Genomic DNA, 994,781 nt, shown 5'->3' on the forward strand with positions numbered 1-994,781 from the left:
ATATAGCTAGCATCCTCCGCATCTTGTGCTACGACTACTTGATTATCAGCAAACAATAAATGACGTAGGTAAACTCCATCTCTTATTTCTAATCCCATACTATTACATTTACGAGACCATGTTCTAAGGCTAATGTCTATATAGGTTTTAAATAATGATGGTGACATGGGACAGCCCTGTAAAAGGACTTTGCTTGTTCTAAATTTCTGTGAAAGGTTATAACCAACTTTCACTTGGCATATGTTATCTTTATACGTATGCTGTATTATTTTAATCAAGGAAGGGTTTATGTTTGCCATATGTAGTGCTCTCCAAAGTAATTTTCTTGGAACAGTATCACACCGCTTTTTCTAGATATATGAAAATTAATCCTATATTTTTTTTATTTTTCCCTATGTTTCTCCAAAATCTGTCCTAATGTGAAAATATGGTGCACACATGATCTCCCAGCCGTGAAAACATATTGTTCTTCATGGGTTTTAAATTTTTTTCCAGTTTGTTTTTAATTACTTTCGCAAAAATTCTCATTAATGTGTTTGTAAAACAAATTCCTCGATAGTTTAATGAAGTTTGAGATCCCCTTTCTTAAATATGGTATCAATGTACCTAGCTTCATTTCATTGGGTACTGAGTCCTCAGGTATCATTTTGTTGAAAGCTGTGTTATCAGTTCCACAGTTTTGTTACCACCATATTTCAGTCACTCCAGATTGATATTGCCTGGTGCACGTGATTTACCATTCTTTCCTATTCTCAACGCCTGAAGTACTTCACTTCTTTCCATGAAGAACGATAAACATTTTATTTGACAATGATCTCGGAGATTTCACCAAGCGAAGATTTATCTCGTTACTTAGCAGAACTTCATTTTGGGAAACCAGTAAGAAGCACTCATGCTACAATCTCCAAGGCCATTTTACAATGTTCTTCTAGACGGATTTGAGCTGAGGAAATGATCAGGAATGGACGAGCGCTAATTTCTGTGGACACGTGATTATTACCAACAGGGCTTTTGGAATAAAGAGATCTCTGTTCGACGGAGAAGCTAGAACAATGTTTGTTTGCGAAAATGCGAAGGATCTGTAATTATTCAACCTTACAATTTCCCAAATTTCCTTATTTAAATATGTATCTGTCACTTCTTACAATGTAAGAAAGACCATTTTTTGCATTAAACAAAATACCCAGGGCCAAATACATGACCTAATTAAGGATCATTTCAATTATTATTTATTTATTGGCTTTTGGTGGTGGGAGTCTCCGAAGAGATGCTCCGCACACCTTCGATGCAGCCCTTTTCATTCAGGTAGAAGGGCTGCATCTCTACGATAATTGGAATCCGTCAGGAAAGAAGGGTATTCGGAAAGAATTGCTTGTGGTCTATAGTAAGGGATCAAACCCGGCATTTGCCTAAATTTAAAATGGTAAACCACGAAAAACCACTATCAATGTTGCCGGAAGGTGGATTCAGATTACCTCTCCTCCCGAAGCCAGAGACTGCTAGCTCAGCGCCTCAACACGCAGAGCTATCCCGAGTCGGTGACGAATTTGGAAAAACAGTTTGTTTATACTTTAAAAACAAAATCAAATACATCAAAATAAAAGACTGAATTCTAACATTGCATGTTTTCCTTTAATTGTACATGTTTAGTCATTTGATAGTGCCAGATAGATGCAGATAGTTCAAGATATAGTTGGGCATGGATTTGCTGACTTCAGTTCTTACATTAATACAAGAACGTAAATAGATTTTTGTCATAAGGGGGAGAGGGGGAGGAGGGAAGTAAGGTACCGCCGGCTCGGCTGAATTCAAGCAGCCCGCTGAAAAAAACTTTTAGAAAACAACGAAAATATGCTGTCATCACATACCGTTTCCGCTCTCCACAAACATCGGAACTGGTTTTTCTAACTGAGTGACCATATTAGGAAATATTTTGCCATTTGGGTTGCTAATGATAGAATACTGTGCAAATGTTTAAAGAAATACAATCATCGCCATTTGGACGATATTTCTGTTGATCTGCGCGATTTTTTGGGTGACACAGACAAATCCAAGTGTAATGCTACCCACTGATTTTAATTTGATGTTATCTGTAATTATATTCACCGCTTCGCTGCCCTGTGAAATACTGAAGTATTGTAGCCCCGAAGTTCTACCAACCTCCAAATAACGACTCCGGTGATAACATTAAACTGCTATAGATAGGTAATTAGGCTGTTACAGTAGCGTGGACATACTTTTAATTTAACCGTAATACTAGTTTTCCTACTCTTTCTTGTTACAAACTTATTCACAATTATGGTTGAAACTATCACAACAGCACATACGACGAAAACAATAAACGGTAACTCTTATACTGAATTCAGCTGCAAGTAAGAACTGAACTGATTATCGAAACAAATTAACTCAATCAAGGCCAAAAACTGGTCTTGGTTAAAATAGGGATAGGCCATAGCCGATAGTGCCATGGATGAATAGATAGTTTAAATCCCTCGTTGGTCTTACTGATTATAGATAGTGCTTACCCCTTTTTCGCAGTATGATTGAAAATCAAAATATCTTTCAATTTCACCACACGGAAACTAGGTTGTCTGTAATTTATTTTAGATGATAGGGTGAGGGGGGCAGGGTTCCAGACCCATTGTACCCAGCCTTTGGCTACGTCAGAGAGATCATTTGCCCTTTTATTCACGTATGTGTCAATTTCGCACGCTCCCCCCCCCCCCCCTCTCCCCGCCATTATCACGCCACAGGAGGGCGCGAAAGAGGACGGCTCAAAAATATAAATACCCTTTGCTGCTCCGGATCACGTTCCAATGTCGTCGAATGGTTTTGAGCGGTCCCTAGTGGTTCCACCCTGTACACCAGAGCAAAAACTGCAGTTGCACTACAAAATGGTGCGATCACGTTTAGTGGGGTTGTATACCCACAATGTCAGCGAATGGTTGAGAAGTACGAGGGGGAGGGGAGGGGCTAAGGTTAGCAGTGTCAAAGGCTCTCAACAACGTCATTCCTTTTGCACATTGCACTGCAAACTGTCGTTTTCGACGCCAAAACATGTGTGACTCATTACCCAAGGGAAGGGTGGTTTCATTGACGCACCTTATTCTACCTTCTGACACCTTTACGTATCAATACTGAGTGGCCGTGTGTCTGAAATGTTTTCCTTGGCCGCTCATAAGAAAAACGTGTGATTTCAAAGCTGAGCGATGCGGTTTTGGCCTCTGTCGCAGAGGCCTCAAAAGAATGGGTGAATAATGCGTAAGAGGAGTTTGTGACGTCATTTCCCATCGTGTGACAACTCCACGGTTGTGTTGGACACGATTGTTGTGACATTTGCTGCCAATGTGAGACCATTACCACCAACTTACATTTCTCACAATGAGTTCTGGACTTTTTTTCTCATGTGCCGACACTTTTCTGTTCCAAGTGTGACGCCACAGGGCCCCACGCTTTTTCACAGTTGCACATATTTGCGACAAATTTCACACTTCTATGTTGTAATGGGTGACAACTACGGGGTTTCGGAAAAGTGACGCTTTAATTGTTTGCTCATTGTGTATTGATGATTTTGTGACCTATTCCATTCTTTTATTGAGCGACGGAAAATGACTGGCGACAGGGCTCTGAACGCTTTGTAAACTTCCCCATATCATTGTTACGGTAGCTACACGAGATATACGATGGTTCTAAGGCTAGCATACATCATTTATAAGACATCGTGTGTGAGTAAGTGAAAGTACACATAGTGTTGCATGAAAACTCATTCTATTTGACAAGACGATGGTGGTAGAAACTTGGGGTCAGTGTGAACGTATGCAAAGGACTGCAAACATTTCATGTTCTAAAGAACAATCCAATTAAGGAAAGGACTATCATTTATATTCTTGTACATAGAACATTGGGGTACTTTTTACAATCACGTTTAGGTTCAAAGTTTTAATTTATCTTTGCAAATGCACAATTTGTCCGACGTCAGACACACTGAAAACGTCCATACGATACTCAGGTTCGTCCTATACTTTCGCGAGAATGTCTGAAATTACTGCATTCATTGATGTTGCTATGCTGTGACCCAATTTACGCAAAGTTGTTGGGAAAGGCTGCACATAGACTGAATCCTTCGATTGTTCCATAAGAAATTATAAGAGATCTGGCGACCTCGAAGGCCAGTGATGCAATGCGAGATCCGTACGCGAGTTATGGTCGAGGCATCTTATTTTTTGGGAACTGGATGAATAGTGTTCCGTCCTGCTGAAAAATTTAATTTCCAGCATCTTCAAAACTCGACGCAGACTGGGTAGCAAAGCGAGTAAGCTATAGAGATGCACAAGAGACCTCTAGCGCCAACCACAGGAATCAGAAACTTACAAATGGCACTAAGGTAAACATCTAGGTTTGATGCTAGCTCTTCAGGCACTGCTGTGCTGAAAATACAGGAAATCTAATAATCAATAATAAGAGAGATAGCCCAGATCATCAACAGAACAAGCTAACCTTCCGTCTCCACTTGATCTCTCTTTACGAAACAATGAAGTCATTCAATAGAAAAACCCTTCAAAAATGTTATCAGGATTTGATGGTATTCCAGATTACATTATCAAGGAATCTATTACAGAAATTGCAACACCCCTTGCAGAGATAATCAACTCATCCTTCTTGACAGGAACCTTTTCTGATTGTCTTAAAATTGCTAAAGTGATCCCTATTCATAAAAAGGTGACAAAGCAAGTTTGGGAAACTATAGACCAGTCTCATTATTATCACATTTTGCCATATTCACTGAAAGAATCATGTATAACATGATTAATGAAATATCTGGACAAGAACAAAATCCTCACTGATGCCCAAAATGAATTCTGGAAAAAAAATCCACAGCTAGTGCCATCTATAATTTCTTAAAAAATGCTCTAGGAGCACTTTATAAAGAACAAAATCCTCTAGGTATTTTCTTAGATTAAAGCAAAGGTTTTTACCTCTTGTATCATAGAATCCTGTCGGGAAAACTACAAAAGTACGGCATTAGAGGCACTGCATTAAAGTGATTCTTCTCATACTTGACAAACTGTAAACAGAAAGTAGTAACAACACATAATCTAAATGGCAGTAGCAGAACATATTTTTTCAGAGACAGTTATAATAAAAGAGGAGTCCTTCAAGAATCCATTCTTGGGCCTAAACTTTTTCTTCTGTGCATAAATTAACTAGATCTAAGCATTGAGCCACAAATAAATAGTTTGTTTGCAGATGACACTAGCATTCTTCTTATTGGGAAAACCCCCACACAACTACAAGGAAACATACATAAAGCTAAAGACCGGTTAAATGACTGCTCTGGAGGAAATAAGTAGGAATATATACATCCAAAACAATTATTCTTAATTTCTGTTTAAAAGGGGAAGCCTCCAACACCTCTTTGACATTGAACAACAGTGGAATTACACCCTCACTGGAAACAAAATTTTAAGCGTATGGCTTCAAAATGATTTTAAAAGGCAGACACACATAACAAATGCTATACGATAATGAAGAAAGTTTGCTACAGCCTACGTTTACTTACACACAAAGCAAGTTTCCACACTGTTCGAATTGCATATTTTGTCCACTTGATCATCATTTTACAGTATGGGGTTAAATTCTGGAGTAGCAAAACAACTAACTCGGGCATTTTTCTTTTTCCCGAAAAAGAGCTGTAACAGTAATGCACCATGCACGACACCAGACTTCTTCAGGCTCCTTTTTCAGAAGTCTTCTATCGCCTCACTCCTTTTGTTTTTTTTTTTTTTGTTCAGTCATAAGTCTTCTGACTGGTTTGATGCGGCCTGCTACGAATACCTCTCCTGTGCAAACCTCTTCATCTCTTGCAACTTACGTCCTCAATTAATTGCTGGATTTATACCAACCTTTGTCTTACCATCCTGTTCCTTGTCAGTGTTTTCCACATATTCCTTTATGTTCCACTACCATACAATGCTGTGCTCTAAACGTACTTTCTGAGTAATTTCTTCCTCAAATTAAGACCTATGTTTGATACTAGTAGACATCTCTTGGACAGGAATGCCGTTTTCGGCAGTGCTAGCCTGCTTTTGATGTCCTCCTTCCTCCAACCGTCACTGATTATTTTGCTGTCTAGGTAGCAGAATTCCTTAACTTCATCTACTTTGTGGCCATTAATCCTGATGTTAAGTTTCTCGCTGTTACAATTTCTGCTACTTCTCATTACTTTCGTCTTTCTTTGATTTACTCTCAGTCCATATTCTGCATTTATTAGACTGTTCTTTCCATTCAGCAGCTCATGTAATTCTTCTTCTCTTTCACTCAGGATAGCAACGTCTTCAGCGAATCGTATCATTGATATCGTTCATCTCGAATTGTGGTTCCACTCCTGGGCCTTTCATTTCCATCCTTGCTTCTTCAGTGTACAAATTGAATTGTAGGGGAATTACCCTTTTTAATCCGATCACTTCGTTCTTGGACATTCACTCTTATTATTCGCTCTTGGCTCTTGTACATATTGTATCTTATCCGTTTCTCCCTATAGCTTACCCCTATGTTTCTCAGAGTTTCGAACATCTTGCACCATCTACACTGTCGAACTCATCTTCCAGGTCGACAAATCCTATGAACGTGCCTTGATTTTTCTGTAGTCTTGCTTCCATTATCAACTGTAACGTCTGAGTTGCCTCTCTGGTGCCTTTACCTTGCCTAAAACCAAACTGGTCGTCATCTGACACATCCTCAATTTTCTTTTCCATTCAGCTGTATGCTATTCTTGTCAGCAACTTGGATGCATGAGCTGTTAAGCTGATTGTGTAATAATTCTCGCACTTGTCAGCTCTTGCAGTCTTTGGAATTGCATAGATGATATTTTTCCGAAAGTCAGGTGGTACCACCCTTGCTTTTAATTTCACAGAATGTTAGTCTGACTTTCCTGTATGTTGAGTCACTCCTTTTTCTATTTTTCTATTCCTTCGCATTTTTCATGCTGTTTTTTAGTTTTCCTCCACTTCCTATTTATTTCGTTCCTCAGTGACTTGTATTTCTGCATTCCTGAATTTCCCTGAACATTTTTGTACGTCCTTCTTTCATCTATCAACTGAAGTATTTCTTCTGTTATCCATGGTTTCTTCGCAGTTATCTTCTTTGTACCTATATTTTTCTTTCCAACTTCTGTAGTTGCCGTTATTAGAGATATCCACTCCTATTCAACTGTAGTGCCTACTTATAGCTGTATCTACAGCCTTAGAGGACTTCAAGCGTATATCGTCATTCCTTAATACCTCTGTACCCACTTCTTTGCGTATTGATTCTTCCTGACTAATCTCTTAAACTTCAGCCTGTTCTTCATCACTGTTACATTGTGATCTGAATCTATGTCTGGTCCTGGCTACGCCATACAATGCAGTATCTGATTTCAGAATCTCTGTCCGACTATGACATAATCTAACTGATGTCTTCCCGTAGCACATGGCCTTTCCCAAGTATACCTTCTCCTCTTGTGGCTCTTGAACATGGTATTCGGTATCACTTGTTTAAATTCATCGCAGAACTCAATTATTTTTCTCCCTCTGCCATTCCTTGTCCCGCGTCCATGTTCTCCTTAACCTTTTCTTCTTCTCCTTCCCCTACAACTGCATTCCAGTCCCCCGTGACTGTTAGATTTTCATCTCCCTTTACGTACTATACTACCCTTTCAATATCCTCATATTCTTCTTTCTATCTCTTCAGCTAGCAACGCCGTCCCGTGAACTTGAACTATAGTTGTCAGTATTGGTTTGCTATCGATTCTGATAAGAATAACCCTATCACTGAAGTGTTCACAGCAACACGTCTGTGCCCTTCCTTCCTATTCATAACGAATTCTACTCCCGTTATACCATTTTCTGGTGCTGTTGAGATTGCACTATACTCATCTGACCAGAAATCCTTGCCTTCTTTCCATTTCACTTCACTGATCCCTACTATACATAGAGCCTTTGCATTTCCCTGATCAAATACTTTAGCTTCCCTACCATGTTAAAGCTTCTGACGTTCCACACCCCGCCTCGTAGAACATTATCCTATCATTGTTTACCCAATCTTTTTCTCATGGTCACCTCCCCTTTGGCAGTCCCCTCCCGGAGATCTGAATGGAGATTATTCCAGAATCTTTTGCCAATGGAGTGGCCTTCATGATACGTAAGCCGCATGCCCTGTGGATACGCTTTATTTGTCTTTAATGCTGTCGTTTCCATTGCCTTCTGCATCGTCATGCCGTTCATAATTGCTGATTCTTCCGCTTAGGGGCACTTTCCCACCCCAAGGACAAGAGAGTGCCCTCACCTATGTCCACTTCTCCGCCCTTTTCAAATGGTTCAAATGGCTCTGAGCACTATTGGACTAAACATCTGAGGTCATCGGTCCCCTAGACTTAGAACTACTTAAACCTAAGTAACCTAAGGACATCACACACATTCATGCCCGAGGCAGGATTCGAACCTACGACCGTAGCAGCAGCGCGGCTCCGGGCTGAAGCGCCTAGAACCGCCGCCCTCTTCGACAAGGGAGTTGGCAGAATTAGGGTTGCCACTTATGGTGGAAGTCTTCGGCAGACAATGTTGATTATTAGTCAAAATTTAAGAGGTGGCGGGTTTCGAACCCGGGACGGAGGACGTTTTGACTACTAATCAAAGACGACACCTCTACATCACGGGTGCAAAAAATCACGTTACAAATTCTTTAAAAGAGATTAATAGAAACTTTTAATCTACTTGAACAGAATACCAGTCAAAAAGACATTTCATGTCCAGTCAGTAAGGTCAAAAGATCTTACCCCCAGTACAAATAGTGCTGTACAAATGTACAATGGTCTGTCACATAAAATAAAAATTATTTCTTCATTTTCACTATTTTATAAATCCTTGAGGGCAGTCTTATTAGATCACTGCTTCCATACAGCGCATAATTTTCAGACCATGTGAAGTTCAACAGACTAAAAATATTCAACAGCCAAGATCGGATAATTTTTTCTTTATTTAAGACAACAAACTTTGTTGTCATCTTCAGGTCTTAAAAAATCTTTTTGTTATGAAACGTGTACATTTTACGTTGAACCTCGCGCCAAGCTGTCATGTTGAAAAAATCAGCACATTATAAAAGGTTTGTCATAATTAAAATATTTAAAAATTTATAATGCGCCTGATTTTTATCAACATGACAACTTGGCGTGGTGTCCAACGTAAAACGAACGTAGTTACAACAAAAAGATTTTTTTAAGACCTGAACAAAACAGCAAAGTCTGCCGTAACCGGTTGTCTTACTTTATGCGATTTTGGCTGTTGAATGTTTTTAGCAAGTAAAACAGATCGCTGCTTCGATATTCTCAAAATGAGAAAATTCAAGTAGAACGGACGTGAAGTAAGAGTAGGCAAAAGCCGCTACTGCTGCTAAAGCAAGATCAGACAGAATTAATTTATTATATTATGCCACAATCTGTAGAGATTTACTGGCTGAATAAATCGTAAATTAATAAATGAATCAATTTGAAGCGGTCTGAATGCTAGGGGTGCAGATTTTTATAATTTTTATTTTTATTTTTACCCGTGCTGGTTCATTGGCATAAACTTCTTTTCCTCTAGGAGTATCATAATGTGCGACCTAAAAGTATACTCTTACAGTTCTGCAACAGACAAACGTTAACGGTATTTGTTTGTAATTCTATGCATCCATTTCTCTTACCAGTAGTTACCTGCGCTCTTTTCCCCATACATTTTCTACAAAGTGAGCTACGAAAGAGGCTTCGTAAAACCTAACAGGAATTTCATCCAGCCCTGATGCTCTGTTTGGCTTGAATACTGCTCCCTGGTTTCCAGTATCTAGGGCGTTTATTTCAAAGTCTCTCATTTCTGAGTGTGTGTGTGTGTGTGTGTGTGTGTGTGTGTAGCTCAAACACTGGTATGTATGTGGTATCGATAATTTCAGCATCATATTTATCCATGAGAGGCTAAATGGAAAGTTTGGATCCATTCATTGACTTTGCTACAAGTTTCTGCTATATCATTCGCAAGGCACAGAAGGTGGGTGTTACTTCACGTATATTCCTCCATACTGAAACACAAATTACTATTACGTTTTCTTCAACAATCACCCTGCAATCTCTTTTGTAGCGAGAGTATAGTGATATCTGTTTTCACAACATTCTCCGAATGCTACCATCAAGTAAAGTTTCTGTTTTGTTTTATTACTTCACTAGGTACCGACTTATCTACACAACAAATGGCGCTGCCTTTACTCTTTAATCTTAGTTGTTTTGTATTTGTAGATACTTTTAAACCAACGACGACAACATCTAAAATACTTATGTATTCCCACACGACAGGCCGCTAGTTTGAAACGGTGTGCATATTGATATTATGGGACAGCCGGCGATACCGTTTTCATTAATTACGCAGGTGTAACGGGACCACAGCTCCGGCAATCAGTAAGTCCAGGTTTGTATGTTTATACTGACTACTACATTAATCTTTATCTAAGTCAAAGGTAGCACATAATCCTTTACAGTTACCACCTTACAATATAAATTTTATTATTAAAGGGCCTCTGTGGATGGAATATTTACAAATTACAATGACAGTGCTCTTGATTGGATAGGGCATCTGCACATTTGACATTCAACGGCATTGGTTTTAACGTTGTTGTTGTTGTTGTGGTCTTCAGTCCTGAGACTGGTTTGATGCAGCTCTCCATGCTACTGTATCCTGTGCAAGCTTCTTCATCTTCCAGTACCTACTGCAACCTACATCCTTCGGAATCTGCTTAGTGTATTCATCTCTTGGTCTCCGATTTTTACCCTCCACGCCGCCCTCCAGTACTAAATTGGTGATAACGTGATGCCTCAGAATATGCCCTACCAAATGATTCCTTCTTCTAGTCAAGTTGTGCCACAAACTCCTCTTCTCCCCATTTCTATTCAGTACCTCCTCATTAGTTATGTAATCTACCCATCTAATCTTCAGCATTCTTCTGTAGCACCACATTTCGAAATCTTCTATTCTCTTCTTGTCCAAACTATTTATCGTCCACGTTTCACTTCCATACATGACTACATTCCATACAAATACTTTCAGAAACAACTTCCTGACACAAATCAATACTCGGTGTTAACAAATTTCTCTTCTTCAGGAACGCTTTCCTTGCCATTGCCAGTCTACAATTAATGTCCTCTCTACTTCGACCATCATCAGTTATTTTGCTCCCCAAATAGCAAAATTCCTTTACTACTTTAAGTGTCTCATTTCCTCCTCTAATACCCGCAGCAGCACCCGACTTCCATTATTCTAGTTTTGCTATTGTTGATGTTCATCTTATATTCTCCTTTCAAGACACGGTCCATTCCGTTCAGCTGCTCTTCCAGGTCCTTTGCTGTCTCTGACAAAATTACAATGTTATCGGCGAACTTCAAAGTTTTTATTTCTTCTCCGTGGATTTTAATTCCAACTCCGAATTTTTCTTTTGTTTTCTTTGCTGCTTGCTCAATATACAGATTGAATAGCAGCTTTGACAGGCTACAACCCTGTCTTACTCCCTTCCCAACCACTGCTTTCCTTTCATGGCCCTCGACTCATAACTGCCATCTACTTTCTCTACAAATTGTAAATACCCTTTCGCTCCCTGTATTTTACCTCTGCCACCTTCAGAATTTGAAAGAGAGTATTGCAGTCAACATCGTCAAAAGCTTTCTGTAGGTCTACAAATGCTAGAAACGTAGGTTTACCTTTCCTTAATCTTTCTTCTAAGATAAGTCGTAAGGTCAGTATTGTCTCACGTGTTCCAACATTTCTACGGAATCCAAACTGATCTTCCCCGAGGTCAGCTTCTACTAGTTTTTCCATTCGTCTGTAAAGAATTCGTGTTAGTATTTTGCAGCTATGGCTTATTAGACTGATTGTTCGATAATTTTCACATCTGTCAACACCTGCTTTCTTTGGGCTTGGAATTATTATATTATTCTTGATGTCTGAGGGTATTTCGCCTGTCTCATACATCTTGCTCACCAGATGGTAAGAGTTTTGTCAGGACTGGCTCTCCCTCTCTGGGGGCCTTGTTTCGACTCAGGTCTTTCAGTGCTCTGTCAAACTCTTCACGCAGTATCGTATCTCCCATTTCATCTTCATCTAAATCCTCTTCCATTTCCATAATATTGTCCTCAAGTACATCGCCCTTGTATAGACCCTCTATATACTCCTTCCACCTTTCTGCTTTCCCTTCTTTGCTTAGAAATGGGTCTCCTTCTAAGCCCTTGATATTCATACAAGTGGATCTCTTTTCTCCAAAGGTCTCTTTAAATTTCCTGTAGGCAGTTTAACGTTAGTTTAACTAGTTTTCGGGTGAATAAGCCATATGTTTGTACCTCAAAGTACTTTTTTTTCGCTCTTGTTTGAATTCGTGCCGGTACAATGCACACAAGAAGTGGTCACGCAAGTTTTAATTTTTGCAATTGCGGACGATGTTAAGGGTTGGGGTCCAGTATTACACTTTGTCAATCGTGAACTACAATAACTACATGTAACAGCAAGGCAAGGAACTCCGCAATACGCCAATATATGTTCAAAATCAATATGCAAAACTACCCCCTTACGGAAGCTCACAAATCCAACCACTTTACGTTTAACATTAGTTTGGTACGCTGGTTCATTCATAATCCAGTGTCACATGGTTTTTAAATTGGTCAACCCACAAATAATTTATTCCGATTATGTTATTACTTCTTCGCTGTTGTAATAGTATTGCTAATTTTTATACAGAGATGATCCAGAAGGTGTAACTAAAAATGTCGCTAAAGGTAGTGGGAGTCTCGAGCCTACAAGGACTTCAATAAATAAAGCTGTAATGGAGTAATGAGCTTTCATTCAGCTATATGTTCATCGGTTTTGCTGGTTTTAGTTTCTATAACTTAGTGCGTAACAGTTCTGTAAACTATGCTTTGCTTTTGTCGAACTTGAACTGAATGTTCTCAGTTCATCTTTCATTATATCTTTGATGGCAGTCTATGAGCTCTACACACAAGAGTTTCCTTGCCCTTTTTGTTTCTGGCAACATTGTTTATGCGATGCCAACGTGGTCGCTAATCGTTCTATAATTAATGACGCTCTCAAGCAGATAGGACCCGACTCAGGCGGAGTCTAAAAAATACTTCTTTCTCATGTCGATCAGACAAACTGGAGGCAGTTATCAGACAATATACAGTATTGAAGACTATTTCGCAAGAGTTTTGTAGTTACTGCCGATAACGTACGAGAAGTTCTCCCAGTCGGTATTGGGAAAATTGAGGCAGGCTCCTACCATCAACGCGTAACTGGGATATATCTGTGCTAACGAGTTCGGCCTGTCATTGGATTACTCTACGTCTGATGTGTCTGAATCGTGCGCCCACCGAGACTAGCTATTCTTGTCCATACGAATTTGCGGCTTGTTTCATTTTGTACCTCCCAAAAACTATTATTTCTGCTTGCTGCTTGTTGCTATGAACAGCCTCCCCCCATCCCTCCCGGCCTTCCTGCAGAAACAGTCTTATGTATACGTGCTCGATAGAAAATTCTGTTCTCAATTTTTTAGTTTAACCAACTCTCATTCGTTAATTTGACGTGAGAATCACTGGCTCTTAAGAGAAGTGATGTCTAGAACTCCCCTGTTGAATTTGTAACACCCCCGTTTAAATTTCTTTATCGGGTTTTATGTAATTTATCGAAGCCACCAAACAGTTAATTATTATGATTATTATGACCGTGTGTTTAATGGATGAAGGCTGCTGTGGTTTCGGGGGTATTTCAACCGAGTGCGGCTGTTCTGAGACGGAATAGTTTATGATTGAAAGTTTGTCTATAACTAAAGACCATAAAGATTGCGGTGTACTAACTGATATGTATTTCCTACTAACACACAAATTCTGAGGCAGTTGCTACCTTCGCTTTACATGTCTTCTATTGGTTGCCGATTTTAAGTACTTCCTCACACGCAATGATGACGGTTAAGATTCACAACAATCCTCACTGCAATCCATGGTTGTTGCTGGCCGACGCGGTTGACGCGAAACACGCAATTTGGCACTTGTCACTTTGGGTTTCATATCACTCGCAAATCGGTATCGATGAGGGTCCACCCCACGACGATCAGGGGGACGCGCTCATTTGTCGTACATCGGTGGATTTACTGTTTACTACTCACTCGACCCCCCTCCCCCCCCCCCCCCCCCCCCAATGAACCATGGACCTTGCCGTTGGTGGGGAGGCTTGCGTGACTCAATGATACAGATAGCCGTACCGTAGGTGCAACCACAACGGAGGCATATCTGTTGAGAGGCCAGACAAACTTGTGGTTCCTGAAGAGGGGCAGCAGCCTTTTCAGTAGTTGCAGGGGCAACAGTCTGGATGATTGACTGATGTGGCCCTGTAACACTAACCAAAACGGCATTGCTGTTGTGGTACTGCGAACGGCTGAAAGCAAGGGGAAACTACAGCCGTAATTTTTCGCGAGGGCATGCAGCGTTACTATATGATTAAATGATGATGGCGTCCTCTTGGGTAAAATATTCCGGAGGTAAATGGACCTGTCTCGTACGCTTCCCAACGACTGCTTCCCTTTCATATCCCTCGACTCTTATAACTGCCATCTGCTTTCTGTACAAATTGTAGATAGCCTTTCGCTCCCTGTATTTTACCCCTGCCACCTTTAGAATTTGAAAGAGAGTATTCGAATCAACATTGTCAAAAGCTTTCTCTAAGTCTACAAATGCTAGAAACGTAGGTTTGCCTTTCCTTAATTTTTCTTCTAAGATAGATTAGATGAATACAGGGTTATAAACACAAAATCAAATAGCGGTAATGCAGGAGTAGGTTTAATAATGAATAAAAAATAGGAGTGAGGGTAAGCTACTACAAACAGCATAGTGAACGCATTATTGTGGCCAAGATAGACACGAAGCCCACGCCTACTACAGTAGTACAAGTGTATATGCCAACTAGCTCTGCAGATGACGAAGAGGCTGATGAAGTGTATGATGAGATAAAAGAAATTGTTCTGGCAGTGAAGGGAGGCAAAAGTTTAATAGTCATGGGTGACTGGAATACGAGAGTAGGAAAAGGGAGAGAAGGAAACATATTAGGTGAATATGGATTGGGGCTAAGAAATGAAAGAGGAAGCCGCCTGTAGAATTTTGTGCAGAGCATAACTTAATCATAGCTAACACTTGGTTCAAGAATGTTGGCGGTTTTTTAGGTTAGATGGCCTCGGACAAGTACAGAAAGAGTAACAGCCTCAACGGGTGCGGGGTAAAGTCAGGACATGCAGGGACCAAGCAGCAATCGGTATTATAATTGTAAACTGTCGAAGCAGCGTTGGTAAAGTACCGGAACTTCAAGCGCTGATAGAAAGCACCGAAACTGAAATCGTTATAGGTACAAAAAACTGGCTGAAGCCAGAGATAAATTCTGCGGAAATTTTTACAAAGGTACAGAAGGTGTTTAGAAAGAATGGATTGCATTCAACCGATGGTGGAGTGTTCGTCGCTGTTAGTAGTAGTTTATCCTGTAGTGAAGTAGAAGTGGATAGTTCCTGTGAATTATTATGGGTGGAGGTTACACTCAACAACCGAACTAGGTTAATAATTGGCTCCTTTTACCGATCCCCCGACTCAGCAGTATTAATGGCAGAACAACTGAGAGAAAATTTGGAATACATTTCACATAAATTTTCTCAGCATGTTATAGTCTTAGGTGGAGATTTCAATTTACCAGATATAGACTGGGACACTCAGATGTTTAGGACGGGTGGTACGGACAGAGCATCGAATGACATTATACTGAGTGCAGTATCTGAAAATTACCTCGAGCAATTAAACAGAGAAATGACTCGTGGAGATAACATCTTGGACCTACTGATAACAAACAGACCGGAACTTTTCGACTCTGTATGTGCAGAACAGGGAATCAGCGATCATAAGGCCGTTGCAGCATCCCTGAATATGGAAGTTAATAGGAATATAAAAAAAGGGAGGAAGGTTTATCTGTTTAGCAAGAGTAATAGAAGGCAGATTTCAGACTACCTAACAGATCAAAACGAAAATTTCTGTTTCGACACTGACAATGTTGTGCGTTTATGGAAAAAGTTCAAGGCAATCGTAAAATGCGTTTTAGACAGGTACGTGTCGAGTAAAACTGTGAGGGACGGGAAAAACCCACCGTGGTACAACAACAAAGTTAGGAAACTACTGCGAAAGTAAAGAAAGCTTCACTCCAAGTTTAAACGCAGCCAAAACCTCTCAGACAAACAGAAGCTAAACGATGTCAAAGTTAGCGTAAGGATGGCTATGCATGAAGCGTTCAGTGAATTCCAAAGTAAAATTCTATGTACCGACTTGACAGAAAATCCTATGAAGTTCTGGTCTTACGTTGAATCAGTAAGTGGCTCGAAACAGCATATCCAAACACTCCGGGATGATGATGGTATTGAAACAGAGGATGACACGCGTAAAGCTGAAATACTAAATTCCTTTTTCCAAAGCTGTTTCACAGAGGAAGACCGCACTGCAGTTCCTTATCTATATCCTCGCACAAAGGAAAAAATGGCTGACATCGAAATAAGTGTCCAAGGAATAGAAAGGCAACTGGAATCACTCAACAGAGGAAAGTACACTGGACCTGACGGTATACCAGTTCGATTCTACACAGAGTACGCGAAAGAACTTGACCCCTTCTAACAGCCGTGTACCGCAAGTCTCTAGAGGAACGGAAGGTAGATGCTATTTTTCTTGACTTCCGGAAGGCGTTCGATACAGTTCCGCACTGTCGCCTGATAAACAAAGTAAGAGCCTACGGAATATCAGACCAGCTGTGTGGCTAGATTGAAGAGTTTTTAGCAAACAGAAAACAGCATGTTGTTATCAATGGAGAGACGTTTACAGACGTTAAAGTAACCTCTGGTGTGCCACAGGGGAGTGTTATGGGACCATTGCTTTTCACAATATATATAAATGACCTAGTAGATAGTGTCGGAAGTTCCATGCAGCTTTTCGCGGATGATGCTGTAGTATACAGAGAAGTTGCAGCATTAGAAAATTGTAGCGAAATGCAGGAAGATCTGCAGCGGATAGGCACTTGGTGCAGGGAGTGGCAACTGACCCTTAACGTAGACAAATGTAATGTATTGGGAATACATAGAAAGAAGGATCCTTTATTGTATGATTATATGATAGCGGAACAAACACTGGTAGCAGTTACTTCTGTAAAATATCTGGGAGTATGCGTGCGGAACGATTTGAAGTGGAATGATCATATAAAATTAATTGTTGGTAAGGCGGGTACCAGGTTGAGATTCATTGGGAGAGTCCTTAGAAAATGTAGTCCATCAACAAAGGAGGTGGCTTACAAAGCACTCGTTCGACCTATACTTGAGTATTGCTCATCAGTGTTGGATCCGTACCAGATCGGGTTGACGGAAGAGTTAGAGAAGATCCAAAGAAGAGCCGCGCGTTTCGTCACAGGGTTATTTGGTAACCGTGATAGCGTTACGGAGATGTTTAACAAACTCAAGTGGCAAACTCTGCAAGATAGGCGCTTTGCATCGTGGTGTAGCTTGCTCGCCAGGTTTCGAGAGGGTGCGTTTCTGGGTGAGGTATCGGCTTTCAGACAGTCGTTCTTCCCGCGAACCATACGAGACTGGAACAGGAAAGAGAGGTAATGACAGTGGCACATAAAGTGCCCTCCGCCACACACCGTTGGGTGGCTTGCGGAGTATAAATGTAGATGTAGATGAAAGAAGGTTGTATACATTGAAGAACCCTAGAGATACTTGAAGGTTTCAGGTAGATTATATAATTGTAACACAGATATTTAGGAACCAGATTGTAAACTGTAAGACATTTCCAGAATCAGATGTGAACTCTGACCACAATCTATTGGTTATGAACTGTAGATTAAAATTGAAGAAGCTACAAAAAAAATTAAGGAGATGTGACCTGGATAAACTGAGAACCAGAGGTTGCACAGAGTTTCAGGGAGAGCATAAGGGAACAATTGACAGGAATCGGGGAAAGAAATACAGTAGAAGAAGAATAGGTAGCTTTGAGGAATGAAATAGTGAAGGCAACAGAGGATCAAGTAGATCAAAAGACGAGGGCTAGTAGAACTCCTTGGGTAACAGAAGAAATATTGAATTTAACTGATGAAAGGAGAAAATACAAAAATGCAGTAAGTGAAGCAGGCAAAAAGGAATACAAACGTCTCAAATATGAGATCGACAGGAAGTGCTAAAGGGCTAAGCAGGGATGGCTAGAGGACAAATGTAAGGATGTAGAGGCTTATCTCACGAGGGGTAAGATGCATACTGCCTACAGGAAAATTAAAGAGACCTTTGGAGAAAAGAGAACCACTTGTATTGTAAGTAGGCTGTTTAGGCTTTCTTATTGGTAACACCGCTTAGCGCTCGGTATGAAAAATCACTGGCTGTGCTGTGCGCAGTCTTTGTTTAGTTTGCATTGTTGTCTGCCATTGTAGTGTTGACCAGCGGCAGCTGGATGTTAACAGCGCGTAGCGTTGCTCAGTTGGAGGTGACCCGCCAGCAGTGGTGGACGTGGGGAGAGAGATGGCGGAGTTTTGAAATTTGTAAGAATTGGTGTCATGAACTGCTATATATATTATGACTATAAAGGTAAATACATTGTTTGTTCTCTATTAAAATCTTTCATTTGCTAACTGTGCCAATCAGTAGTTAGTGACTTCTGTAATTTGAATCTTTTAGTTAGCTGGCAGTAGTGGCGCTCGCTGTATTGCAGTAGTTCGAGTAACGAAGATTTTTGTGAGGTAAGTGATTTGTGAATCATATAGGTTAATGTTAGTCAGGGCCATTCTCTTGTAGGGAGTTTTGAAAGTCAGATTGCGTTGCGCTAAAAACTATTGTGTGTCAGTATAAGCACAGTCGTGTATAAATTGTTCTAAAGGGACGTTTCATAGTATGAATATCAAGAGCTCAGTTGGAAACCCAGTTCTACGCAAAGAAGGGGAAGCAGAAAGGTGGAAGGAGTATATAGAGGATCTACACAGGGGCGATGTTCTTGAGGACAATATTATGGAAATGGAAGAGGAGATAGATGAAGATGAAATGGGAGATATGATACTGCGCGAAGAGTTTGACAGAGTACTGAAAGACCTAAGTCGAAACAAGGACCGAGCGAGGTGGCACTGTGGTTAGTACACTGGACTCGCATTCGGGAGAACGACGGTTCTTTCCCGTCTCCGGCCATCCTGATTTAGGTTTTCCGTGATTTCCCTAAATCCATTCAGGCAAATGCTGGGATGGTTCCTTTGAAAGGGCACGGCCGATTTCCTTCCCCGTCCTTCCCTACCCCGAGCTTGCGCTCCGTCTCTAATGACCTCACTGTCGACGGGACGTTAAACACTAATCTCCTCCTCCTCCTCCTCGAAACAAGGCCCCAAGAGTAGACATTATATTAGAACTACTGACAGCCTTGGGAAAGCCAGTCCTGACAAAACTCTACCCTCAGACTTCAAGAAGAATATAATAATTCCAATCCTAAAGAGAACAGATGTTCACAGATGTGAAAATTATCGAACTATCAGTTTAATAAGTCACAGTTGCAAAATACTAACACGAATTCTTTACAGACGAACGGAAAAACTGGTAGAAGCCGACCTCGCAGAAGATCAGTTTAGATTCCGTAGAAATGTTGGAACACGTGAGGCAATACTGACCCTACGACTTATCTTAGAAGAAAGATTAAGGAAAGGCAAACCTACGTTTCTAGCATTTGTAGACTTAGAGAAAGCTTTTGACAATGTTGACTGTGTTGTGGTTGGCAGGAGAGCCAACACCGTGTTACTAGAGGATGCCGAAAGGCACACGTTTTAGGTCACGCAGGCTGGCGTGAGGTCTGGAACAGGACAAGGAAATTAGAATTTAGAAAAACGGACGTAGCTGGTGGAATACGTAACTTCAATCCATTAAGGATGAACGTCGGTCTTGACGGTACATGATTCATAATCTCAATAGTAACTAATAATGGCGCCTTGCTAGGTCGTAGCAAATAACGTAGCTGAAGGCTATGCTAACTATCGTCTCGGCAAATGAGAGAGTATTTAGTCAGTGAACCATCCCTCGCAAAGTCGGCTGTACAACTGGGGCGAGTGGTAGGAAGTCTCTCTAGACCTGCCGTGTGGTGGCGCTCGGTCTGCAATCACTGATAGTGGCGACACGCGGGTCCGACGTATACTACCGGACCGCGGCTGATTTAAAGGGTACCACCTAGCAAGTGTAGTGTCTGGCGGTGACACCACAGAGCTGCAATACTCTCTTTCAAATTCTGAAGGTGGCAGAGGTAAAATACAGGGAGCGAAAGGGTATTTACAATTTGTACAGAAACCAGATGGCAGTTATACGAGTCGAGGGCCATGAAAGGAAAGCAGTGGTTCGGAAGGGAGTGAGACAGGGTTGTAGCCTCTCCCCGATGCTATTCAATCTGTATATTGAGCAAGCAGTAAAGAAAACAGAAGAAAAATTCGGAGTAGGTATTAAAATCCATGGAGAAGAAATAAAAACTTTGAGTTTCGCCGATGACATTGTAATTCTGTCAGAGACAGCAAAGGACTTGGAAGAGCAGTTGAATGGAATGGACAGTGTCTTGAAAGGAGGGTATAACATGAACATGAACAAAAGCAAAACGACAATAATGGAATATAGTCGAATTAAGTCGGGTGATGCTGCGGGAATTAGAGTAGGAAATGAGACACTTAAAGTAGTAAAGGAGTTTTCCTATTTGGGGAGCAAAATAACTGATGATGGTCGAAGTAGAGAGGACATTAATTGTAGACTGAGAATGGCAAGGAAAGCGTTCCTGAAGAAGAGAAATTTGTTAACATCCAGTATTGATTTAAGTGTCAGGAAGTTGTTTCTGAAAGTATTTGTATGGAGTGTAGTCATGTATGGAAGTGAAACGTGGACGATAAATAGTTTGGACAACAAGAGAATAGAAGATTTCGAAATGTGCTGCTACAGAAGAATGCTGAAGATTAGATGGGTAGATCACATAACTAATGAGAAGGTACTGAATAGAAATGGGGAGAAGAGGAGTTTGTGACACAACTTGACTAGAAGAAGGGAACAGTTGGTGGGTCATATTCTGAGGCATCAAGGTATCACCAATTTAGTACTGGAGGGCAGCGTAGAGGGTAAAAATCGTAGAGGGAGACCAAGAGATGAACACACTAAGCAGATTCAGAAGGATGTAGGTTGGAGTAGGTACTGGGAGATGAATCAGCTTGCGCAGGATAGAGTAGAATGGAGAGCTGCATCTAACCAGTCTCAGGACTAAAGACCACAACAACAACAACTCACTCGTCCACCATTCTTGTCTCTCTCTCCAGTACCTCTCTCTGACTTGAGGCTATCTCACTCGACACTAATCCGCAGCACGTGGTCGTGTGGTAGCGTTCTCGCTTTCCACGCCCGGGTTCGATTCCCGCCGGGGTCAGGGATTTTCTCTGCCTCGTGATGACTGGGTGTTGTGTGCTGTCCTTAGGTTAGTTAGGTTTAAGTAGTTCTAAGTTCTAGGGGACTGATGACCATAGATGTTAAGTCCCGTAGTGCTCAGAGCCATTTGAACCATTTTTGAACTCGACACTAGTCTCAGTGCCTCCTGTAGCGCTCGACAATCGACTCCTGTCTACTATCGACCTGGGTGTCGCATACTAGCATCTATGCTTTTGGGATCGCGGATCCCTTACAAATTCACTTGCACTTAATAACTATTATTTACGATTATCACTCTCAGGATATTTGTCTGGACTGTTCTGTTGCTGTAATTAATTTATCTGAAAGGATTTATGTACTGGAGATATTGTAGTTCCCCTTCACATTAAAAAATAATCATATACATTCCGAAATCTACTCTGCCACCTGAATGGCCTTTTCCGATTTATAGTGCATATCCACGGTGACTTCGTAAGGCTTCTCTCTATCCTGAAAATCCTGGAACCTACAGTCGAGCTCGTCTAGGTACCAATGAATGCTCGTGTTTTAGCCACTGCATGGGATTTCAGGAAGTTCAAGAATTATTTTTGGTGAAATAAAACCATAATACAAATGGGCCACCGGGCACTGACTTTTCTAAAGAATTGTAGACCACTACAAAACAGGTTCACGAGATGGGCGTTGTTCCTTCAACAGGACGACATGGACACTACATATGTTAAGGATGCAAAAAACTTCGTTCCTGATGCGTTGTGAGATACCCAGAAATGTTGAGATCCTGAAGAGAATTAAGAAACCACCGAGGTCATTAGTTACTTTGAAGCTATAGAAGGTAAACATGTGACAAGAGATATGTGCAAGAATGAGAAATCTTCAGAATGCAGATGATTATTTGAAATCGCTGAAGGTCAAATTTGACACTGTCAATGCCATCAATTTTAGAGCTTCCTATAAAACACACCAAGGGGTTTATATTTACAGAAAGCAGTTAACCTGTAATGTGGAGGGTGTATTGGCCATCTCAATTTCTGAACGAAGTGAAAGATTATTTTCGTTTGGCATATGGTCATTGTGCAGCCGAAAAGTGTGCAAAGAAATTATAGAAGTTTACAACATGTAATGTGCTAATTAGGAGGTTAGCACAGAGAATAAAATCTTATGATACTTGTCAAAGGGCCAAAGAGTCAAAAGCCACGAATATTCTCAATGGAGAGAAGTCTTCCGAAGTAAGAGTGATTTCAGGTGTGCCGCAGGGGAGTGTCATAGGACCGTTGCTATTCACAATATACATAAATGACCTGGTGGATGACATCGGGAGTTCACTGAGGCTTTTTGCAGATGATGCTGTGGTGTATCGTGAGGTTGCAACAATGGAAAATTGTACTGAAATGCAGGAGGATCTGCAGCGAATTGACGCATGGTGCACGGAATGGCAATTGCATCTCAATGTAGACAAGTGTAATGTGATGCGAATACATAGAAAGATAGGTCACTTATCATTTAGCTACAAAATAGCAGGTCAGCAACTGGAAGCAGTTAATTCCATAAATTATCTGGGAGTACTCATTAGGAGTGATTTAAAATGGAATGATCATATAAAGTTGATCGTCGGTAAAGCAGATGCCAGACTGAGATTCATTGGAAGAATCCTAAGGAAATGCAATCCGACAGCAAAGGAAGTAGGTTACAGTACGCTTGTTCGACCAATGCTTGAATACTGCTCAGCAGTGTGGGATCCGCACCAGGTAGGGTTGATAGAAGAGATAGAGAAGATCCAACGGAGAGCAGCGCGCTTCGTTACAGGATCATTTAGTAATTGCGAAAGCGTTACGGAGATGATAGATAAACTCCAGTGGAAGACTCTGCAGGAGAGACGCTCAGTAGCTCGGTACGTGCTTTTGTTAAAGTTTCGAGAACATACCTTCACCGAAGAGTCAAGCAGTATATTGCACCCTCCTACGTATATCTCGCGAAGAGACCATGAGGATAAAATCAGAGAGATTAGAGCCCACACAGAAGCATACCAACAATCCTTCTTTCCACGTACAATACGAGACTGGAATAGAAGGGAGAACCGATAGAGGTACTCAGGGTACCCTCCGCCACACACCGTCAGGTGGCTTGCGGAGTATGGATGTAGATGTAGATGTAGATGTAGAATATAGGTCACAACTGACACTTCAACATATTGGGGACATTGTACAGGTGCTTTTCACGATCAAGTACAACTGCGCCACCTGCAGGCTTGGCTAGCATCAGCATTTATGTTCAGGCATGCATTTCTCGCACTGTTTCCATATTTTTGTCCAACCCTGTATTGTAATACTTTCACCGCCGGGCAGCACCAGGAGCTGAGAGGCGATGTTTGGATAGCCGACAACGACCACTGGAGACGCAGACACGAGGGTGTTCTGCACCCCACGCAAGGGACAGCTTGTGAATGCGCTCGGCTCGCTGGAGAATGCTTACCTTGAGGAATACCTGGCAGACAGTGAGAAGAATGCCTCCGTCAGAGGGTCACTGCAGGGACGGGGAAGAGATGTTTATGCCAGAGTACCCAGAACACATGCGGAGACGGCATGCGAAGCTTTGTGCGCAGTAAAGAAGTGTTACACTGCTTGAAAACATTTGGATAACAGTTGGAAAGATGAATTTAAATCACGAACACCATCTGCTTCTTGGATGGAGCACAGGCGTAAGATTCTCCAGGCATCACGTAGAGATGGCTGTTACAAACAAGTGAGTCTGCTGTGTGGCTGATTTCACATAAATTCGAGAATGCGGCAAAACATCGGAACAAGGTGCTGGATTAATTGGGTGAACGATGGGAACGGTAACGACAGAGACGTGAGAAAAATGCAAGTCCGCAGTCACATACCAGCCCACTCAAGGTCGGAAATTTCATCGTGCTCCTGGAGGTGTGATCACGAAACGGCGGTCGGCCAGCGCGTGAACTCAAAAGTTCCCCTCACCAGCGACAACACTGAAAGGACGAAAAATTCGAGCAGTCTGTCAGCTAAGGAAGAGCCGAAAGGTGGGAAGAGAACAGTTGATCAGACAATGTGAAAGCAGCAGAACCGGGAAGCTTGTCAACCCATTGCCTACATAGTCTGCTGCCTTTGATTCTGATCCTTACTCCCAACCGAGAGTTCAGCGTCACTTTGCGACTTCTTCTCTTCCTCCACGAGGAATGGATGTATACTTGCCATCCAGAGCTTGGGGCTTAAGCATTTCACTGCACACTGCGATTTCCTTGCCTGACATCCGCTCCCCAACAGTGAGATTTCACTGCTTCTGCGACACAACTACCGAGGTCATTCAACTCGTGGACCGTCCCCTGCCTCATCTCAAAGTCGTGGAACGCAAAAGATGGGAGCTAGTGACTGCCAACTCGCTGTCACGTTGCTAGGAGACTCTCGGCGCTAAGTACCGACATTGTCTGCCGCACACGCTGTCACACAACAACTGACTATGAACGGTGAGATGATTCACACCCTCACCCCCCCTCTTTCTCTTAATAACTGATTCGTGCTTACAGCCACTCAGATCGATCTTGAGATTTGTATAAAAGATATTTTAACAAACGTGTACATATCTTGTCTAACTCTTTAATTATTCTGTTTGATTTGTACATCAGTTCCTTGAATTCACATTTTGGCGCCGAGTCTGGGCGATCTTATTGTGGATCTGTTTACCTAGCAGAATATATCAGCTCAAAGCGACTTGGTTTAAAAACTGCGGATAGATTTGCCTACATCAGTTCCATCACTTATGATCCTCCACCATTTATTTGAGCTCTTCACTTAATATATACAAAGCTGCATCAACAACCACGTCAAGAGCGGTCATCTTCGCCATCACCTTAAATTTCACCGTAAACATACAACAGATACAGGGGATAGGCTAAATAATGTGAACACCTGTATTTACTTGGGAATCGTTTATTTATAAAGGGTTGGACCTCCATTTCCCCATAATACAGCTGCGATTCTTCTTGGAATACTGGCATATAATGATTGTATAATCTCCAGGGGAATGTTATACCACTCTTGGGTCAGAACCTCTTCTAACTACTGTAGTGATGAGGGAGGCGGAAACCTGCTCCGGAGTCTGCGCTCCAATAACGCCCACAAAGGTTCTACAATGTTCACGTCCGGTGACTGTGCTGGCCAGAGATGACGCTGCAGTTCAGTTTCAAGCTCCTCGTACCACGACTGTATTGTCCTGGCTGTATGAATGGGTGCATTATCGTCCTGAAATATGACATCATTGTTCGGGAACAACATTTTAATCATGGCGTGCATCTGATCACCTAAAATGTTCACATAATTGTTGGCTGTGACACAGCCTCTGAGAGTAATGATGGGACCAGCAGAATACCGTGATGTGACTGCCCACACCACCACACTTCACCTCCATGCTTAACCGTTGCAACCAAGCAATCACGATTGTAGGTTTCTGTTGGTGTTCTCCAGACGTATACCCGGCCCGATGTTGCAAATAACGAAAACGTTGACCTTATGACCTGTTTCCACTGATTAGCCGTCCAGGATTTAAGCTCCTGACACCATGTTTTACGCTTTTTTGCGTTGGTTGTCGTCACTAATGGTTTCGGTGTGAATATTCGCTTTATGAAGTTCTCGGCGAACAGTGTCGATAGGTACGGGGTCTCGAAGATGACAATTGAGCTCTGCAATCACTTTAGCCACCGTAGTTTTGCATTCTTTGACACACTTCGTGTTAGCGTACGACGATCTCTGCCATTTAGTTTTGATTTGCACCCACTTTTTCGTTTACACAATGATGTCTTTCCGTGTTTTATGTAGGCTGACATAACTGTTAAAACAGCTGGTCTTGAAACATTCAATAAGTTGGCTGTCTAGGTTGCTGATGCTGCAGCTAATTGGGCCTCCACCATCTGCCCTCTTTCACTGAATGTGGACTTCGGCCCCTGAATGCAAATACGAAGTGTGCACTACTCGTAAACAACCTGTACTGATGCCCAGTCTGTGCTGAACACGCGTAGTCCAGAGCAACACGTGCCTTACCCCTACACGTCTCAGTGAAGCTCCGAATTAGCCCTTCATAAACACCGCTGACCCCACCTGATACCTGAACAACACATCAAAAGTTTTCGAGAACAATAGGCTGCGTGCTGAAACTGATTATCAGTACCTCCCTTGCCTGTCTCATTCACTACGTATACGTGGAATCATAAATCGGATTTTCCGTAAACCGATTTCTCAGAGCCGCTTCCGCTTGGTCTTGTAAACACCCGAGTATCGATTCTGTAATGCAAGTTTACCTTCAGTTTATCACAATCTATTTTCGCTCCTTATAAATGCTCTACCGTATTTAAGTCTTTAACGGGATTGCACATTGTTGCTTTCTTTTCAAAACAGTCATTTATGTGGATGAAGCGAATTTATGTAAAACAAAAGAACAAATATAGAGCTGAGCAGGAAGTCATTCATTTCCTCGCTTCAGTTAAAGAACATCACATTTCATAATGAAAACTTAGTCGAACTGGCAAAGCTGGTATGGCTAACCGAGTGATGCGAAGCTATAGATGATTATTATTATTATTATTATTGTGGGTCTGAAGGAATTAAACATCTCAGTTATCAGTCCCTCGTTTCACTGGAAATTCGTGTAAAATGAAGTGAAACGAGAAGAGGAGAATGGTCATTACCAAGGCCTGTGACCTTGTTGTCATGATTGAAAATTTGCGTGACAACAGCTGGACTCAGATGCTTAAAAGTAAGATATTAGATTGGTGCATTAGTTCGTGGTGTATTCCCGTAAGTTTACTAAACACAACGGATACACGTAACAGCGACTTTAGACATCAATAATACATTGTCCTTTACTATTCACAACAGTCTGCCAACACTGGGGTAAGTTTTCGATCCCGCGACTATAAAAATCACCTTCTTTTTTTTTTTTTTTTTTTTTTTTTTGTAGGGCGAATAACTCGTCAAGCCATGTTCGAAGCGCATTGTCATCCGGAAAGCAAGTTCCTTAAAGGGACATCGATAGAGAGCGGGAAAGGTAAAAAGCTAAGTGCGCAAGATCAGGTGAATAAGGTGGTTGCGCAAAATGATTTCCCAACCCAAATCCTGTATAACGATTTTTGTGAGTCTAGCAGCGTGCGGGCGGACGTTATCGTGGAATAGCATCACTTCACACAGTCTTCCTCGTCGTTGTTCTTGGATTGCACCTGCAAGGTGTCTCAGTTGTTGACAGTAAATATCAGCAGTGATGTTTTCACATCAGGGACGTAAATCGTAGTATCATACCCTCACTGTTCCATCATCTTTTGTGAGTGGGCACAGGTCTTTGAACGGGGAGTTGCTGCTTCGTTTGGCACGTTCATTCCTTTCTTTCCTTTGTGTTAGCACAAGAACACCATTCCTCGTCACCAGTAAAGATACAGTGTGGGAATAACCGGTGTTGTTCACGAGCAAATTGACGACTATCAGGCAGAGATGACCATATGACCACACACTAATTTCGGTGATTTTGGCTAATAGCATGAAGTACCGACACATCCGATTTTTGAACCTTTCACAGTACATGCAAATGACGCACGATAGCCGGCCGCGGTGGTCTCGCGGTTCTAGGCGGTCAGTCCGGAACCGCGCGACCGCTACGGTCGCAGGTTCGAATCCTGCCTCGGGCATGGATGTGTGTGATGTCCTTAGATTAGTTAGGTTTAAGTAGTTCTAAGTTCTAGGGGACTTATGACCACAGATGTTGAGTCCCATAGTGCTCAGAGCCATTTGAACCATTCTTGACGCACGATGGTGGAATGATCACAGAACATCACATTTGCTAGTTTTCGAGTTCACTGACATTAATCATTGTGGCTTAATGTATTCAAACAGTCCTCATCAAACCCTGAAGGTCTTCCTCAACGTAGATAGTCACTGATGTCAAAACGATCCTCCTCAAAACGAGAAAACCATTTTCTTGCAGTGCTGCGACCGGTGGCTAGTACCGCGAGTGTTTCTGGCTGCCTGCGCTGCTGTTCTCCACTGAACTTAATTATTCCGATTTCTCCGCTTGGTACTCCATTTCCTAGCGTTCGCAGCGCCACTCACTAGCTCCAACTGACAAAATGGCAAAATGTAAATTCAAATAGAAATAGTGAACTAGAAATAGAAATAACAATCGATAAATAAACACACAGCAACTGGAATACCAACACGCAAATCATAAACGCTATGAACTTACGCATCAAACTAATAAAACCCAGCCAGCCAGAAACTGAGCCAGTCGCGGGAAGCAGACGCCGGTCCGGAAGCGGAAGGGGCCGCAGCTGGAGCTCCCGCGCCGGATATACGCGGCGGGAAGTGTATCTTTCACTCCCCTCCCACACCAGCTCCACTGAAGGACACGCCAAGAAGAGCCATCGTACTCAATGAGCTTAAAATGTAGTAAGAAATATTGATTGTACGGAACACAGTGTTAATTAGCTTAAGCAGTTACATAAATAAAATATCCACATAAAAATTTAAAAATTCGTGACAGTAAAGAGGGAGAAGATAGCTTGAGGCCACTAGGAGTACACTCTGGAGCGAGAGGAATTCCTCACACACCCCCCCCTCCCCATCAATCCCTGACACCGAATGTTGGAGTACATCGAATCCACACATATTAGAGAAGTGGATGTACGTACAAATGCTCCACATCTTCCCCTGAACCAATGGATCGATTTCAATCTAACCTGGTACTCTTATCATTTACCATTTGGAAATGGTAAGAACCATCAACCTTTCAAGCAATTGAATGGCCATACCACATCCATCCAGTATTTCAGAATGAGAACACCAAACTTTACACACAGTTTCAAATCTTTACGAGACTTTTTCTCGATAACACCGCCCATAAAGTGATGAAAGAAGAAAGTTCATCACTTTCTACACTACTGGCGATTAAAATTGCTATACCATGAAGATGACGTGCTACAGACGCGAAATTTAACCAACAGGTATGTTATGCAAATGATTAGCTTCTCAGAGCATTCACTCAAGGTTGGCGCCGGTGGCGACACCTACAACAAGCTGACATGAGGAAAGTTTCTAACCGATTTCTCATACACAAACAGCAGTTGACCGACGTTGCCTGGTGAAACGTTGTTGTGATGCCCCTAAGGAGGAGAAATGCATACCATCACGTTTCCGACTATGATAAAGGTCGGATGGTAGACTATCGCGATTACGGTTTATCGTATGGCTACATTGCTGCTCGCGTTGGTCGAGATCCAATGACTGTTAGCAGAATATGGATTCGGTGGGTGCAGGAGGGTAATGCGCAACGCCGTGCTGAATCCCAACGGCCCCGTATCACAAGCAGTTCAGATGACAGCCATCTTATTCGCATGGCTGTAACGGATCGTGCAGCCACGTCTCGATCCCTGAGTCAACAGATGGGGGCGTTTACAAGACAACAACCATCTGCACGAACAGTTCGACGACGTTTGCAGCAGCATTGACTATCAGCTCGGAGACCATGGGTGCGGTTACCCTTGACGCTGCATCACAGACAGGAGCGCCTGCGATGGTGTACTCAACGACAAACCTGGGTGCACGAATGGCAAAACTTCATTTTTTCGGATGAATCCAGGTTCTGTTTACAGCATCATGATGTTCGCATCCGTGTTTGGCGACATCGGGGTGAACGCACATTGGAATCGTGTATTCGTCATCGTCATACTTGCGTATCACCCGGCGTGATGGTGTGGGATGCCATTGGTTACACGTCTCGGTCACCTCCTGTTCACATTGACGGCACTTTGAACAGTGTACGTTACATTTCAGATCTCTTACGACCCGTGGCTCTACCCTTCATTCGATCCCTGCGAAACCCTACATTTCAGCAGGATAATGCACGACCGCATGTTGCAGGTCCTGTACGTGCCTTTCTGGATACAGAAAATATTCGACTGCTTCCCTGGCGAACACATGCTCCAGATGTCTCACCAACCGAAAACGTCTGGTCAATGGTGGCCGAGCAACTTTCTTGTCACAATACGCCAGTCACTACTCTTGATGAACTGTGGTATCGTGTTGAAGCTGCATGGCCAGCTGTACCTGTACACGCCATCCAAGCTCTGTTTGACTCAATGCCCAGGCGTATCAAGGCCTTTATTACGGCCAGAGGTGGTTGTTCTGGGCACTGGTTTCTCAGGATCTATGCACCCAAACAGTGGGAAAATGTGATCATATGTCAGTTCTAGCATAATATATTTGCCCAATGAATACCCGTTTATCATCTGCATTTCTTCTTGTTGTAGCAATTTTAATGGCCAGTAGTGTACATTTTCGCTGTTCATGAAGCAAAACTGCTGCTTCATGCATGACGTTTAAATTTATTAGTTTTACTTCTAACCCTATTAGCAAAGCATTTTGCAGACAGTATCTACATGCTGCATTGGATGTATCTGGAAAATCATATAATTGTAGAGACATAGACCTTTGAGTACGACGTCATAAATATTGACCTGCCTGAAAAGGAAGCAGTACAGTGAAATTCTCTAGAAATACAGGTGAAATATATGCACAAACATGTGTGAAATATGTTAAAGATACACTCGATCTAAAAAAACGACTCACCACGAAGTAATTATCCGAATGGGACGCAAATCTGTACATTTTATGTACGTCCACAGACAAACAAATCATTACAGAATGAGATTTTCACTCTGCAGCGGAGTGTGCGCTGATATGAAACTTCCTGGCAGATTGAAACTGTGTACCCGAGCGAAACTCGAACTCGGGACCTTTGCCTTTCGCGGGCAAGTGCTCTACCAACTGAGCTACCGAAGCACGACTCACGCCCGCTACTCACAGCTTTACTTCTGCCAGTATCTCGTCTCCCACCTTCCAAACTTTACAGAAGCTCTCCTGCGAACCTTGCAGAACTAGCACTCCTGAAAGAAAGTATATTGCGGAGACATGGCTTAGCCACAGCCTGGTGGATGTTTCCAGAATGAGATTTTCACTCTGCAGCGGAGTGTGCGCTGATATGAAACTTCCTGGCAGATTAAAACTGTGTGCCCGACAGAGACTCGAACTCGGGACCTTTGGCTTTTTCAGGCAGAGTGAAAATCTCATTCTGGAAACATCCCCCAGGCTGTTGCTAAGCAATGTCTCCGCAATATCCTTTCTTTCAGGAGTGCTAGTTCTGCAAGGTTCGCAGGAGAGCTTCTGTAAAGTTTGGCAGGTGGGAGACGAGATACTGGCAGAAGTACAGCTGTGAGTAGCGGGCGTGAGTCGTGCTTCGGTAGCTCAGTTGGTAGAGCACTTGCCCGTGATAGGCGAAGGTCCCGACTTCGAGTCTCGGTCGGACACACAGTTTTAATCTGCTAGGAAGTTTCAAATCATTACAGCTTCAGAAAAATGGGATGATTTATGAAACAAAAAGTACCTCACAAATGGAACAAGTGAGTAACGCATTGGTACACTTCTGCGCCTTATGCAAGCTGTTATTCGGCTTGCATTGATTGGTAGAGTTATTGCATGTCCTTCTGATGGATGTCGTGCTAAATTCTGTCCAGTTGACGCGTTAAGTCGTCAAAATTCTTTGATGGTTGGAGGCCCATGCACATAATATTTCGCCGGCCGCAGTGGCCGAGCAGTTCTAGGCGCTACAATCTGGAAGCGAGCGGCCGCTACGGTTACAGGTTCGGATTCTCCCTCGGGCATGGATGTGTGTGATGTCCTTAGGGTAGTTAGGTTTAAGCGGTTCTAAGTTCTAGGGGACTGATGACCTCAGCAGTTAAGCCCATAATGCTCAGAGCCATTTGAATTATTTGAACCCATAATATTTCAAACGTTTTCAATAGGGGAGAGATGCGGCGGCGTTGTTGGCCAAGGTAGAGATGGGCAAGCCAGAAGACAAACAGCAGGAACTCTCGCCATGTGTGGGCAGATATTACCTTGCTGAAATGTAAGCCTAGGATGGCTTAACATAGAGGGCAACAAAACGGGGTGCAGAATATCGTCGAAGTACCACTGTGCTGTAAGGTTGCAGAGGATTACAACCAAAGGTGTTCTGCTATGAACTGAAATGGCACTCCAGAACCATCACTCGTAGATGTCCAGTCATAGGGGTGGAGACGATCAGTGTGGTATCCCACCACTTTCTGGGGCTTCTCCAGACACGTATTCGGCCTGGAATCTCATTGCGTGAAGCAGAAGTGTCTTCAGTTAATTGTCCTACTTCGAAATGGGCACCAATGACCAGCGAAGACTTGTCTGGAGACGCCCAGACGGCGGTAGGATATCAACTTGACAATTAACAAAATAAAGACACCTCAGAGCCGATTCAGCATTAACTTTCCATATCGTATGCGAGAGCACTCTTATCTATTTAAAATTGCACAGATTCTGGCTGCATTAATTACTACCTGGTCCTGTAAAGGACTTGAATCTCGGCAGCCACCATGCGGTACGCAAAATCTCGAATGTACCTATGTTTCTTCCCCAGAATTTAGGAGTACATCACACGTTTCGAAGTAACAAATTACCAAATAGGTACGAAATACATGGCCGAGAAGCGACCACAATAACGACATATGAACTCACACAAAAGAATGGCAATAAAATCCAATGAGTCTCCTGATACGTTAGTTTATGTAACATTGTATCTACGGAAACACATAAAACTGTATAACAAAGCACCTATAAAAGAAACGAGCAAGGTAATATTGAAACTGACTAGTAGCCGAGAGCCACATGAACTTCGTAAAGAAACCTCACTCATGATATTTTAACCATCAATTTCTCGAATCAGATATACGGAACTCACTGTAATAACTAAACTGAGACAAGCTATGTCGTGACGCAAGTGAATATCAAATCAAATTTCACTCTCTCCCGCAAACATCATATCGCCGAATGTGTCTCCATGAGAATCTCTAGAGGTCCTTCCGTTATTGTTTATTTATTGTGACTGTTGGCCTGAACACCATACAGCCATTTTTAATTGTTTTGGGATATTATATGGTAAGGTTCCAAAATACTTAAAAATGGCTGTATGATGTTCAGGCCAACAGTAAGGAGATTAAACCTGAAGAAACTGCGAAAAGGTGGGAATTTAAGGAGATGGAACTTGGATAAACTGAAAGAAACAGAGTTTGTACAGAGTTTCAGGGAGAGCATAAGGGAACAATTGACAGGAATGGGGGAAAGAAATAGAGTAGAAGAAGAATGGGTAGCTTTGAGGGATGAAGTAGTGAAGGCAGCAGAGGATCAATTAGGTAAAAAGACGAGGACTAGTAGAAACCCTTGGGTAACAGAAGAAATATTGAATTTAATTGATGAAAGGAGAAAATATAAAAATGCAGTAAATGAAGCAGGCAAAAAGGAATACAAACGTCTCAAAAATGAGATCGACAGGAAGTGCAAAATGGCTAAGCAGGGATGGCTAGAGGACAAATGTAAGGATGTAGAGGCTTATCTCATTAGGGGTAAGATAGGTACTGCCTACAGGAAAATTAAAGAGACCTTTGGAGAGAAGAGAACCACTTGTATGAATATCAAGAACTCAGATGGAAACCTAGTTCTAAGCAGAGAAGGGAAAGCAGAAAGGTGGAAGGAGTATATAGAGGGTCTATACCGGGGCGATCTACTTGAGAAAAATATTGTGTTAATGGATGAGGATGTAGATGAAGATGAAATGGGAGATATAATACTGCGGGAAGAGTCTGACAGAGCACTGAAAGACCTGAGTCGAAACAAGGTCCCATGAGTACACAACATTCCATTAGAACTAATGACAGCCTTGGGAGAGCCAGTCCTGACAAAACTCTACCATTTGGTGAGCAAGATATATGAGACAGGCGAAATACCCTCAGACTTCAAGAAGAACATAATAATTCCAATACCAAGGAAAGCAGGTGTTGACAGATGTGAAAATTACTGATCTATCAGTTTCATAATAAGTTACAGCTGCAAAATTCTAACGCGAATTCTTTACAGACGAATGGAAAAACTGGTAGAAGCGAACTTCGGGGAAGATCAGTTTGGATTCCGTAGAAATGTTGGAACACGTGAGGCAATACTGACCCTACGACTTATCTTAGAAGAAAGATTATGGAAAGGCAAAAGTTATGTTTCTAGCATTTGTAGACTTAGAGAAAGCTTTCCACAATGTTGACTGGAAAACTCTCTTTCGAATTCTGAAGGTGGCAGTGGTAAAATACAGGGAGCGAATAGCTATTTATAATTTGTACAGAAAGCGGATGGCAATTATAAGTGTCGGGGGACATGAAAGGGAAGCAGTGGTTGGAAACGGAGTGAAACAGGGTTGTAGCCTCTCCCCAATGTTATTCAATCTCTATATTGAGCAAGCAGTAAAGGAAACAAAAGAAAAATTCGGAGCAGGTATTGAAATCCATGGAGAAGAACTAAAAATTTTGAGGTTCGCCGATGACATTTTAATTCTGTCAGAGACAGCAAAGGACTTGGAATATCAGTTGAATGGAATGGACAGTGTCTTGAAAGGAGGGTACAAGATGAACATCAACAAAAGCAAAACGAGGATAATGGAATGCAGTCAAATTAAGTCGGGTGATGCTGAGCGAATTAGATTAGGAAATGAGACACTTAAAGTAGTAAAGGAGTTTTGCTATTTGGGGAGCAAAATAACTGATGATGATCGAAGTAGAGAGGATATAAAATGTAGACCGGCAATGGCAAGGAAAGCGTTTATGAAGAAGAGAAATTTGTTAACATCCAGTATTGATTTAAGTTTCAGAAAGTCGTTTCGGAAAGTATTTGTATGGAGTGTAGCCATGTATGGAAGTGAAACATGGACAATAAATAGTTTGCACAAGAAGAGAATAGAAGCATTCGAAATGTGGTGCTACAGAAGAATGCTGGGTAGATCACATAAATAACGAGGAGGTATTGAATAGGATAGGGGAGAAGAGAAGTTTGTGGCACAACTTGACGAGAAGAAGGAATCGGTTGGCAGGACATGTTCTGAGGCATCAAGGGGTCACCAGTTGAGTATTGGAGGGCAGCGTGGAGGTTAAAAATCGTAGAGGGAGACCAAGAGATGAATACACTAAGCAGATTCAGAAGGGTGTAGGTTGCAGTAGGTACTGGGAGATGAAGAAGCTTGCACAGGATAGAGTAGCATAGAGAGATGCATCAAACCAGTCTCAGGACTGAAGATCACATCAACAATAATAACATATAGCAAGGGTACATTTATGTAATAATACCACATTTAATTTCAAAACTAACACATTATTTTCATAAAGAAGAGTCCCTATAGTAGTTCGTAATGGCTGTTGATATCTGATTAACAGCTGAATGAAATAGATTTGTTGTTATGCATACTGTTTACAATCGAAAACTATATCACTGATATCATCTGTTGTTATTCCATCTTGTTCACTATAGGGATTACTTCCAGAGTGTATTCGGTAAAGGTGGTTAGAGAGTGATCCATTTTAGGAATATGGAACTTGTTCATCAGCTTCCGTTATGTCCTTTACCTGAGCGTAAAGCTGGGATCACACACGCAACAGAAGTGTCGTCACAGCGAATAACATAGTGCAGTTCCAATGTATTTGCACGTGTTAACTGCCAGTCCTTGTAGTGGCGCATCGCCAGAGACACACATTATGTCAAGCCACAAAAAGTTCAATTTTTTTGTGTTTTGTTGCACCATTTTCCTTCCACCACTGCTCCCTGACGGATGTGTTTCGAAACACGAGCATTCTGTAGCAGTTATCTTCGAGTTATTGTTGACGTACCCACTCCGATTTCAATGTGTTTTCTTTTTATTATTTAAAAAGGTCAGAACAGTGGTCGACATGTACTCTTCTGTGTGTGTGTGTGTGTGTGTGTGTGTGTGTGTGTGTGTGTGTGTGTGTGTGCAATATTTGTAAACCAATGATGTATCCAACAATCTCGAAACATTTTTAGATAAATAAATAATCTGTAACCAAAAAAGTGAGTCGTATAAACTTCATGATTTTGTGGATTATGTGCGGTAAAACGGTCCCCGAATGTGATGTGGCAGCTGCTAAACTAAAAATTAGTTACCGGTATGCCTTAAGGAAAGGCAAAACCTACGTTTCTAGCATTTGTAGAATGTTGACTGGAACACTCTGTTTCAAATTCTGAAGGTGGCAGGGGTAAAATACAGGGAGCGAAAGGGTATTTACAATTTGTATAGAAACCAGATGGCAGTTATAAGAGTCGAGGGACATGAAAAGGGAAGCAGTGGTTGGGAAGGGAGAGAGACAGGGTTGTAGCCTCTCCCCAATGTTATTCAATCTCTATATTGAGCAAGCAGTAAAGGAAACAAAAGAAAAATTCGGAGCAGGTATTGAAATCCATGGAGAAGAACTAAAAATTTTGAGGTTCGCCGATGACATTTTAATTCTGTCAGAGACAGCAAAGGACTTGGAATATCAGTTGAATGGAATGGGAAATGTCTTGAAAGGAGGATATAAGATGAACATCAACAAAATCAAAACAAGGATAATGGAATGTAGTCGAATTAAGTCAGGGTGATGCTGAGGCAATTAGATTAGGAAATGAGATACTTAAAGTAGTAAAGGAGTTTTGCTATTTAGGGAGTAAAATAACTGATGAAGGTCGAAGAAGAGAGGATATACAATGTAGACTGGCAATGGCAAGGAAATCGTTTCTGAAGAAGAGAAATTTGTTAACATCCAGTATGTTGAAGGTTAGGTGGGTAGATCACGTTACTAATGAGGAGGTATTGAAGAGGATTTGGGGAGAAGAGAAGTTTGTGGCCCAACTTGACTAGAAGAAGGGATCGGTTGGTAGGACATGTCCTGAGGCATCAAGGGATCACAAATTTAGCATTGGAGGGCAGCGTGGAGGTTTAATATCGTAGAGGGAGACCAAGAGATGAATACACTAAGCAGATTCAGAAGGATGTAGGTTGTAGAAGTTAGTGGGAGATGAAGGAGCTTGCACAGGATAGATTAGCATGGAGAGCTGCATCAAACCAGTCTCAGGACTGAAGACCACAACAACAACAACAACATGCCTACATCAGTAAATATAATAAAATTCTAAAATCTTGGTAGAGTAGCAAGTCTGCAGATGATATTTACGTGTCAGCTGTTTGTTGTTTGCCATAAAAGATAGCATTTTCGTCTTCGAGTGTAATTTCTTTAAAAAAATGGTTTTTGGCTCATGATTTATCCCTGCGCAAAATTTATTTACTAGTCCAGCTTCTGGGTTTCGTCTGCCTTGTATTTAACTTTTGTCGCAGTTCTAATGCCTTAACTTGCACTATAACATTTATGCCTGCAGTATTGTGTCAACTGACGCCATGTTGAATGCTGTGCAGCTAGAAAGAATTTGTAACGTGTTGTGTGAACGGTAGCTCATGGTACTACTACAGAAAGCCATAAGAGGTGGCTGCACATTAGTTACGTGCATGAACCTAGGTTAAGATTCAGTGATCACAGACTGTGCTCCGTAGACCATACATGTTGTATATGGTGTATGCTGTGCTCAGCTCGACAGTCATTTGTCTTGCTGAACACAGCTAACGTGACATCTTTGACCAACATGGAAGCCAGAGCACACACTAGAAACTAATCACTGCGACACACAGAAAGCTAGCTTTATCTATAACTGCGCATGCCAAATATACATGCGACTTGCATTAAAACGGGTATGGAAACTAGAGTATCCCATAAAATTCTAATTTTACGATGTTACTGAGTGATCCCCAATATGTTCTTGCAATTTTTACATATTTATACAATACACAAATGATATTCAACGTCATCTCAACAGTAGTCGACGGTGCCAGAGTTCATTCGCAATCGGCTTAATAAAGTCCATTTTGCACCTCGCTCATCAACTAAAAATGGTGATGCAACCATGGTACAAGATTGTGTTGTGTACATATTGTGGGTAATTTCCTGTTTATCACCGACGTAGCGCAGATTTTCGTGTCATGTTTCATTACGCATCATAAACAGGAATGTTGATAATAATACAAAATTCAATTAAACTGATTTTAGCAAGCACACTTTTCGGATTGCAGACGAGCTTGAATTTCCTAATCTATTAACGGTCGCTCTCCGGGCCTGAACGTGTCCAACTATTCCAGTGGCTACTGTGTTAGACTGAATGGACTTCTTTCATACCGCCTAGGTTTAAGTTCTGTATGTTTGCACGAGGTCTAGATTTAAAAAATAAAGAAAAATAAAAAAGAAGCCTGGTTGGCGTGACAGATCGACCTGTAGCTTCGCCCCTTTGAAAAAGTCACTAATAAGATAACGTTACAATCCTCATATTGTCTACAACATATGTCGCATGTTTGCTATGTCACTAATCAAACCATACGACCCGTATCGAAAATCCGTCCATATCCCTTAGTTGCTATTTTTTTATGTTTTCCACCGCCCAATGATCTCTCTTTCCCGCTCTCCTCCCGTCAATTTCGTTTTCTTCGCTGATTGAAATACTTTGCATGTTTTTTAAATTTGTTTATGAACACAATATTTTATCTTGTCGTAACAGTCTTAGAGACTGTAATCGACCGGTTATTAAATATTATCTCTCGTTGTATTTAAGCGATCGCTTTTCGGGTAATACGACGTCATTGGTCAAAGCAGGCTGTTTGAATAGGACTTTACTCTAGTCCCCATTTTGCAAGAACTGAAATTCACACACATACGTAAATATTCCAGGCACATTTTCAATGAAAAAAAAACTGATTTGAAACATAGAAGCTATTTAGAAGATTTTAATGAAATTTTAGACAAGGAAAACTAAAAAAAGAAAGAGATGCAAAAAACGATAGATAACCTGTAATTGCAGTTAGCAAAAAAATCTAACATCTATGACATACCACCACCACACCTGAACTCCAGATCTGTAAACTTAAAGCATCATAGAAGCTAAATCTGTCATTTTATTTGTCTAAAACGTTATTCTATACAGACGAAGTTACGTCGTCCATACAAATTGTCGACAGACAAATATCCGCCGCAAGACGCCTTATGAATGTCATACGCGTAGACGTAAGAAAGATTATAAAATAACTTTATATGAAACACACATAGACGTAAGCAAACTATATTAATTTAGCATCAACTGCTATATTTGACGATGGCCTACTTGCCACAAGTTCCTAGTGAAGAAATACCACCAGCACAAGCAAAATAAAACATTGTGCACCTATCTGGGAATCAATTTATATAAAAATTTCATTACCATATTTAATTTTCGTTGATGAACATCCAATTTCGAATATGTCAAAATATAATTTCTTTTCTTGCTAAAGTTTGTAAGTACCCAAAAGTACAGTTTTTATAATCACGACAAGCCTATTTTTCCTACAATATTATTGGAGACATCTCTTTTAAATCTATTTCACTTTTACTTTCAAGAGTCTAGACCCACTTAACTTTACTGGAAACATTTTCTGATGTTCAGATTCTGACAGGCGTCTCACGTAAGCAGTTATTTCAGTTGTAAAGTCACCAAAGTAAATAAGAATAATTTAACCTTTTCTTTTAAAGAATATAAAAATTGCTGTGCCTTGAGCATAAACGTTCCTGAGTAAATGCATTAAATTGTATACGCTTAGACATTAAACAGGTGTTATTAGATGGAGGCTTATGCATTCCTTATTACAGTATTCGAGCTAGTTTAGTAAGCAACACTACACCACACTACAGAAACTACGCTGCGCTAAAAAGTCATTTCTGAATGATAAACAAAAGTTACTGTATCGCATAAATGATAAAGGACGTCAGCTGTAATGTATCACAGCTGTACTTATACCAAGAATACAGATGCAAATGAAAGAGAATATCGTTTGGCCCTTCTCATTAAGCTACGCTCTTCATTATGTTAAATTTTAGGCGACACACTCAAGAAAGAAGAAATACATCATCGTGGCTATAAAAAGACAGTAAAATTAATGCGCAGTAGCTTGTTAAGGAAATAAAAGAAACTTTATACACGTTTTATGAAATAGGTAGGTTCCGAAACTGTCTCAGGAATCAATTGTAATGACTTTTAAAACATAGGTATCACTTTCCGAGGTCGGTCACACCGTTGGATCATTATCTTTACTGAATAATTACAGTATAATGGCGTTTGTGCGTGACAGGACCTGTTAAAAATTCTAATTATCTACCTTTTATTCGAATCACGCGAGAGTTTTGACCTCGTAAAGACAGAAGTATTGATATTGTGTGAATATAATTTTACAGAATTGTTCAAATGTACATATACTAATGCCAATAATTTTCCGTTTCATGAAAAACTTTCCGATATATTAATGGAATATATCCATGTGATAAGAAGAGTCTTGTAAAAGTATAAGTATTTAAAGAATATAACAAGGTATTTACGGCTACGACATTCGTCTTTGGAATGTATGAGTAAAATGTCAGTTAATAACATCAAACGAATCATAGTAGGCACATTTGCATCCAATTCTTCTGAAAGTCTACTCATTGTACTTCTAGGAAAATAATTTTTCTTTCATTCGTATAGTTTCATCTATTAGAATAGCCTGTTACATGTAGTGGCGAATGTCGTAGCCATTTACACACACCAAAAAAAAGTTTTGCATCACCCCAGTTCCCAGAACTCCTGAAGATAGACGCTGACTGTGGATACTGTATCACAGGCACAGTCCCTTTGTCTGTTCAGACATGTTACTAGACCTGCCCAAAGATGTCAACAACTATGCATGAGTAGCGCCTACTATACGGAGGGGTACGACAGCCGATTAGTTCCAGTCATTCCACCAGGTAAGAGATACACGGCTCGTCTTGTCTGTAGTTCAACCGTGACTAGACGGTCAATACCGCAGTTCGATCGCGTCCGTATTGTTACTTTGTGCCAGGAAAGGTTCTCAACAAGGGAAGTGTCCAGGCGTCTCGGAGTGAACCAAAGTTATGTTGTTAGGACATGGAGGAGATACAGAGAGACAGGAACTGTCGATGGCATGCCTCATTCAGGCGGCCCAGGAGTTGCTACAGCAGTAGATGACCGTTACCTACGGATTATGGCTCGAAGGAACCCTAACAGCAATGCCACCATGTTGAATAATGCTTTTCGTGCAGCCACAGGACGTCGTGTTACGACTCAAACTGTGCGCAATAGGCTGCATGATGCCCAACATCATTCCCGACGTCCATGGCGAGGTCCATCTTTGCAATCACGACACCACGTAGAGCGGTACAAATGGACGCAACAACATGCCGAATGTACCACTCAGGATTGGCATCACATACTCTTCACCGATGAGTGTCGCATATGCCTTCAACCAGACAATCGTCAGAGACGTTTTTGGAGGCAACTCGGTCAGGCTGAACGCCTTCAACATACTGTCCAGCGAGTGCAGCAAGGTGGAGGTCCCCTGCTGTTTAGGGGTGGTCGCTGGTGGTCATGGAAGGTGTTGTGTGTTGGCAGAAGAGCCAACACCATGTTACTAGAGGAGGTCGAAATGCACGCGTCTTAGATCACGCAGGCTGGCGTGAGGAGGGAAGAACTATACTGACGTGAGGTCTGGAACATGACAAGGAATTAGAATTCAGAAAGCGGACATAATTAGTTTGATACTTAACTTTAATCCATTAATGATGAACGTCGCTCTTGACGGTACACGATTCACAATATTATTTGTTCCGAATACATTCTTGGAGAATATGGTGCCTTGCTAGGTCGTAACAAACGACGTAGCTGAAGGCTATGCTAAACTGTCGTCTCTGCGAATGAGAGCGTATGTAGACAGTGAACCATCGCTAGCAAAGTCGGCTGTACAACTGGGGCGACTGCTAGGGAGTCTCTGTAGACTAGACCTGCCGTGTGGCGGCGCTCGGTCTGCAATCACTGATAGTGGCGACACGCGGGTCCTATGTATACTAACGGACCGCGGCCGATTTAAAGACTACCACCTAGCAAGTGTGGTGTCTGGCGGTGTCACCACAGAAGGCTCCGTAACGGCTGTAGAAACATGAATGCCATCCTCCGGCCGATATTACAACCATATCGGCAGCATATTGCCGAGGCATTCGTCCTCGTGCCCCCATTGTGCACATCTTGTGAATGACTTCCTTCAGGATAACGACATCTCTCGACTAGAGTGGCCAGCATGTTCTCCAGACATGAACCCGATCGAACATGCCTGGAATAGATTGAAAAGGGCTATTTCTGATTGACGTGACCCACCAACCACTCTGAGTGATCTACCCTGAATCGCCGTTGAGGAGTGGAACAAGCTGGACCAACAGTGCCTTGATGAACTTGTGGAGAGTATGCCACGACGAATACAGGCATGCACCAATGGAGGAGGACGTGCTACTGGATATTAGAGGTACCAGTGTGTTCAGCAATCTCACCACCACGTCTTGAGGTCTCGCTTACGGTACAACATGCAATGTGTAGTTTTCATGGCCAATACAAAGGGCGGAAATGATGTTTATGTTGATCTCTATTCCAGTTTTCTGTACAGGTTCCGGAACTCTCAGAACCGAGGAGAGGCAAAACTTTTTTTGGTGTGTGTGTATTGTCGATACATTCCAGGTGTATGTAGAAACCATACTGTCAGTAAATTACTGGTAGATTTTTACTATGAAAGTAAACAGCGTTACTGAAAAACCGGACGAAATAATTTAATCCGACGAAACGAATGTACCAGCAATCGATAACGAGTCACCAACGGAAGTTGCTGCGTCCCAAGAAGGCACTTAAAAAAGGGCAGATGATAACCGAATTTTAAAATTAGAACAAATAATATTTTGTCGAAAGTAGATGATACAATTGCCGTCTGGATCGACGTCCACAAGCGCTCTCTCGCGCGATAGTTTTTATCGTGACGATTTATGTGAAGCACATATCTTTCCTAGTCCTCAAATAGTGGAACAGGAAATACTCATTGAAAAGGAACAACATCAAAGAGTAGGAAATCATGTTTTACTGACATCTGGGGGTGACAGTCTTGCCCTACAGTATCTTGAGCAGATGCATAAGTAGTCGGAACAAATATCGTCTAAGCGGTATCAGGTAACTTTAAAACATAATTTTCGAGTTTTGAGCAAAAGTATGAAAACAAGTTTAATGAAAAAGTTTCCGAACTTATAAATCAACAGAAGAAAAACTCTAACCACTTTGATGAGCTTACTCTAAAACAAAATACGAGTAGCTTAGGAAAGGTGGTATCCGGGCTGCAAGTTAGCATGTCAGATTTACACAACACATAGATGATTTATTGCGTCAAGTACCAAAAATATCGGAGGATTTGGGATTACATTAGAACAGAAACGCCTCAGTAATGATGAACAAAAATGCTGATGTTGGGTTATTTGACAGCGATTCAACACATGTGGAATGGTGGTAAAGCAACATAGCACTCCCATTGAGGAAGGGGAAGCGATAGTAATCGAGAGGAAAATATTGTTAACAAACTCGATACCGATTTGAAGATAGCTTTTCAACAAATACGTAATGGAATACGCATATGACGCTTGGGTTCAAGTGAACTGTTTGTTGTTAATAACGAAAAGACAAATGGTATAACAGTAAAAAAACAGTTTTTCACCATATATTACACCAAATATTGAGTCTGTGTCGTCTGGTCAGGAAGAGCTGTTGCAGGACGATTGATTCGTGGATCCATTTATATGGCTCCTTCCGTATACAGTGATTTTACGACTATGACGAGTGAGGCCTGAAGATGGCTTCAATGTGATGCCGAAAAAAGTTCATAAAATAAAATAAACTTCTACAAATCATACGGCTGTTGGTAAATTATTGCACAAGAAGTTCATGCCAACCGTCGTCCCACTATCCACAATGGATCAACGAAGATTAAATATTACACAAGATGTAAACGAAGGAGACTATGAAGCATATGAGCAGTACAACAAGGAAACTATCGATACGTGACAGCAGTAACAATACTGTATACACATAATGCGTCTTGCCTTTCAACAATCTTCACTGACGAAAGACTATTAGAACATATACAGTTGAGATGTTTTCTACGGAAACAAAGAAGGTCCAACCATAGTATTCATTAGATCTTTTAGATATATTCTACCGCGTAGCTGGGATGAACAGCAAAAGATCCATTACGGATATACACAAGAGGACGCCGTGCTGTGGGCTGCAGAAATAGCTAAGCGTTGTGAAACCTATGATCAATTGGAACAGGCTTTTCTTGCCAAGTTTTTGTCACCTGTAGTACAGATGAGACGTTTTTGACCCAGAACCATCTAATAACAGACAAGGTGTGTGGTGTCACCGCCAGACACCACACTTGCTAGGTGGTAGCCTTTAAATCGGCCGTGGTCCGGTAGTATACGTCGGACCCGCGTGTCGCCACTATCAGTGAATGCAGACCGAGCGCCGCCACACGGCAGGTCTAGAGAGACTTCCTCGCACTCGTCCCAGGTGTACAGCCGACTTTGCTAGCGATGGTTCACTGACGAACTACGCTCTCATTTGCCGAGACGATAGTTAGCATAGCCTTCAGCTACATTATTTGCTATGACCTAGCAAGCACTAGTATCCGTACTTTTGATATTGTGAATCATGTACCATAAAGAGCGACGTTCTCCATGAATGGATTAAAGTTAAGTATTCCACCAGCTACGTCCGTTATTCTCAATTCTAATTCCCTTGTCATGTTCCAGACCACATGCCAGCCTGCGTGAGCTAAAACGCGTGCATATCGGCCTCCTTTAACCATTCGGTTGGCTCTCCTGCCAACCACAACAAGGTGGACTAAGAAAATATGCACTGTGTAAATACGGACGGGCCTCCGGGGCCGTTGTACTGTGTAGGAACTATAACTTGGCATGCGGCCCCCCTAGTTCCGGATCGGAAACTATCGGCAGCAGTCGGAAGATTTCGTGGCGTGGCGTGGCGTTTTGTACCTGTTGCCAACTGCGCGGCGTAGACTGCATTTGTCGTCAGCTTTGTTGCCTGCTACGTCGCTCGCTTAGCTGTACTTTTGGTGCCAGTGTATAGTAGCTGCGTTTTCACTGCTTCGAAAATGAGAGATATTCCAGTTATTAGCCCATCGCGGGAGTTACCGTCGACTCCAGTTCGGAGACAAAATCCGGTTATAAAGAGCGCTTGTCTTAAAACGATGATGAATGTAGTGAAGTGCTGCAATGATGAAAAAAAAAGAAAAAAATTCACTATTACACCCGATTTGTCAATCTTCCCTCAGAGCTGCGACATACACCGGGAAGAGCCTGCGTAGTATTGTGAGAGTTTCATTTATAATCCTATTAGAGAATATTTATAAATAGCTCCATATTTGTTTGTAATTAATCGAAAATGTGTACTCTTTAACTGATAGAGCTGTGGCGTCTCTGACGCGGAGTGTCCTATCTTTGTCGGTGATCTCTTGAAATTTTTTTTTTGTTCTGAGTCTCTCCTGGCGCGCAACTTGTGAACTGCCATGTTTATTCTTTTTGCCTCAGTGTCTAACAAATGCATTTACGATATTTAAAGTGTGTTATTACCGATCAGAGTAACGTGATAACCACAGTGATGACCCGACATCGTGGTCCTGTGATCGCGAGTTATTTTGTGCTTGTTTTCGCAATTAACGAGCTTCGTGTGCCAGCCCACAGTGTTCTCGCCACAATGGAATTACCAGTGTCTTTCTGTGCTAGTGCCATGCACTCTATTAACTGTGCTTGTGACCACGAGTGCTCAAGTGTACCTAATGCACGTATGGATAAAACATAACAAATATTTATGCCTGGCCACGCCAGCGGCCAGCTAACCTTATTGAGCTCAACGTTGCTACCGTATAGTGTGGCAGCACAACAATGGCCACAACATGGACAGTGCATGCCACCTAACGACATTGTGGACGGTCGTCCAGTTCAAGACGTTGTGGTTTACCACTCATCTAAGCATTTACCTTCCACACACGGGGGCGAGCCGGTGTGGCCAAGCGGTTCTAGGTGCTTCAGTCTCGAACCGCGTGACCGCTACGGTCGCGGGTTCGAATCCTGCCTCGGGCATGGATGTGCGTGATGTCCTTAGGTTAGTTAGGTATAAGTAGTTCTAAGTTCTAGGGGACTGATGACCTCAGAAGTTAAGTCCCATAGTGCTCAGAGCCACTCTACACACAGGGTAGCAATTTCTTCTATGCCTAATGTTGCAACACCCCTCTCCCCCTACCCCTCCCCCCCCCCCCCCCGCATGTCGTCTCGCCTTGACCATGCTGGTTTCCATGGTTGCATCCAGATCAGCTCCCCCATGGTTGTGCTGTGACCACATTCCACCCGCTATTGCAATGGCACCTGTTACTACACCCATGCTGTGCTCTTCATCGGGCATGCAGTTTTGGCACATTGTGCTGACTTTTGCACCCGAAACCTCCACAGTATGTGCTACATGCGGTCGTCCCCTCATGTAAACCTCTGATGATGCACCAGTCACCGCTACTGCACTCGCAGTGTCGGAAACATTCTGCCCTGTTTGCACTGATCTCTGCCTGCTGCTGCCGCCTCAATGTGTATTACCCGGCAGGTTTCCCAAGCTACCTGCTTTGCAAAAAGATAAGCCTAAGACTTGGTTCGTGTTAGTCGATCACCTACTGGATGACGACACACATTTTGTCTGCCTGGTGAAGTCACCTCCATGCTCATCAGCGATCTACTCCTCTCACCGGCTGCCTCGTACAAGTATTCAACAGCAAAAGCACTGCTCATCGAGCACCTTTCTCGCCCTCTGGCAGAGGCTATCCACCACATTATTCACAACGATAATTTCGACAACAGTACTCCTTCGCAGCTTTGGCGGCGTCTACATACATTAACTGATGATCAAGCATTACCTAAAGCCATGCTTTGGACATTGTGGATGGTCAAAATGCCTTCGGATCTACAACTTCATTTGCTGTCTCATGTCGCTGACCCACTCAAGGTTCGTTTACACATAGCAGATCGAGCTTACATAATCATTTGTCACTGACACTGCCTGCCATGTATGACATCTCCATCACCCTCAATTGGCATGCCTGCACCTTCAGTTCCGCACCTGGCCAGCAGAGGTCAGCGTACTTGCCTCAGCACCTCAACTGTCAGTCAGGAGGAGGAGGAGGATATTGGTGTTTAACGTCCCGTCGACAACGAGGTCATTAGAGACGGAGCACCAGCTCGGATTAGGGAAGGAAGTCGGCCGTGCCCTTTCAAAGGAACCATCCCGGCATTTGCTTGGAGTGATCTAGGGAAATCACGGAAAACCTAAATCTGGATGGCCGGACGCGGGATTGAACCGTCTTCCTCCCGAATGCGAGTCCAGTATGTTAACCACTGCTCCACCTCGCTCGGTGTGTCAGTCAGGAGCTGCCCCCTAGCAGCCTATAGGGGGTACTGCCTGCAGCCTCCCAACAGCAGCTGACCTCACCCGAGAAGCAGCCCGAGTGGCTACCAGCAGCGACACAGCCAGCTGAAGCCCCTTCCCTGTCCACACTGCCTCGCCCCCAGCCTACCCACTGTGCTGGTACCATGCTACTTACAGGGACACCGCATGCAACACCACGTCTCTTTATGGCGCCTTCTATCCGATGCTGCACCACTCGAGTCAACAGTGTGACAGCTCTACGCCACTGACTCATCATTGGGCACTCGTTTTCTCATTGTCAGCATTATTCAAGCCAAGCACACAGGAAACATAGTTTCACCTGCTAACCTCGCCTTGGTCGCTGCAAATCATTCTCCTATTACAGTCCTTGGGACCAACAAGATGTCGCCTCACCTATCATCAGACCACACCTTCCCTTGGACGTAGATGAACCTTTGATAGGGTTCGACTTTCTGTACCATTACAAACTTTCACCAGACCTGCAGGCCTCCACACACCTGGTTCTACTGTTCTGCGCTCAAACAAGTTCAGCATGACTTTACTCTCTGATTTGTCTGATTTGTGCTCACATATCGATGAGCTCCACACCCAGAATAATGCATTATGTGCCCACACTGGCTCTTCCTCTGCTTAATTGTCACATGCATGGCATCTGAAATATCACCTATCTGCAGAACCACAATAAGTCAACACATCACACACCTCTATTGGGTGTTCTCCTGAATCTGCTCATGTGTTGAGCATTCCACTGCCTGCTGCCGTTTTCACATCACTGCGGACAAATCTCCAGGATACACCTGCTCATGCTACTCTCGATTCCTCGCACTGCACAGCTGCTGCACCATGCCTTCCTTCATTAGCTACAATTGATCACCCACACACACCCTACCCAGCAAAGTCAGTGCTTCCGGCACCTCTTGCCGCCCCCCCCCTCCCCCCTTCGCGAGTGTTAACCATTAGTAAAATCACTTGTCATAGGATTTGCACCATAAATGACCCACCTGTACTTTACAAGGCCAGGCCCCTTAACGCTTCTAATCTTCTGCACACAAAAGAAATCATTCAGGATTTATTGGCTTCGGGCGTGCTCCGCCCCTCCAATAGCAACTGGTCTTCACCTATCTACCTTGTTCCCAAAATGGACAGCTCCTTGCACATGTGTGGGGAGAATGGGTCTCTTAATGCTTGCACAACTATAGATAATCATTCCATTCCTCATATCCAGGATTTCACGTAATTACTACATGTTCTAACTTTTTCTCTGTTCTAGATTGTTCGAAGGCATACCATCAAATTCCTATGCATCCTCCGAATATTCTGAAGATGGCCATCATCACCCCCTTTGGCCTATATGAATACTGTTACAAGCCTTACGGATTGAAAAATGATGCGCAGATGTGGCAGTGGTTCACTGATTCCATTTTGATACCTTTGCCATTTGCTTATTCTTACTTAACATGATATACTGGTATAATCCTCCTCTGCTGAGGAACATAAAGTTCACCTTGATGCTGTCCATTTAGCCCTCGCTGCCAATGTCATGGTGATCGACCATAATTAATCTCAACTCTGTTCCACATCTGTTACGTTCCTAGGCCACACTGTCTCTGCTGACGGCCTGCTACCAATGAGTTCTCGAGTCGTAACCATACTTTATCTCTCTCTCTTCCTGAAGATTATCTCCAGCTCCATTGTTTTCTGGGTATGACAAACTCTTACCACCGATATATTCCTCACCGATGTCCTCTCCAGCAAAAACACCACAGGGAAATGGAAGTTGGACTGGACCAAACCCATGCTCGACACATTTGGTACTCTTAAAACTGCCCTTGCCAATGCAGTTACACTCGCCTACCCTGAACCTGAGTCCCATGTTTCGATCACAACTGATGCCAGTGACTCAGCTGATTCAACCCAACTGTTCCGCTTCTTTTCCAAGAAACTGACTAAGAGCCAGTGTAAGTGGTCAGCTTTCTATCGTGAGCTTCTTGCTGCATGTACGGCGATTATACACTTCCATAGTGACATCGAGGGGGTGAACTCTCACATTCTACTCAGATCATAAGCCTTTTGCGGACGCTATTCGTAATCTGGCAAAAGACCTTCCGCTGAGGCGTTTCTGTCATATGGACTACATATGTCAGCACTCTTCCAATGCATCTATATCTGCGGCGCGGAGAGTGTTGTGGCAGACTACCTATCCCGCATATGCATGCAAATCACACTGTTCAACTTGGAAGAGCTCGCCCAACTTCAGGCTGAAAACGACAATATACAGCGATTAATTTTGGTCAGCAAGTCATCGCTCTCTGTCCAATCCTACATCCTACACAGGTCGACGACCCTGGTCCTTTGCAACGTATCTACAGGCACTACCCACCCCCTTCTTCCCTACCACTCTTCGACATGGGGTCTTTACTGTTTTGTACAGCTTGACCCACCCACGAACACAGACCATGATGTGGCTGGTTACTGAGCGCTTTGCCTGGCCCAGCGTGAAGCAAAACTGCCACACATGGACCAGAACTTGTGTTCCTTGCCAGCGTAGCACGCTCAACCTCCAATAGGAAAGTTTGACGTTCCAAGTGGACGCCTTCGGCACATCCATATCGACATCATTGGCCCCTCCCCCCTTCGGAGGGGGACAGATACATCTTATCAATCGCCGACTGCATAACCCACCGGGTCAATGTGGTCTCTCTTGCCGACATCATGGCCAAAACCATCACTCATTCTTCTGTATCCATGTGGGTCGTGCCATTAGGCTGTCCTTTTTCCCTCACAACTGACCAGGGATGACAGTTCGAGCCCATCCTCTTTGCCTGGCTGTGTGAGCTTTGCAATGTTACTAAATTCCACACCACAGCCTACCATCCACAGGCGAACAGCCTGGTTGAACAGTGGCCCTGCACCCTCAAGGCCGCACTTATGTGCCATGGTGGCTTATGGTCCGAGGCCCTCCATGGGTCCGGCTGGCCACCGCTCCGCACTATAAGAAGACTTGAACGCATCGCTTGCTGAGATTCTACATGGCGAGCCCCTCTTCCTTCCAACAGAGTTTGTGGAGGACTGACCACAAGCCGATACTATGGACCTTCTGGCTCTGGCTGAACAGGTTCGTGCACACGTCGCATGCCTCCACATCCCCCTGTCTCGCCCTCATTCCACCCCGTCTGTGTTCCTCGACAAGGACCTTGCATCTTGAGAATTTATGATGCTATGCGACGACTATGAGCGAGCGGCCTTGCAACCGTCTTATTCAGGGCCCCACCGAGCTTTAAATCGAGATGCGAACGCGTTCGTAATTCATTAAATGGTTGACTACAGATCGTGTCTGTTTATCCCCTGAAACCGGCGAGGTCATTCTCTGACCCATCTTCCAACGCTTCTGATCTGCCTTCCATCACTGCCGCCCCACCTCCCGACACCGCCGACCTACCCTCGACTGACGCCTCTCTACATACACAGCAGTTGACTGCACGGGACTCTTGCAACGCAGTTTCCAACACACCTACTTCTCGCGCCGGCCGTCGTCTACAACCGCTGTGCTGTCACAAGGATTACAATTTTGAGTGATGAAGCTTCCCTCCACAGTGATCACATTGCCAGGGGGGGAGGCGGGGGAGGGAGCGGGGGGGGGGGGGGGGGGCTCAGTGGCGTTTCTAGCGCGGAGCGCCCTATCTTTGACTCTGATCTCTTTGAACCTCTTTTGTTCTATGTCTCTCAGTGGGCAACTTGTGTACTGTCATGTTTGTTCTTCTTGCCTCGGTGTCTAATAAATGCATTTACGATATTGAAAGTGTGTTATTATCGATCAGCGTAACGTGATAACCATAGAGCCAGTAGAAAGACAGATGCTTATAGTAATGACTAATCGCAGACTTCAAACAATTTCTGAAAATATTCAAATGCAATTCCACTCTATTCTGGGGTGCATCGTTACAGGTGACATGTCATATGAAAATCTGTTGAATCTTTCAAGTGCTTCTTTTCAGGCTGTTACTGAGGAAGGTTACTGCAAAAAGGTCCAGCAGCTAGAGCAGGAATACTGGAGACATGATGGTGAGATATCAGTGACTAATCAGAGAAAACGATACCGAGCGAAAGTGAAACTGTTACTGCATCAGAATTACCAGAAGCTTCGGCAACATTGGCCTGTTTCTTTCTTGTTTTTTATTATACATTAGCAAACATTTAGCAAACAGAACACAGCATGTTGTTACCAATGGAGAGACGTGTACAGACGTTAAAGTAACCTCTAGCGTGCCACAGTGGAGTGTTTTGGGACCATTGCTTTTCACAATATATATAAATGACCTCAAGAGGTTGTACAGAGTTTCAGGGAGAGCATAAGGTAACAAATGGCAGGAATGAGGGAAAGAAATACAATAGAAGAAGAATGGGTAGCTCTGAGGGATGAAGTAGTGAAGGCAGCGGAGGATCAAGTAGGTAGAAAGACGAGGGCTAGTAGAAATCCTTGGGTAATAGAAGAAATACTAAATTTGATTGATGAAAAGAGAAAATATAAAAATGCAGTAATTAAGCACGCAAAAAGGAATACAAACGTCTCAAAAATGAGATCGACAGGAAGTGCAAAATGGCTAAGCAGGGATGGCTAGAGGACAAATGTAAAGATGTAGAGGCTTATCTCACTAGGGGTAAGATAGGTACCGCCTACAGGAAAATTAAAGAGACCTTTGGAGAAAAGAGAACCACTTGTATGAACATCAAGAGCTCAGATGGAAACCCATTTCTAAGCAAAGAAGGGAAAGCAGAATGGTGGAAGGAGTATACAGAGGGTCTATACAAGGGCGATGTACTTGAGGACAATATTATGGAAATGGAGGAGGATGTGGATGAGGATGAGATGGGAGATGCGATACTGCGTGAAGAGTTTGATAGAGCACTGAATGACCTGAGTCGAAACAAGGCCCCCGGAGTAGACAACATTCCATTGGAACCACTGACAGCCTTGGGAGGGTCAGTCCTGACAAAACTCTACTGCCTGGTGAGCAAGGTGTATGAAACAGGCGAAATACCCTCAGACTTCAAGAAGAACGTAATAATTCCAATACCAAAGAAAGCAGGTGTTGACAGATGTGAAAATTATCGAACAATTAGTCTAATAAGCCACAGCTGCAAAATACTAACACGAATTCTTTACAGACGAATGGAAAAACTAGTAGAAGCTGACCTCGGGGAAGATCAGTTTGGATTCCGTAGAAATACTGGAACACGTGAGGCAATACTGACCTTACGACTTATCTTAGAAGAAAGATTAAGGAAAGCCAAACCTACGTTTCTAGCATTTGTTGACTTAGAGAAAGCTTTTGACAATGTTGACTGGAATACTCTCTTTCAAATTCTGAAGGTGGCAGGGGTAAAATACAGGGAGCGAAAGGCTATTTACAATTTGTACAGAAACCAGATGGCAGTTATAAGAGTCGAGGGACATGAAAGGGAAGCAGTTGTTGGGAAGGGAGTAAGACAGGGTTGTAGCCTCTCCCCAATGTTATTCAATCTGTATATTGAGCAAGCAGTAAAGGAAACAAAAGAAAAATTCGGAGTAGGTATTAAAATCCATGGAGAAGAAATAAAAACTTTGAGGTTCGCCGATGACATTGTAATTCTGTCAGTGACAGCAAAAGACTTGGAAAAGCAGTTGAATGGAATGGATAGTGTCTTGAAAGGAGGGTATAAGATGAACATTCACAAAAGCAAAACGAGGATAATGGAATGCAGTCAAATGAAGTCGGGTGATGCTGAGCAAATTAGATTAGGAAATGAGACACTTAAAGTAGTAGAGGAGTTTTGCTATTTGGGGAGTAAAATAACTGATGATGATCGAAGTAGAAAAGATATAAAATGTAGACTGGCAATGGCAAGGAAAGCGTTTCTGAAGAAGAGAAATTTGTTAACATCGAGTATTAATTTAAGTGTCAGGGAGTCGTTTCTGAAAGTATTTGTATGGAGTGTAGCCATGTACGGAAGTGATACTTGGACAATAAATAGTTTGGACAAGAAGAGAATAGAAGCTTTCGAAATGTGGTGCTACAGAAGAATGCTGAAGATTAGATGGGTAGATCACATAAATAACGAGGAGGTATTGAATAGGATTGGGGAGAAGAGAAGTTTGTGGCACAACTTGACGAGAAGAAGGAATCGGTTGGTAGGACATGTTCTGAGGCATCAAGGGATCACCAATTTAGTATTGGAGGGCAGCGTGGAGGTTAAAAATCGTAGAGGGAGACCAAGAGATGAATACGCTAAGCAGATACAGAAGGGTGTAGGTTGCAGTAGGTACCGGGAGATGAAGAGGCTTGCACAGGATTGAGTAGCATGGAGAGCTACATCAAACCAATTTCAAGACTGAAGATCACAGCAACAACAAAAAAATGAAATAATAGATAGTGTCGGAAGTTCCATGCAGCTTTTCGCGGATGATGCTGTAGTATACAGAGAAGTTGCAGCATTAGAAAATTGTAGCGAAATGAACGAAGATCTGCAGCGGATAGGAACTTGGTGCAGGCAGTGGCAACTGACCCTTAACATAGACAAATGTAATGTATTGCGAATACCTAGAATGAAGGATCCTTTATTGTATGATTACATGATAGTGGAACAAACACTGGTAGCAGTTACTTCTGTAAAATATATGGGAGTATGCTTGCGGAACGATTTGAAGTGGAATGATCATATAAAATTAATTGTTGGTAAGGCGGGTACCAAGCTGAGATTCATTGGGAGAGTCCTTAGAAAACGTAGTCCATCAACAAAGGAGGTGGCTTACAAAACACTCGTTCGACCTATACTTGAGTATTGCTCATCAGTGTGGGATCCGTACCGGATCGGGTTGACGGAGGAGATAGAGAAGATCCAAAGAAGAGCGGCGCGTTTCGTCACAGGGTTATTTGGTAACCGTGATAGCGTTACGGAGATGTTTAGCAAACTCAAGTGGCAGACTCTGCAAGAGAGGCGCTCTTGCATCGTGGTGTAGCTTGCTCGCCAGGTTTCGAGAGGGTGCGTTTCTGGATGACGTATCGAATATATTGCTTCCCCCTACTTATACCTCCCGAGGAGATCACGAATGTAAAATTAGAGAGATTCGAGCGCGCACGGAGGCTTTCAGACAGTCGTTCTTGCCGCGAACCATACGCGACTGGAGCAGAAAAGGGAGGTAATGACAGCGGCACGTAAAGTGCCCTCCGCCACACACCGTTGGGTGGCTTGCGGAGTATAAATGTAGATGTAGATGTAGATGAATGTTGTTACAGCTTTGCTGAAATCTGTGGCATCTGCAAATTTAAAAAAATAAACAATACGTTAGTATCTTCCATTCGTAGTGTAGTAAATCGTTCTTTAACATACTTCTAATTATGCATTTATTTTGATATGGGAACTGATAACGTAGGATGTTAATGTCTTTATTTAATATGTCAGTACAAACAGTGATCTCAATTTCGGTAGCACGAAGTTTTTAATTGACAGTTAACTCTGTCCTACACATAGTTGCTTTTGTAGGAGTTTAAGAAACACTTGTTTTGTAAATAAAACTACTTTTTACTGATGCTAGTTACTTTATTCATCCCATAAGCGGTTCGCCTTCTCCTGTTTTTAGGCATCGTGAGTGGGATCTATAACTAACAAAACTACCGTTATAGAGCCCACTGATGCTGCCTTAGGACGGGAGAAGGCGAAACGACTATTGGATAAATAAAGTAACTAGCAGCAGCAAAGGCAGTTTTGTTACAAAACAGATATTTATATGCTTGCTCTGGAGGATGGCCAAGCAAACAAACTTGTTTAAGAAACACGTTTGTGTTGCCTACACTGCGCGCTTGCACTATATGAAGGTGGAGCTTGCTCCCCTCCTGACGCCCCCCCCCCCCTCTCCCCTCAGCCTCCGTAGTGCTCGCTCCCCTCTCCCCGCACCCCCCGCTGGGAGATACCAAGTGATAGTTGGCGTACGGATTTGTTTACAGTTTACATGCGAGTTCCTGTTCTGCGTTGCTGTGCCTGTGTCACCTCCTTGAGGTAGCGTTTTAGCAGCTTTTATTTGGTACCATACCTTCTTTACGGATGTTTTTTGGGTGCAACCTACGACTGCTTTTTAAACAGTATTTAGAAAAATACGTAAATAAGACGTGTTACCGGAGTACACCCACGTCACATGTCAATGTTCTTAAAAATTTAAGGAGAAGTTAGTCACTGTACCAGAAAATGATTTATAGGACATTTCCTATCCATAGTTGATGCCAATGACTTCGGTTATGATGAGGGATGCAGGCAGACAAGAAACACAGATTCGTCACATGGTTTTTATAAAAGTACTATAGCAAGTCAAAGCAACAACATTAGACACCAACAAGAATAGCAACGACCAGTAACATTAGGTAATAGACCCTATAGCCGCAATTTTAAAGCAAATGGAAACGCTCAAAAAAATGGTTCAAATGGCTCTGAGCACTATGGGACTTAACATCGGAGGTCATCAGTCCCCTAGAACTCAGAACTACTTAAACCTAACTAACCTAAGGACATCACACACATCCTTGCCCGAGTCAGGATTCGAACCTGTGACCATAGCAGTCCCGGACTGGAGCGCCTAGAACCGCTCGGCCACCGCGGCCGGCGTGGAAACGCTCAGAAAACGGGTTACAATAGATATAACCAGGGTTACCGCAACATGCAAGCTAACGGTAATAACCAGAGTAGACAAAACTGGTATGGTGCACCCTCTAACGGGAATCTAAACAACAGCAGTGGTTAGCACACGAACCCTGTCTCAAGCAATAACGTTAGACAAGGGGAACCAACTTTTCATTCTCATGAGCATCCAATTCACATAGTTGAGGTACGTAAAGCTAATGAGAGTATTCCACAGCAGTAAAATGCTAGCCCGCCAGATCCTGGATTTAGCGGGGTGCATTCAAAAACTATTCTTTTTTTGAGGCATGATGAGAAACACGACCTGAGAAAGGATTTTTTTTCCGATGACACAAGGAAGGATGAAGAGGAAGTGGTAAAAGCAATAATACATGTCAACTTTCTCAGTATACCAGTTCGTAAGAGTCTGGATACAGCCGTTTCTGCGAACGTTTTGTACAAGAGTTTGTTTGACGTGACAGAACTGAAATTATTAAAATCCATAGGGATCAAGATACAAAACGTCAAACTAGAGGCCTATTACCTCAAATAATACTACGATTAAATGCAATTTTTTGTGGTTAAGAAATTAATAGTAAATTGTATACTAGGGCTGAAATTCTACAGACAATTTAAGGCAAACCTCGACGTCGATGCTGGTAAATGCCGCTTGCAGGTTGATAGAGAGAGTTTATCAGTTTACTTGGTTACAGCGAAGGAAAATAGTATTCGAAACTGCAATAAAGTAAATTTCGCTCTTATCTATCCTGAAATACATTTAATAAATGAGCAGTGCAATGAGGTGGTATTGGACATCTCAGTACTACATCATATTGTGGAAAGGTTGGAGTGTCTGGTTATTTAGCTGAGGTACAAGGAAAGCAATTATGTAAATCAGTCTTCCAATACGAACAGGGGTTTCGTAAAAAAAAACAAATATTATAAAAGATTACGATTACAAAATGACCGTATATCCACATCACAATTTCTGTCATAATTCTCACCCAATCGCTTGGGTGAAGAAAAAGGTGGTGAATAAAGAAATAAAAAGAATGTTAAGTTGGCAAGTACTAGAACCTTCGAATTCTCCTATTGCAGCCCGTTGATGGCTGTCAATAAGGCATACGGTAGTATTCGAATAGTACTTGATGCACGATCCATCAACAAAATCATTGTTCCTCTAAGAATGAAATCTGAATATGTCGACGAATAGCTCTCAAAATGTCATGATATTAGGTGTTGAAATTCACTGAATCAGCATTATTTGCACTGGCAGATGTCATTGCATCTGGAAAGTAGGAAATACACCGCTTTACTGGTCGCAGTTAGTATTACCTTTCGGACTCAGTGTTAGTGCGGGTGTCTTTATAGCGGCACTGGTTGATGTATAGGGGCCAGCGCTGCGCAAGATAAACATGCTATATGTCGACGATATGCAACGATGAGCCAAAAAATTAAGACCACTACCCAACGCGACTTTAGATGCCGTCTGGTTGCGCTACGAGCTCGTTACGCGGAAGCAAAAGTGTGTAAGCGGAGCAGACACTGATAGAGCATCACACTAGCGAAAATATGGGTTGAAAATGGGGAAATCCATTGTTATAAGCGAGTTTGGCAAAGGGCACATTATTATTACACAGAGCTGATGAAGGAGCAACACGACAACGCCGAAGCTGGTCGAATGTTGACGTGTTGCTGTCGTGAGTATCTACGGAAAGAGGTAGGACAGTGGAACTACCACTAGGCACTAAATGATTGGAGACGTCTACGACTATTCACAGAACGTCTACATCTACATCTACATGGTTACTCTGCAAGTCACACTTAATTGCCTGGCGGAGGCTTATCTACTCTATAAAGTAAGATAGACGGTGATGTATGACATCTCTGCCGAAAGAGCACAATGCTGGCGCCAGCGCAAGTGTTTCGGAGCACACTGTTCATCTTACGTTGTTAGACATGAGGCTCCGCAGCAGTCACCCCTACGTTTTCACACGTTGACCCATCTACATCGTCAATTAAATTTTCCTTCGGCACAGGACCATCGGGATTCTATCGTCGGTCAATGGAAACTTGTCGGGTCTTCTGGTGAATCACATTTTTGCTGGACTAGGTCGTTGGTTGCCCCACAAACGCTGTCATCGAGGTGAATAGCGGCTCGAAACGTGCAGCGCACCAGGGACGCAGGCTGGTGTGAGTAGTATTATTGCTATGGGAGACATTCTCCTGCTCTTGCGTGAGGCCTGTGATAGTAATCGAAGACACGCAGGAAGCTGCGAACTGTGGGGCGGCGAAGAAGTCGTCGAATGAGTTGTTTGAATGTTCATTTCACGTAACAGACTATTGCCGATGCAACATATGTGGGACGGCGAAGAAGTCGTTGTTTAATGTTGAATGAAAGTTGAACATTGCCACCTTAAATCACGCGAGCCTGGCAACTAATTTGGTGGCCAGTCAGAAAGCGAAGGGAAACTTACTGACCTTAGTTCCCAGTCTGCACGGCCACATTCCTGTACAGCCCAGCTAAACGAAAAATATCCATAGTTCTTCACGGGATTAGGGCTGCTTCAATAAAATTTAAAGTTCCAAACAAGATTTTATTATCTTAAAGGCTCACACAAATTACTCGAAACTTCTGAAAATGCTAAAGACATTAAATATTGTTAATTCAGCCAATCGTTTAATAGTTCAGAGGCGACTTCTACAGCAAGTTCCTCCCGAATAGTTCATTACTCTAACTAACGGTGCTCTATTAATAGTTCGCAATAATGTTAAAAAAAAAAGATTAATGCTCGCCTTAAAAGTGGAGTTAGTCACCACTTGCCACGCGGAATTATACTTCACACGGACGGCACAATAACAGTTTGTTACCGAAGTCTAAACGATCCAGGACGGTGTACAGTCCTCGCGATTTTCAATGTCCGTTTACATTGCTAAGTACGCGCATGTCACAGCCCGCTATGACGTCACCCGAGGCGAGGCGCGATCGGACGTTAAGCTCGCGTGGACTAGGCGTTGGTCTAATGCGGAGTGAGCTTACTACTGCCTCTGCCGCTCTTTTTATATAGCTCCGGCGCGTACCGCCAAGAGAGCATCTGTTCTTTCCGTTCCTATGCAGATGCCTGCAGCCTCCAAATGATCGCTATCTCAGGCACATAATCTTAAATATCACATTTAATAATAGCTTTACAAACTTCTCAATTTTTGTATACATACATCTGAGCAGTACAGAAGCACGTAGAAAATCTCAGCCCGCTAAAATTAAAACTTTACTCTCTAGAATTTTTACAATGGAACTAACGGTAGATTGTTACCTCTGAACCATAGCTTTATCAAGACTTGTATCAGCTGTTAATTATGCTACAAGACTAAAACTTGGTGTAGCTTTGTTAATTGTCCTATCTGATCATTGGTCTTAAAGAATTTGTTTTATCATTAAAATTTAAAGTACTTAATCTATAATGCTTATGTACATTTTACTCACAAAAGTAGTTTTTACTAAATTACTAAAAAACTAGAAGAGGTAACTGATTGTGGTATTTCCATTATTATTATTAGGGTGAACTGAAGCATCCTACCAATTTTCAATATTGTAGCTCTATTATTTCGCGCCTCTGATTTTTCCGAAAAACACGGATTCTGGAGTCAATTTTAGTTTTATGGTTTTGGAAACCAGCACCACTCATTAATGACTTCTTACTGCACCTTCTCACCAAATTTTGGCTTCCTAGCGTCATTATTTAGCGCCTCCTATTTTTCTTTCAAAACGTGAATTTTACGTAAACTACTAATTTTATAACATTAAGATTTGTTACCTGAAACATTATTACATAGAACTATACTTTAACAAAGTTTTACACACAAATCTTAATTTTTACTTTTATGTTAAATGTGGTGCAATACTATATGCAGGCGCGTTACGATGACGTGACGCTACTAGCAGTGAACTAGGGTAAGTCCCGTGCACTCGCTCGCCTCTGTATCTTATACATGATACAGCGCTTGCTTTGCTTCAGAACCACCTGAATCCCATCATGCTTGATGTCTTCTCTGACGGCGATATCATCTTTCAGCAGTATAACTGTCCATGTATCTGAGCGGAACCATGTTACAGTAGTTTGAGGACCATTATAATGAATACTTAATGAACTGAAAGCAAAAAGTTGTGCTGAATAGCAAAAATAATGTTGGGAGGGTGGTAAATTCTAGTGAATGCGAAGTTATCACAAAGGGAGTCCCACAGGGTTCAATTTTAGGTCCTCTTCTGTTCCTTATTCATGTGAATGACCTCCCACTTAACGTTCAGCAAGCAGAACTAGTACAGATGACACGAGTGTTATAATAAATCCCATTAGAGAAAAAGCAGCTGAAGATATTGTTAAGGATGTCTTTCAAATAATTATTAACTGGTTCTCAAAAAATGAACTCTCCCTTAATTTTGAAAAAACTCACTATATCCAGTTCTGTACATCTAATAGAGTCATAGCGACAATTGATGTAACATATGAACCGAGCTCAGTTAACAGGGTAGATTTCTCCATATCTTTGGCTGTTCACAATGATGACAACTTGAACTGGAAGAAGCATATTACTGAGCTTCTCAAACAACTAAGTACAGCTTCTATCGCTCTTCATATAATCGCTGGTCTTGGTAATAAACAGATCAGCCTCCTAACGTGTTGTTGTTGTAGTCTTCAGTCCTGAGACTGGTTTGATGCAGCTCTCCATGCTACTCTATCCTGTGCAAGCTTCTTCATCTCCCAGTACCTACTGCAACCCACATCCTTCTGAATCTGCTTAGTGTATTCATCTCTTGGTCTCCCTCTACGATTTTTACCCTCCACGCTGCCCTCCAATACTAAATTGGTGATCCCTTGATACCTCAGATCATGTCCTACCAACCGATCTCTTCTTCTGGTCAAGTTTTGCCACAAACTTCTCTTCTCCCCAATCCTATTCAATACTTCCTCATTAATTATGTGATCTACCCATCTAATCTTCAGCATTCTTCTGTTGCACCACATTTCGAAATCTTCTATTCTCTTCTTGTCCAAACTATTTCTCGTCCATGTTTCACTTCCATACATGGCTACACTCCATACAAATACTTTCAGAAATGACTTCCTCACACTTAAATCTATACTCGATATTAACAAATTTCTCTTCTTCAGAAACGCTTTCCTTGCCATTGCCAGTCTACATTTTATATCCTCTCTACTTCGATCATCATCAGTTATTTTGTTCCTCAAATAGCAAAACTCCTTTACTACTTTAAGTGTCTCATTTCCTAATCTAATTGCCTCAGCATCACCCGACTTAATCCGACTACATTCAATTATCCTGGTTTTGCTTTTGTTGATGTTCATCTTATATCCTCCTTTCAAGACACTGTCCATTCCGTTCAACTGCTCTTCCAAATCCTTTGCCGTCTCTGACAGAATTACAGTGTCATCGGCAAACCTCAAAGCTTTTATTTCTTCTCCATGGATTTTAATACCTACTCCGAATTTGTCTTTTGTTTCCTTTACTGCTTACTCAATATACAGATTGAATAACATCGCTCAGTCCGGAACCGCGAGACTGCTACGGTCGCAGGTTCGAATCCTGCCTTGCGCATGGATGTGTTTGATGTCCTTAGGTTAGTTGGGTTTAAGTAGTTCTAAGTTCTAGGGGACTGATGACCACAAATGTTAGGTCCCATAGTGCTCAGAGCCATTTGAACCATTTGAATAACATCGGGGAGAGGCTATAACACTGTCTTACTCCCTTCCCAACCACTGCTTCCCTTTCATGTCCCTCGGCTTTTATAACTGCCATCTGGTTTCTGTACAAATTGTAAATAGCCTTTCGCTAACTGTATTTTACCCCTGCCCCCTTTAGAATTTGAAAGAGAGTATTCCAGTCAACATTGTCAAAAGCTTTCTCTAAGCCTACAAATGCAATAAACGTAGATTAGCCTTTCCTTATTATTTCTTCTAAGATAAGGCGTAAGGTCAGTATTGCCTCACGCGTTCCAGTATTTTAACGGAATCCAAACTGATCTTCCCCGATGTCGGCTTCTACTAGTTTTTCCATTCGTCTGTAAAGAATTCGTGTTAGTATTTTGCAGCTGTGGCTTATTAAACTGATTGTTCGGTAATTTTCACATCTGTCAACACCTGCTTTCTTTGGGATTGGAATTATTATATTCTTCTTGAAGTCTGAGGATATTTCGCCTATTTCATACATCTTGCTCACCAGCTGGTAGAGTTTTGTCAGGACTGGTTTTCCCAAGGCCGTCAGTAGTTCCAATGGAATGTTGTCTACTCCTGGGGCCTTATTTCGACTCAGGTCTTTCAGTGCTCTGTCAAATTCTTCACGCAGTATCGTATCTCCCATTTCATCTTCATCTACGTCCTCATCCATTTCCATAATATTGTCCTCAAGTACATCGCCCTTGTATAGACCCTCTATATACTCCTTCCACCTTTCTGCTTTCCCTTCTTTGCTTAGAACTGTGTTTCCATCTGAGCTCTTGATGTTCATGCAAGTGGCTCTCTTTTCTCCTAAGGTCTCTTTAATTTTCCGGTAGGCAGTATCTATCTTACCATTGTGAGATAAGCCTCTACATCCTCACATTTGTCCTCTAGCCATCCCTGCTCAGTCATTTTGCACTTCCTGTCGATCTCATTTTTCAGATTTTTGTATTCCTTTTTGCGTGCTTCATTTACTGCATTTTTATATTTTCTCCTTTCATCAATTAAATTCAATATTTCTTCTGTTACCCAAGGGTTTCTACTAGTCCTCGTCTTTTTACCTAATTGATCCTCTGCTGCCTTCACTACTTCATCCCTCAAAGGTACACATTCTTCTTCTACTGTATTTCTTTCCCCTATTCCTGTCAATTGTTCCCTTATGCTTTCCCTGAAACTCTGTACAGTTCCTTCAGTTTATCCAGGTCCCATATCCTTAAATTCCCACCTTTTTGCAGTTTCTTCAGTTTTAATCTACAGGTCATAACCAATAGATTGTGGTCAGAGTCCACATCTGATCCTGGAAATGTCTTACAATTTAAAACCTGGTTCCTAAATCTCTGTCTTACCATTATATAATCTATCTGATACCTTTTAGTATCTCCAGGGTTCTTCCATGTATACAGCATTCTTTTATGATTCTTGAACCAAGTATTAGCTATGATTAAGTTGTGATTTGTGCAAAATTCTACCAGGCGGCTTCCTCTTTCATTTCTTAGCCCCAATCCATATTCACCTACTACATTTCCTTCTCTCCCTTTTCCTACTACCGAATTACAGTCACCCATGATTATTAAATTTTCACCACCCTTCACTATCTGTATAATTTCTATTATTTCATCATACATTTCTTCAATTTCTTCATCATCTGCTGAGCTAGTTGGCATATAAATCTGTACTACTGTAGTAGGTGTGGGCTTCGTATCTGTCTTTACCACAATAAAGCGTTCACTATGCTGTTTGTAGTAGCTTACCCGCACTCCTATTTTTTACTCATTATTAAACCTACTCCTGCATTACCCCTATTTGATTTTGTGTTTATAACCCTGTAGTCACCTGACCAGAAGTCTTGTTCCTCCTGCCACCGAACTTCACTAATTCCCACTATATCTAACTTTAACCTATCCATTTCCCTTTTTAAATTTTCTAACCTACCTGCCCGATTAAGTGATCTGACATTCCATGCTCCGATCCGTAGAACGCCAGTTTTCTTTGTCCTGATAACGACATCCTCTTGAGTAGTCCCCGCCCGGAGTTCCGAATGGGGGACTATTTTACCTCCGAAATATTTTACCCAAGAGGACGCCATCATCATTTAATCATACAGTAAAGCTGCATGCCCTCGGGAAAAATTACGGCCGAAGTTTCCTCTTGCTTTCAGCCGTTCGCAGTGCCAGCACAGCTAGGCCGTTTTGGTTATTGTTACAATGCCAGATCAGTCAATCATCCAGACTGTTGCCCTTGCAACTACTGAAAAGGCTGCTGCCCCTCTTCAGGAACCACACGTTTGTCTGGCCTCTTAACAGATACCCCTCCGTTGTGGTTGCACCTTCGGTACGGCTATCTGTATCGCTGAGGCACGCAAGCCTCCCCACCAACGGCAAGGTCCATGGTTCATGGGGGGAGGCCCCCTAACGTACTTTGCATATTTCCACTCAATAATGTCTTATGGAATAGTTTTCTGGGGTAACTCACCACTTAGAAATAAAGTATTGATTGCACAAAAGACAGCAATGAGAATAATTAGTGGTGTTCACCCAAGGACGTCATGTAGTCACCTTTTCAAGGAGTTAGGTATTTTAACTGCACCATCAGAGTACATATATTCACTAATGAAATTCGCTACAAGTAATCCATCTCAATTCGCGAAGAACAGTGATGTTCATACGTACAGCACTAGAGGGAAAGTTGATCTTTCCTATCCTTTATTGAAGCTGTCAGTTATTCAAAAAGGAGTACATTACTTAGCAACAAAAATCTTTGATCATTTGAGCAACAACATAAAGTGTCTGGCAGGTATCAGATCAAGTTTTAAATCTAGATTAAAATCATTTCTTTTGGACAACTCCTTCTACTCCATTTACGAGTTACTGTTTCAGAAATGGTAAAAAAAAATTGTACGTCTAAATGTAGTGGCATGTGTAGAACTAAAAATTTCAGTAATATTAATATTAGCACTATTCATGTGTGTATATATATCTTGTAATCTGACTTGTTCCACATCATATCTATAAAATAATCGGGAAAATGATCTGCGGAACATGATATAACTAAAACTAAAACTAGAACTCATGAACTCGCGTTTATGTCTCGGCGACCAAATTCGCCTGATGTAAATCTTTTGAAACCCCTCTCGACTGTTATCGGGCGCCATCACCGCGTACGCAAATCAGCAGCCTGTTATTAATGTGAATTACATGATCTGTGCGTAAATGCCACATACCTCCATAAATCTGTCAACAAACTGTTGGATCCCTGCTACGCAGTATCAGTGATATATTTCGTTCCAAACACGGATAAACAAGCTATTAAGCAAGTGGTCATAATGTTTTGGCTCATCAGCGTATTGACTGCAACTAGTTCATGGAGGGGACATTTAGATTTGTACTTAAAAATTTCTTGAATATGGTGTAACGATCAATTTACAAAATTCCAAATTGGAAGAGAAAAAACTATATTTTGGGCCACATTATCTCTCCCACAGGTATTTTACCTGACTCTGGAAAGACTGCGGTCATGAAACGCTCGTCTACACTACGGAACAGAAAACAATTCAAGGCTTTTCTAGGACTCACTTCATTATTTAAGAAGTTCATGCCTAAACAATCGTTAGATTTTGACCCCCTCCTGAATCTGTTGAGAAAAAATAATACATGGTTATGGACTGAAGAATGCCAAAGGGACTTGTAGGCCATAAAGGGAACTGTTGTAAATGTAATTTTCTCAATAAGCCGACGATCTGCATTACGACTAGATGTATCTGTTACCGCGAATTTATTAACAAGTGCCTCCTGCACTAAATCCGTGTATTTATCGCCTTTTCTAAACACATGTTCAACGAGAGAAATGCGTTCCTCAGTTGAAAGCACCGTTATCTAAAAACGAATTGAACATCTAAATCAGCGGCCGTCAAACTGCAACTCACGGGACGCAACCAGCCTGAGTCAGTTATTCACACAGCCCGCGTTTCTGAGCCATATACGCATCTAACAGCCGAACCCAAAAACTAACGTTAAGAGCTTCTTAAGAGTGTAGGTTTCCTAGTCAATAACAAACAAAAATACTCACAGAGACAATAATGTTTTAAAATGTGCTTAATTTTAATGCGCGTTGGTGAAGTCGGCCGTCAGATAACTAAACAGGGTTAGAGGCTATGAGAGGGCGATGTTTTATTGTTTGTCTTCCAGTACTGACAACTCACGGGCGGGCGTGATTCATATCGATCACCTACTTAGTATCACTATTATATCTTACCTGTGTCGAATTTAGGATTCGTTAAAGACAAGATTATTTTGTTCAGCCACATCTTTGGAATATGTCACCAAAGTTTATTGTTCAGTTATGTTCTTCTTCATACAACTGTTCTAATTTGTCCATCGTTTATTATTCAACGTGTCACATTTTTATCTTAGTTAAACAGTCTTACATCGCACACCGAGATAATCCCGCGTGTTTCATTCCTAATTTTAACATTAACACTTTCATCTCTGGAAACGGAGTTACTCCCTACGTGCCCCACAACACACTTAGCTTTGTACCTGATGATGGCGTAACAGCTGAAAACCGGTTCGTGCAGCAAACAACAAATATTGTAGAATATTAAACCAGTGTTGTGCGTGTTTCATTCATAATGTATAAAATATTATACCACGAACCGACGGACCACTCAATCAATGTGAAACGAAGAAAGATAAGCAGGGTCTTTGTACTGCAAGATTTACACGAGATTGTTGAGTCGGTTAAAGCAATGGGCCCAATACACGTAATTCCAATGTATACCACTGACTTCTTTGATTTTAAAGTTTTGCAAAAAGACTTTAAATAAATGTGACGTTACTTTTGATGACTAGAGTTCAAGTAGATAAAATACTATTGCTGTGTTTCTTACTTGTATTCTCGACAAATGAAACGTTGTGCGTCTCTATTAATGGCACGTAAAACGAAAACTTTCTACTTCTACGGCTCTAGAACGTTCTTAATAATTTACTTGTTTTCTAATTTGCTATTATGAGGTTGACATCATAAGTCTGTGGTATCCGAATACCTTGTCAATTGTTTTGATACTAATAAGTTACGAATAGTCAATCTATCTATACCGCTTTTTCCGATTTTTTAAAAAAATACTGGACGCAAAATAAATTACACATCGTAGAAGACATTGTAATATTTTACATGTGTAGTTGTGGAGTGCTTGAAAAAGTGAAGATCTGTACTAACCGTGCCGCATTAGAGTAAATTTTCAGTTTTAATTCTGGTATAAAGGTACACTGTCATTCAGGGTAACTTTTGACCAGTCTTAAAAAGGAAAGAATTTTTTCTGTATCCAATGCTGTGGCTAAATTTAGATCGTCTCAGATTTAAATCGTGTGTTAATAAGAAGTAAAAACAAACAGTTTTAATTCAGTACTAGAGGTTTACTTAAAAATATCAACATATTTTTATTGACCTAGCATTGTTCAACTTAATTCACTGTCGCCACAAGCTGTCTTCACAGCCAACGCAATTAAAGGACAATCTAAGAGCTTGTATGAAGTTGGAAAGCCGACTGAAATCACAGAGGTAAGGAAACCGTTACTTCTAGTACATAATAATGTAAGTAGATGGAGCAGCAGCCATTCGAAACAAAAGTTATACCTGGTACAAAGATACTGTAATTGGTAAAATGTATACCCTCATTCACTGTACAAAGAGAGATACACTGCTTTTTGATTAGTCTCTTAGAACTTTTTCCGTTAACTTTGGTATATGTGCGGCCGAGGTGGTGCCCACAATGTCAATATTGCCTCTGGGGCAAAAAAGTTTGACAACCACTAATCTAAACACTTACACACGAGTTTCAATGGCTTTCATATACTCAATGAAACAGTTAATGTTACACAATAACAGAATGAAATAAAATCAATCGTGTGAAAAACCCGTTCTGACAACTTTGTTTCGAGTTTTGAAGTAATCTACATCCCTATTCCGTAGTCTACTGCACAGCTAGTGCACAGCGGTTATTAGAACGCACTGTATCGTTACGTATAACATTCGGTTGCATTTACAATGTCAGTTTCAAATTCCACTACAAAAAGCTTCATTAGAAGCGTCTAAATCAGTCATGGAGTAAAATAAAGTATTAGACTGGTACACAAGCCGGAAAGTCTCCGTGCGCGCTCGAATCTCCCTAATTTTACATTCGTGATCTCCTCGCGAGGTATAAGTAGGGGGAGGCAATATATTCAACCTCCGGTTGGTATTTATTTGTGGTTCACTGTTGTTGTTTGAGTTTACAATTGTATTTTGTTATTTGGAGATAGTGAGTGGAGCAGTAGTCGCTAGAAAATGGAGAGCCAAATGGAGAAATCGGAACATTTTCGATATATTCTTCCGTTTCAGTACCATAGAGGGGCGACAGCAGCTAGAAATATTTTAGCCATATACAGGATGTTACCAAAAGATACGGCAAACTTTCAGGAAACATTCCTCACACACAAATAAAGAAAACATGTTATGTGGACATGTGTCCGGAAACACTTAATTTCTATGTTAAAGCTCATTTTAGTTTCGTCAGTATGTACCGTACTTCCTCGATTCACCGCCAGTTGGCCCAATTGAAGGAAGGTAATGTTGACTTCGGTGCTTGTGTTGACATGCGACTCATTGCTCTACGGTACTAGCATCAAGCACATCAGTACGTAGCATCAACAGGTTAGTGTTCATCACGAACGTGGTTTTGCAGTCAGTGCAATGTTTACAAATGCGGAGTTGGCAGATGCCCATTTGATGTATGGATTAGCACGGGACATTAGCCGTGGCGCGGTACGTTTGTATCGAGACAGATTTCCAGAACGAAGGTGTCCCGACAGGAAGACGTTATAATCAATTGATCGGCGTCTTAGGGAGCACGGAACATTCCAGCCTATGACTCGCGACTGGGGAAGACCTAGAACGACGAGGACACCTGCAATGAGCGAGGCAATTCTTCGTGCAGTTGACGATAATCCTAATGGCAGCGCCAGAGAAGTTGCTGCTGTACAAGGTAACGTTGACCACGTCACTGTATGGAGAGTGCTACGGGAGAACCAGTTGTCTCCGTACCATGTAGAACGTGTGCAGGCACTATCAGCAGCTGATTGACCTCCACGGGAACACTTCTGCGAATTGTTCATCCAACAATGTGTCAATCCTCATTTCAGTGCAAATGTTCTCTATACGGGTGAGGCTTCATTCCAACGTGATCAAATTGTGAATTTTTGCAGTCAACATATTTGGGCTGACGAGAAATCGCACGCAATTGTGCAATCACGTCATCAACACAGATTTTCTGTGATCGTTTGGGCAGGCATTGTTGGTGATGTCTTGAATGGACCCCATGTTCTTCCACCTACGCTCAATGGAGCACGTTATCATTATTTCATACAGGATACTCTAACTGTGCTGCTAGAACATGTGCCTTTACAAGTGCGACACAACATGTGGTTCATGCACGACAGAGCTCCTGCATATTTCAGTCGAAGTGTTCGTACGCTTCTCATCAACAGATTCGGTGACCGATGGATTGGTAGAGACGGATCAATTCCATGGCCTCCACGCTCTCCTGACCTCAACCCTCTTGACTTTCATTTATGGGGGCATTTGAAAGCTCTTGTCTACGCAACCCCGGTACCAAATGTAGAGACTCTTCGTGCACGTATTGTGGACGGCTGTGATACAATACGCCATGCTCCAGGGCTGCATCAGCGCATCAGGGATTCCATGCGACGGAGGATGGATGCATGTATCCTCGCTAACGGAGGACATTTTGAACATTTCCTGTAACAAAGTGTTCGAAGTCACACTGGTACGTTCTGTTGCTGTGTGTTTCCATTCCATGATTAATGTGATTTGAAGAGAAGTAATAAAATGAGCTCTAACATGGAAAGTAAGCGTTTCCGGACACATGTCCACATGACGTATTTTCTTTCTTTGTGTGTGAGGAATGTTTCCTGAAAGTTTGGGTGCACCTTTTTGTAACACCCTGTATAGGGATAATGCCGCTGGAGAGGACACGGCAAGAAAATGGTTTTCTCGTTTTAAGTGGGATTGTTTTGACATTAGTGAGTCTCCATGTTGAGGGAGACCTTCGGGGTTTTATGAAGATCGTTTAAACGCAATAATCCACAATGATCCACATCCGTGTACTCGAGAACTGGCAAATGTGATGATCTGTGATTATTCCAACATCGTGCGCCATTTGCACGCAGTGCAAAAGATTCAAAAATCGGGTGCCTGGGTACCGCATGCTCTAAGCCAGAATGACAAAAATTAGCAGGTGGCCATATGTACATCTGTGCATGCTCGTCATCGGTTGCCTCGTGAACAACAACGACCATTCCTGTTCTATATCATTACTGGATACGAGAAATGAGGAAAATAAAAGAATGGTTGAGCTCAATCAAAGCAGAAACTCATAGTACAAAGAGTTGCGGGCATTCACAAAAGATAATGTTATCCATCTGGTGGAGCACCGTAGTGTAGTGTACTACGAATTGCTTCTGCGAGGTGCATCCATCACTGCTGACAATTATTGGCAGCAACTGAGACGTCTTCAGACGCAGTCCGAGAAAAACGACCAGGAAGGCTTTGTGAAGCGATGCTACTCCACGATAACGCCCGCCTCCATTCAGCTAGACTGACAAAAAACACTGTACAAGAGTTGGATCGGGAAGTCATTCCACACACACCTTATTCACCTGTTTTTGCGCCCTCAGATTTTCACCTTTCCCGCTCTGTCGAACAGCCTTCAACAACTTCCTTTACCGATTAAAATACGCTCCAAACATGGCTCGACGGGTTCTTAACCTCAAAACCACGGGATTTTACAGTTGCGAACCGAAAAGTAACCCCAGTGTTGTCAGACTGTTCTTAATGTTGAAGGTAAATATGTTGTTGATGACTAAAGTCACTGTTATGTATAGCTGTTGTGTTTCTACATCTACATCTACATCTACATTTATACTCTGCAAGCCACCCACGGTGTGTGGCGGAGGGCACTTTACGTGCCACTGTCATTATCTCCCTTTCCTGTTCCAATCGCCTAAGGTTCGCGGGAAGAACGGCTGGCGGAAAGCTTCCTTGCACGCTCGAATCTCTCTAATTTTACATTCGCGATCTCCTCCGGAGATATAAGTAGGGGCAAGCAATATATTCGATACCTCACCCGGAAACGCATCCTTTCCAAACCTGGACAGCAAGCTACCCCGTGATGCAGAGCTCATCTCTTGCAGAGTCTGCCAGTTGAATTTGCTAAACATCCTCGTAACGCTATCACGATTGCCAAATAACCCTGTGGCGAAACGCGCCGCTCTTCTTTGGATCTTCTCTATCTCCTCTGTCAAACCGATCTAGGACGGAAACCCACACTGATGAGCAATACTCAAGTATAGGTCGAACGAGTGTTTCATAACCCGCCTTCTTTGTTGATGGACTGCATTTTCTAAGGACCCTCCCAATGAATCTCAACCTGGTACCCGACTTACCAACGATTAATTTTATCTGATCATTCCACTTCAAATCGTTCCGCACGCATACTCCCAGATATTTTACAGAAGCAACTGCTACCAGTGTTTGTTCCGCTATCATATAACCATACAATAAAGGATCCTTCTTTCTATGTATTCCCAATACATTACATTTGTCTATGCTAAGGGTCAGTTGCCACTCCCTGCACCAAGTGTCTATCCGCAGCAGATCTTCCTGCATTTCGCTGCAATTTTCTAATGCTGCAACTTCTCTGTATACTACAGCATCATCCGCGAAAAGCCGCATGGAACTTCCGACACTATCTAATAGGTCATTTATATATATTGTGAAAAGCAGTGTCCCATAACACTCCCTTGTGGCACGCCGAGGTTACTTTAACGTCTGTAGACGTCTCTCCATTGAGAACAACATGCTGTGTTCTGTTTGCTAAAAACTCTTCAATCCAGCCACACAGCTGGTCTGATATTCCGTAGGCTCTTACTTTGTTTATCAGGTGACAGTGCGGAACTGTATTAAACGCATTCCAGAAGTCAAGGAAAATGGAATCTACCTGGGAGCCTGTATCTAATATTTTCTGGGTCTCATGAACAAATAATGCGAGTTGGGTTTCACACGATCGCTGTTTTCGGAATCCATTTTGATTCCTACAGTGTAGATTCTGGGTTTCCAAAAACGACAGGATACGCGAGCAAAAAACATGTTCTAAAATTCTACAACAGATCGATGTCAGAGATTTAGGTCTACAGTTTTGCGCATCTGCTCGACGACCCTTCTTGAAAACTGGAACTACCTGTGCTCTTTTCCAATCATTTGGAGCCTTCCGTTCCTCCAGAGACTTACGGTTCACGGCTGTTAGAAGGGGGCAAGTTGTTTGGCTTACTCCATGTAGAAACGAATTGGTATCCCGTCAGGTCCAGTGGTTTATCCTCTGTTGAGTGATTTGAGTTGCTTTTCTATTCCTTGGACACTTATTTCGATGCCAGTCATTTTTTCGTTAGGGCGACGATTTAGAGAAGGAACTGTAGTGAGGTCTTCCTCTGTGAAACAGCTTTGGAAAAAGCTATTAAACTAATAGAGTGTACGAACCCAATACCTTTTAGCATGTGGAGCTGTTACTCATTAATCAGTTTAAATTAATGTTAACTCATTGTGTTTCTGAGGAAAGCTGCTCTCCCCGTCACGCTCCACTAGCGGCGCCACATTTTCGAATGCTGTGGCGTGTTTTGCTTTTGGGGCCCTCAGCTCTAGCACGTACTGCCGCAGAGCTCGGCGCCTGCTGGAGCAAGTAGCGTGCGTGAGATAGCATTAAGTTAAGCGGCGCGATCCCAGAAGCGCTAACAGCCTCTTACTGAGCGCCCGCTCTACCCGCGTAAACAACAAGGGGCTTAAAGTAAGTGGGGCGCCGATCGCGGAAAGCCAGGCCAGGGGGTTTCGCGTGGGCAGCGACAGCTGCGCGGAGGAATACTCAGGCGAGAGCGGTGGATACACGGGGCGGAGATTTCGCAGCGGGGCCATTTCCTGCAATTCCCGTCTCAATCAGCTTAGTCCCTTAGTTAGCGAAGCTCGAGGAGCTCTTTATACCAAGCACCATAACAAGCTTGACTTCACGACATTAAGGCAACTTGAATAATTCTAGCAACACAATGGAGTTTTAAATTTTATTTCGTGCCTCTGGTTCATTATTTCTCCAGAAAGAAGTTACTTATTTACAGAATTGTTATCGTACACTACTGGCCATTAAAATTGCTACACCACGAAGATGACGTGCTACACACGCGACATTTAACCGACAGGAAGAGGACGCTGTGATATGCAAATGATTAGCTTTTCAGAGCATTCACACAAGGTTGACGCCGGTGGTGACACCTATAACATGCTGACATGAGAAAAGTTTGCAATCGATCTCTCATACACAAACAGCGGTTGACCGGCATTGCCTGGTGAAACGTTGTTGTGATGCCTCGTGTAAGGAGGAGAAATGCGAACTACCACGTTTCTGAATTTCATAAAGGTTGGATTGTAGCCTATGAGGATTGCGGTTTATCGTATCGCTCCATTGCTACTCGCGTTGGTCGAGATCCAATGACTGTTAGCAGAATATGGAATCGGTGGGTTTAGGAGGGTAATACGGAACACCGTGCAGGATCCCAACGGCCTCATATCACTAGCAGTCGAGATGACAGGCATCTTATCCACATGGCTCTAACCGATCGTGCAGCCACGTCTCGATCCCTGAGTCAACATATAGGGACGTTTGCAAGACAACAACCATCTCCACGAACAGTTCGACGACGCTTGCAGCAGCATGGACTATCAGCTCGGAGACCATGGCAGCGGTTACCCTTGACGCTGCATCACAGACAGGAGCGCCTGCGATGGTGTACTCAACGACGAACCTGGGTGCACGAATGGCAAAACGCCATTTTTTCGGATGAATCCAGGTTCTGTTTACAGCATCATGACGGTCGCATCCGTGTTTGGCGACATCGCGGTGAACGCATCTTGGAAGCGTGCATTGGGTATCGCTATATTGGCGTATCATCCAGCGTGATGGTATGGGGTGGCATTGGTAACACGTCTCGGTCACCTCTTGTTCGCATTGACGGCACTCTGAACAGTGGACGTTACATTTCAGATCTGTTACGACCCGTGACTCTACCCTTCATTCGATCCCTGCGAAACCCTACACTTCAGCAGGATAATGCACGACCGCATGTTGCAGGTCCTGTACGGGTCTTTCTGGATACGGAAAATGTTCGACTGGTGCCCTGGCAGCACATTCTCCAGATCTCTCACCAATTGAAAACGTCTGGTCTGTGGTGGCCGAGCAACTGGCTCGTCACAATATGCCAGTCACCACCCTTGATGAACTGTGGTATGGTGGTGAAGCTGCATGGGCAGCTATACCTGTCCACGCCATTCAAGCTGTATTTGATTTAATGCCCAGGCGTATCAAGGTCGTTATTACGGCCATAGGTGGGTCTTTTGAGTACTGATTTCTCAGGATCTATGCACCCAAATTGCGTGAAAATGTAATCATATGTCAGTTCTAGTATAATATATCTGTCCAATGAATACCCGTTTATCATCCGCATTTCTTCTTGTTGTAGCAATTTCAATGGCCAGTAGTGTAGTTTGTAAATTTTACGTACATGAATTTGCATTCTATGATTCCACCTGCTCTTGGGTAACTTTCTTATTTAAAAATCATGTTTAAAAATGCCAGTGTCACGAATGTACTTTAACTGAAGTGACAAAAGTCATGGGGTACCTCCCAATATCGTTTCGCACCTCCTTTCGCCCAGAGTAGTGCAACTTCTCGACGTGACATGGATTCAACAAGTCGTTGGAAGCCCTGCATAAATACCGAGCCATTCTGCCTTTACAGCTGTCCATAATTGCGAACGTGTTGCCGGTCCAGGGTTTTGTACTCGAACTGACCTCTCGCATATGTCCCATAAACGTTCGACGGGATTCAAGTCGGCCCATCTGGACGGCCAAGTAATTCGCTTGAACTGTCCATAATGTTCTTCGAACCAACTGCGGACGACTGTGGCCCAGTCACATGGAACACCGCCATCCATACAAATTCCATCATTGTTAGGGAACATGAAGAGCGTGAATGGCTGCAGATGGTCTGCAGGTAGCCGAACATAACCATTTCCTGTCAATAATCGGTTCAATTGAATCAGAGGACCCAGTCCCTTCCATGTAAACCCAGCCCTCGCTATTTTGGAGTCATCATCAGCTTTCACGATGCCATGTTGACAGCTTTGGTAATGGCTTCGCGGGGTCTGCGCCACTTTCGAATCCAATCATCAGCTCTTACCAACTGAAATCGGTACTCACTGACCAGACCACGGTTTTCCAGTCGTCTATGGTCCAACCTATATGGTCACAAGCCCAGGAGAGGCGCTGCAGGCGATGTCGTGCTGTTAGCGAAGACACTCGCGTCGGTCGTCTGCTGCCATAGCCCACTAGCGGCAAATTTCGCCGCATTGTCCTAACCGATACGTTCGTCGTACGTTCCACATCGATTTCTGTGGCTACTTTGTGCAGTGGTGCCCGTCTGTTAGCACTGACAGCTCTACGAAAACACCTCTGCTCTCGGTTGTTGAGTGCGGCCGTCGGCCACAGCGTTGTTCACGGTGAGAGCTAATGTCGCAACTTCGATATTCTGGGCACACACTTGACGCTGTGGATCGCTGAGTACTAAATTCTCCAAAGATTTCCGAATTGGAATAACAAAGTCTCTTAATTCCCGTCGTGCAGACATAATAGCGTCTAAAACCTATTCACGTGAATCACTGGGGTACAAACAACAGCTCCACCAATGTCCTCCCGTTTTATACCTTGTCCATGCGATACTACCACCATCTAAATATATACATATCTATGTCCCTCTACTTTCGTTATCTCACTGTTCATAGAGGGTGTTTCTGGATCCCATCACATGCGTTTAGAGGTTGCAGCAGCATTCGACTGCGCTTAATTTTGTTGAGTGGTACTTAAGATAGGTAAATAAATTAGTGAAATCAATGTGACGTGAAGTAGAAATTGGAAAATAAACGAAAAACTTAGTTTAGTTTAGAAGAATTACACACTGGCAAACAGCGGGCAGAGCAGCAGTGACAGAAGAGCCAATGACCATGAAATCAGCACGTTGAGGAGAAGCCAACACCCTCCCCACATAAGCGGAACCTGTCGATTCAGCCGTCAGGGCATCGCCCGACCGGCTCACGTGTTCCTCAGTTGTCACATGCGATCAAAGGTCCTTACCTAAATTTCAAGAGCTGTCGATTCAGCCGTCAGGGCATCGCCCGACCGGCTCACGTGTTTCTCAATTGTCACATGTGACCAAAGGCCCTCGTCTACATTCTAAGAGCCAATGACCGACGTTAAGAAGATTCTTCGAGAAGCTTTTCAACGTGACAGAAGAGGCAATGACCGTGAAGTCCTTCACCTCCAGTGAATTGAAGTGAATAAATACGTGAGACGCAGCGGGCCCGACAAGAGGAATAGTTTTCAGTTCAGTTTTGGAGCTGAAGACCGTCATGCAGGAATAGGCCCCATCGTACAAGGAAGCACCAAGTCCGCCACTGTGATGGAATAGCAAGCCGCAGCCTCGCCGCCAGAATACAGAAGTAAAAGGTATTTGAAGACTGATTTTTACGTACCCAGGTGACTCGTGAGGACGGGAAGGAGACGGCCTCACATCAGCAGTCACCTGTGAGCTGGGATGAAGATCTGACAGCCGAAGACTGGCAAGCGGGAGTCCGTTGTTCGAGTCCGGGACACTGGCCTTCCCCCGCCGCGCCGCTCCGCTGGCCGACGCACAACACACGCGGCCGCTTACGATTCACGACTTCGTTCTCAATAACTGAACGGGCCACCTCTCGAGGCGCGTCTCCAGTCAACTGGGCGAGACGGCGACACGAGATACACACCGCCACGCGTCATCAGACGCCGCCACTGCCGCAGCAGAAGGCTTCGCAAACGACACAGCTGCCGCTCTCCCAGCCAGAACATCCAGTAAGGAAACAGTTGTACAAAACTTTCAATAAAAGTTATCTTACGTAAAAATGCTGTTTCATTCTACCTCATACCCGAGCCAAGGAAGAACCCACCCTGCCCACATGTTGTTAAGAGAGAAAAAGTAATTTATTTAGTTTTTTTACCCTGACATAATGCTTTAGAATCAAACGCCATTTGCAGTAATGCTCATCCTGACAATTGACTAGCATCAAAATAGAAAACCCAGATACATTTAGTGTCAGAAGTGTTACAATTTTAACCCTTTTATTCCCACCAAGATAAAACAAAAACAGATTTTCAAAAAATTAATTTCGCAAAAGACAGTTGTGTTAATGAGGTGGTTTTACTTTGGAACTACTGTTTCAAGTGATATAGGCTATTTGTAAGCAATTTCGCATTTTTTCATAGACGCAGTTCCACACCTCGAATTTCTATGATCACATAATGCCTAAGACATACTATAGTGATAAATAACAAGGAAAAATGGCCTAAATTTAAAAAGTCTATATTCAATTAGAAAATTTTTGAGAATTCATACTGCATCGATGGTTTCATGTGGAAATGACTCATAAAAGTAGTAGTACAAACTCAAATTTACGTTACAATAATTTAAAAAAATGGTTCAAATGGCTCTGAGCACTATGGGACTTAACAGCTGTGGTTATCAGTCCCCTAGAACTTAGAACTACTTAAACCTAACTAACCTAAGGATACCACACACATCCATGCCCGAGGCAGGATTCGAACCTGCGACCGTAGCAGTCGCACGGTTCCCACAATAACTTCAGATAATCTTGCTTTCAAGTCAATGATCTCCTCAATATGATCGCTGTAAATAAAACCACATGTCACAATCATCTACAAACGCGTTGCAAAATCTCCGTGCCGACGGTTGCTTTGAACGCTGTGACAGTTAAAAATGCACTACGTTCGTAGCAGTACGTCAGTATACCGCTAGATATCATTGTCTTGCAATAGTATCGGTGGTCTCAACGCGAAAGGCACTGGTACTCCAAAGCAAATCAATAAAATAGCGGTTTGAGGCAGAAACCACTCGTGTTCAGAGGGTTAAATAGGAACTCAAGTCCGGAAACGCACTGTCTCAAGTCCGGAAACTCACTGTACGGGATGAACAAAAATCGATGCACGTCTACTGTAGACGTAAATTATTTACTGCAATATTCGAAACTTCAGAGTTCTTCCGCCAAAAGATGGGAGGAACTGGTGGAAGTAAACCTTGTGTGTGAGGGGGAGAGGGGGGGACGTGTCCGAGAGTCGTGCTCGGCTAGCTCTATTGCTAAAGCACTCTTCAGCAAAAGGAAAAAGGCCGGCCGTGTGGTCCGACGTGTTCGGTCATGGGAGAGGCCACCACCTTCTGTAATTAAAAAAAAAAAAAGTGTGTAGCTTTCATCGATGAAATTTGAGAAGTGTCATGCGACAACATTCGCACAGAACTGCTGACGAAAATGACAAAGAGACAGGTAGATACAACGAATTAGGAGCCTACGAATGACAAAAGTTTCGTGTCCCGGTACGTACAAACAGTTTTAATTTGGCAGGAAATTTCGAATGAGCGCTCACTCTATTGCACAGAGAAAATTCATTCTGGAAACAAATTTACTTTTTCATTCTGGAAACAAATTTACTTTTTCATTCTGGTAACAAATTTACTTTTAAGCAAACACGGGTACAACAGCGTGAAAAATTTAAGCGAATGCAATATCCCCAAGAATTGTGATATTTTACAGATGCTCGAAATTTAGCCGGGACTTCAATGCGAGATTTTTATAATAGTTTCCAAAAAGAAACATTGGCCCGATAACTGGCAAAAAATCCAAAGAGATTCTGGTCCTATGTGAAATATTCTAGCAACAAAACCCGTCAATGCCTTCTCTGCGCCTTATCGATGACAGTGCCGCTGATGCATAGTTACTAAACCCTTTCGAAATTCCTTTACCAAAGAAGACGCAGTAAACATTCCATTACTCGAATCAATAACAGCTGCCAACACGAGTAACTTAGAAATAGATATCCTCGGAGTAATGAAGCAATTTAATAGAAGTAAGCCTAGGGTACAGGGTGCGTACCACTTAGGTTCCCTTCAGAGTACCCTAATGCAATAGCCTCCATACTTAACAATCATATACAACCACTAAAAATGGCTCTGAGTACTGGTAATATTAAACTCATTGTTATCGAATTGGCAATACGTCGGGACATATTGACTTCTTGTCATAGGGGAAGGGGAGGGGGGGCGCACTTTAAATGATGTTCAAAACGTTATCGCATGTTATTTCCGTTGTTAAGCTTCTACTGTAGTTCTACGGTTATTATACTCTGTAGACCACAATTTCATAAGCAATTCCCTTACATGCGTGGTTCAAAGTGACTTGCATCATATAAAACATTGTAAAACCTATGTGCGTCAGTTAAAACATCTTTGTTTTCCTGTCTTAACTCCTTTGTCTTCTGTTCGCAGAATCTCGATAAAATTCCTTCTTCTGTTTTTTTCGTATTGTATCAAATGGAAGAGTGATGTGGTTCCTTGCTCCCCAGCTGACGACTTAACAAATGACTGAATCTTCAGGCCTTCCAACTGTGTTTGTTTGAAAATTAGTAGTATAGGCTTAACTTCCATACAGTTATTAAAACAACTTGGTAGGTTGGCTGTTCGTAAAGCTCCCGCGGACATATGCAATCAAATTCAGTTGTATCTTTCAACAACCCTGCTTTTACTCTTCCATAAGCAATCAGGGTAGATCGTAGCTTCCCTTTTGCTCATAATGTCCACCAGTCAACAGTATTTTGAAATTTGTCACGTAATCGGTGCGAAGCCTGACAAATACAGGCTATTCGTCATCAATATCATTGTCATGGAGCATGTTTATGTTTAGTTTCCATGAGGGACGACCCCGCTATGTTTTTTGTTCAGATAATCTGGTGGTGCACTTCACTGTCAAGTAGTCGGAAAGCGCTGAGGTATCGTTTCGACTGGTAACATATATTCTATCGATCCTGCTTTGCGACTGCGCACTGAAAGGATACTTTAATTCCCACGCATCTTTCCAACTCATATTTTAAACAAGGTCCTCAAATGCTTTGGAGAAGCTGAAATTTGGGCTTTAATATTTCCTGTGTATAACACAGTTCCAGTTACCGCCAGTTAAAACTTCCGAGAGGCTGTCTTTTAAATAAAAACACTAAACCATTTTTTTAAAAAATTGGCTCTATGTTCTCTAAGATTGTTTCCTGAGGGAATGCTGTAATATTAAAAATGCGACATCTAAGACCCCGTTCAGATTCTAAACAGCGAGCGTTTTTCGTGTCTGTCCGATCCTCCACGAAGATTGCAGTACCACATACTTTATCCCTTGAAATACTTAGAGGCATTCGGAATCCAGGAACATGTAAGTTTTTAATATTTACTTTGTGATATCCCTTGGACCGTCCTTGCCGGTGGGGGTTGTGGTTGTGGATCGATCAGCTGACCAGTTTAACGATCTTTCTACTGTTGATGGTCTACAGTGAATATATATCGCGTGGTGAGGCATTTCGCCTCCACGAGCGAGACAGTTATTCTTCGACTTCGCATTGCTCCATGGCGAACGAAGAAAAGTAAGAAAATCGGAATGTGAGGGGACTTTGTTACGAGACAGGATAACGAGAGGTTCAAAATTGTTCGAATGGCTCTGAGCACTATGGGACTTAACTTCTAAGGTCATCAGTCGCCTAGAACTACTTAAACCTAACTAACCTAAGGTCATCACACACATCCATGCCGGAGGCAAGATTCGAACCTGTGACCGTAGCGGTCGCGCAGTTCCAGACTGTAGCGCCTAGAACCGCTCGGCCATCACGGTCGTCATAACGAGAGGAGGTGTAGGAAATGGGTGAAATGAAACAGTCATTGTTAGCTGCCATACTGTAGAATTTGTGTTTTTTGAGATTCAGAAGGAACTCATTTCACTCGCAGACAATCATTGAATGGCCAAATGCGAATGGCAGTGTTCCAATTCAGGAAGATCCTACAGAAGTTTTCTTCCTCTTGCATTTCAAGAATTTTACAGCCAACCGTCGGAGTCGGCAGCTGCTTCTCCACCACGAGAGTAACTTGTCTACGTATACGAAATTACGTGTTACCACTTCCAGAACCTCTTCCATTTCCTGGTCGGTCTGAGATTCTACGTCTTCCGCCCAGCTGTGCTTATATTCCGAACTATCATGTCCATGTCGAGTGGTGGTAGCGATGGTGGTAAGTTCCTATGGAACCAAACTGCTGAGATCATCGGTTCCTAGGCTTACACACTACTTAATTTAACTTAAACTAACTTACGCTAAGGACCACACACACACCCATGCCCAAGGGAGGACTCGAACCTCCGACGGGGAGAGCCGCGCGAACCGTGGCAAGGCGCCGAAGACCTCGCGGCTCAAGTGGAGTGCCAGTTTCTATTGCACCGTCAGTTCCTCCCTGACCTGTCATCAATACGAGGGGCGTTTGAAAAGTATGTACAAAAATAAAAACTACTTACGTGTTTGGGGTAAACCTTTTTCTTTATTTTCCGACATAGTCTCCTTTTAGACTGATGCACTTCGTCCAGCGCTGTTCCAATTTGTTGATCCCTTCCGAATAATAGGAATTGTCCAAGTCTGCAATATAGCTATTAGTTGCTGCAATCACCTCCTAGTTTGAATAAAATCTTTGTCCTGCCAGTCATTTCTTCAATTTGGGTAACAAATAGTAGTCTGAGGGAGCCAAGTCTGGATAATAGGGGGACTGTGAAACGAGTTGGAATCTTGTTTCCATTAATTTTGCTAGCACAACTGCTGAGGTGTGTGCTGGTGCATTGTCGTGATGGAAAAGGACATTTTTGCGGTCCAATCGCCGTCGTTTTTCTTGCAGCTCGGTTTTCAAACGGTCCAATAACGATGAATAACATGCACTTGTAATAGTTTTACCCTTTTGCAGATAGTCGATGAGGATTGTCCCTTTCGAATCCCAAAAGACAGTCGCCATAACTTTCCAGCCGAAGGAATGGTCTACTCCTTTGTTGGTGCAGATTCTCCGTAGGTGACCGATTGTTTAGATTGTTCTTTGGTCTTAGGAGTACAGTAATGTATCCATGTTTCATCTAAAGTGACGAAACGACGCTTAAAGTACTGCGGATTCTTCCTGAACAGCTGCAAACCATCCTTGCAACACTTCACACGATTCCGTTTTTGGTCAAGCGTGAGCAATCCGGAACCCATCTTGCGGATAGCTTTCTCATCAAATGTTCATGCAAAATGTTATGTTCCCGTTCGTTCTAGATGCCTACAGCACTAGCGATCTCACGCATCTTAACTCTTCTGTCATCCATCATCATATCATGGATTGTATCAATGATTTCTGGAGTCGTAAGCTCCACAAGACGTCGACAACGTTCAGTTCAGCATCACTTGTGCCCATATGGCCACTCCGAAAATTTAGAAACCACTTATAAACTGTTCTAATCGAAGGTGCAGCGTCATCGTAAGGTTTACCAATCTTCTCTTTAGTCTAATGAGGCGTATTTTCTTTCATAAAGCAATGTTTAGTCACCACACGAAATTCTTGTTCATCCATTTTTTGACAATCACTCGACTTCCTTGATTTACACGAATGCTATACACAAAGAAATAGACCAATATGGCTGAAACTTGGTGTGCGTTCTTTCCAAAGATGCTACTAACTAAACATGACCTCGATACGCGCCGGTGGTGCCATCTCTCGGACTTTCCACAGACTTTTCAAACGCCCCTCGTGTAGCCATGCCAGTGTCCTATTCCATTGTACAGTCGTCCACCTCCTTTTCACGTTCAAGCACATTATTCGGTCTGTCTTAATGCGGGAGCCAGATTCTCTGCCGCCTGGTGTACGCGTCTTCGTTTCTTATTTTTGGAAGATTTATTGTGAGGTACCGAAGGCGACACCGTCGGCAATCACGAAGGCGAGATTGACGGTGGCTGCCCCTTTCCTCTCTGCTTGACGTGACTTCGTCGTCTCGTGTCACTCGTTCCCGTGCAGGAAGGTCCACCGTCTGCACATCTGCTGCATTGATATCCTCGCCATGGTTCGGGTCTTGGTTGTTTCTGACTCCCCTCTGTTCCCTTTCCTTCGTTTCGTCACATACTGTGCGGGTACCGCATAATTCCTGTTCTACTCCTCCTTCACTTTGTACCACCGGAATCACTGGTTCGATTACATTTCCGAAGATGCTCTCCTCGTGGGACATCGTGTTTGCTGTACCCTTTTCTTGCGGCAATTGCTCAGTCTGATGTTCACCAGATAGCGATACAGTTAAGTCCGTATGGGTAGCGGAGGAGGCGATGCTCACATGAAAGTTCAGTGGAGGCATTATCTGCCTGTCCTGGACAGAAGCTAATTCTACATTCCTATTGGAGTCCCCTTGCGTCTCGGATTCTGCCGCCTGTTCGGACAGTTCGTGTTCACGGAGATCGAGGACGGCCGTCGTATCAGCGTCTGATAATTTCGTACTGGTTACAGGGCTTGGACTTGAAATCTGCGGCACGCGCCTCCTGTTACATTCAAAACGAATGTGTTCAGTAGAACTTCATAACGCGCGTGTTCGAGGTTGTCCATCACAGACTGCAAAAGCACGACACCCACATACATTTATAAGAGACGGAATGTGCTTCTGAAGTTCGATGTTAACTTGCTGAAGTCCGTTAAGGACAGGGAACAATATGGTTCCAACGAAGTTTCTGCGAAATTCAATTTTGACTCTACCACAGCCTTTTAGATCACAATTTATTTCCTCAGCAGGGATCTCAAAAGAAAGTTAAAAAATTCCAACTGTGCGAACACCCAAGCTAGCGTAAGACACAGTAACATCACTGATTGCTCCGTCAGAATGACCCAGCTTTACGACACTACCATACCTCTTCACAATAGAGCACCATATTTCCGTAGCTTTTATATTCAAAAGTACAGCAATTTGTAACAAAAGATAAGTGAATGCCAACAATATCATCTGGAAATATTCCAACTTTTTCCTGCCTTGATATCAATCGCCTTAGGTTTGTACAGCTGCTGCTACTGTCGCAGGTTCGAATCCTGCCTCAGGCATGGATGTTTGTGATGTCCTTAGTTTAGTTATCTTTAAGTAGTTCTAAGTCTAGGGGACTGATGACCTCAACTGTTAAGTCCCATAGTGCTTAGAGCCATTGGAACCATTCGATTGTACAAAATTACAGTCAAATCGAAATGCAATCCTACTTTTTCTTTGATAATTTGAAATACTCATTACATCTATCTCAAAACAATATGGTTACGCGCACAAGCAGCTAGGTGCGCAGGCTAAACTGGCACGCATCGACACAACCGATGCTTCAATATACATCTACATTTCTACTCCGCAAGCCACCCAACGGGGTGTGGAGGAGGGCACTTTACGTGCCACTGTCATTACCTCCCTTTTCTGTTCCAGTCGCGTATGGTTCGCGGGAAGAACGACTGCCGGAAAGCCTCAGGGCGCGCTCGAATCTCTCTAATTTTACATTCGTGATCTCCTCGGTAGGTATAAGTAGAGGCAAGCAATATATTCGATACCTCATCCAGAAACGCACCCTCTCGAAAGCTGGACAGCAAGCTACACCGCAATGCAGAGTGCCTCTCTTGCGGAATCTGCCACTTGAGTTTGCTAAATATCTCCGTAACCCTATCACGCTTACCAAATAACCCTGTGATGAAACGCGCCGCTCTTCTTTGGATCTTCTCTATCCCCTCCTTGAACCCGATCTGGTACGGATCCCGCACTGATGAGCAATGCTCAAGTATAGGTCGAACGAGTGTTTTGTAAGCCACCTCCTTTGTCGATGGACTACATTTTCTAAGGACTCTCCCAATGAATCTCAACCTGGTACCCGCCTTACCAACTATTAATTTTATATGATCATTCCATTTCAAATCGTTCCGCACGCATACTCCCAGATATTTTACAGAAGTAACTGCTACCAGTGTTTGTTCCGCTATCATATAATCATACAATAAAACATCCTTCTTTCTATGTATTCCCAATACATTACATTTGTCTATGTTAAGGGTCAGTTGCCACTCCCTGCACCAAGTGCCTATCCGCTGCAGATCTTCCTGCATTTCGCTGCAATTTTCTAATGCTGCAACTTCTCTGTATACTACAGCATCATCCGCGAAAAGCCGCATGGAACTTCCGACACTATCTACTAGGTCACTTATATACACTACTGGAAATGGAAAAAAGAACACGTTGACACCGGTGTGTCAGACCCACCATACTTGCTCCGGACACTACGAGAGGGCTGTACAAGCAATGATCACACGCACGGCACAGCGGACACACCAGGAACCGCGGTGTTGGCCGTCGAATGGCGCTAGCTGCGCAGCATTTGTGCACCGCCGCCGTCAGTGTCAGCCAATTTGCCGTGGCATACGGAGCTCCATCACAGTCTTTAACACTGGTAGCATGCCGCGACAGCGTGGACGTGAACCGTATGTGCAGTTGACGGACTTTGAGCGAGGGCGTATAGTGGGCATGCGGGAGGCCGGGTGGACGTGCCGCCGAATTGCTCAACACGTGGGGCGTGAGGTCTCCACAGTACATCGATGTTGTCGCCAGTGGTCGGCGGAAGGTGCACGTGCCCGTCGACCTGGGACCGGACCGCAGCGACGCACGGATGCACGCCAAGACCGTAGGATCCTACGCAGTGCCGTAGGGGACCGCACCGCCACTTCCCAGCAAATTAGGGACACTGTTGCTCCTGGGGTATCGGCGAGGACCATTCGCAACCGTCTCCATGAAGCTGGGCTACGGTCCCGCACACCGTTAGGCCGTCTTCCGCTCACGCCCCAACATCGTGCAGCCCGCCTCCAGTGGTGTCGCGACAGGCGTGAATGGAGGGACGAATGGAGACGTGTCGTCTTCAGCGATGAGAGTCGCTTCTGCCTTGGTGCCAATGATGGTCGTATGCGTGTTTGGCGCCGTTCAGGTGAGCGCCACAATGAGGACTGCATACGACCAAGGCACACAGAGCCAACACCCGGCATCATGGTGTGGGGAGCGATCTCCTACACTGGCCATACACCTCTGGTGATCGTCGAGGGGACACTGAATAGTGCACGGTACATCCAAACCGTCATCGAACCCATCGTTCTACCATTCCTAGACCGGCAAGGGAACTTGCTGTTCCAACAGGACAATGCACGTCCGCATGTATCCCGTGCCACCCAACGTGCTCTAGAAGGTGTAAGTCAACTACCCTGGCCAGCAAGTTCTCCGGATCTGTCCCCCATTGAGCATGTTTGGGACTGGATGAAGCGTCGTCTCACGCGGTCTCCACGTCCAGCACAAACGCTGGTCCAACTGAGGCGCCAGGTGGAAATGGCATGGCAAGCCGTTCCACAGGACTACATCCAGCATCTCTACGATCGTCTCCATGGGAGAATAGCAGCCTGCATTGCTGCGAAAGGTGTATATATACTGTACTAGTGCCGACATTGTGCATGCTCTGTTGCCTGTGTCTATGTGCCTGTGGTTCTGTCAGTGTGATCATGTGATGTATCTGACCCCAGGAATGTGTCAATAAAGTTTCCCCTTCCTGGGACAATGAATTCACGGTGTTCTTATTTCAATTTCCAGGAGTGTATATTGTGAAAAGCAATGGTCCCTTAACAGTCCCCTGTGGCACACCAGAGGTTACTTTAACGTCTGTAGGCGTCTCTCCATTGAGAACAACATGCTGTGTTCTGTTTGCTAAAAACTCTTCAATCCAGCCACAAAGCTGGTCTGATATTCCGTAGGCTCTTACTTCGTTTATCAGACGACAGTGCAGAACTGTATTGAATGCATTCTGGAAGTCAAGGAAAATGGAATCTACCTGGGAGCCTCTATCTAATATTTTCTGGGTCTCATGAACAAATAATGTGAGTTGGGTTTCACACGATCGCTGTTTCCGGAATCCATGTTGATTCCTACAGTGTAGATTCTGGGTTTCCAAAAACGACAGGATACGCGAGCAAAAAACATGTTCTAAAATTCTACAACAGATCGATGTCAGAGATTTAGGTCTACAGTTTTGCGCATCTGCTCGACGACCCTTCTTGAAGACTGGGACTACCTATGCTCTTTTCCAATCATTTGGATCCTTTTGTTCCTCTAGAGACTTGCGGAAGACGGCTGTTAGAAGGGGGGCAAGTTCTTTGGCTTACTCCGTGTAGAAACGAATTGGTAACCCGTCAGGTCCAGTGGTTTATCCTCTGTTGAGTGATTTCAGTTGCTTTTCTATTCCTTGGACACTTATTTCGATGCCAGTCATTTTTTCGTTAGGGCGACGATTTAGAGAAGGAACTGTAGTGAGGTCTTCCTCTGTGAAACAGCTTTGGAAAAAGCTATTAAACTAATAGAGTGTACGAACCCAATACCTTTTAGCATGTGGAGCTGTTACTCATTAATCAGTTTAAATTAATGTTAACTCATTGTGTTTCTGAGGAAAGCTACTCTCCCCGTCACGCTCCACTAGCGGCGCCACATTTTCGAATGCTGTGGCGTGTTTTGCTTTAGGGGACCCTCAGCTCTAGCACGTACTGCCGCAGAGCTCGGCGCCTGCTGGAGCAAGTAGCGTGCGTGAGATAGCATTAAGTTAAGCGGCGCGATCCCAGAAGCGCTAACAGCTTCTTACTCAGCGCCCGCTCTACCCGCGTAAACAACAAGGGGCTTAAAGTAAGTGGGGCGCCGATCGCGGAAAGCCAGGCCAGGGGGTTTCGCGTGGGCAGCGACAGCTGCGCGGAGGAATACTCAGGCGAGAGCGGCGGATACACGGGGCGGAGATTTTGCAGCGGGGCCATTTCCTGCAATTCCCGTCTCAATCAGCTTAGTCCCTTAGTTAGCGAAGCTCGAGGAGCTCTTTATACCAAGCACCATAACAAGCTTGACTTGACGACTTGCGGTACACGGCTGTTAGAAGGGGGGCTAGTTCTTTCGCGTACTCTGTGTAGAATCGAATTGGTATCCCGTCAGGTCCAGTGGACTTTCCTCTGTTGAGTGATTTCAGTTGCTTTTCTATTCCTTGGACACTTATTTCGATGTCAGCCATTTTTTCGTTCGTTCTTGCGAGGATGTAGAGAAGGAACTGCAGTGCGGTCTTCCTCTGTGAAACAGCTACGGAAAGAGGTGCTTAGTATTTCAGCTTTACGCGTGTCATCCTCTGTTTCAATGCCATCGTCATCCCGGAGTGTTTGGATATGCTGTTTCGAGCCACTTACTGATTTAACGTAAGACCTAGGATTTTCTGTCGAGTCGGTACATAGATTTTTTCTTTCGACTTCACTGAACACGTCACGCATAGCCCTCCTTACGCTAACTTTGACATCGTTTAGCTTCTGTTTGTCTGAGAGGTTTTGGCTGCATCGGATGAACGTCCGGCTCCGCCACACATTCGTCCTGCTCGCAACTAAATATTCGTTACAGTCACACGCATGTTAATTATAGTTAGCTATGTATTCATTATCATTCTGTTGCACTTGTGCATTCATTATGAATCAACCTTTGTATATTCAGCATTACTCACATATGAAACTTCATGCCATGTGGCTATCCGTGCACGACTCACGGCCGAACCCAACCTTCCATATGTCGCCAAGCATACGTCTACAACCTATACTCATACATCCAGTACGTATATTCCAGTACATGGGAGATATTATACTTTAAAGTTGCTTGTCCCGTATGGACGGATGAATACGATATTGCACTGTCTATGTTATTTTGAATTTAGGAACTGCGGCGACTACAGCCGTTATGAAATACATTAAGTCCGGATTCGAGCCCCGACCTATCACAAATTTTCACTGTCGCTATTCCATTCTACAACTGATGGTTGCCCATATTCGAAATTGCGGGTGCATGTAATGTACACTCCTGGAAATTGAAATAAGAACACCGTGAATTCATTGTCCCAGGAAGGGGAAACTTTATTGACACATTCCTGGGGTCAGATACATCACATGATCACACTGACAGAACCACAGGCACATAGACACAGGCAACAGAGCATGCACAATGTCGGCACTAGTACAGTATATATACACCTTTCGCAGCAATGCAGGCTGCTATTCTCCCATGGAGACGATCGTAGAGATGCTGGATGTAGTCCTGTGGAACGGCTTGCCATGCCATTTCCACCTGGCGCCTCAGTTGGACCAGCGTTCGTGCTGGACGTGCAGACCGCGTGAGACGACGCTTCATCCAGTCCCAAACATGCTCAATGGGGGACAGATCCGGAGAACTTGCTGGCCAGGGTAGTTGACTTACACCTTCTAGAGCACGTTGGGTGGCACGGGATACATGCGGACGTGCATTGTCCTGTTGGAACAGCAAGTTCCCTTGCCGGTCTAGGAATGGTAGAACGATGGGTTCGATGACGGTTTGGATGTACCGTGCACTATTCAGTGTCCCCTCGACGATCACCAGAGGTGTATGGCCAGTGTAGGAGATCGCTCCCCACACCATGATGCCGGGTGTTGGCTCTGTGTGCCTCGGTCGTATGCAGTCCTCATTGTGGCGCTCACCTGAACGGCGCCAAACACGCATACGACCATCATTGGCACCAAGGCAGAAGCGACTCTCATCGCTGAAGACGACACGTCTCCATTCGTCCCTCCATTCACGCCTGTCGCGACACCACTGGAGGCGGGCTGCACGATGTTGGGGCGTGAGCGGAAGACGGCCTAACGGTGTGCGGGACCGTAGCCCAGCTTCATGGAGACGGTTGCGAATGGTCCTCGCCGATACCCCAGGAGCAACAGTGTCCCTAATTTGCTGGGAAGTGGCGGTGCGGTCCCCTACGGCACTGCGTAGGATCCTACGGTCTTGGCGTGCATCCGTGCGTCGCTGCGGTCCGGTCCCAGGTCGACGGGCACGTGCACCTTCCGCCGACCACTGGCGACAACATCGATGTACTGTGGAGACCTCACGCCCCACGTGTTGAGCAATTCGGCGGCACGTCCACCCGGCCTCCCGCATGCCCACTATACGCCCTCGCTCAAAGTCCGTCAACTACACATACGGTTCACGTCCACGCTGTCGCGGCATGCTACCAGTGTTAAAAACTTTGATGGAGCTCCGTATGCCACGGCAAACTGGCTGACACTGACGGCGGCGGTGCACAAATGCTGCGCAGCTAGCGCCATTCGACGGCCAACACCGCGGTTCCTGGTGTGTCCGCTGTGCCGTGCGTGTGATCATTGCTTGTACAGCCCTCTCGTAGTGTCCGGAGCAAGTATGGTGGGTCTGACACACCGGTGTCAACGTGTTCTTTTTTCCATTTCCAGTAGTGTATATAAGTGACCTAGTAGATAGTGTCGGAAGTTCCATGCGGCTTTTCGCGGATGATGCTGTAGTATACAGAGAAGTTGCAGCATTAGAAAATTGCAGCGAAATGCAGGAAGATCTGCAGCGGATAGGCACTTGGTGCAGGGAGTGGCAACTGACCCTTAACATAGACAAATGTAATGTATTGGGAATACATAGAAAGAAGGATGTTTTATTGTATGATTATATGATAGCGGAACAAACACTGGTAGCAGTTACTTCTGTAAAATATCTGGGAGTATGCGTGCGGAACGATTTGAAATGGAATGATCATATAAAATTAATAGTTGGTAAGGCGGGTACCAGGTTGAGATTCATTGGGAGAGTCCTTAGAAAATGTAGTCCATCGACAAAGGAGGTGGCTTACAAAACACTCGTTCGACCTATACTTGAGCATTGCTCATCAGTGCGGGATCCGTACCAGATCGGGTTCAAGGAGGGGATAGAGAAGATCCAAAGAAGAGCGGCGCGTTTCATCACAGGGTTATTTGGTAAGCGTGATAGGGTTACGGAGATATTTAGCAAACTCAAGTGGCAGATTCCGCAAGAGAGGCACTCTGCATTGTGGTGTAGCTTGCTGTCCAGCTTTCGAGAGGGTGCGTTTCTGGATGAGGTATCGAATATATTGCTTCCCTCTACTTATACCTACCGAGGAGATCTCGAATGTAATATTAGAGATATTCGAGCGCGCCCTGAGGCTTTCCGGCAGTCGTTCTTCCCGCGAACCATACGCGACTGGAACAGAATGGCTGAAGTCGACGCAGTACCTGTTTCTTTGGACACGCATGCATGCCCTACGGAACTTACGATCGTAATTCAGAATAATACAGACACTAAAATATCGTATAACGCTATGTATGCCTAACGAAAATTCTGCAAAGTATCTTTCTACAGATCCACATTCGAACGGCACTGTTGCGTGTAGAATTAACGTTCTTGCATAATATACCATATTATTTGGTCGCCTTTAACACAACAAATTCGTCTTGCAAATGAATGAGTCAAGTGATGTTGCTGGGCTGGCCATCTTACTGATAATTGTACGATGTCCATGTAAATATTCACTAGAAGAAATCATGCTTATGTGCGCATGGCCGCCAACTAAAATTACTGGAAAAAAAATTTTTAACATGATGAACAATGTTTTTGAAATATACCTTCTCGATTGCAACGATTGTATCGATACATGTACAGATGACGCGAAGGCAATGACTAGTAAAAGAGCAGGAGCGGTGTCACTAATAAAAAGTAAAGCGCGGACTTGTAGTTGCAGGCATCGTATCCTACACAGACAAGTAATCGCGATAAAGAAGATGCTACCATATCTAAAATTTATGTTATATCACGCGCACTTCATTGCCAATTGTTTTCAGTATTGTGTGAAGACTATGGGAGTAGGCATAAAACACTACTTCCCCAAAATGAGGTTATACTGTTATCTCATTCCATCAGAATTTCTAAAATCATTGGGGGAAGTAACAACAAAACGACTATTCACGTTGATGTGTAGAGTATATGAGTCTGGCGACATACCATCCAACTTTCGGAAAAGCATCATCCACCCAATTCCAAAGACGGCAAGAGCTGAAAAGTGCGAGAATTATCGCACAATCAGCTTAACAGCTCATGCGTCGAAGCTGCTTACAAGAATAATATACAGAAGAATGGAAAAGAAAATTGAGAATGCGCTAGGTGACGATCAGTTTGGCTTTAGGAAAAGTAAAGGTACGAGAGAGGCAATTCTGACGTTACGGCTAATAATGGAAGCAAGGTAAAAAAAAATCAAGACACGTTCATAGGATTTGTCGACCTGGAAAAAGCGTTCGACAATATAAAATGGTGCAAGCTGTTAAAGATTCTGAAAAAAGTAGGGGTAAGCTATAGGGAGAGACGGGTCATATACAATATGTACAACAACCAAGAGGACGACCAAGAACGAAGTGCTCGTATAAAGAAGGGAGTAAGACAAGGCTGTAGCCTTTCGCCCCTACTCTTCAATCTGTACATCGAGGAAGCAATGATGGAAATAAAAGAAAGGTTCAGGAGTGGAATTAAAATACAAGATGAAAGGATATCAATGACACGATTTGATGATGACATTGCTATCCTGAGTGAAAGTGAAGAAGAATTAAATGTTCTGCTGAACGGCATGAACAGTCTAATGAGTACACAGTATGGTTTGAGAGTAAATCGGAGAAAGACGAAGGTAATGAGAAGTAGTAGAAATGAGAACAGCGAGAAACTTAACATCAGGATTGATGGTCACGAAGTCAATGAAGTTAAGGAACTCTGCTACCTAGGCAGTAAAATAACCAATGACGGACGGAGCAAGGAGGACATCAAAAGGAGACTCGCTATGGCAAAAAAAGGCATTTCTGGCCAACAGAAGTCTACTAATATCAAATACCGGCCTTAATTTGAGGAAGAAATTTCTGAGGATGTACGTCTGGAGTACAGCATTGTATGGTAGTGAAACATGGACTGTGGGAATACCGGAACAGAAGAGAATCGAAGTATTTGAGATGTGGTGCTACAGACGAATGTTGAAAATTAGGTGGACTGATAAGGTAAGGAATGAGGAGGTTCTACGCAGAATCGGAGAGGAAAGGAATATGTGGAAAACACTGATAAGGAGAAGAGACAGGATGATAGGACATCTGCTAAGACATGAGGGAATGACTTCCATGGTACTAGAGGGAGCTGTAGAGGGCAAAAACTGTAGAGGAAGACAGGGATTGGAATACGTCAAGCAAATAATTGAGGACGTAGTTTGCAAGTGCTACTCTGAGATGAAGAGGTTAGCACAGGAAAGGAATTCATGGCGGGCCGCATCAAACCAGTCAGTAGACTGATGAGAAAAAAAAACTGTTATCTCACAGTAAGACCTTGACAAGCTTATTCGAACTGAGAGCTGAATTACAAGCTTTTTGTTAAACTTCCTGGCAGATTGAAACTGTGTGCCGGACCGAGACTCGAACTCGGGACCTTTGCCTTTTGCGGGCAAGTGCTCTAACAACTTTTTTCCCGCCCTCGTCTGAATATGTAAATGCAAGGGCGAGGAGGAGGAAGGCCGTTTAGTCGTGGAAACACTTTCCGCGAGCGATGTCAAGACGTCTGAAGGCCAGACTGCGTAATAACCGTCTAGCCCGTAATCGGAGCGGGCACGCACGGCGATCGCATCTCCCGTGGCTGGCAATTACCTCGCGACGCCACGTACCTGTGGCTGCTGCGGCCGACCGCCGCACGGAAGGTAGGAGAAACAGAAACCTTTTTTTGTCTGGCGTGAGGTCGGTCGCTCGACGGCGCGTTCGGCGCGGGCCCGCCCGTAGCCGGCGCGCCGTAAGGCACGGAGGCTCGCACTGGGGCGTATCGCTTCCAGACGGGCGTGCCGCGGCACTCCTCACAGGGGAAATCACTTACAACCTCTCCTTCCCAAGTGGCTCTTTCCGCCTTCCCGTGGTGCCAGACGTTAAGCTCGGCATTTTGCCGTGCGACAAAAGGGAGAGCTGCGACCCAACCCGATGCGAAAGCGAAGGGTGCGTGGCACAGGGGGAGCTGTGTCGAGGGACGAACATCTGTCCCTTTCTGTTCGCAGGGCCCAGACCAACAGGAGCTCTGCATGCCGGCGACTTCGTTTGTCGGCGTGGGATCGCGGCGCGAGTCGGCAAGGGTGCTTCGCCGCGCCCCTGGGTAACCGGGGCGTGTTCTGCCAAACCCAGGAGGTGGTGACATCGCCTGGGCCAGGTTAACTGGGTCCAGACCGCCGAACGTCTGGGGGACCGGCCCGCCACCTGAGTAGGAGTGGGTCCTTGGCCGTAAGGTGGAAACTCGGGCTAGTAGGCGGCGAAGGGCGAGAGGTGCATCCGCCTCTCCGGAGTGCGGGGTGCAATTGCCGAGGAGCGTCGCGTGAAATCGCCGATGACGAAGCCATCGATGGGGACCAGTGCGCTGGCAACGGCGTGCTGAACCCGGCAGTTCGATAGGGCCCTTGACCTTGGGGCGAGGTCGGTGGGCGAGCTGCAAGAAGTCCCCCCCCATGCCAGAGGAGCCGGTCCGGGGCAAGAGACGGGCTCCCACTTTCTTCTTTATCACTCGTTAATCATGGCTACAACTATAACGAGTGATTCGAGTGCGCTTTCGAGGGCTTCCGCTGTGCCTGATCCCTCTCCACAAGACGAGGTGGGGCAGGCAGATGTTGATACTGAAACCGTCGCACAGAGGCATAACAGAATCGCCCTGTTGATTGACCAGAACGTGAAAAATGGCAAGATCAGTCAGGCTGCCTTGACCATTATTAAGAATGAACTTTCGGCCTGGGCTATTGCCCATGCAAAATTAGAAGGCCGTTTAGAAGAACTAGAAAAAGAAAACAGCAGGCTGCGAAAACAACCAGCCAAATCCTGGGCGGCAGTGGCTGCGCAAGCGCCCATTAAGCCAACTACCACAAAAGATACAATCGACAGGGTAGCAAAGAGACAAGACATGGCAGTTTTTCTTCGGACGCTGCCAGGACAGGACACAAGTGTAAAAAAGCTACAAGAACTTTTAACTACCACAATAGATCCTGTAAAGGACAAAATAAGAATCAAGAAAGTTAAACCCAGCAAGAACTCTGTAATAGTAGAAGTAGCCTCAGAAGAAGATAAGGAAAAACTACTAAAAAACCAAAAACTGAATGCAGTAATGAAATGTGAACCTCCACGGAAAAGGAATCCTTTGGTGATATTATATGACGTGCCAACTATAATGACTAACGACGAGTTAAGTGAGACAATAAGGGGACAAAATTTTGAAAGCATGAACGCGGAAGAATTCAATAATAAATTCAAACTCAAATTCAAAACAGGACCCCGTGATCGGGACGTTGTCCATCACGTGGCCGAGGTAAATCCACAAATGTGGAAGCAAATTACTGGAATGGGCAGACTATATGTTGGGTTTCATGCAATTAATGTAAGGGATTACATCGTGGTACCTCGTTGCCACAATTGTGGGGACTTGGACCACATTCTCAGGCACTGCACCAGGGGGTCGGCGTGCTCCAAGTGCGGTGACAATGGACACGTACGAAAGGACTGCAAGGCTGCCAGTGTTTGTATTCCCTGTAAGAACAGAGGGAAAAAACCATGTGGAGCTACAGGATGGAGTTGCCCTACATACAGGATGTTAGAACAACGCCTAATATCCAGAATTGATTATGGTTGAGTCTGACACAACCTACAGGATGCCAAAGCGAAAATCCCCGAGCAAGAGAAGGAGGGATGCTATGAGGGCTCACAAATTCAGGGAATTTCTGAGATCGCTATCGAGCTCAGAAGTCGAAACAGCAGACACTGCTGTCCAGACAGAGGTATTCATGGTAGATAAAGGACAGCAAACAGAATTTCCCATGCCACTCATGGCTCCCTCCCCTCGAAGCCGGGGATCTGAGCCGAAAACAGACCATCCACGGCAAGGGCATCCTGTGGTAGCGGCAACCCCCAAGGAGAAAATTGAAAAACCATCCATACAGGAAAATATAGTCACAAGTTCGAGTGTGGGTTGCACCTCTGATACATCAATTGTCAGGCTTCCGCCTGTCGATCCGGTGAGGGTGTACCCAAACCTCGAATTTACGATGCAGCTGGCAAGACTGGAGCAGCCGGCAACCCTGACCACTGCCTTGAGACATGTGGTCCGAATTGGACATGAGAACGGCAGAAAGGTAACCTTCTCGGTGATGGAGGCTGTAGATAGAATACAGCTAAAGTCGGTGAATCTCCCCACGGACTTCGGAGCCCTGCGTGACCTGCTAAAGAAACTGTTTGAAAGACGAGGAGAGAAATTTGATTTAGAGGATATATACGTCCAGTCAGTGCTGGCAAACGGAAGAATAACTTTCGATCCGAACAAGACCTGGCCATATGACCGTGTACACACATATTATCCATGACGACTAGGACATCTGTCGGCCAACTAAATACGCACAACAGTCGACTTGTGATGCAGGAACTCCGTAGGGAAGTGGAGGAGAGGAGACTGGATGTACTCTGTTTGCAGGAGCCTTACTCTCTGGCTGGCAAAATTGCTTTTGTGGCCACTACATGGCAAGTCATCAGCTGTGGGGATGCCCCCAAAGCAGCTGTGGTAATCACCAACAAAAAACTGCAGGCAACCTTACTTTCGCAGTACTCAAACAGTCACTGCAACGTCATAGAACTGCAATCTCCAGCAGGCACTATAACACTCATTAACATGTATTTTCAATATGGAGATGATATCGACATACATTTAGACCACCTAACAAGAGTGGCTATGGCGTTGCAGGGACGAAGAGTTGTCATAACTGCGGATATAAATGCGAAGTCCCCCCTATGGTACAGTGGCACAAGGGACGAAAATGGTGGAAAGGTGGAAGAAGTGATTATGTCGTTGCAGCTTGTGGTGGCAAACAAACCGGGAAACTCTCCCACCTATGCGGCGGGAGGGGGGCAAGGCACGAACATCGACGTGACCTTGGTCACGCCAAATGCGGCAAACCTAATACAGAACTGGAAGGTGATAGACAGTGCCACCACAAGCGATCACAACCTTATCACTTTTACCTTAGGGAGCAGGGAGTGCCACTGGGCCATGGGGTGGGAGGTGCAGTTGAACTTCAGGAAAGCCAACTGGGAACGCTTAGCCAGAGAGTGTGACATTCCTCCGTTACCGGATGGTGACAGACAAATTGACATCGACAACAGAGCTGAGGAACTGGTGTGTGCAGTGACTAGAGCGATGAAGGCGGCCGTGCCAACTAGGAGGAGGGCCATGGCGGCCTCGCCGACACCATGGTCTCCTGAGCTGCAGGAGCTGCGTCAGTCTGTCAGAAGGCTGCGAAGGCACTACCAGCGCAGTGTCGTCTGGTGGGAGAAGCAGAGATGGTTACTGCTATACCGGGAGGCAAAGGAAACATTTCAAAAAGAATTAAAAGCGGTCCGAGTTAGAAGCTGGGAGACATTCGTGACCAATCAGCTGGCCTTGGATCCATGGGGGATTCCGTATAAACTAGTAAGAGAAAAGATCCGCTCCCCTATGATGCTGTCCACAGTCAGGCATGGGGATGGGATGACGGACTCATGGCAGGAGACTGCTGAGGTCCTACTCCGATCCCTGTTGCCTGACGACGACAGAACAGAGGATACTGAGGAACAGCGACGGTTGCGAGATTTAGATCTGGGCGACTATACAAATGATGAGGCAGTCCTCCCCTTCTCGGAGGAAGAGGTCGCTGCCCTCATAAAGACAATAAAGAGAGGGAAAGCCCCTGGGCCAGACGGCATTGTGGCGGAGGTGGTGCAGTTCTTGGCCCCACAACTGGTCGCTCCTTTGACCCAGCTGTACAACGAGTGCCTTCGGCAAGGTAAATTCCCGAGGATCTGGAAGGCAGCAAACGTTGTAATCATTAAAAAAGGCCCCGATAAAGATCCAGCTGAGGCAAAGTCTTACAGACCCATCTGCCTTCTGGATGTGCTCGGGAAAATCCTTGAAAAGCTGCTTGCTGATAGGCTGACTGCCCACCGAGTGCTGCACGGGATGAGCGACAGACAGTTTGGCTTCAGGCCTGGGCGTTCCGCATCTGATGCGATCGCCCTGGCGGCCGAGGTCTGTGGTTCGGCCCCGTGCAAGTACATCGTCGGCATCATGGTGGACATTAGTGGCGCCTTTGACAACCTGTGGTGGCCTTCGCTCTTCTCCTGCTTGCGGGAGAAAGAGTGCCCAGGGCCGCTATACGGTTGCCTTAGGAGCTATTGTGTAGATCGGGAGGTCTGGCTATCATCCCCTAGCGGGAGGATTGGAAAACCCATAACAAAGGGATGTCCCCAGGGTTCCGTCTTAGGTCCCCTATTTTGGGATATCCACATGGAGCCACTCTTAAATGCATTGCAACAAAATGAAGATGTGCTAGAGGTGATAGCCTACGCTGATGACCTCCTTCTACTGGTTGGCGGCCGAAGTCGCGAGGACATTGAACCAAAAATAGATAGAGCCATGACGCAACTACTATGATGGTGCCGTAATACCAAGATGACCATCTCACCGACTAAATCAACCTATCTATTACTAAAGGGACAGTTAATAAGAAACCCGACTGTAAGAATTGAGGGCACACCAGTACTCCGACGACGAGAGGGACGTTACTTAGGGATCATCATCGATGAAAGGTGGAACTTCGGAAAGCACATTGAAACCGTGACACAAAGAGCTCTGCAAATTCTCAATAACCTTATCACCATAGGTCATAAAAGATTTCATCTCCCCCCTCACCTTATCAAATTGTATCATAACAGCATACTAACATCAATAGTGGGTTACGGCGCGGGAGTCTGGGCACACAGGCTCACGAGGGTTGTGCCCGCCATGTCGGTGAGAAGGGTTCAAAGGAACATGATATTAAGATCTGTGGGGGCATACAGAACATCTCCGGGAGGGGCCCTACTAGTAATAATGGGGCTTTGTCCTCTGGATATCAAACTCAGGGAACAGGGTGCTTGGTATTGGGCAAAGAAAGGGGACATAGAAAAAGTAGAAGACATCTTGGGAGTTAGGGTTAGGGATAAGGGCGAGATACGGAAGAGGGGTGAAGAGCTATGGCAAGAAGTTTGGGAGGCAGAGGAATCCGGCAGAAGAACTTTCAGCTTCCTGCCGAATGTGAGGGAGAGAATGAGCATGGGTTATTTTGAACCAACTAGGGGTTTGTTCCACTTTCTCACTGGACATGGGCCTTACCCGACGTATCTATGTCGGTTTGGGAAGAGGGCAACGCCTACGTGTGACTGTGGTGCATCGGAGGGAACTCCCGACCATGTGGTCTACGAGTGCCCCCTTTTCGATGATGTAGCAACTACACTTAGACAGCAACTACCCAACTATGACACGTATATGTTATTAAGACAAGAAGAGACCTTTCGACTGCTAAATCAGTTGGCAAATGAGGTATCACGAAAGGTCCTAACTCAATATCTGAGAGAGCTTTAAGACTTAAAAATTAACATACTAGGTCAATGCCCCAATCCCGTACCGCCTGTGCGTGGACTGGTCGACTGGTAAAGTTGGAATCCGCCACGCGCAGGATAGGGGGAGAGGGGCGACCATACCGGATTTGACAACGCACCGATTCTGACTTAGAATAGTTCATTAGGTTAGGAAATTAGAATAGGAATTAAAATAGAAACCTGCAGCGAATAAAAGTATTGGCCTGCCCTGTGCCAGGGCGCGTTCACCGGGGTTAGCTCGGTGAGCAAGGCACACAAGTAGGATTGTATATTTATTGGCATGTTTGTAACGCTGCAGGCAGTAGAGACTAGTGTAAGTAGTAATACTAGGAGTAGCAGATTTGTTAATTAGTAGGTCTGCCCATTCAACTAACACACTGTCTGTAGATTATAATTAGAAATGTATAAGCTGTACCTAAGTAATGTATTATATCATGACCCACTAATTAATAAGGTGGTGGGTTTTATTGTATAAAAAAAAAAAATATTTTGTAAGAAATAAAGATTTTTTTTTTTTTAATAAAAAAAAAAAAAAAACAGAAACCTTTATTATTCACAAAATCAACTTAGTACGTCCTGACACTTCTAAACTGTCCTTGAAGGAACCTTGCTGCCGTCCTACCATGCAGCATGAAAGAACAACAAATCAAAGTGGGGCCACCTCCGGCACTCTAAGGAAAAGTATGTATAGATATGAAAACAAAATTTGAAGTACATCCATTTGCTAACTGTGCACGAGTTAGTTTTTCCTACGTCGCACACTCGCATACTGTTCTTAGTCGATCATTTTATGTGGTCGGTTTCACAACGAAAGCACCGCCGCTCATCTTTGCGCACCCGGTACACCCCAAGTATATGGCGGGTCCGCAAAAACCGTTACTAGTAAATTGGCATACCAAGCCTTCTTCTTTTGTAGCCGTAATAGTTTTGTGTGTCCATCTTGCAAGTATTGCCAGTAATCCAGGACAATCAGTAAGTTCGTACGCGTATCTCTATAGATGTAATGGACCGTCATACCTGTGATCCACGCCACTGCGTTCGACTTATGACGCGGAAAATACGTTTCCTCTGGGAAAAATACTATGTCAGAACAGACTGCCGTACAGATAGTGCGCCGCATGAACGCTATTATCTTTCTTGCGAGAGTCCAGACAGCCAAAGCCTCGCCGCAGACCAGCCGATGCTCGTCCGTATCCAGCACGCCGCATTGCTGACACAAGGGCGAATCCGCCAAATGTATTGCGTACTTTTTATCATTTGTAGGGTATTTCCGGTTGACGACAATGTACCATGTTGATCTGACTGTTGTAGGTAGGTGGGGGTGATGGACCGTGCGCCACACCACGTGCCAATTAACAGCTGGATGTTTCCGTTCCACCCTATTCCGGGCGATCTGTCGAAGAAGCAGATGGTACACGTCCTTCGATGTCGACTGTCGGGTCGTCGGTAAACACTCTCGAACGTAACTGTGTTCCACGATGAACGTGCGCACATACATTAAAGGGGGCGATATATGGCCGACACTGACTGGAGGAAGATGCGATGTCGGTACGAGTTCTTCGATGATCGTCCCCGTAAGCGAGTGATTCCTGTTGCGCCACCGTTTGAGCATAGTATTAATATACATGGCACGCGCCTTCTCGTGCACGTGCACTAAACCAACGCCCCCCTCTCGCGCTGGGAGGGTAAGCGTGTTGTACTGTACCTTAAAGAGTTGCCCCAGGCATACATAGTACCCATAAGCCGCCTGAATCCTCACAGCCATCATGCGCGTCAAGGAGAGAAGGTGTGTCAATTGGCACATCATGGGCGCGAGATAAAGGTTGACGAGTAACACTCGCTGCAGCATATCCACCGACCGTAGGGCGTTTGTCGCACCGCCGTGCGGACTCTGAGTAACAGCCTTCGGTAGTTGTCCGCAGCCGTTCCCGCTGTCTCCTCCGGCCGCGGTGGCCGAGCGGTTCTAGGCGCTCAGTCTGGAACCGCGCGACTGCTACGGTCGCAGGTTCGAATCCTGCCTCGGGTATGGATGTGTGTGATGTCCTTAGGTTAGTTAGATTTAAGTAGTTCTAAGTTCTAGGGGACTGATGACCACAGATGTTAAGTCCCATAGTGCTCAGAGCCATTGAAGCATTTTTGAACCGCTATTTCTTTGTGAAAGGTGATACCTAAACAGCGGAGGGTGTGCACCGTAGATAAGGGACCTTCCGTTTCTGGTTCTAGTCCACGCCCCAAATGCATGAATTGTGATTTTCGGTAGTTGACCACACTTCCAGCTGCCATCCCATACGTCTGTAGCCAATCCAGTGCTGTTTGAGTCTCCCCCTCATTCCGTACGGGGAACACAATGTCATCCGCGTATGCTCTGCTTTTGAATGATAAATGCCGTAGGGAGATCCCGGTAAGACGGCGGCGAAGGCCTGCGAGGCACGGTTCTAAGGCGATCGCATAAAGGAGGATCGACAAGGGGCAACCCTGTCTCACTGATCTTAAGATCTTAAAATACTCAGTTCTCCCTCCGTTGACAACCATCGCTGATCTGGCGCCGTCCATCAGCCGCATCACAGCATTGGTCAATAATGGCGACACACCCATCCTGTTCATCACCGCCGCGAGGTACACATGATCCACGCGATCGAAAGAATGATCGAAATCTACTGCAACCATCGCCCCATCGCCCCCCGGAGGCGGCATGCAACCGCGAAGGCGACGACGTCACGATAGTCTCCCAAGGCTGTGTGGATATTGCTGACGCCGCCAAGACAAGTCTGGTCGGCATGTATTCGATTCTCCAGCGACTTTTTGATACGACTCCCCAGGATGCGCATGGAGATATTGTAGTCACAATTAAGGAGGGTCAAGGGGCGATAATCACAAGGCCGTTTGCCACCACGGGGCTTCGGTATCGGTATCATGAGCTCTTCCGTGAACTGAATGTGAACCGGTACTTCTTGCCGCAGAAGCTCATTGAACTACATAGCCACATCGGTGTCATAATGGCCGCAAAGGCACGGTAAAATTCCAACGGGAATCTGTCTGGACCTGAGGACTTGTTGCAGGCACCTCGTGTAATCGCTTCCTCCAGCTCTTCGCACGTAATTTCAGATAACCCGTCCGCTTCCCCGTTCACACTCGTCGCGTCTGGGATCTCTTCCAGGACGTTCCCCAGCTCCCTCTGACGCTCCCCGTTGCTCGCATAGAATCTGCTAAAATTATCCGTTAACGCCTGTGCTATGCCCCTTTGTGTTGTAAAACGACGGCCACCGCCGAGATCGACCTCATGTATTAAATTCCTGCGGCGTCTTCGTCTTTCCTTTATCACATAATGCATCGAGGGAACCTCGTTGGGCAGGAAATCCTGCGACCTCGCGCGTATCATCGTACCTGCCATCCTCTGCGTCGCAAGTTGTACCAGCTTCGCCTTAACTCGGTGGATGGCAGTCTGGCGTTGTGGTGTAGGTGGTTGAGCTAACAGTTCCCGGAGAGCCGCAAAGTAAAACTCAGTGGTGGTGCGATGGCATTGAGGAACGTCCTTCCCGTAACCTATTAACGTCCTCCGTAAAGCTGGCTTCGCGCACTCGATCCACCACTGCACGACAGAACCGAAAGAATTTTGTCGACGGAGGCAGCCATGCCACGCGTCCTCGGCATTCTGCATCTCGCAGGTGGGAGACGTTCATCTTCCAATTACGTTTCCGTCTCCATACCTGCTGTCTATCAAGGTTAACCGTACAAATATATGCCTCGTGGTCTGTAAACGCCGTCGGCCATATTTCTGCGTCCACCGTCGACAGTGCTAACGCCCTTGAAACGTAGATCCGATCCAAACGGCTCACGGAGTCGCTAGTAAAAAATGTATATCCTGGTTGGTTGCGATACTTCAGATCCCACGTATCGACTAATTCCATCGAGTTGACCAGCTCCCTAAGTTCTTGGCTAGTAGTATAGTTAGGTTGTTGGTCCTTTCTGTCGAGCACACAATTAAAATCTCTGCCGAGTATGCAAGCATCGAATCGTCTCTGGAACATGGGCGTTAAAATCTGCTCTGTCCCTTCTCTCATTCGAGCCTGACCTTTGCGTATATGTTGATCAAACGTATTCCACCTATGGTCACGGCCGTACCACGGGCAGAAAGCAAATACTCTACTTCGTCTGCACGTATCCCTTCCTTTAATAATATAGCTGTGCCAACGTGTCTCTCGTCACACGGGGAACAGTAAATGTCGTAACCGTGAAAGTCCGAGGGGGGAAGTAACCGAACTTCCTGTAATAGTGCCATGTCTAAATCCGCAGCCTTTATCATGTCACTGAGCATCTTAATTTTTACCGGCGTCCTAATGATATTCATGTTAATAGATCCTGTCCGATAAGCTTGTTGCATGGGGGTCAACGTAGATAGGGTGCCGCACGGTCGCTAATTTTACCGTACATAGGCTAACGTCCCCCGCCGTCCCCTCATATGGTCTGCAGTTATTCCGTGCACTCTGCCGGTCTTACACCGGGAGAGTGCGTGGGAGCAGCTCCTCCGGCATCGTCTGTTCCCCACGGGGGCGGGTCTTCTCACCAGTCCCCTAGTGTCCCTTCGTTGTCGCGCGGTGCAGGCGCCGTAGCCTCCTCAGTAGCCTGTTGCCGTCTATCGAGCTCCTTCGCTGTGTCTGGAGCATCGTCAGCGGTCTTACCGCCGTCCCGCTGGCCACCGTTGCATGCTCGCTAGGCAGTTCTTCTGTATCCATGGTCGTCTGTTCTGTACCCGTAAACGTCTCAGAATTGTCTGCTAGATCAGAGTGGTCGTTCTCCACCGTGAGGCGGCGCTTCTTCCGGCGTTTTGGTGATGGCTGCTTACGTTGCCGAGCCTCGGAATCAGAGGTCAACATGGTCTCCAGTTGTTCGTGGGGGACGTTGGAATCGTGCGCCGTCGTATTATCGACGTCTCTAAGTGCCTTATCTGAAGGGGCCGCAAGCGGCACCGAAGAGAGGGCGTCCTGTGACTGCTGCAGGCGGTCCAGCGCAACGTCATCCTTCCGTGGCTCGCCACGATCTGCCGCTGTCTGTGTGTTCTGGCACGCGTCTGTCTCGCAGCCCACGTCATCGCGTAATGCGGCGACGTAAGTCATGGGGAGCACAGTCGGATGCGGCGTGAGGGGTGGATCATCCCGTGGCAGCAGTAATAACTTTCGTTGAGGACTCTCAGAACGTACGTGTCCTTCCTTCCCACACCCAGAGCACGTCCTTGGTTGTCCGTCGTAGATGACAATCGCCCTACAACCGGCGATGTACAAGTATGACGGAACGTGTTTTAGGAGTTCGATCAGTGTTTGTCGGACGCCATTGAGGACAGGATACGTCTCGAAACTCGCCCATTTTTTAGCCACGTGGGATAGGACAGTGCGGTGAGGACGCAGGGCGTCTGTCGCCAATTCTTCTAACACTTCGAATGGAAGCTCGAAGACGCGGATCGTTCGGAGGCCCATGCCGGCGTGTTCAGCTGTTACCGCTCCAACGTTCCCGTCCGAATGACAGAAACGAAGTCCTTGTCGGTGTCGAAGTAGTAGTTCGTCACATGCCGCTTCATTGATGAGCTTGACATAGACCACGCTGCTGACTATAGATAAGTGTATTCCGACTAGAACGTCAAGTTCGATTTCCACCTCGTCCCGTAAAAAACGTTCGATCTCATAAGCCTTCGGTCGAGCATATTCGTTAACAAAACTAAATTTCAGTGTCGATTTGCGGAACGACAAGGCCATGATTCGTTCTATGTATACCGCGGCACACCGCTACACACTTAACGTAAACACCTCTCACGCAGACGTGCGGCAGGGACGTAAACAGCGTCCGAGCCGCTGCGCCGCTGAAGGCACATCATTGCCAATTGTTTTCAGTATTGTGTGAAGACTATTGGAGTAGGCATAAAACACTACTGCCCCAAAATGAGGTTATAGTGTTATCTCACAGTAAGACCTTGACAAGCTTATTCGAACTGAGAGCTGAATTACAAGCTTTTTGTGAAACTTCCTGGCAGATTAAAACTGTGTGCCGGACCGAGACTCGAACTCGGGACCTTTGCCTTTCGCGGGCAAGTGCTCTACCAACTGAGGTCCCGAAACACGATTTACTCCCCGTCCTCACAGCTTTACTTCTGCCAGTATCTCGTCTCCTACCTTCCAAACTTCCATCCCCGAGTTCGAGTCTCTGTCGGGCACACAGTTTTAATCTGCCAGGAAGTTTCATATCAGCGCACACACACCGCTGCAGAGTGAAAATCTCATTCTACAAGTTTTTTGTAACTGATATTTCATTCAAATTAAAAGGCTGTTTGAGCGTTGTGGCTTCGTTGTTCAGACTAGCTTTTTGGTAGTTGTATCTGGAAAAAGTTAATCAATTAAATGTATCTGTATAAGGAAAAGAGATAACAGTTTTTAATACTAATAACAAAATAACTGCCCCTGAAACATTAGATTTTTTGGATTCTTCGTGTTGGCAAGAGAGAATCAGAAAGCCCGCATCTCGTGGTCGTGCGGTAGCGTTCTCGCTTCCCGCGCCCGCGTTCCCGGGTTCGATTCCCGGCGCGGTCAGGGATTTTCTCTGCCTGTGATGGCTGGGTGTTGTGTGATGTCCTTAGGTTAGTTAGGTTTAAGTAGTTCTAAGTTCTAGGGAACTGATGACCATTGTTGTTAAGTCCTATAGTGCTCAGAGCCATTTCAACCTTTTTTTTTTTTTGTTTGAGAATCAGAAAGCATTTTAACATTGAATTTGTTCGTTCGTGAGAGAGAAGAATTACCAAACGAAATATTTGGAGAACAGGTCCATTGCCTCCATGATATGCGTGCAGCTTTTGAGACGTACCGTTATTTTCCTGAAGAGCAGAATACAAAACTGGAAATGAATTTATGGGTTCAGAACCCTTTTGTACCGAATTTCAGAAGCCAGAAAACATGTCAAATGAAACCTATCAGTCCTGTTTAGAATTGACAAATTCGTAAAAATCAATAAGGGTCCAGCGCTCTTGCGAAACTCAGTTCTCTCTTTTATTCCATGACATCAGCGCTCAGGTTGTTGCTGTGTTTCTAGACCGTTACTATTTACAATGTTTGTAAACGATCAATAGAATGCGTCGTAAGCTCTTTAAGGCTGTTCGCAGATGTTACGTTTGGCTATACGAAGATAGCAACATCAGAAAACATTAAATATTTGCAGAAGGCACTACAGTGGGTTGATAAATGGTGTAGGTTCTGGTAGATGATTCTTTCTTTCTTTCGCTTGTGCCTTTTCCCGCAGTGAGGCAGGGTCCGCATTATTAATCGGATTTGGCAATGTTAGTAGAAGGGGTGGCCGGATGCCCTTCCTGCCCCGTACCCCCAGGGATGAAATTAGTGTACCCCAATTGTCTGCGACCAGTGTAATCCATGGAATAGTACGAAAGTGTTCAGATGACTGCGAGCCGTGTAACTGAGGCGGGATGTGGGGACCAGCCCAGTATACACCTAGGGGGATGTGGAAAACCGCCTAAAAACCACATCCAGGCTTGCCGGCACACCGGCCGTCGTTGTTAATCCGCCAGGCGGATTCGATCCGGGGCCGGCGCGCCTACCCGAGTCCAGGAAGCAGTGCATTAGTGCTCTCGGCTATCCTGGCGGGTAGGTTCTAGCAGGTGAGCCTGGATGTAAATAAACATAGCATATTGCGCATACACGGGAGACGAAATCCACTACCGTACAACTACACCGTTGAAGACAAATTGCAGGAAACAATATCTACCGTAGAGGAACTAGGAGTAACATCCACAGCGACCTTAAGTAGAATGATCACAAAAACAAGTATCAGGGAGAGGAAAAGCTAGTCTGAGACTGACAGGAAGAATTTTAAAGCCCGTCTCACACGGAGCAAGATTCGCTGTAAGTTTCCTTGCTGGATCGCGCGACGGCTACCTTGCAGGGAACCTTGTAAGATTTCCAGTATAGGTGCGGTGCTATTTTTCTTGTAAGGCTCCCTGCGTGGTACCTGCGTTAGCCAATCATGAGACGTTTGTTTTGTGACGTCAAACGCGGAAAGCCTGGGCGGGAAGCCTTTGTTGATAGTCGCTTTTCTGCTGTTGTGAGGTGCGGTAGAAAGTTCTTAAAATTATTAAATAATGGCACTGCAGTGGTCCAAGGAAGCGATTGAAGCATTGATATGTACTTATAGGGAAGAACAGTGTCTGTACGTCGTGAAAACCACAAACTATTACAATAAACACTTGCGTGCAGAAGCACTTGAAAGAGTTGCAAGTGCCTCGTGTCTTGTTCGACCACATACATCCATTCGTATAAAATTTGCAAAGGTTGTACGCTCTTCTATCCTATAAAATAAAGTCGTATATAACAGTCATTATTGGTATATTTATAAAGTCAAACAGTAATGAAATGGTGGTACTTTTCAAACAAAAGTAGGTGTTATGCGAACTAACCTCAACTCTTTATGAAGCGTTTCTCCTCTTAATCCAGTTTTTCGTCCATTCTTCCTTTATTCTTCTCTCTTTAGCATGCATTTCTGCATCGTTTAGCTCCAAAACAGCTAATAACGCCAGTTTGCTCTGAACATTTGTACCTGAAGCAACCGTCTTCGTTCGATACAACATGCAGCCGATCACAACACAGCTAGCTGCTGATCTTGCACCGTGGGAGAGCTTCGGCATGGAAGATAGCCGGCTCCTTTCCCTGCAAGCCGGCAGGCATGCACGCCATCTCGCAAATTTGTGGCGAACCTTGCTCCGTGTGAGACGGGCTTAAGGAAATGAAACTCGCCCACTAAATAAGTCGCATAGGAAGTAATTATTCGATCGATTCTTGAGTACTGCTCACCCCTCCGTGGTCGCGGTCGCGCTGACGCGGCAGCTCAGAGTGTTTGGTCAGAGCGCTGGCTGGTCTCTGTAATACAAAAACTGAGTCAAAGGATCAACAACAACAAATTAAAAAAAAAGAGGTCTCTAACACATCCTTGTGCGATGACTCTTGACCCGGCGGTTAGTCCGTTTGGATCCTGAGGAGGGAGAAAGGTTTTCACTGCCCATATTTGGTCAGCAAGGTTCAAAAATGGTTCAAATGGCTCGGAGCACTATGGGACTCAACATCTATGGTCATCAGTCCCCTAGAACTTAGAACTACTTAAACCCAACTAACATAAGGACTTCTCACAACACCCAGTCATCTCGAGGCAGAGAAAATCCCTGAACCCGCCGGGAATCGAACCCGGGAACCCGAGTCAGCAAGGGAAGGGAGGCGTAAAGTTCCTGATCAGAAGACTTTGTCCCAATGTCCAGATTTAAATACCAAACGTCTCCGCAGTGTCTCATGAAGTAAGGGCATGTGACGCTATTGATGGTGATCTGTCCATCGTATGGGAACGTAAAGCTTGGCGCCCCCTTGGCAAGACGCTATTTGTCCTTTCTGTCATCAACATCGCGCAAACATACACTATACTACACACAAACATACACTCACACATATACACACACACGCGCGCGCATTAAGTACACGTAGTATTAAACATTCTGTAATGGAGCATGTTGTAAATAAATAAAATAAAAAATAGCAGCGGTAGAGAAGATCCGAGGAAGGACCATGTGTGTCCTCACAGAGGCGTTTAGACAACGCGAGAGCGTCACAGACTATTGAAATTCCGATAAAGTACTTTCCGGGAAGAATCCGACAACATATTACTTCCTCCCTCATACATCTCGCGAAATGACCACAACGAGAAATTAGAGCTAATACAAAGGTTTACCGACAGTCATTCTTCCCATGCGCCTTTCGCGAATGGAACAGGGAAGAGCAGGACCAGACAGCGGTACCATAAGTGCCTTCCGCCACACAGCGTCAGGTGACTTGCGGAGTACTCACTCAGACTCAAACATGGAGTCACTGTCCAAAATAACTTTACTTGACTATTTTTGATGGAGGGTTTCGTGATGGATAGCCACAGCTTGCCACAAAGGCTCTGACTGTTCTTCTCCCGTTCCCTACGAGATTCTTGTGTTACACGGGATTGCTTCAAATGGCTCTGAGCACTATGGACTTAACATCTGAGTTTATCAGCCGCCTAGAACTTAGAACTACATAAACCTAACCAACCTAACGACATCACACACATCCATGCCCGAGGCAGGATTCGAACCTGCGACTGTAGCGGTAACGCGGTTCCAGACTGAAGCACCTAGAACCGCTCGACCACACCGGCCGGCTAAAAGGGATTCTCAGCATATGTAGATAAAGACAAAATACCGCAGTACTGTTAAGCCAATCATTAAACAACTGGTGAAAAATTAAAAACAATTGTGTACCTCCCATTGAATGGAAACAATTTCATCAATTTACAGTGGGATCAATGCCGTCTTTTTTGTATATTATATTATTCTACATTTTTTGTATATTGTTGCAGGATTACAATTAAAGAATTGACATAAACCGGGTTTCGGTTATTTTAGGGCTTCGGAAAATATTTAATATTTCAGAAGGATTCCGTCGCCAAAAAGTTCTGAGAACCACTATACTACATCATTCATGTACATCGTGAACAGTAATGGATGAATTCCACTTCTCTGGAGTACGCGCGAAGTTTTAAGCCTAAAATTTTTTCTCCGTTACAATGACGTGCTGTGTTCTGCTTGCACAGCTGGCGAGATATTCTGTGCGCTTGTACTTTACTATATAGACTACAGAATGAAACTTCCTTCCGGAAGTGAAGGAAAGCGGCAGCAATCTCGGCGCCAGTTTCTGCCGGATTCTGTGCCTCAGGGCGATTTGGGTTTCACAGACCTTTGTTTAAGCCGTTTGAAACAACTGAAGATAGTGAAATAGTTCTCCAAGAAAACCTGTTCGTGAATATGAGCAAGGAACAGTCTGAAGAGTTTTTCAGAGCTTGCTACCTTTTCATATACTTGAAACTATCACGGGTGATTAATAGGCCACTGAGCTTAAAATCAGAAATTATTGCTACAAAATGTTTAATTCTTTTACGTTTTAATGGCTTCATTTCTGGCTCAATATGACTATCCTCCCCGCCCTCCTTCCCCTAGTGGAGTTGTGCTTAAATAGGGGTGGGGAGTTTAAAATAAGTGTACCAAAAACTGGAATTTTTTGCGGTTTTACTGTTATATCTAGTAAAGGACTCGCAATATCGAAATCATGGTCGTACAAAAGCTGTAGGGCATTAAATTTTGCATTGAATGAGACTAGACGCACACTTTTTGGACAACACGTTCCTATACTAGTGCTCATCAAAGTTAAGAGTCCGCCCCTGGTGGCTGAGTGGTCAGCGTGACGGAATGTCATACCTAACGGCTCGCGTTCGATTCCCTGCTGGCTTGGGGATTTTCTCCGCTCGGAGATTGGGTGTTGTGTTGTCCTTATCATCATCATTTCATCCCCATCGACACGCATGTCGCCGAAGTGGCGTCAATTCTAAAGACTTGCACACGGCGAACGGTCTATCCGACGAGTAGCCCTAGCCACATGGCGTTTCCATTTTATCAAAGATAGAGACATTTTACATATTACGAAATTTTTTTTAACTTCTGCTTTTTCCTAATATCATGTAAACTAATCCATCTATCAATGAAGTGGTCCATACAACAGTTATAGAGAAATAAATCATGCGTTCGACGAGACTAAAAGTGAATTTTTTGGACCACCCCTTTCTTTTTTTCTTTTTTTTAGCAGGGATGTCAGTGATGAATTCATTTCGAAACAGCTAAGACTGAAAGTCCGTCGGCGGGTTGCTGTCTGTTCGTAACCACTAGCGACATTGGAGACGGTGTCTTGGAAACTGTAGTTGCCAAGGAAGAACAGTGGGCCGAAGAAGTCACATCCCGACTAGAGAATGATTTCGTTACATATTGTGAGACAATTTTTCCTCCCTGTAAGTTCAGAAAACATCAAAAGCAGACCCCAGGATGAAGACATAATTACTGCTTTACAATATGTTTTCAACTACATTGAGGACATGGAAGATGAGTGCCAGCTTTTTTTTTTTTTTTTTTAAAAAAAAAAAAGAGGTCCTGAAAGATTTCCCTGTCCCAAAAGTAAATGAGAATCTCAGAAGAAAATGTTGTATGACCATTATGGGGGTGGTGTGATCATGTCAGTTCGTCAACGTTGAGAGACAGTACACTGTTTCCGCAATACTGGTTACAAAAACTTGTCTCACCAATCCAAACAGAAAACCGAGCAAGAACGCCTACAAGTTGTTATAGCAGCTGTTGACATAATCCTGGAAGATATCCGTTCAAATGTGTATCTGACTGATAGTTACCCAGACCCCCAACACTTTCTGGAAAACTATGAGGAGGCTATTCCAAGACCCTAAAGGTCTTGCTTGATTCAATCATAAAGAGAAGCAAACGAGGCCAACAGCAGAATGACAGAACAACAGTAATTTCTACTGCCCTTGCAGTAATATCTTCCACCAGACCTAGATCTTTCCATTCATCCCTCTAAGTTGGGGTTGGATCACTCCTGTCCAAGAAATATGGCTCAAGAGAAGTAAAACAATAGCAAGTGGAGTTGGTTTTTGTTGTTACTAGGACAAGGCCAGGATGTTTGAACGGTCGTATGCGAACCACCCTGAGAACTCTTGTTCAATCAAATTCTTTTCCGCAATGGGCGTTTGACAATGCAGATTTTAATGTTGACACAATTGCTGGCCATAATAATTTCGTGCCATGGGTGGTATCCAATGTGTAAAGCCAGTATTTTCTCCTTCCTCAAGTGGTCCAGTAATTGCTAGAACAAAAGCCAGCGCAGATAGAAGATACTGTGTAATTCCAGTAACAACATTTGAGCACACTGGAGCACCTTTGAAAAGCATCATGTTTGAAAACTTGGGGGAAATTGTTCAAGAGTGAACATTAAACTGGCTAATTTCAAGTGGATTTTTTGCCAGTGAAAAGAAGACGATCTTCAGGTTGGAATGTCTTCATGAAGCAAATAACGTGCTCTGAACCATACTCGGTGTCACAGACACTGTTCCTTCCATTCATCAATGCACCTCCCATCAACTATGACACTATATACACTTCAGTTCTCACTGCAATAAACAAATGCAAAATCATCAAACAAAATATCTGTTTTGTTACATTTGACCAGCCTCTCTAAATTAATTCTCTTGAGGTAGTGGCAGCTTTCTCTCCAATTTGAGTGTGGTCATAATATAGTTGGGAGAGTTTCATTATGAGTGTAAGCGAGCAGCAAGACCTTTTCTATGCTACTTACGTGCAGGTTTCAACAGAAAATATGATGACTGGGTGTGCTTATTCAAGGACACTTCGTGTACATATCCTTTGCAATTTGCCTCTCCCATATGTCACCCCCACAGGAATGAGTGACACTGAGAGAACAAGCAGGACCTTGAAGAGGCGTACACCTCAACAAGTCCCTTGTAAGCCATTTATCATGAAACATTGAAGCAGATGATCGCACATAAACTTGAAGAGCTGGAGCTAAGTGGTTCCAATGCCAAGTTATGGATTCTCTACTTCCATACGACTACTCTCATGAAGCAATTCATCCAGGCTAAGAGGGGGGCGATTGGGAGCTCCACCTCAACCCCGTTAGGAAAATGCTACCATATTTTCATGCTAGTGGACATTTTCTGTATGCTAGATTTGCACAGCTCTATTTACAAAACATGATGGGCCTTGAAAAGAAAATATCCCAAGAAGACTACTCACGATTTGCTCTCAATGACTGGTTTACTATCAGAAGGTCTGATAAGTTTTTGAGTGGGTTATGGTCTGACACGATGACTGAGCAGACACTAATGTTCTCGTCTAAGTGTATCGGACGGCTCAGTCGTGGTCGCAGCATTTCATACTCAGAGCAAATGGTTTCTGACCATGCTAACTGTTACTACATGGACCCAGCAGGTTGAAGAGCTTTGTGAGTATCGCCCCCTAACTAGGAGCAAACTGGTGATGCGAGGGATGCTACAATGCAGCGTGAGAATGCAGACCTTAAGAATTTTATTGCATTGTTTCAATCCCACGATCATTTTCTTGTTAGTAATTTTGTTATGTCCATCAACACAGAAATCGTCGGATATGACTTAGCCAACTGCCACAGAACATTTGACATTGGCAATTTCTCAATGCACACCCTGCTTGGTCAAACCTTTGACAACATCTAGTTTGTCCAGAAAACAGAGTAATGAGTATACAAGGATTCAAATCTAAGATGACCATTGATGGGGAGGGTGTAGCAGTAAACCCTGAATCCAGATTCCACCGGACAGCATTCCTCAAGAAATCCGAGAAACAGCTTAAAGAACATTATGAGCTAGCACCTTATCCCCTCTCTCTATTCGATGCTGTCTGGATTGGAAAGACACCCAAGTGAGTGTTAAATGACTTGTTCACACCGCTTGATTAAGTAAACCGAGAACGCGCACCTTTTGTCATCGATGGTGGATTTCTTCTTCATCGGGTTGTGTGGAATAACGGTGCCGAAATGCGACAAGTGTGGTGTTCGATAGCTACTCAGAAGATACTAGAATATCATATATGCTGAGCGGCTCCACCGGAGCAAAAGACACACATTTCTAACTTCATCTTTACCGAGTTAAAGGGGGTAACCTGACCCAGAGACAATTCCTTTCCAATGACAGAAATAAAAAACATCTCAGTAGCTTGCTAACTGAGAGATTTGAAGGTGAAGGCTCCAAAGTAAAGCACGTAATGAAGACGCTGACCACCTGATTGTTGCCACTGCCATTTAGGTATCATAGGAGCATGAGAAGGTTGTGGCAGTTGGTGAGGATACAGACCTTCTCACCATGCTTAATGCTCTGGGCACTCCATCAGAAAAAATATAGTTCTCAAAACGTGGAAGAGGAACGACCCCATTTGGTTCCAGCAGTTTCAAACTGGCAGACAACATCAGAAGGCTATTCGTATTTCTCTGCACCATAAGTGGATGTGACACAACTTTAACAATCTGTAAGAAGGGCAAGAAGGTCGGAAATTAATGTCGTGAAGAAGAAATGAAACCTTTCTTCGAGCATGACACTATTTCCGAAGCTGGCCTGCGATTTTTAACAACCCTATACGGAGGTAGGAAAGGGGATACTATAGATAAATTGCGATTCGACCTGTTTTCCAAAACCCTCACGAAATCCGAACTCAACCTGGCCTCCTTACCACCAACATCCGAAGCAGCCCGCCAATACTGCTTCAGATCTTACCTAAAAAAGTACAAATGAGGTTAGGATACCAGATGGATCCGCTCCTCTGCGGATGGCAGGCTTCTGAGTTAGATCTTGATCTCATTCCTACCTTCAAGGAACAAGCTCCACAGTCTCTTCTCTCCACAGCCGGCAGCGGTGGTCTAGCGGTTCTGGGCGCTGAGTCCGGAACCGCGCGACTGCTACGGTCGCAGGTTTGAATCCTGCCACGGGCGTGGATGTGTGTGATGTTTAAGTAGTTCTAAGTTCTAGGGGACTTATGACCACATATCTTGAATCCCATAGTGCTCAGAGCCATTTGGACCATTTTTTTCTCTCCACAATTTTCTGCAAATGCAGCAAGGAATGTGCATGTGGTTGTGGGTGTCGGAAGGCTGGGATTAAGTAGTCATTCATTTGTGCCAAGTACAAGGGGAACTCCTGCACTAACTCCCACATACCGGATGAAATTGACGAACCATTTGACGGAGACCTGGACGTAAATTACGACGAGCCGACGAAAATCACAGGCTTTGAGGGGCCGACGGACTCGGAAGCGAAAATTATAGACTTTGATGGACCCAGTGTCCCGACAGTCAAACGTTAACGCCTGTGAAATATGTGTACCTATCTATTTTTCCCCTTTTGATCTTCGTACCCTTAAGTACAATTTCTTATATTATGAAATGTAATCGTCACGATCTGATTTCAATAATTCCTTACCCTGCTTCCGTCTTCATATCAGTTGAATGGATCTCGTCATATTCCATATGAAACCTTTTTTTAAATATTATCCTTTTAAATATTCTACAGCTTTAATGTTGTATTGTATTGGTATGTTTACTAGTTTCAAGACTAATACAACGAAGTAGTACAGTGCAGTCATGGACTGTGCGGCTTGTACCGGCGGAGGTTCGAGTCCTCCCTCGGGCATGGGTGTGTGTGTTTGTCCTTTGGATAATTTAGGTTAATTAGTGTGTAATCTTAGGGACTGATGACCGTAGCAGTTAAGTCCCATAAGATTTCACACACATTTGAACAAGTAGTATAGTGCTGTGTGTAATATAGTGTAAATAACAATTATTGGAGAACTGCAGTTTAAACAGTCTTCCTTGATGATGAGAAATCGTCCACCTTTAAGGTGGTGCTTTGCGGAAACGAGTTGTCCATAAAATTCACTTTTGGTCTCACTGAAAGTAGAATTTATTCCTCTAAAACTTATGTGTGGGCCACTTTATTGATAGATGGATTAATTTAGATGATAGTACCAATAAGCAGAAGTTAGAGTAAAGATTTTTCATAAAATGTAAAATGTGTCCAACTGTGATGGGTGCTAGTAAAGGAATTGGTGATCCAAAAAACATGCGTCTTATATCGTTCAATGCAGATCTGAAAGCCCTATAACTTTCAATTGGACCATGTTTACAATATTGTGAGTCCTTCAGAAGATATAACCGTCAAACCACAAAAGTACTCCTTTTGGGATAGAACCCATTTTTATCCCCCCTCCACCCACAATTTAAGCACAACTTTGACGGAGGGCGCGTGGGTGGGTGGGGGGGGGGGGGGGCGGTGGAGATCGGGTTAGTCATATTGGATCACAGATGAAGCCATTAAAACAATAAAACCCTTTGTAGCAATTATTTCCGATTCGTCTACTTTTTTGGTTCTATACTATTGGCCTATGACAGCCAATATGGCTTTTAAAAGGTGCAATGTGTATAAAATGTGATTAAAGCTGTAATCACCAAGTCCAGTGCTAACTGTTGCTGCTGCCGCAGAATGAAATATGATTCACCAATGCAGAAGGTACTTGTGTGTGTGTGTGTGTGTGTGTGTGTGTCTTCTCGGGCTTACATTTGGGTAGCTGCGTCGAAAATGAGACAAACCCCAGTACAAGCTCCATTGTTTCACTGTGGCCGTCAATTAACCCGTTTAGTCACCTGAAATCCATGCCCAATCGATGTACGTGTGGCTCATCACTGCGGTTTACATGGCAGCTATCACTATTTCAAGGCATTTTCCACCACCCCTTTCATTTTCAGCCTTTACGATAGAGTATAGAGGAAAAGCATGTTTCCTGCGCTAGTGTCGTATGGCTCTAGCCTACGCTTCAGCTAGCGGCTGTGACTATTTCAAGGTATTTACTTTATTTGCCTGTGCTTCCCTCTCTCTTTTATTTTTGGTCTTTATAATGTTCTTCCTAGGTTTGCATCCTTTTACACTTATACACGTGGTCTTTCTCGAGTGAATCTTGTTCGACGGTCGTTGCCGTAGGTACTTTGCTACCACCGTCCTGACAAATCGCCCTGCCAGCCGGTGATATAGATTGCTGTAATAGACTTCCGTGAGTGTAAATTTGGTTTCAATTTTTTGATTTTTTTTAAAAATTAGGGCAGCTTAGAACAGCGCCTTTAATTTGTAATTTAGTTCAATACATCCTTGCTTTTTCTTTTCTTTTAGAAAATTCTTGAGGAGGTCTTAACCTGTCGAAACGTGTTATTTACAATAAAAACAGCTTTGTAACACAGACTGTGTAATACTTTTGCTCTTCGTTTAATATTTCATTTATAATTTTCTTTCTACTGGAACGTGTTTCTTTTATTTGTACAACTCCTGTGCTTCAAATATCATTTGCCGTGAGATAAGACTTGATAAATAGTAAATTTTGTTCCCGTTTGAATGCTGAAAATACGGTTAACTTAGACGATGAACCTTGCTGGTGTCGGCAGTCAGAACTGTTGGCGCGCACCTGCAGCCGACCACCGGGTAGGTGACCCGTGCTGTTTGCCGCCAACTTCGCACGCCTGACGCGCAGCTAGCCCGCTATCTCCAAGTTAGGAACAGCGGCCAAGTCGGCACAAACGTGCGCGTGCAAGACAGAACCGAACTCAAACATCCACCGAAGATGAAAACCTAAGCGAAATTTAACCTCCACGTCTTGCTCAGCACCTAATAAAAAGATAACAGAGAGAGCAGAGAGGCACGATTGCTCAGGTGCTTGGACGGTTGCGAACATATCCAGTCCTCCTGTCAAAATTGGAAATGGAACTCAAAGTACAGTTCCTCATTTCGAATCAGAGAGAGGATATGATCATGTCCTGGAGTTGGCATAGAAATGTTGTTCACTGAAGTGACGAAAGTCATAGGATACCTCCTTTTCCCCGACATAGTGCAACAGCCTCAACAAGGCGCGGGGTAGCCGCGCGGTCTTGTTCGCCTTGCCACGGTTCGCACGGCTCCCACCGTCGGAAGTTCGAGTCCTCCCTCGAGCGTGTGTGTGTGTGTGTGTGTGTGTGTGTGTGTGTGTGTGTGTGTGTGTGTGTGTGTGTGTTGTCCTTGGCGTAAGATAGTTTAAGAGAGATCAAGTAGTATATAAGCCTAGGGACCGATGACCTGAGCAGTTTGGTCCCATAGGAACTTACCACCTGCAACAACCACCCTGCCTCACAAATGGTTGGAAGTCCCACGCAGAAACATTAAGCCACGCTGCCTATATAGCTGTCCATAATTGTGAAACTGTAGCAGGTGCAGCATTTTGTGCACGATCTGACCAATCGATTATGTCCCATAAATGTTCGATGGGATTCATGTCAGGCGATCTGGGTCGCCAGATCATTCGCTCGAATTGTCCAGAATGTTTTTCAAACCAGTCGCAAACAATTGACAGCTTGTGTCCGTGGCTTCGTGGGGTCTGCGCTACACTCAACCCTACTATTAGATCTTACCAACTGTAATCGGAAATCATCTGACCACGCCATGGTTTCAGTCGTCTTGGTCCAATCGATACGGTCACGAGCCCAGGAGAGGCGTTGAGCCGATGTCGTACTGTTAGCAGAGACATTCACGTCAGTCATCTGCTGCCATAGCCTATTAACACCAAATTTCGTCGCACTGTCCTAACAAATACATATTAACTTCTGCGGCTATTTCACGCAATGTTGCTTGTCCGTTAGCATTGCCAATTCTACGCAAACGCCCTTCTCTCGGTCGTTTTGTGAAAGCCGTTGGCCACTGCGACGTCTGTCGTGCGAGATAATACCTGAAATTTGGTATTTTCGGCACACTTTTGACAATGTGGATCTCGGAATATTGAATTCCCTAACGATTTCTGTCATCAAATGTCCAATGCGACTAGCTGCAACTGCCATTCCGAGTTCAAAGTCTGCTAATTCCCGTCGTGTGTGCCCTAATTACGTCAGAAACCCTTTCATATAAATCGGCTGATTACAAATGACAGTTGCGCCAGTCCACTGCCCTTTTGTACTCTGTGTTCGATTTTTTGTGGTAAGATCTTACGGGACCAAACTGCTTAGGTCATCGGTCCCTAAGGTTTCACACTACTTAATCTAACTTAAACTAACTTACGCTGAGGACATCACACACATCCATGCCCGAGGCAGGATTCGAACCTGCGACCGTAGCGGTCGAACGGCCGCTCGGCCACTCCGGCCGACGGCTCTTTATGTTCGAGATACTACCGCCAGGTGAATAGGTGCATATCCCTATCCCATGACTTTTGTCACCTCAGTATAAGTACGCTTGTAAGTTAACTGTATTTTAAGATTGTTGGAATCATTTCTGTCAACGCCACCGGAGAGATCACTGTTGCAGCGGAGTGTGCCGTGATTCACAGCTGACTTTAAAAATGCAATGAAATATCAGAGCTCTGTAATATTACTGAACCGAAGATAATGGCATTTGAGTGCCTTGGCAGTGGAAATGAACCAGCAACACTCGTTTCTCCCTTTATTATGTGAAGACTTGTAATAGAGGGCCGGTGGAGAGGCCCAGACTATACCCAATAATGAAAGAGAAATACAAGACACCTCTCTGCCCATAAACCGGGAGGCGGACGCCAAAAGACCATTATCTACGATGGATGAAACGCCTGACACCTCAAGGCAGTGAGGATCGTGGCAGTTTTGAAGCAGCTGTGGAGAAAGGGGGCAGAGGCAGACAGGAGGCGGATGCAACACGTATTTTTACGACGGAGCAAAAGCAGGTATTTGTAGAAATAAAGGCTCTTTTCGAAAACAGAGATGATGAAAGAACACAGAGTTGCCCAAAGGCCATGTGCACTTGATTCGAGACATTTGATGGTAGGAGACGTTTGCCACCTCAAGACAGTGGGATCGTAGTAGTAGTAGTAGTAGTGGCTTTATTAATCCGTAGATCTATTTTTGCAAGGATATAGGACAGCCACCTCATGACAGTGGGATCGTATTATTAGTAGTAGTAGTAGCTTTATTTATCAGTAGATCTCTTTTTTAAATTATATAGGACATGTCGAAGTATTTAAAAGTTTAGACCAATTTAACATAATCTAATACGTATACACATACATTTACAGACTTCTAGTTTGAGACTTTCATTAGATTTACCCCTGTTAAACACACTATACACTCATTGTTTCGTAACCACTAACTACACACACACACACACACACACACACACACACACACACACCGGTGAACTCTGGGCCATTTTCTGTACCACAACTTCCCATTTGCTGTCCTGAAAAACTGAGTCAGCATCCCTCTGTAATGCGTGAGATGTTGAGCTCAGAAAGAGGAAGATGTGTTAGTTTTGTGCTATGCATAGCTTGGGGTTAAGTATTTATAGTAAAAGAAGAAAAAAAGGAAAAAAACAGTGTGATGGTGTTGTGTGGAATGTTGGATGTTTTATAATCATTATTTTTTTCATTTGTGTAGCACTTTTTTTACTGTATCACTCTGTTTTATCTAAGTAATCCTTCAATGTATAAAATGTATTTCATAACAGGTACTTTTTAGCTGCCTTTTTAAATAAGTGTATTTTGCAATTTCTTTATTTTCTTTTGGTAATTTATTGTACAGTTTTAATCCTTGGTAGAACATGATGTTTTGAGCTTCATGTTTATTTTTTATTGGTGAATGTAAGTCGAGTCTAGCTCTTGTACCATGGTCATGGACAGAGCTGTTTGTGCAGTAATTACCAATGTTATTTTTGATGTGTACAACTGACTGGCAAATGTATTCACATGGGGCAGTTAAAATCCCCAGTTGTTTAAACAGATATTTACAATGAACTCGACTACTATGTTTGGTTATTACTCTTATGGCTCTTTTCTAGAGTCTGAAAATTGCGTTCATATTTTGTGGATTTGTTCCCCAAAACAGAAAGCCATAGCTAAGAATTGAGTGTACATATCAATAGTATGTAACTAAAAGGCACTGCATGTTACACACAGATCATACGATTCTAAAGCCATAACCTGCTGAAGACATTCTGTTGGCAAGTACCTTTGTGTGTTCACACCATTTCAACTGAAAATCAATATACATTGATGGAAATTTTGCATTTGTTACACAGTCTATGGAGGTGCCATCTATATTTAATTTAATATTGTCATTTGCCCTCTTCAAACTGAAATTCACATTAGTTTTCTTTATGTTCAGTGTCATTTTATTGTTTATTGACCAATCGTAAACTTCCTTGAGAGTTTCATTTGTTTTCTCTGAGAGGAGTTATCTTGTTTTCTCAATGACTATAATATTGTTGTCATCAGCAGCATCGTGGCAGTTTTGAAGACAGCAGCGGAGAAAGGTGGCAGGAATAGACACGACATGGACCCAACCCATATTGTTATGATCGAGCGAAAGCACGCATTTGTAGAAATAAAGGCTCTTTTCGAAAGCAGAGATGATAAAAGAACATAGAGTTGACCAAAGGACACGTCCACTGGATTCGAGACATATGATGGTATAGGAGATTGCGCAGATTATTACGTTTAACCACGTTAAGCTGAAGAATCAAATCTTTGTGAAACACAAAATCAATATTTTATCAATGATTACATTAAAATCTATAAAAGTTAGATAATTGGAGACCTCGGTTACAAACAGCGGTAAAAGACAGTCGACGAGAAGCAGTGTTATTGATGTGTAAGGTAGTATGTGATATGCTATATTGATATTACTTGATAATTCAATGATATATCGAGACATGGCAGCCCTAATCTCTAAATTCTGATTCTCACTAATGGCTACTTTATCATGACTTGTGTATATAAACAGTGGGAAGATCCAGAAATATGTCTGCCAGTAGCTGTAACATGCGTAGTTTTTGTGCAAGGAAAATGGTTTTCAGGGACTAGTTGTACAAATACGACGATAATGTGGATAACTACGGCGCAGATAAAGATCCTTAATATGTTCCTGAATGGAAAAGCGATTCAAATATTATTGCCAATCAGGCAAATATGAATAACTTTTAAGCAAGTAGACGACATTGTGTTGGCAGATGTGTTAAGGACCAGCCTTAACATCTTTCATGTGTTGTAGTAAGGTGGTTGATAGAGTTAATTTGATATTTTGCTGAAGCATCGATTAATTTCTGAGGTTGTTGAGCTTTACTATTGGAAGAACTGTTAATGCAGATCTTAGTGTCACAATTAAGATCTTTTGAATCTGCACTTCTGTGAGGTTTCATAGTAATGTTTCGTTAATTCGCCCAGCAAGTAAACAATGCTAAGTCAATGCTAACACATGTTAAGTGCTTTCAGCATCAAGTAAATAATTTTAAGTACTCACTGAGTAGTTTTAAGAACAACATTTTTGATAGAATTAACGATTTTAAAAATTTGTCGTAACACTATAAATGTTTGATAAATGATGAAGATAATTTGCAAAAAATATTGAAAATAGTGAACTATGCTTCTGTTCTCAAATCATACAAAGATGTAAAGGGAATGCAAATGGAGAATTTATGCATGATGTAGAGTTTCACTGAAGCTCTGCATTTCTGCTTCATGGACCATTAATGGCATAAGAGAAAAGAAATGTCTCGCAAAATACTCTGAAATTTCCGCTACTTATACAAAAATGTAATTGTTTTTGGTGTTTTTTGAATGTTTGTGGCTAGTAGCACAATTCTGAGAATTTTGCGAAAATTAAATTTTAACAATCGACCACATTTTCATCCATCATAGGCTACGGTGAAAGAAATGCGAGAAATTGAGAAAGCTGTGTAATTCAGTCGCAGTCGTCAAGTTCCTACTTACCCACTAAGTAAAAACTTCGTGACTGAAGTAGCATATATTTTATTGCGAGCTGCAATACAAAAAATACTGCATATTAAGGTCACACGTCTCACGAATGCTGAAGTGCTTACAAAGTACCTATATCAGCAACATCTACATCTACATGTCTGCTCTGCATTACACACTAAAGTTTCTGACCGAGGGTTATCAAAGCACTTTCAAACTACTGGGTTGGTGCGTAAGTTCGTAGAGCTTTTCTAACAGACACATGTAACAGAGGCTTTAGTCACCAATAATATATTCTCCTTCACTATTTACAACAATCTGCCAACACTGGGTGTAACTTTTCGATTTTGCGACTGTATAAATCACGTGATTTTGAGGCAAAAAACCCGTGGAGCCATGTTCGGAGCATATTTTCATCCATAAAGGAAGTTCCTCGAAGATTGTTTGATAAAGACGGGGAAGGTTGAAATCTGAGGGCACAGGCTCTGGTAAATAAGGTGGGTGCAGAATGACTTCCATGGTGTTTCTTGTCAATTTAGTAGAGATGGGCAAAACTGTTCTTTTCAGAGATCGGGTCACAACTGTTGACTCCCTGAAATGAACTAGCTCTTTTTCATGACTCACCACTCATTCACAATTGAAAATAAATGGAAGGCACATTGCCCTTTAAACTTGGTTTATTCCAATACTACACCTGTATTTTGATCTTATTTGATCCTATTTTGAAGTAACACAGATAATGAGTAAGAATTTTGTATTGTTTATTGAAATTTCCACGATATGACAAAGTTTTTGATTATTGATTTATTTTGCACTATCATGGTTTTTTGGGTGATCGGAAAATGTTGTAACTTGAGATTTACATTAACAATATATTTGGCTATAATGTATTAAAATTTTATTAACCTCATACAAATACATCGCAAGCCATATATTTTTAAAGTAAACGTTTCATTCCGAAGACACCTAAAATCGCAAAATCCGTACCAGAATAAGAAAAAAAATATAAAAATTTGACTGTAAGACTAAAGTGCTGCATATAGCCTTACGCAGAATAAAACAAGGAAAATATTGGTGTATCACATTTTGCGATACGTTTATCGGTTCGCTCGTAATTAAAGCGTAAATTCGAGTGTCCGTAATAAAAATCCTATAGTAAGAGGAGTCGTCAGGAACCTAATCTGATCAGTTTAAACAAATAAAAATAAAATAAAAACAAAACAAATGATGTATACATAACATAATAATGTAATATAGATAGCGGTATTACTACGAAGAAGAATATCCAGTAGAGACGAACTCTGATGCAGAGGCGCCGAGTCAAGCAGGTCGAGCTGCGAGCTGTATTACTGCATGAGCTAAGACCACAGAGACCAGAGTGATACCTGAGTCGCTTTGCTCAACGCTCTGGCTAGAGTCGAGAATGGTGGGATGAGCGCTGAGCGGGCGAATTCCAAGGGTGGGGGGAGCCACCAGTCACCCGCTCCGAGACAAATCGTCCGTTCTCTTGCGAGCAGGTTGTTGCAAGTAGTTCTTATGTTCTTCGCTAGGAGGCTCTCTGTCCTGTTGCTCGCATCAACTGCCCAGAGGCCAGGACGTGCGACTGAAACGATCGCCGACAGAGTGCGATGCTAAGTTAAGCTGCGCCAGACACTGCACGCGGCAGAGGAAGCACTGAGATGGCACGGCATATGTGAGACACAAAATCCAATGGGGCCCTGCACAATGCAAGCAGCCAAGGCAGAAGCAGGGCAGACGCCGGCGTTGACTGTGCTGTGTGGCGTGCAGTGTGCTGTGACCAGTAGAGGCCCCACTGATATGCTCTGTCTCTCTCTCTCTCTCTCTCTCTCTCTCTCTCTCTCTCTCTCTCTCTCTCTCTGCCGTGGGAAACATTTGGAGCTACCCTTCTTTTCTTCTGAATCACTGTTTGTTCACTCCTTTGAAAGATTCAACTCTATGAATCAGTTCAGGAGCGGATCCCCCATCTCTACAATTTAGCAGAATCTGGGCAGGAGTTATCGAGGGGCGGCATCACTTGAAGTAGTCTTCCTGGTCGTCATTGTTCTTGAACTGAGTCTACAAGAGGTCTCAGTTGCTGCCAACACACGTCAGCAGTGACGGTTACACCTCTTGGAACCAGTTCGTAGTGCACCACAGTGCCGCTGTTGCGACAGGTGTGTAACATTATCTTTTGTGTATGCGAGCAGATCTTTGAACAGAGAGTTGCTGCTTTGTTTGAACTGAACCATTCCTTTCTTTTCCTTACGTTAGCATAAAGCTACGATTTTTCGTCATCAGTAACGATACAGGATAGGTACAGTCGGTGTTGTTAATGAGCTAACTGGTGACGAGCAAGCAGAGATGCACATGAGGCAACCCGATGATTTCCGTGAATTTGGCGTAGAGCTCACAGTACCCGTGTATCCGACATTTGAACCATCCCCATTGCTTGCAGATGTCGCACGATCGTGGAATGATCACAGTTCATCACATTTTTCAGTTCTCGAGTACACTGATGTGGATAAAAAACGCTTTTCATCATACTCTGAAGGTCTTCCTGTCCGTGGAGAAACATTAATGTCAAAACGATCCTCCATAAAATGAGAAAACCATTTTCTTTTCCCACTCTGTCCAATGGCATTATCCCCATATATGGCTAAAATGTTTTCTGGCTGCCTCCGCTATTGTCACCCCTCCATTGAACTAAAACAAAAGAATATCTAGGAAATGTTCTGATTTCTTCACTTGGCACTCCATTTTCTAGTGTCCACAGCTCCACTCACTATCTCCTAATGACAGAATGACAATGTATAAACTCAAAAGGCAACAGTGAACTACAAATAAAACAGCAACTGGAATACCAACTCGCAAAACAAAACTGCTACGAACTTATGCACCAACCTAACAGATTGTACTGAATCATAGATTAATTATTGAGGGTGTTTTACTTTATTATAGCAAAATTCTTAATGCAGTTCTTAGTACCAAAACTAAAACGGTTCAGACCGTCTGAGTCTATATTTTTGAGAGATTTCACAGTAATGTTTCATTAATTCGCCCAGCAAGTAAATTGTGATATGTCAATACTAATGCATGTTTAAGTACTCATAACTGGGAAGTGAATAATGTTAAGTAACAATTGAAGAGTATTTAAGAATAAAATTTTTGATAGAATTTTCGGTTTCAAAAATTTGTCGTTCCTCTAGAAATGTTTGAAAAATGACTTAAGTGAATAAAAAAATCACAGTGGCTGTACTTACACTATCTTAGTTATGAGATTTTATTGAAACTTTACTGCACAATTTCTCAAAACTGCTTACTTGTTTGCTTACCATTGTTTACAGCTAAGGTCTTTAGTTTACAAACGATTTTACAAAAAATCTCAGTTTCAGAGTAAAGAAAAGAAATACAGAGCTCTTGACAACAAGTTTACTGTGTTTTAGATAATGAACTTCAATTAAACTCTCCTTGCGGAAACATGAATATACATTGCAAATATATTTGAAAATACTGTACTGATCTGTTCTCAAATCTTACAAAGATTTGAAGGGAATGCAGAATGGAAAGTTCATGCACGATGTTGAGTTATATCGAAGTTGTGCTTCTTTGCTTCGGGGACCATTATGTGCAGGAGCAAAAGGTATGCCTCACAGAATATCGTGAAAATTTAGGACTTTATATTAAAATTTAATTGTTTTCGATATATTTTTTAGATCATTCAAGGCTTTAGTGCAGTTCTGATGATTTTCTGAAAATTAAATTTTAGAAAACGATAACATTTTAATCCATTATGTGCTATGATGAAACGATTGTGATAATTAAGTTGAAAAACGTGTATAATTCAGAGACAATCGTCAGATATCTGCTTCATCCACCAAGTAAAAACTTTGTGACTGAAGAAAAATATTGCGAGCTATACTGGTAGTACAAAAAATATGTTACTGTTCTAGGTCTCATCAATACTGAGGCGCTTACAAAGTCTCTACATCTACATGTCTACCCTGCAGTTCACACTTAAAGTCCTGGCAGAGGGCTCATCCAACCACTTTCAAACCACTTCTCTACCGTTTCTCTTTCAAATAGCGCACGGAAGAAACGAATGCTTAAATCTTTCCATGCGAGCTCATATTTCTCTTATTTTATTACGATGATCATTTCTTTCTATGTAGATTGGCGTCAGCAAAATATTCTCGCATTCAGAGGAGAAAGTTGATGATTGAAATTTCGTAAGAAGACCTCGCTGCAACGAAAAACGCCTTTATTTAATGACTTCCACTCAAACATGCGTACCATATCTGTAACACTCTCCATCCTAAATTACGATAATACAAAACGAGCTGCCCTTCTCTGAACTTTTTCGATGTACTTCCCGTGCGGTCTAGGGGGCGCCTTGCCACGGTTCACACGGCTCCTCCCGTTGGAGGTTCAAGTCCTCCCTCGGCTTTGAGTGTATGTGTTGTCCTTAGCGAAAGATAGTTTAAATAGATTGAGTAGTGTGTAAGCCTAGGGACCGATGACCTCAGCAGTTGGGTCCCATAGGAACTTACCACCAAATTTCCTCAATCCTATGTGGAACGGATAACATACCGCACCACAGTATTCCGGAAGAGTACGGACAACAGTGGTGTAGGCAGTTTCTATAGAATACCTGTTGAGTCTTGAGTCTTCTAAATATTAGTTAGGAAACCATTCCAGTATCTGTCTTCCAGAATTCAGGGAAACTGTAGAATAGCCAAATCAATAGTTTTTTGTTTTTTTTCGTCAGTCTCTTAACTCATATGAAACTGCCACTGCAAATTCCTCTCTTGTGCGGGTCTGGTCATTATCTGCACCGAACGAAATCTGGGTAACATTGCGCTAGACTACTTAAAATTTGTAGAAAGTCTAAGATTTTTTTTTATTTACCATATTTACCGATTAAACGATTTTGGAACACGATTGCCTGTTTTAATTTCTAGTGACGCTCAAAATTGTTCTCGATTTTTGGATCGTACATTGAGGTTACAAAAGTCACGGGACAGCGATATGGAGATATACAGTGGGTGTTATTATGGCGTACACAAGGTAAAAAAGGGAAATGCACTGGCGGAGCTCTCTTCTGTACTCCTGTGATTCATAAGAAAAGATACCCGTCGTGATTATTTCCGCACGACATGAACGCAGAACGGCAGTTGGAACTAGACACATGGGACATTCCATCTCGGAAATCGTTAAGGAATTCAATACTACGAGATCCTTAGTGTCAAGAGTGTGTCGAGAATACCAAATTTCAGGCATTACCTGTCACCACGGCCAACGCTGTGGCCGACGGTCTTCACTTAACGACTGAGAGCAGAGGCGTTTCGTATAGGTACAGTTGTCAGTGCTAATAGACAAGCAAAACTGAGTGAAATAGCCGCATAAATTGATGAAGGATGTATCGTATCCATTAGGACAATGTAGCGAAATTTGCGTTAATGGGCTGTGGCAGCAGACGACAGGTGCGAGTGCCTTTTCTAACAGCACGACATCACCTACATCGCCTTATCAGTGCTCGTGACCATATCGATTGGACACTAGACGACTAGAAAACCGTGGTCTGGTCAGATTAGTATCGATTTCAGCTGGTAACATCTGATGGCAGTGTTCGATTGTGGTGCAGATCCCGAGAAGCCATTTATCCAAGTTGTCAACAAGGCACTGTTTAAGGGGGGACGTTGATGAAATTGATCAAAAATGTCAATTTCCGATTTATTTTTTATTTGTTAGCGCAACTCATGGAGAATAAGTTCCCAAAGTTTCAATGTTGAAATCGCATCCGAAGTGCCTGAAAATTAATTAAAAGTGTGACGCGACCTCCCTGCCAAGCCCACGTTTTGCAGCAGCACTTCAATACCAGCTCAAAAATTGCTTCAAATGGCTCCGATCACTATGGGACTTAACATCTATGGTCATCCGTTCGCTAGAACTTAGAACTAACCTAAGTACATCACACACATCCATGCCCGAGACTGGATTCGAACCTGCGACCGAAGCGGTCACATGGTTCCAGACTGAAGCGCCTAGAAACGCACGGTCACACCGGCCGGCAGTACCAGCTCAGTGAACAACGATTCTGTGTATTACTTTCAACCAAACGTGTGCGGGATACATCTAGAAGGCTGTGATACATACTCTTTGGTTTTATAGATCATCTTTGGCTCTGTTCCGTATCTTATAAACAATAACAAACTAGTTGTATCCTTTATCAATCAGCAATTCTTTTCTTTGCCTTGTGATACTGACGAAGATTTATACAAGTGTTCGATTCTTTCTTCATTCAGTTATGCCATGATCACAAAGAGTGTAGAGAAAACTGGATAAACGGCGTTTGAATAAGTTAGTGAATGGAAGACTTGAGAAACAACGGCAAACCAGCAATGAGGCTACATCTCTGCAGTGCGTCTCTGCAGCTGAAAAGTCAGTTGAAGACATGGTAAAGGAAAGAAGACAGACAACAAGAAACCAGAAGAGAAGCCTTGAAGGTAAAGAAGACCCAGAGTACAAATGTGGTGCCTTCTGAAGAAGTGACATAAGGAAAAAAGTTAGGTTGAACTTTAAATTGCGTTTCCTGAAAAGTTTGTTTTTTAAAGTTTTTGTACCTTTTCCTCAGATTCCATTAATGCTAGAACTGCGAAATTTTGTACACACATTTCTGTAAACGTAATAAACTTTGTCTCAAGAGCAAATTTTGAAATTCTGATTGCAAGCTGAGATATGGGGCAATGTGCTAGGAATTTTGCATGAATTTAAAATTGTACTTGTGGAATCATAATTAAAAATTATGAAAATTCTCCTATTTGATATATTCCAAAAACCTCCTGAGAGAAGCTTACAGTACATAAATAGATGAAACAGAGAAATTTTTTAGAAATCTTTTGAATACTTTCTGAGAAAAAGGAAAAAATAGCACTCCGTCTTCAGGCCACGAGTGGCCTACCGGAACCATCCGACCGCCGTGTCATCGTCAGTGGAGGATGCAGATAGGAGAGGCGTGGGGTCAGCACACCGCTCTCCCGGTCGTTATGATGATATTCTTGACCGAAGCCGCTATTATTCGGTCGAGTAGCTCCTCAATTGGCATCACGATGCTGTGTGCACCCCGAAAAATGGCAAGAGCGCATGGCGGCCTGGATGATCACCCAGTCAGAGAAAAAGTAACATACATTATTTTTTGAAAATAAACCTTTAAATTTTATTGAAAAAAAGTTGAATATATACAATCAAAGGATTTCATATGTAAATGTGTTACTTTCATGTAAATCGTGGTACAAAATTTCATTGCCATATCTCCAAAACTGTGGATTTGGTGCATTTTTGAAATAGTGTGTGTTTTTCATAAACGTCCCCCCCCCCCCCCCTTAAGGCAACGGTGGCTGCGTAACGGTGTGGGCTGTGTTTACATGGCATGGACTGGGTCCTCTCGTCCAACTGAACTGATCATTGACTTGAAATGGCTATTTTCGGCTACTTGGAGAACGTATCCGACCAGTCATGGACGTTATATAACCTAACAACTATGGAATTTTTATGGATGTCAGTGCGCCATGTCACCCGGCCACAGTTACTCGCGATTGGTTTCAAAAACATCCTGAGCCGCGCGGGATTAGCCGAGGCGCTGCAGTCATGGACTGTGCGGCTGGTCCCGGCGGAGGTTCGAGTCCTCCCTCGGGCATGAGTGTTTGTGTTTCTCCTTAGGATAATTTAGGTTAAGTAGTGTGTAAGCTTAGGGACTGATGACCTTAGCAGTCAAGTCCCAGAAGATTTCACACACATTTGAATTTTTTTTTCTTTTTTTTTTTTTCTTTTTTTTTTTTAAGAACATCCTGGACATTACGAGCGAATGATTTGGCCACAAAGACACCCGACATGAACCCCATCGACTATATATGGTAAGTAATGGAGAGTTCAGTTCGTGCACAAAATCTTTCACGAACAATACTTTCGCAATTGTGGACGGCTGTAGAGGCAGCATGGCTCAGTATTTCTACAGGCAGCATCTTAAGACTTGCTGCGTCCATGCCACGCCGGAGTCCGGTCGCTCAGTGACACGATCTGCTTCTTTTTGCTCGGGAAACGACTTTTTCCCGCGGTCGTGGCCTGGTTCGCAAGAGATCTGCCCTCAGCCCGACGCCTCGCTTTGATGGGGAGTCGCTCTGGATTCCGGCGGAGCACGGCGCGGCCTCATTGTGCATTCCGAGCTAATTGCCAGCGCGAGGAGACGCCGGCAGCCTAATGGCCCGCCTTCCCCCGAATCTCCATTCAGGCGCGCCGCCGCCGGCCGCCCGCACTGCGACTACGTTACGCACTAGGCCGGCCAGCTGCAAAAAGCGCCTCTCCGCCCCCCCGGCCGGGGTTGCGCCACCGAAGTAGCCGCGACCCAGTTTCCACAGGAATTTGACGTAAGCTCCTACGTTAACCTGTGATCTTGCGCTTTTAATATTTAAACATATTACCGAGACAAAGTGATTCCCGAAATCTCATTATTCTCCGACAATTACACTACTGCTCATTAAAAGTGCTACACCAGGAACATGACGTGGTACAGACGCTAAATTTAACCGACAGGAAGAAGATGCTGTGATATGCAAATGATTAGCTTTTCAGAGCATTCGCACAAGGATGGTGCCGGTGGCGACGCCTACAACGTGCTGACATGAGGAAAGTTTCCAACCGATTCCTCATACACAAACAGCAGTTGACCGGCGTTGCCTGGTGAAACGTTGTTGTGATGCCTCGTCTAAGGAGTAGCAATGCGTACCATCACGTCTCCGACTTTGATAAAGGTCGGATTGTAGCCTATCGCGATTGCGGTTTACCGTAACGCGACATTGCTGCTCGCGTTGGTCGGGATCCAATGACTGTTAGCAGAATATGGAATCGGTGGGTTCAGGAGGGTAATACGGAACGCCGTGCTGGATCCCAACGGCCTCGTATCACTAGCAGTCGAGATGACAGGCATCTTATCCTCATGGCTGTAACGGATCGTGCAGCCACGTCTCGATCCCTGAGTCGAGAGATGGGGACGTTTGCGAGACACCAACCATCTGCACCAACAGTTCGACGACGTTTGCAGCAGTATGGAGTATCTATTAGCTGGAGACCACGGCTGCAGTTACCCTTGACGCTGCATCACAAGTCAGGAGTGCCTGCGATGGTGTACTCAACGACGAACCGGGGTGCACGAATGGCAAAACGTCATTTTATCAGATGAATCCAGGTTCTGTTTACAGCGTCATGATGGTCGCATCCGTGTTTGGCGATATCGCGGTGAATGCACATTCCAAGCATGTATTCGTCATCGTCATACTGGCGTATCACCAGGCGTGATGGTATGGGGTGCCATTGGTTACACGTCTCGGTCACCCTTCATTCGATCCCTGCGAAACCCTACATTTCAGGAGGATAATACACGATTGCATGTTCCAGGTCCTGTACGGACCTTTCTGGATACAGAAAAAGTTCGACTGCTGCCCTGGCCAGCACATTCTCCAGATCTCTCCCCAACTGCAAATGTCTGGTCAATGGTGGCCAAGCAACTGGCTCATCACAATATGCCAGTCACTACTCTTGATGAACTGTGGTATCGTGTTGAAGCTGCATGGGCAGCTGTACCTGTACACGCCATCCAATCTCTGTTTGACTCAATGCCTAGGCGTATCAAGGTCGTTATTAAGGCCAGTTGTTCTGGGTACTGATTTCTCAGGATCTATGCACCCAAATTGCGTGAAAATGTAATCACATGTCAGTTGTAGTATAATATATTTGTCCAATGAATACCCGCTTTTCATCTGCATTTCTTCTTGGTGTAGCAATTTTAATGGCCAGTAGTGTAGTTAAATTTTGAAACCACTGAAGATCAGTCGTCTGGTAATTCTGGACTTCTTCCATACCCGAATCCACAAAAACATTTCAGTGCTGGAACTGTCATCTGCCACATTGATGAAGAGGCGATCCACAAAGCTGTCCAAGTGTCGCATTTTCTTCGCTTCTTATGTGACGTGCTGTTCTTTATCCCGCCAGCGGCTGGCTGTATGTTAGTTCCAGTATGTCTGGCAGCTTGTCTTGTGATTTTTCACAAGAAACGCCTTATATTGATTCCAAATCAATTCTGTATTATTCATATTGCAGTGGTACGGTGGAAACTGTAAAAATGCAGTATTTGTAGAGTGTCCTCGGTGCCGTGAAAATTATTCGTTCCATGTTTCTACATCGCTTATCACTCTGGCTCGTGTGAGATTACATCTGTGATACAAAACAGTCGACGTAGCCCAAATAAAGGGTATTTCATTTATCATTTTTGTCCTAAAAATTAATTTTTTATATTTTCTTAATTTAAACTACCTTGGTAATCAAGAATTTATATTTGCAATGAAAACTGAAAATTTGCGTGCAGTATGTAATTAGAAACAGGAATTTGTGTATTTTTCATAAAAAAAATGATTATTAGGTATGTGTCAGCATATATTTGATGAACTTTAAATTTAAAAGATACAGGCATAGCAGAGTGAACAAAGAAAGAAAGAAGACCAAAATGAGATTTGTACCAGCAATGTTTGCAATCCCACATTTAAAAAGTCAGCTTTGTGTTCTGTTTCCAAATATGTGTTATATTTAATAACTAATACATCCGGAAAAGCCGTTTTTTTTCCTGTAAACGTGAAAAACTGTGAGAACAATCTGTTTCTCGGCTCATTTTAACGGCGTTCCACGCGCGTGCTTGACTACGGGCCAGGTAGTAACCTTTAGCTTTATTCACTCTACATGTCAACAATGCTATAATCAGAGCACAACAGTACAGAAACTACATAGTATGATTAAGAAAAACGTTAATGGCTGTTAATGTATTACAATAGAGAGGAGTGGGATAGTTTTGAATTGTTGAATTGTTCCGAATTGTTGTTTCCATGCCGTTTGATCAGGTGATGTTGGCCAGATGCACTTCTTGTTCCATCTTGTTTACTTAAGTTCGTGTTGGTAGCTGAGAAGAGAACACAATCGATTTTCGTTCTTAAAAGGTATGAGCTCATCACAAATTAACTGTTTTCAAATATTCATTATTTAGTCTGATCTGAAAATGTGAGTTAGAATCTGAGATGGTTGTTTATGTCCATGAATCAGCTAATATAATTTCGTGCATGTAGCTCTGCAGGTTATGTTTTTGACTGTGACGTACTGGAATGCTCCTAAGGAAGGAATGACACGTCCTGTTTTGGGAGGTGAGGGGCAGTGTCCTAATCCTCCCAGTATAAGTATTTTGAAAGCTACTATTTCTATACATTGACTGTGTGATCCTTCCAGGACAAAATGCTCCATAAGTGGCTCACGAAGTTCCTTGATAGGATGGCTGTAGCTAAGAGTCTCCTTTTAGTGTCTCTAATGTAAGTCAACGAGGGATATAGCATAAGACAGGTGACATAAGCATATGGGCTCTCTCTTTCAGCATCATCTTCAGAAATATTCCCAAGCTGATGGTAAGGAGAACATTGTCTATGAATGTAATTTGGTATGTGCTTTGGTGTTTTCTAAAGAATAGGAGTGGGGTATATTTTGACTGCCGGTAGAAAGCATCATAGACTGGCTGCAATTCAGGTCAGAATTCTTAGTTACCTCTGTGCTTGTTCTGTATACTACAAAATCCAGAATCTTGAAAAGCAACCAGCCTGAACAAACCGAATGTTAATCTCTTCTTAAATAATCTGAAGTCTGTTTGTGAAAACTGTGAGCTTACACCAGATTGCATATTCAGTTGCGATGAAACAGGAGAATGTGCAGTCAATATACGACCTAGCCTCGTGGTGAAGTGTGAAAAACAAGGAGGTCAGTTAACATCTGCGGAAAGAGAGGAGCAATTTATGCGTTATTCACTGTTAATGCCATCGGGAATGCTTTGCATCCAGTTTTTGTTTGTCCGAGAATTAGCTATAAAGATTTCTTTCTAAAAGGTCCTTCTCCAGGTAGTCTTTCATTAACTAGCAGGACAGGATTTATGTTGAGTTGTGGAGCACATAATTGATCACACTAAATGCAGCAATACTACTAATTTCGGATAGTCACGAGCGCCATGTGGGCTTAGTTATCATTACAATTAAAGAGAAGGAAATTATTTTGTTAACCTTTCCATATCATTGTAGCCACACTCCAGCTTCTTCACATGTCATTGTTTGATCCATTTAAAAGCTATTAGAATAGAATTTGTAATGACTGCTTAATAAATCACCCAGGAAAAACTATTTTCATCTGTTGCATAGGTGAGATGGTTGGACAAGCATACTCTTTGGCTGTCACGCAAAACAATATTCTTTCTGGCTTTAGGAAATCTGGCATTCGTTCTCATAACAGTGAGTCCTTCAATGAATCAGAATTTTTGATGTCTTCTTTAACTGATTTCTCTTTTCCACCTCTGAAAGTTTCCCTTCCATCAGATGGACAAGAGCCGGCTATTTCTAAGGAATCCATTCAGTCCAGCGTGTCTTCACATGTTTCTTCTGTTGTAGATGAAAAAGAACACACAGGTCGTGTGCTTCAATGGTGCAAGCAGTAAGTCTTGAATAAGTTCGCCCTTTTCCGAAAGCTTAACCATGAAAAAAAATTCAAAGAAGCATGGTAGAAGTCGGATTTTAACATGCACAGCGGAAAGGCAGAAGAAGAAAGGTTAGCAGTTGAATGGCAAATCAAACAATAAGAAAAATGAAGTAGGCCCAGGCCGAAAAACATGAGAAATCGCTAAAAAAAGAAAGCACTTGATGAAAATTCTGTATTATCAGAGGATATCAAGTGTGAAGACACTGATGATGATCTTGACATGTTCCTGACCCCTGAGGAAGATGAAATGCAGGAAATAGAGCAGGAAGGCAGACTAGTAATGATTGAGAAAGATGACTTTGTTCTTGTGAGGTTTTCTACGAAAAAACTGTGCTCCATTATTTTGTAAGAATAATTAAGTGTGGTCCAAATGATGATGTAGAAATTACGTTTATGGGGAAAAAAGTGGAGTTACTAAATTCTATTTTCCAGTAGAAACAGACTTGAGCGTTGTGAAAAAAATAATCATCATTTTAATTAAGTTACCGGCTCCATTATGTTCTGGAAGCACTGAACGTGTGAAATCTTTCTATACATTCCTCCCTTAGCTACAGGAGGTGCGGGACATTTGCATCAACTCATGACATACTTCATAAATCATTGTTGAGGTGAATTACGCTGACCATTTTCGTCAATTTATGCACATCAGAGATGGGCATGACATAATTTATCATTAAATTTGTTGTTGGGGGTATTCTAAATAAAAGAGAATAATTTTTCATTAAGTGTCCCACTCCAAACCTACATTAAAATTTCATTTACCGTAACATAGTAATAAGTAGGACCTGCTTCCAAGAGCATAACAGCAGCAGTGTTCATGTACTATGGCTGCTGACCAGTCGACACATTTCTGTTTGTTGAGATAAGGTTTTTTCTAAATTTATTATAATGAATAAATTGCAGCCATTGGAAAGGTCATGAACAGTACCCATCTAGAAGTGCTGCACCGTTTCAGTGGAAAATGTGAATGTGTTTTGTTATCTATATAATAATCTTGTATGACCAACTGAATTAATGTTGAATGATGAAAGAACTTCTATATATCCCGTTTTGATCCATTTCAGACATTGTTAGCTACTTACAATTTTTCTTTCTTGCATATAACATGGGCAATAATCAGTATCTGTTGATATATTGTTTCGTAAATTTTCCGAGTTGGTGGTTATATTGCGATATAATAAGACTAGTGGAACTGATTGAAGGATTCCCAGAAACTACAGTAATTATTATATTGTATGTTTTTCTTAAGTGATGAAGAAAACCTCATAATTCCTACACAAGTTATTTAATTTCTGGGTGATTTTCTGTGTATATAATTTCCTCCTCCTATACCTCTCAACTACATTTTTACCTAATGTATACCAGCAGAGTAAAGCTAAAGAAATATGCAATTAGATGAAAAGAAATGACACTTTTATTCAAGCACAATAATTACACTGAAGTCACTTTGATTCCCAGTGGTCCCCTGGACATTAAAAGAGGTGTGACATGGTTTTTAATAACATATGTGATCAACACAAATGACAATGCATAACATTCTTCTACGCTGGCCACAAGGTTGGTAAGGAGTTCATATATTAGGGGATTCCATTCCTCCACCACCATTGTTGAGAACTGCTGAATGGTCGTTAGGGTATATGGATGTCCTGCAATATGCCTCCCCAAAGCAACCCACACATGCTCGATGGGATCTAAGTTGCAGGAACAGACTGGCCATTCTAAGGATTCCTTCACAGAAATAAATTCAGGGCCTAATGCAGCCTTGGAAAGATGCACATGGTGAAGGAGTACAGTGTCACGATAATCTCGACTGGCAAGTATACTTTGTTCAAAGATCTGGAGGTCAGTATGCCTATACAACATTATGCCTTCCCATACAATAGTGATAATGTTCATCAATGCTGGATGTACCCTCGTAAGGAGCATGCAATGTACCCAGGAACACATTCACACAAGCACCACTCACACTCAAACATGGCCACTGTCTCCAACCACTATGGCCCAACTGTGGACTGTGCTTGTGTCTAGCGTGAGCAGCAATCTGTATTGGGTGGTGGTGGTGGTGGTGGTGGTGGTGGTGGTAGTAGTAGTAGTAGTAAGCAGACATGGAGCGGGGAGAGGGAGGACAATTGAGTAGGGGTGGGGGAAGATGTTGAGCTGCTTGTGAAAACATGCAGAGATGTGGTGGAGACAGGAGAGGGCTACTAGGTGGAGAGTTGAGGGGCTATGTGGGGAGGTGGGGGTGGAGTGGAAAAGGGAGAGCAGTGGAAAGAATTAGAAAAGGGGAAAAGACTGTAGAATAGAAAAAAATATGTACTGCTGGAGTGTTGGGAAGGAAAGTGATAGGTAGGTGAAGGGCAGGGACTAGCAAAGGATGAGTGCAGGGGATTGTGGGAATGAAGACTATGTTGTAGGGAGAGTTCCCATCTGTTTAGTTCAGTAAAGATGGCGTTGGGCGGAAGGATCCAGATGGCTCAGGCTGTGAAGTAGTCATTGAAGTGAAGCACATCATGTTGGGCAGCTTGTTCAGCAACAGAGTGGTCCAGCCACCTCTTGGCTGCAGTCTGTGCAGACCATTCATGTGGACTTACAGCTTGTTAGTTGACATGCCTATGTAGAAAGCAGCACAGTGGTTGCAGCTTTGTTTGTATATCACATAGCTGCTTTTGCAGGTAGCACTGTCTTTGATGGGTTAGGAGATGCATATAACAGGATTGGAGTACATCTACATCTACATCCATACTCCGCAAGCCACCTGACGGTGTGTGGCGGAGGGTACCTTGAGTACCTCTATCGGTTCTCCCTTCTATTCCAGTTTCGTATTGTTTGTGGAAAGAAGGATTGTCAGTATGCCTCTCTGTGGGCTCTAATCTCTCTGATTTTATCCTCATGGTCTCTTCGCGAGATATACGTAGGATGGAGCAGTATACTGCTTGACTCCTCGGTGAAGGTATGTTCTCGAAGCTTCAACAAAAGCCCGTACCGAGCTACTGAGCGGCTCTCCTGCAGAGTCTTCCACTGGAGTTTATCTGTCATCTCCTCAGTGAACTTTCGATGTCATCCACCAGGTCATTTATGTATGTTGTGAATAGCAACGGTCCTACGACACTCCCCTGCGGCACACCTAAAATCACTCTTACTTCGGAAGACTTCTCTCCATTGAGAATGACATGCTGCGTTTTGTTATCTAGGAACTCTTCAATCCAATCACACAATTGGTCTGATAGTCCATATGCTCTTACTTTGTTCATTAAACGACTGTGGGGAACTGTATCGAACGCCTTGCGGAAGTCAAGAAAACACGGCATCTACTTGTGAACCCGTGTCTATGGCCCTCTGAGTCTCGTGGACAAATAGTGTGAGCTGGGTTTCACACGACTGTCTTTTTCGAAACCCATGCTGATTCCTACAGAGTAGATTTCTAGTCTCCAGAAAAGTCGTTATACTCGAACATAATACGCGTTCCAAAATTCTACAACAGATCGACGTTTGAGAGATATAATTCTATAGTTCTGCACATCTGTTCGACGTCCCTTCTTGAAAACGGGGATGACCTGTGTCCTTTACCAATCCTTTGGAACGCTACGCTCTTCTAGAGACCTACGGTACACCGCTGCAAGAAGGGGTGCATGTTCTCTGTGTAAAATCAAACTGGTATCCCATCAGGTCCAGCGGCCTTTCCTCTTTTGAGCGATTTTAATTGTTTCTCTATCCCTCTGTCGTCTTTTTCGATATCTACGATTTTGTCATCTGTGCGACAATCTAGAGAAGGAACTACAGTGCAGTCTTCCTTTGGAAAAAGACATTTAGTATTTCGGCCTTTAGTCTGTCATCGTCTGTTTCAGTACCATTCTGGTCACAGTGTCTGGACATTTTGTTTTGATCCACCTACCGCTTTGACATAGGACAAAAATTTCTTAGGATTTTCTGCCAAGTCATTACATAGAACATTACTTTCGAATTCACTGAACGCCTCTCGCATAGCACTCCTCACGCTACATTTCGCTTCGTGTAACTTTTGTTTGTCTGCAAGGCTTTGGCTATGTTTATGTTTGCTGTGAAGTTCGCTTTGCTTCCGCAGCAGTTTTGTAACTCGGTTGTTGTACCACGGTGGCTCTTTTCCATTACTTACGATCTTGCTTGGCACATACTCATTTAACGCATATTGTACGATAGTTTTGAACTTTGTCCACTGATCCCCAACACTATCTGTACTCGAGACAAAACTTTTGTGTTGCGCCGTCAGGTACTCTGAAATCTGCTTTTTGTCACTTTTGCTAAACAGAAAAATCTTCCTACCTTTTTTAATATTTCTATTTACGGCTGAAATCATCGATGCAGTAACCGCTTTATGATCGCTGATACCCTGTTCTGTGTTAACTGTTTCACATAGTTCGGGTCTGTTTGTCACCAGAAGGTCTAATATGTTGTCGCCACGAGTCGGTTCTCTGTTTAGCTGTTCAAGGTAGTTTTCAGATAAAGCACTTGAAAAAATTTCACTGGATTCTTTGTCCCTGCCACTCGTTATGAACGTTTGAGTCTCCCAGTCTATATCCGGCAAATTAAAATCTCACTCAGAACTATAACATGGTGGGGAAATCTACTCTAAATATTTTCCAAATCATCCTTCAGGTGCTCAGCCACAACAGCTGCTGAGCCAGGGGGCCTATAGAGATATCTAATTACCATGTCTGAGCCTGCTTTAACCGTGACCTTCACCCAAATTATTTCACATTTAGGATCTCCGTCAATTTCCTTCGATTATACTGCGCTTCTTATCGCTATAAAGACGCCTTCCCCTTCACTGTCCAGCCTGTCTCTGCGGTATACATTCCAATCTGAGTTTAGAATTTCATTACTGTTTACATCTGGTTTCAGCCAACTTTTTGTCCCTAGTACTATGTGGGCATTGTGACCATTTATTAATGAGAGCAGTTCTGGGACCTTTCTATAGACGGTCCTGCAGTTTACTATTAGCAGATTAATATTGTTATTCCCTGTTGCATTTTGCTTACTCCTACCATCTCAGGAGGCGTCTTGCTAGGCCTAGGGAGAGTGTTCTCTAACCTAAAAAACCCCACATGTGCACTCCACACGTGTGGGTTTGTTAGGTTAGAGAAGTAGTTGGTAGTGGGAGAATGTATTGGACAGGCCTTTCATCTAGGTCTACTCAAGGGATATGGCCAATGAGGTAAGGGGCTGGGAGAAGTGGAGGGGTAGGCACAGACGAGGATATTTCATAGGTTCAGTGGATGGAGGATTATCAGTGTGGAAGGGATGGGTAGGATATTTATTTCAAAGCATGACAAGAGTTAGTTTAAGCAATGGTGCAGAATGTGATTCAATTTCTCCAGTCCTGCGAGGTAACGGCTGGGTCACCGTTTCTCTAGTACGTGGACCAAAAGTCGATAAAGTAAAAGGACTAGATAATTTAAATTCACGTGATGTAATCGCTTATTGGACATTTCAGATTTGTGAAGTGTACAACAGAGATAAGGGTTCATCGTATTCCATGTCAGCTATGTCTTTGGTTCTCAGGTTGAGGAATCATCTTAAAATAAATGAATCAGAATCTGTCTCAGTGTGGGTGACAGGTGCTGACAACTGGGGAAAAAAACGCACTCATTGCTGATCTGACTTCATTATTATCACTACCTCCTTCTACATAAAACATAAAACCTACCAACCACCAATAGTAATACCTATGCCATCCATTCCATGCCAAGAAGTCCCTTCCATACAGCCTGGCCACAAGTGATTGTCGTGACAAGCATTCCCTCTCCAAATATGCCAAGGGTCTCACTAAAGACTTCACAGTCTGAAATTACCCTCCCTTCCTGCCTTGTCTCACCAGTCATCTACCACTTACCACATACCCACTGTCTGGCCACAAAGGAGCGCTCCTTTAGTGCCTGGGTACCTCTCACATAAGTGGCATTCACAGTCTGCAGCAGGGCTACAGCTGCCAGAGACAGAGTGTGTGTGCGTGTGTGTGTGTGTGTGTGTGTGTGTGTGTGTGTGTGTGTGTGTGTGTGTGTGTGTGTGGGTGTGTGTGTGTGTTCTATTTCTGAAGAAGGGTATTTGTGTCCTTCATAATTGGAGCAATTGAATCAAATTCAGCACCAGAGTTTCAACTACCTCTTGTTGTACCCTGAAATGAGGAATATCCTACCAACTATCCTCCTCACTACTCCCACAATGGTATTCTGCTGTCTGCCAAACCTGCACAGTATCCTTGTCCTCCCCTATCCTGTCCCTGTTACCATCCTTGCAACAGACCTATATGCAAGACCCATTCCACATCCTACCACTACTATCCACTCCAGTCCTGTCACAGGCATCTCCTAATCTGTCAAAGGCAAGGCTACCTGTGAAAGCAGCCATGTGGCCTACAAACAAAGCTGCAACTACTGTCCTGCTTTCTATTTGGGCATGACAACTGACAGTCTGTCCATATGACTGGGCCCCACCAGAAGGTGGCCGAGAGATAGCTGGACCATCCGGTCACCGAACAAGCTTCCCAATTTGATGTGCTTCACTTCAATGACTGCTTCAAAGCTTGCATGCCATCTGGATCTTTCCTTCTAATAGCAGCTTTTCTGAATTGTGCAGGAGGGAACTCTCCCTGCACCATGTCCTTCACTCCCGTACCTTCGGCATCAACCTTTGTTAGTTCCTGTCTACCTGCTTCCCCACTTCCACTCTAGCACTACACACACCTTCTATTCTGCCAACACACCTATAGTATTTCCCCCATCTTTAATAATCCCCCCCCCCCCCCCCCCCCCCAAGGACAGCCTACAAACTCTCAGACTCTGCATATAACAGCCCCATCCTGTCTTCACCATGTACTCTCTATCCCTCATCCTCTCCACCCCATGCATCCTCCTTACCCCTACCAATCACCCTAGATTGCCTCTCACATAAGTGGCATTCACAGTCTGCAGTAGGGCCACAACTGCCAGACAGTGTGTGTGTGTGTGTGTGTGTGTGTGTGTGTGTGTGTGTGTGTGTGTGTGTGTTCTATTTCTGAAGAAGGGTATTTGTGTCCAAGAGCTTAGAAGTTTAGCAGTCATTTTATTGTGCCTCTCTGTGACTCAATACCTAATTTTTATAATATTGCTGCTACTCTGTCTTGCACTTCCCACTGTTTTACAACATAAATCTTTTAAACAGTAAGGGAACTATGCTTGTCATTATATTAATTTGGAGTTCAATACAAATGCAATAGAGCATACATTTTATGCATTTGTGATACAGCATACATTTTATGCATTTGTGGAAAATAATATTCAAGTAAAACATAATATATGGCATTAATGCAAATGAGAGCCACTTACTCATCAGAATGGTCAACCTATATCCTAGGTGTTACCTTCAGCATGAAATATTCATTTGTTAGTGTTTGCTAATGTGACATTAGTGTGCTGATCAAAACTGTATGCTGGGCTGAGGCATTGAATGGTCACAGTAAAAACTGCCATTTGAAGTTTCCAAGCATCCATCATGGAGTGGCCATAAAGTTTAGATGTTCCATAGTAACTAAGAAAAATATAAAATTGACAAAAATGAATCAGTTTTCTTCTGCAACTGTTGGTAAATAACTGTTCTTTCACAAATCTCAGCCCTTTCACATCATTTGCATTACAACAGTTGGTGCTGTAACAGCTTTAATTTTTTATTTAGTTTTTGCCTGGTGTTATTTTCCTTTACATGGTCCATAGAATGACTGTCTGTTCTTTGTGTATTTCATAATTATGTCTGTGATAGTAAAACTTCACAAAACCAAAAAAAAAAAAAGAGGTGTGAGTAATTATCTGAAAACTACAGGCCATTTGGTATGCCACTATCAGTCCTTTCTGGTGCATGTGTTCGCATTTTTACTGCCTGTATTTTGGGTCTCTTAGGTTTAGATGAGGAACTGGCCTGGTGTTTGGCTTATGTGTGTGGTCAAAAAACCTAAAAACTAGGGGTGGGCTGATCAGTCTACCACACAACTCCACACAACAGTTCCACATACTAGCATTCCAAATTTTAAACTTTGCATGATGTTGTCTTCAAACATTACCCAATCTGTTCCACAGGAATTCTGTCATCTTCTATTCCATACATACTTTGTTCCACATTGTACTTCAAAACAGAGTTAAGGTATTGCTTTGTTCTAAAATCCAATGAAATTTGGCTGTATGATGTCTCTTTCAACCTCCTATATTTGAGCACAGTTTCAAGGCATGGAAACAGTAAAATTCTCATGTTGCAGTCCAGAAAGTGGTCTTATTTAATGACCCAACGATAATGTATTGATACATTTTATGTTACTTTAGTAGTTTATGATTAGAATGAAATACAAATTCAAATAAAATTACAGTTTATATCTGAAACACAGGTAAGACAGTTCTATTTTGCAAATAGCTGAAAAGGAAGAGAAACTAGTTTTATACACCAGGCTTAGAAAAGGTCAAAACATCTTCTGTATATGAGGCCTACGGTTCATATATAGAAACTAATTATTGTACTGTGCTGACCGCTATAAGACATTCACAAATGACAGAACCGGAGAATTATTACAAGTTAAAATAAAATATATTAAATCCTACACATCTTTAAATCTTTGGTAACTAAAATTTGCTCTCTTCTGTTCATATGTTACTTTATCTCTTTTTCATTTCAGTGTTTGGCACTTTTTCCTCTCCCATCATTATTTTTACGTCTTCTGATCTCTGTGACTGTTTTCTTTCATCCAGATTCATCATTCCATTATTCTTGCCTCACTTCTGTTTATACTCAAAGTTTTCATGAAAATTATTCTGATCTCTGCTGCATTTTCATATACAACAGTGCCAAAATGAGTTACCAACTACAAGAAGAATAATGCAGATTAAGAGGACTGTTGTATATTATATTCTCTCCTCCCTCTCTTCCAAGCTCTAGTAGCAGGTATCTTACATTCATGCATCGTATTTGTAGTTACAAAATGTTTATTTGGTGATTTGTAGCTGTTCTCCTAGTCTGAGTCTTTCACTTAATCCTATGGATGATGTCTATATCCTTCATCTGCACATCATAAAATGTACTTTTAAGTTAATGGTCAATTTAATGAAGTACATCGTAATAAAGAAAACATTTAAACTAGAAAAACAATTTCTGGAACACAATAGAAAATGACAATAATAATAATAAATAATGAATCATACATCATATCAGACATTTTCTTGCCACAGTAGTTACTTTGTTTAAATCCAGCTAGTAACTGTAATTTGTATAGTACCAATGTAATATTACATGCTTTAATTCTTGCGAATAAGAATTGTTGCCTCTGCAATAACTGACATTCAGAGTCAAATTCAACTCTCTCTCTCTCTCTCTCTCTCTCTCTCTCTCTCTCACACACACACACACACACACACACACACACACACACACACAGGGGTAATGAAAATTGCAGCAGTGAATATTAACAGAAGAAAGAAGTTTCTTATTGTATTGTTGGTTCTTTCAGCACACACGACACCTGTTCTCCATAATGAGTGAATGTTTTGTTAATTATTAACTGTTCAGCCCAGGGGATTTTGATGGCATTGTGTATAGTGTATCGCTATGTTGTTTTGTTATTGTTGATAATGAAAGAGAAGGGAAAGGATGAAATATGCCGGAAACATACTGTCTGCTTCTGCAAAATATCACCAAGGAGGCTACTGAGGTTAACACCGTCTTTCAACGAATAGACCACCATAAAGAGTATCACGTGCCCTCATTCCATGAACCACTGTTGAGAGCTTTGGAATTTAAACCTATTCATTGATGCACATCCAAGTGACCAGGAGTGGTAAATCACCACCTATCATTTGCAAGTTAATTTCTTGTGATAAAAATTCTTTGGCCCACAAGACTATAACTTCTCCTCAAGTACCACTGCTCTATTACAGATTAACAACATTTGCTGCAGATGAATTAAAGGACACATAAAATTTATAAAATGATAACGTTCAGGAGAGGTGCTTAAAACTGAAAGTGTGTTAAAAGTAGAAGATATTACAGTATTAACTGAACTTCATAATTTGGCAATTAAAAGTATGATATTATTAACAATCATTTAAAAAATAAGAAAAAAACAATACATTTATTTGATGCTGTACAAAATACAATGCACTGTTGTTTTGCGCACAAGTCTGATTTCCCTATTAACAAACAAAAATTCTTAGTGGCATTTTTACAGTGTCCATCACATATTGCATTGTTTCTTTTATGTTTCACTATTTACATTAGTACAGCTCCAAGTGGCAGTGAGATGGCAGTGACTTCATTAAACTCTTTTAAATTTTATAAATACTTTACAAAATGACATCTATTTAACATGATAGCACTTACAATATTACTATCACTTATAGCACCATGCATTCAGTACATAAATAGAACAGTTCCTAAAATGTCATTATATTAAATATAACTTATGCTAATAATAGGAAACTGAATTAATGGCACAAATTAATATTCCTCCTCTATGAAGACAATACTTCAGTTAGTTGTAGTTATTGCATCATTCTCCATAACATCCAGCTGCATCGATCACAACTGAAACTTACTTAAGCATTCTCATATAAACTCATGTTTTCCAGATAGAAAAATGTTTTCCAGGTAGAAAAAGCACACCACACATAAATTTAGCATTACTTAGTTCTTCTCTGACACTGTCAGCAGTTACATGTAAATGATGGAAAAACTGTACATAGTTCTTATATGTGCATTACAACATGCATCTGCTGAGAATTTATCCAAAGCGACGTCTACCCGTCCTATATTCTCCAGCATCAGGGAGAGAAAATCCATCACTAGAACCTCTTCTTTTCTGCCTAATACAGACTGCACAGCGACTGACACGAGCTTCTTGGTTGCCTGCCTTCAGCGTCTGCTGCCTTGGTCTTCTGAACATCTCATATTCCTCAATGGTGGCCAGCCAATAAGAATATGCTGTAGTGAAATAATTGCACCGACCCAAACCATGACACTCAATGAATGGCCTTGGTCGGAAACTCTCCAGGCAGGAGCCAGGTGAAACAAGTGACTGACCACTTCCTTCTGCTCCAGCATCGGTGTGCTACAGTCACAAAACATGCAAATTACATTCCAAAATACCTGCATTACACAAGACAAAGACACAATCAAAGAAATATGGTTCCTGATTGCAACCACATTTTATAATTAGGGGAATAAAACACACATATTTAGAGCTAAATGAAGAATCTATCTATGATTGGACCAGTAATGAAGTGATTGGCAGATGGTTGTTCACAAGACAGTAAAAACCAAATAGAATGAGCTTGGTCATGTCTTATATTCTGTTCACCATTTTCATACTGGTCTGCTACCTCAGGTATCAGTTGCTACAGTCAGTTGCACATGAAACTAGTGAGCAGTGATGTAACATTTGTGACGAGTTTTCATTATTTGCATTCCTGCTCTTGTGTATCATATTGATTTTGAATGACAGAATGTCCTAGACTTTAAAGTGTGCATAAAAATTACAAGAATGTTACTTCCCTGCTAGGCAGGCCCAATATTGCATGTTAATGGGCAGCATGTGATTTTATTCAGTACAGAAATGCTTAGCTATTGCTGCGGCAGAGAAATGCTCGCCTATTGCTGCGGCAGCCACACTGCATGTGCAGTCAAATGTTAAACAACAAGAGTGCCCCCTCCCCTCTCCCATGCTCAAATATCAATCATTTTGTTATTTTGATCAAGGTCTACTCATAGTTTACCCTTAACTTCGATGACTTGCATTTGGTTCATCAGTCAACCCTTATAGATTTTCTCTTTCTTTTCTCCTTCTGTTATCTGTTGGCTGGAATCATTATGATCACAAAGCTGTCTTCAGCTTTAAGACTGGTTTGAATACCACATTGAATAGGCATTGTCTTATTAAAGATTGTAAGCCATTGACTTCCTACTACATTTCTGCCTTAGCAAGCACGGGAATAAAAAGAATTGCAACACCACAAGAAAATTGTTTTCTGCTTTCTGCTAATTGACTAAATTTACTGTTTTCATCACAGGTTGCAGATATTGGGAAAAAATTGATCTATTGTTTCTGTTTTGTTTTTGTGTGCATTATTTTGATATCTTCATCATGAACTACTTCTACATCCATATTCTGCAAACCACTATGAGTGTATGTTTGGGGTACTTCACAAAATACCATTTATTAGGGCTTCTTCCCATTCCATTCACCTATGGAGTAGGGAAAATTTACTGTTTAATTGCCTCTGTGTGCAGTATAATTAATTTGGTCTTCACCTTGTGATTCCTATGGGAGTGATATGTAGGGGGTTCTACAATATTCCTAGATTCATCATTTAACACCAGTACCTGAAACTCACAGGATAGCTGACTTCCAGCTTCTTCAGCACCTCTGTGACATACTCCTATGGGTCAAACAAACCTGTGACCATTCGTGCTGCCCGTCTCTGTGTTTATTCATTACCCCATCACCCCTATTTGATAAAGAACCCACAAACTTAAGCAATATTGTAGGATGGGTCACACAAGTTAGCAATCTCTTTTGAAGACTCATTGTACTTTCCTAGTATTGTATCAATGGACCAAATTGTGCCACCAGCTCTACGTACAACTGAGCTTCTGTGGGAGTCCCATTTCATATTCCTACAGATTGTTATATCCAGTATTTGTCTGAGTTGATCAATTCCAATTATCACTTGATGTCAAAGTTGTATGATAAGATGACTTTTCATGTTTTGAAGTGCACCCAGCTTAATGCTCTACTACGTCATGCTGGATAAATCACATAAATTACATGGGACCAAATTACCTCCACACACTATGTGTCAAGTGCTTAGACCATTTATTTCTCAAAAAGCTTTACTGCTTTACTGAAATCCATGGTATGGTAAGGAACACTATTTTCTCTGTGTGTAAGAAAGCTGAATATCCTTAAAGGATACAAACATATTTTTGTATGTTTCACTAATTATTGGACTGCTTTCAATATACCCAGTTCTCGATCATAATTATATTAATACATAGACCCTGGTCACACATCACAAACATGAGTGTGCTGCAACAAAACATATGCAGTGATTGTAAACAAGAGAAAATTTGGGGAATTGTAGTAATAGTGTGCAGCCATTAGAACACAGTTTTGTAGCAGTTAAGAAGACAAATATGTATACAGAGGCAACAAAAAGCAAGTTATTTAAAGAAGAAAATATAAATGGCAAAAACAGTGAAAGCAAATAATTACATGCAGGACAAACAAGGGCATCTGCAGAAATTTACCCAGGGTGAAAGCAAGACAGCAAAACTGAATTTTTTTATATAAATGAGTTGGTCACTTTCACGATATGTCATGCCACCAGAATTATGCTGACAAAATGCTGCAATAGGCTAAATGAGAGGTTTATCAAAAGCACAGAAAATCACCCCTAGATGTGTGTGAGGCATCTGTAATGAAAAAAGCTCTGCATTCCATATTCCAGAAGGGGCAAGTACCACCTCTTGCCCCCTTCCCTCTCATATGGATGCCTAAGAGGACAAACCAAAACCATTTTACCAATGGTGGCAAGAAACAAAGAAATAAGAGTAGGTACATGCAGTTCTTATTCATTCATTTCTCTTTAGAGCCAGATATAAGGGCCACCTCCCTTGTTTAATCCTTATCTGCTTGTCAAGTATCCTTATATCATATATATATTCACAGTATACTCATGTCCTTGTTTTTCTTTGTGTGTGAGAGATGGGATAGAGGGGATGCATTCAAGTGAATATCCCTTATTCATTTTCTGCTCCTTTTTATTTATTAGAATTTTGGTTTGAATACAAACTGTGATCAGTCCAGTCATAGTATTTCACGTGCATCTTTAAATGTTGCTTAAAAGGTAAGAGGCTGCAACTCACAAAAGACTGCTCACAAAATAGCTACAGGTAAATTAATGGTAAAAACTATGCCTGTAGCATGGTGAATAGGTTCAATAGAACACCAGCACACAAATAATTGTGTGATATAAGAGGAGACAGTGAAATTTACAATGACTGATATAATAAGTTGGAGGATGCTACCATGTATGAAAAGAAGAGAAGAAAGGTGGGAAACAGGTATTGAGAAGAAAAAGTGGGGTTGTGGAGTCAGATGAGAGTGAAATGAGTCCCTAGGCAGAATGAAAGGTAGTGGGGGGAACATGAGACATCCGTGTGATGAGGCTGCAAAGAAAATTAGCAGTAGTTTGAAGGGCAAATCTTACACTTCATTATATGGGAAGAACTGGGCAGTATGCTCTCATTCAGCCTTTAATCAAGAGGAAATCCAAGTGGCAGGCAGTCCACAGATGATGTTAAATATTATAGGAGATGTCATTTGTACCAATGGAGCACCTGGAATATTAAAAGCAGCACAGGATGAGTCAGGCAGTATAATTTGCACCACAAGGAGGAAACCTGGATAACAGGTAATTATGGTCTTGTAAAACGCAAAGCTTTGTATCCAATGGTATTATACTGGCTGGTGAGGCAAACAGAACTGAGAATAGTGTAGCATCCCAGAGTTATGTGGACACCAGCTTACTGTCATAGCTGACTGAATGTAAGATTCATTTTTGTTTTGTTTTGTTTAGTTGGGTTGCTTTTATGTGCATGTGCATTGTGTTTGTTATTGGATCTGTTTAGGTACATGCTAAAATAGAAGCGAATATTTTATTGTTTCTGTCACTGTATATCAATGGCAATGAGCAGTGCATCACTGAACTGAGTTGAGTTGCTTGTATCTAACCAGCAGTCATGTCAAGCCAGAAGCTGTCATGACTTTGTGGTATGCGCACATTATCCATGGAATTCCTGCAAGCTCTTATGCAATGTTAACTGTCAGGCGAGTTTTCTTTTGTCAACCGATTAACAATGTTTTTAGTTTCTTTGACACATTCATGGTCAAAATTTGTTCTTCATGTAGTTTGATGTGAAATAAATAGCTACCTTGACTTCAATCCCAGAGCTCTTACTTTTAATACAATACAACATTTGGGTTACTTGAGACTGATTTTTTTCAAACCACTGTCGATGACTGGAGGCTGTTCCAAGCTGCAATGTCTGCTGAAACTTTTTCAAGATTATTTTTGAGAGAAGAGAGACGCTGGCTGTCTTAGATTTACCATATAAGAAGAAATCTTTCACATTCTGAGAGGTTTATCGAAGGTTTTTTTGGAGTTTCTATAAAATATCTCTGCAATATTGCACTTCTGTTGATGAAGAGGTTGAAAATAAAAATTAATGTGGAGTTTTGTGCATTGCTGCCCTCCCTTCATTTCTCTTTGCAAATTTCCACCTTCTCGTGCTGAAGAATACAAATCTGCTTGAGGCTTACTCAACATCCAAGCCAAGAAACAAAGCCCAAAATATAAGTTTCAAATTACACCAGATCAGAACACTACTACACAAGTGGGCTCAGTTCCATGATAGAGCTGAGTATCAACTCATCACAAATTTTGCATATGGAACTGGAAGGTGGAAATAAGATTCAAATTGCAACCAGCATCAATGTGTCAACAAACATTTTGGGAGGAATCAGAATTTTTAATCAGAGAGGGCTTCATGCATGTATATCATTTCAAGTGACTGAACAAGGAATTGAAAAAAGTTAATTTCCAGCCTAATAGAAGAAGAAATTCCATTTGTGACACAGTGTAATTAAAATAAAATGCTATTCTAAGAAGTTCAAGAAAATACTGCATAAGCTCAAAGTGACCATTTGTGATTAGTGGAGTCAATGTCTAGTCAAACCATACACAAACCTGGTATTACAATTGCCCTCTTTGTCATTGTCACAGGCAGCAACAATGCACATGCTGAATAGGACAACATGATATCAATGAACACTATGATGGCTGTGTCCACTGAATAAAATCCCATATGTTATATGACAGATCTTTTCCAGAATATTGCATCAACATGAAATAAATCACAAAGGCATGATGTAAGATACCCTATAGAATCTCCCCAACTGAACAACACATCATATGTGAATATGGCAGTCACTCCACCTCCTAATCCCCTCTATAATGAATTGTTTGCACAACAAATGTTTCAAAAACTAAGGGTCAGTTGCAGAGACATTACTGACTGGAGACCAATTTTGAACTTAGTTCAGAAATTGAACTCTATTCAGGAATCCAGTCTATTGTGTAATATTAAACTTTGGACTGACTGTACAATGTTCAATGTTGATCTAAATTAGCATGAAACATGCTCGGTAACACTGCTACAATCAACTATCAGATGATTATCATGCTTCAACGGCAGATATTAATGATACATTGTTGATACATAGTATTTATTATCGAAAGTGTAGTGTTGCTAAGATGGAGGAAAGCAAGCAGAAAAAAGTGTGATCCTCTAACTTCTCCTTGGCTAAAAATGATTTATTGCTGGAAACCGTATTGAGTCAGTATAAAAACACAACAGAAGGCCAAAAACTGATAAATTTCCTATGGCCAACAAGGAAAAAGTGTGAAAAAGAGTTGCTGCTGGTTTTAATTCACAGAACAAAGGGACGGATCTGACTGGGAAAATTTTAAAATGTGTTATTATACTAAGAAAAGGACCTAGAAGGTATTCACACTTGCAAAGATATAATTTTATGCTTGGATAAATTTTTGAAATGAATTAGTGGTGGTGGTGGTGGTGGTGGTGGTGGTGGTTAGTGTTTAACGTCCCGGCGACAACAAGGTCATTAGAGATGGAGCGCAAGCTCAGGTTAGGGAAGGATTGGGAAGGAAATCGGCCATGCCCTTTCAATGGAACCATCCCAGCATTTGCCTGAAACGATTTAGGGATATCACGGAAAACCTAAATGAAATGAATTAGCTGCATTTAAATAACACTGAAAGTAGCACTTTATTCACAACTTCAATAAATCAGGAGATTACTGTAACTTCAAATGACAGTGTTCCTCTCATTGATTGCAATGAAAATGAAGATGAAGGAGCGAATATTTACATTGAGTGGGTAAGACTAATAGTGTATGTTAACTGTGGCAGCAACACATTATATATATATATATATATATATATATATATATATATATATATATATATATATATATATATATAAAGACCACAGAAAATGTTCTTCTCAGGGAGAAATTTACAAAAAGGAGATTGCCTTGGGTGCAAACATAAGGAAAAAGTACAGTGCATGCTTCCAAAATGTGGAATAAGAATGGTAAAACTGAAAAGTAAAATCAAATGCTGCAGCCATAATAACTGCCACATGATTTAGTTTTCCTTTCACTCATAAATTTAAAAAAATGTCATTTTTCACATTTTAAACACAGGCAAAAGAAGGGGCAATTAGAAAAAAATCCATGAACTGACTGGGAATCGAATCTCAGATACTCTGGACTGTATTCCAGGACACAACCTTTGAGCCACCAACTTATAATCGCTAATTGATTTTCATATGCTTCTTACTACACTGAAGAGCCAAAGAAAATGGTACACCTGCCTAATATTGTGTAGGCCCCCCGTGAGCACGCAGAAGTGCTACAACACGACATGGCATGGACTCGACTAAGGTCTGAAGTAGTGCTGGAGGGAACTAACACCATGAATCATGCAGGGCTGTCCACAAATCCATATGGGTAAGAGGGGCTGGAGATCTCTTCTGAACAGCATGTTGCAAGGCATTCCAGATACTCAATAATGTTCGTGTATGCAGTGTTTGATGGCCAGCTGAAGTGTTTAAACTCAGAGCAGTGTTTCTGGAGCCACTCTGTGGCAATTCTGGACATGTGGGATGTTGCATCATCCTGCTGGAATTGCCCAAGTCCATCAGAATGCACAGTGGACATAAATGGATGCAGTTGATCATCCAGGATGCTTACGTATGTGTCACCTGTCAGAGTCACATCCAGACATATCAGAAGTCTCAAATCACTCCAGCTGCACACAATCCACACCATTACAGAGCCTCCAGCAGCTTGAACAGTTCCCTGCTGATATTTTCATGGATTCATGAGGTTGTCTGTATACCCATACCTGTCCATCCACTCGATACAACCAGGCAACATGTTTTCTGTCATCAACAGTTCAGTGTCGGTGTTGACGGGCCTAGACAAGGCATAAAGCTTTGTCTCGTGTAGTCATAAAGGATACACGAGTGAGTCTTCAGCTCTAAAAGCCCATATTGATGATGTTTCAGTGAATGATTCACATGCTGAGAGTTGTTGATGGTCCGGCATTGAAATATACAGCAATTTGCGGAAGGGTTGCACTTCAGTCACACTGAACAATGCTCTTCAGTCATCATTGATCCCATTCTTGCAGGATCATTTTCTTACTGCAGCAATGTCAGAGATTTGATGTTTTACTGTATTCCTGTTATTCATGGTACACTTGTGAAATGGACGTACAGAAAAATTCCCACTTCAGCACCACCTTTCATCACTACCTTGAAGAAGCTGTGTCCCACTGCTTGTACACCGACTAAAGCACCACATTCAAACTCACTTAAATCTTGATAACCTGCCAGTAACTGATCTAACAACTGCACCAGACTCCCAGCAGGCAGAGCTCCTAGTTATTACTTGAGCTCTGCTGGGCTAAAATTCACTCCTGGTAGGTTGTGTAAGCCAAGCTGCAGTTGGATAAGGAAGTGTTGTATAAGTGACATTTCTCTTAAGATGGCGTCAGTTGTCAAGCAGCCACACTTGCAGCAGCATTAACACAGACTAGTGACGATGCATATTATAGGACTGTCGACATATCTCTGCATTTGAATACGCATGTCTATACCAGTTTCTTTGGCGCTTCAGTGTAGTTTTGTTCACAAACATACATGCAGTTATCATAGCAGTTTATGCACCTCTTTTGTAGTTAAAACTTGAATAAAAATTGTGTAGTTACTGCCTTATCTGTACTCATTACTTACATAGCCAATATTTCCTTAACCTAACCTTAAAGTTTATACATTTTGAGCTTCAGCAGTGCGATAGTGGATGTACTTAACAGTTTTTGTATTAATAACACCACCTTTATTATTTACTTCTTTTAACTATATTTGCATAAAACAAAGGTGTTGTTTTGTAATGTCACTCAGATGTGAACTGACAGAAGCAGCTGAACTCGCCTTGATCCATGAAATTTTGCCAGCAAAGATAACTGTTGTTCACACTGTTATCTGAGACTAAAAGCAAACAAACACATACACAGACACAGATGAGAGTAAGTTTGTTTCCCACAGACCTGAACCTTCAGCAGATTCAGCACTGGCATTCTCCACCACTAGCACACTTTTGAACAGGTACAACTATGATGAAAGTATCATGAATGGTAACTGAAACTTGTCATTTATTTATTAAATTAAACTGGTCCTCACAATCAACACAATGGAAGTGTTAAGAAGTTGCTTGACAGTATAAGAGCTGGTTCTAATAGCAGTGCAGTTAGATGAAAGCCTGCAATTATCTTAACAAGAAATAGGATTTTACAGTGGACAGTTCCCCCCTGGAGGTAGATAAGGATAGCTTGGTGCAGATTATCAAAAGATTGCAAATCACAATTGTGCTGCTTCCAAAACTTGGCTGAAAAGAGATCTGCATTCACATCTTCCTGGATACAACACAATCTAAAACAACAAGATGGGTTGGTACTGAGCACTGCCTTGCTAATGAAAGAGTAATACATCAGAGATCTGCACATGAAGACAATCCAAAAATATATTACAGGCATTTCAATTTGTGACTAGTAGCTGATTTACCAAAAATACACTGTCTGACAAAACTCCTTGAAATGAAACAATGAATTGAGAGGGTATGTGTTGTTATTTCATTGATTACAAAATGAAGTCAAATGTACAAAGAACTTGACAGCATGCCCACCTATCATTATTATGACACTGCATTCCCGCCCTCCCCCCAGCTGGATGCACTGATTTGGTTGAGAAGGATGTCATAAAACCACTGCATCCTCTCCTGTGGCAATTTTCTCCACAACTGTTCAAACTGGTACGTGATATACTGGTGCTACAAAGGAGTTTACGTCCAGACTGGTGCCATACAACTTCTCATAGGAACAGATCTGGATTTTAGTGAGCAAAGGAGTACTTCAGTGTCAAACAGATGATTCATAGAGATATATGTGGATGAGCATTGTCCTGTTGAAAAAGGCACCATGATACTGTTGTATGAGAGGTAACATGTGCCATCAGAGTTTCCTTAATCACAACCAGCTGTGACCATAAGTCATAACCGATGGCTCCCCACACATGCAGTCAGGAGTAACACTGTCATGCCTCTCCAAAACATTGGACAAATTGACCAGTGATGGTCATCCTGGGAAATGCTGAACACAATGCACTGCCATTCATTTGCAGTCCATGCTTCGCAGATATGGCACCTTTCCACTGCAGCCATTTAGTGTTGTGATGTTAATGACCTCTTACATTTCATACAGTAACTCCCCAGTCTGGCTGCCGCTAGTATCTGACCAATCAGACAGGACAACACAGAATCTTGCAGGGAGTCCATTATTTATTCTCAGATTACAGGCAAAGGTGTGAATGGGTTACAATGTGCTTGGTGCACAATACAGCAGTCCTCCATTGTGTTGGTCAGACATGGTCAACTTCAACCTTTGTGACAAATTTGCAGACCCCACTGGATCACTGTCTCATCTGAATGCCCCGCAAATCTGAATATTGCACGATTCGACCAGCTGGCTAAATGGAGACCCATAATGAGGCCCCTTCAGACTCTGTCAGGTGCTGTCTCACACAAGTGTGCAGAATCTCTGGGTTATTCACAGCGGTCACTCAACGTCTGACACTGTTCACACACCTCATATACTGTACCAGGCCTGGCAACACAACTAAACATAAACAACACTAATGCATTTTGGTGGTTGTTCTAAATTTCACAGAGAATTCCAACTCTAAGCGTTTATGTACCTGGTGATGGTAGTGTATATGTATGAAGTTATGTTGACAACCGACCATGTGTTCTGTGTGCTTCACTTCTTTTCTTTTTCTTTTTTTCTGTTTCTCTCATGCAGTGTACCTCACTTTAATGCAATGGATACTTTGACAAAACCCCAATTTTTGGTGGAATCTTGGTAGGAAGAAGGTCTCTTTTATGGAAGCAAAATTCTGGACACTACATCAGAAACTGAAACACATGCTGATGATAACACTAATAGCAGACCCACATTAATTGGACCCTGGAAGCATGAGACAAGAATATATGAGGAGCAACTTTTCAAAATGCTTAATGTCCTCTGGAGGACAAAATGCAGCTTCATATAAATTAAAGTATTCTCTGACCCACTCAACACACTTCTACAGTCATATCTCATAAAAACAAATTTTAAAGCTTTCAAAAAGAGCTTTGAAAAGTAGAAAATGCAAAAAATAGCATTTTGTCCTCTGGTATGAATGAGTCAATGTATGAAATCCATCAATTTATTTTATTAAGCAGTTTTGCTTACAATGCAAGACTGGTGGACTGAAATGAAATCTTTCAACTGACCAAACATGACCAACTGGTAGTAGTTTTCAGTGTTGCAGCACAGTTGCATATGTCTTCTTTTTTCACTCTGATGTAGCTTACAGAAATCACTTGTGTAAGCTTTTGTATTTTAATTTGGAGGGTGGAGAAGTGGATGCATGTTTTTCATTGATTTTAACCTTTTTTAGCCAGAAGAAAATCTTCAGTGCAGGTGAATGATGTACTTTTCTGCTTTTCAATTTGAGAACAGTGTTTTTCACCTGCTGACTCAGTTTTTGGCCAACTAGGAAAGAAACTTCATAAAATTTCCAAAATATTGAATCCAAATACATACCAGGAAGTTTAGGCAAAAGTGTATGAAACAAGGATTTTGATGAAAGATTGAGAAGGAACTAAATAAAAATTTGAAGCCTGTAAATGTGATCTGAAATGGATTCGTTTGAACAAATATTTGATAGGTGAAAGTGTAATTAATGTGAAAATCAAAACTCATCTCAACTAGTTTTTTGATGATTTTTCAAAGTGCTTTTTTGATTAGGAAATTTGGATACAGATTTCTGCAAATCAGCAAAGAGATCCATTGTGTCATCTCTGAACAGGATTACACAAGAAAATAAGTGCAAGAAAAATTACTAAGCCATCGATTTGCAAAAAATTGGAGAGAAAATGATGTACTTAAGGTCTTCACCAAAATTGGCAGCCTCCCATGTGCCAAAATTATTGCCCAAGGTACTGTTTGTGATTGTTTAGGAGAGGAGTCTGTTCTTGGAAAAATAATGTCAACATTAGCAGCATTTAAGTTTCTGTTTCTACTTCTAGAGTGAAAGTACTATATTGAACATTATAAAGTGAATTTTTGAAATATAAAATTTATTTTCCAGCTCCATGTTGCCGAAAACTAATCAAAGTGTGTTATGTCCAAAGAAGCTTGTATCAAAGGCCATATTGTCCAACAGGACACAACAAAATGCTGTTAGTCCTCCACAAAAATCTTCATATCTTGAAAATAAAACAAAAAATTACTTTGTAATAAACACATTTTTATCAACAGCTCTCCCTGAGCATTTTGGGTAAAATTCGAAAAAATTAATAAAATACTTTTTCTGAGTGACCTTTTTTTTACTTCTTTTGAAAATTTTGCTTTCTTTGGCATTACATGTTCTGAAAAGTTGCTCCTCTTTATGTGAATAGATCCATGAGTGAGATTGGAGTCAAAAGTGGGTTTTGAGATGATGTATAAGGAAGGGAAAGTACATAGCAAGCTGTTAAAAGAAGTCACAGCCATGACAGCAATATAAAGTAAAATTAAGAACAAAAATATAATAACAAACAATTGAAATTCCAGTTTGGAATATCAACAATATTCTGGTCTGAAGTGCAGGAGAAGGTGATTATGTGTGCATGAGGTGTGCTTGCTTCTGTGAATATGTGTGTTTTCTTTTCTGAAGAAAGCTATGGCCAGAAGCTAAATGTGTAACAGTATTTTTGTTGAGCCTGTTTGCAACTCAACGGATCGTCTTTACAGTGAATGACAATCTATCCTTTTCATAAAATATAATAATAGTTATAAATGCCAGCTTTTTAGCTTCTAAAGAACTATCAGAAGAGCTAAATCCTACGGTATACAGGACTATGTTTTTAGTATATCAGATCAGAAATTCAGTTTGTGATGTGTCGGATGGAAAAGCACGTTGGGTATTATAAAATTATATGGCAGGATGATCAGCTACATTAGTAGTACCTGATGGAAATGAGATATATGCAAAGATTCTTACAAATAATGGATAAAAGTGCTAAATCATACAATATCACAACCTACTACAACTGGGATACATGATACAAATAAAGGGATGGGAGGGGGGTTGCAGGGTCTGGAGAAACAGTATAGAAAGCGACAAACCTCCTACAGACAAAACTCAAGGACCCATGCCACTACTGCACCACGCATCTGGAGTCAGATGTGGTATGGCAGATAAAAAAACTGAAACAATTTGGCTTAACCAAAGCAAAAGTCAATTCATAAATTACATTATTGTGTCAACAGCCAGTGATTGTCAAGAGTTGGAGCATGTGGATCAAGTGGCCCCTGGCTACCTAACCACATATCTGCCTCACTGTTAAAGATTGTCAAAATAAATTGCTAACTGCTGACACACTTTAAGGTGCTGTTAGAAGTGGACGAATTAAAAAGGAGGAAAGTACAATGTGCACTATAGTATTATAACAAAGTTGTTGAAACTTCCTGGCAGATTAAAACTGTGTGCCGGACCGAGACTCAAACTCGGGACCTTTGCCTTTTGAGGGCAAGTGCTCTACCAACTGAGCTACCCTAGCACGACTCACACCCCGTCCTCACAGCTTTAATTCCGCCAGTACCTCATCTCCTACCTTCCAAACTTCACAGAAGTTCTCCTGTGAACCAGGAGTGAAAATTTCATTCTAAAGTTGTTGAAAGCCATCAATGTTATGTTTTGTGTGTCATATGCAGCTATATCTATCAGTAGGGTTGACTAACTAGTCAATGGTTATTTACTATCATGTTTGTACATTTATAGTAAGTTTTGTAGGATTACACATTATAATGTATGTGCAAACAGTATATGTGAACTGGCTGTTTGGCTACTTGCCAAATTTCCATTTAATTAATCAAAATGCTATTATATAAGACTTAAATAAGTATGCAAAAGTTAATGAAATAGTGCTAAACTTAACAGTATCGGTATTTACCATGATAAAACTGTAGCCCGTCCACAGAATTTCCCAACCATTAGGACATGATGGATAATTTATGGACTGACTGTGGACTGCTATGACACGTGTAGGAGCCTCACAAACTGTACACCTATAAAATTAATTGGACATAACTGTAAAACACTGCATTCTAATTGTACTGAGAGATTACTTTTATTTAAAATAGCACATAGGGCATCTATTTAGCAATGCAAATACAAAATAAGTTCAACCTAGATGTGCATGATTCATCTGTGGCAAGCAAGTACTAGGAAAATAGCACATTATTACAATCTGCATAAAACAACTTTTATAAACTAATTTTTATTACACTGTAGTCAGTTGCTGTGCTATCATTCTTCCTGACACAAATGGTCTGTAAGAAAGTTAAAATTATTATTGGAGCAATAGATATTAAACTTCAGTTATCCTGTAAATGAAGCAATAATAATAATCAACAATGTTATTATAATATTGTTATCTTTAGTCCAAAGACTGATTTGATGCAGTTCTCAAAGCTAGTCAGTTCTGTGTGAGCTTCTTCACCTCTGCATAACTACTGAAACCTACATCCATTTGAACAAGCTTACTGTATCCAAGCCTATGCCTCCATCTACAATTTTTAACCTCCCCCCCCCCCCCCCCCTCTTTTTTCCACAACCAAACAGGATTCTTTGACACCTCAAGATGTGTTCTGTCAGCTAGTCCCTTCTTTTAGTCAAGTTGTGCCACAAATTTCTTTTTTTCCGCATTTCAATTTAGTACCACCTCATGTTACTTGATTTATCAATTTAATTTTCAAAAGTTATCTGTAACACCACATTTCAAATGCTTCTATTCCCTTCCTGTGTGAACTGCTTATATTCCACATTTCACTTAGGTACAGACCATACTCCATACAAATATCTTCTGAATAAGACACTTAAATTTATATTAGATGTTAACAAATTCCTCTTTTCAGAAACACTTGTATTCTTATTGTCAGTCTGCATTTTATATCCTCTGTGCTATGTCAATTATTTTGTGCTCAAAATAACAAAATTCATCTACTACTTTTACTATCTCATTTCCTAATTCAGTTCTGTCAGTATAACCTGATTTAATTCAAATACAACATTACCCTTGTTTTACTTTCACTGAGAATTATCTAATTATCTTATTAGCCTTCTTCAAGTCACTATCCATTCTGTTCCAGCCCTGATTGCTCAATGTATAATTCAATAACACTGAGGAGGGGTTACAACCCTGTCTTACTTCTTTCTTAACAGCTTCTTCACTTTCATGTCCTTTGACTCTTCTAACTGTGGCCTGGTTTCTTTACAAGTTGTACATAATGTTTTGCTCCCTATATTTTATCCCAGATACCTTCAGATTTTCTAAGAGTGGATTCCAGTCAACAGTGTCAAAAGTTTTTTTCTAAATCTACAAATGATATAAATGTAGGTTGTGTTTCTTCAACCTATCTTCTGACTTAAGTTGTAGGGTGGATATGGTCTCTTGTGATCCTACATTTCTCTGGAATTCAAACTAACCTTCCCCTCCAGTCTTTCTTTCAGTACATGTCTTCTTTGCTAATGGTATTATGGCATCCTTCTTGTAGTCTGAGGGTATTTTCCTGTCTGATATATCTTACAGACAAGGCAGAGTAGTTTATCATAGTTGGTTCTGAAACATTCTGAGGGACTGTCATCTAGTTCAGAAGACTTGTTTTGCCTTAAGTCTTTCAGAACTCTGTCCAATTCTGCAGTATCATATCTCTCATCACATCTGCATTTACTTCCTACTCTCTTTCTATAATATTCTCTTCAAGTATGTTTCCCTCGAATAGACAATCATATGTATTCCTTGCACCTTTCATCCTACTTTTCAATGCTAAGTAAGGGCTTGCCATTTGAGCTCTTAATATTAATACAGGCACTTTCCTTTTCTGCAAAGGTCTCTTTGATTCTCCTATATGCTACATCTATTGTGCCCATAGTCATGCAAGCTTCTACAACTTAGTATTTCTCATCTAATCATTCCTGCTTTGACAATTTCCACTTCCTGTCAAATATCTTTTTTTAGACTTCAATAGCTACATTTTGACATTTTCTCCTTTCATCAGTTAGATTCAGTATCTTTTGTGTTACACAATGAGGTCTACTGGATGCTGTCTATTTGCCTATCTGATCCTCTGCTGCCTTTAGCTCATCACATCAGTTTCTGTTTCCTCTCTTTGAAACTTGCAACAACTTCTAGTTCTTTCAACTAATCCAGGTTTCATCTCCTTCATTTCCTACATTTCTGCAATTACACTCCTGGAAATGGAAAAAAGAACACATTGACACCGGTGTGTCAGATGCACCATACTTGCTCCGGACACTGCGAGAGGGCTGTACAAGCAATGATCACACGCACGGCACAGCGGACACACCAGGAACCGCGGTCTTGGCCGTCGAATGGCGCTAGCTGCACAGCATTTGTGCACCGCCGCCGTCAGTGTCAGCCAGTTTGCCATGGCATACGGAGCTCCATTGCAGTCTTTAACACTGGTAGCATGCCGCGACAGCGTGGACGTGAACCGTATGTGCAGTTGACGGACTTTGAGCGAGGGCGTATAGTGGGCATGCAGTAGGCTGGGTGGACGTACCGCCGAATTGCTCAACACGTGGGGCGTGAGGTCTCCACAGTACATCGATGTTGTCGCCAGTGGTCGGCGGAAGGTGCACGTGCCCGTCGACCTGGGACCGGACCACAGCGACGCACTGATGCACGCCAAGACCGTAGGATCCTACGTAGTGCCGTAGGGGACCGCACCGCCACTTCCCAGCAAATTAGGGACACTGTTGCTCCTGGGGTGTCGGCGAGGATCATTCGCAACCATCTCCACGAAGCTGGGCTACGGTCCCGCACACCGTCAGGCCGTCTTCCGCTCACGCCCCAACATCGTGCAGCCCGCCTCCAGTGGTGTCGCGACAGGTGTGAATGGAGGGACGAATGGAGACGTGTCGTCTTCAGCGATGAGAGTCGCTTCTGCCTTGGTGCCAATGATGGTCGTATGCATGTTTGGCGCCGTGCAGGTGAGCGCCACAATCAGGACTGCATACGACAGAGGCCAACACCCAGCATCATGGTGTGGGGAGCGATCTCCTACACTGGCCGTACACCTCTGGTGATCGTCGAGGGGACACTGAATAGTGCACGGTACATCCAAACCGTCATCAAACCCATCGTTCTACCATTCCTAGACCGGCAAGGGAACTTGCTGTTCCAACAGGACAATGCACGTCCGCATGTATCTCGTGCCACCCAACGTGCTCTAGAAGGTGTAAGTCAACTACCCTGGCCAGCAAGATCTCTGGATCTGTCCCCCATTGAGCATGTTTGGGACTGGATGAAGCGTCGTCTCACGCGGTCTGCACGTCCAGCACGAACGCTGGTCCAACTGAGGCGCCAGGTGGAAATGGCATGGCAAGCCGTTCCACAGGACTACATCCAGCATCTCTATGATCGTCTCCATGGGAGAATAGCAGCCTGCATTGCTGCGAAAGGTGGATATACACTGTACTAGTGCTGACATTGTGCATGCTCTGTTGCCTGTGTCTATGTGCCTGTGGTTCTGTCAGTGTGATCATGTGATGTATCTGACCCCAGGAATGTGTCAATAAAGTTTCCCCTTCCTGGGACAATGAATTCACGGTGTTCTTATTTCAATTTCCAGGAGTGTATTTCAGTTCATAATCAATAAATTACATCCATATCCACATCTGCCTCTGGAAATACAGAGCTTGCAAAAAATTGTTTGTTAGTTAAAGCAGTTGTCATTTGAAAATAGTTTAACACATTTCATTAGTATTAAAACTTGACTGCAAGTACAGAAGATAAACTATCGCTATTCAAGATAATTTTTCAAAAATTCAGTTTCTTAGTGGGAAAAAGGAAATATTAATTCTCTATAGCCATCAAAGTGTGAGAAAGCAAAGAATCAGATTCAGAAACTAATTATAATGCAAAACAACATTACAAGATCTATAGTAGCATATTGAGGATGACAAAGAAAGATTTAAAAGAGGATGTTTTACTAATCTTCTACTTTTTTAAACACTCACAATAAAACAAGGTGTGATCATTTGAGTTAAATAATCATTTGTCTCAGTAACAATCTGATTACCTGCCTTCCCAATAATTTTTTTACTTGTGTGGACAAAATGCAATTATTGGTTGCTAAATCTAGTAATTATGGCAGATACAGAAGCATTTCAAATCAAAACTCACCCTAAATATGTGTGAAGGCAAATTGTAGTGATGGAAGAGAATCTCCTGTTTTGAATGATGTGCATATTACCCAAGAAACTACCTCTCATCATGTCCTGAAATCCTTCCCACTATTCCCCCCACAGTGGTATTCTGCACCCACCAAACCTACACAAGATCCTCATCCATCTCTGCTCCAGCCCTACTCCCAACCTCTTGCCTCATGGCTTAAATCACAGTAATAGGCCCAGATGCAAGACCTGCCTCATACACCCTCCCACCACCAACTACTATAGTCCAGTCACAAGCATCGCCTATCCCATCAAATGCAGGGCTACATGTGAAAGCAGTCCTGTGATCTACAAACTAATCTGCAACCACTGTGCTACAGTCTAGGTGGGCATGACAGCCAACACGCTGTCCATCCGCTTGAATGGTCACCGACAAAATGTGGACAAGAAACAGCTGTACCACCCAGTTTTTGAGCACGCTGCCCAATGCAATGTTCTTCACTTCAGTGACTTTTTCACAGCCTGTGCCATCTAGATTCTTCCTATCACAACCAGCTTTCCTGAATTGCACAGGTGAGAACCCTCCCTGCAATATGATCTATGTTCCCATAACATCCCTGGCCTCAACCTTTGTTATTCACTTCACTCACCTATCTCCTTCTCTGTTCCCACTCCAGCATTAGATAGCCTACTATTCCACAAATCCACCCACAGTCTTTTAACTTCTCTCATTTTTCACCCCCCCTTTTTCCTCCCCCCCCCCCCCCCTCCATCTCCTGCCTTCCATCTAACCTCCTAAACTGCTGCACCCAGCTGCACTACCCTTGCCCCACTACATTCCTGTATACTATCAGAAGCAGCACTTTACTGAGCACATCCCTAAGCCATTACTGCCCCCTCCCTGCCCCAGCCTCCTTCTTACCACCATCACCCAGATTGCTTCTCCCATCATACAAAGTTACTCACAGTCTGGCCATGGTGGCCAGAGACATTGGTCACTTGTGTGTGAGTTGCATTTGTGTGAATGTGTGTGCGTATTGTCTATTTCAGAAGAAAGCCTTTTGGCCAAGGCCTTATTTGTTTATCTGTCTTTTGACTACGCCTATCTGCAACTCAGCATCCCCATTATACAGTGAGTAGCAATCTATCCCTGTCCTAAGTTTCTCCTTTTTTACATTAACTGAGTTACACATAAGTTGTCTGTAACAGTAAAACTTGGCTCATCGTAACTATCATTTTTACCCCTCCCTCCATTCCCCAATAGATTTCTGTTGAGTGCTGTGTTATAGTCCCTTCATATGTTAGTTGATTGTTTCTACAGTGTACATGGATGCAAACTGTGTTGCATTAACTACTGGATTTCATCAACTGTTAAACATTTTACAGTAGGATTGGTGTGTGTAAGTTCAGCTTATATCCAAGACAGTGCTACCTTGAGCTACTCATATAGGGACATTTCCAGTATGCTTTAAATTGTAAGTAACTAACAGAATATTTTTAAAAGTTTGCATTAAAATCACCACAATTACTAACATTTTCTGTTTTGTAATCAGATAGCACGATAAAAATAATTCACTGTTTTTTCATAATTTAATGTCAATAATTAGCTTTTCAGAGATAATTGTTTTCTTTGTTTTCGCACAGTGCTTGAAAATGTTATTTTCTCCCATAATGTGTACTGAAACTAAAAATGTCCTTTCGCCACTTTATGAATTATTTCTGTTGCTTCTACATACTATGTACCTGTATGCTTTAGAAAACATCACTTTTGCATAGTTGCTCAATAACTGATTCTGTCATACTCCAATCACATCATGAGGGTAAAATTTCAGAATACATTCATTTGTTTTCACAGATTTCACTACAACCCATTTCAGGATGTACTATGTATGATTAAACAATGAACCTATTACTGTGCAGCGAACTGAAATATCTTCAGATGTAAGCAGCCTCTGTAGAAAGTGTAACTGCTATTTTTTCATGTTCTATAGTGAACTTAGTGCTTTAAAAACTTTCAGCCACTCTTCTAGGTACATCATATGTCTTGCAGCTTTTAATAACGTTGATCGATTAACTTTGTGAACATTTATACAGGATGGTCCAAACAGCACCCACCATGCTTTAGGGCCTCACCTTAACATGAAAAGCAATGCATGGAAAATGACCCAATATATCATTGTCATACACATAAGAAAGGAGTACAATAAATCACATGTTGTGTGAGTGTTCTAAAAATAAACCATAGCTTATATGTCACACTGAGCCCATATAGAAGTCATACCTGGATATATAGTTTGGTAAGTCTCTTGGTGGTATGGGAGTCATCATTGCAGTCATTGGCTCTGTAGTGCTAAGCCAATAACTGTAGTCGCTCCTACTAGCATAGTCACAGACATCATTCAGGTTGCAAAACATAAATGGCATGGTAGAGAACTTCACAAGGCAACTTCCAGGAGCACCTGAAATTATTTTAGAGCACAGATTGGTCATGTATGTGTAAGAAAATGACACCATCAACCATTATCCTCATTTACTACACCATAATAATAAATCAATAATGATTTGTTAAGATATCTTATGGTAATGATCATCAAGTGAGCATCAGGTCACATAGTGGAAATATTAAATGCATGGCAATTTATTAATCTGAAGTTTCTCATTGTGATATGTGTAGATGTATCTTAGCAAGGAAGAAACCTTTTCAGTTGAGTAAAAATAATGTTGGCAAGGTTATTTAGCTGTATCATATAAACTTCCACATCACAGAGGATGGGTGTAAGACATGGCAATGCAATTTTTTTGTCAGCAGTAAATGAATCAAAAACCCTATGATGATACATCCACTTTGTCAACCATAGTACATAATCATGTTGCAACATAGGAGCTGTACAGGAATTTCAGTCATATTTTAGCAAGTGTCTATGGCACTAATGATCTCAACAACTTTTGTTTGTGCTGCTATGCATATATGTAGTAGAAGTCAAAGAAGGAAATAGAAATTCTTCATAAAGTCTCTTGAGGAAATGCCACAAGGAGTTAGAGTTCTGTGAAATAACATTTCATTATAAAGAACAAGTATGTGAATAATAGACAGTCAGTCATGTGATTCAATCATTGATTTGCGAAATACTGGTTAAAACATATGTTAAATAATCCCGAACAGCCATTCTGACTGAGTTACAAATATAAATTCACATTCATAATTGATATGTTAATAGTATAACACATTAAAGTCTCCTAATGCAAGAAGTTGGAGCCAAGTGCATCCAGTGAAACTCAAAAATTATTGTAGTACACATACATGATATGCTGTGTACACTGCAAATGGAAAAAAGTGTACAGTCACTTTGACAAGTTTTTAGCTCAGACATATTAAATAAAGGTCAAATGTCAGTCAACAAAATAGTGATGTACAGACTCAGGTTGAAAGCAGTCCTTTGACTTCACTATCTCCAAATCTTACGAAATTGTTACTAATAGTTGGAGATGCAAGGGGAGTGGTCTTATGTTAATATTGTTTTCTGAGATACAGTGGGCCTGCTTGTGTTCATAGGCTATACGCCACTGCATACATTCCCTCATGGTCATTCTCATTAATAACAATTTAGAATGAACTGTGGAATTCAGGAACACAATACTGTAAGTAAAAATAATTCCCCTACTCTATGCATCCCTATCAACAGTTCAAACAAGTTTTTATATTTTGGTCCAAAAAGTCTGAAACAGTATACTGGCAGACAGCAAGATGGAAACTGAAAATTCAGATATTCAAAAACAAAGCAAAAGAACACGTCCTCAGCCAAGCCTTCTATGAATAATCAGAATTTCTGGGCCCAGGGCTGTAAATTTTGCACAATTCGTAATGATTATATTAAACAGATTTCCCATATTTAGTACATAGGGAGCTGATAGTGGTCTGTGCAAAGTTATATAAATGCCTTGTTTGAAGTGTTAGATAAAGACAACTGAGTAGTAGATAAAGAGGAACAGTGATTCTCCACTGCCCTAAGCCCCCCACCACCACCATTTCCCTTCAAAGCAGCTATTTTTTCTCTTAATATATGTAACATAAATATTTTTGAGGTGGTTCCCAAAAGTTATTAAAATTGGAATTTTGCACACAAATGGTTACAAGTACTCTGGAATACTGGTAAGGTTCTCCTCATACATGCTTCTTGAATCCATGTCCCAAATGACTGTTAGCTGAGTGTGTGGGCTAGTTGTTGGTGAGAATTTCTTCATTGTCATGTTTCCACGAGGTAGTAGTTTGCAATGGATAACCTGAAATAGCTGTGGGCTTGTATAAAGTTTTGTTTTAAACTTGAGAAAACTACTTCATAAATATACCAAAAGTTGAAGCAGGCTTTAAATTTGATGCGGACATACAACCTGAAATTGTATTTCAAAAACAGGAAAACATCAACAGATAATTGCAACTGTTGGCAGTGGCCAACTAGGACCACACTAGATGATGTTCAGAAACTGAGTAATCTGATTCTGCAAGATTTTAGATAGGCCAACCAAGATCTCTGCAATACCTTGGAAGTATGTTATGTTACATTTGAATGTATTCTTTCAGAAGAACTGAACACAAATAGGACTGGGGCCACAAGTGCTTCAAGACCAGCAGAAGCAACATTATGTAGAAGCCTGTGTGAAACTTAAACAACTGGTTTTCACAAAGATTTATCCCTTGTGGTCAGCTGGACACTAAAGAGTATTATCATGATGCTCTAAAACATTTGAGGACAAAATGTCTCCATAAATGGCTTACATAACAACAAAGTGTCCACAGAAGTGGTGTACAAATGACTGGATTCTCCAACATGACAATACATGACTGCATACACCCTACATTAATCTGGAATATTGGACTAAAAAGAAGGTGACAGTTGTTGCCCACCCACCCTTCTCACCAGACTTAACTTCATGTGAATTCCTCTTAGTCAATATGAAAATCAAGTTGAAGGATGAGGAGATACAAGCAGAATCCCAGAGGTTACTAAATACCTTGAGAAAGCTGGCTTCCAGGATGCATTTCCACAGTGGCAGAAATGTTCATATCAATGTATTCACCCTAAGGATACTACTTTGAAGGGGATGGTGCAGAATAAAATATCAATAAAACATGATCATTTTAATTAATTTGTTTCAAGAATTTTTGGACCACCTCATAAAAGTAATTTAATCATAATTCCCATAATTTATAGCTTGACTTGCTGCATACCATGGAAGAGTCTCCTTCATTTAGGGAACATGATGTGCGAATGTATCAATGAACTTCTGTGTCTGGCCTCCCCTGTCATGTGAGTCTCAGCATGCATCTTGCTGTCAGTCTGCTATTGGACATCAGCAGCACTTTTCAGTCGCTGCTGGAGTGACAGTCATTCTTAATGTTTTGCTTTCTCTGTTAATGCATGTTGTTTGTTGTTGTGGTCTTCAGTCCTGAGACTGATTTGATGCAGCTCTCCATGTTACTCTATCCTATGCAAGCTTCTTCATCTCCCAGTACCTACTGCAACCTACATCCTTCTGAATCTCCTTAGGCGATTAAATCAAATGTCACACCAGAGTAAAATTGTATGTTACTACCCTAATGAATAGCACATACAATTTCACTTAAAAAATATAGTACTGGTATCAAAAAATAAATGGATATTTTCCACTGGCACTGGGCATTGTATGAAACATGTATTGAGTAGTATTTGTTTTTGCTGAATCTGTCAGCACAATGAAAAAACAAAATTGTAAATCTCTGCTGAAGCATCACAGAAAACACACTTAATGACTCTTACAGCGGGTCCTTTAGGACTGACCCTCACCTCAGGATTCTTCATTCTCAAAGGATTCTAAGATCATCATGAAGACATCAAATTCCTAAAGCAGTATGGCATGATTTCAAAAATTTGAAAAAGCTGCCTTTGGAGATCAGCCGATTTCCAAACACTGTCAAGTATAAAACATTTCCATCTTATAAATAGAGTGCTTGTAGCTGAATGTGTAGTGTAAAAGTCTTGTAACTGCACAGTCACAAGATTAGTTCTCAGTAAGCACAAGCTTTTTTTACATTGATACTGAATGATTATTATTTCTAATAAGAATAACAACTTTTGATTTTTAATTACTAACTGCATAACATAAGTAAAAATTTGATGGAGACATGCAAAATGCTTTGTTAAATGTAAACATTACATACACTGATGAGCCAAAATGTTATGATCATCTGCTTAATAGCTTGTTTGTCCATCTTTGTAACAAAATAAATCACTGATTCTGCACATCAGGGATGTGATGGTTTGTTAGTAGGTGGTATGTGGCCTTAGATGTCTTCACACAGGTCATGTAGTTCTTGTAAATAATGGGGTGCCGATTTGTGAGTGCAGTGATGGCACCCGATAGTGACCCAGATGGATTCCATAGAATATAAGTCAGGCAAATTTGGTCACAAAGACAACATGAGTTCACTATAATGCTCCTCAAGTGACTGTAGCACAGTTTTGGCTCCGAGACATGAGCATCCATACAGCTGAAATACGACACTGCCATCCAGGAAGACATCAAGCATGAAAGGATGCAGGTGGTTCACAGCTGTCAAAGCATCTTTGATTACTACCACAGATCCCATGCAAGCTCAGGAGACTGTATCCCATAGAGTAATACTGCTCCAACCAGCCTGTGTCAATGGCACACTGTATGTTTCAAGCTGCCGTTCACCTCAATGATGACATTTGTAGAGACAAGCCGGCCAAGTGGTTCTAGGCGCTTCAGTCTGGAACCGCGCGACTGCTACGGTCGCGGGTTCAAATCCTGCCTCAGGCGTGGATGTGTGTGATGTCCTTAGGTTAGGTAGGTTTAAGTAGTTCTGAGTTCTATGGGACTGATGACCTCAGATGTTAAGCCCCATAATGCTCAGAGCCATTTGAACCATTTTTATGTGGAGAAAACCATTAACCTAGAAAAAATGCGATTCAGCCGAAGGGCTGACATGTTTCCATTGACCGACAGTTGAATCCCAATGGCCCAGTGTGCACTGCAATTGTAATTGACAATGTCGTTGGGTCAACGTGTGAAATAGAGGGTTGTCTGCTGTGAAGCTCCATGTTCAACAACATACAATGAACAGTGTGCTCCAAAACACTTGTGTGTGCACCAGCATTGTGATCATTTGGCAGAGATGCTATGGGTTACCATCTATCCTACTAAACAGAGGAGACAAGCCCATTGTGTAGAATCACGAATGTCCAACAGTTAAGCACTTAGGGGTAGTTTCACTGTCATTTTACCTCTTTCCATAGGTGCTCATGACTGTAGCATGTGAACATTCGACCAGCTTCCCTGTTTTTAAGATACTTGTTCACAGACTCTGCATAGTAATAATCTGCCCTTTGTCAATGTTTCTTATCTCAATGGATTTCCACATTCACAGTACGTATCTTTGCCAGGGTGATCACTCGTTCGAATATGCTCTGCTTACATACTTTTGTTACCATGTCATGATGCGGCATCCAATGTTTCGTTGGACAGTGGTCATAATGTTTTGGTTTATCAGTGTACATTAATAATACTGTTCAACTCTATAAATCAAAAAGTATTTTATTTTCTATTTGATGTTTCATATTCTGCTATCAAATTATAATTTATTGTAAATAAAATGTTATTTTTATAAAAAATTATTATTCTATATTTCTTAATTGACACTTGAGTTTGATAAGACAATCTTTAGCTGATGTGTACTTTCTTTTTACTTACCCAAATCTTGTCCATGTGCCTTTGCATTACCAAGGAAATGTAGAAGCGAGTATCCACTCCACATCCTAACAGTGCCACGAGGACATGCTGGTGTTTGAACAGATTGTGAATGCCGTGTGAAGAAGAAACCACGACTTTTTGGCTCAGGTCCTGGAGGTGCTGGATCTCCAACCATTCCTCTGAAACCTGTGAAATAAACAATTAGATTAATGCTAGGGGCACTCAAAGATGAGGTGATCAGCAGATAAGCAATTGTATAAGTAGACCCTTACATGAGAAAACTATTTAACACAAATATGTACTTTTTTAATAAAAAAAAGAATGATTATCCATTGTGTCTCATGGAACACAGTTACAAATTTGCTTTTCAGTAGGTTGTATTCAACTTCAATTTTCATAGCAATACAAAAGCTATGATTAAACAATTACATGTTGAACAGCTGCATATTTTTAGAGCCTTTTGTGTGCATGAAATTTTGTAATATTGCTTTCAAAGTATTCAGTTCTACAGTAAAGAAATTTATTGTGTTCAACTCATTCATTAACTCACACATTAATTATAATTTTAGGCCTTACTGAAAAGTAAACATTGCCCCTTTCAGCTTATATGGTCATCATACATATGAGATGTCTGATCTACTTTTTACCAGTTTTGTAGTTGTTTTTGTTAATTCAGAACAAAAACAGTTTTGGTTGCAAAATTATTTAATATCAGTGATGCATTTCACCCTTTTCGGGAATCATCAGATTATGTAAAAGTAGCTAGATATGTAACCCAGCCAACACAAAGCCATATAAAATGGAAACTGGACACAACAGTATCTGGATGATTTACTGTTACATCCATTTTCCATTCTATATGGCTTTATGATGGACAGGTTACATACCCAGCTACTTTAACACAATCTGATATGCACCAAAATGGTGATATTTAATAATTTTGTAACTAAGATTGTTTTCATCCTGAAATAATTCAAAACTGGTTGCTGTAGCACCTTGCCACAGTGGAATGGAATAGTTACTGTTAATGATGACTCAGTGACTGAGACTTTTGATATGCCATTTTTAAACACTAAAATCAGCATTCATGGTGTGAATTAAAGTGATTCTTTTGGGGAAGATCCCTACATTAAAGAATAGGGTCATCAAAGTGAGAAAAGGCACCACATGCTTCATGTAAGACAGTTTTTGCAGGAGGCCAATAAGTTTATTTTTTAGCCTAAACTGTGAACTGTGTGATGCCAGTTCAAAGTTGAATAACAACAACATATTCTGGAACTATTTACAATTATTTTTTCCTTCTGTAAAGCTTCAGTTCCTACAACAGAGTCGAGAGATACGCATGCATTCCTCAGCTTTCCTGGCTTTTGTCATGTGGATTAACTCCTTTTTTTCCTACACAGTGCATCACAATGGTAGAGGAGTTATCCTTATGGAATCATAGACTAGTATATACTGAACTATATTGATTTTGTCAAGCATAACAACACAGTGAGGTTATGGACAAATGAGATATTTTATTTATGCCCAATGTTTCCATTTTCATTAAATACATTCACAGCATTTTCTAGCCTACCAGAAAGAATCTCCTTTATGGGGAAAGGAAGCTATGAAAAAGTCCTAAAACAGATTGGTTCTGTTGTATCAAGAACAGCTAGTACTCAGCAATATAGGATGTCTTCCTGTTGACATTCATTGCTCAACTATGTCCAATATCAAGCATACTGTACATATTGTTTTGAAACTGTGATCTCATCAAAGCAAGATTAGTATTGCATGGATTATGAACAATGAAAAACAATGAAATGGATGCCTATTAGTCCTCATGAGAAATGGAAGACATGTAATTCTGCCAGCAGAGTTAATCACCAGACATGTCATAAATATTTGTAGTTGTGTAGGTAATTCAGTGTAAATGTCTGTAATGGTGTATATTAAGTATACATACTGTGATTGAGCATATAATAAAATATACGAAACACATGTTAAAACTTAGAGTGTGCAGTTAATGTTTGTAATTATGTATAGACCTAAACATATCAGTATTATGTATAAGACATAAAGCCTATTCTGTTAAGTCAATGGTCAATGGCAAATAAACATGAATAGAGATGTGTGCCATCAACATCCTCAAAAAATCTGAAAAATTTTCCAACAGGTTTCTCCAGAAACTTGCAGACAGCAGGCCATTTTCAATATGGAGATAGGGACACAGTAGACATCACATAGCCTGCACACCAAAATATGTATGTGTGAATATTAATCCATAACACTTAGCTGCCATGCAAATTCTCAGGTCACAAGGCCACCACATCAGGTTACAATTCTGCCAAGTGATTCTAAGAAGAATCATGTAAGATATACAATTTACAGCTTTCATTTTATTTATGGATGAGGCATGGTTCACAAAGACTGTGATAATGTAGTTTGATGAGATTCATCAAGCAGCTATCAGGTTCACCTTAGCATCAATATGTGAGGAGGAACTGTGGGTGAAGGACTCAGATCACTTTACTGGACAAATTAACAGGTGTTGTTTATCGTCAAACTACATATAAAAACTTACTCACAATATTGGTGTTCATTACCCTCCCACAAAGACAGCAGATGTGATTTACACAAAATGGGACACACCCCAACTATCTAAACTTTGTTTGACAGTACCTAACAAAAACGTTTTATGAGTGATGGGTTGTTTGAGGAGGTCTAGCAACATGGCCTTCCTGCACGACAGACTGCAGTCCCTTAGATTTCTCCCTCTGAAGGCAGTTAAATGCACTTGCACTTTTCACATCTGTCAGCAACATATTACAGGAGTGTGAACCATGCACCTGACCAAATCCAAGGCCAACCATGTCTATTCACACAAGTTTTGTGATTCTTTGAGAAGGAGGGCTGAAAGAGCTACATTGAGCAACTTCTGTAGTGTGAGCTGATAGACAGCTACCGTACAATAGAATGGCCCAAATCTCAGTAAGTGTTCATTACCAGGCATATGTTTATAGGATTTATTTTCTAGTTTTGGACAGCACTATCTCCTGTAAGTATATGGGGCATTTTTAAATACCTTGTATAACTACTTGCAAAAAAATAAGAGGTAGAACTTGTTCCATACCAATAGCTGGACACCTTAAACAGAATGTTCTACCTGTTGGCTGCAAAAAATGTCCCTACTATAGTTGGCTCCATAAATATACTTAATTGCTTAACATGAAGTTTAGCCTAAGAATAGTGGTTTTACATTTCATATAACCAAATCTATTCATAAAATAGAGGCTGCAGTAAAGACATTTCAATCAAAACTGATCTAATTTTTGAACAAATAGCTTTACAGACACCAGCTGACACATCTGTATCTTTAACAGGAGAACAAGTGACGATAGAAAGTGTCCTCTTCCTATCAACTGCACTGTGACTGTGGATGTGTGTTAGTAAGCACAGAAGATGAGGCTCAAAGTGTTGCAAGCTGAACAGAATTCATTTCTGACACAGTGTCTCACTTTTCATAGTTTTCATGTACCCACTACTGTCAGTCAAGTGAAATTACGCATCTCTCCTCAAGTGATGCTGACTTTACAGAAAACTGGCTCACTGGAAGTAAATGATGGTACATCTTGACTTACATAATTTGCTGAACTTCAGTATATTTCTTATTATCTGTCCTAAGAAAACGGGGAAAGCCTAGCTTCTGAAGATACAGTTATAAGCCTTTACTTTTGTGACTCATTTTCATGATTATACAATGCATAAGTGTTCCAAATTAATTTTTCTAAGTTCTTGAACTCTCTGCATTGTCACTGACATTTTATTCTTACACATTCTATAGAAGCCATATCACCACTCTCTCATCATTCTTTTCAAAACAGACTGTGAAATAGAGAAAAAAGTTGGGGTCATGTTCTTCATTCTAAGCAAAGATTAATGCTGGTCATATACACCAAATTGTTCATTTCTTTAGACAATTCTAATTTCCTCTCTTATTCTGTTTCTATAGTACTGATGATGCAACCAACGGTTGCTTCTTCAGTAAAGAGGGAAGGAGAGGGAAAGACGAAAGGATGTGGGTTTTAAGGGAGAGGGTAAGGAGTCATTCCAATCCCGGGAGCGGAAAGACTTACCTTAGGGGGAAAAAAGGATAGGTATATACTCGCGCGCACACACACACACACACACACACACACACACACACACACACACACACACACTCCATCCATACATATACAGACACAAGCAGACATATGTCTGTATATGTATGGATGGATGTGTGTGTGTGTGTGTGTGTGTGTGTGTGTGTGTGTGTGTGTGTGTGTGCGCGAAACCTCTGTCCTATCCAAGGCCTCACCTTCAGCCCCACTCCCAGATTCAACCAAACTGCCCTTGTCAAAGATTTACTGTCCTACACTCGTAGTCTCTGCTGGAAATATCACTTTGCCACGAAGAAAAATAATCCTGATCCCACTCCTAATTATCCAACTCCCCAAGGCACTATCCAAATTGAACCCTGCCTGGAACAGTTCCGTTCTCCATCAAAGTGGGACCCACCTCCTCTTCCTCAAAATCACCCTCTCCAAACCTTCCAGGAATTTCTCACTTCCAGCCTTGCCTCTCTCATCTTTCTTGAAAAACCTTAATCCTACTCCCAACATCACCACAGCCGAAGCCCAGGCTATCCGTGATCTGAAAGCTGACCGGTCCATCATCATTCTTCCGGCTGACAAGGGTTCCACGACTGTGGTACTTGATCGTTGGGAGTATATGGCTGAGGGACTGCGTCAGCTTTCAGACAACTCTACATACAAAGTTTGCCAAGGTAATCCCATTTCTGATGTCCAGGCGGAGGTTCAAGGAATCCTCAGAACCTTAGCCCCCCAACAAAACCTTTCACCTGACTCCATCAAACTCCTGACCCCACCGACACCTCGCACTCCCCTACCTTCTACCTACTTCCTAAAATTCACAAACCCAAACATCCCGGCCGCCCCATTGAAGCTGGTTACAAAGCCCCCACAGAACGTATCTCTGCCTACGTAGATCAACACCTTCAACCCATTACATGCAGTCTCCCATCCTTCATCAAAGACACCAACCACTTTCTCGAATGCCTGGAATCCTTACCCAGTCTGTTAGCCCCGGAAACCATCCTTGTAACCATTGATGCCACTTCCCTATACACAAATATCCCGCATGTCCAGGGCCTCGCTGCAATGGAGCACTTTCTTTCACCCCGGTCACCTGCCATCTGACCCACAACTTCTTCACTTTTGAAGGCCAGACATACCAACAATTAAAGGGAACAGCCATGGGTACCAGGATGGCCCCTTGCATGCCAACCTATTTATGGGTCGCTTAGAGGAGGCCTTCTTGGTTAACCAAGCCTGCCAACACAAACTTTGGTACAGATTTATTGATGACATCTTCATGATCTGGACAGACAGTGAAGAACAATTCCAGAATTTCCTCTCCAACCTCAACTCCTTTGGTTCCATCAGATTCACCTGGTCCTACTCCAAACCCCATGCCACTTTCCTTGACGTTGACCTCCATCTGTCCAATGGCCAGCTTCACACATCCGTCAACATCAAACCCACCAACAAGCAACAGTACCTCCATTATGACAACTTCCACCCATTCCATATCAAACGGTCCCTTCCCTACAGCCTAGGCCTTCATGGCAAACGAATCTGCTCCAGTCCTGAATCCCTGACCCATTACACCAACAACCTGAAAATAGCTTTTGCATCCCGCAACTACCCTCCCGACCAGGTACAGAAGCAAATAACCAGAGCCACTTCCTCAGCCCCTCAGACCCAGAACCTCTCACAGAAGAACCGCAAAAGTGCCCCACTTGTGACACGATACTTCCCGAGACTGGATCAGACTCTGAATGTGGCTCTCCAGCAGGGATACGACTTCCTAAAATCCTGCCCCGAAATGAGATCCATCCTTCATGAAATCCTCCCCACTCCACCAAGAGTGTCTTTCCGCAATCCATCTAACCTTCATAAACTCTTGGTTCATCCCTATGAAATCCCCAAACCACCTTCCCTACCCTCTGGCTCCTACCCTTGTAACCGCCCCCGGTGTAAAACCTGTCCTCTGCACCCTCCCACCACCACCTATTCCAGTCCTGTAACCCAGAAGGTGTACACGATCAAAGGCAGAGCCACGTGTGAAAGCACCCACGAGATTTACCAACTAACCTTCCTACACTGTGACACTTTCTATGTGGGAATGACCAACAACAAACTGTCCATTCGCATGAATGGACACAGGCAGACAGTGTTAGTTGGTAATGAGGATCACCCTGTGGCTACACATGCCTTGGTGCATGGCCAGCACATCTTGGCACAGTGTTACACTGTCCGGGTAATCTGGATACTTCCCACCAACACCAACCTATCCGAACTCCGGAGATGGGAACTTCAATATATCCTCTCTTCTCGTTATCCACCAGGCCTCAATCTCCACTAATTTCAAGTTGCCGCCACTCATACCTCACCTGTCATTCAACATCATCTTTGCCTCTGCACTTCCGCCTCGACTGACATCTCTGCCCAAACTCTTTGCCTTTAAATATGTCTGCTTGTGTCCGTATATGTATGGATGGATATATGTGTGTGTGTGTGTGTGTGTGTGTGTGTGTGTGTGTGTGTGTGTGTGTGTGCACGTGAGTATATACCTATCCTTTTTTATATATATGGTATGCCAAAAAAAAAAATTGGTGCATCATACTTCCGTCCCTTTAGTGGTTGTGGCGGATGACCTTACGTCCATTGTTTTTGTATGTATACTAAACCTAAATAAGACATATACCAGATGACAGTTACATTTTTATAGCTTCAAAATAAACAAGAAAAACTAAAAACCAAAGACTGACTCAACATTAAAGCTGTAAACAAACAATGTAATTCACAGAATTCTTTAATATGCATCGAAATCCTCTTCTGTATCTGGTTCAGGTTGTGTCTCATGCACAGACTCTCAGTTAGTTTGGGGGAGGGACCAAACAGTGAGGTCATTGGTCCCATCGGATTAGGGAAGTATGGGGAAGGAAACTGGCTGTGCCTTTTCAAAGGAACTATCCCAGCATTTGCCCGAAGTGATTCGGGAAAATCATGGAAACCCTAAATCGGGATGACAGAATGTTGGTTTAAACCATCATACTCCCAACTGAAAATAGTTCCTGCACTTCTTTTCTTCCTGCCAAATACCCATATTACTAATTGGATACCGAACTGAGGAAGCAGTACACTTGGTATAAAAGTTGAACACAATAACAGTGACCAGTATTCCTGATACGGTGAAGGTATTTTTTTTCTCACATCCTGTTCCTATCTGACAGACATGAGAGTATCATTCTACTTGACTTCTGTTACCTGGTAGTCCTTTTGGTCCAATGCGGCCTGGTCTCCCTGGATTACCAGCCATCCCATTCAATCCTGGTAATCCAGGTGTTCCTGGAAGACCTGGTCTGCCAGCTTCACCTGGAAGGCCTCTTGCACCATCAAATCCAGGAATGCCCATGGGTCCTCGCTGTCCTGGGAATCCTGTAAAGAAGAAATTGAGTGGCATTACATGTTTGGTGGTTGCAATGAAAAGGTAATCGAAGAGGTTAGTGTAAGAACGTATTAACCCACAGTTTAGTAAAGATTAGTTCAATTGCACTATTTGTTGTTTTTCTGAATGTGCCACATACTCATAACAAGCTTTTTCACATGCACTGCTAGAAAGTGCTGCCTACCATATAGTTTGTTTTGCCTGTCATATTTATGTTCCCGACTTTAAATTTACCCATCATGTAGCAGACAGAAACTCGAAATATCTCTTTTGGGTTAGCTCTTGCTTCCACCAACCCCTTCAACTGATAATGTTCCTTAGTTCAATATTGGCAATTTGTTTTACAAAATTTTCCTGTAATAAAACAATATTCTAAAATTCTTTAGATTTGAGGTACACTGACAGTTGGGTGGTGGAGTTTTGTATTATTTTTATTAAAAAATTATAATATTTATTTATTTATTTCATATTCTGGTGATTCATGTTGTGAATATTCACAGGATATGGAAGTTGTCAGTTTTGCACGTTGGTAATGCTATTACGCATATAATATTAATTAATTACATATTAAAGTATCTGTAGTTTAAGTTCTTTTGCAGAAAAAATGTTGTTAAATAAACATTATAGAAAAAAATATTTATTACAGAAAACATAGAAAAATAAATATGTTTACAATCATAAATGTACAGGATCACAAATAAAGATCTGGGAAGGGATCTGAGAGTTTTAGGTGCACGGGTACTATTCATAATTGTTCAGGAACTCCTCTACAGTGTAAAAAGACCCTTGCAAAAGGAAGTGCCTTAATTTTTTTTAACAAGAGCTCATCATCTACTAAGCAGTTTGTGAAGGGAGAGCATTAAAAATCTCACAGCCACTGAAGTGGACCCCCTTCTGTACCATACTCAGGTTTGCTTACTCATAGTGAATATCATCTTTTCTTGTAGTATCATGACTATAATACAGTTTTCACCTCAAATTGTGAAAACATTCTGTTGGCACCCACCTACATAGGGGGAAATGATCAGCACAATAAAATAAGAGAAATCATGGCTCACATAGAAAAATTTAAGTGCTCTTTATCCCGCGCGCCATTCGAGATTGGGACAGTAAAGAGACAGCTTGAAGGTGGTTCATTGAACCCTCTGCCGGGCACTATATTGTGAATAGCAGAGTAATCACACAGATGTAGATGTGTATGTAGATGTAGATATACACTATTGAGTTCGAAAATGGGCTTTTTTCCTTCTGAAACCCATCAGGGAGAATATACATTGTGCAGTGGATGTGAATATGTCAAGTTCTTAAAAGGATTTCTTCATGTGGCTCTAGTGTGGGGTCACGCATGATTCTTATGGCTCTTTTCTGTGCACAAATCAATTTTCTATCCAGCTGATTTTCCCAAAATTTGATCCATATGCCATAATGGCATGAAAATAACCATAAGAAACTGATCTGATGGTTTTCATGTTACTGTAAGAGCAGACAATGCATAGAACATAAGCAGCAGAATTTATTCTTCTGATCATAACCAGGATGTGTTCTTATCAGTTTAGTTTGCTATGAATATGTAAGCCTAGGTATTCTGCACTATCCACCCTAGCTGTCAGCTGGGCACCTAGTTTTTCTCATATTTTTTCTTCTTTAGAGGTTGTATGGAACTGAATGTAGTTTGTTTTACTGTAATTAACAGGAAGACCATTTATGTTAAACCAGTTTGCAATATCCCTAAACACCTTATTAGCTGTCACATCGAGTCTGTCTACTGAATTATCAGTAAACAGCATATGTCATCAGCAAAAATGGTGAATTTACAATTGTCTGTTCAAAAAGGTAGACCATTAATAAATATAATAAAAAGTAGGTGGCCCAGAATGGAGTTCTGAGACACTCCACACTCCATTGGTTGTAGACACATGATTGACAACATATGGAACTTTGGATTGGCCCTTGAGTCATGCTCAGATAGCCAAATGGTGAGGTAATTGCTCACAATAAGTGGGAACTCCAGGTTCGAGTCCCGTTCTGGTACACATTTCATTGTTGTCGTTCTGTTGATGGCTGTCCATAGTGACAACTGCAAATACATTTCATGTTCGGTTTCTATTTTGTCTTAAAAAGTCCACTTCAAAGTCACCTACTACAATGAATTATTTAGTTTTTCCAGACAGGAGGGACAAGAGTGATTAAACATGTCTCAGAAAAACATTCAGATAACCAGCAGATGCCCTGTAAATTGACAGCACATTAACTGTTACACTGTTACCTCAATACCAAATACCTCAAAGTACTGTTCAGCACAGTATTTGCTTAAATTTAGAGATTTATACACTACATTGTTTCTAACAAGATATTGCAGCACCTCCCTTCCCCATACTAGGTCTACAACAATGAGCAGCTGAACAGAAGTTTTCAATTAGTAACATGTGGATTTCGTTTATGACATGATGTTCAGAGAGACACAGTATATCATATTCACTTCCATATCCTTCATCTTTTAGGTGTGTTAGCAATTGGTCAAGCCTCTTATATTTTTATGAAAATCAGGCAAAGTTTTAGACTTATTGACCATTCTATTTACATATTTGTTTGGAGCAGTTTTACTCAGTAGGCCAACATTAGTTAGCCCTGCTTGCAGAACAGGAAGTTCATTTTGAATACATAAGAGGGATGCTTCACACAGGTTTGACTGTTTTTCTCTCATGTGACTCACCACCACAAAAATGTTGAGTTGCCTTTCTGTTGCATTTGGGACAACATGCTGTTTCAGCTTTTTGTGGTAATATTTCAGCTGCTGGTTCTGCTACTGATGGCACTGGAGATGACACTGAGGATGCTGCTATTTCTGCCACAGGTGACGTTGGTCCCACAAATTTTTTCTCTGCTTTCAATTATTTCATTTACCATTCTACATATAAACTTTCTTCTTTCATAACTCAGATGCATTCCACATCTGGTATGCTTGTGTCTGTCCTATTTGACTACATCAAGGATGCTGCACTTTCCAAACAAGGAACACATGTTTTATTTTAACGTTGGTTTTTCACATTTCTTTGTTCACACATGACAGATGCATTGTCATACCTGTGTGTTAATGTTGCAATGTTTGAATTACACTGTTTATTACATCTAGGAATTTATTTAGTTCTGATAGGCAGTTATTTGCTTTGTTTTTTGCAGCACCATTTGCACTTGCTACATACATCACATAATCATTTTTTGTTAAAATTTGTTGCGCAGATTGCTTAACAACACCTGTCTCCCACATTAGTTTCATTATTACGTGCAGTAAATTGTGTGCACAGTTTCTCACTGACACTGTTATAATTTTTTTATGTTCAAACTTTTGTTTTTCTACAGTACTGTAGTTATGTATATGATAGTCGAGGCAACTGTTTGTAACTGATAAACATTAATATGCTTCACTGCCTTAAATTAAGGAAAGGTTTGTCATCTCTGATCATGAGATAATGTTGTTATCAATGAAGGAAACACACAAACGCACTATCTTATCATTTCTCATCACCTTTTTAAACTGATTTCTTGCTTTCTGCAGACCAGTCTGCTACGCAAATCGAAACTAAAATTAGGAGAGAATATTCCTCCTTTTTCATCTACCAATTAACATACTAACACTGTTTCCTTAGTTCACATATGAAACCTCCAGCATATAGTTTTCACCACTCAGCAAAGGTAACAACACATGATTTTTATGTCTTTCACTAGCCTGTACTGTATGTGTCCACATCAGTTTAATGTCTCCACAAAATCCTGCATGGATTAAAAAAAATTATCAGTTAAAATACATGTGCTGCCCACCACTATACAACAGCAAGCACAGTGGAAGCTAATGAAGAAGCAGACTGAAATCTGATCACAAATTACTGCAGACACATTTTGTAGTTTTGGTGACAGAAGCCTACCTTGTTCTTCCATTGAGTTGTTTCAAAAATTTGCAATGTGAACTTGTATCTTCCTTACAGTAGGCCTTGTGGCTTAATTTTACTTTTATCCATTAGTTCAGTATGCCCACAGTTCATTAATGATTGTTTGTCCATATATTTCCTAACTTTTTCTCTTCAGATTAGTCAAAGATATGCTCTAACTATTGAGAATCTGATAATGAAGCAGACATGCCTGTTGTTGCTTTCTTTATTTCTTTTCCCTTATCGTTAGATACTAGTTAGCTTATCATCAAGTTGTGACCTGTTTCTTCAATAATTGCCATGTACGATAAATTTCACTTTGCTGACAACTCCCTCCTTCAGCCCATCACTCTAGTACAGCCTTTTTCTTTACTGTTTGATTTCATGTGACCTTTCTATTTCCAGTCAGCCATACCAGACTAATCGTATTGCTGTTGTTTTCTTCACCAACTATTTTTCATTTGTTGTGGTGTAATGTCTTTTTAACAAGGGTAATTAGGTAATGAATCTTCCCTGGTGAAACAAAAGTTACTGCAGGCAGTGCTGCAAGTACATATCATTTACATCTTCTTGGCCATGTAATCTGTTTGCCCCCTGAATAAATAGTTCTCTGGTCACTACTCCCTTCTGAAATATATCCTTACTTAGGCAACTGTTAGATGCCCCACGATCTATGATGATGTTTCTTTCATTTTTCCAAGAGAAATCTATGACTATAACACATTCTAATTAAAATGACATACAGTAGCAAAACTCTGGTAGAATGTTAATAATTTAAGAATAAAAGAGATGACTGACTGAACAACAAAAGCCAGTGAAAGGGTGCAGAAATGTTGAGACTACAGAAACTTTAAAATATGTGAGAATGTTACCTTGCTAAAATTTATGATCTCTCACTGTTGGGTATGAAAGAGTAAACTTTCAAGTTATGCTGCAGTACCTAAGAAAATGACACACATAGCAATAAAATGAATGAAACATGCTGTTTGCACTGCCACAAAAGCATCACAGTCAGTTACAAATGGGTTTACTACAGGTAAACAAATATTTGATCAACACGCCACCCATTTATAGCAAGTGGATGAAAAATTAGGAATGGTTTCTGAACAGGTCACCACTTTTCAAGAAGCAAATTCAAATAAATTCAAAACAGTTGATCAAAGCTATTGAGCATGCAATCACAACTGTAAATGCATGTTCCGACAACACAATCCTATTGCACAACAGTTTACTTGTTGTTGAAAACCCTTCTTACCCCTGTGGTACCACGCAGATGGATCCAAACATGTAATGATGACCACTGTGTACAGTGCTCCCTCACTGCCTCGCATTGGGCTTATGTGAGAGTCCACGTCAATGAATTTTAGTGCTGGTACTGTTCCTGTGAGCAGTCTCAATTTGCACAGTATCACCCAAAACATCAAACAGGCAAAATTTGCCCAAACCATGCAATATATGAATATATTGGCAGATTTAGTGTTTGACTCTAAACATTATCTGTCAAACAGGAAATTATCAATGTTCAAAGAAGATAGCCAACTTCATCCCATTGCTTGGTAAAGACAATTTTAGAATGCATTTCCTGCATCTTGGCCATTGTACTCAAAAGTTGAATGGAATTCTTATATAAACACATGAACAGCAATGCGGCCAACAAAATGCAACCCACTGCATTGTGTTGAAACACTTATGAGGAATTTATAGTAAAATGTAGGTTGATTTACTGGTCATGAGCAGAACAATCTCATGTCAAACATGAAATCACCATGTGTCCAGACCTAGAGGCTATATATCAAAAAACACCTGTAAAAATGTTTGAAGGCCCTATGAGAAAAAAACCAGCTTCTTGACATGCCATATTTGGAAGAGAATATCTGTTACTCTGACCTACCTTTTACATATCAGGAAGCTTTGGTTGGTCAGTGTGATGCAAATGCAGGCACTTTCAGACATCTACTACAGGAAGTTGTGATGGTCATAGAAAGATGCAACAAACATGAAAACAAAAGATCAAATCAACAAACCAATTATCAATTACGCAGGAACAACAGGCTTCGTGATAATCAAATACAGGCAAAGTAGTAGCTACCAAAACAACAGTAGACACAGTAATGGCATTGATGACCACCATAGTTACAATGACGACAGGACCCACACTAAGTGGTGGGACCAGAAACAGGGTCCACAATATAACAATGGCAAAAATGACCACTGCTGCCTAAACTGTAAAGGCGAGTGAGCAGAATTATGTGGCCTCAACCCATTGTTGAATTTTATTACAATGGCAACAACCAAACAACCATAGCTGATGCCCCCAACATGAAATAACATCCCATAATTCCATGACATGGAGGAAGAGAGCAGTACTGATCTCCATCTCATCAACTCCATAACAGTAGGGTCGGTAGCTTTATATGTCATCATTGACATTGGCAGCCATAAAACTGCCACATCAGAGAATGCATTCCCTTTTTCCAATGTGGACAAACATTGGCCCTCCTTAGCAGTGAAGGAAGCACACATAAAAAGGACATCAGCTAGAAGCTAACTGTCTTGTGGAGACCATCTAGCTCTCATTGACATCAGTAGAGGTACTGTCACTCTGTATAGAGAATGTGAGATCACAATTCGCTTTGATGAAGGGGCCATCAAAGCACAATTACCCACAAATAACATCAAGTTACATTACATAAATAAAAAACGAGATCAGACACCAAAGCTGATCAAATAACATGAAGAAAGCTGTATGGATCAGGACAACCAGACAGAAACAGTACAAGAAGTCATAACAGAGAAGGTCCAAATGATACAACATATGCAGTAACATGACAGAGAGCAGTTATATAATATTCTAAGGGATGACTCCAGGGTTTTCATGCCGAAACCTGGCACTATTAAAAACTTAACATACAAATTTCAGGTCGAATCTCATGGGAATTTCTTTATAGCTCTGATGTCATACCTCATATATTTTGGGACAGAGTTGCAAATGAAGTATCATGAATGTTATGTGACGGTGACATTGAATTCACCCGATCTACATATGACAATCCCATTAAGGTTGTTGAAAAAAAGGACAGATCCATTACGCTTGTATTTGATTCTCACCAAGTCAATACCATCATTGATACTGAAACTGACAGACCTGAGAGATTAGAGGAGCTGCTGCAGAGCTTTCATGGTGTTTCAACCTTTACATCAATTGACCTCCACAGCAGCTTCTGGCAAATTATCTGGATTGCTGGAAATACACTGCGTTTTGGCCTTCAGAAAGTGCTATCAATTCCAACAACTACCCTTCGGCCTCAATATTTCCTCCACCACCTTTATTCACAGATTACATGGGATACTCAACGCATTTCTCCAGGGGAGAGTCACTAAGTATGTTGATGGCCTCTTAATTGCAGAAAGGACATGGGAAGAACACAACTACATGCTATGTGAACTGTTCCACTTATTCACAGATCACGGGGTTACAGAGAACATTGAAAAATCATGCAAAGGCACCACCTCGGTTCATTTCCTTGGTCACACAATTACCAAGGAGGGAATTTCTCTCAACCTCACGAAGATAGCAGCAATAGCACAATTCCCACAAACCATAAGTAAGTGTCAATTACCCAGTTTCCTGGGGGGTCATTAACTTTTACCAAAATTCCTACATACCATGATTTTCAGTAGACAATGACTGAGTACACTCACTGGAAAGAACACACCACGGCAGTGGGACAAAGAGGCAGTAAATAAATTTCCAGCACTAAAATCTGCATTAGTTAATGTGCATGTATTATTGTGCCCTAACCTAGAAGAGGATATTTGCATATTGATGGATAGCTCACTCACACACTTAGGCATTTTGGTCTTTCAAAAATATATGGGAAATGGAACCATGGTCTGAAAAATGATGACCTCTGACAGTTGTGTCCTTACAAAATGCGAGAGAAACTACTCAGTGACTGAGTTAGAGGCACTCGCTGTTGTCTGGTCATTCCAGAAATTCCACTACTTCTTGTATGGTAGAAGGACAAAAGTGTACACTGACCACAATGCTCTTGAATTTTTGTTAACCGCTAAACTCAAACACAGGCAAATAACCTGTTGGGTATTGCTCCTACAAGAGTACACATTTCAAATTATACACATTAAAGGTAGTGATATCATCACTGCAGACACCTTGTCATGTTCTCCTATAGGCTTGGCAGAAATCACTGACAATAACCTAGAAGAGGAACATTTCAGTTTCTACCATAAGAGGAAGATCGTGTTTGAAGAAGATGTGACTGCGACCATGAAGGATATCTGCAATCAACAGGACAAGGACCCTAAAATGATCACTCTCAAACTAAAATACAAGGGCAAATGAGAGGCGAATATAAGACAATATTACCTCCTCAGGAATGGTACTCTATTCCACCGTAGGTGTACTGACAATACAACTTGGACTTTGTGCCTTCCTGAACACCTAGTCGAGAAAGTCGTTTAGCAAACACACCTGAGCTACAGCTACTTTTGTTACAGAAAGTGCTTCCTCAAGCTGAGGATCCTCATGCACTTCAACAATATGGAGAGGTGTGTTAGATGAGTACTGTCAGTGTGCAAGTCTTGCCATAAATCTAAACATACCACGACAAACTTGCAGGCAACTCTCTACCCAGTCGTACCGAACAAGCTAAAACAAATGACTGCAATGTACCTCATGGGACTGTTGCCATGGACAAAATGAGGATTCTGCCACATACTTGTGTTTCTGGAACTAATATTCAAATTTGTTACCCTAACTCCCTTGAAACATCCAACTGCGTTAACTGTATCAAAAGCCTTTCAAAAAGACTTTCTGCCACAAGTTGGAGATGCTGATTAGATGAATTTTGCTGTGATCTCTGGAACGATACATTACAAAGACACAGAGTGAAGCCTGTTCACATATCCTCCCACTATCCCAGTTCAAAGGAGCATATCATGAAAGAGCTTGGAAGCCTATGTAGGTCTTACTGCTCCAAACAGCACACATCCTGGGATGTGTTTCTACCAGAGTCTCAGAACATACTGAATGAGACCCCTCGTGGTGTAGCCCACAATGCCCCACTTACTGTGCTCAGAAGCAAACAACCCATTGACTTCATTCGAAAGTTGATGGACTTTCCACTGAGGGACAGAGAGCAACACAACACCATTGTCGAGTTAGGACTCGAAAGAATGAAGGCAGCTGCACTCAGCAGGAAGACACATACTAATAAGGATGCACACGTTAGAGTGTTTCATGTGGGTGAAGAAGTCCTACTCAAATCATTCTGGCTATCCAATAAGGCCAAGCACAAGTGCCACAAGTTATTCTCCATTTAAATGGCCCATTCCATGTCCAGAGAGTAGCCCATGCAAACTTGCTAGAATTAGAAAGTGTATTGGGTTACCTCACGTATGCCTTGTGAAACACTTCTGGGAATGAACAATGTCCATTATTAGTCCTCACAGACAAATGACATAGTAGCAGGACATTTTTCTTGTATATATCAGGCTAACATTTTGTTCTTCTCTTCGTCTAGCCGGTCTCTGTGGCTGAGTGGTTCTCGGTGCTTAAGTCCGGAACCGCGCTGCTGCTACAGTCGCAGATTCAAATCCTGCCCTGGGCGTGGATGTGTGTGATGTTCGTAGGTTAGTTAGGTTTAAATAGTTCCAAGTCTAGGGGACTGATGGCCTCAGATGTTAAGTCCCATAGTGCTAAGAGCCATTTTCTCTGTCTCGTGCTGTTGGAATGTGAATTAGGAATGGGTGTCTCTGGACTCGATGGTACCCCAGTATTAGGTTAGGTTTCTGTTTTTCCTTACCTAGTCTCCTGATTAGACTACTATTAAGATTTCTCTTTTTTCTCCTCTTCTGAACACACCCAATGTTATTTTGGTGTTGTTCATGTTGCTCTCGTCCACACATTTCTGAACATATTGGTTGAGCACAACACTCATTAACCAAACAGTAATTGCATCATTTTTAAGATAAAATGTCATTAACCACTTTTAGATCTCACAAAGTAATGTTCACATGCTCAGCAGGGCTTTGTAAGGCATTCAGGTATTGGAGTAGGGACTCCGATATGAAAAAATATGTGGGAGATTTTGAAACAGATAGCTGTGCCGAATTATGCCATTAATGAGCTACTGTGCCGTTTCTGTACCCCTCTACACAAATAGCAGAGGGAATTTAACACTCAAAAACTCGCTATTTCTTGCTTGTGTCAATTGGCCTTACCATTGACGTAATGATCCCCAGGATGGTAATATGCACTAGTTGCAATGCGCAACAGTTTTGACACATGAGCACATATGGCCATGCAATTGTAGGAAGAGCCACACTCTGCCCACTTTCTTCACTTGTGTAACTCCCCTACACCTTAGTTGAGTCTGAGTTGTACTATTGTCTTCAAGAGGTGTCACATATTCATCAGGTAGGGACAACTGTGAACAATATCAGCACTGTACTATCGGACAAACCTTCCCCACAACATTAACCAGAACTAAACAAATTGTTCAGTAATTGCATGTGCACATGCACTGCAGTTTGACCAATATGATATGTGTGACATATCAACAATTTGACAGTTTCTAATGCCACTTGCAAAATTTTCGGATACACAACTTGCTTCATAAGATTGGAATGCCTCTACAGCACTGAATTCATGCACCCTGCAGAGATTTATATGACCTTGCAGTGAGTCATCTCTGTAGAGTAGTTGTCAAACACCAGACTGGACAATTCCACATTCAGAAAAATCTTACATCCTTGGGACCTCTGCCTTGCCTTTCTAATCTGCAATTTTAATATAGTCTCATCTTGTTTCATGTTTTGTACAGTAGTTGGTGAGTAGCAAATAGAGGTGCAAAAAAAAAAGTACTTACATAATAATAATTACTTTTGTGCATTTCATAATTATTTACACAGGTTTGCAGTATTTCAAGTACTAATACCTCACCATCACTAATAATTGCATGCTACAATAAGTGCATGTACACTAAATTCACAAGGTTGCATGCTCAAAGGTTCCACGCTTCCTTTACATGGTGCTAGGCACATTTCTCTTCTTTAAGTTTTCCCACACATATTCCTTCATCACACTAGTTCTAGAACTACAAGTTACCTTTTATCGTTAGGATAGCCACTACTACCACCTACTGTGTAAGATGTTATTTGTTAATATATAATATGTCACCATGTTATACCTAGTTTATTTGATTGTATTGGTCACATTTCATTTGTAAAGAATTGTGGGCGAAACTGTCTTGGATGTATTTCATGCCTACAAAACTGCATGCCGCCAGAGCTGCACCCAGCTACAATGGAGACGGAGGTGAGGGTGCAGGACACATGGAGGGGGGACCAACTGGTTCCTGGCACAAGCCATGAGAGAGGAGGCAGACAATGCAGCACAGGGCCAGCCCATGTCGCAGAACTGCCGTTCAGCTCCCCCCACAGCTCAGTGTGCCCTATATGCTTGCCCTGGGCCACTGATCCACTTCCTCATCATGCCCTGGGGAATTGTTTCCCTGTGTCACAGGATACCATGGGCACTCTACACTCAAGCCAAGGACCTATCAGACTCACTTATAAGCAGCATACGCCACTTGTCATAGCACTGCCTACACTGTTTGCTCAGCTTCTGCAGATGTCTTGCAGAAGCACCACTTTGACATCATCAATAAGGCGGTTGCACTTAAGTGCACACACCATGTCAGAGGTGACGCCAGTGCCACAAGTTTCTGCCTCTCCAAATTGCAGCAACAAAATTCTGGTGTGGGCCCACAGCCTCACACTACAATGGTGATCAACACAGCTAGAGAGTTATCCACTACACATTTCCATGCCACCCGTCTCTCCCGCCGTGCTCTGCACCCACCCTGTCAAGAGCACCATGGAGCACATATCAGTTAATGCATGTGACACTACAAGTTAGTGTTGAGGCTTTTTGTGTGAAGTCTTTGAATTATTAGGAAATACTCAAGTGCACCACAATCCTAAAGGAGGTACAACAAGTGTCTCTCTGTGTTATGATATTTTTCCAATTAATCAGTATCAATTTTATTATTATTATTGAAACACTGAAGCTTGACTTACATGTCTTTGATTTCATTGTATCCCTTTCTTAATGATTAGAGATAACACACATTTGCTTGATTGGTCATGTCTAGCTTATCCTAAGGTGTACCTACATTTGTATCATAAATCTGTGTGCACCCACATGTTCTAGCACAGTCAGTTCCATTTATGGATTTTTAAATATTAACTTGTAACATGACACAAATCTTTCATGTTCCTTGACAATATTTTGTGTTTGTTTCACTAATATTAGGACTTGTCATTTACCTGGTATATTCATTCTGAAGGCTCCCTTGTTAAGACTACAGTCTTGGATGATGTTACACTCTTTATTGTGTAACCACTAGGTTATTTACAGAAGTCTCCCATGTCAAATATAGTATTTCATGATAAATTAACTATTATAACTTATCTATGATTAATGTCAATATATTTACATATCTTCCCAGACAATGTGTCACCTTACTTCACCCTCAATGGTGAGAGAGATGTGCCCTAGGGCTGGCCTTTATTCATATACATATGTCGTCATTGACCATTAATATATTTACTTTAATACATTGTCTGTTTGTGTTCATCTAAATATGAACATACATGTTACACTATGTGGATTGGCATCCAATCTTTTCTCTTTGATTTATGATTGACATTTGTACTAATTATTACATACATAATCTTCTCATGCAGAATTTTATTGGGGCTGTACCCCACCTATCATACTCTAAGCTGTGTACAGACCAACACAAAATTCTAGTGTTAAGGAAGGACCAATACAAGGTGGAAACCTATATGACCTATGCACTGGAAGTGTAACGCACACATCAGTCACCACTTTATATTTATGAATAGTCATTTAGGGCAATAATGACAAGTAGCAGCATGTATGTGAACAAATTTGTGGTTCATCACGCAATGCTAACAGAGATGGCTAAGGGATGAGCAATGACCATGTGCTGCATTGCGTTAAGTGCAAATAATTTTTGCAGATAGAGTTTCATGCAGTATTGTACTCAGGGTGATGGTGGCGGGAAGCCAGTAGAGCGTTAGCCCGAAGGTCGAATTTTACAACCTCTAGCACCCCAGAGGTGTGGGCTTTGCTAGGGTGGTCTCCAGAGGCAGGGCTTTGACTTCACCCGACAGGCAGGTGGCATTTCCAGCAGAACACTGCAAGGCCAGCAGAATGTCTACCCCAAATGAATAAAACGCAGGGACACACTGTTTTCCCATCAGCCGTGTCACACTGGGCTCACAAAAGCATCTTGGGTGACATTACCAGCAAGTAATAAACCTCCGCGAATCCTCCACTCCATACATATTTTATGAGCATGGGACAGAGGAGGAGAATTTGTCTGTTTAGATGCTGGCACCAAGGAAGCATCTGGAAAATTCTTCAGATGAGAGGTGACTCCAGCAGGCACCCAATCAATATGACATAAGCAGCGTTTACCGTGCGTTCACAGTTGAGCGGGAATAGTGCTAATGAGTGAAAAATTTGTCAAAATGTTGCTACTAAACAGCCACACCTGCGGAGCAGCACATCACACTTGGTTTTCGGCAGAAAGGAGACACTTGCGCATCCATCTGATAAGGACACAGCACTCTGTACCAGCCAGTACAGAGTGATTGTGAAGTAGCTGTGTACCTTATCCAAAACCCCGGATAATTTTGCAGGATTGTGTCATGTATGCATGCACTACTGTGGTTGCAGAGACATCACATCTGATAGTTATAACAGCATAACAAAAACTGCTGACTGGGGACCCTTCCATCGAGCAGAAGAGCAGAATAGGTAAAATATGCAGCTCTGGCCATAGCATGATCAGCCTTGCAGTTCATAAAATTTAAACAGGTGGGCACTGACTTATTGAGCATTGCAGCACATTCTCGCATTATTTCTGTGATTAGATAAAGATGGAAAGTACGTGACCTATAATATTGCACTCTCATTCAGTTAAGAGGAAGTGCCAATCCGCATCACTAGGTTTTATAGTTGTAGATTTGTATTATACTCCTTTCTCCTTGTTAATTTGTTAATCTGTCCATATTCAAGAGGCATCTCCTTGTTAATGTGATTTATGACCATATGTAAATTCCCAAATGGAATAAATCTGATTATCTTTCCAGGTATTTCAGACTACCTACATTGACACACCAATCCTATCCTACAACCTAGTCAATAATTTCCACAGGGTTAACTTGATGTTAATAATTTACATCCATCACTACTTGCTATGAGGCAAGCAACCTCACCCAATTCCATTCTTCAGCAGAGGCCTGTATTGCAGTCAGATTTCATTAAGCACACAAGAATCGCATTGGAGTAATTTATAATAGAATTCTGAGTTCAGCAAATAGTTTGTTTGCATATCGTCTCACAGTAGCAAAGGAAACTAAGAGATCTCTTCCCACAATTGGCTTCTGATACAACCAAGGCATATTCTAGGCAATAAGGATCCATGGTCCAGCATGGATATTTAAGGTTTCTTTAACTCAGTGTCCCAAGCCCCAGCTGACACAAGGCAGAATGTAAATCAAATATATAAACTAAAAGAGAAAAGACTCATAAAGTAAAATTAGCAGCTTACCTCTTTGACCTTGTGGTCCAGGATCACCTGACATTCCTTTATGTTGTGCTGTTGGTATAACAATGTCTCCAACTTCACCTCTTATTCCCTAATGGACAAAATAAATAAATGCATAAACAAATTCATTATCAAAACCTGATTTAAATCATATACAGGCCTTAACTGAACAAGATTTTTATTTTTGATGATAACATTTCCTTTATGTTCCTCTTTATAAACAAGGGATAATGTTTGCCATGAACTTTTTTATTTATAAAATGTATAGGTAGTACTTTACATACCTGCTACTCAGTGGCCTGTCATTTTTGTTTATTAATCCAAATTGAATCTTTGTTGTAAATTTTACCTATCTCTCAGCTTGGAGATGAAAATTTCAGGTAATTATTTGCTGATATGTTGAACTTTCACTCCTCTTCAGAGCAAAACAGTTTTGGGACACAGGCATACGTTTATAAAGTAATAATACGACTAGGAACTATGCTGAAGTTGTAGGGACAGTATGAATGCCACAGGAAGCGTACATAGGAAAATATTTTATTGAGCACAGAGAAGAGAAAATAAGAGAATAGAATAAAAAATACAGAGTCAATGCTGAGAGGTAAGTGAAGGTATGGTCTAGTTTGCACATGGGTGAAGGAGGAAATGGAAGGAGAATGTGAAAGAAACTGCAGGAAAATGTGAGAGTCAAAATATAGCAAAGATCAAACACTTTTGTAGATATGAAGCCTATTAGACAGAGAAATGAAATAGGAAGGCTTGAATCATAGGGCAAGAGACTGGAAAGAGGGGAGAAAGAGGTGGAGAATTGGGGCCTAGCAGACACCTCACAAACAACTGATCTCCTGCCCTTCACTTTTCTACATCTTTACGTGCATTAATAATTTATTTCTTCCATTTTTATTTGTTATTTATTCTTGTCCTTGCTGTTCTCTTCTTTCCTGGCTGATTGTTCTTTCTTTGCCTATTTCCCCCTGCCATCTATCCTGTGTGTGCACTTGCCTACGCCTTTGCTGTTCTCCTTCTCCCTCTCACTTCTTCCATTATCTTCCTGTCTCATACAACCTCCTGTCATCTTCTATTCCTGTTCTTTACTGTCTTCTCACACTTCTGACGAATACACCTGAGTATCAGAAGTGAGTGGGTGTACCCGCATATGTGTCTTAAAATTGTTAAAATTGTTTTTCTTTGAAGACTGATGAAACTTAAAAGCTCAAGACAAATTTCTCTCTACCTTTCTATGTAACTATTCAACTATCCACCATCCAGTAGTTCATCCTATATGTGAGACATATCTGCTGTAAATAATCACAATTTGTTATCCATCCTAGTCCACCTGCTTAGCTGGGTGGTAACGTACTCGCCTCCCATGCAAGCAGGCCCGGATTCAATTCCTGGTTGGGTTGGAGATTTTCTCCACTCAGGGATTGGGTGTTGTGTTGTCCTCATCATAATTTCATCCTCATCACTGGCACACAAGTCGCCCAATGTGGTGTCAAATGAAATAAAACTTGCAGTTGGCAGCCGATATTCCCCGAATAGGGGCCTCTCAGCCAACGATGCCATACGGTCATTTCATTTCATTATTATCCATCCATCACACTCTGTATCATTATAGTTCGACCCATATTGAAGACAGATAGCTGCCTTCTGGTGTTGGCACACCAGCTGGATACACAAAATGACAGCATATGTATTTTAGCATTAAATTCATCCCCTGATGCAGAAATATTTTTTGTTGTCTTGTAATTTTATTTTCCACATCACACGAAGTTTCCATTTTCTTCTAGTCATTAACATATGATGACCACTTCATTACCAATTATGTCCAGTCATTGAAGTGCAGTTAACAAAGTCAAAACTTGGCAATGAACTTGGGTAATTATTAAATAAAAAACACAATAACAGTCTTCAGATGAGAAAAATTGTGGCTCAAGATTATAATATGTGACTTCACAATGGATCCTCATGCAGATAGGCAGTAAATATGATACACTGTTACTTCATATGATTTATCTACATCAAAAATATTTTAGAAAATCTGGCTGGCCAGCCGGTGTGGCCGAGCGGTTCTAGGCGCTTCAGTCTGGAACCGCCCAACCGCTATGGTCGCAGGTTCGAATCCTGCCTCGGGCATGGATGTGTGTGATGTCCTTAGGTTAGTTAGGTTTAAGTAGTTCTAAGTTCTAGGGGGTTGATGACCTCAGATGTTAAGTCCCATAGTGCTCAGAGCCATCTGAACCATTTTTAAAAAAATCTGGCTAGCATTTGCATTATGATTTTCCCTCTGTTGCCCCTCCCAGCTAGAAAATACTGAAGACTTCCTACGTTACAAATGTATTTTCAATGTACTTCTTTGCTCATCCACAGACATACTTTTAACTTGTGTAATCTCATGAAATGTACCAGTTACAGGCAGTTAGTTTACCAAAATTTCAGATGATTGAACCCACTGCAAATAATTATGCTACTTTAGAAACTGATTTTGAACTGTGCCTAGCTAATAGGAACAGCATAGAGTGCAGTCATGATTCCTTGTGTACAAAAGAGAATTATCACCAAATTCAGTGCAGTGCACATTACATCCTCAAGTGTGCTTAGGTCTGATAACACTTTCCTTACTCTGCAAATTATAACACTATTGTTTAAAAACTCCTCCTCATTAGTCTGACAAAGTGTGCATGAACAAGTCCTGTTTAGAGTCTGTGCTCTGAATCATTGTCTGGCCAACAAGGTCTCCCGACTTGACATCATCAGAGTTTCATTTTTGTGATTGTATTATGTCAGAAGCGTACAGAAGAAAGCTGAGTATGTCAGAAGAAGACCTCCTAGGTTATGTCATGGACACTAAAACAATTACATATAATAAACATTCACAAGTATTTATCTTGAGTGCCATTCAAAGTAGAGTAAATAAGCATTTGAACTTCTTTTTTGCTTCAAATAACTTACATCTGTCACCCAGGAATAGTAATCTTGCTTCTAAGAACAACTTATATAAACTACAGAGGCATTAGTGTAACAAATAGAAGTGGTAGATTTGCTTCTCAAGATGAGTCCATAAAAACATAGTTCATCCCACCCTCATTAATCTAGATTTCTTGACTGTTCAGGTTCATATATATTCTCTGCCGAAACTCTTTGCCTTTACAAATGTTTGCTTGTGTCTGTGTATGTGCGGATGTGTGTGTGTGTGTGTGTGTGTGTGTGTGTGTGTGTGTGTGTGTGTGTGTGTGTGTGTGTGTGCGCGCGCACGCAAGCGCGAGTGTATACCTGTCATTTTTTCCCCTTAAGGTAAGTCTTCCCGCTCCCGGGATTGGAATGACTCCTTACCCTCTCCCTTAAAACCCACATCCTTTCGTCTTTCCCTTTCCTTCCCTCTTTCCTGAAGAAAGCTTGAATTTTTTGTGTATGTTTGTGTTTGTCTGCGTACCTATCGCCGTGCCAGCGCTTTTGTTTGGTAAGTCACATCAGGTATGTATGGATGGATATGTGTGTGTGTGTGTGTGTGTGTGTGTGTGTGTGTGTGTGCGTGTGCGTGTGCGAGTATGTACCTATCCTTTTTTCCCCCTAAGGTAAGTCTTTCCATTCCCGGAATTGGAATGACTCCTTACCCTCTCCCTTAAAACCCACATCCTTTCATCTTTCCTTTTCCTTCCCTCTTTCCTGAAGAAGCAGCCGCCGGTTGCGAAAGCTCGAAATTCTGTGTGTGTGTGTTTTATTCATTGTGCCTATCTACCGGCGCTTTCCCGCTTGGTGAGTCTTGGAATCTTTGTTTTATATATATATATATATATATATATATATATATATATATATATATATATATGTCTGCTTGTGTCTGTGTATGTGCGGATGGATATGTGTGTGTGTGTGCGAGTGTACACCTGTCCTTTTTTTCCCCTAAGGGAAGTCTTTCCGCTCCCGGGATTGGAATGACTCCTTACCCTCTCCCTTAAAACCCACATCCTTTCATTTTTCCCTCTCCTTCCCTCTTTCCTGATGAAGCAACTGCCAGTTGCGAAAGCTCGTAATTCTGTGTGTGTGTTTGTGTGTTTTGTTCATGTGCCTGTCTGCCGGCGCTTTCCCGCTTGGTAAGTCTTGGAATCTTTGTTTTTAATATATTTTTCCCATGTGGAAGTTTCTTTCTGTTTTCTATATATATATATATATATATATATATATATATATATATATATATATATATATATATTAAAAACAAAGATTCCAAGACTTACCAAGCGGGAAAGCGCCGGCAGACAGGTACATGAACAAAACACACAAACATACACACAGAATTACTAGCTTTCGCAACCGATGGTTGCTTCTTCAGGAAGGAGAGGGAAAGACGAAAGGATGTGGGTTTTAAGGGAGAGGGTAAGGAATCATTCCAATCTTGGGAGTGGAAAGACTTCCCTTAGGGGAAAAAAAGGACAGGTGTACACTCGCACACACACACACACACACACACACAAATCCATCCGCACATACACAGACACAAGCAGACACATTTAAAAGCAAAGAGTAAGGGCAGAGATGTCAGTCGAGGCGGAAGTACAGAGGCAAAGAAGTTGTTGAAAGACAGGTGAGGTATGAGCGGCGGCAACTTGAAATTAGCGGAGGTTGAGGCCTGGTGGATATCGAGAAGAGAGGATATATTGAAGGGCGAGTTCCCATCTCCGGAGTTCGGATAGGTTGGTGTTGGTGGGAAGTATCCAGATAACTCGGACGGTGTAACACTGTGCCAAGATGTGCTGGCCGTGCATCAAGGCATGTTTAGCCACAGGGTGATCCTCATTACCAACAAACACTGTCTGCCTGTGTCCATTCATGCGAATGGACAGTTTGTTGCTGGTCATTCCCACATAGAAAGCGTCACAGTGCAGGCAGGTCAGTTGGTAAATCACGTGGGTGCTTTCACACGTGGCTCTCCCTTTGATCGTGTACACCTTCTGGGTTACAGGACTGGAGTAGGTGGTGGTGGGAGGGTGCATAGGACAGGTTTTACACCGGGGGCGGTCACAAGGGTAGGAGCCAGAGGGTAGGGAAGGTGGTTTGTGGATTTCATAGGGATGAACCAAGAGGTTACGAAGGTTAGGTGGACGGCGGAAAGACACTCTTGGTGGAGTGGGGAGGATTTCATGAAGGATGGATCTCATTTCGGGGCAGGATTTTAGGAAGTCGTATCCCTGCTGGAGAGCCACATTCAAGGTCTGATCCAGTCCCGGGAAGTATTCTGTCACAAGTGGGGCACTTTTGGGGTTCTTCTGTGAGAGGTTCTGGGTTTGAGGGGATGAGGAAGTGGCTCTGGTTATCTGCTTCTGTACCAGGTTGGGAGGGTAGTTGCAGGATGCGAAAGCTGTTTTCAGGTTGTTGGTGTAATGGTTGAGGGGTTCAGGACTGGAGCAGATTCGTTTGCCACGAAGGACTAGGCTGTAGGGAAGGGACCGTTTGATATGGAATGGGTGGCAGCAATACTGTTTACTTATTAGCCCTGTTATAGTTTACATACCTTCCTGCCTGGGAGGCCACTCATTCCTGGAAGACCAAAATCTCCTGGGAAGCCTCGCTGTCCTTTTAATCCTGGTAAGCCCGGCTGGCCCGCAAGTCCTGCCTCACCTCTTACACCCTTCAGCCCAGGTATGCCTGAAGGTCCAGGATCACCAACATCTCCAACTATACCCTTCACACTGAAAGAAAGAGATTTACATACTTAATTTGTTTTTCTAACACTTATTTAACTACATTCATTTGGAACATTAACAGCCCACATTCAAACTTGCATGAGCTTCACAAATTTTACTGTAATTTTTGATCACCAGATTTCAGACAGTATGTCATAGATTGCAAGGAAAAAACTCTTGCTCTAATCAAGATTGAGAGTAAATTTTGTCTTGAAATCCTTGTCTAGCTTCTACATCAATATTCTGGAAGACACCTTTCAGAGGGAACTGGGTGATACCAGTATCTTCATCCTCATTCTATGCATGTACATCAAACAGTGAAAAACAATGAATGATATTATGTTCTCATTTTATATTTTACACTATTATACAATTTATTTATTGAGTAATGAAACATGTTCTTTGAATCTTTTGTGAATATAAGCTCTTATCAATTCAAAAGTAGTTAACTGACTGATGCATAATATTTCTGATGCAGTTTGTTTTGCTAGATTTTATTGAAAATGTTTGTAATTGTCTCAAATCAACCAGATATATTACTCATAAATTATCCAGCTCTTTCTTAAACTTTCACAATATTTCAAGCAGTCTAACCAATAAGAATCTCAAGCAGATGAGCAATACTCAAGTAAAAGTCAAATTAATATTAGTAAACTTTTTGTATATAAGCTACATCTTCTAAAAAGTTTTCTAGTTACTGCAGTGCAGAATTTATTTAACACTTAATACTTTCACCTTGTACTGTCCTTATTTGTCTGCTGCCGATAATTAAAGCGATACATTGCCAATGCCGTATTAAAAAATTCTGGGCTTTTAATCTATGTCTTTTCTTATATTTGAGTTTATCTGTCTGTTGCTGCACCAACCCTTTATCTTCCATAACTACTTATGAGATTCTCAAAAATCACTAAATGAAATTAAAATGAGGATGTATGTCATATTACAGAGGAGCAGAGAAGAAGGAAATTTTTTTACAATTTATTATGTGTCTTAACTTCTGCTAGTAATAAATACTGAGATGAAATTTATATACTAATAGGTAGATGTGCACTCCAGACTCATCACTAAAGTAAGAAAAGAAAACGGCAAGAGAAAATAAGAATGGGAAGTACCTCAACAACTGATATTCTGAGAGCATTTCTTACCTGCCACCAGGTGGTCCTGGGTCACCCCTGAAGCCTTTAAGACCAGTCTGCCCAGGGCGACCATCCATGCCTGGTAGGCCTTGGATACCAGGTCGTCCTCTAGCACCAGGTAAACCTAAATTTTAACAATGAAATGAAGCAAAGTAACCATCATCCACCATCACACTCAATTACAATGTGAGAGCTGCAGTCCTTATTTCCTCGGTAAAAGGGCTCTTCAAAAAGCAAGGTCTGATCGGTCTCAAAATGGAAACCTCAGTGAAAATCAAAAATGTTTTATTTGCAACACCTAGCGACATCTACCAGCTACTTCTCTACATAGTCCCTACCCAACTGAAACATTTGTCGTAGCTTTGTACCAACTTCATAGAACCTTCATCATAGCAGGCAGCCACCTGTGCTTTCTGCCAAATCTCTACACCAATCTGCAGCTTGTTTCCTGTGCCAAAATATTGTCTTCATAGCCACCAGTTCATGTGTGCAGAGATGAAAATCAGAGTGAGCTAAGTCTGGGCTGTAGAGTGGGTCATCAAGCACTTCCCATCAAAAATTCTGCAGGAGTGTCCTCATTTCCCCTGCAATGTGTGGCCAAAAAATTGTCATGAAGAACAAAATGCATGATAGTTATGATGGGTAGGCTGCATGAAATCAGGCAAAATTTCTCACAGGCATTCATACCTGGTGGGTGCCATTACTTTCCAGGCTTCTTTTACGTGCTCATTGTGCACTCAGAACTGAAAATAGTTCTGTGACATGATCAACAGACATGCTAGAGACACTGTCCAACAAATCTATGCTAAGCTGCATGCTGTGGTTTCCATTTCACACTTGACTGGACCTTACTTTCTGAATAGCTCTCATATGAGTCACAGTCAACAAAATATCAAATTATAAATGATAATTGAGAGGACTTAAAAAGCACAACAAATAAAATTAATTACTGTTGCATGTTTGAGCTTTGAGTGTTTATTAGAGTACAAAAAATATCTGATAGCTCAACAATATTCTCTCTATCATTCCACCACTCATCACTTCATTGTTATGGTGATTCGTACTTTGTCTTCTTATTTTTGTTTACTTTCACTCTATTTGGAATTTAGAAGTTACTATGACTAAAATATATTGAGTGGGTGGTCCATGGTCCCTCCTCCCCCAAGCCCCTGCAATACAAATTAATAATCTGCAAATATAAGACAACCCCTCCCTCACATAATGAAATGCTAAAAAACTCATCTTAGGTTAATAAAGTGCTTCATTCAGACATAAGAAAGCTAGAAAGAAGTACAATTGTATAATAGTCAAACCCCATCATCCAGGAGAGACACAAGGGAGAGTTTTTATTAAATAAATGAAGTAAAAGTCTCATAAAGTAATATTAGTAGACTTGCCTCTTTGACCAGATGGTCCAGAGTCTTTAGGGAAATGCAAGTAGTGTAAATATAGCATTGTTATTACAAGAAACTATATCAAACAACTCAGAATTATTTATAGGAAATGGTTTCAACACTGTATTGAGTGTTATTTGATCCTGTACGATTATATTTTGTACAGTAAAAGTATGCTTAATACAGGACACATCAAAACCAAAAAACATTCATTATCACCTGTACTTACAGTCTTATATCACTGATTACAAATAACAATATATTTTAAGGCAGACTTCTTAGAAAGTCCTTTATCAAGTGTCAGAAGCTGGGGTGTGCTTCATATATCATTCTTCCTCCATGTGTTATGGGTGTGTACACTAGTATTTGTAATCCACTTTGTGCTATCTTCTGTGATGTATATTATTGCTTTATATATGTACAGAGATGTAAAAGTTAAGATGGCTACATTTTTCAAGCCTTTCTTCTTGAAATGACTCTAATTGCTTTTTTCTTTAATTTGAACACTCTTTTTATTTCTTGCATGTTTCAGTTCCCCACAGTGTCACTCAAGACTGCATGGATGGTTCAAGGAGTCCATGGTATAATGTGTGCAGAAGCTCTTTACTGTGATAGTTGCTTTACTATGAATATGACAGAGCTGAGATTCTTACAGGTGGAATTAATACACTGTTTCCATTTCTGCTCATTATCCAAGGTAATATCTCAGACTCTTGTGAATTCTACTTCTTTGGGACTTGTTTCATCCCCCTCTAAATTTCTTGTTCTCTTTGTTTCTGAATACTGTATACACAGTCAATTTCAGGTTTATAAACAATTCATTTCCTAAGAGTGGTGACATTTGCAGAAATATATGCTCTTCTCTCAAGCTATTCCACATTTTGGTCATGGTTCAGTGTTGTCATGTCATCTGTATACATTATTTTCTACTCTTTCTCTTCAACAGCTATACAGTTAACAAGGCAGTAGCCCTACTACTGAACCCTGTGCCACTCCTTATTTGATACCTTTGGCTTCTGACTGGTATGAATTCCCTATTGATACATCCTGTTTTCTGTTGCTTAAGTATTATTATATCACTTTCCTGCTTGTCCTTGAATGCCATAGTCTTCCAATTTTTGTATCAGTATTTCATGGTCAACAATCTTAAATGCTTTGGAGAGATCCAGGAACATTGCTGATACAACTTTTTTTTCATGTAATGACTGTATATTGTATTCTATCAGACTGGCAATTACTGATTCAGTAAACTTACTCTTTCTGTAACCATACTGTAATGGTATAAGCATGACAAGTATGTTGCAGGAGGAATGGTCAATATTTTGGGATAAGATAGGAAACATCATTCAAAGAAAAGCAGTCTAGTAAGCATGGGTTCTAAAATTCATACCTTAGAGCTGTGAACACTTGCTTAGTACTGGAGATGTATATCACAGCAACAAAGATGAACAAGTGCTCGTAGCTTTTAAGGTATGCATTTTACAGCCCATGTTTATTAAACTTTTTTGTGTCAAATGGTCATTCTTGTCATATTCCTGAATATTGACCATTCCTCCTGGAACACCCCGCATTTGTCCAAATAGTCAACTAATCTTTTATACATCAGCATTTCCAGGAGTTTTGAGAAACCTGTTATCAGAAAAGCCGGCTTGTAACTGTCCGTACCAGATAGGGTTGATAGAAGAGATAGAGAAGATCCAACAGAGAGCAGCGCACTTTGTTACGGGATAATTTAATAATCATGAAAGCGTTATGGAGATAATAGCTAAACTCCAGTGGAAGACTCTGCAGGAGAGATGTTCAGTAGCTTGGTACGGGCTTTTGTTGAAGTTTCGAGAACATACCTTCACGGAGGAATGAAGCGGTATATTGCTCCCTCCTACGTATAACTCACAAGAAGACCATGAGGATAAAATCAGAGAGATTAAAGCCCACACAGAGGCATACCAACAACCTTTCTTTCCACAAACAATATGAGACTGGAATAGAAGTGAGAAACGATAGAGGTACTCAAAGTACCCTCCACCACACACCGTCAGGTGGCTTGCGGAGTAAGGATGTAGATGTAGATGTAGTTGTCAACATTCTCATCCCCTTTCTTGTACACTGACACCACCCTGCCTATTTTCAGTTTTTCTGGAAAAAATCCATCTCTGAAAGAGCTGTTTGCTATGTCCACCAATGGTATGATTATTTTCTCACTTACCATCTTTATTATGTAATTTGATGTTTCATCATCACCAACTGATTTCTTGAACTTCAGTTCCCTTACAGTTTTCGTCAGTTCATATTCTATGTAGTAATCACTAAGTAAGTCTTCTATTTCTCTATCATCTGCAACCACTGTGTTGTCTATCTTCACTGACTTGATCTCTGTTAGTTTGATCCATCTTTTTCCTTTCATTCAACATTAATTACATTGCAAACTGATTTTATTTTATTTTTTGAGTTTATTATGGTTGTGTTAATTGCTCTTGCTTCTATCCACCTTATTTTTTTCTGTACTTCTTTTATAATACTTCATAGTTTTCAGCTTTGCCCAACTGTCTCAGGTCCTGCAACTTCCTACAATGTTGTACTATTTTACTGGTAATCCACTGTGTTTGACCCTGCAGCTTTTCTTTTCTCATTTCTTTGGGGGATGCTACATTAAAAGATATTTAATTGTTGTAATAAGGGTATAATACTTTTCATTTACATTCTGTACCTGTAGATTTTCATTCCAGATTTCCCTACTCAATATTGTTCTAAAGATCTTAATATTTTGCAGATTTCTTTGGTTGTTTGTTTTGTGTCTTATACTATATCATTACTTCTGCAGAAGCAGACCATCTGTTCACTGATGATCAGATATTTCTGTTTGAACTACATGTGACTCATAGTTACATCTGCTGATATTAGTGATGATGTTGCCAATAATGGTCTGACTTTGAGAAGTCACATTTGTTGGTGCAAATATTGTTGCCTCCATGCTATACTGTGTTAACAATTCTTCAAATTCTTGTTTTGTTTTTGATCCTTCTCTCCTGTCAGTGCTGAAGTCTGCACATACAACAATGTTTCTCTTCCTATTCATTTTTAGTGGGTTACAATATTAGGAAAGTTGCCACTCACCATATAGCTGAGATGCTGAATTGAAAATTGGCTCAACAAAAAGACTTCAGCAAAAATGGCTGGGGTGGGAAGGAAGAGGAATAGTATGGTAGGGGTGGTGGACAGTGTAATGCTGCAGGTTAGACAGAGGGCAGGGGATAGGTAGGGAGAGGAGGGTGGGGGGAAGTGGTGGAAAAGGAGAGAAGTAAAAAGACCGGGGGTTATGGTGGAATGGTGGCTGTGTAGTGCTGGAATGGGAACAGGGAAGGGGCTGGATGAGTGAGGACAGTTACTAACGAAGGTTGAGGCCAGGAGGGTTACGGGATCATAGAATGTATTGCACGAAAAGTTCCCAGCTGTGCAATTCAGAAGAGCTGGTGTTGATGGGAAAGATCTGCTGTGAACCTGTTGGTTGCCATGCCCACACAGAATGCAGCACAGTGTTTGCAGCTTAGTTTGTAGTTCACATGACTGGTTTCACAAGTAGCCCTGCCTTTGAAGGGATAGGTGATATTTGTGACTGAACTGGAGTAGGTGGTGGTGGGAGGATCTATGCGACAGGTCTTGCATCTAGTTCTATTACAGGGGTATGGCCGTCAGTGGACGGTGGGGGTGGGAAGGATAGTGGGCAGGACATTTCTCATTTCAGGGCACAACGAGAGGTAGTTGAAACCCTGGCCGAGAATGTCACTCAATTGCTCCAGTCCTGGGTGGTACTGAGTTATGAAGGGAATGTTCCTCTGTGGCTGGATGGTGGGATTTTGGGAGGTGGTGGGAGACTGGGAAGATAAGGCACGGGAGAATTGTTTTTGTACAAGGTTGGGAGGATAATTGCAGTCCATAAAGGCTTCAGTGAGACCGTCAGTATATTTTGAGAGGGACCACTCACAACTGCAGGTGCGATGACCACAGGTGGTTAGACAGTATGGAAGGGACTTCTCGGTATGGAACAGGTGACAGCTGTCAAGATGAAGATACTGCTGGTAGTTAGTAGGTTTGATATGGACAGAGGTACTTATGTAGTCATCTTTGATGCAGAGGTCAGCATCTAGGAAGGTGGCTTGTTGGATTCTGTAGGACCAGGTTAAGCAAATGGGGAAGAAGTAGTTGAGGTTCTGGGGGAATGTGGATTGGATGTCCTCATCCTCAATCCAGATCGCAAATATGTCATCACTGAACCTGAACCAGGTGAGGTGTTTATAATTCTGGAAGTTTACGAAGGATTCCTCTAGATGGCCCATGAAAAGATTGGCAAAGGATGGTGCCATGTGGGTGCCCATATCTGTACCCCAGATTTGTTTGTAGGTAATGCCTTCAAAGGAGCAGTAATTGTGGGTTAGAATATAGTTGGTCATGGTGACTAGGACGGAGGTTGTTGGTCTGGAATCTGTCAGACACTGGGAAAGGTAGTGTTCAATAGTGGTAAGGCCATGGGCATTAGAGATGTATGTGTAAACATAGGTGGCATCAATAGTGATGAGCAAGGCACTGTGTGATAAAGGGACATAAATTGTGGAGAGTCAGTGGAGGAAATGGTTGGTATCTTTTATAGAGGAGGGCACGTTCCAGGTAATAGGTTGAAGGTGTTGGTCTACGAAGCAGAGATTCTCTCAGTAACTGGTTACAATGGTGTGTCCTGGGTGGCTAGGTTTATGGACTTTACGAAGCATGTAGAAGGTAGGAGTGCGAAGAGTTGTAGGGATGACTAGAGAGATGGACTTTGGGGAGAGGTTCTGGGTTGAGCCTAAGTATTTGAAGAGTGACTGAAGATCTGGCTGGATTTCTGGAATGGGGTCACTGTGGCAAGGTTTGTATGTGGAAGTACCTGACAGCTGGCAGAGTCCTTCCACCAGGTAATCCTTGTGGTTCATAACAACAGTGGTGTAGCCTTTGTCAGCAGGTAGGATTATAAGGTTGGGATCAGTTTTTAGATGGTGGACTGTGGTTCTTTCTGTGGATGTAAGGTTGGTTTGCATGTTGAGGGATTTGGGGAATGATGTTGAGGCAAGGTTTGAGGTTAAGAAGTTCTGGAAAATTTAACAGGGGTGATTTGGGGGCAGTGGGGGTGGATCACGGGTGGATGGTGGAGTGAACTGGTTAGGCAGGGTTGGATATTGGTCTTTGGTTGAGTCGGATTGGTAGGGTCATTGGCAAAAAAGTGTTTCCACTGCAGGGACCAGGAGAGAAGCTCTTTAACAACTCCTACATGATTGAATTTGGGAGTGGGGCAAAAGGTGAGGCCTTTTGAAAGGACTGATATTTCTGTGTGGCTAAGGCTTCTGGAGGAAAGGCTCATTACTGTGTTATGCGTCATTTTAGGTTCTTGATTCTGTGTGGTGGCGGTGGGAGGAGTTTTGGGGGGTGGGGTAAGTGTAGTAGGTTTGCGAGACAGGGTTTGTCAGATATGAGGGGATGGGGGGTAGGTTTGGAGTTTATTGTACAGATGACGGACAGTGGTACTCCAGGGTGGGAGTAGAAAGTGAGCAGGGTGGAGAGCTTTTTGAGGTGGCATTGTGCATGTTCCTCAAGTTCCTGCAAAGCAGGTTTCAATGTGTGTTATGGGTTCAAAGAATTTGGGATTGCATAGCAGGAGAATTTTGTGGTGGAGTCTTTTTGTGACAGTCTTTTTGTTGTACCTATCAGTGACTCAGCATCTCCGCTATATACGGAGTGGCAACTTCCCTTTTCATAATATTGTTACATTCCATGCTGGATTTTCCACTGTTTGATTTTTAGTACGTTAGCTTGCTTTTTCCCCAGAAAGATGCTAATCTTGCCACCTGGTGATCTGTACACATAAAACATTCTGCATCTGTCTCTACACTAGAAATTTCAAAGTTTTTTTCTCTAGTTACGGTTAGTTTTGCTGTTTACAGTCTTTAGAAGCTGTCCTGTTTTAATACATACAGAATCTCCACCACCTTTATGTTCACAGTTGTAGTAACTGTCAAAGCTATAGTTGTTCATTGTCAGATTCTCTATCTTGCTTTCAGTTAGCCCACATTCACAGATGCTTAATGTGCCTGGTTGTATTTCAGTCAGGAGTTCTTCTGCTTTATTGTTACCAGTGTATTTGATATTTTGATGCAGTATTTATATCTAATTTTTCTTTTTCTGACATTCATGTTGTGAATTTTATTCTGAAAGCATATTCTGTAGTGCCTCCTTTTTTGTGTGGCACTTATATTTTGCTGTTTCAACTAGAGCATATGATTATTCACCGCCATCAACCCATTTAAGTTCCCCTTGCTTCTAATAATTTTTTAGATTGTAAACATTCCTCTAGGTGTTATAGACCCCAGTTTACTTAAACACACATCATCCTTTTTGAGGCAGTTTTCTCACAGAAATTTGTTTGAGTCTTTGAACTGTGATGGCACAATTTATTTTGTAGATATATTTGTCCCTCACTGACATTCTTTTTTATGACTCTGACATTCTTTTTTATGACTCCGCTAACTATCAGCCAGAATCTCACACAGACATTCTTTGTTGAATGAATCATGTTTCTTGTCTCGTTAATAATTTCTTCTTCACTGCTGCTTAAAAAATTAATTGCAACATACTACAAAGACATCTCTATAATTTAGTTTGGTTTCATAATCCGTTTGTGCAGTCACTTGTCTTGCATTTACCAAAATTTTAAAACGTTTTCCCATTGTTGCAATCTAATGCCAGACTGCACATTGTTTTTTCAGTTGGGGACAGTGATATTTTTCAGCCAATTACTAGAAACTCAATTTTGCTCCAGTTTCTTCTTTCCTTCTACTTTATGTCACCACCATCCATTTATATTTATCTAAAGCTTTTTGACTGGGTCAGTTTATTGTGAAATCAACAGAAATAATGCATGCATTGTTGTTTTTAAAGTTTGTATGCATACACATATTTTTGTGGTCTTGTTGTTTTTCTGTTTGATGTATTACACACACCCAGGACTGCTTTTCTGCTATTAAACTATTATTCTCTTTATTTATAGTCAATATTTCAGTTTTTAATGTCTCATATCTATGATACTAAATAAAAGATGTTTCCCTCTTATAGATTAAAATTCTATAACAAATTCAACAGTACATTGCTATGAAAATCCATAACAAACTGAAAGGAAAAAAGCATAGCAATATACTTTAGTGCATAATTACATACAGACTGATTCTGTGATTACAAAGTTTTCTGTGCTATTCTCATTTATTACCTTTATACTACATAGTATATTGCCATATGCCATTTTACCTCATTTTCCAAACATGTCTATATTTTTATGATTTTTATCAAACAATGGAAAATCCAGGATGGAATGTAACAATAGTTTTATGATTTCTACTGAGCATCTTCCTTTTTCTCCCATCACTGTTTTCCCATTTTTGGAAGTTGAAAATAAATCTTGTCTCCTTTCCCTCATATTCAAATGTCTTCGGTCCATGTCCATTTTACTAATTTATGACATACCCACTCCCCAAAATATTACCAGTTAGTCAGGACTTCATATACATACTTTACACTTCATTAATTGTTTATCAGTTCTCTTTGTACTTCACATGTTATATCCTGGGTAAGGGTCCTATGTTACTTTATGTGCAGTCTCTTCCCATACTATACTGTTATTCCTTATTGTGAAAGGGGGGACTGATCAAAAACCTGTTATGTATTGATAATGTTGGATTTCTGAGCTATGTTAAGTGTAATGTAGTTTAAAACTAAAATAGTTAAAATCAAATACACTGTTCATCTTAAAAAGAGCTACACCAAGAAGGGCCAAACCAATCCACTCTGAACTGGATAGGTACATTGCACATCATCAGCTATGCCAATGTGTAGTCGGCTACGCACTTAAAAATTGTGGCTGGGGCCATGACGGCATGTCCATTGGTTGACATAACAGGGCCCAAACAGCTATGCCAGCAAGTACAACAGCTGGTAGCATCACTAGAGCATCACCAGAATGTACACTATGCCCAGGTCACAGTTCAACACTAGGTTACCCAGTTAGATGAGTTCAAAAGGGCCACATAGAGGGACTGTGGGAGGCAGGGTGGTCCTATTGTAATAATGCATGCCACATAGTTGTATGGATATTACTGTTGGCTGCTGCTGCTGGGCAATGAATACTGGAGGGCATGCATGCATGACATGTAGGATGTGGACGTCTGCCAAGCACCATAAGGAGGGAGGACCAACAGATTGTCCATCACATGTGAACAGAACTGACAGTAATTATAGCATACATTCAGCAGACTCTCCTGCCTTCTATGCAACATCCCACAATTGCTAGTACCTTTGGCAGGTGGGTGCATGACACAGGGATTGCAGCACACCAATCATTACAAGACTTGACACTCATACCCATACAGCATTATACCAGACAGAGTATCAGCAGCAATGGATATAGGGCCCTGCAGACTGGCAGCAGAACATCTTTTGTCATGAATCCCACTTCTCCCTAGTAGGCAATGATCATCAGGTGGAGATTGCAACAAAGAGTGGTTTGTGGTCTCCCATCGCATGTCCCACCAGCCTGATATGACAGTGTGAGGACCATATTCTATGGTGCCATTCAACATTAGTGTTCCTAATGGGCTCTGTGATAGTCGCATGGCATATGGTGGAGATTCTGCAATCGGTGGCTCTGCCATTCATGAATGCTCATGCCCATGCCCTATTTCAGCAGAACAATGCTCATGCTCATACTGCTGCCACCTCTGGAGCCTGCCTTGCAGCTGTGGATACTCTGCCATGGCCAACCACATCACCCCTCTCCCCACAGTTGAGAATATGTGGAATGCCATGGAGCATGTATCAGGACTCCATCTCCAGCCACCAGTCTACAGGAACTGCATGCTCAGGTGCAAGCATCATGGGATAAAGTACCACATGGGTGTCATAATATGTACAACTCCATGTGAATACGTGTATTCATAATGGGGACCTGATGTTACATTGACACATATGTTTTATGGCCATATATTGCAATAAAAGTTGGTCCTTCAAAATTGAAAATGTAATCATTTCGAATGTATGATACATCTACCTGTCTGCCAACTATCATCATAATCTACCTCATCCTCCAGAATGCAATTTAATAAAAAAAAAAAAAAAATCACGATCAGTGTTAACTTCCAAACCAACCATGAAATCAGGAGCTTATGGAAGCAGTGTATCAAATTCATGGGAATATTTGGATAAAAAATTTATCAGGTTTTTCACATGTAAACTACTTGGTAAACAAGTTAAGCAGTCTTCCATTCACAATGATGATACTGTTTTCTACTCTGAGTCTGTTGTAAGATATTACATCATCTTTTAGGAGAAAGCAACTAGTTTAAATGTAGTATTATGACTACAAGAAACTACATAAAAAATTCAGAATTATTTAAGGGGAAACAGAATTGAGTATGATACTAGAAACAAAAAAAATCATATGATTATAGATTAAAACTTGTTCTCAGATTCCACAGTACATCAGTATGAAAATTTATAATGATCTGAACGGGTCAGTGGAAGAAAGCACTTACCCACAAGATTGTATCTGGAGTTACAACATATTAAATATTAAGCTGAATCTAAAAAAACCAGAACATAAACAAAATAAGACAAAACAGTTTGTACATTACACATTACTATCTTAATGGTGCATTTTGAGATACTTGTTAGCAGCACATGTTGAAACTGAAAACACATCCATTGGCATGACCAGACTAATCCTTACTAAATTGAGGGTTAGTACTTTCTTCTGCTGATCCCTTCAGCCAAAAGGGAAAATGTCCACAGTATGGAAAAATTACATGCTACTCTTGTGCAAAAATGTTATTCAGCTGTGGAATTTTTAAGTGATGAAAGAGCTACCTCTGTAGAATAATGTGATAAACATGTATTGGTGGTCAGAAATTAAAATTAATTTCAGTCTTTTGTGCTATGCGGGTGTCTAAAATAAGTCCCCTATATTGAAGAATCTCTTGTACATTAAATCAATGACTTGACTTTGTATATAATGAGAAAAAGAATTTCTGAGTCTATTAGCAGCAACATTACATCTGTTTCAAATAATACATTATACAAAAATGCTATAACAAATTCCTAACACGTAACTTATGATCCACCTGTTTCAATCAATATATATTATCAAATTATTAGAGTGAAACTTTTTAGATATATTTTTCCTGCTTATCCACTGTGTTACTTTCCTTTTCTCACTGAAGAATAAGCTTCCTGTTTTTCTGAATTAACTGGCTGAAGTTTATCTTTATCTTTTTTAATGTAATACATTGGAGGGATCTGAATTTTACTGGATCCAACATACAAAGTTATGTCTCTATGTGTATGAATCATAATTATTTACTATCTGCATTGTTACAGTCAGCATTCCTTACTATAGTAATACAGCTCTTAAGAAAGTCACAAACAATGGAGTTCTTACCTGGAGCACCTGGGTATCCCTTTGGTCCCATTATAGAGAGCCCTGGTACTCCTGAGATACCCTTAGGTCCATCAAGCCCATATTCTCCAGGTGCACCTTTCTGCCCAGGGCGTCCAGGTTTTCCTGGAAGGCCATTAAGGCCACCTCTACCTTTCTGACCTTGTTCAGCACCAACACCTGGGAGTCCTAAAAATTTGAAGAACTATTTGTTAAGTTTTACATTGCATGTGAAAAATAACATAAACATTAATCAAATATGACATTCATAAAGTGCTCTACAAATTAAAGGCAGAGTTTTATTTGTAGATTCTTGAAGATTTCCGCAGCTTGAACATATGTACATTTCTATGTGTAATACTGACATGCCCTTTCTTTTGTTATTTGGTTGACGTATGTCATACAAATGAACATCAAAATCTTTACTGGACAGGTGATGCTATTTATAAACCTAATGGTTTCTAAAATACAGATATATTGAACCCACAATATATAGAAATTGTGAAACATATTTTTTGTGGCCTAAAAGAGAGAGAGAGAGAGAGAGAGAGAGAGAGAGAGAGAGAGAGAGAGAGAGAGAGAGAGAGATCTTTCTAACTAATTAAGTAATCCTCTTCTGCATTATAAATATTTTTCAGTGTTCTAAAAATGCATAATAAACACATTTAAATGTTTCTGCATTATATACTCTTGATCCGTATGTTAAATGCATATCACATGCCATTTAACCATTTTATTAGTATTTCCTTGTAACTGTTTGACTTTGGTGTGTTATCTATTGACACTCCAAGAAACTTAGTGATTGTCTCTTATTATATTGCAACACTGTCAATGAGAACTTGTTCTATCACTGATGGTGATTATTGCAAAGAGTGGAAATTCATGAAGACATTTTTATTTTTATTTGGTAATAGTATGTACATTTTCAACCAGATAATGAATTTTTGGTTGTTGTCAGTTATTATATTCTGTAATAATGGATTGGAATGGCTAGCATGAATAATAGTGGTATAATATGCAATGTTTTCTCCCAGACTGATACAAATGTTGTTAGATGAATCAATACTAATAATACAGAAGAGGAGACCAAGAGTAAGATTCTGAAGGGCACTCTAACTGAAAGATTGCTTTGTGGACAAAATTATTTCGCCATAACATGTGCTAACTGCTATATTTTGCATCCTGACAGAGAGTTATGATACAAACTAATCACAATATGTGATCTCTCAGGTTCATATGTTTCTTTACCACCGTACTGAAACAGCTTTTGCATAAGATTGTCATAAAGTAGGAAAAAAAATTATGTAAGGACCAGGAATATTGCCACTGTACACAGCTTTGGTGCTCTGGAGCAGCTCTGAGCAATGAAAAGTTGCTGAGGTACTAATTGAATTGAATGTGGAAGTCAAGCACCAATATTTGTAAAATTATTATTGCAGATTTAACACATTTGTTTTTGATTTAAAATTATAGTTCCTTCATAATTAACACATTATATTAACTCCTTACCAGGCTTCTTGGCAACTGAGTGGCTACGCAGGCTGACAAGAAAGAGAAGAGATCAAAGGTGTGTGGACACTGGGACGAATTACGAGATATTGGGCATGCAGAGAGTGAGGATGTAATGAGAGGCATGATAGAGATGGCTCTCAGTAGCAGTGGTAAAATGAGGACTGAATGATATAGGGCATTACGAGGATTGCTGACCAATGACTGATGTACAGTTGTTAGTGTCACAGGTCACTGCTCATTCCTGGACAGGCTGGACAAGATATTGTTTGTCTGTAAATACTCTGGCAAAGTTACCAAAATATTTGGTTAACTCAACTACCCACTGCAAATGCAGTGTCCATAGGTGTAAAGGCTGCAAGGAAGGGGCATTTTAATTTTGATAGTGCGATTGCTGTCAATTGAGACTTTTAAGGTTATTAAGTAAGTCAAGAAATACACACAGGCAGAGTTTTCAGAAATTATCTGTATCAATGATAACTATCATTATAAGTAAAGCTATTATGTAAATGGCAGAAAAGCCACACTGAAAATAATGCTTCCTTTCCAATTATAGCATACAGTTGTTGTTTATTTATTACCATCTGCTTAATATTCACATGAGTACACTGACAACTCTCAGTACACCACTACTGACATAATGTAAGAGTTGAAACCAGCTAACAAATAATAAAGGTTCTTGTTAGCTACTATGAGAAACATCCAAGTCTTGAACTTAGATAATCAGATAATTTATAAATGCAGCTAAGAAAGTAAGTCTGTAATTTTGTTTTTAATTTGTAATAATTTTGATTTTTTTTGTTTTCTTCTATATGCAACTTGTTCAAAGCTTTTCCACAAGAATATACAACATTAAAGGGACCATAACTAAGAAAGTGAACTCTGCATTGTTATTATTTTCATGCCTTGCATTTATGTTTGCCATATTATTATTTACATGACATTGGTTGTTACTGTGTGCATATTTATAATCTTTTCTTGTTTCTGCATCCACCACACTATAGATCTAGGGAATGAAAGGTACATCAACAGTGAATGCAATTAAGGAACAAATGTACTGGAACCGAGTGTAAAAACAACAAAGCAATTAAAGAAAGAGCTGTAATATGTTTTGTTGACCATTTAACATAGATATCTTAGAGCTTGTTTCAGAAAAATAAGATTCTTAACCAGACATCTTTCCCTCAGTGGACAACTCCATAAAGCAGTAGAGTGGTAAATTACACAAAGAAGCTATCATTTATGCCCACAGATCAACACAATCAGATGTGGCCGCAAATCAGCTTATCAAAGTTCTGATTCCATTTTAGCATAAAAGCAGTGGAGTTCTCATTTTCGTGAGAAACCTTTTTTATTTTATTTTTGATTTATTAATTTATTTCCCATAGAGGGGTGAACGAGCTGGCATATGAGTAAATTCTGGAGGTGAAACATCAAATACAGCAGATAGGTTGGATACTGGGAAAATGCATTCAGTCTACTAAAGAGATTGTTAACAAGACACTTGTACAAATCATTTTTGAGCATTGCCCAGATGTGTATGACCAATACGAAATATGTTGGACAGGGGATACTGAACACATACGCAAAAGACCAGAACAAATGGTGACAGTTTGATTGACCCACAGGAGAGTTGATCAGTGAAGATTGATGCCAACTGCCCCATTAAAGCCTGCTTAAAATATTTCAAGAGACACTATTACATGAGGAATCTGGGATTCTACTACTGACCCTTATCTATCAAACCTGTAGGGTCCTTGAAGACAGATTAGACTAATTATCCTCTGACACAAAGACTTTTAAGCAGTCATTCTTCTTGTGCTCCATACACGAACAGAACAGGAAAAATGCATAATATGTGGTGCCATTGAAAGTAGCCTCTGCCATGCACTTTACAGTGGCTTGCACAATACAAATATAGACATAAATATAATTGTAAATGATACTGTATCACTTACCTGCTGGTCCCTGAGGCCCTTCATCTCCTGGAACTCCTGGTGCTCCAGAGAGGCCAGGGTAACCAATTTGTCCTTGAAGTCCAATCTCCCCTCTTACTCCCTGTAGTAAAACAAAATTAACTCCTTAACTTAACAATTTTTCTGTAAAAGTGTGTAAACTTTAAACTTGATTGTGATTATAGGTTATTCCAAACAGCAGCCTGACAATTATTCAATTAAATGGTAATTATAGAATGGTGAAAAAACATTATCTTAAAACCTCGAGCTTACCCATTGTTTTTAGAAAATAACTCCACATTGAATAAAATGTATTAAGACAGACTATTTTAGTCAAATTTCTTTCAAAACTGTTTGCAGTGTTTTTGATTAACAATAAAAATTACAATAATACTCTGTCATACAACACTCATCTTCATATGTTCATGGTTGTGTGAAATGTTCTGAAACATAATACAATATATAGGCCTACATCACAATCTTCACACATGTATCTCATGATTCTGTCCTATATTTCCTCCAATTTCCATCTCAAACTCTACTGCACATCCCACATATTCTGGTAGGATTCTTTACAGTAGCTGGGGCAAATGACAGGAAATGATAGTCAGTTAGAAGAATAGGACTGATGTTTGTGGATGGACGACCAACTACTTTCCAAGTGAATTCCTTCTTGTGTCATTCAGCTGTCATCTTCTCAATCATTGCCACATATAAATCAAGAGCTTTCTTGTTCCTCTAGATTTCTTGTATAAGCTGAATTAATTAAAGAGAACCAGTTCAAGTGGATGGAAAAATTTTTATAGTCTTTTTCTTCTTTTCCATGTTACTGGATTGTTTGCTGTTTGCTGGTCAACTTTACTTTCTGCATTGTGGATAGTGCTCAAAATAGACGTATCACACTTGTCTTTCTATCTAATTGTTGTAACTTTACCCATCTGAAAAGCCAACATATCTCCCTCAATTTTTTACTGCAAAACTTTGCTGGCATATCTTTTTTAAAGCACACAGGGCTGCATATGTCAGTTTTCTTATCAATAAGGAGATCTGCTACATGTGGAGAAGTATAGAAATTATCAACTTAAAGAAGCAGCCTTTGTTGAGAAGGGGTTTCATTAGCATCAATACTGTTTGAGATGACTGGGACAGATCTTTGTATTCATCATCAAATTTTGGGTCCTTACCTGTATATATAATAATAGATTATATGTAGCCAGATTTGTACTCATGGAATGTATAGATCTTTATTCTAAATCTTGCTCTCCTTAGAGGTAGAGATGGAACTCAACCTAATCTCCCTTCACATAAAACAAGTCTATCATCTATGGTGACATCATTCTCTGGAGTAAAAACAATTTTGAATTGTTAGATTTGGCTGTGGATGACCAGCAGGGTCATATTTTGAGCTGTCTGAAAAATGAAGACATTCCTTTAGTATCAACAATCATTTGTAGCTAAGCAACTGGTGAAATATTGGAATTGCAAGTAGTTGATATTTTGATCAATACATCTGGCTGCTTGGTTCCTTTAAAATACTTTATAATGGTATTATACTAAAGAAGATTCTTATTTCATCACTGTTTGTGTCGTTTCAATCAGTAATGTGCTTATCTCAAGCACACCTATAATTCTCAGTGACTACAATATTCACTGACTCATCATCAATTACACTCCTGGAAATTGAAATAAGAACACCGTGAATTCATTGTCCCAGGAAGGGGAAACTTTATTGACACATTCCTGGGGTCAGATACACCACATGATCACACTGACAGAACCACAGGCACATAGACACAGGCAACAGAGCATGCACAATGTCGGCACTAGTACAGTGTATATCCACGTTTCACAGCAATGCAGGCTGCTGTTCTCCCATGGAGACGATCGTAGAGATGCTGGATGTAGTCCTGTGGAACCACTTGCCATGCCATTTCGACCTGGCGCCTCAGTTGGACCAGCGTACGTGCTGGATGTGCAGACCGCGTGAGACGACGCTTCATCCAGTCCCAAACATGCTCAATGGGGGACAGATCCGGAGATCTTGCTGGCCAGGGTAGTTGACTTACACCTTGTAGAGCACGTTGGGTGGCACGGGATACATGCGGACATGCAAGTTCCCTTGCCGGTCTAGGAATGGTAGAACGATGGGTTCGATGACGGTTTGGATGTACCGTGCACTATTCAGTGTCCCCTCGACGATCACCAGAGGTGTACGGCCAGTGTAGGAGATCGCTCCCCACACCATGATGCCGGGTGTTGGCCCTGTGTGCCTCGGTCGTATGCAGTCCTGATTGTGGCGCCCACCTGCACGGCCCCAAACACGCCCAACGACCATCATTGGCACCAAGGCAGAAGCGACTCTCATTGCTGAAGACGACACGTCTCCATTCGTCCCTCCATTCACGCCTGTCGCGACACCACTGGAGGCGGGCTGCACGATGTTGGGGCGTGAGTGGAAGACGGCCTAACGGTGTGCAGGACCGTAGCCCAGCTTCATGGAGACTGTTGCGAATGGTCCTCGCCGATACCCCAGGAGCAACAGTGTCCCTAATTTGCTGGGAAGTGGCGGTGCGGTCCCCTACGGCACTGCGTAGGATCCTACGGTCTTGGTGTGCATCCGTGCATCGCTGCGGTCCGGTCCCAGGTCGACGGGCACGTGCGCCTTCCGCCGACCACTGGCGACAACATCGATATACTGTGGAGACCTCACGCGCCACGTGTTGAGCAATTTGGCGGTACATACACCCGGCCTCCCGCATGCCCACTATACGCCCTCGCTCCAAGTCCGTCAACTGCACATACGGTTCACGTCCACGCTGTCGCGGCATGCTACCAGTGTTAAAGACTGCGATGGAGCTCCGTATGCCATGGCAAACTGGCTGACACTGACGGCGGCAGTGCACAAATGCTGCGCAGCTAGCGCCATTCGACGGCCAACACCGCGGTTCCTGGTGTGTCCGCTGTGCCGTGCGTGTGCGTGCAAGTATGGTGGGTCTGACACACCGGTGTCAATGTGTTCTTTTTTCCATTTCCAGAAGTGTATTTTTCTTAGATATTCAAGTCACTTTGTTCGAAGTCTGAAAGCATTCCAATAAAGGAAAATCTTGGACATGTGGGGGAGGGGGGGCAAGTCTGCAAGTTACATTACATAACAAACTCTTCATCACTCTCCATAATGAAAAAAATGCAGGGGAAAACCAGAGTATAATATCTTTACACAATGCAAGTAAATGGCAACTAGCATATCTTCCCTTCTAACTTTGACAGCAGTTAGCCAAGAGGGGCCTTCACATAGCTGCAAAACCAATCAAAGTAGCATCATTGTGCTCTCTTGTGATCTGTTGTAGCCATATTTGTAACTAACTAGATGGAATGATTTTCTCTGGAGTTTGAATTTCTAGACAGAATACTGTCAAGATAGATAAGTAATCCCAGGCTTTTAAGTTAAGGGGTTGTGTATGGTTCTTTGTCTAGCTCAAAATGAGAAGCCTGATATGAATATTGACAATAATTAAATGTCTATGCCAGACTGGGACTCAAACCCAGAACCTTGCCTTCATACCAGCTCCAGGCATGACTCACAACCTTACCTCACATATTTACTTCCACCAGTACATCATTCCAATTTACAAAAAAATCTCCTGTATACGTAGAACTCCTAGCAGAAAAAATAATGTGGAGAAATGGCTTAGTTAAAGCTTTAGGATTTGTTTCCAGAAAGCAACTTTCACTTTGTAGTGGAGTGAAATGTTTAGTGGAGTGAAATATTAATGCTACTGAGAACAATGTTTGAAACAGAACTTAGCAGTTCCTTAGACTGGAGTGACTAAGAAAAGTTTGCTAAAGAAACCAGTAGAAATACTAAATGAAAAATCTCTGGTTTGCAGATGTTCTAAGAGAATTTTGTCATTAGGAAGAAGAGACAGATTTAATGTAAGAAAAGTCAAGGAAAGCTGCACAGCTGCACAACAAAAGAAAAGCTCATTTTGTATCCCTTTTCAATACAGTTTGATGAAAAGACACAGAAGGGCATCTTTACAGCTCACATTGTATGCAGCATGGAGATTAGACATCTGCAAACTTCCAGGCAGACTGCATTTACTTTTGCAATAGAAAGCTGATGCATACATTAATAATAACAAGATAAATCTCCACCACAAGTACACATTCAGCATTTAATCTGAATGTCCATAATTGACATATAGAAGTACTGGAGATGGGCTGAAACTGTTGAGCCTCTGCTATGCTGAGGTTCAGCACTGGACAAGTCTCTCATCAAAATCTTCAGGTCTGTCAGGTTAATTCTGTAAACCCTACTACAGTCAATAAGTTCCTGGAATATTGCCAACTCAACCTGGTTAAAATACGTTGACTACAGAAGCCTGTATCATTGACTACAGAAGCCTATATTTAGAACAGAACCAGTTATTTCTGTTGTTGCACATTGCTGCACTTAGTTTACTTGAGAAAATTATTATTTCTCATAAAAACTTGATTGCATCTAACACAATCCATACGGGGACTATAGACTGCTTGACACTTGGGACTGAAGACAGATTACTTGAACTGTTGCTGGAATCAAATAATATCTAGTGGGGCACAATTGGGATATCAGAAATATACAGAAAGGAGAGAGATAAGACAGAGCTACAGTTGTAGTAACCTGCCAGTTTCTACACCTATCGCCCACAGTACACATCAGTCAGGTCACTATGGCAAGCATAGTACACACCAACAATCAAACAGCATCTCTCACACAGAGGGCCACCATTCAGAGACTAGAAGTGATGTTGTCATTGCTGACAGCATGCAGCCCCAGTGTATGGAGCATAGCACATGGAGGGAAATGGAAGTAGCAGCAGTGTAACAAGCCAGTCAGGCTGTGGCAGCATGGACAGTGAACACCATTTCCTTCTTGTCTCTCTTGTTTCATACAGCATGAGTGGGCAACCTGCCCCAAGTGGTGGGCCTCTTGCTATTAATGTCAAAGAATGGGTCCCATAATGGCAGTACGTCAATATCTACCCTCTCAAGAGACAGTGCAGAAATCAGTGGACATTGATATTCATACTGTTTCATCATTGTCTTCACCTTTGTCTGAAAGTCAGAATAAACTTTTCATTGAAATCTGGGTAATGGATCAGCCATTATGATTACAAGTCACATCATGGGCCACCGTGTCTCCATCCAACTCACAGGCGTTTGCCAGGCTTTGGTATCTACCATTGTCACATGTCTAGCATCGGTTGGTAAACTATAACAAACAGCACATTTGTATTCTCAGACAATTCATGGCTGACACATTTTACAAGTCAGCTGTTCATTCCATTGGGTAATGGTGGTTAATGATGCAAGTAAGGGAAAATCTATTTGGGTTAGATCTTTTCATTTTTTTATTTCGGATGTTGTCCATGTGGTGCCAGACCAAGTGCCTTATCAAGAATTCAGTTCCTTGTGTTCTGAGCTTCCAGGTATGTTTGCCAAAGGATTAGGTCATGCAAAAAATTTTGCATCACACAACAGTCTCAAACCCTCTGCCCACCCTCGCTCTTTTTAGGCACAGCCAATACCAGTAGCTGTATGTGACCACGTCAAGATGGAGCTGAATTGCTTAAGGTAATTGGAAGTGATTAGACTGATTTCTTCAAGTCTGGCCAACTTTGGCTCTATGGTGACTTCAAGGTCACTATTAATGCATTTATAGACATTTACCCTTTACCTCACCCAAAGGAATTGTTCACAAAGTTGGCTGGAGACCACTTCTTTTTGAAAATCAACTTGGCAGATGCCTACCTTCAGATTGTGTTGAAGACGGCATGAAAACAGTTACTTATGGTTAATATGTCTTTTGGCCTCTATCAATGTGAACAGATAATTTTTTGGTTTGCTATAGCACCTGCCATCTTTCAACATTTTTAGAACAAGTTACATCGGGTGTCCCTTAATGCATCAACTATCTTGATGACATCTTTGTTACAGGTGCTAATGTGTTGGATCACCTATGTAACGTCTGTGTTATGTTTACTGTTCTATAGCATGTGGGCCTCGAATGTAAGTCTCACTTTTTCCAGCCTTCCATTGTTTATTTGAGTCATAAAATTTCCCCACAGGGCGTGCACCCCCTGGAACATGTCACCACCATTACAACTTTGCCCTGTCAATCTAATTTACAAGAACTTCAGGTGGTGTACTGTTACAAGTTCATTCCAAGAGCAGCTACTATCACACATCCCTTGCATCTGTTGCTCTGGAAACATGCTCTTTTTGTTTGGTCTGCTGCTTTTTAGCATGTTTTTGTTCAGCTTAAGGATAATTTTTGCTCTGTGCTGTGTCTTGCAACATTTCAACCTGACAAGCATCTGGTCTTGGCCATGGACACATCTAGGTACAGGGTGGGAGCAGCCCTGGCCCATCATCATTCAGATAGCTCTGAACAGCCTATTGCTTTTGTATCAAAAACACTCAACATGGCTTGGCAACATTTTTCTTGGATGGAAAAAGAAGTTCTTGCTATTGACTATGCCCTAAAAAATTTTCAGGCGATCTTGTATGGTGCAAAATTTCATTTAATTTCCTGTTTGCCCATCAGAATCCTTACCAGAGGATCATCTTCAGAATTGGTGTCTCTTCTTGTCCCAGTACAATTACAAGATCCATTTTCATTTCTATGTAGCAACATGCAAATGTGGATGTACTGTTCCAAGTCTCCGTAGGCACTGACCCCTTGTTTGACGAGGAGGAACTGATTTGTTTTCAACTGTGTAGGGAAGTGAGGCACATGGCGGATGGCATCCCCATCACCAGTTCCCCTATTGCCACTGCCTTGACAGCAGGTCTGGTGCTCTGACAGGTCATTTGCTGGATCCAACATGGTGGTGCAACTCTCTACCAGGCCAGGCATCAAACCGGCATTGGAATTATTATGTGTTGCACAATTGCCTCCCCCTCTTGGATGGCATTATTCTATTGTCAACAGAAGGGTTAACTCTCCTCATCGTGCGTGGATCAAGCTCTCTGGTGTGGGAGGTCCTCCACTTATTACATCAATGTCACTGAGGGATCTCTTGCACAAAACTGTTGGCTCGCCTCCATGTGTTTTGGCTGGGCATTATCAGGGGGTGGAACACCTCGCCAATCATGGCCAGCCCCTACAGACACTTCAGAGAGGGTCCACATTGATTTCACTTGTCCTCTTTTAGACACTTTCTAGTTATTGGTCACTGATACAATTTCTGGTTTTCCTTACATCATTCATTGTCTGTTGTTACAGCAGATGCAGCTGTAAAGGCACTCTCAAAGATATTTTCCATAGAAGGCTTTCCTTGCACCCTGGTTTGGGACAATGGTGCTCATTTCATGGCGCTATCTTTCAAGGACTTTTCAACACACAATGCCATTCCCTACTTCATGGTGCCTCCCTTCCATCTGTAGTCTAACAGTGAGACAGAACACCATGTTTGAACATTTAAGATGCAAGCATGCAAGTACATCAAATAATTGCCAGCTGAGGAGGCTTTCTCATTCCTTTTAAGCTCTTACAGAATGACGCCAATTGGAGCCAAGAATCCTGCTGAGCTCCTGCTTGGTAATCACTTGTATCCCAGGATGGGTGCTGGATCCCTTCCTCATGCCACGGATGTGACACTTCATTCGTCAGTGACCCTGCCCACTTCCGGGCTTGGGCAGGCCTGACCATCTACATCTACATCTACCATGCCCACCTAGTCTGGCAGCCAGGGTTTTATCAGCACTGACAATGGGTTTGCTTCCTGTGTCCAGTACGGGTGCCTCACACTGTGCTGAGCCAGTACCTCCACTAGTGGGGATGGTACCTGTATCTTTGTTACCAGAGCCTGTCCTCGTCAGTCTGCTATCATTACTCCTCATCCAACACCACTCATCATGGGCTCCGATATCCAGATGATTCCTGCCCTCTACTGCCAGTCCTGTCCACCTGTCACCCCAGGATCTAATGGCAATTCAGATGCTCTCATCCCATTGATTTTGACTGTATGTCCTGGTCCAAGCAGATCAGAAAACTTTCGAACCTTTCCACCTTTGGCTGCTCTTCCACCACCTCATCCCCCGTCCCCTACATGTCTTCGCAGAAACCGTGGACGTCTCTGCAGTAACAGCATCACAGACACAAACACCAACACCTGTTCCTCCCCCACCTCCATCCCCAAAAATAGAGGATTGTAGTAACCCATCAGCCCCTACACCTGCATCTGCTATGGAAATAACTCAGGCCTCTAAGCAAAATATAGTACAGACCGACCGCTGGCCACAGCTACTGCAGCACCCAAGAGGGGGAGCCCAGTTACCAACTGCATTTACCTGTTCTGCCATGCACATGCGATAGGACTCTAGTGACACTGGGTGGGACAGCGTCCTTATAAGGCCACGTATGAGCCTCTGGGCTATTAGTTGTCAAATGTATTTGTTACTTGTAACTACATCCAGTGTAATTCAGTTTTTGTCACTCCATGACCTAATAATCATAATCATTTTCTGATCATGTTTCCTTGTGTTCCTAGTTACAACAACAGTTGAGAAACATCTTTTTATGCAGGTAAAACCAAGGTGGTTCATCATTATAAAGGCAATTAAAAATAGAAATGTTGATATAAAAGGAATTCTCAGACTGAATGCTATTAAGGATAAATGAAATATAATCATCAGAAATGGTGCAAGTTTATGCCCCACTTAATTTGCACTCTGATAATGATGTTGATCATCTTTACAAGGAGTTACAAGTTTTGTTCAATAAAAGTAATGCAGACATAATTACAGATAACTTTAAAGCAAAAGTGGGAACAGAGTTGAAAAATCTCTCTTCAGTGTAGGACACTTTGTATTCAATGTTAGGACCAACAGAGGAGACACGCTATAGTGAAAGAAGAGATCTAATGGTTAAGTGAGCTTGGCACAGTAGCTTCGCACATCTACCAGAACCAGTCATATAACATGATTTTTATATGTCTTTACACCAACATTTCAGTGTTGCCACACCTCTATAGATCACTTCTGTACAGCCAGCAATCATTTTCATTTCATAGTTTAAAATTGGCAATAGTACTGAGAGCTGTAGGGGCTCTTTGTTCTCAAAATAAAGTATAGTGGAATTAACCAAGATAAACCTAATGTACACCCCACCCCCAGTCAAACTATTGGTTAGTTCATTAACCAGGATACCAATGTGGCTGGGAACCCAAAGAAAATCAATCGAACGAGCAGTAGCACTAAGATCATCAGAAACCAAGTGGTGGGAAAAACACTGAGCAACAGTCTGAAGGCAACTAATTCAGTCTGTACATAACAGAACTCAGGTGAGGGACAGCTGTTTAATAAAGCAAAGGGCCTGATAGATGGCCATCAGTTTCATGGTAAAGACCCCACATATGGCTGTTCCATACCAATAGAAGATGTGAAGACATATTCCACTTGATTGGCAGATTTAGAGCCATCAGTCCAAAAAGCAATAGCATCCTGAAACTCCTGTAAGAGCAGGCAAAACAAACAATGGAGCACAATTGGAGTGATGGAGGTTTTTGGACCCCAGAAGAGATCCATCCAAATCCAGGGATAAGTAACTAACCAAAAGGGTGAGGGTGGGGGTGTCAGGTAATATCATGGGGAAGGGGACAAGAAGGGGAGACGGAAATCACAGCAGAGCTGACATTTTTTATGTGACCAGAAATTGGAAAGAAAACTGGAAGGATCATCTACCCCACAATGTCCACCTAATTATTTTTATCTTCCCTATTATGAATAGTCAAGACTAAACGACATCTAAAGAGGGCAGTAGAGATATGACAGTGTCTTTAAGACATGAGGTTACTGACAAAGTGCTGGCATGTGGTTGTGATGCGGAGGAACAGGCAATAATACACATTGTGGAGAACTGTCCACTTCATGCATTTAAATGTGATCTAAAACATCTGTATGAAATAACGAGTCATGGCATATGGTTGCAAAATATAAACATTAATTTTTACATCTGTGGTGTACGTATTTGTATGTGTTCAGTAATGTCAATCCTAGTTGCCATAATAACAGTTAAAAATACATTAACTGTAGCAGTACTTACATATACACGAAACTTCCTGGCAGATTAAAACTGTGTTCTGGACCGAGACTTGATTTCGGGACCTTGCCTTTTGTGGGAAAGTGCTCTACCATCTAAGCTACCCAAGCACAGCTCATGCCCCATCCTCACAGCTATACTTCCGCCAGTACTTCGTCTCCTACTTTCCAAACTTCACAGACGCTCTCCTGCAAACCTGGTTTGGTCCCGAGTTCAAGTCTCGGTCCAGCACATGGTCTTAATCTGCCAGGAAGTGTCACATCAGCGCACACTCAAGTGCAGAGTGAAAATCTCATTCTCGAAACATCCCCCAGGCTGTAGCTAAGCCATGTCTCTGCAATATCCTTTCTCCCAGGAGTGCTAGTTCAGCATGGTTCGCAGGAGAGCTTCTGTGAAGTTTGGAAAGTAGGAGACGAGGTACTGGCAGAAGTAAAGCTGTGAGGACGGGGTGTGAGTTGTGCTTGGGTAGCTCAGATGGTAGAGCACTTTCCTGTGAAAGGCAAAGGTCCTGAGTCTGAGTCTCAGTCCAGCACACACTTTTAATCTGCCAGGAAGTTTTATATAAGTGCACACTCCGATGCAGAGTAAAAATCTCATTCTGGTTTACACATACATATCACCAACTTCACCTTCAAAATTAACAAGGAAATCTTTTACAGTGTAAGAAGAAGAAAAAAAGAAAGAAATCATCAGCTGATATTTTTCTTTGAAATAGAATGCTATATAGTTCACATACTTTTTCAAGCTTATGCTTGTGGCACAACACTTCCATCTAGAGAAGAAGAGAGTCATGAGAATATAGTAATAGACTGTGCAAATACTACATAAATGAGGGGCAACCTTCAGAGATCAATCAAGATATCCTGATAGTCAGTAGCTCAATTTCATGGAATAGGCTGGAGCACTATCATTCTATATAACCACAGGTAGTGTACTGCTCATCTAAGCATGCCAACTAGGCAACTGACTGATACACTGGCCACTTCCAGAAGTCACTGGTGCTAAGTACTACTGTTAATATTGATATGAGTAAAAGTGACACAATGCCGATTATCAGAATCTTTGGAACAGGAGGTTCAGAAGCTGTAAGTTCACAGCATTAGGTAACTAATGCCATTCAAAGATTACAACAAAGCTACACATGAACAATGATAACTACAGGTGACTGTCAGCTTGATCACAGGGCACTGAAATAGGCAACAGGACACAACTACGTTGAGCATAGCAAAGAGCACTAGGACACAGACTATCAGTCTCAGTTGTCAACAAATATATTTATGGAGGATCACATACTCATAATGTGTGTTCTGTTAAAAAAACAACACTCTAGTAAATAAAAACACTGGTCACAGATCTGGATGAAAGCAAATCAAATGGATCTGTGTTCTGGCCTCTTGTGAACTGCAATGTCAACTAGCATCCCAATGGCTTTTATCTGGATAAATGTGAAAGAACCCTACAGCTGTGCACAAAATATCCCATTATCATTGTTATAGCCACGTGCAGTGCACAGCAGAGAATGGAGATGCGAAGCCGCCAGGCAGGGGAGCTGCTGGAGGTATTGCTAACTACGAACAGACAGGACAGATGAACAGGTGGGGGACAACAGATACTACGACTGACCAGGACACGATACGAGGCAAACAAGCAGTAACTGAGGGGATGAACACAGCAAGACAACCACAATGCGGCAATACTCCAAACAATGACAGTAGGTATCTAAACTGGAGCACAGTACAGCTGAGATGCACACACGAACTACGGCGAGCACCATACTGCCAGTGTAGTGCCGCACACACGCCTAAATACCTGACCACAGGAAATGTGACTGGCTGCAGACTTCATGTGGAATACAGAGTGGCACATTCACACAGTGAGGCTCGTGGTGCAGGCACATGCGAGCACAGAGACCCCTAGTGGGTATCCAGGTCCACACCCTCTGGTCCACATTCAACTTCCGTGCCTTCCAACTCCAGAATCATGGTAATGGATTGCTGGTGAAGGCAGGAATCAAGATGGCTGGTCATATGAATCTTTATATCATCCAAAATGGTTCTTTGCCATTTCAAATCACATACAGAAGATCTTGCAACTTCCATTTTGTCCTGTGTTGGTACAAATGGCAAAAATTTCTTTTTTATACAGAGCAAGGCAGTGCAATGGTTAGCACACTGTACTTGAATTCGAGAAGACAATGGTTCAAATCTCTGTCCAGCCATCCAGATTTAAATTGTCCATAATTTCCCTAAATCACTTAAGGAGAATGCCTGGATGGTTCCTATGAAAGGGAATGGCTGATTTCCTTCCACATCGCTCCCTAATCTAAGATTGTGAATAACCTCATTGTCATTAAACATTGATGTTAAACTCTAATCTTCCTCTTTTTTTAAGGATGACAGTGCTCATCTTCATGTACAGATGTATTGCATTCAAATGCCAGGACCTGCCAGCTTGCTGGATATAAATCTGATTGAAATTGTATGGGATTCTCTAGGAAGACATATTTCAATCAAGCCAGGACCTTCCATGGCTACTCCAGACTTGGCTATTTCCCTTCTTGAGTAGTGGCAAGTAAGTTAGTAATGCAGGGGCAAAACTGTGGTGGTCATTTGTAGTGATCACACACTATAATGAGGGATCTTAATAAATAAGATATTTCACTCGTGCAAAAGTTCTGCTTTTGTGTCTTGAATCATGCAGAAAAGAGTTACAATTTATTTTGTAACTTTTGTTTTTGGAATTGTGACAAGTAGCATCAGAAATACTTGTACTTAAAAAATGCACTGTATCACTTTATTGTTGTCGTAAAGAGTCATTACTGGTTTACCTTAAAACCTGGGAGCCCTGACTGGCCCGAGTCTCCACGATCTCCCTGGAAACCAATTACACCATTCAGTCCTGGTTCTCCTGGTTCTCCTTTAGTTCCAGGTGCAAACTGGCTAAAACCTGGATCCCCTCTAAAGCCTTTTGGTCCTTTGGGTCCTGGGGTACCTCTCAACCCTGTCTCTCCAACATCTCCCGGAATACCTTAAAGCATTTATTAATTAATTCATATGTTCATCCTCACATTGTTTTGTAAATTACAACTTACAAAAAACAGATAAATATAATAAATGGATACACAGAAACACCAAGAATTCTACACTTTAGCTTTTTTTATTTTTATTTTTTTTATTTTTATTTTTTTAAGCCCAAAGCAGAACAGTGGACACAAAAATAATAACTTGCACTTTAAAACAGTAAATTTAAAAACTTGTATAATAAATGGACAGAAAATTGACTAAAGAGAGAAATAGAAATATTGTATGGAGCAACTGCAAATAAAAACACTTGTGTCCTTAAGGCAATGAGGGTGATGAATATAAAATTTGACTGTATATTATTATTGCTATTATTAAATTTAGTTATTACAGAATACAAATGTTTTATTCCACCATTGAGCATACTTACATCCAATTGGTGTCATCAGTGTTAACATAATAATAATAATAACAATAATAATAATATAAACTTCAAATGACATTTGTTCAAATGTAAATAATAACAAGAAGTTTCCTAATAGATCAATTACAAGATAAATGACTACATAATTCAGTGAATGACAAACAAATAATCAAGCAGATAATTAATAATAAGTACATGAAACAGAAATAAAATAGTTGCACAGTGTGGCATATGTATAGTTTGCATTTAATTATAGTTCGTACTCATAAGGAAAATGGGTCATTTGTCACATACTCAAGGATCTCTTGAGCAGAGTAAATTACTTTACTTTTGATCCACCTCAAAAGACTGATTTTAAATTTATTTACTGGCACTTTGTAGGCATTTTCAAGTAATTTGTTGAAGTAGACAGGACCAAGATATTTGTAGCTGTTATGTGCCTTTGCAAGCCTAGCATATGGTATATTAATTGTATGTCCACTTCTTATGTTATGATCATGAACTGTTCTCCTTTAGTTAAATTTACTCAGATTCTCTTCAACGAGACAAGGCGGTTGTAAATATACAGGCCAGACACTGTCATTATATTTAGTTTCTTAAAATAATCTCGACATGATTCATATGGGCTAAGTTCTGCTATGCACCTTATGGCTTTCTTTTGCCATTTAAACACTAATTTTGGGCCTACGGAACTGCCCCATAATAGCATTCCATAACTCAGGTGCGAATGGAAGAATGCAAAATATGCATACAACAGAAGTTCTTTATTGACACGGCTCCTCAGCTTGTACAGCAGATATATGGCACATGCCAATTTGCCACATATCTTCCCTAAGTAGGAATCCCAGTTGAGCTTTTGACCTACATGGAATCCTAATAATTTCACTATTTTATTATCATGACTGGGAGTATTCAGAATGAATACAAAGCTTCAGTTTTACTACCATTCTTCTGCAGTACATTTTCTTCAAACCAAGTAGTGCACCTCTCCATTGCCACTGCCATGCTGGGTTGCACATTTTCAAGATTGGTATCACATATGATGAGTGTTGTGTCATCAGCATATAGCACTGCATCACAGGATACAACTGCAGGTAAATCATTTATATAAATAATGAAAAGGAAAAGTCCAAGAACAGACCCTGAAGGTACGCCCTTTACAACTGGGAGACATTCTGCCATTTGGTTATTTCCCTTAACTAATTGTTTTCTATTGCCCAAGTATGACTTCATTAGGCATAGGGCATTCTCTCTCACTCCACAGTGGTACAGTTTTCTTTTCCTTTCTTTCTTTTTTTTTTAATGAGAATATTGTGGGAGACCACATCAAAAGCTTTCCTGAGATCCAACAGTATTGCACAGATAATATTTTTAATTTCAGAACAATGGTATATTTTTGCTACCATACTCTCAACTGCATTGACTGTAGAAAGGCTGGATCTGAAACCACACTGCTAGGAGGTGAGTATATCATTATGTTCAAAATATTGAATCATCCGTTTATGCATGCAGTATTCTATTATTTTTGATATTATGGATATAAGTGATATTGGTCAATAGTTATGTGCTGATGCTATATCTCCTTTCTTATGTACTGGTTTCATTACAGATATCAGTGGTAGTTCATAAATTTATTTAAGCACCATTATTTATTTGCTGCTGTGACTTGGCAATTAAACTGGAATTAATCTGATATTGATGAAAGCAAGTAAATATTTTTCTGGCTTGGTTATTACCAAGGCAATTGTAATTTAGAGAAGTGTAGCATGGCTTGCAAAATGTTCATATTACAATTTGGCAAATTTTTCAATAATTTTGATTTTTTTAAACAAATTCATAATAACTGCTTTTAACATCAGGTTATAATCAGTATTTTATGATTCTTTTCTCATTAGTCACATAGTATATGTGACTAAATGATTGACATTTTCTTTAATAAAATGATTTTTTTCAAACAGTGATTCATAACATATTTCATATTCCTTTAAAAAAAGTTCAAACACTTGTTTGCAATATGTACTTTCATAGAACTGATGAAAAAGAAATACTTCAGTAAAAATCATTCTTGCCCTCAATAGACTACAAAATATCACTGGCTAAGGAGGTCAACCATGCTGTGTGTTACTGTTTCCAGCAGTTACTTCCTGCTTAGTACTAACATAAGCCTGTGATCACATGCTTAAACCAGTCCACTCCAAGCAGCAGTCCAATCACATCATTACTAGCAGCAACATTAAGTCTGCACCACTACACTTGCCACCAGTGCTAAAGCTAACAATAGTTCTTGGACTTAGATCACTAACACACTGTTTTGCATAATCTGCTATCATTAACTTTCAGTGAGCCTGTTGCTGATTCTATTCCAGATTTACATAACTCATAATTTTTCAGTCTTGTCTTTTAATTCAAACATTAAGCCATTATTCACTGTCTCATTGAGTTAATGTTTCCATCTGCAATTCACGACAATAACTAGTTTACATAAATTTATTGTTGTCTAGACCTAGATCAGAATAACAAAGTGCCTGAAAGCTAGCTGCCTACAAGACAACAACCATAGCAAGAACCAATCAGAGCACAAGTTTGGTCACATCTTACATCCTCTGCAGAGTCATCACATTGCTGTTACCTCTGCTGCTAGCTATAAATCGGCTGTGAGCAAAAACTGAGCTCTGTGAAACAATTTGGTCTTACATGCTTTGTTACTCAGTGTGGTATGTTTCTTGCATGGAATGTGTGAACCTAACAGTGAAACTGCATACGAAAATGCAAGACTATTGTGAGCCTGCAAAAAGAAATGAAACTTGCACATTAACAGCTAACATATGAATGTAGTCAATATAGAACTGCACAACTACTGGTACTGGAGCCATATTGCAATTACATGCAACAACAAACTGGCAACACCCCCAGCCTCTTCCATTCCCAGATATAAATTATTTTTTATTCTGATCCAGGTATAGTTTTACAGTTTGTGTGTCAGTTTTTGGATTCAATAGGTTACTATCCTTCAAAGAAGTTACCAGCGACATGACTGTGTCATTTCTATATGTGATGAAACAGTAGAATATCTGCAAAAGTGTATGTGGATTGTTCATTGTTGTGTAAAGAAAGAGTATGGCACCTCACTAAATCCCTTTAGGCATTTCCCTGTTTTAAGAGTGACATAATTTGTCATGGGGGCTACCACTTGTTAAAAGGCAGGTAATAAAATACTACACAACACCACACCATGTGAACAAATTAGCAACATCTTATTTCAAACAATTACAAGCACTATTCTTCAAAATAGTAAAAAGGTCTTGCTAAATATATATGCTACCACTTCTTTCATAATACTACTTGCAAATTAGTTTCCAAACATACAGTACAGTACACACCAGGATGTTAACACCACAGTTCTATAGCGTAATCATATCCCTTTTACCACAGAGATTCTGCCTAGGTCCACAATGAACCTTCAGTTTCCACCTGTATGGTGAAACTTTTGCTTTGGTTTAAATTGTTTCAACAATTTTGACAAATAACCAAATGTTAGTTCCTTCCTGTGCTTAGGGCATTCTAAGAGAATTTTAGGGACATTGTATGGTAGGCATTTCTCTATTTTTATGAAATGTACAGAATCTATCATGATGTGATGTTTCTTTAGTATAGGGAACACAATATTCAAGAAGATTTAATCATAAAACTATCTCACAAATTATTTAGTATTACGGCATGTTTAGCAATATCCAGTAGCACTCATTTCCTCTGCATTCAGACAAAAACAACCTGAATGAAGCACATTAAAATTCACCACTAAAGTATTTTGCTAACAGTTGAACAATCTGGACTGTGTGTCATTAAAAAGCCTCTTTTCTCCCTAAGTAAATGACTTTATGGCATTATCACATTGTGTGGTGATATGTGCATTAAAAAGCTTGAGTCACCAACTCATGACAGGGTCTTTTCTTATCTTCACAGTGGATGTTTGGGGAATTGAAAGAAGTTGTGATAGTGTGGTACATGTGAGAAACACTAGGTCTACTTTTTAAGATACAGACAGCAGTCACAATTCCAACCCACATCAAGGAAAGAAAAACAGAAGAGAGAGAGAGAACTGTCTGTACCTGGTCTGCCCATTAATCCTGGATCTCCATCTCCTCCTCTCATGCCTTTTGGCCCTTGGAGGCCTGGGTAACCATCATCACCCCTCTGTCCCTTCAAACCAGGTATACCATCTCTCCCCTTCAAACCAGGGTAACCTTTGGGGCCCTGTTCTCCTTGTACGCCCTTAGGACCATTGGGTCCAGGGTCCCCAGGCAAGCCCTGAAAATAATCAAAATGAGAGAAAATCAAAAATTGATGTAGTTTCAAACATTTATAGTTACTGAACAGGTTTAAATTGCATAGTATCTCACTTCTCTCAGTACATAGCAAGGGTACACATTTGAATAGCTGTCATTTCTTTCTGCATAATATGTGTTCACTAAACAGTTTACAATTGCCTATTCTCTATTAAAGTGTAGAATATATTTTATGGTCATGAACATACCTTGATTCATGCAAATTTTTTTGTATTTGTACTGCATTTTTCACAAGAGTATTCATAAAGTGCAAAGCAAACATTGTTCATAAAAATGATCTCACAGATATAGTCTAAAAAAGCACAAAAAATTCTATTTAGAGTGTTATTTCCCATTGAAGTGTAGAATTTATTTTATGGTCTTGAACTTACCTTATTCACACAAATTTTCTTGTATTTTCACTGCATTTTTCACAAGAGTATTCATAAAATGCAAAGCAAATAATGTTCATAAAAATGTTCTCACAGATACAGTCTAAAAAAGCACAAAAAATTATATTTGGAGGACTTTTATCTCAGGAAAAGTGTTATTTCTGCTGAGACAAACTCTAGAGCTCTTCACAAACTTCTATATAATGCAAAAAATAGAACCCTATGAGGGTGTTTAACATTATTTTGGAAAAAAAAAAATGAAGTGATCATATGGCATTGTTGGCCAGGAGGCCCCATGCAGGGAAGTTTGGCCACCGCATTGCAAGTCCTCTCACTTCAGTTTCGAAAAAAAAAGTAATGCTAAGCAACCTAATATTTTCTTCACATGATACAGAAATGTTTCCGTCTATGAGGCAGGCTGCCATTCAGAATTGGTACACAATGAATTGTGGAATGCCCCAGCCACAAATTAATTAGTTGATGCCTTTCAATACATCATCAGACATAGCTGTGGTAAGAACAAAGACATACAATACAAAAGATACCTCCAGTCAGATACATGCAACAGTGGACAACAATTTCCAGCAATATTTACAATGAAGTAAAGTGGGCAGATAAGATACTGAAAATATATCTCCCTTATACATGGAGCCAGGTGCCAAATTGATTACATGTAAAGATGTATGGCTCCATGTATATGAGAGTTATATTTTCAGTAACTTATGTGGTCACTTTTGTGTGTTTCTTTTTTGTACTTCATTGTAAGTAATGATTGGAACTGTTGTCCACTGTCCCATATATTTTTCCTGAAATATATTATAGATTGTATGACTTTGTTCTTACCACAGCTACATCTGACGATCATTATACAAAATAATTTGTAACAAATACCTTCCGTAATTCATTGTGTGGCAAACTAATATTTGCTTTTTTCTTCATAACTTCCCATTCAGTAAGGTCAGCAGTCACAGAAAGTAATATGTGAAACAAATTCCAAAATGTTTATTTCAATGTAAGATGTCACAAAACAACATTAAATGGTTTTCAACTCTCAACACTGAGCTTTTAAATCATAGGAACTCTGTTTATGGTACTTACATTCCTGCCTCTTATTCCCGGTAGGCCATCAAATCCACGGTCTCCCCTGAAGCCTTTGAAGCCCTGTGGGCCAGCAGTAGATATTCCATTGTCTCCTGGCTGCCCTTTCAGACCATTCAGTCCTGGTAATCCCTGAATTCCCTCAGCTCCTTTGAAACCTAAAGAACAAGCAAAAACAGTTAAGAATTTTTAGCATATCGCAGCTCTGTCAGCAACTGTGATAGACTAAGACATTGCAAGATCTGCCTCAGTTGTGCCAATTTTCTGGTCTTTACCCAGATTTTGGATAGAATAATTTAGCCTTTTTTCAGAAGCATAAAATTACTATAACATGCCAGAGTAAGCACAATCAACATTAAAAATTAAAACCTATATATATCAACCACCATATTTCTCTTGGTCGCCGCATACCATTTTCAGACATCAAGCACCGCACTTCCCTTTAAATTTAAGTTTGGCCTACTACTCTTTCATGAGAGTTTGGACACCTTTATAGTTGAATTTAACAATTATGTAGCACAGTAAAGTAAAACTTAGCTGCTTTAAATGCTTCCCCTTTCAATGATAACGATAATGTTACACGCATATTGCGTTACTTACAATGTTACCTGTGGAAGATTATTCCCGACAAAGGTACATTGTAGATTATATGTTAGTACACTTGACCTATGTCGGTCAGTAGCACATAAGCGTGATGACGGAGATGTTGTACCCTCCACCACACTTTAATTAATATACATGACCTATGTTGGTTAATAGCATAGGTGAATTTAACAATTATGCAGCATAAATATTTCCCCTTTTAATGATAACAATAACATTACACGCATATAGCATTACTTACAATGTTACCTATAGAACATATTTCCCATCTAACAGACATCATAGACTATATTTTAGTATACTTGACCTAGGTCGGTCAATAACACTTAAGCGTGATGACAGAGACATTGTACCCTCCACCACACTTTAATTAATATGCTTGACCTATGTTGGTCAATAGTAGTAGTGTGATGACAGGGGCGTTGTATGCCCAGTTACATCCTAATACCATTATAGATACTGAGTAAGGATTTAAATAAGTGAGACAAGTAAAGTGCTCACTGCTAGTCATGTCCGGTGGGGATACTTTACACGATGACCATATGTGCATAAAGTCGTAAAGGTAATCCTTAAACTTTATATACCCATCAAGTAAATTTCCTACAATTTAATACAATTTGCGTATAGTTGACACACATAGGGATTGCATCTACATAATGCTTAGTTTGCTTAAAATTACAGTTTTCAGCTCCCAATACGTGATAAACAGACAGCCAATGATATACAGCCTTGACTCTCTGTATGCAGGGTCAGTGCCAACCTAGTTGCCCCTGCCAACCGACCACATGGCGAACTGATGCCAGGGCTGGACTTCAATTAAGTAGTTTTAATTAGACATGGTACCACAGTACTATAGGTTTTAATTTTTAATGTTGACTGTGCTTTACTCTGGCATGTTATAGTAATTTTATACTTCTAAAGAAGGCTAGATTATTCTAGCCAAAACCTGGGTAAAGACCAGAAAATTTGCGCAACTGAAGCGGATCTTGCAATATATTTTTCAAAAACAGTTAATTCATTATATGAGTCACTGGATATTGAAACTGTTATTATACTTGTTCTTTTTCTCTAACACATCAGACATCGTCATTAAGCTGAATAATTTCTAGAAAACATCACACAGCATTTATTATCATTAACACTTATCAAATGAAATAACCTCATAAGATAGGAGCATATGAATAACATTTTCAAGCATGAGAAAGACAATTTTCCATTGCTCTTCCTTCAGCTGGTTTCAAATTTTGTAAGAAAAGTGACATTAAAAAACTTAAACTTACTTATATAGAAAAGAAACAATCAGTATGCCAACAAAATTGTGGATTTGTTTCAATAAATTATATAATATTTTATCGTAAAATGAGAACAGAGAACATGGTGAAGCAGGTGTGTGACAACAGAAAACCCAAAATGACAAGTTTCAAACACAAATATTGTCTTCTTTACCACTTTAGCTATTTCTTTGTTATTAATATCACAAGGAGTTTTTACTACCCGGTTACTCAAAGAGACTTGCTTGCTAGCAAAACACAACAGTCAATCATTCTATTTTGCATATAGTAAATAAATATTTTTACTTTCCTCATAGTAATAATAATGCTTGCAGCATTTTAAAACTAAAACTTATATATAGAGCATGTAGGAGTTAGAATCACAGTTTGAATCTATTTTGATGCCTTATATATCTAACACCTCTCTTAATACAATGTTTGACTGACTTTACTTTCCTTTCACACCACTTATCATTGTTATACATTTTTCTTTGTCCTTATTGTGTTTGACTTACAATAAATAAATTACTCTGATTTGAGAAGATGAGCTCTGTAGCCAACTATTCGAACTTTCAAAGCTTGATCAATCTGTGTCAAATACATGATAGGAATACAAATACATGACAGGAATGCCCATTTGATAGTGAAAGTTCTAGCATAATATAAATACTTTAGGAGTAAATGAGACCACTAACCAAGCAGCACATGTATGGGATAGAAATGCGATACATGAGCACCAGAGCCAGTGAGTTCATGTGGCACACAATGATGATGATGTGAAGGTGTGGTTTGTAAGGGGGTGACAGGTCAGAGGAAGGGGAGACTATGGGACAGAGGATTGGGTGCAGTGGGAGATTGTAGGCAGGAGGATTATGGGAGTGAATGATGTGTTCCAAGGATAATGCCCATCTGCAAGGTTCAAAAAATCTGGTGCTGAGGGGAAGGATTCAATAGCACAGGTTTTGTAACAGCCATTGAACTCAAGCATGTTTGTTCAGCAGCATGCTTCAGCACTGGGTGGTCAATTCTGTTCTTGGCTACATTTTGGTGGTGACTATCCATTCTGGTGGACAGTTGGTTGGTGGTCACACTGACAAAAATGCTGTGCTGAAATTGCAGCAGAGGAGGATTAAATGACTGTCTGTCTTGAAGTTGTGAATTGCCATTCTTTCTTCTGTTGAGACATTTGCATTCTTGTCAAGGGACTTGGGGAAGGGTGGTCATGCTGTGTTAGAAGTAGGATATAATTTCTCAAAGGTGACTTGGGTGTGGTAGGTAAGGTCACACTTGGGTGGAGGTGTGAACTGCGAGAAGCGTGTTTAATTTTTGGAATTAGGGTGGCTTTTGTTGAAGGGAATGTTACCAAAGAAGTGTTTCTATTGTAGGGACCAGAAGGAGAGTAGGTCCTTGAGAAGTCCTGCTTCATTGAACTCGAGTGTGCGGCAGAATGTGAGTCCTTTGGGTAGAACTGTGCTGCACGAACTCACTGGCTCTAGTCCCAGAATATCACATTCCTATTCCATACATCTGTTGCCTCCATCTCTCACATTCCTATCCCACACACTGGCTGCCTCCCTCCAAGCCATCAGCTACCCCTCCCCAACCTCTCCTCCCACCTCTTCGTCCCTTTAACTGCTTGAACCAATTCAACATCTGACCCCAGTCCAATGACAGAACTTCAATCACGGTCCTGTGTGTTCATCCAGAGAGAGAGAGAGAGAGAGAGAGAGAGAGAGAGATTAAGCTAATTAAAGGATATGTCCGAAAGCTAGGAAGTTTTCCTTCATTATTGTGTGCCCATTGATGACTGAACACTTCTGCTAATCAGTGTGTGGTCTTCTTTACTCCTAAATCATTTACTATACCTTTTGATGATAATATGAATATTTTTGAGCCAAATGGCATTCACTTTGTATGAATTCAAAATTAATTGTTTCATTTTATGTACAACCACCTGTAAGCTCAACTGTCACAGTGAAAACCAATTATTTCAATGACTTTCTTACATCATTTACAAGTCAACTCATCAACTCTGCACAGAAGCTGTAATACAATATTTTTACCTGGTTCTCCTTGGTCTCCTTGTAAACCACTGAAAGATGGTTCTCCAGGCAAACCAGCCAATCCCGGTATACCAATGTCACCTCTTGGACCCTGTAATATATTAGTAGATGAGTTGGGATAGGCACAACAAAAAGACTCACAACTTAAAGCTTTTGGCCATTAAGGCCTTTGTCAGCAGTAGACACACACACACACACACACACACACACACACACACACACACACACACACACACACATTTACGTAAAAGCGACTTGCATACATGTCTGCAGTCTCTGAGAGCTGAAACCACACTGCAAACAGCAGCACCAGTGCATGATGGGAGTGGCGACTGGGAGGTGGTAAGGAGGAGGCTGGGGCAGGGAGGGGGAGGGATAGTATGGTGGGAGAGGCGGACAGTGAAGTGTTGCTGTTTAGACAGAGGGCAGGAGAGAAGGTGCAGAGGGGGAAGGGGTAATTAGCGGAAAGGAGAGAAATAAAAAGAAATTAAACGACTGGATGTTGTGGTGAAATGATGGCTGTATAGTGCTAGAATGGGAACAGGTAGGGGATGAGGACAGTGACTAACGAAGGTTGAGGCCGGGGTGGTTATGGGATGTAGGATGTATTGCAGGGAAAGTTCCCACCTATGCAATTCCGAAAATCTGGTGTTGGTGGAAAGAATCCATATGGCACAGGCTGTGAAGCACTCATTGAGATGAGGGATATCATGCTTGGTAGTGTGTTCAGCAACAGGGTGGTCCACTTGTTTTTTGGCCACAGTTTGTTGCTGGCCGTTCATGCGGACAGACAGTTTGTTGGTTGTCATGCCCACATAGAATGCAGCACAGTGGTTACAGCTTAGCTTATAAATTACATGACTGGTTTCACAGGTAGCCCTGCCTTTCATGGGATAGGTGATGTTAGTGACCAGACTGGAGTAGGTGGTGGTAGGAGGATGTATGGGACAGGTCTTGCATCTAGGTCTAAGGGATTGGGAGAAGGGGTTGTGTAAGGATGGACGAGTATTTTGTGTAGGTTCGGAGGACAGCGGAATACCACAGTAGGAAGGGTGGAAAGGATAGTGGGCAGGACATTTCTCATTTCAGGGCATATATAGACACACACACACACACACACACACACACACACACACACACACACACACACACACACACACACACACACGTGTGTGCGCAATGCACATCACCCGAGTAGCTCTTACACCCAACATCCACAACTATTTGTTGGGTGTATTCTAATTTTCTGTTAGTTAGTTAGTTAGTTAGTTATGTTTTCCATTGATCGATCTAACGGTAACCGTTGTCATGTGGAATGTGTCAAGTGCATTAGAAATGAACACATGAAACAAGGGGTTTAAACAAAATAAACTTAATGTTTTTATTACCTACCCCATTCCCTTAAATGGCACAAAATACATATATTACACCTATAGATTTATTTACACCTATTCAAGAATTCATCTGCGGTATAGAAAGAGTTGACAGACAGCATAACAGGGAGTCAACCTTTTTTACGAATAACTCCCAATCTCCTAATGGGAACCTGTACACTGTTGCTAATATCAACACTACATTATCTAGCTGTAGCTAACATGCACAAACTTCAAACTGCTGATCGACGCATAACTTGCTTACTTCTCCAGTTTTGTACTTATACCCTTGTTTTGTGTACATGGCAACTCCTCCTTTATCCATGCTAGATCTGCAAGTGTAAGATGCTGAATTATACCCATTTATACTGACACAGTTTCTACCTTCTACAGTTTGCTGTAGTACCATGGAAGTTATTCCCTGATGACTTAACACATGTCCTACCATCCTCTCTCTTCTTCTTTTCAATGTTTCCCACATGGTCTTTTCTTCGCCAATTCTGTAGAGAACCTCCTTATTGCTTATCGTACCTGTGTGCCTAATTTTCAACATCCCCCTGTCACAAACACTTTGATTCTTTTCTTTGCTGAATTTCCTACATGATTTACTACCATAAAATGTGTTGCTCCAAATGCACATTTTCAGAAATTTGTTCCCCAAATTTAAGCCTATGTTTGATACTGGCAGGCTTTCCAGGGTCAGGAATGCCCTCTTTGTTGTGCTAATCTGATTTTTATATGCTCTTTGCTTATCTGTCATGTGGTACTTTGCTTCCAAGATAGCACAATTGCTTAGCTTTGTATATTTCAAGGTCAATTTTGATGTTAAGTTTATTGCAAATCTCACTTCTGCTACTCCTCATCACTTTTGTCTTTCTTTGGTTTACTCTCAACCCATGTTTTGTGCTCATTATACTGGTCATTCCATTCTAAAGATCCTCCAATTCTTCTTCACTTGCAACGGCAATGTCATCCATGAATCTTATTAATAACATACTCTCACTCTGAGTTTCAATTCCGATCTTGAAACTTTCTTTTATATTCACCATTGCTTCTTCAATGTATAAAGTGAACAGTAGGCTGAAAGACTGAAACCTTATCTTACAACCTTTTTAATCCAAACACTTCATTCTTAATCTGCCCTCTTGGTTCTTATACCTTCCCATATAGCTTGTTGTTGTTGTGGTCTTCAGTCCTGAGACTGGTTTGATGCAGTTCTCCAAGCTACTCTATTCTGTGCAAGCTTCTTCATCTCCCAGAACCTACTGCAGCCTACATCCTTCTGAATCTGCTTAGTGTATTCATCTCTTGGACTCCCCCTATGATTTTTACCCTCCACGCTGCCCTCCAATACTAAACTGGTGATCCCTCGATGTCTCAGAACATGTCCTACCAACTGATGCCTTCTTCTAGTCAAGTTGTGCCACAAGCTCCTCTTCTCCCCAATTCTATTCAGTACCTCCTCATTAGTTATGTGATCTACCCATCTAATTTTCAGCATTCTTCTGTAGCACCACATTTTGAAAGCTTCTATTCGCTTCTTGTCTAAACCATTTATTGCCCACATTTCACTTCCATACATGGCTACATTCCACACAAATACTTTCAGAAACAACTTCCTGACATTTAAATCTATACTCGATGTTAACAAATTTTTCTTCTTCAGAAACACTTTCCTTGCCATTGCCAGTCTACATTTTATATCCTCTCTACTTCGACCATCATCAGTTATTTTGCTCCCCAAATAGCAAAACTCCTTTACTACTTTAAGCGTCTCATTTCCTAATCTAATTCCCTCAGCATCACCCAACTTAATTTGACTACATTCCATTATCCTCGTGTTGCTTTTGTTGATGTTCATCTTATACCCTCCTTTCAAGGCACTGTCCATTCCATTCAACTGCTCTTCCAAGTCCTTTGCTGTCTCTAACAGAATTACAATGTCATCGGTGAATCTCAAAGTTTTTATTTCTTCTCCATGGATTTTAATACCTACTCTGGCGATAGGCTACAACCCTGCCTCACCCCCTTCCCAACCACTGCTTCCCTTTCATACCCCTAAACTCGTGTGACTGCCATCTGGTTTCTGTACAAACTGTAAATAGCCTTTCGCTCCCTGTATATAGCTTATTCATACTTTTTTTCAGAATTTCAAGCATCTTGCACCATATTTTCTTTCTTTTTCTAGGTTGCCAAATCCTATGAACTTGTCTTGATTCTTCTGAAGTCATGCTTCCATTATCAAGTGCAACGTCAGACCTGGCTCTCCATTGCCTGTCCCCTTTCTATAATCAAACTGGTCATCATATAATATGAGTAATCCTCAATTTTCTTTTCCATTCTTCTGTATACTATTCTCGTCAGCAAGCTTGATACAAGAGCTGTCAAAGATGATTGTGTGATATGTCTCACATTTATCCACCTTTCCACTGTTGCTTTTTACTCCACCAAAGATTATTTTGACTTTTCTATACTCTGAATCAGTCCCTACAACTACCATTCTTTCTTGATTTTTTCACATTTTTCATGCAGCCAGTTCATCTTGGCTTCCCAGCACTTCCTATTTATTTCATTACTTATACTTGTACTTCTGTATTCTTACCTTTCCCTACACACTTTTGGACTTGATTCTTTTGTTGAAGAATTGAAATATTTCTTCTGATACTCAAGGTTTCTTAGCTGATATCTTCCTTGTACCTCTGTTTGTCTGTTCAACATCTGGGTTTGTCCTTTATAGAGATGTCCATTCCTCTTCAGAGGAACTGCCTACTTTGGTGTTCACTATCTCAGCATCTAAGCCTTAGAGAACTTCAAATGAATCTCATCATTCCTCAGTCCTTCAGTATCCCTCTTCTTCCCACTGATTCTGCAAGATGGTTTCCTTAAACTTCAATCTAATCTTCATTATTACTAAACTGTGGTCTTTGTCTATATGTGCTCATGGGTACACCTTACCTAATTTTGAAATCTTTGTTTGACAATGACGTAATTCAACTGGTATCTTCCCATCATTCCAGGCCTTTTCAAGTATACCACCACTTGTGACTATTATACTGGCATTCATAAATACACTACATTTAGAATTTTAGAAACATTTTTGTATTTCATCCTCTGCATTCACATACTTTATGGTAATGAAAGTCAGCAACCCTAGAGATCTGAAACAGTGGAAAGTTACAAGTGCCATAGAGAACTGGTGACAAGTCAGAGACAAGTAACGACCAAAATATGTAGTGCACATGAAAAAATATAAGAAACAAAGTAAATAGTAGAGTGGAAAAACAATAATAGAAACAAAGAGTGATGGAGTGTGAGTGTCAAGAAATTTTTGAAACAGAGTGTGACCGGAAATAGGCCTCCAACAGTAGGACTTTACATAGGAGCTGAGGTCAAGAAGAAATCAATCATCGATTACCAAGCAACACCAACACGCCAGCTGTAGCATTATGATAAAAACATGATAAATATGCTTTTAATGTTGCTCACAATATAAATAATAAGAGAGGTTATCCATATAAAGTATATGATATGAGTGAGAACAATAAAATTAAATATTTAATAATAATAATGTATTTCAAATAGAAAGAAACTTCCACATGGGAAAAATATATTAAAAACAAAGATTCCAAGACTTACCAAGCGGGAAAGCGCCGGCAGACAGGCACATGAACAAAACACACAAACACACACACAGAATTGCTAGCTTTCGCAACCGATGGTTGCTTCTTCAGGAAGGAGAGGGAAAGACGAAAGGATGTGGGTTTTAAGGGAGAGGGTAAGGAGTCATTCCGTAGATATTCTTAAAACAGTGACTGGAGTTCCATAATTCAAAAAATATATCTGTATATATCAATTGTATGCTTGTTATTACATCATCAGTACTCACAGGGAAGCCTATTCGTCCTTGAGGGCCAGGAATTCCAGGAAAACCCCTGTCTCCCTCAGAACCTTTAGGGCCAGGTAAACCAGTAATACCGACTCGTCCAGGGAAGCCCTTGGGACCTGATATATATAAATAAACATTTTACAAGTAAAAGTAACATTTCTTTATAAATCTGTAACAAAAATTATACAAAATAGTGCCACAAAAGAGAACTGATGGTTAAAAATGTCATCAATTTGTATTGTTTTTGTACTGTATGTAAAAATTTCTATTCACAATTACTTTGCATTAATAGAAAGTATTTACAAAAGTTAAGACACTTGCCTGGTCTTTCTTTATGACATGATTTTTAATGTAGATTATATAAGCTTATTCCATCTCTGAGTTGCTTTCATTTTAAGAAGACATAAACAATCTGATAGTTTTGATGAAAAATTTATTAGACATTGCTTTTAGGAACTTTACTGTGATTTAGCATAGATCTTGTTTAATTAATAACATATTATGTGGGCAGTCTGCTGTGCAATAGACTGTTCTCCATAGTGGGAATATCAACAATATAAGCAAAAGACAGATTGCTATTTACCATAAAGTACACATTAAGCTGCAGGTAGGCATAATAAAATGACATTTACATATAGCTTTTGGCCACAGCCTTCATCAGGAAAAGAGCAACACACACCATTCATACACACAAGCAAGTATACCTCATGCACATGTGACCACCAACTCCAGCATCTCAGGCTGAATTGCAACTATCACGTAACATCCAAGCAGCAGTCCGAGGGAGAAGGGAAGGGGAAGAGATAGTAGCGTACTGGCGGGGACAGAGACAAATGCTTCCTGGTAGAGTGTGCAGATACTAGATGGCAACAGGAGGTTGTGGGGCAGGGAGGTGGGGAAAAAAGGAGCGAAAAAGGAGAGGAGAGGGGAAAGATGGGAAGGTGTGTTGTCAGAGGGCAGCAAACAAAGAGGGTGGAAAACAAGAATGGGGAGGAGATGATAGGACAGAGGGGGTGGAAACTGTTGGGTGGAGGGTGTGGGGCAGTATGTTACCACAGGCTGAGGCCGCGATAATTACAGGAGTGGAGAATGTGTTGTAAGGATAACTCGCATCTGTGTACTTCTGAAAATATGGTGGTGGAGGGGAGGATCCGGATGACTCAGGCAGTGAAGCAGCCATTGAAATCAAGCATGTTATGTTCAGCTGCATGTTGTGCCATGGGGTGATCTACATTGCTCTTGGTCACAGTTTAGTGGTGGTCATTCATCCAGGTGGACAGTTGGTTGGTAGTCATATTAATACAAAAAGCTGCGCAATGATTGCAGCGAAGCAGGTAATTGACAGGCTGCTTTCATAGGTGGGCTGGTCCCTGATGTGGCAGGATAAACCTGTCACAGGACTGGAATAGGAAGTGCTAGGTGGGTGGATTGGGCAGGCCTTGCACCTGAGTCTCCCACAGGGATATGATCCTTGTGGCAAGGGGTTGGGATTGGGAGTGGCACAGGGATGGACTAGGATATTGTGAAGATTGGGTGTGATGGAACACCACTTAAGGAGGGATGGGAAGTATCTCAGGTAGAATGTTCCTCATTTAGAAGCACGATGATAGGTAGTCAAAGCCCTGGAAAAGGATGTGGTTTGGTTGTTCCAATCCGAGGTGGCACTGGGTGATGAAGGGGACATGTCTTTGTGGTTGGTTCTTGGGGGTGGTGGGAGGATTGGGGCTGTGTGGGGAAATGGCATGGGAGATACGTTTGCAGACTGTGTCTGGAGGGTAGAGCCTGTCTATGTCGTCCTTGGTGAGACTCTCAGAATACTGAGCAAGGGAGTTCTTGGCACTGCAGATGCACTATCCTCCAGTGGCCAGGCTGTATGGGAGGGATTTTTTGGTGTGAAAGGGATGACAGCTGTCAAAATGGAGGTACTGTTGGTGGTTGGTGGGTTTAATGTGAACAGAGGTGCAGATGGAGTTATCAGAGAGGAGGAGGTCAACATCTACAAAGGTGGCACACTGGTTTGAGGAGGATCATGTGAAGCGGATGGGAGAGGAAGTGTTGAGGTTGTGAATGAACAAAGATAGGTTGTCTTGGCCCTGAGACGAGATCATGAAGATATCATCAATGAACCTGAACCAGACTAGGAGTTTGGCATTTTGGGAAGCTAGGAACGTCTCCTCTAGATTGGCCATAAATAACTTGGCAGGATCTGTCTGTCTTCCTTCAAAGGAAAAGTAGTTGTGGATTAGGATAGAGATAGTTAGGTGTATGAGGAATGAGTTAGTGGGTCTGAAAGACATTGGAAAATGTAGTGTTCAATAGTGGTAAGACCATGGGCATGATGGATATTGGTATATAGGGAGGTGGCGGCAACAGTGACTAATAGGGATTTAGGACGTAAAGGAGTGGGGATGGTAGAGAGTCAGGAAAGGAAGCGGTTGGTGTTTTTGACGTGGGAGGCTAGATTAAGGGCAAGTGGTTGGAGGTATTGGTCGATGAGGGCCAAAATTCCTTCAGTGGGGGCACACAGCCACAATGTGGCATCCAGGATTGTTGGGTTCATGGATTTTGGGAAGCATGTAGGAGGTGGGTGTGCGGGGTGTCATAGGCGTGTGGAGGGAAATATATTTAGGAAGTGGTAATCTGCTTTCTTTTTCATAACATATAGATTCACAGCGGGACCAGCTTTTATCTTTATCAGTGTACTGACCAGTGGCCAGAATTTTTGCAACAACTTGCTCGGGTTTGAAATACTGTTTATTAATAAAGGAAACAAATTCCAGATTTGAATCCCTGACCATTCTGTACTCCAAATACATAGTTTCTTTTTAAATTGCTATGGGATCTTATATGACTTAGACAGAAATTATTTATTTGTAATAGAATTACCATTTAGAAACCTCGTACTATATGTGTATGAGGAGGAGCCACAGCAGCTTGTAGGCATGTCAGTTGATGCCACTGGTGCAGCCTGAATTACCAAGATTGTCCCTTACCATATTAACTGATGTTTGCCACTAATAGTTTGCTAATCATGTTGTGAATGCACACAAGACATATCCTCTTACAGTGACTCGCCTGTCTGGCAGCAAAGTCTCACAGTATAATCCTAGTATTGTTGTTGCTAACTCTGAAACTTCAACAGCTGTAGTGCCTACTAACATCTCATCAGTCTTTTACAAACTAATAATGTATTATCTTGAAAAGGACAGTGGTTTCTATTAAGTTTTATAACACATTTAACAAGAAATAAGAATAATTTTTGTGTGAGTAGTATGCACAGCCTCACAGTCTGATTTCTGTACATATTCAGTACAGCAATGTGATCACTGTAAATAATTAATTATAATGAATCCAGTTCTATCAGATTTTTCCCTTGCTTACAGAAAGCTATGACACCATTTACACTTTGTCCAAATTATTGTTAATTATGTATTCCATAACTGTGGATGGCCATACGGTTTCCTGTCTGTGAGATGCAATTTTTCTGCAAATATAATTTTCCATTTGTATATAGATACATTCTCACACTTTGATCTTACACCTAGCCTGCAAATAATTAATAGCTAATACTCTGAAAACAAATCTACATTATTTTTACTATTTTTTTTCCATTTGGTTTTAAATACATACAAAAAATATGTTTCTATTTACAATTTTATTTATTTTGCTACTGATATGTAATCAATACTGCAACATAACAGAAAGCTTCCAAATTTTGTAACCTTTGTTACCAGATATCATTAGTAAAATATTCACATATATACACAGCTTCAAGAGACATTTCTATAAACTAAATCTGACAAATAACTAAAAAAAACAGAAGTTATCTGAATATTATTTTGACTTATGGAATGATGTTTGAGAAAGAATGACATGTCTTATGTTTGTTTGGTGCCAATTGAGTCAGCAGATCTCAGAATGTTTTCAGACTCATATACACTGTTTTTGACTTGGGTGAACACCCAGAGAAGCTTTCTGCAAATTTATAATGGAGATGGATAATAATAATACAGTTCTTATATTTTGATGTTATATTAGTAATTTTGTGAAAGCAAGTGTGAGTTAATGTTGGAGGGTATATAAACAATGATTTTTAATAGAAAAAATTGACTCTGAGCTGTGTCACTTGAGGATCTGAACCTCATACAGGATACTGCACAACATTTTTTTGCCACTGGACGTTTACATAGTTTGTGACAAGTTTGTTATACCTTTTAAATGAAAATATGTTTATGATATTTCAATTTACTCTACATCTAGGAGGGCCATTTCACTTGGGATCTATGGAAGGTGCATTACCTTATTTGTTTTTCTTTGTAAATAATATTTATTGTGTATTCTTGGTTTGGAACATTTTCTATATCCTAGGGATCTCTTCTATATGGATCGACTGGAAACAAAATTACACTTCATCTAATCTAATCTTTTATAAAGGCATTAAAGGGTTTCAGCAAGAATTCTGAGAAAGCTAAGAGAATGGAAGGAATTAGATTCATCTTGCCTTGACACACAACCAATTTGCTTAAATATGTGCTGCTGTTATTCAGGTTGTTTATCATTGTCCTGCTCAAGAAAAGGGCTTTGTATTTACTCTCTCACTGTGTTATGAACAGCCCATCATGAACTGGGGTATGGAAGGATTCAGGGTATACCATAACACTGGTTTGTACTATTATAGGGATGTGGAAGGACTCCTTCAATACATTAACATTGTTATGTTCTATCTCTGCTTACACAGGCTATAAACAAACATAACAAGTAAACCTATTACAACAAAAAAAATGTTGTTTCTTCATTAGCTATGCTAAATATCTGATGTTTTTCTACTGTTGCTAACTTAATATTTAAAAACTATTTATTTATTTATTTACATAGTTTACGTCCACATTAGAGTACTAAAATCAAACATAATATACTACTGGCCATTAAAATTGCTACACCAAGAAGAAATGCAGATGATAAACAGGTATTCATTGCACAAATATATTATACTAGAACTGACATGTGATTACGTTTTCATGCAATTTGGGTGCATAGATCTTGAGAAAACAGTACCCAGAACAACCACCTCTGGTCGTAATAACCGCCTTGATATGCCTGGGCACTGAGTCAAACAGAACTTGGATGGTGTGGACAGGTACAGCTGCCCATGCAGCTTCAACACAACACTACAGTTCATCAAGAGTAGTGACTGGCATATTGTCATGAGTCAGTTGCTCAGCCACCATTGACCAGACATTTTCAATTGGTGAGAGAGCTGGAGAATGTGCTGGCCAGGGCAGCAGTTGAACATTTTCTGTATCCAGAAAGGCCTGTACATGACCTGCAACATGCAGTCATGCACTATCCTGCTGAAATTTAGGGTTTCGCAGGGATCGAATGAAGGGTAGAGCCACGGGTCGTAACACATCTGAAATGTATCGTCCACTGTTCAGAGTGCTGTCAATAGGAACAAGAGGTGACCGAGACGTGTAACCAATGGCACCCCCATACCATCACGCCGGGTGATAAGCCAGTACGGCGATGACAAATACACGCTTCCAATGTGTGTTCACCATGATGTTGCCAAACATGGATGCGACCATCATAATGCTGTAAACAGAACCTGGATTCATCTGAAAAAATAACGTTTTGCCTTTCGTGCACCCACATTCGTCGTTGAGTACACCATGGCAGGTGCTCCTATCTGTGATGCAGTGTCAAGGGTAACCGCAGCCATGGTCTCCGAGCTGATAGTCCATGCTGCTGCAAACATCATCAAACTGATCGTGCAGATGTTTTTCTTGCAAACGTCCCCATCTGTTGACTCAGAGATTGAGACGTTCCATTGCAGCCATGCAGATAAGATGCCTGTCATCTCGACTGCTAGTGATACGAGACCATTGGGATCCAGCACGGCGTTCCCTATTACCCTCCTGAACCCACCAGTTCCATATTCTGCTAACAGTCATTGGATCTTGACTAACACAAGCACCAATGTCGCGATACGATAAACCGCAATCGCAATAGTTTACAATCCGACCTTTATCAAAGTCAGAAATGTGATGGTACGCATTTCTCCTCCTTACACGAGGCAACACAACAACATTTCACCTGGCAACGCCGGTCAACTGCTGTTTGTGTGTGAGAAATCGGTTGGAAACTTTCCTCATGTCAGCAAGTTGTATGTGTTGCCACCGGCGTCAACTTTGTGTGAATGCTCTGAAAAGCTAATTATTTGCATATCACAGCATCTTCTTCCTGTCGGTTAAATTTAGCATCTGTAGCGCATCATCTTCATGGTGTACCAATTTCAACGGCCAGTAGTGTACAACAGAGTCTATAATGATTAAGTTTAGGTCTTAGCAGTCAGCAATTTCTTTGTTTCCCAACACTTTTTCATTCATTCTGATCTGGCTGCTTGTTCTTCTGCAGATATGACATACTTCTTCCATTATGATGGTTTGAATGTCAGCCATGTGTATTTGTTCTTCAGAAGCAGTTTCTCTTCTCTGTGTTGACTTTGGTATGTGGTGATGTTCAGTTCATCCAGATCACTTTGTACTCCTTTAAACCAGATGTTTTTGGTTTTACTGTTCCAGAAGTAGTCAAAAAGTTTCTTTAGGATATAGTATTTGGTAGACGAGATATTTGGCCAAAAAATGCAATCCTTCTTTTCCACATTGTACCAATAATGAATTCACTTCCTTTATACACTACTGAATTGGGCAAAAGTCTCCACTGCCCATTAACTTGATGTTTATTACTGATGATTGTTCGGAGTATTCTTCTATCAACTTTCTGCAATTTGTCAGTTGTTGCCAGGGTATTTAGTCTGAATAATGTTTCACTTGCGTATGTTGCTTCCGGTTTAATGATGGAGGCGTAATGTCGAAATTTAGCATTTATTGAGAGAGATCGTTTTTTGTAGGTTGGCTATGTGGTTCTCTGCGCTCGCTGAAGTTTTAATGTTCTACTATCTATTGATGCTTTTACTGACAAATGATAACAGATATGCACAGGCTGCAACAATAAATGTCTGTTTGCAATTAACATTTGCACTTATCATGTTGCTAACAGGAATTTTCAATAATTTTTTCTAGAGATTTCAATATTTTGTAAAAAAAAGTTGTTAATAAGACATGCTCCTAATTTTTGTTTTGAATTTACAGGATATCCTATTAGCATCACAAAGACTTCTAGACCATAATTTAGAGTGCCACTCTTAACCCTTGATAAGGGGCAAAATCCACATGTAAATTAATTTTGTTCCATGTATTTTGGTTTTATGTACATCAGATCATCAGAAATTCACTTTTGTTATTAGCTACAAATATTATGGACTACATGTATTGGAATGGTAATGTAAGAATATTTGAAGTGGTATCTGCAAAGATATGTGGTTATCTACATACACATTATGTTGTTTTTTTGCTACTTCCTTTAGAAGTTTTACCCCCCATTTTATTTCCACTGAACAATAGGGGATGAAGCTGTGCAGAATGTGTCTTTACACATTAACACGATGAGATTATTTCATGTTATCAGTATGTCATTAGTTAATATGATACAGCTTTAACTTCTGCTGTTTTATTATCTTTATTTGTGTGTAATACTATGTTGACAATTTACAGTTTATCTTTGTCTGTGTAAATGAAACCAATTTTACATGTTGTATACGGTTTTCACCTTCATTTTGTGAAAGGAATCATCAGTGGCAAGACTTGTAGGTACTGTTCCACATGTGCTTTCATAAAATCAACAAAGCAAGCACACATGTAGAACAACACCTACAAACTTTGTCACTGATGATGCCTTTTGAAAACTAAAGGCAAGATGTGTATGGTACACGGAAATTATAAAAGTAATACACTTATATTCCCTACATAAATTCTAAAATCCTCTTTGTTTTCATTTTCTAAGTTGTTTAAACTTTTGAAACTTACCCGGTGGTCCTGCATCTCCTATGTCACCAGGTAGACCAATTTCTCCTGGAACCCCCATCCGTCCTCCAAGTCCTGGATAACCTGCTCTCCCTGGTTCACCATCTGGCCCTCGCCTTCCAGTTAGACCAATTTCACCCTTTAACCCTTTTATGCCCATTTGCCCAGGTGGACCATCAGGACCTAGTAAAAGAAAATAAAAATATTCAAAAAATGTTTTAGGCCTTTTTTAATTTGAATGTGATGGTGATTTAAAACCTAATCATTTAAGCAACTACATGTGGTGGGGATGACCGTGTTTTAGTAAAGGCAAACATAAAATTATAAGAAAATATTAAAAACTAATACTTTGGACTAAACAACAATTAAAAATGGCATGTCTATCTTTTGAAATCTTTATTGAAAAATAGTTGAAACTAATCATTTTCTTTTTCAGGAACTGAGTCCAGTATTTGTTTCCTGTAGCAACACAGTCATCTGTTTATTCCATCTATACAATTATAAAACAAACCTAGGGGTATATAATAGAGGACCTCAGATTTTTTTCTGTTTTTTCTTTCACACACTTAGTAAGTTTCAATTTCATGACACATATAATTCTAGTACATTAAAATATCTGTTATCCTAATTTTAACACTAGGAACAGCTTAGTAGTCACTTCTACTCTAATTCTGAAATGAATGTTGTTTACAACTGTTATCCCTTGTTCTAATACATAAAACACCATAGAAATCTTAACTTACCTCTGGGCCCCATTGCACCAGAAATACCAATCAGACCTTTTGCACCAGGAATACCAGGATATCCTTGTGGGCCTGGTATTATCTCACCCCTTGCACCCTTCTGACCCTATAAAAATATATCAGACAAGGTAAGCTACTAAAATAATTTAAGGATTTAGTCTTTTTTCACTTTGCCAGTGTTTGAATATATTTTCTGATTGATTTTAAATTAAAAGAAGAAATGTCCATAATGATATAATACATATCAGTGTAAGATGTTCACAAAAATTGGAAGAAAGAGAAAGAAAATTCAGTAATACTGTAGAACTACACATACTGGTGTGCCAGGTATTCCAGAGAATCCTGGGGCACCTTTTGGCCCCTTAATGCCTGTAACTCCATCTAGTCCTTTAAATCCAGGAAATCCTTGAGGTCCTTCTGAACCAGGTTCTCCTTTCTGACCTTCAGGGCCAGGGAGACCAATCTCACCACCTAATATTGCCATACCTAAATCACCACGTTCACCTTTCTGGGCTGGAGGACCCTGAAAAATAGATCACAAAAATCTTCATAGAAGTAATAAAAACTGACTCAGCTTTGTTAAATATCTAGTTAACACAAAAAAGAAATAAATTACACAGACTAGAAATATCAGAAGTTTTTTATAGATTTATACTTATGGTGAAATACATGCCAACCTAAAATAATATAATATAAGTGATAATCAGGCAGGAAAGAGGGGGATATGTTAGCACCAATAATATTCTCAATACATATCAATGACTTCCCAGTGTTGGTCAAAGTAAAAACATTTGTGTATTTAAATCTTTCTTAACCGCATGTTGATGAAAACTATGTTGTTTAGTGCCAGGAATAATAAAATGCCAATATAAATGAGCCAAACAATGGAAAAACCAGGGTGGAATGTTATAGTGGTCACATACAAGATGGCAGCAAGTAGTAGTGAAACGGTTCTTAGCTCATGTAAAAACACTTCTTGAATCGATAAAAAGTGTAGAAAATGCGAAAAAAAATGTGGAAAACTGATATCATATGCAGTGAATGCAACAATTCGTTTCATTTCCGATGTGCTAAAATTGAGTCATCAGTGAAAGAAAACAACGAATTTATGACAAGCTGTAACTTTATTCAGTGCAGCCTTAAAAACTCAGGTAAAATTACAAACGCAAAAAGTTTTGACTGTAAGTGCGAATTCTCAGCATTAGTTGAAGATTTAATAAGTGAAATTCAGTGTTTAAAAGCTGAGGTTACTTTACTAAATAAAAAGGTGAATGAACTCATGTATTAATGCTAACCTAGTGAGTGAACATAAACAAAATGTTCAATGTAAAGACAGTGAAATCCGTGAAAGAAATGACTGTGTAATCCATGAAAAAGGATGCAAGAAACTGTTCCAAAATGGCAGTAGAAAAAGCGAGAAGAACCAGAAGTACACAAAGGGCCGGATTCTTATATATGGAGACAGTCATGGTCACAAAATAGCTCAAAACATTGTGAGTATCCAAGATGATTTTACAGCTGTGGCGCACATTCAACCTGGTGCACCTCTTTCTGCTGTGGTGAAGCCGTGTGTGTAAGGTAGTGAATCTTTATTAGCAAATGATTATGTCATTATCATTGGTGGTACAAATGACGTGGCTAAAAATCAAGCAAATGACGCCATCAGGCACATGAAAGTAACACTCAGTAAGTTGACTGGCACTAAAGTAATTGTCATTAACATTCCACAGAGACCAGTCTATTGTGAACTTGGATGTGCATAAAACAAATGATAGCTTAAAACAATATGTTATAATTTTTGCAATGTGTATTTGGTAAATGTCAGTAACCTAGATAGAGACCTACACACAACTCATGTTATGCATATGAGTAAGAGAGGTAAAAAGATTGTGAGTAAATTAATTATTGACGAAATCAGACAAAACATTACACAAAGCAGTGTAAATAAGTGCATTGCTATGGAATGGCACAACCCACCCAAACAGGACCTGCCACACAAACAGCCACTGCTGACAAGCCAGGGAAACTAGTAAACCGTGCTGGACAGCCTGGTAGCTCTACATCTCCCTGTATGTTCCAGCAGGAGAAACTCAGCCCTAATATCATACAGCGGAACCCTTGTTTAAAAACAATCAGTCTGGTAGGGTGACATGTCCATGAGGTGTTCAACAATCTAAACTCACATTCAAATTAATTCAGCAGAACTTTCAAAGTCTTAGCAATAAGCACAATGAGTTGGATACCATTGCGGCAATTGATAACCCTGACGTTTTAGTTCTAAGTGAACACTGGTACGCAGATTAGCTAATGAGTGTATGTAAGCCACTTTCCATGATCTTTTGCTATGCCTTCAGTAGAAAAGAGAAACATGGTGATGAGGTAGCTATCTTTGCAGCCAGCGGTAGTAATTATAGTATAATAGATGTAAGTGTTTTCAGCACTGAGGGTGTAATAGAACTAGAAGCAATTAATTATAAGTGGGGGAAAGAGAACTTAATTATTATAGGTCTACACAGACCTCCATCTGGTAGCCTAGATATTTTCTTTGATGTTCTTAATGACCTGCTTTTTGACATTGACAGTAAACACTGCAATAAAAATGGCTTGGTCAACATAAAACTAACTGGAGATATAAACACTGACTTGCTGTCCAATGACTCTATATCTAAAAATCTAATGCTAATACTAGCTCAATATAACTTAACATTTCTGATAAACAAGCCCACTAGAGAGGTCAATAGTATAAAATCATGCACTGAAAACATAATAACTAACATGTCCCAGTTTACATGCAGTGCATCAGTTCTGAAGCTTGCCATTTCTGACCACCACGCAATACAGGTATTGATAGAAGCTGAAAATCTTCATGTCAATAGAAAAGAGAAACAATGTGTGACAAAAAGAATCACCAATCATGACAATATTAAAGAGCTCAACAGTTTGATGAAAAGCTTACAATGGGGTGAAAAAAAAAAAAAAAAAAAAAAAACAGTAATACTTTCAGTGAATTTGCATCAGATTTTTATTTTTGCTTCAATGTATCATGCCCAGAAATGACCTTTACAGTAAATGACTGCAAAAATATACAAAAAATAATTGGATAAATCATGAAGTACAAACAGCAAGAGAGAAACTTCCACTTTTCCAATGTGCAATGGTAAATAATAACAATAAGAACTGTTGTGATTATTATAAGGATCTGCTGCTAGAAACTAAAAGTAAATATGTAGCCACAATGTTAAGAAACTCTACTAACACTGGTTTAGCTGTTTGGAAAGTAAAAAATAGCTTTAGGTATTTAAGGACAGATCAAGTAGTGATTTTACTATAAACCATATATCATGAAACCATATATCATGCAATGTGAATGTCAGATTGCAAATGTTTTTAATGAGTACTTTTCTTCTGTTGGAAAATCTGTCAATGACCATTTTAAGAATCTTCAGTATAGATATAAGGGCATTCATGAAACAAAGCATATACTTGGCCCCAACCAATAGCAAGGAAATAAAAAACATAGTAAGGTCATTCAAAAATACAAAATCAGCCGACTATGATGGACTGTCTATCAGTACACTGAAAAGAAGCATAGACAACATATTTGATGCCATGGCCACAGCAGTAAATTATGTAATTGCATCAGGTTGTTTCCCAGATAGTCTAAAGATAGCACAAGTAACCCCAATTTACAAGAAATGTGATAAATCTAAAATTGAAAACTACTGCCCCATCTCAATCATACCTGCATTTTCTAAGGTAGTTGAGAAAGTTATTTATACCAGACTAATAACATTCCTGAGTCAACACAATTTAGTATTTGAAAATCAGAATGGCTTTATGAAAAACAAGACAACTTCAGCAGCCGCAGCACAATTAATAGAAAAATAATAACTGCCATAGAGAACAAGGAGTATGTAACTGGAGTATTCTTTGATCTATAAAAAGCTTTTGACTGTGTCAACATCACCATATTACCTGACAAGCTGTGGAACCTAGGTATTAGGGGAACTGGCTACAAGCTAATAAAATCATATATGAGCAATAGAAAACAATTTTTCTTGCTTAAAACAAACAGTGGGTCTTTCAAATCTAAATATGGAGTGCCTCAAGGTTCTGTCTTGGGACCACTTCTTTTCTTGATTTATGTTAATGATATACAGTATTGTTCTCCTAACTGTAAAAAAATACTGTACGCAGATGATACATCAATTGTGTGTAAACACGAAGACTATGACTGTCTGGAGGTGCTGTGCAACAGTGTACTAATGAAATAGTCCAGTATTTTAATGAAAGCCATCTAAATGTAAGTGCTTTAAAGACTGCAATGATGGAATCTAACACAAGGAAAGAAATAGAATTTGGCATGAAATTATCCATAGGAAATAACATTGTAAAAAGGCAAAATGGACAAAGTTCTTGGGAATTACAATCCATGACAGCCTCAAATGGGACATGCATATTGATTCCTTAGCCTGTAAGCTGTTGAAGAATGTATTTGCTACAAATATGAGTAGCAAATATCGTAAGGATATGGGTGTATTAAAAACAGCTTATCATGCCCTATTCTCATCAAATTGAAACTATGCCATAAAAATATGGGGTGCAAAAACTCAAGCCAACCTAAGCACATTATTAATACTACAGAAAAAAGTTATCAGAATTATTTGTGGTGCCAAACCTAGAGAATCATGTCAGAATCTGTTCCCAAAATTAGGTAGGCTTACCATTATATGTGTATACATATTGAAAGTTAGATTGCTTGTGAAAACAATAAATCCAAATTTCAACTGTGACCTGCACCAGTATATGATACAAGGCAAAGGTTCATATACCATGTAAATAGCCACAGAACAGATTTATATGAAAAAAAATGCACTTCATGCTGGGCTGAAGCTAGACATGCCCTACCAAAAAGCCTCAGAGCCTTTCCTACTGACAAATTGAAGGATCAGCTGAAAAGAATTCTAATTGAATACCCTTTTTATTCCCTAGATGAGGACTATATCTATATGAAAAGTGCTTCGTGAATATGTCAATCTCATAGTTTTAAGTAACCTACAACTAATATAACATTGATAACAAGAATATTTGTAATAGGTCTATTGTGATTGTATACTACCACATGTAAAATGCATCAAAAAGTAAAATTTATTAATACAAACAAATCTTTAGTTTGTAATTTATAAACTGATGTATTCAGAAGAATAATCTGTATGATGTCCTGAAACTGTATTATTTCTAGGGATTGTATCTGATGTGGTGAGTAGTAACTATCCTTTTCATAAGATTGAAATATAAATTAGTAATACACCACAAGTGCTCCCAACATCAAAAGAGTTGATAGTCTGCTGCCATACCAGTCTGGGTTTGAGTTTCTAATAATAAGGAAGCAATATTGCCTGAAGTTTGTTGTTTATAATTGTGAGTCTTAACATTTATCACTGTAAACAATGCTGAACTGCGAATGTTTCCACATTTGATAACTACATATTAGAACTTACTTGCATTGATAACAGAATATTGATGTCTAAACATTTAAGGAGCAAACATAACAACTCATGGAACAGTTGAGGTGTTGAGTCATTGATGATATGCAAACAAAATGAGAATACTGCTAACCTTAGGACAAATCCATCTTCACAGCTGTGCAGTATACACACACATACACCAACATAGCTACATTTTCCCAGTTGACTACAGTGCACTGGCACTGCAAACCGATTGTAGTGTGGAGTTGTGTCAAATGGAGTGGGAAAGGTGAAAAATGGGAGGAAGGGTTGTGGATGGGTAGCTGATGGCTTGGAGGGTAGGCAGTAAGTGTATGGGATACTAATGTGTCACAGACGAATTTGTTTTAGCTATAGGCAGAAGAAATTGTGCGCAGCAAACAGTGTTATGGAGGAGTGGATTTAGAGGGGAGATAAAACAGTGGGAGAGGGAGACTGTGAAGAGGAGGACATGAATGCAGGATGCGTGAAATTAGGTCTTGAGGCAGGGGTGAAGATACTTGTGGGACAGGCTAGGAGAAGTATGGCATTGAAGGATGTGTTACAAGGACAAACCCCATCTATATTATTCTGAGGAGCTGGTGTTCAAGGGAAGGATCCAGATGGCAAGGGTTGGGAAGCAGCCATTTAAATTGAGCATATTGTGCCCAACAACACAGTCCGTCTGGGTGAACAACTTGGCTCTTGGCCACAAGGTGGCAGTGATCATTCACTCAGGTAGGCAGCTGGCTGGTGGTCATACCAGTATAAGATTCTATACAATACAACTGCTTTCACAAGTGGATGGGACTGGAATAGGATGTACTTAGTGGGTGTTTCAGACAGGTCCTGCACCTGGTCATCCACAGGTGTATGACTCCTGTGGAAAGGGATTTGTAGTACATTTAGTGTAAGAATGGACTAGGATTATAGGTAGAACTGGAGAGGGGGGAGGGAAGTAGGACACAAAATTGGAAAGGGTGGGAAGGATTTTAACCAGGATGTTCCCCACTTCCAGGCAGAATGATGAGTTGTGGAGGCACTGGAAAAGGATGTGGTTAAACTGTTCCAGTCAGGGGTAATAATGGGCAATAAAAAGAGTGTCCCTTTTTGGCTGCTTCCTGGGGCTAGTCAGAAGGTTAGAGGCATGTGCAGATATGTTTGTGGATTAGATTAAAGTGGGCTAGTAACATACTCAATCTTGTCGATGTCCTTTCGACGAAACAATGACTCAACTATTTGGTGAGTTGTTACCCTGAACCCTTAAAAACTTATATTCTGTCAAGGATTCTCTATTACCATACAAATATTGGCATCTGTGCATCAATTGAATGATACTTGCAAGCTAATAATTATATATCAAACAGTTAAATAGCCTTCTGCATTTCAAGATCTTTCAACTTAGTTCTCAATTTCATCAGTATTCCACCAGCAACATTCAATTATCAGCATTTCATGTCATCTAGTCAGTGAGATGACAACAGAAGAGTATAAAATTGTTTCAGCATCAATCAATAATTAAATCAGTAGGTACAGAAAGTGTGAGATTTATTAATGGTAAATACAGTACCTCATTACCTATCTGTGACCCATTAAACAGACATAAGCTGTATCAAGTAATAATGATTGCAGATAGGAATGACCATTTCAATCATAAAACACTCTCATAGACCGTATACACCCTAATTAGTGAAGACCCAAAGAACTATTAGAAGTATATGTATACCATGCAACTATTTCAGAAGATATATGTGCATTGGTACTTACGGGTAATCCAGCAGCACCAGGAAGACCTGGAACACCTGCTCGCCCTCTTGGACCAGGATTCCCCACCATTCCTGGATAACCCTTAAAGCCTGGAAGGCCAGCAATGCTAGATCCTTGTGCTCCTGGCAACCCTGGTGAACCTGGAAGTCCACGATCTCCTGGCAAACCAGAAAGCCCCTGCAGACCATCAAAACCTGTGAACAGAAATGCAAAAATTGTGTTTTACTCATACACATGAAAGACACATTGTAATGTAACAGACCAAGTTTCTCCAATTGAACAATATGATACACACAGTTAATATACATCATGATACACCTGTACATCTATATTTCGTTTCTTGTAGCTAATCTTTCTGTTCTTATATTGTTTCATGGTATTACATAAGTGCTACTTAATTATGATAATTTTCTGTAATTTTTTATTTACATTCATTATATTATAAATGAAGTAACTGATTGTGTGAAACAATAATAGGGATATGTTAGACACTAAGCTGTTAATATTTCATAATTTATGAAATTTTCATAAAAAGCCATTACTTTTGAAAAAGTTACAGTTGTTGAAAGAATGTTCATATTAATCAATATTCCAATTCTTGTTGGTGAATGTAAAAAGCAAAAGTCAATATGGAAAAATATTAATGTACTTTATATGTGAAAGTCTGGAAATTTCACCGATAGCAAAAATTTTTATAGAAATCATCATAGTACACACAATTACACAGTTTCGCAAGGCATCAGCCACTGCTGGTGACACATCGGCAAGGTAGTAAGTTACACATTTAGCTTTTGGTGCATGCTTTTATAGTTAATACTTAAGTTAGAAGTACTATGATGGATAGGTTGTGTGCTCACTGTGTGTAGACACAGGAACTGGCCACAGTTTGTGAACTGCTGAGGATGCTTTTGGCATGGTCAGCCATCTTCAGACTGCTCCCTCATGGTGTAAAGGGGGCACAAAATCTGGTACATCACACAGAGCATTTCAAGTAACATTTGTTTTGCTTACAGGCTCTGCTGTCGAGACACCTTGTAGCATATCCAACACAGTGGATCTGCCCTCACTACAGGGTGAGTCAAAAGTGGTGATGCATTCATCTCATTTGAGGTGGAAAGTCAACGTGGAGCCTTGCCATTGGGTCTCACCCATTTATCATGTGAGTAGACAGATGGCCACTCCATTAGCAGGGTCTGAGCAGGTACAAAGTGACAATGGAGAGGGGAGGAGGTTGCATTTTCTGGTTATCATGAGCTCCAATGTTAGGTGCATTAGGGAGCCCCATATGGAAATAGTATCCAGAGCTGTGAAGAAATCCCATGTGCACTTGGTATGTCTGCTAGGCAGCCTCATCCAAAAGGAGACCCTGCCTGTGGCTATTAATCATGCAGAATGCAGTCGTCTGCAAGCTGTGGCCCATGTGTGCACCAATAATATCTGTCGCTTGTGCTACCATTGTCTGTTCATACAGCTGACTGGGAGAAGTGGTGGAAATGCTGACTTCGCACAGGTGGTGCAAGCCAAGCTCACAATTTGAAGCAGTTTCCTGAATTGATCAGGGCCCTTTGGTACCGAGCCAAGTGAATGTTCTCAGCCAAAGGCTCTGTTGCATCTGTTATGTCTTGGCTGTAGATTTCTGGATCAGGTTTAAGGTGTAGAAAATTGAATGACTCCCCGTGATGCATAAGGTTACACTACACACAGGAAAAACACCAATCAAAATGCAGAGAGTGAAATCAGACCAAGTGCAAATAAAGATATTTCAGCTGTCAAGCTTTTAACAGTAAATTGCTGAATTATTCATAATGAAGTTCCTGAATTTATGCGCACCAGGGAAATTGTCATGCTCAAATTATTCTCAAAACCGAGAGCTGGTTGAAACCTGAAATGGAAAGCTCTGAAGTATTTAGCAAGACATGGAACAAGTATAAAAAAACAGAGTGGATGTCATCAAAGAGGGAGTGTTTATTGCAGTCAACAGAAATATTATGTCTCTCGACATCAAAGCTGAGGCTGACTGTGAAGTTATCTGTATGCACGTGACAGGTTTAGGTGAACTCAAATTAATTACAGGATGTTTTTATTGGCCACTCAATTCTGTTGTGACACCTTTAAAATTATTCAATATACTCAGAAGCGCAGAAATACCCACATCATGCAATATTAGTTGGAGGTGACTAAACTAATGTATACAGACTTACATATTTATGGATTAATTGCAGGTGATACGGACAGGCGGTCTTGTGAAGTATTTTTGAACATGTTTACTAAAAACTGTCTTAAGCAGCTAGTTCAACAGCCCTTATACAATAGAAATATTTTAGACCTTGTAGCTTGAAATAGGACTGATCGTATCAATTGAGTCAGTGTAGAGACAGGGATTAGTGATCATGTTGTCATCATAGCAATGATGGCTGTTTAAGTTAATAAATCCATCAAGAAGTCTTGGAGAGTATTTTTTCTAGGAAGAGCAGATAAGCAATTGTTGGAACCCCATTAAGAAAATGAATAACATCTTTTAGTTCCTGTATCATGGTTGGAGAGGAATTATGGGCAAAGTTTAAATTGATTGTAAATCACATCCGAGAGAAGTCTGTGCCAACTAACTGAATTATGGATGGAAAAGACTCGCTGTGGCTTAATAACAAAATTTGAGGATTTCTGAGGAACCAGACAAGCAAAAGCAGAAAAGAACGTGCAAACAGAGGCAGACAAAAATTGGTTTAAATTCCAGTGACTGGAAAAAGATCAATGCACAAAGCATACAGCTACTGCCATTATAACTTATCAAAGGATCTGCCAAGAACACAAGAAAATTCTGTTCCGACATAAAATCACTATGTAGAACAAAGACTTCTATAATCACTTCCTGACCAGTCTCGTGTGGCTATAGAAGAGTGCAAAAGAAAAGCCGAAATATTGTTTCGTGCATTTAAGAAATCATTCACGCAGGAAGATTATACAAACATATCATTGATTGACCATCACATACACTCCCTTATGGAGGATATAGTAATAAGCATGCATGGCATACAGAAGCAACTGAAAAAAAACTAAAAACATATGTCGCCAGGTCCAGATGGAATCCCAGTTCAGTTTTATAGGAAGTACCATATGGCACTGGCCCCTTACTTAGCTTGCATTTGTCATGAATCTCTCACTCTGTGCAAAGCCCCAAGTGATTGAAAAAAAGTACAGGTGACTCCTGTGTATACAAAAGGTAAAAGAACGGAACCACAAAACTACAGACAAATACTCTTAAACTTGGTCTGCTGTAGAATTCTTGAACATAAATTCAGTTCAAACATAGTAAGAGATGGAAGAGTTTCTGTCCACAAATCACACAGATTTATAAAGCACTGCATGAGCAAAACTCAGTTCATCCTTTTCTCACATAATATCCTGTGGACTTTGGATGAAAGATAACAGGCAGATTACATATTCCTCGATTTCCAGGACAGGGGCCCCACTGAAGACTGTTAATGAAGGTACAAATGTATGGAATAGGTTCCCAGATATGTGTGAGGCTTGAAGACATCTTAGATAAGAGTACACAGAATGTTGTCCTCAATTGTGAATGTTCATCACGAACAAGGGTTTCGTGAGAAGTTCCACAGGTATGCATGATAGGACTGCTCTTACTCTCCAAATGGATAAATGACCTGATGGATAGGGCAAGCAGCAATTGGTGCTGATGATGCTGTGGTGTATGGAAAGGTGTCATTGTTGAGTGACTGTAGAAGGATACAAGATGACTTGGACAAAATTTGTAATTGGTGTGAATGACAGCTTGTTCTAAATGTAGAAATATTTAAGTTAATGCAGATGAGTAGGAAAAAGCAATCCCATAACATTTGAATACAGCAATAACTGCGTGCTTCTTAAGACAATCACATCATTTAAATATCTAAGCATAACAGTGTAAAGTGACACAGAATGGAATGAACATCTAAGGATAACAGAACATAAAGCAAATGGCCAATTTTGGTTTATTGGGAGAATTTCAGAAAAGTATGGTTCATCAGTAAAGGAGACCGAGTATAGAACACTAGTGCAACCCGTTCTTGATTAGTCCTTGATTGTTTCAGATGCACACCAGGTGGGATTGTAGGAAAACATCAAAACAATTCAGAGATGGGCTGCTATATCTGTTAGCAGTACGTTCGACCAACATGAATTATGGAGATGCTTTTTGAACTCAGATGGGAATCCCTGGAGGGAAGGTAACATTCTTTCTGCAGAAAATTATTGAGAAAATTTAGAGAATTGACATTTGAAGCTGATGGCAGAACAATTCTACTGTTAAGAATGTACATTTTGTGTAAAGATAAGAGAAGTTAAGGTTTATATAGAGGCATATAGATAGCTGTTTTTGTCCTTTGCTCTATAAGTAAGTGGAACAGAAAAATTTACAACTATTAGTGTACCAAGCACCTTCCATTAGGCACTATAGACTGGCTTGTAGAGAATGTATGTACATGTAAGAGTAGAATTTAAAATTCCAAGTGAACTTAAGCATGAATCTGTGGCAAAATCGTTTGGCTTACGAAATTTTAAAAATATCTTAACTCGTACCAATAAAGTAAGTTGTTTGCTGACTGTCAGAAAATAATCAAGATGATCACAGTTGACCATGGGTGATGTTTTTTCAGTCTTGGGATCAGAAGCAATGAGGCATGTGATCAGTGAGTCTGAGTTTTTGTGTCACAAAGATTATTGTGAATAAATGAAGAACATTGAAAATTGATTTATCACAAGGCTTTTACCAGTAAATATCCTTGTAATTGCATAATAATGAAGAATCATCCAAAAAAATCAACTTCAGACTTTTGCAGCAAACAAGAATGATGATAAATATGACAAACAATCATTGTCACCTCTACTTCAACAAGGTAATTATTTACATGATATTTTCTTGCTCAAAAACTTTATTGTTAATGATCATGAATTATAATGTGGATATTGCAGTTAATTAATATTTTAAGCTGAACATTTGACTTGTTTTCATCTATATTGTGAGAACATCCACAATTTCAAACACTGTGATCTTGTGAATTTCTTATACAGGTTGTTTCAACACAGCAGTTACAAACTATCAGGAGAGAGAGAGTATGGAAAATCACATTCCAGGGCATGATTGGAAATGCTTTCCTGATGCAGTAGTGACTATACAAACACAAAGGACACAAACAGGGTGAAAAAACATGTTAATTATTCTTAGAACAGCAGAAGTCAAGAAATAAGAATGAAAACGGTCAATGACCATCATCGAAGAAGATGTTCAAAATTATAATCACAGACCATGATGCAGCCCTCACATCTCTGGCACATGGAAGATCTGATGTTTTGGGAAATACTGGGCATGTTGCAGACTTCCCCAGCAGATGCCACAATGCACACAAGTTCCTCAGCACAGTTAATGGGGATTTGGCTCTCCATTGTCTTGACACCCCCCCAGAGGAAGTCATCTAGGCAAGTCAGATCTGGCTATCTCACTGGCCAATGCACCAGATCATCTTGGCCAATTTGAAGTTGATATGTTGCATTCAGTTGGTGATGCGTATTAACGCTTTAATGTGAGGGAGCCTCATCATGCTGATACTATATGGCAGAACACATTGAAGCAGATATGCACGTAGCACCATCTGCTGCATTTGTCAGCCAAAGCAATCCCAGCATTTTAGCTGTAATAAGCATAATAAACATGTTTTCTCACCCTATTCATGTCTTTCATTTCCTGTTTTTTGAGCAATCACTACCAAACCAGGAAATCATTTCTGACCATGCATTGCTATGTGACCTTCCATTGTCTAGGCATACTCTACCTCTCGTGGAAGTTTGTAATCATTGTGCTGAAAATGTCGCCAATGAAACTGAAACAGACAAGGGGTTTTAGCTGTTGATTTAGATGGGAAGGATTTCACCAGATGAACCATAAATAAACTGACACAGGATTGTTCCATGTGAATGCCCACAGATGTACCACAGATTTTATTATATATTTTGCCTTCAAAAGCGAAATAATTGTGAGCCAGGAGGCTAGGAGGATTAGGAAAGAGGTAGGTGGGTTGGTATCAAGAGGATGTTGGTAAAGCTAGTATTCCACGACCATAAGGCCATGAGGATGGGAGATGTGGATATTTAAGGACCAACTAGCAGTCTGATGGTAATGGGGCAGGAACTGTGGGAAGGTGCCAAAAAAGTGGGCAATGTCTTTGATGTAGGATTCAAGATTACAGATATTAGTTTAGAGAAGCTGGTCAACAAAGACAGAGGTTCATTCTGTAGGAGCATTGTGCCCAGCCATAATGGGATAATCAGTAGGGAGACCTGTGGGAATGGGTTTATGGAGTTTGAGGAGTAGGCAGAAAGTAGGAGTACAGGTATTTGCTGTTGTGAGAAGAGATATGGATTCAGGTCTCCCTGCTAATCATTCCTTTGAGCCTGGGTACTATGCTTCCATGGAATGAACCTATGCCTTTGTTGACCACAGCTCTAAACTGTTGTCTGTAACCTGCCGTCATACAGGGGATAGACAAAATAATGTGAACAGTGGTAGTAGTAGTATGGTTGTTTTTGACAGTCAACAATGAAGGTAAAGCATGTGTCACACTGGACTGTGTATGTTCAGTACAGACTAGGCATGAGTGCAGGTTGTTTAAGAGTAGTGCACACTTCACATCTGCATTCAGAGGCCGAGGTTGCAATGCAAGACCTGACAGAGTTCCAAAGAGAGCAGATTGTGGGGGCCCAACTAGCTGAAGCATCAGTAACCAAGACAGCAAACTTACGGAATGTTTCAAGAGCAACTGTTTCAACAGTCATGGCAGCCTACAGAAGACATAAAAATAAATCATCAAGTAAACGTAATAGTGGGCACAAATCAAAAGTAAATGACAGAAAGAGATACGCAGAGAGGCTGCGCAGTTTGAGGTGGTGGTGGTGGTTAGTGTTTAACATCCCGTTGACAATGAAGTCATTAGAGACGGAGCGCAAGCTCGGGTTAGGGAAGGATTGGGAAGGAAATTGGCCGTGCCCTTTCAAAGGAACCATCCCGACATTTGCCTGAAACGATTTAGGGAAATTACGGAAAACCTAAATCAGGATGGTCAGAGACGGGATTGAACCGTCGTCCTCCCGAATGCGAGTCCAGTGTGCTAACCACCTCGCTCGGTGCGCAGTTTGAGGCACCACGTCATGGATTGCATGGCCCGTCGCACCGGAAGTTCGAGCCCTCTCCCAGGCATGGGTGTGTATCTTATTCTTAGCATAAGTTAGTTTAAGTAGTGTGCAAGTCCAGGGACCGATGACCTCAGTAGTTTGGTCCCTTAGGAATTCTCACACATTTGAACATTTTTAAATGACAGAGATCATTGTATGCTAACATGAATTGCGTCAAAACAACACAAAACTACAGCAGCTAAAGTGACTGCAGAGCTCAATAGCCGTCTTGTAGACTTGATATCAATCAACACTGTCCACTAAGAACTCCATAAAATGAATATTCATGGGCGAGCTGCTACAATGAAACCATTAGTGACAACAACCAACACAAAAAAATTTAAAACATGGTGTCAGGAGTATAATTCCTGGTCGGCTGATCAGTAGAAACACATCATATGGTCTGACGAGTCAATATTTTTATTATTTCCAACATCAGGCCAGGTTTACATCTGAAGAATGCCAAAACAAGCCTTCAATCCTGATTGCTTGATTCCAATGGTTAAGCATGGAGGTGGAAGTGTGATGGTGTAGACAGCCATATCATGGTATTCTGCTGGTCCCATCATTACTCTCAAAGGCTATTTTACAGCTAATGATTATGTGAACAGTTTAAATGGTCAGGTGCACCCCATGATTCAAATGTTCCCCAACAATGATGCCATATTTCAGAATGATAAGGCCGAATTCACACAGCCAGGACAGTACAATCGTGGTACGAGGAGCATGCAACTGAACTGCAGCATCTCCCCTGGCCAGCACAGTCCCTGGACTTAAACATTATCAAGCCCCTGTGGACAGTAATGGAGGGCAGACTCCAGAGCAGATTTTTGTCTCCCTCGTCACTACAGGAGTTAGAAGAGGGTCTGATCGAAGAGTGGCACAACATTCCACTGGAGACTGTACAATAATTATATGTCAGTATTCCAAGAAGAATTTCAGCTGTATTATGGGCCAATGGGGTCCACCCCCTTATTAACAAACCATTCCCAAGTAATTACAGGTGTTCACATTATTTTGCCTACCCCTTATACATTCAAGACAATGCTCACTTGCTTCATCGCCTTTCCACAGTTCCTGTCTTGTTACCACCATATTTTTTGTTGGTCACATGGATGTGACGTTCTTATAGACCAACATTTCCCATACCCATGGCCTTGTGGCCATGTAAACTTTCCACACATCCTCCAAAAATCCACCACCTCTTTCCTAATCCTTCTACCAAACCACATCCTGAGTCACAATTATTTCACTTTTGAAGGCCAAATCTATAAACAACTCTGTGGTACTGCCATGAATACTCACATGGGATCATCCTATGTCAATTCATTTATGGGCCACCTGGAGGAATTCTTCTTACCAGTCAATTCCTAAAACACCTTGTCTGGTTCAGATTCACTGATAACATTTTCCCGATCTGGACAACGGCAGCTACAATCATTGCTCTTTCCTTTTTCTCAACATCTCCAAAACTGCTTTACCTGGTCCTTCTCAACTCAACAAGCCACATTTCTAGCTGTCTGTCTCCACCTTGCAGAAGGCTTGAAAAATATATCTGTTCATATCCAGTGCACCAACTACCAACAGTACCTCCACTCTGACAGTTGTCTCCCATTCCATGTCTCTTCCTTCCAGCATTGCCACCCATGGATGCCACATCTGCAGTGGAAAGCAGTACTTGTCAAAATATACCAATAAACCCATCATAGCCTTTACTGATAGACAGTGCCCTGTCCAGCACATCCATAAATGGATCTGCCTTGTGATCTCCTCCTCTGACACCAGAAAACCCATTAACTAGCCATTCTAGCACCCCTCTGATTACCCAGTATCACCTTTGCCTTTAAAAGCTCAACTACATACTCCACTCAATTTGTGCCCTGAGATGAGAGATATCCTACCCACAATCCTACCACTTTACCCAAAGTTGTATTCCACCACCCATGCACCCTCCAGAGTATCCTTGTCCATCCCTATTCCAGTTTTGCATCCAATGTTGCATCTGATGGGTTGTTCCTTTGTGGCTGGCCCACATGTGAGACCTGTCAAGTACACCCAACCACCATTTCCTACCACAAGCCAGTCACAGACATCTTCTGCCCTATAAAAGGCAAGGCCACATGAGAAAGCAGCCATGCTATTTATCACCAATGTGCAATTACTGTATAGCTTTCAATACTGGTATTACAAGCAACTGACTGTCTACTTGCATGAATGGCCTCCGCCAAAATGTGGCAAACCACAAATTTCACCATCTAGTTGCCAAACAAGTTGTGCAGCACTACAAAAATACCTTTAATTGCTGCTTCACTACATAAGTAATTTGGCCCAAACATCTGCTAACATATTTCCCACTGCCTCACCTTACCTTTTCCCTTCTCTCTTCTGCCCACACCACTCTTTCCTCATCCAGATCATGTACTGCTCCCTCCCACCACTCCCCTGTCCCCCCTGTCTCTCTATTGCCCTCCTGTCTCCTTCCCATCTCACCCTTTTTATGCCTTGTTTGCTTTCTCTTTTCCCTCCCTGTCTCATCCTCCATCTTCACATTCTCCTTCTTTCCTCCCCTCACTTCTGCCAACCCCTCTCCCTCTGCCTACCTCTTGTATGTCTTCCTTTTGTATTTTTGTGCACTTCCTGAGTCATCTGCCGAATCACGTGCATCACACACCCCATTATCCTCTCCTCGTCTTGCTGTCCTTCCCTCCACTCTCCATCTGCCACGGCAACTGCTATTGGTAATCAACAGTCAGTCTTGCTATGGCCACAGGTGTGTGTGTGTGTGTGTGTGTGTGTGTGTGTGTGTGTGTGTGTTGTGTGGTTAGGGTGCCTGTGTACATGAATATGTGTACTTCTATTAGAGAAAGAACAAGAACTCAAAAGCTAATAAATATACTGTCTTCTGCAGCATATTTCTACACACCACATATCAGTCAGCTATCCTTTATTTCACATATTATCTCTCTATCTACACTATTCAATCTGATTCCATAGGACTTACTTACACTGTACTATAAACTTTTTAAAGCAGTTAAACAATATTCAGAAGATTATAATAAATTAGGTTGGAGTCATCCCACAGAAAGCTTCCCGCTGTACTTTACTGCATCAGAGAAATTTTTTGACTGTATGCATATACCCATTCAACAGTACGCAGACTATGAAATGTATCAATAGGTGAATTGACAATACAATATTTTAAGAGATGGCTGTGTTTCTAAATATGCCTGATACTTTATCAAATATCATAACAACCAATTAATCTTCAGGGACAACACTGTGGTGTCAATAGTTATAGGTTTCACTTGAATGAATGTGCTGATGTGAAACCTCCTGGCAGATCAAAACTGTGTGCTGGACTGGGACTCAGATCTGGGAGTTTTGCATTTCATGGGAAAGTCCTCAACTGACTGAGCTACCCGAACAGATGCACGACCGATCTTCACACCTTTACTTCCCCCAGTACCTCACCTCCTACCTTCCAAACAGAAGGCCAGTAGGCAGGAGATGAGGCACAGGCACAAATAAACCTGTGAAGATGGGCCACGAGTTCTGCTAGGGTAGCTGAGTTAGAGCACTTGTCTGCAAATGGCAAAGGCCCTGGGTTGGAGTCCCGGTCAGGCACATTGTTTTCATCTACCAGGAAGTTTCATCTTTTACTTACCTCTGTCTCCTCTGGGTCCTTTGATTCCCTTTTCTCCTTTAATATCTCCCATAACATGATACCCTGCTTCTCCCATTTCTCCTGGAGCACCAACATCTCCTGGTTCACCCACTTCTCCCCTGGCATTAACAAAACGGTTATTTCACAAACAATGTTGAAAAATCACATCATCATGTACCTTAATGATCAAAAAGTACAATTAAATCCAGGTTTAACATACTATTAGCATCTAATCTCACATATAACATCCTGGTGGTAAATGAAGTAATCACCTATCAGAAAGTTGACCGGAGAGTAAAATGATAAAGTATGTGCTGACAACTGAGAAGTCTACAGGGGCTGAGTTTCAATCTATCTTTAATCTCTCAGTGATGTGAAACGTCTACATTAAAACATATATTTCCTTTCCCCAGTAGGAAATTATTATGAAGAGGAATAATGATGTATAGCTAATTCCTGTAGCACAGTTTTACATTACACAGAATACTTCAGAGAATCAGTTAAAAGTCCATACCAACCAAATTTCAAGTGCACATTCAGAAGAAAATGACATAAAATGCATGTAGAGTGCAAATTAACAATTAAGGTTTCAGAAACATTTCACAGAAGCACATATTTGAGAAAGGATTTGCACCAATAAGTCTTCTTTTTAAAGAACCGGAAACATGAAATCTAGCTCATAATTACACATCTTTAGTCTATTGAGCACCTAGCATGAGGATAGCCAAGAATGCTAATGTGCCTGCTTCCAGGATATGAGGAGGTGAGCTAGCCATGGATCGAATCTGCCTTGGAGATTAACAACAAGGGCTGGTGAGCCAGCCAGCCTGGATGTGGTTTTTAGGCATTTCCTGATAGCCAACTAAGTAATACCGGGCTGTTAACCCCAGCCCATCTTAGAAACATGCAATGCAAACACAGAAAATGTTATCTCATTTGAATATGAGATCTACACTAGACACTGGCAGATGGGGTACATAATTTCCTTCCCAGGTGGGGTAGTGGCAACAAGAATGGCATCTAGACACCAAATGCCACTAAACTGCCAAAACCAATACATAACAATGCCGACTCTGTATGGAAACAGCAGAAAGCAAAACAAAAAGAAATAAGTATTTCACATCTGCAATGATACATTCCACAGATACTGATTTTTCAAGTTGGAGAGATCTGCAGGATTGTCAGAGTGCTTCTCATATTATAAGCTTGTCCATCTCGTAAGTAACAAAATGAGCTCTTGAACTATCATGAAAATATTGTGAGCATTGCTCTTCAGCATGTGATTCATCAGTTTAAAAACATTTACATGTATAACTTAAAACAAAAAATATTTCACTAATGAAACAAAATAGTAAAAAGAAAGGGTCAAAATGAATATGAAACAAAAGTACACAGACTGCAACACAAAACAGACAAAGATACTACATTCACTTTTTTAAACTTTGTGAAATCAGTTCTTTCCCAGAAGAGTTGTTGAATCCCACACACAAGAGTTGTTGAATGTGGGCAGTATCACCACCTAGAATAGTTATGATGTACTGGTATTGTGGTAAAATAAGCACTGTGCTCTACTTGTACTTGTTGACAGAGGCAACCTTGCATTAGAGGACATAAAAGACACCCACAAGTCTTCATTCCATTATGGTGACTTAATTCTATACACTATAATTGGTTGATTCAAATGATCACAGCTTTCTCATCATTCACAGTCACTCTCATTCTCATGCATCAAAAACTATCCTATCCAACAGTGACATGTATATCAGCAAACAGAACAGCATGGAACATTCAGCCATTGCAAATTCCTCACAAACCACCTTCAGTGCTGCATGTACCATCTTATTCTTACAGATTTCAGGATTTCCCTAAGTGAAGCTCATTCATGCCTCTTTACCCTGCTTATGGGGGAAGAAGAGGGTGTCCTGGATGGCTTGTGCTAGCTTCACTGCTAGGTACCTGTGTTGGATAGTCTAAAGATCATTCAGTAAATCAGAGTATGTGATACTTCATTACAAAATCATATTTCATATCTCTCACTGTCAAAAACTTTGATTTAAATATAACAGAAATGGATGAACCAAAAATCTAATCACCAAGTGGTGACAGGAGAAAACACATATAAAAGTTATGGAATGTGCAGGCTTCAGGATTCAATGGCGCCTTCTTCTGGCAGGAGGGCTGAAGGGGAAGGAACCTTTCATGATCCCTCTTCCTTCCCCTTCAACCTTTCTGCCAGAAGAAGGAACCACTGGCTACCAAAGCTTGCAAATTTCCTTACTCATATGCAGATAAATCATGAGTAGATATACTAGAAAAGATCAGAAAAGCACACAGACTTTTCACTTTTTGCTCTTACACACACACACACACACACACACACACACACACACACACACACACACACACACAGTAGCCATGGTAATATAATATCATAATTACTTCTGCAGCATATCACTTAATTATGAACAATGACATAACTTTGTATTTATGTTATTTCCATTCATTACACAGTATGTACACCATAAACTGACTAATAGGCCAATAACAGCATAAAGATGAATAGTGTCTTACCTTCTTCCATCAATTCCAGGGTCTCCAACCAAATACTGCTTGGGAATTGTAGCATCGTCACCTTTAGGACCAGGTATACCACTATATCCACTCCTTCCAGGTCTTCCAGGAATACCTATATCTCCATAACTCCCCTAAAGAAGTCGATTAAATGAAATATTTTATCTGGATATGTTTTCTTTTGCAAAATGTTTTCATTTAATAAGTGTTTACCTCCCATGTTATTCAGTCTATACATTGAGCAAGAAATAACAAAATGAAAAAAATTTGAAAGGGTATTAAAAAAAAGCAAACACTTTAAGTTTTGCCAAGTATATTGTAATTCTGTCAGAACGGCCAAAGAACTTGAAACATCATTTGAATATAATCAACTGCGGCTTGAAAAGGGGTTATAAGGTGAGCGTCAATATAGGTAATGGGGTGTAGTAATGGTGTTGAAGGGATCAGATTAGGAAATGTGACTCTAAATGTTGTAGAAGAGTTTTGTTATTTGGTCACCAAAATAACTGACAGTGGCTGAAGTAGAGAGGATACAAAATGTGGGTTTACAAAGGCAAGAATTTGATTCTGACAAAGAAAAATTTGTTAACATCTAATACAACTTAAGTCATTGGAAATATTTGCTGAAAGTACTTGTCTGGGGTGTAGCCTTGCATGGAAGTGAAATGTGGAAAAAAAAGTAGTATAGGAAAAGAAGAGAAATGAAGCTTTTGCAATTTGGTGTCTGCAGGAGAATGCTGAAGATAGACGAGTAGAGAAGGGAACTGAAGTTTGAATGCAGTAATTAACTTCAAATGGCTGTAGTCTACAGTAGTTATGCACAGGTGAAGAGATGTGCACAGGATATATTAGAGTAGAGAGCTGCATCAAATCATTCTGCAGAGTGATGAACACAGCTGCAACTGTTTGCTTATTTGTGTGGTTCACAGCCTGGTGCATGACTCTAACTTGGCCACATTGGTGGCTTATGTGTCTGGTATAATTATGTACGAGGCGTGCTATTTAAGTAAGTACCGTTTTGAAATTAAAAAAAAAAGAAAAAAGATGTGATAATATTTCGCAATAATTTTATTTTTACATGAAATTTGGTACCTTAATCCATGCACTGACGCAATTACAGTCTGATTCTTCCTTGCTTACGTTGTGTACTGAGTGTTTAACATGCCTCTGATAATCGTGAGTCCCGCCGACTGTGGAGTCCCGTCGACTATGAAGTACGGGCTGTTATAAGATTTCTTAGTGCTAAAGGCCTAAAGGTGATCAATATTCATTGTGAGATCAGTGCAGTTTACAGAGAAGACATTATGAGTGATGGAATGGTAAGAAAGAGGGTGAGAGCATTTAAAGATGGCCGCACAAATGTGCATGATGAACAACGGAGTGGGCATCCTTTGGTCATTAATGAAAGTTTGGTGCAGGAAGTGGACAATAAGGTGAGAGAAAACAGACACTTCATGATTTCCTCCTTGCAGGATGACTTTCCTAATGTTTCTCATAGTGTTTTGTATGGCAATGTGACCGAGCACTTGAATTACCAAAAACTGTGCGCACATTGGGTACCGAAAATGTTGACAGATGTGCACAAAACCAAATGTTTAGACAGTGCATTGTCTTTCCTTGAGTGGCACCAAAAAGCAACAGTCCATGGAAGTTGAGCAAGGGCATCGTTTTGCTGCAAGACAATGCCCGTCTGCATGTGGCGAATCAGACCAAAGATCTCATTATATCTTTTCAATGGAAAACTCTAGATCATCCTATATACAGCCCTGATGTAGCGCCCAATGACTGTCATCTGTTCCTGCACTTGAAGAAACATCTGTGCGGTCAGTGTCTTCAAGATGATGACAACGTCAAAACAATGGTGATGCAGTGGTTAACAAGTCAGGCAGCAGACTTCTATGAGAAGGGTATTCAAAACCTGGTACAACATTATGACAAGTGCCTCAATATTGATGGAAATTATGTAGAAAAATAGAATAAGGTACAGGCTTTCGTGTAAAAATAAAATTATTGAAATATCTTAGCACTTTTTTTTTCTTTCAAAACGGTACTTACTTAAAAAACATGTCTTGTGTATCTACTTCATGTTGCTGACTGTAAAAGTGTATTTATGATGACAGTCATAAATCACTACCAACAGACTTAAAAAATTGTACTGGAACAGTGACTCATGGTTTCATCAAAGGAATCTATTTTCTGTCGAGTTTTTACCTCTTGGTACGGTTTCCTAGCCCCACCACAATTTTTACTTGCTAAAAACCTCTTAAATATATAGTTTGTGCAAAGAGACTAGTACTGGTCTGCAGCTACAATCACAACTCACTCACCAAATATGACACAAATGTGAACATTCATCATGGGCCAAATGAAGCTTTTATTTTATTTATTCCTAGTCAACAACCACTTGGGCCTGGTTGTTATGATTACAACAACCAACAAAAAAGTGTTTGATACATGCAACTAGACATTATAATTTTTAAAGAAGTTTTTTATCATACCAGTGTACACATTTTTTGTATTATTATTATTATTATTATTATTATTATTTCTTTCTTTTCTCAGACGTTATGTCTGGTTAAAAATGGAAAGTGACGTGGACCTTGATCAAGCGTGACTTCCTTTTAACTGTGTGGTATATGTTATATTGCATTTAGGAACTTTCGGGTAATTGAACAAGTATCAATAATTACAAATTTATGTAGTTGTATATATACGTTTGGATGTAGCTGTATTGTGTTGATGTACTGGTGGATATTGTGTGGTATGACTCCGGTAGTTGATAGTATAACTGGTACAATGTCAACTTTATGCTGATGCCACATGTCGTTGACTTCCTCAGCCAGTTGAATGTATTTTTCAATTTTTTTCTCCTGTTTTCTTCTGTATATTTGTTGTATTGGGCATGGATATTTCGATTAGTTGTGTTAATTTCTTCTTTTTATTGGTAAGTATGGCGTCAGGTTTGTTATGTGGTTTTGTTTTATCTGTTATAATGGTTCTGTTCCAGTATAATTTGTATTCATAATTCTCCAGTACATTTTGTGGTGCATACTTGTATGTGAGAATGTGTTGTTTTATTAGTTTATGTTGCATGGCAAGTTATTGATGTATTATTTTTGCTTCATTGTCGTGTCTTCTGGGGTATTCTGTATTTGCTAGTATTGTACATCCACTTGTGATGTGATCTACTGTTTATATTTGTTGTTTGCAAAGTCTGCATTTGTATGTTGTGGTATTGGGATATTTAATAATAAGCTTGCTGTAATATCTGGTGTTTATTGTTTGATCCTGTATTGCAATCATGAATCCTTCCGTCTCACTGTATATATTGCCTTTTCTTAGCCATGTGTTGGATGCGTCTTGATTGATGTGTGGCTGTGTTAGATGATACGGGTGCTTGCCATGTAGTGTTTTCTTTTCCCAATTTACTTTCTTTGTATCTGTTGATGTTATGTGATCTAAAGGGTTGTAGAAGTGGTTATGGAATTGCAGTGGTGTAGCCGATGTATTTATATGAATGATTGCTTGTGTATTTTGCTAGTTTCTGCTCGTTCTATAAAGTATTTTCTTAAATTGTCTACCTGTCCATAATGTAGGTTTTTTATGTCGATAAATCCCCTTCCTCCTTCCTTTCTGCTTGATGTGAATCTTTCTGTTGCTGAATGTATGTGATGTATTCTATATTTGTGGCATTGTGATCCTGTAAGTGTATTGAGTGCTTCTAGGTCTGTGTTACTCCATTTCACTACTCCAAATGAGTAGGTCAATATTGGTATAGCATAAGTATTTATAGCTTTTGTCTTGTTTCTTGCTGTCAATTCTGTTTTCAGTATTTTTGTTAGTCTTTGTCTATATTTTTCTTTTAGTTCTTCTTTTATATTTGTATTATCTATTCCTATTTTTTGTCTGTATCCTAGATATTTACAGGCATCTGTTTTTTCCATCACTTCTATGCAGTCGCCGTGGTTATCCAATATGTAATTTCTTGTTTAGTGTGTTTTCCCTTGACTATGCTATTTTTCTTACATTAGTCTGCTCCAAAAGCCATATTTATATCATTGCTGAATACTGCTGTTATCTTTAGTAATTGGTTGAGTTGTTGATTTGTTGCTGCCAGTAGTTTTAGATCATTCATGTGTAGCAAATGTGTGATTTTGTGTTGGTATGTTCCAGTAATATTGTACCCATAATTTGTATTATTTATCTTGTTGGATAGTGGGTTCAGAGCAAGGCAGAACCAGAAAGGACTTAATGAGTCACCTTTGTATATTCCACACTTAGTCTGTATTAGCTGTGATGTGATATTATTTGAATTTGTTTGCATGTTAAGTGTGATTTTCCAATTTTTCATTACTATGTTTAGGAACTGTATCAATTTAGGATCTACTTTGTATATTTCCAATATTTGTAGTAACCATGAGTGGGATACGCTATCAAAAGCTTTTTGGTAATCAATGTATGCGTAGTGTAGCGACCTTTGTTTAGTTTTAGCTTGATATGTCACCTCTGCATCTATTATCAGTTGCTCTTTACATCCTCGTGCTCCTTCGCAACAGCCTTTTTGTTCTTCATTAATAATTTTGTTCTGTGCTGTATGTGTCATTAATTTCTGTGTAATGACTGAAGTTAATTTTTTGTATATTGTTGGCAGGCATGTTATGGGGTGATATTTAGCTGGGTTTGCTGTGTCTGCTTGATCGTTAGGTTTCATATAAGTTATTCCATGTGTAAGTGTATCAGGGAATGTGTATGGGTCTGCAATGTAGCTGTTAAATAATTTAGTTAGATGGGAATGTGTTGAGGTGAACTTCTTTAGCCAGAAATTTGCTATCTTATCTTTTCCAGGGACTTTCCAATTGTGAGTAGAATTAATTACTCAGGTGACTTCATGTTGCAAAATTATCACTTCAGGCATTAGTGGTATCATCCTGTATGTGTCTGTTTCTGCTTGTATCCACCTTGCATGCCTGTCATGTTGTACCGGGTTTGACCATATGTTGCTCCAGAAGTGTTCCATGTCTGTTATGTTTGGTGGATTGTCTATTTTAATGTATGTGTTATCTATTGTCTGGTAAAATTTCTTTTGGTTTGTGTTGAATGGTTGGTTTTGTTTCCTTCTAATTTTCACTTTTTTGTATTTTCTAAGTCGTTTGGCCAATGCTTGTAATTTCTGCTTCTTTTCATCTAATTGCTCTATCACTTCTTGTTGTGAGATTTTACCTAACCTTTTTCGTTTTTTGTCTGATATTTCATTTCTTATAAATTGTGTTAGCTGTCCGATGTCTTTTCTCAGTTATTCTATTCTGATTTGTAGCCTGTTTTGCCATGCTGGTTTTGTGGGTTTCGTCTGTGTGTTGGTTGGTTCTGATATCTGCCTAATGTGTATATTTAGTGTAGTGAGTGCTCCTATATAAACTAGTAGTTGTAACTCTTCCATAGTTGTATTTTCATTTATTTTGTTGTGTATGATTGTGTTGATAGCTGTTTCGACTTGTGGGTTATTTGGTGGTCTATGCAAGAATAGTCTAATGACTGTATTTGTGTCTTTGTATTCTATAAATGTCGGCTGAAATTTTTCTTCTATATCTAACATGTGTGTCACTTTGTGTTCTATTTGTGCTTGTTCTGGTGACTGTCTTAAGATTTCATTTTCCTCTGATTGTTTAATTAATGCATGTTGTCTCTTTTTGTTTGCTCTGGGATGTTTGAGTCCATACTGTATTTTAGTCTTCTTGTGTTTGCACATTATTTTGTTCCAGTATTTGTTGTACTTGTTGGCCGATGTTTTCTAATTCTGACTGGGGTATCCTGTTATTTTTTATTATTACACGGATCTGATCAGCTAGTCGTTGTTCTGTTAAAAATTTTAATTCTGGGTATCTGGTAATAAATGTTGTGTATACTTGTGATGTGTATCCAGTTGTGTTGGTTCCTAAGTTTGTTGCTTGGTAATAAGAGAACATGAGGTGTCGGTTAACTTTATCTGACCATCTCATCCTCTGTCTTTGTTTTCCTTCTAGAGTGTTTGCAGGAAACATATCCTGCAAGACACCTCTATTTGGATTTAAATCATTTTCCGTGTGGCTAGCAGTGTCGTTACCATTGTGGACGGGCATAGGGTTCAAGTGTCATCCCCGACCATGACAGCACTTGTCTGAGGCTTCATTAGTTCTGTCCTGAACCAATTAATCACACTAAAAGGGGGGTTAGCCCTATTGTTCTTTTCGTCGCCTTTTATGACTGGCAGAACATACCGGAGTCCTATTCTTTTCCCAGGCCTCCACGGGGTTTATTATTATTATTATTATTATTATTATTATTATTATTATTATTGTTATTATTACTATTACTCATCATCTTAAGGGAAGATAACAAACACTTGCAGCTATTATGGCATTCACGTTAAGAGTAATTTGGAATCTTAGTGACTAAAGAAATTTTAACTACAAGTATTTTCCCAGCCATAGAAGGAGAGAGGGTAGTACAGAGTTTCTGTCATCAGACCATCTATTGGTGTTCAGGGTTGATTCACAGTTCTCCCTTTAGTTTTCTCAGAGTAAGTTGCATATGCTTAAATTGTATAAACAGTAAACCATATTCTAATATACTGCTTATTTCCATCTCAGAATATCAAAAAACTTTTGGAAGAGATGAGCTTGTTAGCTGCCACAAGAAACAGACATGGAGAAATACTACCGTAGTATCAGCATAGACAAAATCTATAAGAATGTGTAGCAAAGCAAACTGAGACCCATTCCCATTTTATTTTGTTATTTGCTTCCTTAAATGTTTACTTTTTTCTCAATTGTCATTAGTGCTAGTCAGAGATGTTCCATTAGATAAAACTGTCATTCTGTAATTCCAGTTATAAGTCCTGGCCCAAATTTGCTAAATTAGATTAGTCAGAATAATTTCCTAAATAATTTGAACCATTTCAAGTAACTAGTTTTGCAAAAGATCAGTTCAGTTAACTAACAGTAATCATTTCCTATTCCACTCATGTTGTTGACATGTAAACAGATGTACTTACCATGTTACTGCTCAAGTTAGGAAAATAACCAATAGAACTCCTTAAAGTATACATGTTGCTAATTTTCAAAACATGGTGGGAAAATCAGCACTTAATTCGTTTCTGGCTAATTAACACTTTTATGTATGGTATTGTTTATTTAGCTATTTTGGCATTTTTTGTCAACAGAAGGCTTATTTCAGTCAAAACTCTTATTGTAACATAAAGTTGAGGCCAAAACTAATTTTTCTGCACTATTCAATCAACTTAGGACGTAAAGCTCTAACTGTAACAATTCTGGATTTTCCACGACCAATACGAGACTGGAATAAAAGGGGGAACCGATAGAGGTACACAAGGTACCCTCCGCCACACACTGTCAGGTGGCTTGCGGAGTATGGATGTAGTTGTAGAATATTTTTATTGCAAATTATTGAAATTACATATTTATCAAAGTGAAATTTTACTAACCATTTTTGCAAAGCTATAAAATAATCGGGCTTGAAGCCATTTTAAGTCAGTGTGTTCTGAGATTTCGTGTATGGAACTCAAGTCAGTCAAAAGAGTCATAATGTACTTGTGCAATAATGTGTTTAACTTAATATGAAACCAGACTGTGAACTATAACTGTTAATAACATATGCAGATTAACTTGAATATGAAAGGCAGTCACTGCCTAGATTCATGGAACCCATGTCAATCAGAACTGTAATGTGATAGCACAATGATGTGTTATTGTGAATAAAAAGACAGACAGTGAAGTAGGACAATTTACAATGATTGCTGATTAACTTTAATATAGAAGTGCTATGCGTATTGTTCATCTGAGTGAGACTGTTGTTGATTGGATAGATTATGCTGCACAGTGACTATTGCCGTATACCTGTTAAATGAGGCTTAATTATGTAATTAAGACATGGGCTTGCCATAACTAATTCAGTGTGGGGCTTTGAAGCTTATGGCATAAAACCTTTGAAGTCAAATATGTTTGTGTTGGACCAATCAAAAACTTAACTGGAGTTGCACAGCAGTAAAAGGAAGTAAAGAAAAAATAGTAGGAGAACATGGATAAGGGGAAAGAATTGAAGGATGAAACCACCAGTACAATTCTGGAAAAAGCACTACTTGATCATTGAAACCTAGAACATTTCCAAGAACAAACGTACTCTGGCCATGATTTATTAGTTATGAAATGTAGATTTCAGCTGAAAAATCTACAGAAAGCAAGGAATGTAAAGACATGATTCCTGAGTAAATGAAACAACTGGAGGCTGTTGAGGGTTTAAATGGAAGCAATAGGCAACTGCAAAGCTATAGAAAGAAAGGAATGTAATGAGATTATTCCTGAGTAAATTAAAAAAACTGGAAGTTGTTGAGGGTTTCAATGGAAGCAACAGTCAACACCTGGCTTAAATAGATCTGAAGATGAATGTTACCTTTGAGAAATTAAACAGTGAACACAGCAAAGGAACAACTACACAAAAAGACACAGTCCAGCAGAAATTCTTGAATAACACAGGGGATATTGAATTTTACTGATGACCACTTAGTTGTGATATGAAATGAAATGACCACATAGGGTCAGGGTCGTGGGCAAAGCAGTAGACTTCATTTTACTGGCAGAATTTTGGGGAAGTGCAATCAGTCTAAAAGGAGATTGCTTACAAATTACTTATGCAACCAGTTCTAGAAAAGTTGCTCAAGTGTGTGGGACCTGCACCATATAGGACTAACAGGGGATACAGAACATATACAGCAAAGGGCAGCATGAATGGTCACAGGTTTGTTTGATCTGTGTGAGTGTGTTACAGAGATAACAAAGAAACAGAACTCAAAGATCTTAAATATTGACATAAAATATACTGGGAAGTCTATTAACCAAGTTTCAAGAACCAGCTTTAAATGATGACAGCAGAAATATACGACAATCCCCTATGTATCATTCACACAGGGTTTGTTGGGGAAAGATTAGAATAAATACTGCCTGCACAGAGGCATTCACATAGTCATTCTTCCAGTGTGCCATGCACGAGTGAAACAGAAAGGAATACTAATAATTGGTACAATGGGATGTGCCCTATGCCATGCACCTCATAGTGGTTTCCTGAGTTGTAGATGTAGATATAGATGTAGAAAGGAGAAAGTACAGAAATGCAGTAAAGGAAGAAATCAAAACATACAAAAAAAAAAAAGTGTTTTAAAGAATGTGCACAATCACAAAGTATGGATGGCTAAGGGAGAAATATAAAGCAATAAAAGAATAAATGTATATAGCAAACATAGATGCTGCATATAGAAAAATTAAAGACATCTTTAGAGAACAGAGAAGTAGGTATATAAACTTCAAAAGCTCAGATGGCAACCACATAGCAAGCAATGGAGAGAAAGCTCAGTTGAACGGACTGTATCAACAAACTACAGAAAGGAAAGAAATTTGGAGACAATATTATGGAAAAAGAGGAGGAAGAGGATGAAGATCAAATGACAGATGCAATATTGAGGAAAGAATTTGACAGAGAATTGAATGACCCAAGTTGAAACAAGGTAACTTGAATGAGGTGAAATTTTATCATAATTGTTAAGATCCTTTGGACAACCAAACATGACAAATCTCTTCAACCTGGAATACTGAATATATGAGACTGGCAAGTACACAGGGACTTCAAGGACAATATAACAACCCAGTACGAAAGAAGGTAGGTGCTGACACATGTAAACATCACCAAATCATCAGTTTAATAAGTCATGACTGCAGATTACTAAAATGAAGTATTTATAGAAGAATGGAAAAACTGATGGAGGCCAAATCTGGGACAATTAGTTTGGGTTCCAGGGAAATATAGGAATAGGAGGGGCAGTACTTACTCTATTACTTATCCTAAAAGATTGGCTGAAGAAATGAAAACCTAAATTGATAGCATTTATAGAATTAGAGAAAGCTTTTGACAATGTTGACTGCACTAAACTCTTTGAAAATACAGAAAGCAAAATGTTACATACACTTGTACAAAAACCAAACAGCTGTTGTAAGAGTCAGTGGACATAAAAGGCAAGCTGTAGTTGAAAAGGCCGTGTGACTTTGTTGTAGCGTATCCTCCATATTATTCGATCCATACACTGAGCCAGAAGTAAAGGAAACCAAACAGGAAGTTGGAAATGGAATTGAAATTCAGGGAGATGAAATAAACATTTTGAAGTTTGCTGATAACATTGTAAAACAGTCACTGACAGCAGTGGGCTTCAAAGTTCATCTGAACAGTGTTTTGAAAAGAGGTTGTAACATGAAAATCAGTGAAAGTAATAGACAAGAAATGTGGTAAAATTTATTCAGGTGATGCTGAGAGAACTGTATTAGGAAATGAGACACTGAAAGTAGCAGATGAGGTTTGATATTTGGGTAGCAAGATAACTGATGGTAACTGAAGTAGAGAGGATAAAACTGCAGACTGGCAATAGCAAGAAAAGTTTTTCCAAAAAAACAGAAATATGTTAACACTGAATATAAATTTAAGTGTTAAGAATACTTTTATGAAAGTATCTGTCTGAATTGTTGCCTTATATGTAAATAAAACATGGAAGACAAAGAAGAGAACAGAAGCTTTTAAAATTTGGTGCCACAAAAGAATATTGAAAATGGGATTACTAGATTGCGTGACAAACGAAAATTACATAGGAATTAAAAGAGATTTTTGTGATAAATTGACTAAAAGAAGGAATAAGTTGGTAGCACATATCTCAAATTATCAAGAAATAGCTAATTTGGTAATGGGGGTAAGTGAATGGGTACAGGTTAGGGCAGATAGGTGTATAAAATTTGCAGGGGGAGTCCAAGACTTGACTACAGTAAGCAGGTTCAAATAGATGTAGGTTGCACTAGCTATGCTGAAATGAAGAGATTGCAAAATTTTTATTCATATGACCAGTTTCAGTTCATCTAAAACCATCTTCAGAACTGATATTTCGGTTACAGTAGTAACCCGTCCAAATCCAGCAACTTTCACAATCTGCGTCACATAAAATGAACCATCTGAAGATGGTTCTAGATGAATTGAAACCAGTCATATGAATAAAAAAATTGCAATCAAGACATAATATAAGTAACATTGTAAAATAACTGATTGATGCTATCCTATCAGACATTATGTCTGTTTTTGCAAAATAAAGAGACTTGCACAGGATAGACAAGTCTGGAGAGATACATCAAAATAGTCTTTGGACCAAAAATTACAACATCAAGAAAGATTTTAAGACTATGTTAATAAAAGAAACTGTAAAAGAACAGTAGCTATCACCTACCTTGGGTCCTTTAGGTCCTGGGAGACCTGGAAGTCCATCTGCTCCAGGAGGACCCTCATCACCTGGTGGACCTAGAGGCCCTGGAAGACCTTTCATGCCTTTTATCCCCTTGTCAGGCTGAATTTGAGACTGAGGTGGGTAAATCAATGTTCCTTGTTCACCCTTAGGTCCAGGGACTCCCTGCATACCTGACAACAACGTATCAGAACAGTTAATTAAACTCAAAAATATTGTCAGTGGAATGCACAAATGTTACAACTCCTGATACAATAGCAAACATTCCAGATTTGGTATTCATCTGTACTGCATGCACAAACAAGCATATATACACAGATAAATAGAGAAAGATACATGTAAGTATGTATTCATCAAATGCCATTTCAATCCAAGCCATCATGATCACTATCATAATCATCAACCTGTTAATGCTTGCTAAAGGGCTCATCTAGACTTTTTCCGGCCTTATGGTTTTCAGCTATATGCAAATGTTGTTCTGTCATGTTTTAAATGGTCCTCAAGTGACCTTTCGTAAGGTCACCACCTCAGTTTTTTTCCTTATTTCTTGGAGTCCAGCAATGAAATTCTTTGGTCCACCTAAGATCCATTCACCATGCTTCATGTCCCACCACCTCCATTTAATTTTTCTTACAGTTGTAACAGCAACTTCTAGTCCAGTGTGTTCCCTAATTAATTTGTTTGTTTTCCAGTATCTCTCCTAGTAACTCTTTAACATGCATCTCCATGCATCCCCATTGCTTCCAAGCAAACCCAGTAGAAAAAAAAACCTGTTCAGAAAAAAATTGTACATATTCTGTAACTGATAATATTATTTCTATTTGTAAATATAGGTCAACTATGACAGTAGCGCCACAGGGTGCACACCACCTAGTGCCAACTAGTTCTCTTAAGCGGGAACAGCTGCCAGCCACTTCACGCTGCTGTTAGGAGCACACATGTTTAGGTGAAATCTTATTTTGGTGTGTGGACTTGTAAAACTTATGTCATTTTTGATATTATTTGACAACTTTGTTAAAGTTGTATGTTCACTTTGTATCAAAGGGTATGTATTACGTCTTAAATATCATGTTGTTATCTGGTGGTTTAGTATAGGGGCTCCATTTATACATGTGTGTAATTTTGCAGGATTGCAAATAAGTATTTGTCACCAGAAACATCCTGTGAGTATCATTTCACAATGAAACAGCCATTTTAAAGACATTTTTACTCTTTTCAGGCTCCAGACCTGGTGAATAAAGGACCTCCCTTTCACAAATCCAACTTGATATACACAAATTTGATGATCTACTTGCTCCATAAGCCTTGCCTCCCATGATTTGGATGATACCTTGTAAATATGAAATATAGAATGGCCACAGTAATTGTTGACATCCGTTATATCTCCCTTTTTGTGAAGAGGGTGAATCAGTGCTGTTTTCCATTCATCAGGTATTATTTCAGTTTTCCAGATAGTTTCCATGTCATGACATAGGGCATTAAAGGTGAATTCACCTCCATTTTTCAAGACTTCTGCTGTGATTGAGTCTTCTCTGGTGGCTTTTTAGTTTTACAGTTCTGCACAATTACCCTTTTACATTCATCAGTAATAGGGGAGAATTGTTTATTTGCTCTGGAACTATTCTTGGCCATTTTTCTCTGGATTCTTCACAGTTTAGCAAAACTTGGTGGTTTTTAATGCAGCCTGAAGACCCTGTAAAAGTTCCTGTTGTTGTTCCTTTTGAATTCTGACTCAATGTTCTTACTTTTTGTCTGTGAGTCTAGGTTCCTTGTCCTTATGGAGCACGTTTGCAGTCTGCTTCTGTACTTCTTTGTACTGTGAGAATTTATCTTCTTTTTTGTCTGTGTTCTAAGCTTTGCAGGCCATTGATCTTTGGTCAGCTATCTTAACACGGTCATCAGTGCACCATGAGTATTTACACCTCTTTCATAATAGTACTATATCTTTTGCAGTATGTATCATATTTTGCTGTACATCCTGGCAGGTATCTGTTTTTCTTTGTTGTAACAGCTCCTGGAAATTAGCTTTATTTTGCTTCAGCTTGTCAGAATTGATTCTTACAACTTTCTTCCAAGGCAGTTGTTTCTTATTTAATGGAAGAAGTCTAAATTTCATTTGGGCCAGGGAGTGATCTGAGTAAAGATTGGCTCCTTTCCTCACTTCTATGTTCATAATTTCCCTAACATTTCGTTTTGATACTATGATGTTGTCCAACTGGAATTCGTCAAAATCTTTTCATGGAAAGTGCCATGTATTCTTTTTGCTGATATGTCTCTTGAAATAAGTAGGCATAAGTTTAAGATCAAAGGCATCACACAGCTCAATAAATCTTCTGTCACTTATTTATTCTATTGCCCACAGGGTAGTTGCCAACCTTTCCAATTTGCACATCAAAACAATTTTGACACCGTCAGATAAAGTTCTTTGTAATTCATTCTTTACCTGGGCCTCAAACATGTCTACTTATTCAGGGTTTCTTTGGCTGTCTTTATGTGTTGTGAGCACTGAAAAATGTACACTTTTTCTTTGGACATTTGAATGTGAGCATAGAGTGTTTACAGGAAGGTGAGCTAAGTTTTGGAGACAAGTATTTGTTCGAAAACACAGAATGATTTGCTGAGCTGTTGTAGATTTGCTCCAATCCTTTACACAGATTTCCATTTGAATATTCTGAAATTCCCTGAATAATGGTGCTTGAATCTGTAAATCATGCCTCCTGTAATTTAAGATCAAAATTTTTGGGTTATACCTCATCTACAGCATCCCCCCTCCCCCAAATTCTAAGTAGAGATCATATCTTGGTTGCTCCAAGGTAGTGATGGTTCTTAGTTCATAGATTAGACCTGGTTGCATTGACTAGAGTGTTAGTCTGATTTTCATTGCTTGAAGTGTTTCCAGATGGCTCTGGTACAGGCTCCCCAGAATCCTATCAGTCTTTCTCGAGGTTTGCTTAGTACTATTGTAGCTTTACAATTAACACTAAATACATACCAGCACTGCCAGGCATTCCAGCAATTCCAGGTGGCCCAGGAGCACCAGGCTTGCCCTTTGGTCCTTTAAGACCCCGGGGGCCAGGAAGACCAGGGAAACCTGGAGACCCTGGTATACCATTCAGACCAGAATCACCTCTTTCTCCTTTTGGACCAGGCAGACCTGTAAAATAGTTTAAAACTTATATTAATGACCATCTACTGAAGCTATTGGAGTAAATTTAGTATCAAAAGAAGATGCAAAAAGACAGTAAGCCTTCTGCATCCTAAAAATACTTTTTTCCTTTTAATCTGCAGGTTATCCATTGAAGCTACTGGTGCAAATTTATTATAAAAGGAAGACGCATAAGGACAGTAAACCTGGTGCAACCTACAAATAATTTTCAATTTTATGATTATGTTACACTTCTTTACCAACTTCAGGTTTTAATCTTCTGATGCCACAGCAACAACTTCTACTCACTACCAAATTCCACTTTCTTGTCTCAATATATTCAGCTTTCTTCAAATCTAAACATATACATTTCTAAATAAGTAATACAAACATTAACAAGTAACACTGTTATAGAAATGAGAAGTACCTGGTGAGCAGACACCACAATCTTCTCCTCTTTCTCCCTTAGGTCCTTCTATTCCATCGAGACCTGCATACCCTGGTCGACCGTCGGGACCGGGAAGACCTGGTGGACCTGCTTCTCCCGGAGGACCACGAATGGGAACACCTATACCCGGCAGTCCTTTTGGACCTGTCATCAGAATTTAAAATATTTTACTTTCATTTATTCAAATAAATGTGCAGTATTTTGACAGTGATATAACTGCGTATCTTTTACAGTGTTGGCTTATAGAGGTTAATGTTACACTTCAAGACACATTACAGTAGGTGGTAATAAAAATATGAAAATAGCTTCATATTAATAATCTGTAGTCAAGAGTTTTGAAACACTTTTACATACAATCTAAATTTCTGTTATACTGTTAATTTCAATAAAATGCAGTATTTGCCTTGTGGTCCTGGATCTCCTCTATCACCAGGCTGTCCTGAGACTCCTGGTATTCCAGGGAAGCCATCAGGTCCTGGGGGACCCATGATGCTGGGACCTGGAAAGCCTTTCTCTCCCAAGATACCTTTTGGTCCAGGTAGACCTGGGGCTCCTGGCAAGCCAGGTGGTCCAGGATATCCTGAAATAAACATTAATAACTAGTTTAAATCAAACAATGGAAATTCCAGGATAGAATAACAACAATATGGAAAGGATAGACTGCTCCTCACCAGATAGAGGAGGCAATGAGTTGCATACAGTCACAATGAAAAAGAATGTGTTCCATACACCCAAATGCTACAAATATTCAGATTTTGAACTAAGTCAATCATCAGACATTAAAAAAGAACTCATCACACACCTTCACACAACCACAACACAACACACATGGACACTGTTGTCTCAAGATGCTAAGGTTACACTAATAATTAGTTTTTTTTCCTTTTCTTACTTTATTTTATGACCCCTTGGAATATAGCTTTTCATATCAGTTGCAATTTCAAATATCTTCAAAAGTTAACTCAGAGGTTCAAATGAATTTGAAGGTAGCAGCAACAAAATTAAGAGGAGCTTAATTTATAGCAGTGAAGAGAGTAAGAATTGGATAGAGATATATTCAGTTTTGCTCATAGCCAATACCTGGCTTTATTCTACAACAAATTAAAACCAAAAGAAATAAGACAGAAAGTAATAGTGCACCATTTGCAGCACAATAATAAAATCTGTTTTCAGCACTGTTCATGTCTCTGCACAAGTGTTGCATCGAATGGAGTTCTGTAAATTGTAACATATAGCCAGATAACAAACATTATGTGTGGTTTGTACCAAGACTGTCTAGGAGGCAACCACAAAATCTTTGAGAGGCATATGAGAAGAAACATGCAAAAATTGGGTAGGCCAGTAGTTTTTGCATCAGTTTTTCAAAGGTTTTGATATATCCTCCTTAATTTTGATTTAACTCTCCCTGTTCAAACCTCATTTCTTCAAAATATATTCCAGTTATTTCATCTAATATTTTTTCTGAAGTCTCACTATTTTGCAGAGGTGCTGTTATCTACAAATGTTTGCACTTGTGCCTGTGCATTTACTTCCAGTTTTTATGCTTTTACAGTATAGCCACCTTGTTTACTGTTCCAGCATTTCCACAAGCAACAGCTATGTTAAAATGTTCTGGTACACTTACATTTAATTTGATTCTGCCTATTTTGACTTCCTGCTTCTACATGTTTTACGTATATATACTGCAAATCACACATTTGACTTTTGTTGCATCCCTATACTCCCCAGAATTCTGAACATCTTATTACTATATAAATCATCTATTATCTTCTTTATATCCCTACATGCAATCAAGGTAATATGATTTTTCCTAACCATTCCATTTAGTAGCAATGTATCCTCATAATTGCTTCTTCTGTAGCTGTATTTTTTCTGAAATCATGCTGTTCATCATACAATACCTTCAAATTCACGTTTCTTATGCTATTTCTATGAACAGGAAAATATTGAGTAAAAAAAAAAAAAAAAAAAAGGCTCAAAATCTGCAGTTTTCAGTGATATAATGTGCCATTAGTGGTTATAACAAAACATCACAAAATTTGGCATTTTTCCCTGTTTTCGCATGAAAAAGTTATAAATCTGAGTGGAGTGGTTTACTAATATTGGTAACTGATAGTTACTGAATGCTGAAACTGGATTTTTGACTCTTTTTCTCAACACTGAGAATTGTGTATAACCTTACAATGACAGTTGATTGCTCACGTAAAGAACTATAGCTCCAGATGTGTTGTCCAATGGAAATATCCTACATTCAGTGATTCCTATTCCAGTAACAGTTTCAGTCTCTGATGTGACATTTCCCAAACTTTTTGCACAATCTATCAAACAATTTTTGTGAGATCTTTAATGCAGTGCATGAATCAAGCTACATATTTTCATATTATATATGTATATATATGAAAAACACCAAATTTGGCACTTTAGCTGTGCTAACACATAAATCACTATGGTGTCTGATCATCTTCCAACCAAATCTAGATGTCACTCTACAAAACAGATCATGAAGTTACCACAAACTCCGTTCACAAAATAGTAAAAATAATACTGAATAAATATTGAAAAAAAATTCTCACTGTACTGCATTACTATCAGAACGACATTTGCTGAATGATGTCTCATGTCCTGTGCTCTTAATGACTGAATGGAAGGGCACCATGTTAGTTTATGTGTTTGCGAAGCTTAAGTTCTATATTTAGTAATTTTTTAATTTAGACTAGTGTGTTCCAGAAATATGTACTTTAACTGATAAACCACATTAAAGATCTCCCCAAATCAATTTTTAGTACAATTTGTTGTGTAAAAATATTGGAACATCTTATCTCATCAAATAAACTTATCGCCACATTCCAAGTTAAACTGAAGTTTTCTTCATTATTGTAGAAAAATTATTTTTTTGTAATTAAACCAATGACATTTATGAAAATATGAAGTGAAAATATGAAGTGAAAAATACTTCAGGCAGATGTGACAGAAACACTGAAACGCATTGCATTGCACCTTCAAACCAGGTAACAACTCTTATGGCAACATATCAGCATGATCTATGTTCACAATTCTGGTTCATCTTTCAGCCATGGGATGATAATGAACACTGTAAAGGATTTAAAAAATTTTTTAAATTGATTTATTTTTTATTAACTATCGCTACCAGTCACAAAATTTGTTAACTAATGTATTATTTATTTATTGTTGACATGTTTTGAGGGAATACCTCATTGTCAGGCTAAATGGCATTACAAAAACAATTTCACAATAAGATCATACAGATGTTACACAGTCTTTTCATAACTGCTGTGATAAAACCTAGTAAGAGGCGATGTCACTTTGTTAAGCTGGACTGATGTTTGCATGTTTTGTAACAGTCATTCACTTTGTTCTTAATGAGAAGATTGTGTAACATCTGTATGATCTTCTTGTGAAATTGTTTTTGTACTGCCATTTAGCCTGAGGATGAGGTATTCCCTCGAAACATGTCACACAATAAATAAATAATACATTAGTTAACAAATTTTGTGACTGGTAGTAGTAGTTTATAAAAATAAAAAAAAAACCTTGAGACAGTCACGGTCAAAAAATAGTCAAAATGGCTTCAAATAATGAACTCTGTTAATAAGATACTGCAACAAGAATTCATCATCATCCATTTTCTGCTATACCAGCAGGTCCTTCGCCTCTTCATTTTCTGCGATTCATTGCTTCCTTCTTAAGGCTGCTGTATGTTGTACCATCCATCACGTCATCCAGTATCTGAAATCTCTTGCTTCCTCACTTCCTTTTCCCTTCTACATAACCTTCTAAAACTGTTTTTTATCAGTCCATCATTCTTTCTTAATATATGCCCAATCCAATTTCTTTTTCTTCTTTTTATTACATCTAGTAACTGTCTTTTCTCTCCCATTCTTCTCAGTGCCTCTTCATTTTTTACTCTGCCCATCTAACTTATTCTTTCCATCCTCCGCCATGTCCACTTCTCAAAAGCCTCCAGCCTTTCTCTGTCTTTCTTCCTCAAAGTCCACGTTACAGTGCCATGCAGAAGAACACTCGATACAAAACATTTTATGAGACTTTTCTCAGTTCTCTGTCCAGAGAATTGTGTGTACCTAAATGTCAAGTCTCGACTTTGTAAGACATTCTGAAGGAATACAAATCCCTTTGTAATTTATTGGGAAAGCTGCTGTCCATGTCGCCAGGATATGTGGACAATGTCAAATGCCTGGTGGCATGCTGAAGCCAGATTGCTTTCCATTTCAGATTAAGACCCCATGCAGATGTTTTCACACTATAGTGAAATACTGACAGAACAGCAAAATATTGTCTTAGAAAGTTATGACAGTGCTTTTTTTAAACAGTGTATGGTTGCAAAGTTATTTTTCTATAGTTGATTAGTTTTAATAGGTTTGACAGAAATGATTTCTTCCTTTAAATAATATAAATAAATGTGATCTGGTGTGTCAGTAAATATACTGTAATTCATGTGCAGATTCTGATCTTGAAGACAACACTTAAAAATGAAATAAGACAAAAATAAAGAGTGAGCATTACTTCACAAAAAATATGTCAGAACTTAATACCAGAACTGTCAAAATATAATAGCAAAATTGGCAAAAAATAAAACTAAAATAGTCGAATAATAACACTGAAACTGGCAAAAAAACGAAATTGGCCAATAATCAGGTTTTTTTTTTCCTTTCCCTAGTTATTTCACATATTATTCTACTCAACACAATGGGTATTAAGCTGCTTATGAAATAGGCTTCAAATTTATCACTTTGTGTTTTCTTCAGCAGTGTGGTCTTAAATGCTTTTCTATCTTTGATAATATAACTCTTGTTTCAGAATTTCATTGATTGAAAATGAACTGTGCTTTGCTTCATAACTTCCGCTGTTTCCCACTTCTAAGTAGAAAGATGGCAGTTTGTTGACTAATTTATTTACTTGCTCGGTACCACACTATACTGGATATGGTGATATTCAGTCCAGTTGAATGTAATTAAATCAGTAATTTTACATTTAATTGTGTGGTTAAGCAACTACACAAACTTTTACAAGTAAGTGCTTCTATAATGAAATTTGTGGTAAAGTGGAAACTGTAAGTATTTTCAGAATATAATTAAGACTGTACTTGAAATTACAGAGTATAATCTTGTTGGCAATTTGTCAAAAATATTTTTAGGCCACAGTGTCTAAATGTCAGTGCAACTGAGACCTGCCATTTCAATGTATGTGTCAGTGCAAATGTTATCAAATTGACAGGAACCTCAGAGTTGTGACAGCTTGTAACCTATATAGTTGAGACCCAGACAGCTCACATTTCCTTTAGACTCATCGACAGTCAGATTCATTCTTTTTTTTAATCTTCATTAGATCACAAATTCACTACCTCCAATCAATCTTTAATGTGGCATATGCTTTTTGTGTCCTTCAGTTGCATTTTCTGTGATATCACATTCTACCTGACATGATGTATTGATTCCAGAATGAAATTTTCAGTTTTCATTGGAGTGTGCACTGACATGGAACGTCCTTGCAGATTAAAACTGTGTAACAGACAGAGACTCAAACTCGGGACCTTTGCCTTTCGCAGGCAAGTGTTCCACCATCGGTAGAGCACTTGCTCGTAAAGGCAAAGGTCCCATGTTCGAGACTTGGTCTGGCACATAGTTTTACTCTCCCAGAACTTTCATAATATAATGACATCATAATTCTCTGGTATCCCACTTTCATTTTGCATTGCTACCAACACTCAAAGTACTTGATTTAAATGCCTCACAGGTAAAGGAAAATTTACCAGGCAAATGGCTCAACTATCATGTCAGAGATGTAAGCATAATATTACAATATGGCAGTTCCCTCAAAAAGTTTTCCTTCATAATATATACCAGGAAAAATTGAAGAAAGATGTTGACCAGTTCAGAGGACCACAGCAAATCTCTGACATGACCCATGATGAATCTGTTTCTCAACAGTAGGGGTTTCACCAACTTTGTATTTAGCCATTGCCTGTTCCTTTTCAGAGGCAGAACTTATCATATTACTGCATGTGGCGGTGTGCCACACTGAAAGCATCCCTAGGCAGCTGTCTCAAAGTTCCACTGTTATTGAAAAGAGCTTTATTAACACCACCCCGCCTAAAAATGGCACACTGGCATGGTGTTGGAAGGAGGCTCATTACAGTAGTGTCCTGCCACAATTTGAAAAAGAAAAAGATAAAAGCACAAATTCATGCAACACACACCAAAAAAAATTTTCAAAATAGCAAGCACAGTTCACTGTGGGCTATGAAAAGTGATGTGGGCATATTAGTCCAAAATTACCATCATCCCCTCGTTCTCCTTTAATGGATATTCCTCTGGCACCTCTGGGTCCTGGTAACCCTGCTGAACCTGGTGGCCCAGGGGGACCAATTGTTCCAGAGATTCCATCTTCTCCTGGAATACCAGATGTTCCTTTTGCTCCAGGAGGTCCTGCAAGAAAATGATGCCCCATGAAACAATAACACCATAAAATTCAGGTTCATACACAACCACACAATATATACTGACAGGCCAAAAGTCATGAGAAGGTATTCATAATTGGTAGTCAGTTGCTGAAATCTATGTGATTCATATATCTTCATACACTCATGGTAGAAATGGGTTCCTGTCACCCCACATTCACATAAGGGTAATTTGACTTACAATATTATTACATGGCTCTGCAGAGGCAACAAGATGTCCACTGGACAAACACCTGGGTTTGTCCTATGCATTGGTTTACATAAGTGGATACATTGCCTCTGTGGTACTGAAGATCCAGATACTGCAGTCTTCATAAACCTAAAATTTTGTGTAATCTCTGATATGCTATGACGAATGCATCTTGCACCAGTTATCATCCCACATTCAAAGTCAGTAAATTTGTAACATGTTCCCATGTTCATTACACATTTGTCTGTATCAGAACTCTCAGATATCATCTCTATACTCATCCCATACACAACATCTACAGTTGAGTTGGTGTTAAGCTGATTCGCAAGAGTTGCAGTGGGCTGGAAACAGCAGCTTTGCATGCCTACCTCAATCAGCAACATACCACAATTTTGTAAACATCTCTGTGGCAATGCCTCAGTGCTGTCACAGCTCTGTAGACAGCTATTGTTTTTGCCTGCAGACATTTTTGCTTCGAAGCTGCAAGCTGGCAGCAGCACTACAACCTATCAGAGATCTTCTTATACCGTCTCAACTATACCTGCAACATTTGGGTATCATAGACAGCACATGTTCCAATGGGATAACCCTTCCCATGACTTTTGACTACTTAGCTTATGTAATGCTATTTCATTTCTTGAGAGATGTTATTACATTTGAAAACAATATATCTTTTAGCATGTAGTGTCTTAACTGAAAGAAATATGCTGTTTCAATACCAAGACTGATAATCACTTTAATGTAAATGAGTTACTGCTCAGTAGCATACACATGCTTCCACATACTTCTTGGTGGATTATTTTGTGGATCCATCAGTACTAAATATAATGCATCCCAACCAACCTAATGGTCCTTGAGGTCCCTGAACACCAAGTTTTCCATCTTCATCCAAGTTTGGGTCATAGATTCCTTGTGGTCCTTCTGGTCCCTGTTGTCCTGGTAGACCTATTTGTCCATCTTCACCTTGTGCTCCCTGAATTTATATTTTCAGATATTACAAATATCAAAATATGTACTTGTAAAACATGTTATATTAACACTGATGGTACTTTTGATTGAAAAGCACTTTAATAACAATAGGGTATGTACTTCTACCAACACACACTGACTTATTCATACATACTGTGATGACTTAATATATGGCACACATCCAAAATGACAGAACACAACACCAGAATGAATCTTGGGTTTTCTCACCTTTGGTCCATCTCTACCTGGTTCTCCAGCATAGCCAGGAGCTCCCTTCTGGCCTTTGGGGCCTGCCGGCCCTTCTGGCCCTTGGCGGCCTTGCTTTCCTCGTGGTCCATCTATACCTGGGTCACCCTTCATCCCTTTGAGACCTGCAACACCTGGTGGGCCCTGAAGGAGAAATAATGTCATTTGGGATATTGGTTAGCGTGGCAATTATTTTCTGCTTATTTGCTACAGTTGGCATTACTAATTGAAAATACTAGCAGAAATGGAAAACTGGTTTTCTATAACTGGGTTTGCTAGACAAACTCCACAGAGACCAATGGATATATTACAAACACAGGAATCCACTTCATGTGTTATCATAAAATTGTTAAAAATGTTAGTGGTTCTATTTAATCACTTTCATGTTTGCTTTTTATTATTATTATTATATTATTATTATTACAGTCATAACTAAAACTGAGCAAAATGTGGTTCAAAAACTACATGTTCTGGCTCAGTGAATGTGAGAAGTCTTCTAAAACCACCCTGCAATTGGCCAGTAGACAGACTTTTAAAAGCTTTGGACTGAACCAAGGCTGTCCTCCTCTCTCCAGATTGTCATACTATTATGCAATCAGGCTAAGTGGTCCGCATAATTCATAGTTCTATGACTGCATTTAACACTGTTAGCAGCTGATAGAGTTTAGAAGATTCCAACGCCTGGAGAGGACATCTTTTTGAGCTTGAAAATTTACACTTGTTTCCTTTCTTCTAGTGCACAAAATGTGGTTTTGTTCTGCCTGAAGCATTTGGACTGCAAGAGAGAGTTGTATTCTTCAGAGGCCACTGTAATAGGTTTGCCATATAAAAATGAATGTAAAAATTTTCAAGCCATCACAAGTATTTTTTGACCACAGACAAATGGCAAATTGCTATTGAGAATCTGCTGTGTTTTTGAGAGAGTTGGGGATGGATGACAAGCTCGTATACTGCTGCCACACTTACATTGTACTAGAATCTGTACTTCAGGGTGTTGCATCAGTCCCTGTCTGTAGCATGAAAATAACTGTACCAGGAAGAGACAGAGAAAAGACTGGTGACATTGTTTTAACACTGTTCTGTAAAAGTTCACATCCAGCTTGACTGCAGAATAGTGCCAAAACTGCCACTGCGCCAATGAATCAGCATAATTTATTGTGAATAGTGTGAAAACAAGAAAAAATCCAAAACAGGTAGTAACTGTTAAAGTCATAAAACTAATCCTCACCCCAGGCAATGTTAATCTGCAGTTTATCAATAGAAAGCCATCACTGCTAGAAATTCAAGTGAATTTTGTAATGAATTAAAACTCTGTACCTAGATTTCAGGTAGGGGCAAAAGCCCCCTTCTGCCTCCAAAATATCCACTTTCACCCAAAATTCACGTCTTAGATCATGTTAGCCAGTTGTTGTCATCACATTATGAAATTAAATAGTCTGGAAAGAGCTATTACTGTAAAACATTGTGAAAAATCTCTGTTTCCCATTGAAGAACGCTATTAAGAGATGAGGAGTTCCAAGTTCTATTTTCTTCAAATTATAATTATATCGTGACAGCTGCTATGAAATATTATGTAATTTGACCCATCAGGATTCTTCTGGCACTTCATGAATCATATGAAGGTTTATCAAGCACTTGTTTTAACAGGTTTGCTCACTAATAACCTGTTGAAAATCTTCCTTTTCTCTAAAGATTATTTTCATGCATATTTTAACAGGTTTGCTCACTAAGAACCCGTTTAAAATCTTTGTTTTCTCTAAAGATGACTTTCATGCATTTTTAACAGGTTTGCTCACTAAAAACCTGTTGAAAATCTCTTTTGTCTCTGCAGATGATTTTCTACTCAAAACTATCAGCCTTATAATATGGTTCCTTAAACCATACAATGAACTGCCAGTGTCTATGATGGTTCTGAGGACAGATGAATGTGGGTTTTCAGCCATAATTCATTCATCATGCACTTGGATGATGCGCACAAGTTGCTTCCCATATTTATGGCCAAGTTTTCTAAGATCGTAACTGCATTTTGTCAGACAAAAATTCTGTGGCAGCTGCTTAGTGCTACTGGTAAGCTTATTTCATGTAAAGAATATATGTTGCACTTTTTATTTCATGCAACACACTGAACATACTAATCACAACACTCATAGGTTATATCTGAACCGAAAAAAAAAATCTGCCATAAACTTCAAATTTGGTATTACACCTATTAGGAATACCTATTTGTTTTCCTTTTTGTCAACAGATCTATTAGATAATTAACTGAAAGTCAGGATGCATTGCAGCTTAATGATAGAAGACACTCTGCGATCAGTGGGGAAATCAAAGAGGCTCTCTCCTGACCCAGCATCAAATGTCATAGTAATATATTAATAGAGAAACCTGAAAAAATTTAGCTTTATGATCAGCTGGATATGTATCAGCAGTGTAGTTGATACGAAGCTGAAAATGGCACTGCTGACTGCTAGCTTGGCCCACATTGCTCTTGTTCCTGCATATAAATTTGGATTCACAAAGTCTGTTACACATCCCAAAAAGTTTCAGCCCTGGCATCTGCAGAAACTTATCTGGCGGAGGGGGAAACTGTAAATTAACATTTTTTATATAAATGAACTGGCCAGTTCTGAAATGTGCAACACCACAAGAACAATATTTTATAGGTGATGCAAAAAGTTATTATATCCCAGAGAATTGACAATTATTCGCTAATTTCCAGAAGTGTGACTTCTTCTATTATTTGGTGGAAGAGCTGATGAAGACACAATATAGATGTAAAGAACATTATATAGATATAGCACAACAAATAATTTATTATCATTATTAGTCAACTAATCATGTAAATATCTCCCAGAATGAAAATCGATGTTTTTGTGTCCAGTACTAAAACAGAAGTAATAAATACAATTTTTATACAAATCCTATGGTCCTCATGGTATCCCAGATAAGATCATTAAAGAAATTTCAAGCAAAATAGACACTCAGCTAACTAACATAATCAGTGTATCATTTAGTACAGAAACATTCCCTACAAACCAAAAACAGTCAGTACTGAACCCACTTCAAAACACAGATTGTACTACTGGTTACCCTCACTACTATCCAGCTGTCATAAAATAATTGGGTCATCCATGAGAGTTTGTCCAACTTCTGGAATAAAAATAAAATACTAGTCAATGCTCAAAATGGTTTCAGAGAAGCAAATCTACTCAAACAGCTCTCTTTGACTTATTGGAGAAAATCCAAGTTGCTACAGACTAGTGGTTCCCAATCTGGTGGCAATCACTCCCTGAGGTGTAAAATAAAATTTTATGAGGACTAAAAGCAAGAGAATTCGATTATGTTTGTCATAACACTAAATTATTTTAAAAGATCATTAGCATTAGCACTATTTCGTAACACTGTTAATCTCATTACATAAGTTCCCAATAATCACATTATTTTTCAAATACTAGCATTAAATCATGAAACAATTTTATGAACATCTTCTTCCTCTTATACTCCATCCAATTTGTACTTTGTACCATGCATGACTGACAATAAAATTGAGACATTTGTGTGGCATATGCTTAGTATCTGATGAAAATGTCTTCTCTGATTGCAGGTAGTTCCAGCAATGGACCAGAAATGTTTTCATTATTTACATCACAACTATAAATGAACTGACAGCACAACACAACAGTTAGTATGTAATGACTACTACACTGCTGTAGGGCCTAAACTTACTCTTATTATTATCATTATTAGTATTAGTCACAGTGATCAGACACAAAGCACTGGCAGTCTAAGGTCTTCCAATTTCTGCCAGATCAGAAGCAGGGAGTCCAGAAATCAACTAATTTACAAAGTATGGTGCATATTTTAAATATGGGCATAGGGTCTGTGTGAAGCAAGTGTCATGAGGGAGAGTAATGGTACTGAGGAAGCATGTTTTTTAACAAATGTGGACAGTTTTTCTGAGTCGGAGTTGTAGGTGGCACTCATGATGCTCTGAGAATTGCTAACTCATTGTATATAAAAGGGTTGTTGGGGAGGAGGGGGGGGGGATGGAAGGGTGAAGGTGGGAGAGGGGAGTGATACTAGCTAATATCTGACTGTAGTCAGGATTAATCGTCTCAGAAAGGTTGTGAATCGCTGCTATAGACAAGACGAATTAAACTGTGGGCTATTTCTAGACCTAGCTGAAGGCTCTCAAGTGGTTAATCTCTGTCAGGTGCATAGGGATTGATATAGAGATTATTGCATGGAGGCTAATAATAAGAAAAAAATATTGCTCAACTTTAGAGACATAAGAACAAAAGCCAGAAAAATTACAATGCTGGAAATAGGGGGATATAGTGCTGGACAAATGTCTAACACAAAGTTTTAATGTGTTTCGTTATACAATCCTTTAACATAGGAAAAATGTATTGAACTACTGAATAAAAGGTTAAGTACATGCTGTTATGTCTTAAGAATGCTTACGGGCTGCAGTGACATGTGAAATCAATGTTTTTGTGTATGATTACTGTGCGAATGTGCATAGCTAGTTACAGTATGTTTATTTTCTGAGGCAATGCAAGTTTTGTGAAACAATCAGTTAACATTCAAAAGCAAACAATAAGAGCAATGAATGGGGTTATCAATAAAAAATCTTGCAGGAACATTTGAAAGAATTTAAATTTTTGACTCTTTCAATTTCATACACTCTGTGTGTGCATTACCAGAATCATAGAGGGATTGTTCAGCATTTAAAGCCATATTCAAAATATGACACCAGAAGTGGGAATGATTTACATAGAAAAATACATAGCAAAGCCCTATACCAGAAAAATATAGCACATAAGCAAAAATATTATTCAATAGTACAAAAACATTACATATATTTCAGAAAGAGTTTAAAAAAGGTGATAATTGCAAGTAGTTTCTACATCAAGGAATATGTAAATTATTCACATTGTCACTTTTTTATGCTGTTTATATGTTTATGATGTCATTCATATGAAGAATATTTCTGTTGCAGCTACACTGTTATGTTTGCTTCAGTGACAATGAGTACTGTGAAGTCCTTGGAAGTGAGCTTGAATAAGAGGAATAATGACTGTGTATGTGAAGTTAAGTGTACAAAGTGATGCAAGTGGAGAACCATTATACAGGGAGAGAGAGTGAAAGAGGGAGTGTGTGAGAGAGAGAGGGACAGAGAGAGAATAAATAATAATAATTGTTATTATTATCACATAAATGAAAATGGCACATACTAACCCGATAGCCCTTGTCTCCAAATTGCCCCTTAATGCCTGGTTCTCCTGTTGGACCACGCCGTCCTTTGACACCCTTCTGGCCCTTGGCAACAACAGGATATCGCCCCGATGCCTTAGATGTGTCATTGAACATCGGTATGCCAGGCAGTCCCGGCTCCCCTTGGTCTCCTCGATCTCCCGGTCTCCCTCGACGACCAACTGTTGAATCACCATGATCTCCTGGTTGACCTACCAAACCTGGTAGGCCAGGAAATCCCTGCGCATATCACCAGTTTCCTGTTTTCATTCTGATTCATATTACAATAGTTACTACAGATTGTAAGATATAGTTTTGTTACTGACTGCTTGGAGACAGCAAAAGACATGTTTTCATACAGCTTTCTGAGTGCTAAGACTGGTGACTTGTCAAGTTTGCAAGCACATTTGCAGGAAAGGCAATGTTATGAGCACTTGGAACATATAAAAGAAGGGAGCCTGGAAGTAACATACTTCCACTGGACACTTCCCTTATTAAATTATTTTAAAACTACTGCAACCTGTACAATAAAGATTAAGAAAATGTTGTTATTAGATGCAGGTGAGTAATTTTGTAATTTCCAAAAACCATGTATATTGAACCAAAATGTATATCATCAAATACTGAATATTGCTCATGGTACTGATTCGATTACATACAGTACCAAATACAAGTTCAACTGTTCATCTTACCCTGGTGTGGCAAAACACATGTAACAGACAGAAATGTCCATACCCAAATTAAGTAGTGTTGCCTTCGAACAAAATGAAAGAAGCCAAAAAGTAAAATGCTTGTAATGTCTAGAGTAATCAAATAATTGGTAGTTTAAATATTACTATCATAAAATAATTAACACCAAGTATTTTTTTAATGTTGCTGAGGTTTTCACTGCCAATTATACACGTGCTGCCTGTTTATGCTTGTCTCTGGATCTTCAGCTTACTGATATTTAGTTGTTTTTCTTATGTTAAACTTGCTTGAGAGGCTAGAATCGACTGCACCCTGCACTGCAATCCAGCACTAGCAATGGAGTGTGAATCTTTGACAATGCTAGCAATTCATGCTGGCAACATTGCAAAAACCACTAAACAACTGTTGGCCAAAAATCCCAAGGTGAACACCAAACAGCAAGATGTCACCAAGTAAGTTATTGCAGGAAAGAAATACCGCTTGCAAGCTAATGGTAAACCACTTATTTTGTATCATATGAATGCAGCAACAAATTAGGATTGCGGTTGGCACTGTGACAGTGAAGCAGACAGCTTAGATAGCCCACTTAGTTGGAAGCCATCAGTTACCAGAAGAAATGCAATGGTTGTCCATTGGCAGAGTGGGTCAGATGAAACATTGGTTAAATATTCATCACTCTCATGTTCACAGATTCTAACAACACTTCTGCATCCAGAAGCTCGACTAAGTGTGATTAAGGTTAAGAAGAGCTTCAATAACCAATGTCCATCATTACACACCTTACACTGTGGTCTGCATTTCTTGCACACAAGATTGACTGGACAGTGTTTTAGGGTGCTAAACCAAACACAAGATGAGTAATACTATTATGTACTGTAATCTGAAGACTACACAATGGTGGTGTGCATGTAAGGCGACTGGCTGCATATGTATGGTCCACTGTTTGCATCAGCAGAAACGTTTTCAAATGGCTGCAAAGCAGAGAAAGCATACTTTCTTCACTGATGAATCCCAGTTTAGAAGCAGTGTTCTGACCTGGTGAAAATCCAAAACCCATTATTGTTCATCAAACAATAGTAAAATGGATGCCTTCATCTGAGGCAGTAGCTATGTATGGGGTGGTACATATTTAGGTGGATATGGGTGGACATACAGACTTTCCATATAACCAGACTGAATTGTGACTGAGCATGTACCTCATACTTACATACATACTTAAGTGAGGGCAATAAACAATGATTTCATCCTATGAAACAATTACACAAGCTTCTGCCAAAGACTTGATATCTTCAACAGCAAAACTGAGCACAGTATTTCAGTATTTGTGAAGAATCAGGTTTTAAATCCCTGTTTGGACATCGTGATTATTCAGAGTGTTCTCAAATTATTTGCCGTGATTACTTTAGTAGGAGGCACATATTGGCTCCTCCTTGCAGTTTTTATTGTTTATGAATGAGTATGCACATAAAATGTACCAAAATATTCACTGGAGATTTATCATTTGTGTAATACACCTTTTCGAGTTTACCTTTTGGGTTTAATTATTTATCATGAATAAATTTGTTACCATAAGTTTTATTCCATATTCACATTGTTGGCTTTGTCAACCCACAACCAAACTATCAGCTTCCAACCTATGCTAAACCTCAAGATACACTACATATTGGTCGATCACAAAAACCAGGATTTTGGAGGATATAGGTCACCACAACCAGGATTTCAGAATAATGGGAAAGGAATGTTACTACCACACCTGAGGTGGTTTGTCCAGTGAGGTTAGGACCATTATCTCTTCCAATCAATTAATATTCATCTCTAATGACTTACAAGACATCAGGATATTGATCTCCAACATACCTTCCTTCCCTTTCCAACAGCAAATAATTTACAACATGCTGCCACAGCTTGGTGTTCTTTTGCAGTCAATCCTTGGGTCAGTTTGCGACAACTTTTCTCGACTGTCTCTGACATGCTGGAGGCTTCTTTTTAGCTGATAGCACCAGCTGCAGCTATGTCCTTGTTCTCCATATATCTCCCTATGAGCTATTTCATATCTACTTTCTCTCTAACAAACTCTTACAGTAGTCTGATCTGTCTCAATATTTCCTTATTAATCATTTAGTCTGAGCAGCATATTTTAGGTACAGTAGGAAACCAAAATACAGTTAGTTTTCTTGCTGAATGCACTGCAGCAACGATGAAGAGTTATTGCTTGCTCCCTGCCTCTAGTCTGTGAGGGTTAAAATAAATGTGGACACACAGTATGGTACATTTTGTTTATAATTTTAATAGGACAGAGGCAGGAACATAACGTGTTTCAAGATGGTGAAAGTAGGAGAAGGGTTACTGCCAACATCACAACATAAAATATTGCACTGCCTTCCACAAAGACAATAACCATTAGGGTAAGAGCTGACGGGAGTGCTTAAAGTTGTTTTTTACGTTATCAGACACAATGAACCTACTTGGCATATACACATTTGGTGCTAAATTAACTTGACAAAGGGTTACCATATGTTTTGCGAGAAAGAGCACCACATCACATGGTGTACCGGTACGTACTTCGACACACATAACTACATTGACAATATGAAGCTGCAGAAATTTCTTAGCAACATCTAGCTACGTTAGAGAACTAGGATCATTATTAAAGAGACAAACTTTATGAATGTAGAGCGTTCTAATTCTATTTGAGTATAATTTATTCAGGCTATAGTTATTGAAGAAAAAGTCTATTTTACAGTGATAAACAAAGAAATTATGTACTAGCTCCTCACTTCTGTAACCTTCTAGATAACAGAAATAAACAAACTAAATACTCTTAGAGAGTGAAAAGTCAGGAAATTGTTCATTCTGAATTCTCCGGAGTCGCAATAATTCACAAACTACCAATGCGTCTCATGTCATCTGTATCTCTGGAGTTAGAATGATTATTTCTGGAGGTTTTGCACGCATTGTTTATAGTTCATGAATCAGTTTTATGTATAAAATATAATCATTAACTTGCCGTTACCATAGAACATACACTGTACGAAACAATTATATTTTTCATTATTACTCTGTGGCACACGAAGTCTGCTTCAATGCTAGTAACTAAAAGAGCGAATTACCGGATTTCCAGTGTCTCCTGGTTGTCCTTGAAGGCCACGCATACCAGGCAGCCCTGTTTCCCCCTGAAAAAAAGTATTAAACACCAATCAGTCCAAAGATGTAAATCACTGTTACTACAATGAACAGCTGTTCACAGCTCAAAAAAAGAATAGTTGCCAGAACGGAAACATATGCTGATCTAAATTATTTGTCACATTTGTCTTCTTTTAACGGAGGAAAGAGATATACGGCGCTTCTCAACTCTCTTGTTTTACGAACTATACATGATCTAGAGATTTTTAGTGCTACGTGCTCGGTACTAAAGTGATAAGGACCATAAGCATTCCACGAAGCGGTTTTCTCTATATCTCTAATCGTGGAACAATTTTCATAGGCCATTTCCAAGTAATAATTGGTTAGACAATGTTTCGTTTTAAGGTTGCACACATTAAAAAAAAGTAACTTATCTCTGTTCGGTGAAAGTCGGCTAACTTCGTGTCACACCGGAATGCTTACACTCACCAACCTAAGCCGAACACAAACCAGACGCGCCATGGCTCAGAAACGCGCGGCGCACAGCAGCGCAGAATAGAACGCGAGAACGCAGCGCAAAATGGAACACGAGAACGCACGCGTCAATAAAAATGGAAAGAGGAAGGCCGTCTAAGGAAAGCCGCGCACGAACGAACCATTTCCTTTGATGTAGCGACACTTATTCGTTGTTGCGCGGATGGGCGCGGATTGACGAACACACCGCCTCTTGTCTTGTGGCAGGCGGCCAGCGCGGTACGGCCGTCTGGAAGCAACCCTAGCTACGTAACGATATTCTGCGCTCTAACAATAAGTAACCATTGTGAACACAAAGTTCATTCGTGTATGCAGTAATTGTTTATATTATTTATAAAAAAAGAGCGAAGAGGCTGTACTCTTTGTTCACAAGGTGATGGACGAATTCTGAGAGGGGCTCGAACAGCGGAAGAAGCAAGCTTCGCCACTGCCACCCAGCACACTCTGTATCATTATAATAACTGTATATGTGACGCTGAATCGCGTCTAGAGCGGAAGGATTCGGTAATGTTTGATTAGCACACTGTATGAAAAGCGTGTATATCGCTAGCATCTGGTGTGTGTGTTGTTGTTGTTGTTGTTGTGTGTGTGTGTGTGTGTGTGTGTGTGTGTGTGTGTGTGTGTGTGTGTACCTTATTTTTATCGTGTGCAATGAAATAGGAAATTAAAGCGCCAGATGCAGAATTCGGATCCAAACACTACAACAAAGAAAGCGGGACTAGTTGAAGTAACTAACTGTTGAGGTTGTTCGGCACTGGCGAACGGTTCGGGCGTGATGTTGAGCGCTCTGGCGGAAACGAGCTCCAGCCTGTAAAGTGCCACCTACCATGTAATTTTAATCAGACTATAGTAATAGTTGCTCACTTAATAGCATCATTAAGGCTGCACGGCGCACAGTTGATAGTGTTTATAGCTTCACTTTCATAGTGCTGAGTTGGTATGTGGCGCTGGTACTTACGGGTTGTCCCGGTCTGCCAGGCACGCCGCGGTCTCCCTTGACGCCTTTGGAGTTGACGCCGCCGTCGCCTGGGTCGCCAGTGGGTCCCTGCTCCCCAGGAGAGCCCTCCACGCCTCGCGGCCCTGGCCCACCGGGGATTCCCCTCGTTCCGGGGATTCCGTCCGTCCCGTTGCAGCCGTCCAGCCCGTCAGGACCGCGCGGCCCAGCATCTCCCGGCCGCCCCTGCAACACCAACCCTCCAACATACTCACGTGCCCTCTGGATCTGTTTCCGGTAGTACGAATCTCAGAAACTGATATTTAAAATGAAACCAACAGTTAAGGAATTAATCTGCAGATTGTGTGGTAGTACCTGCACTTCACTTAAAAATACAGAGAGGTTGGCAAAATGTGCAGTTGGCCACGCGTAAAGTAAAAATATTATGTGGAATATTATCTTGAACACAGTTCTAACAGACATTAATTTCTGCCTCAGTTCGAGTTTGTCACTGAGCTAATATTTCATTTTTCCAGAATGATTACATCTTTTTGACAGCGTTACAGACAAAATTAATGAATTCCAAAATATGCTGCATATCGACTATTCCGAACGCAGTCCCCAAACTAATTGGAATTTCAAGAAAATTTTGTGTGTCTAGCTGCATGAGGAGCCGTGGTGGCGTGCCGCACACGCAAGGTGCCCTATATGACTGCAGCCCCCAACGAAAAAGTATTGCAATCAATGGTTTGTTTGCTAACGAGCGGAATTTTCAGATAAACCTAGGTCTACGCAACAGGCATGTTGATGGCTTCATAAGAACTGTGTCGTTGTGTCAGTACTCAGTGGGTGGGAAGATACATCTTTACATGCACCTTTTTAACAACACCTTTAGGCCACCAGTTAGTCTGTCAACTTTAATTCATATAAAGTGTGCATTGACTGCAGGGGCAACTGTTATTGGCCGGAAGCAGATTGGCCACAAATATGTAATAGAGTTATCTGTGCATTTGACTGGATAGAACTTATCCCCCACAGCGCCCTCGCTGAGAGAGCACGTATAGCTCGTCCGGTACACATTTCACGATAACAATTGTCCGTCCTTTTTGTGGCTCTTTCACAACAAGCAGTGACTTTATATCGAGCCCTGTGAAAAAGAACGCAGCTATCATGGCGACAATTGAACTAACTTATCTTCGATCTACAAGAAAAAGCCTGAAAAATTTGAGAAGGGTTTCTGATACATTCTCTCGTTTCCAGTAGACACGCGACAGTAACATACAACCTTGTTTATTACTGCAATGTACAACGATGTTTGACTATTATCCGCGATGCAAACCTACCCGAAGTCGTTATCTACGGAGATATTCATTAGCTGTCAGCAATGAGCTAAAATGAGAGCATTTCTGTCAGTTGGTTTTCTTTTCTTCTATTTATTTTTTACATTTCAGTGTACCTCATAAAATCACGTTTAGCATTTGGAAATTCTGCTTCTTTGGCTATCATGTTTCATTGGTTCAACGAATTCGAGCAAGAAGGAAATTTTCTTGAAGATGGAAGTCGGCCTACAGCGCAGCAACCACCGCCACCAGAGATAACAATTTTGAAATTTGAATAACGACTGCAGAGAACGCCCGTGGCACAAATTCTGCGTGGTCTTCATGTTGTACTGGCAAGTGGCTTTAAAGCCTTAGGCAAGAGTTTTGACTTTGTAAACTTTATAGTCGGCGATTAACACTTAAAAACATAGGGCTCAAGAGTTTGAAATTCCAAGAAAAGGTGCTTAATTGGTTTTATTTTAGAAGCTCAGAATCTAAATAGACGGGGATGAAATATGGAGTTTTCAATTTGACTGAAAGACGAAGTCATGCATTTGCAGTCCAGGTTTCTCGCCGTTAGCTGTCAATGGTGAAGACGCTATTAGCAAGCTGTTGAACCAGGCGCAGGGGTGGATTTCTGAAATGAAGTCGGTTTGTTGTCAACCCGGGGATTCCTTCATGGATGGAAAGTTGAAGATTATTCATTATTTTGGAGTATTCTTTCAACGGGGCTTCTTGTCCTCTTAACATAGGAGGGGCTATGTGGCTGATTCCTGGAATCCAGTAAAGTGGAATAGTTATTATGCACCCAGAGATGATTTTCACGGTTGTATTGATCTGAGTCGTCACCATCATCACATTCATCAGAATTTCCTTGCTTTGTAAACGATATGCCGCCATTGATTTCTGTCCTGGTATAGCCTTCTTCTCGTCACTGTATCCCACGTTACTCCTCTCTTCTTGAGATCTTCGTTAACCTGGTCTACCCATCTCTTCTCCGCCGTCTATCAGCGGATTTCCTGGTACCTCCATCTCCACATAATTAAATGGAGTGCGAGTCGGGTTCATCCACTTCACATGACCTAACCACATCAATTTCGCAGCACTCATTCTTTCCTCCATGGGCAAGGTCACCTGCAGATCTCTCCTTAATATTCGTCTCTCCTGGTTTTTTGTAGAGCTGACCTAAGGAACTTCATTCACATAGTTGTATCTGACTCTCTTATTTATGACACAGGTCTCCAGGCTACAGTCATAATTAGGAGGAGATAGTTTTATACATGATCTGTTTAGCTCTTAGAGGGACTCCCTTGCCCCTGATTAGGTTTCATACATGGCGGAAGAAGCTAATCCTTTTCCTACTCTGTTTAAAACTTATAGTTTGGCACTTCCATCCCTTGATACGACTTTACCCAGATAACAGAAAATTTTCACAATTCAGCCTTATCTTCTTCCAGTATGATGTTACAAGATATGGGTGTACCACTCATATCCATTGCCACTGACTCGCTCTTACTCACAGTCAACTTGAATTCTAAATTTTTTATTCCAGTAATCCGGTCTCCTGTGAGCCTCCATTTCTGTCACTCCCCAAATGATGATTTCATCAGCAAAAGCAAAAACATTCAAATCTTAATTTTCTACTTCCTTATTTCTTTTACGAATTTCTCCAGAATCGTAATGTAGAGTAATGGGGAAAGCGAACTGCCTTGCTAATACCTCTAAGTGTCTATCTTATTTATGTGATGGCTGTTCAACCACACCATAGTTCAATACTCAGCCGTAGAAAAGGCTAAACTAAACGCAGAAGGGCGGAGAGTATCTGCTTATGCTCCGCAGTTGGTACCGCAGAGTTTCTGGATAAGGTTGTTCTGTGTGTTTATTTTCCAAGAAGTCTTTTCGAAATGCTTCCTGAAAGACAGTGTCCTATCAAGATAATGCCAAGATAATTTGTTTGACTGATAGACAGACACTTTGTCGTTCATACGGATCTTCCGTTTATAGTCTGCTGCTCTGCTGTTTGAGTGGTAACGCTGATTTTGCTTTTAGAAACATTCAGTATGAATCTCCACATTGTAAAATATTTAAGTGGTTTGCCGATATCATCAGTTGGAGTGTTTTCAGCACTTCTGAACTCCTTGTGCTGAACCGCAAGTGCTAGATTGTCAACATATCTAAACTTATTTGCTCTTCTTCAGGTTTGTCATCGCTCTGAAATGTCATACAGGCATGTTGCTCCAGAGCTGAATTCCGTTATCGAAGAGGACGCCATGTATCGCATCAAACTGTTACTAGACGATCGCATGATGCGAATCTCCATTCCCAAAGACCATGGCAATCACCATGTCGTACACCGCAACACCATGGTCTCTGCAACAGATAGGCAAGAAATCATGCAGGATGGACGTCCCACGATTAGCGTCGGGTGTTGTTCACGGATGAAACTCGGATCTGTTTGTACCCTAATAATCGCAGATCACGTGTCTGATGAGAGCCCGGTAATATTCCTCCAACACTGTGATCCACATGTGCAACCAGGTGGTGGTGTAGTGATGTTCTGTGCTCCTCTCGTGGTTGTTGAGGACATGGTCGTTGAGGTCGTGGTTGTTCAGGGCAATGTTCTACGTAACAGCGACGAGATTTTGCAACCAGCAGTGGCAATATTTTCGTAACAATTTCATCTTGATGTTTAACAGCTCGCGCTCATCGTGTCATCCTCGCGAGCACTTTCCTTCAGCACGCTAAGATTACCAGAATGGAGCGGCCTGCCTTTTACCCGGATGGGTACCCAATCGAACATGTGTGGGATCGGTTGAAACGAGCTGTTTTGGAGGTCGACAACTTTTGGATTCCACCTGCCTTTCAGTAGACCGAATTGTTGGCTTACAGAACTCTGGGAGTGAAATGAATACTACCGCCAATAGGGTGGTATTGCATTTAGTATATAATATTGCTGTGTCCCAGCCATGTTTAAACTTTAAACTAACTGTCTTTCGAATAGGTCTTTCAGTCTGATGCTGTTTCCCTAGTAAGAAGTCACTGTTGTTACTCCTGTCATTAAAAAACAAAAAACTAGGTGTGGTGTTTGGTTTGGAGCTTGCAGAATGTTGCATTTTAACGATGAAGTCATATCGATACAACAGGTACCAATGTGAAAATAACAACTGGGATGAGTTTGCAAGCATTAAAATGTAAATTTAAGCTACTGAGGAAGGACAACTTCGTACACATACAAGACAAACATTTGTCAAGACATTTGTTTGGAGAATTATAAATCATGGGTGTGAATTCTGGACGTTTCAAAATCAGGACAGTTGAAACTGGAATTAGAAGAGATGTATCTGTGGGGAAGATAAAAGAAACGTCCTCAGTGGAGATAATACCCTACGACATAGCGCTGCAAGAAATCAACTAAAAAATAACTATGTGGAAAACCGTAGAAATAAGGATAAAAAGTAATTGGAGACTTTTCACAACAATCTCATGGAGAACGTCTCTGAAGCAGAGATGATTGGGAAATTAATCATAGTGTAGACCCAGGGCTTCACTGGCATCTAGCATAATCAACAGAATGAAATTTAACAGCTACAAAAAAAGGCAAAAATAGAGAGAGAGAGACAGAAGGATGGCTACGTTAACAACGCACAGTAAGTACAATTTCCTTTTCAGTGACCAGAGAGAAAGTGAAGCTAGTGACTTCACCGATTTGATATTCATCGTTTTCCCGCGGAAGGCAAGTGAGGGCCAGCGTAGAAGACGAAGCGAGATGAGATGAGACGAAAAGAAAGGAGATGACAGAGCTCCCCGATAAGCTATCGCGGCGGAGGGGGTCGACGGCCGACGCCGGAAGCGCCTGCGGATGTTTCGCAGACGGCGTTCCCACAGCGACAGCGCCTGTCAGGACCTAACCATCTCTGCGACTGGGATCACCTCCTACTGGACAGCGCCAAATACGGCGCTATAGCCAGCTAGGATGTTGTTGATGCACACGGAGATTATCCTCTGGCCTCTTTCAAGGAAGGCAGTCCACAAGTTTTTCCATGTATGCCATATGAAACAAGCCATTCGTTGATATTCAGACCTTGTAGAATTACCAAACTGGGCGGGTTGTGATTGCTACATTTCACCCACTGTTCCATACAATCCCAGACAGTTTCTGTGGGTTTAATACCGGGTTATTTAGTGGGCCTTTCGAGGTGCGGTGCGGTGCCTGAGTGTTCCTCAGTCCAGGAGAGTATGCTTGAAACCTTGTGACCACGGATGTTGCCATCTTTTAAATGGAAATCTCCACCAATAATGTTGAAATAAACTTCCTGTTTAATGGTTACAGTGACCTGATTGAGTAAGCCCAAATTAACGTACGGAAAAACACCCTCAAAACATGACAGAACCACGTCCAGCGTCAACTACTCGCCCCATACACTGCGAGTTAAACGCTTCATCGAGCAGTCGGACAACGTAATACGATTCCAGTAAACTACTGTCCAGTTTTTTTGTTGTCTGGCTCTTTTAAAAAGTAAATCTTTGCGTGCTGCTCTGAGCAATGGCTGTTGGACCGATGGTTGGTTTGGGGGATGGGACCAAACAGCGAGGTCCTCGGACGGTCCCAGCTATTGGAAGCAGCAGACACATACAAATACCTGGGTGTAACACTTTGTAGGGGTATGAAACGGAATGATCACGTAGGCTCAGTCGTGGATAAAGCAGGTGGTAGACTCCAGTTTATTGGTAGAATACTGTAAAAGTGCAATCAGTCTACTAAAGTAATTGCTTACAAATCACTCGTTAGACCCATCCTAGAATACTGCTCAAAAGTATGGGACCCATACCTAATAGGAATAACAGCGGATAGTGGACGTTTACAGAGAAGGGCAGCACGAATGGTCACAGGTTTGTTTGATCCGTGGGAGAGTGTCACAGAGATACTGAAGGAACTGAACTGGCAGACTCTTAAAGACATACGTAAACTATCCCGAGAAAGTCTATTAACAAAGTTTCAAGAACCGGCTTTAGATATTGACTCTAGGAATATACTACAGTCCCCTACGTATCTCTCACAGGGATCGTGAGAATAAGATTAAAATAATTACTACGCTCAGAGGCATTCAAAGAAGCATTCTTCCCGCGTTCCATACGTGAATGGAACGGGAGAAAGCCCTAATAACTGGTACATTGGACGTACCCTCTGCCATGCACCTCAAGCTGGATTGCAGAGTATAGATGCAGATTTACGGAGGTATTCGACACTAAATTTCCGTTGCATGCAGTTACCCACGCAATGTTCGCTCGGAAACTGGTTGAGATGGACATATGTTCACTGACAGCAGCAATTCCTGGTTGGTTTAAAATCTGTTTTCATTGACAAGATACTATATACTAAATGCGATACCAACCTATTGGCGGTAGTATTCATTTCACTCCCAGAGTTCTGTAAGCCAACAATTCGGTCTACTGAAAGGCAGGTGGAATCCAAAAGTTGTCGACCTCCAAAACAGCTCGTTTCAACCGATCCCACACATGTTCGATTGGGTTCCCATCCGGGTAAAAGGCAGGCCGCTCCATTCTGGTAATCTTAGCGTGGTGAAGGAAAGTGTTAGCGAGGATGACACGATGAGCGCGAGCTGTTAAACATCAAGATGAAATTGTTACGAAAATGTTGCCAATACGGACCCACTGTTGGTTACAAAATCTCGTCCCTGTACCGTAGAACAGTGCCCTGAACAATCACGACCTCAGTACATGTTGATTAAAATATTTTTATGACCACTGTCATATTTCTTCAGCATACCTTGCAGGCGTTACTACATCAAGAAATCGGGTAACTTCATTCACGGCATGCCCAAACACCACAGCTCCTTCCTGCTCTTCTGCCATTACGCCAGCGGTGGTGGGTCACATGACCGGCCAGTACGAGTTGTGCACCATATATATCACCCCAAAGTGACCAGCGTGCTCTTTTCATAAGATGGCTAATATTGTGTTCTGTGAGCTTATTTACTAACGCGAAGGAATTAAAGGAAGATTAGGATTTATCATCCCGTTGGCAACGAGGTCATTAGAGACGGAGCACACCCTCGAAATGGACCAGCATGGGGAAGAAAATCAATCTTCGCTTCTTCAAAGAAACTCTCAAAATGTATGGCTTAGCGATTTAAGGAAACCACAGAAAACCTACAACCAAGCGCGGATCCGAACTCTCAAAAAAAAAAAAAAAAAAAAAAAAAAAAAAAAAAAAAAAAAAGTGGCAAATTTCGACTGTAATGTTGCAGTGTACCCAGCCAAGCCATTTATATTTAATTAGCGGTCAACTTAACCACTTCAGCTATCCGCCCTCGCTCCTAGACCGACTCAAACCTCCACATGCCGCACTGTTTACATCCTTTTGCAATAGGCCACTTTATTCATCGCCTGATGCTTGCAACATTACTGGATTTCCGTAACAGGGAGAATGAGACGACGGGGAATCGTGAACAATGTTTTGAACATCGCATGCCCAGCTAGGCTTGTAATACTTACAGTAATTGTATGTCTGAAAGAACATACGTTGTTGACGATCCATAACTGAGGACCGTCAACAATGTATGTATATGTTTTTTGAGACACGCAAGCAAGTAATCTTGTCCTCTTCGCCATTACCAGCTCAAGAGTCACGCTGACCTGCTTTAATGTGTTACGAACTCTGGTATGGGTACAAAACCTAAAGGGGTTTCCTCTTTTTACCATTCTACATGTGAACTTCATTTCTGTGATTGTTGTGACCGTACCTACCATAGTTGCACTGTTAGGGGCGTCTTCACATGTGATATTTTTCCGCTCACTTCTGTCTGTGAGCATAAAATAATTTCTGGTGCGATACAGCTTAATTTAATCCAAGGAGAAAAATTAGTAATTACCAAGAATGAAATACAGTGTTTATTTTAAATAAATCTACGCAGCAGAATAATCTCCTTTGAGAGATTACATTTCGATGATAAGTGGCGGGTGTCTCCATGTGCGAACAGAAGCTAGGACCTCCCTTGTCACAGCGTCGTGCAAGATACTCGGTCTCCTTTCCCACTCCGATCTTGTACTCCGTCTCTAATGATCTCATCGTCGACGAGACGATTAATTCTAATCTGTCTCCGTTATTCTAATGCTTCTACATTGCATGGCTATGACCTCTTCATTGACGGGGCGTGAAATCTTACTCTACCTTTTCTTTAAGATTACCAGAAGTGTTTAGTATATTTCATAACCAGAGGCAGTAATAGAAGCAGGTTATCCTCGTTTCTGCCAATGTTCAAGGATCAAAATTCCGATAGGCCAGATTGGATAAACTGTTTTTTCAATTCAAATGTCCTTTATAAAGGACGCTGTGCATGGTAACTTGTATTACGGGCAGTAAATTCATTGCTGTACCATTCTCCAAGATGCATCTTTTTCGAAGTATTTCATGTAATGGTATGCCTTGCTTTCTTCATCTACTGACTGTGAGACGCTGTAAAATTTCACCCATTCTCTACCTGGCTACGCACAGTCATGCCACTTCGTTCCAGGTAATTCATCTGTCGCATCGCTCCCCCTGACATGTTGTTACGCGATTATTTTTTCCCTCGCTCACAGTGGCCCTGCTTTCATCTGGAAGCTGGGGTCTTCCGACGTGTTCATACAGTGAGACAACAATCTGTTTCGTCGCCTTCCCTTCAGTACACTATCGTTACAAGGTGTATGAGCAAGGGTCTGGATTACGGACTCCTGAAGATTAATGTTCGTTTCTTGTTCCTCTTATGAGAAGCCTTACTTTAGGAAAAAAATTACACACAGGTTCCGCCGACCGGTGTGGCCGAGCGGTTCTAGGCGCTACAGTCTGGGACCGCGCTTCCGCTACGGTCGCAGGTTCGAATACTGCCTCGGGCATGGATGTGTGTGATGTCCTTAGGTTAGTTAGGTTTAAGTAGTTCTAAGTTCTAACCTGAGAAGTTAAGTCCCATAGTGCTCAGACCATTTGAACCATACAGAGGTTCATCCGCGGTTGCTTTTCTATACGGATATGATGCTCTGTATGATAGTGCTTGATTACAAATATACTTGTCGCTTCTTTCATCTCTGGATGCTTTGTTGTGGTGCAAAATGCCATGCCTCATCGTGGATCAGAGACCACGTTAAGCTGCATAATGTAGGCCGTGCACAGCAACAACTAGCCATAATACGGCTATGCTTTATCGCTCTGAAAAAGCATTGTTGCCGGTTTCGAATTCATATATTCATCGTCAAATTGCTTGCATGCTTTTGTTAAAATACTTCGAGCGTTAGTTTACAAATTAACTGCCCTAGAATAAACAAATAAATTACAGTTTCAAAGGTATGACAATGATGGATGCGCTACCAACTCGTGTTGGGAGGCAATTTACATGAAATGACAGCTTGGAACATCTGTTTTCATCGTCTTTCTCCAATAGTAACATTCATGTTATTCTTCATTAATTTTACCTACAACCACAGCAGTCTTCATTATTATTCATGTTCGTTAGTAATAGCAATAATTGTAGAAGACCACTGTGAGTGTACGCGAGAAAATGAAGAACAACACGGGAGATGAAGTTTCCTGTCAGATTAAAAGTGTGTTATGGACCGGGACTCCAGTTTGAGACTTTTGCCTTTCATAGGCAAGTGCCGATGGACTGATCTGTCTTATTTTGTTTTGTTTTTTTACTAAATCTTTTATTGAATTAACATGCAATGATTTACAAGGTTTTAGATAGAGTGGCGCCTATGTTAACCATTATCAGTATATCTTTAAAATTATTTACAGTAAGAAAAGAATTACTAATAATAATCATGACGATGAGGGATAGTCAACTGTAGCAGTGAACATTTTGTATTCACAAGAACATTATTTTTTTTAAAACATAAATTGTTTACGTTCTTCTTGCGAAACATTTTCTTTATGATATGGTAGTACAATGTTTGATTTTCTTCTCGATGAAAATAATTAGAGAAATTAAACAGCAGAAGTGCCAAATTTGCTACAGGATATAAATTTTTCACTAAAATTCTTATGTGTTACAAGCAAGTGAAGAAGTGACTTTAAGTTAATAATATGGATGATTCACTCAGCACGACTCACGGTTCGCCCTCAAAGCCTATTTTCGCCTGTACCACATCTGCCACCTTCCAAATTTCATAGCTGTTCTCCTACTTTCCTTGGAGGACTAGCACTTCTGGAAGAAAGGCTATTTCGGAGAAATGGTGCAGCCACAGCCTATGGGATTGTTTCCAGAACAGTCGTCAATGCACTTTTTTGAGAAAGATAAACGTTCCAGATTCGAGTCCCAATCCGTCGCACAGTTTTAATCTATTAGAAAGTTTCAAATCAGCTGCAAATCCGCTGCAGAATGAAAATTAATTCTGGGAACATTAGTAGTATTCGCTGGAGAAAGACGATGAAAACAATAATGTTCCAGGTGGTCATTTCATATAAGATGCATTCTAACACAAGGTTTTAGCACAACCATCATTGTCATACTTTTGAAATTGTGAATTTTTGTTGTTCCTAGGGCGATTCATTGCAAACCAGTGTGCTACGTGTTTTGATAAAAGCACAAATGTCGTCTGACATTCGAAACATCTAACAGCGGTTTTTCAATAAAATAAACCAAAACCATTTTGTGACTGGATGCTGTTGTAACTATTACATGTCTGTACTATATACAGCTACTGCCTAATAATGTCGTCGTTTGGCATAATAGTTTTAAATTACAGCTTGTCTAAATTGGCTGGGTAATGCAGCTCAGTGGCCTGAGGGAGGCAACGGCATATAACCTCGATCAGGAACAAGCATAGTGAATCATTGCGGTGTTCGATCAAACCTTTTGATTGAGGTAAATTTACTTGCGTCAACATACTCATTTGCACTTTCTATCCAGTCCTCTTCAAGGGTAATTGTGGCGCTGTGTTCTCTTGAGAGTAGAGAGTACAGGCAGTTCGTTTGCTAACATTTCATGTTCTCTTCCCTTTCACTGGATGCCACAGAACAAGGTATAGATACAGGAAATTAACATCTTATTGACCGTCTACGGAGACGCAAGGGCGTTGAACTCCCACGGCACGAGTGAAAGAACATAAACCGCATCCGAACAGGACAAGGAGCGTGTGTACACTAACTGCACAAATGGAGTAAGCATTCCAACTTAGATTGTGGAGCATTGGACCAAACCACCCGGCACACTGTTGAGGACTGTAAACTGAGAGGCAAACTGGATGGTCCAAACGACTTTTTTATGGCTACAGCATCAAGTCTCGACTAGAGAAAGAGACTGGATATTCGCTTGTAACAACTGTTTCTTAGTTTAATGCACATTCGTATTTAAGTCTTGTTCTTGTTTTCTTGTACTTTTGCACGTATTTCATGCGTACTGCTTTACGCTAAATAAATAAATCACGGAGAATTCTTGTAACCAGAAGAACGAATAAAGGACCGCCCGAGGACGCCTTGCGACCTTGCTAAGGCTTACTTTCGAATTTTTCCCTTGTTCTACGGCTGCTCCAGTTTATTAACAGGTGTTCCACGTACGTTAGCTGCTGCACTGGTAGAAAACGTTACATTTGGAGCTAAATTATTTCGACAGGGTCCATTTATTCATATGCGTTATTGTGTACCAGAATAGAGTAATAAAAAGTTTGCTAGTTTACTCGTTAAGAAACAACTTTCTATAAATATCTTTTGCGTAATCTAAGAGATTCGATGGCTGATGGTCAAATCCTGAAGAATTAAAATTGCGTGCGTCGGTATTTTCTAAAAATGTAATGTGATTATTGAGGAAGTTTACCGTGATATAGCCTCATTTGAATTGCATTAAAATCTTCTAGGATTTCTTTCCCTGTAGAACCGCAGTGTGTCCGTGACTTTTCCGAAGGCATGTTTCCTCTCTCGTAAGTAAAGGGAGAGAATATACCTTCCGAAATATCGTGGACACACTGGGGACTGACGCAGCAATAAACCCGAGGAGATTTCATTGCAATGAAACATGAAGCTCTAAATGTGTCAAGCTGGAACGTGCATTTTAAATAAGATCCAACTCCAATTTTGACTGATTTTGGAGCAGTAGTTAAGCGAGCATTATCAGACACCCAGATCCGAAGAAACTGTACAATGTGAATAATGCATGAATGGCCAATGTGGCGATGCTTACCGGAATTCCAGGAGGTCCCCGCAGGCCAGGCATCCCTGGATCACCCTGAAACATAAAGCAAATTCAGTTTAATATACATCAACATTGCTAGATAAGGGTATTAAGTAAATCAAGTTTATATTACCATTCCGAAGATACAGTGATACCAATATTCAAGGAATTAAATTGTATTGGTGACTGTATTACAAAAATCTGATAAAACACAGCGCTGATATAACTCGGCTTTCAAAAAATTATCTAAAAATTTGCCCACGGTTAGTACTCCATATCAATGTCATTTGATATGTATTCTCACTGCGTATCGCGATGTGGGTCTGTAGCAATGTCGTGGAAAGTTGAGAATGTACGCGAGACATAACAACTGATGGCTTTCCTAGGCGGCGGAGGAAGCAATCTGTTAGAGGGTACTCTCCTAGACATCAATCGCTTCCGGTCACTGTTTTTCCCACATCTTCAAGACTACCCTTTTCAACAAGGAAGGCCATTACATGAGGAAAGCAAAGAGAAGGCTGCATTCAGTCGCAGATGTCGTTCCGTGACAAATATATTTAGTAGCTGAACCTTCCAAATTCTTGCAGTGGATACGGAAACGCCCCTATAGCCAATATAATTGTACTAGTTCCTTTCGTTTTTATCCTCTGGGTTGAAACCTGGCATCAAATTGTGTGGTCAGAAGTCTTTCGACACTGCACTGAATACATTGAGACCTTAGGATGGATATCAGATAATATTCTGTATAGTAAAATGTATATTAACGTTTGTGGAAATTTGCAGATTGCAGAAATAGTGACCCCGACGAATCCATTGGAGAATGTGTGTGTAAAAAAAGACGCTCTCTCTTATGTGGTCGGAGAAGTCAGTGCAAGGGACAGTACTGTCGGTGAACAGCTGCTAAGTTAAATGGAAACTTCAAAGCAAGTACTTCATGCCTCTTCGACGTCAAAGAATACAATTCTGGCATCTGATTGCAATTTAGGACAGCAGAAAATGATCGGTTTACGTGAAATGGATTTGTCGTAACTACTTTCTTTTTCATTCTGTACCCTGCAAGGCAGATCAAGCTGTTTGAGGTCCAGCCTATCGTAGAATCTCTGTTCTTTGCAGCCAAATACCATGCGAGCTAACTGGGAGAAAGAGGGCTTCCCAATTGCGAATAAATAGTAAGTAATTACCAGATACGATATTTGCCTTGCCTTACATCCAAAGGAAACCATGTCTCACATAAAGATCAAAAGTTGGGTGGGTGTAGAGAAAGTATGTGGACAGAAGGGAATATATATTCGAGTGTGCACTGTTTTATGGCACATTTCGTCTCGTATAGGGTACGCTGCTGCCACTACAGTATTGCGAGTGTGTAAACAGTGTATAAACGAGGGTCGTGAGCTTTCCCCTGACATGCGACATACCGAACAGTGTGGGATACAGCTACTTGGTAGTTTGTTCTGCAGCGTCTTTCACAAAACACTGTTGATTTTCCTATTCTGGCATCCAAACAGCATGGTGGAGATTCCTCATGAATATATCCACGCCCTCTTTCATTCCATGGCACAAAGTTTAGGGCATTGGTTCCCATGGTATCACATCTTTCTGTGACCATTGCCCCTGAATGACTAACCTTTCTGCATTTTCATCTACAGTGTCATCCCCATATATTCCCATTACTCCACTATCGGAGGCCAAATCTACTTTTCCATTAAACGTTTTACTCTGCGGGCGCTTATCTTCTCTGGCACCCTCGTCACTTTTTCATAATACTCATCAAATTTCACAATACGAAAAAACTGCTTTGTGCACTGAAAATAACCTTAGAACCAAGAAATTTATTTTTCAACGACTCAAGTCACGAAAATATCTGCTAATAGGATTCATTAATGTCGACAAGTAATGACTATTGCGACTGGGCGAACCGCAAAAGAAATAAACAAAATAGGACATATTGCATTGGGGGGGGGGGGGTTGTCAACTAAATACGGTTTTCTAAGCAATGTTTACAAAGTGTTTGAAACCTATATTTTACTATCAGTTTTTTTTTAAATTTTGCCTACGAGATTTTTAATGTGAAATCCCTACAAAAATGAAGGTTTCTCAGAGGGAAATGGACAGATGAGTGTTGGGAATTTATAGGAAAGACGAGAAAACAAATGGAGAAAGTAAAAGGCGAGTGAAGGACGTAATTAATACTGCAAGGGTGGGCGGGAGGGACACGTAGCTGAGCGAATGGAATCCAGTTGGACAGAGGAAGCTCTTTGGTGCATTCCGAAAGAAGAGACCTAATGGGAGGTGGCCTGAGCACATGTAGCAGGGGACATGGACGTATGCCGCTGGATTCCACATTTCATGAAGACCTTTGGAGGATGGATTAATCAAGCAGCGATGCCAAACTATTGCTGAATATTATATAAATTTTAAGAGTCTAACAAAGTAGTGATAATAGAGATTTAACAAAATAGAGTTGTGACCCAACAGTAAATGAATCCTTCTTATTTTAACTCTTGAGAAATGTTCATTTTACTCCCTCTGCTTTATAGGTTCTTTTCCAACACGTGGGATCTCCACACTATATGGTACGAGACTATCCACAGCTCTGTAATGTTCATCAATTGTATATTGTCACGAACCTTACAGTGGTGCAAAGTTCATTTTAGTCAAGCATATCCTACTTCATGTCGTTGGTTTCACAAGTATATAACTTATGTAGATCGTGAATAGAAGCAGCACTGCGCCACTGTTACTTCCAGCTGTTATTTTAGCGCCTGCTGATAGGCATTTCGCTTTCATTACAACGCAATGAATTATGTCAGTCAGCATCAGCGCTTATCCTACAGGCACATACGTAACTCATTATAAATAGTGTGAGGAAAGCAACATTGCAACGGAAGATGACATGACTTTATCTTCTGGCGATAACAGGTTACTGCAGCAAGTGAAGTGAAGCGGGCTGCCACGTGGTGTGTATACAGCGGACACGTGTCGCGTGCAGAGGGCGTGCGCCGATACACTTGTTTATGTGGACAAGAGATTAGAACCTTCTGCGCAGGCGCGTGGTGTTAGGAGACAGTTTTATTCAGCTGGTTCTAGGATCTGGAACCACGTAATTTCCACACACCCCCTGTCCGCTCTTAAACACTGTGAAAAAATTTATTATTATGTCAGAACAGCTCTATACAGCCAACGCCATTATTTAATTCTTATTGACAGCACTGATGTCAAGACATGCTATAATTGCATTCATGTGTGAATGCATCATATTTCCGAAGCTGACCTTGTGCTCTCAAGTTTCTCTGCCATAGTTCACTGTATAGTATAGTATTAATTATATTGCCTGAGAAAAATAAGTGAAGCATCCATAAAACATAGTTGCATGTCAGCTTAAATTCATACACGCACACATCATCGGTGGGTATGTAAATGATTAGAGTTGCAATTCTCTGTGACAGGTACAGTGGCCAACAGAGTGCATTAGTGTTTTTCGTGCATTGGCTTCTCACCAGACCTGGTAGCGTACATAAGAGGCGAGAACGGGGTCAGATTTTGAGCGATCATTGCCAACGATACGGAGATGCCGCGTACTCGTGTGAGGCAACGTTATCAGCACTTGTTAGGGTCTGATAGGATTTCCATTTTGGATTTTCATTTTGCCGGCTGTTAGAATTGTGCCATATCCGGATTTTTGGGGCATTCGGATGTGACAGTGGCCCGATGTTAGACTACATGGGAACACGAGGGCGGGAGTACTCGTTAGGGAGGACCACCGTATTCTGCATCAAGCTCACCGTAGCCCCTTCACATCTCCGCCTGCCATCTGAGAACAAGTAATCGGGTCCTTGCAACGTTCTGTTTCAGCCCGCAAGATTGTTTCCTTTCTAATCTATTGGTCCGATAAAATACCATTTATTGTTCCAATAGTAAACATCTCAGCGTTTATTCTCGAATTAATTTCCATGTCTTGTTTTCCATCTTGTGTGATACTGACTCCTAGATATTTGTACTCTTCAGTGTGTTTAAAGGTTCCTATCCCTTTTTCGAATGTCAAATCTTGATTTGTGTCTCATACTACCATATATTTTATTCCTGTTGACCTAAGGTCCCATTGTTTACACTCCTCTGTTAATTTCCTGATAATGTGCTCTATGTCTTCTTTATCTTGTGCCAAAATTAATTGGTCATCAGTAAATTGTAATGAATATGTCGTAATATCATTTAATGGGACTTCTTTGTTTTTATATTTTATTTTCCAGTTTTCCATAGCTTTTTTCTGTACGCATTTTGTAAAATGTTACTGACTGACTGCATCCTTGACGTAATCCTTTTGTAACTTTAAATCCGGATGAGAGATAATTTTGTATTTTTGTTCATGCTATAGAGTTTTCGCAAAAGTTCCGAGTTGCTTTAATTGTCATGGAACTAATGTTAAACGTTTCTAAGGCTTTCCACAAGTTACATATGGGTATATTATCATACGCTTTTCCTGTGTCTACAAATACTAAATGAAGGGGTTGATTTCTAACTTTTTCTTTTCAATTCTTTGTTGCAAGCAAAATATATAATCTATAGTTCATCTCCCTGCTCTGAAGACAGCTTGTTCCTTGGCCTTCATTTCCTTAAATTCTGTTTCTAAAAAATGTGTGATAATCCTTCCATAAAGTCTGCTAAATACATTAGTTACAGTAATTCCTCTATAGTCCTCGCACTCATTTTTTCTTCCTATCTTGTGGGTTGTTGATATAAATCCTACTTTTCGGTCTTCTGGTATGACCTCGCCATTTAAGAATTTCTCAAAAAGGCTTCTCAAAAGTTCATGTAATTTATCTGCATTTATATTCAGTTAGTACTCCCACAATTCCAGTAGCACTTGCTTTTTTTAAAGTTTTAATTGATTTTTTGCTACTTCTGTGTCCAGTGAAATGCTGCCGTTATTTTCTGTTTCTTCTATATCGTTATTAATGGTATCCAAAAATTCTCCTCTGTTTTCAGTCAGTAATTCTTTGAAGTATTATTCCCAAGTCTGGATACTAATGTAGTTAATTTTCTGAGTATCTTTAGAATTTTTTCTCAATGTTTTCAAAATCTTCCATGCCTCTGAGGTTCTCTTACCTTCAATTAGATTATCCATTTTATTCCACGTATTTTCCCAACCCTTATTTTTTGCTTCTGTCACCATATGTATATCTGTATTGTTAAATTCTGTTTCAGTTAACTTTTCATCTAACCTTTCATTTTCTAGACTATGTACATTATACTTTGGGGTTTTTATTTCAATTTTAAAATCTTCCTCCTCATTAACAATTTCTTCTTTATTTTTTATATTTACATACGGAAACATAATTTTATAGTTAACCAGATGTGGTCACTCTGGGTTACATCTCTGTAAGCTCAGACGTCTTTTTTTAAAACTATTATTTGACGAATTATTATCTAATCAGTCATTGATTGGAATTAAAGTGTTTCCTGATTCCATGGATAGATATGAACTCCCCTCCATCAAAATGTGAGACCACTGATTTAATCACTGCTTCATCTCACTCGATGCAGGCCCGTACAGATCTAAGTTAGTCATTCTGGACCCGTTCACAAGTTCTCTTAGCAAATATTTTACCATGTTTATTGTATCCGCTGGCAAGCACATATCTAGCACAATTAAGTATGGGCAGTTCTCAAGTGTTTTATAAATGCCTATCAGCATAAGTCGCTATTAAGTACTAAGACTGCGACCGATGGTCCTAGAGGCCTGGTCCCTTCAATACCACAAACCTACTAAGATTGCCTAAGAAATTCGATGGGCAGAATTATAAAACAAATGGAACAGTAGATAAAAACAAAATACCTTGTTCGCTTTAAAAACTGCCTCAATTGGCCACAATATACTTAATGGAGCGTTTATAACAAGAAACTTCAGCAAAGGCTCCGTTTGGTATCAAATGAAGCAACCTTTGGACGACTGGCGGAATGCGACGCAGACAGCAATGCACAGCGGCCGTGATGGTTGCCTACTGCGCTCCGGGTCGAACTGTGGGAACTGCGACCCATCTCATGTGATGAGGATTTGAAGCAAAGATAGATCTCCGTCCCATGAGTGGAGGAATAATAAGGGGAGTTGTCATGACGTCACAAACTTGAAGCCGACGTCCGCCATTTTAGTAGCTGCAAACATTAGCTTCTGAAGGTAGTGCTTTGGTAAAAAATGTCAGCTTTTGTGTTTTACAGGTGTGTTAATCATACTGATTACAGTCTGAAGCCTAAAGGAATCGCATTTCATTCGTACGTGGATTCGTTCAGATGATATTTTCCTTTATATAAATGAATTTTGGCTGCGCTGTTTACATTTACTGAAGTTGTTTTATTTCTGTCATTTGGCTCGAGGTTTCCAATCAATGCAACCCGAAAACCTTTCTGTGTGGACGCTGTGAGTTGGAAACATTGAAAATCGACCGAAAATACAAAGATATGCCCTCTGCATTTTCGGAATGAGAACAGAGACAATATCAATTTCGTCAGCATGTACTAAGGAAAATACTGGGTTACAAAGCAGCCTTTTCACATCGTTCAGCTCTCTTCTTGGTTGTTGTAAACGTGTAACAAAAAGAAAGTTAGTCTGACGAGGCGAAATACTTCGTATTAATGAATCAAACTATCGTTTAAGAGACCAGAAAAACGTCTGAAAATGGCTCACTGACGCTATGTTATCCGCGAAAGCACTGTAACATTTTCTTTTTAAAACAACTGTTGCGTTCGCACTACAGAAGATAAGAACAAGAAATATGTTTTGGGGCACCTAACATGATGGCGTTGTCTTCAAAGCAACGTGCAGCATAAGTCTGTAGCGCCATCTCTCCTTACTAAACCTCCATACGCGGTGACGAAATCTCCAACAGCTTCCACACGTACATTTTTCTCATGAATCAGCTCGTGATCACAAATAGGGAAGCAGTTTCCCTTCCGTCCCGGAAGCAATTGAATCTTTTATAAACACGTTTCTGGGTCTTGATTTCTGCTCGTTGCACTTGCCCTAACACGGCGTATGTCTTCGTCTCCTTTAGTTTTTTTCTTTTTTTCGAACAGTTTTGATTTAGGAAAGGGAAGAAAGATTTGTGTTTAAAGTCCCGTCGATACGAACTCATTAGAGACGGAGCCTGAATTAGGTTGGAAAAGTTGAAAAAGGAAACACGTTTCTGGGTCTTGATTTCTGCTCGTTGCACTTGCCCTAACACGGCGTATGTCTTCGTCTCCTTTAGTTTTTTTCTTTTTTTCGAACAGTTTTGATTTAGGAAAGGGAAGAAAGATTTGTGTTTAAAGTCCCGTCGATACGAACTCATTAGAGACGGAGCCTGAATTAGGTTGGAAAAGTTGAAAAAGGAAATCGGCAGTATCTATTGGCAATAGACGTTTAAATATCGGTCCGCTCGACGACAATTTTGGAAACAGTTTGTCTTTTTCTCGTGCAGCCTATTAATCTTTTGCGATAACAGCTGTGGCAATGCTCCAGTCACGAAAGAAACAGTAGACATTTAGCTCTTGCTGCAGAAGTACTGTCTAACGTGAACGAGGGATACTGGACCCTCCTTGGTGACAAAGCAGATTCTTGGCAGGAGAGGACCACCAGTAAATAAAAGGAGAGCAGAGGGCAGCTGGCTGCTCCCGCATGTCTATGGGACTTCCGCCCTCCTTACGAGCACAATTGTGGCGCTATTGTGGCCTCAATACAGAGTCCCAAGGGGTGACAACGATACCATGCACAAGAGGAGGTCGAGACCACATTAATGTAACGATATCTCACTTCTGGCAAGAAGGAAGAAAATGACATGTGCGTAGCTTAATCACCCCTAATTTCTTCGGATCATATTTTCTGTTTAGTGATTTTTTAAATCATCAACCTTTCCACAGAGTTGATGTCAACTATTTGATGCAGTAGCAACACATCGGCCCACTTAGATGCTGTTTCGACTACGCTGCAGAAATTTCACTGGGAATCCCTTACACAACCTCCAAGCAGTCCCGATCTCTCCCTATGCGATTTCCGTATTATTTTTTAGGCCACGAAGAAAGACATTCGTAGCCGTAGATTTCATTCGAACGAAGAGTTGCACGCCTGAGTACAGTCATGGTTCCGTAGGCAAAAGCGAGGACTTTTCTATGAAGACATTGACCGTAATGTCTCACAGTGGCATTTAAGCATAAATAGTTATGGCGATTACTTATGAAATAATAAACTGGTTACTTATTTTTCCCATCTGTCTCGTTTTCATTTGATTGCCCCTTATATTTCTGTAATATCTGAGCAGTTTCTCTGACGTTCCACGAGTAAAGAGAAACCAGTGCTCCGCGTTTCATATACCACATTTCCCATCATCGGTTAATAAGCACTCTGCCTCAGCTCTTGACGTCTCGCTGCTTCTTACTCTTATTAGTGTCATTTGTTCGAGGATGACAAGTATACGTCAATAAAATTATTTTTGAAAATAATCGAGTTCATTTGTAGTGAACTTGTTAACACCTGGGAAAGGGTGCACTTCTGATGGCAGGAATGATGTCTACTGAGCATGATTTTGTTTCCCATCCGTGGATGGGCGCGTGTTTGACGTTATGAACTTATGAATCAGTCGCAGAATTTTTTCTATAGGCCGCCAATGGCGATAACACGATGTTGTGAATGTTTACATTCTAGTAACCTAGTGTGTGCGAACAAAAGCATGATTCTTTGCCGAAATCATGACTGGATAATAATAAAAGTTACCTGATGAAGTAAATTCTGCTCTTTTATGTAACAAATGCAATTACTTCTGTTACAAGTGCAGTTTAGATGCAGAAACATAAAAGAATCTACATTATCATTCTTGTTTTTAGCGCTCAATATAAAGTTCTTCACAACGACCAAAGGTAACACTTTCTTCAGTTTCTTGTTATTACTGATAAGTGCGAAAGCTATTTATGAAGAAGAGAAACATGTTGTAAATAGGCTCGGCAAAGTAATGACGAGGTGTTTGGTGTTGTTTGAAATTGCGTTTTCTATTGCTATGTGATAGCTCTGTATTATTTTTTTGCTCTAAAACATCCGTCTGTTTCAGGCTAAAAATCAACAATTTTGTAATAAAAGCTGAATCAAATATTGACAGTTTCAATTTTGCCATAAATACTGTTTATTTTTAAGTAACAGACAGAAGGATAACTATCCAGACAAAAATTTGCCGTAGGTTACGCGGCTCTTCGTATAGCCTCACTCAGTTTTTAGACGGTTCATCGCTTCCTGTTAACAGGGAGTCTAGTAAGATACGCAAACAAAGCGATCGAAATGAGGTAACGCTCGACATGTATACAACACATCTAACGTATAAGTAACGCAGCTACGATCATAACTGAGAAAAGCTACAAGAAAAACTACCGTACTCTAGGCTACTCTTGTGATTAGACTACGGTAGTTTCATAACTCTACCCTAACAACGCCGGATTACCCATAGCGTAGTTCTAACAGTTCTTCTTTCTAAAGATATAAGAAAAATCTCGTTAAACGCCGGATTAAATACATCGTAGTTTCATATTACATGCATGCTAACCGATCTATTAGTGAAACACCGTTTACGATCGCTACCGTTCTAAAGACAAGAGAAAACTCTAATTGGTGTTATGCACGTAATTCAATGGTCACAATCCGCTATACCCTAGTTGATACATAATTAACGCTGTAGTATTGTTGCAAGACCGGATCTCAATTGAATACACTTAACTGTATTCATTTCTTGTTCCTCCTTCCTCTACTAATCTTAATTGTACGAAGATTTCTCAGTAGCTCCTGCAAAATATATAACATGGAATTATTGGGACGTTGTATGAACAGACTGGAAAAGCAGAACGTTAATATAGCAATGTGGCTGTGAACCATGGAGAGGTAAGGTAGGTGGGCATACATGACAGTACGAACCTTGACAGTTTCCCTTTTACATATGACGTATTGTCCGTATCATCTTTGATTTTTTTATCCGTTTATGTCTGTGTCTTTCAGTGGATCGTTTTCTCTGCCACTATCCTGTTAAAGTAGTCTTTGCTTTCCCTTCTTTTCTCGTCCTTTGAACGAAGACCAAAGCTATGGAACACACGCGCGCTCTTCGTAGAAGTGGAAAGCTCGTGGTTTGGACCGACATGCCAACACAACCGTAAAAGCGAAAGAAATAGTCCGTCATCTGCCATCGCGGGCCGGATTTATGAACATATTCCTGTTTGTTTTAGAGGGTGGCCGAGGGGAGGCGTGTGAGACCGGCGTCCTAAAAATAGCGCCGCTGCAGCGGACTCCGGCGTCGGTTCGCGGCTCGGCGGTACACAGGCGGGGCCGTCAGCGCGCCTCACCCGCGGACACCGAAATAGCCGGCGCTGCGCATGTCCTGGCCATTCTGCGCCGACCTCCACGGGACGCACCAAGCAACGCACCACACGACAGGAAATGGCCGCCCGTTTCCGGACCTTCCAACCGTGACACAAAATTTGTGCGTCTACTGCACTACACCCAGGGATCTGCGCTATTCCGGACTGCAGAAAGAGGGCTCGGCTCGGACAAGGATGGGCGTGACTTATTTACAGAACTATTGCAGCAAACAGCTTGAGTACTTTAGAGAAGGCACGAGAAATCCATGTGTGGATGGCCGGTTGGGGATTTGAACCCCGTTCCTTCCACAGGCGTGTCCAACGTGTTAACTACTACGCCCCGTCGCTCGCTTTTACGAACATAAGACGATAATAATTCAAAGACGTTTTGTTGTGTGTATATCGACACTTGTCCCCCTGTACCCCACACGCGCCAAAGGGAACAAAGCATATCCTCGTCAAGATGGTAGTTTAGATGACGAATGCTCGACTTCGTTTTATTGTGAGAATTTTTAGCGAACCGTAACTCATCTGCGAAAGAGACGGTATATATAATGCTAGTGCGGCTCATTCTTCAGTACTGCTCGCATGCTTGGGATTACCACCAGTTCGGATTACAGGGAGATATCGAAGAAATTCAGGGACGTGCTGCTAGATATGTTACCGGTAGGTTCGATGAGCACGCAAGTATTACGGAGATGGTTAGTGAACTAAAATGAGACACTCAGGAGGGGAGCTGATGCTTTTTTACCGAGGCGTAAATTTAGAGAACCGGTACTTTAGGTCGACTGGAGACGGATTCTACTGCCACCAAGATACCAGAGATTAGGACTCGAACGAAGGTTTACAAACAGTCGTTTTTCCCTCGCTCTATTTCCGAGTGGAACGGGAAAGGAGATGAGTACGTGGTACCGTCCGCCATGCACGTACGGCAGCTTGCGGAGTACGCATGTAGATGTAGATATATCAAAATGATCATCACTCACCACTTCCACACCTTTCTCCCTCCGCCCTACTCCATTTAGGGACGATGCATGAACGTTCCGTGGAAGCGTTGTGAGACTTACAACTGCGGTATCCTTTAGCAGCCGCGATGTATGTAGAGCTGTTGATATGTTCTCTGGCCACCGATTAATGAGCCAAAGCACTGAAACTTCCTACCGCAAAACTGAATGCTGCCTGGTGGTGTTGCGGGCACGTCGCGCATTCAGGAAAGAACAAAAGCGGAGCAGAGAATAATGCGGATCATTCTAGAGGACAAGGGCCGCAGATGGGGAAATCTGTTGACATAAACTACTTAGGCAAAGGGCGGATTGTTATTCCGACCGCATGGGAACGAGCACCTTGGAAACTGCGAATCTGATTGCTTGTTCCCGTGCTACTGGCATGAGCATGTGTCGAAAGTGTTGAAGGACCGTGACACAACGGGTAAGCGACAGCGTATTGGACGTCCATATCTCATCACAGAAGGTGGATGTCGGAGGTTTACAGGCTCTGTAAAGCAGAATAGGCGACGGTATGTGGCAGATCTGTTCACAGAACACAATGCTGGTGCTGGCGCAAGTGTTTCATAGCACATCGTTCAGTGCACACTGTTGAAGATGGGGCTACCCAGCAAATGGACTTCTAAGGGTTCCCATGTTAACGCAACAGCTTTGTCAGTGGGCACAAGATCATCGAAACTGAGCAATGGATCAATGGAAACGTATAGCTTGCGAGATGAATCACGTTTCTTGTTACATCGGGTCGATGCTCGTGTTTAGATACGCCGTCATCAGGGGAAGGCTGTTCGATATATGCAACGTACCACGGCCGCAGGCCTGTGGGGATGGTATTGTGCTGTAGGAGACACTCGCCTCGGTTTCCGTTGCACCTGTGGAATGAACTGAAGGCATTATGACAGCTGAAGGTGGTTGTAGGCCACCTGCATCCTTTCGTGATTGATGACATTCAAGTGGCATCTTCTAGCACGATAATTGTCCGTTTGACAAGACCAGACTCGAGCTATCTGAACATCTCCCTGCGCAGACAGTCAATATTCGCCAAGTATTTGCTCCTCCGTCTTATCTCAGCCCGCCTGCTGGAGCCTAAATTTACTGCGTACAGTGATGAGGCAAAACATTATGACCAGTTGCTTAATAACGTGTTGATCCATCTTTGGAACGCAGTAAAGCAGCGATTCTGTATGGTATGTATTCTGTTTCTCTCTGGTTGGCCTTACGTAGCTTAGAGCGTAAGGCTAGTGCAACACAATGCTAAAATAGGGATTGCTTTCAATAATTTCAAAGAATGTCTTCTAAATATAACGGTGGGTTCCACAGATGAGCCATCGTTTACTGTCCCACACGTTTACCAGCAATGGCAGACCCCCGTTCAACACAGAATTCATAACAGAAGTAGAGGTAAAAAAACGACCATGGTGGACTGGGACAGGCGATGCAAGCGCCGACTCGTTGCTAGAAACTGTTTCGCCTCGATGCTGAAATTACTGCAGGACGTCAACGCTGCTCCTCCTCAACCCTTTTACAAACCAACAATCAACCACACGACCATCTGGAACAGAGGTTAACACGAGGGATTTATTCCTGCCAACTAAAGTCGTTACCGTGGTAAAAGAGACATCACGACTGGATCGTTGAAGGATTCGAACGTATTAACTAATCAGACAAGTTTTTGCCTTATGATGCGTGATATAGTGTATATAACAAATCGCCTTCTGCGAGGTCTCTGTGCCAGCTGGAAGATGTTCTGTGATATTTTACGGGTTTTACCATTTTACAATTATCTGAAAATGAATCCTTCAGGTGAGCTGACTTATCTTTTGGATCATAAAGGCTTCATCGAACTACAGGATAAACAAACTTAGCTCTCTTCCGATCATCTTAATGAGGAACATAACATTATTAGCTGTGTCCTCGTTTCATTCGAACTTTCAAAAATATTTAGACGTCTGGATTGACATGAAAATTTGTTCCGGTAATTTGTATGTCGGTCACCACAACGCATAGTATTTCAAGATAATTGGCATGAGAATGTGCAGAAGCTGGTCTTGCACTTGGCCAATGAACACTGGGGACAATATGAGAAGCCTCACTGCTCTCCTGAGCAAGGTACTCGAGGAGGCTGCCTTCGTCCAGTCTGTTATCGTCAAATGTGTACCAATGTCGTGTTGACGACTAATGGCTGTCACGCATTGCTGTGATGGTGGCATTAACGATGCGCTTGGAATGATTGAAAAAGGATGAAACTACACACATAAAAAAAAACGTTTTGCATCACTTCGATTCCGAGAGTTCCGGAACCTGTACAGAAAATTGGAATAGAGATCAACATACACATCACTACCGACCATTTTTTGCTCATGAAAACCACACATTGCATGTTGTACTACCATACAGCGAGACTTTCAGTGATGGTGGTGCGGATTGCTGTACACACCGGTACCTCTAATACCCAGTAGCACGTTTTCTTGCAATGATGCATGCCCGTATTCGTCGTGGCATACAATCCACAAGTTCATCAAGGCACTGTTGGTCCAGATTGTCCCTGTCCTCAACGGCGATTCGGCGTAGATCCCTCAGATTGGTTGGTGGGCCACGTCGTCATAAACAGCCCTTTTCAATCTATCCCAGGTAATTTCGATTGGGTTCATGTCTGGAGAACATGCTGGCCACTCTAGTCAAGCGATGTCGTTATCCTGAAGGAAATCATTCACAAGATGTGCACAATGGGGGCGCAAATAGTCGTCCATGAAGACGAATGCCTCGCAAATAAACTGCCGATATGGTGGCACTATCGGTCGGAGGATGGCAATCAAGTATGGTACAGCCGTTACGGTGCCTTCCATGACCACCAGCGGCGTACGTCGGCCCGAATAATGTCACCCCAAAAAAATAGGGATCCTCCACCTTGCTGCACTCGCTGGACAGTCTGTCTAAGGCGCTCAGCCTGACCGGTTTGCCTCCAAACACGTCTCCGACGATTGTCTGGTTGAAGGCATATGCGACAGTCATCGGTGAAGAGAACGTGATGCTAATCCTGAGCGGTTCATTCGGCATGTTGTTGGGCCCATCAGTACCGCGCTGCATGGTGTCGTGGTTGCAAAGATGGACCTCGTAATGGACGTCGGGAGTGAAGTTGCGCATCATGCAGTTTGCGCACAGTTTGAGTCGTTAACACGACGTCCTGTGGCTGTACGAAAAGCGTTATTCAACATCGTAGTCTTGCTATCAGGGTTCCTCCGAGCCATAATCCGTAGGTACCGGCCATCCACTGCCTAAGAGAGGCATGTCATCGACAGATCCTGTCTCTCTGTATCTCCATGTCCGAACAACATCGCTTTGGTTCACTCCGAGACGCCGGGACGCTTCCCTTGTTGAGAGTTCTTCCTGGCATAAAGTAACACTGCGGACGCGATTGACCCGCGGTATTGATCGTCTAGGCACGGTTGAACTACAGACAACACGAACCGTGTACCTCCTTCCTGGTGGAATGACCGGAACTGATCGGCTGTCGGACCCCCTCCGTGTAATAGGCGCTGCTCATGCATGGTTGTTTACATCTTTGGGCGGGTTTAGTGACATCTCTGAACAGTCAAAGGGATTGTGTCTGTGATGCAATATCCACAGTCAACGTCTATCTTCAGGAGTTCTGGGAACCGGGGTGATGCAAAACTTTTTTTTAATGTTTGTAGTTACCTCGAACAGGACCAAGAGAACAGTCGAGCATGATCCCTTCATCGAAACGGTGCTACACTCATTACTTTGTTTCCCGGGACACTGTGCAGAGGTATTGGGTTCAAGCCCGCACAATGGTTCACAAAGCTGTGATTTAAAAATGTATATCGACTTGCGTCCTCTTTTCAGTTCGAGTGCCACCGCACGAGCGAGCTTTTGAGTACATGTCTAAGTGCGCAATGTCGGGAAGAACAAACCGCTAAAATTTCTTGAATAATCAAGCCAGTATTGCACTGACCTCACTACTGCCTTCCAACTGTTCCTGTGTGTGTGTGTGTGTGTGTGTGTGTGTGCCGTACCGTCACAGCTGCATCGCTAGGCCCAGGACAAGGCGGCAGCACGTGGTGTCAAGTCTTTCGGTCCATTGTCTGGTTAGCATCAGTTGTCTGTGGACGTGAAGCTAGACCCCCGCTGCGTGGCTGAGAGACGGTCGCGGCGCACGTGCGGGTCGGGTCTTGGGAGTGCGCACTGTGCTCCAACGGGACTGCGCCGGACCGCATCCGAAAGTCCTTTCATCCACCCGGACAACACGAAAGCCTTCTGCATCTCGTGCGCGTCACTCCTTTTAAATTGCTAAGCAAACGGCACTTTACTGTTGTTAAGCCGGGTCAGTTTCGTCCGTAGTTCATCAGCATCTAACGTTCATCTGTTTACGTGTCATATAACGATGATGATATGATAATACGTCGGTGTGGTCGCACGACAGGATGGTCTTTAGCACGTGTACTACAGATTTATGAGACGACTGTAAAAGGGGGGGGGGGGGGGGAAGCCAGAGAAAAGAATTTAAAGAAAACAGCAGAGTGTTGTAACTGGCTGATTGATGGAATAAAAGGGATGAGCCAACCACTGCGCCATACTTTAAGCTCTTATATTAGGATCCATAAACGTCACAAAGTTTGCAAATCTTCACCATACTCGTCTCGGCATCAGCTACCATAGAGGGCAGACTCCCTTCCGCCCTTTCGCTCTTCCGAAATTTATAGAATTATGAGCTATGCCAAAAACTAGTTTAGCTTAATAACGATCAAGTGCAGCTTTACCATAGACAATATGTTTCTTATGTGACAATAAGTATAAAAGGCAGTCAAATGAAAACGAGACAGCCGAGTGGTTCTAGGCGCTTCACCCGAACCGCGCGACTGCTACGGTCGCAGGTTCGAATCCTGCCTCGGACATCGACGTGTGTGATGTCATTAGGTTAGTTAGGTTTACGTAGTTCTAAGTTCTAGGGGACTGATGACCTCAGATGTTAAGTCCCTTAGTGCTCAGAGCCATTTGAACCATTTGAAAACTAGACAGATGGAATAAAAGAAATTAAACTATTTATTATTTCAAAAGTAATCGCCATATCTGTTAATACATTAATCCCACGGTGAGACAAGAGGATCAGTGCTTTAATGGAAAAATATTTGCAGTTTCCCACAGGACCATTATGTACCCAGCCTTGCACCTCTTTGTCGGAAGCAAATCGACGGCAGCTGATGTCTTCTTCAGGGATCCAAAAATACGGAAATGGCATGGAGAGAGATCGAGAATGTATAGACGACGCATAGGTCTTTCCAGTGAAACGTTTGCAGCGTACTCGATACAACCTTGGCAGCATGTGCGCATCGCCGTCGAATTGCTTGAGACGAGGAGATTAAAGCCAGAGTACAATCATTGTTCCGTAAACAACCGCAAACATTTTTTCGTGTGTACATTAACCGTCTTGTCTCACAGTGGGATAAATATCTTAACATTTATGGCAATTACTTTTGAAATAATAAACAGATTATTTACTATTTTTACATCTTTCTCGTTTTAATTTTACTGCTCCTTATACAATCCTATTCAGTTAACGCTTTTCCGCGCCGGATTAGGCGAGCGGTTTGAGGCGCTGCAGTCATGGACTGTGCGGCTGGTCCTCTCTCGGGCGTGTGTTTGTCCTTAGGATAATTTAGGTTAAGTAGTGTGTAAGCTTAGGGACTGATGACCTTAGCAGTAAATTCCCATATGATTTCACACACATCAGTTAACAGTTTCCTCTGTTACAATCGCGTTACTGTGACTCAACTCATTGTTAGAACACCTGTGAGTTCATGTCCTATCTGAAGAAGAGAATTGACGTTGTTCTTCAAGTATTGGAGTAAAATTGGGAAAAACGATACAACTATAGGCTGTACACAACTGTTATCACCTATAATAACCAACAAAAACCCCTAAACTTAAATAAATAACATGAAGAAAAGCTCTTTAGAGGCGTTTTCTTGAGATATGAAGCATTAAGTATACAAAACATCAGTCTGTGCACAGTCATTCTAATGGTAAACGTTATTACTCTGCCACTTGTTGTGCGACATGTTTCGGAGCATCGTCAGTATGACTGGAGTGTAACTTTGTCTCACAGCATCTTTCAGGTCGTGAGTGGTATCGTAACAATATTGTTAAGCGATACCCTTTTGAACTCCCTTGCCTGGCCACCTCGAAGCCAGATCTCACCGTATGTGGTATCCACCGCGGGGGTCGCTAAAGCGCATCGTTTCAAAAAACCCTTACGATTCCACTGCCGGCCTGAAAAGTGCTGTAAGACAAGGTTTCCCTCGAGTCACTTTTCAGGCCGGCAATGGTATCTTAACTGTTTTATGAAACGATGCTCTCAGCAGTGCTCCGGAAAATGTCTCACTGACACTGGTGGTGTATGCTCCTTTACCATGAGAATGACAATGAACACTCTGATCCTTTGAACAAGTAAGGTTCAGGCTTCAAGAACACATCTGTTGTTCATATTTAAGTTTAGGGGTTTGTGTTGTTTGTTATGGGGGGCAACGGGACTTTGTGACCACCCTGTAGAAAACCGAGAATCTTCGATGCATGCATGACGACAACCTGGAGATCTTCCCAGTCACATTAAATTCCTCCTCTGACGGCTGTGACGACACTGGAAAAATATTGAGTAATGTTTAGGCAAAATGCTGAAGAATGCTACAGATAGTGATGGTCTTATTACGACTGTAGCTTTTCTAGTATTACGTACATGCTGCAACTGTTTACAATCATTAGCTTGCCTTTCACACTTCGGAACATCCAATGCAATATGGCTATTATTTTATAATTATTTCGTTAGCTCAGCGTGTTCGGTCAGAGGCTTAGCTGTCCTCTGTAATAAAGAAAAAACTCAGTTAATGGATCAACGACAAACTGAAACGGCTGTCTTGCGACGTCCACCCCGAGTAGATGCAACGAACTAAAACGAACAAAATGAGATAAAAAAAAGCCGGCACGGTAGCTCAGCGTGTTCGGTCAGAGGGCCGGTTGGCCTCTGTAATACAAAAAACTGAGTGGAAGGATCAACCACCGAACTTGAACAGGATGTCTTGCGACGTCCGCAACGGCCAAACACAACGACCAACAACGAACAAAATAAAAAAACAGTGGTCAGCGTGACAGGATGTCAATCCTAAGCGCCCGGGTTCGATTCCCGGCTGGGTAGGAGATTTTCTCCGCTCAGGGAGTGGGCGCTGTGTTGTCCTCATCATCATCATTTCATCCATTTCATCCATCGACGCGCAAGTCGCCGAAGTGGCGTCAAAACGGAAGACTTGCACCCGGCGAACGGTCTACCCGACGGGAGGCACTAGTCACACGACATTATTTCGTTGGTGTCTTAGGTCATGTGATTGACAGTTATATAAGTATTTCAAAGATACGGGTTGATATGTCCAGTTGTCTCTATGTTTTGTAGGCTCGCTGTTTGAGTGGATAATAGATAAGAAATTTTACTTCAGGTAAAACTAAAAATGGCTGAGCTATTTAGTTCACAGGATGGAGGACGGCAAGAACATATTTGTATTATTAAACAGTAAAACTGTCGCTTGGTCTTAGGCACCAGATTCCAGGGACAGTATTTTCAGTAGTTCATATAATCACTGACCATAGTTAAAAATTTAAAATTCTGTCGTAATTTACTCAATAACTTGAAGACAATAAGACAAATACTACAGTTAGAAACTGTGTATATGTATTGAGAGAAGGCAACTCACGCCGCTTAAATTAAGCAGACTATGTTCATCCAATATTTGAGAATTAGAGCACTTATCGACTCCCAACTAGCTTTACACGTAATTTAAATCTTTTGTAGGTTTTTCATTCTTTCAAGCCTTCGCAGTGAAGCAAATCTACATTGGTGGGTGAAGACAGTTTAAAATTTTAAGGAGTTCTTCACCGTTCGGATTACTGTACCTGGAAAAAGTAAAAGAAAATGAAATTTTCCAATATTCAGTGGTCTACTGTGTCTGGAGGGTTTGTTGGCTAGCAATAGGTAGGTACGAACGAAACCTGCAATGCATCTGAAGCTGCTAGCTTGCGAGAGGTAATTTCCACGTGGCTCCTCCCCTGGAGGACACAGCGAGGCTGTTCACCCCGGCACGTGCTGTGTGTTTACGTCGCCAGCAGCAGCAGCCGCTAACCGCCGGCGCACACAGACGCTGTCGGCTTCCGCCTGCAGCGCCGCACTACATGGTTCCGGTGGCTCCAGTCACTCCGCGACCCCCTCCATCTCTGGCGAAATGTGTCTGGCATTCGTTAGCAGTGTATGGCGGCACCCAAACTTAATGACTCCTTCGCACTTACTTAAGACGAGCGTTTCCTCTGACGTCATAAAGTCTCATTATTCGCACTAGCATAACTTTTTGCTCCTCCCGCTGCTTCCCCTCACTTTATTCACTCTCTCACCAGGGTCGCTTGTCTGAGTGGAGAGTGCGACATTCTCTATCTTCATCTATACAGCCGCAGTAAGGTGTGTGGGCGAGGGCACTTCGTATACACTATCACTTCCTCCCTTACCTGTCACAGTCGGGCCGGACGGGGTGGCAAAGCGGTTCTAGGTGTTACAGTCTGGAACCGCGCGACCGCTACGGTCGCAGGTTCGAATCCTGCCTCGGGCATGGATGCGTGTGACGTCCTTAGGTTAGTTACGTTTAAGTAGTTCTAAGTTCTAGGAGACTGATGACCTCAGCAGTTAAGTCCCATCGTGTCAGAGTCATTTGAACCATTTTTTGTTCCAGTCGCCATTAGGGCGCACGGGAAGAATGCTTAGCTCCTCCGTATCAGCTCCAATCTCTCCAGTTTTACTTTCATCGTCTTTTCAACTGTTATATATTGGTTCACTCTTCTAGGAAAGTTCACTCAATTTTAACAGTAAACCACATCGTGACGCACGACAACTCTCTAGTAGGTTCTGGCACTGGAGCTGAATCAGCAGCTCTGTGACGCTTTCCCACTTACTTAAAAACAACCGAGGCGAAAGGCGTCATTATTATTTGTGCCTTTTCTATTTCATCTATGAATTCTACCCGGAAAGAGTCTCACACTTAGGAACAGTGCTCAAGTGTTGGTCGAATGAGCTATCTTCTTTGTGGGGGGAGTAGTCTACCTGAAGATTCTACCAATGAATCTGTCTGGCGTCTGCCTCACCTACGGTCATAATTATGATTCTTCCACTAGAAATCGCCTAATATGCCTGTTCCTAGGTATTTAATGCATGCGAGTCGTTACAGTGGTTGTTCAACATTTGTGTATACAGCAGCATAGGTACGCTTCCGTGTTCCAATGGTATCGCCTTTGACTAGGAATCAAAACGTCCTTTGCCCCGCCTCCGTTCCCCGTCACTGATTAAATTTTGAATAAAAATCGTCAGCAATGATGGACGAAAACTTCCGGTACAAGGAAGCCACCCTCGTTCTGCTAACAGCCTTGTCAGAGAGGACGGAGGAGCGGACAGAGTTCAGGAGTACTTCTTGCTCTTGGGGTGTGGAAATTGTTCCTAAAAGACGGGAGAATCAGTGTTGGTTAATGGCAAGAGGTTACAGAAAGAAATAGGTACCACTACACTAAAAAAAAGAGACAATGTTTATTTACAGGAAATGAGGACTGTATTTGGAAAAAGTGTCATGATGTTCTCTCCATTGACCAAAGATGCCGGACTAGTCATCCGTTCCAATCTCCGGGAGGAGACTGCCAAGCGGGAGTTGACCATGAGAAAAAGACTCAAACACCAACGAAAGGATAACATTATACGAGTCGAAGTGTGGACTGTTAGAAGTTTGGACATGGCATGGAAGCCAGAAAATCTGAAAAAATAAATACAAACGCTAAATATAAGGTCATAAAGTGAAATGGAAAGAAATAACGATTTCTGATGAGACGAATAGCAGCAAAAATGTGAACAAGTCAGCGTCAGTGCTGTTCTCAGCAAATTTGACAACAAACCAACAACAACAATTATAGTTCATGTATTAATGCTGATGTCAAAAGCAGAAGATAAAGAGGTAAGGAAACTACATGAGAAGACTGAACGGTTATTTTAGTATGTAAAAGGACTTGAAATTTTAATAATCATGGTGGACTAGAACACGGTAGCGGACGGAGGAATAAAAGGAAGAGTTATGGGAGAAAATGGGCTTGATACTAAGATTGAGAGAGCAGAAAGACTAAGTTCTGCCATAAATTTCAGCTAGTAATATACTGTTCAAAAATTACAAGAGAAAGACGCAGACTTGGAAAGCACCCGGCGACATGGAAAGATTCAACCTGGATTTCATCACGATTAGACTGAAATTCTGCAACAGGATATTGGATCGTAAGGCGTACACAAAAACTGATATAGACTCAGATTATAATTAAATAATGAAGACCACAGCAGGCAGTTCAGCTGAAGAGGAAAGAACATCTGTAAAAAAAAAGAGGCAATCACAGACGATGGGCAGATAAACATAGTAGATACAAGAATGGTAACGATCGGTGATTGTATAAATACTTCAACTAATCGACGAAAGGAGGAAGAACAAAAATGTTCAGGGAAAGACAGGAATGGAATAAATAGGAGGTGAAGCGAAACCGAGGCGAAATAGCCGCAAGATAAAGTGAAGAAATCGAAAAAACAACCTTTGATGAAATTAAAAATAGGGGCGTCGATATGAGAGTGCAAGGGCAATTCCACTGATATACACGGGGAAGAGAGCGCGTAGGTGGCAAGAGAACATTGAAGGCATCCGCGAGAGGAAGGACTTGTGTGATGACGGGATAGAAGAAGAAAAGCGAGTCGATGTGGAAGACATAGGGGGATATCCACTACTACAAACTTTTACAAACCTTTGGAGGACTTGCGATCAAATAATGCATAAGGGATGGGTAGCTTTCCTTCGGAATTTCTAATATCACTGGGTGCAGTTGAAGTGTATAGTCTATGGGAATGGAGACATACCATCAGCTTTTCAAAAAAAATATCGTCCACACGAACCCGAAGATAGCAATTACAGATAAGTGTGAGAACTATCGCACAGTCAGTTTTAACAGCTCATGTATCCAAGTAGCTGCCAAGAATAATACATAGAAGAACGGAAAAGAAAATTGAGGATCTGTTAAATGTCGAGCAGCTGGCCTTTAAGAAAGATAAAGGGACCAGAGAGTCAGTTACGACGTTGCACTTGACAATGGAAGCGAGACCTTAGAATAGTCGACATACGTTCATAGTATACGTCGACTAGAAAATCCATTCAAAAATATGAAATGGTGCAAGACCTTAGAAAATTTGAGGAAAATAGGAGTAAGTTATAGGGAAAGAAGGGTAATATACAAAATGCACAAGAACCAGGAGGGAGATCAATAACGAAGTGCTCTCATTAAAAAGGGTGTAAGACAGGGATGTAGTCCATCGTCCCTATTGTTCAGTCTGTCCATCGAAGACAAAATGGCAGAAATAAAGACAGAGTGCAAGTGGGGAATTAAATTTAGCGTTAAAGGATACCACCAACAAGATTCGCTGACGACAGTTCTATCCTCAGCGAAAAGTGAAGACCAATTCCAGGAAGTGATGAAAGGGCTGAAGAGTTTACTGAGTACAGAATATAATTGATAGTAAATCGAAGAAAGACGAAAGTGATGAGAAGCAGCAGAAATGAGAAGAACAACAAACTAGAAGAAGTTAGGGAATTTCGCTACCTTAGAAGCAAAATAATCCTTGACAGACGATGCAAGGAAGACGCAAAAACCAGACCAGCACAGTGAAGGAGGCATTGCTGATCAAAAGAAGTCTACTAGTAACAAACAAAGGCCTTAATTTAAGGAAGTAATACCTTAGAGAACTGTATGGTAGGGAATCATGGACTGTGTGAAAAACAGAAAGGAAGCGATTCGAAGCGTTTGAGAAGTGGTGCTGTAGAAGGCTATTGAAAATTTGGCCAACCCATAATATAAGGAATTTGGATTGGGGAGGGGGTAAGGGGGGGGGGGGGGTAAGGTTGTTCTCCGCAGAATTGGCGAAGAAAGGGACATATGGAAAAACATCGACTAGAAGTAGGGACTTGATGATAGAATAAATGGTAAAACATCGAAGAAATTAGTTTGTGGCACTAGAGGGAGCTGTGAAGGGCATAAACTGCAGGGGGCGACAGAGATTGGAATATACCCAAAAAATGTCGAGGACGTAACCTTCAAGTACTACTCTGAGATGAAGCGGTCAGCACAAGGGAGAAATTCGTGGCGGGCCGCATCAAACCAGTCAGAAGACTCATGACAGAGCCCTAAGCAACTGCCTGCCAGGCCAACAGCGCGTGACTCAGGAACGCCGTGGAAACTGAAGTCAGGAGGACCGAATAGTGATATTAAACACGCTTCTCCTGTACTTCTTAATCCCAGTACTACGTTTTTTGGTTGTGCGTCATTAGACACAAAATTTTTGGAGGCGACACACCAACACGAGGTGATGTGGTAAGTGAGCTTGGGTACGAAATTGGACATTGCATAGTGTCTTACTTCGTCCGAGAAATTAGACTATGTAGAGATGAAAATATGTTACTCATAAAAGCGGGGAGTGGTTAAGCCTCCAGCGGCCAGTGTTAGTTCCAAAAAACGTCTTTGAGGGTGTGACTGCGTCGCCATGAGTCGACCACAGTTGCACGTTACTTTCTTCAGAACGACGATATAGAGCATTCATCATCTCTCTGAAGTAAAAAGGCCGAGACTATGAATTATCATACATCATGATGCGATGACATCCACAGGAGTTTTTTTTTGTTGAGATTCGTTTCACCTCGAAGCCTCCCAATGACCTACAATTTTTTCAGCAGCTTGGTATTGCAGCTGCTTAGACGCTCTATTACGGTACGAAAGTTAATTTATTTCCTTTTTCTTCTTGTGCTACGCCACTGAAGGGCAGCAACAGTGCATGGGAGAATGAAATGAAATGTTCGAAAGCTTCAGTTGTGCATAACGCAAATTGCAGGCTTCATTTCACTGGTAGAATACTTGCTAACTGGCAGTTGCATATAAAACTCTTGTAAGATATATGCTGAGATATTGATCAAGTGAATGGGATTCCTATGAGATTGGGTAGATAACGGTGATAAGCATATGTAATGATGTGCATCGGCAACGGTTAGAGACTTTTTGGTACTCAGGAGAGTATCAAAAAATCCTGAAAAGACTGAAATGGCAAGATAACACGAAGAAAGACACAAAACGCATACAAAATTCTATTTACAAAATTCACAAACGCAGTATTCAGGATGTGCCCTATAAATATTTCTCAGCGTCTTAAGTATCACAGAAGTAGAGAAAATAGAGATAAAATTAAACAAATGAAAACACAGAGGCATTTATTCGTGAATGCAATCGGGAGTAATCATAATACATGGAACGTATCCTCTGTCACCCGATCTACAGCACATATGAATTTACGCTTTTCACGAAATGAATGAACCAAATTACGAGCAAAATCTTCGGAATGAGGTACGAAAAAGAGCTGACAGATTGTGTTTTATCTTTTTCGTTACATATGCTCTCTTTTATCCGCTTGCCTTATCAATTCGTGCCATTCGGTTCTAGGCAAAACTAAGGAGACTACACTACGCTTGTCCGCCCTCCTTTAGAATACTGCTGCGCGGTGTGGGATCCTTACCAGATAGGATTGACGGAGTACATCCAAAAAGTTCAAAGAAGGGAAGCACGTTTTGTATTATCGCGAAATATGGGAGAGAGTGTCACAGAAATGATACAGGATTTGGGCTGGACATCATTAAAACAAAGGCGTTTTTCGTTGCGGCGGAATCTTCTTACCAAATTCCAATCACCAACTTTCTCCTCAGAAAGCGAAAATATTTTGTTGACACCGACCTTCATAGGGAGAAACGACCACCACGATGAACTAAGGGAAAACAGATCTCGTACGCAAAGATATAGGTGTTCTTTCTTTCCGCACGCTTTACGAGATTGGAGTAATAGAGAATTGTGAAGGTGGTTCGATAAACCTTCTGCCAGGCACTTAAATGTGATTTGCAGAGTATCCATGTAGATGTAGATGTAGAAGCAATCACGCTACTAGTATTTGAATTTTGTACAAGTTCGACATAACGCAAGTAGATTGCTGCTGTTTTTCAGAACATACCCCTCCCAAGACGATTATAATACATGGCGAAGATGGATAACAAGTTACATCACCCACGCCCGCCGTGCACGCCCACCTCAAACCATCACCTCTGGCCTCCGCCGGAAGGCTCACGGCTAGATCGATGGAAATCCGAAATCTTCCCACGCTGCGCGAGCGGTCTCGGATCATGTTCGAACGCAATGGAGTCTGTACTTCGTTTCTAACGACTTACGACACAGACAGGGTAAGCTCAAGAAACAAAAATAATACAATCGCTGTATTACACGCCTTTTGGAACTGAATTTTTCTTTGGTTTTTAATCAAACATGCCTCACCCCTTTGTTTAGGCATCTTTATTGGTTTTCATCCCACCTACCTTTTATGTTTGTGCGTTTGGCTCATCTACTAACACTTGTGGACTCAAAATCTCCTCAAAAAAGTTACATTGAACTGTTTGACCACGCTGCTATTATTGCGGTTGTCCCTGTTGCTAGGTTAATTGAGGCTGCAGGGCCAAGTGTAGTTACAGCAGTGTGGTCAAATGTAGTTCAATGGAGAATTTTATGTCATGAAGTGTGAGTCTAGAAATCCTAACAGAAGAATAAACGGACATACCTGAAAGATAGGAGATAAAAACTACGTAGATACCTAAAGGAATTATGTGAGTCTTGACTGGAAAAACAAAAATGAAATTCATTTATAAAAGTGGAATGATAGTTACTTTCGTCTATAAGGCAAACAGTACTCATGTAACAACCGAAGAAAAATGGCTGTAAATGTTAACAACACAATATCACGTTTCTTATATTGTTATCTCGTTTCCAACAACTTAAGGGCTAATCGACAGATCAACGAGGAAAAATTGACTTTTGTACAACACAGAATACGGTTGCGCAATCAACACCTCGCCAGGAACTGGTCTCAAATTGCAGTCCAACCATCAAAATAAGTGTTTTTGGTGGCATATCAAAAAATCACAAGGCAAATGCCTAGACTGTTCCTTTGAAATGCATGAGGTCAATGTCTTACCTTCACTTTCCTTAATCTGAGTTTGTACTGCGGCGGGACATTAAATCCTACTACACCTTCCGTTGATTATCAGTTTCCGGATAAAACAACCCGCGTGATTGGGAGAGGGCAAATGTCGAGGCTATAAGCGTGTCACTCTTTTGGGACCTACGTTGAAATCGTAAGCCAACAGCTGTAGTCCCAAGAGTGTTGGCGATTCCCTAATTTGGAACTGAATTTCCATCGGTACAAGATGCAGACAGTGGAAGGACGAAGAGGGAGCATTCGTTGGTTACGAATGGCACTTTGGCAGCGAATGGAACTAAACATAAACGAGTTTGCTGATTTTATGGACAATCTGAAGATGTGTGATGGGACATTTCATCATTCCATAGCCTATGTGAACAAGTAGATCTGTCGTAACTAGGCAGATAGCAACCCGATAGGTAGATCGGTAAGTGGTAGTACACCTGCGCTCCTCGGATAAGTACATTGAGACACTCTGAGCGCTTTTGAACCTGTGCCGTAGAGTTTTCCAAAACTTCATGATGCCTAGTTTCATCACAATGCTGCGACATCACACATTGAAAGTTAATCAATGGAAGCTGTACGAAAATTGTTCAGTAACCATGTCATCTCAAGATTCAGTGACATTCCCTAATCTCCATTATTATCGAAAGTACCATTGGTGATATTTTTACCTTGTAGGGATATCTAACGAGTCACGTCAACACAATACATTCATGGACGACTTTCATGATATCACGAGAGAGTGGACAAAGCATACGTAGAGGAAGATGCCATACATAGAACCTAATTTTTAACACTTACTGTCGATAATTTTTCGGAGGCTTTTAAATGTTCCCAGCTTTATTGGTTACTTTCTCTTTGTTATGAGCATTATATAGCATTTATCCACTTTTAAAAACAGTTAACACTGGGTGTCTGTAGTGGAAATATTAGTAATAGATTATTACTAAGCTACTATCCCGGTACCCGATATCAGTTGCAGGTTGCCTATCTGACGGCTTCCAAGGGCAACAAAAATTTGATTTTCAGTGTTTCATGTAATTATTGGCCCAATTTCAAAATTTAAAATGCTGTCATAATCTCCTCACGAAGAGGTACACTCTATTATTTGAAGTCCAACACAATAAGAAACGTATTGCAGCTAGAAACTGTGTTTTTATAGTGAAACTGTGTAGCAGAAGGCGCGCAGGGACCTGGATTTCATTCATCCATTATTTGAGAATGAGAGAACTTAGCATCTTCCAACAAACTATATACGTAATTTCAAACCTTTATGAAATGTTTTCTCGCTGACACATCCACAAAACGATTAAACGAAAAAAGTTTATCCCTTATTGTATTTTTACAGTTCATGGAGTGAAACCTTAGCACCAGAGATAATGTTTTAATTTATTACTTCTTTACTACATAGTCTCTCCGCAACACGAGTTGCAGACGGTACCCACACACACCACTGAATATACCTACAACATTATATAATTGTGCGACACACAGTTAAGGAAATATGATATAATAAATATTGAGATGCGTGAAAAACTATCTTTTGATTAAAATTGCCTTGACCATATTCATCCAGTATTTCATAATGAGAACGCTTGTCACCTTCCGACAAACCTTAAGCGTAATTTCAAACCTTTTCCAAACTTTTTGTCGCTTAGTCGCTTCACGTCAAATATTTAACACTTTAACTCATTTGTAAAGTAATCAGACGTTTAAAGCTGTTTTAAACGTGGGAGCCCGAATATTTAAAGTATCTCGCGTTTACTGGCACTCTTTCAGTGGTTCTGCGTTTTCTTGTAATCGTTCAGCACTGATACGTTCGTATGGACAACATAGTTCGGAAGAACGTGAGACTGCTTGAGTCTGATGAGTCAGTTAAGCATACTGAGAACGTTAGCGATTCTGTGGTGCTTCCCTGTGGCATATTCGTTGTTATTTTCGCTTCTGTTGAACATTTTCCGTCCAACATAATGTACAGGAATCTGTCAGTAAGAGTTTCTTCGAACTTGTCACACACTTGTGAAGATACTCCGTATGATCTTATCTTGTTTATCAGTCGAAAGTGCGCTATAGTACTTAACAGCTTGCAGAAATCTATCCGTTCACCTACAACTGTTATTTGCAAGATATCGTGAGGGGAAAAGTGAATATCGATTTGACGAGAGAGTATTTTCGTGAAAGAGAAACTCCTTTTCCTCCAAAAACGTTAGAACGTTAGAGCTAAGAATTCGCCCCCTGATTCTACAACTGCCGATCGTTAGCGATTTCCTGTAATTCTTACTCTTTTTTACAAAAAGAAGTGTCCTGTGCTCTTTTCCACTCACACATGACCACTGACTAAGCGAGAGGTTCTCGATAAATTTGAATTACGAGAAGGTTTAATTACGCAACGTACTCAGTGTAACATTTATCAGCAATTTTGTCAGGGGATTGTCCTTTGTTTGCTTTCCTGTTTCCAAATCACTTCCTCTATCGCACTAATGGAGACACCTTCCGCGCTTTTAGAATTAGTGAGCAAACTCTGGGTGACCAGAACCTTACCCAGACAGCGTGGTAAAATGCAACAACCTCCTATCCTAAGACAGTAGTGTGGGCTGTTCTGACTGGCCATCTGGCTCCACCAGGTAGTACAGGACGATGTAGAAGGTATGTGGCCTATCCTGCCCGGACGTCAGCCACTTCGAGGTAGTACAAAGGCGACACTTAATCAGGCTGTCACTTCTGTCAGCTGTTCCACACAAAACGTGAATCATCTTGCAGCTGCTTTAGATAGTTTCTCTAACCCCCTGACGGGGCTTGGCGGATCGCATTCAAGACCTCACGTAACTCAGAGACACAATATAATGTATCTTTAAAAAGACCGCATTCTTCGTATCGAAGTCGGTTACGCTTGAGTTGGTCTATGAAGGAATTCACAGTTTCAGTGTTGTCGGGGTAAGATGATGACTACCCTTTAGAGGACTTTAGATTTTTTGTGGCAGAATTCATTTCTGAGCCAACAACTAAATACGAAAATAATACAAATGGCGGAGGAAGTAGGAACTCTATGCACACTACAATAAGTAATGTCAGCGGTTGTAGATGAATGAATGTTCCGGCCATGGATGTTGTTTTATAGGCACGCAGAGGTGCTCATCGTTGGTCTCGTCAACGCGTACTATGTTGTTAAGTTGACTTGAATATCTAGTCAAATGAGCAATTTGTCAGTAAATGATTGTGAGCTAGCCACATATTCTTAGCGGCGTGGTTAGACAATTTTCTGTCGTATTTGTGTTATCCTTGTAGTCCGAAGAAATGAATTCTGCCACCAAAAATCTAAAATTCTCTAAAGAATAGTCATCATCTTGTCCTGACGGCACTGAAACTTCTCTATAGGATATTCATCATCATATCCTCCCAACATTGCAGCTGCGAGATCATCCACCGGTCAATCAACGCATAAACAGAAAACCTAAATTAAGATGGCTGGACAGAGATTCGAACCGACATCTCATCGATTGCGTATGCAATGACCAGCTACTTTCTGTGCCATTTGACTCACTCAGTAACGACAAGCCAGTTGTCGTATGTCGAAGACTCAGTCAACTCGCTGGTGCCTCATTCGCACTGCCTGCCTCCGCATTGGAATGGTCAGTGCGGCAGGCTTTCAGGCGGAGGACCCGGCTTCGATTCCGGGTACTCGCTTGGTGGGAGGACTGGAATAGAGTGCACTCAGTTCGTGATGCCAATGGAGGAGCTACATGAACGAGCAGTAGCGGCTCCAAGGTCTGGAAAGTCAACAATAGCCGGGAGAGCGGTGTGCTGACCCTATGCTCCTCCTTACCGCATCCGCATGACGCTATATAGCAAGGCGGCCGTCATGTGGTCTTCAAGGCCTGGAAGCGGAATTAGTTCTTTTTTTTCGCACTAATCCTGTGTATCTACAGGATTTTTCCTTATCAGAAATTTGTCTACAGCGTGTCCGGACAGAGAGCTCACCCCATTTAGAACTATGTTCCAGTTTATGCCGGAGGAGCTTGTCCTACGTAAACAGTCGTGTGGCACACATCTCAACGTGTGACTTGGAAGAGAGGCCATGCCACTACACGCTGTAAACAGCTCATAGCGCTAATTGTTACTGTGCGTGCATTTTTTGTTATTTACAGAGGTTATGCAGAGAAGAGTGGAGTGCAGCCAGCAGTGGAAGAGACGAGGCAAGCTTTACTGGGAAAAACGGTAACCTCTGCCGCGCCATCACAACAATCATTCCAGCATAAACCGGAAGTCATTTAGGGGAAGCGCGAAATATTTACATCTGGATGATGTGACGGGGAGGGACTGCCTTGGAGAAGGCGTGCCGTTTGGCAGCGAGGAAGAAACCGCGTGCCGCAGAGGGCGGCAGTCTGCTGAAAGCGGCTGCTGTGTGGGCACCACAGAGGAGAAGCGCACATTTCGCCAAGGCCGGCAGTCTCATTCAGCTGCGCGCCTGTCGCAGTTGCCAAGTCGCGACCCGGCGATGAATGGGCAACCCGACACCAACCTGCCACTCCCATCCCTTCCCCTCGCTTTGGTCCCTTTTCTCCTCGCCGACGGCAACGCGCCAGTGTGATACACCCCCACTCGGTTTTTCCTTTTATAGTCGCCGGAAGGAGATTTCTAACATCAAAACTCTTCTTTCGACTCCCAGTCCCTCTTTCTTCCTGAGACAGGCACGTGTCTTCGTCATTTGTATAAAAGAACGTTGAAATTCACGTAATAATTACTATCGCATCCAGGTCGCATCTGGCCGGCCGCTGTGATCGAGCAGTTCTAGGCGCATCAGTCCGGAACCACGCTGCTGCCATGGTCGCAGGTTCGAACCATGCCTCGGGCATGGATGTGTGTGATGTCCTTAGGTTAGTTAGGTTTAAGTAGTTCTAAGTCTAGGGAACTGATAACCTCAGATGTTAAGTCCCACAGTGCTTAGAGGTTTCATCTGTCCCCTAGATGCAGCATTTCTGTTATTTTTACATATGGAATACGTAAACATGGTTGACACGAGGAGAAACGATTTGAAGTGAAGCACTTTATCGTGAGCTATCACTTGAAAATGGCATAAATATGTCGAAATCGCGATTCTGGTGAATAAATACACTTGAGAATAGTCAAGACGGAAATTCTGTTTTGGTAGATATTTAGGACTAAGTAGAAAAATGAAAAGAAATTATAACTGTGCGAATCTTATACTACTCTTATTTTAAAATCTCCATCGTTGTTACCGATGGCATCTTCAAGAAACGGAGCCACAAAATACGTTATTATGTGAAAGATTACAGATTTCTTCAAGTTGAGTTTAACTGATGTTGATTATACATACAGCATATATGATAGATTTAGGAATACACATTTCATCCTGAAATGTATCTGAGAAACCAGTCACATCTCTATCGATTCAGCGGAATACTTCTGTAAAAGAATAGCCGGTAATCGCTGTTATCCTACCATACTGCTCCATCATCGCGGTGAAATCATGGACGGTTACACAGAAATTTGTTTAACGCAGTCCCCCCTGGTTCGCAAAGCGGGTGATTTTGATAACAGTCGCGACACTTGGTCGTGTTAATTCCGATGGGCGTGCACTATCTCCGAGGTCACCGTGACGTATCTTTCAGTCTTTCAACGACATAACGCAAGACCGCATGTTGCCCGTGTTGTCCCGACATACCTCGGTAAGACAGTGTTTGACTTTTTTCCCTGACCAGCACATTACCCAGATCTCTCACTCACTGAGTGGACTGACACGTCCCCAGCCACCAGCCGCTCGCCAGCCACCGCGACTTCTGAATTCTTGCAAAGAGCTGAAGCAACATGGAACGACCTACCTGTACAGCTTGATGCCCAGTAGCTGTAGAGCCATTGTTGATTTTTATTATTAAGTCAGTGCCGAATAGTGAAGATACACCACAGCCGGCTCTCACGGTAAAAGTTTTGCTGTGTTCAGTGTTCTCCGATATCGTAGATATTAATTACTGCCATTCCTTGTGTTATTCGTCGAGGGTCACTATCGGCGACTTCTGCTCTCCATCGCGGATAATGCAACTAATGCCGCCATGACCTACATGGCACGTTGCTATAATAATGCTCTGCAGCTCCAGTCTGTTCTCGGTTATCAGCTGGATCGTGGCTGAGTGTGATTCGCAAGTTAATTTTGTTAAGAACCTGAGTGACCAAAGACTGATTATACCTGTACGACTCTTTTATGGTTTGTCAGAGCAAAATATACCATACAACTCCTCAATAATTTCACACTTCATGAAGATGGTCTATATGTAGCAAGAGCTACTCACAAATCTTCGTCTGATTACGATTATTAAAGAAAGTATGAGAAAGAGAAGTAAGCAGTGAATACTGTTAAGTATATACCATCTGATTACAAGCATACGGACACTCCAACGTAATGCGAAATTCACCGCTATTTGTTACGAGACCCGCCAACAGAACACGAGGCGGGGAATACTGTGTTGTCACTAGAGAAGCAGAAACAGCGGAACGGGTCACTTAGAAGAGCTGACTGACTAGTCACTGGATCTCACCTGGGTAACAGTTCCATCAGAAACATCTCAATCCTTCTACAGCTGCCCAAGTCGGTGATGCTATTGTGAAGTGAAAACGCGAAGTAACAACCACAATTAAAACAGGACAAGGCGGACCTCACGTACTGACGGACAGGCAGATTGGAGGGTGATAGTAAATATCGCATGGAATCAGCAGGAAAAATCACTCGTGAGTTCCAACGTGCTACAAGCTAGCACAAGGACTGCGCATAGGAAGTTAAAAAGAATTGTGTACAGTCGTCAAGCAGTTCCTTGTAAACCGCATATTTCTGGAGCCCATACTAAGCGATGCTTGAGATTGTTTAAAGAGCGACGCCGTTGGATAGTGGGTGAAGGGAAACGCTACATCCCGTACCAGTTCGATGGAAGTGTTTGTGTTTGACAAATGCCTGAAGAACTTGCATCTGTCGCTATATGTAGCGCCAGCAGTGAAGTACGGAGGAGATGGTGTTACGGAGTGAAGATATTTTTCGTGGTTAGAAAGTGGTCCCGTTATTGCGATGAAGGAAACGCTAAATGTGGAAGGATACAAACACATCTCACTGCATTGTGTACTGCATACAGTAGAGGAGCAGCGCTCCTATTAGAAATGCCCAAAGTACATGGAACCTCGGGGAAGATCAGTTTGGATTCCGTAGAAATACTGGAACACGTGAGGCAATACAGACTCTACGACTTATCTTAGAAAAAAGATTAAGGAAAGGCAAACCTACGTTTCTAGCATTTGTAGACTTAGAGAAAGCTTTTGACAATGTTTACTGGAATACTCTCTTTCAAACTCTGAAGGTGGCAGGGATAAAATACAGGGAGCGAAAGGCTATTTACAATTTGTACAGAAACCAGATGGTAGTTATAAGAGTCGAGGGGCATGAAAGGGAATCAGCCTTTTGGAAGGGAGTGAGACAGGTTTGTAGCGTCTCCCCGATGTCGTTCCATCTGTATATTGAGCAAGCAGTAAAGGAAACAAAAGAAAATTTCGGAGTAGGAATTAAAATCCATGGAGAAGAAATAAAAACATTGAGGTTCGCCGATGACATTGTAATTCTGTCAGAGACATCAAAGGACTTGGAAGAGCAGTTGGACGGAATGGACAGTGTCTTGAAAGGAGGATATAAGAAGAACATCAACAAAAGCAAAGCGAGGATAATGGAATGTAGTCGAATTAAGTCGGGTGATGCTGAGGGAATTAGATTAGGAAATGAGACGCTTTGCTGAGGGAATTAGATTAGGAAATGAGACGTTTTGCTAATTGGGAAGCAAAATAACGGATGATGATCGAAGTAGAGAGGATATAAAATGTAGACTGGCAATGGCAAGGAAAGCTTTTTTGAAGAAGAGAAGTATGTTAACATCGAGTATAGATTTAAGTGTCAGGAAGTCGTTTCTGAAAGTATTTGTATGGAGTGTAGCCTTGTATGGAAGTGAAACATGGACGATAAACAGTTTGAACAAGAAGAGAATAGAAGCTTTCGAAATGTGGTGCTACAGAAGAATGCTGAAGATTAGATGGGTCGATGACATAACTAATGAGGAGGTATGGGATAGAATTGGGGAGGAGTTTGTCGCACAACTTGACAAGATGAAGGGACCGGTTGGTAGGACATGTTCTGAGGCATCAACGGATCACAAATTTAGCATTAGAGGGCAGCGTGGAGGGTAAAAATCGTAGAGGGAGACCAAGAGATGAATACACTAAGCAGATTCAGAAGGATGTAGGTTGCAGTAAGTACTGGGAGAAGAAGAAGCTTGCACAGGATAGAGTAACATGGAGAGCTGCATCAAACCAGTCTCAGGACTGAAGACCACAACAACAACAACAACAACAACAATAACAACAACATGGAACACCTTACATAGCGCAGCGAAAGTACTAAGGTTGTGCGGAATAAAGAGATTTAGTTTTTCGAAATGTGAAACTATGGTCGATCAGTGGCTCTGCGAAAGCGAATGGATACGGCGACTTTCAGGCAGCGCCATTCCTCGAGTACTCGTGCAAGGTGGGAAGTGGCGGGCGAAACAGGGGTCAGGCATTCGAGCCCTGCGCCGCACCGCGCTCTGCGGCAGCGCGCTGGAGGCTCCAGCGGCATCCCGCGTCCCGGCAGACGGGCGCGCTGGCGTGCTGGCGCTGCGTTCCAGCGGGACAGGGCGCGCCCCAAGTCTCGCGTCGGCCGCGCTGCGCCTCGCAGCGGCGGAACAGGTCCGCGCCCGCTCAACTGCCCGCAATTACGCAATCGACCGGGACCGCCCACATAACCGCTGCTTCATTTGCCGACGTTACAACAGCTGCTCTCCTGCGAACCAAAGCTCGCCAGATGCTCTGGCTCATTGTCCGTGGCTACACGAGAATAATTGTAACACCGTTACGGAAAACTTAATAACTACTCTCTTTTCAGCAGCGTTCTTACTCTGTCAGTGTACATTTCGAAGGAAAACAAATACTGTTGATATTACCGTGTAAACAACGAGTTCGAGTTACATCAGTGTGATTTTATATTCAAAAGAAGGCAACATCATTCACAGATAAGTCTACTGACGTGTTGATATCGCAATGAACGTTCTTACATGACAACTAGAACCTTGATGACGAAGCTGTGACATGGAAATGTACATTGGCATGCTGCATTAATAAAAACGATATTGAAAACACAGTAGACAGATTTTATCACGATTATTAAGTTGTTCATTTATTTAAGTTGACCACTTTGGCAAAATCACGGAAAGTTACGAGAAAATTTTTTTCTTTCAACATACATGAAACTTAAATTCTTAAGCATTTCATTTATTTCCCTAACGCTGTTGGTCTAATGGAGTCGGCACGCAGTGCAGCGTGTTCAGTCAGAGGACTGGCTGCCCTCTGCAATATAAATAAAAAAATGTGTGAAGGAATCAAAGGTGAACTTGAACGGGTATCTTGTGACGTCTACCCCCACCAAATGCAACGAACAATAACGAAATAAAGTGGTAATGTGCTTGCATGGAAATTGAAAGGTCGCGGGATCGAATCCAAGCCGAACCACGGATTTTACAGTGTGCCTAGCATTCACCTCTTAAAAGATGTGGAGATTCGCCAGACACGACGCTTGGCTTGTATACCGTGTTAAACTGTAGTTCCCGATTCCCCGATTGGATAACTGGGGTAGGTCATGGACACGCAACTCGCTGAAGTGGCGTCCAATTGAAAGACTTGCACCAGGCCACTGAGCCACACGAAATCATTATAGTTATTTGTCTCCGCCTCCGTAGCCGACGTCGCTAACGCGCGCCTTTGAGGTGGCGCTCCACTCAGAAATAAGACTGTTCGATGCTAATACATATAACTGTAACCAGTCATTTTTTCGGAATAGTTATTAATCCATTCCATGGACATGTTATCGAACCTCTTCAGGTTCATCTTCAGTCGGTTTTCCAGAAGTTACATAGCTATTTCAAGCATAATGCTGGGTGATAGCTCGGGGCGGCTTTTGTTGTTAGTATCCACCTATCTGCTTCCATTGTGATGATCAGTTGGTACCACACCACACATTTTACACAATTTGTATGCATATGAACTGTGATAGTGAAACTTTGCCAGCATCCAGAAAGTGCTATACAACTGTTACTTGTTACAAAGTTCTTGACACAAAGATGTGACATAGGCTCAGAGATATTTCTTTTTGCTTGCATGTATTAAAGTCGACATAGGGGCAAATACATTAATCAAAACTGACGTTGACATGAAAGCCCAAAAGTTTCCATAAGAACGTTCCTCATAGGAGGTAGATAACCTGGCTCTATTCCCCCTTACAAACGTATACCCGCGTCACCTAAAATTGGGCCTCACAGCAACTTGGACAGTTATTGCAACTGCAAGACAGTTATTACAACGCCATGCAGAAATTTTTCTAATGAGTGCTTCCAAAACACAATATCTGCCGCGGGGTTGTGATGTCCAATGTTATTATCGCCGACCACTATGCTGTGTAGTTAACGGGATGGCGCACGGAATTTAAAATCTGTATCACTGTTAACTAGAGCAAATTAGTGCAGTCAGTTGGTTTATTGTGATTTATCTCATGGCGGGCGCTCATACATCAAGCACATTCTTCAAACTCATTGATTCTTAAATTACGTGTGCAGAGCTGTTTCGATGTAAGCAGTAACGTCATGTTTCCCGTTAGTGCCATTTCGATTCCCAAAATGTGATAATGTGCTGGTAATAATAAAAGACAAGAGGAATCAGGTACATCTTCTAGTATCAAGACGTGCTTCCATAAAGGGGAGTGAGCGTTTGAAAACAACTTTTCACGAATGAAGCAAAAAAATGGTTCAAATGGCTCTGAGCACTATGGGACTAAACATCTTTGGTCATCAGTCCCCTAGAACTCAGAACTACTTAAACCTAACTAACCTAAGGACATCACACACATCCATGCCCGAGGCAGCAGTCGCGCGGTTCCGGACTGCGCGCCTAGAACCGCGAGACCACCGCGGCCGGCACGAATGAAGCAGATAAAGTTGTTCAGCAAGCTTAAAGCGTAGACAGTTCACTTTATTGCTTCCTCAGTTCTGCAAAATCAGGCAGATTGATTACTACTTTTTCACTTCAAGCGTCCACAGCACAGAGCGCACCACATATTCTTCGCCTAAAGCATTTTTATTTCATCGGCGAGAATAAAGGAGAAAGTAGTTCAAACAAACAGCCAAAATCACGGGTCCTCTTTTTACTGTCTCCAAGCTAGCCGCTAGTAATAATAAAAGACAAGCGGAATCAGGTTAGGGATGGAACTTGTTATTCAGTCTCTCGTTCCTGCCATAGCTGCCGTCACTGTATTGATATAATTTTGTAACTACTACTAAGTAATTTACATGTGTTTATTCCAACTAATTCTAGCGCATAAACTCTCTTCTCATTTCCTACATGGTGCTTAATTTATTCCACGAGGCAGAAGTTCATGTTTGCTGTTTGTTTTTTGTGTATTTTCTGTCTTCGTTCGGCTTATATTTATACATGTAATACGCTTAGACTGCTAGCTTCCTGACGTTGTAACACTCATCTCTTCTCTTCTCTTTTTGTTGTCCGTTTGTCCCGCATCAGCACAGGGTCGGCATGGTTAATTACAGATGTATCAAAATGGTTTAAGTGTCTCTGAGCACTATGGGACTTAAATTCTAAGGTCATCAGCCCCCTAGAACTTAGAACTACTTAAACATAACTAACCTAAGGACATCACAGACAACCATGCCCGAGGCAGGATTCGAACCTGCGACCGTAGCAGTCACGCGGTTCCGGACTGAAGTGCCTAGAACCGCTCGGCCACCGCAGCCGGCTACGGATGTTTCATCAGTAATTTAAGGGATCGCGGTATGCCCTTAATAGAGCAATTCCATTAGCCCCGAGACGGAATACGTGTACCCAGAAGTGGCTGCGAATAGTGTTATTTATGTGGAAGTGAAAGAACGGTTTATAAATGTTTGCGAACCGTGAGGCCGAGACAGGACTTGGGTACCAGCCTGATATTCACCTATTAGGATGTGGGGAACGGCTCAATCACCACACCACGATAGCCGGCACACCGGCCATCGACGTTAATCTGCCGGGAGAATTCGATCCGGGCCTGGCGAACCTCCCCGTCCCGGAAGCGTCACTTTAACACGCATGGCTGTCCAGGAAGGTGTAGTAACATCTCCATTCCTGATAGTATTTCTTATTTATTCATCAGTTTAGATTATGCATATATTCAATAAGTCAATTCACAGTACTATATTTAATCATCACTACAGAGACAATTAGCTCCTTGCCTCGGTTCCGAGCACTCTGGATAAAAATACATAGTCTATAACAATTAGCAGTAAAAACTGACAAGGGGGAAGCATACGAAACCAGAAGCAAAAATCTTCCAGTAAGAATTGGTATTCAAACGAACCGTTTGCGAGAAATGACGAATATGTGGTTACGAACTGCCACTTACTTCCGTATGAAATATTGTCCTCGTTAGTACAAGAGTACTTGAAATGCAAATTTTTCGATCAATTCCTTATGCAATTATCCTCAAATGTAACCATGGTCCACGACTGGGAATGCAAGACATGTGTGATAGGGCACCAGCACGTCTTACTGCTTATAGAATAAAAACGTCGCGGCGTTGTTCTCCAAGATTGACATGTCAAGTAAGAGCTCCACTTTAGCCTTAAAGATCACCTGACCTCAATACTCTGGATCTTCATGTCTGAGGTTATCTCAACAAAAAAGCACACAGCACTCCGGTCGAAACAAGTGCAGTATTACATTCAAATGCAACTGGGAGATGGTTCAGATCTGCATCCAGAAATCCAGATTTAAGTTTTCTGTGATTTCCCTAAACTGGTCCAGGTTAAATGCCGGGATATTTCGTTTGAAAAGGGCATGGCCGATTTACTTCCCCATCCTTTCGTAATCCGAGCTTTTGCTCTGTCTCTAATGACTATTCTCCCTTCCTTCCTTTTTGCAGTAAACTGTAACATTTAATGCGCTGAAGTAGTGTAGCATTTCGTGTTGAGGGAGGCAATGAGTGTCTTTCGTGCCCAATTAGATAGGGACTTTACTCAAAAGCTTACATGTGAAATACGTTTTTACCATCTGGGATAGTACTTCATACTTGAATCAGCGATGAGTAGTAACCACACATTTGTAACTATCTCGCTAACGGCTGCATGTCGGCTGGGATGTTTTCGCTTCTATTATCTATTTAGCTTCTATTATCTATTTAGCTACTATTATCTATTCCATTTTCACCAGCGTCAGTTTTAACTATTAATTATAATGCATCTTATACGGGTATATTGGTGGAGATCATACAATGAAGCGCAAAAAATTGGTATAGTCATGCGTACTGAAATACAGAGATACATAAACAGGCAGAATACGGCGCTGTGGTCGGCAACGCCGACATACGACAAGTGCCTGGGGCAGTCGTTAGGTTTGTTACGGCTGCTACAATGGCATGTTATCAAGATTTAAGTGAATCTGAACGTGGTGTTATAGTCGGCGCACGAGCGATGGGACACAGGATCTCCGAGATGGCGATGAAGTAGGGATTTTCCCGTAAGACCATTTCACAAGTGTACCATGAATATCAGGAATCCGGTAAAACATCAGATCTCCGACATCGCTGCGGCCGGAAAAAGATGCTGCAAGACCAGGACCAACGACGACTGAAGAGAATCGTCCAACGAGACAGAAGTGCAACCCTTTCTCAAAATGCTGCATATTTCAATGCTGGGCCGTCAACAAGTGTCAGCGTGCGAACCATTCAATGAAACATCATCGATGTGGGCTTTCGGAGCCGAAGGTCTACTCGAGTTTCCTTGATGAGTGCACGACACAAAGCTTTACACCTCACCTGCGCTCGTCAACACCGACATTGGACTGTTGATGGCTGGAAACATGTTGCCGGTCGGACGAGTATTGTTTCAAATTGTGTCGGGCTGATGGACATGTATGGGTATGGAGACAAACTCATGAATCCATTGACCCTGGAAATCAGAAGGGGGCTTTTTAAGCTGGTGGAGGCTCTGTAATGGTGTAGGGCATGTGCAGTCGGAGTGATATGGGAACCCTGATACGTCTAGATACAACACTGACAAGTGACAAGTTGAAAGGTCTCTGTTGGACTCTTTTCATGTTAACTTCTTAAATCTGTTGTCACTTACGGCATACATTCCACTTCTGAATTTACTGTGGTGTTTCTGACTCCATCTGGGAGGAGGCTGAGCAGAGGAACGTGTTACTTTTACACGTATACAAGAACGATCTGTCACACTACTACACTTTAAAACACAGTTTATATGTAATTCATGTCACACAGTCTCTTATGGAACCTACATGCGCTTTCTTTTATATAGTGTATGTGATAAGATACTGTCATCCCCCTTCCCTTCTGTGTGAAAGGTTGAATGGGCAAATGTATTTCTAGTTGCATGCTTGATGGTAGCAGACAAGCATGTCTGCTAGAGAACACTGGGACCAACGTCGGAACAGGTAGCTACGCTTTCTAAAAGCAAAGAGGTTTCTATTCTTAGTACGGTCCTGTCCGTCCGTTGTCATGTTGAGATAGGAAGCTGCCTCTCTGGTATCTGTGAAGCACCCTCGTCGGTCCGCGGCGAGCGCCTGAAGTGGTAAGATCTCCGGCTAAGCGCGTCTCTGCTAAGTCCGTAGGACAATGGATTTCTTAAGTTCAGCCTAACTGAAAATTTAATCACCTTTATTTCAGGTTTAGATCTAAAGTATCTAATGTTATCTTTAATTGAAACGCAGTGTAATTCGACTTGAAGTTCAGAATATCTTCCAGTAGTTGCTTTGTCACTACTTCGTGAGTAAAGTGGAACCACGTGTGGATAATCCGTAACTCTAACTAAGATCATCAATCTTAAATGCGAATGTGCGTGACATTATAACGTCTCGTCTTGACAATATTTTTCAATATAGCAACTTTTCTTTATGTTCAACCCACGTGGGGTGTACTTTGTGAGGCCAGGACCACGTGCTTATACAATTGTTTGACCCATCAGGTTAATAGTAAGACGTTAGTAACCAGTTCGAAGTTTTTCTTTTGTAATTTGTGTTTCGATGTAATTTATTTTAATTATCAAAATTATTGTGGAGTTACACTCTTTGTGTAAACCAAGTTGGCCACGTGAAGCATGTAGTGTAATAATCAAAGTAGTCCTCAGCTATTCTTTTCGGGAAGATTTCACAGAGAGTTAGTATGAATTTAGTATACCAGTGTCTGTGGTAATTTCATGACGGACAGGATTGCGCTACGAACGTAACTTCTTTGGGTGAAAATTGAATCGGTTGGTTGTGGTTAATTTCTTCTTGCATATGTTTCAACGTTCTTCGTGTGTTATTTTATGAATGCTGTGTTGTATGCAGTCTCTCAATCTTGGCTCCATATTTGATTTGTTCCGTAAGATTACAACCTCACATTTTCACAATCCTAAATAAGGCACCAGTTTAGTTATGAATCAAGTTTAATATGCTGACATTTTAACCGAACAATGATCAATGTTAAAATAAATGTCCAAATATAAACTGATTTATTTCTTTTTATTTAAATTGTCTTTTTATATATACATCACCGGTTATCGTAAGATGACTACTAAAAGATTATAATTAATGTTAGTCTGGTTGGGAATTTGGTAAGCTAGACTGGCTACCTGGTGAAACAGTTGCTCAGTAATGCAAGGTTAACTTTCCCAGATAGCTCACAGCTTTTAAGCCGCTTTTATTGTCTTGAATATCAGCACCGCTTTCAGAACAAATTAATGCATCAACATTACAACGTCCGTATGCATCCTGCATCCATTCATGTCCATTGTGCATTCCGACGAACTTGCGCAGTTTCAGCAGGACAACGCGACACTCTACACGTCCGTTATTCCTACAGTGTGGCTCCAGGTACACTCTTCTAGGTTTAAACACTTCCGCTGGCCACCAAACTTCCTAAGCATGAGCATTGTTGAGCATATTTGGGATGTCTTGCAACGTGCTGTTCAAAGGAAATCTTCACGCCCTCGCACTCTTATTGATTTATGGACAGCCCTGCAGAATTCATGGTGTTAGTTCCCTTCAGCATTACTTCAGACATCAGTCGAGTCCACGCCAAGTCGTGTTGTGGCGGTTATGTGAGCTCGCGTTTGCCTCATGCGATATTAGCCAGGTGTACCAATTTCTTTGGCTCTTCAGTGTATTTTATAAAACACAGTCATATCTGCCTTCATTTTCAAGCACACTTACGACGCCGTTTGCAATATGTAATTGTTGGGAAGAGTCAAGTTCTTCTCGCTGCTCCCCTCTTATCAGTCTTTTTAACCCGCATCACTCCAACCAGCCGCTCTCAGGCTACGCGTCTCGTCGTCTGCCGTGTAAAGCTGGCCGCAAGGGGAAGCGTTATCGCTATTACGTGTTATTAGGCAGCAACTAATGGCGGAGTGGGCCCGAATCCTGTCAGATGCTGAGCCAGATACAAGAGGGCCAGGCGGCGCCGCTCTGTCTTCCAGGAATGACGGCCGGCCTGGAACGCTCGCTGGGATGAAGACATTACGCCGGCTGCCAGGGCTATGTACCTGCCCTGCCACAGTCACTGCTGCTCTCATTTGCGGACGTTTTCACGAACTGTAAGCATGCCACGGAGGTCACCAAATGCACATCATATAACGATACACACTGGTAACTTTCGAATCAAGAATGTTTTGGAATGCTTGGTGAACAGTGATATGCCAAAGATTGTTATTCAGTAATTTTGCAACTTTATCGAGAAAAGGAGTGGCTTATCAGAGTAGTTTGAAACCCAGAACTCAGTCCACCAAGTCTACTTCAGCTTCGCTTCGTCACAGTCGTAGACCACATGATGAATTCTATAAAATCTCCTAAAAACGGAGAGAAATTATCCCACATTGCTATATAAAGAGAGATTGAAGCTAATGTGAAAGTAAAGGTGATGCAGTGATGCTACATGAGTCTGACACGGCATAGAATGATCTGAGCTCCAACAAGTCAATAGGAGCCGATTTCTAAGTTATTAGAATCACAAGCTCGTGTTAAGAAGAGAATAAAACAGGGTCAAAGGGACAAATGAGCAATCTTACGAATATTTCGGAAGAATAATTAATGCCCAATAGGAACAGGTATCAATGTTAAGGTCAGCAGACGACACAACTCTTTTGGCTGGATGTAAGAAAGGCTTAGATGACCAACTGCAAGGAAAAGATAGAACACTCCGAACAGAATATGGCTTAAGGGAAAACAAAGTAAAGTCGATGATGAAGAGTAACAGCGAAAACGTGGCGACTTGTTGAACACAGTTTTTTAACGACGTACAAGGGAATGAAGTGAGAGAATTCTCCAATCTAGTACGGTTATGCACAACGGCCTAAGCAAGAAAGTTGTGAGATTGATAGTGGAAGAAGTCTATGGAAAACACCAGAAGAGTCTGCTTACTTGGGCTTGGAAGGAACAGAAGAGTCGAAAAATGTTAGGGACAGACAAAGACAAGAATATGCAAAAGAAATTATAGAAGCTGTCCTACCTACTAAAAGTAAAAAGATTAGCACAAATAGGGAAAATGAAAAATAGCATCATTCTAATCAAAAGGCACAATACAGGGAAAAATGAAGACTAGCATCATTCTAATCGAAAGACAGATGGCTATAAAACCGAAACTTTTCCTTTGGCTAACATCATACGTTTGCAAATAAAGTCGTTTGGCCCTGGTACTGAGAAGCACCAGATGATAAGTTCAGTAAAATATACATCAATAACAACCCCATCAGATATTTATCTTTCTTCGTGGTTTTTTTCCCCTACTTGTTTTCGAAGTTCAAATTCTGTGACCACATGTGTTGCTGTTTAGTGTAGATGATTGTGATGGGTACATGTCGGGTGTTGTAGTGTAATGTAGAGTTTGCGATGTTGTTGTAGTTGTTGTTGGTGGTGTAGTGTGTGTATGTATTATGTATGTATGTGTGTGTGTATGTGTGTGTGTGTGTGTGTGTGTGTGAGAGAGAGAGAGAGAGAGAGAGAGAGAGAGAGAAGGCAGAGGATGTTCCTCGATGGTGTGATACAGCCTACTCCTCTCAAATAGCGTCCCTACTCCTGTCAACCGCGTCACGTAACGTCCAGCATGAGCTAATAAGTGGTATTTCAAAATGTAATTCAGGGTGTTGGCACACGCTGCCGAGCTAAGAAACTTCATCTCACCATTCTCGCCTGGTCAAATACTGGTGATGAAAATTACTTCACTATCAGGATAATAATATGCTACCTCTGGACAGTGCAATTTTGTGTTACATGAGGAGAAAGAATAGATATAATAAAAAAAGCTGGGCCCCTGAAGCAGTATCTTTCAAATGTGAGAAGAAACAGCTATTAATAGGCAAGGAATGGTCTCCAATAGCACTTCGGCGGTAGATGGATGATGATAAATCAACGACTTCCAATATATTGGAGGCGTTGTATGAAAGGACAACAATTTGCGCCAGGATAAATTCGAATGAATACCGTGGTTAAGACACTGAACTCGCTTTCCGGATTAGCAGAGTCAGAAGCCACATTTAGGTCTTTCTTGTTTTCTTCAAATCGCTTAAAGTCAACAACCGGGTAGTTTCTTTCGAGGGGAGACGGCCAATTTACTTACCCATCCCACTCACAACCAAAATCCGTGCTCTGTCTTTATTGACCTTGTCATCGACGGGTCGTTAAAACTTAATCTTTCTCTCTTTCTCTTATCTTTCATCAAAATCCAAAAGAATCAAGAGAGAAAACTCCTGTGGAACAGAAAGTACTAGGAACTGTAAATTTTACATTGCTGAAAACAAACTCAATATCTGGAAACCGCAAATCTTTCAGAGAAACAGCAGATTAAAATCGAAGCAGCAAAATAGGTGTTATTCAGTAACTCGAACCAGACGAGAAAGATAGATAAAATCAGGAGTGAGGAGAGGATACTAAGGAAAGAAAAACACTTGTTATTGTGATAGAAAGTGATAAGAGTCAGTAGCGCGTGGCGAATAACGAGAACAGAAAAAGCCAAAATAAAAAACTAAGTATGCTCCAACATCCGAGCAAAATCAAGCTGCATGGAGTAAGAGAAGCCTGATATGGGTAGAAGTCCCGTAATATATGAATAATTACAGCAACAGATTCAACAGATTGGCGAGCACTGTGCTAAGCAGACCGCTACAGGAGTAGTTTGAAAATGATGACCACGGTGATCGACGAGGTATCTATAGACACTGATCTAATCTCTCTTCTGCCGCTCCACGTGTAAATATAATGTCTTCATCCCTTCTTATTTCTCACACCGATCTCTTCCGTGGGTTCCTATACATAAACATCTGCGTTTCTTTGTAGCGCGTAAACCTAGTTTTCTGTGCAATAGGCTTACATGTCTGTTACAAGTATGTTTCGTCTTATGAAACGAACTGCTTTTGGTTCCAAAAATTCTCTAGATCGTCACCCATCTGAGTTCTTTTCAACAGATTTATTTGGTATTAGATTTAGTAACTGTGAAGTTTCGCGTCTTTGAATTAAGAGACTAACCGCAGCCATAGCAGATACTAGTCACGTTGGCTTATGACAACCGACTCATTACCGAGTTGATTTGTTTTCATTTAAGACGGTTTTTAAAGCAATCTGTAAGTTATCTAACTAAATTCTACTCAGCAATGGTCAGAACACTCTGCCTTACACAATTTTTTTGTTGGTCAGATAGATCGTTTGTCAGGTCAGTTTTGGTACAGTAGCAGCATTGCTATATTAGTCACTGCAGCGTCTCTCTATTGCTTTACGGAAGTCTAAACAGTGTCGGACGGACCACGAGTTGAACTCATTTCCTTTCAGTGACCACTTCCAGCACTTTGCTGCTGAAGATTTTGTTTGCAGAGACCATGAAGTAGCGTTTTAATATATTTGTAATGACTACCCTTCTTCTTACCCGAAACGTCATTCTCAAGTACGTGACCAGATCAAGCGAAGCATAGGAACGCAAAGATTTATGTGATAGTTCATGTAAAAATTTGCTGAACTAATGTTACTAACGAGCTCATAAAGACAACAGCACTCCCAGAAATAGTGCGACTTACTGTTAATAAGTGTGAATTATAGTGAAATCACAATTCTCCCCTTTTACATTCATGGAAAATTTCATGTAACAAATTTCTAACACAAAGAAAGCCGAGGTGACATCAGTTCCATAGAGTTTGAACGGGATTAAATCTATATCAACCTAATATGGTGTATGGCCATTATTGAAAAGAAAACAACCTGAATTCCCTTGAGGAGAGAATAAATTTGATACTACTATACTACAGTAAGAGCTCCATGGTGTTTCACAACTGGCACAGAACAGACTGACTTATACAATTGTAAAGGAGTTCTCCGTACATGAACGGTGTAAAGTGGGACTGATCAGACCACATCATATGTTTCTATTGATCTTTAGTCCGTACTTTAAGCTATAATCTCTACTTTAAGCTGCAATCTTGAAAGGAAACGACAGAAGTTAGCATATTAAACCAGTTTTATAGCCTTTCATGTTGTAATGGGTAATGGCCATATAAACTTCGGCACAGAAATAAAAAGAAAGTCTCGGAGCACTAGATAATAGTCTGCGATTACTTTCCGAATGTAACTGAATAGAGAGTAGATTTGTTCCGCGAGACGAAACTTCCAGGATAAATATAACGCTAATTGCTTTTGCTGAGTTTACACCAGCCATAGTACTGCGTTTTATAACCTAGAAAAACCGGTCTGCAAGCCAAATAAGACGACCCGCCACTCTGTAACACCAGCTGCTCTGCTTGCATGGTTTCTTGCTCTCGTATCAGCGCGGGGCGTTATTTATTACTTTCCTTTGCGCAGAGAAAGTAGTCGGTTCTCGTATCTGAGTTTTAAAGCTCTAGAGAGCATCAGACGTAGGTAGGCTAACAAAAGGGTAGCCATCTGAAGATGGGTAAGCCGGTCACTGGCAATACAGAAGATCCAGCTGGCTCTGAGCGGACACAGTGGCATGAAAAAGCTGGCTATGCAGTAGGGGGAGGTGGAGCCTAAGCGTAGGGGAGACCAAATAAAAACAATATGTCTCCCTCCCCCCCCCTCTCTCTCTCTCTCTCTCTCTCTCTTACCTTTCATTTCCTTCACCATGCCATATCGTCTTAATGGTGAGAGCGCGAGTTGGTAAAAGTCGTGTTTATTGAGTTCTGCCTTTCCTTAGTGTGCCAAAAAGTTTGAGTAACGACAAGGCATCGAGTTACGTGTTGGACTGAGAACTTCTAAGTAAAACGTATCCCAAAGATTGGTAACTTTCAATCATTTGAATCTCTGAAAAGTTATCAGTGAGCCAGGAGACAGTCAGCAACCCAAGGTAGTGGAATTATTGAGAAAATGTCGATGGCAGTTCGGTAAAGTACTCGTAAAGGTGGGATCAGCGATATTTCCGCACTGGGCATTATAACAAAAAGGAAGTAAAGTTAGGGTTTAAGGTCTCGCCAATGCCGAGATTATTAGAGACGAAACACAAGCTCAGATTGGAGGAGGACAAGAAGGCTCCCTCGTTTTCAAAGGGACCATCACAGCATTTGCTTTAAGCAATTAAAGGAAACTACGAAAGGCCTTAATCTGGAAAAGAGTTCAAAGTCTTAGCCACTGCGCTATCTCGATCGATGACAGCATCATAGGTGAAGATATTGCTGCGCCGAGTGAGACTAGCTTCTTTCACGAGAAGAAAGGTACAACTCCGTGCTGAGGTCTCAAGAGGACATACTGCAGGTTGCCAATAGAGTTCTCGAATTCTTGAAAGAGTATTTTTCAAAATTTATTTGTGGCTTTTATCCAGCTTCAAAATGGTTTTTTACCATTTAAATCTATGACAGCCTGAACCGCGAGAAAACAGCAATTATCCGTTACATTAATTTAACCTGGAATTAAATAAATGATCCAAGAAATTTAAAATACTTTCATTAATATCAGAGGAGAGTTGATAACGCAAATCGTACCTATTCATTTACTACACTATAATGAAAGTAATTTAAAAAATGAAATAAAAAATAATTGCTTTCCTATAATCTTAGTTGTTCTTACATATAAGAGTTTATACATTTTTATGTCTTCTGCCGCTATAAGAGTTTGAATGTTTGTTGCTAAAGTGTTGCTAGAGGAAATCAGATATTACAGTTAGTTTCTTCACATATTCTGTCACAGCCTAATAATTGTCGCCATTATCTTCCTCACTGCAGCATTCACATGAACATGTGATCATGTTGAGGCATTATAGTTGTTGCCGGAATATTCCATGGTTGAATCGAAGTCATACCATTGTCACAATAAAGTTTCTGCTGTATCAGCAATTTTGGCTCCAAGGACGTGTTGGAAGATTAGGTACTACTGAAGCATAGTGCTCCCATTAATTTCGTATGACCACTGAAGGTTTTTGTTCCATCGAGCTCTGATTGTAGTTTTAATGGTATGTAGGAGATCGTCAAGTGGAATATGATCATATTTCATTAAACCAATGCACATAGCTTTCTTAACCATAGTATCTGATTCTTCATTCCACTTTATTTCGCTGTGCACCTTCACCAAAACATGATCGTAGTCTTACTTGGGCGGGAAAGCTCCGGAGCTTCTTCTTCTGTGTGGGGGTGTTGACTTCTTAGCATTGTAACAGAGTCAGTACTGAGCGTGAACCTGATAAAATAATGACTGTTTCTTCTAGAGTTTCTTTTGCGTATTTACATCCCTCTAAAATCGCTATATGTTCTACATTGACTATATATGCTACTTCAGGGAACATTTTGCCCCCTAGATAAGTTATGCCCTCTAAGAACTCACTTCTTACTCCGTCTTTAGTTTAGAATGTTGTGGTCGCTGACGGAATGCAGCGAAAGGTGAGACCGCCAATCGGAGGTACTACCCAAGTGGATCGAAGGGAACAGAGAGTATGCATGGAAAAGTTTTCCTGGCTGTTCAAAGCATTCATTGCAGTAAGCTCTCTGCTGTCCATATACATCTTCGTAAGATTAATGATGGTATCCTCCAAGGGTGAAGGTGACATGATTCCCTTCAGCGGGCTGGAAGGACCATATGCGAAAGCTGACGGAATTTGCACGCACTCAAAAGAGGCCTTTTGCCATCGCTCCTAGATATGAAAAGACCGTTTCACTAAATTTACGGAGACACAAGAATCTTATTGTCAATATAAATTGGTACTGCAATCAGGTAGATGTAGAACGTTCGCTCCTCGCACAAAGTCAGATACTCGCTTTCAGTCTTATGAATGATAACAAACTGAAGAGTAATAAACTTTTGAGGCGATGCTGGAAATAAATAAATTAGTGGTGATATTGGAACAAAAACACCCACACAATAGTAATCACACTCACATTAGAAACAATACAAAAAACCTTGGCTTTCTTGGTTTTAGTATGACTGTCCAAGCCGATTGAAATGGTGAAATGACCGCATAGACTTTAACGAAGAAAACGAAGAAGATGTCCATAGATGACAAGTGGAACAAAATCTTCGCACTGTGACAATATTCCGGGTTTATAATCTAAACTGAAAGATTAGAAGAATTGTTACGTTATGGGTCGGAGCGGCTACTAACTAAACATACACATTATACTTGCAGAGCACAAAGCTTTCTTCCAGCTGGTGGAAGCTGAAATAGGCGCATCTGAAAAATGGATTTGAGGATGAAGTCAGACATATCAAACAGGCAGTATGTGGGACACTAAATTTACGGAGACACAAGAATCTTATTGTCAATATAAATTGGTACTGCAATCAGGTAGATATAGAACTTCGCTCCTCGCACAAAGTCAGATACTCGCTTTCAGTCTTATAAATGATAACAAACTGAAGAGGCGATAAATTAGTGGTGATATGGGAACAAAAACACCCACACAATAGTAATCACACTCACATTAGAAACAATGTAACTGGTGGTCTTACTCTTGCGAATCATAAATTTTAGATGATGCTACATGTAAGAGAGTAGAACTACCTAAAAAAATGAGAAACATAAGCTAGAAACAAAACTATGAAAATAATATGTCAATGAAGAATTCTAAAAGTTCAGAGAATAGTTCAAGATGGGTAGCGAAATGATCAAAGGCAGGGGCAGACGCAGAATACGATTGAAACTAGAATGTACTCTTTAGAGAATGAATATCAGAGGGTTTGGTAACTATATAAAGGAAAAGAAATACTTAGTTACAAAGGGAGTGGGTAGGTCCCACGAGAACAAAATTAGAAAAGAGCATATCGATTTCCTGTACGACAGAAAGGCAAGTGAAGACCTATATACCCTGAGCTAAATACTGAAAAGTATGCTCGGCCGACAACAGCAAGGGCTGTGCATACATTTCATTGTCCTCACAGGACTCAAAGTACAGCACATGAAGGTGACCAAACGAAGACGGCTGAATAGTATGTGCCCGAATCAAATACCTGCTTGACCAGAATTTTGGCTGGAAGAATGAAGAAAAGCTTTCGGAACTGGAATATTTACAGTACAAAAAGGAAGAAGGTAATATTAGAAATTTGAAAACGATTAAGTAATTAAATCATCATGTTTTGTATAAATCTCTAGCATTATCAGCCACATGAAAGGAGATGTCAAGGTTAAGGGGAAACTTTAATTAAATAAATGCTTTAAGAAAAAGAAAGCTCAAGAAATGACTGAGAAGTGGATGGACAGCATTTAATGGATTTGTAACGTATCGGTACCGAACTTGTTGTGGAGAGGATTCGAAGGAGCAATTGTCCGATTTGATTTTTAATCGAATGGTATATAAAGGGATAGAAAATTCGATATCTAGATACGTCGACTGATCGGCTTCAGTGCTTCCAATTAAGCTAAATTAGTTCAAGATATGATCTCTTGTTGCTTGAAAATCTTGTAAATAATGAAAAATAGAGAGTTTGCTACAGGCCTCAGAATGCAGGGAATCTAGGTCACAGAGTTCTTCAGATCAATACATTTACATTGGACCATTTTATAACGTAAAATATTAAAATATTCCAGTCACATTTCAACATTTATCCACATTACTGAGTTTGTATAAATAGGAGAGCAGACAGGAAGGGTATAAAAACAAATAAGAAAAAATCCAAATGATATGTAAAAATTATATGCAGCGCAAATCCATCTGATCTGTATATGTAATCATCTGTCATTACTGTCCCAGTTGACAACATTATGACTGTCCTTGACAACCTATGAACAGACTAAGCGGATAACCAAGTTTCTTAATAACATAAGGCCACTGCCCACATGTGCACAGCGAGCTATAATACATGATGTATTTGACATGTTGTTCTAATGTAAGTACAGCTGTTACGGCTGATGTGGTGTTTCTTCGAAAATCAATTACATTGTTAGCAAGATCCTTCGGCCATACTTTAGTACCATAATGGACACACGTCCTGCATTTGCAGTTTCAAGCTATTTAGACTCTTAAATTTTTACTGTTCGGTTTTGCGAATACTTTGCGCCATTGTCAGCTTTAACATTAACAAGTTAAAAACTGTCCGAATTAAAAGTGCTGTCACAGTTTCAGTTATATGTAAAGCTCTTATTTTTCGAAATTTGTTCACCTTTCAAAGTTTCATAAAAAATGTTACAGAGACAATTTTTGAATGAACACACAAGTTCGAAAACTTGTTAAAACTACGGCATTTAGTGAAGGCAAGTTGGAACCAATCAATACTTTTAAAATTCTAATAGTCACTTATATCTTCTAACTTAATGATGGTTTAAGTCTGCTTTACTATCGTTCTTGTGTTACAAAACCGCTTTGTTATGGTAGAACTGACAATATAAAACTACTAACCAGTGCCCAGCTCAGTTTTATGTTCATACCTTGAAAGACTAAAAAATGTTTAACAACTGATTTTTTTTATGATCGTTATTCAGCGTTGTCTTGCATCATCAATGAGCGCTGCGCCTTCATTCAGTTGTTCAAATGTTCAAATGTGTGTGAAATCTTATGGGACTTAACTGCTAAGGTCATCAGTCCCTAAGCTTACACACAACTTAACCTAAATTATCCTAAGTACAAACATACACACCCATGCCCGAGGGAGGACTCGAACCTCCGCTGGGATGAGCCGCACAGTCCATGACTGCAGCGCCCTAAACCACTCGGCTAATCCCACGCATTTTCAGTTGTTGCTTTACAATGTAAATGATATATGAATATTGCCTAATACGAATATTTTTATATCAAATTAGTCTCTCTTGAACATATCGTCTTGTAAGGCACTTTTCAGAATTCGACACTTGCGTACCTTGGTTAATTATTTAATCTGCGGCTCTTCGTTTTGCTTCACATTCTGCCAGATTTCCTTCGTTTGCCTAGAGATACGCACTGTATTACGTTTTGTTTCTAATTTTTATCTGGTGCCACATTTCCCTAAATCACGTTTTTAGTTCTCTGTTATCTTGGAAAACTCTAATTTGTGTCTTATGCTTTTCTGCTGCCCAGTACACTTAAGTCTGACTTCACTTCCCCTCTCTTTTTCTGCTTCACGCAAGTGCATTTTTTGCCAGCGTGCTTTTTTGCAGGCATTATTCTTTTCCTTGATACTGATTTTCTAACAACAGAGCATTTGAATTTGCGTCAGTGTTCTTCCTTTCCCCCATGACGTATTCTTTTCCAGCCCTTGTTGGTTTATTCTCTCGATCAACTGTTGTTAGTTCTGTGTAGAAGAAAAGTATACAACTTCTTGATAATCGCAGAAGAAATATTACACGTTTTGGTCCTATGCTTTTGTGGTTCTGTCGCACCTTTTAGATGTCTTTAGAGCAAAGTCCTGTTCCTTACCCAAAGACATTACAATCGCTTATCCTGAGCGTCCAAAGCCCTGACACAAATTAAGTTAAGAAAAAATCACACGTATCTTTAGCTTCTCCCGGCGTATTTGTTGACAGTTCGTGGATGTACTGCCGATTCTGTGTCCAGCGGGATCCGTTAGACATTGAAAACTGGCACTACATCCATGTACTATTCTGTCAAAATTTTATTTTTCAAAAGCATACTATTTCCCACCAGCTGTACTGACAAAATGAAGATGAGAATATTTGCAGTCAGGTAGCATCATAAATGATACAATTGTTTATGAATTTTGATCTATCTCTGTTGTTAATTACACCCATAGAGTATGTACTGGACTTGTCATGACAAGCCACTTTTATTGTGCGACTTCGCAGAGGGAATGGTAGTTAACGCCAGAGGAAAGTGGCGCTTGAAGAAAATGATGTTTGAAAATATGGATGATACATTTGTCGCATTCTAAAATCCAGTATGGCAAAATCTGAATGGAAGGTGTTTCCTTTACCTTAAAGGCCTTTTTATAACACGTCTACTACGGCCGTCCTTCACACATATACAGTACAGATGCAAACGTCACTGCAAAATGTTGTATTCATCTTCTTTAACGGTCGTCTGACCACTGAAGAACGAAGGTTGGTTGGTTGGTTGGCTTGGGGAAGGAGACCAGACAGCGAGGTCATCGCTCTCATCGGATTAGGGAAGGACGGGGAAGGAAGTCGGCCGTGCCCTTTAAAAGGAACCATCCGAAGAACGAAGGGCTCTTTCGTTATTCTTCAGTGACATCCATCATCTGATGCAGAATCTGTAGCAGAAAAAAACAGTTGTTTGCGTAACAGGCGGGCATGAAATCCAATAACTCTTCAGTTTCATTCGGGTTTCAAGATTCTTCTTGATATCACCGAGAAATCTCTTTTGGCGTCTTCGAATCCTTTTGAGTCCCAGAAGTGTCAACGGGTCATCTTATAGCTCCATCTGTTAGAGGTTGCCTCATTACGTGTCTATGTGGCCAGCCAATTTCCATTTCAGTCTGGCAACTCATTCGAGGATATGTGCTACCAGTATTCTTCTCCTAATGATCTCGTCACTGATTACGTCCCTGAGGCGGAAGATCAGCATCTTGACACTTGTGCACACTATAACTTAACGAACATTTGCCTTTGTCTGAGCCATGGTTTCTAGACTGTGTTTAGTTATTCTAAGGGACATGGGGTCTGCACTTTCATACTCACCCGACTATTCTTGTTGGTCAGGCTGAACTAAAATTTTCTGGTTGCTGACAAACTCAATTTTTTGTGACATTTCTGCCAATTAGTTGACCTTTTTAAACTGTAAGTTGTGGTAAGCCATATATATTTGGAAACATCTTCAGCAGCAGCATCGTCAGTGCTAACTCACTGGACGCTGGTGATTCGGGTACTGGGCATCCATTTGAATCCCTTTACGATCCTGGGCAATGCCTCTGAATACCCGTACGTCTTCCACGGGTAGAGTGAACAATTTCGGAAATATCGCGTCCTCCTTGTAAACCGCTTTGGTCTTCATCTACTCTTATCATCATCGTTTTACGTACTTAAATACTATTCAAAAGCATTGCTGACAGTGGTATTCCTAAGTACTTTCATTATTTATCCGTCTCGACTCAATCAAATGCTTTAAATCAACGAATGCTAGATGTGTGTTTTCAAGGACAAATCGAATAGTCTAGAACAAATAAGTCACAGCTGAGAATTGCTTTTTCAGGCTCTTGATAAAAGTCCAGTTTTTCAATGAATCGGTTTGTAATGACTTAAAGAAAATATTTTGTAGATGTGCCATAAGACTTACGGGACAGTCATGATTGAAGTTCCCGCTCTGCTTTGGACGAAAGTATCACTTCAGCATTTTCCCGGCCTTTTCCTGTCTTTCCAGTCTCAGTACATTTATATATACAGCCTAAGAATTTTTATAGCTTCGGACATATCTCTTTAATAGTTTCAGATTTTTTTATCCCTTCCTAGACCCTTCTTGTTTTATATTTGACTCAGATGGTTCTCTGCCCCTGTGATCATTACTGCGGGAATTCCTTCAGTACTGTTTATCTAGGATGGTAGTTATGCTTCAGAGAGTGCACTAGTGTTGGTGCCGCTTAATATCTAAAGGAATTCAACGCAGTAACTTCAGCACACACATTTATTCAGAGCATCCCTTAGAGTTACAGTTATATTGCAAACACGTACTGCAGAGGGTAGCACAGTCTACAGTTTTCTACAAGAAGCCAAGAGATGGCATAAGAGTCTCTTAATCCCCAACGTCCTTCCCACCCTGGTCTCTGTCAAGGGGGATAACCAGCTGGGCCGGTTGACAGATCTTCGTACCATCAGGCTGCCGAAGTATGATGCATCTTATTTTGTTGCCTCTGCCAAGCAGCACTTCTTCCACCACTGATGCTCTCTTCCACAACTGTTTTTGTTTGATGTCCTCCTGACGTAGAACAGCTTCTCCAATTCTTGGTTTTCTTCTTAAGGGAAGTAACCTCGTGGTAACTTCTTAGGAGCAGGAGGAATTCATTTTTCAGTCTACGTCAAATATCCTCGTTGACCTTTCGTCTCAGTCGGAACTCTTTGATATGATCCTTCCTTGTTGCTGGTTCTGTTCCACATGGAATACTTATCGGTTTGCCACCATTTAGGAAGTAGACAGGTGTCAACGCTGTATCAGTCTCTCTTTGAGTGACACGCTTGAGTTCATTGTGGCTTCTGTTCCTACTAAAATGGTGTTTCGGCTCGCTTCGTCCGCCTGAGAGCGACCAAGCATCTTCCTCAAACATACGTCGCCACCAGCCTTATTAGTTACAACTTTTTAACGGAGCTCAACCCAATCACTTCAGCGTACACATTTACTCCCAGCATTCATTACAGTTATAGTTACATCACATACACTTGCTGCAGATGGCAGCACAGTTTGCAGTTTTCTACAAGAGTTTCTTATTCACCAACAACCATTAAACGGAGTATATACCTTGCGGTATAAATCACAAACGAAGTATAAGACGCTTTTCTGTGACCATCTGACCTTCCTTGTTCTTCACCTTGGTTACTTTAGATGTGCAGTTGCCATCTTAGATTTCAAAAAGTACGCGTTCCGTTTTCTTCGAATGCCCATATGAGAAGCTGGTCATTATATTTCCACGTAATTTTCTTCATTTCATTTTAGACTATCTTATTTATGGCTTTACAGTCGCCTATATCACTCTGCATTGGCTTTCATCAGTGAACTGCAGGGTGCTTAAGATAAGCTTGCTCTGTTTGCTTTGTTTCTGGGAGATATCGCCTTTATTCGTTTAACTAATAATTTCGTATGTCCCAGGTTTACTTTTTTTTAGAAAAAAGCATTTCGGAAAGATTTCTGACATATCTGTAGCTCATTTTGGCTCAAGAATGAAACGTTCCTCGTCGTTCATTTTCAACATTACAATCTGAATTTGAATGTGAAAATAATTCTAACTAGTCCGTGATCGCTATACGAGTAAAATCTGTTCAGAACCGATCTTCAAACCACTTCTTTCTGCTACGATAAAGTCTATTACAATTTTTTTTTTTACTCCACCGGCATCTTGTAGGTCTCCTTCTGTTGAATCTGTTTCTAGCAATAAGTATTTAATACCGAATAGAGATAATGAACATAACAATATGTTCTTGAAATCGCACCTACCTCTAAAACTATCTGTCAAAAATCATGATTTATAGTTGGGTATGTTATCATGAGAACATCCCAACCCATAATCCAATAACGTTTTGTGATTACTCGCAGTAAACTTTAAAATTTTTTCCACGCGGGGCAAACAGAAAAGTTCTCGGCTTTGCAGTGAATGTCAGTGTACATAACTATTCCACAGATCAAGGAAGCTATTGACTTACGTTATTCTGCAACACATAACTATTAAATTTTAAAACATGATATCAAAGTCATCTCTGGGCTAGATTTATGACTTGTCAATTACTCTATGTGTCTGATCTGTACACAATTCGATTTGCGCTAATGTTCCAGTTAATAATATTCGGAAAAGTGACCCGCTGGGTCATTTTGAATTACAAAGAGACACTTGGAGAGGTTGAAAATTATTTCAGAAAGGCTAATAGACAGAAATATATTGACTTTCTTCCTAGCAGGCTGTATACAAGGAATCTGAAGAGAAGGAATTAACACCTAGCTTTCGTTCATGGGTGCTTCACGAGGCAATCGAAAGCCATTACAAGGATCTGAATGACATATAGCCACAAGGCAGTGAGGCTTTCAGCAGCTTCCACGAAGAAGGGATGCCGGTGAATTACCAGAGTGCCTTGACTGTTTAAGAGACAGCTTCTTACTGAAGTCGACCGACAAACCGTGGGCAGTAGGAAATATGCAGGTATATCAGGTACGAGACTGTCCTGGTCGTTTCGAGATGACAGGCGGATTCGATTTCGGCATAGATCGGTTGTAGCTATTATTCTAATTATCATCTAGGCACTGTGCCACTGTGCAGCTCCGTTGATGTGTGCGCGTAAGTGTTCCCTGCACCCACTCAGCTTTTTAAAAGAAAAGAAATGTTGTCCTCCGTAACAGCTACAAAGACCACTTGCACTACCATTACAGGTCGCATCTACGCAAATGATGTGATAGGGTAATGTACCGTCCGTCAGTTTTGGTTTGATAAAGATCTTGGAGAATATCCAACAGTGAGTTTGATTACCACTCCCGACATTCACGAAATAAATCGACTAATCCTGTTACGTTAATACGGTATCTGTTCTTGCTCGGAGTCTTCTGTCAGAAACTATGATTGCATCTGCTTATGAGATCGATACCAAGTCGAGTTCCAACATTCTCTAGAACTAGAAGGTGGTCCTTCTTGATATAAAGCTGTTACTTCGCGCTTTCAATGTATCACATGGCGTTGTTGATTACCCCCTGTTATACAAATGGAACCGCCAGTAGAACCAGAATTTATACGCTACAGTCCAGTACCGTTCTGAAATCAGTCGTTATCTGGATTAGCTTTTGCGTAATGTTGTTGATAACCAGCCGATGTAACCGCTTCCCAGTTCTGTATAAACTAGCTGTAGGCGTCAACCGGGTTACATTCAGCTTTTCTTTTGTTAATTCTGTGCTTTCCATTTTTCTTTGCACGGCGTACTCCTTACTGTTCTCGGAATTGCGATGCCGTCCTCCTTCTCAACATCCATCAGTCTTCCGCCGGTTGCTTCATTGGAAGCTGTGTATGTGTCATGGAGAGGTGCAACGACACTATTCTCCTTCTTATTTATATTCTTCTTCTTCTTCTTCTTCTTCTTCTTCTTCTTGCGTTACGGCCTCTGTAGGACCACGGGTAGCCCATTCGTGGACTGGATTTTCCTCTTCTTCTCCCAGAACCTCTTCATTCTTTCTCTTCTCTTCTCCCGCTCTTCTTCCGAGATCTTCAGTTTCCGTTTCTCCTCGTGGCTCCACTGGTGACATTCTAATCTTTTCCTGTATTCTTCTCTGTCATTGATCTCCGGCATATTTGTCGGTGTATATTTGTCCCTCAATTTTCCTTTCCTTCGACCTTGATCCCCAATTCCAACCAGTCCTTCCGAAGTTCAACAATCCACTTGGTTCCTGCCTTTCCCCTTGTCCTCCTTGTTGTTTCCCACACTCTCTTCGTCATTCTGTCTATACTCACCCTAACTACATGCCCAGCAAACCTTGCCCTTTTCAGTCTGATTTCCCCGGATATTGTTCTCCTGTTCCGGTACAATTATTCCCTAGGTCTTCGCATTCACCTCTCTCCACCTCTTTTGGGACCTAGTATTTTTCTCAGTATTTTTCTCTCTTCTTTCTCTAGTTGTTCTGCCCCATTTCTTCCTAGTGTCATCGTCTCAGCAGCATATAATACTGCATTCCTCACTGTTGCCTTGTAGTGGCTTATCTTTACCTCTGTGGATATATTCTTTTTATTGTATATTTCTCTCGTCATGCGCAAGGCTGACCTCATCTTCTTTATCCTCTCGGTTATTCCCTCCTTGCTCCTGTTCCTTCCTGTTATAAATTCTCCCAGGTATTTAAATTTGTCCACCATTTGCACAGTGCCTTCCGGTGTTTCCCAGTTTGCAGTGGTGTTTAATGTCTTTGTCTTGTTATAGGCGATCCTCAGTCCCACCTTTCTGGCTACCTTACTTAAGTTGTCGAGTTGTGCCTTTGCGTCTTCTTCCGTCTCACTTACTATTGCTATTACATTTACTCTGGTTATTCTACTGTTTTTCCACTGTTCCAATGTGCTATCCCCTTAAAGAAGTAACAAACGTACAGTAGAGAACAACTCAAACTTGGTACTCACCCTGTACCCCTTCTCCCCCATGGCGCCGAACTCGCCGAAAGCGCCCTTCTCTCCCGTTGGTCCGGGCGGTCCGTCAAAGCCGATCTCTCCTGGTGGTCCATCCATGCCTCGCACACCTGGGATGCCCGGGGCCCCAGGCGAGCCCTTCACGTTGTCGCAGTCGCATCTCACCGGGCTGCCCTTGCACGTCTGCAACAAACACAAATTCGTCTCATAAGATACTGTGCTATGTGATGTAGACGGAATGCGCACGAGTCATACACGCAGAAAAACAGCGCAGTGCTTCAAGTTAGAACACTCTCAGTTTACTGAAGGTCACATTACAACATTACAATCTCAGTTTATTGATGGGCACATTACATCATTCCAGAAACAGTATGTTAGGCCTGCAACACAAGGTTATGTCGTTATTGTGGAAAACTTCAACATCGGTGGCAAACCTGAAATATACTGATTGTAATTGCTGATGAGTCCACTATAAATAGGGTCGATAACGTGTTATGACGCTAAAATTTTGGGATATCCTGATTAGCTGCCAGTTGGGTATCGAAAATGCTTTACGCGTTAGTTGCGAGTCAAATCGAAACTCTCTAGATCCAGGATGGTTGCCTCCTGTATTGTTTCTATTAATTTACGCACGCTCCTGTAAACAGGGTATATCTTTTAACATAGACATCCTGAAATATATAGGGAGTTTATAAATCCCCGTTGCATTAAATGCCTCTAGTCGGTATCGAAAATGCATCACTGTGATGACGAACTCTTAAATGTAGACGAGACATTTTCATGCTATGTGATAAAACAGGTAAAATAAAAAATTCTACTCCCTCGACTCTTCCATAGTAGTTCACTGTGACTCTGGTAATTATTACATTTCGAACACAATATGTAATGCTGAAACACTACCTAATCCTTACTCATAGTTTCAGAAATGGAACAGAGTATGGACCAACAGTGGAAGAAGACTCACCGAGTGTTCAGTAGGAAGGTCAATGCTGTATGTTTCGTTTGTCACTTATCAATGGATACTTATGCTAGATTGATTATTCGATTACAGCCGTAATTACGACAGGGATAGTGAGTGACTATCGCTCATTCAATAAACTGGACGATAGAAATCATCCGTGATCGTTTTTGTAGCACAGACATAAACTCGCATTTAAAATGTTACCTAGACTATCTCTGCAACATACGTCAAAGTAGAATCGAAATTTAAAGACATTCATTGTACACACAATCTGATTAAATGTATCCTGACGCCACCAAGTAATGCGAAAATGACCATTACAAGTCATGAGAGGCGGACCCGCCAGTATGGAAGAGGTGGAACAACTGTGCAATTTCTAGGGAAGCATTAACAACAAAATAGGTCGATCAGGATAGCTCAGTGACTTCGAACGTGCACTTTTCATTGGGTGTCACCTCAGTAACAAATCTATCAGGGATATTTCAATCATTCTACTGCTGCCTAAGTCGACTGTTGGTGATGTGATTGTGAAGAGGAAACGCGGAGAAACAACCACAGATAAATCAAGAGCAGGTTGACCTCATGTACTGACCGACAGGGACCGTCGAGGCATGAAATCAGCGGAAGGAATCGCTCGTAAGTTCCAAAGTGCTACCAGCACCTCAACCAGCACAACCCCTGTGCATATGGACTTAAAAAGAATGAGGTACAATGGTCGAGCAGCCTCTCATAAACCACACATTCCCGTAGTTAATGATAAGCGAGACTGAGCTGGTGTAAAGAGTGAAAGAGTGACGCCACTGGACATGGTATGACTGGAAACGAGTGATTTGGAGCGATGAATCACTCTATCCCCCGAGGCGATCCGATGGAAGCGTTTGTGTATGGCGAAAGCCTTGGGAATGTTCCATGCCATCACGTCTAATGTCAACAGTTAAGTGCGAAGGAGGTGATGTTGCGGTATTGGGGGGGGGGGGGCGTAGTTCTTGGTTAATTGTGATCCCCCCCGCCCCCTCCCCCCCTCACTGAGCTTAACCCTTTCAGACCCTCTGGCTACAATTGTGTACATTAACTTTTACAGTCTGTTAGCTGCAACCAAAGTATTTCTTCCATAAGCGAACCTGAGCTACGCACTTGTAAATGTTCAACCTTTTCATCACGCACAAATACTGCCAACCGTTGGGCATCACTATAAAAATATCAGCAAGTCAATGTAACAGTGCGCAGCAACTCGTGACAACCAGAATACATGGTTCGCTATATTCCAGTGTATAATCGAATAGTGTTGTTGTTATTTTATATGGAAATTATTAAATGATCATTTTACTATTTATTACAATAGAGAATACTTCATAATTAGGTTTTTTAGTCCTTAAAGTGAAGCCAAGTGAACAAAGTACGTTTTGGAAACGGGTACATATTTTTGTATAAATCTTGCTCCTAAAATCATTAAAAAATCACTTACGACCACTACCACATAAAGAAAAATTTTTCCTCCTCCAGAAAAAATTCGGGTCTGAAAGAGTTAAGAAAACTCTAGGTGCGGAAGAATAAGAACACATTTTACAACTTTGTATACTGCGTACATTAGAGGAACAGTAAGAGCTCGGAGAAGATGACCGTATCAGCATGATAATGAACCTTGTCATAAACAAGCAGAAGTGAGGCGATGGTTTGTGGACAATAACGTGTCTGAAATGGACTGGCCTGTCCTGAGACCTGATCTGAATCAAATGGAGTACCTTTGGATGAGTTACAACGCCGACATCACTCCAGACTCCAGCGTCAAACATCACTACCTTGTCTGGTTTCGGCGGTTGAGAAATACTGGGCTGCCGTTCCTCCATTGACATCCAGACATGTCAATGAAAGTGTCTCCAGCAGAGTTGAAGCTGTCGCAAAGGCGAAGAGTGGACACGCCCAGATTAAAGTTCAATAACAGGTGTCCAGATCCTTTTGATCAGATAGTGTAAGTGGCTCACGACACTTAAATAAGTTTCGTAAATTACGATAGTATACAAAGACATGTGTTATTCCCATGCTGTTAACAATCGCGGATTTTTATGTTTTGATATAATGAAGCGATAATTTTTTTAATGAGACCATGTGTGACTTTTAATAACGTTGGAGACACTCTGACATTGGAGTCACTCTGAGAATCGTTGTTTTGCGATACTGTTCAAGTTAGCGTTAGTGATGAGAATTGTCTCAAAAGAGTTAGAGAATGGTGTAAAAGCGAAAGCAAAGAATGTCGGCGTAGCACAATTTCTCCTCTGTCACCACGTGGACATGAAAGGGCGGAAGCAGTCCCGTGCCTTCAGGCAACGTAAGCGTATTTAAAGTGTTACTTTTCGAAGAAATGTAACTGCAAACTTTTAAAAGCATATCATTACATTCATATTTTTGAGGACTATCAAAAATCAAATATTATTTCTTACTGCCTTTAAAAACGTATTTCTTTCAGTAACTCGTTTGTAAGGGGAAGTAAGCATGAGCAGTATTGAAAATTATCCATACATTCGTATATTCTTGGTCAAACCAACGTTCTCGGAAAATCAAAGTACCCAGAGGGGTGAGCAGTTATCATAATATGCTGCTCTCACATTCGCGTTTGCGGTCTTTTGCGTAGTACACTTGCTGTAACCAATATTATTCCCGTTACCTTCGTAATACAATCTTTAGGTGAACTTATAGGGAACCGACTGCGGCAACAACAAATCAGCCACTGCCCTGTAAGACACGGCGTGGTCGTGTGATGTCATGACCAGCTTACTTGATATAGATCGAACAAGTTCTACCGTCTTAATATAGAACGCCTCATCTAGTGGCCAATGGTCGGAGATAATTGGCTGGCCATGTACGGCGAACGCTGTCCGAGAATAACAACAGTTTCATTTACTTCCTCCGAATGCTGCGCCATTTAACAAAGTCATGTATCTATCGAGCGAAATTTCAAATTACTGCCCAAGGCTAAATTACAACGCTCATTCGCCAGCCAATATTTCGTTCGTGAATTAGTTGCAGAACAGAAATCATGCCTACAGAATGGAACCATAGGATGCAACAAATACAACTATGTCAAACGAAACGAGTTGAGCTGATATTTCGAAAGTGTTAGCGATTTAAATGTAAGAACATTGTATTTAAAACAAATTAACAGAATTTCTGAAATCTTTTAGTACTGTTGCCGAGCTACGTAACTTGGCGGTTATCGTTTTGGATTGGTACCAGGGACGAGCAGGTTTTAGATGCCACACTGAACATTCTGATAACCCCTGCTTGCGTTTACCGAAATTATTTCTGGTGAACGTCGAAAAGGTTAATTAAACAAGTCCATCAATCGTTTCTTTCTATTACTCTCTCTCCCACTTAACTAGCGCCCCGCCCCCAATGACGTTAACGTCGACGAGAAGCTAAACCCTATCCTTCACGCATCTTGAACCACTTTTAGATCACGACTTTGCTCGTAGTTAAGGCACTTGACCATGAAATGCCTTGAGTACACAGAATTGGCTACTTAAGTCTCGACTATTCTGCGGTAAAATTCACCCACTGTTAAAGAATTCTTTGTTATTCGGAAATATGCATTCTGCCTAAGGTTCCGTTTATCGTAATGTATGGGTATGCTAGTTTGTACGTAGTAGGAGAAGCTAAAGCATGGGTTGGTACGTTACACGAAACTGTTTCAGTTAAGTGACTATACTGACTATTTAAAATACTTCCAGTTGTATACCGAACTAAGGATTAACTAAACGACGAAAGGAAAAATGTCCAGAGACCGTCAACTTATCTTTGGATGTGAAACCCAGATCCAAAGGGAGACTAGATATCGAGTACTTAATGTACCACACAAATGGGTGAATCGGGAGATCGCCTCCTCCTTGTATTTCAGTAATGATGATAAATTTCTTTATATTATTTTATTCCTATCATATTGTTTCTTCCATTTCCTATCTCCGTCTCACTTTTTCTGTTTTTGTTACGTTGTGGGTAGTTTCAAGGCGTAAATTAGTAATAGTCTATTACGTGCCACCTATGTCCTCCAGAAACAAGTTCAGATCAACACTCAATGCCGAAACGGATGTGGGCGAGGGACGAGATCATAGGTGAGTGATGGGTCGTTTAGGAAATAATAAGAATAATGTACAACTTGTTTCAGTGAAACGTGTAAAAACAGATCATTTTAGTTTCCTAGACAACATATCGTAAATAAAAGGTTTAGAAATTAGAAAAGTTCCACTACGAAATTTTGTTTTATGCTCTGAATTGAAAGGCTTATGTGACAGAGAAGTGGCACTGGTATACAATAAATTTTTATTTGCCTATATTGCTACTTGGTGCATATTGACGCAAGTTCTCATTATGATGTGAGGAATAGCTTTACAACATGGCTTTTTAAAGTCTTACTGTTGCGTGTGTTGCGTTCAAATCGATAAACTGAAATGCTATACTGTCAAAAATTTCTTAGTTTTGGGCGATTTGTTGCCAATGCATATTCATTCCAAGTTGATGGCTATAAAGATTATGCTCATGGGCATCTGGAGAAATATCATGGAAGCGAGGGGGGCGAACCTGGAAGACTCTAAAAATGCTATTTTTGATGTAAATATATAAATGAGTTGGTCACTTGCTAGAGATTTCATGCCACAAAAAAAAACCTAGAGTAACGCCACAACTAGCTAAACGAAAGGCTTACCTTAATCACGGGAAATAACTTCTAGGAGTTTGTTCAAATGGCTCTGAGCACTATGGGACTTAACTTCTGAGGTCATCAGTCCCCTACAACTTAAAACTACTTAAACCTAACTAACCTAAGGACAGCACACACATCCATGCCCTAGGCAGGATTCGAGCCTGCGACCGTAGCGGTCGTGCGGTTCCAGACTGAAGCGCCTAGAAGCGCTCGGCCACAATGGCCGGCCACTTCTAGAAGTGTATGACGGCTACGTAATAAATAAAAACTCTGTGCTCCAGATTCCAAAGGGGTCCAAATCTCTCTCTACTCCCCCCCCCCCCCCCCCCCCGCCCTCTCCACTTCAGTTAGTTGCTGACGCCAATTAGTACGCTCTTTTATTTTCAAAATCAAGAAATGAGTGGTTCAATAGAATGTTACTTCTCATACAGACGATCCACGTGAAGGACTTCTCACAGTTGCCTTACGTCAGCATACCTGGCGAGAAACGTAGGACAGTTTGCAACCGTTTTGAAAGAACACAGGACTATGAGGGCAGTATAGTCTCTGGAATGTTTCCATGATACCTTATGGCCATTAATCCCTTAGCGAAAGCATCTTTAAGTGATTTTGTTATGAATTCATCTTCTGATATTCCATTCCTCTGTACATGATAGCTGTCGATCCCGCAGACGATAACGGCAAAATAACTTGCCTTATCAGTCGACTAGAAGTGTCCGCAAATGGTTTTAAGAGCACGGCCAAGCATTGAAAGAATCTCTAGAAATGCACTACAATTTAGCTAAGCTGAACATCTTTGGGAACACATGAGTCGTCGTGTTCGCTATGTGTAACCTTCTTCCTTGCATCGTCGACGGTACGTCTAGAAGGTAGTACAGATTCCCGTGTAGACCTCTCGAGCTCTGCAGTTTCTGGTTAAGTGTGGTGGGTGCGAGGAGAAACTACTAGCCTGGACGCTCCCTCAGTGGGCCCCACTGGGCGCCCACGGGGGCGAACAGCTGAGGGTAGGAGGCGGCCAGCTGGTGCCAAGCGGGAGACTGCCGGATTCCTGGCCTGCGTGGGGAGACCAGGCCGCCTCGCTTATTACGCAAACACCCAAGCCCACCTGCCTGGCTGCGTAGCTGGCGGGAAACAATTCTGTCACCTCATTAGCACCATTCATTTGCAACTCATCAACTCTGCTAAACTGCCCCGTATAACTAGACAGACTGGGGTTAACAGGACCACATGTATACAGTCCGTTGTAAGAATAGGCAAAGAACACTGCATAATAGACCAGGTAAAGGAAATACAGAAATTTAGTAACAAGTGCAGCGTCCTGTCAGAGTAGGTACAGTTTTAACACAAGCGAGGGGAAAGACAATGGGCCTGTAGTGATTCGATGTTACGATTGCAACAAATTGGCATGCTCAAGTACACGAATCTAAGAATTTTGTGGAAGAGTCAGAGCAAATGCTCTTTAATTTTGAGTTTCTTTCGTGTCCGGCAGTAACGAGGCTATCGAACTGTTTCATCGAGTGTTTTCTAACTGTGTCTTCATCTGGAAGACGAAGTGGAGCAGTTGTGCATTGTTCAGCTTCTTCTACTTGTGCCTTTGTCCCTAATCGGTGCAGGGTTGACACGGTTGGCAGAGCTAATTTAAGGAGTGGCTGGATGCATTTCCTGTCGCCACCCCATCACCCGCGTGTGTTATTCATCTGAACGCGAGCGGAAGTTTCCCAAAAGTTTGCGAATCGTATAACTGAGGCCACACTTGGGTACCACCTATTGGGGTGTAGCAACCCGCCTAAGAACCACATGCAGGCTGGGCGGCACACCAATCTCGGCGTTATCCCGCCGGGCGGATTCGATCTGAGCTCGGAGTACCTTCCCGTCCTAGAAACAGCGCTTAGCTGTACGGCTATCCGAGCGGGTAATTACACATTATTCGACAAGTATCACATATTTCTTTGTCGAAAATACTGTACACCACCAACAGATACTACGAAAATCTTTATTATTACTATCAGTTTTCATTGTTACTAATCACCAGGCACATGAAATTTTACGAGAGGCCTACTGTATCTGTTTAGATATTGACATGCCGTTAACCTTCACTCTAAATATCATAAAAAACCCAAAACTGATAACAAAACTCAATATTTTGAAACTAAACATTGTTTACAAAATCCAGTATGTAGAGTTTCAAGAAAGTGAATGACATGTAGTGGAGTCGTGCAGTATACACAGCTGACAAGGATAACATGTGGATGTGCAACATAATTTTCATTGTATCCGCACTGCTGGGGCCGGTACCAATAGCCAAAGTGATCTCATTACTTAGATGTCACCACGTGCTGCTTCATTCTGCCGTGTTTCAATCACTTAACTGAAACCCCACTTTCGTACTTCGATGACGAATGAAGGAAGAACAAAACAAAAACTTTTATTTTCGAAAATATGACTGTAAGCACTATATGTGTTTCGCTTTTTGACAGATGTTACATAATTTATGACTCTTTCGGACGTACTGCTATTTATTATTACACAGTTTTCTTAAATTCGTTAATAGTTAAATATAGATTGTACATGAATACTGAGTTTCACAAGCAAATAACATTGATGGTTGGTAGAACACGCATATCTGCAGTTTCAGCCATTCAAGTTGTTACTTCAAGCACCAGCTGATCAATTTTGACGAAACTTGTGACACCATAAGCATTTAATTTGAGGTCGAAAAATAGTCGCGGCTGGTCCCGGCGGAGGTTTGAGTCCTTCCTCGGGCATGGGTGTGTGCGTGTTTTTCCTTAGGATAATTTAGGTTAAGTAGCGTGTAAACTTAGGGACTGATGATCGTAGCAGTTGAGTCCCATGAGATTTCACACACATTTGAACATTTTTGAAAAATAGTCACGGACTAATACACCATAAATATAGAGGAAAAGAAAAAGGAAGTTTGGATGGAGCCCAAACATTGGTATCACCACAAGCGGACTCCTCCTCCAGTGTGCAAAGAAGGAGAAGAAAATGGAGAATAACGTTTACAAAATAACAAGTCCGACTCTCGTATGAAGTGATCAACTGAAATAACAGAAAATAAAACCTTAAGGGATGGATATCTGAATCTCCATCATTCCAAATGCCGATGCAGTGTCTTAACCATAGTGCTGCCTCGCTCGATAAGCAAAATGCAACATTTCCCTTCACGTCGGCAACCCTTACCATAAGTCAGTTAGCGAAAGTGTAGTTGATGTAGGGGCCCGAGAGTAAAATCTATCAACGGAGTACGCAACCTTTTAACTTTAACCGAGCGACATGCCGTAAGTATTGAGAAGACGGTCCTTCGAACGGGGCAAGTGAAACACTTACCTAGCTAATCCGCAGCGGTGAATCACACACTGAACAACCTTCTGCCTTAACTGAGAAGTCGCTGACATAAGCTGGTTCGGTATTCCGTGGAAACAAGGCAACGAGTGAACAGGTACCGTGAAAGATGCAGTAATTTGTTTTTTCCCTTTATTTATGACACACACTCATTCACACATACACACACACACATAACATGAAACGTTAGTGCTCGCAGGGACGCTATTTGACAAGACAGAACTTTGATACCACATATTCTTTGGGAAGAGGAAATCAGAAAGACGAATATTTACTGCTTGTCCGGTGCTTATGTCATACACAGAACGGAGGCTGTATTTATACGTCTCTGAATTTTCCTGGCAAATAACGACTCGGTTCTGCGGTGGTGAACAAGAGGTCATGAGGGAGTAAAAGCTCAGCGGAGGAAATCGGCCAGGCCATTTAAAAAAAAAAACATTCTATCGTTCGCTCCACGTAGAGAAACTACAGAAAGAACAGGAAGGGGATTTGAACCGCGCTTCTCCAAAAGCGATTTATTGCTTGAACAGCCGCGCCAGCACGATTGACGGCAAAGAAGAGAGCGGCAGTGCACCACCGAGAGAGCGTGCGTGGTGGTGATAGCATCAGCACGCGCTGCTGTCTCAAGTGGCTGACCCCTGTACAGCCCTGAGATTTCTGAAGAGAAACTCCTGCGTCGCTCATGGGCGCTGTGACTCGAGAGAGCACAGCGTATGCGCGGGTCCAGCATGACAATGGAGACACTCTCCCAATACGTGGTACGTCCCCCCCTCCCCCCTCATTTGCATCCCAAACACTTTGTCTGCTCCTGAGGATGCACATAATTACTGAGGTGGCAAAACAACTAGTTTACGAAATTTGTAGCAAACGAATTGTTTCAGGCCCTTCACAGACGTTTGAGGACAATCGCGGACCCTTAACTCTTTGTTATTCTCATCCAAATGAATCGATAATATTCAAATCCTGAGATTGTGAAACACAAGCTCCCGTCAGGCCATCCGTTTTAGGTTTTCCATGATCTGCCTACATCGCTCAAGGCAAATGGGTTCCGTCTCTGATGATCTTGTCTTCAACGATACTTTACTCCCTAACCTACATTCCTTCCTTCCTTGTTATGCATGGGTTTTGTCATCTTGGAGGAGAAAATTCTTTGCAGGGAACAATGCCTGCACCATTGGTTGAACGCTGTCTTTTAAAATGTTCTCAACCAGCCTATCAACCTGAGAAAAACGCGTTCGTAAACGTACTACTTAAAAGTAAACTGGAAAAAAATCTTGAGTAGAGCACCGAAATGTCCGTAATAGGACATACTGGATTGTACACGAAAACCAAATGCATATTTACCGCCGCAAAAATATGAAGAACAGACCACAAGAAGTCCTCGCAGAAGAATCTTCATAAAGAAAAGAAGCGAAACATATTGCGGCGTACTGAAAGTCTTATTTACTCACAGATACGACCTTACAAGCAAAGAGAATAATCATAATCAAGTTAGTAACGAATTAACGGCTGTAGAAACACAAAATGACGAAAGACATTTGTTGGGTATAACGAAAAGAAATAGGAAGAGCAATAAATGGGCAAGACAGAGTACAGGTGTTCAGGACGTTGCAGTTACTGTTACGTAACTGAAACAAAATGCATCTGGCTTATCGCCATACTAGCTAACGTAAAGTGAAGAAGGATTACAGGATGTGTAAAAAGGAATGAAGTCCAGTCTCTAATGGCTACAGAATATGGACTGAGACTGAACTGAAGAAAGACGATGGTAATGAGAAGTAGCAGGAATGAGATTAAGCTTAGCACCACGAAACAGACGAAGTTTGGGAGAACAGAAAGCGAAGAGAATCGAAGCTTTTGAGATGTGGTGCTACAGAAGGATGTAGAAAATTAGACGGACTGTTAAGATTATGAGTGAGGAGGTTCTCTGCAAAACCGGCGAAAAAGCAGACACAAGCAAGACACCGATAAGAAGAAGGAACAGGAGGATAGTAAATTTGTAAAAGCTTCAATTGAACAGGGAGATTGGAATGTATCCGACGAGTTGAAGAGGTTGTCATAAGAGAGGAATTGAACCAGTCAGGAGAATGAGGACTTAAAAAAAAAAAAAAGGTGTCCTAACGAACGTCTTTTCTCAGTTCATCGCTCCGGTAGCCATCCGTGGAGGAACTGGTATAACGCTAAGCGGACCGCAGCGAGTTTCGCGGTCTACATGAAACCATCAGTATGATCTCGTAATTTAACATGGATAGGTGGCACAGAAAATCAAAAGGGCATTTCTGGGCCAGCGAAAGTTTAAGGTCGTAATACGTGGAGGAGTCTGGAAAATGTTTTACCCATTAACAGGTGAAAAATAACGATGACATTGGTGACGGTAGGTTCAGACGAATGCTGCTCATGGTCTGGAAGAATCTATTAACAGACACATGCTCCCCCCCCCCCCCCCCCCTCTACGCCCCGCACCAAAGTGTTAGGAGAGGTGCGGGGGGACCGGAGGAACCCAGCCGGGCTGTGTATCGGAGAGGCTGCACGGCGGCCATCCGTGTAGGAGCTGGTGTAACGCTATGCCGACCGCAGCGGGTTCTGCGGCCTGTCCGTGACTCACCGCGCGGCCATTCGCCTGGTCGGCAACAGGCAAATGCACCGCTCTTCATACACCTGCATCTCTGGCCGCTATGCCAGTACTCTCTGTGACCCACTTCCACATCTTCGCGCTAGTTAAACTTGTCCGATTACTGTTTCAACTAAACTCTACAACACACTAAGCTCGCTAGCTACGCACTGAAGGAAATGTCGGTGAACTGGTTAATTCGTTCTGAAACATGATTAACCTGACACTCGAAACAATGTTATCTGCGTTTTGTTTAGTTGCCCATGTATTGCTAAAAACACCAGTAAATAAATATACGTGAAGCTTAAGGTTTATCTAGGAGGTCGTCATATGACATATAGGTGTAGCTTAACATCTTCATCAATTTCATTTATGTTTTATTTATTTTTCTTGGTCATTGCTAGTAGCTAACCATTCCACCTATGTAGTACCGACTTCAACACGTATCCCGTAATATATTTAATTTATTATATGGAGTCACTTATTCCTACAGAAGATAGTATTAGTCAACACTGGAAGAAAATTTCCTGTAATTACATGCCCTGGAAGCAATACCTGTTGAGAAATGTGCCGCTTTACTTGCAACGACTAACGTGTAGTATTATGTGGGCAGATGCAAATCCTCGAGGATTCATAGAGATGAGGCATTAGGATCGCTTCAGAATCATTGTATAGGCAGTAATATTAGGTGGCATATTCATCTGGCCATAGACATTGCCAAATGGATTATCAGGTGCTATGTATCACCGATTTCTGCGCGATGAATTACCAGCTATACTGGAGAACGTAACCCTTGCAGAGAGACCGCCCCGTTTTAACGAATCGTGCGACAGTACATCATTGCAACATTTCGAAGGCGATGGATTGGTCGAGGAAGCTGCGTGGTCTCTCTTCGCATCTGGTCTGAATCAGTCTGATTTTTGGCTATGTGACAGTGGTGTTTGCCCAACCCATCAACATTGTGCAGAAGTTACTGGAGCCCGTGTACAGTGACTCTAGGCAAAGAAGAGGTGAATGGAACATCAGGATCTGCGGTAACCACACGCAAGGCTGCCTATAGTGCCTATTTATACGTAACTTATGGGAATGTGAGGACAAACTGAATCATATCTCAACAAGTATTGGATTGCGGACATATCATTACCAGGAACTTTTATTTCAGCTTTGATCTATAGTAATATATAACTTTTTTTTAACATCCAATATATTGGGGTGAGGATGGGGCACGAAATCGGCTGGTTTCAGAACTCTAGCTGTTAATTTAAGTACTAAAACAAGGCGCCCAAGGGTGAATGAACAAAGGGCGCAAAGTTTGAGTCGAAATCTCGTACGTAGTCTACGAAACGAACGGTCGCTACAACTTTTAGCTAACTCAGTGCAGAGTATTTCAGACTGTACCCTTTAAGGAACGTGTCTATGTTTCCCTTTCTTCATCTAAACTAAAACAGTGAAATGTTTCACTTGTTCCTTCGAGAAGATAACGAATGATTTCCTATCATGTCTCCATTAATGATCGAATACCACATCAGATGATTTGGTACGCTCTTCGCGATCATCAAGTTTCTGAAATCCACATCAAATGAGTAAAAATCGTTTGTAAAACCACCAGCATCCGGATGTGAACCTCTGCTGGACTCACTGACAGTTCCCCTGTGACAGCTGGCGTTCATCAAGTCTCAGCTCCGTCTCTGCTGCCCTTTGTTACCGTAACGGAAACCATAACGCACGACTTACAGACGTGAGTACCATGGACTGCTATATGCTTATGATATGCTGTTTGCTGTGGATACCAGGGAGGATCTTGAAACTCAAGTCCAAACACGGTATAATCAAAAATGGTTCAAATGGCTCTGAGCACTATGGGACTCAACTGCTGTGGTCATTAGTCCCCTAGAACTTAGAACTACTTAAACCTAACTAACCTAAGGACATCACACACATCCATGCCCGAAGCAGGATTCGAACCTACGACCGTAGCAGTCGCACGGTTCCGGACTACGGTATAATCGTCCACCAAAATTTGACGTCCTTTTTGACATTCACAACACTGAGTACCTTGATAGTTTTCATCTCCTGGAACTACACAAATTAATGGAGCTTTTCTTGCCAAGGTGGACACATTAAGATATCTAGGTTCTCGACTACAGAGTGACAGCTATGTGAATGAGGGTGGTATGGGCAAGAATCAGAGTGACCTGGATGCGACTGTTATTGTCGTCGAGGCTTTCCCGGCTTCATGTTGCTTCCAAGGTTCTCAAGTGTACTGCTGCATCCAATCGTCGAAGTTTGGCAGTACACCCGAGAACCTTGGAAGAATTACTGCTATTCTTTCTGATGAGATGATTCCTACCTACCTAAAATCAAAGATGCAACGCACAGTGGGAAGTCAGTTGCATTGTATGGTACCGAGTGTTGGCCCACACCTGGAACTGCTGAGCACTCACTAAATGTGATGAAAATGCGGAACTGAGAATACCATTAGGCATTTCCCTGCTTCATCATATCAACAATACAATGATCCGACAACGAGATGGAATGGCTCCAATCAATAAGATGCAAGAATGGAGACTTCGGTGGTACGAACACATCATATGGGCATCACCTACTTCAGTCATCAGCTCAGCCTTCCATCTCATGTCGAAGGGCAGAGACAACGTGGAAGACCTAAATTGCGTTGGCTAGGACACAATAAGCGCAAATCTAAGATAAAAAAGCCTAAATTGACAGGCAGGATTAGATGTTATGAAATGGCGTGCATTGATCCAGAAAGCAGACCCGCTCCAATAGAAAGCTGTTAAGAAGAAGACTGACCGAATATTTACCTTAAAAAGGTACTTGGGACTTGTAAAATGTACAGTCATAATTTAGTCAGAATTAATGTAAAAGCCGGCCGCGGTGGCCGAGCGGTTCTAGGCGCTTCAGTCCGGAACCGCGCGACTGCTACTGTCGCAGTTTCGAATCATGCCTCGGGCATGGATGTGTGTGATGTCCTTAGGTTAGTTAGGTTTAAGTAGGTCTAAGTTCTAGGGGACTAATGACCTCCGATGTTAAGTCTCATAGTGCCCAGAGCCATTTGAACCATTAATATAAAATCTTGTGAATTGCAATGTAAATTCTGTATCTTAACAGTGCTCACTATATCACGCAAAAAATGTTGGCGTGAGCCTGACAACAGCGACTCTATTAATCTTCTCTTTCTCATGCATTCTACATCAAACAACACTGTCTTAGACACAGGTCTCTGTGTGATACATTGAAACAGTACATTAAAATCCACTAGATGTATTACGGTGAGATGAATATCAATTGGTATTTCATTGAATACTATGAGTGCTCGTCAACGGAACATTAAAAACTAACTATACCTCCCTTTGTTCTAAGAATGCTGTTCGTTATGTCATCGGTTCGTAGACTATTCCACGGGACTGTATGGTTCCACAGAAACGAGATTCTACGAAAGCATTTCTTTAGTTGCGCAATTAAATGAAGATGGTGTTTATAAATGATTGTTCAACGGAACAAAGTAATAAAAATTGTACTTACTCGTACGTGGTACTAGGAAAGCAGTTTCAAGAGTGTTTGTGATAAAAGTATAAAGTCACTTGACTGTCGCGTTGCGAATACGTGATGATCGTCAGTACAGTCAGCTGTAGTTAAGGCTACAGGGGTATGTATGTTTGTATTCTTGAGTATTACGTGGCCAAATAGTTTGGGAATCCACGTATTACGTCACGTCTATGACTGTAGGAAGTGATATGACCAGAACAAGCGACCTCCGTAACTCTCGAATGTTCCGAACCTCTTTATCTTTGTTCAGATTCGCAAAACTACTGTTATTAACCGTTGTGTCAGTTCGTCAACCTACAAAATTCCTCGTCGTTCATCAGAAAGATTTCTACATTTCGCGTACGACCTACTATACTATTACTGCAAATTTGATGTATAATATTCAACCATTAATTCCCAGTCATGAAGCAGGGTTTCTCGTGAAGTGATTAATGCATATGGAGCTATTAAAACGTTGGTCTTAATACGATTCAGACCTAAGTCTTACAATTCTCAGGTCAAATACTACAATTATTGTAGCCATCCAGATTCGAGATTTCCTCAATGGCTTATGCAAGCAACAGGAGGCTTCCTTTCAAAAGGATTCGTCTGATTTGCTTCCATAATCTTAGTTAGAGTTTATGCTCAGTCACTAACGACGTCGACGGAATGTTGAAAAACAATCGTCCTCCCTTCTTTTGAGAGAGCTAGTTGTCGGATTGACCAATGAACGCGTTTTTGCAGTATGTAATCACTGTCTTTCACCCACACTGGTGTGTAGCTAACTCAAGGTAGTGTACCTTGGTGCTCCCTTCTTTGCTATGCCTGTTCCTCATAACGCATCTGCAATGTGACTGTTTCAGCGGAAAGTGAATATTTCCCAGTGAGTCACACAAATAAGTCTGGGATTCCTTTAATTAATCGAGCCGACATTTTATACTATTTAAAACTGCTATTAACAGAAATTCGTGCGAATGTGGAGCCCCGTGTCCTAACCACTGCGTCAACTTGCTTAGTGATAATGGATCGAGTCACTTAGCAGGAATCAGAAGCTGTCGGTGCCATCAGAGCATCGACATGAGTACGAAAGGATATTTGCGTTTTCTTAACGAAATCAGCAGTGCAAAAGGTGGCCCTGAACTACACACAAATTCTGTGAAATGATTTACTGGACAAAATGGAGTTGAAAACATTATATCAACTATGTCCGATAGTAACAAGGGTAGCAGCCGAGCATTACAATCGACACTACAAATGTTTGTAACTGAAAGCCCGCATGAGATGAGTACGAAAGGATATTTGCGTTTTCTTAACGAAATCAGCAGTGCAAAAGGTGGCCCTGAACTACACACAAATTCTGTGAAATGATTTACTGGACAAAATGGAGTTGAAAACATTATATCAACTATGTCCGATAGTAACAAGGGTAGCAGCCGAGCATTACAATCGACACTACAAATGTTTGTAACTGAAAGCCCGCATGAGATGAGTACGAAAGGATATTTGCGTTTTCTTAACGAAATCAGCAGTGCAAAAGGTGGCCCTGAACTACACACAAATTCTGTGAAATGATTTACTGGACAAAATGGAGTTGAAAACATTATATCAACTATGTCCGATAGTAACAAGGGTAGCAGCCTAGCATTACAATCGACACTACAAATGTTTGTAACTGAAAGCCCGCATGAGATGAAAGAGCAAATTCTGAGAATAATTCGTGGAGGTTTATCTCGTCTATGCAACTAATAACCTCCATGAATTTGGAAGCAACTAAGGAACGACGGAAAACAAAAAAAATTACGATCTGAGAATAACGTTTCTTCAGTATGACTGTATCTCTCAACTTTAGAATGTAATGCTCTCCAACTGATCACAGATTTCAGGTCTTGGTTAAAGGAAACATTATTCACGAAATTGCTTTTTCATCGTAAACAGGTCGTTGGTTAAAACCATTATCGTGCAGCACGACATAGCTTATTCTGACGTTTCCTATTCTGTTTTGTACACTTTAAAGCGTTTGTTCCTGTAGTTCACGACGCTTTGTATATGTAGTTCTCGGTAGAATCCTTGGTGCAGAAAGATATTTCATACGAACGAGGAGCCTGAAGACAATTATGACAGTATGATTGTGCTTATGGTCCTATGGACAGTGATGCCTTTTGAAAAGAAGCAACTGCTCTAATGAGTAAAATTAGCTTTGATGAACAAGCTAAGCCCTAATTACGACCTAGTATATGACTGATTACATCCTAACTGGGTACTGTACCTGTCCTGTAAACTGGTCAGTAATCATGTAACTTTTCCAATACACTAGCCTCATAACCATAGTAGCTATAGTCCGCAGCTCGTGGTCGTGCGGTAGCGCTCTCGCTTCCCACGGCCAGGTTCCGGCGTTCGATTCCCGGCGGGGTCAGGGATTTTCTCTGCCTCGTGATGACTGGGTGTTGTGTGATGTCCTTAGGTTAGTTAGGTTTAAGTAGTTCTGAGGTCTAGGGGACTGATGACCATAGATGTTAAGTCCAATAGCGCTCAGAGTCATTTGAACCATTTTTGAAAGTAGCTATGGCACGCTTCTGGGATGGCGCTCAAGTCGGACGTACCCGATTATAATCTTAGTGATGAAATATATTTTCATCGCCAGCATTTTTGCTCACGAGGTGAGGGAGAGTTGTGGCATTTGTTCCTGGTCGTCAGACTTTGTTTCAATTGCCTGGGTTGAATTTTCAATCGGTCAGATAGTTTCTTGAGCATGTGATAGTTTTGATAATAATACGTCCATCGAAAGGGGACGTTAAGCTCGTCTTGTTTGCTAGTAGAGAGAGGCAACCTATGTTCCGGCACCGGGTATCACACACTCCCTCTCTCTTTCACTGTCATCGCCAGCACAAACATAATACTAAAAATCTACACGCTCTCACTACAGTCACTTGCACTCTGTAGACACACACTAGGGGCAACAGCTTACGACAGCTCAGTTCGCGATGGAAAGGTGCCATTGTGCGTGAGGATTGTCCTAGTTATGCCGCTGGACAATCTCATGTGGGATTGTTCAAAATACTATAAAACTGTCATCAAGATTCGTGCAGGACGGACTTAAAACAAGAATGAGCCTAGTGTCTCGCTATCCTGTTGCCGTATATCGAGGGGAGTACTCCGTCGTTAACTTTCCTCATTCGCATCAGAATGTCAAGTTTCCGGACAGCGTGCTGTGCTTATTACCGCAGCAGATTCCTGGGAGCGATTCCCTGAGAGTACAGAGTCATACATCCCACAAAATTACGACAGGCGGCAGCGCAGATGCCATCTGGCGGCAGTGAGCGGCAGCGCCCGCAGCCCGCTGGCGCCGCGCTGGTTTTTATTGTGGCTCGCAGGGCCTGCGGCGCGTTAATTACGCAGAGGAGAGGCGGTGCGTGTGGCGGCTATCTCGACTACTGCCGGCGGCGCCTACACGCTACAAGACAGATACGCATCTCGGCGCCTGCGGAGGATTGCCCAGGGACGCAGTCGTTTCTTGCGCCTCCGGCCAGCGGTATCTAGGACAACGCTGGCACTGCGTCTGCTGCCTACCACCAGTTGCTAGCAAATGCGGCGGTCCAGTTCCACAACACACGGCTCTCAGTGGCGAGCGCTACCTTTTTATGTCCTTCCCGTACCGCTCACCGAAGCAACAAGATTGGAATTTACACCATTGGCCGTTAAAATTGCTACACCACGAAGATGACGTGCTACAGCAGCGAAATTTAACCGACAGGAAGAAGATGCTGTGAATTATTACCTATTCAGAGCATTCACACAAGGTTGGGGCCGGTGGCAACACCTACAACGTGCTGACAAGAGGAAAGTTTCCAACCGATTTATCATACACAAACAGCAGTTGACCAGCGTTGCCTGGTGAAACATTGTTGTGATGCCTCGTGTAAGTGCCGGCCGTGGTCGCCAAGCGGTTCTAGGCGCTACAGTCTGGAACCGCGCTGCTGCTACGATCGCAGGTTCGAGTCCTGCCTCGGGCATGGATGTGTCTGATGTCCTTAGGTTAGTTTGGTTTAAGTAGTTCTAAGTTCTAGGAGACTGATGACTTTAACTGTTAAGTCCCAAAGTGCTAAGAGCCATTTTGAACCTCGTGTAAGGAGGAGAAATGCGTACCATCACGTTTCCGACTTTGATAAAGGGCGGATTGTAGCCTATCGCGATTGCGGTTTATCGTACCGCGACATTGCTGCTCGCGTTGGTCGAGATCCAATGACTGTTAGCAGAATATGGAATCGGTAGGTTCAGAAGGGTAATACGGAACGCAGTGCTGGATCTCAACGGCCTCGTATCACTTGCAGTCGAGATGACAGGCATCTTATCCGCATGGCTGTAACGGATCGTGCAGCCACGTCTCGATCCCTGAGTCAATAGATGGGCACGTTTGCAGGACAGCAACCATCTGCACGAACAGTTCGACGATGTTTGCAGAAGCATGGACTATCAGCTCGGAGACCATGACTGCAGTTACCCTTGACGCTGCGTCACAGACAGGAGCGCCTGCGATGGTGTACTCAACGACCAACCTGGGTGCACGAATGGCAAAACGTCATTTTTTCGGATGAATCCAGGTTCTGTTTACATCATCATGATGGTCGCATCCGTGTTTGGCGACATCGCGGTGTACGCACATTGGAAGCGTGTATTCGTCATCGCCATACTAGCGTATCACCCGGCCACTGGTTACACGTCTTGGTCAGCTCTTGTTTGCACTGACCGCACTTTGAACAGTGGACGTTACATTTCAGATGTGTTACGACTCGTGGCTCTATCCTTCATTCGAGCCCTGAGAAACCCTAAATGCACTACCGTATGTTGCAGGTCCTGTACGGGCCTTTCTGGATACAGAAAATGTTCGACTGCTGCCCTGGCCAGCACATTCTCCAGATCTCTCACCAATTGAAAACGTCAGGTCAATGGTAGCCGAGCAACTGGCTCGTCACAATAGGCCAGTCACTACTCTTGATGAACTGCTGTATCGTGTTGGAAATGCATGGGCAGCTGTATCTGTACACGCCATCCAGGCTCTGTTTGACTCAATGCCCAGGCGTATCAAAGCCGTTATTACGGCCAGAGGTGGTTGTTCTGGGTACCGATTTCTCAGGGTCTATGCACCCAAATTGCGTGAAAATGTAATGACATGTCAGTTCTAGTATAATATATTTGTCCAATGAATACCCGTTTATCATCTGCATTTCTTCTTGGTGTAGCAATTTTAGTGGTCAGCAGTGTATCTGTTTGACGTCTAGGTAAATACAGGGTGATACCGTACTGATGTTACAAACTTTCAGGGAAGATGTAGAAGGAGAAATGTATGAATTTAAGTTAAGGGATCCTGCTCTGGAAGTGGCCGAGTCGAAAGTTATAGGCGAAAATCGTTACGATACTACTGACAGTGGACCTATTCTACTGGAAGCTCTTTGTTTCCATATTTCTAGAGATGGCAGTGTGGGCCAAAACGAGAAAAAAAGTACAGTAAACATGGACTCCAAAGTGCATACCTTAGGAGCTACTGGCAGACACATCTCTTCTACAGAACAAGAACTCCAAAATCTTAAGGTCTGGATTTTAGAGCCCATGCATCCTAGACAATTTTATCTCGTTTTGGTCGCTCCTACTCCCTCCAAAACATGGAAAGCAAAGAGCTTGTACTAGAAGACCTACTGTCAGACATATCAGAACGATTTCCGCTTATAACTTTTCGGTATTGGTCCGTTGTTTCCGGACAAGGGTACCTTACCTCAAATTGATACATTTACCCGTCACCACCATCCCTGAAAATTGATAATATCATCACAGTACCAGCCTGTATACAGACCATGATGTGGTGGAAGTGAGTATAATCGCGATTAGGTTTCGCTTCCGACAACATGTTTATTTCCTCATACATCTCATTATGGTCAAATACTACACAGGGCTGCTTTCGCGATTCAATCCGAACATTTCTTGATTTGTGCAGAAAATTCCGTTACATAGAATTACTGGGAATCTTACACAGTACGTAGCTTTCAATTGCTGATTTCACAGTATGCACGAAAGCCTGTTTCCTATGTGGAATTATTATAAACGCAACATTGTATAGTATAGAATAAACTTAAAAATATAAACTTAAAAAATGCACTCTAGAGACTCAGTATATAATGGAATCATCACCGTGCTTAAGCGTTTCTACAGTTCCCTTGGACATTTGTTGGATTTCGTTATTCAAGGCGTCCACTGAAATTGCATCTCATATTTTTCGAATTCCACTTTTTAGCTCAGTCATAGTCTCGCACTTCCGTCTGTGCGATACTCGCGCACTAACAGAATCACCATGATTTGTTAAGTTTAAAATGGGATTTCTCTCAAGCTTAAAAATCGTTACTATCGAAACCACCCCTAAGATTAGATCGACATTCGCGTTCACCAGACACATAAGAATCATACGTCGTCATGGTGTGCATCTATGATAGGTCTGATTTACCTACAGATATCATAATACTTCAACCACCAAAATTTCTACTCATTCTAAATTTTTTGGTCATCTCTATGTAGGTTATGCCGGTAATACAGTGCACCCAATTTAGTCTGTGACAGGATTGTAGCTTACACCCGATGTTATTCAATTTGTCGATTGAGCAAACTGTGGAGGAAACCAAGGAGAAATTTGGAAGTATAATTAAAGTTCAGCGAGAAGAAGTTCAAACCTTGAGGTGTGTCGATGACACTGTAATTCTGTCAGGGACAGCAAAGGACTTGGAAGATCAGGTGAACGGATTGTATAGTGTAATGAAAAAAAGTTTATTAAGTGAGTATTAACAAAAATAAACCAAAGGTGATGGAGTGTAGTTGAATTAGATTAGAAAATGACACTAAAATTAGTAAACATATTTGTTATTTGGCAGCAAAATAATAAATAATTGATGATGGTCAAAGCGGAGACGATATAAAATGCAGACTGGAAACAGCAAGAGAATCATTTCTGAAAAAGATAAATTCATTAACATCGAATATGAATTCAAATGTTAGGAAGTCTTTTCTGAAGGTTTTTGTCTTGAGTTTAGCCTTGTAAAGAAGAGAAACGATACAATAAACAGCTCTGACAAGGGGAGAACAACGGTTTTAGAAATGTCGTGCTGTAGAAGAATGCTGAAGGTTAGATTGGCAGTTCGAATTTCTAATGAGAGGGTACAGAATCGCATGTGGGAAATAAGAAATTTAGAGCACAACCTGAGTAAAAGGAGGAACATGTCTTGATACACCAAGGAATCGTCAATTTGGCAAATGAGGGAAGTCTGTGTTGTTAAAATTGTAGAGAGGGACCAAGTCTAGAACACAGTAACCAGTTTGAAATGGGTGTAGATTATAGTAGCTATGCAGAGATAAAGAGATTTGCACGGGGTAGGGTGGAGAGTTGCGTCAAACCATTCTTCGGTTTGAAGACCACAACAGCATGCAGCAGTGTACGTGGACTTTTCTTGTTTTGTGAAATTGTTTATAGCTCTCTGCCCGCTTCGTCCACACGGTTCCCCCTATTTCATAATATTCAGTTACACAACTCGAACGTTCTAACATATGAGGGATTTGACGAATGGAGAGGTCCATCTACTTGTAAGCTGTAATACTTGCTCCCTCGTTACCAACCAGCAGCTTTTCCCAGGATGGTGTAATAACTGTTGACGACCGCGGCTTACTGGAATATCTTTCTAGTACAACTATCTATATATTCGTGAGTGCGCTAATGTACCGATTTACATTCATGATGCGGGATATTGGTTTGTTGTATTGCCGTATTGTGAAATAAGGAGTGTGAACATACTGTGGATAGTTGAAATGGCTCTGAGCACTATGGGACTTAACATCTACGGTCATCAGTCCCCTAGAACTTAGAACTACTTAAACCTAACTAACCTAAGGACAACACACAACACCCAGCCATCACGAGGCAGAGAAAATCTTGACCCCGCCGGGAATCTAACCCGGGAACCCGGGCGCGGGAAGCGAGAACGCTACCGCACGACCACGAGGTGCGGGCTGTGTTCTCTGTTAGGTACTAAGCTCAGATATCAGCGTATTTGTTACAAAAGATAATGATCTACTGCCTATTCGGTAAGTTTTAGTTGTTCTTCCTCCACAGTGCTTCACAAGTAATGTTTCTCTATGTAGTTCTTTTATAATATCATGACACTAGATAGGGTAGATTTACTAGATATTGGTCGCCGGTGCATCAGCTCAGAAGGAATTTAAAATTTGTCCATGTTAATAGACAGTTAGGTCTGACGCCCCTACCAGAATAGACGAATTAATGGCTCAGAATGCTTACAAAGATTGTATTGTAAAATATTAAAATAAGAAATATTTGAAAATCTACTTCGGCGATGTAGTGTTTATAATGTTTTATGGGTGCAGTTGCATTTATTGTTCCAGAATTGTATCCGTGTAGTAGCACAGTACTCGAGATGTTCCAGCTAAGCGACTGTTCTTAGTGTATTTCGCACAGGTTGGTGGCGGCAACTTGCGGCGGCTTCCCCTGCAACCGCCTGCTCCTGGTGACGCCCACATGCCTGCCTGCCGTAACTCCTGCTGCCTCCCATAATTACGTCCCATAAATACCAGCAGTCTGCCTGCCGCTGTCTCGTCTTTCTCCGGCCGCGAACAGCGCCTGCGCAGATGTCTGCAGAGGAGGTCGTCGTCTTTTCTGACGAGCCTTCAACATCTTGGTCCTTATGAAGAGGTACTGGCCAGAGTGAGTAGATCCAGGAGGGTAAGTGGATGACTCAGTACCTAGCACAGATCGGAGACTACAGCTGGAAATGTACTGGAGGACATTCTGAGCACCAAAACAGTATCATTATGTTCCATGACAATGGTGCTAGCCATGACACTGACTGAATATCCTTCCAATGGTATGACCACCATGAAACACGACTTTACTCGGCAGTTACGTGCTGTACTTGTTTTTTGTGTAACCTCTTTTAGACGGGAAAGGAAATCCTTCTCGTTAGCTGCGGTGGCCAGTGCAGTCAGTCTGTTGTTGCTCGACTAGAAGGTAGCCGGTTCGAATGACATTGTTACGAGAAATTATCATCACCAGTATCTGGCAACCAAGTGAAGGAGATTTTGTGGTGCACAATCCCTGGTCATCAGCCTACGAGCCACTGCCCTTATTTGAACTGTGCTTCCCGCCGGAGTTTATTTCAAAGTGATGATGTGTGGCGATACATGGCGGCCTGGCAATCGAATGTGGTAATGTAGCTCTATTTTGGTGATATCTGCAAGAAGTAGACACGTTCGTAGGATCTGTAGACCTGGAAAAAGCGTCCGACAATGTAGAATGGTGCAATATGGTCGAAATTCTGATAATAATAGGAATAAACTATAGGGAATGATGAGTGATGTACAATATGTACAAGAATCAAGATGAGTAAATGAGACTGGAACAGGAGAAGCGAAGTGCTCGCATTAAAAAGCGTGTAAGGTAGTGATGCGGTCTATCCCCTCCCTACTCCTCAATTATACATAGAAGAAGCAATGACGGAAATTAAAGGAAGGTTCAAAATTGGCATTAAAATTCTGATCAGATTTGCTGATGACATTACTATACTCAGTGAAGGTGAAAAAGAATTACAGAATCTGGAACAACATAAATAGTACAGAACATAGATTGGGATGAAAGTAATCAGAAGTAGCAGAAGTGAGAATAGCACAGGAAGCTTAACACAAAACTGGTAACCACGAATGAAGTTAAGGAATTTTGCTACCTTGGAGGCAAAATATCCCAAGATGGATGAAGCAAGGAGGACATAAACAACAGACTAACAAAGGCAAATAGCGCATTCCTGGCAAAGAGAAGTTCGGTGGTGCCTTAATTTGAGGAAGACGTTACTGAGAGCGTATGTTTGGAGCACAGTATCGTGTTTGTGGGACCGTGGGAAAACCGGAAAAGAGGACAAGCGAAGCGTTTCAAATGTGGTGCTACAGAATAATGTTGAAAATTAGGTGGACTGAGGAAGTTGTCCGCAAAATCAGCGAAGAAAGAAATATGTGGGACTCAAAGTCACAAGGACTTAAGTCGCATTACTGTTCGTTTTTGGAGCATCCCCTGCGACCAGCCTTGCGAAAGAAACGACGACATTTTCTGCACAACCTACCCATCATTTTGCATGACAATGCGCGGGCGCATACAGCGCAAGCTGTGGCTGCTCGGTTCGGTCGATGGGACTGGGAAGTACTTTACCATACACCATACTCCCCGGACTTAAGCCCTTGTGAATTTGATTTGATTCCGAAGATGAAGGAACCACTTCGTGGCATTCGCTTCGGAACTGTTCCAGAGATTCGACAGGCAGTAGACCGCTCCATTCGCACCATCAACAGAACAGGCTCTGCTAACGATATACTACGCCTTCCACATCACTGGCAACGGGTTCTACACAAAGCTGGTGACTACTCTGAAGACAGTAACAGGTGCAAACATGTAACTCTTTTGTATCGATTGTGAATAAATATTTGCCGCTATTTAAGGTTCAAATGGTTCAAATGGCTCTGAACACTATGGGACTTAACATCTATGGTCATCAGTCCCCTAGAACTTAGAACTACTTAAACCTAACTAACCTAAGGACAACACACAACACCCAGCCATCACGAGGCAGAGAAAATCCCTGACCCCGCCGGGAATCGAACCCGGGAACCCGGCACTATTTAAGTTACAACCCTCATATATTATTGGAAGGGGCAGCAGTATGGAATAATGATTTGCTTCTGTGGAAGATGAAGATGGCGCTCTCAGAGAAATCGTCAGTGCAGTGTAGGCTTTATTAGGTTATTGCTTCCGCGATACCTTATTGGATAAAGAAATCCATTTTGGCAGGATAGGGAACAGTTGTTATATTGAGTAAAACTTCAGCACCAGCAGCAATTTTGTTTTAAGCACAATCCTTTTTGGACCTCAAGGTTATTATCAAGTGTGGTTATCTGTTATTAGAGGACCGTCAATCAGCACGTTCGTAGTCGGGATTCATCGTATTAATCAATTATTACTCGAACTGAGTACCCTTATGATATCCTTCACTATAATGACCCACCCATGTGACCAGTCACCGTCGCAATGATTCACAGAACGGATCTAGACTCATCCCGGAAACAGATAAGACTGTATTCTCTTCAGCAGGAAGGTCACAAAAGAGGGAATCAATGGCACTTGCCAAAAGACAGTAACGAGGACAGTCAGTTCTTGCGCACTGTTCACAAGCAAATTCATGTGTCAAGAAATAATACAATAATCAAACCTAAGGTCATTTTCAATACAGCAAACATAACTCTTCTGGGGAAGACATGCCTTTGCCCATCTCAGTCTTGCGAACTAGTTCTTGTAGCCGATTTGAGGACCTGCATTTTAACGAAAATTCAGAATGTTCGATGTATTTTGACATTCACACCTTCAAATAGGTGAAAATATATCACAGCCAGTTGAATGTAAGCTGCTCGTGGTGAGGTGTGAATGATGGAGCCAGTAAATTTGATGTAGACACAGAGAGTATGCCTGGTGCTGCGCTATTCTTACGGTAATTTCGCTCGGATCACGCACTTGGTAACACCGATAAATGCAGTATATTTTCGCAGCTTTCATTACTAATGTCCATTCATGCTCGTAAAAATATGAAATGCTCGACACTTGTTTCCCTTTTTATTTGAATAATACATAGGGTTTACAGACCATATTCTCTCTGAAGCAGAAACTGCCGTAAAAAACTGATGTGACAAAAGTAATAGGGTATCCATGTGCACATATACAGATGGCGGTAGTAACGCGTATACAAGGTATAAAGGGCAGCGCATTGGCGGAGCTGTCATATGTACTCAGGTGACTCATGTGAGAAGGCTTCTGATGTGATTATGTTTGCACGACGACAATGATCAGATATGAATGCGGAATGGTAGCTGGAGCTTCACACATGGGACATCTTAGGGAATTCAGTATTTCGAGGTGCACAGTGTCAACATTGTGCTGCAAATACCAAATTTAAGGCATCACTTCTCACGACGAACAACGCAATCGCTGACGGCCTTCACTTAACCCAGAGTAGCGACGTTTACGTAGAGCTGTCAGTGCTAAGAGACAAGCAACACTGCGTGAAACAAACGAAAAAACCAATGTCGAACGTACGTTGGCGTTAATGGGTTATGACATCAGACGAGCGACGCAAGTGGCTTTGGTAATAGCACGACACCGCCTGCATAGCTTCTCCAGGGCTCGTGATCGTGTCGGCTGGTCCACCTAGGTGGTGGTGCTTGGACCCCAGACGATAAGAAAACCATGGTCTGGTCAGATGAGTCCCTTCAGATGGTAAGAGCTGATGGCAGGGTTCGAGACTGTCGCAGACCGCACGGAGCTATGGACCCAAGTTGTCAAGAAGGCACTGTGTATGCTGGTGATGGCTCCATAATGATGTAGGATGTGTTTACATGGAATGGACCGGGTCCTTTGGTCCAACTGAACCTATCATTGAGTGGAAATGGTTCTATTCGGCTACTTCGAGATCATTTGCAGCCATTCATTCATGGACTTCACAAAACAACGATGGAATTTTTATCGATGACAATGCACCATTTCAGAACATTCTGGACAATTCGATGGAGGATTTGGCTCCCAGATCGCCCGACATAAATCCCATCGATCACTGATTGGAAATAATCGATAGGTCAGGTCGCACACAAAATACTGCACCGGCAACACTTCCTCAATTATGGACGGCTGTAGACGCAGGATGGCTCAATATTTCTGCAGGGGACTTCCAGCGACTTGTTGAGTCCCTGCCACATTGAGTTGCTGCACTACGCCGGGCAAGAGGAGGTAGCCCATGACTTAAGTTACCTCACTGCAAACGCTACAAATGGCACACAATAATGGCAAATGACTTCGCAAACACGTCCTTTAGCAAGCGTCTACTAAAACTTAATGAATGGCAATTCGTTATACTTGGTACCTAAGCCGATGCACAGCTTCCCGCCACCAGCCTTGTTACTTGAAGCGCGTTGCAGGTATTAGGACAAATTCTGAGACATAATTATGTCTAAGCCTTGGACTGATAATCTGTTTACCGACTAAACATACAAGCTACCTGCGGGTACGAGTGCAGGATACAAGATCATTGAGGTGAAAACCAGTTTCAGAATCCTGCTGAAGGAGTCCAGCATTCGTTTCACACAGAACATCGCACTTCTTCTGGCATTGTCGCTAAATCGTAGTGACACACTGGATCTCGATTAGGAGGCAAGAACAGCGATAGCGGAAACAATTTTCTTCATCGAAATTTGGCCATTAATAGTTTCTTATCGCTGAATCGTGTGCCAACGTATTGCATTAAATCTCCATTCATGAAATAGTTGTAATATATCATTCCCGGCTGCGTCCATGGGGCCGTCTGTCCTCTTGTTTGTTGGGGTCGTTGGAGCCAGTTCCTTATATCCAGGGGAAGGGACCTTTATTCATCCTGGATACGATGGGTTGGAGCTTCTATAATCCGTCCAAGCGGTTTGTGGTCGGGACCTACATGTTGGCTTTAGGTCTAGTCAATTTTCCACAAATGTGTTTTCCAGCACCTGTTGGAATTAAACTTCTGGAAAGTCCTGGCAGGAAGAAGCGCTTTGCAGGGGAATTTCGAGTTTCGTTTTTCCTACTGAGTTGAAACTGCAGTCGTGTTTTATCTTTGAGGAGATTATCAGCATTTATTGCTAGAATCCAGCTGGAGGCAGTGATTGACTGTTCGCGGTGTACGTTTTCCTCTCAGTTGGTCGGTTCTCGGAATATTGCAGAGTGCAGTACAAGAGATACATATTTCAGTCATCAGTCTTCTGACTGGTTTGATGCATGCCGCCACAAATTCCTCTCTTGTGACAACCTCTTCATCTGAGAGCTGCTCTTGCGCCCAACGTCCTCACTCATTTTTTTTGGATTTATTCCAATCTGTACAGTTACTGGAGTCGAGGGGCATGAAAGGGAAGCAGTGGCTGAGAAGGGAGTGAGGCAGGTTTGTAGTCTATCCCCTATATTATTCAATCTGGACAATACTCAAGCAGTAAAGGAAAAAGAAGGACAATTTGGAGTAGGAAATAAAGTTCAGGGAGAAAAAATAAAAACTTTATGGTTTTCTCATGACATTGTAATTCTTTCAGAGACAGCGGACTTCGAAGAGCAACTGAACGGAATGGACATTGTTTTTAAAAGAGGATAAAAGATGAACATCGACAAAAGCAAAACAAGGGCAATGGAATGTAGTCCAATTAAATCAAGTGATGCTTAGGGAATTAGATTAGGAAACGAGACAAAGTCGTAGCCAAATAACTGATAATGGCCGACGTAGAGAAGATATAAAATGTAGATTGACAGTGGAAGAAAGTGGTTTCTGATGAAGGGAAATATGTTAACATAGATTTAATCGTTAGGAAGTCTTTTCTGAAAGTGTTCGTTTGCCGTAAAACATGGACGATAAACGGTTTAGTCGGTAGAGAATAGAAGCTTTTGATATGGAATGCTAAAGAATAATGCTGAAGATTGGATGGGTAGATCACGAAACTAATGAGGAAGAACTGAATAGAATTGGGAAGACAATAAATTTGTGGCACAACCTGACTAGGACAAGGGTCGCATTCTGCGACGTCAAGAGATCACCAGTTTAGTACTGAATGAAAGTGGAAAAGAGGGGGAGGGAGTATAAAATCTTAGACAGAGACCAAGAGATGAATACAGTAAACAGATTCAGGAGGATATAACCTGCAGTAGTTATTCAGAGATGTAGAGGCTTTCATCGAGAGCTGCATCGAACTAATCTTCGGACTGAGGATCACAACAACAACATCCCAACCTCTGTCTTCGCCTACCGTTCTCTCTTGTACCATCCGGATGCCGTAACATATGTCCTATCATCCTATTCCTTCTTCCTGCGAGTGTTTCGCATGCTTTCACTTCTTCGTTTATTTTGGGGACAATCTCCTCAATCCTTATCTTGCAAGTCCACCTAATTTTCAACGCTCTTGTGGAACACTACAACTCAAACGCTTAGATCCTCTTCTGTTCCGTTTTTCCAACTGTCCATGACTTACTACCATAAAATACTGTGCTCCAAGAGTACATTCTCAGAAATTCGTTCGTTAAAATTAAAGCCTGTGTTTGATACCAGTAGACTTCTCTTGGTCAGTACTACCCTATTTGCTAGTCTGTTTCGTCCGTCATGGATTATTTTGCTTCCGAGGTAGTAGAATTTCTTAACATCGACTACTTTGTGATTATCAAAATTAAAATTCTCACTGTTTTCGTTTCTGCTACTTATAATTATTTTCGTCTTTTTCCAGTTTACTCTCAATCCATTGTCTGAACTAATTAGACTGTTCATTCCCTTTAAAAGCTCCTATAATTCGTTTTCGTTTTCACTGGGTACTGCAGCGTCATCAGCGAAACTTATCACTGATATCCTTTCACCCTCAATTTTAATTCCACTGATAAATCTTTAGAGCATTAATTGTTGATTTTGTCGTCGTATAAAGTTTAACCCTGTCTCTTGGGAGACAGATAACTCTTATTTATCTGGTTTTAATAGTGTAAGCAATTCAGAAAATTGACCGTGCGTTTCGCTAAGAATATGTGGATATTGCTGTAATCATTTCCCTTTGTCTGTCTTTCAATATAGAGAGTCCTCGAGAACGTTAAGAAGCGCGTAACGGTTTACAGTTAGTTTCAGCGATGTCATGTTTTATTAGCACTAGCATCAGTGCCAAAAGAATGTGTTACGAGTGCCTCAGCCGCTGCGGCGATACAGATTCGGGTGGGAGGTTCGTAAATAATCAGTGAACGAAACGACCTTCCTAAGAAAGTGCACACTGCTTGATCCGATGCACAAATAACTATTAATCACTATAACTTAATTCATTTACGTTTGTATATTTTATTAAGTATGATGCCTCCTTGCTAATTATATCCAGCACGCTAAGTATCCATCGCCTAATTAATATAGATCATGTATTTGCCATACAAGCACTTCCTATGCTCAGGTGCCATTTGAATGGGTGCCGTCAATGAAACAGTACCGTATTTGTCTAAATAAGAATTTAGTTTCCGATAATATTTGTTTGTAAACTGTGCGATTTAGAAGTGAAATATCCCTGTAAAAGGCCACTAGCGTATTTACTGGGATTTCACCTATCTTAGTGCTCTTTCCCAAATGAAACCACTCTCTAGGTCACACTAAGATCCAAGGGACGTATGATTAACATTATCACCAATGTGCAAGTAATAAGAACTTAGAAAATCTGATACCTCTTGACCAAAGTAGCAATGGAATCCGCCAATGATGCAGTATGACCGACACGTGTCAGCGACTAGACATAATTACGTCCCTTCTCATCGCAGTCATCATGGTCAGAATTAAGCCATCACTTTTTCTGCCTCCGCAGTAAAATTGCGCATCGTTCTCAGAGTAAACACGGCTAGTGGTGACAGAGAATCGCCATGCGCGTTGGTAGCTCTCCCGTTTCACTCTTCAGTCGCAAACAGATGCGGCTTTTGCGCAATGGCTAAAGAGTAAGGCTGATCTCACAACGCGAGAATCTTACATTGATGCATACGGTCGTGATATTCCCAACTCCTTATGGTTGGGACGATTGGTTATTTAGACTGACTTGAGTCAGCCATCACTTGCCTCTCGAGTTTTGGCTATTACAGTACGAATTTTGACTGTCGCGATTATTTTTTTAAACACTATTCTCATTCCTTGCGATTTTGATAAAAACGACGAATTTCCAACTTCTAAACGTTACACTGCTTTTAGGTGCTGTCAAATAATTTCAAAGTTATCATTCGTGATACTAACAATGAAAACTCCCCATCGCACCCCTCTCAGATTTAGTCGTAATATGGGACAATAAACTGAACACAGTTAAATGATGAAAGCAGGAAGAATGTGTACTGAACTGTGAAAAAAGAAGCAAAATAGAAAAAGTGAACGGTCCATGCTCAAGACATACAGCATCGACCAAGTTCCAAAAATCACGGCGTCATGATTATGCGGTCACGGTGGTAGGCTGCCAAGAGGGAGGTCCGTGTTCAAACCTACCTCGTCCTCCCTTTTATCTTCACAAAATTATGAACTGTCCGTCCGGTCACTGACGTGTCTGTTCTCCTTCTGTAGTCTTGGCAATTGACATTCTATACATTAGTATAGAATTGTCATTCTATACTATCGCAGGTAAATATGATGAATAATGAGAGCAGGGGAGATGTCGCATAGGCCTCTCACAGAAATGAAAACAACACGTGAGCGGGTGTGGACTATGTTAGAAAAAAGTAATTCAAAAGCCAAAACTTCCAAAACGAAACGCAAGAGTCAAACGTGTGGCACTTTTGTAGAACAAATAGGAGGTACGTATGTCTGGAACCCAATTTCTTGCACTCGCTGTTGTAAACGGATGCTACACTGCGACACAGACACAAATCTAAATACAATAAAGAGACACGTCAATAACCAGACGAACAGTTTATAATATTGAGAAAAAATGGGACAACGAGAGAGATTTGAACACGGATTCTCCTCTACACAGCCCAACACTGTAACCACATAACCAAGATGTCCTAGCTACAGAAGTATGTTCAGTGCTGCACATCTTGAGCTTGAACCGTTCGCTGTTTCGTTTTTACGTCTTTTTTCATAGTTCAGTACAGCTTCTTCCTGTTTTTATGATTGCAGTTTTTTACGGGCTATCCATTGGGCCTTGTTACGACTAAACGTAACAGGGGTTCGGTGGGGAGTTCTCCATGTAAGAGAAGGCATACTTGACTCGCATTCGGGAGGACGACGGTTCTAACCCGCGTCCGGCCATCCTGATTTAGGTTTTCCGTGATTTCCCTAAATGGCTTCAGGAAGATGCTGGGATGGTTCTTTTGAAAAGGCACGCTCGACTTCCTTCCCAATACTTCCCTCATCCGATGGGATCGATGACCTCACTGTTTTATCCTCTCCCCCAAGCCAGCCAGCCAATGAACTAAGAAACGTTTTCGGAGCAACAAAGAACATAAAGTAAATGATGAATGTTGCTGAGTTTTTTACTTAGATGCCTTTTCATATCGCAGCACCACTTTGTCAATGGTAATATAGCACGTTTCGAAGGACAACATATCCATGATTATTCAAACATAAAATCAGAGGGACATTTTACTTTATTATTTTTTATATTGGTCCTTACTGAACCTAACTCGCACATTGCAAGTGTGTGCTTTACTAATGCTTCCTCCAGGTCAGGCATAATTAGCTACCATTATTGGCATGGGAAACTTTGAAATGTGAAATAAGTGAAGATACGTTGCCTCCACCAGTATTAAACCCGCCCTGAAGCCTATTCTGAAAGATTAATTAATATGTAACGCGATCCCATAGTTAGCAGTTCCCATAAGATACCGCCACACGAATAGTTATACTGGGAGTGTCAGGTCTGCTTTTGTACAGCTTTTGCAAGTGCAGTGATAATGTAGACAGCTAATATATCAACTCTACTTGTGATGGAGTTAGATGGTGCCAAAAGTGATATGGAAAAGAAAGTTATTACTCCGCCTGTAGGACCGCCGCTCTCTGATTTCTAGCTTATGCACATATCTGACAGCCAGACTTAATTCAAATATATTTCAAGATAACATTCAATGTATCACGTATTCGACAATTCGAAAGAACAGGTATCACGCTTAAACTTAGTAAGTAGAAAATATATGAGGAAACTTCTTGTTATTGGCATAACCAGAGATCGTTGAAAGTCTTTATATTTTGAAAACTGAAAATAATCAGATCCAATGCTTATTTCCTAATTTTTTTCTACCTCCTAATTTAAGTATTCTTATTTGAAAACATAGCTTTGGAGCGTAGGTTCAATATTCTGAAGAAAAACGTGTCTTCTCAAGTATCATGAAGTAATATGTCCATTTATGACCTCATGCTATATTATAACGAAAAAATGTTCAAATGTGTTTGAAATCTTATGGGACTTAACTGCTAAGGTCAACAGACCCTAAGCTTACACACTACTTAACCTAAATGATGCTAAGGACAAACACACACACCCATGCTCGAGGGAGGACTCGAACCTCCGCCAGGATCAGCCACACAGTTCATGACTGCTTCGCCTTAAAAACCTCTATATTAAACGGAATTATATGTAATAAATGAAAAGCACCAGTTTGCTTTTGTTCTACCATATTACTTTTATTGCTAACCGGTTTTCGGCTTACATGGCCATCTTCAGGAATTATATGTTTTTCTTCACGTAGTACTAGGTAATCAGGGCAAATTTCACCTAACTGTTTTCCAAAATTTACTCATTTTTACCATTTCATAGTCGAAGAACGTGAAGAACAGAAGTTGTTTAAGGAAATTGGCACTCAATTCATTATTAATCATTTGACCACTAGTAACTGGGGTTACCAAATTTCCAATAATGAGCTACATATGGGTCCCACAATTTCAACATAGGAAAGCGTAACGCCTACGTGCACAGAGAATGAAAGGATTCTCAGTAAGGCACCTTGTGGAATTGAGAAACCTTCCTTTGGATTCTTGCCACGGAACGCCTCCGTACAAGGCGGCTGGGCGGACAAAAATTATTTGCAGATTAAACACGGAGGGAGTCAAGGACAGTCCACCCGCCAATAATAGCGAGAACGCAGCAGGTCTGCTGTTTTGGCAGTATCAAGGCTGATCCCTGTGGAACTCTGTAAGAGCGGGATTACTAGGGTGTCTATTACGCGGTTCCTGGTTTTGATTTTAATTTTATCGCTAATCTCAATTCTGCTACTCCTCATCACTTTCGTCTTTTTTTGATTTGCTCTCTACTATACTATACTACTCTATTCAACAGATCTTGTAGTTCTTCCTCACTTCCACAGGAGATAGCAATGTCATCAGCGAATCTAATCACTTATATCCCTCATCCTGATTTTTAATCCCACTCTTGAAACTTTCTTGTATTTTCATCGCTGTTTCATCGATGTACAGGCTGAACGATAGGAGTGAAACTTTACATCCCAACCTTACACACTTTTCAATCCAACTACCTCTCTCTTGGTCTCCCATTCACATTATTTGCTAATAGTTCTTGTACGTGCTGTTCGTTATTCGTTTCCCTAAATCTTAGACCTATTTTTCTCGTTACTTCCGTTTTTCATTGACATTTAACACCACTCAAAAAGGGTGATTTTGTTAAATGGGGACAATCTGCATCAAACACTTCCTGATGGGATAATGAGCAAAGACAGGTCGTATGGACATAAGGCTGGAAATACGTTACAAAGTATTTACCCCACCTGAACGTGGAGATAAAAAGTCTTTGACGGTGTAAGTTTCAGTTATTGAGAGAACACACCAGCAAAGGAATGTTCTGTATGTAATAGTGTTTTAGCTCTAAGCTCAAGGGGGCAGTACTGTCCACGACGGCGGCGCGCTCACACGTAGGTACTAGGTGGCATGCGCTTCACTGCTGTTGTCGACTCACTCTGGTCCCCTGTCGGAAGACTTGCCTTCGGCGATACTATGGGTAATGTAGCCACTACATGCTGGTGCTCCAACTAACTTCCGCATTTCCGTGTGGAGGCATTTCTGCAACACTTACAGCAGCTGATGGATAGAGCGAAATAGTCCAGTCTCAAGGCCGTACCTCAACCCTTCAAATTTAGATTTCTGCCTATGTGGGCACTTGAAAGAAGTCGTGGCTGCGTAGCTCATTCCGGAGGTGCAGACATGGAACAACGCATTCATGCTGCCTGTGATGCCATTCGATTGCAGGATGGCACATCTGAACATGTGTGTCAGTCGCTTTTGCGTAATATTCGCGCATGCTTAGATGGCCTTGGGAGCCCCTTCGAACAGTTTGTAGTATCGGAAATTTGTTTTAACATGGCTCAAATTCAGATGAAGAAGCGATTCGTTTTAGGTAAAAGTACTGCGCTCTAATTGGCTGTTTCTTTTTAATGGATACTACGAGCATTTTTCCCACCACAATAATAGTTTTCTCATCACGACATATCGTACACTGCGTTGTACTGTACAGAAATGCCCATAAATACCCTGCCTGTGTCATATCTTGTATTTCCGGCCATAAGTCCATGACTTTTTTCTGCTGTCAGGGATCGTTTCCCCTAGTCTGCCACATGCAGCATTTACCAAAACCATCCTGTATGAAAATATAACTGCTTGTTGGCCTTATACACATGACTACATCTGACTATTCCGCCTCCGCATCTGAGCAACAGTCGGATCTGCCATCCTGAGGAGCCGAATGTGAGTAAAGGTAATGCCAAGAATTTTTCCTGACGAGAGGAAGGGAACAAGTTGGTCTTGGCTAACAGAAGCTGAGGCAGTGAATCTGGATTCGAAATGGCAACATTAACTGCATGAACAATTGTGTTAGCCACAGGTCTCTTCGCACTGTTTAAAAGAGACGGAATATGCGTACGTTGACACAGCTGTCCGTCAGTCTGGTTTCGGATATACATTTGCTATCTTTGAAGCTATTGTAACAATACTTACGCGATCGAACTGGTAGATCTGCCTCTCGTGAAATCTAGTAGTCAATTCCACGTTGCATACGAATATTCGTTTACTTCAGGTAGTGTGCAAAAGTAGAAATTCTGATCAACTTTTTTCTATTTTCTTAATTATGAAAATCATTTTTGCCTCCGAAGTGTAATGTAGTAATTACTACAAAATTAATGAGAGAGTACGTGTACTGCTAAACAAACAGGAGCTTATGACTGCACAAGAGCACCAAATCTTATTCTTACTACACGTTTTTATGCAATGAAAACTTCTTTTCTTAAAGACAAGCTGCCCCATACTAGACGCTCTCTGATCAGAAGTACCCGGCCACCCGTTAGTGGACATTAATACCGGGTGCGTCCACCCTTCGTCTTCGCAACGGCTTGAAGTCTGCTGGGGACCCTTTCAATGAGGCGTCTGAACATCTGTGGAGGTATGGGAGCCCATTCTTCTTCAACAAGTGCGGAGAGGAGTCCACGTACTAACTTACCCCAAAGATGTTCCACTGGAATCAGGTCGGGACCCTGGGCAGGCAAGTCGATTGCAGGAATGTTAATGTCCACATAACATTACCCCACAGATGCTGCTTTATGACAGAGCACTGTTATGCTGACATAAACAGTCTTCGTCTCAGAACTACTACTCTACTGTATGCAGTACGAAATACCGTAAATTTTGTTCATATCGTTCCGCATTTAGCGTTTTCTTCTGTGCGATAAGAGGACCAGACTAACCGCGGAAAGTATTCCTGTACTGTGACATCACCTCCTCCGTAATTCACTGCTGGCGCTACACATGATGGCAGGTAATATTCTTCAGGCAATCGCCAAATCTGACTCCTTGGATCGGATTGTCACTGGGTACAGCGTGATTCATCACTCCAAATTACTTGTTTCCAGGCGTCACATAGCACTGAGTACAGAAATGTGTGACTTTTGAGGAGCTTCTCACCTATTGTACCCCATACTTTTTAGCTCCGTACACACAGTCAATGTGCAAGCTGAACTGCTGGTAGCCCTTTGGTACTCATGGCTGATTCCTTCCACTGATGTCACGCGATATTTACCACCACCCTCCCCAATGATCGACGGTCCCATGTACAGTAGATGAGGTCTGTCTGGTCTTGGTTTAGCAGTGGTTATTCCTTAGCGTTTCCACTTCACAGTCACTTCTCGAACAGTCGACTTCGGAAGATTAGAAGGGTTGAAATGTTCCTGATGGATTTGTTGCTCAAGTGAAATCCAATGACTAGCCCATCTTCGAAGTGAATGAGGCCTGCTCACCGAGCCTTTCTGCTGTTACAACTTTTCTGCTGACAACGCATTACTCCCCGGCTCGTTATATACTGACGCTTACGCCTCTCGTGACATCTACTGCTCAAGCACGCGTTATAGAGGGGTGGCCAGATAGTTTAAATCAGTTAATGTGCTGACTGGAAATATGCAAAAGTATTTGCAAGCATGAATTTATAACTATTGCGCTTCCAGTTACTGAATATTAGCAATCTGCATCAATGAAATCCCCACCACCATCACCTACAGTACTGCTCGACGATTTACTTATATTCCCATGTAGTTAATCTCTACTTTGTATTATGTTATACTAACATTTTAATTTTTTTCGTTGATGCAACAAAATCAAACTAAAAAAGACACTAGGATGTGCGGTTAGGGATACGAGGGAAGGTGTGCGGGGGTGGGGGTGGGGGGGGGGGGAGGGGGAGGGATGTGAAAATGAAATGTTATAAACACATTGTAACAGAAAGGATAGTTGGTGACCATCTACTATCAGAGTTGAGCAGAGACTTCTGCCATGTGGCTGCCAGTTTCGAAAGCCTCTGGAATGTGAGTATTTTTCATTCTGTCCATAAGTTTAGAATACAGCCTGACCCTACAGAAAGTATCCTACTGGTGCGAAATCTGGTGATCTTGGTGGCCAGACAACAGGTCCTCCTCTCCAGATTCACCTTTTACTAAATAATATAGCCAGGTGGTCTCTAGCGGTAGTCAAGGCACCCGCCAGGGTAAACCGAGAGCGCTAATGCGGTGCTTCCTGGACTCGGGTAGGCGCACCGGCCCCAGATCGAATCCGCCAAGCGGATTAACGACGAGGGCCGGATGTGGATGTGTCTGGATGTGGTTTTCAGGCGGTTTTCCACATCCCGCTAGGTGATTACCGGGCTGGTCCCCAAGTTCCGCCTCAGTTACACGTCTCACAGACATTTGAAAACGTTTGCACTATTTCATGAATTACACAAGATGCAGACAGCTGCGGTACACTGCTTCCGTCCCAGGGGGGTTAAGGATGGTGTTAGGAAGGGCATCCAGCCACCCTCTGCCATTAACACTGCCAAATCCGTAATACCGAAGCGGACCCCGCGTTGGAGCGGGACAAAGGCCCCGAAAAAGAAAGAAAGGTCTCTAACGGTAGTCAAGAGCAGTTCCGAATTTGTCGCATCTTTATGTGTTTTATACTTCACGGAAATGCTCGCAGAACATGTTCACTTGCTTAAAAACTTCCATCGTGCAGGAATCGCACCCGAACGTTCCAAGTGACAGACAACCATTACATCAAAGGGCCACACTGCCTGTCGAAAAATAAACTTACCTTAGGGTCCAGAATGAGATTTTCACTCTGCAGCGGAGTGTGCGCTGATATGAAACTTCCTGGAAGATTAAAACTGTGTGCCGGACCGAGACTCGAACTCGGAACCTTTGCCTTTCGCGGGCAAGTGTTCTACCATCCATTTTTCTTTTTTTTAAATTGCATTTTGTTCGTTGCATCTGCTCGGGACGGACGTCGTAGGACATTCGTTTAAGTTTGTTGTTGATCAATTAAATCAGTTTTTTTATTACAGAGGGAGCTAACCCTCTGACCGAACACGCTGAGCTACCGTGCCGTCATCCATCTGAGCTACAAAAGCAGGACTAACGCTCCATCCTCACAGATTTACTTCTGCCAGTACCTCGTCTCCTACCTTTCAAACAGAAGCTCTCCTGCGAACCTTGCAGAACTAGCACTCGTGAAAGAAAGAATATTGCGGAGACATGGCTTAGCCACAGCCTGGGGGATGTTTCCAGAATGAGATTTTTACTCTGCAGCGGAGTGTGCGCTGATATGAAACTTCCTGGCAGATTAAAACTGTGTGCCGGACCGAGACTCGAACTCGGGACAGTTTTAATCTGCCAGGAAGTTTCTTACCTTAGGGCGTTAAAGACGCTCGGGAAACTTCAAAATCGATTTTACAGAGTATTTCTATGATTAGTTCACATTTGTGATCTGAACTGCACGCACCATAAATTTAGGAAGTTATAATAATCAGATTGCCGTCTAGTCTCCTTGTTAGCTCGTCGTTGCGTGGTCCCGCGAATGCTGCGGTAAACAGATACCAGACGTGGCGACAGTTGCTGAAGAAATGCTTTTTATTAAGAGAAGAGAATAGAGACGCCACAAACAGTTGCATGCCCGTTCGTTTAGGCGTGCCCCCGCGGCCCGGCCGGCGCGCCACACGGGTGACCTCTTAAGCAGCGCGGACGCCGCAATTAATGCGCAGCGCGACAAATCTGCCGGCCAGGCCGCCCTTGACTCCCACTTGGCGCCCTCGTAAAGCCGCAGCCACGCCGGCCGGCGTAGGGGCGCGCTTCCTCGCGCTGACGTCAGCCTCCCCAGTGAGCTAAACGAGCAACGACCGCTCACCCGGGCCGCCGTCCTGCTTCTGCGTCCACCGCTGCGGATGGTAACGGAGCCGGAAGGCCTCACTTCTGTGGAGCAGTGACTGGCTCCCGTTTTATAGCCCACGTAACTACTAGTGTTCCTGAGGAGGATTTCGGTTGAAATTCAGGTTGAAACGGGTGCAAGTACAGATTTTTTTTTTTATGCGGTACCTTAACATGTAAACACATTATTGAGTATGTTGTTTCTTTTGCGTCGAGCAGACTTCCCAGAAACATCTCACAATTTTACGGCCCAATGTTTTCTGCCCGGCCATAATGCACCACCAAGTGGACTACGCCTGTCAGTATAGACTAAATGTTTTCAGTCCTCGTGTCCAGACTTAACACCTGACCTGCTGCTCGGGCGAAAATAAGCATCAATGGCCTGCACGGTTGTGGTCCAGCAGTGATTATGAATTAAGGCACAAAGAAATTACAGACATTGGCTGCAGGCGAGCATTGATTTAAATCAATGGGGAAAGTTGAAAATATGTGCCAGACCGGGATTCGAACACAGGTCTCCTCCTTACTACGCAGAGGCTATGACCACTAAGCCGTCTTCGAACCCCGATCCAGAACAAATTTTCAACTTTCCCCATCCATTTCAATCAATGCCGCTTGCAGACAATGTCTGTAATTCCTTTGCGTCTTGATTCCCAATGGCTGCTGGACCACAATGGTGTCTGTTCTTTCGGACATGTCCGAACGAGACAGCTAACGATCTCTCAGTGCAGGTGCACACCAGGCGAAATACCGCGAGTGATAAGTATAATGGGAAAGGAGTACTAAATTCGTAGTATGCGGATAAGCTGAGAATTCTGACGGTAGGCGTCCTAGATTGGTCCGTGCAATTGTGATGCCCACTGTGTCCGAAAGGCTTAGTGGTCGATAAAAAAAGGTGGTGAAAGCATCTGTCTAGTAAGCAGGAGACCCGTGTTCGAATCCGATCCGGCACAATTTTCAACTTTCCCTATTGATTTCAATCAATATCCGCTCGCAGCCAATGTCTGTAATTCCTTTGCGTCTTAATTAATCACTTGTCCTTGCCACATGTACTTGAAGGTACTAACCAAGCTAAAAATAAACGACTTGTAATAGCTATAACTGTCTGCAAATGGGATAAATACTGATACAATGTTATTCAGTACGCCATCCTCAGTCACGAATAGATATATGTGCACTTACAGCTGTTACGCCTTGCATACGTGTGTGGCAGACGGTACAGGTGGCACCACTATCTTTTTCCCCTTCTCTCTGCCACACACGAATGGTAAGCGGGAAGAACGACTGTCGATAAATTGCTCTAATATCTCTGATGTCCTCGTTGCAGTCATTACACGGGAAGAAGTGATATGTTGCCTGACTCCTCTTCCAGCGCATGCTGTCAACATTTCAACAGTAAACCTCTGTGTTGTACAGCGTCTCTCTTGTAGCATCTGTCACTCTAGTTTTTTGAACTTACCTGTAACGGTTTCGCACCAATTATACGACCCCGGGACGTAACACGCTGCTCTTCCTAAGTTTTTATCAATCTCTTCTGTATATTCGTAATATTTTTGATGTGTAGGGTTCAGCATTGTTGTATTGACTTCACGGCAATATACAAAAAAATATGAGTATTTTTAGTTGTTATTAGTCAACTAAGAAAATGCACGTTTTTTTATGTTGCAGTAAAGTCAACATTACAAAGAAGAACCTCATACATCAAAAAATGACGAAGACCTGTCAGTGCACAGAGAAAAACGCACTTGGCAGTGAGAATCGTTTCCCGAAAAAGATCGCGAAAATTTGTAAATTTAAAAAATAGTGACTTAGAGCATAAAAGTTATTTATAAGCAAACCAATTGTTTTCACACCCGCGGGCTTCCACAAACCATTCCTAATGGATCAAATCAGGATACTGGCCATCGCATTTCTGTGCATCTTCTTATTTCTCTAAAATATCTATTTTCACGGGTCGTTGGTCCCGCGAAAGAATTATCTCGGGCGTAACCAGTTGTTTTGTTCTGACTTATTTCAACAAGGCTATATCTCATATTGTAACCGATTAATAATTTTTCTGACTGTTGTAAATTTTCGTTCTACTCAGTACCTTTGCCGGATTTCAATTATTTAGTAACTTGGTTCAAATGGCTCTGAGCACTATGGGACTTAACATCTGAGGTCATCAGTGCCCTAGAACTTAGAACTACTTAAACCTAACTAACCTAAGGACAACACATAGCCATGCCCGAGGCAGGATTCGAACCTGCGACCGTAGCGGTTGCGCGGTTCCAGAATGTAGCGCCTAGAACCGCTCGGCCACGCCGGCCGGCATTTAGTAACTGCTGAAACAAATTTATTAGCTTTCATAAATACACAAATTGCCACTATAAACCGTAGCGAATAGTACAATAAAATAAAGAAGGAAGAAGATCAAAACAAAACCCGTTTATTTAAAACAAATTTCCAGTTAACACAATAACTATTGTTAATTTTCATACGACTCCCGGAAACTGTGTTCGAAACAAGATTTCGTTTGAAATTAGTCTAACCTTTTACTTAGTATAATACACGTCTCTGGATTTCTGGTAGCCGGCCGCGGTGGGCGAGCGGTTCTAGGCACTTCAGTCTAGAACAGTGCGACTGCTACGGTCGCAGGTTCGAATCCTGCCTCTGGCATGGATGTGTGTGATGTCCTTAGGTTAGTTGAGTATAAGTAGTTCTAAGTTCTAGGGGACTGATGACCTCCGATGTTAAGTCCCATAGTGCTCAGAGCCATTTGAACCATTTGATATTTGGTATGCCCGCAAATTTTCTGCTTTCCTGGACACACACGAGCGGGAAAAACAGAAATTTTTTACAGGCGCTAGGGTCCGTTTGTACGATGGATGCAATGTATTTGACACACGACACTGCGCTAAGAAGATTGGCAAGCGGATTACAGCGTTTAGTGGTGTATTATTGTGCAAAGTGCTACAAAATGGTAGATGCGTAGTAACAATCGTTTCAAATCTGCTGAATAGCATTCAATGTAAGCAGCTCGATCGTCAGGTTTGGTGATACGATGGATGACGTTGATTTCGAAAATAAATCAGCATTGCCTCGATCGACGGGGACGGAGGCAGGAGAGCGGCGCCGTGGCTGAGAAAGCCGACGAACAACATTCTATTGATTGTCACTGGAACTCTGAATCGAGTTGAAGCAGTACGATCTCTTCCTTTGGAACGATGGTTTTCAAAAATGATTAACCTCGGTCGTGCGGTATTATCAAATCTAAAAGTTTTTAGTTCTGTCCATCACTTCAACTTATGTGTGTGTGTGTGTGTGTGTGTGTGTGTGTGTGTGTGTGTGTGTGTGTGTGTGGTGGCGTTAACGCCGTTCGCTAATGTTGGGTTCCTGTGATATTAATTTGATAGAGAGACGCTGAACGACCTAATCTTGCCAGGTAAAATAGAGGCATTAATAAATAAGTACCCGAAGTCGTTTACCGCTGTATATAGCAGAACTCAAACACGGTTTGCTCCATTTCATTATGGCATGAGCCTTCACTCACACAGCGTTCGACTGGCTGCAACAGACGAATCTACTTCAGTGTAGTTCATTTAATGCTACGCTCATGTGCGATACCGAATTTTTGTGACTCTCTACATTTAAGCCCTTATAATTTTAGTTGCAGGTCGTTGTTTGAAGTGACACTGAGGAAAAGCAAGTTAGTCATATTTTTGTTGCGTCGGACAAAGTGAGGCCTATACGTCTAGGTCAGCGAACTGGGAGAGAATGAGTTAGGGCGGGGCGTGGCCGTGCGGTCTGTGGGCGCCGGAAGCAGAGGCGGGCGTAGCCTTCTGGAAGGCGGGAAAGAGGCCACGCTGGGGAGGCTTCTTCTCCAGTAACAGTTCCTTCGCAAACGGCCTGCCACAGAAATATGTACCACATTCAGTTCTGTCCATGAAGTATTATAACTATTGACAAGAGCGTAGATTTCACAAACACGCTTCCAATTTGAGCACCACAGTCCTGTCTGCTGACAGCGAAGATACCCCTTTCTCGAAGCCATTGCGTAATTGTGGTGAAAAGGATATGCGGTGGAGTCGGGCGTTGTGAAAAACGATCTTGATAAAAGTGACGAACAGCTCTTCCATTACAGTGTACTTCGCCCTACAGAAGGATCATGTCACCGTATTCTGCAAATGTGTACTCAGTCATGTTGCTTTAACACGCACAGACATGTGAATGAAGCTCAAACCAAGTCAGAGAGGTAAGACAGACGTCAAATGACATCAGCACGTTGTTCCATGACTACCCTGTTGGGACAAGGGTTCCAATTCAAAATTTTGTCTACTCAGTCCCCTCTATAAGTCCTAGAAGTTTGTAAGGTGTTGCCGGCGGTTCTAGGCGCTTCAGTCTGGAACCGAGCGACCGCTATGGTTCGAATCCTGCCTTGGGCATGGATGTGTGTGATGTCCATAGGTTATGGTTCAAATGGCTCTGAGCACTATGGGACTCAACTGCTGTGGTCATTAGTCCTCTAGAACTTAGAACTACTTAAACCTAACTAACCTAAGGACATCACACACATCCATACCCGAGGCTGGATTCGAACCTGCGACCGTAGCTGTCGCTCGATTCCGGACTGTGCGCCTAGAACCGCGACACCACCGTGGCCGGCTGTCCATAGGTTAGTTAGGTTTAAGTAGTTCTAAGTTCTAGGGGACTGATGACCTCAGAAGTCCCATAGTGCTCAGAGCCATTTGAATCATATTTTTGTTGCTAGGCGTTTAGTCACGACCATAACATTTCTTAAGGCATAGAGGAGACTGGGGCCTGTTTAAGCAGAGCACTTTTCTAGGGAAACATTCTTGCTAGAGCGCTACCGATAGTGGATAATTAATGCTGACGTCTAGAGAGGGCTCTCACTAACCTCACGGCACCAGCTGAGTGAACGTCTTTGTGGAACAACCTGTTTTCGTGCGAGGTGACTAAATTTTGTTACTGAAATATCGAAGCACCTAGGGAGCATACATTTTAGGACTCATCACAGATAAGTATATGTTCGTTTAGAGGAGGTTTTTCTACTTTACAAGGTAAATTTGTGTAATTTGAGAGCCAGAAAGTTACTGCTGCGATTTCGAAACTAATTAAAACATGATGACGCGAAACGTTTACGCAGTTCTATTGCGGCACGTTTACACACTATTTTGCATTGCTATCCTGACTGATACCCCATTCAAGGAAACTTTAAGACAACAGCATTTGGAAACGCAATGAAAAAAGTGAAGGCATAGGAGAATAAAAGAAAAGTTGCTAAAAAAGCTATTTGAACCTAATGAACCCCCAACAGAAGGAATTAGTTCTGTGAGAGCAAGGACTGATAAGGCAAAGAAATTTCTAGAAACAAGGACTAGGAAATATGTGGATAGGCCTATTTCTGATGTTATCACTAGTGTCTGCCCAAGGCAGGTTTCCACATGGTGACTCTCCATGCTCTCCTGTCTTCTGCCATCCTCTTCAGGTCCGCGTAATAACCGCTTCCTTCCAAGTCGTTTGTCATCTCGTACCTACTCCTCCCTCTCAATCTGCTCTCACTAACTAGTTCGTCCAAAGCGTCTGTTAGCAAGAACTCCAGTCTCAACTACTGCCCCTTTCAGTTCTTCTTGCTTTCTCTTATAACCTGCAGCAGTCTGATGAAGAGGATGACAAATACCTTTGTATTTCCTGCTTTCAACGATGCAACCGATCAAAAAGAAATCAAGAATAGGTCCAGGGCCTTATGTATGTAAGGTGGAATCACGATAATTGTGTACAGAAATTGCAGCTCGGAGAATGATGATGAATAGGTCTTAATTAAAAAACAGACTTCTATATAGACACATTATGAGAACGGATGGAAGTTCCCCAAAAAATTGTTTCATGCCAGTAAAATTTTTTAAAAAAATTCAGATGTCTGTGGTTTTCTAAGGGACCTAACAGCTGAGATCATCGGTCCCTAGACTGACGCACTACTTAAACTAACTGAAACTAATTTATACTAAGAACAACATACAGCCATGTCCGAGGGAGGATTCGAACCTCCGGCGAGCGGCGTCGCTCAATAAAATTTTTATATTTCACCATGTTAATTGGTGTAAATAAGACAACAGTTCGATCAGTAATGTTTTTCACGACCCGTTCATGCACAGAACGGTGCACTTGTTTTTGTAGAGGAGCAAACCCCTGATCCAAAATTCGATCCTCTGCAGGTTTTCCGGCACTTCACCACAACTTTCTAGCGTTGCAGCTCAGAGGCAGCATCATCTGTGAACGGTCTAAAGGACATTCTGACGTTAGTCCCCCTGAAGCTGACTGCGTAAGTCAGTTCATCTGCTTCTGCATGACTATGCAGCATTTCACACTTAAGTGGAATAAGGTTCTTAGAACCAGTTTTAGACTATTTCTGGACCGCTCGACTCCCAAATAGCTCTCTAGAAAAATAAGCATCTAATTACTTCGGTGCGAGCTCTGATTTCTCTCATTTTATTAAGACGGTTGTTTCTCCCTACGTAGGTGGGAGTCAATAAGAAATGTTCGGATTCGGCGGAGAAAATTGGTGATTGGTATTTCGTGGCACGATTTCGCCGCAACGACGTACAGATTCGTTTTAAAATTATTTACGCCCCAACTGTGTCTATCTTTTTGTCTCTTTCTTATTCCGCGATAATACAAAATGAGCAGCCCTTCTTTGAATTTTCTCCGTCAGTCCTGTCTGGTAACGATCCCATACCGCCCAACGATATCCAGAAGGCGACGGATGAGCGTAGCGCAGGCAGTCTCATTAGTAGACTTGTTGCATAAGCTAAGTGTATTGCCAATAATTGGTCTCTCCATATTTTCTCTATGTGATGGTTCCAGTTTAAGCTGTTGGTAATGGCAATCCCTAAGTATTAAGCTGAATCGATAACCTTTAAATTTATAGGACTTATCGTGTAACCGTAGGCGGAAGAGAAATCCATGCTATCACCAATAGGACAAAAGCCCAATAAAACATTAGGGGTCAAACCCATTTTCTGATTGACGAATCCTTTACTGAAGAAAATTTAAACTGAAAGAACAACGTTCTGGGGCTTATGAAACAAGGTATTCAAAAGCCTTTACACTTCGTACCCCTGTACGTTTCGGAGAAAAACATAAATTATTTAACGTATTTCGTTGTTTACGTTCAGTAATGCCCTATGGAATCACATTCTAAGGTAACTCATCAATAAGAACGAGCATTTTTGATCCCACAGGGACTCCGTGATAAAAATATGTGATGCCCATCCCCGATTACTTGGAACAGCTGTGACATTATCTTTTGTTGCTTTACAAATCTGACAGTTATTTACCTTGCTTGTTCTACTGTTATTTTTACGTATTAATTCTAACAGAACTCTGATAGGGATTTTTTACAATATCTGGATACTATTTGAAATATGAACCTCTGTTATTATAAACAGAATGTTATTTCGCTACTTGGTTTCTGAATAAGAAATTTATTCAATAATTTTACTTGTTTTTTTTTTTTTTTTACACCTCGAGCTTCCAACATTTTCACATACCACACTCACAATGATTACTTTTTATGTTTGCAATCGATACTTACGACATGATAAACCTTACAGCTATAAGCTTTCTACGGATTTAATTACATTTCGTGTCAGTAAAATTCTGAGTCTGGAATATGAAAATTGCTGTGAAAAACGGACATAACTTCATAGTGACTCTCTGTGCTTGTTTCCTTCAATCCCTCCTAATATTTCAGACTATAATATTTCGTTTATATGTGTCAAACATATGCAACTTTCAGTCAAGCGAACTCCAACATAACATTTTTGAAAATGTTTTAATCTCATTAATTTTGTATTTGGTAAAATGATTATGGTAATCACCCACAACGCGCTCGTTGGTGTGTGTGTGTGTGTGTGTGTGTGTGTGTGTGTGTGTGTGTATGTACATGATACATGCGCGGCTGCTGTGGCAGTTGTTTCACGCCCACCTTTTTTTCGTCCAGGTGGCCGATCATCCATCAAAAGATGCCAATACGCCTGCTCCCGAGCCGGGAATAATGCATCACTTCGTCAGATAATCGGTTGTAGATTGTTTCACCTCATTAACTCCTTAACAAACTTGTTTTCGTGACAGGATAAAATTGCTAGGGCATTGTAAAGGGCGGCCAATCTACACCTACGTGAGCAGTATTAAGCAGTGAGAATGTTCTCGTGTTCACAGGGGATTTCATTTACGAACGATAGAGGCGCTGCCTGCAGTAGGCCTACTGTTAAGGAAAGAAAATTCTCTTTCTTATAAACTACGGAGAGAGCTGGAGACCGAATGAGGTAGCGCAGTGGTTAGCGCACTGGACTTGCATTCGGGAGGACGACGGTTAAAAAACGCGCACCAACCATACTGATTAAGGTTTTTCGTAATTTCCCTAAATCGTTCCAGGCAAATGCCGGGATGGTTCCGTTGAAAAAAAGTAGGCCTATTTCGTTCCCCACCCTTGGCACAATCCGAACTTGTGCTCCGCCTGTAATCACCTCAAAGTCGTCAAGAGGTTAAACTCAATCTTCCTTTTTCTTTCATTTTGCATATGCACAGAACAAACATGCCAAGAATTAAAAGAAGGGGAAATTTCTCGTAGTTTTACTGCCGTCAGCAGACAGAAGTCAAGATGTCAAAACAGTTGCTGGTATTTTAAACACTGTCGTTTCTAATTGCATCGTACGTCGCTGCTTTGCTAATTTCTTGCAATGACCCAGACTTTTTTTTCCCGTAAGATTGGTTGAGAGTCGTGTATTTCTTTGTATAATTATGAATGCAGCAACACAAAGGCTAAAGAAAAATTATGTTTCTTGGATATTGGACTTGTATTTCCAATTTAAACATTGTTTCCACGAGAACGGTGTTGATATTCGTGCAACGATTCCGATAACGTAAATAAATATTTAAAAACAGGAGAATGGCGTGACAGTGATTTGGATAACGTAAACAAACTCATTTCCTCGGTTTTAATCTCAAGTTACCGCTACGGTAGTTACTGAAGGTTTCCCACCCGGGTCGAAACGGATCTCGGCACTGCTTACTGTACAATTTGATAACACACATTATATCTTTTATCATTTGCATTACGTAGGGGCTAACACTTTCCCTCCGATCTGGCTGGCTGCAAAATGGCAGCAGCTATGGCACCAAGAGGGTGACCTATTTTCCAAAGAGGTCGAAGCGTAGCTGCTGAGTTTGGTACCGCCGACGAAGGTCAGAGCCGTTCTCACGGGAAGCAACCCCTAGGTGGATGCCGGCCAATTACATGGTGTCGGCGAGCATCTCCCTTCCGCTGTATCACAAAGCGGCAGGAAAAATCTCATTTGTACTGGGTACCAGTCATCACATGCGGGAACTCCTCTCATTTGAGAGCGTCTACAATTTGCTTCACTTTTCCTCGATGTTATGTCTCCTGATTCAAGTTCACCTCTCAGTAAAAGAGTGCCTCTTTGAGTATTTTCGTAACTGTTGCCAGGCACCTAAGCAAAATGACGACGAAAAATAGTTTTCCTTTAACATAATCTTCCTCATCTGTCAATTCTAAATCGTAAGAATTGCGGACGGAGGAATGATAGTCGAGTGGGTAAGTGAAGGTTCATTCTCCTTCATATACACATTTTACTCTCTTCCGTGGTTTATTACGCTACAAAACAGATGGGAAAAAGTAAATCTACTGTTTACTGTTGAAAAAGTAATCGCCATAATTGTTAATGCATTTATCCCACTGTGAGACGCGAGATCATGCCTTCACGGGAAAACGTTAGCGGCTGCACCTCTTCGTTCGAAGCAAGTTGACGGCCACGAATGTCTTTCTTCAAGGCTCCAAAAATATGGAGATCGCAGGGCAAGAGATCGGGACTGCAAGGAGGACGTGTAAAGGCTTACCAGCGAAACTTCTGCAGCGTACGCGAAACAACCTTGGCAACATATGGATGGGCCCATTGATCTTTATAAGAGTGTATGCATTGGGAATATTAAGGACCTTATTTTACTCTATAGAGAACTTTCAGATAGTCAAGAATACGACATGAATGTGAACGACTTAACAATGTATCGAGTGAATTGAGTGTCTTGATTTTCGCAAGATTGGTGTTTATAAGATACAAGCTTATTCCTACTTCGTCATTATATGAATTTCAAAGGTTGTTCCCTTATTGTACAGTATAGTGATGCCAGCAACTCCGTTCATACACTCTGCGGCCTTTTTTAACCGTGAAACGGCCTGAGTCTTGTTCCAGTATGTCGGATGCCTCTCATCCTGTGGAATAGTGACAACTTATGCTGCATTTCCGATATGTTGTAGAGTCTGCGAACGACCACGTCAGATCTAGTGGCCTTGCCCTATCCAATGGCAAATAATGTTGTGCCATGCAGTTAATTATATCTGCCATATTCTTTTTACTTACAGAGATCAAAAAGGAGAGTTTGAAGATTTTTGTTGAACAACATCGAATCTTTACCTTCATTTTATCAACTTCCATTTTAATATCAAAACTAAATGAATTGGCAAGTGTGATCCGATAATCAGTTGTATGTTGGATACAAAAGTCCTAGGATTTGTCATAACATACTAATCACTATTTTTGTTTAAAAGTTGATTGATAGTCTTTTTATAACTGCTCTTGTTCTGTTAACTCTAGTTGTTCAGAAAGGCTAGACATAAAGTGAGTATTCGCTAGTTTTCAGCATAGAATCGTTGCAGTGGTGTTATTACGCCTAGTAATGGAAATAAGATCGGAAAGACAAGCCACTGAACTGTCCGAAAGAGGTTACCGTTCCTACCACGCGTTTAGCTCACCGGCATGTCTTGTATGTTGGGTCACTATTGAACATGCTCTAATTTGATACTAAGAGTAGTGGTAGTTGTACTACGTCTGTTTAGTATTCGCGAAAAAAGTCGGTGTCTATTGTTTCCTTCGAAAGAACATTGTCACATTCTTCGCCGTTCATACTTACACGTAGGTTTCTCAGTCTTCACTATGTCAACATCAGTTGGAAGGCATACATCTCCTCGGGAATAGGGATAACTTTTTTTTAACGAACTTCGTCTTGCTGCAAATATTCTCTTTATACCTTCGCCTTGATCTGGAGAATCGGGCTGACATTTTAAATGTCTGGAAATTGAGAAGAAACGTTTTTAGTAATTTAATTTGCACAAACGACAAAAACAATAAGATCCATAGTGCATAACACTCTAGAAAGGACATTTGTTTGTCACAGTTGTATTACTATGTTACGAAATTAAAAGAAAAGCGGCAAATAATTACATTTCCATCGAAGTACATAATTATAAAGAACAACACGGATATTAACGATTCCATTAAGAGGGCAGTTCAAAATCACGTCCTCTCGCTATAAATCAAAGAGAAAAACTCAAACATTTTGATCATTTAGTGCGATGGGTTGGTATTAAAAATCGTGCAATACAGAGAAACGTTGGAGAAAATGGACAAGACGCGTCAGTTAGGCATAAGCTCTATAAGGACGCTGATGCGACAGATCTACGTCTAGTAGACACCGAGAATTTAAGAGAGATTGGGAAACGGAAGGAAGTTTAAGATTTAATGTGCCGTCAATGAAGAAGTAATTAGGAACACAGAACAATCTGATAATTGGAAAGGATAAGGAAGGGCACTAATCACGTCCTTTTCAAAGTTGCCATCTGGTCATTGGCCTTAAGCGGTTAGGGAAATCTGGGAAATATAAATATGAATGACCAACGGGGATTTGAACTGCCGTCCTCCCGAAAGCGAATCTAATGTGCATTCTCGCTTGACAAGAATATTGGGAACAGGGATACAAGAGGTCTCGTGGATCAGTTATGATACAGAAGGACGAAAAGAAGGAAGGTGTGGTACTAATATCTCGTTGTTGGTGAGGTCATTAGACGTAGAGCACTAACTCGTATTGAAGAAGTGTGACTTAGAAAATCGACCGAATGCATTTTTCTAGGTATGATTTTCAAAAAGCGCGGGGAACCTAAACCTAGATGGCCAGGTGGGAATTTGAATCCTGCGCTTTCCAAATGGCAGTCAAGTGTCTTAACAAACATAATGTATATGATTACTAAACAGCGTCCAATTAAACAGGGGCGAGTGATCTTGAGGTATCCGTGTGTTTTCTGTGAACCTTCGACAGATCATAATAATAATAAAACCATTGGACAAATCTTCTTACTCTTTGGGAAACGAAAATATTTTTTGACAAAACCGCTGGAGAAGGGTAGACATGTGTTGATGTATAATTAATTATCAGCACACTGTGCACGAGTGTCCTCGGTCAAATGACAAATCCCCGAGAGTGACTCACGGAGTGAAAGTAAACACCGCTATTGCGGCGGCGCCGTATTATTCTGTCTCATTGCCTTTCATTTCTGTAACTGAATATAAGAATGCAGACATAACATTAGACTGCAGATGCACTCATCATAGCCGGCAGATGTGGCCGCACGGTTCTAGGCGCTTCAGTCTGGAACCGCGCGACCGCTACGGTCGCAGGTTCGAATCCTACCTCGGTCATGGATGTGTGTGATGTCCTTAGGTTAGTTAGGTTTAAGTAGCCCCAAGTTCTAGGGGACTGATGACCTCAGACGTTAAGTTCCATAGTGCTCAGAGCCATTTGAACCATTTTTTGAGCATTCATCATAGTTATCCCCATGACCCAGTTTTTTATTGGTACTTCATAACGGGCCTTGATGTGGTTCAGAATCCCAGTTCCAGACTCTAGATCGCTCGACTGTCAGACATAGGATTTTGATCTGTTACTTATCACTTCTTTCATTCCTGGAAGTGTTCGTAAAAATGTCGACATGGACCGTGATTTGGATTCCACGTTAAATTAACTGGATAGTCAGGCAAAAAGTCAAAGGAAGGTAATGGCATAAGACCTCAGACGGATCATGCCAAGTAAAGCGCTATGGTTTCAAACAACCCTCAGGTTGATGGCAGCTTTACATTTTAGCAGGGCTGGGTAGACGATGGTAAACAACCTCCAGAAGGACCTCGTTATAAGAACGATGTGGAGTATCTGACATCACAGTGAACACTAATAGGCGCAAAGATTCAGTTTGTTTTACGACGATGACTAAAAACATCTCTTGGGCTTAAATACATACGGAAGAGTACGAAATACTGTGTACTGCCGTGTCTTGCGAGCTGCAGTGCCACATTTCTGGAGCTTCAAGTGTTTCAACTCGTGATGAGTCGTTGATTGGTGGCAAGCACTTAGTAGCTGGAGCCCCGCTGCGCCTTACGGCGCCAGTAACCGTTAACCTTTAGGTGGTGATTCAGCAGCTGCGAGACGTGCTCCACTGCAGATGAGTGGCCACGGGATGGTGTCAGCCCAGCACGTGTTCTCGATGCAATTACTTATCTGGCTCTAGCCGTACTGCCTTTCTTCTGTTTGGTGTGTCTTTGTCTTGACGTTGTGAACTTTTTTCTTCTTCTAAGTACAGCTGAGGATATTAGCTTCGAATTGCGCCACAGTTAAATACAATCCAACTGTAGCTACACAGAGTTTATTTACAAAACAGCGTAAGCTACTAAATGAACTCTTACTATTGCCGTCTACCTTCCTGTGATGACCCCTCACAGAGCCATGGGGCTGTTATTTAAAGCTGTTTTGTCAGTAATTGACATTGCCAGGGCTCTTCCTTTATATATTACAAAAACAGCTACCAGCCACTAATTTATAGACGATTCTGATCAAAAAACTTTATTTTTTCATGCCATGTCGGTTCACACTCATATGGCTGCATTATAGGATGAAGTGCTAATCAGATGGCTGTTTTGCCTGCCGTGGTGGCCTGTCGTGAAAATATATAACTGAAAAATATTCATAAAGAAAATGAAAATAAATGAAATTTGGAGCTTTCATAATGGCTCTTCAGCATCAGTTGTTGTTGTTGTTGTTGTCTTCAGTCCTGAGACTGGTTTGATGCAGCTCTCCATGCTACTCTATCCTGATGAAAGTTTCTTCATCTCCCAGTACTTACTGCAACCTACATCCTTCTGAAGCTGCTTTGTGTATTCATCTCTTGGTCTCCCTCTATGATTTTTACCCTCCACGCTGCCCTGCAATACTAAATTTGACCCGTTGCCTCAGAACATGTCCTACCAACCGGTCCCTTCTTCTCGTCAAGTTGTGCCACAAACCTCCCCAATTATATTCAATACCTCCTCATGAGTTATGTGATCTACCCATCTAATCTTCAGTATTCTTTTGTAGCACCACATTTCGAAAGCTTCTGTTCTCTTTATCTATAGACTATTTATCGTCCATGTTTCACTTCCATACATGACTACACTCCATACAAATACTTTCAGAAACGACTTCCTAACACTTAAATCAATACTCGATGTTAACAAATTTCTCTTCTTCAGAAATGCTTTCCTTGCCCTTGCCAGTCTACATTTTATATCTTCTCTACTTCGACCATCACCAGTTATTTTGCTCCCCAAATAGCAAAACTCCTTTACTACTTTAAGTGCCTCATTTCCTAATCTAATTCCCTCAGCATCAACCGACTTAATTCGTCTACATTCCATTGTCCTCGTTTTGCTTTTGTTGATGTTCATCTTATATCCTCCTTTCAAGACACTGTCCATTCCGTTCAACTGCTCTTCCAAGTCCTTTGCCGTCTCTGACAGAATTACAATGTCATCGGCGAATCTTAAAGTTTTTATTTGTTCTCCATGGATTTTAATACCTACTCCGAATTTTTCTTTTGTTTCCTTTACTGCTTCCTCAATATACAGATTGAATAACATCGGAGAGAGGCTACAACCCTGTCTCACTCCCTTCCCAACCACTGCTTCCCTTTCATGTCCCTTGACTCTTACGACTGCCATCTGGTTTCTGTACAAACTGAAAATAGCCTTACGCTCCCTGTATTTTACCCCTGCCACCTTCAGACTTTGAAAGAGAGTATTCCAGTTAACATTGCCAAAGCTTTCTCTAAGTCTACAAATGCTAGAAACGTAGGTTTGCCTTTCCTTAATCTTTCTTCTAAGGTAAGTCGTAAGGTCAGTATTGCCTCACGTGTTCCAACATTTCAGCATCAGTACTTACAGTGAATGTGTCTTGATAGCTCTGAAGGATTGACTGTTTGTTATTTTCCGTGTAGCATGCAGTAGTATCATAGAAACACGCCCCGGTGTTATAAACATATCCAGGACGTCACAAAGTAAAAGGTGGGTCACGTTTAGCAGTTTTACAACGAACATTCCGACTTCACATACACTCCACATGCTTTACATGAACTCAAAACGTATAAAATTATCCTGAGTCAAATACATACACTTTTTACATTGGTATTAAAGAATCGGTGAAACATATGACTTTAGCTCTGATGCATTTTCGGCAATAATAAATAAATAATCGACGTGCAACAGAAAATAATTGAACACAACTATTCTTTAAAAATCATATCAAATAATGTTATAATAGAGAAACTTCTGATACCAGGTGGTTATATTTCAACTGAACTTACTCGCGGAGGTCCAGTGGAGGCTGTAATTTTCGTATGGTAGTGAAACTTGGTGGGCAAATGGTTGAAATGGCTCTGAGCACTATGGGACTTCACATCACCGGCCGGCTTGTTGGACACGCTAAAGCGTTAATGCAGAAACTATTTACTCTGGAAAAAAATAGTTCCAGTCTTGTACATCAGGTACAAATGTAGTGCCGGCCCTTGTGACCGAGCGGTTCTAGGCGCTTCAGTCCGGCACCGATCTGCTGGTACCTTTGCAGGTTCGAATCCTGCCTCGGGCATGGATGTGTGTGATGTCCTTAGGTTAGTTAGGTTTAAGTAGTTCTAAGTTCTAGGGGACTGATGGCCTCAGATGTTAAGTCCCATAGTGCTCAGAGCCATTTGAACCATTTTTGAAGAAATCCAGGGCATTACAGCACCTCATGGACGTTACTGGTGTTCATATTGAAAAAATAATGAATTAATAATAAAATCAACACCATGCCTTTCTCTCTTGTTTGACCTTTTCTACCCACGTCCCTTTCCTGATCCATTACATATGGGGACATTTCTATATGTCTTTCTTGCATTGTCAGCGCCAGGTTTTGCACCTGGTGGCCAAAGTTGGACCTAATTTTTTCCCAGCGTAATTCACTTTCGCATTAACACTTTAGAATATCCACAAAGTTTCTTTGCTATACGATAATTACAGCCCACACTGGACGTTTGTGACTAGCTGGACTTTAATTACAACCACCCAATACTTAACATACACAATTTATTAGCAACTTCTGAGACATATTTGTTTGAGCAACTAGCACAATTTATTTTTGTTTCCTATGAGAGGATAGTTTTCGGAAACTTTTCAGGAAATTGTTAAAGACAATGGACTCGCTTTCGGTAGGACGACATTTCAAATCCCCGTCGAGCCTTCGTGGTTTAGGTTCTCCGTGGTCTCCCAAAGGCAAATTCTGGGATAGTGCCTATGAAAAGCAAACGGGAGTTTTCCTTTCAAGACCCGAGTTTGTGTTCAGTCACTAACGACCTCGTTATCGACGGGACCGTGAAACTAGATTTTTACGGTTCTTCAAGTTGCTCAAGTTTATGTCTGTGTTTCCTTTACTTGGCATATACACACGTAATTGCTTTCAGCTATACGTAGTGCGACTTTGATGTCGTTGGGATGGAACGACCAGTTTCGTAACAGAGATCCTTTCATGAAGTGCCGTAAAGATAAGTGGAAAGTTCATGAGAGGTATATAACCTCATTTCGTGCTAACTAGACGAGGCCGCTAACGCACTATTTACAATTGACGCTTAACGTTAAGTAAATGGTTTGAACTACGATTGTGGATTAACTTTTCATCTTCAGTATTTGCCCGATAACGACAGATGAAGGTGAGGCACAAAGTTCGTCATCAGTCGTGGCACTGAGGTCCTACATAACGTTTGTCAATGTGAAACGAGTGGAGGATGAGAGTGCTACATTCGTTGGATGAGAAGGTTAATTTCGGCAACTTTATCCTATTCAAGTAGCCACAGAGATAGTACTGCTCTTCATACTTTATTTTCTCGAGGTCACATCATCATCATCATCATCATCATCATCATCATCGTCGTCGTCGTCGTCGTCGTCGTCATATCAAGAAGACAACAAGAACAAAAACAAACACGAGGCCATTGTCATACCAGTTACCGCAATACATAGTTTCAAACTGGACACACAAGCCGCCAAAGTGGCAATTCTGTAGACATATCTACCCCAATTAAAGACCCACAAGGAATGTATCAGAATATTGGAAATATCCTCTACTGAAAAAAATGAAATGATTCTTCGGCTTTGTTGGCCGGGGGGTCCCATTCGGGTTCGGCCGCCAAGTGCAAGTCTTATTTCAGTCGGCACCACATTGGGCGACTTGCTGCCGATGATGAGGACGGCACAACACAACACCCAGTCCACGAGCGGAAAAAATCTCCAACCCGGCCGGGAACCGAACCAGGGCCCCGTGCATAGGAGGCAAGTTCGTTACCACCCAGCTAAGCAGGCGGACATGTCCTCTATTGTTGTATGCAGTCAAAACGACCACAAATGCAGCGCAAGAAACGGAGGAATCAAAAAAGGCGAAAAATAACGAAAAGGGATTGTGAAGCAAACTTTTGTTTCGATTTCCACTTATGCCCACAACGAAGGAAGAAGCACAGGACATCAGAACAAGTAAAAAGAGGAAAAAACACCGTGTAAATTGGGTCCCAATTTTATAAAGAAACGCCGTTTAGTACTGTTTTTAATCTATTATTGCCGGCCGCTGTGGCCGAGCGGTTCTAGGCGCTTCAGTCCGGAACCGCGCTGCTGCTACGGTCATATGTTCGAATCCTGCCTCTGGCATGGATGTGTGCGATGTCCTTAGGTTAGTTAGGTTTAAGTAGTTCTAAGTCTAGGGGACTGATGACCTCATATCTTAAGTCCCATAGTGCTTATAACCATTTGAACCAATCTATAAATACCAAAATTTAGAGACCTACTATGTTTTCAGCACAAAATTTCCAGAACTACCACAGAAGATGCTTTATAAATAAAAGCGCAACGCGTCTGATGATTAATTACACTAAGCTTAAGAGGGAAAATGAAATAATAGTTTGCTATATCATCTGCTGCGGAGATAACCAAACAAACAAATAACACATATCTACTTGACTCAGCAATAGGGTGTGTTGATTCTGCAAATACTGGGAATAGAAAAAATATTCATCCACTGATGGTTACACGAGAGTGATGTATTCCTGCAGTATGTACAATGAGAGATATGTGGGAAGGTAGATGTATATCTTACACTTTTAAACCGAAAATTTTTGCGAATAACTTTTCACTGGAGAAAATATAAAAATGCAGTAAATGAAGCAGGCAAAAAGGAATACAAACGTCTCAAAAATGAGATCGACAGGAAGTGCAAAATGGCTAAACAGGGATGGCTAGAGGACAAATGTAAGGAAGTAGAAACTTATCTCACTAGGGGTAAGATAGATACTGCCTACAGGAAAATTAAAGAGACCTTTGGAGAGAAGAGAACCACGTGTATGAATATCAAGAGCTCAGATGGCAGCCCAGTTCTAAGCAAAGAAGGGAAGGCAGAAAGGTGGAAGGAGTATATAGAAGGTTTATACAAGGGCGATGTACTTGAGGACAATATTATGGAAATAGAAGAGGATGTAGATGAAGACGAAATGGGAGATACGATACTGCGTGAAGAGTTTGACAGAGCACTGAAAGACCTGAGTCGAAACAAGGCCCCCGGAGTAGACAACATTCCATTAGAACTACTGACGGCCTTGGGAGAGCCAGTCATGACAAAACTCTACCAGCTGGTGAGCAAGATGTATGAGACTGGCGAAATACCCTCAGACTTCAAGAAGAATATAATAATTCCAATCCCAAAGAAAGCAGGTGCTGACAGATGTGAAAATTACCGAACTATCAGTTTAATAAGCCACGGCTGCAAAATACTAACGCGAATTCTTTACAGACGAATGGAAAAACTGGTAGATGCAGACCTCGGGGAGGATCAGTTTGGATTTCGTCGAAATGTTGGAACACGTGAGGCAATACTGACCTTACGACTTATCTTAGAAGAAAGATTAAGAAAAGGCAAACCTACGTTTCTAGCATTTGTAGACTTAGAGAAAGCTTTTGACAATGTTGACTGGAATACTCTCTTTCAAATTCTAAAGGTGGCAGGGGTAAAATACAGGGAGCGAAAGGCTATTTATAATTTGTACAGAAACCAGATGGCAGTAATAAGAGTCGAGGGGCATGAAAGGGAAGCAGTGGTTGGGAAAGGAGTGAGACAGGGTTGTAGCCTCTCCCCGATGTTATTCAATCTGTATATTGAGCAAACAGTAAAGGAAACAAAAGAAAAATTTGGAGTAGGTATTAAAATTCATGGAGACGAAGTAAAAACTTTGAGGTTCGCCGATGACATTGTAATTCTGTCAGAGACGGCAAAGGACTTGGAAGAGCAGTTGAACGGAATGGACAGTGTCTTGAAAGGAGGATATAAGATGAACATTAACAAAAGCAAAACGAGGATAATGGAATGTAGTCAAATTAAATCGGGTGATGCTGAGGGAATTAGATTAGGAAATGAGACACTTAAAGTAGTAAAGGAGTTTTGCTATTTAGGAAGTAAAATAACTGATGATGGTCGAAGTAGAGAGGATATAAAATGTAGACTGGCAATGGCAAGGAAAGCGTTTCTGAAGAAGAGAAATTTGTTAACATCGAATATAGATTTATGTATCAGGAAGTCGTTTCTGAAAGTATTTGTTTGGAGTGTAGCCATGTATGGAAGTGAAACATGGACGATAACTAGTTTGGACAAGAAGAGAATAGAAGCTTTCGAAATGTGGTGCTACAGAAGAATACTGAAGATAAGGTGGATAGATCACGTAACTAATGAGGAGGTATTGAATAGGATTGGGGAGAAGAGAAGTTTGTGGCACAACTTGACTAGAAGAAGGGATCGGTTGGTAGGACATGTTTTGAGGCATCAAGGGATCACAAATTTAGCATTGGAGGGCAGCGTGGAGGGTAAAAATCGTAGAGGGAGACCGAGAGATGAGTACACTAAGCAGATTCAGAAGGATGTAGGTTGCAGTAGGTACTGGGAGATGAAGCAGCTTGCACAGGATAGAGTAGCATGGAGAGCTGCATCAAACCAGTCTCAGGACTGAAGACAACAACAACAACAACAACAACAACTTTTCACTAATGAAATGGATATGCACACACATGTTACATATTGTGCGCGCGCGCGCGCGTGTGTGTGTTTGTGTGTGTGTGTGTGTGTGTGTGTGTGTGTGTGTGTGTGTGTGTGTCCATTTTCACTAGTGAAAAGTAACTGGTATAAAATTTTTAGTGATTATAGGTCTAAGATACACAACCACCTAAACACACATCTCTCATTTTATTTAATAGAGAGCAAAAGGGTGCTACAAGAATATATCATACTTGCACAACCATCACTGGATGAATGTTTTTCTAAGCACAGTATTCATGAACGCAGAAGCGAATTATTTGCAGAATTAACACACACTAGTGCTGAGGACAGGAAGTGCTGTGGTTAGCCCATCCATAATAGCTTCTACTTCAACGGGAGATTAAGCTCATTCTCTGATATATAGTTTCTTCCATTGTTTGGAAATTGGTTGAATTAAATATCTATCTTAGAAAACCACAATCAAATATCGGCTGCGAGTTCACTTGGCCTTCCAAACAAATACAGGATATGAAATCTCACTGCAACGCAAGAGAAGGGTGTAACGCTTCTCTTACATGGCCGTTGGCAAATTATTTTGAAGCAGGGCGCACTACCCGCTGCCCTTTCCGTCACCATCACTGAATGGTATTATGTTTCGCATAGGCTTTTGAATTTTAGACACGAATATGTCAGGTTACAAGATATCACCGACAGTGTTCATAACTTGAAGTAAGTCCTTTGGTTTTGCTACCCCTGTGGATGCGACTTAACGTCACTAGGAAGTCAAATAAGCGAGCAGGCAAAAAGAGCGGCGGTACTATTTACAAAGCGGCGTTTATCGTCTCGCCTGAGTTGCAACAGGCGTGGAATCGCCCACGGGAGCCTGGTTTTTCGCGTGGTGAGCGCGTTAACGACACATCAGTCTCACGGTCAAGTGGGAAAGAAGCGCGCCTTATTAATAATTTCTGGGTAAGTCGGTAACGAGCGGTGACGCAAGTCCCGCTATCAGCAGCCCTATTTATACCGATGCGCCATCGCTCAACTTTACGGCTCCGCAGACAGAGCGAAATGCCACGCACCCGTCACCCACATGTGCCGGCTGTGACGTCACAGCCCTTGGTCCATTACCAGGAATGCGGCGGCGAATCTGGGCGTGCTTACCAACTGCACGCTGTTCGTGAGCGACATGAAGTTGTGACCCCTGTGTAGCAGCAGTTACGTCACCGGCATTGGATTATGGGCGCTGGTAATAGAGGCTCAAACCACGACACTGAAGTTAGAAACTCTGGAATTTTTGATCATGAAGGGTCCTATTACGGCACATACTAAGAACGAGTCAAACATCTCATGCATCTTAAATTTTGGTACTACCAGTTACTGAGGTTATAATTACTCAAATGAAACTATATGGTTTCAGAGACCTTTTCAAGTCTCAGATATATATATATATATATATATATATATATATATATATATATATATATATATATATATATATATGCAGACTGTTGAGATGAAGAAAATTTGAACCAAGCCGCGCCCTTTGTGCATGATATACCTGAGATTCACTTTCGTCCTCAAGTCAACTCCGATTGAATGCTTTCAGTTGGTTTCATAACTGATAACACTAGTTGCTTTTATTTCGTTGCAGGTATGAGAGTTTTTGAAATTGTTTAAATTTTTGGAAGTCGTATTGTTCGAAATGTAACGGTATGCATAATATTCGAATGCACAAAGAGCTACAACAACTGCTGGAACACTGTAATCTCTGTGAAGAAAATTGCCACATTGTGGAATGAACTTTAGGGGGAATACGATTCTTTCCTCACGCACTTCATCTCTTATCCTGAACGTCCATATCTACATAGACCAGTGTTTCATTTTTACCCCTGCCTTGAAGTAAAACAAAATAATTTGTCTCTACCCAAACATGTTCTGCCAGTTTTTCGTCAGTCAGTGAGATTTTCTACGCTTTATTTTAAATATTATCTCTCTCGCTTAAAGTAAAAACTTTGTTTTTGTTTGAGTGCACGGAGCGCCAAATACGCCAAACCTACTATACAAACGGGAAAGAATGGCACGATGTCTTCACAACTTTGCAAGAGGTCCAAGACTAAGGAATTTATTGCTAGCGCACTCGAGCAGATGTAATTACAAAGGATTGCTCACGCGCTGCCTGCGGTATGTAAGCTATAAGAGAATCTCAGACCAGAGAGCAGTGTTGTTTGCAGTAAGAGCAGTGTCAGTAGCAGCAGAAGGAGTAAGTAGTAGCTAGCAGTTGTTTGTATAGAGCTGGCTGGGCCGGTCGTGGGGAGCGATGGCGGAGCCTGAGCGTTGTAGTATAAGGTAAAAGCAGCCTCGCCCATATGTAGTATTGTTATATAAAGTCCCATGTAAATGTTTTAAAAAAGAATCTGTTAATAATAATCTTTCTCATAAAAAGTAACTTTTGACAATCATTCATCTCAATTTAAAGAATTTACTAATTTCTCCAATCCATGGTCATACCGATTACTGTAAAGAAAAATCAGTTGCTTCTTTTTATACAAGTCAAATCTATCGGCCAGCATTACAGTGCGCTGTGCCACTAAAAATTCTTATAGGAGCAGATATATATGCTTTATCCGGCGACTTCATTGAGGTAAGATTTTTCAATTTATTCAGTATGATCTTTCAGAGCCATGACGCAGCACTGCTGACGTCGAAATTTATCAGTTTAGATTTACAGTCAGGTAATTATTGAAAGGTTGTATATGAGTCACATTTTTTATTGGGAGGTTAGTGACATTGTATTATTGGTAGGTTACGGAATTTTATGTTGAGAGGTTACACTGAATGCTGCATAAAATTATTTTTGAGCCACTACACAAACGGGAAAGAAGGGTACGACGTACTCACTACTACCGGGAAGTAAACGACCTATGATTTTTCAAACGACCTTTCCCAAAAATCACTTTACGTGGTTTAGGTAAGCCACGAAAGACTTACGTCTGTATAGAGGGACGGGGATTTGAACACCAGACCACCCGAATACTTTTGCTGTTCTTAACCACTGACCCAGCTCATTGAGTTTCTATTGTACAGACTATATGTTCTCTTAAGACTTGAAAATTAATTGCAGTCAGCATCAATTTTTTGACCTACTTTAATGACTGTGGCCTGCCGATATCCATTGTCAGTTAAGTTTACGTTTCTATCGAATTATTCGCTGCGACAGTGGGTGGTACATTTTCAGCCAAACATCCAAAGAAGGAATAATGATGTTCTGTCTGTATCCATGGAAACTGATGTAAAATGCAATGTAAACTTATTGGTAGATGCATAACACCTTTCCGGTGTTGCTGTTTTGATAGCCAGAGGTGTAGGAAGAATTTATCGGCTGGTGCTGTACACCTATTTGCTGGCATCCGACGGTACGTCTGCTGCGTGCCTCTGTAATGTGTGACTTGAGCTGCAGCTGATGTGCTACTCTGCGGCCCCTGCTGGCGTTACACACGGCCATTTCACGGCGCCCGTGCCCCACCTACAGACGCCCTGCCTAACAGCGCGGCTGATTTGTAACAGACACGCTCGGCCCACACTGCGACCACTCCCTGCATCTGACGCACAGCCAACGGCAGCCTTGAGCTCAGATGGCCCTTCACAGTTTACACGAGCTCCTATCGCAAGTTCTAGTCTAAGACAGTTCGTCAATCCTTATATGACATAATAGTCTAAGGATTCGTTGGTAGATGTAGCTACTGACTCAGTTTCTGTTGGGCACTAGGTAGCTGTAATGCACACCGACACGTCTCGTGCATCCAGTCGCCATTATCAGGTGGCATAATTTCAAGAATTATATACATATACAGTTAAGATCACAAAATCCTTACATCAATAAATCTGTACTCTTAAGTGCATGAGCATATAATTCTGAGTGGCAATCATTGCTCGACTGCAGGCATGGTCTTTATACCCACTGTTATTCTCAGTGGAACACCATAGACGATCGGCTTTCACTGAGTTCGTTCTTAGTATACTCCAACAATCTTCATACAATCTTTCTTTGCGTCCAAGAGACAATTTCTGCCCTGCCATATTAATGTGGCCTTTGTGTTAGCAGAAGAGCCAACACCGTGTTACGAGTGGACGCCGAAATGCACGCGTTTTAGCTCACGCAGGCTCGCGTGAGGAGGGAAGAACTATACTGACGTGAGGTCTGGAACATGAAAAGGAATGAGAATTCAGAAAGCGGACGTAATTAGTTTGATACTTAACTTTAATCAATTAATCTTGACAGTGCATGACTGACAATATGATATCTTCAGAATACACTCTTGAAGATAGTAATTATAGTAACTGAATATGGCGCCTTGCTAGGTCGTAGCAAATGACGTAGCTGAAGGCTATGCTAAACTGTCGTCTCTGCAAATGAGAGCGTATGTAGACTGAACCAACGCTAGCAAAGTTGGCTGTACAACTGGGGCGAGTGCTAGGGAGTCTCTCTAGAGTAGACCTGCAGTGTGGCGGCGCTCGGTCTGCAATCACTAACAGTGGCGACACGCGGGTCCGACGTATACTAACGGACCACGGGTGATTTAAAGTCAACTACCTAGCAAGTGTGGTGTCTGGCGGTGACACCACAGTGGCCATCTGTCAAAAGCATGAATAGCCACATTTTGCATGTAGGGGCGAACATTATCCCTAAGGATAGATGTATACTTGTTCTGATCCGCTGCGCCTTCCAGAACGACGAGGTGAGCCAAGGAATGCCACTAAAACATTACCCAGACCGTGATGCTCACGCATCCAGCCTGGAACCACCCGATGATTGTTGAAGTGTGTCGTTTGACGCCGACAGAACATCAAACGTGATTTATCTGAAAAGACCACCTGTCACCACACAGTGGAAGTGCAGTTGCGGCACTGGCGTGCAAATTCCAGCCATCGTCGCCGATAAACAGCAGTCAGCATGGATGCACGATCCAGGCGCCTGCTGCTTAGGCCTCTACGCGACAACGTTCGCTGAACTGTCGTTGAGGAGACGCTGTTGGTAGCCCATTGGTTCATCTGGGCGGTCAGTTGCTCAACTGTTGTACGTCTTTTCGCCTGTACACATCTCTAGAGACGTGGTTCACTCATGTCATCAATGGTCCATGGTGCAGCACACCTACCTCGTCGCCTGTGTTTGATAACAACATTTTGTCATGTACAGTACACTTTAACTACGGTGGCACGCAAACAACTTACAGACTTAGCGGTTTCGGCAAGCCTTAAACCCTTGGACTCAAAGCAATGATCCTGCTATTTTGAACGCCAAATAAGTTGCTCTGTTTCCGCATTACAACAATAACAGCACTGTTTGAGCGTCCCCCAAAACACACTTTACATATCCTCCATCGTTAGTGCTGCCGCCAGCCGCCTGTGGTTATTGCACGTTCACGTCGAACTTGAAAGGTGGTCACATTAATGTGATTGGGCCGTGTACATAAAATTACAATGTAGTTGTAAGAGACACGAATAATGTCACCTAATGAGACAGTTATTTTGACGATGGGAATGACTCTTTCATTATAGTATTTCCATTAAAACAATGTTTCACTCTAGTGGGAACCAAGACTATTCACAGTCCGGCGAACTGACCATAGCTTCTTATCCCTGTTTCGGATAGAAACGACGTGTTGATCATGACCCGTACCAGACTCTGTGCTAGATTCCGTGCCTTTTGTTCAATTCAACTCTGTTAGAAAAAAAAATCTGTTTTTAGCTCTTAGACTGTTTCGTACCTAACACCGTTTTTTTCATTTTCCTTAAGCATACTATAGTTTTTAAAGTGAAAATGTGTTTGGAATCTAATAGTTTCCTCGGATGTTATTCGACTGCATGCCCTTCAGTATTAATGGTCTTCCAGATAGACTCTTGGCCGTGGGTTCTAGGCGTTACAGTCTGGAGCCGAGCGACGGCTACGGTCGAAGGTTCGAATACTGCCTCGAGGCATGGATGTGTGTGATGTCCTTAAGTTAGTTAGGTTTAATTAGTCCTAAGTTCTAGGCGACTGATGACTTCAGAAGTTAAGTCGCATAGTGCTCAGAGCCATTTGAACCATTTTTTCGAAACCAGATAGACTCTTCGTAACTACGAGTGGCTGTATTTATTTCACATAGTCTACAGTAGATAACATTTATTTTGTACACAAATTCAGACCTTTCTGAAGTTCTAAAACCTCCTCCCACACATATCTCATGTAATAACAGCAACTGCGTAACTGGATTAATATGGCCTTACGTGGAGGCGGTAAACAGCCATTCCTTCCACGCATCATATGTGAAATGAATCGTGGAGACTAAAGGGATATTAACACAAAGACGTACCATCCCCCATACAATCTCCTATACCCTCCTCAGAAAAAATTAAGATGTCAACAATTAATGAAACAAGAGATCAGTAGAGTAAGATCCGGACATTGGTCATGGAAAGCAAACTAAGAGGCAGAAGAGGTACACTAGTGTGCAAAACTTAGGGACGAAAGTACCTTTCGCAGACTGTGTTACTGCCAAATACACTCCTGGAAATTGAAATAAGAACACCGTGAATTCATTGTCCCAGGAAGGGGAAACTTTATTGACACATTCCTGGGGTCAGATATATCACATGATCACACTGACAGAACCACAGGCACATAGACACAGGCAACAGAGCATGCACAATGTCGGCACTAGTACAGTGTATATCCACCTTTCGCAGCAATGCAGGCTGCTATTCTCGCATGGAGACGATCGTAGAGATGCTGGATGTAGTCCTGTGGAACGGCTTGCCATGCCATTTCCACCTGGCGCCTAAGTTGGACCAGCGTTCGTGCTGGACGTGAAGACCGCGTGAGACGACGCTTCATCCAGTCCCAAACATGCTCAATGGGGGACAGATCCGGAGATCTTGCTGGCCAGGGTAGTTGACTTACACCTTCTAGAGCACGTTGGGTGGCACGGGATACATGCGGACGTGCATTGTCCTGTTGGAACAGCAAGTTCCCTTGCCGGTCTAGGAATGGTAGAACGATGGGTTCGATGACGGTTTGGATGTACCGTGCACTATTCAGTGTCCCCTCGACGATCACCAGAGGTGTACGGCCAGTGTAGGAGATCGCTCCCCACACCATGATGCCGGGTGTTGGCCCTGTGTGCCTCGGTCGTATGCAGTCCTGATTGTGGCGCTCACCTGCACGGCGCCAAACACGCATACGACCATCATTGGCACCAAGGCAGAAGCGACTCTCATCGCTGAAGACGACACGTCTCCATTCGTCCCTCCATTCACGCCTGTCGCGACACCACTGGAGGCGGGCTGCACGATGTTGGGGCGTGAGCGGAAGACGGCCTAACGGTGTGCGGGACCGTAGCCCAGCTTCATGGAGACGGTTGCACTGGTCCTCGCCGATACCCCAGGAGCAACAGTGTCCCTAATTTGCTGGGAAGTGGCGGTGCGGTCCCCTACGGCACTGCGTAGGATCCTACGGTCTTGGCGTGCATCCGTGCGTCGCTGCGGTCCGGTCCCAGGTCGACGGGCACGTGCACCTTCCGCCGACCACTGGCGACAACATCGATGTACTGTGGAGACCTCACGCACCACGTGTTGAGCAATTCGGCGGTACGTCCACCCGGCCTCCCGCATGCCCACTATACGCCCTCGCTCAAAGTCCGTCAACTGCACATATGGTTCACGTCCACGCTGTCGCGGCATGCTACCAGTGTTAAAGACTGCGATGGAGCTCCGTATGCCACGGCAAACTGGCTGACACTGACGGCGGCGGTGCACAAATGCTGCGCAGCTAGGGCCATTCGACGGCCAACACCGCGGTTCCTGGTGTGTCCGCTGTGCTGTGCGTGTGATCATTGCTTGTACAGCCCTCTCGCAGTGTCCGGAGCAAGTATGGTGGGTCTGACACACCGGTGTCAATGTGTTCTTTTTTCCATTTCCAGGAGTGTAGCATAGCTCGATGAAGCTTGAACCAGACATAGAAAGAACGCCTGCAGTATAGTACAGAAGGTAACTGAAAGAAATACACAATAAGACGAACAGAAACGACACTTTTATTGAAAGACCATAGTTACATCCATGTCACCGCTATTCAGGATGGTCTCTGGACGTCACTAAAGGCGGTATAATGATCTTAATAGGGTGTGTGACCACGACGAAGGGCTATACATATTCTGCGACGCGCTCCCCTGCTAACATCAAGGTTGGTAAGGAGGTTCATGTGATAGCGCGATCCATTCATCCAGCAACGCGGCTGTTAACTGCAGAATGTTGGCTGGTGTATGTGGACGTGCTGCAATACTTCTTCCCAATACATGCGATGCATGGTCGATGGTTTTTAAGGCGGGAAACGAGCAGGTTAGACCATTCGCCGAATATCCTCTCGTTATAAGTGCTCCTCCACACGCGTTGTCGATGTGATTGCGCATTATCTTCCACAAAAGTGATCTCAGCGGCGAATAAAGAACCCTTTAAAAGACGTACTTGGGTAAGTAGTACAGTGTCACAATAACGGTGGCTGGTGAGTAAACCGTTTCAACATTATGCCTCTCCACACCGTAACACTTGCACCACTAAAGCGATCATGTTCGACAATGTTCATTGGTTTATTATGTGTTCCAACCTCTCGTTAAATGAGGCCACGTCCAGCAGTGGACGTGCTGGCTAGGAGAATACCTCAGCATCACGTAGACAGTTCATAGAGACTCGTGCCACGTGTGGGCTAGTATTGTCCTGTTGAAAAATGGAGCCACGATACTGTCACACGAAAAATTGCACATGAGAACGCAGAATGCCCGTGACGTACCGTTGTGCCGCCAGTCGTGACCTGAAATCATACCATATCGCCATGAGTAACACCGCTTTACTTCTCCAAAAGCTTTAAAGAAAGGGATCACTACCCATGTTGCCACTATAGTTGCCGACGTCGGTGATCTAGTGTAGCGCGACACAGAAATTCATCACTGACCACAATGCAACGTCATTCATCAGCACCACCTGTAACGCTGTCGTCTTTACGCACGCATGGGACAGTAATTCCCTAGTCCGGCATTTCCAGATTTTTCATTAACAGAACGTGTGTGAGACCGGCTCGGACGTCATCTCCGTCCCAGTACCAGTAACCACGATATTAAGAACGGTTTGCAACGGTTGTGGGCGGGCACGCCTCCCGAGCGGATGCGTCAGCTTTATAACACCCTTCCATATCGAATCACTGCGTGCATCCAAGCCAGAGGGGATATAACGTCATACTGATAAGAAGGCTCAATCTTTGTAAATCTGACTCGATCTTATAATCACTGAAATAACATTACTTATTAGTTTAATAAGCCACGGTTGCAAAATACTAACACGAATTCTTTACAGACGAATGAAAAAATTCCTAGAAGCCGACCTCGAGGAAGATCAATTTCGATTCCGTAGAAATGTTGGAACACGTGAGGCAATACTGACCCTTCGACTTATCTTAGAAAATAGATTAAGGAAAGGAAAACTTACATTTCTAGCATTTGTAGACTTACAGAAAGCTTTTGACAGTGTTGACTGGAATACTATCTTTCACATTCTGAAGGTGGCGGGGGTAAAATACAGGGAGCGAAAGGCTATTTACAATTTGTACAGAAACCAGATGGCACTTATAAGACTCGAGGGACATGAAAGGGAAGAAGTGCTTGGGAAGGGAGTAAGACAGGGTTGCAGCCCCTCCCTGATGTTATTCAATCTGTATATTGAGGAAGCAGTAAAGGAAACAAAAGAAAAATTCGGAGGAGGAATTAAAATCCATGGAGAAGAAATAAAAACTTTGCGGTTCGCCGGTGACATTGTAATTTTGTCAGAGACAGCAAAGGACCTGGAAGAGCAGCTGAACGGAATGGACAGTCTCTTGAAAGGAGGATATAAGATGAACATCAACAAAGGCAAAACGAGGATTATGGAATGTTGTCAAATTAAATCGGATGATGTTGAGGGAATTAGATTAGGAAATGAGACACTTAAAGTAGTAAAGGAGTTTTGCTATTTGGGGAGCAAAATAACTGATGATGGTAGAAGTAGAGAGGATATAAAATGTAGGCTGGCAATGGCAAGGAAAGCATTTCTGAAAAAGAGAAATTTGTTAACATCGACTATAGATTTAAGTGTCAGGAAGTCATTCCTGAAAGTATTTGTATGGAGTGTAGCCATGTATGGAAGTGAAACATGGACGATAAATAGTTTGGACAAGAAGAGAATAGAAGCTTTCGAAATGTGGTGCTACAGAAGAATGCCAAAGATTAGGTGGGTAGATCACATAACTAATGAGGAAGTATTGAATAGGATTGGGGAGAAGAGTAGTTTGTGGCACAACTTGACCAGAAGAAGGCATAGGTTGGTAGGACATGTTCTGAGGCATCAAGGGATCGCCAATTTAGTATTGGAGGGCAGTGTGGAAGGTAAAAATCGTAGAGGGAGACCAAGAGATGAAATCACTAAACTGATTCAGAAGGATGTAGGTTGCAGTAGGTACTGGAAGATGAAGAAGCTTGCACAGGATAGAGTAGCATGGAGAGCTGCATCAAACCAGTCTCTGGACTGAAGACCACAACATCACACAACACTCTTAACCCTCATTTCGTCTCCTCCTCTCCCGGGTGATTCACTTTGTTTGTCAGGCAGTTTATAACAACAGAATCTGCTGTCGACGAGCGTACAGTAACTTTATGTTAATTCGAAGAAGTGTTTGACATGCAGGCGCTCTGCAGTGCGACGCAAGCGCAGCGGATTAAGTCTGAGTTCTGCGCTCTTGCCAACTGCGAGTCCTCCATATCCCCCATTTCCTAATAACGGACCGGGGAGCGTGCTCGCAATGAGAGCGCCCATTATGGACGGCAGGCACTCGCGTTATGAGACGGTTCCTCAGTAACGCAATACTAACCGGATCCGGAAACCGCACACGGCTAAACTGGCCACTTAGAACACTGCGTGTAGCCCACTTCCTTATGAGGACCACCTTCGTCTGTTGTGCTAATAACGGAACTATTTCCGTCCTCAGAGCTCAATCTTTCGCAAAATTTAAGCAAAGTATATACGCTTATAGTTTCTAAGTCGTACGCGGTGGCAATAAAAATATCTCACCCATCATTAAAATATGTACACAGAAGTAACCAACAATTTATTCTTGTGGAAGGAACACGAGATGCATCCAGAAACCACGTTCCCTAGGGCAAGGAACAGAAAGATACAGTTTCTGCAAAAAATTCCACCATCTTGGGGCTATTAATCAAAATATCTGTCAAATGTCTATCCCCGGAATTATCATAACGAAGGCTCTTTTTTGTATTCCTGTTTCACAAAAGTCTGCCTTTGGAATTAGCATATTACAGCCACCTGTGAGAGGGACCCAAGGACTTACCTACAAGATTTGTGTGTAAAAGTCGTCAAAACACGAACATTAATCACTGAAGAGCTGTAAAAGAGCAATTTTACTTCGGTTGCCACTGCCTCGATGTATTTATCAAATGACAACATTTTCGCCAGGCGACTGTTGAGGTATAATAATTTTTTCCACTATGGATCACTTTTAATTGTTTTTGAAACTCCATAGCGCATGTCACAATCGAAACGGAACAACCGAGGTGGCAAATATTTGACGTTGTCAATAGTCATGGCTGTACACAGAAGAAAACATACCGCATAAATTACCATGAAGTATAGCGCTTGATATATCTTAGCTGTTTCCTTGTATACAGCCATAAGTGTTAACTGTGTCAAATACATCACATCCTTCGTTCCCTGATATCTGCTAAGGCGAATTAAAATCACTTGGAAACGGCTGCAGGGCAAAATAGGTAATGGAATAAACTTATCATCATAACTCAGACGGTCGTCTGACAAAAATGTACACTACGTGTAACGAAGGAATTGCCGAACAGTTATATCCCAAGAGATAATCAAATGTCGACCCCGAATGCCAGCGACGCAGTACAATCTCTCTACGACGGCTTCGATATTTCACCGCACATGTGACCGGACTTGGTCGTGCCGAAATACGACGTATTAAATTGTTTAACTGACACTGTTGCTCAAATGGTCGACAATATGCAGCAGTTCAGGCTACATGTTGCACCCAGTTGTGCTCCGAACCATCACCACTAAGACGCTCAACAATGCACACAGTCAGATTGTAGTCATAAAACCAGCGACTGACGTGTGTGACCATCACTGTAGGAGAAGTAGAATGTGGATCGCCAGATAACAATACATTTTGACATACAGCATGCCGTGTGCGGTATTCACGTGCCCGTTGCAATCTGAGGCCTTTGTGGTTTATGGACGAAGGAAGCCGACGCAATGGCATCCATACCACGAGTACAACTCGCAGCTAACACCGTCAACTAGTCGGCGCTGTTAACTGCACGGTCTTTGCAATAGTCTGGCGGCAAGGCAACCATGCAGGCTTAACGGTATGGTTCACTATGGCTTTGCGGGCATGATGGCGGTCATCTCAAGCTACTATGTGCCACACTGTGTGGTCGCTGAGTACGACCCTAACTCTAGTCATTGGTTTCACATCTAATCAATTTTTTAGCGACATACCTTGTAACGGTTGAATTTTCTCTCTACGACAATCTCATTTTTCAGTCCCGAACATTCCACAGTGTTAGAACTCACGCTGATATAGTGCCATTTGAATTTCATGGAGCATAACAGCACTTTATTTTACATTTCTCCTGCGTTTGACAGCTCTTCATTGACTGAGCTTCGTGTATACATAACGTTCCGTAGCCTGTAGGATCTACGTGCACTTACCTCTCTGAAATTTTAATCAGTTATTGGTGGTACATTGCTCTATACATGTTCAGAGCTAGTTTTCAGAGCTAGGATGGGTTCGGGCCATTCTTCGTGGGGGATAGAGCTTTCAAAAAACCTTATTATATTACAATAAATATGATACTGCAGTGCCTGTGTTTCTAAGAAGTACACTGCAACGTTCCTTCGGCTATCGATGCAACTCTGAAGGAATATTGCACCGCACTTCTTACAAACACAGTCACTGCAGTATCGTATTTATCCAAAGTTAGCAGTCTAATTCGTTTCAACGTCTGCCCTGTACGGGAGTTACAGTAAGTGTACGAATGCAGGTTAATTACACATGGATGGCGACATCAAAGTTTGGGGGTCTGGCCGTGAAGCGAGCACGGATAGCCGAAATGGTGAAGATGACCGTTCGCGACAAGTGGGAAGTCAGGGTTTGAGTCCTGCTCTGCACAGATTTTCAATGTCGTCATTCCATTCTACCGTTGGAGGTTGCCCTTATTCACAACTGCGGATACATTTCCTGTATATTACAATGCAGGTCAAGAGCCGTACTCGTGTAGTCTGGGTACTCATGTTTGCTTCTTTCCCTTTACATACTGGTTCCACAAATCAAGTAGAAATCATGAAAAATACGATAGCTACAAAAGATACGCTTCGAATTTGATGAAAATTTACTTAAGTGCAGAATATCTGGTGCGGTATTGATACAACACGAACTACAGCCCAAGACTAAGAATTTACATTCGAAATAAGAACACGTTTGAAATGTATAAATTTAGGTGTGTAAGTTTGATACACAACTTGACTAGAAGAAGGGATCGGTTGGTAGGACATGTTTTAAGGCATCAAGTGATCCCAAATTTAGCATTGGAGGGCAGCGTGGAGGGTAAAAATCGTAGAGGGAGACCAAGAAATGAATACACTAAGCAGATTCAGAAGGATGTAGGTTGCAGTAGCTACTGGGAGATCAAGAAGATTGCACAGGATAGAGTAGCATGGAGAGCTGCATCAAACCAGTCTCAGGACTGAAGACAACAACAACAACAACAAGTTTGATACTGCAGAAGTAATGTCAATATGAAGCGTTATTCTGGAGCAGACTCGCTTCCAATACTCATCACAGATTAATCTTGATCATTTTGTGCTCCACAAAGAACCACCACAGCTGTATTAAAGACCAGTCTACGTATGCTACGTCACAAGCGGTTTCATTCAGTGAAGGCACATTCTGGGCCTTGAAGAGCACATGAACGCTCCCCCGACCTCCGAGCACAAGCAAAGCGGAGGACTGTGTATGTTCCAGAGCGTGCCTTCATTGGACGAAACCGATTGCGACTTAATAAATGTACCTCAAATACAGCTGTGGCTACATTATCATTGTAGATCACCTGCAATGGAAATTCAGTTCCGTGACGGTAACTAAATGAGGAAAAAGTGCCGATAGATGTCATTTTTACGATATACATATTTGGCGAAGCACTATTAGAGTGTTTGAAATATGTTTTTATTTCTAATTTTTGGGTTGCGGACGTTTCTGTTCGTACAGTTATGAATTTCCTAAAGAGCCCTGATAGTTTTTTTGCACCTCGCAGTGAGATGTTGAGGAGATAGTAAATTTTTTTGTGGCAACGTGAATGGCTCGCTTTGAGGGAGCGGAGAGATAGCGGCGGGCGCGACCCGTATTTGGCAAGCGGCGAGACAGGAGGCGTCCCTATTAAGAGCGTCGGCGGCAGATATCGCCACCAGCGTGACCCCCATAATGACCGCCGAGGCGCGCCGCGCCGCGCCACGCAGGGGCAAAGTTCCGCCGAGTCGGCGTCCGCCATTCACAGCCCTCCGCGACACAGTGTTCACTCACCATCCGACTATCTGGCAATGCCTGCAAACTTTACTGCTTTTTGGAGGATCCGTGCAATAATGTGCATTATGTAATGACGAAATTACAATCGCTCGATAATAACTGTGGGTTCTTTGATTGCTCTGCGAGCTGGCCGATCGTAACTACAACATATGAAACTTCAGTTCACTTTATTGCAAGAATGATAAAAAGGTTTACTTAACATTATACAATTCATTGCTATAGGAATGAGTCGCATGTTTACAATTGTCTTTGAACAATAAAGCATCATTTGAAGCACACAATTACAAACTCTTCTTTTGAAGTAGATGTTCAACGTTTACAAAAAGTATAGCTCCGTTTGAGACATGGTAAGCACCGGTGTCCTGACTAGATAATGATGACTGCTTCATCGGAAGACATGAACTAGGAAGGGCGAGTCCACGCTTGACACTACACCGACCACCGTGCGATGGCGCTGCAGTGCTGACAGAGAGGGCTGTCTTCACGAGCGCCTTCCGTTCGTCGTTGTGGATTGCAGCGCGGCATCGCTAATGTCTGTGGTATCGATGCGTGTTGCCAATTGTGGTATGGCATTGCGATCTTCAGACGATACCACAACGTGTTATATACATTTTCATAACATCGACGTAAGCAAATTTTTGAATAACCAGGCATGCTAGAAACTGTTTCGTCGTGCCGATTGAAACACACTCCACCCTTAATCCTAAACCACTCCATAGGTTGCCACACCTCTCCAGTATTTTTAAACTTCCTGACGGATTAAAACTGTGTGCCGTATTTGGACTCTAACACGGTAATCGCGTGAGTTATCCAGGCAGGACCCCGTCCTGAGTTCGAATCCCAATCCTGCACATAAATGGAATCTGTTATGAAGTTTAAATTTGGAATCAGTTCTCTAGGCTATGGCTTTTGTCCAGTTCCCCTCAATATCCTTTTGTCCGAGAGTGACACTCCCCCACGGTATGCAGGACAGACTCAGTAAAGACTAGAAAGTGGTAGAGAGCTGTAACAGCAGAAGTGAAGCTGTGAGGACGGGCTCTGAGTTCTGCTTCGATAGCTTAATAGTAAGACCAGCAAAAGACAAGGTTCCGACTACGAGTCTCAGTCTCACACACGGCACAGTTTTAATCTGCCACAATGTCTCAGAACAGACAAAATCCTGCTCTAGTCAATAATGGCCATTCTGCAGTACTTTATTTTAAAAAACGAAATTTTATTACATGATAGCATTGAAAAATACTATTTTTATTTACAGATAATGTAAGTCTGAACGTGGATTTTAAATATTTATGGAATATTCCCTCGGTACTTGAAGGAACGTAGATATTTTAATAACTTGAATACTCTATATTAATGTTCCACAATTATTTATTTAATATTTCGTTACAACGAACTATTAAATAAATAATTGTGGTGCATTAATTCATTAATTCTAAGTATTCAAATTATTAAGACTGATTTTGAACCTGCACTATGCGAACGAAAATGTCGTCACTCGTATCCTCGACCAGCAAATAGACTGGCTATTCATTCACGCTACAGGCAATTTTTCTATGTCTGAATAATGTCATGTGCCACACTGTTCGTCTAAAATTAACACGTATGTCATTTTTTTTAACAGCTAGATGAAAAATTGGAAACAAATTAAACGCTCAACATTTTAATGTATTTCTTGAAAATTGAGCCTTAGCTCCGAATCTCGTTGGACTTGGAAAGGAAACAAAACCATGACTGAAGAAGGTATATTAACATCGAAACATATTTCCTCTACAAGTAACAGCTACGGCCTATCCACGACGTTTGCTTGCAGCGCTTTAATCTAGAAGCAAATATGGTTTCATCAACGGCAATTCCGCCCAGCTGAACAGAGCGCTAGTACCCGTGTCAGAGGACCTCAGGGCCAGCGGACAATTGGACGACTGAGTGACGAGTGAACGAATCGCGACTAAATGTTCTGTTTGTCTGCCATTGATTCCTGACACTGACTGACAAAGAATTTCTCGCGTATGAATGTAGCCATGTCAGCGTAAGGCGGGAATAAAATCCACTGACTCCGTTTCGTATAATTTTCCGATAACTACCTCTGTAAGATGCTGTATGCCCCTGAAGTATGCATTCGGCGTACGTTGCCTTGTACAGAAATGCGCTTGTCACTACTGTCACCGACCACACAGTTCAATATTGCGTCGATCACATCGAAAGAAACCGAGAGGTGACGTGGTAGACAGGCACTGGACTCACATTCTGTAACATCTGGGTAGGAATTTCCGTTCAATTATCCAAAACTTAGGTCCTTCAAGAAAACTACTGCTATATGTTTTCCCATTCTTGTATAGTGTCCCGGCCCTGAGTAACCCATCGTCACGGAACGTTCAGTCAAGATATTCCTTTTTACATTCAAGGTTACTTATTCATTTATGTATCCATCAGGATTCTTGGGAAAATGCGAGACAGAGCTATTTGCTCATGGAAGTACATATTATGTTGAATGCCGATTAGAAAATTTGTAAGAAAAAGAATTGAAGTATTAATAAAAGACGAAAACGTTGTGAAACAGTATGTACACATACCGATTAAAATTCTTCTGGGTATTATGCCGCGTCATTACTAAAAACTAACAACAATAATAAACTAAAACCGACGTTTCGGCCGAATTGCAACGGCCTTCCTCAGGGCACGCCTTGTTTTGCATGGGGATAGGTGCTTCTATTTATTACAAACCATCGATGTCTGACGTCACTGTTGTAAAACTTTTAATTGGCCCTCTAATATGATTGGCTAGTCATGACGTAAGGGAATATGGAAGGAAAGAGGCTATTCGTGGATGTCCATGACGTCAACGGCTGGTAGCTGTCCGCCAATGAGCGTTCGGCTTTTGGTCAGCAAGTTTTCCCCCTGGTGAGCGAAGAAGTGGACTGACAGTTGCTCTACAGCTGCTTGTGCAGATACGTCCGTGTCCCGTGTAGCTTCTGCCCCGCGACCGTACGCGGTCCGTTGGACTGGAATGGCCGGCAGCCAGGACGTCGGGAGTTTGTAGCCTTCTTCTCCGTTGATGTTGTCAGGCTGCTTAATAATTTCGATCGCCTCCCGTATTTTGCGTTCTCGCATCCACAATTCTTTCGCTAGTACTCGGGCTTCCTGGAACCTGATAGGTTATCCACAGTCACGGTGGTGTTCCGCTAACGCCGATTTATTAAGTTGTTGTAATCGTACATAGCGTTCGCGTTCTGCTACTCGTAAGCTGATAGATCTCCCTGTTTCTCCTTTGTAGGCAGCTCCAAACTCACACCGTATTTCGTAAACTAGGAGAAGAAGGCAAAGAATACAAGCTTCCACTGGTACACTTATCATATGTAAAAGGCGTCAGTGAACGGCTAGGGAACGTCCTCCGCCGACGAGATTTCAGACCGATTTTTCGAAGCAGTCGCAGGATCCACGAAATGATAGGTTCCACCAAGGATGTAGTCAACAATCTTAACACTGCAGGTGTTTACGAACGAGCAGATCAGTGGCCTGACAGTGCTCTTGCTGAGTGCACAGAGTTCTCTCAAAATATAACACCATACGAGAAGATAGAGTGAAAGTACGCAAAGCAAGCGGTTTCCTAAATTTAATTTTATATTACACAAGAGAGAAAATTATTAGCTAATAGCCAAAAAAGAGTGCAAATTTTTTGAAGAGTTTTTATTCTATCAGCCACAAAGGAGTTCTTATTCTCTCGGTCACAAATAATCCCATACAGTATTAATTGTGAGTTCTTTTAAGAGGTGTAGGATGTCAAACCGGCTGACTTGGAGCACGGGCGGCACCACAGGAGATTTTAATTTCCACTGTCCTGAAAAGAGATTTGATGGCTTCCATCACAAAATACACACGTTTGAATTCTACAGAGCGAAATTGTGACGGGCGATAGAAAAATTCCGTGTGAAGAGACGTGGCAGTGCACTTTGGCACATTTACGACTGAATAACATGTCTTGCATTTCCAAGAAAATAAATGTTTTATGCATCAAGCTCTTCAGAAGATGTGCGGTACAAAATAAACATATTTTTGAAAACTCGATTTTTTTTAAATTTTCGACTTTTCGACGTCCTACCTCAAAACGCACAAGGAGGCGTCGAGTGGGGGAGGGGGCAGCACCATCATGTGATGTATGTTACTTTTAAACAATTTTGTGAATTAATAATACACTTTGGCATCGTAATGGTTTTTTTTGTTATGGGTCTCATTCAGACATGAATAGTCCACCAGTTACACTAATTGTGCACTGGTACTGTGATAGATCGGTAGATACATAGTGTAGACAAGCATTTTACTGACTAGTGTTTCTCAACAGATCTGTTTTGTGTCAGCCATATATGATTTGTTATAATGATACCCGATGCTAAAAACGCCACTCGCAAAAGCTAGAAAAATTAACCAGTTGACAATCGTAAAACTGTTTCTAATACTTTACTCTTATTTGCCCTAGTTCGTATTGTCGCCAGTTGTCGAAGTCATAACAACCCGACATACTTTCCTCCAACTGACTTAGTTTTATATTCATTTCGCTGCTGCGACTGTAGTCAAAAGCATCATATGGCATTCTGTCACTCAGTAAATCTTCACTGACGTCAAAATTGATTAACTCCACATATGGCACTGACGTCGTACCTCGATCCAAAGTCTGTCTGAAGGCTCTCTTGCCAGTGCCATTAAACTCGTTTCTGCTATTCGAAAAGACAATGAACCTAGGCTGACTGGAGCCTGGCCATTTCTTTCTTCACAGACGCCTTAGAATACCCTTTCTACTCTTTAATTTTGCATGGACCACAAATTGTTGGATCTTCTCGAGTTTTGTATTTTGTTTACCATTCACTGATGAAAGTGGGCGTTCAATTTTATCTCTTCGGTTACATTAGACACTCGAAATCAAGTGCACTTAATCGCTTATAGAAGAAAGTTTACTTCAACCTAGCAGATTTAGAAACATTCGTTATCCCTCCTACTCCTCCAGTGAACCTTGGGTGTTCGTACCCTTAGAGTTCACTGTTAACCTCTTGGCCTTTCTGTATCTGGCCAGAACTCGTGGGTAAGCAGAGTTTCATGGTACTCACACCTCAGCAATTCAACCTGATTCTCATCAACTAAGTCGATTCAGATCAGGAAAACATAAGAAACAATCAAACTAAAAACATACCCGAAAAAAAATATTAGTAGACTACACAGCATGCATTATCATTATTAACCTCTGGCCGCGGGCCAACCACCGTCACGCGATGTATGTTAGTTTTAAACACTTTTGTGAATTTATAATACAATTTGGCAACGTAACGGGTTTTACGTTATAGGTCACATTCAGTCACGAATAGTCGATCAGTCACACAAACTGTGGCAATGGCACTGTCATAGATCGGTAGATACTGAGTGCAGTCAAGCATTTTACTGACTAATGTTTCACAACAGATCTATTTTTCAGTCTCCAGACAAAATATCTTTGATGAATATTCTGTCTTGATAACAAGTTTGTCTAGGCTCGTCCGAGACAAGTGAAGCCCTTGACTACCGTACCACAAACCTGTGCCATGATTACTACAAAAGGGTTTTCGTATGAGGAATGACGTAAATGAGAGAGAATGCTCAGTAATTGCTTGTATCATCCGCACTTGATCCAAACTGCATGTAAACAATATACTTTTTTTAATTCTAAAGTAGAAGAACATTTAATTTCACTAAGGTACCTGAACAGTGAGTATCTGTGGTTAATCCATATGATATTCTCGAATCTCAGTCGAACGAAACCCCCAAAGCTTTTATCAGTTTCCATATCGAGACTTCCTATCAGTGTGGATAAAATACATGTAGAAACTACTCCAGAAAATAAGGAGATATTTCGAGTATATCAACAAGTTGCCGCTTTGTTTAGCGATATGGTCGAGGTCAGTAGATAGAAGAGGGCCAGATTTGAAATGTTACATCGTTATACGATGCCTTTTCATCGGCTGTTTTCGCTGCTAATATTAGAAACCAAGGTTATGGACTTCGGTAGCTTACGTCGGAGCTACGCCTCCCTTAGACGATTCCGTATAAAAAAATGTCTAAACTTAAGTAATGTGACTAAGATAATGTATAATGAACACAGCTAATAGAAAAAAGGTACAAGCTGACGTTTAAGTCATGGAACCAGTTGATGAGACTCAATATACAGTGCTTTTGAAGACAGTGACTGGATACCAAAAATAAACAGAAGGGTAAAATGACGGAGTGATTTCAGTATGCTAACTAGAGTTTTCAGAACCAAGCTTTCGATTTCTCTGAAATTCAAACTTTGCAGTCAGTGTGTGTTATCTGTTTGCTTCTTGGCATTGAGACTTGGACTTTTAATGAAAAAAAAAGACCGTTCAAAAATTGACGCTCGCTTAGAGAGCAATTTCGGGAATTATAAGGAGAGCCACGAAACGAAACAGATGGATCAGACGAGAGCGGAAGACAACATATGACTGTAATGAAAGTGACATTGAGATAAACGGTACTTGTGGCCTGGCGAATGGATGGTAGGTAGAGTAAGGTCGTTCCTGGATCAATTCCGAGAGATAAGAAAATGAGGGGGCGACCAGCTGATGGATTATGGGTAGATGCACATGGCTGACAATCATAATTGTATAGATAAGTCAACAGGACCATAGTGAAACAGCGAACGTCAGATAGCTAGTGATAAAAAATTGTTTAATTTTTGTTGTTTCGCAATTTTTTCTGTTGCAAGACAGCACTTAGTTCGAAAATATGCTATTGTCGCAATTCTTTCGTTGTTCGCATTACTCATGTAGTTTGGCAGCACCTCTTAAAGTAGTTGTTTCCTGTACGTCTATCTAGTCTGTTCTGGAAATAAAGTCACTCATTGCCTCTCTTCGTCTGCTATTACTCATCTGCACTTCTTTTACTGCTGTTAGCGATAAGTTCATTGAGCGAATCTCGGAATTAGTAATGCAGTGTTGGCCGGCTGTTGTGGCCGAGCGGTTCTAGGCGCTTCAGTCCGGAACCGCGCTGCTGCTACGGTCGCAGGTTCGAATCCTGCCTCGGGCGGGCATGGATGTATGTGATGTCCTTACGATGTGATAGCTAACAAGTCCTTTGTTCTGAATCTGAAAGCGGTATTACGCTATCGGGCGTTATCTTACACTGGTGAAAGGTGTGTCGTGCAGACTTTGTGACCGGACTACTAGAATGACTGAAGATCACTTCTCGCCGCGACACAAGGAGGAGTAGGGTGGCGGGACCATCGTCCCAGCCTCCTTTTGTGCCTGAGAAATATTCCCGGTACTCATTTGATATTAGGCTGGATGGACCTGGCACCGTCCTGGAAGAAGAAACGGAGAATAGGCTTTATCGTGCCATAGACATCGACGTCATCAGAGACGGAGAACAAGCTCGTGATGTTTAAAGGATAGGAAAGGAAATTGGCTGTGTCCTCTCAAAGAAACCATTGCAGGTATTCGTTTGGAGCCATATAGGGAAATCCGACGCGGATCTGAACCGTCGTCCTGCAGGATCGAGTCCAGTGTGTTGACCACTCTCGCTCTGCCGTCCTGGAAGGACTGACATGCAGCCACGTACAACCTTGAATACTTTTTACAACTACGTTTTAGGATCATATTTCTCATTCACCTTGCACATACATTCAGTGTAGCCTCCATTGGAAGCACCACAAACAACCAGGCGATAGTTTAACTCGCCCCTCACTTTGACGAGCATGTCTGAATATCCTGCGTTCACTGTTGTTGCTGGGCGTCGGCTCAGTTACGAAGGGGAGGCACATAGCCGGAGTCTTTCACGGGCCCCACAAAGAAATCACACGCCGTGGGATCAGGCGACCTTGGAAGCCAACGGTTCGATGAGAGATCAAGACATCTCTTGCGACCGGTCGTTGAGGCACGCCATTCTTACCAAACGCTCTTAGATACAGATGAGAGTACGGTGGTGCTCCGCAGTGTGGAAAAATGAAAATTTCGGCATGTTCTAGTAACTGTGGAAAAGGTAAGATCTCCAAAATGTCCAGGAATGTGATTCGTGTAATCTAACGAACGAGCTAGCACCTTCAGGGAGACAACTACCGGCAGCCACATGAACTGGCAACTAATAGCGAGCACCACGCTAAACCTTTAATTTGTCTGCGTCGATGTAGAAGATATAGATTTCTGAAACTGGATGAATCTTTTTGGAATGCCCTGCATATACTGGCATTTAAGATTAATTTGCCAGAAGCCAAGCTCCTCTTTGACTCCGTCGCTACTTTGTAACACAGGAATGGTGGCCTAACGTACAGAGGGCGTTCAGTGTTGACTGTTTAACAACACATGCAGCACGTGTACGGCAGCGAGACGATCAGATTTCCGCATGAGCTCTTGTTACGCTGACATCAATTTATTGAGTGCGAGGCGTTTGGCGACGAGCAGAAAAAGACTGTCACACGACGTGTTTAGTCGGGTCATCGGTTCCAGCTGGCGACCCTGCGAAATGTCAAGGTCTGGTCGCGGTTAACTGCTGTGCGCGTCCACGGGATTACGCTCCCGCCAGAATCAGTTGACGAATGCGCTGCCAAGACTTGTAGCGTCAACAGCAGCGGCGCATCTACCGCTGATGTACTTTGTGTGTGTGTGTGTGTGTGTGTGTGTGTGTGTGTGTGTGTGTGTGTTTCACTTTCGATTCGAGCCTCTCAACTGAAACCCGTTCTAGAGGGATATGTATCCAACGTTTCAGATGTTTATGTAGTATACATGTCAAGAGTGTGTGTAGATAGAGAGTAGTTTTTTGCTGTCGATGATGCAGAAGGAAGGGGATGAAATCCGACGTCGACATACAGGATGAGGCAGGAGGAAAGGTACATGATTTGAGGGATAATGGTGAGATTCTGAACAAAAAGTGTCACGAACATTTGTCCTGATCATATTAGTTTCCGAAGAAACTAATGAAAACAGTGAGGAATAGAACATATGCAGGTGCCTGTAAATGTAACATTGTGATCTAATGTTTTGTTTAATTGTGAACTTTAACTCACAACAGATGTTGAAAAAGTCCACCGTCAACTACGATTCATTTTGCAACTCTTGTAGACAGTTGTTCTGTTGCGGTCCTGAGTGCATTTGTACGGTCCTTTACTTAAGCACACGCATGTAAAGTGCGAAGGAGAAGTTCATTGTTGTAACGAATGTCTTATTTGTTGTTTTCGTCGCAATGTCCGTAACTGCAGTAGCATCAGCCCAACTAGTGTGCCGTTAAGACATATCGAAATCCTAATGCTGGAAGCAACGGGACCGCTAAGTGAATGCATGTGGGGAAGAAACGCGTGGTTTCAGAAAGATGACTTATAAACAATAACGACAGCACTACGTAGCCTAATGACGTTTAGTTGTATTCACATGTGGGAGCTAGTGAAGAAGCAAAAGCGACTGACACCCATGATTTTCAAACAGCAGTATGTCGGTCACGGTTAAGAAAAGGGCATGTATTCATTTGAAGTTTTTTGTTCGGAATCATCAATACTATCTCCCCCCAAAGCATCTACCTCTCCTCCTGGCTCGCTCTGTACAGTCCCTAACATCGTCCTGGGGAACGCCGAGCTTAATATTACTGCCCGACGAAAAAATCACCACATTTCAGAGACAGTGCAGTATAGTTTGGCTACGTAAGGTGATAAGAAACTATATTTGCCACTTCTCCATAGATTCAATACCGTACTAACTACCTTCAAGTCGAGCATCACGGCACAAACGTAAGCTAAAAGACCTCGTCTAAAAAGGTGGGAAAAAGCACTGCTAAACTTTACTCGTGATAATGTTCCCGAAATTCTCGCCTCCTTCTCTCCAGATAGCTGACGCTTAACTATGGAAGATTAGTCGGTGGCGCTCAGTCCTTGTTAATGTCGACATACAAAGTACTAGCTCAGTTGGAGATATAAAAAGGAAGAAAATTCAGTAACATTCCTACCATTCGTATGAAGTCATTAAGGGGTGCACAGCAAAAGTTAAAGAAGGTATCTGGTCAGAGATTTTAGCCACTCTTACAAGTACCCTGATTTGACCACTGCAACGCCTCACTTGGTAATACCGAAGCCAAAATTGCAAAGTCCACCAACCTTTCCGCTGTTGTCAGCATTGTTTTACAGCTGCTTAACACGGTTCTAGTCAACTGATTTGGTTCAAACAGGTTGATAGAACCCCACCACGCTTAGTATGGAATTCATGCAATTTCAACATATGTCAAGGCTGCTGCTAGTCCAAAACGAAACAGAATTTTACATATTCCGTTCAAAGATGATTTAAGAGATATGAATGCTTTGCATGAAAATTTAACTGCCTTTAGTTTTTTTTTTCTTGGGCATCACTAATATCGCACTAACATCCGTCAGCCGCATTTTCTGCACACAAACGGCCATCAACCCTTTCGTTATAGAGGCTTCTTATATCAAAACGGAATAATATGGCGTTGTTACATGAGTTGAAGTGAACATCGTTTTCTCATCTTCAGAAAAATATGAAGGTGTTTCTTACTGTGTTTAACACATACACATCCTTTTGGGTGCCTACACAGTTGGGGTTAAGGATATTGTAAACATTTTCTCAAAACTGTTTTCAGCGCTACGCATGTTTCCAGATAACGTGCTGAAACCTCGCTTCGAATTATATTTTAAACTATAGATATTCCTAGAACTTTCTGCGAGAGAAAATGTGCTTGATTTTTCGACCTGTTATGTCTTCTATATGGAGAAATGATTTGGTAGACAGTGCACTTTCAATACCATCTGTATTAGCTGACAACATTGTTGTGTTGAGAGATGGTATTCAGGGGAAGCTGTTGTGAAACTCGTGATTTTGCATACAAAGTTACCAGTGAGATTATCGATACTAGTTGTCTACAAACAAAATATTCTGCAAAATAATAGGCAGGAATGAATAAAAACAGATAATCTTTTCCTTAAAACATCAAGAAAATCTCTGAAATATTCTTGTTTGTCAAATATCTCCTCAGAGAGCAAAAAGCGACTCAGTGGTGGCAAAGTAAGTCGCTAAACCGACAGGAAGAAAATTTAGGAAATCAGTTTTCACGAGAAAACCGATGTTTACTGAACCCTCTAACTACCCTGAATCATGTGTAGTTGCTGTTGCCTTACTAGAATACGAATTTCAGATGTTTGGCCCATTCAGTTGACTTAGTTATCGCGCGAGCATCACGGCCACGATCAGAAGCCTTACAGGGAGGCAAGACAAAGGAGCTGTGGAAGAATTTCCGAGGAAACATCCCAACAAATTCTCAGTAAAGATTCAGAGAGGAATGTAGCGCCATGTGTTTCATGCGTTCATCGTAACAAAATGGTTCAGATGGCTCTGAGCACTATGGGACTTAACATCTGAGGTCTTCAGTCTCCTAGAACTTAGAACTACTTAAACCTAACTAACCTAAGGACATCACACACATCCATGCCCGAGGCAGGATTCGAACCTGAGACCGTAGCGGTCGCGCGGTTCCAGACTGAAGCGCCTAGAACCGTTCGGCCACACCTCCATCGTAACACATTTCGAAATAGATCGAGGCGTAAGACTTCTAACTCCCCACACTCGTGTTTGAAACGCTGTGGATGTAAACGCGCCATTTACTCTTTGCATAAATATAAGTGTAAAAAATGAAAGCTCTGTTAAGATATGATACAAGGTATATAGTTTCGAGTTATTTGGTGACAGATGACATTAAGCTCCGATCGTGCCTTGTCAAGTACAACAATGAATACGTAGTTATACTATTAATATAACATTCCTTCCTACACACACACACAACTCACACACACACACACACACACACACACACACACACACACACCTCTCTCTCTCTCTCTCTCTCTCTCTCTCTCTCTCTCTCTCTCTCTTCCCTGACGCACAAAAACACAAACACAGATACGAAGGGAGACATGTGCAGTACAACCCACTGACAGTTTCGAAAGTTATATCGTACAGGAAAGTGGCAATAAAACATTTCAAGCGTGCCGCACATACCACGGCTGTCAGAGTCGGTAGTTAGAAAGCAATAAAAACAGAGCAGGGGATTTCGTTTCTTGTGAAGGGTGACGACATACTGTACGTATGCACCTCCAATCTGGGAATGTTTTGCTACTGCTGGATAGCAGGAAGAGGGCACTGACCGATAATGAATAGTCTGCGGTATCTAACGAACCTGTGCATTCCTTCAGACTTCACACTGCTGGGAATTTTGCGTCGTTTTGTTCAATTTGCTGCCAAGTTTATCTCACGATAACGAATGAATCCTATCTTCAATCTCGCACACAGAAATCAAATTGAGATTATCACCATTAATCGCACTCGTGACATTCAGATCAGGATACATTGAACGTGAACCTCCTCGTCATAGAGGCAGGCTACTAAGTGAAAACAGTGCTGATTTTCATGGTGAAAACTTGCTTAGTTTGAAACAACGTTTTTACGCAGCTACTAACATTCTGGCAACGAACTAAAAGTTTGTACTAGACTTCGTGTCGAATCTGAAACCACCCCCTATCAAGGACAGTGCACTACTAATAACGCGTTTTCAAATTGTTAGTTCTTTGTTAATTTCACATACTGCTGCTGGCAAACCTTTCGGGGAATAAGCTCACGATCCTCGCCAAGACTCAACAGTGGAACAACGCCTCTGAAGACATCCAGCGCTGTTCTGGACGAAACGATAGGAGCAGACGAGTTTCTTGGACCACCACCTTATAACCGAAAGGTTTACCAGCAGCACTGTAATCCGGTTGTGAAAGCCTTCATTTTAATTTCACTTATACTTTATTTATTCGCAACATCGTTTAAATTGGTAAGGCCTTCGACATCATTGCTTTGTGAAGCACTGGAAGAATTTTTTTCGGGGAAATGAGGAAAGACACCTGATGTGATACTCAGATGGAAGTATACGGGCCTCGTGGATGCCTAACGAACAGTGAGTGTGTTGTGGCGATATAAAATTTGGTGGCACTAAAATATGAGTTATACAGAGGCTGGACAAAAACATGGAAAAACCATGAGAAATGCATGCTTGAAGACAAATGCAGATGCTAGCCAAGGTAGCAGGTCGCGCTGTACGTTGGACCACAAATCGCACCTGCGCAATATCCTCAATATGCTACAAGTGTCAGTCGCGGTCGGAACAGTGTTCTGTGAAGTTGTGAATGCGTTATGTCGGAGCCATGTGAATTCGAACGTCGGCAAATTGTTGGTGCTCGTACGGTAGGAAGATCCGTAACCAAGGCAGCCGAAGTGTTTGGAGTTTCAAGAGGCTCCGTATCAAAGATTTATACCGCATACAAGGAGAGCTGAAAAACATCATCCACTCAGTTACAATACGGACGGAAGTGTGTGCTGATGATCGTGACGGACGGTCACTGAAAAGGATTGGGACGGAAAATAAGCGGACGTCATTGCAGAACTGAACGTCCCACTCGCGAACCATGTCGGCACCAAAGAAATACGAAGGGAATCCCCGTAACCTGGGAACTGCAGGGCAAATTCCAAAACGACTCATCAATGATGCAAATGCCCTTAATAGGAAAACGATGTGCTGGAGCCATAAAACCTGGACTGTGGAGCAATACAAGAATGACATTTGGTCGGATGACTCTTGTTTCACAGTGTTTACAACTTCAGGGCGAGTTTACGTCCCAAGAATGAAACATAGCGGGGATTCGGTAACGATTTGCGCAGCTATATTGTGGTGTTCCACGGCCCCTATTTTTACTCTGCAAGGTTGCATTATTTGCCAAGGATTATTTGACGATTCCGGCTGGCCAGGTCCATCACCTCGTACAATATTTGTTCCCCAATAGTGAACTATGTTTCAAGACGTCAGGGCGCCGGTTCACAAGTTTCTCACTGTCCAGGAGCACGAGGAAGAATTGTCGAATCTCCCCTAGCCACTACAGTCACGATAACTCAATGTATTGAGCCTTTGTGGTCTACTTTGGTGAGAAGAATGCGTGATCGCTAGCCACTTCTACCTCGTTACCTTGGAACTATTTTTCAGGAAAACTGTGTAAGATGCCTTTGAAAACCATATAGAACCTGTATATATCCATTCCGAGACGACTGGAAGTTGTTTTGCATGCCTACGGTTTCCCCACATATTATTAGGCATGGTAATGTGTTGTGTTTTTGTTGTACCCGTATTTTTTCACCACCTTTATTTTATTTTCGCCTCCTCTGCTGTCTTCTCTGGTTCTGGATAGCGACAAGTTCAGTGAAGGTGTTGAATAAAATGCGTTGGTGTACAATATGATTCGTACAGCCTGGAAACATCTTGTAATCGGACCTACACTGTATCAGCATGTTGCTGCTGCTGTTCTTAAAACATGGCGCTGCAATGTGATTCGAGGAAAATCAGATGGATTTGTCGGCCTGTCCAGTTCAAAGTGTCGAGCTGAACAGTATCGAACAACATGCTGCTCACTCAGATCAGCGGCTGCGTGTATTTGTCAAATACCCGTCTGCAGCTATTCACCGTCGCTCACTAATAACAAAAACTTCTCAGAAGATTAAACAATCCAGCCGCGCGGGATTGGCCGTACGGTTTAAGGCGCTGCAGTCATGGACTGTGAGGGTGGTTCGAGTCCTCCCTCGGGCATGGGTGTGTGTGTTTGTCCTTAGTATAATTTAGGTTAAGTAGTGTGTAAGATTAGGGGCTGATGACCTTAGCAGTTAAGTCCCATAAGATTTCACACACATTTGAACATTTTTTTTAAACAATCCGGTATAGCACAACGAGATCCGGCAGTCTATATTGACCTACTGAGGTGGCATTGTGCTTAAGACACTGGACTCATAGTCATGACGCGGTTCAGATCCCCGTCCGGCCACAAACATTTGGGTTTCTGTGGTTTCGCTAAAAAGTTAAAACAAATGGATCAAACCAAATGGCTCTAAGCACTATGCGACTTAATAAGACAAATGGTGAGAGGGTTACTTTTGAAGAGGATGTGGCCTATTTTCTTCCCCATCGTGGTCCATTCTGTAGTGATTTCGCCGTTGACGGGATGTTAATCAACAGTGTTTCTTTTTACAGTACATTGTTACATTGCCGGCTTTTTCGTAACTATCGGAAATTGGTGTTGGGCACGTTGGACCAGTCGGTGGGTTGTGTGCTACGTGTGGTGTGTGATACGTGTGATGTGTACGGCGTTGACGGTTGCTGAACGTTAACGAATCAAATTTGAAACATGACCTCGCCGCCTATACACTGTAGCACCAAAAGCGTCCTTATGATAAATCGCCAATCTTCAGTTACAGCTCTCTTCTAAGATCTATGCTGGGCGTCGGTATTTTTATCAGGCAGAACCAATACAACTGCATATTAACTCGTTTCTCATCCGCATTCCAAAATCTTAGTACCGAGCAGTGTAAGGACAAAAAATGGTTCAAATGGCTCTGATCACTATGGGATTTAACATCTTAGGTCATCAGCCCCCTAGAACTATTTAAACCTAACTAACCTCAGGACATCACACACATTCATGCTCGAGGCAGGATTCGAACCTGCGACCGTAGCAGTCCCGCAGTTCTGGACTGCAGATCCTAGAACCGCACGGCCACCGCGGCCGGCCTGTAAGGGCAGAGACACGTAACTTTGGATGCCTGGGATACGTGAGCGGTCAGGACATCGAACCTGTCCAAGGAGGTGAGAGCCGTATTGGACGCAGTCAGAGAATGAACTACAAACGAGCACCTATTCTTGAGGAGCGTTAAGCGAGCCTCGGGTAATGAAGAGATGGGTTACATGGCCGGGACGGGACGGGCCGGGCGCGGGACAATGCGAGAAGTGGGCGCAGCTGGGGATCCGGACAGGCCTCGTTAGTTCCGCATGGCAGGCCGGCGCGCGGCGGCAGATCCACGGCGCGATGCGCTCGTGCATCCGTAATGGACCAGGCCACCGTGCTCTGGCTGTGCACCGGCCCACCGCCTGCTGAGCGGCGCTCAGGTCGCTCTGCGTCTTCTCGTTATCTCAGAAAGGCAGCACTCCAAAAGTGAACACTGTTACTCTGCTGAGTAACTGTACTTTTCTTCCTGTATTCTCAGTGCCAATCCACGACCATCACAAAGGAATAAAAGAAATGCTGCTCACCTTAGAGATAAGAGAGCTATTACTCGATTTCTGCTACAGATTTCTTTTCGCAATCAGATATGTTTTCCCCAATTGTTTCAGGAATCTTCGGTGTTCACAAAATCATTTGCCGAATAGAAATATCTTGTTTTCAGTTTTTTGTTGACATATGATTGGCTTGTGATAGTATTCTAAAATAATTCGATATCTGCATTAATTATTAGTACATAATACAAGTCACTTTTCTCTCTCTTATATTCTGTAAGTGTCCACTGACTGTTCTGTTTGACGTCCTGAGCTCTAAATCATTAAACTGCACTGGATACAAGTTAACACTGCACTGCATGATATTTAAAGTTTCTGTGGGAAACTGGGGGCCAGGGGCAGGATTGCGTGTACATTATTACATATTTCTTAAATTTTTTCTCTTACTCTTTATGGTAAATAGTGTACTCGTTGAAGTATGGTTCTCCAGTTGGCGCTATTTTGGTCACTGAGTGTACTTTCTTCTTTGTTTATGGCTGACAGTAGGAAGCAGTATTGATGTAGCTTGAGAAGAGCATATGTGCATTTACAGGCTACGATCTCAGTATCTTCGAGACAGAATATTAACCCTAGTACCACGTTGTGCACTTTTCGGTGTTTTGTAGTTTCAGTCTAAATACTCGTCGTGCCAGTATCACTATTCATACCACTAATACCATCACTTAGAGCCAGAAATACTAAATCTTTCTACCGACCGATTTCAGCCAATTGTAAAGACAGTGGACATCGCTCGGATACAGCGGGCTTGGAATTCCTTTTGAACCGTATCCAGATTTGAGTTCCCCTAAACTGGCTAAACATGCTAATATGGGGAGGGTTCCTTTAAAAGGTACGCTGTCAGTTCTCTTCCTAATCACTGACCAGGGCAGTTCTCTGTCTCCAAAGAACGCATCGTTGTCAGAGCACTAACAGCAATGTTCTTTCCTCGATATTTGTGTGGTTCTAAGTCTATTTCCCTTATCGGAGAGAGGCGTCTAGCTGCCAGTTTCGTAAGATTTACTTCGTATATTATTTATTATTAGTGATATTTGTGGAGTTAATGTAGTGAGGCAGGTTCTCTTTTAATTTCCGAATGGAACTAATTAAGATTGCATCTATTCGGTATTAAACTTAAGAGCTTGACGCATTCTCAAGGATACATACAGTACGCGTATACATATTTTCTCTAGCGTCGCTGTTTTTTTTCCTATAAAATTCTACCAAAATTTGCATTACTGCAACGTAGGAATATCTGAAGAGTCCGATTGTTTGCAATCGACTATTCCACCCACTTCCTCCTGAGGAAGTGAAGTCGATGCGCCAGCTGATGAGTTGATTCAAATCGAATAGCTAGCAGGACTGGGAACCACACGTTTATTTCTAATTGTACAAACAACATAGAGAAGCAGGAAATCATATAGAAAGGGAATTCACCGCAGCGAAGATAGCATAAGAAAAATTTACAAGTAAGACACGATGAGAACGATGACGACGCGCTGATGGTGTGGTTCTCTGAGATAACTCGAGGCGGTAGGCGGCTGGTTTCGCAACTGGGGTGAGGCCACGTCCTGAATTCGTTTTTCCAGGCAGGCGTTGATCACCACGTGCTTATCGCTCCTGCTACCCAGAAGCCACTATTTTTGGTCATTACGTAAATGACACCCACGGACGATGTAACCACATGAAAGCTCAGAGTACACTCCAGATGATATTGCTGAAGTTCATTCAAATTACACTGAGCAGCATTTGTCGTGTAAATCACATTTGCAGAATGTTACTACGCATGTGTCCCGGACGGGTTGACTGCCTTTCTCCCTCTCTCTACTTCAAAGTACCTTTGAACCTCTTACGGGACATGTTTGTGCTGTAGCAACAAGGAGTTTATGTCCCTTCAGATAGACGTGTGATGAATTTCATTTACTTAGAGAGAGTTGCAGCGTACTGCCAAGGTTCACACTTACTCGTTCAACACAAGCGCAAGTAACTGGTATAAATGAACAACGACGGCGACAATGTTAAAAAGGTCGAAAACACAATAAAAACAACCCCAATTATTAGTAGTACGCCACCAAGAATCGCAGTAATGCTATACGACATAAAATACATCTTCCAAGAATGGAAACTTTGCGTGTACGCATTTGAAGTCTTCGCTTTCCTCTTGTTTGAACAGAGCGCGAAGGAGCCTTTAATTAGCCGAGCGGTTTTGCCTGTCTCTTATGTTGTTTCCGTCCGATGTATTTATGTATGTTCACACAACTACGTTCATCAATTGAAAGGTGGCTACACTGAGTCACAGGCCAGAGATTGCGCCAAAGAGTATTATTCCGCCGCCTCCACTGGCGCAGTAGTTGTTCAGAGAATGTCGAGGGCAGTTGTAGTTCAGAGGTTGTCGTGAGCAGTGCTTGTTGAGAGGATGTCGAGAGCAGTACTAGTTGAGAGCATGTCGTGTGCAGTTATTGTTCTGTTGGGCGAGACAGCAGATGCTGTTCGGTTGGTGTAATGTATATATGAAAGATGTTGCAATGATCACAGTGTATTTTCCGCCAATGTATATGAAGGTAACAAAATTTTTTTTTATTTCAAATTTCCTAAATAACAATGCCTCTTGGTCACAGGTTCAGTCAACAAAGCATCTGGCTGTGTTCATGTATTAGATTGTAATTCTGGTTTCTATGTGCAATTATAGTATTTCTGGTTTTTTAATTAGTTCATTGTAAATGGTATTTAAAATATCTTGACGTATTGAGGAAGAAGCGTGCCAGATACGTGTACGTTGAATCACACTTCCACACGCAGAACAGTTACACTTGTGCTTTGTTGTTTCGTAGCTTTTATAGTTACAGGGGACTTAATTAATCAATTGTGTTAACGGAAATTTCCTTTCATTCCTTGTTGTTATTTTATGCAGTCAGACTGTGTACTACTACTATTCAGGGCCAACTTCGTAACCGGACACACAGCCACCAAAATTATTTATTTTCATTTTTATAATAATAAGCCCCCATGCACAATGTTTATCACAATCTTCTCTCGTCGCGTGGGCTAGCTGAACATTGGAAGGGGACAGTCCCACTCTAAACAGAGTTGACTTGGACGACAGGAAGCATTGATGCTACTTGCAGATGAATTCTGTCAGGAACACAACACGGATGCTTCGCGTGACTGCAGTTGGAGTCTTTGCCTTCCTCCTGTTGAAAACGGCGCAAGAGAGTTTTGAATATGCCAAGCGATGCTGCCTACCTTTTCTGCTCTTTCCACCGTACGTGTTTTGAATGAGCATCTAAAAATATTTTTAAAAAATTTGCACCTACAGCGACATATGCCATCTGGATTTAGAAGAGTTCGTCCGGAAGAACAGAGAAACTGGGTACGATTTGTATACCAATCTAGGCTGGTGGAGTGTTTCTCAACAACCTGCTCAGAAAAACAACGGACAAACCGTTAAATGCGACAACACACAGAAAAAATTAGACGATTCGCAGAAGTAAGACATACACGTGATTGCCACCCTCGGTTGAACGGAGACAACAACCATAGAGTTCGGCCTCACAACACAAGCAAAGTTCCCTTACGGAACGTGATAAGAACAGGTGAAAATATGGTGAAACTGCAACAGAATTGGCGCAGCCGGTGAAAGGACGGAGAGACGACTGCGCACGCACGAGCTGTTGGCCCGGCAGACACCTCGGCGGCGGCATTGTAATTCATGGGCAGCGCGCGGGGCCATTACTGGCGGCGGCAGGCACAATGCGCGCGCGCCTTTACGAGCGCTGCGTGCGGTCCGCGCCTGCGCTCTGTCGCTGCTCCCAGAGGCTGCTGGCTGCAGCGCTACGACTGCATGACCAATCCCACTGCGCCTGATGACCCGTGCTTTTGTTCCTCGTCCTGCGCTCACTGGTTTTCTGTTAGCTCTCGATTCTGTTACAGGTCAATACCGACAGAACCCGAGGAACAAGGAATCGAATCTTTATATAGTACCGGGTGATCAAAAAGTCAGTATAAATTTGAAAACTGAATAAATCACGGAATAATGTAGAAAGAGAGGTACAAATTGACACACATACTTGGAATGACATGAGGTTTTATTAGAATATAAAAAATATAAAAGTTCAAAAAATGTCCGACAGCTGGCGCTTCATCTGATCAGAATAGCAATAATTAGCATAACAAAGTAAGACAAAGCAAAGATGATGTTCTTTACAGAAAATGCTCAATATGTCCACCATCATTCCTCAACAATAGCTGTAATCAATAATGTTGTGAACAGCACTGTAAAGCATGTCCGGAGTTATGGTGAGGCATTGGCGTCGGATGTTGTCTTTCAGCATCCCTAGAGATGTCGGTCGATCACGATACACTTGTGACTTCAGGTAACCCCAAAGCCAATAATTGCACGGACTGAGGTCTGGGTACCTGGGAGGCCAAGCATGACGAAAGTGGCGGCTGAGCACGCGATCATTACCAAACAACGCGCGCAAGAGACCTTACACGCGTCTAGCAATATGGGGTGGAGCGCCATCCTGCATAAACATCGTACGTTCCAGCAGGTGTTTATCAGCCAGGCTGGGGATGATGCGATTGTGCAACATATCGGCGTACCTCTCACTCGTCACGGTAGCAGTTACAAAACCAGAATCACGTATTTCCTCAAAGAAAAAAGGCCAGATAACGGTAGATGTGGTAAATCCAACGCATACCGTGACTTTGTCGTCATGCAATGTAGTTTTCACGACAGTTCTACGATTTTCGGTAGCCGAAATTCTGCAGTTGTGGCGTTGACAGACCCTCGGAGCGTGAAATGAGCTTCGTCGGTCAACAACAAGTTACTCAACCAATCGTCATCTTCCGCCATCTTTTGAAACGCCCACACTGCAAATGCCCTCCGCTTCACTAAATCGCCAGGTAACAGTTAATGATGTCGATGGATTTTGTACGGATAGCATCGGAGGGTACGCCTCAGTGCCAACCAAAAAGTAGTGTATAATAAAACCCAATGTCATTCCAAGCATGTGTGTCAATTTGTACCTCTCTCTCTACATTATTCCGTGGTTTATTAAGTTTTAAAATTTATACTGACTTTTTGATCAACCGGTATATTACCAGCAAACTCTGACAGTTTAAAGATCCAAAGAAAAGCTTAAAGTATCTGACTTTACAAATGAGTTCTTTTTTTAAATATTTGAAGTGAAACATACAAGCGAGCAAAAGTTTAGAATATGTTAGAAATTATCTTTAAAGTTATTTGGAAGTCTGAAGCGTGCTCATTATCAAACGCTGGCTGAACATTGTCGGGGTAATTTGCGCTCCATTTTAAGTAATAGCTAGCTTTTCGAGTATGTTTATGACGTCATGTCTCCTGAATTATGTGTCTTAGTATGATATAATTTTGACTGTACATTCGTAGGTACATGCGGATACTGTCTGGAAATGTGTTGCTAATAGAGTTAGTTGTAGAGAAGCAATAAATTAAAACGTCATGTCTAATGCTGAAGTTTCACTGCATGAACAGCGGGAAATGTAACAAGCGATGAGCTCCTTTCCTTTCATCATTTTGTGGGATGTGTTAGCGAGAAAAAATTTCTTAAAGGTTTGAAATTAACTGTGTAAAATCTGGTGGAAGTTGCTAAGTGCTCTCATTCTCAAAAACTGGATGAATATATTCTGGTATTTGCACGCTGCTAGTCACGTTGCCACAAGACGTGTTTCTCACTGTAATACTTGTCTTACTGGCCTTCTATAACATGCGATTATACTTCTTAATGAGCACATTATGACAGCATTTTACATTTTCACAATACGATCAATAAATATATCTACATGTACATCATACTCCGCAATCCACCTAATGGTGTGTGGCGGAGGGTACCTTCGGTACCACTATCTGATCCCTCGTACCCTTTTCCACCCGCGAATAATACGTAGGAAGAATGATTGTCGGTAAGCCTCTGTATTGTCTCTAATTTCTCGAATTTTCTCCTCGTGGTCAATAAGCGAGATGTATGTAGGCGGAAGTAATATCTTGTCTAACACCTCCTGAAAAGTGCTGTCCCGAAATTTCAACAGTAAATCTCTCCGTGATGCACCCCTTTCTTGTAACGTCTGCCAGTGGAGCTTGTTTAGCAGCTCCGTGACGCTCTCTCTCCAGTTAAACGATCTCGTGACGAAAGGCGCCACTCTTCGTTGGATCTTCTCTATATCCTTTATCAGTTCTACCTAATAGGGATCCCAGATAGATTAACAATACTCAAGAATCGCGTGAACAAGCGTCTTATAAGCCACTTCTTTCGTGGGTGAGTTACATTTCCTTAAGATTCTTCCGATGAATCTGAGACTGGTGTCTGCTTTTCCCACTATCTGTTTTATATGGTCATTCCACTTAAGGTCGCTCTGGATAGTTAGGTCTAGATGTTTTACGGCAGACTTTGTCTCCAGCCGTTTGTCATCAATAGTGTAGTTGTACTCTAGTGGATTTCTTTTCCTACGTACGCGCAATATGTCACATTTATTTACTTTCAGGGTCAACTGCCAGAGTCTGCACCATTCATCAATTCTCTGCAGGTCGTTCGGCAAATTCTTACTATCTTCTGGCATTGCTACTCTGGTATAAGCAACTGCATCATTGGCGAATAGCCTTAAAGTGCATCCGGCGATTTCTACTAGTTCATTTATATACAGGGTGTTACAAAAAGGTACAGCCAAACTTTCTGGAAACGTTCCTCACACACAAAGAAAGAAAATATTTTATGTCGACATGTGTTTGGAAACGCTTCCTTTCCATGTTAGAGCTCATTTTATTACTTCTCTTCAAATCACATTAACCATGGAATGGAAACACACAGCAACAGAAAGTACCAGCGTGACTTCAAACACAATGTTACAGGAAATTTTCAAAATGTCCTCCGTTAGCGAGGATACATGCATCCACCCTCCGTCGCATGGAATCCCTGATGCGCTGATGCAGCCCTGGAGAATGGCGTATTGTATCACAGCCGTCCACAATACGAGCACGAAGAGTCTCTACATCTGGTACCGGAGTTGCGTAGACAAGAGCTTTCAAATGCCCCCATAACTGAAAGTCAAGAGGGTTGAGGTCAGGAGAGCGTGGAGGCCATGGAATTGGTCCGCCTCTACCAATCCATCGGTCACCGAATCTGTTGTTGAGAAGCGTACGAACACTTCGACTGAAATGTGCAGGAGCTCCATCGTGCATGAACCACATGTTGTATCGTACTTGTAAAGGCACATGTTCTAGCAGCACAGGTAGAGTATCCCGTATGAAATCATGATAACGTGCTCCATTGAGCGTAGGTGGAAGAACATGGGGGCCAATCAAGACATCACCAACAATGCCTGCCCAAACGTTCACAGAAAATCTGTGTTGATGACTTGATTGCACAATTGCGTGCGGATTCTCGTCAGCCAACACATGTTGATTGTGAAAATTTACAATTTGATCACGTTGGAATGAAGCCTCATCCGTAAAGAGAACATTTGCACTGAAATGAGGATTGACACATTTTTGGTTGAATCATTCGCAGAAGTGTAGCCGTGGAGGCCAATCAGCTGCAGATAGTGCCTGCACACGCTGTACATGGTACGGAAACAACTGGTTCTCCCGTAGCACTCTCCATACAGTCACGTGGTCAACGTTACCTTGTACAGCAGCAACTTCTCTGGCGCTGACATTAGGGTTATCGTCAACTGCATGAAGAATTGCCTCGTCCATTGCAGGTGTCCTCTTCGTTCTAGGTCTTCCCCAGTCGCGAGTCATAGGCTCGAATGTTCCGTGCTCCCTAAGACGCCGATCAATTGCTTCGAACGTCTTCCTGTCGGGACACCTTCGTTCTGGAAATCTGTCTCGATACAAACGTACCGCGCCACGGCTGTTGCCTCGTGCTAATCCATACATCAAATGGGCATCTGCCAACTCCGAATTTGTAAACATTGCACTGACTGCAAAACCACGTTCGTGATGAACACTAACCTGTTGCTGCTACGTACTGATGTGCTTGATGCTAGTACTGTAGAGCAATGAGTCGCATGTCAACACAAGCACCGAAGTCAACATTACCTTCCTTTAAGGGGGCCAACTGGCGGTGAATCGAGGAAGTACAGTACATACTGACGAAACTGAAATGAGCTCTAACATGGAAATTAAGCGTTTCCTGACACATGTCCACATAACATCTTTTCTTTATTTGTGTGTGAGGAATGTTTCCTGAAAGTTTGGCCGTACCTTTTTGTAACATCCTGTATATTGTGAAAAGCAACTTTCGAAAACACAACATATAAGGTCATCAGAATAACCTTTACTACACTGTGGGTTAGAAATTCAATAAATGGGATTATTTAACTACACCAAGACCAGTGCCAACTCTATCCTGTCCAGTATATGATTTAGGCCTCGAGTGAAGATATTAATAGTGTATTTTGTTACTGCATCTGTGAGACAAGTTTGCATTTCAAGATTTATTTCATATATTTTCATAATTTCTACCGTTCAGCACTCTGACACATAATAATAATGGTAAGTGAAACGAGTGAGTACGAAGAGGCAATCCACTTGTCGCAGCAGGAGGCTGGCTCGAGCAGCTTGCAGTGGCACAATGTACAGACGTGCGTGGCGACGTGTAAGGCGCACAATGGGCTGGCAAGTGGCGCGGCTGTTTATGGGCGCTGCTGCGGAAGCTGCCAAAAAACGGAGGGCGGCCCGCTCACAAGGCTGTTCCGTTTTTGCTCCGCCTCCACAGATACACGTGCGCCGCTGAGCCGCGTAGGCTACGTACATGCCGCAGTCTCGTTATGCACCTCGTCGGGCCCTCCACCAAGCCTCGAAGAAGCAATTAACCTGCAGCAGCGATGGGCATTCTACCGACCTCCGAGATCAGCACTGGGCGAGGAAAACAAACTACTTGTGTTTCAAGCCGCAGCCCCGAGACTTGAATGGTGATTGATTGCAAGAAGATCATGCTAACAGTCGCCCAGGAAACTGAGATTCCTTATCGAAGTTCCGCTGGTAATTGGTGTTCGCAAATCACAAATGATTCATTACCACGACGTTAGCAATCAGATAAAATACCATTTGTGAAATACACATTCGCGGGAGATTAAAACAATTTGTTTCCAAAATGAAATGTACTATGAGCTGCTGAAAACTAAATCTGTTGAAAAAACTATGTTCCAGTCTGTCACATTTTTTATTTTCTACTTACACCTGAGATGCTTACATAATCATTTTATACTTACATATTCGTTCTGCCTGAAAAAATGTAATTTAATCTCAAAGATACAAGAAGAAAATTTGTTCAACTGTCATACCAGAGGAATACTCTAAAATACTTTTTTATCATTGAGAGACAAAGGACTAATTTGGAGATTCTTTTATTACTTCTAGTATTAACTACCCTTTTTGTTCTGACGTGCTGGCGTAAAGACGTACTGTATAGTGTCATGTCTATGTTTGTGTTAAATGAAAGTGTTAAATGATGAAAAATGTGTTTTATAATTTCTGTAAAGATCAAGACTAAATCCAATACCAATGGAGTACAAATTATTCTGTTAATTCGAGAAGGCGAATTTTAGATGGAGGCGACGATCTTTACGACGGCGCTGCTCAACAATAGAGGTACGTGATTGTGCTCACTACTTTCCTTTGGTAGCCGCTAAAATTAATTTCGATGTGTTTTGGCCGAGACATTCAGAACCTGCAATCTTCATTTTCGTATAAAAATAGGAGTCTGATTGAAAAAGAAATATTCTTAAATTTAAATAATTGCAATTCTTTTACCCAGGCCACGGGGAATGATAGAAAGTACGTACCTCTACCCTGATTGTACGTTCGCAATCTCCGAGTGTGTTACGACGTAATTATTTGACACAAAGAAATTAAGATAGATCTTTCTCATCAGATTGCAACCACTCGTACGTGAATGTTCAGACCCTCTGACTGTGTCTAGTCACTCGTGAGCATTGTTCTAAAACTTTTCTGTTAAAAGTCTGTGGATTGCATCTCCGCAATTAATTTTTGTTTATGTCGCAAATCTCGCTTCACGCGAAGTATTTCTTAAGCAAGTTTCAGGCTCCATATGATAAATCTACCATACTGAGAGATTAGGAGTGAGACTAAACTTCAGGGTGACAAGGTCCGCTAATGAGACTGTTATCCTATGTGAAAATAAGAAAGATCTGAAGAAACTGTTGAATGAAGTGAAACCTAATGGGAACACACTATGGATTTAGAGTAAACTGAGAAAGACGAACTAATCAGTAATGGCAGAAATCATATTAGCCACAGACGTAACATGACAACTGGGCACCAATAACAAGACGAACTGGAGCAATTCTCCCATACTGAAAGGAAAAAAGTGTGTTGTTCGAAGTGAAGAGGGCACAAGAAGCAGATAAAGAAAATAAACATAAGCAAAAAGAGCACTTCCCCACAAAATAAATCTACTGCCATAGAAAATAGGCCTTAAAGTGAGAAATAAATTTCAGAGAATCTACATCTGGAGTACAGCGTTGTATAGGAGAGAATCATGGAATGTGGGAAACTGAAAAAGAAAAGAATCGAAAGCGTTTGAAAGGTGGTGTTGCGAAAGGATGCTGAAAATAAATTGGATACTTATAAGAGATGAGGAAGTTCTCCTCAAAGCCAGCGAGGAAAGAAATGTGCGGTAAGCACTAAGTAGCAGAAGGAATAAGATGACAGAATGTGTGTTAAGACATGAGAGACAAACTTTCGTGGTACTAGAGGGAGCCGTAGAGAGCCAAATCTATAGGGAAACACGAGCCTGGAATATATCCAGGAAATAATTAAAAACGTTTGCCGTTAAGTGGAACTTTGAGACGAAAAGGTTACTACAGGAGAGGACTTCGTGGTGGGCCGCATCAAACCAGTAGGAAAACTGATGACGCATTTATCACATACAGCTCCAGCAGGGACACAGAAAAGAAGGAGCACTAGTGAGGCGTTGGGATCGGGGTAGGCGCTGGCCACCGACTGCTCATCTCCAGACCACATCGCCTGCCTATGAATGGAGTACGGGCTCCAGTGACACAACGTTACACGCTGTTGTGTACTACCTATATTATACACGAAAGACTCTCAGAAGAAGTCGCAGGATGACTTCATTTCCATAATATATTCTGGTGTCGGATGGAGTGGAAATTGCTGCAATAACATTTGGCTTTGACCAGAAACGTAGTTAGCGTGCTTCAGACGACAGCCGGCCAGAGTGGCCGAGCGGTTCTAGGCGCCACAGTCTGGAACCGTGCGACCACTACGGTCGTAGGTTCGAATCCTGCCTCGGGCATGTATGTGTGTGTGATGTCCTTAGGTTAGTTAGGTTTAAGTAGTTCTAAGTTCTAGGGGACTGATGACCTCAGATGTTAAGTCCCATAGTGCTCAGAGCCATTTGAATCATTTTCTTGTCAGACGTCATAAGCAACATGACGAATTTACCGTCATCTTCTAGATTATGCTCTGAAATGTAAATAAAACAGTTTCCTTTACGAGAGTTTAATGCATCAGGAAAAGAAATACTTCAAGTTGCAACTACGACGCTCAGCCACTAATTATTAAGAACAACATACATAGAAAACAAAACATACCGAGTAACGTGAAAAAAGCGCTGCAGCTGTAGATGAAACCTCGGTACATAGTAAGAAATACAGGCAACTTACGTTACGTAAAACAATCTAAGCCAGTATCGCAAAATACTCTTTAGCTGTATAGCTCAAATGGAGACTGCAATACGCAATTACAAAAATATGTATATCTGAAGTAAATGATAATGACTATCACAAGAACTAATTTATCGGTTTACGAGAAATAAAATAACTGAGTATCGTTAAAATGCTTTCCAAGTGTAGTGAAGACCACGATATACAGTGAGAATATTTTAAAAAAAAGTTTATCATAAAGAAAAAAGACTGATGGATCAACTAAATATTATAATCCCTGCCAAAACAGGATACAGTATATCCTATCTCACATACATTAGAGATTAAAAATATAATTTCTCTCGGAACCAATAAAAATATAACTATGAGTAGCGCTGTAAAGAAATATCACAAATCAATCGCCCACAAGACGGCGGTACAAAACACTGAGGTGTCAAAAGAAACGTCCATCTAGACTGGACTGGGAGGTGTTTGGAGCTGGACACGTTTCTGGAGAACGTCAGCCAGTGCATCCAGCAGGCTGACTTCACCGGCAGCGCGGCGGTCAGAGGAACCCGCGTAGGCGCGCACGTGCAGGATATTGCGCCAGTGCTGCGTGCATCTCGCCCTCCAGGCACGCCTGCCTTCCCCCGCCGGTCACGTGACCGCCAGGCAGGCGCCTCGAGTGCATACCGCAGTCTGCAGGAAGCTCGTCATCCTCAACTCTTGCCCTTTGACTGCTCGAAATGCAGCCCCAAGTGCCGAGCTGCACTACTACTCAATTGAGCACGAAGGTTCTGATAACTGCTGCAGCCGCTTCGATTTCCATAGGTATCGCTAACGTTATTTGGGGAAGCCTACTTTATAAATTACCATACTCGCCATTCGTCGTAAAATTCGCGCACTCGGACTTTGCTGAGACCAATATTTTATTTCGTAAACAGTAATCAAAGTTGCATTACTCTGTTTCGCTACTTATTTTTGGGGACAGCAAATGTACCCTCGTTAAAGGCTACACAAACCTTTTGGTGAGATAACCCACGAACCTCATGCCAAGAAGTTCTTTAGGTAAAGCTTTTGTCCGGAATGTCCTACTGTACTGAAGTGTGAATCAGACGATGGGTAAGAAGATGATAACGAATGGAAGCGACTGAAATGCGGCCATCTATCACCAAAATAACATATCAGAGCTTCCCACAACAAATAAACCACGTACTAGAAAAGTAATGCTGCAATAGACAGTAAACAAAAGAAATAGATAGCTAACACATTTGCAGGCAAAATAATAGTTAATTAGTCAGGAATTAATCCTCACAATCCCTGAAGATGCCACCTACATACAGAAGATATCAAGAGACGGAAAATTACTTCGGAGAGAAGCGCTTGCAGAAAGAAAAAGCTTCCAGCGACAAGGATTTAGCATTTAGAATACAATGATGATACGATAAGTCAGACATTTGAGGTATCCAGCTAATTTCCACTTTCAATCAACACAGAAAAACATTAAAAGATTTTATTTCAGGTCTATGCTCACAAATTTGTAGTTCCTAAGAAATTTATTCTACAGTAAAATATTTTCGGAGTGGAGTTCTTCAACGGAAGTAGTCTTCGAAACTATGAAAATGAAAACAATTTGACCAGCATGAGAACCGTTTGGGCTTCCCTCATAAGTCATCACCCTGTCAATAGACGCATACAGTAAATTTGGAAATGGCAGCCGGCCGCGGTGGTCTCGCGGTTCTAGGCGCGCAGTCCGGAACCGTGCGACTGCTACGGTCGCAGGTTCGAATCCTGCCTCAGGCATGGATGTGTGTGATCTCCTTAGGTTGGTTAGGTTTAAGTAGTTCTAAGTTCTAGGTGACTGATGACCACAGCAGTTGAATCCCTTAGTGCTCAGAGTCATTTGAACCATTTTTTTTGGAAATCGCACAAATCGTCTAGCTGTCATTGGTCAGTAAACGTCATCTGGTCATGTTTGTTGGTACTACTGTAATTACTACCTAGGAACATCTCCGTAACTGGAAAGAGGTTGAAAAAGTTGTCCGGTTGATAGTGGTGAACCGTAGTTTCAAATTTTCGACATGAATTTGTGACACATTCTGAAATACTCAGGTACCAATAAGGGCTGCTGGCTATGGCTAGGATACGTCATCGAATGTGTTAAGCGTACTGAAGAACTGTAAATGTATTATGTTCTGCTCAATGAACCTGAATGAGCTCTTTGATAGCATAGAAATAAAAAAAAACTGTAATATCCAATGACTTATGAATGGAGCTGTTCGACTTTAATAAATTAGGTTAATTCCAATTCCACAAACAGTGTCAGCTTACTGATTAACAACAAGGTAAGCTCATATCTTCTCCTTCGTGCGAGATTGAGTATTTCGGCCCATATTCTGTTTTGAATGTACAGGCTTCGCAACAGGAAAAAGTTTATCTGTCAAAAACTAGCGTGCACAAAAAAATTATTGCAAAACGTCTCTTTCTACACTGCATTTCGAAAACTTATATAACTGGTTGTCTTAGCAGACTCTGCGTCTGCTTCGCTTCATAAAATATTCGGCGTTTTTGATTGCGTAGCTTACAACAATAAGTTCAACTAGGAGATGAAGGGAGAATTACATTTCTACAGAACTTGTCTCACATCTCTTCTTCAACATGGGAAAGCTGTCACTGCATTAGTGTTTGGAAGGAGATTGGTCCCGATCTGATTTAAGGATCCACTGGACATTCAGTTCACAAGAAACTACGGTACATCTAAATTTGAATAGAAACCGGCTCTTACTGTTAACTAGTTGCATTTCTTAATCACTGCGCCAAATTACTTGTTTAAATCCTTTAATTTACTGCGTCCAAACTGAGAAAGAGATCCATTAGTAAGTGTGAATAGTCGCAGCATCAGACCAACGTAGTCCATTGAATAAGGAAACAGAAGCTTGAATGATGGTAAAATAGAACAGAATCGGAATTGTGCTGCAAACGCTACTTTCAGGCTTCAATTCCATGAAATAACTGTAGAAAAATAGGACTTCTTTTTTTTTACCTCGTTAAGATACTGCTCAAATCTTGCTACCCACAACTACTTGCAATTTGTAAGGATTTGAAAATGCTACCGCGCCGAATGTGCCAGGAGTAGCAGCGCAGCAAGAAGGGCGTAGTGCTGGGTTGCCTAGCCACAGGAGGCCTCGCGGGTACTTGGTCTCGGTTTGTTGAACTTGACGGTTCGTTGACTTGAGGCACAGTTAGCGCCGAGCGAGCGTGACTTGGCCCAGTCTTTCATTCCCGCTGTGTTCCCATCCCTCGGAAGAGTGCGCACCCCCTCAGGTAAAACCTGAAGCTGACGTATGAATCACACTTTTTTAAAACGTTCCTGGGCGTGGCGCAGTGCATACGTGGAGAAACGAACTCGTACTTTTACAGAAAATGTCGGCAGTCACGCCACCTGTCTCGCATACAGTATCTTACCAATAATTTTATTCATTCGGTGAATATTACTTGCAGGGCTGGAACTAGTACAAGAGTGCTTAGCGTAACTGTGTACCTAAAAACTGTTACATGAGATGAGGTGAAGGACAGACACATATATCATCACCAGTGAAAGAAATGTAAAAAAATATATTGCTATTTGCAAACATATTTGGAAAACTATTACCTTATGCCTTCAGTAATGATTCACTGCATATTTTTCGCACCAAGACCTCACTGTTTAAGCTGGCCGGTATGGCCAAGCGGTTCTAGGCGCCTCAGTCTGGATCGCGCGACCGCTACGGTCGCAGGTTCGAATCCTGCCTCGGACATGGATGTGTGTGTTGTCCTTAGGTTAGTTAGATTTCAGTAGTTCTAAGTTCTAGGGGACTGATGACCTCAGATGTTAAGTCCCATAGTGCTCAGAGCCATTTGAATTTTACTCTTTAAGCAACTGGCAAAAAGGAAACTAAACGGAATTTATACATTAATTTCCCTAATTATACTGCATCTTCAGGTATAACATTCAAGTTTTTTCTATTAGGTGAACGAATTCGTCTCACACTTATCGAAGTGTACTGAAGTTTTGTTGTCTTTTATATTCATGTTTTCCTACTTTTTGAGGAATCCTGTAGAAATAATTAGTGTAGGCCTACTACTACCGCATTACAAGATGACCACAGGCAGCCGAAACTGGTAATAGGAAGATCACCTTATGTGATTGTGACTAAATAAAATCATTTACAGATTTTATTATTTCCTTGAACTCTGACGCGTTTCAAACCTGGAACTCCACTATCAATGAACGCAAGTAACTATTTAATTACTCGTCTGGTTGTGCAGCGATTTAAGCAAGAGATGGTTAATTTTAAGTTTGAGGCGAACAGGTTACAATGATACAACAGCAAAAGTTAAGAAAAATACCGGGTTGACCTCTACCAACTCTATTACCGGCTACTTTTCGGTAGCAAATTCAATACTTTTAATAATAATTCGTGTTAGCAAATATTGTTAAACTTGTTAACACATTTAAAGGGCGAACAGAAACGTTTAAAAGTCGTATAAACACAGCAGTTCTGATTTTTTGTGGACGTATAACTTCAAATGAAGAGCATTAACGACTATATCGAAAAAGCTCTTGTACGTGCCGTTTACTGTGTAACTTCACGAAACAGGGCTTTGCTTGCACCACGGGTAGAGTTTACAAATATACTGGCTAAAAAATTAATCAAACCTATTGCACAGTTCTAGCCTTGAGTGATTCCAACAACTTTTACCTTTGAAATGTTTTAAGGAAACAGTGGGTGACAGTTCCGACTCTTCAATGCGACAAACACTTTTCTCAAAAATATTTACTTGGTCGTAAAATTATGGTGACAGTGTGGTACACCAGCATCTACAACACACAGAATTAATGACATTCCAAATCAAAGTCGTCGGAAGTCACAGGGCCCCCGAACTCTCAAAAGTGTGTTACAATGAGCCCTTTGGGTTATTTTTACTTCTACGTTTACATTTGGTACTGTGTTCAAGTCATCTTCAACTGGATGTGAAGTGACGTCTTAATGCGAACGAAATAATATATTGTACCACCAGTGGCGATCTGTTTTCATTTTCTTTTACAAATGCAGTAGGCCTACCGCCGTGAGGCTGAGTGCGGATGCAACACCCGGAAGTACGACAGAATGTGCCGACATTATTGTCTCGCCCAAACTGAATGATCACCCAATTTATGCCAGTGTCGAGCAACGTTTCGCGTATCGCGAAACATCCTGGCGCCACTGATTCGCGAGGTAAGGCGGGAAAATGTAAACGATGCTAAGCACGTAACTTGTGATTCTTCTGTGCGCTTACCAATCATGCTGGAAAACTCGTCCACGCTATGTGTGAGATGTAGTTCTTGAGCTAGAGTTGGCCATTCCGCGCCCGAGATGAGTGAGCAGGTCGAAGACCCGGGTGGCGCGTGCCGCAGGTATGTTGGCAATGCGGCCGGCTGTGGGAAGTGCAGCACCAGCGGCTGCGCGAGTGGGCGTGATAGCGCACGCGCCGCCAGGACCCGGCGCCCCCAGCTATCGCCACTGGCGCTAGGCGCTCCGCACTTCCGCGAACTCCCATCGCCACGCGCCGTCGTGGCCGGCCTACTGAAGTGTCCACCACCCCGCGCTGCTGCACTCTCCTCCTTACCACAATGCTCGTATCTGTACCCCACATAGGTAAGCAGACCGATTATTAACTGCTAGAACGAACCTTCCGATGTCTGACACAGCTACATTTACATCTATGTTCCGCAAGTCACCTGACGATGTGAGGCAGAGGGTACTTCTGATACCATTATCTGGTCCCCCTTTCCCTCCTCCATTCTCAAATTGCGCGTGGGAAGAATAATTGTTGGTAAACCTCAGTGTCAGCTCTAATGTCTCGGATATTCTCTTTGTGATATTGATCACTTCGCTACAAGTTTGTGGGAGGAAACAATATGTTGCTTCACTCTTCCCGGTACGTACTATCTCGGAATTTCAATTTCAAATCTGTCTCCCCCCCTCTACCTTTTACCGTCCGTTGCTGGAGTTCGTTGAATACCTCCTTAATGATTCGAGCCGACTAAATTATCGCGTGATGAAACGCGCCACTTTTCCTTGGATCTCCCCTATCTCTTCTATTAATCTAAACTGGTGAACGTCCTAGATTTATAAGCAATTCTCAAGAAGCGATCGAACATTCCTGACATATGCTTTTCCTAAAATTGTGTGTGTGAGAGTGTGTGTGTGTGTGTGTGTGTGTGTGTGTGTGTGTGTGTGTGTTAATTCCACTTTATGTTAACCGAGTGGCTATTCCTAGCTACTTTTCCATCTCTAGTGTTTCCAGTGCTTTGTTTCCAATAGCGGAATCTTAAAGTAGTGGACTTCTTCCATTTGTGCGTAATATTAAACATTTATTTACGTTCAGGGTCCACTGCCAGTCCTAGCACGAAACATCAATCCCCTGCATGCCTTCTTTGAGTTCGGTACAGTCTCGTGGCGTTGCTACCTGCTTGTAGACAACAGCGTCATCTGCCAATTGCCTCATGGAGCTTCCGATGTTATGCACCAGATTACTAACATATATTGTAAATAGTAACAAGCCTATCACATTTCCTTAGGGTGCTCCTGAAATAATGTGTACATCTGCCAATTGTGTTCCGTTAAGAGCGACGTGTTGAGTTCCATCTGCAAGCCCAGGATCCAGTCACAAACCAGGTTTGCGGAACTGTATTGGATGCCTTCCTGAAATCAAGGAACTCGGCATCAACCTGTGCGCCGACGTCTATGGCGCTCTGGATCTCATCGACGTGAAGAGCGAGATGAGCTTCGCAAGCTCTCTGTTTACGGAATCCGTGTTGACTTTTACAAATTTGAAATTTGTGGTAAGTTCCTATGGGCCCAAATTGCTGAGGTAATCGGTCCTAGCCTTACACACGACTTGATCTAACTTAAACTAACTTACGCTACGGACAACACACATACCCATGCCCGAGGGAGGACTCGAATCTCCGACAGGGGGGAGCCGCGCGAACCGTGGGACAACGCGCGGCCTGGTGTTAAGAAGCTGACAAAGGCGGGCAGACCCACCACGGTTAACCCGCGCGGCTGATTTCTTTCTCCAAAAACGTCCTAATAAGTGAGCGATATAGGCCGATAATTATGTACATCTGTCCTACGGGTCTTCTCGAAAACGGGAATGACCTGCACTTTTTTCATGTCGTTAGGTACCCTTTGTTGCCCCAGAGGTCTACGTTAAACTACTGCTAGAAGGGGAACAAGTTTATTCGTATAATCTCTGTGGAACGTTACAGGTGTCTCATCTGGTCCAGATGTCTTTCCACTATCAAGCGACAGTAGTTGCTTATCTATTCCGCAATCACCTATCTCAATATCTGCCATTTCGGCCTTCGTGCGATGACAGCAAAGAGGAACTATATTACAGTGGAATGAAACTACATAGTCCTCAAGACCTTTTCAAGTCTCAAACATCTATGATGTATATATCAGACTGAAGCGGCGAATAAAAATTTGAAAATTTGTACCAAGGCCGTGATTCGAAACCGTGTCTCCTGCTCACTTGCTAGATGTGCTAATCGATACGCCACCCTTCCACAGTGGCTTTGCACAACTGTCCGGACAAGCACGCTTCCCTCCTCAGTCCAAATTCCTATTCATGCTTCAGCTCACTTGGTATTCCTTCTAAACTCGAATAGGACTGCACAGACTCTTCAACGGTATTGGAACAGCACCTCAGCATCGAATGAAATGGCATAGGTGCTTTGATAAAATGAAACAAGAAGGTTCCATAGACCATTCCGTCTCAAACGTCTCTGATGTACATATGCAGACTGAAGTGAAGAATGAAAAGTCGTGTCAATTTTCCTCGGTGAAACAGTTTCAGGAGATCGAATTCATTATTTTGGCTCTCTCTCTGGCTCCGTCTCGATGCCAGTATGGTCTCCGAGAAACTGATTAGATGATTCCGATGCGCTTACTGACTTTTCATAAGACCAAAACTTCTCAGAGGTTCCAGTCAGATATGCAGATAGGGTGTCTTTGGGTGACTTATGTGCCAGTGTTCGATTTCTGGGTTTGTCTAGGACTTGTCCTTGGTGGGAAGACTGAAACTGGATACATTCAGGAGGAGTAAAAAGTAATGTTAAATATCGCAAACTAATGCCCATGTGAGCTGAACATAGGTCACACAGCATATGGCTTCCATGCCTGTTGTCTGTAACTTTTCTTGTGCATTAAATCTGCAACGAAACGAAATTACTGATTCTTCAGTTTCTCCGAAACTGTTAGGTTAAGGGCCACCACCAAGAGACACACGCAACAAGTAATGCTATGTACCAGATGATGATGCGACACACATGAAGACACAAACAAGAAGTCTTTACCACATTCCGACGATTCCACCTGATCCGAAATGGATCCAGATTCATTACCGTTGACCCCGGATTTTTTCCCTAAAATGTACGCGTAAAGGCATAAACCTTTTCGAAGGACTTACTTTCGACTGGCCTCCGACAAGTATGCCGAAACTGGTCGAAATAGGTGGGTCTGGCCGCATTTGTCAACTTCTTAATACCAGACCGCGTGGGGTAGCCGCGCGGTCTGAGACGCGTTGCCCCACGGTTCGCATGGTTCCGCCCCGCCGGAGATTCGAGTCCTCTCTAGCGCATGGCTATATGTGTTATCCTTAGCGTAAGTTAGTTTAACTTAGATTAAGTAGTGTGTAAGCCTAGGGACCGCTAACCTCAGTAGTTTGGTCTCATAGAAACTTAACACAAATGTGCAAATTTTCTTAACACCTAAGGTTCGGAACGCTGGCAAGGGAACGAGAAATATGACACCTCGCTTAATGCAATTACGTTTCACAGAGTCGGGTGCAAGAGACTAACTTTACGCTATTGACATCCGAGAGTCACAAAGTTATTTTATTCAAGTTATACCATATGCTCCTCTACACCGTACACAAAAACACTGCTGGCGTCGCGTAAACTTCTGAGCGTGATATATGGAGTTTAGGATTTCTTTTTAAGCTGATTGAATTGATTTTATTCTATTTTTTTGAATAGCTGCACGCAACAAATACGTCCTATAAAAACACACAGTGAAAGACGAAACCAAATTCTTGTCTAATCACTAGTCTCCAAAAAGTATGCATAATCTGGAAAAGAGGAAAATGGGAAAATGAAATGTTCACAATCACGTCTGGATCTCTCCACAAACCAAAATTATGCTAAATGTTTGTGAAAGGACCAGTCCACACTACTAAACTGCATGTGATTAAAAAATAACGACAAGCAGAAATTGAGACCCACAATGGCATGTTAGCATTTCATTCACTAGCAAAATGTAAATTATTGGTAATGTTAGCAACCAATTTGCATAAAAACACAAACTGTGCCCTATTTTGTAACGTAGAATCCTCGGGTACCTAACAAAAGATCGCACAAAAGCAATACTATCGGCGAGCTATAACATCCCTAAACCTACCAGCTGAAGGCTTCGCCGACGGTCTGACGAAGACAGTTTTGTTACAGGTTAGTACGAGACCATAACTGACTTTAGTTGCACAAAGAAATCTAATATGAATTGCAACCGAGCGAGGTGGCGCAGTCGTTAGCACACTGGAATCGCATTCGGGAGGACGATGGTTCAAACCCGCGCCCGACCATCCTGATTTAGGTTTTCCGTGATTTCCCTAAATCGCTTCAGACAAATTCCGGAATGGTCCCTTTGAAAGGCCACGGCCGACTTCCTTCCCTAATCCGATGGGTCCGATGGCCTCGCTGTTTGGTTCCCTCCCCCAAATCAACCAACATAACGTTTGCAAGACAAGAATTTGCACCTGTCTTAAGAAATGTATTTTTCCGACTTCGTGTATGCCAGAGGCGCAGTTTTCTCAATGCTTACAGTTCTGCAATAGTGCCTTGTTTATAGAAATGCAATGACGAACCCATTTACTGTGGAGTCCGCTGGATAGTGAGTGGACATCTATGGACAAATCCATTTAAATTCTTGTAGCACGCAGAAGTTGAAAAACTAGCTTATAAGCAAAACCCATGGCGGCCTTTGTGACATGGGAGCAGTTCGTGCCAGCCTTGATACATTTAAGAATTTGCTTGTCCCGAAAAACCGCATGATCTAATGCACTTTTCCGAGTGTAAAGCGTAACTGAATGAGAAGAGTTATCAGGTGTGAGTTGCAGGCTACATGTTTCCAAAAAAACCTGAGTGAAACTGGCAAAGATAAGACAGCAGAAAGATGGCAGCCTATGTTGCGTTGAAGACAGCCGATAAGCAGTATTCTCCGGCTAGTTATTTGAAAATTGTAGTAACTTCATGTGCTGTGCTACAGTCGTTTACTCGAGTAGAACACCGTTTATGCAGTTTTGTAAGGTTATACGTATAGACTGAAGCGGCGAGCGAAAATTTGTAACAAGGCCTGGTATCGAACCCGGGTCGTCTACTTACTAGGCAGGTGCCCTGTGGGAATTTGGGTTGAGGAAGGAGGTATGCCAGGGTACTTCGTATAATTGTGTCTGCATCCGATTCCGAGATCTGATGATCCCTCGTGGCCAGTGTAGTAGTACCATTCACGACTGTGGTACTTGCAACTAGCGTAGTGCCACATCAATATGTAATGCTACAGCTTCACACACATAAATTATATATGTGTGTATATTGCCTCATGAAATCTGCATTCGATATTTACTATGAGTATGCGACACCTTACACGTCTACGGCGAGCTCTGTTGAAGTTTTCATGTATCACTGTAAAAGATGTAAAATTATTATAGACTAAATTTCAATATTTAAGTGATAATTATGCGTATGGCACACATTATGGTGAGTGGTCAACCATATATTGTTGTCCTTTCCAATTACTGTTTGTTGCGGAGTGATTGTTTGTTGGAACTGACGCGACATGACAGAAGTTTCGCGCTAGCCTTGAATGTGAATGGACATGGTTATGTGGCGCTGGACGTTCATTAATGAGAAATATCAAGAGAATAATCTGTACGCTGAAAATGGTAATGTCCGTACTCGAGAAAATCGAAAGCGATTAAGCAAACTGACGTTAACTAGAAGCACCGGCGGCATTTCCCACGACACAACAGCTACCGTAAGCCGGCCAGAGTGGCCAAGCGGTTGTAAGCGCTACAGTCTGGAACCGCGCGACCGCTACGGTCGCAGGTTCGAATCCTGCCTCGGCCATGGATGTGTGTGATGTCCTTAGGTTAGTTAGGTTTAAGTAGTTCTAGGGGACTGATGACCTCAGAAGTTAAGTCCCATAGTGCTCAGAGCCATTTGAATCATTTTTGAACAGCTACCGTAACAAATCGGTAGACTGCTGTAGTTGGCTTAGGGCCTGCTTTTTTTGTAATCTGATCAGGCGATAATTTCGTACACGCTTAATCTCAGACTACAGTTATTGTAGTGAACACTAACTTTGTGTTTCGGTGTGAATTATTTTCCCCGGACGAAAATCTGTTCCTCAGTCCCGAATAATAGTGAATAGCATTGCCTAGTTTTTAAAGTGCTTATATAAAGAATCCGATATTAGAAACTTACATGGTTGATGGCTCAAAAATATTAATCATAAAGTCATTACATTACACCAGACAGCTGGTGGTTGAAACTGAGATTTTTTTGTGACTTATTTAGCACTTACGATGTTGGCATTTTTCCTTTTTTAAAAATCTTATATGTTCAATGCTGCACGATTGTATGTGAATGAAGTGCATTCGTGTAAATGAATGGGTTTTTGTCTTTTGTCATGATTGTTGTCTCTGGCTGAGATATTCCTAGGCGTTCGCGAATCGGCGTTGTGAGCCAGCATTACCAATACATGCAAAATATTGTTTGTTGGAAAGGGGTTCAGTAAATATATCTTTCAGTTTGTTAACATATTTAGTGTGCATATTTTGTTGCGTATGATTTATATAGTCTTCGCATCTTGTTGTTTTTATTGTTGTTGTGGTCTTCAGTCCGAAGACAGGTTTGATGCAGCTATCCGTGCTACTCTATCCAGTGCAAGCATCTTTTTCTCAAAATAACTACTGTAACGTATATCCTTCTGAATCTGGTCTCACTCTACGATTTTTATCCCCCACCCTTTCCCTCACTTCCCTTCAGTACTAAATTGGCCATCCTTTGATGTTTCAGATTGTGTCCTATCATTATTCGATGTTAACAAATTTCTCTTCTCCAGAAAAGCTTTTCTTGCCATTGCCAATCTACATTTTATATCCTCTTTACTTCGGCCATCATCAGTTATTTTACTGCCCAAATGGGAATCCGCATCTTCTACTTTAAGTGTCTCGTTTCCTAATCTAATTCCCTCGGCATCGCCTTTTTAATTCGACTAGATTCAAATTACCCTTGTTTTGCTTTTGTTGATGCTCAACTTATATCCACCTTTCAAGACACTGTCCATCCCGTTCAGTTGCTCTTCCAAGTTATTTTCTGGCTCCGACAGAATTGCAATGTCTCGTTGAGTAATGTGTAATAATGACAGTAAAGGCCACAACCAGTCCTGCTGCTAACAGCTTACAGCGTGCAAAATCAAGCTTATCTGAAGCAGAATGTATTCTAAAGTGTGTGTAGTAAGTTTTCGACAGACATGTGGTGTCAACAGCTAGCGATTCTTCCATCTAAGGCAGTGTAGCGCGACATTAACACGATCACTCTTTCGCTCTTAGAACTGCAGAGAAAAGCCGATTTTGGCAAATGCTTCACAATGAAGTTCTACGGCGCTTTAAAGTTACTGAGGGAGTTGCTCCGCTACAAGCGGAATGCAGCTCCGGCACGCGAGACAAAGGCAACCAGTGTGCGGCGGTGCAGCAGACAGCAGGATAACTGGTGCTGCTCTCACAGCGTGAGTCCAGTCCCCCCCCCCCCCCTTCCGCCCAGCTCTCATCTACCACCCCCCGCCCTCCCCCTTCCACACTCCCTGCCGCTGCGCTTCGTCCAGCGACTGGCGCTCCCCGCTGAGCCGCTGCAGGAGCAGAGCGGAGTGTAGCGACGTGTTTAACTTAGAGCCGTTTAAGCCCGTTTAAGAGTGATGTCAGCGCGGGGAGCCAAGTATAGCGCGCCCAGCGGCGACTGCGGCCTGGATTCCACCCGCACCAATAGCTTAATGGCGGGACGCAGGTGCGTGAGACAGCGCCAGCCTTGCGGACACACGGAGCTAAATGCATCTGTTCAGCTAATCGTCTTCGACAGCCACAGCCCAAGACATGTGGGCCAGAAATAATTATTGATGAGGGTGAGCAACGAGATGCTTTCTTCACCTAGCCAATTCCTAGTCGGATCAGCTGACGTACACGGTGCACTACTACTGCCCACCGGCAAACCCCTACCATACAGCGTTTTATTGGAAAAGAACCATAACATCAAAGGCATATGGTATTTGCCGATGCAGCAACAGACTCAAGGCTACTCTCAGTATCTCAACTCGGTGCTCAAGTGAAAAAAATTATTACTATTAACTTACCATTAGCACGTAACATGAACACTAATAAAACGAGATATTTCTCAAAATAATACCTTCTCCAAGTGTGATTCCTGCCTCATCTATATTAATAGAACGTGATACCTACGATCACCCAATAACAATTACACTGTAAAACTGTAATGGCGCAGTCAGACTAATGTACTTTGTACACCAAATATCTTACCCTATTATATTTCATAGTAGCGAGGTCAGACAGATGTTTTGTTTAAATCGCTATGGACATAATAATGATTTGTATTAGCTAATGTTTCGTAGTATAGTGTGTTTATGACTATTGTACATTGAGGTTTTGATGTCATTTTAGTTTTTTAACGTTGATTCGTGTGGCAGATTATGGTCACTGATAGAAACCGGCAGCAAAGAAATAAATTGTTCCAATTCAGCTAAGAGTCCTGTAAAATTATTAGGCTTGCTACATGTCGCTGGAGTTGTCCTGTTGAACTTTTGAACTTTCGGAAAACGAGTATCAAAAAATTGGTCATCCGAGAATCGTAACATCCTACCCCACTATGTTATCCTGAAGAAGTATAGTACACAGAAAAATGGCTATGTCACGTATATCGCTCCACCCTCGTCTACAGCTTTCATCGGTCCTAGAATTTTCCGTGTTGAATACTGGAAGTCTCGTCATCTGGAAGAGCCAATGTCATCAAGATATTCCAGAAGCTGAGCTCACTATTTAAATAGCATCCGCTCCTTAGCCGTTCCAGAAGGAATTTACTACCCCACCCTCTGCTCGTCCCAGCGGAGAGGGGGGAATGGGGCGCCGCCAGCGCCGCCTCGGGCCACGCGCGTAAACAGGCGACGTCCCGGCACCAGGGACGACAACGCACTACCAGAAAAAGGCGGCTTCCGCGAAAGGCTGCGTAATTTATCTGACCCACTGGCGGCTTTGTCTCTGAATAAACACGGCTCGCAGATAGCGGCGCACATTACGTCAGCTGCCATGCCGCGGGCTTTTGAGCGTAGCTTACCCACGCGCCAGGCACTGGTGCGGCTACCCGGCGTTCTTGGGCGACACTTCTCTGTGTACGTAGTCGCAACTTCACTTCCGCTGTGTTCAAGAAATTCATCGCTATCACACCCTATGGACATATCACCTGTTTTCGTTCACTTACGAGATTAGGTATCTATTCCGAATCGAGGAAACAGGTGAAAGAAGTCGTAACAGTACAAATCAAGGTCACTGTTGAAGGCTAGCACAATGAGCTTCTTAAGTGGCATGGGTGTGGCGTTTTTATGAATGTCTATCATCAAGGATACAGTCGTTCACAGAGAAGTGCTTCTGTAGAAATCTTTCGCTTTTCACACTGAACGGACCTCTAGAAGATAAGGTAGTACGTAGCCAATCAGACGCATCAGGCACATCACGTATGACCGTTGTCGTGAAGATTACAGTTTTGCTACGTGATTTCATGTCCCACACTTAATCTATGCCACGCGGGGTAGCCGCGCCGTCTGAGGCGTCTTGTCACGGTCGGCACGGCTTTCCCCGTCGGAGGTTCGAGTGGTCCCTTGAGCATGGGTGTGTGTGTCGTTCTTAGCGTACGTAAGTTTAAGTTAGTTTAAGTAGTGTGTAAGCTTAGGGACCGATGACCTTAGCAGTTTTCTCCTATAACACCTTACCATCACTTTGATCTATGGTGTTGGGATGAACAGATTACGCTAATCGACGCAATAAAAGTCATGTTTTGATCTTATAACAACGTATACTATTGTGATGTACGATAGATTCCTACAAACTGTTCAGTTACATTGGAACGACAGCGTTGACGTTATTGCGTACTTACACGACACTTTTAAATGTCCTACGTATTTAAAGTAGACTCAGGTGAGATATGAATATTATTGATCCCTCCGAACTGTAAGACTAGCCATCCACTGGAACCTTGCCGGCCGGAGTGACCGAGCGCTTCTAGGCGCTTCAGTCTGGAACCGCGCGACCGCTACGGTCGCAGGTTCGAATCCTGCTTCGGGCATGGATGTGTGTGATGTCCTTAGGTTAGTTAGGTTTAAGCAGTTCTAAGTTCTAGGGGACTGATGACCTCAGCAGTTAAGTCTCATAGTGCTCAGAGCCATTTGAACCACTGGAACCTAACCTTCCGATAAACTGGTCTACTGGTCGCCCAAAAAGGGGCAAAAAAAGGTCGATCAATTTTTTTAAAAATCATCCAGTTCTACGGAATGTGGCAGAGGTTGTATTAATAATAATAGTGTGGGATTCGTCGGGCATCTTCATTCCGAGAGTTTACCTGTTGCTGCTAGTGGATGTCCATGTTTATTATGGCTGCTGAGACTCTGGCAGGTAATATGAAATATTTGGATATGTGAGACAAGCTGTACCATCGCAAAACCTGCAGACACCTGCGGTCAAAATTTCCGAAGGATATAGAGCACAAATTACATCACTTCCTAAATGAGTAGCTGGAAGCAGTTTTGTGAAATGTATTCATTACTGTTCTACAATAGATGAAAATTTTACCTCTGTCATTCTGTACTTCTACATGCTGGTGTCAGAACTGTCCTGGTCAGTTTCGTTTACACAATTTGGGACGAACTCCTTATTCGCTTGCGTATGACTGTAATCATTGCTTTATAAACTATAACACTAAACTAAACTCCGTCCGAACAGGCCTTGAAAGGCCCAACGGAACCGACCGGCCGCCGTGTCGTCCTCAGCCTACAGGCGTCACTGGATGCGGGTATGGAGGGGCACGTGATCAGCACACCGCACTCCCGGCCGTAAGACAGTTTACGAGACCGTGAGCCGCTACTTCTCAAACAACAAAATGGTTCAAATGGCTCTGAGCACTATGGGACTCAACTGCTGTGGTCATCAGTCCCCTAGAACTTAGAACTACTTAAACCTAACTGACCTAAGGACATCACACACACCCATGCCCGAGGCAGGATTCGAACCTGCGACCGTAGCGGTCGCGCGGTTCCAGACTGTAGCGCCTAGAGCCGCTCTGTGCCTTGCAGGAGACCCACTGGACCCATGGATTCCCTCGTAATGTTCCCCAGAGCATAATGGAGCCGCCGCCATTTTGTCTCCGCAACGCAGTATATATGTCAAGGAGCCTTTCCCATGGAAAACTACTGATTCGCGCCTTCCCATCGGCATGATGAAGGTATTGGGATTCACCAAGCCATGAAACGCTCTGACACTGCGCCAATGTTCAGTACCGATCGTCAACTGCCCATTTAAGTCGTAGTTGCCGATGTCCTGGTGTTAACATTGGCATATGCATGGGTCGCCGGCTGCGGAGGCCCATCGTTAGGAGTGTTCGGTGCACTCTATGTTCACACACACTGTACTCTGCCCAGCATAAAAGTCAGATGTTAGTTCCGCCACAATTCGCCACGTGCCCTGTTTTACCACTCTGCCCAGCCTACGACGTCCGACATTTGCAATGAGGGGTGTCCGCCCAACCCCACGACGTGTGGACATGGTTTCATCTTGGTTTCGCCACTTCTCGAAAACTCGACAAGTCATGCAGTTTCAGAAATACTCGTGCGAAGCCTCTGAGCCATCAGAACCTGCTCTCCGTCGAACTCAGATAGATCGCGCGCGTCCCCATTCTACACACGGACACCACGCTCAGTGATGTTACATGCATTGTGCAAGTGCCTGACTAGCACTCATGCCTCGCCAGGTGACACTGCTATGGCATAGAGGTTTTGTATCGAAAGTAGGCCTGTGATCATTATGTTCTGGCTGATCAGTGAATGGTCACATTTCAGAGATTGTAATTAAAAAACCACTTATGATGGCTCAGAAGTGCTGAAACACTTATGGGTCATGTGAAAAAGACAGTTCTTTCCATAGTAGGTGAATCTTATATCCAGTAAACAAGGAAGACGCAAGGACAGAAAATCCAAATGATGAATATTGCAGAAATTGCTCTGCAGATTCAATGCATAGTCATCTAGTGCCTTGGACGATGAAAAAGGAAAAAAAGTTCGTTATCACCTGTTAAAAAATTTACGTCAGTTTGCCGAGTTGACCTATTAGACTCTATAAATTGCTCGGGGGCAATTTTATTGCCTGCGAAAATGACTTGTAACTTAAATTTTTCCTTGTTTTAATGTGGAGACTGCTTCTTCAGACACCGTGGAAAACTCCCTTTTGGAAACAGATTCTGTACCGAGAAACAGACTAGTCACACTGTGAAACTCGCTGCGCCAGGGAGAGTCAGTGAAGGCGCCGCCGGGGGCCGATTAGCCGCTACGCGCGCTGCATGCGGAGCGTGGTGTCTGGGAACGGCGCGCGTGCCAGCAAGCTCCTCTGCTAACAGCCCACTTCCTCCAATGACGAGGACGCTCCTAGCCGACAGCCATCGCTCATCCCTGCGAGCCGCATCTGCATTCATTCGCGCTAGCAAACTATTCGAGCGTTGATCCGTTGCTGCCAAACACGCCAAGCCATCCATCTCCTGCTAACTCAACCTCCGCGATCAGCCCCAGTCACCTTGGTGCTACCAGCCGGCCAGGGCGTCATCCTCCACTTGTCACCATTAGAAGTCAATACAAAGGGTGCCACGGCCTTTAATGTTATTTTTCGAACTGGACTTGCTGTACCTCTTTCAAGTACCTTCTCATTGTCCTCAATAGGATGAGAACACCTGGTCATAGACTCCCACAGAGGAAAATCCTCCTCCAAGCTTTGTACATTAAATTCTTCTTATGTCGCGCCATGGTGCCCTGGTTGCCGTACAATTATTTAACGTATTTTAGATCAGCCTATGCAGTTACTAAAAATGCGTATTTATCGTACTTTTATTGTTTAGTGTGATTTTTTTTATGATTATTAAAGAATCATAAGTGGTCGGAAAAGAAAATGTATTCATAATTTTGGTATGGATTGTAGATCTAAAAATAAACTTCACGTAGACGGCACATTTAGATGTATAAAAAGGGACGCGAATGCAGTAAGTAAAAGAAACACACTTCAGTAGCTTATCAGAGAACTGCTTTCAGATCTGCTACGAAAGGAAAATTCTAAATATGTTGTTGTAATCTAGTAAACGAAAAGTGTGAAAAAACAAATATGCTTTTTTAAAGTCAGCAATGCGACGGACGCAACTACTCTCTTCAAAAACGGTCACTGATAGTTTAAGTTTAAGAAAGCGCTACTGACATAAGTATAATAATTTCTTCACTGTAAGTAATTTAAGTACTCCAAGCCGTTTCTAACACGTCTGCCTCTTGACACTGCCACTAGAAGCTTTTTTTAAAAAAATAGTGCTTAATCTAATTTTTCTCCTGTACAACATTCTCCGAATCTTATCTCTTATTGTATAACCTAAATACTAACCACATTTCGCTCCACACGACAATGCCATTTTGAAATAACGAGGTGTCGCAAAACTAAACTCAGTAACTCTCTGTCACCCAGGCCAATAAAGACGGAACTCTGCCCTTTATGTGCCTCAAACGTTAACCCACTTGTAGAAGTTCTATTCATCGATCTACTCCAAACCCAGAATCCAATGATATCGCCGTTTCAATGAAAGATATATAAAAAATTATAGTAATTGGGACTGCATCCCAATTCACGTAGATACCTGTGCCATAAGGCGCTGGATTCTAAGGCGGAAACACTGAAAAATGGGTTGCTGTAGAAATATCCTAGAAGTCATGGAATATTTCGTAACGGCTAGGTCCCAGCCTAACAGCCTGAGGAAAGGAACGCCGCCCTAATTCTAAAATTTTCAAGGATACAAGCAAGCCTAACGTTGCTTCCTACATCCGGGCTGTGGACGCCAAGAGGAAGTACAAGTTCACTATCGTTTAGCTGCCTTTACTGCATTGAGAAAGCTGCTGTTCCTAGCCCTCTGACTGTGAAAAAAGCTGCTGAATTTTTCCGCAGAATACACTGACTAGAATGGAACATGTTACACCACGAAGCACCAGTCCCATATGTATCAACCTCTTAACTTCCTTTCCTTTCCAAACGAAAATCTCTCAACAGCAGTACAAGGTGTGCCCCCACAGGTACAAATACACTTTTTTTCGACGTAGTCTGGAAGTAGGGCTGGGAAAAACAGACCAGTTAAAAACAATACCGGTATTTTCGTTCTGAATAACTGGTATTTTCCGGTATTTATTTGGCCTCAGTTATAACAGGCTGTTTTTACTAATAACTGGCTAAAAATAACGGTATGTCAGTTTGCCACACGAGCGTTCCTGACATTTTTGGTTTTTAAATAATGCTTTTTTTTAAAAAAAATATGTCTATCCGTATATCTTCCATTGTTTTGAAATACTGAAAATGGTACAAGCGATCTGTGCTGTTTTAATAAGAACGCCAACAGCCAGAAACAAGCCAGGAGCACATGACTTACGTATTGCTACAGCATTGCTGATACAGTAAAGTACCTCTTGTCGTATGGCGTGACCTTTTAGACGATACGCATGTGCATGCTGAACGCAAGAGTGCTTCCACCTTGTCTGTACACTAGTTCCTCGATGTAGTCGCCGGACATCTATTGTATTGCTGAATGGCACCATCCCTAGTCTGCAAATATTTTACGAATTGCGGCTCCAGTGAAGTATAATGCTCCAGTTGCTGTAAATGATTAAAAACGAGAGGCAGCACAACAAACTTGCAACATCATATAGAGAGACAGCATGCACAGTGATTCTTGGGAGAGAAGATAAATTTGGTCAATATACTTATGAACGGAGTAAGTTTTCTTTTATTTGCCTTCTTTTATTTTAGTTTTGTTTCGCTGCCTACCTTTGTTACTGAAAACAATAGCAATAAGAATATTTCGGAACAAAACCGGAAATGGGTTATTTCAGAAACCGGTTACTGTGTGCGGTTTTAACTTTCAGGTTAAACTGGAGATGAAGAAAAACGGTATAACTGAAGACTAGTTGTTTTGGTAATAACTGCCATTCGTACCTGAAAGCCAACGGTCTACGAATATCAAGTTCGGAATCATTTTCCATGGCTGAAACAGTTGTCAGGCCATGAAGCTTGAAGATAGCTTGTTGCTGACTGGTATGACAGTACACGTCTTGCTATTGCACCTCAGATGTGTCCTTGGGTGACAAATCAGGGGACCAGCCAGGCCTGTGTAGAATCAATACATTCCGCAACGCATTTGGCATGCGAACTGCAGTCTGATATCTTGTATTCTCCGCTGAAATTTTACGTTTGGTATTCTGGTCGTGACAAGCTTGACAAACTGGCGAGCATTTAGTCTCTCTTCATATCCAGTACCTTCTCACACCATGCTTCCGAAAGTTGAAGAGATACGAGACACGGGAATCGTTGTTTACTGTGACCTTTCACCAAGCAGTCTACGAACACGTTGACGTCGATAATAAATAAATAAACACCGTCTGGATCACAACTTTTTACTAGCGACTACCGATGCTGATAAATTGCACTTTGCGACGCCAGAGCTGTAGATAATCCATAGCGCGTAGATAATAAAAGGTTAAGATCCAGACGGCGTTTATTTGTTTATTATAACAAAAGTGATCACGATTCCTAAGACAAGGCGTCAACTGCGACCTTGGTGTCGATCTGGCCGCTACACATTGCTGTCCACCACAGAATGCCATTCAATGTCCCAGCGTAGTCTGACTCTATAAGTAATCTGTGGTATGGTGTAAGCGGTAAACGACGCACAAACTCTAGGAGTTATCCCAGCTTATAGTACTCTGTACCCGAAGGTTCTTGGTGACAGTTTGCCTGTAATCTCTTCCCGGATTTCATGTCTTATCATCCGTCAGCTCGTCAGCGCCAGTCGAACAATCTTGCGAACGTCTCGTGGTGTACTCCTTCTGAAAGGATCCGTGCCCACTCTTCTTGTCACACTGGAGCCCCGAGTGTATTTTATCACCTCACGTTCTGCATTCACTGCACTACAGCAAACTGTCTCAGTAACATGTCGATATGATGTTTTCATCTCAGTCTTGCCAGTGATTCGACGTTTCTCAAAATCCGAAAGATAGCGATAAGCTGCACGTACATGTACTGTGTGCATGCTGTATTGCTATCTCCAACTGAAAAGTTGTTTTGCACAACCATATTGTACTCACACCATTTTTCAGCAGTAGGAATGGCTTTTTTCTGTACTGAATATAAGATCGCATAAGGATAAAATCTTAATCATAAGTCACACGCGTGGAAATGATGAAGCATCATTTCGGAAGAGTTCGGCCAAGGTGTTCATGGTGAAACACTATTTGCGTCAGCACATGCCAAAAATTAATGTTCATAGATTCATTTTCGCAGTATTCGTTTCACCATCGAATAGACTCCCGTATGGACGACATAGTACTAAGCATCACTGGCGTAGATAAACAGGTGAAAAATTTGAAAACAAGTAAGCCGCCAGATCTGGATGGAATCCCAATTAGGTTACACAAAGATTACTCTACGGCATTGTCTCTTTACTTAGGTCACATTTATTGCGAATCTCTCACCCAGCGCAAAGCTCCAAGCGACTGGAAAATTGGTGGCTGACTCATGTATATAAAAGAACGGACTCGCAGAATTACAGACAGACATCCCCAACATCGGTTTTCTGCAGAATCCTCGAACATATTCTCAGTTCGAATACAATGAATTTTCTTGAGACCAAGAAGCTTATGTCCACAAATTAGCGCGGTTTTAGAATGCATCATTATGTGAAACTCAGCTTGTCCTTTTCTCACATGTTGTTGTTGTTGTGGTCTTCAGTCCAGAGACTGGTTTGATGCAGCTCTCCATGCTACTCTATCCGAATTTGTTTAGTTCTCATATGATATACTGCGAACTATGGATGAAGCGCAACAGGCAGATTCCATATTTCTAGACTTCCGGAAAGCATTTGACATGGTGCCCTACTGCGGACTGTTAACCAAGGTACGAACATATGGTATTGATTCTCAGATAAGTGAATGTCTCAAAGACTTCTTGAGTAATAGAACTCAGTGGGTTGTTCTCGATGGCAAGTGTTCATCAGAGACGAGGGTATCGTCAGGAGACGGACGGGGAAGTGTGATAGGACAGCTACTGCATTCTATATTTATAAAAGATCTGGCGGACAGGGTGGACAGCAATCTGCGGTTGTTTGTTGATGATGCCGTGGTGCAAAGTAAGGTGTGGGAGGATACAAGATAACTTAGACCAAATTTCTAGTTGGTATAAAGAATGGTAGCTAGCTCTAAATATCAAAAAAATGCAGATGAGCAGGAGAAACAAACGTATAATGTTCAGATACAGCATTTGTAGTGTCCTGCTTGACACAGTCACATCGTTTAAGTATCTGGGTATAACGTCGCAAAGAGCTTTAAAATGGCCTATCGCACGAAGACGAACGGTCGACTTGAGAGGATTTTGGGAAAGTGTAGTTCATCTGCGAAGGAGACAACATATAGGACACCAGTGCGACCTGTCTTGAGATCTGTCCGACTAGTGGTTGGAATCCGCACCTGGTCGGATTAAAGGAAGACATCGAAGCAATTCAGAGGCGGGAAGGGTGCTAGATTTCTTACCTGTAGGTTCGAACAACACGCAAGTGTTGGCGAAGATGCTTTGGCAACTCAAATGCGAATCTCTGGAGGGAAGGCGACGCTATTTTCGAGGAACACTATTAGGAAAATTTAGAGAACCAGCATTTGAAGCTGACTGTAGAACTATTCTATTGCCGCCTAGGTCAGAAATCAAATCTGTAGCACACTTTGACGACTCACTTGAAAACGTGAAGAATCCAGTGCACCGACAAAGAGACTGATAAGAGCAGATGGACGGTGGCGCTTGCAAGACGGGCAGAGGCAACATCCCCCCTGGAGCGCGGCGCGCCTGACTGCTGATTTCCGCCGCGGCAGCTGACAGCGCGTAATGCGACTTGGCGCGCATCGCCGCGATCCGCTCGCACGGGTGTCACGTCACACGTGACGGCGCCGTCACGGCCGGAGCGCTGACACCGCGCCGCCCGCCAGTCTTCCTCCTGCTCCACGTGCTCTACGCTTCTGCTGCACCCACGCCGGGTAGTTACAACGCTCCTGTGTATCGGGTGGTTCCGATAGAACAATTGCAGCCAAGTCGCCATACCGAGCATCGTTTCCGCATATTTCGTCACACTCAGATACGTCTACGTATGTGTTTTTCGCGGCAGGTAGAACTTCGTGTATCATATATTAGGAATGCTTCCCATTTTATACTTGGATGCAGCATCAGAAGAATTAATCTTCACGTTCTCCAAGGGAACGAACAAAAAGTAACGTGCTGAAGAATATATCCAAGTTTCATCTTGGAAACAAGTTGTTGGAGATCTGTTAGTATACAGGGTGTTACAAAAAGGTACTGCCAAACTTTCAGGAAACATTCCTCACACACAAAGAAAGAAAATATGTTATGCGGCCATGTATCCAGAAACGCTTACTTTCCATGTTAGAGCTCATTATATTACATCTCTTCAAATCACATTAATCATGGAATGGAAACACACAGCAACAGAAAGTACCAGCGTCACTTCAAACACTTTGCTACAGGAAATGTTCAAAATGTCCTCCGTTAGCGAGGATACATGCATCCACCCTCCGTCGCGTGGAATCCCTGATGCGCTGATGCAGCCCTGGAGAATGGCGTATTGTATCACAGCCGTCCACAATACGAGCACGAAGAGTCTCTACTTTTGGTACCGGAGTTGCGTAGACAAGAGCTTTCAAATTCCCCCATAACTGAAAGTCAAGAGGGTTGAGGTCAGGAGAGCGTGGAGGCCATGGAATTGGTCCGCCTCTACCAATCCATCGGTCACCGAATCTGTTGTTGAGAAGCGTACGAACACTTCGACTGAAATGTGCAGGAGCTCCATCGTATATGAACCACATGTTGTGTCGTACTTGTAAAGGCACATGTTCTAGCAGCACACGTAGAGTATCCCGTATGAAATCATGGCGGTGAATCGAGGAAGTACAGTACATACTGACGAAACTAAAATGAGCTCTAGCATGGAAATTAAGCGTTTCCGGACACATGTCCACATAAAATCTTTTCTTTATTTGTGTGTGAGGAATGTTTCCTGAAAGTTTGGCCGTACCTTTTTGTAACACCCTGTATACAGGGTGGTCTATAGATAGTGACCGACCTAAATATCTCACGAAATAAGCATCAAACGAAAAGACTACAAAGAACGAAACTCGTCTAGCTTGAAGGGGAAACCAGATCGCGCTATGGTTGGCCCGCTAAATGGCGCTGCCATAAATCAAACGGATATCAACTGCGTTTTTTTTTTAATAGGAACCCCCATTTTTATTATATATTCGTGTAGTACGTAAAGAAATATGAATGTTTTAGCTGGACCACTTTTTTCGCTTTGTGATAGATGGCGCTGTAATAGTCACAAAGGTAATAAGTACGTGGTATCACGTAAGATTCTGCCAGTGCGGACGGTATTTGCTTCGTGAGACATTACACGTGTTAAAATAGACCGTTTACCGGTTGCGGAAAAGGTTGAGTTCGTGTTGATGTATGGCTATTGCGATCAAAATGCCCAACGGGATTGTGCTATGTATGCTGCTCGGTATCCTGGACATCATCCAAGGGTCCGGACCGTTCGCCGGATAGTTACGTTCTTTAAGGAATCAGGAAGTGTTCAGCCACGTGTGAAACGTCAACCACGACCCCGCAACAAATGATAATGCCCAAGTAGGTGTTTCAGCTGCTGTCGCGGCTAATCCGCCCATCAGTAGCAGACAAGTTGCGCGAGAATCGGGAATCTCAAAAACGTCAGTGTTGAGAATGCTACATCAACATCTATTGCACCCGTACCACATTTCTATGCACCAGGATTTGCACAGCAACAACTTTGAACGTCGTGTACAGTTCTGCCACTGGGCACAAGAGAAATTACTGGACGATGGCAGATTTTTTGCACGCGTTCTATTTAGTGACGAAGCGTCATTCACCAACAGTGGAAACGTATACCGGCATAATATACACTACTGGGCAAAGGAAAATCCACGATGGCTGCGACAAGTGGAACATCAGCGACCTTGGCGGGTTAATGTATGGTGTGGCATTATGGGAGGAAGGATAATTGGACCTCATTTTATCGATGGCAATCTAAATGGTGCAATAAATGCTGATTTCCTACGTAATGTTCTACCGATGTTATTACAAGATGTTTCACTGCATAAAAGAATGGCGGTGTACTTCCAACATGATGGATGTCTGGCACATAGCTCGCGTGCGGTTGAAGCGGTATTGAATAGCATATTTCATGACAAGTGGATTGGTCGTCGAAGCACCATACCATGGCCCGCACATTCAGCGGATCAGACGTACCCGGATTTCTTTCTGTGGGGAAAGTTGAAGGATATTTGCTATCGTGATCCACAGACAATGCCTGACAACATGCGTCAGCGCATTGTCAATGCATGTGCGAACATTTCGGAAGGCGAACTACTCGCTGTTGAGAGGAATGTCGTTACACGTATTACCAAAAGCATTGAGGTTGACGGACATCATTTTGAGTATTTATTGCATTAATGTGGAATTTACAGGTATTCGCACTGTAACAGCATGCGTTCTCAGAAATGATAAGTCCACAAAGGTACATGTATCACATTGGAACAACCGAAATAAAATGTTCAAACGTACCTGAGTTCTGTATTTTAATTTAAAAAACCTACCTGTTACCAACTGTTCGTCTAAATTGCGAGCCATATGAATGTGACTATTACAGCGCCATCTATCACAAAGCGAAAAAAGTGGTCCAACTAAAAATTCATATTTCTCTACGTACTACACGAACATGTAATAAAAATGGGGGTTTACATTTAAAAAAAAAGCAGTTGATATCCGTTTGACCTATGGCAGTACCATCTAGCGAGCCAACCATAGCGCCATCTGGCTTCCCCCTTCAAGCTAGACAAGTTCGTGCTTTGTAGTTTTTTCGTTTGACGCTTATTTCGTGAGATATGTGGCCCGATCAAAATCGATGGACCACCCTGTATGCATAGAACTAAAGTTAGGTCGCATAAAAAGTCATACAGCAGGTGACCTATGAGTTTATTGATCACAAAGTATCCATGAAGCGTTCCGGAATTATTTCCATCTTCAGAAATCCAAGGGCAAAGGTAGGACGAGGACAAGAGACTTACCAGCTAAGTACCCAACTGGTAACGCTCTTTTGCATTTGTGCTACCTTTGCGCTTTGAAACGTCCCCATCGAACAATTATACAAGACGGTGCTTAAACTGACACACAATATTTTTAGAGCAACGCAATCTGACTTTCAAAAATCCATACGAAAGAATGGCCCTGACTATACCTTTCACAAATCACTTACCTCACCAAAAATCTTCGTTACTCGAACTACTGCAATACAGCGAGCGCCACTACTGCCAGCTAAATAAAAGACTCAAACTACGGAAGGCATTAACTACTGATAGGCATAGTTAGCGAATGAAAGATTTTAATAGAGAACAAACAATGTATTTACCTTAATAGTCATAATATATATAGCAGTTCATGACATCCACTCTTACAAATTTCAAAACTCCGCCATCTCTCTCCCCACATCCACCACTGCTGGCGGCTCACCTCCAACTGCGCAACGCTACGCGCCGTTAACAGCCAACTGCCTAACGCTACAATGGCGAGTATTACAACAATGCAAACCAGCCACAGACTGCCCACAGCACAGCCAGTGATGTTCATACAGAGATGGTGTTACAAATAAAAAAAACCTAAACAGCCTACTTACAGCTTGTATTTCTGAAGATGGTAATAATTCCGAAACGCGTCATGCATATTTTTTGTGCAGTAAAGTCATTCTTCACCAGCTGTATGACTTTTTATGCAACCTAGCCAGATTAACTGCGGTTCTACGCATATTTACTGGAATGGGCGGCAGCCTTCTGTATGACTTTATGTCATATCTTTATTATTTGTTATACCGACACCTGAAGGAGGGTTTTACCCGCGACATAGTTATCGCGTGCGATATCATACGTACGCAGACATAGATAGAACTGAACACGGACAATACTTGTTTCGCTTTTATATTCGGTTGCGTGAGTAGGTGGTATTGACGGATTGATTAGTGGCGTAACCCGAGCTCTAGCATAGCCAAAAAATGTGATGTCCAGGACCACCTACGGAAGCTGGACAGAAATATGTAAAATGCAAGAAATGCATGCTTGGACAAAAATGCAGTTGCTAACCAAGCCTGCAGGATGCACTGTTGTATTTGGCCATGAGAGGCTTCTATGCAATGTCCTGAATACGCCACAAGTGTCAGTTGTGGACAGGACAGTCTTCGGTGTTGTCGATTGTCTTATGTCGGAGCTAAGTGATTTCGAAGGTTCGCAAATTGTTGGTGCTCATTCGGTGGGTGCTTCCGTAACCGAGGCAGCCAAAGTGTTCGGTGTTTCAAGAGGCAGCGTATCAAAGATTTATACCGCATATAGCGAAAGCGGAAAAACATCATCCGCTAAGTCACGACGCGGAAGAGAGTGAGTGTTGAGTGATCGTGACAGTGATAGTGACAGACGCTCATGGAACAAGATTGTGACGAAAAATAAGAGGAAGACTGCAGAACTTATGTCACACTTGGGAACCCTCTCAGCACCAAAACAACATATGGAGCCCAATAAACACGGAACTGCACGGCGAGAGGGAATTCCAAAACCAGTCACTAGTTATGCAAATGCCCATAACTGAAAAATTTGGCGACGAAGCCATCAAACGTGGACCGTAGAACAATGGAAAGTCTTTTGGCTGCATATGTCTTGTTTCTCACTGTTTCCAACTTATGGCCAAATTTACGTCCCAAAACTGAGTCATGGTGATGATTCTGCCAGCCATATGATTACTCTGAATGGTCGCATTACTGCCAAGGATTATGTGGCAATTTTGGATGATCATATCAATCCCATGCCATGTTGCAATGTTAGTTCCCTGATGGTGATGTTGTGTTCTAAGGCGACAGGGCCCCTGTTCACACAGCTCGCATCGGTCAGGACTAATTCTGCGAGTACAAGAATGAATTATATCATCTCCTCTACCACCACAGTCACCAGATCTAGATATATTGAGCCTTTGCTTTGGAGAGAAGAGTGCGTGATCGCTATCCACCTCCCTCAGCGTTACATGAACTTACCTCTATTTTGCAGGAATAGTGGTATAAAATTCCCTTTAGAACCATACAGGACATGTATTTATCTATTCCGAGACGACTGGAAGTTAAATTCCAAAGGGTTTCGTACACCGTGTGTATTTTTATTGTTTCCATATTTTTGTCCGTCCCTGCATCTCGATATGGGCAGGTGACATCGCAGAACACGCAAATCAAACTTGGATGCTTAAATGTACTTATCATAACATGGGCGTACATCTGGAAGAGGTCTATACTCAACAGTTGACCAAAAACTGTTGATGAATACGATACAGTTCCATTTAAATTGTACAATTTTCGCTACTTATCCGTATGCCCATATGCTCGATGCTATCAGTATAATACACTACTGGGCATTAAAATTGCTACACCACTAAGATGACGTGCTACAGACGCAAAATTTAACATACAGGAAGAAGATGCTGTGATATGCAAATGATTAGCTTTTCAGAGCATTCGCACCTACAACGTGCTGACATGAGGAGAGTTTCCAACCGATTTCTCATACACACACAGCAGTTGACCGGCGTTGCCTGGTGAAACGTTGTTGTGATGTCTTGTATAAGGTGGAGAAATGCGTACCATCACGTTTCAGACTTTGATAAAGGTCGGATTGTAGCCTATTGCGATTGCGGCTTATCGTATTGCGACATTGCTGCTCCTATTGGTCGAGATCCAATGTCTGTTAGCAGAATATGGGATCGGTGAGTTCAGGAGGGTAATACGGAACACCGTGGTGGATCTCCACGGCCTCGTATCACTAGCAGTCGAGATGACAGGCATCTCATCCGCATGGCTGTAACGGATCGTGCAGCCACGTCTCGATCTCTGAGTCAACAGATGGGGACGTTTGCAAGACAACAACCATCTGCACAAACAGTTCGACGATGTTTGCAGCAGCGTGGACTATCAGCTCGGAGACCATGGCTGCAGTTACCCTTGACACTGAATCATAGACAGGAGCGCCTGCGATGGTGTACTCAATGACGAACCTGGGTGCACGAATGGCAAAACGTCATTTTTTCTAATGAATCCAGGTTCTGTTTATAGAATCATGATGGTCGCACCCATGTTTGGCGACATCGCGGTGAAACACACATTGGAAGCATGTATTCGTCATCGCCATACTGCGTATCACCCGGCGTATGGTATGGGGTGCCATTGGTTACACGTCTCGGTCATCTCTTGCTCGCATTGACGGCACTTTGAACGGTGGACGTTACATTTCACATGTGTTACGACCCGTGGCTCTACTCTTCATTCGATATCTGCGAAACCCTACAATTCAGCAAGATAATGCACGGCCGCATGTTGCAGGTCCTGTACGGGCCTTTCTGGATACAGAAAATGTTCGACTGGTGCCCCGAACAGCACATTCTCCAGATCTCTCACCAATTGGAAACGTCTGGTCAATGGTGGCCGAGCAACTGGCTCGTCACAATACGCCAGTGAGTACTGTTAATGAACTGTGGTATCGCTTATTACGGCCAGAGGTGGTTGTTCTGGGTACTGATTTCTCAGGATCTATGCACCCAAATTGTGTGAAAATGTAATCACACGTCAGTTCTAGTATAATGTACTTGTCCAATGAATACCCGTTTATCATCTGCATTTCTTCTTGGTGTAGCAGTTTTAATGGCCAGTAGTGTACCTTACTAATTTCATTGCTCATTATATCTGGCTTCTCGAAGAAGACGGCAACTATCGTACCAGCCATAAGAATTTGCTCTGCAGCTACAGCAGCCTGCTTCGTTGTGTTCACTCTTGCTTGCAGAAATATGTGCAAATTGTTTCAAGAGTTTAGAGAGTGAGAAAATATGTGGGTTTAGGCGTTTGCTGTCGGAAACACAGACAGCCCAAAATTCACGGCTATGGGATTTTCAACGTAGTAATTTTAGAAACGTGCACGGCTGTTCATGACCTAACGTTGATCCCTGCAGCGTTCGTCGCCTATATCTGTGCCAAGCATGAAATGCTTATTTTATGGCGGTGAGACTCCACTGTAGATAAGCTGCTGTTCCTGGCCCGTTGCGATCCTTTCACGGGATTTATGGTTACGAGCGATTTAAATCTCAGTGAATTTATGCCCAACATGGAGTGCAGAACCAGTTCCCAACACTACACAATGCTTAACGGGTCAGGTATTCAGCTTGGAACATCTTGTAGTTTCCAAACCGATTTATTTTAGATTTACAATTTCTGCTGTGAGACGAAGGATTCTAACGCGAAAATTCTATGACAGAGCACGCTTTTGACGTAATTTCAATATTTCTGAAAAGCGATTAGAGTCTGTTGCCTCGAAAACGATTTTAGCAGGCACTGCCTTCTCTCCTATCCATAAATAATGTGTTCATTGTCTCTTGAGAGCAGTTAAAATGGCTGAAGAGTTTATCGAACGACTACATCATGCAGGAGAAGCTCACGTAAAGATGCCAGCATGCCAAGAGCCAGTGACAGTACAAGACATTTACATCAACTGTGCTTGTGAAGTATGTAGTTATAAATTTAGAAATATTGTATAGTTAAGTGTAATGCAACTTACTTCCAAAGGGCAGAAACATTACCACAAGAAGAGCCCTTATAATTCACTGCGCGTCGATGTAAATTATAAAACAAATGCAGTTTTGAAACACAATAGAACTATATGTAAATTTCTATGAGTATGCGTTTTGCAACACTCTAAAATCAAAGTATAGGATGACATCGGTCGTTAACAAAGAAATCAATGGTACAAGTCAAATTATAAAACAAATGCAGTTTTGAAACACAATAGAACTATATGTAAATTTCTATGAGTATGCGTTTTGCAACACTCTAAAATCAAAGTATAGGATGACATCGGTCGTTAACAAAGAAATCAATGGTACAAGTCTCTCTATTGCTTTTCGGTTGGTTGGGTTGTTTTGAGGGAGGAGACCAGACAGCGAGGTCATCGGTTTCGTCGGATTAGGGAAGGGCGGTGAAGAAAGTTGGTTGTGCCCTTTCAAAGGAACAATCCCGGCATTTGCCTGGAGCGATTTAGGGAAATCACGGAAAACCTAAATCAGGATGGCCGGATGCGGGATTGAACCGTCGTCCTCCCGAATGCGAGTCCAGTGTGTTAGCCACTGCGCCACCTCGATCGAGCGTTGTTTTGTGCTTGTAAATACGTACAGCACAGATAGGCGGACAAAATCAACAAAATCTGACTGCTCAGTAAAAACACTGTGTAATACGCAACAATGAAATAAAGTTCTCTGGTTTCTGCGGAATGTAAAGGTATTCTAAAAAGCGCACCGTTCGGATGAGTGTCACTCTCGTCATATTGGAATGGAAAATCACCCAGCTGGAAACTAGATAGGTTTATATAACAGTTCTACTTATCGGGAAAAAAAATAAAATACTAATTTTTCTTGTCATCCCGAGCTCATTTTTCTCTCTCTTATTATCTCATGCGCTTCCACTTATAGATATGAAATGGCAGTTACTGGTATTTTACTAAGTAACGTGAAACAACACGACGCCACCGTTCATTAATAATTTACATAGGTCTTTGGCGCGAAACCCATGTGTGTTCCGTCTACGCAGTAACTTCTACCATAACGGCTGTAAACGAGCTGCCAAATGAATCTCGTCCGTGATGAACGAAACGTTAATGGAATGTAATACCAGTTAGTTTTAGTGACTGACATATGTGAGCATCATGTGATTCAACTTGCTAGACTGTAAAAATATTATTATTGAAGTTTTTGTTAACTATTGCTAATAGGCTTATATTAACCGATCGTGGCAGTCAGTTTCAATCAATTTTTCAGAGAATAACTTTTGGAAACCAGGAGTAGTCTCAGAGATATTCTCCAATCGTATGACAAAAAAAGTATACCTTCAAAAATGAAAATATTTTGAATAAAAATCAATCGTTAATTTTCGCTAAGGTCTCAAACTGAATTATTTTCTGCAACACTTCTGTTACGTTTAGAAGCCTGTAAGTCAGTGAGAGATATGTAACATTCTCAGAATATGCCAGCACATAAATAAGTAAATCAGTTTGACCCCTTGAAATAACAAGAGGGCGAGGGACGTTATTGAAATTAATGACACCTGCAATGTTCACCCTTTCGCAGTTCCGAAATATTACATTGTTCCTGGCAAACAATTTGAAAGTGATATACCTACAAAAAGATAAAACTTCAGTTGACTGTAGTTTTCACCTAATATCCATAGTTTGGTTTCGAAAATAATATCTCTGAAATGAAAAGCAAACTATCCGCAACTGCGTGTCTGGTAACCTCGCGAATGTCCTTGTTTCCATCCCGTATCGTGCTGATGCTTCTTCGTTCGTGGGAAACTGAAATTTGATAGGAGCGATAGGAGTTCTAATTTAGAGAATGTTAAATCAACGGCGGGGAGGTAAGTATGCTAGACAAATACCCTCCATTACTGACGCTCAGTGGTACTATACGGGGAAAAATGCAATAATGAGGTGGATAGTCATTGCGTTACAAAATATCATTGTATACTACCTGACAAGGGAAACCCAGTTCTAAGCAAAGAGGGGAAAGCAGAAAGGTGGAAGGAGTATATAGAGGGTTTATACAAGGGCGATGTACTTGAGGACAATATTATGGAAATGGAAGGGGATTTAGATGAAGATGAAATGGGAGATACGATACTCCGTGAAGAGTTTGACAGAGCACTGAAAGGCCTGAGTCGAAACAAGACCCCGGGAGTAGACAACATTCCATTAGAACTACTGACGGCCTTGGGAGAGCCAATCCTGACAAAACTCTACCATCTGGTGAGCAAGATGTATGAGACAGGCGAAATACCCTCAGACTTCAAGAGGAATATAATAATTCCGATCCCAAAGAAAGCAGGTGCTGACAGATGTGAAAATTACCGAACAATCAGTTTAATAAGTCAAAGCTGCAAAATACTAACGCGAATTATTTACAGACGAATAGAAAAACTGGTAGAAGCCGACCTCGGGGAAGATCAGTTTGGATTCCGTAGAAATGTTGGAACACGTGAGGCAATACTGACCTTACGACTTATCTTAGAAGAAAGATTAAGAAAAGACAAACCTACGTTTCTAGCATTTGTAGACTTAGAGAAAGCTTTGGACAATGTTGACTGGAATAGTCTCTTTCAAGTTATGAAGGTGGCAGGGGTAAAATACAGGGAGCGAAAGGCTATTTACAATTTGTACAGAAACCAGAAGGCAGTTATAAGAGTCTATGGACATGAAAGGGAAGCAGTGGTTGGGAAGGGAGTGAAACAGGGTTGTAGCCTCTCTCCGATGTTATTCAATCTGTATATTGAGCAAGCAGTAAAGGAAACAAAAGAAAAATTCCAAGTAGGTATTAAAATCCATGGAGAAGAAATAAAAAAAATTGAGGTTCGCCGATGACATGGTAATTCTGTCAGAGACAGCAAAGGACTTGGAAGAGCAGTGGAATGGAATGGATAGTGTCTTGAAAGGAGGATATAAGATGAACATCAACAAAAGCAAAACGAGGATAATGGAATGTAGTCGAATTAAGTCGGGTGATGCTGAGGGAATTAGATTAGGAAATGAGACACTTAAAGTAGTAAAGGAGTTTTGGTATTTGGGGAGCAAAATAACTGATGATGGTCGAAGTAGAGAGGATATAAAATGTAGACTGGCAGTGGCAAGGAAAGCCTTTCTGAAGAAGAGAAAGTTGTTGAAGGTTAGGTGGGTTGATCACATAACTAATGAGGAGGTATTGAATGGGATTGGGGAGAAGAGAAGTTTGTGGCACAACTTGATTGGAAGAAGGGATCGGTTGGTAGGAGCTGTCCTGAGGCATCAAGGAATCACAAATTTATCATTGGAGGGCAGCGCGGAGGGTAAAAATCGTAGAGGGAGACCAAGATATGAATACACTAAGCAGATTCAGAAGGATGTAGGTTGCAGTAGGTACTGGGAGATGAAGGAGTTTGCACAGGATAGATTAGCATGGAGAGCTGCATCAAACCAGTCTCAGGACTGAAGACCACAACAACAACAACCTGACAAAGAATAGACGTACACAGGATGGTAGGAGAAAACGAAGAAAAACTTTGCGGGTTGAGGTGCACTTGAAGTTTTTCAGTGATTACACAATTGAGTCAGATTTACTTGGCAGTATCAGGCCACTTATTCGTATGACGTTACACCTCCTCTGGGCTAGATGCATGCACTGATTCTGTTGGGTCTTCCTCTGAGGTAAGCCCGTCCACAACTGTTGCAACTGTTTCTTGACATCCGTGGCAATGGGACGGAGTTGACGTCCGAGCTGGTTCCACACATGTTCTAAGGCCACAGAAGTTCGCAGAAACACCTGCCATGTGTGGACGAGCATTAATCTGCAGTAAAAGGGCAGCACGATACTGTCGCATGAGACGTAACAGATGAGGATGCAGTATGTCCGTCCCGTACCATTGCGCCGTCGGGGTTGCCTCAATCACTGCTAATCGCGACCCAGTGGCTCTCCACAACGTGACGCCAGAAGTACCACCGTTGTGCCTCGACAGAACATTGCAAGAATGGAATCTGCCTAGGCCGCCGCCATACTCGCCGGTAATGGTTATTGGGACAGTGCAGAACCGTGATTCATCGCTGAACAGTACGTGACGCCATACATCAGCGGTCCGTGCTTCACGGTCACGGCATCACTCAAAGTGCTGAGGCTTTCCTTGTGGGGCTAACGGCCGCCTGCGCCTGGGATGTCAGCTCCCTAGTCCGGTTGTTGGTAGTGTACGACCAATACTGTGGGATGACGCAAGAAGTTACAGGGAATCAAGTACTGGTTCTCAGATGGCATACGCGGATGTGAAGGGGCTACGATAAGCTTGTTGCACAATCCAGCAATGCTTGAGGCGATCGGACACGGTCGACGGAACCTTAATGACGAGTATGCCTGCCGTCACGTTCCCATACTGGCCAACATCGTACCACTGTCACATCCGGATACCCCATAAATCTGGATATTACACGATTCGACCATCTGGCCTAATGGAGACCCACAAAGAGGTCCCTTTCAGGTGCTGGTAATTCAGTCTCACACGAGTACCCGACAAATCGTCGCTCAACGCTAACGCTGTTCACGCCAGTTGTATATCGTGCCAGTACTGGTAACAACACTAAACACGAACAACTCTAATCCATTCTGGTTGTCATTCTACCTGTCACAGAGAATCGAAACTCTAATCATTTACATACTGTCAATGGTGTGTACGTGTTCCAAATTACACTGACATACAACCATGTCTCCTGGGTGCTTAGTTTTTTGTCAGACAGTATAGATTTTACGTAATTAAATTTCCCAGAACTACAGATTGTTGTGGATCGCGAGTGAGTGAAACAAGCGAATTATGCTACTGGAATAAGGATTCTGATCTCAAATTGTATTTGAAGTACAATCAGTAGTATCCACATTTAGAAGCCTGTTAACAGTTGCGTAAGAGACATTGATGAGAATGCTTTCAAGAAAAGTGCTTACAGTTATGCTTATATGGAAAGGATATGTGTACACATGCTAGGTTTTATAAAGTACAGAAGAAAAGGTAAATCTCTAATCACCATAGTCCATGTCTTTTATCAGTAGACAGCATCATAGCGCCTTATCATGATGAGAATGGATATCTTTATTAGAAGCCATATTAGTCATTTAACTATGTGCTGTTGCTGCCTCAGATACTGCACATAGGAAATATCTGTACAGCTTGCAGTACTCAAAAAGAGAAAGAAAAAATGAAATAGCTTATGCTTTTGCTTGTTAAGGTAGGCGAATGTCGCATACGTTATCAGGAGAAGCAAACGAGCAACCAAAGGACTTCCTTTATTTAGTCCGGTCAGTATGACGTATTTCACAGCATTTATTTATTATCAAAACAAGCATACCTTCTACAACATGTGAAGGCCGCGTAAATGAGTAACTATCGCAGCCAGTATTCGTTAAGGCACTGTAGTGCGTTTGCCGATCCTACAGATCAATTCACTTGCATTCGGACATGCTCTGTACTTTGTACGTACTCTGTTTGGACCGGATATGAAACGTCGATGTTTTCACAAAGGCGTACGTGCGATTCTGATCAACCTGCTGTATGGCTGTGCGTGTGAGTATCTCGTGTGTGTGTTGCGTTCTGCGCTGGAGCGAAGAAGCGGTCAGAGTTTAAAATACGTCAGCGCCGTGACAGAAATACCAGTGTTTAGCGAACGGTGTAACAAGCGTGTGCAGCTGTTGAAGACACGGGAGGCTGGGTTCCACACAAACAGTGCCGCAGGACCCATCAGCACGCCTTTACCTGTAGTGCCGAAGCTGACGCGGCTGATACTGCCGTGATTTGTGTCTTGCGCCGTGTGCTCTCGTCAGAGACGTGCTGAAATGAAACGATCTGAAGAATTCCAGTAAGTGAAAAACGAAGATGTTAGTTAAAATGGATAGTGTCAAAGTCTAAAAGTTATTTATTGTAGACCATGGTTAACTTTTCTTCTTAATAATCTATTCATGGCAGGATGCCAAAAACTACGTTCTTACTTAACCGGTGGACGCTGTCCTTGAAGAAAATCATCAGTTACTGTTGAAAACAATCGTTAACAATCAGTGACATCCCAAAAAGAGTTGAATCCTTGCTCATTGACATATACATTCTACGGCCTGGAAATATGATAGCAACGCAGTGATGAATCCGCGGTGCATGCAGGATTATCAGAGACCTCTCATTTCTTTCAGCTGATATTTAATCAACAGATTAAGTATCTTTTATCAACAAAATATCGATAGAAACAGATTTGTCCAACCAGAATGCCTTATTGTCAGTTAGTTTTGATTGTCTTGCCAATAGGCCAATTCTCAGAATACCGAGCGGACTTTGGTCAATCTGTAATGGATTTCTCTGGCACACGGCTGGCGGTTTATAGTTGCACAATCTGTGACGTGTAACCAACGGCGTACATCCATCAACGATTAAAAGCTGTCACTGCCCACTAGTTCTGCTAAGAATGGTTTCGGAGGAAGGGAAGTAAAGTAGGGAGTTTAGTCTTAGGTACCGTAAACGACCAGGTGATCGTGCGACAGGGAATGGGGAAGGACTTTAGACGTTTTTCTTTTACTATTTACGTAACTGTACCAGTATTATTTAAGCGATATAGTCCAACGTGGAAAATCGAACTGTGGATGACTGCATGGATATGTGAACCACAGATGGGGAGTCCAGAACAAGCATTGCACCACTTTACTCGGTGGATGAGTTTCGCCCTACATCAGCCGTTTATATAGCAATGCCACACGCCCTATAATGATCGTGACAGAAAAATTCGTAACACATCGCTTCCATCAATCTTAGTGCTGGCGCAAACACCGGTCTATGACGCAACCGATATCGCATCACCGGGCACGCATCGATGCGGTTCATCACAGGACATTCTTGGATGCGGTTCATCTGGTCAAAGTATAGAGAAAAAAAATCTTGGAGACAATATCATGTTAACGAAATGGTAGATCTGTGTACCTGATGCATCTGGTGAGGTGTTACCAATCGCTTAAAATGTTCTGAAAGGCCTTCACGAAAGACTTGATGGAGATGATTCTAAAAAATTGTTCTGTCCATTCTCTTTTACGCAACACGGTTTATTAAAAGAACTTCCTTTGGTTTGTATAATCTGTCTCACCAATGTTCCCTGTTTGCTTCTCATACACAAAACTTTCTGATCACCGAAATCAACTTACCAAATTCCGTAATTCGACATCATATTTAACATGTATTCTTCTCCCTACAGCTTATACTCGAAGGAAGATAGCTACTCTTCTTGTACAATAATAAAGACATAACTCACCACAGTACCTCTTTACATCAACATAGGCGCCAAGATCCAAAGCCAGAGTTGATACGTACCTGGAACAGAGACAAAAACCTATTTTAGGTTTAATATTTTATGTATCTCAGTAAGTATTGCACATTCCAATCTTGAAAACTGTGTCTTCACGCTGTACCATAGTGGTGGATAGGCGTAAAAAAACGAAACTCAACAAAGTTAACTTCCTCGTTCTCATAAGAGAATACTTTTTATGTATATGTAATTGCGTCATCAGCTTAATTTTTTTTTCTTTTCAATTATGACGGGGTCAGGGTGGTTTGGGCAGACCGTACATCACATCATTCTACTACAGACTTATTCACATTTCGAATCATCTTCCATGGCGCTACTGCACCCCAATATGAGGCTGCCTACGTGCACACTGACATTGGAGGGTATCTAGGCGCTTTCCTTTGTTTGTGGCGTGCAGACGATGTTAATAAGTGGTTGCTGTGCAGGCATATCTTTTATCAAAGTCAGTGGCGTCAGGAACACTTGTAAGAGACGGTTGTTGTGCAGTCGGGTTTCCACAGGAACGGCACAATGGATAGCACTGTCCCAGCAGTAAACTGAAAGTATTATGGTTCTAGTTCCTGGTTTCGATCAAGATGTTCAGGAGGTTCTTGAATATCAGGGGAACGGCGGAACTTTAAGGAATCTACCTTCAATGTATAAAACCGCTAAAATCGCCTGACTACTCTACAAATGAGATAATGTGTTACACTTTTCAGTCAAGTTTGTGAGCGAGAAAAAGTTGGGAAAATGTTTGAAATTATGCTCAAAGAGTGTTGGTAGTCGCTAAGTGTTCTTATTATCAAACACTGTACGGATATAGTCTGGGTAATTTCCGCTCCATTGTAAGCACAAGCCAGTTTTTCGCGCTTCTCAATGTTTATGACGTCATATGTCCTGAAAAATGTGCCGTACAATGACAATCTCGAAGTTACATCCACTGGCGTGTGAGGATACTGTCTGAAAAATGTGTTGAGAATAGTTAGTAGTAAATTAAAATGTCATGGCTAATGGCCAAGTTTTGCTGCATGAATAGCGAAACTGTAGTAAGTGATGAAATTTTGTCCTTTCAACATTTTGTGTGTGAAGGGTAGGGGGTGGAGTGGGGAAGGGGTGGGGGATGGTCAGCGATCAAAAGTTTCGTAAAGCCCTGAAATAATGTGTAAGGTTTCTTGGAAGTCGCTAGGTGGTCTCATTCTCAAATACAGTAAGAATATAATCTTGGTAGTCTGCGCGCCGTGCATTGCGCTGCATGAGGACATATATTCAGTTTCCAACTGTAATACTTGTCTTACTGCATTTAACTTTTAATCTGAGATGATACCTCTTAATAAGTAAATTAAGACAGCCTTTTAAATTTTTAAATTCATAATAATCGCATGAAATATGAAAATCAAGTTTGTGTTGCCCTTGGGAGCCGTTAGAATAGTGCCCTGCAGCTGGAACTGTTTACCAGGTTAGCCGTTTAGAAATACGGATTCTTATCGGTTGCGGAGACAAACAATGTATTGGAAAACTAAACCGTAACTTCACAATGAGTAAAATGTTTCGACAGAAGTTGTTTTCATGACAACAGGTCGTGTGTTCGTGTAGTTGGAACGCCAGTCTACGCTAAAGCTGTGTTGGCGTTGCTCGGTCAACCGACAAAGGCGACTTGGACCCATTGTTTACTCAGACCACATGGTGGCAAGTGTGGGAGGGGGTGGCGGGCGGGCTACAAGGGCCACGCCCAGACAGCCCTGTAAGCCGACACCTCGCGCCACGCTTCCTGGCCGAAGTCGCCCAGCTCTGCGACTGGACCTGCTACCATGAGATTAGAAGCCGCTTCACGCACACTGAGTGCCACTATTGAGGATCAAACATCCGTCATTTACGCCTACGATGTGGGTCTATTGTTCTATACTGCTGCAGGTTGATGGAAAAATATCGGCTACAGTCCTCGTTATATTCAAAACATTTTTACCACTATGTCGCCGTGTTCGTTGCAGGGGAACATATTACTCCTTGTCGTTGGCTTAAAGTTTAACCTGTAGATAACCTTCAGACACTGTGATGTTGTGAGTCTGAAGATGCAAAGACCAAAATTGTAGCCACCTTCGGAAACAATCCTATACCCTATTTTTACGGTTCCATGTTGCCATGCTATATGCATGCAGCATAGAAATCTACACTGCTGCTCAGTTTTTCTCTGCCTCGTGATGGCTGGGTGTTGTGTGATGTCCTTAGGTTAGTTAGGTTTAAGTAGTTCTAAGTTCTAGGGGACTGATGACCATAGCAGTTGAGTCCCATAGTGCTCAGAGCCATTTGAACCATTTTGCTGCTCAGCAGGGACAAATCTATCAGTCGACGTCAAGAACACCACACCACAAGCATTCCCAGAAATCACTGACATGGTGTCATGTTTAGTTCTTGATATTCAAACCGTGTAATTACTGAAACCGCGTAATTAATAAATGAAACAACAGTTTGAATTTTCCATATTAAGTAGAAAAAATAATTTTTGGTGGTAAAAAGGAGGACACCATGCTGTGTGAATTGCGTGTGATTTTTTCGATCGGTTTATCAGCTGCCGTTTTTCTAGTAATTGCCGAAAAGTAGGTAGCGTTTAAGGAGCTGAAAATTTACAATATCTACAAAAAGCAAATAGTAATAGCAAAAATTTTTAAAGCAGTCTGATATACTCACTATTAAAATAGTTTTATTAAAGTAGGCAATGAAAGACATGCAGGTCGGATCGTGTATAACATTCTTTCGGTAGAAATAAAGGAAGTATTACGAAATGGACAGACTACTTAGCACGAAAGTGGGTTCACAGAGCGTAAATAAATACAGAGAAGGAGCCAAAACATTATAGCTATCAGCTGATATGAACACTTTACAAAATTGTGACTGGTAAGAACTCTATTACCTATTAAATAAATATTGCAATAAATGAGGAAAATAAAAAAGCAAAGTTTATCAGAGAAGTAATAAGCTATGAATATTTGCTGAGGATCAGAAGTCGCGTTTCTTTAACTGCAACGTCCTGCTACACAGATACTTTCAGTACTGAGCGAAAAGACAAAATGTGAAGTTACAAGGTATTCACTGTACAACTGATGAAACAATGAGCGTATGAGAATCGACAGCGGGTGGGTTCATAGGAGATGAGTGCTCCAGGATTAAGGATTAACCGATTTGGCAGTGAAAGATGCTACAGGTGGGACATATAGTCGATCACGTTATTAGGAATTGAAGAGGTTAGCCACAATGGAAGAACGTTAATAAACTATGTAATAAAAGGAAAGCAAAAGGGTGGATTAGGGAAATGGTTACACAATTACACAGAACATTTGTGATCCCACGAAGAATACGTTTTCCACGATAAGTAACAGTTGTCATAATACGTGATATTTTCCAATTGAAGGTGATTTCTGGAAGCATATTAAGATAATATGTACCATTAAAGTACAATATGTAAAGCACTGAAAAACTATAAACAACAACAAACTATTACACTAATTTTGCTCGACATTGTAGGTAGGTTACGTTACGCCTACAGTGCCCTTGGTCTGCTATTTGGAAAGACATCTGTACATTTCATCAACACCAGCTATGTAAACAAATAATTCTCCACCTGAAGATGATGGTATTAAACATCGAAACTCGAAGTGGCAAAAAAAAAAGACTGGCGCAGAAACTGTTTTATTTGAATCGATTAAGTATTCGATTGACTACTCTTCTCATCAGGAGAAACAGTAATTTGTTCCGCCCTCCGCTTCAGGCAACGGAGACCAGTACGGGCGGAAGGCGACGTTCGCGAGCATGCTGCGGAGTTTTGGGTCGGCATTCCTGCGGCCGGACACTGGATACTGCGGGCGGGACGGGTCGTTTTCTTCCTGCAGGCGGGCGGCAGCGCGCAAAAACGGCTGCCCGTCCCGACACAGCACCACGTGCTCGCCGCGCTGCCATCTCCCTGCTCCCTAGCAGCGACGCTGTGGGAATGTTTGCGCGTCCCGCTGATTCACCGCGCACGCATTACCTCACGCTTTCCGCGAGACGCGCCTATAAATAATACCGCGCCCGCTGCGGCTGATGACAGCCTCGCTATCGGCTCCTTCAGATGCGACGAGGATATGGGATCGCGTGCCCTGTTGTAACGCTAAGCGAAAACCACTTGTGTTTTGACACTGTCATCTGCATGTGCATGTGCATATGTATGTGCATGTGCATGCTCAAACAAGTCGATGACTACACGAAAACAGACTACCTAGGATAATTAGTAACGAAAATTCAAGTTAAACGTCTCGTAGACTAAGAGGTCAAGAAGAACATTATTAAATAGTAAAACATCACATCAGTTGCGTCCTTTTATGGATTTACAAAGACTAGGAAAGTTTGGCAATACAGCGTTATTTATTTAATTTTTTCGAACTAATTTCCGCTACACTGAATACACCTCTCCATCCTCCGAAACCAATCCCTAAACCAGTTCTTCCAAGCTTCTGTAGGGAGTAAGGCGCACTCGTTGTCACAAGCCCTCAGGAGGTCGTCGTCACTTGCGAACTGCACTCCTTTCAACTTAATTTCCACATTCGTGGACAGTCACCAGGAGCAACGGCTGGACTGTAAGGAGGGTACTCAAGAAGTTTCAGTCCTGCTCCCTGCAAATATTCGGTGATGCTTTGGCGCGGTGAGCTGGAGCGTTGTCGTGATGGAGAAACCAAGTCATTCTTGACTTCGGTCGCAAGTTCTTCAAAGACTGGTTGACTCTGGGCAAGCAAATGGTTCAAATGGCTCTGAGCACTATGGAACTTAACAGCTGAGGTCATCAGTCCTCTAGAACTTAGAACTATTCAAAGCTAACTAACCGAAGGGCACCACACACATCCATGTCCGAGGCAGGATTCGAACCTGCGACCGTAGCGGCCGCGCGGTTCCAGACTGAAGCTCCTAGAACCACTCAGCCACACCGGCAGGCTCTGGGCAAGCACTGCTGAGTGTACCACTTAGTTGTGAATGTCTTCTGTGAGTGCAAAACAACACGCTCCATAATTCGACTCGCTCTGAAAAAAGAAACTGTCATTTTCTTCTTTACTGATATGGATTTTCGGGCAGCTACGGGTGTGTCATCATCAAAGACCCCAACTTTGTTTTGAGTCTCAGTCGGCACGTCATAATAGACAGCCAAGTCTCGTCGCCCGCCACAATGTTATTCACATACTGAGATTGTACCTTAGAAAACTTCTTAACATCTCCTGGCACACGACATGTCATCTGCTCTTCCGTTAGTCTATGGGGACCCAAAGACAACAAAATGTTTTAACTTGCAATTGATCATGCAGAATTGAATTTCTGGTGCGTTTAGCCCTAAGGTATCCTTTATCTGCTTTTACACTCGCCTTTCTTCGTCCAGCCTTTTCCTCACAGCATCAATGTTCTCCTCCGTAACGGGTGATCGTGGCCTTCCCGTCCTCTCAACGTCCTCCAGAGTGAAATTTCCTCTTTGGAATTCTCTGTACCACCTGAATACAATTGTACGATGTGAACACACATCACCGAATGCAAGAGTCATTTCTTCAAAGCACTGGTCTACATGTAAACCACGCACGAAGGTGTACCGCAAAACTGCCCGACTCGCACTTCGTGTCGACGATACCAATTCAAACTATCCCTGCTAATGAACAACTACGCCCACAGACTTGGCATAGTGGCTACAATGCAGGTATGAAGTATTCTCAGAACACAGCAACAACCAGTCTCCTGCGACTTGTTGTTGCGTCGTATTGCAAAACTTTCCTAGTACCCTTGTGTGTAATGTTTGCGGTGTTTGCATGCGTGTTGTATGTACTTCTGCCTTTCTTACCCTGTCACCTTTTTCTGGTTCTACTGCAATTGGGAAATCGGAAAATATAAAACTTGTGACTTTTCACTTGCTAATATTAGAAACAAGAATTTCTTTGCCGTCTTCGTGCAGGTGCTATGCCTCCATTATTGTTCAAAAATACACACATACGCAAAGCATCACTCACACGGTTTGCCAAAGTGAAATCGGGGTATGGTACAAAGATATAACGTCGGTATGTATTCTCAGGGAGTTTGCATACAGTCCGAGGTGTTCCTCCTCTTTTCTTTTTCTTTTTTTTTTTTCAAATTAAGCTGTCCCTTATAACTTCAATCCTACCACTTCCGACAATTTAAATTAACGATTATCCCTTATATTCTATTTTAAACAGTTTTTGTTGTAGTTGTTGAGTGAAATCTGTGACGGAACGAGCATATGTGTACAGGAGAAACATTTGGAAACATTAATCTATTCACTATCTAGTTCGTCATTGAGAATTTTTTTGTCTTTGCTTTTTGTGATTTGCAGAAATTTCCTGCTTCTCCATTAAAACCACTGTATACTTATTCTGGAATTGATCGAGTATCTCAAGATCCACTTAGATGTTTCTAAATATGTGCCCAGTGTTTTTTGTTTGTGTTGCTATGGCTGATTTTGTGATCTAGTTATGAGTGGAGCACCAAACAATATATTCGACAGCTCTAGCTTATCGATGGAATATCGACGGAATAACAATGGAGGGAATAACGGAATACTTCACAAAAGTTTAAACTAAAATTCAATTTTCTCCATAAAATTTTATATAATTTCAAATACTTTCCCAATAATACGTACTGTCCTGCTGCTTTTCGCAGAATGTCAGTTCCAATAATATAGAGAACCTTTGTTCTTATCTTCATTCACTCTCTGTGTATTATGTTCTAATATCCTCTAAATACACAAGTTAAGAGGATATCAACGTTGATGGCTCATGAACGGGACTACTCCAGCCAGTTAACTGTCTGAGCAATGTTAGGTAATTGTAGCTGAGCGTTACGTGAAGGTAGATAAAAAATGTTCAAATGTGTGTGAATTCCTAAGGGACCAAACTGCTGGGGTCATCGGTCCCTAGACAGACACCCTACTTAAATTAACTTACTCTAAGAACAACGCACACACCCATACCCGAGAGAGGACTCAACCTCCAGAGAGAGGGGCCGCGCAATCTGTGACATGCCGCTAATCGCGCGCGAAGGTGGATAGATGACATCAAAGTTATTAAATTTCAAATGAAACATTACACCTTTAGATCACTACTGTTAAGGGAGACATGGTTCTATAAGAAGTGGGCTGCGTGATTTCCAGTTCAGATTTTGACTGATAACAGTAACATGTTCTTTTGCTTACAGAGCTCCTACAAGTTAATTGCACTTTTGCAGTTAAAATCTCAATATGCTTGCAGTAAAAATGCAAAGAAGCATTACGATTAATTTTTACAAATTATTATTCTTTGTGGCCGAGGCAAATTTCCGCGATTTCTTTCAACAGATGGAATGGCAAAACTGTTCTATCTCAGCGCCTTCCGCCTGCCTTACCAGCTAGATTCTAGAAAAAGGAAGTGTGGCTGGCAGGAGATGTCCTATGAAAGTAAAAATTCTCTTGTAAATTGTCATTCAATTGCATTTTCCCTGAAACATCAAGCCAGTACATCGAACAGTTCCGACAGACAGCAAATTATACATGCCCGACAGACAGCAAATTATACATGCCCTTCTACGTAACATTACACACCAATGACAATGCTATGAAAGCGGTTTACGCAGCCGTCTATCGACGAAGTCCGAAACTCGATGATTAGCAGAAAGTCTGTGGGTAAACAAATGTTATCCTGTTGTTTCTCAACGGCAAAAAATCGGAACGCGCAGGCAAATGACAAAAGAGTTATTACTGTCTCATCCGAGACGGCAAATAAAAGACAACGAAATCTGTGTTCTACGCTCATGCTCATAAATTAAGGATAATGCTGTCCCATTGTTAAACAACGCTATGGTGGGCCGTTTGCGGTTTTAAATCACCTAGGGGTATGTGCATCTCACCTGCGGTCGTCGCACGGAGGCGCTGGCAGCAGTCCACATACGCAGAGGTGCGTTGGCGCATGTCAGAGTACTGTCCAGCGAGTAAGTGTGCAAACGTTTTCAGACGTGAACATGATGACTGTGTGTTGAAAATGGCTCAAAGAACACATATTGATGACGTTATGAGGGGTAGAATACTAGGGCGACTGGAGGCTGGTCACACAAAGCAAGTCGTAGCACGGGCCCTCCGTGTGACACAACATGTGATCTCAAGATTATGGCAACGATACCAGCAGACAGGAAACGTCTCCAGGAGCTACAGTAAGGGACGTCCACAGTGTACAACACCACAAGAAGACCGATATCTCATCATCAGTGCCCGCAGACGGCCACGGAGTACTGCAGGTAGCCTGAGTGGGAACCTTACCACAGCCACTGGAACAGGTCTCTAGACAACTAAACAGACGTGGTTTATTCGCCCGGAGACCTGCAAACTGCGTCCCACTGACATCTGCTCACAGAAGAGCCCGTAAAGCCTGGTGTGAAAAACACAGTACATGGTCATTGTAACAGTAGTCACAGGTTATGTTCACGGACGAGTCCAGGTATAGTCTCAACAGTGATTCTTGCCGGTTTTTAATCTGGCATGAACCAGGAACCAGATACCATCCCCTTAATGTCCTTGAAAGGGACCTGTATGGAGGTCGTGGTTCGATGGTGTGTGGTGGGATTGTGATTGGTGCACGTGCACCCCTGCATGTCTTTGACAGAGAACTGTGACAGGTCAAGTGTATTGGGACGTCATTTTCACCAGTATGTCGCCTTTTCAGGGGTGCAGTGGGTCCCACCTTCCTCCTGATGGATGATAACGCACGGCCCCACCAGTTGCCATCATGGAGGAGTACCTTGAAACAGAAATCAGGCATGTTCTCCAGACACAAACTCCACCGAGCACGTCTGGGATGCTCTCGGTCGACGTATCGCTGCTTCAAACCCCTAGGACACCTCAGGAGCTCCGACAGACACTGGTGCAAGAATGGGAGGCTATACCCCAGCAGCTGCTCGACCACCTGATCCAAAGTATGCCAAATCGTTGTGCGGCCTCTGAACGTGTGCATGGTGGTCATATCCCATATTAATGTCGGGGTACATACGCAGGAAACAGTGGCGTTTTGTAGTACATGTGTTTCGGGACCGTTTTCTCAACCTATCACCAATACCGTGGACTTATAGATCTGTGTCGTGTGTGTTCTCTATGTGCATATGCTATTAGCGCCAGTTTTGTGTAGTGCCACGTTGTGTGGCACCACATTCCGCAATTAGCCTTAATTTATGTGCATGAGTGTAGTTTCATTACAATTGAAACGACCACACCTAATACTTATTTTCTTAATTCACACCAGGCATTGTTTTTTTTTTTCCTTTTCCTGTTTCTTGTTTATTGTGGGGCCGGCCGCGGTGGTCTCGCGGTTCTAGGCGCGCAGTCCGGAACCGTGCGACTGCTACGGTCGCAGGTTCGAATCCTGCCTCGGGCATGGATGTGTGTGATGTCCTTAGGTTAGTTAGGTTAAAGTAGTTCTAAGTTCTAGGGGACTAATGACCACAGCAGTTGAGTCCCATAGTGCTCAGAGCCATTTGAACCATTTACTGTGGAAGAATAGCGAAACTAATTACGAAATTTTACTGCATTGAATGGTAAGAAAGTGGTCCCCACTTATCGAAACGCCAAGACGTAAATAAAAAAAAAGACGACACTACATGGATGCCCCAGACAGAGGAAATGGAAATAGATAACTCGGAGAAAGGAAAAATATACGACATTCGACCGCATGATCTTTAAGGAAGTGACCTTGTTTTAGAAGCTGTAAAGCGCGTGGCGCCGCGCACAGTGGCAGCGCGGTTTGAGACTGCGCGGGCGCTACCGCCGGAGGTTCGTGTCCTCTCTCGGCCAGGGGTGCGTGTGTAGTTCTTAGCGGAAGTTAGTTTAAGTAGTGTGTGTGTCTAGGGACCGATGACCTCAGCAGTTTGGTCCCTTTGGAATTGAACATTTGAACAAACGCGTGGCGTGGTTTGGCACAACCTGCACGGGTTATCTACGCCTAGAGCTGACGCCAAACACCCTATATGAGAGATTGGTGGAGCACCAAATAAAACAAGCTGCAGCGCCGATGTTCTAACAATGCAATCATACATTACTAATCTGCTACACCAACAATTCAGAAACAGAATCAGCAACAGTGAAGTGACATTAAAGCTTTGCTCGTACTTTGGTATGTTTATTAGTCAGTAGTTAGTAACTTTAAAATAAAATGCTCGTGTACATACTCATTAGTATTTATAACAACTTTGGAAGCACTCTGGTTGTAAGGAAACACTATATACACACATCAGAAAACGTTTTACATCACCACGTTTCCCAGAACTCCTGAAGACAGACGCTGACTGTAGATATTGTTTCACAGACATAATCCTTTTGACTGTTCAGAGATGTCACTAAACCCGCCCAAAGATATAAACAACCATGCATGAGCACCGCCTATTAGACGAAGGGGATCCGACAACCGATCAGTTCCAGTCATTTCACCAGGAAGGAGGTACACGGCTCGCCTTGTCTGTAGTCAACCATGCCTAGACGGTCAATACCGCGGTTCGGTCGCGTCCACATTGTTATTTTGAGCCAGGAAGGACTCTCAACGAGGGTAGTGTCCAGGCGTCTCGAAGTGAACCGAAGCGATGTTGTTCGGACATGGAGGAGATGACACTCCTTGCTTAGGCGCACAAGAGCTACTACTGCAATGGATGACCGCTACCTACTAGTTGTGTACGAAATCGATGTTGTGGTGTGCTAAAGCCAGAGTACTTTTTGCTTCCATTTATTGGCTTTCGGGTCGTGCCCACTCAGTCCTCTCTAGAGGAATATCAATTGCGATGATACCAATGTAAGGGCAATACAACAACCAGTCCCAGAGAGGAGAAAATCTCCAACTTGTGTGCAAGTATGAACAACATTTTTTCTTGTCGGTATGTTACCGCCAGTGAATATAGGTTTAGCCCGAAATGCACTCTAATGCATTCATTTTTTTCGGAAACAACAAATAAAGAAAATCGATATCAGACCATGTCAGTAATTTTGCAAGGGAATAGTACAGTAGTTTAGTGGTAAAGGTATACTTAATCATTAAAATAGCTTCCTCCATCAGTGTAGGACACTATCGGCACAGACAGTGGATTGCAAACGGCAGCACAATAATATATTCAGTAGTACATTACTGCAGCATATTTCTAACTTTTGTTCGCATTACTACACCTGTGTCCCTGCGTGATGTACGTGAGTTACAGAACTACCCTCTAACCGTTTATAAACATTAAGAAATTGTCATTAATTGAATATGGGCGACCAGGGCTGAACTCTCGAGATGTCATCGCGGTGACAGGGGCTGTTGACAGGCGGGCGCCGGTCCCGCCCGGCGTGGGCCTCAAATTCGCCACTTCCTCGGCGCCGTAGGCCGGCCGCGCGATTATGTCGTTTGCGGTGACGGCTGGGCAGCGGCCGCGGTGGGCGGCGCCGGCCGTAAAGCGACGCCAAGTGGCGCCGTCCACGCACCGGCCAGCTCCTTGCGTCACCCTCCCCCCTAACTAGACTCCCTTTACCAGTATCTCAATATCAGCCTCTATTTGTGGCACGTCTTTCAGTCACTCCGTCTGTTTCCTTGTGATTACCCCGTCGTACGATGTTCACCGTTTTCCATGGCTTTGCTAATTCATTATATTTTAACTTTATCGCTGGATGCCCTAAGTATCTTTAACTTACAGCAGACGGTACCCCTAGAGGCTCTACAGACAGCTGGAAGGTATTACTTTTCGCATACCAGTTATCTCCGCCGGAAGAGCCAAATTCTTGGGCATTGTATGCCTGATTGTATTCATGCACCACGTACACATCGTGCAGTTTTTTCCCTTTTGAGTGCAACAGAATAGTTCTACTTCATTAACAAGAAGTAGATGTAACATTTAAGAATGTGGCAGAATACTAAACTTCTGAAAAGTGGGCAGCCGGTGAGGCAGAGCGGTTCTAGGCGCTTCCGTCTGGAACCGCGCGACCGCCACGGTCGCAGGTTCGAATCCTGCCTCGGGCATGGATGTGTTCATGTCCTTAGTTTAGTTAGGTTTAAGTAGTTCTAAGTTCTAGGGGACTGATGACCTCAGATGTTAAGTCCTATAGTGCTCAGAGCCATTTTATTTTTTTGAAAATTGTGTATTTGTCGTATTTGTTGGGTTACTATTTTCCGTTTCATGGTCGGCATAACCAGCGCAGGTTTTGATAGAATCGGATTGATGCTGCTATTTATCTTTCCATTGGGAACAGTCTTGGAGTGCAGTGACTGTTGTAACAAAGAGAAGTATATGCTTTAGCTGAGGTTTTCGTTCTACCCAACAAGCCTCATAGACAAAAAGCATAAGCGAAAGCGATAAGTGAGAACCAAGCATTAGCATCTACTGACATTTGTTTCTTGAACAATATACATCATGTTTGACTAGTATAGGTACAAACGAAAAGTATGAGTAGTGGAGAACGAAACTAATAAACTATTCTAATGAAGACATCTTATAACAGAGCTGAAAAATGGTTCAAATGGCTCTAAGCACTATGGGACTTAACATCTAAGGTCATCAGTCCCCTAGACTTAGAACTACTTAGACCTAACTAACCTAGGGACATTATACACATCCATGCCCGAGGCAGATTCAAACCTGCGACCGTAGCAGCAGCGCGGTTCCGGACTGAAGCGCCTAGAACCGCTCGCCCACAGCGGCCGGCTTATAACTGACCTCCTAATGCCCAAATTGCAGATATGCGCTTGAGGACAAACACATTACAAGTGTTCCAAATGGCCACAGTTTATGTGAAAGTACGCTTCAGCACGTGCCCCTGTCAATGCCAGTGCACGTTTAGTAATTTCAGCCGTGTTCCAAGGGCACTGACAGGGACGAGGAAGGTCAAGGTATTGGCCACCCACGACCGATACACTTGTTGTCGAAATGCTATTTATCAGTACGTAAGTATCCGGAATGACGATAAAATCAAACGAGGGCAGTTTCACACTATGTGATTAACGCCTCACGTTGCGTGTTTCGAAATAAACGTATCCTTACACATTAAAAGTGTTGTAATATCGGCATGACTGCGTTTGTGCGTAAGTAGCATCGGTGAAACGACTGGTTTCCGCACCTATGTTCATTAGAATTATTTTCTTCTTTCATTGTCCTCTACCTGCGTCTTTCCGTTGTACCAATGATAGTCAAGCACCCTGTATACAAAACGATACTACTTCCATGCGGTTGCACCAAATGACTGAAAAACTCAAAATTCATTCAAATCGTTAATCTGAAATGAAGAAAAATACACACAAACCGATCTTATCTAAAAAAAACCTTTAATTTCCAGATCACCTTGAGAAATGGAGGGATAAACTGAACAAAGCACGTATGACAGGCCAAAATGATGTACAATCAGTACGCAGAAAGCGAAATTGTAAAGATTAATGATAAAGTTATAGAAACAGTTGACAAATGTTTCTATTTAGGACAACTAAAAACAGTGAGGTGGTGTGCGAAACTGAATGCTTTATGCAGAAGTAAATCTCAGTGTGATTTGAATGGAAAATCTGTAACCAGGGCACAATGGAACAAGAGCACATCAAAGAATCAGTTCTTCGAGTTGTGAGGGTAGAGTGGGGCTAGAGCGGGGAGACACAATTTGTTATTGTTCCCTACCCTTCGGCTCCGGAAAATATAATTTGTTGTCGCCAACATTTTCAAAGTATAACAGATTAGGGTCCTAATAATAAATAACAATAAAATATATAAAACATCACAATATAATAATAATTATTCGTTTACATTACTGCTTGAATCAGCATCACTAACAAGAAACTGCAAAGTATTTTCGAGATGGTTTGTTCCATGTTATTTTACTCTCAGAAACCTGGCTAAGCAATTTGGATATCGATAAACGTAAAAAAGGAATGCTTATAGTAAAATGTTCTTCGATCAACGCTCGTACTGCCAGTACAACACAAGGAAGCGAAGCGTCTAAGTTAAATGCGCAAACAAACATTGATAATATGCGGGTACGGTGTAACAAGAACGTACAGAATAACAAACAAACGGATAGGAGAAAAGACTGAAGTTGATGACATGATACTGACTGTCAAGAACTACTATGGGAAATAGACTTAAGAGGTACTATGTTGAATTTATCGTGGTAAGGAAAGACCTAGAGGAAGATCTAATGAGAGATGGATTAGCACCTACCAAACAATTAGAGAAACTTGAAAAGCTTAAGATTGTGATGTGTGGAGAAGTGTGGAAGAGGCTTTTAACCAGCATGGGATGATAAATGGCTAAAGATGATTGTTATTATGATGACGATGAAGAAGAGATCAACAACTTAAAGCCATTTTACGATCCAGAGAACATAAAAGGGATTTGTGCTTAAGCAGCCATTGAAGCACAAGTGGAATTTAGTTGCAATGAGGCCGTTGACTGCACATGTATTACTCAGCACACCAAGCCCGTTGTAGGTGTGGTCTCATTGGTATGGATCACCGCCAGCATGTTGTGTAAAGTAACGGATGTATTACGAAGGTCCTAAGGAACAGAAAACAACCGTTAGGTCAATTAAAATGTTAATGCTGTCAGCGCTGCGTTACATCGATTCCTTCCCCTTTAAGATTACTGCGCCGCCGGCTATCACGTGCATAACAATACAGCATTCAAAGTGCTGATTATAGCCGACTAACCTCGAAGTATTTAGGTGGTCACGAGTCTAGAAGATGGTTATGAGTCTAGAAATTTTAACTTTGACTGATGAGCTTACCATATGAACAAAATACAGAGAACAGCTGAAGCTGTGCGTGCTGTGGGATAGGTGAAGATTTTTATACACAGCGAATGCAGCAGACAAGGAAGACTTGCACCCGGCGAACGGTCTATCCGACGGGAGGCCCTAGTCACACGACATTTATTTTATTTTACCTGAGATCATGTTGGATAAATTTAGAGATTCTGTATTCGAAAAAAGACTGCATTACTATTATGCCGCCACCAACGTGTATTTTGCAGAGCGATTCTGAGAATAAGTCTTTTTTTTCACGCTCAATATGCGAAAGGAATAGGACGGAAAATCTATAATATTGACACAATGTTCCCTCCACTCTGCTCGTGAAGTATACCGCGTGAATCATAGCTCCACCGACAAAAGTTCAGAGCTCATTCATGGATGTTCATGGACTACTGTGATACAAGCAACCCATGGTTTATGTGGCTCGCTACAGACTAATTGCATTTCGTTTGATTTCTTGCCCTCATTCATCTTCGTAGCTGTATTTCACTGAAAATATCTGCATTCCACTGCCAATATCGACCGTGAGCATTTGTTTAGAAACTGTTGCTCCATTTACATATGGTATTTCTTGTTGATAACAGAATTTGTTTAGAAACTATTGCTCCACTCACACATGGTATTTCGCCGGCCAGAATGGCTGTGCGGTTCTAGGCGCTACAGTCTGGAGCCGGGCGACCGCTACGGTCCTGCCTCGGGCGTGGATGTGTGTGATGTCCTTAGGTTAGTTAGGTTTAATTAGTTCTAAGTTCTAAGCGACTGATGACCTCAGAAGTTAAGTCGCATAGTGCTCAGAGCTATTTGAACCATTTGAACACATGGTATTTCTTGTTGATAACAGTAAAGGCCACTTTACTCTTTTTCTTTACGGCTAAGTTAGGTGTTCGTTAACAGTGATACACAGAAGCACGGATAGGTTTATTGCCGGGTTCACTGAATGCAATGCAAGAGCGGCACATCGACGCTATGAACCCGATCACACTATTTTTGCATCTGTTTGGGGTTGTTGTATTATTCTGCCTTTCGTGTTGTATTACAGACTTTTTCACTGTTTTGAAGGTTGTTTTCCCACAAATAAAGGTAACTGGGGTGACAAACTGAATAAATAATAATTACATCGTTACTCAATAACGAGCCACCGAAGACCACGGGTTCCTTATGCCAAAATACTCAAAAGGTATCCCTGTAAAACCTCCGAAATTTTGTCGGCAGAGATGTGGTTCACACTGTAAGTGTAAATGTAGAGTGAAGTTCGCGTATATCACAGCTAATAAAACTTAGATTTTTCGTGTCTTCCTTTAAGGTGAAAGCCAAGAGCGACACTGTATCCTGGTCTTATCAATACAAACTTGTGCTCTGTCTTTAATGACCAGGTCGTTAAACAAAATCTTCCTCTTTCTCGGCGATCTTTCCCAACCAATTACCCTTTCCTTCTGGTAGGAAGCGAAGATAATCTTCCGTTCCCCATTGGCAAATATATACGCAGAAACAGAGGAAAAGAAGGAACAAGACGGAAAAACTGAAACGAAGAAACAATTGTACCTTCAGCGATGAGTTCCAGCAAGCAACCTAGCGATCAGCTATTACATTACGGACTTGTGAAGCGGAATATTTGGAATAAATTTTACAATCTATAATATTGCAGTTGCGAGGAGCCTTCAAATTTTTAAGGAAATTATAATTTATGATCTGTGCCGAACTTTTGGACCTAAACTTGGAAGCGTGAACAGAAGAAGCGTTGGAAATACCCCAAAATCCTGATGACATTTTGTATCGAGATACGATTTACTGGCAGTGGTTAGACCTCTAGTTTGGAAGTACACTAGTTACTCAGCGGTAATGCGTAGCGGTATGTCAGCTCCTCCCGGAGCTGTTCTCGACACCTCTGGCTGTATTTTAGGCCGTCTGTTGTTTACTTAGCCGACAGCGTAGCACTTTTAGCACCGGGTACTGACACGAGCAGCACGTTACACCAGCAACAACCGAGCCTCCCAGGTACAGGCGATAAACTCGACTCCTCGGACACCGTGTCTGCGTTACGACTGCAGCGGTAAACAAAGTCGTTTTTCCTTTACCTTCTCCGTCGTCGTTAAACGTTCAGCCTGACCTACTTAGCATGCGACGCGATAAGGCTCCATACACAACTCGCTTTACGCAGAATGCTACTGATCACCCGCAACTGCATACGACATCACCCAACAATATCAGCGCTTCTGATTAATAACGACGAATAATGCCGAACCAAAGTCTGTTACATTTCATTTTTATCTATACTGTACTTAGATGATATGTCCAGTTTCCAACAGAAAAAAATATTCGCCCGCTTTCTGATGCTGTTACATCGCCTGTGAAAGATTCGTCTACAATCTACGACTCCACCACACCTCTTCACCGAAAAAACTGCTACCCCATCGCTTCTATAGGCGCACACTAATTGTTTGAGGGAAGAACAATGTTCTTGAGCAGGTGACCTGTTTACGAAAATCATACGTTAAGAAGACACTACACAAGCACAAGAAACGGCCGTCCTAAGAACTGCCTTGTTAACAATCCCTGCTACACAGTCTGTGCCAAACGTTGGTCTTGGACCATTTTCTGGACACAGCAAACGTCACCAATTGTTGCTAATTCGATCGACTACACCGTACTGTCTCTCTTGTCACGTTATCTAGTGTTGCTCGGCGAGAAATTTACTGTTATCTGTCTGTTTTTCTTTCCGGTTACATTACTGACACGACGTTATCGTATACCTTGCTACCCAGGGAGATGAGGCAGAACTACCTAGAATCGGTGCTGCGTATTAACGAGCGTTGGCCTGGTACACATGCCTACCTGTTAGTGGTTGGCTCTGAGCACTATGGGACTTAACATCTGAGGTCAGCAGTCCCCTAGAACTTAGAACTACTTAAATCTAACTAACCTAAGGACATCACACACATCCATGCCCGAGGCAGGATTCGATCCTGCGACCGTAGAGGTCGTGCGGGTCCAGACTGAAGCGCCTAGAACCGCTCGGCCACAGTCCCATAATGCTTAGAGCCATTTTTGATTGACAGCAATACGTACGGCAGGAGAGAAAGTCGAAAATACATTCTAAAACATTCATTCACGGATACACTTCAGTCTGTCATTTCATTTACAAGTTCAGAATGCCTTTACATTTTTACGCGACCATTCTTTTCTTTTGGTTTTTTTACTATCGCATCATAGGTAGCCAATAATATAATAACTATTTCGTAAATTATGTATTCCTTTCGAATAGGCCTTGAACGCCCATCGATACGACCGTGTCATCAGTTGCGGATATGGAGGGGCATGTGGTCAGCAGAACGCTCTCCCTGCCGGTGTCAGTTTCCGTGACCGGTGCCTCCAATTCTGAATCAAGCACCTCCTCACCTGGCCTCGCAAAAGCTGAGTGCATCCCGCTCCCCAACAGCACCCAGCAATTGCTAGCCAAACCCGACAGCGCTTAACTTCTGGGAACCGGTGTTACCAATGAGGCAATGCCGTTGGCAAATTATGTATAAAAAATTTAAAAACAAAGATTACTCTTACAGCACATATGACGCTAAGAGATAGCAGTGTTTCTAGGCGCTTGGGGCGCTAGTGTCGTTTTAGCTGTCAGAGGCTGAGAATTATCTCAGGAATGAGCGTCGCGAATGTGTATGTTAGACTGTGATGTTACACACAGTGTATAGAAATTTATCAAGGGTAAGAAGGAAGGGGGTGAGGAAAAACTCGAAAATTGCCATTTTTTGTATTATTGAGCTGATTAGTTTCGAGATGTGTCATGCCACGTGAACTGATAAATATCCGTGGTATATGAGAATTCCGTAATGGAAAAGAAAGCTCTGTACTCCAGATTCCACGGATGGGGGGGGGGGGGGGGAAGGGGGAGGGTGAAAGGAGGAGTGCGGCCGCCAGAGGCGAGCAGGCTGCGGCCAGGGGCAGCATCCAGGCTGGGCGCGCCTGCGCCGCCGACTCTTTTGTGTGCGAGGCGTGTGCGCGTGTATTCCGGCGACAATGCAGCGGCCGCGCCTACCGCCGCGTGCGAACGTGATAGGTCGCTGCCTTTGTTCCCGCGCGACCTGCGCGCAACGACGCATCCGACACACTAGAACACGCTGCTTGTCTTTATGACTACGTTCCTCGTCTCTATTAGCAACTTCTCTTGCAAAATGTGATGTGAAATTATTCGTAGCGACTCCTCCTGTCGCCGTAGTGAACAAGTGTTATTTTTCAAATAGTAGTCAGAGGATTTTCTTCATAGCTCTCATTTTTCCAGTAACTGTGCTAATACTCTTTCAAAACAAAATCAGTGGCCAACTACACAACTGAAATATTTTACTGAATTTAACCGGTTTCGACAGAACAATCTGTCATTTTTGGAAGACTTGACTCTTTATATGATAAGAGAGATTAATTTAGTTATCAGTCAATAGTGGCAATTTTTAATACACTATGTACGTTTTGCGATGCTTCGCGTTATTATCGTTGATGAACGAAGGATTCGCTAGTTTCCAGAATGAGATTTTCACTCTGCAGCGGAGTGTGCGCTGATATGAAACTTCCTGGCAGATTAAAACTCAAATGGTAGAGCACTTGCTCGCGGAAGGCAAAGGTCACGAGTTCGAGTCTCGGTCCGTCACACAGTTTTAATCTGCCAGGAAGTTTGATTCCCTATTTGTTCGACCCTAATTTGATATAGGCAGTGCTGAATTTCCAGTTGGCGGCAGATTAATCTGTCGAAAACAGTTAAGAGCAATAACATATTTACAGTTGTGCAGCGGACGACTATTTTTATTTTGAGGAAAAATTTTGTCAGTAGTCTGGCGAGACTAGGTAACGGTAGACTAAGCAATGACTGCAGATAGTTTTCCAAATGCCTTAGCGCTTAAGATATCGATATCTATACTCGGCGAGTATTGTAAATGATATGGCATTTCTTGGATTTCTTCGTCTTACATTGTCAGTTGATGAGTGGGAACAGTGATTTTCCCTACGCCTGTCTACATAGGCCGCTCTCGCTGAATCATCCTCACCTGACTGTGAAACCTGCAGCCGACAGCAGCCGCGCAGGAGAATCGCTCTCAAGTGGTCACTCCATTCAACATATTAGGTATTCGTTTCGTTCCTTTCGTGTATGGAGCGCGGCAAGAATGATTGTTACAATGCCTCTCAGCGCTATGTGATTAGTCTAATCTACTCTTCGCTCTCCCTACGAGAGCGATATGTAATGCAGTGCTGCTTCTTGAAATATTTTTATGTAGGCTGTAGGCTTATGCAGGACAGTTCGTGTCCATCTGCTTATCTGCAAGCGTCTCCCTGTTCAAATTTCTCAGCATTTCCGTGACGCTTCCCACTGAGTTATTCCATTGAGTTAAAAAAACTTGACCATACGCATTGCCCTTATTTCTATATATTCAATATCTTCTGTTAGTCCTTTTGATATGAGTCCCACACGCTTGACTAAAATTCTAAGACGGGTGGCACGAGTTTTTTGTAAGGTTACCCAATATCCTTTGCAGGCTGATTGCATTTTTCCAGTATCCTACCAATTTACCAAGTCTGCCACCTGCTTTGCATACGACTGAGCATATGTAAGTATTCCATTTCATATCCCTACAAACTGTTACACCAACGTTTTAGTATGAATTGACTGATCCTAGTTGTGATTCATTGATGCAGCTGTAATTTGATACTATGCTTTTTAATTTTGTTAAGTGATAATTTAAATTTCTGAACATATGGAGCGAGTTACCAATCCTTTCATCTTTTGAAATCTTATCAAGATGAGATTGAATATTCCTGCAGCTTTTCAGAGAAAGGTTTCGTTATCGATAACTGAATCACCTGCAACAAGTGTGAGGTTACTAATAATACTGTCTACCAGCTAATTAATGCACAACATGGACAAAAAAGTTCCCAAACTATTTACTTGAGGACGCCAGAAGATACTTGTACGTGTGCCAATAGCTCTCCTCAAGATAAAGCTGCTCCACGCTACTAAGATCAGTCCAGTTACAAATTTCGTTTCACGAACCATATGAACTTACTATCATTAGAAAGCGTTCGTATGGTGAAATCTAATTTCTATGAATTTCTCATCATTGCGCATTCGCGCGATGTATAGTGGAAGAAATAATATGATGCCAAAGTCTTCTTGGAATGTGGAAACCTCTTTCTATCATTTCGGCGTATAAAATGAAATGATATAAATGCGGCTGCCTAACTTGGAGATAGGGGAAGTCAGACCGGATTCGACTGTTACCCATTCTCCTTTCCAATGCTCATTTTTTTGTCGAATTATCTGATGAGGCAAATGTAACCTCACAAAATGCTAAAGCAAATTATTTTCCTCTTTAACATAATTGTAAACAAGTAAAATGTTACTAACAGTCTCGTAAATGGCCTATCTTAGTTCTATTAGAAACAAATAAAAGGACAAATACGAAAAATTACATATGTTATACTTTGCACGTAGACACAAATGCTGTGACTGGATCGCTCATATAGGGTGACAGGTAATTTAGGGTCGAAAACAAAAGTAACTGCACATAATAGAGGTACAAGCAAAAGTGCAAGACTGTCAGTAAAGATAAAAGACAGCAAAATTTTCTTCACTGAGACAACAACCAGTTCTCGAAAAGAGGATGACTGACAGAAAATTCGTTTAATGCGATGTCAGGGAATCGTTAGCAATCTTCATGCTCTTCGATATATAAAGTAGTCCAGAGTTCTTTTTATTATATATTTCCGGTATAAATATTGGTTTCGACTTTTTATCATGTCATCATCATATGAGCGCTTAAAAAGACAGAAAAAGGTGGGTATTACAAATGCAGAAACGAAATTACAGTTGAAACTCTATACTTAAATATTTTACACAGTAATTCGTCAATTACAAGATGACCCTTGTTATCTTCTCTAGAGTAGTATGCCTAGTCTGTGATATAGGGAGGCACCTAGCTACTCATAATTTAGTACTAGTGGTGAATTCTCCTTCTCAAAAACGCAGTAGGCACCCATTGACAATTTTTGTATATACAACGAACTGTTATTTAACAAACGTATCCCTACATAAATGTATTGTAAGATCATGTCGCACAGTCAGTCACACTGCAGGGTTTAGAAGCAATACAACAATAAAGCTGATTCATAGGAAACCCAGCAGGAAAAAATCTGTGAAAAATGATGATTGGTTTGGGATCGACAAGAGGCTAAATGTAAAGATAAATTTTGGTCACAAGTATCAGAGTGTCATCAGAAACGGATATTAAAAATTGTTACAATGTGTAATGCTCTCACAATAAAAAATTCATTATGCAATTGAAAGGAAGACACGTAAAGAAGCAATAAATGATGGACACTAAGTCTATGAAGTGCAATGGAAGCGTTATAAAATACAATGCAACGGACGTTGAGAGTAATTGTTTTTTAAAAGTTGGTGTGAAAACTAGTCCAACTCATTTACAAGAGAGAACAAAGTAGGCAATCGGAAAAGTGATATAGACAAAAGTTAGAGAAAATTAAATTTATCTAAGGTCGCCTCCGACGTTAAGAGAATGGTCGGCTGGTCATTGCAGAAAGCTTTCCGTACTGTCTGAAAGATGGAGGAGCAGATAAGGTTGTTTTCCGCTTTTTTAGCGCAGTCCGCGCTGCGCGGCTGTCGTCCTATCAGAGGATCTCGTCACTTTAAGGCAGTTGGCAAGCGATGCGCCTCAGCGGTTGCTGAACTCCCCGCGGTAGACCCACGCGCGCTCTAGAATCTCGTCCCTCTTCCTCTCTCATCACACCAACACAGTCATTCCCTTCTCTGTCCCCCCTCTAAAAAGCACACACACGGAGAGAGAGAGAAGCGGGAGGGAAAGAGAGAGTGGGATAGGGAGAGAGAGAGTGGGGGAAGGAAGGGGAGAGAGAGTGGGGAAACGGTGGGAGGGGGGAGGGAGGGAGTATGTAATGGGGGAAAGGAGAAGGAGAAAAGTAGAGAAGTAAACATACCGACATGTACGGAGGAAGACATCGTCTACAAAGTGCTGCGTAATCCTCGAAAACGATAAGCGCCTCCTTGCAAGTTGACTACTACTATGATACGAAAAAATAGAGGGAAACGAAATAAAAAAAAAACTTATACATTCTAAGGAGGAACAGAACCAGTACGCTGTTGACGCTGCATCTCTTTGAAAGCCCTTGTGTAAATTCTGCCTGCCTCTCGGAGCCGTGACAATCGTTCTGATTGCGAAAGGAAAAGAGAGGCAACATGTGATGGTAAGTGCTTGCCATTATATATACTCACGTAACAACTTCCGTCAAATACAGCATTGCTGCACCACGAATACTAACTGTTCTGCCTTACGTAACAAGTGTTCATATAGAGTTCTCGTTGCAGTGGAATAACCTACCTGTATCATTTGACAATTTACGCATTGTTTTAGCACCATTATCAATGTAATGCAAAAAATGTGTGGGAATTTCTAAAGGACCAAACTGCTTGGGTCATCGGTCCCTAGACTTACACACTAAATAAACTAACCTGTACTAAGAACAACACATACACCCATGCCCGAGGGAGGACTCGAACCTCCGGCGGGAGGGGCCGTGCAATCCGCGACATGACGCCTCAAACAGCGCGGCCACTCCGCGACACATCAAAGTAATGACTTATCCCTCGAAATTTTTCTAGTTTCTCTTGTATTCTCCTTGTGCCCCAATATACCATAATATAAAATTTCAGTGTTGTTCAGTGTGCGGCAGATACGTTTTAAATTCCACCCTTGCTTTTAACTTTCACTTTCTCCGTTTCATTTAATATTTTCCTTTTTTTTTCGCGCTCCTAACCTTTGGGTTTCAGTTTTATATTGCAATGCTTGAGGAATAAATCGATAGTATGTAGTTTATTGCCATTGATTTTTACATACAAAAGTGTATTTCCACTCTCCGAAAGAGAGGACCCGAAGGCTCTATATGGCCGGGACAAGCATCATAGTGAATAAAAATAAAAAGGCCCTCCTTCCCGCGCCATCGGTGACAGACGCTGGTCAAATTTGGAAGTCGTAGTGTAGATAACGAAACTTCTCTCACAAGAAACTAATCACTGGAATACGGAAATTAAAAAGTAGCCCTTGCTTAAACTCCCATTCTTGTCAAACGAGTAATTTTGGACCTCTGTTTTAATCGCATGGTCACTAAACAGTTTTGGGATCAACAATGCGCTCCATTAGTCCTGTTGTGGCAATTCTCCGCAGTGTCTACTGGAGTGAGGCCATGTGTCACTGCTGATACTGATCCGTCCTCCGGATGGGAACGATAAAATCAGCGGCCTCCTTTGAGCTACTTGAGAAGAGTAGTCTGCGTGCCGACTGCGTGTTTTTACCCTCTCTCTTCCTCTCATCAGTAGTAATAGAAGCGCTACACGCTATGAAAACACTCGTCACAGTCATCCACACCACACAAATATACTCTTGATTCTTCATAAGAGATCGGAAGAAAGCGCAGCTAACCTTCCCCACGAGGACCTTGCCCACAAGGGAACTTCCCGTCATGCCCCCCCACCCCCCCACCCCACATGAAGGCCCAGTGCGCAACTGCTGTTGCATGTTGCCCGTCAAAAACAGATGTCGATCAAACATGAATAGAGGAAGAAGGTGTACTGAACTGTGAAAAAAGAAGCTAAATAGAAATGGTGCAAGGCCCAACCATAAGATGTGTAAGATCGAGCGAATTCGTGGTTGTGTGGTCATGGTGTTGGACTGCGAAGGAGGACATCCATGTTCAAATCTCCCTTGTGCCCAAGTTTTTCCACAAAACTGTGAACCATCCGTTCGGTGATTGACGTGTCTTCTCGCTGTATTCAAATTTGTGTCTGTGTCGTGGTCTAACGTCCATTTGCAACATCGAGGTGGAAGGAAGGGACCTCCACAACGTACGTACCTTCTATTTGTTCTACACAAGTACCACATGTTACGACTCTTGCTCTCCGTTTTGGAAGTTTTGACTCTTGAATTCCTTTGTTGTAACATAGTTCACACACGTTTACTTGTTGTTTTCATTTCTGTGCGGGGTCTATGGAGCATTTCGCCTGTTATCACTTTTTATCACATTTACTTGCAATGGTATAGAATGACAATTCTATACAAATTTATACAATGACAATTGCCAAGACTACAGAAGGACACATTAATGACCGGAAGGATAATTCATAATTTAAAAAAAAAGAAAGGGGGAAGACGATGTAGGTCTGAACACGGATCTCCCGCTTGGCAATCTAACACCGTGACCACACAATCATGACTCCATGATTGTTGCAACTCGCTCGATGTTGCTCGTGTTGAGCTTGGACCGTTGACTGTTTCTATTTTGCTTCGTCCTGTCTTCATACTTGACATGCGTTCAGACTTTTTTGACGGGACTATCCAGCTGGCCATTTTACCACTAATTCTGAGGGTTCTGCGATTGGGATTTTCCCCTGTCAGAACGATAATGCGAGATTCCTGTTGCTGCCCCTGCGCTCATACGGGGACGAGACTGGTCAAAATAGTGTTTCTGCTGTCGCATGAATAGACTAAATTTGTGGGACAAGCAATGGTTGCGATGATTGCTTATCTACTGTAGACTGCTGAGAAGAACGACTGCGAGGGGTGAGGCGTGCAGCGCGGCAACAGTTCTCCTAACTCCCGTCTTCCCCAGGTTTATGATATTGAACGTCAGGAAGATATTGCCCTTAATTGGGTTGCATTGTCAGCGTTGTCTTATTTTATTGTTCACCACTTATGGTCTCCCAGAGGCTTCTATTTCTTGTATACAGCACGAGTGAGAAAGAGGGAGATTTTAGAGAAACGCACATGTAGACATCTCACACAATACGCAAGAAACAGACAAGTACCCTTCCATTGGCAGTGATCTAACTGAATAAAACAAAATACGCATCGTGACGGAAGAACGAATTTCAGCTGTTGCATACACAGTACTAACATTAACAAATTACTGGGACAGCAGCTATTGACGCAAAGCAATTTACAACCAAATGGAGCATAAGCCATATATTATCCAGAATTATCAGTTCAATGAAGAGATGTGACGATTTAATATATTTACATCGCCTGAACATTACTAACATTATCACAATTCCAAATATCGATGCAGCTGCACTCATCAAAAGTTTATAGAAAGGAGTGGACTACACTCAATATGCTATAGCTACAGCTCTTTTCTCGACTACAAGAATTGCCCGAGAACTTGATTCGGCAACAAAATTGTGCGCTTCCTCACTAACATCACTCCGTAGAAGCTTTATTAAAGTCGTTGTCCTCAGCTGCAGGACAGACCGCAGACAACCACTTGACAGGAATAGTTTTCTATGGCCCCACGTTAACGCAATCTGATCTCACACGATTTCTTTCCTCAAGGTTTTACGAACGTTGTTCGTTTTAACTAGAGATTCGAGAAAAGGGACAGAGGCAGCGGAAATGGTGATCAAGTGGATTGCAGAGCACATATGTGGATTTAGATAATCACTTTCAGAACAAACTGAGTTTCACTTTCGTTTCATTCTTCAAGCACATTCGCAGTTAATAAATACAACACCTCTTTAACACCGAAGTTTCTCTGAAAAATACGGCACCAGAGTATCGCCATGGTTGAGTGTCCGCACCCTCAGTCTCTGGACTGGACGTGCTGTGGACACAGCGGTCGGCACGGCTTGCGTGGTTTGTCTCCTCGCAGCCCCTCCCTGCCTCCACCGACCTACTTCGCGACTGCTGCTGCTGCAGCGCCTTCATTGCCGCCTGCGCTAATAGGCTATTGTTGTCTGCCGCCTCAGCATTGGTCTTAAGAGGCGTTTCGCAACTCGCTTCCTGGGCGAGATCGACTCCTTCGAGAGTCGATTCTCAGAAAGCGCGGCGGGAGGTCCACCTGGGCCACTTCAGTTTTTGTCAACAGCTGCGAACACATGCTGCAAATCAAATGTCTGCTATAAATACTACGCTGAGTCCAACAGGCAATATACAATGAAGACAAATACAAGGTACTTGTTTCTCTGCATCCTCAATCATGTATCGCAGCGGGCAAGGGGAAAAAAAGATGCAGCATGAAATCAAAGCACGTAACCAACTTGTTCTACATTATACATCTGTACCACACGTACTTACGTATTCCACAAGCAATGTGCAGTTCTTAGTTGAGGCTCAATTTAAGTGATTATTATTTATTCCCTTTTTTGTGTCCTCGGAGTCTTTCGCGACGGCATACATGAATAAAACGTTCTCCGTATTCCAGCCGCGTCAATTCGAATAAAATCCTCGACCTTTCGATAGCCATCTCTGCCATCGTCGTCAGGAGTTCACTGACAGTCAGTGAACTCTTGACGACAATGGCGAAGATGGCCAGCGAAAGCTCGAGGATTTTATTCGAATTGACGCGGCTGGAAAACCGAGAACTTTTTACTCTTCTTATTCCCTTCTTTGTTCCATTGTGAAATGCATCGAAAGAGAAAATGATATCCACTTGACTTCGGACGCCTCCTATCTTATCCCATTTCTCTTTACCGTCCATACTCGAAATATCGTTTGAGATGACAGAATTGTGTTCCAATCATTTCAAATATCATTTCTCTTAACTTACCTTTCCGACTTCACTTTTCTTCAGAAGCTTTCGGAGTTACTTTAGAGTCTTCATACAGTTATTTTACTGACTGAACCGGTTATTTAGAATGCTAGCAGCAGACCCTTGAATACCTTCAATCTTTTTCTTCAGCCCAGCATAGTGAGTACGTCAAACAGCTGAAGAAATTTTATGTGGTACACCAATCTTCCGTGCGTTTTCCTTTGCAAACGCGGTACTGTTTCCCACAATTCTCACAGTAAATTCCACTTTTTGATTCTAATTTCATACGTGTTCGTTTCATATTACATCGCTTCTTAACTGAGCTGAGTGATATGATCTCGTACTGTCGGCATAACATTAACGCTATTCTCAAACGCTACTAATTTGTTCGCCCTGTTCAGATTCTCTTTCCTCCAGTGGCCAAATATATACTAGAATATTCAAGATGAACACTGTAATAGTTGCCTGGAAAATCTAGTAGGCAGCAACAATAGTGGAAAAGTACGCTGAATAGCAATTTAATTTGAAATGTTCAGTCTTTCTTGCATAATCTTAGTGGCTCATTAAGATATTGGTCCTGGTGTTTTCACGAACTATTTAAGGTAATTACGCCGGATTTCTGAATTTTTAAGTGTCTGAAAATTAAGCAAAGAACGGTTACAGTGAATTTCTTGTAATTGGTATCTCGAATGTTTAAAACTCCTGGCCTAATGCTCTTAGTTCGATTTCTTCCAGGATAAACGCAGTACCTTCGTTGTTTTATAAACAGGAATAAATTTGAAGAAAAAGTATCACTCTAAATACACTGATTAGACTCTGCAACAAAAATTATTGTAGTAATAACAGCGAGAACAGTAATCTAGTCCTCCACAGACTATAATGAACCAGGGTATCGCAGACCTTAAATTAACCATTCGATAAGAAACATGATTTCGCTGTGCATAGATTTCTCCCACTGCTTGTTTGTAATGTATGAAAATTCATAATTAGAAATAATACAGTCGTTAAATAAATAAATCATTATGTTGTTTTCGTCTCAAGAACACCTGTTGCATATTTAAGTATTGCAAAAGTTTAATAATAAGATCCCAAACTTGGTTCACATATCCCTTACTGTCTGGCAGCAACCACTGTTGGCGTAAGAACCACCTGCCTGTCATAGTTTAGAAGACATAACGTCATAAACAGGAAATATAACTCTGTTCGCAATACATTTTGCAGACAGTATCCACATATGGCACTGAACGTTAACACACAAAAATACCATCGCACGACAAGTAGCTCAAGAAACATGTCATCATTAACATAGAGATACGTGAAAAAATTCCGCATCACGCATGAAATTTTAATACATTTATTTCTTGCTAATAAGGCGCTCCCACAGCCGAGCCAACTTATGGAAATCCCTGGCACCTGGCAGCGGTTTTGACGGCTTTCAAATGCGATGCGCAAACGGGCGTAGGTGAAAACAATCGCCATCTATAGAGAGCTATGAAGAGATGTCGACGTAGACACGTTTGCAAAATACTGTTGCATAAACGCGAAGCAACTGCGTACAGGAACTGTCCGGGATATTAGACAGCAAAAGAGTTCTTTTTTTTCGTTTCTAGTACAAAGTACCCGAGGCAATACCGAGTTTGTCAGCTGGTAAAGTAATAACTATAGCTGTTTATTTAACGATGCAGTTCCTAACATTCATAAAAAACTGTCCAGTACCGCCTGCGCAGAATATTTCTGATAAATTCCGGGAAAAGTCTCCTGCGTTTTGAGAAGATTTTGAACAGCATGGAGAGATTTGTAGATGGTCTGCGGATTTTGTCGTTTCGTGTGCTCAGGAAAGCCCACGGTACATTCGCCGAGCCCTGAACCAGAACTCGATGTCAGTGCGGAGAATTGCGGGGTAGCCGAGCGGTCCAAGGCGCCTAGCCACGGTTCGCGCGCCTCTCCCCGTCGGACTTCGACTCCTCCCCTCGGGCGTGTGTGTGTGTGTGTGTGTGTGTGTGTTGTCTTTAGCTTGTTAGTTTAAGTTGGATTAAATAGTGTGTAAGCCTAGGGACCGATGACCTTACCAGTTTGGTCTCATACGAACTTACCACAAATTTCCAAATTTCCACTTTCGGCGAACTGCCGCTTCCGCAGTTGGAGAAGCCAAACTTATTAATCATCGGGAAACCGAAGCGATGGTATGAATTCTGAGGAACCTGAGGCAAATATGAACATTTGAGGTTGATGAGTAAAATTGCAGAGGGAGTATTAGATGTACTTGAACCAGCCTTCCCGAAACTTACCATGTCATTATTTGTGCCTGTCTGACAGTCAAACACACAGCACAATACCCACAACAGTAATATAGATAACAGAAGGAACTATTTGACCACCAGAAGCAATCAAACGAAGAAACTGCGGTATATGATGCTTCCTGCACTAGTAGTCTACTATTACTACTACAACGAGACAAAATATTCACTCTTATCTGTTACAGTAATAAGGAAGCGTTACAATATCAGCAAGCAATTAGTGTAATAGGTAAGAGGTACGCTCTGACAGAATCATAAGCGAAACATTCGGGCAAGCGGGCCGTGTTGTGTACAATTTAACCTTATACCTGGAAATCATTTTTCCTTTCGCGAACACCGTAAATGTATCTGTTTATAGTTTCGAGGATGTTTTGAGTGCTTATGAGTGCTTATCTAATGAAACGGTATGGTTGTTCCGTGCCTAGAAAGAGAAGTATAACAGAAAGGAATAGGTTTGTTTCCGTCACGGCGATTTCAGAGTACTAATGATCAGACTCAGTGTACAGGTGTAGCCTCTTCTTGTTGTACAAGTTCATTTTTTCGCGGTACAATACTTGATCCATTAAATTTCGGGAAATGCGTTTTCATAATTACGTCACCTTTATTATGCAGATATGCTCCACAGTGACTGATAATAGTAAGAGCTAATTACTGCTGACAGTAATGATCCAATTATCTTTATGGTTGATCATCTCCTCTTCTATGAGTGTAAGGAGTAAAGTTCTCTCTCATCTCAGTACAGCCAATATAAAAACTGAATGATAATATTTATTATTTCATTGTGTCGTATATAACTTCCAGCGATACGCGCAATGTTTTAGGATTGTTATTACTACCTGAATATTTCACGCAAGTATGCGCTCAGTTATCTGCTTGTCTTTATCTGAATTCATTTCGTCGGTTGGGAGCATTAAGATCAGAGGTCCCCTTGGCGGTTTTCAACAGGAGAAGTTTAGTTGACGTGCTATAACAAGACGCACCATAAAAGATAAGATCAGTGGGCGTCAGTGGTTTCTGCTCCATTTATTAGAGATATGGTGACGATGTCCGTGGCAGCGTGATAGTGCTATGTTGCAGAACCGCCTGAAGATGATGCATTTTATCGCCGAAAGTGGTTGCAATTAAATAAAGCTAACACATACACGTCAATAAAAAAGCTGCTGCTGTCCCATTATCCATTAAAAAGAAGGATGTACGGAAACAGCCAGGAGCTTTTCGGACGCCTGGAACAAGTCTTTCTATTTGACGCCATTTCGGCTACTTGCGGATTTGTGATGAAGATGAGATGAAATGAAAAGGACAAAACAAACACGCAATCTAGGAGCGAAGGGAATCTTCGACACTGCCGGGAATCGAACCCTCGAACCCGACACTTCCACCCCCCCCCCCCCCTCCTCCACTCCGAACTAGAGGCGGCGACGTCAGTCACTAGTTCACAAGCTACGGACACCTCGTGATAATAAGGATTGGTCACGTCGACTGCAGACCAGAAATCAGATACCAGTTCTGACAACTCAATTTGAAAGATCCGCTTATTTAAAAAAATAAAAAAGTGGAGTTGCCACCGCTCCTAATTAACAGGACGAAACTCATGTATCGTAACACATACCAGAAGAGAAAATGTAAAGTATCATGTCAAATTAGACTGTACAGTCAGTTCAATGGCCGAACAGTTTACACTTGTTTGCGAAAAAAAATCTCGTAGCTTGCAGCACTTTGGAAAATATGTTGCCGTGTGACAGTCTACACTGTTTGTTCGAAAGTATGCGAACACCTGTTAGTGTGTACTAAATTAGAGTGTTTTCACCTTTCGCGTGTATAATGCAGTGAATCCCGCTGGCGACATTTTCAATGAGTTGTCTGAAAGTCTGTGGAGGTTTCGCAACCAATTCTTCCTCAAAAGCTGAAATCAGAGAAGGTAGTGATGTTGGATACTGAGTTCTGGTTGCAAAGTCGAAAACCGTAGTACTGTCTCACCTCAGAGGCGTTCCACTAGGTTCAGATGGGGACTTTGGACAAGCCAATCCTTTTTAGGAATGTTATTATAAAAAAAAACCATTGCATCACTGCTTTATGACCCGAGTGCTTGTCATGCTGATACAATCATCGCCTCCGAACTGTTGCTATACTGTTCGCATATACACAGCGTCGTTAAAAAGTGTTCATATATTTCCGCATTCAGCATCCGCTTACGCACAATAATCTGACCACACCCTAACCACGAAACACATCCCCATACCATAAAACCACCTCATCCCTACTTCACTGTTAGCACTACACATACGGCAGGTAACGTTCTCCATACATTTGCCAAACCCAAGCCTTTTCGTCGGATTGACACGGGTTATAGCGTGACTCACCATCCCAAATCACTCCCGTGCAGTCACCTACTGTTCAGTTGCGTCGCTCTTTATATCTCTAGCGTCGCTTAATACTGACTACAAAAAGGTGTGGCTTAACCATCGTTGCAGAAATGTGTGGCTTATGAGGGGCTGCTCGACCAACTCTCTACGCGTAATCGTTGTGCTAGCTGGATTGGTGGTAGCATTTATGAATTCACGAGTAATTCCTTCTGCTGATTTCAATATTTTTGGCACAGCTAACGTCCGCAGAGCTCGACGGTTTCTGCAAGTCAGTACATCTCTATCTGGAGTGTGTTTAGCTGTTGTTGTTCCTTCGCGTTTCCACTTTACAGTCACATCATCAACAGTCTATTTCGGTAGCTTTAGACGGGCTGAAATGTCCCTGATAGATTTGCTTCTTAGGTGACTTCCAGTCGCTAGTCTACGTTCGAAATCACTGAGCTCCCCTGACCGACTCACTTTGCTGTTACTGCTCCTCCACTGACAATACTCCCCGCCTAATTTTATGTTGGCGGGCGGTCTCTCATGACATTCAGTACTCAATTTCGCATTATTTGGGTGTGTTGAATTCATTTGATCCGATAGTAGTTTTGCTTTAGCGGTAGTGGCCGGACTTTTCTACTCTCGGACGTCGCTATCAACTAGCTTCGAGTGGTTTCTAAGACATTTTCGTTCATAATTCTGTGCTCTCACAGTGCTTGAAAAAATATATTTTCTGTGCTACAGAACCAAAAATATGTAAAATAACATACCCAATAACCAGCGTGTACCGGCCAAAAGAGCGATGCTAATTTACTGAGTCACTGTAACTAGGCATTGGCACTACCTAATTAATGTGGGAACACTTCCCTGTCCTTTTTCTTCCACTGGTGGTTCGAATCCTGTTCACTACTACTTCAGTGGTTAGCTTTGGATCTTGTTACTGTAGTACTTGGTTCCAAATTTGACAATTATTGCCAGAGTCTAAGTGAAGTGCTTTTGCTTTTTCATGCTGTAGATGTGGAGAACTGAAATACATTACGTGTTTATTCATTTAGGACGGTGCTATATGGATCAAATGGCTCTGAGCACTATGCGACTTAACTTATGAGGTCATCACTCGCCTAGAACTTAGAACTAAATAAACGTAACTAACCTAAGGACATCACACACATCCGTGCCCGAGGAAGGATTCGAACCTGCGACCGCAGCGGTCGCTCGGTTCCAGACTGTAGCTCCTAGAACCGCACGGCCACTCCGCCCGGCAACGGTGCTATAGTTGAGATGACTCAACGATATAAGTCGTAGACTTTCTTCCCCAATTCAAATCTGCAGAGTGTGTAGGGGGGAATTAATAAACGCCTTTGGTCTGACGTTAACCGCTTACGTGACTCATCCTGCATAATCTTAAGTTTACTACGCGATCTCAATTGATAAAATTACAAGTCAGCAGCGTAAATGATATATGAGTATAACAGTCAGATGATTCCTAATTATCGTGGCTTCTAACCACGACGCCAGTACTTCCGAGTTTCGCACTCCAGAATTCAGGGGAGAACATTATGAATATGGAGTGTGACTCAGTTAACGCAAACAGCGTAAGAAACAGCCATCGTTAAGTAGACGTATGAACTACTTGAATTGTACTACTTGAATTGTATTTGCGGTTGCGAATATGCTGAACCATCATCTGTACAATGGAATGACGACTTTGAAGATTTGTGCCGGACCGGAACCCAAATTCGGATTTCCCGCTTATCGCGACTGCTCGCCTTGCCAGTAGGAACCAAGCACGAGTCATGGCCACACCCAAATTTCCATATGTCGTCAACTAAGTGCGTACCAACCCGCACTCGTACATCATTAGGTATACGCATGCATGTCTGATGGAACGTTACATCGCACTTCTGAACAAGACAGGCACTACAATATCGTATCGTGTTAACTACTGCCAGTGACACTTCCCTATCATTGCAGTACAGCTTTCTCGGCCAGGCGGCAGCGCTGGTTTGCGTAGGAGGAAAGAAGTGCGTAAGCCCATGACATCAGACGGCTTCCTACTTGTTTCTCTATTCTCGCGTTTCAAGAACGCGCCCGCTGTTCCGCGACAAACTGGGACATCTCGCACCGCAGCGTGGGTGTAGCGCTCTTACATCACCGGCTGCCGAGACGCAACAGATAGAATCTACAACATGCTGCGGGATAAACAGCCCTGGGTCACAGAAAGATGTCTCAGGCGGATTTCTCTGGAGTTCCTGCTATAACGGAGAGGCCTTCACTAGTTACTCTCAGAATTTCGTGCTCTCAAACGGCCAGCTGCAATCAAAATACTTACGTACTGGAAATGATTGATTTTAGTTGTCTAAGTCATCAGTAGTTCCTCCCACGAACTTTTTATTTGGAGAGACCGCCAAGTTAATAGGCAATTCTACGCGGTTGAATAGTGTCAACAACACTTTAAACTCCTGTTTATAGTCCCTATATGACGTATTCATCGTTTCTGTTACCTAAATACTTGTACACGTAAGATTACAGATAAAACAAACTTAAAGATAGCATCCTCACAGGCCAGAATGATAGTATCATAAACATTCAGCGGAAAAATGTTTCAAAAATGTATTAACGTTCCGAAAAAGAGCGTCTCTGGCTGGATTTGCGTTCAAGAAACAGGAGCAGCCATAGCGCAAACACTACACGGCTCGTAAGAAGACATATTGCGTGTTACCTCTCTATGCAGGCAAAGTCGCCATGAGGGAAAAATAGGTATAACAAAGACTACAACAACATACAACTCAGTAATTACCTAGAGAACTGTCCCTGAACCCAAATTAGAGTGAATATGATACGCTCGTCAGTCGCACAGCTGCGCAAACGAGGATCGTTTGCTGAAATGTGTTTGCAAACACCACATCTCAGGCAGACCTTGGTACGGGTGACTGTTTACTGAGACAGTGTCATAGTCAGGCTGGCCAACCCACCGCCGTCCGGCGTCCTCTAGCTGAAAATCGTACAATCATCCCTTTTATTGAGCACATATTTCCTCTTTAACTCTATTGAAAAACAAAAGTAATCATAAAATAATTTCCGAGTTGTCCTAAATTGCACCCCGGCCGTTCACACAGTTATTTTAAAGTTTAAGGTATGTTACTGGTATTAATACATCACTGCAATGAATCGCCTTTTAGCTGTTGTGCTCAATAACAAAGGCCACCGAGCGAAGTAGCGCAGTGGTCACTACACTGGACTCGCATCGGTGAGGACGACGGTTCAAACGCGCGTCCGGCCGTCCTGATTTAGGTTTTCCGTGATTTCCTTAAATCGCTTCAGGCAAATGATGAGATGGTTCCTTCGAAAGGGCACGGCGATTTCCTTCCCCATCCTACCCTAACCCGATGGGACCGATGACCTCGCTGTTTGGTCCCTCAGCCAAATCAACCAACCAACCTAGGCTAGAAGTCTCGATTCAGACCGTTCCAGGCAAGGATTTGGACTCCACCTACTGCGAAAGCAAGTCCAGTGCCTACTGGGGCCTCTCCTCCTGCGTTGTAAGGATTAATTATATCCCGAAGCTTCCTCGACTCAAAGCACATTTCTCAGATCTCTCGTTAACCAGTGAAAGGAAAGGCGCCACAATTCTCCGTATTACTCCTACATTAATAGACACAGCATAGCTGCAGCGAAGTTGCTAGGAACTACAAAAGCGAATAACACAAAAGTGAATATATAGCAATTTTGTGCTGTTATTAAATAACTCAAACACGGAGAAATGTTTCATTTATGTATTTACGTGGTTGATGCTACCTTGTAGAAACTGCAATGGACAAATCGACATGCTAAGATGTTATACAATCTCTGTCACAACAGCCCAGGTAACCGTTACTATGAATTATATTGAATTATTCTGAATTATTGCCCGCCTCCGTTGCTGAGTAGTCAGCGCGGTTAACTGCCATGCCCCGGGCCTGGGTCCGGTTCCCGGGAGTGCCAGACGCCGCGCGGGATTAGCCGAGCGGTCTGCGGGGCGCAGCAGTCATGGACTGTGCGGCTGGTCCTGGCGGAGGTTCGAGTCCTTCCTCGGCCATCGGTGTGTGTGTTTGTCCTTAGGATAATTTAGGTTAAGTAGCGTGTAAGCTTAGGGATTGATGGCCTTAGCAGTTAAGTCCCATAAGATTTCACACACATTTGCGAGTGCCAGAGAGTTTTCCTTGATGGGAGGAAGTGTATGGGGTGCATTCAGCATCGTGAGGGCCAACAGTGAGGTGCTACTCTAGCGATTAGTAGCGGTGCCAAGCTCAAGAAATCCAAAACGACCGGGAGAGAGGTGGGCTGACAACATGCCCCTCCATATATCCAATGATGCCACTGACAGAGGATGACATGGAAGTCAGTCGGCCCCGACTGGCCTGTCTATGGTCAGAAAGCGCAACTTTTCCTTTTTTATACTGAATTATTGAGTTTGCTGCTTCTTTTTACGTCAGTGTAGTTTGTCATGTGCTTACTTCTCGGTGCCTATTATGGCCACCGCTTCGAACCATGGTGCTGGAATAAATTTTCCCCACCATTGTTTCTTCCCTTCCATCTTCCGTTCGCGGATGGCGCCTGGAAACAACGACACACATTTATTACCGTGACACACACACACACACACACACACACACACACACACACACACACACACACACACAGCGATGAGCCGAAACATTATGACCACCTGCTTAATAGCCTTTTTGTCCATCTTTGGAACGAAATACACCACTGATTCTGCGTATCAAGGTTCTGACAGTTTATTGGTAGGTTTGTGGAAGTACGTGGGATTAGATGTCTACGCATCAGTCATGTAATTCGAGTAAAAGACGGGGCGTTGATTTGCGTACACGGTGATGTTGCCAGATAGCGACCCAGATGGGTTTCACAGGATTTACATCAAGCGAATTTGACTGCTGGGACATTCACTTCAGTTCACTATAATGCTGCACAGTATCACGGTTTTGACTCCGAGACATGAACAATTAGACTGCTGAAAGATGAGATCGCCGTCGGTGAAGACATCAAGCATGAAGAGATGCAGGTGGTTCGCAGCGTTTCTTCGATTACTACCACAGGTACAATGAAAACGCAGGACAATACCTCCCATAGCATAACACTACACCCACCAGCCTATGTCCGTGGCGCGCTGCATGTTTCGAGCCACCGTTCACATCGATGACGGCTTTTGTCGAGACGACCACCGACCTAAGGTAGCAAAAATGTGATTCACCAGAAGAGCCGACACATTTCCATTGACCGATGGTCGATTCTCAGAGGTCCCGTGCCCATTGCAATCGTAATTGACCATGTCATTGGGTCAGCATGTGAACACATAGGTCTGGTCTCCTGCGGAGCTCCATGTTCAACAATGTACGATGAACGACGTGCTCCGAAACAATTGTGCGTGTACCAGTTTTGTGCTCTTTCGGCACAGATGCCACACATCACCATCTATCAGACAAGCATCTAAACCCCACTTTCTGTGAAGAGTCGTGGACGTCCAACCATTTAACGCCTAGTGGTAGTTTGACATCCCTCTACCTCTTTCCTTAGCAGCACGTGAACATTCGACCAGCTTCGCCGTTTTCGAGATAGTCGTTCAAAGCTCTGCCTAATAATAATCTGCCCTTGTCAAAGTCGGTTTTCTCAACGCATTCCCCCATTTCAGCCCATATCTTCGCTAGGCTGATCTCGCGTCTGTGTCTGCTCCGCTAACATACTTCTATTATCGCGCCACGTTGCCCGCAACGCCACCAGCGGCGTCCATCGTCGCCAGTAGTTATAATGTTTTAACTTACCAGTGTACACTGAGTAAATAAACTTAGGACACAACAGCAATACAGCGCCTGTAATGGGACTGTTGTGCATGGAGGAAGCAAATCGTTTCCAAACAGGCGTCTGAACATCCCCTCGGGGTCTCCATCCAACAATACGACACTTTTCTTTCTTTCCGTTCTTTCCGTCTCTAATGATCGGGACAACCACGAGCTCATAAACTCTAACGTTCCATTGTTCCTTTGCTCCTTAATGACGAAATCTCTTCTCAGGTCGAAATCACATTCAGGCTCTCCACCGTCCTGTTCTCTGTCCTCCCTTACCAAGACACTTTTTCCCTTCCGTTTTTCTTGAGCAGTGGGTAATTTTCACGTCCGCAGATCCAGTTGCCGACAACCAAGAGCGCGTCCCGTAATGTTTATACATAGGCTATTGAGCTAAGGAGAGGCAGTCTGTGGGTGCAGCCTTGTTTGCGGCCGGCGTGATGTCACGACGGTGACGCTGCCGGCTGTGACATCAGCCGCGACTCGCGACTCCCTGGAGCTTGCGGCCGCACAAATGTCAGCCCGGCTCGCTGGCTTTGCGTAAGCAGCGGTGTCCGCAGAGTGTGGGAACGCCACCGCGCTACGCCCACCGCCGCCCCCACCCACCCCTTTCTTTCGTGGCGACACTTGCCACGTACCCCACTACTGCATCGAATCTCTAATTACCGAGCAACTACCCACACAGCCTACTGACCACCTATGACCTGCTTTACACCTATGATGTCCTTGACCGTATTCCTCTTTAGTGCGGTAATGGTAGACTTACCTCATCTCAATTTCTAAGCTGGCTTCTGATATAAGGAAGGACTTGTTTGTTGCCGCTTTATAGTACACTTTATGTATTCTTCCGGTTGCAGAACAGATCCAAAATATTTGTACGAAAGTTGTATGTCAGCGTGGAATCCGGAAGACTGTATGTCAAGGACAGTATATGATCGCCTTTTGGACCGACTCAGAGCTTCAACTAGCCAATAACTCTCTCCAAACTCTAAATGGACATGCACTGGCCCCGGTGCTGTAATAGTCACAAACGTACGTGGTATCACGTAACATTCCGCGAGTGTGGACGGTATTTGCTTCGTGATACATTACCCGTGTTAAAATGGACCGTTTACCAATTTCGGAAAAGGTCGATATCGTGTTGATGTATGGCTATTGTGATCAAAATGCCCAACGGGCGTGTGATATGTATGCTGCTCGGTATCCTGGACGGCATCATCCTAGTGTCCGGACCGTTCGTCGGATAGTTACGTTATGTACGGAAACAGGAAGCGTTCAGACATATGTGAAACGTCAACCACGACCTGCAACAAATGATGATGCCCAATTAGGTGTTTAAGCTACTGTTGCGACTATTCCGTACATCAGTAGAAGACTAATTGGTCGAGAATCGGGAATCCCAAAAACGTCAGTGTTGAGAATACTACATCAACATTGATTGCATCCGTACCATATTTCTATGCACCAGGAATTGCATGGCGACGACTTTGAGCATTTATGGCATTAATGTGGTATTTACAGGTAATCACGCTGTAACAGCATGCGTTCTCAGAATTGATAATTTCACAAAGGTACATGTATCACGTTGAAACAACCGAAATAAAATGTTCAAATGTACCTACGTTCTATATTTTAATTTAAAAAACCTACCTGCTGCCAACTGTTCGTCTAAAATTGTGAGCCATATGTTTGTGACTATTACAGCGCCATCTATTACAAAGCGAAAAAAGTGGTCGAAGTAAAACATTCATATTTCTTTACGTACTACACGAATATGTAATAAAAATGGGGGTTCCTATTTAAAAAAACTCAGTTGATATCCGTTTGACCTATGGTAGGACCATCTAGAAGGCCAACCATAGCGCCATCTGGTTTCCCCCTTCAAACTAGACGAGTTTCGTTCTTTGTAGTTTTTTCGTTTGATGCTTATTTCGTGAGATATTTGACCCGGTCACTAACAATGGACAGCCGTGTACACAACAAATCATTGAGATCATTGGGTCACCCACTAGTCTGAGATGAAAAATTTGGCACAAGAAGAAGGAAGAAAGAACTTTTCCATAACGGAATCCGAACTGCACCGTTGACTGGAGTTACTCGATCTCCTATGATCCCTCTCCTTGCCACTTGTCCCACAGCTCATGACAGTTTTGGATTACATGTCCAAGTCTTTCGCGGTACGCCTCTTATTCGTAAACTACAAAGTATGTCATACTGCAGCAAGGCTGTACAGTTTACAGTCAGCTTGGAAAGTCGTTTCCCACGTAAATTTAAGCGGAAACTCAAATTACAAGTGACGGCTCGGAGTTTATGTCCAAACAGAGTATACGAGTAGTGTAAGAAGAAATACTGAGCATTGCGACGAGATCCATTTAAAGCACGCGCCAGTGAGGCAGTCTCATTGCCCAGTTTACATCGACAAGGCTTGCGTTTTTTCTGCTTTCCGCGTGTACGCGTCTGTGTGTGTGTGTGTGTGTGTGTGTGTGTGTGTGTGTGTGTGTGTGTGTGTGTGTGTGTCTGTATGTGCGCGCACGCGTGTGTGAGAAGCGCGTAGGGCGCGGTGACGGCTCGCGGTTAACCGATGCGGGCGACGTGTTAAACAATTGCATCACCGACCGCTAGCAGCTCTGGGAAGACGCAAGGCGCGCCTGACCGCAGGCCAAACAAGCGAAGCGAAAAACCGCGCAGGGATCCCGTCTCGCCAAATAAGGACGGCATCCTTTAAACACGCGGCCCACAGCTGTGCCCCAGTCCAGTCCTGGATGCACGGTTTATTCTGCGCTAAATATACGCGAAAAGTGCAACTTAAAAAACTCTCGCAGCAGCTTCAGCCTGGGACCCGGAAACAGTGCCACCGTTGGCCCAGTCCTTGCAGAATGGTCGCCTGTGACCCACACAGGCAAAACAAGCTGTCACTCATTCTGTGGACACAAAAACGTGCAATAACATGCCTACTGACACCAGAATGAAAATAATGTGCATTTTTCTCATTCGAAACCACTGAAAGACAAAGAAGTTCTAAGATTCAGGGAATGAACGCAGCCGGCCAGGGTGGCCGAGCGATTCTAGGCGCTACAGTCTGGAACCGCGCGACCGCTACGGTCGCCTTGGGCATGGATGCGGGTTCGATTCCCGGCGGGGTCAGGGATTTTCTCTGCCTCGTGATGGCTGGGTGTTGTGTGTTGTCCTTAGGTTAGTTTCGTTTAAGTAGTTCTAAGTTCTAGGGAACTGATGACTGCAGATGTTAAGTCCCATAGTGCTCAGAGCCATTTGAACTATTTGAATGAACGCAGCTAGCAGATGCAGGGATCCTGCAGCGCCGTTATAGACAAGGTCCTAGTGAACGTGGTTTGCTAAGTCATTCCTCTGACTTATTATGGAGCGTCAGGTGTGTATGTGTTTCGTTTAGATGAGTGTGATCAGTGCTTGTACAGTGCAGTGTTGGGTTTGACCCGGCCCCGGCACATAGCCTACACCTCTCGAATAGAACCAAGGGCGCCGCCGAGCTTAACGTTCCTATCCGACAGGCGGATCACGATCTTCAGTATCACATGCCCTCAGTTTATGACACACTCTGGAGAGGTTTGAAATTTAATGCAGGGAATTGGTTCAAAGTTTGTTGGCCGGGAAGTAAACGCCACCATCTCTCCTTTTCTTGCCGATCAAATACTTGCAGTGAAAATTTCATGCACTACCAGAATTTGAGCCGGCTTACCTCCGAGCCGAGCGTCACCGCATAAACGTGCGTTAGGGACTCGGCTACAGAGAAGGGTCGTAAATGTTTAATGGGTTAAATTATTTACTGAAAAATAATACAAACAGAAAAATGTGTCGGGAGAACATACTGAAAGTTGAGTACATTGTGACGGTTGTAATCTTCACATAACTGACAGATCAATGTATAGGAAGGCTCTAATTAGTCTTGTAAGAGTGAGAGTCAACAACTGTATTTCTCAATCTCTTGGTATGGCGTCAGGGTATCATTTACAACATAAAATGCCACGGACGGTCATTAAAGCAATGGAGGTGGATCAAACGCAGAAAATTTTAAGGAGTTAAATATTACCCTTCCTGTTACTCGATTGCGGAAACTTCTTCTAGTACAGACTAGAAATCTAAGAACTTCAGCCAAGGAAGGGTATTGCCGATATCCAATCAAAAAACAGAGCCGCGACTTTATCCCAACTGCGGTCTGCCCTTGTTACAACTACAGGAAGAGTAAAATTACTGAGTAATCAGCGCTGAAAGCTTCATGGAAGTGTACAGATCGTCACAAATTAGGACTTTACACTGGGCACGCAACGTACGCTCCTCTCGGCAGGTGAAAGAACGACTTTTTTTCAGGCGTGTGTCGCTGACAAACTCGTGGAGTGCCATCATAGCGGGGTCTTTCCACTACTACTTCACAGCTTTACCGCTCGCCATGTGGATGGATATTTCCAAGAATAAACTGTTCTGTTACTGGAGTAGCCAGCCCCCCTGTAATCTAAAAGACAAATTTGATTTGCTGCCTGGAGGCCGTTGCCATTTACAGTCCTCTCCAGACGCTTAACACGCCGAGAGCAGACTTGCATCTCGAAGAGTATTCACTTGTTACGAGTTTCAATAGACGCCACAATTAACAGCACACAACGTGCTCAAGCTTCTTGCGTTATACCAAATTCACATTTTTATATTTATACTTGGTTTTTTTCTAACATAAATTCTTTTTCTGGAACTGTGTTGGATAACTAATGAACAACAGTTTCCTGTATTATGTCTTGTAAACGGTATATTCATAACGACAAGTCTACGTTTATAACTTACTCTTCACTGTAGGAAGGACATTAACTGTTTATAGCAATGTGATTGGGTGATCTATTTCATTCTGTAAAGCTCCATCCCAAAATATCCGATTTCTCGAGTTCACAGCGCCCTCCGCCAATCAGCACTGGACTACATACTGACTGTATTTTCTCAGTACGGATCTGTCTAATTCGTACAATACGTTCTGCTGCTAGTCAGTTACCAGTTGAGCGCGCCCTTTTCTTGCTGTTAATTGATGTTAGCGACTTAGTTTTCATTATGTTATGGAAAACTCTCTGACGTTTCATATCGACCAAAATCTTTTGTACTAATATTCTGGGTGTCACGTAGTCGTCACTACATCCAAGGATTCTTTTATTAGGAAACTGTCAGAGGTAACTAAACCCGAAGCTGTTCGAAAATCTTATTGCCGACGAGTCACCTCTGCCGATAGGAAGACATGGCGCAGAACTAGAGAAAGAACTTAGAAAAATATTGGGTCCTAAAAGTGTTAGAGACTGAAACAATCAAATTTGGAAGAGCTGTACCGGAGCATGACGACGGTATCAGAAGAAATGAGACCGAAAAGCACAAGATTTGAGGGGCATGTGACCAGGATGCATATGAATAGAACGACTAAAAGAGGACGGGAAGAACAAGAACAAAGATAGGAACCAAGTATCTTGTTAGACTCAGGAAAGACTGGTCGGAATTGAGGATCAAGATGGAAGGGTAGGAAAATTGGAGATCCAAGTACACACTGACCAGTATGCCGGCGATCAACGACAGATAAATAGACAGGAAATGGGTAGAGAATCACCAGATGAACAGAGAAGACTAGAAGTTACTGAAGATCTCTGAAGAAGAGCAGGAGAGAAGAAGAGAAAGAATTAAAATGTTATGAGAAGAGAAGAAAATGAAATCCCTGAAGGGCTACGCATGATCCAACAACAGCCGTAACGTAAGCAGAAGAAAGAGAATAAAGGAATGACACAAGATTAAAGTTCAACGACCAGTCGACGACGATGTAAACTCGGATAAAGAGCAATAACGGAAAGAAGTCGGCGATGCCATTTACAAAGGAATCTTCCCATCATTAGCTATAAGAAACGTAGGAAAACTATGGAAAACCTAAATCTCGATACCGGACGGGGAATTGAACCCGGATCCTTCCGAATGTGAGTTAACAAGTGCAGCACTTCTATAAGTAATTGCTAAGTTTCTCAAGTAACTCTGTAGATCCCGGTGAATTCAGTTACCAATGGCAGAAATTTTGAAATTCGTTATGGCTTTTAGTATTACGCTCCACTGACATTTACTTGTCCCAAGTTGCTACAGTTTTTCGCTGTCCGTCCCTGGACATGCCAATTTTTCTGAGATTATTATTTCAAAAAATTTATCCGACGTCAGGAAACACATTCCAAGTTGTAAAATAGCGATAAATATTACTTCCCAATTGAGCTTTCGAACTGTTACGATTTTTATTTTAAGAGTAGTGCGTTTCGCTCGGGATCGGTAGAATAGATACTTGCTGTTCTACAGGGACCAAAACCATAGAGACTTAAGCGAGCGCAGTACCCAGGGAATTTTTTGTCCGTCTACTAAGTCGTTTGTTAACGTATAATTCAGCGCGCGGCATAAGCTTAAACTCGGTCAGCGTCGCGGGTCGCAGACGTTGTTTATTCTTCGCTGATCCTTTTTTGGAGGTCGCGGGCAGCGTGCTGCGAGCCTTTGGGAAGTTTATCTCTGGCGAAACTTGTTTACGTGTTCTCCACCACACTAATAAACAATGACGGAAGAACCCCGAAAAAATTTCAGGCCACTTCACAAAGTAGCAACGTCAGTACTATACGAGGCCACGTGCTGATGCACTGGTGCGAACTGTTGATTTACGAGTACGCGTTCGCTCGTGACTCCATTCACCCAGCAGCGTAATGTAATAATGTAGGACGTCCTCCAAGAAGGAGAAGTATGTCTTTCTTACAAATGCCATCAGCACCAACTCTTACTAACTCCATTCAATAAAATTTATTAATTATTTTTGATGAACTTGACAAAATAGAGACAATTGCAGAATCGAAAATTTTACAAGTTGACTTGCAAAAAGAGGTCTTCAACGAAAGGTTGAAATTAAAATTCAGTTACTTTCACAGAAACCGAAATTGTTAATGGTTCTAGCAATGACTGTAACACAGCTTTACTTTGTTCGTGTTCACAACTACTTCGGTATATTTTCCAAGTTAATGCTATGTTGAGATATAATCCTATGTAGACAAGCATGGGTAATTTTCGTTTCGTAGAAAATGATACTAGCTTATTCTAGACACTGTTCAGCCGCTACCTAATATTTTTAAGAAAAATTACAGAAAAGCTAAATTGTAATGCAGCCAGTTGCAAAAACTGACAAATAATTTGAAAAGGAAAATACAGCTACCAATAAATTATTTATTAGAGCCATTCGAAACCGCGTCCAATCTGATACATCTGGGTAGGCGTTTTTATTCCTAGAAACAATGTCTGATCCTACCCCCCCCCCCCCCCCCCCTTTTACTTGTGCTTTTAAAACACATATTAATATCCAGTCGCATACTGATCACATCATTCGAACGTATAAAACACTGAGTTGTCACTAAATGAGTTTTATTCCTTACATGTGCGCTATTTTCAATTATTTATTTATTTATTTGCAGGTTATTAGCATGGTTGCTTAGTTTTATCGAGGTGGATCAATTCTAACAAAGTTTCTATATTTATTACGCAACCAGTGACTAGTTGCGATAAATAGTAATATATAATCTATGTTTTAACACAGAAACAGACAATAATACTCCTACTCTGGCAAATAATTATTCTGTACCAACTGAAATCAGCTTTTACGACTCTGTGGGTGGCGTCGGCGTTAGCTAAATTTACAAAACGTTTCTCCGCTTTCGAAGTGATGAGAGATAAACAAGAGACGAATGCATGAAGGGCAGCAGAAACGGAAGATTCAGTTCCAATAAATGAAATGGCGGTGCTTTCGGTTGTTTACTAGCAGCTGTACTAACGTGCCTTATTGCTAATATATATCGTTTCAGTTCCCTGTCTCTTTGACACACTCAGGTAGCTGGGTACTAGATCACATCTCTGACGGTACCGTCAGGCGTACTTGATAAGGACTTCAGAGACTGTATAGACGCTCCGAAAGCCGATATCGATGATGTTTCGTTCAATGGTTCGCACACTGATACTTGTGGATAGCCCAGAATTGAAATCTGGTGCAATTTGCGGAACGGTTGCACTTCTGTCACGTTTGACCGATTCTCTTCAGTCGTCGTAGGTCGCGTTCTTGCAGGATCTTTTTGCAGCCGCAGCGATGTTGCTAATTTGATGTTTTACCGGATTACTGATATTCAAGGTACACTCGTGAAATGGTCGTACGGGAAAATCCCCACTTCACGGCTACCCGGAGATGCTGTGTGCCATCGTTCCTGTGCCGACTATAGCACCTCGTTCAAACTCACTTAAATCTTGATAACCTGCGCAAGATACTTCTTGTCTTACATAGGCGTTGCCGACTGTAGCACCGTATTCTGCCTGTTTACATATCTCTTTATTTGAATACAAATGCCTACACCAGTATCTTTGGCGCTTCAGTGTGTAAGTCATTCACACACTGTCTCTATAGCTAGTTTCATGTACTGATTCCTGTTTACATCGTTTCTTCGTAATATTGTCCCCAGATGGTTGAACTATGTAACAGGCTCCAGGAGATACCCTCTAAGCTTCTAATCGTGTTCTATTTCTCATTTATATGTCATGTTTATCCACAGTCAAAGAAAGCTTGAAACAGTGAACCATATTAAAATACTTACTAAGTTGTGCTCCATTACCTTACAATTACAAAACGGCGGTCGTTCCTGTAGACTCCATTTTCTGAGTAAACAATCTGATAGTTTTGCTGACACAACTTTTAAAACGTTTACGTTTATTCAGATCATTGTTGGTCTTATTACGCCTCTTTGGGATCTCCTTGATGTACCGTTCGTTTCTGATGAACATTATCCGTCCATTGTTACGTGTTAAGTTCAAACAATCAACGTTATTTGAGCCCATCTCTTTACTTGGCTGTCGCAACTGTAGGTTCTTTAAGGCCTTTCGGGAAACTACTAAGATGGAATCTGCGTCTTCTACCTATGGCCACAATTTGCAAGATACAGTACGTGAGAGAAAACGTGATACTTTTCACACGAGTAGTGCCTTGCAATTTCTTTTTTTTTTCCGACAGAAGCTTTCCTTTTCCTACAGATACGTCGCAGCCTTCGAGTTAGGAAAACGTTATAGCATTCAGCAAAATGCACAATTTGCAGTATTGTCTTGTAATTTTACGCAATTTCAATGTAAAATCTAATGAGTATGCTTGCAGATTTTGCGGCATTGTTGGTTTTGACTATGTTCCATTGTTTTTTTAATACCCGGGTATGCCGCTTTTAATATTTTGCTAGTGAATATAAGTAATTGAAAATTACAGAAAATAATTAAGCGCTCTTGTTATCCCATTGTATCTAACACACAGAAGCCTAAGACAAGCTGTTTACTGGCGTAATTCTGCAATACTGATTACTGACCCGACGCGCGGTAAGTTTTGGGGAAGTACAGGTCGCTAAAAGAGGCAAACCGCAAAACATCAGTGCAGAGCGGGTTGCATCGGACGGCCGAGGCGGCACCGGGCCACCCGCAGTGTGGGCTCCATGTCCGCTCTTTGTACTCAATGAAGGCTCTGTTAGCTCATGGCGTCCACTCAGCGTTTCTGTCCAACGATTTGCTTGTGGTGCGGTGGTGGAGATCAAGAACAGCAGCGTAGACAGAGATGAGCCGTGCCTAAGCGTGACCTTTCTGCCCAGTAAGCAAACATTTAATACTTCCCTCAAACAGGCTACAGCACATGAAAATCTGTGTTCGTTTCCGAGCATAAATATCAGAGGATACGAACATCTTCAGTTTTGTCCCTTCCTGTTGGCAATAGCAATCAATAACAAAATAAAGATTCAGAAAAACTGTGAAAGAAGTTCTAGAGGTAATAGCAATTTCCAGATACATACGTTGAGTAAGAAGTCGTAGTTCACTGGACGGCATGGTAGATCAGCGATATGGCACTTGTATGATGTGTGTGTGCATTATGATTATCAGGTACATACCTGAAACAAAGGTAAAAGACCTGTATTAATATTCTGATGAGCCACTATGTGTCAATACATAACCACATACCACAGAGCATTCCAACAAAGTACATAGTAAAAAGAAAAAATAATAATATATTTCGAGGTATCAGTAGACTATACACAATTCATGTAAATTAAATCAACAAAATGAAAATACAACCTCTGCCTCAATCGAGAGGCTTTCAATTCAGCTAAGTGTTAATAAGTAGTTGTATTCATTTAGTTTTGAAAAATATTGGGGAAAACCCGCTCTCTATTTGCAGCGTCGCGTCCTATCTATACTACAAGTCTGCGCTTGTTTAGGAACTAGAGAAACATGTGTGTGTGTGTGTTTGTCCCTTCATCTGTGAGAAGTGTGAATGACAGAAACGACAACACATGCTACATGCGTCATACAGTGTGATGTCAGCAGGGACAGGCAGTCTCGCTTTATACAACATCCTTTTTGAAGTGGAGGAACCTCGCACCTCTGCGGAAGTTTGTCGGCTGGACGAGTCAACGACCGCGAAAAGTGGTGCCACTGATCGAAAGTACTCGGATTAGAATTTCCGTACCATAGCTAACTTTTATTAAAATTGTCTAACTCATCCTATAGACAATAAGTCGTACCTCTGTTCATCCTACTAAAACGGCACCGCTCACGAGAAATTAACGCCTAATATTCGGAAGCATTTTCAGCAATAACATGAGGATAGAAAACAAATTTTCAAGTGTCATTTACGTGTATAAGTCCTCATACTTTCAAACATCGAAATGAAGAAAGCCCAAACCGGAAATTACTTCCTCTTTTCAGTAAAATTTTAATGTCTTTTCCACAATACATTAACAATATCGAGATCAGTTATGACACTAACTGTAAGGAATCATCCTAACATTTCAGTGAAGCGTTTTACAAGATCACAGCAAACTAGAATAAAATTCTACCTTTTCACGAAAATTCACCCACATGTACTTTGCTACTTCGCTCTGCCATTGTGTCCATTTCAGTAATTCAGCTAGAGTGTTTCATAGCCCACCATTTAAAGAGTTCTCGGGTGCTTAACTCGCTTGCAATAATTGATTCCTATACCCAAGTGCACATGTATATCTGTTAGTGTTTTACTTCAAGAACAAATACAGTCCAAAAAAATCGTGCCAATTTTCAGCGTTGAAATGCAGCATCTCCAAATAAGGTGTACCAATCATAATTTACTATTGTTTAAGTACTGTTTGAAATTCTTCAGTGAAGGACAGCAACAAACAGATCATATTTGCTAAATTCTGGTAAAATCAGAAGGCAGAAATAATGGTTGTATTGATAAGCGACTTACTCTGACGTCCGTTCTAAGTGATCTGAAAAAGGAACGATAATTTAAATGCGAATTATTATATAATAAATGGAGGTCCTGTACTTCTGCGTGTCCTCGTATTATCGTCAAATGGGACACCTCTCGCCTACGGTTCATTTGAATCATAAGGATTTGAAATACGCATCTTTGACGCCAATTATTAATACCGAAACGATTCTCCAGAACAATTACGCACCTTTTATTGGTATACAACTTCTGAAATCATCACTAAGTCATTATTATTATACTGTAATTTGATATCGAACGTTATGAACAAAATGTAGTTTAGCTGTCAAAGCATAATTGTCGCAATTTATTGTCATCTTCAAATAGCTTACTTTGCAAAACTCTCTCACAATACACTATTAACCAGCAACATGGCAAAATGGTTAAGACACCGATGTGTCGGAACGAATGAGATTTAAATCCCAGTCCACTAAGCTGACTTGAATCTCCCATTGTTTCTCTAGTTGACTAAGGCAAATGCCGATACGGTTACTCCATTGCTAAATTCATTTTCTGTGCTTGCCTAACTGAGGTACTGATTCGTCTCTAATTGTCTCAACGAGCTAAGTGCCGCACTGATAAGATACTGGACTCACATTCGGGTGGACAGCGGTTCAAATCCTCAGCCGGTCAGCCACGTTTAGCTTCTCTGAAAAGACCATGGGCGATTTTCGTCCCATTCTTCCACAATCCAAGTGGTAGTGGTGTTCTGGTGGGTAGAGCAATAGAGTCCGGGTTCAATCCTTCCGAGACACAAGGGCGGGGGGAATTTTCCTCTTTCTAATCCATCTAGGACGGCCCCATGTTCATTCAGCCCGCTATCGAATGAACACCAGGAATCTTTCCCGTGGGTAAAAGGCGGTCTTGGACATCGCCCCGCCAACATCTCCCTCCTACTGCCGCGGCGGAGGAAGACTGTACTCCACCTTCACTGAGGCCAATAGCTCGATCACGGGCACAGACTTTACTTTGTCTTCTCCAGTTTGAGCTTTTACTCCATTTCTAATGACCTCATCGTCGAGAAAAAGATAAAATCATCTTTACTCTCCTCTTCTAATGACCTCAATGTCTACAGAGCACTAAACTTCAGCTTTCCTTCCTGTCTTCTTTTTTTTCCTATTCACGCTTTATGTATTCGCTTTGAGAGAAAGGCAACTAAACTTTCCATCACTGAACGTGTGCAGACTTTCCATGCCCCTGAATGTTCACAATGTTACTCGGGAGACAGTTTTGTGCTTGTTAGTATCTCAATTAAGCTTTTTAACAGCGCAACAACCTTGTTCCTCCTCGATTCCAGCTGCTACACATGGTTTACGGCAAAAATAAAGTGCCAAAACTGCTTTCGTTTTGGGTGTAACAGACTCTCACTAATATTCTTTCCTAATAGACTGAATATATGAGACCTATTGGCTACATCGGCTCGTTTTGATTTCGTTTTCAAAATCGTACGTGTGGTAGGTCCTGAAATCTCTGAACATGACTTTTTCATGTCTATAATTGCTATCAACTATGGTGAATGCAGAATCCATGTTAAATTGTACATCCTTTGCAACTGGTTCACAAGTCGGAGGGAAACGACTGGAGTTTAACGTCTTGTCGACACCAGACAGTGACAAGTTGGAGAAACCATAGGAGACATAAATTATATACAAAGAGACTTGAACTCACTTCCTCTCAAATACTTGTTCACTGACTCAACAACTGCTCCCTTACTCGGTCGAATCAAAACGAGGAAAAACCTTGCGTAGTCAAGTACTTCTTTCCGGTTAACGATCGCTTTGCTACTCTGTCTCATCAACTATTGATAGTGTATGTACACGTCCTGAGAACGTCCCTACGTAGGAATGTTTCCATCGTTAACCTACAAGCATGTGATCTAGGGGACGTACGTCTATTGTGTTAAAAATGGCGATAATTTTAACCACCGAAGAGCAACTGGCAGCGTTGCCACCAGACCCACACGCCTAGGGCGTGTGCAGGAAGTCGCAGAGCTGTCGCTGCCCCCGAAGCCTTTGTGCGAGGGCACAGCCAGCGCCTTATCGTGTGGTCGTCGCCCGCCGAACATTTGGCAACGCCCGGCGCGACGCTGTTGCTCTTTTTTGCTCGTGGACCTCCATTAATTGGGTCCGAACCCGACGCGGACGTCAGCAAGTGTCTGGGCCACCAAATAAATCAGCGGACAGACAGCCTCACCCCGACACACATATTAGGCACTTTGCTCCACAAATAATCTGACGGACTGATATTCAGCACTTCAAAAACAAAGTTGTTTGCAGTATCCGAGCGAATTGACCTTCAGGTCGAATAAAAGTGAATTTGGCTGAGGATATTAAATTGTACATCGCACAGATACACTTTGACTGCGCAATAGATTATGTACACTGATGGTCATTAAAACTGAAAAACAAGGGGAAAAACATAAAACGAAATTTTACTTATTGTATGTATACAGTACAGTAGGAAGAAAAATTAAATTTGTAGGTTACTTCGGGGAATACTGTTGCGATCAGGCGAAACTACTTTCGTCCGGTCAAAACTCAAGTCATAGTAACTGTAACTCATGAAATATTAGTTCGCTTTATTACATTCATTAAAAAAAGATTGACTTAGCTTCCTTTTGTGTGACACTGCAACCTCTGGACGATACCACAAATACAAGGTTCGAAATTCAGAAGTCAGAGCTGCCACCTCCGCCACCAATGGCTTGGCTCTAAGCTGGATCGGCGTCGCCTCAAATTGCTTTTTGATACGTCTTGCCACGCTGCTTCAGCTCTACGTGAAAGTGCATCAGTCGCAACGGTTGGAGAGTGGTGGCGCGCCAGTCTGTCGTTAACCCATGACCAGACGATTTGAATGGGCAACAATCGAACACTCTCTATATAGAATTCAGCTAAGGCAGAATGGCCAACATGCCACCGTATTGAAAGATAATGTCACGGAAATTTCGAAGATAAGAGTCACCCACCGGCCTTAACAAGTCAGAAATGTAATGGCTGCTGTTCAAATTACCGGCAATGCGAATCGGAGGTGATCCTGTTGTGTACCCAACGGCAATCCTTACCATGGGTCCAGATGGGGGACCCACATCACTATCATTAATGCCATCTGGCAACTTTCATCCTCCTCAGAGCTTGCGCTGTAGGACACATCCATCGTGATGATGATGCAGAACTGGGACTCGGCTTGGTGCCAGTCCTATGCCCAATGTCGGCACGCTCTAAATGCCGCGTCAAGGGATGTCTCGACAACAGCCATCGTGCTGATAGTCCTTGGTGCTCCAGAGGTAGTCTCACTGTCTGTGTGAATATTCCTTTTGTTGAAAACAAGCTCATTTCCTGACGCAGTACGCGTGATATGCCTTATGATCTGGCCGGGTGGATATGATCTTGCAGGGTGGAGCAATCCATAACTCTGTAAGTCTGTCCTCTCGGGTGCTAGTCGCGTGAGGAGCGGGGAGAGGGGGGTGGGGGGTGGAGCTGAGATCCTGCTTGAGCACGGTGGTCCTGTGAGCCCGTCGCTTCCCTTTTCGCATGGCGATTGTGAGATCTCGTCGACAGTGAACAGCAATATTGTGGAACTATAATCTTCAATCACGATAGGCCAGATCCTACAGCTGTCGAACTTCGCTTGTGCTGAGTAGAAGTTTTCCTTCTTACACTAGGCATTACGCAACGTTCTCACAAACAGACAATGCTAAAAAGTGCGGAGAACACCTTGTGTAATCTGTCCTTACAAACAGAAAATAGATGCATTGCTCTTACCTACGTTATACGATTGCACTGAAATGCTTATCATCCGCATATCGAAGCATGAAGTACACTTCATGACAGTTTGACGTTTGTTGCCTGTTTCAGTATAAATGGCCGACGATGTATGTACAGGGTGTAATCAAAAGGTACGATTATATGTTATGTGCATATGGTCCAGAAACGCTTTATTATAACTCACTGCCTACAACTGTTAGTAGTTTATTAAATGTGGAAACCACACAGGATCAGAACGTTCTAGTACACCACATAACACTCTTTCTTGCATAACATAGCTGCGACATGCAGTTAAGAAGGAGGTATGCGACTATATTGAGAAATAAGTGCAGTTTGAAAACTGCTGAACACCTCGTTGACGAAAAAAGTCATTGACTGTATGCAAGCTGACTTCATTATTTCAATATCATCAGATATCCTGAAACATCTTGTTGTACACAGATGCAAAAGTTACATGTTGTAGTGGTAACGATCATAAGCAGCCGTTTGTGATTTCATAAGATTCCCAACATTGGTAAAAACCCGTCATGATGGTAATTGTACTTGCACACTGGTATGATCATCGGATTTTGTAAACAGTAATTAAGATACCAACGCTGATACTTCGCCACATGCGCCGTGTTCAGCTGCATGGCATGTTACAGTGTATGCTCCAAATTTCGATATCGACTACGTGTTGATTCCCACCTGATCCGAATTTGATCGGCCTGAGGGAATGTGGACCAGATGTGCGTATATGGGATAGGCGGCTTGGCGCGCCTCTGCGATCCAGGCCGGAGAGCATCGACTTGGTGTGGGCGACCCGCCGGGTTATCGCGGTCCGGCCACGGCCCCGCTTCCTGCCAGCCAGTCCTCCGCGTGCCGACACGAGTGTCCTCGCAGCGTAAGCTATTCAACAAAGTTTTTCTTCCGAAGATTACGCTCGAGACCTCCCACGACCTACTATTGATCACCAAGTTGCCCACGCTCAGCTGTTGGAGGCCACAAAGCAATCTCCAGGAAGTATCGGACCCTAAACAGTTATAAGCAATCGACACGAAAAATATTCACGCACAGGAGACACAACAATAATACCGAGTAACACCGTCTCTAGACTTAATAATAACTTCTATTCGGCGATCAAGAGAGTCCGTAAGTTTCTTAATGAAGGCCATATACAGTTGAATGCACTCGTTGGTGATTAAATCCCGGAGAAGTATAAAATTCCGCAGATGTTGATTGCTACCTCTCACCCAATATTCCCAAAAGTCGGAGAGATTTTCTATGGGATTAAGATCCGATGATTTCGAAGTAAGTCGATGTGCGACAGAGTGCTTGAGCATTCGTCAAAATAGGAGCGTACGCGTGCAGTCCCGTGAACACGTATGTTGTTATCTTGGAATACAGGGGTGTCCACAGCATATGGATCATGAAGATGCAGAAGAAATACGAACACTTGATCATGATAACGTTAAAATAAATATATTGGCTCGTGTCTGCGGGAATTTAAATGAGCGGAGACAAGTCATGGTAAGAAAACATGCCCAATACATCACAGACCCATATTCGCGCTTAACTAAACCCTACATACACTTCGTGTTAATTGCGTCATCTGGCCGTCGGCGCACTCGACGTCTTGCATCATAAGAATAAAGGTAAATCGTGACTCGAGTCAGATACTGCTCAATTTCAGTGTTGTTCGGCCCGCTGAAGACGCGCTGCTTCATTTGCTGTAGTGAGCAATGACATATTGCGAGTTGAACATTCCGCACTGACGTACCAACGAATAGCTCAGTTTCATTCACAGCGTTGCTATGGACACGTCCAAACAGGATAGCTCATTTCTGTCACTCTGTCAAGTCTCCACATCGTCCCATCTTGATTCCATATTACCGACTGCCACACTCACGCCACTTCACTACCACGATTTACGCCAGCGACGGAGAATCGAAAAACATTACGTTAATCTTTCTTCAGTGGAAAGCAGTTTCGTCAGTAATTGAGGAATAGCAGCTTATAATTTTGTAAGGAATAGTTTTCGCCAGAAGTGCCATCTGCACAACTCTCCTATGCCGTAAAAGAGAAAAATAATAATATTAATAATTTTGAGAACCAAGCAAATCGTGTTTTTCTCTACACATAAGCACTTAAGTAAACAACCTTCTCATTCTCTGTAACACGTAAAGCTGGAGGTACGACCAGATTGGCGGACCATATTTACGTTGTACTACATTAAAATATGGTGAAAAGTTATTGCTGTACGTCTAAACACATGTCTGATAACTCTCCACGTCTGTCATTCCGTAAGTGTCGTTTTCCCAAGTAGTTTGCTGAAAGCCGTTGGTCAATGCTAAAGTACAGTAGGGGTAGTTGCTTGGAGTTACTTCGAATGGAGAATTCAGTGAACATAAGAGACGATTCGCTGCAGTGAAAGAGTCAGCTCACCGCTTTACTGCACCACTGGAAAGCGAGTTCACAGGTGCGTTTTAACTGTGGGGTCAGCTTTATTTTCGCTGAAAAAATTATTGATTACTCAGCGATTGTAAATTTTTCACTAACGCAATACGCCCCGAATGTACTGGGAAACAAGTACCCCTTACTCTCGTAGTTAGGAACAGCTGTCTGTGACCTTTCAGAGTTTCACTTGCCGTTGGTTGAGACTGTGAAACAGCCTTTCATTTGTGAGTCAGACTATTATAACTTATGTACGTGTACAAGTGTGCTTGTGTAGTAAATTTAATACCTCCACAACCGTACGTAGGTACGATTTAAATGTCCTATTGCCATCAAGAGCTTTAGAGACGGAGCACTAGCTAAGTTAGACAAAGATGGAAGTTGGATCATCCCGACATTGACGTCACGTTATTCAGGGAGACGTATGGTACCTCAATGAGGATGTCCACTAGGTTCAAAATGGCTCTGAGCGCTATGCGACTTAACTTCTGAGGTCATCAGTCGCCTAGACCTTAGAACTAATTAAACCTAACTAACCTAAGGACATCACACACATCCATGCCCGAGGCAGGATTCAAACCTGCGACCGTAGCGGTCGCTCGGCTCCAGACTGTAGCGCCTAGAACCGCACGGCCACTCCGGCCGGCTGTCCACCAGGCTTTTGGATCGCACTCCTGTCAAATGCTACTCAAGTGCACCATTCTTTTTTTTTTTTCAATAAATTTCTAGGTTTATGACACGCGGCCATTGATTACGTCGCCACACTTCCAGATTTTTGTTAAGAAAAGTCGGAAAAATCTAAATTTTTAAGTATCAAGCGTCGTATTGGAAATAACAATAAACTGACGAAAATGATAATAATAAACATTCATTCAAGTATTTTAAATCATTTCACACACCCAGTAAATGGTAAAAGAATGCGAAAGGTGTTATCCATCACCGCTCAATACGTTCTGTCCTGACATTAGCTTGGAATGATTTGGAAAAATCATAGCAATTTCAAACAAAGATGTGTGAAGTTAGCAAACGGGTCCGAATGCTCCGCGCATGATCAGTTTTCCTACTTTTCGATGAGATGCACTTAGAGTATTCACACATAAACAGCATTTTCGCGCTTTCTAGACCGTTTCACCGAGTCACAACCAGCATAACACGTTTGAGCAGTCATGAAGTATTCACATTAATCCGTATTTTCCAACTGTTTTCTTTCAGTTCTAAGTGTAACACAATCAAGAGGCCTTACTGAGTTCCTGTTCACGGAATAAATGCTGCCATTCCTTTAAAACAAACTACATACTTCTTAAGTGGATAGAATACTGAAGTGTCAGTGTAAGAACACCAATTAGTTACATAAAATGTCTACTTAAGATCCAACATCACTTACTGACCAAATGGCTTGTTTTTGAGCTAAAATTGTTATATGCGCCTTCACTGAGTTACCAGAAAAATACCATCTGAACAGAAAAATGTTGACAGAGGTAAAGATAAATGCAGGAGTACCTAGACAAAGTGTTTATGTTTATAACATATATATATGATCTGGAAGATAATTTTGGAAGCTACATGAGGCTCTTCACAGTCTGCAGGAACGTTGTTACACTAGAAACATGTAGAGAATTGGAGAAAAGCCTGCAGAGGCTCGATGATTCGTGCTGGGACCGATTGTTGACCCCGAAAATAAATGGAGCGTATTGCGCATAAATAAGAGAAGAAATCCACCCTATTGTACAGTTATACAATTGGCTACAAATCACTGGAAACACTAAATTGTACAATAAATCTAGGAGTAATCATCGAGAACTCCCTAAAGTGGAATGACCACATAAAAGCAAATGACAAGCTGAAATTCACTGTAATAACTTTAAAGAAATGAAATTAACCCAGGAACGAAATGGCGTACAAAACATTTGTTAAGCCGATTTTTTGAGTATTCATCTCAGCCTGAGACCGAGACATTTACCAAGTTGGATTAATAGCAAAGATGCAACCGGGAGCTGTGTGTTTCGTCAGGGGATGATCATTTATACTGTGTGAGAGCATTACGAAGATGCTCAATAAACTCCTGTGGGAGGCACTACAAGAGAGAAGTAGCGCATCATGGAGGGATTTAATGTTGAGGAGAGTACATTCTGGGAAGAGTCGAGTAAGGTGGTACTTCCTACTACATAAGTCTCGCAAAATAACCACAAAGAGAAAGTTAGAGAAATCTGGGCTCTTACAGAGGTTTATTGGCAGTCGTTTTTCCTATGCACCATTTGTAAATGAAATAGGGAAAGGGGGAAGGGACAGTGACACCAGAAGTACCCTCTGCCACACTCTGTAAGGTCTCTAGAATAGACGTAAGTCAGATGTAAATGTATGCTGTGCATGATGTCATAATTTTATGTACCTGCTGAACTACTGTAATCTGTTCAGAAAGTCATCTGATACTGGGTCGCAGACTGGTGAAGTCCATACGCTTTAATCAGTGGTGAAATTGGGTTTCGAGGTTCGCAACTAGTTCGAGGCACGTGAATGTGTATCCTGACACGGTCGCCATTTCTTGCGCCGCCGCTGCCATCGCGGCGCGCCTAGCAGGATAAACACGGCCGGGTGCAGCGGCTGCGGCTGCGCCTGGTGCTGACCCAGAAAGGCGGCAGCCTCTTGCGCAACATGTGCACGTGGGCCTGCAGGAAGTTCAGTGTTCGCGGCGTTCCGTCTCATCTTCGCCCTGGCACATGCCGCTGCCTGGTCAAGAGCGGAAACGCTTGCTAACACACACCAGAAACGAACCTTGACGCCGACACCCATTAGCAAAAGCGATGCCATCTCTGAAATTTGGCCGAACGAAGTAGCGTACTCCTTAAGATATTGTACTTGAGAGGGAATTCGACATTTAATGACAGAGAGTACGCTACATATTATCCTAATCAAAGAATATCCACACAAACAGAAGAAGTTTGTGGTGATCCTCAAGGAACTATGATATGGCGACTACAACTGTTATTACACATTAATTATGTAGTTAGTGTCAGCTAAATATTTTTTTTAGATGTTGCGGTTATCTTTGAGTAACTGTTGTTAGAGATGGTCATGCAAGTCTTGACGAAATAACAACCTGGTAGAAAGTATTCAGCTAGCTTTTGGAGTTGGGAAATATAAATTTTTGCACTTAAGAAAATGAAAAAAATATAAATAACACTACACTGTTAATTAACGAGCCACAACGAATCCAGTTTTTTTTCGTGCAAATATCTTGCATGAGAATATGAAGTTTACAACTGAATACGACTCACTTGTGTGAAATCTGTATAAGACTGGAGTAATAGGTGACATCCAGCTTATAGAAAGGAGGACAGAGTGAATAATAGTATAGGCCTGTTTGAATAGCAGGACACAGAAATGATGGAAAAGACAAATTTATTGGCAAGTAAAAAATGGCGTCTAACATCTCGCAAAAACCGACTAACATATTTCAAAACCAGGTTTCAGAGTAATATCTACGAATGTTCTTCCGTCTCCTACGTATCGCTCTTGTAGGAAGCGTGTAGATAAAATTGGAGTAATAACGGCGTGTACACAAACAGCAATGATTTTCATACTCCATCCGTAAACGGAATGGCAGGAAAGACTAATAGATGGTAAAATAAATATAGTCCCTTGCCACGCACGTAACTGTTATCTGTAGAGTATAAATGAAAGCCCAGTTGTAATTCGAGGAGGAAGCTGGAAGGAATCACTGAGTAACTACACAGATTTACATGTTCCGGGTTTTCCTAAGTCACTTCTAGTGAATGCTTGGAAGGTTAAACGTGGCCAAAGCTAATTCTTGCCCTCACCCTTGCCGAGTGAAATAATGTCACATACGAAATAACCTCGATGTAGGCGAGCCATTAAGCTACAACCACACGCTCCTTCCCTCTCTGAAACCCAACAAATGTGCCTAGCAAAGGGATGATGAAAAAAAAAATTTGAAACTGGTAAGAGAGGCAGAAGGCATACAGAAGATGGACAAAAATATAGAAACAACGGGGACACTACGCATTAACATGCCCAATAGGTGTAAAAAACCATTGGCATTCAAAACAGATTCCAGTCGTCTCGGAACAGATAAATGCAAGGTCTGTGTGGTTTTCAAAGGAATCTTATGCCATTCTTCCTTCAAAATAGTGGCATGTCCATCTCAATAATATTGAGATCTGGTGTTTGTGGTGGGCAGGAGAGATGTGACAATTCATCCTCGTGCTCACAAAACCAACCCTGACGCGAGCTGTCCGAACACTGGCGTTGCCGTCTTGGAACCCATTATCACCATTCGTAAAAAAACTTAGTGTCATGGAACGGACCTAATCAACCAAAACGGTCACATGTCACTTGACAGTAAAGCGATCTTACACTATACTCATGGGGCCCGGGGAATACAGCGATATCATTGCCTAAATAATCACCGAACCCTCGCCCTGCATCACTCTTGGCAGGAAGCATCAATCCGACGTTGGAAACAGTGAGCAATAAGGTTCATCCGACTAAATGACATGAAGCACAATACAGGCTTTATAGCTTCGGCACCATCTTTTCCTGTTACGCATTTTTGGAATTACAGCTTGTGCCGCAATTCCCTGCTTTTGGAGCGCCCTTCGTGCTGTTTTGGTTCTGACAGAGTTCGCGACGTTCAGTCTTGCGTTAACTTACGTAGCTGTCACAACCTTCTTCAATGATCGTCTGTCACGACCACTGAACACACACTGTCGTTCATGTTGTGTCTTAGTGGATGATGTTTCTCCGCTTTTCCTGTATGCCATATAAATCTTAGACACGATGCCTCTTGAGACACCAAACACTTCGGTTACCTCGGTTAAGGAAGCACCCAGTATACGAACTCCAAATATTTCCCCACGCTCGAATTCGGTTAGCTCCGACATAAAGCGCTCACAAGTACACAGAACAATGTTCTGACCACGACAGACACTTGTAATGTATTGAGGCACTCGCAGAGGTGACTTTCGTGGTGAAATACAACAGCGCAGCTTGCATGTTTGGTTAGTATGTGCATTTATGTTCAAGCATGCATTTCTTGCGGTGTTCCCATATTTTCGTGCAACTACTGCATGTCCAGGAGTCGATTCCATTTTCTGCGGAATACTTCGAAGACTGTTTCAGTGCTACCTATCTGTCCACAGATATCCCTCACTTATCTGTGCAAACTACTCTGTAGTGGTCTAGTTGACGACAGTAACCCAGCTCGCGCAAACTGAGAACCAAGACTGTCATAAGTCTCGCCCTGCCGAGCGTTTTCTGTGGACTAATTTTCTTTGCAGGGTGAAGGGCTGTGCATATGAGTGTGATACCTGACTATTCGGCCGCTTTTGTCTTGCAGCATTGTTTATGTACGATTCAAAGTGTCGAACGTAGGTCCCACATGTGTTTCGAATAATTTCGGACAGAGTCTGATAATGAACTGTAGGGGAAAATGTCAAATATCTTTATGATCTCCCAGTAGCATGAGGAGAGACAGATACGCATGTGACAGAATTCTTTCGTTCCGGTCAGGCTTCGCTAATTTCAGTAATTCATCTCCATCATTTCCGGCATTGTTCAAAGAATAATCCCTGCCTTCAGCGTCATTTCTTTATTTTGTCATTAAATTTACGGGCGAGTCCTTAGTTGCTATTTCTTGCCGCGCGGGATTAGCCGAGCGGTCTCGGCGCTGCAGTCATAGACTGTGCGGCTGGTCCCGGCAGAAGTTCGAGTCCTCCCTCGGGCATGGGCGTGTGTGTGTTTGTCCTTAGGATAATTTAAGTTAAGTAGTGTGTAAGCTTAGGGACTGATGACCTTAGCAGTTAAGTCCCATAAGATTTCATACGCATTTGATCATTTTTGCTATTTCTTGCACAACTTCGAATGTGGGTCTCTGTTTCTTATTAACCTCGCTAATAAACTGTATGCTACAGAATCGCGTTACGATTGTGCTCGTTGTTTGCCTAAGACGAGACAATTCGTCGGAGTATTGAGCAGAAGAACTGATTTATCAGCCTAGCTTAACATTTAATAACGGAGACGTTTAAATGTGGGTAAACTTGTTGCAAAGGAGATTTTTAGTTGAGACACTTGGCAGTTGTCGAAATTCAGCTTCCATACAAGAACGTTCCTAGTGAGCGGCGCTACATATGCGAGCAGTTTGTGTATGCATGTGTTCTGTTCCGCGAGAATGACGTCAGCTGGATGTGGGCCACCACATGGCGTCGGGTGCAGCATTGTTACCATGTAGGGCGCGCCACAGACGACCCCGCGCCCCGGCCGGGGCGGCAGAAATACCGACCCACCCGCTGCTACTTTCACTTTCAAATAGGCTGGCGTCCACGCCAGCAACCTGTTGCTGCGGCCCCCTCTCCACGAGAATTCGCGCCGCGTCTTGCTCGTCTGTCGTTTTGTCTGGGCACTGGAGGAGGAGTGTGCAGCAGCCTACCTGAAGCTGGTTTGTTGCAGGGTCATCACAGCGTCCCTTTGAAACGATTCTTGAAAACCACGGAAAACTTTACTGAAATTGCAAGATGGCAATTGTAATCTGGCCCGAAGCAAAGAAGACTGCAGTGTCTTGACCAAACCATGGCTTAGTTTTTCTTCTCTTTTTAATTTTTTTCAGTTCCTTTATCTACATCTACATACATATTCCGCAAGCCACCATACGGTGCCTGGTGGAGCGGTGCTTTGCACCACAGCTGGCAACTCCTCTTCTCGTTCCACTCACAAATGGAGCGAGCATAAACGACCATCTATACGTTTCAGTACGAAACCTAGTTTCTTTCATTTTGTCTTTGTCGTCATTATGCGAGATGTGCATTGGTAGTAGCAGCATCGTTCCACGGTCTGTCGGTAACGCCAGTTCTACAAACGTTCTAAACAGTGATTCGCGGAAAGAACGCCTTCTTCCCTCCAGAGATTCCCATTTGAGTTCACGGAGCATTTCCGTTAACACTCGCGTGTTATCCGAAACTACCGGTAGCAAATCGAGCGGCACGCTTCTGAATTGTCTCGATGTCTTCCTTTAATCCGTCCTGGTGTTGATACTCAATCTCGAGGAGTACTCAAGAATGGGTCGTATACAAGTTTTGGGCCGGCCGGTGTGGCCTAGCGGTTCTAGGCGCTACAATCTGGAACCGCGCGACCGCCACGGTCGCTTTCGAATCCTGCCTCGGGCATGGATGTTTGTGATGTACTTAAGTTAGTTAGGTTCAAGTAGTTCTAAGTTCTAGAGGACTGATGACAAAATGGTTCAAATGGCTCTGAGCACTATGGGACTTAACTTCTGAGGTCATCAGTCCCCTAGAACTTAGAACTACTTAAACCTAACTAACCTAACGACATCAAGCACATCCATGCCCGAGGCAGGATTCGAACCTGCGACCGTAGCGTTCGCGCGGTTCCAGGCTGTAGCGCCTACTAACACCCGGCCACTCAGGCCGGCGGGACTGATGACCTCAGAAGTTAAGTCCCATAGCGCTCAGAGCCATTTGAACCATATGCAGGTTTTGTGCGCGGTCTCATTTATAGATGAGTCACACTTTCTCATAATTTTCCCAAAAAACCGAAGTCGAGCACTCTCCTTCCCTACAACAGAACATACAAGCTCGTTCCATTTCATGTCGCTTTGCTATGCTGCAACGTTACGCCTTGATATTTAATAGACGTGACTGTGTCAAGCAGCACACAGCTAAAAATTACAAGATTGTTTTTCCTACTCATCTGCATTAAATTACTTGTATCCATATTTAGTGTAAGCCGCCATTCATCACAACAAATAGAAATTCTGGTCAAGTCACCCTCTTTCCCCCTACAGTCGCTCAAAGAAGATACTTCCCCGTGCACAACAGCGTCATCAACAAAATACCGTAAATTGCTGCTCACACTACCTTAAACTAACTTACACTGAGAACAACACACACACCCATGCCCGAGGGAGGACTCGTACCTCCGACCGAGGGAGCCGCGCGGACCGTGACAAGGAACCTGTGTACAGGAATTTTTGTTTTAATAGCCACTACTAGTATAATAAACATGTACTGGAGATAACGCATAACCCAAAAGTGCATGGTCGCAGTCCTTGCGATGCAAAAAATTATCATCGCCAGATATTATCTAGGAAAGTTACGACTTGCTATTCTTGATCTACAGACTGTATGCCAGTATCCTCTGTTAAACCACAAGTCTGTATCCAGAATGAGAGTTTTCACTCTGTAGCGGAGTGTGCGCTGATATGAAACTTCCTGGCAGATTTGCTGTGAGGGCGGGGCGGGAGTCATGCTTTGGTAGCTCAGTCGGTAGAGCACTTGCCCGCGGAAGGCAAAGGTCCCGAGTTCGAGTCTCGGTCCGGCACACAGTTTTAATCTGCCAGGAAGTTTCACAAGTCTGTATTCTGTGTTCATGAAGTGAAGAAGGAAAGGAAGCCCAGGATTTAGTGTCCTGTCAACAACATTTACCTTCTGGAGTGAAGAATTTCAAGCTGGTGACGGTGATTCGCCTGTCAGATGGAAGCCCCAAGTTGGTGACTGTTTCCAAAAAAGCAGGCTATGTGCTGGTAATGGATACCTTTTGTTCCGTTTCTCTAATTATCCATAGCAAAGGAAACATAGCACCAACATCCATCACCGTCATCTAAAGGACACAGATATGCACTCGATGCAATATACTGAGGAAAGTATTTACGGATTTTCATCGAAACCGAACGACTCTGTTTCTTACTAGTTTGTATATCCACGAAGATGCACAGGTTTTACGTCAGAACTGGGAGACGTAACCGGCAGAGCTACATAGACATTCAATAACAAACCATAGAGGTTGCAACTCCTCGTCTGGGAGAATTAAAATTCACAACATGTGTTACGTAGTCATTATTCAGTCAAGGCGCACGCGTGTTCTGCAGAACGGCGGCTTAGGCGTGGCACCTAGCCTAGCAGGTGACGTCACGGCCCGAGTAGGACCTGCACCGGCGGAGCGGCTGGAGCACTGCAAGGCGTCCCGTCCTGTTGGAAGGAGGGGCGGAGCGGGGGTAGGGAAAGGCAGCGGGAGGGGCAGGGACCCAGGATAGCGGCTCCTCAAGCCTGGAATGCAGCACGGCCGCCGCAGCGCTGCCTCCGGGACTCCAGCAGGAACGGAGTACAGCGGTCACAATAGTAACACCACGCTCAAAATGATAAATAACTTCACTGGAATTGCCTAGCGCGAAAATACCGCCACTGTGACACCTTAACAATGAGTTCAACATTGGAGATGGTTGTGTGGGTATTATGAATGCATTCAACGAGTAGTGGCATTTGAAATATTATCTTTATCTGTGGAGTCAGTCGCAAGCTGTAAATCCTCCACACACACACACACACACACACACACACACACACACCATCCCCCAACCTCCACCCCCCCCCCCCCCCTCCCAGACCGTGACAGTTGAAACCGTGGCTGTTGAAACTCAAGAGTAATTGTATTCCCATATTGTAATTTTTTTTATTTTTTTTTTTTTGCGATCAAGGGTGCTCTCTTGGAGCCTGTAAGTTGATGCCGACTGCGTTTTCTTGACGTATTACCATCAAAATGAAGCACAGGCAGTTGAAAGTAACATCACGACAGAGGTGACTTCCGAGTCACTAGCAAATGTCGAATACGAGGCGCCGTATTGTGAATTATATCTGCACTGATTCCGTACAGCCGACTGGGACATGCACACCACATCGCTGCTATGATTATGTCACAGATGGATGACCTCATGATCGTCTGGTACCGGGTCTACACCATCGCTATCGCTCAAGAGTGATCAGTATACTCTTTTCGTACAGTGAGCTTACGTTATGTAGATTGTGTAAGTTAATCAACCTCTTCCCTCCGCCACGCAATTCACAATGGGTTACAGAGTACTGATGTAAATGTCGATACAAAAGAGGTGAATGAACATTTTCCTATTATCCTGTTATTTTCATAATTTATCCTTGAATGGAATTGTTGTCCATTCCTTTTCACGCCGCTTCAAAAAGGTTTCAAATGGCTCTGGGAACTATGGAACTTAACATCCGAGGTCAACAGTTCCCTAGAACTTAGAACTACTTAAACCTAAGTAACCTAAGGACGTCACACACATCCATGCCCGAGGCAGGATTCGAATCTGCGACCGTAGCGGTCTCACGGTTCCACACTGAAGCGCCTAGAACCGCTCGGCCACATCGGCCGGCTCACGCTAGTTTCTGAAGACTAAAAAACCAAATGGCGGCTGAACGTTGGGGTTTAAAAAAATTCTTCCAATTACATGTTGAACTAGAATAGAGAGTTCATACAAATGCCTCGTCCACCGATACCATGCCGATTGAAGCAGAGCGATGTTTAATCCGCTCTTCAAGTTGATGATGACCTCCCTTAGCAACAAAGAAGGAAAGGTGGAAAGTTTACAGTCGCTCGTTCACGTAGCGTGCATTTTGCCATGCATTGACTGCAGTACTTGACGCAGCCGACGAACTCTAGTTCAGGGCAGTGGCATTACCGTTTTCACTCTTCCGTGACAGTCATCTCGGCCAATATCTGGCCTTCGTAATTGAAAACAACAGCAGGGTATGAGCGTTGAAGGCTGATACGAGAGAAACGTGCAGGCAAGGATGTTGTTCCTGATGTTTCTTAGTGATCTCTGAAGATACCAAGCGCAGCTTCAAGCGAAATATCTTGCGAGTCGTATTCTGATTTTTCTGACCAGGGCCTACCACAACGCTGTTCACAACCCCCAAGCTTGTCTTAAACACCAAGATGCTTTACTAGAAATTTTCCTACTGGAAACAGTATGTCCTTACTTTCCTTCGACCTCTAAACGAATTTATCCAGAAAATGATAGGGCGAGTTATTGTTCAATGTAGACTCTATATCACGGAGCCATTTGGAGTTCTTTTATACGTACAAGGAAACAATGTTACAGAAAAATAACCAAGTACCGGAAGGAAGGAAGATAGTGTTTAACGCTCCGTCGACTTCGAGGGCATTAGGGACGGAGCACAAGCTCATGTTGTGTCAAGAATGGGGAAGGAATCGGCCGTGCCCTTCCAAAGGATCCATCCCGGCATTTGGCTGGAGTGATTTAGAGAAATCACGGTAAACCTAAATCTGGAAGACCTGACGCGGGTTTGAACCGTCGTCCTCCCGAATGAGAGTCCAGTGTGCTAACCAGCTTCGGTCGGCTGAAGACTGAACCCTTTGGATTTGTAGTCTGACACACACTTGTCCAGCGAGTCACGTGACGTATTATTCGACTACAGATAACTTCTGGTATCTCCTCGCCAGATAAATTGAGCGTAAAGGCGCAAGTGATGCGAGTAACTAGCCGAGAAGCTTCCGCGTGGCTACAGGTCCTTGAACTGCCGTGCCAGCCCCCCGCTGTCCCTCCTCAATATGCAGAGTTACGAGGTTGCCCGAGTCTGCGGAGCTCGTTCCGCCGGCTGCGTTCCCTCTTTTTCTTTTTCTTTTTCCTTTTGGCCACGACTGTGGCGATGCGCACGCTTCGCCCTGGAACTGCGCGGGATGGCTGCACGGGCAGAAACAAAGCAACAGGTGGCCGGGCCGCCCGCGCCACGCTCCACCGAGCTCGCCGCCCAGCCAGCGAGGATGCGGCTGCACAATGTTCGGCCGCATCATTGTGCCGCAATTGCCCCAAAGTTGTCGTCATGCCACGTTGGAACCAGTGAGCGGTCGTCTGAACTGCACCCTCACAGAATACTAGGGCGTGTAAGTCAGCCAATACACACACAGATCCTTAGAAATAAAGGTAAATGTACAAACATATGGGATCACCGCGAGAAATGCATGCTTGAACACAAATGCTAGCCACGCCGGATGTGTTTGACAACGTACGGCACCTGTGCAATATCCTCAATACGATGCAAGTGCCAGTCGTTCACAAATCAGTGGTTGGTTGGTTGGGTGGTCGGGGAAGGAGACCAGACAGCGTGGTCATCGGTCTCATTGCATTAGGGAAGGATGGGTAAGGAAGTCGGCCGTGTCTTTTCAGAGGAACCATCCCAACATTTGCCTGGAGTGGTTTAGGGAAATCACGGAAAACCTAAATCAGGATGGCAGGACGCGGGATTGAACAGTCGGCCTCCCGAATGCGAGTCCAGTGTCTAACCACTGCGCCACCGCTCTCGGTCTCAAAGCAGTGTTTTGTGTAGTTGTGAGTACATTATATCAGGATTAAGCGAATTCGAAAGTCGGCAAATTGTTGGTACTAGTATAGTGAGTGAGAGCTCTCGTAACCAATGTACCCCAAGACGTCCGGTTTTCAAGTGGCATCGTCTCGAAGATTTATACCGCACATAGAGAAAGCGGAAAAACATCATCCGCTAAGTCACAACGCGGACGAAAGCGTGCGTTAACTGGTCGTGACAAATGGTCACCGAAGAAAATTTTGCCGAGCGGTCTAAGGCGCTGCAGTCATGGACTGTGCGGCTGGTCCGGGCGGAGGTTCGAGTCCTCCCTCTCGCACGAGTGTGTGTGTTTGTCCCTACGAAAATTTAAGTTACGTAGTGTGGAAGCTTAGGGACTGATAACATTAGCAGTTAAGTCCATAAGATTTCAAACACATTTGAACATCTGAACAAGAAAATTTTGAGGAAATACAAGAGGACGACAGCTGCGAAAGTTACTGCAGAACTGAATGCTGCATTCGTGAAACAAACCAACACGGAGGTAGCTTCATAAGCAGGGAACTACAGGGCGAGCTGGAATTCCAAAGCCGGCCAGGGTGGCCGAGTCTTCCACCCGCCTTCGTGGAAGGAATGATCATCCCCATCCACAAACCATCTGGCGGCACAGGGATACAGGCCTACCGGCCACTGACCCTTCTTAATTGCGACTACAAGATCTACGCCAGGATACTTGCAGCACGTTTTAAACGCGTAATACGTCAAGTGATTTCACTCGACCAAACCCAGCTAGGAGGAGACAGTAATATACAAACGGCACTCAGTGACTACCGCGATGTTATCGCACTGGCATCAACATGTCGTCTCCGGGGTGTATTGGTATCGATAGACTTCGATCGCGCATTTGACAGGCTGAGTCATGCTTATCTCACGGACGTTATGACAAAAATGAAGTTTCCGGAAAGTTTTGTCACCGTCGTTATGAGACTACTCCACGGAGCCGCATCCAAAGTGCTCATCAACGGACGCTTGGTGGGGCCCATCACCATCTCACGATCGGTCAGACAAGGGTGCCCGCTGTCAACGATATTGTATGCCATCGCTGTCGAGCCCCTGTTCTGCGGGCTCCGGAATCGACTCCAAGGAATGACGATAAGGCACAACAAGTTTATATGCCGAACATACGCAGATGATCTAGTGTTTTTAGCACGGTCAGGAGACGAGGCAAGAGCCTCCTTGCATTGGATTAATTTGTATTGTATGGCTACGGGAAGTCGCCTGAACATGGCAAAGTCGGGAGCGATGAACATCGGGAGAGGACTCCCGACAGGAAGTGTAGCACCATTACAGCCGATCAACAAGATGAAATGCAAGGCAAGAGCCTCCTTGCATTGGATTAATTTGTATTGTATGGCTACGGGAAGTCGCCTGAACATGGCAAAGTCGGGAGCGATGAACATCGGGAGAGGACTCCCGACAGGAAGTGTAGCACCATTACAGCCGATCAACAAGATGAAATGCCTAGGAATTATCTTCACTACAGACGTTCGACGCACGGCGGCACTAAGTTACAGACATCTTCTGCAAACAATTCGTGCGAGTGTTCGAAGTCACAGGTTAAGGGCACTGGATATGATACAACGGGTCACCTTTGCCAACACTTATCTAGCCTCTCGCATCCCCCACCTGGCACAAGTTCTTCCTATGCCGGTGGTGCTGGCCAGCCGAATCCTGGCGGCACTAGGATATTTTGTGAGCACGGGTTTGCTTTTTAAGGTAGGATACGAAACCCTCACCCTTCCTCGTAGTCGTGGAGGTCTTGGACTAGTCCACGTACGCGACCGAGCAGTGGCTATTTATGTAACCACAATGATAAAGATGTGTACACGACACCAGACAAGTCTGACGGGCACCTTGATAGACGTACTCGCTCCACCTTCTCGTTCGGCTCCGGTAGCGGTGGCTCACATCTCACCATCGCTTACCCATATGCGAACCTTTTTTGTGGAACACAGTTATGTACATATGGAACTACCGACTACCAGGACGGCAACGGCACGTGATATATATCACATCTTAACTCGACGACGGCCGAACAATGCCGTAGAGCGCCGCCAACCAACAGTTACGTGGTCAGTGGTATGGCGTACAGTGCACCATCCACACCTTGATACAGAAACGCGCGCACTGTGGTATCAGGTGGTAAATGGGAAATACGTGACTCGTTCCAGGTTGCATACAATTCATATGGCGCACGAGCCACTGTGTCCGCAGTGCAATGTTATAGACACAGAGGAGCATCGCCTGATATGCGGTCCTTCGGCGGACGTATGGTGTTTGGTCAAAAAAATGATCGCCTTCCTCCTTCGGGTGGGGCCGCAAACAGTAGAACCACGCACATTACTTCTCCCAGATAGGACATATTATCCCCGAACAAAGACAAACGCCGTGACTTGGATTCGAGGTTTGACTGTACGTTATCTTTTCCGCGACGGCAGTAAGAATGTGCTTGACTTCTGGGCCTTATTACAGGAACATCACTCACAGCTTATGAGACATCCGAGATATAGAACATATTACGCAAATTTTTTAGGGAGTGCCTTGCTTGATCCCCCACCCAGTTGGGGTGTCCCGGGTAGGAGAATGTAATTATTACCTATAAATATTAGAACAAGAAAGGACCAGGACAGTGGAGAGGATCCACAAACACACGTGAAGACGTACCCGACACCAACGCGAGGTATGACGGGATTAGCGAGGTACGCGCCTGAAAGAGGAACGTAGACCGTTGTTGTTTTGTCCTGACGGAAGCAGGATTTTTTTTTTATTTTTTTTTCACGCTTATGTAAAAAAAAAGGTGGACAGTCCACTTATTTACGTTTCCCAGAAAAAATTTAAGTTATGAAGTCATCGTCTTCTATATTAAAAAAAATGCTAGAAGCAGTTTATGTTTGTTATTGCAAAAAAAAAAAAATAATAATAAAAATAAAAAAAAAAGCGGTTCAAGGCGCTACAGTCTGGAACAGCGCGACCGCTACGGTCGCAGGTTCGAGTCCTGCTTCGGGCATGGATGTGTGTGATGTCCTTAGGTTAGTTAGGTTTAAGTAGTTCTAATATCTGGGGGACTTACGACCTCAGCAGTTGAGTCCCATAGTGCTCAGAGACATTTGAACCATTTTTTTGGAATTCCAAAGACAGTTCCCGTAATAGGAAAACATAGTTCCAAAGCCAAAATATTTGACTATGCATCAACGGAAGAAAAAGTCATTTGGTCGGATGAGCCGTTTTCCCACTTCTGGACGAGTTTACGTCCCAACAGTGAAAAAGCGACGGGATTCGGTGATGATTTAGGCAGCTATATCATGGCGTTCCACAGGCGCCACGGCGACCCTGTGAAGTAGCATTACACAATGAGACCATTTTGGATGATCACATCCTTTCCGTGGTTGTAAAACAGCTTGGCACCCTGCTCTGTCGTCCTGGAACCAGCGCTACTGGGAGGGATAGAGCGGCAAAAAGCAGCAACGCCCCACACACAGCTAATGGGGCCATGTACCGCGGTTCGGCAACCGGGGATGGATTTCAGATTACGACAACACTGGTTTACAGCTGCTTCTCATTTTAAAGCATAAAGCGACTCGCTCATAGATCCAAAGGCTCTTTCGTCCTGAACAGTCATTTACAACGCAGCAGTCATGTTGGAAACGGAGTGGTCTTGCAGTCTTCCAATACGAAAACCAGTGCGACTATTAAAGATGTAATATTTTCTCGCTCAAATAAGGAATGCAAGTTGTATTCCAGGAATTTCGATTGGCTGTTTTCGTCAGACACAGGTTAGCCCCATATGCAATATCTTTACATATCAACAACCACAATATCCCTGTGCTCCTGCACGTTATTTCTGGACAGTGGCTTTGATGCTCGAATTTCATGACAGACACATTAAAGAGTTCCAACCAGAAACGGTCAGGCTCTTGCATGTACTGAATGGAAAGCAGATTTGCTGCCCTCTTGTATCATTACAAGCTTTTGATCAGTAGCAAGATGGAATACGCCTGCCTCTTCAACTGCACGGAAATTGTTGTACCGTTTCAATATGATAGTCTGTGCATCTGTGGAAGCTATGTAATAGAATGACACAGACTTAAATCATGCATGTAGAACTGGCAATCACATCTCTCCATGTGAAACAGAAACTTCTAAATTCAAGGTTCCATTTTGAGATTAAGATCAGTATTAAATCATCCTTTTGAATGGAAAATGCCCAGAATGTGGACAACAAATCGAATTCAAATGGTTTAAATGGCTCTGAGCACTATGGGACTTAACTTCTGAGGTCATCAGTCCCCTAGAACTCAGAACTACTTAAACCTAACTAACCTAAGGATATCACACACATCCATGCCCGAGGCAGGATTCTAACCTGCGATCGTAGCGGTCCCGCGGTTCCAGGCTGTAGTGCCTAGAACCGCACGGCCACCGCGGCCGGCGACAACGAATCATTTTGACAGAAAAAATGCAAATCATTGTAAGCGATCACGTACTGCTTGATAAAGCGGAGGAATGTTTATTGGTCGAGTGACAATATCATATTTACAGGGGGAACGTGATACCAGTCAAGTGATAATCAAGCTCGTGTTCATTATTCAATATACAATTATCAAGCTGTTTCTTAACTCTGATCTTAAGCGTAAGGAAACTACACTCCTGGAAATGGAAAAAAGAACACATTGACACCGGTGTGTCATACCCACCACACTTACTCCGGACACTGCGAGAGGGCTGTACAAGCAATGATCACACGCACGGCACAGCGGACACACCAGGAACCGCGGTGTTGGCCGTCGAATGGCGCTAGCTGCGCAGCATTTGTGCACCGCCGCCGTCAGTGTCAGCCAGTTTGCCGTGGCATACGGAGCTCCATCGCAGTCTTTAACACTGGTAGCATGCCGCGACAGCGTGGACGTGAGCCGTATGTGCAGTTGACGGACTTTGAGCGAGGGCGTATAGTGGGCATGCGGGAGGTCGGGTGGACGTACCGCCGAATTGCTCAACACGTGGGGCGTGAGGTCTCCACAGTACATTGATGTTGTCGCCAGTGGTCGGCGGAAGGTGCACGTGCCCGTCGACCTGGGACGGGACCGCAGCGACGCACGGATGCACGCCAAGACCGTAGGATCCTACGCAGTGCCGTAGGGGACCGCACTGCCACTTCCCAGCAAATTAGGGACACTGTTGCTCCTGGAGTATCGGCGAGAACCATTCGCAACCGTCTCCATGAAGCTGGGCTACGGTCCCGCACACCGTTAGGCCGTCTTCGGCTCACGCCCCAACATCGTGCAGCCCGCCTCCAGTGGTGTCGCTACAGGCGTGAATGGAGGGACGAATGGAGACGTGTCGTCTTCAGTGATGAGTCGCTTCTGCCTTGGTGCCAATGATGGTCGTATGCGTGTTTGGCGCCGTGCAGGTGAGCACCACAATCAGGACTGCATACGACCGAGGCACACAGGGCCAACACCCGGCATCATGGTGTGGGGAGCGATCTCCTACACTGGCCGTACACCTCTGGTGATCGTCGAGGGGACACTGAATAGTGCACGGTACATCCAAACCGTCATCGAACCCATCGTTCTACCATTCCTAGACCGGCAAGTGAACTTGCTGTTCCAACAGGACAATGCACTTCCGCATGTATCCCGTGCCACCCAACGTGCTCTAGAAGGTGTAATTCAACAACCCTGGCCAGCAAGATCTCCGGGTCTGTCCCCCATTGAGCATGTTTGGGACTGGATGAAGCGTCGTCTCACGCGGTCTGCACGTCCAGCACGAATGCTGGTCCAACTGAGGCGCCAGGTGGAAATGGCATGGCAAGCCGTTCCACAGGACTACATCTAGCATCTCTAAGAACGTCTGCATGGGAGAATAGCAACCTGCATTGCTGCGAAAGGTGGATATACACTGTACTAGTGCCGACATTGTGCATGGTCTGTTGCCTGTGTCTATGTGCCTGTGGTTCTGTCAGTGTGATCATGTGATGTATCTGACCCCAGGAATGCGTCAATAAAGTTTCCCCTTCCTGGGACAATGAATTCACAGTGTTCTTATTTCAATTTCCAGGAGTGTATCATCATTAATACATTAAGACTAGGTCATAAGGTTAGCAACAAAGCTCTCCACCTGTTAAAGCTAATACCGTCTACAAATTCCGAGTATTTTACAGCTGAATATTACATCCTGCATTTTTACTGGACTGTGTAAAAGATAAAATGTCAAAGGCAGAAAAACTATATGAAGAACTCAAAATTGTTAATTACTTATCGTTCCGATCAGCTCTAAGTTCTTTGAACCATCAAACCCGTGAATAATTTTATAAATTCATTACACTTTGTGTAAGTCACTTTAAGTTTTAATATATGAGGAGGCATTGAATAGGATTGGGGAGAAGACAAGTTTGTGGCACAACTTGACTAGAAGAAGGGATCGTTTGGTAGGACATGTTCTGAGGCATCAAGGGATCACCAATTTAGTACTGGAGGGCAGCGTGAAGGGTAAAAATCGTAGAGGGAGACCAAGAGATGAATACACTAAGCAGATTCAGAAGGATGTAGGTTGCAGTAAGTGCTGGAAGATGAAGAAGCTTGCACAGGATAGAGTAGCATGGAGAGCTGCATCAAACCAGTCTCAGAACTGAAGACCACAACAACAACAACAACATATCACTTAACTGGTTCTTTATTTTCTTAGTTTATGGAAAGGATTAACTTGCAATGACACAATGTTTAGTGTCTCTACATTCATGAAAACCAAGTGGACAAACCTTAATGTTAAAAGATTCACTATTTCATGTCCTACGTATAATGTAACCAAAAACATTTTTCTGAACCTTTAATTGATTGCATAGGCCATTTCTGTATGCTATTAAAATATCCTGGGAAGGGATTTCACATTTGTTATTGGCCAAGATGAAACACGAACGTGCAGGCGTGCCTCAGAGAGTTGTCATAGATGGAAGTGCAGGGTTCTTCATTAGTACCTCTGGAGTTTCAGAAAACTACAAACAGAAAATAAACACGTATCAGTGGATAGAGCACCTCTCAAAGTTTTAAAATCACATTACGGATTCTCAGCATGGGTACCGTTTTACATGTGGCAAACGTCAATACGTGCGTGCCATTCGCTGAAGTCTCTGACATTAAATTCCGGGTATGCACGACAGCAGCCAGCTTTGGAAACCTTTGCATTGGGGAGCTTATCTGCGAAGTAGTTCGATGCAACAGTACTTAGTAGATGATTGGTCTTCACGTTCTGAAATGCCTGCACCGTGGCGCCACGGCAAATTACTAATCGAAACTTTGAGAATGGTCTACATTCTGATATGTGCCATATTTCTTTACATCTTGTAGTTTCCACACAGTCGTCATCTGAAACACCAACGGTACTTATGATAACACAGTACGTATATAAAAACTGACCCTCCGGGAACCGGCAGTATCGAAGTATTGAAGAAGATAGTCACACGACACGCCGGCTCTCTTCGTATTTTATTTCTAGAGAATGACAAAATTACCAAGTAAAATACGTTGCTGGTCCATAGTTGCGCATGCGATCTTGTTAGTTTTAGAGTAATGTTTTTACGTAATCAGAGGCTATGCATATCTTAATGATAAAGAGAAAAAATCTGCTATCAGTGCAATGTTTGCAAGTTCCCGGCAGTGCTAGCACATACTGCGCAACATAGTGCAACCGTTGAGCTCCCTCTGCAAGTACCACGAAACAGCACAGTCTTTAAATCTGCCACAGTCCTCCGCAAATACACAACTTCCACATAGATTACTTCACGACTGTGGCGAATATGCGAAGTAAGTTATATGTAGTCCGGATGAGTCACTATTGCCAGAGGCAAAGCCGTAGGCGCGGCGGGCAGAAGAGTAAACAGGAAAGTGTGCTTGCAGCGGAAGCGAGAGCAAACCTACGTCCAGTGCCGAAGGATGAGGTGGATGCCTCCGAGCGAGCCTTTAACAATTACAGTCGATGGTAAACACGCTATTTAACCCGCAGGGATGCTGCTAAGGAGCCCCGCGACATAAGTGCAGCGGTGCCGTCACGCCGCGTCACCAGGAAATGCTCGCGCTGTGACTCAGGGCTTCGCTTCCAGGCAGACCCTACTTGGGCAGCCATTACCTCATGCTGGAGCCTGGAGGCAGGATGCAAACAAACAGCAGCCAAGCCGCCTATTACGCTTCGATCTCCTTGCTGTGAGACCGAAACACAGTGGTGGTTATATTGCAAGCAGATGGGCAGCCATTTCTCTTTTGCTCAGTTTATAATGGAAAAAAATTACCATCTGAAAACAAGATATTTAAGGGAACTACATACGCACTGCACTGCCTACGATGAATGGAAACTGGCTGAGGTGTCGCAGAGGCTAAGACACTGGCGTCATAGCTGGAGTAGCAGGCTGCAAAAACCTGATGCAACCTCTCAGAATTCTGTTTTCTGTACATATCTCGGAAACGTGGAAGATAGATATTTCAGTAAGGCCGGAGGTAAACTTTTCTGCACATCATCTCACTATGTCAGTACTGAGATTAACTGTCAACGGAATATTAGACCGTTGGACGTTCTGGAAGAAAGCCGTTAATTTTATTTTTTAACTCAAATATGTATTTTTACATGTAAACATTAAAATTACTTCCAAACAAAATGCAAGGTGTAATAAACACAGCGGCAGTGCGATACTTTTCGAGTCAGCTGAAGGGGAACGCGACTGTCCACACAGTTAAGGGTCGAGCACGGGCGAATTCAGTGCAGCCGGCCAGGGTGGCCGAGCGGTTCTAGGCGCTACAGTCTGGAACCGCTACGGTCGTAGGTTCGAGTCCTGCCTCGGGTATGGATGTGTATGATGTCCTCAGGTTAGTTAGGTTTAAGTAGTTCTAAATGCTAGGGGACTGATGACCTCAGAAGTTAAGTCCCATAGTGGTCAGAGCCATTTGAACCATTTTGAACAGCCCATTACAGGTGATTATCCAATTTATGAAACACGCGGAAGCTAGTCTCGACTGATTTTTAGTTGCAGGAGACTCGAGAGAATACTTTGAGTTGAGAACAGCTACCCGCCAACACACAACCCGCAGGTGGAACTGCGCTTTTCTCCCACGAGGAAACGCTTTGTGGCGATGCTTTTCTGTCGGCGTCGGCATATGCAGCGGCGTTGCTGGGGGCTGTTTTGCTGTCCTGGTGCGCACGTGTTGGGCGGAAAGAAACCGAGCATCTGTTTATAGGGCGAGCATCTGCCACCGCCAGCGAACCTGCGCCGCCCAGCTGGACCCGCTCAATAGCCGCGCCAAGCGGACTCGTTGTGCCTAATGTTTTCAATGAACTCGATTGCTGCACGCCGCCTCCAGCTCACGTATGCGGAACAGCGCGCATTGTCTCACTGCACTTGCACAGACGCAGGGTCACGTTCGACGTGTTCCAATCGATAATTGAAATCTGGATGGTCGGATCAGGATTTTAAACCATCTTCCCCAAATACGACTGTAGAGAGACAACAACTACGTCTCGTCGCTCGGATAGTAGTCTGAGTAAAGGTGGGTTTGCACATGTTTAACTTTCCGGGTGCACGAAGTGGCAAGGAGACGCGTGCAACGGTGCAGAGTTACGCACGCCTCTGATTTGTGCGCCTGGCCCACTGCCACAGCAGGATTCCCCCCATCCCAGACGGAAAGACGTGCAACAGTCGTGCGCCTCTCAACGGCTCTCACCATTTGTGCCGTTATTCTACTAATTCTCACAGTTAAAAAATTCTGTTTTTCGCATGCATTCTTTGGCCGTATGTTCTAACGAGGGATTTGAAAAGTATGTGTGGCTCATTAATTCCGCGGTTTATAAAGACATAGAAACTAAATGTCTGTGTACAGTTATTCACGAAGAAGCGCAACTTAGAAACGATAAAGAAAAACCGGAACAAAATAGAAAACTTCAGTTTATAGTTCCGACGAATACGTGTTAAAGAAGAGTGATCCTGCGGTTTGTTTCTTAAGTTGTATGCGTCGAAGAAAGCAAAGATAAAATCAATGAAATCATGCGTATCATTGAAACAACTGCTTCCACGGTTGTATGGCCGTTGCAGAGCCATATGTTTGCTACCCAGAGCTCCCAAACAGAAACTGCGCAACACTTCAAAATATCGAACGACATCCAATCACTCTTCCCTAGAGTTTTGAAGCTGAGGGCAAACAAAAAAGAAACTAAAAATCTAATTAGACGCTTCTTGACAAAACAAGACTCACCTCCATCCCCAGTCAAACACACACATACATTCGTACACACCAACAGCGATCGGATTTGACTGACGTAATCGGAAATGTATTACTCTGTCGGCGCTTTCCATATTCCACATTCCGTGTTTAGAAATAATCACGTATACGCGTATTCTGGGACTACTGTCTGCAAATGTCAAGCACGAAATAAGTATTTGCTTTACAGAGAATGAAACGTTAAGTGGTTATGAACCTAGTCTAGTGCAGTTTACCACGGATTTCACCAGAGCTTGGAAAACTTCTGAGACGATATTAGATTTCGATGCAGTACATGTGTTAAACTCAAATGTCAAATTGGGGTTACTTTCCCCGGTTGCGTGAATATGAAGTTTCAGAGCTAACACTGTCGCAAATGGTTAGCGTTTCTGTATTTTATATTTGTCTTAAGTGGGCCAACAGGATGAAGTGTTATATAGAAATTACCAGTACCGTCATTTTTCTGGTTCAGGTGCAAATCTGGACATCCGTTTTAATCAGGTTGATAAGGGAAAGTAGACACCAAAAGCAAACCAGGCCCCTTCCGACAACAAACAGCCATCTGAACTCTGCAGTCCAAAAGTAACCAATATGTGTGGCTTGAGATCACCAATATTTACAAGATGATAGAATGTAAATGGCAGGATCAAACGTTCCGGTGGGAATTAAAACTGATTATTTCATACACTAAGCGTAATGGAAAATACTGAATCTTTGGCTACACTTCTTCGCTCTAATCTAGACTCACATACAGAAACACTTTATGTTGGTGCATTATGTCTGTTATGAAACTGAGACTGAAACATGCATCAAGTTTTTTGAGTCGTATACGTGAGACCGGACGTTTGGTGTAATGGTTAAGATTCAGGATTCAAATTCAGGAGGACCCCAGATTGTGTAAAAGATAAGACGGCATACACAGAGATGTAGTAATCAGAAGATACATGTCAAATGCCGTCTGACACATGTGTGTACCAGGTTGTGCGATAACAGCTTGTGGTTGAGCCCTTGATAATGGGGATATCGACATCTCTCTCTCTCTCTCTCTCTCTCTCTCTCTCTCTCTCTCTCTCTCTCTTGTGAAAAAAGTTGGCAGCATCGTTGAAAACGATCATTAAAGCACAGATGCGGAGTGGCTCATGTGACGGAGGGGACGTGTGTCTGGAATGAGCAGAAAAGCGGCGACTTAATGAGCAGTAGGACGGCACAGTTGACGCTCTGGACTGCTGCGGCTGGGCATTTGGTTATACGAGTCACCCATGTTCCACAAGGGACTGTGTAAGTAGGCTGTTTAGGCTTTTATATTGGTAACGCCACGTAGCGCCCTGTAAGAAAATCACTGGCTGTGCCGTGTGCAGTCTGTGGTTGGTTAGCATTGTTGTAATATTAGCTATTGTAGTGTTGGGCAGTTGGATGTGAACAACGCATAGCGTTGCGCAGTTGGAGGTGAGCCGCCAGCAGTGGTGGATGTGGGGAGAGAGATGGCGGAGTTTTGAGAGCGGATGATCTGGACGTGTGTCCATCAGAGACAGTATATTTGTAAGATTGGATGTCATGAACTAAGATATATATTATGACCTTTGAACACTATTAAGGTAAATACATTGTTTGTTCTTTATCAAAATCTTTCATTTGCTAACTATGTCTATCAGTAGTTAGTGACACAAGCAGTTAGAATCTTTTATTTAGCTGGCAGTATTGGCGCTCGCTGTATTGCAGTAGTTTGAGTAACGAAGATTTTTGTGAAGTAAGTGATTCATGAAAGGTATAGGTTATTGTTAGTCAGGGCCATTCGTTTGTAGGGATTATTAAAAGTCAGATTGCATTGCACTAAAAATATTGTGTGTCAGTTTAGTGTTGATCAAAATAAGTAGAGAGAGTAATGTCTGAGTACGTTCAGTGCTGCTCAGTTGTTTGAAATTCATATAACGTAAGAAGTTTATGAGCACAGTCACTCATTAATTTTTCTAAGGGGACGCTTCAACTGCACAATAGGTAGTGTGAGTTCTTCCGGGTGGAAGAAGTATGACAGACATACGTGATGGCCTGAGTGCTAAGCGTGTTTGCCCTTGAGCAGAGCCTCAGGAGTCTCCGTCGAACATGACTGACGTGTGACGTGTTCAGCGTCGAGTGACGGATGTGAATATATAATCATTGCTTCGCTCTATACCGACGAGTGTTATAGTGAAGTGAACTCAACGAGACTCCATATTTTCATGGAATGTACTGTATGTTAGCACTGGTGGCATTTTATGGGTGTATCTAGGACAGTCCAAGTTGTGGATTGTTCCTATATGGATGCCGCCTTATTAGAATATAGTAATTACCTATTGCATATGATTGTTACATGACTATCTTTCTGGATTTACTCCCGCAATGACGACAAATTAGTGGGGTATGATATCTTGTTTGAGAGTACTGGCATCAAAATTGTGTTGTGGGTATGCGTATACCAACTATTTAAATTGATCCCTAAAGTTCTCAAGTGTCAAGGAACACTCTGTAGTTAAGAAAGAAAACTGTCTTGTTAATGTGTATAAGGGGCGTGGTCAGGGAACCAACTTCTTTTTTGGTGTGAATAACCGAAAGTAATAGATCTCGACCTGCAAAGTTTCCAAGATAATTCGGAGTAATTTCAATAAGAGGGAGATTCTACTTATTTGTTGCTGATGTGATTAACCCTTTCATGTATTGTACTCTATTAGAATATTTGATTCCTTTTGGAGGCTTCGAGTTTCAATTAAAAGGTGCTTTAAAGACACTTGTCAGCGTTAATAATATCTTGATGGTATTGCTTGTATCTAGATGATAATAATAATAATTTCTGGTAAACTGCTGATTATAGTATCTCATTTGTTAACGTAACAGGTTATATTTTTGCAGAGTTCCTTGTATTTTTAGATTTAATTCTGTTAAATTTGTGATAATAAGGTGTCTTGTTACTGTAATATCTACTTGGAAATGATCAAGTTGCTATGTTAAATTCCGTAGAAAAAGAATAAATGAAAAGTTTACTGCGTTTTAAAAATAAACTGTTGGAACCTTGGTTGTGGGCATCCTTTTCCCTAGCCATCCACCGCCAATACTCTCTCGTCTCAGTAAATGAGATCCTGTCAATTAAAGATTCGCGCTTATTTTCTTGTCAGGTGTACCAGCTGGCTGGGAGTGGACCAGAGGAAATCCGAACTTGGAATATTTGGAAGGTGACTTCCAGTTCCAGCATTCTACTGCTAACCAACGGTAATTCCCTAAAAACGTTGGTCGGGATAGGGAGGGTGGGTGGGATTATTCTCATTTATTTCTGGGAATTATTTTAATTTATTTCTTGGATAATACTACCAATTGTACAAGCCAAAAATTACATATATAATCCCAACCCCCTTCCCCCCCCCCCCCCCCCCCCCTCTGATGCATGCCTCTATTCGTCGTGGCATACTATCCACAAGTTCATCAAGGCACTGTTGGCCAGATTGTCCCACTCCTCAACGGCGATTCGCCGTAGATTCCTCACAGTGGTTGGCGGGTCACATCGTCCATTAACAGCCCTTTTCAGTCTATACCAAGCATGTTCGATAGGGTTCATGTCTGGAGAACATGCTGGCCACTCTAGTCGAGCAATGTCGTTATCCTGAAGAAAGTCACTCACATGATGTGCACGATGGGGTCGCGAACTGTCGTCCACGAAGACGAATGCCTTGCCAATATGTTGCCGATATGGTTGCACTACCGGTCGGAGGATGGCATTCACGTATCGTACAGCCGTTACGGTGACTTCCATGGCCACCAGCGGCGTACGTCGGCCCCACATAATGCCATCCTAAAACAGCAGGGACCCTCCACCTTGCTCCACTCGCTGGGCAGTGTGTCTAAGGTGTTCGGCCTGACCGGGTTGCCTCCAAACACATCACTGACGATTGTCTGGTTGAAGGCATATGGGCACTCATCAGTGAAGGGAACGTGATGCCAAACCTGAGCGGTCCATACGACATGTTGCTGGATTAATCTGTACCGCGCTGAATGGTGTCGTGGTTGCAAAGATGGTTCAAAAATGGTTCGAATGGCTCTGAGCACTATGGGACTTAACTGCTTTGGTCATCAGTCCCTTGGAACTTAGAACTACTTAAACCTAACTAACCTAAGGACATCACACACACCCATGCCCGTGGCAGGATTCGAACCCGCGTCCGTAGCGGTCGCGCGGTTCCAGACTGTAGCGCCTAGAACCGCTCGGCCACTCTGGCCGGCTGAAAAGATGGACCTCGCCATGGACGTCGGGAGTGAAGTTGCGCATCATGCAGTTAATTGCGCACAGTTTGAATCGTAACACGACGTCCTGTGGCTGCACGAAAAGTATTATTCAACATAGTGGCCTTGCTGTCTGGGTTCATCCGAACCATAATCTTAGGCAGCGGCCATTACTACAGTATTAGCCCTTGAGCAACTTGGGCGAGGCACGTCATCGACAGTTCCTGTCTCTCTTTATCTCCTCCATGTCCGAACAACGTCGCTTTGATTCACTCCGAGACGCCTGGACACTTCCCTTGTGGAGAGCCCTTCCTGGCACAAAGTAACAATGCGGACGCGATCGAACAGCGGTATTGACCGTCTAGAAATGGTTGTCCTACAGGCAACACGAGCCGTGTACCTTCTTCCTGGTGGAATGACTGGAACTGATCGGCTGTAGGACCTCCTCCGTTAATATTCACTGCTCATGCATGGTTGTTTATATCTTTGGGCTTGTTTAGTCACATCTCTGAATAGTCAAAGGGATTGTGTCTGTGACACAATTTCCACAGTCAACATCAATCTTCAGGAGTCCTGGGAACCGGGGTGATTCTTTTTTTAATATATATATACATAGTGTGTGTGTGGTCTTTACACTAGTTAGGTATGAACAAATAAATAAGTGCAGCTGCATGATGGCTATTTCCTGCTGCTACAGTGTAAAACTACAAGATTCTCTCTGGAAAAAATAGAGGACCAGGAAGAAATATATAGATTAAATTATTTAATGTAAGTCCTCAACGGGAGTGGGACCAACGATCTGCCATTTACTATCTATTCCCTTTCTCAAGCACGCCTATCAGACCGAGTACAGCGCTACAAATCTACTAAATGTTGCAGGGAAGGAAACGAACGCAGCGATATGAAGGGAAGCGCCAGGGACGCGGCATTCGCCCAACGAGACGGCTCGCTAGCCGCCCACGGCCGTGGCGTATGCTCGCTCCGGGCGGGGCGAGGCGGGGCAGCAGGCGCGAAAACTGGGTCGGGTGTGCAGATGATGCGGTCATCGACACCACGCGACCCGGATGCACTGCTTAAAACGGATGCGTCGTCGCCAGCCGGAAGAACGAGAGGCGGCGGGGACCCGACTCCGGACGCCGCCACTGGTCACAAAAGACGTCACTTTCAATTAAAGCGATAGATCTGAGAACTGTAAGAAAGCCTGAGGAGGAAGTTTATCTAACGAATCCTCGGACTGCCCCCGCGATATGTTCTTTCAACTTCTACTTTACCACTATTTTCTGAAAAGCCAGAGATCCTTTGTATGCTTATCCTACTTTGATGCAAAATACGTTAACCATCTAAGCGATCATCTCGTGTAGAGGAAGATGGACAAACAATACATCTGCGTAGGCATTTCTATTTTACGCGTGTAAAGACACTGAACTCGTATTCGATGGGATTTCATATATATCTGCCGTGGGGTATGCTCGCTCCGGGCCGGGGCAAAAAAGAAATGGTTGACTTATTTATCAATAACTGGACATTTACTTGTTATCCTAAATGTGACCTGCCAGTATTATTCCTTCAGAAGGGATGGCCAATTTCTTCACCGACAGTTGGGCACTCCGAGTTTGTTTTTCATCTCTAGCGACCTTGACATTTACTGATCGTTTTGAAATTACACTGTGTTCCTTCTTCTCTGGGTCTGAATTCCATTTCTAACAACGCAAATGAAACATCAAATCACAAAACAACTGTGCAAAACTATATGAATCAAAATGAGCCACGTTATGATCCCTTATTCTGCATTTTCATTTTTACTTGATTTCTTGTAACTTAATTTTCTACGGGACTCCAAATAGTAATATTATTTTCTAATTGGACGAACTCTGCGTGAATTTCCGGTCAGTAAATAATTGGAAATAAACGCGTAACCAACAAAATTTATCCGTTAGCCCCCAGATTCTTATTTACGCCCCGATTTTTTGTGCTCTCTCAGCGCACTTGGCATTATTTCAATTTTGAAATTTGAAAGTAGAATTAACGCTGTGCTCTAGGTGGTTATTCAGCCCTGTTACACATAATGCGCAAGGAAGCGTAACTGACGAGATATCTGGCCTACTATCCCCTGGTGAAGCGACGTTCGCCCCGCTTTACTACTCGTTAGCTACTAAAGAGACGCCTATCGTTTCAGGCGGATGAATCGTTGCTTCCGTAACCACAGTTTTTATCGAAACCGCGACCGTTATCTAATGGCAATCTCTATGGGTACCTCAGTAAATGCGTTTTGCTGTCGGCATTCCCCATCTAATAATAGTCACCGGAGTGTCCTCGCAGCAGGATTAGAAAGACAGCCTATGGGCGTAATTGGAATGTGCTCTTCTTTCAGACTCTACCGTCGAAGGTAGGTCAATATCCCCGTTGCTGTGAAAACGAATGAAAGAAAGCTTTTCTTTTCATATATCTTTAAACAGAGCGTACAGAAATATATACCATTCCAGTTCTTTGTGATCTGAAATTACTTAAGTAGTTCAGTTTTTTATTGATTAGCCTGGTTATTATTTTATTCGACACAAGAGGTGAGACAGAATACACTGGTTATCGCACTGGCGGTTTCGCTTCAGAAAATGGAAGAGGTACAATACCTCTACTCACTGCTCTTAAATAGCAGTGACATACGGATGAAGGAGTCCGTATAGCTTTCGTCTAAATAACTGCGAAAAGAGATCCGTTAACTATTTTAACAATGAAGACCCTACGCTGCTTGCCATATTAAATGTACATAGAAGCGGTGGAGGAAACGAAATAAAACTTTACTGGTTGAGAGGATGTGTGGTGTCCCTACAGCGATTACTAAAGCGAGTCAAATTGGCAAGGAACTAGGCAGTATGAGAGCACCTAATCACTAGACGTTGCACCCCCTCTGGGGGATATCTGTTGCATATGGTAGCCCATGATTGGCGGTCTCTAGCTTCAGCTTCCATCGCTGTCGGTTCCATTTGTTTAAAGACTGGTACTATTCGAGCTTTCCATCGTATCCGCGGACGTCCACTTGGGCGTTTTCCAGCAGGCTGAGAATGGAGGAGTCAGTTACTTAAAATATTACAGTATAAATAAAAAAATCTGTCAGTTCATGAGAACAGCGTACCCCATACGTCAGGGTAAACGATAGGAAAGAGAGAGGAAGCAGTTGCAGATTCCCAAGTAAGGGAGAGTGTTGTCGTACCATCGGCTGCTGTGAAACCAGCAACTTCAATAAAGAAAGACTAGCAAACACGGAAAGATAATTACAAGCTTTCAGCGATTAATGGGGACCTACGGCGTAGTTGACCAGTAGGAGTGGTAGCGTTTGTACTGTAAATCTCTAGTCGACAGCTCCTAATGAGTCGTCGCCTTCCCGACTCCTCCAGCCAGTACCGAGGAACACGACAGAACCTGGGGAACCCGGAGCCTCGTAGCTAGGCTTGTAGCAGCACCGTGAAGCCGAGCGCCTCATTAAGGGAAGGCCACTGCACGCGCTGGACTCTCCACTTTCTGCAAACGGTCGGATATCTCCGTCCCCGCGTCACTACATCGTGCACAAAAGGCAGCGCCTTAGAGTTTAACAAGAGTAATTTGCATGGGGCCGCATTCAGCTCCTTTCACGATCTGGAGAGCACCAAATAGGGTCAGTCGCCGGAAGCGGTCGTATGACTGAGCTAAGAGCTCACCGCAACTTTGGCTACAGCTACCACTTCACCACCACAAGATGAATGCGAAGTACACTCCAGTCATATATCACTTTTCTCTACACGGTATTAATACTGGAGCTCTTGACCTGCAAGACGTCAAAGATACTTCACAACTTGTCGCACTGACAAAGGCAATGGCTACGTTACCTGACTGCAGTGTTACTGTAAATCTTGTCGGAAAGGCATCGCAACCTGCAGAGGGCGAAATGTGTCCCTGTGTCGAATCCACGTCTAGTACACAAGCTGAGTCGAATGTGTTTCAGTAGATTACTGAACATTTTTTTGTGTATAAGATTTACGGGCTGGTGGATTGTTAGTTCTCAATGTACTCATAAGTTTTAAAAACACAGCTTATGCAACAAGACACTGCCAGCAGCATAAACGATTTGCTAACGAAAGCCATATTTAAGGGCGTCATGTAAGATGTAATATGTTACCGGAACGTAAGTTCTTATCACTCATTGTACCTCTTAAATAAAGTAACAATGAAAAGAAATGTCAGGAGATAACCTGAAAAATGCTTTAGATCTCGTTCAAGAATTTCTATAAACTTAAATTTCTACCTATTGCATGTTTGCTTACTATTTCCTATCCAATATCTTTTATCACAAGCTCATTTAAACAATATGTTGGACACATCACATGCAAATTCAAATTAAATTGGTTCGAATTTTTGTTGGGAAGTTTACTTAATGTGACGCGGTATCCTTTGTAGTACTCTGATACTCTCACGAATTGTTGCAACTTCGAGCGTTCTTTAGGTAAAGCTACTATCAATTTATTCTCTCTTTCTTCTAAAGCAGTAACAGTAATCTCTATGTAATGAATCAAATGCCTTATTTTCTATACAGACCTAATGGAAGATCATGTACCACTGATTTCGCTTCATCTACAAATACCTGCTGCTTCTCTTTATGAAAATAGGTGCAGTTAACGTAGCATCTTGTATGACAATTGAAGAGTGAAAATGGGAGATGTTCTAAACTTTATTTTTTACAAAAAGTGTTTTCAATCCTATGGTCTTCTCGGTACTCTATAGCACGTCCCAGGACTTGATTCAGGTCCCAGACCATGAAGAAAGTCTTTCAAACATGCATTAGTATATGTCACATGGTCGTTGTGCCAAGCTGGGCTTCTCTCGGGAGTTCCAAAATTTAAAAGATATGAGAACTGGATATTGTTGATTATATTGTACTAGTTAAAAACCTAATGGCGTGTTTTTATAAGTGCATTGTCCCTCGGTATTGAGGGCACTTGGAGCAAAATCAGCTTTCTGATATTTTTTCGAAAGCTGACATTTCTTAGACCCTGGCTGTGCACAAACTACAAGTTGATTCTCACAAAGACTAAAACAACAACCAAACACTGTTAATAGTTTCGTTTATTCAAACAATTAGCGTCATTACCGGTTTCGAATTCTTTTTTCAATGGATGTGGTCCTAATACACGTATGTATACAAAATATATAGAAGTCTGAGGTGTTCGTGACAAGTGACACATACGCAGGAATATGTACTGTCGGAGTGTTCCGATACAGGAAATACTATCAATGAGGTACATGTTCGGATGGCTGTTCACGTTTATAACACATTTGTTGTTGTTTACATTAATTTTTGGAATAAAAACACTCAACAACTAATGTGAACAATAACTAATGCACTATAAACGTGAACAGCCATATAAAGATGAACATGTCCGTTCGAAACCGTTAAGAACTATTTGTGTAAATAAATAACGTCATCAACGATGGCTGGTTGGTGTTTTCTACTTTGCGAGAATCAGATTGAAAAAAATTTCTTACTGCTACTTACAACTAGTCAGATTCCTGGTATGGCACTTACAACGTTTTTAATAAATTATTGATTTTCTAATTTGTCTCGTTATTTTCTGCGCTGATGCGGTGAGCAGCATAGTTCTGTAGTGTCACAAAATCTTCTCAACTTATTGGATACAAGTCAGTTGTGTACAAACAGAAATAAATTGTTTGTTCAATCAGCTGAGAAATATCAGATTTGGCACTTATAACGTGTTCCATTACCATTCTTTACTTAAACGGGCATTTCTTGTTTTTGATAAATACATTTCGAAACCTTCATGAAAAATTACTCTCTTTTAGACTGTGTGCACTCGTCTTTAACTTGACAATTGTAAGACAATGGGCGACATGAGGATGGACAGAATTTACAGTAAGACTGTGATTATGGTAGCAAGATAAAATTATAATTCGAAATAAAATTTCCAGTAAGACTGTGATTATGGTAGCAAGATGAAATTATAAATCGAAATAATATGAAGTCCAATGGAAACATTAATGGGCTGTGTTGACAGTCGGTGGTAATTTCATCTGAACTGACAAAGAGATCAGTTTGATGAAATCTTTCGCGATCTTTTCTAGATCACGGGTCGATTGTGCACGACACCGAATTAATTGAAAGACAAGCACTGTCAATTGTAATCCGTTATCTTAGTCCACTCGATCACACCAGTCATTTAGGTAATGAGTTTTCAGATGGAAATCTGCTGTAAAAGTTCGAATATCGTTTCTGAAATGTCTATGAACCGACGATGACACGCAAGGGGGCGAACAGAGAGATTATGGAGTGCATTGAGGCATATGTTATCAGAAACTTCCCTAACAAGGCGGGTGTTTCATGGAGTCCAAAAGATCTACGCAAAGACATAACGTTATAGTTTAAACGGCGATATAGATACATGCGATTTTAGTATAAGTGTACGGAGCACGCTCAGGGAACAAGAAATGTAGTTACGCAGCAGCAACAGAAAGAAAATTTTGCGTCGATGATTCGTGTGGTAAGATCGACTATCAAAATGCGTAACGATACACAGCATCGAGCAAGTGCAACACACGATGACAAACAAAATCGAGGAAATACAAAACGTTGAGAACATATGGGCGACTATCAATGCGATTAGGATCTGAGGAACTGGGGTGCAGCAAGGAAAGTGTTAATATAATCATTCACAAAGATTTGGATGAATGGAATTTGTGTGTCCAAGAAGAGCCACACAAATTAATTGACGAGCGGTGACGGAGAGACGGGGCAACACAGGCGAAAACTGCTGCAGATTTAAAACCATGGCTGGCATTGATTTTTTGTGTAAGCCATCACCGTCGCGAAGTGGATCTGGTGTTACAAGTTCTGTCCACAGTTAGGTAATTAACCAACGCTGTACAAATCTGTATCACAGATTTACAGATTTTTAGAGACGTGTGCTACCGAATACTTCCCTAGATTTCAAAAGTAGTCTTCGCTGACAGTTTCTGAGAGCACACTGGGTCCGTCGCAGACTACTTAGAAGATTAGTAACAATATTCGCATGTTTGTTCCATTTTCTTAGTTTCATGGTACAGCTGATATTCTTCTCGTATATAATTAACCAACGGACTTGATTTCTTTTTTCTACTAGTACCATTATTTTAACAGTATTTATCATCGTTGTGACGTCTCCTGGGAAGACAGTAAATCCGTAAAAATATTTCACACAGAATGGGCCATTGTTTCCTCGAAGACAATCGTAAAAGTCGTTTTTAGCAAATATGAAGAAGGCGACTGCACGCCTGCATGAGCATGCAGAAATGATAAGCACCCAAGCTGAGCTAGTGGTCGGCAGGTGCGGGTAGAGACGGCAGGGAGGTGTGTGAGCTTAGCCCCTGGGAGAGAGGCAGAAACAGAGGCAGCTGACGCGGCTGGCCTTGGCGCGGCTCGTCTTCCCACAGGTCAGCTTACGCAGCCCCAGCGCTCTCCCGAGCCCCTTGCCGCTGGTGAGACTTAACAGGAACTCTGAAGGCGACGGAAGAGTGCAACATCGCTGCTCTTCCGAGATCCCCGCTGTACGCATTCATTCTGATAATTAAGAGGAGAGAACGCGATAAAGTGTAATGATACTTGGAACGAGATTAATTAAGAATGGGGAATGAATGGTAACAAATGCAGTACTACTTTATCTAAGGGCACATCAGCTCTCTTTCAAATTCTAAAGGTGGCAGGGGTAAAATACAGGGAGCGAAAGGGTATTTACAATTTGTACAGAAACCAGATGCAGTTGTAAGAGTGGAGGGGCATGAAAGGGAAGCTGTGGTTGGGAAGGGAGTGAGACAGGATTGTCGCGTCTCCCCGATGCTATTCAATCTGTATATTGAGCAAGCAGTAAAGGAGACAAAAGAAAAGTTCAGACTAGGCATTAAAATCCATGGAGAAGAAATAAAAACGTTGAGGTTTACCGATGACATTGTAATTCTGTCAGAGACAAAGGACTTGGAAGAGCTGTTGAACGGAATGGACAGTGTCTTCAAAGGAGGATATAAGATGAACATCAACAAAAGCAAAACGAGAATAATGGAATGTAGTCGAATTAAGTCAGGTGATGCTGAGGGAATTAGATTAGGAAATGAGACCGTTAAAGTAGAAAAGGAGTTTTCCTATTTGGGGTGCAAAATAACTGATGATGGTCGATGTAGAGAGGATATAAAATGTAGACTGGCAAGGGCAAGGAAAGCGTTTCTGAAGAAGAGAAATTTGTTAACATCGAGTATTGATTTAAGTGTTAGGAAGTCGTTTCTGAAAGTATTTGTATGAGTGTAGCCATGTATGGAAGTGAAACATGGACGATAAGTAGTTTAGACAAGAAGAGAATAGAAGCTTTTGATATGTGGTGCTACAGAAGAATGCTGAAGATTAGATGGGTAGATCACATAACTAATGAGGAAATGTTGAATAGGATTGGGGAGAAGAGAAGTTCGTGGCACAACTTGACTAGAAGAAGGGACCGGTTAGTAGGACATGTTCTGAGGCATCAAGGGATCACAAATTTAGCATTGGAGGGCAGCGTGGAGGGTAAAAATCGTAGAGGGAGACCAAGAAATGAATACACTAAGCAGATTCAGAAGGATGTGGGTTGCAGTAAGTGCTGGGAGATGAAGAAGCTTGCACAGGATAGGGTAACATGGAGAGCTGCATCAATCCAGCCTCAGGACTGAAGACCACAACAACAACAACAACAACACATCAGCTACAGCCAGACGTGAGGTAACGGTGAAAATTATTACGTGTTTCCATCAAGAGTAATTCTGTTTTCAATGGATGTGGTCCTAATACACGTATGTATACAAAATAAATAGAAGTCTGAGGTGTTCGGGACAAGTGACACATACGCAGGGATATGTACCGTCGGAGTGTTCTGATACAGGAAATACTATCAATGACGAGGAAAAAACGCTTCGCGCCAGGCCAGTTGAAAGGTCAGTTCCAATGAGCAGCTTAGGTAGATGCTGATGTAACGGAGAGACATGCTTTGGGCGGGCTGGATACGTTTCTGTATTGTTAAAGATACTTTCCCAGTACTGAGATTGTATAGAGAAATTGTTGCGAATACAAAACACCCGTAATTAAAAATGTCAATAAGAGGGTGCTAGCATATATTGGAATTGCAGTGTATAAGTTATAGTACGCTATTACAAGTTGTGTCACTGTTATTACGTCTTTTGGTTAATAGTGCTTGAATGCTTTAATAACGGGATACTACACCATTGTTTCGACTCACAACAACAATGGTATAAAATCCCGTTATTAAAGCGAGTCGAAACAAGGCCCCGGGAGTAGACAACATTCCATTAGAACTACTGACAGCCTTGAGAGAGCCAATCCTGACAAAACTCTACCATCTGGTAAGCAAGATGTATGAAACAGGCGAAATACCTTCAGACTTCAAGAAGAATATAATAATTCCAATCTCAAAGAAAGCAGGTGTTGACAAATGTGAAAATTCCCGAACTATCAGTTTAATAAGTCACGGCTGCAAAACACTAACCCGGATTCTTTACAGACGAATGGAAAAACTAGTAGAAGCCGACCTCGGCGAAGATCAATTTGGATTCCACAGAAATGTTGGAACACGTGAGGCAATACTAACCTTACGACTTATCTTAGAAGAAAGATTAAGAAAAGGCAAACCTACGTTTCTAGCATTTGTAGACTTGGAGAAAGCTTTTGACAATGTTGACTGGAATACGCTCTTTCAAATTCTGAAGTTGGCAGGGGTAAAATTCAGGGAGCGAATGGCTATTTACAATTTGTACAGAAACCAGATGGCAGTTATAAGAGTCGAGGGGCATGAAAGGGAAGCTGTGGTTGGGAAGGGAGTGAGACAGGGTTGTAGTCTCTCCCCGACGTTATTCAATCTGTATATTGAGCAAGCAATAAAGGAAACAAAAGAAAAGTTCGGAGTAGGTATTAAAATCCATGGAGAAGAAATAAAAACGTTGAGGTTCGCCGATGACATTGTAATTCTGTCAGAGACAGCAAAGGTCTTGGAAGAGCAGTTGAGTGGTGTAGATAGTGTCTTGAAAGGAGGGTATAAGATGAACATCAACAAAAGAAAACGAGGATAATGGAATGTAGTCGAATTAAGTCGGGTGATGCTGGGGGAAATAGATTAGGAAATGAGACACTTAAAGTAGTAAAGGAATTTCGCTATTTGGGGAGCAAAATAACTGATGATGGTCGAAATAGAGAGGATATAAAATGTAGACTGGCAATGGGAAGGAAAGCGTTTCTGAAGAAGAGAAATTTGTTAACATCGAGTATAGATTTAAATGTCAGGAAGTCATATCTGAAAGTATTTGTATGGAATGTAGGCGTGTATGGAAGTGAAACATGGACGATAAATAGTTTGGACAAGAAGAGAATATACGCTTTCGAAATGTGGTGCTACAGAAAAATACTGAAGATTAGGTGGGTAGATCACATAAGTAATGAGGAGGTATTGAATAGAATTGGGGAGGAGTTTGTGGCACAACTTGACTAGAAGGAGGGATCGGTTGGTAGGTCATGTTCGGAGGCATCAGGGGATCACAAATTTAGCATTGGAGGGCAGTGTGGAGGGTAAAAATCGTAGAGGGAGACCAAGAAATGAATACACTAAGCAAATTCAGAAGGATGTAGGTTGCAGTAGGTACTGGGAGATGAAGAAGGATAGAGTAGCTTGGAGAGCTGCATCCAATCAGTATCAGGACTGAAGACCACAACAACAACAACTATACCATTACCTATGAAAGAAGTACACGGCCTGCTATGGCATGAAGATTGGAGGCTGGGTACAAAATGGGAATAAAAGATGCAAGATTCAGGTTTAACATACAATCGGCGAGGTAGTAGTTAGATAAGGGTAAGATTTTCGGATTCGAGGTGGATGGAGAAGGAAATCGGCGTATCCTTTTCAAAGGAACTGTCCCGTCAGTGATGTGTCGTAAGTCATTTATGGAGAACCGGCGGAAACAAAAATATAATGGCCGGACAGGATGTGAGACATCGTGCTCCGGAATGCACTTCCGGTGTTTTACCACTTCACAACTTCGCTCGGTAAAACAAATTACTATGGAAAGTGGACCAGATACAACAACTTACAGCCAAGCAGACAGCAACGTTTTTAGTGGGTTTCTGCACCAATATTGCCAATAGATTCTCAGAAATGTTTCGATAACTAACGAAAGAACTGACGCTGTGTAAACAGTGACTAAGTGATGACAGCTGTTACCAATCTAATTAACTTCTCCCACTTTAATTAGGCTGCACATTCTGTTGCAACTGTAATGTGTGTATATTATCTATGGTGTATGTTGACTGGAAGACGCCAAGGTGTACGTTCGTATCTCCGCGCGCAATGGTAGTTTTCCCGCTTTCCTTCATAAAGCGTGATTGTTGCATCTTAAGTGTCATTCTTTAGTGCAATGACTGTGATGACTGCAAGCATACTGTAGTCTGCTGCTAGCCTTGCTAATGATGATAATAATGAGAGACTTTCCTTACTATAAATTCACATTGTCAGTAGTTTCATATCGACAACAACGGTATTTTCTGGCACAATAATAATAACATTAATAATTTTGCCCCTTTTTCGACATGAAAGTCCACTGCAGACGGTTGGTTACTGTTACAGCACAGCGCCTACTCCCACGAGTATTAAATTGTTTTAGTGAAAAACTGTCGGAAAAATATTACTGAAATTACACTTTAAGATGTTTTTCAACACCGAAACGTGTAGGAACTGCTAGTGGAGTTATGTTTCGTTATTAAGGTCCCAGGATCGTCTTGACCGAGTCTCTTTCATTGCGAGATCATTGTATCATACATAATCACTGTTGAATATGTGGGAAGCGATGATTTCTCTCTTTAAGGTTTCTCCTCAACTCAGTCATTCAGACACTGAAACCTGCTGCTGCAATGTCGAGTAGCGCTGGCTGTTTGTGTTGATGTCCAGATGTTACACACTGTTGTGTCCAGTTTCGTCCTGTCAGCGTATTGATTTGCGTTCCATTGTTCAGCCACACACCGCGCACGCGACGTAATCTGAGGAGAATCGTCTACCACGCAAGGAAGGAAGTAGCACTACAGAAAATAGAATTTCAGTATATAAGTGGAAAAACATTACACGTTTTCTCTGACAAATACCTATCATAATGCTTATAGCATGATCGCAACAGGGTTTTACAGTAATATTCTTTGATTTCCAGAACTTGAATGTGAATTAAAATGATTTTTCCTATACTTTTCCTGGTTTAGCTCAAACAACATATTTCTGCAACTTCAGATCGTTACAGAGAAATTTTCGTGGTACTAAGAGCAACGGATCGAGAATATCTGAGGAGAACCTCAAATTGGCAGTCCCATAACATCGTAGTAATGGAACTCGAGATACATTTACACGGATTTTTTGCTGTATAATCCATACTGAAAGTATGGTATTCGAAGCAACAAGGGTTAATAAGATGTTTTACAGCTTCACGTTGGAGAACGCTTATTCTTAACAAACAAATGTTGAGTAAAATATGCATTTTACATTTTATAGAGTGATGGTGGCACAATCTTTCTCCCGATAAATGCACGTGTAAATGATTTAGCCGGAATGACGAACTTCATCAAAAGTTATTTTATATATCTTCTCCTGGATGCTGTAAAATGTATTGCTGAGGCAGATGATTATTTACAATTTATAGCTGATACGCTTTGCACATGCTAATCAACAGGGATTATGTGAACTTAGACTTCCGTAGCTGTTGTTATTTGTGATAATACTCTTATGAGTGTGTGCCTTCATCACGTTTGAAAATGTTCCACCATGTCGGTAAATATTCATGATGCCGTTGACTCATTTATTAATCTGAAGCAGGCCTCGTGTAATAGAAGCCAACATTTAGAATTGTTTATAAGAGAGCGCTAAACACGCACCCAGAATATTCTTATCCGTTCTGCGATTGGTCTCGACAGATAAAGTCCTCGGTACGTGGTGGGTGGCAGATGGCACCAGGTGTCTACGTTTGGGCGGCGCAATACCACTAGATTACGCGTGATTGATACTTGAACTCGGAACCGTCGTGCAATGAAGTGCATATCTTTAAAGTGTTTACGTCGAGCGAATATAACAATCAGAACACCAACTGGGATCCAGCATACTGCTGTAACACAATTCTGGCTTTTGCTTCGAATTAGAATGACATACGAAAAAAACTGTTCACCAGGCGTACGAACCCAACTTTTCCGTTTTGAGTCATTTGCACTGTTGGAAATAGACTATAATCGCTTGTACACTTATTTACTAAATCAACCTCCTCCTTTAAAGTGTAACCAAACCAAATTTATTTCAGCCGCCACGTAAAATTCTTCCGTGGTAGAAATTTTTTGTAGCACGCATCTTACGGAGCTCCGTCGTATATAAAGTCCTAACAGACGCTAGCATATCAAAGTTACAGTTAAGAAATAGCGATTGGAAGTAGGGCTGATGCTACAACTTAAATACTTATCGGATTTTTGGGACGAGAAGTTCAAGTCAGAAAGAAGTAAATAAAGAAGTCCAGGAAATGCACTGCATTCGAAAAATCTGCTTCAAGATCCCCGCAAGAGAAGTGCAGTTTGCGAACGGCACCAATTCTCGTGCTTGCCCCCGAGCCAGCCAGCTGCTCGTAACGCGAGACGCAGACTGCAGTTTCACTTAGCTCAATGTTACGGCCGACGCACGCGGTAGAACTGCTTGTCCTCGCTTCTTCCAAGAACGCTGATTGTCGTCGAGGCACTCGAACGAATTCAGCAAATGGTCTTCAGCAGATGGCAGATGCTACTGTGTCGTATTTCTCCGTCGGCTACCAACATCCTCGTCCAAAGTTTGTACTGGTCTTCTCTGATCACCGACGTGCTGTGGAGACTTCGTTCACCGACTTGCCAGGTGACAGGTGTCTCAGTCGTTCAGTGGGTTCTCAGGAGCAACCAAAGATTCAAACGTTTGCTAAGTATCATGTATCACTGAGAGCTTTGTTAAAAACTTATAATGACAATGAAACATGCTCTGAAGCGATTTGGAAACTAATGAGCAAAAATCTGTAAAAGTCTCAATAATTTAAAAATTGAAAAACTGTCAAATGTTTTGTCAAATGGTATGTCTAACAGAAAGAAATAAAATAGATTAGAGTAAAATTTGACGACCACTGATTGATGTACGATAACATGTACCGCAAATGAGGAACCAATTGAGAATTTATGGTTCCAGCGGACAAAATCCTATAGTACTCATTAAAATTCTAAGAGCCGCGCGGGGTAGCCGAGCGGTCTTAAGGGGGTTTTGTCACGGTTCACGCGGCTCCCCCGTCGGAGGTCCGAGTCCTCCCTCGGACATGGGCGTGTGTGTGTTGTCCTTAGCGTAAGTTAAGTTAGATTAATTAGTGTGTAAGCCTAGGAACCGGTGACCTCGGCAGTTTGATCCCATAGTCCTTACCACAAATTTTAAATTTCCGAAATTCTAAGTTAAAAACTTCACTTTAAATTCTCCTTATTTGCTGTAAATGATGACGAGAGTCGTTCAATGGTTCGGTAAATGTTTCTCTAGTCTACTTTATTTCTTACTTTTACACAAATCATTTCTCAATACATTCGATCTTATTTTCAAAATTTTTATTTTATTTTTTTCGGCGAGCTAGACCTCACGCTGGTCAGTCTGGTAAGCTTTTTGCCAATTTGTCACTCTTCTTTTGGTTATGAAAATTCGGACAAAAACTCATTGTGTGATTTTCTCGCAAGTCGCCAAGTTTTTCTTAATTACCCTCATTAGCAATAAAATCTTTCTTTGCACAACTAGAACTCACGATGGTCTGTTTGATACTCGATTACCGTATCTTCGTTTAGCTGTGAAAATTCTGACAAAGTACAATTCTTACCACGCGTGAGTTTCTTTTCGTTCTGCTCAAACATTTCACCAAAGAGCACAAAGAGAGTGTCACGTACTTGCGAGTGTTGCCGTCACAACAATACTGGATGAAAATAAAGCTGCCACGTGTAAACTTTCTGCGCTACAACCTGAATGCACAAGTACACAGCAGAGAACTGCTTATCTGAATGCAAGCCCAACTCGGACAGAAATGGCCAGGGGCTTAACGTTTCGTAATTATGTTGGTCAAAGACTGCGCACCATTCGTTCGGCACGCATAAATTTCAGCCAAAGGTAGCCAAACGGGTACGACCCGCTACGGTCACACAAATACTATTGTGGATTAGAAGGACAAACCAGCAACCTCTTCCCTCTACGGTGTTGTTCTCAATGAGGCGATCCGATATGCGACACGACACGTTGCACTGAAGGTCTCTTGTTCGCTAAGGAGCTGCGCGTCGATGCCAGCCTTGCGGGAACTAGCAAGTATGACACGTATTTACTCGAGACTGTAATAAGGCACAAGTGTCCTTCCATACTTAAAAACAATATCGATATATTAGCTACATTTGGTACACCTCACAAGTAACCTGGCCAGCTATTAAATTTTTTACTATAAACTTTTCAACATGTGCTCTTGTGTTTTACTTATTCTAAAAGTGTTACAGTATCTGTGGGCAATACCGAAAAGATTACCAGTTCACTATCAGCCTATTATATCAGACTACAAGATGAAAGGAAATAATCGCTTTTTTTATCCAATAGTTTCTTGAAAATCATATGAGAAAGACTGCATAGCGGAAAACGTGCCCTAATCCCTAAATAGCGTTTTATTAATTTTTCACACGAAAAGTAAAAGTTTTACTGGAAACTAACTACTGAGGTGGATGTAGCATTGCTTCATCTACATAAAATAATTTTTTGAGACACATCAGATGACTTGAAATTTTCCTCTATATGTATCATAGAACACAGCTGCGCAGAGCAACCAGCACTCCATGTTCCGCCGGGCGATACGACAGAGCATCATATCGATGTTGTTTAGCTGTTGACCCAGTGTGAATCAGTTAAATAGCTTCAGTTACGTTTCTATGCGCCCCATAAATGTAGGTTGCTTATGGGTTCTATCGTGAGTAGCATCGCGTGTCATATATACCTCAGTGAGGGCCGTGCCTTCGGTCTGTCCTTACTACAGGTTGATACATCACACACAGTGTGCAGGTCTCGATGAAGGTGTGTTAAAGACGATCCGTCACATGTGAACCGTTCACGAAAGGAGGGGTTACCAGAGAACAAAAGCATTACATTGTGCTTCAGTCATTTTATGCACTCCTGTGTTCTTATTATGGTAATATTTCAACATTTTGAGAATCTAAGTATCTAAAACTTTCAATTGTAGCAGTGTTTCCATGTTAAAATGTGATAATTTCAGCCATTCTCATTTATTTCTGTAATATCTTTACGTGACAAATTACGTTATACAGTTCTGAGACGTCATAGGTGCCTAGATGATTAACCGACTCCAAATTGTTCGCATATGCGTGATCCAGAATGTGGCCTTGTACATGATGGGCATCTCGTTTTGCGCTGTGATGATGCAAGTTCGTGACCTTCGCAAGATACTTACGTCCGTCATCTAAAATATACTGACTCCACATGTTTTTTACATTATGAGCAAAACTCATCTATTTTTTTCTCTGCCCTATGCATATTTGACTCACTTTTGCGGCAGAACTGAAAATAACCTATGTTATTTCACAATCTCGTAAGGGTATGTTTAGAAAGGAAGGTTAAAGTTGAACGTCTGATCGAAATCGCACTCATTAGAGATATGGAACACTAATACAGTTGGATACCTAGAGAGGAAGGAAGTCTTACTGTATACTTGTCATGTACATTTAGAAATTCGGCACGGATTAACGGAAAGATCATCACGGTTTAGTCCTCAAGAAACGCAGTTTCTATTTCTGTGACCACAACGAGCAGTTTACATTGCTTACTTCTATTTCGTCATTTCATGCATCCATCAGATCTAAAACAAAAAAAGGAACCTTATTTTCTCACAGAGGCGAGTGGCCTGAATGCGTTTAATCCACCTGTACGCTACATCTCCACCATTGACTGCTGACTGTTGGGGAGAATGCAGAAAAGTAACTGTCTGCTTTGTACCTCGCATCGTCTCCGTGCTTCTCCGTAAAGCTTGCAGTTTTTCTATCACCACAATTCGCAGCAAAAATTTACACTTCTCCACGAAGGTGCATTGCTACAGATCATACACCTCCCATATAATCATCGAAAAACAGATTTCTCGAAACTCAATACAGCGCACGTTCGCGCCCTTCGTGACGGAGGGATTTCCATAAAATTCTTCTGGGTCGTTGACCACGTCATACCATTAAAATGATTCCGGTGTGTCGTCCTTTATCGACCCTCATCAAGGCTACTTTCAATCGTTGCTGAAACTTTGGTACATTTTAACAACATGGCACGATCTACGATCCAGAAGAATTTTATGGAATTCAGTTTAGAGCTTTTGTCTCAGTCGAATAACAATCCAGAAAAAGTGGTATAATCCAGTCTGACGAACCGTTCGTTGAACGCGTGCTAATAGGCGGAAAAGTACGAAATAAATCTTAGATACAATGTTTCGCAGCTATCTAGAAAGTTCATGCTCCAATTCGTCGCCTTTTAGATCGCCGGACCAGAGGCCACTGCGCCGTGAATTAGCGCGCGCATCTGTCCCCGTGACCCGGCGTGCCGCGGCAGCGTGTGTCTTTCATCTCCGCCGTCGGTGTCTCGCATCAATGAAACGATAAATCGTCGCTAAAAACCGGGCCGACCGATGAATAGTGGGCAGGCGTCCAGAAAGCGGGGTTATCGCGGGGACAAGACGCGAAAAAACAAACTCCGGCACAGACGCGCGGGAGATAACACCCCCGTTCACAGCCTACAAACAGCAGTTTCGCAAAGGGCATCGCACAGGGGAAGGCTATTCGTGGAAGCTAATGCGGGTACGACACTACAGTTAAAAATAGAGTTAACGCGGAAATTCTCGCTGCCATAAACCTCATTGTCGCTTAGGGTGTTTTGAATCATAGAAGAGGGCTAAGGCTGAAATAACTACGATAAATTACAAACCCTTTAAATCATGAGACGTCTTTCTTCATTGAACTTCCAGGTTGTGCCTGAATTCATTCTCTCTTGCTTTATACATATTTATAACTGACGTAACTGTTTTGTTGGTTCCTCCACCTCACTCCTAGCTGGTGCTAACATACAATGCAGCTATACCACCATCTTCCACAACTGTTACAGAAATCGAGGTTGCTCTTCTTGATAAGTAGTTAAGTGGCCTTCAGGAATTGATCAATTACGTCACTGAATCGATGCCAATCACGCGCAAATCTCTATTGGCTGTTCGCATTGACCATACGGACTATTAGATTACAACACCTGTCTCTAAACAGTTGTAACGAAGGAAAAATTGTCACTTCCCAATATAGGGCGTCCGAGGAGGAATGTCCAGTATTCAGGGATATGACAGGAACGATCATTCTAAGCAAACAAGTCCAGTAATATGGACTCTAAAATACATGCCTTACAGGCTATGAGGACTTCGATACTGTGAGACAAATCTTTGCCTCTGCAAGCTCTTTGCTTTCCATATTTTGAGAGGAAGTAGTAGAGACTAAAAGACGAAAAAATTGTGTAGTAAACGTGGGCTGTAAAATGCATACTGTAGGAGCTATGAGCACTTGTTCAGTATAAGAGAGACGTATCAAAGTAGCGAGGATGAACAAGTACTCATAGCCTAAAGGTACGTACTTTAGAGTCCATGTTTACTCGATATTTTTTTCGCTTTTGGGTCCATAATACCATCTCCGAAAATATGGAAATCAAAGAGGTTGCCATAGAAGGTTTGTTTCACTTTGTCGACCATGAACAAGAGCACATAGCTCTTAAGGTACGCACTGTAGAGCCCATATTTACTGGACTTTTTTGCTTATTCTGAATACAGACCTTTGTCTTATACTACTTGTGAAATCATATCCTCCTGAGAACGACGACAGAGCTGTGTAAATATTTTTGCGTCTTTGAGTGTCTGCTAGATTCGACACTCTCGATGAACCGTTTTCTCTGTCTATTGTTATACCATCAGACAAGCATCAGGACCACGAGATGCAACCATCATTATCTGGAAAGTGTGATAATGTCATGAAGAGAAGAGAAAAAGACTAGCTATTTTATGTCAGGCCTCATAAGTGATACTATCGCATTTACTTACAATCAAAAACTTAGACAGCACTGTCGAGCATATATGATTCTTGTCTTTCGCATCCCAGCACTATTTTTTGTTAGTCTGCCAGCCTATTTACAGCAACCCTTTCTTACGTATAATTTATGTGAGATTTCCTCAATACAGATGTTTCTTTGTTTTCTCAAACATAACATAGCTCAGAAATTCTAACATATTAGCACACCTGTATTCAATACTGTCACTTCAAGATGTTTTTGGCCGGCCGGAGTGGCCGTGCGGTTCTAGTCGCTACAGTCTGGAACCGAGCGACCGCTACGATCGCAGGTTCAAATCCTGCCTCGGGCATGGATGTGTGTGACGTCCTTAGGTTAGTTAGGTTTAATTAGTTCTAAGTTCTAGGCGACTGATGACCTCGGAAGTTAAGTCGCATAGTGCTCAGAGCCATTTGAACCAAGATGTTTCTCCAAGTATTTCCGTCTTGTGTATGCTCTTCTTTCGCACCAACTCTTCTCATTATCAACTGCATACTGGAGTCTGGAAGTCAAGGGGATTCCTCTTCTTCTTCCTTCCGTTTCTCAACACGGTATAAGTTTTAGTATTCTTGCTTCCTCATTTTTCTTACACGTCCATACTACTGCAGTTTCCTTCTATACAGAACATCAGATATTCCTTCTTTCACTTCCATTCACTGTAACACTTCACTGTGCCTTACTTTATCTTCTTGAGATTTTTGCTGATCTTCTCCAAAATTTCACCTCTAATACATTCAGCTTATTATCATGTTTCTCATTGGTTGTCCAGATCTCTGCTGCTTGCAAGACTACAATTTCAATATCGACTTAAATTTGATTATTTTAGTTCTATTCATCACATTCCTGTTCCATATGACTGTGTTGCGCATTTCGATAATCTAACGGCCACTGCTAATTCTTTTATCAACTTCAGAATCGGATATCCCCCTCTTTCTAAAACAGTTCCCAAGTAGCACAATTATTAATCGTTTGATTTTGTTTCCGTCTACGTGCAAGTATCTGTTTCTTGATAATTAACCTTTAGCTTCCAGTTTGCATTCTCCACGTCTTGTGCTATGACGAACTTGGTCATCAGCAAACAGTAAAAGATCTACATATGTTTCATCCACAATTTCTAATCCCATACTCCTCAATTTCTGAGACCATATCCGAAGACTAACACCTCTATAGGTTTTAAATAATGTTGATGAAACGTGAAATGGAGGAAGGGAAGTTTAGCGCTCGTCATTTCGTCGATGACTTATTAAAGACGTAGCAGACACTCAATAGTTCATGTATGGGGGAACGAAATCTGTTGTCTTCTTTTAAGAAGCGTTCGCCGTAATGAATACAGGGATACCTCAGAAAACATAAATCAGTATGTCCAGATGTAACTTTAATCTTGTCCCTCACGAAAGCGAATCCAGTGAACCAACCATTGTGGCTGGTTGCTCGGTAGGTAAGTATCGACCGCCGAAGACTGTACTTCTTTTTTCCGACACTCGTGTGGAGTAATTTACGTAAACGGATAGTTTGAAGTGCGTCTGTAGCAGCAAAGTTTACAGACAAGTTGGTAATATATGCCCTCGTCTCTCTCTAAGTGTCACGTGTTTATGACTGAGCGTTCCTGTTTCTATGTTGTCCTCTCAGACAATAATGTCTTATTCACGGAAAACAGACATCTATGGAGACATGTTCTTTCAGTATTATACTTACAATATCTTTGATGATGAAGAGGTTGAGACATAATTGAAAGGAACGTCGTTCGAGATGTGTTAGTGGCTCGAACAAGCTACTGACTTCCTGAAACCATACCCAAATTTGAATGATGTTGCCATTTGGTTATATGGACTCACTAATGCAAATAGACGCTCTACTGTCGTTAACGAGGATCGATGTTTATTTTGAATCATGTACGAGCACACTGACGTACAGTAAGGCGTGATTAAATTCCACAGCCTTGAAAGAAGGACTCCAAGCTGGGGCTTTCTTTTACGGGGCAGCTCGCTACACCGAATCCATGCAGGCTGAGCGTCAGGATTTCGAGCTCGGTTCACTAGAATTCTAGAAGCCTATTTCACGATTCTGCACGTATGATAGATATATTTGGTATATTAAAAAACTAAAAACCCGCCTCGATTGCGAAAAAAGCACCTGGTGTTAAGTGTTAACCCAGGTTTCGGCGTAGATAACTACACCTTCTTCAGAACAACAATAAAACCCACAAGTGCGTAAGAAGACCTTTGTCAATGATTAAAGAACGGCATAGCTATACATTTATAAAAGAAAAAGAAAATGAAAACACAAACAGTACGTATGTCCAAAGTCAAAACCACTGCTTAACTTAATGGTGTACGTTCCACCTCACACCGGCCTTGAGTTTATGGCGGGTCATGGCCCATCGAACATAGGCCGTTGTGAGGTGGAGCGTACACCATTAAGTTAAGTAATGGTTTTGACTTTGGACATATGTACTGTTTGTGTTTTCCTTTTCTTTTATAAATTTATATCTATGGCCTTCTTTTAGTCATTGACATAGGTCTTCTTAGGCACTTGTGGGTTTTATTGCTGTTCTGAAGAACGTGTAGTTATCTACGCCGAAACCTGGGTTAACACTTAACACCAGGTGCTTTTTCCGCAATCGAGACGGGTTTTTAGTTTTTTAATATATTAACCAACGATTGCTGACGCGCTGCGATGTTGAAGGTTCATAGATATATTTGCCTTTTTGCTAGCTTCCAGTCATTGAATCTGAAAAAATCGGCTGCTATAAACACAATATATTTAGTTTATTTCTTCTGAGATTTATGTAATTCAAAGAAGAAAAGTGCAAGAACTGCAGAGATCAGGCTTTCTGAAGCTAGCATTATTCGTCAGTGCTGTCAGTTAGCACAGTGTACTAGCATTCGGGAGGACGACAGTTCAAACCCGCGTCCAGCCATACAGATCTATGTTTTCCGTGTTTTCCCTAAATTATTCCAGGCAAATTCTGGGATGGTTCCTTTCAAAGAGCAAGGCCGATTTCCTTCCCCATCCTTGACACAAGCCGAGCTTCTGCTCTGTCACTAATTACCACGATGTCGACGTGACGCTAAATACAATCTTCCTTCCTTCTGCCCTCCCGCTAAAATATTTTCTTTTAGATTACTAACTCATCACTATTCCCGTAACTTGAGCTTATTCATGAAGAATATGACATATTCAGGACTGCAACGAAACTGAGTCGATTCTGTAACTTTCAACTAATGGTTCCTCATACGTTAAATTTCCATACGTTGCACTTTTAGTCATGACCTCTGCAACTACATGCACGTCCACACGGCCTGTAATACACAGAGCCGAACAGCACTGCCTGGGCTAATTTCCCGGGCGGCGTCAATTAGACGCGGCGCGACTAGTGCGGACACAGACTCGGGTCGGCTTGTTTTTCGGGCAACCCTTCGACACGAGACAAAGGGGCCGCCACTCATTAGCTCGCTCACGATTACCATCAAATGACACGCATCCTGCTCTCCAAGACGGCGCCCTAATGGTAAAGGACTCGCAGTGCATATTCAACGCACCTCGGTCCTACTCAGCAGCGCCCAGGCCAACATGAATCAGTACGCCACATAAGGAATTTTTCTAAGGACTTTGATGGAAGTTACGGCACCGCGGACTCAGTGATGTCGCAACAGCGAAATGCAATCAAAAGTACCAGCACTTCTACAGAGGTAGTCAATATTATCGAAACACTAAAAACACGTTACCATGATTAACGCTGGTGAAAAACAACCGTTGGCATTCAAGACAGCTTACAGTCGTCTCGGAATGAATAAATACAGGTCCTGCAAGGATTTCAAGGGAATCTTACACCTGTCGTCCTCCAAAATAGTGGCAATTTCAGGTAAAGATGATGGAGGTGCATAACGATCACGCACGCTTCTCTCCAAAGTGGACCGCAAAGGCTCAATTACATTGAGATCTGGTCACTGTGATGGCAAGAGAACATGCAACAATTCATTGTCGTCTTAACATATTTCTTACCGTTTCAAATTATTTTTTCTGTTACTAATAAGTGATGCCGTGAAGAGTTTAAATAAAGAGCAATCTCAGAATTGTATTTTGTGCACATGAAATAGTTTCCTTCCCAAATTTATGATATCTGCAGTTTTACAACCCTATTTCATATTTCACGACTATTCCATATGGGCCTTCATTTGCAACTTTTTTTCCAGCGGTTACTTTTCTAAACTTGATTAAGGGAAATAAAATGCTTATTGCCAAATAGTTGATGTTTATGATGAAGTGTGTTTGAGAGCTAAGAACGACTTCAATTTGGTGATGTAACTACAAATGTAAACTGTATTTTAAAAAGTTCCACAATATAAAATATATATTTCATGTACTTCAGAATAAAAAACTTGCTGACGATAGCGAGTTATTGCTGAAACTAGTTTTGGGAGAATAAACAAAGTATCTGCATGACGTTGAATCCACTATCCCATATTGTTTTGATCAAGCACAGTAAGCAACTATCAAAATTCACTGGCATTAGTATTCTGTAAGTAAAGAATATTAAAAGGACAATGACAGTATCAGGAACTAAAACCCGTCATTTGAGACAAGCAGCAGAGTTATTCAGGAATAATAGCACAGTATTAAAAGAAATCCGATCCCTGTTGATGTTTACATGTCATTACCCTTAGTATTCAGCTGAACAATACGACAGTGATAGTCATTACACTAAGAACAATCAAGTTTAAGTAAAATGTGATAGAGCATTAATGAGAATGTTTATTGTTGCTCCTATGGTCTGACGGAATCAACTTGCACAACGACCGAATTAAAGCCCAGAAAAAATAAGTGTAATCGCTGAATAGCTAAAAATTTTATTCTTACCTCTGTTCGTCTTGGCTTTCAAAAACTGGTCATCGCTGGTCGGAGTCGCGTACGTTGAAGTAAACAAATGTGTCATTTTAATTGAGGCGGCGTGCACATATGAACTGTTTTCACCAGTTTCTGAGCTTCATGAGTACTTAATGACAGCCAGTAGGTAGGAACAATCAGTATCAATCTAAGATACTGCTGTGAGACATAAAAAATGACAACTATAAACTGCCACAAAAAAAGTTGTAAGAAAGACGCAGAAATGATTATCAGAGCCGGAGAGAGGAGAGAGCTTGTTCGCCAGAGAGATGGTTTCTGGGGGCAGAGGCCATAATGGGCGGACGTCACAGCTCTTTATTTAAAGGGCAGCCGTTCCGAGGGAGAGATTTATACTGCACGGCACGTCACATAAATCCTACTCACAGAGGGAGGAGCGTCGGGAAATGATACGGCAAATCACAGTGCGTGCAATGCACGTCGGCTGTCATAAACCAGTAAAAATCATTGTTACGTGTCAAGTGCCGCACATCCAAAACATAGGATAAAACGTGAATGCAGAGAGGTCGATAACCGGCACCACTTCACATTTCTGTACATGTAACATTCCAGATGGCTCACACAGGAAAGCAAGCTCCAACTTGCCTTTTGGTATCTCACTTTTTTCTTCCCTACAGCTCATACAGCCAATATACAATAACTTTGATGCAATTTTTCAGCGTACTGTTGATCTAAGTGCCAAGTCTGTGATAAGAAGTAACTTTACGACATATAATTATGGGGTTAACAGTGTTAGTTTCAAGTAACACCCCACACAGTTACATTTGGCCTGCGGTCACGGTAAACCTGTTCCGTGTTCCAGAATGAAATATTCACTCTGCAGTGCAGTGTGCAATGATATGAAACTACCTGGCAGATTAAGACTGAGTACCGGGCCGAAACTAGAACTCGGGACCTTTATCTTTCTCGGGCATGTGGTCTACCGACTCAGCTATCCTACCACGTTCAGTGATAACTCAGTTCGTAGAAACTTGTCGTAAAAGGCAAAGATCCCGAGTCTAAGTCTCGTTACGGCATACAATTTTAATTTGCCAAGCAGTTTCTGTTCCGTGTTGTTTTATCAACAGTGTCCATGACACCTATGCATGATCCGGTAATTATAGCACTATTATTTGGAGCACTTCAACCACGAAGCAACTATTTCGAATGCGTACCTCGAAGGAAATGATCATTCCTTAAATTTAGGTGGGAAGTGGACAAGAGTTTGTTGCAAGTGATAGCCGGACGGAGTGGCCGAGCGGTTCTAGGCGCTACAGTCTGGAACCGCGCCACCGCTACAGTCGCAGGTTCGAATCCTGCCTCGGGCATGGATGTGTGTGATGTCCCTGGATTAGTTAGGTTTAAGTAGTTCTAAGTTCTAGGGGACTGAAGACCTCAGATATTAAGACCCATAGTGCTCAGAGCCATTTTTGCAAGTAATAAAGCGAAGCCACACAAAACATAATCCAGCATGACGGATCAGAAATTTGAAACCCGCTTCGCCAGGACGCTAGTCCATCGTCTTAACCACGTTCGGCAGTAGCACGGAAGTGATTGCCAACGGATCGCACTTCGTCTAACGTCAATCACGGATTCATGTGACTAGTTTGGTATACGATGTTGATTTCTCTGTGTAGATGACGTGGTTACATCATTCACGAAAGCAAATTCCGTCTTTCAGATGGCTAGTAGCACGATCTTTAAGAAGTAAAACGCATCATTAAGAGATAAATACAACTTCCGTATTCACTGTTTAAGCAATGATATGGAGAGTTCGAACTCTCTACCTTTCATTTACAATAAGTTATGAGTCTTTCAGTGTGCAACGAGATTTGAAGTGAGCAATCCAATTTCGTGTCCCGTCCAACAGAAATATTTAAACTGCCAGGAATTGTGGCCTTGTTTTAGTCTGTGTTCAAATACAAGTCAGTGGTCGCAAGAATTATATAAAATATAAAGATTACAACGAAATATTCATATACCCATCAGCGAATGGTTTGAAGGTTGTGATGATACATTCCAGTTAATGCCATAGAATTTCATATAATGAGAGAATTAAGGTACGGTAACATATTACCTGCCTTTGACCACATAACATTCGTCTTTTACGTTGATGAAAACCTTACATCGCTCATAAAATAGGTGCAAATGTGGGTGTTTTTCACCAATGTAGAAGACGAATGTTATGTCGTCAAACGCAGGTAATATGTTATCTAAATCCATTTCTCTAGCATTTCTCTCATTAATTCCACCTGAGACAGTTAACTCGTTAAATCTAACAACTGTGTCGTTCTGTTACCGTTAGATGAAAAACTGAAGTAAATGTAACGCCCATTATGTTTATAATTTCTTGAAACTGGAGTCGTAACTCCGAAACATATTGAACAGTAATCAGAAAATAAAACTATTGTGACTGAAGACAGAACATTGTTAATAACTATATCCCTAACCTAGAAGTTAGCCACGGATAGCCTACGGCTTAATGTCCATTAATAGCGTAATTCTTGATAATATTCACAGTAACTACCGTACACCGTAGCAAGCAGATTTTCTTAACAGTAAACGCCCTGTATCTCGTACGTAGGCACTTGATGATATCGACAGATTAAAAGAATGAAAATAAAGAGATGACGCTGTGGTGGCCTCAGTGCAACAGCAACAGTTCCTTCCAACACTTCAATAGAAAACTTCAATTGTGGCACAGGTGTAACTGTCTCTGATAAAGTTGGATCTCGTATGACTGTAACGGCGCATTAAAACGGATTTTCACGAGAGTAGATTAAGATTAGCAGAGCTTCATTAAAGGGGTCTTACAGACGACTCCAGTCCGCCGTGATGAGGAATCTAGGTCTACTGTTTGAAAACGTAACGTTAACTCCGTCCACAGGCCATGACGGGCCCGTCGGCACCGATTGATCGCCATTTAATGCTCTGTCAATGGTGACATTGGATGCGATATGGAGGGGTGTGGGGCAGCACACTGCTCTCTCGGTCGTTGTCAGTTTTCGTACCTCCTCAATTGGCATCACGAGGCTGAGTACATCCGTTTCAGACCTCCCACCAAGGAAAATCCCTGGCAGTACCGGGATTCGAAACCGAGTCCTCCGCATGTAGCCAGCGGTGCTGACCACTCAGCTACAGAGACGGATTCCAGTATTCAATTATGTAAAATAATTATGAGAGGCAATAGAAAAGGGAAACGTCCCTAGAACAAGAAGGTTTTGTAATAGGAAAGAAGACGAAAATAGCGGATACGCTGTACAGTGAAATTTCTGACATTATTCTTGTACAAAGTAATCTTATACAGTCGCTGACGGTGAAAAACCCACAATTCACTCAATCTCAGTATCGCACTAGCAAATGAGACAAAGCGTGAATACTCACATTCAGCTTAATAATTCTCAGGGCTTGAATATTTGTGCGCTGAACAGGAATGACTATTTATAAACAGTACTGTGTAAAGCCAATAACACTTTTTATATGGTGTCTTCAATACAGACGTAGCTGTAGACTGGTGTTGGTACAACTTTAATCGTCATTTTGCATTATGCTGCACTTCGTCTAGACAGCGTCTGAGAGAGGCCAACAGACGGCGTGGGAGTACCGGACCGGCAAGCAGCTGGCTTGCAAACACTTCCAGAGCAGCCTCAGAGGTCATTCCCTCCTCTCCTCTCTTCTCCTCCCTCCCTCCCTTCCTCTCCTTCATCCCTGCCTTCCCCCCCCCCTCTCTCTCTCTCTCTCTCTTTGTCTCTCTCTATATAATTATCTATCTTCCACCTCCAGCGCTGTACACCCTGCAGTCAGACCGACCTTTGCGTCGTACGCAAAGCATTTCTGATATCGTTCCATACACTGACATCAACAAAGGGGGCTTGGAAAAACGAGCTGTGCACGAAAAATTTTTAGTAAAATTTTGCTCAATATTTGCAGTGTTCTCCCAATAAGAGTACCATAAACTTGTGACACAAGGTTCACACTATTTCTACGACCTTTCGGTACTCAACCATCGGATACAGCAATGCCATAACCAAGTCATATGCTCTTTGGCGGTAGTTAACACTTTGTGGGTGATAGATGAAGACACCAGAATCTATTCCAACTCTATATGCTATACTGAGATCTACCTCAAAATGAAAGATTTGCAATCCGAATTAAAGGATAAACTATATCATCCGACATCGATAAGATTACACAGCAAGAACTTTAATAATGTTGTATTGTAATGGATAAAACAATGGTACAACAAATGAGAGAAAGGACGAAGATTGATAACCAAGGTTATCGCAGATGGGACAATGGTTCATGTTTGCAGATGGCTCTGCAAAATCGGTAACATCCAGAAAATGAACTTTTGTTAACCATGCGGTTTGGAGGCTAAGCGGATAAATATTAGACCACAGCCCTATAAGTCTGGGGTTCAGTTTCAGTTTTTTCAGAGGATTATCATCTGGAATTTAAGTTGACATTCCTCTTTGGTAACGTAGGTAAATGCAAACTACACCAAATCGGACAACGCCTAGAATTGCAGCATGATGTTGAAACCAACTGTACGGCTCGGTATTCTGCAGCTGAGTATGTGCTGATTTTAAACTTCTTGGAAGGTTAAAACTGTGTGTTGGAGCAGGACACGAACCTGGAACCTTGCCTTTCGCTGAAAAGTGCTCTCCCAACTGAGCTATCCAGGCATTTTCCTGGAGAGTATTTGTCCGTGAGAGGCAACGTTCTAGTACACTAATCTGGCACATTGGCAGGACGACCCCCAAATCCCTCATGAGAGATTTGAAAATAATCAGCATCCTCAAGATTACGTCATTTTATAGAAAAGTGATGTGACAGGTAGTTCGTCTCTGCAGGGGAATATGATAACAAATTCATACAAAATGAAACATACATGTCGCAGTAAAGGGTGCCCGAGGGTCATACACTATACAGTGTACCTCCCTCCGGAGGCAACACAGGCGTGTATTCTCGCATGCAAATGGTCTAAAACCGCCGAATGGCATCCTGTTATAGGCTGTCCCAAGCATCTTTCGCCTTTTGTTGTAATTCTGCAATGATTCTTGAAGGCCCTGGAGAACGAATAAGTTCCAGTTTCATCATGTCCCATAAATGTTCAATATGAGAGAGATATGATGAGCTGGCTCGCCAGGGCAGCTATTGTACGCGATGAACAGCACGTTGCGTCGCAGCAGCGGTATGTGGACGTGCGTTGTCCTGCTGGAAAAGCACATCACCTTCCTGTCGAAGAAACGGCAATTGCACGGGGATAATGAACTACGCAATGTAGCGGGCACTGGTTACTTTACCCTGCAGAAACACCAGATGTGACCACAACTTGTAACTAATGGTCCCCTCACAATGATAACTGGGATGGGTCCTGTATGTTACGGGCGAATGCATCCTGTGTATAGACAGCTCAGCAGGTCCACGCCATACACGTGTACGGTCCTCACTCGCATCCAGACAGAACCAAGTCTCATCACCGAAGACAACAGAGTGCCATTCTGCTCTCTAGTCAACTACTTGAGGACTCTAGAGTTGACATGACTAGCGGTGTCGTTGTATCAGGAGTAGCTGGTCAGAGGCACATGTGATCGTAATTCTGCTGCAAGCAGACAACACCCAATGGAACATAATGACACAGCAGGTGAAATGCGTGCCATGCCTTCGTCCTTAGATTATGTTCTGACGGTCCCGCCACTCGCACATTGTGTCGATCTTGCCGAGCGTCTCTACAGTGCAGACGTCCAGAATCTGGTGCACAAGTTTGGGAATGTTCCACGGCCCTCTACTGTAAGCAGCGACACAGCACCGATACATTCTGCCCAACAAGTGCAGTATGCCGTCGATACCCTCAACCTATTTTCCGCAGGCCCACAATGTGACTCTATTCAGACGGCTGAAGCTCTTTAGTAGGAGTACGGGCTCGTCGGTGAGGCATGGTCGTATCCTAGAGTGAATGTTGCAAACACTGTACCCCTCTAAAGTCAGCACAGTTACTGCTAGCAGTTTAAAACCAAAGGGTGCACAGAGAGGTCTCCTGGGCACCGTCTCAAGACCGATGACCGTGATGATGAATCACTAACACTAGAACCCCTTAGTGTGCACGTGCTATACCCTGGAGCCACTGAACACAATCCTGGAGGGTGTTGTACTTTCTTTTAGGCAGAGTAGATTTTCTGTGGTTTTCCTAAATCGCGTAAGGCAAATACCGGGATGGACACTTTGAAAAGAAAACGGTCGATTTCCTTTCCCACCCGAACTTGTGCTCCGTCTCAAACGACCGCGTCGTCGACGGCACGTTGAACCATAATCTTCGCAGTTTTTAAGGCAAAGATTTCTCTGTGTGCAGTCATCATTTCAGAACTAGACGGACTCGAGAGAAATGAAAGTGTTCGGCAGATGGGGAACAGGAGGGAGCGCGGAACAGGGCGGTCCTGAGGCGCTGGCGCCCTTCCAAACTCGTTACAGGCAACTGGCTGCGCGCGGCCCACGCCGCTGCCCGCTGATGAGGCCGCAAATTTAACGGCGCAAAGTCGTTTCCTCCGGAGCGGCCGGCTGGCGAACCTAACCTCGAGGCTCGGCCACAAAGGGTCCATCTCCTACCAGAAATACACTTTGTGGCAGCTGGAGAGCAGTTCAGACAGCCCCCAGCGAAACTGGCTTCCCTTTCTCTATTCATGCATTTGAGAATCAATTACATCCAGAGCATTAAGGGAATATTTCTATGACTAACGACTGTGTATCAAACTTTTGATTTAAGAAAATAGGAAAAAAACCGATGTTAACGTATGGCATCACCCATCAGCCCTGCATTTTCCTCTTTTGCTGCCGGCCGCTGTGACTGAGCGGTTCTAGGCGCTTCAGTCCTGATCGCGTTGCTGCTGAGGTCGCAGGTTCGAATCCTGCCTCGCGCGTGAATGTGTGTGATGTCCTTAGGTTAGTTAGGTTTGAGTACTTCTAAGTCTAGGGGACTGATGACCTCAGATTTTAAGTCCCATAGTGCTTAGAGCCATCCTCTTTTGCACAACAAAAAATTTAAAATTAATAATTTTACAGATACTGTCGCTTTGTCTCATTGTTCAACACCCGAATAAAGATTAATCATTATAGTTTTACATAATATTCTCACATCAGAATTACTTAAATCGTTTTATTATACTATTAGAAATCAGTTCGCTGATTTCAACGGAAGTTCCTTCGTTATGCCGATAAAAGTACCATAAAATAATCGAACTTTGTAATCTTACAGGATACTGTAACAAAAATTATCAGCTACATACCCTCAAATATGAAAATTTTCGCAGCTTAACTGCTTCAGCAATAAAACTGCCTAATGAATCGAAATTACGATTCATATTCGGATTTTTCTTCCCACGTACCTGTCAGTAAGGTTCATTTAAGTGCATAGCCCCTCCTCAGTGGATGGAAGTATTTTTCCAGAAACGTTCCCTTACTTTGTCTCTAGCCACTCTACGTCATCCCCTTTCGTTCTCCATTCTGGATAGTCTTTGTGTAGTTTCGAGTAACAGGGGGGAGGTACCGGTAGAAATAGACTTCCAGTCAATCCGTCAAATATGCTCTGATGCTTCATACTATACAGCCTGCAAGTGAAAGCCCTAGATCTTATTTTGATCCAGCACTTTTGATACCAAGGACATTTGTTGCTATGTATGAGGAAGGTTACCTAATTTAGAGGTAAATGCGTGATGAGCAGATGAAGTATGCTAAAAAGAACACACAATTATTTAATAACTACGATAACTTTAGTCTTATGACTGCAAAACAGAATTCGAAGTGAATTAATAGGAACGGCGCCTCAGAGGAACATGCAGCTCTGAGAAGGCATAGCTACTGGGAAGAAAGCATCGACGTGTGTAGTGGTTGGTGCAGGCGTACTCGGGTTGCGTCATTGTATGTCGTCCTTCCAGTGCTTCCTCGTACTCACTCCCTTCCTATTGAATTAGAGGCAGCTAACTACCAGGGCCCAAAAGGTCCTTTCACACAGAAGATAGCGGCAACAAGTACTTCTATCCACGCCATGATACACTTCTAACAATGTGTATTCATAACCGTTCAAAATTCACCAACAGCCGTTGAGACTTGTCGGAATTGAGTTTAAGGAGTGTACGTTTAACACTATAGTGTCCTGACACGCTCAACAGAATTGAAATCAGACGACCCTGGGAACCATGCAAAAATCATTGAACTGTTCTGATGTAATGTGGTTGCGATTGGGTGGAGCATTATCTATCTTGCTAAAAGTGAAGTCGCTTGTGATGTGCTGTCGGTTAACTGTCACACGTAATTATAGAGAAGATTCAGACATTTTTCGCCTGTGCGAGACGATGTCCGATGTTTCAAGAGCCCCACTACATGCCGTACAAATTCCTACACACCTCCTCCTATGAGAATGCGTGGAAAACTTGTCTGAATTGTGTCAAGTTGGAAGCAGATGCATCACTTGATGTGGTTTCCGACGGACTCGTCCTTGCCTCCTCTCATCAGTCCACGGGACTTTAGCTTCGAGTGCCCAGAAGTCACGTTCGTGTGATCACTTTCATTTCTGTAGCCTGTGACGCTCGGTGAGCGAAAATTTACATCTGGAGAGGTGTCTACATTACCATGTAGTGAGGATGTAGTTCTAGATAGTACGGTTGCTAACCTATTTTTATTATCCGACAATTAATTGGAGACGGATTAGCTGCATGCTAGTCTGGCTACCCGCTATTACCATCCACTATACTCAACAGCACCCTTGACATCAACACGACAGCTGAAACCGACGGTGTTTTATCGAAAAAATCAACACACCTTGTAACTCCTCTTTCTTCACTTCCATCATATCGTTTTATTTTCTGAGTATTCACTTTGTTTGTTCGCCTTGTCCCCGTGCACCGCGTCAATTTTGTTTACAATATACAACCTAAAACAAAAATGGTGCACCGCGAAGAAATTATCCGAATGGGGCGGATTTCTGAAGATGTACTTGTACAGACAAACAGACCAATACAATTTTAAACTGAAAAATTTATTCAAGAGATAGAGCTTCACAAATTGAAAAAGTCAGTAAAGCGTTGGGCCTCGTCTGGCCCCTCTCAGAACAGGTATTCTGATTGGCGTTGATGGATAGAGTTGTAGGACGTCCTCCTGAGGGATATAGTGACATATTCTGTCCAGCTGGCAAGTTAGATCCCCAAATTCCCGAGCTGGTTGGAGGGCCCTGCCCATAATGCTCGAAACATTCTCAATTGAGGAGAGATGCAGCGATCTTGCTGGCTAAGGTAGGGATTGACAAACACGAAGACAAGCTGTAGAAACTCTCGTTATGTGCGGGCTGGCATTATCTTGCTGAAGTGTAAGCCCAGGATGTCTTAACATAGAGGGCAATAATAATGTCGCGGATGACAACGAAAGAGGTCTGGCTATGAAATGAAACAGCACTCCTGGTTGTCGGGCCATATGGCGGGCGACAGTGAGGCTGGTATCTCACCGCTTTTCGGAGCGACCCCAGCCACCTCTTTGGCCTGGAATTTCATTGACTGTTGCCTGTCATACGCCCAACAACCAGGACAGATGGTCTGGATTGTCATTTCCTTTCATAGCAGGACCCGTATGATTGTCATCTGCGGCATCCTTACAACACAGCGTACGTCGACGATGTCCTACTCCCCGCTTTGTTGCCCTTGATGGAAAGCCACCCTTGTCTTACACTACAGCAAGATAAATCCCGCCCGCACACGGTGAGAGGTTGGCCAGTTTGGTCGCCGGATCTCTCCCCAATTGAGAACGTTTGGATCATTATGGGCAGGGCCCTCCAACCAGCTCGGGAATTTGGCACATTATCCCTCAGAAGGACATCCAACAACTCTGTAAATTACTGCCAAGCCGAATAACTGCTTGCATAAGGCCAGAGGTGGACCAACGCTTTATTGACTTGATGAATTTGTGAAACTCTTTCTCTTGAATAAAACGTCCAATTTTTTTGTGAAATTGTGACATTTGTTTGTCTGTATACGTACATCACCTCCACAAATTTACGTCCCCGTTCGGATAGATTAATTTTGCATTTTAGAGCATATTCAGGGGTAGAGAAGTTCGAATCCCGATTCACTCGTTTTCGTGTAATTTTTCCACAGTTTCACTAAATCGCTTTGGGCAATGCCGGTTAGGTCTCCTGAACAGACCACGAGCGGTTTCCTTTCAAATATTTATTCATCTGAGCAAACAAACAAATGAACTAGCGTGGTACCCTACCTGTTGGAAGCCTTCACCATTTTGCGCCACTTCTCAGCTCGCATGTCAGGTGTTTTGAGTGTAACTGTCTCTTGTAGGTAACTGTAATGGGTGTGCTACAGTGTAGCGTCCTGCTTGTGTTGTTGACACTGACAGTAGGAGAGGCTACCGGTACACAGCCTTCTCGGATAGCACCAAGGTGGCCGCCGAGTTTAACGTCCCCTTCCGATAAACGGATCACCGTCACCAGTCTCACATGCCTTCATTCCACGAGACACTGCGGGAAGTTAGGATTTTAATCCAGGACATTGGTGAAATGACTAGCAAGCAAGAACGCCGCCATCTCTAGTCCCCTTGTTGGCCAAATAGTAGCGGTGAAGTCGTCTTCCACTGACAAGATTCGAACCGGCTACGGAGCGGGATATGGGGCAAATAATTCGTCTCCGGTGGCCTGGGCGTCGACAGGACGTTGAACTCTAAAATATTTTCGTATTCTTACGAGACTATCGCACCAAAAGTACACTACTGGCAATTAAAATTGCTACTCCAAGAAGAAGACGTGCTACAGACGCGAAATTTAACCGACAGGAAGAAGATGCTGTGATATGCAAATGATTAGCTTTTCAGAGCATTCACACAAGGTTGGCGCCGGTGGCGACACCTAAAACGTGCTGACATGAGGAACGTTTCCAACCGATTTCTCATACACAAACAGCAGTTGACCGGCGGTGTCTGGTGAAACATTGTTGTCATGCCTCGTGTAAGGAGGAGAAATGCGTACCATCACGTTTCCGACTTTGATAAAGGTCGGATTGAAGCCTATCGCGATTGCGGTTTATCGTATCGCGACATTGCTGCTCGCGTTGTTCGAGATCCAATGACTGTTAGCAGAATATGGAATCGTTGGTTCAGGAGGGTAATACGGAACGCCGTGCTGGATCCCAACAGCCTTGTATCACTAACAGTCGAGATGACAGGCATCTTATCCGCATGGCTGTAACGGATCGTGCAGCCACGTCACGATCCCCGAGTCAACAGATGGGGACGTTTGCAAGACAACAACCATTTGCACGAACAGTTCGACGACGTTTGCAGCAGCATGGACTATCAGCTCGGGGACCATGGCTGCGGTTACCCATGACGCTGCATCACAGACAGGAGCGCCTGTGATGGTGTACTCAACGACGAACCTGGGTACACGAATGGAAAAACGTCATTTTTACGGATGAATACAGGTTCTCTTTACAGCACCATGATGGTCGCATCCGTGTTTGGCGACATCGCGGTGAACGCACATTGGAAACGTGTATTCGTCATCGCCATACTGGCGTATCATCCGGTGTGATGGTATGGGGTGCCATTGGTTACACATCTCGGTCACCTCTTATTCGCATTTACGGCACTTTGAACAGTGGACGTCACATTTCAGATGTGTTACGACCTGTACCCTTCATTCGATCCCTGCGAAACCCTACATTTCAGAAGGATAATGTACGACTGCATGTTGCAAGTCCTATACGGACCTTCCTGGATACAGAAAATGTTCGACTGCTGACCTGGCCAGCACATTCTCCAGATCTTTCACCAATTGAAAACGTCTGGTCAATGGTGGCCGAGGAACTGGCTCGTCACAATACGCCAGTCACTACTCTTGATGAAATGTGGTATCGTGTTGAAGCCTCATGGGCACCTCTATCTGTACACGCAATCCAAGCTCTGTTTGAGTCAATGCCCAGGCGTATCAAGGCCGTTATTATGGCCAGAGGCGGTTGTTCTGGGTACTGATTTCTCAGGATCTATGCACCCGAACTGCGTGAAAATGTAATCACATGTCAGTTCTAGTATAATATATTTGTCCAATGAATTCCCGTTTGTCATCTGCATTTCTTCTTGGTGTAGCACTTTTAATGGTCAGTAGTGTAGCTAATTTTGCTGTCAGTTACTTCATCCAAGCACAGTTGGTCTTAGTGTTAATAGCATCTGTTGTCAGCAGGAGAGGAATGCCATCAACAGCGCGCAGAATGCGGCAAGAATCTGCGAGCCGCGGCAGCGGCGAAGGCCGGAGGAAGGCTGCTACCACCCACGGCCAGGCGCTCACGCAACCCGCGCGCCCCACGGCCCGCGGCCCACGGCGAAACAAGCACCACCACACCAGTACCGGCCCACTCAGCACACGTGCGTCCCAACAGGTGACAGCCACAGTGCCGATTCTCTGACTGAGCCTACACAAACTTTCCTTCACAGAATACATACCGAGAAACCCGTTGATATTCCGGTTTTGTAGTAGGCTATCTATCAAAAACAATACAGCATAACTCCTTGGCCGCACAGTTTAGCCAGTTCATGGAACATATCAGATAATATTAACTAACTACTGTAAAAAGGTCATGTTATTTAGCCTCAGACGAATACCGAACGAGTTGGCCTAGTAGTGAGTGCTGAATTCTGAATACGGAGAATTGGGAATCGAATCATTGTAGGATTACTTCGATTCTTTTCAATAGAATGAATATCCTACATGTTCAGAATTATGTGGGGTGATGAAGCACGAAGCGAAAAGGTACTACACAAAATATATGAGAAGCCATCCTTTAGCAAAAGTGGAGTCGGAAGGTAAAGCCTCCGTTAAGGATTGAGGTTTAACGCTACAACGACTTCGGAGTCATTAGAGACTGAACACTGCCTCAGATGAATAATGACGGGGAAATAAATTGACCATGGCATGTTCAAAGGAATAACTTAGCTACTCGTATTAAATAATGAATGGAAACAGCTAAAAACCTATATGAGTGTGGTAGAAAGAGACTGAGAGATATATCCAGTGTCTCAACCACTGCGTCCACTTACTTGCTAATATATCGAGGAATAGTCTTTGAACCGTAATAGAAATTATTGAGGGTGGCAACTGTAGCGCGCAGGCAGCGATGTAAAGGATCGAAGCGAATCAGGGATGACATCACACTAGCCGAAATACATAGTCTATGTATTCGAAGGTTGGTATTTTTTATTCGACATGGGCATGGTTTATGTCTTCAACCGTCCTCAAGCGATGTACACTCCTGGAAATTGAAATAAGAACACCGTGAATTCATTGTCCCAGGAAGGGGAAACTTTATTGACACATTCCTGGGATCAGATACATCACATGATCACACTGACAGAATGACAGGCACATAGTCACAGTCAACAGAGCATGCACAATGTCGGCACTAGTACAGTGTATATCCACCTTTCGCAGCAATGCAGGCTGCTATTCTCCCATGGAGACGATCGTAGAGATGCTGGATATAGTCCTGTGGAACGGCTTGCCATGCCATTTCCACCTGGCGCCTCAGTTGGACCAGCGTTCGTCCTGGAGGTGCAGACCGCGTGAGACGACGCTTCATCCAGTCCCAAACATGCTCAATGGGGGACAGATCCGGAGATCTTGCTGGCCAGGGTAGTTGACTTACACCTTCTAGAGCACGTTGGGTGGCACGGGATACATGCGGACGTGCATTGTCCTGTTGGAACAGCAAGTTCCCTTGCCGGTCTAGGAATGGTAGAACGATGGGTTCGATGACGGTTTGGATGCACCGTGCACTATTCAGTGTCCCCTCGACGATCACCAGAGGTGTACGGCCAGTGTAGGAGATCGCTCCCCACACCATGATGCCGGGTGTTGGCCCTGTGTGCCTCGGTCGTATGCAGTCCTGATTGTGGCGCTCACCTGCAAGGCGCCAAACACGCATACGACCATCATCGGCACCAAGGCAGAAGCGACTCTCATCGCTGAAGACGACACGTCTCCATTCGTCCCTCCATTCACGCCTGTCGCGACACCACTGGAGGCGGGCTGCACGATGTTGGGGCGTGAGCGGAAGACGGCCTAACTGTGTGCGGGACCGTAGCCCAGCTTCATGGAGACGATTGCGAATGGTCCTCGCCGATACCCCAGGAGCAACAGTGTCCCTAATTTGCTGGGAAGTGGCGGTGCGGTCCCCTACGGAACTGCGTAGGATCCTACGGTCCTGGCGTGCATCCGTGCGTCGCTGCGGTCCGGTCCCAGGTCGACGGGCACGTGCACCTTCCGCCGACCACTGGCGACAACATTGATGTACTGTGGAGACCTCACGCCCCACGTGTTGAGCAATTCGGCGGTACGTCCACCCGGCCTCCCGCATGCCCACTATACGCCCTCGCTCAAAGTCCGTCAACTGCACATACGGTTCACGTCCACGCTGTCGCGGCATGCTACCAGTGTTAAAGAGTGCGATGGAGCTCCGTATGCCACGGCAAACTGGCTGACACTGACGGCGGCGGTGCACAAATGCTGCGCAGCTAGCGCCATTCGACGGCCAACACCGCGGTTCCTGGTGTGTCCGCTGTGCCGTGCGTGTGATCATTGCTTGTACAGCCCTCTCGCAGTGTCCGGAACAAGTATGGTGGGTCTGACACACCGGTGTCAATGTGTTCTTTTTTTCATTTCCAGGAGTGTATTAAGCAGAAACACTTTCAGGGCAAGCCACGTGAACTGAAATTTGACACGAAGCGAGAGCCATATTCGATGACTTCTGCTTATTGTTTAGGTGTCGTTATGCAAGGAAATGTCAAATCTTACGGGTTATGCGTTTAAAGTCTTGCTATCTGGCGCAACTTGGCTCCTTGTATAGCAATCTTATTTCAACCTCATTTCAAGCTGTTAATAAGTTCATATCACTCAGTGTACCCTTATCAGGAAGCTTCGACTCAAAATCCTGCGAGGTAGTTATCAGAAACCGAACCGGCAAGACCCTCTAAGAACTCATAGCTCAGGACACATATTTAGAGGAATTAGGCGACTGAGTGAAATATGGCACTTAAAGTTGTCCCAGTACAACACAGATTTATACTAGTTCAGCTGTAATATTCATTGAAGATCACATCCCAAATAACGCTAATTTCCCAGTACTGGAGACTGCACAGTACAGATTTTCAAGCCTCATGCCACTGCTTTTTGTCTGATTTGGTGATATGCTGTGCAGAAAACGCTGATAACTCTGGCGTCAGAAACCAAAGGCCTTGACACAGTGGTAACACCGGTTCACGTCAGATCAGTGACGTTATAAGCTGTCGGGCTTGGCTACCACTTGGGTTGGTGACCGTCCTGGTCTGCCGAGAGCTGTTGGTAAATGAGGTGCTCTCAGTTCTTACGAGGCCAATTGAGAAGCTACTTGACTGAGAAGTAGCGGCTCTGGTCACGACTGCTGACAACCGCCGGGAGAGCGGTGTGCTGATCACATGCCCTCCATATCGACATCCAGTGACGCGTAGCGGGAGAGGATGACACGGCCGTTAGTCGTTACCGTTGGGTTTTTCGACACCTGTTCGGACGGAGTTAGTTCTGGGTTGAAATATTTTCACCTCATTTATTGTTTCAAGAATGGATTGATGTGAATCGATAAATATCAAAAAACGCAGAGTGTACTGCCTGATTCCTGTGCTTAGTTTGGTGCGAGTGGAGGATATGGCGACAGCAAGTTGGCTAAAGTAACAAGACATCTCCTCCGCGCTCTTGAGCATGAGTATTTTGGTACATGCACTGTATACATTGGGGGGGGGGGGGGAGAGCACGGGGGAGTGGCACAGTTAATACGAAAGTGACGGTGCTTGACGTCAGAAGCTGGCTGACAAACAAGTTGGGCCCACACGGCTTCCCGTGGGCGGCGCCTGCCACACCTCGCTCTCGTAAGGGACAACCATCACGTCCAGCAGGACGGAGGCTTATAAACAAAAAAGCAGTATTCTGCTGTCATCGTAGTACTCACTACTGAGCTTTCACTACACATTCTTCAACATTCATCCATTTCGTATATGAGATGGGTAACACATATTTAACGCGAAGCGAAGCCTTGTGTTTTTCTTTCGATAATAAATCAACATCTGCAAGATTCGAGTAAAGGGCAGAGAACTACGTTAAATTCCACATCGTGGTTGTAGTCGGTGCTTTCAGTCAGTAGAACATTAGTTGGCAATTCTCTGACGTTCACATAGATTGATTCTCTTGTTTGCTTATTGTTTCTGCTTGATCTGTTGCCTGACTCCAGGTAACCTTTACAAGAGTACTGGCCCTAAAACAACAAAATTGAAAGTATTCAGTTTCCATTTATTTAACCGCACACTGGCTGCCAGGAAACAAGGAAAGCCCGCAAAATAAACTCGGAAAAATGCTTTCACGAAGGCAGAAGCCTATATTGTTACACTAAACATTTACTCACCGCGTGCAAAATAGCGATGCTACTGTTCGGCTGTGTTAATTGTCTGCAGCAGAAAATTGCATGTTCTAGAGCAGGACGGCAGTTGGTACTGTAAGAGTGAGAGAAGACAATTCGGTAACGACTCCGTCGAATGGTGTTGAGGCATTGGATGAACCGCTACGGAAAGCGGTTGTCAAACTGCGAATAGGTCACAGGTCGTCCGGGCAAATAATTGGTACAATTTTACCATGTCACCATAACACCTTATTTGGCTACGTGCGAACTGTTACTAGTCTTATTTTATGGTCCCCCTCTTCGAGGAATGTTGTGATGGTAAACAGAGGAATGAATATATCCGCTGTGAAAATCGGATCTTCACATATATTCAAAATAGATTTCCGAAAGACATGATGTCTCATTGATCGATTGTTTGTAATCTCACATTTTGCCCAATTCCTCTTATAGCCTCTCGGCAGTGAAACAATTATAGTATTATTCCCGCTGCCCATCCTAATTTAGCGACAAGTGACTTTTTCAAACACTAACGTTGTACCCAGTGGGAACATGGTAAGTTGGCGGACAGTGGAAGGGTGGGAGATTTCTGCCGTCGGCGAAACTGGGGCCGGAAGACGCCGGAAAGCGCGTGAGTAGGCAGCTGCGGCCTCGTTGTGGGAGTGATACGGAGTATCAAACGCGCGCAGGAAGGAGGAAGGACCAGCTCTTCCGGCGCCCGTAGTCTTCAGCTCGCCGCATTACGCGTCCAGTCAAGTTTACCCCGCAAGCTTTTATGTGCTCCGAGTTTATCGATACTTACATATTAAATAAGGGACGTGTACTCTGCTGGTGTCTACTGTTTTCCCAAATTCAGAAATGGCAACAACTTACTTTCAACATAATTGTGTCACCACTAGTAAACTGAAAGGTAGCAAACAATCGCAAGATACTTTACCACTGGCTTTGCGCTGATATCATCGAACTCTGTCATGATACACAGAAAGCTCGAGAGGCCCACATGTTTGGCAGAAAGCAGTTTTCACGTGTTTGCAGGAGAGACCGGACCAAGTGGATAGTTTGTTACAAGTCTGTTTTCAATCGCTGTTGCTCCCTATTGTCGAGTCATTGTAAGAAGATCCATGACAGCTGCAGTGGGCTGGGCGCAGTAGCGCAATAGCTTCGCGGGCCTACTGCAACCAATCACGCTACGCGGTTTTGTTAACGTCTCTGCAGCAACGCCTCAGTGTTGCCGGAGCATTACAGACTGTTAAAGCTTTCGCCTGCAGCCGTTGGCACATCGTAGTCGACAGCTTGCAATAGCGTTTCCACCTGTCATTTATCAACTTACTCCGACTCGACTGTAGCGATCTAAACTCTCAAACTACATCACGATCACAATATTCTGAGTAGGGTGTATGCAGTTCCTAGTTCCTGGCGAAACTTTTCCGGCCTTTATTGTGTTTTTTGCGGCTGTAAGTGTTTCAATCATTACTCAATAAAAATCTATATCCCATCTATTTTCTAATATTTCATGACATTTGCACGATGCTGTTCTGTATCAGCATTGAGGTTTGACTCAAAATCTGTTTTGTTGGCTATCACAAAAATTTCGGGTATGTTACCGCATGTGACAGTACACCCCAGACGGTTTTCTAGTAGTTTTTTCGCTTTTTTCATGTAAAGATTGTAAGAAATCATAAAACAGACAACCCAAGGAGACGTTTTAAAATTTTATTTTTGTGGGGTCCATAGCCTCAAAGTGTTTTGTGAATGAAAACATGGTCCTAGTAAACGGTATTCTTTTTATTATTTGTGCGATCGACCGAGTTCAACCTCGGGTAATTTTCAAGCTGGAAGCTAACATTGATTGACCCATAGTTGAAATTGAGCGACTGTACAGACAATAAAATGAATACAGCCTACTTGGACCATGATTTCCATTCTCAAGAAGACGCTGATCCAGACATAATGCTTGCAGCAATGAGGTCGGTAGAAAAATAAGTTACTGTGATAAAATTCTCCAAAATGAAACTGACGATGAAGAGACTGTTCAGACTTCAACTGTCGTTGGTTATTTGCTAAACGCAAGAACATTTTCTTTATTGATGCCGAGGGGAAAGAATTAATGCACTACGCTCTCCAAGCGGCCGATGTTTACTATGGTTTAACCCTGGCGGTATCAACGCATTTTTCATAACACGAATTACCAAAAGAGAGCGGGGTTCTTTATGCCTACCCGTAGCACACGCTTAGCAATACCAACGCACTTTCAATAACCTGTAATGCCAGGGGGAAGGGGGGGGGGGGCGTAATTTACGAATACCACAAAAAATTTAAATAGACAAATTTCGTTAATTGTTGTTTACTTTCACTCACTACATACTTTTTAAAGGGATATTGATGTGTACGCATGGTCCTGATCGTGAAATTATTGAAAATGACATTCATTGGGAGAAGTGACATCTATCACTAATACTTAAATTTGTAGGTTACGCTTAATTGAAAAATTAAAAAAAATAGAATCTGGTAGAAAGAAGACTTCATAAAATACAATGTATATTTATCTCAAAATTTTGAAATATAAAGTAAATGACTAGATTATAATATTTTTGAAAGATGGGCATTGGGTATGAGCTCTAGTGGAGAAGACTAGAATCAGTGCCAGGTATAATTATAAAAGGAGCCCCACCATACTTACTTGTAGACAAAACCATATTTTTATTCATGATAGTTCTTATACATTGTGTTACTACCAGAAATGAGAACCATTTCACTTCATGTATGTCACTTAGCATTGGTTGGAAAGTCTTCAGCCAATAAAAAATTGGTTACTGTGTGTACCATTATCAGAACAAGTTGATAATTAGAGCTCTTTCTCTAGGAAATAGATCTTTCAGCAATGGAAGGATAGGAATCGTTCGGATTCTGTTGAAACACCTAATGCTAGCAATTCTCGTTTCTGTGTCAAAAAAGTTGTATAGTTCAAGATTGCATATCATTAGCTGATGCCGAATAATATGTGAGTGCAGTTTGTTGAACGAATTGTTTGGGAAGGTGTGGAAGCAGCGCGCTAGGAAATCCGTTCACTGGGTTGCCTATCTGTTGGCGCGAACAAATTTGATGTGATATCCCAGAGCAGACGATTTGTCAACAAATTGTGACACGCCCATCCCCTAATGCAGCTACGCCATGTTTCGAATCGAAACTTGGAGAGATGCTCTGTCCACTGATTTGTGTCATTTTTTCTGGATATCTTGTAGTTTTTGCACAGGCATGTTCTGAAACCCCGAAGGCTCTTATGAAAAGCCATATATACATGAATTTAGAATGTGCGATGGTTGCTCTAGTGGATAAATGGGCTAACGAACCCATTATGGTGACACTGCGACTAATTGTTTTCTTTAACAGTAATGGTGTTGCTCTAAACAGAAGAAAATAGGGTGGTGGTTGGTTTTTAGTGTTCAATCAAGGTAGAGGTCATTAGAGACGGAACACTAGCTCTCGTGGACAAGGATGGAAACATTATTCCCTGCTATGTAAATTGGACCACCCTTGCATTCACTTGATTTAGGAAATACTTACATCGGGATGCCCAGACGCAATTTTCAACTCTGGTCCTCTCAAATTGGAGTTTCCTATACAAAGCTAAATTCTGAAAGGAGTTATGAACTAGGTGGTGCTAGCGCATTTCAACACTATAGCTTTGTTTGGTAAGTTTGGATAAGAATTTAACTTGTAATACTACGATGGAAATGGATTATTTCTTAAAGGTTAATTTCTTAAAGGCCAGGGAGAAATAATATGCTCGTACGTGAGCCATATTTACTTCGGCAGGTAATTACTTTCGTCTGAATACTGTAAGTCAACTTGAGAACTATTGCGAGTAATACAGGGTGAGACGAAGCGTATTAATTTGAAACATGAAGAACATAATTAACATAAGAGACAACTTTATTACGTGTTACATGGCAAAGTAACTGTGTAACTGTATTATTTACAATGTTACATCACGTTCGTTTTCGTTTCTTTTCTTTTTTTTTAATTCTGGAGCTGAAAACCGAAGAAACTGAAAGATTTACAAACAACTGAAAATGGCAACGAATGCTGAAAAAGCACAAACCGTGTTGTGGTATGCGGTTCATTATTGTAATTCAGGCTCCCCCAACCCGACGACAAACCCGGATGAGGAACGTTTGCCGAAGACTTATTCAGCGCTTCGACTTAAGACAATTCATAGACGACATAGATAACTCACAGATGACATTTTGCAACAATAGAAAGGTCAACAAACATTATGCGTGATTTGGGGTTGTGAATATCCTCTTGAGGCCACGGAGTGTCAACGAGACTGACCGAAGGTCAGCGTTTGGTATGATCTAATGGAGGGTGAAATTACTGAACCTTTTTTCTTTGCACAGGTGACTCTCAGTGGTCCCTCGTAACTTGATCTTTTACTTGATTCTGTGTTCCCTCGGAACGACGTGGAGACGCACACTTTCCTCCAGCACTGGCATGTTTAACTTCGTAACGTCTTGAGTGACAAATTCCTAAAAATATGGCTTAGGAGACGTGGTCCAGTCCCTCGGCTACGCCCGTCGCCTGACTTTACTCTCCTGAATATCTTCCTGTGTGTATATGTTAAGGACAGAATGTGCCATATCAAAGTGACAGAGAAAGTAGAACAGCTTTGTGAGAGAAATAAAGCTACATTTGAGACAGTGAAGCAGAATTTGCTAAAGAACACCTGGAGAGAAATCATGTATCGATTAGACACATCCCGTGACACTCGTGGGATTCGTGTAGAAGTGTGTGGCTGAATAAACAAAACCTAAAAATTTTCTGTATCCAATGATGTACGAATTTTTTCTATCGAATACATGTTGTACTATAGACAGTGAAGGAACAAAACTTTAAAACTCTGTATATCCATTATTGTATGAAACGTCTTTATGTATTGATATATGCTGTATCACAGACGTTAGGGTGTTTCATGTCGAAAACATGTACCCGTGTATTGTAGGCTGGATAAGAGAGACTCGCTGCGACGAGTTTCGTTGCAACAGCGTTGATGAAATGGGCTCGAGAGCAAAAATATTCCCCTACCAGTGGGTGAGAGGACTGTTATGCGTCTGCAGAAATAGACGGAAACGTGCAGTGCAGCTCGGTGCTTGCAGTATGTACACAGTGCGCAGAAATAGCGGTCTACGCAGCGACACGTCTTCTCCAGAAAGGGCGGCAGGCACCCGACGCTTCTGGTGCCAGAGCATGTTCGCTTCTGTCGTAAAGGAGGCATCAGTTGCGGGGCCACACAGAATGAAAAAATAAAAGAAGTATAACTCAGTATTTCAGTCACATTTGCAATTTAATTTTAAATTAAATATATTGTCTTATCTTCGAACAACAGGGTTTGCCAGACTCCATGTGGTTGTGGCTACCAGTCCCGTCTCGTGCTTTGATAGGGGTATCAAATGTTGTTTATTATATATTGGTATGTGTTGATACTGAAATGGAACTAAAATTCTAAGAAAACAGTAAATATAGGGTGCGCTTGCCTATGAATATTGAGCCTTACCATTGACAGGCCGGCCGGTGTGGCCGTGCGGTTCTAGGCGCTTCAGTCTGGAACCGCGTGACCGCTACTGTCGCAGGTTCGAATCCTGCCTCAGCCATGGATGTGTGTGATGTCCTTAGTTAGGTTTAAGTAGTTCTAAGTCTAGCGGACTGATGATCTCAGATGTTAAGTTCCATAGTGCTTAGAGCCATTTGAATTACTGTTCATTTCAGTACTATTATTGTTGAAAATAGCACAAAATGCCCCACAGATGCTGCTTTATGACAGAATACATTGTCAATCGTCTGTGAACCGTTCCTCTACTTTACGCAGTACACAATGCTCTAAAATGTGTTCATATCCATCGGCATTCGGCGTTTCCTTAAGCGCAATAGGGAGATCACATTGTAACCACGAAAAACAACGCCATACCGCAACACCACCTCCGACCTTCAGTGCTGGCACTTCACATGATGGCAGGTAAAGTTCTCCAGATATTCGCCAACCCCATCATCGTACGGCCACAGGGTATAGCGCTGTTAATCACTCCAAATCACTCGTTTTCAGCCGTTCACTGTCCAGCAGTTACGCTCTTTGCATTACCTCAAGCGTCGCTTAGCACCGGCTACAGAAAAGTATGGCTTATGAGGAGCTGCTCGACCACTGTAGCCCATTTTTTTAACTCGCTGTGCGTAGCCATTGTATTAGCTGGACTGTTGGTAGTACTTTTTTTACAATTACTCTCCGCAGTGCTCCGTCAGTGCAGGGGGGTCTCCTTGGTCTTTTGTTGGCTGTGGTTGTTCCTTCGCGTTTCCACTTCACAGTCACACCACCAACCATCGATATGAGCAGCTTTAGAACGGTTGATATGTCCCTGGTGGATTTGTTACTCAGGTGGTATCCAGTGTAGTCCACGTTCGAAGCCATTGAGTCCTCCTGAACAACCCATCTTCTGTCACTGCTTCTCATCCACAACAAAATACCTGCCTCCTTCTACACAGACTGGTCCACCTATCATGACATCTGGTGATCAGTTCTGCATAAAAAAGGTGTTTCTGGAGTGTGTGTGTGTGTGTGTTTGAGTTTTACGGGCGCTAAACAGCGTGGTCGTCAGCGCCCAGTGTTTCTGGAAACTTTTCGTCAGAATGTAGTATCCGCGACGTAAAAGGACGGTTTCGAAATCATATTCCTAAACAAGCTAACAATTGTCCCTTTTCTGGTGCAAATATAGAAACATCATCAGCTGCCAACGTTGTTGATAGTGCCATTCACTGTGGACCCTCGCCAGATGTGTGCTAATAAGCGTAAATGTGTCTGGTTTCGGACCAGCAACACTAAAAGGAACTTGTCTGATCCGTCGAATTAGTGGATGTCAAATGAGGGTAACGTCACGCACGTGCGTGAGGACAGGCAGGAACGCTCACCGATTAGGCATGGGATCATTTAGGGAGGCAATGGAGGAGGCGTAGTGGAATGGTTTGTGTCAAGCTGATGTTTCAAGGACATCAGTATAGTATCCCTCAAAATACGGTGCTAGACGCGATAAAAAAAAAAAAGAAGTGCAACCGCAGCCGACTTCTCTTCTCGCTTATTAAGACTAATGTTAACCCCTTTCGTGCGCTGACAGCATAACGAAACTGGAGTTAATCAACCTTATTGATCGCGGTAATGAAAATTTATTATCCTGGCTTTTTGTAGCTTGTCTGGTAGAGCTTCCCGGGGCTGCGACGTGACGGGAACTGATTTGACGCTTGCCTAATTGCTGCTCCACCCTCACCAACATTTAGCCGCTGTAAGACTTATGCACTGATGTATAGATAGCTCATACCAGAAAAACGAGCTCTACTGACACCTATACTCATCACAAGAACATAGACTCCCTGACCTAAATTTATATGAACTACGGTATTTTCATATGTTGTTCTATGAACCTTATTTCTGATGTAAATTATATGATCGTTCGATATCCTCTAATACTATTTACTCAACCTAGGAAGCAAAGTGTCCATATTACAGACTTAAGCGGACAAAGAGAATACGATTAGGTTTAATGAGAGAAAGTTTCAATGCAGTTACGTAAACACAATGTAAATAATGATACAGCGTTAATTACTGCTTATTTTATCAAATACAATTTTACAACTATAATTTGCTTTTCTTTTCTCCTCTTTTCTTCCTACTTTTTTCGATTTGCTTCTGACCTTTACATTGGGCTCACCAAAATTTCAATTGGTCCATGTCGTTCCATTAGCTGCACTTCATCTCTACGGGGAAAATCAGAGTGCACATTACGTTATAGAGGAGACTTTGCATTGTGCCTTATATGAATGTTTCTAATGATCTATTAGAAGTGTAAACTTACTTTCATGGTTCGTACGAGAACGAAATTCAGTGGATATAATAATATTCGTATTCCTTCCCCAAAACAAGGTTCTTGTACTTACCGATGCACGTTTCAATTGCATATTCTTCGCCTGTCAACTAGCGGAGACTTGTAAGCATTTGTGATACACACTACTGATCCCATAAAATCCTTGAGGGGCAACAAAGAAATGTATATGTGACGGAATTAGAAGCAAATGTCAAATTAGACTCTGCTTCACGTTTTAAAGAGCTACACATTCTTTTAATAGATCATTGTTTTGATTTAATCGCATTCGATGATAGTTCGCTCATTAGGCAAAAATTCTACATTAATATGACTTGTTATTTACAGACATTCAGAACTGATACCAAGTGCTTCACGAAATGTGATGGGATGATTTTTGAGCAAAATATTTTTTTCTGCTCCGCACCATATACTGTACTTTAAAATTTTTGATAATCTCGCATCATAGGTTAATAGTAAACCCTGTGTGATTCTTCAACAAATTTGGATGATCGACGCATGTAAATATTCACTACCTACTGCGTCACCATGCGGCATTCTCTACCACCCCAAAAACAGAACGGCATGATTATGTCGATACTGCTGTAAATAGATTGGAATTAAATAAAACCTATACTGAAACTGGAATCTTTGCCTTTTACAGACTTCGGTACCGCGTCACGCCTTATGGCACTCGTTAGGCACTATCACTCTCCTACTTTCCAGGCATCATGTATGCTACCACACATCCCTTGTTGGACTAGCGCTCTTTGGAGAAAGGTGCTGCCTGCAAGAATTTTCCAAAATGAATCTTTGAGACTGCATCAGAATTTACGCTCTAATTACGCTTCCCAACAGGTTAACACTGTGTACCAGACCGGGGCTCGAACCCAGACTATTACCTTCTGCGAGTTAATGCTCTTGTAGTTAGAAAATTTCCCAGAAGTTTATACTCCTCTGCAGAGTGAAAGATTCTACATGGGAACAACCCCAAGACTGCGTCCAAGCCTTTCTCCAGCATGTAATTTCTTTATTTTATTTTTTATTTATTTGTCAGATTCATTGGAGATCATGCGAGCCAAAAATATTTAGTCATGGAACGAGACAGAACATAGTTTCAGAACGGTGATTAGAAAATATATTAAAAAAGGAACTAAAGAATTAATAAAGCATAAAAGATTGTGAGCGTTTTTTTTTTTAGTTCTGAAAGTCTACTGAAAGTGAAACATGCTGAACAGCAAACAGTTTTCTGTACAGTGGGTAAAGGAAGTGGTATCTAAGAGCGTTTGCTGACTAGTGTTCACTGAATCGATGTTTCAGTTTCTTTTAAACCAATAAACCCACCACTCCCAAATCTTTAAAGAATTTAAATCCCATGTATAAAACAGTTTCAAACATCTGATTACTTTATAAATGAGTTAATGTGTTAAATATTTGACATTAAGCATGTAAGCGAGAAAAGTTCGGCAACTGTTTGAAATTATAAGTTTGTTGGAAGGTACACTATATGGCCAAAAGTAACCTGACACCCAAACAACATACGTTTTTCATATTAGGTGCATATGTTTTTCGTATTAGGTACATTGTGCAGCCACCTACTGCCAGGTACTCCATATAAGCGATATCAGTAGTCATTAGACATCGTAAGAGAGCAGAATGGGGCGTTCCGCGTAACTCACGGATTTCGAACGTGATCAGGTGGTTGGGTGTCACTTGTGTCAAACGTCTGCATGCGCGATTTCCACACTCCTAAACATCCTTAGGTCCACTGTTACCGATGTGATAGTGAAGTGGAAACCAGAAGGGAAACGTTCATCACAAAAGCGTGCAGGCCGACCTCGTCGTCTGACAGAGTCCGACGACGGTTGAAGAGGGTCGTAAAGTGTAATAGGCAGATCATCATACAGGAATTCAAAATGCATCAGGATCCACTGTAAGTTCTATGACAGTTAGATGGGAGGTGAGAAAACTCGGATTTCATGGTCAAGCGGCTACACATCAAGCCGGTAAATGCCAAACTACGCCTCGCTTGGTGTAAGGAGCGTGAACATTGGACGATTGAACAGTGAAAAAACATTGTGTAGAGTGACGATCCGATGGCAGGGTGTGGGTATGACGAATGCTTGGTGAATGTCATCTGCCAGCGTGTGTAGTGACAACAGGCAAAATTCGGAGGCGGTGGTGTTACGGTGTGTTCGTGTTTTTCATGCAGGGGACTTGCACCACTTGTTGTTTTGCGTGGCACTATCACAGCACAGGCTTCCATTGATGTTTTAAGCACCTCCTTGCTTCTCACTGTTGAAGAGCAACTCGGGGATGGCGATTGCAACTTTCAACACGATCCAACACCTGTTCATAACGTACGGCCTGTGGCAGAGTGGTTACACGACAATAACATCCCTGTAATGGACTGGCCTGTACAAAGTCCTGACCTGAATCCTATATAACACCTTTTGGATGTTTTGGAACGCCGACTTCGTGCCAGGCCTCGCCGATCGACATCGATACCTTCTCAGTGGAGCACTCCGTGAAGAATGGGTTGCCATTCCCAAAGAAACCCTACTGCACCTGATTGAACATATGTCTGCGGGAGTGGAAGCTGTCATCAAGGCTAAACGTGGCCCAACACCTTACTGAATTCCAGCATTACCGATGGAGGGCGCCACGAACTAGTAAGTCATTTTCAACCTGGTGTCCGGATTCTTTTGATCATATAGTGTACATTCAAAGAAGAATATATAGTGTACATTCAGTGGCGAATACTGTCAGTGAAATGTGTTGCGAATAGAGTGAGCAGTAACGAAGTAATGAATTAAAATTCCCTGTCTGATGTTGAAGAACTAATCTCTCAATCTCGAATATGGGTAATTCTCGCGGCGTAATTGCGCTGCCTCAAGGCATATACGCAGTTTCTAACTATAATACGTATCTTACTGTATTAAGCCTTGACGTAAGATTGTAGCCCTTAATGAGTAGATTATAACAACATTTTAAAATTTTAAATTCGATCAGTAATTATATCAAACACAGAAAATTAAATTTTTGTTGCCTCTGGAAGCCATTAAGATAGACAATTTGCGACTGAGACCGAGCTTCCGGGTTAGAATTTTAGTTATATTGATGAGCAAATATACCCATTAACATATTCTATGATGGGATATATGTCAAGATTTTACAGAATTCTGAACACCTGGACGCGTCCAGCCGAAGTTCACGATATGGCGGACTGCCATATTTGCGATAAGAATATTCTTGGTCAGTGCCGATACTTGTCTCGAGCAAGTCTAGAAAAATATTTTGGAAAGCTTCCGTGAAAAACGGAAATACGAAGCGAGATTGAAGTTGTGAAGCGAGTAATCAGTTGTGTCTATATAGTTCAGTGTGTAAGAATACTGTGAAAAGCAAATATCCTGGCTAAGGTTGCTGTTCTGCACACAGTTCTAATGTGCAGAAAATTTCTTTACACATAATACTCCACTACAGAGCGAAAGATTTACTCTGGGACCTTCCTGTTACTCACTGCACACAGTTCGTCGGGTTTCATGAGATGTTGCAAACGCTGTCTTCGGAAGGAATGTAACTACCCAATCGGAATAAAAGGCACCCACTTCCACCTTAGTAATCAACACCGACTGTCGCCGAATCCTTGGACCGCCTGCCAAAGGTCTTGCTTAGTTGGGAGCCATAGTGCCGTAACAACCTCGGGTTGTACTTAACTTCACCTACATCGAGAGAGTCCCCTGCCGGGACGCCGTTCACGCTTGAAAGCGAGACGGGCCCAGTAGTACAGGATTTCTGGGAAAGGTGCTTTCCCAGACGGCGGTGGTCTCTGTAGGTGCTGCCCGCGGCGAGTTGGCAGTCCGTCATTACGGGGACGAGCTCCTGATTGGATCGGACGGCGGCGACCTGCCTGCGCTAACGGAACCCGGCGGGAGGCAGCGTCCTTACTCCGCGGGTCGTCCCATCAATTGAGAAGCTTGATGCAGCGTAATAGGAGGACGGCACATCTGCCCAGCTGCACCGATATGGCAACGGTTAAGTCGCTGCGGCGGCCGCGGTTGTTCGCTTCCCCGCCTCAATCTGGAGAGCCGTCACGCCTCCCCGTCGCCCAGCAGCTACCACAAGATGCGTCCCATAAATCGTTTATCTGGGACTGACATACATATATATCCGTTAGCACTAAATAATTTTTGTGTACTAGTGACATACATTTTAGTTTTACACGACAAATATGTATGTGGGACAAAGCGCTCATATTCAAGGATTGGCGAATATGTCTGCGCGGAATATGAATGACATAAACAGAATGAGCAAAATACGTGTGTGTGTGTATAGCTCGCTTGTGCACGCATTCGAGCATACTTATTTAGCTCATTCTGTTTAGCACATTCATATTCCACGCAAACATATTCGCCAAGCGTTGAATATAAGCTCACGAAAAAAGTGAAACAACCAGACAGGAGGTGGAAACGAAATGAAATTAAGGGTTTGCAGCGGCATGCGAAGCTATTCAGTGACTACGAACCGAGGCAAATTCACAAACAACTTGGTGTTACGAGCCCACCTATCAGTACCACGTTACACTCTCTTTGGCCTGGATGCAAGCACTGATTCCGTTGGGAAGGGTGTATTAGGGCAGTTGTATCCTCGCCTGAGGCAAAATGGCCCAGAATTGTTGTAATTGGCCTTTGATACCCCGGATAAAGGCACTGAGACGGAGTTGATGTCCGAGCTGGTCTCACACATGTTATGTAGGGGACAGATTTGGGGATCCTGCTGCCCACGGAAATGCCTCCAACATCACGCATATGCTTCATAGAGACTTGTGCCATATGTACAGGGGTATTCTGTTGTTAAAAAAATGGCAGAACGATACTACAACAAGAGATGTATGACACGAGGACGCGCAATGTCTGTGATGTACCACTGAGTTCCCTGAGTCAGTACTAACCATGATCTGGAGCCATACCAGATAGCTTTCCACACCATGCCGCCAGGAGTACCACCGCTGTGCCTCCCGAAAACATTCAAAGAGGCCCTCTCCCTACATCGGCACGACACTCGCCGATGATGGTCATGCGGGCTACTGCAGACCCGCGATTCACCGCTGAACACAATGCAACGCCATTCATCAGCAGTCCATGCTTCCTGGTCACGGCACCATTCCTAACGCAGCCGTTTCCGCCGTGTTAACGGCAGCCTACGCATGGGACGATAATTCACTAGTTCAGTTGCTCCTTGTCTCTAACCAGTGTGCGCTGTGACACAGAATGATTCAGTGAGATCTTTATTTGGTCATTCTTAGAAGGTACCGATGCGAAGAGGCTACAATGTGCTTGGTGCACAATGCAGCCGTTCTCCCTTGTAGTAGTCAGACTAAGCTGACTGTAATCTAGACGATGAGTATATCTTCATGACGAGTATGCTTGAGGCCACTGTCACACCTTAATGCACCGCAAATCTGGATATTTCACAATTCGGCCATCCGAATACAGACTCGCAATGAGACCCCTTACAGATTCTTCCAGGTGCCGATAACGCTGTCTCTCACCGGTACACAACACCTCCGGGACCTTCACAGTGATAGATCAAAATCTAACGCTGTTGACGCCCCTTGTACACTCTACCAGGCTGGTGACAACACTAGATATGAACAACACTAATACATTTTGGTCGCCGTTGTACCTGTCTCAGAGAACTGCAACTCTAATCATTTACATTGGCGCTGATGGTGTGTAGGCGTACGAAGTTGCATTGATTTCCGATCATGTCTTCAGGGTGCTGCAGCTGTCACGCAATGTCTGCATAAAATTAATAGCGAAAAATGACACTGAGAGAATAATATAATTGAAGAAACACATTCTAGTAAATATGTGTCCACAAAACGTCAAACTATTTAATACCCAGCTGAGTAAAGTCGATAGTGATTAAACAGAAAGGAGAATAGCAGCTTACATTAAAATGAGGAAAAGTCAGTAGTAAATGAGACGAGAACTATGTGCAGGCCCGATAGATAGCCCAGAGCTTCGACTTACTAATTATAGAAATAATCGGAATTCGCAGAAACTGAGCTGCATGACTTGGCACGGCATTAATAAAATAATATCCGGATTCAAGCCAGGTTCGTGCACATAGTTTTAACAAATGTTAGAAGTTCCAAAATCTGCTAATACTTCGCAAACAAATTACGCTTCCAACTCAGAGCGTTAAAAGAAATGGCATGCTATTTAGGTTTGTTTTCCTTTTCCCCATGTGTTCTATATAACGAGATTGTTTTCAGAATTGTAACTGAATAAATAATGCAGGAAGTAATAAAACTACGTAACTGCTCAATTTTCGAGTGGATCATTGCTTGGTCCAAGATTTTTTACTGAAAATGAATTGTGTCAAATGTGTAGTTTTGACGTTTCAAACCGGTGAGTGCAGTGTCGAGCTACTGCTGTTCAAAAGAATGAAGACAGAAGGGGGAATCAGCGTCGACACCATCTAAATCCTGTCGACCACCACCGAGGAGACCGCAGAATTTATCGACCCGCCATCGCCTCACTCTGTGAGTCACAGCGAAGAGGTTTGACATTTCACCTAGATAAATGACCCAAAGACTTAACCAGGATCTTCATTCCATAGCATATCCTCTTCTTGCTGCCTTGTACTAGTGGCGAAAAGTAATTCCATAACCGAGGTTCGAACCGGCTATTTGCAGCGCGATTGCAAATTCACCAGTGCATGTTAGCGACCGAGGCTGCGAGCGTGGGTAGCATGTCGTAGTACGCTCCGTAATTATTGGTTTTCTAAGTATGCAGGTACAAACACAGAAAACAGGAATCTTTGACTCCGTGCTAAAAGCTAAATGTATGCTAACAACTCCAAAGCAGACGAAGAAAGGACCTCCTGTGTGACCATCCGTTCGAAACTGGCGACAAACAACTTAGTGTTCTGCAGCCAACATAACGAACCACTAGCAAAACCGTAGCTTAGCTTGGAGATGACTGACGTCAGGTGCGTTTGAGACACTAGTAAACAGTAAACTATGCTACGGGGTTTGCGGTAACATCATGATTAATGACAAACTAAAACTGTAATGACAGAAAAACACTCAAAGTCTCCAGCATAGCTGCATCGCGACGTCGATAGGAATACATTTCTATGTAGCTGACATTTAAGAGATTTACTCATGTGGGTCGCTGAAAGATTATAGTTAAAATAGAATATACCCGGCTGCAAAAGCAATAGCATCTAAGTAACATGGTTTTAGTTATGGACAATTGAGGACAACGTATAACAACAGTGACGTTTAAAGGTTAACAGTTCACACATTGTCTCAAGTTTCACAGATTCTTGCCTCCCTCTATCGTCTCACCACAAAATTGTTTGTTCATTCCGTAGCACAGGCGAGGATAGGATGAACGACGCATGTTGTGTGCCACGAGGAAGGTGTAACTTTTTTATCTCGTGGGAAGGGGAAGCGTGACTCGGAGACATACCTGCACTTTGCTGTACAGGTGAGGAGGGGCGTTATTTACGATGTTGGTAGGTCGGCTCGTGCGCCAACGCCCCAGCATCGCGATTGATCCACGACGGTTTCTTTACAATAAGACTCAGTTCAGTGAGATATGCAGTGAAACTTAAACGGATACCAATAGCTAATACCGACACAGTGGGTGTACATGGTAGCTTTCAGAAGGAGCCGATTTTTACAAATAAGTGAATAGAAACATTGTGTTTCGAAGTTCATTTTATGAGCGACATCGAACGAGGTGGCGCCTTAGTTGTGGCACTGGTTTCGCAAATCTCAAATCGACAAGTATGTCGGGATGATTGCCTTGAAAAGGCACAGCTGTTTTATCGCTCCTGCTACTCTGTTACCAATACGTCACCGCAGATGATTGCCCTTGTAACGAGGTCTATGAAATTACATTCCTAATTTTTCGATATTACCGCAGATGATTGCCCTTGTAATAAGGTCTATGAAATTACATTCCTAATTTTTCGATATTACACCTAAGTACTATCGTGTATTTGTCTACATCTCTCAATACTGACATTATTACGGAGGCAACACAATACAAAATTAGTTTGAAATGTGAGGCATTTTTGTACACTTACAACTTCTTTGTTTCTAAGAAACCTGTATCGATGTAATGGTAAACAAAGGCAAATAAACTAGTCTACCAACATCTTTCAATATTTTTAGCTGTCAAATGCACAAAATTCGCACGAGACAAATTTTAGAGTAAAACATTCCTTTCCTATAAATATCAATTCTCGTGTTCAGAACTTGGAAGAAGGTGCACTGACTTTATCGCCTCCCTAGCCAGTAAGCGGAAGCATACAGAGCCCACATTTACCATCTTAACGTGTGGGCGCAGTGAACAGAAAAATTCCTATAAATTCTAAGCACCATGAAATTCACCTAGCAGTTTGACCCATGTGCACCACATGTTGTCTGGTAAACAGCAACGAACTTGGGCGCGGACGTACAAAATCGAATGAGATATGGGATTTCATGATATACAAAGTTGTGATTATAAATAGAGCCACAGTACACATAACGTCTGATGATATATTGACTTCTGATGACAGACCATATCCTGTAACCAATAGAAATGTGACAAATTGGTCAAATGTTCTACCTTATAGCAAAAGTCGAAATAATTTAGCCTGATTTCCTACAATATTTAGCAGCACAACTTCATTTGCTTAGACAAAAAGAAGTATAAAGAGAACTTTGGAAATTTTTTAGAGCGGAAATTAGTGTTATAACTACAAAAGTTCGAAAGTAACTAAACTGCAAAAATGGTGACAGAAAAGAAGTTGTACTTTTCATTTCAATTATATTTACTTTATACTTTAACATTGTAGGCCTCCAACTACATTTTACAAATATTTCTCTCGATAAAGAAGAAGATTCAGTTTAACGCAAGTCACAGCACCTCTGCTGCCAACGAAGAAGAAATAGGGGAAGGTGTGATATAGTTTAGTGGCGGAAGATATCACAATTCATGCAGTTATGTCGAAAGCGGACGAAGCCTTTTGATTTTAGTCACGCGTGTATCTTCAGCCATCTAATTTGCAGAAGACGTCGATTATTTTGTTACTTTCCACCACAGAATACAATATTTAGGGCCATGAACGGAGGAAGCATAGAGTTTTAATTAATTTTTTAAGAAGAAGAGTTTAATTAATTAAGGAAATAAGAATACAGGTGACAGAAGCTATCCAATGAAGACATAATTTGACGACCGCAAGAACGGGCTGTAGTGGTGGATGGAAATCCAAATAATAATAGCAATAATAGTGGTTAGTGGAAGGTCCCGGGTTCGATTCCAGGTTCCTCCTCACATTCTTTCTATGTTGGGAAGTCCGGTACGGGGTCCAATCAGTCCTTGTGAGACCAAACGCACAGCTGCTGAATAAAGAAGCAGCGGCATCAGTAGGATTCATAACGGCTGGAGGGATTGGCGAGATCCTGATCACAGGTCCCACGTTTAATAAATCGCTTCTTGTACAGCTTGTAGACAGCAGTGGGCGTGTGGGACCAGACCTAAGGCCTAAACCGTGACTGTGTTCATTTGGTTCAGAATTTCCGATGTCACTATCTTCAAGATCGCTTTCAGTTTCTGAAATTAAAATCAAATAATAAAACACCTAGGCAGTACAGCGGCTGTAAGGATGAGGTGGTTCCCCAAAGAATGCTCGCTGCACGCTGCTCTGCCGGCGGTTATCTGGCCATTTTCGTAGTTCCCTGGGCATGACCAGCGGTCACATAACGAAGTTACTGCTGCTTGTGGCGGCGATGCTAAACTTTTGAGGTCCACAGCCTCTGATATCGATACACCTTCGTCCATCCCCACCGCCGCTGGACTCTGTGTAAGACGTCCAGTGATCTCTATACCACCTGGATGTCTAAGTCCAGCTCTCTGAGTGTGTCGGCCAAAGATGTTCCTTGCTTGACTACATGGCTTTCACGATACGTCACGGTAATCCAGAATAGAATGCTTTTCTGTTCTGCTCCCACATCAGACTATTATATCACTTGTTGACACACAGTTCAAAGCCAGAAATAATTAACTAATTCTTTGCAACGTACAGACCAATTTAAATTGTTTTGCCTGATTACAACATGACGGACTATGAACAGGCAAGCCGAAATTCTGTGCTCTGAGATCAGAGTTGTGCATCCAGGTATTATAGAGACCTTTGACGACGTGGCTACGTTCTTCTGGACTCTACCATATTCGTCGTCGCTCCCTACAGTACTTCGTCATGAATTTGACTGTCAGCAGTGACTGACCGCAGGCGACAGACTCGGAAACATTTCCTCTACGTATCTGCGCTTACACGGACTGTGTCGTGTGTATAACACTGAACTTGCTCAAATGTCACTGATTGCATCATGTGATAGACGTTAACTCATACTTCCTTTTACTTCTTTTATTTCCTTGGGGACTTGAATTTTTCCCAGATACAATCATCCGGCTGTTGAAGTGATATCATTGTTCAATGATCAGTAAATACCGTAACGGTAAAAGTGTTTACTTATTGTTATAACTTTTGTTCTTTGGGGCCCGCAGTGCAAAATATGTCTTTTAATGACATTATTATTTATTAATAAAATCCAGCTACACTGCTATGTAAGTTGATTATATTTCATCTAACTCACAATGAGCCCATTTCGGCAGATTGCCATCTTCAGGCGCTCTTACAAGTAACATCGTTGCTGTCGTGTCTTGTCTGTTTTGGAATTATTACTTTCTCCCGGAGCAAGAGAATATTACGTGGGCGCCCACACTATTTTATCTAAGCGCTGTATCTATAGCGTTTCGAAGTCCCGCAGATGAATGAGAGATGATGCAGTGCGAGTCTGCGATGCGCCTAATGTGAGCTATTTCCTGAGCTCATCGTTCCTGGAAGAAGGAAGCCTATTTACATTCCGCCGCCTCTGTCGCTGCTTATCAGCACACTTTATTGCTGCACCTCCTGCAGCAAACGGCGCCTGGAGGATGCCGTGAGGGAGTAACAGACCTCTGCGTCGGATCGTCAACGCCGACATAGCCACATACAACACGGAAGCCGTTGCCACTTGCGATTTACTGCACGACTGCTCAAAATAAAAGTAATCTTCAGAAGGTGCCTTTTACAGGCGACTGGCCACATTAGTGGTAAATTACAATTTCAGTCTCACGCAATGTACACCAACAGCGAGCGTATTTCTCATCCGATGAATGCTGACTACAAGAAACTATATTTTCCCTGCTCATTAGACGGAGACGTTACACAAATTTCACGGCTGGTGGAGGATAACCAGCATAACTAATTTACCTGTTCACAGCTCCGAAGCAGCGTCACTGAATTTATCAGTCCATCAGACGTAAAATATCACCTGCAACGCCCCATTTCAGACAATTACAGCCATTTACACACATGCTACGTTATTCTTCAGCTTTTCATTCCGCTATTAAAAACTCAAGCACTTGCATACGTGAAATGTTGTATCTTAATGGTATCTGTTGCCGCAAACACTTATTACTTTTATTTTGTGTATATTATCTCGCTAATACTCAGACATTTGTGTTGTCGGATCGTCTCTACATTAACGTTGTTCTTTTTTTTTATTGTTCTACACACATTACAGTCGCCACATGGTGTTCTATTGCGGGCCGTTATAGTCTACGGCAGCATCACACATCAGGCAGAACTGAATGACTATACGTACCACTGTACGTGCGTCAGACGTCAAGATCATAGGCTCGTTTCTATCAGAATCGAAGCTTATAAGTGGTTTCGAAGTGGGGACGATTGTAGGGAACCACAAGTTCAGAAAGTTCAACGTAGAGAATTCATAGTTGCTATTACAAATGTTCTTGTCAGCTGTTACCGAGGTCACTCTAAAGGGAATCACTGAACCCATTAACCGCTCAACAAGATATGTAATGCACAGAACGATTACTAGAAGAGCACACTGAAACATCAGTTTGTTTCAAGTGTTACCGCTAGCCTCGCATAAAAAAATAAAACACTCAGAATTATCGTGGACCTTATGAGTTGGTAATTGCACATATTACTGATTGTCTATACAGGCGGAGAACGTCTGTGCCAGCCAATGCATTGTCTGTGCTTGACACCGTAATGTCCGAATATTGTTTAATATTAACCTAATTAAGCCCACCGTAAGCCAAGACATTGATTAGTACCTAGATTGGTTTATGTGTACTATTTTTACTTCCTATCGCTAGATAACCTAAGAGAATGGAATAGTTAGCAGTAACTAGGATGTGTTATTATGATCTGTAATCAGCCAATGTTCGTTCTTAAGCGGATTACCACCTATAAACACGGATGCTTCATACTATACCATGTTTCCCCCACCAGGAAAATAGTTTTAATTATGACCTATCATGTATCTGCTTTCTAATACTCAAGTCCACAACGGAGGATCGTTTCGTCGTGATTTGAAGAAAACAAAAGTGGTTTGCTACACTGTGATGCTCTAAGAATCATGAAACATCTTTGACATGGAATACAACATCAAATGATTGTCAAATCAATTCTCTTGAAAACACACCAATACTTCAGGGGCAATGGAATAAATTCCTCTTATTGCTCAATAAAACCGAATGGAAACTCTTCTCTCCAGATTAAAGGCTTAAGCAGTATTAAATTGAGGTCCTATACCCTGTTAGTCTTCGAGACCAACAGCTAGTGTATAACGTTCCGCAGGGTGTCCCAAACCAAAATTACGCAGATGGTAGGGGAGACAAAACGAAATGTTTTGAAATAAGGAATTAATGATGGGAAAGGAACATTTAGTTTGTGCTAAGGTAAACAAGTGACACCGTAGAGAAACAACATAAGCTCATAACAGTTGCCAGAAGTGGTGTGCATTACAACGGTGCATAAAATTTTGCCACACTCCTACAAATATCCTTGCTGTGCGTTGTACAGTGAGCAAAGCACATGGGACCAACTAACATGTTGCTCTTCTGTTTCTACTAGGTTCTCTTACTCTGAGGGTTACGTATAACCTCAAAGGAGAAAACACACTGTGATCACATCGTAGCCGATTGTGGATGGTTTTTCACAATACCGTCATCAGTGTCGACACAGTATGCTCAGTCTTCACCTTACTCTATTGTTCATAGCGAATCCTGCTCCCGCTACATCATTCTGAGATGATGTTGATTTACCTTACATTTATCTGATCAAATATCTTTATCTTCTTTTCATTTCAATCACCGCTATTACGTCTAGATTCAACCTCTTACACTCGTACATAGCGCATTTCTCGTTCAAGACCTCGGACAGCGTAAAGTTTTAAATTACGTCAACGCGAATAACATGCCGTGCGAGTGCAAAATATAGCCTGAGTCATTCCAGGAGACTAAGAGCGGCACAGCGCATTTGTCAGATCAAGTAGTGGCTTATAGATCCTTAGGTTACAGTGCATAGTAAATGGACGACTTGTATTCTCTGAGAATTATTGCAAAATTTAATAGTATTCCACATTAAACTGCGCTACAGTGTAAAACGATTATGGGTCTCAATAAAAAAGGATGAATTTAAAGAGATAGCTCCGCACATAAAATAGTTTTTTTAATCAGTCGTATATGTATTGTGCCAAGGAAGCAATTTATAGTACACATCTTCTGAGACTATGAGGTAAGAAAACTGGACGTATATTGCAACAATGAAATACTTTCTCAGGAGAAAAAACAAACTGTAAACTCTTGGATCCGATGGATTGAATGTGTGACGTTGCTGGGCAATTTCACCGCGCAGCTGGTACTGATACTAAACAGTGAACATGTCGATACTAGGGTATAAAGCCTTTGTGAATTTCATTCCGTGTACTCAGTTGGACAGCAACAATTCCTGGCACATAGGGGCGTGAACAATATACGCAGATGTTAGTATTTGAGTGAGGGAATCGCTCGACAGTTCAATAGGAGCGATGCCACTATTGGTCGAATGGCTGAATCATGGCCGAAGAGAGCATCAAGAAGGAAGCGATCGACCTAGAGTGACGATAGAATGAGGAAACCGAGCAATCATAAGAGAGACACTCAGAGCTACGGATTCATCATTATCGGCAATACGACGTGCAACTGGTGCTTCAGCCAGCCTGTGTGGCCGAGCGGTTCTAGACGCTTCAGTCTGGAACCGCGCGACCGCTACGATCGCAGGTTCGAATCCTGCCTCGGGCATGGATGTGTGTGATGTCTTTGGTGAGTTAGGTTTAAGTAGTCCTAAGTTCTAGGGAACTGATGACCTCAGATGTTACGACCCATAGTGCTCAGAGCCATTTGAACCATTTCTGAACTGGTGCTTCAGTGACCACAAGGATAATTAATAAGCGGCTCATAGAAAAGCGGCTGAGCGCATGGCGCCCTTTGCGTCGACTACCTTTGTTCTCTGTATACCAACAAGCCCGTTTGCAGAGCTGTTGGGCACATTCAGCCTGGAATCTGATTGACTGGAGAATTATTATCTTCATCGATGAGTCCAGATTCGAACTGAGCCCCGATGACCAGCGATGACTTGTCTGGAGACACCCCGAACAGCCCTGGGATACCAACCTGGACTTACATTTCAGCAATATAATGCCTGCTCGCACACGGCGAGAGCTTCTACTGCTTGTCCTCGTGCTTTCCAAACTCTGGGTTGGCCATCAACGTCGCCGCATCTCTCCCAATTTGAGAACTTTCTGAGCTTTATGGGTAGGGCCATCAAACCAGGTTGGGCTTTTGACGATCTAACGCGCCACCTCGACAGAATTTGGCACGATGTCCTTCAGGAGGACATCCAGCAACACTATTAATCAACCATAAGCCAAGTAATTGCTTGCAAAAGAGCCAGAGGTGGACCAATGCGTAGTTGACTTCCTGAATTTGTGAAGCTCTTTCTGTTGAATAAATATCCAATTTTTCTGAAATTGTAATCATTTATTTGTTTGTACATATGTATATCATATAAACCAATTTCCTTACCTTCGTGGTACAATGTTTCTTTTCTTTTCTTAGATTATATTCATTTTGTATGGTTCTTTATCCCAAAATATACAATTTAGCATGTGTAATCATCTTTATAATTTTGACCCTAAAGGTTTGGGATGCCTTGAGTAGGTGCTCGCCGCTTGCACTCGTTGCAGACTCTTTCGTCCTCTGCAAATGCTGTCTCCGTGTGTAACGCCAAGCTGTTACTTTGGTAATGGCTCCTTCCTGGCTTAGCAGGTCGGCACTGTGCGATGAAATTTTACGATCAACTGAAACGGCGAAAAGCGTAGATTACTATTCGTAATTTGAGGGAGATGAGAAAAATTGCTAGCGATACCGAGATGGGTCAACGGACTCTGCAGAGGAGCACGAAACAGCGAGGCTTGTATTGGCGGGCGGCAGTCCTGGCCAGCGGCTGGGAGCTGCCGCCGCCGGAAGCGCTGTGAGGCAGGAAGGCGTCTGGCGAGTGGGAAGGGAGGCGCAGATACGCGTCCCAGGAAGGAGACGCCCTGCCCCCGTCTGGCCCGTCGCATCTCGCGGTCGTAGCCCATTCAGGGGTACACTTGTAATTCATACTGGAGTGACTTATACACCACTGACCATTAAAATTGCTACAACACGAAGATGACGTGCTACAGACGCGAAATTTAACCGACAGGAAGAAGATGCTGTGATATGCAAATGATTAGCTTTTCAGAGCATTCACACAAGGTTGGTGCCGGTGGCGACACCTTCAACGCGCTGACACGCGGAAAGTTTCCAACCGATTTCTCATACACAAACAGTAGTTGACCGGCGCTGCATGGTGAAACGTTGTTGTGATGCCTCGTGTAAGGAGGAGAAATGCTTACCATCACGTCTCCGACTTTGATAAAGGTCGGATTGTAGCCTAGACTTTGATAAAGGTCGGATTGTAGCCTATCGCGATTGCGGTTTATCGTATCGCGACATTGCTGCTCGCGTTGGTCGACATCCAATGAATATGGACTCGGTCGGTTCAGCAGGGTAATACGGAACGCCGTGCTGGATCTCAACGACCTCGTATCACTAGCAGTCGAGATGACAGGCACCTTATCCGCATGCCTGTAACGGCTCGTGCAGCCACGTGTCGATCCCTGAGTCAACAGACGGGGACGTCTGCAAGACAACAACCATCTGCATGAACAATTCGACGACGTTTGCAGCAGCATGGACTAACAGCTCGGAGACCATGGCTGCGGTCATCCTTGACGCTGCATCACAGACAGGAGCTTCTGCGATTGTGTACTCAACGACCAACCTGGGTGAACGAATGGAAAAACGTCATTTTTTCGAATAAATCCAGGTTCTGTTTACAGCATCGTGATGGTCGCGTCCGTGTTTGGCGACATCGCGGTGAACGCACAATGGAAGCATGTATTCGTCATCGCCATACTGGCGTGTCACCCGGCGTGATGGTATGGGGTGCCATTGGTTACACGTCTCGGTCACCTCTTGTTCGCATTAATGGAACTTTGTACAGTGGACGTTACATTTCAGATGTGTTACGACCCGTGGCTCTACCTTTCATTCGATCCCTGCGAACCCCTACATTTCAGCAGGATAATGCACGACCGCATGTTTCAGGTCCTGTACGGGCCTTTCTGGATACAGAAAATGTTCGACTGCTGCCCTGTCCAGCACATTCTCCAGGTCTCTCCCCGATTGAAAACGTCTGCCCAATGGTGGCCGAGCAACTGGCTCGTCACAATACGCCAGTGAATACTGTTAATGAACTGTGGTATCGTGTTGAAGCTGCATGGGCAGCTGTACCTGTACACACCATCCAAGCCCTAACTCAATGCCCAGGCGTACCATGGCCGTTATTACGGCCAGATGTGGTTGTTCTGGGTACTGATGTCTCAGGATCTATGTACCCAAATTGCGTGGAAATGTAATCACATGTCAGTTCTAGTATAATATATTTGTCCAATGAATACCCGTTTATCATCTGCATTTCTTCTTGGTGTAGCAATTTTAATGGCCAGTAGTGTAAAATATAGAAATGGATGGAAGACTAGGATTTGATGTTAATACGAAGACGGCGTCACCAGAAGAAAAGGAAGGAAATCTACCGTGGTTATAAAAAAAGAGACGATCGAACTAGACCTAAATTTGGATGAGAAGACGGAGATTTGAGCCGCTGTCTTCCCGAATGGGAATCTAGTGGATTACTGCGGTGCTATCTCGCTCGGTAAAATTTTGAAAAGAATGGGCGTTTGCATAATGTATTAAACAAGAGTATTTCAACAAGTATAGGAAAAGATGTAATTAGGAAAAGAGATCAAGGCAGCCAAATCTAGCTTAGGAAAGTTGCATTATTATCTAGAAGGAACCATTACAAGTAAGCAATAAACTGAAGAAAGAAATAAAACATAGCGATAAAATTAAGAAGTGGGAACATTTCCGAGATATAGGAGTCCCGTTATTGCAAGGAAGAAAACGGATAGCAGGTGAGATGAAGTAGAATCGCAGAAAGCGTGTTGCTTAACAATCAACTTTGACGTGTTCCTTATTTTATATACTGTAACGAAAAGAAGAATGAAATTCCGACAGATATGATCAAGGATTCAATTACAGCTGCTTGCGCGATTTTATTGCTCTCGCGGTAGATAAAATAAAGTTCCTGAAGTTCCTGCCATCTGTGTATCATCTGACGAAGTAGCGAACTTTGTTTATGAACATACCTTCAGTAGCTCCACGATTCGCAAGTACTCAATTCAAGGCTTAGAGGTGGAAGGAATTCTCATCACTTTCTTTCCTGGGCAAGTAAAGCGGAAGGAGTGCCGTCTGCCGCACTACCTGGCCACTATATTTTGTGTCAGTGTCCTGCCGTAAACCTCCAACCTTTCTGTTGTGTAAAGAATACATTGTCCGTTGTAGATTGTATTGTACTTTATTAAAATCGTGCTATTACCTAATGTTTATTTATCAAGCACATTTGCTATGTCACATATTACATATCGTGCTCATTACATTCTTTTACGTCACATACATAAAAGTGTGTGATGACTGTTGAGCACCATATGTAATACACAACATGGCAAATGTGTCTGATTACGGCTCACGGCCGATATTAGCTAGTAGCACGACTTTAATAAAGCACAATACAGTCTACAGTGGACAGTTTATTTAACGGACGTTTATTAAACACGTAGGGGCTAAGGATTCCCACAGAAGTGAAATCTATCGTATCTCACCAAATGCGGGCCTTTTTTATTTATTGGCTTTCGGAACGTGGCCATAGAACCATCTCAACACTGGAGAGTTCATACTAAAGTTTCTTTTTGACAATTCGAAGTATACATTAGCTGAAGTCATACCCAGTAGGAAGGCTTAACACGGCTCGTCAAGTTTCATGTCGGTGGATGCCTAAGCATTCGGATGACTGCATGAAAGACAACCGAATGGTTGCTTCACTGAACCGTCTCCAACGGTATTCCAGGAATGTTGACAGTTCCCTGGACCACATTATTACTGGCGATAAAACGTGGATTATGCACTTCATGATAGAACTGAAGCAGCAGAACATGGTTTGGAAACATGCAGTATCATATGTGAGAAAAAAATCCGTTCATGGCCCTGTGGGATCGCTGCGGACCTCTCCTGGTGGATTTCATACCACCAGGTGCAACCATCAATGCCGACAGTTATTTTACACATCGTGACGTTTGCGGGCTGTCATCAGGAAGAAGCGCCAAGGGATTCTCGATGTGGACAACGTGGTTATTTTCCACGATAATGCGAGGCGACATGCGGCAATTAGAACCGTCGACGAGCTCCGGTCAGTTCACTGGGAGAGTTTGGACCACCCACCATACAGTCCGGAACTCTCTCCTATTGATTTCCAAGTTTCCGATCTCCTGATGAAGTTTCTGGCAGGACAGCGATTCACATGCAACGATGAGGCCAAGATGGTGGTTCCACAGTCATCCGGACGAATTCTACGACAGGGGCATCTCAAATTTAGTGCTGCGATGGGACAAATGTCTGAACCGATACGGGGACTAAGTGGAAATATAGTACTTACATTTGTAATTGCCTGTATGCACCTTACACTGAGTTGGAAAGATTTATGGGACAGCGATGTGCATATATACACAGATGGTGGTAGTATCGAGTACACAGGGTATAAGAGCTCAGTGCATTGGACGAGGTCTGATTTGTACACAGGTGGTTCATGTGAAAAGCTTTCCGATGTGATTATAGCCTCACGGCGGGAATTAACAGACTATGAACGCGGAATGGTAGTTGGCGCTAGACACATGAGACATTCCATTTATGAAATCATTAGGGAAGTCAATACTCTGAGATCTACATTATCAAGAGTGTGCTGAGAATACCAAATTTCAGGTATCGCCTCTCACCACGGCCTTCACGTAACGACCGAGAGCAGCGGCGTTTGCGTACAGTTGTCAGTGCTAACACACGAGCAACACTGCGCGAAATAGCCGCAAAAATCAATGTGGGACCTATGATGAACATATCCCTTAGGACACTACGGTGAAATTTGGTATTAATGGGCTGACGCGAGTGCCTTTGCTGACAGCACACATCGCCTGCAGTGCCTCTCCTAGGCTCGTGACCATATCGATTGGACCCTATACGAGTGCAAAGTCGTGGCCCTGTCAGATGGGCCCAGATTTCAGGTGGTAGGGTTAGAGTGTGGCGCAGACCCAAAGAAGCCAGGGACCTAAGTTGTCACCAAGGCAACGCGCAACCCGGTGGTGGCTCCTTAATGGTGGGAGCTGGGTTTACATGGAACTTATTGGGTCGTCTGATCCAACTGAACCGGTCACTGACTGGAATTGGTTATATTTGGTTACTTGGAGACCATTTTCAGCCATTCATGGACTTCATTTTTATGGATGACAATGCCTCATGTCACCCGACCACAACTGTTCACGACTGGTTTGAATATTTTGGATAATGATTTGTCCACCCAGATAGTCCGACATTTGTCCCAACGACAATTTATGGGACATAACCCAGGGGTCAGTTCGAGCATAAAATCGTGCACCGGAAACACTTTCGCAATTATGGATGGCTCTAGAGGCAGTAAGGCTCCATATTTCTGCAGGGGACTTTCAATGACTTGTTGAGCCCATGGCACATCGAGCTGCTGCACTACGACGTCCAATACAATATAAGGAGGTATCCCACGAATTTTGCCACCTCAGTGTATGTTGCCTAATTAAAAATAGAGGCAAAACATTTCTGATTCGCCTTCGTAACTAACTTCGCTCCATGTTTCGAAACTACAGATGTTTGACGCCTACTTCTAAATGAGAGCCCATCAAGATTTGTTTTTCTCGGCATTGAAGGCAGATGTATGTTGCCCGCCGTCGCTTGACACACAGCCGTCCGGCTCAGCAGAGCCATCAGTGCAGGTAGGCGGGACCGGTCGGCCACTAAATATAGCGCAGTGCGGGAGTGGGGGGCATACAGGTCCCCCGCGTGGCGGCCACAAAGACGCGCGACATAGCGCCGGCAGTGCGTCGGCCGCATGCTGATGCGCTGCCTCACTGACCGACACTGCGCTCTCACGCCGCACTCAAGGGCGCACTGGCCGGCCGGCACCGGCAGGGCACTGCGCTGCTCAAGCACCGCCCTTCGCCAAACCAACGGGAGCCTCTAACAACTGGCTGTCACTAAATAAAACTTTCACGATCTGTGTGGTGTAGTAACTTACAGGATTTTATCTATGACTTATTAAAGTCGAACCTGGTAGTCTACAAGTAAAGCGCGTGCTTGACAAAAAAAAAAAAAAAAAAAAAAAATCGCCGGATCGAGTCACGTTAGAACCATGGACTTTTTTGCCTTTAATTTAATCTTCTCCTCTCAACTACGTGAAGATTCGCCAGTAAAGACAAGTTTTTCGAATTACAGGTAAAACGGTATGTCTCCTTTCCCTGGTAAGATTACTGGTGTAGGCTACCGACACGAAAGTCGCCTAAGTGGCGTGTAAATGAGACACGCACCATGCCACTGACCCACAGTAAACTACGATTTTTTAAAGGACATCATATTCACCGTTGATTGTAGACATTATTTATTTCACAATTGCAGTTCCGGCCTTTGGGTCATTTTCAATTGGTGCTGCAAAAGATTTCGTTTCAGCACATGTCAGGCTTTAAAAACCACCGACATGTACGCATGACATCGTCAAAACGAAGCCTGTTCACTGGAGAAATGCAACACAACCACTCGTGATCTGAAGTCATACCCGATAGCTCCCTACAGCATGACGCCTGGAGTAACACGGCTCTCTCTCAAAAACATTGGCAGAATGGGCAAAGAGTACTACACATGGGACAGCCGCAAATGTACAGGTCCATTTTGAAACATAAAGAAACCGCAGGAGAGTTTCTTAAACCACTGTCTCTTTTTATTGTGTATGCGACCGGTTTCAGAACACTTGCAGTTCCATCATCTGATGTAAACTATAATAATAAAAATATGACGTTACACGCAAATGGGAGGATATCCTCAAGTCTGAAATGTCAGATACGGAAGTATGCGGCAAAAATTTCTAAATTAAAAATGTTTAACTGCGCAGTTCCTTATCTGATATTTCAGATAATTCCCTCCCATTCGCTTGTAACAGAATATTTTTATTATTACAGTTTCCAGCAGATAATGGAGCTTTTAAGTGTTCCGAAATAAGTCGTTTACACAATAAAAAGGTTGTGGATTAAGCAACTGTTCTGCGGTTTCTTCATTTTTCGAAATTGGAAGACTGACACCTCTTCCACTGCCGCGAAGCCATTTATCAGTTGTCCATGCTTCCCGGTCGGGGCACCATTCCAAACGCAGCCGTTAATGTCGTGGTGTTATCATCAGCTTACGCATGGCACGGTACTGCGACTGCTACCTACTGCTTGTCTCCTAGCAACGGGGTGGCACAACACAACACGCGGACTTCATTCATTACTTGTTTCGGATGGCAGGCGCAGATTTGTACGGAATACTTACTGCACAGCATGGCGATCCTACCTTGTGATGGTCAGACGTGGTCGACTGCAACCTTAATGACGACTATTCCTGCTCTCCCATTCCCACGCAGTGCAAGAACGGGACAGTACACGAAGCGAACAGCCAACCAAATGGAGACGCACAAAGAGGCCCCTTTCGAATTCTTTCAGGTGTCGATAACGCTGTCTCGTACGAGTACACGGCATCTCCGAGTCCTTCACAGTGATCACGCAACATCTGATACTGTTAAGCCCCCTAACATATCCCACCAGGCCTGGTAACAACACTAAACACGAACAACGTTAACGCACTCTGGTGGCTGTTCTACCTGTCACAGAGAACTGCAACGTTAATCATTTACATATCCTCTGATGGCGTGTACGTGTAAGAAGTTATACTGACATCCGATCAAGTCTTCCGGGTGCTTCACTTTTTTTTGTCAGGCAGTGTAATCTGAACTGCACCAACATTATTAGAATTCTACATCTATCTACATCTACACTTACATCGATACTCTGCAAATCACATTTAAGTGCCTGGCAGAGGGTTCATCGAACCACCTTTACAATACTCCATTATTCCAATCTCGTATAGCGCGCGGAAAGAATGAACACCTATATCTTTCTGTACGAGCTCTGATTTCCTTTATTTTATCTTGGCGATCGTTCCTCCCTATGTAGGTCGGTGTCAATAAAATATTTTCGCATTCGGTGGAGAAAGTTAGTGATAGGAATTCCGTGAGAAGATTCTGTCGCAACGAAAAACGCCTTTCTTTTTATTATGTCCAGCCCAAATCCTGTATCATTTCTGTGACACTCTCTCCCATATTTCTCGATAATACAAAACGTGCTGTCTTTCTTTGAACATTTTCGATGTGCTCCGTCAGTCCTATTTGGCAAGGATCCCACACCGTGCAGTAGTATTCTAAGCGTAGTGTAGGCAGTCTCCTTAGTAGGTCTGTTACATTTTCTAAGTGTCCTGCCAATAAAACGCAGTTTTTGGTTAGCCTTAACCACAACATTTTCTATGTGTTCCTTCGAATTTAAGTTGTTCGTAATTATAATATTTAGTTGAATTTACGGCTTTTAGATTACACTGATTTATTGTGTAACCGAAGTTTAACGAGTTCCTTTTACCACTCATGTGGATGACCTCACACTTTTCGTTATTCGCTGTCAACTGCCACTTTTCGCCCATTCGGATATCTTTTCTAAATCGTTTTTCAATTTGTTTTGATCTTCTGATGACTTTATTAGTCGATAAACGACAGCGTCATCTGCAAACAACCGAAGACGGCTGCTCAGAGTGTTTCCAAAATCGTTTATATAGATAAGGAACAACAAAGGGCCTATAACACTACCTTGGGGAACGCCAGAAATCACTTCTGTTTTACTCGATGACTTTCCGTCGATTACTACGAACTGTAACCTCTCTGACAGGAGAGTCCAGTCACATAACTGAGACGATATTCCATAAGCACGCAATTTCACTACGAGCCGCTTGTGTGGTACGGTGTCAAAAATAATTAAGAATTTCGTCGAAACGGCATACGTAAATGTATTTTGAGCCACTGCTCATGTATGTACGATGCATTTGGTCACTGTGTCCTTGCCACTCTGCCACGCACATTGACATTCCGAGAGAGCACCGGTGCGGTACGGGTGCTTCGGCGGAGTGATCAGCTGACTTCAAAAGAAGCGCCGCCCTGGCAGGTTGCTTCGTAGCTATTTGCACAGGTCTCGGGCCGTCTTGTCGGAGCTTCTCACCGTCTCAGTTTTCTTCGTCAAGGCAACAGACCGCTAATCGTTTACCTCACACCGACTGTCCTGTGGACATGACACCAGAAATTTCACAGGGCAACGCAGGCGTCCCATAAAATATCACATTTAAGCGGCGATCCGTCGACGCTGAACTCATTACAGATGTTTCTTAGGACATTTAGACAAAACGGTGGAAGGCTTCAGTGACACTGTGAGGTCTTTGCCCGCGCATATTGATAGAGAAGATGCAGAATTCTGTCTTACATGGAGCGTCATTGACAGATGTAGAAGTAATTTCAGATGTGCCCCATGGAACAGTGATGCAACCCTTGAAGTTAATATCATACATTAACGACATGACACACAGCCATGTTGTTATCTACAATTATGTACGATCTGAAAAAAGCTACTCAAATCATCAGTCAGATATTGATCAGATTTCAAAGTGGTACAGCTTGCTTTAAATGTTCAGAAATGTAAAAATGTGCACTTCACAAAACGAAAAAAAATGCGGTAGCCTTTGACTGCAACATCAATGAGTCACAGTTGAAATCAATCAACTCATACAAACACCTGTGTGTAACAGTTTTTAGGAAATTGGATGTTCGTGGTAAGGTCTTATGGGACCAAACGGCTGAGGTCACTACTTAATCTAACTTACGCTAAGTACAACACACACACCCACGCCCGAGGGAGGACTCGAACCTCCGACGGGGAGGGGGGGGGGGGAGGGGGGAGCCGTGCGGGCCATGACAAGGCGCCATAGACCATGCGGCTACCACGCGCGCTTGTTATAGGAAATATGGTAGGGAATGATCACGAAGGCTAAGTCGCACTAAACCATGTGGTAGTTTTAGTTTCATTGGTAAGATACTGGGAAGTGTGCTCACTCTACAAAGATGACTACTTACAAAGCATTCGTGCGATCCCTCCTATAATACTGTTCAAGTGTGTGGGACCCAGGAATAACAGGAGATAAAGAACACCAACAATGAAGAGCTACACTAATAGCCTCAGGTTTGTTTGACTTTCTAAACAGTATCATGGAAATGCTGAAAACCATGAATTGACATACTCTTGAATTGAGAGGGCAGCTGGTCCGTGAAAATCTGCACACAAAGTGTCAAGACCCAGTATTAAATGAGGAATCTAGGAAAATACAAAACCACCGTACAACCTCTCCGGTAAGGACCGCCAAGACAAGATTAGACTAATTGCAGAGCGTACAGAATCATTCTTCCCGAACTACACATTTGAGTGGAACTGTGTAAACCCTAATACGTCGTATAATGGGAAATAACGTCTATCATACACTTCACAGTGGTTCACTGAGTATGGATGTATATTTAGAAGAAGAACCGACAGCGTATGGGCTGTCATGTCCAGAGCGTTATATCTGTTTGATAAAAAGAAAGGATTCCGTCGGCGTGAAAGAAATTTTTTCACAATTTTACGTTTGCTGTCTCACGTTTGTTGAAAGCATTAGGTTTACCACTTACGGCATTTGGTAAGAATGGCTCCTAGAGCCCAGAAAGTGAGCTCCAGCAACCCTGTCTTTTGTCGATGACAGTAATGGGTCTTCGTCATGAGCGTCCTATATTATAAAACACATCATTCTGAGAGTGACAGTATCCTTCGTTCGCTAGGGACATCTATCCGAAGTTATCGCTGTCCTTTGTATCCGCTTCTGAAATAATTATATTCAACATCAGTGTCTACCTGATAGACTTAAGGTACCATCACAGCTCCTTAGCCACAAGCTTCATTAGACAAGAGCATATGGCGCAAGGTGGCAATCCGATATTTTTTCTGTCGCGAAAAGTCGCCTTGCGGTGCTGTTGTATACGAGCGGCCGTAGTAAATGCTCCAAGGTTTCTCAACAGAGGGTGACCTAGTGATACCAACAGTGCCATAGTGAGAGCCTCGCTGAAAGATATTTTTCCAAAGATTCTCTGGGTCAGTCCGCTCAGAACATGATAGTGTGTGCTAGACGCTTGACAGATTCCATTTCCGGAGTAAGTTAAACATTTTACAGTGTCACCTCTCTCACGCAGGGGTTAAGGTATTATGGACGTATCCAGATCGAATAAGATACAAAGTTCGTCAAAAACTGTGTTTATATTTTCTCTAAACTGCATCAGTGAATTGCCGAGATAATTCTCTGGCATGTTACGTTCGATTTCCTCTCTCTGTCTAAGCTCGCTAGTGCCCCACCTCTGCTGAACATTAGCGTAGCGTTAAGTTAACCTTGATTCTTCCGTCATTTCAAAGATGCAGTATTGCAGAACACCTAAGCGTCCATTTTTTTATGATAACTTCCCATCGAAGATTCAGTAGCAGAGTGTGTCTGAACAATAACTACCTTTTTAAGAACAGGAGCAGCGTCGTTTGAGCTAAGTAGTGTGACGAGGAGTCATTCTAAACGATTATATCTCTCAGGCAGCAGCTAATAACCTTTTCATTCCTCGACAAATGATGCATCAGTATGCAGCGTAGCGGCTGCTGTTCATTACTCTTCCACGAAGTCACTTGCAAGTAAATTACATGACAAGAAAAATAAGCTACCTCGAAATCGGTTCCGAAAGGCGAGTCGAAAGAAGAATGTATTATTTCACACCCACATTTTACGACGGAAATGCGGAAATTCAAAAGCTGTGTTCTCCCAGTGACGCTTTGCCACCCACACTGCTTCACTGCGCTTCGTCTCTGCTCAGGAAGCTATACCTCGAGCACAGTGGGAAAGGAATAGAAAAAGTGAAAGGATGAATTAACTACGCGATAAAAGCACGGTCTATCAGTGCGCAGCGGTAGTTTTCTTTGTGCTACAGGCGCACTGTATCTACTTTACTGCTCCCTTCGTCTACAAACTTCTGCTTTCGGTGTCTGCAACGTGAAACGTAAATGATAGTAAGGTGATTCTTGACAAACATAATTCGACTTAACAGGTGTTCCAAAACAGGCGAAGTGAGACGTAATGAATTCTGCAGCGCGCTGTGAGGATATACGCCACTAAAACAGATGTGGTTTTCAGTACTTTCGCATGTTCATGTCAATGAACTCTTCCGAAGTTGCAAAACTAAAACAATTATTTTTTATAAACGAAAAGCAACATACTTTGACTGTCATTCAGTGTTTACTATTACTGTTAGCTAGTTTTGGCTTACAAACTCATAATCAATCGACAACTTATTAACTTCCAAGCCCATAATCAATCTACAACTGATTAACGTCATCAAAGATGCTAATGAATAACTATGCGAAAATCCGTCAGTCAAAAATCGCATAAGTGCTCACCGTTTTTTAGGGTTACTTGGTCTGTGCTTTGCATCACACGGACCACAAAAACGGGATACTGTAAGAAAACATTTTTGCAACGTGGAGTGTTGGTTGCTGGATTACGGAAAAATGTTAAAGTCAGTTTTGAAGTTATCCATGGAGGGTGGTGGCAGAGAATTCGTATGTAACGTGGAGATCCTAATTTTATGAATATCGGTTTCTTCATAGACAGTATCTTAGGGGCTTATTTTTCAATCTTGAGACAGCTAAAATTACAAATTGCGGGTACGAGGGCATTTACACATCTTCATATGGTCCTATCATTCCAGATGATTTTTCAGGTATCAAGTCGACGATCACGTTAGGTAAGATGCTAATAACAGACTGGTGCCCTTCAAGCATCACTTTTAAGCGTTAAAATCAAAGCTATATCTGTTAATCAGATGACGTCCCAGTATGCCTACTCTATATTTTGTTTTTCCTTAAAGAAGTCAGGGTGTGTGTGTGTTTGTGTGTGTGTGTGTGCACGCGTGTATGCGTGCGTATGTATATTTGCGGTTTAACTCTTAAAAAAGTCATTTTAATTCACCTGTAATTAAAATGCGGGTTTAGTTCTTAATTTAAAAGAAAACAGTGCGATTTCCGGTCCTCAGTATTACGTCGTTGCAACACTGAAAGGCCAAAAATCTGAAAGCATTTATTTTCCAGAGGTGCCTTACCCATATCCCTAGGATGTTACGAGCAGATACATGTGTTAGTAGATTAAAGTTCAAGAGTTAAGAGTTGTAGCTACTTGCTGCAGTAACAAGCGCTATTGACAACTTGGATTCCATCGTCCTAACATAGAATGTCTCCTGCAGAGACGAATTGTTGGTGACGAGATGGTTCAAAGAAAGTTCCTTTCGTAGGTGTCATTCTCTTAACGCTTACATAAGAGCGTAACATGTTATGAATTGTGGCATAAGGTAAGAGTATCCTGGCGTACCAGACGGCAGATAAAGACAGGACGCCACCACGGGCTTGTTTACTTTTTGCTGCGCCTAGCGGCCGCCCGCGCTTATCTGGAAGCACCCGCCGCGTGGGCGTAGCTTCCAGGGGCCACTCTCTCTCACTGTCCTCAAAACTCTCAGCGGCTGACTGCTTGTGACGTTCTCGTCGTAAAGCTGGCTTTCTCGCTTGTGCGCCTCGTGTCGTGTCGAGAGTGGTCGTTGATTGATTCGTAGCCAGAGAACGAACTATCAATCAGCCGCTAAGTGACGTTGGTAAGTGCTCAATTCACTTCGTACTCCATACCCGTGCTGTTGCTCCTTTGATGATCAATCTATTGCACTTGCAGAAAGCGCATTTGCACTGTTTCGTCAGAATTACAGTGGCAATGCTTTACAAAGAAACAATGAGTAAATAAATCGTTGCTCAGTTGCCAACTGTATTCAAAACACCAAATAACGCCGAAACAGCCATGCTACGTGGTGCAATTGGCTAAAATAGAAGAGAACTTGCATCATTTAATACAAGATTTTGTTTAATAATTGGTGACTCCGTGATTCGCAAGAAAGAAGTGGAAGCAAGATTAAATGGGCATTTTCCGTTGAGAGAGCGTCTCCAGGAAATCGCAGATAAGCTGTGCTAGTGGGCTTGCTCATGTACCGCCCAGCATTGTGTAGCAGCATAACGAGTCCGATGACCTCAGGCACTGCTACTGGCAGCCTGAATACTTTGCCAGCGGCAGCAGATGAATTTTGCGACAACCCACAGGCGTGAAAACCTAAATAAAGACATTAACGAGAGTGTGCCCCAACGCTGCAGTGTTCCAAAATTTTCAGAGAACAACATGCATACCGATTCCAGAATTTTGTTACTAAACACTCTGGGGAGGACAACTGGGATGGTTGATTGAAGGGAAATATAATTATGGTTGGAGGTCCTGTCGATATCGGGGGCATTAGAGACTTATTGCAAGATCGAACTGAGGAAGGACGAGGGTGAAAAATGGCAGTGTCCTTTTCATATTAATCAATCCGTCATTTGCATGAAGAGATTTGGTGAAACCACCTACAACCTGAAACTGGATAGCCGGATGACAATTTGACACGCCGTCTCACCGAATGGGTAGTCATAGTAAAACACACTTGGACGAGAGACAGACTTGAACTGGGAAGATGTCTAGTGTGTACATGGATGACAAAGAACAGGAGAAAGCACAGACGGAGCGCTGAATGAGCGCACGCTTGGGTATCGATTAGTCATGTGACAAATTAAAAGGAAAAACATTGACCCATTCCATCCGAGTTAGAGGTGTGATCGTGTGGAAAATATTGTAAGGCATTCTGTTGTATGGGTGCAGGTATGAAGAAGGAAGTGAAGAACAGATTTCAACGGAAATTGGCTGTTGGATTTACGACTATAGACTAGAGAGAAGAGTGCCCTTGATTTAGTACGTTTCCAATGATGGAACTGATTAACTACACTGGACTCGAGAGAAACAGATCTAATTATCCAAATTTAGGGTCTCTGTACTTCTCCTTAAGGCCAAAACCAGGATGATTCCCTTAAATATGCGATTACTGGTTTCGTGCTCTATCCTTGTTGAATCCGAGGTTGTGCCCCGTTTCTAATAAACTCGTCACTGACCAGATGTAAACTCCCAACCTTCCCATCCTTTCCCCGACAAATAAGATAATTAACTTTAATACTAATAATAAAATCAGTTTTAAATGTACTCTGACCATTGTAGAGCCATTTATTGTCAAACTCTCTTCACAAACTATGATCACAAGTTTTGTGACGTCCTTTTTGCTTACGTCCGCAGGACCGCAGAATGCCAAAACTTGTGTACCTTACATTCTTAAGAAATCCCCCCTCTTGCAGCCGCCTCTTTGACGGCTGCAGCGGGATGTAAGGTCTCCAAAGTGATACAAACTTATTGCATCTACAAGAGGTGTTCACACAGCACAAAACACAGGGTTTTCTGACATCTGGGGTGTTCCGTGTCACTCGTATATTCAGTCTATCCTGTATCGGCGCTACAAACAAACCAATTCGAATAATTGTGATTAAATAAATTTTTATTTTCGGTATCTAGCCAGCACGAGGAAGACAATATTGGAGATAAATTACAAAGCCAGAAGTATTAGAAGAGCCTTACCACGCTCTGTCATAATTTTGAGTAATTTTGTTACCCTCCAATGTATATGGAACTGTTTAAGGTACCGAAATAATGTTTCCGACAATAGACAGTGACCTACGTGGTGTGCAGTTTGCCGTGATGTCAATTACTTACAGGTTTTAACATATCTACCTGCGTGGTGTGTATTTTGCCCTAATGTCAATTACTCACAGTTTTTAATGTATCACATATAGTAATTGGTGTGGTTTGTTCAAACTGGAAATCCTTACTTTTCTCGAGAGTCTTCGTGACCCTTTGAGGATATAAATATAGTGATATGTCGCATGTCACAGTCTGCTGTGAAACGGGGTACAAAAAGAGCTGAAGAATACTCTAAAAATGGGGGACAAAACTGCCGGTACAACACATATCAGTATCAGTCCCTTCTCAAGTGCCGTCGAATACCGCAGAGAAGAGTAAATAAATGGTTTCTTTTTAAACAAATCACAATGGCGTAGCGAAATCTGGACTACTGACCAGACGGCAAAATACTCGCTTCGTTAATATGTCAGAATCCTCGTATCTCCATTCCCCTCTCCCTTGGTCTCCATCGTGTGAATGGAGACTCAGGTCTATTCGGCCCATACAAGAGAACATAAATATTTTATTGTGTGACTGACTTTTTTTAATCTGGTTTCGTGTCTTAAAGGTACGATCTCATCATCAGGTTTATTTTCACTAGACTATATTCCCATGGTGCTTGTTTCCATAGTCATGCGCCACGCTCTGTCTCTTCCAACATGCTGAGACATAGCTTTCATATAAGATTTGATTTATAGTCTGCATGTTGTTTTTCTAACTAGCTTGCATACAGATGTTAATATCATTGTTTGCCACATATTCGATCCATCTTGAGCTACATACACGAATGCTCCATGTACCTATTAAGCCATTTCCACTCTTAAGTAGGACATATACAAGCCCATTTACTTTCTTTTCATCAGTTTGTATCAAACAGGATGATTTCTCCGCGTCTGTTGCTGTAGTTATCTTCAGTTAGAAGACTAATTTGATGCAGCTCTCAAGGTAGTCTATCCTGTGCAAGCGTTTCACTTCTGCAGAACTTCTGCTGCCTACATCCTAGGCTTGGTCTCCCTCTACAGTTTTTACCCTCTACACCTCCGTCCATTACGAAATTGGCAATTCCTTGCTGCCTCGGGATATGCCCTATAACTGACCCTCTCTTTTAGCCAAGTTGCGCCATATTCAATTCAGCACATCCTCACTGGTTAATTCCATCGACCAAACCGATTTATTAAACTGAACTTCGAGATATAAACTAAAAATGTTGCTACTTCCTCTTCACTCTACTGCGTTATGTCACTGGTGAAATATATATATATATATATAACCTTGTTTGCTGCCTACTAAGGGCATCTCACACGACTGGCCAACATCACAAAAGCGGCGGACCAGTGAGGACGTGGTGAGTGGGAAGAGAAGGGAGGCGGTACGAACCACCACAAACTCACTCTCTCTTTCCTTCCTCCACCCCCACCCCCCTCCGCCTTCCAGCTTGCTGCCGCTGCCACCTTTGCCAGTCTTGGGAGTGTGATTGTCGTTTCACTGACGCTTCTTCCGGAGTGAATTCAAGCTTTATTTCAACTGCAAACGGTACAACTGAGTGTTATAAACATGTAAAAAGCTTCATATGTGTGTAGTGCTCAATTCTAATCTTAGTATCTATTGTTAACACTGCTAGATGATAAATGTAGTTTCTTTCAGCGCTCAGAGCAAATAAACAAAGCAAATGGGTGGTATTTTCTAGACAGGCATTTGTGTGACCAGTTTCTATGTTACTAGCTTTGCGATAAAAGGTAGTGAGACAGCTCTACAGGAAAGAAATGAAATGCAAAATGAAGGGGAGATGATATCAAGGCTTTTAGAACGATTGTGCCACTCTATGAATTAGGTTTGAAAAAGACGTCGGCTTAGGTCTATGACAGATCAAATTATAGAAGGCGACACATCTGCGTTACAGCAATCTTGGACCAGAGTGAACTGAAGCTTTTGCAGACCGCTATATCCCATGATAGACACACTTCAACAGCATTTATTCCAGTTTATCCACAGTATGTTCTGTGGTATAAGCCGACTTACTGTGCTACTGTCCACAGAAAAGAATAGATATTAATCGTATATCAGTCCACTGCATTAATAGCGTAACAAGTCTGTTGATGACATTGCAACGAACATCATGACGGTGAAGGTTTGCCGACTCCAAGCACAAGGACGAAAATGTTGAAAATGTAATCGCATGTATTTTTCTAAGTACCACATCGTATGAGAGAAGTTATACGGAATATGTATCTCAATAGCTAATGTTCAGATGACTCCGACATCCCCTGCTCGGAGCCATTAACGGGCGGGATACTTAAAGTAAACACGGAAAAGAGTGAAACACGAGAAAAAAAAAATAAACAGGAAACAACAGACACTCGAGGTAGTCCCCTGGCTTCCACAAAAAAAAACGGAGTCCCATATGGTCTACAGGAGAGCAGCGTCAATCTTTAATAGCTTCAGACAGTTCCAGAACTGAGAACAATAATTTTTAAAGAACCCAGACAGAAATAGTACAAACAAGAAGCCAAGACGATGGTAAAAACCAAACTTAGACAGATGCATTACAGCGACTCGTAAAAGAAAAATAATAGTGTTATCTTCTCTCTGAGGCAAGAAAGGAAAATGATTTTATAGTGTTGTGTTCCTCAGAATTCCTGACAGTACAGTACAATGTCGGAAGTAGGCTATTTCCATATTAAAAGATGTCACCGCTTGGTGTACGCCTCGACTGAGTGTATGCGAAGCTGCACTGTCGTGCAAGAAGATTCATTTCATTTCTTGATTACTGTCTGGATCAAGATCACATCAACGTATAAAAATCCGCTTCCATTAATAGATAACTTTTCTAGACTGACGTGTTAATTAAGATCCTCGACGATCATCTAACGTTAATCACTAACATACTATCGTTAAAAGAAATTGGTTGCGCCTGTGTATTTTTTGACTTCCAATCGGCAACTCTCGGCACTCGGCACTCTCTCATACTCTAGTACTAATCGTAAATCCAGTGCTGGTGGCAACTAAATTCACACACTTAGCTTCCTTTGAAATATTTCTTGATCTTCCAGTCTTTTGTTCGAAGATCAGAATAATATACCAGTGTGAACCGTAGTTAAACAACTGCATCTTTACAGTTCGAAAATTCACAAGTCAGCAACAACAGTGTGAGTTTCCATCGTGTAGTAAGAACGTGCAAAAATTAGCAAGAGGAAAAAATGCAAGTCAGCAAGGGATCAAGTCAGTAAAAAAACATGAGTGTAAATCCATGTACAGATGCCCTTTCCGGTCTAGAAGAGAAACTTTCAGTAGACGATGAAGGTCCGGAAGTATAGTAGATGTACGGTTGGAAACAAGCAATCTGTTTTCGAATGCAGCACTGAACTCTGAATTCCTTGGACATCGTAAAGAAGAAGTAGCAGCTGGAGACGGCTATAATAAACACAGTATAGCTACAAAAAAAAATTATCTATTAGAAAAAATTACTACAATTGCCAATAGTTTTGCCTAGTAATACACTAGTTTCTAATCTTGAAAACAAACGACATCCAACTTCAATGCGGTTGTAATGATTACACCCTCAGACGAAAGTAATCTGAAGTCACTAAACAAACCACAGCTTCTCCTTTTTTTAATCGTATATATTTTGGTATTGCTTCTTTGGTTTCAATGAATTCGTTCTTCTCTTGGTTCCACATCTACTTTAAAACAATTTTGCGCTTAATTTCTGGTCACCAAGTAAATAACAAAATAGTTATATCATAATTTTGTATTCTGGCTAACAGTACGGCCACAGATGGCAACCTGGAGAACGAGGTGGCCTTTACCGACTAAGACGTACAACTGTATAAATCAAAGCCAGTTGTAGAAATAAGAGATCAAATAATCGATTGGTATTGTAAAAACTTGAAGCAAAGAGATGAATCATCTTTATTTGTCAGAAAGACTGGAACCCCAATTACTTGTTTACTGACAAATTACGGGAATAGAGAAATGTGAATCAAACCCCTAAGATAATGGTAAATCCTCATGATTTTGTAGGCTACTTGCATCGCAAAACAAACATCAATGCGATGAAAAGTTGATAGTTACGATTTATTTCGAGGCTACAGCACGATAAACTTCAAGCCACCATCGCAAGATCTGGCGCCTTACAACCTTTTTTCCGGTTTCCTACAGAAAAACCTGTTGTATAAAACTAAAACAAGATTAATAGTATGGTCCGTATTAGGAATTCTTCATTATGTGACGTATTGTGCAAGTCATCAGTTCTATGGCAGTAGGCAGTGTCAGTGTTCCGAGTGAAAAGAGAGAAAAAAAGCAGATGTGCTTCCTGAAAGACTATGTACCCCCCTCCCTTCTTCCACCCCCCTCCCCCTTATGAACAGAGTGGAATATTTTCGTGCAGCAAGAGTACACTGTTTGAGGGTGATCTATGATGAGAGCTTCTGACGGCCTCAAAAGTTTAAGTCGCATCGTGGATACTGTGATAGTTGTTATTATTGCTGATTGAAAAGTATGTCTTGTAATAGTAGTATGCCAAGTTGCGCGTAACACTCGTACTAATACGGCGGCTGGTGAAAGATGGCAGAGGCAGTTGGTGCGTGCCCGGTGGCCGGAGCAGCTGACAGTTACCCAACTTCTGATGGGCGAGCGAGCAAAACTTATTTACGTCCACTGTGCAATGTACAAAACGTACTGTAGCTCCTTAATATCACCGTAAAAAGAATGTGTGTGGGCGCGCAAGGTTTAAGAAGGTACAACACTTTGCTGGTCAAGAAAGGCCGAGCCACAGTCACTTTCGTTTTTTGGGATCATAAGAGCTGAACAAGACATAATTTGCGGAGGTGAGTGTGGTTAGGAGATAGGGAGTGGGAGGGGGGGGGATGGAACAGGAGAGGGGAGACGAGACAACAAGTGCATCACGCAGAGATCTTCTGGTGAAGCATCTGTAACCTATCGTCATCAGATTAAAGTGATGAAGTCATTTGCTAAGAGTGTACCTCATTCCCACTGTCTCCTTGGCCCCTCCCCCTCCTAACACCGACACGGACTTAAGTCGACATTCCTGGTTCACTTAAGGATCACTTTGAATATCAAAAATTCGAATCTCATGGATACTTCTATCACAGGGCGCGAAAACGATCAAGCACCGGCTAAAAGCTTCTCTTTTGCTGGAATAAACGCACTTTTTCTCATGAGATAGGGCATTAAGGGGGAGGCAATGTAGAAAAATAATTTATTGTCTTTTCTATTGTCAAGTAATATAAATCTTCAAACATAGATTAAAAGTCAAATGTTGAATATTTCTCATATTGAAGAAACACCTACAAGAGAGGCAATCAATCACTTTACATTTTCTTTATACGTGGTCTCTTTACCTGCGCACCATATTCAGATTGTTGTACTATTTACTGAATGTTGGCTGGAGTATACACATTACACATCGCTCTGGGATGTCTGAAAAGAGACAGTTGTAAAGTGTGTGTCGAGATTGCTGTTGCGCTTGTACTGGATACGATTTTAAAGGAAAAACATTATTAGAATCACGGTAGATAGTCATCAGGTTTGTACATGTTCAACATTCCAAACATCTAATGAGCTACAGATTCACTGTAAGTAATTTATTATATCAAGCAACATGTACGAGTTATTAGATTCTTCTGAAAATTCGTAAAAGATCGACACGTGAAATGTACGTATTTGCTTTTCAATATTTAGTGTAGAGAGCCTATGGAAACTTCACTTTTATGTATAACGTCTGTACTACGTTTCCAGAGGAAAAATACATCCAGCGCCAGCGAAGCAGCAATCACGTTCCTCAAGTCACAACTATGTTTCTACTCATTGGGCACAAAGTTTGCTTCAACGCTCCGTGGATAGAGCGTGGCGAATCAGCTTGACACAGAAGATGGATTAAGAAGAAGCTACATGTAAATCGGAGGCAGTTTTCTTTCATTTTTGTACTGCCTTAAACCAATAGTCAGAGTTCCAGATACAAATAAACAAGCTACATTAAAAACCATAAAATGAGCATAAATCATAGTGATTTTGTCGGTCACTTCCACCGAATATCTGTGCTAAACACAAATGCTTATTGCCTTAATACCATGACACGATGAACGGCACAACCACGGAAGTGAAATCAGTGGGCGTTGTAAGGTCCTGTCACGTCCCTACAGACATATTCCGTGGTAAGAAAAAATTAGTACTATGACTAACATTATATACGAGCCAACTTAGCAGTACAGGAGAAGTCTCAACTTTCTGACAGGAAGAAATGACGGCACTGTGTTTTGCTCAACGTCATGACCTCTCAGACGTACAGGATCTAGCGACATTCCGTTGCGTGGGTCACCTTTCCTAGCGCATGTGGTTCTATGTGGTTCTGGTCGCAACAAATAAACCCAAAAAATAACAAAAGTGCTGTAGAATCTCTTTAGATTACTGTTATGACATCAGGCGCATGCATTAACTCTAAAACTAAGCTGAACGCGAGAGGAAATTATTTGTTACTAACAATCTTGTCACTTTTCACAAATGCCTTGTTGCGCCGTGGAAAGGCGTCTACGGTAAATTGTAGGTCCACCTATTACTGGTTGGTTAAGTCAGTTCACAAGTACCAAGAAGTCAACGGCATACTATCTCCAATAGGACCACACCCTGTAAAGCACTGTGGTGTTCAAACCAGCGTACAGGTTGGTGAAGTCTTTACGTTTCTTTGATCTTGATAAGTCACAATCACACTTGAAAAATATAGGCGTGAAACAAGTGACTGACAACTTACCTGCAGAAGTGTCAATGCTATAGAAAGTTTATTAATATGACAGACATTGGAATATGACTTCTGACAAGTCAGTATCTGCGATCTGTTAGTGATATTTTGTTACTAAGGAAACAAGCATCGTACCATAAAACCCCTCGATGGTGGTGGACTCTAATGATTTTGTCCGCAGCAAAGGTATTCGATGCGAAGTGGAAAAGTCCATGACAATCTTGCGTCCAAAGATGATAAACGTCACAGTCACAATACTAACATTGTTGAATAGGAGTTGTCACGCTTCCCAAAGGAGACAAGCAACCGAGAAACTCGGAAAAGTACTAACATGGTTCACATTAGACGTAGTTCATTGTATGGCAGTTGAGTTCATAACATGGAAGCCGTAGAAGACGTTTTACTGTTAAACGAACAAAAAGAACACGCTCCAGTATCCCGCGCTGATATCGAACTGTCACGATTTTTTCGGCCACTTCCGAAGTAATAAGTAGCCTAATTCAAAGGGAAGCGGTTGGTCACTAAATATCTTGACATAATGAAGCGATAAGCGTCGAGGCTACGCCTACTGACAAGAGAACCTCCCCATCGCACCCTCCTCAGATTTAGTTATAAGTTGGCACAGTGGATAGGCCATGAAGAACTGAACACAGGTCAATCGAGAAAACAGGAAGAAGTTGTGTGGAACTATGAAAAAATAAGCAAAATATACAAACTGATTAGTCCATGTGCAAGATATGCAACATCAAGGATAATGTTAGCTCAGGAGCGCCGTGGTTCGGTAGTTAGCGTGAGCAGCTGCGAAATGAGAGGTCATTGGTTCAAGTCTTTCCTCGAGTGAAAACTTTGATTTTTTATTTTGAGACAATTATCAAAGTTCAGGCACTCACACATAATCAACTTCGCTTTCCAAAATTGCAGGACATGTTCAGATTTGCTTGGACATATGCAGGATTTGACGGCCTACAAAGGGAAAATTTGAAAACGTTAAAAATATATGTTTCGACAGAACACAGGGAAAACTGTGCGACTATGAAACTGTTGCATTCATTTGTTGCAGTTTATGTGACAAACTCTTATGTTTTCATAACTTTTTTGGGAGTGATTATCACATCCACAAGAAAATCTAAATCGGGCAAGGTAGATGAATCTTTTTACCCATTCGCCAAGTGTACAAGTTAGGTGGGTCGACAACATATTCCTGTCACGTGACGCACATGCCGTCACCAGTGTCGTACAGAATATATCAGACGTGTTTTCCTATGGAGGAATCGGTTGACCTATGGCCTTGCGATCAAACGTTTTCGGTTCCCTTGGGAGAGGCACGTCCTTTCGTCTACTAATCGCACGGTTTTGCGGTGCGGTCGCAAAACACATAAACTAAACTTATTACAGTGAACAGAGACGTCAATAAACGAACAGACAGATCATAACTTTGCGAAAATAAAGAAGGTAAATTTTTCACATGAGGGAAGACTCGAACTAAGTACATCTCATTCCGCAGTTGCTCACGCTAACCACGGGACCACGGCGCTCCTGACCTGCCACTGTCCTTGATGTTGCGTATTTGCGCATGGACTACTCATTTAGTATATTTTGCTTATTTTTTTCATAGTTCCACACAATTTTTTCTTGTTTTCTCGATTTATCTGTGTTCAGTTTTTCAAGGCCTACCCACTGTGCCAACTTATAACTAAATCTGAGGGGAGTGCGATGGGGAGGTTCCCTTGTGAGTAGCGTCATCCGAGGCGGAGGGAAAGGTTAGCAAGACAGTTGACATTAGGCGTATTTGACTGTACGACAGGTGGGCACTGCAGCGCTGTCAGCGGCCGGTCGCCATGGCAACAGGAGCGCGCGCGCGAGTACTCACCACAGCGGCGACGGGCGGGGCGGCGGCGAGCAGCAGGGCTAGGGCGGCGGCGACGCCGGCGAGCCGCGGCATGTCTGCGCGTCCGCAGCGTACTGAGCGCGCGCCGCAGCCTCCGGACGCCGGCCGGCCTCCCACCCCCCCGGGGCGGGGGTGGGGCGGGGCGGGGGCGGCGGCCGGCGGCGCGGCTCGGCGGCGGCGGGCAGAGCCGGGCCAGTGGCTGGCCGCCGGGCGCGCCGTCACCACGCGTCGCCGCTGCCGCCATGGTCGCTCTCGGGGCCCGCGCCGCTCTTCTGTGCGCGCTGGCCGCCGCCGCCGCCGCCTCCGCCGTGGTGAGTACTCGCCCCGTTCTCTTCTTCACGCCGCATTTCTATCACTCTTCCTCCACTGCAGTGCCTCATGTTTGTATCGATTCCCGGCACAACTGATAGAAATAACCCTTTCCGAGTAGAAAACTCAATTTTTATGCGCGGTTGAGGCGGCCGTCTTCGTCAGTTGCTGCGAATGATCGTCATCCGCAGATGGCTATCTGACGCCAACACAGTCTCGTTGGAGGCCAAGGAGCAACCTAATTAGCTGCCTCATGTTCTTCGGGGCCGTCATAATTACAGTCGAAGAATGGTGCTCGCGTCAATTTAGCCAGTAAGACTGTGGCTAAAAATCAGAGGCAGATCCGAAAATACGATGCAAAATCTGCATCCGATAGAAGAGCGACTACGAGTGTACGAAAGCAATGAGATAAAGTGCATCGCACCAGAAGCAGATGAAAGGGAGAAGCTATAAATTCGTGACGATCTGTCAATTCACACGTCTGCAAAAACGACTGCTGCTTCTGTCTCCTGAATCGAGGAAGCTACGTAAAAGCTGTTTCAAGATGAGCGAATTACGAATCGATCTCGTGTTCCTAAAACATCACATATAACGGAATCTGGTTCGACTATTCTCAACTGATAGTGCGTTAAGCTTAGGAGCGGAAAATCGAGTAAAGGGGGATTCGCAGCACAAAGTTACTAACTAAAGTCCAGAAGAGTAAGAGTTTTGCAGAAACGAGAACGGGTCATATCTGGCGATATGACGCGTGTGTGACGATTGAACAGATGGATCCAAATATCGGTAAATATTGCCCCTGTAATTTAACAGTTCGCCACTTCTCTTGACAATATGTCACATATACGTAAGAACGGAAACAGAGGGCGAAAGAATGTACAGACTTGAGTTCCACAAGGAGATATCAGTAAGAACAATTCGAATCAGTTTTTCTCAGAATTGGGAAAGCTGCGTAAATCTGAGAAGTGAGCGCCGCGTACAGATAACAAAAACACCATAGTGTGTTATTGCAGTAGTAATCCACTTGCTTCCAAGTGATGTCTAGAAGTCGATATAATAAGCGCGAGACATAACCATAATACGGTTAACAACAGTTGACTGAATGATTCGTAGATGAAAAGCTAATTACAAGATATGTTTTTCATTACAACTCTTTTATTGTATTAAGTAGTTTGGTTCATAGTGCAGAAGTTTAAGATAGTATTACTTGGGCCTTGGACAACTTAAACCCTACTACGAGACACTGCGGATTTTCAGCACGATCAGTGACTACCGTCTAAAACAAAGAAATGGCTGAGTTTTCAGGTACAAAATAATGTTTTATTTTCAGTATTGGGTATAGTACAGAAACTTAACCTTCTTTCGTGGTACAGTTTGGCAGTCTTTTGTGTAGAGGATATTGCGTATTAACCCATCAGCTGTAAACGTATATCCACCAACAGCAGTTGGTCTTTGGTAACGTAAGTGTTTTCTACTGTTGATCGCCTTTTACAACATGAAGTGTGCACCACATCGCTACATGACGACTGACTACTGAACATAAGAAGCAGTTTCTGACAGTTCTACGTCTGCAGAACGTACAAAAGTGTTTAGCACACTAACTCTGAATGTGTAGCCGATAGAAACTGATCGTCAGCACTTCCTCACAAAACATTCAGCGTTACTAGCCAATACTTAATGGCACTGAGAGAATACGTGTCTTGAGAATGCGACTACAGCTACTCGATCTGCAGCAAACGCTCCACTTGAAACTTGCAGGCAACGCCCGACTCCGCAAAGGAGCCGAGCTGGGAACTGGGGTGTCAGCGATATGCTTAGCGGCGGCGCTAAGTCCGCATATGGACGAAGAAGTCGTGCCATCTAGTTTCCACTACAGAACTGACATAACATCTATCTGCTTTCCACGTCTCTCTCTCTCTCTCTCTCTCTCTCTCTCTCTCTCTCTCTCATCTCTCTCCAATGGCATTACCGTCCGTGTTACGAGGAAAAGTCTCAATAACAGCTGTTCAAGCACAAGTATTCCGACAGTACTCATTACAAAATCAGTGTAAAAATTAAGTATCTGTACCCGGTGATACTATTGCTATTAACTCACACCCATCCGTGGTATTCTTGTTTGTGACGTTCAAGCATAGATTGGAGCCTGCCTCGGGTTGCGCCCTGTGTGTGTTTCTGGATAATATACTACAGCCAGATCTGAAATTAATGTTTTATCAAGACGAGAAGTAACTGTCGTATCGGGGGACAAGTGAAACATCTGGCCAATTTTGAACTAGTGGCAGTGTTAACTACTAGAAGGATCTGCTTGCAGCAATAGGATTCACTAGGAAGAAAGAAAGCGCAGTAAATGGCGTACTGACTGAAAAATAAGTCGTGAAATACATGAAATTCTGCTAAAGAAACTTATATCACTTGACACCATTAGGAACATACGTTCGTGAACACTGATTCACTAGTCCTTGCAAAGTACTCAAGCGTGCTGAAATTAAGAAAACATTCCAAAGGTCTACAGCAGTTATAAATGAATTTTGTCGAATGAAAGAGATAACGTAGTAATTGGAACACCAGCCCGTTATGGTATGGAATTCATGGGTACTCCTAAGACAGTTCGGGCCAATACTGTAATTATTCCTTAAATAGATCATAGCCTCTTGCTGCTCCCGTCTTCCATTTAGGTAATGCTATGTCTCTGGTGGATTGGTAACCTTAAAGTCTCCGCAATAGAACGATAACCGTATAAAGGACACAAACGCGTATTGCGCTACTTATTTTATTATTTAAAGGTACGGCAAACAAATGATGGTGCTCAAATCTTTCACGGAAGTGTTAGATAAAATTCGCGGTTGTAATCATTACAGAAAGTTTTTCTCTTTTTTCCGAAAATCGGAACCAGAGTTTTGCGAAAATAAAACAGAGATTATGGGTTCTTCCTTCACTTCCTCTGCTCGGAGTTTTGTATGCAGCTCTTCTCTTTCACATTGGTTTCTTATTGATACCATGGTAAAGTCTGCAAATGCACTAATTTTCTGTTTTCATGATTTTACGCGCCTTAGTTATGCTATACGCAACTGTGGCACCGAAACGAAACTGCTACCACTTTAACGTAATAGAGCGATCGGTGTATTTCAGAGATTTTCGCTATAATGGTTCTGCTGTACAATCCATAGCATACAAAGAATCCGTCCTTTGCAACTGAAAAACGATGATTCGCCCATCAATTCACTCGCCTGAGGTAACGAATTCATCTTAGCTGCTTGTACGTAAAGTTGTCACGTTTAGTGTATCCGTAACTGAAATTAGATTTTTGTGCTACTTCATGGGATGTTGCTTAATGGAATATACGTTCCGATGGCCGTTTGTGAAGACTTATATATTATGTGCCGGATCGGAACTCGATTCCCAACAGTCTCGAGGACTGAGCGACCTCTATCACCTCATCAAATCGACTCAAATCTGCAACGCATTGGTTATCCCGCTAAAATAAAACCATTCTTCAATTCTGTGGTCATGGTATCCATAGTTGTTAATTACATCTAAAATCCGTCTTTGTAAATACCCAAACGTATTTTTTTTTTCTTTTTTTAGTAGCTGGAAAGACGTTCATCTCAGTAACATGGTACATGCAAATGCAAATGTCATGTATGGACAGATTATGACTGGTCGATTTTAAGCTCAGAGAATGGGATTCTTCATACGGGGGCGGTTTGCAACTACGGAAGAGCGCTTAGCTCAAACGGCATACTAGCCGCATACGATGCAACCATCTGCCCACTCTCCCAGATTCCGTTCTGCTTCTGATGGCAGTCGCCACTCGCGCCCGGTTTTGGCACAGCAGCACTGCCGCTGCAGAAGGCCAGACTGTCTGAGATGTTCCCACGCGAGGTGATACGGCGTAGGCGACATCCGCTGAGAGTTACTGCTCACGCGAGACGGTGCAGATGTCCCGCGCGACAGGGAGGCGCTGTGCTTGTCGCTAAACGACACTCGTGCAAAAGGCATTCCGTTTTAACCTTTAACACAGTTCCAAACCGTTGGCGTGACTTGACACGTGAGACTCTTACAACAGGCAGTCAGCGCGGCGACGTGTTTGAGAGACTATGTTGAAGCAGTACGAAAGATCTAATCTGAAATGTATACACTATCTGATCAAAAGTATCTGGACACCTCTATGTAAACCGGAAACGACCACCACACGTCACGAGAGGCAGACCAAAAAGTACGGAAGAAGGGGAAAAGGGGGAGTATTATGTTATGAGCAGAGAAGCACTAACAGTAGAATGGGTCTATCAAGAGTGACCTCGAAATGAATGTGACCTGTGTAATAAATGCATCAGGGACATTTCAGCTATTCTAAAACTGCTCGACTATTGGTGACGTAAATATGAAGTGGAAATGCGAAGGAACAATTGTAGCTAAAACAAGACCAGAAAAACTTCAAGTACTGAAGAACATGGATCGTAAAGCATTGCAGAGGGTGGTTGCACAAACAAAAACAAAAAAGAAACGCCTCAAATCAGTGAAAGAAATCACTAGTGAGTTCCAAGCATTGCTGAGGGTGACTGTAGAAAACTCTAATTAAATCCGAGGAAGGAACCAGTAGTCTGGCTAGCACAATGACTGCGTGTAGGGTGTAGAAGACTGCCAGACAGTCTGAGATGTTTCCACGCCAGGTGATACGCCACACATTTCTGTCAGTGGTAAGCAACGCTTGAGGTGGCGTAAAGAGTGACGTCACTGGAACTTGGGTGACTAAAAACAATTGATTTGGAGTGATGCATTACGCTGTGGCCTGTGGCAATCCGATGGAAGGAAAAATGGTTCAAATGGCTCTGAGCACTGTGGGACGTCACTTCTAAGGTCATCAGTCGCCTAGAACTTAGAACTACTTAAACCTAACTAACCTAAGGACATCACACACATCCATGTCCGAAGCAGGATTCGAACCTGCGACGGTAGCGGTCACGCGGTTCCAGACTGTAGCGCCTAGAACCGCGCGGCCACTACGGCCGGCCGACGGAAGGATCTGGGTTTGATGAGTGCCTGGTGAACATTATCTGTCGTCATTTGCAGTGACAACGGTGAATTAGAGATGAGGTGGTGTTACGGTATTAGTTTTCTTTTTTTTTTTTGTGGTTAGGGTGTGGTCCCTTTATCACATCTAAGAAAGCGGTAAATCCGGTAGGATAACACATTTTACAGTCTTGTATGCTACGTACAGAAATGGAACAGTTCGAGGACGATGACTGTATCAGCATGACAATGCATCCTGTCATAAAGCAGCATCTGTGGGGCAATGGTTTGTGGAGAGTAACATTCCTGAAACGGACTGCCCTGTCCAGAGACCCCGTCTGAACCCAGCCGAACATCTTTCGGATGAGTCACAACGTAGGCTTCGACAGGTCCCAACGTTCAACATCACAGTCTTCTCTGGTTTCGGCTCTTGCAGTTGTATGAACTGCCATTCCTCCACAGACACTTCGTTGAAAAAGTCCCCAGCACAGTTCAAGCCGTCATCAGGGCGAAGGATGGACATACTCCATTTTCATGTCCACTAGTAGGTGTCCCGATTCTTCGATCAGATAGTGTACAGTGTAAGAATCTGCCAATGGGCATTGATTTAAATCAATGGAGAAAGTCGAAAATTTGTTCCGGACCGCGATTCGAACCCAGGTCTACTGCTTACTAGGCAGATGCGCCATCCGGACACTGCGGTCACAGCAACTGCACGGACTAACCTAGCGCGCCTCCCGTCAGACCATTCTCAACTGACGCACGCACACTATATAGCGCTATCTGTCAGTTGATTCAAAAAATGGTTCAAATGGCTCTGAGCACTATGGGACTCAACTACTGTGGTCATCAGTCCCCTAGAACTTAGAACTACTTAAACCTAACTAACCTAAGGACATCACACACATCCATGCCCAAGGCAGGATTCGAACCTGCGACCGTAGCAGTCGCACGGTTCCGGACTGCGCGCCTAGAACCGCGAGACCACCGTGGTCGGCTTTAGTCGATTGCTGCACCATGAAAGAGGACAGCAAACAGAACGTCGCCATGACTTTGCCGCCTGCGGATGCAGATTTGAACTTTTTTTTTGGAGCAGAGGTGGTGTGGCGCTGCCTCACGCATTACCGTTTTGTTTACAATTCGAAGCGATGAGTCTATTTTCACCCTCTGCGACAATGTTCGACAAACAGTTATGACGATCAGACTTGTAACGCGCAAGCATTTCCGCACAGATGATACTTCGTTGCACTTTATGGTCTTCCGTTAGGAGACGAAGAACCCAGCGGGCACAAACCTTCTAGTAACCAACTGATGGACAAACGTCTCAGCACTACCAACAGAGACGTCCAGTCGAGCAGCGAGGTGCTCGACTGTGATATGTCTGTCACTTTCAATGAGAGTGTCTGCACGTTCCAACATTGCAGAAGTTACAGCTGTGTGGGACCGGCCGATAGGCGAGAGATCGGACAGATCTGCGGCACCTTGCGATGACGACAGACGCCTAATCCAACGACTTACCATGATTTTGTTCACTGCCAGGTCTTCGTAGACATTCTACAAGCTCTTATGAATATCTGCGATCCTTTGATTTTCCGCCAAAAGAAACTCAATAACATCTCCCTGCTTGGATCGCACCTCCATTACAGACGCCATTTTGAAGACTATGTACAGCGTCGCCACCTATCGGAACTTCATTAAACTACAGGGGTTTAAGTGAGAATTTTCCACGAAGACCCACAACAAATTCAGCATATTTTTCAAGCGAAATTGGCCAAGAAAAAAATGCGTTGCATTACTATTGAACGCCCTCGTGTAACGAATGTAAATTTGCCTTAAATGTCGATAAAAGAATGATAACGCTCGTGAGAAACACAAAAGATCTGGCAGCGCTCAAGCACACCAATAGAGACATTCCGCTGGAAGTATTACAGCGATAAAAAGAACTTTGTGCAACTTTACAAAGCAGTGTATGCTGAGACTAAGAAGACTCTTCGGATAATGCAGTACATTGTCAAGTCTGTGAGAAAAACTACCTTTTATTATTCTTTGAGCTATTTGTGGTTTTCATCGGATCGATATGAGAAAGAGAACGAAGGAATTCGATGCGTGATGTAAGCGGTCTGTTAGTACTAGAATATTATAAATATGATTATGGAATTCACATCAAAATCTGTAGAACAAACACGCCGTACCTTTCATGAATATGTGCCGGGAAATATTTAAGTAATAGCTATTTGAGACAGGCCAAAGGAAAGTAGGAAGATTAGTCTCTTAGGTCCTGTTGGTGATGAAGTCATTAGAGAGGAGCACAAATTCAGTCAGGGCAGGGGCGGATGCAAGGGGGGGGGGGGGGTCGCCATGGGGGAGCAATCCCCCGCCCCTCCCCCAATGGAGCATCATATGGATTAAATGACTTCAGAAATAGGCGAATATATTACTCCAAGAGATTCATTCATTTAATTATGTAGCAATGTAGGTTGCAATGTATTTCAAACACATTTTAACAAAAGAGTAAGAGTAGCAAATAGCTTAGTATCTAAACCAATAAATATCATTTAACTTAAAATGGGCGTCGTATTATTTATTAATACACATTTTTTACCCTGAACTGCAAAATAGTTACCAGAAACTACTTTAAACAAAACCATATTTTATCAATTTGTCGATAGAGGACCCCAACTCAGCTTTTGTTAAGCGATATCCCATTCCCCCCAACGTCCCCCCCCCCCCATTAGCCCCGGCCCCCCTTGACCTACTTCTAGAATCACCCCTGAGTCAGGGTAGAGACGGGAAAGGAAATCTACCGTATCTTTCTCAAAGGAACCATGCCAATATTCGTGTCAATGTGACTCGAGAAACAACGGAACGTCTAAATCTGCATGTGAGTGACTAATAGTAGTACGTTTTAATCTACGTCACACCCTGTAAACTGGCTTTTATTTAACATAATGTTTAATACAGATCACATAGTTGGAATTTCCATACTCAGAAATTTGATCAGATCGCTCTGTGAGGCCTTGTCGCAGTGGTTACACCGGTTCCCCTCAGATCACCGAAGTTAAGCGCTGTCGGGCCGGGATGGGTTAGCATCCGGTCTGCCGAGCGCTGTTGGCAAGCGGGGTGCACTCAGCCTGTGTGAGGCAAACTGAGGAGCTACTTGATTGAGAAGTAGCGGCTCCGGCCTCGGAAACTGACAAACGGCCGGGAGAGCGGTGTGCTGACCACATGTCCCTCCGTATCCGCAGCCAGTGACGCCTGTCGGCTGAGGATGACACGGCGGCCGGTCGGTGCCGTTGCGCCTTCATGGCCTGTTCGGGAGGAGTTTAGTCTTTTTAAGTTCCGTCAAAGGTGGTGCTGAACATTTGTATGTCACTGTGGTACCCCGTTTTGTTGGAAAATTAAGTCCTATTTTTTTTTTATTTTTACGTCGCGCTATGATGCATTACTAGTGGCCTACGAATAAAGATACACGTTGTTTGTTATAGTTTTCTCACAGAAGATAACTATAGACTGCCAGAAGTAATTAGATCACTCAGTTTCTTGGGTTGCAATATTCAGACTTCTCTGTTCTGACTTTCCCAAACTCACAAAATGTTCATCATTCAAAGAATTTGTTCGAATCCTCTTACATAATGACCATTAATTCTCGTAGAACATATGTATCTTTACCGCATCATCCAGTTACAGTCTGTGTACTAGTTGTGGGTTATAAGGGGTCAAACATATCTAACAGCAACTGTTGGCCAGCTTTCCGTACTAACTTCTGCAAGCTCCATAGTGCACTATCGTCTACTGTGTCAATTGTATCTTCACTTAGAGCTTGTCTCCTCAGTTGTGAAACCACTCGAACTACCGTTACACTGACCAAAAGAAATGTCTAAGTTATCGTTGAACGGTAACAATTTGTTACTTTGCGCGTATTCAAGGGTACCTCTGGTGCGATCGGCCGCAACGTTAAAAAACCATAACGACCTTCCGAATATACAGCCATTCAGCCAGGACAACTTTTTTACATAGACATACTAGCCTATACTGCCAGGCTCATTATTTACTGGCTCCTAATAACAGCCATATATCCTCATCACTTTTAAGCTGACCTTTGTGAAGATTGAGATCAACACCACATTTAAAAACCCACACTCCAAGCCGTGATATCCGCGTTTCGAGGCAGCATCACTATCCCAAGCCTATGGAGACCACCGTCAACCTACACATTTACGGATAGATGGCCTATGTTGTGAAATACGAACATCACAAATTCAAACCTTCCTCTGTAAGGCTGCTCTAGTACCTTACATTTGTACTTGGTTTTGGTGAGGAAATATCCTTCAGAAATCGTCAAATGACCTTTAATCAGTGTGTAATCCTCATATTTCTTAGAAATGTGCAAAACAATGACGACTGTTGAATGATTAGATTGGATTAGATTTACTTTCATTCCAATTGATCCGTTGTGAGGAGGTCCTCCAGGATGCAGAACATGTCAGAAAAAGAACAATACAAGACAAATATTTACAACTCAAACGAATAAGCTAATTTACCATTCCACAGGTCCCAAGTGGAATGATCGTCATTTTTTAATGCATGCTACATGAAAGAATCATTTTACAAATACTAATGCACTGAATTTAAAATAAAAAACGTTTTTTTATTAATATATAAGGTAATAAACGTGTAATACAACTACTATAACTTCTTTAAAAGTGCGTCGTGTACAAGCGCAGCAGACAGAAATTAGTCACCCCACAGGAGACACCGCGCTAATACAGTGTAACACCACTTGTAGTCTAGATGATGTGACGTTTGATGCAAAGACTTTAAAAACATACCTGTATTTGTTTGTGTGTAAAGGTGAGTGCTGGCATAGTTTCCAAAGTAAAGATACGTCTGCATCTAATTGTAGGTTTACCCAGTTTATGGGGTTTATAGAAAAGCAAATAATGACCACATGTAGTACGTTGTACAAGAAAGTGAACTGGTCATTTTTCAAGTGGAATCCATGCCCAGAAATGTACAGTTTCGGCCCAGTGAATGGTCACTGTTTGAGAACACTGGCGTAAAAAGTTTCTTCGGATTGTGTCTGGTATCCTAATATGGGCATTTCGTTCCTTAAGTGATCACGATGTGACAGTTAACGTTCTACTCTGGGGGTTCTCCATAATCATCCATGTGGGGGAGCAGCTTACTCCCATTTTCTGCCAGTTGTTTCCACTCACTCACCACCATATCCGCTACTGCGCGACTGAAGCTCGGTATAGTGTCTTGACAGTAGCCGAGTGATGACGCAAGACAGTCGGAGGATAATGTATGCTCATCGTGTCGCTCCCTATTCAGCCACTAATCTCACTTCCTGATCAAAGTACCTCCTCTTCTACTCTCATGACACTCAATAAGGCTTTCTCAGACATCTGTACCCGCATTAATACTCACAGATGTAGAATCTCAAGCCTCAATCCCTCTCCACCCTCTCACAACAAACCAGCTCTACCACACAAAATACTTATAAAAATAGTAATCAGAATATTTTAACAAGATTTATTTTCTTATTAATAAGGCGTTGAATCAACAGAGAGCAAGGAGACGTCTATAGCAAATTCCTCGTCCACTGCTACTGAGTTGATCGATTTTTAAAAAAGCTCTCACATTGTAAGGGCACAGTTCATAGTTGAAAAATAGTCGTTTACTGATATGGCACTACATATAAACAAATGGAAGTGGAAAGTATTACACAAGCATTTGCTGTCAAGACTGTAATAAGTGAAGCCTCCAACGATTACTGTAGCAGAATATTATATGAGGATCTGTCACAAACGACAAAGAAATACTAGTCGCCTGTAGAGGCTGTAAGTGATGCAAAAGTTGGTGTCCAGATTTGGTGGATGAGACAAGGACTGAAGTTGAGAGTAGCAAATCAAATTCAGAAACGCTGAACTCCGTTTTGAAATGTTATTTTACAAATGAAAATCCACTTTGTTGCCCCATTCACATTCTCGTGCCACTGCAAAGGTGAGTGATATAGATGACATAGTGTCAGTGGAGTAGCGAAACAGCTGAACTCGCTAAAATTGAAGAAATGCCTATCAGATTTCATACCGAATTCGGGGCTACGTTAGCTCATCTTTTAAGCATAATTTGCCGTAGATTCGTCGAACAAAAATCTTTGCCCAGTTGTTGGGATAACACAGTTCATACCCGCCTATAGACGGGCAGCACTAGTGATCCACACATCTGCCATTCAGTGTCTTTGAGATTCATTAATTGTAGAATCTCATAACGTATTCTAAGATCAAACGTAATGGGTTATATCGAGCGGAATTAGCTTCTCCATGCCAACCTGCATAGATCCCGAAAACATAGTTCGTATGAAATCAACTGACGCTTTTCTCAAATGTGATTCTGAAAACAACTGATCAAGGCAGATAGATGCAGTATTTCTCGATGACTCAGTACCACACTGACGATTATTATCAAAAGTACGATCGTGTGAGGCATCAAGCGGAATTTGCGATTGGGCTGATGATTTCTTCATAGGAAGGACACAACAAGTTATCTTGGATAGATAGTCATCGACAGATGTAGAATTAAGTTCGGCTGTGCCCCAGGGAGACGTGTGAGACCATTTCTGTTCATGTCGTACATTAATGACCTTGGAGATCATATTGATAATAACTTCAGACTGTTCATGATGATACTGTTATCTACAACAAAGCACTGTCCGAAAAAAGTTGGATGTTGATACGATTTCAAGATGGTGCAAGGATTGGCAACTGGCTTTAAATGTTCAGAAATATAAAACTGTACATTTCGCAAAACGAAAAAAAAAGTATTATCCTATGACTACAGTATCAACGAATCACAACTGGAATCAATCAACTTAACAAATACCTCGGCATAATAATTTAAGGGAACTGAAATGGGACGATCACATAGTCTCAATAGCAGGTAAGGCCGTTGACAACTTTGGTTCATTAGTAGAATGTAAGTGAATTGCAGTCCGTCTAAAGAGACACTGCTTACAAATCAGTTGTGTGACCCTTTCTATAATATTTCTCAACTGTGTGCTATCTTTGTCAAATACTAGACGACGCGAAACTATTCAGAGAATAGCATCACGAATGGTCACAGGTTTCCTTGACACAGAGGAAAGTGTCACAGAGATGCTGAAGAAACTGAACTGGCAGACTCCTGAAGGTAGATCTAAACTATCCGGAGGAAGCCAACTTACAAAGTTTCAAGAGCTACCCTTAATTGATGCAACTAGGAATATACTACAACCCCTCTACGTATCGCTCCCGTAGGGACCACGAGGACAAGATTAAATTAATTATAATGCTCACATAGGCATTTAAACAAACATTTTTCCCGTGCTCTATACAACAGTAGAATGGGAAGATCCCCTAACAACAGGTGCAATGGGAAGTACCATTTCCAAGTGGTTTGCGGTGTATGAACGTAGAAACCCTTCACCGAATGCTAGTAAACTTGCACTATGGTATTACCGTACGTGGGTGATATGTTAATAAACTGTCATCATTATGCAAGCTTTTTTTTAAGTACTGAAAAATGCCATACATACGGATGTAGAATGGTGTGCATGCATGATGGCTATTAGGTGTGTCTAACGGTACTGCAGCTTTCAGGTGAAGATCTCAACACTACATGGCCAGAGGGTAAGTATATGCATCTTTTCGCGATGTTTCGGACTTCTTAATAATGGCAAGGTCTCGAGCCCACACTGTGCACTAGTCAGGTTCCTTTCAGAGTATACTTATACAATAGCGCCATACTTAACTATCATATACAACCGGTCGCTCGTCGAAAGATCTGTACCTGAAGGCTGGAACGGTGCAGAAGTCACACCAATATCCAAGAAAGAAAATACAAGCAATACGCTGAATTACAGATCCATATCACTTAACGTCGATTTTCCGTATGATTTTGTTCCTACATTAGTTTAGGAACTTTAATTACCACTTTGATGAACACTCTGAAAATGCTACAGAAACTTAATTGCACACGCAAGCATTTATGCCTCTGTGAAACGGCGGCAATGAAAGTAATTATACATTGCAGCCTCTCAGAATTTGTCAGGATATGACTTACCTACAGAGGTTTGTAGCCCTTGCGATGTACTTCATTGTGATGGTAATCTCTTTCAGTGAGACACCGAAATGACCATTTCGTGTAACAGCAATAAAATACAAATACACTGAATCAGTTCTAATGAGAAATCCTGCAAGTATTATGTCCATAACGGAAGATCTCATGTTTACTACATAAAAATATATTGGCGAAAGTCCGGCTTTACCTGTACATTTGTTTATGCTCCAAATATAAAAAAATGGCTCTGAGCACTATGGAACTTAACATCTGAGGTCATCTGTCCCCTAGAACTTAGAACTACTTAAACCTAACTAACCTAAGGACATCACACACATCCATGCCCGAGGCAGAATTCGAACCTGCGACCGTAGCAGTCACGCGGTTCCGGACTGAAGCGCCTAGAACCGCTCGCCCACCACGGCCGGCGCTCCAAATATATATAATGTTCAGATAATGTTCAGAGAATGCTCTTCGTTAGTAATATTTCGTCAAAATGTATTCTGTTTCTGAGTCAGTCTCTTCTGACTATCCTCTGTTTTGAATGAAAAATGTTGGGATGAAACTCTTTTCCGATTTCAGTATTTCTTTTTGACTGGTAGGTTTGTCTGTTGTTTTCTGAGATATGAAACATTTACCACGATAGTGGCTAAATGTCACGAAAAATCCGCCAAGTGGTTTCCAACGTCGGAAAACAACAGTCAAAGAAACACAGCGGCGGCGCAAGAGTTTTTGTTCTTTCAACAACTGTTCATCTATCTAACGCCCTGAAGCGCGATCTCGACAAGCTAAAAGTTACTCGTGTCCAACTGCAAGTCCCCTATCGTGGCACAGTAGCGGAAGTTATGAGGTTCGCCACAGACTCGTCAGCTCTGCAACACGCAACACGGCACAGGAGATGTCACAGCTCTGGGGGCTGGATGTTTTTGCGCGGGTCCCTAGAGACGGGAAGCGAGATAGTGGCTGCTGAGCGCGACCTCGTCGACGCAGTCTGCCGTGAGACCGCTGCCTGATGCCACAGATAAGGTGCTGGGTAAACGTAACTCGCTGCTGGAACACGCCGGTCGCCACTCTTCTACACAATGCCGACTCCCAAGGGATCTCAGCAGTGATACTGGGCAAGTGCGCTTATAAGATTGAGAAGTTATCTAACATGCTATTATACATTAGGAGTGAAACAGCAGTGAAATTCGGCAGATGGGATTGATAAAAATTGACAAAACATGTTTTCGCCGCCCTAATGTCTTACGCAATTTGTGTTTTTTGATCGAGAATCTCTTTCCCAATACTCTTTCTCACACCCCAACCGCCAGATGTCAGACAGTCAGAGCGGTACCAATCGTTGTACGTCGATAGAGTATCAACTGAAACATCGATTTACTTCTTATTATGTGCTGCCGTCCAGAAGACGGTAATTAAAAAGTAACACCAGAACTATGGAGCACATGAAAAGGTTTTCAGTGAATGATTGTTTTGAAGATTTCGTGTGGGTGAGGTGGTAGAGCGTAAGGTTGGCGTAGCAAAGGTCCTGTGTTCAAACCCCGACATTCACAATTTTCTTGCACTGTTTGCGCTTGAAAATGTTACAGGGGAGAACATTTTCCTGATGAGTAAAAGAAATTTTCGGAGACTTTAGCAATGTGCTTTTGGCAGTCTGCTTTCGCTTCGATAGTTGAAAGTAGCAAACCTATAGAATACATTTGTACAGATAGATGTGATATTCTGTTGAACATATGCTACAGAACAGACATCACTTGTGGTGAAGCGAATAGTGCATTTGTAGTTTCATAGAATTAACATAAACAGTCGGAATAGTACAATAAAGCACTTTCAAGTGTAATATAGCAAAAAAAATAACATCATTGGAATTTGAACCCAGGACCCTTGGTACGACGATCTAACGCTCTACAAACTTTCCCCCGAAAGCTAAGTGCAGTAGTCACTCACAGTTATGCTTTTCCTGTGCTCCTTAGTTCCCCTGATGTTACTTTTAATTAACGTTTACGTCCATCATGCTTGACGACAGCACACAGTAAGAACTAAATCGGAGTTTTCATTGATACCTGTCGATATACAACGTTTGGTGCCGTTCTGAGAGTCTGATATCTGGAAGTTTCGGTGTCAGTACCCTGTCACTACGTACAGCCCTCTGCATCCTCAGTGCGGTGACTCACAAAGAACACAACTGTCTCCACAAGACCAGTTTGGTTCCTAGGCGTACACTAGGAACACTAGTATCAACTGCCCCCGTACCCGTGCCAGTACAATGATGCTCGAAGGTGGGCATGGAATCACCTGGAATGGAACTTTCATCAGCGGCGTCGGATTCTCTTCAGCGACGATTGCAGTATTTGTCTGACGCTTGTGGCCATAGCAGAAGAATGTGGAGATGGCCAGGTACCAGTGTATCAAATGGTTCAAATGGCTCTGAGCACTATGGGACTTAACATCTATGGTCATCAGTCCCCTAGAACTTAGAACTACTTAAACCTAACTAACCTAAGGACATCACACAACACCCAGCCATCACGAGGCAGAGAAAATCCCTGACCCCGCCGGGAATCGAACCCGGGAACCCGGCCGTGGGAAGCGAGAACGCTACCGCACAACCACGAGATGCGGGCTCCAGTGTATCAATGTACGTCTCAGACGGGCAATGCAGTGGGATCAACAAAGAGGACCGATATCACGCAAGGACGTAGGACGCTTCTCAGTGCTGTGAAGGGTAATTTGAGGGGTGTGCAATATCGGGAGAGGATCCTCCAATCTGTTGTCCAACACGCAGTCATTTCAGGAATGCGTTCGTCTTTCAAGACGATAATGCACAGCCCACCGTGTGAACACCTTCCTGAAACTTTCTGGGCGTCATGGCAAGAACCGTCTTCACACAGTGGATGAACTCAGAAGATTAGGAAGGGCTAGAGCACCTCTGTCTCTGTCATCCTGTGGACAGCATGCCAAGAAGGACCCAAGCACGTTACAAGGGGAGTAGAGCAACAAGATATTGAATGTTACCCTGGGGCAGATTTTGACTTCACACTGTGCAAGATGGGTAATTTCGAAGAGAGAGCCTCTAGTTTTTTATTATTTTGTTTTTATTGCACAGGTATTTTCTTAGTTTTCTCAAGATTTATTTTCCTGTCCGCCTTTAACAAAGCATACACAATTTCGCAAGTAAGCAGATTGTAAAAAAATTTTTTGAGCAATTCAAGTAGCTTATTTGTTCAGTTGACGTCGCAAAGCTATGGTAGTAAGGTGGCGCGACCCAGTCATCCAATACGAATCACGACTGCGAAAGAAATCTTCATAAACAGAATTTTATCGATATGAGAACGCAATCTAGATCAGACAGTTTCATTTTTCATTCATTTATTTATCGCATTTTTGGAGACCTGTTCCTAATATTTTGAAAACAGTTCGTACATTTTACAATGTTTCATTTCATACCATAAAGTGTTCCAAATTACAAGCAAATATTTTTTTCAGCAATAAAAAATCGAAGTAATAACAATGAGTTACATAGAAAAATTAAATTAATTAGTAGAAACGGAGAGTGTGAAGTAAGAACGTTAGTACGTTGTTGAAACTGAAGGAAGTTTAAAAATGATGTGAAAGATTATAGAGATGAGTTGTAGATTCCTACAACCACAGTCGAGCAGAAGGGTAGGTGGAGGGTACACTTCGGAAAGACATCGAGTCATGCGCCCACCACTGATTCCAATGTTATTTGACCATGTGCCTGCTTCAGTCTACAGGTTCTACTAACCTAAGGACAGCACACAACACCCAGTCATCACGAAGCAGAGAAAATCCCTGACCCCGCCGGGAATCGAACCCGGGAACCCGGGCGTGGGTAGCGAGAACGCTACCGCACGAGCACGAGCTGCGGACAGGAGTCAAGTAGTTATCAGAGCGTTGTGGGGAAGATACTCGCCTCACTAGTAAGGCATTATTACCTTCTGTGGTCAGGTCATTGCTTATGCCTTCCTGATAACCTTGTGCAACAGCCTTGAGAGCAGTTATAATTTCGTGTCACTCAATGTCCAGGGTCAAGTCTTTCAATCGGACGTCTCTTCGGGAACTTGCGTGTTTCTAATCTATACCAGTTATACTACCGGGGAAAGGGCACCTGTAGTTTCACGGGGCATCCGAACCAGGTGTCGTTCCTGGCGACGTCTCACATCTGAGAGGTTCAGGCTGGATTAAATACAGACTGGAAATTTCTGTGCTCTGATAGGGCTTTGATCCCGTGACCTCTTCATTTGACATGCATGACTTTTGCCACTAGACAATCAGGTTCGACTTGGAAGCAGTTGGAAGGCTCGAACATCATATCCATTTGAACCTCCTTACTACGTTCAAACCTTCGTCTCCATTACTATTTTTAACCCTACACTTTATTCCATTACCTGATGTCTCGTGATATTTCTACAAGCCAATTAGTTCCGGTAATCAAATGTCATATAAAGCTGTTTTCTTCTAGATTCGACTCTGTACCTTCATTAGTTATCATCTAAACTTCAACGTTCTGTAGCGTCACATTCTTTTCTTGTCTTGTCGTTCACGTTTCACTTGTATACAAGGCTACACTTCAGATAAGTTCTTTCTCAAACGAGTTCCCAACATATTTGTATTCCAAGGAACATCTTTCACTTTTTCCACACATTATGTCTTGCCTGTGGCAGACCCATTGTATAGCCTCTTTGCCTCTGCTATGAACAGGTTCTCATTTCCTAATCAAATTTTTCTTGCATAAAATGGCTTAATTCTACTACAACCCACCATCCTTGTTTTAGTTTTACTGATAATCATCTTCTAACCTCTTATCGAGGCAACATTTTTTATTTTAACTGATCCTCCAAGTCATTTTCTCTTGACGGAATTACAATACCACCAGCATACTTAAAGGTTTTCTTCTCCCTGAACTGTGTTCCTTTTTCCAAATTTCTCTATACTTTGCTTTACTATTTGATATACATAAAGATGGAGTAATGTGGGAGATAGGTTACAGCTCTCTACAAATCTGTATCACAGCCTTGTCAACTACTGCCTCCACTTCATATCCTTCGACACTTTAAACAAAAACTGCAGTCTGGTTTCTGTAGAAGTTGTACACACGTTTTCACTTCCTGTACTTTATCTCTGATAACTTCAAACTGCAAAGAGTGTATTCCACTCGGCATAGTCAAAAGCTGTTTCTAAATCCACAAAAATTTAACTGTCTATTAGTCGTTCTTCATCCTGCCTTCTAAGATAATTCGTAGGATCAGCATTTATCCAGAGCCCAGACCGATCCTCCCCATGTCAGCTTCTAACAAGCGTTCCATTCTTCTGTAGTTGCGTGTCAGTATTTTGCAACCATAACGTTCATAACTTCAAACTCATGGTTCGGTTTTACTTAAATTTTTCAGCATCAACATGTTGAGGTTATACAGTTCTTCTTGAAATCTGAGGACATTTCGGTTTTCTCATAAGCCTATACCCTGCATACCAGCCGAAACAGTTTACCCATAGTTGGTTTTTCACTAGGATCTTAATAATTCTGAGTAAGCATCGTCTTCTCAAACTACCTTGTTTTGGCTTTTAATGGCTTTAGTTTTGCCTTTGAGTGCGCTATCAAATTTTTCTCGCAGTATCGCATTCTCCCGACCCCAATCTCACCATCCATTTTTTTTTTTTCCTTCTCTATAGTCATATAGGATTCTTCATGCTTGCATTTATCCTCTATCCATTACTGTTTCGGGACTTTGCACTTTCCAGGCGTCTTTCCTTTTCCAGGCGTCTTTCCTTTTCCAGACGTCTGTATTCCCCTTTCTCTGCTTCATTGGCTTTACTTTTATATTTTCTTCTTTCATCAATTAAATTTAACTTTTCGTGTGTTATGGAAAAAATTCTACGGAGTCTTGTCTTATTTCCTTCCTTCCTCTTCTACTGTCTCTAGTTCATATGTCAAAGCCACCCAATGGTCTTCTACTGTAGTCCTTTTCCCTGTTTGAGTTTGAAGTTGCTCGATTCTTCTTTTGAAACTCTGAAAAATCTATGGCTACTTCAGATTATCCAGGTCTCATCTGTTAACGCACTACCTATTTTGCAGTTTATTTAGAATTAATCTACGTTTCATGACTAACAAATTGTCAGACTCCATATCAGCTTGCAAAAAAGTTTTACAGTTTAAAACCTGGTTTCTAAATCTCTTTCTTTTCGTTATACTCGTATGACATATCTGAAATCTTATAGTGCCTCTAGGGTTCTTGTACGTACACAAAATCTTTCACGATTATGAAACAAAGTGTTTTCAATCATTAAATTTTGTTTAATGCATCATTTTTCCAGGCAGCTTCCTGTTTCATTTCTTTTTCCCACAACACATTTTTCTTCTCTTCCTTTTTCAACCTCTTCATTATCTGTAGATGTATTAAGCAGTTATACGTGTACTAATGCAGTACGTCATGTCTTTGTATAAATCTTGGCTTTGATCGCCCGTTCATTATGTTATTCACAGTAGTTGACTCCTATTTTCTTGTCCATTATTAGACCCATTCCTTCGTTACACCTTTACAAACTGACAACATTCCATTAAGCGAATGCATTCAGCTCTTTAGCAAATTCTAAATTTCAATACAAGTCAGAAGCGAAGAAAACAAGGAACGTCAGATCTTAACAAACGGACTACTCCACGGTCTTTATGGATGCAGTATCTCCTCAGTGGTGCTGGTTATTACCGCAGTTCGGAAATAGCGATACGAAAAATCTTCATCTATATAATTAGATGGGCAAGGGGAAGTGAGGTGGCCGTCAAAGCTTTTCATCACAGTACTCTGAGCTAACGTACTGGCCCATAGTCAAAGACCCTTCTCGTATCTCATTGATTGGGAGCATGAGACAGTGAGTTTTGAAATCCACCCATCGGATGGAAACGTTGAGCTTAGCAGCTCACTCGGTGCTACTCGATAGAAGTAGGCTTCACCTTCTCCTCTCTCCCATTGTCACTATCAAGAACAGAAGCACAACACTACACTTTAATATTTTATATGGACGCGTCACTGTCACTGTCATTATATGGTAACATATTTGACATATTAGACATGCCAATCACCGAAATTCTGTCCAAATAAGAGACTATGAAACACATGAAAGGTAAGTTAAGACAGAGTATGAAGTATGCCAGACATATTCGGAATGAAAACGTGTTCTTTATTTAACATTCTAGCCATCTTCGCTGGAGCAACTCTGGCGCACGCAAAATTTGTTTTGTTGGAGGGATGCCCTATCCAAATTTTTCCAGTTCATTGTGAATGATGTTCAAACTGTTGAGTGTCACAAGCTTTGTTCATTGTCAATTGTTAAGGAAAAAACTCTCTTGCACTCCGAGAAATTCCGTTGTTTGCCACGCACAGCTATCCAGTATTTGATGCTCTGGAGAGGACTTCCATCTTATAGTTAAGATAAACCAAGGATTAGGGAAATAAACAGTGTCTCGACTAAGCGGAAGGGGTCTCCAGCCCCTGTCTTTGTAGTGACAACAAGAACAAACAGAGCACGCATATTTCTGTCGCCAGTGGCTAAACAGACGTGCACGTGAGCCACCGTAGATTCCTGTGCCGTGTTGGCGTCACAACGGGCCGAGCGAGATGGCGCAAAGATTAAACACAATAGCCTCGCATTTGGGTAGACGGTGCTTCAAGTCCCCTTACGACCGTCTGTATTTCGGCTTATTTCAAGGCAAATGTCTGGATAGTTCGCTCTTTTTCTATTCTTTGTTCCTATGACGCCGTCGTCTACGAGACGTTAAACCCAAATGTTCTTCAATTTCACTTAAGACTCGATGCACAATAGCAAGTAACAGTACGAGTGCTTGTACCTCAGCAATGGTTTCAGCACAATCACAGCGATAATCGCGAAGCAGTAGCGATTGGAAGGCAAGCGTACGGATGTAAACAGAAGTAAACAAGCATTATGATTGCTATACAATAAAGTAGTGATTACACTGAACCCACTGAAACAACAGAATATATTTTAAACTGTTACTATTGACAGAAGAGTTGCACATTGAGACGAAAGGGCCTCGCCGGGGAACGAAGCATTTGCTTGTTAAGTTTACTTCAAATTTTGAACGACCAAATTCGAGCGAAAACCTCGTCACTGGAACACAGACGTAACATCATTTTACAGTCATACTTGCTTATACCGTTTGTCTCCTGATCCTGTTTCACAGCAAAACCCTCAAAAAACTTTCCACACGCTTGAAACCATGCGTCTCTCTTCTTAACCTTATGAGAGTAACTTTTGTGACATGTTTCTCGTATTTCAAGAGTATGCATTCACCTCTTCAACAAACAGTTCCACTATTAAACCGGTTGCATCCATGAGAGGCTGACGGTGGATGTCACATCACGCGTGCACTGCCCAATTACCACACAGTGACAGCTGCTTCGAGGCGATAGGCGAAATCGCTACGAAGCAGTAGTGGTTGACAAGCACGATTCTCTATCCGCATCGTCGGTCCGCTCCATTAGCTAAATGGTCAGCGCATTGGATTGCCACGCACGGGGGCCCGGGTTCGATTCCCGGCTGGGCAAGGAGATTTCCTCCCTTCAGGGACTGGGTGTTGCGCTATCCTCATCATCATTTCATCCCCATTGTCGACGCGCAGGTCGCCCGTTGTGGCGTCCAACTCAATGAGACGTGCACTTGGCGGCCGAACTTCCCGTCTGGATACTCCTACACCAGTGAGGAATTCCATCACTTCAGTACTTTTTAAGCCCTTTTTAAGCGTCCTTTGTGAACCGCTTCACATGTACTTCCACCAGGGCCAGCTCTGGAACATTATTCCACGCAAATGACTTATCATTTGGCGCCCACACCACCTTATTCCATTTTCCCTCGGCATACTTTCATCTACATCAGTTTTCCATACTGTGATACGCTCTGTATGCAAACCTTGACTTGGATTCCCCTGGTGCTCTACTCAGTTTGGCGCCCCAAATAGTCGTTACTAATTTTGACACTTGTGCCTTCAACCAGCCCTGACTACCATCCGTATACTGGCAAGACAGCAGACAGATGTATGTGAAGCTTCAGATAAAATTCTAATCTCGAAACATAGACCATTGTCCTTTTCTTCAAGAATAGTAAAACATAAAAGACATTTTTCTGTTTAAACCTTTGTAGTAAACTAAGACACTAAAAAACATACATTTTACAGAAATCACACGCAGTTTCAATACAAATCTTTCCCTTAGTTGGTATTAATGTTACATTGCGGTGATCAAAAGGGCATCCGAACTCAGAAAATACCTCCAACGACAGCTCAAATGTCTATCAAAAGTTAGCTCCGAATATTAAAGAAACAACATCGGATAAAATTTTAAAAAATGTTGCCTAGGAGCATCTAATCCATAGAATTTAGCAGGACAGTCTATTGTAGAGCTAGGGATTTTTTCAGTTAGATATCAGATAGTAGGAAGTTCCAAGAATAGGAATAGTTGGAAAGCAATATTCGGTTCGGCATTTAACTTAAAATTATAGGAAACGTTCTAAGCCTCGGTCACGAACATGAGTTGGAATTGCTGTACTTGTAGGAACAATAATGCTCCAAGCTGATGTATATGTATTGTGTATAGGTCAGTGTTAAAGAGGATGAATCCGATACCTCGACAGACAACTGGAGTGCAGTTAGCATCTGATTACATAGTTTTTCCATTTTCACACTACAGTCCCTACCCAAGTTGGGCTGTTCCCAGCGAATTTGATGAACGGCACGGATGATGGTGCCGCTGTCCCAAATTTAATTCCAGCAATTGCTTCACAACCAAAGTTAACCTTCCGCAAGATGATTTGCTCCTCGTGTAATGGAAGATCATCTGGAGCGTACGGAGGGCAGTTCGTAGACTGAAGATTACTGCCTTAAAATAGGAGGAATCAGTGGGAAAGAAATGAACTTCACCTTGTGACCTTTGGGATTAGAGATTGCAAAGAAATTCGCTATTAAAGTGGCTCATTAAGATTAAACACCATTTTGGAGCCTAGGCGCCAGGCACTCACTACACCGACACCGGAGCCCGAGCGGCCGGGCTTTGACTCTCTGGTGGGCGGACCGCTTTCTACGGTGACGCAACGGCGGGCCGCGTCCGTGTTTCACAGCTGGGCATACGGCAGTGCGCTCCCTGGTCCATACCACCAACAGATGGTCTCTAACAACTCCAAAGTATTCGGGAAGGACAATCATTTCGGGTGTTGTAGAATTTTGTCTGTTCTTGCTTCCCTGAACATCGATCTACATTAGTTTCCAAAAAACTAAGACAAAAACACAAAAAATGACGATGGCTCAAAACTTTTATCGAACGTGGTTAAACATATCTGAACTATAGAATATTCGACACGACATAAACAAAACACAAAAAATGCAGTTCTAGTTAAAGAACTTAGAACTTATGTGAAATGGACGAGTATTTTTCAATTCGGTATAGAAAAAGTAATATTAATACGGTCAGCGATTACCACTCCTAGCAATAAACGCATACCGTGATGTGTGCTACTGTATGAGGTATAAAGTAAATCCCTTCATTTTGCTATGGTCGGACGAAAATGACTAATGACAGTGAGCGAAATACATGAAGACTTACAGAATCATTTTATTTCCAATTCGCAGGCACACATGAGGCGGCCTGAATCATTAGTTACGCGCTCTACGTAACTTCTATAAGAGGTGGTCACATTAAAAGGGCTTGGTACCAGATGCTTCTAAGAGTTTTGTGAACGTAAACATTTATGGCATGGACTACTGTAAGATCATGTGTCCCTTGTCTGACATTCCTGATCACCTCACAGAGCCTGTATTGTTTGACAGCGGGCGAACATTCCAGAAGAACCCAGATCACACGTCTCCACGCAACGCGCCTCCCCCACAGATCATCCCGCAGGACGGTGTGAGGTCGCCCTTCGTTTTATCTTCACCTGAGCTCCTTGTCCCGTTGCTGCCTGTTTATCAGCTGTCGCCCTCTTAAGCAAGGGCCCTAATAGTCTCGGCGTGCCTGGAATAGAAAGTGCCTGTAGACGAACTGCAAGTAAGCTAAATGTCTTTCGGGCACGAAACAAACGCATTCCGTTTCTGTTGCTGTTGTCAAATAAAAAATAGGAGTATAATAGCAACTTAAAAGAGTATTTTTATCGCAGCTACACAAACTGCCATAACCATCGTGGTTTCAGTTTTAGAGAAGTCTCGACAAGAGTGCCTTAATCGCTATCTAGTCTGGACCATTCAGGATGCAGGTCTATGTGTTTACGCCATTTTCTGCTATCCCTGCCACCACATCTCTTTCATTTGTTTCACAAAAGTCTTGTGAAAAGTGCGTTCAGTTTTTTCAGTCATAATATGATCGGCTCCAAACACTCCTTTTTTGTTACATACAGTACGAAACGTCTTTCACACTGCATTCTACTGTGAACCTCGTCAGTATCCTAAAAAGACTTCGCAATGGCGATATGTAGGCTACAAACGAGATTGTCAAGTGACGAGTTGGTATCTGCCTATTAGGGCAAAACTTCTTCAGAAATCGTAAGCCCTTAATACTGCATAAAAGTTGTCATAATTCATTGTCAAACATTCTGAATACGAACAACAGTACTCCACATTGAGTCAGTAAGCGTGTATAGCATTACAAATACTTTTCGCAATTATGACAGAGAAAAATACGGCTTGCGTCACGAATAGTACATTACGATATTAGAGCATTATTTCCTAATCAAGCAAATAAAAGCGTTAATAATGGCCAAACACAAACAGGCAAAATACAAAAAGAAACTCTGCATAGAGATTGTTCGAATCTAATGCAGAAGCGTACACGCTTTTGGCATTACCAGCTACTGGACATCGAAGCCCACTACTAAACAGTCGTCGCTAGCTGGAAATGTTAAGAAGCAAAACCAAAACAAAAAAAATGATCAAAAACGCTATACTGACAATCATGATACGAGGGTTAACTGAAAAGTAATGTCTCCACCTTCGTAACTCTTCAACAGTTGGCAGCCTTGGTATGGGGCAAGTCCTGGCTTGTTCCGTAGCCTCTTCTCTACAGGTCCAGTTGGCAGGAGGCCTTAGCATTGTACGGTTTCGTTGTTGCAGTACGGAACCCTGCGCAGATAATCGGTCAATGCGATTTAAGCAACGTGCAGTCAGTGAATTCTTGAAGAAGGTGTCACCCCAATTGAATATTGGTAATTAAAGATCATATTCTAAGGATTATTTCTGCGATTGATTTATTAAAATATTCCCATCCAAACCCAATTAAAGAAGGTGGAGGCATTACTTTCCATTCAACACGCGTAATATAAAAATACATTTAGCAAAAATCAGAGCCAGCTAACAAACGTTGTTCTATTTGTAATCTACAATCCATCATAGTTACCGAACTCTAAAGAGATATTTACAACATTTCAGATAATGCAACCGACTGTAATTAAAGTTACAACAGGAATTGGTGTTAGGTCTATATTGGTAAAACTACTCCACGAAATGTCAGAGGTAATATCCATATGCGAAATTTCATACACTTTTAAGTTTCAGGTGCAAACCAAATTAATAGTTTATCCTTGATCCTATAAAATGTGTCTTAGAAGAAATACGAATATATGGAACTAAAAGTTTTGAAAATACAAAGGACAGGGTAAAGGGGGAAGGTTCCTCCCATCATACAGAAGATTTTAATAATTACTACAGTCGGAATAAATAACCTTGAAATGTTCAGATATGCAGACAAAATGATTTAAGAGGAAACAATTGAGAAAAATTCGCTATATTCATTCATTCATTCAGTCTATAAATGAACGGACCCTTAGAATGGGAAGAATGTATGTACGAATAACTCTGATTACTTTAAACAAAATGTGCAGTGTCTGAAAACAGAACATAATACATCATAAATTATTATAACATAAGGAATCGTAATTTATCAGTGAACCCAGAATTCTTGTGTGAAAATACTCCTACTTGCTTACCAATGTATAGGGGACGATCAAAACTTTCCGTAAGGTTTTACAGTCCAGAATCGGTGTGCCAACCAGGCAAAATCACGCAGCTCCGTTCCCCACTGACGGAGACTCCAGGTTCCTTCAAATCAATAAGCAGTGGGCCCTGGTAATCAAAGAACAGAGTAAGCACCACCTTTCTAAAGTATGACTGGCTCTTGAACGTCTTCTTGGGACGAGGGGACGATGGATGACAGACAAGCTTTTTCAAAGTAGAGAATGCAGAGCGTCTGTGGAGCACCACAGCCGACCCTCCCAGTTTCGAACGTACCAATTTCTCGCAACAGTTGCTGCAGTCGGACGAAGGTGTTGTGTGATGTCACAGTATTAGAACAGGGACTAACGACGGTGCCCTCTCAGCAGTTACTGAGCGTGCCGTGAAGTGCGAGGTCTGAAGGGACCCGATCTTCAGATTTTATATCCCAACGGTACATTTCCGGTCATGAATATCTACTACGTCCTCTCAACAACCCATAGAAACTAGTAATAGGAATTTTGAGTCGTGATACGTTACATACACACTGCAGTAGCGGTTGGTTGGTTGATTAAGGGGAGGGGACCAAACAGCGTGGTCATCGGTCCCATGGGATAAGGGAAGGATGGGTAAGGAAGTTAGCCGTGTCCTTTCAAAGGAGCCATCCCGGCATTTGCCTGAAGCGATTTAGGGAAATCACGGAAAATCTAAATCAGGACGGCTGGAGGCGGGTTTGAACCGTCGTCCTCCCGAATGCGAGCCCAGTGTGCAGCAGCGCCTTCAAATGGAAACTTTTTGATCGTTACAGGTACTACAGGCTGAACAGCTTATAAATATTAGGAACGAGAATTGTGTGGGAAATATGAGCTCCATTTACAACCGTAGAAGGTTTTAAATTAGAAACAATAATAAAATACTTTTGTCAAAGTAACTAAAGATAAAAAAATTTCACACTGTTATACTACAGAAAATTACATGGCATGAGCGAATGACAGTTCTGAGTTTGCAAACTAAGTCGACAAAAGATAAAATAAACCGTCCTGTTGAATTGATCCATACGTCAGTATATAAACATTTTCCTTAAATAATGACGCATATATGATTTCTATGGTGGCCCCTGTTTTCCCGTTTACGGAAAATACAATGTCCGATGCCACAATGTGATAGTAATATTACTGTAGTTATCAGCATCCGTCTGTCTTCTCCGGAGACGTAAGTGAGCAAAGTAATAGCCATTAATTGTGTACGGAGGTTCATGTTTGTTTTAATATATTGGGAAACCAACTTGGAACCGTTGTTGGAGACTCTAGAAAACGAGTATACTTTTGAGGGGGGAGGAGGAAGAGGCAAATGTACCTATCGACAGATTGGGGTAGCAACAGCAAAGGGGTGAAAATATCTAATTTAGCAAGTGAGGAAAAATACGCACAGTAATGCGGGGGTGCAGAGCACTCGATTGAGCTCCAAAAATTAAGTCATTTAATACTGATATCACATCTATGGTGCAATCTGGATAGAAGCCTCTTTTGTTTCTGCAGAAACTGATGCTGCGCTCAAGGGTTGTGTGTGGCCGGAAAATGGAACTTAACGTCACATTTTGTTAAAATTATGTTGATGTTAAACAGTTTCCACTTTGCAATAAATGTAACAAGACTGTCATAACAGCACAATGGGCAACGACTCAAGTGCTTCGAAATACAAACTTAATCTCTCGAAACCACAACAGATGTTCAAACAATTTTAATTTTGATAAGTATAGGTGTATTTACGATACGACAATTAGAGTGGTAAGTCGGCAACACGCTGCATGTTACTGGAATTTTAAAAAGGTGAATTTGACAAAAATCAGATAGATATTTAATGTACCAGCGTCCAGCAAATAAGAAATTAGAAGTACAGTATAGATGTGTGGAAGACAAGAGAATTATAGACGGAGCAATGGTTCGGATGGACCAGTATCTCCTTGTTGAAGCACGCATCCTGACAATGGTCGGAAGTGATTTAGAGAAATCACACAATATCTAAACACGGTTGCCGATTTGAGTCCGTCCTCTCCATAAGACAAGCCCAATGCCTTAGGTGTTGTATCTCCCCGCGCCTTGAATAAAAGACAATGAAGTGATATTGATTCGTTGTCCTGGGGCAGCTGTAAAGTAAGGAAGAGTTAGGAAGCAATGCTGTGTGAGCTAGAGCCGAGAAGTTAAGCGAGTGAGCTGAGTCGGTGTGCGCGGCACAGCAAGGAGCGGCGAGGGTCGCTCTGCAGACTGCAGGCGCCTGCGGGTCCTGGCAGAGTCCGCCGTGACTTGCGTGGGAGCCAAGGGCACGCCCGCCACCTGCTCTCGTGCGCCCCCAGACCCAACAGGGCAGCCACAGCAGCCGGCCTAGCTGACGGCTCACGAGAGTAGTCCTCGTGCACGGCCAACTATTACTACTAAAGCGACAGTGCACAATGTAGCGGTCAAGGACACATCAAATGGCTCTGAGCACTATGGGACTTAACTTCTGAGGTCAGCAGTCCCCTAGAACTTACAACTACTGAAACCTAACTAACCTAAGGACATCACACACAGCCGGCCGAAGTGGCCGAGCTGTTCTAAGCGCTACAGTTTGGAACCGAGCGACCGCTACGGTCGCACGTTCGAATCCTGCCTCGAGCATGGGTGTGTGTGATGTCCTTAGGTTAGTTAGGTTTAAGTAGTTCTAAGTTCTAGGGGACTGATGATCTTAGATGTTAAGTCCCATAGTGCTCAGAGCCATTAGAACCATTTGAACATCACACACATCCATGCCCGAGGCAGGATTCGAACCTGCGACTGCTAAAGCGACTAGAACCGCTCGGCCACAGCGGCCGGCTCAAGGACACATCTCTCACAAAATCTAAATAAATTCCAGTCGTAAGTCAAGGCTGCCCGTGGCACCAAAAAAAAGTGTCCAGATGGAAAAACTGGTGGAAGCCGACCTCGGGGAATATCAGTTTGGATTCCGTAGAAATGTTGGAACACGTGAGGCAATACTGACCCTACGACTTATCTTAGAAGCTAGATTAAGGAAAGGCAAACCTACGCTTCTAGCATTTGTAGACTTAGAGCAAGCTTTTGACAATTTTGACTGGAATACTCTCTTTCAAATTCTGAAGGCGGCAGGGGTAAAATACAGGGAGCGAAAGGCTATTTACAATTTGTATAGAAACCAGATGGCAGTTATAAGAGTCGAGGGACATGAAAGCGAAGCAGCGGTTGGGAAGGGAGTGAGACAGGGTTGTCGCCTCTCCCCGATGCTATTCAATCTGTATATTGAGCAAGCAGTAAAGGAGACAAAAGAAAAGTTCAGAGTAGGCATTAAAATCCATGGAGAAGAAATAAAAACTTTGGGGTTCGCCGATGACATTGTAATGCTGTCAGAGACAGCAAATGACTTGGAAGAGCAGTTGAACGGAATGGACAGTGTCTTGAAAGGAGGGTATAAGATGAACATTAACAAAAGCAAAACGAGGATAATGGAATGTAGTCGAATTAAGTCGGGTGATGCTGAAGGAATTAGATTAGGTAATGAGACACTTAAAGTAGTAAAAGAGTTTTGCTATTTGGGCAGCAAAATACCTGATGATTCTCAAAGTAGAGGGGGTATAAAATGTAGACTGGCAATGGCAAGGAAAGCGTTTCTCAAGAAGACAAATTTGTTAACATCGAGTATTGATTTAAGTGTCAGGAAGTCGTTCCTGAAGGTATTTGTATGGAGTGTGGCCATGTATGGAAGTGAAGCATGGACGATAAATAGTTTAGACATGAAGAGAACAGAAGCTTTCGAAATGTGGTGCTACAGAAGAATGCTGAAGATTAGATGGGTAGATCACATAACTAATGAGGAGGTATTGAATGGAATTGGGGAGAAGAGGAATTTGTGGCACAACTTGACTAGAAGAAGGAATCGGTTGGTAGGGCATATTCTGAGGCATCAAGGGATCACCAATTTAGTATTGGAGGGCAGCGTGGAGGGTAAAAATCGTAGATTTGTCCAGCAAAACCACATGTATAATTTCGACAAGAAATTACCAGTTTCTGTCGTCAGCCACCATCTTCTTCAGGTTATTGAAATTATACCTGATTGTATTTGATTAAACATTTTTAAAAGATATTTCAACAATCGCTGACGTCTCCATCACGATCGAACTTTCGTTCCTTCTGGAGCAGACCTAAGTACCAGTGGTGCTGAGAAATAGCTGTAGTCTACACAGAACTTACTGCTGCTTTAGCTCCTCTATTAATTGTAATGAACTGTAGACTCCTCGAACCAAATACAGTGCCCAATAGTTGGAAAAAGACATAGGTCACACTCGTCTTCAGGAAGAGTACCAGAACTGATCCACAGAACTGTAGTCCATTATCAACGGCATCGATATATTACAGAATCTTAGAACATTTTCTAAGCTCAAACGTAATAAGGTAACTCCAACTGAGTGACCTTTTCTATGCCAATGTTTGTGCTCGAGTCATCATCCGGTATACAGTTTCAATCTGTTTCGAAGTATCGTTACAGCGTAGTGCCTACACCACAGATTCACACTGAAAACATGAAATACGCTGTGGTTAAGACTTTCTCCGCTATATCCTTTTTCTTAGGGGTGATGATTGGAGAATCTATGAAGGAAAGCCCCTGTAGAGCCTGGAAAGTAGGAGAAAGATACTGACAGACGCAAGCTATGAGGATATGTGACAGAATTGCTTCTCAGTCAGTCTGTGGAGGTCGTCGAGAATATGACCTCTTTGGTGCTATTCGAGGAAAACAATTTTCATTCTCTCCCTTCCTTTCAGTTCCATTCTCAAACAAAACAACACTGTCACAGCAATTCCTGTACAAGCTCTCACCACAGTCGCTCATACAGAATCGAGAAACAGAAACGAAAATGGATTGCAACGTTCCATCATAACTAATGAGTAGCCAGAAGGATATATTGCCTCCACAGTTGGTAAGACTAGCCAGAACCGGCAGTAGACTCCAGACATACACGTTGGTGTATACAGAATCTCCTTTACAATTAATGGCATGAAAGCAGCATGACTTCAGTTTCCTTTAATAGGGAGGAATACGGATTAACACTACATTAATTCTCACTCCACTACTAGAAATAACAAAAGTATTGCTGATGTACGCTGGCGTTGCTTTTTGACGTATGCCTTCAACTTTGGGTGTCGCAGTTGCGAGCACAATTGTTATAAATAGACTCTTTTTCGTCATCAAAGATACTGATCGAAAAATCCCATTTTATTAGGAAACTACGGAGTAAGTTTTAGGATATCAACAAATAAAAGAACTACAATAAGAGACTCAAGAACTGCTGTAAAAGAACTTCTTGCTTGCGCACATTGTCATGCTGCATTCCAAACAACGTCAATGACAACGCTAATGTTGGGGAAAATTTTGATGCAGGTAATGTCGAAATCTTTGTACCCTTGATACGAAGCATCGTCTTGAATGAAAATGAAATCTACCTTATTTTCATTTTATCTTATTTCTGCCTTCGCATAATTTCCTGATATAAATAAAATTATGGATTGTGAACGGTTTATCATTTCAAGTCTTGACGTTTCCCACGTTCCCCATATGGTGATAATTTTCGTCTTCCGTGCTACAGCACATAGAAATACCTCAACTTTGATTCTGATTTTATAGAGCTACACCAGAGTCTTGTTCATGTGAAAAACAACCAAAATCTAACGAAAGTGATTTCTTTCTGACAGATTCTGTTTTGTAAACTTTTCAACGGAACAGAAATACATGATATATAGTAAGATGTATTGATGGAAGATGAACAAAGGAAATATCTGTGCCTCTCTTTCGTCTGCGTACAGACATACGATCACCGAAAGCCAAAGACCTTGGTGCACTCTACGAGCTTAAATTTCTGCTATATAGTCCTTTGAGCACTATGTCCTCGAGACGTACCCATTTTCTGCAGACAGCTACTACTGATTATGTAATTATGTGACAATGTTTTCGTTCCTGTGAGGAGCAGAAAGTAATATGTTAAACGGAACCTTACAATTGTTGCTAAGTACTGACATTTCCAGAAATCTGTCTTGATGTGAGATTCTTTGCCCTGCATGCTCGAAATAAAGAACAGCGCGTACCTACATACATCATCAGTATCATTATGTACCATCTTCGTTGCTTCAGAAGCTAACTTCAACTGGAAATGTGTGTGTTTAGCGATGTCCTCCCCGCTACAGAACTACAGCGACAGGAAAGATATCTTTAAAGATACCCTCCAAACGAATTTAGTAAACAAGTGGGTCTGTAAACTATTAGTGCTGTTTGAATTTATCTGTATGTTAAGAGAAACGCCGTTGGTGACATAACGTTCGAGAGTCGACCTGGTTGGCGCTCAATCGTAGGTCAGAGCAGAACGGTATTTCGGCCACTGTGGAGGCGTCGCTGAGCGGGGTCATAGGTGTGGGTCGAGCTGAGGCAGAACGAATGACTGGTGCCTGTCAAGATATGTACCACAGCAAGACCTGGCCATCCAACTGCAACCGGTCGGTATTGGTTAAAAACAGTCTTGGTTGCAATTTTATTTTTTTATTTTTCAACGACGCGTTTCGCCTTATTTAGGCATCTTCAGGTTATCTTAATTTGGTATTGCTTAGAAGAATCCTTTAGTCAGTGTAGCCAAAGGGCATCGTCGAATATATCAGGCCAACATCGCCTTCGTGAAACTCAGTAAAAACTAGAAGAATCCTTTAGTCACTGTAGTCAAAGGGCATCGTCGAATATGCCCCTTAGCTACACTAAGGGATTCTTCTAAGAAATACCAAATTAAGATCACCTGATGATGCCTAAATATGGCGAAACGCGTCGTTGAAAAATAAAAAAACTAAAATTGCAACCAAACCTGTTTTTAACCAATACTGTTAAGCACTGGTTTGCTGAATGCCACATATGGATCGGAAGAATTTCTTTGTAACCGGTCAGTTCAGAAAAGGAAAAACTGTATATCTCAGTACTCCACCAGAAAAAATTGTATATGCTGAATTAGAAGACACAACCATTTTCCCAACTTACTAATGGAGTCTAAGACCAAAAAAAGAAAAGAAAAGATGCACTACGAAGAAATTATCGGAACGGACAGAAATCGGTAGAAGTGATGTATATGTACAAACAAACAAATAGTTACAACTTCAAAAAAATTGGATGACTTATTAAGGAGAACAAGCTTGACAAATTGAACAAGTCGAATACGAATTGCCTCGCCTCTGACCCTGAAATTACTCGGCTTGGCATTGATTGATAGAGTTGCTGGATGTCCTCCTGAGGGCTATTATGCCAAATTCTGTCCAATTGGCGCCTTATATCGTCGAAAGCCCAAGCTGGTTGGAGGGCCTTACCGATGACGCTCAAAAGTTCTCAACTGGGGTGAGATCCGGCGTCTTTGCTGGCCAAGACAGGGTTTGGCAAGCACGAAGACAAGCAGTACAAACTCTCGCCATCTGAGGGCGGGCGCTGCATTGCCGATATGTAAGCCCACGTTGGTATCTCACTGCTTTCCGGAGCGGCTCCAGACACGTCTTCGCAGGCCATCGGTGCTCAGTTCGAAGGGGTCTCATCACTGGAGATAATTCTTCTCCACTCAATGAAATTTCAGGCCAAATGTGCACGACACTACTGCAGACGGCGTTGTTGGCGTACAGAGATCAGAGCTCAGCCCCCTTTATGTGAACTGCCCGTTAACCCTAGATTACTAAACCATCGTGAAATTTACGGCTGCAGTATGGTATAAATTAGACATTTAGTACTTAATTTGGTGTTAACATACCATTTGACATCTAATAATGATAATTAAATAATGCGACCTCCTCCCGAACAGGCCATGAAGTCCCAAAGGTACCGACCGGCCGCCGTGTCACCCTCAATCATAGGCGTCACTGGATGAGGATATGGTGGGCCATATGGCAGCACACCGCTCTCCCGACCGTATGTCAGTTTCCGATACCGGAGCCGCTACTTCTCACTCACGTAGCTCCTCAGTTTGCCCCACAAGGGCTGAGTGCACCCCGCATGCCAGCAACGCTCGGCAGACCGGATGGTCACCCATGCAAGGCTAGCCGAGCCGACAGCGCTTAACTTCGGTGATCTGGCGGGAACCGGTGTTACCACTGCGGCAAGACCGTTGGCCAATTAGCTAATGTATAACCTATAAATTATTACTTCTCTTGAATAAGATGTGATTTACTAAACTTTACAATGGTTTAGTTGCAATGTAACATCCCCCACCTCCCCCCATTCAGTGTTCTACTTTTAATGGTCCTGGGGCCACTGAAGCGCCCGTTGCATATCGTATGGATCATGATAATGATGAGTCCTGGACTCTGTTTGCTGACGAATGGTCGGTCTTCACTTTCTGTCGGCTCTCTAGGTCGATCACTGCCTTCTTGACACTGTGTCCGGCCATGGTTCACCCATTCCTGCCAATATCGTCAAATAGCGGCATCGCTCCTATTGAAATGTCAAGCGATTCACCGAGTACTGCAACTAGCTTCTTTGAGCCCGACTACATGTCCTCTCTCACCTGCGTATATTGTTCGTGCATCTGTCTGCGAGGCATATTTACTGTTCAACTGAGCACTCTGAATGAAATTCGCAAAAACTTTATGTCCTAGTATCGTCTTGTCTCTGTTTACTATCCACGTCAAACGCGCGGTGAAATTGCTTGTAGCGTCACACATTCGTCCATCGGCTGCCAAGCTTTACAGTTTTGCATATACCGCCGACACCTGTATGAATATCAATTTGTGACCATTTTCATAACTCCTTCGTGGTGCCTCGACTTTTTTTTAAGAGTGTATTTTGTAAATGCCTCCATAAACCACCGCAGTTCAGTCGTAGCCTCTTCTTGATGCTCTGCTGATCTGTGTGGATTTCTCATTTCATTTAATCTTTCTTGTCATGTCTCTCAAGTGTCATTACCTTCGAAGAAATTTACTTGAGAATCCAATTTCTATTTAGATAAAATAGGATTTTTTAAACAATTAACCTTTAGAGGACATATTACTAACTTATTCATGAAAGAGTGCCTTTCGCTTGACATTCTACGGTTATTTTATTTTAGTAGACTAAAATAAACCAGAGAAATACCTGTTTACATCTATGAGGTGTTTGACAATAACGTTGTCAGTCCTCTATACTTTACTAGAAGAACGCCGGGAGCGATGTGACGAGAATTCTGCAAGTCTTCTTGGAGGAACTACGGATAGCACTATTTACCCACCGTCACGGCCGGCCGCTGTTACCGAGCGGTTCTAGGCGCTTCAGTCCGGAACCGCGCTGCCGCTACGGTCGTAGGTTCGAATTATGCCTCGGGCATGAATGTGTCTGATGTCCTTAGGTTAGTTAAGTTTAAGTAGTTTTAAGTCTAGGGGACTGACGACCTCAGATGTGACATGTCGCCCATCGAATATGTGTGGTGCATGACTAGTCGGAAGGAAGGAAGATTAGTATTTAATTTCCCGTCGACGACGAGGTCGTTAGAGACGGAGCACTATCTCAGATTAAGGAAGGATGAGGAAAAAAATTGGACGTGTCATTTCCAAAGCAAACATCTTGCAAGTACCTCAAACAATTAAAGGAAACTACGGAATACATATATCTGGATGGCCGGATGGCGATCTGAACTGCACTCCTCCGAAACGGATATGTTATCACTAAAGCACTTCGTCCGGTACTGGGTTTGCAACTTGTTTGTCACGCCCCTCCATTAACTACTGGTGATGCTTTCTGAACTGGCTTACAAACTGCGAGGATGGAGATTCCCAACAGCATATACAGGCCTTCTTGATGGAATGTTACGATGTTCATAGCGTCTCATGCATTTCGTATGGGCTTCATCATACTGAAGTACTAAGTAAGGTTCTGCAGTCCTTTTCATTTTTCGTGTTAGGAACTTTTTTCCGAAGGTGTCTGTATGGAGCCTTTCATTATAATGGAAGTGACACGTGGACTGTAAACAGCACGGACAAGAAGACAATACAACATTTGAAAGGTGGTGTTACTAAGAAAGCTGAAGGTTAAATGAATAGATCGAATAACGAATGAGGAGGTAATGAATCAAACTGGGGAAAAGAGAAATTTATAGTGCTACTTGATAGTGCTACTTGCCAAAAAAGGCAAGTCACCTGACAGACACTTCATGAGGCATTAAGGAATAGTTAATGTTTATAATAAATGGAGGGGTAGGAGGTTGGGAGGAGGGGGTACAAGTTGTAGAGATTCAACTACATTAAGGAGGTTCAAGTGGATACATTTAGGCCATACGGATAACGAAGCGAAATCAGAATTCAGCAAAATTTGTTATGCTAAAGTAATTTGTGAAACGATATACGAATTTATCGCTCGTGTATGTAGCACATATTTTCAAGTACTTCTACAAGTTGAGCACGCAGGGAGCTGCATGTTTTTCGCAGCACAATGATGTAACTGCGTACTAGCTGGTCACCATTCGGCACTTTGCCTGAAGATACCTGGCAGAGAGGACAGGTATATTTGCATACTAGGAGAAGTTCGTCGTAGACTAGTTACTCCTCCTCAAGCTCTCACACGTGGACCTAGAAGTCATGGAATGTTCTCTAACCTCAAAGGGACTATGATATTGAGAGAACAACATATTCCAGAAACAAGGAATTTGTTGTGTGGAACGTGGAAGGTGACACCGATGAAGAAAATGGTTACTATCCCCAAGTATTCTTCAATGGAAAAGATGATGCTATTGGATGCGAGGTTTGCAAGGTGAAGCAATCTGGGCCGAGTGATGAAGAGAACTTCCTTTAGTGGGTGTTTGATTGGGCTTCATAGAAACCAGAAGTCTTAGATTAAAATTCCTCAGCAAAGAGAAGCAATTGCAGCGCCTGAGTATGAGTTTAGTTCCGTATTGGAGCTTCCTTGATCAATGTAACTTGTTAGTTTCCATTCTTGACAATCAGGATAGAGGTATAGACAGGGGTATGTTTGGGCAAATATCGAAACAAGCACAACAATTTTTTTTTAACAATGCACTAAGAGACGAACTGGATAGGTACAATTTGGCATAATTAAATTACTTCAAGTGAGCAACTTTAATGGTGTAAGTGCCTCAATTTACGTATTTAAATCTTCTTTCGAGGCCCATTTTGTTTAAATTCAACTAGTCGTAAGAGCTGCCACTGAGTGTAACGAGTTCTAAAATTTTGTTAAAGACTTGCAATCCAAGAAATTTGGATAGAATCGTAATGAAGTTATGTGAGATGTAGGTGCCCTGTCTTCGGAATAATAGCGAGCGTAGCGACCAACAATTAAATATTTCTTTAAAGTCAGTACCGCCATTAGACTGTTTTTTATTTGCAGTGTTACAATTACACGATCACGATTTCGGCTTAAAAGTGCCATTATCAAGTGTTTTAAGAGTTATACAGCGTGTAAGATGGCTAACTGTCGTATTTAAAATACTACTGTATAACTCTTAAAACACATGATAATGGCACTTTGAAGCCGAAATCATGATCGTGTAAATGCAACATTGCAAATAAAAAACAGTCGAAAGGCGGTACTGACTTTAAAGAAATATATTATGATTGTGGCCCAGCATTATGAGGGGAAAAAACAACTAATTACTTAGGATGCTGCGTCACCATCTGGAATCAGAGATGAAATAATTGCAATGAGACTGTTTCACACGTGACAGATATTCAAAAAATTCGAGTGCAGAGATTTTAGTGATGCATGGCTCCCTTTGGGATGTTTGAAAGGAAACCGCAAGAGGCGGCATAAGCCGTTTAATAATACTATTGAGTGTGTCAAATAGGCATTTGTACGCCGTGTAGCGTAATCTTAAATGTCCCGTTTAATACCTGCTAAGGTTAAGTGGCTCGTGACACGTAAAAACTTTTCTTGTATCGCATATACTAATAACGTCAAAGTCTTAATCAGAAAAAGATAATCGGAGCATGAAAAGATATTCAAAGGATTTCGGTAAATTAATGGGGTCGAAAGTTGAAATAACTTTACATGATCAGCTATTATGTTGCGATTTTCAGTTTATATGCAGTTAGGATAAGCCAGTATTCGAGTAAGCCTTTTCTTCCGATCGTAACACGCTTTATTATATTACAGACGAAGTAGAGAGGTCGTTGCGCCTGTTTAAGCACTGACGGAACAGGTCCGTAAAGCGTTACGTGCGTACATCTTCAGTATGAAAAATCGCAATGAAAGCGGAGCGTAGAGATTAGGCCGAAGCAGCAGTAAAGATGCGGCCAGTGACTGCCAGGTTAATGAACAGATAAGCGAACTGCGCGTCCGGTTAACCGCCGAGAGGCTGACCCGCTTTCGTTGTTACAGCCAGTAAATCAAGCGTACAGATGGCTGGCTTCCTGTGTACCGTTACTCGTAAAGGCGCCCACTGAGTGCAGCATCTCGTTCTTCAACGCAATTAAAAAACTTGTACAGTTGCGATTTATGTGCATCATCGTTCTCATTTGGGATCAGTCTTTCATTTTTCAGAGTAATTTAGCAGCTCAGGAAATATTCAGGTCTACATGGGGGAGAGTTACCAATATTGTGCCGCTTGCTAATTTGTACCAATGCTATAAAATCCATACCTCTTGTACATCCGGCACTTAGTGAGTCAACGTAAACTACGCGCTTCTTGGAGCCGTACCGTGGGTTTTGTTTATTGAGGAAGAAATCGTCTGAAGATAGCGCTGATTCTGCTGTCGTTCCCATCTAACTGTTTGTGTACGTGGCGAAGAGAATTACTGTTATATGGTAAATGGCAACATAATGTTTTATTTAAGGGTGAATACACATGAAATAACATTCGTTTTCAGACAGTCAATATTCTGTATTCGTTGTGGTTCGTTTGTAAGAAACTGTCCAAAGCAGAAACGGCGACTTAGCCTATAATGTACCACTATGAGTTTCCCACAAATATCAGAAACTTCTTAGTGTAGCGTGCTTTAAAAAACGCTTTTAGGATTATTAAGACAACATAATGTTCAGAAATGATGCGGAGAATTTTCGATGCTTTCTTTAATCTAAGTTAACAATTAGGGAGCATAAATGGACATTTTGCTGAAAAGTCTTAATTTTTGTTTTTATGCAAAACCACTGCTTGGAATTTGCTGAACAATTTGGTGTACGATTTATTAGCTTTGGTTGATTTGAAATACATTTAATTTAATTTAATTAGTTGCGTAATACGTTTTTAGGATTTCATAAACCACGGAGAACTGAGGAAAACACTCATAAAATGTTTCGTATGGAGTGTTCTTCTGTATGGCGCTGAAACATGGACTTTGAGGAAGAAAGACTGAGAAAGCCTGGAGGCTTTTGAGATGTGAACATGGCGGAGGATGAAAAGAATAAGTTGGATGGACAGAGTAAAAAAATGAAGAGGTACTGAGAAGAGTGGGTGAGAAAAGACGGTTACTAGGTGTAATAAAAAGAAGATAAATAAATTGCATTGGGCATATATTAAGAAAGAATGACGGACTGATAAAAACAGTTTTAGAAGGCTATGTAGAAGGGAAAAGGAAGCGAGGAAGGATGATATTTCAGACACTGGATGACGTGATGGACGGTACAACATACGGCAGCCTTAAGAAGGAAGCAATGGATCGCAGAAAATGGAGAGGTAAAGGACTTGCTAATATAGCACAAAACTGATGATTAGGATGAAACCACTGCTCATTAAAAATTAACATCTCAAGGACCATAAAGCCCAGAAGGGTGTGGTATGATTTGCAGTCTAGTCAAAACCTTGCTTATAAGTAGGTAGGATTGGCAAAACAGTTATGATTCTTGTTTACATTGTGCATGCGATATTCTTGGTATAACGCAGTAAGCAAGAGCCGCTGAAGGCACCGCTGTCTGATGGAAAAACTATTAGGAATCGTCTGCTAGACAATAAAAGCAATCAGCTATCGGAGTACTGCGGTAAAGCCATAAGAAGCAACGAACATAACCTAAACGTATGAAAAAGTCTCTGTGGGCAACCTTTATTTTTTTTCATAAAATATCAACAGATGACAAGCCGATCCGCAACCCACATTCAGGCGAGTGGTGTAAGTATAAAAAAGCTGAATCAGCTGGACTTAATATAAGTTTACCTGAGGCTTTTATGTTTGCTATAAAAATCCAGCTTATAGAGATTTTGAAAATCCAGATCTATTGAATAAATGTCTAACAGGGAAAACACAAAGTGTGAATGAGTCTTTCAGCAATGTAGTGTGGAGAAGAGTACCTAAAAACGTATTTGTGGGGTACCACACATTGAAGCTTAGTGTGTGTGGTGCTGTATTCACATTTAATTGTGGTAGTACTGGGAGACTGGAAGTCATGGAGGTGCTGGGACTGAAGATCTGTTGAAATACAAGAACAATACTCGAGGAACTTTATAAGGAGCGAGTCGACAAGTCTGAGCTACAAGTCCAAAAAGGTCCAAGGAGGCAAGATCTTTGAAGAGGAGAAAAATGGTGCATTCAGACAATTTACAAGACGATAAATATTACAATGCTGCTGCGTTTTAGTTGTTGTTTCTATTAAAATGTGAGTTATAGCTTACATTAATTTGTAATTGCAGTTTCTGAAGAAATACATTTCTCAGAGAAATGACTCGTTTTCTCAGGAACTATAGAAGATAGTCTCCTGATTTTTTTACAAATTGTTTATAATACCCTTATGATACTACATCTGTAGAATGGTAGAGATAGCTCTTATATCTCCAATAAAATACACAAAAATTTAAGGAAGAAAATTTTGTAATACCTCCTAGCACAAATACTTAACCAAACTAGAGGAGTAGGTACACGAAGAATGTATAAGTAACCTGCAAAATTTTCCTTAAGTTGCATAACAAAGTTCTTGAGGAAATGGATCTTCCTTAAGTTTTGCAAATCAGTGTATGTATAGGGATTGCAGAGTTAAAATTCCTACCTCTAAACAATGGGCTACAAAATGTTCCCTAACTGACAGCGTAGATTAGCCTGACGACCCATTTCTGGACTAAGAATATTTTTTATGAATGCATAGAATTGCCCCAGAATACAACATACCAAATAATAGAGTGGAAGTAAGCAAAGTAAACATCTAATAGTGAAGAGAGCAGCATTCAGTTGTTGCATAATATCTTGAACTTGATATTGCCAAGAAAGCCTTCCATCTACCATCACATCTAAGAATCTAAAATGGTTTACTTCACTGACTGTTTGACCACCTTTGGTCAGTAAAATTTCGCTTTTGCAAGAGTTCCGTGTGAGAGACTGCAGCATTGCAGTCTGTTACTGTTAAGCGTTAATCTGTCTCTGATTCCACATACTGATGTTACTGATTACCCTATTAGCTACAAATTTATATTACTTTCAATTTCTTTACAATAACATTTTTGTTATCTTCAAAGATAAGATTTGTGGCATTTGTCATGTTTAGTGGCAAACTGTTGAGACATACAAAAAAAGCAACGGACCTATAACGGTACTCCTTGGCTCTCACACCGCACATGACACCAGTCTGACTCAAACTTCTTCCCCGTTAGTTGACACTGAAAGAAAACCTTCTGTTTCCTACTTTCCAGATACGAATCATTGCTGAGTTTTTTTCCCAATCCCATCACGTTCCAACTTATGCAAAAGTGTTGTGTGGTACACATAATAAGTGCCTTTGTTGAATTACAGAAAATATCTTATGTCCTCAGCCTATTATTTAGCCCTGCTATCTCATACATAAAAAATAAAAAGCATTTTCTGTGACTATTCCCTTTCTGAAGCCAAACCTAGAGTCTTACAGCAAATTATGTGTAATGAGATGTGCCACTACTCTCCTAACATCGCTTTCTCAAAATGATCAGAAATAATTTTTTCATATCTTATGAAATCTTCAATGAGCAATGTGTGTGAGATACATAATTGTTAATAACTTACGTCTCTTAACAAACGAGTGCCTATCGCATGGGGTTTTCTTTGTGAGGTATTTCCTTGAAAAGCAATAAGTTACATAATCTCCTGTGGCGTGTCAACTGTGGAGTTTACCTCTGTTCACAGTTCACTACTGTTTGCGCGAAGATAGAGGTGTTTCATTACAGAAATTTAGAGACATGCATTTCATGTATGTTGGAGCAAGGTGTAGTGTCTTGAAAGCGGAACGAATCTAATGAGAAAAATTCCGCAAAAAGTGTTAACGCTGTGAATAGAAAAAGGGGCGGTGAAGCCTAAGTGGGACAATCAGCCGCCAAGCTGCCTGTGAGACGTACACTTCTAAGAACACAACACTCCGTGGTGTATAATTAAGTCGAATGATTTTGAAACCAGGGCTCACTTGCTCACTTCTGTAAATGGATTCTCTTGTAATGAACTCCGAACAATTGATGGTATAAAGTGTAAGTTATTTATGTTAATAACAATTAAATATCCATTTCCGACAATTAGCACTCATTCTCTGAGCTCGGAGAAGCTGAAGATTAGTTAACGTTAATGAAGTCATTCGTAAAGTTTGTGCAAGCAAAAGATCTGTTTCCCTATTTGTTTCGCATAAGCTGTCTAACGATCAGACGGCACCACGCATGGAAACTGCGAAGGATTTCATGTCACGACTGGCAAACCATAGTCTCAGCTGACGTGACCGTCCTATACAGAGCAGTGCATATCTATATCAAACACACCTCGACCGACAGGCAAAGTCGATTGACATAAATATAGCCTGAAGAACCACCTTTAGCAGCGAGACGTGCAGGAAGAGGGTCAGTAAGGTTCTGGAAGGTACCGACAGGGATGTGGAGCCATGCCGACTCCAGAGCCACGGCGAGCTGCGCCATGTTTCTCGGTCGACGATCCATGGCGCAAACAGTCTGATCGAGGTGGTCCCACAAATCATCGACTGATTTTAAATCCAAGTCCGGTAAATTCATCCTGGTGATCTTCGGACCATGCACGTACACTGAGAGCTGTGTGACACCTAGCACTGTCCTGCTGCTGGATGCTACCAGACCGAGGATAAATGACCCCCATGGATAGATGCATATATGTGTTATCAACTGTGCCTTCAAAAATGGCGAGATCAAAACATTCCCCAGACCATAACACTCCCTCCTCCGGCTTGGACGCTTCCGAGGACTGTTGCATGGTTTTCAGTCGTTTCATGGCGTACACGCCATTGGCCATTTGTCCGAAGAAACGTGATTCATTGGAAAGATCACCTGTTGCCATTCAGTGGACGTCCAGTTGCAATACTGACGCGCAATTTCCAGCCTTCGTCGCCGATGAGCGGCTGCATGAGCCAGGCGCCTGCTGCACAGGCCCGTATGCAGCTACGTTCGCTGAACGGTCGTTGAGGAAACACTGTTGGTAGGCCCTTGGTTCATCTGGGTGGTCACTTGCTCAACAGTTGCACGTCTGTTCGCCCGCACACATCTTCGGAGGCACCATTCACCTTTGTCATCTATAGCCCGTGATGCACCACAGTTGCATCGGCTACGATTTTGTGGATTTAAAGCCAATAATCATTCCTTTTGGACGTCAAACACATCGTTCCGTTTGTTACGATAACTAGTGCACTGTTTTCCGCGTCCTCCTCTGACGTACTTTATGTACCCCCCATTGCTAGTGTTGCCATCTGCCTTCTGTGCGTGATTACTGCATGCTAACGTCGAAAATAGGCAGTGGTCCCATTTATGTGACTGGACCGTGTATAAACACTACTAAACGTACAGCATAGCCAATCAAGATCTCGCTCTATGACCCATTTGACTCGCATTCGGGAGGACGACAGATTGAACCCGCGTCCGGCCATCCTGATTTAGATTTTGCGTTATTTCCCTAAATCGCTTCAGGCAAATTCCGGGATGGCTTCTTCGAAAGGGCACGGCCGACTTCCTCCCTATCCTTCCCTAATCCGAAGGGATCAATGACCTCGCCATTTGGTCCCTCCCCCAAATCAACCAACCAACTACGTATACGACCAAATATATCCTGACACCTCTGAGTGGATATTAACATGGGGTGTGTCCTCCCTTCGTCTTTTTGAGGGCTTTAACTCTACTGTGGACACTTTCACATACGTGTCCGGATGTCTGTGGAGGAATAGCAGCCCATTCTTCCCCAAGAACCGAAACCAAAAGAAGTATTGATGTTAGACGCTGCAGTCTGAAAAAAAGTTGTCTTTCAAACTCATCTAGCCGGCCAGGGTGGCAGAGCGGTTCTAGGCGCTACAGTCTGGAACCGCCTGACCGCTACGGTGGCAGGTTCGAATCCTGCCTCGGACATGGATGTGTGTGATGTCCTTAGGTTAGTTAGGTTTGAGTAGTTCTAAGTTCTAGGGGACTGATGACCTCAGATGTTAAGTCCCATTGTGCTCAGAGCCAACCCAAGTTCTGTGAAGAGTCGTGGACGTCCACCCATTTAGCGCCTAGTGGTAGTTTCGCTGTCCTTCTACCTCTTTCCGTACATGCTCACGACAGTGGCACGTGAACATTCGAATGGCTTTGCCGTTTTCGAGATACTTTGCGTAATAATAATCTGCCCTTTGAGAGAGAGTCGCTTATCTCAGTGTATTTCCCCTTTTGCAGTCCATATCCATATCCATCCGTCTCTGTTGCACTTACGTACTTTTCATAGTGTGTCACATGCCCACAATGTCACCATGCGGCATCCACACTCGCGACGGGCAGCGGCCATAACGTTTTGGCTTTCAGTGTACCGTTGTCATCTATAGGAAAAGACACCATTATACATAGTGCTCCACATCTAGGATCGGCCACGACACAGCTTCGTTTTATTACTCCAGAGAAGAAACTTAGGATAATCGTGCCAAAATTTGCTACAAATCTTAAAATATTACTTTTTTTTTTCTTTTTTTTTTTTTTTTTTTTACAGTTGCGTGTAAGGCACTGAGAACATTTTGCTATTTACATAAACGTCGCAATGGTCAACTACTTACGCTGTATACATATATTGTCACGTATTTCCTCTGAGATGAGACAAGTAACAGATTTGAATACAACAACTGTGTGCAGTATCTCGTAACTAAGGCTCTGCATAGCGAAAATATCAGTTTTTGTTCAAAAAATATTTGCTCTCATAGATGACTCCGATGACTGCAGGCGTAGTGTAATGCTGAGTCGGTGTTGTAATGAACAATCATCGAATGAAGGACAGTACAGGTGAAAGTCAATGTTTGGACGGAGTATACTCGTCTTGAATAACAGCAATCGAGACGTCGGTCTTAGAATTCTAGTCCGAAGAACGTATCATTATCGACAGTGCCACTAGTTTCATTTAAGAGACGTCTGAAATTGACAAAATGACTCCCAGTGTATCTACGATGTCATCCTACACGCCAAATGCAAGCGACCAAGATTTCTTGTACTACCAGGTTTCGAAGCAGCTACCTCCGAGTGTAGCGTGCTTTGCTGGCAATGGAGACAAGTAGGCAAAGATTGTGTAAAACAAAATCGCCGGTGGACGTTAACCCTGTCTGGGTCAAAGGCAGGGTATGAGTCATTATGGGTGATTGGTGGTGGGTGAAGGCACGTGTGTCGGAGGAGAGGATGTAACCGGGGACGGGGCGGGAAGGCGGCGAGCTAACGAGGCGCGGACGCAGCCCTGGCGAGGTGTCGGGTTGCCGCGGTCCGACAGCCTATTCATTATGAAGCGGCCGTCCCCGATAAGCTCACCGCCACCTTGCAGCCTGCTTCCCACCACCAGTTGCGACCGCAGGGGACGCCGCCTCCTCCTGATAATCCGACACTGTGCTGCGTCCTCATCCGCCTCTCGCCCTTCATCGTTGCCTTCTCCTCCCCCCCCCCCCCCATCCCACCCCACAAACACACACATGCACACACAAATGGACACAGTACCTGCCACCGGTTACTTTAATTCCATTCTTGTTCTACACATCATAATATTGGAACAATCAGTTCGGTAGGATACCAGCGTTTAATTTATTCAATTCGCATGCAGATCCATTGGCACTTTACTTGTCTGCTGCCCAGTTTGCACGTTTTTCTTGTAATATCAGAGCTTAGAAGTCCGTCGGAAAGCTATTACCGTCGTGGAATGGGTTAACGTAATCGTCACTTGTTTCCATAGCAATCAAGTTCCTTCTGTTCTCAATGGTCGAGGATTACACGTAGACCAGTTGCCCCATTCTAACAGCCGGTCATAAACGCTTCATATTGTTCTCGTAGGTGGCTCAGCGGACCAGCGAAACTATTGAAGTTCAACGCCTGGAAATTCTCTTACAAAGACCAGCCGACATTTCCTAGGCGACTCATTTTTTACATAGTTCAACAATAGAACTGTTTCTTCGTGTACACTATCTGATCAAAAGTGTTCGGGCAGTCCCGTGTAATGCGGAATTGATCGCTAGATGTCACGCCATAAAAGGAGGCGACGAATACTGTGTTGTCACTAAAAAACAGTACCAGCAGAATGGGCTGGTCAAGGGGAGTTCATTGACTTCTAAAATGGACTAGTCACTGGATGTCACCTGAGTAACAAATGCATCATGGACACTATAACCATTATAAAGATGCCTAAGTCAGCTGTTGATGATGAGACTGTGAACGGAAACGCGAAGGGACAACCACAGCTAAACTAAGACCAGTAAACCTTCAAACGTCCCCTTAGAAAAATTATACATGACTGTGCTTAAACTGACACACAATATTTTTGGCGCAACGCAGTCTGGCTTTCAAAAATCCCTACAAAACAATGACCCTGACTAACATTAACCTATACGTTTCACAAATCACTTACCTCACATAAATCTTCGTTACTCGAACTACTGCAATACAGCGAGCGCCACTACTGCCAGCTAAATAAAAGATTCAAACTACTAAAGCCACTAACTACTGATGGGCATAGTTAGCAAATGAAAGATTTTGATAGAGAACAGTGTATTGACCTCATAGCAGTTCATGACATCCATTCTTACAAATGTACTGTTTCTGATGGACACACGTCCAGATCATTCGCTCTCAAAAATGCGCCATCTCACTTCCCCACATCCACCACTGCTGGCGGCTCACCTCCAACTGCGCAACGCTACGCGCTGTTAACATCCAGCTGCCCAACACTACAATGGCCAACGACAATGCAAACCAGCCACAGTCTGCACACAGCACAGCCAGTGTTTTTCATACAGAGCGCTATGTGGCGTTTCCAATATAAAAACCTAAACAGCCTACTTACAACCTCTTGTACTGTCGGAGAGGTAACGTTGAGCATTGTGCAGAGCGGTCGAAAAAATTCGCAATCCGATGTAAGGTCTGAATTTGGTGAATGCCTGGAGAACGTTACCTAGCATCTTGTGTAGAGTCGACGATGAAGTACGTAGCAGACTGTGTTATGGAATGGGGATGTTCTTTGCGGTTCGGGTATGGTCCCCTTATTGCACTTACGAAAACGGTGAATGCAGAAGAATAAGAACACACTTAGCAGTACTGCGTACTGAGTAGAGGAACAGTTCGGAGACGAAGGCTGTTTGTATAAGGATGACAAAACACTCTAACAAAAAGCAGCGTTTGTGAGTCAATAGTTAATGGAGAATAACATTCCTGAAATGGACTAGCCTGCCCAGAGTCCCGATCTGAACGCAATGGAACACTTTTGCGATGAATCGGAATTCTACTTCGCTCCAAACCCAGCGCCCGACATCTGACCTTCTCTGGGTTTGGTTCTGGAGGAAGAATGGACTGTTATTCCTTCACAGACATGCAGACATATCGTTGAAAGTGTCCCCAGCAGATTTCAAACCGTCTCAAAGGTGATGAGTGTACGCACCCCATATTAATGCCTACTATAAGTCCCCCGATAATTTTAACCAGACAGTGTGTATCATATGGATAGAAAACTATACACAACAACGGAAAATAAACGTGTGATCAATCGCAAGTAAACGAGGCACAACAAACTGTTGAATGGTACTCTACGTAACTGAACAATGGGCCGGAATGTCACGCTGTGATCGAAGCCTGCCCACGGAGGTAATGGTTCGCACGCAACTCGCACACAGTGTTGACGTCCTACGTGAAACACTTGCTCTTAAAGTTCAGAAAGAATAGACCTTAGGGAATGTAACTTAAATTTTCCACTGAGCACCAATATACAAGACAGACTTAACGCATTATTCTTATCCCTCTCTCTCTCCCCTTTTCTAGCACCCTTTCTTTACATACATGAGTTAAGTAGCTCTCTCACGATCAATATTATTGTCACGATAATATTGTATCAATAACCGCGAGGATGCCCGCATCCGTATCTGGGTGGTCAGAGGTCAATGCGCCTGACTGCCATAAGGAAGGTCCGGCTCCGATTCCCGGTAATGCCAGGAATTTTTGCTAGGTAAGAGGGCTGGAACTCAGCTTTTGTGATGCCAAATGAGGAGCAGCTTGACCTAATAGTAACGGTCCCAACATCAAGAAACCTGACAACGAAAAGGAGAGCGGTGTACAGACCATATGCCCCTCCAGACTGCATCCAATGACGCCATTGGTAGAGGACGAAACGGTGGTTGGCCCGTCTAGGGCCAGCAAGCAGAACTGTATGTTTACGGTACTCTGCGCTGAAGCGCGAGGCTAAGCGGTCGCGCGGTTCCAGACTGTAGCGCCTAGAACCGCTCGGCCACCCTTAGAACTCTGCGTTCGTAGCGAAGAAGTCCGTGCGCGACGAACGGTAAATCACATGTACTGCGTTTGGGTTGCTTGCCTTGCAAAACGCAAGCAGAAATCATGCACAACGGGCGAAACAAATCTGGAAAGTTTCCGCGACCAGTTCAACGGACCAGGGGCTCATACAAGGCAGCACATATTCGTAAGCCACAGAAACAACTAATTACAAATTACATAAATGAATTGTGTAATTTATCTTGCACATGTGCTGGTTTTTTAAGTATTTCTCTACTATAACAGCAGCTGCAATCGAAATGAAACCATTATTTACTGATTCAAAGCTTAATGATCTTATGTCTGTGTTGGGACAATTGTTGCTAGAAAACTAAAAATTTATGCTCCCTGGACAGCTGACCTGACCTCATCTGACAACTATAACAACTGCTACCAGTAAAATTCTGCTTGCAGTCATGGCAACATGATCTTCAGTTTCCTTTGCTATTGTTTACAATGATATATCTGGCGTTTCAGGGATTTCATTTCTCAAAGTGCTACACATTGCTTCCCATACATCTTTTAGCTCAGCTCCTGATTTTTTTTTGTCATATATTTTTTTCAGTTCTTTGCGGAAAAAACGTTCAAAGTTAATTGAATTCGTGTCGGTCTCGGGAGGAACTGCCGTGTACTGCGCAATACCACCCTTACAGCTACAACATATTGCACAATATATTGAATGAGCATCAATATTTTCAACGCTTTGAAGTCTTCTTCAGAATAAAGCGCGAACCGTCAATACAATTTTTTTACGTAAACAGTGAAGCCTGATAAACAAACTAAAAATTGTTCCAATCCCGCGATTCCGACCATTGTTTTGATGAGGTTTTTCTTTGGTTGTAACATAATTATTTGATCTCAAAATCCTAGCGGAAATATTCACAGGGAATCCCCGTGCCTCAATCCCACACGATGGGAATTTGGCTGAAAAAAAAATTAAATCTACGAAGAGGTGATATCTCAAATAACCATCCTTGCTCCTTAGGGTAACATCTTGCCTCTCCACCTACGTTCTATATTCCAATGGTTATCAGCGATCGCAAATTTAGTTAAAGGCAATCGGAAATATTTGTTTCGTAGAGGGGGGGGGTGGTTAGGACTTCTTATACAAGGTGTATCAAAAAGGATGGCGCAAAAGCGGCTGAAAGTACACAATAATAGAAGCACAAATGTCCCAATAAACACGGGTCCGCAAACGGGCCACTTCCGAGATAATCACTACTGCATGGTTCCAAGCCGCCACTGGCGTCATTGTAAACATTGTCCTAGTTAGTACACATTAATTTGAAATTTAGACTTTACTATTGGGCTGTACATCGCAATTAGTTCACATTTCACGTATGGGGTACCTGTTAAAGGAAGTGTTCGAAGTGTTTTCCTTGCATCTGGATTCAATACTATGCTCGTCTCTGTAATGAATTTCGAATCCTTTCGAAAACCCCTGGATCATTCTGGAATTCTTGACAAGCATGTACAACTCTCTGCTCCAGTTTTTCAACCGTGTTAACGGGTGTGCTCTACACTTTGCTTTTGAGGTGACCCCTGACACAAAAATCCAAAGGATTTAGATCAAGTGATCTTGGAGGCCAAGGAACAGGTCCGCCTCGACCTATCCATCTTTCGCCGTGTCTACGCGTTAGATGCCGTCTCACATCAGCAGCAAAATGTGCCGGAGCTCCATCATGCATCTGATGTTGCTGAAGGGGAACATCCTCGAGCAATCCTGGAAGATTAAGCCACAGAAAGCTAAGGTACCTCTGTCCACTAAGTTGTGGTGGAAGAATGTGTGGCCCAATGAGTTGACCGCCTAGTACCCCCATCCACACATTCAGTGAGAAAAGTTGCTGATGCGGTGACTCAGGAACAGCATGTGGGCTTATTTCACGCCACAAAAATGTATTATGATAATTGAACACAGCGTCACGTGTGAATACTGCTTCGTCTGTAATTTAAACATTACATGCGAAACGAAGGTCGACCACAGCCTGCTGTTGCAGCCACTGACAAAACGTCAGTCTAGGAACAAAGTCCGCGTCATTGAGACGTTGAACTCGTTGGAGGTGGTTTCGATGTAAATTTCTCCATACATTACTGTGGCTTAGTACTGGCACTTGTGCGGCAATTCTTCTCGTCGAGGTTCCTGGAGAGCTCTGTACAGCTTCCAACACCATATCCTCAACTTCAGGTGCAATGAGAGCAGACCTATCTTCTGCACTGCCATGTGCAAAACCCCCGTGTTCTCTCAGGCGCCTAAGGACCCTCGTAAATGTACGACTTTCGGGGTGTCTTCGGTCAGGATATGCTTCTTGGTACAAGCGTGCAGCATCCCGTGCATTGCCATTAACCCTACCATACATGAAATGCATATCCGGATTCTCTTCGTTACTGAATGGTTCCACTGTAATTACAACACAGCACACGTGGCACTCCTCAGACGCGACTGATACCCTTGGGGACTGTGTACTGTATCCGTCCTGTACGTTCTGCGTGTACAGTGAGATTCTAGCGCCACCTCTCGGCAATATTCCGTTGTCTAAACAGCGTACATAGGACGACCTCAAGTGCTCAACGGGGCAACCGGACGACGTTACAAAACAATGCCGTCAGTGGCGGCGTGGAACCATACTTTCGTGATTATCTCGCAAGCGGCTCGTTTGCGGACCTATGTTTACTGGGACATTTGTGCTTCTATTATCGTGTACTTTCAGCCGTGTAAGTTCGCGCCATACTTTTTGATACATCCTGTTTAGGAAAGAAGACAATGTAAAGAGCTTTGATCGTGTGCTTAATACCTATCACATGGCTCTACTCGATACAAATTACAACTTGATCATTATGCATTTTTCAATTCAAGTATGAAACAGAATGTGTATGGTTTATATTAAATAATACGGACGAACAAAACATAATTCAATCACTCTTATTAGATAATCCTAACAGCTTCAATTCGCATTGGCACTTGTCACTACTTTTACAATACTATTTTCATTCTGGTTAGTGTCATTCTGGGAGATTCTCTATGAAAATCATTAAAAAAATGATTAAACTTCGCATAGGACAATTATCTTTCTTATCATTCACACAAAATTGTTAACTTCAACCCCCTTACCCGAAACCACTTCCTTAATATCTTCATATTATCACCGTTCCCTCTGGATTACTAGTTAATATTCTTCCTCTCATCACCTTTTCCTAGTTTACTTATCGTCGGCACTAATTGCACAGTTCATAATCTTTATTTTTTTCACTTTAACTCTGTACTGCAAAATTCTGAACGCCTCACTAAGGCTCCAATGACTAATCACATAAAAATATGTGCGTGCTCCAAACCAAAAATCGCATTGTTAGCATTAAAATGCCCAACGAATGGCCGTTTCACAACGTATTTGGTCCTCGACAAATATGCTTACAATGCCTAGCTGATCGCATTCGAGGCGACTTGAGTGTCATAGATAGTAAGTGTAATCGTTTGGTACAAGAGACAACAATGAGTCGGTGAAACAGTGCTCGGAGGTTTATGATTATAATCAAGACCACTGGCGCAAAGTCTGATCAACAGAGGCTTTAGGTCACCACACTTTCTTCTCGCGCAGTCCATATATTCACTATAGAAACTTCTTTCTTCACCATGATACTAATAAGGTACTTCAAAGTCGAGTACCACTGCATTAGTGTATTTTCCTTGAAGCAGAGAGACTTTTACCCTGACACACGTATTATGGAAGGCTTTAAACTGAATTAAACTTAACAAAAGTAGATTTACAGACTGCCTCACAGATAGGCCACATTATATCACAGCAAAGCAGCTTCGGGTGCCGCAGCAATTCACTTATTATTAGGAAACACCATTTGTAACTGCTACAGTGACAATTATACTAGTCTAAATTTGGTGAAGATTGTTCTGTTGATAATTACAAGTATGAAACACACGTGGAACATTTTGTCAACGGACAGACGCATTACTAGAGAACTGTAACTTGGAACTCGCTAGATGGGAGCGGGAAGAGCGGGTATGATTCGCGGTGGTGGTGGGGTGCACGGGGTAACAAGCTCCGCCTTCATATACTAAAGTACGCTGTGCCAGCAACACATATCTGTATTTTGCGATTCGAGTTCCTAACAATCACATTTCTCTCCGAACTGAGTAGAAGGTAACTCCCGCAATGGGCCAACAATCGCATCATCGCTCAATTTCGACAAAATGACAATGAAAACAGCGCAAAAAAAAACACAAGACGGCAACAACATAGCTTAGCAACGAAGCAGACGACAATGCAGGCAACACAACGGTGCACAGCTATGGACATCTGCAAATCGCTACGGTACAACAGGCGGAACCCGGCGCTGCGGCTGGCAACGACTATATAAGACAACAAGTGTCTGGCAAAGTTGATATATCGGTTACTGCTGCTATAATGGCAGATTATAAAGATTTAAGTGCGTATGAACCGTGTTATAGTCGGTGCACGAGCGATGGGACACAGCATTTCCGAGATAGCGATGAAGTGGGGATTTTCCCGTAAGACCATTTCACGAGTGTACCGTGTATATCAGGAATCCGGTAAATTATCAAATCTCCGACATCGCTGCGGTTGGAAAAAGATGCTGCAAGAATGGGACCAGCGACGACCGAAGAGAATCGTTCAACGTGACAGAAGGGCAAACCTTCCGCAAATTGCTGCAGATTTCAATGCTGAGCCATCAACAAGTGTCAGTGTGGGAACTATTCAGCGAAACATCGATATGGGCTACCCGTGTACCCTTCATGACTGCACGACACAAAGCTTTACGTCTCGCCTGGGCCCGTCAACACCGACATTGGACTGTTGATGACTGGAAGCATTTTGCCAAGTCGGAAAAGTCTCGTTTGAAATTGTATCAAGCGGATGGACGGGTACGGTTACGGAGACCCTGCATGTGCGACAGGGGACCGCTCAAGCAGTTGGAGGCTCTGTAATGGTGTGGGGCGTGTGCAATTGGATTGATATGGGACCCCTGATACGACAGGTGACGCGTACGTAAACATCCTGTCTGTCCACCTGCATCGATTCATGTCCATTGCGCATTGCGTCGGACTTGGGCAATTCCAGCAGCACAATGCGACACCCCACACGTCCTGAATTCCTAGAAAGAGTGACTCCAGAAATACTCTTCTGAGTTTAAACACTTCCGTTGGCCACCAAACTCCCCAGACATGAAAATTATTGAACATATCTGGGATGCCTTTCAATATGCTGTTGAGATCTCCACCCCCTGGTAGTCTTACGAATTTATGGACAGCCATGCAGTATTCATGATGTCAGTTCCCTCCAGCACTACTTCAGACATTTGCGGCACTTCTGAGTGTTCGCGGGGGTCCTACACTATATTAGGAAGGTGAACCAATTTCTTTGTCTCTTCAGTGTATAACGAATAACACAAATCCGTCAGCGCTTGGGAAATGTTTTCAAGTTTCCGGAAGTAAAGACGCAAGTCACTGCAACGTAATGCATCGTTCTCAAAGGCAACGTCGCCACACCTCTGGCATCGTACCGGGCTTTTTTTCCCCCGCTGTAACCGTCTTGAAGCAACAACGGCTGCCGTCAGATGCCTGCTGTGGTAGGGGAGGTCATTGAACTTATCACATAGCTCTGTGTTGTTTTTATACGCGGGCGAAAGACATATAAGGGAAAAAAGGGAGTACTGACCTCCTCCCAATGACCCATAAGAGATAATTCCAGTGTGGGAGGAAAGCAAACTCGTTTCGTCGATAACGTTCCGCAGACAAAGCAAGGAGCGACGCAATATTCCGGTTTAATTTACTACGTGCAGAAAATGTATCACACTACAAAGGGAAGCATACTGTTTCGTTCATTGGAAGGAAATAAGTTGTGTTTCAATAAATCGCTCAGAGAAAGGGAAAGCAAGAGATCGCCCAAAGAAAGGAAAAGCAAGAAGCAGATGCTTCATCATCGTCGTCATCATCATTTTCTTGTGCCTTTGTCCCCCATCGACTGGGGCGGGGCAACTGCGTGTAGTTTTATTCACATGAAAGTGAGCGAAATATTCCTAAATGTTTGCGAATCGTACAACAGAGCCGGTACTTGGGTAGCAGTCTAGTATTAACCTAGTGGAATGTGGGAAAACCACATCCAGGCTAGCCGGCGCACCGAGCCTCGTCATTATCCGGGGTTGACGCACCACCCCGTCCCGCAAATGCCACTTTGAGAAGCACTGCTTTCCAAGCGGATAAGAGGTGCATACTTCACGTCATCAATACAGTATCTCTTGCATATATATGTACTAAAAAATAGCAAACATGAAACAAGAGATGTGTTACACTTCCACAGAAAATGCTCTCTACACTTTCACAATCTTCACCAAATTACCCGATGTACTTGTTCGCCTCATATGGCAGTGAATAATTCAGAAAAGACCTTAAGACTCCTACTAACAGCATAAAGAGCTTCTATTCAATCAGATTATTCAGTTTTAGAATTCAGTTTTAACATTAAATTATCCAGAATCCTTGCAGAATGATTCTTTACTTTGCTGGGGAACGTGCGCTGTTCAAAATTTCTTAACAGATTAAAACCGCGTGCTGGATCAGGTCTAGACAACTTGCCTCTCTCCGTCAACGATGTTACCAATTGAATCAGGCAGTCCTTATGGCCAGCGTCACATCTTTAAACTGCCAGTCCTCCTCCTTGCTTTCCAAATTTCGCACAGCTTCTCGGTATTGAATTCCCTGCCCAGCATACGATTTTATGCAGTTAGAAAGTTTCATAACCCTTGAAGGCAAAATCTTTTGTGTGGTTAGCCCGCGTCATGTTTCTCTACACGATCGAAGTTTCGAACACCTCTGTTAGGAGCTTCTTCAGGATCTTCTGGTGTTCACCGTTAGCTGAACATTGTCAAGGACCAGTATTATGTTCTCTTATAAAGGGACTTCTCCCGCGTTATTCTGAAGAAGTGGTTTTATTGGGTAAAATTCCTGAGGCAACCATTGGAGGGCCACCGCCTTTCGACATAATGGGCTTTTTCCCGTGCTTAAGCTAAAAAAGTGGGGTTACTGAGGAAAATTCCTGTGGCTACCACTGGCGAGCTATCGTCGTTGGATAGAAAGGGAGTACACCTGCGCTTATGCAGAAGAGTTGTTGATTAAAATTCTTCCTGCTACTATTGGTGCCCCATCGTCAACCTTTCATAACCCTTGTTCGCAGTTGTTGACTTTGTCAAGTTAGCTCCTGGAATGTTCCACAACTTTAATACTAATAATTACATACTGTGGCATCGCAGTATTTCACAAAGTGTGGAAAAGGGTGCCTGCTGAACCAAGACGTTATGACTGCTGTCTACCGGAGAATGAATTCCGCTTGATGGCGATTCGGACACCTTACGTAGTAAGGAAAGTATACAAGCGGGACAGGCGAATTGAGAATCATTCTAGGGACGATACGGGTTGCAAAGGGAGAAATCCACTGATTAATCAGCTTTGACAAAACAGTGGTAAAATATCGCTCAAATATTTCTCTTGCCGAGCAACCAGTATCAAAATCACATGATTTACAGGCTATTCATAATTTGCACTCCCGTGAACGAGGCACGTTTAAAAATACGCCAAGCTGTTACCAGTTTCTCAGATGTAGAACAATCGAACAACTAAGAATCAAAGCACTCTTCACTCATCAATATTAGTCTCATGACATGAGAAAGAGTCGACTCACGACTCAGTAATTTTAGCTGTGCTATAACGCCCAACCCAGTCACAATCTCTCAATACGCCACATAATCGAAGAGTATTAGAACGGGGGATCATTTCGTACTGTAATGTATTATCAACGCCACATAATCGAAGAGTATTAGAATGGAGTGTCATTTCGTACGGTAATCTATTATCAGCAAAGGTACAATACTGTTGCGCATTAAAGTGCACTGTAGCTGACGCCTAGCTTTGAAAGTTCACTTTTAATGCGCTAGAGGCGCTTCAGAGTTTGTCGCCTCGTAAATTTCTACTTTCTCCACCAGAGGTGCTTCGAATGACTAAGTTTTCTCTCATTGGTCAAATACGATGAAAGGAGCAGTCGCCAAATTAATTACTAAGCATTGAGACATAGTACAAGCGTTGACTCTGTTTTTGAAACAAAATCGAAAAACTACACACAGATGGAAGCGAACTATTTGTAAGATAAAATACGAATTAATCCTGCAACCAGATACATGAGCATCTTATTATGTTCTATGCTTTCTTTGTTTCTAACTTTTGCATTAGAGTGGTGATAGAATTTATACGTAACTCTAGTCCAAAACTTGAGAATTCTGCGCAGCATAACACGTTTCATTTTAAGATATTGGGCCACAGTCGAGCTGATGTAAATCAGAGAGTTAAGGAGAACCGTTGCACAACTGGACAGTATTCCATATAAATGTGTAAGGTGCTGCTATTGGATATAACTATAAAATAAATGAAGCGAAGACTAAGATATTAAGCACAATAAAAACTACAACGTGCTTCGTTGTAAACACTGAATTACTTGCATATTATTGACAGCCGCTAGTTTATAATACATAAGGCGTGTGAGCTAATCTACGTTCAGAAAATATATATTCGGATACAGGATACTCACAGTTGAACAGCAACGAATATTTCAGTTCTTTTCATTCATCTATCTAGTTGCTACTGAAATGCAGCTCTGCAGACGGTTGCAGTGTGGGCATTGGAAGCCAACATATCACTGGTAAAACGGAACTTCGGCCAATGTCATCTCACTCTACTCATACGGGAATAAGACGAAATAAGTGAAGGAGCAGCTGAACTGCTGAAAGCTCATTCTCAGAACTTGTTCCTACGTTGAACAATGGAAGGCGACATTTGTCTTCCGTTCACCTCCTGCATTATATCTATGGAAAACCGTCAGTAACTCTATGATCATTGTGATGTCGTCACAGAGTAAATACTCAATGAATGTTGTGTGACTGTTTGCACTTATCATGCGTACTGTCATTTCTGATCTTATAAAATTTCCGACGTCAATAAATTGTCGTACCGTAGAGCTACTTCTAGGACTTGAATCGGTTAGGGGTAAGAGGAGCTAGGATCAAGACGGCATTAAAGGTTCATAGGAAAACACGAAGTAAAATAAAATTTACTGTCAGAGACACGAGTACATAAAAGACGATTGCTACTCTAACAAACTGCCCACTGTCACCAAACTGACTTGATTTTAATGCACGCTTAGAACACATGAAGTGCTCGCAAACAGTGCGATGGACTGCAGGACTTTTGGCTTCTTGCAAATGAAGAGAAGAAAATTCCATTGTCTATGATTTTTTTATATTATTATATTGAACGCCTGGAGTGCTCGAGCAGTGTTAGATGCCAAAGGCGACCATTTCATTTTTAATTTCGTGTCACCATTATACATTCTCGTTACAATTTACAAAATTCGAGAAACAGGTTGACGATTACTGGACAGGTAGCTCAATGCCGTATCCAGTATAGTTTACCATGTCTCCCGATTTAGGAGAAATCTCCCTGAGTTTCCTGTCGAAAACCCGACCACCAGTTAAACCTTATCGGGATATGTAAAACGGCTAATATTTCATATGGTACAGCCTGTTTATGGTGCAAGTTTTTAAATTAAGAGACAGTGTCGTAAAAGTAACCGAAATTAAAAATTAGGCTTGTAGTCCTTGCCGGTTAACCTGTAACCAATGGCATGTACAGCGAACTACATTCAGAAGCGGCTTTGCTAGTAATAAGTCGATCAATATAATTGGTTGTTGTTACTGTGTACTTTACATCATGAAGCTGTTTTGCAAATCGATTCGTCGGCAAACAGAGAAACTAACGAAGTGCTAGTGGCGAAAAATAGTAATAATTAAAATTGAAAAGTTTAATGCAAGGCGGTATAAGGATTGTTTGTGGCTTAAGAAAAATAAAAATGATTATCATACTGTACTCACTGAATTTCAGCCCCCTCTCCTCCCTTACACTCTAGCTGGGGTGACAGTCAAATAACACAGAAACACTGCAGCACACAGACCTCGCAAATGAAAGACGTTAACTCTATCTCTCTCATGGAAGTACAGAGTAAGAAAAAGCGTTAGCTGTGGGAACATCGTTTGTTTCACTCAGCTAAACACAGTCATAGTTACATTTGTGTAGACTGCTTTAGCAATTTATTGTCATAATAATGTCCTGATTCAAAAATCCCCAAAAAATATTCATGTGAATGCCTAAAGACAAAAATAAATCAATAAAGCAAAAAAATCTTCAGTGAATGTTCCTTAAAACAGGGAAATATTAAACAATTGAAAGAATCTGCAGTAGAAAAATCTATAGGGCGAAAAGCACTGCTTTATTTGAATTCAACTCATCTGCTGTGTTATCTGTGTCGTTACAACACCTTAAAGATTGAAAATAACTAACCAGTACTTGTGGGATACAAGTCTGAATTTTAGTTGGGGAGAGTCTTGTATCTTCATACACGTTTCAGATATTCGCCTCTAGCTAACCCTGTAACAGAAGTTTAATGTAATTTCCTGTTCAATTTTTAAACGATAATATTCACTTTTTAGGCCCAGCTGTCTTTTTCTGAAGTTACAGAAATTACTCCGGTAAATTAAAGTTTTTCCAAATGTAAAAAGATGTTCCAAGGTACAACATTGTCACGTACCTACGAACAAGTATTCGACTGAAACTTAAAAGCCTTGCAATGGAGAAATTTTTGTCATTACTGTATTTAATAACGTATCTGTTACATTACTACTCTGAAACATACCAACAATCAGTAAGTGAAATCAAATCAAGCAGGAATATCATAAAAATCAGCTGCAAGTTAAATACATTTTGAAATAGAAGCTTTTGGGAACTAACACATATTTTGATTTAGAAGACAGATATAATTATTAAGACATTTTAAAAAATCAGTTCATCTGCAATTATCGCATGTTCCATGATGAAAGACCTTCATTTGTTTCAAGGTACAAATTGGTGCACGACCGACGAAGTACGGCTTAATTGTCCAGCTGTTCTACAGATAGTTATAAAACATACGGCCCTTCGATCATCATAAAATTTTGTACCTTAAGAATTAACAATACATTTCATATAGCTTTAATACGTATAAAGAACATAAACGTGTAGAAATCGAAATATTTACAGATGCTGCACAAAACACAACTTCGCGTGTAACAACAACAAAAATTGTAGAAAAAGGCGAAAACTGCTCATGGCGATCTCTGATGCGCGTTCCCTCAAGAGACTGTAACATCAGTTACAAGAGTGAAGTAGCGACCAGAAAACATCTTGTGTTCTTGGATACACTATCCACTAGGTACAACGCTCTCGCCGATTGTACATATTATTTCTATCTTTAGAGCTATCAGTTTAGGAAAAAAAACTTTCATCAATTTAGAAGGGTCAGCTTCGTAAAGAATCCAGCATTTTTACATAAAAAGAATCTTACACTCCTGTCCAGTGTGTGATGTAGTTCACACTTAAGGTACTAATAGAAGGGAACATCCGATTCAGTAATAATCACATCTCATAAAAAACAGAGAAAATTGCAGAAGCAAAACGGGCATTCAAACCATGGGAAATATTTATATGCAAGCGACAGCATGCATACCTGATACATTTCAAAACGCTACGCATAAATATGGTATTTTCCGGTGCCCATACTTCAGGTTCTAACGGTGATAAAAAGGTAGACTGAAGTGTTTTGGATAGCCCTTGAACTAGGGACGATTTACATACCAAACAGAAGGATCGTTTTACTGTCACTATCCAACAGTACAGTAAAAATATGAATATTACACACTTCCTCCTGCTCAGGCTAATGGAGCAAATCGGATGGTTCTTTTTGCATTTGGTATGCGCTACGGTGGGCTTGACGAAACTTATAGAGGCTCTAATAGTTCATGGGTGGTTCCTCGGAAAAACCCACAAAAACGTATTTTTACTGTGTTTTCGCTGTCACCAGCGGATCAAAACTCACCGAGGATTTCAAGGCGGCTATGCACGGCAAATTGCTGAAGTTTTTATGGTATGTTCCTAAGATTTTGATCTCGAATAAAATTGAAAATTTTCTTGATTTCTTTATCTGTTTTCAAGATACAGATGTTCAAAATTACCTTAGTTCCACAAGTAAAATCCGGTATGAGGCGAAGTCAAAATAACAAATGACTCCAGCAAATTGCTCAAATTTTAACGGTATATTCTCTTGGCATTTATCTAGAAGAGCCATCCTGCCCCCTCCCCCCCTATTTTCAAAAATTTTTATCCGTTACCGAGAAACACCCCAAAACCTTGGGTTTTGAGTACCAAACCTCAGCCTCTGAGTCCGAGAGCGCAGTGCACAGCAAATGACTGTAATTTTGTATTCCCAAGATACTGATGTCGAACAAGCTCGAAAACTTTCTTCATATCTTTATACGTTTCCGAGATATAGGTTCAAAGTTACCGTACTTGTACACTTAAAATACGCACTTAAAATCCGGTGTGAGGCCGAAAAGGTAATTTATAAAGTTACGTATCACAAAGAAATATGCAGTAAAGTGAAACTTCCTGGCAGGTTAAAACTGTGTTCCAGACCAAGACTCGAACTCGGGACCTTTGCCTTTCGCGGGCAAGTGCTTTACCATCTTTTTTTTTCTTTTTTGTTGGTAGTCTCATTTTGTTCGTTTTCGTTCGTTGTATCTGCTCGGTACGGACGCCGCAAGACATCGGTTTCAGTTCGTAGTTGATCCATTATTTCAGTTTTTTTATATCCATCTGAGCCAACCAGGCACGACTCACGACCAGTCCTCACAGTTTCAATGTTGCCAGTATTTCGTCTATTTCGTCTCCTACCTTCCAAACATCACTGAAGCTCTCCTGCGAACCTGCTGTAAAGTGTCTCCGCTATCATCTGGGAACCCCATGTTGTAGTACTGAAGCATATGCCTTTTTTGCACTAATATCCATTCTGGCGTGTTAAATTAGTTTTGTGTTATTTCAGTTTCACATTAGTAAACTATCTAAATTTCACTGACTAATACATTTCTTTTCATATGAGTTACATGCCCTGCCGCAGCAGGGAATTAAGGGAACCAGCGGAAAAATGCTCCTATCGGTGCACAAAAAATGCCAATATTTTGCCGTTTATTTAAAACACTCTGACTGACAAGTGTGGTACCAGCTGTCTTATACTACTTTCCTCGGCACTTGTAAAAATATTCCCAAAAATTTTGGCATGCGAACACATTCGTGCTTTGTTATGCTGAGAGAGAAGAAGACAATGGCAGCAGCAAAGAGATGGAAAAGTAATAAATTCTGGAAGAGTGGTCAGTGAATGTGTTATGGAAAGAGCAAGGGAGGCAGTGGCAGTGTGAGAGAAATAGAGGGACACAGTGAATAGTTGACAGTGACAGAACTGTGCACTTGTGTTAGCGTACCTCTGCAATGCCTTTGCGACGTGGTTATTGTCGCCGTTGGCGGCGCAGTGTTCCTGTGTACACGTCTTTGAAGGCAATAGACATTGACCTTGCTGGCCAATTCAATAAGCAGCAGCTTATTGGTGATCCAAATGTCTTTCGTGGACTAAGAACGCAGTTCACGTGTGATGTATCAGCTGTGTTTGGAGGCAGCACATGGTTGACCTTGGATGTTGTATGGGGAACAATGGGGATTATGGTGGCCTTGAAGCTTTCCCTGATGCAAACATTTTGGCTTGTAAGACTGAGTATAGTGGAGAGTACAGGACTACTAGGTAAGGTTTCCTATGGTACCTTGGTTCCCGACAAGCCATTCATTTTGTGTACAAGAAGAAAGAAGCTGAATGCAGACGCGTACCTGTTTCTTTGGGCGAAAGTAGGCAACAACAATTATAAAAGAAACATTACTGGTGACTATGTTATGTTATAGACAATAAAAAATTCCTTATCTCGTTTTTTTATGCTGAGAGAGAAGAAGACAATGGCAGCAGCAAAGAAATGGAAAAGTAATAAGTACTGCAAGAGTGGACAGTGGTTGTGTTATGAAAAGAGCGGAGGAGACAATGGCAGTGTGAGAGAAAGAGAGAGACACAGTGAATGGTTGACAGTGATAGAACTGTGCAAGGAAAAGGGTGAAGGAGAATGTGTTGGAGTGGGGGGGGGGGGGGAGGGGGAATAAGGAGAGAAAGCGGAAGTGGGTATACAATAATGACAACAACGAAGAGAGAGACAGTGAAGGTGAGAAGAGACAGCTGCAGCAGGAAGGAATGACTGAGATACTAGCAGTAGGAGAGAGCAAGAGGGAGACAGTAAAATGAGAGGAAGCTGTAGGAACAGGACAGAACGAAGGGGACTGTGGCTTTGACGCAGAACACGATGACAGAGACACAAAGAGATGATGACAATGTGTTGTGTTGAACGAGATTGAGAAAGGGCAACTGAGAGCAGTTATAAGCGACTTACAGTGATAGATTAGTGGGTGTGAGTGAGTTACAGTTAGGGGAGCATGTGGGAGTTTGAGATGAGTTGCATGTTAAAAAAAAAAAAAGAAAAAATGCTCCAATATGTTCGCATGCCAAAATTTTTTGGAAAATTTTTCATGGTGTTGAGGAGGGTAGAATGAGGTTACTGGTACCCCACTTTTCAGTTCGGTCAAAAATGTTTCAAATGACTCTAAGCACTATGGACTTAACATCTGAGGTATCAAACCAAGATACTTAGAACTCCTTAAACCTAACTAACCTAAGGACATCACACACGTCCATGCCCGAGGCAGGGTTCGAACCTGCGACCATAGCAGCTGTGTGGTTCCAGATTGAAGCGCCTGGAACCGCTCGGCGACAGCGGCCGGCTTTTCAGTTCGAGTCTTAAATAAACAGGAACATATTCGCATTTGCCGGCCGAGGTGGCCGAGCTGTTCTAGGCTGTACAGTCTGGAACCGCGCGACTGCTACGGTCGCAAGTTCGAACCCTGCCTCGGCCATGGATGTGTGTGATGATGTCCTTGGGTTAGATAAGTTTAAGGAGTTCTAAGTTCTAGGGGACTGATTACCTCAGAAGTTAAGTACCATAGTGCTCGGAGTCATTTGAACCATATTCGCAATTTTTTGTGCTCTGACAGGACTGTCTGAAATAATTATACTTCCTTAAAAATATCGTACATATTTGTCCGAGTACACCGAACACTGAACCTGAAGTGCTGTAGTACGGAACATTTTGCAATTTAAAGTGAAAACCAGCATAAAGCCAATATCATTGAGTCATAACTACATGTTTTGCTAAAGACTAAAGTTGTTGTTACTGACAAATCGACGAGATAAAAACTCGACATTACGCGCAGATTATCTTTTGCTACTCTTTGTCAGACTCCCACGGCGGCTATCACGTGACATATTTGCGGACGGCTGCGCGGTAGCGGAGCTCCGGTGTGCACGTATTTTGGGGTAGAAAGCTATGGAGCTGCCAGCCCGGAGGCACCCTCCGGCCCATTCCGCTCAGTTTGGTAATTGTAAAGCGGCCCAGAGGTTAAAAGGCTGCGCCGCGGCCAGTCTGCCAGCACACGGTGCCCAGCAAGTCTGGTTACGGTCCGTCGTACTGGCACTATGGCAGTCCCGTCATCTGTCACTCTCGCCACTGCCAACAAATAACAAGAGATGTTTTTGTATTAATGATGAATGTTGCAGATCTCCGCGGCTGTTTCTCAAGTAAACATTTTTAAGGGAGGCCGAAACCAGCCAGTAAGAGGCGGTTTAGATCACAGAATACCAAAATATCAGAAGTGCAAGGCCATGTTTACGAAACGTAAACTCAACTACAGCGGCGCTGCCAGTGGCGTGGCAGTGAACATTGAATACGAAAAGTATGGAGCGGAAATCCGCATTATTAATTTTCGAAATGCAAGTACTATATGGTAATATTTTTACTTCATAATTAATGGATGGCCTAGTAGATCAGTGGTAAAGTCCACTTATTTGTAAAACACAATATTGCAATTTCGACCGTGTGGCTGTTATCAAGAGGATATTGTGTCCATGATTACGACTTTCTTATGCGTGTTGCACTCTTTCAGTTGCAACGTAAATATGTCAATCGTATTCTGCTTAATTTTTGCTCTCATGCATAATATTGCGTGAGGTAAATGATTCCATTATTAGCTTTTGTTTCATATATAGACTCGTGTCTGTATGTTAATGTTTACAAATCCGTGTGTGAAATTGCTCCTGCCCCCATCTCGTGTTCGTGAGGTAGCGTTCTCGCTTCCCGCGCCCGGGTTCGGTTTCCGGCGGGGTCAGGGATTTTCTCTGCCTCGTGATGGCTGGGTGCTGTGTGTTGTCATTAGGTTAGTTAGGTGTAAGTAGTTCTAAGTTCTAGGGGACTGATGACCATAGATGTTAAGTCCCATAGTGCTCAGAGCCATTTGAACCATTTTTGAAATTGCTCCATTTAACTGCACTGTAAGTATATTGCTTGTATTCTACGTAATTTTTGTTACCATTTGTTTTTCGTACTCACGCATGTAATGGACGCAACTGAAATGTTCCATGACTTCTCAAAAATGTACTGTTAATGATGTGTGAAAAGATTAGCGAAACTACCGTCACATTTTTAGCATTTGCAGGGAAGTCACCAAGCCCACAAAAGCATAGGGCCTACTCGTCTACATAAACATTCATACTCTGGAAGACAGTGGATAAGAACCATTCAAAGCAGATTAACATACTCATTCTGTCTCGCAAGATATCATAAAGTTGAATACAAATACTATCAAAACCTGCTATCATGGAGTTCTTCATTAAATGCAAGGAAGTAAAATATGAGCAATATATTTGCAATGCATTTAAAGTGGGCACTTCACACTCAGTTTCGTAAGCAGTACCAGACGTACGTCAGCAGAACACCATGCAGAGTCCAATACACACCTGAAGCCGTAATCAGAATCACATTGTAGTGAATACAACTTATGGTAACTATGAAACAATCAACTTGCAGCGCTCCAAGTGGCGTAGCAGCGAACGAATCAAGGGTGAGTTTCATCTCAGTGATTTAGATCTTTGCTTGTCAGGAAATCTACGGTATTTGTTGGTAAATAAATTTTGCTTGTAAATGCATTGCTCCTAAAACACATCTCTGAAGTTGTGACTGTTTCGAAAAACGTGTTGTGTTCGTGGCCCACAGTATTGTGTGTGCGGTTTACATTTGAGCATTTAGCACTACCTTTGATAAATTCGTAAGGACAAAAGAGAAACCAAACATTGTACAGTGAAACACAAGTAAGTGTACGCAAATCATTATTTATCTATGTGTACAGTTGCATGGACATCAGCATTTTTTATAAGACATGTAATAAAAAGTTGTCCACACAGCATGTAAAGTGTGATGGCTGCAAGAGCAGATGGCGTGATGATCACATTACACTGACAGCGTAGTAAAACAAGCATGGGTATCGCCAGATTAACGTAATGAGACGAAATCAGTCGTGGCAATTAAATAATTAGACGTATTTTTGGCTTGTTCGATCTTTGCCAATAACATTTAAAACAACTGATTTATTGTCAGTTGGGTTTTAAAATTAATTGCATTTGTCGTACACTATGTGACTAAAAACGTAAGGCGCTAGTGAGGAGGGTTGAAGGAAGACTCCCTCTCACAACGCTGCCAATCTACTCCCTCGTTCAGTCCTGCGAAAGCAGACGTGAACATGGCAATAGCGATCGCTAAACTGACTTGACGTCGTGAAAGTTGTACTCAAACCCTTAAATGGGCCTAGAATAGCCTCTTAACTCATTTGAAAATAAGACAAAACAACGAGCAGCTCTCAACACAGAGCATTCGATAATGGCTTCCGCAATTGCTTCCTAAAGTTGGCAGTGTCATAAACTTGTCGGTATCTTAAGGTGTGTTTTAAAGGACCATATTTAACAGCAGTATATGCGTGCAATAGCGTTGCCTCAATATTGCTGCAATAGACGGCAGTTCTGCGGTATGGCTGGCCAATATTGCTTATGTTCCAGGTAATTGCTGACGTATTGCCGAGATGTTGCAGAGTTGTACACCAAGGGTGGGGAATATTTCGGATTTCAGAGCAATTATCTCTGCCGTTGACATTATTATGCTTCTATCTCGCTCTCACCTTTGTTTCCTACTTCTCTCAACAACAGCGCTGCAGTTGTGTCTAAGCGGAGACAATATCGTTTCGCTCTTGTTCAAAAGTTTGCACCGCACTCGGAACATATAATCACATATTTTCTTGCTGATAGTAACTGGTAGGTTATACGTTCTCGCCGGCCGCGGTGGTCTCGCGGTTCTAGGCGCGCAGTCCGGAACCGTGCGACTGCTATGGTCGCAGGTTCGAATCCTACCTCGGGCATGGATGTGTGTGATGTCCTTAGGTTAGTTAGGTTTAAGTAGTTCTAAGTTCTAGGGGACTAATGACCACAGCAGTTGAGTCCCATAGTGCTCAGAGCCATTTGAACCTTTTTTTTTTTTTTTTTGTTCTCACACATCTATTTCGGTTGTAGCAGTTCTGGGACAAATTGCTTGTAAGAGATATTTGAAATAGTGTTTCGACAGTTTGCTAAAACTCCAGAACAAGTATTATCCAGCATCACTTCTCTTCCGAAGCGTTCCCCCTACTTAAAGAACACATCCGCAAATCCCTATTTATCTTGTCCCTTCAGACTTGATTCCTTGTGTGATTAAAAGCAGTACAGCTGCACTCACTTCTAATAGCTCGGCTTCATCCATTTTGTGACAATCATGTGGACCCTTGTAAACGCTCCGGGTCCAGAAATGTCTTGCCGCAAATACTGAGGGGCAATACCCTCCGATAATGTAGAAGTACATAGGGCTGCAAATCGTGTGGCCGCGATGTTGCCAAACGATATTGTCGGGGTACAACTGACTGAATTTTTTAAGATTACGTCATAGTTATTACCAACTGCTGCTTCCGCTTCAATTGATGGCACTGACAACACAGTTAGTCTTTCTTGGCTCATCTTGATCCTCAAGTAGGTCTTAGTAAATTTTAACTTTGAGAAGCTTCTCTCGGCAGAATCTGTACTGACCGGAGCTGTAAGCATGATTCTCATCTTTATGTAAACATTTGGATATAATCCTTCCAAATTATTTTCTAAAATGTAATGAATAAGTTGTTTTGCGTCTTTGAGCCCAGTGGATTGTATTATAAAAGCAGGAGATCTTCATAAGGTTCGAAAGGTTGCATGTCGCTATTTTTGCATTCTCGAAGTATTGTACCTTAATCAATACCGGTACAATGCTTGAGAAGATCCCTCTTGGATAAAGATTTCAAATAATCAAAAATAATAAAAAGAAATCGTTCAGAATATTCGTTGAGCGCTTTGAATCAGCATTCAGTGTCGACTGCTATAGTATCTGTCATTGTATTAAAAACGTTAATTCTGTACTTCATTTCAACGGCTTGTGTAGGTGATCAGTTTGTTCATAACCGAACATTCGTTTTTTCTGTGCTATTCCTTCGTAACTACTTTTTTCTATGAACAATAGAGCTTGTACAATGCTTGTTTCAAATCCTGTATTATGGAATTCTTGAATCCAGTCACGAAATGAACGTAAAATATCAACAGCTACTTTCAGGGTCACTTGAACCGAATACCATAGCTTACTTGTATTGTTTACACTTAGTAAAATCTCATACTACACGTGCATTGCAACGATAAACTCAGAAGTTAACATTTCGTTCAAGACTGTTTCGCAGTCGCTATCAGAGATTTCAGAATCATTAGTTTCATTTTTCAGATTATTCACACTTTCGATGACATCACCAAATTGCAAAAATATCGATTTTACTGCTCTGATTCTACTTTGCCATCTTGTTTCAGACAGAGATTTTAATGCCAATTGTAATTTCGTTTTTAATTAGGTTAGATGGCCTCGGGCAAGTACAGAAAGGGCGGCAGCCTCAAAGGGTGCAGGGCAAAGTCAGGACATGCGGGGGCCAAGTAGCAATCGGTAATGTAATTGTAAACTGTCGAAGCTGCATTGGTAAAGTACCGGGACTTCAAGCGCTGATAGAAAGCACCGAAGCTGAAATCGTTGTAGGTACAGAAAGCTGGCTGAAGCCACAGATAAATTCTGCCGAAATTTTTACAAAGGCACAGACGGTGTTTAGAAAGGATAGATTGGATGCAACAGGTGATGGCGTGTTTGTCGCTGTTAGTAGTAGATTATCCTGTAGTGAAGTAGAAGTGGATAGTTCCTATGAATTATTATGGGTGGAGGTTACACTCAACAACCGAGCTAGGTTAATAGTTGGCTCCTTTTACCGACCTCCCGACTCAGCAGCATTAGTGGCAGAACAAACGGTTCAAATGGCTCTGAGCACTATGGGACTCAACTGCTGTGGTCATCAGTCCCCTAGAGCTTAGAACTACTTAAACCTAACTAACCTAAGGACATCACACACATCCATGCCCGAGGCAGGATTCGAACCTGCGACCGGAGCAGTCGCACGGTTCCGGACTGCGCGCCTAGAACCGCGAGACCGTGGCAGAACAACTGAGAGAAAATTTGGAATACATTTCACATAAATTTTCTCAGCATGTTATAGTGTTAGGTGGAGATTTCAATTTACCAGATATGTACTGGGACACTCAGATGTTTAGGACGGATGGTAGGGACAGAGCATCGAGTGACATTATACTGAGTGCACTATCCAAAAATTACCTCGAGCAATTAAACAGAGAACCGACTCGTGGAGCTAACGTCTTGGACCTACTGATAACAAGCAGACCCGAACTTTTCGACTCTGTAAGTGCAGAACAAGGAATCAGTGATCATAAGGCCGTTGCAGCATCCCTGAATATGGAAGTTAATAGGAATATAAAAAAGGGAGGAAGGTTTATCTGTTTATCAAGAGTAATAGAAGGCAGATTTCAGACTACCTAACAGATCAAAACGAAAATTTCTGTTCCGACACTGACAATGTTGAGTGTTTATGGAAAAACTTCAAGGTAATCGCAAAATGCGCTTTAGACAGGTACGTGCAGAGTAATACTGTGAGGGACGGGAAAAACTCACCGTGGTTCAACAACAAAGTTAGGAAAATACTGCGAAAGCAAAGAGAGCTTCACTCCAAGTGTAAACGCAGCCAATACCTCTCAGACAAACAGAAGCTAAACAATGTCAAAGTTAGCGTAAGGAGGGCTATGCGTGAAGTGTTCAGTGAATTCGAAAGTAAAATTCTTTGTACCGACTTGACAGAAAATCCTAGGAAGTTCTGGTCTTAGGTTAAATCAGTAAGTGGTTCGAAGCAGCATATCCAGACTCTCCTTGATGATGATGGCATTGAAACAGAGGATGACACGCGTAAAGCTGAAATACTAAACACCTTTTTCCAAAGCTGTTTCACAGAGGAAGACTGCACTGCAGTTCCTTCTATTAATCCTCGCACAAACGAAATGGCCGACGTCGAAATAAGTGTCCAAGGAATAGAAAAGTTACTGGAATCACTCAACAGAGGAAAGTCCACTGGACCTGACGGGATACCAATTCGATTCTACACAGAGTACGCGAAAGAACTTGCCCCCCTTCTAACAGCCGTGTACCGCAAGTCTCTAGAGGAACGGAAGGTTCCAAATGATTGGAAAAGAGCACAGGTAGTCCCAGTCTTCAAGAAAGGTCGTCGAGCAGATGCGCAAAACTATAAACCTATATATCTGACGTCGATCTGTTGTAGAATTTCAGAACATGTTTTTTGCTCGCGTATCATGTCGTTTTTGGAAACCCAGAACCTACTCTGTAGGAATCAACATGGATCCGGAAACAGCGATCGTGTGAGACCCAACTCGCTTTATTTGTTCTTGAGACCCAGAAAATATTAGATACAGGCTCCCAGATAGATGCTATTTTCCTTGACTTCCGGAAGGCGTTCGATACAGTTCCGCACTGACGCCTGATAAACAAACTACGGAATCAGACCAGCTGTGTGGCTGGTTTGAAGAGTTTTTAGCAAACAGAACACAGCATGTTGTTATCAATGGAGAGACGTCTACAGACGTTAAGGTAACCTCTGGTGTGCCACAGGGGAGTGTTATGGGATCATTGCTTTTCACAATATATATAAATGACCTAGTAGATAGTGTCGGAAGTTCCATGCGGCTTTTCGAGGATGATGCTGTAGTATACAGAGAAGTTGCAGCATTAGAAAATTGCAGCGATATGCAGGAAAATCTGCAGCGGATAGGCACTTGGTGCAGGGAGTGGCAACTGGCCCTTAACATAGACAAATGTAATGTATTGCGAATACATAGAAAGAAGGATCCTTTATTGTATGATTATATGACAGCGGAACAAACACTGGTAGCAGTTACTTCTGTAAAATATCTGGGAGTATGCGTGCGGAACGATTTGAAGTGGAATGATCATATAAAATTAATTTTTGGTAAGGCGGGTACCAGGTTGAGATTCATTGGGAGAGTCCTTAGAAAATGTAGTCCATCAACAAAGGGGGTGGCTTACAAAACACTAGTTCGACCTATACTTGAGTATTGCTCATCAGTGTGGGATCCGTACCAGATCGGGTTGACGGAGGAGATAGAGAAGATCCAAAGAAGAGCGGCGCGTTTCGTCACGGGGTTATTTGGTAACCGTGATAGCGTTACGGAGATGTTTAGCAAACTCAAGTGGCAGATTCTACAAGAGAGGCGCTCTGCATCGCGGTATAGCTTGCTCGCCAGGTTCCGAGAGGGTGCGTTACTGGATGAGGTATCGAATATATTGCTTCCCCCTACTTATACCTCCCGAAGAGATCACGAATGTAAAATTAGAGAGATTCGAGCGCGCACGGAGGCTTTCAGACAGTCGTTCTTCCCTCGAACCATACGCGACTGGAACAGAAAAGGGAGGTAATGACAGTGGCACGTAAAGTGCCCTCCGCCACACACCGTTGGGTGGCTTGCGGAGTATAAATGTAGATGTAGATGTAGATGTAGATGTAGATGTAATATCGTTTTTATAAGATCCCAACGCTTGCTTGACTTTGTAAAGACCACAAAAACTTTATTGATGAAGCCGAAATATGTTTTCCCAGTTGTAGAAGTATTATATGAATTCGTGGTGTCCGTTGTTTTGGACATGTCCGAAACAACAAACACCACGCGGAATCCACACCTGTGAAACATGTGATTTAACTGAATGAGGAGAGGGGGAAAGGAGCGTAAAGGGAAGGGACAATTGATATTAGCTGAATCAGGACTATATGTGGCATCAGCGGCAGTCCCAGCCCATTTACTCCGTGCTCGCTACTCAGAAATTCCTGCCGGAGGTCGGACGTACTTGTGCATCAGCACATAAAAAGGTGGATCCATTGTCCATCCAGGCGAATCAATTTTATGAATGCTTGGTGTCTGTTCTTTGGTCATGGTGGCACTCGGTGAGAGTGTGGGTCGGCCACGCATGGCATGGAGAATGATGGTGAATTAATATAGAATATTCTTCTTCTGATACCTTTATTAATACCAACCATATTGGCGCCATTATCATATCCCTGTTCTCGACGGTTTTGGATGTCTAGGCCATTATTTTCTAGTTACTTTGAAATTGCATTTATTAAATATTCTCCCGTTGTTTCTGCAGCGGCAATAAACCCAACGAAATGTTCTTCTATCTCTGCAGTTGAGGAATTAAAAAATCTTAATATTATAGACATCTGTTCCGCACAGTTCACATCCCCGGTACAGTCGATCATGAAACCATACTCTGTTATAATTTCGTTAATAACAGATTTGGATATTAATATAATTAATTCATTCGTGGTTCAGATAATATTGCCAAAGTTGCTTTTCATTAACACGTTGCAAAGCTCTTTTAGCGTTAGATCACATTCGAATAAAGTTTAAATAGGTCTACAAAATTTCCTCTGTTTCCGCTGTTAAGGGATTCTTTGTGAGCTTTAAATGCCAGATTATGTAAGGCTAAGCAGCTAATAATACCGGTCAATCCTCCAAACAAGTTATACCAATACTTTGGTGATTCCCTAATCAGTCTCCCGTTTTCTTTTTCTATTGTTTTTCCGTATTTGATTCCTCTACAGCCATTTAATCGCGAACTCCATATGTCCTTTTCTTTGTTCATGTCTTTGCAATGTCCTATTCAGATTTTTCCCGTCACAACATTCTTCTTTTACCATTTGTGTTTGCAAATGTGAAAAAAGCCTGCAAGAAAAGCAATAAACATCTTGAGATGCGGAGGAAGCTAACCATCAGCGATGTTGCTCTTCTCCGTTACTCAGTTTTCTAGTAAAATGAAATGTAGCACTATGTGTTATTTTATTTGCGTCTTTGTGGCACTTTCATCAGTATTCTCTAGGTTTTGTGGGGGACCGTTTTGAATTAAGTCATGAAGCTCCGAATCTGTTACTCGAAATTCCCACTTTTTCGGATCCTATTCTATGACTTACCCTCTCATTTGAACACTTTGCTCTTGATTCTCTAAGTCACAAATCTTGTTACTTTTTAACTATGAATTCGGCTGAGAATCTTGAACCACAGCAACTCTGATGCTGTATCAGAAAGAGTAACAGATTCATTTCACCCTGAAGCTGGTTCTGTTTCAGAAACTAAAGAAACCTGAGGAAGAGATTCATCAGTGTTACAAATATGAATAAATCACAACACTTTGACAAGTGTATCAAAATATAAATAATAACTTATTTACAATAAACAAATAACTGGTTTTTCACTGAGTAATGAAAAGAAACGTAGCCAGAAGTTTTGAACATGCGGGTCTCTGACTCTCCTGGCCAGTGCACATGTGCGGATACGCGAAAGTATACCCTGCGTGTATCGTGTAATCGGTCTATCTGAACCGATCTGCGGTTCCAGACATGTGCGCTTGGTGCCGCTGCTGCATTGGTGTAACTTTAGGTGCGTCGTGTAATTGGGCCTTAACTTCCAAAATGTTGCCAGACGGCCCTAGATAAATACTACTGCATTCATAAGGAAATATATATGGATAAATAGGCTCAGCTAAAATTCTAACAACTTAGAACATCTTTGTTGCGAGGCCACCATAGGCGCCACTGCTGTTAAGCACTACCTGACTAAACATAGTTACATTTTTATGTCTTAAAAAATGAGCTGCATCTTCATTAAATGTTTTCTCGCCTAACTTTGATGAAGCTGATCTATTTTCAATAGTCATTAACTAATCTGGCTTCACTTGTAGTGTGTTACATCGGGCTGCTTTTGTAATATCTTCATATGTCGAATCCATTTGATTCTGTCTGTGGTGGATGGTTTTATTACTCAGGTACACGCGTGTATATGAATAAGAAATACCTTGTTCTTTGCTAGCAAAGACCGCCTCTATTGCCGAATGGAGTCGGCACGGTAAGCCAGCGTGTACCGTCAGGGGGCTGGCCACCATTTGTGAATAATAATAATAATAATGATAATAAAAAAGATGAGTGAAGTTTTCATCGACAGAATATGATAGATGTCATGCGACATCCACACAAAACCGCTGTTAAACGGGAAAGAAACAGAGGGAAAAACGGGTTAGTGTCGCTGTCTTCGACGCAGAAGGACCCGCGCTCGATTCCCGGTACCAACTTAGATTTTTTCTGAGGTGAGGTGGTCTGGGACGGGCTCCACTCAGGCTCGTGCGGCCATATGAGGAGCTGCTTGATTAAAGAAGATGTGGCATCATCAGTACTCATCTACTGGCAATAAGGGATGCAGGGATAGGCGACATGCTGAGCACATGTACCACGATCATTAGGCAGCAGCCGACCAGGCTTTTCCAGTAGGCCTACCTTGTATAGTGTTCCAAATAGACCTGTTTTATCAGCAGTAAAATAAACACACTTATTGAGAAAGAGCAACGCATTTCTAAAGTAATAAATATTTATTAAACCGGTAATGTACGAACTATTTATATAGCAAAGTAAGCTTGTAAAACCCGCGAACAAGACATGCTGCATTATACAGTGAAGAGCCAAAGAAACTGGAACACCTGCGTAAAATTGTGTAGGGCCCCCGCAAGCACGAACAATTGCCGCAACACGACGTGGCATGGACTCGACTAATGTCTGAAATAGTGCCGGAGGAAACTGACAACACGAATCCTGCAGGGCTTTCCATAAATTCGTAAGAATACGATGGGGTGGAGATCTCTTCTGAACAGCACGTTGTAAGGCATCCCTGATATGCTCAATAATGTTCATGTCTGGGGAGTCTGGTGGCAAGAGGAAGTGTTTAAACTCAGAAAAGAGTTCCTGGAGCCATTCCGCAGCAATTCTGGACGTGTGGTGTGTTGCATTGTCCTCCTGGAATTGCTCAAGTCCGTCGGAATGCACAATGGACATGTATCGATGCAGGTGATCAGACAAGATGTTTACGTACGTTTCACCTATCACAGTCGTGTCTCGACGTATCAGGGGTCCCACATCACTGCAACTGCACACGCCCCACACCACCACTGAGCTTCCATCAGCTTGAACGGCCCCCTGATGACTTGCAAGGCCCATGGATTCATGAGGTTATCTCCACACCCGTATACGTCCATCCACTCGATACAATTTGAAATGAGACTCGTACGACCATGCAACATATTTCCAGTCATCAACAGTTCATTGTCGGTGTTGGCGGGCCCAGTCGAGACGTAAAGTTTTGTGTTGTGCAGTCATCAAATGTACACGAGTGAACCTTCGGCTCCGAAAGCCCATATCGATGATGTTTGATTGAATAGCTCGCACGCTGACACTTGTGATGGCCCAGCATTGAAATCTACAATAATTTCCGGAAGGGTTGCACTTCTGTCACGTTGAACGATTCCCTTCAGTTGTCGTTGGTCCCGTTCTTGCAGGATCTTTTTCTGGATGTCGGAGATTTGATGTTTTACCGGATTCCTGGTATTCAAGGTACACTAGTGATACAGTCGTACGGGAAAATCCTACTTCATCGCTACTTCGGAGATGCTGTGTCCTATAGCTCATGCGTCGACTATAACACCACGTACGCACTTAAATCTTGATAACCTGCCATTGTAGCAGCAGTAAACGATCTAACAACTGCGCCAGACACTTATTGTCTTATACAGGCGTTGCCGACCAGAGCGCCTTATTCTCCCTGTTTACACATATCTGTATTTGAAAACAGATCCCTATATGTTTCTCTGGCGCTTCAGTATATATGTCAGATCGTTTAAGATGCTCCATAATAATTTAGGCAAAATGCACTTGCCAGAATATAAATCGCAGTGGCGCTTCTTCATTTGCACGATTACGAATTCTCAAATTAATGATACAGTGTTACTGCTAACGAAAGAGGATTATTTACACATGTATTCTGTCATTCTTCGTGGTCAGATTACAGTGGTGCAAGCATCATCTTTGGATGACTGGCATATGCTCTTAGCGGGTGGTATTGGTGAACAGTATACCCTATAGATTTACTTTATAACAAACTTAATGTTAAAACATACAATAAACAGCAAATAAAAGAAAGTGAAAGGAGTACGAAAGCAAGAAGAGACGATCAAAGGATTAATTAATAAGTATAGACGCTGGATAAAAAATAAAGGAAAGTGTAGACTCATCAGCCAGAACATTATGACACCGACCTGCTGTCTATATAAACCCTTCCAGGTGCTGCAGTGTCACTTGGCGAGAAATGACTGCTGGGCAGACATACGCACGGTGCATGTAGCAGTAATCGTGCTGTCTGTACGTAGAAAGGGGAAGGCTTGTGATCATTCTGAGTTTGACAGAGGGAAGGTTGTGAAGACCCGGAGGCTGGACACGAGCACTTTGGAAACTTCACTACTTTTCCGGTATTCGAGGAGCTCTGTGGTGAGTGCCTTCAACACGTGGCGAAACCAAGGTTGAACCACGTCCAGATGACGTGGGCTTGGGTGGACACCCCTAATTACAGATGTCGGACGTCGTAGGTTGGGCAGCCTGGGAAAACAGGACAGGCTGCGAACTGTGGCGGAACTAACACCAGACTTTAATACTGGGCAAGGTACACGAGTGACTTAACACATGGTACACCGATCACTCCTAACGGCAAACGATGCATGTGCCAATGTTAGCACCACATCGGCAACTACGACTGAAACGGGCACATGACATGTGCACTGGACGTTCGCGCAGTGGCAGTGTGTTGCATGTTTTACGAATCCCGATATCTTCTTCACCAAGCTGGCAGGAGGGTGCGAATCTGTCGTCTTCCAGGGGATCAGCCCCTTCACAACTGTACTACGGGGCGGAGACAAGCTGGCGGTGGCTCCATTGTATGGGGACCATTCACATGGACTTCGTGGGTTCGGTGGAGCTCGTGCAGGAAGTATCCACTAGTGCAGACCATGTACACCCCTTCATCATCATCGTGTTTGCCGACGGCAGTGGCGTTTTTCAGCAAGAGAATGCACCATGTCACAAGACCAGGAGTGTGTTGGAGTGGTTCGAGGAACACAGTGGCGAGTTCCAATTGCTGTGCTGGCTCTCCACAGCTCGCCAGATCTGAATCTGATCGAACACATCTGGGATGTTATTTAAGGTGACATCAGAGCTCATTGCCCCCCCCCCTCCTCCCACCGGAATTTACGGGAATTAGGTGACTTGTGTGTGCAGATGTGGTGCCACTCCTCTAGCAACCTACCAAGGCCTCACTGCTTCCAAACCACGACATTTCGCTGCGGTTATCTATGCCAAAGATGGACATACCGGCTGTTAGGTAGGTGGTCATTATGTACTGGCTGATCAGTTAAGCTGTTATTGTAGAGGGGTTTAGAGGGAAATGAAGCATAGTCTTCAGCATTACGTAGTCATTAATGCGGGTACCTTTGCATCACAACGTTAATCATTTAAAAATCAGTTTTCATCTTCTGCCAAATCAAAAATACCCATTTGCCATTAAGATTTAGATTTTCTACGGTTTCCCAAAATCGCTTCAGAAGACTGTCATGATAATACGTTTGCCGGCCGCTGTGGCCGAGAGGTTCTAGGCGCTACAGTCTGGAACCGAGCGACCCCTACGGTCGCAGTTTCTAATTCTGCCTCGGGCATGGATGTGTGTGATGTCCTTAGGATAGTTACGTTTAATTAGTTCTAAGTTCTAGGCGACTGATGACCTCAGCAGTTAAGTCGCATAGTGCAAGTTTGGAATGTAGGAGACGAGATACTGGCAGAAGTAAAGCTGTGAGTACCGGGCGTGAGTCGTGCTTCGGTAGCTCAGATGGTGGAGCACTTGCCCGCGAAAGGCAAAGGTCCCGAGTTCGAGTCTCGGTCGGGCACACAGTTTTAATCTGCCAGGAAGTTTCATATCAGCGCACACTCCGCTGCAAAGTGAAAATCTCACTCTGGGATCATAATATAGAGTGGACGACACAGGCCCCAGGGTTGAGTTCCAGGACGATTTTGAGTAATGATCGCCTTTTGGAAAGAGAACTTAGGACACTACTGTTAAGTTTAAATTCGGCCAGCAACAGAAAGATGATGTCAGTCACAGCCCTTCTGCACAAATCAGAATTACCAGGAAAACTAACAGAGACAAGTTTTTCTGTCGTTCCTGCATTAAAAGCGCGAGAAAAACGAGTCTACAGACGCTAATTAGGTTGACAACATGAGAGGAGCCGAATGCAGGTGACTCTCTGAAGCCAACTGTCCAAATAGACCAATCGTTTCCATGGTTGCACAAAAGAATTTCTGGACGGACAGTCGCAGGGAGCAGATGTGTCGTTACGGCCGTCTCCGTGAAAGATGAGCTTGAACAGTTAGTCAAGTTAATCGTAACAAGAAATGCGTACTGATTATCGTTCAGCAGAGCCTTCATGATGATTCATGGAAATGCCATACTCACTTTCTGGAACTCTGAAAGCATAGGCGCCGCACTCGACTCTGAAGATCCCACAGCACCCAGATTCACCGTCTCCCCACAGCCCATATTGCAGAATGGAGGTAAACCCTCCGCGGTCAACAAAATACCTACACAAATGTTCTTATTATATCCCCCACACTCGACGAAATTTTGTGCCTCTTTCTGATCACCGCTGTTTTACGTGGAATTCATGAGGAGTATACGCAATTTTAACCGGGATTCCTGTGTTCACAAATTCTTTTCCACGACGAACGCAAATAGAAAATTGTATGGTGCTATAATCAGTTATCAGGAAGCTCTGGAGTCTATTAACTGGACAATAATGCTGTTCAGCCCTGCAAGTAGTGCCGAAACGATGCCCTCGACCCAGAGCATATCTGTAAGTAATATTTTGATTTAGGTGAGCAGTTACTCTTGCTGAGGAATCATAGAGTAACATCAAACTGGTGACCGTATATCATCCATTTGTTATAGTGAGTCACACAGGCACAATTGTTCCAAACATTTAATGAGGACTGGGCTGTTAAATAAGTTTAGGTGGAGTCCAACGAGAGATTACTGTCGCATAATGTCACGTCGATAGCGAGATTATTCCGACAGACCACAACTTCGGACTGGGAAAGGACGGAGAAAGAAATAGAGAATTTCCTTTTCAAAGAAACCATTCCGACATTTGCCTTAAACATTTAGGGAAACCGCTGAAAATCTGGGCCAGGAAGCCCGGATGGAGATTTTAATCCCACTCCAATCAATCACGAGGATTGCGTCACTTAATAGCCCTTTAGGAGGAGAGGTGTTCCACTGCGGAAAAGATATGCGCCAGGTGGAGTATTGTTGGTTGCGCGAACAAACAGGTTTCTTTATCTAGTTTTCATGATCGCTATAAAGGCAAGTCGTCTTGCATTGAACGAGAGCTATCCATTTCTGTTGTCTTTCATAATTGTTTACGTTCTCCCGCCATATTCCTCAGTGGTGATAAGAACTGTGTGGGGGAGGGGCAGCTATGTGATGGTGTAAGCTTTTAACCAGGGAAGAGTGCGCTAGGTTAAATTCGAAACATCTTCACCAGCCTCTCAGGGAGTGTGATCAAGCGACATTGTTAATAATAATCCGAATGTCAATGTAGACGTTAAGTTCGGCAGCAGCTCCTTGATGCTATTCGAGAAGATAAAACTATGTGTCGCCAACGGATTTCACTGTCTCATCATCAACAACAAAAGCACATCACTATCCTGTAGGTCCATGTACTAGAAGTTGTCCTTAATACGCAAGCTGTCCAATAAGAAAGTCACGCGACTTGATGATGAACAGATACTTGAATTTTATATGAAGAACTCCAGAGCTATTAGCCCTGATGATCTTGAGAACAAGTCAGAATTTCCTGACGAATTAATCTGGACTCATATCCAGTCTTTTACACTTCTGGAGAAATGATCCTACGAGCTGAACATTCGAGCACACTTGCGGATCCTACTTAGAGGTCAATCTGTTACTGCCATTCCCATTTACCCATTACTGTATTACAGCTTACACTCGGCTACAGTCTGGAAGATGCATCCTGGAAGGAACTGCTAAGTTTTATTCAAACCATTCTCAGTCAGATTTTCTGCTTGGATGGCAGTTCAGCAGTATATGCGAGAGAGTTCGTGTGGCGTTGGGGAGGGTGGCAGAGATGTAATGGCAAATTGAAGCTCCGAGTTGTTCCATCGGAGGGGTGCTTAGACGGCTCAATGAGAACATAATTTATTCATGAAAAGTGAAAACTGGGACCTAGTTCCGACCCAGTTTAAAACAGACTCTGTTCCACGGCGGAGTGAAATATTCATTCTAGAGAGACGCCATTCGCATACAGTTGGAGACAAATTCTTCTCTCGGAACGACGAAAACTTTTCATTAAGGGTTTCTGAAATATCCATCAGCTGTGTTGTATTTGGCTGGTTCATTGGTTATGATAGAGGAAAGACAAAGGAGCAATGCAGTAAATGGGGCATTGTACAGTACAGCACTCCAAAGATCATCTCCTGGTTGAAGTAGTCCTCACTTCAGTAGGTTGCCCTTTTACCGACCAGTTCCATCAAGGGGTGGAGTTAACTCAGAGTAATTTTGTTTCATCGCGTTAGCTGCACTACTTTTCAGTTCTGATGGGTAGAAGAGTCGTGGATCTGTGAAAAGAGCCTGGACACCGAGCCAGTGGAGAAAAATGTGACAGAAGCACTCCCTTAAGTAGAAACTCAGCTACACATCCAACAAAATGTCGACAGTAAGATGGTGTGGTGTAGATCAGCGCCAAATCAGCCTCCCCACCACCTGTTATGGGCCGTATCCTGAACTTCAAGGAACACTGTGAGGAAGTAAAGCGTAAAATGAATGCATATAACACCAGTATTCAGCGCCTAGCAGCAAACCCTCTCATCTAACCCTTCCTTGTTCTAACCTACATGCCCAGTGTTGTACAGGTTCAGTTCTGTCGGCATTTTGCAAGATGACTAAGACCAAGTGTCTCTCGTTTTCAATCGGGAGGTAGTTTGCTCCGGCTACTTCCCCGACGATGACGCCTTGGAAGCGTGTCAACAGACGCTCCCAGCCGGCACGACGATTGCGTCACCCCCGATGTCGTTACGGCGGACGTCCCATCGGAGCGCCCACAGGCGCAAAAAACGCCCATAAACTGGCGCTGTCAGTGACTCATGTGCATAAAAAGGGTCGCGCCACTGCCGGCCTGTAAATACCAGTTGATCTCTTCGCGGGAGGCACCATCGAGCAGCTCGCAGGCGTTGGGCAGACGCGGAAATGTTTTGTAATCCGCTCTCAAAACAATCCTTTCGTTGCGCGCACACACACACACACACACACACACAAACACACATTTCTCGTTGTCGTCTGGGGCAATGGACAGTATTGCCTCAGAAGTGAATTAAAAACAGATTCAGTCCGTCGGTTTCCACGAAACTTTTCGTGAGGTTGGAATGCAATTGCTGGAAGTGGTAACCCCCTCCCATTTATCCCAGACCACTGTATTACCAGCTCGCCTGGTATATGGCTGTAAAGCACTCAGGCTATATTATGAACCGAATCTACAACAGCCTTCACAACCCCTCGGAGCAGAGATGAAAAGTACATCAGGATAGACACCCTAATCGTGTCTAGCGAGTCATCGACTATACTAACTTACACTCATAAACGGTTACCTCAGAATGCTCTAGGCTTCCATATTTTTACTGGAATACATTGTCCCAGAAATAAATGAAGAAATAGATCTAAATCTCCGATTGCTGCCAAGGTTTTCGGGAATTTTGGAAGGTAAATATCTCCCCCAAATATTGTCAATTATAATCCCTTCCGCAACAATGGCATCTCGCCTGGTATTTGACTGAGCATACGTGGAATCTGCAAAGAGTCCAGCCTTCAACGATCCACTCTACCCTTTATACCAAATAATGAAAAGTTCAAACAAGGAGGAGATAGAATCTCTTTAGGTGCGATGCTACTGATGAATGCTGAAGATTACATGGGTAGGTCTAATAACGAATGAGGAGATATTAAATCGAACTGAAGAGTACAGAAAATTATGGCACAGTTTGACTACCACAAGGATCGATCGCTGGGACACACCCTGAGGCTAAAAGGAAACGTCTGTTTGGTAATGAAGGGAAATTTTGGGACTGCGCATTGTAGAAGGAGACCCATACAGTCAGTAGGTTTAAAAAGATATAGCTTGCAGTAATTATACAGATATGAAGAGGCCTGCACAGGATAGGCTTGCGTGGAGAGCAGCATCAAACCACAACACACACACAGACAGACCTCACAGTCTTCTCATTACTCCGTAGCACTACTCCTGATAGCTCTGTTCCCAGCGGTCGGAATTTGACTTCTTGACACACCTCAAACACTCATTGTGATTAACAAACACTGGTCCGGATGTTTGTAAATCTTTCACGCTTTTGCTTAGGACATCTATTAATACTGATTTCCACATATATTAGAAACAATAACGTTAACTTAGAAAGCTACGAAAATTGGTTAAACGGTGGAATACATGTAGCAGCATAAAAAACATGAATATTGTTTGAAATATACAAAATGATAGTGTCAGTCTGGTTTGGCTACCCCGATCACTTACATCTACATCGTTCTCCGCAAGCCACATTACGGCGTGTGGCGGAGGATATTGCGTGTACCATTATCACTTCACCCTTTCATGATCGCGCGGGAAGAACGTTTGCTGCTAAACTTCGGCATGAAATTGGAATTCTAATTTCGTGTTCATGGCCTTTTCACGAGGTATATGTAACGAAGTTACACATTGGACTGCTCTTCTAGGTACAAGCGTTCTCCGAATTTGATCTGTAAGCAGCTACTTGATACATAAAGCTTCCCTTGCAGTATCTGCCACTAGAGCTGAATTAGCTCCTCCGTGACGCCGCGCTTGCTAAGCGAACTCGTAAGGAAACGCACAGCTCTCTTTGAATATTCTCTGTTTCCGCTATCAGTCCTGTATGGTAAGTACCCCAAACTGCGGAGCAACAATTAACTACCAGTGGAACGAGAGTTTTGAAAGCTACCTCCTTCGTTAGCAGACAACACTTCTCGAGGATTCTTACAATAAATCTTAGTCTGACATCTGTCTTTCCCGCGACTTCTTTTACGTGGTGGTACGCACATTCCCAAACATTTAAAGGCTGTGGCTGTTTCTCTGATTTCCAATCCCAGTGAGTGCACTCCCTGAATGGATACTTCCAACTATTTAATGAGTGTGACCTCTTTTTTTCCTTTTTTACAACACCCAGTGGGTAGGTGCCCGAAATTATCACCAATGCGACGTCTTAGAGACGGCGACGGTAAACCACAACAGCACAACGCGTTACTCTTTACTCTCTTCTTAACAACAGCCCTAGTGGGTAATCTGTGGGCCCATACTCTTGTACCGTATGTCGCTAAAGACAAGGGAAAATGTTATAAAATACGTCACACCAAATACAAGCAGTATTTATTCCTTTCATTGTGTTTTTCGATTCTAAGGAGTACGGGCTATCTGTCAAATCTAAAGACATCTGTCGTCATAATGGAAGTTAAATCAGCACTCACTCTTGATCCTAAAATCATCTATTGGCCAGCGTTAAGTAGGTGTGTCATCTCCCACCTGTAAAGATTGATGAGTGGAACAGGCGATGACGATTTCGTACACACATCACCTGTATGAAGCATACACGCACAGTATCGATGATATCACCCTTCTGGCGGCTGCAGCAAGAACAGGCTATAGTTGAGACGGGATCACTCATATTCTTGTGAGCGCATCACAGCCAATCTGTCATCGGTTCAGAGCATAGTCCAGGCCTTATGTGACGAAACCTTCCAGTTATCGGATACGTGATTATAAATTATTGCCACAGTCTATGAATGATTATTCAACCAACACCTGATCGCCTTCGAGTTTGACCTGGTTCTAGTCTGCCCATCTCCATTGATCAGAGCATCGATTTATATTTTCAGTATCTATAACCATTTGTGGTTATTTCCTATTTTATGGAAACCTGTGTACATTACATGATTGCACTCCCTGGATCCCATATGAAGTTCTAGTTGACCCCAACAGTTAACTTGCTTGAAGATTCTTGACATGTAGCATTGACGTAGCAATACAACGTGTCAAAAAAGAGAAAAACTGTGAATGAGTCACTGCTCATACAACGCTGTATAGTTGCTCGTTGATGTTTAACATCTTGTGAGTAAACGGGGACGCCAACTACAGGAAAGGTTTACCCGTTCGGTCGACGCCCAAGGCCACAAACATTCTCTTTCGGTAAGCGTTAAAGAGAGAAATGGGATGTTCGAAGGGCAAAAAAGTGGAGAAATATTGCAAAAAACGACGTGCCGAATTTCCTTGGAGGCCAACCATTTTCCCCGTTTAACGTCCAAAATCCATTTATAACGTTATCGTAAGCACGTAGTTTAGGATGAATAACGACAGAGTTTTGAAGGTTTTCACGAGGCACATCCAGTTGTAGCACATTGTCGGTTGGTCTGTTGTTGTAATAAACGTAAATATCAAACGCTGAATGAGACAGTGTTACTGCACAAATTCCGACTCTTCTTCTCTGTCGTATAATTATGTCGATCGAAGGGCTAAAACGCTGCATTTCTAGGTGATTACCGTTTTAGAACAGAAGTCCTTAAACTGGTGACACTATCTAACTGGCTAAAGCGTTTTCAGAAATATGCTTCAAAGTTAATTATTTCAAATGACAAAACATCACAGAGAACTGAATGGCTGAAGTACGTAACTTGGTATTTTGCTGCCAAAACTAGCACAGAATGGAGGGTTATTACTTGTGGCAAGAACGGCGTAAGTATCTTAACAGTTGAAGAGTGGATGATGTAGGCAAGTACATTAACTAAAAGTGAGCGTTAAATTACAAAGGCTGGATATTTCTACAGAAATATGTCGCGCATTATGGATTGTTTGTTAAGGACTGCGACTCTAAAGATACAAACAATTATTAATAGCCATCGCCATTTCAGTAGCTTTTATTTTTAACACCACCACGCGTTTCGATGTCGTGCCAACATCTTCAGACGACTTGGGGTGCTTTTACAATGCTGGACTTGTTTGTGACATACACATGTGTTGTCTATTTGGCAGACAGCGCTGTGACAGGGGACTTATGTGCTGTCTTGCATTGATGGAGAAACTTTAGCATTATTTGAGGCACTGAAAGTATTTATTCACATTTCTGTATGTTTGCGGAAGTTGTACGTACTGAATATCCGTTTGAACACGATAGCTGTATACTACCATAGCGAACTCCTTGTATTCGTCATTGCACACTTTCCAATGTTTACATGTTTTACAGTTCAAAGATGTTTGCTTTCACATAAACTCTGGTCATATGGTAAGTTGCTTCAAGGATACCAAAAGCCCTTAGATCGAACAGTCCACGAGTGTAATGCCGGTTCGTAGTGTCCAGCGGGCGCAATATTTCGGTGATCAGACAAGTCGCCATCGTCAGGTAAACAGACGAAGTGAGCCCCAGATGTTATTGGAGAAGCTATCGAAATTGGCACCAGGGAAAGTCTTTTCGCCGGCCGGTGTGGCAGTGCGGTTCTAAGCGCTTCAGTTTGGATCATCGTGACCGCTACGGTCGCAGGTTCGAAACCTGCATCAGGCATGGATGTGTGTGATGTCCTTAGGTTAGTTAGGTTTAAGTAGTTATAAGTTCTAGGGGACTGATGACCTCAGAAGTTAAGTCCCATAGTGCTCAGAGCCATTTGAACCAAAGTCTTTTCAACAGAGACTGCGGCTATAATCTCAGCAAGGCTTGAGAACCAGGAGAGGGTCTAACTAAAAAGACACCCTGCAAACACAATGATCTGGCGACCAGGACGGACCGAGAAACTACGAGGGGATCGAATGAAAATCGAACACCCGCTACAACGGGACCAGGGAATGGTTCCATTCAAAAGTGATCACCATATGCGTTAAGACATTTATCCCACTTGGAGATGAGACGATCAGTTCCTGTTTCGTAGACCGCTGTCGCCCACTGAGGCATCCACAACCACACCCCTGTTGTACTTCCTCGTCCTATGAAGCTGATGTCCACGTGTCTCTTTCTTCAGGCCGCCAAAGATGTGAAAAACACACGGTGGCATATCCGGGCTGCACGGAGGATGTTACTGTGTTTTCCAACCAAATCACGGAAGCGTAGCCTTCGTGCGATTGGCAATGTGGGTGCGGGCGGTATCGTGCAATAGGATGATTCTGTCCGACAGCATTTCGACAGCCCGAGAGCAAATGGCAAAGCCAACAGCGGAAACTTCTCACATGTTCCCCGCCAAAGCAATTCAAAGCTGTTCGCACAGGTCCGGTAAGGTCATAATGACCTTCTGCTTGGACTGCAGGGGTCCTCTGCTCGTCGAGTTCCTGTGGCGTGATGATGTTTGGTTTGTGGGGCACTCAACTGCGCGGTTATTAGCGCCCGTACAGAGTCCCAATTTTTACGCTGTCCAATTTTTACTGAATCCAATCCAGCCACTGTCACAAATGATGAAGATGAGGAGGAGGAGAACACAAACACCCAGATCCCGGGCAGATAATATCCCCAACCCGGCCGGGAATCAAACCCGGGACCCCATGATCCAGTGACAACAACGCTAGACACTAGACCACGAGCTGTGGACGAATTCCTCTAGCGTGGAACCATTGTCAGTGCGCAGCGCTGTGAAGACACTTCGCAGAAACTGCGACGCGCCATAAAGCCAAAACACCCAGGAATGCTGCCGGTCGGAATCATCCTGTTGCATGATAACGGCCGCCCCCACACTGCCAGTCTGACGAAGACTCTGCTTCAAAGATTTGGTTGGAAATATTGCAACATCCTCCGTACGGCCCGGATCTTTCGTCATGTGATTTTCACATCTTTGGCGACCTGAAGAAAGAAATGTGCGGACGTCGGTTTCAGTTGAACGAGGAATGCAACTGTGGATGCGGTTGTGGATATGTCAGCTGCTGATCGAGTTTTACGAAACAGGAATTGAACGACTCGTCTTCCAGTGGTATAAATGTCTTAACATGTGTGGTGATTACTTTTGACTTGAACCATTCGATGGTCCCGTTGTGGCAGGCGTTCGGTTTTCATTTGACTGTCCCTTATAAAATGACGCTACCACAGACACCGACGCAATCGCGTCTGTGGCCTCCGACGCATGTCCTCGGGTGGGAATCGTGGAGGGAATGGCTTGGGAAAATATGGGATATAAGTGGATCACACGCCTAGGAGATACAGCAATCCCCCCCTCCTTTTCCTCTCGCCAACAAGTGAACGAAATAAACATCCTTTCAACAGTGTAATCTAGTTACATAAACATTGGCTGAATAGTGTAGGGAAGCACTGGAGCAGCCCGCCTTCCTCTTTCAGAGAAAGGGATGAAACGAGGAGAGGAAAAAAGAAAAACGGAGAAGCTCAGTTCTGACGATGACGACATGTCTGAGCGTCGAAATATTGTGCCCGTTGGACACTATGAACTGGTAGTACACACGTAGATTGTTAGATCAGCAAATAAATAAAACGGTTGAAATGGCTCTGAGCACTATGGGACTTCACTGCTGAGGTCATCAGTCCCCTAGAACATAGAACTACTTAAACCTAACTAACCTAAGGACATAACACACGTCCATGCCCGAGGCAGAATTCGAACCTGCGACCGTAGCGGTCGCGCGGTTCCAGACTGTTGCGCCTAGAACCGCTCGGCCACCCTGGCCGACAGATCAATAAATACGCCAGGAGAAACTGAAGAATCACCGGCCTTAGACTTCTGATCAGACAAACAACTAGGCAGCTTATCGAAGCCGTACAATGTAAATAAAAGATTCGATCTGCTGGAAAGATCAACTGTTCTGTGGACGAACTATCCAGGCGCGTCCTGTGATTCGACTCACATCTTTAGCGCGAGAGATTCAGACGCAAACGTTAGGTGATTGGTAAGTCGTTACCTAGCTTATCTTTTCCGCCAGTGGAAATATTTCAGTAATGCATACAGAAGAGACTAAGTAGTCTCAGAAGAAGGACGCATATAAGCTCACCGGACAGAAAGTAGTCATCCCCAAAGAGGAGCTACATAACGCGGTAAGAGCAGTGGCCGTAAAAATATCCTAATCGACAGAGGTAAGTGTCACGCCTTGTTAATGACGATATGTCTCAAAGTCGATGGGAATTGCAGCTATCAATGGGTGCTGTCTGTCTCATGTAGTTTCCGAGCAAACATTGCGAATGTAATTACATGCAGTCCGAGTCGGATATCTCGCAAATGGCCGTTGCTCACAGTGGCGCCTAAAGCTGCAAGCCTCAATGAAATAAACAGCATAGAAACTGGGCAGTAGCTGATCGTGTAAGGGAGTGTAGATGGCCCCACGACTCGCGAGTTTGCCTCTCCTCAAATGATACAAGGCATGGACTGAACCGACGACCCAATTAGACGTTTGTAGATAGTTGGAGGTCGGAGATGATTCTATGATATTTTTCGTACCATGAATGGGGTCCAATCATTCGTGTTACCGTGAACATGGCTCTGAGCACTATGGGCCTTAACATCTGAGGTCATCAATCCCCTAGAACTTATAATTACTTAAACCTAACTAACCTAAGGACATCACACACACCCATGCCCGAGGCAGGATTCGAACCTGCGACCGTAGCGGTCGCGCGGTTCCAGACTGAAGCGCCTAGAACCGCTCGGCCACAGCGGCCGGCACCGTGAACATTGACCAGGATGTGTATTTCAACATTCACGGTGTCCAAGTATTTCCTTTCCTTCTGCATCTTCGTAATGGTTATGCTTTGGGCACACCCGTCTTCCACCGTGACAACAGCCGTATTCACAGGGCTGTACATATACGTTCCTCGTAATCCACTAATTCACCCGACGTTTGGAAGAGCTGGTAAAACGCAGCAAGCAACATCACCGCAATTTGGTAATCCTACAATATCTAGTGATCAGCTGAATATGGCTTTCCTGAAGAAACTTGTGGACTCTTTTCATCGCTGAATTGAGGCCATTATCAAGGACAGAGAGGGCGTTACACTACATTAACGTGTTCGCTACTGGGGGTGTCAAATTTATGTCCGGTGATTGGAACTGTAAGGTGAACCATACAGCGTGTATGAATAGTGTGGAAAGTCCGCAAAAGGCGTGGATCCGAGCAGAACGCTACAATTCCACTTCTGGAATGGAAAGGGCTGGATGAGCTGTGAGCAGACGAAGGCCCGGAAGCGGCGGCAGCAGCAGCAGCGCCCACGCTTCCTCTGGCGTATCGCGGGCCCTGCTTCCTCCGACGGTCGCCGGAAGGCGAGAGCTGCGTGGGCGTGGGCGTCGCCGATAGTCGCCACACGCCCGTCCACGCGACCGCTGCCGCGGGCCCTTTCCTAAATAGAGCCCGCTGTTAGTTGTTATCGAGCCTCAATTCGTGGTCGCAAAATAGTGTGTAATGAACGAAGCTGATTTCAGCATTCGATACTTGAATTTGTTACAGGAATCCTATAATTCAATTTCAGAAGGATTGTACGGTATCAGTGGAATCAACAAGCATAGATCAGAACAGATATCTGCTGCAAACCGTATGGAAAGGAAGAAGTCAAGGAATTGGCCACCGCCGACAATAGTTTTCTAGTTAATGTAATGGAAGGACTGACTCAAGGCCTGGACTGCAAGTTCTCTAGACAGATCGTACATGATATGGAAGCAGGCTCAGATGAGGAAATGAAGAGACTAACAGGAAACAGAAAGGAACGGGGAAAGAGAATTGCTGACAGGCAATATTCAGACGGAGACTGTAGGTGAAGGTGCCGACCAAATTGAGTTCCGTGGACGCAGTAGCCCACCTCGTCACCTCCACAGGGCGACATTGACTGGCACTATTGGAATGGCGTGTGGTCATCGTGTGTTGTTCTTGCTGTTGCTCTTCTTGTGGTCTTCAGTCCAAACACTGGTTTGAAGCAGCTCTCCCTGCTAGTCCATCTTGTGTAAGACTCTTCATGTATGCGTATCTACTGCAACCTACGTCCGCTTATCGAGCAAAGTGGCGCAGTGGTTAGCACACTGGACTCGCATTTGGGAGGACGACGGTTCCACCCGCGTCTGGCTACGCTGATTTAGCTTTTCCATGATTTCCCTAAAACGCTTCAGGCAAATGCCTGGGTGGTTCCTTTGAAAGGGCGCGGCCGACTTCCTACCCTAATCCGATGGGACCGATGACCTTCCTGTTTGGTCTTTTCCCTCCAACATACCAACCTACGCCCACTTAAACCTTCTAACTTTACTCAAGTCTTGGTTTCCATCTACAGTTTTTACCCTCCATTACCAAACTGACAATCCCTTAACGAATCTGTATCCTCTCTTTTAGTCAAATTGTGTCATAAATTCGTCTCCTCCCTAATACGATTCATTAAGTCGACATTAGTTATGCAGTCTATCCATCCAGCCTTCAGCATTCATCTGAAGCGCTTTATTTCGAAAGCTTCTAGTCTCTTTTCGGCTGAATCGTTTATCCTCGTCCACGTTTCACTTCCGTAAAAGGCTATACTTCAATAAAATACCTTCATAAAAGGTTACGTAACATATATATATTAGAAGTTAACAAATTCATCATTTTCAGAAACACTCTTCTTGCTATTGTCGGTCTTTATACCGTCTCTACTTTGACCTCCGTCAACTACACTCTAAGACAAAAAAAAAAAAGACTCACCAAGGAGGAGTTATTCAAACGAGACGGGAAACGGTAGATGGATCTACATGTACAGACAAACAAGTGATTATAATTCAGTAACGCGTTGGCCCACCTCTAGCGCTTAAGGTTCAAAAATGGTTCAAATGGCTCTGAGCACTATGGGACTTAACGTCTATGGTCATCAGTCCCCTAGAACTTAGAACTACTTAAACCTAACTAACCTAAGGACATCACACAACATGCAGTCATCAAGAGGCAGAGAATTCCCTGACCCCGCCGGGAATCGAACCCGGGAACCCGGGCGTGGGAAGCGAGAACGCTACCGCACGACCACGAGCTGCGGACTAGCGCTCAAGGAACTGCTATTCGGCTTAGCATTGGTTGAGAGATGTCCTCGTGAAGAATATTGTGCCAAACTGTGTCCAAGTGGTGCGTTAGGTAGTCAAAAACCCGAGGTGGTTGGAGAGCCCTGCCAATAATGCTCCAAACGTTCTGTTGGAGAGAGTTCTGGACTTTACTAGCCAAGAAAGGGTTTGGCATCTCACTGACTGGAATAGAATTGTCTTCAGTGATGTGTCACCCTTAGAACTGAGACCCGATGATCAGCGAATATGTGTCCCTAGAGGTCCGGACAGCGACGAGACACCAATAGTCACCCTTACAGCATAGCAGTAACTCGATGATAGTCTGAGCCCCGTTTTGTTGCCCTTCATGATAGGCCATCCTGGGCTTACATTTAGGTAGATAAATGCTTGCCCGGACGTGGCAAAAGTTTGTACTGCTTGTTTTCGAACTTGCCAAACCCTACCCGGTATGTAAATTACCCCACAGTACTCTACTTTATCAGTGGGCTGACCATTTTCTTTTGGCCCCTCTAGTGGTGTGATACGGTACTGTGGCGCGGAGATTTCGGTGTGTACATGACGTGCCTCATATGGTACTGTGGCGAGGAATTTTCGATGTGCACGTGACGTGTGTACCATAAATACTAATACAGGAATTTCTCCTCACTTGCCGCCCTTCTCCCCTCACTCAGCAACAGTCCGAAATTAATACCATTCCTAACTTACCCCGGGTGGTTATAATTAAAGTGCAGCTACTCACGGAGACCCAGTGTGAGCTGTAACTATGTCGTATGACAGCGAAACTTATTAGATATTCTAGTGCGTTAATGTGGAACAGATTTACGCTGAAAAAATTAGTCCCAATTTTGGCCACCAGGTCCAAATCTGTCCTTGTACAGCATCTCGTCGACGTCCACATTGGCCATACAATTGAAACCATGTAAGCGGCAGTTAATAATAAAACCACTTGTTTGACGTTTTTCTGTCCACGTCCCAATCCTAATCCATTACATATGGAAACATTGTTACATGAATTTCTTACATTTACAGCACCAGATTTGCATCTGCTGGCCAAAATAGAATCTAATTTTTTTCCAGCGTCGTTCGGCTCCACATTAACACATTAAAATAACAACGAAGTTTCGCCGACATACGATGATTACAACCCAGGCTGGACGTGTGTGAGTAGCTGCGATTTAATTATAACCACCCGGTATTTGAATTTATTATTTTCCACCCGGTATTTGAATTTAATATTTTGCCCAGGAAAAAAAAAATAACTGGACCGTTACACCACTCTAGGGGTAGTCATAACGTTTTAATTATGGTATGAAAAAAATAACTTACGTAATTAATTATTAGTTTGTTTGTAGTTGCATGTCTGCACCGAGGATATTGCCGAACTGGGGGTCATAGAGTGACCCTTTGCCGTTTTATTCACGCACATGTCAGCGTTGTAGCCACCCATGATCACGCCACAGACGGCGCGAAACAGGAGGACTGAAAAAGCACAAACACACTTTGCTGCTTCGGATCACGTTCGAATTTCATCGAATGGTTTTGAATGGACCCCAGTGATTTCGCCCTCTGCACCAGAGCAAAATTTGCTTTCGCGCCATGCTCCAAAGGGGTGCAGTTACTTTCAGTGGGATTGCAGGTCGACGATCTCCTGAGAGAAGAATTGAATTATCCGGGGGTTGTCATCAGCGTCAAAGGTTGTCAAGAACGTCGTCCCTTTGCCCGTCACAATACGGACTGTCGTTTCCGACAGCGCAATGTGTGGGAATCATCGCCCCAAGAGAAGGGGTTGTTTCATTGACGCCCTTTGTGCATCCCCCTGTGGCCTTATCTTATCGATACTAAGAGCGGTGCCTGAAAAGTTTTCCTCTGCCACTCATAAGACCGCGTGATTTCAGTGCTAGGCATTTCCCCATCGCAGAGGAGTGGCGTTAGGTAGAAGTGTGATTAATTTTGGTGCCAGTGTGCCATCTTACACCTCACGTTAACTTCTGAACTCTGGCCTTTTTTTTTCATGTGTCGACGTCTTGCTGGCCGGCCGAAGCGACCGAGCCGTTCTAGGCGCTACATTCTGGAACCGCGCGACCACTACGGTCGCAGGTTCGAATCCTGACTCTGGCATGGATGTGTGTGGTGTACTTAGGTTAGTTAGGTTTAAGTAGTTCTAAGTTCTAGGGGACTGATGACCTCAGAAGTTAAGTCCCATAGTGCTCAGAGCCATTTGAACCATTTGATCGACGTCTTGCTGTTTAATGCGTGTCCTATCCGGAGGGTGAGGTCACAGGGTGCCACGCTTTTCCACCATTACAGAGGAAGGTTGTAGGTTCCTTTGAGCCAAATTTTAAACTGCTGCATGGAAATGGGAGACAATTACGGGGTTCCGAATAAGTGGTCCCTTAACTTTGTTGCGGAGGGTATTACAAAAAGCAACCGCTACAATGTCTAGTGAAAAAAATTTGAGTTAGTCGAACAAAATAATAGTGAGTGATATTGAGTAATAAGTCTTTTAATTATATCAGAATAGGTACTCAACGCAGTATTTCGATTAGAATAAAAGAAAATAAACGGAGCAAATAGCGTTTATATTTTTGGGGAGAGAATGCGGATCGCCTGCGGCACATAGCAGCAGCAACCCACACAGCTTACTAGATAAGCGGGTTGCGCAACTACTGTCCTGCGTTTAGCTATTACGCAGTGAACCGGCGCATTACATTATTGGCGTCGGTCTTGGCTCGCTTCAGTGCCAATATGATCTCATCAACAGTAATTACCAGTCGACCCGTTACTATAGCCACCAGCAGTGTGTCGAGTTCTGGGTGCAGGATGCCACACCTTCCTTGACACATACGACATACTGCAGAACTCCGCCACATCTAATCTCGGTTTGTTTGTTCTAAGCAAGGTACTTCATGCAACAAATTACTCTTAGTGAGAGTAACATGAATCGTCCGTGATGCACGGGTGGAAAACATGCAGTGACATAACAAAAGTTATGTCCAAGTAAGGAAATGTAATAAAAAGAAAAGTCCGCCGGCCGCGGTGGATGAGCGGTTCTAGGCGCTTCTGTCCGGAACCGCGCTAGTGCTACGGTTGCAGGTTCGAATCCTGCCTCGGGCATGGAAGTGTGTGATGTCCTTAGGTTAGTTGGGTTTAAGTAGTTCTAAGTTCCAAGGGACTGATGACCTCAGATGTTAAGTCCCAAAGTGCTCAGAGCCATTTGAACCATTTTGAAGAAAAGTCCGTGCAAACTACGTTGACACATGGAGTGGTGGCTGATGGGAGTGCCATTTCCCATTTACGGTCGCTCCCATCAGTCACCACACTCCCATTTACGGTCGCTCCCATCAGTCACCACACCGAGTGTCAACTTAGTTTCCGCAAATAGTAATAAATTATGATTCAACAGTGAGTTTTATTTTAGTTAACAGCCATAATGGACTAACATGTGTACCCAAACAGTAGCATTCTCTTGAAAGGAACGTAAATTTGTCTGGGTGTAATAGTGCACTAAGATGTATTTCGGGTATGAGACAGTTGACGGACATGAATCAGCTCTTCGCCTGTAGACAGGCAGTCTGTGTTGTCATACACTGGACAGCTTGCGTGTGGGCTTCCACAGAGACTTACAGAACGCTGATCTCGTTCCATATTCACACCTAAAATGCACAGTATAAGATATGTTTAAAATACACACACACACACACACACACACATACACACACACACACACACACACACACAAAGTAGGACAGGAAGTACACAACACGTGGACCAAGGTGGTACAAGACTCTCCCCCGCGACAGCTTAAGAGGAAGAGAAACCTACATCTGTGGGATATAGGTAAATTCTAGAATGCGGGAATTGCATAGCAAGAAAATCTGAAAGAGAAGACAAAAAAAGGAGTAAAATATCGACAGAAGCCATAAGAAAACCATATACCAGTCTAAGTGCGGACAAAAGAAATAAAAAAATTAGTCATATGGTATTTTTGGCTGTGTGACACTTGGGCCCGTTTCACACTGCGACACTGGTGGCGGTCACCAGCGAAGGTCAGTGACAGAGGTACATTCGTTTGAACAAGAGCGTTCACACCAGGACACTATACTGCCTCACCGAGACACTGTGGCCCAGCAGTGACTCACCCTCGCTACATGTGATGGACAGGGTCACTGTGTTTACAGTAGTCACCGCCAGACGTGCATTAGTTTGAACTGGAGTGTTCACACTGGAAAACAGATCACAGACACAGCGTTGCAGATTTGCCAACCGACAGGCAGCCATTTCTGAGACAGTGATGCGAAACATTTATTTTAAATTATACTGTACACATTGTAGCCATGAGATTAGATTTGATTAACACGAAAGATCTTTTAAGTGAAGTAGAAAGTCGTCCTGCTATATAGGATGTGATAAGCGATGACTATAGCAACAAAGTGACGAGAAAGAATGCGTGGCAAGAAATTGTAAAAGTTTGTGCCCAATTGCAAATGAGAAGAGCATGGATGAGAGAAACAAAACTGGTAGGTTGTATGTTCTTTTTTCAAATTTAATACCTTATTTTTCGGACCATAAAAGGCTATCGAAATTTAGTTGCTACTCCTGTACAAGTTCATTTCACTAACTAATCAGTTGGCAATGCCTGTGGTGTTGGACACCAGTGATCTAGGAGTGTTCACCACAGTCACCGGTGACCATCACTGGCGACTGTCACCAGTGTCCCAGTGTGAAATGGGCCTTAGGGGTTGTTAAGCCACACAATCAGAAAGACTTGTATCCTTCCATACATAATGGTCCCCTTTCCACTGAATATACACTACTGGCCATTAAAATTGCTACACCACGAAGAAGACGTGCTACAGACGCGAAATTTAACCGACAGGAAGAAGGTGCTGCGATATGCAAAGGGTTAGCTTTTCAGAGCATTCACACAAGGTTGGAGCCAGTGGCGACACCTAAAACGTGCTGACATAAGGGAAGGCTTCCAACCGATTTCTCACACACAAAGAGCAGATGACCGGCGTTGCCTGGTGAAACGTTGTTGTGATGCCTCGTGTAAGGAGGAGAAATGCGTACCATCACGTTTCTGACTTTGATAAAGGTCGCATTGTAGCCTATCGTGATTGCGGTTTATTGTATCACGACATCGCTGCTTGCGTTGGTCGAGATCCAATGACTGTAGCAGAATATGGAATCGGTGGGTTCAGGAGGGTAATACAGAACGCCGTGCTGGATCCCAATGGCCTCGTATCACTAGCAGACGAGATGACAGGCATTTATCTAAATGGCTGTAACGGATTGTGCAGCCACATCTCGATCCCTGAGTCAACAGATGGGGACGTTTGCAAGACAACAACCATCTGCACGAACAGTTCGACGGCGTTTGCAGCAGCATGGACTATCAGCTTGGAGAACATGGGTGCGGTTACCCTTGACGCTGCATCACAGACAGGAGTGCCTGCGATGGTGTACTCAATGAAGAACCTGGGTGCACGAATGGCAAAACGTCAGGTTCTGTTTACAGCATCATTATGGTCACATCTATGTTTGGCGACATCGCGGTGAACGCACATTGGAAGCATGTATTCGTCATCGCCATACTGGTGTACCACCCGGCGTGATGGTATGGGGTGCCATTAGTTACACGTCCCGGTCACCTCTTGTTCGCACTAACGGCACTTTGAAAGATGGACGTTACATTTCAGATGTGTTATGACCCGTGGTTCTACCCTTCATTCGAACCCCGCGAAACCTTACATTTCAGCAGGATAATGCACGACCACATGTTGCAGGTCTTGAACGGGCCTTTCTGGATACAGAAAATGTTCGACTCCTTCCCTGGCCAGCACATTCTCCAGATATTTCATCAAATGAAAACGTCTGGTCAATGGTGGCTGAGCAATTGTCTCGTCACAATACACTAGTCACTACTCTTGATGAACTGTGGTATCGTGTGGAAGCTGCATGGGCAGCTGTACCTGTACACGCCATCCAACCTCTGTTTGACTCAATGCCTAGGCGTATCAAAGCCGTTATCACAGCCGGAGGTGGTTGTTCTGGGTACTGATTTCTTAGGATCTATGCACCCAAATTGGGTGAAAATGTAATTACATGTCAGTTCTAGTATAATATATTTGTTCAATGAATGCCTGTTTATCATGTGCATTTCTTCTTGGTGTAGCAATTTTAATGGCCAGTAGTGTATGAGAGTTGTGCCTTAAGCATGATTATTGAAAGCAAGTAATTGAAATGGGTGTTTATAAGGTTTGGTGTCATTTTTGTGTTGTATGACAATGAGAGAAGAGCGAGGGCGCAATCCAGTGCCAGCCTTATGAATAGCACCGTGGGGACTGCAAGGCTTAACATTCCCATCTTATAGACAGACCACCATAGAAAACCTCAAGAACCATCATTCAGACAGCCAGTAGAGAGTGCACTAAATTAGGCAAGTAATGGTTCATACTCAGGTCACAAGCAGTCATTCTTTTCACACTCCATTCACAAATGGAATGGGAAGGACCCTAAATATTCCTTTTCATGATCTCCTCAGTGATTCACAGAGTATTGATGTAGATGTACTCAACTTTCTTCCAATAGGTCATTGTGACAGTCTGGTATTAGAAAAAGCATATGGTGGGACTCATGAACATCAAATCTGTCATGAAAGTGGAATAATGTTTGTATGATTTAGGCTTTCTTTCATTTGAATATCACCTAATATTCTTCTGGTAAATGTTATTTTTCTCCCACCGCAGCATATGAATAACTAAAACACAGACCAGTAAATTTCCATAGTTTGTGTCATTCGGTCTTGTGCTGCTACTCACTCGAAACTGAGACAGTTCTCATACTTCTCACAGAGACAAGTAACAAGCACGATGTGCAGTTTTCTGCAGGAACATGTTATTTATTTGACTCATTGAGTTTTTTACATGACCAATTATGTATGGTAGCAGTGTCTCTTATTGAATATAGGAAGACACCTACTGATGCATCTAGTCTAACTTAGTTAAATAAACTACTGTCATGCATCTAAATTTTGTCACAGAATTTGTCACAGAATTATCTGTTACAACAGGCAGTATTTCTCTTTAAGACTGTTTATTTTGTTCAGTGCCTTTTGTTGAATTTATTACTTTTTATGCATCAACTAAATTTATTAACAAAAAATTTCTGAAACTAAACATCTACTAACTTCTTTTCAGGACTACTTTCCACCTTCCTACAATAGAACTTATGGTCTATATGGAAGAACGGATTCAGGTAGTAGACCACCCAGCAATTATGAAATTGTTCCTAGCAACCCAAGGGGTAACTGCACGCCGTCTACGAACTGCATACCAAAATGTTTTGCTGAGAAAGGATCAAGGGTAAGAAGTTATTAAAAACAGTCTTTTAAGCAGATCTGACAAATCTTCTCATTTTTGCTATCTGAATACAATGCTTTATTAGCAACTAGGCAAATAATCCGGTAAAATAAAAATCCTTATCATTACACACCAATTGAGAATATGTCAAACTTAATTTTTGTTTCCAGGTTTATGAAGTTTGCTTGGAATTTACTTTATTGCAGTGAATCTTGTGACTAATATAACAAACATAAAATATGTGTCTTTTTTCCACTTTTTTCCAGTATAAATCTTTCACACTACGATAACTCACTTAATTATTTGTTCTTATACTTTATATTTTATTTATTGTAATTATGTAATTATCATAATTTAGGCAATTTAGTTTATATGCATGGAGACCGTAGTAGTATTAGAGTTGGTGACAATGATTAGTCTGTTTGAATTTCTGAAAGTACTGAACATTTGTGCCATTGCCACTATACTTTAAATTCTAGGGTCCTCCAGGCCTTCCTGGTATTTCAGGACTGCAAGGTCAGCAGGGACATCCTGGAATGGAAGGTCCTCCTGGGCCTAAAGGAGACAAAGGGGAGCCTGGACCACAAGGACCTCGTGGGTTGAAAGGTGACAGGGTATGTTAGTATTTCTAAATTATTGAATTGTCTTAAAGTGTTGAGCATTTTCTAACTTTATTTTATTGGTGAGAAAGCACTGCTGTAAAACTGAAGCTTAACTAATGATAGCCATAAATAGAGAACTGTTTTCAGCCATATTACATTTAGAGTCAGTCAAAAATAAAATAGAAGAGAATAAAAAAAGCAAGAAGAATGTAATCACTTAACGAAAAGTATAGCAGAGAGAAAATATATACTGAACAAATTAATTGTAATCAACATGGATTTGCAAAATATTGTAGTGGATACTGTAATATATTTTGGAAAGGTAATGTGACAGGAGTTATAATGTAAGCTCTTCTAAATTATTAATTTTTTGTACAAGACATCTTCTTTTACAGAAAAACTGTGAATGAGATCTTACGAAATGAAAATATTTTTGATAAGGTGGAAACGTCATTTTCGTTCAAGTTCAAAGTAATTAAGAAATCTGCATATATTATAATCAACTATTTCATTTTTTTCCATGAATTTTTGCAGGGGAAAATGGGGATGCCAGGATTTCCTGGAACCAATGGTGTTCCTGGACAACAGGGCTTCCCAGGACCTCCAGGTCTTCCCGGTGTTGATGGTTGCAATGGGACAGATGTAAGTATTGTTGGATATGCAATCTGTAATAAAATTAACTTTTAAAATGCCCTGTTTAGTAAGGGCTCATGTCATTTGCAATTCTTCAATTAAATAAATTACTCTCATTCCTCTTGCAAAATGCCTAAATTATGTGGTAGGCAATCATAAAGGAATTTTGAATCACTTACAGGTGTATATTTCTCTATAGAGTAGGCAATAATGTTTGTGATATTGATAGAAAATGCTTTAACTATTCTCCTTGCTTTGAGAATTTTGGAATTGTTTCCAGATTAATTAAGATGTAAATATAAAATTTACTTTTTCTGTTTTACAGGGGGCCCAAGGACCACCTGGTTACCCTGGACAATCCGGTCCGCGTGGTATCCCCGGTCTTCCAGGTTCTAAGGGTGAGAAGGGAGAGCCAGCGTATGCTGGCCTGTTCCCTAAAGGCCAGAAAGGTGAACCGGGCCTTGATGGAGTTAGAGGTGTACAAGGTCTCCCAGGGAGTCCTGGACCATCTGGTTTTCCTGGAATTAAGGGAGAGGTGGGCCCTATGGTAAGTGATTCCAAACATCAAGTGGCTGCTAAGAAATATGCCAAATATGCACTAATAATACACCATTAGAAAATTTAAATTCAGGTTTTATGTTTTCTTTTGTTGTGTTTTTATTTTCACTGTGTCTAGTCGAAATGTATTTATTTTTAAACATACACTTATTTCCAGATACACAACTTGGTCATTACAAGCTCTCGCTTCTAAAATGTCAGATTCCTTATTTCTTTCATTTTGATGATTAACTTTAACACTAGTGCAGCCCATATGCAGTTAATAAAAACATCTTTTATGATCATAGATGGCCTTTTCAAATACATTTTCCCTTCTTAACGTAGGTGCTGTTACTGTTCAGGGCATTATAAAGTGACCCTGTAAGGCATATAGTTTTTTCTGAATTATTTGACATTGATGTTGCTCACCAGCATAGTTTAGTGATCAGTTACAAATACTCTGGCATTTTAATATAATCTTTCATTACAGTAAATTAAGATTCAAAATTATGGAAATTGTGCCAATGTGTATATGATCCTGTTTCAGGGTCCTAGGGGACCACCTGGTGCCAAAGGTGAGAAGGGAAACATTGGACTTGGCTTTGAAGGTCAGAAAGGTGACAAAGGTCAAAAAGGTGAACGTGGTCCAACTGGAAGACCAGCAGTACTTCCCTTTGATGAAGAAGGCCCATCAGGAGTAGTGGTTGGCCCAAAAGGAGAACCAGGAGAGATGGGAGAAAGGGTAATAAAAATGTAAAATTGTAATTAAATAGAAAGAAACTTCCACATGGGAAAAACACATTAAAAACAAAGATTCCAAGACTTACCAAGCGGGAAAGCGCCGGCAGACAGGCACATGAACAAAACACACAAACACACACACAGAATTACGAGCTTTCGCAACTGGCAGTTGCTTCGTCAGGAAAGAGGGAAGGAGAGGGAAAAATGAAAGGATGTGGGTTTTAAGGCAGAGGGTAAGGAGTCATTCCAATCCCGGGAGCGGAAAGACTTCCCTTAGGGGAAAAAAAGGACAGGTGTACACTCGCACACACACACACACACACATATCCATCCGCACATACACAGACACAAGCAGACATATTTAAAGGCCTTTAAATATGTCTGCTTGTGTCTGTGTATGTGCGGATGGATATGTGTGTGTGTGTGTGTGTGCGAGTGTACACCTGTCCTTTTTTTCCCCTAAGGGAAGTCTTTCCGCTCCCGGGATTGGAATGACTCCTTACCCTCTGCCTTAAAACCCACATCCTTTCATTTTTCCCTCTCCTTCCCTCTTTCCTGACGAAGCAACTGCCAGTTGCGAAAGCTCGTAATTCTGTGTGTGTGTTTGTGTGTTTTGTTCATGTGCCTGTCTGCCGGCGCTTTCCCGCTTGGTAAGTCTTGGAATCTTTGTTTTTAAAATTGTAATTACTGTGAAATATTATGATCATGGAATATTTCAGGATGGAATATAAAACAAAAGTTTTGAAAGTCAACCATCAGCCAGCACCTACTTGATGGGTGGTATGTACTCAGATATAAATTTCATTAGTGCTTTTTATAGAGTACGCACGCACTCAGTAACTTGATTTATTTTGACTATTCCTGTCAGTGCAAATAATAATCAGTTACCACAAGGACACTAATCTGATGAATGCTGACAATTTTTATATCAGTTGTTTGAATGTGTACTGTTTTGTATTTTGCCTTTCATTTTTTGTAATAACCACTTCCCTCCAGTGATGTGGATCAAAATGCATGAAAACCAACCTCTGTTTTCAGATAAGTTAAATATTTGAATAAATAAGAGAAACAATACTCCACATAGTATAGCTTTATATTAACATTTTACATAAAGTCAATCTTGTTATACATATTCAAGACTCAGAATGATTCCAGAAATATACTCTGTAACAATTAAAATTTAGGACTAGAGGAAACCACTCACTAAACAGTGTAGCCATTGAGTTGTTGATAAGCACACAGAGAAGTGGGAGAAATGTTGTTAGCTTTTGGAAGAACCATTGACAAAAGAGTGCACAGACACACACATATGCACACATATGCCTATGTCTCTACATTGTGCCAGTTAGACACACAATACTGGGATTACAATTCAGCAGATGGACTACGTTGGGGTGGATAAAGGAAGGAAGATTGGTAAGCAAGAAGAGGGGTTGGGGATGGATAGCTAACAACTCAGAAGGAAGTGGCAAGATGTTCTGGAAGGAGGGAGGGAGGAGTGACATGTGGATGGGCTAGACATGTGATACACAGGTCCAGAGCAAGTGAGGTATGGTACATGGTAAAGATGACATGGAGGTGTGGACTGGAAGGGGATGACAGAACAGATTAAGTGGAGACCTGGACAGAGAGTGTGGGATGAGTGTGTTAGTGATGTTTGAGGCCAGGAGGATTATGGGAACAAAGGATGTTTTGCAATAATAACTCCCATCTACATAGTTCCAGTGCTGGAAGGAAGGATCCAGGTGGTACAGGTTGTGAAAAAGCCATTGTACTGGAGCATGTTGTGCTCAGCAGTTGCTGGTGGGTGGTCAACTTTGTTCTTGGCCACAGCTTGGCAGTGACCATTCATTCTGGTGGGTAGCTAGTTGGTTGTCATGCAAACATAAAAAGCTATGCACTGGTTCAAGTAGAAATGGTATATGGACCAGGATGATGTGTAGGTCGAGTGGGCTATGGAATACCACTTAAGCAGGTGTAGAAAGGATCTTGGGTAGGATGTCACTCATTTCTGGTCATGATAACAGGTACTCAAAGCCCTGGAAGAGTATATGGTTGAGTTGTTCCAGTCCAGGGTGACTGGATGAAGATGTGGGTGTACATTTGTAGCTGATTCTTGAATGTGGTTGAAGAATTAGGTTTGTGTGAGGATCTGTCACAAGATGTCTGTTTGTGGACTAGATTTGGTGGCAGTGGGTGGGGAAGGGAGATGGAGGGGTAGTGGCTGTCTGTGAAAGGCCTCATCAGACCTTAAGCATATTGAGCCATGAAATTCTCATCTCTGCTAAAATGCTGTCCACAGGCAACTAGGCTGTATTGCAGGGGCATAGGGGGCATAGGTGTGCGGTTTTTTTGTGTGTATATTTGTACTCTAGCTTATCAAAGGATTCTTTCTGAAAGAATATTTGACAACTCAATGATTCTGCTATTCAGTGAGTGATTTTGTTTACTCCTAAATTAATTAAATTCTGCCAGAACTTTCCTTACTATATCCACAACAATTACTGATATTTACTTAACACAAAAATTTTACACACACACACACACACACACACATACACACACACACACACACACACACACGGCTGCAGTCTCAGGCAACTGAAACCACACTGTGAGCAGCAGCACCAGTTCATGATGGGAGTGGTGACTGGGTGGGGGTAAGGAGGAGGCTGGGGTGGGGAGTTGGAGGGGTAGTATAGTGCGGGTGGCGGATGATGAAGTGCTGCATGTTAGACAGAGGGGAGGGGAGAGGCATGAGTGGCCACCCACGACCTGTGGCCAAGAAACAAGTGGACCACCCTGTTGCTGAACACCCTGCCAAACATGAGATCCTTCATTTCACTGACTGATTTACAGCCTGTGCCATGTGGATCCTTCCCACCAACATCAGCTTTTCTGAATTGTGCAGGTGGGAACATTCCCTGCAATACATCCTACGTTCCTGTAACCCTCTTGGCCTCAACCTTCGTTAGTCACTGTCCTCACCCATCCAGCTTCTTTCCTGTTGCCATTCCAGCACTACACAGCTGTCATTCCATCATCACACCCAATCTTTTTACTTCTCTCCTTTTCCATTATACCCCCCCCCCTCCCCTTCCCCACCTCTCCCCTGCCCTCCATCTAACCTGCAGCACTTCACTGTCTGCCACCCCTAGTATACCATCACTCCCACTCCCCACCCCAGCCTCCTCCTTACCACCATCCCATCACCACTCCCATCATGCACTGGTGCTGCTGCTTGCAGTGTGGGTTTGGTTGTCTGAGACTGCAGTCGTGTGTGTGTGTGTGTGTGTGTGTGTGTGTGTGTGTGTGTGTATTTGTGTCTGTTGTCTATTGCTGACAAAGACTTTAATGGCATTGCTGACGAAGTCCTTAATCACTGAAAGCTTTATTTGTGACAGTCTTTTTGTTGTGCCTATTAGCAACTCAGCATCTCATGGTGAATAGCAACTATCTTTCTCATAATATTCCATCCTCAATGTTCCATTATTTGAAGTAATGAATAATCATTTTTATAGGTCCATGTGTGGTCAAATGAGAAATACGTCAAGACATACTTTATGGAGTATCCAAGTAGAACACTCTGATAACGGCTTGTGTATTCTGTTCAAACACTGCGAATGATGGATAACAAATTGATGATACGATTTCTTCTGTATTTTATTTATTTTTTTATTATGTGATTGGGACTCAAGTATGAGGTCTGTGCAAAAACTTCTGGAACTTTGTCCACAACATTTTTCTATGTTTCTCATTTACTTATTGTGCATGGTGTCCTTTGAAATAATCTCCTCCACAATTGATAAACCACTTCCAACTGCACTCCCAACTGATATCCAATGCTCCATGTGCTACAAATATATTTTAAGAAGGCCCTGAGCAATGATGATTAAAAATCCATACCTTTATTCCTTTTGTTAAGTTCCTGCAAATTTCTGGGGCATGTATATGGTAAGATATGGTGACTTTCCTGAGGCTGGAACAGTTGCCTAACCAGCATGGGTTTCTGGAGCAGATCTTGCGAAAGAAGGCTCACTCTTTCGAGTCACAAGAGCCAGATCCAGTAAGAAGAACACTTTGTTTCTCAGGGGAACTCTGCCTCTTAGTTTAAGGAAGTGAATTCACACTTATGAAATATCTGACTTATGAAATATCTGATTCAGTTCATCACTGCACTAGGACCTTCCAGTCATGAAATATCTGATTCAGTTCATCACTGCGCTAAGACCTTCTAGTCAGATAGAACTCAGTGTGTCATTTTGGCAGCAGAGTTTTCATTGGAAATTAAGACAATATCCAGCTTGTCTCAAGTCATTGAAGTTCACAATATGCATAAATGACTTCCTAGACAGTGCCAGCAGCTGAGATTGTTAATGGATATTGGTACTGTTTATAAAGAGATCTGAAAAAAATCATTGCAGATTGTAATAACTCAAGAAAAACTTTACTTAATACATCAAATGATTTTTAATAGAAGTGAATGACACATGTACCTCATTAACTGACCCAAGCCCTTAATATCGTTTTGAAAAACAAAGAAAACTGCAGGATAGTTGCTTAATCCACAGTCTTTTATTGGATACACAACCAGTTTTGGAACAGTTGCAGTTGCATCATCTGGTTTAAAAAATTAAATCACTTAATCTTCTGAGGTCCTCCTCACCCCAAAGTTGGCATGGAACCAATGGTAACTATTCCAAAACTCCAAATCTGGTCATATACCCTATAAAATATTGTGGATTAAGCAACAGTCCCATGGTTTTCTTCATTTTTCAGAATGGACCTGTACATATGCGGCTGCCCCGTAACAAGAACTCTTTGTCCTTAATATCAGTTAAGTACAAAATTGATTGCAAACCAGGGGATTTACATAATAAACAATAAAGATATTACAGGCAGGAATGACCATTTTATTACCAAACTGCAGTTCACTGAGAAATGTATGAAACAAGATTTCATTCACAAAAATTCTCAGTGACCAATTCCTGAGTAATCAATCTTGCATATATGTCAAGGATCGCTATCAAGGTGAGAGGGAGGGGGAGACAGAGAGAGAGAGAGAGAGAGAGAGAGAGAGAGAGAGAGAGGCAGACAAACTATGTATCTCTCTCATCAGGTAGTGCAAGTCTTGATGGTAGCTTTTGAAAGGGGTGACACAGTGCCCTAACATGCAATTAATTACCAAGAAAAGAGGAATTAGTTGTCACAACATATCCAAATACAAAAACAAAAGTTTTGAAAGAAGTGTTATGTTAAGCTGTGGTAAACATTTGTGTTTTGTGTTTCTCTGCTATAAAACAGAGCACAGAAATTCTTTGTCTGTGTTCCAGAGACCTTCAGCCAAAAGCTCATTTTATCTGCTGAGCTTTCAAAATATGTGGAATAGTTTATGAGTGCTAACATGCCATGCTTTTCATGCTCCTTCTTGACTGCTTACACATATAACTCTAGCAGATAAAAAGATGTTAATAAAATTCAAGTTAAGACTCCTCAACGCCGAACTCTAAGTGGATCTTTAACAATGAGGTCAGGCATTATATTCAGAAGTCACTTCGTTTTCTCATGTATTCTTTTTCTGATGAGTTGAAAGTACATATGTTGTTCAATGATAATTATTGTTGTTTGGTAATAATGATACAGCTTTTTGCAAATTCCAAAGGTATTTTATTTCAAAGTACTTACATTTTAAATAAGTAATTGAAATTATTAAACTTCTTTTCAACTGATAAACTAAAACAAACTTGTTGCTGTTGTTTAATTATGTTTCAGGGGGAACCAGGTCTTCAAGGAATGAAAGGTGAGCAAGGCATGACAGGAGATCAAGGATTTGCTGGTGCAGCAGGTATGAAGGGAGAAAAAGGTTTACCAGGCCCAACAGGGCCACGTGTAAGTAATTTTTATTTCTTATTTATTTAATTCTTCATCCATTTGTAAATTATCTTCGCCTAACATGATGTCATTGATTGTGTTTAATTGTTAATAATAATGAACAGGTATGACTTCTTGAAGATTTGATGGTAGGTCTGTGTATGTGCGGATGTGTGAAGATGTGATGGAGTTGATATGAAGGGGGTTACTCAAAGCTATTCTCATCTACTTTGTTGATGAAATTGTTAGATGTACAAACTTGTCAAATAACATTCAAAAATATTAGCTTTGTGTTCCTAGTGATAACTTAATACAAAATTCAGTTTTAGAAATCTATTGAAAGGAAAATTTACATTTTGCTATAGAGGTTGTGTGTAACATAACGTGTGCAGTTAGAATATTTCATATTTTTCAGCATAAACAAAAACAACCAGTCACCGTCCAAACAGGCCTTGAAGGCCCAACAATACCAACCAGCCACCATGTTGTTCTGAGCCTTTAGGCATCATCAGATGCGGGTACGGAGGGCCATGTGGTCAGCATTCTGCTCACCTAGCTTTTGTCAGTTTTCGTGATCAATGCCATTGCTTCTCAATCAAGTAGCTCCTCAATTGCAATTGGCCTCACAAGGGCTGAGTGTATCCCAATTGCCAACAACTTTTGGCAGATCCAAATGGTCACCCACCCAAGTGCTAGACAAGCCTGACAGTTCCTAGCTTCAGTGATTGGACGGGAACTGGTGTTACCACTGCGGCAATGCTGTTGGCTTATGAGCATAAAAGACCAAATAAAACAGTCTAATTTTGTAAGTGATGGACATTAAACATGAATTTTGATTAATGTTTGTCATAACTATGCTGAAAACAAATTTAAGACTGGTTGTTTAGTAACATCATGTGTCCAAAGATTGGAGCTTGATCACTTACTTAGAATTTTTCTGTCTCTTAAATTGAATGTCATCACTGAAACTACTTTTATATGTGAAGAAAATCAAGCTGCACAGTGGTTCAAATTCCACATCAAACAATAGGCCTTTCATAACTGGCAAATTTACTCAGTTAACATATATGAAAACATTGGATGACCTGACAATTATTGAGCAGAAAACTGTAATATGGCAACCAGTTTCAGTTGTTTCCATGAATTCTTGCCATTTTATAAAATTATTTTTGTCACTCCCTAATTTATACATACATTGGTCATTCAGTGTAATAAAATTTATTGTGTGTTATTAGTGTTGTTCGTAGAATCTGTGATTTCACACATCATCAACTCTGGTAGGTTTTTTCTCGTCTGTGGAGTAAAAGACTGGTCATACATTTGACTGCTTAGAAAACGAGACTCTTTAGATAATGTCTCTATTAATTTATCATTTGATTTCAACATTTTTGGTTTAGCACATAATTAATGTTCCCAGGGAAGAGATGGATATCCAGGACCACCTGGACCCCAAGGTCAGAAGGGAGACAGGGGATTTGATGGACTGAATGGTTTGGATGGACGACCTGGCCAGAAAGGTGAACCTGGACGGGATGGAACACCTGGTCCTCAGGGTCTGAGAGGACCACAGGGTCCACCAGGAGTAAGTAGTAGCAGTTGTCAAATTCTGAACTTCTCTTGTTTTAAGTAGCTCAACATACTTTGTATATTTTTTCTTTTGGAGATGAGTCCTTACTTAAATTCTTTCGCATCTCTCTTTGTTACTATTAGGAATTTACATGAAACATCCTAGCAGATTAAAACTGTGTGTCAGTCCAGAAATCAAGCCTAAGACCCTTGTCATTCTGGAAACAATCCCCTAGGTTGTGGTTGAGACATTTCTCCACAAATTCTTTCTTCCAAGAGTGCTACTAGTGACAGATATGCAGGAGAACATCTGTGAAGTTTGGAAGTAGAGCATTTCCCTGTGAAAGGCAAAGGTCCCAGATTTGAGTCTCAGTCCAACACACAATTTTAATCTGCCGAGTGTTTCATATCAGCACGCACTCTGCTGGAGAGTAAAAATTCATTCTGGAGGAATTTACTTGTTACATTATCAAAATTGTATTGATTATGTTTGTATGCACTTATGAGATGCTTTTGTAACTTCTCCCCTACAGGGAGGGCGTGGACGACCGGGTCCTCCTGGTCCACCAGGTCCCCGTGGCTTCCCTGGTCCAACGGGCCCAAAGGGGGAGGATGGCTTCCCAGGACGTCCCGGTGAGAGAGGTCCACAAGGCCCAACAGGTGGCCCAGGTGTTCCTGGCAGCCCAGGTCCTGAGGGATTCCCCGGAGAGAAAGGGGCAAAAGGAGAACAGGGTCTTACAGGTACATAAAACACTTTTTCATTGCATGTTTAGACATGAAAGATTTCATAAAAGCATATGACAGCATAGACTAAGCCTCTTGCTTCAAAATATGAACTAAATTTTGATTAGGTCAAAAGACAACAAACTTCATAAACGCTCACAGAGAAAAAGTAAAAATCCATCCTGGATTTTTTAATTGTTTGAAATAAAAAATTAAATTTATGATAGATCTGAGCAACCATTTGAAACAAACATAAGAGTATGGCAAAAGGTGGCTTATTTACTATTCAACTGTTCCCCTGAAAAAACTGTAAGGGGACGGAGAAGAGCAGATGCACCAACTCACTTAGTAGGGCCTAAACTCAAACACATAGAATTAGAGTACCTAATATTCGCAGATGACATTCCAGTAATTGGCAAAGATATCACTGATACACTAAAGCACCTAGAAATATTGCAGGAACAAACTGGGAAAAATTGGATTACTAATTTCATTTTAAAAATAAATGACTTCATCAAAACAGAACAAATTGTTTCATCTAAGGAATTTAAATACTTCATTTTAAGAATTACTGAAAGCTATAATGAAAGGAAGGCTTTGAAATTCCTACATCAGAAAATAGAAATCACATTTCAGTGAGCAAAGCAACAAAAGCCTTTCCTGGAACTGTAAAATCTGACATCATACAATACTGATCAAACCAGAAGCACCCTAAAAATCAAAGCTATTTACACTCTTTCCAAAAAAAGAAAAAGTAACAGAAAAAATACCATAAAATTATGAGACAAATATTAGAAACAAGAATAAAAGATGGAAAATGTCATCCAAAAACAGTGCAGAAGTCTACAGGTAAATCCCCAGTCATAGTTACACAGCATATGTGGATAATTCAACTGTTTGGACACATTGAAAGAGAATGGACCTAAAAAAAATAACCCATCCGATTCATATATATTTGAGAAATAAAATTATTGTACTCAACAGGTACTAACAAAGAGAAAGAAAACTTTAAGAGCTTAGGATCACCAAATTTACAGGAGTGAAATGCAGTCAAGAAAATCTCAGTTATGAGGAAGAGGAGAGAAGAACCAAACAGACATGGATGGAGCAATAGAAGTACAATCACTCATTGTGCATGAAAGAATCATCCGCTAAAATTGAGGTCAACAAGTGTTGATAACAGCTGGTTATAAATGACTGATTCATGAAAGAAGGCGAAGAAGAAGAAGAATAACAACAAAAACAATGATAACAACTAGCGATGCGAGACCTGTTCAAAAAATTCAGGAACTTAGTCCACAAAATTTTTCTACACTTCCCTTTTATTTATTGTGCATGGTCTCCTTCAAAATACTCTCCTCCACAATTGATACACTACTTTCAATGCTGTTTACACTTCCAGAAGTAATCTTGGTATGCCTCTTGTTGAATCACACGAAATGCTGTCTGTGAATTTTCTTTTATCTCATCTATTGTTGCAAATCTGCGTCCTTTCAATGGGATTTTCAACTTTGGAAATAATTAAAGTCTGGAGGGTACAGAGGATGAGGCAGCACAGTGATTTCATTTTTTGCACAATAGACACCCACCAACAGGGATGAATGTGCAGTAATGCAAGAGCCATGAATTGTCTCTCCACATTTCAGGCCATTTCTTTCTCACATTTTCTCACAGACATGACAACACATTCCAACTGTATCATCAATTAACAGTCTGTCCTTGCAGCATGAATTCATGATGATGAACTAATCATTCAAAGTCTAAGAAAACTATCAACATGGCTTTGACATATGACTTGACCTGATGAGCTTTTTTGGTCTTGAAGAACCTTTCCTGATCCATTGTGAAGATTGAACCTTGGTCTCAACATCATAACTGTAGACCCAAATCTCGTCACCAATTATGAGTCTCTTAATAAACGTCCTGGTCTCATTTGCATGAGCCAAAGGCTCATCACAGATCATGGAACGAAGGTCTGGTCTTGATGCATGAGCCTGGGATGAACTTGGCAGAAACACGAAGCATTGAAAAATGCTGTGTCAGGATTTCATAACATGATACACTTGAAATGTTACATTTTTCTGCAGTCTCTCTCACAGTCAGTCTTTAATTGGCATGTACAATGATTCCAGCCAAATTTCACTCCAGTATATCAATGGCACAAAATTACGAATGTTCCAGAATTTTTTTGAACAGACCTTGTACTCTTTATTTGGTGAGTGACCTGTTATTTAAGTTTATTAAAATGTTTTTTAAGCCATCTGATTGTGAAAATGAAAACATAATAGTAGGAATAAATAGTAATTACAAGCATATTACATGAAATCAATAATTTACAGCAATTTTGAATTGTCTCAAGACTAATTAATCATTAAACTTTTGGATGTTTTGATGGTTGGCAGGTAAGAAAATGGGACAATGTTTAAGATGTTATAGGTAACAGAAAAATGTTAAAGTGGAGGTAGAAGCATAATAAGGGGAACATACATTTTCCATTTTTCAGCAGGAGCTTAAAATGTTGATGACATGTGTTATGAATACTTTCAAAGAGGATCAGAAAAACAGCTAAAACATAAAACTAAAACCACCACCACTGCTGCTGCTACTATCACTATTACTATTACTATTACTATTACTACTACTACTACTACTACTACTACTACTACTACTACTACTAATAGTAATAATAAAGATGATAATAATGACTATGACTATAACAGAATAACCACTACATATATCCCAGAAAAGGAAACATTTTGCAGCAGAAATTGGGAATGTCTCAGGGTCCAATATATTTCACTTTGCTTTTAAGGTTTGAGGATGAAGTTATATAATCCACATAAACTATTCATCAACAGAATAAAAAATGTATTTTATTAGCATTGCCTTTACATTATTCATAAAAGTAGGAATTTTGCCTTTTATAGACAGGAGTAGTTTAATGAAGAGTACTCATTCAATAAGAATAAGATAGAGTTCTCTTGCTTGCATTTAATGACAATTTATTCCCATTCAGTCAGAACAGGAGGCTTCAATTGTATCACTACTCCTGTATTTCAGTTACAGAGCAGAGTTAGGTTTAAAGAGCAAATCGGTGTCATAGGAAATAACACAGGAGAAATACTTGTGAGATGTTGATAGAAGTAGGAAAAGGAGAGGTAGAGGTGTAGGTACTGAAGTTTCTGGGACTCCACAGCTTATCAGCGTTTTGTCAGAGTAATCTGTTTCACATCCTGAGATTGTGATTTTTACTATTTACTTTATGGCGAAGTATGATTGAAATCAGTGACTTACTGTGCCTCTGATGCTACTTGACTGTAGCTTCTAAGGTAATAATGAGCAATTAAGGAGATATAAAGGAGATGTAAAGCCCTACTTTGGTAAATAAATGTCCAGAAGAACTTTCCTTTATTTGATGGGTCTAATAATGTGATCAGTGGAACTGAAAAGTTCACCAATAACTACTCCGTTTTCATGGAATCCAAACTGATTTTTTATCAACAACAAAATATTAAAAAAAACTGTTGCTCAGTTGTAGATGACTTTCACAGTTAACTTAGATGTACTTCAGACTATGGAAATTATTGTTTACATTGTGACTGTCCTCCTTTTGAAAGATCAAAATTATCTTTGAACTCTTGGATACTTCTGGGAGACATGCTCTGCTAATCTAATTATTTATCACACTACACAGTGGTATAGCAATTGGAAGAGAATTATTCTTTAGCAATTAATATGGGATCCACCAACCCCATATTAGTGAGACAATTCTGTGGATTTCACTTTGCCTCATGTGGTACCTTTGACAACTTCCTAAAAGTCTTTACTCATACTACCTGAGTTCAGTTGCTTAGGCCAGGAGAACTGACCTATCTGGTGTTGGCAGTACAGTTTTGAATGACTTTGCTAGTGCAGTGATCTGAGGCAAGATATAATAAAACTTAGAAAAATGCTGGTTAAATAATTCACTCTTCTGTTTTCCATCTGAAATTATTGTTGCATTTAGTTCTCCCTTGAATTTGTCTTCTATGGTACCTTTGACAACTCCCCAAAGAACCTTACTCATATTACTTTACAATATACTGATTGTTGGAGATCTGTTTGCCTTTGATTCAACTTTATTAATGATCTTTTAATTAATTTTAAAGCATTTTAGGAAATGTGAGCCAATGTTTGTTTTAAATTTTGTTTAAAGTTACGTTTCCATTGTACAGAAGGTGATTATTTCCATGGTCCTTCTTTTGCATTCATAGCCATTCAAGAGTTTTTGTATATGCTTTATGAATATAAAGACAGTGTAAAAATAATGACACATGTGATTGACAAATGGTGTAGCTTTCCGTTCAGTGTTGTACTCTAGAATCATTTTCTCATGTTTCATGCTTAAGTAATATAAAAGTGTTGGACATTTTATACACTATCTGTAGGTGGTCTTTAGTTATGAGAGTCTGTTTATGCCCATGTATGCTTGTATTATTTTAAATAGGGAGGGAGGACTTTGTGGTCAGACAGTCCATTGGGCAACTTTTGTGTGCTGAATACTGGTGTAGAGATATGGTTAATAAATATGACAGTAACTGACATGCAGGTTGATGGTTTTACTCTTGATGCAGTCATCGCATCTTTTGAAGATTCTTGAATAATTTAGGCCAGTATTGTAATGTAACATATATTGCATGGATTCATCTATAGCAATTTTTCCATTCCCAATATCCAACAACTGTTTTGCAAAACTTCCAGCAGATGCATCATGCTGTTGTTGTTGTGGTTGTTGTGGTCTTCAGTCCTGAGACTGGTTTGACGCAGCTCTCCATGCTGTTCTATACTGTGCTAGCTTCTTCATCTCCAAGTACCTATTGCAACCTACATCCTTCGGAATCTGCTTAGTGTATTCATCTCTTGGTCTCCCTCTACGATTTTTACCCTCTACGCTTCCCTCCAATACTAAACTGATGATCTCTTGATGCCTAACAACATGTCCTACCAACCGATCCCTTCTTCTAGTCAAGTTGTGCCACAAACTTCTTTTCACCCCAATCCTATTGAATACCTCCTCATTAGTTATGTGATCTACCCATCTAATCTTCAGCATTCTTCTGTAGCACCACATTTCGGAAGCTTCTATTCTCTTCTTGTCCAGATTACTTATCGTCCGTGTTTCACTTCCATACATGGCTACACTCCATACGAATACTTTCAGAAACAACTTCCTGTCACTTAAATCTAAACTCGATGTCAACAAATTTCTCTTCTTCAGAAACGCTTTCCTAGCCATTGTCAGTCTACATTTTATATCCTCTCTACTTCGGCCATCATCAGTTATTTTGCTCCCCAAATAGCAAAACTCCTTTACTACTTTAAGTGTCTCATTTCCTAATCTAATTCCCTCAGCATCACCTGGCTTAATTCGACTACATTCCATTATCCTCATTTTGCTTTTGTTGATGTTCATATTATATCCTGCTTTCAAGACACTGTCCATTCCGTTCAACTGCTCTTCCAAGTCCTTTGCTGTCTCTGACAGAATTACAATGTCATCGGCGAACCTCAAAGTTTTTATTTCTTCTCCATGGATTTTAATACCTACTCCAAATTTTTCTTTTGTTTCCTTTACTGTTTGCTCAATATACAGATTGAATAACATTGGGGAGAGGCTACAACCCTGTCTCACTCCCTTCCCAACCACTGTTGTTGGACATGCATATTGTTCTTCAAAATCAATTTCTTGACATGCCATTACAAAACTGATGATTTGAGACATACATTAAGTTCTTCAGCAGCTGATGAATTTGGCATATCTAGCAAAATTAGTTGAAAATTAACAGACAATAAAATGAGTGCACCACTGAAGAGCTGTTCAATTCTTCTCAAATTTCTGAGTGTATGATGAAATGCTTCCAGTGCTTTTTGTGCACCACAGCACATTTGTCCCATATAATGAGTTAACGTGATGGTGTACTTTAGCCATTGCAGAATTTTTGTTGATATTGATGGCTCAATAAATTGCATATTCAATTGAAATTTGTGCATCAAATGTGCTGGTTGGCCACAACCCAAAAGAGTTGTCACAGTAACACATGATGTAATTGCCAGTGCAGTATTATTTCTTGATCATGAGATAGCCAAAATAAGTGAAATGAGAAAATTTTTGCTTGTGCCTGTGCGTGCATCTATGAAATACAATCTACCACTTTGGTTTGTAATTGCATCATAATTCTGTCATACACTATATGTTGTTCTGAAACCAATTTTGGATTATTTGTTTGAACAAACAACCAATTTGTCGACATCAAAGTATGTTTGTGATTGGAAACACCTCATTTTGCAGATAGATTCAGCTAAGTCATTCCCAGTTATACTAGTGCTTTGTTAGTGTCTGCAAAATACATGTCCTCAATCAAAACAAATGGCGTATTATACATATTTGATGTGAACTGAATGTCCAGATTTTAATTTGTATCATGCAAATGATGAAGGTTTCTTCACTCAAGTAGTCTTTATATTTTTTCCAAAGCGTGTTGTCAATATCATTGCAAATGAAATGCGTATTTGCTAGGGTTGGACTGTATTCAGTGCACCAGCACATTAAGTGTACCAGTGTCCATTGTTCTCAAAAATATTTAATTCTTGATAAGCTTCATGATAAGTGGCACTTGTTTGAGCATTTTCTTCCGTCTTCATTAATTAACAGTGATCACAAATAAAAGTATTCTGCATTTGGGTGAATATTGTGTTGTTGGCCTAACACATTGATAGAATATAAACTGATATTCCATACAACTGCTTTAACTTGTCTGCTATGTTGAAACTTGTTCACTGATGCATCCCATGCATAGTATGTTGGCACTTTTACATCTACATTGACATCTATGTGGTCACTCTACAAATCACACTTAAGAGCATGGCAGTGGGTTCAGTGAACCACTTTCACAATAATTCTCAATTATTCCACTCGTGAATAGCTCACAGAAAAAACAAACACCTATATCTTTTGTGTGAGTTCTGATTTCCATTATTTTATCATGGTGATCATTTCTCCCTATGTAGGTTGATGTCAACAAACTGTTTTCACATTTGCAGGTGAAAGTTAGTGAATGAAATTTCATGAGAAGATTCTGCTGCAATGAAAAATGCCATTGTTTTAATGATGTCCACCCCAAATCTAGTATCATGTCAGTGACAATGTCTCCCTTTTTCTCGAAAATACAAACATGCTGCTCTTCTTTGAACTTTCTTGATGTACTCCATTAATCCTTTCTGGTAAGGATCCCACACTGCACAGCAGTACTCCAAAAGAGGATGAACAAGCATAGTGTGGGCAGTCTCTCCAGTAGATCTATTGCATCTTCTAAGTGTTCTGCCAATAAAAGGCAGTCTTTGGTTCATCTTCGCCACAACATTTTCTATGTGTTCTTTCCAATTTAGGTTATTCATAATTGTAATTCCTAGGTATTTAGTTGAATTTATGGCCTTTAGATTTGACTGATTTATCATGTAAACAAAGTTTAGTGGATTCCTTTTATCACTCATGTTACTTAGATTCAATTGTCAATTTTTGAACCATGCAAATATCTTTTCTAAATTGTTTTGTAATTTGTTTTGATTGTCTGATGACTTTACTAAATTATAAACACCAGCACCATCTGAAAACAACCTAAGATGGCTATGCAGATTGTCTCTTAAATCATTTGTATAGGTAAGGAACAATAGAGGGCATATAACACTAGCTTAGGGAATGCTAGAAATCCCTTCTGTTTTACTCAATGACTTTCCGTCAATCACTATGAACTGTGACCTCTCTGACAGGTAATCATGAATCCAGTTGCATAACTGAGACGATATTCCATGAGCATGCAATTTGATTACAAGCCGCTTGTGAAGTACAGTGTCAAAAGCCTTCAGGAAATCTAGAAATATGGAATCAATCTGAAATTCCTTGTAAATGGCACTCAGCACTTTGTGTGAGTAAAGAGCTAGTTGTGTTTTACAAAAATGATGTTTTCTACATTGTGTTGACTGGATGTCAATAGACTTTTCTCTTTGAGGTAATTCATAATGTTTGGACAATACATATGTTCCAAAATCCTGCTGTATATCAATATTAATGATATGGACCTGTAATTTAGTGGGTTACTCTATTGCCTTTCTTGAATATTGGTGTGACCTGTGCAGCTTTCCAGTCTTTGGGTAGGGGTCTTTTGTCAAGCAAGCAGCTGTTATGGTTGTTAAGTAAGCGGCTATTGCATCAGCATACTCTGAAAGGAACATAATTTGTGTACAATTTGGACCAGAAGACTTGCTTTTGTTAAGTGATTTAAGTGGCTTCTCTGTTCCAAGCATATCTGCTTCTAAATTAGTCATGTTGGCAGCTGTCGTTGATTCAAAATCTGATATATTAACTTTGTCTGCTTTGGTGAAGGAATTTTGAAAGTCTATGTTTAGTAACTCTGCTTTAGCAGTATTGTCATTGATAGTATTTCCATTGATATTGCACAGAGAAGGCATGAATCTCTTTGGATTTTGTGCCATTGCATGAGACATGTGGCACTTCAGAGTAAAGTATTGTGTTAGCAAACATTTAGTCTCTGTACAATGAGAAAAAATGCAGTTAATGTTGTTGTCAGTTGTGACAGTGCTCTTGTACGTGCATTTTCTGTTGTTAAGTACACACGCTGTCCATTGTCAAGGTGGACTGCTAAATGAACAACTGTTGGATGTCATTGATAGATTGGAAATGATAAAATGTGCCATACTACTTTTTTGCTACTAATGAAGCATCCCAACTGATACTGGTCAATTTCATTTGTAGATGCTGTTGTATTTCCCACTCCACAAACTGCCACATCACTTCTATTGTTTATATGGTTTCACATATACATGATTGATTTCATCAAACTGCAATACCCGGCATTGATGTACAGTTGATAGGTTTTCAAGAGTAATGGTTAATATGATACAGCTCAATAATTATTAACTACAGCATCATCAATTCACAGCAATTGACTTACTTCCATCTTTGTTTGATGGTAGAGGAGACATCCATCATTATCAGTGATAGTCTCGGCAAATAAATCTCTTGGGTATTGTTTTGTATTTTTCCCATCAGATGTGCATGGTAAATTGTTATTGAATAAGCCACATGGGTCCTGAATCATGCCTTTCATGATGACTTCAAATAAGTCTGGATCACTTTCAACTTCTGATACTTCTGCTAAGATGACTTGATCAATTTCATGTGGTGTGACGTTTTTGATCATGTACATGTGGCAAAACCTGGGGCCAATGATGATCATTAGCAAGTCCTTGACAGCAAAGATTTATGAAAGGGCCTCACTGACATTCGCCATTGGTATAGAGCACATGGAGTGGATGAAAAAAAATTTACAGTATGTGTCCATCACAGATATCCACATCTGATGCAAGAAAGGATCAGTGAAGTCAATGTTGTGATGCTTTCAAGGGTCTTATGAGAGCTTGGGTGAAAACATCTCAAGTGGCCCAGATTGCTGCCAAGTATACATGGTGTACTCGATGCCCTTGTTGATGGCCAGCCAAGTATGTGTGATGGTGTGCAAGCTGTTTCACATGGAATGTGTCACAGTGACCTGCATGTTGGAGTGCAAGTATTGTGGGGTGTAGAGCCAGAGGAATACTAACCTTAAGGCCATTTGTATTCTGTTTGCAGAAGCAGCACACCATTGCCGAGGGCAAGCCTTTGTATTAATGGAAAGAGTGTTTTGAGTAAACTGTGTGTCATTACAGGTAAATGCTAAATCAATAAGTGCCTGTTAACAATCATAGTTCTGCTGAAATGTGAAGACTTCCTGAGTGTCAAATTCAGAATCCTGATACTGGAAACTGAGACAATCATGAGCATTAGCTTGGAGCCATTCGGCTGGTAGGTGATGTCGTATTTGTATGCTGATAAGGACAATGCCCACTGTTGCAGCCTTCATGCTCTCCTGTCTGGGAGGCTAAACTGTGGTGCATGTCAAAAGCTTGTGGTCTGTCAGCAGTGGAATATGATGCCATAAAGATAAGGGTGAAATTTCTTAACCGCATAATTGATAGCTCATGCCTCTTTTTCAGTCTGGGAGTAGTTTCATTGGGCAGCACTGAATATCTTGGAAACCAACACAAAAGAATGCTCAGAACCATCAGATTCCTAGTGGGACAGCAGTTCTTCCTATCCATGATGTCAGGCATCTGTGGCAAGAAGAAGAGGCTTCTCCACTGAAAACAGGATAAGGCACAGTGCCAACTGCAGGGCTTTTTTCAGCCTGAGAAAAGCTGTGTCACTCTCTGTAGAGCACTTGCACATAATACCTTTTTTCTGCTGTATATTGAAACAAGTAGGATATTTTTGCAACATGGGAAATTAAATGGCTATAGAACCTAATTTCTCCCATAAAAGATTGCATTTCTGTGGGATTCTGGGGCCTGGCCATGTTCTCTTGGCATGGCTGTGTTGCTTCATGGGATGGATGTTCTGCTTGCTGATTATAAACCCAAATATTCAACAGCTATATCACAAATGTGCAGTTTGGTAAGGCAGAAGCCCTGCTTGCTGGACTGTCTGAAAAATTTACACTTGTGGGGGGTTATATATGAAGCTTTAATTAAGATAACAAAGATTTCGAGTTCTGAAGGTGCTCACTTGCAGATGCCCTTGTCGCTATGGTGTCATCCAAATAATAACAGCACAAGGAAACATCCTTTACCAACTGTTCCAAATAATGCTGGGACACTGCCATGGCACTGTAAATATGAAAGGACAGCTGGTTATCCTGGTGGAGGGCAAATGGATTGTTGAGTGCCAACAGGTCCTGAGATTCCAGGTGTAACTTTAATTGCAAGTACACTTCCAACAAGTTGACCTTCGTATAACAATCATTGTTTCTCAACTAGGAAAACAGGTCTTCTGGGCACAGAATAGGGAAAGTATCTACAAATAACTGGGCATTAACAGCCTTAAAATCAAGACATGACTGGGGAGAGCTTTCCAGTTTCTTCACTGCTATAAGGGGGTGGAGGAGAGGGGGGGGGGGGGGGACAGACCTTCAGCTTGATGATGGAGGAGTAATCACTTTGATGTCCTCCAGCAACTATGTTTTAATTAGAGTGCACTGCTTTATTAGGCAAACATTCACAAGAGCCATCAAAGGAGTAAATTGTAGAACAAGACTCCACATCACACCTATGGTGCTGTGTGGAGGGTAACTGAATCACACTATTGATGTGTCCTTTAATCTCATGTGAAAAACAGGTAGGTGACTGAGGTGGATAGCAGGAGTGAGAGTGCTCATGGAAACACTAACTACAGGAGGGTAAACAATGCCAACAGAAGTTCTCTTTGAACAGAGATACCAGACAATTCTCAGAAACTGAACTAGGAGTGAAAGAATGTTTGGATACTCTTGAAGTTCCACTGTCCTATTCATGTGCCTTTGGTTTGTTGTGATGAGGAGAAGGATATCAGTGTGTGGCATAGCATGTTTATCAGAGTGGCATGAGTATGCACAGTGAACACTCCTAACTGAATCTCCCACCAACTATCAGTTTCCTGTGTGGATTTGAAAGACTGAGTATCCTATTGTCAGAAGCATCCAACTACCATAAAGCCTGTGCAAACACTTCCTTATTAGGTAAACATTGGAGGAGCAAGTCCCGAATAATAGGATCAGCATACTATTTGCAACATATTTCTTCTGAACACACAATAGCACAACACTGACTAAGACCCTGAAACTCAGTGATCCAGTGCTCATAGGTTTCCCTGAGCATTTAAAATGGTGTTAAAATTCCAATCTATTGTATGCCACTCAGGGCTGACACCCATGACAATCCAACGTGGGGGACAACTTATAGAGCAATACCAACATGCTAAGTGAAGATCACGAAAGAAGAAGTGATAGCTTTTGATCTGAATCAGCTACTTTGTAAGCAGTCAAATGATGGTTGAGGTGTCATAAGTATTTTTTCCAATCATCAGTGCTGTCTAGAAATGATGGAAAAAGAAGAACTGTCAAAGATATCTTGTTTCTGGTGGGTAATGCTGTTGTTTGCTGCTGTAGTAAGGCCAGTTGCTGTTACTGTTCTTCCAATAGTTGTTGTTGTTGTTCCTTCTGTTGTAGAAGCCACTGTTTTATAAATTCTGGGTCAATGTAGCCTGAGTTATTGATGCACTGCAAATTCGAAAATACTCGTTGCCAGTGTGATGAAGTTGAGCACAGTTTATTGGACAAAATACACGTTAGCGGCATAAAGTTAATATAAACATATAATACAGAAACAGAAAGTAGCAAGCCAAAAGCAGAGTCCATGCAATGTACAGGATCAAACCAAAATTTTCTATAGATAATGGTCAGTGAACTGAATGTTCCATATAAGTGGCCACACAAGAAGATGATCACTCCAGCTGTTAGAAATGGTCGATGGTCACAGGATCGTACCAGATAGCGTGACATCTGCCCAGTGGTGTGGCTTCTTCCGAGAATGTTGTGTGCGGTGATGTGTTAAATAAGGTTCCATCTCTGACAGCTGTGATAGGTCTGTATTCCTGCTGGAGCCAGTTACAGGAGTTTGGGTGGTGAATCTAAATCTAACAGTTTCTTTGCTTTTGCACCTACACAGCATATTCCTCATGTTTCATTTTCAAATTTGAGGGCACCGTGAATCGCAAGTAACGTATCCATTTTTCCAATAACCACACTTGGATGAAAACAGTAATCATAATTATGATCATAGTGTAATATGCCAAGATGTAAATCAGTATGCAGTGTTTGTCTGGATTGAGCAGTGGGTACTTGAATGGTATCCAGTCTTGCTTCTCATTGATTGACTGTTTCAGACAAACAGGCTTGAGTATTGCATACTTGTGCAGTTTCCAGTCTTGTATTGCATATTGTGTCTTGAACCGGGGACCTATAAACAATAAAGAAGCTTCATCCCACTATAGCCCTCAGTGGTTCACAACCCCACAACTGGCCACAGCAGTCCACCCACCCCACTGCCACCCCACACTGAACCCAGTGTGCGTTTCGGCCCCCCCCAGTAATCAACAACAAAAATATTTTCCAAACTAGCTGTGTAAAACATATCAGTATGATAACTCCCACATTATGGCATCAAAAACCAACCATTGGCTTGGCTAGAATCCTGCTTACTTAACATAAAACAAAGAGTTGCCATAACAGGTGCAGGTGAAACAATAAATTCAGAGTGGGCAAGTATTAAGTACAGTGTTCCCCAAGGCTTGAACCTTGGACCACTCATCTACTTAGTGTACATTAATGACCTACTAGCATCATTGAATAACAATGCAAATACAGTAATATTTGCTGATGGTACTAGTATATTGATCAAGGGCATGAAATCCTCAGTGCAAATTTCAGCTGAAACAATAATACAACAGGTACACTAATTATTCACCACAAATAGTCTATCACTAAACCTCTCAAAAGCAAATTTAATGCAGTTTCGGACAGCAAATAAGAAGCTTCAAACCTTTGAAATAGATATCAATGTTTAGAAAATGGATGAAACTTTACAAATAATACAAATTTACAATAAATTAAAATGGAATTAACGTATTGATTACCTGCTCAAGAAACTAAGTTCAGCTTGGTTTGCTCCAAGAGCTGTAGTGCCATTTGTTGGCAGGGAAACAATAATTTTGTCATTTTCACGTATTTCCACATGTTGATCTTGTATGGTATAATATTCTGGGGAAATGCTGTAAAAATTTTCAAAATACAAAAGTGAACAGTGAGGTTGATCTGTGATGTTTCAAATAGGACATCCTGTAGGCACCTATTCAAGGCACTTGAGATATTGACACTCACAAGTCAGTACATCTACTCGTTGATGATATTTGTTATCAGTAACAAAAAGTTTTTCCAAACTAACTGTGATATTCACAATCATAATGCAGGGGCAAAGCAAATCCTTCACAAAGACTCAGCCACTCCCAGTATTGTATGAATAATAATTTACAATAAGCTCCCACTGTATATAAAAAGGACATTGACAACTCTACTGTTTTCAATAGAAAACTGAAACAATTCCACATAAATCATATTGAATATAGTTTAAATGAATTTCTAGAGCTGTAAGATTTGTGTAAGATGTATTAGTTGACCCTGAATACCAGTAAAAGTAATGTGTTGTAATAACTAGGTGAAGAGATTCACTACTGTTCAATTACACTATTGGTGGCAAATCAGTGGAAACAGTAACTGCTGTTGTAAAATGCCTAGGAGTAATCATCAGGAGGGATCTAATGTGGCATGACCACATAAAAAAATAGTAGTTAAATCTGATGCTAGACTGAGAGTCACTGGGAGAATCTTAAGGAAATATAATTCATCCACAAAATAAAACAGTAATTCTTGAATACTGCTCATCAGTCTGGCACCCTCACCAGGCTGGATTAAAATGAGAGATAGAGAAGATGAAACAAAGAGTGACATGTTATAGGATTGTTTAATTGATGGGAGAGTGTTAAGGAGATACTCAACAAACTCCAGTGCCAGATGCTACAAGAGGCATTGTGTATCATGAGGAGGTTTGCTATTCAAATTTTGAGAGCTTATTCTCCAAGAAGAGTTGGATGACATATTAGACGGAGGTGACAGAAGTCATTGGATGCCTCTGATATTGTGTCAGACCTCCTTTTGCCCAGTGTAGGCAGCAACTCAACATGGCATGGACTCACAAGTCCCCTGCAGAAATACGAGCCATGCTGCCTCTATAGCTGTCCATAATTATGGAAGTGTTGCCAGTACAGGTTTTTGTGCATGCACTGACCTCTCGATTATGTCCTATGAATATTTGATTGGATTCATGTCAGGTGATATGGGTGGCCAAATCATTCATTCAAATTGTGCAGAATGTTCTGACATTGCACATTGTCAGCCATAAAAATTCCCTTGTTATTTGGTGTCCATGTAGGTGAACATAACCATTTCAGCCAATGATATGTTTAGTTGTATTAGAGGACTCAGTCCATAGCTTTCACAGTTCCTTGTTGACATCTTGAGTCCATGCCTTCATCTGGTTTGTGTCACACTTAAACCTTATCATCGTCTCCTACTATCTGAAATTGGGACTCATCTGACTGGGTGACAGTTTTTCCAGTCATGTAGCATCCAATCAATATGGTCATGAGAGCAGGAGACATGCTGCAGGTGATGTGCTGTTAGCAAAGGCACTGGCATCGATCATGTGCTGCTGTAGCTTATTAATACCAAATTTCACTGCACTATTCTAACGGATATGTTCGTCATATGTCACACCTTGATTTCTGCAGTTATTTCACGCAGTGTTGCTTGTCTTTTATCACTGACAACTCTAAGCAAACACCGCTTCTCCCGGTCATTAAGGGAAGGCCAACAGAGACTGCATTGTCCATGGTGAGACTTAATGCTCGATATTTAGTGTTCTCAACTCACTCTTGACACTTTGGAACTCAGAATATTGAATTCCCTAATGATTTCTGAAATGGAATGTCCCATGTGTCTAGCTCAAACAACAATTTTGCATTCAAAGTCTGTTAAGTCCCATCATTTGGCCATAATCAAGTTGGAAACCTTTTCACATGAGTCACCTGAGTACAGAGGACTGCTCTACCAATGATCTGTCCTTCTGTATCTTGTGTACATGATACTACCACCATCTGTATATGTGCATATTGTTATCCCATAACGTTTGTCACCTCAGTGTACATTCTTCCACTTACATCTTGCAAAATGAGTAAAATGAGAAAATTAAAGAAATTATATGTCTTACAAAGCTTTACTACATTTGTGAAAGGAACAGGAAAAGGGGAAAAGTGGGGAGGGGGGGCGGTGGGCAAGGGGAGGAGGTGAAGATCATGTTTGCAGAATTCCAGAAGTACCGTCCACCACAGACGAGAAAATGGCTTGTAAAGTTTAGGTGCAGATACAGATGTATACTATAACCAACAATTTTGTTACAGGTACTGCTTTGTGGACACAAAGGTGCAGAGAGAAACTGCATGCTTAATAGTTCGTTAAAGGTAGTCATAGGGCTGTTTTGATTATTAATACTCTGATTTTTCTGACACAGTTTCAATAAAATTTGTGCTAATAGCCTTTGAGAGCAAAGCATTCTTTTGTTTTAAGTTAATGTATCAAAGAATACATATGTCAGTGCTACATCTTCCATTAGACCTCGTCGCGATAGTGTGAAATTCAGAAATGAGAGATAACTCAGTGGTACTTGCAAGGACACAAATCATGGATACAATTTGGAGGAGAGTAATTTGAGAAGAAGTAAAATAAAGTTTCTCAAAAAGCAAGCATTTGATTTATTTTTTTGATGATTCAGAATGATTCTCATAAGGTGGTAAAAGTGCGAAAAGCTTAAGTACTGTTAAGACAATAATAAACTTATTCTGAGCAGGTGTAAAAGAATCCTCTTTCTTCTATGGTTGTCTGAAAAATTAATCATTTTCACAGAAAAGAAGAGATTTGGGATATCAAAGCTAGTAACATTCTCAGAGGTATTTCTTGAGTGACTGGATGATACATTATCACACCATATTTTGAAAAACTGCTTTACTTCAAAAAAATCTTATTGTGTTATCAGGGCCCAATAAATGTTATTGTTCAGCCATATTGTATCGCTCTGTGGGCTTAAGGGTTATTAGAGTTGTGTCAGACTGCCATTATTGTAAAATGCTTTCTCATTAGGGTGCTGTCTCAGAGATCACATTATAATATTCCCTTTTCTTATTGGAAATGACCATTCAGCATGTGTACGAGGATTTTTTAGTTGTGGTAATTATGTATATTGGCTGACAGTAATTGACCGACGATCGTATACCTGTTGTATTAGATGCTGTGTGCATGTGAGTCATTTCATGAATGTTGAATCAGATTGTGTACGTGTATGGTATGTGGTTGATACTGAATTGTGAAGAGAAAGAGTAATAAAATTCAGTCATCATCATGAAATCATCTATTTATTTTATTAGTCATGAAGTCAATTTTCAGGTGGTTTGGATTCTATAGGAAGTTGGATGATGCAGATAAGCCCGCAGCATGGTCACCACTATTTCAGCGCATTGCACATTGCACAGTCCCTCTGAGCATAAATTTGTCTCTGTTTACAGGTACTGCTGACACTACTGGAGATTCTGTAGAACATTGTAGTCTGGATTGGAAACTACAATGGTGTTTTGAAAAATTCTCAGAATGGAATAGGAAAAAAGTACTTACATCATTGAAACTTTTTCTATTTTTCAATGTAGTCTTCTTGTAGATTAATGCACTTGGTCCAACGATGTTCCAGTACCTTGATCCCCTCTTGAAAATTAGTTTCCTCCAGGTCTGGAAAATAGTGGTAAACTCCAGCTATCAATTCTTCATTTGAAGTGAATCTTTGCCCACCAAGAAAAATTTAAAGTTTTGGGAAGAGATGGAAGTCTGATGGAGTCATATCAGGTGAATAAGGCAGGTGTGGTAACAATTCATACCTCAGTTCATGGTGACAACACATGTGTGTGAGCATGCATTGTATGAAGAAAGAGTCGCACCACCCATCTTGCAGATAATGGTTTTATTTATAATTCTTTAGGTAAAATGTGATGTACCCTTTCAGATGACATCTGACATGCATGAGCAATTTCACGCACTTTTAACCGGTGATCCTCCATGACGATTTTGTGTACTTTTGCAGTGATTTCTGGAGTAGTGACACATCTTGGCTGACCACTGTGTGGATCATCATCGAAGCTCTCCCAACCAAATTTCAATTCATTTGTCCACTTGTAAATTGTTGAATATGAAAGAGCAGAGTCTCCCCATGTGTTCTGGAAATCAACATGAATGTCTTTTGCTTTCATGCATTTCATTATGAAGTACTTAATCACTGATCAAAACTCGATTTTTTTCCATCTTCGCAAATCACTATGCATGAGCAACAACACAGCCACATCAGTGCCACAACTGTCTTCCAAGAGCACTGATGTGGTATGTGTTTACAGGTAACAGTCAAATGACTATCACATGAACAAGTCGTTGCACTAGTGCTGACCACTCGTGGAGATTCCAAGAACTTTAAAACCATACTTGTAACTCTAATATTCATAATAACAAGCAACATACTAAGATGTAATTCGACATTAAACAGTTTAAATTTGGGGTTATCTGCACCATGCACCATATGTATTTCTGTATTTTCTTTTTTTTTCTTTTTAATTGTATTATTTCATTGGGACACACAAGGAGATTTATTAATTTTTATTTATTTTTATTGTATTATTTCATTGGGACACACAAGGAGATTTATTAATCGCCATACTAAAGTGTCATAGAGCATGCTTCTTTTGTCTGTTAGGGCATAATATTGCAGAGTTGTTTATCTACTTATGAGAAATAATCAATTTAGCATAATTTCTTTTTCTCTAGGGTTTCCTGGGAATGATGGACCACGTGGATTTACTGGTCCTCCAGGTCCCCCAGGACCTCGTGGTTTCCCTGGAGAGAAAGGGCTGTCTATAGTTGTAAGTATGCGGATAAATTCACATATATATATTTTTTAAAGTTAATGTTTCTTTCTTCATTTTTCTGAGAAGAGTTTCATCTTTAAGGGTGAAAACCAGTAAATAGTATTTTATCCACAAATATGTATTTATTACTAACCTGTTTTTAGCCTATTTGACCATCATTAGGAAACAACTGAATATTATCCACAGCTATATTACTAAATGCCTAAAACCGTCACCCAATCTCAGTGGCAGGATGCCTATCTAATGGCTTTCTGGAGAAAGAAAAATTTTGTTTTTAGTGCTTCATATATTTAATGACTAAATTTAAAACTTAAAAATTGTGTCATAATCTATTCATTGTGTTAAAGGTTTAACACAATAAGTCAAGTATTAAAGTTAGAAACTGTGTATATGTCTTGCACCAGCATAACTCAAGGTGTACAGATTAACCAGATTATATCCATCTAGTATTTGAGAACGAGAGCACATAGCCACTTTGCACATATTTTCAAACCATTTTGAAATTTTCTTTGCTGACATCCCTGCAAAGCAGTGAAAATAAATATGTTTTTGCTGTTCATTCAGTAAAACTTCAGCATCAGGCATGACATTATAATTATTTACTTCTTTACTATCTGCCTTACACACAATATATTTTGAAGGCAGTATCTATATGTATCACTGAATCTTGCTGCAAAATGGAAGAAAAATGAAGACAACAACTCACCATGCAGTTGCGTGGTCAATAGGCTTACAGATAAGTCTGAAAATGTTGCTAAGTTTTCAGACATCCTTCATCAAAGCTAAGTACAGAACAAATCACACACACACAAACACACACATAATTGCTGAATACCATGAGAATATGTCACACAGTTAACAGCTTGTGTCTGTGTATGTGCGGATGGATATGTGTGTGTGTGTGCGAGTGTACACCTGTCCTTTTTTTTCCCCTAAGGGAAGTCTTTCCGCTCCCGGGATTGGAATGACTCCTTACCCTCTCCCTTAAAACCCACACCCTTTCATTTTTCCCTCTCCTTCCTTCCTTCCTGACGAAGCAACTGCCAGTTGCGAAAGCTCGTAATTTTGTGTGTGTGTTTGTGTGTTTTGTTCATGTGCCTGTCTGCCGGCGCTTTCCCGCTTGGTAAGTCTTGGAATCTTTATTTTTAATATATTGTTCCCATGTGGAAGTTTCTTTCTGTTTTAGTTAACAGCTTATTTGAGATATAACTGACATGTGTGTTCCATTTAGGATTTTCTTCAAGCCATATACCAGGAAACGTAGTGGGACTCGCACTGGAGAGCTCTTTGTTGTTTAGGAGCAGGTCAGAGATTTCTCATTGATGAGATGAGAGGCTGAAACTTTTATAAGTTTTTTTGCACAATTGTGAGGAGATTGATCTCATTGAACCATTCGCTCGGTGATGACCATAAGTGGTTTAATCTTTTGATCATGGTCAGCTTTGTATGTGACTGCTATCAGAATATTTGCGTCATGTCAATAGTGTAGTATACCATGAAGGAAACTTTGTGTTTATGTCATTAGTGTATAAAAGAAACTGCATGGATCCCAGGATTGAGCCTTGTGGTACACCATGTCCAACGGGCGTTTTCTCATAGGCGTGTACAGTACACTGATGAACATTAGTATTCCTTTTTTAAAATTTCATTTCAGCTTTTTGCACTCTGTTTGATAGATACAATTCTAACTATTGGTTTGTGGTACCTCTCAAACCTTTATTAGCTAACTTTCTAAGGAGTATAGTGCGGACAATAATGTGCCAAATCTGTAGACAAATCTAAAAAACACCAGTAGTAACTTCTTTATTATCTAATGTTTGTAAAGTTGTATTGAGATATTCATGCACTGCTGTGGTTGTTGTTTTAGAATCTCTAAATCCATACTGGTGCTTTGATATTAAAGAGAATCTGGCTAATAAAACTTTCTAATCTGGTGTAAAACAATTTATATTTTTGAAAATGTGCTTAGTTGTACTATTGGCCTGTAATTAGGTACATCATTTTCTGGCACCTATTTGTGGAGTGGTGAAACTTTAACAATGTTTAGGTGGTCATGGAAAAGTACATTACTAAAGGCAGCATAAATTATAGCAGTTAATGGTGCTACAACATATTCCTAACAATTCTTTACCATAAAATCTGGTATGCTGTCACTGCCACTGAAGTATTTACTTTTTAGTCTTTTTATAACTTGGAACACTTAAGTGTTTGAGGCTTTGTGAAGAAACATTGATGCTTTTATGGTTTCAAAATGTGTTGGGTGTTGAGTACGGGCTCCACAGCAATTCTTCTCTATCAGGTTTTCAGCTATTGCACTAAAATAGTTATTAAAAGTATTTTTAAAAAATTTCTGGTTTGTATGTTAACTCACCATTCAAATTTACTTTCAAATTTTTGTTTATAGCATGGTGCTTGTTGTAAATTTCATTTTTCACAAGTGATATACAGGAAACAGTTACAAGTTACTGTTGGCAGAAGCATAACAGCTGCTTCAAAAACACTTTTATTAAATAAGTTGTTAATGTCCAGATCTGTACATTTCATTTCTAAGTCATTACTTTTGTATATGGAGGAACCCGCAGAACCTTCACTGGGCCTACAGTAACTTGTAATTAGATAAAAACCTGGTGGAACATACAGTTTTGTGTCATTTTCTTTTAGCCAATGTTCATTTAATCATATCTTTCTTCTGTTATCTCTCAAAAGAATACCAAGTTTGTCAGTCTTATGTTTTAGGGACCTGATATTTAAGTTTAAAAATAATATAGAGCAGTCATTACAAGAAGGAAGATTTAGTGTGTTATGGGACAACTTGAAAGAAAACAGAATGGTTTGTGTGGGACTGGACACGAAGTTAGTTTGCGATTGGACATGAAGATAGAATATGTTGATGGGAAGGGGTCAAACACTTGATAGTGGACCTACCGTTTGTTAGCACCTTCAATAAATTTGCACAGAGCTTAGATTTTCCTAACTTTGTGATGCGAAATCCATGACCTGAAAATTCTTTTCATTGAAGAAACCTGTTTACATTGATTATTGTGATATGGTTTGTCAGTGTAGCTCTTTTCATTAAATAACTGTTCATCTCAAATGTACTGTGCAGACTATTAATTGAGTCTGCATAGTTTTTGAAATAGTTTCATTCAGTGGGCCCACAAATTCATCTTTTCTCTCATTTATGTCATTTGCTCCAGCTAGGATAATGACATAGTCATTTTTTCCTGAACTGATTTATTTAGTATGTTATGAATGATGTCTCTGAACATGGCGTTAGGCTTTACGAATGAGGATTGTTTTTGCAAAACTCACTTTATGCATTTTTTAAAATATTTTTGTTCTTAATGCACATTCTTCAGCTTCCTCTGCAAGCCTATGCAGCCTGCTTCAACAAAACAGCCAGAGAATACAGTACAGCCAGTTCTCACAAAACTTTCCTCATACATTTGTAGGGGTATTTTCAAAACTTGCTTTATACTATTTAGTTTGCCAAAGACATTAGAGATGTTCTTGGGTTTTCTTGTAATCTGTTTAATGTGTGAAAGATGGCAGAACAAGTACTTGCTGACTATGTTATGGCACTCATGGAATAATTGGTTTGTTTGTTGGTAGATGTCAGGACATATTATGTGCGCACCATCTAAGATGACAGCACAGTGGCTGATGTGAGCTCCCGTTGCCACTGCTCTGGGTGTCTATTGAGTTTGCATGATATGTATATTCTTGATGACAGCTGTTATGTGAGCTAGTTTCCAGTTGACCCAATTTTGTCACAGTTAAGTGTAAAAGACTAAACTTGGGTTAAATAGCGTACAGGGAAGGCAACAATGAATGTTAATATTACTGTGAATCAAGCACATAGTGGCTATACAAGAAGAGAAAGAAAGTAGTCAAACATCTCCATAGGACAATTGTCTTGATATTCAAAGCAAAATGCAGTGTCTGATATTGACTGCTGGCTGGCTGAAAGGAGTGACGCAAGCAACCATGAAGGGAGAGACCGTCATACAGGCAAACTCTCTTATGTTAACTTATCAGATTTCAGTGATCTATTATATTCTTCAGTATGTAAGAGCAAGCAAGATGCATTACCTCCTTCACACGTGGATATCTTGGCACCAGCTGTATATGCTGTAGATCCCACTGAAACTAATCAGTGTCTATCAAGTATGAGATAAAACTTGAAGATGGATACCAAGCAACATATGTATTATGGGATCACTTAGCCTTGATTGCTCAGCACTATCAAGAATGAGGGACTGCAATACAGGAATGAAGATGTGACTCAAGAGCAACTCAAGCCAACATAGTTGTGACCCAACAAGTGAAAGAACATATTTTGAAGCACATTTTGAAGTATAAGTGCAGAAACGTCATTACAGCAGAGGAAACATGAGTCGGTCATATTTGCCCCCAACATTACGTGTAAATATAATGTGGAAAAATTTATGCAAAGAACAAAGACAAGTAGGCACTAAAAGCAGTTCTGTGTCAAAATTTAAGACAGTATTCTATAAGAATTTGGATCTCAGCTTTGGTACCCCTCACAGTGACACCTGTTCAATATGCAAGGAGCTCAGACTGAAAACAAAGGTCACAGGAACTGAAGATCAGCAGGAAGTGTGTAAAACTAACCTACACTTGCATAAAGCCCATGCAAAGAAGTTCCACAGCATCACGAACAAATACTCTGAAGACATTGTAAAAGTTGTCTTGACATGCAACAAATCAACCTCTGCCAAAGCTCTTGACTGGAGAAGTTTTTTTACATGTTATGGATATGGTTCCCTAACCTGATTGTAGTGATAGATGACCAAAACAAGGTAGTGATAACATATTTCAATATACCTGGTTTGAAACAGAAGCTGGAAGAGGTGCAAATGAAACTACATCTGCACGACAACATTTTCTCCTACATTATTTGGAAGAGAGGATTAGATATATGATTAAGAGAGGATTGTAGCTTGAGCTTTTTTCCGACTAATGCATAGTCAGAACCAAGATTCTATAATGCTCTGTATGCTGGCAAATTTTATGAACTCACTAAAGTGTTCTCTGAACTTACCAACTATTTTCCTATAAGCAAACAGTTTCATGCCACCATATCATGTACTCAATAGAGTCAAGAAGGAGTATTAGAGGATAGAAGAGATCGTACCACCCTGTGAACACAGGAATATTCTAGCAAAGTTTGGAAAGTGCTGATGTGTGGGGATGACTGGTTTTCCTAAACTTAAAACATATTTCTAAAGAAATATCGACATACTCTCTGAAACGGTGAGGAGTATGAAGATCATGACACCTTAAGGAGAATTTATATGGATGAAGAGTCTCCTGAGGTTGTGTATGAGAGAAAAAAGAAAAATTATTTTAAAGCTTCTAATGTAGAAAACAAGCATTTAATATTCAAGTATCATGGATCTAGTTGGAGCATAAAGCAAGCTACGAAAAAGAAAACTCTTTTTCTACTCCCAGCAGTTAATAAACTATCAAAAATTTTATGCTTATGCAAAGACCATCTCAAAACATCTTCAGAACTGTATGAAATTAGATAATTGTACAAAAATCCTTCTCAACTTGCTTGTTAATTAATTAAATGTGTCTCCTGAAAAATTCTAATTTTGCTTACAGTGAGTTTTGCAAAATGGTCCTCAAATTATGTACACTTATAGTTACTTGGTAATACATCATTCAACATTTTTACACAGTTTCTGCCATGACTGTCTGATAAAAACAATACTTTGCTTATATTATGCCTTTCTTCATTACACTGGTTGCCCTAACCTTTTTTGTATTTGAGCAGATTGAGATTTATTTTCCTTTGGCCCATTAGTTTCGCAGTGAAGAGAACTTATTTTAAGATTTTTTTTATCGCAGTTGTTTATGTTACACCTTTCATTCTGTGTTAAGTGTTTTTCCAGACCTAAATTTTGTTCACTGCACATCAGTTCACCTATTTTCATCATCAATTTCATCCTGGCTGTTATACTTTTGTTGAACTTCAGCTTCACTGTCTTCTTTCTCACTTAATAATTTGATTGATCCACACTGAACTTCTTTTTCCCTATACTAGAAATAAATGCCACATACTAGTTATAAAATATTTAACACTTTCACAAGTTATGAGCACTCAGTGTAACATTTTCATCCTAGCGTCATAACTAAAGATTCTGTGTGAATTTTAATATCTCTAGTTTTCAAGATTTGGGTTTTTTAACACTACTATTTTTTAAATATTCTTTTTTTAAATATTGATGTAATGGCATTTAGATTGGTGCATAAAGGTGTGCTGTTTCTTGGCTTATGAGTACCAGTTTGAGTCCTTATAAATGCAAAGTTCTAGCGAATAGGTGAGGGAAGAAGCTTCCTTTTATCAAAATTTATTTTTGAGTGTACTGGAGCAGGTCATATGATGGTCAGCAGTACTAACACTTTTGATGTGCTCCTAATAGATTGTGTCACTTCAGTAACTTAATTTTTATATTGCATTTTTATATTTTCAGCTATTCACTTATGGAAATACATTATTTGTGTTGCTCATCTTGTTTTGAAACTGTTGCCTTCTGTCAATATTTTTCAAGTGTATTTCATACCTAATCTTCATTTTTTTTCAAAGTTAAATCACTACTAAAAGCAATAAGTGTTGTAATTAGTTTTTGTTGCTGTTAAATTTATAGGCAAATGTCAGATTTATCCAGTGCTTCCGCCATTTACATATATTAAAGTTGGTGGTTCTTAAGTTATTCACTGTTCTCTCCTTTTTATACCTTACTTATCATACCTGTTCTTGCTACAGACATGAGGAGATAATAGTTAATTCTGTAACACTCTAAAGTAAGTTTGAATTTGGTAGTATCTGCTGAGTTTTGTTAACATTATGTCAACTGTCACACCAAAACAATCACAAAGGGAGTTTAGGTATGGGGATCCAATAGTAAAGGTAATATGAAATGCACACTTATCCTACAAAAGAAGGCACTTAGGATTATGGGAAAGAAATGTGCCAGGGAGTCCTACAGAAATTTGTTTAAAAAATTTAAAATACTAACTGTTCATAACCTGTATGTATTTAAGATGATCATTATGGCAGTAAATAGTAACAAATCACTTGTAGATTGTAGATTGTATTTTATTGGTCCTGTTGTCTACATAGCAGCTTATGCATAAGACATTGGACAAGTCAAGTTATAAATATACAGGCTGAAAGTAATTTCACGGCATACATATTTAAGCTTACAATAATACACTTTACACATAAGTAAGTATTTATATAACACATTTCATAAATTTAAATATTCTTCAATGGAGTATAAGCAGTAATGCTGTAAATATGACTTTAGAGATTTTCCAAATGTATTGACCTCAGTGATAGCTTTTATGTTTCCAGGAAGTTTGTTATAAAGTTTAACTCCCATGTGAAAAGTACCTTTTTGGCACAGTGCTGTGCTGATTTGAGTCATATGTAAGTTTCTGTTTTGTCTGGTAAAGTGCTCATGTATATCACAGTTTTTTTGTAGTCTCCGGTCCTTGCTTATTACATTTAATTTAAAGAACAAAAGGGTTTCCATAATGTATACACATGGTAATGGGGGAAGACCAGATTTCTTAAACAGGGGTTTACAAGAGTCTCTAGGCTTGCACACAAGCAAGATTCTAATGGCCCTTTTTTGTAGTTTAAAAGTGCTATTAGCTGTTTTAGAGTTTCCCCAGAAGGTGACCCCATATCTAAGACGAGAATGAAAGTACGCATGATATGCATTCAATACTGTTTTCTCACTACAGCATGATTTTAATGAACAAAGAAGATAACATGTTTTGCTCAGTTCAGCATTGAGATATTCAATATGCTTATTCCATCTGATGTTACTCTGCAGCCAAAGTCCTAAGAATTTGGTTTCAGTACTGTTACCAACTGGCTCGTCATTGATAGAGACTGATGGGATAAACATGTCCTTGTTAGGAACATTGTGGAATTTTAGAGCAACGGTTTTCTTACTGTTTATTACAAGCTGATTACTCTGTGCCCAACTACTAAGTTGTTTCGTGACCGTGTTTACTGTCTGCTGTACCTGTTCGCCGCCGCCTCCTTTTAGTAGAATCGTGGTGTTATCTGCAAATATGATTGTTTTGTGTGCATCAATATTTAAGCTTAGATCATTTATGTACAGAAGAAACAGAAGGGTTCCCAATACGGATCCTTGGGGTACACCACATTTTATTTGTTTATTGTCAGATAAGTGATTAGATACAGTTTTTAGTTCAATATTTGTGTGCTTGACGCACACTGCCTGCATACAATTTGTCAGGAAGGAACTGATCCACTTGTTGAACAGACCTCGAATACCGTATCTTTCTAGCTTTGATAGCAGAATTTTATGCTCCACCATGTCAAAAGCTTTTGACACTTAATAAAGAAATACACGATCACAACACTAAAGGTAGAGAGAGATCCCACAGCATCTCTCATAGAATAACACTTTATGAGAAAAGCCTTCACTATGCAGGCATAAAAATACTCAGTTGCTTCCATCCTAATATCTCCAAATTGACCATTACAAAACTAAAAAAGAAATTAAAATTATGGCTCCTAAACAATCCTGTATATTCAATAGATGAGTTTCTAGATTTAGTACACTCATATGATGGAAGACCATATATCTAAAAATATATGAGTCTCAGATCTTAGATTGTGTCACAAATTGTAAATATTTGAATCTCAGACCTGAATACTTTGTTGCAAACTGTAAATTCCTTAATCTATGTGTTCCAATAGCAAATTGGTTTTATGTATAGTCCAAATATGTAAGATTGTTCTCTCAACTAAATTTAGATAATAATGCCATAATATGTAACTCCAGTAAGTAAGGCTCTGACTTACCCAGAAGATTGGAACAAAGAAAACTTTTTCTGTAATCAGTTGTTGTTGCATCAAAATAAATAAATAAATAAAAATAAATTGTTATTATGAACATAATGGACAATTTGGCAAAACAGGTTGAACATATGATACATAATTTAAGATTAAATATTTTTCTGTTTAACATTTTTCTGCTTCTGCTGGTCTCTCACAGAGCTTCATCCAATCTCTTTTTTTTCCTTCCATTGTAGGCCTTTTCTGTCTGCATCATCCTTCTCCTGTTCATTCCATTGTGTTTGTGGTTGTCCAATTGATCTTCTTCCATATTCTGTTCATTCCACAGCTCTTCTTGGCAGTCTTTCTTGTACACAAGATCTGCCTCAGTTACACAATTTGCAGACATTTCAAAAACTCTGCTCATCTCTATATGAATAACAGTGCCCACAGACAGCTGGAGTACAAATATTCCATCGTTGAGCGGTAAGAGGATGGTGGTGACAAGGAAGGCATCTGGCCACCCCTGCAGCCATCTTTTAATAACCATGACAACCCAGCACTGACTTGGGGCAACAGAAATGACACTGCCTTCTCTATTACACTTTTCTTTAAATGCTGATGGTATTTAATACCATTACCTCTTTATTCTGAACAACCATGAGAGATATATTTTTTTTTCAATCACAGAGACAACACCTCTTTCAAAATCATCCCTCCTTCCGTCTCCCCCCCCCCCCTCCCCACTCCCCCTCCCTCTCTCTCTCTCTATATAGAAAATTTCTTATCATCATTACTAAATTTCACAACACGTGGATGTAATATTTACTCTCACCCAACAATCTTTGAGCATAGTGTACTAACCTTTTGTTAAAATCATTTGTTTCTATTTGGTTCAAATTATATGCGAAATTGATGAATAGAAGGGGAGGGGGGTTCGAAGGAACACAGCTCCTGATGTATGGACAGTGAAAAAGTTGAGCATAGCGTTCACTTCACTCACATTTACGTTATATTCTTCTTAGGGCCCAAAAGGTATGGATGGTGCACCTGGAAGGGATGGTGAGAAAGGACAAAAAGGAGAAAGGGGTATTGCTGGTCCAAGAGGCTTCCCTGGAGACTCAAGGGATGGTATTCCAGGTCCTCCAGGTGTTGCTGGTCCTCCTGGAGAAAAAGGAAGAGATGGAAGGCCTGGTACCCCAGGACGTCCAGGTCTGTATGAACACTTTCTAGTGACTACTTCAGTGTATTTAAAAACTAATAGAAGCCTGTGATTAGTAAAACAAATTATATTGAAAATTTACACATATATCCATGTCCACATGAAACTAAGAGGTACACCTACTGACTCATTATATTTTTATTCTAACATTGGTATTTAGTTATAATTACAGCCGAGATGTAAGATGTATACTCTCTTTCTACTTTAGTTTCTCACTTTTAGCAGTCCTTCCCCTTAAATATCAGAATACTGAGAAAATCAACAGTTAAAAGATTTTTGATGACATTTTCATAAGAATGTTTTGAGAGACACAAAATCCCTTTTTAATAATGAAAAAATATATAACCATACTGGAATAGTTGTGTTTTTCACTCCTTCCCCCCATTATGTAGAAAGATTTGCTAGCTGTTACTTTTCATTCTGTGTGTAGCTATAAGTTTTGATTAATCAGACATTGCTGTGGTGAATGTAAACTTTTGTTGTAGAAAAATAGTAAAGTTAAATTTTCTGCATTTTTGTTGTTGAAGTTAATTGTGAGATGAAAAATAGATGAGACTGTTGTGGTCAAGCAATGTGCCGATCTCTCATAATTTGATAAATATTGAATGAAATACAGTGTACAGCTTTGTGTTAAAAAAGGGAATGTAAAAGTGACAGTAGTGTCACAGAACATTGAAAGTAATGTCCTTTTCTTTTATATGTTCACTTTTGTTCATTCTGATTTGGCTGCTGCGCTCAGGAGAGAGACACCATCTCAGTATGGCTGTATCTGATTAAACAATGAAATTATCATCTTTTTGAAGCTGTATGTATCATGTAAAGGTGTTGAAACTGGACTCAGCAAAATAAATAAGTGACTCTCTCTCCATATAAGGGATGCAGGGTGCAAGAAATCCAGAAGTGAACCTGATTTTTGTATGGAACAGCATAGTGATTATTCATGATTACCATCCAGGATCTGTATAAAATTTTGCACGCAGAACCTGGAATCAATATATTACATAGGGTATCAATAATTTGTAATTTATGTTTTTCTGCAAATTGAAATTGCTATCAAATGGTTCTTACATATACTGTGGAAGCACGAGATGTTTATTTAACTTGGTGCATCTTGGTGGCAAGGCCTCACACACAGTTGTTGCCACACCATGTCAGTAAATGACGACAACATAGTGGAGTTCCAGTATCTCTTCAGCAAAGAGATTAAATTTTATCCACCATATTTGAGGCACAATGGACTGCCATTCTTTCTTGGGTAAAAGTTATCAGCTGGTACATCACACTTTTTATAAAATTTTATTTACTTTCCTTTTGAAAACAGTTCCATGATTGAAATAACCACTGTGCGTCAGGATCCATCAGTGAGGCATACTAGCTGACACCTTTTACCCTAGAAAACTAGCAGTTCAGTTTGCCTCAAACATTGCAGACATATAGGAATGTATAGCCACTCTGTGAAATTTAAACCTTTTGGTCTTCAGGATTGGTGCCATTTCTTTTATGAGAGCCAAGATCACATTGTTTGCAGTTCATGTAGGATAAAGGTCCTCTACACACATATACTCTCCAACAACAACAGTGATCTACATTTGACTGTAGTGGTGTCTTCAGCAAATCTTTCACATTTATATGGTGCCCTAGATTTCCAGTTTTGTGACTTTTGATACATAAGTATTAACTTTTGATAAGGAAGTATTTGAAGCAACAAGTGGACAGAGGTTACCCTTCATCATTACTAATGTTGAAGAACTGAAGAAATCTTGTTTACATCTACATCTACACTCTGCAAACCATTGTGAGGTGCATGACAGAGGGTATATCCCATTCACCAGTTATAAGGGTTTCTTCCTGTTCCATGCAATTATGGAGCATGGGAAGAATGATTGTTTGAATGCCTTTGTTTATGCAGTAATTGTTCTAATCTTATCCTCACAATCCCTATGGGACTGATATGTATGTATAAATCCTGCTTAGTGCAGTGCAGTGTCTCCTTACTGGTGGCAGAGAGAGAGACAGAGAGAGAAAGAGAGAGAGAGAGAGAGAGAGAGAGAGAGAGGGGGGGGGGGGGGGGGACAAAGACAGAGAGAGAGAGAAAGAGAGAGAGAGAGAGTGAGAGTGAGAGATTATTTGTGCAAATAGTATAAAAAGAGCTAAAGCAGAAAATTAGTTTGATTCTTCTGCTTTTTGAATATGCATCAAGATCACTCACCATACATCTGCTGGTGGATATATGCATCTCCACATTTTTGATTATTGTTTCTTATTTTCATCCTAAAATTTCCATTACCGTTGTAACAGTAATCAGTATCTAATATTATTTTACAAATATTTGTCTAGGTTTACCTGGGCAAAAAGGAGAAATAGGTGGTCGGTGTGAATACTGTACACCTGGAGCACGAGGTGAGAAGGGAGACCGTGGAAATGATGGTATTCCTGGGCAGCCAGGACCAAGAGGGCCACCTGGAGAGAGAGGTGCACCTGGAGAGGCTGGAGCTGATGGAATACCTGGAATTGCTGGGGCACCAGGACCAGCTGTGAGTAAAGCATTTCCGCTAATCTTTTTCTTATTGCCAATATTACTATTAGTTTTGAATCGACTAACCTCCTATGAAGCAATTGGGGAAAACATAGGCAATATCAGATGGTGCTACAGCATTCATTGTCAGTTGAACCTTTCAAATACAGATGTGACTACACAAGAGAAGTATGTTTTCAAGACAAACCTTGATACTCATCTTAATAATAAATGAAAGAGGACAGAGTGGTGAAGAGAAGGAAAGAAAGTCACAGAGTTGAGAACTTCAGTAATTGCACACAGTCGTAAATAAAATCATTCCACTCATATAAACCTACAGATGATACAACATTGAAGATAACAGACTGGAGAACAAGAAACTGCTGTTCTCTGATAATGTTTTGGACCAGTAATGAGTCTTAGTACTAACATGTAGAGGATGTAGAGACTTATCTCATGAGGGCTAAGATAGATACTGCCTACAGGAAAATTAAACAGACCTTTGGAGAAAAGAGAACCACTTGTATGAATATCAAGAGCTCAGATGGAAACCCAGATCTAAGCAAAGAAGGGAAAGCAGAAAGGTGGAAGGAGTATATAGAGGGTCTATACAGGGGCGATGTTCTTGAGGACAATGTTATGGAAATGGAAGAGGATGTAGATTAAGATGAAATGGTAGATATGATACTGCGTGAAGAGTTTGACAGAGCACTGAAAGACCTAAGTTGAAACAAGGCCCGGGGAGTAGACAACATTCCATTGGAACTACTGATGGCCTTGGGGGAGCCAGTCCTGACAAAACTCTACCATCTGGTGAGCAAGATGTATGAGACAGGTGAAATACCCTCAGACCTCAAGAAGAATATAATAATTACAATCCCAAAGAAAGCAGGTGTTCACAGATGTGAAAATTCCTGAACTATCAGTTTAATAAGTCACAGCTGCAAAATACTAACATAATTCTTTACAGATGAATGGAAAAACTGGTAGAAGCTGACCACGGGGAAGATCAGTTTGGATTCCATAGAAATGTTGGAACACGTGAGGCAATACTGACCCTACGACTTGTTGTTGTTGCTGTGGTCTTCATACCTGAGACTGGTTTGATGCAGCTCTCCATGCTACCCTATCCTGTGCAAGCTTCTTCATCTCCCAGTACTTACTGCAACCCACCACCTTCTGAATCTGCTTAGTGTATTCATCTCTTGGTCTCCCTCTACGATTTTTACCCTCCATGCTGCCCTCCAATGCTAAATTTGTGATCCCTTGATGCCTCAGAACATGTCCTACTAACCGGTCCCTTATTTTTGTCAAGTTGTGCCACATACTCCTCTTCTCCCCAATTCTATTCAATACTTCATCATTAATCTTAGAAGAAAGATTAAGGAAAGGCGCACCTATGTTTCTAGCATTTGTACACCTAGAGAAAGCTTTTGACAATGTTTACTGGAATACTCTCTTTCAAATTCTGAAGGTGGCTGGGATAAAATACAGGGAGTGAAAGGCTATTTACAATTTTTACAGAAACCAGATGGAAGTTATGAGAGTCAAGGGACATGAAAGAGAAGCAGTGGTTGGGAAGAGAGTGAGACAGAGTTGTAGCCTCTCCCCAATGGTGTTCAATCTGTATATTGAGCAAGCAGTGAAGGAAACAAAAGAAAAATTCAGAATAGGTATTAAAATCCATGGAGAAGAAATAAAAACTTTGAGGTTCACCAATGACATTGTAATTCTGTCGTAGACTGCAAAGGACTTGCAAGAGCAGTTGAACAGAATGGACAGTGTCTTGAAAGGAGGATATAAGAAAAACATCAAAAAAAAGCAAAACGAGGATAATGGAATGTAATCAAATTAAGTCAGATGATGCTGAGGGAATTAGATTAGGAAATGAGACACTTAAAGTAGTAAAGGAGTTCTGCTATTTGGGGAGCAAAATAACTGATGATGGTCAAAGTAGAGAGGATATAAAATGTCGACAGGCAATGGTAAGGAAAGCGTTTCTGAAGAAGAGAAATTTGTTAACATCAAGTATAGATTTAAGTGTCAGGAAGTTGTTTCTGAAAGTATTCGTATGGAGTGTAGCCATGTATGGAAGTGAAACATGTTTAGACAAGAAGAGAATAGAAGCTTTTGAAATGTGGTACTGCAGAAGAATGTTGAAGATTAGATGGGTAGATCACATAACTAATGAGGAGGTATTGAATAGAATTGGGGAGAAGAAGAGTTTGTGACACAACTTAACTATAAGAAGGGATCAGTTGGTAGGACATGTTCTGAGGCATCAAGGGATCACCAATTTAGTACTGGAGGGCAGCGTGGAGGGTAAAAATCGTAGAAGGAGACCAAGAAATGTATACACTGAGCAGATTCAGAAGGATGTAGGCTGCAGTAGGTCCTGGGATGAAGAAGCTTGCACAGGATAGAGTAGCATGGAGAGCTGCATCAAACCAGTCTCAGAACTGAAGACCACAACAGCAACAGTACTAACATGAGCATACCATTGAATTAATACATATGTTGTTGTTATAAATTTTAAATAGGAAAGAAAGAAGAAAAATCACCCATGTATTGAGTGAAACAGTTAGTGATAAGGAAGATGTGGTGCAAATAGGTGCTGCCTTGTCTGTATCTTGGAATCTTAGAAGTAGGTGTTTCCAAAATGTAAAGTGTAAGTTAGTGATTTTCCCATTCTATTCATTGCATTTCTGTTATATCACTATGATTGTTGTATGTATTGTATTTCATTGGTATTTGGTGAAGAGCATCTCTGCTATTTCTAATAGTGTACTTTGTTGGTGTTAAAGATATTGCTTTGATACAGATTCTGATATAGTGGCAACGTTTTTTGTCCCATTTGAGTAATGCTGTCTTGATGTCACTGTGATAGAAAATTGCACCATAATCCAATTGAAGTTGCGCCGACAACAGATGAAGACTGGGCATTACATAAGGATCTGCACCCTATCAAGAACCCATGGAGACAGTTTTTTCATTTGGTCTCAGATGTCTGACGTGGGCATACCATATCATTCATGAGTCTTCTATTAGTTCTTCGAATTGTAAAGCTACTCCACATGTGTCTGAGTGAACAACATTATTAGTGTTTTACAATATGATATTGTCTGTCCATTTTTTATCAGCCAACTGCCAATTAATTTAGAGTAACATGATCTAGGTAGGTATTTTGGTGATACATGGTAGTTGAATATTGACATGTATTATCTGTGTATTATAACAGTTCAACAGTCAGGGGTAGGGAACTTTCAATATAGATAGTAAATTTTGCGTACAGGGTTAGGTTTAGGATTGTTCCTTGAGAAAGGGATATTGACATTCTGTGTGGGGCCACCATCTTATTCCTCAATCAACCATGTGCCCAACAGGTGTAAAGCAGAATATAGATACCTTTCACAAAGGTCATAGGCACCTGAGACATAAAAGAAGATTGCGCTAATGTGTGGTGACATACTGCCCATTTACAGAAGTGATTTCAATTTTATTTAATCTGTGTTTAAAGTAATTATATGATAATTAAATGTCTTATTATGAACTTTCCTTAGGGTTTGGCAGGGCAACCAGGACAACCAGGAATCCAAGGGCAGAAAGGTGATTCAGTAATTTTATCAGCGAATTTAGTCAGAGGTCCTCCAGGATTGCCTGGTGACCGTGGAGATAAAGGCAGAGAAGGTCCCAAAGGCAATTTAGGTCCACCTGGAAGACAGGGACGAACAGGAATACCTGGCTTGCCTGGCGCGAAAGGAGACAAAGTGAGTTGTAATTTAGATACTGAACAAATTGTGAGCATTGCAGTCACTTAATTAACTATTTCATAATTTTGTCCCTTATAGGGATCTCTAACTGATTAACATGATATTTCAGTATTGCAGATCTCCAAAAGAACAGAGGATAATTGTAGGTAATGTTGTTAATACTGATGGCATTTGCATTTATTTTGTGGTGTTGTATTACATCCTTGAGCATAAAAAGAATTCAGCATAAAAAGAATTTCACTAATTTAATTGTATACATATTTCATAGATATTTGTTTAAAATGTGGTGAACTTATGACTTCATATCACAAGAATATCTTCTCAACATATAAAGATAAAAACATGTTTACTTTCACTCCAGAAAGTGACATGTTGTAGTTGTATTTATGTAGTATCCTGAATGGGACGGAATTTTTTATGCTTTCTTCTATCCAAGTGTTATTGTATCTGATGGTTTGTTTTTTCATAAACTAGTTATTATCAGTTACAATTTTGAGTTTATTTCTATTCTATATAATTTCCTTTCTAATTCCTATTTCTTGAAGGTATGTTTCAGTTTCCAGCAGCTATTTTCTCTTAGCTACTAGAGAGTAAGATTGAGAATTATTTTGGGCTGCCTAGAATTGTCATTCTGAAATTGGAAACATACAGTTTCAGTCAGCTTTTCCTAAAAGTGTTGGATATTGCTTAGGATGTTATGTAGCTCATGGTATTCTGTTTTCGCACAGAGTCCGCATGCGCAGACTGTACTGAAAAAAAAAAAATAATAATTTCATCATTTTTGTAATCAAAGTTTCTGATCCTTATAATTCTCCTGCCTCAGGTACAGTGTTGTAATATCTTACCTTCACATTAAGGAACATTGAATTTTGATTGTGCCTGTTCCAAGTGATTCTACAGACTTCTCTACCTCACATGCTAATTAACGATATGAGAGAAAGAGTGTTGATTTAATACCAAAATTTTTAGATATTTTGTCTGACAATCAAACTTTAGGAGTGGTGTTGATTAACATTTGTTGGTTACTTCTCTGAAGTTCATGTGTCTGTGTGTCCTTCTAATATCTCAAGACATACATCTCTGACTGTTAAAGCCAGCTAATGTGATCACCATCTGTCTGCCGTTACAGGTTTTTAGAATGATTTTTAATATTCATAATTTGTTCTGCACAAGGTCTTCCTTTTCCATGTCTTTCCTGATATTTTTCCAGTTAGAAGATCAGTCACTTGAGTAATATTTCTGAGACAATTTTATAAGAAAATTCTGATATAGAGATCACTCTATAGTTATAACTCTTTGTTTTCCCCATTTCTTTTGGGTGGGCAGAGTAATCTTCAGAGATTTCTTAAGTGATTGCAGATATTTGTAAGAATTGCATGACATTTCTGGGTGAATTTCCGCATTGTATTTTCATTGTTTTAGCAATTATACTACTTTCTGCTGCAGCAAGAGTGCCGGTGCCCCTACCTGGGGGCAAGGGGAGGCAGCCTCCCTCCCCCCCACCCCCTTTCCATAGCTCTCAGGGAAAGGAAAAAAATGTAGTGCAGTCTGATGTTTTTATTTCTAGAAAATGATTTAAAAGTTAGTATTATGCAGGTTTTTAACGGGTCAACACTGCAACTTTTTAATGGCTACTTATATGTTGCCATTTGTCTTCCAAAATCACAAAATATTAAAAGTACCCCATACCCCGAGGCTTAGCCCCCCAACCCATAAACTATTGTATGGATGCTTATATTGACAGATACCTGATTTTTAATATCATTCTATCTTTTCAATTATAGAATTATCATTGGATGATCAAAATTTTGAAAGTCTTTGAAATATGTAGCTAAAAATTTATATTTTCGCCTTATGTGTTTCCAACACTACACCAGAAGTTTTAAAGCAGAGATTGGTGGTCAAATAATTTGCGAACTCTTCTTTAATGTTCTATAGAGATTCAATGTATTATTTCATTTGAAATCCCATTTAATTTTTGCCAGTGAGTTTTGTTCACAGTGAGAGCATTTTGCAAGTGATGATCTTTCAAGTTTGTTTTCAAATTTTGGTGAATTGATGCCACTGTTGTTTGGGTTCTTGGTCATTCCAGTCCTTTATTCTCACTTCTACAGCCTCACTATAGATGTCATTCCACTATTTACATTTTTATTTGCTTAGAGAGAGACCAATATCCTGAGAGAATTCCAAAAGGATTGCTATGTTCCTGTTGGGCTTAAGTTTAATTAATACCTTATAATTTGAATCGGTCTGTTATTTCTGTACTTTTGCATTCATAATTTATTTTTCATTATTCTTGGACATAGCCCCCTGGCTTATTTGAGTTCTCCTAAGTAATGATTTGGGGATCTCCAGTTGTTTTCAGTAAATGTCCTGAGATACGGGTTGAAATTAATTTTTGATTGACGGGTACTATAATCTGATTAATCTTTTTTCCACATCTGTTGACATATTTGTGAGCAGCATATACTCAGGAAGCAGACATGAATGACTTTTTCTTTCAGTCTGCACATTAATGCCTCTTGTCAAAATGTTTTCATGATGTACGTATTTGGTCATACATTTTATAGTAGTTCCCCAAAGTCCTCTGTGTTTTAGAGGTCTTTTTAATTCCAATTATTTGCTGGTGTATGTGTTGATTAGTGAGTAATCTTATGTTCTGACTTGATTCATAAAACTGAAGTACTTTCAGAAGATAGTATAAACTTCAGCACTGAACTGATAATATTTTTTCTAACTGCATATGTGGTGCTGAAGTGCAGTTACTTGGTAGGAATTTGGATCACTAGTTTGCCTTTGAAGTTCATTTAGGTTCCAGATACCACATGATTTTCATTACTGTGTGTTGTTTCTTGAAATTTTCAAACAGAGATCTCAAAAATGGTTTGTTTATCAGTTTTCCAGAGCATATTGATGTTTCTTGTATAAATATAATGTATTAATTTAGATGAAGAGATTTGGTAAGTTCTGATACATTTCTGCTTGATCTCAGTCCTCCAGAATCCAGTGCTCAAGATAAAGGGGCAGCTAGTTTCCAAAACAGGAACAGTTACAGTTAGAGCTCAGATGAAAAGCACACAAATTTAAAAATCTAATTAAATCTTAATGTGACTTAATTATACAATGACACAATTAGAGTTTGTAATGTTACTAACTTAGACATACTGATGCTGCTCCTTGATAATGCTGAATTTCTGATGTCTTGTTTGCTGAAACTGGTTTGATTTGTAACCTAATAGGGATATGATATTGTTGATTTGAGCTTGAGATTACTTCTCATTTATTATTTCCAAAACTCATAATGATGATGATCAGCTTCTTCTATTAGCTATTTTTATGGTTGAAATAAAATGGTTTACAAACTGTATAAATTAACTCTGTTTAGTGACCATTTCTTTAGTACATATTTCCATAGTGAAGTTGTCACTCATGTCATAAAAAATGGTAACTCCCCACAAAACACCACTTAATAGAAAACTGATACTCATAAATAGTGGTCAGTTTGTGTCACTGAATTTTTTCTAAAACATTTACCCAGAAAAGTGATGTGAGTGACTACAGACAGACTGTTCAAATAGGTTCATAAAATATTTACACTGATTAATTGTGAGAATCAGATCTGCATATATTAGTGATGTCGACATACAAATGTTGATTCAGTGAGTGCCACCCATAAATTTTTACATTCTGATGAAAAATGGTAATTGTGGGCTGCAGAAGTAACTGATGATACATTGGGAGTTGTAGAGGGATAACCCCTGTTCTTCTTTCAGCACTTTCTTAGCACTACCAAGGCAACATATTATCAGCTACTGTCTGGAATATTACAGCATTCTTCACATCTTAGGGAGTATCACTTATTTTCCGCCCTCTCTGTGTATATGAAGTATTATGAATTACAAATACAGTGTGATATAAAAACTCAGCAATGACCAAGAGTAATCCCCAGACTTAAATATCAATTAATTTTAGAGTACAACAAAATCATCTGATCAGATTGTATGCCAGGAACAAGAATTACAAATACACATGATATAAAAATTCAGCAATGATCAAAAGTAATCCCCAAACTTAAATATCAATTAATTGTAGAGTACAACAAAATCATCTGAACAGATCATATGCGAGGAACAAATTAAAGGTTTCCAAGATTTGATGTGTTGATGTAATGATTTTATTTGTCACTCTGAATGGTATAAAAATGGCATTCTTGGCTATAAAGTTGCAAGTAGATTGAATGTCTGACAGTTCTCATCTTCAGGAGGCAAAATTATATGTACTGTCAACAGACACATATAAAAGTAGAATATCTCACAATAGATGATTTCCTCTCAACTTGTGTTCAGAGTGATCTGCTCCTACTTCCTAGCCTTCTCCATCCTATCCCTCTTTCCTTTCTGAGGAAAAAACTAACAGCTCTGAAATGTTGGATGGTTTTTTTTAACTTTTGTATATGTCTATCAGCAGTATGTAGAATTTCACTTCCGGAAGATAAGAAAATACTGGCCAGTGATTCTATCTACTTGTAATTTCATATTCTTTTCAGTTCATTTTTTTTCTCTCATACAGTTAATCACATTTTTGATTATAATGTAGTTTCAAGATTCTGAAACTTTAATCATTTATTTGCCTCAAGATTAATTGTTCAAATGGTTCAAATGGCTCTGAGCACTATGGGACTTAACATCTATGGTCATCAGTCCCCTAGTACTTAGAACTACTTAAACCTAACTAACCTAAGGACAGCACACAACACCCAGTCATCACGAGGCAGAGAAGATTAATTGTATACACCACATATTTTATCCGTTTCTGGTCAGTTTACTATAGTGCAGGTTTGTTTTTGTTCTGCAATGTATATCATCATCAGTTTGTTCTTTGCCCATATATACATTAATCAAGTTAATAATAATAAAAATAATAATAATAACAATGAAGTTATTGTACTTTGCTACATTTCAAGTCTAGCCCTTAGCAAACAAGTCATTAGCATTGAGTGCTTTGCTCTTTTGTTCTTCTTCTCAGTATTTGACAGCTTACTTCAGTATTTTACCACAGGCTGTCACTGACACCCAACAGTCACTAACATGTAAATCTAAAGTTATATAATAAACTGCCATAATCTGTCAAAAAACCTCACTATCTTTAAATTTAAGGAGGTATTAGACACATGGCTCAAAAATAAAGCATACTACTCAATTGAAGAATATCTTGGAAGTAATTTGGAATGAATGCGTAAACAATGAAATTATGTAACTATCATTAACTAAATGTGTAAACTGTATAATTAATTGTCTGGTTAGTAAAAAGTTTATGTATTTATGTATTTGTAAAATGATTATGTGAGCAATATGTACAAATTACTAACTACTAAAAAGACATATTTATATGTATGCATAATGTATAATGTAAAAATTAGTAACAACTATACTTTTATGAAATTTGTAAAATGTATTTTGATGAAGCCAGTTGTACGGTAAACATGCTGAACAGCTAATAAATAAACATATGAAACAACAACAACGGCTTATATGGTAAAGGTTAGTGCAGTGTGAAACCAGTGTCATGTGTAGTACAACAAGAGAACACAGATTTTTTGAAAGATTTTCTGAAAAAGTAGCACTAGTTCTTTTTAAAGTATGTCTGCTGTGTATAATTCAATAGCTTTCTTCTGGAAATACTCTTCAGTCACACATGAATGCTTTCATATACAGGGCGAACAAGGGTTTCCAGGTAATGATGGCATCCCAGGAGCAGCTGGGTTGCCAGGAGTAAAAGGAGAAGCTGGTCTAAGTGTCAAGGGTGAACCTGGCATTCCTGGTAGACCAGGAGCAAAGGGTGACAAAGGTCAGCCTGGTCTAATTGGACGCAAAGGAGAAGCAGGTATGAATAACTGAAAAAGAAAGTTCTCACATACACCCATACACCTGAACTTTCTTCTCTGTTTATGTGCTACCCTAAGCAACACTAATGCCTAGATGCCTCAGTAGATACTCCCATAAACTTGTCCCTTCTGGTAAGAAGTATCCATAAACTGCTTTCCTCACCTTTTCTTCATAATACCTTTATACTTCATCTGTCCACTTTTAAAAATAAAAATCAAAAAAATCAGTCATTTCAAATACCACAGGTTTCTTTTTTCGGTTTTCATTGATCTGTTTTTCACTACCACATAATTCTCTATTCCAGATGTGCAGCTTCAGAAGCATCTTCCACAATTTCATGTGCATATTTGATACCAATGAATCCTGTATTTGTTGAAGAAAGTAATCTGTATAAATATCTGGTATCTGACAGCTATTGTCCTTAATTCCTTTGCATTTCTAAAATAATCTAAATTATATAACAAGAAAGTGAGGTTCAGACGTCAATAATTTTGACACAATGTTAATATCACATTTAGCTGAAGTGATTGAATAGCATTTACCTGCAAGTACATCTTTTAAAAAATAGACATATGAAAAAGTTACTCTCCAGGAAGAAAGAAAAAATGTATTTGTGGTGAGGACACTAAACACTGAATCTCTTCAAGAAAATTGATTTCTGTGTACAAAATGGGAGAAAAAAGTCTTGTGAGTGAATACCAGAGGGGTAAGCAACTCACACACAATACAATTAACAGAAATTTAACTCTTCCAGTTTCGGTAGACTCATCTTCCTTCACTTTAATACCTCTTAACAGCTTTTATTTTATTAACCTTATCCACTGTGAGTATTTTTGACCATTATTGTATCTTAAAACAATTAGAGATACAAATAGCTGCAATGAATCACTTAATGATTTTTTGCGCACTGCTAGTTTTGTGTCATTTCAGGCTTGTCTACAAATGGCATGTACAGAAGGCTTACGTGATGATTCTTAAAGTTCTGCACTGGGTTCTGTGGGTTGCTTAACCACGTTAAAGAGAATACTTCTAATATATTGTCTTGATCATATTTATTTTGCAAACTATGGTATATTTTGCACTTATTAATTACTGAGACATTGAAGCTAATATCCCACTCACATATTCAAATGTTAATGGAATGTTAGCTTCAGGGACACCTGTGCTGTTTCACTAAGAAACCAAATTCAACATTTGGCAATATTTGCTGAATAACTACAATTCAAGATTTTATATTGAAATATCCTAGCTTCTGTCACAATAAAACAACCTTTATTGACAAACATGGGGCATCTTATGTGCACACTCATACTCCAGTGCAAAATTAGAAGCCCTCATTGTCGCCTTGCAGATTTATGTTACCAGTGTAGCCTCAAAACAAAACAAAAAATAGCAAAGGTAATCACTTACCTGCAGATGGATAATTGGTCCACTTAGGCACACATAATAGACAAAATTTTCTTACTTCATGTAATTTCTCTTATTCCATTATTATAATTAAGATTTTGTTCTTTCAGTTATAAATAATATTAGTCTGTCACTTACTTCCATAAAATTGTAAAGCAAGATTGACAAGATGAAATTTCATTCACTATGAGTAGCTCACCACTGTGACAGTTGGAGATGAGATTTTTAAAATTTTTTACGTAATTTTTTTTTCTAAAAATTATGACAACACTTCACAGTTTAAATAACAGGTATACCAAAGAAGAAAAATAACAGTCACTCCAACTATATAGGTATAAAAAGAAAATAAATATAAATATAACAGTGACATTTGTGTATTTCAGGTACCTGTCCACCCATAGACATTACAGATGGATTCAAAGGAGACCGTGGAGCCCCTGGAGACAAAGGTGAACCCGGTCCACCAGGACGAGATGGACGACCTGGAGAGAAGGGAACCCAAGGATTTCAGGTATGATAATTGCAAATTTAAATATTAATGCTATGGGCCTAGTTTTAATACTCAGTGTTTGATGAGTGCTATGGTCATTGTAAATATTTAGATGAAGTATGGGCCATATGTTGTTTCACATCAATCAAATGTGTTAGGAAGATGTAAGAAAGGCAATGTCTAAACACCAGGACCAGTCATGTGAGCATATTAGTACTAAAATACAGTATGTCAGCAGCATTTAGTTAAAACAAATATCTTGTCTCAAAATATTCTAGATACTCAGTAGTTATATATTTGTTAGCAATATAATTAGATTGAACATTTTTTGGCATTGGAATTCCATTACATATGATTAATAATTACATAAAAAACAGTTTGGTCCCTTCCTGTGTAAAGTGTCCTTATGTGGTGGCAAGGACAAAAGGTAATAAAGTCGGCTCCCAGGGCACAATGAAAGAAACACATTTATTTCCACTCTGAAATTTTCACTCTGCAGCAGAATGTGTGGTGATATGAAACAGTCCTTACAGAACTAGCACTTCTGGAAGAAAGCATTTGCAGAGACATGGCTTAGCCACAGCCTGGGGGATGTTTCCAGAAGAAATTTTCGCTCTTCAGCAAAATGTGCACTAATATGAAACTTCCTGGCAGATTAAAACTGTGTGCCACACCGAGACTCGAACTCAGGACCTTTGCCTTTTACAGGCAGATGCTCTACCATCTGAGCTACCCAATCGGAATTCATGACTTGCCCTCACAGCTTCATTTCGCCAGTACCTTGTCTCCTATCATCAAACTTAACAGAAGCTCTTCTGCAGACCTTGCAGAACTAGCACTCCTGGAAGAAAGGATATTGTGGAGACATGGCTTAGTCACAGCCTGGGGGATGTTTCCAGAATGAAATTTTCACTGTGCAGTGAGGTGTGTGCTGATATGAAAATTCCTGAGAAAGGTCCTGACTTTGAGTCTTAATCTGGCACACAGTTTTAATTGGTAGAAAGTTTCATATCACAGCACAGTCCACTGCAGAGTGGAAATTTCATTCTGGAAACATCCCCCAGGCTGTGGCTAAGCCATGTCTCTGCAGTATCTTTTCTTCCAGGAATGATAGTTCTGCAAGGTCTGCAGGAGAGCTTCTGTGAAGTTTGGAAGATAGAAGACAAGGTACTCGCAGAATTGAAGCTGTGAGGATGGGTTGTCAGTCGTGCTTGGGTAGCTCAGATGGTAGAGCACTTTCCCACAAAAGGCAAAGCCCTGAGTTCAAGTCCCAATCTGGAACACAGTTTTAACCTGCCAGGAAGTTTCAACACAATTGTTGGCAAAAACATAAATGAACAGTTCATAGCTCTGACATGAATAGAAAATAATAGCCAACTAGTAGTTTAATAAACTCTGTCAACTGGAGGCCAGTTGGAGGTTCTTGGTCAGTGTCTGGTTGATGTCCTAAACAGTATGGAGGTCATGTCTGGTTTATTGTCTGGCATGGTCAGGTGAAGGCTGGCCAGTGGAACATTGGAAGAGCACCAATAGCTGATGGGAGATCAGTGCTTGAACCAATGGCAGCTGCTGGGATGCGATACTGCTGACAGGCTGTGAAACTGTCTTTAGGTTGGAGTCCTAGGCTGCACTGCATTGATGTCCAGTCTTAATCCTGGTGTATCGTGGTGGAACTGCTGCTGGTGAACACTACCAGTATATGGGCTGCACTGCAGACCCAGCGTAGAGTCCAGAATGCAAACAAATGCTATCAGTAGTGGACACGCTTTGTCTTAAATAGTTCATTAGAAGTATTTCCATTAGGTGTGTGACCCACGGACACTATTTAGTGAACCGAGCGGGGTTGCGCAGTGGTTAGCACACTGGACTCGCATTCGGGAGGACGACGGTTCAATCCCGTCTCCGGCCATCCTGATTTAGGTTTTCCGTGATTTCCCTAAATCATTTCAGGCAAATGCCGGGATGGTTCCTTTGAAAGGGCACGGCCGATTTCCTTCGCAATCCTTCCCTAACCCGAGCTTGCGCTCTGTATCTAATGACCTCATTGTCGACAGGACGTTAAACACTAACCACTAACCACTATGTAGTGTCCTGCTGTTGTGCTGCCATTAGATGTCTGTGCCACTAGTGGATGGTGCTGATGCCTGTAGTTGAGTCCTTTGGAATCTGGTGTATACACAGAGTGATGTGTTGCTGTGTACGTAAATTGGCTGGTTGCTGTTGTGGTCTGCCAGTGTTAGCAATCATGCAGTGTTTTTGGCCGCATGTGGCTGTCTTTGATAGAAGACATCAGGAGTATTGCAACCCACCAGCTATGGGTGTACATACCAATGGCAACAGTGTCCAGATGACTGGCCCTGCCACAATACTCTTCACCGCTTTTCCCTAGAATGTTTGTGCTGGTGTATCTAATACACCAGACTCACCTCATGCCCACAGTGGAAAAAGGCCAAGCCTTGTAGCCATATACCTGGTGACAATTTCCCAGTCAATGTTTAGCTTTTGTTTAGTTATATGAAGCATCAATAGGTCAAAGGCAATGATAAGTTATTTCTGGAACTGCAGCTGCAGTGTATTGTATACACCACAAGCCTCGTCGTGTAAGTAAGTACTATTTCAAATTGTCGATGTTGCTAGAAAGCGGTATATTTCAGACATCCATTTTTATGCTTCATTAGTCACTAAAAATAGTTTATGTTTCTTATTGTGGGGCCAAAAAATACTTGACAGATGAGGAATTAGACTGAACTCTTTTAGAGATGCTTGTGGAAGAAGATGACAGCAGAGATACTGATTTGTTTTCTTGTTTTCTGATATAGAGGATGAAGTAATACTACCAATTGATCATGAAAGTGGCTCTGAAATTGTGTATGATGAAAGATTACCTTCCTTTGATACTGAAGACAATATATTTATTGGTAAGGACAAAAAAATTGGATGAAAACTGCTGTGCATAAAAAGATGCCACATGTACCACCAAAAAATATTATCGAGATCTTTCCAGGACCTAAAGTGGTAGCATGAGGTATTGTAGAGGAAATTGAATCAGTTCATGAAATAATCAGTGTTGATATGATAGAAGAAATTGTGCATCTTATTAGTGTATACTTTGACAGAAAAAGGCAATAAGAAAATTATTCTAGAGATAGAGATGCTGAGTTAATAGGTTGCAATGAAATTTGTGCAGCGTTAAACATTCTTTATTTGATTGGCCTGAAAGATGAAAACCACATATATGTAGTGGAACTTTGGTCAAATGATGTAACAGGAATTATTGTTTTTAGATCCTACATGAGCTACAAGAGAATTTTATTCCTGCTCAGGTGTCTTAGATTTGCTGATAAGGAAACTGGAGATATGAGATGTGAAACAGATGGGTTAGCATCTAGTTATTGCATCAAAATATTTACTCTGTATAGTGCTTAGTCATTCTTCACTGTTTCATTGTAAGTGTATTGTGGTAAATAGCCAGAAGGGCTGTTTTTTGCTTCTAATAAGCCATTTGAAATTGTGTGTAGACTAACTGAGCTGATAAAAGGCACAAATACAAATGTGACAACAGGTAAGTGTTATACCAACTACAAACTGGCTCTCTCTCTGTTGCAAAACAGAATCACTTGTATAGGAAACACTAATATAGGATAGAAACAAACACCATCTGAGTTTTTGCCCAACAAGAACAGAGAAACCAGTTCTTCAGATTACCATCACACTATACGTGCCTAAACATAACAAATCTGTTGTACTCATTTCCAAAGGCACATGAAGGAACAGTAGATGAGGCCACTAAGAAATCTCACATAAAATTTAGATTCCAATAAAACAAATGGTGGAGTTGATACTGTTGACCAAATGTACAATAAATATTCAGTAACACGAGTCACAAGAAGATGGGCTATGGCTATATGGTATGCAATGTTGAACATGACTGGGTACCAAGGCTCAAATGTTATTTCAAGCAAATGGAAAGAACAAGAAACATCCATGTCAAGTTTTTGATAAAAAAAACCTTTCTTTTCAACTCATGAAATCACATCTTATCGGAAGATCAGCAATACCACGTCTACTACCTGATGTTAACTTGTATCTGCGTCATTAGAAAGTTCAAGAGCTGCATATGCAACATCAACCAGTGAAGGAAAGAAGTAGATGTGAAATTTGTGGAAGGGCAAAGAATAGCTCCACAACAATAAGATTAGTTTGTATTTATTTTTTCTGCAGAAGTCATTCGCAAACAGCAGTTTTCTGTGGAAAATGCTGTGATTATTCACCCGAGATTGAAAGCAATTAATTTACAAGTAATGTATTGTAGTGTATTAAATTAGATTTGTAACCTATGTGGGACCATTGTTATGCATAGCTTAAAAGTTACCTGCAATTGCTTTATGAAGAAATGTAAATTACTGCAATAAATAATAAAGTAAAGGACATTTATCATCACTGTGTACATAATACGCCATGTGCCCACTCCTGTTCCATTAAAGAGCATACCTGCTCTATGGTTAAAAGGATGATCAAGCCATCAAGGTACTGAGGGGCTTGGCCACCATGGAAGAGCCAGTGGGATGTCAGCGAGATGTCGGTGGCCATTGGGAGGCTAATTCAACCAGCACCAGCCACTATTGACACCACAACACTGATGGGCTCCACCAAAGAGAAGAAGATGTCCAGGAGAGTGGAAATTGGGCTGCAGATGGTGGTCACACTGTAGGCTATGAGAAGGAATGCATGCATGACATGAACACTCCAAAGGAAACAAGCTGGCTAAGGCAGTGGTGCTGGTGGCATAGAAGGATGGACTGGATTGGAAAATTGCACAGAAATGAGCATTGGAAGAAGTTTAGAACACCTGTGCACAGATGAGCCACAGAAAAGGAAACGTGTGATGATTGACACAAAAATTGAGAATTTTAGCAAATGATGCCATGCTGGTGGCAAAAGGGGCCATGCAGGCAACAAACAAGTGCACTGAGTAGGCACTAAAATGGATTGAAAACCTATGCGTGTTGGAGCAGGGAAGGGACCATGCTGGCAGCAGAAGAAGCCACACCGACAGCAGAATGAGCCGTGCTAGCGGTGGATTGGAAAAACCATGCTGATGGCAAAAATGGAAAAGCCGTACCAGCAGCACAAGGAAAGAGCTTTGCCGGTAGCAGAAAGGAATAACTATGCTAGTTGCAGAAGGGCATAGCTGTGCCAGAAGCAGAATGGAATAGCTGTGCCAGCAGTGATATGGGAGAGCTATGCCAGTGGCAGAAAGAGGAAGCCATTCCAGTGCTAGAAGGGCAGACCTGTCCCAGCAGCAGAAGGGAAAATCTGTGTCGGCAGCAATATGGAAATGCTATGCCAGTGGCAGAAAGAAAAAGCCATTCTTGTGCCAGAAGGGAAGAGACACGCCAGTGGCAAAAGGGCGAACAGGTGTTGGTTGGAGGCAGAGCATTTCCAAATGCTGAGAATGTGAGCCCAAAACCCCTGGAGTGAAGGCGGTGATAGGATCATACATAAAGATGTGGGGAATGCCTATCAAAAAGTGTGGTATAAAACATGGCAGACTCAAGCTGGCCTGTGATGCTACAAGAAAAAAATTCAAGAAACATTTTTAACTGAGCCTTGATTACTATTTCAGTGCTATCAACCATCTGCCAACAGTAAGTAGCACCTGTGTACTAGAATACTGATGGAAGAGCCATTTCACAACACAACTGCTTTCATTTGTAGTATTGCCCACATCACAACACATAAACATTTTCGGACATTAGATCTTGCATGTTTCCTCATATAATGTGCAGAAAACTTATTGCTTTATGAAGTGCCTTAATTCTGCAATACACAAAATATTATTTTTCAATTAGTTTGTGCCATAAAAAAGGACAAAAAGTCAAATATATAAAAACACATTGAAACTCATTTGGCAATTTCTCTTCACTGTCAGGGTGAGCCTGGGCCCCCTGGGCCCACGGGACCTCCTGGACCAGTGGGACCAAGAGGTCTTCCTGGTCCAAGAGGAGAGAAGGGTGAGACTGGCCCAATGGGTTTCCCTGGAGAGCCTGGGCGAGATGGTCAGAGGGGGTTGCCAGGACCTGCAGCACCTAAAGGTAAGCATACAGTTAGTTGTGCCTAATTTGTTATGAACTGAATATTGTTTAGAACAGGGAGCTACAGTTAATGTAATATTGATAGCCAACACAACCTTTCATCTGTGCTCAGTTATTATTTAATCTCCATTACAATCTCATTTCTTTTGGTTCATCTCAGTGTTTTGTTTGTTAATGTGGTCTTCAGTCTGGAGACAGGTTTGATCCAGGCAAATCTCTTCATTTCTACAGAACGAATCCGACTATTTTCTGTGTTCAAGCCTCAATGTCCCTCTACAATATTCATTAGGATGTGTTCTGTCAGCTTATCCCTTCTCCTAAATAAGTTATGCCATAAAGCTCTTCTTTTCATTAGTTATCCAATCTAGCTTTATAACCTTCAACACACTTCTGAAACACATTTCAAAAGCTTCTATTCTCTTCTTGTCTGTGCTGTTATTTGTCTCCATATCACTTCTAAATAAGGGTACACTCCAGTCAGATACTTTTAGGAAAGACTTTCTAATATTAAGTTTGTATTCAGTGCTAACATATTTCTCTTTATCATTCCCTTCTCAGCTACTGCCTCCCTTTAATGTTCCCCACCTTACAAGTGCATCATAGAACTATAAATTTGCTTTTTTGTGAACGGTAAGTTACATTCATTAAATTGATGTAAATTGGTAAATAGCATGCCATATAGACTAAATATTACTCAAAAACCGATAAAATGAGTGATAAGACAATATTTGTTTTAATTTACCACTGTGTTCAGTACAATGTAACATAGGACAGTAAGCTGGCACAAGTAAGTTCAGAACTATACTGAGTCTAACAAAATAAAAGATTTGCTTTTCATACAGTTAAAACCAATTAAGAACACTAACAAGATAAAACAATTTAAAAAAGTTAAGAATGAAGCTTCCCTTTTGCCAGAGCCTGAATATTTGCTATATGAATATTTCCGTCACATACACCTTGGTAATGGAATCTCAGTCCACTGGCTTGCACAGGGCACAAGAAATAGTTTAGAAACTAACCTGGAACAGCTTGGTATTAGAAACAGGAAACAACCATGGCTTTTCTTAATAACAACCACTACTGCTAGTGCAGCTGACCAGAACAACAGTAGTGCTAATAATAACATACAAAATCTAGCAAGCCAACTGCCCACTGACCATATGTGCAGATGGCTATATATCATCAACAAGCCAATTCTCAAGCCATGGCCTGGCCACTGAGCAACCCCCTCAGTCCCCATTGCTCTGTCCACACTACCTGGCAAACAGTGAATGGCCAGATAAACACTTCAAAACCAGAGAGATACGAGCCCCACTCTCAAGCAGCAAAGTACAGGAAGTGGTACCAACATAGAGGGCTAAGTCAAAATAGTGCTACACTTTGCACAAACTAAAATGAGACATCAGCCAAACGTAAAAAGCACTGCGATAATAACACACATTGGTGTTATGCAAAGTTAAGTAAACCATAAGTTTTGCTATGCATCAACTTCAAATGTGGATGCAAGGCGGTTTTTTTTATACGTTATGCATTGAACATCATGTATCAGTCACATGTAATTCCAAAAGTATTTGCTAACTGGCACCCAACACTAGAGAGGCAGTTGAGTGTGAATGAATTATCTTTACAACCAACTATTTCACAATGAACATGTTGCAGTCATTATGACATGAGTTTTAAATGCCAAAACTCAACTAACCCTTTGAGTACCACCTAAGCCATTCCACAACATCTAGTGGTACACTGAGGTACTTCTACGAACATAGTGCATTGTAACAGTATCTCACAGTGTTCAAAGCAACAATCAGTGTGGAGATTGTGTTACATAACAGGAGATGGTACATGTGGTTTTTTTTGTAGTGATCATATTGAGGAGATCATTTATATTGAAAGTGTATCTAAAGTTATTGTAACATAAATTTACATTTATAATAATGGTTTCATGAGCAGTTTCAAAATGAAACCTCTGGGGCAGTATCTATTCTGTTCTGTACTTATGATATAAATATATTAAATTGGAGTCCCATTTTTGTTTGGTGATTGGGGTTATATTTTTTTTAGGCCTTATGCTTGATCAAAGGTTCCAGCTGTGAGATTGTATCTAGGAAATATACAAAATTTCTTTCAAATATATCTCATGAAATGATGAGTGGTTGAAAATTTTATATCTCAGTGGTTCCAAAGTGAAACTGCTTCCTTAAAAAATAGAATGCGTAATTTTTGCCAATTTCTACTTGTATTTGTTTTTCACTATAAGGATAAAGGTAATTTTTGTGAAAAAATTTCAAAATTAGTTTTTTTTTTTTTTTTTTTTTAATATTATTGGGGCTCACAGGGTTAACAGGATTATGAGAATATATACATAAAACATTGGATGGAGTTAATCTCATCACAAATTGAACATGCTAAATAGAACTTTTAGTGTTAATGAATGTTGAACACAAGCATAAAAACATGAAGTGTAAGAATAACGAGGGGAATCAATCAGTTTAGACAAGATGAAACATGCTTAAACAAATTCTGTCAAGCATGAATGTCATGGTTGCATTGTACATGTAAGCCAAGGAATTCCTCAGTGTTAGCCTATTCATGACAAAAACACTGTCACAAATCAGTGCCACAGATAAATTTTACAATAACATCTCTGTGTGTAGCACTACTGTACAGGCCCACAAGTGTTACACACTAAGAAATTACTTTATACCGAAGATGCTGATCATTCTCCATAATTCATCATTTGGTTTTGCTGCTCTAGCATTGACCATGTTTGACAGATGAAAATTAGTGGATATAAGATTTACCTGCTATGTGAAACATTGTTTTTCATAGAGATATAAACATACATTAGTACCATTGTTCTTTCTTTATTTAAACCTGTAAAATTTGAACTTGTTTTAAGTCATAATGAATCTACATAAGTTAAGTTTAAAACAATTTTTGTTTGTTATTGTCCTTACCTTTTTTTTTACATTATATGGTTTTGTAGGATCTTCTGCATATTATTGTGAATGTACTCATTGTCATTTGCTACTAAATTTTCTTTATGTGAATTTGGGTAGCCAGTTAATACATTACCTTTTACCTAAACATAATGTTGTTGTGCTATGATATTTGACTACTGTAATTATGATTATTTACGTATAGCTCTCGTAAATCCTTTTTCATCTACATTCCCATGAGTTGTTGCAAAGCACACACAAACACACTGCAGGTATTTTGCAGAAGGTCTGCACAATTATCCAATAAATTCACCATCATTGCTGAAGACATTAAAAGTAATTTGATGGATGTTAAGCTTTTGGAAAGTACTAACGCATTCATTTTTTTTATAATGAAACAATGGCTTCTGCATACATTCCAGTATTTCCTGTTGACAAAGTGAACTGATCATCACCATTTCATGATGACAAATGAACAGACTTATATCCAATAAAATGAACCTCTAAAAATATTACAACTCTTAATTTTGTATGACATAAATATAGTTTTCTTTTTCTTTTAAGTCAATTATTATGATGTTTACATTATCTTACTGGGATGTAGCATTACAAGCTTTACCCTCTTTGCCCCTTTCTGTTTTCTTACCCAAAATAACATGTACCAAAGTTTGAGACTTCTTACTGCTCTTTCTGTCACTATCACCTAAATTTTTCAACTGCTTTCTCTTTTTTAAAAGATTTCAATTGGTTTTTCAGATTTTTTAATGTACTTTACAAAACTATTACCAAGTACGGTGGTGTAACTGAGAAAGTGCTATTACCTAACATTGGAGATAATATAAGATAACATGATATTTTTTGTTTGCCAGGAGCCAAAGGAGAACCAGGAATTCCACAAATTGGGCCACCTGGACCACCTGGACCCAGAGGACTGAAGGGCGAGAAGGGTCTTCAAGGACCACCAGGGAAGACTGGTACTCCTGGACTCCAAGGTAATAATCAAGATAAGGTCAGGTCTGCAACTGTCTTCATATTACAGAAAGGAATTACACTGTAGATATAATCAAAAAGTAATGGACTTAAGTCTGAAAATTTACTGGAAAACTGGAAAGTGTATCAAAACATAAGTTGATCAGGTAATTAAAGGTAAGGGACAAATATTCCACAGAAACTAACATGTAATAGACCTCTTCAACAATGTCATCTTAAACATAACTGAGAAAGAGCTACTGTCAGGCCAAAATAAATAAACAAACATTGCAGTGTATGCAAGACAAGCATACATTGTTAGTCATCCCAAGCAGAAGAATACTTTGTTGGTGATCCATGATTTTTACTGTTTTGAGTGGGATAAACTGTTGTGCTCAACACTGGTACAATCATTTAGAAGGAATCTTAAGTTCACCCAAGTACAATATCTGCACATATCACATGTTTATTTACATATACGGGGTTGTCAGAAACAGTATGAAAAACTTGTAAGGGTGTTGAAGCATAGGTTGTGCTGAGAAATAACTGTTAAGAAAAAAGTTTGATATATTGCATTGTTTCTGAGTTAATTAGCATTGAAGTTAGCCAATCAGGCCATTGCAGGTGCAAATTCCAGAAGCCCATGAAATACAATAAGTGTCAGTTATTCTCATAGAGTACAGGGCTATTACAAATGATTGAAGTGATTTCATAAATTCACTGTAGCTCCATTCATTGACATATGGTCACGACACACTACAGATATGTAGAAAAACTCAAAGTTTTGTTTGGCTGAAGCCGCACTTCAGGTTTCTGCCGCCAGAGCGCTCGAGAGCACAGTGAGACAAAATGGCGACAGGAGCCGAGAAAGCGTATGTCGTGCTTGAAATGCACTCACATCAGTCAATCATAACAGTGCAGCGACACTTCAGGACGAAGTTCAACAAAGATCCACCAACTGCTAACTCCATTCGGCGATGGTATGCGCAGTTTAAAGCTTGTGGATGCCTCTGTAAGGGAAAATCAACGGGTCAGTGCAATCTCATGGTTTAAAGTTTACGGCCCCTATTTCTTCTGCGAAAAAAATGTTACAGGACACGTGTATCTGGACATGCTGGAAAACTGGCTCATGTCACAACTGGAGACCGACAGCGCCGACTTCATCTTTAAACAGGGTGGTGCTCCATCACACTTCCATCATGATGTTCGGCATTTCTTAAACAGGAGATTGGAAAACCGATGCATTGGTCGTGGTGGAGATCATGATCAGCAATTCATGTCATGGCCTCCACGCTCTCCTGACTTAACCCCATGTGATTTCTTTCTGTGGGGTTATGTGAAAGATTCAGTGTTTAAACCTCCTCTACCAAGAAACATGCCAGAACTGCGAGCTCGCATCAACAATGCTTTCGATGTCATTGATGGGGACGTGCTAAGCCGAGTGTGGGACGAACTTGATTATCGGCTTGTTGTCTGCCGAATTACTAAAGCGGCACATATCGAACGTTTGTGAATGCCTAAAAAAACTTTTTGAGTTTTTGTATGTGTGTGCAAAGCATTATGAAAATATCTCAAATAATAAAGTTATTGTAGAGCTATAAAATCGGTTCAATCATTTGTAATAACCCTGTAGATAATAGCACACAACACTGCTAAGCCTTTGGCTCACTTTTGGTACTTACTAACATCTGATGGCCAGTTTTTGTACCTCTCTTTGTTTTGGTTTTAGGAAACACATTTGACAACTCCTTCTCTAGTGGGCTGCTTGAATTTGTATATGCAAAAGCCTGACTTGCTTACTTCAGTAGTAATTAACTTAGAAACAGCACAACATATTGAATTTTTTTCTTAACAATTATTTTTCATCACAACCTACCTTGCAACACCCTTAAAAATTTTCAGTCTCTTTCTGACCATCCCATACAAGCTGACATCTTCTTTTATCTTAGTGTGAGACAGCATGTTCGAGATATGTCAAATCACAAATTCTAGATCCTAAGATTTTACTACCTGTGTGTTGTTTTCTCATTAACATTCACTGATTGTGTCAAGGTTTGAGTGTATCATATTATTTTCACATGTTTACAATTGCTGTACAGGATTCACACTATAATATCGACTATAAACTACAATGCTACTTCTTAGAAATATTGGCAGCAGTATCATTTTTCAGGTAAATGTTCCATTCTAATCCATTGGATATTTATGTGCTAAAAGATAAATTGTTGAGTTGTTCCAGTAGCTTATGAGTGTTGTAACATACACTCCTGGAAATTGAAATAAGAACACCGTGAATTCATTGTGCCAGGAAGGGGAAACTTTATTGACACATTCCTGGGGTCAGATACATCATATGATCACACTGACAGAACCACAGGCACATAGACACAGGCAACAGAGCATGCACAATGTCGGCACTAGTACAATGTATATCCACCTTTCGCAGCAATGCAGGCTGCTATTTTCCCATGGAGACGATCGTAGAGATGCTGGATGTAGTCCTGTGGAACGGCTTGCCATGCCATTTCCACCTGGCGCCTCAGTTGGACCAGCGTTGGTGCTGGACGTGCAGACCGCGTGAGACGACGCTTCATCCAGTCCCAAACATGCTCAATGGGGGACAGATCCGGAGATCTTGCTGGCCAGGGTACTTGACTTACACCTTCTAGAGCACGTTGGGTGGCACGGGATACATGCGGACGTGCATTGTCCTGTTGGAACAGCAAGTTCCCTTGCCGGTCTAGGAATGGTAGAACGATGGGTTCGATGACGGTTTGGATGTACCGTGCACTATTCAGTGTCCCCTCGACGATCACCAGAGGTGTACGGCCAGTGTAGGAGATCGCTCCCCACACCATGATGCCGGGTGTTGGCCCTGTGTGCCTCGGTCGTATGCAGTCCTGATTGTGGTGCTCACCTGCACGGCGCCAAACACGCATACGACCATCATTGGCACCAAGGCAGTTCGTCCCTCCATTCACGCCTGTCGCGACACCACTGGAGGCAGGCTGCACGATGTTGGGGCGTAAGCGGAAGACGGCCTAACGGTGTGCGGGACCGTAGCCCAGCTTCATGGAGACGGTTGCGAATGGTCCTCGCCGATATCCCAGGAGCAACAGTGTCCCTAATTTGCTGGGAAGTGGCGGTGCGGTCCCCTACGGCACTGCGTAGGATCCTACGGTCTTGGCGTGCATCCTTGCGTCGCTGCGGTCTGGTCCCAGGTCGACGGGCACGTGCACCTTCCGCCGACCACTGGCGACAACATCGATGTACTGTGGAGACCTCATGCCCCACGTGTTGAGCAATTCGGCGGTACGTCCACCCGGCCTCCCGCATGCCCACTATACGCCCTCGCTGAAAGTCCGTCAACTGCACATACCGTTCACGTCCACGCTGTCGCGGCATGCTACCAGTGTTAAAGACTGCGATGGAGCTCCGTATGCCACGGCAAACTGGCTGACACTGACGGTGGCGGTGCACAAATGCTGCGCAGCTAGCGCCATTCGACGGCCAACACCGCGGTTCCTGGTGTGTCCGCTGTGCCGTGCGTGTGATCATTGCTTGTACAGCTCTCTCGCAGTGTCCGGAGCAAGTATGGTGGGTCTGACACACCGGTGTCAATGTGTTCTTTTTTCCATTTCCAGGAGTGTATTTTGTAGTGAATCATGACTGTGAGCTACATTCGCATATTCTGCAAACTTTGGCAGCAATATATTTTGGATCATCATTTCCACTAATCACAGTGTAGTACTTATGTAATTAGTGCAACATTTTCATTTTCTTCCATTTGTAGATTTACTTTTTCAAAGTCGGTCTTTGAAATTTTATGATCCCGACATAAATCTAATTCTTATAAAATTGAGTGCTGCAGTGCAATATAGTGTTTTGCTTATATTGTGTCATATCATCTTTGGTTTTCCCATTTGACTTTTATGTATATTGTCACCATTTGTTGCACATTACCACTGTTTTTAACATTGTTGTATAAGTCAGTTAGTGAGTCTAACCTGAACAAAAGTTCAATACACAAACTTATCGTCAAGAAATCAGTAAATTTTACCCCAAGTTTTTCTCTCATTACACAGAAACCACTTTCTTTAGCAGTGTAGCGAGAGATCTTAAGGAGACTTGGAATTCAGGTACTGTAAGAGATCCGGAAATTGAAAGAGAATTAGTGAGGTTATTGTAATCACATTTGTTCAGCATTCAGACAAAATTAGCAACAGCCATAACAGAGCCTCACTGTGATTGCTTTTCTCTTGCACAAGATCAGTTAGTTTCTGTTCTCAAGCAGTCAAAATTTGCCATAATGGCCATCAGGCCATAAGAAGCTGCTGAGAATCAGTCTGTTGGATGAACTATGAAGAAACATGGATCAGAGATTTCAAATGTGCCTCAAGTACTAGCCTCTCTCATAGATATTCTCTTTCCCCCGAAAATATGGGACCAATTACTAATTTACAACTAGACTGTGAATCATGAATCAGTGATAGAGCTGGGAGTCCTGTAGAGGAAAGGCAGGGACCAGGGAGAACTCAAAATTCTATACTCATCTCTTTCATCAGCACGTCTGACATACTGTCTCCCACTGATATTGAAACAAGGCCCGTGTGACACACTTCCCCTGTAGAAAAGCTTCTTTACACTGTGTCAGGAGGAAGTTTACATGAAAGGGAGGGGTCTGTTAATCATTGACAGGTCAAATGTATGGCAAATAATGTTACCCCTTGGGAAAAGAGCAGCAAGGGATGGTAAGGATCACCTTGTGCTCTCGTTGCATATGGCTCAGGACCTCGTTCAATATGTCTAAGAGACTGTTCCAGCAGCCATTTAGAGAACAGGATGCAACCTGTTGTACATTGTGTCACATATAGGAACAAATATCCCTGGTGCCTCATATCAGGAGTCATATTTGGTTCGTTTAAGCACCTGGCAGAGTAAGTGGGGAAGATCGGCATTGCTCATGGAGTTTCAGTGTAACTCACAGTCTGCAATATTGTCCTCAGAACTGCTTATGGCTATCTGCTTCTGACATGAGTGGATTGCTCAAACTAGAGACTCCAAAGATTCTAAAACAAGTGAGATTGTAACTTCCTGGACTTGCACCATGTAGTTGAGAACTTTAGGGTGATCCTAAGTGGATCAGGTGTGCATTACCCATCAAACAACACTACCCAGGTAATGGAATGTACACAGGAGTATCTTTGGATTAGGCAGCTCTCCATCCAGTCTAGGTAATGACAGCTGTAAGAGATTCCGGGTTTTCAGCATAAAACCCAAAGCATTGCATCCCAAAGAAGAGCCCATTTTAATTCTAATGCTCAACTACCAAAGCATTCACAATAAAGTACCAGAGTTGGAAACAACCCTAAAAAGCAGTGAGCTCATACACTTGTTACAGAAATCTATCTGTCTGCAACCCAAAATCAACAGCATTTTTTTTTTTTTTTGAGGGGGGGGTAAATCTAAGAGTGAATCAAAAGGATAGGCTAATGGGAAATGAAAGCATGACAGCATGCTGTGTGGTACCGTGTTACATGTTTTCTGGAAATCTAGAAATATGAAATCTGTTGTCCTTCATCCACAGTTCTCAGTATATCATGTGAGGAAAGGGCAAGCTGAGTTTTGCACAAGCATTGCTTTCTAAAACCATTCTGATTCTTGGACATAATCTTTTCAGTCTCAAGAAATCTTATTACATTGGAACTGAGAATACAGCAAACAGATGTTAAGGATGTTGGTCTGTAATTTTGCAAGTCTGTTCTTTTATCCTTCTCATATACTGGAATCATCTGCACTTTTTTTCTAGTCACTTGGGGCTTTATGCTTGGTAAGAGATTCATGATAAATGAAAGGTAGGTAAGGGGGTAATGCCATAGTGTACTCTTCGTCAAATCAAGCTGGAGTTCCATATGGTTCTGGTGATTTATTTCCTTTCAAATCTTTCCGTTGTTTCTCTACGCAGGTATACTTATTACTATGTTGTCCTCTGCTACCCAAGTAGCTGCTTCCTTTGTGTAGTGCACCCTTGACCTACCCTACAACCCCATATAATAATGCAGGTCTAAAAATGTGCAGCAAGTCTGTCACAGAGTCAACAAAACCTTTGGTTGGTACCCTCCATTTGGCTCCACACCAAAGGCCCCAATCAACTATGAGAACGATGCTGCAAATTGCAAACTCTCCTTGCACCCTGGGCATGAGGCCAGCAGTCTTTACCATCTCCAACAGCCGCCCAGCTGCCTGTACGAACTGAGGATCGCCTCAGAACCCATACAACAGGTGTCATTGGTGGCGATGTTAGGCACAACATGCAGACGACCGCATCCTGCACACTTGATAGCCACAGGAAAGGCCACCTCTTCATCTTGGATGAGCCCCCGTAGCAGATATACCGAGTGCACAATATTTTTTTTTTTTTTTTAAATCTACAAAATGGGCTGATGGGCTGCATAACATCCCTGACATTGGGCCTTCCAATAACTAGTAAACCCCTTGCCTCCGGTGCCTATTCAGACCCTGCCAAAGGAGTGGCCACCTGTCCACTCACAGGGTGAATGGGCAAGGCCAGGCACCCAGTCTCCACATTAGCCCTCCACCTTGACTGACACAAACACATTATCATCGATCTCTCGCTCTGTTGTGAGGGAGGCTCCATCAAATCAGGTGCACTAGAAGGTGCCTCAGATGCAGAGCCCATGGGCAAAAGAAGTTACACCTGAGGTGTCCTATGTGACACATCAAATTCTCCGCCACTGCTACAACCTAAGGCAGCAACCTGAAGGTGACTTACCATAGCCAAAAGCCCATTCGTTTATGTAACATTCAGAAGGAACCAATTAATGACCCAAAGAGCTGTAGCAATACACATAGAGGACAGGCTTAATGTAGCTTGGCTATCCTTAAATAGACTGGAGACCTTGGCAGGCTCACACACGCAAACACATGAGTCTGAGGCATCCTCTGTGAACAGCATAGCACTGCTGCACATGTCTTTTAAAAGTATGTGCATGTCACTGCAATATCTCTGAAAACCATAATTCAGTAGCCAAGTAATTATGGAAATATAGTAGATCAAATAGCAAAAAACAGACCTGACCTCTTCAGGTCATCTATGTTGATACTGATATCAGTGACCAAGAGGCAATTTTACTAAACTGCATAGGATAACTAAAGAAATAGAAACATTTATGTGTTCAGAGCAGTAGATAAAGAGGTAGTAGCCTCATATCTCAAAGAGAAACTCAAAACATTTATTCCTGGGCAGGAGCGTGTAAAGGCACTATAGTTCACATTTAAAAAAGTAACTGACAAAGCATCAAATAGATACGTACCTATGAGAACAGTTTGCCATGTGAAGGATCCACCATGGTGTACAGTTGATTTGAGGTTATATGAAATAGAATGATCACATAGGCTCAATTGTAACTGAAACAACTGGCTGCTTCTTTTCATTGGTAGGAGATTGGGAAAATGCAGTCAGTTTACAAGTGAGATTGTGCACAAAACACTTGTGCATCTCATCTTAGAATATTGCTCTAGGAATAACAGGTGATATTAAGTGCTTAAAAAGAACAGAAAATGGTCAAATGTTTGTTTGACTCCAAGGAGAGCATCACAGAAGTGCCATGCAATCTGAGAAATCTCAGTTGGAAGTATGAAGGGGGAGGTATCAGAGAGAGAAGTACATTGGTGAGCACTGTGCTAGTTTCTAACCCGAGATGATAAATCCACAAAGTGACAAGTAAAGTTGGAATATGAGGTAGAGAGATGAGAAGTTAAATGACTAATACAATTAAACACTAGGATGAAAGTAGAAAGGGAGATGGAGGAAAAATGAAAAATGAGAGAGTTGCAAATGAAGATAAAAAAAATGTAAAGGAACAGAGTATTTATTGATTCACTAAATGCTACCAAATGATAACAAATACAAAATAGTAAATAAATATTACCAAAAGAGAAAACGAAAAGGGGAAAAGGGAGAGGGTATTTTAAGGTAGGGTGGTGGGGTGTGATGGTATGTTGAAGAGGAAGCTACCATTTCCAGAGTGCAGGGAAACTAGTACTAGACTGTTAGTAAACTAAATCATCCATTCAGTGCAGCAACTGCTCAGACCCCTTGAGTCATGCTGCAGAACTTTCCCATTACCTGAGTCTGAGAGTACCAAGGACAGACATTTCTTCTATGCCCGTTCATGCACTCATCTAGTTTAATTATGTTCAGACTGTACTGGAGCAAGGGAGCATTTGGTGTGGAAGGATTGGCTGCCAATGTAGAGGTATTGCTGCCTATTGATTGGCTTTATATAGATCAAGGTTTGGATGTGAGCTTCAATGAGGAGAAGTTCAATGTCTAAGAAGGTGGGCTTTTGGTTTGAAAAATGACAAGATGAATTTAAGTTGGGAAAAAGAGTTAAAATGTTGTACAGGAAGTGGGGGTATTCTTCATTGTGAGCCCATGTCACATGGGTGTCATCAATAAATTTGTACCAAGCCAGAGGACAATCTTCTAGATCCTGCAAAATGCATCTTCTATGAAGTCCATGAAAAGATTAGTACAGAACAGGGGCACCCCACTTCCCTTAGTGCCCCAGATCATTGCCCCCAAGGATATTTTAGTAAAACTTTCAGGTGGGATTGTGGGTTAATGATATAAGGAGGAGGTGCCCTGTCTTTCCAATGTGATTTTATAGAGCAAGATGGTGTTATAGTCACAAAGAAGATTCAGTGTAGAAGAGAAGTGGGAATGGATTTGAGTTGTTCCAGGAGGTGATTGATGTCTTTGATGTTTGATGGGAGACTCTGTGGGATGGGATGGAGTTGTTGGTTTACCAGGGCCGAGATGGTAAAATAAAAGATAGAAGATTGGCGTTTAACATCCTTTGAACAGCCAGGTTATTGTAATAGGTTGTGTTAAATATCAGCGTAGCCATGTATCTTGTAAGCAGTCAGTAGTAGAAGGCAGCAGTGACTTAATATAATTGAGGAATTGTTAATAAAGTGCACAGAACTAGTTCCTAACAGGTGTTTCTCTTTGTTAATGTATACATTGATTCATAGGAATAATACATAATATAACTCCAACATATCAGGCTGGGTTTAGAAGCCACTGCAGCTGGTTTGAACAGGCTCTAGCCTTGACATCCTACGGTGAGGCTGGATTCCATAAAAAACTAAAGACATTGGTGTGTTGATCTGTCAGTAGCATACGATACTGTGTGGCTAGATGGACTACTGCTGAAACTAAAAAAGCATATCCCAAGGAAGAAACTGAAGACACTTGTCGGAAATATGAAGTGTGACAATAAAGTAATGAGACTGATTTTCTTTGCAAGATGCTGCAACCTTGCAGGCTTGCGTAACCAAAATATCTTTGACCTTGGTCTATAAGCTGCTTCTAGTCCAAGCAGCACATCAAAGCAACAGCTCAGTCATGAGTTGTACTGTAATAAGTTAACATGTTTGTCTCTCTCATCACGGAAATGAAACAACATAATATTGCGCAACAGTATGCCATTTCTTTTTTGTGTTAAATTGAGTGAAAACACAACGACAGCTTACGGTAAGCTTCAGAAGACTTTTGGAGAGGAGGTTATGTCAAGAGCTCAAGTTTTTCGTTGGCATAAAATGTTTAGTGAAGGCAGAACGAATGTTGAAGATGAAGACCACATTGGACAACTATCAACCTCACGGATGGATGTAAATTTGGTCAGGGTGTGTGAACTCTTATGATCTGATGGGAGATTATCCTTGAAAAGGATTGCAGAAGAACTGAACATCAATTGAGAAATGGTTTGTCTAATAATAACTGAAGATCTTAGTATGAGAAAGATTGGATTCTGCATCACGATAATGTGCCATCCCGTACTGCTCTGTCAGTACAGCAATTTTTAACCTCAAAACAGATTTCAGTACTACCACAGCCACCTTATTCACCAGATATCACTCCATGTGAATTTTTTCTATTTCCAAGAGTCAAAATGACAATCAAGGGACACCATTTCCAAACAACACAAGATGTCCAAAAAGCTGTGACTAGGGTCTTGGAGGACATTACAGAAGATGAGTTCCAGAAATCTTACCATGAATGGCAGAAGCGTTGGAAAAAGTGTGTGCAATCAGAAGGGAACTACTTTAAAGGAGACAACACTAAACTTGACTAAGACAGTAAGCAACATTTGTTTTTTTCACATCAGTCTCCTTACTTTATTGTCACACCTCGTCTGTTATCCAACTGTTACCCTATGGTTATCATTGGACAGGAACAGAGTAAATCATTTACCATAAAAAATGGGATTCCCCAAGGACCCATCCTGGCACCCTTGCTCTTCAATCTGTATACCAGTGGTACGCCAAACACTATGTGCAAAAAGTTTTGCTATGCCAGTGACCTTGCCATAACCATACAAACCAGTACACTTGAGGAAGGAAAAAATATATTGTCTACAGAATTAGAAAGTCTCAGCATATATTACAAAGCATGGAGACTCCAACCATATGCAGCCAGGACACGAGTCCACACATTCCACTTAAACAATAGAATTTCAAACCAACAGCTCAATGAGAACTTCTTTCAGCAGAGGATCAGACAAAATTTCCAGCCTGAATACTGTGGTGTCATGCTGAACTGGTCTTCAACATGTAAAAGACACCTGAAAAACACTAGCGAAAAGCTAAAGACACAAAATAACATCATAAAAAACTGGCAGGTACAACCAGGGGTGCAGACACATCCACTCTATGGACTGGAGCTCTGACATTGATATACAAAGTTGCTGAATATGATGCCTCAGTATGGCAACACAATGCTCATATGAGGAAAACAGACATCCATCTGAATAAGTCAATGAGAATTATTACAGCTACATTAAAATCCACACCAATCCCCTGGTTGCACACTATCAGTAACATTTACCACCTGAATTCCAGCGTCAAGAAACAACCGATCGAGTATGGAGGAAGCTGCATCACCGCGACAACCCCTAAGACTTCCCAGTTCATACAGTCTTAAATAAACTTCCTCCAGACAGCTTGATGTCATACATTCCCCTGTGCCATAATAGAAAAGACAATAATAAGTTTGACCTTAAAGAATAATGATGCAAGAGGTGAAATGCTGTAAAAATAAAATGTCAGTGTGTTCAAGATCCATCTGCCAGTCTACTAGGATTTGATCTAAAGAGAAGTGAGGGGACACGACTGAACAAGATAAGAACAGGTCATGCCAGGTGCAATGGTGTGATGCTGCTCCCTCCAGTATCAGTTGACTTCATTCAATAGTTGTTAAACTATGATTAAATATCTATTTTAATAACAGTCTTAATTTTATAGTGTAAATGTCCTCCTTTTAGTATTATTGTGTTATTAATTTGAACCTATTAGATTTGCGATTAAATTCTTAACTGTATATTGTAAACTGTCTATATTTCTCAATATTTTCTGTTGTTCACATACAATAAATAAATAACTTTGATCAATTCCACATCCCTGAAGGATCGCTATGAAGCAGTTTAGAAAACACAATGAGTAAACTAAAGTTGATTATTGAATTCATAGTGCATATTCCAGAAATGTCATGATTCAGTAACTTTTAGAAGTGTGCAATGGTATGTGCAACTGCTTTATATTTCAGGGCTGCAAGGTTTCCCTGGAGAAAAGGGAGATCAAGGCATTCCTGGTCTGAATGGTCTTCCAGGACAACCAGGTCAGAAGGGAGAACCAGGTCCAATAGGGCCCCCAGGTCCTCCAGGAATACCTGGTCGTCCTGGAATGGATGGTCCAAAAGGTGAGGTGCTGTTGTCTTATAGAGAACAATAAATAAATAAAATACATTAATGTATACATGTTTTTCTCTGGTAAGTAAGGTATTATTTCACCTGTAAATACGTGGTAAATGTGTGTGATGTCTTCCTACAAATGAGTTTGTAGATGACTGATGTGTCTGATCCATAAAACACATAGACACACACATTCTGCTTCTGAGATTTCAAGTAAATACAAGAGGACCCGTTGTCAGTGTGTCATTCTTCCTCAGGACTACTCTCAGCTTTCTTCTCGTGTACTAAACGACTACATCATAAAATCTGTGTTCTTTGAAGAACTGATACAAGAAGAGTGGTTCATCTCCAAATTGGATGCTCAAGGCCGCATGTTTCCCAGTAATAATAATTTTACTTGGCTCACCAGCTGAAAGGCAAGTCTTTCTATCAGATGACACTTTAGTGACTTGTGTATTCCTGATCTAATCCAGTTATCCAACTAGGGAAAGGAAACTTGCGTGCAGTTTAACATGTTGATCCATGCAATTCCCCACATTGCTGAAAGACAAAGGCTAGATTAAAGGTAGACTGAAAAATTCTGTAGTCTGACCAGGATTCAATTCCATGACTCTTGGTTTCCAAGCATGCGCTTTGTCACTAGACCATCAGGCCCAACTCAAATGCAGTGACTACCTTGGATTATTTTGAAGTACAATACAACCTTGTGATAACAATGACTAGCCATAAAGACCACATACCCAATCCACAAGAATTAATGCTGAGCTATCACAGCTGCAGAAATCAATTAGAAAAGTGATACATACTAACCAGTCAACTTTGTGGTGTCATAATTGAGGTAGGGACACACAGATCTCATCAGATTGCCATTTTTTCTTCCTTTCTTTTATTTCTTATTGTCATTTCATTCCCTCAAGAGAGGGATTGACAGAAAGCCAAATGTGACTGCTCTCAATCAGTGAAGGTTCTTAAAATGAGGTTAAAAGAACATAAAAGATGAAAAGCATACACATGATATGACTGTATCAGATGATCATGATGCAGAAATGATGACACCCTAAGTGGAAGTTATGGTGTTGATGTTATATTGATTGATAATGGTGGGATGGCTGGAGTGTGATGTTTGGGAGCTTGTGTTAATCAGTTTCGGTTGGTCAAATGAGATTTTTAGGACATGGTGAAAGTAGAAACTGAAAGTGGGGAATTTGTGAGGAATTGATGTATGAGCCAGAAACTGGAAAATTTCAGTGTTTTTCTTTTTTTTTTTCTTTTTTTCTTTTTTTTTTTGTGTGTGTGTGTGTGTGTGTGTGTGTGTGTGTGTGTGTGTGTGTGTGTGTAGTGTTGGAATCTGACTAACTTGTGGTGGGGATTCAGTGCAGCAGCATAGGGATGCTATGTATGGTAGGTGAACAGATAATCTCACCATTGCTGGAGATAGCAAACAGCTCTTTCAGAGATGGAATCTTTCCAGAAAAACTGAAGATGAAGCAGATGGTACCCCTGTACAAGAAAGTGGATAAGGATGATCAGATTCACTGATATCAGGTTTCTTAAAAATCCTGGAAATGGGTTGGATTGGATTGTTTGAGGGAAGAAACCAAACAGTGAGGTCATCGGTCTCATTGGATTAGGAAGGATGGGGGAAGGAAGCTGGCCGCGCCCTTTCAAAGGAACCATCCTGGCATTTGCCTGGAGCAATTTAGGGAAATCACGGAAAACCTAAATCAGGATGGCCGGACGCGGAATTGAACAATCGTCCTCCTGAATGCGAGTCCAATGTACCAACCACTGTGCGCCACCTCGCTCGGTATCCTGGAAATGCTTGTGTATAATAGAGTAGTTGATTTTCTAGACAAATACAACTTTCTTATACCATCACAGCTTAGTTTAAAAAAGAATAGCTCTGTGGAATCAGCCATTCCTAGTCTGAAAGAATATATTATACAGTCCTTAGATAATAAACAAGTTGTATCTGCAATGTTTCTGGATCTCTCCAAAGCATTTGACACTATTGGCCGTGAAATACAGATAAGAAAACTGGAAAACTATGATATTCGAGGGCAAGCAGGTGAATGAATAGAATCATACTTATGCAACAGGAAGCAATATGTATCAGTAGAGAATGTGTATCAGTCAGGAACTAAGGCTATCAAATATGGAGTGCCACAGGGATCTGTAATGGGCTCATTGCTGTTTAATCTTTATCTCAATGACATAGCAGTACCATACAATGACCAAAATGTGGTACAGCTTCAGAGAGGAGCATAGATATCTGCAAACACCACAGCTCAGTGGATCCTGGAAAATGAAGTTCTTATAAACGTACAGAGACTATGTGTGCTTCTGTGCACAGTATACCAGAGACTCTTCAAACCATACCTGCAGTATGGAGTGGAAGTGTGGGGAAACTCAAACATTTGAGAAATAAAAAGGGTGTTCACATTGGAGGGGGGGGGGGGGGGGGGCAATAAGGTTCGTATTAAGAAGAAAGACTTCTGAAACATGCAGAACTGCTTCAAATGACTAAGCATCTTAACTTTTACATCCTTGTAGATATATAAAACTATAATATGTGTCACAAAAGAGCATGCAGAGTGAAAAATGATATATGAAGCATACCCCACTGACTGACAATGTTTGAAAAAAAGATCCAGGGACTCAGGTATCTCATTACTAAGAAGTCCGCCTAAAAACTGCATTATAATGTACATGACACTAAGTTTTCAAAGCATTACAAAGACTGTGTGGTGGAAAGGGAATTCACTGTTGAAGAGTATTTATCACATTAAATTTGTGTCATTGTTACTAGTAATCAGTGATGTTAAAATATTAGAAAAATGGTTAATAAATGTGTGATGAATGCTTTCTATTTTTAATGTGTCCTGTATTACATGTACATTCACTGTACACCATGTAATCCTACAGGATCATATAAAATTCAATGCAGTTCAATTTATCAGCAGTCTGCGTAGTTGCTCTAGCCAGCTACTGTGTTTGTCGATTAGCAGTTTCAGTCTTGAGATTTGCTGAAACTGCTGTTCACTGTTATATTTTAACATGATTGCCATGCAAATTATGGAAACAGATATTTTGTGAAAAATTGTTTGTGTTCATGGCTGTACAACTAAGTACATAACAATCTTGAAACGGCTTTGCTACAACATGATATGGCATTGGTAATTGCAAAAGGCATTATTGCAGAACCTTTTAAGCTCAAGACTGCTGTGAAACAGGGAAATATGATGGTGACAACTGTATTCTCCATCTACCTCTCAACCACATTAAATAAGTCCATATTTCCATGTGACTAGGGTAGGAAACTTTTCATCCTTAACATGCTTACAACATTGACCTAAGGCTCCAGTATTTCGATGACAAGGTCACATTACATAGTTTGAGCCAGAACTAAAAACAAGTCCAAATGTGCAGCCTATACCAAGCTAGGACGCCAGAAAAATTATGAAAATACTAAAATTGTACATGTAGTAGCCCCAGGAATCAATGGCCAGGCACCTAGTATAACAGTTAACCATTACCTATTCAAAATGTTGACTACTTAAATTGAAGCAAGGTCTCTTCCATATCAAATATTGATGTTGAGAGTCAACACAGTATCAGTTACACCAGGGCAGCATTTGGAAGGCTGACTGTGAGAGTGTTTAAAATATGTAAATATGTTGTTGTTGTTGTTTTCTTCAGTCCTGAGACTGGTTTGATGCTCCCTACATGCTACTCTATCCTGTGCAAGCAGCTTCATCTCCCAGTAGATACTGCAGCCTACATTCTTCTGAATCTGTTTAGTGTATTCATCCCTTGGTCTCCATCTAGAATTTTTACCCTGCAGGCTGCCCTCCAATACTAAACTGGTGATCCCTTGATGCCTCAGAACATGTCCTACCAACCGATCCCTTCTTCTAGTCAAGTTGTGCCACAAACTCATCTTCTCCACAATTCTATTCAATACCTCCTCATTAGTTGTGTGATCTACCAATCTAATCTTCTGCATGCTTCTGTAGCACCACATTTTGAAAGCTTCTATTCTCTTCTTGTCCAAACTATTTATCGGCCATGTTTCACTATCATACATGGCTCTGTATCTGTTTAATGGATCTTATGAATTTAAGCTGTTATTTCATGGCCTTTCTTTAGTTAGATAGTTTTATATTATTATATTTGTAACAGCACAGTTATGGTTCTTATAACTATTTCATAAAAACAGTATTTCATTATGAAGTCTCATTATTGACAAAATATACAGTAAATTGTTAAAAACGTTTTCACTAACAATATGGAACTACTCCTTTTATAGGACAACCTGGTTTGGTTGGAGAACCTGGAAGAATGGGAATTACTGGGTTCCCTGGCATGAAAGGAGACAGAGGTGCACCTGGAATAGATGGTCCGAAAGGATTCCCAGGACGTAGTGGACCACCAGGTAACAAACTAAGAGTTGTTTTAGGGAAATTCAGCAATGACTCTAATATTTGTTGTTTTTTATGGTTCAATTAGTATCTCAAGAACAATAGTTCAATAATGTAGTCCATGGTTCTTAAGACTGCATGTGTATTAAACCTTCAAACTGGTAGTTTCATTCTCATGCCTATTCTATTGATGGTACTTTATGTGAGTGGCCAATAAAATGAATGTAGTGTTTTATTTAAACACACAGGAATCATGTGCCCAAAATCATTAGTATTTTAACAGTAGAACATTACTATCTTTAAAGCACAAGAAAGCTATCCTTTGTGATGGGATTTATGAAAAACAATATATGAATGACTAAATGAATGAATGAATAGAGTCCTTCACTGCAGTTCTTCCAGTAAGAGAACTTTTCTCTCTGATTAAACTTTGCTGGTTAAGTATGCCAAAAGTGGCAATGTCAAATATTGAATATGGTACCTTTATCTTACAAAAATGCATATGTCTGTCAGGTGCTCCTGGAAGTCCAGGAATGGATGGAATTCCTGGCCCCAAAGGAGATAAAGGTGACTATGGTCCTCCTGGATTCCCAGGGCTTCCTGGTGATGTGGGACCACCAGGTCCACCAGGTATTGTGGGTCAAAAAGGTAATCAAGGACTGCCAGGGCCAGCGGGACTACCCGGTCCAGATGGACCCACCGGACCAAAGGGTGATGTTGGTCCTGCAGGCATACCGGTAAGTTCACACATTACTGTAACTAAAGCACAGTAAGACATAATTTATACAATTTCTCACAAGATACTGAGCATAATTTGGTAAGTAACATTACTGAAATGGCATAGGATGTTGTAGCCACCCTACTACCATGAGAATAGCTCAAATTATTATTTTTATTTGTGTATTGCTCCTTCTTGAAAATGAAGTGCACCGCAAATTCTATGAATGTAGAAGTAGAAACATACAAAATTGTGAAATTTGTATGTATCTTGTCTGTCCATAATCCCTTCAACATAGCACATTAAATATCTGCTGGCTCTGATTCCCAATAGCCTGGATTTTTGCAAATAGGCAAAATTTTGGCATTCTGATAAAGAAAAGACATACCCAGCTCTTATAATTTTTACTTTGGTTTAATGAACACCAAATAATTTTAACAACTTTTACAATACTGGACTAACACTTATTTGTCAAACTCTTTAGATTAACAAAACTGCCTTTTTCTGTCAGGTGCAACTACCTAAGTGTAAACAAAAATGTAATGATGGACTATTTATAAAGTATTGTTGAAATGTTGATGTAACTAAACTTAGAATTAATACGTATGAGTTCACATAAGTTTAGGTACAATGTTAAGCTTTACAAACTGGCAAAAAAAATTAATAGATGGAATTAGTAAACATTAGATCCAAATAACTTTACATGAATTTTTTTTATTTAGTTATTTTTAATTAGTAACATTCATGGCGTAATTTAACATTCAACAGATTTACTTAGTGCTCCTACTTTTGTTCAGAATAATGTAAATGTTCAAAATCTGCCTGAGTTAACATAACAAGCAAATAGATCTTTTATGTAAATACTTAAATTTGTGTTTCTCCATCTGTTACATTCTATCTCTGGAATTTCATGCATGAAACTTGTCATTGATCAAGGTGTGTGTGATGGATTATTCATCAAAATAGTCATGAGGGAAGTCATTTATTGTGATCATCTGCATTTTACTATGAACAATATCAGATCAAGATTCAGAAGTTCATACAATAAACAAATCAAAGAAGCAGTCTTTTAGAAGGGTAATATAACAAGTGAATCTACTCTTTTCTAATTTTAATAATATAACTCATCTCACTAAATCTTTCACAGACTTCCCTTACTAGCTCAAAATATTCTTCCCAGTTTTTCCAATAATTAAAACATCATCAACATAAATAGTTAATTTGGCAGGCAGTTCTTTCCTCAGAATGGAGTCCAGTGCACATAAAAATTCAGCAACAGAAATGAGAAATGTTATGTGCACAAAGCACAAAGCTCTGACTCCCCCCCCCTAACAAAAGAAAACAGTGTATTTTCTAGAACTGTCTCAGGTTGAATTTGGTGAAATTCAGATGTGTGATCTAAACTAGTCGTGAATTTAATATGCTCAAAGGTAAACAGTAACTCATGAATATTTGCATAATGATCAGTTTCTCACTCTAAATATTTATGTATATGTCTAGAATTGAGAATAGGTCTTGCTCCCCCGTCTTCATTTGAGACAACAAGGTGGTTATTGTACTCGCTTCCACTCTATTGTTTTATCCTCCATCTTTCCATTTTCTTGCAGCACTCTTTCTAGAGCTTCTCTTTTTGAGAATGGGACACCATATGGCATGACAAAAAATGGTTCATATGCCTTCAGCTTTAACCTACGATCACAGCTTTTGACTTTTCCTGTTTTTTGTTGAAAATGTAACAATATTTTCCTCAGCAATTCCCTTAATTTCAATTTTTAGTATTAGCTCAACTTTTCTGCTTTCTTTAATTTTCCCTCAACTATACTAATACACTACTAATCAATTAACTTCTCTTCAGTATAATCATCATCAAAATATTCACTTTATTTGCATAATTCTCCCCCCCTCCCCTCCCCTCCCCCACCCTTCGATTTGATTACTGCTCTTTGTGCACTTCTAAACATTTAACATAACCTGTCTAGAAATTTTGCCTTTAAGAGTCAGTAAACATTAATTCTCTTTTAAACCAATCATCCTACTTCACTTTCATAATACAATCCATTCCCAAAATAATGTTTTCTCTTAAATCTGATATTATTAGGTAACTTTTTGAAAATTTTGTTTCCAGAACAGTACATGATCAAAATACTTGTTTCTTCATAGTTTTACTATATCTCCCAGTACACTCCCTTATTTTAATTCTCACTATAGGCACTTCATCAATGTCAGGACTGTGTTTAATTTTATCCCGCAATTTTTCAGAAATCCCAGAGATTCAACTACCAGTTACCTTTCCAACTTTCTTTTTGTACATAAATTTGAGGACTTCCATATGGGTCACATTCCTTTCCATGATCTCTTTCATATTAAAAATCTTTTTAATTTCCCTAAAACCCACATTCTTTACTTTGTCTTTCTCTGCCAATCTCTCCCCTTCTCTCTAAATGAACTCTTATCAATATCTGGTTCCACTTCACTTATAAAGTTCTCATTAACAGACTGACTATTGTCTACAGCTTCCTCCCCATTTTCAAACCTGTTACTCATCTTTTCCCAAAAATTAGAATGCATTTTCTCACACATTTCCTCTAACTGTGCTCTGACTTTTTCTGTTGTCATTACAATTATCCCACACTACCAGCAAAATGCCATAACATGTATTTTTCTCACAATCTTCATTTTCCTCCTTTTGTTTGATTTGCTACTTATGTTAACTGGCAAATTCTGATCCTCTTGAATATCTCTTTCAGTAACCTGTCTTTATCACCCATTTTCATCAATGTTTTCTAATTTCTGCCTTCTACTGCTTCTTCTTTAACTGCAACATAAATCATTCCACCAAATTCATCATCACAAGTATAATCATTATCTTCACTAACAAACTTATCATCAGTTACATTACAGTTTCTTCATTCCCAAGTACACAATCGTAAGACACACCAGTTACAATATCAGATTCAGCAAAATTGCTTTTCACTTCTGTTTCCTCATCATCCATTAACTTAGTTATTCCAAACTCATCATAATTGTTATTTATCATTTCCTTCTCCAACTGTAAAATTTTATTTTTTGATTGAACGAAAAAAATTTTGAATTTTCCTGCAGCCAACTCAAACTCTTCATTATATATATAATTGGGATTCCTGTCATCTGTCATACTATTATTATTGCTTTCCAAAATTCTTTATTAAAATTCTGCCTGTTCATCTGATATGCCCTTTGTGTTTCCTCCATAAAATCATGAATTCTTTCTCTCTCTAAATCTTCTTCTAAAATTACTAACCCTATTTTGATGCATATTCCTCACCGCAAACTAACACACTCCCAATGGAATGATGATCAGTTTCCTTACATATTTCTTCCATTATCCATCTCCCATTATCTTTTGAACTATGTTTTCTTTTCCAGGGTCTACTCTGTTTGCAAATTACATTATTATTATTTTTTATTTCATTAAAATCTCTTCTGTTCACCCCTGTCATATATGTAACATATATGACGGAGGATGATTGTTAGTAATAGATTTTCATATTTTGACTTTGTCTTCTAAATTTTGCTTAGTTTGAACAATCTATAGCCTAAAATTCAGGTTTCCCTGTTTCATAACATTATTAATAATTTTAAAAGTTTTTGCAGTATTTTCTACTTCTTTTGATAGGGTTAAGAGTGAATTCTAAATTTTCAATTTTTGATTCAACTACAGTCGTACAGGTGTTCCTTTTTCCTGCGCGCTTTTCATGAGTGGAGTGGTAGGGAGATAATATGATTGTGGTTCGATGAACCCTCTGCCAAGCACTTAAATGTGAATTGCAGAGTAATCATGTAGATGTAGATGTAGTCATCCAAGGATCTTTTTTGGCCCTGATTCTATAGTAAATTTTATTTTATTAAGTTTCTCTTTTAATTCCATGAGCTGAACACTTGCTTTTGCTGTCTGGCTATCTAAATCACATTTTACTCTACTTTTTGAGTTATATTATTGATTTTGTTGCCCAGTTCACCGCTCAGATTTTCTTTTGATATGTCTATGTTGACACTGTTTTCCATTATGTGGCAGCTTTATTCAAACTTTAATTAACTTTTTGAAATCTTGATTTTTTTTTTTTAGTTTCATCAATTTTGGTGTTTAACTAGCTCACTTTTTAGTTCAAGATTCAATCACTTCTCAAAACTATTCTGAGTTCATTTCTTAAATTATTCATTTCCTTATTGCGTGTGTGATCATTGCATTCCCACCTGAAAATAAACTTTGTTCAAATATTCAATTGTCCCCTCTCATTAAGTCTGTAACCAGTTCTTTTTCTTTTATAACTTTGTTATTTCTTTTTTTAATTCAACTAAAAATAATAACTCCATTCAGGGTTTTCCTGTCAATGTCCTACACATAAAAAACAAATAAAAAATTGCACCCATCTTTTTTGTCATGCCAGGAAGTAAATAATCATGTCCTCAATAATGTCCACATGTCCCAATGTCCATAACTTTATCTCACAGTTCAAAGATTTCAAAAAGTTTTGTTAATTCAAATGCTCCATTTTTACATTCTGTCCAGAACTTTATTAGAATGCCAGTCCCATATTTTAATTATCCCAGCACCACTCCACCAGCTTCAATGACATACTGTCATGAAAACAATTTAAAATATTGCTTTTATTTGTGTATTATTGCTTGAAAATGTACCACACCACAAATTATGTGAGTGCAGCAATAGAATAATACAAAATTTTGAAATTTTTACTTACCATAATGTGTATGAACTATCTGCTTGCTCTGACTTCCAGTAATCCAGACTTTTTAAAATAAGCAAAATTTTGACTTTCTGTATAGAACATACGTACTGAAAACTGTCGTTTAATGAGCTCTGAATAATTTTTAACAAACTTTTACAACAATGGTTTATCACATACTCGACAACCAATTTAGATTAAAAACTGCCATTCACTGGTGGCCACAGCCACTGTAGTATAAACAGAAATGTAACAATGGACTATTATTAAAACATTTACATGAATAACCTTATAATTAACACTTATGAGTTCACGGAAGTTTAGATACAATGATAAGTAAATTGGTGGAATATGTTTAACATAAACAGAATTTGTTCACAAATAGTTTCCTATACAATTCTTTTATAATGGAAAAAATAAACAAATAGTTTCAAATAATATTTACAGAATTAATGTTTTCATTGTGCCATGCAAAAATATGCGTCTGAATTGCGATAGATTACTTGCGTAGAGTTAAGTACTTTCTTTCAATTTGCAGGGTAGGAAAGGTGAACCAGGCCAGACATCAGAAAAAGGACAGAAAGGAGAACCAGGTATTCCAGGTCTACGTGGAGAGCCTGGACTTCGTGGCCTGGATGGCATTCCAGGAGCAAAGGGAGAACCTGGTTTGCCTGGAATTGGTCGTCCTGGAGCACCTGGAGAAAAAGGTGAACGAGGACCCGCTGGAGTTGCAGGACTGCCTGGCACAGATGGTGAAAAGGGAGCTACTGGTCCTCCAGGATTCCCTGGAATGAAAGGAGACACAGTAAGATTTTCATTACTACTGCAATCTAGCTATAATCATTTTGTGAAATTATTGCAGTAAAATAAACTCTTCATATTTTTAAAATTCTGATGGAAAAACCACTAATAAAAGGAAATTGATAAAATCATGAAAGGATTGTCAGTTAATTAATTATTTAACAATCCTCAGTACTAAAAATATATTGTTGCATAGGATCTGAAATAAAGAAATAGTTATGAGAGTAGGTTAATCAACAGAAAGTAACACTTCACACTGAAGGCATGTTTGTTGAGTGTATAGAGAGTATACACAGAATTGAACTGCCTGATTCAGCAGAGCATGCTGCTATTTATATATGTTTTATCAAATTATAGTATTTCATAAATAAGTTACCCTAATCTATGTCCGATGGTGAACTCTTTGATGCCCTAGTAGCATTGTTTACAATTTATAACATGCCAAACCAGTTCAATTTACTTAGGGAATTTTACTAATTTCACCCTCCACATGTGGTTTTATATTCATGTCTTTACATATTATTGTGTTAGTTTTGGGGGCTGAGACTCTTTCTATGATTTCATTTAATTTATTGAAGAGAGTGTCCACATTACCACTAAGTGAGTGGTACATTCAATGGATAATTTAACATTTTATGGATTTGTATGTTTATTAGTTTAATAGTTATTCAAAATGTTTACCTACACTAATTGTGATCAGATATACACTGACTTTAAAATGTGGGCTACTTCTGATATAAATGTATGAACACACACCAAAAAGGTTATTTCTACAGTAGCATCTTGCATTTTCATATGATGATAACATTATATGCTGTATCTCATTGTCTCTACACCAGCACTCTGTAATGCTTACGATGGTGCTGTAATTAAACTTCAAGCTGCTTTATTTTATTTTTAAAAGACTATACATTTTGATGAATACTAGAAAATTCGGAGCAAGTTTTTGGGGTATTGGTCCATATTATTTGGTTTTCCTCTCTGACAGCTGATGTCCGTGCACTCTGGTACAATACTGTCTATCTTCCTTGAACATGTTGAAGATATCTTTAAATGTGTTGAGACACTTGAGGAAGGGGAGCCTGTTGTCGTTGTTTATCCTAAAAGGCCTATTCCTATTCATCAATCGATTACTCCGAAAGTAAATTGATGGTCAAAATACACTAGCTGATCAGTCTACAAGTCTGCCTCTTGGAACTATGTCAATTTCTTCTGTAAATGTCACTACCATTTGGGATCTACAATATGTTTTGAATACTTAAGAAATGATATGTAGCCAATTTTGCACCAATTTTTGTGGGTTTCCTCCATTTCTTATTAATCATTTGACAGTTTTTCTCGGTATTCTAAATACTGATTTTCTGCATCTGCTTTTCCAGATCAGTTGGAATACCAACCAGTCTTCCGATGTAGTGTCAACAAGTTTGAATTGTATATTTGGCTGTGTCATTCATTGTTTTGTTCTGCTCCTGTAGTACATATTGTGAGATCCTCTGACCTAAGGTTTGCAGTAACTCACCTCATCTTCCTGTTGCTGTTGGTCCTCCCATAGCAGTTTTGGTGAATAGAGTATTTGTCATTATGCAGTTTACAAAATTATGATTTTTATTTTTCAATTCCATATTTCAGGGTCCATCAGGTATCTTTGGAACACCTGGTTTACCAGGAATTGATGGAATGCCTGGAGCTAAGGGTGAAAGAGGTTACCCTGGTCCTGTAGGCAGGCCAGGTGCTAAAGGAGACATGGGTTTCAAAGGTCAAGACGGAATGGATGGTCCAAAGGGAGTGCCTGGCCTAAGAGGTAAAATTTATTAGATTTCTAAAAATACCATTGTGTAGATTAGTTTATATGAAGTAGATTAATATGTTGACAGAGTAGGGAATTCTAAAACTTGTAAATCTATTTGAATTACTGACACCCTTTCTCCTACTAATTAAGAAATAATTAATTACCTGTGATTCTTAAATTACTTGTTTGCACTGTTACTTTTATTCAGCCTTTCAATATAGAAATAGGTTAATCAAACTTTCATTCATTTCTATATCTGTGTGAAAGTAAAACTGATTGCTCATCTTAGTATTTTACCAGAAATTAACATTAAAGAGATTATATTTAAGGATACAGAAAATTCATCATGCTCTGATACATTCATGTCTCAGAAACATAGCAAGAAATTCATATCATTGTTGCTAGTACTTAATTAATAAACTGATAGAACAAAACTGCAGTACCAAGAAGGAGTTAATCAGCATAAAAAAAAATGGGTAGGTGTGTTTCTTCATCTGAAAGATGACATCTATTCAAATTTCATGCCAGTCACATAGGAGGGGTAGTAGTGGTGCTCTTATGAGGATGCAAATCAGGTTTGCTTTAAATACACCCTGTAATGGTTGTGAGCATTAATTACCTTTGTGATTCGACAGCATGAGTTGATGTTAATCAAGAACTTCTTAATTGTGAAACAGATGCCATTATCAGCAACTCACTGAGTTTAAATGAGGTCTGTAATAGAGTTATGAGAAGCAGGATGTTCCTTCCACAATACTGCTAAATGGTTTGGCAGGAATTTAGCCACTGTACATGATTACTGACAGTGGTGGTCACAAGCATGTATGGTTACAAGGAGACCGGGCTCTGGGCGATCACATGGCACTATCAAGTGGGAAGATGATAGTGTTCATTCTATGACTCTGGTGCATCATTTTGCATCTGCAGCAGCAATCTGAGCAGCAGTTGGCACCACATTGACACAACAAACTGTTACAGCAAATGGACACCTCTGGGCCCCAATGATGTCTGTGTGTTGATTAGGAAGCCAGTTGAAGGTCTGCAACCAACTTGCCAGAATGCTAGACACACTGAATCTAAAATGGTTCAAATGGCTCTGCGCACTATGGGACTTAACATCGATGGTCATCAGTCCCCTAGAACTTAGAATTAATTGAACCTAACTAACCTAAGGACATCACACAACACCCAGTCATCACGAGGCAGAGAAGATCCCTGACCCCACCGGGAATCGAACCCAGGAACCTGGGCGCGGAAAGCGAGAACGCTACCGCACGATCACGAGCTGCAGACACTGAATCTAAATCTTGTGTTATGATCTGGGGCACAATGTTGCATGACATTAGGAGCACTCTCTTGGGTATCCTGCACACCCTGACAGTCTTGATCTTTTCTGCAGCCATTCATGAACAGCATTCCAGGGGGTGTTTTCCAATAGAATAACACTCACCCACATAACACTGTTGTGACCCAACATGCTCTAAAGAATGTTGACATGTTGCCTTGGCCTACACGATCACCAGATCTGTCTGCAATTGAGCATGTGTGAGACATCTTCAGATGACAACTGCAGTGCCACGCACAAACAGCTTTAGCGATCTCTGTGTTGACAGACTAAGTGGAACAGGATGGAACTCCTTTCCACAAACTGACATACAGAATGTGAACAACACAATGCATTCACTTTTTTGTGCTTGCATCCAGAATATGGTGGTTACACCGGCTATTAATATACCAGCGTTTCACATTTCAAATGGCGTAACCCACACCTACATTACCTATGATCTAGCAGTGTTTTTGGAAATCTGTGGTAAGGTCTTATGGGACCAATCTAGCAGTGTTAATCACTTAAATATGTTACCTAGACAAATGTACTCCTGAAATTTCATTACTCTACATTAATTACTTTTGGGTGGTGCAATTTTTTTTTTTTTTTTTTTTTTCCGATCAGCATGTGTGAGTATATAGTTAGATGTGAGAGAATACTGAAACATTTTAGCTGAATCAGCAATTTTCATTTTATTGAGACTGAACACATGTATTTGAATACTGTACAACAGGTCTGCCAGGAATCCAAGGACTATCAGGAGTACAAGGAGATAAGGGTGACCGTGGTCCTCCAGGACCAGTGGTAGATGTGAAAGGAGACAAGGGAGAGCCAGGGCTACCTGGTATTCCTGGCCCAACAGGCCCTAAGGGTGAAAGAGGATATGATGGCCTACCTGGAACTTCAGGTGAAAAGGGAAATCAAGGAATACCTGGTCCAAGAGGTCCTCAAGGTGCAATGGGAGTACCTGGTCCAAAAGGTGAGCTGATTTAAGTGTTTTCTTAAAACAGTAAGCTTTGTGACATACAGATGTCAAGTCATACCTCTTTTCCAAGTATGATGCAGTATATCAAATATGAATATTTCTTCAATTTGTTTGTAAAGTTATTCATTCTACTATCAGAAATGTGCACTTCTAGCTGTTTCTTAAATCAGACATTACATCTGACCTCTTCCATTACACCAACTGATAATATACCATCTGCCATCTGCACCTCCCTTTCCAAATCTTGTATTCTTCTACTGTTTTTCAGTGAAATTTGTTTTCAAACATTTCTTTGTATATTTTATTTAGCTGCTTGTTGCTACAAAGTGCAAAAGACCATCATTTCACTGACAATTTCTGGAATAGAAGAAATAGAGAGATAGGAGAACATCTGGAAACTGATGTAATAACTGAAACTTCCTGGCACATGAAAACTGTGTGCTGGACCAAGACTCAAACTTGGGACCTTTGCCTTTCATGGACTAGTGGCCTACCATCTGAGCTACCCAAGCACATCTCATGACCCATCCTCACAGCTTCCAGGAGTGCTAGTTCTGCAGGGTTCTACAGGAGAGCTGTGAAGTTTGGAAGCTAAGAGATGAGGTATTAGCGGAATTGAAGCTGTGAGGACAGGTCATGAGTCAGGCTTGGGTAGATCAGATGGTAGAGCACTTGCCCACAGAAGGCAAAAATCCAGAGTTCGAATCTCAGTTTCAATCTGCCAGGTAGTTTCATATCAGTGCACACTCTACTGCAGAGTGAAAATTTCATTCTGATGTAAAAACTGTTTAGGAAAGTCACATTTACCATCACTGTTTTAACTCCAGAGGTTATAAGTATGTCTTGAAACAAAAATTAACTATGGAACACAACAGTGCACTTCACAGTTAATTTCTGTTCCACATTATCATGTTATATTTGTTTGGCTCTACAGCCTTCATTGACCGACCCATCAGTGTCACTTTTAAAATTATGAAGCCTAAACACAGAGTTTCGGTACTGTAGTGTGACAGCCATGAGTGATGGTTTAGACTGAAGGAAATATGAAGGATAAGTGGTTGCAAATCATAATAGGTTGGATAAAGAAGAAAGAGAGGAAAGTGGGGACATTGTTGCTTCATTTACTATTAACTGCTTTCTCTCTTCTGCATTTTTTTTCTAATAGTTCTTTTTTGGTTTCCTCCTCCTCTGTGCTCTACAAAATCACCTGTCTCCTCACCCATACCATTCCTCACATATCCCTCTCACCACATCAGTCCGCTAATCAAAGACAGTCAAGTTTTGATGTTATCAGTATGTGAATTTGTATACTTAAACTTTGAAGAAGAATGTGCATTGCAGTGTAACATGACTTATCGAGATTAGGTAAGACCATAATTTATCCAGATTATCAAAAATCTGTATAATCCACAAATTCATAAAAAAATATGAATGACAGTTTAAATGCCAAAAATACTTATACATTATATCTATTTTCGTGTAACACACACAAACTGTACATTTTTATATATATTTTGACCAGATATTAAAGGGGAAAAACACAGTAAGTTTTAAACACATAAATGCAAGGGCCATTTTTTTCATCCTCCAATAGGCTATAAATAAAAGACAAGTTCATCAAAAACAATTATTTTATTACCAGAAGTTTTGTTCACTTATGGCTACTTTTCAACATAATCACCGAAAAGATTGAGACATTTAGCGTACCTGTGGACTAGCTTTGCAATACCCTCTTCAAAAATTGTTGCCGCCAATGATTTCAAATGAGCTTTGATGTTGTTTTGAAGATTTTCATTGGTTTGAAAGTGCTGCCCGCCTAGCCATGTCTTCAGTTCAGGGAAAAGGTGAGAGTCACTGCGTGCCAAGTCTGGACTGTACCGCAGATGATCAAAAATGTTCCATTGAAATTGTTCAAGAAGCCGTTGGGTTGTGCCAGTGGTGTGAGGATGAGCATTGTCATGGATCAACACAATTCCTGAAGTCAGCATTCCTCTTTGTTTGTTTTGAATGGCTCTCTTCAAATGTCATGAAGTTTCACAATAAGCAGCTGCATTGATAGTGGTTCCAGGTTGCATAAACTCTACAAGCAACACACCTTTTTGGTCCCAAAACATTGTATCCATAACCTTTCTGTTGTTGAATGTTTGTTTGAATTTTTTTGGGTTGTTTGGTGAATTTGGATGCATCCATTATTGTGATTGTCGATTTGTTTCCGGTGTGTCATATTGGATCCATGTTTCATCTCCGGTAACAACTGAATTCAAAAAGTTCTCTCCTTTATTGGGATAACAGTCAAGGAAATTCAAAACTGACACCATTCAGTGACTTTTGTGGGTGTCCATCAACATCTTTGGAACCCAACAAGCACAAAGTTTTTTGCAGCCTAAATGTTCAGTAATGATAGAGTGTACAACAGATCTTGAAACTTCCAGAATTTCCATAGACAAAGCATTTATGGTGAACCTATGATTTTTCTTTTTCAACAAGATCGGCTGTTACAACATACTTGCATCCTTGGTCCCCTTCATCATGCATGTCATTTCAGCCATCTTTAAACTTTTGGCACCATTCACACACAACACCGTCAGTCATGAAGCTATCACTGTACATTCAGGTCATTCTCCGATGAATTTCTGCTGCACTATTCCCTTCTGCTTGTAGAAACCAAATTACACTTCACAATTCACACATGGCAGCAGCAACAATGACAGCAGCCATGTTTACATGGCTGTAGTGCAATGCAGACTGATGCCTTGAGGTTGGCACTGGTAGAACGTGTCATGGGAGAGTTGCACAGTAGCCTACAGTGCATGTCCACTTTCTGCCGCTCATGTAGCATCTATACTAAGCGATCGGAGGTTGAAAAAAAAACAGCCCTCATAATCAATAAATAAGTTTTATACATTGCATTACATTTCTTTTGAATCTTATTCATATTGTCATTTATGCGCAACAGGGTCATGTACCCTTTTTACCAACATTTGTTTGGCTGAACTTGATCTCTTCGTGGTGTAAATAATAATAATAATAATTATTATTATTATTATTATTATTATTCTAATAGTAATAACGAGACATAATGTCTGAGAAAGGAAAGAAATAATCATAATAATGGTCTGCCGACAATAATTTTGTTATCAGAAATCATACTGTAGCCAGTGTCGTTTCATTTCACACACATTCATTTACATCACTAGCACCTGCATCTGAGTTTCTTGTGTCCATGAGCACTACTTATTATTATCAAAATTCTGTAAATTTTGTGTTTTGTATACTTTATTTGTACTTATTGAAAAACTCTTGCTTTTCTTAGTGATCTCTGAAACATTTTTTATATTACTATGTTTTTGAAAATTGTGAGTTGCATATAGTACATTAAAGCAATAATGCTGCTTGGGTTTTGACCAAAATAATATTTATTTTGTATATTATTCTAATTATCTCAATCAAAATACATCTGAGGAATTTGAATCACTCGGCAAATTCAATATTTTTTATTTATTGTCTCATTAAGAAACCTTAATTAGTAAAACTGCAAATAACAATAATATCATAAGTACAGTAGATCTTACTGAAATTCATTTGTTATTGCAGCATGATGATTATGGAATCTGTGAGGTAGGAAATTCCTTTTTATCTAAAATTTTGTGCTAGTTTTTAATAATATAGAGTGAACTCATGCCCCTCTGATAACATTTCAGAGTTTGCTCAGGGATATTTTCTGAATACTCTTTATCTATGGTAGCTTATTACAGCGTAATTGAATTTCATTTGATTTCTTACCCTCATTTATCTGTGTATCTGTATTGCACTGAAAATAGCTGCTCAACAGTGTAAATCTTGATGGTAAATGATTATTAATCCACTCATGGTTTCTGTTATGAACAATAATGCCTACTCTTGGCTTCAGCCTTCCATTGAGTACTGTTTGGATATATTTTTCATCAGTGTTAATTGTACTGTAATGATGATAAAAAGCAGTATAGATAAATTTACTTACAAATAAATTTTGTAAATACCATAAAAGTCTCTGATTGCGAATATTTGTTTATTCAGTTACCAGTGTCAATCATTATGGCCATCTTCATATTAATCTATCTTCATGAAGTTAACAGAGTAAGCAAATAAAATATATAGCCCCTTCTATAAGTGACAACATCACAAAGAGTAAAATAATGATTAAATTGTCAAAAAAGATGAATCAGTCTTTCCTTCTCATCTCATGCGATAAGTCTTCCCTGACCCAAAGTTCTGGTTGAATTTGTCAAAATCTATCCCTTTTCCTAGACCTGTCCAGTCCTTTTCCTTCACCCCTCTTCCTTCCACTTCAACCCTTCTGACTGAAGAAGGAGCCATGGCTCCAAAAGCTTGCCTAATCAGAACCTTCTTTTATGTGTGTGTTCTGCTGCCACTTGGTTAGCAGATCTTTTATCTATCCAATTAACAACAAAAGACTCTCACAATTACAGCTTTCGGCTCTCTCTCTCTCTCTCTCTCTCTCTCTCTCTCTCTCTCTCTCTCTCTCTCTCTCTCATTCTTTCTTCACACACATGACTCATAATATTTTTACATTACATCCCACATTTTCCATTGTTTGATTTGTCAAAAATTGATTGTTCTTGTTGTTATAAGTAATATATTCCCAAGTGCTGGACCTTTCATTTGACTTCATCAGGATACTGGGAAAATTGGAAATTAAAGGAGCAATGCAAGGATACTTCATGTCATCAAAACGATTTTCTGCAGTCCTAGAGTAAGTTTTTTAGATCATTAAAGCAGTAAAAAGAGGAAGAAACATCTTTAATGGAAATGTCTGAACCATCTTCATTTTACTGATATCATTCTACTCTTTACTGCTAGTTGCGTCAGAGTTCAAAAAAGAATTAAAGCACTTTATAAAGAAGAAACCTTCTACAATGGAACTAAAATAATGGTCAATCAGCACCTCAAAAAGAAAATTGTACAAATTAAAAATGAAGTCGTAGAACTGGTTGGGGTAGGGGTGGGGGGAGGGGCATTTGAACATGGTGACTAGATGGACAGCAAAAGAAATAAATGGAGGAGTAAAAATTGAATGCAGTTCCTTTGATGAATTAAACTGTGGTTTCAAAACTAAACTTTCCATGTCTCTAAAACAGTAGGTTTGTAGCCAGTATCCATTTATCAGTTTTTGGTTAAATCAATGAGACATGGGCAAAGATACATGTTGTAAATTACTAGGAGAGACATAAAAGCAAAGTAACAGATAAGGAAACATACTGGAATTGGAAAACATTGTGGCTGTAATGAAAATGTGGTCAGAAAGTATAGCTATGTTAATGGCGGTCAGTCAAAATGCTTTGCTGGATTTTAGGGAACAAGAGAAGACAGATGATGGTCTAATGGAAGATGAACAGATGATATTAGAAGAAATTTCCATTGACACTGAAAGTTGGGGTCAATCTTGGAGCCATGACCAAACATCCTAATTAATTAAGACAACTGGTAGGAATAAGCGGGAGACCTAGATTCAAATTTCAGTCTGGCACAAATGTTATGTTGTCATGATATGTTCAGTACAGTGAAGATTGAGTATTTCTGCATTTCATGTCACTGCATATAACTGCTTTTATAATAATTGATTCCATTCATTTCATTTTAGTGAATTTCTTTCAGTTGGTATGTAACCCTTTCTCGCATATGTCTCCATTCTCCATCATATCGGTTACTCAAGTGGTGTCATTCTTGGTTTGAAACCTATGGTTGTTTGCAAAAATATTAAGAAAACATGAGTGGCATTGAAAATTTTGTATTTGTTCTGGAGGCACATTCAGATACCATAATATTTATTTATTTATTTATTTTATTTATCCATCCTTTGACAATAAACATTGTATGGATGTTGTCAAGGGTACAGGTAAGCCATTTCAAAGAAATGGGACACAAACAATATATACATAAAAAAGTACAAAACAAAATAATACAATGAAGTTAATAATAATACAATGAAATTAATATAGCCTATATACATCCCTGCTTGTTATTTTAAAGGCATAGTCTGTTTTTAATAAGGCTTTAGTTTTGTCCCCCCTAAACGGCAAGTCCCTATATACACAACACTACTGAAGTATATATTTACATCACGCAACAGCTGTCCTTTAAGTATGTAAATGTAATGAATGATTAGGTACAGATAGAGTATTTTCCATTTGCCTTTATAAATGTCATCAAAAAATTTTATTGACCTACATAGTCATTTACAGAATAAAAACATTGTTTAACTACAATTTTTTTTAAATTTGTTATCATCTTCTAACTGCCTGATGTTGACCGGCAGTGCGTTGTACAGTTTTGCACCAATATGGCTCACATGCCTTTGTGTATTTGTTCTTTTTGTTTGCTGAATATGGAGTGCTGCTCTATTACGGGTATTGTAGTTATGAAAGTCGGCATTTGTCTGAAAATCTGCAATGTGGGTCCTGACATACAATACACATTTGTATATGTATAATGATGGTATAGTAAGTATTCTGAGCTTTTTGGATATGGGTTTGCAGTGTGTCTGTGGATGACTGTGAGTTATTATTTGGATGGCCGTCTTCTGCAACAAAAAAATTTGTTTTAGGTGCCCTGTTGTGGAACACCAAAATATTGTTCCGTATGTGGCAAGAGATTGAAAATAGCCAAAATATGCCATTCTGGCACCCTCTGAGGTACAAACATTTGCAATAATTTTGAGGGCAAAACAGGCTGAATTAAGTTTCTGTGCAATTTTGATTACATGGTCATTAAAATTTAAGTTTTCATCCACATGAATCCCCAGCAATTTTGTGGATGTCATCTGTCTAAGGCTTTGTCACTCCACACCAGATCAAGATTTACATTTTGACATCTTTTCCCAAACTGCATATAATTTGTTTTATTTACATTCAATGTCAACCTGTTTGCATTGAACCAAGAGTGGATGTAATTTACTACTTTATCAGCAGTTGTTGGTAATTGCTTTGGTGCACTTATTATCACACTAGTATCATCTGCAAATATTATTGCTTTGGCTGCATCATCTGAGGTGAAAATCATTTATATAGACAAGAAACAATATGGGCTCTAGGATGCTGCCTTGTGGTACTCCTATTTCTACATTTTTTTGCCTCTGATACTGAATTTATTTTGTGGTTGGAGTAAGTTGATGTCAGTCCTACAACCTGCGTTCTGTTTTTTAGGTATGATTCAAACCATTCTTTTCCTATCCCGTGTATACCCAATGCTCCCAATTTTTCTAAAAGAATGTCTTGGTTCACAGTGTCAAAAGCTTTGGAGAGGTCTAAATTTACTCCTACAACACTACAATTTTTTTCTAGATTTTTGATTATTTGTTCAGTGCAGCACATTACTGCTGTTTTGGTTACTTTTACGTGCTTGGAAACCATGCTGGTTTCTGTTTAGTAAATTATGGTCATTGAGAAATTTTTTGAATCAGTGCTTCATCAGTTTTTCTAATATTTTTGAAAATGCTGGGAGGAGAGATATTGGACAATAGTTTTTTGCCTTATACTTGTCACTGTTTTTAAATAATGGCTTCACTTTTGAAATTTTCGCCGTTTCTGGAAAAGCTCCTTCACTGAATGATAAATTGGCTATGTGTGCAAAGGGCTTTGCAATTTGTGGTGCTGTCCTTGTTATGATTGACACAGGCACCTCATCTATGCCAGCCAACTTTTGGGTTTCAAGCTTTGTATCACTTTCAACACTTCACCCTCATTTGTTGGCTCTACCCTCATCCTACAAGTTGTTTTTGGATATTCGGGTTTTTCTTCGTTTGTAAATTTTAAGCTTAATGAAGTTGTTGCATTTATGAAATAATTGTTAATATAATTTGGTAAATCTTGTTTATTAATATTGACATTTTTTAAATTTTTGAAGCTAATGTCCTGGTTTTCACAACTCTTCCCTGTTTCAGTCTTCACAATACCCCATATGACTTTTGATTTGTTTTCAGACTATCTTATAAAAATATCATTACTCATAATTTTGCTTTAACAATTACTTTTCTATATAACCTCTTGTAATTCCTGACATATTCTATGAATTGTGGGTCTATGGATGTTTTCATTTTCAAAATTAGTCTCTTTAGAGTTCCACAGGAAGTTTTGATGCCTGCTGTGATCCAAGAACTTGGCTTTGTATTGCCATGTGACCGGACTTTTGACAGCTTTTTTGGAAAACACAATTCAAAATATCCCATGAAAATGGAAGAAAATGTGTTATATGCATCATTGTATTTTGTTAGGGACAATGCTTGTGCACAAGCCTCATTAGTTAGCATATTTATGAATTCTACACAGTTTTCTGTAGAAAAATTTCTTTTATACATGAAGTGTGTTTTTTTCTCTTTCAGTGGCCTTGAAGGAATTTTGAGAACAAGAGTATTGTGGTCTGATAATCCCAAATCAGTATTTGTTACTTCAACTTCTGTGCATCCTACATTTGAAAATATATTATCAATAAGACTGACTGTATTATTTATTATTCTTGTGGGTGTGTGTGTGTGTGTGTGGAAGCAGGTTGAAACTACATAACACATTTAGGAACTGGTCTTTTAGCCCACTTTCACTCATAAGATTAATACTGAAATCACCACACACAACTACAGTGACTCTATCAGTGCACAGAGTGTTAAGCAATATTTCTAATTGGTTAAAGAATATGTCTGCATCACCAGTAGGTGGTCTGCATATTACTATGAATATGAATTTTCCCTGTATTTCATTCAACTGCACAGCTGCTGCTTCAAAATGATTTTCCACACTCAATGATTAAGCTTCGCACCTTCTTTTATAGCTGATACTTGGTTTGGTAAATATACATACACCTCCATTTTTGGTACTTTTTCTACAACATTGGCTTTCAAACTTAAACGGATGAATATTAATGCTACTTAGTTCAAAACTTCTGCACCAATGCTCCACAATGCACATGCAGTCAATATTTGCACTGTTCATAGCTACCTCAAGTTCTAATGACTTATTTCTAAGACACTAAATGTTTAAGCTTAGAATGTGCAGGTGATGAGGATGAGAACTGGTTACATTTGTATTTACATTTTGTGGTGTCATACTCTGTTCCTTGCCCTGGCAAGGTACCAAAAATCCTCCAGAAGGACAGGTTTTCTGCACCTTGTAGGTCGTTCTCTGGGATATGGTGAGTTGCTTACTGCTTAATAGAATAAGGCCACTACTCACAATAAGCAGGTGATTCAGATTTGAATCCCAGTCTGGCACAAATTTTCAGTCATCACAACATTGCCAGTTTATGAGACACTGTAGATCCCAGTAAGTGTGGTGCAGAAAAAAGGCTTTTGGCAACTGGAGGAGAAAAAGATGAGGGCAAGGGAAAACTGGGGATGTGGATTAGTGAAGGTTTACGCCTGGGGAGTTTGGGAGGAAGAGGAGCTGGTGCTGGGGAGGAGAACCAAAATGGAATTGGTAGTGAAGCAGCCATTTTAGTTGTTGTTCTTTTGGCGTACGGCATGGTCAGAAGGGCTGTATTTGCAGTTAGACCCTGTATGACAGTAACCATCCATCAAGGTAGACAGTTTTTTAGTTGCCATACCCACATAGAATGATACTTAGTATTTGCATTGCCCTAGTAATTGCTGCTTTCACCTATGGCCCCCCTTTTGACTAAACGGAAATGCCTTTGAATATACAACAGTAGGAGGTTAGGTACATTTATGCATCAAGTAGATAGAAAAAGGTGACAAAAGTCATGGGCTAGCAACTTGCACATAGATTGATGACAGTAGTATTGTACACATAATCCATAAAAGGGCAGTGCATTGGCAAAGCTGTCATTTGTACTCAGGTGATTCATATAAAACTGTTTCTGACTTGATTATAGCCACATGACAGGAATTAACAGACTTTCAATGCAGAATGGTAGTTAGAGCTAGATGCATGACACATTCCATTTTGGAAATTGTTAAGGAACTAAATATTCAGAGATCCACAATTTCAAGAGTGTTCTGAGAATAACAAATTTCAGGCATTACCTCTCACTATGAACAACACAGTGGCCAATGACCTCATTGAATGACAGAGAGCAGTGGTATTTGCATACAGTTGTTAGCTCTGCATGAAATAACTGCAGAAATCAATGTGTGATATATGTGGTGAAATTTGGCAATAATGGGCTATGGCAGCGGACAACCAGTGCGAGCGTTATTGCTAACAGCATGACATCTCCTGCAGCACCTCTCCTGGGCTCGTGACCATATCAATTGGACCCTAGATGACTGGAAAGCCACAGTCTGGTTAGATGATTTCAAATTTCATTTAGTAAGAGTCGATGGTTGGGTTCAAGTGTCGCAAAGACCCTATAAAGCCACATGCCAAAATTGTTGACAAGGCACTGTGCAAGCTGGTGGTGGGGGATGTATTTAAATGAAATTGACTGAGTCCTCTGGTCCAACTAAACCAATCATTGACTGGAAATGTTTGCTTACTTGGAGACCACTTGCAGCCACACATGGATTTCATGTTCTCAAACAATGATAGAATTTCCATCAGGCCTCAGTAGTTCATAACTGATTTTAAGAACATTCTGGACAGTTCGAGTCAATGATACGGCCACCCAGATAGCCCAAGATGAATCAAATCAATTATTTTGGGACATAATTGAGAGATCAGTTCATGCTCAAAATCCTGCACCAGCAACACTTTCATAATTATGGACTACTGTAGAGGCAGTTGTGCCTAATATAGGGGACTTCCAACAACTTGTTGAGTTCATGCCACATTGAGATGCTGCATTATGCCAGACAGAAGGAGGTCCAACACGATGATTCCATGACTTTTGTCACCTTAGCATATAAAAATATAATTAATAATAATACCACAATATTATATTATCTCATAGATGAAATCATTTTACTGTAATAAACCCAAGTGAAATGTAGATATTTGTTATATTTTCACATCCCATGACTTCTCATGACAGGGTGCATGGAACATGACTCATTTAATGTAGTGTAAAACTCTGTAACTTGAATTCCTTTAAATCATGTAACTTTCCCCTCTATTCTTCTTACTTCCTAAAGGTCTATTCTTGCTTTTGAGTAGATCAGGTATAACGTTGTGACATCACCTTGCTAATACAGCTGTCATATACATCTGATTAAACAGGTGAAACAGGCCCTCAAGGCATTGCTGGTCCTCCTGGGATCACTGTGAAAGGAGAAAAGGGACTTCCTGGTTTACCAGGCAAAAATGGGAGAGATGGAACACCAGGACTTCAAGGACAGAAGGGTAAGTGCTTCTAAACACATCAGTGTACATATTACATGAATTATCCATTATATTAACACAGAGTTAGAAAACTCTACTTGTTGCAAATTTATTAACTGAGTAAATGTTGAAGAAGATAGAAAAGAGTAGCAGTTTATCTGAAGTCAATCTTTTAAAGATGTGTGCCCTTTCTGTGTTGCATTTTCCCTGCTCTTTTCACCTGGTTACTTGACTCTATTAATGTCTTTTACTTTCCGCAATTCTGTGACATTTTTGTCGCATTAAAAAAAGACTTAAGGCAATATAAAATCATTGAAACTAACGAGACTTGCCTTTTTCTTACAGTGTTTTTATATATTGTTGCTTACTTAGAGCTTCATTCATATTTATAACATGATCCTCTTGAGATTTCAGTAATATGAAAAGAATTACTCTAATCTCTAAGAGTGTTGTAGATGCATCCTTAGTTGTTTTTATAAATACCAGTAACTCACCACACTCAGTCATTTACTACAGTCAAAAATGTTTCTTAACACTATTGACACACTAATAATTTATGTTACCAGAGATACAAATGACAATTTTCTGTGCAAACATCAATATTTTAAGACTCTGTCAACTCTATCAAAAACTGATCACAATCATCATGAAAAACAGTGGTTACAGTCTTGCTGAACTGCATAATGATAAAAGAAATGAACTTTCACTACTGACAAAATTATATACATGAAAAAGAAGCTTCTTTTCAGAATGAGTTTTCCTCTTCATAGATTAAAGCTGACTGCTGAACAGGGACTCAAATGCGGTGCTTTGCCTTTCATGGGCAAGAAATCAACATGCTTATTGACTGAGCTATCCATGCACAACTCACTACCTGCCCTCAAAAATTCAATTCTTACCACTCTTGTACTTTCTGAACTTCACAGATGTAGCAAGAGCTAGCTGAACTAGTACTCCTGGCACAACTACTGGGAGTGCCAGTAAATTACACAGAAGAGCTTCAGTAACACTTGAGGTACTACTAGGCATGAAATGAATAAACTTAGTCAGGCAGATGATAATTAACAGCCTGCTGACATTTACAGTGAAACAGATTATACAAAATTTAAACCATTTCCTACTGAGATCAACAAATTCTTCTTGACAATAGCTGAAGATACAGGAATAAAAATGGTCCATCAGGTTTGGTTTAAAAGACAGTGCATACTCCATTGCAAACATCATCTTTCCCAGGTAATTTGTTACTGGGATCACAAAATTCATTAGGTCACCAGAAAGCAGTAACTCTCCTGGCTACAATGGTATTTCAGCCAGGTACAAAAATCTTGTGCTGAAATGGTAGCACAATTCTTGAATTACATTTCTAACCAATCAGTCAAGGTGTATTTTGTGAGGGAATGAAGTATGCATTAGATTAAATTCAGTTTTCATTCCACAGACCAAAAAATGAGATGGTTCTCATGAGTGTGGAAAATGTCAGAAAGTATAACATAAAAAACATAGAACATTTGAATATAATACTCACTTTCCTGATCATTTGGTAGGAGAGTGACAAGATATGTGAATACATTACAGTAAACTGGAACTGCTAATGTTTACAGAATTAATACACTGTCAGAATGAAACATAGTTATGCACTTTTAATAAATTTATCATACACATAATACCTCATTTTCACAGTGGTGACCAAGTGCTGTCAGAACTGAAATCTAACAAATATTTTTGTTTAAACTGGTTGAACATTCCCTGTTAACATATTAATCTACAGAGCAGGAGTTGCTAACCAAAAAGTCTGTCAAACTCTAATTCTTTTGAGACTAAGAAAACAGCCTGTGTGACTCTTCTAGATTTGAGGCAAGTTTTTGAGACTTTCTCTCACGGTACACTTATCAAAAATCTCCAATACTACAAAGTTGGAGAGAATGCTCATCATCTTATTGAGTCATAATTAAGCAACAGAAATCAGATGGTTACTACAAACAACCAATGGTAACCTATTACAAAAGGCATTCCACAGGGTTCAGCACTGGGTCCAGTACACAGAGGATACAACTCTAATCACACAAGTGGACAATCTAGAGGAGCTATGACATAATGTAAACATAGCTATGGACCAATGCACTAACTGGTTCCAGGGAAATTGCTTAGTCATGTAAATTAATAACAATAAAATGGAAGACATTATTTTCAATTTAAATGTCTCCAATGAAGATAAAAAAATAATTAAACTGCTAAGTTTCCAAGTAGATCAGAAACTCATCTGGGTGAGTCATACACAAAAATTGTGCTCAAAACTTTCTCAAATGATTTATCTGCTGAACAAACTGAGGAATAATGAAAACAGAGCCCTACTAGTATATGTATATTTTACATTTTTCCACTCCCACCTTACCTATGGAACTCTTCTATGGGGAAACTGCCCCAGCTCAAAAACTGTATTCAAGTGGCAAAAAACAGCTATGAGATGACCTACTTGTTGCAATTAGGGACATATTATTTGCAACAAATTTCATTAAGAAATAAATATATTGAGAAGTTGTGGTTAGAATACCCAGTTCCTTGAACAGGATCCTTCATGGTGTTCTAACATACTTTTACTCAATATGGTGCTGTGGTATAATCTTCTGGGGCATTGCAGATAAAGTAAAAAAAAAAGGTTTTATTCTATAGTAGTATACAATAACAGTAACACCCATCTGTAAAAGTGGGGATAAGTAACTCACCTCTCATTATAGACACATTTCACTTATTCCCATGTTCATAAAAAGTTTTGAGGAAGTTGCTTAGTGCAGAATAATGAATCATCTTTCTAAAACCAAATTTTAACAATAGCTCAGTTTGGCTTCTGTAAAGGTTTCTCTACTCAGAAAGCAGTTTCAATTCTGTTAGAAGTAAATGAGAAAAATTACCCTGTTGGTATTTTCTGTGATTTTAATGCCTTTGGTAGTTGTAGATCATAAAAGTCAACTATGAAAACTAAAATTAATGTTAAAAGCCTTCCTGTTGCATGGATAACATTTCATATTAAAACAAAAACAGAGTGTCACACTAACAAATGATACGACAGGAATAAAATTAAATTCAGTGTGAGGAAACATTAAATATGGTGTGCCACTGAGTTCAGTGCTTAGGCTGCTTTTGTTTTTGATCTCTGTAAATTATTTGCCCAGGTTACTGTGGGATTCGTACAAAACTGTAATGTTTGATAAAAGGCCCAAACACACATACACTAGACATAGCCAGGAGAGTAATGGAATTGGCACGTAACTGGTTCACAATTGATAGTTTAACGCTTATTCTTACAAAAACTTGTACTATGGCATTTCAGACAAAACGAAATGGGCATACAACAAACATTAGTCCATGTGTGAAGTTCCTGGATGTCCAGGTGGATAATTAACTGACATGGTACCACCAAGTGAATACACAAAATACTTAGTTCTGCTGCTTGGACTTAGAAACCCCCCTCATTATGTTGACCCACAGAGCAGAGTGCTACCGTACTTTTACTCAATACTGGGCTGTGGTATTATCTTCTGGGACATTGCAGCTAAGGTAAAAAAAAAGTTTATTCTACAGTAGTGTACAATAAGAATACTGTGTGAAGTTGGTAACTGAACATCTTGCAGAAGTTTCTTCAGGGGCCTAGGAATTCTTACAATTACACACCATAACGTATACTCTGTAATAATATTTGTGGCTTATAACAAGAATGAATTTAGGATGAACTCTGAAATGTACAACCCGAATGCTAGAGGTAAAAATAACTTTCATGTAGACTTTGCATCCTTCTCTACAGTTCAGAATGGAGTTTTGTACTCCAGTTCTATGGCAGGTCACAGGCAGACATCATACAGGAAATTTAAAATATGCTCATATTGCCAGATCTTGGCATGATGTCAGATGTTCCCAGTTCCTCACAGCAGCTGGCAAGGTTATGTGTCGAGACACCTACCATGCCACAAGTTCACCTTCCAAAGCATGGTCCAGGATACTTCTGGACATATGTGCCCATTTCAGGAGGGAGGACTCTGGTATCCCAGGTCAGTGACTCTAAAAGATGCCAGACGTCTTGGACTTTTTTATCCAGCAGTAGGTGCCAGCGCTTCAGATGCAAGCACTAGCATTCCCATGCCACAGTGCTGATCTCACTGCACCACAATACCACACACGTCTCATCAACACCTCAGCATGCCATGGCTCTGCCTTCAGTGCTTTATTCACCTCACATTCATATCACTAATCATAGCACACTATTGTCTTTTGTTTCCTGCTTCACTACTTCTTGGTTTCTCTCCTTGGACTATTCACTGGATCTGTTTGTTTGTAGTGCTGGCCCCAATGTCCATTTTCCTCATTGTTGTCTTCGTCTGTACTTGGTGATCCAATGTTGGCAGCCCACGAGCTGGTCAGCCAGCTTCAGTGGGTTCCTTGAGTTGTTCCTGATCTTTTGTTAAATCCCAGTCAGAGAATAAACTAATCTAGAACTAATACCCTTGCTTATCCATCTGAGTAGATTAGCACTAATCATAATTTGTTATTAGCCAGCAGTGGTTCCTAGGTCCTACTGACTTTTAATGTATAACCTGATTCATTCCCCAACCATGAGGCTCTTCATCATGATGGAATTTTCAGAACATGCTGTGCAAGTGAATGAATTAATTGCAAAGTAGAAGAAAAGTATTGGTAAAATCCCATTACAATGGTCAGTGGTGTACATGATTTGTTGCGTTATTTCTTCACAAACAACTTGCGTTATTCTTATTCCATAATTCTAAGGGTACTTTTTTTGTTTTCTTCAAAATTTTGCTACTGCTGATTCACAGAATATTCTGTACCGTTCAGGTGAAATGGGTCTACCTGGTTTACCTGGCATACAGGGAAATCCTGGCATTCCTGGGTTGCCTGGACCACAAGGAGAAAAAGGAGAACAAGGACTTGCAGGACCACCTGGACCGCCTGGTGTTGATGGACCCCCAGGAAGGCCATGCCAGGATGGCGCGCCAGGTGTTCCAGGAATTAAGGGTGATACTGGACCACCAGGACTATTTGGACCACCAGGTCCAAAGGGCGACAAAGGATACCAAGGTAAGTGATGAAATAGGAAAACACATTATGAGCAATACACAAAATTATTTTAAAAAATGTTTATTAGTGAGAGGAAGCCGACTAACTTAATAGTAATAATAATAATTGTAATAGTAATAATACACCCACCAGGGTAGCTGAGAGCACTAATGCGCTTCTTCCTGGACTCGGGTAGGTGCGCTGGCCCCGGATCGAATCCGTCCAGTGGATTAATGACGAGGGCCGGTGTGCCGGCCAGCCTCGATGAGGTTTTTAGGTGGTTTTCCACATCCTGTTAGGTGAATACGGGGCTGGTCCCCATGTTCTGCCTCAGCTACACTCATCACAGACATTTGAATCACGTCCGCACTATTTTATGATTTACACTTGACGCAGACAGTTGGGGTACACTGATTCCATCCTGGTGGGTACGGGGTGGCAGCAGGAAGGGCATCCGGCCATCCCTAACACTAACGTTGCCAAATCCATTGTAACCACGCCAACCCTGTGATTGCTGTGGGACTATGGCATAAGCAAAAGAAAGAAAGTAATAATACAGTATAACTTTGGTTAACCATCACTTTTGGGACCAGGTAGTGGTTAGAATGCTAAAAAGGTCGAATAATGAGCAGACTGAAAGAAATCTCTTATAGAGCTCAAATCAACATAGTAAATAGAAATTAAGTAAAAAGTTACATTTTCGATCAAGAAAAAAAGAAAACAGAAAGTTTTAGACATTGGAAATCCTTTTAAAAAAGTGTAAATTTTTTTTATTTCAATTTCTTAACCTTTGAGTTTGCACATGCATCACACTATTTCTTAGTCAACAACTTAATAACCTCTATAAAACTACACTATATTTTTAAAATTAAAAGGAATACAATAATAAACTTAAAAAGCACACAAAGATAAAATGTCAGATTAAAGAATGCAGTAAAGTGAACAGACCAGAAGTACAGTAGTCTGTCAACTGCACATGCATGAAGAATGTGACTCAGATGGGCACCTGTTGTGACAGATGTAAAATTGGCCAGTAATGCTAGTACACTGTTTGGTGCAAAGTGCAGGCAGATGGTCTCACATGGTCAGAGAGTCCAAGGAGTTGGTTAATCGAAGTTTGGATAATTGATGTTCTCCTGTAGTTATTTATATCTCTTAACTCTGATATTTAAGTGTTGTGTCCTTTCTTTATTCTCTGTAACTTGAATGTGCTTCTCAGTTTGGCTGTTGAATACCATGACCTTCCCTCAGTTGTCACTCATAGCTCCATGTGTATTTTGTCTGCTGTATTGTCTCTGATTTACATGGAAGGGTCATTTGGATTAAAGCTCAGTATTGTCTTGTTTCTGCTTTAATGTGCATGAACCAACATCCATTGTTGATGGCAATGGCCTGTAATTAAATCATAGATTTTGCTTTGCACTTAATATATGAAATTTAGATTGAATTGTCTTTATTTTGTAAAATAACTTGATACTTTTTTTAAAAATTGTGATGATAATTGATTTCCAATTTCATAAATAAGTTCCTCAAAAGCTTGGTTCCATTACTTGTATCACAGTAGTAAATATAATTTGTATAAATATAATTAGTACTGTTCTTAAATTACAGATGTAGTGATGTTAACAACTTCTATATAGATGAGGCGTTGAGTTGTTTACATGCGCCCAAGACTGAAAACTTTTGAACAATGTCCTTCCTTAGAGCTACCGGTAGTTAGTACAGAACACAAACGCACACACATGAGTGGCCCATTTGACTTTTCAACAAGCTACATCATTTCTGCTATAAATGCCTATCCCACCACCTTTAAGTGTCTTTCTATACAAGAAGTGTGAGTTTGTAGTTATTTAGCCGTTATTATCAGTATGCTTCATCTTCCTTGAAAACCAATTCACTATAATGAACTATGTTTTAGTTTCATTTAAGTATATGCCCAATGCTCTGCTTTATTCATTATATACTGGACATTCTCGAAAGTTATTTGAACTTTGTTTCATAGAGAAGCACAATCACTTGTAAGGCATCGTTTGTTTTGCTTTACTTGAAAAATAAAGAATCAATTGGCTCTGCCCCTATGATTTTGTTGTACAATATGATTAGTAATAATTGGTTGTGCCCTACTGTCATGTTGCTAGAAGTAGGGCTCTGTATCTTGTTTCTACTTTGATCTATTGTTAGAATAACTTCTTCTTTCCTTTTGTGGGCTTATAAATCACCTTTCTTCGCTTTCTTTGGTCTCTTCCTCTCTGCACAATAGTAGTAGCAGTTTAGTTTATTGCATTGGAAAAATGTACGTATGTAAATGTCTTTGTTGTTTGCAGGAGTTGCTGGGATACCTGGGCAACCTGGTGAAAAGGGTGATCGAGGTTTTGATGGCCTTCCTGGTACCCCTGGTCCAGTAGGACCCCCAGGAGAGAAGGGTTATGCTGGAGCTGCAGGAGCTCCTGGTACCCCTGGGTTTGATGGACAGAAAGGAGACAAGGGCCTTCCTGGACCTGCACCACCATTTGGACCAAAGGGAGAGAGAGGTCCTCCTGGTAAGTGAGAGCCCATAGACAGAACTGAACATCCTGTTAGCTACAAAAGGAGTAGAACATAATTTTGGTGAGATCTTTTGCTGTTATTATGTGAAATTATCATCACAAACATTATAGATTTTTGTGAAGAAACAATAATTTACTGGTTTGTAATCTCTGCAGAGCAGTACACGACTGAAGAAGAAGATTCTGGACCTTAATTTTCTCTTCAGCGTGTTCCTTGTTTAGCAGTTATATATAAGGAATAAAGAGAGATCTCATGGAAATTGGCATGGTTTGCTGCTCTCATGTAGCATTCACATTTTTTGCTTTCAGTTCCATTTTACATTTTTCATTGTATATTGACATTTCAAACTAACTGTAGAAATACTACAGTGGGTATTTGACTGTAGTTTAGGGCATGCAGCATATCATCAGTTTTTATTTTGTCAAATGTGAAGTAAAGAATATACAACACAACTTACACCAGTATATAACTCTGTGAGAATCAGTTATCAAACACTCGTTGCAGTTTTACTTCACGTAATCCTATTTTCAGTATTGTCAAGACTGGTTGTCTGAACGATAAGGGGTAATAAAATGAAAATGAGACATATGGAAAAAAGTAAACAGTTTATTATTTCACAAGCAAACACCTTAACACTTGATACATTCATCCCACTGTGAGGCAAGATGGTCAATGCCTTCATGGCAAAATGTTTGCAATTACTGTCACAAAATGTTTGCCATTTCTGTCGGAACCAAGATTGTACAGGCATGCACTTTTTCATCCAAAGAAAATTGAAGGCCACAAATAGCTTTCTTCTAAGCTCCAAAGTATGGAAATTCCCTGGTGATAGATAAGGACTGTATGGGAGATGTGTAAGGGCTTCCCAATGAAACTTCTGCAGCATAGTTGAAACAACCTTGGCAACATGTGGGCACACAACACAAAAGGGTATCCAAGAAAAATCTTGATTATTTTTTAAAAAGTATATATTTTCAAATTGTTTACAAAACAACCTTATCCCTTTCAAAATACTCTCCATTACAACTAACACATTTGTTCCACTGGTGTTTCCACTGTTCAAAACTTTTTTTGTAGTCATGGCTGATGGCTCCTTCCTCCTTTTTTTCCTTGACTTCTTCAGTGTTATCAAATCAGTGTCCTTTCATGGCCATTTTCATGCATGGAAATAAGAAAAAGTTACACAGAGCCAGGTTAGGCATGTAAGGCGCATGGGGCGATGGCTGTGTGTCCAGGTGTGTTGTGATGGAAGAACCAATCTCCTGTCTACCACAAAACAGATCTTTTTTTACTAACACTGTTGTGCAATCTTCTTAAAACATTAAAATAATAGGTAGAATGATTGTCTGACCTGAGGGAACAAACTATGAATGAACTATGTCCTTGGCATCAAGAAAGCAAATCAGCATTATTTTGATGTTTGGTTTGCCTCGATGACATTTTTTTGGACCTGGTGACTGTTGCTTTATTTCTGGGTCATAACTATAGGGCCACAACTCAGCATTAGTAATTATCTTTGACAAAAAATCAGGATCAGTTTCAAGCAGTTGTTTGAAGGTTTGACATGCTTCAACTCTATGTTTCTTTTGATTGTCAGTCAGAACCTGAGGAAGAAACTAGGCAGCAACCTTTTCATTCCCAGATCTTCTGCTAAAATTTGCTGCACCAAGCTCCAAGATAATCCATTAATAGCTAGCAGTTGATCAGTTGTCACTTAGTGGTCTGTGAGCACAAGCTCTCGAATTTTTTAAATATTTTTGTCGATTTGGGCAGTTGATGGATGTCCAGAGTGAGGTTTGTCATCAGTTGACATGTCAGGCAGACCATTCATACACTTGAGTTTTTTGCATAGCGATAAGCTGTTTTTAACATTAAAACAGTTTCAGTAGCATCTTTACCGAGTATAAAACAAAATTTCACAATTGTACATTGTTCACTTAAACTTGCCACCATGAAAAAACAAAACAAGAACACAGCAGCACTAGGAAAAATGATGGCAGCAACTCATCAGAAGGTGAATCAAAAATACCACAGAGTCATACTTAAAGCTCAGAAAATTGTGCAAGATTTATCATTGCCTGCCACTTTCAGCTTTTATGTGGCTGCCTACTCTGTAATCTTCCACCTTTGCATTCATCCTTCTATCATCTAGCATTGAGATGTCACTGTCTTTCATGTCACCCTTCCTGATTTGCTCTCTCAGTGCCATCATCGAAATTCCAGCCAAGAACATACCATTTTTTTCAGAATTATGTTACTGTCTTTCTCTGTTACCACATTCTGGTAAATTTGGTTATTGTTTCAGTATATTCTAACATTATTTAAATTATTCCTTCGTTTAATACACTTTTGTAGCTACAAAATGTAAAGAACTATTAATTCTTATGCAGATGCATTCCATGCATTATGCATCCTTATAGTTAAAATTTGAATAATATTTTATAGAATATAATTTTCACTCTGCAGCAGACTGCTATGAAACTTCTTGGCAGATTAAAACTGTGTATCGGACCGAGACTCAAACTTGGGCAAATGCTCTACGAACTGAACTACCCATGCACGACTCATGACCCATCCTCACAGATTTACTCCCACCAGCACCTCATGTCCTACCTTCCAAACTTCACAGAAGTTCTGCAAAACTTGGAGGACTAGCACTTTTGGAAGAAAGGATCTTGGAAAGACATGGTTCCTAAAGCTGTGGAGACAGATTGAGTCATGCAGGGAAGCTCAGTTGGGAAAGGACTTACCCGTGAAAGGCAAAGGTCCTGAATTTTAGTCTGAGTCTGGCACACAGTGTTAATCTACCATGAAGTTTCATTGTTTTACAATGTTGACCACGTATTCCTTCAGTCATTCACTTTTTTGTTGTTTTACTCATGTTACACCCAAATTTCTATTGTTAGTTATACTGACACTTTAGTCACACAATTTTCTACTAAGTTCTTTTTAGTACATTCAGATATTCTTTATGTTCGTAGGCCTACCTGGAAGGCCCGGTGACCGTGGACCACCAGGGTTGGCTGGTGCTCCTGGAACTCCAGGACTAAAGGGTGAGCCAGGTCCACCAGGTATCAATGGACTCCCTGGGTTAAGAGGGCCACCAGGTCTGAAGGGAGAAATGGGTCTTGATGGAACAGCTGGCATACAGGTTAGTTTTGTGTTATTTTCATCATTTTATTAATATTATAAATGCAATAATTTTCTCTAAGAACTCATTGTGGTCATGATGGAGTAATTTAAAAGGAAAAAACTTGTCATCTAGTTTCAATTTCAGGTTTCTTTCATCTTTTAGTATGGGCTTTGATGAAACTTAACTGCAGCTAGGTTTCCAAATCTCACATGTTGTGCAGTAGGCCCTACTCAGTTGTAATTTAAGCTACTAAAGATTTGTTTTCTCTTCTCTGTAAAGAAATTAATCCTTCTCTTTTGTGTAAAGAACTGTTTATTACCATACTTCCGTAAGCTCATTCGCCATATTCGTTCACATGATGGATAATCAACCTATTATTCAGGAAACGGAAAATTTCTGTAAAAATTATATCCCAAATCATCAAATGACAGATGTCTGTGGTCAGATGATTATCCAAAAACCAAATCTGTTTCATTTTATGGTTCCTTAAGTTACAGACAGGGACAATGAAAAGATACATACACAGTAGCTTTCGAGCAAAGCCTTCATCAAAAAAAGAAACACACACACATTCATTTACACAAGCATACACATCTCACACACACATGACCGCCATCTCTGGTTCCTTGGACCTTCTTTTGTTCTTCTGATTTCATTTCCAAGAGATATTGGTTCTTACAAGTTGTAATGTCAGCATTTTTTTAGTTACTGCAGGAAATTTTTCAATTGCCAGATGTCTTCACAAATAAAATCCCATCATCAACATGTAAAGTAAGACACATTTTCTTCTCAGTATCTGATTTGTAAACACATTGGTCTAACTCCATGGTAGTGGCAAATTTACCATTGGACAGGGTCACTACTATGATGTAGCTGATAATGTGGGTGTGTTATCCTGTCTTGCTCAATAGGGATACAAAATCACACAGTTCTGGTATTGTCTTCAGATAATTGAAATTCGAATGTCCTAAAGCGCGCGTCATTTATGACGGCGGCCAAATTTAGGTTCATTCTGCGCATCTGACGTCACAAAACACAGTCAGCCAATGAACAGAGAATGACGTTGCCAGAGCTTGACTGCAGTGCAGAGTACGGAGTGTCTTCAGTATTAGAAACGTTCAGTCATAAATAAGGTAATTGAACAAAAGCAATGTCTTGATAGCAGACTTTCTTTTATAGAAAGTTTGGAGAAAGCATTCTTTATACCAGTTGCTTCATATTCTATTAATTAATTAAACCAAACAAGCAATAAGCCTCCTAATTCAGGTAACAGCAAGGAAAGGTGTTTGTATCATTCTCACTAACCACTTTTTCGCAATAAAGAACAGCGGTAATTAATTATTTCCTATTGTACTTCGATGAAACGTGAGTAATTCATAGTCATACCAACAGTTTTTGTTGGTATTTTGCGTAATATTTGGAAGTCGTCCAGGAACACTATTGAATGATGAGCCGCGTTAGCATAATGGTTAAAGTGTTAGGATGCTAAGCGCAAGGTTCTGAGTTCAAACCTTGTTCGGCATTTAATATTTTCTTTATTGAAAAACAATATCGGACTGTCTTACTTCATGAATTTTATTCGTTTGAAAGCAATTTTTTGAAATTTCTAGTGGCAACTAAAATCGACCATATGGAAAGTATACACTATGGACTTTTACCTCTGCAAACTCTTCAAAATCGCGTGCAATTGTTTATTGCATTTAATGCTGCACAATAACTGCGTTGAACATCGAAACAAAATTAAGTCATTTAAGGGGGGAAGGTATCAGCCAAGAAGATGTGTAAAAATCAAATTTTTGGGCCAAATAGTTTTTGTGAAATTGAATGATAAAGTGTGTCAAAGCAGTCGGAACGCCATGTGTCTGCACAGCGAGCAGTGCAGTGATGGCAAAATCGCACACAGCGCGGAATGCAGGGAGCTCATCTCTGTAGCAGCGAAAGGGTTAATGCGGCCATGGTGGCTTTACTTCATAAACTGCGCGCTTCCCCCTAAACGTAAGTTTGCGAACTATACTATACTATAGCGCTGCTTCTCTTGGCACGTGCAACTGGCAACACAGCAATCTCCCACGTCTGGGCGGGCATGCGCGAACCACCAAGATAAAAGAATTGAACTTAAGTCTTTTGTGCTGCTGAATGGTTTTCATCTTTTATGTCATTAGTGCTTTGTTTTTACAGTCACTTTTGATGTCAGTGATGTACATGTGGGATTTTGTGCAGAAAACCCCTGCAGTGAAACACAGAATGCAGATTTAGGATGTTATAATACACTTTTTACAACACAGAGATACAAATTGAATATATGTGTATTAGACAGTTGTTCACAAGCAACTGAAAATACCAAAGACAATCTGATGGAAGACCTCAACCACTAAGCAAAAAGACTTATTATTTCACTATCAGTGGTGAGGTCCCTAAAGAGCCCCCCTCACCACTGGAGTGTGGAACACTGGGGGACAGGAGGTCACCAGGCATCACTGCTGCTACAGTCTTCTTTGCATGTAAGTGTGTGACCAACCATGCCATGGCTGGCTGTTATGCAGGGCACAGATGGACCATTTCTCATCAATAGAGAGGAAAAAGGAAATGGCATCGCAATTTGTGCCTTTTATCAATACAGTGATATTGGCTGAAGTAGGGTGGAGATCGATGGGGCGGCTGTGGTGGGATTATTGGTCTGTGTTGATTTGCAGCAGATCAATGGGCGACTGGGGAGGTGATGTGGTGGTGCGTATGGTAACATCAGGCTCTGTATGCATGCTAGGAGGTGATTGTTGTGACATAGAATCTGTGATGGTAAGGAACCCATCAGTTGATGGTCTCTTGATGTAATAGCACCCAGTTTGAGATCACTGGGCAGTTTGTAGCTGTGAGTGAAATGTCTGTCAAACACATGACCTGGTATAGTATCACTTGTATGCCCAGTTTCGTGGTAAATAGCTCTCTGTTGAGGAGTCAAATGCGAGTTCTGGGGCAGGGGGGATACCACTCATGGACGAAGCATGCACATAGCACGAAAAATTCATGATACTGACATGAGTTTCTGGTGGCTCAGACACTGTAATGTGTCATGGCTGTATGTGTGTGTCGACTGCTGAAGCTGAGATGGTTGTTGGTATTAGTTGTGTCAGGACCATGGAGCTGCTCCTGTTGGAGGTGCTACAGGTAAGAACATGTGACACATAACTCACATCCTGCAGAAGACATTGTAATCTTCTGTATCTCCAGTTCTAACGTTTGGCAGTCATTGAGTAGCTGTAGATGGTGGTCGTGTGGAGTGCACATTGAAGGTGCTTCTGGATTGGTGACCTCTGAAACCAGTTGTGCTTATAATGGCGGACCACCAGTGTATTTAGATTTTCTTCTATTGGTTTGGTTGAGGGTTACTTATGATAATTCCAGAGAGAGATGGAACTGTTTCAGGGAATCCATGCCTAGGATTGGTTCACAAACATTTGCAGCCAAAAACTGCAATGAAAATGTTTTGCAGAGGCCAAAGCCTATGGTGCATGTGACTGTTCCATGAACTTTGACAGGAGAGTCATTCATAGTGAATAGTTGGACTACTGGTGTAGGAAGATGTAAGCAGAGTCTTCCTGGGAATGGTACTGTCTTCCGAACTGATGTTGATCAGAAGGTGTTGATTTTGTAAGAGATCCAGCATGTTAAGTCTACAGCACTCTAGCCCAGTGTGTAAACCATGCAGCAACTGTGGCGCCAGTGTTTTTGTGAGCCAGTGAAGCAGTGCTATGAATTTGATGTTACTGGCGGGGAGGGGGGGGGGGGGGGGGGGGGGGGGGGGCCGGGTCTGCGATGAAATAGCTGATAATGTAAGCATGCTCTCCTGTGTTACTCAATAGGGTGACAAACTACGAAGTGTTGTCAGAAATGCTGGGGCTCTGTAGAATAAAGTCAACAGTTGCGAACCATGTTGATGGCTGTTCCCATTGGAATGGTTGTAGCTTGGGATGAAAACTTTCTTATATGTATGCTCCATAAAAATTTTGATGTTTATGTGCTGGATCACAAGGCCTAAGTGATACACAAAATTCCTTTAACCAGATAATGGTGAACTGGTAAACTGGAAAATAGTCAGTGGAACATTGTCTTGTTGTAGGGAATGTTGAGTAAAGTCATCACCAAAATTACCAAGGAGATCAAAAGTCATTGCACATTGTTCATCTACAACTGGGTCACTGCTGGAGTGCTTAGCATGAAACAGAAGAATATCATTTGCACAGTTCATATACAATGTAGGTTGAGCCTTCTTTTTCTTCTTCTTGTGGTTTATCTATGGATGCCACCACTTTTCTGTCCCCAGTTTCCATCGTCTTCTTTGTTGACTTTCCCCAGCATTCAGATTCCTGCTTCCATTGCCTCCTCCATATCATTTTGCCAGCTGCATCATGGGTGACCCCCTTTCTTCCACTGGGATGGTATCTATCATAGTATCCTATTTGGTGTTCTGTCTCCATTCATCCTATTTTGTCCATATAGGTCGGTCCATGTGGTGAAGAAAATCTTATGAAGCACCATGAAAGTCACTTTCTCATACCTGTTACTAACACAAGTGACAATCGTGAGACAGCACTTTTGTCATCTGAAGACAATCAGGCAAAATATAGTAATTAAGTTGCATTAGCTACTGTTGTTCATTGAGATGTCAGCATTGTGGGATTTCCTGGGGCAAAAGCTTGCAGTGAAATGCAGAATGCAGATTTAGGCCTCTAGAATACAGTTGATTACAACACAAAGATACAATTCGAACACATGTGCACTAGACAATTGTTCACAGTGAACTGAAAATACCAAAGATAAATTCCCCACAGGAGCTCAGCAACTGACAAAAGCTTCATTATCTTGCTTTTGAGTGTGGGTTCACCACATAAATTCCATTTTCTTATTTGTTGTCTTCCAGAATAATATTTCCATTTTTCACAATCTTCACCATCTTTGTGTCAATCTTGACACTCCCCCTTTTTCAGTAGTGGCATTTACTGAAAATACATTTCTTGACAATTCAGGGATGTGTGACACATTTATCAACAACATCTCTTCTGATTCAGCTTCACCAACATGATTACAGTACGTGAAGTTTCCATTTGTAGTCTTAATTTTTGTACCTTCACATTTGTAGTCTTTAATTTTTGTACCTTCACAGCTGTTTACTCTTGACATAATTTTCCTTTCATGTGACATGTGTTCTTTACTATCATTATCAACAACAAATTTGGTATCTATTTTATTAATTTTCTCTTTGTGCTTTTCTGTCACAAGTGCTTCTGGTGTTTTCATCTTCACATGTTCCTTCTTACAGTAACATTTTTCAGCAGGATGATTTGTGTATTTGCAGTACTAATTTGATGCAGTCTCTTTATTGCCCAAAACTCTCCTTGATAATATGTACCACAGGTACAGCACTGTATTTTGTTCTCGTTGTCACTAAGTTTCATTTTACACTCACTTACATAGTGAACCAAACACTGATTTCTGGTTGTTTTTATTCTGATCTTTCTTCCTGTAGGCAGTAGCTTTGAAAGCAATAATACACTGGTGTCCAAATTTAAAGCAAAAAACCAACCCATCCTATGTCTATTTCATGATGTAATCATACAAACTGTCAACAGATATCTGTACGATCATGTTCTGCATGGAAGATGCTATTCTGGTTGAAGGCAACCACGTCAACAATGATGTCAGGGCACCTATCAAATGGGGTAGCATTTGCCAGATAGTCCCACATCCACCGTCACTGTGTGCAGAGCCACAGATGGTGCAATATGGCACAGAGAAGGTGCCTACCAGACTCTCTGCAGTGGAGGACCACAGGAAGAATGGAAGCAAGACAGTCACAACCTGATATGGCTCGGTGGCTTAAAGTGAATTATTTTGTTATTTCTCTAATGTGGCAACAGTTTATAGAGACCAATACTGTGCCCAAAAGACCAGAACACAGCAAACCCAATGTGAAAGCAGAAAAGAGGACCGTTATTTGGCTGTAGGAGCATGATGGTACTGCCTTAGCACTAAAACGGTGTACAGAAGGCTTCTGCAGACTGTCCTTTATTGTCAAAGACCTGGTGTATTGTACCTCAGGTGCATCTTCACAGAAGGGAACATCTAGAGTGGAGTTACCAACATGCCTCGTGGATGGTCGAACAGTGGGCCAATTTCATTTTCACAGATGAGTCCCAATTTGGTCTGGAGAGTGATTCTCAATAGATTCACATTTGGAGGCAATGTGGAACATGGTTTTGGGACCCAAACATTGTGGAAAGAGAAAATTGTATGGCTGAATTGGCATAGTTTAGTTGCTGTCAGGTATCGTGACAAGATCTTGGGACCTCATGTATGGTTGTTGTGAGGTGATGTGGGCCCAGACTTCGTATTGGTGGACGATAATCCCTGACCTCATACAGCATGGGTGGTTGATCTTTTCTTGAAAACGGAAGGTATTGCATGCATTGCATGACCTTCTCACTCTCCCATTTTGAATCCCACACATAATGTCTAGGATGTACTAGTGGGGATAGGTTGCATCATGAGCACCCACCAACCACTCTCCAAGATTTGCATGCAGCCCTGCAGGAAGAATGGACATTATTGCCTCAACTTGAGGTTGATGACATCATTCAGGCCTGTACTGCTGCCAGAGGTAGTTACATCCCATACTGAACACATTATACAATTGTTAGAATGTGTGTGAAAATCTGCAAGTTGGTAAAAATGGAGAACATTTTTGTCTATCATTATGCATGTTGCAGTTGTTTATGTTCTGTATTCTTTACATTGTTTCTACTTTCCTATGACCTGTTTATATTGCTTTGTGGCAAAACAAACACCACCTTTCAACAGTTCTTTTTGTTGCTATAATTTTGGATAACAGTATATCTCTTCTTTGTTTTTCTTCATTTTATCTTCTCCAGATTTGAGTCTTTGTTTCAGGTTTTCCAATGTTTTTGTCTGCTTAATAGTAGAGTCCCATGTGCTACCAAAATGTTTGTATTCACAAGGCAACTCTGTTGTTATCCTTGTCATTAATGTTGTTTCATCAATATTCTGCACGAAGTGATTCAGTCTGAATACTTGGGTTGCACTTTAGCAGTATTGAACATCACATCTAAATTTCTACTGTATTCATTGTTATAGAACTCTCCACGTAATGGACTCTTGTGTTGGACTATACTCTTCTGGTATATCTTCATATCTTTGTAAGTGTATCACACATTTCATCAGATATTTCACAGGTAAGGACATGGGTTTTAACACATACACACACACACACACACACACTCACTCTCTCTCTCTCTCTCTCTCTCTCTCTCTCTCTCTCTCTCTCTCTCTCTCTCATCTTTTCTGGTAATGTATCAGCCAAGAGTTTTTGCCATGAACATCCAATTTATTTCCTAGTCTCATAACAGAAAACAGCTGGCAGCATCTTTTAATTTCAGCAAATTGTTTAATGCTATATCTTGTGCTGATGTGTTCATATTTCAAAACATGGTGTGGAAGTCTCCTTACTGAAAAATGATAGTTTTTCACATTCACAGATTTTCACTTTTTTTTCCTCACATTTCCAGCGCTACTGACGCCTTAACTTGTCAAGACATCTTATTGTAAAATCATTGTCTTATATTTTTGAGACATGAGATAGAAGCGCATACCTACGAAAAATGACTGATTTTATTTTTTATTCTACATCTACATATACGTCAACATCTTCAAACATATTCAGTAAGCCACCATATGGCGCATGGTGGAGGGTAACTTATACCACTACTAATCATTTCCTTTTCTGTTCCACTCACAAATATAGTAAGAGATAAATAATTGTCTATATGCTTAAATGTAAGTCATAATTTCTGTTATCTTACCTTCTTGATCCCTAAGTGAAATGTATGCTGGCAGCAGCAGTAGAATAGTTCTGCAGTCAGCTTCAAATGCCAATTCTCTTGGTAGTGTTCCTCAACAAGAACATCACCTTCCCTCCCAGTATTCCCAAAGCATCTCCGGAATATTTGTGTTCATTGAACCAACCAATAACAAATCCAGCAGGCCACCTCTGAATTGCAACTTGGTGGGGTTCCCAAATCCTTGGGCAGTACTTGAGTGTTCTATGCATGGTCTTCTTCACAGATGAACTTTACTAAATGTCTCCCAATAAATCAAAGTTGACCATTTGCCTCTCCTACTGCTGTCCTTTTGTCTCATTCCATTTCATATAATTTTAGAATTTTATTTCTAGATATTTAATCAACATGACTATGTCAGGCAGCCCACTACTAATACTGTATTTGAACATTATGGGATTGTTTTATCTACTCATCTGCATTAACTTCCATTTTTCTACATTTATAACTGGCTGTCATTTATTATGTCAATCAGAAATGATTTACCTTTCCATATGCCACAGCCTCATCAGCAAACAGCTGCAGATTGCTGCTCACCATGTCTATCAGATCATTTACGTACATGGAGAATAACTGCAGTCCAATCACACTTCCCTGGGAAATCTAGAAGTATGGAATCTGCCTGTTGCCCTACGCACATGATGTGTAGAATGTCATGAGAAAAGGAGAAGCTAAGTTTCATACATGTGATGGTTTCTAAAACCTTGCAGATTTGTGGACAGAATCTTTTCTGTCTCAAGGAAATTTATTATATTCGAATAGGGGATATATTCAAGAATTCTGCAGCAAACCATTGTTAAGTATAGTGGTCCAGGTTCATTGTCTTACCTTTCTTATGTACAGGAATCACGTGCACTTTTTTCCAGTCGCTTGAGATTTCATGCTGGGCTAGAGATTCACAATTAATGCAAGCTAAGTAAGACGCTGATGCCATAAAGTACTCTTTGTAAAACCAAATTGGAGTTCCAATCAGACCTGGTGACTTATTTGTTTTCAACTCTTCCAGTTGCTTCTCTATACCAGGGATGCCTATTACTCCATATGGAAATCTGTGCTATTGTCAAATGTGAACTGTCTATATGTTCCTCCTGCATGAATGAATTCTGAAACACAAAATTTAGAACTTCAGCTTTCCTTTTGCTATCTTCTATTGTGGCTTCTCAGCAAGATTATTTGCTAAGGTATGATAGTGTCAGATGTGTGCTTCATGTATCAATCTTCTTACAGATGCACAACTTTTGCCTTTCATCATTTGTATTCTCTTCTGAACCAAGGATGCAACAGTCATTGCTTCCTCAGCATTTTCCAAATTTTGTTATTAAACCATGGTGGGTCTTTCCTGTCCTTAAAGCACTTACTCAGCTCATACTTCTTCAGAGGGCGATTTGAGTCTGTTTAAACTTTGACCAGAATTCCCCTAAATTCTTCATACTAGAAATAAATTATTTCCATTCACTGTCTGAGTGAAATGCCAACAACTGCTTATCTGTTCTTTGTAGCAGAAGTACTCTCCTACCCTTCTTGATTGATTTAACTACTGTAGTAACCATTGTTGCTATGATGACATCCTGATCACTAATCCCTGTCTCTTTATTGACACTGCTGATAAAGTCTGTCCTGTTTGTAGCTGCAAGGTCTAAAATATTTCCACTGTGTATGGGCTCTTGATCTAACTGCTCAAGACAATTTTCAGAAAACGTATTCAGTAGCACTCATGGAGCTAATGAAGCTTTTGTTGAGAACCTGCAATTAAAGCAAAAGGAACTAATGAACTTTGGGAACAGTGCTATAAATTGTGAGCTTAGCTTTGCACCCTGCGTGGAAGGCCAGTAGTTTTCACCACTTCCACCAGCTACCCATATGAAATGTTAATGACCTCAGATCCAAAGTGACAGGTTTCTTTGATGCCAATGTGAGCCACAACTTGGAGATGACTGCACCCTGCATGCTGGATAGCCACAGAAAAGGCCTCCTCCATATCTCAAATTGGGCCCTCCCAGTAGACAGACTGACCTCACATCAACTTTCTTTCTAGTCCTGAATGCTATTTGCCTAAGGGGCTGCATAATAGCCCATACACTGAAGCTTCCGATAACCAGCAAGCGCCCCCCCCCCCCCCCCCCCCCCCCCGATGTGTCTACTAAGACCCTGCTGAAGGAGTGGCTGGCCATCAATCCATTCACAGGGTGAATGGGCAAGGCTAGATGACCAGGTTCCACATTGACCCACCGTCTTGAGTGACCCAAATGTTTTACCACCTGCCACTCAGCCAGTGGTGAGGGCAGAGTCATCGTGACAAGTAAACTTGAAAGTATTCGGCAGCAGGGACCATGGACTAAACAAGCAAAACCTGAGGTGTCCCATGCAATATGCCAAACTCTCCACCACTAGTACACTCCGAGACAGCAGCCTGAAAGTGCTGACCTTAACTAAAAGCACCTTCACCTGTTTGTGAATTGCAGCCAGCTCATCTTGCATCCACACACAGCATGCACACATGCTATCATATCATCACAACTAACTTAAGAAATAAACTGTAACATTACACAGAGAAACTAAATATGCAACTTGCTACAATCCTGACATGTCACAAATGCAGACTGCTACCTTACTGAGCTGTGTTACTGGCTATCCAAAAGAAATGACAACTGCACTACAGACTGCCTGAATTTATATTTTACAGTTATATAAACGTGAGATTAACCTCTTAAACAGAATAACATGCATATAATTTAAGACTTAAACTGTAAAGAAAACACAGAAAAAGTTAAATACTTAACTTGCCACTCCATGGTTAGTAACAAGTCACATTGCCAGCTAATTAGAGAAACAATACACTGATGTCATCTCTGGCCTTACATTAACAGGCACATATCATTTTTTTTACTACAGTCAAGCAGTGGAAAATCCAGGATGGAATGTAATAATATTATGAAAAGGAAAGTTGCCACTCACCATGCTGATAGGCACAACAAAAAGACTGTTCCAAATAAAGCTTTCGGCCTATACAGTTGATGGCTACGGTTGCCTTGGACTGCAGTCACATGTGTGTGAGTTGCATTTGAGTGTGTGTGTGTGTGTGTGTGTGTGTGGTGTGTGTGTGTGTGTGTGTGTGTGTGTGTGTGTGTGTGTGTGTGCGTGTGTGTGTGTGTGAGTGATCCATTTTTGATGAAGGCCTTATGAGCTGAAAGCTTTGGAAGAGTCTTCTTGTTGTGCCTATCTGCAATTCAGCATCTCCAGTTTATGGCGATGGCCACTTTACTTTTGTTTATAACAGTCTTTTTAAATCTCAACAGTGAAACATGAACTATTAAATACACATTGTAAACAAATAAAGCTAATTACCTTGAAGCACTATGACACAGGGAACACATAGTATTTAACTGAATTGATTAACAATATACAAGGTGCTTAAATAATGAGTGTAGGCTACACATCTTGCCACTGGTGGAAGGGGTGGTGATAGATCTTTAATAATCAGGTTTTTAATGAAAATAATTAAATGTCAGGCAGTAGTCAAAGATAAGGTTCATACATTTGTCAGTTACATGTAATAATCAGTTTAGTAAAATGATTTGAGAAAATGTAGAGCAGCGATGTATTTCTGCATATGACCGTGAAATAATTACGTAAAAAGCAAGCTTACCTACCGTGTAGAAAACATTTGCACAGATTGTTATAACTGTAATGTCTGCTGTGTTGTGATCTGAGTCATTGCTAATATGTCAGCCAGCAGAATAGCTGCAATAACAATTTTAGACTGGTTACATGTATAACAAATGTAATAAAGTTCTTATTTTTAACAATTCTGAAGAATTCTGCATAACTTAAACTCACAAAGAAACATAAAATGACAATCTGTGCAAGCAATAAGGTAATAACTGATCATTGCGGTCTCTGTCCGTCTCCTTAGCTGAATGGTCAGTGTGTGTGACTGCAATGCAATGGGTCAGTTTTGATTCCCGGGTGAGTCAGAGATTTTCTTCACTCGGGAACTGGATGTTGGGTTGTCATCATCATGTCATCATCATCAACATGCAAGTCACTCAATGTGATGTCAACTGAAAAGACTTGCAACTTGGCAGCCAAACCTGTGGCCATCAGTGCCATGCAAACATTTCATTTTTCTGTAGTCTCTGAGAGATATTTGTCTAAATAGACTTGTGACTGAACTGATGAGTTTTCAGAGTGCAGATTATTATCCAGAGAGAAGAATAATAGCCAATTACCATGAGATATGTCTTAAGGAAATGTGAAATAACAATAGTTGTTTTGTAATTTGCATTTATGGCCTGGTAATAGTATTGTTGTTATCCCTGCTCCTTATTAGTATATATATCCTTGACAATATGTTACTAAAGTAGTATTTTATAAATTACATTCAATTTGACATTCTGAAGATTTCAGTCCAGCCTTGAAGAAATTGTTATCATAACTACAGAATAATTTTAAACTGTAATTTATGGATTAAAAATAGGCTTGAAATTGTAGAGCTTGAGTTTTGGTGAGTCACAAATCAAACTGGTAATGGGTTTGTACATATCTGGGAATAAAAATGCAACCTGTTATGAATCTAAATGTAAGCTGTATTTTAGGTAACTCAAATGATGGGCTTTTGTTCATTTCTGGTGTATTATGAAATTGCAGCTTCTTTGTGAAAGAGAAATTTCAAATGAATTATTCACTGAATATATCCTGCAGTATTGCTTGGAGTGGATCTATATTAAATAAACTAAAAGGGAACACTAAGAGAATCTCAGACAGAACAACACAAATTGTTACTTTTGTTCAAATAATTTAGTTCTGAATTACATTAAAAGAAAGATGTTAGTTACATCCTGAAACTTTCTGATCAGAATGATATAATCATATTTCTGCAATGAATTTAATAGAATACAGAGATATAACATATGGCTCCTGTATCAACTCCAAGATTTTGTTAAAATATTGGATGCACAAAAATATATTGTCTTCTATGTAGGCTCCATGCATGACTCAAATAAGGAGAATGTGCTACAGTAAAAGATATCCTCTGTCAGTCATTCACATTGTTAGCTACATGTGTGGTAGTAGAAACACAGTTTCATTCCACCAGTGTCTAAAAACATAACTATTAAGCTTATTTTAAAGGAAAAGAACTTTGCATGTAGCCTGTGTTATCAGCTAATCAATTAAGGAGAAAATATCACTGTATGTTATGATTGTGACATCTTCTACAGGGAGAACGTGGAGATCCAGGACCAAAAGGTGATGCTGGATTGCCTTGTGAACAACAGCCTGATTACCTGACTGGTATTCTGTTGGTGAGGCATAGTCAGACAACCCAGATTCCACAATGTGAGCCTGGACATGTCAAGCTGTGGGATGGTTACAGTCTTCTGTATATTGAAGGAAATGAAAAAGCACATCACCAAGATCTTGGTAAATATTTATCACTAGTTTAATAGCACTAATACGCTCCTGGAAATTGAAATAAGAACACCGTGAATTCATTGTCCCAGGAAGGGGAAACTTTATTGACACATTCCTGGGGTCAGATACATCACATGATCACACTGACAGAACCACAGGCACATAGACACAGGCAACAGAGCGTGCACAATGTCGGCACTAGTACAGTGTATATCCACTTTTCGCAGCAATGCAGGCTGCTATTCTCCCATGGAGACGATCGTAGAGATGCTGGATGTAGTCCTGTGGAACGGCTTGCCATGCCATTTCCACCTGGCGCCTCAGTTGGACCAGCGTTCGTGCTGGACGTGCAGACCACGTGAGACGACGCTTCATCCAGTCCCAAACATGCTCAATGGGGGACAGATCCGGAGATCTTGCTGGCCAGGGTAGTTGACTTACACCTTCTAGAGCACATTGGGTGGCACGGGATACATGCGGACGTGCATTGTCCTGTTGGAACAGCAAGTTCCCTTGCCGGTCTAGGAATGGTAGAATGATGGGTTCGATGACGGTTTGGATGTACCGTGCACTATTCAGTGTCCCCTCGACGATCACCAGAGGTGTACGGCCAGTGTAGGAGATCGCTCCCCACACCATGATGCCGGGTGTTGGCCCTGTGTGCCTCGGTCGTATGCAGTCCTGATTGTGGCGCTCACCTGCACGGCGCCAAACATGCATACGACCATCATTGGCACCAAGGCAGTTCGTCCCTCCATTCACGCCTGTCGCGACACCACTGGAGGCGGGTTGCACGATGTTGGGGCGTGAGCGGAAGACGGCCTAACGGTGTGCGGGACCGTAGCCCAGCTTCATGGAGACGGTTGCGAATGGTCCTCGCCGATACCCCAGGAGCAACAGTGTCCCTAATTTGCTGGGAAGAATGACTACTTAAATTCCTCTGTCCATACTGTAGTTAGTGTAATCTTGACTTTGTGAGTCCCATAAGAGTGCTATGTATCGTGCTGTTGCGTATTTCTAGATTCCTCACACTAGCATCTCAAATCCTTGTAAGTATTCTTCAGCATGTCTGTGACACTCTTGCTCCATGCACCAAAGAATCTTGTGACTATTCACAGTGCCCTTCTTTGTATGTGTTCAATATCCTCTGTCAATCCGGTTTGGTTTGGATCCCAAACACTTGACCAATATTCTAGGATATGTTGCATGGGAGTTTTGTAAACTCTCTCCTTTGTGATTGATTGAATTTTCCCACTGTCCTACCACTGAATCAAAGTATGTCATCATTTTTAACTGTGACTGAGCCTACGTGACTATTCCACTTAATATCCCTGTACATTGTTACACCCAAGTACTTGTATGGGCTGATTTGTTTCTACTGGTGTTTCATTGATACTGTAGTCAAAGAATACTATGTTTCTGCCTTTATTGAAGTGCACAGTTTTAAATTACTGAACTTTTAAGGCAAGTTGCCAGCCTTTGTACTACTGATTTGTAAGCTTACTAAGATTTGACTGTATGTTTGTGCACCTTCATCACTGATAACTGTATCATGTTCGAAAAGTCCGAGGTTGGTATTAATATTGTCTACCTGCTCATTAATATACAACAAGAATAGTAATGGTCCCAACACACATGCCTTGGACACACCTAAGGTTGCAGTAGGCAGTTAAGAGAAATGGCTGTGAGGGTTGAGGTGGGGAATGGGGAGACAGTTCTTCCCTCAGTTTAATTCTACCACATAGTTATTGAGAATATTGCTTTACCAGGCAACTTCATTGTCACCCTTGTTGCATTTCATTGTTTTCTGTTTATGGTCTACAAGTGTCTTTTATTTTTTAAATAGAGCACCAGTGAGAAAAAGGAAAATTCTAATGAAATGTGCATGCAGACATCACGTCCACACTGAAAGCAACTTATGGTCAAGAAGATTCTATTCTTGCTGTTGTTTCTAATGAATAAATTGAAATTATGTCCAGATGAAAAAATACATTTCAGTAGTTGCACAGACAGTACCAGAGTTAATAATTACTCAAACAGCATGTGTAGTGCATATCCATGCAAATGGACAATTTTAACAACATTATTTTGGAAGTATTATTGTATTGAAGAAGTGAGATAATTTAAAATATTTACATAACTTGAACCTCTTCCAATCAGATACAGTTACAATGTTGATGTAATTGCAACCATGAAAACTTTTTTAGACCAGCACTTACTATCATGTCTAGACTTAAGTGTTGGTGTCACACTCAGTAAAATGCTTTTCAAAAGTGAAGAAAATTGCACACATTTTATAACCATGATCCATTGGCTTTTGGGATGTCATGTGATAAAAGTATGAGTTGAACTCTCTTTTCTTCAGTGGCTTTGGCTGTATGGAAGCAGATTCTCAAAAATATTTCAGCAGCCAAATAAATGCTTATGCATCTGAGAACTGCCCTACTAATCTTGCATTCAAGTAACTATCATGTGCTGTTGTGATTATGTAGATTTTCCCAGCGTCTTACATGTTTATGCTCTTCATGGGTATGCTGCCAGATATGATCAACTTCACTACACAATATTTCAGCCATCTTCAGGTGCGACTGCCGAGTACACAATCATGCCGGAACTGAATTAACATCATAAATGGTAGCTTTTTTATACCCCGGATCCAGACCACTGCACCTGCACAAGAAGTGGAACAGTTGCCCCCTGTGAAGTAAAGAATTGAACCTGGCATAAGTGATCAATCGCAAATTAAAATGCAGCAGGTCAAAAACCATACTGTTGTTGTTTTACATCAGATAAAATAGGGTTCTGCATCTTGCATAAAGAAAGACCTTTATCTCTATTAATAATGTCATCAGATAATTGAATTTTGATGGATTCCCTGAGCACACTATCCTGGTAATGAGAAGCCAGAACAATAATTTGCATATCTTTAAACAATATGTTGTGCCCTTCTCTGAGACAATGTTTGGCAACGGAAGATTTTTCAGGCTGGAGCAAACGTATGTGACACTGATGTTCCACATATCAGTCACGAACAGTGCAAACAGTCTGCCAATATAGGCCTTTCCACAATGACAAGGAATTTTATAAACTCCAGGCTTTCTCAATCCCAATCATCTTTAACAGATTCAAAATGGCCTGTTTATTGGATGATTCTGCTTACCGTCAACTTCAGGGTGATCCTACAGACCGGATAAAGCGGAAGACCATTTCACTTATTAAGAAGAGCTGCCTGCCAAAGGACGCCATCAAAAACCTTCATCCAGGGTCGGCAGTACTGCCCAGGTTGTATGGTTTACCAAAGGTGCATAAAACTGGAACTCCTATTCGTCCTATTGTTAGTAATTTGGGCACTCCTACTTATAATTTAGCTAAATATCTTGCTTCCATCCTCAGCCCTTATGTTGGGAAATGTGAACATCATTTATCCATCTCAGCTGATTTCATTCAATGGTTGAAGCCTTTATGCATTGGAACATCTGACCTTCTAATTAGTTTTGATGTGGTTTGTCTTTTCATCCAGGTACCTTCAGAAGAGTCCTTGTTAATTCGTCAACTTTTGGATGATAAAACTACTGAGCTGTATCACCATGTGTTATCACCTACATATTTTTTATTTAATGACATATTTTTTTAACAAACTGATGGTGTGGTTATGGGGAGTCCTCTTTTCCCTATTGTCACCAATCTTTTTATGGAAGATTTTCAAGATATCACACTCAGTACTTATCTTCAACCTACATGTTTTTCTCCAAAAAATGGATAATATTTTCATTGTTTGGCCACATGGAATGGAAGCTCTTAATCAGTTTGTAGATCATTTTAACTGTCTTCATCCACACATCAAATTTTCAATGGAAACTGAAAAAGATGGGAAATTACCTTTTTTGGGTGTTCTAGTACACAAAAAAGAAAATGGTACCTTGTGACATGGCGTATACTATAAACCCACACATACAGACTGCTATCTTTATTCTGCTAGTTGTCATCCAACACATCAGTGCATGGAAGTTCTACGTACATTGGTTGAGAGCTTATGCCATTTCCGATTCCAAAAATTTGACACTGGAACTGGATTGTCTTAAGTCTATCTTCAAGCTCAATGGATATATCAATCATCAAATTAATCACGCTTTTCAGTTTGGACCATCAGGTGAACCAGTGCTGGACACTGTAAATCAATTGCTTTCTACCCTTTGCTGGAAGTATTTCTTCAAAAATTTCTAGAATTCTCAGTTAATATGATATCAAATGTGTTCTTTTGCCTGTGGCCAAGACTAGAGCCCTGTTTGAATCTGTTAAGGATGATATGGGATTGAGAAAGCCTGGAGTTTATAAAATTCCTTGTCATTGTGGAAAGGCCTATATTGGTAGACTATTCACACTGTTCATGACCAATGTGTGGAACATCATCACCACATACGTTTGCTCCAACCTAAAAACTCTGTTGTCATGAAACATTGTCTCAGTGAAGGACATAACATGTCATTTAAAGATACACAAATTATTGCTCTGGCTTCTCATTACTCGGATTGTGTACTACATCTTAATTTGCGATTTATCACTTTCGCCAGTTTCTACTGCCAGTGGCGCTGCATTGCTTTGCTTCGCAGGGGGCAGCTCTTCCACTTCTCATGCAGACACAATGGCATGGACCCAGGGTATAAAGGAGCCACTGTTTCTGATGTTCATTCAGTTCTTGCATGATCGTGTACTCAGCAATCGCACCTGAAGATGGCGGCCAGATGGATCGCCGAAATATTGTGTAGTGAAGACAATCATATCAGGCAGCATACCCATGAAGAGAATAAGCATCTTGTGCTGTTGTTTTCCATCCTACCCTAAACAGAAAACGTGCCTTCAAAATAAGGAAAATATTCTAATCTACAATACCAAGTGAATTTTCAGGTTTTCAAGGTGTATGAATTATATTTTGTGCATGCAGCCATGCAAATTCCATCTCTTCTGGAATTTCCTTGGCTGCTTGCCTTAAATTTAATGGATTTCACAAAACCATCATGGCCAAAAACCCATAAATCAACTTATTTGTGAATCATTTGTATTCCATAAATTGCAGTTTGAAATGAGATTAGCATTGCCACAAATATTTTCAGATTCCTAAAAATTTCATTTAATGTAACTTTTTTCCTTCAAAAGGTTTTGCTGGATCCTGTGTGAAGAAATTCAGCACAATGCCATTTTTGTTCTGTGATTTTAATGATGTGTGTAACTATGCCAGTCGGAATGATAAGTCTTACTGGCTATCTACAAATGAGGCCATACCAATGATGCCTGTAGAAGAGAGTGCTATTCGGCAGTTCATTTCAAGGTCAGTAAGAATTTGGGACTTCTATGTAAGTTACTCCTATCCACAATAGAAATAGCAAATAAGAATTGCACAAATATTTTTATAAGGTAGTAAACACTTAAAATACCTATTATTTTGTTTTTATTGCTGTTTATTATCATTTCTTGTCCATACAGGTGTGTTGTCTGTGAAGCTCCAGCAAATATAATAGCTGTCCACAGTCAATCTGACACAGTACCAGAATGTCCATTTGGTTGGTCTGGGCTCTGGATAGGATACAGTTTTGTCATGGTAAGTGTTGTCGGCAGTTTTTAAGTTATTATAATCAGAAAATGATGTGTAGCTCGTTAAATATCAAGTGACTGAGCAGAGACCCAAATAAAATACAAAAAAATTAAAATGTGTATCATAGTAGACAGAGGAAAGGAAAGGAAAGGTAGAAAAACCCAAAGAGAGAGAGAGAAAATTTCCTGGCCAGATATATTCTGGTCTAGAGATTTGTCTTTAAGAGCACAATTCTACAGTCAATATGTTGTTTTCCCAGCAACAGTACATTCTGAATTCATCTGTAAAAGTAATACTCTTATTTAAGGGTTTACTCAACAGGAATGGACACTGTACCTCACAAGCACCTTTTATTTGCTTAAAACATGTTGCTGATTATAAAAATTAGAAATATTGCTGTTATTATAAATGAAGGGAATAAATTTGTTAATTTGTTATGAATTTAAAGAAGGTAAGGTTAACACAGTCCAATATACCTTATTAGGTAGTGGAGTGGTTGATGAGCATATGGATTTTTATACTAACACAGAAGCCAGATACATTACAAAAATAGAAAATTCATGATGGAAAAACAAACAGAAATGAGGATAGGCAGATGACTGATTGGTGGCACAGCTTGGATAATCGTGCAAGATTTTGATGTCTTTTAGTCTACGCAGATATCCGCTACTGTGGGAGGAGGTAGGTTAGTGGAGTTGGTGGGTGGGTGGATGGGTGGGGGTATTTTGTTAGACAAGAGAGGAGGTGACAAAACAAATATAACCTTTGGTAACATCCTCAAAACTTAGAATAATAAAGAATGGAGACAAAATAAAACTGCTTTACTAGACAAATGGCATTATGATACAGTAAGAACCGGTATATCTCAGCCACACTATATTGTAATATTGAGTTCAAGAACTGACAACAATTACACAAAAACTGAACAGATTATTTGTTAAACATTCACTTCCAGCAATGGAGCATGAATCTTTGACAAAGGTAGTCACACATGATGGAAAAATGCCATAAAAAAAACTTAACAATCATCGGCCAAAGCTGTCAAGATGACCACTAAGGTACAAGAGGAGGCTGCAAAAGTTTGAACAGTTTTATTCTTTGATGCTATCACAAATGGTTTGCGTCAATATTTTGTTGTTTTCCAGTGAGGTCAAATACATTGCTGTGGAATACCTTGATAGGTACAATAAATAATGAAACATTACTATGAGATATTTTGCTCGATAAGTGACTGGACTAAAGATTTCTTGACAGTTGAGCTCAAATGCATTATTTTGGGTGATAGCTGTTCATCAGACAAAGATATAATATCAGATGTGTAAAGAGCCATATACTATGCTAATTTTGGTCACAGTTATAGTAATAGCCTGACAGAATATGTAAGTTATAATTATGAACTCTTTTTGGATGTTTTGTATTCTGAGAAAGCACTGATAAGACTGAGGTTTGGTAAGTATATTGTCAGCTGCCCTTGAATACAAAAAAATTAAAAATTAATCTGCACTTGATTATTTCTAATTGAAAGACATTGAAACCCACTTGGAGAATTAGAAGGCATGAAGCACAATAATGATGTTAATTTTAGTGTGAGAGTACTCATAGTAGAAGACTTGTTCAATGGATACAGTGGATTCATCTTAAAAAAAAAAAAATCACAATTATTTCTCTCAGCCCATTTCCTCTCAACATTCAACTGATCACATGATTTCCAGCCAAGGTAATAGTGCTGGTAATGGGCTTGCTCAGTTCATATGTTTATGTTTGAAAGGTACTGAATCTATCAGAAACAGATCATTTAACAAAAAGCTATACTTTGATTCATAATAAGGAGATGTCATTTAAGAACACATTTTCAGTGTATGTTGTGTGAAAATATGAGGAAAATCGTGGATAAATTACAGCATGTGGATATATAATGAGCTTACAAATCAAACCTTGTCATAATATTATGTATTTACTGTGGTTTAGCTGTAATATAAGTTTTTAATAAGGTAAGCAGACATTTAGCAGTGTTATGTTTACACAGGCATATTCAACAAAGTTTAGGACATTGGTTGAACATCCTGTGGCATTTAATGAAAAGATGTGAGGTAATACGTAGTAAAAGTTTCCTTGTATGTGGGAAGAAATAACTTTGACATTTTTAGAGAGTACTCCTTGCCTTTTACATCACAAAGGGGTGAGCTTCAAATGTATGTGACATGAAATTTGCATGAGAAGTAAATCTGAAGATGGTGTGTTATGAAGAAAGAGCACCCGACATGAAAACTTTGGTAACTAGATCATGCTTTAAAGAATTCAAATGAAGCTTTACCACAGAATTTCATGGAATCCATGATTTTTAGTTGTACCAGTTTGTTAGTAATGTGATAAGTAAGCACTTACCAGACTGGCAGATCATTGCAGTCTAATAAAAGACATGTGTGTTTTTCATTTATAGGATTTTCTAAGATCTGTTTACTTTTTGTTAAAGCAATAAGAATTTATTACTTAAATCTTGCTTAAGGATACCATAAAAATAACCATGGTACTAATCTCAAACCACATTGACAGCACACTGCAGCTGGGGCTGAAGGCGGTGGACAATCGTTAGCAAGTCCAGGTTCATGCTTGGAAGATTTCCGTGCAACACCCTTCATTGAATGTAATGGAGCTAGGGGCACCTGCCACTACTTTGCCAACAAATTCAGCTTCTGGTTGGCGACAATTGAAGATGCCAACCAGTTCCGCGTGCCCCAGAGCCAGACTCTCAAGGCAGGCACCTTGAGGACAAGAGTGAGTCGGTGCCAGGTCTGCATCAAGAATACGTAGAGCAGCATGTGTAAACAGTTTGCACTCATTGTGTTGTTCTCACTTCTCTGTTTCCATGGCTCCTTCAAGGGGTTTCATGGGATATCATGTGTTCATCTACAGAAAAGAATTCTGCTGAAAGTTGTGATGTGTTCCTTAATGTAGTGATGTGTTATACTTCCATACTGCTATCAAAGTAAAGCCTTTCCTTGGAATATGTCCACCACATAGGCTGTTAAGAGGTGTAACAAACTGTATTAAATACATAGTGAAGCATTCAAAGAAAGAACTTTTCTGTGCTTCTTATAAGATGTCTCTCACTGCATCGTGTTTATATGTGTTGGTGGAAAAAAATTATTGGTGCTATATCACTTTACTGTAGTATATATGTCCTTTTCTCCCATCTCACTCCCATCACCTTCCTCAAGAAAAGAGGACTGGCACTTCAGACTCAGTGTAATTTAACTCATAATGAAATGTGTTATTAAGTTATATATTTATGTTAGTTGAAGTTTCTTGTGTTGTAAATTAAAACCTTTTTCCTAAACAGAATTAAATTTGCGAAAGCTGGGTGTTACACTAAACTGCCATAGTATCATATATTATACAAATTTGCTGAGGTAAATATGCATCAGGTTCTGCCTTGATACTGTGTCAATAAAAGATGCTCTAGTCAACTCATCTGTTATTGTCAATGAAAGTTGAACAAATGATGCATTTATTGTTTGTTATGATGTTGATGGTGTAATTTAAATAATTCTACAAATGATCTGCCTTCTTTTATTTCTTTTTTTCAATGGAATATCTTACTGCCAATAATTATTTTTTTCATTTTCAGAAATTCTGTAACAGTGTTCTGTATTTCATGTGCAAGTGTCAGTGGAAAAGTCATACAAAAGTTTTTGTTCATTTGCATTTCAGTTTTTCTTAACCCATATATAAACATTTTTTTAAGTATACATGCTTCTCTTGATGGATCATCACTGTAACCAACCACTGATAAGTGTTTAAATGTATTATACTGACAATCAGTGTATATTTGTAACTTTATTTTTACAGCTCTTTTGCATTAAAATTATAAATGCTTTCACAACCATGTGTAAGTAATGTGGTGTAATATTACTAGTATTAGAAGCGGATGATGTAAGATGTAATAACTGCCAAGAATGTTTTATTGAGAAATAATTTTAAACATTTACACTCCTTTTTTTATTTCCAAAGAGTGAAATTGGGTGTTATGTGATGTGAAGATCAGTAAGTTTCTGTATGTGTGTAAATGATAGTATAATGTTTAAGACTCCTTACTTTGTAATGTATATTGTCTGAAAACACTGCCAATTTGTAACATAAATTAAAAACAATGTTTTAAAATACTTGAGTGTTATTATTTTACACCAGAGAACAGAATGATTTTGTACTATATAATACAAAAGATAGAACTGTTGGGCAAATATAGTTACCCTTGAAAAGGATACTAGCAAAGTAAAATACTACAGCTTGGATAAATCTGTGGATCTGAATGAACACCGTTGGAGTATCTCTCATCAAAACATATTAAGACAAGAAATAAAATGGACAAACTTCTAATCCCAAATAAGAAAAGTGATAGGGTAAATGCAATATCAGCAATTATTTATATTTATGTGAACATCTGTTGAAAATCACTGAAATTGAAGAGATACCTCTAATGGGAATGATTTAATGCTGTGTTACAATAGAACTAGGAAAGGGGAAGTGTTGCAATATACACAAAAATTGTTTAGTGTATATTAGGCTGAACATACTTTTTTTCACTTCTTTGCTTCAACAGTAGATTTGGAGAAACACAAGCTAGTAGTACTGATAGGTTTCGAAATGACAGCAGAAAAAAAATTAAAAAAGGTCATTAGTGTGGGAGAGTAATAGCAATGTTATACTCTCATTATCTGCAGCTATTTTCTATTTGGTAGTGCTGATTAAGATCTCCTAGAATTGTTGATGCCCAGCTTTGGACTATTTCCCACAATGAAACTACCAAAGAGAATTGAAAGGCTTAGGGTAACAATCAATGACAATTTGTTCTTTGATCCACACATACAAAACCATTTTTACAGAGATAGGACAAAAATTGGAAACAGTGCATGCTTGTACATAAAAGCAGATTCTGCACAATCCTACAGGCTTTACCGCTGTATTTGACCATGAACAGCACCTGTGCAATATTCCTCAGTATTTTCTAAATGTCAATCATAGCCAGACCAGTGTTCTGTGCAATTTTGACTACATTATGTCAGAGCTAAGTAAATTCAAACATGGACCCATTCTTAATGCTTGTATGGTGGGTGCTTCAGTAACTGAGATAGCTGAAGTGTTTGGTGTTTCAAGAGGCACCGTATCTATGATTTATACCACATACAGGGAAAGCAGAAGAACACCATTCCACACATCACAAAGCAGACAAAAGTGTGTGTTGGGTGACAGTGGCAGATGGTCATTCAAGAGGACTGTGAAGAAAAATAAGAGGACAACAGCTGAAAAGGCACTGCAGAACTGAGTGTCACACTTGCAAGTCCTGCCACCACCAAACAAATGGACTGGAGCTCCAGGAATAGGGAATTTCAGGGTGTGCCGGCATTCCAAAATCACTCATCAATGACGGAAATGCTTGTAACAGGATGCTGAAGCCACAAAACCCGGACTACTGAGCAGCAGAAGAATGTCATTTGCTCAGATGAGTCTAGTGTCACATTGTTTCCAACTTCTGGCCGAATTTATGTTCTGGAGTAAAACATGAGTAAAAACAGGAGAGGGGGTTCAGTGATGATTTGGGCTGCCATATCATGGTGCTTCACAGGCCCTATGATTACTCTGCAAAGTCGCATTACTGCCAAGGGATTATGTGACCATTTTGGCCAATTAAGTCCATCCTATGGTACGATGTTTGTTCTCCAATGGTGGTGCTGTTTTCCAAGATGGCAGGTCCCTGCTCACACAGTTCATCATTCAGAACAGGTTTTGTCAGTATGAGGATCAATTGTTGCATCTCCCCTGGCCACTGTAGTCACTAGATCATAATATTATTGAAACTTTGTGATCTACTTTGTAGAGAAGGGTGCATGATTCCTGTGCACCTCCATAATTGTTAACGAAATTTTCAACTATTTTACGGGAAGAATGGTATAAAATTCTATTGAAAACCATACAGGACTGCATAATCCATTTGAGATGACTGGAAGCTGCTTTGAATGCCAACAGTTTTCATAGAACATATTCGGCATGGTAATGTGTTGGGTTTTTGGTGTTTCCATATTTTTGTACATCCCATACAAGTGGAGTATCTGATGATAAAAAGAAAATAAAAAATTGCCAGGGCAGTTATGACCAGATCATAAATGAAAAACATTGCATAACAAAAACATAACTAGTGACTCGATAATGGTATCTAGAGAAAACTTATGAAAAGAGGTTTACAAAAGAGTCAGTACTGATGAAAAATTTTACTTTTTCTTAATCATAGTACTTCAATACTTTTTGTCATACAACAATGGGGTTTGTGTATCATATGGGATTAAAGCGCATTGTATGAGGAAGTGAAATCTCTACCCAATTCAAAGGACAAACTGTAGCCAACAGTTAGAACTTCATTGCCACAAGTAGCAAATGCTTACAGTCAATTGTCTAAAACAACAAAACATGTATTATTACCAAACAACAAAGAAATAAAGATGATGAAGCAAATTAAATTAATTGCAAGATAATAGTCTTGGTAGAAATGGCAGTATACTGAAAAGATTGACCACCAATTTCAATAACGATATTCTAGTAATGGCAGCATGCAATTCACTTATTAATAAACAGCAAAATACACTAAGAAACAAAATAAAATCAGATTACAAATGTCATTACCATTAAGAAGTGATTTTTATTTTAGTGAATATGATACTAAAGTCTGGTGCTGACATTATAATAAAACATTTAATAAGTCCATGATTCAAGGGATCTTGCCTGACAGACTTAAATATACTGAAGTGATATCCATCTACTAAAGCTCATCTTTAACTGAAGGTCCATGTTATTTCTCCCATTATTTTCAAGAAAATTTACATAAGTGGCCTACAATAAAGTTCGACTCATTCTTAAGAACATAACTTGCTAAAAGGCTCTGAGTTTTCATTCTGTAAAGGATAATGCACAGAGGAACGTACACACCTCAACAAAAGTGTGGAATATCACAGACTTTACTACAATACCTTCTTTAGTACATCCATTTGAACAATAACTTATTAACAAAATAAACGCAATTCCTACTGAAAACAAGAACGGTTTTGGTTAGTTACAAAAAATCATTACAAAACAAAGCAATCTCTCTTCTAAGTGTACATACCGGAAAAAAAGAAAACAGTGAAAATCTTCATCTCATGATGATGATTATCAGTCTTTAGTAGTGAGTGTGTCCTCCCCACACATGGATGAGTTCTTCCACTCTGCAAGGCATGCTCTAGATAAAACTATCAAGTTTATCTTGGGGTATGAGCTCCCACTCCTCAGTGACAGCTTCAGTGAGGTTCTGAAGACTGTCAGGGGGATTCAGACACTGTGCACTGGCCACCTGCAACATGTTGCATGCATGCTCAATTGCATTCAAGTCTGGAGACTGTGCTAGCCAATACATTCAGTTTGCATCTTTGAAGAGTGTGATGCAGCCTTGCATTGTCATAGACTAGGATGAAGTTGTCACTGACTTCACTTCTGTAGGGTTTTACAGTCACTTGTAGTTCTTATTAGAGGCATCAGGAACCAGTCAAACTACCATAGACGGTAATTAGAGGGGTCAGCCATCTCATCATTATTGCCGCCCATAACATTACACTTCTAGGCTGCAAATGGGTGACCTTCCTGAATGTGTTGGTGTTCTTGGTGTCATCAAGGGCTTCTGCAAACCCTAACACTTCTAGTGTCCAGCTGCAAACATGACATTACTCCATCCTGCAAAGGTCCAATGTTGATGTGCAAGAGCCCAGGTCCTTCAATTGCATCGGTTCCACTGGTTCAGTGCAAATTTTCTCATTGGTGTTCAGTAATAAAGACCATCATGATGCAATCTTCTATGCACTGTTTGGTCTGAGATACAAACCCCTGTTGCCCAGGAGAAGACATTTCAAATATTTCTGCCAGTTCATGTTGGGTGCCTGTGAACCGACAGTTGGAGGAAATGATCCTGTATTGATGTTGGTTGCCTACGAGGATGAATACTGCTGAAAGTAAAGCCACTATGCTGATTCTATTACAATGTTTTATATCTTTACCTTTCATGTTACTCTAGTGCTGAACACAAACTGAATGAAGCTGTTGTTGATGCTGGATGTCTCAGGGTGTATCGCTGTGGCAGCAATATGTTTACGTGACTGGGAAACGATCACAAAGCATGCCCGTAGTAAACACCAAATAGTAAATGGGCTCCAACTGGATAATGCATGAAGTGCCTGGGTCAATGAGACCTCTAGTTTCGTAGACTACATTTTGCAATAGTATTCCAGACTTGTTGAACAAAATATATATGCTCTTACAAATGAAGTTCTGGGTAGGTAAACAACAAAAACTAATTTTTTGTTATAATGGTGATCTTACTGAGGCCCATATTGTATGGGCCATTAAATTCTACTTGGGAAACTAACATGTTATGTCAACCTTCCTGCAGGGATGGAATCTATCTTCATAATAGAAGGGTGAGTGTCATATTGCCTAACCATGAGACAGGAATAAAATTGAACTTACAATTGAGAACATGAAATGTGTAGGCTTGGTTTTGGGTCTGTTCCTATTCATAATCTGTTTGATTGATCATCCATTGACTTTAAAGCCTTTTTTAAACTATGTTATCTGTTGAAGATGAAAGAGCCCAAACACAACCTTCACAGACAGTGTATAAGATAGCTGAACAGCCCCACAATTGTTTCACATTTCACAAAATCTCATGTTATGGAATTCCATACAAATAAAAAACCAGAAATATAAGAAGTAAGGGAAACACTAAGTAAGGGATGGGCAATAATTCAGCTCATGAGCTCCACCCTAGGTTGCATGCCATAGTGCTTAGCCTGGTTACACAATTCCTCTCACTACCATGCCATGATATGCTGTCCGAACTTGAGGAGGGAAATGCGCCATATTTAGATGGTGATGCAGTCACACTGCATACAACTTGGTGTCATATTTCTCAACAACAAAGATCACAAAGGAAACAAATTGTCAGTATTATTTAATTTTTGATGCACTGGAGACAATAACATAATTTGTATCCAGTACAAACTGTCGGCATAAGGACAGATGCGGACAATTTCATAGATTTTGCACTCAGGTTGTCATGTGATCCTGACTTATGCAGCTTCCTAATCCAAAAAAAAAACTTTGCACACATACACTGACTGAAATATTGTAGTACTTTTACAACTTCATTATGGAGATGCGAAAACTCTACACTCAAGAGGCCTGAACAGACGTAACATAAAAGGATTTGTCTTTAAAATGGGAATTACACTACAGATCAATCAGTTCCATCTGCACATGCTCAGGAACACTTCCAACTGAAAGGGAAAATGGTCTCAGAAACAAGTGTAAAATTGGTATTGTCTTCCAAACATTTAGAAAACTATTCTTGTAATTCCGTCAAGATCAAAATGAGTTCTTCAGACATCACATTTTCTTTAATACCATTGACCTTAGGGAACTGAAAAGGTTATTTTTTAGAATTTTTTCCTTCTTCAATGTGATTTTGTTTTTAAATGCATCCCCATCAAATCCTAAATAAGTAGTTTCTCAACTTGCAGTGTCTTACTGTGGACAGTGTGCGACCAAGTCCACTTAAAATGCGAGGTCTGCAGTCCATTCTGGATCTTCTAATATTCATTCCTGTAATCCTTTCTTCTTCATAAATTCAACAATGGTGAGTTTTAAATAAAAAAGTCATTCCATTCATACCCCCTTATTTAACCAGTGTACTTTGCAGCACTAAATAAAGCCTCCATATTCTTTGCTCAGCCTATCAAAAATCATTGCAGCTGACAGTGGAATACTGTATGCAACTTCAGAAATTTTAGTGTTCGTAGCACCAGTTTCTTCACATGCTCCATGCCACAAATTCCTTCTCGATGTGCAAGATAATGAATCTTGTCTGTTGATCATTGTAATTTTTTGCTCTTTCATTGTTAACTAAATCTTTAAATTCTTTCAACATGGTGTTGTAAAATTGTTTCATAGCAAATTTGTGGTACTCATAATTTATGTGACAGCATAACAGATATTGAAAAGTCACATCCCTCTCTTCTGGGACTCTCATTCATTATTAGGAAACTGTTTTGTGCAAACAGCCACTGAATCAATGAATGTCTTTCATACCACAGACATCTAGCAAAGGGTAAACAGCATTGACACCACAATTCTGCCTAACTGAAGAGAATCAAGGTGACCAGAAATGCCACACTGCAATACTAAATGAAATGTCACTCTGTATTGGGTACTTCTGAGAAGGACCAAGCAAAGCCAACAAAGGCTGAATCGTGGCCCGCACATTGGGCTTCCATGCAGTTTGGCACACTGTGGTCAGCCCCCCAATAAATGAAACACATTAGTAAAAGTACTTGTGTTGCAGCTGTATAACAATAGGGGAAACACATAAAAAAAGAAGTTCAGTTCAGCAATTGGACATCTCTCTTGAATTTTTAAACTGAAGACTAAATTTCAGTCTTATTTTGTGTATTTTCACTTCCCATTATTTAACAATTATCCATTGGGAGTGATGCAACAAAAGTAAAGAAAGTGTATATTCAGCAAAAGTAGCCAGTGGTATAAGGTATAAAGCAAAATGAACATCTTACCGACACTCCTTCAAAGATCCTTGGAATTCTCACATTTACTTCCTAAGGTATTGACTCCTTTATAACAGTTTGTTACTGATAGTAATAGAGCCCAATTTCAACTGAATTATAATAAAAGCATTTACAGCAAAAAAATTGAGAATGGAGTTTTGTATTTTCTTACAAAGCACTTCAGTAAGTTCTCATCAAACACCAGAGCAAGAAATTGAGACTTTCTACAAATTCATAGGAAAATTGAAAACATAGTTCATTAGCTAATCCTACAGATTATCTGAATACCTAGTTTTAAGAATGGAAGATTCATTAGTTGCATTAAGAGCAATTTTTTACATTGGAAATGGGCCCTTTTTCTTGTGACACACAGATGACTATTGTTCTGTAATGAATGTTAACACATTGACATATAATTTTTTTTATTGATATCATCACACAGACATACACTTGTTTTTGATAACTTTTGACAGTGTCTATAATAACATACTATATGCTATTTTACAGTGGATATTTTATTACACATGAACCTTATAATATGAGATATATTCAGACAAAGTTTAATTGAGTGTGATACACCTTAAAACAATTGTTCACATGTAGAAAAGCTTTGCCGCTAAAGGCAGATTATGGAGCGGATGAATGCCTAACACTGAAGGTGACATAGAGGAGCAAGAAACAAGTTCACTGACAACTATTGACAAGTGGAATTGGTACAATGTTTGGAGTAGCTCTCACATTAGCGACAACGGCAATGAAGATAATATGGATCCTAGTATCTGTGGATCCTCAGGCTAAAGCCCAACAAAAATGCAAGTAGCCGACATGTTATTTATGGCACATTTTTGGGAGTCTATAGTCAAGAAACACATTTTTTGGCAACTGGTGTATGCCCTGAAGTATTGGCAGTAACAAAGTAGAAAAGAATGTTTGAGCAAGAGCACTACTTTCCAGTGCATTAGACAGGTTAATGCTCACTTTGCACTTTGTATTCTTATGTCCCAACTAAGAAACCCTTCTTTACAAAATTATTGGTTGAAGACAGAAATAATTAAGACTCCTATCTTTGGTAGGTCTATGCTTCCTAGAATATCTCAAACTATTTCAAGGTATCTACATATTGCAAATTATTTTGCAGATACCCAGCACAATAAATAGACCAGTTATCACTCATCTTATTGAAAGATTTCAGAGAGTATAAAACTGGAAAAAATATTTTTGTTGATGTAAGTTTGATGAAGTTTTGGGGTGGACTGTTGTATGTGCAATACAGTCCTTAAAAGAGAGCAAGAGTTGATTTGAAAATGTATAAAGTATACCTGTCATATAATGATTATTGCTACACTTTTAAAATTTATACATATCTGAGAGATAAAGTACTATGGAAATTCCATCAAGTGAGAAGTTGGTTTTGACTTAGCTGAAACTTTTCTGGACGTATGGAGAACTATATATATGGGTAACTGGTGTAGTTCCCTGTATTAGTTTCCCTACATCATTTGTGAAACTATTGAAGAGGAACACCCATGCTGCTGGAACTGTAAGACCAAACAGAAAGAACATGCCTATTGAATTAAAAAATGTAGTGCTCAGAAAAGATGAACTGACTTTTGTATCAGCAAACAAAATTTTAACACTCAAATGGTTGATAAAAAACCAGTCCATATTCTATCAACCATTCATGGCAGACCAAACTATGAAAACAGGGAAATAATGGGAAAATTGAGCTAAAACATAAGTGCATCACTGATTACAATAAAGGGTGTTGATGCACATGATCAGTGTTTAGCATCACTTCCAAACATGAGAAGTTATGTGAAGGACTACAAAAATTATATTTTTATATGTTAGATGTGGCAATTCTCAATTGAAGCATAATATAGCACATGTCAGACATAACAAAAAAAGAATAAGCTTCACCAATTTTCATCTCATCTGAGAAGAGAAGATTTTGAAAATTGTTGGACTTATGGCTATGAGGATTGATGATGGTGAGACATAGTTTAATTGAGTGTGATATAACTTAAAACAATTGTTCACATGTAGAAAAAACTTTGCCACTAAAGGCAGATGATGTAAAATCACTATTTTCAGAATCAGTTTCTTTGCCAAAATCAGCTTAAATCATTTATTCAAACAATTTATGTACTGTTTCAGCTTCAATTTCTTAAGGATACGATGTCACACACATTTCTGATGTGTTAAAAACAAATCCAACTTTATACCATAGTAAATGCCTGCTTATGAGAATCACTGGCCTCTTTCAACACATACAGCCTCTTCCCTCTATTGACAATGCACATGAATTAATCTCAGAGTGACTCGTGTACTAATTCTGAACACAATAAAAGACACAGCATATTAGGTGTGGCATGACAACATAAACATAAGGAGAACAGTGCAGAGTTGTGAGAAGCAAAAGACCCGTGATGAGTACAGACTACCAGACAGAGATCGTGCATGGCAATATAAAGAGAATTTGCCTGCCAGGGACTGTTGGTTCTCAGTTGCAGGTGACTGGGGCAACGGACCACATTTTGTGAGCAGTGGTAGAGGCCTGGAGCAGCCAGATGGTGTCCTACTCAAACTGTGTGATATGCACTGCAGCAGCAGTGAAGGTGTACTAATGTACAGGTTCCTACACCCCCCCCCCCCCCCCCCTTTCTTTGGTGTCGGAGTGACCAGATGCATGGTCCTCTGTGGTATGCTGGCAGGTGACACATCTGTGGTGTCAGAAGCAGTTGTTATGGGCACACACAACTCAAAATCTGTGTGGGCCCCCAAGTGTGGAAAGTAGTGGGGGAGCAAGGCCATTTGCAATCTTTCCCATCCAGGAGAGCAGGTGGACAATTCCAGCATCCTACAGGCAGGGCCATGGTGATGTTGGTGTCATTGCTAGGTGCCATAAGCTGGGAAGTATGGTGTTCTGTGGGAGTGGAGGTGATGCCAGCAGCGAACAGCAGGTGCCAGCAAAGGTTTCAGAGGCATCCACTTCAGCATGGGCTGTGCCCATATCAATGCAGGAGGCACCCAGAGGCACCCGTGCTAGTGCAGGTCCCATCCCCATGAGAGAAAAAGGCATCGCAGGGACATGAAGAGGCTGAACCATGTCACTTGTAGTCGGGCAGTTGGTCCATTGGCAGGATGACGGATGGGCACAACTTGGGCAGTGTGCTGCCCACAGTGAACTGCAATGTTAGTGGATGCCTTTGCACAAACCAAATTGTAAAAGGAGATGAGCCAAGAGGGAGGACCATAGACTGAAACCACAGTACAGGGTAGACCTTCAACAGGAAAAATGTATGACAGTGTTGTGGCTGTCACACCTGCTACAGTAGATAAGCAACAAACAACATAAGGAAACATGGAAAAGGCATCAACAACCAACAACCAAAAATGCTGATAAAGGACCCACCAATGAAGATGTAGAATCTGTTACAAGATAGTGTAGTTGTTAGCCAAGGGGGAAAGACAGTGCATGACACCAACTGTTGAATTAAACAATTGCTGGAGGCCGTGACCAAGCAGTCCACCTAAAGATCAATGTGTTTAAGCACTTGGTATGTACTACTGCAGATGTAATTCTGCAGCTGGCAATGGGAAAGCATCAATAGTCTGTTGTCCTTCAGTGGCTAAGTGGAAAACATTGATTTGCAGTGAGCAAACAACAGATCAGGCCTCAATGGGCAGCCAAGACAGTGTGGCACCCTGCAACATGGTTTAGAAAGACAAAGAGTCTCACATAATAATAGAAAATTCAAAAGCAGCAAAATGCCAAAGTCAAACAAATTCACAGTACTAGGATTGTTAACAAGAATAGACTACAGATTTGTAAGCCACGGCAGCAGTTAATAGGCCAGGAACTGGATTATGCTGTTAATTGTAGGTTACGAGGTGGTGTTTGATGGGAGCCAATGGTGGGTAGCCCAGATATGCATGCACCTGAGAGATGAGGAATGAAACGGCTGCCCTGATGTCTGCTTGTAGTGACAATGATTTTTTCACCACAGACAGAGCTTATTCTGACCTGGGGACAACAACCAAATGGAATGAACATTGGCTTGTTCTGAGGAAGGCTGAGAATGTGAAAGTGATGCAATGCATCCCTTCTTGCAACACTTGTGGCAGCATGCCCAGCACCTGGGGCATGCAGTTCTCTCATGTTGCACAAAACAAGAGGGGCACAACAGAAGTGTCATACAATATCCTTGTTGCTGTTGTTGTAGCCCATTGCAGCCAGGTTTTCTGATCTGTGATCTGTGCAGCATCAACTTCCTCTTCGCTCAGTGAGCCTGTTGCTATATGCCAATGTGATTCATGAACAATGAAATGACAGAATTGCCCCCCCCCCTTCAATTTGGTAGCATGGAGGAAAGCTTTCAAGAAAGGATCCCAACAGCAAAGGGTGCACTGACAAACCACTTCATTGGGTGTTAGGATTTCATGGAATTTGTAGGCAGGGAATGACATGTAGACTGATGTGGCTGCATGTGGAACTAGGAAAAATTTGTCATGAGCAGCAATACTGTGGGTGCAAATGTGATAATGAAGAAACAACAAATAACACCAGACAGCAAAGTAAGTGAAGCCAGTCCGAAAATGGATGTTAACTGACAGAGAGGCTGGGTCCTGAAAAGGGGGCCAACTAACAGAACAATGAGAGGAAGACCGCTCCTGAAAAGGAGGCCACAGAACATAGCAATATGAACTTGTGAGATGGAATTGAAGACAAAAACAAAATCTTACAAGTGTCCATGTCCATTACCCAGAATATGATGAAGTGTTGGTGGAGCAATAAGCAGAAGCTCACCAAACTGTAGCAGAGTCATTGCATGGCAGAAAACAGTGGTGGTACACAGAGAGACAGTGGACCCTGTACTGTCAACATAGCCACAAGGTGCTCTAAGATGACCAGAAAACTTCGTTGACACTATAGGGGCAATGAAAGTACCACATCCATAGAGTTGTACACAAAAAAACCAATCACTGAGGTTGGACACATGAAAGTTCATAAGTTGAACACACACAAGTTCTGTAGTGGAGCATATGAAACTTAGACTCATTGCAGCTTGTATACTAACTCTGAACACAAGAAAAGACACGTCATGAGAAACCAACAAGTATTTGTTAGGTCATGATATTGGAACATAAACATAAGTAGAACAATATAGATTAGTGACATGTAGAAGATTAGTGACGAGTATAGACTGACAGCTGGAGCTGCTGCATTGCAATATAAGGAGTGTTTGAAACTTCCTGGCAGATTAAAACTGTGTACCGGACCGAGACTCGAACTCGGGACCTTTGCCTTTCATGGGCAAGTGCTCTACCATCTGAGCTACCCAAGCATGACTCATGCCCTGTCTTCACAGCTTTACTTCTGCCAGTACCTCGTCTCCTATCCTCTAAACTTTACAGAAGCTCTCCTGCGAACCTTGCACAACTAGCACTCCTGAAAGAAAGGATATTGCAGAGACATGACTTAGCCACAGCCTAGGGGATGTTTCCAGAATGAAATTTTCACTCTGCAGCAGAGTGTGCACTGATATGAAACTTCCTAACCATTTGCAGATTATCTTCCAAAAATTTCTTACGCCCAAATAGGTTTCACCCTTCTTTTTTTTATCCTTTACCAATAATGCAAACATCTTGAAGGAGAAACACACAGCTGCCTACAACCTTAAGATAGACCCCAATTTAATCATCCTACCTGTGAAGAAAGACTCCACCACTCTTTAAGTGCACAGTAATTACTTGACAGAAGATATCTGCCAGCTGTCCAGTTCTTCCACCTTCAAGCCCTACCACAGCACTCCATTCCAGAGGTCCAGTATTACACCTAGTCCATTCCCAAATCCTTAGGCCACCCCATAACCTCTTGCTTGAATCCATCTCCCTCCTCAACTCAGCTAGCCCCCAGCACAACCTATCTTCTGCATGCATCCCAAAAGCCATAAACCTAACCATCCTAGACACCACCCTGTAGCTGATTATTGTGTTCCCATGAAAAGTATCTCGAGTCTTCTGACAAACACCTCCATCCTATTGTCCACAGTCCAGCTTCCCATATCAAGGACAAAAACCATTTACTTCACCATCTCTCGACCACTCTCACCCCATTACCACTAGAATCCCTACTCGTCACAGGTAATACTACATTTTTACATCAATACCTCCCATTCCAACATAAGGCCTTACTACTATTGCACACTACCTGTACCATGCTCTACCAATTCCAGATCCACCACCTCATACTTTATATGCATGACAAACTACATCCTTACACTTAACTATTTCTCCTTTGAAGGGTAGATATACAAATACACTACATAGCCATGCACACCCACTTGGTAGTGTCCTATACCAATCTGTTTATGAGCCACTTAGGGAAGCATTCCTAACCAAACAAAACTCCAAATACTTTGTCTGACTTAGGTTCATGATCCTGGACTGGAACAATTTAACCATATCATTGCCAAGGCTTCAACTAGTCATCATAATTCCTGGAAATCAGAAACATCCTACCAGCAATACTGCCCATTCATTCCACAGTGGTATTCCACCAGCCATTTCATGAAATATCCTAGTCCATCATTATGCCACACCTGCTCTCAACCAACTTACACATGAGTCATACCACTGTGGAAGACCTAGGTGCAAGGCTTGCCCAATGTGCTTGTCTCATATATAACATACCAGTCCTGTGAGGTGTATAGCCTATACTATAAGTGGCAGGACCCACCTGTGAAAGAGGCCATACCATACATACCAGTTCTGTTGTAACTTTTGCATGATATTTTATGTGGAAATTACCACCAGCTGTTCACCAGAATGAATGGCCACCATCATGCTGTGGGCCATGAACAGAGCTGCTCTCACTACTGACCACAGCATGCTCAGTGTCAAATGCTGTTTCACAACCCACACCACCAGGCCCTCCCCCCAAAACCAGATTCTCTGAATTATGCAGATGTGAACTGACCTTGCAACACATCCTTCCATCCTATAATCTTCATGCATTAAACATGGCTGCATTTTCAGCAACCATTACAAGGTAAAATTGCAGCCCTCGGTCACAAAAATAAAGTCTTTTTGACCTAGGATTCGGCCACTTCAAGAGTGCCTTCATCAGAAATAAAACATTTAAAACTGGCATGTCACATATAAAATAAGTATGAAGTGATAATGCTTTAGTCATAAAATATTAAAACAGAAAACAGGGAGGCAGACTCTCTGAGTCTGATGCTACCGCAGCTCGACATGTGGTGCAGCCCTTAGTAGCCTGCCTCTATATTTTCTATTTTAATACTTTGTGACTAAAGCATTATCACTCCATACTTATTTTATACATGACATGCCAGTTTCAAATGTTTTATTTCTGATGAAGGCACTCTTAGAAGTAGCTAAAACCTTGGTCAAAACGACTTCAGTTTTGTGACGAAGGGCTGTAATTGTTTTAATTTCATCATGTAATCCTTCGACATCAGTCACTGCTAACCCCTGCTCCACACCAATTCCAACCCATCCCCATGAGTATAGCTTCACTCATCCTGCACTCACATGCTTCCTCCTAAAATCTCTCTCCCTCTCTTCTGTCTCCTCTCCTAACCGATTTCTCCTCATCATTGTGCACTGTGCCCAATTCCTGCTGCCTGCAGCCAAAATGAGCTCACTGGTACCCGATTCCTGCCTCATGCACCTGTTGCCTTTCCCTCTCAGCAGTCATCCTGAAGTGCCCCTCCCTTTCCCCCTTCACCCATTCCACCTGACACAACAGTTCACTTGTACGATAGTTCCCCAAGCACACTTTAATCGTTGATGGAGACATTAATCATCCAACAATTAATTGGGAAAGTGACAGTTTTGTTAGTGGTGCAAGTGATAAGACATCCTCTGAAACTTTACTAAATACCTTCTCTAGAAAGAACCTGGAACAGCTAGTTAGGAACCCTGCTCATGACAGAAATATATTGGATCTAATAGTCACAAACAGACCTGACCCCTTTGAGAATGTCCACATAGAAAATGATATCAGTGACCACAGTGGCAACAATGATTACCACAGTACCAAGGCCTTCTAAAACAATCAGAAAGATATATATGTTCAGTAACCAGATAAAAATATCAGTAATGTCATATCTCAATGGGGAATGTGAAACTTTCAGCACAGGACTGGAGCAGGTAGAAAAACTCTGATTCAAGTTTAAAAGAATATCTGACCATGCACTGAATGCACCCAGTAGAACAGTTCATAGTACAGAAACTTCTAGAGAAGCAGAGATTACTACATAATAAGTGTAAAACAAAGCATAGGGCTATATACAGAGTGATGCTGAAGGAAAAACACTTAGATATCAAGAGAACAATCCATGATGCCTTCAATGACTAATGTAGCAGAATATTGTCAAATGACATTCCACAAAATCCAAAGAAATTCTGGTCATATGTAAAAGCTATCAGTGGCACCAAAGTAAGTGTCCAGTTTCTAGCAATGAGACAGGAACTGAAATTAATGGTAGCAAAGCAAAAGCTCAAATGGTTAACTCTGTTTTCAAAGTTTCCCTTACAAGGGAAAATCCTGGAGAATTTCTGCAGTTTAATCCTCGCAGTACTGAACAAATGCGTGAAACAAGTATCACTGTCAGTGGTGATGAGAACCAGCTCAAAATGTTAAAACTGAACAAAGCTTCAGGCCCTGATGAAACCCCTGTCAGATTCTACACTGAATTTGTGACTGAGTTAGCCCCTCTTCTAACTATAATCTACTGCAGATCCCTTGAACAAAAAACCATGCTCAGTTCTTGGGAAAACGCACAAGTCACACCCGTCTACAAGAGGGGTAGTAAAAATAATCCACAAAACTACTGTCAAATATCCTTAACATTTATTCATTGTAGAATCTTAGAACATACTCTGAGCTCAAACATAATGAGGTATCTTGAACAGAATGACCACCTCAGTGCCAGTCAGTATGTTTTTCAAAAACATTGACCATGTGAAACCCAATCCACACTTTTCTGACAACATACTGAAAGCTTCAGATCAAGGCAACCAGGTAGATGCAGTGTTTCTTGATTTTTGAAAAGCATTTGACTCAGTACCACACCTATGCTTATTGTCAAAAGTATGATCTTATGAGGTATCAATGAAATTTGTGGCTGGATTAAGGACTTTTTGGTAGGAAGGACACAGCATGGTATCTCAGGTGAAGAGTCATCGCCAGATGTAAAAGTAACTTTGTGAGTGCTCCTGGGAAGTGTGCTAGGTCCCTTGCTGTTCATGTTGTATGTTAATGACCTTTAAGACAATATTAATATTAAAATTAGGCTTTTGTAGATGATTCAGTTATTTTTGAGAGAAGCTGCATAAATATTCAGTCAGATCTTGATAAGATTTCAACACGATGCAGAGATTGGCAACTTGATTTAAATGTTCAAAAATGCAAAATTTTGCACTTCACAAAATGAAGAAATGTGGTATCCTATGACTATAATATTAATGAATCACTGATGGAATCAGCCAACTCACACAAGTATCTGTGTGCAACACTTAAAATGAAATTGAATGACCACATAAGTTCAGTCATGGGTAAAGCAGGTGGTAGACTTCAGTTTACTGGTAGAACTGGGTAAGTGCAATCAGTCTACAAAAGAGATTGCTTACAAATCACTCAAGTGACCTGTCCTAGAGTATTGCTCAAGCGTGTGGGACCCATACTGGATAGGACTAACAACAGATATTGAATGTACACAGAGAAGGACAGTACAAGTGGTCACAGTTTTTTTTAATCCATGGGAGAGTGTTACAGAGATACTGAAGGAACTAAAATGGGGCCTCTTGAAGACAGATGTAAACTATCCTGAGAAAGTCTATTAACAAAGTTTCAAGAATTGCTTTAAATAATTTTTTACAGTTCTTTTTCAAATATATATTAAATAAAATGGGAGAGAGCATCCACTGCCTAATAGGCTTTCATTTGTATTTTCTCCTGTTTGTACCCTGATTTTCTGCTCTATTTATGGGTTCTTAATTGGCTTGCTTTCTCCCCTGTCTACTCCCTCTTCTCTTAATATTTGTAATATCTCGTACCACTGTACTCTCTGAAATGCACTTTCCATATTGGCACAGAAAAGAACAGGATGGATGTGGGAGGGGGGAGGAGGGGGGGGGGGTGTAAAGCTCAGAATAGTGGAAAACTCTGTCAGTCTTGATGAAGATAGTATGGTCATGTGGAACAGATGGAAGAAACAAGGATAACCAAAAAATTTCTTGAAATGACTATAAATGAGGAAAGACATGTTGGACAGTCAAGGAGAAGATGGGTTGGCATATTTAAGAAGGTCATAGCGGAAGTGGTCTCCTCTTGGATAGGATTCCTGAGGAAGAGCTGTATAAGGATAGAAAAAGTTGGAAGAGGCTCACCACCAGCACCCACAAAACTGGACATGCTATTTGATGATGATGATGATGATGATGATGATGATGATGATGATGATGATGAACTTCTCTGTTATGTTTAATATACATCTCTTCTAATGCTCTAAAAATCCTATTGCATCTCTTTTTCATCTTGCTCTTCTCAAACAAAATTGTTCTTAACCTATAAAGGATTCTATTTATGTAAATATTCTCCTGTTCAACACAATCAGTAACACTTTCACTGAATGGCATTTTTCTATTTTTAATGGGTGTTGCTACTGCAGTTAAGAAGTCTTTTGGCCACTCCTCACATTCATAAACTTCAAGAATACAATATATTTTATTCTCTCATTTGCTAGATTCTTAAATACTTCTGGTGGCATGTCATCCACTCCACTTGCTCTAAAATTTTTCATTTCATTAAAGCCTTTATCTCCTCATTTTCCATTAGTTGGTATCCACTTGCTACTTCATTCACTACTTATTCATCTTCAGTAGGTATGCTACATGGTCTATGTTTTGCCCTACGTAGTTCTACTACGTATGCACTCTTTTCATATTTTGAACTCTTCTTGTTGTCCCTACTGTTAATTATCATTCTACTTTTATTTCTCTTGTTGCTTGCAGGGACTATTTCTTGAGCTTGCCTATACATCATTTTTTACTTCCCTGGACGCTCTAATTTTCTATTTTCTCAAACTTTTCCTTCGTCCATTTCTCTTCTGCTTTATATGAGAATTTGCAGAGGTTACTGATCCACCGCCTTTTAAAGATCAACTTAAACAGTATCTTCTAAGTAAAAACATTTACTCACTGGACAAATTTATGAATGAGAATATGTGAATTGATTATGATCTGTTGTAAGTCTGTTCAATGTAATTTGTAACTTTTTACAAAAAACAATTCTTGTAAACATTTTTTCTATGTAATATATTATTCATTGTACAACCTATTATTATAAACAAATGTCTCAAATCTATATAAATGACATGTTCCACACCTAAGCGATTTATCGCTAATGGGTCTACAGAACACAAATGAAATAAATAAATAAATAAAATTAATAAATGCCACAAGCATCTGAATAAAATATAATATTTTTCCTAGGTTTTCATTATTGATATTATTTTGGTCACAAATTGTACATTATCTGATTTATGCACATTTGGCTTTTTTAAATTCAGGTTCCTATTATCGGGTAGTAGTCAGGATTAAGTACAATTCGATATAAGAAGAAATATACTTTATCTTTAAAGTACTTTTAATAGATAACATATAAGAAACCTTACTTACATTACATAAAGACCTTATTAATTTTGTTTACTGTGCATTACTTGCTTAATTTATGACAGTGATCACATACAAATTTTTGTGATTGGCAGGAGAGCCAACACCGTGTTACTAGAGGAGGCCAAAAGGCACACGATTTAGCTCACGCAGGCTGGCATGAGGTCTGGAACAGGACAAGGAAACTAGAATTTAGAAACAACGGACATAGCTGGTGGAATACTTAACTTTAATCCATTAATGATGAACGTCGCTCTTGATGGTACATAGTTCACAATATCAATAGTAACTGATAATGGCGCCTTGATAGGTCGTAGCAAATGACATAGATGAAGGCTATGCTAAACTATCTTCTCAGCAATTGCGAACATAAGTAGGCAGTGAACCAGCAAAGTCGGCTGTACAATTGGGGCGAGTGCTAGGAAGTCTCTCTAGACCTGCCGTGTAGCGGCACTTGGTCTGCAATCATTGATAGTGGCGACACGCGGGTCCGAAGTATAATATTGGACTGCGGCCGATTTAAAGGCTACCACCTAGCAAGTGTGGTGTCTGGCAGTGACACCACATTCCTTCCCCGCAAATTGGCGTACGGTTGTGGCATAAGGCTTCCGCCCGCCATGGGGGGAACCCCATGTTGACTTATGCGATAAGGTGGGGAGCCTAACAACAGGCGAGGCTGTGCCACCCGCACCCTGCCATTCAGACTGCAGGGAGCTAGGAAATGCCTGAAAACCTCCTCCAGGGTGCATGCCAACATGCAGTGTATGCGCCCATAGAGAGACAGGAGGGGCCGAGGGTCGACCTCCATCGGGCCGGGGCACCCTACGGCTGAAGATGACATATGATCCGGAGCAGGCAAGAGTTCCATGTCAGAGGACAACTGGTCACGGGAAGCGATTGGCGGTTGTGACCCAGGGGGGCGCCTGACAGCTGCAGCAGCGCGTCCACTGCAGGCGTCGCCGGCGGGAGAACAGGTGGCGGCGGCAGGTCACCATGGGGCAAAATGGAAGGCAGCGTTGGTAACACCTGGGGCTGAGGCGAGCCAGTAGATGGGTCCCCGGGGTGCTGACAGGACGGCACCGTCACTGAAAGCAGACGGCGAGCGGCAAATTCTGTGCGACAACAGAGGCACAGCTGGTTGAGATGCCGGCGCACCTCACCAGAGACTCCTAAAACCAGATACATAGCACTTCCGAGGCAGCGAAGAATGCGCCCTTCGAGCCAACGCCGTGAACCTCGGTAGTGGGGATGGTAGAAAACGTCGCCTGGAGCAAAAGCAGGTTGTAACATTACAGGACATATTGAAGTATTCGATACTGTAGACTTTTAGGGGATGTCGATACAGATATGCAAAATGTAAAGGGAAACTTTGGTGATGTTTAAATATTGTATTGTGTCAATATTAGGACATTTTGCACAGAAAGAACAAAAATAGAATTAATGTAAATATATATTAGTGTTAGTAACCTATTTTCATTCAATTTTGTAATTATATTTCATTTTGTAAAGGAAAGACTCACTGTTTGCTGTAGCTCTGATTAATTGTATAAATTATCAGTTTTGAGCTAAATTATTTCGTATAATATGGACAAGATACTTTTAAAAACTCACCAGCTAAAGAGAAAGTCTGTAAATGAACGTTTAATGCACACTTCTGGAACTTTCTATGGAGAAATTCTATATTATGATCGCAAAAATACGAAAACTTGTGAAAAATGTTTCATAACCTAATTTCGAAAGACGATTTGTATCAAGAAATATTGCTAAAAAGATTTATTTACGTTTTGAAACACGATTTAAATCATTTTACATATAAATAGTTGTTCCAAATCACTCAAGAAATATCCAGAATCAAATGTCAAGATATTTCTGGAAACATCGGTACAAATCTGGTGAAGGTTATCCAGAAGCTGGTAGAAAAATGTTATAAAATCTATTTGGAAATTATGCTTGTAAGAATTTATATGTACTGATCCTTTTACTTACTGTAATCTGTACTAAAATTCTGTAATGTCTAATTTTGTTTTAAGAAAGGCGCGGTCGCATTCCGTCGTCCAGATGAACGGAACAACCTTTCGGCGAAAGCGATGAAGCGGAGCTGAAATGGAAGATGCATGCGGCACATAGTGGTGGTAGTAATTTATTTTACCCGGCGCACTCTGTAGCTGCTTCAAATTCTCCGGCGACGGCAAGTCTTGTATGGCACGAACATGCGTGGGACTGGGATGTATGCCTTGGGCATTGAGTACATGTCCCAGGTATGGCAAATCACGAGTAAAAAACACACATTTGTCCTTCCGCAAGCGAAGACCATTTTGTCGCAAGTCCTGAAATAATGTTCTGAGATTGGCCAAATGTTCTTCTTCCGTCTTTCCAGAGATCACAATATCGTCCAGATAATTTACTGCAATAGGGACCGATGCACAAACAGTCTGTAGATATTGCTGAAACAATGCAGGGGCGGATGCACACCCGAATGGCAGTCGTTTGAATTGATACAACCCAAGATGCGTGTTAACCACCAAAACGCGCTGGGATTCTTTGTCCACCGGTATTTGCAAGTACGCATCTGCGAGGTCCAACTTCGAAAAATATTTACCTGGACACAGTTTGTCAAAAATATCTTCCGGGCGGGGTAAAGGAAAAGTTGCAGTCACTAGTTGTGGATTCACTGTTGCCTTGAAGTCCACACAAAGTCTCAATTTGCCGGAAGGTTTTGGCAAAATTACTAAGGGTGATGCCTAGAGAGAAGCCTGCACACGTTCAATTACACCTTGTGATTCCAAATCGTGTAATGTTTTTGCGACCTCATCACACAAAGCGTGGGGAACATTGCGCGCTCTGAAAAATTTCGGTTGCGCGTTTACTTTCAGTTCCAAATGTGCTTTATAGTTCTTAGCGCAACTGAGGCCCGGTGCAAAAATGTCTGCAAATTCTTCACATAGATGAGAAACACTGTCTGAAGGAACCGTCTGGTTCACTGATAGGACCTGATTTACTATAGACAAGTTAAACAACCAAAATAAATCGAAACCAAACAAGTTCACTGCAGAAGAAGAACAAAGGAAGTAAAATGACACAAGTTTTGTTTGTCCTTTGTATGTTGCAAGAAGGCTGCACTGTCCTAACACAGGGATCTCTTGACGTGAATACCTAGTTAACTTAACATTTGCGGCACGCGATGGAGGTGTGCCCAGCAGTTTGTAAGTGTCTTGATTGATCAGTGAAACTGCAGCTCCGGTATTGAGCTGGAATGGTATCACTTTGCCGTTAATGTCCAAGTCCACAAAAAGTTTATTGTCATGCTGACGACAAGAGCGACTGTCTCGTGCAACGTGAACTGACACTGGTACATAATCACTTGCGACTTGACGGGAGTTCCGGCAATGTCGACGCACACTATTTTTGGGACAAACACAGTCACTGTTAGAGAGAGTGGCACTGCATGGAGTGGAATGAACTAAATGAATTTCCATGGGCGAAGTTTTGCGAGCCTGAGTATCCTTGGTTCGATTCCGATTCCGGCGCAAAGCAAAGGGCCTGGAATGGTTTTGAGCTTCCGATCTGAGCTTTTTCTGGCAAACACTCTGAACATGTCCTTATTTATTACAATAAAAGCAAATAGCTTGGCGTGACGGGCAATTCTCATGCGAATGTTTAGTAGCACAGCGCGGGCATGATTTGATCACTGCATTTGCTTTCCGGCGCGGCACACGTGGCTGAGAGCCTGGCGGCAGTGGCGCGGCCGGGCGCGAGGTCTGTTTACTGTTCCCTGCAGCTCGCCCGGCGGGCCGGTTAACCTCACACACCTGGCGAAGTGTCAAATGATTCCTGAGCAAAGTCAAGTGTATCCTGCTCATCCAATATTTCCATCACTTGTTGAAGCGAGGGATTTATTAGTTTCAAAATCTGTTCCCTTATACGAACATCAGAAACGTTCTGTGCAATTGCGTCACGTACCATAGTATCTGAATAATGGAGTCCACATTGACACTTAAAACCACAATCCCTACTAAAGCCTTGCAAGGTTGCAACCCACTCCCGATTAGTCGACCTGCCGTATGTTTTGTACGAAAGAAGGTATACCGTTTGGCAACTACATTGACTGATTCTTTGAAATATGCATCTAATGCAGACAAAATTTCTGCGTAGGACAGAGTTGCTACGTCGCGTTGGGGAAATAATTTGACTTCACACGGTACGTTTGTACGCTGACCGAAGACAACAAAAATGGCTGCCGCTCGTTACCTTGAATTCTGTAGGCGGCGAGATGGAATCCAAATTGGCGTGTCCACTCCGTCCAGCTTTCCAGTGCAGCATCAAAAGGACGAACAGTTGGTGCAACAGCGTGTTGTGGCTGCGTTAGCGGTGGAGCGGCGGCTGCCGCATTGTTATGTATTGCACGTTGACCCTGGACGAGCTCTCCAAGGGCATTCAGTAATGCCTGCGTCTGCTGATTCTGTAAGCGATAAAATTCTGACAGTACATCTGGAGATTGTAGCGAAGCCATTACACAAGAAAATCAGGGCAATATCGATAAGAACGCGGTTGTGCCTCGTCGCCAATGTTGTGGTTGGCAGGAGAGCCAACACCGTGTTACTAGAGGAGGCCGAAAGGCACGCGTTTTAGCTCACGCAGGCTGCCGTGAGGTCTGGAACAGGACAAGGAAACTAGAATTTAGAAACAACGGATATAGCTGGTGGAATACTTAACTTTAATCCATTAATGATGAACGTCGCTCTTGACGGTACATAGTTCACAATATCAATAGTAACTGATAATGGCGCCTTGATAGGTCGTAGCATATGACGTAGCTGAAGGCTGTGGTAAACTATCGTCTCGGCAAATGAGAACGCAAGTAGGCAGTGAACCATCGCTAGCAAAGTCGGCTGTACAACTGGGGCGAGTGCTAGGAAGTCTGTCTAGACCTGCCGTGTGGCGGCGCTCGGTCTGCAATCACTGATAGTGGCGACACGCGGGTCCGACGTATACTACCGGACCGCGACCGATTTAAAGGCTACCACCTAGCAAGTGTGGTGTCTGGCGGTGACAACACACAAATGTTTTCCATCCCTTCATGGCAATTCAAGAACACAGTTCATGAGCCCAGCGAAGACATTTTGTGCAACGGATCCACTGTTACCTACTTGTGTGTAATTTGTAACTGTCATTGCAAAATACACACTCCACATCCACACTGTCTTCATCATCAGTGGAGACAAGAGGAGCACAGTCACCTTTCACTGAGGAGGAAGATGAGTAACGCTGTCTTTTGTTTCCTTTCTTCTGTCATGTTGTAGGCGTTCTTGATGCTGCACCTCTTGACCTTTTTGAAGATGAATTTTCTGACGGGGCTCTAGTTGGTTTTGTGTTTGATGAACCTGGTTTGGGCCTTTTAACTGCAACTTTTCTTCAAGCAACTTCTTGAACGGCGAACTAGTGTTTGTATGGCTTTACCAGTGGGACATGCTGTTGCATTTGTTTGGCTTACTTTTGGAGGTGCACGCACATAGAAAGGTGAAACAACTTTTTTCATTTGCCTGGCTCCAAAAGTTCAGGATTATTGTCAGACTTATTCTCATGCCCATTGCCTAATTGGATAAAGTCCAGTTCTGAAAAAACATTCCTGTTAAAGGGGACTATGCCGCATTTTTTGAAACCACTCACCAATATTTCAAGACTTGTGCACTTAACATATGCCTTCCCCATCAATTCCCCGATTTGATATGCTTAAACTGCCGAAAAGGGATGGTTAGATATCCTGAACTCTATTTCTTGGCTCTCATGTGTTTTGAATGATCCCATGAAGGCTACATCTAATGGCTGGAGTTTGTGTGTTGTGTGTGGTGGTGAACACATGATAATTCCACCATGTTTCCGAGCTAGTTTAGTCACGTCGATGTTCCTCGTGTGGGAGAAATGCCCGTCCCATATCAATATAATTGGGCTGTCGGTAGATGGTTTTGTAAACTGTAGGAAGTGCTTGAACCATTCTGTAAAAATATGGAGCTGAATCCATTGAGAGGGGTGACAGCTTGCAATTGTTCCTGGAGGACAACCATTCAACAATTGCGCTTTCATATTTTTACGAGCAAAGACATCAGTGGCAGAACAAACATGCCAGCTGCACTCATGCAAGTTACCAATGTCATCAGGGATCCACTTTCTTGTGATGACAAACTTCCTAGCTGCTTCTTGGCCTTTAAAATAATTTTTGTACGTCGATTCTGAACAACGATTATTCCCATTTCATCTAGGTTAAACACTTTGGCAGGATCGAAACCGATCTTTTCTAGCTCAGGTTCCACGAGGTCGAAAGAGGAATCACAGTTTTTCTTTGGAAAACCTTTAGCTCGAGCCAAAGAAACGGATTCTGTTCTTTTTTAACTGAGACAGGCATGACGCTTTATAAAATTTCTGAGCCATTTTTTTCCTGCTGCCCTTTTTGAAAGCGCTAACGGATGTTCGGTGTTAATCGGTGTTATTTCTCACTGCTAATTGGAAAGCAAGTTGCCTTACGTCACATGACCGTAACCCAAATTACATACTTTTCATTACTTTGCAATAACGTATCACTCCTTCTTCCAGTTCATTTCCGAACACAAAATTTTCCTGGTTTTTTGTTAACCAAACTTTCAATATTTTCAGTTTTGTGCTATGGTTCTTCTATGGTTAATTTGGGAACATGGTAGATTTTTGCTGCTTTCAAATACCCACATTACTCCTAACGGCATATACTGGTTCTAACATTGCTTACGGGTCCCATTGTTTCCTTTTCTTGATTGGTTTCGACAATGACATCTACAAACGAAATATAATATAAGTAAAAAAAAAGCTAAGCCGACTATCGGATATCTGGTAATTATAGCCTCCCACTATCCGATAAAAAGAACCCACGCTTGAAAGGAAACACCAGCATATAACAAAAACAGCATTTAACAAACACAATATTTCGAGCTATTGTTCAGAAGTTAAACTATCACTTTTCCCACTCTATATAACATAAAACCGTATTCACTTATATTTAGCCGATGCCTGCGCATCCGATCCCACCGTGTCGGTTTTGACCCCTGACGTAAGTCTGGTGTGGTGTGTGACGTCACGACGGCGCGGAGTTTAGTTTGTGAGAGTGACTGTTTGTAGGTGTCGTTTTGATGTGATCGGTTGTGCTCTCTGATGGTGTGTTTATGGGTTGTGTGGTAGGTGATGTTTTTGGTTTAGTTTGCGTGTGTGACATGTTTATAGGTGACGTATTGTTGCGGTCGGTGGTTCTCTCTGGTGGTGTGTTTATGGGCAGCGTGTTATGTGGCGTATGGGGTTCACTTGCCTGGTAGCATTGCATGTGTGTGGTATCAGTGGTGACTGTGCTTTCAGCGGAATATTTTTTCAGTGAGTTAACGATTTTGGTTTTGTTATGTCGACGTTATTGTAGTTTTTTCTGTGTTCATCATGTGTGAATTTTGGTAAATTGCTTTGTTTATGTCTTTGATAGGTATGGATATGACTGACAAGGTCAACAGTTTTTGGTTGTCGGCGATTATGGGGGACTGCGTTGTCTCTAATAAAATTTCTTCAGGTATTCGGCCTGTTGGCTGAAGTCGTGAAGTGTGCATGTGTCGTGAAGAATGAGGCCTACTAAAGTTCCGGCGTCTCTGACCAGGGACGTCTATGTGTGGAGATGTCAAGGATAACAGGTCAAGGGAAGTGTTCGATTGCAATTTTGATTATCTAGGTGTTTTTTTGTGCTTGGATTAAGTGTGATGGTGGTGAAAGATTTGAGATTTATAGTGTGGTATCGGTAGTTGCTGTTGACCTGTATAGGTCAAGGGAAGTGTTCGATTCCAATTTTGATTTTCTATGTGTTTTTTTGTGGTAGTGTTAAGTGTGGTGGTGGTGAAAGTTTTGAGATTTATAGTGTGGTATCGGTAGTTGCTGTTGACCTGTATAGGTCAAGGAAAGTCTTCGATTCCAATTTTGATTTTCTATGTGTTTTTTGCGGTAGGATTAAGTGTGGTGGTGGTGAAAGTTTTGAGATTTATAGTGTGGTATCGGTTGTTTCTGTTGAAGTATATAGGTCAACGGAAGCGATCGATTCCAGCGGATTTTGTGTGTAGTGAAATTTGGGAAGGTTGTGGGGTCTTGTTATTTTAATGTCTTTTGTCTTTTGTGTAGTGGCCTGTGTTTATATTTAGTTTGTCTCCACCCAAAAACATACAATTTCCCACGCTTGACCCGTTAGTTTGATTAGGTATTTTGTGGAAGGTGTGTGTGTTGGTTTTTCGATTTATTTTCGTGTTTGTTGTCATGTTTACGTAATGACGTCATAGGCGCCATATTAGAGTCGTAATAGATGGTCGTTTCCGCAATATTTCTGCCGTCATGGGTCAAAGCAGACGGGTAGTATCGGACACTTCCATATTTCCCTCTGTAGAATATTTCCAAACTCTGATTTCACTCAAGCAACCACTTCACCAGAAAGCACACTTCTTGCTGTGTCAAAACTCAAAATGGCGACTCAGCAGACCAAATCTTAACAGTTCCTTCCACCTCTGACAGAGTGCAGTTGTTACTTGATTGAAAGCCAAAACAACCCGAACCACTAAAAGCAAGAAGTGGATTACTAGTGGTATAAGGAAATCTTGTGCTAGAAAACGGTACCTACACAATATTGCAAGCGGTTACAACACAACTCAGCAGTTTGATAGTTACTTTACAAAATACAAATCTATCTTAAATAAAATAATAAAGGAGGCAAGGAAATGAGACAATGACAAATACATAGAAGATGCTTCAATCTGGCAAGTTGTAAAGAAAGAAACCGAATATTGCATAAATAGAGTTAATAATATTGTGTTAAGGGCTGGCTTGGAAAACATTAATAACCCACAGGAAGTAGCTGATAGTTTAATAACTATTTTATAAATGTAACAGAGAAACTACTACAACAGACATCCAATAGAAAACAGCATACAGAAACAGGGGAAAAAGTCTCAAGCAAATCAATGTTTCTGTACCCAAAAATGTAAAAGAAGTACAGGTTACTATAAAAAGTCTCAAAATGAAACACTCTGCAGGTGTAGTTGATATACCTGATTCCATTACAAAGAAATTTGGGGACTTGAACACTGAGCTCTTAACTCACCTATGTAACCTATCGTTTGCTACAGGAACTTTTCCTTCATGTTTGAAAATAGCAAAAGTAAAGCCATTATACAAGAAAGGAAACAAAGATGATATTTCCAACTACAGACCATTGGCACTTCTGTCTGTTTTCTCAAAAATTTTAGAAAGGCTCTTCAATAAGAGACTAACAGACTCCTTAGAGGATAATGGTATTCTGTCAGAATCTCAACATGGATTTAGAGCAAACCATTCAACCGAATCAGCAGTTCACTCCTTTCTATTAGAGGCACTGACAGTACTAGACAACAAAAAACTTAATACGGGCATATTTTTAGATTTGTCAAAGGCATTTGACACCATAAATCATGACAAATTGCTACACAAGCTAGAACATCTTGGCATTAGGGGAACAGCTAACAATTGGCTCAGCTCTTATCTTAAGAACAGGGAACAACATGTGGAAATAGATCAGGAAAGGGATACTGTCATTAGGAAATATAATTCCAAGATACTGACTGTTAAATATGGAGTGCCACAAGGATCAGTAATGGGTACTGTCCTTTCCTTAGGCTATGTAAATGACCTAAATATAAGCAATGACAGCAGTAAAATATTTCAATTTGCTGATGATATGAGTGTTCTAATTACAGGAAACTCAGAAGAAACTCTTGTAAAAAACAAAAGAGAAGCCACTGACAGGCTAACATATTACTTTAATAACAATGACTTAATAATAAACACTAGAAAAACTGCAGCTATGGGTATACACATAGCACAAACAAGAAATCTGATATCTCCCAATCTAGAACTATATGGACAGACAATTACCAAAACAGCCTGTACCAAATTTCTTGGACTTCATCTACAAGAGAACTTGAAATGGAAAGCACATATTGAGCAAATGAGCAAAAATTAAATACTTCTTTTTGTGTTCATAAAAATTGTACCAGCTACAACACTCTTCAGTGTGTATCTTATGCAGTTGTACACTCTCACCTCTTGTATGGGATTATGTTCTGGAAAAATTCTGAAGATGCCATCAAAACATTTAAAATTCAAAAAAATAATAATAAATAAATTTTTCAATATTGACCCTATGTAGTCTCATACAGGACATTTGTATATTATCTCTCTGCATATAGCGTAACAACGTTTATTTCAGTATTCATCATTAATTAATATTTTAGTGTGTGTTATTATGTACAAAGGTATATTATATGTAAAACTGTTAATATTAACATAAAAATCCAATTATCTCTTGCACATTGTGTAGCTGTAGTTGAAAATGGATCAATAAATCATCATCATCAACCTTACTATTCGATACATGGGAACTATCCGATGATCGGGCCCTCTCACCAAACACAGTGCTTTTAAAAATCTATAGTTTTTCCATCTCCTGTAAGGTGGAAACTATCAGTCCTAGAGAAAAAAATGAATCAAATGTGTTTTGTAGGAAATTTAATGTAGTTTAATGTTTTGCTGGGAAACATTTGCGCCAGAAGCTGCGGTTTTCGAAATCTTCAATAAAACGTAAAAAAAGTCCTTTAAATGCTTAACCCCCCACCACTTTCCACATGAACACTCACACTCCCACTAGCATGGAATTTTTAGTATGTTGTTCATAGCATTCCTCCCTAACACTGAACTTAGATTTACTACACGAATTTTTAGCATTAATTTTCAATTGTTAACTGGACCATGAGGTGCAGCCGCCATTCTGGTTGGGACAGTAGCTCCACCACCGTTCTATCGTTATATGAACATGTGCATTTATGAACATATTTGATCAGGGTAACTAACCTTGGAAAAAGAGATGATGACAAGTGATACAAGAAGCGCTATATTTCATTTCTGTATATTTTTAAATTGTGATGCATATTGTGAGCACTTACCTCCAATAAGCAGTAAATGCAGTTTCTCAGACTATTAAGTACGTGTCAGCCGACATATCGTGTGCCAATTTTACGATATGAAAAGGATTCTGTAGCCTGGTTACAAAGATAGCCAATTCCTTGTAGCTAATTTTTCAGGAGAGTCAAAATATTGTTTCATCTTCTTTCATGTAAGTGCTACTGTTTACAATTTGTCCACCAATTATGCAATAGCAATAGTCTGTACTGAAATCATACATTTTGAGTATTTTAGTGTGCTTTAAGGGATATTTAAAGTTGGGATGGCCATGTTTGTAGCAAACACTTGGATATAGACGCTTTTGTCACTAATTTGGTGTCTGGCAGTAAGGGCTTCATCAGTAGTAATAAGGCATGACCGATACACCAGGGCTATATCGAAATTCTCCAGGTTAAATAACAGACTAATTTAATAATACAAAATTGGTCACATATTCTAAACTATAGAAAACAAACGAACTATGAAAAATAACATCTTAACTGTCCAGTAAAATAAAAGTTATCGACTCACAGGTAATGAAATGTTCTGGGCTGTTAGGCTGTGCTCAGATGGATTCCATATTGAAACTCAGCGTTTTATTCCAATGTGAGCATGGCATTTTCGATGGAGAACATGCAGTGAAATGTACTTTGTAGCCAGCAGGCCGCCACGTAGGAAGGAGGAGGGACTGAAATTGAATGACATTTGGATCCTGGAGCTGAAGAAGATGTGCTCCAATCTTCCATTATGGGGTGAAAGCAACAGTGGACGATAGCAATAGACAATGACCAATTGCGCTCAGGTATTCAAAATACATCGCATCACGCCACTGCATGTGAGCACACGTAAACTGAATTTTGCTGCTGTCAGTAGTGAGCCAGAGTGTGAATCGAACACTCAAAGAAGGTACAATCCTCCACCGATGGGGCTGAAATGTTGGGTTTAAATGTGAAATTCATTTTACCACAGTGTAATAGCCCAGAACATTTTACTAATTGTGGTATTTTCTATGGGAGGAGACATCAAGAAATGTGCAACATATGGAGGATCTCCAGAAGAAAAGAGTGCTGCTTTTGTATTCCCTCACATTTCTGTCTCGTTGTAGAACAGTTATTGTTAGGGCAATAGTACACTAGTGTGGCCACGGCCAGATTTGCAGCTGGTTGGATGCGGCAAGGTTTGCATGCAATGTGCACAGAGTCGGCAGTGGTCAGCTGCCCTCATGGCCAGCACTTCACAGTGTTGCCAACTTAGGGGTCATCCCCCAAAATTTAGGGGGAAGACAGATTGAAAGAGTTTTTTGTAGGGGTTTCGTTTTTATGGGGGAATTTTTTTTTTTTGGGGGGGGGGGACTCTGAGAGAAAGACAGAAACTGCGAACGACAGAAGTTGAGATCATAGAGACTAGAGCAAAGGAGTTTGCGCAGTGTGCTTCAGCAGTGGACACAAAATCTGTACCTCTTGTGGCAGCGCTGCGGTCGGCAACATCTAAGATGTATATATTTGTAAATGGGGATATGATGGGAATGGTTTTCTCTAGTCTCCAAGGCAACATGAAAGAGCTTTGTACCGCGCAAGCGTTGAATGGTATTGTACTGCTATTGGTGGATATTACTCAACTTTGCATCGTTCGCAATAGAACACAGAACTATCGAAAGAATGGCTTTCGAGTACGCTGAATCGAACATCATTACATGAAAATGTCTATTTTTATATCAGTTAACATCATCACAACGCCAGTGTCTGTTTATCGTAATAGGTTATTTAGATTATAAGTTGCATTGTATAAAATACAACTTGTAAATAAAGTCATCATTTCTTCCTACCCAAATGATTTTTATTAATAGTTTAATGTTTCTATCAAACACAAATGCCTATTCGGAATTTTAGGGTGTTTGAAGGAAAATGTAGGGGGATTTGGAATTGATTTTAGGGGGGTACGTTTTTTAGGAGTTGGCAAAACTGGCACTTCGTCATGCGGCCAAAGCTACATGCAACTGAATGGGGCAGTGCACACTTTGCACTGCCAGTGTGCGGCCAGCCGTCAATGTGGTTCCACCTGTGGAGAAATTTTACATTTTATTACTTGTTTACTGCTCCATGTCTGCAGAAGGATCTTTCTGTCATCATGGACTTGGATACGGAGAAATTTATTGTAAACATAAGGAAGAGGCCTGCTTTGTGGACTTGTCATCTGAAGAATATGCTGACAAAAATGTAAAAAGAGAATGTGGAAGGAAGAGACTATGATGTTCAGGGGCAGAGAATGTGCAGCACCACAGGAACAGAACAACTGTGTGTATTCTATTACTTTTACTTATCTTTATTAGCGCAACATGTACATATAATTCAGACTTCAGTGAATGTATTCCAGTTGCCATGGTAGAGCGCTTTCATATACAAAGTTATCGACAATAACGTTTCTGTAATGTGAACTGGATCCACACCTATGTATTCATTGTGGAATATCCTCATCAACTGAAGGATATCCATACAGTATATCTAAATATTGATCACCATCATTCTTTCATAAATGGTTGTATAGAACACAACGTACCTTAACAATGTCTATGGCGAACATCCACATTCAGGAGTCTGTAAAAGATCCTCCACTTACTTGCCATTACCCCAGATGTGCACTCTATGAAACGACTTGCTCGAGAATGACGATAGTTCAATGCTTTTTTTGTGCCCAGTCGCAGACCTACTTATGTTTGGACACATAGTTCTATGTGACTGCGAAAATGCGTCGTCAGCAACGAATACATAAGGCACTGGCGTTTTGTTTATGTCTGAAATGTGTTCGCCTTCTGGAATGTCCAAGTTATTAGACAATATTCGCTTATAGAACACTGAATATCGTTGAGTCAGCATATTTACCATACGATCCCACATCTACAGCGACAAATTTATAGTTTGCATCACAAACAGCCATAATACAACAGAGAAATATTTCTTATAGTGGAAGAACATTGATGAACTGTATGTTGGTTTCACTAGTTGCACATGCTTTCCATCAATGGCGCCGAAACTGTTTGGGAAATTGGCCTTAGTTTCAAAATCTTTTAATGTTTGCAGCCAGTCCGTTTTGTTCGGTTCTGACAAACATTCATATTTTAACATACCTAATCCAGATTGATGAACATACTATTCTTACAATTTCCCTGACTGTTGGTAGCCTAAGTCGGAAAGCATGGTTCAAATCAATAAACGAATTTCCAGTTGCCAGATACCTGAAAAAGAAAAATTACTAAATTATTTCACACTTTTGTGGCATAGCTTATTTTTAAGACAACCATTTTCTGAAAAAATGCCTTGAAATATTTTTCTAAGATAATCTAATAAATAGAATTGTTCTAATCATTTCTTTAAATTAATGTATGTCCCATCAGTTCCTACCACATATGGCCTGCGGAAACTCATGTAACATATCACTACCTGTAGCTTCCGTTTGCAAAGAATAGACATTATTGGTATGTAAGATAATATTTCATTTCTACAGGTATATCATTGTAGAAGAAATTACGTAACATTACAGATTCATCCAGCCCAGAAAATGGAGATTAACTGGTAAAAGTGGTTCTGCAGCTGCGAGACAGACGCCATATCTGCATTTTAATCCCCTATCATTTCTAAATATTACCACTCCACCGTCACATACACATAGCAGCGTGTCACCTGAGAATGTTGAGAATCAGGCCCCAGCAGAAAGTAAAGTTCCAAGTGGACCATACCAGGCTAGGGTGCTCATTAAGAGAAGGAAAGCGGAAGAGTAAATTGGAAGACAACTAATCAATGTTCTGCAAAAATCTTCAGGTGCCAGGCAGCAACTAGACATGCAAATGATGACAGATGAGGACAGGCTTTTTTCCTTGTCTTTGGTCAGTGAGTTATAAGAATAACTCAGCACCTGAAGTTGTCTGTAAAGCGAAGAATCTTAAGTATTATTGAAGACGCTCAACTGCATCCCAACTCTCCAAACACATCTTTCTACGAACATTACCTAGTGTACATTTTTCACCATCCACAATCATCAGCCTGACACTCCTCACAACACCAGCTTCTATCTAGATCGTTATCTTGTGATGGAACAGGATATTATAAGGAAACCTACCCCTCGCAATCTAGTTCTTCTTCTTCACAAAATAATGATTCAGCGTAGTCTCCACCAGAAACCTCCGATGAAAGATAATCGTGTTACAGCACTAGTCCTTACATGTTTCAGTGAATCATCAAGATAATTTTACTTACTACGTAATGTAACATTAACAGTTTCATTATTGGTAAAAGTTTTATTTAATAAAACTTACCTTAATGTGATTAGCAGTTTCTCTTCATTTCCTAGCTGCGTGGGATTAGCCGAGTGGCCTAAGGTGCTGCAGTCATGAACTGTGTGGCTGGTCCCGGCAGAGGTTCGAGTCCTTCCTCGGGCATTGATGTGTGTGTTTGTCCTTAGAATAATTTAGGTTAAGTAGTGTGTAATCTTAGGGACTGATGACCTTACCAGTTAAGTCACATAAGATCTCACACACATTTGAACAATTTTTTTTTCATTTCCTATGCATTGTCGCATTTCTGTGTTTGTACCCCTTATGCTATCCTCAATTTTCTTTTAATATTTCGTCAAAAGTTTTTATAGTCATCCTAGTGAAATTGAAGGATTTATCTACGTGTTCACGAAGTTCACAAAAAAAGTAACAAACATTCCATTTGTAGAGCGGGATTGCAATGCAGGATGTATCTAGTATCTTTTCTTTTTTAGTTTCGCCTCATGATGACAGAGGTACACAGCCATTGTTATTACCGTAATCTCCATGGTGCGATTGAGCTGTGGCCAACTGACAGCCAGCTGTACCGGCCAGCCGCAGTCCTGGTCGCAGTAGCTGCAGTCACGGCCAGCCATTGGTCGTGGCCATGGCCACAACAGTGCACTATTTCCCTTACTCTGAAGTTTTTGAGGATTAAGAAACTCTGCACCTCAGCGAATGGACAGCGGATTTTCAAATGGACAGAAGAGGCCTTACTATGAGAGACAATTCAACAGACCCACAATGAGCTTGCAACCATAGACTGTTGAGTCATGATGCTATTAGGAAGTGTATGTTGACAACATCTAGTAGACAGGAGAAAAAAATTAATAATTTGCAACCTAATCAGACGACCCATCATTCAGACCCTTTTCCCACAGTTATCAGTTTATCCTGATATTCGCTTTTGACAATGAGTGATCTTGGTTTGCCAGTCCGCAAGTTGTGCTCACAGACAAAATAATAGCGAATGTAGGAGTCAGTCATATTGTGAACACAATTAGAGCTGAAGAAATTCTTTTTAGAAGCTGTATGAGTACTAGCTCAGACAAAGCCTCCAAAATACAGTTTAAATGTGGGTGAGATAATGCCACAAAAGGCGTGAATGAGGATGACAGTATTATCATTGTCTCCGCTGCCCACTGACAGGGGAAATGTTATGGTCGTTTTGAATGTGACAGATTATCATAGTAAGATTAACGACTTATTAGATGCCCAGATATACAAGAGACTAGTAGTGGGACAATCTTTGCATCACCTCACTCTCCATTGTTGCCAGATGTATCCAAGATGACGGGGATGACGTCATCCAAGATGGCGGCATGTAGACATGGCAACAGCACATGACATCATCCAAGGTGGCGGCCATGACGTAATTCGAGATAGGGTATTTGGACAGGAAGTTTGAATTTTGGTGGGAAGGATGTCAATTGGGCTACCTTCACTAACCTAACCCCCTTCCCCAGAAAAAGACAAGAAGTTCAAATTCCAACAGGACAATGCAACACCCCTTTACTAACCTAACAAAATGGCGGGAAAAATTTCACTTGGACTACCTCCACTAACCTAAGTCAATTCTTCCTAGGGATTGATGGGGAAAGGACTCGACCAGTGCTGGACATAAGTCTTTATTTAAACAATTTGATCCAGTACAGCCATCCAGTGTGTTCACCACGAGCTCCGGATTCAAATTGGCTTAGTACACGGTGCCACCGCCAGAAAACACTCTCATCCCTCCGCCACACACTGTCAGGTGGCTTGCGGAGTATGGGTGTGGATGTAGCTTTAATCCAAGATAGCGGCCATGATGTCAGCTGATGACGCAAGTACTATTATCCAAGATGGCAGCTTAAATTGAGTTCACCACTTGGTCTCCTAGTACATAGTACCACCAGCAGAGGGCGCTGTCATCAAAGATGACTGACATGACGTCAGCTGATGTTAATCCAAGATGGCGGCAATTTTTGTTTCTCAACATTCAGTCTTTGCTGAACTATCATTGTGAAACCATCATCATGTGTTCGATTATCGAGATGAATTTGAAGGATAGAGCAGCTTTCAATAGCTGCATTACATGTACACATTCGAAGCTGGACTGTAGCTACAGTTCACTACATGAAGTATGGAAGAGTATGATAATGGAGGAGTGAAGGAGGAATAATCACAAGAATTCAGTTCAGCAGATTGTGACAATCCCAAGGAATGGAGCCAGGATGCATCTTGTAACCAGCACAAGGTCATGCACATCCACAAACTGCCGAGATATTTATCATGAAGCATTCACTCTCCCAAAACGGAAGAGATGTGCAGTTGATGTCAAGTCGCTCCCATGTAAGCATATTCGGTTAAACGTAATATACCCTTGAAGAGCAGTTGCTCACCCACATCCTCGTGATCGTGCTGAATGTGTTCTATCGATGAATTATTGGTGTTTAACAGCTATGTTGCTTGTAAGCATATAGCCTAGCATTGCCCCCATAGACTCCTGCATGTTGAATGGAAGAGAGCATTAATGCTCGAACATATGAAGAGGCTGAATATGGCCCTGAAAATAAATGGTTTGCATCAAGATGCATTACACAATGCGTGCAAACATGTGCCTCTGCTGGAACTGTCTATCTTTTCTGAAACCTACATATAAGCTCCCACCCCACAAGAGACAACTGCCTCTGAGCCAGGCTACCAAAGAGTTCACGAGTTTGCTACTAGAGAGGGCTGCGACAGGTCACTTGATCATGCAGTTCAACCAATATGAGCACAGCATCATGATGATGCAGGTACGGTGTATACAAGGAGGGCACAGCAGCTGCTCAAAATCTTTTGTTGTCACACAGCCAGAATGATGAAGCATCAGCAGAACAGGAGGAGGAAGCAGCAGAAAAGTAAGTATCTACAGTGCTCTATTATTAATATTACTATTATTATTATTATTAGTATTTCTCTACCAGCAACGTATTATACCCATCATTATTCTTCTCTCTATCCACCACACGCATCCCTAGAGCCCCCCTCCAACCTGTTGGGAGCAGCAGTGCCTGTAGCGGCGACAACGGCAGGCTCCAACCTGCAGGAACCAACACATGTCCCATTGACGGATCCTCTAATGAAGCTTCTCAGCATAATGGATCGTGCTAATGAGACTCTATTGTCTGTGCCACTCAACACTGTCGAGGGTGCAACACCGTCCATTCAGCCAGCATCAGTGCAAGAACAGATTGCTAACCACGCTGGTGTGGATGAGAAGATACCAGCCTACAGTGCATTGCCACCTTTACATGGTATGTGTTACCGGTTAGTGGTTCAAAACGTCTTCATCTAAGAATTGAAGTTACACAAGACAATAGCTTGTCATCTGTGTTAGTGCTCGAAAAGGCGTCCAAAAATATTAAAGTACGGTTTACAGACTACGAGTGGCATGAACTCTGTGCAAAAACATATTCTACTGTGGAGGCCTAAAGTGAGTATACTATCAATGTATGATGATGCTACACAAAGGGTTAAAAGTGATGAGGGATAGAGTATCTACAAGGGCTATCCACAAAGTACATTACGTTTTGAAATTAAAAATAAATAAAGTATTGAAAATTTTTTTATTATATACAGATGAAAGCCACACTTAAATACTACTTTTCTACATAGTTGCCATTTAATTAAGGCACTTATCATAGCGATGGATGAGCTTGGAAATTCCTTCGTCGTAAAATTCGGCCACCTGCGCCTTCAACCACGTGGTTACCTCTTCTTGAAGCTGTGCGTCGTCATCAAAACGCTGCCTAGCCAACCACTTCTTCATTGCTGGGAATAAGTGGAAGTCGCTCGGTGCCAGGACTGGACTGTACGGCGGATGGGGAAACAACTCCCGCTTAAAAGATTCGAGAACTTCACGAGTGGCATTTGCCATGTGGGCCCGGGCGTTGTCGTGAATCAGCAAGATCTTTGAGCCCAACTTTCCCTGTGCTTGTTTTGTATTGCTCTTCTGAGGTTGGGCAGAGTTTGGCAATACCTTTGAGAGTTTATTGTAGTGCCTCTTTTCAGGAAATACACAAAAATCACACCTTTTCTGTCCCAAAAGACAGTCGCCATCACCTTCCTTGCCGACATTGTCTGCATGCATTTCTTGGGGTTTTGGGGGGAATTTGTGTGCCCCCACTACATTGACTGCAATTTTGTCTCGCAGTTAACATGTTTAACCTATGTTTCGCCACCAGTAACGATGCGATAGAGTAATAAGTCGCCATCTTTCTCATAAGCGTCCAAAGACGTTAATGCTGCAGCCATTCGCTGATTTTTGTGAATCTCTGTCAAGGTTTTTGGTATCCATCTTGCACAAAACTTGTGGTAACCAAGCTTTTCGATAATGATTTCATGCAACAAACTTCGTGAAATTTGTGGAAAACTCACAGAGAGTTCCGTTATTGTGAAATTACGGTTTTCACGGAACGCGACATGGACTTTTCCGACAAGTTCGGCAGGCACTATGCTGGGTCTTCCACTTCGCTCTTCGTCGTGAACGTTAGTTCGAGTATTTTTAAATTTTATGACCCTTTGACGCACTCCACCTTCAGTGATTATGTTGTCCCCATACACTTCACAAAGCTACCGATAGATTTCTATCGGTGTACAGTTTTGTGCAGTCAGATACCTTATTACAGCACGCACTTCACACTTCGCGGCATTTTAAATTAACGCTGACATTTCAAACTGTCACAGTAACTGAACAGAGTACAGCACGAACCTCTCACTAGCACGGCAGGATGCCGACTGAGCGGCGGAGTGCCATGACACCTAGATGGCCGCGCTAGCCCTGCCCCCCAACGGACACAAACGAAAATGTAATGCACTTTGTGGATAGCCCTCGTACATGCACCACTCAACAGTTGATATATTTTTCAATCTAGACTCTGTGATAACGACTACCATGGAGAGACTAAATAGATGGCTCCCATATGTTCAAGCCATACACAGTGATATCATTAACGTGGATCACACATGTAGCACTCACATAGAAGATATAGATCATTGTTTTAGTACCTGTATAAGCGCAGTGCCGAAGTCTTGTGCTATTCGCCAAATAGGTGTGGAAAATGTCGAAATCAAATCTACTGATGGCTCACCAGAGTATTGTAACACGCCTATAACTTTGCGAGACATTTGAGGGGTATAAGAAGCAGGTATTTTCCAAATACTCCACTACTGCTGCACCAAATAAAAAAGAAGCAGGTTTTTTTTTTGCTGCTGATACTATGTATAACTGTAGATCGTGAATAAATAAATATATTTATCATCTCAAATTATATTTGTCTTACTTCTCTAGACAAAATTACCCTGCCTATAATCCAACATCTTTTTTATATAAAAGCCTGTTGCACACCATGATCTAACACAGTAGGTATCATGGCAGACTGAATGAAGCACCCTCGCCACAAGGACTTTGTTGTAGGTGACTGGTTCTGTAAACATGAGAAAGAAGGCCTGAGGAAGAACAGAATTCTCCTTCCTGATAATATACGAGCAATTATTGTAGGTCCATCCAATTGTGGGAAGACTAATGTCCTCATGAAACTGCTAACAAATGTAGATGGGATCCAACTTGATCATGTTTGTGCATTCTCCACCTGAAAAAGCAAAGCCAAATACTGTCTTCATATTTGACGACGTTGCTGTGGAAAACAAGGAACAAATTCGAAAATATTTCTGTTTCGGTCGTCATATGGGTGCTGATGTATTTTATCTAAGCCAAACATATTCCAGAATCCCCGAACAGTTGGTCAGGGATAATGCAAACCTCATAATAGCCTTCAAACAAAACAACCTGAATTTAAAACACATTTACCAGACACATGTTGGAACTGACATGTCGTTCAATGATTTTGTAAAGATATGTGCACATTGCAGGAATCATTCACAGTATGGGTTTCACATTACTGATAAAACAAGAAAACTGAGCGATGGTAGATACAAGCGAAACGTTCAAGAGTTTTTGCATATGTAGCACGGTAAGAGAGCTTAGTACATCAGTATACGCTGCAACATGGACAAATTCGCGCGTATGTCTAGCTCTCAACCCGAGAGAATGGGTGTGTACACAGACAGAACATTCGCCTGTACATGGATGCGAAAATTGAGGCTATTGAGCATAAAGTTGGAGGTATGCGCAGGTAAATAGAGACATATTACCAGAATCTTTTGAAAATGGCGAATTTGTTAAATGAGTTAGTTAATGAAATCAGTAAGAAAGTAGCCTACTTAACTGAAAAGGTCGAGGCTATTGAAGGGAAAATAGATGTAGTTCCTTGTTGTTGAGAAGGGGGTGCATGTACATAGTAAGAGGAAGAAGAAAATGACTGGATATATGAAGCTTCACATTGCAGAGATGTCTGATTAGTATACACCAAGATGTCGACGAAGCAGAAAGTGATTCAAGCGCTGAAAGCAGTTCATGAGAAATTACGGTTGCTGATGTTAAGGTGTCACACCCCCAGTCAGATAGATAGAACATTCAGTGTTAGCAGGGGAAGACCGTGCATCTTGGGTACGCATCCTATAACTGTAACTGATGACGCAGTGCAGATTGGTGAGAGAACACCTGGCTTAATGAATCTTATTTTCCTAAGACCTACCAAAAAACCTATAAATTATTCAGTTAATGGTAGGGAAACATACTGTGAAATACTGCACATGATTGGTGTACACAAGATCATGAAAAGCCTGACTAATAAGAAATATAAAACCACTATAAAACCAATACTTGATGGTGAAAATAACAACAACAACTGCAGTGGTGATGGTATTGACATTGAGCATTAGGCAGTTAGCAATCGAATCCCGCAGTATATAGATTATGACGACCTCAACGAGGTCATGGCATTAGCTGCTGCAGGTAATACAGCTCATTCGAATGAGGTTGTTTCAGTAATCTCGGAGCTTAGAGAGAGAGGTATCATCGATTAAGTATGGTGACATTAGTTCGAGAACTGCAAAAACAAACACGCAAAACATACCCTCGTAGCCATGTTATGATTAAAGGTTTGAATGACTTGTGGCAAGCTAATCTTGTAGATATGAGGGAATATTCACATGAGAATAATGGATTTAAATATATTTTAATGGTTATTGACATTACTCTAAATTTGCCTGGGCATTACCTGTCAAAACAAAAACGGGTAGAACTGTCGCGGATGTTTTTGACTGTTTGCTACAGACAGGAACAAATCGATTTCCCAGACAACCTACAAATCGATCACGGTGGGAAGTTCTACAATAGGTATTTCAAGACCGTGCTGCAGCGGTACGGAATATATCACTACTCAACAGTCACGCCACCCGAAGACAAGTATCGTAGAGCTCCCGAACAGAATCTCCACTGTCAAGCCTCTGCAATTTATTTCTACTATTTTTTACCGGAGGCAACACTATACAAGCTCCATGGAATGCCATTTGTATATTCACATACAGTCTTGTAAATGGCATTCCACCTTAGCATATTTCCTTTTATCATTTGTCTATGTCCAAATAGGTGATGATAGACATGTTTGACTTAATCATTATTATTTAATTATTATATTTATCTGCATCTGAACAGGTGACTACAGATTGATGTGATTTATTTTATTATTATTATTGACAAAATTCGTCTGCATCCAAACAGGTGATCACAGATGCATGTTGTTATTCCATCATTATATTAGTATGTTTTAAGTTTGAATGCGTCCAAACAGGTGACTGCAGACAAATGTGATTTTAATAGTTATGATAATACATGTGCTTTCTTACAATTCTTCCACATGGATGCTTTTACTCTAAAGTTGAGTGCAACCTTTCTTATTATTTCTCCTCGAAAAGATTTGTTTTATGCTCGCCGATTTGGGTAAAAGCCACTGGGAAACCGAGAGAAAAACAAGGGCAGACCTATAAAGACTGTACTCTTGTTAAAAATTTAAATACATACACTACTGGCCATTAAAATTGCTACACCAAGAAGAAATGCAGATGATAAACAGGTATTCATTGGACAAATATATTATACTAAAACTGACATGTGATTACAATTTCACGTAATTTGGGTGCATAGATCCTGATGAATCAGTACCCAGAACAACCACCTATGGCCGTAATAACGGCCTTGATATGCCTGGGCATTGAGTCAAACACAGCTTGGATGGCGTATACAGGTACAGCTGCCCATGCAGTTTCAACACGATACCACAGTTCATCAAGAGTAGCGGCTGGCGTATTGTGACGAGCCAGTTGCTCGGCCACCATTGACCAGACGTTTTCAAATGGTGAGAGATCTGGAGAATGTGCTGGCCAGTTCAGCAATCGAACGTTTTCTGTATCCAGAAAGACCCGTACAGGACCTGTAACATGCGGTCGTGCATTATCCTGCTGAAATGTAGGATTTCGCAGGGATAGAATGAAGGGTAGAGCCACGGGTCATAACACATCTGAAATGTAACGTCCACTGTTCAAATTACCGTCAATGCGAACAAGAGGTGACCGAGACATGTAACCAATGGCACCCCATACCATCACGCCGGGTGATACGCCAGTATGGCGATGACGAATACACGCTAACAATGTGCGTTCACCGCGATGTCTCCAAACAGGGATGCGTCCATCATGATGCTGTAAACAGAACCTGGATTCACCCGAAAAAATGAAGTTTTGCTATTCGTGCACCTAGGTTCGTCGTTGAGTACACCATCGATGGCGCTCCTGTCAGTGATGCAGCGTCAAGGGTAACAGGAGCTATGGTCTCCGAGCTGATAAACCATCCTGCTGCAAACGTCGTCGAACTGTTCGTGCAGATGGTTGTTGTCTTGAAATTTCCCCATCTGTTGACTCAGGGATCGAGACATGGCTGCACGATCCGTTAAGCCATGCGGATAAGATCCCTGTCATCTCGACTACTAGTGATACGAGGCAGTTGGGATCCAACGCGGCGTTCCGTATGACCCTCCTGAACCCAGAGATTCCCTATTCTGCTAACAGTCATTGGATCTCGACCAACTCGAGCAGCAATGTCGCGATACGATGAACCGCAATCTCGGTAGGCTGCAATTCGACCTTTATCAAAGTTGGAAAAATGATGGTATGAATTTCTCCTCCTTATACGAGGCATCACAACAACGTTTCACCAGACAACGCCGCTCAACTACAGTTTGTGTATGAGAAATCAATTGGAAAATTTCCTCATGTCAGCAAATTGTAGGTGTCGCCACCTTGTGTGAATGCTCTGAAAAGCTAATCATCTGCATATCACAGCATCTTCTTCCTGTCGGTTAAATTTCGCGTCTGTAGCAATTGTAATGACCAGTAGTGTAACTACAGTCATAGTTACCTTCGCTTGGGTTTGCCATTAAAGTTTTTACATAAAATAGAATGTTCATCGTTATTTTTCTTTCGCGGTAAGTTGATGAAGTGATAAGGGAGTGGGCGCCAGATTGCGCTCCCGTCAGCGCGTACTGCAGATTGTGACACGTGACAGCGATGAGCCGCACACAACCACTTCCCGGACGTGCGTTGTCTCCTACCCGTCATTGCAGCTGTTCTCCGCCACCGCTCTACAGCAGAATTTCATGAAATGCATGAACAACAGCAGCATTAGTTCATTATAGATAAATAGATGTTTATTTCTGTGGATGGGATGAACACATGATTATTAATCACGTTTTACTGCTTCATCCAGCAACAGTTTATGTCGTTTTTCGTATGAATTAATCGTCCTCGTTAATAGATACGAAGTCTACCGTCTGACACCGCTTAAGTACAGTTTTTCACACTCTTGTTGAAGTTTATATTTCGATTTCTTATTGTTGCATGACACTGTTCAAATTCACAGTCTGTCCCACGTTAACGTTTTCTTTTTTATAGCTTCATACAGTTGCTGTGCCCCAGAGTAGGCTGTTTACACAATCTCACTACTTCTTTTTCACACCAAACTGTCTATAATGTCACGAACAGATATCTCCGGACACGCTTGCACAGATCAGCTGTTCTGCTCGCTTGTGCGGGCGGATTCCCTTTGTTGATTTATTCTACTCCAATAGTTGGCGAGATATTGATTTTCTGATGTCCGTTGAGACCAGCTGTGCTTCGACTGCGTTAAGTAACGTCTTCGTCCGAAACACACTTATCAGTTTGCTACGGTCTGTAATCTATCTACTACATTTAACCTTAATAAACTATAATAAAACCAAAGTCTCTGTCGATGTGCCGTTTATATGGTTTGATGAACACTTTTTATTACACCATAGTTCCCGCAAATGACGTTGCGTTTGGTGACACTGAATCAAGGTTATTCACACAACGTTCATTCAGGTCGATGCACACGCAGTCACTGTTCCTCACAGTCTCTTGTGGCACATTCAATCGTTTACGAAAACTTTAACATTTTACTTACATGGCGAAATACACAATATATTCGTATTCAAATTATAACTCATTGCAATTCACATTAGGCATTGGTAACATTAGCAACTTCATGTTACATTTGCTTGGCCAATTAGACCATTTTTTTGGACTTTTTGACACTAGTCTTGTTTATACAATAACTCAGTTGGTGACATATCAAGATACATATAAATATTTATATTCACTGAATACAGGACTCCTGAACATGTCTCTATTTCCGTGATACTTTTAAAATCACTGTATTGGACAGTTCTTTTCACTCAAAACGTGAACTTATCTTACTGACATCGTATCTTTATAAATTCGGTAGATAAAACTAACTAGTTTCTACCTATTTATCTTTAATTTTTTCATTTAGTTGATTCATAGCTCGTACTGTTATCTGTACTAGACTCATGATCATTTAATAAATTCTTTAATTTTTTTTTAAATTCTACATATACCATTGTATTTGTCATTACACATTTCAAACAAATTCTATAATGACGTTAACTGCATGAAACTTTTACTACATACTATGGTAAAACTTTCATCTTGCATACAAATAAATTGAAAATTCATTAATGAAAATAAATATTATTAAGCCTAAACTTACATCTCTTACATACATACATATATTTATAAAACTTCTTCAAATCCTTATGTGGGTATAAACCCACTAGTTTCTTATTCTCAGGATTAGTTAGAAAATCACTACATCCATACGGTATCTTTTCAATCACATATGGTCCACTATACAATAATTGCCATTTCTTATTTCTTTTATTAGCAAGAGAGGCCTTCGAGTGGTTCTTTAGAAGTACAACCTCTCCTGCTTCAAACTCTTGTACTTTCCTTAACTGTTGGTCATACTTGTGTTTTTTAACTTCAGCACATTTTTTAAGAGAGGTCAAAGCTTTGCTGATCTTCTCTTCTCTAGTTGGCTGCCAAAAGTTTAACTTTGGCGATTAAGTTTCCTGCTGGCATGTATTGGGTGGCATAATGTGGTAGATGGTTAAATATGTTCTCAAACAGGTTTACATATTCAATCGATTTTGCATGTTTATTCAGCATGTATTTCTGCACGAAGCTCTTAAATTCTTTGAATATGTATTCCACCGGACTGGCTTCCGGATGGAACCTACCTATCAGTATCTGTTTTATACTACGGTTTCTCAGATAATTCCTCCACTTGTTACCTGTAAAACACGAAGCATAATCTGAAATTATAGCTTCTGGTTTACCATTTATCTGCATATAATCTTTCTCTATCCTGTTCATAATGGCTGTAGTTGTAGAACATTTGATCGGATACATCTTTAAATATTTGGAAAATACATCGTAATCTGCCAGTATATACCCGCAGCCTCCTCATGCTGTCAAAGGTGGTCCAGTTAACTCCAAGGAAACTAGTTGTAACAGGTGTGTCGGTAAGCTTGCATGTAATTCGTTTCTTGCTGAATGGTTGCTCAGTTTCGTTTTCTGATATATGAGACATGTTCTCAAAATTCTGTGAACATACCTGCCTAAATTTGGGTAGTAGCAAAACCGTTCCGTCTTAGCAATAGTTTTATTTATACCAAAATGCTCCCAAGTTTTATCGGTATACCAGATAAAGTCTTACAAATAACTTTGCAGAATGCACACGCATCACCGTTCTTCCTCTTTCTTAGGTTTGTGGTACAAAATGCCATCTGTTGTCTTAAATTGCTTGCCTAACTCATATTTTGGATTCTCTGTGATCGTTTGCACAATGTTTTTCCACTTACAGTCAGCAGTTTCCAATTCAGACATTACTATTGTTTACTAATATCTAAAAAGTTATTTCAGTATGTCTGATCTGTAAAAACAGTACCTTGTACTCTGATGCCTGTTCGATAAGTTCTGCATTTTCAGACATGTCCTGTGGCAACCTGGACAAAGCATCAGCAATGATGTTATCTTTCCCATTAGTATATACAATTTGGAAGCGATACTCTTGCGACGCTAAAGCCCATTAAGCTAATCATGCATGTAACAGTTTACATGTTAACAAGAAACTTAAAGATTGGTGATCACAGTACACCTTTACTTCTTTACTGTAAATGTAAAAATGAAAGTTCTTGAAGGCGCAAACCACAGCTAAGGCTTCAGGTTCCATTACTGAATACAATCTTTCACATTCTGTTAGTACACAACTCGCAAAACTAATCACTTTAATGTGGTGTTTGCCATCTGTTTTATCCGCTTGGAACAGACAAGCTCCTAGACCTGTAAAAGATGCATCAGCAGCAATGCACAAATCTTTCTCCATGTCAGGGTGGTACAGAATACCTGCGTTGACTAATGCTTGCTTGATTCTATTGAACTCTCTCACAGGCGAAATTCCATTGCCAAACTATATTATCCTTGAGCAAATTTAATGATTGATCGGTCACAAAACGCCGGATAGAAAATTCTAAGCCCAAGAACGCTTTGAATTGCGTTTTTGTTCTAGGTGATGGAAAATTCTTTATTGGTTGTATTTTCTTCTCATCTGGAACAATCCCTAAGGGTGAACTGACATGTCCCAGAACTTTAATCTTTCCACTACCGAGTTTTGACTCACTCCCGTCTTTTCTAATTAGCTCAATACTCTATTTATTAACTCAATATGCTCTTCCTAGGTCGGAGTCGCAATGAAAATGTCATCCACATATATGGTGACTCTATCAAGCAACTCAGGGCCTAACACTGAAGCAAGAGCTGCTATGAATACCCAAGCCCTCGTATTTAACCTAAATGGGAGCACTTTGAACTGGTAAGTCGAGCCAGCGAGAATGAAAGCTGTATACTTTCTCGACTGCTCCACCAAAGGTACCTGCCAGTAGGAATATCACAAATCTATGGATGAAAGATAATTCACTCCAAAGAACTTTTGCATTAGTTGCTCCAAATTCTCTGGTCTGGTCCTTACTGGCACAGTAACCTAATTAATGTCGCAAGTGTATAACACTATTTTTCCACTGTCTTTTGTAACTGCTAGTAGTGGGCTGCTATAAGGTGACATTGATGGCTCAATTATTCCCCATTCTAGTATGTTATGTATCAGCATAGTGAACGCATTATTGTGGCCAAGATAGACACGAATCCCACGCCTTCTACAGTAGTACAAGTTTATATGCCAACTAGCTCTGCAGATGATGAAGAAATTGATGAAATGTATGATGAGATAAAAGAAATTATTCAGGTAGTGAAGGGAGATGAAAATTTAATAATCATGGATGGCTGAAATTCGACAGTAGGAAAAGGAAGAGAAGGAAACGTAGTAGGTGAATATGCATTGGGGCTAAGAAATGAAAGAGGAAGCCGCCTGGTAGAATTTTGCACTGAGCATAACTTAATCATAGCTAACACTTGGTTCAAGAATCATGAAAGAAGGTTGTACACATGAAAGAACCCTGGAGATACTAAAAGGTTTCAGATAGATTATATAATGGAAAGACAGATATTTAGGGACCAGATTTTAAATTGTAAGAGATTTCCAGGGGCAGATGGTTATGAACTGTAGATTAAAGCTGAAGGAACTGCAAAAAGGTGGGAATTTAAGGCGATGGGACCTGGATAAACTGAAAGAACCAGAGGTTGTACAGAGTTTCAGGGAGAGCATAAGGGAACAATTGACAGGAATGGAGGAAGGAATACAGTAGAAGAAGAATGGGTAGCTTTGAGGAATGAAATAGTGAAGGCAGCAGAGGATAAAGTAGGGAAAAAAAGGTCTAGTAGAAATCCTTGGGTAACAGAAGAGATACTGAATTTAATTGATGAAAGGAGAAAACACAAAACAAGTGCAGCAAGTGAAGCAGGCAAAAAGGAATACAAACGTCTCAAAAATGAAATCGACAGGACGTGCAAAATGGCTAAGCAGGGATTGCTAGAGGACAAATGTAAGGATGTAGAGGCTTATCTCACTAGGGGTAAGATAGATACTGCCTACAGGAAAATTAAAGAGACCTTTGGAGAAAAGAGAACCACTTGCATGAATATCAAGAGCTTAGATGGAAACCCAGTTCTAAGCAAAGAAGGGAAAGCAGAAAGGTGGAAGGAGTATATAGAGGGTCTATACAGGGGGGTTGTTCTTGAGGACAATATTATGGAAATGGAAGAGGCGGTAGATGAAGATGAAATGGGAGATTCAATACTGTGTGAAGCGCACTGAAAGACCTGCGTCGAAACAAGGCCCCAGGAGTAGACAACATTCCATTAGAACTACTGACAGCCTTGGGAGAGCCAATCCTAACAAAACTCTACCATCTGGTGAGCAATATGTATGAGACAGGCGAAATACCCTCAGACGTCAAGAAGAATATAATAATTCCAATTCCAAGGAAAGCAGGTGTTGACAGATGTGAAAATTACCAAAATATCTGTTTCATAAGTCATGGCTGCAAAATACTAATGCGAATTCTTTACAGATAAAGGGAAAAACTAGTAGAAGCCGACATTGGGGAAGATCAGTTTGGAGTCCGTAGAAATATTGGAACACGTGAGGCAATACTGACCCTATGACTTATCTTAGAAGAAAGATTAAGGAACGGCAAACATACGTTTCTAGCATTTGTACACCTAGAGAAAGCTTTTGACAATGTTGACTGGAATACTGTCTTTAAAGGCTGTTTACAATTTGTACAGAAACCAGATGGCAGTTATAAGAGTCCAGGGGCGTGTAAGGGAAGCAGTGGTTGGGAAGGGAGTGAGACAGGGTTGTAGCCTCTCCCCAATGTTATTCAATCCGTATATTGAGCAAGCAGTGAAGGAAACAAGAGAAAAATTTGGAGTAGGTATTAAAATCCATGGAGAAGAAATAAAAACTTTGAGGCTCGCGGATGACATTGTAATTCTGTCAGAGACACAAAGGACTTGGAAGAGCAGTTGAACGGAATGGATAGTGTCTTGAAAGGAGGATGTAAGATGAACATCATCAAAAGCAAAGCGAGAATAATGGAATGTTGTTGAATTAAATCGGGAGATGCTGAGGGAATCAGATTAGGAAATGAGACACTTAAAGTAGTAAAGGAGTTTTGCTATTTGGGGAGCAAAATAACCGATGGTGGTCGAAGTAGAGAGGATATAAAATGTAGACTGGCAATGGCAAGGAAAGCGTTTCTGAAGAAGAGAAATTTGTTAACATCGAGTATAGATTCAAGTGTAGCCATGCATGGAAGTGAAACATGGACAATAAATAGTTTCGACAAGAAGAGAAAAGAAGCCTTCGAAATTTGATGCTACAGACGAATGCTGAAGATTAGATAGGTAGATCACATAACTAATGAGGAGATATTGAATAGAATTGGGGAGAAGAGGAGTTTGTGGCACAACTTGACTAGAAGAAGGGATCGGTTTGTAGGACATCTTCTGAGGCATCAAGGGATCACCAATTTACTATTGGAAAGCCGCATGGAGGGTAAAAATCGTAGAGGGAGACCAAGAGATGAAAACACTAAGCGGATTCAGAAGGATGTAGATTGCACTAGGTACTGGGAGGTGAAGAAGCTTGCACAGGATAGGTAGCATGGAGAGCTGCATCAAACCAGTCTCAGGACTGAAGAGCACAACAACCTCAAATGGCATCAACAGAAAAGCTAATTACTACAAACTACATACAGTACAAGTCATATGTTACTTACAGAAGATCACTGTATTCTTTCATAAAACATGTTTTAATCGGCGTATTAACGATGAAAAATCATTACATGTATCCTCGAGGTTCGCTGCAGCTTAATGATGGAAAACAACTCTTTTCGACTGACTTCTATAAGGTTCGTGCCGGACACCCTTGCTCTTCGAGGTTCACAACTATGATATGACCAACAGGCAACCGGGCAACATAACTCTCCCCACATGCTTTCTGTCCCGTGCCTCGCTGTAAAGAAACATCGCCCGTTTTGTTGGCAATCCGTGGTCTCTCGTGAGGAATTCGCAGCACTCTTACTCAGAGTTGTTTTCATGTGACAAGACTTTAAAGTTTAATTCTTTACTAATTCACGTCGTTTGGGAAATTAGTTTGCTTACCGTACTACTATTACTGTTGAGTTGCGTATCCTATTAACCCTCCTGTCCCTACGAATTCTGATACAAAAAACTACAATTTAATAAAATGAAAACCATACAGTAACCTATACTAGAGATTCGACCCGGGTTCTCTGCTTCCTAGCAACTTACCCTGGGCATAGCGCTATTGGCGCTCTTGGCAAGAAGCGTTTACCATGTGGGTACATAAGTGGCAGTTGTAAAAGTTTCTTTCCAGCCCTCCACCATCCTCCACACATATAAATCACTCATCCGCCGTGTCCTCTGCTATGCTCATCCCGCCTGGATCTCCGCCCCTCCCACCTACTGTAAGTCCCTCCAAATCCTTGAACCCCACGTGCTCTGCCTCGCCTATCACATCTGTCGCCCATCCCCCACACAGATCCTATATGACTATTTTCCCCTCCCGCATCTTCTCCTTCTCCTTGAATGGATACGGATCCTTTATACCTCCCGCAAGCTTGATCCCCCACACCCGCTTGCATCTCCCATCCTCACCCATCCCCGCCTGCTGCCACGCCTATATTCTTGCATCCCACCTGCTCTCCATCTTCACATCCTCCATACCCTTTCCCAAGGTGGCTTCCGCCAACTCCCCTCCCTGATGATGTCCTTGTCCCATCCATGTAACCCTCCTAGCAGCTCTGACTCTCCCCTCCCATCCCCCCTCTTCTTTCCCTCAGGGCTCCCTCTCTCGCTCCTCACCTTCCTCCCCCCTCCTCTCTCCCATGTCTCCCACTTCCACCTGTCTCCCTGGACTTCCAACCCTCGCTCGCTCCTGCCCCCTCTATCCCTTCCTTCTCCCACTGTCTCCACCCCCCCTTCCTGCCTCCTACCTCTCCCTTTGACTTCGAGGCACCCCCCCCCCCCCCACCCTTCGTCAGTGTGAGTGCTTCGCCAATGATCGTCGTCAGTGTTTTCCGTGCGTCAATATCTCTCTGTTTGTGTACAGTGTCTTCATTGGTGTTTTCTCCTACATTCGTGTCTCCACCTGGACATCTCCATCTGTTTTCAACTGGTGCCACCCTTCATCGCAGTGTCTTTCGTCAAACGACGTCTGATCTCAAGTGCAGTGTTCATCTCGTGTTTACCATGTTTTTTATGTTTTCTATGCCTTCCGTGTATTTATGTTGTGTCTTTTGACCGAAGAGCGGCGTATGTAGGCCGCTGCTGGCCCACCTCAGCTGAGGCATGAAATTACTATAAAGGAAAAAATAAGTTTCTTTCCTCGATTTGCGGAAAAGTATGTTTGCGGACCCCACACCTGATGATGAAAAATGCTGTAATTATAATTATGCATCGATCTCGCCAACTTTGAGTGGATTGCTCGTCACAACCTTTGGGGGTGATTTTCACAAAACGGGGCGGGGGGTGTCGAGCCAAAATATCTTAGAGTCCTTCATTTCAGGTTGTTACACATCGACCTGCCAAATTGAGCCGAATCGATTGGCCGTGTCTGAAGCCTTCCCCTTGCGAGACTACATTGACAGTGATGTGCTCGTATACAGATGGCGGTAGTATCGCTTACACAAGGTATAAAAGAGCACTGCGTTGGTGGAATTGTCATTTGTACTCAAGTGATTCATGTGAAAAGGTTTCCGACCTGATTATGGCCACACAACAGGAACTAACGTACTTTGAATGCGGAGTAGTAGTTTGGAGCTAGTCACTCAGGACGTTCCATTTTGGAAATCATTAGGTAATTTAATATTTCGAGATCCACAGAGTCAGGAATGTTTCAAGAAGACCAAATTTCAGGCAGTACCTCTCACCAACGACAGCGCAGTGGCCGATGGCCTTCACTTAAAGATCGATAAGAAAAACTGCTTTCAGTTGGACCCTAGATGACTGGAAAATTGTGACCTGGTCAGACGAATTCCGATTTCAGTTAGTAAGAGCTGAAGGCAGGATTAGAGTGTTGCACAGACACCATGAAGATGTTGACCTAAGTTGTTAACAAGGCACTGTGCAAAGTGTTGGTGGCTTCATAATGGTGTGAGATGTGTTTCCATAGAATGAACTGGGTCCTCTGGTCCAACTGAGTCGATCTTTGATTGGATTTTTTTATCTTCGGCTACTTAGAGACCATCTTGGACTTCATGTTCCTGAAGAGCGACGGAATTTTTATGGTTGATAGTGCACCGTATCACCAGACCATAATTGTTCATAACTGGTTTGAAGAACATTCTGGACAATTCGAGCGAATTATTTGGCCGCTCAGGTCGCCGAACATGAATCCCATCGAACATTTGTGGGACATAATCAAGAGGTCAGTTTATGCACAAATCCAGCAGCAGCAACGCGTTCACAATTAAGGACAACTATAAAGGTAGCATGACTGAGTATCTTTTCAGGGGACTTCCAACGATTTGCTGAGTCCCTGCCACGTCGAGTTGCTGCACTGTGTCAGGTAAAATGGGGTCTGACGTTATATTAGGAGGTATCCCAAGACTTTGGCCATCTCAGTGTAGTAGTAACTAGACTAGGGAATAACCATCCCAAGCGTAGGCTACCATTAACATGACAATATAAATGGTTACATTTGGAGTGGTCCTGTGAATGGTAAAAATGGTCTGTTGGTGAATGGCGTCACTTTGTGTTCAATGATGAATCATGGTTCTACACTACCTGGATGACCATTCTTGGCGAGTATAGAAGCGACCTAGGGAGAGGTTTTGGAGAGGCCTAGCAGTGTTGTGTTTGGCGTCATGGTGTGGGTAGGGTATGACTTGAGGTCACTGTTACTAGTGACTGAGAGAGCTCTGACAGCAGAATGGTATGTCATGGAGATCCTGCATCCTCATATGTTACCTCTCATGACACAGTATAATGGTGCCATTTTTCAACTGGACAATGTTCATCCTTACATAGCACATGTCTCCATGAACTACCTGTATGACATTGAGGTGCTACCATGGGCATCGAGATTCCCATTTCTGTCCCTGATTAAACATGTCAGACCAGCTTAAAGGTTAACTCTGTCCCAATGATTGCATCTTGGGTAGCAAGAACCAGTTACAACAACTGTGTGTGAGCTTGCCTCCAGAAGGAATACAACGATTTTACGACATATTTTTTAACCGAATCAGTGCAAGAATCTAGGTCAGAGGCAATGACTCAATTCCGTAATAGCTGAAATAACATCACATACCTTCTCTAGCAATTAAGTTTTGTATTTCCTTCCCCTTCTGAGCACTTCATTCTTTTTTGTACTGCATTGTATAATTTTGCTATGTTGATATTTAACGATGTAAACAGCACACTCCAAACAATCATCTGAATCATTTATGTGCTTACAGAGGAAAAACTCCACTGATGACTTTCTTCCATGATGGGCTGCATGTCCAGAGCTCAACTGGAGAAGATTTGCTGACGATACGACTCACCGTGATGGGGCATCAACAGGAGGCGACGTCTGGGGCTTTATTATGATACAGCACAACGTTTGAATCAGATACGGTGGCCAGTCTGCGTGATGTAGTCTACTGGCGGCTGTGGTGGGGTCACCTGGGCGCTTCTGGTGAGTGTAGCCCGGGGGGGGGGGGGGGGGGGAGGGGGGCTGTGTCGGCTGGCCGGCCAGAGTTGCCAAGTGGTTCTAGGCGCTACAGTCTGGAACCGGGCGACCGCTACGGTCGCAGGTTCGAATCCTGCCTGTGTGTGATGTCCTTATGTTAGTTAGGTTTAAGTAGTTCTAAGTTCTAGGGGACTGATGACCTCAGCAGTCCCATAGTGCTCAGAGCCACTTGAACCATTTGTGCTGGCTGGCTGGGCAAGGTGAGGTGGAGCTGTGACACAAGTGGCAGTGCAGTGACAGCTGCTGGCATGCGTGCGTCATTGTCAGCCACAGGTGTGAGCGCTGTCTGACTGGTGGCGGAGGATATATCGCCCATTAACAGGTCTTCCGCTGCATCAAAGAAGTGAATGGCGGCAGGAGCGGTCAAGATGTAAGGCGGCTTGACTTGGTGAATTAACACTTCGGTCAGCTTTCCGTTGTGCTCAATGTCGAGTGTTCTCTCGCCGCAATGTGGACCAAGTATGGCGTCCAAAGTAGTGACTTTACTATGTCAGCAAGCAGCATGAAGTGTGTACAGCACTGCAGGTCAGTGTGTACACTGTGTCAGTTCATATGGTCAGAGGCAGACCATGTATGAGCGCAGATGTTCTGCCAGTGGAGGCGACCATGCGTCGTACTGTGATGGTACCTCCACAAAAAAAATCACCAGGGATGGCGAGAGACTGTCCAAACACAAGGCCAACAGGTGAAGCAAGAATCTCTTTTTTCGGCGCTACACGCAGGCCGAGCACTACCAGTGGGAGTACTTCCATCCAGGCAGCATTGTGCAAGCTCGGGTGGCTTTTAGTGTTAAGTGGAGCTGCTCAATCATGTCGTTAGAGGCTGGCTGGTAGTTCTGTCTAAGTGCGTGCCACAAAGTCAGGTGACTAGTGTGAACAGCACACAGTGAAACTGGTGGCCGTAATCAATTGTGATGGGACTTGGCTGCCAAGCGTGCCACCTAAGTGATAATAAAGGCTTTGACGACGGCCTCAGTGGTGGTGTCGACTATGGGCATTGCTTCTGGCCATTGTGTGAAGCAGCCTATCATTGTCAGCAGATATCACTTGCCTTGTGAAGAGGGAGCAGGTCCACGATGTCGTCATGGACGTGTGCAAAACGGCGTGTCGCTCTGGGAAAGGCGCTGACGGGTGCATGGGTGTGCCTCCCCATTTTGGCACACTGGTATCCATTGCAGATGTGTGCCCATTGATGGCCATTTTTCCGTTGCCCCAGCAAAACGAAATGAGAAGCTATGAGCGACATGGTGGTGCTGATGCCAGGGTGTGACAATTCCATGTGTAATGGTTCTTTATTTACGTGACCATTGTATTGTATTGTATTGTATTGTATTTATTGGTCCAGTAAATCTTACATATACAGTAGAGCACATCAGATATTGGACAGGTCAAAGTATATTTTACAATTAAAACACTTTAGAAACTAGAAAATTATGTTCACAAAATATTACAGCACTTCATATACTGGGCAAGTCAATGTGTAAGTTATAATTAAACCACTTTAGAAACTGAATACATGTATAAGCCAATATTAACGATTACAGTATTTACATGATCCTCACTTAAGCTCTAAGGATTTTTGAGGAGCTCTTCTGCACTATGAATTGACGTGTACACTAGAGAATTACATACACAGAATTTTACTTCATATACTGGGCAAGTCGGTATACAACTAATACTTGAACCCCATTAGAAACTTGAGAATTACATCTGAATGTATTTATAGGCCAGTATTAATGGTTACAGTATATGCATAATCATCACTTAGACTCTCGAGGATTTTGGAGGAACTCTTCCATGCTATAAAAGCAATGTGTCAAAAGATATTCTTTTAATGCTGCTTTAAAAATTTTTACATAAATATTTACTTTAATTTCTCTTGGTAATTTATTGTAGATAATTTTTCCATGGTGTAATGTTTCTTTTTGGCACAAATTGGTTTTTGTATGGAGTACATGAAAGTCAGTTTTCTGTCTTGTATTATGATGATGAACATTTTCATTTTTGGGGAGGTTACTAGGATTTGTTATTGTATATTTCTTTATAAACATTGCACTTTCAAATAGAAAAATACATGGAAGGGGAAGAATCCCAATCCTTTTAAGTAATGGTCTACATGGTTTGTTCCTTTTTATTCCAGCTATGATTCTCACTATTCTTTTTTGCATCCTGAAGAGTTTTAGGCATGATGGCGAGTTACCCCAGAAAGTGATCCCATATTTTAGGACAGAATGTATATTAGAATAGTAAACTGTCATTAGATAGTCCTTATGACAGCAGTTTTCTAGCACTCTCATTAAATAACACATGGTACTTAGCTTCTTTAATATGTTGCCAATGTGAGTTTCCCATCTAAGATTATCCTGTAGCCAGATCCCCAGAAATTTTGTATTAGGCACAATTGCAATATCTGTGTCTGACATCTGAATTCTCATATCCTCTTCAGTGTTTCTCTTGACGTTATGAAAATTTAATGCTACTGTTTTATTTATTGTTAGTTTGTTTTGGTTGAACCAGTTTATATATTTGTTAATGCCTCAGACAGTCTTGTCTGTAGTATCTCTGCAGTCTTCCCACTGACTAATATGCTTGTGTCATCTGCAAACTGGATAGCGCTATGGTACTGGTTGGTTGATGTTAGGTCATTTATACATATCAAAAATAGGATAGGGCCCAGTACTGAGCCCTGTGGTACTCCACATTTTACTGCTTTATAATCAGAATAGTGTCTTGTTTATTTATTTTCTGAAACATTATTTCTACTACTTGCTTGCGGTCAGTAAGATATGAACTAAGCCAGTTGTTAGGCATACCTCTGATACCAATTCTTTCAAGCTTCTGCAGCAATAGGGTGTGGTTATGATGTCGAAAGCCTTAGAACAGATCAAGGCATATGCCAGTTACTTTTTGTCCACTATCAATTTTTTCGAGTACTTCACCCAGAAATTCATATATTGCTGTTTCTGTTGATCGGTTTTTCCGGAAGCCATGTTGGGTTGATGATAATATTTTGCACTTTTCTAGAAAATCTAGCAACCTCTTATGAAAATTTTTTCTAGTATTTTCGAAAATGTAGATAGCGAGGCAATAGGTCTATAATTGGCTATGTCTTCTTTCTTACCCTTTTTGAACAGTGGTTTTTAGTTTCACTGTCTTTAAGCAGAAAGGAAAGACTCCATTTGTTAATGAACTGTTGAAAATGTGGGCTAATGGTATTGCAATGAGGTCACACACATTTTTAATGACATAATCTGGAATCTCATTCACACCTGCTGAAAATTTTGTTTTTAACTCTCTAGTTGATAGTATAATTTCCTTAGGGTTGGTTGGGGTAAGAAATAGGGAGTTGCAGTTTCTTCTGTTTTGATTTGATGGTGTTGTAGCAGGATTTCTATTTGAAGATTTTATGTCAGAGAGTAATTTTTCACTAAAATTTGCAAAGTATGTATTAAAAGCATTGGCTATTTCTTCTGGATTTGTAATTTTTTTACCATCTCATTTCCTACTTGTTCTCTACTATCTTCCACATGCGTCTCATTTTGTTCCTGGCCATTTTTATATGGTGATCATTTGTTGTTTTTTTAGCTTCTTTTATGACTTTGTGAAGCACTCTCTTATAATTCTTGAAATACACCAAAAAGTCTTCTGTAACATTTTGTGTTTTTGAGATTTCATAAAGTCTCCTCTTTTCAGCACATGATACTTCAATGCCTTTTGTCAGACATGTAACATTTCTTTTTCTAGTTTTTAATGTTTGGTTTTTAACTGGAAAAGAAATATTGAAATAATGGGAGAATATTTCCATGAACATGTCAAACTTTTTACATGTGTCCTAATACTTGTCTATATCATTCCATGTTTCTTTTTTTAGTAAGTGCCTGAAGTGTTCTAGGTTGTGCTTGATAAAATTACTACCTCTTCTTGTCATTTGTTGTTCAGTATTTTCTGCAGTCTCTACTGGGAATTGAATAAACTGTGCATAATGATCACTGAAAGCTGTATTCATATTTCCAGATTTGTATAAATAACAATTATATTTAAATTTATCAGTTGTGTAGCAGAAATTTCGAAGTTTTGCTCTTCCCCTAGCTGGTTAGTGAACTTTAAATTATCGTGTTTGACGTCCTCTCTAACATATATGCATGTTCCTTCGTGCATAGAGGTTTTCCTACAAAAAAAAAGATGAAAGAGTAAAGCCCTCTATCCTTGTGTGATGTAACATATTTTCTGACAATCAGTGGTCACTAACACATGTAACTGACACTTCTTTTAGTTCATCTGATAACAATATTTCTATCTCACTAACTTTATTTGGTAAGGATTGTACATTTTGGTGCAGGAGCATAAATTTCGACGATGACTTATTTACTGTGTTGTTTAGGCCTACCTTATGTTCGACACCTGCACATGACATACCATTTTTAACACTTTTACAATTGAAGTTTTCTTTCCAGAGTGATGTTTTAGAAGATGAAATCAACATTTCTCTGGAATTATGACACTCCAACCTCCTCAGTTCTCGATACCAGTAATATCGTACTATATTTTTGCGAAGTAACAGACATATTTTTGTGACAATATTCACATTTGGCTTTATTAATGTATAGGTACTCAGATGTATCGATATATTACAATGATATGGTTCTTGTGTGTATTCATTTCTGTGAGACTGACATACTCTTTGATTTACTTGTTACTGTTTTGCCGCGAATGCGCACAGAGCAGTCTTTGTTTCCCTTTGCGGAAGTTAAGTTGTTTTTCGCTTTGTAAAAGAACAGTCAAGTCTTGTGTTTGGTTAAAGTGGAAATTAAATATATGAAAATTGATACAAAACTGTTCTCTTGATGATTAAGAAGAAGTATATGTGAATTTACAAGAAGTTTAATAAAAATGTGGACTGTGAACACTAAGACAAAAATTATTTCTACCATACCATTGTTCTGATCTGGAATTGTTTGATCATTAAGAATTTTCTGAAAAACGCATTTGTTAGGTCTTCAAATATTGCTGAAATACAGACCTGGACTTTCTAGCAGTAAAAGTGGAATCACCCTAGAATGAACAAGATGAGCCATAACAACTTCAAAGAAATCTACGTGGGAATCCATTCAAGATACGTGCCAAAATTAATGACTTTTTTTACAGTGACTTCATTATTTCCATTCTGACGATACCATCCACAGTCAATAACTTAGTTGTTGCCTGATAAAGCAAACTTATGCTGTGTGAGCAACATTAGTAATCTGATTTCTAACCTACTTTGTAAGTGATGGTATTGTTAGACATGGATACAGTCGAAAAAACTGCAACTGAATTTCTTTGGGAGAAACGAGTGGTGTGTGCCTGTTGAAGCGTCTCACCAAATTTTATGGGCAGAGCCGGGAACAGGTACTAACTCGTGCTGTAGGCCATTCAATGTGTTGTGGTGGAGGATGTCCAGTTGTTTGTCATTCTCCTGCTCTTGTGCAACGACTATGTTGTCAATTTCGGAAATATGGCGGATGTCCACGGAGAACTGCGACACATACCTGAACTGCCGGCTTTGGTGTGGCATGCACTTAGTATTACTGTTACAAAAGACGTGAGTTAGGGGCTTGTTTTCAGTGGAAATTGCGAAGGGACGAGCTTTTATCGATGGGCGGAAGTATTTTACTGCCTCGAAGAGCACAAACAACTCATGGTCATAAACATTCCATATGCACTGTGATTCTGGAAGCTTCTGCGAGAAGAACCGAGTGCCTGCCAGCTGCCACTGACGCATTGTTGAAGCGCTGCGCCTATGGCTGTCTGGGTAGCGTCCACCACCATGGCCTGCTCGGCGTCTTGCATTGAGTGGGCGAGCAGCATCACTTCTGTGGGGTTTCATTTGGGCTTAATAAAGCTTCTCTCTATTGGGTTCATCCAATTAACAGGAGTCCTTCCCTGCGAGGTACGGCCGCGAAACATAACAGTCAGGGGTTCCAGCCTTCAGCCCTGGGTGGCGTTGGGCAGATGGCGCCGATAAAAATTTATCGTGCCAAGAGAGCTATGCAACCCCTGTGGGTCTGTGGGCGTGCCATGTTCAAGAGCGCCTGTACCCTGCACAGTAGTGACGTGGATACGCTACGGGTGATTAAATGCCCTAGAAACACAATTTCTGTGGCACTGAATCTACTTTTTAAGGGGCTAATGACCATGCTGGCCTGGCTCAGGCGCCGAAAAATGGTCGTTAGGTGGTGACAGTGGAATTTGGGCAACTTCGAGCAGACGAGGATGATGTCGAGGTAAGCAAAACACCACGGTAAGCCTCGTAAAACACCATCCAGGAATTGTAGCTCGGTCGGGGCGGCTTTCCAAGCTTTCGAAAAGCCTGAAGGGCGTGATAATTTCTGTTTTATGAACGTCTCCAGGTGCCACAGGGATCTACAGGAACGCCTTTGTGAGTCAGTTTTGCTAAATATAACTGAGATCACCAATACGTGGTTAAAATCGTGCAGGTGCAGAACCGGATACAGATCCAGCACTGTTCTTGTGTTTAAGGCACGATAGTCTCTTAATGGGCGCCACGAATTATCTTTCTTTGGTACTAAGTGCAGAGCAGATGACAAAGTCTCTTAATGGGCGCCACGAATTATCTTTCTTTGGTACTAAGTGCAGGGCAGAGGACAATGGGCTGCATGATGGGCGAACAATGTCCTGACGCAACATGGCCTCGAACTCAGCCTTTACTAAAGTGAGTCACTCGGGCACAAGTCGACATGGATGGCAGAGGTGGGTGGGCCTGACACAGTCACAATCTAACGGGTCATCGAATGTTGCTCGTTCCTCGGTGCACCAGGTGGGCGAGTGAGTACTGGAAATTTTTCCAGTATATCTGTGTATGATCCAGGGGTCTCCACTATTTTAACACTGAAGAAGGCTGCTGCCCATTCCTGTCCTGCTATTTTCAAATTTTTTGTCAAATCGATCAGCAGGGTGTCCGCATTGTGGGCTAATAAATTGTAGTGGTCAAGGAAACCTGCACCCAGGCTTGTTTTGTTGACATCAGCAGCAGTAAACGTCCACGGGAATGTGCTATGATGTCCAAAGCCCAAATTTCGGTGATGAATGCCTACGTTTTTATTGTCGAATTGTTTGCTGCCAGAAGATGCAGCGCCTCAGCCTACCGGCAGCCTATGGGCCTGTTTGCAGCTGGCATTTAGGTGTTAGCAGTGAGGTTGACATTTTGTCACGTCGTTGCCAAAGTGGGAATGATACCAGCAAATTCCACTCGGCTGCTACCCTAACGTCGTCCATCAACAGGCGATCTTGTTAATTCTCTCTGCATAGCAGGTCCACTAGAACACCGAATCTGTAGGGTGTACACATGGTCCGTGGACTGGAGCTATACATCCTCAAAAACCGGGTCTGTACTTCACGCCGGCTCAGTTTGGCGGAGCTGTTCAAGGAGCTTCAGTCCGGAACCGAACTGCTGCTACGGTCGCAGGTTATAATCCTGCCTCGGGCATGGATGTGTGAGATGTCCTTAGGTTAGTTTGGTTCAAATAGCTCTAAATCTAGGGCACTGATGACCTCAGATGTTAAGTCCCCTAGTGCTTCGAGCCATTTGAACTGCCGTGCATGCCACACATTGACACAATGTGTGTACGCACGCCGACGAAATCCTAGCACAGCTAACGTGGGTCAGCCAGGAGCAGCGCTGGTCCGTTCACGCATTTTTTGCGACACGACTGCGACTAAGTCGCTCCTTGTTTTCGTAGTCAACGTCATTAAAATACTACAAATACCTGTGCATAGCAGTGATACCCAAAAAGCGAACAATTTCCCCACTTAATATTCCGGTTTGTTTACTATCTACAGACATACTTAACCTTAATACTCATGCAACTAGTGTCGTCAAAGTCGAAACAAGCCAAAAATGTTTAGTTTCGCCAACGTGTTCAGCAAACGTGCGCCGCACTTACGCAATGGCCAGTAGCGCAGTTGCCTGCAACACAGGGTCGTCGTTTAAACTAGTCTAAGGTACTTTTGAACAGTGTTATTACCAATGTGTCAACCATGGAGGTAGAAAAGAAGGGAGGTGGCACTACAGACTAACGCTGTACATTGTTTTGAAGCCAAAGTGGACGGGTTTCCAGACATTTTAAGTAGTCCATAAACATTAGCAGACTACTGTTTATGATTGCTTCTTGTCCATTATTTCCATCGTGTGCGTGCAACAACATCTTTAAATACTAAAAATTACAGTGGCTACATGAATAACATTGTGTCAGGAAGGCAATTACGATAGTATTTCTGTTCTTGAATGCGTGCTTGCTCTAGTAATACGACACACTTGGCCTCGTTAATGTAACTTGTCCTTTGTTAATATATTTCGAACAAAGAAGAAGAGGAGGATTTAATGTGGAAATCATGCTTTAGTAGTCCGTTTAATTGTACTTTTATTGTATCGTTAGAAAATGAAACTGGAACTCCAAAATCAATGCTTGTTTGCTTACTACTACTGCTTGTTCGCTACATTTTCAACTGTCAGCTCAGGCACAAAGTTTTTAATGTTCACGTTTGCAAAAAAACCCACTAAATGTGCTTTGCTAGCCTATAAACGTGTGCAATGAGGAAAGAAGCAAGGTGTGCTATTGCATTTTATGCAAGTCAACGAAGTGAAGGATTATTGAAATGTCGCACACTCAAAACTGCGTAGAGTTATACCTCCATGCAGAATAGCGTTCTCGTTTTATTAGTGTATCGGTGCATTAATCTCAGTGTAGTTTACCTATCTTATAATTTTGAAATCTTTTCTATGAAGTGTCATTCAGTGTGTGGCCAGTAATAACAACTTACAAGGTAAAAACAAGTTCCAACATTGTGATTAGGGGAATGGTCTCAAACAGTTAAGACCCCTTAAAATGGATAATTTTCCTTAACATTATGTGAGTAACTTTTTAGTAATGATAGTCTAACCAGCGTAAGATGTAGGCCTAGCTTTCCAACAGTAGCCTATTTGCTTCATTTCCCAGAACATTTCTCTTGGTTGGTCAAGCCAGTGTGCTCCCTGCTGCCATTGGATAAGCAGCTGCCAGCAGCAAATTGTATACTCTTAGCTCACTTATTTGTTACATAGTTTAATCCTTAATTTCTTTGAGTGTTTTTGGGTACTTGCATTGTTTAATTCATACATATCGGGCATGTTATAGTATTTGAGAGTTGTAGCATCGCGTTTTTACTACCTGAGTAGTGTAAAATCGCGTAGTCTCCTCCTGCCGCCGAGCAGCGTGTCAGCAGTGTGCAAGTAGCAGCATTACTGCATTTACTGGGCAATCTTGTATTTTAATAACCGTTTAAATTTTGTGTCGATTTGTTTGCGCTCTCTGTAGATTAGTTCAGCCGTTCTTTGCACAACAGTTTTTAGCATGGATAGGGACTGCGACTGCTGTGTTCGGATGTGGGGTGAGTTGGCATCCCTTTGCTTCGAGCTTCAGGCAGCGTTGGCTTCAGTCACACAGCTTGAGGCTGTTGCCAATCGGCATCACTGTAGGGGTCCACATGGGGGTTTGTCGGGGACGGCCAGCTCGTCCCACACGTCCCCCGATCGGACTACGGCTGTGGCTGCCCGGAATACTGCCCACATAAAATGTCATTTCTGGAAAGCCGGCCGCGGTGGTCTCGCGGTTCTAGGCTCACAGTCCGGAACCGCGCGACTGCTACGGTCGCAGGTTCGAATCCTGCCTCAGGCATGGATGTGTGTGATGTCCTTAGGTTAGTTAGGTTTAAGTAGTTCGAAGTTCTAGGCGACTGATGACCACAGCTGTTAAGTCCCATAGTGCTCAGAGCCATTTGAACCATTTCTGGAAACCCAGAATCTACTCTGTAGGAATCAAAATGGATTCTGGAAACAGCGATCGTGTGAGACCCAACTCGCTTTATTTGTTCATGAGACCCAGAAAATATTAGATACAGGCTCCCAGGTAGATGCCATTTTCCTTGACTTCCGGAAGGCGTTCGATACAGTTCCGCACTGTCGCTTGATAAACAAAGTAAGAGCCTGCGGAATATCAGACCAGCTGTGTGGCTGGATTGAACAGTTTTTAACAAACAGAACACAGCATGTTGTTATCAATGGAGAGACGTCTACAGACGTTAAAGTAACCTCTGGCGTGCCACAGGAGAGTGTTATGCGACCATTGATTTTCACAATATATATAAATGACCTAGTAGATAGTGTCGGAAGTTCCATGCGGCTTTTCGCGGATGATGCTGTAGTATACAGAGAAGTTGCAGCATTAGAAAATTGCAGCAAAATGCAGGAAGTTCTGCAACTGATAGGCACTTGGTACAGGGAGTGGCAACTGACCCTTAACATAGACAAATGTAATGTATTGCGAATACATAGAAAGGAGGATCCTTTATTGTATGATTATATGATAGCGGAACAAACACTGGTAGCAGTAACTTCTGTAAAATATCTGGGAGTATGCATGCAGAACGATCTGAAGTGGAATGATCATATAAAATTAATTGTTGGTAAGGCGGGTACCAGGTTGAGATTCATTGGGAGAGTCCTTAGAAAACGTAGTCCATCAACAAAGGAGGTGGCTTACAAAACACTCGTTCGACCTATACTTGAGTATTGCTCATCAGTGTGGGATCCGTACCTGATCGGGTTGACGGAGGAGATGGAGAAGATCCAAAGAAGAGCGGCGCGTTTCGTCACAGGGTTATTTGGTAACCGTGATAGCGTTACGGAGATGTTTAGCAAACTCAAGTGGCAGACTCTGCAAGAGAGGCGCTCTGCATCGCGGTGTAGCTTGCTCGCCAGGTTTCGAGAGGGTGCGTTTCTGGATAAGGTATCGAATATATTGCTTCCCCCTACTTATACCTCCCGTGGAGATCACGAATGTAAAATTAGAGAGAGTCGAGCGCGCACGGAGGCTTTCAGACAGTCGTTCTTCCCGCGAACCATATGCGACTGGAACAGAAAAGGGAGGTAATGACAGTGGCACGTAAAGTGCCCCCCGCCATTGCTTGCGGAATATAAATGTAGATGTAGATGTAACTCTGTCAGTTTTTCAGGAATAAGCAGGCAAAGAACAACTAGAATGTACATATACTTTGATCATCTGCTTGATTTTACTTTTGGATTTCATTTTGAGGTTTACAAAGTGTTTAAGGTTACACCATGATTTGTGATATACCAATAGTTAGTTACTTATTTTCATGTACCATATATCATTTGCTCGATAAATTGTAATGATATGGAATGAGTCAATATATATTGACATCAATTTCTTTTTGTAAATATGCCTCCACGCTGATCGTTTATTAGTTATTACGTTTTTTAATTAAAGATGGACAGATGTTAGTCGGTAGGAATTCCCACCCTTCACCATTTGCACCTTATAGTAATAGATATTCTTCTGTAGAATGGGAGTACTTGTCAAAGAGACACGTTTTCAGTTTAGTTTCAAATTTTACTTTATATCAATGAGCAAGTGATCAAAACTTTCGGTTTCAGCATTGTGAATCCCTGTTTGTTCTACAGTCAACTTTAATGCAGCGCAATGAAGGTCATTTTCTTTCTTCTGGTATTGTAATTATGTACATCATTGTTCCTGTCGAATTTCAGTGGATTATTTACAACAAACTTCATTAGTGGATAGCTATACTGTGAAATGGATAGATTGTTACTCACACGCCAAGCACAAGGGTGTTCACATAAATTTTCACCCAACGCCTTCTTCTGAAAGGAAGTACAGCATGCATCCATATTCATATAATCAAGCAAACAAAACTTACATCTACATGACCTTAGTTTCCGGCTGTTCTAGACAGAATCTTTTTTAAAGGGAGACGAAATGTGAACAATGAGTAATAAGTAGCGGCAAGAGGAATTTAGGGCACCAGACGCTGCCCTACAATTAGCTGGTTATGTAGCCGTGTATTTTGCGGGGACTACACCGTTGATACAGTGTGGCTCGGATGTCGGAGCATTTACGACTTGAAAGTTCAAAAAAATGTTCAAACGTGTGTGAAATTTTATGGGACTTAACTGCTAAGGTCATCAGTCCCTGAGCTTACACACTAATTAACCTAAATTATCCTAAGGACAAACATACACATCCATGCTCGAGGGAGGACTCGAACCTCCGCCGGGACCAGCCGCTCAGTCCATGACCGCAGCACCTTTGACCGCAGGGCTAATCGCGCGCGGCCGACTTGTGACAATAAGTGAAAGAACGCACACTGGGAAAAGTGAAGCAGATCTAAAGTCAAATGTCAGGAATGAAACAATTACAATAAAAGTAAACAGTGCAGCAATAATTCATGTATACATAAGAAAATATTAATTGCATTATTCCTCTTACAAATGAAATGTGATTCCTTTAAACTTTAGATTACGCTTGGATCGCTTAGTACACCTGGAAACAACTACGTCTCCTCACAATAGAAATATCCAACACTGACGAAACTGGGCACAGGAACGTCACAGTGACATCACGGGTAAGTATCACTGTGTGGAACTATGCAGCTACGAATGCAGTGAACATAGTGTTTTGGGCCGGTTCAATAGCGGACATTGGCTTCAAGTTTGTCACATAATGACACCTCCCTTTTTTTAACTCTATGGTGTCGAAGAATGTTTTTCCACAAATATAAGAATGAATATAAGAATACTGGAAAATCCAGGCTGCAATGTAACAATATTATGAAAAGGAAAGTTGCTACTCACCACATAGCTAAGTCGCAGATAGGTGTGGTGTCACAGCCAGACACCACACTTGCTAGGTGGTAGCCTTTAAATCGGTCGCGGTCCGGTAGTATACGTCGGACCCGCGTGTCGCCACTATCAGTGATTGCAGACCGAGCGCCGCCACACGGCAGGTCTAGACAGACTTCCTAGCACTCGCCCCAGTTGTACAGCCGACTTTGCTAGCGATGGTTCACTGCCTACTTGCGTTCTCATTTGCCGAGACGATAGTTTACCACAGCCTTCAGCTACGTCATATGCTACGACCTATCAAGGCGCCATTATCAGTTACTATTGATATTGTGAACTATGTACCGTCAAGAGCGACGTTCATCATTAATGGATTAAAGTTAAGTATTCCACCAGCTATATCCGTTGTTTCTAAATTCTAGTTTCCTTGTCCTGTTCCAGACCTCACGGCAGCCTGCGTGAGCTAAAACGCGAGCCTTTCGGCCTCCTCTAGTAACACGGTGTTGGCTCTCCTGCCAACCACAACATTGGCGACGAGGCACAACCGCGTTCTTATCGATATTGCCCTGATTTTCTTGTGTAATGGCTTCGCTACAATCTCCAGATGTACTGTCAGAATTTTATCGCTTACAGAATCAGCAGACGCAGGCATTACTGAATGCCCTTGGAGAGCTCGTCCAGGGTCAACGTGCAATACATAACAATGCGGCAGCCGCCGCTCCACCGCTAACGCAGCCACAACACGCTGTTGCACCAACTGTTCGTCCTTTTGATGCTGCACTGGAAAGCTGGACGGAGTGGACACGCCAATTTGGATTCCATCTCGCCGCCTACAGAATTCAAGGTAACGAGCGGCAGCCATTTTTGTTGTCTTCGGTCGGCGTACAAACGTACCGTGTGAAGTCAAATTATTTCCCCAACGCGACGTAGCAACTCTGTCCTACGAAGAAATTTTGTCTGCATTAGATGCATATTTCAAAGAATCAGTCAATGTAGTTGCCAAACGGTATACCTTCTTTCGTACAAAACATACGGCAGGTCGACTAATCGGGAGTGGGTTGCAACCTTGCAAGGCTTTAGTAGGGATTGTGGTTTTAAGTGTCAATGTGGACTCCATTATTCAGATACTATGGTATGTGACGCAATTGCACAGAACGTTTCTGATGTTCGTATAAGGGAACAGATTTTGAAACTAATAAATCCCTCGCTTCAACAAGTGATGGAAATATTGGATGGGCAGGATACACTTGACTTTGCTCAGGAATCATTTGACACTTCGCCAGGTGTGTGAGGTTAACCGGCCCGCCGGGCGAGCTGCAGGGAACAGTAAACAGACCTCGCGCCCGGCCGCGCCACTGCCGCCAGGCTCTCAGCCACGTGTGCCGCGCCGGAAAGCAAATGCAGTGATCAAATCATGCCCGCGCTGTGCTACTAAACATTCGCGTGAGAATTGCCCGTCACGCTAATCTATTTGCTTTTATTGTAATAAAAAAGGACATGTTCAGAGCGTTTGCCAGAAAAAGCTCAGATCGGAAGCTCAAAACCGTTCCAGGCCCTTTGTTCGCGCCGGAATCAGAATCGATCCAAGGATATTCAGGCTAGCGAAACTTTGCCCATGGAAATTCATTTAGTTCATTCCACTCCGCGCAGTGCCACTCTCTCTAACAGTGACTGTGTTCGTCCCACAAATGGTGTGCGTCGACATCGCCGGAACTCCCGTCAAGTCGCAAGTGATTATGTACCAGTGTCAGTTCACTTTGCACGAGACAGTCGCTCTTGTCGTCAGCATGACAATAAAATTTTTGTGGACTTGGACATTAACGGCAAAGTGATACCATTCCAGCTCGATACCGGAGCTGCAGTTTCACTGATCAATCAAGACACTTACAAACTGCTGGGCACACCTCCATTGTGTGCCGCAAATGTTAAGTTAACTAGGTATTCACGTCAAGAGATCCCTGTGTTAGGACAGTGCAGCCTTCTTGCAACATACAAAGGACAAACAAAACTTGTGTCATTTTACTTCCTTTGTTCTTCTTCTGCAGTGAACTTGTTTGGTTTCGATTTATTTTGGTTGTTTAACTTGTCTATAGTAAATCAGGTCCTATCAGTGAACCAGACGGTTCCTTCAGACAGTGTTTCTCATCTATGTGAAGAATTTGCAGACATTTTTGCACCGGGCCTCGGTTGCGCTAAGAACTATAAAGCGCATTTGGAACTGAAAGTAAACGCGCAACCGAAATTTTTCAGAGCGCGCAATGTTCCCCACGCTTTGTGTGATGAGGTCGCAAAAATATTACACGATTTGGAATCACAAGGTGTAATTGAACGTGTGCATCCTTCTCTCTAGGCATCACCCTTAGTAATTTTGCCAAAATCTTCCGGCAAATTGAGACTTTGTGTGGACTTCAAGGCAACAGTGAATCCACAACTAGTGACTGCAACTTTTCCTTTACCCCGCCCGGAAGATATTTTTGACAAACTGTGTCCAGGTAAATATTTTTCGAAGTTGGACTTCGCAGATGCGTACTTGCAAATACCGGTGGACAAAGAATCCCAGCGCGTTTTGGTGGTTAACACGTATCTTGGGTTGTACCAATTCAAACGACTGCCATTCGGGTGTGCATCCGCCCCTGCATTGTTTCAGCAATATCTACAAACTGTTTGTGCGTCGGTCCCTACTGCAGCAAATTATCTGGACGATATTGTGATCTCTGGAAAGACGGAAGAAGAACATTTGGTCAATCTCAGAATATTATTTCGGGACTTGCGACAAAATGGTCTTCGCTTGCGGAAGGACAAATGTGTGTTTTTTACTCGTGATTTGCCATACCTGGGACATCTACTCAATGCCCAAGGCATACATCCCAGTCCCACGCACCTTCATGCCATACAAGACTTGCCGTCGCCACAGAATTTGAAGCATCTACAGAGTGTGCTGTTAAAAATAAATTACTACCACCACTATGTGCCGCATGCATCTTCCATTTCAACTCCGCTTCATCGCTTACGCCGTAAGGTTGTTCTATTCGTCTGGACGACGGAATGCGACCGCGCCTTTCGCCGGTTGAAATTGGCGTTGCTTTCCAATACTTGCCTTATGCCATTCGATCCCCAGAAGCCACTCTTGTTGATGGTGGATGCATCGGATTTCGGGATCGGTGCTGTGCTTTCGCACAAAGATGGATCGCACGATCGCCCTATTGCCTTTGCGTCCAAATTGCTCTCGTCTGCTCTACGGAATTATTCACAGATCGAGAAAGAAGCATTGCCTCTCGTATTTGGTGTTACAGAGTTTCATGATTTCTTGTATGGTCGTCACTTTACCATAATCACAGACCACAAACTTTTGACATCGCTTTTTCATCCAATCAAGCCTGTACCTCCACGTATAGTGCCGAAATTCATTCGCTGGTCTATTTTCCTCTCGCAGTACCGCTACAATATCTTGTATCGGTCCACTGCTAAGAACGGAAACGCCGATGCGTTGTCCCGCTTGCATGTTGCAGAGGATAGGGCATTCGATTCCTCCGAACTTGCTTGCATGTTCATTGATACGGAAAGCGATGGCGTGGTCGAATCTTTTCCGATTGATTTTCGCCGTGTAGCTACAGCCACAGCTGCCGACCCTGTTCTTGCACCCGTTCTGCGTTTTGTTGCTACGCATTGGCCCTTGTCAAAGTCACGGATCGGGGATCCGTTGGTTCGCCGATTTTTTGCTCACAAGGAGAGACTTTTTGTACGACATGGTGTTTTGCTGTTGCGTTCTGACAATGATCAGTCCCGGGTCGTGGTACCACTTTCGTTGCAGTCCTCTGTCTTACAGCTTCTCCACCAAGGACATTGGGGTATAGTGAGAACGAAACAACTTGCTCGTCAGCACTGTACTTGCTTCGGAATCGATGCTGCGATGACGAATATGTGCTCTTCTTGCGTGGTGTGTGCCGAACAACAATCAGCACTACTGCGGA

The 994,781-nt window shown here is 41.5% G+C and overlaps 2 protein-coding genes and 1 non-coding gene across 3 annotated transcripts; 1 reads left to right on the top strand and 2 right to left on the bottom strand.

Annotated features, from left to right (window-relative positions):
* Window positions 1-145,623: 145,623 nt before the first annotated feature.
* On the bottom strand, window positions 145,624-690,838 carry LOC126272030 (collagen alpha-5(IV) chain-like). Its single transcript, XM_049974535.1, has 34 exons — window positions 690,749-690,838; window positions 379,630-379,818; window positions 319,843-319,887; window positions 307,377-307,598; window positions 305,872-305,934; window positions 302,057-302,311; window positions 296,801-296,962; window positions 296,447-296,576; window positions 295,232-295,381; window positions 289,321-289,497; window positions 288,897-289,061; window positions 288,317-288,478; window positions 285,310-285,497; window positions 274,005-274,138; window positions 271,434-271,552; window positions 260,549-260,742; window positions 253,612-253,818; window positions 253,296-253,401; window positions 252,556-252,735; window positions 244,631-244,746; window positions 239,372-239,462; window positions 235,435-235,592; window positions 233,729-233,927; window positions 229,003-229,202; window positions 216,092-216,191; window positions 212,628-212,813; window positions 200,736-200,850; window positions 199,419-199,596; window positions 193,910-193,997; window positions 179,133-179,303; window positions 171,757-171,942; window positions 166,289-166,466; window positions 159,761-159,875; window positions 145,624-146,626 (listed from the first exon to the last, which is right to left on the bottom strand). The coding sequence occupies exons 1-34, from the start codon at window positions 690,818-690,820 to the stop codon at window positions 146,300-146,302; spliced, it is 5,328 nt and encodes a 1,775-aa protein (XP_049830492.1). The 5' UTR covers window positions 690,821-690,838; the 3' UTR covers window positions 145,624-146,299.
* On the bottom strand, window positions 159,294-159,368 carry Trnal-caa (transfer RNA leucine (anticodon CAA)). Its single transcript has one exon. It is a non-coding gene; the product is annotated as a tRNA-Leu (tRNA).
* A 117-nt stretch (window positions 690,839-690,955) lies between the features above and the next one.
* LOC126272031 (collagen alpha-2(IV) chain) lies at window positions 690,956-924,604 on the top strand. Its single transcript, XM_049974536.1, has 31 exons — window positions 690,956-691,077; window positions 789,464-789,628; window positions 790,105-790,239; window positions 790,762-790,869; window positions 791,186-791,407; window positions 791,945-792,139; window positions 797,911-798,027; window positions 799,427-799,591; window positions 800,109-800,316; window positions 818,733-818,827; window positions 828,710-828,896; window positions 831,244-831,440; window positions 834,982-835,188; window positions 840,906-841,074; window positions 842,867-842,994; window positions 848,906-849,068; window positions 852,877-852,999; window positions 864,609-864,761; window positions 869,063-869,188; window positions 869,688-869,911; window positions 875,155-875,421; window positions 877,047-877,218; window positions 879,267-879,512; window positions 890,681-890,803; window positions 895,628-895,870; window positions 898,174-898,389; window positions 901,378-901,547; window positions 914,659-914,860; window positions 920,006-920,177; window positions 920,333-920,447; window positions 922,995-924,604. Exons 1-31 carry the CDS (start codon window positions 691,009-691,011, stop codon window positions 923,250-923,252), a joined length of 5,340 nt encoding a protein of 1,779 aa, XP_049830493.1. The 5' UTR covers window positions 690,956-691,008; the 3' UTR covers window positions 923,253-924,604.
* The last annotated feature ends 70,177 nt before the right edge of the window (window positions 924,605-994,781 follow it).

Source organism: Schistocerca gregaria, chromosome 5 (genome assembly GCF_023897955.1).
Source record: "Schistocerca gregaria isolate iqSchGreg1 chromosome 5, iqSchGreg1.2, whole genome shotgun sequence".
NCBI classification, from domain to species: Eukaryota; Metazoa; Arthropoda; class Insecta; order Orthoptera; family Acrididae; genus Schistocerca; species Schistocerca gregaria.

What these genes read in the sequence shown, in the direction of transcription:
- LOC126272030 (XM_049974535.1), bottom strand. Translation starts at nt 690,820, where the DNA reads ATGCCGCGGCTCGCCGGCGTCGCCGCCGCCCTAGCCCTGCTGCTCGCC. An exon ending in TTGTGGTGTCTGCTCACCAG is followed by an intron (nt 288,479 to 288,896) that starts GTACTTCTCATT and finishes ACTATTTTACAG; the next exon opens with GTCTGCCTGGTCCAAAAGGA. An exon ending in TTACCAAACTATATATCCAG is followed by an intron (nt 159,876 to 166,288) that starts GTATGACTTCTA and finishes TTAATTTTATAG; the next exon opens with GTGTACAGTTTGTGAGGCTC.
- LOC126272031 (XM_049974536.1), top strand. Translation starts at nt 691,009, where the DNA reads ATGGTCGCTCTCGGGGCCCGCGCCGCTCTTCTGTGCGCGCTGGCCGCC. An exon ending in GGGAGTACCTGGTCCAAAAG is followed by an intron (nt 879,513 to 890,680) that starts GTGAGCTGATTT and finishes CTGATTAAACAG; the next exon opens with GTGAAACAGGCCCTCAAGGC. An exon ending in GGGAGAGAGAGGTCCTCCTG is followed by an intron (nt 898,390 to 901,377) that starts GTAAGTGAGAGC and finishes TTATGTTCGTAG; the next exon opens with GCCTACCTGGAAGGCCCGGT.